General features: G+C 42.2%; 9 protein-coding genes and 1 long non-coding RNA gene across 19 annotated transcripts; 4 read left to right on the top strand and 6 right to left on the bottom strand.

Annotated features, from left to right (window-relative positions):
- The first annotated feature begins 4,773 nt into the window (after positions 1–4,773).
- PRDM15 (PR/SET domain 15) lies at positions 4,774–38,171 on the top strand. Of its 7 annotated transcripts, none has more exons than XM_058018837.1 (25): positions 4,774–4,850; positions 8,774–8,820; positions 11,825–11,918; positions 14,117–14,270; positions 14,986–15,238; positions 16,379–16,504; positions 18,857–18,955; positions 19,750–19,977; positions 20,607–20,742; positions 21,766–21,947; positions 22,976–23,070; positions 23,811–23,898; positions 24,587–24,754; positions 25,917–26,011; positions 27,515–27,646; positions 28,015–28,149; positions 30,484–30,647; positions 31,095–31,174; positions 31,769–31,888; positions 32,574–32,705; positions 33,205–33,288; positions 33,475–33,650; positions 34,753–34,833; positions 35,168–35,380; positions 36,345–38,171. In XM_058018837.1, exons 2-25 carry the CDS (start codon positions 8,784–8,786, stop codon positions 36,825–36,827), a joined length of 3,555 nt encoding a protein of 1,184 aa, XP_057874820.1. In that variant the 5' UTR covers positions 4,774–4,850; positions 8,774–8,783; the 3' UTR covers positions 36,828–38,171. The 7 variants fall into 7 exon arrangements, with proteins under 7 accessions (XP_057874820.1, XP_057874821.1, XP_057874823.1 ...); XM_058018838.1 differs by lacking the exon at positions 4,774–4,850 and adding an exon at positions 6,590–7,522; XM_058018840.1 differs by lacking the exon at positions 4,774–4,850 and having other exon boundaries at positions 8,700–8,820; positions 33,478–33,650.
- Positions 38,172–73,916: 35,745 nt separating this feature from the next.
- Positions 73,917–99,004, top strand: RIPK4 (receptor interacting serine/threonine kinase 4). The gene is made up of 8 exons (XM_058045594.1): positions 73,917–74,419; positions 83,835–84,126; positions 92,007–92,155; positions 92,889–92,938; positions 93,963–94,121; positions 94,998–95,104; positions 95,619–95,871; positions 96,821–99,004. The coding sequence occupies exons 1-8, from the start codon at positions 73,917–73,919 to the stop codon at positions 97,996–97,998; spliced, it is 2,691 nt and encodes an 896-aa protein (XP_057901577.1). The 3' UTR covers positions 97,999–99,004.
- A 79,536-nt stretch (positions 99,005–178,540) lies between these two features.
- On the top strand, positions 178,541–192,585 carry TMPRSS2 (transmembrane serine protease 2). The gene is made up of 13 exons (XM_058018341.1): positions 178,541–178,555; positions 179,422–179,620; positions 180,763–180,846; positions 182,390–182,509; positions 183,833–183,962; positions 184,434–184,541; positions 186,117–186,160; positions 187,009–187,183; positions 189,409–189,584; positions 190,552–190,647; positions 191,240–191,382; positions 192,193–192,345; positions 192,523–192,585. Exons 1-13 carry the CDS (start codon positions 178,541–178,543, stop codon positions 192,532–192,534), a joined length of 1,455 nt encoding a protein of 484 aa, XP_057874324.1. The 3' UTR covers positions 192,535–192,585.
- Positions 192,586–196,493: 3,908 nt separating this feature from the next.
- LOC131096545 (interferon-induced GTP-binding protein Mx-like) lies at positions 196,494–212,602 on the bottom strand. Its single transcript, XM_058044884.1, has 13 exons — positions 212,295–212,602; positions 210,626–210,818; positions 209,654–209,791; positions 207,607–207,761; positions 206,261–206,399; positions 205,570–205,768; positions 204,764–204,842; positions 203,685–203,807; positions 202,808–202,949; positions 201,046–201,204; positions 200,456–200,532; positions 198,925–199,164; positions 196,494–196,934 (listed from the first exon to the last, which is right to left on the bottom strand). Exons 1-13 carry the CDS (start codon positions 212,523–212,525, stop codon positions 196,701–196,703), a joined length of 2,109 nt encoding a protein of 702 aa, XP_057900867.1. The 5' UTR covers positions 212,526–212,602; the 3' UTR covers positions 196,494–196,700.
- A 21,441-nt stretch (positions 212,603–234,043) lies between these two features.
- Positions 234,044–245,132, bottom strand: FAM3B (FAM3 metabolism regulating signaling molecule B). The gene is made up of 8 exons (XM_058018518.1): positions 245,086–245,132; positions 240,572–240,709; positions 239,698–239,821; positions 238,964–239,022; positions 237,451–237,501; positions 236,677–236,764; positions 235,820–235,952; positions 234,044–234,133 (listed from the first exon to the last, which is right to left on the bottom strand). The coding sequence occupies exons 1-8, from the start codon at positions 245,102–245,104 to the stop codon at positions 234,044–234,046; spliced, it is 702 nt and encodes a 233-aa protein (XP_057874501.1). The 5' UTR covers positions 245,105–245,132.
- A 9,523-nt stretch (positions 245,133–254,655) lies between these two features.
- On the bottom strand, positions 254,656–310,701 carry BACE2 (beta-secretase 2). Its single transcript, XM_058045327.1, has 9 exons — positions 310,381–310,701; positions 283,743–283,831; positions 276,719–276,935; positions 274,500–274,628; positions 273,105–273,239; positions 270,260–270,361; positions 265,781–265,930; positions 264,363–264,531; positions 254,656–257,831 (listed from the first exon to the last, which is right to left on the bottom strand). Exons 1-9 carry the CDS (start codon positions 310,699–310,701, stop codon positions 257,578–257,580), a joined length of 1,566 nt encoding a protein of 521 aa, XP_057901310.1. The 3' UTR covers positions 254,656–257,577.
- Positions 310,702–475,914: 165,213 nt separating this feature from the next.
- Positions 475,915–943,629, top strand: DSCAM (DS cell adhesion molecule). Of its 3 annotated transcripts, XM_058045375.1 has the most exons (33): positions 475,915–475,983; positions 541,707–542,024; positions 547,532–547,678; positions 745,409–745,555; positions 751,873–752,151; positions 759,645–759,920; positions 763,545–763,841; positions 764,659–764,934; positions 778,803–779,081; positions 790,513–790,632; positions 795,373–795,546; positions 827,598–827,794; positions 830,294–830,390; positions 831,750–831,878; positions 839,287–839,454; positions 842,994–843,064; positions 848,688–848,928; positions 850,601–850,747; positions 852,531–852,686; positions 861,115–861,248; positions 874,842–874,995; positions 882,738–882,855; positions 883,661–883,824; positions 886,627–886,725; positions 887,294–887,482; positions 889,050–889,340; positions 894,211–894,387; positions 901,814–901,844; positions 908,717–908,832; positions 911,831–911,980; positions 916,401–916,598; positions 921,313–921,615; positions 942,636–943,629. In XM_058045375.1, exons 1-33 carry the CDS (start codon positions 475,941–475,943, stop codon positions 942,977–942,979), a joined length of 6,030 nt encoding a protein of 2,009 aa, XP_057901358.1. In that variant the 5' UTR covers positions 475,915–475,940; the 3' UTR covers positions 942,980–943,629. The 3 variants fall into 3 exon arrangements, with proteins under 3 accessions (XP_057901358.1, XP_057901359.1, XP_057901360.1); XM_058045376.1 differs by lacking the exons at positions 886,627–886,725; positions 887,294–887,482; positions 889,050–889,340; ... (5 more) ...; positions 921,313–921,615; positions 942,636–943,629 and having other exon boundaries at positions 883,657–883,742; XM_058045377.1 differs by lacking the exons at positions 848,688–848,928; positions 850,601–850,747; positions 852,531–852,686; ... (12 more) ...; positions 921,313–921,615; positions 942,636–943,629 and adding an exon at positions 847,701–847,783.
- On the bottom strand, positions 726,261–748,093 carry LOC131096781 (uncharacterized). Of its 2 annotated transcripts, XR_009116007.1 has the most exons (5): positions 747,958–748,093; positions 731,217–731,836; positions 730,756–730,806; positions 729,739–729,951; positions 726,261–726,592 (listed from the first exon to the last, which is right to left on the bottom strand). It is a non-coding gene; the product is annotated as an uncharacterized LOC131096781 (long non-coding RNA). The 2 variants fall into 2 exon arrangements; XR_009116006.1 differs by lacking the exon at positions 726,261–726,592 and having other exon boundaries at positions 729,063–729,951.
- Positions 943,630–979,197: 35,568 nt separating the features above from the next.
- Positions 979,198–1,037,911, bottom strand: PCP4 (Purkinje cell protein 4). The gene is made up of 3 exons (XM_058045362.1): positions 1,037,811–1,037,911; positions 1,015,210–1,015,261; positions 979,198–981,191 (listed from the first exon to the last, which is right to left on the bottom strand). The coding sequence occupies exons 1-3, from the start codon at positions 1,037,817–1,037,819 to the stop codon at positions 981,064–981,066; spliced, it is 189 nt and encodes a 62-aa protein (XP_057901345.1). The 5' UTR covers positions 1,037,820–1,037,911; the 3' UTR covers positions 979,198–981,063.
- A 23,688-nt stretch (positions 1,037,912–1,061,599) lies between these two features.
- IGSF5 (immunoglobulin superfamily member 5) lies at positions 1,061,600–1,092,473 on the bottom strand. The gene is made up of 9 exons (XM_058018635.1): positions 1,092,410–1,092,473; positions 1,090,373–1,090,570; positions 1,083,360–1,083,680; positions 1,081,922–1,082,230; positions 1,077,708–1,077,836; positions 1,077,204–1,077,228; positions 1,072,038–1,072,150; positions 1,070,849–1,070,925; positions 1,061,600–1,061,784 (listed from the first exon to the last, which is right to left on the bottom strand). Exons 2-9 carry the CDS (start codon positions 1,090,428–1,090,430, stop codon positions 1,061,716–1,061,718), a joined length of 1,101 nt encoding a protein of 366 aa, XP_057874618.1. The 5' UTR covers positions 1,090,431–1,090,570; positions 1,092,410–1,092,473; the 3' UTR covers positions 1,061,600–1,061,715.
- Between the last annotated feature and the right edge of the window lie 13,073 nt (positions 1,092,474–1,105,546).

Genomic DNA, 1,105,546 nt, shown 5'->3' on the forward strand with positions numbered 1-1,105,546 from the left:
ACATTGCTAAGCCTCAGCCTTGGTGACAAACAACTCCAGATTAATTATATAACAAGGGTGATTACTTTAAGTTAAGGGTGAATAATACCACTTCACTCAGGATATCCAAACTGCTACTATGCAAGGTGCTGGCATGGTGTGAAAATAGCTGGGAAGGATGATCTGAGGTCTTTCCAGTATTATAATTCTGTATTTCCCAATGATGTATTATGCTCTGTATTATTCCAGGTGGGGTTAAACATTTTTATTTTCTAGCATCAACTGGCATAGTCACTTCTTCTGTGGTGTGTTTTTCTTTCTGTGCATACATAAACTCAAGTTGGTGCAATTATAAAATCTATGATGTACAGATTTATTATATCACTACAAAAACCTAAGAGGATTTTTTTAAAGAAGTAACTCCTGCTGTACATACAATAAAAGCCAATTGTCTCTGTGTGGTGTGCTGTCCTACATACCCAGGTGTAACAGATGGTTTTCTACCCTCCTTCACTACTTTGACCTGTTGCTTAACACAGAGCATTTACCTGTTTGTTCAGGAGCAGAGTTCTTTCCTGATAACCCCAGCCTATCAGGCAGCCCTTTGGTGCTTGAGAAATCACCTGAAACACGGATTGGGTAGGGAATCTAATGGCAGAAGGGATTGTGGAGCTTATTGTGGTTACTCAGTATTTTTTTTCTCTCAGTTATGTTGTAATATCCTAAATTAGGGGGCAGAGGGGGGGAGTTTGGGGCCTGGATCATATGGGGAAGACACCAGTGCTAGAATGAGCACAGCCTGGGAATTAGGTTCCCTTGTGATGATTTTACTGAAAAGGTTATGTTATAAATCACTGCTGCCACAAAGTCCTGCCAGACTGAGGGGAAAAAACCCAACCCCAACATTAAAACTACCACAGCAGAAAAACCAACAAAACAAATAAAAGACATTCACGTGAAAATAGCCACAGTAATGTTTCTGTTTCCCTTCCAAAGGTGAGGGCTGTACCCTCTTTTACAAGGAAATGTTACATTCCCTTACTGGGAGTTACTGCCCACGAGTTTATTCCATATTATCTAAGTGCTTAGCTCAAACTTCCTGATATTAGCAAACCTTCATCCTTTTCCTCCCTGCTCTAATCTGTGGTGAGGTTTTTTGCCTTGTGTGATGCCATTCCTGTACATTAGCAAAAGTGACAAGTCAGAGGGGCAGCAGGAATGGATGTAGCTCCAAGTATGGCACCATGCTCTTCCCTCCAGTTCATCATTCTTAATAAATACAAAGGATCTTCAATTTTTCACCTCTCTACTCAGGTGAGCCTGGCATAAGATGCAATTTCTGAGGTTAATGCTGAAAAAAAATTATTTGGAGCTGCAGGATCCAGTCTCACATGCATTGTAAATGTTCAGTTAACTATACTGAATTAATTTATACTTATTGTGACAAAGTGAATGCACTGCAAGTAGGATAAACCCCTTTGGTGTGCTGGATGCTGGACAAAACCAGGCAGAAGTCTATGTGAGTATGCAGTGAGATATACAGGGAAAATAAATAAAAGGAGACTATACAGAAACTACCAGTCAGCTTCAGTCCTTGAAAAAGCAAATAATTTGTACATGCAGTTAGATCCTTGAAAAAAAAAACTCCCTTTACTACTCCTGTAGTCATTTAAAACTTCTGGTGGGTCATTTTGAAAGAAGAAATGGTTCCCCATCCTGGAATGAACACCGTTTTACAAAGGACAGTATTTTGAAAATTCAAATGCATTGTTCCAGTTTCCCACAAGACGGTCAGTATGGCCATGGTGTCCTGGGGTCATTGGGATGGGCACTGCCAGCAGGTCAGGGCTGCCCAGCCCTGGGGGCACCTCTGGCTGCTGTGCCCAGCTCTGGCTCCTCAGCACAGCAGGGCCAGGAGCTCCTGGAGAGGGACCGGGGGAGAGTGACAAAATAAGGGAGTGGAGCATCTCTGCTGTGAGGAAAGGCTGAGGGAGCTGGGGCTGTTCAGACTAAAGAAGAGAGGGAACCTCATTAATGTGTATAAACAGCTACAGGGGGATGGTCAGGGGATGGATCCAGGCTCTGGCACAGGATGAGAGGAACAGGCAGGAACTGATGCACAGAAGCTCCACCTGTACATGAGGCAGAAGTTCCCTGTGCAGTGACCCAGCCCTGCACAGATTGTCCAGAGAGGCTGTGGAGTCTCCCTCGCTGGAGCTATTCCAGATTCATCTGGACACAATCCTGTGCTGTGTGCTGTGGGTTGGCCCTGTTGGAGCAGGGAGATGTGACCTGGTGACCCACTGTGGTTCCTTCCAGCCTAACCTATTCTCAGAACACTCTACACATCTCCTTTGAAAATGTTACTTTGGGATGGGTAACAATTGAGAAAGGCTCTGGTTGTTTCCAGCTGTTAAAGATGTATCCAGATGTGAGAAGAGCATATTCCCTGGAAAAAACAGAGCTGGTGCCAGCTTCCCACCACCTTTTGAGCTGCAGTGGTGTTCTTGCAGTGATGGCTGAACAGTCACACCATGGTGGCAGCGAGCACTGCACAAGGGGACTCCAGGTAACACTTCTCAGCAGAGCAAAAAATTGGAGCATCTTGCTTGAATACAAAAAGCCTGTGTGCTTCTTGCCCTGGCCACTGCCTGGAGTGGTGAAACAACCTGAAGGTTTAAACCTCCTTAATGATTTGTGCTGGCAGACACAGCAGGGCTGGGCACTGACAGAGCCTGGTAATGCCAAAATGTGAGATTTAAGAATCACAGAACCATTTCAGTTGGAAAAGACCCCCAAGGTGATCAATGCAACCCTTGACTGATGCCCACCTTGTCCCCAGCCCAGAGCTGTGACGGTGCTCACAGGGGTTCTTGGATGAAAGAAGAGAAGAGGATGTGACTTTATGTGTTCAGAAGGCTCATTTATTATTTTATAATATATATTACATTAAAACTATACTAAAATAATAGAAGGAAAGATTTCATCAGAAGGCTAGCTAAGAATAGAATAGCAAGGAATGATAACAAAGGTTTGTAGCTCGGGCTCTGTATCTAAGCTAGCTGGGCTGTGATTAGCCATTAATTACAAACAACTACATTAAACTAATCAAGCTCTACCTGTTGCATTCTACAGCAGATAATCATTGTTTACATTTTGTTCTTGAGGCCTCTCAGCTTCTCAGGAGGAAAAGTCCTAAAGAAAGGATTTTTCATGAAAGACGTCTGTGACACCGAGCACTGAGTGCCACATCCAGGCACTCCTTGGACATCTCCAGCAATGGGGACTCCAAACCTCCCTGAGCAGCCCCTGCCAATGTCAAATTATGCTTTATGTGAATAAATTCCTCCTAATTCCCAACTTGAACCTTCCCTGGTGCAACTTGAGATTGTGTCCTGTCATCCTGGAGTGCTGAACCTCGGTGAGGCTTCGAAAGGAGGCAAGGTGCTCGTGTGCATGGCCAGGGCTTGGGCCCACTGAGAACCTGGTGTGGCTTTTGTCCAGAGGAAGGGAACAAAGCTGGCGAAGGGTCTGAAGCAGAAACTCTCTGAGGAGTGGCTGAGGGAGCTGGGGGTGCTCAGCCTGCAGAAAAGGAGGCTTGGGGGTGATGTTACTGCTCCCTACAGCTCCCTGACAGGAGGGGACGGCCAGGTGGGAACTGGGCTCTGTTCCCAGAGAACAAGGGACAGGGAAATGGCCTAAGCTGTGCCAACGGACAGTCAGGTCAGACATCAGGAAGAATTTCTTCACTGATGTGATTTAACACTGGAACGGGCAGCTCAGGGATGTGGTGCAGTCCCCAAGCCTGGATGTGTTTAAGGCAACACTGGACGTGGCTCTCAGTGCCGTGGTCCGATGGTCAGCGTGAAAAATGCCAATCAATTGTTTTTAAAATTTTAAAAGTTTAATAGTAATAAAATGGTTGTAAAAATAGTAATACAATTAGAGTAATAATAATTTGGACAAATTGAATTAGGACGATACGAGACAATAAAGACAAAGAGTTCTGGACGTCTGGGTACCTTTTCTGGGCAGCAGAAAAAGGACCCCCGTTAAGAAAGGATTAACCCCTACAAACAATAGCCTGTTGCATATTCATACACTTCATCCATGATGCATAAATTCCATTCAAACACAGGATTCTGTCTGGTCACCATCAACTTCTTACTCTGGATCCTAACAGCACCTTTGAGGTGGGAAGAAATTAATTTCTTCTGATAATGGGCAATAAATTCAGAGAAATCTTTTCTCTGAAAGATTCAGGTGTCCTGTGGCTGCTATCTCGCTGCAAGTCCTTTCTTTAAAAGAAATATCTTACATAGCATAGTTTCTATTTTAACATTTTTTATAACCTAAAACTATATTTAACACACTACTTCAGAGAATTAATACAGCATTACTTTCTAACCCAACACATATAATATTCATTTTAATATTTGCGAAAAGCCAATCATAAAATACGCTTTTTTCACAGACAGGGTCGGGTCATGGCTTGCACTGGATGGTTCTGGAGGTCTCTTACAACCTATTCGATCCTGTGGTTCTGTTTCTGCCAGCCCGCTTCCCGGCACTGCCCGTGAGGAGACGGGAGAGCCACCGGGCTGCTCCGCAACCTTCAGCGCGGTCCCTCCGCCTCCAGCCCGGCCCGGGGAGCTGCGGGGGCTCAGGGGTGGGGAGGGATCCCGGCTGGCGGCACCGTGGGCGCTGAGGCAGGGCCATGGCCGGGGTCAGGCCCGGGACGGGCCCCGCCGCACTACACTTCCCGCCCTGCTCCGCGCCCGCCCGCGCCGGCTTCCGCTGGCGCGTGGTTTCCGGAGCGGATCGGAACCCGGAGCGCGGATCCGATCCGGGTCTGGCCATTCCCGGGGCAGGTAACGCCGGCTCCCCGCGCTCCTCCCGCCGCACCCCGCGCCCTCCCCGCCACCCCCGCCCGGGACCCCCCGCGCCCGCCCCGCCGCGCCTCCTCCCGCCGCTCCCCGGGACGCGCGGCGGGGCCGGGGCGGGCGCGGCGGCCGCTCCGAGCGCTCCCGGGGCGGCGGCGGTGGCTGCGGCCCCGCCGCCTCCTCCTCCTCCTCCTCCGCCGCCGCCGCCTCCTCCAGGCCGCCTGTTCTTTGTTACAGCGGCCGGGAGGGCGGTAGCGAAGGGGGCGAGGCGGGTCCGAGGCAAAACCCGGCGGAGCCGCTCCCGGATCCCGGGCCCCGACGGGCTCCGGGCGGCGGCGGCGGCGGCGCGGTCCCTGAGGGGAGGGCGCGGAGCGGGCGCGGGGCGATCCCCGCGGGCTCGGCCGGGCCGGGCACGGAGCCCTGGCGGCCACGGGGATGCGGCGGCGGGGAGCGCCCCGGCTTGGCCGCAGGGGCTTGGGGATGGAGGGGGGTGGGAGCTCCCAGGTGCGAGGGCGTGATCCGGAGGGAAGAGGCTGGGAGCGGCAGCAGGAGGAGGAGGAGGGAGGTGCGGGGATGCTGCCCTGCCCCGGTGTGTGCCATGGGAGAGGGTGCGGTGGAGCCCGAGGAGACAAAAGGAGCAGAGCCGCGGTCTGCGGGGCTCCGCACACGTGAAATTTCCCGCAGCACGCTCGTTTTCTGCTCGGGGCCATTAAACTTTGCGCGCAGTTTATTCGCAGCATCGCGGCAAGCGCTGGGAAGGGCAGGTGGCACAGACCCCGCCATGCCCCCCTGACTGGCCTAGAAATCGGCTCCCTCCTCAACAATAATTGATAGAATGGCCTTAATTTTTCTAAGAAATACAAGGCCTTGCTGTAGTTTACCAGATGTTCTGCAATTCCTTTGAGCGGTAGCATGAACAAGTTTTACTACATCATGAGGAAAATTGCATTTTTAAGCGCATCCTTCCACATACGTATGTGCAGCACCCATCTGCTTGTGCTCTCAAGTTATTCACTCTCATAGAAGCCCTTTCTCAGACTGAAGAGAGGAGAATTTTAATTCTACCTTGTTGATCATTAAGTTCAAACACAGATTTTCAGGCATTCTCTTAATTTTTCTGACTTACTTTTTAAAAAAAAAATACATTAGCAAGATCAAAATGGCTCAACTTAGCACTTGAGCCTGATATCTTTATGCAGCACTTTATAAGAAGAAAGTGTGATTTTACATCCATTCTTAAATTTTTACAGCTCAAGTGGTTCCCTGACAGTATTTTTGCACATATTGGGCTGCAAGCAGGTACCTGTGATGCTGCAGCTCCTCAGTGTCTTCATTTGGATTCCCTCAAGTTCCAGATATGCTCCAAGGCTTGTGTTGCAGCTGGAATTTTTGTGCATAGCTGCGTGGCTGAGCATAAAATCACTCATCTAATTATAAAAGCCAAAAAAACGTGGTTTTCTGCTCTTTTGCTGCCATCATAATTAAGCTTTGTATCTGGTCTAGTTTCCTCTGTGTGGCTTTTCTCCTGATTATTGACTTCTAATGATTACTCTCTGTTTTATGTAAAAAATACCTGCAACTCCCAGAAGCTTTGCAAGACAAGAACAGATTTAGGAGCAGTGGGATGAGTGACTTCATGGAGTATTTTTCTGTTACAAATGTTTGAAAAGGAAAAAAAAAAAAAAACTAGACCCTGTGGCCCTTAGCAGCAGCAGATGAGGGCAAAAACAACCCTGTGTTCAGTGCCACCATGTGAGTGGCACATCGTGACTCTGTTTACAGCCGGTGGCATGGTGGTGTGTGGTTTGTTTCAAAAACCCCTGGGAAGCACAGCTGAGATCAGGGAGGAGGGGCTGGAAAGCGCTTGGGTGAGCAGGGTGTAAATCAGAGTTGAGGAGCAGGCAGCAGTGTGTGCTGGGGAGCAGGGGCGAGGCTGGGCCGGGAGTGTTGGGAGTGCAGAGCGGCGCGAGTCATTTACCCAGTGAGGTGGTGGAGTCGTCATCCCTTGAAGAATTCAAAAAAAGACTGGATGTGGCACTTGCTGCCATGATCTAGTTGAACAGTTAGAACATCGGTGGACTTGATGATCTTATAGGTCTCTTCCAGTCTTGAACTTCTGTGATTCTGTGATTCTGTGAGTCAGCCCTTGCTGCAGAGAGGGAGCTGCGCTAATGCAGAGCTGAGGCACCTGCGAGGGCCCTTCACGCTCCCTCCCCATCACCTTGAGCAGCGCTGGGGATTTCTCCACCCCTTTGTTGCTATTCTCATCTGAAGGCTCCTGTAACGTCACTTGTCCCCAGTCTGTTTGCCAAGGATGCGACAGAGGGATGTCCTGGAGGCTGAATGCCTTTGGTGGTGTGGCTGCACTGAGCTTCCGAACCATTGATCAAGGCCATTATTTCTTAATTCACCCATATTTAGGATTAAAGTTTTGTCAGGACACAAACTATCGAAAAACAGCTGGGCATACCCCTCTTGAAATGGTGCAAAGCATCAAAAAATAAGTGTGTTTAAAAAGCAAAGCAAACCATTTTTGACATCAGCTTACACCGCTTGTTTTTGCAGCGTTGTGCTTGGACTCCCCTCAATACCTGTTGCATTATTCAGGACAAGAGCTTTTGGGGAAATTTCCTGAGTTGCTGTTCCTGCTCAGCACTGAGGTTTTGTATAAATGTTTGTTCTGTTATTTGAGCTTAGATCCCAAAGCTGCAGCCAGGAGAGGCCCAGTTTGTGCCACGGATGGGGAGTGTTTGCCCCTGAGAGCAGTGAGTGTTAGGGAGGGATCCTGCTGCTGACAGTGGAGTTAGGAAGGGCAGTGCTTGGAGAGTCCTGATCCTGAGCAGTGCCTGTGCTCCCACATTTCTGCCTTGGCTTTTGTTGCTTTATCTGTTTCCAAACAGGGCTCTGTGAGTTTGGTGTGTCATGTTTGCTCTCCCTCTCAGAGATTCAGGCTCTTACTGCTTCCTGTCCTCCTCTTGCTGTTTTGCAGCCTCACCTCTCTCAGACTTGGGTCAGGATCTTTGTGTTGCTTTGCCTCTCTGCTGGGGCATTGGCAAAATTGCTTATTTGAGGAGGAGAGCGTTTTTTTGGGTAGAAAAGGGAAAAACTCTCTTCTAGGTCCTGCTTGTATTGTGGTCTTAGCATACATAATCAGACTTTGTGCCAACCATAATTTAATTGTTGAGGGGCAGTAGTGTTCATGCCAGTTTTTAATACAGACTGACACTAATGAAGTGAATATAGATTAACCTTATTTAAGTGTGAAATCAAATTGGTTAGTTACCATTTCATAGAATGAAATCCTGCCTCAGTGACCGAGGCAGGATTTTATTTCCCCAGGTTTTCTGGTGCTCAGTACCACCATATGCCTTTGCCTCTGGAAGAGGTCTGTGACTGTATCTGCAGCTTTTAAGATTGCTGTGTTTATTAAATAAATTATCTGACTTTCAGAGATAATGTTTTTAAGCTAAATAAAATGTTGCAATGTTCAATAAAATGTTGCACTGGACCTTGTTCCTGCAGTGGTTGCTGCTGACCTGGATTATCCTCTGGCCCTGAGTGTTCTGAGGCTCCACAGGAGCTTTTTAGCAGGGGGTGCAGGAGTGGCTGGAAGTTTGTCAGAGATGGGGAGCAGCAGGAGACAGCATTTCCTCACAGAGAAATGCCTGAGAACCCACAGACATTGAGGCTTCCTTGGTAGTGATGTCTGCAACACATGTAATGATACAGCAGTCTCTGGGGCATTTAAAAACTTGAATTTCTTTAATTTTCCATTGGTACTCCTGCAGGGACATTAATGTGTTTGTGTGGGCTCTGGGTCAGTCAACATCATTACTTCACAAAGGAATGTTTATATGATACAGAAAGTAAAAGTCAATTCAGAACTAACTTTGTCTTTTGTGTTTTGGCAGGTTTAAAATAATGGCTGAAGATGGCAGTGAGGAGATTATGTTTATTTGTAAGTATTAGGAAAAGGATCCAATTCTCACTGTGTGTGACTTGTCTACTCAGAATGCCTGAAATTAAACCAGACATAAGATTTTATTTAGAAAAATTGCTCTTTGTAAAGGAGGCTCATGCAGCTAATGGGTGAATAAGAGGAGTTTGTGTAATTTAAGCATACATATTCTGATGCTGTTGGCAAACACACAATGAAACCTCTGAATGTGAGTGAGCAGCACAGCTTTTTCATGGCTGAAGTGAGTGAGATTGAAGGTCTCACCCTGGTGTAAGCCCTTTGTTTATACAACCAGCTCTAGCAGCCAGGGCTGTCTGGGGATAGCTCTGACCTCTGGCCTGCCTTGGGGATCTGCACCTCCACAGCAGGGGCAGCAGACTCAAAATTCCTTCAGAACAAGTTTGAGATGCACCAGCTGCCCTGGCAGGTTTCAGTGATGGCACTCACTGCCTGTGCAGCCTTGGGTGCCACGCTGATCCTGTCCTCTGTCAGCAGCCTGGGCAGGCAGGACCTGGTGTTACACTGGAAAAGGGTTAAGGGATGTAGAGTCCTTGTGTGAGCACAGAGGGCCCAGATGTCGTGGATCCAGTCAGGGTGGAGCAGAATGGAGCACATCCTTGGTTTTAGGATATTTTACCTCTGATGGTTCCACAGCTGCATTTATGGCAACTGTCAGAAAGTTGAGTTTTCTCCCTGCCAGGGTCAGGAAAGTTGAATTTTCAGCTTCCTTCAAAACTAGTGTTGACTGTTTGCATTTTTACTGAGATGCAGATACCAATAGTGGTTACCTTATCTTCCCCTTCACAAAATGATTCAGGTGGACAGCAAAAAGAATGGGGATGTGATGCCACTCCTAATTAGATAGAAGGTGTCACACAACATGATTTTGTCCCTTCCAGTGGGGGCTGTGGTCACTGGGCTTTTTCTTGTGCTCTCTGCAATTAGTTTTTCCCATGGAATATGGGGACTTTATGTTCTGAAAAAATGAGTTGCTATAAATGGCACTGTGCATTCCCAATAATAAACATCCTTGAGTATGTATTTCACAGACAAGAGAATTGGGGATTTTTTCCCTTTATTAAGTGTGTGAATATAGTCTCTCTGGAGTATTTTTTTAATATTCCCATGCTTGTTTTTGTGTCTCTCCTGTGGCTGTAATCTCTTGAAAGTGTCACCTATGGTGGGTGTAACAGCCTTGGCTGCTGTAGGGCATCCCTTGGATATTGAGCTGTGCCACACAATGTCGTTGTCATATTCCCCTGGCTTTGCTCGTTGCTCTGCAGAGGAGTGAGAGCAATGTGTGCCTTATTCCTGCCTGTAGCTGTGGCCAGTGCTGTCTGCACCTTTCAGAGGCTTGTCTTTGCAGAGGTGAGGAGTGCCCTGATGCAGCCAGGAGATGAGGAAAATGACAAAGTGCATTTTTCTTTGGACAGCAAAGCCTTTTGGAGAAGCTGTTACTCAGGCTATTCCTTCCTGTCCCCTTGGTTATGACAGCCCTTTATGGATGACAGTCCATTTCTTTTCAGCAGTCAGATTTACACATTCCTCTGTCCTCTCTGGTTTGGGAAATCTGCTTTTAGCCCAGATTATTTCAGTAATATTTTCAGTGATATTTTTCAGTAATAATTTCAGCAGCCTGGGCTACAGGCACACCTGGAATGGTGGAACAGTGAACAGCTGTAGGCTGAGCTTTGGTGCTGTTGCTCTGTGAGTAGTACTTGCCCATGGATCCTTTCCTCTGCTACAATAACTCTGTGGGGCTGTAGAGCAAGCCAGGCTGGGAAATTCCTCCTTCTGAAAAACCATGTGAAGAGCTGGTTCTTTCATTCCTTGGCTCACCAGAAGGCAGCACAAACAGGAGGCAGTGACCAGGCTTGGGGGCTGCAACAGCCAGAAATACTGTCAAATATATGTATTTTTTCACTACTAAGCTGGTTTTGCTGCCAGAAGAAATGTGAAGCAGTTTGAAATCCCTTGTTTTAGAAAACCTTTTGTTCACTGGGATGAGTAGAAACTTCCAGTTGGGAGCACAAAGTGGCTTTGCCAGAGGGGATATACCTTGGAATGACTTGGCTTTTGTCATGTCTTCCCAAAAAAGGTGTAGTGACCCTTACATTACACATTTTCTGGGGTTTTCCTGACTTGCCCTTGTAAGCTTGCAGCTCAGATGCAAAAGGCAGCACAGCAATATAACCCCTGTGTGATGATCTCTCCTGAAGCTGTGTCAGCAGCTGACCAGGCAGGGCAGTTTGACAGCTATTTTTTTCCCAGTGAAGCAGTGTATAAGCATTTGGAATCCTGTTAACTTAGCTTATTTTAGAAAGCCTCAAATTATCCTCGTCTGAAAATTGTTTCTTAGGAACCACTCAGTTCTGGGTAATTTACAGCCACTTAAACTGAAAGTTAATTTAGCTGAGCTGGCAGTGAATTAGGTGGCCAGAGTGTGTTGTGCAGCAGCTGACTTGCCTGGAAAGGCACCAGGAGGCACCTTGGAGGTGTCTGTCCTGCCCTGTGGGTGAGAAATGTGTGTGGCCAGGCAGGGCTGGCCCTGCTGGTGCCCTGCTGAGCCCTGTGCCACTTCTGCTGCTGCTTCTGGGTTTGTGCCTCCTGTCACTGGAAACACCAAGATGTTCAGAACAGCCCAGCTCCTGGGGAAGGCAGTGGTGTGGTTTTCTTCAGCTGCCATGTGTTGCAGCACTTTATCTGAAGAATAATGCCATCTTTAAGCAGAATATTTACTGTGGGTGTAAGGCATTCATTTGCCTTGGTGAGAGAATTTAAACAGTTGTCTTCTGATGTACTGATCACAGTGTGTGTTATCTCACCTACACAGGTGCCAGCTATCCACTCAGTGTTCAATTATTTATGTTCTTTTAAGCAGAATAAATAAACATCTGCCTCTCTGTGTATGTATTTTACCTGGTGCTAGGTTTCTTTTGAAAGAGAGAGGAAACTGCCTTAGAAAAATGTTTTCCCCCAACCTTTTCTGTCTGGTTCCTTGCAGGGTGTGAGGACTGTGGGCAGTACCATGATTCAGAGTGTCCTGAGCTGGGCCCAGTGGTGACAGTCAAAGACTCCTTTGTATTGAGCAGGGCAAGGTAAGAAATGTTTGTGTTAATCCTGATTAACCCAACACCCATGTTAGTCCTTTAAAGCATATTTGCTGTTCAGTGGATGTCACTCTGACAGCTGGCAACTGAAATCCCAGAGGATGACAGAAATCTATGGAAAGCACATGGCCTTGATTAAATAGAAAAATTGATGCACACACTTAAGTGCTGCACTGAATAGAAGCCAAAAAGAATAACTTGCTGCTCATCAGGACTCTGTTTCTTTGCTGAGGTTTCTGGCAAGGAGTCAGGGTGCTGCCAGATGGGGTGATGATTTCTGTCATGGTTGAGTACCTGCCCCTTTTATCCCCCTTGGATACACCAGATTCATTTCAGAGAAGCGTGTGAGGATTTCTCATTCATGTGTATGAACTCTCTCATTCTTCCACTTAGAAGCAAAACAAGTTGTTCTCATTATTGTGGGGCTTTGCAAACGATTAGGGGTAATAGTTCTGTCAGCAAATCTGTGACAGCACAGCAGAAACACTCATGTTTGCCAAAAGAAACAAATAGACTCAATCTAGTTGGGAGAAAACAACACTGAGTAGTGATTTTTACAGGGAAAGACAATCAGGCACTGTCAGCAAAATTCATATTAAGATGTAGAATGTAAAGCTAAGGAAAAGAATTCAACTGTTGTGAAGGTGTAGTGCAGATCCAAAAAGGGAAGTGTTCAGATGGCTTTGTGTGTTATATAATGTGTGCAGGGCTTCCATATTTCTTCTTGGGAAGTCACAGGCAGCAAACAGGCACGTGGGCAGCAAGTCTGGCACGTCCTGCCTGTGTGGGCTGTGCTGTGTGTATTCCCAGCATCATTTTGGAACAAATTCTGATGTGCTGGATCTGCCCCCTGGGTGCCACAACCCCTTGGCCAGGGCAGGATGCTCCTGGTGCCCCACCAAGTACAGAGGCTGCACCTGTGCAGGAGCTGCCCCTGCTTTTCTTGGCCTTCCCAGAGGAGGAATTTCCCTGCAGCTCCTGCCAGGCACTGCCTTCCTGGGCCTGGAAATGTTCCCTGGATGATCCCCTGCAGCAGCTGTGCATGGATAACAGCCCTGGCACTACAGGTGCTGAGGGTCATTTAAAAATACCCCTTGGAATAAAAGAAGGAGAGGTGCTTTTATTGTACACAGAAAATGAGCAGTGCAGTAAGTCTCTAACCTGTACCACACACATTCCATGACAAACTACTATTTCCTACCTTTTTCTGTTGTTTAACTTGCACTTTCATGTCCAGATGTTCCAACTGGGAATGTTTGCAAATATGGTGCCTGCACTGGTTTTCAGTCTCCTTTTGACATGCAAATGCAAAGTTTTCCCTGGTGGAAGTGTGGGCTGCTGGACCATAGACTTGAAAGCAGCATTTTAAATTGATTTTTTACAGATAAATGTATTTCTTTTCCTGAAGAGTTTTCAACTGAAATCAGGTAAGGTAAGAAAAGGAAAGAAGAAATTTAATTGTAGCCTTTACATCTGGGGAGCAGTAACTGAAAATGAGTTATCTGAGGTTGAGGGCAAGTTTAACCACAAACTGGATATGAATCTTTTAAAAACAGTCTGCTTGCTTAACCAGGTTTGTTGTTCCCTCTGTCTTACTGAAAAGATCAAATGGATGCTTCATGGTTAGAAAAGAAGTGCTGAGAAACATCTGCTGAACTTCTCTGTCTCTAACTCTGCTCCTTGTATGCTTCAAACTAAAAGTATTGTTTTCAATTCATTTGCTGATCACTATGATTGCAATCTTTTTGTATTTCTCTTTATCTAGGCAGTAAAGCAGTTCTGCCAGTGTCAACCTCAGGGTAGTCAGTAGCCTGTCTGATTATTTTAGCTTTTCATCTGTTAGCACAGACCTAAAAAAACAGAATTGCATTTGTTTTGTAAAACCAACCCTGTGGGGCCAGTCTAGTGAATTTTTGGGAAGCTGTTCTCTGTGTATTATACATAGTAACACTATTTGCTACATGTAGTTTTCTCAGAAGCTTGTTTGGGAAAACAGAGAGGCTGGGAGCACAGAAACACTTGAGTTTAATGCTGATTTCTTTCTTCAGGGCTTCCTGCTGTGCATAACTGTTACTGGCTGAGGTGGTGTTCAGCCAAAGGTTGAACTTTCTGATCTTGGAAGTCTTTTCCAACCTAATCAGTTCTGTGATTTATTTTTTTTTCTCAATTCTGTCTTAAATGTTTAGGTCATCTCTGCCTTCTAATTTGGAGATTAGACAGCTGGAGGATGGGACTGAGGGAGTGTTTGCTCTGACTCAGCTGGTGAAACGTACCCAGTTTGGCCCCTTTGAATGCAAGAGAGTTCTCAAGCTGGAGAAAGAATCAGTTTTTCCCCTGAAGGTAAAGCACAGAATTTGTAAAGCAATAAATAGCAAGGAGTCAGTTTAACCTGTGAGGAATTAATGCTGGCTAACACTATGAAAACAAAGATATGAAGGGGGATTATTTGGAACATCTTTTAGGTGTGCCCTGTAAGGGATGATCTAAACAAACATTCTCTGGGCAAAGAACAGAAGAACCAAACTAGAAGCTCAGTTCTTTTAATGAGTCTCTTCAATCTGATTGAATTTTCCTAATGATTCCCATATGTATTAGGTTTATGGAACATGCAGAATAAGTGGGTCTTTTCTGTCTTGCATTTGTTTTATTCCTCTCTTGACAAGTTTTGGTAGGAAAAATGCTACATTAAGAATGGAATTCAGTCTTAGTTTCCACTAATACCTAATGCCTTCAGAAGTAAAGATTTAGAATTGTGCCTTGGGCTGATGGCTATTTGGATACCCTTCCATTCATGTATGCAGTAATTTTTTGGGAAACTGGTGGCTATAGCAAGAATTCTTGGGATAATTTTTTCAGTTTGTTCCAGTCTTGCTCCTGGTTGTCTGTCTCATCTGAAGGTGTGACTAAATAAAAGATTCCTGATGCAGGACTTGAGGTTTGCTTCGTCCCTGATGTCCGTTGAAAAGAAACCACTGCAAAAGCAGAAAATATTTTTTTTCCCTTAACTTCCTATAATTTCTCATGGGTTTTATTCTGTGCCCATTTTGCTTGGCAGGTGTTCCAGAAGGAAGGGCCCCTGGTGTATTTTGACACCACAAATGAAGATGATTGCAACTGGATGATGATGGTGCGCCCAGCCACCGAGTATGAGCACCAAAACCTCACAGCCTTCCAGCATGACAATGACATTTACTTCACCACCTGCCAGGACATCCCCCCAGGAACTGAGCTGAGAGTGTGGTATGCAGCTTTTTACGCCAAAAAAATGGAAAAGCCAGTGCTGAAGCAGGTCACTAGTGTTGCCAATGGTATGTGTGGGGGCCTTTCTTCCTTCCTAAGGGCCCGGTGCTGGCAGGGACTGATAGGCCCTGCCTGTTGGAGTTGACAGTGCTGTTTATCCAGTGGGTTCTTATCCTGCACAGTCAGGCCAGCCTGCACACGTGGGTGCCCTGCAAGAAGAAGGTGTAGATGCTTTACCATAATACAGCCAGTTTTTTTTTTTTTAAAGCAGGTGGCCTACTTAATGGTTCAGCCTCTTCAGAATGGACAGACTGGATAAATAGTCCTTAACTAAAGATTTGGTGTATCAGATAATTTGTATCAAATCATTTCTGGGTGGGTAGAACAGCAAAGGAGCTCAATTATCAGAGAAATCTGTATACAGAGTTGATAAAGAAGCCATTCTTCAGTTGCAGTGAAAATGGTTTGGTTTTGCACAGAACTGTTACAGAGTTCTAAAAAGCTAGATTTCTCTTAAGCATCCTCACATGGGACCCACTAGAGCAAAATCCACGTGGCTGTGCATTGGAAAGAAAGGCAGCAGATATTTTAGTATCTGAATTAGAATTGCCACAAGTTCCAGTGTTTTCCCCTTTGTTTTCTCCTACTTTTCCATTTCTACAGCTGAAAGGCAAGATCCTTTGACATTGTAAGGGTGTTTTCTTTCTGCTCTTGAGCTGGGAGTACTCCCTGGATGTTATTACTGCTCTGCTGGGTATAATTTGGGGTGACAAATTTGGGAAGAAGCCATTGCCACCAGCTTTATGGCTGCCCTTGATCCTAAGCAGAGTCTCAAGTGCTGCAGCTGAATCAATGCAGCTGACATGTTTCTGTGCTCTGAGATGTTTCCAGTTGGTACTCACTGAGAGATTTCATATTTTCCCTCTTTAATCTAACCTGTTCATGTATTTTTGGGGGGTTATGGGTATTTTAAAATACTGTTAAAATATGCCCTGCACTCTCTGTTCAGCACTTCATGGTTCACTCCAGAATATTTAAGGCACAATGGGTGAGATATAAGAATGTTCTGGTTAAAATTTTCCATGAGAATGTGATTTGCAGGCCTGCTACAGAATAAAACTTTCTGACTGTTGTTACTGCCCTCAGCACAGAGCAAGAGTCAAAGGGTCTGGGCAGTAAAGATGATGAACTCTTTTTCCTCTTCACAGATACATCCTTGGTAGCAATGGAGTCTGATAAAGAAGGAAATAATAAGGTGTCTTCAAAACCTTCATCTGCTGTCTTACCCCATAAAAAAAACAAGAAATCCAGCATTTTGGCAGCTGATCCAGCAGGTATGCAAAATCACTGTGCTCTTAAGGAAGATAGAGGGCAGATACAGGTGTGCAGAGCTGTTAGGTCTAACACTCCTACATGTGTATTATGGATAGATAACTTCTGGCAAATACTAATTTAGAGAGGATTTGAAAGCCTGAATTTTTCTTTTTGTTTTTGTGGGCACAGTGCTTAAAGTACATACACAGGTTAAAAAGTGACAGAGGGGCCAATAAACTTTTAGGCAGATTATTTTCATGAAAACCACAAATGCTCCTGACTTTGGAGATAGTTAGTGTTGGGATGGGGGCAATCCCCAATAAAATCTTCATTCTGCCTGTGCAAAGTGTAGTAATTCAAATGATCAGGCCAAGCTCTAGAAGAAAACATTTCAAATGTTTGGAATATAACCAAATTTGGAATATAACCAGAACATTGGTCATCCCCAAATTACAACAATACCACAGTATATGCCACTATTAGAGCTCAAACTGTTCTAAATTACAGAAATTAAAATTTCAATAAACTTATAAGCAATACATATCCTCTTGGCAAAGAACACATGGCTGAAAAAATACCTATATAAATAGTGTCACAGGATCTCTGTCCCAAGGATTCTTTACAAAGCAGTGCTCCCCTCACCCAATCTCTGCAAAATGCAACAGTGAAATTAAGAACCCACTTAACAGAAATTTCAAAAATTACACTCAGAGTACACAAGATCAAAAGAAAACCATTCTAGGTGTGCTCTTTGAGAGGTTATTTTCCTAAGCTTTGCTTGTTAAAAGTAGCTGGGAGGAAAGGAGGGGAGTTGTTGCAGGTGTGTTCAGAGCAGCTGATCAGAGGATCCATTTGTCAGCTTGGGTTCTGTCACAGCCAAACTCTGAAGTTGACTGAGGAGTTGTTTCAGTTTGGCATTATTGATTTTTCCAGAGGTAAAATGAAGGATTGGAACAGCCCCTCCTGCATCTTTCACCCTACTGCCTCAAAGTCCAACCTCAGTAGAAACAAAAAGCTGCCTTTTATATTTTGGGAACCCTGAGGTGTTCCCACTGATTTGGTGCTTCCGAAACAAAATTTTCTTCTTTTGATTTTGTTTGCCTCAAGTCATATACCTCAAGCAGTTGCCAGCTGTCAGATGTGTGGTTCCAAGTCAGCCAGGTTGCCCTGCAGCTGCCCTGGAAGCCTGAGGAAGTGGGAATTTAAGAAAGACCTGAATTTTCCTGACAAACCAGTACCAGGAGCAGCTAGGAGCAAGGGAAGTGCAGAATCAGGCACAATTAAATTACACAGAATCTTGGTTTGCTGCTTTTGTCCTCCTGGACTGAGCCCTCAAGAAGTTCTTTATGTAGCCTGTGAAGAGAGATATTTTTTTTTTTGCTGTATTGCCAATTTCTTATTAATTTATTTATTGCAGCATGGATGAGATCACACCTCTGTAGTGCAGAGTGTTGAATGATCTCCTGTAGCAGGAAACAGCCTCTGCCTCAGAGAATCCTTTATTTTGAGAGCCAACACTGAAAAGAAGGAACGACTTTACTGTCCCTTTACAGACGGGGTCCTCAGGCAGAGAGAGATGAGCTGCCATGTAATGACCATCTAGAAGATCTGTGGCACAAACTGAGGCACAATTGGAATTCCCTGTGCTGCCATTCACTTACCCTGACTTCAGTGTCATCCTCTGCAGAAGGAGTGTTACTCAGCTTTTTGTGTGCCAAAAAAATCTCTGAATCAGTCCAGATTTATCAGATCCTCTTGACAAATTTATCATCTAAGGACTGAAATACAAAGGACTGTGAACAGAGTTACTCTTCCTGTTTCATTTTTTTTATTCCAGTTTCATTTTTGCCCCAATTTCTTCACCTTTCCTGAGTTGATGTGTTAATTAAAGTATTAGTGTGATGATTTCATAGCACATGTAATTAATGAAACTGCTGAAACCCAGGTTTTCATTGTCCTCACCCTTACTTCCACTAATCCAAATGTTCTTACTCTGCAATGCCCTTCACAGAGGTTTGTCCTGCTTCTGTCCTCAGCTAATCCATAAGAAGACTGGTAACTCTGGTTTTAAAGGTGCTAAAAATTGCTTTATGCCATGCCTTTTATGAACTCAGTTCTTTAGAAAGTGATAAAGAAGCCCTCAGGATTTTACAAGGGCACAGATATTCTCTCCTGGCATCATTTATATCTTCCAATAGTTCAACTCCTCATGTTTGGAGAATCCTGAAATAGTCCCAGCTGCCCCCAGGGGTCTCTTACTGCTTAAATTGTATCTTGTGATACTCGGGGAGTTACTGCAAGATAAACAAAGCTACAGGGCTTTACCACCTCCCCATTTTCAGAGTATTTCAGTATTTCTTGTTGTGATTTAGTGAACACTCCAGAAGGCAGTGGAACAGCAGAAGCAAAGCCCAACCAGTGGACGTGTAAAGTGTGTTCATCTGCTTTCCAAGAGCCCCAGCTGCTGACAGGTAGGAAGTGCTAGAAATTCATGGGAGAGCACTGAGAATCCTCAGCAGAGTTCTGCTCTCCCATGGCTGTGAAGCCATGCACCACCCATGGTGCAGGAAGAGAAAAATTTTAAATTTTGTGCTCCTTTAAGAAAAGCAGTAGTAGGGAAGGTAGAACAAGGATATTTTGACCATAGCAGTGTCCTGTCTCTGGACAAACAGCTGTAATGTTGAATCTAGAAGAAATAAAATTAGAAGAAAATAAAAAAAATATATAATAAAAAAACCTAGAAGAAATAAAATTGTGATCTAGAAGATGATGTGACTGTGAGGAAGATCAAGGATAGGGAGCTGCATGAGCAGTGTAAGGTCAGTGATGCCAGGTTATACTTTGTGATATTGTCCATCTGGTATTTAGGGCACAGATTTAGTAAGGGTAATGAAGTACATATTTTGCAGCTATTTTATGCAGTTTTTCAGAAGAACTTAAAATTATTTAGAAGCTTTGGCCATTTGATGAATCTTTTTTGAAAAGGGGACTTCAGTCAGTAAATAACTTGGACATTTGGAAAAATGTACTCATTATTAGAAACACGAACTTTTTGCTGTGATATCAACCGATCTTAAAAATTCAGTTCTTGTGACTGTTGAATAAACTGTAGGCTTTGATTTTTGAAGGTATTGTGGCTGCTTTTGAAATAATTTGAAGTCACTGCAAAGTGAAATGGACCTGATAGATGGGCTTCAGCTAGTTCCATTTGAATATTTTAAGGATAATTTTCTCCTTACTCTCCTATTCTTCCTTATCCACCCAGAGCACTTGCTGAGTCACCTGGAACAAGCCAAAGGTGCCTCCCCAAGCAGCCAAAATGATGCTGAGAAAGCAGAGAAAGCAGCAGAGGCTGTGCCAGCAGATCAACCAGTGGCAAGTGATACAGCCAGTGCCAGCACAGACTCGAGGAGAAAGGCCAGGAGGGGGAGAAAAGCCAAAACAGCAAAAGTAGAAACACCTCTTGTCATTGACGAAGAGAAAGATCCTGCAGGTAAGACAGAAATCTGGAAAATGCTAAGCAATATATCTGCTTATGCATCTGTGATGGTGCCTTTGCAGAAAGGCCTGAAAAGCAGCAGAGACAAGATGGAGGTTTTTAGTTGGATCACTGAAGCTGCCAATTTACAAGTTTTGTTAGTTATTTCTGAGGGCCTTGAAGGCAGCACCTACAGAGTCACCTGCATTCTTCTGTGATGTTTGTAGAGAGCCCCAGGGAAACACAGGCTGTGAGAACTGCAAGAAGGAGCAGGAGAGGAAGCATCCTTCCTTCCTCTCAAGAGGACAAATTTCTCTATCTCAAGTTTAGTTTAGAAAGGGCTTTACCCTCCTTGAAGGGATGTTCTAATAGGAAACTTCATGAGGATTGGTCAACTGACCCTGCAGTAATAGCTTGGAAAGGTAAGAAGTTAGAAAAAGGTGAGATGTCCCTGCCTGTGGCATGGGGTTGGATTTGATTTTTAACAATCCCTTCCAACCCACACTGTTCTGTGATTCTTTGAATTCTTTCCTTATGGACAATTGATTTGTCCACTGCCACCTCTTATTACAAATCCTGCATTTGAGGTTTTGTTTCCAGCTGTGCACATTACTGCTGTGTTTATTTCTTTGGTGTGTGTGCAGTGGAACGTGTGGCTGACGCTGTCCCTGAGGTGCCTCCAGAGGAGGTGGCCCTGCCCCCAGCTCCAGAAGAGAGCATCATGGACCTGGTTTTAGGAAAGATGCCCAGCACCACAAACAGCATCAGCTCAGTGACAAAGTAAGTGTTCTGGGATGCACAATTTCCTCCTACTTGTATCTAAGATGATGTAGCATGCAACAGTTCTGCTCAACTTCTGGCCACACAGATGCTCTTTTTTATCAGCATAAAATTGTGTGATGCTGCTGCTTCAAGGGGTGATTTTGAGTGCCACTTGTACACTGGTAGGATTTTGGAACATAACATAAATGAAAATTTCTTTTTTCATCATGTTACTGCTTTTATTCTGTGTTTCCAAAAGCCTCCTGCAGCTGCAAGGTGAAATTTACTCCCATTGAATGTTAGTGATAAGACAGGCAAAGAGGTTTTTTTCTTTCAGAATATGTTACTAATTTTTATTATTATTCAGTCTTGCTTGTCATCTTAGCTCATGAATGACTTCATGTTGATTTTGATACTTCAGATTTGGAGCAGTAGGAGGGGAAAACTTCAGTATAACAGAACCTCAGGGAGACTCTTAAGTATCACATGATTAATTCAGATTCTTTGATGTCTTTTTGTCTTGGTAAAATTGGCCTTTTGAATTTTTTTTTTATTTGTATAATAGAGCACTCCATTTTTATGAATTAGCTAGTAATGGTATATATTGAAGTCCTTAGCAGACACAGAGCCATCAAAAAGTCATTTCAGCAGGTGGTTGTGCTGGGAAATGGCACAGTGCTGCTTGGCACCCTGCTGCCCTCTGCCCAAACACAGCTTAGATGTGGGGGCTGCCAAGCTTCCCAAGCTGAGCTAGAGCTGATGTTTTCAGAGCAGAACAGACCCTTTCTGTCCCTCTGAGGGGCCTGCAAAGAGAATCTCTGCTGCTGCTTTTTGCCTTGTTGTTTCTGGGTGAAGAAAATTTGGAATGAGTGACACCTGCAGCATCCAGGGGGTGGCCAGGGGAGCACCTTGGAGCTGGGCAAGCTCCATCCAGGCCCCCTCGCTCCTGCCAGGAGCTGAGTTGAACACTCCTCTAGTTTTTACTAGCTCTGTTACAACCTGTGGGCTAGCTTTCAGTCCCTGCCTTTCTCTCTAATCCAGTAGGTTTGCTCATCACCAAAACACCATGTCCCTCAAAAGAAGTTTCATTCTCTCCAGTAGACACGGGATTCGGCGGAAGCTGATAAAGCAGCTGGGGGAGCACAAGAGGGTCTATCAGTGCAGCATCTGCAGTAAGATCTTCCAGAACAGCAGCAACCTCAGCAGGCACATCCGTTCTCATGGTGGGTTGGCTTTTCCCTTGGCTGGAATTGATTTTATGTCTTGATTTTCATTGATTTTATGTCTTGGTTCCACCTTCGAGTTAAACAGCAGGGCTCGTTTTAGGGACTGGGATATGTATTTATAAGAGCTGGTTTTGCTTTTTTCTTTCTTTTAAGTCTCTCTAGGAAACTTAGTTTTTGAGACCAAAGCATGAGAAGATATCTATTCTGAGATATAGAAGATATCTATCTATCAATCTATCTATCTATCTATCTATTGCAACAGATAATGCCAAATTGAAGTTGGAAGTATTTAAAGTATTTAAAATTTGAATTAGTTACATCTTCTAAATGAGAGCAAGGATGTGATGTTTTTTCCAAAGCTTTTATTGCTTTTAAATTGATACATAAATATCACCCTCACCTTCACATGGGTGAAGGAAACTCTTAATTTTTCAGACCAAAAATTTTTCAGACCATGCTGAGATATGGAAGATATCTATCTATCTATCTATCTATCTATCTATCTATCTATCTATCTATCTATCTATCTATCTATCTATCTATCTATCTATCTTATCTATGCTATCTTTGTTATGTACTGCAATAGATAATGCAGAATTGAAGTTGAAATTATTTAAAATTTGAACTAGGTACATCTTTTAAATGAGGGCAAGGATGTGATGTTTTTTCCAAAGCTTTTATTCCCTTTAAATTGATACACAGATGTCACCCCCATCTTCACAGGCACATGGGTAACATAACTGTGTAAATGTCAGGTGTTTTTCCACCTGTGATCTGCAGTTCTAGGAGTCTGTGTCCTATTCTAAGGATTCCATGAAAAATCATCACTGAAAAAGGGTGGGGGAGCTAAACCAAAATTGTTGGAAATGGTTAAAATCCACTGGTTAGATCTGCTGAAATACTAAATTTTTCACCACCAGCCTGTGTGTTTGCAGTTGCTTGTGCTTTGTTTTCCCCTGCCTTGCCTGGAGTTGGTTATTATCAATCACTGACTACTTCCCTTTCATCTTGATTGATTCCCTCAGGTGACAAACTGTTTAAATGTGAGGAATGTGCCAAGCTGTTCAGCAGGAAGGAGAGCTTGAAGCAGCACGTTTCCTACAAGCACAGCAGGAATGAAGTGAGTGCAAGGGGCTCTTGCAGGGTTTATGTGCAAAGGCACAGTGAGATTCCAGGTGTGAGCAGGTATCCCATGGGAGCGAAAAAGGACAGAGAGGGAGTGTTAACATCTTATTTTAGAATAATTGATGGATTTGAAAAGTGCTTTTGAGCATGTGCAAACCCTTTTCCTATAGAAAATTGCTTTCAGGCATCAATTCCAGCAAGACAAGCTGGAGTTAGCTGGACCTGCATGATACAGAGGTGAGATCTGACTTGAGTTATGCTGCTAAATAGGATTGTTCCATTCTTGTTTGCTTGTTCTGTTTGATTTCTCCCCACTTATCAGTCCTTTAATGTGTGAACTCTGCCCTTTGATGCTGCTGCCATAGAAATATCAAACACACCTTTAGTGGCACCTTATTAGTGACAATTTCCATTGTTGCTTGGCACCAGGGTCCTTAACTCTCAGATTGCTGCCACCTCTTCTGGAAGATGAGTCAGATCACATCTTGCTTCTCAAACCTTCTGTGTCTGTGTTGGACCAGATGTTCCACATCCACACAGGAGCAGAGTTTCTGGGGTTTTTATAGCTCAGATGTAGGAGCATGGCAGGATAATACAGCATCAGAATTTTGCACCACTGTGTAGATAAATGCCCTCTTGAAGGATTAAAAATTGGAAAGAACAGAAAACAAAAGAAGTATTTGAGGTTTAGAATTTTCTGTCAGATGTGACTTGGCTGTTCCTGTTTGTCCTCAGGTGGACAGTGAGTACAGATACAAGTGCACCACATGTGAAAAGGCCTTTCGGATAGAGAGTGCACTGGAATTCCACAACTGCAGGACAGGTGAGAATGGAAACTCTTCCTCTGGCATCTCTGCTCCATTCTGGGAAGATGTCCCCAAATCCATCTCAGCAGAGAAACTACAGAAAGGGAGTAGGGATTTAGGTTTTTGTCATCATCACAGCAAGCAACCTGGTTTTGATAAGAAAAGTGTAAAAACCAATGATCTGTAGAGCAACACAACCACTTAGGAATTGGGATTTTTTAGTATCTTCTGCTCACTTGTGTAATATCCTCACTGGTGTTTCCTTTGTTCACAGGTAATCTCTGTTTAACTTTTTTCCCTAAAACTAAGTTCTACCTCCCTCCTCTGAAACAGAGGAACTGGAGAGAGGACCAGTATTAGTGGTCATATGTAGTTTTTTGGGATTGCAGTTCTCCTCAGCTTTCTGCAGTAGTCTCTAAATGTTTTTTTCTTAGTATCACTCCAACCTGTGCTTTTCTCCCATAGCCATCCCTTGTGGTTACTCATATTATTTCTGCTGTGATCTTATGCTCAAAAAATGCCATTCTGGTTACTTTTATGGCCTCACAACAATATTCAGTCCAGAATCACACAGGTAATTGCCCTTAGAGCAGAGTGATGGATTCCATGTTTAAAACCCAGATCCAACAGAGGAACCACCTGTCTCACAAACATACAAAACCTCTTTTCAGCTCTAAAGAGCTGCATGCTTTCTCTTGCTTACAGATGACAAGACATTCCAGTGTGAGATGTGTTTCAGATTCTTCTCTACAAACAGCAACCTTTCAAAACACAAGAAAAAACATGGGGATAAGAAGTTTGCATGTGAGATCTGCAATAAGATGTTCTACAGGAAGGATGTCATGCTGGACCATCAGAGGCGGCACTTGGAAGGTAAATTTACTGCAGATCAACCTAATTATTCCTCCTGAACCAGCAGTGAAAGTGGGCAGGTTAAGGAAATCATAGTGGGCATTATATCTTGAATGGTGGCTGTCTTTTTATTAATCAGTTACCTGATCAAGAGTTTCAAGTTTCAGAAAAATATGACATTTATGAAAAATAACAGTAGTGGGTCGAGAGGTGTTAACAGTCATGTGGAAGCTGCATGGCTTATTATGCAGCAGTTTAGATTAGCTAATTATGTATTTTAATTTTGTATTTTAATTATGTATTTTTCTTTCTTTGCATCCTATTCTTCCTTTTTTAAAATGTGTGTGGTAACTTGAAAATCTGAAGGCAGAGAGTTAACTTGCCACTCTCTTGCTGAGAGTGACTACTACATAAATACAGTGTCAGCATGTTATCTTGAAACACTTGAGAATATGTGAAAATGAGGTTATGAGAGTTTGCTGTTCAAAGTCTCAAGCACCTGAGGTTATTACAGGTACTTAAAGACTGGAAACAGTTGGTACATTGCTCAACTTGTATTAGAATGTGGTTAGTGCCTTAGATGATAAAACTAAAAGTGATAGAAAAAAAAAAAAAAAAGGAAGCGAGATTATTTATTTTGTGTCCTGAACCAGAGGACAAGGGGCTGCATGACACTGGCAGTGTCTCATTTTCAGCTGTCACAGAAGAGCAGGAGCCCTCTGCCCTCCTGAAAGCAGCACAGAAAGAGGTCTGAAATCCTCTCTGAGCATTACAGCTGATGCTGGATGGTTGCATCTCTCCTTAGAGACTTCTTTTCTCTCTTTCTTAGTGAGGGTGAATTTCTGGGCCAGATACCACATTGAAGTGCCAAGGCCTACCAAATCTGCCTGTTTCCTGGTGTTGACAAAAATCTTTTAGCCAAAAGTGTTTTCAGTCACTTTACAGTTGCTTTGATAACCAACAAGCCATAACACATCACTTTGGCAGACTGCTTCTATATTCTTAAAACACATTTTAATTTAGAAATCACCCTTTTGTTACCAATTCAACCCTGCGTTGAGGCCCTTCCCATTGTTTCACTCTCCTTCCCAGTCTCCTTGTGAGCAGGCCTGCAGGCTGGAGTGGAAAGCCATGGTTTATTTCTTGTTTTGTGTTTTTTTTTGATGGGGACTGCTGTGTGAAGGGGTGAGGCGTGTGAAGAGAGAAGACTTTGAGCACAGCACGGAGAGCATGGTTCGCTACAAGAAGGAGCCCTCAGGCTGCCCTGTGTGTGGGAAGGTAGGAGCTGGTGCCAGTGTGCCATGAGAGGCTCTGCATTGTGGCTCCAGGGTGCTGCAGTTCAGTCCAGACAGGAGAAAACTGAGGGGATCCATCCATTACATTTAAATCTCTCCAAGGGGTGTCAGAGGATGGTGCCCGACTCTTTTCCGTGGTGCTCAGCTGTGGCATTCACATTCTCTGAACAGAGAGAGACATAATTTTCCCTCCCAGGATTTTGCCTGAAGAAGCACAGAAAGAAGAAGAGAAAAGAATTCTTATCTCTGTTTTCTCTGTGTTTCTCTAGGCAAAATCCTGGGAGGGAGAATTGTGTCTCTCTGTTCAGAGAATGTGAATACCACACTCAGCAATGGCACGAGGAGCAGAGGCCATAAAATAAAACACAACAAATTCCACCTCAGCATGGGGAAGAAATTCCTCACACTGAGGGTGGCAGAGCTCTGGAAGAGCTGCCCATGGAGGGTGTGGAGTCTAGTGAGGAAATTCCTCTTCAAACACCTGTAGCTCCATTATTTATCCAAGCCCACTGTGGCCATGGATGGTGGGAGCTGTTAAGACAGAGATGAGAGCAGACCTGAACTTCTTCAGGACACAACACAATGGAGAGTGTCACATGGCCACTGTGTGTGTCAGTGAAATCTCATGGCTTATGTCATTTAAAATGAAGTTTTTCTGACTGGTTATAAACAGCTGGAGTTGACACTGGGAATCCTTTTCCATGGGGAATAAAAGTGAATTCATGGTGTAGTCATGGCATGGTTGCATTTGAATGTTCAACACTCATGATCATAAGTCACTGTTGTCACAAGGAGTGTGGGTTAACTTGTGATTTTATAAATATTTAATGATTCATAGTGCAAAAGGCACTCAAGAACTCTTCAGCTGATCTGCAGACCTCTGATTTTGATGCTTTGGATATGTTTCATACCAGTCAAGGTAGATTTTGTGACTATATCTTTTTAGAGATAGACGGAACATTGGTGATTCAAAGATGCTGTCTAAATATTTCAAATTCTACTCTGTGTAATTCTGCTGCAGCTTTTTTTTTGGAAGTCCACTCCTGTTTTTCCTGGGAATAGGAGAACCTTGTTTTTTCCAGGAAACAAGGGGTAAAAAAAAACCCAAACCAACTGCTTTTCCTGGTAATTTGAGGGGAAAACTGCCCGTTTTTCATGGGAATTGAGGAAAAACTGCCCCAAACTCGCCGTTTTTCCTGGGAATTTGGGGGATCCCTCCCTCTAAACCCCTCCCATTGGGGACTAGTTTCAAATGACAAATGGCTTGTTTCAGTCAGTTCCTTGGAACTCTGCCCCTGGCTTTTGCCATGCCAGCAGTTCTGAGGCAGACTGCTAACAGGAGCTCCTGCATGTTTCTGGCCAGAAGGAATAAAAAAAGACAGTAAATGTGACAGTAAATGTGTTCTGTCACTGGACAGGTTTCAGAGAACTGTAGCCCTGCTGGACATGATCCAAAAATCCTTTCTTCCTTCTCTTTTCCTTTTAGGTATTTTCATGTAGGAGCAACATGAACAAACACCTTCTAACACATGGAGACAAGAAATACACCTGTGAGATCTGTGGACGGAAATTTTTCAGGGTGGATGTGCTGAGAGATCATATTCATGTCCATTTTAAGGTATTGTGTTAATAATCAGATTGTTTTGCCAACACTGATTTGTAAGGAATTAAATTGAAAGGGAATTATATCACTCCGGTGGTGCTGATAAAGATGCTTTTATTGATGTAATACTGTACCAGTTGAGTCTCTTTACATGAAAATTCCTTTTATATGTAGAAAAAATAATATTAGTTGTTTGAATAAGTTATTCCTTATATGGACAGAGAAACTCTAGATTGAATGAAACAAGAGGATATTTTAAATAAATAATATTACAGCAGTTAATGCAAAGCAGCTTGCATGGAAGCAAAAGGTGACCAGGCCTTACTTTTTGAAGAAGTTTAATAGATTAAAAACAAAATATTCTTTCCCTTTATTTTACACAGGACATAGCCCTAATGGATGATCACCAGAGGGAGGAGTTCATTGGTAAAATTGGAATCTCATCAGAGGAAAATGATGACAACTCTGATGAAAGTGCAGATTTAGAGCCTCACAAGTATAGCTGCAAAAGGTGCCAGGTAGCTTTAAATACTTTCAAATTAACTTGTTTTGGGATGGGGGAGGGAGTGGGGGAATTTATAAATAATTCAGAATTTTAAATAACATTAAGAGCTCTCAAAGAGAAGGCAAGTTCTCAGGTCTGCTGTCTTCTGCAGTGCTGTTACCTCTGATCTGTGAACTGAGGCTATTCCATAAGAATTGAGGTACTGTCCAGCAAGGGGGATGATAAACACTAAAAAAAGGAAAGACAGACGCATTCACTTTTTCCTGTGAGAAAGAAAACAAGCAAAACTGGAGGAAGGATCAATAAAGGAACACTCACATCTCAGACTGCCTTTTAATTATGTGCAACTTTAAATGGTGGCAGCATTTCTGATTGATAGAGCCCACAAATTGATTAATTTTTATGAGATCAGAAGGTTCTTTAATGGATATCCAGTGTGGAGGAGTGAGATTGCTGCTTATATTCAGAGTGACTGCTTATTTTCACCCTGCTCCATTGCAAACAGGATGGTGTTGGAAGTGCTGCTGGAATGTAATTCACTCAGTTGTCAGCTGAGAGGGGAAGACTTTTTAAACCTCTCACTGTGTGGCTTTTGCCATTTTCTAAAGAAATAATAATGGGTCCTTAAGGACTCTGTGCCCTCCCTGGGTGAGCACACTGTGCTGGGGCAGCTGGAGTACAAAACCACTCAGTGACAACAGCAAAACTGACTCAGGGACAGGGAATTTTTGGTTGTTCAGCTACTGGAAATCAGTCTTACTTCACAGCCCACACTTAATGTGGTGAAAGTTCTTAATTTATCTTCATTTTAAGACCTGGAGATAATAATATTTCAATTTTCTTCTCTGGGAGATGGTTTTCAGTGCAAACTGATTTTAACTTTGTGTCAGTAAACGTGTGGAGTTGTGGTGTCACAGCAGTTCATCATGTTCTTGCTTTCACTGTGCTGATTTTCTTGCCTGACACTTCATGGGTACATAAACTATATAAAATTGTGTGCTTGGGTACATAAACTATATAAAAAGTGAGGGCAGTTGGGCCATTCAAATCAGAAAGATCTTTTGGGAAGTTGGGGTTTTTTCAGTGCTTTTGCAGGTGTTTGTGAAGTAAATAGTTGTGTAAGGGCACAGCTGTGGGAAATGGGATTTGATGTGAGGAGATGGGGACACTGAACAGCCAAAGGGAGAACAAATACAGATAACTCTTGGAGAAATCTCTTTTCTAAGCTCTTAAAACATCTGGTTTACTTGGTGTCAAAGTACATCTTCAGCAAGCTGTGCAGTGCTGTTAGAAATGCCCTGACTAGTTCCAGAATTGCAGCAAAAGACCATGTCAGTATGGCACTTCACCCTGGCATGCTGGAGCACATCTGGATGTGCACATCTGGAGCTCAGTAGTGCAGCACCTGTCTGTTGTAGCTCCAGGAGCTGAGCCAGGGTCACTGCCCTGCAGTGCCTGGAGATTCTAGCCCTTCAGGAGCTGCTGCCAAAGCTGCTGGTGCAGGAGCTCACCATGCCCCCAGAGCCCAGCAGGCACTTCCTCCATCTGTGGTGTCCTCACTGTGCAGAATCACAGAATAATCTGAGCTGGAAGGGACCCTCAGGGCTCACTGAGTGCAGCTCCTGGCTCTGTGCAGCCCCTGCAATCCCACATGTGCCTGAGAGCATTGTCCAAACACTCCTGAGCTCTGTCTCGCTGCAGTGACCAGAACCTGGGGAGCCTGCTCAGTGCCCAACTATCTTCTGAGGGAGAAACCTTTGCCTAATACCCAACCTAAACCTGCCCTGACACAAGTTCAGGCCATTTCCCCAAGTTCTGTCAGTGTCACCACAGAGCACAGATCAGTGCCTCCCCCTCACAAAAAGTTGTGACTGCAGTGAAGTCTCCCCTCAGTCTCTTCTTCAGGCTGAACAGACCAAGTGCCCTCAGTGGCTCTCCCAAAGCTTCCCCTGCAGACCCTTCACCATCTCTGTAGCTCTCTGGGCATTCTCCAGTAGTTTAATATCATCCCTGTACTGTGGTGACCAAAACTGCTCACTGTAGTCAAGGTGAGCTGGTGGAGGTTAAACCTGGCTGTTCCTCAGTGCACAAACAACTCAAGGTCCTATTATTGTGCAGAAGTGGAGACACCATCTCCATCCAGAGAAATTGAGTGAATTGATGTCCTGTAGCAGCATGCTTGTAATACCCAAAGAATTTGAGGCCTAAACCCAGCTGCCACAGGTTTTTCATCCACTGGCACACAAGATTTTAGTGCGACACAGGATATTTATGTCTGCTCAATGTTACTTGCTTGTGCCCAAGGACTTTTTTTTCCCCTTGCATTCACTATGGGTTCATTCCCCAGCTGACCTTTGGCAGAGGGAAGGAGTACCTGAAGCACATCATGGACGTGCACAAGGAGAAGGGTTATGGCTGCAGCATCTGCAACCGGCGCTTCGCCCTCAAGGCCACGTACCACGCGCACATGGTCATCCACAGGGAGAACCTGCCCGACCCCAACGTGCAAAAGTAAGGCTTGTTCCACTGAGGAGAGCTGCCTGCTTGCAGTTCTAATGGTTCTGCCACCTGGGGTGCTCTTTGGGAATTTGGCTGGGCTAAAATAACTGTGAAATTGGGGTTAAAATGTTTTATTATGAGCTTGAAATGTGTGTGGCTGGTGGTTGGCTTCACAAGGGTTGATGAGTCAGCAGCCTCCCAGTTTGGGCTTTGCAAAGTGTAAATCAGTGATTTTAATAAATGGTTTTGGAAAAAAATTGTGTGTATAGCAATGCCAGACTGCTCCAAGCTTGCAGTCAGCTTGGGGGTTTCTTAAGGCTCATGTAGAAAAACTTGTGCTTCAAGGAACTTTTGGAGTAATTAATATTAGCAAATTGAAATACACTTAGTGACAGAGATGCCTGAGAATCACCTCTGCCTGGAGAGTAGAATCACAGTTTTTGGTCTCTTTGGTTTCAGATACATCCATCCATGTGAAATCTGTGGCAGGATTTTTAACAGTATAGGAAATCTGGAAAGACATAAGCTAATACATACAGGTAAAAATGTTGTTTCTTTATAATTATCAATACCAAAGAGAAATTTCTGTTGCCAGTGCCTGCCTTTTTCTTTTTTTTTTTTTTTTTTTTTTGCTAGAGAATTTTCACTCTATGTTACAACAAGACAAATATAAGATTTATTATTTTAGAGTAAACCAGTTTTCTAAAGCAGGGAATATTAATGAAGAGATTTAATCTGGACACACAATCCAAATTCCTAGTTAATGTGTTTGCAGGATTCACCTAATTCTGTATTCTCTTCTTCCCCAAATTCTTCTCCATGCCACCTTCTCACCATTACACAGGCTGAAACCTGCTATTGCAAAATCATTTTTAACAGCTCATTACTATTTCATGCTATTCAGTCTTCTCCTACCTCAGGCTTTATCTGTTTTTTCTCACACAAAAAGCCAGCTTTTCTCTCTCTTCAAAGTCTTCTAATTTAATTTGGGCCACAATATCCATGAAAGGTGTGCTTGTCAGCATAGGTGGACTGTTGCCCTCTAATTCACCACTTTAATTAGTTTTTAGGAGATGCACATTACTCATTAACATTTTTTTTTGTTTATGTTGTCTTTTAAATTTATTTTCAAGGTGTAAAAAGTCATGCTTGTGAGCAATGTGGCAAATCATTTGCTAGAAAAGACATGTTAAAAGAACATATGCGAGTCCATGATAATATCCGAGAATACTTGTGTGCAGAGTGTGGCAAAGGTATGTCTGCTGCCTTGTTTTCCATTCATTGTGATACTGAGTAGCAGGTGAATATCTGAATTAAAACAACTGCCATGCTGAGAGTAATGCCAGGGCTGTAAATCCTGCATTTTTCAGAGGTAGAAAATGTATTAATCAGGAGAATTGTTGTTACACAAGCTGCCCTAATTTTGTACAGTTTGGTTTCATGGGCTATAACACAACACTGATTTTAGTAGCATTTGTTTCTGTCAAGTTGAGGAATGCCTGATTTGCAGCACAAAAGGAAATGTAAGTTGATCTTTTCATTATAGGCTTTTTACAGGCTTAAAAAATAATTTTTCTCTGTAAGAGCCTTAAGAGTCAAAGTCACTTTGACTTTTTAATTTCTCATGTTACAACTTGAACAAATCTGAGCTGGTATTTTAGTAAAAGACAGTAGTAAGTCTGACACCTCTAAGGATGTTTTTTATCTTTGCTTGTCCCTACTGTTTCTCTATCAGTGATTACTCAGATGTTTTCCAGAGCTTTTTTCCTGGAATTAAAATAATAATGATGAAGTGCACTGCTACATTAACAATTAAAAATATGCAACTGTGGACTTGCAGCAAATATAAAATAGAGCTGTTGGTTAACACCATGAGCCTGATTTCTCCCCTGAAGGTGGGAGTGATGGACTAAGTGTCCTGTGCCTTCTGCCTGACAGGAATGAAGACAAAACATGCCCTTCGTCACCACATGAAGCTGCACAAGGGGATTAAGGAGTACGAGTGCAAGGAATGTCACAGAAAATTTGCACAGAAAGTCAACATGCTGAAGCATTACAAGAGACACACAGGTGAGGGCTCCAGAGATGGACAAAAGTTGCACTGAATCAGTTAAATCTTTCCCAACAGAATTCTTACCTAGAGTAGTCAAACAGTATGACAAACCCAGATAAAATGTGCATGTTCTGCTCTTTGAAAAGTGAGGTTTTGTCCTGTCCTCAACCAGGACCCCTTCTACAAATAAATGCAGATTAGTTGGTATCAAGTTCTGCCTTTTTTAAAGGTTCTTGGTCTAGGGTAACTCTACAGTGTTGGGGGTTTAAATTAGTCCTCAAGTTGTGATTTCCCAAAACAAAATTTTACTTCCCACATCAGTTTCTCTGATATTTATTTTCTGCTGGATATAGTGGAATGGTTTAGCTAAAAATAGCTGGTGAAGGTAGGCTTCTGCCTTTTTTTTTTTTTTTTGTCTGTGATTTTTATTTTTTTAATGTCACTAATAAAAAACTCAGAATTGTCCCAGATTCCTTCAGGCTGCTTTCACAGGTGCCAAATGTGCTTTTCATGCAGGAATCAAAGATTTCATGTGTGAGCTCTGTGGCAAGACATTCAGCGAGAGAAACACAATGGAGACTCACAAGTTGATTCATACAGGTAAACCCTCTAAAAAGCAGTATCCAACAAAAATACCTTCATTTTGCTCCTTAATTTTGATTTAGACTGGCCAGTCTTGGAACTAACATTGCACATCCTGTTACCAAACATCAATTATTGCTCTCATTGAGGGGTTGGCAATCTGGTGCTCATCCATTGGGTTTCCTTCCTTCCCTCTGCCACCAGTAGGAAAACAGTGGACGTGTTCAGTGTGTGACAAGAAGTATGTCACTGATTACATGCTGCAGAAGCACATCCAGCTCACCCATGACAAGGTGGAAGCCCAGAGCTGTCAGCTGTGTGGCACAAAGGTTTCCACCAGGGCGTCCATGAGTCGACACATGAGGCGTAAACACCCAGAGGTGAGTTTGAGTGCTGGATTGTGGAATTTTTAAATTCTTTTTTTTTTTTGATGTTTATGGCCTTTGGTGGCTTGAAAGGAATTACTGTCTTTGCCTCTTTTTTTTTTTTTTTTTCTGTTCTTTTGGGCCCAATTTTAAGTAGTATCTGTCAAACATGGACTTAACTGAATGAGCCATTTCACTATCTGATTCTCAGTCCCTGAAAATGAAGTTCTGATTATTTAAATCTCTTTTCTTTTTCTACCCCAGCTTAAATGTATGTTTTTTCATGTTTTGTCTCCATCCATTAGTGAGTATAATGGATTCTTTTTTCCCCATTGTGTTCTGTGTATTCAGAAGTGATCTGAAAGAAGTGGTGAATAGAGAGGTGATGGCAGCATCTGCTGATGATGCAAAATTATTTTCAGTATTAAAGATGAATGCTGACTGGAGAGAATGTGGATTAGAGGGATGTTTTGTCTGACCCCAGCAGGGTTTTTTCTGAGTTCTAAATATTGTGTTTCTCCTCAGCATTTCCTGTTTAGGTTTGATTAAGGCTTGTCTGTTCCTTTTGAGGCTTTTTAAAAATTTTTTTAACTACCAATTTTTCATTAGTATTGCTTTGCTGTTTTATCATGATGACTATGAAGGAAGTCAACAAAATGCTTTGTTTATTGATTTGGGGATTTAAAATGCAGCCACATATCTGAAATCCAGGGGACAATTTGTCTCCATTCTTTGATGAGCTGAGATGTGTAGATTCATCTGAAAATAATGAAATAGGACACAGTTGATAGGTTTATAAATTGAAATGCTAACATAATATTTCTTTTTTTCCAAACATGTTGAAATTCATCACGTCCCAGAGGGTTATGTTCTGTCTAGAATATGAAAATGGACATGTTCTTTTACTGTGTTTAAATTTTGCTGGATTTCAGCAAGAGGGAAAAGGTGATATGACAAAAGGTTATTTTAAAAAGCCACACTCAACTCCCTGTATTAAATACTACATGTAAAGTGCTAAGATTGCATCACTTTTGCTTGGTGATGGGGTTTCTCAGGGAAATGCTGTGCTGTTTGACTGTGCTTTGCAGTGCTGCAGCTGACACCTCTCTGTGTTCAGATTCTTTCAGTGAGGATTGATGATTTAGAGCCACTGCCAGAGACAACCACCATTGATGCCTCTTCAATTGGGATTGTTCAGGTGAGCTCCAGGCCTGCTGCAGGGGGAGGTGGGACAGCACTCTGTGGGTACAGAACACAGCTGGGTGTGGGCTGATGGGTGAGGAATGTGCTTTTTTAGAGAGTCAGCCCCAGTGGAACATGTCCAAACAGCCACAAGCTGCTGATCTGCTTGGTTGTATAACAGGCAGACCATAATTACAGGGTGAGGTCTCAATCCCTGGAGTCAGGATTTTGCTAAAGTTTGTTTCTTTGCTTGAGAACTGACAGTAAACCAGCTTCAGGTGATTGTCTCTTACTTGGAACCTCACTAAGCAAAAAGACTTGATGTTTTGTTTGGAAATGTGTTCCTGCAGCCGGAATTGGCCTTGGAACAGGGTGAACTACCAGAAGGGAAGCAGCATGTAAAAGCTCCTAAAAGTGGCCAGAAAAGAAAACAAAAGTCAGGTGAGGAGGAGGAAGCTCAAGTGCCTGAGGACCCTGCCTTCAGTGAATACACAGAGAAGGAAGGTGAATTCACAGGGAATGTTGGAGATGAAACCAATTCAGCTGTGCAGAGCATCCAACAGGTGAGCTGCAGCAGGAGGGTGATGGGTGCCATTGCTTAGAGGGATAACACTTCTTTTGATTAAAAAAACATCACAACAGAGTGCTTGGAACATTTGGAGCTGATTGGATAAATTGTGGGAACACAAAGATGTGTTTAAAAACCCAAGAAATTGGACGAATAAGCTCCTCATGTTTGTTTCATTCCCTCTTGTGTTGGCATCAGTTTGTTTGCTGAAGATATCACTGGCTGAAGCTGGGATTAAAAGAGTGAAAGTTAATTTGTCTGTTTGTTCTGAATGTTCCATATCCCTCTCTCCCATCACCATCTTACTTATACACTTGGAAGTTGGTACATTCCAAATTTCCTACTTTCCCATCTGTGTGTGGCTTCTCTTGCTGGCACCATGTGAGCCCACCAGCACTTCCCTGGTATTTGGTGCTCACTCAGAATCTGGGTGATGAGGTCACTGAGGCTGAGGTCACCTCTGTGTTTCTCTTCAGGTGGTGGTGACCTTTGTGTTTCTCCTCAGGTGATGGTGGTGACCCTCAGTGACCTTTGTGTTTCTCCTCAGGTGGTGGTGACCTTTGTGTTTCTCCTCAGGTGGTGGTGGTGACCCTCAGTGACCTCTGTGTTTCTCCTCAGGTGGCGGTGACCCTCAGTGATGTTTGTGTTTCTCCTCAGTTGGTGGTGACCTTTGTGTTTCTCCTCAGGTTGTGGTGACCCTCAGTGACCTTTGTGTTTTTCCTCAGGTGGTGGTGACTCTCAGTGACATTTGTGTTTCTCCTCAGTTGGTGGTGACCCTCAATGACCTCTGTGTTTCTCCTCAGGTGATGGTGACCCTCACTGACCTCTGTGTTTCTCCTCAGGTTGTGGTGACCCTCAGTGATCTTTGTGTTTCTCCTTAGGTAGTGGTGACCCTCAGTGATTTTTCTGTTTCTCCTCAAGTTGTGGTGACCCTCACTGACCTCTGTGTTTCTCCTCAGGTGGTGGTGACGCTCAGTGACCCGAACGTCTCGGCGCCCTCCAGCTCGGTGGGACTCACCAACATCACCGTGACCCCCATCACCACAGCAGCTGGCACCCAGTTCACCAACCTGCAGCCCGTGGCCGTGGGCCACCTGTGTCCCCCCGAGAGGCAGCTGCAGCTGGACAGCTCCATCCTCACCGTCACCTTCGACACCGTCAGCGGCTCGGCCGTGCTGCACAACCGCCAGAGCGACATCCAGCTCCCGCCGCAGCCCGAGGCTCCCAACCCCCAGTCCGTGGCCCATTTCATAAACCTGACCACCCTGGTGAACTCCATTGCCCCCCTGGGGACCCCCCAGATGACAGAACAGCACCCCCTGAGCTGGAGGTCGGTGCCTCAGACTGATGTGCTGCAGCCCCCGGCGCCGGCCGCGCCGCAGCAGCCGGGCCAGCAGCCCGTCCAGACAGAGCAGCAGCAGCAGCAGATGTACAGCTACTAATTTATACTTGGCCATGGACAGTACTCAGAGACACAGAAAAACACACTGACCTTTGGAAAATTTCTACTAGGATTGTTTGCTGGATACCAAACAGAGATGGGAATTGAATTTCGTTGTTTATACAATGAAATTTAAGCTGAAATTGGCAGATCACCCTGCAGCACCCCGGTCTGAGGTTCTCTAGACCTTGCACTGTCTTAAAAAATAACAGAAAGGGGAAAAAAAAAAATCTCACCACAAATTTAGCACCCCCTTGCAGTTGTGCACTAAGATTGAGATTTGGCAGGTGCATCATCACACACCTTAACCAAAGCAGGGAAATCCTAAATTTTGCAGCACTTGTGATGTACAAAAACCCTTTCAGCCATACCATGTCACTTCTTTCCAAGTCTGGAAATGGCACCTGAAGATCTGTTCACAGTGGGTGGAATGTCCTTGTGGTCAGCTGGTAGAGACTGAAATGTGAAGACACAAAGGGGCAAAACAGGAATTGTCTTTGTTTCTTATCTTCTTTAGGTCTTGTATCTAACAACATCAGTAAAGTAGGTGGAATTTGGGGTTTTGGGGTGGCCATGAGTGTGGTGTGGAAGAAAATTATTTCCATTTTAGTCATGGGAAAAACCCTGTACCCATCAGGCAGTGATAGTGCTACTTGAGCCAGAGAGCTAATCCTGAAGCAAATTTTTATGGTCTTCTAGTCAAGTTTCAATCAAACCAATTACAAACCGAAAGAAGAATGTGATACAGTTTTATGTAATTTTTAAAACCTCCTCTTTCAATCTTGCATTTAGCTAATAGCCCTGAAAAGCAATCCATCCCCTTTGATGAAATTCAGGATGTGAATTTTTTTCAATTAGACTTATTTCATCCTGTAATAAACATTTGAGAAAGCATTCTTTTAATATATATATACATATATATATATATATATAGCCTTTGTATTTTACTGTGTGTTTCTGGTGAGTATTTGTGTGGAAAACACTGTTACCAACACAATTCATGAATTATTTCATCCCCATGTCACTGCTTTTTACGGAAAAAAAATATGGATTCTGTTCCTTCTGTTCCCAAAATTTATTTCCAAAGTTCACAGCCACACACAAGGTTGTGTGAAGGTGCAAGAAAAAGAAAAAGGAATGTCTGAAGCATATTCTGTGTCCTGCCACATGGAGTCAGTGTGCCCCAGTGTATAAAGGGTGAGGTTTGCATCACTGCTGTGGATGCAAATCCTGGGCTGGGTCAGAGCCCCTTCACTGCATTCTCCATCCATGGATGTGCAGTCTGGACTTTTGCATGTCAAGAAGATAGTGCTATTCCCACAGGGAAAATGAGCTGGTAGCAAAAAGGAATAAACTATATATATATATGCATATATATATATATGCATATATATATATATATATATATATATAAATGCATATATATATATAAAAATGCATATATATATAAATGCATATATATATAAATGCATATATATATATATATATATAAATGCATATATATATATATATATATATATAAAATGTTGTTGCTTGAAATCCCAAAGGGCAAACCCTGCTGTGGCTGAGGAACAAGGTCCTTTGGGGCAGCAGACTGAGCCACAGAACTCTGCTGAAGGGTTTTATTTTTCCCTGAGGATAAAGCAGCTGCTGTGTCTGACAGTGAGGATGGGTTGGTGGTTGTAAAAATCCTGTCTGTGCTTATTGTATTTATGAAAAATTCTATGTTTTAGCAGAAATATGAGTAGGAACGACTTCAGCTTTGAAAGTCTCTATTAACATGGACTGCTTTACTCTTAAAGGTTGCCTTACAATCTCTACAACAAATTCTCCCAAAGTATAAATGTCTGGATATTAAAATTAACCTCCAGTGCTTTTCTTGGTGCCATGGCTGTGTCCAGAGGCTTGGGCTTTGTGTAGAGCTGCAGGACAGGGGTAGCAAAGGGATTTCTGGTGACAGAATTTGTGTGTCAGAGGAGCAGAACTACTTTTAATTAAATGTCAACAGGTCTATAAAATACCTGCATGGGAGGGAGCAGTATTTGATGGGACAAGGATGCAGATGAAAAAGGAAGGTACCTTCTAGCAGTGTGGGAAAGAGAATTTTTCATTCCCTGCTCACTTCTGTCTTCCTAAGGCACTTCTCACACAAATACTGTGAGATCCTGTAATTTTTTAGCCTCGCAATATCCTGAGAACAGTTCCTGGATTCTTTCACCACTGGCTTGAGCTAGTTCAGTTTCTCCTCAGCTGTCCTGCCAAAAATGCTTCTGTTTCACACCAAACCAATGGGCAAGAGGAAGCCAGGTTTTATTTATGAAATATATTGTTTATGTACTTGAAACTTCTTTTTCCCCCTGTGTTTGCCTAATTGGTAAAGGCACATTATCTTTTGTCAGGTGGAAAAAGGGGGAAAAAAGGGGAGGAAAGCAAATTCTGTGATTGTGTGAAATGGAGAACTCATATGATTCTGTGAGATAGAACTCCTGTTACTGCAACACTTGGGTTGTTGTGGTAATACAGAATTTTTTACACAATCAAAGCTTTTTTGAGACACATGTAAATGTTGATTAGGATTTTAATTGGGGAGGAAGAGGTTTTTTACCTTAGCAGAGTCCTTTTTCTCTATGTTGATACTACTGACAGTGGCATTTGTGCTGCATTTAATCTACCTGCATCATTTTAACACATAATTTCCTGCTTGATAAAAGTAGCACTCAAAGGAAATCAAGCTTTAGAGACCTCTCTGGCTTCACAAAATCTCTATCCTACTGTAATCCCCTGGTTTTCTGTGCTCTTCTGGGGTTTGGCATCCCTCCCATGCTAGCTGGCCTCAGTACCCTCATCCAGGCAATGGGATCTTCCCTTTCTGGCAGTGGTTGATTCCAGGTGGTTTTAGAAGGAATGATCCCACAGGAAGTGCTTGCATGCTGGATTTCACATAGAAATGTCCCTCTTCAATCTCTCAGAATCCCCAAAATCATAGAATAGCCCAGGCTGGGAGGCACCTCAAAAGATGATTGATCTGGTGCAGCCTTTTTCTGGGAAAGGGGAGCACAGGTGAGGTGATAGAATCATAAAATCATCATTAACCTGTCTAATTGCATCTTTTAAACCTCCAGTGACACAACTCTGGGAAGGTTGTTCCAGTGGCTGATTGTTTTTCCTGTAAAAATTACCTTAAATAATGTTCAGGAGAGGAAAATAAAACCACTGGAAAGGCTTAGAGTAGAAAACTCTAAATATGATCTTCCCAGAGCTCTCCTTTGAGCCAGGATTGTGAGTTTCTCCACAGCCCTTGCTGTGGTGTCTCATCATCATCTCCCAGCATGATTTTATTATTATTCCTGTTATTAACATCCATATGAGAAAACAACTGTATCTTGGGTGTGCTGCACCATGGAAAAAAAAATCCAGAACAAATTATTCTGTTTGCTTTTTGTTTCAAATGGTTTTTGTTTGTAGATGTTGGAAATTGCTGCCTTTTCAGACAGAGCTTCCCTTGGACAAGCAGTGACTGCTCTCCCAACTAAGCCTTTTCCAGGTGAATACCAAAGTTGTACTGATGCTGTTTTCAAGCTGCACAAGAAATAAAACCACTCCACAAGGGATGTGCAATCTAAATTTCCTCTGCCAATTTGTTCCCTGCCTTTTCAGCTGTAGGATGTGAAGGCTTTCTTGTTTTGCATAACAGCTGTTCAGTCACAAACTGGAATTACTTTGAGCCAAAGGAGTGATGTTGTGTGGTGTTCTGTGTATTGTCATTGTTTATTGCTAAAATTATTTAATTGAATGCTGTCTGTGGCACACTGGGCTCTGAAGTAAAGGAGCATCAAGGTACAGAATCCTTTCTCTGCCAGTGTTATTCTTTACTGTTCCTTAATTAAGATGCCAAACATTTTTTTTTCCTTCAAATCTCTTAGATTTGCCCCAAAAGCAAATAAGATTAACTCTCATCCCATGAAACTGTGTGCATCCCAAATTAGAGAAACATAGGGTAGCATTCTAAAATATTTATTCTGTAGCTTGTTATTGGTAATAAGAAAGCAAAAGAGATTGAATCTTTCATGGTTTCTTTGCTGAGTTCTCAGGAGAATTGACTGTATCAAGTGTTACTATGCTTTTGAAAACTAATTTTTTCTTTGACTGTGAAAAGTGAGTATTTTTGCAGAAACCCACCAGCCAGTCTCCTGCCAGTCTAACCAGCCACATTTCTGTATTCTTTTATTGTTCCAGAGATTGCCTGAAGTTAACATCCAGGTAACAGCTGGATTTATTTCAAGAACTGAATTCCCTGCCAGGTTGTCAGGGATTTGTTCTGCATACACAAAGATGTCTCAATTTGTCCTGTCCAAAGCAGGAATGGAATAAACACCACACATCCAAGTGACAGGCATATTCAAACTCTAGGTACCCCATGCAAATATTCACAAATACCTTTGTGAATTCTTGGCCAGTGATGAGATTTCCTTGGTGCTGTTTACAGTAATAATAATGTCCCTCCTGATTCCTTTTGGCCTGACATTTATTATTGATTTGGGTGTAAACCAAATGTTTACATTTGGAAACTTTTTGTAACTCTTTAACCTTTGTATTCTTGGCTCTCTCATGGTTGGAACTCATCTGTAAAACGAGATGAACATTGGAGGAGGATCTGCTCATCCTCACTCTGCACAGCAAAGCTCTGCTTGAAAAGCACTTTTGGAGACAAACATGCAGCCAAATTATTTCAATCTCTAAAATTATCAAGGTTTCTTTCCAAATAGGGGCTTTTGCCCTACAGCAAACCCAAAGTCTCATGGCAGTAGCAGGATAAAGGAAAAAAAATATTTCTATCATGTTTCTCATCAATTTGAGTATTGATTTTGCAGTGTTCATGGCAGGAAGCTGCTAAAAAGTCAGTGCAGCCATGGTTGGAAAGGATGTTTCTTGCCCTAGGATGCTGTGAGAAAGCTTTTCTGGATTTATTGTCCCTCCTGGATGCTGCAGGGCTGTTCTGCATCTGTACTGCTGCCATCTCACTTCAGACAGGATTCTGCAGTGGAATCCTAAATCACAGAATGGCTCTGTTTGGAAATGGCCTTAAAAATCATCCAATGCCACCCTGCATGGGCAGGGACACCTCCCACTGCCCCAGGCTGATCAGAGCCCCAGTGTCCAACCTGGCCTTGGGCACTGCCAGGGATCCAGGGGCAGCCACAGCTGCTCTGGGCACCCTGTGCCCCTCACAGAGAACAATTTCTTCTTAATACCAAACCTAGCCCTTCTTTATTTCAGCTTAGAGCCATTCCCCCATGTCCTGTCACCACATACCTTTATAAAAAATCCCTTTCCAGCTCTCCTGAGCAGATGATGATGGCTGAAACATTGGATCACTCATCAAAAGAGTCCAAGCTTGCTAAATTCCCAATATCTGAGCAGAAAGTATCCTGGAGATTTCAGTGTCACCCCCAGAGTAAGAATTCCATCAACATTTGGGGTGTAATGCCCTTGTATTCCTGCTTTATCCAGGAGCTGTGTTGGCCAGGTACAGTGCCTGACACTTTTGAAAAGTGATTAGTACACACTGATTATTGTGTACAACATCTGTAGAGCAGCTGATATGAAAAGCAAGAAAAACTACTGGATTTGGAGGTTTATTTCATGTAAAGTTGAATTTTTCAGTCCTAATATCTTTGCTGTCACTTGAGTGCTTTCCTCTGTTTTTCTGTTTACTTGCAGGTTTCAATTCTAGAAGGTTTTTAAGGTAAAAAAAAAAGAAAAAAAAAAAGTAGTAATGGCAGAATGAGGAGTTAAAATTAGGAGAAACAAGTGATGCTCATTTTCTGCAGATCCCCCCCCTCCTGCTGCCCACCTGAGCCTTGGGTGAGCTATGGAGGGTGATGAAGGCTGGAGGAAGGAGGCAGCACAAGCTCTGGCTGGTTTGGCAGAGCTGTGGTGTGGGGATTCAGGTGCAGGGTGTTGTTAGTGAGAGCAGGAGCTCTGCCTGCCTTCCCTCAGTGCAGGGTGTTGGTGATGAGAGCAGGAGCTCTGCCTGCCTTCCCTCAGTGCAGGGTGTTGGTAACCAGAGCAGGAGCTCTGCCTGCCCTCCCTCAGTGCAGGGTGTTGGTGATGAGAGCAGGAGCTCTGCCTGCCCTCCCTCAGTGCAGGGTGTTGGTAACCAGAGCAGGAGCTCTGCCTGCCTTCCCTCAGTGCAGGGTGTTGGTGATGAGAGCAGGAGCTCTGCCTGCCCTCCCTCAGTGCAGGGTGTTGGTGATGAGAGCAGGAGCTCTGCCTGCCCTCCCTCAGTGCAGGGTGTTGGAGATGAGAGCAGGAGCTCTGCCTGCCTTCCCTCAGTGCAGGGTGTTGTTAGTGAGAGCAGGAGCTCTGCCTGCCCTCCCTCAGTGCAGGGTGTTGGTGATGAGAGCAGGAGCTCTGCCTGCCCTCCCTCAGTGCAGGGTGTTGGAAATGAGAGCAGGAGCTCTGCCTGCCTTCCCTCAGTGCAGGGTGTTGGAAAGGAGAGCAGGAGCTCTGCCTGCCCTCCCTCAGTGCAGGGTGTTGGTGATGAGAGCAGGAGCTCTGCCTGCCCTCCCTCAGTGCAGGGTGTTGGAAAGGAGAGCAGGAGCTCTGCCTGCCCTCCCTCAGTGCAGGGTGTTGGTGATGAGAGCAGGAGCTCTGCGTGCCCTCCCTCAGTGCAGGGTGTTGGTGATGAGAGCAGGAGCTCTGCCTGCCTTCCCTCAGTGCAGGGTGTTGGTGATGAGAGCAGGAGCTCCGCCTGCCTTCCCTCAGTGCAGGGTGTTGGTGATGAGAGCAGGAGCTCCGCCTGCCTTCCCTCAGTGCAGGGTGTTGGTGATGAGAGCAGGAGCTCTGCGTGCCTTCCCCTCAAGCCATGTGCTCATGTCAGTGCCTCTCCCAGCACAGAGCTCAGGGGAACCTCTCAGTATGCAGGATTTGTGTCTTTCATGTTCAGTGAATGTAAAATCAGAATCCTTTTAGGCTGGGAAGGACCTCTGAGATCATCAAGTCCAGCCTGTGACCCAATGCACTCCTTGTCCCCAGCTCAGAGCACTCAGTGCCACCTCCAGGCCTTCCTTGGACACCTCCAAACCTCCTTGGGCAGCTCTTCCAGTTCCTGACCACCCTTTCTGGGAAGGAATTCTTCCTGATGTCCAACCTGAGGCTGCCCTGGCACAGCCTGAGGCCTCTTGTCCTGTTCTTGGTTATCATGGAATGGTTTGGGCTGAAAGGGACTTTCAAAATCATCCAGTCCCAACTCCTGCCATGGGCAGGGACACTTTCCACTGTCCCAGGTTGCTCAAAGCTTCATCCAACCTGGCCTTGGACACTTCCAGGGATCCAGAGGCAGCCACAGCTGCTCTTGCCAGGGCCTCCCCACCCTCACAGGGAAGAATTCCTTCCTAATATCTAAACTAAACCTACTCTCTTTCAGTTTGTACCCATACCCCCTTCTCCTGTCACTCCAGTTCCTGATGAATTGTCCCCCTCTGGTTCTTCTGTAACCTCTTCAGGCACTGGAAGCTGCTCTGAGGTCTCCACACAATTTCCCCTCCCCAGGCTGAACAGCCCCAACATTCCCATCATCAAGAAAGGGATTCAAAACTGGGGGGAAAAAGGGGCCTGAGGGGCACAAGGCACATTGGAAATACAGCTAAAAATATGTGCTGTGCTGAACTGATGGCAGGCTGTGGCTGGCTGCAGGGCTGCTCACTAATTAGTGATTATTGCACAGAATCTGTGCTCTCTTACCAGGGCTGATCACTAATTATTAATCATTGCACAGAATTTGTTCTGTTAGCAGGGCTGATCACTAATTAGTGATTATTGCACAGAATCTGTGCTCTGTTACCAGGGCTGATCACTAATTATTAATCATTGCACAGAATTTGTTCTGTTAGCAGGGCTGATCACTAATTAGTGATTATTGCATAGAATTTGTTCTGTTAGCAGGGCTGATCACCAATTAGTGATTATTATACAGAATCTGTGCTCTGTTACCAGGGCTGATCACTAATTATTGATCATTGCACAGAATCTGTGCTCTGTTAGCAGGGCTGATCACTAATTAGTGATTATTACACAGAATCTGTGCTCTGTTACCAGGGCTGATCACTAATTATTGATCATTGCACAGAATCTGTGCTCTGTTAGCAGGGCTGATCACTAATTAGTGATTATTGCACAGAATCTGTGCTCTGTTACCTGGACAGGGAAAAGTGTTGATGCTCAGTGTGTGAATTTGCCCTAAATTAAACCCAAATTTTGGACTCGCACACTCTGTGTGTTGTTATGTGCAGCAACATGCAAAAAGCCAACAGGGGGATGCTCAGTGATAAGAGAATGAAGAAGGGCCATGTTTCCTGGCTTTTGGGAATTGTGGAAGTGAGGCTGCGAGCAGAGTTTTCTCAAGGGTGATTGTCCTTTCTCATGCCCAGAATAAACCTCTCTGCTGCCTGCATATGAGTCAGGCACAGGAGAGATCTCAAGGGGGTGACACTGGAGGAAAGGGGGGCTTTACAATCAAAAAAAACCTCTAAAAAAAATCAAATCAGCTCATTGCAGGAAAGGATGGGGAAGTACTAACCTAACTATCCTTGCTCTGCCAACAGAGATACAAAAAAGAATTGCTCTCAGTCTGTTACACTGACTGGTAGATAAAAAAAATTAAACAAATTGCATGTTCACACTCCTTTTTCCTCTCTCCACACCAATGCCCTGACCCTCATCAGAGTTTTAAAAGGAATAAATACCTTTGTCTGACTGACAGACAGATGGCACTTGTGCCCTTGTTAGGATGTACAATTCAGGATTGCTGAACTGCAAACATGGGTGCATAGGCTGGGGGCGTTTGGGCAGGAGTGGGTTCTCTTTGGGGCTGTGTGTGTCTTTAAAAGTGAAGAATAGCTGCTTTATTGCCTTCCTGTAAAGTCCATGCTGATGCAAACAGATTTTTGCTGAAGAGACTGGAATCAGTGACAAAGCACCATTTTTAAAGATCAAGAAGAAAAAAAAAAAAAAAAAAAAAAAATTGCATAACCAAAGAGAAAAATTGGAAACTCTGTCCCGAAGGCAAATGCACCCATTTCTCATTCACTCTCCTCCCTTTTTCACTCCTTTTTTCCCCATGAAATACATGCAAATCCCAACATGCACTAAGTTTTCCTCCAGGCATGATATACTTGTGTGGTTATTTAAGTAAGAAGTGGGTTGAATAGAGATATGAGGTGTTCCCAGCAGAAAGAGCCTGCAAAAGAGTGCTCAGTTTATGCTGCTGTTCTGAAGCCATGCACTCACCCCTGAGAGCATTTGTAGGTAGTAAAGGGGAGAGCTGTCATTCTAATTATACAAAACACACATTTCCTGCCTCATTTACTTTGTCTTCCCACAGTACAGCCACTGTTTCTGAGTCTGCCTGCTTGGAAAGGTGTCTAGAAATTAAGTTACAACTTAATTTCTAGACATTAGCACTTAATTTCTAGACATCAAGCATTTTATCAAAATGAAGAGTGGTTTAAGGAGTCATTCAAGCAGAGCAAGAACTTGCTTTTATCAATTAATGCTCGAAAGAAATGAAATTTTCTGTTGCACAGGACACTTATCAGTCTGGAAGCAGCAAATCAATGTGTGTGGTTGGTAAATCCTTCCAGGATCCTTCCAGCTCTCCAGTGCCTTTAAAAGTGTCTGTGTTGGGGGTGAAGGATATTGAAAAAAGTGGGGGTGAGCCTAAACTAACAAAAGCACAAACAGAAGGATTAGAGGGTGGGTGGGATGCAGAGGGAAGGGGGAAGAGTTGTGGGTGCTCAGGTGGGATGGGCAGACAAGGAAAGGGCAATGTGGGAGGTTCAAATAAAATGTAAAAACCAGGAAAGGGGATGTGGACATTCAGGTGGGATGTAGAAATAAGGAAAGGGCAATGTGGGAGGTTCAAATAAAATGTAAAAACCAGGAAAGGGGATATGGATGTTCAGGTGGGATGTAGAAACAAGGAAAGGGCAATGTGGGAGGTTCAAACAAATATAAAAACCAGGAAAGGGGATATGGATGTTCAGGTGGGATGGGAGACAAGGAAAGGGGATATGGACATTCAGGTGGGATGTAGAAACAAAGAAAGGGCAATGTGGGAAGTTTAAATAAAATATAAAAGCCAGGAAGGGGGATGTGGATGTCCAGGTGGGATGGGAGACAAGGAAAGGCAATATGGACATTCAAGTGGGATGTAGAGACAAAGAAAGGGCAATGTGAGAGGTTCAAATAAAATATAAAAAATGGGAAGGGGATGTGAGAGGTTCAGATGGGATGTGGGTGCTCAGGTGGGATGTACACACAAGGGGAGGCTGTGCCATTATGGACAGGAGGATTTCAAAGTTTCTCCCACAGTTTTCCCTCTGGTGGTTTTTGCCTCTGGTCCTTGGGATATTGTGGATACTGGCGTTGGTCCATTAGAATAATTATAACTTGAGATATTTTCTTCCCGTGGTATTAAATCCATGGCTGGAATAACTTTAATAAGGCTCCTTGACCACGGATTATTTAATGTCCTGCATAAACACTGCTCTCCCTGCCTTTCCCTCTGTCTTTAGGGATGCCAGGAGTTCCTGTTTCAGGGAAAAGGTTGGTTGTAGAAGTTTGGACTGAATGTCACAACATGAGGAGAGTCCCAGCTGGAATACCAGACCATCATTTCTCTGGGAAGCTCTCCAGTATTTCCCCTTCTGGTAGGAGAACACTTCCAGAGGGGGAATTTTAGCAGCTGGGAGCACAAAGAGCACACAGCCAGTCGTGTGGATGGTGCCTGTCTGACACCGTGGAGCTGGCACAGAGATTCCTGCACGTTTTCCCACTTTCCCACTGTTTTTTTCCCAGCCTGGAATGATGTCAGCACCCACGGGTTTTAATCAGTGGGATCAGCACGAGCGCCAGGGGAAGGCGCAGTCAGGCTTTTCCACCGGTGCTTGAGGCTACTGGGCAGAGTTTGTCTTCCAGATCTGGATGAGAAAGTGCAGCAGCTCCTCCCTGCTGCTGTTGCCATCCTCCTCCCAAAGTCTGCCCGAGATCCCTCAGCTGATCTGCTCCTGGAGCCCTCAAATCTCACCCAGAGCGCTGGCAGGAAAGGCAGGGAGCGGCTCTCGGAGCAGCTGATCTGCAGATCTTTGCTAACGCAGGGAACAGGAGGGAGGTGGAAAACCATGGAGAATGGGCCAGAAGAATTGTTTCATGGAGTTTGCTGTTGTGTCTTGTATGTTGCAGATTTCGTTTCCTTTCGGGAAGGGAAAGGGAATCTTGCGAATCCGAAAAGAGAGGCTTACAAACACTCTGGAAAGGAGATTGGATCAAATGAAATGCAATTGAAAAAAACCTCAAAAAAACCCCAGAAAATCGGGAGTTTTAGTGTCTTCAAAAAACAGGCTGTGAGGAAATCAGCTGCATTGCAAAGGACCAAAACAGGCCAAAACAAAGCTCACAGATGTTGCAAAAGCAGGGGGAAAAGTCAAGGAGGAAGGCAAAACTTGGAGGGGAAGATATGAGGGACATGGTGTGGATACTTAAAAAAAAAAAAAAAGAAAAAAATCTTTCCCAAAGTCAAAGCCATCAAAAGGCATGGCATGCCATCAAGGGCAGGGACATGCACCAAAGATTCCTCTATTGGTCCCCATTGAAATTGCAAGATTCCTTTTCACTTCCCAAAAGGAAATGAAATTTCATTACTGTTCAGAGTAACAAAAAAACAGTGGAACTATTTCTCATTGGCTTACACTCCTATTAGCTTCCTTATATTAACATTTATCCAGTTGAGCAGAAAACTGATTTCTCTCCATATCGTCCCCCCCAAGAATCACCTCTATCAGCTGCAAATCCCTTTTTTTTTTATCTTTCCATCAATTTTCTCATCAATTTAGCAGCTGTGCCAATTCCAGAGCTGCATCCTGAGAAGAACAAGACAATGGAACCAGCCCAGTTCAGTGGGATCCCACTCTGGTGTCAGTGACTGGAATTGCACTCCTGGTGATGGTGGTTCTGGTTTTCTGTGTGGAAAGAGGTTTTACAGCCCTGCCATGGAGTTAAATTATGAGAAAGGTGAGGCAGACGTGGTTGTGCACCCTCAGCAGATATTTGGGGTGGTGATCACAAGGACTCTTACCACGGGGTTGTAACGAAAATGTTACAACTGTGGCTTCTGGCAAGGTGTAAGTGTTTGCAAAATGTGGCTTTAGATACTTAAAATAAGGTATCCAATGATTAAAAAAAAAAAAAAAAAAACCAAAAAAAACAAAACCAAAAAAAGTTCATGTCATTGGGGAGACTCTAATCTTGACTATGAATTTTCCAAGAGAAACTCACAGAAATGTAACATAACTGAAGCTTTCAGGCAATGGCCCCAGGAAGCAAATTTGAGAGCCCTGGATTGATGCTGCCACATGTGAACGCTGCTCTGTAGGGAGATGCATGGAGGAGTTTTGCAATCCCTCTGGGGAAGGAGCTCCCACAGCTGGGAGCAGCAGATCATTCCCTCCTCGCCTTCCACAGAGATTCTGGGGAGAATATTCCAGGATTAGAAGGCAATTCTGACTTCAGTTCACCTGGAAAATAACACTGACTTCAGTTTTCCTGAGCTTTGCTAAGCCCCACCTGCATGAAGCCCTTCAACAAGGCCTTGTACCTGTTTTTTTTTCCCTTCATTCCTGGTTATTCTGGATTTTTCTTTCTATTGACAACTATTACTAAATGGAAAGACAGTGAAGAGGTGATGTCATGAGAACTTCTGCTGAGGTTTTTTTTTCCTAACATCAGGGCCTCAGCAGGTGCAGATTTTAACAAATTGTTTTTAATGGCAGGGTTTTCTTCCCTTTCAGGGATAAGAATTTTGAGTTTAAATTAGGATTTGTATGAATCTTTACAGAAAGGGAAATTTTATTGTTTCTAGGGTGTTTTCCTTAATACACTGGTGTTATCATGATCGTTATTGTATTTTACAGTTTTGAAATACTATTAAATGTACTCAAAAAGAAAACAAAAAAATTCCCATTCTGCAGAAAATTACAGGTAGAGTCTGTGGATATAATAGCAATAATATACCAGACTTTTTAATATAGCTGGTTTGGCTCTTGTGTATCCTGCTCTTTATTCTTAACGCTGTAATCAAGTGTAATTACAGGTGTAGACATTTTAATTAAAGGTGAATGAGTTTTAATTAAAGGTGAAAAAAGTAGAATTGGACTAACATTAACAATGTCTCTGTGACCTAAGCTGAAGAATGTCATAGTATACACCTAAGAAAAATTGATTTGGACAAAATTTTCCTGTTGAATCTATGAAATGCCTTTGTGCAGAAAATTGTGCTTTAAAGTACAAAGCAATCAGATGTTGCTGCATTTGTGGGACAGTGGGAAATCTGTTTGCCACTGAGATTTGCAAGTTTTATTTGGTGCATTATCAGCAGATAGCAATTAGCAGCTTCTCTGCTAAGGCTACTCATGGAGTATGAAGTTACTACACTTGTTGGCACGACTGTGATGTGAAATATTTGATATGGGCATTTTATTTTCCTTTCCTGACTGCAGCATTCTTTGGACTTGGCTCCCAATGGGGAATTTTTGCTCAGTTTTACCCCTGGACAAGGTGTCCCACTGTCCTTGTAACACGAGATTACCACGGCAGCAAAGACAAAAATGCACAGCACAGGAGCAGATAATGGGGATATTCCATTTCTGCCTGCACAGAATGCTCTGCTCCCTCACGGGAATATTCCAGATCTGCACAGAATCCTCTGCTCCCTCATGGGGATATTCCAGATCTGCACAAAATCCTCTGTTCCCTCATGGGGATATTCCAGATCTGCACAAAATCCTCTGCTCCCTCACGGAAATATTCCAGATCTGCACAAAATCCTCTGCTCCCTCATGGGGATATTCCAGATCTGCACAAAATCCTCTGCTCCCTCGTGGGGATATTCCAGATCTTTCTTCACAAAATCCTCTGCTCTGGGAGCTGGGATCAGATGAGCCACTGAGGTCCCTCCCATCCTGACCCACTCTGTGATATTTGCATAACATTTGTGGCCTTGAATCCAAGTTTTCTTTCTCTTTCTCGGCTCTAAAATGATCTTTTTGACAAAGATGCAACTTTTTCTCTGTTTTAAAAGCATATCTGAAAAGCTTTAATGCACTCAGTTCAGTGATAAACTTGTTTGTAGCCAGATCTGGAGTGTTTATTGTTGGTCTGAAAAAAAGGCAACAAAATCTCTTTCCTTGGTTAGTTGGAAATGTTTGGGAATTTTTCTTAGCTCAAAGAGAAATCAGACATTTACACCAAGCTCTTCATGCAAGTTTGATGTTCAAACATTGCCAAGATTAGTTTCAACTAAAAATGGTTTGTACCTTGACCACTTTTAATGTCCTGTGTTAAATAAAATAATTTATCCACTCTGTGCTGTTTCTGTACCAAGCAAACCAAGACAAGAGCAGCTGCTATATTTTTATTAACAATGTTAATAAAGAAATAACATAAATACTGATGCCTATATAATTGTTTTTTGCTTCTTGAGTGTGTTCACTCCTGACCAAAAGTAGCTTCCTATTGATATGACATTATGGGGAATGTCATATAATTTCTTTTTCTTCTCCTTTGGTGTAACTCTTGAGCATAATAGTTCTTAAAGAAAAAAATAGTGCAGGAAAGTTTTTTATCTGGTCCACAACAATTTTTTTCATGAGTTTTGCTCTTTCATTTAAGTGATATAACTTAAAAAATAATGGCAAGGAAGAAACAACTGAATTGAGTTACCGAAAAACTGGAAACAAAACAGTTTTGCAAACCTCACATGGACAAATCTGATGTTGGTTTTGAAATAGTGAACTAATCAATAATAAATGATCAATACCAAAATAACCAATCAAGAATAATCAACACAAAAATTTCATTTTTCAGAAGACTGATAATTTTTTCCTTATGTCTCTCTATGTCTTTCAAAGATTCATAGCTTATCTTCCTTAAATCCCATTCTCTGTTATCTTTGATTTTTCATATCAAAGTTTGCGATTACATTAATGACATAAACTATCTTTTTGAGGCTAAGAACAAACACTAATGAGGATGAAAATATTTGCATGCAAGGCAATGTCAGACCAAAGGGTGGTGCTTTACCAAGATATTTTATTTCTCATGTGTGTCATACCAGAATTACAATCAGTGTGATATTGGTGTATTTGTTATCAGAATTTATTGGAATAAATGCACTGCAGTGATGGAGCAAAGTCAATTCTGTTTTTTGATGGTTTCTGCAGTCCCTGCTTTGCTTTACTGAACTTTGCCTTACTGGGTCTGTAATCTTTTCCAGTTTCATCTTTACATTTCAGATATGATGTTTAAAAATATCCTTTTGACCCTAAATTTAGAATATCTGTATTCACATAATGCTCTGATACCTCTCTTTTATTAATTTTTCCTCGAATGAAATAATGGCATACAAATTCTGTTTGTAGAGAGAGGTAGTTCTGTTGTTAAATCAATCTGTGAGAACCTCTAAATAAAAATTTTAATTCACAAGTGGATTACACATGTAGCACCCCATTGTCATCTTTTAAAAGCTATAAAACTAAGCATATAATACAGATAATTTATGATACATTTGGATTGTCTGAATAATTTGATTACAAACTATTGCTACAAACAAACCTTGTTGCTGTTATGTCTGATCTCTTACAGGAATCACATTTCTTCCAGGAGTTATTTTTGATACTGATGGCCTTTAATGCACACCAATCAGCCTTTACTCACACACTGCCAGGATTGCTCTATTTATTTTAAAAATGAGGAAGGTTCAGAAAAAGTTCAAAAAAGTTCTGTCACTGGGAGCAGTCTTGGCTTGAAAAACAAGCTTAAACCCCAGCTAATTGATTTAATATTCCAATTTTTCTATTTGTCAGTGGGCAGTTGGGGCTGGTGGAACCCTTGAGCCCACAGCATCCTGCAAAATCCTTTTCCCTGCATGTTTTCTCAAGTCCCAGCTATGCAGTGAATTTTATTAATTAGAAGAATGTTTCCCAACCCAGCAGGCTCCATCCCCAGGAGCTGGGGTAGGGCACAGTGTGAGAGAGGAGAACTTTGAGGGCAGGGAAAGCTGCTCACCTCTCCCATCCACCTGCACATTTGTTCCCACAGTTATAACTCTCCTGTTAAAATCACCCATGCAGCCTCCCCTGGCACCTCTCACTGTGTCAGGCTCAGCTCCCCCTGCTATGAGTGAGAAGCTTGACTAGGCCAATGTTCAAGCAGCAATCAATTTATTATTTAAATTAATAATAAATTTAAAAGTATGAGCAATACAGTGCTGGGTACAATGGGGGAAGTTTTCCCTCACACTGCACACCGATAATTGATGGTTACAGGTATTTATAGGGGTAGCCATCAGCTTTTTCAGCAGTTTCTATTTCCAATTTTTTTACTCATCAGCAATTTTTATTCCCAGTTATTACATCATGATTCTATACACTGTTGTGCTCTTAGTTTCTCAGGATGGATCTCAAAAGGAGGATCCCAGATGGTGGCGGTCCAGTTTCCCTTTGGTCGAAACCATAAACCCTTGAGGTGATGCTCATCTTCCTTTCTCAAGCTGTTTTTCTCTGCTTCAATAAGGCATGAGATAAGCATGTTTCCTTTATATATATTCCAAAGCTATAGTTTCAAGGATATAAGTAATATCCCAAAATTGTACTTCAAAAGGTAATTATTAAATGCAGGTAAAAAGCAACATCCTAACACTTCAATTCCAACGCTCCTAAATCAACCAGGGTTAATTGCAAACAAAAGATAGGTTCAAAGGCCTTTTCCCATGCTTTATTCTCCTCAGTTATTTATTAGAATTCACAGCTCTCCCATTGTCGAGGTCCACACATTTTGCATTCACAAATACACACATAGCCTGTTTGTACCTGACACGAAACACAGCTTTGCATCTGACATCCCACACCTGAATCTTCTGATTTAAAAACTTCTCCTCTCCATAAAGAATATTTAACAAAGTTCCACTAAAACACTCCAACTTTTGGTACCAACCAGAATTAAAATGAGTTTGAGCCCCACATGGTGAGGTGGTTTTCCATCTGTCTGGCTCAATATTTCAGTTGACTCACCTTTATGTGTCTCTGTGTTTCCATACACACAGCACCTTGGATTTCTCAGATCCTGTTTCAAGCCCTTCCGAGGAAATAAGGGCTTGTCTGCCCCGAGGAGGTGTTGTGAAATACTCTGGAGTGGGAATTTAAAATGCAGCACCCTGCCTGCATTAACCCCTTGTGGGAATGCTCTGTCCTGCACACAGAATGCTCAGCAGCTTCCTTTCATCCGCTCTGCTAAGATTGGAATGACCAAAACCAGGTAATCCTATATAAAATAGGATATATAAAATATAAAATATGCTTAAATTGATGTATTTTTTCTTTAAACAACCTGGATGATATTTACATTTTAATCAGCTGTTATCATCGTAAGGAGTTTCACCCATTTCCTGTCCCAGGTATTTGATTTGGTTGAAAGCAGTTCCTTGCCCCAAATTCAGCGTGTAGCCTTACAAAGTTGTTGTGCCATCACAGCAGAGAGGCTGAAGGTTAGATTGTTGGGAGCTGAGGGGTGCAATTTGAGTTTGGTGTGCTGCTGAATGGCAGTTTCTGTTTCACACTGCAGAAATGCAATATACAGCCCACTGTCACTCTCAGGTGTGGGGTTTTTGTGGACTGGATAATTAAGGTTTAGTCCCCCCTTGTCACATAAATCCTGACTCATGGGATGCTGCATCCTGACCAAATATAAACCCATATAAACCAAATTTATTTTAATCACTGTGCACCCTTCCCATTTCTGTTGGAATTACCTGCACTGCCCTCATAAACCTTGAGTAGGAGCAGGGAGAAGTGAAGGGAGGGGACAAGGTTAAAATATACAGAGAAATAAACCAACAAAAATTAATGAGCAGGCACAGCCCTGTTCAAAAGAATGAGGAGCATTCACCCAATTAGTCTGGACAGATTTTTCCACTCAGGGATGGTGGGTGAGAATGCAGGACCTGGTTTGTGTTGTGGATACTGCAAAATTTTCTGCATTTTTGTAGTTGGTGTAATTGTCTCTGTGTTGGAGCGAGTTAATTAAATGCTACTGCAATATTTACTGGTGTCTGTTTGGTTTTGAAAAACACTTAATTCTATGTTCCTGTCAGTTGATTTTCTGCCAAAACCATCTTGTCTTCTCCATGCTTCTATTTCGGTTTATGTTACCTTCACTAACCCAGTGTGGTTTTATGAAGATGTTGCTCTACATGCCTCTGATAAGGAGGAAGAAACTGTTACAAATTAAAAAAAAAAAAAAAAAAAAAAAAAGGTATAAAAGTTGTTTATTGTCACTGGAAAGGTGGTTCATTAAGAAATTAAAACGTACTATCCCAAAAAGTATTTCACATACATATGTTTCTTATAAAATTCACTTAGTGCTCTATGTTCATAGGAACTTCTGAAAGATCTTTGATATTTTTTCTCCTATCTGAAATAGTTACAGGAACATTTCTATTTTATGGGCACTATCATTTTAAGTAGGGTATTTCCTGTCATCCATGGGCAGAGTAACTGAGAATTGAGCAGGGTTGAGTTTCCTCATGATTCTGCTTGTGGGTGACAGTGCATAAACCATCCCAGCAGATTTTTTACTTATTTCTACCAGCCAGGATCAAGTTAATATCTCATGGTGAGCTTCCTTCTGTGCTCCTGACCCTTTCCAATCAAGGCAAACACACCCACCTCCTGCTGCCCCAGTTTTTCTCAGCTCTGTGGTAAGAAAGAGCATTTTCAATGCATTCTCTATATTGCAAACCACCTCTTGTGCTAAAATTATTGTCATGGCTTCAAAGGCGATGTCCTGCCCGTGGCTGTGCTGGAGCCACATTCCAGGGACAGCCTTTCATAGCAGATGCCTGGATTGTTTGAGTAAGGGCTAAACTATGGGCTGCATCTGCTGCGCATGCCATTCAGCTCCAGAGGAAGGAGCAGAGCCTTTCCAGATGGAAAGCTGGAGGATAACAAGGCAATTTGTGGGACTCTGCTCCTGGAACAGATCGTTCTCTTCTTGCTCTGAATGAATCCGTTTGGCTTTGTTTCCCTAAAATGTGTCAGCAGAGCCCACATTTCATTGGGATCCTCTTGGTGAAGCCACAAGCTGGGTGTCTCTTCAATTTAGGGGCTGAAGTTGCTTTTTGGGGTGGATATCAATGACAAAATCCCATCAGGAGAGGCAAGGCAACACAAATGTGTTCACTCTCCCTCTGGAGATCAGCTGGCAGATGCATTTCTGTTTGTCACTCAACTCAACTCACTCCAGCAACCTGAAAGTGTAAAATTTCTAGTCCTTAAGAGGAGCAAAAATCACACATCATTGGGATCATAACTTTAGAAAATAAAGCCCATTAGGACAGATGGAGGGACTCCTCTGTCTGTACAGCCTAAATATGGGAATGGGGAAGAAAAAGAATGTGGTTTGTCTTCAAAGATGTTTAGGAACAGGGAAACCACTTGATCTCCATGTCTGTGCTAGAAGAGATGAGAAGTAATGAGCATCAGTTACAAGAGAGGTGAAAGATCTGTTGTAGGCAAGGTTTCAGGATTTTCTGTCTTTTAACAAAGATCTGGGGGTTCTGACCCTTTACTAAGTACATGAATCTGTAGCTCAGAACTCTGTGCCAGGAAATTGCCTGTGTTCCATGCACTGGAGAGGATGTGGGCTGTGATCAAGGTTTTACATTCTTGTTCTTGAGAGAACGTCCTGATGAAGAGCAGAAATGGACTCACTCTGCACCCACTTGGTTACTAGGCAAGTCTTTTGTAAATGAATTTTATGTATTCATTTCTGAGACCTAAACATATCCAAAGAGTCATTTCAGTTCCTATCATCAGGAATATTTTCTTTCCTTACCTCTTGTTCTTGAATTTGCATTTAGTCCTCTTGATTCTTAAATCTGGTTGGGTGCAGGCTGTGATTTCACCTTGCTGGAAAGGGAGATTTCTGCATAGCTGTCACCTTTGTTAGGCAGATGAGAGACACTTGTGACTGCTCCTTGCATGAGATGATGGGACGTTCCTTTACATCTGTCTGAACTTTTCTCCTAAATGTAGTTTTTTAGCTCTATTTACACCCAAACACAAAACCACTTGGGATTTTCCCCTTGACACGTGTCAGCAGTCAGAGCTCTCTGCTTCTGCTGTTAAAATTGCATTGTGTCCTCAGTATCAGAGAGCTCCTGAGCTCAGGAGATCAGAGGACAGAGCTTTTGAAATGCAAAGGTTGTTTGGTGGCTTGCTGATTGCTTGTGGTTAACCACTATGTGAATTTAAATATAAAGATAGAAAGTGCAAAGAGTTAAACAAAAACAGTCACTAAGTGGAGTTCTGGATTTGTACAGCTGACATTTATTCCCTGTACCATAATCCTGATCCTCCAGAGACTATAAAGACTGGAGATATTCCAGAACAGTCTGGACACAGCCCTGTGCCATGGACATTTACAGGGTTAAATGTCCTGTGGTGTTTGCAACACTGCTAACATGATTTTTATTTTGTAAAGATGTAATTTGTGTATTTCTAAACATATAACAGCCAGACATAAGTATGTGATTGCTTCTTCTGCTTCGGCATAAGAAAGCACAGTCCTCATGTGCAGCTTTTTATTTTTTGGTTGGTTGGTTCAGGTTGTTTAGGTGTGTTTAAAGGAAGGTGTGGGGTTAGCTGTAGTATTTTTATCATGTACAGAATTAAGTTTCAGAAAACAGCACAGGGTTATGCTCTTATTTCTGTTTATATTTTTAAGATTTTCATTTAATGTGCATGTGTAATTTAATAAGTATTTCTACTTGCATAGAAATCAATTGCATGAGAGCAGAGTTTGCTTCAGGAAGGTTGCTGTGCTCATGAAGCACAGAAATTCTCTTGCCTCTGTGTGTTTGGTGAGTATTTTCCTCACCAGAACACTCCCCACCTTAACTGTGTTTTACATTGTGTGCTTTTCTACAAGCTAAAAAAGGAGAGACAGGTGGTGGCTTTGCTGTGGTTTTAAGTGCTTGGAATACATTTAGAATTTGTGGATGTTTTGGTGATGGAAAGTGAGTGCATTGACAGAAGATCACAAATTTTAAATTTGTTGGTTGTTTGAAGAGGTTATTATTCTGTTTAGGATTTTACTCACTTGATAAACCATCCTCTTCATTTAGCCTAAACTAAATTTGTAGTGAAAAAAGAATATTGGAACTGTCTCAATGCTATATGACTGTATTAACAAAACTGACAGCTTAATTAATAACAAGTTATTAATTAATAAATCTTTCAAAAGTTATTTGTATTGCCACTAAATAGTTCCGGTTTAAATTCAGAAAAAATATTTGCTTGGCAGAACGGTCGGAAACATTCTGCCAATGAAAGGCTGCTGGGAGATAACATGAGAAAACATGATTAGGTTAGAGCTTCCTAAAATAAAACATGCTTTTCTCAAGGTTAGATAAACTGCAGGTCAGATAAACTACAGAGCTATAAGCATTGTTATATCAGCTAAGAAAATTGATTTATGAACATGGATCAGCTGTGCTACAAATGCTGGGAAAAAGTAAGAACTGCCTGTGCCTCTGAGGCGTGGAAATTCCACTCTTTGTGCCTCCAAGCCCAGGAGTTGAAGGGGCTTTTCTGCTTTGCAGCGGCTCCCGTGCAGGTGTTTGTTCTCCTCCTGCGCCTCTGTCTGCTCGCATCGGGAGGCAGGGCCGGGTGATGCCCGAGGTGCGCTCCTGCAGCGCATTCCCAGCCTCTCTCACACAGCCCGGTCCTCCCCTGACCTGACCGCAGCCTCCCTCGGGTCCCAGAGGCTCCCGCAAGCGGCGATGAGTGGCTGGGAAAGAATCCCGGCGCATCCGAGCAGGAGGAAAGCTGGGCCTGGCTGCGGCACACGCAGGAAATGCAGGGAACGGGAGCATTCCAGCCACGCAGCCAGACCTGGCAGCCTTCGGCTTCCATAAACACCCAGGGAGCTCTGTGCAGACTTGCTCTGTCGGGCACATTCTGCTTTCCAGTTGCATTCTTCAGGAAACGTGATTTTCTTCACTGACTACAACTCCACACATTGATGCTTAGGCACTCTGTTTCATTAGATTAGACTCAAGGTGCTTTTGTAAAGAGATTGGAAATAAATCCAAATTGAGATTTTTATTAACTAATGAAGCAGTTTAAATATGCTGGGGTTTGTTTGTTTTTTTTTTTTTTTTTTGTTTTGTTTTGTTTTTGTTTTTTTTTTGGTGTTTCTTGTTTTTTATTTTTTTTATATATATATTACAGAATCACAGAATAACGAGGTTGGAAGAGACCTCTAAGATCATCGAGTCCAACCTATGCACAATACATTAAGATAGATCTGATATATTAAATAAAGGGCATGGCTAACTGAACTATTTGTATCTGTGATTAAAACTTTGTGAATTGTACAATGTGCCTGAATCACAGAATAATGAGGTCGGAAGAGACCTCTAAGATCATCGACTCCAACCTATGCCCTAACAATTAAAGCACAACACATTAAGATAGATCTAATACATTAAATAAAGGGCATGGCTAACTGAACTATTTGTATCTGTGATTAAAACTTTGTGAATTGTACAATGTGCCTGGCTGTCCTTGTCCCCTGATAACTCTGGCTGTGCTCTGCTTGCACAGGCAGGGAAAATCTCAAGGTGGCTGGAGCGGGAGCAAGGCTGATGTGAACCTGTGTCACATCCCAGTGAGTGAGCGTGGCTGAGGGAGCTGGGAGGCATCCCAGGGTCCCAGCTGCCCAAATCCATTCAGGTTCTGAAGGCAGCTGCATCCCTGGGTCATGATTCAGCTTTCTTTAGCAATTCTGGCAGCACACACGTCTGCGTGTTGGTGCAGAGCGCCAGTGCAGACATGACATTCCCATATTCCTGCCCTGGTGGATTGCATAACAGCTTGCTGATAAATATTGAAATTCCCTGTTAAAGAGCTTGCTTACCTATAGGAAATTATTCTGAAATGAGCTGTGGTGTGAATGCAAATGTTGTAGATATTCTGAAATCTTTACATCCGTGGACATATTTACATGGCAGACAGCTAAGTAAACTTGGATGCTCCCATTCCAAGAGCCTGCTGAATTCACTGACACAGTTTTGCAGATTAAATTATTCCAGACAGGTTTTCCACATGAAGCTATTTATGTTAGGGAGAAAAGCAAAACAAGATTCCTGGTCTGAGACAAACTATGAGGAAAAATACCTGTGCAGGGAGTGATTCTGGAATATTACAATGCATTATTGTGGCATTCACATTCTCTGAAAAAATCCCTTTGCCCAGGGTTTTTCTCCTGGGAAGCTGAGAAGCCTCAGAGAAAAGGAAAACAATCCTTATCTCATTTGCTTCTCCTGTGTTGTGCTCATGTGGAATGTGTTTGGAGATTGTTTACCCACAGGTGATTGTTTCATTGGGTTCTGCTGGGAGTTGTTTTCACTCTTTGGCCAATCAGGGCCAAGCTGTGTCAGGACTCTGGAAAGAGTCACGAGTTCATTACTACATTTTTAGCATTCTGTAAGTATCCTCTCTGTATTCTTTAGTATAGTATATTATAGTATTCTTTAATATAATATAATAAATTAATAAATTAGCCTTCTAAGAACACGGAGTCAGATTCATCATTCCTGCCTTTGTCGGGACATTCCCTGGAAATACAATACACTATATTTACTTTTTTTTTTTTTTTTTGAGACAACATGACTGTTTTTCTCTGGACATCTGTAAATCAGTGGGCTGATTAGAAAACAATGAAAGGTTTCAAGATCCTATAAAAGCCAGCTTTTCTCCAAATTCAAGCATTCTTTTAGAGACTCTCCCTCCGGCGCTCCCCACGTTGCTGATTCATAGCACAAAGCAGAGTTTGTTCAGGGTAAATCCTTCCAGCCCTGCCTGCCCATCTGCCAGGGGCTGTCCCAAATCCAGAGCAACCCCACATCTCAGCCTGCAGCTGAGCAAGCCCTGGGCACGGCTGTGGAAATAAATCCCTCTGTGCAATGGGGAGGCAGAGGATGGACGCTCCTCCTGCTGCCCTTGTGAGAGTGGTGATTCCTCAAACACCAAAAGCAGATTTTACAGTGCTTGTCCCTCAGAACAACATCCACCTTTTAAAAACCCTCCACAAGTGCCAAATGTACTTCTAAATGTTCTAGTGATGGCAACATGTACCTCTAATTTTGTGCTGAAACAATAATCATCCTTTTAGTGAGGGCCTAGAGGGTGAAACATGATCTTACCATCTATTGTTTGGAAGTAACCTGAAACTCTGTAAATCAACAATTATTCCAGTGCCCTCTTTATTGGATCTGCATTTCATTTTGATCTCATTCTTTCTCTGTATATTTTATTCCCAAGTGTATTATAATATGCTAATTTTAAAGTGACTTTTTCTCTTTTCTTTGGTCACGCAGAAGACAAAATCCTGGTGAATATTATAAAGAACAGAAAGTATGTTTTTCTCTATATATTTTTTCTATTTAATTGTATTACCTAGAGCCTTTGTGGGATGGTGAGCACAGGTGCCTCCTCACTGAAAGCACACATCCAGTTTTGACACCATAATTCCATAATGTCATAATTCCATTGTCACCCCTGTGACAGCAGGTAAGAAAATCTGAGGCTCATGGCCTGGGGATGTGACAAACCAAGTTGCACACATAAGCACTGGCAAATTGTTTTAATTTTTCTTGAGAAGATGAGAGGTTTAGGCTTTGGATGCTGGAAATGGGGTAAAATGCATCAATATTTAAGTACTTTTCAGTTCACATTGTGTGTGGATAGAAGGAAAGAACTGGAATTTCTAAACCATAGAGGATGATTGGTAATGGACAAGAATTTTCTTTATGTTAACATAAAGAAAAGGTGACAGTTGTGGAAAAATAACCTGGATTTGGGCATGGTATGGACGTGTGGGAAGAAAGAAGGAATGGAAAAAGAAATTAAGATCACATCAAAGAGAAGTCTGTACTATTCCCTTTCCACAGGTGGAAAAACTGAGGCAGAGGAGCAATTTACACTTATTCCACTTTCACTTGTCCCTGTCAGAGCCAAAAATTTCTACCTCCCAGTCCTAAACATTAACCACAAGGCTACTCCTCTGTACTATTATATCTGCTCTTTGTTTTGCCTTGTTTTCAGTTTTCAGAGTGCCTCTGATCTACATAAACATGTTGAAACACACCGTGATTCAGGTGCCTACAGCTGTGATGTTGGAGGATGTGGTTTTATTTCACGGACTTCACCAGCTTTGAGACAGCACTGCAAGAGGCTGCATGTGGTGAGTGTAATAAAGAGCAGGATAAAATACATTTCTCTAAATGAGACTAAAGTTTCAAGTTTATGTGCATTTGGTTTCGTGTGAATTAATGGAATATTTTATTTTTGCATCAAATCCAGCATTTATTTGCACACATTTCTAGGACTCTTGCAAGTGTTATGCAAGTTCCTGATTTCTCCTTTTGAGTGCTTGCTGTAGGTACATGCAGTTGCATTCTCAGAGTCTTGAACTCTGGCCAACCTCCTCCCACCTCCCTTTTGTTTAAAGGAAAAAACCCCCACATGCCAATTCCAATCTCAACAGCAAAGCATTTCAGGGATTAAAATCCAACATCACCTTTCTGGATTGGTACTCCATTCTTAGAACAAATATGTTACCTGAAAATAGGGAAACTTTCAATCATGTGAGTGTGGCCACGCATTAAATTTCAGCTTCTGTAATTTATGCATGCTTGCTGCCTGTTTCTTCAGCTTCCTGAGCTGTGATCACTCCTGTGCTGTAAAATGAATTTATTTTAGTGGGATCTGTTCCCACTCTGTTCCTGGAGATCTGCAGCACCAATGGCCAGGGCAGAGAATTCCCACATTCACTGGGGTTCCTTAATCAGACCAGTTCTAACAACCACAAAATGGAAATATTTAGGAACTTCAAAACTTCAGCTGTTCAGTGTGGTTTTCCCCTTTTCAACAGGGGATTAATTTTTTGTCATATATATGTACAAGCCTTCCATGACTCTAACAGTTTTTTTCCGGAATATAAATTGCATACCTGTCATTTCTCCTGGAGTTACTCACTGACCCAACAGTTCCAAAAAGCTCACAAACTCAGCAGCCATTCTCATTTCAGGTATTTCACCAGCTGATTCTTGCTCAGATCATAAAGTATTTTTTCTAAAACATCCTGATTCAGAGATCCAGATAATTAATTTAAAGTTTGGTTCCACTTTAGACATTCTGAGTGTGAAACAATTTACTACTTTGCATTAGGTTTTCCATCATGGTAGTGAAACCTAAGATGGTTAAACCGAGGAAGTAAAAAGGATTTTTTGCTTTTATAGCTTTTACAACTGTGAAAATCTTGTCACTGATGTTGTTAGAAGAAATATTTTAGCCTCGCAAGTTGTATCCATGGAAGAGAGTTCAGAAATACATCAGTAGCTTCTGCGGTATAAACAAGCTGTTCCCTCCATTTTGGGACAAGAAAATGCAACAAATAAAATATTGTTATGAATATGTATCTCCTATTTTCTCTCACATGCTGCATATTTGGTAAAAACCACTGACTGGAGCCCTCTTGCAGGTGTTCCATCACAGAGGGTGTCTTTTGTTTGAGTGCCACATAGTAAACAACAACCTAATTCATCTTTTAATTGCTGACATTATCAGTTTTGGCAATCTAATTCGATGTTATTCTTATTTTCTGCTGCAAATGCTATGTTTGTAGTTTATGTTTTCATTATTTTCAATTTTTTTCCCTTAGATATAAAGGTGACAATGAAAGTCACTGGAGTTTGGATGCAGCCAAGGTTTGGGGAAGGATTTATAGACGGTGACAAGTCTTGACCAAGTCAAAAGAATTTTGGCAGAGAGGGAATGGAATTGGGTTTGGGAATTCAGATAAACTTCTAGCAAAACAGTCTTTTCTTGAATTTTTACTGTGTGAAAAAATGAAAGTAAAAAATCGTTTTTACTATGTGAAAAAATATCACTTTTTTTTACTCTTTGGGACAGGTTTGCTTTCTTAAACAAAGCAAGTTTTAAAGTTTTCACTTTTATCCTTGTCAAATCTCATATATAACACTCTTTTCTCAGTTTTCTTGTTAAATTATTTTGATGTGCTTAGACAATACATACAAGATCAACACAATGGCATGCACATACAAGAAGTTCATGTATAGCCTTTTTGAGAAGAAACTTTTAGGTTCTGTATATTCATAGAATTTCATGTATATTCATTATATACATATATATGTGTTCATATATATGTGTTCATAGCATATATATGTGTTCATTTATTTATTAAAAACACACAGACAGTGGGGAAAATGTTGAGCCAATGCATGAGACAAAGAATTTGAGTTGGTAGGTAAAACATCCCATTTTTATTAGCCCACTATATTATTTATTAGAAATTAGCTAACAGCTTGTGTGGTATTTTTTGAGACTCCTTTCATAGGGAGGAATGATGAATCTGACTCCATGTTCTTAGAAGGTTAATTTATTATTTTATGATACTAGAATATATTAAAGAATACTGTACTAAACTATACTAAAGAATATAGAAAGGATACAACCAGAAGGTTAAAAGATAATAATGAAAAACTCATGACTCTCTCCTCCAGAGTCTGACAGCCTGGCTGTGATTGGTTGTTAAATTAAAATAAATCACATGTTTTAAAAAAATCTCTGACCACATTCCAAAGGAGCAAAACACATGAGAAGCAAATGAGATAATATTGTTTTCCTTTTTCTCTGAGGCTTCTCAGCTTGCCAAGAGAAAATCCTGAGCAAAAAGAATTTTTTCAAAAGATATGACAGTAACAAGTTTGTGAGATGTATAAAAGAATGCAAAAATTTTGGTGGGTTTCTTAGCTTTATTTAGTGACTTCAAAAATATCTCAGGAGTTATTAGAGAGACTTTCTTGTTACAATGGAAGTGTTGCAAAGGAATTTATAAGCTTTGTCACAAATATAGTCACAATAAAGGGGACGTGTAAAAATCTCCTTCCATGCTCAAAAGCTCTTGCTTTGCAGGCAGCTGAGATCTCCGTGCTCAGGTTTTACTCTCATTAAATACGCTGGGCTGTAAAATGATGTTCCAAGAGCACTTGAGCCATCTGTGCAGAGGGGGGAGGCCAGACACACGTGGGTGTCAGCCTGATTTTAATCTGCATGAATCAGGGAGGCAGCGTTTTCAATATCCACAGCCAGGCAGGGCTGACTCACCTTTCCCTGGGCCACGGATGGGTCCCTCTGCAGCCCCTGGGATTTCCCCTGCTAAATAAACATCAAAGGGCTGCAGCAAAGCACAGAGGTGTCCACCCTTCCCAGAGACAGAGTCCCTCACAATGGAAAGTGTGAGTCAGCCAGGGCACACAGGAGCCTTTTCCAGGTTTTACAACACCTCACCCTGTCCAACATCCCAACTTTTACTCCCCATGCCTGATGGGGAGGTTGCTGCCTTCAGTGCAGGTACCAAGGTTAATTTACACCAAGGCCATTCAGGGTTTCTATTTGCCATTTTGCCATCTCAGTGGCAAATTAAAGCACGGTGTTATTTGATTTGTACTTGTGCTGTGGAGCTGAACACGAGCAAGAGTACGACCTGCAAGTCCAAAGTTCCCATCTCTTCCTGTGTTCCTACTGAATGCATTTTGTAAGGCAAAATCAACTGTGGGGTCAGACCAAATGGGGTGATAACTTATTCATAGAGAGCTATTTTTGAAAATATTTTTAAAATAATTATAAATAAAATTGAATTAAAATTATATTTTTTAAAAAATAATGGCTCTAGAATGTCATTAAGCACTAATTTAAAATAAAGTGCTGTATGACACTCTAGAGTTTTATTTTATTATTGTTTACGTACCTGGCTTATTTCATTATTATTTACAGAGCTTGAATTCACACAAGGGGTTTGCAAAGATAAAAGTTACATATTTTTTATTTTTTGTCAGTAATCTATTTTAGAATTTACATTAGAAAATACATTTCAATTTTTTTCTATTTGCTTGTATATAGAGGTTTTGCTCACACCCGTGTTTCTAGTAGACAACAGAAGTTAACAATGATGATTTTCAGGGTATTTAAAGCATTTTTTCAAATTTTATGTTAATATTTTTAATAATTTCATGTTAAATTTTTTGTACTCTTTTGTTAGGGTTTTAATAATTTGTTGTTAAGATTATTTTAGCGTTTTTTCAAATTTTATGGTAATATTTTTAATAATCTTATGTGAAAATTTGAATAATCTTTTGTTAATATTTTAATAATATTTTGTTCAGATTGTTTCAGCATTTTCCTCAAATTTTATGTTAACACTTTTAATAATATTATGTTAAAATTTTAATATTATGTTAAAATGTTACTAATATTTTGTTAAGATTATTTCAGCATTTCTTCAAATTTTATGTTAATATTTGTAATAATCTTAAAATTTTAATCTTTTGTTAAGCTTTTAATAATATGTTGTTAAGATTATTTCAGCGTTTTTTCAAATTTTATGTTAATAGTTTTAATCATCTTATGCTAAAATTTTAATAATCTTTTTTAAGATTTTAATATATTTTGTTAAGATTATTTGTGTTTTTAAAATTTTATGTTGATATTTTAATAATCTTATGTTAAAATTTTAGTAATATTTTGTGAAGATTTTAATAATATTTTGTTAAGATTATTTCAGCGCTTTTTCAAATTTCACGTTAATAGTTTTAATAATCTTATGCTACAATTTTAATAATATTTTCTTAAGATTTTTAGCACCCCAAGATGCTGGTGCAAATGTACAGAATAAAATATCCATTCAAAAGCATTTTGGTGAAAAGACGCTCCATTTCCCCCCTGATTTTGGTAACAAATTTTAACTTTTTTGTACTGAAACAACCATGAGTGAACCCATTTGGCTTTGAAAAGTGGAATTTTGGCTGTGCCTAATTTTGGAAATCACTCTGAAATTGATGTCAGAGTGTGAAGTGATTGTTCCATAGAGGAGTGGGTGCTCCCACTGGTGTGGTGTTTGTGGGGTCCCCAGGATGAGGTGAGAGATGAGAATCTGACTCCATGTCAGAAAGCTGATTTATTATTCAGAAAACTGATTTATTATTTTATGATATGGTATTATATTAAAAAACTGCTATACTAAAACTGTACTAAAGAAACAGAGTAAGGATACATCAGAAGGTTTAACAGGAACGAATAATAAAAACTCGCGACTCCTCAGAGCCTCGACACAGCTGGACGGTGATTGATCATTAAATTAAAACAATTCACATGCTGGGTAAACAATTCTCCAAATCACATTCCAAAGCAGAAAAACATGGAGAAGCTGAAGCTTCTCAGCTTCCACGGAGAAAAAATCCCGGAGAAGGGATTTTTCAGAAAATATCACAGTGACACACTTGTGTCCCATGTTGCAGTGGGTGTCTGCGCACGGAAATCTGAACTCACTTGGGGCTTGTACCACGCAAATCTCTCTGTCCTACACCCCTGCATGCAGGAGGGAGGAGGCTCTGCCAGGAACGAGGCACCATTTGCCAGGATTTGTGGGATCCAGCCTGAAGAACAGCTCCTGGTGCAGGGGTTGGAGGTGGCCGTGAGTCACCAGGGCTGGTTCTGGAGGAGCCGGAGCATCAGATAAAGCAGGAGCCGGCTCCAATGTGCAGGGGTGGAAAAGCAGCGAGGTGTCTGCCTGGGCTCTGGCATGGCATCCCGCTGGATTTCGGTGCTGGATTCCAGCCCTGGGCTCTGCGGAGGTGCTGGCAAAGAGCTCTTCTGACCGTGCCCGGGGAGGTGGTGCCCTGCAGCGCAGCCGGCAGCTGGGAAAAATATGTGCCTGAAAGACGTGGCTGAAAAATGTAACTGAGAAATCTACCTGAAAAATGTAGCTGGAAAAAGTACCTGAAAAAACGTGCCCAAAAAATGTAGCCAAATAATGTATCCTGAGAAATGTACCCAGAAAAATGTATCCAAAAAAATGTACCTGAAAAATTGTACCCAAAAAATGTACCCGAAAGTGTAGCCAAAAAAAAATATAACTGAGAAATGTAGCCAAAAAATGTACCCAGAAAACGCACATGAAAAATGTACCTGAAAATTGTACCCAAAAGATGTACCTGAAAAATGTACCTGAAAAACATAACTGAAAAAACATACCTGGAAAATGTACCCAAATAACGTACACAAAAAATGTACCCAAATAATGTACCTGGAAAAATGTACCTGAAAAATGTACCTGAGAAATGTATCTGAGAAATGTAGCTGACAAAATTACCCAAAAAATGTAGATGAAAAAATGTACCCAAAAAATCTGCCTGAAAAAAATGTACCCAAATAATGTACCTGAGAAATGTACCTGGAAAAATGTACCCAAAAAATGTACCCAAGAAATGTACCCGAAAAATGTACCCAAGAAATATACCCCGAAAAATGTACCTGAAAAATGTACTCGAAAGATGTACCCAAAAAATGTACCCAAATAATGTACCCCAAAAAAATGTGCCCCAAAAAAATGTACCTGAAAAAATGTAGCTGAAAAATGAATCAAAAAAAAATGTACCTGAAAAATGTGCCCCAAAAAACGTTCCCAAAAAATGTACCTAAGAAATGTAATCGGAAAAATGTACCTGAAAAATGTACCCAAAAATTGTAGATGAAAAAATGTACCCAAATAATGTACCTGAGAAATGTAGCTGGAAAAATGTACCCAACAGATATACCTGAAAAAATGTACCTGAAGAATGTACTCAAAAAATGTACCCAAAAATATGTACTTAAAAAAATGTACCCAAAAATGTACCCCAATAATGTACCCGAGAAATGTACCTGAAAAATGAGCGGGGCTGCCAAGGAGCAGAGCAACACCAAGCTGGAGGAAATCATCCAGAAAGCATTTTCTGTTCTCAGAGGTTGAAGAATTAAAATTTAAAACTAGGCATTCTTCTCCCAAATATCCACAAACAACCACGTCAATCATTTGCTGCTAATGCAAACATGACTAATATATTTTTTAATTACTATTTTTTCACATTATACAGGCTCTCCATCATTAACAGAACTGATAACAAGGTGCATATAAAATTTGGGCTGTTTAATATTTCTCAATTAGGTTCCTGAATGTAGGGCTTTTTTATTATCCTTGTAGAGGAAGAATGTTAGCAAAGATAGTTCAGAAGTTTCTAAGAAAGCAGTAGAGAAAAAAACACTTTATTTGTCTCTGGTAAAAAAAGAATCTCAAAGCTGGTTCACTAAGCAGTGCTATTGTTTTGCACAGGCTTTAAAGTTTGGTGTCTGGGAGAGGACTGGTTGCCCTGATATGGTTTTTAGTATGTAATTCCATGAAATAAGACCTGTTAAAAGCAATGTGCAAAGCCTACCTAAACCCCAAACCAGTAATTTTCTTACTAGATCACATCAAATACAGAGTTTGTTCTGTTGCTGTCTACAGCAAGGAGCTTATGTGATATCCAGCAAATGATGATGTACCTCAGTTCTCTGCCTCTAAAGATGAGTTTTCATCTTTAAAAGGAAGCCACAAGGTTTTTTATTAACCTGTGTTCATTTGTTCAGATATTATGAGCACTAAAACCCCTCTGCTGAAGGCCCAAGGGTAGTCCTCAACCTGCCTTTTAAATCCTGGCTTCCTTTAGTGCATACAAACCAATTTATAAAGGAATTGACTCTAGGGGTACTGGGCAGGCAGGGCTGCCAATACCTTCAGCTCTGAACTCCCAAAAACTCACACATGGGCCCAGAGCAGTCCAGTGTGTCACTGACTTCAGCAGGATTGTCTACACCTTGCTTTTTAAAAAGTATTCCTCAGTAAAAGCTGGTTTCAGAATTCCCCCTGTCTTCCTGTGGAAGCCCAGGGCACACTGGGAATATTTCTGTGTCTGCTCTGGGGTGCCCTGACCCCCAGGGCAGCACTGACTCTGACCCTCATTCATGGAGAAAGTTTCCCAGACTTCAAGATAGACCAGAATCCACAGAAGTGTGAAATAGATCATAGAGAGCAGTGTAGGTGCATCACTTGGTGAGAAATTGAGGTTTTGGGGTTTTTAGTATATTGTGGATGGCAGCAAGATGGAGGGCACAGGGTGTCATCCTGGGTTTCTTCTTCATGCTGCTTCTTCCTTCTTCTCCATGGGTTTGGGTGGCATTTTGTAATTGGGCAGAAAAGTCCCCATTGCAGCTCTGTGGGATCAGTTATTGGATTAAAAGGGAAAATAATCCAGGTGTCAGTTCTTCATTGGATAGTTCAGCTTTAAAAGCCCTTGTACCAAGAGATTGTTGGCCATTTTGTGCCTTTAATGAAAAGCTGCAGAACTCACAGCAGTGAGACTGTTTTACTGATAACAAATAATAAACACCTGAGTGTGAACATGAAACACCATCTCAAGTGCCTTCAATCCAGACCCAGAGAAACCCACAACTGGTACTACCACATTTTCCCACTGCTCATTTCCATCTCCACACTTCTCCAAGGTTTGTTAGGGTGCTTTGAGCGAGACCAGCAAGGAGCTCCAGCCTCTCCTCCAGCCCAGCCGTGCCCCTTTCATCCCCTCCTTGTGGAGCAGCTTCCTCCCAGCCCTCTCCTCTGCCTGGCTGCTGACATGAAGGAGCACCTGCTCAGTCAGCCCAGCTTTCTGATCTGGCTCCAGACTAACCCAGGGAGTTTTTTTTCAGTGAGATCACTGAGCTGATTCAGTTACTGTTCAACCACGTGAGTGCAAAGGCAGCCGTGGGGATGGGAGCACCAGAAGGGGATGGCAGCCTCCTCCAGAGCCTGGGCTTGGCTCAACCCAGCTGCACTATTGCACCATCTGTCTAGGAAAAAAAAAACCAACACAGCTAAATATTTGCAGAGTGGACAAATAGATGGATTTTTGTTTAATAGTTTTGCAAATTAGTGCTGCTTTATATCGACTTTAAAGCCATTACCTGGTTGCCAGCTGCTGCCTGTACACAGAATGGAAAAGCAAAATGTTTTAGCTCTAACATACAGGACAAAGGCGCCCTGTGACCTGCTGAAGCACCAGGCTGGTTGAGTTCACTCATGCCAAGCAATCCTTTAGAAGCATTTTGTTCTAAAAAGACCAAGCTGAAGCACTGGATTGGATCCTGTTCTCAGAAAGGACTGGGAAATACTGCAAGACAACAAAGCAGAATAAGAACAGAGTTTCTCCGTGGTGCCTCTGCTAATACACACTCACAGGAGAAAAGGAATTATGTGAGACTGTTTATCTTGCCACAAAAAAGATAAATTACATTGGTTGTACGAGATTTGTTCTCAATAAACCTGGTGCTGACTGTTGTTTGTCAGCCTGGCCAACTGTTAGGATGTTTTAAATTTTTAATTAGTTAATGAGTCTATTTATTTATTTATTCATTTCTATTCAGTGACCTGACTGCTCTGGAATTCCCTTGATGGCTTCTTTTTCTGCCTATGGAAGACAAGTCCTTCTGGTGTCCTTTTCCAGCCTTCCTACACTGCATCAGGAAAAAGCTCAGAGCCTGGGAGCCTTGAAGCACCTTAAATGTGAATTTTATTTAGGCCTAGCCCTTTTGAAAGTATTTAAATAATTGAAATTCTCTCAGATGAGCTCTTTCTGTGTTCTGTCATGAGCTCTGACTCCGTTCTTGCTTGGTGTTTGTTAAATTAATTCTCAAATGACAGTGGAGGCAGAAGGTGAAGAATTCACTTTTTGGTTAAATTTAACTGCCAGCTAAGTGCAAGCTGGGCTTTGTCTTGCTTTACTTTCACCATCAGCCCAGTGAAACAGGGGTTTGAATGACAATGTAGCATTAGAGGAATTAAAAATATCTTCTGTGAACAAAGTTGTGCACTCCTCCAGAAATTCCAGGGCCGTGGTTCTCCAAATCCCTTCAGTTTAAGGAGAGCTCCTTGAGAGCATGGCACACTCTCCAGGCTGATCCACTGAGAGCTGAATCCCAAATAAAAGCAAGGAACAGGCCAGGATGATATCCAGGAGCAGGAGAGCAGATAGAGGTGCATTGTTGGGTCACAGAGGTGACCCATGGGCTTGTCCCCGCACACAGCTCTTTCTTATTCCTGATTTATTTATACAAAGATGTTCTCATTCAGAGTAAACCATTGTTTCGTTTAATCCAGAGTAAATTAAGCAGGAAGAAATCCATGTGGAATAAAGTCTTGAGAACAGGCTTCATGTCCTGTGCCTTTTGAAAGTAATTAAATGTCTTTGTAGACTCTTTTTTAAGTGGAGCTTTGCAAAGGACTGCTATTATCCTGGCTTTAAAACACATTGTCCTCTATCTATTGCCCAACCTGCCAGATTAAATGACACACACTGCCTGCCCAGAACAATCCCCTCGAGTCTGATACTCAGAGTAACAAACAAAGGCCAGCTTTATTAACCTTCAGACCTGTGATAGGTGGTGTGAAGGCTGTGATGCAGGTCAGAACAGCCTCTTCACCAATCCTGTCACACACCAAGGGGTGCAGGCTCCTTCCTTCCTTCCTTCCTTCCTTCCTTCCTTCCTTCCTTCCTTCCTTCCTTCCTTCCTTCCTTCCTTCCTTCCTTCCTTCCTTCCTTCCTTCCTTCCTTCCTTCCTTCCTTCCTTCCTTCCTTCCTTCCTTCCTTCCTATCTCAGGGTGAGACCCTGCACCCACTGGTCTGAGTCACAGCTGGACACGAGCCCAGGTGTGCCCAGGTGTGCCCAGGTGTGCCCACATGGCCAAGGGCACCTGTGTCAGCAGTAGTGTGGGCATCCCCCAGGGCAGGGATTGTCCCTCCGTGCTGGGCACTGCTGAGGCCACACCTCCCATCCTGGGTCCAGTTTTGGCCCCGTAAATTCATATTTAGGGTCCCAAAACTCATATTTAGGGAAAGATATTGAGGTGTGTCCAGGGAATAGTAAAGGAGATGGTGAAGGACCTAGAGAGCCAGACCAGTGAAGGGTGACTGAGGGTGTTTAGTGTGGAGAAAATGAAGATCAAGGAGGACTTTCTCACTCTCTACAACTCCCTGACAGGAGGGGGCAGCCAGGGAAGCTCAGGCTCTGCTCCTAGGGAACAAGGCACAGGACGAGAGGCCACAGCCTCAAGCTGCACCAGGGGAGGTTTAGGTTGGAATCAGGCAGAATTTCTTCACTGAGAGGGTGGTCAGGCATTGGGAGACTACCCAGGCAGCCCCCATCCCTGGAGGTGCTCAATAAACTGGATGTGGCACTTGGTGCTATGGTTTAGTGACAAGGTGGAGATTGTCCAGAGGTTTGACTTGATGATCTCAAGAGATTTTTTCCAGACAAAACAATTCTGGGGGTCCTGTGAGTCCTGCAATTAGAGGGAGCCAGGCACTGAAGTCTAGCACTGAGATCATCAAAGTCAAGAGGTTTGACTTGATGATCTCAAGAGATTTTTTCCAAACAAAACAATTCTGGGGGTCCTGTGATCCCTGCAATTAGATCCACAAAAAGATCCAGGCACCAAAATCTAGCGCTGGGATAATCAAAGCTTCTGATCCCATGGGCAACTAAAACCCAGAGACGTGTGAATTCTCGGCAGTAGCTTCTCGGAGACGAAAATCTGTTGCTTCAGAGCGTGCCTGGACAGACAGACAGACAGACAGACAGCAGCCTGGGGCAGGCTGTCCAGAGTCCCGCACTCCAGGCTGGGATGTGCGGATCAGGGGATGGAGGGACCGGAACCCAGAGGGGAAGGAGAAAAGGGAGGAATGGAGGAGAAAAGGCAGGAATGGAGGAGAAAAGGCAGGAATGAAGGAGAAAGGGGAGGAATGAAGGAGAAAAGGCAGGAATGAAGGAGAAAGGGGAGGAATGAAGGAGAAAAGGCAGGAATGAAGGAGAAAGGGGAGGAATGAAGGAGAAAAGGCAGGAATGAAGGAGAAAAGGCAGGAATGAAGGAGAAAGGGGAGGAATGAAGGAGAAAAGGCAGGAATGAAGGAGAAAAGGCAGGAATGGAGGAGAAAAGGGAGGAATAGAGGAGAAAAGGCAGGAATGAAGAAGAAAAGGCAGGAATGAGGTGGCCGGCGCTTCCCTCTCCTTTATTTAACACTTTATTTGTCACCGTTTATTTGTCCCAGCTCGGCAGCGTGCGCTCCCCTCCCGCCCCATCGCTCCGGACGCGAGCATCGCCCCGGGGCTGCTCCAAGCCCAGAGCTGCCCCTGTGCTCCGTCCCGGGACGGCAGAAGGAGCCGTGCAGAGCCCACCCACGGGCCCGGCCCAGGAAGTGACGGCAGCCCGGGCACACCTGAGTCACTCACCTGGGCGGCAGCGGCGGCGCTGCGCTCCGCGGGCCGGGCGGCTCCGGGCACACGGCGCGGCCATGGCGAGGGACACCGCGGGCCACGGCGGCTCCCCCTGGGCCATGGGGCTGCTCAGAACCTTCGAGGAGAGCGAGTTCAGCAGCTGGGAGAAGATCGGCTCCGGGGGGTTCGGGCAGGTGTACAAGGTGCGGCATCTCCACTGGAAGACGTGGCTCGCCATCAAGTGTTCGCCCAGCCTGCATGTGGATGAGAAGTAAGGGGGGGGGAAAAGGGAATGGGGATATTGTGGGGACGAGGGATTATTCCCAAAGAGGCGCTCCGAGCCCTCGGTCACCCCGCGGATGCGCGGCCGGGGAGCTGCGGGGCGAGCGAGCGCTCCGGGTGTGCAGCCCTGCCCGTGTCACAGCCAGCGGCAGGAACCATGGAATACCCCAAATACCCTGAATTTAGGGGCCCAGATGTCCTGCCTGTTCGCTGGGATGCATGAAATATCCCAAATGCCCTGCGTGTTCCCTGGGAACCATGGAATACCCCAAATGTCCTGCGTGTTCCCTAGGATGCATGAAATATCCCAAATGTGCTGCCTGCTCCCTGGGATGGATGAAATGTCCCAAATATCCTGCGTGTTCTCTGGGGTGCATGAAATACCCCAAATGTCCTGCGCGTTCCCCGAGATGCGTGAAATACCCCAAATGTTCTGCGTGTTCCCTAGGAACAATGAAATATCCCAAATGTTCTGCGTGTTCCGTGGGATGCGTGAAATATCCCAAACGTCCTGCTGGTTCTCTGGGATGCAAGAAATACCCCAAATGTTCTGCGTGTTCCCTAGGAACAATGAAATATCCCAAATATCCTGCCGGTTCCCTGGGAACCATTAAATATCCCAAATGTCCTGTGTGTTCCCTGGGAACCATTAAATACCCCAAATGCGTGTTCCCTGGTATGCATGAAATACCCCAAATGTCCTGCGTGTTCCCTAGGAACAATTAAACACCCCAAACGTCCTGCTGGTTCTCTGGGATGCAAGAAATACCCCAAATGTTCTGCGTGTTCCCTAGGAACAATGAAATATCCCAAATATCCTGCCGGTTCCCTGGGAACCATGAAATACCCCAAATGTCCTGTGTGTTCCCTGGGAACCATTAAATACCCCAAATGTCCTGCGGGTTCCCTGGGCACTATGGAATGCCCCAAATGTCCTGCCGGTTCCCTGGGCACTATGGAATGCCCCAAATGTCCTGCCGGTTCCCTGGGAGCCCTGAACCGCCCCGGTGTCCCGCCTGTCCCTCGGAGCCATGCGGAAAGCATTCCTGCCCTGCCCGGCTCTGCGTGTGCCGGCTTGCACGGACCCGCTGCGGCCCCGGCAGGCGCCGACCGAGCCGGGATGGGATGGGATGGGAAGGGATGGGAAGGGCAGGGCAGGAGGATTGGGAATGTGTCTGGGATGCAGGGGCTTGGATAGAGCCAGGTCTGGCTGCCAGTGCAGCAGTTGCGGCCGATGTGGTTGGGGTGCGGGCGTGGAGCCGCGGGTTCGGTGTCTTTGGGGCGCTGAAAGGAGCCGGGCTGGGCAATGTGTCCGGCCCCAGGGCAGGGGCAGCGCTCGTCCGTGTGTCTGTGTGCTCCAGGTGAGGCCGTGCAGGTGTGCTGTGGTGCGGGTGAAGGTGCCCCACGGCGGGACTGCGCTGCCCTCTGTCACCCGGTGAGGACGATGGGCTGTGCTGCTCTCACGCTGTGACTGCGGAGTCACAGATGGGTTTGGGTTGGGAAAGACCTTCAAGCTCATCCCCTGCCACGACCAGGGACACTTTCCACTGTCCCAGGTTGCTCCAAACCCCATCCAAGGTGCCCTTGAGCACCTCCAGGGACGGGAGCTATCGAGGGCAGATCTCCTTTCCAGGAGGGGAAGGCTGTCAGGTGCAGCTTTAGGGACATCTCTGTGTTGTAGGGACAGAGGTGGCTTCAGCCTCTGTGCACAGGGAGGTGAATACCCCCAAGTCGTGTTCCTGGAGCTTTCCCAGCTCCACTTGATCTCTGGCATCTCCACCAGCTCACAAGCTGATTCTGCAGTTCAGTTTTTGAGACGTGGGTTGGCTCGGTCACAAAAGGTTTCCTGTTGGTGCCTTTCCTGCAGAAGGAGGGAGATCAGCTAGGCAAAGACTGAAAACATTTGTAAACCCATCTTCTGCAGGATTTCTGGGGTATTGAGCATCTTTTCCAGTATCTGAATTGCTGACTTTGCAGTAGCCATAGGACATTAAATTTCATTAAATGTCCTTTGGAGAGGGAGAGTTTACGATAAGCACAGGCTAACTGTGCTGTCTGTGAATAAAATGGAAAAGACCTTGAAGTTGCACAGTGTATTTTATTGTGCTAATCTGCAAGCCCCCTACTATTAAAACCTCAAAGGAGATTTCAGGCTTGATGCTTATTGATCAAAATAGTACCGTGGCTGATTAATTTTGAAGTTAGGATTAAAACATGTCTGAAAAATAAGCTAGAACTTTTCATTTGTAGTGTACATCCAGAAATTTACTCTGAAAGTTAATTTCCACTCTGAGAAAAAGGATGCTGTCACCTATTTTAATATGACTAGTACTTAATTTTATTATTTATTTATTAGTTTAATATTTAATAATTTGTTTTGAGATTTGCTATCAGACCTCTATATTAATATGTACCACGTGCAGTAGAGAGCCACCTGTCCCTCCGTGGCTGTGAGGTGTGCAAATGCTGGAAGACCATACAAACATGCAGCTCAGTAAGCAAAAAATGCCTTGAGAATTTGGGAAATTTGAGGCCATAGAGCTCCTGCAGCTTCTGATTGATTTTAATAAACCACTCCTTAAAGCACTAATTTATTTTACTGCAGAATTTGTGCTTCAGATGCTTGAGGAGACCATTGATAAGAAATTGAAGTGTCCCTGGCCTTTGAAAGAGCTGCCCCTGCTAAATAAATGTAAACTGTTTTTTAAAATATTTTTTTTAATTGCTCATTTGATTCATGGGCTGTTCTATCAAGCCCCTTACAGGAGATGGTTATGCTGAGACTTTTTACCCAAAACTTTTCTAATAAACTTGTGCTATTCAAATGGTGGGGTGGGGGGCACAGCCTCTTCAGCTGGCAGGCTGCAACAAGCCTGTGCAATTAGATTGTTAATCCGGGAGATTAACTTGACTGGCTGTTTCTTGGAACCCTGTGAAGAGTTAGAAGAATTGCCAGTGGTATCAGAAACATTAAGTGGAAAGCACAGAGGCTTTTTCTGATGTATTTATTTGGTACCACATTAAAACCCCGTTTGTAATGGCTTGGTGGTGGTAATACCCTGTGGAGTCTCTCTTGCCGTGTTTCTGCAGACAGTGAGAGATTTGGAGTAATTCCCTCGGCAATTATCACATCACAGAGCCAAGTGGCCTCAAGCAGAAGAAAAACTGAATGTAGAGCCAGCAGTGTTTTTTACCTTTAAGCCCAAGCCCTCTCAACCCAGACAACCCAGTCAAATTCCATTGCTAACACCTTATTTTAAGATCCCACTTTCCTGAGATCTCCTTTCTCTCCTGGGACTCAGGATGCTCTCAGTATGGGGAGGTTCAAGGCAAATCTGAAAAAAAGAATATTGTGACCCAGAAGTGTGGAGGAGCCTCTCCCGCAGGACTTGCAGTGGAAGTCTCTTCTCTTTATCCCTGTGGTCAAAATCAACAAAATCCTTTGTTGATTTCTTCTGCTGGAAATAAACGTGCTGAGTGTAAGGTGTAACATTTCCTGGAGAGGGATCTTTACTGGAGGTGTTGGCCATGGGGTGACTACAGGCTGTGGAGGTGGAAAAAAATTCTTGATTAGGAAAAAAAAACCAACCAAAAAACAGGCAAAGCCCTACATATTTCTCCTTCTGCACATCCTGGATTTGGGAATGGAGCAGGACTTTGAAGTTGAGGAGGTTTTAGAATTGCCTTGCTGGTAGTGGAGGCTGCATTTATTTGGGTGAATGAATGTCTCTTCTGCGTAGGGAGAACTTTAGAGTCACCTTGTGCTCCTTAAAGAGTTGGGGAGAGCCTGGCTGTCCTGTAATCCTCTGGTACCAGAACTGCACGGATCTGTTAGCAGGGCTGACATCTGTTAAACCTGAAAAAAGAGATTTTCTTCCTTTTTCCCACCCTCCCCCCCCCAATACTCTGCCCTGACCACACAGTGCTTTTTTTCTTCTCATATTCACATTTTTCTCTGCGAGTCAGCAGTGTGGAAATTGTTAAATATGAACTCTGCAGAGCAGAGGCCACTGTGTGCTCTCCAAACCTCTGCCATGATGCAGGGGAGAGGAATTCTGAGGATATTCAGGGGTGGTGTAATTTGATGGACCCCCACCTGCACCACCAGGACTTTGTGAAGAGGGAGCTGAAATTCCTGACTGCAGAGCAGGGCTGGATCTCCCCTGGCTGCTCTGTGTCTGGAGGTGCCTCACACAAATGGCCCCAATTACAATTTTTTTTGAGCTTCTCTGGAGCAATTTTTGAGTTTCTCTGGAGCAACTTTTAACTGCTCTGTCTCAGACTGCATTAGGGAAATGCGGTGGTGATGGTGGGGGAATATAAAACTGCAAGGACTGCCTGGTGAGTCTAAGGTTGTAGTTCTACAGCAGTGTTATCTCTAGGGCACGAAGATTGGATCCATGCAAATGCAGGCCCAGCTGCAATTCCTGCTGTTCCTGTGGCAGGGTTTGTGGGACTGGGGCAGTGGGCAAGAGGAGGCCCTTGTGTCTGCAGGAGCATCCAAGGAATGCAGCCCTGTCTGTCTGATGTGGAGTGGGAGCAGACAGCTCTTTGGAGGGCTCCCATTCATGTAATATTTCTACTTGCTTTGGAAGTGACTGATCTGTGCTGACTTTTGTGACAGAGATGCTCTTTTGGCACTGGAGCCAGTGCTGGAGCTCTTGATGTGTGGGCCCCTGTCTCCTGCTACTATTTACAGGAGAAAGTGTGTGCAGCCCATCATTTACATGACCTCAGCTGTCCTGGGTGTAACATTTTCTTTTTTTCTTTTTTCTTTCTTTTTTTTTTTTTTTTCTTTTTTCTTTTTTTTTTCCTTTTTTCTTTCTTTTTTCTTTTTTCTTTTTTCTTTTTTCTTTTTTTCTTCATTTTCTTTTTTCTCTCTTTCTTTTCTCTTTTTTCCTTTTTCCTTTTTCCTTTTTCCTTTTTCCCCTTTCCTTTTTCCCCTTTCCTTTTCCCTTTTCCCTTTTTCCCTTTTTCTCTTTCTTTTCTTTTTTCTCTTTTTCTTCTTTTTCCTTTCCCCCCTTTTTGTCCATTTTTCATTGTCCAATTTTTCCCTGCCCCTTCTTTTCCCCCTGTTCTTTCTGTTCCCCCCTTCTTTTCCCCCCTTTTCCCTCTTCTTTCCTCCTCTTTCCCCCTTCTTTTCCCTTTCTTCTTTTTCCTTTATTACAGTAAAATTAGGATACCCCACTGCAGCGAGAGGCGAGCGGAGCCGAGCCTCCTAGAAAAAATAATCCCAACTCTTTACCCGCGTGGCTACAAAATAAAATCTAGGCTTAAACCTACAGCTCTGGGCTGAGCAACCCCAGCAGGAGCTTTGCTTTTCCTTCCCTTTGGATAACTCGGGATGACTCCTGAGCTCAGAATACCGGAGCAGTGCCATCCCCATCCTTGCTGCATCCTTGGATGCGCTCCGGGGGCCGCACTCGGTGCTGGGGCTCCAGGACCGCCTCATTCTGTGCCCAGCGCCGGTGGCATCCTCGGGGCAAAGGGGAGGGAGGGGAGAGACCTTTGATCTGTGCCTGCTGCAGGAGATCTTGCCTTAACCAGCTGCTGGTGTTAGTGGCGTTCATGCGAGCGCGCTCCTAATGACTGCTCTGGCTCCCTTCGCCGCTTTTGTCTTTTCTGCTTTCAGAAGGTGACAGGGGTCCTTTGGAAAGATGCTTGGAAGCTGTGCCAGGCCTCTGGCTGCTTCGGTTTTGAGTGCTCTTGGTATGGGAAACGCTAAGGGTGGTGGTAATTGTTGCAAGGGGGCTTTAAACAGGTAAATTACATAGACGGCACTTGCCTGTTGTTCTGTTAATTCACTCAATGAACTGGATCTGGCCCAAGCAGAAATGGAGTTTTTTTAAAAAACGTCATTTTGGGTGGTAATTGTTGCAAGGGGACTTTAAACAGGTAAATTACATAGAAGGCACTCGCCTGTTATTCTCTTAATTCATTCAATGAACTGGATCTGGCCCAAGCAGAAATGGAGCTTTTTTTAAAAATCATTATTTTTATGAAAGAGAAAATTCTGGGTTTTTTTCTTCTTTCCCTTTCTGCTTTTAGAAGGTGACAGGGGTCCTTTGGAAAGATGCTTGGAAGCTGTGCCAGGCCTCTGGCTGGTTTGGTTTTGAGTGCTCTTGGTATGGGAAATGCTAAGGGTGGTGGTAATTGTTGCAAGGGGGCTTTAAACAGGTAAATTACATAGAAGGCACTTGCCTGTTATTCTCTTAATTCACTCAATGAACTGGATATGGTCCAAGCAGAAATGGAGCTTTTTTTAAAACAACATTATTTTTATGAAAGAGAAAATTCTGGGTTTCTTTCTTCTTTCCCTTTCTGCTTTCAGAAGGTGACAGGGGTCCTTTTGACAGCTGTGCCAGGCCTCTGGCTGATGGGGTTTTGAGTGCTCTGGGTATGGGAGAGTGCTAAGGGTGGTTGCATAGTGGGGTTTATTTAAACAGGCAAATTACACAGAGAGCACTCGCCTGTTATTCTCTTAATTCACTCAATGAACTGGATCTGGCCCAAGCAGAAATGGAGTTTTTTAAAAAAACATTATTTTGGGCGGTAATTGTTGCATGGGGGCTTTAAACAGGCAAATTACACACAGGGCACTTGCCTGTTATTCTGTTAATTCACTCAATGAAGTGGATGTGGTCCAGGCAGAAATGGAGCTTTTTGGAAAAAAAAATTATTTTAATGGAACAGAAAATTCTGGTTTTTTTTCTTCTTTCCCTTTCTGCTTTCAGAAGATGACAGGGGTGCTTTGGTGCTTGAACGCTGTGCCAGGCCTCTGGCTGGTTCAGTTTTGAATGCTCTTGGTATGGGAAAGTGCTAAGGGTGGTAATTGTTGCATGGGGGCTTTAAACAGCTAAATTACATAGAGGGCACTCACCTGTTATTCTCTTAATTCACTCCAGTCCAAGCAGAAATGGAGCTTTTTTTAAAAAAAAGCCATTATTTTAATGGAACAGAAAAGTCAGGTTTTTTGGAAAACGCCCCATTTCCAGCAGCCAATCTGTGCTTTCGGCGATGCTCTCTGAGGCTGTTGCTAGCCTGAGAACCTGAGTCTGGTGGCTCTTGTCAGACCTTGGCTGTTGCTGGGCTCTTGCTTTGCCTGGGAGGGCTCAGACAGGTATTTTACATCCCTGACTCCAGCTCGGGTGAATTATGCTGGCTCTGCGTGTGGCTTGGGGGCAAGGAGTTGGTTGTGTTATTCATGGGCGCTCCCTTCCAGCGTGCCAAAGAGCAAACTGGGGACTTGTCTGCAAAGGCAATTATTTCACAAGAGAGTTGCTGTAGGGAGCAGCAGGAGCCAACATGGTTAATGGAAAAGATTTCTCTTATCTTTTTTGTTTCTCTCTCTGTGCAACATGGTTAATGGAAAAGGTTTCTGTTTCTCTCTCTGTGTGTACGTCCCTCTTTAAGCCATTTTTCAGCCTGGTCTTGCCTCTGAAATGGGTTTGCTGCTCCTGGCTGGGTCCTGGTGGGAAATGTTACCTGCAGCAGGTGAAGAGCAGACCACATTGCCAGCCTTGGGGAGTGCCCTGCTGCCCACTCTGAGAGCTAAATGACAGCTCCCAAAATCTGAGAGTCCCTCACAGGCTGTGCTTCAGCTTCTTCCAGGTCATCCAGGCATTGGGGGACACATAAGAAGAGAAAACTTGGCTGAGTGCAGGCTGGATTTAGTGTTTTCTCTTTTTAGAAGTGCACAATGCTACTAGCTGGCCTTGGATTTGAAATTTTAAAACCAAAACCAAAACAGGTTTGATTGAGCTGAGGTTCTACCATGAGGCTCCCACAGTGGTAACTGGCATCACTTGTTGGTGGCACACAGCACAAACTTTGTCCTTTTACTTCAGGTACTGTTGTCCATTAGACAGTGTGCACATCTTTGGGTGCATTGCAGGAGATGTAATAAGAGAGGGTCTGCTCAGGAAATTTTACCTGTCTGACCTCCCTGTGCCCTCTTCTGTGAATCTGTGGCAGCAGCAGTGATGTGTCAGTGCCCAAAGCTGCTCTGGGCAGGGTTCATAATCACTGATAATGCAGTTTTTACAGATTGAGGGGTCTTTAAAACATCAAGCGTGGCCCCTTTTTGTGGGCACAGCCAGCCCCTTGTCTCCTCTTTCCAATCTGTGGGCTGCTCCAGAAGGCCGTGAGTGAGGTGCAGAAGAAAAGCACAGCAATTAAGGGTCCTGCCCTGGGTGGCTGCAGCTGGGACTGAGTAACACTTACCCCTGTGCAGGGTCAGGCTGGAGTGACCTGTAAACAACCCGGGGTGCTCATTACAGCTGCCAGGCCCAGGCCTGTTACATCACTGAGAATGATCAGCTGGGAGATTTAGGCACCTGCTGGAGCTCAGTGAGTGCAGTTTTGGACTTGTCAGAGCTGTATTTTGGGGAGGCTTTTGTTGTGTTGTGTCCCCCTGGCTACAGCCAGCAGTTTGCTCCCCTCAGTGGTGGGTCCAAGGATTCCTCTCCCAAGGTTTGGGTTTGTGAGCGCTCAGGATGCACCAGCAGGGCTGGTGAAGAGATGCTGTCTGGCTTCTGTTCTGATTAGCACAGCCTTGTGACTCACTAAAAGTTAATTACTTCAGCCCAAGGAGCTCCAGCAGTGTAAATCTGGGCTCTAAGTGTATCATCCTCCTTCTGAGCAGCACAGCGCGACCATCAGAGCAGGGAGATGGGCTTTGCACTCAGGATATTCACACTGTAGATGTGTAGGGCTCACCTGTGCTCCTGCAGCTGGGAGCTGCCTACGGTCCTAGCTGAGACAGAGACAATACAAAGCAACACACTCCATTTCCAGAAGGCTTCAAACTGTTTTAAATTTTTATTCTCTTAATTCACTCAATGAACTGGATCTGGTCCAAGCAGAAATTGAGCTTTTTAAAAAAAATGTTATTTTATGAAACAGAAAATTCTGGGGTTTTTTTAGAAAATGCTCCGCTAATAATTAATTTTTATTATAGCATGCATGCTTTTTGTACATTCTTACAAAACTCATAAGTTTACACTTTACTCATTGCTCATAAGAGACAAACCAAGTGCTCATTGGAATAGGCAGTTGCAAGTTTCTCTTATTTATCCTTCTTTCTTTCCTGGTTTCTATGTCAATGACCTTGGTAGAAAATTCTTTCGGGGGTAAACATGGATCCCCTTATCAAACTTCTCTCTGGCTCACAGAAGTTGCTGTAAAACCTCTTCCTTCCACAGCCAACCACTGAAAGCATAAAACCCCAAATTGGTAAATATGGAAATACACCTGGGAAGGATGCTCAGGCTGGTGAGATGCAGCATGGGTCAGCCAGGGGATGATGTGAAATGTGTGTTGGGTTTCATAGGAAACATTTTGTGCTGTTTGGCTTGAGGAGAAGCAGCTGCTCCATCCTTCACCTCCCTCTCTCTTCCACCCAGGGAGCGCATGGAGTTACTGGAAGAAGCCAGGAAGATGGAAATGGCAAAGTTTCGCTACATTCTCCCTGTCTATGGCATCTGCAGAGAGCCAGTGGGCCTGGTGATGGAATACATGGAGACAGGGTCCCTGGAGAAGCTGCTGGCCTCCGAGCCCCTGCCCTGGGAGCTGCGCTTCCGCATCATCCACGAGACCGCGGTGGGCATGAACTTCCTGCACTGCATGTCCCCTCCCCTGCTCCACCTGGACCTCAAGCCTGCAAACATCCTGCTGGATGCCCACTACCACGTCAAGGTATGCACTGAATGCTCTGTGCCAGGGTGTCCAAGCTTTGGATGGTCCCCCAGGTGCAAAAAGGCTGAGAGAAGGCAGCAGCGTTCCTTTCGATTTAGAGAAATGCTCACCGAGCCAACACCTCTGATTCCCACGTTAAAATCCACCCAGATAGAGCTCTTAAAGAAATGCACCTGGTTTATGCACCATTTAATGCATTTTATTTTAGTCCATAAATAGAGGTGTGGTTAGGGAAGTTGTGAGAAAGCCCCTGAAATTTTAGAAGGATGCAGGTCAGGAACTGCATCTCTTAACTGCATTCAGGAACTCAGGAACTCTGGTTCTGAGACCTAATGGGTCCTGCTACAAATTTCTTGGAGAACAGAGGGAGAAAAATGGTGTGAACCTCTAAATCATCTTTGCCACTTCCACAGTTGCCACAATTGCCTTGTTCTGGGTCTTTGTCTGCAGCACAAAATGCACAGATCTCATTTACAGCTATAGCCTGGAGAAGCCTTCCCAGAGGCAGCTCATTTCCATTTGCTCAGGGCATGTACAGTGAGGAAGGATCTCTGTCCTGACTGTTCATGCATGCCAGAGGTCACTGGAAGGAATTTCTTTCGTGGCTGTATCAGCATGAAATTATTTTCGTTATCCATTTCCAGAGTAAACAGGCAAACTTGCTAGCCTTCTCTGCTGGAGGTTCTGTGGTCAGCTGGACCAAGGAGGTTGTGCTTCCTTCCTCAACTTTCTTTTTAGAGAGCACAGAGACTGAAATACATTTTTTTCCCTGTTTTCTTTTTGTGTTCAAATTTTTTTTTTTAGCAGTGCCATAATCCATCTGCTCCCTGTTCTCCTGGCCCCCTCACTGATCAAGTGCCTTTGGTCTTCCCTGTATCATTCTAAAAATGAAGTTTTCATTAAATAAAGACAGATTTCCTGGTGCCATGGTAGGGTTGGAGCCTTAAGAGGTGTGTGCCACTAATGAAGCCACACTTGTGACGGTCTCAGCTTTTTTACTAGGCCTCTTAGTCATTTATTTCTTAGAAGGATTTTCTTTCTGAGGTAGGAGGCATCTGCAGGTGGTCATGCTATTATGACCATAACATCAGGATTTCAACTGCTGAAAGCCTGTTCTCACACAATAGCGCTGAGAGACCTTTGCTAAGTATTTATTTACTTAAAAGTTCATGCTTGCTTGCATAACTTCTTAAATTCCTGATTCTTGACTCATCCATGAGCCCAGATAGCAAGGCTGTGTTTTTCTCACTGTTTCAGGAGGTTGAAGTGCCTGATGCACAGCCCATATCTGGGTGGTGATGTAACACGAGGGGGCAAAGTGCAAAATGTCCAAAAATAGAAAAGTCTCTGGTGAGGTCATTGCTGACATCCCTGATGTGCTTCTACACAAAACACATCAAGGTCTTCAAATCCTTTCCATGGAGTCCAGAAAGGAATGGTGTAATCCAAACCTTTTCCAGCCAGCAGTCTTCTACATCCACAGGCATCTTGGAAAGCCCTCCAAGAAGCAGAGCAGGCACAGGAATCCATATGCAGAATGAGAGATGCACATATTCTGTGAGGCGCCTTCCCTTTAAAAATGTGGCCCCGAACCTTCTTTTTGTGTGACCTGAAATTTACAATTAAACTTCAGACCCTGCAGCTTGATTTAATGTGCATTTTCTTGCTGGAAGGCTAATGGGAGCTGCTGATTGAAGTGTTTTTAAGTGTCAGCATTAATTTAGTATGTGACCTGTCCCTAATAGAGTCCTAAGGTGAGCGAAGAGACGTTGCAGACTGCAAAAGAAGAGTTTGTAGGTAGGGAGGACTTTACAAACTGTTTGCCCTTGAGCCAGGAAGCAGTCAGTCTTCCAGAGGAGAGCCCTGGAAATGCTGCTGTGCCATCCTGCAGTTAAATGCAAACACACCCTGCTCCTTTTACGAGTGCTGTGATCACTGCAAAGCCCTGAGTGAGGCTGGTGACTCAGGCAGTGCTGCTGAGCAGAACTTATCATCAAGTGGGTGCCTCCATATCATAAAGCCTGGCCATTACATAAGCCTGGGCTGAATTGGGAGGATAATTAGGAGGATGGGCAGGGATACAGATAGACAGATATTGACTTTACCAAAGGCAGATTGGGGGATTCCCTGGTGATTTTAAGTGTTTGTGTGTAACGTGTAGAGAGAAAGGTTTGCTGGTTTTTGAAGGTGGATGAATCCATCCTCCCTTGTGAATTGGTGCTGGCAGCTCCCTTCCCTGCCATGTCCTGCTCCATCTTGTTTGCCTTAAACACTGTGCTTTTCTTGGCAGGATTATTCCATACCCAGGCAGGCTTTGTCTTCCTCCCTGCCAGCCTTTTTCTCTTATTCGCACCACCAAGATCCTCCCTTTCTCCAGTGTTCCTCATATCCAGTCTTCCTCATATCCCATCTTCCAATATTTACACGCTGTCTGACATCTATTTCTTTGCTCACCCACATCTTTTGAGCTTATTCCTCAGCTCTGCTGCCCTCCACACACTCTCTGGATGTGTCCCCTGAGCTGCTGTGATGTGGCAATCGCCGGCACGGGGGAAGCAATGCCACATTCCAGCGCTGCCCTCGTGGGCTGGGAGTTTGCTCCTTCCCTGCTGCAATGTGATCTCTCTGCAGGGCCCTGGCTAGGAGAATAAACACCCCACCACGTGCAGAAATCTCATGCCCAGCTTGTTGCCAGCTGCCATGCCCTCGTGATCTCTGTTGCTGCTTCACAGCTCTCTTGTCTTCCAAAAATCTCATGGTCAAGAGTGTTACTTTTTATTCAGGTGTTAAAAATTAAGCCAACCTGCAGCTTAATACTTTTGGGGGAAAACATTATTTTTAAGCTCTTGTTTCTCTCACTATCCAGCCTGGGTTTTTGCAACTCCTCATCTTGTCATATATATATATTTGTACAGATACACACAGATACATACATGTGTGGGTTTGTACACACAGAGACAAGCCTGACCAGCTGTTTCTCATCTCCTACATTTTGGTTTTAAGGAACTTGAAGGAGAACAAGCTGCTGTCAACTGTGCACTGCTTTAAGCTCTCTGTAGTTCCTTTTCTCCCCTCCCCAGTTCTCCAGTTTAAAGCAATGTGAAATTTGCTGCTGTGTTGTATACCGTGCTGATGGTGCTGCCTCTGTGGTCTTCACTTTTATTTGCTTCAGCTGCAAAATTTCTGAGAATGGAGTTAGAAGCAGCCTAGTCAGATGGCAAATTTCATGATCAGAAAGCTTCTTCATGTAGGTTGTTAACTGTAGGGCCGAGCAATACCCAGAGGCCAGGCTGGTAAAGAGCAGTTGTCTCTTTATTAGACTGCCTGATGTAGGTGGCACAGCCACTTTATCAGCTGTAATTGCTCTCCTGTTATTAGAGATGAGGAGAGCCTTTGTTTTGTGTGTCCCTTCTGCTTGTTTCCTACCCTGCCTGATCAAGGTTTCCATGCAGGGCTGTTGTTGCATGGCTCTTTAATCCCAACCAACAAAGCTGGTTTGCACCTTGATCAATTCTCTGATCAATCTGGTTGTGGTGGTAGGGGAGGGAACAAAACCATCCCTATTACAGTAATGCAGATTCAGGATGGATTAAAATGGGTGTTTGGCTTTGGGTTGTTTGTGGTGCTTCTGAAAAGAGCATTACAAATGTCCCACCTGAAACTGGTTTGGAGGAGTTAAAAGTTTCAGGGAAGGTTGGAAAAGGATGGAAATACAGTATGTTTCAAAAAAGTTTTTTTTAGAAGCTAACTGAAGTGCATTCATTAAAAAAAACCCTATTCATAAAGACATAAGTTTGAAGTGCACATTGTGTTGGTATTTGGAATTCATTTTTAGTCATAATTTTTAGTAATCCAAATCTGTGACCTGTGCAAATTGCTTAAAAATTTCAGTCAGTTTTAAAGAACAAAAAATGTAACTGCCTTTCCCCCTACCCCCAGAAAAAACAAACAAAGGAAACATCCCTGCCACCAGACACCCTAATAACCCACAGACAAACATGGGGCCATTCTCAATATCCAAGTGCAGAGACTTCATACAGAGACAAATACTGCATGTTGGAACGCAGATTAAAAATTAATCCAGTGGATTTGATGCAGAAAACCTTTTGGTGAACTCTGTCCCTGAGTCCACTGCAGTGGGTTCTTGAGTTTTGCTTGCAGAAAAATTACATAAAGCATCAGGAGCTAAGTGCACAGTTCAGGACATCAGGAGGTGAGAGCAGAGTTCAGGGCAGCCTGTCAGGGAAAAAAAAAGCACTTTCCAAGCACTCGTTTTATTCCTGGGAGCTAGATCCTTGCAGTGCTTGACTGTAGTAGCTGTTGTGGTTATGTGAGTGTATCTTCTAGTTTTCAAAAAAAAATTACATTACAAAGTAGAAAAAAATTATAAAAAGCATCTAAAACTTTGCAAGTGAGCGTTTTTGTACGAACTAGAATGGACAGATCCACGAATGGCAGAAGCAGAGAAAGTCTTGCGTGCACTGAGTTGAAAAACAAACCGAACTAAAAATAAAAACAAATAAATAGAAATCTTCAGATCTCTGAGCCCTTCAGTAGAGCGAGCGTTGCTGGAAGTGGGCAGGAGAACACGTGCAGCTCCTGTCCCAGCTCGGTGCTCACGTGTTGGCTCTCATGCAGCCCTTGGAGGAGCAGAGCTGCCTGAACATGAACAGCCCAGAGCCTGCGTGGGCTCTGGCCAAGGCTCCTTCCCCTTCTCCCAGCGCCCGCTGTGGGTTTTGTGTGGAGCCTCCGTGTCTCCCCTGCTGCTGCCACGTGTGCTTTTCATGGGACCCACCTGAAATCACTGATGCTGGTGCCTCAGGTTTTAGGTTTTATATGTTTCAGATTCTGTGCTGCTTTAGTGTGTGGGTCTGGGCTTCGTATAAGGGAATGGTGAGCTCTGTGCACAGAGCAGGGAGACAAAACAATTCCTGCTCCAGCTGGGCACCAAGGACAAATGATCCAAATCTCAGGCCCAAGAGCATAAACCATGTAGACCCAAAAGAGAAAAACAAGCAGCATGGGACTGCATAACCTAAAGCTGGAATTGGACAATGAATTTAAAAATGCAAATGAAGCAGAACTGATCAAAGTGAGAGACCCCGTGCCTGGTTGTGCATTTTGGGACCATTTTGGTTCATTTTGGATTCATTTTGGGACCATTTTGTTTCATTTTGGGTTCATTTTGTTACCATTTTGGTTCATTTTGGGTTCATTTTGTGGCCATTTTGGTTCATCTTGGGTGCAGCCCTGGCTGGGCTCTTGTGCTGCCCGAGGTGCATCCATTGAGTAAATCCTTTTAATAAATCCCTGCTTTATTCTTTAGCTCTGTCCAGTCTCTGTTCTAGGTCAGCCTACACAAGGCATCAGTGTGAAGGAGCAAGACTGTGGATTCCCTTGGAATTTAGGGGAAGGGCAGAGCCTGGGGTGGGCTGCAGGGACCAGCAAGGATGTGGAAGAAGGGGTGGGGAAGGGTGCTCCACTTTCACTGCCTCCCCCAGCTAGGGAGTTGCAGAACGAGGTGCCTGGCAAGCAATTTAAAGGCAAACCAGGCGAGTTAAATGGCTGCATCTTCCACCCACTGCACAGTTCCCACTGGTGTTTAAAGAGCCTGCATGGCTAAATACACCCCATGTAGTGTGGAAAATTCGCCCTAGAGGAACTAATAAAAGCCACAAAAAGCTGTCTGCAGAATGTTGCTGTTTTGTTGCAGCCTGCAAGATAACAATTCCTCAATTTCCAGTGCTTTCTCCTGCAGAATTTGGTATGATCGAAGCCCTGCTGTACAGGTGATTATTGACATAACACCCAGTCCTTCACACTAGGTAGGGACAGTTCCACAAGGTGATGTTCTTGCTAGCCCAGGGAGGGTGTATGCTATATAACTTAGCTGTTTCTTAGTTTGTAGGGTGATTTTTTCCTGTCTGGAGTGCTGAGCTCTGCCTTAGCCCCCAGCCTTAGATTCACACCGTAGCTGGTGGCTCCAAACACAGGAGTGTCACCCTGCTGTCTGCATTTCATCTTCATTTCTTAACTCAGGCAGTAGGAAACACGCCATTGTTTAGACAAAGAGGGAGGTGTGTGGCTTTAATTATGCCTGGATTTCTTGAGGTGTACACAAGCCTGTGCCTCACGTTAATCAAAGGAGAGCAGCGCTTCGGATCCGTTCAGACTTGCAGGGTTCAGTTCATTTATGAACCTGACACCACAGCCTGCCTTGGTGCTGGGCTTGGGCTTTTGTTCTCCTGTGGAGCACCAAGTGCCCCAGACTCACACAGGATTTCCTGTGGTGGTCAATTTGGCTCTCCCCAGGGTGACCTGGTGTGTGGACAAGGTTTCTTGCTGCTTTCCTGGGCTCTAATGCTTGGCTTAGTGAGAAATCCAGCAATCCCTCTCTTGAGAGTGTAGCTCCACAAGGATGAGAAACTATTCCTCCAGATAACTTTGCTTTTTCCCCTTTTTTCCCCCCTCTTTTATTTTTTTCCCTTGTGTGTGGGTTTTTTTTTTTGTTCTCAAGTCATTCCCACATTACTCTACAGATCAAAGAAGGACAACAGCTTGGACATACCTGTGTTTTAGGGTGCAGGACTTCTCCAGCCCCTTCAGCTCTGCTGAGCTCTTTGTCCATGGGAGAAGTTCTTGCTGAAGCTGTGTGGGTTGCTTTGTTTATTTTATGGCAAAGGGAGATTCCTTGCATGGCTGTGTAATGTGCGTGTTCTCCAGGAGGCTGAAGCTGGCAGAAGTTTTCTCCCTTTCCAGTAATGGACACATGTTACAACTGGTTTTGTGGTATCTTTAGAGAGAAACTTCTCAAAGTGTGCCTATTAAAAAAAAAAAAAAAAAAAAGCAAAGCTTTTTTTTAATTATGCTTGTTGTTTTGAGGGAAAACTTTCTCAAAGGAGAAGCTGTGAAGATCAAAAGGGGAATGAGTCATTGAAAAACCTGAGTATTTATTAGATAAAAGGAATGTATAAGTTAGGGGGAGGGGGAGTCTTATCTGACATGTAGACAAAAATCAGTGGGCTCAGTGGTCCAAAAAGACTTGACTTTTCTTGAAATTACCACTTGGCATAATAGACATTTTTATCCAGTGGGAAATAAGTAAGACAAAGGAAATTCCTGCCCTATCTGTTTGCTCGATGATTGGTATGCCTTTGAGAGCAAATGAATGCATATTTGCCTGACACTTCAAATTAAAGTGGAGGTGTGTCCTTTTTATAAACTTGCTGTCACTTGTTGTGCTCATTTCAGCTGTGCTCCCTGCGTCACTGCACCAACTTGCTGTATCTCCTGGCTGCCAAAAAGAGTTCCCAGTGTGGCTTTCTGGTGTGTGTGTGTGTTTCCATTTGGGTTTTTGTAGCACTTGGTGGCTCTGCTGTTGGGCTTGGTGCTCATTGGCACGGTCAGTGCAGCAGGGATACCTGAAAGGGTGATTCTCCAGAGTTCATTGCAGAGCCAGGGCATTTAAACACCTCATAGAATGTGAGGTTATGTAGGGAAAGGGGGTGGCAGGGCCAATAATTACATTAAAGTAGTTTGCAGTAGCTAAATTCGACTGGTTTAAATTACAATAAATTGTCTTGACTGTTTGTTGTGTTTGCTATGTAATGGGCTGGCATGCTGCTGCTTGCAAGAACTGCTTGCCTTTATTTTTTTTTCCTTCTTCTTTTAGCTTAACCATAAAGAAAAGCCTACCATAGCATTATGCTTCCAGAGATGTTTTATTGGCTTAATATTTCTGAACAGCCCTTCACTGTATTTGTTGGGTGATCCTGTTGCATCTGTTGTTCTTTGCAGAAAATATTTTGTGAGCACCTTGAAGGTCTGATGGCACCATGCACTTTTCTCACCTTCCTCCTCCTCCATTTTTTTTCCTTCAGATTTCTGACTTTGGGCTGGCAAAGTGCAATGGCTTGTCCCATTCCCATGACATCAGCATGGATGGCTTGTGTGGCACCATTGCCTATCTGCCTCCAGAGCGCATCAAGGAGAAAAACAGGTGTTTTGACACCAAACATGATGTGTACAGGTCAGTGAACTATGAAAATACCTAAATGCTATTTTAGTAACCCTGTAAAATGAGCCCTTTTTTAAAGCATGAAACCCCTAAATCCAATTCGAGCCTCGTCTTGAAATGTGTCATATTTGCTTTGGGTTTTTTCAAAGTCTTTGTAGGGTAGAGGCCTTTTAAAAACTGCAGGTGATGCTGGGTCTTGAAATCACTTTTTGGCAGTGGGAGGCACTCTGCCCACCTTTAATTTCCCTTCTAAAGGTACATCCTGACCTACTTTTTGAGTCTGTGACAAAATTCTGAGTTATCTTCAGTGGATTTCATCACTAGGTCTTTGGCTCTTCTTTCATGGCAAGATTATTAGGAAAAGGAACTCACAGCTTTAGATTAAAAAGATATCTCTTCTTCTAAATTAAATTGATTTATTTAAAGTCATCTTGCAGGGCAGAAACATTAAATTAAACCCACTGTAATGCTTTCTCTGATTTTGTCAGGGTGGATGTGGAGTGGTTGGTAGATGCTACCAAGGACTTGGCAGCCTCCAGCAAGTCCCTGTGTTTGCTGCCTCAGGTTCCTCCCTGCCAAAGCCAGACTTTGAAATCGTGGTTCTTAGCTTCATTCCTCTGTGTGTGTGTTCATCAGCTGAATTAGGTGCAAAAGGGATAAGGAAAATAAATTACACTTCGGTGAGATTTTTTGGTTAAAAATTTTTCTAGAATTTTTTTTTACCTTTTTAAATTTTTTTTGGTAGCTTTTCCATCGTGGTTTGGGGAATTCTTACACAGAAGAAGCCTTTTGCAGGTAAGTTGTGTGTTATCTTGGATATTTTTTTCCTTTTTCCCATTAATAAGCACACTTTTTGCCCCACCAACCCTAGATTTTTGTGCATGACCTCCAAATTCTGACAGTCTTGAGTGGTAGAGACTTTTAAGCTCTCAAATTCTGATCACAAGCTTAAATTCTCCTTTGTCCTGCGTCATGAAAACAGAACCTGTATTGCTGCAGGGACCCTTGTCTGCACATTTCTGCTTCTGCTGGGGTTTGCTGCACAGCTTCAGATCAGTGTGTGGCAAAGCCACCTTGGCAGGCAGCTCTGCTGTTGTTCAGAGGCAGCTCCTCTATAGAGAGGTTCTGTAGTTTATTTGTAGATTGTGGGTACAGATTTCTTCCTTAAAAAAAAAAAAAAAAAAAGGAAAGAAAAGAAAAGCTGTCTGTGAGAATAAGCCTTGTTCCACCCCACAGTAAATGCACCTCAAGAGGCAGCTGTTTATTCTTTATGACTTTCCTGTGTCTGTGACTGGCCTATGTATAGCAAACATGTCCCAGCAAGTTCCAGTCTACTATTAGTTTTTCTCCCAGTGAGGGATTCCTTTTAGCCCAGTGATTGATTTACAGGCAGGAGCTGCATTGCTGCACCTCTTGATTTGTGTTCTTCCTTCACCTTTATGAATAGTTCAGGTACCTGGTCTAAATAAAACCTGAGGTTCTGTTTTCTTGCAGCAGATATGGAAATCCAAAGAGAAGTAGCAAAGAACTTTTTGAGGGTTTTTTTCCCTTTTGTTCTTTATCTTTAATGGGTGGAAAAAGAACAGTCACTCACTGAAAATTGTTTTATAAATGATACATGAGAAGCAGTTGTTACTGCATTAAAAAATATCTTGTTGGAGAAGACAACCAACAATTTTTTCTCCTATTGATAAGAAATCTAGAAAAAAAAAAAGCGTGAAAACAAATTTTCAGCTTAATGCACTCTTAATACTCTTGGAAAAAAGAGAAGTGATTCCTTTTGCTGGGCCATCTAAATCTGTGTGCTTTTGCTTTGCAGAGGAAAACAACATTTTACATATTATGGTAAAAGTAGTTAAAGGGCACCGCCCAGAGCTACCTGCTGTTTCCAAATCCAGACCTCAGTCATGTAATAACTTGATCAAACTGATGCAAAAATGTTGGCAAGATGATCCTGGTGAACGGCCAACATTTCAAGGTAAGATTTCCTCTTAACTTGGCTGCCCATTTATTCTGCTGTGAGTCACATTATTGCTCAGGACTCTGCTAATCCTTGGGGTAAAGGCTGAGAAGCTCTGTGACAGAGTAAATAGAGCACATTGTGTGGTGGAGACAATGATACAGGCCACTTAGTCATTTGTGGAGGAAGGGATTATCTGAGGACATGTCTGACCATGATGGTGTTATGTAAACACGCCAGGAATAAGCCTTGCACTGAGCCATTGGTCCATTGAGCCAGAAATGATGTTGATTTCTGATAGTGAGTGTCAGGACATAAGCCAAGCTGGAGCTGGTGTGGTTTGCAGTGTACCAAAGCGTTGAAGGACCTGGCTCTTGAAATTTGTACATTGAGAAACTGAATTATTTTCTTGTATTGAAACAGTTTGTACAGTCACTTTTCTGCCAGTAAAAGGTCTGAACTTGTCCAAAGCACCTGTTATGAATTCAAGTGTGCAGAGGGATGTAGCTTCATTTAGAAGAATGGGAGAGATTTGCCTCTTCCTTCTCCTCCTGCTCAAACAAGGAATGAGGACTGAAGGGATGAGGGATTCCATCTTTAAAAAAACCGTATCTAAATCTGCCAGCAGTACAGTAGTTCCTATTTCCCAGTCCTGCAGTGTGGGCCCTGTGTAACACCAGCCTGTTGTGACTGAAAATGAATTGTTTGGGCAGCCCTGTGTGCCCTTGGCTTGGCTGCACATTTGTGCCCCCTGGAATGGTCAGCACTGGAGTTCTTCTCCCTCAGCAGCTCAGAGATTTTACGTTCAGTTGATAGAGAAAGGCAGCAGGGCATCTCAGAAACTCTCCTTCTGAAAAAACCAAACACTAAAACCTTCTTTTATTTTCTTTAAAGAAATCACTTCAGAAACAGAGGCCCTTTGTGAAAAACCAGAAGATGACACAAAGGAGATGATAACTCAGGACCTGGACACCAAGAATGCCCCAGAGCAGCAGCCTGAGGTATTTTCTCTTTCACTTCTTGTTCAGACTTGCAGGGTTTTGGGAGGAACAGGCTCCTTTATGACCTGGAAGATTCCAAGCAACCTTCTTTTTGCTGCTTTTGAGCACCACCTTGACTGATAGAAGTGGGTCTTGGTGAAGGACTGGGATGCACAAATGACAGCAGGGGCATGGACCAGCTCAGGAAAACCTCAGGGCAGAACCAGATGACAAGTGCATCTTATTCTGTGGAGGGAGAGCAGGACAGTTCGGAAATAAAGGCTGGAACTGTGTGGGTGTGACTGATCTTAAAACCATCATAGACAGAAGAGCCACAAGGCTTTAGTGGCTCTGTGAATAGTGATGGAAACTGCCCTCCTGCTTCTGAAAAAATTCAGTGACTTTTTATTCATAGGTTTCATTTAATACTAACAGTGTTTAAATGCTACCCGCAAACCAACAAATTTATGCTTCTTCTGTAGGGCTCAGTTTTGTTTGCTGACCTTTCTAAAATGCTTGTGTGCTTCTCTTGAAGGGGATTTGTGCACTATCCCAGAAGAAACAGGAGCCTGCTCTACCATCAGTTAAGGATTACAGTCTCTCAGAGCTGTTGTCCCAGCTGGATTCGGGGATTTCACAGACTATGGAAGGCCCTGAGGAGCTCAGCCGCAGCTCTTCTGAGTCCAAACTTGCCTCCAGTGACAAGAGGCTTTCAGGAGTTTCATCTGTGGATTCAGCTTTTTCATCCAGAGGATCCCTTTCCCTTTCCTTTGAACGGGAGAGTTCAGGTAATGGTCAAGTTTTCCTTTGTAGTTGTTTGGATTGGGGCATGGGAGTCAATGGGCTGGAGAGTAGAATAACATTCTGGAAATTACTGTTAGCCTTGCTTTCTCTTGCTGTCAGCACTACAAATTTGTTTACTGGAGGTAGTTATTTAAAAGGAAAAAAATAAAAACAAAACAAAAAAAACCCTATGTGGTTCCCAAACATGATCTAATGAGAAATAATAAATCTCATTTAGTTTTTTAAAGGAGTAAACTCCCATTAAAGCAATTACAGAATCAGTCATGTAGAGGTTGGTTGGAAGGGAGGTCACTACTAGTCCAGCATCCTGCTTGACATGGGATTAAAGCCACTTGCCCAGTCAGGTCAGCTGAGTTTGTGGCTTTTTCAGTTATACTAAGCCTAAACCTCAAGACTTTATTTTTTGAGAGGACTCAAGCCACCTTCTCAGCAGCCCCTGGGGCCATTGTGATAAAGACCCCCTCACTTTTACTTTTCATTTCAGGGCTGCAAACCCCAGACATCTGTTTTCCAGTGAGGTAAACAATGGTTAGTGCAGGGAGATCAACCACAACATCCTTTGGTCTTCATGCCACAACAAAGGGAGTTAGTGGGGGCCCAAATCTGACCTGAAAATGTTCTGGGACTCCTGTGGAGCAAGGGGTATGAATTGCTGTGCAGGCAGCTCATTGCTGGGGGGGTATAGTTTGATGGGTGTCAGAATTGTGGTGTTGTCTTTTCAATAGAATCTTAGAACAGTTTGGGTTGGAATGGACATTTAATGAGCATGGACATCTTCAAATAGCTCAAGCTGAATGTGTTCAGGGACGGGAAATCCACCACCTCTCTGGGCTCTGGGCAGCCTGTTCCAGTGTTTCACCACCATGGTAAAAGTGGTAATCATGGTAAAATGTTTTTCATGGTAAAAAAATTTTCTTCCTTGTATCCATTTAGATATTGGTACCACAGACATACAGAAGAGGAAGCTAACGGAGGCGATTTTATCCGGAGATACCAGCAAGCTGATGAAGATCCTCCAGCCTCAAGATGTTGATATTGTTTTAGATGGGAACTCCAGCCTTCTGCACTTGGCTGTTGAAGCAGGTCAAGAAGAATGTGTCAAATGGCTCCTGCTGTACAACGCCAACCCTAACCTCACCAACAAGAAAGGGTCCACCCCTCTTCATATAGCCATTGAGAAGAGATTTAAAAGCATTGTGGAACTGATTATGGCCAGGAAAATCAACGTCAACGCCAAAGACGAGGACCAGTGGACCGCTCTCCACTTTGCTGCCCAGAACGGGGATGACTTCAGCACCAAAATGCTGCTTGACAAGAACGCGTCCTTAAACGAGGTGGATTTTGAGGGCAGAGCCCCCATCCACATAGCCTGCCAGTACGGCCAGGAAAACATCGTGCGCATCCTGCTGAGGAGAGGCGTCAAAGTCAACATCAAGGGCAAGGACGACTGGGTGCCCCTTCACTACGCCGCCTGGCAGGGCCACCTACCCATCGTGAAGCTGCTGGCCAAGCAGCGCGGCGCCGACGTCAACGTGCAGACCGTGGACGGGAGGACCTCGCTGCACCTGGCCGCCCAGCGGGGTCACTACCGCGTGGCCCGGCTCCTCATCGACCTGGAGTCGGACGTCAATGTGCGCAACGGGCTCCTGCAGACTGCTCTGCACATCGCCGCTGAGACCGGCCACACCAGCACCTCCAGGCTGCTCCTCAAGCACGGGGCAGACATGGAGGCCGCCACGGCCGAGGGGTACACGGCCCTGCACTTGGCGTCGCGCAGCGGCCACTTGGCCACGACGAAGCTGCTGATGGATGAGAGGGCCAGCGTGCTAGCCAGAGGGCCTTTAAACAGGACAGCGCTGCACCTTGCCGCGGAAAACGGGCACTCTGAGGTGGTGGAAGAACTTGTCAGTGCGGAGAATATCGATATTTCTGACAGCGAGGGGTTCACGGCTCTGCACCTGGCCGCGCGAGGGGGGCACGCCAAAGCGGTGGAGGTTCTCCTCAAGCACGGGGCCCACACTGACATGCCGAGACCCAAGGGTCAGGCCCCGCTCCCTCCTGCTCAGCACAGCAGGAATAGCTCGCTCACGGTGTTGTTAAGTGACACTTAAGCCAAAGGTGCCCAGTGGTGCTTTTTTACCTGGTGTGAGGAGGCTGCTGGAGCTCAGGGCCTTCTCCAGCCACGCAGGGATGCGCTCACCGGCGGTGGCAGATGATGGACTGAGGTGTTTGAGTGGAACTGAGACCAGGTACTGGAATCTGCCGTGGTCTGTGTCACTCATTCCATGCCTGCCCACCCTGCCTGGATCCGGACATTCCCCTCCCCAAGGACATTGTGAGAGAAGGATGCAACTTGTGTGCTCTCCCTGCTTTGTTTTTTTTTTCCTTATGTGCCAAACTAATTTAAGAACTAACATTATGCTTTTTTTTATTTTCATCAAAGCAAAAAGCAAAAAAAAAAGATGGCATAGATTTGTGGTTCATTATTTTCATCAAAGCAAAAAGCAAAAAAAAAAAAAGATGGCATAGATTTGTGGTTCATTGATATTTTGGGCTGAAAGCCACCAGTGTAGAATAAGCACAACAGCAGTCTGCTGGAAAATAATGCAGGAGTTGAGGAAAGGGCTGTTTAAGGTACAGTTAATCACATTTCTGCTACGTTTTTTAATGAAGACATTGATTACAGATTTCCACATACTCAAAGTTTATGAGGCAGACTTAATAACAAGGCAGGATTAAAAAAAAATTAAGCAGAAGTAAAAGCTTAACACTGCTATCTTCATGTACAGTACTCCCTTGTAAGTATCCTGAGATCAGTAAACTGGATTAGGTGCTTAGTGGTTTGTCTTAAATGAGCAAGTAAAGAGCTGAAATTCGTACTGGACTGGAACTGGATGGTCTGTTCTAACACCATTGTACCAATTTGTAAAACACTGTTTGGAGAGGTTGATGATAGAATTGATATACTGTGTATATAGGATTTCTACCTGTTGTACGCTTTTTTCTACTGAAGAAAATAGATTGCTTAGAGTGGGTATGTTTTAATACACCTTTTAATTTCACTCTTTTCGAAGTACAAATGTGGCCTGTTATTAATAAAAAAATTGTGTTCCACAACTTTGTCTGTATTTTGGAGTTGATAAAGCAACTGAAAACCCATTGACCAACAACAGCAGAACACAAATATCATGTGTTTAGTGATCATAGAATGGGTTAGAAGGGACCTTAAAGAGCCCCTGATCTGAGCAGGGACACCTTCCACTAGATCAGGCTGCTCAGAGCTCCATCCAGCCTTGTCTTGAATCATGCTGAAGCCCAAACTGTTGACATGTAAGGCTGCCCTCGGTTTTACATTCCCTACAGCTTTACAGAAAGCCAGGAGCTTGCAGGAATGGGAGGTGTTTGTTATTTACAGAACAAAATTGTAGAATAAAGCCTCACCTAACCTAATCTTTATGCATGCAACAGATTGATGTACAACTGGGATGGTTTCCTCTTATGCTGTAGCTGTTAGTGGGGAATGAAATGGTATTAAAAAGTAGATGGTGAAGCCGTGCTCATGCCACTACATGGAGGTTACAAAGCAATGCCACTCTTAGCAGAGCATGGCAGTCCCAGCAAGCTCCTAAAGGTGCTGACAGTGGAACTTCTCACTCAACAAACAACTGTCATCTTCCTGCTTCCTTCCACTTCTTTGGAGACCAGTGAGGTGGCCATGTTTCATTAAGCTGTGCCTAATCACTGTCTCAATATAGCAAATTCAACCACAGACCACTTGGTCTCTCAAGCTTAAACACTTGGCTTAGTCTAGCACACACCATTCCCCTTCTATTTCATAGTCTCCTGAACAGTGAGATTAAAGATACTTAAATCCCAGTGCTTGCCTGAAGTGCAAAAGAGCTGTAAGATCAGGTAACAGCAGTCTTGCACCTCCTAATAAAGGTGGTTAACACCAGCAAGGCAAAGGGAAAGTACACTTATAAAATGCTTTTAAAACAGCTCAAACACTGCTTCTCCAGTGCATTCCTTCAGTGCCTAATAATAATAGTACATTAGCTTCTAATTAAACATGAGGCCACACTCATGAGTCTTTATTTCCATGCTGTCTTTCACAATAACAGGCACCAGCTATGCATTACAGGGAAGGCAACACAGCTGGCACTAGACAAAAAAAACAAAGGATTGCAATGACATGCTGCCAGTATTGCAGTATTGGAGTGGGTATTTTTCCTTGTGAACCAGCCTTCCTTGGGGGCAGGAGGGGTGAGGGGGGTGCTAAACTGGCACTAATGCAGTAATTAGGAATTACTGTTTTGTAAAGGTCTCCTACGGGTGACTTTTCTAGTCCTATGTGCACTCCTCTGACTTAGCTGAAGTCTCTGGCTGTTGACCTAAAGCTTACAGGCATTTCTTTGTCTCTTTCCAATTTCAGGTGTGTTGCTTCAAAAAAACTCTGTAGGCTTGGGAGGTGGGTTTGAGGTGCTGTGTGAAGGGCTCCATGGAGCTGAGCCTGCTCCAGGTGCCCCAGCTGCTCCCTTGTAGGTGAGAGGGCTGAAAGATGAACATCAACCCTTCCTGCTCACCTCCAAGATCAGGCAGAGGCTGCTTGCAACTCTCCCTGCTCACCTCCAAGATCAGGCAGAGGTTGTTTGCAGGGTTTCTGCAGACATCTCATCCACTTCCTTCCTTCCCTCCTTCCATCTCATCCATGGGCTTCTGACCATGGCCCCGGGTGGCTATTTCCTGGGAGAAACATAGCCCAGTATGAAACATAAGAAAAAATGATACAGTGAAATGCTTTTCATGACCATAACCTTCACCTTTTCATCTCTAGATGTGGTTTTTCTGCCTGCACAGCTCTGGTGGCACAGTCTGGGCTCCTGCCAGCACCCACTGGTGCCGTCTCCCCGGGCAGGAGCCCCAGCATTGGGAAGGTGCCTCACACCATCCCCATTCCTGACTCCTCCATCCCAGCCTCTGCCCCCAGGGGAGACACAGCCCCTGCTGCATTAACCTGTCTTAGCAGCAGTTTGTTCCCAGCACAGGCGGCTTTATTTACCTGCTGCTGTGTTTGTACAGGCCTCGAGAGGACTCGACAAGCCTGCGGTTCAAACACGCTGCTGCTGCTGCTGCTGGAGGTGGTGCAGAGGGGAGAGAATTGCTGGGTGATTGCAAAGAGGCCCCGAGGCAAACCTCAGCCCTTTCATTCCTCCTCTCTTGCACCACCTTGGCTCCGCTCAATATCAGGCTTGCAAGAAAAACAAGGCATGTGGGAGCTGCTCTGCCAGGCCTGCCTTAGCAGAGGGCTCTGGAGGAGGGGAGATCTCCTCTCCCTCCTTTAACCCCAGCTGGGCGGCATGGGGTGCAGATCAGCTAATGGGTGTCTCCAAAAATCCCAGGCAAAGCCTTCAGGTGCTAAAGTGCTCATGGGGTTCAAAGCTGTGTTACCTCTCTGGCTGTCTCTGGGCTCAGCTGTTGAACAGATCCCGTTGTCCCTGTGTTTTGGGGAGGGAGCATCCAGCCTTTCCTCTTCCTTGACTTCCGATGTGTTTCTTTGGAGGAGACCCACAAAGTAAGGAGGACAGAGCAGCGGTGTGAAAAACGCCAATCACTTGTTTTTAAAATTTTAAAAGTTTAATGGTAATAAAATGGTTATAAAAATAGTAATACAATTAGAGTAATAATAATTTGGACAATTTGAATTAGGACAATATGAGACAATAAAGACAAAGAGTTACAGACATCTGAGTACATTTTTCTGGGCATCATGAACCCAAGAAATGACCCCTGTTAACAGAGGATTAACCCTTAAAAGCAACAGCCTGTTGCATATTCATACACCTCATCCATGATGCATAAATCCCATTCAAACACAGGATTCTGTCTGGTCAGTGTCAGTCTCTTCCTCTGAATCCTGACAGCACCTTTGAGGCGGGAAGAAGTTAGTTTCTTCTGATAATGGAGCAATAAATTCATTTTCTCTGAAAGATTTAGGTGTCCTGTGGCTGCTATCTCGCTGTGAGTCCTTTCTTTAAAAAAAAAGTAACTTACAGAGGATTGTTTCTATTTTAACAATTTTTTATAACCTAAAACTATATTTAACACAGTACTTAAGAGAATTAATACAGCATTGCTTTCTAACACAACACATACAATATTCATTTAATATTTGTGAAAAGCCAATCATAAAATACATGCATTTTTCACAAGTGGGTTCTTCAAGTCCTGGGGTGAGGGGGGTTGAGGGAAGATGCCCAGCTGCACTTTGCCTGTCTTGTTCTTTGGCCAAAATCACATGAAAGTGCACCCAGGTCTCTCCAAGAAGCCTGTAACAGCTTTGACCACACCAGTTTGGTATTGGAGAGGGATGGATCATTCACAGCACTGCTCCACTGCCTCCCCTCTCCCTCCTCTGGGACACTCTTCCATCCAGGGCTGTGGTGAAATGCCAAACCCAGGAATCACAGAATCATTCAGGTTGGAAAAGACCTCCAAAATCATTGAGTCCAACCATTTACCCATCACTGCCATGCCCACCACTACTGCCAGCCAAGCCAGGGAGAGGCTCAGAGCCCAAAGGGAGCGGTGCTGAAGCAGGGCACGGTGAGAGCACAGGAAGCCCTTTCCAGGGGAGGTGGCACAGGCAGATCCCAACACGTCCAGCTGGGCGTCAGGGGCTGTCACAGTGAGACACAGGGCTGGGAGGGCATGAGCTGGGATGGAAAGAGCAGGGTGGGGAGGCTGTGCCCTGGGGACACCCTGCAGAGGCTGGCACGACACCCAGCTGGGCTGGAAAACTCTCACTGCTGCACCAGAGGAGTCCTGAGCTTATAAACACTCAGCTGGTACTTGAGGAAGAATGGGATTTAAATCAGTGCTGCCACTCTGGTGTTTTTGAAATACTGTGGGAGGGGTTTGCTCTGCAGTGATGTGGAGCTAAGACTATTTAAAAGCTAAGAAAGAGCAACTTATGATCCGCACAGAAACACCTTGCCTGAGAGACTCGAGTAGAAACATGCAGGAGTGCAAGGCAAACACTCCAGCTGTGGCAACGAGAAGGGGAAGGATGTTCTGCACTCTCCCCTGGAAGAGCAGGCAGGAGCCCGTTTGCTCTGCCCCAGAGGCACAGAGTAACCCTTGACAGGAGCAAGGGCCGTGGGCCAACTCAGAGCATGCACAAGGAGAGAAATCTGCCTGACGAGTCTCCCCCACCCCAGTCTCCACTGCCTGATCAGATCAGAGGAAATAAATCCTGGCAGAGCCAGTTTTCACAGGAGTTCATGCCCTGACCCTGCCTCAACAGGGAGCGGGTCCAATGCGTTTCCCTTTTATCTATTTAAATAGAATTGCTTGTCTTAGTCCACTAACAGGCAGAACATGCCAAGTCCTGTGCTGAATTACTGATGTCTGCTGTGTTTTAAAACCCTCAGTGAGGCTGGCTTTGCCCCAGCATTGCCTTGCTTTTGCAAAGATGCTTAGCTAGGGGCATTGTAGGAGGTTTAGCAGGGCACAATTATAACTGACATTGGAAACTTCTATCACACATCCAAAAGCACACGTGCAGTGGGGTTTAGGCATTTGCAAAATCAAAGTCTAGACATTTGTGGTGAATGTAAAAGCTGACTTCAGCCTAACCTCTGCCAGTCTCCCAGCTCACAAAAGACTACATCTTCCTTTAAAAAAATGTAAGATTTAAAATCTATTCAGCAGATCTTGAAGAAGATGCTGGATGCCCTGAGATTAACTCAGCCTGACCACTGACTTCCCAAAGCAGAAAAGCCTTTATTCCCCACATCTTGACATAAATCCAGATTCTGATGGTGATTTACTAAAGAAAGGTGGTACTGCTGCATTGTTCACCAAGCCAAACTGCTCTCAGAATCATCTCTGTTCTCCTGACACATTTCTCACTGCACCAATTCCCAGGGAAGAAGTTTGCTTTAGTGCAGCAAACCAGGGCAGCCAGTGCAGATGCAGACAAGCTCTTGGGCCACAGCTACAACCCACAGTCTCTCCCTCCCTTTCACCAGCATTTTCTCTGCCAAAAAGCTCCTAGCTGTATGTCATTTCCAAAGTAAAAATCTTTGCAGAGTTGGAAACTGAGGGGTTCATTTCCCATCCTTGTCTCTGCCAGCTCTGGGGAAAGAGAGAGCTGCAGAATTGCTCCTGGCATCCTGTCCTGGGCTGACTATATGATGCTTTTATCTCCAATTTCTCGCTCTGTTTTGCTGAATAGTAAGTTTTGCACCTTTAAGATGTGTTCCAGAGAGTGCAGAGGGGAGAGAAGAAGCAGCAGTTTGTTTTCAGACACTGCACTCACTCCTCCACATTCCTGCTCCTGACTGTGCTGTCTGCGGAGGGACAGGCAGCAGGACAGAGCTCTCTTTTGCTTTTAGTTAGTTTAGCTAGCTGAGGCAAAGAAGTTCCCTGGACTGTGGGGTTTTTTCCCTTTTATTTGGAGCTGTTCAAACCTGCTCTGGCCTGAACACCCAGCAGAGCACCGGCAGCTGCACCTGAGGCCACCACGCTGGGCCTGGCCTGTGACATTTCCAGCACTGATCAGAGACTGAGTGAGCTCAGCTACAGCCCATGGAGGGACTTTCTCAGTTTGTCATCTCTTTTGAAGCAGCAAGGGGTTTTATTGTTTAATATTGTTTAAGTTTTATTGTTTAATAAACAGGGTTTTTTCCACTTTTCTCCAAGGAGGTGTTTTCTCCCGGACTGGTTGTGAGGAGGGGCCGATTGAATCTGCTTTCCTAGAGGAGCCCCTTTGGGGATTCTCTCCCAGATTTGCTCTGAACCAGGACAAATCCCCATGGCCGTGCCAAGGACACAGCCCCAGACATGCTCTCAGCACAGCACCCTGTGTTTCCTTCCCAGAGGCCTGCCAGGATGAGGCAGCCCTGCAGCAGCCCTTGGCCCCGGGTGGCAGCCAGCTCAGCGTGTGCCAGCAAGCTCTGTGCTACAGCTGACTCTGCTCACAGAGCTGGCTGGGCTTTGCCAGCCAGCTTTTGGCAGGGAGGCGGTGTTGGAGATGCCACTGGACTTTATCCATTCATTTCTCCTCATTAGTAACCAAAACAGCCACTCCAGCCAGGGTGAAGGCTGATGGTGAAGGCTGTTGTTAATGAGCTGTGCTGGCAAGCACACCCACCAAAGAGAAAGGGCTGGGGAGTCATCCCAGGACCAGCCTGTGCCACTGGGCACACCTGATCCTCCTCCCTCTGAGCTTCCCTTCCCTCTCAATTAGCTGAGAGGTAACTCAGCTTCTCCTTCCTGGAGGAGTTAAAAGAAAAAATAAACTAAAAGGCCAACAAATCAGCCTCACCCTGCTGGCAGAGCGTTGTGCCTAGAGGGGGTTCCCTTTTTCCTGAAGGGCAGGGGGGCAGCAGGGGTCAGGCAGAGGGTGCAGTGCCGTGGCACAGCTGGCCAAGCCCATCCTTGGAAAGAACTGTTTTGCTCCATGGATTTCAGCACTGTGCTGACAGACTCTCTAGCCTGAAGCAAGCCAAGAAAAGGTGCTCCAGGGGAGGCTGTCATTGCTTTAACAACAGCAGCCTGTTCCCAAGGCTGGAAAGAAGATTTTATGCATCTGAGTCTCATTAAAACCAGAGGGACACTGACCTATGGGACTTGGCCAGCATTGTGCTTGATGCCTGCAGACATCTGGAACTGCTCCTTCAAATGCCACCTCCTCTGCTCCCTCCTGGCCCACACTGCAGCATCCAGAAAAACATGTAAAGTCAGGTTGTTCCCATGTAAAATTCCCAGAACTGCTCTGAGGTGTGCCACAAAGTTTGTGCCACCACTTTGTCCCCTCTCTGGGCTGGCAGGCAGAGCTCTCCCAGTGTCACAAGGCTCACAGCAAGGCAGTGGGACTTCCCAGGGAAGGACCCAACCCACTGATCAACCCCATCTGGGCTGTTTGTGGAGAATCAACAGGACAGGGTGAGGTAGGAAGCCATGGGGATGGGATCTCCAGCCATTTCACCTTTTTAGAGTGGCTCTTTCCTCACTGCCCTCACAGGGACAGCTGTGGGGCCCTGCCCCTCCCTGCATAGGCACACACCTGTGCTCACTCACACAACACTCACTTCTTGTTTTCACACTGAAAATTCTCCACTTCTCACAGCAGGGAGCTCTCAGAGTGTTGTCATCTTATTGCAAAGGTTCCCATACCTTCTCAGTGATTGCTCATGTGCAGCTCCTTGCAGCACTGACTCCTTCTTCCTCACAGCACAGCTAACAAACTCCAACTCTCTCCTCACCCGAATAACCCCCTCCTTGATAGCACTCATCCTCACTGGACAGAGCTGTGGCCTGCTAAGGGCAGGCCTGTTCCTGATCTTTAGTGATTAATACAGCTGCAGCTCCTCAGGGGTGAGATTGCCTTCTGCACTATCTTTATTTTCTCACATTCTATCCCTCCACATCAGAGCACTACATCCACCAAACTTCCCCCAGCACAAGCAGGGCCATGGCTCTCATCTTTCAGGGGCACAAAATCACAAGGATGTGTCAGAACCCAGGACATCCCTCTGGCTGTCCAGAGCAGTCAAGACCCCTGCCAGGGGGCTCAGAGACCCTGGCACAGAGCCCAAGGTGCCTGTGGGTTTGATTATGACCCATGGAGCAAGTTACCAACCTTAGATGAAGATCAGCAAGCCACAACAGTTTAAGTAGAATAATAGTGAAGTTATCATGGGGTGAAAAAGTAGATTTTGGGGTTTTTGGTATGGGGGTTACGGAGGCAAGATGGAGGGAACTGGGCATGTCCAGCCTTTCTCCTTTTTCTTCTGGGCCTCCATCTTCTGCTGTGATGTTGGCACTTACAGATTGGTTTAGAGTAGAAGCTCACTGTCTAATATAGGTGATAGGTATTGGAAAGTAATTGTAAATATTGTACACGTAGTTTTTAGTATAAAAAGATAACATTGCCCCAGGGGCAGGCAGAGTGCCTCTGTCTTGCTGAATGGACCTCACCTGGACAGGAGAAAAAATTTTACAGATAAGATACAATAAACAACCTTGAGACCGAGAAACGAAGAGTTTCTGACTCCTTCTTCAAGCACCAGGCTGAGAAAAGAGACTTTCTAATATTTCTCAGGGTCACTCTGACAAGCTAATGATCCCGACAAGGATGGAGATGGCAGTGACTCATCTCTGCTTGTGCAATGCTTTGCTGACCTGATCCCACAGCAGTCTGCAGCTCTCCCCTTTGGCTACTCCATCCCAGCTCCCTGAGGTCTAGCAGAGCATCCATGGGGCTAAAAGCTGCCTCAGGGTGTGTCCTCAGGGTTGGAGTTTGTTGTGACACATCACAACCCCATAATCCACTCCCGTGGGACACTGCTGCTGTCAGAGAGGAATCAAATCCCATCTGCAAAGAAAGAGGAAAAAACACTCAATTCCTCAGCCATGAACATTGGTTTGGTTGTTCCCAGCTCAGAAAGCACAATCTGGATGAGACTAGCATTCCTCAAATTTGGTTTTGCCTCAAGAGTTTCCTGTATTAAAAGCCTGAGGAAAAATCAAATGATTCCTCTCTAAGAAGTTAGGAAACACAGTGCTCATAGTGAAAATGCCATCTGCATCCCAGTCATTTATCACAGTGTCCACTTTATCTATAGTAAATTTTTAAATATTTCCAGAATCCTACACTGCTCTTCAATTACCATTAAAAAAATTATTAATAGATACATGTTTACTGTTATACATATCCAGACACATAAATAGATATGTGTGTGCACATATATATATTCACACACATTTAAAAACCCCTTGAAAGCATTTATTTGACAAGTCTAAAGGCATCCTGCCTTTGGATTCTGCTTCTACCCTGTCTTGTCATATATGTCATTTGTCATATTGACATATATTGTCATATATATCAATATCTCAAGATACCTAATAATATGAGAATTGAATATTTAATAATATTCAGTATCTCAAGATATTTAATAATATAACAAAATATCCTCTTGTCATATTTAATAATGTTCAATAAGTCATATTTACCCTCTTTTTAGCAGTCACATGAGACAGAATATAAACTCCTACTGATTCCCCTACAATGCTACTTGTTGACAACAGCTCCAGCCCTATCCCATCCCAACAACTCAAATCCAAACCCAGGTGCAAGGATTTGGGTCCAAAATGGTACATGAGGCTGCTGCTCCTGCACCACCAAAAACTAAAGGAGCTGCAGGTAATTTACTTACTTCTGGCCTCAGGTCTTTGCAGGGGTTTATTGTGGTTTGTTTGTGCCAGGCTGGATGGGGCTCTGAGCACCTGGTCAGTGGAAGGTGTCCCTGCCCATGGCAGTGGGGTTGGAGCTGGATGATCTTTAAGGCTCTTTCCAACCCAAACCATTCTGTGACTCCTCCCCTTGTCCCCCAGCTGCTTTCTCCACCATATTTTAATAACTGCAGCTCCTCTAAGGGTCATCCTTTGGCCCACAAAGAAGGGATTCATCAAGCATTTCTAACTTCCATTGCTGACATACGTGTGCACACACACAGAGTGGGAAGTTGCAGAGCTACATTGCTTTTTATTAAGCCTCTTCCTGCCCTTCTGCTGTTTTCCTTTACTCTAAGGCCCTGAATGTATCCCAGATTAATAAAATTCACCAGGAATCAAGATACAAGTGGCAAAACCTTCCAGCCAAACAGATGAAGACTTCCAGCAAAGTTAGGTTTATGTATCTCAGCTAAAATTGTCCCCTTGCCCCTGGTGAGTGCCAGGGGCTCTGTGCCAAGCCCTGGCCACTCCTCACCAGCCACTTCTCATGCCAGAGGATTATGGCTTCCTCGAAAGCCTCCTGAGAGCCTTCAATTATCTTCCTTGATCAGATATCAGAGCTCCTGTGCCAGCAGCAAGCATTGGGAACAGACCCAGCTGCAGGAAGAGTCTCTCCTGAGCAAGGCACTGATGTCCTGCAGGAACAGCCAGCCCCAGCAGCTTCACAGAAAGTTTAATTTCTTGAGAGGTCTGTTCTGGGAGAGGCATAGCCCAGCTCTTGAGAGATACTAATTTTCTGGAAAAATGCTTTTGCCCAGGATTTTTCTCCTGGGAATCTGAAAGGCTATGAGAGGCCTGAGAGAAAAGGAAAACAATTCTTATCTCATTTGCTTCTCCTGTGTTGTGCTCATGTGGAATGTGTTTGGAGATTGTTTACCCACAGGTGATTGTTTCATTGGATTCTGCTGTGAGTTGTTTTCACTCATTGGCCAATTGGGGCCAAGCTGTGTCAGGACCCTGGAAAGAGTCAAGAGTTTTCATTATTATCCTATTAGCATTCTGTAAGTATCTTTTCTGTTTTCTTTAGTATAGTATAGTATTCTTTAATATAATGTAGTATCATAAAACAATAAATTAGCCTTCTGAGAACATGGAGTCAGATTCATCATTCCTGCCTTTGTTGGGGCATCCTACAAATACAACACTGGGGCTTTGGGGGCTCTGCTGCTCCCCAGGACACCATGAGAATTGAGTGAAATGGAAGAGGGAAGTCATTGCTGCTGCAGAAACCTGCCAGAAGGCCAGAGCCAGCCTCAGTTTTTGGGTTTGGCTCCCCCTCCAGTGCTTTTAACTCCTTAAAGCTCTTCCTGAACAACCAATCCAGCCCTCCAGTTTTGCACAAAAGGCATTTGGCCGACAGCAGGGAAGTTAAGATGTCAGTACAAACACATCTGATGCCAGCAGAGTTTGGCTGCAGATCCGAGTTGTGACACAATTAATACCTAACAAGGATATAAATATTATATTGTGACACATGCAAGATCACCAGGTTTCCACAGAATATGTTGTTGTTGAGGAGCCAAGAAATAATCCTTTAACCATGGATTAAATTCAGTGTTATTTGACATCCCATCCTTCAATCAAGCCATTAAGAGAACCTGGGACAGGAAGATTTCCTCACCAGAAAAAACTCACATCTGGGTGAGATATTTTCTAGCATACACGAAAATAAGAATTTATGAGGCTCTCTGAGGAATGGCTGCTCCAGTCTTATGTCTGCTTTGTGCCTAGGCTGCATTAAATGCTGATGTCTTGTCTGAAAAAGATCATTAAGCTGCAAGTATATCTGTCCTGTCTTTCTTTCAACTCAGTCTTAGCTGCAAACTTCACCCACCAGACTTTAGGCCAGCTCCTAAATGCCCACATTTGGTGTCCCTTGAAGCAGCACTTGCAGGGGTGTTGTCACTGCAGGGTGACCCAGCAGTGACATGTGGCTGTGCCTGCAGTCACCACACATGCCAGGGGTCCAGCCTGCCCTTCCTTTGGTCAGGTGTGCGAGCTGCCACTGCAAGGCTGCTTCAGCCTCTCTTCATCCCCTGCTCCTCTTCTGGGCCCTGCCCTTTGAGTCGTGCTGAATTCATGCACCCAGAGCTGGAAGGTGAATCCTCAGTGACTCACAGGGCAGGGGAGGGAGGGAAATGAACACAAAGGACAGCCTGTGTTATTTCAGCCCTGTCCAGTGGAGATTTTCTCTCCCCTCTGTATCTCCAGAGGCTGGAGAGGTCTCATTCCCTGGAGAAGTTGGTTCAGTGTTTTACAGCTGCCAACATCCTCTGTAACTCATTCTGTGACCCTGCACAGTCACTACAGTGTTTTTCTTCTCTCTGCCACCTACACTGGAGGTCCACAGGGATCCACCTTGCACTTCCTCCTATCTTAGCTGAGTTATTAAGGATCTCTCTCTCTCTAGCAGCAGCAAAATGGGGACAGACACGGCCAACTTAGGAATTCAGTGAAAAGAAAGCCAACTCCTGTAACAGAAATGTGGAAGAAGAACATCAAGAAGAGAGCTGGAAATGAAAAGCACATTGTGGAATTATGCAGCATCCCTGCAACCAAATCAGTTATACAACTCCTTGTGAGGGCACCTATTTGCATTATTCAGGAGGTATTAATTACACAACTCTTAATTTTTCCTTTTGAGACTTTGCCATTGCAGCTCAACACATCCAGCAGGTAACCCAGCAGTGCTTTTCTGCCTCCAACACAGCCTATTCAGTTTTCTCCTCCTACCTAATTATGACAATTACTTTCTTATCCTCCTCCTTTATTTCCCTTGACTCCCATTGTTCGAGCCAGCCATTACATCTTTAATGTTCTGTACCAAAGTTGTTCTGTGCAGACCCCACCCAGGGCAGCACCATGACATCACCTGGTGTCAGGTAACAGCTGAAATCAGCTCTCCACCGGGTGTTTTTCTGACAGCTCCTGAGAAAAAGGAGGCTGTGGGTTTGTTTTGTTTTCCTCTGTTTGCTGCATCTCTCCCTGGCCTCCTCTTGCCATCCATTCCTGCTGGGAACATGCTGGATGAACATGGGTGTGTGGTCTCAGAGGCTGTTCCAGGAGTGAGAGGGATCCCGAGGAAGGGCTCAGCCCACTGCCCCAGCACAGCATGCCAGCTTCTCAGAGCTGAAATCCACAGCACCAAGGGTCTGAGCATCCCCCAGGACCCAGAGTGCTCCCTCAGCAGCACCAGGCAGCAGGGCAGGGGCTGCTCCCACACATCCAGGGCAGGGGCTGTGCTCAGCCCACAGCAGGAAACATTCTTACCCATTAATTATTGGGAGCACCAACAGAGGACCCAAAAAACCACATTTGCAAGGGATAGAAATACCTGACCAAACCAGAGACCATGAAACCAGAGCAAACAGGGCCACCAGCTACACAATCACAGTTGTTTAGGCTGTTCATGAAATATAAATTTTTATAGCCAGATTGAATGCAGCACACGCAACTTCAGGTATCCCTGCAAGTGTGCCAAAGCTCCCCCAGCAACCAGTGGAGAAAATGAAACAAACACTGAATTTATTCATCCATTCTACCTTTCTCAGTCTGGGGCTGAACCCCTGGGGAAGGGAAGGGAAGGGAAGGGAAGGGAAGGGAAGGGAAGGGAAGGGAAGGGAAGGGAAGGGAAGGGAAGGGAAGGGAAGGGAAGGGAAGGGAAGGGAAGGGAAGGGAAGGGAAGGGAAGGGAAGGGAAGGGAAGGCCAAATCCCTCCTAGGTTGCCTCCACTGTGTTGTTAAACAGCCCCAGGAAAGCCCAGCAGTGAGAAGCTCCTGGGACACACCTCAGGGCAACAGTGGAGCTACAGGAGGGTTTTGGTGGAGATGGAGCACTGGGCTCACGCTTGAGTTTACAGGGAGGCAGAGGAGTGCAGGAGCAGCAGAGCCAGGTGTCTCCTCTGGTGGGTCCTCCTGGGCAGAGAGCTGCTTGTAAGAGATTGCTGGCAAAGCAGACTGTCCAGAAGGGTGGGTTGAGCTGCCCAGGCCCCTGGGCTAACCCTGAGGTTGGGTTATGCTTGTGGACATGAGTCCAGAAGGAACCAAAGAGCTGAGTCCAACATCCTGCTTTTAGCAGGGACTAAAGCCCTCCAGTGAGTGCTGCTGTCTCTGGGGGTAATTGTGTGATCCATCCTGAGCTAACAGTGCTTCTTTAGGCTCCTGTGTCAGGGTTCTGCCTCAGCAGAAGATGACCTAAAATGAGTCATGGAGGAAGTTTCTGGAAGGTTGGAGACACTGGCTGAGGATTCCTGGGTGTAGGGAAGGCTCCGAGCTGGAGGCATGCCAGGTGATCTGGGTGCATTGGGTTTGCACGGCAACATTTTGGGGGTTGGGTGGCTTCTATGAGAAGCTGCTAGAAGCTTCTTTTGTGATCAAAAGAAATAACATGAGCAATGTTACCTAGAAGATGAATGCAAGCCAGTGGTCACCACAGGAACAAGTAATTTATTGCAGTAACACTTAACATCCTTTTGTCCTAAACAAGGGTTCCTGAGTCAGCATTCCTATAATGAGGCAGTTCTCACTTCTCTTCACAATGAGGAAAACTGCTTTTCTGAGACCTAACACCCATCTTGCCCTTGTCTTAAGCCTAGACCACAAACCCATCTGCTTTTACCTGTCACAGACATCTTTTATGAAAAATCCTTTCCTTAGGATTTTTTCTCCTGAGAAGCTGAAAGGCCTCAGGAACAAAATGTAAACAATGGTTATCTGCTGCTGTGGAATGCAACAGGTGCATCTGTGATTGGCCCATGTTGGATGTTTCTAATTAATGGCCAATCACAGTCAGCTGGCTCAGACTGTCCGAGACAGAAGCTTTGTTATCATTCCTTATTTTTCTATTCTTAGCCAGCCTTCTGATGAAATCCTTTCTTCTATTCTTTTAGTATAGCTTTAATATAATATATATAATAAAATAATAAATCAGCCTTCTGAAACATGGAGTCAGATCCTCATCTCTTCCCTCATCCTTGGACCCTTTTCAACACGGTCACATTTACCCTGTAGTTTGCTTTTCATGGGTGCAAATCAAAATACCTGCTCAGTATACAGAATATACACAATTAGCTGAATCTGGCCCAGAATAATCACACTGGATTACACCAGGAGGCACTGGCTGGTTTTAGCCTTACAGTAAAATCTCATCTGCCTTCTGAGCCAATCAAAGACATAAATCAGCCCTTATCTTAGCCAGACAGGCCCTGCAGATGCTCATGTCATATCAAACTCTTCAGCTTCTGCTCTCAACACTCTAATCCAGTGATGTTGAGCTGAACCTAAGTGAATTATGACCCTTTTGCCCCAGGTGATGCTGACTCTTCACTTTTATGGCACTACAAGAACCGAACAGAAATTACAGCTTTGAGAGCAGCCTGAGCCCTAATGATGGGGTGATATCCTTGCTTACAGGCCCTGAGCTGGCACAAAATGAATAAGGATTCTTCATCCACAGGGTAGTCATCCTATTTGTAAATGTCCATCAGGACACAGCAGAACAGGACATAAATCCCAAGAGATCTTGAGCCTGTGATAAACCAACCCCATGAGCATCCTGCTTTCTGCCATTGCTTTAAAAAAGAAAAAAAACAGAAAAAAACTTCAGAATTTTTTCACTCCTGAAGAAATCACAGATAATTCAGGACGACACCCTCACTTTTGCTTGTTTGGCCTTGCAGGCACAGAGACATATGGATCCATGCAACTTTTTAGTCCCTGAGTTTTCCACATGGTTGCTCAGACACAGGAGCCTCAACCCCCCACCCACGTGGCACCAGGGCTAATCCAAGCCCAAAGGCAGTGGAAACGCCCCAGAAAGCTCAGGGCAGGGCCAGGGCCTCATTCAGCAGGATCTGAGGAGTTTCCTGTTTTACCACGAGGTAAATCCAGGAGCCTGGGATCAGAGCCTGCTCAGCGTCCTGAAGGGATTAGAGCTTTCCATAGGGATGAGCTGCCAGAGGTCCTGTGCTAAGATGAGGGCCAAGATTAGGAACAGCAGGGTTGGTGGAGTCCAAGTGATCCACAGAGCTCCCAAGCAGGAGGAGGGCAGGCATTAAAACGAGCCAGTGACTTTTTGGGGTGTTTTGGGATGAGGCAGGGACTCCCACATTTGTGTCTACGGGCACACAGACAATGCTTGGGTTGGCAGAGCCTGTTTTCCTGCTGGGATGGGCCCAGTGGGAAGGCAGGTGGGAGATGGTGGGTGCTGGTATCAGGGTTATTTAGCCCTCCTCACCATCACTGTCTGGCCAAACTCACCATCAGCTCCACCCACGGGGCCTTCCCAGCTCCCTGTTCAGGCCACACTGACTCCACTTTGCCCAGTGCTACCAAACCTCCAGCATCTGCTGCCTCCTCATCACCCCTTGGCAAACTGCAGCCCTCTGTTGCATATCAAAGGAGGAGGATCCAGCAGGATTAAGGCTCAGAACAATGCATGGGAGATCTTAGCCTGCTTCTGAATCATTCAGGGCTGGGAGGCTGGATTAGAGATGGTGCCACTGGAAGCCAACAGCTCCTGCTTTTTTTTTTCTTTTCTTTTCTTTTTTATTTTTTTTTTTTTCTGGGGCTGGGATGCTACTCCATGGCATGGTAGTTTTTAAATACAGGTTTGGCACTTTATCCCAAAAGTCTAGGCCAAATGATAAATCCTGGAGATTTGCATAAACACTGGTGTCAGTCTGGATGGCTTCTGTGTAACTGTGGGGCATGTGTGGATCTCCTGGGTATACAATAGCAGGAGCAAATAACTTAATGGGTCTGTTGTGAGTAAAGCCTGCATCAAAGGCTGGAGTTGAAGCCCTGATTAAGAAAACCAAGGGATGAAAAGCTAAGCTGATTTACACATTTTGCAACACCTCCCAAAGTAGAATGAGGGCTGCTGGTAATAGCAGCAAGCGTCTCCTGGTTTGTCTTGGGGCACAAAATGTTCTCTAGACAAACACAGGCAAGCCTAGAACCGGGCTTAATATTAGGGAAGGAGACAACTGAAGACCTCTTTATTGTTGTTTTCACTTTGGCTTAGAGCACTGCAGTGGCTGCTGTCCTGGCAGGAGATTATCAACACGCTCAGCACTCGCTGCCTGGCTGGTGCCTTGGCTTGGTCAGGGTGCTGCAGTCAGCACTCAGACATTGACACCTTTTTGCCCAGGCCCAGGAGGTCCACAGGGATCAGTTCAGGTTAACACCAGAGCCGCCTGCCCTCATCAGCACCACCTTTGCTCCTCAGTCCTGGCATGAGAAACCGTCTCAGAATCAGCCCCATTGCTCTTGTGGCACCACCCAAAGCCAGGATTTGTGGCCCTTGCTCTTGCTGCCTTGCTATCCTGGGCTATTCTGCAGCACAGGTGTGTCCTGACACCCACCAGACAAGATGTATCCAGGGAATTTATCCAAATCATCAGGGGAATTGTTTGGGAGCTACAAATTCCAGAGAACACATCCAGCTATCCCCCCACTCCCCCAATAGCAGATGTTGGCTTGGCCAACCCATCTGAATTTTTCCATTCCCAACTAATTCACTTTAAAATTTAAAAGTTTTTTTAGAGTTTCTAACTGAAGTTTTATCTTCTTTTCAAGGTCATTGTTATCTTTTACAGTTGGAGAACCTCTGTTGACTCTGAATGTAATTGCCTTTCTACTTCCAGCTGGCATTACTGAAAGGGCTATTGAACACGAAGCAATATGAACTGGGGTTTATAAAATTTACATTTTATTACAATAATCCTTCACATGAGAGGTACCTCTTCCTCTTTTATGTACCCCTGTCCACCTTCATGTGCAAATGTATTGCTCATGAATTTTAATAGATATTGGAAACGCACACTGGAGTGGGAACAGTCTTTTTTCACTGGCCACAAACACAATATGACAAGCACTAACATTTTTTTCCACCCTGCTCATTTTTTTTTTTGATCCTACCTTCTTATTTAATAATAAACCAGGCTGTGAACACATTGACTCATCTGTTGTTTTCTCAAAATAGTGAGAAGTTTTATTTATTTTTTTTAATCAGTAACTACCAGAGAAAGGAATGCCTCATAAGATAAAGGCATTTAATTAGTTTGTTTGCTGTTAAGAAAAATATGTAGGTGGATGTGGGCGAAATGCCAAGCCAAAGTGGTCTGGCTTTGCTGACAGTTCAGCAAAAGAAAAAGATTAGACGTCATGGAAAAAATTACTCCCAGAACAGGAAAAGCTGGACATGGCACATATTTCTCTTCATGCTCCAGCTTTGTAACAGTAAAAGGAACCTCTAGCAGCAGCTAACAGAACATATTTAGTGTGCAAGAGGGCTGCAAGACAACAAAGCTGGCTGATTCACAGGCCTTTGGTAATTACATGACATTTCTTGCAAATCTCTTGCTCTTCACCAGTATTATTGTTAATAGCATTATAGCAAGAGCTACATTCCTTGTCTCCCCAGACTGCATAAAGGCCAACATGTCAGCACTGTGAACCTTTGGCTCCACTGTGCACGTTCCAGAGCAGACCCAGACATCAGGATACTTCCATTTATACCCCAGAGCACAGTACAAAGCAGAATAACCTTTTGGAACCAGGTTAGCAAACAAACAGCACTGTATCAATCGCCCTCATCTTGATTTCAATGCTGCTCACATTCCTGTGGACACAAAACACTCGAGGTACAACGTGCTGGAATCCCAAAACACAAACAAATCTAGAGAGCCCATAATGTGGCACAAGTCTGCTTAGAGTTTGGCCATTCTTGCTGAAGGCCAAATTTGCCACTGGACACCCTCTGTACCCTGTGCACAGTTGGGTCCTTCTGGTCTGCCAAGGAATTGCTCCCCACACTTGAGTTTGTGCCACATCTGAGGTGGGGTTGTGCCTGTCTGTACCAAACTCATCTCCAGGGCATTCCAGACAAAGCTTTCCAGCTGGCTGCTGCATCAGGAGAGTCTACCAGCATGTTTTGTGTACAGTCTCTTAATGCCAGTCATCCTTTACCCTTTAGACTTTTGTCCCAGATAACACCCAAACAGCTCCAAACCTTTCCTGAAATCCACGATTCTTATCGTGGTGACCCAGCTTTTTTTATGATCACTTAGCTCACTCCCATCTTTGGGATTGTTCAATCCATTTCTGTTAACCAGGAAGGATACTGAAATATCCAGTCTATTATTAGCTCCCATTCCTGAGATGAGCTGTCTCTCCCATGCTGGAGGAACCTGGCCACACAACTCCTTCTCCTGTTGACCTTCTTCTCTTGACCTTTGGGAGAGTGAGATGTCTGTTTACCACATGGTCCCATCCTTAGACAGTCATGACAGGGATTTTTATTTGTTTTTAAATCACCATGCATCCCTTTCCATGATGTAGGGATCTGTTACAGACCCTCACATTGTCACTATAGGACATGAAAGAACACACACACCACTGCTCTCAAGGTGAAGAAGAAAAGGCAAGTTTATTTTCTGACTCCAACATTTGTAGTTTTCCAAAAGTGACAGTGGATTGGAGGGTGACAGTGCCACCTCTCCAATGACACTGGACAAACCAACAGTCCATCAAATTTCTCCTCCTCTATAAAAGAATGCAAAACAATGAGTTATTTATAGCAAGTGTGTGAGAAAGTTCGCTACAAGAATGTCAACATCAGAAGGCTTAGAAAATCTTAAAAACTCAGGGTGACACATCATGGTACCTTGGTTTTTCCCTTTTATCATTGAAGGGTTTGTGTGCCTGACTTGGAAGGAATTTTGTCACTGCCACCCAAGTCGAGGTGAGTGTAAAGGGCACATTTTTACACATGTCCAGGAGAAATTGAACCCAGTTTGAAGAGCAAGTCTGACACTTCCAGCAGCTGCTAGGGATGTTACAGGGACCCACTGGGCACAAGAGCATGGATATATGAACAGATAATAGGAATTTACATCAGGTCAAACACCATGAATGACAAGCACATTGAACCAGCAGCCGAATGATCTGCTCCCCAACCAGCAGACAGAAACCTGGCTGTCACCCTCTCTTGTCCCACAGGATCTTGCCTTGCATACATTTATCCCATTACAACTTCCCCTTCCCTGTGCCCCAGCAAGAATTCCAACCTGCACCCTTGCACAACCCTGATTTCTCAGGGATCAGGATGGGAACCCCACCTGACAGCATTTGCTCAGCACTTCTGCCTGCTGAGGCAGTAACACTGAGGGCAGTGCCCACACCAGAGGCTAAAAGGGTGGGACTGTGCCTGGGAAGCCACAGCTGGGGCAGCAGGGGCAGATTTGTCCCTCAGCACAGCACCAGCAAATCTTCCACGCTCGCAGGCAGGGTTTGCACCTGGTTATTTCAGCCTGCACTGCCATTGCATCAGGACTGGTGTCAGACACCTTAAACCTCAGCTGGTTACTTTTGCTTTCAGGCATGGCAAGAATAGAGGCGGGGGGGAAAGAACAAGATGAGTTCTGAATTTTCTCCTCCAGGAGAAATTGTAAATGAAATCCTGTGTTAATAAATTTGCTTTACCCAATCTGGCTCCCTAGAATGAGGCTAAAGGCAACAAGTTCTGCCTCGCTACATCCATGTGGCTTGGCCAGCTGCTGACACAACGAGAATTTTGCAACACCTTGCCTGTACACACAACCAGTGTGGGCCTCCCTCCTCTCCTGCCAGTACCTTCCCCAAAATCATGAGTTTCTCCCTCTCCTGCAACCACACGTGCTGCTTTCCACCAGGGAATATCCCTGTGCACACACAGCTCCTTTGCTGAGCTGTGTCCTTGCTTGGTTGAATTTGAAAACTGACTCTTGAGCACAGAGGTGTGAAACCTTCACCCTGATGGCAAATTCCCCCGCATGGTGCCCTGCAAAGTCCCATCCCTGTTCCTCATCCTCTCCACTGATCTTTGTCCAATCTCTATTTCCACTCTTTGGTCCCAAAGGACGCTCCTGGACTCCCATTTCTCAGAATCATAGAATGACTTGAGTTGGAAAGGACCTAAAAGATCATTTTGTTCCAACTACCAGCCTGGGCAGGGACACCTTTCACTGTCCCAAGTTGCTCCAAGCCCCATCCAACCTGGCCTTGGACAATTCCAGGGATGGGGAGTCCATGACCTCTATGGGCAACCTATTCCAGGGCCTCACAGGGAAGAATTTCTGCCTAATATCGAACCAAAATCTGCCCTCCTTCAGCTAAAGGCCAGTCCCCTTTGTGCTGTCACTACATGCCCTTGTGAAAAGTCCTCCTCCAGCTCTCTCATAACCCTTTTAGGCACTGGAAGGTGCTCCAAGGTCTCCCTGGAGCTACAGTGGATATTTTTGCTCCCAACAAAGGACAGGAATGATGCATCTGACTCCATCTTATCAGAAGGCTAATTAGTTACTTTAATATACTATATTATTCTATATTATATTACACGACATTACATTACATCTAAACTGAATCTGCCAAGCACTCAACTGCACAGAATCTCGTGGCTGTCACTCGACAGTCCTGACTCACACACACATACTGGGCCCTGACAGGCCAAGGAAACAAAACACCATCACTTTGGGTAAACAATCTTCACATTGCATTCTACTTTTGCACAAACACAGGCACAGCAAATGATAAGAATTGTTTTTCTTTTCACTGAGGTTCAGAGAATGTGAATCTCAGAAATATTCTTGGGAAGAATTGTGCCTTGCTTTTCTCTGTGAAATGTGGCTACATGGAGCTTTCTCTTCTCCAGGCTGAACAGCCCCAGTTCTCAGCCTGGCTCCACAGCAAAGCTGCTCCAGCCCTGTGATCACCTTTGTGGCCTCCTCCGGGCTCCTTCCCACAGCTCATCCTGTGCTGGGACCCCAGAAGACTGCAGGACCCCACACAGGAGTGTGCCCTGTGGGGCTGTGTGTCCTGGTTCAGAGCAGATTTGGGAGAGAATCCCCAGAGGGGCTCCTCTAGGAAAGCAGATTCAATCGGCTCCTCCCCCCAAAGTCTGGGAGAAAACACCTCCTTGGAGAAAAGTGGAAAAAACCCTGTTTATTAAACAATAAAACCTAAACAATATTAAACAATAAAACCCCTTGCTGCTTCAAAAGAGATGACAAACTGAGAAAGTCCCTCCATGGGCTGTAGCTGAGCTCACTCAGTCTCTGATCAGTGCTGGAAATGTCGCAGGCCCGGCCCGGCCTGGTGGCCTCAGGTGGAGCTGCCGGTGCTCCCCTGGGTGTTCAGGCCAGGGCAGGTTTAAACAGCTCCAAAGAAAAGGGAAAAAACCCCACAGTCCAGGGAACTTCTTTGCCTCACCTAGCTAAACTAACTAAAAGCAAAGGAGAGCTCTGTCCTGCTGTCTGTCCATCTGCAGACAGCACAGTCCCGGAGCAGGAATGTGGAGGAGTGAGTGCAGTGTCTGAAAACAAACTGCTGCTTCTCTCCCCCCACTTCACTCTCTGGAACACATCTTAAAGGTGCAAAACTTATTATTCACCATAGACAGAATGAGACAATTGGGGATAAAAGCATCATATAATCAACCAAGGACACTGTGCCATCTCTGGGGGCTTCAGGCTCAGCAGGATGAGGGGTCCTGGTGCTGTGGGGCAGGAACGGGCACAGATCCCACTGGATGCAGCTGTGTTCTCATCCCAGGTCTGGGGGATAAGGAATTCCTGACTGGTGTGTGCCACAGGCTGAGACATCAGTGCTTGGGAACCCTGGGTGGCCCCAGGTGAGGAAAAGGTTCCTCACCCCACTTCACTTGAGGAAAAGGCTCCCCACCCCACTTCAGCTGAACAAAAGCCTTTCCCCATCACTTTTCTTTCTGTGCTTTCCATACCCAGACCAGCTTAATCTTCACTGCACCCACAGAGAGCATTTAGCCTTGTTATTAAGCCTTTGGAGGCTGCAGCAGACACACACCACATTAGGTGAAAAATACAGGAGTTAATGTAATTGCTTTTGAACAGGGCACAGTCTCCAGCATCAATTAAACACTTAAAGGAAAAGGGATGCATGGGAGGTAATGGTAGGAGTATCAAAATGGCACCAGGCAAAAGAACATGTATTTCTGGTTAAGGGGGGAAAAGGCATCAAGAGAAGAAGCCTGAAAGAGTCCTCACCATATGAAACATCTCCAAAATAATTCATGAAACTTTTCTTGTGAAAGTTAATATGGCATATAGAGCTTTGAGGTCTTAAAGAACCTTAACATTCCTTATTTTTATCCATTTAGCATGTTTTGGTTCACATGGCAAATCATATATTTATCTTGAGAAACCTTAGATAGACAAATTGGCTGATCAGATGTTCAAGGGAACAGAGTGAATGGAAAAGAATCAAAAAGTGGGAGGAAGCATAAAGAGAACATGTTTCTTTTTGCTAGCACACAGTAGGATACATTAAAAGTGCCAATTAGAAGTGGAACAGAAAGAAGAACTTTGACTTCATGAAATGAATATAACTTCTGAGAAAATTACAGGTTTTGCCCTTAAAATAACCATCCCAAACCCACTGTAGAAATGTAACCCCAGCTCCTCACATCATCCTCTGCTCTCTTCTCCCCAGAGATGATTTGGAGGTGAATGGAGAATTTTCTGGCCACAAGAGGTGTGGGAATTGTTTTAAAGGTATGAGGAGGCTCCACAGAAATTGCAATACTGAGGGAAAGAGAAATGAGAGAGGTGAGAAGACTGGAAAATACATCCCTCAAGAGAGAAACCTGTCCAAGTAACAACAAAAAGGTGCTGGGGAATGGGAAGCTGAGTTAAGCTGTGAGCAATGATGACCATTTCCAATTCCTGACGTTTCCAGTCATGAGTTCAGGCTCAGCTTTCACTCCAGTGTCTGTCTCCCCAGCCGGAAACTGAGTGAGTAAAAATCCAGCACATTTCCTGTACAGTTTACTCAGGAGCAGCATTGGTTACTTATCACCACGGCTTTTATTTAGACACCAAGTTACAAACTTGTCATGTGAGTGGGTCAAAGGCACTACTAGAAACACAAGTATTGATCCCCAGCTAGCCCCTCCTTAAAACTGTGCAGATAAATATTGACATCTAGAAAAAGAAACTGAAAAGAAGCTGAATCTGGGACATTTTTCATTTCTTAAATTCTGCACAGTTCTTTTCATCCCTTATGCCACTTTCTCACTGTCATTGAAAAATATTTCTTTTCAGCTCATCTTTTTCCTCAAAGGCCAGCTTGCCTTCTCCTGCCTGTTCACATGCATCCACTGACTGGCAGATGATAAAATCCTCCTTCCCACCTCTGCTCCCTGACAGGGCAGGACCACCAGGCTCCTCTGCACATCAACAGCCTGAGATTGGAGAAGGAAAAAGAAAAGAAAGCAAGACTTATTACAAGACACAACATAATGGCACTTGGAGAAGGTTATTTATTTCCAAGTTGTGCAGAATGAGGCCAGTGTAGGCACCAAGCTCTCTGAAGAAGGGTCAGTTTGAGGGAATTGATTTCACAGAGAATAATGGAGGAGGGAGAAGGGTAAGAGGGTAAGGGACATCCTGAAACATGAATGAACCACATCAGAGTCCCCACTACCACAGCAGGACAAGAAAAGCTTTAATTCTGACAAAGAGAGCTGAGTTTCCCCTCCATTTGGGGCTCCAGTGGGGAGCCCTGGTGTCTCCGTGTGCACTCACAGCCACAGGAGCACGCAGGCTCCTCACCAAGGGCAGCTTATCAGCCAGGCAGCCATGAGAAAATGATAAGGACAATATAATTACACCTGCTTGTCTCATGGCTGGGTAAATACTGTGGGACTCATGCTCAGCTGTGCTGAGTCCCAGAAAATCCATCTGAAGCCACCCTGCAGCTCCCAGGTGGAATGCTGAGCACTCGTGTGCTGCATGAAGGTGATCACAACATCTGGGGGAAGAGTTTTCTATTGAAATAACAAAAAAAGGAATTTTAAAAAGAAATAGGAAAGGAAATTTTAAAATCCACCTGAAGCCCCCCTGCAGCTCCCAGGTGGAACGCTGAGCACTCATGTGCTGCATGAAGGTGATCACAACATCTGGGGGAAGAGTTTTCTATTGAAATAACAAAAAAAGGAATTTTAAAAAGAAATAGGAAAGGAAATTTTAAAATCCACCTGAAGCCCCCCTGCAGCTCCCAGGTGGAACGCTGAGCACTCATGTGCTGCATGAAGGTGATCACAACATCTGGGGGAAGAATTTTCTATTGAAACAACGAAAAAAGGAATTTTAAAAAGGAATAGGAAAGGAAGTTTTAAAAAGGAAAAGGGAATTTTAAAAAGGAATAGGAAAGAAAATTTTTATAAGGAAAAAAAGGAATTTTAAAAGGAATTTTAATTTTAAAGAATTAAATGTATTTTAGAATTGGTTTGATGTAAGTGTTAACAAGAAAGCAAGGGACCGAATAATTTTTCATATTAACAAAATTAATGAGAAAATTGTTTTGATAAGGAGATTTTTTAAACTATGATCTTGCTATTAAAATCTGTACAAAAGTAGAGTGTAAGACACTTGTACTATAAAAATGAAATGTTTCTGAAAAAGTTTCATGAGGAGTAATTGAGTTTTGTTTTGCAAGAAATGCAGGCTTTTTTATTCCCACACAGCATTTAAGTGTCAACACTGAACTTCAGAACAGAAGTGCTAATTTCTTAGCAGCCTCACCACTAAAAACATGCTTCCCCTAATTAGAGTTTTGTGGTAAGTCTGTAATAAAGACAGGAACGAGATAAAGAAACTTTTTCTCAAAGCAAGAGGGGAAAATTCTGTAATCCATACATGCTTAGAAAAGAATTAAATGACTACATCTTTCCACAATGGTATGTTCCTTAGACTGGAGGAAAAAAAAAATCAAAAAACCACACAGAGGAGTCATCCAGCACATACCAAACCCAAGTAGCTCCTCACTTTCCCACAGAGAAAATTGGCCACTGGGCATTTTCATTTCTGCATCACCAAGTTATTACATCCCAACCACTCACAGGATAAACTTCAGTTAATTAGATCACAGTCTCCCAGGTTTTAATCCTTGGATATAATTTAACTTTGCACCAAAAGATCCTTGACACTGACAGCTTAATTTGGTGTCGCTGATCTCTGCACTGCCACTTTAATCAGACAGGCTGCAGTGTCAGGGAGCCCCTGAATTACACCTGTGGTGTAATCAGGGATGTGTAATAGTGAGTTTTATATTAATAAAGGCTGATATCACCGTGATGCACTCCTGAGGCAGATAGCAGATGCTGAAATGAGTGCAGTAATAAGGAACCCCACCCTTTCCATATATACCTGTTAATAGCTGGTTTCCCTTAACAAGACTCTCCCAAAGGACAGGCCTTTTCCTTCCCAGCAGCCACACTTAATACCCACAGCAGCAGAAAGGGAGACATTTCCTCCCAGAGCATTGCTCTTGCACAATGCCAAAAGCTACATCTCCATCTTTTCTAGTGGAAGGTTCCCTGCCCATGACAAGGGGCTGGAAGGAGTTGATCTTTTTCCCTTCCAAGACAAATCATTCTGTGATTTTTAAGTACCCATTGTTCTGGTAAAACACTTAAAAGTCTTGCTTAGGTACATGTTGAAATATGTTCATAAGTAGAAATCCTGGATTTGTACTATTGACTCCTGAGAAAGAAAACTGACTGGGTAAGAGCTTTGGGAAAAAAGGACATATCTTCTGGCAAATTCTGGGCTGGTTCAAACCTACTCCATTTTATGGTTCATCAAGCCAGGGGCATATAAAGTGAAATATAAAAAGAAAATCACTACTGAGCACAATAAATTGAAGTCAAAGTGGGAACTGTGCTGTCTGTGGATGAGTCCTGCCAACTGGCCCAGAAGTCCACCTTGCAGCCTCCTTTTTTTTTCTGTAAATCCAATCCTTCTTCTTTTTCCTTTGCTGTTGCCACAGAGCAGGACATTTTCTCTCAAGCCCTCCCTAGAACTTCCTTTCCTCCTTGCTGTGCTAGCTTGCATTTGGGCTAATTGGGGACACATCATCAGCCCGGTGAGCACAGCTGTGTGTCATATCTCTGCCTGTCTCTGAGATAAAGCTGGGCGGGGCCCAGGGAGGAAAGGAGAGCAGAGGGGAGCTGGCCAGGGGCAGGTGTGAAGGACCCAGAAGGGGAACCCACAGCTCAGGAGAGGGGCAGCTGCAGCTCCTTGCCCAGGACAGGGAATGGGGAGCAGTGGGAGATGATGAGAGCCCCTGGTTTTTAATGCAATCCATTCCTGCAGGGACATGGCAAAGGAGGGGGAAAAGGAGGCAGGGAACTGAAAATCCCTGAAATAGAAGGCTGGGAACACAGTGTGATACAGTTTAATGTCTAGCAGTGCTGTTACACTGACATTAAGGACTACCCAGCCACCAGAGTCCTAGCCCTCAAAAAAAAGCACAGCCACCCTCTCCTGCCCTGTGGGGATCAAAAACTTTGGTCCAGACCCTGAAAGCTGACCAAGCCTTGGACCTCCAGGGTAAAGACAGGCCCTGGAGGTGGGCTTTGAGGAGTAACATAAATTCAGGGAGAGGTGTGAAGGGTCTGATACAGCCAGGATTTTCCCCAAAAATACCACAGCTCCACCATCACAGATCTCGAGAGAACACAGGAGGAATCCCCAGTGCATACAAACCCCAAAAATACAGAAATGGAGCAAAACATACACCTGCCTCAGGACACTGTGAGGCTCAGGGGATACAGCAGGAGCCCAGGCACCAGAAATCCTCCCTGACCACCCTGCAGTGGGGAAGAGAGCAGCACAGCTTTTGGGGAAGAGTAGATGTGAAAAATGCATGTATTTTATGATTGGCTTTTCACAAATATTAACATTAATATTATATGTGTTGTGTTAGAAAGTAACACTGTATTAATTCTCTTAAGTAGTGTGTTAAATATAGTTTTAGGTTATAGCATAATGTTAAAATAGAAACTATGCTATGTAGGATACTTTTTTAAAAGAAAGCACTTGCAGCAAGATAGCAGCCACAGGACACCTGAATCTTTCAGAGAAAGAGAATTTATTGCTCCATTATCAGAAGAAACAAACTTCTTCCTGCCTCGAAGGTACTGTCAGGATTCAGAGGAAGAAGCTGAAACTGCCCAGACACAATCCTGTGTTTGAATGGAATTTATGCACCATGTATGAGGTGTATGAATATGCAACAGGCTATTGTTTTTAAGGGTTAATCCTCTGTTAATGTGTGTTCTTTTTCAGGCTTATGCTGCCCAGAAAAAGGTACCCGGACATCCATAACTCTTTGTCTTTATTGTCTCATATTGTCCTAATCCAAATTGTCCAAATTATTATTACTCTAACTGTATTACTCTTTTTATAACCATTTTATTACTATTAAACTTTTAAAATTTTAAAAACAAGCGATTGGCGTTTTTCACAGTGGATGAAGGGCACACGGTATGGAAAGGCAGGGGAGGGGGATCAATTGGCTGTGATCAGTCCCACAGGCAGAATTGCCTAATCCCTGTGGCAATTTTGGTATGCACAGGGATGGAGGAGCCCAGGAGGTGGTGTTTCCTCTCCCAGGGGATGGGGTGATGTCCAGGGTGATGCCAAGCCTTGCCTGGAGTCAGCAGAGCCCTGAGCTCAGGACGCACCTGGCCGGGAGCAGAGAGCGCCTGGAGCTCCTCACAGGGACAGCAAGGTGGCAACTGGGGGCAAGCACAGCAGGGACAGATCCTGAGCTGATTACTCTGACCTTACTCAGTGGGAATTTTTGCCTGAACAACAACTGAGTAATCAACTTTGCCTGTTGGCACACACATGACACACCATTGCGTTTTATATGGGAGTTGTCTCAATTTCTAATTAGTTTGTGCTTGTCCTGGTTGTATTTTGACAAAACAGCACTAGACAAGTCTATTTTCTTCTCCCCCCTCCTGTGTTTAAAAACACCTGGGAAGCATCTGGGGGGTCCAGCTCCCTGCTGCAGCCAGAGCACAGCTTGGAGGTGCACAAGTGCAGACTCACTGCAGGCTGTGGGTGTGCTCCAGGGATGGTGGCAGGGAAATCCAGCTCTGCTGCCGGGCCTCAGGATGGACAGGGGCTTTTCCACCATGTTCATGGCTGGGTTTTATCCACCATCTCCTGTCCCATAAGGTGCTGTGACTGTGACTGTAAAGATGTGTCTTTGTGCTGTGTTTGCTGAAGGCTGTGGAGCAGCTGGGGTTCATGGGGCAAGGAAAGCCCTCCACCACCCTCTGCCCCCTGATTTCAGCTCTGATTCACCACCTAGGGCACAGGTCATGAAGCAGTTCTCTGCCCAGCACTGCCCATTTGTGGTTTAAGGCTTCTCCACAATCAGAGTGTTTGGGAAGAACTCCCAAAGCAGCAGCAGCACCTCCGATCCAGCTCTGCTCCAAAATCCTCAGGCTGCCTGACCTCCTCCCCACCACACACCCTGACCTGTGATGACTCTTCTCCCCAGCCCAATTTCCTGGCCAAAGTGCTCCAGCACACACTTAACTTGTTATATAACACCCTCTAAGTGCTGTAATGTGTTTCAGCATCATCACAACATCATTTTTGAAGGTGAGAAATAAAACCCCGGCACCTTCACAGATCTCTGCCACCAAAGGTAATTGCAGAATTCATTCCAGCTGAGGCTGAAAGGAGAGACAAGGCAAGTTTTACAAGAGGACTCTGATTTGTTGGAATTGATAGAGATGCCCCTTGCAGACACCTGCAATTTTATTTCTAAACCCAAAGCAGGACATGTGTATGTAATTACACAGCAACGTGCTTTTAGCTGTGGATTTAATAGTAAGGCACCGGAAAGAAAAACACCACGTGTGTCAAAGTAAATATTGTCCTTATGAAACGGAGTGATAACAGCCCAAATCAGAGCCCAGAGCGCAACACACACTGCAAAAAGCCCCAAAAGTCACGTTTCTGTACAGTGGAGGGGTTCACGTCCCTCCCACAACCTCCCTGAAGCTGAAGGGAGTGCAAAGAGCAGCCAAGCCCAACATTCTGTTCAGTCTTAAACCTTCACCTGTTGCAACAAATGTGTTGCCATAGGAGATATACTGCCAGCATTTAGCACCTTTAAAATCTATTTTGATCTGCAGATAAGATCAGTTTACTAAAACAAGCACAGGGATTGCAAAGGTCTCGTTGTTACCAGCTTAAAGGAGAGCAGTTCCAGCAAAGCTTTGCAGGGCATGGGTCAGGCAGGCCATGCCAAGTTTAATAGCTGCAATTTAGGATGCTGCTGTTGCCTGCTCAGGTGTTTGCAACCCAGGCCATTGCACTGCAGGCCCAGCCACCAGCAAGGCTGGAAAACAGAGCAGGGCTGAGCTCAGGCTGGTTCAGACCCTTTTGTGGGCAATCCCTTGGCACCAAAGCAGCCAAAGCACAGGTGCACAATCCCTGCCACTGCAGGGACACTGCCAAAAGTCACACTGACCTTAAACCACCGTGGGTACTTCTGGCCCAAATGAGTTTTTTAACCTCGTTTCACTGGCACAATTAGGAGTGTGCTCAAATAAGGAAATTGGGTAAGAACCCAAAAGCAGACTGGCATACAGCACCTGACGGGTTCCTTTCCAAAACATGAAGAAATTCAGATTTCAAAACTGTCCAGATGAGCGTTCTGCTCATTTTGAACAGTGGCCACATTTGCTATCCATCTCAAGTGCAGGATGACTACAGAATCACCAGATTTATTTAGGGTTTTTTTTGCCCATTACCATTTGTCATACAGACCTTGCTGTGTAGTCTGGCATTTTACTGAATAAGTCTGTTGACATATATAACTTTCCTTAACTGGCAAGGAAGTTCACTCTGAATCTATTTCTGAAGTTACCACACAGGATAACTCATTGCAACAGGATCTATAAATCCCTGCACACATAAAGCCTTAAGAAAAAACCCCATTACTCACTTGAACTTTGTCATTGTGTGACTGCTCTGCAGACTGCATACAAGAGGCAACAAGTGTACATGCAGAGTTACACAAAAAGAACCTCTGCCATTTTCATACATTTTCATACACAAACTTGAGTTTCCTGACAAAAATATTTTTGAATCAAAAATTATTCTGACCTCAGAATTTAAATTTTTTTTTGGTGCAGTTTCAGTTTTATCTGAGCAGCTCCACACCGCATTTCCAAAATCACTCACACAGGACAGAAATGTCCTTATTGTTTCCTAATGAGCTGGATTTCTTAGAACATTTAGACTTTTATGGTATATTTTCTACTCATCCAAGCCAAATAATATTTCCTCAGTGGAGATGTTTTTCAGCATAGAAGCTTGATCCTAAAAGAAGAGAGGACATGACAAGCCCTAATTCCAGTTCAAGCTGGACACTTGAAAATCCAGTGGCAGCAACTGACAGCTTCTAATCTGAATAATTTATGAACTTTTTTTTAAAAGATAGTTTTATAGTTGGCATAAAAACATATAAGCTTTTCAACTGAAAAGGAAACCCAGGTTTCATTTGCCTATAAATATCTCCTTATCTACTCATATCTGTAGAGATACAGAATATCACCTGTACTAAGAACTGACCTCTGTACATTTTACAAGATATTCCCGTGCTGACAATAAACTTGTGCTTGTATGAAAGGGTCCCTTTGTTCCACACCTTTATACAACCCAGTTCGGTTGATAATCAACCACTAAAAAAAAACAACAAAAGAAGAACAAAACAAAAAAACCCTCAAGACTCTCTCCTCCCCTCAAAAAATCCCAAGAATTTTAAGTGTGGATGAGTACTTGGGGAAGCAGGAAGACAAGGTGTCAACAGACAAGTTACCATCCCAAAGCATTCATGTTTAGCAGAAAAACAGATGAGGCAATAATAGTTCTTTTGAGGGCAATTAATTCTTGAAATTCAGATGAGACACTTGTCAGTCAATGGAGCTGCTTAGTGCAAGTAATCTCTCGGTCTCCCCAAAAAATATCAGCAGGAAGAAGGAAAAAGAACATAATGAAAGAATCACCCCTAAAACAACTCCCCAAAGAGCATTTCCTTCCTCTACTAGTTGAAAAATTCCCTCCTACAGATTATTTTTGGGCTTGCTTTGTAAATATCTATTTTTTTCTCATTGTGGCTCAGCACTGAAGTAAATAATTTTTTCAGTGAGAGGTTTAGGAAACAAAGGGGAGGAGGAGTGGCTTGTTTGGAAACAGAATGACACAGCCGGACACACTCAATGTCAACAAGAGATTTCAGTGCATAAGATGATATTGTGGGAGAGGTCTGCAGGGTAACTGGGTGAAATATTCTTGTATCAATAATGTATCATCATTACAGGGCAAATCTGTCTGTGCCAAGCTCACCCTTGTGCCACTGGGACAGACACTCATTACCAAGTCACCTCTGGTTACAAGAAATAACAGATCATTTCTTTCATCCCAGGAGTGACCTGTCTACAGACACCTGAGTCCTCAGCCCCAGCACACGGCTGGCACGACAGCCTTGGAGAGGATTGCTTCATTTGTGAAGAAAAATCTCAGTCTATTAATTACATTCCTGTGTTGAAAGATGCACAGATTGTAGAATCATGTTTCATGAAGGGTTGTCCCTGACAGATTTTATGTGCGCACACTTTCCCCCAAAAAACATTTTTGAAATAATTGTCCTGTCCTCCTAAGAAATCTGGTGTTTGGAAAATTATTTCTTTGAGTGAAGGTATTTCAAATAATACCAAGAAAACAAAGAAAGACAGCCACGGGAAGAAAACACAGATCCTTTTTCTGAGCACAGATCCTTTTCCTGAGCCCAGACTGGCATCGCCTCCCAGATCTTGCTGCGCAGCTCAGGGTCACCCCCAGCTCCATCCTGCCCAGCCCTGGCAGGGTGGCTGCTGCCCCTGCTCTGCCCCCTGTGCTCCATGCCCTGCTGCCAGGCAGGAGTTCAAGGCAAGGCTCAGCTCCACAGGTGGAAGCTCCTGCTCTCCTTCCTTTCTTCCTCCTCCTCCCTCCTCCTCCCACACCACGGCAGGGAGCCAGGTGAGGACATTGGGGTGTGCAGGGAGAGGGCAACCAGGGTTTGGCCTCTGAGCAGTCACCTCTTCTCTGTTTAATGCACTCCTAGTCTATTCTCTGCTCCTTTGCTTTTTGGTTTTTTTTTTTTTTTTTTTTTTTTTTTTTTTTTTTTTTTTTTTTTTTGCATGAGAAGCCTGATGGTCACATCTAACTTCTCCTTTTATTTTCATTTTTGTGGACCTGATCTTGCTGCTGTGAAAAATGCATGTACTTTATGATTGGCTTTTTGCAAATATTAAAATGAATATTATACGTGTTAGAAAGTAATGCTGTATTAGTTCTCTTAAGTAGTGTGTTAAATATAATTTTAGGTTATAAAAATTGTTAAAATAGAAACTATACTATGTAGGATACTTTTTTAAAGAAAGGACTTGCACTGAGATAGCAGCCACAGGACTCCTAAATCTTTCAGAGAAAGAGAATTTATTGCTCCATTATCAGAAGAAACAAACTTCTTCCCACCTCAAAGGCGCTGTTAGGATTCAGAGGAAGAAGTTGATGATGACCAGCCAGAATCCTGTGTTTGAATGGAATTTATGCATCATGGATGAGGTGTATGAATATGCAACAGGCTGTTGCTTTTAAGGGTTAATCCTTTGTTAATGGGTGTCCTTTTTCAGGCTCATGCTGCCCAGAAAAAGGTAGCTGGACTGTCTGTAACTCTTTGTCTTTATTGTCTCATATTGTCCTAATCCAAATTGTCCAAATTATTATTGCTCTAATAGTATTTCTATTTTTATAACCATTTTATTACTATTAAACTTTTAAAATTTTAAAAATAAGTGATTGGCTTTTTTCACACTGCTGACTCAGGTAGGGGTCAACTCAAATGTTCCATTCACTTAAATAAGTAAGTTTAATTCTATATTAAAATATCCTCAAACCAAATATTCTTCAGCTTCTTGTTCACGCTGCCCACTCGGTATGACTACACCTGTAACTGGACTTGGTTTTTTTTTTGTTCTGGAGTCCACCTTGGGCATGCAAGCAATCCCAAACTTTATGAAAACATAGATAGATATTTTTCTATATCTTTTTCCATGGATGTTAAGGCTTAATGGGGAAACTAAATCTCAGCCTCAGTGCTACTCCTACAGCAAAAGCTGAGCTCCGCAAAGATCAGGACATGTCTGTGCAGAAAGATAGCAGAGCACGTGGTTTGTGAGCCTGGTTTGCAAACCCAGACACAAAGTGTGAGCTCAGGGTTGTTTTGCTTTTCATGGTTTTTAGTGGACAAGAGCTGTTTGTCACAGGGGAGCCCTGCCAAAATAAAAAGAACCAAGCAGAGACAGTCCCACAGGCCTGAGCTTGCACAGGTCTCCAAACCATGGCTGGGCAGGCAGAGCTGTCTTGGGCACCTGGCCCTGAGCAGGGCAGAGTGACAGCAGGGACACCTCAGTGCCAGCACTGGCTCCTCACACTTGGGTTTTCTGCAGGTTCAACAAAGCCTTTTCTGCAGGTTGAACAAAACCTGCAGTAGGTATGGGGATCATAAACTCTGCAGGGAGAAAAAGGCAACAAAAGGGGAAGAAATGACCCAAAAGTCAAAATGAGTGTTTGGAGCATGGAGGGACAAGAGGAGGCAGCAGAGTCAGACAAGTCAGAAATAGTAGCAACCTTAAGGGCTAGTCTGTGAAGGAACCATTCAAAAATCCCACTAATTAAAGACCAGAGAAAAATTATAACCTTGCTCCCTCTGCGCTTCTTGATAACAAGGTTTCTTCTACCGGATGAAGCCCTGACCTTAGAGATAGCTATTCCTATAAAGGAGCTACAAATAAAAATTAAAAAAAAATAACAAAATCTGCTACCCATGAGGCCAGAGAGGAGTTTTTGGGCTGAGATCCCTCCCACCCTGAACTGCCAGCCCTGTAAGTGATAGGGAGCAGCCACGGCACACCTGGCCTGCCCTAAAATCTGCCATGTCTTCCCAAAGAGTGCCTTGGACACAGAAAACTCCTGGAGATTTCCTCAGGGGAATTATCCCTGAGCTAATTCCCCCCAGCAGGAATGGTGGCTGAGCTTCCTGCTCCAACCTGATGCTTGCTGGGGCTTTCAAAGCACCCAGATATGTGATAAATGATTTATCTTTTCCCCAGCACAGGTCGGCTCCCCTCCCACCTCACAATACCCCAAGGGTACAATTAAAGCCCTTCTGGATAACAGGAACACTCCCTGGAGTGCTAATCACGTCAAAGAGATTGCTGGAGCATTTAGAAACCTAAAGCTTATCTTCTGCCCCGTACAAAAGAGGATCTGCTTCTGCAGACATCCTAATCTGCAGGATTCTATTTAAATTTCAGGTGATTCCCAGTGCCACACCGGAGAATGAGAAAAAGCTGATTAGAAGCTGGGTGAATCAATATGTGCTGAATGGCCTAGAGAAGCAGGAGCATTCATCTTGGCAGCAATAAAACTGGGAAAGCTGTGGGTGGATGACTCAAAGGAACAAAGGGCTGCTTAGCAGCGTTGAGCTAGGGTAAAAAGGCCAGGAAGAAAAGCACCCATAAAACTTTATGACTAAGAGCAGAACGAGATGAGAAATGCTCTGGGAGAAGTGTTGGATCAGGAAACGTGTCACTCAAACCCAGGGTGAGTCACAGCAGCTCCTGCCCTGACTCCTGCCTTTTAGGACATCAGGTCTGCCTTGCTGAGAAGGTCAAGTTCCCCTCTTGGATGTCCCCATGGAGGGGCAGGTTTCCTTCAGGGAATTCTTGGGACTGCTGAAGGGAGATCCAAGAGCAGAGGAAAGGAGATCCACAGGAGCAGGGAGGTCATCCTTCCCCTGTGCTCAGCACTGCTGAGGTCACACCTCGAGTGCTGTGTCCAATTCTGGCCCCTCAGTTTGGGAAGGACCTTGGGACACTGAGCACATCCAGAGGGGCTGAAGAACACAAACCCTGTGAGGAAGCCCTGAGGGAGCTGGGGGTGCTCGGCCTGGAGAAAAGGAGACTCAGGGGTGCCCCCATCACTCTGCACAGCTCCTGAAAGGTGCCTGTGCTCACCTGGGGCTGGGCTCTTTCTCCAGCAGCACTGACACACCCAGAGCACACAGCCTTGAGCTGCACCAGGGGAAACACAGGTTGGAGAGCAGGGAAAAGGTTTTTATGGAAAGAGCGAGAAAGTTCTGGAATGGCTGCCCAGGGAGGTGCTGGAGTGCCCATCCCTGGGTGTGTTTAACAAAGCCTGGATGTGGCACTGGGTGCCAGGGTTCAGTTGAGGGGTTGGGGCTGGGCTGGACTCGATGGTCCTGAAGTTCTCTTCCAACCCAGTGACTCTGTGAATTCATTCTGCGGATTCTGAGGACCTCCCATTTCAGAGCAGGATAAGCGCGAAGGCGCCAGAGCCGCCCGCTGCCTGCTCCGGAGCTCTGTAAGGAGCACCAGCATTATGACAAAGGGGAAAAAATTACCCAGAGGAGTTACAGGGCCACAGATGTGCCCTGAAGGACTCAAAACAAGGAGAAAGAGCAGCAGCCCTGGGGAAGAGAGGCTGAGCATTCAGCCAGGCTGGAAACGGGGTGACCTGGGGCCGGTGTTGCAGCGCTTTGTCAGGGCCCTGTTTGTTCTGCCCTTGCTTTATTTGCCCCGGGGATATTTAGGGAACTTTCTTCTCTCCAGTTATCAATTTGCAAGTCTCATGAGTGCTTAGCTCGCTTAATAATCTGGGTTTTGCTAATGTGTATTTTGAGCTTGCAGTCTCTGTTCATTAAAAACAATTTTCTTGTAGAAATATAGGATAGTTTCAATATTTTGAAACAGCAACATGTGAGGTCCCATGGAGAGCTAGTGTTCAGACTTATTAAAAAGATTACTGAAACATTCAAATTAAAAAGATTACTGAAACATTCAAATAAGATTGTTTTCTGTTATGTTTCAGAAGCAGAATTCAATATTAAAACAAATATAGCACTGGGATAGACACCTAAGGGTGCCTGGGTTTTTGTGTCTTCTAATGGTTTTGCCTTCCCTCTCATCACCCTTAAAATCCAAAATCCAGATTTTAGAATCTGGTCTGCTACACACCACCTTTGGCAGTGATGTGTAGTAGACCATAAACAACACTGAGCACAGATTTGTAATTAGAGGTTTAGTCATGAGGTCACTGTGCCCCTCACAGAGCTTCAGTCCAGACTTTGATTACTTTTAAAGATTATTTACAAAGCTCATGAGGGATACTAACACAAAAATTCCAGAACTACACAGAAAAAAACCCAAAACAGTGGGATTTTTAGGTTGTTGTTTGTGTTTTTTTTTTTTTTAATTTAGTACAGATACATTTGTTTTCATACAATCTGAACCACAGTCCTTGTCTGTGTGCTGATTTTCTGCCTGAAAGTCTTCAAACACCTCTGCTTTCTACAGAGATTTTCAACTCTTGCTGTCTAAAATGGCAATGAATGAGATTAAATGGGGTTCACAGAAGTGAAGCAGAGATGAACCTGGAGCCTTCCACACCCTTCCCAGCACTTCCAGCAAAGCAAAAGGAGAGGTCTGAGGCAGTAGTAACACAGCAGTGGCCGGAATATTCCTAATCCCACAGCAAAAAAATGCAGCAAAAAACTCAGAAAAAAAATCTTCTGATTGCCAGGTGACCTTCACTGATTGGAGAGATTTGCAAGGTTAGGTAAAATCTGTTCGCCTGCACACACACTTGGGTATTTCCACATTGATGCTGATGAACATTGATTCCATTTTGATTCCAGATATTCTAAATAAATCCATTATTGATTGTAAGTTACTCGAATTGGATGTCTGTTCCTCTTCTGAGCACACAGCACATCCACAGTGTGTGGAACACTCATTTAAAAGTCTCGTTGCTTCCCATACCTCGGACTCCAGCTCTGCTCCGAGTAACTCTGACAGACGAGGGACACCTAGTGGGGCTGTGCTCAAGTGCCAGCACCACAAAACTTCTAGCAGAAAACTCTTCTTTATGTTTTAAAAACATATTATATTGTCGGCTTTTCGCTAATATTAAGATGAATACTTTATGTAAAATGTTAAAATGAATTTGCTTTTATTTATTTTTTATTGTTATATTTATTTTTTATTATTTATCCTGTTTAGTCAGGAAAACATCCAGTAAACATGTGATAAAGACCCTAATATTAATATGCCAACTCTCAGCATCTACCATCTGAAGACAATATAGATAAAGCCCAAACTTAAAATATAAAGATATTATCTATAATATAATAAAGAAAACAGAGCAAAACCACAGCCAAAAAACACATATACTCTAAAAAAGCAGACCCAAAAAAAGAACCATACAAAATAGTTCCTAAAATAGATAAGCTAATTGATAAAAATTAATAATATGCATAAAAGTCTATAAATATACAAGCTGATGTAATAAAAAGTATTTAAAGAGTATTTTAAAAAAACCATTGTACTTTTAACTAAATACCAAACACCCAACTGTTTTTAACCCTTTACTTTATTTCTGTATCCTACTGTCTTTTTATCAAACTTTTTAAATTTTACCAAGAAAATAAACCTCGTTTTTCACAGTTAAAAAAATATTATCACACAGATTTTTTTTTTAAATTTAGTTGCTGATGCTACAGAAAAAAAAAAAATCCCAGTGTATTTTCCCAAAAGTTTTCTCAGCTTGGGCACAGCACCCACACACTCTTTTGGTTCCTTTCCCTTTCCACCTTCTTTGCCTGGTGTTTCTCAGGGCTTGGAGTCAAGAGATTGCTGCCACATTTTGAAAGTGTTTCATGCCCTAAAGCCAGAATCCATTGGCATTAACAAGCTCATCAGCATCACTGCCTAGAACGGCTCCATGGCCAGCACAGCTCCAAACTCCAGGACTGCAACCAATAATTTAAACTGCAGACAGGCAGAACTTTTCATTTTTATCCCCTTGGAATGACTAGAATATTATCCTGTCAACAGAAAAACAAATACTTGCCTAAAATCTTATTGTTGAGTCACTTACACATTATTGGTGCTGTTGGCAGGGTTTTTACAGTGGGCACTGTAAAAATCAGCACATAATTTCTATTTTAATAAACAGGAGTAACAACATGAAGACGCTGTAGGATGCAGCCTGATCCTTGAGAGATTTTTTTTTTTTTTTTTTGGTGGGCTAAAACACTTTTATCCTCTGGATTTCTCTAAGCTGGACCCTGCTGTTTTGGATTACTGCAGCTGCATGAGAAGGTTTTTTAAAAAAGAGCCATAGCTAAGTGCTTTGTGTCACTTTGCGATTCTCAGTCCATCTTCTGCTTTAGTCCTAAACTTTTATTAGCCCAGAACTCTGGAAAAGTTATTTCCTACTTTTATCTCTTCCAGGGTATTGATTTGGAGCACTACCTGAAACCATGAGACATTGAGCAGGTAAAGCAACAACTTTATCCACTTCATTGCAGATTTAGCTAAAAGAGAAACACAAAGAAATGCCCAGACAACCCCTGTCCTGTACCTGCAGAACTGAATGTGCTGAGTACCTGCACAGTTCTTTCATGTCCCCAGGTAGATCTTGCAGTGATTGATAACTCAGCCTCTGCTCCAGCCTGCTCCTTAATTGCCTTAAATACCTGTTTCATCACATTCCCTCTGCTGGCTCCCAAATCTGAGAGGCAGACAAAGCCAGGGGAGTGATGTTTGATGGCTTCAGAGTCAAGCAGAGACAGCAGAACCTCTTCCCACCCCTCCCAATCAAAGCTGAACATACTTTAAGGGGGGATTGACTGGGCAGGGCCATTTCTCCTGCTCTCTCTGATGGAAACACAAAGCCAAAAACTTCCCAAAAAAGCAGCACAAGCCTGAAGTAGGTCAGAGGATGTGGGGAGGGGAAGATGAATGGACAAGCAGCACCAATACAGTCAAAACTCAGAGAGAATTTAAGTTTTTCATACTAGGAAGGTAGCAATGTTAAACTGGCAACTGAACCACTGTTTAGTCTCTCTCTGGATGAATTCACCAAAATGGGCAGGGCAATTCCCTGCTACAACAGTACTGTTAATTTTTTTATTGTGTGAAATCAAACTGCTGTCACAGTCATATTTTCTGAAAAATCCTTTTGCCCAGCATTTTTTCCTGTGAAGCTGAGAAGCCTCGGCTTCTCCATGTTTTGCTGCTCTGGAATGTGGTCTGGAGATTGTTTACCCAAACATGTGAATTGTTTTTACTTAATGACCAATCACCATCAGCTGTGTCAGGCTTCAGGAGTCAGTCAGAAGTTTTTATTATTCATTTTTGTTAAGCCTTCTCATGTATCCTTTCTCTTTCTGTAGTATAGTTTTGGTATAGCATTCTTTCTATAAAATTAATATAATAGATAATATATATTATATATCATGGGATATGCTGATAATATAATATATAATATATAATATAATATAATATAATATAATATAATATAATATAATATAATATAATATAATATAATATAATATAATATAATATAATATAATATAATATGTTATATAACATATAATGTAATATATAATGCAATACATAATATAATATATCCTATAATATATAATGCATAATATACTATATTATATATAGTATATTATACATTATATAATATCATCTATAATCAATAATACAATATATACTATAAATAATATAATACATAATACATATAATACATAGTATATAATATAGAATATAAATAATGCATAATATCACGTGTAATATCACATGTAATGTATATCATAAAATAATAAATCAGCCTTCTGAGAACATGGAGCCCAGTCATGTCCCAGACTGGAGGCAAGCTGCAGATAGGGACGCTGCTCCTTGGGGAGCTAAGGATGACGCCCTTCCCATCACCTGGGTGCCAGGCCAGCCCTGCTGCAGGAGGTTTCCCTCCTGCCCACCCTGCTCCTGCTGACTGAGCTCCCATTGTCAGCCAGGAGCTGCACAGAGGCTCCTTTGTTCCCCAAACCGAGGGGGTTGCGTTACACCCAGCGTGCAGCTCATGCTAGGACACTCTCTGAACATCCCTCCAGGATGACAGGCTGGGAAATTCAGAGCTTTGAGAGGGAAGCAGAGGTAGGATGAGCTGTCAGAGCATGAATTAGTACCTCACCACACTGCTGAGTGCAGCGAGCCCTGGTGCTGTTTCTCTGAGCAGACATGACGTGTGATGGTGTCTCTGGTGTTGAGATGACCCTGAGGTGTTGGAAAGTCTCTTTTTCCCAGCCCTGAGACTGAAGAAGGAGGCAGAATTCCTTGGCTCTGGTTCTCAAGGTTATTTGCTCTTCTCTAATACATTGTCTTTCTGACCTGCTGAGGTCTGTCCAGCAGGTTCACCACCCTCAGGGCAGCGTTATCTTTTTATACAAAATCTACGTGTACATTATTTACAATAATTTTCCAATACCTATCACCTGTGTTAGACAGTCTGTCTCTACTCTAAACCAATCCAGAAGTGCCACCATCACAGCAGAAAATGGACGACAAGAAGAAGAAGAAAGACAGGACATGCCCAGATTCCTCCATCTTGCCTTTTGAACCCCCATTCTAAAACCCCAAAATTCTACTTTTTCACCCTGTGATAAATTCACTATCTTTCTACTCAAACCCTTGTGGCTTGTAACTCCTCACACCAAGTTGGTAATTGTTTCCATGGGTTAAAATCAAAGGCACAGGTGTTTTTGACTCCTTGCCAAGGTCTCTGAGCCCCCTGCCACAAAGGCACCATCAGGGTCTCGAGTCCTCCAGGGCAGTCAGAGGAATGTCCTGGGTTCTGACAGACATGCTCTGTGCTGAAAGAGGAGTCACAGCAGACTATTCATGGACAGAGCCACAAGAGAACCATTTTCTTGTGGAAAAGTCTCCATAACATTAACAAGAGGGACTTCTCTCCCTAAGTGAACTGCACAAAGCCTATTTTAGAGGTGGTAAACTGACTGAAATTTTAGTTTTGTTTCTTTATATTGCCAGTGGGAAAGAAAAGGTTGTAGGGGGAGGAGAAGTGTCCTGAAGGTTTTGTTCTGATTCTTATTACCCTTTCTTTTAGTTACTGTTAATAATTTTTTTCTTTAAACCCTTTTAAAGTTTTGAGCCTGCTTTGCCTTTCTCCTAATCCTGTATGACAGTAAGTACATTTTAGTGAGTGCACTGGTGATTGGCCAGCACTGAACGCACCACACTAACTGGTGAACCAAAACCACTACAGGCATCACCAGTGCTTTTCCCATCACCCAGGGACACCCTCAGCTGTGTGACAGGAAAGCTCCTCTGTAATTACACCCCAATGAAAAACCAGAGATCTGCTGGGTCATCTCCCTTTCAGTGCTCTCTAAACCTTTGTTCAGTGCTAAAACAACACTGACACACTTGTTCCATCTTCCTCTTTGAAGGCCAGGACTTTTCCAGACTCTTGGTGTTGGGATTAAGGATTCTTCAGGGAAAGTGAGCAAGCCTTGCCCAGTTCCTTGTTTTGAACAAGTCATGAACCATCATTGAAACCCTACTGACAGATAAACAGAGTCACAGCCTCTGCTTCTACCCTGAACTTTGAGGAAAAATAGCAAAGTTTGGGATATGAACAATCTCATTCTCTTTTTAAAATGTTTGGTTTTCTGTGTCTTATGCTACATTGTTAATCTTCAGAATATTTTTTAGCACTTCCTCCCCGAACATCCCCTTGGCACAGGGCAGAGGCTGTGCCAAACAGTTCCTGCATTTCAAACATTTATCAGGATAAAGAAAGATTATCAACAGATAAGATGGGGAGGGGAGGATTAGCCTGCAAAGGCCACAAATACAAGGCAGACTCAATGGTTGAAGATTTTTTTCCTGTGCTTGCAGTGGGTAGAGTGACCTTGTAATCTCCCCTCTGCCTCCTCTGGCCACTCATTATTGTGAGGTTTCATCATCAGAATTTGTGTCCTGCCAGGCTGTTTTCTTCTCTTTTACAATGCTTCCCTACCTGGCTTCAAAACTTACAAGAGTTGCAAATTCTTTTGCTTTTATCACTGTAGTCCCATCTTCTTGTTTTTTTAAACTCAAATATAAACTCCCAAAGGCAAGCTGTTATGCAGAAATCCCAGGCTTCATTCAACAGCAGTAATAATATTTAAATATTTCCAGATGTCAGAAATGCTAAAAAATATTCTGAAGATTAACAATGTAGCATAAGACACAGAAAACCAAACGTTTTAAAAAGAGAATGAGATTGTTCATATCCCAAACTTTTTTTTTTCCTCAAATAAAATTATTTTCCCCCACCTGGAGTGAATAAAAGAGGATGAAGCTCGAGTCAGTGTTGACTGTGTGGGATTAATAATACTGAATTTTACAGTTAATTTTACAAATAAAATCTGATCAGTTTAACAAAGTTGAAGCCTCCTCATATAAGGAGGAAGGATGGTTCTAAAACTTGTTTATTGTTCTAATCCCTGTTACAAAGGCCACAGTTTAACTGAAAATTAATTCTGCCTTGTTTTTGCTATTGTTTGCACAGCACCAGGAGAGCACCAGACACTTTACAAACACTGTAGGCTGACTTAAATAACTGAAATATGAAAACGTGACCTTTATGTGGAGGGTGGAAGCAGAGAATTCTTTAGTTACGGTCTCTGGCTGGTCCCAGGCTGTACCTTTTGCTAAGCTGAATAGCATTAGAGGTACAAAACCTTGCTTTGTGCAGCACTGGCACCAGAGGGAGGCAGGCAGGTCCAGGCCCACAATGGGTGTCCTGTTCCTCCAGGACAGCTGGTGTCTTCACCAGAAAACGCTGAAATGCCATCGGTTCCTTGCGTGTGTCTCGCACACAAACGCGTCACTCAGATCACCTCACCCCAGGGACTCCCTCACAGAGTTTATTCACTGCAGCCCCACAAAGGCACCATGAACCCTCAGGTGAGGGCACACCATTGTACATTTCACCACCTAAACCAGCAGCACAAAAATGAGAGCTTCCAGAGGGGAGCCAACGCTCACAGCCTCAAATTTAGGCAGTGATTCCCCAAAGTGAGGAGTGGGCAAACAGGATCAGGTAGAGAGGGCAAGTTCACACACAGCAGCCACTGAGGAGTTTGGAATTTTATTTATTTATTCATGTATTTAGTTAATGAAAGTCCATTTATGTCCACTGAAGAGGTGCATTTGCCAGCCACCACAACTCCTGAACCCCTTCAGCTCTGCCATTCACTATTTCAGTGCACAACATGCAGAGGAGAGCACAAAACTGCTCAGGGCACAGAATCAGGCTCTCAAAGTGAGACTCAAAGGAATTCTCATCCAGGAGATGCCTGAATAAGGCACAATTACGGCCTCAGTGTGGTATTTACTGAGGATGAAGTGTTTACAATATTCCATTTGCCCATTAAGCAGTTATGCACTAATATATGACAGACTTTTAATGACGAACACTGGAAGCATGTGAAATCCACCATTCCCAGGATATCTGTTGCAACTTTGTCTTTAATCTCCTCTAATCTATGTAGAGTGAACAAATGAAAGACAAAAGCTTGAGTTCATGAGTCTGGACCCCAGTGGGGTGAGCTGAGGGCACCTGTGGCTCTCAAACCCTGTTAACCAATGTCAGAGTCTGGAGGCAGAGTGTCCCAAATCCACCTGCCTTCCTCTGGCTCCATCCCTCCTTCCCACAGCTCCCAACAGCCAGGGAAACTCACCAGCCACACTTTGATCCCTCAAATCCAACAATTTCCTTTCACCAAAGCAAAACTCAACCTTTTCATCCCACACCTTGTTTTGAAAGGTACCCAGTGAAAAGACAGAAAGCAAAACCAAGCAAAACAAAAAGGAGAATAACACTGAGCTGCTTTCATTCTCACCTTCTGTCTCATGGAATAATCTTCCCAGGTGATGTGAGAATCCACAAAATCAGAGGGTTTTGCCAGGCCTTTCCTGGCACAGGGAAGTTGCAATAATTGCATCTCTTAGCCCAAAATGTACACTGCCTCTTAAAACAACAGCAACACACCCAAACAAAAAGAGAAACTCCTTACAACCTCCTCAGTTTATATAGATTCTGAGGGCACTGAAAGGGAAACACAGAGCACCTGGGAAGTCTTTAAAAATCGCAGCGGCAGGAAACCTCCTCGCATGATTGATCTATCAAGGTCTGACTCTGCAGAAAAACAAAAGTGGTTTCAGCTGTGTTTTAAGGCAAGCCACAAGCTTGAACAGGGGTTGTTGCTGCATGGCAATTTTGTTTCTCCTGTGGTGAAAAGGATGGGCCTTTTGCTGTAGAGGAATGTGTTCACACATCTTTCAGGATTTGTCCAAATTAGCACGTGGCAATACAGTGTGTGTCCCTCCACACCCGCTGCTCCAGTGCTCTCTCTTGATACAATTAACAAGACAATTAATTAGATTATAATTAATAAAACCTGGGAATTTGCTGTGGCAAGTGAATGATATGAGGTGGCACCTCAGCCTCCCTTCTGCTTCCAGGCAAATTGAGAAGGGGATGCCCCATCCCTGGAAGTGTCCCAGGCCAGGCTGGATGGGGCTCTGAGCAGCCTGGGATAGTGGAAGGTGTCCCTGCCCATGGTGGGCAGGGGCTGGAACTGGAACTGGATGATCTTTAAGGTCCCTTCCAACCCAAACCATTCCATGTTTCCTTGTTTCTATCATAATGGTCCATCAAACATCACTTACAGAAGTTTGGGGTGTTTTGCCTTGCTGAGGAGCAGAGCTGGTTGTGCTTGATAAAGAATTTGGTTCTGTAGCCTTTCAGTACTGACAGGGCAAATCACTCCCCTGTGTGAGAAGTTAAAGCCTTGCTGTGGCTCCAGGCAATGGTTTAAATTCTCTGTTCCAGGTCTGCTCCAGAGGCAGCTGTGTCATTCTCTTGTTCAATTCTTCCTTCTCTGCTTTGCTTCACAGCCACCCTTTATGCTTCCACATCCTTTGCCAAAATTCTGTCTCCTTTAGAGCATCTTCCCTTCCATTCACCTGCTGCTCCACACATCCACCTTCCACACAACCTTGCTCCCCTGGAAACTCTCCTGTCTTTCTAGGCAAAATTTTGTTACTTGCTCCTCTGTTTGCCTCCATCACCTCTGCTGCTTCAAGCCCCTCAGCATCCAGCTCTCATCCTGCCCCAGTCACTCTGCAGTGCCTGTGGAACTGAAATATTTGATATTTCACTGACATAATTCTGAGGTGAAGGGCACTCCACAGCTCAAGGCGTCTTCAGTCAGATGAGGGCAGTGTTACAAAACAGGTAACAGAGCTGCCCTTCCCTGCTCCTCCTCCCCGTGCAGCTGCTGGCTCTGAAATTATCTGGGCTGGAAGCAAATAAACTAAAAAATAAAAAGGGAAAGGGAAAGGAAGAGGAGTTTTATGCCAACTCATCACAGAGTTGACATGAAGGCCACACTGGCACATTTGCAGATTTGTGGCCAAGGACAAGGAGAATTTCTGAGGCAGAACTTCTCTGCCACAGGCAACATCTTCCTGCAGCCCAAGATTTGTTTTTAGACCTGAAATTTGAAATTGATCTGGCACCTACTGCAAATTAGAATTTCTTTGTGTGTACATCACTCTTTTATTTGAATCTCTGTCCCCTTCCTCTAAGTTCTTCCAAATTGGTTGCCACAAGAAATTACTTGGGGTAGTAATTTTCTTCTTTGAATAGGCAAGTGGTAAAGATGACAATTCCTGCCTCGGTGTAGTGGTGGAAGCCAATCTCTAGCATATGATAAATTTAACATATTTAGTGAATTTCCTTGGAGAAGAGAGGGAGTTGGTCACATCTAACAGAGCAATCTTTGCCAGCAGAGAAGTGAAGTCGAGCATATTCAGGATATTTAACTTTTGGAACAGCTCATTTATGATTAATAGTTCATTTTCAGTGCAGTACTCTCAAAAGCAGCCATGGAATTGCCATTGGTGGTAATATAAAAATTGCAGCTAATTTCACAGGGAACATTTTTCTTCACCAGGTTTATTCAGGCTGAGGATATTTAATTCTCCCAGTCTAGTCCTCAAGGGGCTTATTCTACAGGGAAGGAACTGAACAATACTAAGAAGTGGCCTCAGAAGCAGTGGGTAACTGGAATACAAACTAAGGAGAATGGTAAAACTCATCTAGCAATCCTGCAATGGGATACAGGTTGGATTAGCAGGGTCCATCCATGAGGATGATAGGGATGATCTGGTGTTTAGGCTGAGGTTATAGGCTGGACTTTACCAGAATCCCCTGATCACAGTTCCCACAGACATGAATTTAATTCAGTAATTGAGCAAAATCACTTTCTTCCTCTTCTCGCTCTTTCCTCTACACCCAGAGCCATGATTCCAAATTCAGTTCCAGGCCAGGGAAGCAAACAGTGCTTGAGTTTTTAACAGTTGCTTGATCACTTCATTTTAATGTCAAACTTCATCTCAGCATGATTTTCCTTCCATGAAAACAGCTCCCAAATGCTGGAATTCAAGTATTCAACATAAAATGGTAGGATTACTACTAACACAAATGAGAAATGAAATAACAATGTGGTTGCTAATCAGAATAATTTTTGCCTAACAGTTTACTCACAGGCAGAAAGCTGTATCTGTAAATTATATATAGGCAATCTATTAGCAGTATCTCCTCCATGAAATATTGATTTGAGGTTATTTCTCCATCATTTGCCAGGTGGTCTCCAAAGGCCACCTTGGCAGTTGCTAAGGAACAGCTCCACAGCCCAGGGAGGGCAGCCCTGACCACTGCTCATGTGCACAGTGACATGGTTTGGGGTTTGTAAACATGAATGCAGTTTGTGTGCCTTCAAAAGCAGATTTATTGACTGAATTCTGTTGGTCTGCAGATTATGTTCAGGGTAGGTACATGTAAGGAGTAAAAATGAACCTGGTTGGGATGCAAAATCCTGAGGTGATGCAGAAACTACTACACCTTCCAGCTTCTATGCACGAGAAGAATTACCAGAATTTTTTGTGTGTTTGTTTTTAGGCCTGAAGTTTGAAATTGATCCGGCACCTACTGCAAATTAGAATTTCTTTGTGTGTACATCACTCTTTTATTTGGATTTCTAGCCTTTGGCTTCAACAGCTTTAAACTAAACAAGGCTACAGAATTTCCCTGGAAATCCTGTGGGGGAGGTTTTGCTCCTGATCTTTCCCACCACTCTCCTTGGGGCTTTCTTGAATTGTACTCAGTCAGTTCATGAATACAAAACTTCAGTGATGGAGCAGGGAGGAAAGATTCCTTCCCCCATCTGCAGGCACTGCTCTCATTTATACTTCCACACTGTGTTTATTTTATTTTCATAAACCCATGGCATTGCTGACTGATGGCCTCCTGACCTCCACTTTTGACCTCCTGTAGACCTAGAAGTCTTTTCTACAGAATTTGCCACTGTTTTGACAGTGAACCACTGCAGACTGCTCATGGCACGGCTGTCCGAGCAAAGTTTTGCTCCCACTCAGCAGCAGTAGAGCAAGAATTTTTAAATCTTGCTGAATTAAAAATTTTAATCTCTAATTCAGCAAGATTAAAATATTTTAGTCGATTCCTTTTGGAAATGTAATCAAATAAATGGTTAACAATAATGCAAATATGGAATTGTCACAATAAAGCAGGGCTGTATCTCTGCCTGTACCCTAAAGTAGGATACTAATTTTAAAAGAAGAAAATATGAAAAGTGTAGCATCCAAAAGCTATTTCAAAAGCCTGACTCGGGTTAAGATAGAATACTAAAAGGGGGAATAGTCCCAAATGCTGATGTCCTAAGCTACTTTTATTGGCTAAGGCTCCACTGTACAGTGTGCAGTATTGGGAGGGCAATTCAGCTTACCCTGATGTAGCAGCTTAGCTCACATGAAGACCCCTACACATCAGGAAACTAAATTTAGGCATCTGTGTCTGGAACCATGCTCATCCCCTGCCATTCTGTCTGTCTGTCAATGTCCTCTCCAAAAAAACCTCTTCCCCAGTCATGGGAGCTGCCATGCAGATCTCAAAATTGTTGGGTTGCAAGGTGGAATTCTCTTTCCTAAAACCCAATCCCATTCCCTGAAAATGCCAGACAAGCTAAACCAGTACTGAGCCAGAAGGAAATCACAAAACCAGCAGCAGGAACACCAGGTGTTGTTGTGTTTTCATTTAGACACACACCACCCCCATTCTCCTGCTGAGGACCCTTGCCTTTGTTCAGATCTGGAGCAATCCCCAGTGGGGATGCACAGGGCAGCAGAGTGGAGGCAGGGGAGGAGGTGGAGAAATGCAAATCCCCCTTTAACCCTCTTTTGGGAGGGGGAGGGCAGGGGCTGGGTAGGTTGAAGCAGGAAGCAGGATTTATCACCTCAGCTAAAATTCCATTAACCATTAACTCAGGGGAGAATCCAGGCTATGGGGGCTCTCCAGAGCCACAGAAAGAAGGAATACATGGGCCCCAGCACAGTTATCCTCCAAAGGGCATGGATATGACTCCATGCAGAGCTGGGCAGAGCTTAAGAAATTAATGGCATTTTGAAATTTTTTTAGTTTTTTTTTCTTCCCCTAATATTTCTGTTATTATATATTTATAGTTAGTATTTGCAGCTATTTTTATAGCTAGCCTGCAGTTTAAGATAACATGTTTTACTCATGCTTCAGAGATTATAAACTATGCTATTTGTTCTCCCAGTTGTGACCAGAGGGTTGAGCAACACTGAAGGAGAGGAAGAAAGATGGAGCAGCTCCAAAACCCCAATGCCAACGATCCAAATCCCTGTGATAAAATACAGCAAGATATCTCCAAGCTTTTTTCTTACCCATTCTCCCACACATCAATTTAGATTAAAATACGGGGGAAAGCAAGAGAGAGAGAGAGCACTGTCTGTGCAGCATTTCTGGATGAGAGGTGCTGAAATAAGTCCTGCTAATCAATAACTGCTTGTTGGAGCACTGGCCACGTTGAGGAGATGCAAACACCACAGCTCTGTTGTGTATAACACACATGGTGTCAGGCCAAGTGTGGCAAAATTTCTTCAGTCCTTATCTTTCCTTTTGTTGGCTTTTTTTTTTTTTTTTTTTTTTTTTTTTTTTTTTTTTTTTTTTTTTTTTTTTTTGCTAGAAGGCCTAGCAGTTCCTTATTTGTATAAAAGATAATCTACCTTTCAGACCTTTGTGTCTGGATCCTGTTTATTGTGCTTATCCTCACAATGCCAGGCAGGTAACCGCTGTCTGCTCCCCATTTAATAGCTGACAGAAGGAAAACAAATAAGAATGAGGTGAAGCCTTGTGGAACCAAACTCAAATCCAAATTTTTAGCAGCACTGAAGCCCCCCAGGTGTCGGAACTCAGTGCATCCCTCAGGGTGTCCAGAGTTGCCGAGGACCCCACCGGGGGGCTCGGAGACCCTGGCACGCAGCCCAAAGCACCTGAGGATTTGATTTTTCTTTTTCTTTTTCTTTTTCTTTTTCTTTTTCTTTTTCTTTTTCTTTTTCTTTTTCTTTTTCTTTTTCTTTTTCTTTTTCTTTTTCTTTTTCTTTTTCTTTTTTTCTTTTTCTTCTTCTTCTTCTCCTTCTGTGATGTTGGCACTTTGGGATTGGTTTAGAGTAGAAGGGCACTGTCTAACATGGGTGATAGGTACCGGGAATTAAGTGTAAATATGTTATACATAGTTTGTAGTATAAAAGGACAACACTGCCTTAGGGGTGGTCAGAGTGCCTGTGGCTGCCCTGCTGAGCAGACCTCGGCTGGGCAGAAAGAAAATTTTATAGATAAGAATTAATAAACAACCTCAAGACCGAAAAGTGAAGAGTCCAGACTCGTTCTTCAGTTGCGCGGGCCGAAGCAGAGACATCCTGCACATCTCGGGGCAGCAATTATCAACAGCAACCCAAGACCCAGGCCCCCATCAGCTGCCATCCCTGCCTCTGAAGCTCTTTGCTGTGTGACCCGGAGCCCTTGGTCATGAGGAAGGACAGAGGTCCCTGCCAGTTCCATGCATCCCAGAACCTTCTTCCTGGGCCAGTGTTGGAACCCAGGAAATCCCTCTGGCTGCCCTGGAGGGCTCGAGGCCCTGCCCAGGGGGGCTCAGAGACCTTGGCACAGAGCCCAAGACCCCTGTGCTTTTGATCTTGACCCCTGGAAACAATTACCAACCTTTATATGAAGAATTACAAGTCAAGAAAGTTTAAGTAGAATAATAGTTAGTCACGGGGTGAAAAAATTGATATTTGAGGTTTTTAGAATGGGGGCTCGGGGTCCCAAGATGGAGGAATTTGGGTGCGCCTTGTCCTTTTTCCTTCTTCCTAGCCTCCATCTTCTGGGTGATGTTGGCAGTTTTAGATTGGTTTAGAGTAGAAGCTCACTGTGTAACATAGGTGATAGGTATTGGGAAGTTCTGGTAAATAATGTACATGTAGTTTTTAGTATAAAAAGACAACACTGCCTCTGAGGTGGCAGTGTGCCTCAACCCAACCTGCCAGACAGAGCTTGGCGGGTTGGAGAAAGAATTTTATAGATAAGAAATAATAAACAACCTTGAGAACAAGAATAGAAGAGTTCTGAGTCCTTCTTTGACTGCCAGGCTGGGAAAAGAGATTTTTTAACACATCTTGGGGTCACTCTGAGCAGAAGAGAGTCCAAGAGGCCAGACTGAGTTTTTGCAGATCATCTGATCCTGAAGGTCAGTGGGGTGGGAAATGCTGGCTGGGACATGGACAGGAACAGGGACAAAGACTTCAGCCCACCTGCTGTGTGATTTGTGGCCATAACCTGAGCGTGGATTTTCCCTGTGCCAGGATGGTGGGTACTCTACAGGTATAGAGAGTTGCTCATTCTCTTATCAGTGACCTTCCTTAGGACATCTTCTGTGACCGTGTTCAGAGGGGTCTGAGGTTGAGGGAAGAGACAAGGATCTGACTCCATGTTTCAGAAGGCTGATTTATTATTTTATTATATATATTATATTAAAACTATACTGAAAGAATAGAAGAAAGGATTTCATCAGAAGGCTAGCTAAGGATAGAAGAGCAAGGAATGATAACAAAGGTTTGTGGCTTGGCTCTCTGTCCGAGCCAGCTGACTGTGACTGGCCATTAATTAGAAACAACCAACATGGGCCAATCACAGATGCACCTGTTGCATTCCACAGCAGCAGATAATCATTGTTTACATTTTGTTCCTGAGGCCTCCCAGCTTCTCAGGAGGAAAAATCCTAAGGAAAGGATTTTTCATAAAAGATGTCTGCGACAATCTTCATCCCCATATCCCATTATTCTTTCCTTTAGATTCTTGCAGAATCTAGAAGATTCTAGCTGTAGCCCTCTTCCATCCTGCTTTCCTGTGAAAATGAAGACAAGCAGAGAGGAGAAGACAAAGTTCAGGCCATACCTTACCCCCCTACATAGCACTCACACCCATTTCTAGAGGTGTCTCCAAACACACAATCCCATGTTTTTCACTGATATTTGCACAGTCCACTTGCACACATTGCTAGGTCTCCTAGCAATGACTTCACTTGGTCTGAAATGTGCATTAAATTTATACCCTGTAAACGACTTCACTTGGTTTGAAATGTGCATTAAATTTGTTCCCTGTAACTTGAACTGCTGAGAGCCCCAAAACAGCACGTGATGGGCACAGTTGGATGGCAACATGCCTGAGAGGAACAGAGCTGTTGTGCAAGTACCAGTTATAAGATTATAAAATAAAAGCCCTTCAGTAGCAAAACAGCCCAACGGAAATGTCACTGTTCAAACTTTTGATTTATTCATATAACGAGGCATGAAAGGGCACCTTCAACTCAGTTTTATGTTTAACTGTTAATATCCTTTATCTTGTTATGGTAATTCCTTGGGCAGCCAGACAGATATGAAAAACATGTTGCCTTCCTTATGGCCGATGGTGAAATTTTGTTCTCTAACAGCAGCCCACAAATAAAATTGCTGTATGTGTAAAATAATATGCAAAATTATTTTATTATAATGAGGCTTTTGCTTAACTTCGTGCCTAAACTGGGCTGCTAGGTGCTTTGCCTTCTTAATCGAATGAATTTGGGCAGAAAATTGATCAGAAAGAAAAGCTCTGGAGACATTATATGCTAAAACAAGAAAGATATGCTTAGGTCCTAAAAATATAATAGATAAAGGAAACATGGAGAAAAGGATTTACTATTTTCCCTGAAACTCAGATTAGGTTTTCCTCCTGTTACATTCCACAGGTATGTCCTTGCACCAAGCTCTGCAAAGAGCTCCTGTCCATGTCTGTGGTACTCTCGTCTTCAAATTTATGTTCACTTCAATCCATTAATTCTTGGGTTGTTCTGTGCAGGGTCAGGAATTGGACTCGTTGAACCTTGTGGGTCCCTCCCAACTCAGAATATTCTGTGATTCAGTGAAAGGCAGGTCACTGAGTATCACCCATGGCTCATGGGAGGGTCAGTCAGCACTGGCTGCTCAGTTTGTGCAACTGAGTTTTCAGAATCTCCACCCCACAACCTCTCTGGGTCCCAGTCTGACCAGGCTCATGCTGGTATTTCCTTTTTCTGGTGCCTACTCTCAGAGATTCCAATGTTTCAACCTGTGCCCATTGCCTCTTGTCCTTCTAAGGAGAACCTGGCTCCATCCTCTGCTACATCCCATGGCCTAGCCCCAGGCAGTGATAAATTCCCTTGTGCTGGGAATTTAAATTCTCTTCTGCAGCTTGAACAGTCCCAGCTCACCCTGACTCTTCTTATACATCCTGTGTTCCAGCCCATTGACTGTTTTGGTGGCCCTGTGCTGAACTTTCTCCTAAAAATCCATATCTTGACTTGGGAGCCCCAAACTGGACCCAAGGCCTCACTAGAGCTGAACCATTTGCCATGGTCCTTCTGAACAGCGGCCCAGTGCACAGACTGCTTCCACAGTGGGAACTTTTATTGCCCCCTGTCCTGCTGTCCTGGTCATTAATAAAGGTTTAAACCACTGCTGGTCTGGATATTGATGCCCTAGGCACGTTGCTGGACTTTGGATCACTGAGGGGCTACAAACAATGCTCTGAGCCCAGCAGTCAGGCCAGCTTCCCTTCCCCCTTATCACCCATTTATCCTGTCCATATCTCACCAGTTTGGCAATGAAGATATGGAAGGAAGCACTGTGAAAGGCCTTGCTGGAGTTTAGTATATGGTGTCCTCTTCTCTCCTTTCGTACAGAGAGCTTGTCATGCCATCTCTGAAAGTGTTCAGGCTGGAAGGGCACAGCCACCCCTGGGTACATCCATGTTAGCTCTTCCAAATCAACCTCTTGTCCTTCCTGTGCCTGCAAGTGGCTTCTTAAGAGGATTTGTTGTGTGACATCCCCAGGGACTGAGCTGGGGCTGACCATCCTCTACCTCCCCCAGCTGCTCCTTGCCCTTCCTCAGGCTGGGTGTTTTATTTGGCTTTTTCTGTCATCAGGAACCTCACTGTGAATGACAGAGTGGCCTTGCAGTGATAGAGGCCACTTCCCCAGCTCCACAGATGCCTCCCATCGTCTTGTCTGTGGCTAATTAGCCCAAGCCCTCGTTAACTCCGTGTTCCCTGCCTGTGGTTTTGCTCCCACAGGCTCTGCTGAGGGACTCAGACTCCTGAAGGGCAGAGAACCAACCTGAGCAGTGATGAACCAGGCAAAAATGGCACTGAGCACCTCAGCCTCTTTTTTATTAGGCACGGGGTCCCAAGCCCCAGGCCAACATCTTCTTTAGCCTTCATTTCAAGGAAATTTATTTTAAAGGAAGAGCTCTTGTCCCTCTCATCCTTTGCTAGATTCAGCTCCAGCTGAGCTTTGGTTTTGCCAACCATATCCCTGCATGCTCTGCAGTGCCTTGGGGCACCGACCAGGTGGCCTGTCCCTGCTTTCTCCTTCTGTGTATTCTCTTGGTTTTTTCTGGTATCTCTATCAATTAAGATCACCATACTAAAAATTCGAGCTTTAAAATATTTTACACAAGCACTCCACTGCAACATCACACAGTCAATAGAACCTTTTCATCCCAAGTTCCAGCAGAAGTAAAGTTTTCTGATTTCTTTTCCCCATTTCATTTCTGATTAGCTCCCATCTTAATGGGATTTATTTTACTATTTCATTTATTTTATTTATTTTGTTTTAAAATATTATTTATTTTAATTTTTAATTTTATTTATTTTTAATTTTTAAAATAAATAATTTTATTATTTATTTTAAAATAAATACTTTTATTTAAATAAAACAATTTTCTTTTAAAATAAAAATAATTATTTAATAATTAAAATTTAATTTTAATTAACTTTTAGTTAAAATTAATTTAAATTTAAATTTTAATTTTATTATTTTTAGTTCATGTCTTCATTTTTTCTAAGCCTCCTCATATCACCTCTCCCCTCAATGTTTTGCTGCAAATAAATCCTTGTATAATTGCATTGCCTTTAATTGGTTACCCCTGGGGTTAATTTCATCTGGTTTCCAACAATATGAATTTACTACATTTAACTGAATACATAATTAATATTAATAAACATAATTTTTATTAATAAACATAAATTTTTTAAAGCTTGTGGTGCTATCCAGTCTGATAAGTCTTTGCCAGCTGCTTTCTTACTATATAATTATTATTCTTCAGTATAGTTACTTGTGTAAGCTTTGCATTTTGGCCCTATAATTTTAGAATTTCTGAACGTGTTACTGAAGGCAGGTTTTGGAGGAGGCAGAAGGATAAAGTTCAACCTCCTCTTCCCAGAATCTCACTTCACTGTTCTCTCACACACACCCATAAAACAATTCAAAATCTCTCCTTCCACTGTGGCCTGCAGTTATTATTCTGACGCTGTGATTCATTCAGTTCATTCATGCAACAGCATGCACGTGCATTTGAGATGTAAATATATTAATCCTATAAAAACTATTGCTTGATAATCTAAGGACTTATGGCCAAACAAAGGATCTGCAATAAAAGGAGTGGTAATAAGCACTGTACTTTGGGCATACAGCTTCATTTTCAAAGAACCATAAATACCGTGTGTAACAACAAAAGAAAAAATGAATAATGAATGAGAAAGTTCACACCTCTTGCTGTCATTTTGATCATTAATTTTTATTTGTTTTCAGGAGTTAGGTGGAGGCAAACCCACATACTTTCATCCTTTCAATTTTCTTTCTGGCATTAAATATATTATTTATATTTATATTTATGCACAAAAGCTCTTTCACTAAATAGTACTGAGCAATTAGAACAGCAAAAACTTTTACAGTGAACCCATGGACTTTATTTTCCTTTCAGAAATCTGGATCTATGTGTCTACTTCTGTATCTCTCTAGGATTCAAACATGCAAATATTTTCTCCTCTCTACAGCCCTTTTTCATATTCAGTAAAACAACTGACTTAACTTTTTTCTAAATGGCTTTCCAATTTCATTTTTTGAAACCTTTTGTACCTTAGGTAAATCTTAGTACTGGTAAGTCAAACAAACAAGAAATAAATTTTAGTGAGAAAAAACAGAAAATCCTATGGAGTTTGTTTCAATATTTATTGAAATGAATGAATGAACTAAATGAAATTAAAAAGTTTACATTTTCCAATTATCTAATCGGGTTTTGAATTAAATTTGACTTTCTGAAGTCCCTGTTTTGAGAGCTGAATCAATCTTAAGGATTTTGACCAGAAAACAAAGGGGAGAAGGGAAAAGATACATGAAGCTGAAGTTCTTAACTTTGTAAATGATATTTCACCTTCTAGCACTTAAGATACTTTTCTGAGAGTACTAAAATCTTACAAGTAGCCTGGTTTGGTTTTTTGTTTTGTTTTTTTTTTTTTTTTTTTTTTTTTTTTTTTTTTTTTTGTTTGGCTGGTTGTTTTTTTAAATTTTTGTTTGTTTTGTTTTTTCTTGTTGTTTTTTTGTTTGTTTGGATTTTTGTTTGTTTTTTTCTTTTTTTTATTATGACTTTAATTAAGCTGTGTCTGCCCCTGCTCATTAGTCACAGAATCATCAAGGCTGGGAGATAGCAGTGAGATTTTCCAGTCCCACTGCCAGCCCAGAGTTTGGGGAAAGTTTGGAAAAGTTTGGGAAGTGGCACCACAAGAACCTCATGAGGTTCAACAAGGCCAAGTGCTGCACCTGGCATGGGACATTTGGGAATCATGGAACCACAGGATCCTCAAGGACCACCCAGCCCCACCATCAACCCCCTAAAATCACACCTAAAACATGTCCCAAAGTGCCACATCCTCCTGAACATTTCAGCAGTGATTCACTGCGTCCTTAACAGGGATTTTGCTCTGTGCACCTTGGATTTTGGGGTATTTTCAGCATCTAAAGGGCACAGCACTCACCCCAAGCTCCACAAAACCCATGCCAGCAAGATCCCACCTCCCCTTTCCCGTCAGAGGAATGTCTGGCTCCTTATCTATGCCATGAAAAAACTCCCCAGGCTGGAAAGCAGAGGGCTCTGCAGGCTCACTGGATTGTCCCCTGCATTCCCAGCCCAGAAGGGCTGTCCCAGTGCAGCCCCAGCCAGGGGCCAGAATTTACCCTCAGAAATTTCAGTTCTCAAAGCCAGCAGCCCTGGCCACGTTGCAGGTATTACCTGTACTTCACCTGTGTTGCAATCAAGGGCAAAAATGCTCCTTTGCAATCCTAAACTTGTGCTTTTAGGCAAGATGTTCCACCAGATTAAGTGCAGGAGGAAAGGGTCAGTTATAAACTATGCATGCTTGTCCTCACTGAGCTATGTAAGGTCAGCCTTTGCTGATAAGGGTGAAGATACACTGTATTCCTTTAAAAATGGGGTGCCTTATGAAGAAATAAACTGGATTTCAAAGGAACTGGCTGCTGCCATTTATTTTTCATTGCTGTCATTTCAGCACAGTCTGTGAGAAGCTGCGTGCTCACTGCAGTTATACAGCTGATCATTTGAATAATCTCTAAGATTTAATATTAAAATGTTGTTAAATAATGACCAGAATGGACTTGGCAGAAGTTCACAACAAAATGCCAGTGAAGAGGGTTCTGAAACCCCCTCTCTTCTGAACATCACACTCAGAGAGAAGGTTTCCCCTTTCTCTTGTGTTGTTTTGGTGGTTTTTTTAAATGGAATTATATTTTTAGAGGGGCCAGAATGGAGCAATCATCTTGTAAATTTAAGATCAGGAAAGCATGTCAGGAAGAGGAAGAGGTGGGTCAAAAGAGGAGGAAATTGAACTGTTCTGTGGTGGTTTTGTTGGAAAAGCAGGAGGCGGATGTGGGTCACGCAGAAATGAGGGAGGTGTTCAGGTCAGCAAGCAGCTCATGTCCACATCCAGGCAACTCCTGCCAGCATCTCTCAAGTTCTCTTAACATGACCAAAAAACTTCCTTTCTAAGGGATGAATGACGCTAAAAACCCCAAAGAACCAAAGTGATGAAGGCATCAGTGGTACCATGTTGTCCTGTCACACCCCGGACAAAATTGTCTGAGGAAAACCTTTACAAGAGGGTGTCCTGCAACCTTATGTTTAGCAGAATAGGTAAGATATGCACAAAAGAGCTCACACTAACTTTAGACTCACCAATTCAGTTTAAAAACCCCCCAAAAACCCCAAAAAACAAGCAAAAAGGCCCAGCCAAAACCAAGAAAAAAAAATCCATCACAGGACACAAAATAACTGCTTTTCTGCTTGTTTCTCATGTAGCTTTACTGAAACAAGTTTTTCAAGTTGTCTTAAGGCTGCCTGTTTTATGCAATACCCCATTAAATGTTTTTCATCTTGTTTTTTTCATAGTTACTGCAAAGCCTGTTGCAACTGCCTGCCCCTTTGATGCTGATAGAGCCAGGCTGCCTCCCCAGGAATGTGTCTGCCCATTAGTCAGGCTCTGGAAAATTTTTGGAAGATTTTTTGTAGTCAACTCTTTATGTCTTCCACCTCTCAAACCATCCTATGGGAGCCTTGTGTATTGTTTTGAGGTCCTAATTTCACTCTTGTATGTTGCTTTGGGGTCAGATGCTCTGGGACAAAACTAAACAGATGCAGGAAGTGTCAGAGTCAGCAAGGCTCTTTCCTGAAAAAAAATATTTTATTTTTCCCTCCAAGATCTTGAAAGCTGTATTTTTTCTTTTTTTTTTTTTTTTTTTTTTTTTTTTTTTTTTTTTTTTTTTTTGCAGTGGTGTCCTCCATGGAGTCTGTCACTGCAGCTGTGAAAGGCAGCATGATGAGATGGACCATCCATGAATGTCCAGGGGGAAAAAGAGGAATTTAGCTCCCTCTATATCCTGAGGAAAGCTCCATCTTTATCCTGAGGAACTGGGCTTTAAACCAGAAAACTCCTTGAAAAAACACAGGTTGTGCTTGAGTGTTCCCTTCAGGAGATCTCAGATTTGGCTGTGGGTCTCTGCACACTGAACAGCACCTGTGAGGAGGAGAAGATCAGACAATCTCTTGAGTAAAATGAGGATCATGATGTACCTGAGCTTTCCCAGGCATTTCAGTAACTTCTGAAGTCAGGCCTGAGTGAATGTCAAGCTGGCACAAGGCATTGACATTCCTGAAGGACATGGAACAGCAAGGCCAAGGATGGAGGAGGATGCCAGCTCCAAGCTTGTTCTCAGACTGGGCACAGCTCTTAATTTCTGGACACGCTTCTTCAAAAGCTCCAGGGGCTTTACAGTCTGTGCTTTCCTGGGTGCACTCCTAAAAGCTTTGGCAAAGGTTTCACACAAGGACAGAGAGTTCTCTGTGTGCACCAGGAAGGAGAACCAGCTCCTTCTTGATTTGGCATGGGTTTTCACTCCTGAATAGCTGCTCTGTTTTCTTTTTCCAGGCAAGGTTTCAATGGGACACATCAGATATTTGGCAGAGTGCTTTAAAGCTCAGTCTTGGGAGGAATGGGTTAAAAAGCAGAGACTAGAGGAGGGTTGTAAATCAGCCCAGGTGACCTTGCAGCTGGAATAACCCTTGATAAGCCTGTGCAAACAGCAGGGCTAGAGATCCCCTGGCATGGGCACCAGTTTAACAATTTCTGTGTCTCCTCTTGGTTGCCTCTGCTTTGGGGATCCCCTGCTGACAGAGGTAATGGAGATCAGTTTATTACTTGTGTTTTATCATAAATTTGTGGCTATTTGTGGTTATTCTGGCTGCCTGCCTGTGCTGACTCACACACACACCCTGGAGCTGACAGAACCCTGCCTGCACCATGCCAGGCATTGGGAAAGCTCTGGATTTCAGGTTTAACATCCACCTGACTCTGAGCTCTTCCACAGCACCTCCATTGGCTAAACCAAGGCTTTTTACAGATCCACCAGCTTCTGAACATACCTGAATCCCCTTTGGTGCAAACTTCTACCACAGATGTTATAGATGGATAATGAGATTATTTGCTCTCACAACGAAAAGATAACTGTTGTGTGAATATTAATAAAAGCTTTAGTGGTGTATAGTTATGTTATTGTGGTTTAGATGCCCTCTGTTCTCCCCACAGTTCCCTTTCCCCCTGTATTGTTGCCATCACACAGCCTGGGCTCTCCAGGACAGGTACAAAGAAGCTGCACAGGTGTCCCTTGCATGGGGCAGCTGGGAATGGAAAAGCTTGGGGGTGCTCAGGGGGTGAGGCATGGCAACAGCTGAGCTCCAATCCAGGGACAAGAAAGCAGTTTGCACTGATAAATGGCACAGAAGAGCTGACTGACAGACTTTGGGAGGGCCAGGGCTGGCTGATGCAGCCCCCAGGGGTATAAAAGACTGAGCATCCATCCTGAAGATGAACTGGGGATGTGGTGTGCATGAGGGGCAGTTCCCAGCACTGCAGCTTTTTCCTTATGTAGTCCTTTGTTGTATCTTTGTTAAGCTTTAATAAACCTTTTTAAATTTTCAAAGTGAGGAATTGTTTCTCACAGGTGTGTTTCTGTTAATGACAAACCCTCCTGGGGAGGAATCCCATGGAAGCCTGTGCCATTTCCTAGCATCATTTGCAGCTGTCCACTGTGCACCTCAAACTCCTTTCAGCAAATATTTTATAGTTCAGTGAAAACACCCTGCTCACCCAGAACTTGTGGGTGGCGGCCAATCACCCTGGGTGGCTCAGCCAGGTGGCTTTGTGCGCTCCATGCAGAACCCAGGAGGGAAAATCAAGTTTCTGATCCATAACCCCAGTAGACAATAGTCTCAATGGAAGGTAATTTGCAACTGCTCTGCTCCCAGGGGACAGAAATAGTGGCCTGGGAACAGCATGTGCTGTGTGAGGACTGGAGTGTTATGCCTAAGTAAAAGTGCGTTTCCACATTGTTCCTTCCAGGGACTTCAAGGGATGCCCACATTCAGGAGGTAACTCCAGACAGCCTAAGCATCAGTGTTCTTGTGGACACTTAACCAGAGACGAAAACACAAGAGAGAACCTCAGAAGCATCAGAGTGAAATCAGGGTGCCTCAATGTATTTTTGTTTTGTCCCTAAAGACCCATGCCTTCCACAGCTGCTCCTCTGCTCTGCAATTTCATGCTCTGTAACCATTTTTCTCTGAAGCCAAGCCAGCCCCTTCTTTATCTATCACAGCATCCCTTTTTCTGAATGTCACACCAAAAAATTGTCTTCTTGCAGGTTTTAAACCAATCTGTGTCCAAGCAAGTCTCTAACCTCCTGCTGTTAAGGGAAATTCAAACTTTCAGGCACCTCTGAGAGGGATGCAGGTTTCCTTTTTAGCCTTTTATTATTTTCACTTTCCTTTTATTCAGGTGATGGGTGGTACATCTCTCTGAGCAGGACAGCAGTGTTATGGGTGGAAGCCCACTGCTTTCTGTTAAAAATGAGAGCAAGCTCCTGGTACTGAAGTGATTTCAGCATTTATTATAATAAAAAGAGAGGCCCAAAGTGTGAGGGCCCGCAGGCTGAGCCGGAGCATTCCCGTGGCTGGGGCTGCTCAGCAGCGATGGCCCCGATATTCCAGATGGAGCTGCACACATTCAGTGGGTCAGAAACCCCTTTTTATCCTGGTTTTTGTTCCTCTGGATTTGTTTCTTTTTGGATCCTTCATTTGCATGAAGGTTTAAGGCACTTGATTGTCCCATTGCAGTTCTGTGCTGGCTGGCTGGTGGTACACTTGAGTACCATATTTCTTATACCTGCCCTTTTAACCCCTTTTACAATATAATAACCAAACTGACAGTACATGCTTAACGGTCTATCAATTACTTTACAACAGTTTCTAACCTATATTTAACGCTTTTGCTTTTCAGTTTGTCCTGGTTTAGGGCAAACTTGAGAGAAAACCTCCACATGACCCCTCACCCCCAACCGGTTTGGGAAGGATTCCTCAGAGAGAAGTGGAAAGAATCTGTTTATTTAAGAGGCACAGCATCCCCCAGCACACAAAATGAACAGTACAGGATGACACCACTCTTTCACTGCTCTGAAAAAGATGACAAATTCAGAAAGTCTCTCTTGGGGGTGGTGGCTCTGTTCTCAGTCCCCCTGGTGCTGGGGCAGCTGCTGCCCAGAGTAGGCCCCGCTGGGCCACAGGGTGCAAACTCTCGGTGTTCCCAGGGCCCAGCCCAGAGCAGGCTCGAGTGGTTCCAGAAAAGGGAAAGGAAAAACAGTCCAGGGAAAAATTCTGACTGCTTAGCTAAATTAACCAATGAGCAGAAGCAAAAAGCATTCCCATCCATAAGATGATCCAGCATAAACAGAACACACAAGCATCATAACGTCACCCCAGAACACAGTTTTAGCTCTGGGTGCATTTTGTGCACAACAGCATCCCCAAGAACGGGCACACAGCTTCAGGGGTGCTTCACAGCACTGCTCACCTTCTGCACTGGGCCACGGGATGTCCCCAGGGCAAGAGGATTGTCCCTTGTGACCGTGTTCACAGGGGTCTCAGGTTGAGGGAAGAGACAAGGATTTGACTCCATGTTTCAGAAGGCTTATTATTTTATGATATATATTACATTAAAACTATACTAAAAGAATAAAAGAAAGGATTTCATCAGAAGGCTAGCTAAGAATAGAAGAGCAAGGAATGATAACAAAGGCTCTGTCTTGGACTCTCTGTCCAAGCCAGCTGGGCTGTGATTGGCCATTAATAAGAAACAATTACTTGAGACCAATCACAGAAGAACCTGTTGCATTCCACAGCAGCAGATAATCATTGTTTACATTTTGTTCCTGAGGCCTCCCAGCTTCTCAGGAGGAAAAATCCTAAGGAAAGGATTTTTCTTAAAAGATGTCTGCGACAGTTCCTCTCTCACAAGACAAGCTGGCTGAACTCAGCTGAAATAATTTCTGCTCTCCTGCTTTCCTCCTGCAGAAGGGAGCATCTGAAGCAGCTGTTAAGAGATTATTGCTGCCGCTCCCGGAGCCCTTTGAGGATGAATCTGTGCAGAAACAGCGGCATTAGGATTCCCCGTTCACATGCAAATAGGTGAAATCTCACCACAGGCAAACCCTGCTGTTCTTGCCCCGTTCAGAGCCTGACAAACAGCCTGACCTCCTGTCGGAACCCAGGAAATTCCTCTGGCTGCCCTGGAGGACTCCAGCATCTGCCCGGGGGCTCAGAGACCTTGGCACAGAGCCCAAGACCCCCGTGCCTTTGATTTAGCCCTTGGAAAAATCAATTACCAACCTTGTACGAAGAATTACAAGCCACGATAGTTTAAGTAGAATGATAGTGAAGTTATCATGGGGTGAAAAAATGGATTTTTTTGGGGTTTTTAGAATGGGGGTTCAGGGGGCAAGATGGAGGAATCTGGGCATGTCCAGCCTTTCTCCTTCTTCTTCTTGGCCTCCATCTTCTGCTGTGATGTTGGCACTTTTAGATTGGTTTAGAGTAGAAGCTCATTGTATAACATAGGTGATAGGTATTGGAAAGTAATTGTAAATATTGTACATGTAGTTTTTAGTATAAAAAGATAACACCAACCCGGGGACAGGCAGAGTGCCTGGACTGTCTTGTTGAGCAGACCTCAGCTGGACAGGAGAAAAAAAATTATAGATAAGATACAATAAACAACCTTGAGACCGAGATCTGAAGAGTTCTGACTCCTTCTTCGAGCACCAGGCTGGGAGAAGACTTTCTAACATATTTGGGGTCACTCTGAGCAGCTAAAGTCCCACCTAGGTAAGAGTCAAGGCTGCAGTTCCTGCAGTTCCTGCAGCCTCCTCACATGTGCTACAATTTCAGATTACATCAAATTTACCTTCTCTGGGTGCACAGGATGCAGGAGACCCAGTGGCCTCCTGGAAATCCTTTTATAAGTGACAAACTCTGATTGCTTGAGGTCAAGCAGTTTGTGCTGATGAAATGACTCATGGGCATCTGGGCTGATTTGTCACCTTTAGCATATCTAAGAAATTCCAAGTCTTCTCAGACAGGGATCAAACAAGTGCTGGAGTACAGACACTCTCCTGAATTGTTAGCTCCAAGTCTGCCTTTCTGGGGCGTGCAATGGGATGCTAAAATCTGGTTATTTTGTGAATTCTTTGCCTTAAGGTCTTCTCACGGTTCCCAGCACTCAAAGGGTGATTTCCTCTTTGAGTCTCTGTAAGGATCCTCTGTTCTCTGTAAGGATATCCTGAAAATCATATTTTTTGTGTGGAATCCCATAGTTCTTATTTAAAGTGTAGTCACTATTAAAAGACTGTGTGTTGACTAGGCTTTTCCAACAAATCTGACTGGTATCAAAATGGACAAACTTAGGATAACTTAAGTTATTCTTAAGTTAACACTAATAGGATAATATATAGGATAACACTTACAAGAAAACTTTAAATAAGAGGGTTATTTTGTATTAAAAAGCTGTAGGAAAAAAAACCAAAACAACATGAAAACCCATCCAAATGCTGCCAACATCCACGACATGCACTCTGCAGAGGTGTCCACCTTGGCTGTCCTGCTGCTCTTTGAGGGATTATCCATCCCACAGCCTGGGAATTGTTATTTTCCAAGGTCTGCACTACATGTGTTTACCAGCTGAGCCTCCCAGCTTTGGCACTGGTGCTCCTGATAAGCCAGGCTCCCTTGGGAAGGGGCAGGGGACACAAGCACCGAGCTCTTGCATCACTCCTGAGCAGGAATCTGGCGTTACAAACTCTCTCTGCCACTTCAGCCGGTTCAAGAAGAGGTGAACTCCTTGTTTTTGTACCACAGGCACCTTGCAGCTGTGGTCAAAGGTGTGGAAATCCTCTTTATCCGGTTCAGTAGGACTAAATTCACAGGGAGCAGGGGCAGAGGATTGTTTTGTTTTGAAGATACAAGAAGGGCAGAGAAAGATAAAACACGGTAAAGGTTTCATGACTGTGTAGTTAATATTAACAGCTGCCACATGTACATAGGCATGAGCAGAAATTACAAAACCAGGGCCATAAATAAAGGGAAAAAAGAAAGGAAAATTTAAAAAATAAATTGTAATGTGCCTTCCTCAAAATCAGGGCAGGATGATCCTGAAACAGACTTTAAAAAATAAAACAGGGAATGGAAATACAACTGCCCCACAACAAATACAGCTTGTTGCGCATTAGGCAGCATGTAGCAGCAAAAAAAAAAGGTGGCAAAATAAAATAAAGTCCCTGACTAAAAACACATGTTCATAAAATTAACTATCAGTGGGTTAGCTTCACTTACCTGGCTTCCATTCATGCCATCCATTCTTTATTTTTTCCTTCAAAACCTGCCCACATAGACAACAAGATAATCAGCATTTTGCAATGACCCACCTGACCAATTAGTGATAGGGGTAAAATGTTAAGATCTATAGCAGAGGCTTTGTCAGCTTTGGGTATTTGTGAAAATCCCCATTTCTTAGGGCCATTTTCCACAGTGCCTATGCAACATTGTTGAGTGGTTTTTATTGCACCTGCACTTTGAGCAGTTCCATGTACAGCAGCAGTGCAGATGCCAGCCCTGGCTGGTATTTATGAGACCGTTGCCGTTGTGCACACAGAAATATTTAAGAGAACAGGTCCACCACCAACAGAAACTCGTCTCAGCCAGCTTGTACTCCTTTCCCAGGATGGGTTCAAATTACTTCTGAAAATTACTCACCTGCTGCTCCTACAGGAGGCTGATGACCAATGTCCAACCAACCCCAGGGAAAACAAACACTTCCAGCTAACTGCTTTTAGCTTCCTGTGAAGCTTTGGTATCTTTCAGTGTGGCTGGGTTTTGATAACAAAAGTGATCTATGAACTAAAAATCTAGAAATCAATTTGGTTAACCTAGCATGGGAATTTCCTTTTGGAAAATTTACTTGTTTGATTACAAAGTGTTGGAAAAGAGGTAAAGGTTGAATTAAAGCATCAGTCTTTCACCTCTTAGAGGAAAACTCTAATGCCACAGCTCTTGTTGTTGACCAGAAAGGATTTCCTTCCTTGTGCCACCTTCTCTAAAGAGAAGAAGTATTTTGGCTTTATTTGTGCCTTCAAACACAAGGCTTCTTTCCACAGGCAGCAGGCAAGCAAACAAATTCTTTCTTAAGCAATTCAAGAGCCACTGAGGCAGAATAAAGAGAGAGTCAGACCTAAATTAAGACTGATGAAGTCAGACACATTTTAGTCATTAATGAGGAAAATGCAGCAAGGGTGAAAAGAGTGTGACATCCTACTACAAGTTAATAATTTTTATACCAAGACATGGAAGACTGGCAACTGTGATTCAGAAATAATTCCAGAAATCACCAGTTTTTCTCCACTTGAAACTATATTCATAGTGCAAATAGGTGTTTCATTGAGTCACTTCAGTTAAAATCAAGAAGAAAGGTAAAATAAAATAATTGAAACTATTGGAATCAAGGTGAAAAATCTTGCCTTAGTCACAAACAAAGTTGTCTTGCCAAAAGTTATTGACAACACATTTGGCTGCTTCCATGGAAAGCACAGCTCCCTAAAAACTGCAGAAGCAAACAGCACTTTCTCATAATCACAATTTAATATATTTGTCCCTAAGTGAATTACTGGCTTGCTGAAGAATATAAACAGATGAAACTGAGCTGCATTTTTCCTCCTTTATAACCTGCCTGATCCAATGAAGTGGATCAGTGCATCGTTGGTGACCAATCAGTGATTTACAGTTTTCTGACTTCATCTGCTCCATTTATCACGGAATTAAAACAATGTGCCATTGTTGATAAATCAAGTACTTTTATACCTGGAGCAGGAACAGGCCATAAAAGCTTGTCTAGCTGCAGGTAAATATAAAGAGGACACTTTATTGTTACCCTTTTATAACAGGTCAATCAACAAGTCTCCAAGCATTTTACAAATATTTGGTTTAATGTGAATATAGCTGTTCTCCTCCTGACATTGAATACCATTAATTCCTTTTTGCACAGCAGGAAATGCAGGCAGATAGAAACTGCAGCAAATCTAGAGCTGAACTGGTATGGAAAGTGGAAAAAAAATCCCCTGTCTTTATTATTCAGACAAACAAAAGGCAATTCTTTTCAGATGGGATTTATCTCTGGGTATCTCATGCAGGTATTCAGAAAATTCAGCTGTTCAAAAGGTCTTGTTCATTTTTTTTTAATTTATCTAGGATAGAATTATTACCAAATAAATGAAAAACCACTGATCTTTCAGGGGCTTTAGAAAATAAGGGTTTTTTTAAAATATGAGATGGCATGGTTAGCAGTCAACATTTAAAAAACATATTATGATTAAATGATCAGTTGAGAAAATCTGACTTCATTAAATCAATGTTAAATTGTCCAAGATTACATCCAAAACATAATTTTTGGTGTCTGATTCAGAAAAAAACCCACCGTAATTTAAGATTTATTGTGCTTTGTTTCTTTTTATTTTACTAATTTGTATTTTTTTCTGTATGCATCAGGAAGACTAAATGTATTTGATTCTAATTTGTACTGAAACACAGTTCCTTCTCTGGTTGCTTGAAGCCAATCACATAAGAACTGAGTAGGTTTTCTTTTGCAAATAGAAAAAAATTAAAATGTTAATTTAAAATGCAGTTTTGACATTTCTTTCTATGAGAACAGTGAGATCATTCTGCATTGAAACTCCAAATTACTGATGCATTGTAGCTGCTTCAGACCAGGCTGGCATATGAGTAACTAAAACTTGGCTTAATTAGCTGAGCAGTTTGGATTTATTGCTGCTTTGTGCTACAAGTGCAAGACAAAACGAAACTATCAGATCAGTGAAAAAAAACCAGCTTCCAAGTTTCAGGAAAAAATCATTCAATAAATGAAAATTGGCACTCAATTTCTGTGCCACAAAAGTAGGATTATTTTAATGTGGATAGGAGGTCAAATTTGTAGATCAAATTCTCTTCTGATATGGGAAAATGCAGCTGTATTTACATGATACACCCAGAAAAATCCAACAAAGAGCAAGGATTTGAATTTTTATTCTCTCTTGTTATACAGTAACAGAGGAGAAACCCATTGTAACAACACACACCTGAACTAAAGGGAAGGTCACTTATTATTCCTGCCTTCCCTCTGCGAGATAGCAAAGAATTTAATTTTGTAACTCTAAAACTTTGCCTCTGTACCAGAAAACTGAATTGGGAGGGGAAAGGTAAAAAAAAAAATTAATTGAGAACTAAAAAGAGTCTGGGCAATTTTATGGGTTTCCATCTGTGTGGGGCTTCAAAGTCTTACAATATTTTCCGAAAGGCAGGGAGAGAAGTGAGAATGTTCACAAGGACACACCTTTCTAATCTGCAGGCCCATGAGACCCTCTCCTGCTTCCCAGATAACAGAGTAATTGGTTTAAGTTGTTGTGTTTTTTCAGCATATTTAGTTAATTCCCTAACAAAGAACCACCTTCTGCTTCATTCAGCAGCTGGAATAATAAAAATAAAGATTATATTTGAAGATGTTTGACAATTGATCTTGATTTTCAGCTATACCTGCAGCAGGTAAATTTACGTGTGTGTATTCCTGGTAACACCAGCCAGATGCAAATGTACTTCCAAAGTCAACATACATTCAGTTTAAGCTTAGTTATTGAATGACTAATTATGTTCCCAGGTTTGGTGTAGTTTTATGGGTGAGTGGGTACCTGTAGTTTCTGTCAACCACTGAGATCTTTCATGGTACCAAGGGAAGAAAAAAAAACAAGGGAAAGAAAAATTCAGAGAGGACATCATATATTGAATATTGGTGGGTTTTTTTCCCCAGTTGTGGGTTTTAGCACCGAAATTCCCCGGAGATGGCTCTAATTGCGGCTCTATTGGAATGGTAAAAGGAAGTTTTGTGCTGTAATCCCAAAGTGTCAAGGGCAAGCTCACCCTGAGTGCTTGGAGTAAGTACTGGATGTTTGGATTTGGGGAGACTTTATCTCCCACTGCCCTGGGGTTTTGATTAGACACCTGAAACACAGGCAGAAATCAGAATACAAGGCAGCATTTGGCGAGTTGGGCATTAACCGAGTGGGAAATGGACTCTGACAAAGTGCCCTCAGAAACAAAGGGAGTTGTGACAAATTACCTCATTGTGGGCTTGGCAAACACGGGACAGGTCCCCAGTCTCCACTCTCGTGACCAGTGAGACACCATGGGGGTGAGTCTGGAGGTTTGGGGTGGATTTAGGGAAAGGTTCTTCCCCAGAGGGTGCTGGCACTGCCCAGGCTGCCCAGAGAATGGGCACAGCCCCGAGGCTGCCAGAGCTCCTCTGGACAGCACAGGGATGCCCAGGCTGGGATTTTGGGCAGGGACAGAAGCTGGACTGGATGATCCTGATGGGTCTCTTCCAACCCAGAATATTCCATGATCCTATAAAAGGGTGGGCAGAGCTACCTTATGGAACCTCGAGGAGGTGCCATAGGAAGCCAAAAACAACCAGGATGTAGAATGTAAGTGATGGCAGACACCAAAAAGGAGCATTTATTCATCAGTTTATTTATCAGTTTATGTATTTATTCAGCTGCTTGGCACCAGTCTGGGGAAAGGTTACCTTGCATTCCTGTGAAGAACCAAAGAACACATCCCAGCGTCCAGAAATACAGGGAAGGAAGCGGTTTGCTAAGCATTTAACTTCTTAATAACTTTTATGATCAATACCATTGAACTTATTCATATTTAAGTGCAATAAAGGTGTTTAGAGCAATTGCTGGGTCATACTGAAAGTCTCCACACCCTGAATTCTCAGCAGAAACCCCTGGGCTGCCCAGCAAGAGCACATCCCTGTCCTGGACACTGCCTGCTCCCAAAACATGCAGCCACTCAGAGAAACCAAACCCTGCCCTGATCTGTCCTTTAGAGCTCGTTTGAAACCCATTAATAAAACGAATGCTCGGCACGATTTGAAACACCATTACGCTATCACGGAGCAATTTGGGATGAGATAAGAGGGACAGGAGCTCCACAGGGGAGGAGAAGCTGAACTGACCAGGCAGCTTCTGCTGCCAAGGGGAGGCACTGACCCCCTCTCCATCGCTGCCAGGCTCTCCTGTTCCTCTGACCTTTGTCAGCGAGCTGAGTTAACCTCGGGCAATATTAACCCAGGCTGGGGAAGAAAAAAAAAAAAAAGGAAAAAAAAAAAAGAAATAAAAGCTTTTACTACTCTAGAGCCCTGCAAGGCCTTTTAGTGAGCCAGATACCAACCAGGAGGGAGGGAATAACTGGGGGAAAGAGGGTGGGAATGCCTGTGCCCTGACCAGCTCAGCCTCTCCGAGAAGAAAAGGTGTTAACAGGGTAAATCAGCGAGCTGCTGGCGAGCGCCCAGACCTTCAAGGCTGTAACTCAAGCAGAGCTCCATTCATCTGAACCGAGCTGCTCTGGTGTTGTTTCCGAGCCTCCTAAAGGGTTTAGGAGCAGCACAAAGTGTTTTTTACCTCCTGCCCTGTTCTTCTTGTGACACCTGAACTGATGTGATACCTTCAATGTGGCTTCATACAGGCAGACAGGAACCAGAATATATATTTTAAATCTCTCTCCTTATCTGTAGCCACGGTGCAAGACATTTGGGCAAATCCAAACTGAGCTCCAGGATATTCTAAACTCAAAAGTAATAGAATTTTGAATTCTAAGTTATTAGGTTATGAATTGAGAGAGAAATGAGACACCATCAGTACAGGAGTACATAACTTCCAAATGACTTTCAAAGAAAAAAAGATGTGAATTTCCAAAGAAAATAAGTGTGCAGCCTCTCTAGTAGAACTGAACAGATCTTGAGGGATTTTTTTTTTATTCCATGATGCCAAGTAACAATTTGTGGGGTTATTTCCCTCCGTTTAGGTAAGGAAACTTAACAGGGAAATCTTATGACCAGGTACCCTGCTTCAAACCTAAAGCATCACTAAGGTCTGAAGATCTTGCTGTAAATTAAAGACAAGGATGTGCCACACAGGTGGGCATGTTAGAGACCACAGAAGGTGACACTGCAGTGTTTTAGTTTGTCTGGGATGATTTTACCTTTTGCTTCAGGTGAAATTTGAGATAAAATTGCTGCAACTGAGTCCATACTGGAAAATGACTGAATCTCACTGATTCCTTTTGGGTACTCAGGAGCATTTTGCACCCAAAATGGTGCAATTTAAAAAAATAAGCTAAAGTTTAAAGATGTTTTAGACAATATTTCTCAGGGTTTTGTACCTAGGGGTCGCAGATTCGTAGTTCTCTCTGAACAAACACACATACCTGGAAAAATACTGAAGGTACGATTGATAGAATTCCTTGATATGCATTTGGAAATATACACAAAGCCCAGACACTTGCATGCCAAACTTGTGTACTTTGCCTTATCTGCAGTCCCCCTACCGAGATATTAAACATAGCATGCAGCAATATTGCAGCTAAATCAGAGCTGTTATTAACAGTGAGTGGAATTTCTTCACTTGGGAACTTCAGAGTAGTACTGGAAAAGTTTTGAGATGTGAGTGGATTTTATCTTTTTTTAAATTTTTTTTTTTTTTTTTTTGCTGTGGAGCTCAGCTTTGGCAGAGAGAAAAACGCTCCCTCACTGTAGGATTTCCTTACAGGTGGCACCACAAGCTGTGAGTACCGCGACCATTGAGATGGCAGTAATTCCCCAGAGCGCCCCGTTATTAAATGACCCTAAAAAAGCCCAAAGAAAACGGAAGTCATTTACCCCGGCCGGTGTTTTACGAGCAACCTTTATCAGGTACTGACCTGCCCAGTTCAGGGAAGTGGCTGTGACTCCTTATTTTCCTGCAACACCCTGAAACGGAGGCCAACAGGGACGAGTTCAATAAACAGGGCACAGCCGCAGCACGCTGGGCTGGAGCAGCGAAACCCAAACCCGGGGGTCTGACACGGGTAGGGGGCTCAGACACCGCTTCTCCTTCGGGAGGAGGAGGGCTGGGGGTTAGGGAAGGGAAGGGAAGGGCAGCCCGTGTCCCTGCGGGCCTGCCGGGCTGTGGTGGGCCCCGGGCCGGGGCGGGCAGCGCCGGGTCCCGCCCGCCGCGGGAGGAAGGGGCCGGGCGGGCGGCGCATCCACCTGCGGGCACCTGCCCCAGCCCCTGCCCCGCACCGTGACTCCTCCCCGGGGCAGCACCGCCCGCTCCCGGCTCCCTCCGCCGCCTCCCAGCCCCTGCCGAGCTCCCGCAGCTTCCCCCAGGTAAGCGCCGCTCTGCCCGCCCGCGGCCGCCGGAGCCACCCGTGAGGGAATCGCCGTCCCGGCCGCGGCGAGCTGCGCCGTGCTGGGGTTGGCTTTTAGCTAAGAAACTTCGCTGCGCTCTTGGGGGGGGATGAGGAGGGAGCGCGGCGGTGTCTGGAAGCCCCGTTCCGCGGGGGAGGAGGCGCTGGAGGAGTGACAAGCGAGAGGCGGCTCTCCCCGTGCCCCCCTGCTGTCCCCGGTGTCCCCTGGCCGCAGCCGGTGTCGCCAGGGCGAGATGCGGCGCGATAAAGTCGCGCTCTCCCGCGGGCCGGCGTGTAAGGGAAGCCGGGAGCAAAGTAACACGGAGGAGGTGGATGGGGAAGCCAGGAGCCAAAGACACACAGAGGAGGTGGATGGGGATAGCCGGGATAGCCAGGAGCCAAAGGAACACGGAGGAGGTGGATGGGGATAGCCGGGAGCCAAAGGAGCAGGGAGGAAGAGGATGGGATAGGCAGGATAACCGAGAGCCAAAGACACATGGAGGAGGTGGATGGGGAAGCCGGGAGCCAAAGGAGCAGGGAGGAAGGGGATGAGGAAGCCGGGAGAGTCGGGAGGCAAAGACACACGGAGGAGGTGGATGGGAGAGCCAGGATAACTGGGACTAAAGGAGCAGGGCGGAGGTGGATGAGGATAGCTGGGGTAGCCGGGATGGAAAGGAGCCAAAGGAGCAGGGAGGAAGGGGATGGGGAAGGCAGGATAGCCAGGATAACCAGGGCCAAAGACACACGGAGGAGGTAGATGGGGAGGCCGGGAGAATCGGGATAGCCGGGACCAAAGGCGCAGGGAGGAGGTGGATGGGGAACCCAGGATAACCGGGAGCCAAAGGAACACGGAGGAGGTGGATGGGGAAGCCGGGATAGCAGGAAAAAAGGGGATGGGGATAACCGGGAGTCAAAGACACACGGAGGAGGTGGAAGGGGAAGCCAGGAGCCAGAGGAGCACGAAGGAAGGAAGGATCTGGATGGGCGCTGTGGGTTCAGTGAGAGCGCGGTCCGAGGAGCCGCAGCGGGGAAGGTGCGGACGGAGGGCTCGGCCAGAGCCGGCCCAGCCCGCACCGCTCCAGGTGGAGCTTGTCCATCTCCTGCCCTGGTGATGAAGGGTAAAAGATTGGGCAAACTCCTCAAGGTCGCAGAGAGAGTAAACCAGAACAATGTTTAGCTCTGGGGCCTCTTCAATGCGTCTTGATGCATTGGGTTTCAGCAAAAGCGCTAATTTGGGGTCAAAGTTGGCACAGCTCCTCAAGTGATTTTGGAAAAGTAACTTTCAGAAGAGCTGTACCATTGAAACTTCTGTGCCAAAGCTTTGCATGCTGAGGTGAACCCAGTCCACACCTCCTCGCAGGTGGCTTTGTGTTAATTGCTTGCCTGGACCTTGAAACTCAACCTCAGCTTCCTGGGTGGGTGGGTGTCTGTGAATTGAAGGCAGCATTGTCACACTGAGCCTTTGTCCTAAGTGGCCCTGTTTGTCCTGAGTCAAGTGACACTAATGGCTCCAGTGCTTTAGAAAGAGCCCAAGGAAGCAGCTTGGAATATTTGCATCATCTAGGTAAATACTGGGTGGGGAAATGCTGTGTGTGGCATAAATCAGTGAACTGGGAAAATGGCAAGTTGTGGCTTTTACCTGCAGTGTAGATGTAAAGCCAAAAGACAGGTGGCTAAGATAAATGCTGATGTCAAAGCAGGACTTCATGTGCCTTTTTGCCTTTCTTCCTTTCATTCTTTAACTGTTAAAATTTATTCTGGCTCATAGGACAGTCAAACTAGAGCAAATCTATCACGGTAGCCTAGCGTGAAATTGGAAATAAGTTGGAACTACATTCCTCGATGTTGATGGAAAAACAGAGCAACACATTATTGTGGGATGCTGGACAAAATATTTGCCTTGGAGTTGCCAGTCCTGAAAATCTGGGCTTTTCCTCCTGTGCCAGTCCAGGGCTGGTCCTCACTGAGCAGCTCCAGTGCCTGTGCCTGCAGCAGTGCTTCCCCCAGGCTTTGATGTTGCATCCTGAAACCCTTTCTGGCAACAGGAGCCTCCCCGTGGAGTGAATTCAAACCTCCTGCCAGCAAGATTTGCTTTTCACTCTTATCTGCCACAGACCTCTTAGAAGTGGTTTGCAGCTCCTCGGGACCTGTAGGTCACGGGTTAAAAATCGCTGACCTGGACAGGTATCTAAATAAATCTGGTTTGTTAACATTGCTGGGTTTTATTTTCCTGCAGTGTGGGTACCTAGCGCTGCCTTATTCACATCACATTATTTGCAGCTCAAATATGGTGAACAAGTGCTCCTGAGAGGTTTATTTCCTTGCAAGTGACTGTCAGTGACGTAGACAGACACTTGAATTTAGCCAGAGGGTAATAATCAAATATGAAAATGATTAGCAAGCATGCTTCTGCCAGAAAGTTATTTGCTTATGCCTTGGAAGAAGGGCAAGGGCAGAACCTGGGGTGTCGTGTAGGGGAAGTAAGAATCCAAAGGCCAAGCTGGCTGATGCTGCATCCTCCAACTCCTCCTGTGATCTGGCAGTGGTTTGTAGCTGCTGCCTGAGCAATGGGTCCATCTCCTACCATGCCAGAGCCTCTGGTTCTCCTGGGCCCTTGGTCCTTTCTGGTTCAGAAATGGCTGGTTTCATAGGGTTAGGGTTCTCAGTGAAATGAGAAAAAGGGACAGAGCATTTCAGCCTCCTTCCTCACCCCACTGCTCCTAACAAAGCACGTTACGTACTCGTGGCACACTGAGTTTGAAGTAAATATCTGTTTTCAGACAGATGATGATAATAATAATAACAAGAAAATTATATGTACTGTGAGTATGGCATCCTACAACTTTTTAAAATGTGTCTGCTACCCTCAGAGATTTTTAATGCCCCTTTTTTTTTTAGCACGTGGAAGTAGAATTAATCTTGATTTCCTGGCCTGGGGAATATTCCTGTGGACTTCAGTGAGCCGCTGCTGATAGTGCTTATCAAGAGGCACTGCTTTTTAACACCTCTTGATAAGTAGTTGTACATTATAATGGCTTTTTAGGAGCTAATCTGGAATAGCTTCAAAACTATTTCTTAGGAACTGTGAGAAGGACGAGGTTTTATTTGTGGCAACCTTTCAGGTAAATATTTGCACAGTCTCACAGAGTTCTCTGAAATACTTGTGATGTTACTGCACAGGCACGCTGAATAGAGCTCACCTCAGTTGAGAAGGTTTGTTGAAAGGCCAGGACACTGCAGGACCCTGATTTTGGTGACTTTGAGACATTCAGTCAATTTGTCTTTGATCCCTGCCAAAGGATAAATGGAATGAATTAAAATCACTTCTTAAAATCATCACAATAAAAATACTCAGTGCCACTTCTTGAAGAAGTGTCTAGGAAATCTTGTTAATGAAATGGGATAAAAAATCTTATCTCCTTTCCTTCTTCATTCATAACTGGATTTTTTAAACCTTTCTATACTTCATGTGCAAGTCATCATAATTTTTAGTACTGACTGTTAAACAGCAATCTTCACCATGTTTCTTTCCTCCTGTCCAGGTGACAACTGTCCTGTGAAAAGTTCATAAAAATGAATCTGAAATCACCTCTTTGCTTGTTTGCCCTCTTTTTAATTTTTGTTTTAAATTTTGTTGCCCCACTAACCTTTTCTCCACAGCATCATATCATGATTATATATATTGTTCACATTTATGTTGTTGAAAGTTCTAGGTGGTCATAAAATGGTTGGAAATAAATAAAAAAAGCAAGTAATATTTCCTTTCTGGCATCATCAATGCCATAATGTGTTGGCTTGCCCTTCTTTAAGGTTGAGCTTTGCACTGAAATGACTCCTTTGCTATCTCAGTGAGTTCTGTTGGTTTGCTGGATACAGAGAATTATTTGGATGGAATTTTGGTTGCAGTGTGTCAGGTTCATGTAGAATGTTTAGGATGCTTTTATGCTTCCTCCTTTTAGAGGATGAACTTGACTTCATTCATTTGGGCTTTGGCTCTTCTGTCCTCCTCCATCTCTATTTACACGTGGCTGCTTTTATCTAGGTCTAACTGTGAAGAACTAGTTCAGTGGTTATTTTTTATTGTTCTGGGGTTTCTTTTTCAATTGCTGATAACCACCACAGGGCTCAGCAAACAGCTGATGTTGTTTCTGTTTCAGGAAATAGCCTGAAACACCTATTGGAGCAATATGTAAGTTTGTAAATGCAGGAAGCAAGCTGTTGCTAGTGTAACTCTGCCTTCTTTGGCCAGTTGAATTCCCAGTGTTGAATTAGGATATCTGGAGGTAGTTATTCCATCCTATTGACTTGGGCATGGAAACAGCCTATGGGGAACTCTGTGTAAAAAGCTTTGGAAACCAATAAACATTTATGGCTTGGTGTGTGCTGAGGAAGGGCTGTTATTCCTTGCATGGAGAGCCAGGCTAAAAGGCAGCAGGTCTGGTGTCATTACAAAATCCTGCTTAGACTTTTAGGGTTTCTTTGCCTTTCATTCTGTCTGTCGCCTTTTTGGGATGTTGGCTCCTGGCCAGCAAAAGGCACAGGAGGTGTGAGCTGATGCTGCTGTAAATGAGGCAAAATCAGGGTCTCGTTTTTGCCCCAAATTCACCAAAATTCAGTGAGGGGTTTAGGAGCACATGGTGGTGAGGAGCAGCTGAGCAGCACAACTCTGCAGGGCACAGAGGGACTGTCACTGTGGCAGGGAGGAGGACAAGCCTCTGCAGGGCTGAGACTCTGGACGGTCCATTTTTGATTAAACAGGATGTTGTAAATGAAGTACAGACCAACTGTGCTGCAACTTTTACTTAAAGACCTGATTTGCAGAAATCTGTAGAAAAACTAATTAAAAAATCCAAAAAAGCTATTGGATTGAATTTGGTTTGAATTAATCTATTATTTTTTTTTTGTATTGTTGTTTGGCTGTGTTCCTTTTTTGGTTTAATTTTTGACAAATTTACTGGAAATAGTGATGCATTCCTTTAATCTTAATGACCCATGATTAAGATAGCAGAAAATTAACACTCCTAAGGCATATGTTAAAATCTTGGATACTTCAAATAGCAGCTGCCAGCTAAGGCAACACATTTTGCTTTATTCATCAGTGATCTGTGTCAGTGGTGGCTTTTTACTCTTTGTCACTTCTGTCATTAGAAACAGTGGCTTTTTTCCTGTACTTTGAAAGTATTTCTTTTATGGAAGAAAAACCCACTCAGTTTTGGACCTTCTGTGTTGCTGGAGGTGTAAATGCTGGTTCTGCTCCATCCATACTGGAGTTTTTGAAATTTAGGGGCAGGACTGATGGGTCCCTTTCATTATTTGGTGCTGGAAGGTGATAGCAAGCCAACCCTCAAGCCTCTGGTACCCTGTGACACCTTGAAGCTCTGATGGGGAACTCCATCCCAGTTCCCTTCCTGGGACCTCCACCTCTATTTAAAGGACTCCTGAAGTTTGTTTTTTCAGAAGCACCCAGTAAAGTGTTGTAATAGCTGAGCAGACCTCAGGAGGAATGAGGGCAGTGAGAGGGAAGGACATCTGTACCTTCCCACTGAACTCTTCTGCACTGAGTGGGTTTAGGACACTTTCAAATGGTCTATTTAAATTCATCTGATGTGTGAGGTGAGTTAGGGGCCAAATATTGGACTAGATAAGGCAGAACAGTCCCTTGTAGCTCTCCAGTTGTTGGGGAGTGTTTGATGGTCACTTTGCTTCTCCATGACCCAGCTTCCTTATCTGAGAAGCTGCTGCAGTTCCCTTGATGTGTTTGTAAAACATTTTGAAGTGTGGGAGTGATGTGTGCTTAGGAAAACCAGATTATGTCATTATTGGATGCTGCAGATTGATTTTTTGCCTGAAACATTTGCAAAGCTAACAGGAGTTCAGTGATTTTGGTTTCCTGTAGTTTTAAAACACTGGCTAATATAATGTAATATAATGTAATATAATGTAATATAATATAATATAATATAATATAATATAATATAATATAATATAATATAATATAATATAATATAATATAATATAATATAATATAATATAATATAATATAATATAATATAATACAATACAATACAATATGATGTAATATGATATATAAATAATATAATATATAATATAATATATAAATAATATATAATATAATATAGAATAGAATATAATTAGATATAATAGAATATAGTAGAATATAATAGAATATAATGATATATAATATAATAGAATATAATGATATATAATATAGTATAACTATATATATATAATACCATAAAATACAGGTACCTATGAGTTCCTGTATTTTATAACAGGTAAAGTGTTATTAATCAGAAGCTGGATAGGAAATAGACTAACAAGAACTAAATTGGGAGTGGTGGTGGAACACCAGCTAAGTAAGACAGCCATTTTTTTCCTCAGTTCATTTGAAAACCAATAAAACCAAACCAAAACCACTCCCAGAAACTCCCCAAAAAGAGTGAGGAACACTCTTCTCTGTTAATTTGCAAAGCCTTTCAAATGGTAATGTGAAAAAATTTGGGATTTTTTTTTTGGTCATAGTACCTGTTGGCTTATCTCGAATCACCACTTCTCTCTGGTATCACTAAACCTCCTAACCCTTTTATTCCTTCTCCTTTTCAGAGAACAAGGAACAGAAACAGCCTCCTGTGATTTGTTTGTCCCCAAGTCTTGGCAGAGCTGCACTTCCCCACTGCTGTGAAGAGCTGGGCAAGCATGGATGGGACATAAAGCAAAGCAGAAGTCCTGGAGCCTTAGTCACCAATCTGATGGACTTTCAGTGAGTATGAGTAAGGCTCACCTGTCTGCCACACAAATAAGTGCAATGGTGCATTATTTACATGTTTGCTGATAAGCAAATACCAGCATCAGCCTTCCTGAAGTGTCACAAAGGATTGGCATGCTTGAGGGGCTGAGCAGCTGCTGAAATCTGCTTCAGTGACATTTGCAGTTCAGTTTTGGGTGAGATGATGCCTTGACAGAGGTTTTAAAGGATAACCTGTTACTTTGGGCTGAATTATGTTGTGCTTTTACACAGCTTCAATGTGCAGGGTTTTCCTTGCAAGGTAGAGACAGGTATTTCTCAGTGCAGGACTAAGGCACTTTTTAGGCTTTTTTTTCTTGTAGAGCAACATGAGAGGACTCAGCAGACAGCAGCATTTATTAGAATGATTTCTTGTGGAGGTGTATAACTGCCTATTTTAGATCTGTACCAGCAAACATTTTTGTATTTCTAGTGTCTGTGGCAAACATTTTGCTATTTCTTGTGTCTGTGGCAATCAGTGGTTTTGCTCCACGTTAACGTTTAACTTTAAAATAAACTTCTGGATGCTTGAAACATGCAGTGCAGAACCTCTCTTTACTGAAGATTTGCAAAACCTTCAGTATTGCTGTGGCACGGTTCCCCTGCAGTGCTTCTCTCCCTGTTTTTGGTTCAGTGGTTACAACACACAGCCAAGAAAACAACTCTTTAGAACACAAAAAAGCGAAAAAACTGTGGCCTGTGGGGGCTGCAGGTATCGTGAACTGGTTGAATTTGTATTTGCTGATGCTGTGCTGGTTTCTGTGTCATAAACCTCAGAGAGACACTTGAGTAAGTGTTGAGAGAGGGCCTGGCCATGGCACTGACGCCGTGTGGGTCCCTGCCAGGAGATTCTCTGACTGTGGTTCTGCCAGCCAGAGTGAGCACTGACTTGACCTTCTCAGTCTGTGCTGCCCTCATGCTAATGAATAGTTGCCACTGTATAATCCTCAGGCTTGTATTGAGAGGCTGCTGAGATCTGATTTCATGCTGCACCTTGATTTGTACCCTCTCTTCAAATACTTCCGCTTGGTTTGGGTTTGGTTTTTTTAAAATTTGTTTTATTTCCCCCTCTCTGCAAATCTGGACTCTTTCCAAAGGGAAAACTGACAAGAAAGCTGGACAAAGCCTCCAGTTGTGATTGTTTTCTTTTTTGTTTGTTTGTATAGGTTCACACTTTACTCCCCAACACTTGAATTGTTTCTGTACTGTTGACAAAGGAAAAATGACCTCTACTCTAGTAAGTAAACAAAAATATTCACAATATTCCTTTCTCATTTTTTTTTTTTAATTTGGTTTTATTTCTTTACACATAACAGCCCATTGAGCGATGTCCTGATTAACAAGTCTTTTAAAACATGGACTATTTGATGTGTTTCCTTTTTGGCCAAAAGGGGGAAAAGATGCTGTGAGGCAGGTGTAAGAGCCTCGAATTAACCAACATTTCAAGATACTTTCAGGGGAGATTTATGCTTTTGAGCGCATACTTTTGATTTTTTTTTAACCTTGTTATAGTGGGGTAGGTTAGAATGGCTTCTGACTAGTTCTTAAAGCTCTTGCAGGATAAATATTTCTGGAATAAATATTCCTGGAATAAATATTCCAGGATAAATATTCCTGTTGCAGGCCAGTGTGTGTCAGAAATAGCTTAGGTGTACCTGGTGCTGTCACAGCACGGAATGGGGCTGTAAGCATTTATCCTGGACCTGCACAAAGGCTGTTACTTGTCAGCATTTCTTTCTGTGCTGGTGCAGCCCACAGCTGTCCCTGCTGGTTATTTCTACCCTGTCAGACGTCCCAGGGCAAGCAATTGTGCAAACAGCTTGGGAGGGCTGGGCTCAAGAATCCTTCTTAGGCTGGGCTGCTATGGAAAGCAAGAGCAGGAAACTGATCTTGTCAGAGGATTCCCAGCCTCACTCTGTGCTATTTTTATTATTCAAACCGTGAGGTTTTGGCCATGTCCTGTGAATCTCTGTGTCTGTGTACACTGGAGTCCCCAGTAAGTGCTCTGTGTGTGTGGGGTGTATTTTACAGAGTGGCACTGGGAGGTTTTTTGTCCTTGTTTCTCACTCTCTGCTGTTCCCTCCGTCCCCACACCACCCTCAGGGCCCACCACCGCCATACTACGAGAACAGGGGCTTCCAGCCAGAGCCCCCCTACGCTGCCAGGCCGGCAGCAGGTGCTCACCCCTACCCACAGCTCTTCTCCACAAACCCTCCCTCCGTGCCAAGCTACATCCCAAGGGTTGCCACCCACCAGTCCACCAGGCCAGCGGCGCCCCCACCCAGGAGAACCTGTGCAGCCAGTAAGTGTTGGGGGGGTTTCTCCTGGTTTTGTGTGAAAACCCACCGGGAATATTTCTCTGTCTGCTCTGGGGTGCCCTGACCCCCAGGGCAGCACTGACTCTGATCCTCATTCATGGAGAAAGTTTCCTAGACTAGAATTCTAGTTTTCTATAATTCTAGTCCAGGAAACTAGATTCTAGATTCTAGAATTTCTAGATTCTAGTTTTCCTAGAATCCACAGAAGTGTGAAATAGGTTTCTGATGAGCAGTGAACTTGTTAGGTGCTGTGGAAGCCCAGGGCACTGGGAATATTTCTGTGTCTGCTTTGGGGTGCCCTGACCCCCAGGGGAGCACTGACTCTGACCTTCATTCATGGAGAAAGTTTCCTAAACTTCAAGATAGACTGGAATCCACAAAAGTGTGAAATAGATTATAGAGAGCAGTGTAGAGAAATTGAGGTTTTGGGGTTTTTAGTATGTTGTGGATGGAAGCAAGATGGAGGGCACAGGGTGTTGTCCTGGGTTTCTTCTTCATGCTTCTTCTTCCTTCTTCTCTGTGGGTTTGGGTGGCATTTTGTAATTGGGCAGAAAAGTCCCCATTGCAGCTCTGTGGGATCAGTTATTGGGGTAAAAGGGGAAATAATCCAGGTGTCAGTTCTTCATTGGATAGTTTAGTCTTAAAAGACCTTGTACCAAGAGATTGTTGGCCAATTTGTGCCTTCTAATGAAAAGCTGCAGAACTCACAGCAGTGAGACTGTTTTTCTGATAAGAAATAATAAACACCTGAGTGTGAACATGAAACACCATCTCAAGTGCCCTCAATCCAGACCCAGAGAAACCCACAGCTGGTACTGCCACAGTTTTGGACCTGAGATTTGTTGAAGTTAGATAACAAAGGAAAGGGACTTTCCCTTCCCCGTTGTGCATTGAAGGAGCCACTTCCTTCATGCCTTTCTTCCTGTTGTGAAGAAGTGACAGCTGGCTGGGGTGCTGGTGAAGCTGGGGGCTTTGGGAGGAAAGATGGTGGAATGGGGAAAAGTCAGGCTAAAACCGACTGATTTTAATGTCGAATAAATAGTGCTGGTGGGTGGAACTTGCTGGTGGGTGGAAATAACTTTATTTGTGAATCTAATTTCTCTTTTCCTCCTTGCTTTCACTTCAGGTCTAAGGAAAACCATAATAATAATATTATCTATATTAATAGTCATTTGTTGTGCAATTGCTGCTTTCTTCATCTGGTATTTTGGTAAGTTATTTTGTTTTCCTTTTTTTTTTAAGAAAAGATGTATTAAACTTTTCAAGTTAGATATATCCATTCTCATTTTATGCTTTATTCTGATATAAGAACAGAAAAGCCTTTGTTCCTTTTCTCCTAAGAGATGAACTAATGTTGCTTCTTAATGGCTTAGTTTTGTTTGTGGGTTGAGGTTTGTTTTTTGTTTTGTTTTTTTTTTTTTCTTTCTTTTTAATGCTGCTGCTACTTTTCAAATTTGAGCTTCACTTGATTTCAGGTGAAGGGAGGGGATTGTAATAAGTGTGCAAACCTTAACTGCAGGAGTGTAAATGGTCAAGATGTGTTTTGCTTTGCTAAAATGGAATCTCTCTTGGAGCAGAAGTCACATCCATTTATTTGTCTCCGGGGGGCTTTTGTGTAAACATTGCATGAGCCCAGCCTGTCTCAGCACTCTAAGTTGTACTATGGATGTTGGCTTTGGAAATCATCCCCAGCTGGGGTGGCTGAGCTCTGAAGCAGGGCTGGACCAATTCTGTTCAGCTCAGGTGAAGTTTGCCTTTCAATGAAAGCTGTTTTGCTAAAAAAGCAGGAAACTAAAAATCTGGTGGTTTTAGGAGCCCCTCCTTTCCATTCTGCTCAGGAGAAGAGAAGGAGAGATCCAGTGGAAGGTGTCCCTGCTCATTGCATTGGGGTTGGACTAAAATGATGTTTAAAGACCCCTTCCAAACTACTCTATGACTTTAAGGGAGTTCATTTAGAGCTATGAGGATGACACTTTGTGTTCTTAGGGGAATTTTTTTGACTCATTTTGATTTAAGCAGGGTGAGTGTAATCTTGTTTTAAACAAGAGCAAAAGTACATAATTGAGGCACTCAGTTATGTGCCTTTTCTATGTGTTAACACTTTGCCAGTGCAAAGCTTATTCCTTTCTGACAACTTCATGGTGCCTGATTATTCAGGGGAGGCCAGTGGCCCAAACCCAATCAGCTGCATCAGAGACTTGATCTGTGCAAAGGACAGAGCAATCCATCTCTGCTGGGGCAGGCTGGGTCCCTCCCACCTCTGGGTTTAAGAATTGCTTCCAACGTTTTGCTCCATCAAAGTGGGAAACTCTTTGAGAGCTGGGCTGATGTGGGTAGTCACCAATTGTTGTGGGTCCCAGGATGAGGTGAGAGATGAGAATTGACTCCAAGTTCTTAGAAGGCTGATTTACTATATTATCATATCATATCATATCCTAAAACTATACTAAAGAAAGAGCAAGGATACATCAGAGAGCTAGAAAGGAATGAATAATAAAAACCTGTGACAGAGTCCCAACACAGCTGGGATTGGGATTGGTCATTAATTAAAAACAATTCACACAGAACCAATCAAAGATGCACCTGTTGGTAAGCAACCTCCAAACCACATTCCAAGCAATCAGATAATCATTTCTTACATTTCTTTTCTGAGGCTTCTCAGGTAGAAAAATTCTGGCGAAGGATTTTTAGTTGTGATAAAATATCACAGTGACAATGTGCAGCCTCGTGGCTGTGTTTGTGTCTCCCTGCAGTAGAGAACAACTGTCTGAGCTCCCTGATTGAGTGTGGCTCCTCAGGGGTGTGCATGTCCCCCTCCCAGTGGTGTGATGGAGTGAGCGACTGCCCCAACGGGGAGGACGAGACCCGCTGTGGTGAGTGACAGCAGCCAAGGGCTGGGGGAAAATTTCATCAACTGCAGCAGCCTGGGGGCAGATTGCCCTGTACAGAGCTTGCCTAAGCTGCAGCAAGGCTGTTTTAGCCTAAGGTCTGTCTTTAAAGTGGTTTAGGATGTGTGTTATGTATAGATACTCAGTTTGTTTCCAGCCCGATTGAAAAGCTGAAATAAAACGCTCAGGGGTTTGAGCTGCCTTGACGTTGAGTCAGTTTTTTAAATCTCACCTTTTAATTTGAGTGGGGTTTGTGCAGAACTGGCCCAAGCATTGTCTGTGGATGGAACAGTCAGTGGTGACTTCTCAGTAAGCTTCAGGTGATAACAAACCTGGTGGTCTTCAGTCAGGCTTGGCTTTTTCCATGTATTTTGTATTCCTCGTTCTCCTCTTCGTTCTTCAACTAACTCATTTGTTTAAGAAAGCCTGGCCTAATCATTGCTTTGAACTGAAAAGATGCCAAGGGAAGCTTTAGAGCTGAAGGTCGAAGGTGGAAGAACCTTGATTTGTCCATTCCAGAGGTTTGGCATCTTGGGTCATGCCAGCGCCACACTGGAAACTCCAGCTGTGCTTTAAATTCCCTCTGCAAACTTTTATTCAGCACATTCTCATGCAGGGTTAGCATTTGCTGGCAGCTGTTCCACCCCATTTGCTTGAATAATGGCTTCTTGGAGAAGCCTGTTTCAATCTGTTCTTTTGCTTGAACTATTTTTTATTAAATTCTTGTGCAAGCAAATACATAATGGGACGTGGAATGTCAGAGCTAATTGCTTCTGGTTACATTCTTGCTTTACAAAGCACTTCTCTGGAGAAATTTGGTGTATTAAGAGATAATATAATCTCTTAATAATAAAGATATTAATAAGATAATATCTATTTTTCAATATATAATTTTATTTGTACACAGTATGTAATATATTAAGAAATATATGGTTGCATAAAGAAAAGATCAGGAAATTTTCATTTTCGTTTTCATTCATTATTGCAATATTTCTCAGTGATAGAATATAACAGAGAAATTTTAGCATAAAAGCTGAAATGAAAGGATGAACCCTATCTTGTACATTTACTTTTTAAAACTGGTAGTTCTTATAAATTGCCTTACATGAAAAGAAGTCATTGCCATATTTCTGTCTACTGGCTATTTACTCAGAATCTGAGTAGAAGGGAGCATTAAATTAAGATCAGTTCATGCATGAAGTGAATATTATGGGTAACTGCTTCAAGAAGAGAGAGCAGTCATAATAGCATGTGGTGTTCTTAGTTTCCTTTTGTTTGTCTTTTTTCCCTTTCTTCCTTTTCTGGCAGTTAGACTTTTTGGACCAAATTTTATCCTGCAAGTTTATTCACCTGTCAGCAAATCCTGGTATCCTGTTTGCCAAGATGACTGGAATGATGATTATGGGAAGATTGCGTGCAAAGACATGGGCTACAGCGTGTAAGTGCAACCTCTGTCAGTCTCTGCTCAGAAAAAGGAAGGTTAAAATTTCCCTCTTGCCATTTTTAATGTGTCTGAAACCTTGCTGTGAAAATGTACTGGCAAAGGCATCGCTTCATCTTGCCCTGTTACATGAGGTGCATACTTATCAGGTAAAAATATGATACAAATTATATAAATATTATATATAAAATATATTATATTTATAATATATATTTATTTTAAATATATATATTTAAAATATATATTTATATAAATGATATAAATAAATGATATAAATATTTTAACCCAGTGACTGTGGCTGGGCGGCACCACCAGGGTGCCACGTCCACAAAAATAAATATAATAAACAAAAATAAAGATTTCTAGTGCTGTCATGTCAGAAGCTCTGGCTTGGCACAGCTCATTGTTATGACCTGTTTGAAAACTGAAAGCACTGCTGGGTTTCATGGTGGCCTTTCTGTTTTTTAGGGATACATATTTCTACAGTCATGGGGTACCTGACGTCAGCTTTAAGAGCTACATGAAGCTGAACACAAGTGCTGGGAATATAGACTTGTACAATAAGCTGTACACCAGGTACCTTTGGTTAATAAAATCCTCTCTCCTTTCATCCAGGCTCTCTCCAGATGCTGGAAGAGGTGCAGGTTCTGCCTGCAGCACAATGCAAGCACAGTGGGGATTGTTGGAGGGAAAGAAACTTTGCTTTTAATCTGATTGCAGCAGCTGTTCTTCCCTCTTTTTAAAAACACAGCTGTCATTTTTTCCATCCTCCCTGTCCCCTTCTGAAAGAAAAAAGTGTCCCATCCTCTGTGCTGCCTAGAAGGCTGCCATGTCAAAGGTGTTTTTCTAAGGCTCTCTGACCAGCAGCAGGAGTTTGTGCATGGTGACAAGAGCTACAAGCTGCCACACATTCACAGCAGCTGGCACAGCCTTTTTTTCAGTCACATGAACACACAGCATGCAAGAATGGATCCTCACTGTGGGAAGCTGTGGTGGTGTTCACAGGGGTCTCATGTTGAAGGAAGAGAGGGGGATCTGACTCCATGTTTCAGAAGGCTGATTTATTATTTTATGATATATATTACATTAAACTATACTAAAAGAATAGAAGAAAAGGTTCTCATCAGAAGGCTGGCTAAGAATAGAACAGAATGATAACAAAGGTTTGTGGCTCAAACTCTCTGTCTGAGCCAGCTCACTGTGATTGGCCATTAATTACAAACATCCAACATGGGCCAATCACAGATGCACCTGTTGCATTCCACAGCAGCAGAGAATCATTGTTTACATTTTGTTCCTGAGGTCTGTCAGCTTCTCAGGAGGAAAAATCCTAAAGAAAGGATTTTCCATAGAAGATGTCTGCGACACCACCATGCCTTGCATTCACCAAAACTGTCCTGTGGGACACTGCAGGCATGAGCACAAAAGGTTTGTAAGCCTGTTGAGAAGCAAGATGAAGAGAGAAAGTGGAGCTGATTTAGGAAGTTTTTGCAGAAGAACTAAACAAGGGAGCTGCAAGGAGTTTGCAGGCACAGCAGTCTACAGGTTTTGACACTGGACACTTCAGAGTGGTTTAATGATAATAAAAATGATGCTTTCTGTCACAGACATCTTTCAGGAAAAATCTTTCCCTTAGGATTTTTCCTCCTGAGAAGCTGAGAGGCCTCGGGAACAAAATGTAAACAATGATTATCTGCTGCTGTGGAATGCAACAGGTGCATCTGTGATTGGCCCGTGTTGGTTGTTTCTAATTAATGGCCAATCACAGCCCAGCTGGCTTGGACAGAGAGCTGAGCCACAAATCTTTGTTATCATTCTTGCTATTCTATTCTTAGCTGACCTTCTGATGAAATCCTTTCTTCTATTCTTTCAGTATAGTTTTAATGTTATATATATCATAAAATAATAAATCAGCCTTCTGAAACATGGAGTCAGATCCTCGTCTCTTCCCTCATCCTTGGACCCTTGTGAACACCATCACATGTTGGAGGCCAGATGGTGAAGAAAGGAGGGAACCCTCTGCAGGAAGATGGGGCTGAAGGCAGGGCATGTATCTGAAAAGGGCAGAAAGCAGCTGGGGGGTGGGCTTGGCTCTCCATTTCCTTCACTGAGTGCCTGAGATGCTGTTTGGTGTTTTTATTTCTCCTGCAGTGGTTCCTGTGCCTCAGAAAGTGTGGTTTCCCTGCGCTGCATAGGTAACTCCCTGGCTTTTGCAAACTTCTGCTTCTTCATGCTTTGAAATGCCCTGGCTGGCAAAACCTTTTGGACCTGAGGCATTTACTGCTGCTTTTGCATGGGCAAATGATTTAACTCTGGTTCCCAAATAATGCAGTTCTAGGAGCAGGGTGGGAGAGAGGAGACAAAGAATACAGTGGATCCCCAGTTGCTTTTGTCTTTGCTGCCACTGGTTCCTTTAAATGACTTGTGGTGGAACTCCATATCCATCCCCCAGCATTGTGTTGGGATGTCTGTGGCATGTTTGCTCTCCAAGATTCAGCAATTGGGTGGGCAGTGCATTTTTGATGGTTTGATTCCTGTCCTGAGGACTCTCCTGGCTGTTGGCTGTTTTGTTGCACAGCAACAAACAAAAAAATCCCCCAAAACCCCCAGACCAAACCAAAAAACCACAAACAAACAAATAAACAAAAACAGAAACAAAACAACCCACAAAAAACAAAAAAAACCCCAACCCAAAAAAGCCCCAAACCAACCAAACAAAAAAAAGCCCCAAACAAACAAACAAAAACAAAACAAAGGAACAAAACAAAACCAAAACCCCAAAAACAGTGTCTGAATGGCCAGAGACTCCTGAAAGGTTGGAAGAGTTTAAGGTGAACCAAGGGCAGCAGTTGGCAGGTGGGGTTTGCAATTTAATGAGGTTTGGGCAATGGCAGACTTGGGATTTGGTGTCAGGGCAGGGGTGTGAGCTGTGCTGTGCCCACCATGGTGCGTGCACCCCTCTCTCTGCCAGGGGAGCCCGGGGTGCAGAATCCACCTCCCAGCCCCCTCTTTGATGGAGCTCTGTGTGTGCCTGCCCTTTCAGAGTGTGGCCTGGCCAGCAAGAGCGCGAGCATCATGAACAGGATCGTGGGCGGCAGCGGCGCCGTGCTGGGGCAGTGGCCGTGGCAGGTCAGCCTGCACGTGCAGGGCACCCACGTCTGTGGGGGCTCCATCATCACCCCACACTGGCTTGTGACAGCAGCACACTGCGTGGAAGGGTGAGTCCCCCTCTGGTTCCCAGAATCTCAGAATCACTGGGTTGGAAGAGACCTTCAAGACCATCGAGTTCAACCCAGCCCCAACAGCTCAACTGAACCCTGGCCCCCAGTGCCACATCCAGGCTTTGTTAAACACACCCAGGCATGGGGACTCCACCATTCCAGAACTTTCTCACCCTTGCTGCAAAAACCTTTTCCCTGCTCTCCACCCTGTATTTCCCTTGGTGCAGCTCGAGGCTGTGTGCTCTGGGTGTGTCAGTGCTGCTGCAGACAGAGCCCAGCCCCAGGTGAGCACAGGCACCTTTCAGGAGCTGTGCAGAGTGATGGGGGCAGCCCTGAGTCTCCTTTTCTCCAGGCTGAGCACCCCCAGCTCCCTCAGGGCTTCCTCACAGGGTTTGTGTTCCCAGCCCCTCTGGATGTGCTCAGTGTCCCAAGGTCCTTCCCAAACTGAGGGGCCAGGGCTGGGCACAGCACTCTGGGTTTGGCCCTCAGCAGTGCTGAGCACAGGGACAGAATGACCTCCCTGCTCCTGCTGGCCGCTCCATTCCTGGTCCAGGCCAGGTCCATTGGCCTTCTTGGCCACCAGGGCACTCTGCTGGCTCATGGTCATCCATCTGTCCAGTACCCCCAGGTCCCTTTCTCCAGCCACACTGTCCCCAGTCCATAGCATTGCAGGGAGTTATTGTGGCCAAAATGCAGGACTCGGCACTTGGATTTATTAAACTTCACCCTGTTTGCCTTTCTTCAAGCTGAAATTGCAAAAATTTATTCAATTCTCCCCACTTTTTCCCTTAAAACTGAATTTCTCCCCCTGCCTGGCATGCAGGAGCTCGGGGCAGTGTTTTGTCTGTGTTGTAAATTTGAAGTATTAAGGAAAGATTGGTTCTGGAGGAGGGTGGCTGCAGCTCATCTGTCTGCTGTCTACAGGAAGCCTTATTTTATATTTTGTCTTATTTACAAAATGAAATGGGTGATGTTGAGCACAGATACCCACCCAGTTCAAGATGTAAACTCAAGGCACCAAATTTAATGCCAGCCATACAATGTTTCCATGAAGATGTTGAATTACACTGTGAGAACACCCAAAGGGAACTCCCCCCCTCCGAATTCTCAAATATCACACTGCTGTAGATATGATCAATTTAAAGATGCCTGTGCCATTTATTTCTTCGTATCTTTTTGCCACAGGGTACTAAAGTCCAAGTCAGTATTAAATACAGATTTATATCTATCCAAGGAGCACTTTATGTAGCCATCAACAAGAAAAATAGCTGTTGGTTTGTACATTTTTCACCTATAAAAGAGAGTTTAGGGTTCTGTGGTACCCTCAGAAAGGGCAGAAATTTGTTTAAAAGGTGGCTCCTTCTGTTGGAGGGAAAACCCCAAAAGAAAAACATTGTAATGGTTGGTTGGCTGGACCACAGTTTGAGGCTGAGGCAAGGAAGAATATTTGTCCTTAACCTTGAGAAAGGAATGCAAGTGTTTGATTTCTGCCTGGAGATCTTATCCCTCCTTTGTTGTCTGGATTTGAGCTCTGCAGTGTGCAAAAGCTTTGGGAATGGCAACCAAGCTGCAGCTGGCACAAACCTGGTTTTCAGCCTGATCTGGGTTTTTTTTGGAGCTGGGGTGAATTTCAGGCACAACTGCCTTGGCACTTCTCATGGAGGGAGTTTCAACACTTGTAGCAAGTTTTCTGTTAAGCTTTTGTAAACTGTGCTGGAGCACAAGAGTCTGCTTAAATAGCATGCTTGACTTTAAAAAAACCCCACCAAAACTCAAAACCAGCCTAAAAAAAACCCCCTGGTGCTTTCAAGATAGTGAAATTCTTTCACTAGATCATGTTTTTACTAATTCTGGCTTCTGCTGATACCAGTGACATGTGAGACTTCAGAAATACCTGCCTGATCCCTCAGTCATGGAAATCAAAAGGCTTCAGTGTTGCAGTCTCAGACTTAATTTGTTGTGCTGAGTGATTAAGGGGATGGGCAGTGATACTCAACCCACTGCAAAGATTTTATTTAATATATTTTTGAAACTAGAGCCAGGCTTTCCTCAAGTTACATGTCTGGCAATTTGTTTGTCTACTTCTTCAGAAATGGTAGTGAAATGCATGTGCATTTTTGGTCACACAAACATTTGATTACATGAAGACAGTTTTTTGAAGGTTCTAATCCCTGTCTTGTCACCACAGAAGGAAACCCTGAGACCTTTTCTTTGTTCTGCAGGCGACTGTCTGACCCACACAGCTGGAGGGTTTATGCTGGGATTCTCAATCAGGATGAGATGCTCTTCAGGAGTGGATACAAAGTCCAACTGATAATTTCCCACCCAGATTATGACACAGACTCCAAAGACAATGATGTTGCCCTTATGAAGCTGGAGACACCACTGAGTTTTACTGGTGGGTGTCCAGTGGCAGTGAGCACACCCTTTAAAACTTCTGAATTTCATCAAGCAATCCTTGTAGACATTTATTGGAAGAACACAAAATGATCCTAGAGGCAGAGGGCACAGCCTCTGATTTCCTATACAGGATTTATTTAAATCTGTGACAGGGATAGGGGGTTTGGGCTCATCTCAATAATATATTTTTGCCTCAGAATGCTCTGTGGTGCTTCAGTTTAGCCACTGCTGTGTGTGCAGAAAGCTACAGGTGCAGTGCTGGAGCTGCTGATTAAATCCCAACTCAGGTCAAATGATGGTAAAAAAACCCTTCAGAATTACAAGAAGTTTCTTTCATAAAAGCAGATGTAGGTTGTTTGTAAGCAATCAGTACAGAATAAAGAACAAGCCATTATTTAAACTTTAAATGCTTTTTGTGTACAGGCCCTTTGTGTTTCAGTGCATCAGTTTAAGGCTACCAGGAGTGATCTGAAAGGGATTTTCTGCTGCTGAGAGCAGGGAGATTGTCTGTTCTCCAGCTTTTTGTGCTGCACACTTCTTGTATATATCAGTACTGAATCCTGCTTGTCTTGTGATTATTTTCAGCAGAGTTTTGCAAAGAGAATGCAGAGCTGTAGTTTCCAGAATTTTTTCTCCATCTTCTACAGCTCAGACCCACTGGTGTTAATTGTTCTATTTAACCTGATGAATTAAGGTAGAACCACTAACTGCTTGTCCTTCACTTTGAGGTGGAGATGGGGTAGATTTGAGGTGGAGGTGATGGATTTGAGGTGGAGATGGGGTAGATTTGAGGTGAAGATCAGGTACCCCTCAGGGAAAAGGCAGCTGGTAAACTTTCTGCTGCTTCCTGCGTTGTCTGCCTGCAAGGAATGCAAAGTAGAGAGGGAATGCATGATGTGTAAGTGGTGGCCATTTCAATTTATTTTGAGTTCTGTCTGAACATCCATCTTCTGTTTGTTTTGCAGAAAATGTGAAGCCAGTTTGTCTGCCCAATCCAGGAATGATGTTCCAGCCCAACCAGCAGTGCTGGATATCAGGGTGGGGAGCAGAGTACCAAGGAGGTAAAAAGTGCTCCTGGAATATTTTGATCTTTCACATAAACCAGTCTTCTTCATCCTAAGAATATTGCTGCATGGGCTCATGGGGCAGTTTGAATTACATCTGTTCGTACACTATTTTTTAAACCATTTTGCAGCCCCCAATATTTACCCAGGGCATTCTGTCTCAAAGCAAGTTTTGCATTCAGCAGACTGCAAAGGGACCCTCAAATCAGTTTTGGGGGCCAGAAATGCCCACCCAGGAGATAATTCTGTGCCCCTGCTGCAGCAAAGGTTGTTGCATGCCAAGCAGGTCCTGTGGATGTGGGAAAGGGCAGGAGCTGCTCCTTTTCATCACCTCAGGCTGAAAGAGAATAATGCAAGTAAATTTGCAAGACTGGAAAAAGGAAAGGGAGGAAAAGAGTTTTTTGGTATAAGAAAGATGCTGTGGGAGGTCCTCTTGACCTCTTGTAAACTTCTTAACGTCTTAAATTTCCATCCTGCTGCTTCTGGGAAGTTTATTTCATCTTGGCTGCTGGGATTTTTTGTAACAGCAGAGTAATGTGATGCTGATTCTGGTTTTGTCTTTGCACGTTTGTGCCTATCCCAATTCCAGGTAAAACATCAAATAAACTGAATTACGTTGCGGTGCCCCTCATAGAACGTTCCAGGTGTAATGCTGTTTATATCTACAATGGCATGATTCTGCCTACAATGATCTGTGCTGGAGACCTGGCAGGGGGAATTGATTCCTGTCAGGTAATTATCCCTAATTAATAGCTAATAATTGTGTAAAAGATGAAATGATCTGATTATTTTTGTGGGCTTGCTAGTAGGTTTTTTTATCTCTCTGTCATTCTCTCTATCATTCTCTCTGTCTTTCTCTCTATCTATCTTTCTCTCTGTCTTTCTATCTTATCTTTCTCTATCTTTTTCTATCTCTCTTTCTCTCTCTCTCTCTCTCTCTCTTTCCCTCTCTCCCTCTCTCTCCCTCTTATCTACCTACCTACCTACCTACCTACCTACCTACCTACCTACCTACCTACCTACCTACCTACCTATTAAAAATAAATCCTGTGCTCCCCCAAAATTAAAAATTGGCATTTCATCTGCTTGGGCTTCTGGTTCTTTTGGTGTGCATCCCTTTAAAGAGGAGAGCTTTTGTTTCATCATCTGAATGGCTGCCCGTGCTGAGTTCTCACTAAATTCCCAAGGGGGGTGAGGCTCCTTTTCAATGCTTCAAGGATGGTTTGTTACCTGGTACTTGAAAATGATCAAATGCTCCTCATAACCACAGCATTATTATCTTTATTATATATAAATCACAGTGTTGTGGCTGTGAACAATAAAGCCAATAATGCCAATCTTGCTTAGAGGGCTCTGGGCAAATTATTTTCATCCCATTGGAAGCAGACATCATTTAACACCAAAATTGCCACCAATCTTGTTTTAGTGACTCCCTAAATGGCAGGTGGGTTTATATTGAAAGCAAAGCTGTGTTCCTGGGTGAAATGGATTGTGTTTTTCCTGGTGGCTGTGTCCCTGACAAGGTGTTTGTGTCCCCTGCAGGGTGACAGTGGAGGCCCTCTGGTGACTCAGCACCACTCTGTGTGGTGGCTGGTTGGAGACACCAGCTGGGGCACTGGCTGTGCTACTCCCAACAAACCTGGAGTGTATGGGAATATGACTGTGTTTACAGACTGGATTTATAAAAATATGCAGGTAAAATATTCAGAGTTTTTTCATAAATTTTAAGGCACCACATTCTGAAACGTGGTTCTACTTAAAAAAAAAAAGTGACTTGCATGGTAACTAAACTGTTTTGTTGGGAAGCATCCAAGTGATTGTTAAGACAGAACCTGAGCCTTTGTTTTCTGTTTTGTTTTGTCTTTTAACCAGGCAAACAGATGACAATACTCTCATTGCTAATCGATGTTCCTGAGGACAAGAATGAATGAAGCCATGGGGGCCTGGGATATTTATTCACTTTGTGGTTGATTTTATTTTTCCTCTTTGATTTTTCTTTTTAAAAGTAACATGAAGGATTGCACACTTGGTTCTGTGCTGGCTACAGTGACAGATCTTAATCAGTGAAGGATTATCACAATGAGCACCTTTCTTCTCCTTGTGGTGCTTGGCAGACTCATTCTGTCAGCTGCTTGCTGAAATGTCTCTCTTTTGTTGAGTAACTTTCACTTGATGATCAGGCTTATAATGACAATTTCAATCAGAATTTGATTTCAGATTTTCGTAGCAGGATGCTGAGAGAGTTGGTTTAGTAGTTTTTAAATTAAATGTTAAGTAATGTGAATATTGAATCTCCGAGCTGCTGGTTGGCAATTTTAAAAGAAATTAAGTTTTTTTTAAGTATAGAATTACAAAATGGTTTGGGTTGGAAGGAACCTTAAGGATCATCCACTTCCAACCCCGCTGCCATGGGCAGGGACACTTTCCACTATCCCAGGTTGCTCAGAGCCCCATCCAAACTGGCATTAAACACTTCCAGGGCTGGACCATCCTCAACTTCCCTGGGCAACCTGTTCCAGTGCCTTACCACCCTCACAGGGAAGAATTCCTTCCTAAAATCTAATGTAGATGTGCCCTCTTTCAGTCTGATGTCACTAGCCATTGTCCTCCCACTCCATGTCTTTGTCCATAGTCCCTCTCCAGCTCTCTTGAAGGCTCATTAGGGACTGGAAAAGGTGGTGACATGTCCCCAGAGCCTTCCAGAGGCTGAGCAACCCCAGCTCTCTCAGCCTGTCTCCACAGCAGAGATGCTCCAGCCCTTGGAACACCTTTGTGGCCTCCTCTGGAGTCTCTCCAGCAGGTCCGTGCTGGGCATCCCAGAGCTGGATGCAGTATTCCAGGTGGGGCCTCAGGAGAGTAGAGGGTGAGGCATATGTATGAAGGGAATTTTTCATGCACTACAGTACAGGCACAGAAAATAAAATAAAAAAAAATACTCACTGTCTATTCAGGTAGTTAAAAATCCTCAGGATCTCAACACAGCCGTCAGTCAGAGTCAGACTGGTGCAGTCTGGCTGCCTCAGACCTTACAAAAATGTGCCTTAAGCTGCTCTGAACCTAAAATGGGAGAGTTGTCCATGTGGGAGTTGGAGAGGGATGTCCCAGGCAGGGATGCTCTGGACAGGGATGTCCTGGATAGAGATAGGCTGGATAGGAGGATGCTCTGGACAGGGATGTCCCAGACAGGGATGCTGTGGACAGGATGCCCTAGGCAGGGATGCCTAGGACAGGGATGCCCTGGATAGGGATACTCTGGACAGGGATGCCCTGGATAGGGATGTCTCAAGACAGGGATGCTCTGGTCAGGGATGTCCCAGGACAGGGATGCCCCAGGCAGAGATGCCCCAGGACTGGGATGTCCTGGATAGAGATAGGCTGGATAGGAGGATGTCCCAGACAGGGATGCCCCAAACAGGGATGTCTCAAGTAAGGATGCCCTGGACAGGGATGCTCCAGGCAGAGATGCCCCAGAGCTGCAGCAGGAGCAGTCCCAGTGCTGAGGGCCCTGTCTGAGCACATTGAAGGTGACTTTTGACCTCTCCCTGCTGTGGGAGGGCAAAGGAGTGCAGGCAGGCTGTGCTGCACCTGCACCTGCACACACACACACACACACACACACACACAGGGACTGGATGTTTTGTACAAGGAAACACAAAGCTGCGTTTCTGCAGGACCAGATGAACTACCTCATTTGTTAAATTTGGCTTCTGATTCCTTAGAGCTCTCCTTTATGTATCCACCTGTATGTTTTTAGCAAAATGTAATTTGTATCCGAGTGCCACCCGACTGAGGATTTTGAAAATAATTTATAATCGTGGTAGAGGATCAAAAAGCCATATCAAGTCACTTTGTTAAGGATAAATCTTTATTGAATGAAATGACTCTAGTAGTCTTGTTTTCTCTTTTGGTACTGAAATGCAATTATCTTACATGTAAACACTGCTCCAAATAAATTCGGTTTTTTTCCTTTTTTTTTTTTTTTTACAAATAGTTTTCCTTAGTTGTGCTTTATATCTGTTTATTTGGGTTTTGGTTTTGAAAGCAGTTGCTGGATTCAGTGTATGAAGTGCTTTGAGAGTCTGATTAAAAAAACCCAAACCAACAACAAAAAACAACAAGAACAACAAAAAAAGAAAAACAAGAAGGTGAGCTGAGAGATTATTTTAATTCCAGTATTTCAAACCCAGGGAAATAGAGCAGGATGTCCAGGAATGCTGAGTGGTTTTGGTGGCTGGGTCTGATGAAATCACTCTGATTTAATTGAATTAGATAAGGAAGTTTAGCCTGCAGGCAGTGGCTTGAGGGAGTCACACCTTGTTCTGTCATTCCCCTCCTGCTGCCTGCAGCAATGAGTCCCTGCCTCTCCTCTCCAGGTGTGAGATGGGTGTTTGCAATAGCACCTGTGCACCTTGGGGGGTGGGGGAATGCCATGAAATAACCAACGAGTTTAAAGTACTTTCAAAAGAGAAATTTAACAAAATGAAGTTTTTTGAGGCTTCTTGCAGCACTGCAAGTCACTCATAGCAAAATGATGTACTGGGAGAAAGGGGAAACTGGCTGCAGTGTTCAAGAAGGTTGAGGAAGCTGGATGTTGGGGTGAATGCTGTACCAAAAGTCACACACCAGCCACAGGGACAAACCCTTTCTGTCATACCCAGCCTGAGGAGAAGGCTTCTCCTGTAGGAAACTTGGAAATGACTACATCACACACTGGGTATAAGCACTTTTTTTTTTTTTTCTAGCTGGATGCAGACATTACTTTTGGTTATCAGACCAAATCTTCCATGTGAAAAATGTCACGAACACAGTGTGTGATGTATTTTGTATCAGCTTTCATGAAATGAAAGTGTGGTGTTTGTGAGGGTTTCCAGGATCAGGGAAGAGATGAACCTGACTCCACGCTCTCAGAAGGCTGATTTATTGTATTATGATATTATATTATTAAAGAATACTATACTAAAACTATACTAAAGAAAGAGAAAGGACACATCAGAAGGTTTAACAAGAATGTATAATAAAAACTTGTGACTCCTCAGAGCCTCGACACAGCTGGACCGTGATAAGTCATTAAATTAAAACAATTCACATGCTGGGTAAACAATTCTCCAAATCACGTTCCAAAGCAGCAAAATAGGGAGAAGCTGAAGCTTCTCAGCTTCCCAGGAGAAGAAATCCTGGTGAAGGGATTTTTCAGAAAATATCACAGTGGTATGAAAGAGCTTTTGGAAAGGTTCTCCTTGCCCTGGGGAGGGAAAGGAGAAAGGCAGCAAAACACATGCTGAGAGACGCTTGTAATGTTTAACATCCTGGGAGGTTTCTTTCCTTTTGGACATCCAAATCCTGCCCACCAATCCTGAAATTTCAGGTGATGCTGCAGACATCTGAGAGGAGGATCCTCTTGGCCTTCTGCAAATCAGAGAGCTGGGAAAGGAGACTGAACAGAGCCAGTGGCATCCTCTGGATGCACCAATCACATAAAGGAAATAAACTTCATTTTCCTTCTAGGCTGGAAGGGTTTCATGCCTGCTGTGTGCTCCTCTCTCCCTCCTGGGCTGAGATTTAGTGGTGACACTTTGCAGAGGTGTCTTTTAGGTGATAGAAGGAATGAGAACAACCCCAGCAAGCCAAAAACACAAAGGGAAGTGGGAGATCATCACTGTCATGCACTAAGCTTCATTGAGGAAAGCTAGATAATTTGTTTGTGAATGATACAGCTTCCATCATTAAAAAGAAAAAAAAAACTCCAACAAAACATACAATCCTCAGAGTGTTAGCTTTTTAATGATTATTCCAGTGGTTACACAGAGTTCACAAAGAAAATGTTTTAAAATGGGATAATGTTATAATGTTTATTTAATCACAACTCCTCCAGTGGAGCTCTTTATGCAAAGGCAGCAGTTTGCATATGATTATGGAAAATAAAGAATAACTGAAAAATAGAAATTAGTATTAAGGGTCTGGGCTGATGCTACATTTTTATGGGATTATACGAAATTCTTCAGTAATGCTAGAAGATGAGGAGAAAAAAAACCTCATGAAAAACAAAGAGATTACAACAAGCTGAATTCTCTCAGGTACTGGCAGGCTTTGGTGAGACGATCAACTCTTTGGCTGAGGTAATCCCTGGTTTTAGCAGCTTCAGAATCCTCATCAAGGAGAAAGTTTAACTTCTCTTTATCTTGTAGAAGTTGCAGCATTGAGGTCTGCAGGTTTTCTCCGAAGTCATGAAGGACAGAAGACAGGATGATCAGAGGGATCTGATTGGCAAGGCGTTTGCTTGCTTCCTGTGAGATGGAGGGGGAAAAAAGCAAAATACTAAATTGGTAAAAAGAACCCAAAAATAAAGGGTCTATAGTTAATCTGGTAAAAAAAGTGGCTCCAAGGTTTTAAAATGTTGGACTGAGTTACTGTTCAAGAAGGGAGTACTGCTATGAACTAAAAAATGTTTGTAAACAATGTCTTTTGCGCCTGAAATCTAAAAATTAAGAGTAATGGGGATGTCAGCTGTTGCTTTTCTTCCCTCACCAAACTAAAGCCAAGGCAGATTGTCCTCTGCTCAGCTCTGCCAGCTCTCACTGGGACAAGTTATAGAAGGACATTCCTGACAAGCAGAACTTGTGCCCAATTTCTGGTGTCCAACTTGTCTTCACCGAATGCTTACGATATGTTTTGATGCAGGAAAGCAGAGAGTGATTTTTCCTAAAGCTGGTAAATTCCTCTATTAGATGGTTAAAAAAATGGTAAATTCCTCCATTAGATGGTGGTATTTAGATGGTATTTCTGATGTGCTTGTCCTTTTAAACTTAAAACAGCTTTGGGAGGAAGCTTTAGCCTTAAGGGGAAATGTCCTCAGCAGCAGTGAGACCAGACTGTGCCTACATTACATCTGTTTTTATCCCCATGAGATGATCTCCTGTGTGACCTGACCTGGTTCATTTATGGATGCAAGCAGATTGATCCAGAAGAGCTTCTGGGGCCCTTTTCCCATGGATATCCACAGGGTTTGGGGGCCCACCTGGTGCTTTAGGGCACCATGAGGTTCTAAACTCTCCCAGCTCTGGGAATTGGCTGCCTCCAGCCCTCCTGGAGCTGGGTGAGCACTTAGACCCAAGTGCCTGGCTGCAATTGAGAGGTTCTGTCTTTCTTTTTGTGGTACAATTGAAAATGGCATTTGTAGACCCTATAGGATGTAGGCAGCCATGGATATTTAACTTCCATCTCATTCAAACTCTATTTGGCCTTGCATAAGTCAGTCCCAAGGAGCTGTGGTGCCCTGCCATTGGGTGGATTGTTGAAAATGGCTCTCAGGGCATTTACAAACATATTTAACTGCAGATAAAACATATAGCAGAGTGTGTAGTAAGGTGGGATGGATGTGCTTATGTGTGTAGCAAGGTGGGATTGTTGAAAATGGCTCTCAGGGCATTTACAAAAATGTTTACCTGCAGATAAAACATAAAGCAGAGTGTGGAGCAAGGTGGGATGGACAAAGCCACTTCTGGCTTTGTTTCTTGTTCTGTGAAAATCAAGGGTTTTGTCTTCATCAGCCTGAGCAGCCTGACCATTTAATTGCAGGAATTTGTCACAAAGCCTGCTCTTGGAATTCAAAGTGAGCTGCTACCTACCTTCCTGAATCATTAATATTGAACTTGTTGCTTTCTGAGGGAGTTTTACAACAAAGCAAATTTTGATCTTGCATGTTGTGTTTCCTTTCTTTAACGTGATCCTTTGTTGAAACACCCCATTTGTCCCCAGAGACTTCACTTACAGGGTGCTATCTGCAGTACAGCAGATGCACTCTGATCCCTACAGACAGCTGATATATTTTAATGTAATGTTTTATTACTGCATATTTTAATGTAATGTTTTATTACTGCTCCTCCTGCTGTAGCAGTTTAAGATCTGACTGCAAGCCACTTTCTGCTGGCTGCAGGAATGTGCAGAGTGGCTTGAGGCTGGCCTGAGCCAGACTGGGAGGTAGCTAACAAGTGGTTTGGGAGCCAGCTGTCACTTTGGCACACTCAGGCTTTTCTAATCCCCATATCCTGCATCCTGCATCCTGCTGATAGAGCCCAGCTTTGCCCTGACTGCTCAGAAGCTCCAAGTGGTTTGCAGAGAAGCTGAGCATGTACCTGAATGAGACACTGAGATACCCCTGGCTATTCCCTGCACAGTGCTAGCAGGGCACACAAGGCTGTGTTCACTCCAACAAGATCTGGCTGAGGGGGATCTGCTGTGGCATTCAGGGGGCAGCAAATCTGCCTGTGAACTCACAGAGAAATAGGCACTGGTGTGAGAAACCATCTCCACGACAACAGAGGGGTCCTTTGGAGCAATGTGAGACTGCAGAGTTGCTCCTGGGGACCCGTTGAGAGCGTTTGCTGCCTTAACAGTATTTAAATCACCAATGTAAAGGTCATCCTGGCAGTACACGATTTTCTCCATTTTAAACTGGGCCCGGATATGTCTTTCAGCATCTGCTGCTTGTTTGTCTCTAATGTCTTCAATTTTCACCTGGAAAAGAAAGGAACAAAGAAGTTCTGAGATATTTGCTCCCTTTGGGAAGGTGCCAGTGTCCCCAGGGAATGGCAAGGTGGGCACAGTGTTCAACTGTCCTTGTGCAGCACTGTCTAACCCCAGAACATGGGAACATGGAGTAATGCTTTGGATTGTGGTCTCTCTCTTGTGAAAGAGCAGGAAAATGTGGCACTTTTGTCCCGCTCCAAACTTGGTGCTTGAAACCCAAAGGAAAATATCTGTTGTCAGCAAACCAACCCTGTCTAACCCCTCTCTGTCTGGTGCTTTTATTGAGCCATCTGACTCTTTTTGATACTTCCACCTAAAAGTCTGTCGGGCTGGCAAAGTTCCCTCAGTGATGCTCAAATTCCCTTAAAATGCTTTCCTAGCATTCCTAAGAAAACACCCCCTATATTTTCTCATGTCCAGTGTTTGCCAGGACTTCTTCGCTCTTCATTCCTCTCACTGTGTTACACCTAAAGACCCTGCCTGAACACCTCTGTGTTTGGATGAAATAATTTATTTGTTCACTGCTTGGTTGGCCTGGGAGCTCAGTAGGGTTTGACCATGCAAGTGAAATAGCAAACCAGCTATTTCACTCACATTTGCCTCTGAGTTTCCTTTTTCAGCAGTACCCTGTGAGTGGACTCTGTTTCCTGGCTGCCAGCATTGCTTCTGGTCTTCTCCTCAATGCTTCTCATCTTTTCCTCAATGCTTCTCATCTTTTTCTCAATGCTTCTCATCTTTTCCTCAAAGCTCTTTCTGGAAAAGGCCTTCAAGGACATGCACACCACTGAACTCCACCCCAAAACCTGCCAATGCCCAAACTATGAGCAGCCATCTTGTAGATTTTTCATGGCTGGATGATTTTTGGTTTGTCTGCTCCTGCTCCCTTTCAGCAAAGGTGAGATTCCTGCACTGGCTAAAATCCTGGCTTGCTTTCAGAGAGGGAAACACAGTTGAGCACGCTGAGAAATCACTGCAGGACTTAAATCTGAAATTAATGACAAACTCTTCAAGGTAGCCACACCAGGTTTTCTTTGCACTGTTAAGAATTTGAGCAGAATTAATAAATAATGTATATATTAGATCTTGTCAAAGTTGTGCAAAGTGCACTTTCATTAGTGCCGTTATAATCATGCCATCATTTTCAGGCTCTTTCCTATTTTCCTGCAAGAAATTCCACACTTGCATAAGGGTAATGCAGTGAGACAGGTACCACAAGCATGGATGTATTTACAAATGCCATTCTGTCTTTTGAGGATCTCAGCTTATAGTAGTGTCTTACCTTGGCAACTCTGCTTAGGTTGTGAAAATTAGCAAAATTCCTTTTAGCAACCTCCGTAAATTTCTCTTCAACCAGTCCTGAGGGAAGAACAGAGAGACAAAATAAAGTCAGGTAAGCAAGTGAGGATTTTAAGCTATTGTTAATATGAGACTTGGGAGACTACTCATTTTTTCTATTCATTCAGAAATAACTGAGCTGCTGTACTGGTGCACTCTGCTTTTATGACACATACAAACAAGCAGAAATTTAGATTTCCAGATCCAAGAGTGTGACCACTTAACACCAGGTACTTCTACTGTACTGCTTCCTTGCTCTGTTATTAATTATAGTTATTTTCTATTTTTTATAGTTATGCTCTATTTATTATAATTATTTTCTAATTCCCTTCCAAGAGCCACTGGTAAAAACATTAATAAATGCTGGAGACCATGTGTAGAGATTGAATGCTCTAGAGAAGGAGCAATCCCCAAGCTGAATCAGATTTATTTCCACACTGAAGGATCCTGAGAGCATCAGCTTCTCCTGGAAAATAAACTTGTCAGGCCCAGCAGTGTCCCCCACACAAGAGCCTCCCATGGGCTGGGCCATACTTATCACATTGTTCAGGATCTCAATTGCTGGCTCCTCCAGTTCTCTGATCTGCTCTTTTATGATGTCCTCAAAAGTGTTGTAGTTGCTGAAGCCTGGGAACTCCCGTCCGCGGTATCGGTCTTCGTATTTCCACACTTTATCAGGGACGTTTTTTTTAGCTGTAATGGTAAAATAACATTGCTTTGCTACTAAATCACTCAATGTATATGTTTTAGGTTTAAGAAGAAAGTCTATTTATCCTCTTTGAGTTGTTCTTGAGAGGAGAAACTACTGAGATGGTTTTTTGTTACCACAGAACAGAGCTAATGCATTGCTGCTCTCTGAATGAGCCATCCCACATATTGCATCAAGCATCTGGCTGACAGAAATTATGTTGGGCCACAAAAATTCTGGTTCTTCTTGACATTTTTACCCTCACAGAAGTAGTTGGCCATTACCAGTCACGTCCAAGTTTTAAAAAAACCCCAAACAAAACAAACCTCCAAGCTCACTAAACACTTTTTTTCTGGGGAATCTACTGTTAACTAGTTATTTTTATTTAAGCTATCACAGTCAGTATTTCTTTGTTGATACTATACAAACTTGCTCATTTTTTTCTGTGAGGTATCACCTTAGCCCACAGCTAAAGTGGAAAAGAAAAACCCCACCCAGATTCTAAAATATTAATAGCAATAATAAAATAAAAATATTAAGAGCAAAAAGAAAAATTATTATCTAGGTTGTTATTATTTATTACTATTCATTGTCGTTACAACGCCAATGAATAGTAATAAATAATAACAACCTAGATAATAATTACAAAATCATTACAACCTAGATAATTGTTGTAACTTAGAAGAATGGTTCAGAATACCTCCAACAAATTCTGTGCCTGTGTTATTGCTGTGGTGGGAGAAGAGAGACAAGCACAGACCTCTCTGTAATGACAGCACTTAACACAAACTGTGCCTGTGTCCCCAGGACACCACAACAGATGGATGCTCCTGGCTTCTTGCTCTTAATTTTCTTGGCAAACATTTACTGAAGATGCTGTGTCTGGGTTTAAAAGCAAGGGGATGGGCTCTCAGGTCAGCTGCCAGGATGGGTTCACAGAATTCACAGAATGACCAGGTTGGAAGAGAACTTCAAGATCATTGAATCCAACCCAGTCTCAACACCTCAACTAAACCCTGGCACTGAGTGCCACATCCTGTGGCATTCACATTCTCTGAACTCCTTCGCCCAGGGTTTTTCTCCTGGGAAGCTGAGAGACCTCACAGAAAAGGAAAACAATTCTTATCTCATCTGCTTCTCCTGTGTTGTGCTCACGTGGAATGTCTTTGGAGATATGTCTTTGTTTACCCACAGGTGATTGTTTCATTGGATTCTGCTGTGAGTTGTTTTGACTCATTGGCCAATCAGAGCCAAGCTGTGTCAAGTCTCTGGAGAGAGTCACGAGTTTTCATTATTATCATTTTAGCATTCACTAAGTATCCTTTCTGTATTCTTTAGTATAGTTAATATTCTTTAATATAATATAGTATAATAAAGTAATAAATCAGCCTTCTGATAAAATGGAGTCCTCCTCATCATTCCTTCCTTTGTCAGTGGACCTGAATTTGCAATACATCCAGTCTGTTTTTAAACACATCCAGGGATGGTGACTCCACCACCTCCCTGGGCAGACCATTCCAGACATTTATCACCCTTCCTGTAAAACACCTTTTCCTAATATCCAACCTGTATTTCCCTTGGCCCAGCTCGAGCCTGTTCTGTGCTTACCCCTCGCAGTACACTCCAGGAGAATCGCGCCCCACCCGCGGAATTCCTTGCGGATCTTGGTGTACAGCCTGACCTCATCCTCAAACAGCTGCTCCTCTCCTCGTGTGCTCTGAGAGATCTCTTGGTTGAAGAATTTGATCAACTGCAGTGAATTGAACAACAAGCAGGCAATTTAGTGAAGTTTCATTTCTTCAGATTAATTTGTGGATATTAAGTAAATCTGCAGTTGTTTGATGTTAAAGCAGGGACACAGTTCATAAAAAACATCCCTTTCTTAAATCTTTTATGCTCTTAGCTCTTGGTTTGGGTCCCCCCCCCCCCCCAAACTGTAACAATTAGAGGAGAACAAACTTTATATTCTTTTGGTTTTTCCCCTGTAGACTTTTAGAGCCATTTACTAAATTCTAATAGGCCAGACTTGTATGAAGTCTGATGAGCTTCACAAACACCTCTAAAGCTTATTGAAGGTTTACTCAGGGAGTAACTCCGTGAGATGAGGCACTTAGATGGACCTGCAAACCACATTTTGATATCAGGAATACATTTGGTCTTATGAGTCCTGTAAACAATGGGAACCCTTCAAAGTGTTGAGCACCCAGGAGTTTGTTTTTCATTGCTGAGATGCATGATTTTGACCCAATTAACCAAGTTTCATTTTCATGTCTCATAAACACAGGAAAAATTTTTAGAAGAGGCCATGAGCTCCCGTGGTCCATTATTTTTGCAGGTGTGGTTTGTCTATGTTACCCTCACTAAAATGATGGATACCACAAACTTCTCAGTGGCCCATGCTGATGTTTTGATAATTTCAGGCAGCTTCTTTTTCTTTGTTACAGTTACCTCCCTGCTCTGCTCTGTGACCAATACTGATACTTACATCTGTGAGGTAAAACAGCTTCTCAGACTCTGTTTCAGGTGTGCCTCTCTTGTACCTCTGCAGCTCCTGTGATGTTTTATAGAGGGCGTCATGAATTTGGCTCTCCAGTGCTGGCAAAGTTTTCTGGGGAGGAGACAGTGAAGAAGAACATTGAGATAGGTTGAACTTGTCAGATTTCGGAAGGAAAACAAAATCCCTCTAAGAGTGATCTACACCTGCCTGGGATCTTTGCTGTTTTTACAAATCCAAGACCTTGCTGCCAGTGTCCCATGCGTGATAGTGGGATAACGCAGAAAAGCAAATATGGCTTTTATTGAGGACACTCAGGAGCCAGGATCTGCCTGAGGGATCAGGCTGGACCTCACTGAGGGCTGGGCAGAACAGCTGCAGGCTAGGGTAAAATTTCACCAAAAACAATGTCCTCACAGGTTGTGCCAGGAAAGTGGTGACTGCCCAATTCCTGATAAATACCTGATGCAACATGGCTGTTTAGTTTCTTCTTTTCTGTAAATTTACATAAACAATTTTTTTTCTCCTTTGAGACTGAATTTAGATGTTGCTTATATTTTAGCATCTTCTCTTAATGGAATAAGATATATTACAGATATATTTATCTGCAATAAGATATATTACATACAGATATAGTTGTACCAAATGAAAACCCCCAACAGCCTTACAGTAGTATATTAATATAATAGAACATCTTGATGTTTTGAAGACATTTTCAGTGGAATAGTAATCATTGTTTCACTAAGCTGACAGCAGTAACTCGTCACCCAGGTGATCAACACTTATAAACAAAAAGAAATATCATGGCTGTCATTGAGAAGGCAGGAATTATGAGTCACAAATAGATGAAATAATTTGTTCATTGTTGATCTGCAGTTAAAGGCAAATCTGAGGACAGAGTGGGGCTTTTTACCTCTGCCTCTCAGTTCAGTTTGTTCTCTGATCACTGAGTTGAAGCATCATTAAGCACATAAAGATGGAATCCAACTGCAGCCCAAGGCTGAAAGGTTGAACTTGTTTTTAGGTACTAACTGCTACAAACAGCTCAGTATGGGGCTTCTGTTACTTACAATAATGTGTTTCACAAGTTCATCTGTGAGCTTTTCTGCCAGACACGGGATAGTAGCCTTTCCCCCTTCCATAAAGGCCCTGTGAAAAAAGAGGAAAAGGTGGGTTTGGACAGCCAGGCTGTGCAGGGCAAGGAGGCAGCACTGATGCTCTGCTCTGTTTTCACTAATCTTATTACACAATTTGAGTAAAGAAAGGGGCTCTGGGCCATGCTAGTGCAGATGTGGCAACTGCCCAGGACTCTCTGGGTTTATTCATGAGTTGTTTGACAGCTACTGACTGAGCAAAGGGAAACAGAAAAATCTGAGAAAAGCAAATTCTAACAGCAGATGAGTGTGCTGTTCTATTATTTCTTCATGTGTGAAGTTCACAACCCTTGTCAGCTGCCATTCTCTGCATTATGATTTATTTGCTGCTGAGTCATGTGGGCAGCCTGTGTCCTCAGCACAGCCTTTCTTTCTCATGCTGTTCCTCCACGTTTTCCAGTGAACAGAAACACTTCAGTGCCTGATTGAAGTGCTCAGATGCTTTAACTCGAATTCTTTGGGACTATTCGGAACTTCTGAAGTTCATAGCATTTCCCCCATGTATTTTGCATCCAAAAAAACCCAAAAAAATTTTAAAAAGTTTATTCAGTATGTAAAAATCTTCTGGGTTCCTGAAACACAAACCTACATGGGCAATGAGAAATATTGAGAATAATTGATATCTGTTTGTAACCCCTAAGTAGTTAAATCTCAGCAAATCAACAGGAAGCTTTGAGGTGACTTTAACATGTTTTTGATGAGGACTTTTCTGTGAGGAGTACCTGAAGTGTGTGTGATTCTCAAAGAAGTGTTTCTCCTGCTGGATTGCAGCAGCCAAGGTCAGTTTGTTGTGGATGTCCTGCTGCCCACGGCACTTGACAATCATGTAGCCCTTTTTGAGGGGGATCACCCTGTTCTGCAGTATTTTAACAATGGCCTCTTCAGTTCCCTTGTCCACCAGGTCAGGTTTTGTGAGGATTCCTGTGAAGTTAAAAGAGAAAGTTAACCACCAAGCAGGAACACTCTGTACCATGCTTAATAAAGCAAATTTTTTTGTATTCTCTCTCCTAGAAAGTTCTCAGCTCTCAGGCAGTAAAACTCACTCTGCAGTTCCTCCCAACATACCTTTTGCTTTGCAAACCTTTCTTTAAAGGTTTTTTTTAAAGCAAAGCTTTTTTACCATTAACTTCACATCCACTACCATTAACTGAGATTTTCAGCTTCTAGTTATTCATAACAGGAGTGCCAGCAAGACACCAAACTAAGGGATTCTTGGAGCTACTCAAGAATTGTGACTAGAGATACTTGCAAATATATTCTTTAGGCTGCTTTCTGTTTTGTTTTTTTTTTTTTTTTTCCCTCTTCTTCTAGTAGCTAATTTCACAGACCACAGAACATCAGACCTCATAGGAAGGAAAAAAAAAAAAAAGATTTGGCCTCCTTTCCAGCTCATAGCTTAAAAAATGATCTCACCTATTGTCCTTTCTCCAGTGGGGTCCACCTCTTGAGCCATTTTCAATGCTTCTGTTGTTGCAATATCCACGTTACATGGCACCACTACCAAATTGACTGTCTCTTTGCAGCCAATAATTCTTTTAAGCAGCTTTTTGATCTGCAATTCAATACAGCAGTGAGGAGGTTCAGTGAAATCAGACACTTGCTTGTAGGATGTGACAATTTCTAGCAATATGAGCCACTGCCTGATGACATTAAATGCCACATATGCTGAGGATAGGGTTACATGCTAGAGGATGGAATGGAAAGGGGCCAGCAGAAGAATGCAGCCTCTTTCCTTATGTCAGGATTAATTCAAACATCTGGCATTAATGAGACCAAACTAATGTTGTTAAGCCTGTCTTGGCAGCTATGTGGAGTTCAACCTCTTGTGCATATATAATCTTTCATTATAGAAATATTAAGGGCATTTGATATCTAACGCATGTAAGAAAATCAGGTTTTAGGTATGTATGATCTTTAGGTATAGACTTACGGAAAGAAAGCAAGCTGTATACACTTATGGAAAGAAAGCAAGCTCAATTGTGCTGATAAATCTCAAATTTGTGTCTCTGAAAGCAGCACAAATGTCTTTGGCTTATTTTTCAGTGGAATAATTGTAGGAAAATTTTACAAAGCACCAAAACTGAACATGCACATGACATCTAGTTGACATTTTTCTATGTTTCAATGCCAAACTAAACGAGTTCCTCATAATTTGTGTTATTTTGTAGAAGCTTCACAGAGCACTGTGGTGCTTATTCCATAGTAAAAAAAAAAAAAAAATTTCCCCTGGATTTTGGTAAAATTGCCTCTCTTTTCTACTTCCCACCCATCCCAGCTTCTGACAGGCTGCAGTGCTGCAGACTCCATCTCTGGAGCATGCAGACAGCTGGGAACAAGGGAAATGTTTGGATTTTATCACACCTTCTCAATACAACAGAAAGATTGCTATCTAACTGTGGAATGAAATTACTCTCCTCCCAGAAAGTAAAGCCCAGACAACCCAATCTTGTCTCATTTCTGTTTGGTATATCTAGTTGAGTTTGGCCTCATCTTATTGCAAGTTCCCATTTAAAGGTATTTTAGGAGAAGCAACACACCCAGCTCCTGCACATCACCCTAACTTTTCCTACCTTAGTTTTATTTAAGCAGGCCTTATCCTGCCAGAGTTTTATTTGCATTTCCCAGCACTTCTTCTAACAGCAGCCAGAGGAAGAGCAGAGATCCCCTCCATTTATTCTGTTTACTTCACTCAAGGTCTGCTGGGAGCCCCCAAGGGATGAGGCCCTGGGCACAGATTGGCACACGAGGCTGAGCTTTACCTGGTCCCCGATGTCTTTTGGCTGGTCCCCCACGGCCACCCTGGCAATTCCAGGGAGATCAATTAGCGTCAGATCGGGGACATCAGGGGACCGAACTTCCAGGGAAATTAACTGCGGGCTAATGGCGCCTCTAGGACCGGCTACCACGTCCTGGGCTGTGAAAAGAGCAAGGCAATGAACACAGGCTTCAAACGATGCATCAAACCAAAGCTGAACACAAGCACTTTGAAATGTACCAACTACCACCTAAGGTTCTTTCAGGCTTGGCGTTTTCTTTCAGATCCAGCCACACACTTTAATTACCTTAATTCATACCAATTGCCTGGCCAGTCTTGAGAATATCCAAATAATGTATTGAAAAGCTAATTAAAAAAAATAGAAAGAATAGGAATTTATGCAAGAATCTAAGGAAATTATCATGCAGAACAAGTTGAAGTGAAGTCCTGTTGGAATATGAGCTGTAATATTTTACAGAACATATATTTATGGACTCTCATGTATGCAGACAAATACATGTAAATAAACCACAATGAAAGGGATCAGGTAAAACACTGGTCAGTTGTAGAAATGCTTCCTCAACAAGAGACTTTGTCAGCATTAATTAATCCTTGGATGCTGTGAAAGAAATATAGGTGTTGTTCTACATTCTTCGCATTTTGATAGGTACGTTCAGAGTAAATTGTCCCAGATATTACAAGGCAATAATGCTTGAACTGTACAGAGAAGCAAGGAAACTCCAGTCATTCTCATCAGAGATTTTCAGCTCTTTAATTACCTTAATTCATACCAATTGCCTGGCCAGTTTTGAAAATATCCAAATAATGTATTGAAAAGCTAATTAAAAAAATAGAAATAATAACAATTTGCAGAGCTGTGCTTGATGCCTTAAGTTTTAGCTTTCATATTTTTTAGATTCTGTACTGCCTTAGTGTGTGACTTTGAACTTCATATAAAGCATTAGCAAGTTCTCCTCGCAGTTCAGTCAGACAAAACAATCCTTTTCCAGCCTGAGAACCAAGGACACCATTGCAGCTTCAGGCCCAAAAAGTGCAAACAACAAAAAGGCCCAAAAGGCCCAAAAAGTATAACAATAGCAAATAGAGGAGAGCAATCTGGGAGGATGGGACTGCATAACCTGAAGCTGAAATTGGACAATGAACCCCAATATAGAAATGGACCAAAACACATAAAAGTGTGAAAACTCGTGACCATCTTGTGTGTAGCCACAGCCAGGCTCTTGTACTGCCCAAGAGCCTTTGGGTACTGTATCCTTTGAAGGCCTTTTAAATAAAACCCTACTTTATTCCTTTAACTCTGTCCAGCCTCTGTTCCAGGTAGCCTCTCTAGGAATCATGCTAGTCAAGGATGTAAGGACAATCCAACTTTCACACTTAGGGCAAAGTGCTTACTGCTTTTTGGGTAAGAACACTGATTTCTTACCCAGCATGAAATGTTGTAACAGTAAAGCTGAGACACGTGAAGGGCAGTGACTGAGCCCATGGTCACAGTGCGTGGCAGAAGCTCTCAGTCCTCCACTCTGCCTTCTTGCAACTTCCTCCAAAATAATAAGATTTTGAGGATATTGCAAGAGAGACACCTCAAGCACTCTCGGGCTTTTGAACTGATGACAGGAACCATTTAGGTTCCATGTTTACAATTTGACAGACAACCTCCCCAAACCAGGAAGCCAGGAAGCCACCACCCAGGTAAGGACACAGCCTGAGCATTTATTATGGACCAGGATAAAAGGACCATGGATCAGGATAAAGGGATCGTGGATCTAGTGGGTGGCATCCCTGCCCAAGGTGTTGGAACTAGAAGATCTTTAAGGTCCCTTTCAACCCAGGCCATTCTGGGATCATCATCCTAAATCATCTTCACCACTGGAGCACTGGTACAGCTCCCTTGAGAGAAATGAGTTGTGCTGACCCAGCTTCATCTGCTCTGAGTCCAGCTCTTGGTGTAACTCCACAATCACCATGGATGCTGTGAGAGGAGGCTCTAAGAGGAGGATTCAGAGGAGATGGAGCCAGCCAAATCCACTCACCTTGCCTTATTGCTCTGTCCACCTCAGAGGCGTTCTGGAGCTCCTGGGTCACATTTCTGTAGGAGATCTTCCCTTGCCATGCCTGCCCTTCAGGCAACCTCTTCAGTTTAAGCTCCAAGGGACACCGAGTGACAATACCTGCAGCAGTTCCAAAGGCAGAGGTTGTGCATGAAACAATGCCTTGAGGTGTGTGGTGTACACAGGGCCGCCTGTTCCACACAAAAATGTTCCACACAAAAATGTTTCACAAAAAAAGCATGGAACTGTTCCAAGAGACGCTGCCAGAGGGGAATTGTCCAACTTCCTGCTCAGAGCAGGATTGTCACCAGCGCTAGATGAGGTCAACCATGGCTCTTCCCAGACATGTCTGGCCCTGCAAACCTCCACAGATAGAGTTTCGCTCCTCTCTGGATGATCTATTTCAGTGCTGCAGCCAAATCCTATGAAAAACCTTTTTACAACTCCAGCCTGAAAGACTAGATTGTATTGTAAACTCATATGGAACTTGCAGAATTCATGTGAGTAAAAAAACACACAGAGCTGGAAAGTGGATCTTCTTGAGCTGTAAAATCTTTCATCATCTCTGACTTAAATAATGCTTTAAATAAAGACCTTTGTACACTTTTTACACACAAAAATAACAAAAGTTATCTGTAAGAAAATGTAGTTTAAAAAAACCCAAACCAACCCCAAAAGCAAATTTAAAGACTGGTTTTCCATGTGAAATCAATACTCTGCTGCACTGCTGCTTTCTGGGAAATGCAGAGTCAGCTGGAGCAATCACACTACACTTCTCCTGGTCTTTTGACCATCAGGAACACATGCCTTGGATTTACCTTGCGGTGTCTCACTCGCACCTCCATTTCTCAGTCATGGAGTTATCCAAATCTAGACCAAATAAAAAAGGAAAAAAAGAAAAGAAAAATCCTTTTCATCTCATCAAAGAGAAAACATGAAAAAGTGAATTCTTACCATTGCCCCTGGGGAGAGCAACACCAGAGAGGGCTTCCAGCACAGAACTTTTCCCAGAGCTCTGGTCTCCAATCACCGCAATCGCTGGCAAGGACAGATCCTTTTCTATCCCAAGAGCTCTCAGGCTGTCAACAAGATCAATGCAGGGTCGGATCTTCTCCTCATATTTGTTGTACAATGTGCGTTCTGCAGCCTGTTAGAGTTAAACTTACAGTGAATTTTCCATAATTAAAAAAAAAAAAAGACATTTTCTGTTAATCGTTCTTTAGTAAAAGTTATTTAATGGCATCAAGCTTTACTTGTATCACTGTGCATCCTTGCATCTCCATGTAATAAATATGTGTCTGTAAATATGAAAGAAACAGTTGAGGGTGGCTCACAGACCATCCTTAGTAAAAATAACAAATTTTGGGAGCCATCCTGTAAAGATAAAGAACACCTAAATAAGTGTGGTTTGTTAATTTTTTTTAATAACAGGTTTTTTTTAATAACTGCCATTTTCTTTCACTCATCCACAGATGTACTGAAGCGTGTGTATGCAAATGAAGACTGATCCCAGAAATCACTGAATTTGGAAAAAATAGCTTATTAGATGTTTGTTTTGTAGTTTGAAGATTTAGTTTGTGCACAGGCACCAGAAGAGTTCTGCTGTAGCATTCTTAGCAGGTGGCTGAAATCTTTTAGATCATCATGGCTCTTCCTTCTTTGCCTCATTTTAGGCTCACATAAGGCCTGAATATGAGTGGGTTGTTTTAAATGACTGATTATTGTCATTTTCTGGGTTTGACACAGGTCCAGATATTAACACAGACTCTTCATTTATGCGAAAACAAAACAATTTCCAGTCTTAGGAAAAACTGGTCCATCTGCTGTTAAATATGCTCAGCTAAAGTATATAAAGATCAGCTCGGTCTCTTCTCCCTGTTCCTCTCTCCATGTTCCAGTGACTGCTGCAGTTAGAAATGCAATTTTGGGAACACCAATATGTTTCAGACATATTGGGCCAGGCACATTCAAGCCTGATTTTTTGAGAACAAAAAACTGAAGTTTCTCTCCATCACTTTTATCCAAGAAAAATACTTCTAGAAGTATGTCAATGGATCAGATGCACTCAAACAAAGCAGATTTTTTGGTTCAAGATGAGGAAGGCAGCACACATTATTGGAGGCAGGCATATTAAACCCTTTTTGGTAACCCCTGCCCACTCTCTTCACTTAATAGCTAGTAAATTCTCAAAAGACTTCAATAACTATGTCAAAGACTTAAAACCAACCTGTGTTCAGTGTTAAATACCCAAGCAGGTTATTATTAACCTTTCTGTGCATTTCTGTTAAGGGTTGAAGAGCCTCAAGAGAAAAAAAAACCCTTAGCTTTTATGATTTCTGTTTAATATTTGTTGCTAGGATTGAAACAGACACATGTCACACATTAAATTGGCTTCTAGGCTGCAGCCATCTCTTTTTTTTTAGACCTGCATTATTAATGTCAGCAGATTAATTGCAAGTATCTCTATTGCCACTTACGTGAATAATTGCTAGGACTCATCCCAAAAGTTCTCCTTAGACCTCACAAGTGCAGATTGACCAAGAGACAAAGGAATTCATTTTGGGCCATAAAGAGAAACAACAGAGTAAGAGAGGGGAGGATCTGTGCCCTCTTCTTGCCTTACCTGATCCTCTGCTGTAAAAAACTCCTCCTCCGAGTCCTGGTCATGGTTAGGTTTGCTCTCAAAGAACTTGTAAAACTGCTTCTCTGGCCCAAGATTGTCTTCTGGTTCTGGTGGAAGAGGCACTTTAGCAGCTTCTGGAAATGGTTTTACAAAAGAAAATACAAACCCCTCTTTCTTGGGGGTATTTTTGTTTTTTTCAGGTTGTTTGAATGCTGCTTTCTTATTATCCATGGCCTGCTGATTTTCTGGGCTTGAACGTGTGTTGTCTGCAAGTGCTTCACTAAATATTGATCAGTGCCTGGTCCAACCACTCCGAGGTGCAGCCTCTGAAACCAAACATGGGGAAGTGAGTGACTCCACCTGGCAACAATGATCAGAGCAGAGCAAATCAAACACCACTTTTATTTCCTGATCCAAACCTTTGGTAGGTACCAAGTGCCACAGCTCTTTTCAAACCACTAAAATTGCTCTCCAGAGGATAGACTTGAAATACTTCTCCTTACCTCTCTTAAATTCTCTTTTTGGTATAAAAAAAAAATTGCCACAGGAAAAACAATATTTTTTTGGGGGGGGGGAAAAAAGTTACACCAGTTTTTGCAAAAAGCAAAATCTCCTCGATGAAAAATTTGCTGAAAGGTGTTTGGAGAAGCTCAGTCAGTATCAGGGTGGGATTGGAGGGAATGTGAATTCTTCCTGGCTGTGGGCTGGCTCCAATCCATAGTCTGCTGAGTGCCCATCTCACCTCTTTTGTGGAAGAAATCCTTGTCAGGGGCAAGTCTGACACCTGTTTTTGAAGCTCTGTATCTTGGTCCCCTCCTCTAGAGCTTATACCCTCCACCAAAACCAGACTTTTCTTCACATGATGTTAGAGAAGGGAGGACTAGGAGACTTTTTATTTCCTTGTTCAGCATTTCCTTATGGAAAAGTTTTGTTTTCTATGGGTGGCTGAGGAAATTAATGGCTTTTGGTGTGACATTATCCAGGGAAGGTGATTTCCAGAGCAAGTGATTTAAGGGAAAAAAATCCAAGAGCCTTTTTCAAAGCTAGATTTTTTTAGCTTCCCTCTGCCAAAACCAAGATCTGTTTAACTCAACCACTTCAGAAAACAAATTAGGAGAACCACATCTTTGCTTGAAATAACTTCCTGTTCTGTTAATTTTTTTTTTTGTTGTTGAACTAAGTTTACAGGTTTTCTAATTTAAACAGATGCCAAAATAGTATGACCAGACACAATGCAGTTTATACTTTCAATGTGTAAAATAAGTTTAAAAAAAGCCCACACATTGCAGCAGAACAGTTGAGAGAAGGTTGTGGGCCAGGCATGAGAAACTGGATTCAGTGACTGTGTGGGCATTTTAAATTAGATTGATTGCTAATACAGCATGTAAACATTGCCAGTGCAATATCAAAATAACAACTCTATCATCTATTACAATGGATTATAATCAGGTCATGGTCCTTCTGCTGAGTCACAAGTGAGACCTCTTTGCTTCCAAAACTTCTCAGAGCAGTCTAGGTGCAAGCTGCTCCACTGTAGTCCCAGATTTGGTCAGTCCATGTCTAAAGGGTTACAAAATCAGCAGGTTTTGGTGGAATGTACAGATTTCCAGTGTTTGGCCTTGCAGAATTCATCATTGCAAAGCAACAAAGCACCTCTGGAGCTACTTTAGGATTTTATGTCTGTATTTAGGCGGACCTTGGGTATTTTAACACCTGTCCAAAAGCACAGGAGCTGGACTTACCTTGTAAGCACCCCTGGTGGGGGTGGGGAGAGAAGGGATGGAGAAGGGGGAAAACCAACCCAGAAACTCCCTGCAGCTTCGTGACACCAGTTTGCCCTGTTGGCCCAGCCTCCAGCAGCATTTTATGTTCTTTTTGTGGCCAATGTGCACCAAAGTCAATCACAAACATCTCAGTTCCCCATCTCTGGAATGAACTAATTATGCAAACATCCAGATATCCTGCAATACCCACCTGGTGTGTTTACTCAGGACAAACCCCATGGCCATCACAGAGGTGGAAGGGATGTGGGGAGGGCTGAGGATGCATGAGGAAATCCAAATACCTTTAGTTAACCTGTACAAACATCGAGGTGGGGTGCAGGCCACAGGGTGCACACACACTCAACAGCCCTGCACAAAGATACCTGCAGTCAGCACCAGAATAAACACCTGTGTGGATTTCTGAGGCTACACCCCTGGACTAGGAAAGGGTGGGTGGGCTCTGTGACCCTTCCCTGTGCCACACGGGCACAGTGAATTCTTTGTGTACTGAGCTGTGACAACATCGGATGGAAGAAAGGAGGAGAGGGAAACAAAAAAGCTGCAATTGTAAAGAGCCCTTCTACAATGGGCCAGAAGGCACTTGTGAAACATGACACCTGGATGACGCCATGATGCTGAAAGGCTGCCAAAAATTTCCTCTCCCCAGAGCTGCCCCTGCCTCCTTTGTCCGGACAGTACTGATTTCACTGAGATTTACCTTCAGAATTTGCCTGCCCGTGTGAGGGAAACCTCTCCCAGCACAGCATGGCATTTGCACAAACACCAACCTGCCAAAGAGGAGCTCCTTTGTTTTTCTGTAATGTCCCTTTGGCTTTGCATCTGTGGAAGATGAAAAGCCCCTTCTAAAAAATCCCCTCTCGAACCCAAGGTGCAGAGCTGCAGTGCTGAACCCACACAGCTCCTGGATTTACTCACTCTCAGTCCAGCCAGAGGAGCACATGGATTTCTGGCTGACCCACCCTCTGACTTCAGGATATTTGGGTAAACCTCACAGTTCCCATGTTGTATGGTTATTAACTCCAGCTGTTTTCTCATAAAGAAAATGAAGCAATGAAAATCTTATGATCCTACTCATAAATAGTGCTGGCTAGATCATCTTGCAGAATAATGGCTTAAAAAAAACCCAAAAACCATCTCTCAGTTGTCTTCTTTTAAAGACGAAATAATATTAGTATATTTTCTTTTTTTTCTTATTCCCCACCCCAGAAAGCAAAAGATCCTGCTCCTGGAAACGCTATTTAATCACATTTACTTTAGATGCTTTATGCAGCCATGTCACATTAAAAGGAATAAAGATAACAGTAAAAAATTGCATTATTCTTTTTAGAAGAAGGAAGGGAGAAACTTACCCTCCTAAGTGTCCTGTAGAAAGGAGAAGCACTGACTTTCTGAAACTTCTTCAGATGCTTTTTTACTTACAGGCTCCACCTTCCCATTGTGACAACAAGGGGCAGAAATGAAACTAAATTCTCACAAGAGAAGTATTTGGCTTTTGTGGAAATGACCAGGCTGTTTCAAAAGACAGAGTTGCCACGAGTGGGCACCACTTGCTTACTTTGCACGGGGCACCTCACGGCCAGAAGTTCAGAGAGCCAGAGAATCCTAGAATGGTTTGGGTTGGAAGAATGTAAAGATGACCTTGTTCCACCCCCCTGCCATGGCAGGGACACCTTCCACTGTCCCAGGCTGCTCCAAGCCCTGTTCAACCTGGCCGTGGACACTTCCAGGGATGCAGGGGCAGCCACAGCTGCTCTGGGCACCCTGTGCCAGGGCCTCACCACCCTCACAGGGCACAATTTTTTCCTAATATCTAATTTAAAGGTACTTTCTTTCAATTTAAAGCCATTCCCCCTTGTCCTATTACTACCTGCCCTTGTAAAAATCTCTCAGCCTTCTTCTCACCAAAGCCTCTCAGAAGAGCAGCCACACCTCTGTACAGCATTCAGCAGATGATATCCAGGTGAAGCTAAGCTCAATTATTGCAGAACTTTTAGTGAATTATGAATTGTTAATTAATCACTGAGTAGCCTTAGGATATTTAGCACTAATGCAGCAAATGCATTTATCAAAGGCAATTCTGAATCTGTTACAGCTGTCACCTCAAAATACAACTCTTGACAAAACTGTCCCTATGAAAGGCCTTGGAGGGGCTCTGTCAGGCAAATGTGAAATCCCTGCTGTTGAGACAGCTTTGTGACAGCCCTGGAAATAATAATGCAATGTGTTGGGTTTTTTACTTTCATTTCTCTGTATGTTTAGTGAACAGCAGAAATGAAACTCCTTACAACACAGCTGAGCTCCTCCTTCCTTGGCTGCATTGCTTAATAGAATGTCAGAGACAAACAGCAGAGGTACTTGAAAATATTTGAGCAACAACGTGCCTTTCCTCCCCCACAAAAAGGCATCTCAGTGAGTCAGTTCACTCACACCGGGGGCAGAACCTGCTGGCTCAAGCTGCTGTGCCCCACTCCCACAGGTGTTGCCTGCTGGGGATGCTGGTCCTGTGCCATCCCGGGGACCCTTTCAGCTTCCTCATCCCTCCATGCAAAAAGCAAGTGGGTGAGGGCCCCCTCCACAGGAGAAGGAGTATTTTTTTCCCACCTCCCAGTGAGACTTTCCATCCCAGCCAGGGTGGCAAACCACACCACAGCTCACCTGGGGCTGTGCCTTGGCTGCTAGAGGCTGAGGTTGTTGGGTGTGGGTGACAAGACAGCAAAGTGACACACAGTGTGATTTGTCTCTGTTATGCACTGCTTCAGGACAGTCCAAGTTGTTTCTCATGACCTTGTGGTCTTTTCTCAACATCACAAGGTCAGGGTGCTTCCTCTTCTGCTGTCTTTGCTCTCCTGCTCTCATTTTTTTTGTGTGTGTTTTAGGTTTGGTGGGTTTTTTTTGTTTTTTTTTTTTTTTTTTTTTTTTGGTTTTTTTTTTGTTTTTTTGGTTTTTTTTTTTTCTGTTGTTAATAGGCTCTAAACTGTCAAGCAACATCAGTATACTTTGTTCAGTCAGGGGCTTTGCAAGCTGGGTGCAGAAACCCCCCTTGCTTCTCACTCCTTCTGGTTTTGCCCATTGCCTCGACTGATCAGCTGTTCTCAATTCCTGGCTGTTCTGGTGGCTTTCCAACTGCCTTACTCAGGTCCCTGGGTCTGACTGCACAGCACTCACACTTCTCTGGACCCAGCCCTTTCTCCTCACTCCTCACCTGGCAGTGACTCACAGGACTTGTTCCCAAGCTCTGGCTGTGGGTGGCAGGACACTGGGCACAGGCTGCAACAGGACACTGCAGCTCTAAGCTCTCCTGGCCTCGTTCACCATCCCCATCCTTGCACTTAACCATACAGGAGATCAATCTGAAGGAGATTCTAAGTCATACTCTTATCCCAAAATGGCTTTTTTCACCCTGTGTGCAAGAGGCTGATCCTCACACAGAGTTGAGGTATTTGGTTTATTTGCAGTTGTGCACAGAAAGAGATGCTGGATGGCAAATCCAAAAAGCCAGCCTAGTGACTATCAAAACTTGTCACTATTTATACACCAACAAAGACATTAATGTTCACTGGCTTCCAGTCACAGAGTTCTCTTATTAACTAGTATTCTATCTTCTATTGATTAAATGATTCCCTCACTTATTTTGCTAATTAGTCCTCATGCTCAGTCTTTCTCTTCTTTTAAATCAGTGAGTTTTTGGGTTGGTGGGCAGTGAGTCAGTGGTTGTGATCTCCCTTTGCCAAAATTACCCATTCCTGATTTGATCAGCTGGCCCTGCTTTGCTCCTTGCTATCTGGCATTGTCTTAGTTTATTCACCAAGTGTCCTTGCTTTGTTGGTTCAGCAGTAATTTATGCCTGGCTGCAGTTGATACATTATCTCAAGTTTCTTCTATTCTTTCTTTTTTCTACAGCTCCTGCAATTACTGAGACACATTAAACATAATTTATCTTTTAGGGAGTTGTTCAATCATTTCCTCCAGTTGAGGTTATGAAGCCACAACAGCACTCAAAAGCCTCACTTTTTATGAACATGACACATTTCCCGAAATTAATCACAGGGATGACTGGCAAGTCAATTGCTTCACGATTTTTAAAATGCAAATATTCAGTGCTGCAATTAAGACAAAGCATAATAGGGTTAGCATTAAGAGAACGGGTGAAGTAACTTAGTGAAAATCCCTGTGAGCTGTTGTGACCTCCTAAAAAGAGTGTCCCACCATCAAAGTTCTGGCAGGAATAGCAGCACCTTTCCTCCTGTTGGATTTCCCCACCTGAATGCTAAGATGGTCTGGCTCTGCTCATCCTCCAGAATGCAAAAGAAAACATCTCTAAATCCAAGGTCCATGATAATTTGTTTTATTGCTCTTAAATCCTGTATCAGCCTGTACTGCTGAGAACGAGGTGTCTGATTCAGAGTGACCCTCTCCAAGCAGCATTCAGGATGTCATTCTCAGGTTCCTCTGAGCTCTGGTTCATTATTAAACAGATCCAAGCCTTCCATGCCTTTTATTGTGAGATACATAGAGGTTTCTGAAAAAGGATTTCAAGAATTTAACTTTCAGACTGCACATCCTGTGTCTTGGTTTGAAAAGACCAAGCGTCTGCCTTGACATTGGGCACAATTCTGCTTTGGTGTCTGCTAAGGAAGGCAGGACCCTCCCTTGAAATGGAAAATGTAAATGACTTCCCTCCAAATTATTATTATAATTTTGAAATTAAGGGGCTCTCGGGCAAAGATATGGGAGTAGGAATAACAGTTCTTTATTAGGGAAAAATAAAAATAAAATAAAAATGCAGTGATACAAAACAGCACTGCCAGAGTCAGGCCATGCCCTGTCCCCTGTGTGTCAGGGGGTGTCCCAGCCCCATCCTAGGGGGGCTCAGCCCTCCTGCAGTGCCAGCTGTGGCTCTGCTGCAGCAGGGATCCTGCACAAGGGGGGAGTTTTCCTCTGCAGCTCCAGGGCTGCTGCAGATGGGCCTGGGCTCCCTCTGGCCATGCAGGGCAGCAGAAAGCTGCTCCTCTGGCAATGCAGGGGGCAAAGGCTGCTGTGCTGTGCCAGCACCTCAGATTGGATCCAGGCAGGAATGCTTGGCTCCTCCCCTGGGCGGAGCATCTCCCCATGGGATGCTGGCATTGGCTCAGCCCTGCAGGGACACTCAGTGGCCCATTAAGATAGATAGAAGATATTTTCTGGAGAGAAGATTGGTTGTGGAAGAGATAAAGAAAACTGCCCCAGGAACAGCAGAGAACTGCCCCAGCTCTGACAGATGGCAATAGCCACCCCCAGGCACATCTTGCTTTTCCAACCCAAGACATCCTGGCATACAGAAGCTCATGAGTTAATTCAGTGTCTCCAGCTGTGCATTCCGTGGGTTGTAAGAATGGCTGTGAAACTCATTTTCCTATTACCCCAACAATCAGAATTGTAACTTTACTTAGCAGACCCTTGCAGTGAGTTATTACTGAATGTCTGGCTCTGCTATCCATGAGAAATGTCTGGTTTCTGTTGATGTATTATCTTAAATTTCTGCCTTCTATTCTTTGTTTTCTATAGCTGCTGCAATTACTGAGACATGTTAAACCATAATTGATTTATTTGGGAGATGCACATCAATACTAATGATTAGCTTATGAATTTTCAGCAGTGCCTTTGTTAACATGATCAGTTTGGTTTTGTTTAATCACAGGACTATGTAGCAAAAAAAGGAGGACTCTGAGCAGCATCACTTGCTGTGAACAGTGAAATCAGGGTTCTCCTTTCTCCACATGTCAAGAGTTCAGTTCTCCTATTTTCTCCTGAAACTACAAAATAAAAACTTTACCCCTTAGTGGGAAATTTTTTAGTGTAAGGCATTGAAAAGAGTTTTCATATTTATGTAGTCATTTATAACAGCTTCTTTCACTGGTATACAGTTCTACAGATTAACACAACAGACAAATTTAAAATAAACTAAGCAGAATTTAATTCAAATCTGAGAGGACCGAGTATGTTCTGAAATAATTTTAATGAAGAGAAGAATGGGGCATGATGCAAAATATGAATGACCAAGCATTTGTCAAAGCCATTTCACATTATAATTTAAAAAGAAATCAAAATACAGTGTAAATGCACTAGTTGGCAGATCATTCTGTGACATAAACCACTAGGAAAAGTTGGCAAGATCATTCTGTGACTTATACCACCAGGGAAAATCCTTAATCATAAAATTATTCAGATATTATACTGGATGTTGTCTAGTCAAACATTATAAATCAAAGTGATTCAGACTGTGCTGTCTTGGGCTTTATCCCAGTGAGTCTTGTAAACCCTCAGGTATGGAAATTCCACAGAATGAAATTCTTTCAAATGATTGACTAATGACTTTTTTTTTTTTCCTTCTTCATGTCTGGTTGGATGCACCCCCCATGCTTCAGTTCCTACCCAATGTCTCTTATTCCCCCATTGTGCATCTCTGCACAGAGCCCAGTGCCACCCCCCTCAGCCAGAGGTGCTGGGGGACTGCTCCAGCCCCATCCTCTCCCCAGTGTCCTGGCTGTGCCTGGGACAGAGCTGATTTTCCTTTTGGTAGCTGGTGCAGAGCTGTGTTTTGGAGAATAGTGTTGATACTACACAGATGTTTTGTTCTTGCTAACTACTGTTTACCCTCAGTCAAGGACATTTCAGTTTCCTGTGCTCTGCTGGTGAGGAGAAGCACAAAAATCCAGGAGGGAGCAGAGCTGGAATGGCCAAAGGGATATTCCACACCAGGGAATGCCATGCTCAGGGTTTAAATGGGTACAGTTAGCCAGAGGGGTCCTACTGCTGATCAGGGACAGGCTGGGCATCAATCAACGGGTGGTGAGCAACTGTACTGTGCATCAATTGGGCTGAATTTAAAAAGAAAATAAATTAGTAATTAATATAATAATATTTTACTTATTCCAATTATTCAGCTGTTCTGATCCCAGCCCAGAGGTTTTTTTTGTGATTCTCCTCCCCATCCCACTATGGGGGTGATAGATGAGTGAGTTGCTGCCTGGAGGAGCTTTGCAGTTCCAGTGCAAAGATGCTTCAGCACAAGCTGGTGGAGACAAAAAGCAGCCCATGAGGTGGGAAGGAGTGGGTGGTGATTTGAAAGGCTTTAAAATAAATAGAAGAATGGAAAGGTCAGAGAGAAAATATAACTGGGGGAAGGTGCATTCTTGAGGGGGGGGGGTGCATGAAAGGGTCTGAAAAATACAGAAGTTGGTAGAATGCTCTCCATGGTTCAAAGCGGAGAGACAGACACAAACCAGACCCATTCTCTTCAGTTCCTGAGCCTCATTCTTCTCTAGTAAGGGATGAGCTATAGGGAATTGTGTGATTTGCTGTGTATGAACACTTCCATCTCTTCCTGCAAATGTCCCAGGTATATTTGTCTGCTGTTTGACTTGGCTGAAGTTGGGGTCACAGTGTTTGACATGCAGGTTTCATCCTTACAATGAGAGGAGCAGTCCTGAAGAGCGTGAAGAGTGGGACGAAACCAGTCCATGTTCATGTGAGTGGCCATCACTTTGTGGCTTCCTGTCAGTCACAGAGAGGGAGCCAAGAGGGCAATTTGTCTGTGTGTGGTTTGGTGAGGCCTGATTGCCTTATATTGGATATTGTTATAAAGGGGAATCTCTTTCCAGTACAAAAACACCTGAAATTTGAGAGATCCAAATTACTTGAAGCCGTAGGAGCTGCTGACATCACTAATACCAGGGTAACCCCACTATCCAAATAATGGGTTTCCTATGGGTTTTCTGAAGTCTCAGGTCCTTCCTACCCTTGCCTAGTGGGTTGTGTCCTCTTCACCTGTGTGCAGAGACCTGCAGTTCCTGTTGTCTACTCACTGCCTGGGGGCTTTCCCTCCTTCCAGCTGTCCTGCACATTTGTTATGCATGAAGCTTTCTGGGCAGAGAGGTGGTTCAGACTGCACAGGGCAGACAGGGGAGGTTCAGGTTGAACACCCCAAAGAATTTCTTCACTGAAAGGGTTGTTAAGCATTGAAAGGAGGTGATGGTGGTGTTCAAGAAATAACTGCATGTGGCACTCAGTGCCATGGTTAGGTTGACACTGTGGTGTGTGGTCAAAGGTTGGACTCGATCTTGGAGGTCTTTTCCAATCTAATTGATTCTGTGATTCTGTGATTTGTTGGACTTCAAGTTTTCTGGGCAGAGGGGGTGGTTCAGACTGTGCAGGACAGACAGCATACCTTCTGTTTTTACTACAGTGATCCTTCCTTCCTTCCTTCCTTCCTTCCTTCCTTCCTTCCTTCCTTCCTTCCTTCCTTCCTTCCTTCCTTCCGCCACTTCCGCCACTTCCGCCACTTCCGCCACTTCCGCCACTTCCTTCCTTCCGCCACTTCCTTCCTTCCTTCCGCCACTTCCTTCCGCCACTTCCTTCCGCCACTTCCTTCCTTCCGCCACTTCCTTCCGCCACTTCCTTCCGCCACTTCCTTCCTTCCGCCACTTCCTTCCTTCCTTCCTTCCTTCCTTCCTTCCTTCCTTCCTTCCTTCCTTCCTTCCTTCCTTCCTTCCTTCCTTCCTTCCTTCCTTCCTTCCTTCCTTCCTTCCTTCCTTCCTTCCTTCTGCCACTTCCGCCACTTCCGCCACTTCCTTCCGCCACTTCCTTCCGCCACTTCCTTCCGCCACTTCCTTCCGCCACTTCCTTCCGCCACTTCCACCTCATTTCTGCCCCCCTTCCTTCTTCCCCTCTGTAATCCTTGCACAGTTCCCCCTACCTGGAAGTGCCCACCCCATGCTGGAGCCAGGCACATGGAGCTCACCATCCTGGAGACTCTGACCCCTGATCACCAGAGGGAATCTGCAGGAAGGAAAGGGACCAGAGCCAGCTGTCACCCCCAAGGTTGGTGTGTGAGGACTGCAGTGGCTTCCCTGGTGGACACAAGTGTTTCCTGCATTTGAGTGTTGAGCAGTGGTTTAATCCATAGGAACAGGATTGTTAGGGGAACACGTGGATTTTCTTGGGCTCCTTTACTGCAAATTTTGTGGTCATCAGAAGTGATTGTGGAAGTGGGTAAAGCAAAGTGAAATTCAGATGTTCTGCTTGAGAGGCATGGAAGAGACTGTGGTTTCAGCTGATGCTTTTTCAGAGTGTTTAGTAAATATAAAAATCTAATGAGGTAGAAACTTGGCTTCAACTTTTAAACATGGAGATTTATGTTTGCTTTCTGCTTTATACAAAATATTTCCTTATTTCTCATAAATATTTATGGAGAGTTCTGTAGCTATTCTCATATGAATTCCCAGACTGGTTACTTTTGGCCAGAGCTGGATTCATCAGCCAGAGCAATGTTGTTCACCTGAAAATGCTGTAACTCTTGGCTCTGTTCACAAACTGTCTGTCCTGGTGTGTTTGCCAAAGCCATTTTGCCTGTCTGGACACTGAATCTTGACCTAGGGTTTTTATCTTTTACAGGATGAAAATCTCCACACTTGGCCCAGAAGTAGCTTAAAAAGAGTGTCTGAAGTAAGGCAGTCTGAAGTCAGTCCAGGAAATGACATCTGAACTCCCTCTGTTGTTGTCCATACTCCTGAGTTTGTTTTCAGTTTCATCTTGCATTTTCTTATCTCTTTATAAAATGATGAAATTTCCTATTGTAGAGGGATCGTAGAAACTTCACTGAATAAAGGAGTGAAGATTTGTTGACAAGCAATAAAGAGCCTAACCCATCAACAGCTGATAAGGTGAAGTATTTTTCTGTCTCTGAATTTCAAGGTAATAAGAAGCAAAAACTGATGTCTCAAAAAAGAAAGAAGAGTTTTAACTGTGCAATGGATTGGACACTTCTCCAAAGCAAACTCCACACAACAAGATTCCCAAAATTAAATAACCCCAAAGAGCAGAAGCTATCAAAAAAGGGGAAGAGGAAAAAAATAAGAAGAAAAATATCCCCCTTTAAGACAGGGACCATTTCTTCAATCTTCATAACAAGAATTAAAACCTTAATATCTAGAATATTAAATCTATTTGTTCAAGGGGTACTGAAATCTGTTAATGATCATTATGATTATGGTATTTAAACAGTTGCCATTGGGACATTTACAATTAGTGATATTTTTCTCTAAATATTTTTCTACTTCCTTAGTTTCTGATAATGAAATAGGACAGTGTTATCCGTTACAGATAAGGCAAATAAATGTTATCTGTTACAGATAAGGCAAATAAATGCAGTTCCTCACAGCTGTTTAGCATTAAAATATTACAGTTTGGGTGGGACAGGGAGAGTCTGAAACCTAAAGCACACATGCAGTGTGTTTGTCCATGAACTGCTCAGGTGCAACTGGCTTTGCATGACCTTCCTCCTGTCTGCCTCTTCAATCTTGTTACATTAAAAATTACAGAGATGAGTTCCTCAATTCATGTATATTACTACTGTCAACAGGAAATTAAGTGGTTGCAAAGGATCTGACAGAACAGTGGTGGGGGATTTTTGTATCCCTCAAGGTGAATTAAGCACATGTTTGTGCTTAAAAGCAAAGAGATTTAATGAACAACATCCAGAGCAGAGTCCTGCTGCCATAAGTGGTTTTACAAGGACAGTGCAAAGATGTGGCATGGGCTGATTCTTTACATTTGCCCTGGTATCCATTGTGTGAGCACTGGCCTGGGGCACCTCATCCCCATGGTCCAGCCCCCAGCACCAGATCTGCTGCCCAAAGGTGGGCCCCGAGTGCTCCCATTGCACCCCTACCACTAAAATGCTGCAGCATTTTTTATCTCATCAGCCAGTGGAACCTCACTCCCTCACAGGGAGCAGCACTGGCTCTGGCATCCCCACCTCCAGCCAGGGTAACCCTTTCCTGTCCTCATATCCTCCATGCCAGATCATTCTTTGGTCCGGAATTACCATTGCTAAGCACTTACAATTTGAATTATCCCTCCTATGCCATACCAGAAAACAGGTTATAGATTTAATTAATGCTCACTCTTGGCTGTGAAATACATCAGTATCTCACTGACACATTCACTTCACTGCAGCAAAACACAAACAGAGGTGCAGACACCAAGCATGGACTGTGAGAGAAGGAAAATGCTTCCCCACAGCATGGAATTGAGTCATACAATCAGTGCAGGCACTCAGGGTGCAGCTGCAGGAGCTGCAGGTTGAGCTCTGGGGGGTGGGAGCCCCAGGCAAGACCCAGCACTGACCCTTTGCCCCTCAAAAGTCACAGGCACCTGTGGCACCAGCCAGGGAAATAAACTGTTTTAAAGATCCAGATGCCTGAGACTGCTATGGGAAACCTGGGATTGAGCTGCCAAGTCCACAAGCAAGCCATGTCATCTTGGGAATAAACATGGGATAACAGCATCATGGAATTTGCAGGGCCACATCTGAATTGCACCAGTTGTGCCTTATAAATGTTCAAGAACTTCAGAAACAATCTTTTTCCAAGGAACAACAGTGATCCCTGACTGATCACATGGATGTTTCACTGATGTTTTCTGGCTAAATTACATTTATGTGAAAAAAACTTGTAAAACTCTAAATGCAAATTCTTCTGTGGGAAATTCCTGGGATATCAGACATCAGTATCAGCATCATTAGAAAATTATGGTTGTAGTGACATATCCACAAACAAGGAGTATTTATGCTCTGCTGAGCAGGAAGAGGAAGCCTTCCTTTCCTTAGTTTTATTGCATCCCTAATGGACTTAGGGCTAGCCCAGATAGATAAGTGTTGCATTCCTGCTGAGGTGCCCTGCAGTAAAAACTGTGGGAAACTATATTTTAGGTAACTCATGAGCCCTCAGTTTTAGTATAGTGCTATGAAAGTTTTAAGATAACAACAGCAAAATAAAATGTCCTTTTTTTGGTCTGTGGGATTGTGGGATTGTTAGGCAAGGGATCAGAGGAGTGCACCACTGGATGGGGTCCTATCTGATGGGAATGTTACATAATCCAGAAGGGGAGAGCTGGGAAATTCACTTTGTTGAAGTTCCCCATTGTAATTAGGGAAGTCCTCTCCCAGAACAAGGTTATTGAAGCATCGAAGTCTGACCATCCCTCAGCCCCTCCTCTGCAGGGGGTTCTCAGCTGCCATCAGCCAGAGTTCTACACAGACATGGGGTGTGTGACAGGGAACCATGAACTTTCTGTGATCCTGGCCCATTCCCTGAAATGACACAAAAAAGCCCTCACAGTTCATCCAATGAGAAGTGGGACTCAGTAAAGGACAGATTACTCTAAATCAGTTACTGATTGTTGGCTGAGCTGCTCAGTCAGGCCAGTGCTGTAGTCAAAGTGAGCAGGGATGCAGGGAGTTCTGGCAGACCCTGTGCTCCAGACATTTTCCATACCACTAACAATCACCAGTTGTTTATTTGTGCAGGAGCTGTAGCTGTGTCCCCCAATCCTGTCTGTCAGACTGAGCAACCAGTTCCTAAACCAGGTCTGACTATAAGGTACTTGCACATGCACATCTATTGGAGGAGTTGTAAGTGAAGGAAATTAAAAGCTTGATCAGGAAATCCTCCATGTCAGGAGAAAGCAAGGACCACAATAAAAGTGAGATTCCCTGATATTTAATATTGGACAACTGCAACCATGGGGTGTGTCTTAAGAAGATAAAAGGCAGACTCATGATAAGGCACACAGCAATGACCTGTGAAGGGCAGGTGAATATTTGTTTTTCATTCATCTGTGAAAGGGGATTTTGCTTTTAACACATCAGCTCCTGCAGCACAGTGACGGAGGACTGATTTACTGTTCTGATTTATTTTTGTAGCTCATTGGAAAAAATAGTCCTGTTGATGCAGTGAGTATTTGGCCTCCTGTGTCTAGATCAAGATTTAATGGTTGCTAGGTGGAAGGGCCTTAAAGATCATCTAGTTCCAACTGATGCTCTGTTTCTGAGACCTCTTTCCTATTTCTATCTCTCTACCTCCCCTTTCTTGGTAAATAAAATCCACGTTAAATAAAATCCGTATGTTGTTCTCATATGGCCTCCTTTGCACCTGCATTTGGGCAGAGGCCTCTCTCCCTCATGGGTTTGTAACACCTGCTCAGGGTCCCTTCCATCTGCCAGCATTCCGGGATTCTGTCAGCTCCTCTCTTCCCTCTTCTTGCCTCTGCTTTGAGCTGGGAATGTGCTTGAGAATGTCCAGCAAAGAAGCCTTTGCTGTCTGCTCTGGGAGCCCATGTGGCTTTGGGACCTCGTCATCCGAATGTGTCTCTGTCACCCCAAAATGCCTTCCCTGCCCCACTCTCCCTAAGGAAAGTCCCCCATCGTTGGCAGCAATCTTCTCATCCTATTCTGCCCGTTCTGGATGGTGGGGCAGAGCATGCTTTCAGTGAGTTTAATGGTGACACAAAGCTGAACTGGGAGGTGTGGCTGACACACCAGAGGGCTGTGCTGCCATCCTGAGGGATGTGGACAGGGCTGGAGAAATGGGCTGACAGAAACATGGCAAAGTTTTGCACAACAAAGTGCCAAGTCCTGCACCCAGGCAGGACACCCCTCATCCCAGCCTGCAGCTGGACATGGAGCCACTGCCCACAACTCCCTGGCTGTGTCCATCTGGCCAGTGGCTGTGCCCTGAGGAGCCTCCAGAGCCAGAGTTCTGCAGGATGGGGCTGGGGCTGTCATGTGGGACCTGTCCAAAGACTCACAGGGGCCTGGGCACGTCAGGGGCTACAAGTGCCCAAGGCTGGGGTTGCTCCATGCCAGTTCCAGTGGCTGTTGAAGGGGTGCTGGGGGTGGCCCTTGGTGACACAGGTGCTTGGTGTGCCCTGGGGTTCCCAGTCCCAGGAGAGCCGCCCTCAGGAGGAAGCAGCTCCCAGGATCCCTGTTCACTAGACCACAGCAGAGATGGAAGAGGACAAAGTGAACCCCAATTCCCAGCCCCCCAGCCCCTTGCCCAACTGGCTGAACACCAGGCCCTCAGCGGGCACTTGGTGAGGGCAGTGCATGGCTCAGTCCTGCCCCTGTCAGGGACTGAGGAGGAGGGGGCTTTGTCAGTGTGGAGGAAGAGCAGGAATCTGACATGGATCATGAGCTTTTTCAATGGGGAGATGTTAGGAGCTACCAAGAGATCTCAGACTGGGAAGAGTCTCTTGAGTGAGAGCTCTCCCAAGGAGATGTCAGTAGCTGTGGAGAGCTCTCCAGCTGGGATGAGGAGAGCAGCAGCTGTCCCAGGGAGAAGCCCTCAGCTACCAAGAATTTTCCATGGGGAAGAATGCAAGGAGCAGGGCCTGTCCCAAGGAGCTGTCAGAAGCTCCCCAGAAGAATCTGACTGGGAGGACTCTGTTGGTCAAGAGCTTTCCAAAGAGGAAGACTCTGCTGGCCAAGAGTTGTCCCAAGGCAATGGTAGCAGAGCCTGTGTGCAGTCCAGTTGGGACAATGATGGTGACAAAGAGCTTGCTCAGGCAACTGAGAACATGTGAGTGTCCGCAGCGATGGGATCAAGCCCTTGCTGTGGGAGAAAGACATGGCACAAACTGGGTTTCTTTGAGCTGAGTGAAGAAGAAAATGTGGAGCAAAGACTGGGAGTTTTTGGAGAAAATGGGCTCCCAGTGCCTGTCCCTCGAGGCCTGGGTTGAGCGCGCGGCAGCCGAGCCATGTCCCAAATGCCGCTCTGGGCCTCGCCTCCCCACCTGGCAGCCCAGGGCCTCCTCAGAGCACGGCGGCTTCTCCCGAGGAGCAGGAGGCAGGGACAGAGAGCCCGGTGCCTGCCCAGCTCAGCTGCCCAGGGAGCCCAGGCCCTCAGGGAGCAGCCGGCTCCCCCCAAGAAACGCCCATCCCGCCTCAGGCGGGCGCTGCAGGTGCTGCTCTGCTGGCCCTGCCTGAGGGCACAGCCGGACAATCAGTGCCCGCTGCCAGCGCCAGGCCCGGCCCCGCAGGCCCAGAGCCTGCCCAGTGCCACACGGGCTGCCTGTCATGTTCCAGGGCTCAGGGACATCGCTCCTCGTCGGGAAAATGGCCTGGCTGATGCTTAGGGCTTGAGAGGCACCAGCCATGTCAGATCAAGGGCAGGGGCACAAAGCCCGGGGAGAAGGAGCTCCCGCTCAGAGGGGACACCAAGGATGCAGAGTGACAGCCACAAGGACATTTGGCACAACTTCCCAGATAAGGACAAAACTCATAAAGCCAACTCAGCAACTGTGCTGAAATTCTCCAGCTGGGTAAAAGGTACTTCTGGCACAGGGAGACAGCAACCACCCACTCCTGGCCCAGTGACCCCAGAAACCCAGCGAGAAAACAGAAGAGACAGACTGAGCACAGAGAAAGACTAGTTAGCATAAAAAGTGGGGCAATCTTCTAGCCAATAGAAAAATATTAATACATTAATATTAAGGCATCAGTAAATTATTGCAAATTTATATCAGTTAATAATAAGAGAAAATATTAACTTAATATTTAATTATAAATAATAAATAGAAAATAATAAATAGAAAAACAGATTAGTATTTTAAAATACAAATGTAAATATAGCATATTATTTAATCTTTATAATGTCCATAAATAATAAATCTCTAAAAATAAAAAATATTTTAAATATTTAAAGATAATCTATTGTGTAATATATGATATAGAACATTGTAGATTACATATAATATTAATGTAATATCTAAATATTTAAATATGATACTATAAAATATAAAAATAATAATAAAAAATAATAAGAGAACCATGTAACTGGTAGACAATGAGCATGAATGCCTTTGTTCACTAAAATGTATAAATAGAGAAAAGTTTTGATAGTTACTGTGCTGTGCTGCCTCTGTGGATTTGCCACCCAGCAGCTCCTCCTGTGCAGAACTGTAAATAAAGGAAATAGCTGAACTCTGTGTGGGGATTGGCTTCTTGCACACGGGGTGAAAGGATCCCTTTGGCACAGCAGCTTTGCCATGGCCACATGGATAAAAGCTGCTGCTTTTCCAGGCAGGCTCAGCTGTGCCTGGCCCATCTCGGAGCCAGCCGGGCACGGGCAGAGCAGCAGAGATCTGAAACTCGGTCGCTGTGGCCCAGACAATCCCCCAGCAGCCACGAGAGCCCCTCTGGGAACGAGCACCAGATCCCAGAGGGCGCCTCTGCCAGCTGCCCCCGAGCCCCTGCACCGAGGAGTTGTGGTCCAGGTGTTTGGGGAACCTCCTGGGGCTGCTGGGCCCAGCTGTGTGGTGTTCCAGTGAGCACCTGGCAAGCTGAGTTCCCCCACAGGGACAAGGGCAGCTGGTTTGGAGATGTCCCTTGGTGCCTTCAAGAATCATTTCTCAGGGTCATTGTCCTGGTTGGGTGGCCAAGAGCAGCCTCCCACAAAACACTGCCACGGAATTCCTATGAGCTAGGAATTCCTAAGAGATAAAAAGCACAACCACATAGGATTTATCTGAGAAGTACAAGGTTGAAGTGTATATTGCTTTTGGCTAAAACATACCTATTAAAAATATGTTTTATTTTTACTGAGACCTGCAATGAGATGGGGACAGGCCAAAAGGTCTATTCTTTGGATAGACTTTGGAAGAAGAACCTGACAGTGTAAAATCTGTGTTTTGGAGAAGAAGCTACATTTCCTATGCTGCTGTCAACCTCTCCTGGAAAGAAAACCAAAACAAAACACGAAACCAAACAAACCAACCAAAAAACAACAACACCATCCCTCAACCCAAAACAAAATGAAAACACAGCACAAAAAAACAGAGCAGAGAACTGAAACCAAAACTGAAATCAAATCCCCAGAAATGAAGAACTGCTGTCACTCAAATGGTATTAAGCCACCCATCTCAAACACCTGAATTCTAGTCATTGTTCAGCATCTCACTGCAGCTAAGAAGAGATCACATAAATCACAGTCACACATTACTTCCCTCCAGGCACTATGTTTAAATAAAAGCATCAGCTTCTTTTTGCTTGTCTGGGTGGATTGCTCTTGGTCAGAATTTTCCTTTAAGCACAACCTGCCTCAAAAAGAGCATCTTTCACTTTCTTTTCCTGTCTTCTATTTTTCTTTTAAGTGTAGTGAAAACTTCCCACTTTGAGTTAGATAACACCACACAAAGAACATGAAGAAACAGCTGCCACTGAGGAACTGAAAATGTTACTTATTATTTGATCAATATTTTCAATGGCTGCCATCAAATTGGACTGCCAGGGATCCAGGGATTTTTAAGAGACATGTCAGGACCCTGAAATACTTCTCATGCTCTTAAATGGAGAAGCAAAAAAGGAGCTTTGTCCAGGTACTTTTTTCTTCATAGGACTGGTTGTCATGTTAACATAGGAGGTAAAAATGGGAGCATCTAAAATATGTTTCTACGTGGGGGTACAAGGGATCTCTATGTGTGGAATGCTCTGCTGGGGATATTTGAAATGAGAACCTGCCCCTGGCAAAGTGTAGGAAAGGAAGTTTTGGCATGATAGGGACAAAGCTGCTGGTGTCCACCCAACGTCACCTCCAGCCATGCCTGTGGTTCCAGTGTCTGCCCAGGACAGGTAAGCACCAGAAGGTTGGGTACTTCTAGAGGGGCAGAGGATGTGGAAATCCACTGTTACCACCTGCTGTGCCATCCCACTTCTAAATCTGCAAACCCACACCCTGAGTAATGCCACAGCCTAAAGCTCAGGGCTTCCCATGGGATTTGCCTACTGGGGTTAGAAAAAGATGGATTGCTGTGCAGGCTTTCACCTTACTGCATGGTGGTGACCTCACTTGTGTAATAAGCACCCAGAGGTATTTCCCAGCACTTTTCCAGCTCAGGAGAATGCAGGAAATCAGTTCTTACCTGCTCCTTGTGGTTGGCAACACCAGCTGGCATGGAGAACATTGACCTCCACCACTGCAGCTGTTGTTTTCCCCCCAGATTAAATTTTCAGAATTAGGATTCCATGAAAAAGCTTTTCACTTCTTCCTAGGAGGCAGTTCCTTTAAAACTGTTGAAACCGTGGGTGCAAAGTCAAAATTCCACTTTCAAACCAACTCTTCAAGATTGCTTCTAATCTGAAAAGTGATTGAAAAAGTTGGCAAGTGATCACTTTTGCCTGATTTCTTCAGGTCAGACCGTTGTCAAAGTACTTGAGAGTCCTCTTGCCATATTTAAATACTGTGTCATGAACAAATGAAAACAAAGCTGATGATGGCTGTTGAGCACTGCAGATTATCAACACACTTCAGTCCAGCCCAGGTGACTCAGCCTCATCTCTTTAAAAGTGGAAACACCACGGGTTAAAGACCATTTTGCAGGAATTCGTGCTGCGAAAGGTTCTCAGAGTGATTTGATCTTTGTTTCAAATGAAAGAGGTGCAGCTTTTACTGTTGCGAAGAGTGGAACACTTGTACAGAGTGTGAAGAACAGAGCCAATGTAAAGCATGAGAATGTTGTACTTCACGGTAACTGCTAAACAGAAATTGAAATAAAATTTAATTGTAACTGATGTGAGATTAATTGTGGCCTGGAGCAGGAGGCAGTGGCTGTCAGACTGCACAGAGCTCGAGGGCTGTCTCAGAGCTTGGCACTCTTGAGCACTGCCAGCCATTAGCACTGTAATTATGTTATTTTTATAATTCAGGCATGTAGCAAAGGGTGATTATGATGCAAAGGAATAAATATCCTGCCAGAAACACAAGCACCACCCAAAAAATTATTATTATTAAGAAGAATGACTTAATGCGGAAAAACATAGAAACAGTATTGAAGTGCTCAGTTTGTACCCAACTCATCAGCAGCAAGGTGCTAAGGAGCAACCACCGAGTCTGCCAAAGTCAAATTGAGTCAGACTAATTTAAATTGATTTTTTGGCAGTGTCCCTGAGCTATGGAGTAGTTTGCAAACCAGTAGCAGGAAACTTTAGGGACTGGTGAGAGGCACAACACCAGAAAGCTGCTGGGAACACAGCAGTGGCTACAGGTGGCAGACACGGTTGGAGATTTGAAGCTTTCAAGCTTCATTTAAAGTTTCAAAAGGGGCTTCAAGCAGGAACCACAAAACTAATGTTTTAATATCAAGAAAAAATGTAAGGAAAGATTAAAACAGGTGGGTTCAGTCTAGGCAGGAAGGAGTAGATGAGGACAATCATCAGACACACCATGGAATGATATAAAAAGAATAGTGATGAGTTATTCTCCATGTAATTGGCTTGGTCCTTTTGGGTTAATTCCATATGGTTGGGGAATAATTAGAATAACAGTGGAATGCTGCAGGAAGCAACTCAAGTTATGGAATCAGCCATACGGGAGATGTCTGAACCACAGGGGGACAAACACCACTTAAGACTGTCCAGACACATGCTGTGCTTTAAAAAAGGGAAATTGAATAAATGTTTCTACAGCTTCCTTTCAATCATGTGCTTGATTCTATATTTAACATGAACAACACTTAGGCTTCCATAAAGTCCCTACATTTTTTAATGTAAGTTGAACTTAAAGGAAGAAAAAAAATTAAATCAAACTATGTAGATTTGCAGCTTGAATTTGGCAAAATAATTCAAGTAACTGGATCTTTACATGTTAGCATTGCTGTTCTGTGTTGCCAACATCACTAAAAGCAGCTCAACAAATATGCCTGCTCTTGCCATTCTTTCTCTCAACAGAAGAATGTTATTAATAAACTGACATCAAAGTAATTTGCTGTATTGCAAACGGTTTTAGATTGCAATTTAGACTAAGTGCTGTTTGTGTATTAGTATTTAAAGGGAACCAAAAGAAAAGACATACGAAAAAGAAACAAGTAAAACCAAAGCCCTAAAAGTATTAATGACAATCTATACTCACTTTCACAAATCCTGGCATTTTATGACTGAGTTCCTGAACACTGCATTTCCAAACCAGACTATTTTATTTTCACTTCTTATCAAAATACCTGTTTGCTTTCAGATTAGAATAAAACCACAGAGAGCGAAGATAGTTTAAAAGCTGTGCATTTGACTTGTATAATTGGTTGAGTTCTGGAGGCAATTCATTACAGTCATAGGTATAAAAATATAGAATTGTCTTTATTAATGAGGTATGCATTTGTTCAGATCAGGTCTCTTGGGATACAGCCCTCTATTTGGATTTCAGCTGGCCAGCCTTTGTATCTGTTCTTTGTCTGGTCAGAGTGGTTTATCTGTAAAAATAAAATAAATTTAAAAAAAATTCAGTATCTCTTTTTTTCTATTTATATATCAGTTTCTCAAATCTTATACAAGAGGAGGGGGTAATGAAGGAGGATTGGGAAGCTGAGGAGAATGTTGCACATCTTGCTTAACATAATGGGTGAAGATTGTGCCAGTTCCTCTCTTACACGGAGTGCTTTATTTATTTCACAGATGGCTATCATGACATACACTAAACTGATTATCTTTGTCCAGCAGAAGCTCTGAAATGTGAAGAATATTGCAAAAATATTCTGCACCAACACAACCTAGGAGTGACCTGCTGGGAAAAAGCTCCATGGGGAAGGACCTGGGGACAATAGCTGTCCCTGCCCAGCAGAGACCAACGAAGCCAATGGTGTCCTGGGGTCATTGGGATGGGCACTGCCAGCAGGTCAGGGCTGACCCTGCCCCTGTGCCCAGCCCTGGGGGCACCTCTGGCTGCTGTGCCCAGCTCTGGCTCCTCAGCACAGCAGGGCCAGGAGCTCCTGGAGCTGAGCAAGGGCCTGGAGCAGCTCCGTGCCCAGGAAAGGCTGAGGGAGCTGGGGCTGCTCAGCCTGGAGAGGAGCCCCAGGGAGAGAGAGGGGCTGTCCCTGTGTCCATCCCTGTGTCTGTCCCTGGCTGTCCCTGTGTCTGTCCCTGTGTCTGTCCCTGTCTGTCCCTGTGTCTGTCCCTGTGTGTAGAGCTCAGAGCAGGCCCAGGCTCTGCTCCAGGCCCAGCAATGGCCCCAGAGCCACGGGCAGGGCCTGAGCCCAGCAATTCCCCTCACAGGAGGCACAACTTCTGCCCTGGGCAGTGCCCAGCCCTGAGCAGAGACCAGAGGGGCTCTGGGGGCTCCTCCTGGGGACATTCCAGAGCCACCTGGACCCAGCCCTGTGCCCTGTGCTCTGGGATGGCCCTGCTGGAGCAGGGAGGTGGCACCAGGGACCCTCTGTTGGCCCTTCCAGTCTGACCATTCTGTGATCCAGTGATATTCTGGGAAAAGCACCCCACTGTGGAACTTTGACAAGGCTGTGGAGGGAATCAGCATTGTGGTATTTTTGGGGTCCCCAGGATGAAGGAGGAATTGAGAATCTGACTCCCTGTTCCTAGAAGGCTAATTTATTATTTTATGTACTTATATTAAAGAATGCTGTACTAAAACTATACTAAAGAATAGAGAAAGGTTACAGACAGAAGGCTTAACAAGATACTAATGAAAAACCTGTGACTCTCTCCAGAGTCCCAACACAGGTGGACTGTGATTGGTCATTAAGCAAAAACAATTCACATGTTGGATAAACAATCTCCAACCACATTCCAAAGCAGCAAACCCAGGAGAAACAAACGAGATAATATTATTTTCATTTTTCTCAGAGGCTTCTCAGCTTCCCAGGATAGAAATCCTGGCAAAGGGATTTTTCAGAAAACATGACAGAGACACAGCATCATCAAAGGATCTGAACTCTGTGTTGGATTTTCTCATTTCTGTCTGCCTCAGTCCATGATGAGCATGATTGGGCTTACAGAAACTGAACATAACAAGGGCACAGATGCAAACAGAAATCTCTGTGAAAAACAGTATCTTTAGTCTTCCTGCAACCTGTGGACAAGTTATTCCCAAAGTTTTTGGTTTTGATATACAGACAAATATAAAGTGAAAATGAAACAAATCTGACCTTTTCTTTTTGGATATCATGTGGCAGAGTGAAGCCTTTGGCAGCTATAAAAACCCAACTTGATCTGAACTTTATATTCTTTATTTCTTTACTTCCCAGTTCTTCTACTAATTTTTTGGCACCATCTTTCAACCTAGGAAAATGTAGTGAAAAAATGAGTGTTAAAAATTCAGGATGTGAAAAATGATGAAAAAGATCATGGCTGATTCATGCTTTACATTCAGCATTAAGCCTGCAGAAGTAAAAATGAGATTTAAATAGTCTTGAGAGCTGTGGTAGCAGCATCACATTGAATTCACAGAGAGAATTGAATTTATAAAATTTTTTCCTTCTCAGTAAGTGACTGATATTAATACAACCTGTTTGTAATAGCATAGCAGAAAGGAAAATGTATATCAAATACTGTCTGGTGCTTCAGTCCTTCCTAAATAAGGACAAAGGTATCAAACATGGATTAAGCATTTTCCTGAATAATACTATATTATGAACTCAGCTAAAAACCCCCAAAGATTCAAAAGCACCTGAAAAATCAGATTATGATGGTAGAAGGAACGCAGACTAGAGACATCATAATTGGAGGTGTGGATAAATAACATTTCAAAGTAAAGAAGATTGTGACCCAGAGGTAACAGCAACATTTGGAGTGCTTTTAAACAACATAATATCTACCCATCCTAGGGAGCACCAACACACAGATATGTGTAATCATGGAAAAGTCATGGAATTAAAACTTTTAGACAAGAAGTGAGAGAACAACTCTGAGTGCAGAATGGAATTTACCATTCCTTTACACCAATTCCCAACATGAATTTTCCAACTTTTCACCTCTCTGCCCCGCAGGCTCCATAACCTCCTACCTGGTGCTGCCATCATCATGAGTGGCCATCAGAAGGAGGGTCCCTTCTGGTGCTTTCCTGATGAAATCCATCATCTCCCCTGAGTGGTCTGTGGAGTCATAATAACACAAATTATTAGAATAACAGAATAACCAGAATAACATAGCTGCTTATTCCTGGCACACACATCACATTCCTTCTCCTGCACCCACAGTCACCAGCATTTTTATGGAGTCAGGGAATCACCTTCCCGTGCCTCAGAGCATTCTGGTTCTCCTCACTAATAGGGAAGGAAATTTGCCATTCAAAGTACAGAAAATGTGTTAAAAGCTATTCTTAAAGTAGATAATCTTTCCAGCTATGTGGAATGATGTTAAGAGACAGATAAGCAAATTTCCTATGATGATTTTATAACTAAAATAAAACAAGATATGACAGGAAAAGGAATTTTGCTGAGTGAAGTATCTGGATGTCATATCTCTTTAGGTGCTATTCCTACCAGACTGAAATAATGGAGACCAAAGAAAAAGACAAAACAAAAAAGGGGAAAAGAACAAGATAATTTAACAAAAAAGATCATTAACTATCTCAACCAACAGGAGAAATTCAGCTTTTCAGGCTAAATTTGTCATCATATCTGGCCAGAACATATTTCATGAATACAGCAGCTGTTTGTTTCTAGCTGATCCCTGTTGAGAATACAAAGTCAAACAGGAAAGAGGACGATAATTACATGAATCTGTCTTTTCTTAATGCAGAAACACTAACAAAAACTCTGTTGGACTCTTTTCTTACCTCTTGCCCACATTTCAAAAAATTTTGTCGAAATGAGTTCTCCTGTTTTATCTGCAATTAAAAAAAAAATCTAAATGTGAGCAAATATTATTTTATTCAATAGGCAAACCTAGAATTTTCAGCTAAAGCTAGACATCCCTAATTTTGAGTATTATTTGGCTTCTTTTGTTTCAGTTCTTAAATTGGAAGAAATATGAAATAACAAGTTTAAGATTTGGGGAGAATATTTTGTTTTGCATAGTCTCTGAATCATCAAAAGTGACTAAAAATTTTTATTTCTTCTTATTTAAAATAATTTTCTCGTGTGTGCTTCCATGTTTTTATATCTAAATATAATATAATAGGTCACAGCTGTAGATAGGAAAATTGGTTAAGCCTAAGACTATTTGAATGAGCTTAATTCTATTCTGTGCAGTGTTTGAGATGTTTAACCTTTCATCCATAAGGCACTAATTAAGAACAGTCATTATCTTGCCTGATCTAATTAGTGGACATGTAAAAAAATATATTTTTCTACAGACTGGTGCAGGATAATGGACAGATTTACCTGCTCTATTTGCTTGTGCCTTCTTGCTTGTGCCTTCAAGATGAGTATTTCTCCTCTTACTTTCATTTTAAACTCATTTTTGTATTTTATACCCAGGAAAGATTTTATGATTGTTGGAAAAAAAGGGGCAGTAGTTTACTGGGGAAAAATTTGTAACAGATTCTTGTCAGTGGTTAATTTAATCCTCAGCAAAATCATACAAGTTTAGACAAAGTCAAGATCTTGCTTAGCAATAGTGAGACAAAAAAAAATTAAAATATAAGTGTTTTGTGATCAAAGCCAGCTTGACTGTGCCTGTGAACTCCCTTTTTTCCCCCTCCCCCACAAGATTTAGGCATTCATTTTTTTCCTGGACCCATTATTGAATACACTGCACTTCATCACCCTTCCCATTCATCTAAATCATAATTTAGGATTTAGGTGCCTCTAAACCTAGAATAAAGCACACCTGCCGCTTCCAGTGCTTTTACTGTAAGCAAGTGGTAGTTTAATATTAATTCAAGTTTGTCTTTCTGTATCATGAACAAGTGTGGAAAAGGAATTTGTACCATGGCTACACCTTGGCAGAACTGCAACTCTCAGTTCCTGCCTCCCCCTTATCAGTGAGCAGCAGATATAATTTATCAAGGACTGAAGCTGAAAGCTGAGTCCTGCTGCTGGAGATCACAAATATTCTTGCTGTGCTACAAATCTTTTGTCTAATAAAATACATCTGTGTGCCCATTTTCTATTCTGTTTTCCTCTATTGATTATGAACATGTCTCTTGTTTACCCAGAAGACTGTTTTTATCACACAGATTTGTTTTTCTTACATTCATGTGAACCAGGTTTGCAATATTTTCCTTTCCCTTCCATACTAGATGGTAAAAAAACCCACAAAACAAAATATCCAATCCCCCCAAGAACACGGGTAATTTATTGCAGTACAAAAGTATGTCTCTCTCTAAGATTTTTTCTTTTACTTACAATTCACAATGGCAATGTTTATACCACTTCTAACTTCATAATTCTCTTCATTTATAAACCTGGAATTGAAATAAATACAATATCAGTAAAAGACACCTGTCCAGAAGCTCTGTGCAAAGTTATGTTTACCAGCGCGAAGTAATTTTCTCATACTTATGTTTTCTTCAGTTATTTAATTCAAAACTCTATTGTAAACAAGAGCTTAAAAATCTTGCACAGTGTATCAGTAAGTTTCGTTCAACAATGACTCTTTCAAAATGAGCCAGATCAAGAAAATATTTCCCACATTTGCAGCCAGGAAGATAAAGGAGGAAAAAAACCCCAAACAAACAAGATGAGGTGTTTTTGTGACTGTACTCTCTGTGGATTATGTCTCCAGGAAAGGTCACTGCAAGGTTTTGAAGTTATTTCACCTGTCCAGTTTGAAAAGCTGTGAAAGAATCTGACTTTCAGAAGGTGCTGAGCAGTCAGAATTCTGTAAATCCTGCACCATGAAAATTAAAAATCCTGCTGAAAACTAACCATGTCTGCAGCTTATATAGAAGAACAAAGAAAATCACTGGATATTAGGTTTAAAAAAAAAAAAAGACAGAAGAAGAAGAGTTAAATACTGTCAGATAAATTCTGAAGTTTTCCACCAGAATGGAGCCCCTGGTAGGAGCTCAGTTGCTGCTACTCAGCCCAAATATCTTTACAAAGCACTGGATTAGGTGTAAAGTTAGAATGGTACTCACTCCTCATCCTCAAAACAAATTTTAGGCCTCCTCTGTTTGCCACCACCACTGAGGATGCGATAGACAAAGTTCCCAGGTGGGCAGGGAGCCCAGAGGCCACACTTCTGCCTTCTGGGGGCTGGGGCTGCAACAGCAAAGAGGAAAAAATGTTTTATTGGATGCAGCATGAACAATTTCAACATGGGATGAACCCCCTAAAGCCAACCTGCTGAACTCAAACATCTGAACGCAGAATCCTGGGATCGTGGCAACTTCATCACAGGTTGGTTTGGGCTGGAAGTTATCATTGATTCCAAAGAGGTATAATCCAAAAAAATTGAAAATAAGGTAATTATTATCTGCTATTCCACATAACAGGAAATAAGAGCTACCAGGATGAAGGTTTCCTGCTTGAAGTGAATAGTTATCATTCTTATTTTAAGACCTCTTTTCACACAATAACTTAGTCATAGAATGACAAAAATATACACAGTAAACCACCTGGTCAGAGTAGAGCTAAAAAATAATGAGAATTTACTTACAAAGTTTAGTTAGTGGTTCAGCTGTTTATCATAAATATAAATTACGTGCAATAGAAACAAAGCTGCAGCTTTGCACTCTTTTGCCCAGAAGTAAATTAGTTGTTCTTACATCAGTGTTCAAATAATTACTTTTGTACATTTGCAAAACTAGGCTGACATTGTGTTTCTTCAAAAACAGTGTCTAAGAAAAGGTTTAGCTTTTCTTTAATTAACTTTACAGTCAACTTCATTCTTGTAATAGCACATACAAATGATTTCTTAGCTAACAAGCCATTTATTATTTAGCACATAAATACACAATATCAGATACAGTATAAGAAAGAAAAAAAAAGGAAATAAATACAACTACATACCCCTCAACACTGGTTTCTTTCCAATCTCTTGAAGTCCAGCAATAGATACTGTATTTTGGGGTACATGAACAGCAAGAAAGTATCCCAAATACCAAGCAGCCAAGGATGTCAACAGGAATCCAAATAATCTCAGAACAACTGTGAGGGGGAAAATAAAAAGGATAAAAACCCACCCAACAAAAAACATAAAAATGTTTTCATAGCAACACAAAAAATCTTGTTATTTTTTCTGGCACTGATACACAAACTGGCTGGTTTTTGTTTGATTCACTGTGCTAACCACAGCCTTCAGAGATGTGGCAATGGAGTATTAGGTGAATTCCTATCTCCAAGGACAACCCCTTTTGTTTCTAAAACTTGATCTTCAAGCAGAAAATTCCCCCAATCACTCTCTTCAATCCACATCCATAGCATCTCGAAGGAACACAAAGTTTAACTCAATCCTTGTACGATTTTTGACTCTGAAAAGTAAATACTGGCTACTACAGAGGTGTTTTGCAGTTACCGTTTATTTTTTGAGACATGCAAACATTCCAGGAATTGTTTTAAATACTGACCAAGCAGGGAATTCCCTGCACCCACATTTTTAACATGCTGGGTAAAAAGAGCATAGCCCAAACAATCCCCTTCACACAATGAGCTCTCGCTGCATTCACAGAATCACCGAATAATCTGGGTTGGGAGGGACCCTCAATCTAATTAATTAATCTAATTTGCCCTTCTTTCAATGAGCAGGGAATTCTTCAGCTGCATCAGGCTGCTCAGAGCCCTGCCCAGCCTGACCTTGGGTATTTCCAGGGATGGGACAGCCACCTCCTCCCTGGATAACCCGTGCCAGTGTTTTAGCACCTTGCTGTGGAAGGTTTCCTCCTCCTATTGAAAATCTGCCTTTCCTCAACACCAGAAGTGCTGACAGCTTTCCTGATGAAACACACCACCGAATTTATGATGCTAAAGTAGGAAATATCACACTGCAGCAGCGGAATAGGTTGCTTTAGAGGCATGAGTCACTTCCTGATCTGCAAAGAACCATCCTTCAAAACAAGGGTCTGTTAAAGTGAAAGTTATTCATTTTGTAGTCCTAAAAACTGATTTCAACAGGACCAATGCCCAAAACTATGCAGTATGTTTACTTTGCCAGCTCTCTAGAAAATATCTTGTATTATCCAGTCTGAACCTTCCTTATAACTGTTTACACTCATGAGATAATTCTCTCCTTTCCTTCTTTGAACTGTCTTTTATAAACATTAAGATTTCTGCCCTACCCTTTCTCCAGAATAAGGCCAGATTTTTCACTTGTCCTCCTCAAGTCCTGTTTTGCGAGTTCTGCCACTCCTGTGAATTCTGACCAATTGGTCTGCATCCAAATTCTGTTATTCTAGTTATTCATGCCAGAAGGAACTTTGATTTTTTTTTTTTTTCCGGAAGAGCAGACTTTATTCACACAGGTTCTGTTGATAATCTACCATAAAGACAGATTTTTTCCCTCTCTAGCTACTCCCTCTTTGTATTTCTCCACGTCGTTATTCCTGCATTCTCTCAGCTTTAAAAATAAAAAGTCCAATGAAACATTGCAGAAACATTTGTGTGACTGCAGGGAAAATATTGTGAAAACTGGCTGTGTTTTCATCAAAGGATTAAGTTTGAGTAAGTAATGTAATGGATCTTCAGCTATTATGAATTTCCCTGTGTATTACTCATGAGAAATCTCTCACTCCACCACGAGTAGTGGTGCAAACCCACACTAAAATAATACTGAAATTACTCTGACACATCATTTGAGCAGTGATGTGAGCACAAACACTGACAAAGTCCACATGCACAAATCAGGAAGCTGCTGGAACCAAGCAGAATGACCTTAGCTCTTTCTCAATATTAAAAAAAATTGCCAGATTTATATACAAAATATATTTAATTAATACAGGAGGCCAAGTCACAAGTTTCAAAGACAAAACCCTGGAAGAATGAAGCAAAAATGACAATTTCATTGGGAGATTTCAGTGACTATTTTTGGGGAGAGGATGGAGCGTGGTGCATTGCAAATATCTGTGAGAGCACCAGTCAGGTTTTGTTTTGCTCATTCCACAGTTAGCATGGCAGGTTTACCTTTACAATATATTTGCACTATTTTTCATCCTTATTATGGAGCAACTCTGTTGCAAAACAGGCTCAACAGTGCAGCATTTTATCTAAATAGAAGAGAAAGTACGATGTCTAACTGCTGTTATGCCTGATGTTGTTCCCTGGTGGAAATCATGGAACAGATTATCCTGCGTGTGATCACGTGGCACAAACATGATAACCAAGGGACCAGCAAGGGTTTAGGAAAGGCAGGTCCTGCCTTACCAACCTGATCTCCTTTTCTGACCCCCCTGGGGGATGTGGGGAAGGCTGTGGATGTTGTGTGCCTGGACTTCAGCAAAACCTTTGACACATCTCCCACACATCTGGAAAAGCTGCAGCCCAGGCCTGGACAGGTGCACCTTCCCTGGGTTAAGAATTGTCTGCTCAGGGGTTTTGGGGGATGGTGCCACACCCAGTCCTGAGTGCTTCCCCCAAGGATTAATTCTGGGGCTGGTCAGGTTCAATGTCTTTATTGATGATCTGGGTGAGGAGATCAAGAGTTCAATTGCACACTCAGTTTGCAGACAACACAAGGTTGGGTGGGAGTGTTGATCTGCTGGAGGGCAGGAAGGCTCTGCAGAAGGATCTGGACAGGCTGGATCAATGGGCTGAGGCTTGGGTCAGGAACAGGGTGGCCACAGGAGCAGGACCTGCCTGTATTGGGCACTGGTGAGGCCACACCTCGAGTCCTGTGTCCAGTTCTGGGCTCCTCACCACAAAAAAGGCATTGAGGGGCTGGAGTGTGCCAGAACGGAGCTGGAGCCCCAGGAGGGGCTGAGGGAGCTGGAAGGGGCTGAGGCTGGAGCAAAGGAGGCTCAGGGGCCCTCGTGGCTCTGCACAAGTCCCTGCCAGGAGGGCACAGCCGGGGGGGTCGGGCTCTGCTGCCAGGGAACAGGGACAGGAGCAGAGGGAGCGGCCTCAGGCTGGGCCAGGGCAGGCCCAGCTGGGACAGCAGCAGCAATTTGCCCATGGAAAGGGAGCTCAGGCCTTGGAATTGCCCAGGGAGCTTTGCAGTGCCCATCCCTGGAGGAGTGAAAGAAACAACTGGATGTGGCACTCAGTGCTACTCTCCATTTCACAGAGCGGTGATCAATCAAAGGCTGGACTTGATGATCTTGGAGGCTTTTCCCAACCTAAATAGTTCTGTGAACCTATAATATATTCTGTATTTTATTTAGAACTATGCCTTTTAAGGCTCAATAGATTTCCCAACTGTCCATAGTTTGTACCTGGTTCTCAAAACTCACAGTATATTTTCACTGTCAACCAACTTTTGCTTTTGCTTTCTGGGACTCAGAAGGCATCAAGAGATTTCATTGACCCAAACTGCTGGGTCCGGCTGGCTCTCTTAGGTTTACTGAGGTTATTTATCCTGCACACATACATTCATTTTTGGGTTTCTCCACTGCGCAAACCTCTACACAGTTAACAGCAAAGCCATAAGCTCAGACAAAGTTAAGGTAATCAAGAGCACAATAAAGCACAAAGTGCAGCCTGCATGCAGGGAAGTCAGACTGTGCTTTTGTTGATATTGGAGGCTGTTTTTGCTCAGCACCAAGGAGCACCATGGGGACACTGAGCTACAGAGGTGTTGCTGTGCCTCCCTCATTCCATTTCTGCCATGGAGGAGCTCCCTGAGAGTTCCATCTTGTCACTGCCACGAGGCAGGGACACTCACGATACTCACAGTGCCAGGCAGAGGAGGTGGCAGAGAGAAGCCAGGAGGAAGGACAGTCAGGATGGAGGTGTGGCAGGACATGTAAAACGGCAGAGCATAAGGAAAAATGCCAGAATCACAGATTATGCCGAGTTTGAAGGGACCCACAAGGATCATCCAGTCCAACCCCAACAATCCCACCCTGTGCCTGAGAGCGTTGTCCAAACCCTTCTTGAGCTCTGTCAAGTTCAGTGCTCCCTTCTTCCCTGGGGAGCTGTTCAGCGCCCAACCACCCTCTGGGTGAAAAACCCTTCCCTAAAATCCTAATATCTCCCTATCCTACTATCTCCTCTCCCATGAGAGAGTTTCCTGCCCTTCCCTCGTGTCCTGTGTCAGCATTTCCACCTTTCAGCAGCTCCCAATTTCCCTCGGCCCTCAGGCGCCTCTTGGCAACAACTCAATCACTAAATACAAGCCCAGGACGGGGTTATTCTGTATTTAGCTGATCCCAAACCCCTACGCAGCCACACCTCGCTAACACACACCCATCTGCACACAGCTGGGCTTGAACACAGGAAAAAAAACTAAAAAAAGACAATATATTTAAGACCCGAGCATGACTTATTCCAGACTAAGAGCTGGGTTTTGAGCTGGCATCAGCCCTCTCGCCCTTTCCCCTTGGCCATGGGGGTCTCATCCCGCCCGGAGCGGCTCCGGGGCGCATCCTACTCACAGTGCCGGGTCAGCTTCATTATTCCTCCTCCTCCTCCTCTTCCTCCTGCCCGTCCCTCTCGCAGCCTTCCCCTGCCAGCACCGGGAAGAGCGGGAAGGGGAGCGGCTGCCTGTAAGCGCCGCACCGCCCCGTTAAACAACTTTAAATTATTCTCCGCAGAGAGCACCCAGCTGGCCCGCGGGACAGGAGAGCACATGTGCCACTCATTTCCTTCTTTTTCCTTTTCTTTTTCCCTCATCTTTTCCTTTTCCTTTCCCTCTTTTTTCTCTTTCTTTCCTTTATCGCTTTCTCTTTTTCTTTCCTTTCTCTCTTTCTCTCTCTCTTTTCTCTTTCTTTCCTTTCTCTCTTTCTTTTTCTCTCTTTTTCTCCTTATTTTTCTCTCCCTTTCTCCCTTCCTTATTTCTTCTTCTCCTTTCCTGCTGTGCTGTGGGTCCTCACAGATCATCTGCTCCCAACCCCACTTCCATGGCCAGGGAACGTCCCCCTGTATCAGGTTTCTCAAGCTTTGGACGCTTCCAGGGATGGGGCAGCGCCCCACCACCCTCACAGGGAAGAATTTCTTTCTAATATCCAACCTATCCTGAGTTTGGATCCATTCTCCAGGTGAACCAATTATTTTTGAGTCTGCTGAACCCAACCCAGGGCTTTTTCCATTGGAGACCCCTCCTCCTTTTTCCACAGCTCTGGGATGACACAATTTCCACCATGAGCCCACCCTTCCCCTTGGCTCATCTTTTCTTGTGTACCAGGTGTTGTGCACCATCACCTGGGGGTTTCCTTCCTGCTGGGGTAGCTGGGTCACTAATTTTCATTTAGAGAACTGTGGCAGTACCAGTTGTGGGTTTCTCTGGGTCTGGATTGAAGGCACTTGAGATGGTGTTTCATGTTCACACTCAGGTGTTTATTATTTCTTATCAGTAAAACAGTCTCACTGCTGTGAGTTCTGCAGCTTTTCATTGGAAGGCACAAAATGGCCAAACAATCTCTTGTTCAAGGTCTTTTAAGACTAACCTATCCAATGAAGAACTGACACCTGGATTATTTCCCCTTTTACCCCAATAACTGATCCCAAAGAGCTGCAATGGGGACTTTTCTGCCCAGTTACAAAATGCCACCCAAACCCATGGAGAAGAAGGAAGAAGCAGCATGAAGAGGAAACCCAGGACAACACCCTGTGCCCTCCATCTTGCTTCCATCCACAACACACTAAAAACCCCAAAACCTCAATTTCTCACCAAGTGATACACCTACACTGCTCTCTATAATCTATTTCACACTTTTGTGGATTCTGGTCTATCTTGAAGTTTAGGAAACTTTCTCCATGAATGAGGGTCAAAGTCCCTGAGCACTGGGTTTCCACAGAAAACCACTCAAACTACTCTGTGATTCTGCAGTTGCCCTTAAAACCTCTCAGATTTAGTTTCCACTAAGCTCTTTCATTCCCTCTGCCTCTAATGATGCACAGGAATGATGTTTAGCTCAGCAAACAAATGAATAAAATCCTGCAGGAGGGCTCATATAGGAACTGCAGCCAGAGTGGGGCTTTTGCATTCCTCCCAGGGCACTGCTGAAAGCTGTAAATGTTTGCAGTCCCTCCAGGAGAGGTGTTTCTTGTCCTTGTCTGTGAGTTGTATATTATAATACCCTGTAAATTGCAGGTAAAACCTAAGGGAGTAATTGCTGCAGGTTATTTTCAAATGTACTGGAGCTTGCAAATGAAAAAGCAACGTCCCACAAAACCTGGGTGTGTGAATAATTAAAGAGGTAACATGGGACAAATAAACTTAAGCAATGAGAAGCATTGGACAGAAAGTAAAAAGAGTTATGAGGTGGCAAGAGGAAGTTAAGGACAACACTAGGCTGACATACTTTTTAAAATATGCAGTTACTTCTGCAGGAAGTGTTAACCTGCATAAGAAAATGATGCCTCTGTTAATAAATGATTGAAACTGTTGAAGACTGCACTTCTAGCCCTTAAAGTAACAATAATCCAGTTGTTAACCCAAAACACTGTATGGTAACCAAATGAAAAATTCATATATTTTTATTAAAGCAAGGAATATTAACTAGGAGTTGGGATAATTTAGTTTTGAAATAAATTTATTGTTTGAGTAGTGGTGGGTCACAGATTTCATAGGGAAAAATTTTAAGCCCTCAGGAACTTTGTCACCACCTCAATACAGTGAAAAACCCACTTCACTGGCCATCAGTGGCTATAGGAAAAAATGAAATTTTGCCTGCTTTTACCCACAAGAAAAGTGTAGCAGTATCTTTTTCATTACTGCCTAAACTACATGGAACTACACCCAGGCATTTGCTCCAAATCCTGGTTTGCTGGCCTGCCAAATCCCCCCAGTGGCTGAGGGGATTTTAAGTGCCTAAGGAAGAGGGGAAGAGGAAACTCTAAAATGTTTTACTTCATGTATGTCTTTTGTATCTGCAAAAAAAACCAAGCTACACTTTTTTCTTTAGTGATTAATCAAAGATGCGGGGTGCAAAACCCTTCTGAAGGATCATTTCTGATTTCATCCTGCAGATTCCTCTAAGATTTCAAATTCATTCTGTACTTTGAAATCTTAGAGGAAAAAACTTACAAAATATGAATCTGCTCTCTCAACTCCTGTGAGGCTGTGAGACCCTTTGGTGATAAGCAGGACAGGAAATCTACTCAGGAAACAAATGACACCGAATGGAGCAGCTGGGTGCATCTACAGGGTCTTACTCTTGTCTTATCACCACAAGACCCAGTCTGCAGAGGAGGTTTATGGTCTGAGCCAGTTAAAACTGCACCACCCAGTTCCTGCTTGCCCTTTGAGCCGTGGCACCAACAGAGGGATTTTCTGCATCCACCTCACTTGACTAACAAATGAGCAGAAGTGTCATGCCAGCCCTTGTAAGAATTTAATTTGTGTTTTCTGCTTGCCCACAAATGGCCAGCAGTGGATTTTCTGTCCTGCCAGGACAAGTTCAAAGAATTTAATGATTTAAAAGGAAGGCAGAGTTAGCAAGGCAGGGGGAGAACGTTGGACTAAATCTTTGCTTGTAGAGCTCAGAATAAGTAAGAAAATAGACCTCCTACATAAAATGTGCAACTGGTGTCTAATTTTACCTAAGACTCGGGGCAGACAAGAACATGCACATGGACAACAGGGGCAGCAGTGTGGAAAAGCAGTTACTTAATTCACCCATAATTCACCATGTGCCTATGCCATAATTTAACTTACCCATAATTCACCATGTGAATTATTGTGGATGCCATAATTCAGCATCCTGTGTGCTGGTGACATGAAGGGGAACATAGAGAAATAGAGATGTAAATGTCTATTATATTAAAACTACTGTTGACTTTTGTTTGGTTTTTTTTTCTGGTTTTTGTTTGTTTCTTTGAGGTTTTTACCCTCCCCCCCCCTTTTTTTAATACCTTCACTGTCTTCATGAAACCCAGGACTATATACTTAAAACAAGATGAGAACTTTTAGATACTTCTTTTGTGGATATAAAGGATTAAATTCACCTTCTCCAAGATAAGCAAAAATGGGTCATTTAACAAAGGGGAAAAAGCAAGCATTGATTACTTTCAGCTGATAAGCTGGAAAACCTGTAAATTTGTGAGTCTGGGGTATTTCTGGCCTGCTGAACAACGAAGGTGGGGCTAATTTGTGTGTTTTTCTTCTGCTTTGTTAATCCAGAGAAACATATGGAGAATATATTGAATTGCACTTGATCCAGATAGAGGTGATACATCAGCAGTCAAAAATAAATCAGCAGTTAAAAATCAGTATAAACCACAAGCCCAGAGAATGTTCAAGGTGTCCAACAATAAAAAGAATCTCATTCAGTAAGAGTACAGAAAGATGAAAGTAATGTTAAATTTACAATTAAAAAGCGCTCAAGGGAAAAGTAAATAGTATTCTTACTCATAGTACTTCAGAACAATTCTGGGTGCATGAAAAGAATTTGAAGAAACATAATACCTTGTCTATTCATAGAAAGCAGTCTCATCTAGCTAACAGCTGTAAAAATCAATACTCTAATATTTGTGTAGGCACTGGCAGCAGAGATCCCTGTATTCTTTGCAATAACCTGTATTTCTTGGGGAGAGCTATTGAATTCCCTAGCCAAACAGATGATGAGTCAAGGTGTAGGCAAGTGGTACTTGTCAGCCTCTACAAGGAAAAAAAAAAACCCCAAAGAAACCACAAGCCATTTATTTTTAAAGAGTTTGTTTTGGTGGAGAAAGGGGAGAATAGTAAATGTTTACTGTTTAAGTGGCCGTCAGAATTACACATTGTACTGGAAATTACACAGAGCACTTACACTGCCAACCTTCACGTATTCGTGTACACGCCACTGTCATTATCAAAAAAAGCTGTATTCTTGCAACAAATTCTTGCTTTTGTGTTTCACACACAAACCTAAAGGCTGTTTTATCTAAACAGGCCAGTTTTCATGGGCAAAGATGAGCCAGGGTGTGGTGGTGTTCACAGGGGTCCCAGGATGAGGGAAAAGAGGGGAACCTCGACTCCATGTTTCAGAAGGCTGATTTATTATTTCATTATATATATTATATTAAAAGAAAATTATATAATAAAACTATACTAAAAGCATAGAAGAAAGGATTTCATCAGAAGGCTAGCAAGAAATAGAAAGGAATGGTAATAAAATCTTGTGACTGACCTGAGAGTCCAAGCCAGCTGACTGTGATTGGCCATTAATTAGAAACAACCACATGAGACCAATCACAGATGCACCTGTTGCATTCCACAGCAGCAGATAATCATTGCTTACATTTTGTTCCTGAGGCCTCCCAGCTTCTCAGGAGGAAAAATCCTAGCAAAAGGATTTTTCATAAAAGGTGTCTGTGACACAAGGGAAGTGTGAACAAACAGTTTTACAGTTTTGGATTCAATGAGCCTGAAGTCTGAGGGCGCTCTGAAGATGATGGTAATTCCAAAAGCATAAGAGAATTTTAAGCACAATAAAAAGAATGAAAAGTTATGAGCAGAGTTGTGTAACAATGGGATCATGGAATGGTTTGGAAGTGGATTTTAAAAATCATCCAGTTCTGATGTGGGCAGGGACAATTTTCTCTAGAACAGGTTACTCAGAGCCCCATCCAACACTTGAACACTTACAGGGATGCAGCATCCACAACTTCTGGGGGACACCTGTGGCAGTAATGGAGAAGCTTTGCTGAATATCAGGACAGAAATAAGCAAAACCTGCCAGCTTTGAAGGAAAAATATTAAACAGTTGGTGCCACTCCTTGTTACTTGACTAATGCCCTCCATTTGCAATATTCACAATAAATATACTGTGCTGCCTTTAGAAAGCTCGGGGCTTAAAATAATGGACTTTGTAAAGAGGTGTTTAGGTGGGGGGAAGAGGGAGATGATAAATGAACAGAAGACCCTAAGCTAAGGACGTTTGAGGATGGATATTAAAAAAAAAAATGAAAGGAACTTTTAAGGGAATTCAGACAAAAAACCAGAAAGTTCTGAAAGGGCTTGAGGCCTTGTGCAGGCTGCCCCAGAGCAGAGGCTGGGCAGAGCTAAAGAATAAAGCAGGGATTTATTCACAGCATCTCCTCCATGGATGCACCTTGGGCAGCACCAGAGCCCAGCCAGGGCTGCACCCAGGATGAACCAAAATGGCCCCAAAATGCACGGCCGGGCACGGGCTCTGTCCCTGGGATCAGTTCTGCTCCATTTGCACCTTGCAGTTCATTGTCCCATTCCAGCTTTAGCCCTGCAGTCCCACCCTGCTTGTTTTTCTCTCTCCAGCCCACGGGGTTTGTGCTCCTGGGCTGAGATTTGGATCATTTGTCCTTGGTGCCCAGCTGGAGCAGGAATTGTTTTGTCTCCCTGCTCTGTGCACAGAGCTCACCATCCCGTTTAGTGTGCAGAAGTTCACACTAAAGCAGCTCAGAATTTGAAAACAGAAAAGTTAAACCTGAAGTTTCGGGTTTCCAAGAGCTGGAAAACGCCGCTTGGGCTCCACCTGGTGAGGAAAGAGCGCGGAGCAGGGATTGGGGACAGGGATTGGGATTTGTGTCCCTTCCCCATCCGCATCCAGGGCAGGAACAGCCCTAAGTCTGACCCGAACCCATCAGCAGCTCCACCTTCTCAGCTTCACGCTTTCTCTGCTCTGCTCTGCCCCGTACTGAAATTAAAAGCTGAAGCAGGATTATCTGTAATTCGGGAATAAACAGGAAAAATCACTTGGGAGCTAAACTTGGCTGCCTCCCCCTCCTGCCAGCATCAGATGGGATCTACACAGCCAGAGAGTCACAGGAGGAATTTGGATGGATATAATTTATCAGCTTTGAAGTTCTTCTTAACAGGATTTTAAAAGACACAGGATAGGTTGAAAGAATTAATCATTTATTTTACGCAGCATAAAATCTGATTTTTTTTTACATAGTGTTTATCTGAAAATGGCAAGACCTGAAAGTACAAAGTATCAATTTTTGGAAAATTGAGTAATGAGGCTTGACAGTAAGTGGGACAGAGATCCTAACATAACCTGAAGATTGAATTAGAAAGACTATACCCCTTTGTTCCAAAGTTTGATCCCATTTTCTTTTCAATGTTAAAAACATTGTCTAATAAAAACAAAACAAAACAACAGGTGAAGAAATGCCTCTGTAAGTTGACCTTAAAGGTGAAATCCTTTCCACACTTCCTGAATAACATAACAGTTATTGTAGTGTTAAAAGCCTTAAAAGATCTCTGCATCTCCATATAAAATTTGCAATAAAAAAGGTGAACTGCCTGTTTTCAGGTAAATCTTCAACACTGAACTTTGTGTAGTTTATGCACACACAGAGTATTGGCTACCAAAGCAATTTTCCCAGCACATATTGCAATAATCCATGCCTTTGTGCTATCAAGAAATTGTTAGCTGTCTTTTCATTACCTCTAAGCATTCTCAACTCTGGTTTTTATACCACAGAATTTTCCAAAGGACAACCATGCTGCAAATAAAGCCATTTAAACATTCAGCTCCATAATCCCTCTCTGAAAACACAGGAATAAACATGCCCTTTTCAGGTTTGACTTGTGAAAATGTGAAAATGTGAAAATTTCCCTCATCAGAGTGGGACAGGATGGGAGGATTGTTACAAACAATGTCTTTATTCAAGTGTTTTGCCTAAATACACATTGCTGTAAAATCAGATAAACTCCGTTGCTCAGATGGAGTTTTTAGGACAAAAAATGTCATGGATGGAGCTCTCAAAGCTCCTTGTGGTTCTGCTCTCCACCTCTGTACTTCCTGAGGATGGAAAAAAAGAAGAAGATACAGGACCAGGGCGTATTTCCAAGTGGGATGTGAAAAAAGTCCAGGGAATGTAGTCAAATACACAAAGGAGCTCTTGGCACACAGTAAAATTCAGGGACCATTGGCACAGGTAAAGTTCTGGCTCCAATTCTTCTCCTAATGGCACTGTGAGTATTTTCAACCTACAGTTAATTTTTAAAGCATTAAGGAACTACTTTAAAACAGGCCTGTGAATGGTAAATAAGAAAAACGTATTTTTTGTTAGAAAGCTAAAATTGGAAAATGGAGACCCTAATCTTTTAACAACTTTTTTTTGGGGAGGGAATGAAAAGGGGTGAATGGCCTAGAAGACAAATCAGAAAAATCAGAGTTACAACCAGCAAATTAGTAGGACAGCGACCATGCTAAAATATGTTTAAGTGATTGTTATAAAATTAAAAAAAAAAAAAAAGGAAGAGAACACTTGTTAAGGGCTACTTATTTTTAAATTCTGAAACTTACCTTTTGTGTTTTACTTTTTGCCTAGCTCAAAAGAAATTCTGTGTGTGCCTTCATGGTCCAATCTAAAAAATTCCCAGTGTTTCAAAGACTATCTGACCACAAAAATCCAGGCAGATACAAACCATTCTTATATTACCACTGCACAGTCATTGATATCAGCATGTTTTATGATTTCCTGTCCTGCTTTTTCCAGATGCCACAGCTGGGGGGGAAAACCAGCACTGAGTTACACGGAGAGGGGAATATTCAGCAGCTGGGCAATGATCCTACCCAAAGATGGTTGTGTCCTGTGCTCACCTGGGAGGGGATAACTCCCAGGAGCACCAAAAGGCACCTTGGAGTGCTGGTTTCCAAAATATTCAGGCAGGTGGAGCCTTGCCAAAGGAAATGGGGGCTGTGGGATGTTGCACCTACAGCAGCTGCAGTCTCCATGTGGCTTTTGTGGTTTGGAGCCACCTCGCCCAGGGGTTTGGCTGAAGGCAAGTATTTCTGCTAGCATTCCCAAAGAGAGGGAATAATTCCCATAACCAGGATGCTGGATTACTGCCAAGCCTGGATTAACACCTAATTAAGCCTCAAAAGCCAGCAAATCTAACTGGCTCAGAAGATTGCGCCTATCCCGTTACCAACTTGTCTTCACTTCTCTCAACAGCAGCCAGAAATAAACAATTTATCAGTCAGAGTCAAGTCTGACAGGAACTAATGTATTGGTAAAAAGCACAGCCCTTTCTGAAAAGGATCAATCTGTTATGCTCTTGCAATTTTTAATAAAGCTAAAGGCATCCTATTTATTTTTCTCTCTGTGATTCCTTTTAATTGCACCTCCATAGGTCACTGTACCAGCACCTTTCATTACATCACTGATATTGCTGTTTCTGTTTGTGTCTGAGATGAGGATATGACAACCAACACCAGCCCAGTTGTTGGAAACCCTTATGGAAATCAAAGAAACTTCCAGCAGCACAATCATGTTTTAATATTGGAAAATTTAAGGATCTCTCTTTCTCTCCCTGGCAATGTGCAGTGCTATGCAACTCTCACAAGCCTTTTAATATTTAAAAGGAAAAGCTTGGTAGACAAATGGCTCATCCTTCAGTAAGACAAAGGCAGCCAATACACAGCAAGGAACTGGATCAGGGTGATTTTTTGCTGATGAATTTTACAGCTGTTGACAACAGGAGATACCAAAACCCCTTGATACATTGCATTTAGGATGACTCAACATGCACATCCTAAACACAATCCTTCACCTTAAAAACAGAACAATCCCCTCCACCTAACTGCTTTTACAGCGCCTTTTACAGCCTCATTAAAATGCTTCATCTGTTTCCCTTAGCATTTAAATTGCTCCAAAAAGCCCATGACAATATTTCTAAAAGGCAGCGGGATAGAATTAACCTATTCCCAGGGCTGGGCTCGGGTTTAACCACTGGAACTCCAACCACACTCCCTCCAATCCCTGGTGATGGCACCGATGGTTTTAATTTACCTGCAAGGCTGCAGCCAGGGCAATGCAGCTTCCTGACACTTTCCTGGGACGTGGTGTTACATTCCCACCTGGGGAGAGCTGGGTCGGCAAGAAATATTGATATTTCTTACAAGGGATGGTTTGGAGAGCTGTGATTTGGAGCATCCTGTCATTCATAATAAAGGATATTTTTCTGTACCATCTTTATTCAATACTCTTTTTTTCATTCCCCTTCCCTCCTTCCCTCCTTTTTTTTTTTTTTTTTTTTTTTCTTCTTAAGGTGTGGTTTATTCTTACACCTGAAGTTAACAGGAACATAATAACATAATATACCTCACAACATATATATTTTTTTGAAATATATCGGGGAAAGAGATCACTGAGAGTTACCAAGTGACTACACTTGGTTATGGTGTAGTCTATCACTGTGTTTCATCTTCCACACAAAACTGCTCGAGAGCATTATTTTCCTTAATGTGCTGTAGGCTAAAAATGAACCCTCAAGGGTTTCCATTGCTCTCCTTGTTGCCAGAGCAACAAAGCAATGCTCACCTGAATTTCTGCCACTGTAACTATCAATTTACAAGCCCAGATGAAGTTTGTGCTGCTCGCAGGTGTCACTCACAGCATTTTTACTACAAGCCACGTTTTTAGTGTGAAGGAATGCCAGGAAAACTCAAGAATATATCAGTATTTCTACTTGGTTATTGCTCCTCTTAATTCAAGTGTTTCCCTTCAAATATCTTGACCAAGGACATTCAAAGGGAAAGGGTAATACTTAAATCTTTTACATGAAATCCAGAAAGTCACGATGCAGGGTATTTGGTGGGATTTTCAACAAAAATTTGTTCACCAACTCAGAAGAAATCTCTTTAAAAAGCCTACTCAGAACCTTTCCCAATAAATTCCTTCCTAAAATTCTTTGTGGTGAGGACATAGGAGGTTCTGAGGTGAGGGGAGCAGTGATGAAACTTTTTAAGAGCATGCAAGTTGTTTTCACTTTCTGAATTGAAAGAGGGTTTATTGTTTAACACTACCCATCCAAAATCCATATGGTGTTTCTGTTTGAAACAAGTGACAGAAGCATAACTTCTATTGCAGTACTGTAGAAAAAGGAGGAATACAACTCTCGAGTTATTTGTTTCGTGTAAAGCCAAAGCCAGGAGGACGATGTGGAACTCTTAATTAAAAGATATTAATAAAGAGATATGGAAAATAGAACACTGAGAAAACAGTTAAGCTCTATGGCTTATTTCATGTAATTCACAATTTTTCTCCTCTTAGAAACTAAGAGGCAGAGGAAGAAGGAGACAAGCTCAAAATTCCTTCCTGTTTCCAACTTCAAATTCCACGAGAAATCATTTTCAGACGTTGGATCACAGCATCAATTATTTTACTCCACTGAGCCAAGCAATCTGAAAGTGCAAGAGTTGAAAAGAAAACCACAGGCACTTCCAGTTATGACATGAAAGACGTAAGGTAGTTAAAAAAAAACCCCCACAGTGTTTTATTTTCACACACATGATGTGCACCTCTGTAAATGCACCATTCCTGAAAAAAAAATTAAAAATCTTTCCTTATTCCATGCAGAGTCAGATGCAGTGTGAATCACAGAGCTATATGAAGGGATTTTGGGCAGAAAATTGTCTAGGCAAGGGATTGAGAAATTCAGAGCTAAGCTTTTTTTTTTTTTTATTTCCTCATTTCCCATACAGATATGCAAACTGCTCTGCTATCAAAATGAAAACAAATATTTTTCCTTTTTTTAAATGTATAAAAAACCCCCTCAGCCTTGCACTCTTTTCAATCCAAACACTTAGGCCAGTGTTACAGAGAAGCCTGAAACTAGAGAAAAGAAAAACTGTCCTATCTGCAAAGAAAACACCTCATTCCTACCCCAGCACGATGATCTACACTTGCAGGATGGAAGCCTGGTCAATACACCCTCCCCTGCTCTCTCCCACTATTGTCTCCAGTCCCACCACGTGTTTGTTTTCAGGCAGGACACACACACACTTTTCATTTGATTGATGCCAAACTGAACATCTCAAGCTGAAAAACAAGCCAGCATAAAGACTTTCACTTCACAGCCTGTCCATAAAGACAGGTGCTTCTCCTTCGAGTTTCTAGGTTGCTGAGCTCAGCCAAATTAAAACAAACCAAAAAGTTGTTGTTCTTATTTTGTTTTCTTTCTGTTACACTCTCTCTAGAAATACAGCAGAACACAGACCTTGCTGTCTTGTCTGTCCATACATATGCAGATCAGCCTTTTCTAAATATCAAACTCAGAAAAAAAAAAACAAAACAAAAACCCCACACAAGAGGGGGAAACTGAAAGGTTTCTTTTTTTTTTTTTTTTTTGGTGCACCAAAGTGGAAAGTCATGAAGTATTCATTTTTATAAAATCCCAAAAAATTCAAAGCCAAGTAGTTCCATTTGGTTGTATGGAGCATCTTTTGTGCTTCAAGACCAGTTCTAATCCACACACTCACCAGTGGTAGCATCCTTGTAAATTAAGAGAGGTAGTCTTGTTTTACTCTAAGGCTGAACAAGTTTGTTTCCCAGTTTTCACCACCTTGGACTATATTTTGTTACAGCTCTCAGGGAGGGCGACCCTCTCAAGTGGCAGCAGTGATCTTGAGGGAAAGAAACCACAAACCAACACTTCTTCTGGATCTCCCTTGCTTTTTCTCTGCTGCTTAAGTCTGACTTTTCTCCCTCCCCCAAACCATAAGCACAGTTTCAAAATAAACTGATGTAAACAGAAAGCAGTATTCATTTAATGCAATTAATAAGAAAGATTATTATTTTTTTCTCTTTTTCTACAGTCAAGGCTCGATTAGTTAGAAAATACTGACAGCTCCTTTTTCTTTTGTGAAAGAGAGATGGACAATTTTGTTCAGACAGTGGAAGAACATCATGGTGTGGCTTTTTATCTTTTTTTTTTAAACTTTTTTCCATTTTTTTTTTTTTAAAGAAGGTACTGTAGAGAGCATAAAGGCTCCTTTTACTGCAGTAACAAATCCAGTACCGTAGCACTTCAGAGGTGGTTAACAGTGCTTTGGTTCAGAACCGGTGTTAGAAAATAAAGCTATAAAAGTCACGATGCAGGGGATTTGGTGGGAATCTCAACAGCGTTTTCTAGGAACGTAGGAGGGACTGAGGAGGCATTGGCTTCTTCCCCTTAGCAGAGCTCTTTGTCCTTGGTCCCGTTTTTGAGTCTGTTTTTGGGATCCAGCCCCTCACTTCCAGCGGTGGCGCACGAGGGAGGACTCGTCGTTGACCACGTCGTTGTCGGTGTAGCGGTGCTGGCAGCGGGGTGGGATGAGCAGCAGCACGATCAGCACCAGCAGGATGGCCCCACACAGGCTCATCAGGGCGTAGGAGGCGATCCAGAGCACGGGCTCGTGGAAGGAGACGCTGGAGACGCAGTTGCTGGCCACGTCGGCCGTGGTGAAAGGGCCCTCGATCTCGGAGACGGGCGCGCCGTCAACTTCTGGGGAGCCACAGAAAGGAAAGGATCAGGCAGACATCATTAAAAAGTACTTGTACATCCCTCTGTCATCACAAATCTCAACACACTAGAGTTTTACTGTCACAGACATCTTTTATGGAAAATCCTTTCCTTAGGATTTTTTCTCATGAGAAGCTGGGAGGCCTCAGGAACAAAATGTAAACAATGATTATCTGCTGCTGTGGAATGCAACAGGTGCATCTGGGATTGGTCTCATGTGATTGTTTTTAATTAATGGGCAATCATGGCAGCTGGCTCGGACTCTGTCCAAGACAGAAGCTTTCATCATCATTCTTTCTGTTCTATTCTGAGCCAGCCTTCTGAGGAAATATTTTCTTCTATTCTTTTAGTATAGTTTTAATGTAATATATATCATAAAATAATAAATCAGCCTTCTGAAACATGGAGTCAGATCCTCATCTCTTCCCTCATCCTCAGACCCCTATGAACACGGTCACATTTTACTACATTTCTCATTGCAATTAAAACATGTCTTAGGTTGAAAATGGGTGTGTGTGTTCTATTCTTATCAGTGGGGCAGTTCTCTGCTGTTCCTGGGGCAGTTTTTCCTTTCTCTCTCCCACAGCCAACCCTCCCTGCAGGAGATCTCTGCTGTCCATGGCCACTGAGTGTCCCTGCAGGGCTGATCCAATCCCAGCATCCCATGGGGAGATGCTCCGCCCAGGGGAGGAGCCAAGCATTCCTGCCTGGATCCAATCTGGGCCTGGCACAGCACAGCAGCCTTTGCCCCCTGCACTGCCAGAGGAGCAGCTTTCTGCTGCCCTGCATGGCCAGAGGGAGCCCAGGCCCATCTGCAGCAGCCCTGGAGCTGCAGAGGAAAACTCCCCCCTTGTGCAGGATCCCTGCTGCAGCAGAGCCACAGCTGGCACTGCAGGAGGGCTGAGCCCCCCTGGGATGGGGCTGGGACACCGCCCTGACACACAGGGGACAGGGCACGGTCTGACTCTGGCAGGGTTGTTTTGTGTTACTGCATTTTCATTTTATTTTTATTTTTTTCCTAATAAAGAACTGTTATTCCTATCCCCATATCTTTGCCTGAGAGCCCCTTATTTTCAAAATTATAATAATTCATAGGGATGAGTTTTACATTTTCCATTTGAGGGGAGGCTCCTGCCTTCCTTAGCAGACACCTGGCTTTTCAATGCAAGACAAAACAAAAGAATCCCATGTTTATGAAAAGGGACTCTGAAGCATAAGGAGACTGTGACTCTCCCACATCTCCACAGGCTGTCCAGGAGAGGACAGACATTTCAATTAGTCAAAGCCCAAACCATTGGATCACTTTTTTACCTCTGCACTAATCATTCAAAAATATCCATGTAAATATCCTACAACATCCACCCTGCTGTAGGGCAAGGCTTGGGAAGTTTTTTGCTCGTTTCTGGCACTTCCAACAACTGGAAAAGAACCTCAGGTGAATCTTTGATCTGTGTTTGCTGTCTTCTTAGGGAGCAGCAGGAAGGTTCATCAGTTTCACAGATACCTGAAAGGACTTTACCCTAAACACAAGGTGCATTGTGGAAAGCAGCCCAGACCTTCTTGTGGATGAAAGTCCAGAAGGAAGGGGAGGTGAGGCAGGAGAGCTGGGTGACAGATATCCACAAAAGGGGAGTGGATGAGAGGAAGGTCAGTGTCAGGAGTGAGGAACAGGCACATGAAGGAGCAATGGCGCTGGGCCAGGAGAACTAACCCAGCAACTCAAAAAATGATGACAAAGTTAAGGCAAGGAAGCAGTCATAATTCACTTCTCTAGTCAGCCACTTCCATGACACATCTGAATATTTTTTCACGAGGGCCCCAGTTTTAACTGTCCTGTCTATTTCTCACACATTTTACATACAGGCACACTCTTGCCTGATTGGAAGCGATCCCACTACTAAAAACTGCATCTCTTATTTTCACATATCTTAGTCACAACTGCTGAAACCACATTTAAAGAGATTACCATAAACTACCCCCTTGGAAGGAAGGAGGGAGCCTGGATTTTGCAAAGCTAACCTTTAAGGTTCTTCAGGTTTTAAAAAAATGCAGAATAGGTTGGTTGCTTTAGCTGCATAGATTTTGGTCGTCATTCAGTGCCTGGCCTCACAAGACCTTGTATTATTTTAAGATTTAGGTTTTGTTAGATTCAATTCAATTCAATTGTGGGCTGGTGTTGAAAGGGGCAATCCTGCACCCTCACTCCTGTCCCTCACAGCCCCGTTGGTGTTGGAGGAGGGAATGGGAGGCTGCAACTCGCAGATCAGATGGGACACCAGCCTTCACAACAAACAAAATGCCCAAACAAGGAATTTTCTGTGGAATCACTCATCTGAACCAGCCCTTTCTCCACCCCTAAGTGTGGGAAGGCTCCTTGAGCAGGAATATGCTGTGAGAGCAAACTGGGGGCACCTGAGGCTGCACCCACGAGGACCCTGGCGCTGGTGAATAACCAAACACCCACTCCCCAAACTCATTAGATGGTAAAAACTCTGCCTAGAAAGGTCTGTGGAAGAAATCCTTTTTGTCCAGAGCCCCAGGACTGCACTTTGCAATTATTTCTTGTGCAATTATTTCTAATGCAATTATTTCTTCTGGACATCTCACCGCTCACACCATTGGTTTGTCTCTATGAAGTTCTGCAGCAACACCAAACTCAACCACATTTAACACCAATTTCAAATGCAAGGCCTAGATATCATTACTTAGTTGTATTTTGAAGAAGTGAGGGAGGAAAGCAAAAGCACCACAATTTTCCACCTTGGAAATTACTTTGAAAATAAACAGTCTCTAATTACTCATTATTTGGCTCCAGCACAATAATTACTCCTATTAAAGAAGACAACACAAAACTGTTGCCATAGTGGCTGACATTTAAAATTGCATTTTGAGAATGCTTGATAGCAGCACAGCCTCTGCTTTCTTCCCTCCAAAAGGGAAAAAAGTTTTCCCTCACACTCTTTCACCTTCAGGGAAATTGAGAGGAAATTTGCCTAAATTGTTCAAAGAAACCCTTAACATAAACTAACAGTCACACACTGAGCATATTGCACATTAACTGAATTAGAGGATTTTGATGTATTATTTTAGAATATCTGGTGGTACCTAACTATGGTACTTGTATAACCTTGAATAAATGAGATTTTCTTCATTGTTGGTAATTACAGGACAAAAAAGGTGCCTCTGGAAAAATGCTATTTTCTAACATTTGTGTAGAACTCAACACATGCTAGCTCACCCACTTGGGTAGTTACAAAAGCAGTAAACCTGGAATTAGATAAAATTCATAACAGAATTGTGAACTACAGCTTGAAAGGGGCCCCTGGAAGTCACCTAGACCAGGATCCTACTCAGAGCAGGACTGTCAGAATCAACAGATCAGTTCTGCTGCAGGTTTATCCAGCCAGGCCTTGTAGAACCCTGAGGATGGGGACCCTGTTTCAGTGCTATGCCACCCACCTGGTGAAGGAAAAACTCCTCATGTCCAATGTTCCTTAATGTCCCTGGTAGATGTTGCTCTTTGTTATGCAATTTCATTTTCACCTTCCTTAGCTTGCATTCAGCTAAGGGCCTACCAAACCCCAGTTCTTTTCCCACAGGGTTATTTATTTCTTCCTGATTTTTTTTTTCTTTGCTTGGAAAGGGACCTTAAAGATTATCTAGTTTAAATCCCATGCCACGGGCAGGGAACTTTCCATTAGACCAGGCTGTTCAAAGCCCCATCCAACCTGGCCTTGATCATTTCCAGGTTGCTTCACTAAAACCAACTCGTTGATCTGAACATCCTGTCTCAAGAAGGAACCTGATCCAAAAACCCGTCCTAGTCGTCCTGTAAATACTAGATTATCAACAGGCAACTCATAATTATTTGTCTGAATAAGCCTTAAAGGGTTTCATGTAATGAGTTAAAGGCAAATTTCCTGCTGCAATGGAAGAGCTTCTTGCAACTATCTAACATTCCTGTCACAGACATCTTTTATGGAAAATCCTTTCCTTAGGATTTTCCCTCCTGAGAAGCTGGGAGGCCTCAGGAACAAAATGTAAAAAACGATTATCTGCTGCTGTGGAATGCAACAGGTGCATCTGTGATTGGCCAATGTTGGTTGTTTCTAATTAATGGCCAATCACAGTCACCTGGCTCACTGTCTGTCCGAGCCACAAGCCTTTGTTATTCTTTCCTTCTTTCTCTATTCTTAGCTGGCCTTCTGAAGAAATCCTTTCTTCTATTATTTAATATAGTTTTAGTATAATATATATAAAAAAATAATAAATCAGCCTTCTGAAACATGGAGTCTGATCCTCGTCTTTCCCCTCATCCTCGGACCCCTGTGAACACCGTCACACTTTCCTCATTCTTGGTACATCCTGGAGAATAAAAATGATCCAAGGAATAATATGGAATAAGCCTGTTCTCAACTCTAGCCAGGCAACCTGGAAGTAACCTAGAAGTTCAATGAAATTAAGGTTTTTAGTGCTGTTCCCATAATTTGTGTAATCATCGTGTACAGCTCTACCACCTTACAAAATCAATTGGATTTAATTTAATGTTCACACTAAGAAAGCAAAAGTCATTGCAAAGCCACACTGAACAGTCTTTAACATTCCTCTGTTCCTGAAGATTGGAGCCACCAGTAATTCAGTTTAATTTATGCTCACGAGCTGCCTAGAAGGCTCCCAATAAATGCCATGAACACAGTTGCTATGGAGGGCAGGGCTGGCCTCCACGGGAAGCTCCATCCCTCATCCTGCACTCACAGCCGTGGCTCTCTCATCCAAGGGCTGTTAAATATGGAAACCACAAGCTGTGAAGGAGTGAAACTCAGCATCACTGGCACCATCCAGCAAAATGTCATCTGCCTCGTGTGAGTGGAATCTGGCAGCTCCGTGCATCTCGTCTCAGCTGATTCCTCAGGAAGCCGAGTTCCTGTGATGCTGGTGAGACACGTGCAGAGAACGTGGACAAGGAGACCAGGAGGAAATGGCTTGGAGCACCAGCTGGGTGTAATCCCATGTCCAAGCTCATGGAAATTCCAGTGGCAGCTCTGTTCAGCAAGCTCAGCTCTTCCTCTCCGGCAGAACTACCTGAAGTGGCCAAACTGTGCTTGCAGGGAGCAATACTAACACCACACTGTTGTCATTATGGTTCTCAGATTATTTTTCTCACCAAAGCAGTTCCAATGCACAGCAGCTCCCCTGCTGACCATGCATGGTCCATGTGTTCTCTCTGATGCCCCTTCCTCCCCACACTGACGCCTGCAGCAGGATGGGGCAGGAGGCAGCTCCACTCTTGCTCCAGCTGCAGTCAGGAGGCACCAGGAAGAATGAAAGGCAGGGAAACCTGGCCTGCAGCATTTGTCCAGTTACACTCTCCTGCCAGATGCATTCAAAATGTGTCTTTCATCACTGCCTGGCACCTCACAGAAGTGTCCATAAAGCAACTCGTATCAATATCCAGATTTTCACTGAAAGCAAGCTCAAAGCCAACAAGTCTGAGCTTGTTAACAATGGCAAGATTAAAAAAAAAGAAAGAAAGAAAGAAAGAAGAAGCTTTAAAACTGCCCTAGAGCTGCAACTCAGCCAGCCAGTATCTCTGTTTTTCCCTTCATTAAGCACTCCAGTTCTAACTACCTTTACCTACTCTAAGACCTTAAAGAAGCACTGCCACTTCCAGTCCTTTGTCTCACCTGACGTTTGCATGAGAAATGTTTTTCAGGGCATAGACCATTCCTGTTTGGGACAGAGACCTGAATATGGGTGCACATCCTTCCCCTCATCTCCCACTTGTGATGTCAAAGCAATGTCTGAACAACAAGGGGAAGAAACCCCAAAGCTTTTGGGTTTTAGCTGCCCTTGGTGAGAAAAGAGAAATCATGAAAGTTAACCAGCACAGTAAAATCAGCCAGAAATGATGAGCTTCCTCACAGCTAGTTGATAAATTAATGGCTTTCAGCTTACAATGAGAAAAGTAATTGTTTAGAATTAACACAAACACTACAGAGTCTTAATGTGAGTCCCATTTTCACCTCAGTTCTTTCTTTGCCAATTTCTGAGGGGCTGAACAGGCTCAATTTACATTAAGAGAAAAGTGTGAGCAAGGCACTTCACTGCACACTTCAAGAGTTGGTTGAAGAATCCATTTATGCACAGCTCAGAGCAGGAACCAGCCCAAAATGAAGCTGCATTAAAAAGAAACAGGGACTCATCTGATCTAACTGTTGGGGAAAATGCACACACAGACAGATGTCCCAGAAAGATCATCTCTGTGAGAGGGAAGAACCCAGCAGTACCCAGAGCTGAGCCTGATTCACTTCATGCCAGAAGATATTGCAATAGTTTTGGGTTTTATTTATTCTTTTTTTTTTCCCCTTCCTTTGAAATGTGAATAACTTGGAATTTCTTCAAAACACACCCTTCACACTGCAGGAGTACCTGCACTTTCTGCCAACAGATACGTGGCAAAGGTGTTTCTCTGATTTTCCTCACTCCCCAAATCCTGAGAAATTTTCCTCTTACCTGCACAGGGACTCACTGCAAAGCCCACTCTCCTCTGGGCTCTGTCAAAGATGACATAAAATCCTTCCATGACTGTAGCACCAATGACCAGAGCGTTTGTGGAGGAGGAGATGCCGAATCTGTAGCACTGCAAATTATCCCCTATCACGAGGATGGGTTGAATGTAAAGCTGTTAAAAGGAAAATATTAAAAATATATATTACATATATTATAAAAATAAAAATAAAGCCAGAGTATAAAAAGCAATACCTCACAGCAGGTAGTTGTTGAGACTTTTTCACTTTTATAGTTCAGGCACGCAAATTCCACTGGAAATGGAGAATGGATAGGGGCAAACAGATTTTTGTACGTGATTTAAAACTGGTCAAAGCTAACAGGCAGGTAAAGAGGTAAAGCTGGTGGATTCTAAAATGAGTTTGAACACAGTCAGTCGCTACATGCAGGTCAACAGCAAATTCTCAAGATTCTCACTTTTTACCATATTTTCCATAAGGGAAGGATGGCTGAGGCAGAGCCTGGGAGATGAACTCAAATTAGAGAATTAGTTATTAAAAGAATTATTAGGATGGAGTTGATTCAGAGAGCATTCACTGTCAGCTGCAAGGTTCTAGATTTTATAAATTCAAGTCACATTTCACCCCCTGTCTCCTCGGGGAAGATGAATGATTGTCAAGCTACATGATCAATACAGAAAAAGCTTATCATAAGGCTTTACTATATTTCAAGTTAAAATGTACTTAATAGGTTCATTCTTTCCTTTGCTCCTGCCTGTCCCTTGAGGTAAAAGAATGTATTAGTAATGTTAGACAGTACCAGCCTGTACTGCAACTGACACTGGGAGGAGAAGCCAGAGAAGAAAAACAAAAGTGGCACATTATATTCTAAATATAATGGAATGGATGGAATATTAATAAAAGATAAACCAGGCGAGTTGCAGAAACTGGTGAAGAGCTCACAAAGGGTCATTGCCAAGATTTTCATATTCAGAAGAAGTGCTCCAACTCAAAATGCCACGAGAAACAAATCAATTCCCTTCCCCAAACGAGAAGATCAAAACGAGCAGAGACATTCTGTATTGACATCTGATGTGGCCAAAGCTCACGAAAACAAAACAGAAACTTGCCTGTTTTTCCAGACAAATTGAAAAAAAATCATTCCCAACTAGATGGACTGCACTGAGAGGGAAACTGTGCTTTGTCCCTTTCTTTTTTGCTTTTAGGTTTGACGAGTTCATTATTTTCCCTATTTAAAAATTGACTTTTAAAATTTGATTAAAAAAGGTTTCCCTTTGCATGCAATAAGCCAGTTCTCTGTTAATGCTAAAAATAGCTCTTATTTCTTAAGAGCATGTGCTTCATAATACTATTTACTATTTTATAATAGTAAAAATAAATGCAAAGATGAATAAACAAAGAGACCTGTGGTAGGATAGAGATCCGAAACGACCTACTGGAGTTTTCATCCCTCAGGTAAATGGAGAGTTTGGGAAATAAGTTCCAGGGTTTTTCACTTCTATCCCAGCATGCAAGCTGTGTGCCAGTCCAGAATTCAGAGGAGAATTCTTGTATCTGTAAAACAAACCAACCAAACAAAATTATGCTTAGAGGTTACAGCTATTTTGATAGGTTTTTGTGAATCACTGCCAGTGTTTGATACTTCTTTCATTTCCATGGAGAAATTCAAGAACACAAATCTGAGCTGCTTCTTTAAGGACCAAGGCAAAAACCCAAACCCCAACACCCAAACTGAGGTGTGTCATGACCCAGCATGACCTGGAGAAGGGGGAAGAGGCAAAAGCAACTTTAGCTCTCCCTTCCCTCCCTGTTTTTGTCCCATTATTTCCTCTACAGCAGTGAACACGTGGCCTCCCTGAGCAATCACTTCCACAATGGGATTTTACTGCCTCCCTCCCTCCCATCTGACCAAGCACCAATGGTTTTGCATTTTACATTCTATATAAAAAACACAAACCAAAGCACAAACCACGTGAATGTGTCATGAGATAATGAGGTCACCTCCCTTCCTCATGCACCTACAGCTTCAGAGCTTTGAAGCCAAGGGCTAAGCCAAAAATCTCCTGGCATCTGAGGGAATCAAGGTTTGCTGTAAAGGAAAGAAACACACCCTCTGTCTCTTTTGAAGCCCTGTCACTCCCTACCAGTACAACCTGGCATGCTTTTGAAATAAAACCGATTAACAGCATTTTGTAACATATCCATGGAACTAACAAAACAAAAAGCCAACCCCTACAGAGATTGTTTGGCTAAGACAAACATCTTGCTCAATGTTCCTGCTCCCTGAAGCTGACCTGCTGCCAGATCTGAGCAAAGCCCTTCCTCATTTTACTGCATTTCTTTGGCTGGTTCTTGTTCCCCCACAAGGCAGCAGAAAGGAGGAGCTTGGTCTGAGGCTGCACAGCCAGAGGCTCCCATCTGGGTGAAGGAAATAATGGAACCCAGCCTCTGCACTCTGCTCACTTGTATTTATCTGTGAGATGGATCATTCTGTAAGCATCAGCTCATTCATTAAAATATGGCATTTTACAGGTGGCAGGCCATCACCATTGCCACACCAGCCAGTGAAGGGTTTGTTAGGGCTGCACAGAGACTCCTGTTGGGAATTCTGCTGGTCAGAGTGACCCTGAGGAGAGTTGGAAAGTCTCTTTTCTCAGCCTGGCACTTCAAGAAGGAGTCAGGGCTCTTCATTTCTCTGTCTCAAGGCTGTTTATTGTATCTTATCTATAAAAAGTTTTCTCCTGCCCTGCCGAGGTCCATCCAGCAGGACAGTCCAGGCACTCTGCCTGCCCCAGGGCAGTGTTATCTTTTTATACTAAAAACTACATGTACAATGTTTACGATTACTTTCCAATACCTATCACCTATGTTAGACAGTGAGCTTCTACTCCAAACCAATCTGAAAGTGCCAACATGACAGCAGAGGATGGAGGCCAACAAGAAGAAGGAGAAAGGCTGGTCATGCCCAGATTCCTCCATCTTGCCCCTCTGAATCCCTATTCTAAAAACCCCAAAATCTACTTTTCCACCCCGTGATAGCTTCACTGTTATTCTACCTAAACTGCCGTGGCTTGCTGATCTTCATCTAAGGTTGGTAATTTGCTCCACGGGTCATAATCAGAACCACAGGGGCATCTTGGGCTCTGTGCCAGGGTCTCTGAGCCCCTGGCAGGGGTCTTGGCTGCTCAGGACAGCCAGAGGGGTGTCCTGGGTTCCCACAACTCCTTCCCATTTCCAGGTGCTCTGCTCTTGGGCCTCAACAAGCAGAGACTCATGTGAACAAGGAGATTTCCCACCATGAACAGGCCTTTTACCCTGAACTCTCAGCTCCTGCTGAAGGGCATCCCTTGGCACAGAGCAGAACACTCTTCCCTCACAGCTGAGTCCCAGGCCAAACCTGCTGAGAAATACAGTTCTCCTCTCTTTCCTTTTGGTCTTGAAAAGCAGATCTGAGAAAAATTGCCAGGTACCACCCAGCCAGGTCAGGCCAAGCCTACAAAGTGCTCTGTTTTAAGGGCCTGCTTTAATTTCCCAGAATGATTGCTTAATGCACTTCATTTCTTTCCCTTCCTTCTGCACGCTGCAGCAATGCAGGTGGGAGATTTGAGTGCATGATCCCCAAAAGGCTGTTAAAATAAAGATTTTAGGATTATCTGAGCCTTTCTTTGTTCAGCTTTTTAACTGAACATTGTATTCCTGCTGTCCTGACCTCAGCTCAGTGAGGTGTAGTAGGTGTAGTATCTGCCAAAATCACCACCCTTCAACACCAAACTGCATCATAACAGCTGCTCCCTGAAAGCCTTCAGTCCAAATAATTTAAGTTTAAAAAACCCATCTGCACCACTGAAGAGCTCACAGCCTTGTTTTTGAACTGAGCTGAATAAAGAAATGTGTTTATTCACAGTTATCCCAGTTTCTCTGAGGGGGAAATAACACCTGGCTGGGTGCTCATAACAAGCTATGAGGAGCAAGAACTTGTTAACCTGGCTCACCTGTGGTCAGAAAAGTGTGTCTGACCACAGCAGATTATTTTATTGTTTTTTTCAGTGGTACATCTCCTGCTAGAAGCACAGAGCTGCAGTACAATTGCTGAAAATACCCATTTTCCTGACATTGCTCCTACACAGCTGGAATCCCATCCCTGCACCCCGTAACTACTTTTCTTATTTAGCAGACTATCTGCTTTGTTTTGAGCTGTCAAGGTAAATTCTGGGCTGTGTGGAGGGAAAGGGGTCCTAGAGATTAAAAAGAACTCAGAAAAAAAACCCGCTGCTTTATGCATTTTTAATAGGAAAAAAAAATTAAGTAGAGTGAATGGTTCCCTTCTAATACCTTATTGATCTATGCACTGTTTCCTTGGGAGGTGGAAGGCCCCAGTTCAAATGTCCTGACAGCATCAGAGGGGGCTGTGGATCACTGTGACATTCCCCAGGAGGATTCCTTATCCACAGGGTGACATTACAAGAGTTCCTGGGCTGGATTCTCTCAGTTCTCCCCCCAGGGACTGAAATTGTTCCAGCCAACACTTGAGTGTTGTGCAAAGAGGAGAACTCGTAACTGGTACATTTATTTCAGATCCTGGACATCTGCAGGCAGTGAAGGACACTTCATGCCAAATCTCTGCTCTCCATCAAGCAGGAAAAAGGATCTCAATCTTGAATTATCAGCACACAGGCAAACACTGTCTTTGGGGAAGCTGCTCTACTGTGTTCCCTGTGATTTGCATCAACAAACCACTGGCTGATTGTGAGCCCATGACAAAAATATCGAGTTTGTTCACACTGAAATAGCTGGTGTTTATTCTTCCTCTTTAACCTCCTTGGTGCTGTTGCTTGTATTGAACAAAAATTTATGAATAGTTTTTATTAAGCAGAAAATGCTGCCTCAGCCACTCTGCACACAGAGAACTCCACCATCCCCTAGCCCTACTGCTAAAGCCCACTCTGTTCCCAAAGAAAGATGCTTTTGAACATAAATAATTCAATAATGAAGGTCAAAAGCAGCTTTATTGATATGAATAATCCTAATGAATGGCATTTATTCTAGACAGCACTAAGAATTATACTTGGAAAGGAACTGCTTGCAGCAGCAGGTTCTCCCACTTTACAAACACTCTGTTTTGAATGAAAAGACTGAGTTTTGCACTCTTAACACTTTGAATCAGAGCAATGGGGATTATGTCTGTGTTTCTGAAATACTTAGAATAAAATACACCATTTTTGCCCTATTTCTGATGCATTTCCACACTCACACTTCTTGTCTGCACTTGTGTGTCGCAAACATCTTCTCATGAAAAAATCCTTTCCTTAGGATTTCTCCTCCTGAGAAGCTGGGAGGCCTCAGGAACCAAATGTAAACATTGATTATCTGCTGCTGTGGAATGCAACAGGTGCATCTGTGATTGGTCTCATGGGGTTGTTTCTAATTAATGGCCAATCACAGCCAGCTGGCTTGGACTCTGTGTCCAAGACTGAGACAGAAGCTTTGTTATCATTCCTTTCTATTCTGAGCCAGCCTTCTGATGAAACCTTTTCTTCTATTCTTTCAGTATAGTTTTAATGTAATATATATAATAAAATAATAAATCAAGCCTTCTGAAACATGGAGTCAACATTCTTGTCTCTTCCCTCATCCTCGGACCCCTGTGAACACTGTCACACTTGTGCCCTCCCTTTTCCCTCCTCCCTTTTTTTCCACCTCTCCCTTTCCATCAAAGTAATTTCTGCCTTATTAACAGGGCTAGACCAGGGAAATTTCTGCTCCCCTCAGGTGTAAAACCATGACTTGCAAGCCAGGCAGCAGAGCTGACACCCCTTTCAAAGCCCCTGTGATCCCTGAACTGGAATTTCACATTTCTGAGCAGGTCTCACGGCATTTTCTTACCAGGGATGTGCGAGCTATTGCCTGCACCACAGCACTGAAGACTTTCTCTGGCAGTCGAAGCAGAGTGGTTCCACTGTCTACTATGGCTTTATCAGCATTGTACTGGGCAGGGGAGAGAAAAAAGAGAGAGAAGTTGTAAGCTGTAGTTACTGTAATGCAGACCCCAGTGTCTCCTGAGCAGAACAAAGCTGCTCCTTTTTGGCAGCTGCCTTCCCAGAACTGCATGTCATACTTGTCAGCAGCTCTCTCCAGCTGACAGCTTCAATTCCAGTGAAATCTGAGAGGAAAAAAAAAAAGGCAAAAAAAAAAAAAGCAAGATACTATCAGATACTATCAGCCTAGACACAAGAGTGGGTTTATCTGCACCCGTCAGGAAATTACTGTGTCACCACAGCTGGTGCAAATGGTCTCACTGCTGTGAAAAAGTGGATTCTGGCCCCTCTCAGAGGGAGCAAAAACACTTTGATATTCAGCAGAGAGGTGTGAAACACCCTGATGCAGATTCCAAGCCCTGAATCAGGGTCTCTGCTAGCATGAGAACAGCTCTAGTTTAAACACAGCATCCTCTTTTATTGGCTGGCATATCTAATATAAGAATAAGCAGAAAAAATTAGGTCTCGTTACACATCTGTACTGGCTCAAGAGTACAAATGTCACACCTTTATCCCTTGACTGCTGAAAACCCCTAAAACACAAAAAAACCCCCAAATACAAAGAAACTTGAAGTTTGTCTTGCTGCCTTAAAATCTGCATAAAAAACCACCCATAAGAGAGCAAACACCTCTCTTATTACTGTAATGCTGTTCAACCCTAAAATTAAGAGACCTCAGCAAACTTCAGGTACAGTCAATGAGGTATAAACTTTTAAAAGGGTAAATCCTTTTTCATGAACTCCTTAAAAACTATGATTAAATGTTGGGGGGGGGGGGGGAAGCAAGTAGCAGTGGCAGCTATTTGCATTAACTACTTTTGCTGCCAGCTTAGGCAGAAGGATTAATATAACTGAGCTGTGACATGTTTATGGCATAATCATAAGACACAGGATGATATACAGCCTAAGCTACTTAGGAAGAGGTCAAACAGCAAGTGAAATTTAAATACACTGGTTTGGATGTTATCAAGTCACATGGAGTCCCTTTAGGGCAGTGACAAAAATATAACCCACCAAAAAAAGTCAGAAAAAAGTAACTCTTGACAGTTATTTCCACATTTTTTTTTGAAAGAGCTGCTATGGGGCTGCCATACAGAACTGACAGAAGAGCAAACAGGAAATAATTTATTACACACTTGGGAATACTTCTAAAGAGTGGAAAGAAATGCCAAGGCCTTTTGGAGTCCATTTTAACAGATTTGTACCACAAAATACACAATCACTGGCATCCTGGAATACATGGAAAAAATGTATTTTTCCCATCCTTGGGGGAAAAAAAACAAAAGCAGTTATAAGGGTTGACCATTGATATAAACCTGTGCAAAAATCTGGGAGCAGTGGGATTGCTCACAGGGGGACTGAGCACCTGGTCTTGCCTTCTTGGCTTTGCTGGTTAATATTTAGCTGTGCTGGAGTCCTGGACACATTCCCAGCACTGGAGCAAGGGGACAGCTTTTCCCTGGCAAGGAAAGGAAAGGCGCAGTCCCTGGTGATGTCCGTGAAACAAAAATGTTCCATTTCCTACGAAACAACAGAGAGGAGAGAGGGCTCAGAGCTCCTCATCCCAGAGTGAATCATGCATCCTCTGCACACTTGTGCTGCTCCTGTTTCACTGCTCTTCCTCTGAATTTCTCTGGAATTTCTGTGGGAAGGTCTCCTTTGATCCTTCTGCAGCAGTGAGAGCAACCCCTGGCTCAGAAAAGAGCAACAATTACAGGAAACCTTCCTGACACACCGCTGAATTTTTCAGCGAGTTGTTTTCTGGCAACTGCATGTATTAAAGCACTGAAGGGCTCCCCTTCAGAAAACATGCTGGCTGTTTTTTAAGGCAAGAAAGAAAAGCAAACATTTGTTTTAAGGGACCAGTGGTTTTGCTTTCCTAACTGCACAATAGAGAGAGGCATTTAAATAAACCTTGTTCTGCTTGTTGAGTTGAAAGATGCTGTGACTCATTTTAAATAATTGACATGGCAATATGATTTCAATATTTTGCATGGGAATGTAATATTTATGCACATGTAATACTGAAATAATGAATTTCACTTAATTTATACGAACTATAAAAACTTTAAACTTATCACATCCCATTGATCTCCAACTAAGAGCATCAGTGTAGAATGAAATTGGGATGTCTAAAGAAATTGGGGCATAAAAAATACAGAACTAAACTCAAAACATGAATACCAACAAGCAAGAGTAAGAAAGAGACAAAGCACAAACATACACATATATCCTCCACAAAAAAAAAAAAAAAAAAGAAATGCATTTGGAATAAAAATTGCAAGAGCACAGCCTCATTAGACTGATCTAGATACAGCAGAACATTATTCCTAACAGAAACAGAAAGCTTATCCATCAGGAATAATAACTGCCAGCCTCAAGAGAGCAAAAGTTGATTTTTACATAAGAATAAAAGAAGAACAAGAACATAAAATAAAAAAGGCAGCCTAGGATGAGAAGTTCAGGAAGCAACCCAGGGTGACTCCTGTCCACTGCCATCAAGAGCTGCGAGCTCAGACAGCTCTACAGGGTCAACCCAAACCCTCCCATTTCCCTTGTTTGACCAGAGTTGCTTTAATTCAGTTCTCAGGACACTGCAAAGCACATCTGCTTGCCAAGACAAAACTGACCCATCAGTTTTTTGGTTTTTTTTTCCCTCAGCCCAACTTGCATTTCACATCCCAGGGCCAGTACCTCTCTGCAGTCCAGCTGGAGGTTCTGTCCCCCCACCTCCAGCTTGAGGATTTCCACCTGGTAGTACCACTCCTCCTTGATGGGTGTGTACCAGATGTCCCCTGTGTACAGGCTGGGCTCAATTCCACCCAGCACCTAAGAGAAGGAGAAAAAAAAAGTCAATTTAAAAGAAGTCACATGTCTAGTTTTACAAGAAGTCACATGTTTAGTTTTGGGGCGAGTGCACACAAAAAGGGGGATGTTTAATTTGTGATACTCAGGGGCACCAAAGTTTTAATTTAGCACCATTTGTTAGGATTTTGGTGTCAAGTTCTTTGTCAATAACAGAGCAGTAAGAAACATTAAACAGACTGTTCTTCAAATGGAATTCCCATACTGGGCCAAATTATCAGCCAAATTATTTTTACCTACAACCTCACACTGATTCTATTATGAAAACTCCTGTGTTTTAATTTTAAAACCAGCATCTTCAGTGGATAAATCTAGGCAATGTATAAAAATGGGACAGAATAATAAACTTACATGTGAATAATTTGTTTTATCAGATCATAAAAGCTTTAATACTGCCTAAAAAGATTTTATTTTTTCTTACACACATCCAAAATGGAATCTCATCCTGTCACTGCTACCACTTTTAGCTTCCATCAAAACCTATGCTGAGGAGGGCTGGGAGTGTTTGTGGATGCTCTGACTCTGAACCAAACTTAAGAAAGTTCTCTCTTGGTCTTCAGTTATACAAAAAACATTTACAATATGTGAATTCTCCTCAAAATAAGTGTTTGTGATCAACTCCTGTGCTGAGATGTTTATTCCAGCATCATGTGGGAACAGTTATTCCATCTCCCAATTCCAGATACAGAATTCATGGGCCAATTCATGGTCCCACTAAAGATGATGGAAAGACTTCCCAGAGTAACAGCAAGCAGGAGATCTGATCTACAAATTCTTCCCTTTAATATGTTGTTGACAAAAAAAAAAAAAAAGAAAAAAATAAAAGACCCTTGATTCCTCTCCCCCTTTTCACATCACATAAAACAAAAATACTGTAGCATTTTGATGAGATTGAACAAATTTATCAGCTGCATAAGGGACTACTCAGTTTGAGAAATATAGCAGAATCTGCCCTGAGGAAACACCACAACATCCATGTTTTTCTTTGTTAAAAGATGAAAGTTTACTCAAACTTGAGAGAGGAAAAAAATAGAATTGAGAATAAAAATAAATAACACTCAAATTTTGCCTAAGGGCTTAGCTTTTCTTTAAAAAAATACAAAACACATTTAAAATACGAAAATATCTTTAAACACTAAATTTGGCAGAAGCAGGATAGTCAGAGAAAAGAGGGAGAGAGATGAACAGAGATACATTTTCCCTCTCCTATTGACAGATACCCACAAGACTACCTCCGTTGGTACCACTTCCAGAAACAGGGAGTCCAGCACCACACATCTGCAGGGAGAAAATGTTGGGGATCTTTGCCTGCCTCACGAGGGAATCAAAGAATGTCTCCACAGAACTGGAAGGCTTCAAGGTGGTGAAAAGCAAAACGAAAAAAAAAAAAGAATTTTAGGGTTCGTTTGAAAGTTACTTCGCAGAAATCAGCAAATCATTCAAACAAGGCCACTTTTCATGAGTAAATTGAATTTCTGACAAGCAGCTGATGAAAGTTCTAGACATAATAAGCCATTAAAACCCCAATATCTGTCATTTTTCTGTTTCTGTTTTCTTTTAAAACGTTTTTACTCTTGACCACTGTCAGTGCTGCTGCCACCAAATCCCTAAAACACAGGAGTAATGTTCAATTGCAGTTTCCAAAAAAACAGAGTTTGAGCTTGGGAGAAACTCTCACTGATAATTTCTGTTTGGGAAGATCTTTGTGTTGTTAGAACACTCTTGCCTTTCACTCCTTCCCATGGTTAAAAAGCAGAATTTTAAAGTCAGTTTTCAGTTTTCAGTTTTCCAGCACTGTTGAATTCTAAGGAACTTTGAGTTGAGTGGCCCAAATTTCCTCTCTTTTCTCTTAAATAACTTCATTCCCAAGCACTTTCTCTCCAGCTGGGTGCTGGCCAGGTTCTTCCTGACACTGCAGGTCCTGTTTTCCTTTGCAGTCCCTGGAGTGCTGCAACTTCCCTGTAACTCAGATTCGTGTGCAGGGAGGTCAGAGGGGCCAAGTGCTCTCACTGCACAAAGCCCAGAGCAGCCTCAGAAGCCAACAACCCTGAATTCCTTGGAAGAAGGGAAGAACAAATGACCTGAGTACTCTGCTTGCCCAAAGCAGTGTCTGAGAACAGCTTCCCTTCTCCTTCTCCTTCTCCTTCTCCTTCTCCTTCTCCTTCTCCTTCTCCTTCTCCTTCTTTCTTCTCTCCTTTCTCACTTTGGGATGTGAAGGTTGCAAGTGGTAACTTTGTCTTTTTCCAATCACGTTTTCAGTTTTAGATTTTAAGGTTATACATTTGGATTATTAACTTCAGGTTTTAATTGAATCGTCTGCCTGAATTTCCTGCCTCCAGAGGAGCAGGATGTGCTTGGTTCTGTGTTCCTGGAAATACTGTGGCTAATATTTGTTCTGAAATTATCCATCCACCTCTGTGGAAGCCCAGGGCACAGGGAATATTTCTCTGTCTGCTCTGGGGTGCCCTGACCCCCAGGGCAGCACTGACTCTGACCCTCATCCATGGAGAAAGTTTCCTAAACTTCAAGATAGACCAGAATCCACAAAAGTGTGGAATAGATTATAGAGAGCAGTGTAGGTGTATCACTTGGTGAGAAATTGAGGGTTTGGGGTTTTTAGTGTGTTGTGGATGGAAGCAAGATGGAGGGCATAGGGTGTTGTCCCGGGTTTCTTCTTCATGCTGCTTCTTCTTCCTTCTTCTCCATGGGTTTGGGTGGCATTTTGTAATTGGGCAGAAAAGTCCCCATTGCAGCTCAGTGGGATCAGTTATTGGGGTAAAAGGGAAAATAATCCAGGTGTCAGCTCTTCATTGGATAGTTCAGTCTTAAAAGACCTTGTACCAAGAGATTGTTGCCATTTTGTGCCTTCTAATGAAAAGCTGCAGAACTCACAGCAGTGAGACTGTTTTACTGATAAGAAATAATAAACACCTGAATCTGAACATGAAACACCATCTCAGGTGCCTTCAATCCAGACCCAGAGAAACCCACAGCTGGTACCCTGGCACACCTCAACTTTTACTTGATGAACAGAAAATGTCCTAGAATGAACTGCTGAGGACTTTGCCTTGGACCGGTTTTCAGAAGTATCCTCAGAGCTCTTTTAAAACCTCCCTCCACACACATCCCACAACCACACTCTGGTACTACAAACTCTGTAAAAGATTATTCATTCCAGAGAAGCTAAAAGCAGCATTTCAATCACCAAAAAAGCCAAAATTCTCTCATGGAGCTGTGGTACCACCACAACCCAATTTATTCTTTCTGGAACAAAGGCAGAAGATCTGTAGGAAGGAGTGGCTGGAAGGGTGGAGCCTAACGCTGACAGATCATCTGCTGGCTTGATTTTAACAAATTTCTATTTATATATTATATAATAATATTCTATGATTATTCCATTTATTGTCCTTGTGAAAGACAACAGGGAGGAAGAGATGGTTTACCTTGGCTAAGGCATCGTAGGCAAGGCCCAGGATCCCGTGCCACTTGACCCCTGGCAGGAAGAAGTTCTCTGACTCCAGGATGGTGGCAATGTTGATGGTGTAGCTGCCATAGAGTCCTTTGGGCATGGTGATGACATCCGTGCCCAGCACTCCAGTCCAGCTGCCTTGGCTGTACTTCACTGTCACCTCCACCCCTTGAGATCTGTACGTGCTCGACCTTTAAAAGGAAAGGACACGCTGATACACGGGCTGCTCATTTACAATGCAAGACAACAGAATATATTCCAACTCAATTTTGCCCAGAGAGGGGGAAAAAAAGGTAAATTAAGTATGCAAAATATGTATTCATACTGCTCCTAAAATAAGGAAAAAGCAGAAATTAAAAACCCCAAAAGTCAAAGCCCCATTTTTATCCAGAAGCCATCAATAACTCAGTTCTTCACAATGTGTTTTTTAAAAAAATAAATAAAATATTTTATCACCTAGTGCAGTGTCCCTGACTCAGACTGGTCCATAGAAGCAACTTTTTAACTGGAGAAGGAATGTATCAAATGGCACTAGAAAATGGAAAGCTGCTGAATTCAAATCTGAACTTGAAATGCAAAGCTAACTGAATAGCTGTAGGCTAATACTTCATTAATATTTCTAAAAGATCCCTTTTGGGTAAATTGGAATGTTATTGTGAGTACCAGCAGTAAGACAGAGGTTTCCTAAATCTGCAGTTTGACCTATCTGCGAGGAAGTAAGTAGAATTTGATTAACAAATGATTCACTGACTTGGAGGAGAAAAGGAACTAATTTTTTCTAGAGCAGGGAAGCAAAGGCAAATGAGCAGGTAGGTATGGCAAGCGAAAGGAGGAACTGAATCCTGTTTAAAATGCTTTACAAATAGTAAAATCTTCAATAGATTTTTAATTTTAAAGACCTGTAATCCACAGGTATTGTTATATCCCACACACATCTCTACTGAAGAGCTTCAAAAGTTCTACATCCCTCACAATTTACTTTGGATCCTCTCCTTGGCACACAGCTTCCTCTTTTGGAGAGACAGATGACCACACTCAGCTCATCTCAAAAGACTTTTCACAGCTTTTTGGGAAGTAAATTTGGGGGGGGGGGGAGTGTAAAATAAATTTATAACAGCATCTTTACATGTGTGTAGAACAATAGAAAGGGCAAAGGTTTATCAGGCACAGATACCTTGATCAATCCAGCTTTAATCTAACAGCCAATGAAGTGGCTTCACAGGCCCTGTGCCTGAGCTCACCAGCATGAATTTGGAAAATTAATGAATAATTTTCATTATTATGAGGAGCAAGCTTCAGATGGAAACATGGACAAGTCCCATAATTCAAACAGCTTCTCCTGAGGAACACTTTGACCATGTGGACCATGCAACTGACTCTTCCAAGGCAGGAGGCCAGGCTCTATCCCTAAGCAGTTCTTGACAGTCCCAAGACTTAAACCTTCAAGGGTTAACATCCAAGGCAGCAGAAACATATGAGATAATATTTCAAAATGCAGGAGTTCCAGAGGTACTGCTATTACCTGCACCTGATCACTTCCACTGCTCCTGTGTGATTCTGCACTTGTGTGACACACAAAGGAACATCTCTGCTCAGGCAGGGTCCTCAGAACACCTCTGTGACACTGGCAGGACATTTTATAAATCAAAATAGAGTCTGAATAATTAGCAGCATAAGGGAAACTGCGGGGGCAATAAATGAAAGGGAGAATGCTTTTCTTCATGGAGAAAAGTGCCTGGCTGAGCAGCAGAAGAGGAAACATCTGAAATCAGAGAGAAAATTGAGTGCTGGGAGAATAAAATGAAGCAAATCTGCAGATAGCAGCAGTGCATGACTAGAACAGCAGCACACAGCTCTTCTTCCAGAAGTAGGAAGAGCTCTGGACCAGGACACAGAAAGACTGGATTCACTTTCCAGCACAGCTGCTGACCTTTCCTGCTTCCTCACCATTTGTGCCTCAGCTTCCCCACCTGTAGAAACGGATATAAACACACTCATCTCATCTGTAATGTTCACAAATGTCATATTGAAGAGGAGACTTTATTACTGCCTTCAAGGAGCAAAACGGGTAACATGGGGAGGGATCTTGCAGTAAATTGCATTCTGCTCTGCAAAACCACTTCCCCATCCTCTTGCAGTTAATCAGCCACAGGGTTTTTTCACCTTTCCACCTCACTGATCTAAAGGAAGAAAACTTTAGAGGTCAAAACTAGAGACTAGTTGTAATTCATGGGCTGAGTGTTATAAAACAAACACAGCACAGGAAAGAAAATTACAAACAAGCTGTTTTGGCTGTGATGAGGAAAGGAGAAATTCACATCTTCCAGCAGGACAAAGTAGAAGGAGGCAAGGAATAAGGACTCCTAGATCACGGTCCTGTAGGGATCCTACTCCTTTCTCCCTCTCCTTCCCATCCCTATCTTCTCTCCAAAGCAGCCACCAGAAATTGGTCCTCAAACCTCACATGGATCTGGAGCCCCAGCTGAGCAAACCAGCAATGGGGTAATTTCCTCTTGCAGAGTTAATCCTCATTACCAGCACACAGCACAGAACAAAACACAACCAAAATCTTATTTCTCATGTCACAATCCTTATTGCAGCAAGCTCAACGTGGCAATAGCAAATCCCCCATGTGCACGAAGCCCTGCCTAACACTGACCTCACCAAACAACTTTAAGACAAAGCAAACGTGAAAATACAACAGAAATTATTGATTTCTAACCAAGAAGTCCCATCTAATCTGCAGGGCTTCCACAAAATTTTTTTTTAATAATTTTTTTATAATTCACCCCAAGCCACAACCTGTACAGTGCACACAACCATCCTGGCAGGATTACACTGCAAAAGCAGCAAAACAAGCAGCAAAAGACAGCAAAACAAGTTTCTTTTGTTTGATGGTGTATAACTTATTGTATTACCTCAATTTATTGCCTGTATTTCTCTTACCTCCCTATCTCTTGGAAAGATCAACTCTTGAGCAGCTTGCTTTTGAAGCTTCAGATAGTGAGGCAGTAGTACTTTTTATTTATTTACTGAAATAAAACTGAATACTGTTCCTGAATACTGAAAGCCCTGAGCATGTCAGATTTACATACTGCTGCAGAGCCATCACCGATCACTTGGGTTCAAGTGTAAAAATCCCTTTATTTGTCTGTTTAAGTAGCTCTTTTATCATAAGTAGAGTACTCAACAAAACTACTTGTTATTTTCAACAGCATGAGAAACAAACACAGTGATTTCTTTTCAGATCAGAACAAATCAGGTAATTTTGCAAAACCTTATACATCATGGCGACTTATAGAGCATGATTATCACAGCAAACTCAGAACTTTTTACAGCAAAGGTTTGTCAGAGCCACTCAAAAGCCCAAGTTGTAAAAGAGCGCGTGGTAACAGCTTTATTCACTTTGTAAAGAAAGAGGCAGATAATTAAACAGCAGGATTATATCACATAGATTATGTGATACAACAACATAGTTTAACAAGTTAGTTCTGGAATTGCTCCAGGAGGGTTCTTCCTGAAAAAACACACTCTCTGGCTCCTTTGAAACAAAGACAATGCCTCTCCCATGCACCCCCCCTCAATTTCAGTCAAAAAAGAATCATAGAATCAATTTCTGATTTTGATCATCTGAATAAAATTAAACTAAGAGTGTGGCACCAGGAAATTAAGCCCCATCACTCTCTGCAACACAACATGAATATTCTAATAAGCACACATCTATAACTCATAACCCATTAATTTAACAAATTACTAATCTTTCTTCCCCCCTTGTCTTCAACTTGCAGTTTAAGACATCGGAAGCACTCCATGACAATATAGGGAAAAACTGCAGGAGTGATTACCAGATGAGAGGAAACCCCTTTATCTAATCTCAAGTGTTCTTCCTAGGAAGGAATACAAGTGCCCACAGGTTGTTTTTCTCATTTACACGTGGGCAAAGGTCACTCTTGGGTAATTTTACAGATCCAGCTGATGTGGTATCAATGCCCCTTGTTTACCATCCCTCAAAATCATGACAGCCAAGCGTGCTGCTTTGGGCTGGGGATGGAGTTAATTTTCTTCACAGCAGCTAGCACAGGCTGTGTTTTGGATTTGTGCTGGAAACAGAGCTGAAATATAGAAATGTTTTTGTTATTGCTGAGCAGCTCTTGCACAGAGTCGAGGCCTTTTCTCCCTCTCACCCCACCCCAGCACTGCCTTGGTTTGCACGAGAATTTGGGAGGGGACACAGCCAGGTGACCCCAGGGATATCCCACACCTCAGCAGATACAGCTGGGGGAAGAAGGGAGAAATGTTTGGGGTTTTGGTGGAGGAGTGGCCGTGTGGGGCTGAGTTGCCATCAGGGTTTAAATCACAGTGCCAGGGAAGGGGTTCTGACTGCTGGGCAAAGTCTACCCTAAGCCAGTCTCAAAAAGAGACAAACAGCAGCACCAAGGAAGTAGAGGTGACTGGGCTGCACCTTCAGTGGGGAGAAGTCTCAGATAAAAGCTCCTGGATCTGTTTCCAAGCATGTGAAGGACAGTCATGGAGTCATAGCCACATCACACCTGACCCATCTCACTCCCCTCTAGATCAGGACTGGAGGCACAGATGAGGAGAACCGTGGCTGTAGCACATCTTGGCTCCTGTCAGGCTTTGGACACCAGCTCCCATGGCATTCCCATTTGGAAGCTGAGGGTGTGGGGCTGAACAAGCCAGCCATGGTGTGGGCTGAAGGTGGGCCGCACCCCTGGGCCCAAAGGAGCCATTGACTCGTGACAAGCAGAGCCCCAGGGGTTGTGAGTGGAGGAAAAACTCCACAGTCTGGAGAGAAGGAGGCTCAGGAGAGACTTTTTCTTTACAAGGCCCTGGCAGGAGGCCACAGCCAGGTGAGAGTCAGGCTCTTCTCCCATGCAACAGCAACAGGACAAAAGGACACACACCAGCTGTGCTGAGAGAGGCTCAGGCTGGACTCCAGGAGGAATTCCGTCATGGAAATGGTTGTTAAACGCTGGAAAGGGCTGCCCAGTGAGGTGGTGGACTCATCCACCCTGGAGGTGACCAAGGAAGGCCTGGAGGTGGCACTCAGTGCTCTGGGCTGGTGACAAGGTGGGCATTGGTCATAGGTTGGACTTGATGGTCTTGGAGCTCTTTTCCAACCTCAGTGATTCTGTGAAGGTCTTCATCAGGAGCCTACATGAAGGACAGACTGCACACTCAGATCTGCATCAAAGGGAGAGGCTGCCATGGCACCAGTTACATTTTTTGAGGTTCAGGTTGGACAACAGGAAATATTTCCTCCCCAGGACACTGTGGCATGGCACCCTGGACAGATCATGGGTTCTCCATCCTCAGAGAGTCACAGGCCTTGGCTGGGCCCAGCCATGGCTCACCTGCTCTGGTGACAGCCCCAGCTCATTTTAGGTGTGTGCCAGGTGACCTACAGAGCTTTCTTGCAACCAATGTTTTTAAAAGATCTACCTGATTTCACTGGAGCCAGGATCCCTCCAATTTATTTATTTAAATGTAGTTAAAATATTAAAAATGGAAGAAGCATGGTGTATCCAGAAATCTGCTGATGTTTGAATTGTGAGCCCACTGCAAGACTCCATCAGTGCAACCCAAACCAGAAACTCCTGCTGCAATTGCTCTGGACTTGATTGATTTTTAAGAAATGACTTAAAATCAAGTAATGACTTGATTTTGAGTAATTTTTCAAAGCACCCTTAACTAACTCTTTAGGGCCTGGACTTCAAGGTTTCATTATTGACCTTATATTAAAGTTCTCAAAACACAGTGTTCACTGAGAACATGATCAGAGGCTGCAACCTTCACATGATTTCAGTCTGTCTTTCTTCACACATAAACTCTGCTGTTGCTGTTTCAACTGGTTTGTGTTTCTGATGAGAGAGGCCTTGTCCTTCCAGTCTCAATAACATCAATTAAGAGAAAGAATGCTTGCGCTTTTAATCCTTGCAATTAAATTTTCTCTAGACACTTCCCCTGGAAGGGGATAGCTGGCTGGCATGTAAAACCCTGCAGTAGTGCAGAAACAGCCATCAAGCAGTATCAGAAATAGCGCTCCAAAATTCCGGATTTTCCAGACCTATCACATCAGCATGATGTGAAATATCTCCATTAACTTCTAAATACATGACAGGAGGTGAGGTTACTCCAGTAAGCAGCATGGAAATAACAGATGTTCCTTCATTCCCAATGCATCTTACTGGAAAAAAAGTGTAAAACCCTATGTTAAAACACATGTGAGGTAGTGAGAAGGGTGATGCTCCCCAGTTTCCCAGCACTCTTAGTATTCTTATTCATATGTTTCAGCCAAAAATAGACACTGCATTTTGGAGTTCACCTGAAATAATTGAAACCAGAGAAAGGCAGAAAGGAAGAAGAAGTGTGATTCAGACAGACAAAGCTTGGCTGTGATTAATGTCAGCTTATGCTAAACACAGCAAATTTAGTGCATAACAAACACCAGAAGCACCAAGTTGTATTTTATAAATAACCAGATTCATCAGGGTCTGTCCAGATCACTGACTGATTGAGGCCTGTGGCCAAACTGAACAACTAATTAGGTTTTGACTAAGTAATTTTGCTTCTGGATGAAATGTCAAGTAACTGACACAATTACCAGCTTTTAATTTTTGTTTTCAAACAGAGGCAAAGCATATTGAAACTTTTAATTCCTTGCAAGTCTATTCAGGTAAGAAATTGGCTGAAATTGGTGTGATTTTTGTAAATGATTTTTACCCTGTAATCATCTTCTCTTTCCTCCAGTTCTAATTAGTGCTCCTGATGTTCACTCAGAGCTCAGCTGTGCTGCCACCAGTGGGGCTGCTCGTGGTGTCAGGCATCAGGCAAATCCAAAATTCCCACCAGGCAGCCAAAATCCCACTCCCATGGGATGTCACAGGAGCCCCAGGAGCTGCTGCCTTATTATCCTGACTTGCAGAATCCAAAATAACCCCCCTAATTTCCACCATGGGTGCAGAACAGGTACTTACAGCTCAGGATCGAAGTAGGATGTGACATCAGGATCAGGCACACCTGCTACAGCAAAATTGCTGCTCCCAGTGTCAACCAGAATATTTAACTGCCCAAAAAAAATAAAGAAAAAAAAGGAGAAGTGATTTGCATACCCAATTAAACAAATGAACAACAATAAAACATTGCAGTTTTTGTCTAAACTATCTTCAGTTTTAAAATCATGATGAGCATTGCCCTGGGAAATAAATTTAGTGTCACTTTTGGGAAAGATATGCTGCTGCAGCCCGTCCAAAACAGCTGATCCTGCTGAAAAGTTTCTAAATAATCTGTTCCTGAAAGGGGGAAAACCCGCCAAGCCCACATTTACACAGCAGATGAATTCCTGATCATCTCCAATTTCTTTTTGGCCCAAGCCCACATTTGCACAGCAGATGAATTCCTGATCATCTCCAATTTCTTTTTGGCCCAAGCCCACATTTGCACAGCAGATGAATTCCTGATCATCTCCAATTTCTTTTGGCCCAACCCATGAGTCTTGGCTGAATTATGGACTGCTTAAAGCTCTCTTTGTCTTAGCGCTTGTGAGATTTCAAGGCAGGGGCAGAGTACAAGTCTGGACAGAGATAAGCAGAAGCATGGAGCTGCTTTGTGGGCTGGAAAACACAGGAGCAATGCCCAGTTCATCCTTTACCACCTTTAAAAATGAGGATGGCAGATATATTAACACCATGACTGAAAGGTGGCCTAAGAGGGGGCCACTTGTTTGGTTGATTGGGAAGGTGATTTAGGCTGAAAATTGCCTAAAAATGGACAAAATGGGACACCTCTTTTCCCCATCTAGTTCAGGTAACTAGGCTGGTCCACCACAGCTGCACAATGGCAAAGCAGGATCACTTCTTTCAGTGAGACCTGGAAACCACATAGGCACAGACCATTAAATGGTAAATTTAAGTCAGTCAGAGACTCTACTGTGTCACAGACATGTTTTATGAAAAATCCTTTCCTTAGGATTTTTTCTCCTGAGAAGCTGGGAGGCCTCAGGAACAAAATGTAAACAATGATTATCTGCTGCTGTGGAATGCAACAGGTGCATCTGTGATTGGTCTCATGTGGTTGTTTGTAATTAATGGCCAATCACAGTCCAGCTGGCTCAGACTGTCTTGGTGAGTCCAAAGCCTTTGTTATCATTCCTTTTCTATTCTTAGCTAGCCTTCTGATGAAATCCTTTCTTCTATTCTTTTAGTATGGTTTTAATATAATGTATATCATAAAATAATAAATCAGCCTTCTGAAACATGGAGTCAGATCCTCATCTCTTCCCTCACCCTGGGACCTCTGTGAACACCATCACACTACTGCTACCAGATCAATGGTCACACTTTCCCCCTGCTCTTGGCTGGATGCCTCCCAAGCCTCCGTGGCAAAGCCACAGGGCTGTGATGCAAACCAGATCAGGTTCCTCACCTACAGATACCAAGAAAAAACAACAACCTTCCACATCAGACAGCCACTCCAATGGATGTAGTCAGAATGGATACCAGAAAAGGGTGATTCCCTCCTTTGGAGACAGCATGGCCTCAGATTGGCTTAAAACACCTGCTCCCCAGAAAAATAATAAAGAATTAGGTGTGGAAACTCAGGGCACAGGGAATATTTCTCTGTCTGCTCTGGGGTGCCCTGACCCCCAGGGCAGCACTGACTCTGACCCTCATCCATGGAGAAAGTTTCCCAGACTTCAAGATAGACAAGAATCCACAAAAGTGTGAAATAGATTATAGAGAGCAGTGTAGGTGTATCACTTGGTGAGAAATTGAGGGTTTGGGGTTTTTAGTCTGTTGTGGATGGCAGCAAGATGGAGGGCACAGGGTGCTGTCCTGGGTTTCTTCTTCATGCTGCTTCTTCCTCCTTCTCCATGGGTTTGGGTGGCATTTTGTAATTGGGCAGAAAAGTCCCCATTGCAGCTCTGTGGGATCAGTTATTGGGTTAAAAGGGAAAATGATGCAGGTGTCAGTTCTTCATTGGAGGAGACAACATCAGGGAAACAAGTTTGATGTTGACAAAAGAAGTGGAGAAAAAAGGCTGAGCTCAGAATTGAGTGTAAACACAAAGGAGGATAAAGCATTTTAAAAGATGTGCTGAATCCTTCTCTAATAAGACTGAGTGTAGACAAAAAGTGTGAGTCAATGCTTAAAAACATCTTTGGTTTGCTCATAGAGGAGAAGGGAGGTGATGGTTACCCTTGTTTCACCCTTTTCATATAGTATGGGTCTGAGGAACTCTGAAATTTAAACAAGCACACAAAACCAACCAGTAATTTCTGAGAATCTCTACTGAACTGCAGACACACTCTGTCATTGGTATTCCCAGCCCTAATCTTGCAGAAATTTTAAGACTGAAAAGAAACAAACCAACAACCTTAGCCAAGCTGCATCCCAGATTTTAGATTAAGCAAAGACAATGCATTAAAATTTATTTTGCAACCACATGAGCTAGACAGAGTCACCTAAGAACAAAAGGACATCCACAAGTTCACTTGGCTCCAGGAGCCGAGGCTTTAAAAGAAAATAAGAACCTCTGAGGCTCTGCAATAAAATCCAAAGTTTGCTACATAGTTCATTTCAATGCTATCAAAAGCCTAACATTTTTTTCAACTACCTAACAAAGTACAAACTATTCATTTCCCTCCCTTCTCTAGCATAGAAATCATATTAAAAATAAACAACAAAGAGCAGCTACAACGTGTGCCTGCATCTATCAGGACTGACAAAATTTGCCTCAAAGGGGTGCTGCAGGGCTTAAATTAATTAGCCTTTCTGAGGTAGTCTGAGATGCTTGAGCAATGGGCACCATACATCAGATGCATAAATACATGTAGGTGTTGCCTTAGCCTCAGTGATATGCATGGCACCATAAACGGAGGAGGACTTGGGGGAGAAAAAGAAAACCCAACCAAAACTAAACAAAAATCACTGAATATGACACACATGAAAGATATTTCACCCCCACACCTTAAACACAATGTTATCATCACAGAATTCACAAACCATCCAAGGAAAGGGCAGATTTACTACCCACAGGACGGAGCAAATCGAGATTTCCAGAATAAAATAGATATCCCCCACAAAGACAGAGGGAAAGCACAAAGCTGGCTGAGCACGCAGGCTCCAGCCCACTCGGACACAGCAGAGCTCACATGACAGATGCTATTGAGGCTGACATTCTCCATCCACATGTTTGTGCATAATGAGATGCAGGCAGCCAGGGCAGACACTGATTTATTGTAGTCCTCACAATAGCGCCAGTGATTAGCAGTTCATTCTGGGCTGGGTATAACTGACTGAGTTCCCTTTCTCTCCTGAATTTTCTTTAGTGCTTTCATGTCTCATTAAGAGGAAATTTCATGTTGCCTCCACTGGAGCCTCCTTGATTCCTCATGGAGCTGCTGGGGCAGCTTCAGGCAAGCTCTGGAGAGTCCCAAGGTGGCCACTGAAGGAGCCATGGTCTAGGGCTGTCCATCCTGTCCTGTCTGAACCACAGACAGCATAGTGCTGAGAAGGATTTTGGGGTGCTGATGGGTGAAATGTTGGACATGTCCTTGGAAATGTCAACTTTCAGCCCAGAAACCAACTGTATCCTTGGCTGCATCCAGAGCAGTGTGAGGGGGAAATTTTGTCCCTGAGCCCCTCAGGTGATTTCCCACCTGCAGAGCTGCCCCAGCACAGGGAGGAGCTGGAGCTGCTGCAGAGCCCAGAGGAGGCTCCAGGATGGGCAGAGGGATGGAACAGCTCTGCTGGCAGGAAAGGCTGGCACAGCTGGCATTGTTCACCTGCACAGGAGAAGCTTTGGGCTGAGCTCAGGGTGGCCTTGCAGGGCCTGGAGGAGCCCCAGGAAAGCTGGAGAGAGACAACTGCCAGGGGATGCAGGGACAGCACACAGGGAATGGCTTCAAACTGCTAGACTGGGTTTAGATTAGATATCAGCATTAAAATCAATGAAAAACTACTTTCCTTTTGCTTTTGGAAGAGGCAAAGCCTTTTATGGGGATTTTTTTTTTGTGGTTTCCAAGTTCAATTACAGACCCACACAACAGACACTAAGAGCAAATGAACTAAATTGTTTCTTCCCCTGTGGACAATGCATGTATTTTATGATTGGCTTTTTGCAAATATTCAAATGAATATTATATGTGTTGTGTTAGTAAGTAATGCTGTATTAATTCTCTTAAGTAGGGTGTTAAATAAAGTTTTAAGTTATAACAAAATGTTAAAATAGAAACGATGCTATGTAGGATATTTTTTTTAAAGAAAGGACTTGCAGTGAGACAGCAGCCACAGGACACCTGAATTTTTCAGAGAAAGAGAATTTATTGCTCCATTATCAGAAGAAACAAACTTCTTCCTTCCTCAAAGGTGCTGTCAGGATTCAGAGGAAGAAGTTGATGATGACCAGACAGAATCCTATATTTGAATGGAATTTATGCATCATGTATGAAGTGTATGAATATGCAACAGGCTGTTGTTTTTAAGGGTTAATCCTTTGTTAATGTGTGTCCTTTTTCTGCTGCCCAGAAAAATGTACCCGGACTGTCCATAACTCTTTGTCTTTATTGTCTCATATTGTCCTAATTCAATTTGGCCAATTTATTCTTACTCTAATTGTATTACTATTTTTATAACCATTTTATTACTATTAAAATTTTAAAAACAAGTGATTGGCATTTTTCACACCCCCTAAAGGTCACCTTAACCGCAGCTATGGGACACAAAATCTGCACCTGGTAAAGTACCTGGAGATTATTTTGCTGTCTGCTTTTCCTGTATGCAAATAGAGCTGTTATTATTAACAGGAGGCACATAAAGATCCCTATTTTACAGTAAGCAAGACAGGAACATCCACCTCTGCCATGACAGACTCACAGAGGGAGCCTGACACTATCTGTATGCCATTAGTTCGTGGTTATAAAAAGAAGCAAATCCAAACTTGTTTACTGAAAGTCATGAACACTGAAAGCAGAAGCCTCAGAGGTCATGCATTTTACATTTTTTTCTATTCTGAAGGGGTAGAGACACTAAAAATTCCCCAGTCCCAACGATTTCTTTCAACTGAAAGTCAAACACTTTGTCAATACTTCAAGGATCCCTTAAACTTTCCAGTGCTTGATTCAGCAGCAGCATCAAATAGCACTTACTGCATGCTACACAGCTTCAATAATTTAACTTAACACTGTGTCTTTAACATTTTTAAGCCTTACATTGCTAAATATTACATGCTAAATATATAAACATTATATATACATACATGTGATATATATATATATATTACATGCTAAATATACCAGAAAAAAAAAAAACCAAAAATTGACTACTGATATGTTATATTTTTTTCACTCAGCAAAGCTTTGGCTGTCTGTGGTTCAGGCACCAGCCCTGGTTCAGCAGGTGATGTCAATATGACACATCCACACTAGACTGGCTGTTATTCATGCCTCATTTAACTGCCTGGCCTAGAACAATTTGCAGTTATCCACCATGCATGCAGAAAGTGACTTCCTTCACATTTTCAGGGGAAAGTGAGAACAGCAATCATTCATTTTTTGTTGCAGAGAGGTTGCTCCTCTCCCTTAGCTGGGACAGAAGTTGCCTCTGTTCTGGTACACACCTGCTCAGACTTTGGAGAAGTTTCTCTTCCCTGTTTTAGTCTGAGGTTGGGAGGTTTTGGTAACTTCCAGAAAAATACACTAAACAAATCCCACAGGCTGAAAGTGCAAAATGGATTTATTTGAAGCAGCTGTCTGTGTGATTTAGCATCCACAGCCTTTTCCAGGTGTGGAATCCTGGGGCTTGCCTGCAAACCTGCTGCTTTTGATGTGATTCCCCAGGTCACTCACACTGAACTAGGGATACTCTTCATCATTCCCACTAAAGACTGGTCCATAGAAAAATCCACTGTATTTTTTTTTTCCAAGTACACGGGTCTGATCAATCCTTTTAGGTCAAGCAATAAAGTTCCACCACTAGACCAGCTAACTTTCTACAGCTACTTGAAAGCAGGTTGGAGTGAGCTGGTGTCAGTCTTTTCTCCCAGAAAACAAGTGACAGGATGAGGGGGAATGGCCTCAAGCTGCACCAGGGGAGGTTTGGGCTGGATATTAGGGGAAAAATTTTCCACAAAAACTGTTGTAAAGCACTTGACCAAACTGACCAGGGAAGTGGAAAAGTCATCATGCCTGGAACTACTAAAAAACCATGTGGATACGGCATTTGAGAAAATAATTTATTGGTGAACATGGTGGTAGTGCTGGGTTGATGGCTAGACTTGATCTGAAAGGTTTTTCCCAGCCTTAACTGTTGTCATTATATTACAAAGGTTCCATACCTCCTTGATGTTTCTTGTAGTCGGCTCCTCTAGGCACTGACTCTTCCTTGCCCTCACAACAGCCAAGTGACTCCAGTTCCCCTCAACCAACCAATCCACTCTTTTATAACACTCTTCTCATTGGCTATAGCTGTGGCCTGTTAAAATCAGGCCTGCTCCTAATCCTTAATAATTGGCTCAGCTGCAACTCTTTAGGGGGTAAAATTACTTTCTATTACCACCTTCATTTACCCATCCTGTATCCCCCTACAATTCTCCCTCTCTCTTTTAATTACAGAGTTGCAGCATTTCTACAAGTACATATTCAAATAAATTAACATTATGACACATTCATATATTTCATTTAGAACTAAGAGCTATACAAATGTTCAGACAACATATAGTACAAATACATATATTTCTGAGTGTTGGTTCAGTTTTGCAGCTTTTCTCAGTTTACAAAGTAAACATCTTCAAAATATTTTATACTCATATTTAAACACTAATAGCTGCAATCAATATATTTTACCAATAGTTTATTTAGTATTCAAGTCCTTTTCCCCAAATCCATGGGATTATATAGTCGAATCCTTTTCTCCCGAATCTGCGGGGGTCATATAGTTTAGCATTCGAGTCCTTTTTCCTGAATCATGTTGGGGTCACCATTTGTTGTCATTACAGTGCAAGAGTTCTATTGTCATTACATTGCAAGGGTTCCATATTGCTAGAGTTTTGTACCTCCTTGACGCTTCTTGTAGGTAGCTCCTCTAGGCACTGACTCTTCCTTGTCCTCACAGCACCCAACTGACTCCAGTTCTCCCTCAACCAACCAATCCACTCTTTTATTACACTGTTCTTATTTGCTACAGCTGTGGCCTGTTAAAATCAGGCCTGCTCCTAATCCTTAATAATTGGCGCAGCTGCAACTCTGTAGGGGGTAAGATTACATTCTATACCACCTTCATTCACCCATACTGTATCCCCCTACATTAACTATTCTGATAAAATGATTCTGGAAAGAAACCAGACTGCAAAAATGCATTTGACTCTTCATCCCTGCTTCAGATGAAGCACAGGGAGTGGGGAAAAAAAAAGGAATAGGATTTGCACACATAAGGCCATAAATACAGTAAACAATCTCATTCATCCTTACATTTTCTCTGGGGTTCAGTCAAAACTTTAGTGATAATAGATAGTTTCCTTCACAAGGCAGCAGAGCAAAGAGGGGGCTCTGTAAGAATTCACAGAATCCCAGAATGGTTTGGGTTGGAAAAGACCACAAAGCCCATCCAGTGCCACCCCTGCCATGGCAGGGACACCTTCCACTGTCCCAGGCTGCTCCAGCCCCAGTGTCCAACCTGGCCTTGGGCACTGCCAGGGATCCAGGAGCATCCCAAACTTCTCTGGGCACCCTGTGCCAGGGCCTGCCCATCCTCACAAGGAAGAATTCTTTCTAATATCTACTCTAAACCTACTCTCTTTTAGCCATGATATCTCTTTTCAGGATGAAAACTACAAGCCATTATGCCTCCTCCGGGATTTTAACTTGACCCAAGGGCCTCCCTTTCTTTTCACTTTTCTCTTGTCCTCAGTAAAGAGCACAACCATTCCACACCAGTACCATTCATGTGCCACTCAAAATCTTTTCATACTTTCATGATTTCTCCCAAAGCACCCACTCTAAAATAGGGTTTGTAATTCTATGTGCTTGCTGGAGCATGTCACACAGTGAACTATGACAGAGTAAAAAAGTTTTTATCCCCATGCAGAGACCAGAAATAGGAATCATCCCCATTACCTGCTCAGGAGCTGTTACCAGACATCACAATACAGAGGTATAAGTCCACCCCATCTCACCTCTGAGCTTGTACCATCTCTTAATTCTTTTTCTTATTTTGTCCCACACATAATAAACCCTCCAGAAAATAATCTGCTAGACAGTGCTTCAAAAAAAGAAAATTTAAAGAAATGCTGCTTCTTGTTAGGGATTAGCAACTAGAAATTATTTGGGTAACAGCTCTTCTTTTTCAAGCTGGTTAATAGATAGGAAAATTAGTTGGCAATTTAAATGCTGCCTCATTTAACACAATGATTCCTAATTACATTATCAGCCCATCTGGCAAGAATTGCTTACAACCATCACACAGAAAAGAAAACACCAGTAACTATATGCTGTGTTTGCCCACAGTTATTACATGTTATTATTGGCACTGACTGTCACTCAGGTTATCTCAGCAATTTGTTTCTACAAATTAGTAATGTTACAATATACAGTGGCTTTTTAAGCACAGACATTCTAGATGTTTTTTTTTCTCCCCTGTGTTACTTAGAGTTAGCATTTACAGCCAATAAAACTACTTTCCAATAAAAGAAAAAAAGTATCAGAAGGCTAGGCTTTAATATAGATTCTTCATCTGTTCCTCTGAAGATGCAGAAATAAAAGCAATTTAAAAGATGAATCAAGAGAAAATTTTGGAAGCATTTCTAGGTGTAGAAGACTGCAAAGTCAGACATAAACCTGAAAAGCCTCCACAATGACAGATTTCTGCTTGCAGAATATTGTGCACCTTGTTTAAAAGGTAAGACTGTAAACAAAAATAGGTAAATTTGTTGGACTGGCACATTGCCCATGAACACACAGGCAGGGATGGATTCTCTCATTTCTCTGCTCACAAGCAGTGCCTGCACTGGAGGAACACCTCACCCCAAAGCCAAATGATCCTTGGCAGCTTGGATGGAATCATACTTCACCTCAGAGGAGGAAGAGGAGGAGGAAGAGGAAGCCAGACTCACATTTTACACCAAGTCCGGGAAGGGTATTTCCAGTGAAGTCACCTCACCAGAGAAAACAGAAAATCTATCTGCTCCCACCTCCAAAAACAACCCCTCCCATGGTCACAAGAAGGGTTCACCCATGCAGCCAAGATAAGAGAGGCATTGTGAGGAAAGAAAAAAAAAAACAAAAAAAAAGAATGAGATTAATTTTCTAATGACGTTTGTTCAGCAGGTGGTGCCCACGTTTGGCTGCAGCCCTGGGGATGCAAAGGAAGGTGATTTATTGCTGCACGACAACATGGGCAAACCAGAAGGTCAAGTTTATCACCAAAGATAACTCCTGCTTTCACAACAGCAGAAGTCTGTCGCAGAAGCTGTGCAGTGTTTGCAGTCTGGGGAGTTAACAGGAGGAGCAGTGCCAGCAGCACACCAAGCTCTCCAGAGAGGGTTTGGCCTTTGCTGCCTTTCCCCTCACTGCATTCCCAGGTGGTGCCAGGACCTGGATTTACATTTACTGCCTATCTTCACATTCCCTCTCTTCCCCAGCCACTTAAAACATTCCCAAACACTCTCACACCCCCAGAAGAACACCAAGAGTTCTCCCCCTCCATCTCTCCATGATCTGCACTGCTAGACTGGAAGGAATATTTCTTTTTTCCTGCCTGGAAAGCAATAATCTCTTTCTTTGCCAGAAGATTACAAAGTACTATCTGGATTAGCCAATCTATCCGTGTTTAAGAGCACTGCATGCTTCTGTAGTGGAGATTTGTATAAAAAACACAAATGCTAAAATGACAGATTGCTCTGAAGTATAAACTTGCTAAACTAAATTGTGAGTTGAAATATGAGCATCTGACTGTGGGACTGATGAATAGTCATTTTGAAGAAAAATATTACAGGAAGTGCTTTATATATATTATCATTTTGACAATAAGGGAAGGCTATTATGGTTTAAAGACAAAAAAAAAATAGTCAGCCAATCAATCCTGGTAACAAAACAAAATATCTATTCTTCATTTCTACGCTCTCCTTCCTGCCAATGCCCTCGGTTCCCTGAACATTAGCATTCTTTCTGCACATGCCATCTCATGTGCTATCTTACTTTTCAGGCTGAAATTTATTTGCTGTGTCTAGATTTATCATACAACACATCCATCCTATTCATGCTATATGAACATGCTTTGCTGTTGAACATGAGCCATTACTTGCTTATCTTAGAGCTGTGTGAATCGCAGCAATTTTGTCTCATTGCCTTTTCAGAAGAGATTAACCTTTTTTCCCCCTCTTTTTTATTTTTTCTCCCCCCAGATATGAGTCTCTCTCCCCCCTCACACCCTACAGCAGACAAAACCAAGTGAGTGAAGCAATCCTGTAGTTCACATAAACCAGCTGCAGCTGAACTCATGCTCTGCTCTAAGCACTGAGTTTTAAGGAAAATTTGGACTAATTACAGAGTAATAATGATAATCTAGAGGTGTAGGAAAAAAAAAATCACCTGTAAATAAGGGTTGACTGGCTTTAAATGGCTTGAGAAGACAAAGGAAAAGTGTGATACAGAGAACCCCAGGGAGCCAAACCTTTCAGAACAAGGGGTTGCATGGAAGCCAAGAGGCGCCTTCATCAGCCACCAACCCTTAAGCACAAGCAGAGTTAGTGATTACTGAGAGCAGCAGAAATGCCCCCAAACCTGAAAGAGGAAAATCTGTGTATCTGCTGTGCTTACACCACACACATTCTTGAATGGAAAGATAATGAATGCCTAGACAAATGGAGGATGAACAAAACCCCCACAAACACTGAAATTCAAGAAGGAGCGCATGAGACATCAGCTATTTGCACTTAAGTGCACGCAAAGCTCTTGTTAAACCCAAAAGACTGTTTCCACCTGTTAGTAGGTGTAAGGCAACTAAATTAATCAATTTTCTGGTAATTACAGCACAGCACTGATGAGACAGGGAGGCTGTAAATGCCACTGGGAGCAACTCTCACATTTAACTGCAAGCCTCGAGAGGAATCCCAGTGCCCACGCAGCCTGGGTTTAGAGACAGCCTAAGCCCAAGCCCTGTCTCCTAAATTAGCAGGAGTCTCATGCAGAGCTCACCCCTCCCTCCCTGGAGAACAGGGTGACTTAAGGTGCTGCAGACACAGCTATTAATTGAATAATTCCATAGCTAAAAAAGAGCTTAACTCTTGGAGATGTGCTTGTGAAAGGCATCACCCATTTCACAGGCTCCTTCTCAGCATAAAACTCTTTCTCACTTGGAAACCAGAGAGTGTCACTGTTGGAACCCAGGACATTCCTCTGGCTGCCCCGGGGGACTCCAGACCCTGGCAGGGGGCTCAGAGACCTTGGCACGGAGTCAAAAACACCTGTGCCTTTGATTTTAACCCATGGAAAAAACAATTACCAACTTGGTGTGAGGAGTTACAAAGCCACAAGGGTTTGAGTAGAATGATAGTGAATTTACCACAGGGTGAAAATGTAGAATTTTGGGGTTTTACAATGGGGGTTCAAGAGGCAAGATGGAGGAATCTGGGCCTGTCCTGTCTTTCTTCTTCTTCTTGTCTTCCATTGTCACAGACATCTTTTTATGGAAAATCCTTTCCTAAGGATTTTTCCTCCTGAGAAGCTGAGAGGCCTCAGGAACAAAATGTAAACATTGATTATCTGCTGCTGTGGAATGCAACAGGTGCATCTGGAATTGGCCCATGTTGGATGTTTCTAATTAATGGCCAATCACAGTCAGCTGGTTTGGACAGAGAGCCCAAGCCACAAACCTTTGTTATCATTCTTTTTATTCTATTCTTAGCTAGCCTTCTGATGAAATCCTTTCTTCTATTATTTTAGTATAGTTTTAATGTAATATATATCATAAAATAATAAATCAGCCTTCTGAAACATGGAGTCAGATCCTCGTCTCTTCCCTCAACCTGAGACCCCTGTGAACACCACCACACTCCATCTTCTGCTGTGATGGTGGCACTTTTGGACTGGTTTAGATTAGAGACAGACTGTCTAACATAGTTGATAGGTATTGGAAAATTATTATAAATAAAGTACATGTAGTTTTTTTAGTATAAAAAGCTAACACCACCCTAAGGGCGGTCAGCGTGCCTGAACTCAACCTGCTGGACAGATCTCAGCAGGTCAGAGAATGAATGTATTAGATAAGAGAAAACAAACAACCTTGAGAACCAGAGCTGAGGAATCTCGACTTCTTCTTCAGTCTCTGGGCTGGGAAAAAAGAGACTTTTTAATACCTCAGGAGCCATTTCGGCAACACCAAACCCGAGATGTGACCACCATTACAGAGTGTCACCACCACAGGAGAGACATGCTGGGCACTGTCCAGCAGGACTTTGAGCTCTTTGGGACACCAGATGGAGCTAAGGATGCTGTAGCAAGACCTGAGGAGGAGGAGAGCTTCCAGCTCCACAATAAACAGGGCACTGTCCGAGGTTAAATCTCTGCTGATCTGCTCACCAGCACTGGTTAGGGCATGATCTTTCTAAAAAGTAAAATAATGTCAAAGAATTTTAGAGGTTGGGCTTTTTTTACACAAAAAAAGTCAAGTCACCAAAAAAAAAAAAAAAAAAAAAAAAAAAGAGAAATCATGCTACTACATTACCTCTCAGAATACAATATTATTGAGGGCTTTTTGCCTTTTTTTTCCCTTGGGTTAAGGAAATGAAATCAGTAAGCCTACATTAATGTATTATACCCGGTGAATGATTACAGTTAGAAGCTGCATTCAGTTCAGAATTTCAATTTTCCGAGGCTTTTGCTCTCCGAAATTAGCTTCCAATTTATTTTGTCAGGTCATTCTTTTCTTTTCCTCTATTGCTCATTAGACTCAGTGAAACTGCTGTCAAATAAAAAAAAAAGAAGCGTTTTTAACTCTTCTTCTCTACCTAGCTTCAGTAGTCCTACAGTTAAAAAAATAGAAAAAAGAAAAAAAGAAAAAAGGTTGTTTTGAAACTAAATCAACTGCAGTAAGACCAAAACAGTTTTACATCTATGCACACAGCCAAGCCATGCTAGGCAAACTCAAGAAGGCTTGAAGTGACTAATTATTAAACCTTCCTCACCCTGTAGGTGAGTCACTGCCCATGTTTACTGTGCCATCTGGAAATAACAAAACTCATCAGGGAAATGAAGCCCATTCCTAATGCTCCTGAGCTTAGGCTAGGAGGCATCCCCAGCCTCATAAGCACTGCTATTTTTTTTGTAATCTCCCTTCTGCTAAAGGCACCACAGTCCCCTTGTCCTTCAGCAGCAGGCAGAACCCTGCAGGAGAGGTTCAGTCCCACTCCTGTGTTCCCACCTTCTTTCAAAGGTCTCCCTCATACTTCAAACTCAATTTTAAATAAGATTCCGGCTTTCAAATTGCATTGGAGATGTGAAACCAAGTGCCAAAGCTGCTCCTTCAATACTTAAAAAGGTTTTTTGTTTTGTTTTGTTTTTTAGAGATGTTATTTATAAGAACATGGGGAATGGCTTCAAACTGGAAGAGAGTAGGGTTAGATGGGTTATTAGGGAAAACTTCCCTGTGAGGGTAGAGAGGCCTGGCACAGGGTGCCCAGAGAAGTTTTGGCTGCCCCTGGATCCCTGGAAATGTCCAAAGCCAGGTTGGATACTGGGGCTTAGAGCACCTGGGACAGTGGAAGGTGTCCCCGCCATGGCAGGGGTTGGAACAAGATGATCTTGAAGTTCTCTTCTGACCCAAGCCATTCAATAATTCTTTGATTTGAAGGTAGTGAATAACACTGAGAAAAGGCTACATTTTGGAGGCAAATAGAAAGAAAATGAGACTTGCAGGACAGCAGTGAGACAAATCAGCTTTTTCAGAAGGCTGCATGCCAGGTCTGATCTCTTACCTCTCTTCCCCCCTTCACCTCACTCTTGTAGTGACACGATTCTTTCCAGGCTTTTTTTTTCCCCCTCCTCTGTCAAGACGTTAGTTTTGGAGATGAGTGTTTGTTAGCAAAGGTTTTTCAGAGCCTGGAGAGCTGTGAGGAGGAGAGGTGAAAGCAGGACACCCCTGACTCATCAAGTCTATCTGTTTTCCCTGGAATGAGCTCTTCCCAGCAGCGCTTCCATCCCCACTCTGTGGAGCACCACTCATTAGAGCATCCTCCTAGCTGCACTTGCTGCCTGCTTTCAGGAATTCCTCCTTGTGCTTTTTTAGTGCTCCTCTTCAAGGACACTGAATGCTTAGAGACATTTTCCAGTCTGTTCTCCTAAAATGTTCTAACACACCCAAAGTGCAGAAGTTTTCCCTGGGTTTTCTCTGTCTGCTCACCCCAACAGTGAAGCAACCAACCTTGCCAAAACATGGAAGTCGATGGATATGATGGCATGGGAACACCCAGCTTGGCTGCTTAAGACAAGTTCAAGGCTGTTGAAGATTGCAATGCAAGATGTTTTCCATTACCATCTCTACGGCAGATTACCTTTGTCAAGTGGGCAGTTTGCTTTATCTCTCTCTTTGAGTGACCACAATCACTCCTCCCTCGGGAGGGGACATTGCTGATAACAGCTATTGAATGTCACTGCATGGCTGATAAGAACTACAGCATCCCATTGGGAGATGTGAGCCCAGAGGGAGGAGCCAAGCATTCCTACCCAGATATAATCCAGAGGTTTTTGAGACACCAGCACGGCTTTCTCCACTGGATTCCCCAGAGGAACAGCAGCTGCCTCTTCTCCCACTGGATCTTCAGAGGAAGAATACATCCTTCTCTACAGGATCCTGCTCCAGCAGAACCACCCCTGACACTGCAGGAGGGCTGAGCCACAATTCCAATGGCACTGCCACCAACACCCTGACCCACAGGGTGTCAGGCTGGGTTCTGACTCTGTCAGTGTTGTTCTAGTGTACTGCATTGCTTATTTTATCCTTTTATTTTTTTCCTTTTCCCTATTAAAGAACTGTTATTTCCTGCTCCCATATTTTTTGCCTGAGAGCCCCTTAATTTAAAATTTATAGCAATTCGGAGGGGTGGGGAGGGTTTACATTCTCCATTTCAGGGGAGGCTCCTGCCTTCCTCAGCAGAATCCTGTCTTTCCAAACCAAGACAAGGGCTCTGAAAGCACCCTGTTGTCCTGGAGGCCAGGAAAGTTCAGACAATGCCATGTTCACCCAGTGAGATCCCTGGATTAGCTGGGATAATTGGGTATGGAGAGGTAAATAAACAAGCACACACCTTGGAAATCCAGCTATGAACTCCCTGTACTTCAAGGCATGATCTCTGCTATAAAAATGCCATGACTTGTTCCTCAGGCCTGGCTTGCAGCACTGCCAGACTTTATTTAACACGAGATCTGGGTTGTGTCAGCCTGAAAAGGCCAATCCCACCCTCCTGAACCACCTCTTCCTCACCTGTCACAGCAGCTCCCACCTCTTTTCCTGCCTTTCTGCCCAGAAACAGGCACCATCCCACACTTTCACACACCTGCTGGGCTGGCAGGATGGGAAAGGGACATGACTGGATTTGCCAGGGCAGGCCAGGGAAGGGAAGGAGGGAAAGACCAGGATAAAACCCACGAGTTCATCTGTGTCAGGCACAAAGACTGGAATTTGGTAATTGTGACCGTGTTCCCTGTTAGAAAAGTTGTGCCATACCTCTGGGGAAAAGGTGTAGGGCCAGGCAGCTCTCCAGTGCTCTGTGCCATCTTTGGTGGCCACAGGAATGTGCACAGGGAGTCCCAGGTCCCAGAGCACAAACAAGGTGATGCAACTCCAGTGGTTTTATTTCCCTGGCAATTAATAAAGGGAATACAACAGATAGAAGGCTTTTGCTCCCCATTGCACCTGACCTATTTAGGATATTGCCATGCAGAGTTTGATTGTCATCATGGGTGTTCCTTGGAATTATACAAGGGAGTTCAAAGGCACAAACAGAAATCAGCTTTATGCTCCACATTAGCAGGAAGGACTATTTGATTGGGAAAATAAAAAAAAAAGAAAAAAAAAAGAAAAAAAAATTGTTAACCAATGTCATAATGATGTGTTTGATTAATTAAAAATAAGAATCATGCTTTTTATTCCTATTTGTTCTAATGCTTCTACTTAAAAATTTGGCAGGACTATTTAAAAGGCGGTTTTGATTCTCAAGTGAAATATGATATGCTTTAAAAAGAAATTCTCTTTTTTGAAAGCAGCACTGTTAGAGAACAGCAGCACTGTTCCTCCCCTGCTATTGGAGTAGTTTATTTCTCTCTCTCCTTCTCAAACATTCATACTTTCCTCTTTCCCCTGGCTAATACTGGAGAGGCAGCAGCTCTGGGAAATGAACCAGCTTCGCCCGTGGCTCATACATCATTACAATTGTTAACCAAGTTCCACTATAAAAATCTTGATTACACAGGAGAACACAGAGGCATGCAGGAACACAGCTTCATTTCCAGATACCAGATTGAGTTTGTAGGGCAGGAAGTTAAAAGACTTTGTTATGCTCTCGGGTTGATAAAGTCTGCCAGGACACGCCATAACAGCAGCTCCCCACAAGCCATTCCTCCCATTCCTTATTCCAGTGCAGGAATATGCTTCTTTCTACTCTGGCCAGGGCTTACATCTCACTGTGTGATGATGGATGTGTGACAGGAGCTGGAATTGGGTGGTCTTGAAGATCCTTTTCAACCCAAATCCTTCTATTCACACCACTGGAGCTGAAGGTGCTCAGGGCACTGGAATTGTGGGATTTTGCCCACTGGCAACTTCAAATGCTGTTGTGCAAAGCTGCCACGGAGAAAAGCTCCCAAACCTGGACAAAAAGCTGCATCTGGTCACTTGCCAATGACCAAAGGTTATTCAAGGTAAACCTGAAGGCTCAGCAGAGTGCAAATGGAAGTTAATTTTAGCTGGAAAATGTAGCACGCAGCAGCGTTCATAACCACAGCTCCTGAGAAATTCTGTGAACCCTCCCCATCCCCCACATGGTTTATCTCAGCGGTTCAAATGCAAAAATCTGGCACTTTGGATCATGTGAAATGTTTGTGTTATTCCCTGAAGGACTTTGCTGCTGACAAGTAATGAGAAGATTATTCTCTGACAGTTAAGCTGAGGCACTGTGACTGCATCAGATGTTGCACTGCCCCAGCAGCTCCCAGACTTTGGGGAAGTGTGGCCACCTTTGAACTCCTCTGTCTTATTTGCAACCCAAGAGTGCCTGAGAAGAAAAATGAATGAATTAAATAAAAATCTCTTTAGTCAGAGAAAAGGTAGGATTGATGAATCATTTTTTCTGACACGCCTCACACTTCACTCTTTGCTGTAGCAGACATCTACCAGGCAGCACAGTGAATAAAAGCACAGCCTTTCCAAACCATGCTCAAGCAGCACAGTAATACTGCCCTGAACAGCTCAAGCTGCTGTAGTGTGCTCTGGCTTGAATCATGGAATGGTTTGGGTTGGGAGGGACCTTAAAAATAATCTCATTCCAACCCCTGCCATGGGCAGGGAACCTTCCACTAGACCAGGCTGCTAAAAGCCCTGTCCAACCTAGCCTTGAAAAGATGCCACAACTGCTAATTTGTTATACTGCAGATGCTGACAGTCAAGGTTTCTGTATCAACAGGTGTCACAATGGAATTCTGGAAGTAAAGTTTCCATTTACATAGATAAAAAAGGGAGGGAAAAACCTCCCTTGAGTGTCACAGACATCTTTTATGAAAAAATCCTTTCTTTAGGATTTTTCCTCCTGAGAAGCTGGGAGGCCTCAGGAACAAAATGCAAACAATGATTATCTGCTGCTGTGGAATGCAACAGGTGCATCTGGGATTGGTCTCATGTGGTTGTTTCTAATTAATGGCCAATCACAGTCAGCTGGCTCAGACTCTGTCTGAGACACAAGCCTTTGTTATTCATTCCTTCTTTTTTCTACTCTTAGCCAGCCTTCTGATGAAATCCTTTCTTCTATTCTTTTAGTATAATTTTAGTACAATATATATCATAAAATAAAAAAATCAAGCCTTCTGAAACATGGAGTCAAATCCTTGTCTCTTCCCTCATCCTAAGACCCCTGTGAACATGGTCACACTCGCAATTTCACAAAGTCACAATTTTGAAAACAGATCCAAATCCTGCAGTCAAAACAAAGCACCCCACAATTTTATTTTCTATGCCAAAACTATCTCTGCCAATGACATTCTTCAAATTCCTTTCTTCCCAAATGCCACAATAAAACGTTCAAGTTGGCACATGCAGGACCCAAGCTCCCATATGATGGCAAATGACTTATGATGCCTTTTGTTCTTGTAGAAACCCCAAATCCTGATCCTCTATGGTGTGAAGCTTCTTAAGGAAGAAAAGTAGGAAGCAGAAAGAGCCTGGGTGGTGAAAAAACTCTCACATCTGGCCTTGACCTGAGCCTGAGCACTAGGTGGGCTCCAAGGTGCTCTGCTGAGAGCCACTCTCAGAGGCAGATCCACTCACAAATATCAAGGAATTATCTGAGAGATGGCTGACAAAAAGCATCCAATTATTTCTCCCCTGTCAAATGGCAGGAGCTGGCCTTTAATCCCTCCCTCAAGTGGAAAGGTGACTCTCAGTTCTTGAGTTGTCATGTCTTTTTCTTTAAAGCAAAAATGCCAGTTTTGGATCCCTAAGGATGGATCCTTCTCTGTATTTAGGGAGGAGAAGCTTACCAAGGGTTGCTGCAGCCTTAATACCTTTCCTCTTTTAAAATAAGGCCAGACCAGGATGTGAGAGCAGCATTTTCCCTGAACACATTGCAATCTAGCTTAATAGCAGTTTTTGCTAGTAAATAGGTACAAAAATAAGCCAACCATAAAGCCAAATAAAATCAACTAATTTTAGTACTCACAAGCTGAGCAAAGAGGACAAAATCTACAAGTAATTTGTTTTTCACAATATCAAATTATTAGTAAGCAGTGGTGAGGGGAAAAAAGGATTGCAGAGTGCAATTACTGTCTTAACAGATTCCCTTCAAAAGGGCCTAATTATGACACATTAATTGTATTCAGTGAATTGTAATTTTCACTCAAATAAGATCTTTTTCCCCCATCTAGCTTGTTTTCCTCAACTTCCCTCCCCATGACACTCCACAGGTTTCATCTGCTAGAGAAAGACTCTTAAAAAATAAAAGTCTAGAACATTCATTCCCAGCTTCCCTCCTTGTAAAATACTCTTACAAATAAAAAAAGGCAGCGAGAGCAGTGGGAAAGAGGCAAAATGAAGAATGAGGAAAGAACTCTGAGGGAGGAGTGAGACCAGGGGGAAAAAGGTGCTGTTTTATCAGCCTTTGGCAAAAGAGGGAGCAAACATTGACTCTGGCCCGAGGCTTCCTGAAGGCTCCAGGGCTGACTTTGCCACGTGGCCACTCTGGGATGCACAGGGCCACAAATCCATCAGAGAGCCACACCTGGGGCAAGGCTGCTGAACTGGCTGGGCCTGTGGGCAGCACAGCTGCTCTCAGCCTGAGGAGGAGAAGCTTTCAGAGCTCCTTGGCGAGGCTCTTCAGGTGATGGCATCTCGGGACTTCTGCTGCTCAGAGTGACTCCGAGATACATTACAAAGTCTCTTTTCCCATCCTGGCAGTTGAAGGAGTCAGAACTCTTCATTTCTCGGTCTCAAGGTTGTTTATTGTTTCTTATCTATAAAATTCCTTCTCTGGCCTGCCAAGGTCTGCTCAGCACCACGCAACCACAGCATCATCCAGCTCCCAAATCCAGAGGGCTTCCCCATGCACCCCACAGATCCCTCGGGGTGTTGTTGCCAGCCCGTCTCAGGCCACTCTGCTGCCAGCCAGGCCAGAGATCACCAACAGCCACAGCAGCTCCAGTCTGCACCAACCCCACAGCTTTGGTTTCTCTGTGCTGGCCCCTGCTTGGCACAGCGAGGGATGCAGCAGCCTGGCATTGTCAGAACCCGGGAAATTCCTGTGGGTGCCCTGAAGGACTCGAGATCCTGCCCAAGGGGCGCAGAGACCTTGGCACTGAGCCCAAGACACCTGTGACTTTGATTTTTAACCCATGGAGCAAATTACCACCTGAAGAATGAAGAATTACCAGTCGAGAGAGTTTAAGTAGAATAATAGTTTGTCACAGGGTGAAAAAGAGATTTTTGAGGTTTTTAGACTGGAGGCTTGGGGTTCCAAGATGGAGGAATTGAGTGGGCCCTGTCCTTCCTCTTTCTTCTTCCTAACCTTCATGTTCTGGGTGATGGTGGCACTTTTAGATTGGTTTAGAGTAGAAGCTCACTGTCTAACATAGGTGATAGGTATTGGAAAGTAATTGTAAATATTGTACACGTAGTTTTTTGTATAAAGACATAACATTGCCCCAGGGCAGGCAGAGTGCCTGGACTGTCCTGCTAAGTAGACCTCAGCTGGGCAGGAGAAATAATTTTATAGATAAGATACAATAAACAACCTTGAGACTGAGAACTGAAGAGTTCTGACTCCTTTGACTGCCTGGCTGGGAAAAGAGACTTTCTAAGGTATCTCAGGGTGATTCTGAGCAGCAGAAATTCTGAGACCCCAGTGAGCCGTGTCTTGCCAGCCCAGCTCCTCAGCACCGCGATGCAGTCGTGCAGAGAGCTGTGATGGAGACACGGGCAGAAAGGAAAGTAAGATCTATCTAGTCCTGGGCTGCTTCAAGTGCTTTGAAGGGCACTGAGCTGATGGATAGAAATTCAGGTGTAAAAGTGACCTTAGAACATGTTCTGTGTTTGCTTCATCAGCTTGGATCTACAGAGCAAATCCAGGCTGGGAAGCAGCAAGACAGGCCTGTCAATAGCAGGAAAAAACACTTCCTTCTTTAAGGCAGCTGAGAGCTGCCTCCTTTACTTTGAAGATTTGATCTCCAGCCCTAATTCTGTGCTGAAATAGAAGCAACAAGTTCCTTCACTTATTTACACAAGTTGTTTGTATGATGAAATCTGTATTTTACAGCCAGTAGGAAAAGGGGCAGAGAGGTCTGTCTGACTCCCACTGGAGAGGCACATGTGAGAGCCATTGTAGCAGCTTCCTTTTTCAAACAGAGCTGTACTTGACAATGACCAGACAACACTTCAGGCCAGACTGAGTGAGGACGTTTCAAAAATTATAATATGTGGAGGCAATGTAATAGCTAAGGTGTCCTCACACACTCGAAGTCGTAAGAGCTCTTCAAGGAAATGAAGACCTCTGCAAGGGGTAGTAGCTTTTAAGTCTTTCTTGCCAGATGCCTAGAGCTCACAGTCCTCTGGTTAGAGAGGGGGGGAAAAGGGGAAAAAAAACCACAAGAAAAGCAAAAGCAAGAAAAGAAAGATTTCTTCCTTAATAATCCAAATGAAACAAACACATGGAAATTCCCCATGGGCTTTCTTTCGTCCACTGTTTCATTTTCATCTCATTTCTACTCCAAATCCCAACTAATTTACACTTTATTCAGGGAAAAGAGTTATTTGCATGCCCTCTGCTTTCCTCTTTCCACCTTTAACTGATGCTTTTTCCTTGATAAGGAACAAAATGCAAAGTGGTAAAAAATGTGAGCCTGGCACCTCTTTCCACCACTTCTGCTCCTCACAACATCTCTCCTGCCCTAACCCACCAGGATGTGAATTCAGGATTGCCTCAGGCAGAACCCCTGGATAATAAAGCTTCCATCAATTCTCTGAAGAGGAGAAAGCTCCTTTAAAGGAACAGTTAGTGGGGTTCTAATCCCTAACTCTGGGAGAGAAGAGCATCCTGAGGAATGACCATGGTGAGCCTCTTCCATTCAGTGCAAGCAGCACTCACATTTTGGGTTATTTTATAGTACAGCCTCTACTACTCCCACACAGCCTCTTTTGCCAGGGCTAATTTTGGATGGAAGAAGGTGCTAAAATGCTAATTTGTAAAGGCAGGGGCTTTTTGGTCAACCCAAACCTGGTATGTTTGCTTGCTTGTCTTGGGTCAAAAACACATCACAGCCCACAGCTGTTCACTGGGTTAGTCCTGAATTACAACTGCCAGGTGCTTGTCCTTTTTATTTTGCAGGTATCCAATAACAACAACCACCAAAATAGACTCAAATCACCATTTAGAAACAGGAATATTTTTGCATTTCAATACTATTTCCACTAGACAGATCTGGAGGGATTTTGACACTGCCACCTCAAAACACTCCAACGCACCACAGAAATTGTCTTTGCTTCTCAGGCTTTTGTTTCTTCAGCTTTCATAAAGAGCTCAAAAATAAATACAAAAGACCTTAGTAATTACTAAAAAAAAGAAGAAAAAAAAAGACAGAAAGAGACTTGAGATGCAGCCTGCCTTCTGATATTTGAACAAAGAAAGATCACATTTTAAAACTCCTTGTGTCTAGAAAGACAGTGAGCCCCTTTTCAGCAAAATTAAGAAAGTGGAGCTGAGCATGTTGGGCAATAGCACAGCACCAGAAATCAGATTACAAGAGCAGCTGAATCTTTCCTCACATCTTCATTCCTTTCAACACTCAGAGAATGAGAGCTACCACCAATTAAGGAATAATGGCTGCAAGTTCAGAACTTGTTAATGCGCGTGTACATCACCCTCAAAACACGAAGCCATAAATTCTGACTCCATGACACACTAGAGATATTTAATACATATCCTTCTTTATCATTCCTCTCTTTAATAGCTGGAAGAAATGGAAGGGAAGATAACCTCCCACCAATTATGTGGGAACTGAAGTTTGTGTTTTGCAGTGGGGGCCGTTAGACCCAACATCCACGCTGACCTTAAAACTTGGGAGCAGGTTTATAGAAGGGGTTTTTGCTCACCCCGTGCACAGAACAAACTGCCATTAGGATAAACAGCAGATTTAAAAGCCTCTTCATGAACAGAATGAAGAACTGACACTGAAAGAAAGGAGCTGTGGCATTCAGAGCACAAGTTGGATCCTTGTGTGGTCAATCAGACAAGAGCTCTCAGGGGCTGTACACCTGGTATCTCTTTCACAGAGGAGTAGCAGGATTAAAAATTACCTGTTCTTAATAAAAACACAGCTTGGAGATGCAGTGGGATCAGCAGGACTGCCACCACCTTGTACAAGAGGCAAGATGAGGCAATGGTACTGTCCCTGCAAACATTTAATGCAGCCCAGATGGACTTCAAGAAAGCTGTGAAAAACATGAGGTTTTTTAAAGAGTTTGACTATTCTTTTGGTCAAAAGTTTGTAGGAGAAACAAAATTAATATGAAGAGAACTGCAGTGAAGATAGCAAAAAAACCTAAATGATCTTGGATTCAGTTTCTCACAGTTCTTATAATCTCAGGGTACGTAAAATAATAAAAGATAGAGCAAAGGAATTCCATTGGATTATTTAAAGGAATAGCTGAGAACACTGCACACAATTCATATTGGGCTCTTGCCACCTCTTACTTAAATCTGGAACTGGAAGAAGTGCACCTATGCAGACAGGTATAAAGCCCATAATCCATCAGGAGTAGGACACATAATTATACATCCATGAAATAAGGGACAAATACATCACACCCTTCAATACAACAGACCGTTCTCACCTTTCACATAACTCTTAAGTAGGTCTACATGTGAATGAATAAGAATTAGTGGGAGTAATAATACCTGACACCAAGCTGGTAACTGGTCTGGAGATCTGATAGGATTAGGAAGGATATTGTATCATAAAACTGGAAATGATCAGATACACTTTGGCTGCAAACACTTTGCAAAACTGGATTGACTGCATTGAAGTTTCCTGTCTTGGAAATAAAATAAATTTTGACTTCACACAGCTGCTCTATTTTTGTACCGTCAGAACAAGTGTTTCAGAACTGCCATTGTGAATCGCAGCTCTGTGCTCTGTTTATCTGCTATATGACAAATCAGAATTAGAATGAAAGCCAAAAAGTATGCCTTAAATGACCTGAAAAACGAAATTCTGTCATAGTAGCTTCCTTCCAAGAACAGGAATTAAAAAAGGAAAATTTCTAAAAATGCAGCTGAGCAGCAAAGCAAGCCCTGTAGTGCTGAAGCCTTTCACAAATGTTCATTCCCCGTTCTGGCACAGCAGCTTCCAACACTTGATGCACACGCTCCCGAAGCCACTGGGCACCAACGCTGCTGTAACCACCACATCAAATCTGCTTTCTCTTCTCACAGCCCGCTGCTTGGTCGTGGTGCACCACTGCCCTGGGAGCATTTCCCCATCTCTCTGCTCCTGTGCAGAGCAGCAGCTGTGCCGTGCACCTTTCTGCGCCGCAGCCGCTCCGGCGCTCCTGGCTGCCAGCATCCTCCTTCCTGCTTGGCAAAATGTCAGGGCAGCTCCCAGGGCAGCTCCCTGGGCTGGCAGCGCTGGGACGGGCCTGGCTCGGGCAGAAAGCTGGGAAGCCCCAAGTTGGAGGGGTGCAAGAGCAGAGCAAGGTGTCCAAGCATCGCTTCGCAGCGCGGCTGCTGACGTGGAGCAAAGTCAGGCTGGGAGGAGCATTTAAATCAGGAAAAGATTTTCCTTTTCTACACCATCATGCACAGCCCACTCCCAACTCCAGCAACCGCTTGCCCAAGGAGCTTAACACAATCCAACGCTTGGCACTATCCAGACACTTGCTTTTAGTAGCAGCATGTGAAGCATTCAAGCACCAACAGTAGCAGCTCTGTGGCTTTTTACTACTCGTTGCAAGGCAGAAAAAGCAGAAAGTACATTTGTGATCTTTAAGTCTTCTGGTTTCAGGCAGGGAACGAGATAAAAAATTCATCCTCATCAAAAGTACAGAAGAAATTCTAACTGCACTCCACTGAGTCATTACACACCAAGATCTGGTTTGGGAAACAGAAGCATTTATAATCTTACTTACAACCTCGGTGGGTCTACTTGTGAATAAAACCTCACATGTGCTAAACCAGTGGTAGTCTTTAAAATAATTAACTTTGCAAGAAGTCAGAACAAGTTCAAAATAGTAAAAGCTTTGCAATCAGATTCAAAGCATGGGTTTTTTTATGTGGAAAAAATAAAAATCCGAGGCAAGTCTAGCTGAAACCTTCCATCACCTGTAATACAAGTGATACGAGCTGTTGAGCATAAGTGAACCCTGTGGGTGCACTGAGGGCAGCACATTTCTCCCTCTTAGACCTCCAGTCATATTATGAAAGGCCTGTCACATTTTTCCCCTCTCCATTTCTTCCCATTTCAGAATCCCCCTAGACATGTAAGGAGATAATATGCCTGATAGTCACTTTTCCTACCTGAAGTTACTTTTTTTCATCTAGGACATGCTGAATTGGGTGATTAGTCCAATCAAATCTGGTGCCTCAGTTCTGGCAGAAGCCAATATTGAATGTTTGAATGTTCCCTGGAGTTATGAAGCACACACCACACCACACCAACAGAACTAGTCAAATATGCATCACTCAACAAGGAGGAAAAATTATTTCATGGCCTCCATGGCTACTGGGCCACACCTTGATATGTCAGACCTAGTTATGTTTTTTTTTTTAAATTTTTTAATCTCTATTTATTGATCATAAAACAATGCCAGCCTTTCTCAATGCATGTATTGATCCCAGTGTGATACCTTTTGATTAGAGAGATGATGTGGCCAATCCTCTTACACTCGAGGGGCAAAAAAAAGAAAGAGCTCACAGACATCCAAAAATGCAATGACGGCTGAACACTCCCCATTGGCTGCGCATTTTGGCATTCATTGGCTTTTTATTACGTAGGGGAGTTAAGCAGAAGAATAAAGATTTTTTTTTTTTTCTTTCTGTCTACACTGGGAACCTCAGGACCTGAACTCCTGAAGCAAACGCAAAGTTCTGAAGCAAAGCCCCGAGGGCTCTCAGGAAATTAATCCCCACTCAGCTGACCAGTCATCCCCCGCGCAGCCCAGCTCCGCTCCTCCGGGGATCTCATGACACACATGAAAGAGCAATGGCAAAAAAAAAAAACCAAAAAACCCCAAAAAACAACTCGAAACAAACTTCAGCCACACTGGTGGAGGCAGAGAGGGAAGATTCAAGGCAACACGGTTTGTCTGAAAGCACTATTCAGAACACACAGGTTCTTTGCCCCGTTGATGAGCAGCACATGGGTTCCCGACAGAAGGGGCTGGTTGTGCCCAGCCATCACTTTAGTTTAGCAGGAAGATGCCGAGCGATTCTCCCGGGAGCACCGGGAAGATCTACCACAGCACCCAATCACGACGCAGAGCAGCTTAAAAAAGCAAAGAATAACCAAAAAAGCATCCTCTGTCTCTAAAACACGGTCAGTTCGGCTGGCAGAACAACTCGCTTCGCCGTGACAGAGCCTACAAGGAATCCTGGGGACCAGATCCGCAGATTTCCCGAGCAGGGGCAGGACAGGGGATGCTTCTCTCCTTTCTCCCCTCCCGGCGGGTCCGCGGAAAGTCGCGCCGGGCACCGGCCCCGTCTCCCGGGGAGAAAGGGGAAGGGAGGAGGCGCCAGCGCCGAGCACCGGGACAAAGTTGCGCTGGAGCCGGAGGGGTGGGGGCCGAGTCGCTGCCACCCCGGAGAAGTTCGGTCCCCTCCTCCCCATCCATCCCTCCCAGCGCCCCCGGCCCGCAGCCCCCGGCCCGCTCCTACCGCCTGCGGCGGGGTCCCGATCAGCATCTCCAGGTAGTAGCCGCGGCCGGAGTCTCCCTGGAGGTTCTCCACCATGGCCAAAAAGTTGAGGGTGCCGCCGGGGTCCGAGGCCAAGGCCAAGCCGTCCGCAGCCCCCGGGGCATCCTGCTGCCGGCTGCCGCCGGCCGGCCGCAGCACCACCGGGGCGGGCGGGGAGCCGGCGGGGGCGGCGGGGTGGGACACGCGGAGCGGGAGGGAGAACAGAGCCCGGCAGAGCCCCGCGGAGCCGGCCAGCAGCAGCAGCAGCAGCAGCAATCCGGGAGCCGCCAGCGGCGTCCCCATCCCGGGGCCGGGAGGAGTCGCTTCCCAAGTGCGGCGGCTCCGGCCGGAGGCAGCCTGGCTGCCAGACTGGAGCAGCCGAGGGGGGAGGAGGAGGAGGAGGAGGAAGGAGAAGGGAGCGGCTTACCCACGCCCCGGAGCGGCTTACCCACGCCCCGGCTCCATCTCCCCCTCCCCCGAAGCGAGCTCCTCCTCGCGTTTCTCCCGCTCGGCCCCCCGGGCAGCGGGAGCGCTCGGAACTCCGTGAGGGGAAAGTTGCTCCGACCCAGCGGCCTCGGGAAAAACTGCTCGGCTCGGCCCTGCTAAGGGAGAGGGCGGCAGGGCGGGGAGAAAAGTTTCCGAAAGGCCTAAATGGAGAGCGGGGAGAGGCTCCGGTCCCCTCCCGGTACACGGGGCTGGGGGCTCCGGCATCGCCATCCCCCGGGAGCGGGGCTGTGCTGGGCAGGAGGAGGTGGAGATGGGGATGCGGGGTCGCTCGGGGATGCGTGAGTGTCCCCGTGTGCCGCTTCACACCGTTGGTGTTTGTGTGTGTGTTTGTGCGTGTGGAAATTCAGCTGCTGCACCGGCTGGAGCGAGGCACGCAAAGGCGTCTGCTTGAGAGAGCATGCGAGGCTTTAAATGTCTTCATCATGCACGGAATTAATAACGGCAGCCAAGTGAGGCCTTTTGAAAGATGGGAACACTTAGGGTGGAATTAGCCTCGACATCTCTGGAGTAATGGCAGTGCCCTGATGGATCGCTGGATGGAGCGGAGAGTCCAAAAAACCTTGAAATGTAACACTGGGCAAGTCTAAGCAGACTCACTCTGTGGCTGTTTCTGGCTCTTCCCCCGGTCCTCGGCTGTAGATAAAGTTGAAAAATACCCAGCTGAAGTCATGTGTACTCTGGGTGTCCCCTGATCAATTTGCTGTCCCAGGCAGCCACCTGGTCTCTCCCTGTGTGTAAATCTGTGCAGAACTCTGTGCACTGAGATCCCTCCTCTGCCAGAGTAAACTGAAAGAGCTCCCCCCTTCCCTTCCTGGAGCTGGAGTAATCGTCCACAAGATTTCCAGGTGTTTTGCAGGTATTGAATGAAGTTTTATTAAGAGGCAGACAGTGTTCATTCCTGGGAAGGCTGTTTGGGGGAAGGATAATTGGGTAAGGCTGTTAACTGTAGTCATTTCTCAGAATTGCTTGAAGAGGATAATCCTTAAAAAGAAAGTGGGAGCTCACCTTCCCTTGCTGAAGGAAAAGAAGTGTTTTCACACTTTTTCACTGATGTTTTTGTTACTCTGGCTCTGTCACCTCAAATCTGGAGCCCTTTGTAGGGCTTCCCTTGGATCAGTTCCGTGCTTCTGGTGCAGCTGGATGCTTTTCCTCCTGCATCCATGGCAGGAGGGGGATGCAGACCCTGTCCTGGCTGGTGGAGCCCTCAGCAAGAAGGAAAATGCTGCAGGGGAAGCCTACAAGGACCGTGGCCTGGCTAGGGGCTGGAGGAGAGGATATAAATGAAACTTCCTCTCAGGAGGTGGTTGTGCTTGTGGGGAACCACACACCTTGCTAAGAAGTGAAATTGCGCAAAGTTCCCCTGCTGCACAAAGCTTTCTGTTTGCCTGACAAGTAGGAAGGTGAAATATTGCAGCCCTGCTCTGTCTGGTCTCACCTGCTCCAGGCAGAGGGAAAATGCAGCTGAGCACCTGAGGGAGGGGCAGCCAGGCTCACACAAAGAGGTTATCTCCGGGCTGCTGCAGTAATGGCTTTTCCTAGCGTGGCTGGGATGGTGACAGGCTGCATTGTAGGGCCTGTCTAGTCACAGCTGAAGCCAAAGGGGAATTAAAATGCTCGGGGGCTCTTCATGGGTGAGCTGAAAAGTGGAGAAATGCCCCCGCCCCTTTGGAAGAGGGAATGGGAAAAGTAATCAGGAGTATAATTGAACACCCCCTCAGAGTGGTAGGGATGTATTTAGAACAGTCAGCAGCTATGTGCATTTTGTTTTAATTCTTTTACAGTACAGTAAGTCTTCCCCCTTGCTGCTGTTGCTAAGATACATTACCACACTCCTGGCTAAAGCAATTCCAGCCAAAGGAGTGCATAGTTTTCAGAGCATAGAAGATATAGCATAGCCTTTAAGTGTTGAGGAGAAAACTTCTCCTTTTTTGTTCATGCTGTTTGGTAAAAGTTCTCTTCCTTGTTTTCCACAGCCCTGGATGAGTCTCACAGTAAATGCTCATCAGGCAGCTGCTGTGTATGAGATGCTGTGTGTGAAACCTTCCTGCCCTCCCATGGCATCATCCCAGCAGGGCTGGGTGTGCAGAATGGGGATGTCTGCCTTGCCTCCCTTGCTCCTTTATTTATTTAAGTATCTGAGAAGAATTAGGCTGTGCCACGTACAGGTGAGAAGTTCCAGTGCATTTCTGAACGCTGGCAGGAATGGGCCTGAAAAGTGCAATGTGAACAGCTGCTTGGGAAAGGAGATGTAAAAAAAGTCCTCCCAGAGAGCCAAATGTGACTGCATCCAAGATGTTCCTCAGAGGGGAAGTCATCTGTATGCAATGAGTGCCACAGTCAACATGCACACTTGGGGTTTTTTTATGTATCACATACAGAAAATAAATGAAATGCCAGAAATAGACTCAAGTTTAAGTGTCTGTACACTTTGTGTTCTACAGTATTTGGTGAATCTTGTTTTTCTCTAGTTTTGTGATTCCAAATATGTGTTCTTTGAGTAAATAATAATAAAAGTATTTTAAATATCAGTCTCTGTGAATAAGCCTTTGTTTTTCCCCTTAAAGTCAGTTGTCTAAATATAACTTTTCAGGTAAATCTTGACTTTAATCCAACTCTGTATTAATCCAATTTGATGGCACCATGGTGCTTTAAAGCCACTTGACAGTGAATTAACATTTGTGTCTATAACACAACCTTCCACCAGTATTTACAGAATACAGAGCATCACAGAAATACTCTTGACAGTGAATTAACATTTGTGTTTATAATACAACCTTCCACCAGCATTTACAGAATACAGAGCATCACAGAAATACTCTTGACAGTGAATTAACATTTGTGTCTATAATACAACCTTCCACCAGCATTTGCAGAATACAGTATATTTTTTTCTTTTCTTTCTTACAGTAAATATTCTTTACAGAATGTTTACTGTAAATACATCATAGAAATGCAGCTGCTCTGTGCTGTGGCCAAGGTGTGTGAACTCAGTCAGAGGGGAGAGTTGCTCTGTGGAGATGTTAAATCAGGCCTGCTGAGAAAAGCAGCAGGAACAGAGAAAGCATCTGAGGATGCAGAGGAAGTGCTGGAGCTGATCTGAGCAGAAGGAGCTGTGTGTGGCTAAAAAGAGATCTCTCCCTCCCCAGGAGGAAGCTATTAGGGGACTGCTCAGATCGAAGTGTTTCTGTGCCCAGCTTCTGAAGGAGTCAGGCTGACCTGTGCCAGTGTTACACAATGGTGAGGGCAGATGGCCACAAAGGCTTCTGTCCTAAAACTGCTGTGTCTGCTTTCTGTCTTCTTGCTCTTAGCATAATCAATACTTTGGTTTTAAGGAGAGTGATTGCTCCTTACTGTAATTCCACAATGCTCTGAAGGAAACCCAGCTGCACCTGCAAAGGGTTAATTCACAGAATTCGGTAGCCGGAGGAGAGGAGGGGTTTTGTTCTTCCTGGATGTGACTGGGAAAAGGTCTTCTCTGTCTGTGGCTGTCTTGCAATCAGCTTTGTCATATTTTAGGCCTATTCCAGTGGAACATTGCTTGTACAAGATGAGTGTAAACAATCAAGGGGCAGCAGAGGCCACAGGGTCTGGCTCTGCTTTGTGTCTGCCAAGGTCTGGCTCTGTTTGTCCTCAAATGAATAAAACAGCTGGCCCATGGGATGAGCAATGTTCCCCTCAGGAGAGCTGTTCCAGTGCCATTCCTGGGGCTCTGAAATGCCTCCTGCTCCAAAGGGGGGGAACATGGACGCTTCTGGGACTTATTAAAGGATGGAGTGTCTGTGCTGGGTGTAGAGCTCATGCAAGATGTGGCTGAAGATTCTGTGCTTGGGGATGTAGCTGCAAATCCTTATCACCATCCAGCCCTTTATTTTGGGTAGAGGATCTGTGGGTGGGGGTGCCTTCTTTGGTCACTGAGCAGTGAGTTTTCTGAATGATGGTATGCAGTTGAACATGTAAGGTGTCAGAGGGATGGAGCTGCTCTCCTGTGAGGAAAGGCTGAGGGAACTGGGATTGCTCAGCCTGGAGAAGAGAAGCTTCAGGGTGACCTAATTGTGGCCTTCCAAGAAAGACGGGGAGAGACTTTTTACAAGGGCATGCAGCGACAGGACAAAGGGGAATGGCTTCAAAGTGACAGAGAGCAGGTTTAAATGGGATGTCAGGAAGAAATTCTTCCCTGTGAGGGTGGTAAGGCACTGGAAAATGCTGCCTGGAGGAGCTGTGGCTGCCCCTGGATCCCTGGCAGTGCCCAAGGCCAGGTTGGACACTGGGGCTTGGGGAACCCTGGGACAGTGGAAGGTGTCCCTGCCATGGCAGTGGGGATGGAACTGGATGAGCTTTAAATTTCCATCCAATCCAAACCATTCTGTGATTTTATGATCACTTTTTCTCTAACAAAGTGGCATGTTGTTGAGTTTGCAGGGGTCCCCAGGATGAGGTGAGAGATGAGTGAATCTGACACCATGTTCTCAGAAGGCTGATTATTATATTATATTATATTATATTATATTATATTATATTATATTATATTATATTATATTATATTATATTATATTATATTAATAATATAATAGAATATATTACATAATATAATATGATATAATATAATATAATATAAATTTATTATATAGTATATATAATATAATATTTATTATATAGTATATATAATATATTATTTATTATATAGTATATAGTGTGTGTTATATGTTATATATTACATTACATTATATTCTATTATGCTGTACTAAAACGATACAAAAGAAAGAGAAGGAAACAGACAGAAGGCTTAACAACAATGATTATGAAAAACCCATGACTGACTCCTCAGAGTCCAACACAGCTGGTGGTGATTGGTCATTAACCAAAAACAATTCACAGGAAACCAATCAAACCTTCACCTGTTGGTAAACAATGTCCAAGCCACATTCCAAAGCAGCAAACACAGGGGAAGCAATCAGATAATTATTGTTTTCATTCCTCTCTGAGGCTTCTCAGCTTCCCAGGAGAAGAAATCCTGGCGAAGGGATTTTTCAGAAAATGTGACAGTGACAGAGTGTGACCAATCAAAGGGCAGGGATGCAAAGTGCTCTTTGTTTTGTGCTTGTGCCAGTGCTAGGGCAGAGGGGCTGTGCAGGAGCCAAGATCCCTCTTCTGTGGAAAGGAGCAGGAACCAAGGAAGGAGAGGCACAAACAGCTGCAGGTCCACGTAAAGCCTGCTCAGACCACACAATCTCCAAGGGCATCAGAGCTGAGGTTAAGAGAAGGCTCATGAACACCCTGGTGCTGCAGCATCATCGATATATTCAATATTACGTTTACTTTGAATGTTTATCACCTTCTGTTTGGGTATTTCTGGTCTGGTGTAACTCATTGCTGCCTGGGGAGCTCCTGCCCCACATCTGAGCCCGTGATAAATGCATTGAGCACTCTCACACAAAAGTGTTATTTCTCCTCAGAAAGTTCTGCAGGCTTCCTCAGCTCCATTCTGCATCTGGCACCGGGGAAGAAATAATTTGTGGGTTAGACCTTCAAATGATCCAATATCGACCTTGTGATTCCAGACCTTCCTACACCACAAACAGCAATGGTTATAAATTCATAAACTATGAAAAATTAAACATGCAGCGAACTACAACAGGGCTTTAAAAACAACACAGGGAGAGCTGGCACTGCTGAGATTACCCGGGTGCAAACGTGGGGCTGCGGCCCACTTGCCCAGAAGTGGTGGACTATTCATTTATTTATAGTAAGAATTGTAAGAATAGTTTGTTGCTGGGAAATCACTCAGCTTGGTTAAGACTTTTCAGAAGCGCTTGGACTCCACAGTATTTACTTGGAAGTGGAGGGCTTGGGATAGAGAACCCTCAAGGAATTCTAGACAATAGCTGTTCAGCTGGAAAGTTCAAGAAATTAAGGAGCTCACACAGGGCAAAATTAATTCCTGCAGCCTGTCTTTATAATCTGCTGGGTTTTGTGGTCCCCCTTTCTTTCTGACCCTGATGCTGACTGGTAAATTTGGTCATAATCTATGAAAATCTGCAATTTCCTTAACTTGGGGTCCTCAACTCAGTGACTGCCAGCTGGGCAGTGAAATTCCTTCCTTTCCTCTCTTCCTGGGCCAGGACATTTCTGGATTCTGGTTTAGATATGCTGTAAATTCAGTAAATTGTTGTAAATTCAATCTGAAATGCTGAAGGCTGAGCACAAGCCAGGTTCCTGAGTGATGCTGGGATGAAGGAGAATTAAGAGGAACAACCTAAGTACATGTAATTAGTGGGATTAATGAAGGATTTTTTTAACAACCTGGGTGCTTTTGTTTTTTGTTTTTTTTTGATAAAAGATTATTTGCAACCTGACAATGAGTTATTGATTTTTCATTTTTGGATTTTTGGTTTTGAAATTATACTTTTTAAATTAATTTTTTGGGTTTTTTTGTTTTGTTTTGTTTTGGAGGTTTTTTTGTATTTTTGGGGGTTTTTTGTTTGGTTGGGTTGGGTTTTTTGTTTTGTTTGTTTGTTTTGGTTTTTTTGTTTGGTGTTTTTTTTTTGTTGGAGTTTTTTTTTTTTTTTAATTCAAATTAGTAATAGAAAAACACTGGAAAAAATTGTTACACTCTTCCCAGTGACCTTGATCAAAATAACTTATTTTGTATCCCATTTCTTTCAAATTAAAAAACCAAACCCAACAAAACCCATTTTAAAAAACCCCAAATTTGAGCTCTGTTTTCCCAAGATTCTTAGAAAGGTCAAAGTTTCTCTGTTCATGCATGTGAAGACAAACACGTGCATGACAAATGAAAATGTCACCAGCAAAGCCGTCCACAGGCACGGAAACATTCCTGGCTTCTAAGCCATGGGGAAAACCTGCTGTACCAAAGAGAGGTTTGCATCCATCAGCTTTGCAAAATGAGGTCTTGTTGTCATCCTCCTGGGCCTCTGGAGATCTCTGAGATGCCAGGGGAAGGTGGAATGGAATTGTGTTTTACAGAGTGAACTTCCAGTTCAGGATGTACCAGGGTATATTTAGACTTCTGAGAGTCTGTGTTAATGATAAACCCAAAATGCTGCTTAAAACTCTCACATACTCTAAAAGAGAGTGATAATGAACTGTTTTCAGTTGTGAATGTTGGGCTTTCTGCAGGATGGAGCTGAAAAATGGTTTAAGTAAGTCAATAAGGAAAAGGACTGTTACCCTGCATTTACCTGGTAATGACAGTAATGAAAATGGTCCAGGAAAAAAAAAAATGTCCTGAGGCAACACACTCTGATCCGTTTCTAAAAAAAAATGAGTAAAAAATTGTCAACTTGGAAAGTTGATTAAGTTATTAATGTGCAAAATGCTACATGACTTTGCACTTCAATTGTTCTGTCTTTCCAGCAGTTCATTATTCCCCATCAGACACAGAGGTCTTCTCATAATTTATGTCTCCTGCCATTTGTTTCCAGCACCCAACAATGAGAGTAATTATGCTTGCCTCTTGGAATTCTTTGTTTTCAGGAAACAATACATCAGGGAGGCTGTTTCAGAGCTGCAGCCTCTGCCAGGCAGCCAGCCAGCCAAAAAGAGGCAGAAGGCTGAAAATAAAGCCTGAAAAACTTCAGGTGATTCTTCCCTCGTTTGTAATGGCAGGGCCCACCGAAGTGAACCAGATTGATCTGCAAGATCTGGTAATTTTACTTCAATTTGTCTTTCCTTCTTAAATAGTTTGCACATTTCTCATGCTGGGCATCAGAAATATATTTCTTGGAGTTGTTTGCATGATTTCTGATTGATAATGCAGAGAACATTGAATTAGAGAAGCTTGTAACTGCTGAACTCAGGGGCTGAAGTCTTTTGGGCTGAGGGTGCACCAGAGACTCAAAAATCCTATTTCCTGCAAGTTTGTTCCTGGCTGTTCTGAGGAATGCACTGGAGAAAAGCATATTGTGCTCTGGCTAAAAAAAAAAAAAAAAAAAAAAAAAAAAAAAAAAAAAAAAAAAAATCAGTTAGTTTGGGGTGTTCATGTGTGAGAAGCAAATCTGACATGTCCAGGTGCTAGATAACAAAACAAATAAACAAAAAACTAAAAACAAAAACAAAACTAAAACAAACAAAAACCAACCAACCAAAAAAACCCAAAAAACCCAAAAAACCCCACCCAAAACCCAAAAAACCACCCAAAAACCCCCAAAAAGCCCACCCCTCCAAAAAACAAACAAAAAACCACCAAACAAAACAAAAACCACCAAAAAAACAGGACCCAAAAACCTCCAAAAAACCCCAAAAAACCAAATAAAAAAACCAAAAAAACAAAAAAAACTAAAAAAACCCCAAACAAAACAAAACCACAAAAAAAAACAAGACCCCAAAAACCTCCAAAAAACCCACAAAACCCAAAAAACCAAACAAAAAAACCCCCACAAAACAAAACAAAAACCACCAAAAACCCCAAAACTCAAAAAACCAAAAAAAAGCCCAAAAGCCCAAAACCCCCCCAAAAAAACAAACAAAAACCCACCAAACAAAACAAAAACCACCAAAAAACAAAACCCAAAAACCCCAAAAAAATCCCAAAAAACCAAAAAAAACCAAACAAAAAAACAAACCACCAAACAAAACAAAAACCACCAAAAAAACAAGACCCAAAAACCCCAAAAAAACCCCTAAAAACCCCAAAAAACACAAAGAAAAAACAAATACAAAAAACACACAAAAAAACCCCGAAACAAAAACCACCAAAAAAACAAGACCCAAAACCCCAAAAAACCCCCAAAAAACAAAATAAAACAACAACAACAACAACAAAAAAAAAAAATAAAAACCCCCAAACAAAACAAAACCACCAAAAAAACAAAACCACCAAAAAACCCAAAAAACCCACAAAACCCAAAAAACCAAACAAAAAAACCACCAAACAAAACAAAACAAAACAAAAACCACCAAAAAAACCAAAACTCAAAAAACCCAAAAAAACCGCCCAAAAAACCTCCTGGAAAAAAACCAACAAAAAAACCCCCCCAAAACCTCAAAGGAAATCAGCCTATGAGGTATATATAACAAACCAAATGTGAGCACGGTTATTTTCCTACAAAAAAAAAAAATCAGTTTCCATGCGCTCAGTGCAGCCCATCTGGCAGCTCCTTTCCTCCCTTTTGCACCAAATCCATCTCCCGGCTGCTCTGCACCCTCAGCCTGGTCCTGCTGCGGGGCTGGGTCAGAATTTCCTCGGAGCTGCTGCTGGGCAGAGATCACAGGAGTGACAAGGGACTCCAGGGACAGGGCAGGGAGGGAGGCAGCTCCAGCTGGAGGGACCTGGAGAGATCAGGGGGGGACACAGGGGAGCTGTGACAGCACAAAGAGAAAGGGACCTGCACAGTGACGTGACTTGGAGGAGAAAAAGGGCCCTGCTGGGGTGGGAAAAGGGTGTTCCTGCCCTGCTGGGGTGGAAAAGGGGTGTTCCTGCCCTGCTGGGGTGGGAAAAGGGGTGTTCCTGCCCTGCTGGGGTGGCAGGATCAGGGACAGGAGCACAGGAGCTCTGAGCACTTCTCCCCAAATGAGGAATGTGAGCGCAGGAATCCGACGCGCCCCGGATGAAGCGGTTTGGTGACTAATTAAGATTTTCCATGCAGGAATCTGCTCTGTATTATTTGGAGAGCAACGAGACCTTCTGGATTCTCAGAGGTCTTTTCCTTCTTAGTCTCTAAGTTTATTGACTGCATTTTAACTGTTTCTGAAGTAGCATAAAAACAACCCCCTCAGGGTTTCACCTTCTACTCTGGTCCCCGTGACAAAGGTTTGGGTGGTGCTGCTTTGGAATATGATTTTCAGGATTTAGTACTGGAAATCCTATTAGTCTCTTTAGGAAATGAAAAAAAAAAAAAAAAGAAATAGAAGCTGACTCAGTGTTGGAGGTAATCTCCTTTATTAGACTTGTATGAGAGAATACACTTTCCAAAGAGGAAAAGCACTCAGGAATTTCTGCTTCATCTTTCCAGGGTCTCTTTCTTGTAGGCTGAATATAACATTTGTGTGAAAGGACTGAATAATTTTTTTGTTACCTCATATTAGCAATATCCTTATCCATCTCCTGCACTCTATTAACACTTGGGCAAATCTTACCCCTTTTTAAAGAGAGCTGCAACACATAGTTTGGGTTCACTCCACCTTGTATAAGCAGTCTCAGCTTTAAATAGTTCATAATAAGCATTTGGATTTGAAGGGGAATTGGCAGGAATGCCTTCTGCCAGGTGACCTTTGCAAATATGTCTGCTGCTGCTACATGTAGTACCTAAGGAGATGGTGTTTACTGCACGGGTTCTCTCCTGGGAGCTGGGAAAGAGGACAAAGCAGCTCTTTGAGGCTTGGCAGAAGATAATCAGAAATGTCACTCCCCACTCCATTCCTGCCAAATGCAATTAGGACTTTTGCCGGGGAGAAAATCATTTAGGGGTTGCACTCAAATCTTAGAAGGCACATGTGAAAATGCTTCATTTTCAGCAGCTGATGCTGTAAACAGAATGTAGATACGAGTAATGGAGTAGAATTTGTTTTTGTTTTTTTTTTTTCTCGCAATGAATGCAAGGTATAAAGTGTTTATTGACTTAAAAAGAGAAACTGAACAAACAGAATAAAGAAGAAAGCATTCACGGTTGCTTTGAAGGAAAGAATGTTTTTATTTCATACTTTGAAGAAATTGTTCAAGTAGTTCAGCCGTGTAAAAATGTGACCCCCTCTAATGCTGCCAAGGGCAGTGGGATCAGGGATAATCTGCTGAGGAAATGCAGCTCACGCAAGCCAAAGGCAGAGTGTTAAACTTACAGCACCATTTTTTTTTTTTTTTTTTCCAAGAGGGAAGCATGGGCAGAAGGATTTTTTTTTTGCTTCCTGAAGTATCCCATTACCTGTTTTGATGAATGTTCTCTCTTTGCTGCAGATGCATGTGGATGTGAGGCACAGTCTGACACATCTTCTCCCTCCATACACCCTTTGTCTTCCCAGTTAAAAGCTCCACAGAAGAGTAAAGGGGCTTTAGGAAAACTGTATAAAAGTTACCTTTCATCTTGCATTATTCTTCTAAAAGAATTGCAGAATAAGTGCTAGAAAAAGTAGACCAAGCTTGTGCTTTGCAGAACATTTATGTTAAGCAGGGGCACCTTCCACTATTCCAGGTTGCTCCAAGACTCATCTGACTTGTTCTTGGACACTTCCAGGGATGGGGCAGCCGCAACTTTTATGTGCCAGGGCCTCACCACAGTCACAGGAGGGAATTTTTTCCCAATACCTAATCTAAATCTGCTGTGTTTCAGTTTAAAGCTGTTTTTGTGGCCACAGAGAGATGAATGCTCTCATCATTGCTGTGGTGAGAGGTGATGTGCGCACATCAGGCCCATCACAGTTCTGGGGATGTGCAAATTACTCTTCATATTTTACTCTTCACATATACAGTGTGGTGCTGTAGTGCCCTTGGACACTGCTGCCTGCACCCTCTGATTCCCAGTTTGTGCTGGAAAATTTTGGCAGTGCTTCATCTCTAGAGGAAGAATGGGTGGAGAACTTTTCCTCCTTACCTGTTCCTTTGGTGTCAGTGCTGTATCTTAGGCTGGAAATGGGGATATTCTGTTGTCATCTGTCAGAGCTGGGGCAGTTCTCTGCTGTTCCTGGGGCAGTGTTTCCTTTCTCTCTCCCACAGCCAACCCTCCCTCCAGGAGATCTCTGCTGTCCATGGCCACTGAGTGTCCCTGCAGGGCTGATCCAATCCCAGCATCCCATGGGGAGATGCTCCGCCCAGGGGAGGAGCCAAGCATTCCTGCCTGGATCCAATCTGAGGTGCTGGGACAGCACAGCAGCCTTTGCCCCCTGCATTGCCAGAGGAGCAGCTTTCTGCTGCCCTGCATGGCCAGAGGGAGCCCAGGCCCATCTGCAGCAGCCCTGGAGCTGCAGAGGAAAACTCCCCCCTTGTGCAGGATCCCTGCTGCAGCAGAGCCACAGCTGGGGCTGCAGGAGGGCTGAGCCCCCCTGGGATGGGGCTGGGACACCGCCCTGACACACAGGGGGCAGGGACTGCTCTGACTCTGGCAGTGTTTTTTTGTATCACTGGATTTTTATTTTATTTTTAATTTTCCTAGTAAAGAACTGTTATTCCTATTCCCATATCTTTGCCTGAGATCCTTTTAATTTCAAAATTATAATTTGGAGGGAGGGTGTTTACATTTTCCATTTGAGGGGAGGCTCCTGCCTTCCTTAAACAGACACCTGTCGGTTCAAACCAAGACATGCTGGCAGGTCTGTGTGGTGCTGTAAGTACTGAGAGGGTGTCTGAAAGATGAGTTCTGTGACATAGGTGGTCCTGAAGTCCTTGCATTGACACAAGAGAGATGAAATATCCTAGAGCAGGTCTTTAAAATTAGAGAGAGTTACCACCTCCAACACTCTGCTTCTCCTAAAATGTCACTGACTTTTTGTTCCTGGAATATCATAATATCTCTCTTTGCTATTCCTGTTGTGAGAAAACTCCAGTGGAATTGCTCAGTAGTCTCTCGCAGTTCCAAATATAAAGTCCTATTTAAAACAGGCTGCTCCAGGGGGCCTGAACCCCCAAAGAGTTTTTGGTGCAGTGAAGAGGCACCTTCTGGCCGTGCCCTGGGTTGGGTGTTCAGGGTTGCTGTGAGTGGATGGACTGTGAACCTGACCTTCAGGGTGGCGTTTCCTAGGACAGGGTGGGTGGAAATGTTCAGGGCACTGGTGAGGCCACACCTCGAGGGCTGGGCCCAGTTCTGCTCCTGCAGGAGAGCCCTGGAGGGGCTGGAGCGTGTCCACGGCAGGGAACGGAGCTGGGCAGGGGCTGGAGCCCCAGGAGGGGCTGAGGGAGCTGGAAGGGGCTGAGGCTGGAGCAAAGGAGGCTCAGGGGCCCTCGTGGCTCTGCACAAGTCCCTGCCAGGAGGGCACAGCCGGGGGGGTCGGGCTCTGCTGCCAGGGAACAGGGACAGGAGCAGAGGGAGCGGCCTCAGGCTGGGCCAGGGCAGGCTCAGCTGGGACAGCAGCAGCAGTTTGCCCATGGAAAGGGAGCTCAGGCCTTGGAATTGCCCAGGGAGCTTTGCAGTGCCCATCTGTGACCGTGTTCACAGGGGTTCTTGGATGAGGGAAGAGACAAGGATCTGATTCCATGTTTCAGAAGGCTGATTTATTATTTTATGATATATATTACATTAAAACTATACTAAAAGAATAGAAGAAAAGGTTTCATCAGAAGGCTGGCTAAGAATAGAATAAGAAGGAATGATAACAAAGGTTTGTGGCTTGGGCTCTGTGTCCAAGCCAGCTGACTGTGATTGGCCATTAATTAGAAACATCCAACATGGGCCAATCACAGATGCACCTGTTGCATTCCACAGCAGCAGATAATCATTGTTAACATTTTGTTCCTGAGGCCTCCCAGCTTCTCAGGAGGAAAAAAATCCTAAGGAAAGGATTTTCCATTAAAGTTGTCTGTGACACCCATCCCTGCAGGTGTCCCCTGGAGGTGGCACTCAGTGCTCTGGGCTGGGGACAAAGTGGGCATCAGTCAAACTTGGACTTGATGATCCTGGAGGTCTTTTCCAACCTCAATGATTCTGTGAATTCTCTTTCTCTATGCATTTCCTTGTAAGATTAAAATGTTTCCCTACCATAAAGCTGGCACCCACATTTGCCTTAAAGCAATGACATCTGAAGCATCTTCCTGTCCTGTGGACAGAGGCTGCTGCAGCCTTTACATCTTCTTCTCATCCTTGCCCTGTAATTTGTTTTGGCTGTGGTCACTGAGCACTTCCATTCTCTTGTTTTCAGGGTCTTCCCTGGTGCTGCTTATGCTGCAGCTGAAGCCTGTAAGGTCAAAATATTCATTTTCTTGGGTGAGCAGTGCTGCTGTAGCTGCTGTAACACAGAAAAATGGTGGTGTTAAGCTTCTCTGCACGTCAGACTTTGTTCCTTCACCCTCCTCTGTTTCTGCTTTTCCCCTTCTGGGAAGGGAACCCCAGACACAAGTCAGTGGAATTTACCAAGTTAGGAGTGCACCGAGCTAGAAAGAAACGCTGCAGGAAAGAAATGTACCCTTAATGATAATCCCCAAGCATCAAGGGATGAGCTCTCTGTAGCACTTTGCCCTTCAGTGCTCTTGCTCTGTGTCCTCCTTGCTTTGCCCAGGAATCACATCCCCAGTGCTGTGTTTGACCCAGTAATTTATTCCTTCTTCCTTTTCATGGTGTTTCACCTCATTCCCAGCCTGGCTGCTCAGGTTCTTGGCAGTTTTGAGGTGCTGCTTTTAGCACTGTGCCCAGGGTATTGTTTTGGCCTCGGTGTTATCTCTATATTTACACTGTCAGCAGCACCTTTGCTCCTGGCCAGTGATATTGGTATGCTCACAGCACCCAGGTATGTTCCTTCTTTCTTGTCTGCACACGTACTCATCAATAATTCTGTTTCTGCCTCCCTTATCTCCCTCTTGGAGAGATCCAACTGCTTTAAAGATAACAAAACCCAGAAATTCTATTCTTCCCCTCTGATTCTCACCATTCATCTTTCTCCCCTCACTAGCAACGCTTGTGTCATTTTTGTTGTTATTGCCAAGAAAATACCTTTTTAAAAAACAGCGGTGCTCAGCTTTGGACCTGTCTCACCCACACTATCAAAACATGGCATGTGTATTTTTAGGCACAGTTCACCACAATTCTTAATTTTGGTTAAGTGGATAAGCCCTTCCATGTCTCTTTGTTTTGTGCCTCTATATCAGCCATATTATCTATGATTATTTCTTCATTTCCATACCCTGCACTCTCCTAAAGCTGATACAAACTAGACTGATTTTTTTCACTTTTTTCTGTTCCTCATGATGCCCATTTTTCTGAAGAGCACCTTTTGTAGCCTGATATTCTCACCTTATGCTTAGTACAGCTGTTCTGTTTATTTTCCTCATCTCCTTCATCACTCGCCCATTCACTTTTTTTTTCAAATTTTAGCATTTTCATTCCTTTTCATTTTAGCACTTTTCTCATTCCTTCCTCTTTCTACATCAAGCTTTTCTCATTTTTTTACTTTATAATTTATTTTTATTAACTCCTTTTACTTATTGTTTATTTCTGAAGTTTAAATCCCTTCTTAAAAGGACTTTCTGTGTTTTTCTTCTTAATCCCAAGCATATTTTCTCTTATAGATCAGCATGACTTGTTTTCTTTACTAGGCTATATTGCCCTGGAAGATATTGAACTTGCCTGGTGTTTTTATGTTTTTGTTGTTATTTGTTTCTTTACATAGTCCTCCTCCAAATGTCATACTAGAAACCTTTACAGAGGGTATGGACCTTTTATTCCTACTTCATCATTATTCTGTTTTTGCTCAAAACTAGCATAGTTTTAAGACTATATTTGCCAGAAAGACAAACATATAAGAAGGCTTCTTTTCAAAGGAATCAAAGATGTAAGAACTCACAAACAACTTCTTCAAGAGCCTGAAAAAATTACTGCATTGAGCAATCCAACTGTGGAAGGGAAAGGGAAACTTTGGAGAGAGTTCAAGGCCCAGCTAAATGTAAAATCTTGGGCTGCAGACAGTTTCTTGGCCTTTTTTTATCCGATGTGTTTTCATCCCAAATGCCAAACACAGTTGGTCACAGATTCCTGAAGTGCTGAATGAGACACAAGGAGAGAGAAAAATCCTTACAAAACTGTGCTGGATGGGTGGCTGTAAGCCTGGAGGCACATCCAGCTTTGAAAGCCAGAGAAAAATGCTTCTGGTTTGGTGATTCAATGTGTTGCTTAGGGAGCTGATTCCATCTCAAGTCTCTCTGTATTTGAGACAATGTTCAGCTCCTGAAGATGGATACTTTTGGTGCAATTCTCCTCTTTCACTGGAAAAACACCCATTATCTATCCTTTACATCTCTAGGGGAAAGAACATTTGATGTGTCTGTGTCTGAAAGATTCATAAACCAGAACGTGCATGAAGTCTTCTAAGAGTAAAAAAAAAAAAATTTAAAAAAATCATACTGTGGTTTTTAAATCCATCTTCCTGATTTGTGGGACAGGTGATTTGTCATTTGCCATCACAATCAGAATACAAATACCTCTCACTGCTACCAGAGGTGGGGAGATGTGGAAAGATCAATTCCTTCAGTAGGCCTTTGTGAGAGGAGGTACAGTGGGGAAAAGGAGAATTTCCATGGGAAAATCCTGGAAGATCCATTTATATGACACAATACATGATGGGAAAAGCTCCATCGTGCACAAACTGAGGAAACTGGGAGACAGTGATGAGAAACTGTTCCATGAGGGGCCATGCCTGGCAGGATTATGGCATCTTAAAATGCTCTTAGCTGCACCTAAGCCTGGATGGGCTTGCACCTCTGTTTCAGAGGTGTGAGGCTTGGAGATGTGTAAAAACCTCAGCATCTTTAGGCACCTGGAAGGGTGGTGCTGTTCCCTGTGCAGTTCAGTGATGCACAGCTGCAGGGATTTAGACCAGGCACTGGATTTCCTGCCTGGCTTGTAGAAACCAGCCCAGAAGAGGTGGGAGAAGATGCTCCTGAGAAAGGGAAAGGTTACGCTTTGGGGAAGGTGTTGGGAAGGATGAAAGTTTCACAAGAAAGTCTCACAGATACGTGTTTGGCAGAAAGATTCTTGAATGTAGAGTCTGATGAAGGAATAGAGATGGAAGCAAGTTTTGATATAGAGGAAAAAATTGCTGAGCCAGTCTCACTGGATAACCAAGGAGGCAAAGGGTGTGTTAGATAGAAGGGGTTTTTATGGCTTAGAGCAAAGGATAAACCCACCCCAAACAAGAAGATGTTTTTACCAAGCAGAAAGATAGCACAGGCAAACAAGTCAGCAATGTGGCAAGTAGAAGAAAGGTGTCAGAATTTTCCACTGCAAGAAAACTGAAAAACAACTTCTAGCTTAAACTGTAATGTACTAACTTTTAGTGATTGGGGAACAGTAACATGAATATGGTAATTACAGTAGTTATGATAGGCTATAGATAATAGTTCAGGTATAGATTTGTTCTACTGTGTTAAGATGCTCAGCAAAGAAAAGTCTATAATGCATTGTAACCAAACCCAAAGGGTCTGCAGGCCTGCCTGCAGCTGGAGCTGACAGCTGTGGGCACAGCTCTGCCACCCACCACCCTGGGCTGCTGTAACCTCTTGGATGGAATAAACTGCATTTTGGAGAGCTGCCTGGAGTCCTGCATCCCTCATTTCAGCTCTTACAGGGAAGGGAAGATTGAGGGATCCTGCTCTTCATTGCACAGAGCTGGGCTTTTTATGGAGGAGGACAGGAGGTTTGTCATGATCCTCCCTGTGCTGGAGGATGGGAGCAGCCTGTGGCCACTGTCAGCGTTATCAAACAGAGGGTCTGGCTCAGGGGCTCTGATGGTGAATATTCTGCTGCCTCCTTGGCACCCCAGGGCTGTGCTGAGCTGCAGGAACAGCTCTCAGGGGAATTCTCTGGAATGCCAGACTGCACAACACGCATTTTGGGCCTCAGCCACAACGTGTAGGTGCTGCTGTGCTGAACAAGGCAGATTTGTTGGTCTGGGGAACATCTGCTCAGTGGTCTCCTGGAAAAGTAAAGGCAGATCGGCAACTTCAGGATGGATGCAGATTAATGAAACTGGTCTGAATCAATCAGGTCCTCATGCTGGACTCAACACGTGGACACTTTTCAGTTGCCTGCACTGCAGGGTGTTGGATTGTCCAAATATAGCTCTGGAAGGAATTGTTCTCCAGAAGAAAACCCTCTGAAGTGTGTTTTCTTCCATGCTATGAAAAAGTGTTCCAGCAAACTCACACCTGGGCTTTATTTTATCAATAAATCATAGAAATTGGCAGTAGTCTGCATGGGCTGATTTGAGTTTGGGGGTGGGAGGAAGAGATTTTCCTGTGCTTCTCACTTAGCTGCAGCAGCATGGGAATATTTGTGTTGATGTGGGAACCCAGGACATCCCTCTGGCTGTCCTGAGCAGCCAAGACCCCTGCCAGGGGGCTCACAGACCCTGGCACAGAGCCCAAGATGCCCCTGTGGGTTTGATTATGAACCGTGGAGCAAATTACCAACCTTAGATGAAGATCAGCAAGCCACAACAGTTTAGGTAGAATAATAGTGAAGTTATCACAGGGTGGGAAAGTAGATTTTGAGGTTTTTGGTATGGGGGTTACGGAGGCAAGATGGAGGGAACTGGGCATGTCCAGCCTTTCTCCTTCTTCTTCTTGGCCTCCATCCTCTGCTGTGATGTTGGCACTTACAGATTGGTTTAGAGTAGAAGCTCACTGTCTAACATAGGTAATATGGAAGTAATTGTATTGATAATTGGAAAGTAATCGTAAATATTGTACACATAGTTTTTAGTATAAAAAGATAACACGAACCCAGGGAGGCAGAGTGCCTCTTACTGTCCTGCTGAATGGACCTCAGCTGGACAAGAGAAAATGTTTTATAAATAAGAAACAAAAAACAGCCTTGAGAACGAGAACCGAAGAGTTCAAACTCATTCTTCAAGCGCTTGGGCTGGGAAAAGAGACTTTTAACAATCTCAGGATCGCAGCAACCAGAAAGACCCCGAGATGCTGAAGTGTCTCTCTCCTCTCTAGGCAGAACTCACCGTGTGGCACTGTGATAGCAGTAATGCATTATTATTTTCCTCATTGTTTTCTCACACAGACACATTCCAAACCCATGAAATCCTTATGTGGATTTTAGGTCCCAGCCATGATCTTGAAGACCTTGTTACCTTATTAACTTGTAGACTGCTGAGGGTTTTTTTTTTTTTTTCTCTTTTCCTCTTCCCTGGAATTTTCTGCCCTGAAATATCCCTGAGTGATTATCTCTGCATACATAGAGACACAATCATTTCAATATCACAGAATAATGGAAAGATCTGGTGGGAAGAGACTTCTGGAGGGTGCAGAGATCAGATTTCTACTTGCAGTGAACCCCAAGCCCAGCTCCTCTCAGCTCCTGTGTTTGTGCACCCTGAGCTGTCTGGTAGCGCTCTGCCTGGCCCTCTATGCCACATCCCTGCTGAACTGGGTTCCCACAGGTTCCCCAGCCTGTTCCAGGAGAATTGTGACCCATTCTGACCAGAGGGGAAGGGTCAATTCCTTGGATGTGTTTTCCTGGCCCTCCAGATGTGGCCTGGTGAGGAGTTTGCTGAGTTACAGTGCTGGCCCTTGTGACCGTGTTCACAGGGGTCTGAGGATGAGGGAAGAGACGAGGATCTGACTCCATGTTTCAGAAGGCTGATTTATTATTTTATGATATATATTACATTAAAATTATACTAAAAGAATAGAAGAAAGGATTTCATCAGAAGGCTAGCTAAGAATAGAAAAGCAAAGAATGATAACAAAGGTTTGTGGCTCGGGCTCTCTGTCCAAGCCAGCTGACTGTGATTGGCCATTAATTAGAAACAATCACATGAGCCCAATCACAGATGCACCTGTTGCATTCCACAGCAGCAGATAATCATTGTTTACATTTTGTTCCTGAGGCCTCCCAGCTTCTCAGGAGGAAAAATCCTAAGGAAATGATTTTCCATAAAAGATGTCTGCGACACTCCCCTGGATTCAAGCTCTGACATTCAGCATGTGAATTTCTCCCCTTTTCCTGGTACTCAGGTCATTTTCCCTGATTGTCCTGGATTTGCATAGATGGCAGACAGGGGTCTTGCTGTCACATCAGCCAGCACTTCCAGCACTCCTGCAGCTCTGACTGAGCTTTTCTGTACAATTTGCAACCAGTTGCTCTCCCACTGTTTGCTGTCATCGTTTCCAGACTCCATCTCCATGGTAAAACACAAAGGAATTGAACAAGAGCTTAAATTTGAATGCTGAAGGGGAAAAAAATGAGCATTGAGCACGCTGCCACTTTCTGCATTGCCCATCTGTGTGCCTTTTGCTGAGGTGCACGCTGAGGTTCCTGCTGTCTGTGCAGGCACTGTTGGGATGTGCTCAGAGGGTTTTGAGTGCAAACTGCCCGTGGTGATTGAGAAAATAATACCTTTGCATTGCAGCAAATTGGCCCTGTTTGTAGTACTCAAAACTGCCTTCGCCGAGGTTCTGACAGCGTGTTCTGTCTGAAAATGTCACTGAAAACAGCTCAGGCAGCCTTCACTCTGATGAAACAATTGTGCTCTACAACTCCATCTAATGCAGAAGAATGAGTGCCAGTGTTAAAGCCTTTCCCTGAGGATTTGTGAGGCTCCAGAACACAGGAATGCTGCTGTAATGGCCGTAGTACTTGTGATTTGTTAAGGTGCAGTGAGATGAAATCCCTGGAGTGCTTTGGAGGGGGCTGCTCAGAATTAATGGGGTGGGAGGCAGGCTGGTCTTCATTCTCAGGAGATTTGCTGTGTTTGGGGCATTTTTGTATGAGGACAAAGGCAACAGAGCTGTGTGAGGCTGACATTCTCCTTTGTTTTATTTCTACTGATAGGCAGTGATCCAAACAAGAGTTGGCCAGGTCAGTCTTAGAACAACAGAATCCTGGAGTGGTTTAGGTTGGAAGGGACCTCAAAGATTGTGTAGTTCCACTGTCCCAGGCTGCTCCAAGCCCTGTCCAGCCTGGCTTGGACACTTCCAGGGATCCAAAGGCAACCGCAGCTTCTCTGGGAAACCTGTGCCAGGGCCTGCCCACCCTCACAGGGAAGAATTTCTTCCTAATAACTAAGCTAAATGTCCCTTCTTTCAGTTTGAACTCATTACTCCTTGTCCTGTTCACAGTTACGGGTAAAGAGTCCTTATCTTCTATCATCTGAAACAAGAGAAAATCAAATTATCAGAGAGATTGCAGGAATTTGATGAAGGTGGACCAGAACTGCAGGCCGAAGCCACACTTGTGCACAAGAACCTTAAACACAGTGCTTGTTTAAACTTAACAAACAAACATAACTTGCTGAAGCGTTCAGATTAAAAGATTAGGAAACAAGCCTCTCGGGTTTTTTTTCGTTTTTTTTCCTTTTCCCCTGAAACTCTTTCCCACTTCAAAGGCGGAGAAGTTTCCTCGCAGGAACGAGAGGCGGCGAGTTGATAACAAACCAGCCAAGCCACAAGTGCTTTGTGCAGCAGTGATGGAGGGCTCCTTTCCTTGTGGGAGCTGAGGGTGGCTGGGGAGGGGCACAGGACCATGAACCTCCTGAGCTCAGAGCCTGGCAAAGTTCCACCCGACGCCTGGCTGGAGCTGGAGCAGTTTTGGGGAAGCTCCAGGGACCTGGATCTACCAACCACACCACTCCCTGTTGTGTCCCACGTGCCAGCACCGTCTCACTGGGCCCTCCCTCAGCAGGGTGTGGAAGAAATGCCAGAAAAAGGCCATTGTGTCAGCTTTTCCTGGTGGAAAAGGAGCCTTGTGTGAAGCCTCATGTTGCCTCGTGCTATTTCTTCCCTTCCACAACATCAAAAAATCAGGGATCCATGCTAAAAATACAGCTGGGAGCAGAGCTGATGTTTAACATGCAGAATTCACCTCTCAGGGAGTGCTTCCAGTCACAGAACTAAGCTAATGTTGAGCTTGTTCTGGGTTTCTGTGACGGTGTTCACGGGGGTCCGAGGATGAGGGAAGAGACAAGGATCTGACTCCATGTTTCAGAAGGCTGATTTATTATTTTACGATATATATTACATTAAAACTATACTAAAAGAATAGAAGAAAAGATTTCCTCAGAAAGCTAGCTAAGAATAAAAAAGGAAGGAATGATAACAAAGGTTTGTGGCTTGGGCTCTGTGTCCAAGCCAGCTGACTGTGATTGGCCATTAATTAGAAACAACCACATGAGACCAATCACAGATGCACCTGTTGCATTCCACAGCAGCAGATAATCATTGTTTACATTTTGTTCCTGAGGCCTCTCAGCTTCTCAGGAGGAAAAAATCCTAAGGAAAGGATTTTTCATAAAAGATGTCTGCGACAGGTTTCGTTTTCTCCTTGGGAATACCTGAAGTTTAGTATTGTCACAAATGCTGCACCTTGAATCACAACTCTTCTCTTTTTACCCATCTAAGTCTGTATAAGTGTGTGAAGGTTGCAAAACACTTCCATCTCTTTAATAACTAAAATTTCCCTAACTTAATAAATGTCCAGCAAATCCTCTGTGCAATTAACGTGCTGGGGTATTTCCTTCAAGACAATATTGTGATGATTTTTAGTGCCAAACTATCTCATCTGAGGGTGAGAATGCAGCAGGCTCTCACTATTTTTTGTCACCCATGCACATGAAGAAACCCTTGCACCTAAATACCTGGTAGTTTTCATATCTTTAAACAAAAGATAATAAGGAATAATGGTTCAAAAAGTGAACATCCTGAGTACTCTGAAAATACTTTTTGCTATTCATGAGCTGTTTATTAACTGTAGCTGGACTCTGCAAATCTGTTCAGTGGATAATATAGATAAACAATTGTCAATTTTCATGTGCAAACTATCTAGTTTGACTTTTTACCCTCTCTGATATAGTGCTGGTTGTGTGGCTACATAGCTTTCATGGACTGGAGAAGAGAATTTTTAGGCAGTGGAATACCAAATAGCAAATATTTGTGCTGCTGCATTGAAAAACTCAATTATGTGCAGGCATTTTGCAGGGAATAGGTATTTTTCAAGCATTCACATGAATCAAAAAGCTATTCACTGGAATGTTTATGAACTTCAAAGCAGTGGTACATGAACAGAAAAGAGCATAAGAGTGCTTCAGAATTCAAAGAGACATTCTTAAACATGGCTTGGCAGTGCCAGCCTCAGGCCAAGTGTCAATGCTATCTCCCTGTTTACTATTTATTATTCTGGTGATATATGCATGGAGCATTTGGGGTGGCAAAGTGTTCTGAGCTTCTGTTTTGCTTAAAATATTTTGTGTCAGCGAGGGGTTGTAATCCAGGGAGCTGCAGGGAACCAGGAAGGGGAATCAAGGCATTAAATCCCACTACCACTGTTCATAAGAGACAAAACTTTTGTTCCTTATAGGATACCTGGGAGCTATATGACTGGGTGAATGATCGTGGGATTAGGGGGAGTGTGGATAAATTTTCATCTGCTGGTTGTGCAGGGACTCCAGAAGAAGCCAGGGGAGGAGTATTGGGCTGAGTTTTGGTTTGTTCACATGGGATTTCCAAAGTTGCACAGCCCACCTTGGATAGGCAGAGAAGAATAGGAAGGCACTTGAAGTTGGCCACTTACCAAACCTGGTATTTATTTTGGGCTACAAGTGTCATTCTTGCAGCACTGTGTAGTGTGACCGTGTTCACAGGGGTTCTTGGATTGGATCCAAGAGATGAGGATCTGACTCCATGTTTCAGAATGCTTGATTTATTATTTTATGACATATATTACATTAAAACTGTACTAAAAGAACAGAAGAAAGGATTTCATCAGAAGGCTAGCTAAGAATAGAATAGCAAAGAATGATAACAAAGGTTTGTGGCTTGGACAGAGAGTCTGAGCCAGCTGGGCTGTGATTGGCCATTAATTACAAGCATCTAACATGAGACCAATCAAAGATCCACCTGTTGCATTCCACAGCAGCAGATAACCATTGTTTACATTTTGTTCCTGAGGCCTCCCAGCTTCTCAGGAGGAAAAATCCCAAGAAAAAGATTTCTCATAAAAGATGTCTGCGACAGTGTAGCTGTTTGATTAATAAATTACCTGCAGATTTGTCCCCTCATGGATCATTGGTGAAGGATGTGCTGGAATTGGGGTTTCCCACACTGGAGAGTGGTTCAGTAGTGGAACAGGTGCCTGGAGATGGCTGTGGGTATCTGCATCCTGGGAGGCTTCCAAAACCCTTTTGGATGGGGGCTGGATCAGCCTGATCTCACTGTGAAGTTTACCATGCCCTGAGGAGTGGGTTGGAACAGAAATCTCCTCCAACCTGAATTTTCTGTGGCTTTAGGTGCTGAGAGAGGAGTCCTCAGGGAAAAAGCAGAGGGAGAAAGGCATGATCTGTTAATATCTGTTCCCTATCTGGGCTGCAGGGCAGAATTCCAAAGAGTATAAATGGCTGGGATCTCATCTCTGTGCAGTCAGCCTTGCATGGATTCTTTATTCAGCCTTGATATTTTTCTCTTGTGGATTTTATCTCATCTCTAAAGTCATGGGAACTGAAATTTCATGTTACAATTTGTCTCCTCTTATCAGAGGTGCATTGCTTTGTGTTATGTTATCTGTCTTGTCTGCAACCATTTTTAGCTTTTTTTTTTTTTTTTTTTTTAAGCATAAATATTAGGAAGAGAATTATTATGTAATCAGATATTACAGTATGAAATGAAGAGGAAGTTTAAGGGCAGACAACAAGGAAGTCTTTCACTCCAAGACTTCAAGGGAAGTGGCAGCATTAAATAATTTAAAACAAGTCTGAACAACTTTTTATGAGACTAAAACTGTGGGGAAATATCCAAGATTTCTTGTCTGGAAACTACTGAACTCTTCAAGTCCAGTTGTAGAGGACAAAGCATATTTTCAACTCCAGCCTTTCACATCTCAACAATTTCCACAGTAGCACACCAAAATTACTTTATAAATAACATTAAATTTTTTATGTGCTGGCCCAAACTCTTAGTTTACTTATCAGAAAGGACTTGGGGATATCTCAAAGCTCAGCTGACTCTTATATCTGCAGACAGAGGGGGAAAAGCTTGGCAGTGTTTGTTTCTATTGGAATACAAAATAGGAAAATAAGCTAAAAACTTTCTTTTTTGGGGGTTAGACCGCAATTGCTAGATTGAAGCTAAAATATATTTAAGGTATTTAAAATACAGAGCTGGCTACATTCTCATGGAAATAAAAAAAGTTACGAGATGGAAAATCCAGGTGGGTTCCCTCAGCCAGAACTGGACAATAAGGGCTGGACTTTGTGCTGCTTCAGCTGCTGGAAAAGTGAAATTATGAGAGCAGAGCTTTGGTGTGACCTCTGATCCCCTGGGGGTGTGCAGAGGGTGGTCAGCACCTCATCCAGTGGGGTTTTCATTGGGTGATGAAGTTCAGGAATGTCCTGATCCTGTGCTTGCTTTATAAATAAAGCTCAAGGGCTGATATTTAGAGTTCTGGGTGAGGCCAGCACATGAAGACATAACATTCCCTCATAGAACCATTGCCACTAAAAAATAAATTAAATTGGAGGTAGTGTCACCTTGTATTTCAGCCTTGAATAATGTTATCAGCATTTTTAAAAGAACACCCTGGAACTCCGTTTTACAAAATATATGCAACCAATGTTCTTGACCAGAGAAATAAATTAATAAATAATTAAACACTTCCATAGATCACAACATGTTCAAAGCAAGGGGCCCTACTTTGAGAGGACAGTCATAAATTGTACAGAAAACTGATGAGAACTGGGCTTAAACTTAGGCTGGGCTAACTCTGTGATCTGTGAGAGTCCTTCAGTGTGACAGTTTCTCCATGACTGTGCCAAATATGCTGATGAAGCTTTGAGGGGTTACCAGCCATGCATATTCTACAGATATTTGTATTACTGAGTGAATCAGATGTGAGAGATAGCTGTTGTAGTCAGGGAAATGACTAATGAGCAAGGTTACCAGGAACTTTGAATTTTAAAGCCTTCTCAGTGAAAAATGGAGGGGGAGACTGAGGTTCCTTGCATGCTGATGCGTTGGGTCTCCCACCTCAGCCTCTCATTCAAATAATGAAATTTCCTCTGACATTGCTTTGTTTGATGAGCAGAATGTTGTGTGCATTTCCATTCCTGGAAATTGAATATTTCCCAGTCTTTTGCTGGGATTTGTGAAGCAAGATTTGGTTAAAGCTTTTGTTGAAGACTTTGTTGAAGATTTTGTTTAAGAATTTGTTGAAGACTACCAGAAACTTTTCATTTTAAAGCCTTCTAAGTGAAAAATGGAGGGGAAGACTGAGGTTCCTTGCATGTTGATGTGTTGGGACTCCGACCTCAGCCTTTCAGTCAAATAATGGAATTTCCTAGGACAGTGCTTAGTTTGATGAGCACAACATTGTGTGCATTTCCATTCCTGGAAATGGAATATTTCCCAGCATTTTGTTACATGCTGGGATTTGTGAAGCAAGATTTTGTTGAAGATTTTGTTGAAGCTTTTGTTGAAAATTTTGTTGAAGATTTTGTTGAAGACCACCAGGAACTTTGAATTTTAAAGCCTTCTCAGTGAAAAATGATGTGGGAGACTGAGGCTCCTTGCATGCTGATGTGTTGGGTCTCCCACCTCAGCCTCCTGTTCAAATAATGAAATTTCCTAGGACAGTGCTTTGTTTGATGAGCACAAAAAGATTTCATACCTGGAAATGGAGTATTTCACAGCATTTTGTTACATGCTGGGATTTGTGAAGCAAGATTTTGTGTAAGCCCAACGAGGTGTCAATGAGTTGATACAGAAGCTTGTGAAAATTGTGATGGTAACAGAGGACAAGGCTGGACCAGTAAATTTCTCACTGATAAAACCTCCAGAGCAGCAGGAGCATGGCCTGGTATCAGGTCAAGAGAGGAACCTGATATTCTTGTTGTGGTGTGAGGTGGTGAAGTGCCTGTGATCCTGAAGATGGGAATTGAGACCGTGGTCACAGGGGTGTTCAGGATGAGAGAGAGGCGAGAATGTTGGCTCCGTGATCAGAAGGCTTGATTTATTATTTTATGATATATATATAACATTATGACTATACTAAAAAAGAAATAGAAAAGAAAAGGCTTCTTCAGAAGCTGGCTAAGCTAAGAATAGAGTGGAAAGAAAGAATGGTAACAAAGGAGCTCTCTCCAACTTTGTCTGAGAGCTCAGTCCTTGATTGGCCATTAATTGTAAATATCCAACATGGGCCAATCACAGATGCACCTGTTGCATTCCACAGCAGCAGATAATCATTGTTTACATTCTGTCTCTGAGGCCTCTCAGCTTCTCAGAAGGAAAAATCCTAAAGAAAGGATTTTTAGTGAAAGGATGTCGGATGTCTGCGGCAGGAAATCCCACTGCCAAACACCCTGAACACGAGAGCTTTCAGTTCCCAACACTGTGATGATGGGCATGGAGGAGATTATAGCTCTGATCTTGACTTTAATTACAGTTGCACAAGAGTTTGCTCTGTCAATTCCTTTCCTTCTCCCTGGAATGGTGAATTCTCCCAGTTCTGGTCTTTCTGATCACTAATGATCTTTCTAATGGAACAACATCATCATGAAAATGAGACAACCACTAATAAAGAGCTCAGACACTCATCCCATAATCTTGTCCTTGTCACTCAAATGCTTTATCTTTTAGATGATAAACAGAATCCCAGACTGGTTTGGGTTGGAAAGGACATCAAAGCTCATCCAGTGTCACCCCTGCCATGGGCAGGGTCACCTTCCACTGTCCCAGGCTGCTCCCAGCCCCAGTGTCCAACCTGGCCTTGGGCACTGCCAGGGATCCAGGGGCAGCCACAGCTGCTCTGTGCCAGGGCCTCACCAGCCCCACAGTAAATGAAATATTGTATTTTTTTTTTTAATGTTTATATCTTGCATAGTATATGAAAGAAAAAAAATGTAGTTCTGATTGCACCTTGAAGCAAGCTGGCAAGGTAGGGATAGTCCCTTTTGTTAGGGTTGTTTCCAGTTTGATTCTGCAAAGATAGGAGCACCAGCCTCTGTGTGGAAAAATGTTTGTGTTTGTGCATTGGTTCCTCATAAAAATAAGGAGTAAGCATTATAAAAAATTCTATTTGACTAATAGCCACACATCCTGTGTGCATTTAATCTTTAGCTGCGCCTATTTTATTACAAAAAAAGAGATAAAAAATCCTCTCTAGACTTCTCTAAAGATACATCTATTTTTTTGTTAAAAAGAGTCTAATTATAAATATTATAATATAAATATAATATTATGAATATTATAATATAAATATTTTCACTTTCTGCTCACACTTTGGCCCTTCAGGACGCATTTCTGTCTTCAATAAAGCAGCCAAGCTCTCTCACAGAGGCCCATTCATGCTCATGGCCACCGGGTGTCACTATGATATAGATAAAAAGAGGCTCCAGCACAAGAAAAAAAAAACAACAAATTCCAGCTCTGCAAAGCTTTTCTGACAGGATTTAATAGTCGTGGCAGTCTTGGAAAGCACATTCATCTCCTCAGGTCCAGGATAATGGGATCTGTAAGGAGCAGGTTGGACTCTGGTGGTGCTGGCACTCGTTCAGGATGCTAAAATCCTGCCAAGGTCGAGTCTCTGATTCTGAACCCAGGGCAGAGTCTGGAGTGTTGGGATGTTCAGGAATTGGGGCACGTGCCAGGCAGATGAATTATTGAATTTCTTTATGAGCATCGTGGGGTTTCTGGTTTTACTGGTTTTCATTATGCATTCCTGTGGCCAAAATGTGTGGGGGGAAAAAAACCCCCAGCACCTTGCTGCTTCATCTCTCCAGCACCCCGCTGAATTTATGTCTCTGGAGCTGTAATGATACTCAATTGGAACCTTTTGGCCTTGCAATGCTCACATTTTCCAGTTTTTCCTGTGTTGTTCCAACTTCTCTTTGCCCTGCCTCCTCTCTGAGGTGGGCCTGAATCTGAAAATGAAGATACAGCTCTGGGAAAGGCATCGGTTCCACGTGGGAACTGCTGCTGGGAGAAGGAAGCAGGAAGTCATCTTGAGGAATCACTTGATTCTTTTGTTGTTTCTTCGATTTTTCTGTTTGCTTTTCAGCCACTTTGCCCTATCCTTGGAGTCCCTGAAAACTCCTGAATTCCGCCCATGTGGGTGACAGCAGTGAAATTCAAGGAAGGTGCTGCTAAAAATAACATTTTTAGTAAAATACTGGTTTTTTTCTGCATGGGACACTATTCCTGTTGGCTGTGCCTGGAATTGGTGGTTGGACATTTACTGTGGGACACAAGAGAACTTTATTGCCCTCCTTGCCATTTGTTTTTCATGCTTTCTAGGAGAACCTGGCTGCTGTTCTGCAGCCTCAAACAGCTTTAGGAACCTGTGGCAGGTCATGGTTAGAGGTGGAGATTCTTCACCTCCTTCCCACCAAGCTCCATTTGTCTCTGTTGTTGCAAGGTGGGGTTGGAAAGGACCAGGCAGGTCCATCTTGAACAAACCAGTCTCTTGCTGGCAAACCGCAAATGATGCAAAATATTTCAGACATCACCAAAAAAAAAATCAAAGAGACAAATGCCTATTTCCTGATCCAAGGGAGGAGTTCAGGGTCTTCTATCTGGAATCTATTAAAGGAAACACTTTCATCTACTCTGCCTTGTGGGGAAGGAGGAAATCCAGAGGTGTGGGCAGGCTCCCTCCAGCTAAGCCTTGGATCTGCATCTTCCACAACACCAACCAGAGCCTGATCCAGCTTCTGCAGCCAGCCTGGGCAAGGCAAGAGCAGGATGGCATCCCTTGTATTGTGTAAACTCTGACATTCATTTTCCAAAATTACCAAGGAGTGTTGTGCAGCAGGATTTTTTTATCTGCCTCATTATATTTTTTTTGGCTGGTGCATCGCTGGCTGCCATACGGCTCAATATAAAAATCTTTATGGGTATCTGCTGTCTCTCATAATACAGAAAGTTATGTTAATTAACACTAATTAAATCAATCTAAAACATACATGAAACATAGCCCCACAAATTAGATAATTGAAGGGAGCGGGCCAAGTCCTTAGAATTGTGCTAAATGCTGCTGGTGCCTCATGAAAGCACTGATAACACTCCTGCCCTTCTGGTGCTGTGCTGACATTCCTGTGCAGATTTCTGAGTTTTTTATTCTCCGGAGATGCAGGAACAGGAAGGTAAACGCCTGTTGTCAATTTGAACACAGCTGGAAACACCAAGCTGCATTTCTTGCTGTTTCTCTGAACTTTTTCTCAAGTCTGACATCAGTGGCCAGTTTGGATTCACAGCCTGAAACTGGGCTATGGTGTAACAGATTCAGCAGGGCTTAATTTAAAACCTGGGTTAGGGAGTAGGAAACAGAAGGCAGGTTTGTTTAGGTGAAAGAATCTGGAAATGTTTTCTGAGTAATGAGGGAACATGAAGTATCACAGGCAAAATGTCTCTACACAAGGAATTTCACATTTATTGTAATTTGTCATATATAATATATTTATCAATATAATCAATAGATATAATATATATGATATTTAATACACATAGTATATAACATACAACTAATATAATATAATATAATATAATATAATATAATATAATATACACAATATAGAATATGTAATATAGAGTATATAATATATACAATACATAATATATTATATTATATTATATTATATTATATTATATTATATTATATTATATTATATTATATTATATTATATTATATTATGTTATGTTATGTTATGTTATGTTATATTATATATTACATATTATGTCTTATATATTATATATTATATATTATATGATATATTTTGGATTTATTATCAATATATGTCATATATTATAATATATTGTATATTTATCAATATAATAGATATTTATCAGCATAATCAATATGTCATATATTATCACTATATATAATATATATTATATAATAATAATAATAATAATAATAATAATAATAATAATAAATGTTATTATATACTTTTATTTTTATTTTATTTTATTATTATTATATATAATAAGTTATTATATATTATTATTATAATAACTATTTTATAGTATATATATAATGCATATAATATATATAATATATTATCAATATATATAACATATTTTAATATATAATATATTTTTCAATATTCTATATTTATCAATATAATCAACCGTCATTTAACATAAGACACAAATTGCTGATTCAGATACTGAGATAAGATGGAGAGAGAAATGATTATGCACTTAGGAAAACACTTTTCCTCCCCTTTTTCAGGATCAGCTTCAGTCCAGCACCTCGCCTCCTTCTTCCTTCTCCCCACATCCCTTGTCCCTGTGTGCCACTGTGAGTCCCCATTGTGGCTTTCCTTTGAGCAGAGGGAATCTAATTTTGGTACTTCTGTCCTTCCAGAACTGTGCCTTCAGCCCTGTTCTCAGGAGCATCTTCCATGTGCCCCTTCCATTTCTCCAAGTCTCTCTTTTCCCTTTCTCTTCTCAGCTTTCCTTGGCACCCAAAAAAGGTGCTTTTATCTCCTTTGTATCCTGCCCTGTTTGCTTGCCCCCATTTCTTAAAAATGTCTGAGCAGAGGAGCCAAGTGCTCCTCTGGCTGGTTGAAATATTGAGATTTAGGTTGTTTTCATGTCTCAGAGCTGTCTGGATGTGGCTGTGATCAGCCCAGGGCAGTTCATGGCCTCCTCCCACACAGGTCACTCCTGCAGTTCCTCTGCTGCCCAAATCCTGCCAGTGATGCCCAGCACAAGTATTCCCAGTGGGGTGAGAACAATGTCCTCATTTGCTCTCCAGGTTCATATAAAGCAATGAAACACAGCTCTGTTATCCAGAAAGAAATAGCCAATGCAGCAGTTGAAACATAAAATATGAAAAAAGGTATAAAATAAGAAAGAAAAAAGTGTGGGTTTTTTTCCCTTTTCCTTTCCTTTCCTTTCCTTTCCTTTCCTTTCCTTTCCTTTCCTTTCCTTTCCTTTCCTTTCCTTTCCTTTCCTTTCCTTTCCTTTCCTTTCCTTTCCTTTCCTTTCCTTTCCTTTCCTTTCCTTTCCTTTCCTTTCCTTTCCTTTCCTTTCCTTTTTGTCTAAAAGATTTCTCCAGCTTGTTTATTTTCTTTCAGATTACTTATTTATTTTAAGGAATAAAGTGTTTGCTGACAGAGGCATAAGACCTTTTATAGGCTAAAATAACAGCAATCTGTCTCCTCCTGTAGCTCTGTGACAGCTACTAAATCAATGACAATAAAGCATCAATGGTTAATGCTGTACAGTTCATTCTGGAAAAAAACAGCTGGGAGGGTGGTTATGGGTATCCCATAATCATGGAAAAAAGGGAACTCAGTCTCAAATTGGGCACTTGGCATCTCCTCATGGAGGAAAACCTGGCAACTCAAACCAGTAGGGTTAGATAGAGCCAGATCCAGATAAAATGTTTGGGCTTAAGGGCAAAATTCCTGACCTGGGCGCTGCTTTCCTGTTTGACCTTGAGGAATGACTTCAGTCTTTGATGAAGGCAGGGCTGCTGGTGTTCTCCCATTGGTAAAATGAGAATAGCATCAGTTTTTTAGCAGTTTTGAGGGTGCCTGATTGAAGGCACTGAGCAGGTATTGATTATAGGAATTCAGTTCATACTTTCTCCACAGGAGCAGGAGGGTCAGCATTGTGAGAGAACTTGCACGTAAAAGTAACTTGGTTTTCTGGTTTGTGTGGTATGGGTTGCTTACAGATAAATCCTAGTTTGGAATGAAGTAAAAAAGTGAAACAGCTTTTTTTTTTTTTTTTTTTTTTTTTTTTTTTTTTTTTTTTTTTTTTTTTTGCTAATAATGTTACTTAGTAGTAAATTTTAATCTTTGTTGTGTCTCTGAAAATAACAGAAAGTATCAGTTCTGAGAAGTTCTAGTAAAATATTGCATCTGTTTAGATTGGCCTCTAAACAGGATTACTTATTAAAAGAGACACGTGTACATTTCCTGAAACAAGACTGGTTTAAACACAAGATAGAATTTTGCCAACAATGAAAGGAGAAGTAATTTAAAAAACTCTCCAAATTAAAAAATCAACAATGTTGCTTTTTTAGAGAAAGGAGCTGGATTGCAGAATTTGTTTGGGTTCAGAAAAACATTGGTGGTGAGGTGTGGAGTGATGGGCAATAGGCAGCATGCCTGGAGCAAGGTCACTCATTAAGGTTAGGGTTCATTTGCAGTTAGAAATGACATCAGTGTTAAGTGTAGGACACAGGTGGAACTCCAGAGCTCAGCTGGCCCACTCCCCTGAAGGATCAAAGAGACCTTGGTGATTTCTGACACATTTCTCTAACATACTCTTAGATCTCCAGTGATGGAGAGATGGCTGCAGCAGGAATTCCACTGTCCTCCTTCACCAGGCTTTCCAGTAAAATGTTCTTCCTAACGTTTTAGTCTTCCTTGCTGTGAATTAAACCTTCTCTCCTAGCTACTATTGCCACAAAGAACAGGTTATTCTCTTCCCTATGTTAGGAAAATTAATCCACAAACACCAGAGGTTTATATCCAAAAACGAGACAGAGGGGTCCTTTTACTTTATTGGAATAAAGGAAGAGGCCATGGGGCATTGTCCTGAGGTCTCTCCAATTTTTGGAGGACACAGCCTCCTTTTTATCCCAATTTCCCAGCTGCATTTCCCTTCTCTCTTTCCCCCTTGGGTGAGGTACTTGAGAGGCACAGACTGCCCAGAATGCCTGATACCAGAGATTGCCCTCTAACGTATAACCCTCCCTTTTAATTTTTAATTCTCATGGAATTTTGGGGGTTTTCTTCCTCATTATTTCTTTCATCTTTCAATGTCTAATTTCATTTATCAGCAAGCCTAAAGTTTATTTGTAAAAGCAAAGATCTTTTCCCATTCATCAATCAGTGAAATCCTTCCCATTGTTTCTTTTATTTCCCAGTGCTAGTTTTATCTACCAGCAGACCCAGAGCTTGTTTGTAAAGACAAATCCACAAATCCACTATCCCTCTCACTCTGTATGACAGTTTCTATCTGAAGATGGCTACCTGGTACATTTTCCTCTGCTTTCAGCTGCATATCCCAGTTCTTTCAATGCTTCCTCCCCTTTGGACTATTTTCTTTTACTCCACACTTTCCTGGAGTGCAGTGTCCAGCCCAGCTGTGTTCTTGCAGTGCTGGGTAGAACAGAAGGATTTATTCATGTCTCAGAAACCTCATTTTTGTTTCTGTATCTCAGTGTGACGCTTGCCATTCTCACAACGGTGTGACACTGCTGACTCATGCTCGGTTTGTCACTGGCTGTAACACCTACACCCATCTTTGCAGAGCTGTTACCTAACCTGCTTCTCCACATCCAGTATTTGCCCTGTCTGCTGAGTGTAGGATATTGCAATTGCATTTTTTGAACTTCAATTCCCCCCTTATTTTGCTAGTTTGCACACATAATTTATGTTCTATCCCCATGTGCCTCTACTTTCTTCCAGCTTTATTGCATGGTTGTATTATTATTATGTATTATATTCTTCCAGCTTTATTGCATGGAACTGTCTATGTAGACATAACCTAGATTCAGTCCAGTTCTGTGTTTTCATTCATGAATGAGAACACAGAACTGGACTGAATTTAGGTTATATCTACATAGACAGCTCCTCCTCGACTGGGTTTTGCAACTTGGTTGTGTAAATGTTATATCAGATCAAATAAAAATTGTTATTAAAGTCAAAAGAGAGGTCACAGCATAACAGAATCACAGAATGGTTTGGGTTGGAAGTGACCTCAAAGCTCATCCAGTGCAACCCTTGCCATGGCAGGGACACCTTCCACTGTCCCAGTGTGAGAAACAATTCCTCACTTTGAAAATTTAAAAAGGTTTATTAAACCTTAACAAAAATACAACAAAGGACTGCATAAGGAAAAAGCTGCAGTGCTGGGAACAGCCCCTCATGCACTCCACATCCCCAGTTCATCTTCAGGATGGATGCTCAGTCTTTTATACCCCTGGGGGCTGCATCAGCCAGCCCTGGCCCCTCCCAAAGTCTGTCACTCAGCTCTTCTGTGCCATTTATCAGTGCAAACTGCTTTCTTGTCACTGGATTGGAGCTCAGCTGTTGCCATGCTCACCCCCTGAGCACCCCCAAGCTTTTCCATTCCCAGCTGCCCCATGCAAGGGACACCTGTGCAGCTTCTTTGTACCTGTCCTGGAGAGCCCAGGCTGTGTGATGGCAACAATACAGGGGGAAAGGGAACTGTGGGGAGAACAGAGGGCATCTAAACTACAATAACATAACTATACATCACTAAAGCTTTTCTTAATATTCACACAACTGTTATCTTTTAATTGTGAGAGCCAATCATCTCATTATCCATCTATAACACCAGGGTGATCCAAGCTCAAATGTCCAAGTGGCTTTGGGCACTGCCAGGGATCCAAGGGCAGCCACAGCTTCTCTGGGAAGCCAGTGCCAGGGTCTTCCCATTCTCACAATATAGAATTTTTTTCCTAATATCCAATCCAACCCTACTCCCTTTCTGCTGGAAGCTGTTCCCCCTTGTCCTGTCACGACAGGCTCTAATAAATAATTTCTCTCCATATTTCTCATCTGTCTCTCCTAAATTCAAGATCCTCATCCTTTCACAGTTAGAAATGAAACTGACTTGAAGTAAAAATGTTTGTTCCCATTTTTCCAGGGAAGATTTGATGCAAAAGGGGCATTTACCATTGTGGTCCTCTTGACTGTCTTGTGACAGTCACTTTCCCTTCCTGTTAAATAGCAGAGTAACACTCTCCTTGCTCATAGTGAACAAAGCTTTTCTCACTCTCTATTAGTGTATTTATGGAATGTTTCTTGTTACCCTCTGTGTCTCCTAATTATGGCTTTCTCCTTTATCCTTCTGTGCTTATGTTTCCCTTTTATACTTGTCCTTGGCAATCTGATTTAGTTCCCATCTATTGGGCTCCTCTGACTTCTGTCTGACATCAATGAGCAGCTCATGCTATATCTTAATTGGCCCATTATGCATGGTAGCAGAATGAAGGATAAACAGTTTCAGCTCCTGATAATTTTTGCCCAAATTGCTGCTGTGCAACAAGGGTCAACCTTTATCATTCATCCTTTTGGGAGCTTTGACAAGGTGAATGTCCAGGACTCGCTTTTCTCCTCTCACATTCCCTCTCACTGCAAAATCATAACAAATGCCTACCCAGAAGTTCCTGGGTGTGATTAGAAGTAGGGTGACCTATGGTTTATCCTGCTGCTCTGCAGAGACAGACCTCTGCTAGTGCTCTGTGTCCAAAGAGGTGCCAAATGTTCCACACATCTTAGTGCCTCATAATTAACAGGCACTGATCACTGAGCTCTTCTCTCTGTCACCAGGGACAGGACCCAGGGAATGGCTGGAACTGTGTCAGGGCAGGTTTAGGATATTAGGAAAAGATTCTTCCCCCAGAGGGTGTTTGGGCACTGGAACAGCTCCCCAGGGAATGGTCACAGCACCAAGCCTGACAGAGCTCAGGAAGTGTTTGGAAAATGCTCTCAGGCACAGGACGGGATTTTGGGGATGATGCTGTGCAGAACTGTGATGATCCTTGTGGGTCCCTTCCAGCTCAGCATGTTCTATGAATCTATGATTAATAGCAGCCCTGAATCAACCCAAGAGCTGCCTTCAGTCTGTGTTTTGGTTTTAGATCCACGTTTGAACTTCCAGGGCTCAGTGTGGTGAGATGATCGCTGTGGTTTCACACTAATTATGATCATCTGCAACTCCCACGGGGGTGAGCAGAGTGGTTTTTATTGAGTGCTGCAATTCAGCATCTCATTGTGTATGAAAATGAAAGAGATTAGTGCGTTTGTGCTGAACACATTACCACATCAGTAAAGCGAGGGTGTGGTGACAAGACAGCTCTCCAAAGCCAATTAGCTGCAGTGAATCCCAGAGATCTGGTCCTGTCTTGTCTGAGGGATGTCACACAACTCTGGAACATGTGTTCCCAGGAAACACAGAGCCTGATCACGTCAGGAGCCCTCCAGGAACCAGGGCTCACTCAACCTGCACATCCCCTGCCAGCAGGTATGCGAAGGGAAACACGAGGCAACTCAAGAGAACCCATTTGCAGGGCTTTAAATCAATGCAGCTCATCAAAATCCTCCAACAGAACCCTTTTAAAATGAAAATAAAAAGAATATGACCTTAGATGACTAATTTCATTAGTTTGACTAATGCTCGTCGGGGATTCTGGAGATTTAAAGCACCATATGAAGCTGAGTATTCTTTTAGACTGCTGCAGGGTTGGATAAATGATCTCACATTTCTCACCTGCCCACACTCTGTGTTTCCACCCCCTCTGCTCACAATCTGGGTTTTGCTACTCTCTCTGGCCTAATGTCTCAGCATGTTCTGACTCCTCCTTCTGGGTGCCAAGACGTTCCCAGGAACCGGCTAGAAATAAAGGCAGAGGCAGATTCTTGTTTGCTTTGTGCCCATACTCAGATGTTATGCAATTTCTATGGCTCCTAATAGATGCAGGAAAAGACACATTTGTGTCTTTTGTGTCACATTTGTGTTAGGAAAAGACACTGGGAATATACATTCCTTTTTATGTTCAGAGTGCCTGATATTTTTATTTTATTATTTTTATATATTATAAAAATAGATATTTATACAATATATAATATGCAATATACAATATATAATATAAATAATATATAATGTATAATGTATAATATATAATATATAATATATAATATATAATATATAATATATAATATATAATATATAATATATAATATATAATATATAATATATAATATATGTAATATATTATATCTTATATTATATATAAGATATAAAATAAAATAAATAATATATACTATGTAATCTGTAATATGTAATATATTATATATTATATATTATATATTATATATTATATATTATATATTATATGTTATATGTTATATGTTATATGTTATATGTTATATGTTATATGTTATATGTTATATATTATTATTATACATATTATATTATGTATATAATAATATGTATGTAATATTATGTGCATATTAATTATTTTATCACTTACTAAGAACTAGTATTTAAATTCCATTTTACGCATCCATTTTTTTATATTGACATTTTTTATTTTTTTGTTCAAATAATTAAACTATATATCCCTACATTATCCAAATCACTTGTCATCAATACACTTCCAATTAACCTTCCTCTATATTTCCTAATATCAAAAAACAACAATCAACCATCATCATCACTTTACAACCACCCCCAAACAGACATAGAATTAACTCCAGGACTACCCCCGCCCAAAAAAAACCAAACAAAAATACAAACCATGATGATAAATCATTGACCAGTCACCCACCAAATTTTACATTCTTGTAGCTTATAGAAAGCATGACACTGAAGATGTCAAGATATCCAAACACGAGCTGGAACTCGTGCTTGGATATTTTCTTGGAGAACAGTGCCCAAAGCAAGGATCAAAACAGTCCTTTGTACAGAAGGGAGGGTTGTAATGGAGATTTCTTGAACATTGTTGTTAAACAAGCAGGAGAGGGCTTAAAGCCCTCTTAAAGCCCTCATTTTGCAGAAAAAAAATAATAATCCTGCAAGGCCCCATAATTTGGTTAACTACTCAGGCCTGACACTGAATCCTTGGAGACATCATGAAGAGGCCTTCATTCTGCAGCAAACAGATTGGCACTGCAGTGATGATAATTGTAATTATCATGAGCATAATAAATAAATGGCAATGCATTTTCTAGCTTTAGGAGACTGAGTAATCTGGCAAACAGCTTGCTGCACTCTATCACACAATAATGATATTCACTGCCAGCCCAGGAAGTTTACCTAGGGGCTGTGACTCATGTTTGTTTTGAAAGGCACAGCATTAAAGGCCTGTGAGTTATGTCTGTTGTGAAGAACACTGCATTTAAGTAATTACAAATGCAAAACTAAAGCAAATCCACCAGGCAGAGCAAAAAAAAAAAAAAAAAAAGGAAAAAAAGGCAAGCTAATTGATCTCTCTGCTTCTCACACGTTCAGTTCTGGTTTTTCTTCATAAAATTTTTGCCACTGGGGTGGTTTTGTTGGGATGGTTTGATTTCTGCTGCATCTTCTGGGGTCACTCTCTGGTCACTGGCTGGCTTTCACTGTAGCATCAGGGTTGCTCTGACTCTGGGAGCCTGCCCTGGATGAGCCTGAATGTGGGGAATGCCAAGGCTTTTCCCTGACCTGCTACTTGGGCAGATAAACTGTGACAGAAAAGGGAAGTGAATTCCTGGGGATGTAGCAGGGAGATGTCAGGGACACAATTAACATGCATTTGTCTGAGAAATTACAGATGTTTAGCTTTTTATTTGAAGATGGGTTATTATAGGAATGGTTTCTCCTGTTGTTTCTCTCACCTGGAGGTTGCTCCATCAGCAAACAAAAGGTCAATTTGGAGTTCAGAGCATTTCCAGTACCAGTGTCCTGCAGTTTTTCCTGCTGTAACAAGCACAGGAAGAGTCCTTAAAAAAAGGTGCAAAACCTGTAAAGACATTAAAATCACAGATAAATAGTTAGTCAAGTATGAATGGTAGAAGAGAAATGCTTTAGTATAGACTCTAATAAGCAAGAAGAAAATATGTTTTTTTTTTCCTTTTTCTTTAAAAGTTGCTCCCTGAACATGTTGTATACAGACCATTGAAAAATTCACTTTTGCTTCAGATCCTGCAAACAGTGGGGCAGGCACTTAGTAGCTTTCCTGAACTAGGACCAGAGCAGGGAATAAAGGATAACTCCAGCCATTCCTTGTGTGCTGAACTGTAGGTTTTCCTGCTGTGGTTCCTGGAGCTGCCATGGCAGAGGGATGCCTGACCCATGGACTCATTCCAGCAGCTTCTCCTCCCTGCTCTGTGCTCCTCCAGCCCATGCCACACCATCCAGCATGCCTGGGATTTCACCAGGTGCATGACTTTGCAGATAAAATGGGAGATTTATTATTTTTTAAATCAGCAAACCCTGTTACCTCTGCCAGCCTTCTAATTTCTCACCCAAATGCTGTTTAGAATTACTGTCAACCTTTGCTATTGCCAAGCTTTTAGTCAAGATGAGTCAGGCTAAAATAGGCATCGAAGAGCAATGCGTAAGAGTTTGGAAAATAAGTTAGAAATCTTTCACATTTTCCTTCTAGCTTTGGAGCTATTCACAGCACATTTGTTTTGGCTGTTCCCTGCAAACTTTGAGGCTGAAAATCGTTTTGGGAAAAGATGTGAGTGTTATGGAATCATAGAATCCTAGAATGATTTGGGTCGGAATGGACATGGAAGATCGTCCACTCAAGCCATGGGTAAACCTTCCACTAGACCAGGTGAAGGAGAGCCCATCCAACCTGGCCTTGGACACTTCCAGGGATGGGGCAGAGGTTAGCCACAGCTTCTCTGGGTAACCTCTGCCTCACCACCCTCATAGTCAAGCATTTTTTCCTAATATCCCCTCTAACCCTGCTCCCTCTCAGTTTGAAGCCTCTCACAGACATCTTTTATGAAAAGTCCTTTCCTTAGGATTTTTCCTCCTGAGAAGCTGGAGGGCCTCAGGAAAAAAATGTAAACAATGATTATCTGCTGCTGTGGAATGCAACAGGTGCATCTGGGATTGGTCTCATTTTGGTTGTTTCTAATTAATGGCCAATCACAGTCAGCTGGCTCAGACTCTCTGTCCGAGACACAAACCTTTGTTATTCATTCCTTCCTTTTCTAGTCTTAGCTAGCCTTCTGATGAAATCCTTTCTTCTGTTCTTTTAGTATAGTTTTATTATTATATATATCATAAAATAATAAACCAAGCCTTCTGAAACATGGAGTCAGATCTTTGTCTCATCCCTCATCCTAAGACCCCTGTGAACACGGTCACAGAAGCCTTTCCCCTTGTCCTGTCACTCCAGGCCCCTGTAAATATTCTCTTCATCTTTCTTCATGGCTCCCTTCAGGCACTAAAAGGCCACAATTAGGCCACCCCAAAGCTTCTCTTTTCCAGGCTGAGCAACACCAATTCTCTCAGCCTTTCCTCCTTGCTTCCTAAACTTGAGGCATGGTGCAAAACCCCCAGGCTGACCAGGGCAGGCTGAAAGCTGCTCTGGATCTGGGTCCCCCAGTACCTCTGACATTGACCACAAACCCCCATCAAAGAAGGAGCCTGTGGCCATGGCCCAGCGGCCCCATTTCAGCCTTGTGACCTGTTCTTCTTCCAGGTCTTTGTGATTTCTCAAGGTCTGAGGTGGTGTGTTCCCTTCCTGAATGAAGAAAGATACTCAGAAATCCATATGAATTTTTTTTGTGCATTCTCACATGCTCAAAACTATGTTATATTAAAATGTTATATAAACTATACTATACACACTTTAACTATGCTAGTTTTTTTTTTTTTTTTTTTTTTTTTCCCCTAGTGCTTTAGAACAATTAATTTGGTGCCACATCTTAGGTTAGGTTTAATTAGAGATGTCCAGTGTTTGGTATGTGCAGCCTTCCTTCTCTCAGAGAGGCTGACACAAATCTATGGGAATGCTTTCAGGAGGGTGGTATGTTATTATCATTAATGTGTGATAATGATAATTATAATTAATTCTGCATATTGCATTATCTATGCAACATCTTATTCATTTTGACTGTATTCATTTAATACAAAACACTGAGAAAGTTTAAGAGTTTCACAGGTTAATGGCTGCAGTAACCACTGGAAGTTCACACAGAATAAGGAATTGTCTCTTGCAACCAAGGAGTGCTGTCTGCTTAACTGTAGTGAATGTGGAGTAATATCTTCTAAAAGCAATAGTTCAAAAATACATTTCCAGTTTATTGGATGGGAGCTCAATAATAATCCCTTGCTGTGTGTTTTGATTCACTGTTCCATTATGGAAACTGCCAATTTCTCTGGCAAAGTCTTGGCTCAGAAGATTCACAGTTGATCCCCGTGAAAAACAGGTGATTGGATTTTACTCTCATTATCTTGCCTCTAGTTGTGTTGCTTTAAAAATATGATTCTGGCAAAGAAGGAAGGAGAAAGGATGGAGTTTAAAACCACCCTTAAGCATCAGAAATCAGAAACAGAGTGCTCGGGCAGGAAAATGGCCAATATTTACCTCTGGAGAAGTTGATGCTGGCCAGTGTCAGAACCCAGAGGCTGAAACAGGAGGGCTTTGGATCTCATCAGGTTCTTTCTTCTGGTAAAAGAATTATCAGAGGGATAAAGACCTAAACCCATCCCTAAGACATCTGGGTAAATACAACTGAGAGTGGAAACAGTACAGGCTGGAGGAGAAGCCAGAGAAGGAAAAAATGATTGGCGTGGAGAAGGGATTTAAGGAGGACAGCTTTTCATTACCTGTTCATGTGGAAAAAACCCAAACCAGACAAATTAATGACGAGAGAAAGAAATAGCTGAAAATGCATGTGAGTGTTCTTTAGTTTGTTGGCAAAACAAGAACTGCCTGAGACTTTTGATAACATTCACTGTAGACTTTTAGCAAGAAAGTTGCAAAGTACTGGAAGAAGCTAATGATATGTTAATTTTTAGAAACTTTAATAGGTTTAACCCCAGAAACTTTATACTGGTTCATTCATTTGATATAAATTCCAGGAAGATTTCCAGAAAACCTTTTGCCTCACCTTGAGTAAGGCAAAAATTAAAATGTGGTTGTGTAATGATGTCTCATCCAACATTCCCTCCAGGCAGAATGAGTATTCTCCAACTTCACAGTTTTTAATAAAGCAAGAAGTCACTGTTGATGTGATTTACTCTGATTTCTGAGAGGTATTTGAAAGGTCCTGTGGGCCCCTTTGATAAAAGAAACACCAGCACAAAGGCAGCAAACCCACAAAGGTGGGTTAAAATTGTCCTTGTTCTTGGAATGTGGGAGTTGTATATAGGTTGTAAGGATGTTATCATCAGGTTTACAGGTTGTAAGGATGTTATCATCAGGTTTCTCCAGGAATCTGCTCTTGGTTCAGTCTGTTAAGTATCTTCAGCGCTAATAACAACAAATCCCAGGTGAGGACACAGCCATGAATAAACAGAAAAGCAAAGAGCTGGTTATGATACCGCCTTGCCTCTTGAGGAGCAGCATTCATCTGAACAACATGGATTTTACAAAAGTGACATGCCAGGGCACACATCCAGGGACAAAGGATGTGGCAGGAGGATGGGGCAGCACGTTCCCCAGGCAGCAGCTCTGGAGAGGAGCAGGTAATCCATCCAGCATGAGCTGTGCTGCAGAGGCTTTGCTAAACAGCAGTGAAAGGAGGACGCAGGGGGCAGGACTCCTGATTATCAGGGAGATCACCCTGGGAATGCCATCTGCTGCAGTGTCAACACCTCGGCAAAGGGATGCTGACAACTCGGAGCTGATGAACCATGTGAGCTCTGTGCCTCAGCAGAGGGGAAGGGGCAGTTCTCAAATATTAGTCAAGATAATAAAAAAAAAATACAGCATTTGGAGTATTAAATGCTTCAGTCTGTCAAATGACTTGAGGTTTCAAAGGTACAGAATTCCTGTGGATGCTATGAGTATAAATCAGATTTGCAGGTGCTCCGCGCCTCTCGGAGCGTTTCTGCTTAGGAGCTCAGACACGAAGCCAAGAACAGGAATTTTATTGACTGGCTCTGAAATTCCTGTTAGGAATCAGGGAATATCCACAGCAAGCTGGTTTTGTCACACACCTTGAAGCCACCTCAGAAGAATCTCCCTGTTTTTCAGCTAAAGGCACGTGGGATCCTGTTGCAGTAAGGTAGAAAAATCATAAAGAAAGGCTTCACAAAATCAAGCCTGCTCTCCAGGAAATCAGTGGCTGGCCTTGTCAAAGCTGGCATTTTGCAAGTTCCCATGTGAAAGCAATCCTGTTTTGAGCAATTTGTTAGTATAACACTATTCCTGGCTAAAAAACAACTTGCACCTGCATAAACTGTTTTTACACTGTTAGATAGAAAAATTAAAATTATCTTTCCCAAACAACTTCCCTACACGTATACACTGAGAGTTTGAGTGACCAATCAATACAGAATAACAACTTGTTACTAACCAATAAAGTAATTGGCAAAAAACTACTGACCAATTGGAGTCCCCCACGAGGTCTGTAAAACTGGATAAAAAGGATTATGTGAATAAAGAAGGGGCTTTTTCCACCACGAAGAAAATGGAGTCCTGTGGGATTTATTCTGATAGGATCCTACCAGTCATGCTTGCCTCAGCTGTGTGCACCTTTCCACAGAGGGACTGACCTGTTTGCTCAAAAGCCAAGCATCAGCTCCAGCAGAGCAATCTGCTTCCTGTGCCAGGCTTCCCAGCTGAGCTGAACCCTGCCACTGCAGCCTTTCCTCTGTGCTCTGCCCAGATCTGGAGTTTTCATCCAAATATTCCTAATTTTGGGGAAAAGCTTATTTGTCCTGGGGTCCCAAGCTGTCTCAGAGTCTCTGGTGTCAAGATGACCCCGAGGTGTTAGAAATTCTCTTTTTCCCAGCCCCACAATCCAAAGAAGGAGTCAGGATTCTTCAGCTCTGGTTTCCAAGGTGTTTATTTTTCTTATCTATCACATTCTTTTTCTGATCTGCTGAGATCTGTCCAGCAGGTTGGGTTGTGGCACACTGACTGCCTTGGGGTGGTGTTAGTTTTTTATACTAAAAACTGCGTGTACTTTATTTACAATAATTTTCCAATACCTATCACCCATGTTAGACAGTCTGTCTCTACTCTAAACCAATCCAAAAGTGCCACCATCACAGCAGAAGATGGAGGACAAGAAGAAGAAAGAGGAAGGACAAGGCAAGCGCAAATCCCTCCATCTTGGCTTCTGAACCCCTATTCTAAAAACCCCAAAATTCTACTTTTCTACCCTGTGACAAACTAACTATCATTCTACTTAAACTCTCATGGCTTGTAAATCTTCACACAAAGTTGGGAATGGTTTCCATGGACTAAAATGGAAGGCACAGGTGTTTTTGAGTCTGTACCAAGGTTTCTGAGCCCCCTGCCAGGGTCTCGAGTCCTCCAGGGCAGCCAGAGGAATGTCCTGGGTTCCAACACCAAGCTAGCATCTTTGAGATATACTTTGTCAGGATATTGACTTATTAATATGGCAGAATAACTGACTATGTTTCCTCCCCTCCCAGCACTAAGCAACCAGACAAGAGAAAATGTCAGGTTTTTGGCCAGATTTGACACAGGAGTTCAGCACAGCTTTCTGATTATTTTTTTCCCCTTCAGATACATTTAGCAGCATCTATTCAAGGAGCTGTGCAGAAATTCTGTGAGTACTTTGGCATGTTCTCCTGCAATCCCAACACTGCTCTTTGAGGGAAAGGCACCACAGAAATATTTCAGGTACCATGCTGCACATGAATCATGCAAAATGCTCTCGCTCCAGTGAGAGTTTCTTTTAAACAGTGGGGTTTTTTTTTTCCTGCAATCTTGGACTTTTAAGTGCTTTTTGGAGTTCCTGGTCATGGAAGGTCTGTTCTTAAAATAATATCTGGCAGCAGAAGTGCACACTGAGCTCTCCATGCAGCTGGTGACAGGTGAGCAGTGACACCTGTGCTGAAGCCATCTGGGCTCAGTGGCAGGGCTGAGACCACACCTTGGGGTGAACTGAATTTCCCCATTTCACAGAGCAGGGGTTATAAAAATGGCAAGCACCATTGAAAGCAGAGAAATTTTTTATTCAGCTGCTTTTTCACTCGTGTCAGGGGTTGTCATGCATGGAGGAATTAAGCCACACAAAGCAGAGGAGGACATGTCACCCACTGAGGCCACCACAGTGTCACATCTGATGCCTGAATGTCCCCCCCGGTGGGACACACTGAGGAAAATCAACAAAAATGTAGGGAGATTGCTAATGAACCACTTGGAGGGAAATGCTAATGAAAGAATGAATCTTTGGTGGTAGATCTGTAAAAAGAGGAATAAAAAAGTCTTTGCAGATCAAAAATAAGAAGTGATCCCAGCTTAGACATTAGTAATTTTTTTTTCTTCATAAAATGATTTTTGTGAGAAAACCACTTCTTTTCCTGCTGTTTTTAATTTCCTTCGAGGAGCTATAGGTTTTTTCTAGAACTTAAATTACAGTCAAGTCTTTTCTGCAAATCTTTCCATTTTCAGCACCAAAACCTTTCCTTGCCGAGCGAGGAGAGAGAACATGGAATGAATAGAAATCCAACTTGCCTAAAAGTTTCTAGGTGCAGAAAATCCACAAAACAACCATTTATTCTGGCCAATTTAGAAGATAAAGTCCTTTTCTCCCTCCCTTGCCCTCCCAATTTCCAAGAGCAAACCTGTACAAGCATGGGGTGAATCTTTTGGGTGCTGTGAATGTGACAAAGCTGCAGAGGGAGAGACACTGCAGGGACACTGTCCAGGAAAAGGGGCAGTGAGGGTGGAGGAAGGATCATCATCATCATCATCATCATCTTCATCTGCAATTCCTGAGGAGAGGGAAAGTGTTTTTTAGGAAAGAGGGCAACAAGATGGGAGCTGTACTCTGGAAGGAGAGAGAAGTAGGACTTAAACGGGAAAACCTCAGGAGAAGAATGGGAGTTGTATCACAATAAGAGTGGGTGTTTCAGCTCTCGATAGTTATTATTATTAATCATTTATTATTATTATTATTTAGTATTAGTATTAGTATTTAGAAAAATAAGGTACTAGAATTAAAATGTTTCTTTGGGTTAGCTGAACTCCACTATGAGACGCTTTCTATTTTTTTGGGGGGTTGTATCACAATAAGAGCGGGTGTTTCAGGTCTGGGTAATAATAATGATGATGATGATGATGATAATAATAATAATAATAATAATAATAATTTTAAAGATATAGTAATAGAATTAAAATGTCTCTTTGGGTTAGCTGAGCTCCACTATGAGATGCTTTCTATTTTCTTTTTTTTTCAAATAAAAACTTTTTTTAAAAAATAAACATTCAGAACTGATATTTTAAAATCTCCTTCAGATGCAGTGGTTGCTTTCCAAGCCCCAGAAAATCCTGTGGGCATCTTTAATGTCTGCTAACAGCCAAGTAAGGGAGCTGAACACATTTTTCAGGTGAGGAACCATCACCAGGATATCACCAGGTAAAGGTGAGCGGTTCAGGCAATCTGGGAAGACTGGTGAAAGTACTGATTCAGCACGGTAATGTTTAGGTAAATGCTACAACAGCTCTTTAAAAGAGAAAAGCGAGACACTTCTTATGTATGACTCACTAATCACTGTCTGTGCTGTGGAGCCTGGAGTACAAATTCCTTTTGTCATGAAAATGCTTGCTCCTTTGATCCCCACAACATCATTAAACAGTTCTAAAGAGTAAGTAAATCTTTTGGCACATTCTCTGCGAAATAAGCGTTTCAGGATTCAGACGCATGTGGGTGTGTTTGTGATGCTGAGGAGATTGATACCGATACAATTTTTAGCAGCGGGTGCAGACTGTGCTCGTTGCTTTGGCGAGGGAAAGAGGGAGAGAGGTTTTTCCAGTTCCTTTTCCAAAGCAAATATGTCAAAAATTGAAATGTGCAGGGCAGCCATGCGGGATTGCTGCACAGGATTTGCTGGTGCAAATTAAACCTATTTAGCCTGGCTGTGGATGAGGACCTTCCCTGTTGACATGTGGAATGTTCTTCCCAAAGGGTTTTGGAGACTTTTGCCTTCATTCTACTTCATTTTCTTCATCTCATTATCTTCATTTTACCTTCATTCAACTATCAACCTGATAGTTCAGGTGAAATACATAGATGGTTTTTCTGGAGACCCTGATGCTGTTAAGGATATCATCAGAACATTTCTAGGAAAAACCAGCGTTACAGACTGCTGGAACACACACTCTGGGCTGTCCTTGTCTCTTTGAGGAGGACCCAGTGCTGAGGGCATGCAGGTTATGTATAATATAATATGTTATAATAATGTTATAATAACATGGAGGTTATTTCCCTTATCAGAATTGTGCATTTTGGTCAATTTATCACTTAGCTGCTTTAATACCTGGCAATTGTGGTTTTTCTCTGGTCCTGTGCACATCAGCCCAGTGTCTGGACCTGCTGACTCTTTGGAGCTCTGCATCCAGAAAATTTAAGGGAGAGGGGCACATTATTTATCCATAAAGATTTCACCAATGGTTCTCTGGTATTTATCTATTAACTTCCCAAGGCTTTAGCTAAAATGGGAAGAGCTTATGAGCTTACTGAAAGAATACTGGGGATCTGAACCATTCAAAGACACATGACTGTTTAGAAGTGTAAGAACAGCATTCTCATGCCACACAGCACTCTGTGTGAAATGAGTTTGTACCCTTCCAACACGCCATCTGGCAGCAAACAGCACATTGGTTTGCATCCCAGCCTGTGATCTTGCAAGGAAAATGAAATCATATGTAATAAAATGCACTTTTAAAAGTCAACATTTTCATAATGATCAGCGGAACTAATGGACTTAAAAGCGTTTTCAGTTTTCTATCAGAAAATGTTTTGGTAAACAAGTGTCTGCCCTCAGTGGTGATGTGCATATGAGTAAAAGGGATTTGTGTCACACTCGGACACGTGTTCTTGGTGTGCATCTGCACCTTGGAGTGCTCAGAACATTCAAATTTGCACTCCTGCCTGAGCCATTGCAGTGGGAGGAATCAGATTATGGGCTTTCAACTGGTACCCAAAATATGGGTGGAAGGAGTTGGATGTTTGAAAGGAAATGGGGCAAGTCTGTTGATTCAGGAAATGAGAAACTGGTTGGAGTGAGATGCAATCACATGCCTGAGTCCTCCTAGAACTGCATCCTCTCTCTTATTTTGATACCTTGAAATTTCAGGGAAGATGATTCATATCTGTGTTGGGTGAGGCATCTCTCCAATTTAGAGCATCTTCTTTCCCAGCACTGTGATATTTCAACGTGAAAGGAAGCAATAGCCACTTGCTTAAAATTCTCAGCAAATCAGGCAAAAAGCTTTCATGTAGTTGGATAATGGGCAGATGTGTATCTTGGAAAACAAACAAGATCAAATACAGGCTGATAGACCTGTTCTTATTAGGTTTTATATGGGGAAATTAGTCTGGCCACTTGAGAGATGATGAAATGATTAGGAAGAACCTTCTATCTAGCTGCACACATAGGGTTGTAGAGATTTGATTATGTGAAAAATAACAAAGGAGGCTCAGCTTTTCAGGGATGAGGATGGGTTAAAATAATTTAGGGAGAAATTGCTGTAATTAAAACCACTCTAGCTGGCATTCAGTCGGTTTGTCTCCTTCCATTAAGGGTTCATCCTCAAGTTTGCATTAATATTCTCTGTGCCTCATGGTGTTCTAGGAACTCTTTCATTTGCCACTCCGTGCAAATTTCAATTCCAGCCTCCCAGTCAGTGTTTTGAAGCACTGGGATATTGAGTAAGTATATAATTCTTAGCTTAGACACTGAACATCTGTTGCCATTTGTGTCCAATTTGTAATTACAGCAGGGGGAGCTGGACAATCGGAGATTAAAAAGATGCTGCCTAATCTTCCACCACATGTTTCTACTTAAAAAGAATAACCCACTGGAGGAATCTCATGGCAGCTCATGGTATATCTTCTTCTCCCCTTATCCTTACTCAACAGATCAGCTTTTATTTGATCTCTGTCTGAGATTGCCACAGTCCTTCTGTTTGGACCTGGGAGTGTGTTCACTCACTCCTGGTTTTAGGGTGTGTTCTGAAGGATTCCATTCCTGGTTTTCAACAATTAAAATATTGTGCCTTGTGGCATTCCTTTGGCCTCTAATAATATCTTAAATAGAGTGATTTTTTCCTGCCATTTGGAGGGAATGGGCGCTAGGAGAGCCTGTTGGGATGGATAACACAATCCTCCCTCAAGATTTCTGCCCGTGCCATGGAGTGTGCTGGACATCAGACCAGAAGGAAAGTGTGTTGTGTTTTCCTCCTTTCTCAAGATCCAGCTGTAGATTTTCCAGTGAGACTACTCAAATGCTTTTACAGGAGAGCTAAAAACAGCAGCAGTGGTGCAGTGAAGGCAGAGCATCAGGAAAAGGGCAGTAAGCAGAGGTTATAGGGTCTTAAATATGGCACAGTGTGCTTTGTCTTACTGCAAAGCAACGTGACCAACATCCTTTGCTAAAGTTATTCATGCAAATGTTTTACCTAAGAGCTGCTTAGCTGCTTCCAGACAGTGACATTTGAGAAGGGGCAAGAAGGAAGAACTGGTTGCTCTTGAGCAGGCTGGATGGGGCTCTGAGCAAACTGGTCTAGTGGAAGGTTCCCTGGTCACATCAGGGGGGTCTGAACCAGATGATCTTTAGGGCTCCTTCCAATTGAGAGGAATAGTGGATTTGTCTTTACAAACAAGCTGTGGGTCTGCTGGTAGATAAAACTAGCAGTGGGAGATAAATAATGGGAAGGATTCTACTGATTGATGAATGGAAGAAGGTATTTGCTTTTACAAATAAAATTTAGGTTAGCTGATAAATGAAATTAGGCATTGAAAGGTGAAAGAAACAATGGGGAAGAAAAACCCCCAAAATTCCATAAGAATTAAAAATTCAAAAGGAGGGTTATACATTAGAGGGCAATCTCTGGTATCAGGCATTCTGGGCAGTCTGTACCTCTCAAGTACCTCAGCCAATGGGGAAAGAGAGAAGGGAAATGCAGCCAGGAAATTGGGATAAAAAAGAGGCTTCATCCTCCAAAAATTTGAGAGATCCCAGGGGAATGTGCCATGGTCTCTCCCTTTTTTCAAATAAAGCCAAAAAGGACTCCTCTGTCTCTTTTTTGGACATAAACCTCTGGTGTTTGTGGATTAATTTTCCTAACACAAACCAAACCATTCCAGGATTCTCTCTGGAGCAAGAGATGACGTTGCAGGAACAGTGGGAGAGGGAAGGGTCGCAGCAGTGACGTCCTGCAGAGGAAGGAGGGAGGGAGGCTGAGGGTTTGCATCCTTTCAGGAGCTGTGGAGACACATTAAAGGAGCCCCTCTGAGGGTGCTGCCCACATGGACCGGCTGTGGGTCCCTCCCACGGGAGCCTCGTGAGATGCTCTGGGGGTGGGTGTGATGCTGAGTGAGGAAGTTGTGCCTTTTCATTGACTGGAAGAACTTTCTGTCCTCTTCGAGTCTTTGAAAAATGCAAATGCAAAGTTGTAAGAGATTGACAAAACAGTTGCTGTGTTTCAGTGGAAAGTGTTTCACTCATTTTGTACATGCGAGGGGAAAATGATTTTGCTGCTGGTTGGAATAGCAATATACAGTGAGATGTGCCCAGTATAGGAGATATCCATTCTAAACTAATACAGTTTTCATATTTGTGCTGTTGGCTTGTGTGCTTTTCCATGTACATCCTTCCAGTCTTTATTGAAACTCCAGAAGGTTGGAGTTTTCAGGGTTTTTGTTTTTGCTTGTTTGTTGGTTTTATGTTGTTTGTTGCCTTTTTTTTTTTTTTTTTTTTTTTTTTAAGCAGCTAATCTAGCGAAAAATTAATTTTCTCTGATTTTCTTTAGGACAAAACTGAAATTATTTTTTCCCCAAAAAGAAAATTAACTTGCCTGTCACCTCAAAAGAATTGTGATTTTGTTAGGAATGGGCTTTGGCACTTGACAGGATTTATTGAGAGATATTTATGAGACACTGAATTTCAAAATGTCAGATGTATTAGGTTCTGCCCTTAATATAATGACATGGTAAGGTGGTCTGCCAGATTTAGAGGGTTTTGCTCAAACACTGTGTTCTTTTAGCTGCTTAATTGGGACAATTAAAGAAGCACTATTTACTTGTTCACTTTAAAATATAAACACAGATATACCATAAATATCCTCAGAATTTCTTTAGATGTGAAATTAATAACAGTGCCATGGATGGGGGAGTGTACAATGTTGGGTGTTGGAAGACAGTCAGAAGAAATGCTTCCCCTTTCCAGTTTAACTGCATTTTACACCCTCTCCTAGTGCATCTTTAATCCTGGAAAAAGCCAATGAAGGTAGGAAAGACTTGAGCATGGACTCAAGGCTTGCAGGAAGCAATGGGAAAGAGTTCCTTTGGTGTGACCTTTGGCTTTAGTGTGGCCTGCTGTGATCCCTGCCCACCCATGTGCTCAGCCTCTCTGTGCCTGCGGTTTCTGTCCCTTCCTTCCTTCTCCAGGCATGGTCAGCACCAAGGGCCTGCACAAACACCTCCTTGAGCTGCTGGCCCTGGAACAATCCCCTCAGAGAATCATGGAATCACAGAACCACTGAGGCTGGAAAAGACCTCCAAGATCATCCAGTCCAACCTGTGCCCCATGCCCACCTTGTGCCCAGCCCAGAGCACTCAGTGCCACCTCCAGGGCACACCTGCAGGGATGGGCACTGCAAAGCTCCCTGGGCAGCCCCTGCCAAGGCCTGAGCTCCCTTTCCATGGGCAAATTGCTGCTGCTGTCCCAGCTGGGCCTGCCCTGGCCCAGCCTGAGGCCGCTCCCTCTGCTCCTGTCCCTGTTCCCTGGCAGCAGAGCCCGACCCCCCCGGCTGTGCCCTCCTGGCAGGGACTTGTGCAGAGCCACGAGGGCCCCTGAGCCTCCTTTGCTCCAGCCTCAGCCCCTTCCAGCTCCCTCAGCCCCTCCTGGGGCTCCAGCCCCTGCCCAGCTCCGTTCCCTGCCCTGGACACGCTCCAGCCCCTCCAGGGCTCTCCTGCAGGAGCAGAACTGGGCCCAGCCCTGGAGGGGCCTCTCAGAGCCAGCACAGAGGGACAATCCCTGCCCTGCTCCTGCTGCACACACAATTCCCCATCCAGCCCAGCTGCCAGGGGCCTCCTGCCCCCCTGGGCACCCCTGGGCTCGTGCCCAGCCCCTGTCACAGCACCCCCAGGGCCTTTTCCACTTCCCAGCCATTCCACCCCCAGCGTGTATCATGAAATTAGAGCAACTTCAAGGGGCTGAAATGGAAAAATAACAGTATATAGGGAGTTCTGGTTTGTTTCAGACCACTTTAGTGAGGGATACATCAGGGAAGCTGTTCCTCACATGCTAAATTCTTTGTTTTCTCCTTCCAAGAAAAACACCAGACCCTTTGACATCATGAACCAGCCCTAGCCAGGTGAGTTTAAAAGCCTGTGGAGCATTTCTTGCCTGAATCAGTTCTCTGGTTCCAGCAACACAGTGTGTGGAGCAGCAAAATGCAGACATTGAACTTGAAGATGACAGATTATTTACAGAAAATGTGTGGGTGTGTGGCTGTGTTTGTCTGCAGTTTTTGTGCTGCTGAAATGCCAGTGGCCGTTTCACTACATTTATAAACTTTGCAGAGCGTTTAAACCATCCACAGGAAAACAGGGAGAGGTTTAAGAGTCAGCAAATTCATGACCTGCATGGTTCTGCATGTAGCTGGCATGGCTCATTCTCAGCCCTTGTTAAATTTGCTTTCACAGTCAATACTAAAAAAAATATTCTTTTGTTGCACCATTGTTGTTTTCTTGGTTTTCTAGTTATTCACTTTTTGACTTCTTTGTTTTTTGTCGTGCATATTTTTCCCAAGAATCTCCAACCCACCTGAATATCACAGAACTCTGCCTCAAAAATATTTCAGGAGTTTTTGCTGTGAGCTTACATTTTTTAAGGGGTTGTATAATACATTTTTCCATCTTCTCTGGCATCTTCAGAAAAACATGTCAGAAGAAACATACTTAGCACAGTAGAATTTAATTATGCATTAAAGTGCATCAAAATCCATGTCAGCCTGAGGACCAGAATAATGGTACAAGCATCTTCACAAAGATTTGCTGGATTTTGCCAATATATGTTTCTTAGAATAGCCTGTGCTACTCTGTTTTGGACATGCATGAAATCTTTATTTGTATGAGTTCTGCAGTCACATTTACTCTGTCTGATATAAACAAATGAGAGCATCCCAGCAATGTGATTTCTTGCATTTATCTCAAATTTATGATGAAAATTTGGTGACAGAAATATACCTAAGTATTTCAAGAACAACAGACATTATTGGAGCTTGATTGCATTTTCTTCTTCCTCTTACTTTAAAGACCTCCTTGTTTTAGTGATCTGTGATTTTTTGCTTCAGTGATAGTGATTTATATTACAGAATCATTTACTGCCAGTAATGGGTATGTAGAAATTCACAACCCTTTTGATCATTCTAAGCTGAAGAAATCCTCTCAGTGGAAGATCACAAGGAAAAATCACATTCTAGTTTTCCATGGATACATCTGCCCTCACTAGGTGGTGGCCTGAGTTCATTTTATCTAAAATTGTGCAGAAAATTTGTAGCCAGAGGTGGGCTGGGACCCTGAGTTTTGGTTTTCCATGTTGCCTACAGCAAGGTTGTCCTATGGAGGGGCCCAAGAGTTGTGTGGTTGTGTTATTTCACAAAACAACTGTTTCAAAATGATAATATCCTCTGTTTTTATGATTAAATGGGCCCAGTTTTTAAAGTGTAGAATGTGTTGTTTGCCCTTCTTTTCTCCTAAAGATGCTTTTAGAAAATGACTGCAAATTCTTGCAGAGCGATTATAGAGTGACAACTGCAGGAAAGCTTCAGCTCTGCACAAAAATGATTGATGGTCAGTGGTAGACACCTGCATTTTGTGCCCCTCTAGAAATGCATTCACTCAATCTCAGGGGCATTCATTTAATCTAAACTGCATTTTGCAAACTTGAGCACACTGCTCAAGTTGAAGGGAAGTAGGTTTTTTTTTGGACAGTATTCATTTGTGGGAATAGTGTATAACATGGAATGTGGATTACTAAACCTGTCTCAAAGTAGAAAAATCTGGACATTTGCTGAAGATGAGATGTACTTCCCAAGTCCTGTTCCTTAAAATTCAGGTAAAAATAGCCGAGCTCTTCCCTCACAGACACCACTTAATTTGTTCACTCTCAGTGACAGTCATTTAGTATTTCAGGGGCTGCAGAACCTGCAGCTTGTATCTCTTTGGAGAAGAAAATTTTATCTTCTGTCTCATTAGCTTCCTTCCAAGTTCATAATTTTTTTCCTGTGCCAGGCAATATTTGCAAAGCTTCCAATCTCAGAAATTCCTTATGGCTTTCACAGTGCTGTTGCTGTTTCAGGGTGTTTTTCCATTGACTCCACCAGGCTCTGCATCAGGCCAATAATAGCTGTTTGTCAGTGTATCCAGGAGTTCTATTGACCTGTACCATGCCAAATTCCATCAGGGTTTTTGCAATTCCCAAGCTTTTTGGCACGGTGAGCGCGTTACATAGTTGCCGACACTCTGAAATTGCAGTTTTGTGGTGCTGGGAAAATGATCATAATAATTGTATATTTCCTATCTGCTAATGGGAAACATGAAGTTATTTTAATGAATCCATAGGCTGCTGTTCTGATGGGGGCATTTGTCTCTCCACCAACCCCCCCCTGCCCTAACAAAATGGATTTTCTGACATTTCTGTGACCTCTTAGAGAAAGAATTAGGTGCACAGTTACCAAGCAACAGAAAGTCAGGCAACACACTTTCAAAGCCCTCTAATTGCCCATAATGGTAAGAGCAGCATCCACATTCACAAAAGCTTCATATTCTTGGTACTTACTCTGCTGCAGGAACTCATTTACCTTTTATTGCCAGCGTGGTGTTGAGCTGTAACCACCAAAGGAGGAGGTGAAAGTCTGAAGGCTCTGGAGCCTTGGAGCTGCTGTGCACATAGAGGGCCATAAGGATTGTAATTTTCACAATTCATGCCTCACATTTCACTTATCCAGAATATTTTAAGTGCTTAAGTCACAAGAGAGAAGGCACATTCATCTCTACAATACTAAAACCAAAGTGAAGGCAAAAAAACCCCAAACTTACAAAGTCTTTCAAAGATTTAAATGAGAGACCAAAGAAAGGCTTTAAAGCACAATGTATTCTGACAACTTATCCTCTAAGGATTTAAAATGACATGTTTCATGAGTCACACAATGAAATCTCTATGGGGGATGGGGGAGAAATACATGAATACATCTTTGAGACTTTGAAGGGTTTTTGGTTTTATTCTCCTCCAGCTTGTGCCCCGACTGCATGTGAGGAGTCAAACTGTCCCCTCCTTGCATGGCATATCTGGGACACTGAGTGCCACTCCTTCCTGAAGCTCTTCCAAGCTTTTCCATTTTATCCAATGACTGTAGCAGTCTCCATCCACTTTTCACAACCCACTTTCCTCAAGGGGGATTCAGGATGTGTTTTTCTACAGGCATTGAAGAAAAGGAGATCATCAAGAGGGGACAGTCCAAACTGGGTATTTTGGCTTCCCTGTGAAGGAATTTGCTGGGACAAGTGACAGTCACTGACTCCTCTGTCCTGGGTAGGAGAGGTGGTGTGTCTGTTTTCTGGGTGTCAGTGAAGTGCTTTTTCTCCAGCAAGGGGTAGTTTTTGTGTTCAAAAAAGGGCTTCTTGGTACTTCTGTGTGTGCTTTCATTTATTTTCAAGCGTACACACATTGTTCATCACAAACAAATAAAGCTGTAGAGCTTCCTGCTCATGTCATTTGCACTGGAGTTAACTCTGGCAAAGTTAATCTGTGATGGTGTTCACAGGGGTCCCAGGATAAGTGAAGAGGGATTTGACTCCCTGTTCCAGAAGGCTGATTTAGTATTTTATGATATATATTACATTAAAACTATACTAAAAGAATAGAAGAAAAGGTTTCATCAGAAGGTTAGCTAAGCTAAGAATAGAAAGGAAAGAATGATAACAAAGGTTTGTATCTTGGACAGAGAGCCGAGCCAGCTGACTGTGATTGGCCATTAATTAAAAACAACCACATGAGACCGATCACAGATGCACCTGTTGCATTCCACAGCAGCAGATAATCATTGTTTACATTTTGTTTCTGAGGCCTCCAGCTTCTCAGGAGGAAAAATCCTAAGGAAAGGATTTTTCATTAAAAGATGTCTGCGACATTAATCGACATTACATTGGCATACATGAAGACAGGGCCAGAAACTTCAGCTTTTGGTCCCGAGACATGAAGAAAACTGTGAGCTAAACTTGACACTGTGAGCTAAGCTTGGCACTGTGAGCAAGAAAGCACCTTGCACACGAGCTGTCCCTTCAATACATTTTCTTTTTCCTTTTGCTTCTGTCCTCCAGCAGAAATGAGGTTTAATGGAGAGGTATCATGGAGTGGAGGTGAAATGGCCAAGGGCTCAGCCATGCAATCTGTCACAGGCTGCAGCTCCAGCCCAGCAAAGCCCAGAGGCATCCAACAGCTTTCAGAGAGTCTCACAAAATGATACAGTTCTTCTAAATCAGCCATGAATTGCCAAGAAATGTGCACACAGGGTAGGTGGGGACTCAGAATTTTGAACTTAGAGACAGTAAAATGCAGCTGGGGTTAAAGTATCTGCATGTACAAAGACGTTTGAGCTGTATTTTTATGTTTAGGGCCTTTTTACTTCAGTGACTGTGCAATTACCACCATTTCCAGTGTAGTTACTTTGAAACTACTATGTAGCTTCTTGTACTGTCTAATTAACTTGTCTCATGACTGTGAGTGGAATGTACCACAATTTCCAACGTGGAAAGAACTTCTTTGGAACCATGTTCTGACAATTCAAGAATTTTTTTGCTGATTTCAGTTCTCAGGGTGGGGATTGTTTGGAGTGACACAGTCTGGAGGCATGAGAGGAAAGTGAGAATTGTTGTGTTTGCCCAATGCCTAAAATGAAGCTATTTTTCCTGGTTTTGGCTAGCCTGTTATTAATAGGAATTGATCATACTGTGAATTAGAATTTCCATTAGGAATTGCATGTTAGAAAAGTAGAAGTAGTTCTGGTTGAATTTGGACTTTTATCTCTATAGGGTCTCTTAGAGCATGTTTAAGCTGAGTCTTGCTGTTAATATGGAAATATAAATTACAATTATACTAACCCCTTAAATCTTACCCACCTTTCTATTATTATAAATTTAAATATTAGCAATGTAATCAGCACTACTGTTGGTAGATAGATCAAGATATAAATATCAAGAATCCTCCATATGAGCCAGGTTGACAACTGGGAATAAGATTGGAAAAGCAAAGTTGTTGTGGAAGACTGCAGAAAAGTTCCCATCCTAATATTTTTTTAAATTTTTCCCTATTATTGCAAGAGTTGTGGAAGCAAAGTTGTTGTCCAGAATGTCTCAGCTGAATTTTGTATAACAGTCTGCTATCAACAATAGTTGTCTCAGTGTTTTGATAGCAGAAAGCCACACAGATGTGGTTCTCTAGGAATGATAAGCCTTCACAGGAAGTTTGCTTTAAAAACAGGTTCATGGGCACAAGCATCTCTTGCAATGCCCTAATGAAGGTGAAAAAAAAAATCCTGATGAAAAAATTGCTCTTGACTCCAGGGCAGTGAGAGAGTGAGAGAAAAGTGTAATAGTGAGATACCTTCATGACAGAGGCACCCCTGGAGAAAGATGCCATGGTTCTCTCTAATTGGGCATGGTTTTGTTGGTGTAAAGATACAGACCAGAAAAAGAAGGGTTTTCTATTGGAAATGAAGGGAAGATAAAAAATTGGATTTTCATTGCTCATTCTTCTCCCCAGTCCAAAGGACACAGACATCTATACATGTAACCATCCGCATGTGTTTTCTCCAAACTCTTTGTCAAAGCTTTGTAAGCTCAAACCACTACTTTCTCCCTTCCTCTCAAGGAATAAGTCCAATATACCTCTGACTTTTTTCCCTCTTAGTGGTTAGCATTGGACTGAACAGCAGAATATTAACCATCTGCCATGAATTTTCTTTACTATTATTCCAGCTTTGATAAAGTCCCTGAAAGATTATTACTGGAACTTCAATCCCCCCAGCTCACATCCCTGGACATTTCTATGTAGGTTACTTCAGAACACTGAAATTCTCTGTTCCAGCCAAATTCTAATTGCAGGGCTCCACCTCTACACCACAATAAATTACATGGGCATCTCTCAGTCACCTGCCTTAGGAAAAGGCTAGAGGAAGTGATCTCTAGGGAGAAATTCCCTTTTGTGGTGTGTGTGGGGGGAAACAAGAAGTGCATCATTTGGAAATGAGTTATCTGCAGGGTTAAACAATTCCTTTCTCTGGGCAGCAGTTGTTCACTCTGTCCTCACAGTGTTTTCAAGGAGGAGCAGGTCAGACCCTCATCTCCTTTGCAGCACAAACCCACCTGGGAAGTTTTCTAGCTCTGTCTGCCACCTTGAGAACCTTTGGCTCTGATCTAGACACACCCTTTTAGTCCCTCTTCTATTCAGGGTGGAATCTGGAGCTGACAGTAGAGAAAAACATGAAAATATCTGTCATTCTCAAATTCCAATCTCCTTTCTGCTGATGGCACTTGTGGATTCTGGACTAGCAGCCCTCAGCATCCCATCCTGTGCACGCTTCTTCTCTCAAAAATAGAAAGTTGCTCTGGGATTTTTCCTGGAAGGCACCATGAGTCTGCAAAAATGATTGCTGCAGAGAACCTCAACTGAATAGCAACCCTTATGAATGTGCTCGAGAAAAAAACACTCCTATATTGCTGTGGAGTGTAACCACAACTGTACTTTATTTATTTCATGAATACCATGCAATATTCCAGGCAGATATTAGTCAGTCAAGTCAGATGTGGGTGGCTGGGGCTTTTGGCACTTGTTATGCAAATAGCAAACAGCAGTAGTAACTCACTCCTAAAGGTAATGACAACATATATCTGCTGCCTTATTTTGTGTGCTCAGTCTGCTCCTCAGAGCTGTCTGCACCTTGGGGCGAGTGTCAGGGGAAGACTTACTAGTTCCAGCCATGCACATGTAATATTAAAAAGCCAGGGAGCTGTGGATGGCATCTCCCTGCTCACTGCCAGACCCTCCTCCTGAATGCAGTCAGAGCCATTTCACAGAATTAACAGAATCCCTGGGTTGGAAGAGACCTCACAATCACAGAATCTCAGAATAATGAGGTTGGAAGAGACCTCTGAGATCATCAAGTCCAACCTATGCCCTGACACCTCAACCAGACCATAGCACCAGCCTTTTTTTAAACACATCCAGAGATGGTGATTCTACCCCTCCCTGGGAAGAGCATTCCAGTACTTTATTATTCTTTTGGTGAAAAATTTTTTCCTCATATCCAACCTATACCTTCCCTGACGTAGCTGGAGGCTGTGTCCTCTGGTTCTGTCAGAGACCGACCCCACCTGTCTGCAGCCTCCCTTCAGGAAGGTGTAGACAGCAAAGGAAGTTGTAGAGAGCAATATCATTTTCCAAGATCATCACCTCCAAGACCATTGAGTCCAACCCAGCCCCAACACCTCAACTGAACCCTGGCCCCCAGTGCCACATCCAGGCTTTGTTAAACACCCCCAGGGATGGGGACTCCCCCACCTCCCTGGGCAGCCATTCCAGAACTTTATTACTCTTTCCATAAAAACCTTTTCCCTGCTCTCCACCCTGTATTTCCCTTGGTGCAGCTCGAGGCTGTGTGCTCTGGTTGTGTCAGTGCTGCTGGAGAAAGAGCCCAGCCCCAGGTGAGCACAGGCACCTTTCAGGAGCTGTGCACAGTGATGGGGGCACCCCTGAGTCTCCTTTTCTCCAGGCTGAGCACCCCCAGCTCCCTCAGGGCTTCCTCACAGGGTTTGTGCTCCCAGCCCCTTTCCAGCCTCGTTGTCCCCTCTGGATGTGCTCAAGCGAGGAACAGCAAGGAACAGCTTTGTTATCCAGCTGGGAGCATGGCAGCAACACAGCTGGGACTGATGGCTGCTTGTCTTCATCTGCTCGGCCCCAAAACTGCCACACTTTCACCCTCTGATGGCTGAGTCCTGCCGCAGATCATCTTGGATCTGGTCCTAACTCTTGATGGGCAGCTCAAGATGGGCAGATGAGTAATTTCTGTGTCTGGCTCTTACAGACCCACTCCTGGAGGTGTGATCCTGGGAAGAGGGTTTGGACAGGGAAGAGAAGCTGAGGCAACAGGGGACTGTATCCTAGAGTGACATTATGATGCTTGCATCCCCATTCGTGTGTTCTGTTTATGCTGGATATTATGTTCTGTGCCTTCAAGACTGGCTCTGAAGAGTGAAAGTTTTGTCTGAGTTTCTTATCAGCTGAACTCTCATGGCTGGCAAAACACAGAGACAGGGCAGTGCATGGTGCTGCTTTTGCTTTTTTGCTTTTGCTTTTTGCTTTGCTCTCGCTCTTGCTTCTGCTTGCTCTTGCTTCTGCTCATTAGCTAGTGTAGCTAAACAGTCCAAATTTCTTCCTGGACTGTTTCTCCTTTCCTTTTGCTTTTTAGACCTACTCGAGCCTGCTCTGGGCTGGGCCCTGGGAACACTGAGAGTTTGCACCCTGTGGCCCAGCGGGGCCTACTCTGGGCAGCAGCTGCCCCTGCTCCAGAAAGATTGATAACAGAGAACCACCCCCAAGAGAGACTTTCTGAATTTGTCATCTTTTTCAGAGCAGTGAAAGAGTGGTGTCATCCGGTATTGTTAGTTTTGTGCTGGGGGTGCTGTGCCTCTTAAATAAACAGGTTCTTTCCACTTCTCTCTGAAGAATTCTTCCCGAACCAGTTAGAAAGAAGAACCATGTGATTTTGCTTTCTAGAAGAGCCCTCCTTTAGAGATTCTCTCCCAAATTTGCCCTAAACCAAGACTGACTGGCTGAGGTCCTCTCAGCTGCTTCAGTCACTGCAGTGAGGAGCTGTCCCTGGTCCTTGTGGGCTCTGCAGAGCAGGGGTGAGGGCTCAGCACAGTGCTGGGCTCTGGAGCTCTATGGAACATCCCTCTGGAAAAGGGAGCTTTAAAAGGGAAACTTTGGGTTTGATCACCTCAGGTGTACCTATTCCTGGTGGGACACAGAGCCCACAGTGATGGAGGACTGGCCTTTGCAAGGGAACTGACACTATTTCCTGGAAACAGTTTTGTTTTAAAAAATGAAAGCTGTCTCTTCAGCCAGGATGAATGAAGATGAAGGGAAAGATTTTTGTATTGGAGAGCAACATTCTACAAAGTCTCCATTCCCAACATTTTTTCAGCTTTGGCAACCAAGAGGCTGGGTCATCAGAGTCAGAGCCGAAATAAAATGGGAGAAAATCTCACACTGAGGAGCCTTTCTTTTCCCTTCTGAACTTCCCTTGCTTAGGCAGATGTGGTTCTGTTTAGTTTTTTCTTTTTAATTTTTTTTTTTTCATTAAAAGAGTTAAGCAGCCAGATTTTTGACTTTGACTTGGTTTGTCCTCAGTGCTTTTGTCTGCTCACCTCAGATCCTTACCAGTCATCCCTGTGTACTCCCTGCATGGGCTCAGCATCCCTGTCTGGGGACTGGATTTGCAGAGCATTTGCTGCAGACCAGGCCTACAACCTTTCTGGAACATTCCACAATCATTATCCAAGCTCACAAAGAGACCAGAATGCCTGGCCCTGTGAATAAGGCACCTTTACCCTTTCTCACTACATTACTTTTCCTGAGGAAAATTGCTCCAGCCTTCATGGGCGGCAGCTTTGCTGTCCCTCAAAGGTGACCTTCAGTGCAGGTTTGGTAATTTTTGTGCACAAGCTCTTGGAGAGTGCAAGCTGTCACAGGGTGACCAGGTTGCAAACTCCTGGGTGCTCCAAATTAGTTTTTAACACTTCAGACAGACTCTTCAGGTGCTTCACTCAGCTGTTACCTCCATCTCTGAGATTTTTCTGGAATGCTTTGCCAACAGAAAGTAAGATCCTCTAAATAACCTTTCCCTCATCTCCTGGAAGGCCCTCTAGGTAATAGAAAATTAAAATATCATTTCTGATGTAAACGTTCTCTTTCTGGATCTGCTTTTAGATTGGATACATCTTATTGTCATATTTACCCACAAATGAGAATGAGGCCAAATCTGATCCTTTTCAGAAGCAACACAGGTTCGATTTTCAGGCTCACAATGACTGAGTGCTCAGACTTGGTGGAAGCTGGGAACATTTTGTAGGAAAGAGATTCTGCAGCAACTCTTCCTCCTGAAGGCAGGGTAGGATCTGTTATAGTGTGTTCATGGTCTATTGTTGCAGACATCTTTTTATGAAAAATCCTTTCCTCCTGAGAAGCTGAGAGGCCTCAGGAACAAAATGAAAACAATGATTATCTGCTGCTGTTGAATGCAACAGGTGCATCTGGGATTGGCCCATGTTGGATGTTTGTAATTAATGGCCAATCACAGTCAGCTGGCTCAGACAGGAGTCTGAGACAGCTGCCTTTGTTATCATTCTTTCCTTTTCTATTCCTTGCTAGCCTTCTGATGAAACCTTTTCTTCTATTCTTTTAGTATAGTTTTAATGTAATATATATCATAAAATAATAAATCAGCCTTCTGAAACATGGAGTGAGATCCTCGTCTCTTCCCTCAACATAAGACCCCTGTGAACACTACCACAGTCTGTAGCAGAAATGAGTGGTTTGATCCATTCTGGATGAGCCATTTCATTTTATCCAAGAGAGATGCAGAGTTAATTTCTTGTTTCCCCACAGCAGAGAGGGTTGGTGCACTGCCCATTTGCAGGGGGTGGGACAGTGCAGGATAATGTGGGGACAGGGACAGGCATGGACCTTGTCAGCAACCTCCAAACCTGCCTCAGTCCAGTGAGGCACCATAGCCCAGTGATATTCCACATCAAAGGAGAGCCAGGGCTGGAAAGCTCTGCTAAAGGCAGCTCCTGCATCCTGCTTTCCCAAGAGTGTGTGCTCAGCCCTGTCCTGCCCAGAGAGCTCATAGATCAGGGTATGTGACTGCATAATGGAAGCTGTGCATGAATGCAGAGCTAGATTTATAGCTTCACATGGTTCCCTTTTGTTTGACTTTTTAAAAAATGTTTGGTTGAGCAATGCAACGTTTTGAATGTAGTCCTTTGAAAAAGAGTCTTGGAAGATTGAAATCAAATCACATCAGACCTTAGTGAGTCCTTTGGAGCAGTTGTCATTAGATTCCCAATTCAGGTCTCAACCACATAATCCCCATGAATGTCAGGGAGCAGTGACTGCTTTTCCTTCTATCTATTATCCACAAAAATAAAAGTCTGGAAGACAGACATTGCTGTGGGGTCATACAGCTAGAAATGTTTGAAGGATATTTCTTAGATTTTATTTGTGACTTTGGGGAGTGTGGTCACTTAGAGATGTCACTGACAGGGACATAAACTTCATACACTCATGCAGAAAGACAGGATGAGTCATTGGTGGAGGCCTGAATCTGCCACCTTACAGCTGAAGTCATAATTTCACATCTGCAGGGAGTGAAATATTCAACTGGCAAATGATCCCACATCTAAAATGGGCAAAATATTCTATTGGCCTGCTTCTCTTGTGAAGGTTTGAGACATAGTACTTGTCCCTTGACTGGAATCATACACAGGGAAGTGACAAGGAATTCCCCTGTTTTTCTGGAATTTCTAGGCAGGAATACAATTTTTTCAAACAGGAGCTGATGTATCTGCATGCCCTGGACACTGGCATGGCCAGTGAAATCAGCCCACAAGAGAGATGGAGAGAGGCTCCTTACAAGGGCCTGGAGTGAGAGAAAAAAGGGAAATAAATAATAGAATAATAAATAATAGAATCATGGAATCACGGAATGATTTGGGTTGGAAGAGGTCTTAAAGATCATTCAGTTCCAATCCCCTGCCATGGGAGGGACAACTTCCACCAGACCAAGTTGTTCAGAGCCTCATCCAATCTGGCCTTGAACATTTGCAATGTTCATTTCCCATCCCTTTCAGGGATAAGTCACCCAAAGCTTGTTGATTTGGGCAGCCTGTGCCAAGGCCTCACCACCCTCACAAGGAAGATTTTTTTCCTGATATCTAATGTAAATCTACTCTCTGTCAGTGTGAAGCCATTCCCTGTGTGCTGTCCCTGCATGCCCTGGCAATTGTCTCTCTCCAGCTTTCCTGGGGCTCCTCCAGGCCCTGCAAGGCCACCCTGAGCTCAGCCCAAAGCTTCTCCTGTGCAGGTGAACAATGCCAGCTGTGCCAGCCTTTCCTGCCAGCAGAGCTGCTCCATCCTCTGCCCATCCTGGAGCCTCCTCTGGGCTCTCTGCAGCAGCTCCAGCTCCTCCCTGCGCTGGGACCCTGGAGCTCTGCAGCTGGTATCTATTTGCTGTGTCATACTAGAAATACAATAAATATCTGACCATGCAAGGGTCACTTGTTCCTGCCCCTGACAAATGGATGCTAATTTTGGAGTCTCTAGCAGCTTCCTGGATGAGCATGTACTAATAAAAAGTGAATCAGAGCAAATATGGGAATAAAAATTCAAGGCAATGCAAAAGAATTCCAAGCAATGTAATTCAGAGGTTGAGAATGAAACCAGTCTGTGAGGTTTATGGGCAAATGGGGGGTGGGTGCTGCAGAGGCTCACCCACTGGCACTGACACTGATTTGGCATGAGTGGCATTTGGTCCAGTGCTTTAAAGGTCTAATGACATCTCCTGCTGTCCCAGCTAATAAACAAGAGAGGTGTGGACTGGCTGTGTGCTGATTGCAGTTTATGAAATGAACAGCAGGTGGGAGAGAAGCAATAGGCATCCTCCCAGACCTCCAGCTAACAATGCCACATCTGACAGAGTGCAGCCTGCTGGACTCGAAATCAAACCTTTTACACCATGCTCCTTGGAAACGGGGAGGAGCAGAGTGCTGGGCTGGAGGAAGGGGGAAGGTGGAATAATGGGATTTATGTACGAGATTATTTTTGGTTTCGCTCTCTTTAGTCCTTCTTTTCCCACATCATACTCATATTTCTCTGTTCCCTGAGAGTTTTGTCATCTGTTGGCCTTTCCTGAGCAGTCTGCCTCCAAGATGATATCTGCCTACCTTGGTGGCAGGCACCTCCCTGAGTATTCATCTGTCTCTTACCTCCTGCCTTTATGTTTTGTCAATCTGTTTATTCCAAATCCATTTATCCGTGCCCCGTCTTGCTCCCGTCCTTACGCCTATCCATCTATCTCCATTAAAATCTGAATATTGAATATCAATAAAAATAACACAGCCTGTTTGGGGAGGAGGTCGTTTGTGTGGTGCTTTATGACTGACTGTTGATTTGTGGTCAAACTCCACGGTCATAAAAGGGCTGAGCATCAGGCAAATGACACAAAACGCACACATCAGCAATTAAAATCAGCTGTATTATCTGGGCACCCAGCAGGGCTGCCTAGTTAAGACCCTGCCAATGTTTTGATTATTACAACTCTGTACAAGAATTCACGCTGTTCCTCTCTCCTTACCCCCACCTCTGATACCTGACCCTTCCTCTCTTTCTCTGCTGACCCTGTGTTGGATTTCCCCCTGCACCACAGAGCTTTCCTTCCCTCCCTCATCATCGCAGTGCCACGCAAAATCCCCTCTCCTCATCTCCTCCCTAAATGCTGCATTTCTCAGTGCATTTTCTCCCTTTCAGCAATGCACTGTCAGCAGCGATGTTTTCCTGCCCTTCTGAATGCCTGATCTGGCTGAACCTCACCTGCCTCTGCCTCTGTCTGTCTGTCCCTCGGTTCATGCTGCCCTGGCTCCCCCCTTGCAGGGCGAGGCATTCTCATCCCCTGAGCGCTGCAGGCTGCAGCAGCACCTGGGGTTGTGCTAGGTTACAGAAGCACCTGGGTTTGTGCTAGGTTACAGAAGCACCTGGGGTTGTGCTGGATTGCAGCCACACCTGGGATTGTGCTGGGCTGCAGCAGCACCTGGGGTTGTGCAGAGCTGCTGGGCTGCAGAGGAGCCCCAGCTCTGCTGCCTGCAGCTGCATGGACAGGGTGATTTCTCCATCACTTTCATGCTCGCTGTATGCTCTCACATCCCTCCTCTCCCTCCTCAGCCTTTCCCCCTGCTGCCTCTGCCTCCCTCCCCCAGGCTCTTCTCCCCTACCCTTTCAGTCTCCCTGGATATCAAGCTCCACCACAGGACAGGAATATTCTCTGAATGTGCTGCAGTGTGTTTTTGGAACCACTAGGCCAGCTACCACTTACAGCATCTATTGAAAAGACCTCGTGGTGCACAGACTCTGTGGTTATATTTAAGCACTCACCTGTCTTTGCATCACTGTGCTATTCTTTAATTGCAAACACTTGGGCTGCTTTTAACAAAATGATTTCAGAGTGGAAGCCTCAAGGTAGTATTTTATTTAGTGCTGTGGGTTTTTTTGGTGTCTGGCCAGTAGACACTCTTTAAAGTGATTCTGCACCTCTCATTTTTCACCACGATGATGGTCAAACACTGTCACAGGTTTCCCAGACAAGTTATGGATTCCCCATTCCTGCGAGTGCTCAAAGCCAGTCTGGATGGGCTTTGAGGATCCTGGTCTAGTGGAAGATGTTCCTGTCCATGGCAGGAAGCTGGAACTGGATGATCTTTAAGGTCCTCTCCAAACTATTGTACAATTCTAGGATTTTGTGATGTAATTTCCTTCTGGTTGAGCAGTTGCAAAAGGGGCTGGAGAAAAGTACTTCCTGCACCCTCTTTGTGGACATCTCTGGTCATGCAGTGAATCAGGGATGGTGTCACCTCACCACAGGCAGGGAATTCCATTTGAGACCCTCCAGGGTATCCAAAACACCAGCCAGCAGCTGGAAGATGTGAGGCAGGCCCTAGAAGGGGCATCTGAGGGGACAGTGACTAAATGAACTCTTGCTGCTGAATATTGCAGTGAGTGTCAAAACCAGGCTGTCCTGAGGACACAGGAATCTGTCCCAGATCCCATTCCTCCTTCTCACCTGGTAAGGAATTCTCCTGCAAGGTGCAGGAATGGGCTGATTTAAGTTTTCAGTTTTTTTCACTTTGTTCCTCCATACTAATTATTTGCCTTCCAACTATGGTCCAAGGTTATGAGAATGCGGAGAAGGAAACCTTTGAGATGTCTTGATAGTCTTTGGATGGATTAGGAGGAAATCTGGAGAAAAGCCACCTGCCTCCCAGAAAAAAACTTTTATAGTCTATGAGATTTTAGCCTTCATAATGCCCTGTTAGCACTCACAGTCTTTGTTAAATGATGGTCATTCCTGCTGGCAGACCAGGAGGAGAGAAAATTGCACCAGCTTGTGCTGCCCCCACAATGCATGAGGAAGAGATTTTACTGGGTGTTTTGCATGAAATGCAGATTTTTGCATTAAAGGATACAAAATAATATTTTTAAGTGGTGAGTTCCAAACTTTCAACTCATGATCTGGCTCGCTTTAGACATATATCTTACCTAACACATGGATATAATTCTCTGGTAGAAGTTTTAGAATTATCCCTAACACCTCAACTAGACTAAAGGTAATTAAAAGGGAAAAAGATAATTAAAGAGAAAAACCAAGGGAAAGAAAACCCTTCTAATTCTCCTTTTCCTACTGTCTAGCATGCAAAGAAATAAAACCACCCAGGCAGCTGCACACCCCTAACTCTGTAATTGCTGGGAATGGGTTCTGCTTGCCTAGAGCACTGCTTCCATTTCCAGCCTCTTGTGGCTATCCTGGCCTTGCTGGAACCAGTGACAAAATTCTAACTAGCTACAGTGCTGTTGGATCCAATATTCATGGCAAGTACTTATGCTCCAGATGGTTAGGAAGATTTTCATTTTCCATGTGCATTATTTCCATGTTTTGTAGATTTACAAACATATTTTGCTTGAATCTGTGGTGTTTGTTTTACTGTGAGAGTGAACAGCAAATTATGCCTTAAAACTGATGCTTTCAAAGCTCTGAGACCAGCCTGAGAAACATTTCATAAAGTTCTCTTTGTGTTTGCTTAATGTCTAACTTTAAAACTGCTTATTTGTGTTTAGTATTGTATGAGGTTGAGCCAGCAAGGTGAGGCTGCTTGCTGAGTCACCACTAAGCAAACAGGGGCCTTCCTTAAATTCACAGAATCAGAGAATCACAGAATGGTTGGGTTTGAGAAGGACCTTGAAGATAATTTCACTCCAATAGAAAGCAGGGAACCTTCCATTATACCAGGTTGCTTAGTTTCCCATCCAAACTGGCTTTGATTGACAGGGATTTATTCCCCATCAAAACATATTTCAGTCATTTATTTTGGTGTCTTTTTCTCCATTCCTTTATGACACAACAGGCCAAATGAGGTGTATTTCTCTTGAAGGAAAATAAAGGTTGGTTTCCCTGTGTGTGTGATGCAAACCTGAACAAACATTTGTCCATGTGCTGCTTGGAAAAGTGAAGTCAGCACCTGACCACAAAGGGAACGTGTTAAAAAGTATAAACTGAGGTGGAAAAGCAGCTCCAAGGCACACCTGGCCAAAAGTGTTTGCCACTCCTTTGTAAAGGTGTGACACAAGCAGGGCCTCACACTCAAGGGTGTCAGTCGGGGTGATGTCACAGACATCTTTTATGAAAAATCCTTTCCTTAGGATTTTTCCTCCTGAGAAGCTGGGAGGCCTCAGGAACGAAATGTAAACAATGATTATCTGCTGCTGTGGAATGCAACAGGTGCATCTGTGATTGGCCCGTGTTGGTTGTTTCTACTTAATAGACAATCACAGCCCAGCTCAGACTCTCTGTCTGAGCCACAAGCCTTTGTTATCATTCTTTCCTATTCTGTTCTTAGCCAGCCTTCTGATGAAATCCTTTCTTCTATTCTTTTAGTGTAGTTTTAATGTAATATATATAATAAAATAATAAATCAGCCTTCTGAAACATGGAGTCAGATCCTCGTCTCTTCCCTCATCCTAAGACCCCTGTGAACACCATCACAGGGTGAGGCATCTGGGGCTGGGAGAAGTTTTCCCTCCTGACAAACTCTGCCCCTGCTGTAGGGTGAAGAGGGAGGAGATGGAGGGAGAGGATGAGGAGGGAGCACTGCCCCAGAGGGAGAGACACAACTACAGGAAGAACAAATCCAGGGCTTAACTGAAGTCCAGAAAGTGGATAAGATGATGGTATAGGGGGTCTGTTGCTCTCACCATGCAAAAGGCTGCAACCCATTGTTGGGGTACCAGTTGTTGGTTTTTTTGGGTTTGGATTGAAGGTACTTGAGATGGTAGTTTATGTTTGGACTTAAGTGTTTATTATTTCCTATCAGTAAAACAGTCTCACTGCTGTGAGTTCTGCAGCTTTTCATTAGAAGGCACAAAATGGCCAACAATCTCTTGGTACAAGGTCTTTAAGACTAAACTATCCAATGAAGAACTGACACCTGGACTATTTCCCCTTTTAACCCAATAACTGATCCCACAGAGCTGCAATGGGGACTTTTCTGCCCAATTACAAAATGCCACCCAAACCCACGGAGAAGAAGGAAGAAGAAGCATGAAGAAGAAACCCAGGACAACACCCTGTGCCCTCCATCTTTCTTCCATCCAAAACATACTAAAAACCCCAAAACCTCAATTTCTCACCAAGTGATATACCTACACTGCTCTCTATAATCTATTTCACACTTTTGTGGATTCTGGTCTATCTTGAAGTCCGGGAAACTTTCTCCATGGATGAGGGTCAGAGTCAGTGCTGCCCTGGGGGTCAGGGCACCCCAGAGCAGACACAGAAATATTCCCTGTGCCCTGGGTTTCCATGAGCTGGAAGGGACCTGCCTGGTGAGGCAGGCAGGGAAGTGACACTTGGCAGGGCTGTGATCAGCATGCCAGGCACGAGTAGGAGCCAGCAGCAGGGTGCTTCCAGGAAACTTGCCTGTCTCTGCAACCTTTAGCAGCCTCACCTCCCCTCCGTGGCAGGGACGTGAGGGCTGTGCTGATGAGAGGATGCTTGTGCTGATTGGGAGCTCTGGTGCTGAGGCTCCTCTCATTGGCGTGCAGGTGCCTGGTAATGCTCCTGGCTGCTGCTTGGGAAGGAGGTGTTTTGCTCTCCTTTTAGTTCAGAGGGGTGGCCAAACACAAAACAGATTTAACATCAAAAATGTGTGTTGGGAGGATCTGAGTTAAGCTAACAAAAGCTGGGAAATATGGGGCTACTTTTAGTTTAATGCTGTGATTCTTACCAGCCTGGGGAGAACAGGGAAAAGGGTAGTCCCAAGGTCACTTGAAATTACAGGGCTTTGTGAAGCATTGCTACTGCTAGCAGAAGAGTTGAGCTGGCAGAGGAGAGTTGCAGAGGTACAGGCCTATAAAATGCATTATTAAAGAAAATCTGAGTGAAATGGCAACCAGAATGGAAAACAGCAAATAATACTTACAGCATTAGAAATTCATTTCACTTTTATGGCCTATAGCTCGGGTATAAATATAAAGCATTGCATTAAAATTCATGATAACAGATTATAGTCTTCTCCCCTATCTGCACCACTGCAGGCATTGTGCTTGCAAGAGAGCTGTGCTGAGCAATTTGGGGACAGGATTGATAACTCCTGTGGCAGCCAGTGGTGGCTTCCCCCATTCACCACTTCAAAAGCAGCCAAGAAGCAGTACCACCATGCCCAGTGACAGCCATCCAGGCAATCCAGGCTGACACCAGGAGTCGGATTGCTGCAGGTGCTGAGGGATGCTGAGAGGAGCTGTGCTGCTGCACGGCAGTGGGGGACAGGGAGGGACACGCCTGCCTGCCCTGTCACCGCCAGCTTGTTGATCTTCTGCAATCTTCATGAATTATTTCCTACAAATGTAATGTATTCTAATTCTCTTTAAGATTATTCCAGCTGAACTGGACATGTAGCTATGTGAAACAGAAGTAGCAGCAACACGGCTGAGGTTTTGCCACAATTTTCCTTTTAAGACAGCTTTATTAATCTACTAATTTACTAATTTCCTGGAAAATATCATTAAAATTATCCAGGTGGCATGGGGATGGATGGTGTAACCCAGTATGTGGAGGGCAGGGATGGATGTAGCTGTGTTTCCTGTGGCTCCAAGTTGGAGAAGCAGTCACTGTTCCTAACCTGTAAGGGCAGCAGGGGTAACGTGTTCAGCAGCCTCTGATGGGACAGCACTGCTCAGTCAATTGACAGCTTGGAGAAACTTGCCTGAGGTATTTATTATGTTTGAACAATATTGTAAAATATGTTTTATATCCCCAACTTCATGATTACTGGCCCGAGCTCCAAGTTCATGTGATGTTTCTTGTGAAGCTAATGTGCAGCACAGAGCTATTTTGCATTAGAATACTCTTTGATTTAGCAGTGTGAGCAAAGTGCTGCTGTAGGGAATACCTGAGCTGAGGAGTTATCTGAGTTTTCTTTCTCCAAAAAAGACAACAGGCTTCTTCAAAAGACAATGAACATTTTGTAGTGAACATTTTGTGAGACAGGAATGGCATTAGCATTGTGATTTGGAGAGAGAGGAAAAACTCACAGCTCTGATTGTTGTGGTTTAAGGCTCTGTCCATGCCTTTACACCTCCAGTTTCCTGTCCAGAGACGCTGGCAGATTGCCCAGGGAGGATGTGGAGTGTCCCTCACTGGGGATATTCCAGACCTATCTGGACACAATCCTGTGCTGTGTGCTCTGGGATGGCCCTGCTGGAGGAGGGAGGTGGGACCTGGTGGCCCAGGGTTGTCCCTCCCAGCCTGACCCATCTGTGATTCTGTGACTCTCAGTGGATATCAGCCCAAGAGAGCTCCAAAGAGTTATTTAGTAATTTAATTTTTATTTAGTTTCTCACAGCAGGCCACTGAGGGTCCCTGGAAAGCAAAGCAGCTCTCTCCTGCCTGATGTGCATGATGTGCCTGCACAAAGCTTTGTGTCTTTGAATCAGTGTTTGATGTGATAAACCCACATTGATCCCTGTCAATTCATGCATTTTTACTTACTCCATTCACTGAGGAAACTTCTAATGGTCACCAGTTTTGTGAGGATGTGTTTAATGCCATAAATAAAAATATTTAGCAGTGCTCATCAGCAGGATGAGGATCTGAGTTTCAAATGGACAGCAGCGTGCTGAGGAGGAGAGAGTGGAAATGCCAGCACTGGCTCCCTCCCTGGCTGTGCAGCTGGGTGCATTTCACACTGGACAATGCTCCTTTCTGGGACAGGGACAGGGAGTGAGCTCATCATTCAGGGGCTGTATTCAGCAGCACACAATCCCCAGTGAGGCACAGCTGAAGTGATGGCAGGGCAGGAAATCACAGCTGCCTCCTGTGCAGTTATCAAATATTCCCCGCTGCTGCCAGACACAGCCTCCACCAACACCAGCAAGAGGTGATTCTTACCCTCTCCTTTGTCTAGGTCTGAATCTAGCCCAGCCTACCCCTCTATCTGTACACAGAGATTTAAAAAAATATTACTTGGGCCATGTGTGACTGGTGTGGTGACAGCTCCTGTAGGCAGCAGCAGCAGCTCTGCCCAAATTAATCTTTTGGAACTTGGAACCTAAAGTTTGGAAAATGTAATGCAGCTAATTTCACTGCTAATTAATTTAGCAGAAGTATTCAGTTAATATAGTTATGTATTATATAACTATATTTTATATATATATATATATATATATATATATATACATACATATAACTATATTATATATATAGTTATATAGTTCTGTAATCCCAAATAATTTTCCTGGACTTTCCCAAGGCCCTCCAGGATAATGTTCTTTGATGCTAAAAGCTCTGTTTTTTCTCCCTTTCACTTGCAACTTTGATTGTGCTGTTCTGCATTCTCAGAACAAAACTCTGCAGCATGCAGAACACTGATGGTATAAAGCAGGATGAAATAAATTAAATTTATGGCAGTATAGATAATACAGTGGACACTGCATTAATTTATTTCTTTACATGTTTAATTTTTAAAAAATCCCTCCACTGAGATTATCAGATTATTCTTCTCTGGATTTTTTTTTTTTTTGTAGTCTTTTGTCAGATTTCTAGTCTAGTTTGCTAGGCATACATAATTAAAGGAAAGCCTTAATTATAGTGTTATAAATGAAATAAATGTATTTGAAGCCAGGTCTGGGGATAAATTCAGAAACACAGCAAAGTCTCCAGGAGGGGCAGTGACTGGATGCACAGTCTGGGTCAGTAATCTGGCTGTGGAGGGGAAGCTGGGCAATATGAGCCTTTCTCTACCACTCCTATATAAGAAGGTACAGATCAACTTCTCTGAGGGCCTGGGTGAGTGGAGCTGCCCCCACTGACAGACAAATTCAAGTGATGGGAATGACCTCCACACCTTCTCTGGCCCTGAAGCTCTCCAGCAGAAGTGGCATAAAGAACAAGCCTTTCTGGACCGAGGGGTTTGTCCATTTTGGGGTGACTGTACCCACTGACCAGGAAATTCCCATAATTTTGAGCTGACTCAGCTTGCACTGCAGCTCCCAGAGCAGACAGAGGAGCTGAGAAGTGGTTATGAACACCTGACCTTCTGGATTCATCATTAGTGAGAAACAAAGGCTTTGTTTTACCATGGTCCTAGGATCTTCTGATATTCCTTCACAGAATCCCAGAATCCTTTAAGGTGGAAAAGACTTCCAAGATCATTGAGTTCAACCTTTGACTGATCTCCCCTTGTCCCCAACCCAGAGCTCTGAGTGCCACCTCCAGGCCTTCCTTGGGCACCTCCAGGGATGGGGATGCCAAACCTCCCTGGGCAGCCCCTGCCAAGGCCTGAGCTCCCTTTCCATGGGGAAATTCCTCTGATGTCCAACCTGAACCTCTCCTAGCACAGCTCAAGGCTATGTCCTCTTGTTCTGTCATTGCTTGCCTGGGAGAAGACCCTGACCCCCACCTGGCTCCAACCTCCTTTAGGGTATGAGCAGAACCTCTATAGATTTGTTACCTTCTGTATGTTTTTTTTTTCAGTGTTCTGCAGAAATAGGTAGAGAAAGAGAGAAAATTAATTTGCTGGATGTTTGTTTTGAAGAAATTGAGATCGCCTGTCAGCCTGATAAAACAGCTTATGAATCAAAACTGGAAGTTTAAAGAGGGGAAGCAAGTGTAATGTCATCCCATATTACACAGATGGACTAAACCCAAGGAAATGAAGGGCTCAGGAGCACAGCACAGCACGAAGGAAGTGCTGCAAAAATTGCAGCTGGGACTTTTTGGATGATCACACAGGAACAGGACAGGATGGGTATGCACACACACTCTGAGCCTTAAATCCTCTCTTTTAATCTTTATCAGATACAACTATTTCCAGGGAATGAAGGCACTTGGTACAAAGAGAAGGGTGACAGGACAGGAATACCTGTAAGCAGAAGCTGTCATGTGGTTTTGATCATTTTGCTGCTGTAAAAAAGCCCCACACGTTGATGCATCTTGTCTTTCAGGAAAGAACCATAGCTGTGTCTCTCATTCTGTCTAGTTGCTTGTTAACACTCACTTCTCCACATCTTTGTGCTTTCCAGCTGCTACAGATGGGATAAGCTGTGGTGCCAGGCAGCCTTTGCATGTTTTGGGCTTTCCTGTGTGGAAGAAAATAAATTGAGCTACAAATGAGGAATATATCACAATGGGATGGGACTGTGGGGTTGTTGGAGAGGCATTTATTGAGTCTTAGAAAGTGAAATTGTAGGAACAAGCCATATTCTTCACATGGATACTGGATTTTGGAGTTCCAATTTCTTTTATTACCCAGTAGATCTGGAATCTTTAAGAAAACCCAGAGAAATCAGCAGGCTCACCAATCCAAGAAGCAGTTTTTTATAAACATGTCAGATGGTGACCAAACTGTGTTCAATTGCAAATGCACCCAAGGAAGCAAGAACACACCTACGAGAGAAACCACAGGCACCATCTGTCTTTATTTAGGAAGTGCAGTCTTCCCACTTCTTCCCCTTTCTTTCCACTCCCTTCCTCTCCAAATGACTTCCAGCTATCAGACTGTCCTTGACTAAAGCTCTCTAGTTCTGTCAACAGGTTTCAGTGCATTAACAACAAAAAAGCCTCATATTTTTTTCCCTGAGCATTCTGAAGTTATTCAGCTACTGAAATGAAATGTCCACCTTTTGCATGCTGTAAATTCCCTTTCTCTTGGTGGGGAAGTGAGTTGTGGGGGACAAGGATCACAGCCAGTATTTCTTAGAATTCTTATTATTCATTAAGCTGCTATTAGGGATCAAAACAAGCTGTTATTGTTAATGGCAAATAACTATTCAGAGAGCACACTCACTCCAGCAGAGGACTTGCACCATCACAGAGCAGACAGCTCCCAGCTGGAGCAGAAGCTCTGGGGCCATTTACCCAGAAGCAGAGGGTTGTACTGATGTCCTGTGGCTCATGTGTGCACATGTCCTTGAGCAAATGCAGCAAATTCTTGGTCCTGTGTTCATCAATTCTTGCAGGTTCAAAAAAGGATCATCAGTCCCCAGGGCTCATCACTTCTCAGGAAGCTTTCACTCCTTAAATTCTCAGCATGTATTTTTATTTTTGGCATAATGTTGCCTTGCAACTTCTTTTTCCACCCAAATTTACAGGCACCTGTAGTACCCACTCTCATGGAAAGGGCCTTTATGATGCTGAAGCTTTACATTGTAAAGTTTGCTGAATATTTTATTAACCTTAAGAAGCAATATATTAACGACATGCAAGCGAAGAGAAATAGTGGCAGGCATCACATTCATCCATCAGCTCTGCCAAACACTGTGCTGCAAGAAGCAGCATAAGCTCATAAAACATTTCTTCAAGCTGTGCCATGTCAGTTAAGTTCCTGCAGGTTTGAACTGCAAGATCAACCCCCTGGCTGCTTTCAAGGGGCTGGAGCTTTTCTGGGTGAAATGGCCAGAAAAAACAGATCCACCATTATCCCAGCATTTTTCTCCTTCCTTAAAAGTGAATCAAAGCCAACACCATTTTAAAGGTTAAAATAGAAGAATTGATGTGAAAATCCGGGCATAAGCAATAACATCTGCCCTACCCTGATGATACTCAAATATTGAAAATTTGAAAAAATTGTTACTAGACAGAAACATTATGTGTTAATCCTCTCTGAATTATGGAGTAAGGATTGGTTTTGCATCTTTCCCACTCCCACAGATTTTCCCCTGTGCTTGGCACTGGTCAGGCTGCACCTTAAATCTAGTATTCACTTTTAGGTCCCTCCCTACAAGAAAGACATTGAGGGGCTGGAGCCTGTCCAGAGAAGAGCAGTGGAGCTGGGGAAGAGTCTGGAGCGCAGCAGGAGCAACTGAGGGTTCTCTGGTTCTCCTACTGGAGAAAAGGAGTCTCAGGGGAGACCTTATTACTTTCCACGACCGCTTTGAAAGGAGGTTGTATCCAGGAGGGTGTCAGTCTTTTCTCTCAGGAAACAAGTGTCAGGATGACAGGGAGCCAGGGGAGGTTTAGACTTGATGTTATGAAGAATTTCTGCATGGAGAGGGTGAGTAAACTTTGTGACAGGCTTCCTATGGAAGTGATAGAGTCACCATCCCTGGAAGTGTTCAAAAACACACGGATATGGTGCTTGAGGACATGGTGTATTGGTGAACATGGAGGTGGTGCTGGGTTGATGGTTGGACTTGATGATCTTGTTTAGAGGTCTTTTCCAACCTTATCATTTCTGTGATTCCAAATTGCTCCATTCCACATAGAAAACTACTTCCTTGTCACAATACAACACAAAATGAAGGACTCTCACACGCTGAGATGTCCAAGGCAAAAAAGGCACGTTTATTTCTGGACCTTGATATTTATAGAATTCCAAAAGTGACCATGAATTGGAGGATGAAATTGCCACCTCTCCAACCACACTGGTCAAGTTAACAGTCCATCAATTCTCTCCTCCTCCAGAAAGGAATGCAAAACAATCATTATTTACATTATTACATGAAAAGTGTGTGAGAAACTCTATTACAAAAATGTAAACATCAGAAGGCTTAGAAGAACTTTAGAAGAACAGGGCGACATTTCCTATGTGAAAATGCTTTTCCAATCATCACTGTCTTGACTGGACTTCCTCAACAAGAACAGAAAAGTAAAGGTGATGTTCAGGAGGCCAACAGGCTGACTTTCCATGGCAGAAACACTGCACAAGGTCAGAGAAAATTTGTTCAAGGATGAAGTGATTCTGATCTGGAGAAGCCAGGCAAGAGAGAAGCAGCCCTGGGTGAACATAACTGCACCCCAAGCCATCCTCAAGATTATTGTGGAAACTGAGGGCAAGGAATGTTTGCCTTGTTTGTCATGATGCTTATGGTGAAGGGTGGCTGTACTGGATAACCATGCAAAGTACAAACACAGCAACTTTCTCCAAGAAGGTCCTTGAAAGATAGACTTTGTGCCAGTGTGTACTTTGGATTGAAGAAAGAGGGAAAAGTGTGCCTGTTTCTCTGCTGCTGGGGTCTGCACACACCCTGGTAGAAGCCACTAGTCCTATTTCTATGACTCTGTGTCTAGGAAGAAAACCAGAGAAGGCAATTTAAGAGGCACTGCTGGAGCGTTACTGGAGAAAGAGAAGAGCATATTTGTCTACAAAATAAAGGTGGTACCTGGAATTGGAGAAAAATGCCCCATTAAAGCCTGGAAAAACAAAACCCCATGGCACATGTGTGAGTAGCTGCTATGTTTGGTGAGTACTGAGACATGACTGGTATCATATGTTTTCCCAGAGATTTGAGTGACTACTCCAACAACATATGTTTCACTGTCCTTGTTCATCAGCAGAGCATCTTGATAGAATGATGGGCTCCAAATTCAGTTCCTCCCCTGTTCCTCTATTATGTGGGACATGTCCTCCTCTGCAGTTTTAGAGTCAAAACCTAGGCAGTGAATGTGGAACCCACTGCTTTCCTTTTAGGCTTTTTCCTGCAGTGTGTTTGCACATCCATAGCCTCCTACTTTTTCTCCTTGTGAACTGGGGTGCCCCAGCTCAACAGAGTAAATTCAGTTGTGGTCTGACTTGAAAAAAAAAGGAGATTCATAAGTTCCTTCGATCCCCTGATCTTGCTCCTCCAATGCAGGCTCGTGGCTTGTTTAATTTGGATCGAGGCCACAGTGGTGTCTACCATGACAGCTAAATTTCAGCTGCTGCAGAGCCAGTTGCTCCTCGTTTGGTACTGATGCACGGGGTTGCTCCATCCCAAACTGCTTCTTCTTTAACCTCATAAGGTTTCTCTTCACCATGACTACAAGTTTTTCCCAGCCTCTCTTATGGGAGGACTACAAGGAAGCCAGACAGGAGCCCTTTTTCAGGAACTGTAGTGAGAGGACAAAGGGGAATGGGTAAAAAGTGAAGTAGGACAAGTTTAGATTAGATACTGGGAACGAACTCTTGACTGTGAGGGTGGTGGGGCCCTGGAACAAGAGAGGTTGTGACTACTCCATCTGGTAGTGGAGCCCTGGAAAAAGTTAAAGATAGAATCTAAAATGTTAGGCTTTATGCTTTCCCAGATCAAGTGCACCTGCGTAGCAGTGTGATAAATTATATAATTGTTAGATGTGATGATTGTTTAGTAATTAAATTATTGTATAACCATAAGAAGAATAATGAGAAACTATGTTGGAAATTCAGAGAGGAGCTAAATTTATGGATACAATAGAACAATATAAGTTTAATAATTAACACGAAAGTTATATAACGATAGAGTATAAAAACATGATCATTTCGGGTGTACGGTCGGAATCAGATTTGGGTAATACCCCGATTCCCAGAGCTCTTTAATAAAAGCACCACATATAATCCCCCGTGATTATGTGTTTTTGAACGCTAACACATCCCTGGAGGTGTCCAAGGCCAGGTTGGACAGGACTCTGAGCAACCTGTGATAGTGGAAGTTGTGCCTGCCCATGGCAGGGGGCAGGAACAAGATGATCTTTCAGGTTCCTTCCAACCCAAACCATTCTGTGATTCTGTGATTTCTCTCCTGCCCACACAGCCCTGCTGTGGATGGGGGTGGCAGGAAAGGGGAATAGGAAATGTTCCACATCTACTGCATCCCTCAGAAAAGCTCTCTCCTGTGGCCCAGACTGCTGCAGGTATTTCTGTGCCTGAGAGTCTGGCACTCTGTGCTGGTGTCTCTCTGGTTTTGGGGATCACAGGGCTCCTGGGTGCCATGCTTTGTGCTGTTTTAGCCCTGCACGCTGTCCAGGCTGAGGGAGCACAGGGATTACCCAGCTGTGTCCAGTCTGCATGGCCAGAGATGTTTGTGCTATCAATAGCTCCTGGGAAATTCAGCTGTTAGTGAGCAAAATGTGGCTTCTCCATGGTGCTGTGGGCAATACACTCTATTGATCAGAATTCCTCACTAAAGCACTGGTAAAATATCTGATGACATGTCTGAGAGAGGAGTGCCTGGCGCCTGTGATCCCTCCCACATTGGACTGAAATGCCCTCTGCACTCAGAGAACCTAAAGCAATTTTGACAGCTGAACACAGTCTATGCAGTTCTTCCAAAAATGTTTGGGGTATGCTTCTTCTTGTGATTCTATGAAAAGATCACGAGCAACTTTTTAATTAAACCTTTGTTTTGGAGGCAGTGTGTTGTATAATAAAGCTGAAAATAGTTGTGGGGTTTTTTTTCTGGGTCAGCTGTCTGTCATTTCTGCTGGTTTCCATATTCCTGCTGATTCCTCTGAGAAAACTGAAATTATAGAAAGCACACCATATGAATAAACAGATCAGTCAGGTTGGTCTCATTAAAGTTTTAAGGGGTTCTTTGGCCACAGGCTCTGTAACTTTTTTCTGGTATTATACCCTGCAATTCCCTGCTCTTGGTTCCTCCTTTTCTTTCTATGGTCAGCCTGAGTGAGTGATCTCCACACCTTTGTTTTCCTCTGCTATTGGGAATATACTTTTCCACCCATCCTCCAGTCAAGGTGGTGCTCAAACCACCCATTTAGATTCTCATTTTAAAATTTTCACTTTAAAAGTGGATCCAAACTCCTTCCCATCCTCAGCTTCCTCCACATTCTCTTTTCCTGGTACACAGTTCTCATGGAAAAAATCCATTCTGACTTTCTGTTTTCTGGGGTAAAGAATCCTATATATCTATAAAACTGTACTCTGAGAAATAAATCCTGCACAGTGGCCTCTATAAAAAACCTTTATAAAGCTTTTATGAAAAAAGCAACACCAGAACAGAGAAATGTGGGGGGTTTTGACTATGGCTCAGCCTTCTGAGGGAATAGAAATGAAAGAATAAATGCCAAAGATGATGAGTATGAAACTACAGTACTTAAGATACTGTTAAAAGAATAGGTGAGGCTATTAGTAATGAGTGTGTTTCTCTTCTTTGTACACAACAATTCTACACAAAGAATGAGAGACGCTGGGCAGCAATGACACAGGAGAAAACAGATTTTATTTTTAACCGCGCTGCCTCTTGATCCATTTGTGATAATGTCAGGAGTTCCAAGAGGGCTGCAGTCCCATGTAGTGACAAACAGCCTGGCAAAACCCTGCTGGTGCCTTTTCTGCAGCAGGAAGAGTTGTAGGTGTCTATTTGGAAGCACTGCAATTGTGTAATGCCTTTCAAGTCGCTTTCCCTGCACCCCAGGATGTTGGATGCCCCATTGGAGAAGTGGCCTCATGCTGCTGTAGGAAGAAATGTGAGGTGAGAAAAGAAAGTCACAGTTTTCCCTTTCAGAAATGCTGCTGCATCAGGCCTTGGTGCTGTAAATTTGTAAATTCTGTTGAGGAGAAACTGCAGGTGAAAACAAGGGATTCCTCATCAAAATGGGCCACAATAAAATTGATTTGTCTGATTTAGGAGGTACCACAAGGACTATGAAGATAACACACTAGAGAAATTTATGCCTGGCATGATTAGTTCCTTGGTTTTAAAGAAGCAAAGGCTGTAAAAGAGAAGATGAGGGCACCTGTGAAAATTTCTCAAGTGTAACTTAGACTTGAGTATTTATAGGATACTTGTACATAAAATAAAACATGGTATATTTTGTTCCAGATGTGATATGCAAGTGTAACACAGCCCTCACTTTGCTGACTCTCATTGTAGAGCATCTTTGCTATTTCACTGGATTGTCTGGACTGAAATTTCAACCAGACCATCTGAAAGTGCTTGGAAAAGATTAATGCGGTCATTTTGTGGTGTCTCAGAAGCTGACTGAAAATTTCAAAATAATTTTCCTGTCTAGATGCAGATATCAACAGTTTTCCTGAGGTCACCTAGAGTATTGTGGAGAAACTGGTGCTTTGATTCCTCTTCCTACAATCAGTGACTCGAGGACAGTGGGTTTTGTGAAATAGTACCCAAGAGCCCTAATTAACACCATGATTGCATTTTGATGTTAAAGAAGGTGATGTCTTCATTGCTTTGTATTCACAACAGCCATAGTCTGCTCCTCCAAGGTAATGGCACAGAGGATACTTAAAATCCAAAGGAACAAATTTTCCATCTTTTTTTCATATGTTGGACAAGTTCTTTCTAGCTAATTCTGGATTATATCTGTGTTTTTGACATAGTTCATATCTTGTTTTGGAATACTTGTATTTTCCATACTGAATTCCTAGAAGTCCTCCTGCTACTTTTAAGTTTAAGCATATTTGACTGGATGCATTCAATCAATGACATAATCATTAGAGTTAATTGAAATAGTTGGTAATTTCAAGAAATAATAAAAACCCAGAGCATTTCCCACTTTTTTTTTTTTTTGTGGAACATTTCTGTCCATTACCCTGTACCTCTGGGGGATAATTTTGAATTCTTTACAATTCTGTTGGAAATAAAAAGAAACAACTCAGACTGTAGATATTATTTTAAGTGACAGCATTTTCTGTCTTTCTAACAACCCTCCTATTTGCAATTCAGGGATGGTATGGATCATCAGCTTTCACTTTTTGCACAGTAGACTGCAAAACAGCCACTCTGTGTATTGAACACAGAAAATTCAAGCTGGTGATTGTTTTTATAGAGAACTTCATTTTGAGATGCTGTGCCTACCCACTGGAAATTTCTGTTTCCCCTAATAGTTCACAATTCCACTATTTTCCTATTATGTATCCAGTGCCTATGGATCCCATTTGCCTTTTCTGCAAACACAAAAAGAGTCCATCACTCCCTCATTCATGTATCTCAGTTTTTACTTCAGTTCTTGCCTTAACTTTTTCAGCAGATACAGCAAAGGTCTCAATTTTCTCATTAATACTCTTATAATTTTTAAAAATAGCTTTCATTCACTGAGTGAAAAGACTTTAGAGCATTTACCAGAATCTATACTAAGAACAGGGTTTTTTTGGCATACAGTATATAATTCATAATTATATTATAAATTATACATCATATAAAATTAATTAATATAAAATATTATATTATATTATATTATATTATATTATATTATATTATATTATATTATTTCAGAGTAATAGAGGAATTCATTAATGCAAACAAGAAATCAAATTCTTATAGTTTCTATCCCATCTTATCAATCACTGCTGTGCTTCCATTTTGTAAAAGGTTAATATACATGATTGTGTGCATGTGCACAGATAAAATCATAAAATATTTTGGGATAGAAGGAATCTTAAATGAAATGAGCAATATCAGTTGGTTTTCTCCATGTCCAATGAATCATTTGCCTATTTTAAACCACTTTTAATCTGGTTAATACTCTAGAGTAACATTCTTACAGAGTATACAGATTTTTCCTTCAAACACCAAAATTTCCTTGTTACCCAATTCTTGTACCTTTAACTTGTATGTTTATCAAATGCACCTCAGAATTAATGAAATACAGTCCTAGTGAGCAAAATTAAAACTGAAGAAATCAAACTGTCTGCTGAATTTTGTAATATTATGTTCCCATTTCTTAGCATTTACCTTTAAATGAAAGGGAGGTACACTGAACAAAGCCATTCAAAGCTAACTCAAATATTGGAAGCCTGCTGTGTCTCTTCTTCTTGCCCCCAAATTGCAGATAAAGCTGCTTTCCAAACAGCACTACTCACTGAAAAAATTGAAATCAGCTATCCCTACAATGTGTTTCACTTGATAATGAGCATGTCCCATCTGAAGGATGATGCATGTTCACATTCACGTTTTCGCAGTTTATACCATTTTAAAACTAATTTTTTCCTAATGCCAGAAATAATGTAAAAAATGTGGGTATAACTGATTGAAGAGCCTTTGTGTACAAAAACACATTTGAGGACTTGGGTGTAACTGTTCAATCTGGACCAGACTCTGCTGCTTTCAGGGGTGGACATCAGGGTCCTGAGGATGCTAAAAAGCCTGAATAACCCTAAATGGCCCCAATTTAGACCCAGATCTGTGGGTATGGAAATGAAAATTCAGCCCTGCAGTGAGGTGATGTAAAGGTCTGTCACAATAAGCAGCATTGTCTTTTTCTGATATTGGCAAATGTTAATTTTATAACCATGAGGAGTAATTGAAACAGTGCAAACTGATCTAGTTAAATAATAAGAAATAAATAGTTAAAAAGTTCTAGTTAAATAATAAAAATATTCCCTGTTATTATTATTCCTGCAAACCCCAAAGGGTTAGATCAGGTCTGGTCCAGGGTAGTGATCACTGTGTGAACGTGCAATGGGAGACCAACTCTAATCCTGAGGTGTTTTCTACTAAATAATGAAAGGTTGAGGAAAGGGAAAATCATCACCTTTGCAGGGAAGTAACAGCAAGATGTAAAAAGTCAAACTGATGCCAATCAGAATTGTACAGATTGAGCTGATCCAGCACTGGCATGAAGAAGCAGATGGAATGAACCTTTAATTTCCTTCTGACACTGTATAATACTGGGGTTAATTGCTTTTTTTGGTTTAAGTTTTGTGTGTGTGTGTGTGTGTTTTTCTGTTTGTTTATTTTGTTTTTAGGGTTCATATTTCTAGTTCTCTATATTAAGGAGGTGGTTGGGGTGTAGAAATGGAAATGTGAGAGGAAATGGGTGAGGCTGGGATGTGGTGAAGATCCTGGGTGGCTGCAGAGCTGGGGAACTTTGCTGCTGGAACTACAAGTGACTTAAGCTCCACAAGTGCTTAAAGAAAGCCCTTGAGTGAACACAGATTTGTTGCATTTATTTATTTATTTATTTATTTATTTATTTATTTATTTATTTATTCCTATTTAAAGCAGATTTGGGTTAAGACAGTGTTTGCTCCTGATTTGGCAGAAAACTTGGGATGACTGTCAGCTTTTTCATGAACATGGTAAGGCCTGTCTGTGACACAGAATAGCAAAACTGCAATGGCAGTAACCTGTGTCACTGGGAGGTTTGAGACCTTTGCTTTCTCTGCATATTTTTGGTTACAAGGCCAGGGTTAAGGAAACTCTGCATCGTTTCTTTTGGCAGACTCACATTCTGCAGAAAAATCAATTTCTCAGATCCTTTTCCTCTTAAAGGCCTCCCACAAAACTCTGGTTCACAGAAATACCTGTGGACAGTGCACATCTATCACCTTTTAAGAAGTTTCACCGCACCCATCACTCAAATATTGAATCCCCCTAAGCTTTCTCCTAAAACTTCACTGTTCATAAACTTTCCACTGAAGATTTTCCATTGCTTAGAATCCTCCTGCTCCCTTGTCCTGGCTCAGATGAGGAGTCACCTGCAGGCACAAGTCAGTCAGTAGTTTTTGCCTTTCCATTTTTGGGGTAATGGGGTTATCAGTGCTGGAGCAGAAGGATTTGGTATTCCTGCATGGAAAACTGTCTGCAGCTGCAGCAGGATGAAATTTGAGTCAGCTCTGGTGCATTGGTGGTGGTTCACAAGGTGCTGGTGAGCTTGAATTATTCCTGTTGCCCAAGATAATTCTTTTATTTCATAGAGAGGGAAAATGGTGGTTTAGAGAGCAGGTGGTGATGCCTTCTCATGTTTGGGATATGTTTTCTCTGCCAAAAAATAAAAGAAAAATGAACACAAATAACTAATTTTGAAGATTTCTGAAGATAAAGCTCCCTGTTTCTCACCTCAGCACAATGAGTCAAGCTGAGCCCTGCAGAAGGGATGGAGCAGAGCCCTGAGCTGACCTTCCCAAGCCCTGTCACAGCCCAGGTGATCCTGCTGGGACCCTGCAGGACACGACCAACACCTGCCCAGCTGTGGCTTCTCCTGCTGCCCCATCACAGCTCTTGTCACGGAAAGTGGATATGGAAAACGTGCTGGTTGATGGAGTAAAGCTCATTTGGCACACATTGCAGAGGAGCTGCTTTGCCTGCTTGTCTGTGGCAAGAAATAAGTGCAATTCTCTGCTGCATTCAGTCCTGCATTATTGCCTCACTGGAGTGACAACGTGGGACAGAGCCAGGAGCTGCTGGCTAAAATTCCCCCCAGAGGCTGCCATCATTCCCCAAGGCTTTGATGGTTGTTTTCAGTCTCAGATCTCCTTCCCTTAGGTCTCTGCTGACTCCACACCCCAGACACTGCTCAGCCTGTGACCCTCGAGCTTTTTGTCCTTTTTTCAGGGGTTCTGCATTTCCTAATGAGAAGAAAAACCTCTGTTGGCTTGGTGGATTCACAGCTTGAGTCACTGCCTGTTCTTTCCACGAGCACTAAATTCACTTTAGAAAGTTCCAAGGAGTTTTTTGAGAAAAGCCCATTTTTTCATTGGCATCTTGTCATGCCAATATACAGAAACAGTTATTTCACATCTGGGATCTCTCTGTATGGTAGGTATACATAATTTTAGCACTCATCCACTTTAATAGGTGCCTCAGAATGCTGAAAATAGGACCATAAATTTGTAAGAGATAAAACATTTTCATAGAAAAAGAAAATTCCAAAAAAAATAAGCAAGGTCTGGGATGTTCTGGCACCCGTTTGAAAAAGATATTAAAAACCCCAACCCTGCCTTTTATTTTATGACTGTGTATAAGAAAGCTGAAAAATTCCCAACTTCCAGTAAAAGATAAAAGATTAAAAATATACTTCTCCTCATTTTGTAGAAAACTGCTCTGTTAAATCTAAAATTTAAATCATAGTGTTTGATTATCAGTGCTCACCAAGAGGATTACAGAACAGTCATTAAATCTTATTACAAAGCGAAGTGCAGAAAGTAATTGCACATATTTGTAAGTAGCTTAGAATTGATTAAAAATGCATAAAGAAAAACTGGAAAGTTTTCTGCAGGCTCAAGGCTGCTAACCCCTCTGAGTAAACACACAGCAGCTCATCCCACCAGGAGCCCTCTCTGCATCCCCGTGGTGTGGCAAGGGGAGGATTTCTCCCTGCTTTGAGGACAAGGGCTCTGCACATGAGATCATTTGAGTTGCTGTGAGCTACAGCAGATAGGGAAGGCCTGCAGTCATGTTAAAGCTGGGAGGCTTTAGGAGAAGTTTAATTTAAGCTGTTCCTCGGGCTAAGCCTCTCCTTCCCCACCCCCATCCTGCACTGAAGGCTGCTCTGAGGCTGCATTTTCAAAGCCATGTGTGGGGAATTAAGCTCTCCGGTTCCAGGGATGTTAATGTGATTTTGTGAGCAAATATCCTCCTCTCCAGCACAGCTCTGAGCCTGTGCTCTGCTCCGGGGGTTTGTGGGCTCCTTGTGAGCAAAGGAGCTGTGCCAAGGCAAGGCAGCTTTAGAAGCACATTTAACTCTGGCTGAGTTAAATGCACACGGGATTTTGGCTGTTTGTTGGTCCTTTGGGATGGTGGGTGAGGAACCTTTCCTGCAGAGGCTGAGCAGGAGGTTGGGATGGGTGAGGTGAGAAGGACATTGAGGGCCTGGAGCGGCACCAGAGAGGGCAACTGCAGCCACATTTCACAGAGCCTTCACAAGGCACAACTTCCCAAGGATATTTCTGAGATTCACATTCTCTGAACCTCAGAGAAAGGAGAAATAATTCTTATCTCATTTGTTGTGCCTGTGTTTGTGCAAAAGTAGAATGCAATATGGAGATTGTTTACCCAAAGTGATGGTGGTTTGTTTCCTAGGCCTGTCAGGGCCCGGTGTGTGTGTGAGTCGGGACTGTCAGGAGCTGGGGAAGGGTCTGGAGAGTCAATCCTGTGAGGAATGGCAGAGGGAGCTGGGCAGGGGCTGAGGCTGGAGCAAAGGAGGCTCAGGGGCCCTCGTGGCTCTGCACAAGTCCCTGCCAGGAGGGCACAGCCGGGGGGGTCGGGCTCTGCTGCCAGGGAACAGGGACAGGAGCAGAGGGAGCGGCCTCAGGCTGGGCCAGGGCAGGCTCAGCTGGGACGGCAGCAGGAATTTATTCAATTAAAGGTTTGTTAAACATTGGCAGGGGCTGCCCAGGGAGGTTTGGACTGCCCATCCCTGAAACTGGAGTGCCTATCCATCCCTGCGGGTGTCCAAGGAAGATTTGGATGTTGCACTCAGTACTCTGGACTGGGGACTCTTGGCTTCCAAGTTGCTGAAATGGCTCCTGAGGTACTAAAGAGTCTTTTTTTCCCAGTCTCGCACTCAAGGAAGAAGTCAAGATTCCTCAGCTCTGGTTCTCAAGGTTGTTTATTTTCTCTTGTCTAATACATTCTTTTTCTGACCTGCTGAGGTCTGTCCAGCAGGTTGGGTTGTGGCACAGTGACTGCCCTTGGGGCAGTGTTAGTTTTTTTATGCTACGAACTACTTGTACTTTATTTACAATAATTTTCCAATACCTATCACCTATGTTAGACAGTCGGTCTCTACTCTAAACCAATCCAGAAGTGTCACCATCACAGCAGAAGATCGAGCACAAGAAGAAGAAGAAGAAGAGGAAGAAGAAGAAGAAGAAGAAGAAGAAGAAGAAGAAGAAGAAGAAGAAGAAGAAGGACAGGACAGGCCCAGATTCCTCCACCTTGCCTCTTGAACTCCCATTCTAAATCCCCAAAATTCTACATTTTCACCCTGTGATAACTTCACTATCATTCTACTCAAACCCTTTTGGCTTGTAACTCCTCACACAAAGTTGGTAATTGTTTCCATGGGTTAAAATCAAAGGCACAGGTGTTTTTGACTCCATGCCAAGGTCTCTGAGCCCCTTGCCAGGGTCTCGAGTCCTCCAGGACAGCCAGAGGAGTGTCCTGGGTTCTGACAGGGGACAAGGTGAGGATGGGGCACAGCTTGGTCTCAATGGTCTTGGAGGTGTTATCCAGCATTCTGTGATTCTGAGTGTACTCACCCTCTGGATGACACAGGACAGCTTGAACACCTTTCCACCCTCCCTTGTGCTCAGCTGTGGGATGGTGAGCCCCCAGCTCAGCCTTTGCTTCAGCCTTGATAAGTGTGGCTCAAAACACAATGCAGGGATAGTCTGATCCTCAGCAACCCTGGCCTCAGCATGCAACTTGTTATTTTTAACTTTCCATTTCAGCTACTCACACATCTTCCCTGGCAGAGTGCAGAATATTCCTGAAATGCTGCATTGTGTCATGGTTTGCCTTTCATTTTAGATTCGTTTTTTTTTTTTTTTCTCTCCACAAGAGTGGTGGGTGGTGTTTTGGAGGAGATGGAGGTTTTTCCTTGCTTGCTGCTTTTTTCTCTCTTTTAAACAGTGCTTTCTCTGGCAGGAATCACACAAACCTCTTATTTTTCAAACTTTTCAGGGAGACAGCAGGGCCTGTGCATGGGAAGAGAAGGGATGAGCCTTTTCCATCAACACTTACAGAGTGGCTGGACATTGACAGAGCTGGGGCTGGTGCCTTTAACTTCTGGAAATAAGGCACAGAGAGTCATGGCCTTTTAACTGCAGTACAGTTTCTCTACAGGGACCTTTTTGATCCAATTCCCAGAACCAAGGCAGTTTGGTTATTCCCTGCTGTGCCCAAATCTGGGGATGTCACGTTGACGGCATGTTGAGTTTCTAATTACCAGTCCCATACTGATAAATTTACACCAGTTCATCTTATTTTCCTGTTTCAGCTCTGACAATCATGTGAGAACAGAACTGGAGAGATTACAAAAGATTTTGCTGTTGTCTATTCATTCAGAACATCTATATGGGTATTTGGATAATCTTTATTTGTAACTAGGAGAAAAATGCACATTTTGTCAACTTAGCTTCAACTCACTGCTTGGGACTAGACCTGGGTAGCTGTCCTTCAAATTAATACAAACATAGGAACTAAAGCACTACATAATGAGCTGAGAATATATCTCTCAGAGTTTACTATTGATTTACTGTCCCAACGTTTCTGAGAATTACCCAGTGCATAATCTATAGAACCAAATGATTTCTCTGCAAGGTTGCTGCTATTTCTTAAGGTTTTATCTAAAGCCTTGAGAACTGATGTTTTTTTTCCTAAAAGCCATCTAAGAATCTTAGGTTTCTTTCCATACCAAGAAAATTTCTTGCTACAAGGAGTGTGGAGAAAACTCACAGATGTGAATGTCAGGGAGCAGTGAGGCAGCATTTTGTTGCTCACACAAGATGATAAGGGAAAGACAAACCACTAAAAACAGGCAGCATAGAAACCATAAGGTTGCTGTGATTGCAAGAGGGTAAAGTCCTGAATTAATTCTCAAAGTTAGCCTGTAGGCACCTCTCAAACCCTGTGGGTTTCTTCAGTCTATAACATCACAAGTCAGAGGTTATCCCACATCTTTTTGAAGCATCTGTAAAAATGGCGTTTCCTTGGAGTTTTTCCAAGTTCTTGCCATGCTGGTTTTTGTGACTCAGGAATGGGAACTCCTGTAACAGGCTGGTTTGTTTCTATGTACAGAACTTAGAAAACATCTTTGTTTCTATGTACAGAACTTAGAAAACATGTCCATTGTATTTCAAATTCTCAATCCATTTGTGCCTATTTGGAAAGGTCCAGCTTGACTTGTGACTTCATATTTGGTAGCAGATCAGAGATTTCAGTGGCCCTCTAATACTTGATTGTTACTCAGCCCAATTTCAGGTCTACTTTTCTTCCTTTCCAGTCAAATCTCAAATCAATGAAAGAACTTCCTTAAAACCCCAGAACTGAGTTTGGCTTGACATGCAGGTGGGAGAAACCAGAGACCAGGTGCTACTTTTGAAAGAGATATTTTCAGAATACTTTCTGTCCTGATTTAAGAAATCTTTTCTCTCCAGAAACATCACTTCAGCATATTTTAAGCATATAGTGAAGCCAGTGAAGTCCAAATATTTCTATTCATGTGCCTGAGTGTGATCCTGAATCTTTTCCTTTGCTGGTGAGAAGGGTTCCTTGTTATTGTTTACACTGCTCTGCATTTTTCTATGCTCACTTACACCATCATTTGTTTATCAACAGCCAAGTAAACTTAAGGCAAACTGCAGTTTGTTTAATCACTGCCTTGAGAAAACTGTAAGCTGATCCTTGTATAAATGAGCAGGCACTAGAATTTGCTTTAACAGTTTTCAGTCCCTTTGGTAATGCAGAAATTTTCTTTGATTTTTGCCAAGTGTTTTTTCTTTTTTTTTTTACTCAGTGTTTTTAGGTAATCACTATTTAGCTGGCTTATGTTCCTGGATTTTCCTTTTTTTCTCCTTCCCAGGAGATAAACCCAGTAAAATCCTCCCCTATTGAAGTCAGTGGCAAAACTCCCACTGAAGCCAGGGTTTTATTCAGCCAAAGAGTTTCTTGCAAATAAGGTATTTAGATACTGCACTCTGGGGTGATATTCATAAATTTAATGCTGTTTTCTCAAAAATAAAAATTCCTATATGTTAGTGAGCCTCTGTGTGGCTCCCACAGAAATGCTTCTCCTTAAAAACCTATTCACTGTCCTGGAGTTTAATGCTTTCACCAAAATCCATAAGACAGCAGTGAACTCAGCTGCCCTGACTGCTTTACATGGTGCCAATAACATCACCAGTGGTTTGAAAAGGAAAATAAACAAAAAACCCCACAAATGGGAATGCTGCCTTCCTGCCTGGACAGGTGGGACCTGTTCAGATATGTCACACTTGGGTAAATCTCAGGCAGACACTGGTGCCAGACGTAAATTTCTGATTCTGTGGGAGCCTTTCAGGTCCCAGAATCATTGAGATTGGAAGGGACCTCTGGGATCATCGAGTCCAAGCTGTGCCTCATCCTCACCTTGTTCCCAGCCCAGAGCTCTGAGTTCCTCTCCTTCCTTGGGCACCTGCAAGGATGGGGACTCCAAACCCCCCTGGGCAGCCCCTGCAATGCTTAAAAATCATTTCCATGAAGAAATTTTTCCTGATGTCCAACCTGAATATCAAGGGCAACTTGAGGCCACTTCCTCATGTCCTGTCCCTTGTTCCCTGAGAGCAGAGTCCCACCCCAACCTGGCTTCAATCTCCTTTCAGGCAGAGAGCAATAAAGCCTCCCCTGAGCCACATTTTCTCCAGGCTAAACCCCTCTGCTCCCTCAGCAGCTCCTTATTTCACTCACAGGGAGCTTTAGTTAGGTACTGATCTGGAATTATTTCTGTATGAGCCACACTTTGCACTTGGCTCTGAGAATTTTCTGATGTTGATCTCCCAATATCTGCTCAGACCTTTGAGTTTCTCTCTGGCCCCAGAGTGAAGATCCCCAGCTCACCAAAGGACTCTTGGGGATAAGGTTGCCCAAGAGGAAATAATTTGTCCCCAGGCACTGGAAAGTTCAGGTGACAGGGTGCAACAGGGACCTGTTTTCCTGTGACAGGGCTCCTTTTGGGACAAGTTCTCACATATTGGCTCAGGGCCCATTTACCTGTTCTGAAATAAGTATTTTAAGAAGGAAGCAGGGTTATTTTGTGTTTAAGAGTAGCCCCAGGACTCTCCACTTCCATGGTGATGGTTATTTTTGTGTTACCTGCGTGACATTAAACAGCCAGGTTTGCATGGACCATGGTGCTGTGCATCTTTAAATTTGAAAAGATTGGGCAGGTTTCAGCTTTTTGTGTCTGTCTTCCACTCCAACTGGTTGTTCCACACAGGGAGACGCACAACAAGAGATCTGTGATATGACCTAACCTTTAAAAAATGACTGCTGAGTTTGAATATCTCTGTGCCTCCAGGCCCCTGTGGGCAACGCTCAATACATCCTGAAAATTATTCCTCTTAAAGGTGTCTCTGGGTTGGCATCCAGGAGGAAAAGGCAAACAAAATCACAGGTCAGCAAGCTGAGATCAGGAACTGCAATTAGAGATGTGCATTCTCACACATGCCAGCATGCACACACTGCAAAGCAAACAGGTAAATTCTACCTATTGTTAAACTGCATGCCAAACCTACATAAAATGTGCCTAAATATGCTACATGAGCTCTAAAAATAAAATATTAAGGTAAAATACTACCGTAGTCTTTATGCAAGTACTTCAAATGGAATACATAATACAAAATATTGATTCAAGAGGGGTTGGCATATTGAAAATCAAATGAGTTTTTGCCATTGCTGAGAGCACAGGAGCCCAGTGTAATCAGCCTGTTCAAGTAATCATTACAGCAGTGCTGTTTGTGGCACTCTACTTAACAGTCTGTCAGCAATTCTGTGAAAAAAAAACTTATTTTCCAGGGATTTTTATTTCAGCCATAAAAGGCTGCTCCAATGTGAAATTAAAATACATGTAGAGATGTGAAAGAACAGAGCTCCCCCAGCCCTCCACCCAAGTGGCTTTTGGAAGGTTTGATGCTGGGTCACCAAGGACAGCAAGAATTTTGCCTTTTATGTCAGCAGGAGTAGAATTGGGATGAAAGGGTCCTCTGGTGATTAATTGCAGTCAACAGGAGCTTTGCTTTTGACCTCAGCTAAGCTTAGTTTTGCCAATGTGTTTTAATCACCACTGTGTGGGGAACTTTGGGTGCCTCTGGGAGGTTTTTTTTTCTGGCTAAAATAATTGTTTCCTCTCTGGTACCACCCTTGGAAAAAGATTTTCTGGTGTGACACTTTAGTCAATGCTGCAGCCCAGGTTCCAAGCCCAGTAAAAGCTGTTTCCTTCTGTGCCAAAATGGAGCTTTTCCACCACAGCATTTATGCTGAAAGCTGGCACCAGAGACAGCAGACTTTAGGACAGGGGAGTAATGTATTAGTTTGAACACTCCTAAATACCCTGAAAGATAAGATTTGACACTCTTGGACCAGATCCTGAGCAGCCTGATCCAATCTTGCTGCTGGACCTGACTGGTGGGGATGGAGGCTGGAGCAGGAACGTCTGAGGTGCCTCCCCACTTCCATTATTCTGTGTCTCTGGGATGTTATTCAGGACTCTGTAACCTCTGCTGACACTGACAGCAGGTCAGATCCCAGTTTAGGATGAGCTCTGAGGATAAAAATTCCTGTTTAGGACATTCAGAGTCACAGCTTGCTTTGGGCCCCTGGCACAGGCTGCCCAGAGAAGCTGTGGCTGCCCCATCCCTGAAAGTGTCCAAGGTCAGGTTGGACATTGGGGCTTGGAGCACCCTGGGATAGTGAAAAGTGTGGATGGATGGATGGAACTGGATGATCTTTAAGGTCCCTTCCAAAACAGGCCATTCTATGATTTTAGCATCACAGATGTGATTAAATTTGCTGGAGAAATGCCTTCGATTGCTGCTCCATCTCCAAAATGAGTGATTTATCTGACAAGATCTGGATTCAAATGATTCATTTTCTTCTCTCTTTGGGGACCACTTAAAACTTTATTTATACAAAAATTAACTTGAATTCAAGTGTTGAAGTGCTTCTGGAAATGTTGCCCTGTAGAGTTACATTAGCAGTAGCACTGGAATTATATTCCCTTTCATTTTCTCTGAACTGCTAAAGCTGCATTGATGTGGTGCAGGTTATTGAAAGGTATTTTTTTACATTTCTTAGACAATGACTAAGACATAGTTTAGTAGCTAAAAGAAAATTATCAAAATCAAGGGACATGTCAACAAAGTACACCACAATGCCATAAACCTTGCTAGATCTTGATGAGATGCTAATTAACTATTTGCAGTCATGTAATATAAACCACACCAACCTCTTTGTTCAAAAGAAAGTAAAACTACCAATGTGATGAAAGAAATATCAGTTGCCAAGTAAAAGTAATGAGTTTTTTGGAAGCTGGCAAGCTCTCTGAGGCAGAGAGGGGAGAATATGACCCTGGGGAAAATCAAAGTATGGTGACTTTGGTGAAAACTCTGACTTTACTTCCATTCCTAAAATGGGACAGCAAGATTGTATTCAAGTTGTGACAGATAATATCAGAGCGAGAAGGTAAAAATGAGCAGACATAAAGCTGTGTCACTTTGCAATATGAAATGTATTGTCAAGTTTACCTATGGTACAAAAATAAAACAAAAAAATCTGTATTTACATTTATGGGAACACTCTCTAAATATTTTGCTTTTATATTGACTTGTTTAAGAAGTTTCCTGCATGTAGAGAAGCCTTTCTGAAATTCCACACAGCCCTTTCCACTGTGTTCCATTACATTCTGACATGTATGATCCCTCAGTTACTGAGAGTATCCAGCCATCTTACTCACCTTTAAAATACTTATTTTCCTCCATCTTTGCTGCCATCCCTTCAGTGGCTGCTGTTTGCCTTTTTTGGATGTGATACTCTCCTTGGTCAGCAGTTGAAGTAATTTCTAAACTTGGAAAAATGCGTTGCTTAAAATGTAAAAAAAGAAAAAAAAAAGAAAAAAAGAGAAAGAAAAGGTTGTTCTGGATTTTAAGAATAAATAAACAAACAAAGAAACAGCAGCTTCTGTGCTCAGCCATTTTGCAGCCTTACACCTTCCTCCTGAGTCAGCTCCTGTGCTTGTTTGCTCCATCATTATCCTGGCGGAAAAATGTCAGAGTGATGGAGTACCTATGAGCAACTTCCCAGAGAAAAAAATACAGGGATTTGCTGAGCAAGCACGAGAGGTTTTCCACAGAGAATCCTAATATCTGACAGAAAATCCAGGACAGGAGCAGGTCCTCTTGCAAGGAGGCACCATTGGTGGAAGCATGACTATCACAGGAGCAGAACTGCTTCCTACAGGTTTTATTTTTCTGATGGGCTGTGGCAGGCCCCATATATATAAAAGTAAAAAAAAAATACAAATAAATATATAAATAATAAATAAACATACATATTAAAAACTATAAGAATGCATATATGTATATATATTTTTTTTTTTAAGATATATTTAGTCAGACAGATATTTTTAAGTAAAACCTCATCCCTAAAATATTATAAAATCGGTTATGCTCTGAAGCCAAGGCCCCAAACCTTAGGGGATGCCAGAGGGAAGTTCTACTGGCATGTATTTTAAATTAAATTCCCCTCTGTATGTGGAATGATATAATCTTTAATTACATGACTCCATGCTATTTTTTATGTAGGCAGGCTGTGCCCTTCAGTACATGCAGGAGGCAGAGCCCTTGGAATGGGGTTAAATTTTTTGTGACTGGGCTGTTTTTTGTGGGGTTTTCTGTCTGTATTGCTGAGCAAAGCTTAGCTTCTGAAAAACAAAATAACGTCACCGAATAATATTTCCCTTCCCTTTTCTGCCCTTCCTACAGACAAGTGGGGCAGCTGCAGACAATTGAAAATTTGAGAACAAAATAGAAATATTCCTCTTGTCTTCTGCTCCCATTCCTGGTATCTCTGTGGGAGGGCTAGAAATTTTAGGAGAAAACTCCATTTAGCACCTCCATCCCTAGAGTGGTATCTGTTCAGGGGCAATGCAAGAATTTATTCTACATGACACCAGAAACTTGTAAGGGGATAGAGCAGTCCCAGCTCCACCCATGTAGTTGCCCAAATAAAACATGGAACACGCCAGTCTGGAATAGTGAATTGGAATTTTCACTTTTCCCTTGAGGTTAACCCTTACCCAAACTCAACCCTACAGCACATCACTGGGTTTGGAGCAGGTCAGCCTTCCTTTTCCCTTCCTTCACGTTCTAGGTTATTGAGATTCAATAAAATACCTAGAATTTCCAATGTAAATGGCTATGATGGGTTTATTTTTCTACATCGTCAGTTGTATTTGGCAGAGGAGAGTCCAAAAATCTTTAACTGAAACCTCTTAATGGAGGCTGTGAAAGCTCCATAAGTTGGTCATCACAATTTAGGAACAAAAGAAAATGCTGAAATGGGGTGGGTTTGAATGGAAAGTTATGGAAATTCTTCTTTAGCTGTAATGCTGCATTACCCAGGACTACATCCATCCATCATTGATCCATCATTGATCCATCATCCATCCATCCATCCATCCATCCATCCATCCATCCATCCATCCATCATTGATCCATCCATCCATCCATCCATCCATCCATCCATCCATCCATCCATCATCCATCCATCCATCCATCCATCCATCCATCCATCCATCATCCATCCATCCATCATCCATCCATCCATCCATCCATCCATCCATCATCCATCCATCCATCCATCATCCATCCATCCATCATCCATCCATCCATCCATCCATCATCCATCCATCCATCCATCCATCCATCCATCCATCCATCCATCCATCCATCATCCATCCATCCATCCATCATCCATCCATCCATCCATCCATCCATCCATCATCCATCCATCCATCATCCATCCATCCATCCATCCATCCATCCATCCATCCATCCATCATCCATCCATCATCCATCCATCCATCCATCCATCCATCCATCCATCCATCCATTATCCATCCATCCATCCATCCATCCATCCATTCATCCATCCATCCATCATCCATCCATCATCCATCCATCCATCCATCCATCCATCCATCCATCCATCCATCATCCATCCATCCATCCATCCATCCATCCATCCATCCATCCATCCATCCATCCATCCTTCATCCATCATCCATCCATCTGTCCATCCATCCATCCATCTGTCCATGCAGCACTGGAGGGAGAGGGGAGTCTTTAATCCTCTGAAGTAGGCCCTGAGGTGGTTCTGCATTATCTGATCACACCCTCACAGCCATGGAGAAATATTCATCATGTGTGTGAGCCAAAAAGAGAAAATCCCCTGGCTAGGGAGCCCCAGAGCTTTCTGACCCAGCTGGAAATCAGCAGGACTTGCCCTGTAATTCCCACTGCACATAGCATAGGAGTTATATTCATGTCCTCAGGGAGGAGAGTTAAGGTTTGTGTCCCACATTGCTTTAAAAAGTAAAACAAACCAGCTTCCTGTCCCTACTCTGATTGAAAATGAAGAGGAAAAGATGTTCTCCTGTGTACTGCCTGTTTTCTCACACATCCATGTCTTTAGGAAAACTGGCTCTTTTTTCACTGATAATTATTGTGTTCCAGTGATGGCAAAACTGCCAAAATTCTTTGTGAATGTGGAGAAATTAATTATTTTTTAGTTCAGTTCTGAGAGCATCAAAAAGGGGAAACTTGAAACCTTTGTTCTGTGCAGTTTTATTCCGCCCAGCTCTGAAGAACACAGAACGACGCCGTTCACTGGAGAGAGATGTTCTGTGTTATTTCAGGGGTTTATTGTTACCAATATAATATGGGAATGTGCTTTGCTCCCCATGGAAAAGAACTGTTTCACAATGTACTGTACTTTCTCTTGTGAAGTTCCAGGTCCTGCTGGATGCGAGCGGTTTGGAGAGGACATTCATTCCCCTACAAAGTGGATAAAAATTACTCAGTGGACGTCTCCTGGTCGCACACTGGTCCTGTTTCTCCCACACTGGAACCCACAAATAGCTCTAGCATGAGGCCTGGAATCATGCAGGCGAAGGGGAGGTGGCTCTCAAGCTTGGGGTTGAATGCAGGGGGCTTGAGCTTTCTCTGTCCCAAATCCCTCACAGGCAAAAACTGGCATAAAAAACCTTTTTTCCATAGGAATTCTGTGCTTGGAAGTGCCATGGGAATGTGTCAGTAGCATGGGGTAGTCTAACAGAACGTGGGATGTGCTGAACAAAATATGAACCCCACAGAGGCTGACCTGGCCACTGGGCACACCTGATTCAGGGGTGGGACCAAAGATCTGACCACTGATCCAACCTTCAGTCAAGAACTCCAGCAAGGGAATTCTCACCACAACACCACCTTCAGAGCTGTCCTTCCAGGAGTAATGAGATGCTCCATGAATTAATGTAGGTGCTCAGGGATATTTTTATGCTTCTGGAGATAGAGGGGAGTTTTTGGCTTCTTTTTAGTCACATTTCAAACAATAACAATATTTTTGGCCGCACTAGTTTTAAGAGGCCTCAATTATCTCTAAGTAGAGAAAAACATGATCAATAGGAATGAAAAGAGGATAAAAGAAGGCTGTTATTTTATCTCTTTTACAAGAGGAACACAAAGTAAATTTTGGAGGAAATCTTACTTTTAACTAAAAAAGGAGAAGGTCCTCCACTCAGCAGCTGGCAGGCAGCTGATTTTTATGCCTCACACTCACATCTCAGGGGTGTTGCACACTGTAATGACCATGGTGCCTTAACGAGCAAAACCTCTCCCCAGTGACAATGAGATGGTGACAACCAGAAAGTCAACATCCAGCCAGGTCAGATGTCCTGCCCCAAACTTCTGATCTGTTTAAATGTGACAGACTCCATGAGTAACTGTGTCTGTTTGGGCTCAAACTGCTTTCTTTTTGCTCAGGGTTGAGTGGTTTTTTTTTGTTAAATTTGAGAACAGCATTTTGACCCTGCCACCTCTTCCTCATGAATGCAACCACTGTGGTGTGGTTTGTTTAGGATGGAGATATTTTCTGGGAGAAGTTACCACCCCCCCCCCCCCGAAAAAAAAAATAGTTTCTTGTTGACTATAATTTTAGTTAAAGTGGACAAATGCCCACTGCCAAAATATGTATTTTTGTTCCAGAAATGACTGGATGAGGCACACGGTGCCATGGTCTGGCTGACAAGGTGGTGATCAATGAAAAGTTGGACTCAACAGCCTCAGAGGTCTTCTCCAACCTAAATGATTCTCTGATTTTTTAATAATTGCAGTAAACTTTTAGCCCAGTTTTTGTAACCTAAAGACATACAACTTACTTACTGTATTCCCGTATATTCCTTTATCAAACTCTACTAGAACAACTAATTTACATTTAAAAGCCATTCTTTTGGATTTAGAATAAATATGGCAATGAAAAATGTCATATTTCTCTAAGAGGGGGAAAAGTCATGTTCTCTTAAAACCTGAATTTTAATAGTTTTAGAATGAGCATCGCAATTAGATTAAAGAGAGATTTTAGAGCAAATAGGTGCAGAAAGCAGGGAGGGAAAGTAATATAACAGATCCCTTATTTTCAACTGGAAATTTTGTCACACAGTAAAAGCTTCATCCTTTCCCTCACATAAAGAGCTTTGTCAGGGAAGTTTGCAGAAGCAAAATGTTATGCTTTATTCATCTCACAAATGGATCTCAATCTCTTGTAACCTTAATAGCAAAGGTTACATAAGGATTGTTCAAAATTCAGTTTTCATAAGGAAAAACCCTGGAGAACAAATGATATTAGTCCCGAGGAAATTACTTTTACTGCATATATGTGACTGTAACAGACTGAGAGCAAAAATCGATGGCTTATCCGCACACCAAGTACCCTGGAGATTATGAAAAAGCAGGGCCTGAATAACTTATTTTACTTTCTGAACAAGCACTGGGAAAAACATAAAACAAAAGCAGCAAAATAAATAAATAAATAAATAAACCTATTCTTTGTGCCAGGTTCAGTGCTTGCAGCCCTTGGCCTTATTTTCCCAATGTCTGTGGCAATGCTGCAGAGCACCTGGGCCTGAGGGAGCACCAACCTCTTCCTCAGGTGCTCAACAAGAACATGAGAAATGCAGGTTTTTGCTCCAGTGCAGATTTCCTGAGTGATCCTCAGGAATCCATTTAATCTCCCTTTGTATCAATTCCCTACACTACAAAAGGAGGCTGTTATTTCATATTTTTTTCAATGATGTTTTGAAAATTTTAGAAGATAAACAGCCATGGAAGGAAAATATGATTATATATATATAAAAGTTCTTCCTTCCCTTTTTCTGTTTTCTTTTAGTTGCCTTTATTTGTGATTTTAGTAGAAAGTAATGATATAGGAGCCTGTGGTGTCTTGAGAACTAATTGCATCAGGGTTTTTTTTCTATGTAAGGCAATTGGGTTTCTCTTCTGGCTAGAAGCAGTATATTTACAGTGAAAACTGCCCTAGAAAATACACAAGTTGAGTGGCTGCTTGTAGTTTTATGTGGTCATTTGACAGGGGAACATTGGTCTGCCAATTGTCGTAATTTAGCTCAGTTTCTATCATAAATTCCTTTTTTTTTTTCTACTAGCTGATCTGGGCAACAGATTAATGTTGGTTTTGAGTTGCTGCACGGATGACTCAGCTTCGCCAAAATAATTTGCAGTGCCCTGTTTCTGGGTTCCTATAAGTCAAGAGGGTGATTTTAAGGGTTCTTAGTGCTCCCAGTCTGATTTTTCTGCCCAGATCAATTCACAAATAAAATCCTGGCAGTTGCTGTTGTGCCATGGAGTTGTTAAGTCAGGGTTGCTCAACCTGCAGCTGGTTTTACTATAAGCATGAGAGAAAGAGAGTGTACATGATGGCAACTCTTCATGTTTGACTTATGTAGGTGCAATGGATATAGATATAGATATAGATATATAAATTTAGCTATAGGTATAGATATATTTATTGTTTAACAATGTTTTTCCCCTCTGGAAGTTACTTTGGTGCTGGGGGAGGCGAAGCAGCTCCTGAGACTTAAAGTCAATTTAAACATTTGTGTTGGGCACCATGTCCGCACCAAATAATCCAAACTCTTCATTCAAGCCCCCCAAACAGGGCTTGAATGAAAAGGCTCATTTTCAGCCCATGACAGCCCAGGAGCTCAGGGCACTTGGGCACATGGGCAAGTGACATTGTGGCTTGGCAGGGTGAGTGGCAGCTTCAGTCACTGGAGGCGACGAATGTGCGTCAGCTTGTCATGGCTGGGTCTCGTTTTCCTCCCTATTTCAGCCGTTCCCATTCCATCGCAGGTTTCCTCTTTTGTCTTTCCCAGGCAGAGTTGCCATAGCAACGGTGTCTCCTGACCACCCTGCCTTCCTCCCACCAGGGTCAGCCTCTCACCTGAGAGGTTTCACCCAGCCCAGGAGCTCTCCCTTCAAGCTCTCCCTGAAATCTTTCCGAGCGCGCACACAGGACATTGACGTCCTGTGCTGTTGAGGGGTCTCTGGACATTGCAAGTGGAGCCACTGGGCTGGAATCCAGTTTTGTGTTGCTAACTGGCACAATTTTCCATGCAAAGTGTCTGCAGGAAGCTGCTCTTGAGCAGTTCAGCCAAAACTGGAGGGATCTGTCAGCGTTTGTAGGCAGGGATGTGGCATGGTAGACACAATACTCTGGTAACTTCAGTGTTGGAATCTGCCTTTTCACAAGCCAAGAGCTTTTCTGAAGTGACTAACTTATGATTTTGATTTGCAGAATCTTTTTTTCTTGCAAAAAATCCACACTTTTTCAAAATCCTTTTGGTAGACCAAGTAGTAACAGCCCCTTTTCCCTCCTGAAAATCTCCTCTGTATTTAGACTTCACCTGAGCCTGATGCTGTCCAGCATCACTTTACCAAGGTTAAAACCACAGCTTCAAGCACACTTCCTATTTCCAGGATAGAGTTTTTTCCAGAAAAATTATACAAATACATTCTATGATTGTCTTTGGTTGGTAAGTACATTAGAGATCACCTAATTCCAACCCTGTGCCATGGGCAGGCCCATCTCTCACTGGACCAAATAATTCAGTGCTCCATCCAACCTGGTCTCGAACACTTCCAGGGATGGGGCATCCACAGTTTCTCTGGACAACCTGTTCCAGTGCCTCACCACCCTCACTGTAAAGAACTTCTTCTGGAAAAGCAATGTTACTCGTTCCTCCTCAAGCACCTTCCTAAAGACTTTTGGATTTATTGATCTTTTGAAAGGTATCCATTCACCAGTAAATATTTCTTCTCAACAAGATCTCAGTGTATAAAGAACCTTTTATAGGGTTTGATGAGTGTGTTGAAACGATTAATTAAGAAAATGTTTCCACAAATATCTAAATGCATAATCAAATATATATTTTAATGAATTATGTAACAGTCTGTCACAACAGTCTATTTATATGAGACATTTCCATTTGACATGAAGTAATGCAGCTGTTTATTAAAATAAGGATTAATCTCATGTGTGTTACATTTGCATGCCATTTTATACTTTATCACAAAGAAATGCAAGGTCAGACTTAAATTATGAACTTCCATATGTGGTGTAGTGAATGAACAGATAAATGGGTCCGAGATGGGTGGAAAAGAATATCTAGAGAGAAAATATCTGGGAAGAGGCAATATCATCTATTCTGGAAAACCTGTTATTTAGCAATAATTTACCTGAATCTAAGATGAAACTTCTATGAGGAACAGAATTAAGACTGTAGGAGAAAATTGCAAGGCAACATGTTAGTAAACTGATTTTCCTGTATGTGTCATGTAATCACTGGATATCTGGGCCAAGGATTCTGCCTGACATTGCTAAAAACACTGTTCCAAGATACGGCTGTATCTATTGTCCAGTGATCCAGTAGATAATCAGTGGAAGGGTAGTAATAAAGTTGGTGAAACTAAATGATGGAATGGACAGGGTTGTACTCAATATAGCTCATCATTTTAAGCAGAAGCATAATAGACTCTAAATTAGCTGGTACTAAAGAGTCCTTAGGGAAATCACTGTGAATAATCCTCTGAAAGCATCATCTCATTGTCTATAGGGTTCAAAAAAGCAAGTTGGATCATGAAAAAAAGCAGAAATAAGTACAAACTGGAGAAGCAAACCTTGTGTCTGCGCTAAACTCCTTGGTGTATTTATATCCTGAAAATTTTACAATTCTGGTCATGGTTTCTCAGAAAGAACCTCAGTGAATAAAAAAGGTATGGAGAAGGGAAGATGGCCAAGGACACAGAGTAACTTGTCTGCTGAGTGAGAACAAAGTATGGTGTATTTTTATCTTGGAAATGAAATCAGCACCAACAAGGGTAACATGGATGCTGTGAATAGCGTGCATAGGAAATAAGTTTTGGGGTTTTCTTATCATACCAAAATTAGGTGATACCCAGCAAGATGATTAGGTAATACATTAATACACACACACACAAAAAGTAGATTTTCATGGACTGTTTTATTTGTGTTGTAGAGTTCACAGCCACAGGATGTGTGGAGTTTAAAATATAACCAGTCTTGAAAGAAAAAAAAAAAGATCAAAAATTCATGGACACACCTCTGTTAAGAAAAGCAGCTCCGATGCAGCTGAGGCTGAGGAGCTGTGAGGTTTGCTGGGACAGTGGGGCATTGGGGACAGTGCTCTGTGTCCTTTCCAGGGCATCCACCACTTGGAGTGGGAGACCTTTCATCCATGTGGGCTTTTGATCTGGTGAAACACAGCTGCTCCAATGTAACCTCTGATGTGATAAGATAGAGGAAAAATGTTGCTCTTTTCACACAGGTGAATGTGTTTTTCTCAATTTCTATATTGATGGATTTATGTAGACATAGCCACTGCCCAAAATATAAATCTCATTGCTCTTTGAGGATAATTTTCTCACTAGAAAAAAATTATTTAATCTAATTTAGTATTTTGTTCAGTAAGGAACTTACCAAACCAAGTTATTTCAACAATTAAAAAAATTTCAACGAGTCTTTTAAAAATAAATTATTTCAATAATTCCATTTAAGTGAGAGGACGTAAGGTTTCTAGTTCTTAGAAATACCCCAACCTATCAAGTAGCAGTAATAAAATGCAATAGAATAGGTCAAATTCCTGTAGAACTATATAGAGGTTGAATTTAATTTTAAATAATGCTTTACATCCTTTCTGTCAAAGCTCTCAGAGTACTTTGGACTTACATGGCTTAAATCTCAGCTGGGTTTTGGAAGCTTTTTTATGTATCACCACAAAATGGTATTTTTTTCAAGTTCATTTTTATAGACTTCTTTTCTCCCTGTTGCTTTGGGCATGAATTACTTTTCCATTCCTGGTAACTAAAGTCCTGGGTGGCATTCACTGTCTTGAAGTAGCAACAGGAAATGGAAAAATTACAGTTTATTTTGTTGCAGTTGGGTACCTTTAAAAACGTTTGTAGACACTGCAGTTCTATTGAGACTTTCAGTGAACTGTTGCACATTCCTTAATTACAGAGAAAATCAGGTCAAGAAATAGTTTAATAGTTTCTATCCCCAAAGATTATTTTATTCCTGCTAAAGCCACGCTGTGGTAAGAAATAGCACATCCCTTCTTTTCCCTTTAGATACATTTCAGTTTGCACTGTCAGAGACCAGCATGTGATGTGGAACCTAAGCCAACCTGTGGGCAAAACATCTCCAGGCAGACATAAAATTATACCAGGAACAAATCCCCTCTGTGTATATGCAAAAATTTCACTTTTGTTTGGAATAATCGTGACAAAGCTTTATCATTGATACCACCTTGAAGATGTGGATGTCCCTGCTTTCTGACACAATTCTAAATGAAGATGTGAATGACTCCTGGTCTTCATTTTACTTTCAGTTTTGGGGGAGCAAAGGAACGAGGCAGATGGGAGCTCTTATTATGTTCCCACTGTTTATGCTGGGGAGCTGCAAGTGGGATGTCACATCCTACTTCATCCGTCACAGTGAGTCAATGCATGTGAAGAGTTCAAGATGTTCCCTTCAGCAAAGCGAGGCAGAGCACGCCAGGGAGAGGATCTAGGAGGTTTTGTGTTCACAAATAACTGCAATTACTTCAGGAAACAGCACAAGTGCAAACCTGAACAACACAACTCTCTCCCAAGGTTGGACAGCAGCGCTCAGAGAAAAACATCGAAGGGTGAAATGTCCCCAACCCCAACCACTGCTCTGTTTTGTTTGTCCCACCCAAATAAGGGGGAAGAAGTAGGAATGACTCAGAAGAGACAATGAAAATGTTCCTTGACAGAGTAGATTATACAAGGTAAAAGTAGATTGCTCCTCAGATGTCTAATGGGAAGCATGGCAGGTCTGCAAGAGAAAGTCTGATGGAGACCATGGTAACAACTTCAAAATCTTCCATCAGGTTATTTTTCCTCGTATTATTCCACACAGAACCCCCTGATGGAACTTATAACATCATAGAATGGTTTTGGTTGAAAGGACTTTAAAGATCATCTCATTCCACCGCCCTGCCATGGGGAGGAACACCTTCCACTATCCCAGGATGCTCAAAGCCCCATCCAACCTGGCCTTCAACATTCCCAGGGATGGAGCATCCACAGCTTCTCTGCTCCAGTGCCTCGCCACCCTCTCAGTGAAGAATTTCTTCCTCACATTAAAAAAGCTCACTGCTTTTCTTTTTCATATAAAAACCTACTGCTGCAAGATATTATTAAACAGCAGGCTGATAGCAGTGAAAAGAGCTGCAGCAGAGGATGAAAAATGGAAGCACTTGTTTTCCAAAGGATGCAGTTTTATGAGAACCCAACACTTGCACTTCAGGATATAAATTAAGAACTAATTAACTTTCATCCTAGTCATGAGGGGGTTTATTTCTTGCACTCTGTAGCTCTCTGTAGAGCGCTGTCAGACACTGGCCAAGGCTGGTGACATGTCTGAAGAGATGTGACAATACTTTGTTGGTTGGATCATGGTGCAGATAACTCCAAGAGTGTGGCTACAATCTCTGTGTGGGTCATTTACTTCAGATTTGGACTCCATGATCCTTGTAGTTCTCTTCCAAGTCAGAAAATTCTGTGAAACTGTGAATGTCATGACTGGATATGGCAACAATCCCACAATTTGGAGAGCATGGAGTTGGGTTGTTCCTCTTGTATTTTATCTTACATGCTTGTCAATCCCAATAGTGATAATTTGAGGTTGAGTTTTCAGAAAGCTTCCTGTTCTGAGCTGAGGCTGAAATACAGAGCAAATCTTAGAAAGCAAATTCTTGGAAACTGAAGCTTAAGGTAAGAGAATGTAAAATGTGTTAGGTTTGGGATCAGACCCCAGTCCTCTGATCCATTCTGCATTACATGGTGTTGTTGTCAATAAAATATTCTCTGAAGTGTTGTCTCGTGATACTGTCCAGGCCAGAAAGGCTCTTAGTTGCTCAACATAAATATACCAGAACTATGGTCCATAAAAATGTGTGGCATTGTTCATCTGACCTCACAGCGCTGTCTGTTCAGTTTAAAGACCTGAGCATTTCCCAGATTTGTGGGCAGAGTCTGCAGCCTGCACTGAGCAACATTACTGAAGCAACATTGCCACAATCTATGGAAAGTGAAAAAACACTTGGAGAGAGGTCAAGGCTTTGCAGTGGCGCTGGCAAAACTGAATGAAGGCAGCCTTGGGGGAAATATGATCAGTTCTGCTGGCAGTAAAGAGTGGAGGAAGGCTAAGATGAACCCCTGAGAACTGGGTGATGTAGGCTGGAATAGGACCACAGCTTCAGGAACTTGCAGATAAAAGAAATATATCTGGATGAGTTCCTGGAGTTTCTGTGATCCTGGGAGAGATCCATGGGGTTTGTGGGGTCTTGTGCAGACTTTGGAAGGCTGTTGGTTCTCATAGGACTATTTCCCTCTCCTTCTTATGCCTGACATTATAATTTACTGGAAGAAAACCTCCTGCTTCTTTATCTGTGATTTCTTCCCATCTGATACAGGAGCTTTTCCCTCCTGCCCTAGGTGTTGTGAATGAGTGGTTCAGGTTAATTAAAGAATCCCTGTCAAAGATATGGGCAAAAGCAGGTTTAATATCAATTTGACCATGTTACCTGTGCATCCCTGACCAAATCCTCTCTCCCTTCTGAGTAGCAGCCTCCTCCTGCTGTGGTCTCAGGATATTTTTCTGCTGCTGCTGTGTGAGAAGGAGGGGACAGGACAGGGACGAGGCCTTCCCCTGCAGCACAGAAAACAGAAGTGAGTAGTGGGAAACCAGGCAGGAGAGCAGTGGCAGATGACCCTGGAGGTTGCTCAAATGCTGGACCTTCTCTCTCCTCTCACTCTCCAAAGCAGGGACCCTGGGGTGCTCAGCAGTCAGCTGCCTAAGGCAACTGTTGATTTTGGCTATGCATAAATCCTAGCTTAAAATTGCCTACATTTGTCCGAGCTACATTCACATTTATGGCTTACAGCAGTACTCTTGAGTTCCCCTCATGCTGTCTGGGGTGTTTGGGAGGACAAGAGGGAGGAAAATTAAAGAGAAGGGCTCTGGTGTCCCCAGCACAAGCAGGGCATTGATCTGCTGAAGTGAGTCAAGAGGTCACCAGGTTGATTAGACGAATGGAGCAACCCTGCTGTGAGGAAAGGCTGAGACATTGGGATTGCTCAGCCTGGAGAGGAGAAGCTTCAGGGTGACCTAATTGTGGCCTTCCAGATGGAGAGAGACTATTTACAAGGGCCTGGGATGACATGAAAGGGGGAAATGGCTCCAAACTGACAGAGAGTAGGGTTAGATTAGCTATCAGGAAGAAATTCTTGTGAGGGTGCTGAGGCCTCACCTCAGAGGCCTACTCACTAAAAACTACTCACATAACATTAAAACTACTCACATAAAACTCAGCTGCCCCAACCCTGCAAGTGTCCAAGGCCTGTTTGGAGCTTTGAGCAATCTGGAATAGTGGAAGGACAAGAGCTAAGTGATCTTTTAGATCCCTTCCAACCTAAGCCATTCTATGATTCTGTGATTACTGCTGCACCCACAGAAAGCTTCTTCGCGTTGCCAAAGTTGTTTGTCTGAGACTAAGACAAACATCTTGGAAAAATACAGTCTCTTTTCTTGTGAGCATCCCACAGTCAAAGCGCAGGCACGTATTTATCAGAAACCTATCATGTACCAGATGGCAGAATAAAGTGGTTGTTTAAACACTCTGTGACTTAGGGTAACCTGGCATAGCACATTCTCAAAATACGCCGCATGTGTTTCTTCACAGATCTCAACTTAAGTATAGCAATGAATAACTTCTTCAAAATCCTGCTACAGCAACATGCCTTTTGTTCCCTGCATGTTATCTAAGAGCTGCTGCAGCAAACGCAAGGAAGGAGTTAGACCTGGAAATCAGCTTTGCTGGAGACAGTGCTGGAAGTTTTCTTTTGAAATGCAGGCCTGCACCTGTGCTGTGGGTGAAATCCTCAGGGAATTGTCCTCTAGAGTCTACCCAAAGCACTCAGATGCCATCAGGCTGCTCTCCTCCACAGGCAAAAAAAAGGATTCTGGTCCAGGACAGAGTTCTACCCATGCACAGAGGTTTTGTTCAGGTGTGGCAGGAACATATGGGAGAAGAACAATAGTGGGTTCTCATTCCCCTGTTTCAGGACTCTGTGAGGAAGTTTTGTCAGTCCATGTAGCCAAAATAATCTTTGCCCAAAATCTGGACATGAAGAACAGTCCTCATTCCCTACCTTAGGGGTATGTGTAAGACCTGCTTCCATTTGTGCATTATGGAAAAAGCTCAGCAGGTTCAGAAGGCAATGGTTGTGGTAAATCTCAATAAACAAAGCAAAATCTTTCTGGGGAAAGGTAACTTTCTCTCTGTTTGCTGTGTGTCACTGCCTTGTACTGATAGGTCAATATTCTGGGACTCAGAGACCTGGATGAACTCCCCAAAACTTTAATCATTGATAATTTGCACCAATTTCCTCAGGGTGAGCTTCTCTGAGATTTTGACCAAACCCAGAACTTCACAAGAAAACATTCTTATTGAATTTTGACCCATAGTTTCCAAATTACCCTTCTCAGTTCCTAAATCTTCAAGAAGAGAGAAAAATGGAAAACATTTCACATTAGTATTTGCTACAGTTTGATTGTTTTCCCTTCTCTCTCTGTTACATAACTGTTTTTCCCTTCACTTGGAAGAAGTGTTATTACTCACATGTGATGCATAATCCTCTCCCACACCTCCCATCTCTGCTTTCCCTCCTGAGCATGATCTTCTAAATTTTCTGACAATGTTTTTTTGAATTACTTTCCACGTCTGCTGATGCTCTGAGGGGAATAAAGGCAGCAGAGAGCAAGGAGGTCTCTACTGTCGCTCGCCTGCTGTCTGAGGAATTGTGAACTAAATTTTGCTTGCAGAATCTCCACCTCCAATAGAGGCCAAAGAGACTTTTCAGACCTCAGCTGGCCTTCCTTGCAACAAATGTTGTTTGCCAGATTTATTGGTTTGATGCCAGTGAGAGAATCTGCAGTCGTGGCTCTCAGAATCCAGCGGGTGACAGTCGGAACAAACTGAGTGGGCTGGATCTGAACGTGACTGCATGACAATAAACACAGAACTCTCACTGCAGCTACTCGCACACAATCTCTCTGTAGAGAAAGAAAAAACAACAACTTTTAAATCTGTCAACAATGGTTTTATCAGGAGACAGGATTTCTTGTGAGAAGTACCCCGTTCTGTTAAGCATATGGTCAACAACTTGCTGTGTCAAACGAGCAGTAGCACATGTCTGGGAAATGCAAAACACCACAGGATCAATGAAATGTTCAAAAAAATGTATTGGAATGTTCTCTCCTGTCAGTGCAGGGCCCAGCATAAAATCTCAATGTTCTTGATTCTGTTTAGTCTTTTAACCTACTTGATCCTGTTTCTGTCATTAAAACAACTTAATCTTTGCCTTATTTATATTGCTTTGTAGAATTCTGCTTTGGTTTATTTTTTTTTTAAATCTGTGCATCGCCACTGCTCTTTCCCTGTAAGCTAAGCATATGTCTTGTAAAAAGGTTTGCCATTATATGAAGGGTCCCTTTACTCCTCCCCAACTCTGAGAATTAAAGATATTTACTTCAGGTGTTTGCCAGAAATATACAATGATTTGGTGATCTAATGACAAGGAATGACATCTCAATACTCTCTCAAGCCTTGTAATTGGTGTTTTTTCTTTAATTTTTCTTCCTCTGTGATAAGAGGATGGTGAGGGAAAAAAGACAAAGGGGGCAAAATACAGTATTTTTGTATTTAGATTTTAAAGTGATGGTGACTGGGCAGACTTTTCTCAGGTTTGTGATTCCTAGGACAGCATTTTAGGGGCTGAGGAGCCCCTGGCAAGATAAATCCTATGAAACATTGGAAGAGTAAATTAAGAGAGACCTGGGATCTGATGCCTCTAAAACTGAAAATCACAGAGGGGAGAAAAATTCATCTAGTGCTATTCAGTAGTTAATTTTCACGTCAATTATACCACAAAGGAAATAAAGCAAGTCATACTATCAAGATCAATAGTAGGATGGGATTAACTGAGGTTTTTTTCTCCACTATCCTAATTCATAAACAAAAATTGAACGCAAGGAAAAATGGTGTTCATGAGACTAATAGTCCATTCCTATCATTTTAGGGTACTAAATAAATAGGATGATGAGGTTAAATGGATAGGATAAATGGGGTTGCTGAAATAGAAAAATAAAACTACACTTTAAAATAAAGTAATGTTTATTAAAGTAATTGAAAATAAATAATTGAATAATTTAAACCAAGAAAGCCTAAAATACACAGATGAATAATATTTCATTAGTAGAAATATCAGTAAAAATATATATATTATTGAAATATATCTGTCACTGGTTTTAACAATATTTCCATTTTTATCTGAAAGAAGAAACTTTTTTTTACTCAATATTTGTGCAGTGCTGCACTTTCTGGTCTATGACCAAGTCTCTTGGGCATTGCAGTAATTAGTAATGAATTAGTAAAAGAAATAATGAGTAATGTGGAAGGCAATGACTTCAGTAAAAAACAGGATTTAACTGTGGCATTATTTAGCCTATTACTAAGAGCACAGAAAACTTCAAAGGATATTTTTATCCCATAGTTGCAAGACAAGAGTAAGTCATTATTGAGATAATTTAGTAATCAGACTTAAAGGGATAATTCAATAATATGTGTTTATTTAGTGAAGAATAATTGTCTCAAACAATATTGTTTTCTACTTAATATCAAAGATCCTTAAGAAAAAAAGAAAAATAAAATGAATAGAATGGATAGCACAATACAGTCTAATTAAGACAGTTAAATCTCTTAAGAAATATTCCTACTAAATCAAAGTATAGGATTTTTAAAGAATGTTCAAGGTCATTTGCCAGGAAGTGCTCAAGGTCATACAGCATCTTTGTGCATGTTCCAGAGAAGGTAGAATAATTTTCAGGAGGGTTGAGTTACAATAATTGTGTTTTGTATGACTGTCAAAATGGCTACAGGAGCTCCAATTTATTATAGGATTAGTGTTAAAATGAATAGAAGGTAAAAAATGAGCTCAGTTAAGTACCATATAAGGAGAAAGTCGGAATTAATTAATATGAATATGGATTAAATGCTTTCAGGAGGTGCAGTGAGGTGTAGTGCTGGTGTTGTTCTGGAGATTAGAGATGCTCTCCCAAAGCATTGTCAAATGCAAAGCCCACACGACAAAAAGGAATAAATGCTGACCAATTTAAGGCGAACAAAAGAAGAATAATAAACCCCAACTCTAAGCTTTTGGTATTTATTTAGGGTAATCACTATCTGTTTTAATTATTGAGCAAGAATGGAAATACAGCAGGATTCAAAGGAATGTGGTATTTGCACACATTGAATGGCTTCCATAAATAGAAATGCAGAACACATTTTAAATGAATGTAAAAATGGGTCTTACTTTTTTTATTCAGCACAGCACGAAGGTTTAGATCAAGACTCAGAATTATGGGGAAATTCTCCTTCCTTTGCCCCTCAAGCACACCAATGAGAGCTGTTATAAAAGGCAGTGAGGTGTTTTTTTCTTTTGCTTGTGTTACTTGGTATGCAAACGCACATCAGAAGATGGGCTGGGAATGAGCTAAGCTGAACTTGCAGGAAAAGAAGGACAAAGCCTTGTTTAAATTAGTAATTAATTGCATTATGGTCAGTGTGACACTACAATGACTAAGGAGTATGGCTTTAGCAGGGCTAAAACCTTCACTTTCCTGACAATTCTTTGACCTTTAGAATGAAAGGCAACTCAAAGACAATAAACTCAAAAGTATGACTTAATACAGAGTACTCTACACCATATATTATTGTCAGGCAAACATACTTCAGGAATTATGACTTCTTTGTACTTTAGCAATAATAAGACCAGTGGAAAGTGTAACTCATTAAATTAGGTTATGACAAAATTCAGATTAAAAAACAAAATGCAAACCATGTCTTCTTATGGTTGCCACAAGCTCCACGTGTATTGCTTGTGTAAAGCAGACAATTAAAGTAGTTACAAGGGAAAATTTATCTCAGATATCAAATGTAAAACCCATAATCTGGCCCAAATATTGTTTTCCAGAGAACCGGAGGTTGCTTTGGAGTGGCTTCTTTTCTCTTTTGCTTTTCTCATCATCTTCTCAGTTAATACATGGAATGAGAATTCTGCAGAGAAATGTGTGAAAGCATGCTAAGGGTATTGATTTTGGATATTCCTGAATTTTTAGAACCAGGATTTGGATTCCAGTCAGGCCACTGTTCTAGAAAAGTGGTTTTTTTCACTCCTCAAGGACAAATTTTGCATCCTTTGAAGCGCAGAGATTCCCAGCGGGGTTTTTTAGTAATAAATATTGATTCATCTCCTCTCTGTCCTTTGGACTGAATTGCAGCAGCTCCTCTCTTAGATGTCCTTGCATTTTGTCATGTGATTGTTAGTTTATGTTGGTACCTCTGGCAGGAGAGCACCAAACCTGCAAATCTCTTTCCCACCAGTTCATCTTTGATCACAAGGGAGCAATCTCCTGCTGTGCCTTGAAAATTTCCTCCTTGAAGAATCTCCATCCTTCCTGGACTTCTTTGCCCTTCAGCTTCTCCTGTCAACCAGGCTCCCAAAAAATCTGAAGTCTGCCATCTGGAAAGTCAAGGTAGATGTTGGGCTGATCTCCCTCCTTACTTCTCCAAGAATTGGAAAAACTCTCTGATTTGATTATCTTTGTGCCCAATATAGCCTCCAACCATCACATTCCCCTCCAGTCCATCTCTGCTCACACACAGGTCCAGCAGGGCACCTCCCCTGGCTGGTTCCCTCACCAGCTGTGTCAGGAATTACTTCCCACACACCCCAGGAACCTCCTGGGCTGTTTCCTCTCCACTGTGTTGTATTTCCAGCAGATATCTGAGTTGAAGTTTGTAGAGAACAAGGGTTAGAAATGGTGAGACTTCTCCCCGCCATCCACAGAATATTCTGTTGATTTCCTCACCCTGGCTGGGGGGTCTGCAACAGAATCCCCCCATATCTGATTTCATCTTTCCCCAACTCTTACCCATAAACATTTGACCCTCTCATTGCCATCATTTAGCCCCAGGCAATCAAAACTCTGCTTAATACAGCCCACCACCTCTCCTTCCTTGCACTTCCCTTCTGAAGAGTTGCAGCCATCCATTGCAGCACTCCAGGTGTGGAAGTCAGCCCCCCATGTTTCCAGGGTTGCAGCTGTATCCTGGTTTTCCAGCTGTGCAGGGGCTTCCTGCTCCTCCTGTTTGTTGCTGTGGGCACTGGTGTGGATGAATTTCAGCAGGGCTATTGATGCTGCCACCCTTTTTTGGTGGTGACCGTTCCCACGCATGAATAACCCTTGTGTCTTTTCTGCCACATGCATTTCTATCCCTATCTCCACTAACATAGCAGACAGCAGGACCTCACCATCACCATCCCTCCAACATCATTGTGCCACCCCAGGCTTAGCCCTAGTGAGCCTGGTTTGTCTCCTTCCTCCATCATATCTAGTTTAAAGCTTTTTCAGTGAGCCCTGTTAACTCCTGCACAAAAAGTTCTTTCCCTTTTTAAGGCAGCCGTGCCCTGTCTGTCCCACAGACCAACCCACCATTAAAATTCTGACAGTGACACCAGCCTGGAGCCAGGTATGGATCTCTGGACTCTTCCTATTTCCTCCTTCATCATTCCCTGCAGCTGGGAGGACAGAGGAGAGCATTGCTTGTGCTCCTGAGCCTTTAAGCAGTTGTCCCGAGGATCTGAAATCTCTCCTGAGGTTTCTTGCTTCATCTTGATCACAGCCTATTGAAAAAAATCACCATGGATAATAAAATAAGGGCTGTACCAGGGTAGGGAGCTTTAACCCTGGTCCCAGGGAGGCAGCAGGCTTTCCTTAAAAACTGGGGAATTCTGCATATTGGACCTGCTGTTCTCCTCAGGACAGTCTCCTATGACAATATCCCTTTTCTTTCTTTATGGAAGTGGTTTTGATGCAGAACATGGACCAACCTCACCTTGGAGACTCCTCCATCTTAGGTGAACCATTGTCCTCATCATTGCCTGGTTTCCCTTGCACTGGAATCTCTTTGCATTGATCAACACCCTGGGCATTTTCCTGGATAGCTTTGAAAATACCCGCAAAAATATTCTTATTTTTATTGTGAACAAGAACTAAAATTCTCAGATTTTACTCCTTATTTTTACAAAAAATTACTCTATTTAGTTATGAATTGTCCCTGCTGAGATTCATATTCATCACTTCCTCTAGAGCCCCATTTTTGCTGTAGTCTGAGGGGCCCCTCTTGCTGAGGCAATAAAAACATGCAAGTCTCTTTGGTGAAAGGCACATTAGGGTTGATTTATCTGCTCTCATAACTCTAGAATGACAGGTTTGGAGTAGAAATGGGTATAAAATTGACTCTGTCCATAGCAAGATGTCTTCATGCTCTAAATTTGTATCCTCTGCCATATCACACAAGAAATTGGTAAGATAATGTATAGAGCTTGCAAGACTTCCAACAATATTACATCATGGAGCTTTGCACAAAAGTAGAGCTTCTACAGGAAAAGAATTTGGGAGTGTTGGCTGGTCTGTTAAAAACAAAAAACCATTTGTGCTTCCATGGCTGTGTGCCTCTAGAACAAAAAAATCACTGCAGTGTTTACCAAACAAATCTCAAAATCTGGGAACTTGGGTGGAAATAACACTTCCTTGCACGTGTTTTGAGTCACAGGAAGAGTGGCAGACTGGATGATTGGTTCATAAACACAAAAACTTTCTCCCAGATAAAGTGGAACAACTGTGTTAACAGTTCTTAGTGGTTTGGAGGCCTGCCTGTAGCCAGTCACATCATTTGTGGCTTCCTGGGTGTATTTGAAAGTGCCCTTCATAAGAGGTCTCATTCATTTTGTTTCACAGAAGCTTCATCAAAGCATCCTTTATACAAATCTTGAAAAGATGCTGTTGAAGTTGTGCTTTAAGAATAATTATAGCTGAATCTTTGGTGCATTATATCAAAGCATAAATGGAACAACACAACCACCTAAAGAGCCAAAGTTTAGATTTGGGCACGGAAGTGAAAGGGGAAGAGTGAAAGACTGTGTTTTCTGTCTTCCAGAATATTTTGAAGAGACTATTTGTGATCAACAACAATTGTGCATTTTACGCCTAGAAAAGAAGATTTTCAGACATCTAAAGGCTCTATCTGAGGTTGCAAAGACCCAAAATAATAAAAAAGCCATACTAACCTTCATGTAATCAGGACACTGCCCCCTGAGATGCAGATTGTTACAGCCATATGTGATTTAGATCCGGTTGTTTGCTCACAAGGTCATTTTCTATTAAGTGAAGAAAGGCAAAATTTCATATTCAACAAAAGCTTTTGTCCCAGTGACATCACAGGATCCTGTTTCATGGCAGTTTCCCAGCTCTTGATGTGTGCTTTTCCAGTGACTTCATACCCACTCTGCATTCTGGGCACTGGGTGGGCAAAACCCCTGCACACAGAGACGTGACAAGGACAAGGCCTGATGAAACACTGAAGACAGACTGGGAACCAGACAAAGCTGCCTCCAGGTAAGATTCCATCCCATACTTGCAATAAAATAAAATAAAATAAAATAAAATAAAATAAAATAAAATAAAATAAAATAAAATAAAATAAAATAGAATCCCAGAATCATTTGGGTTGGAAGGAACCTTAAACTTCATCTTGTTCCACCCCTACCATGGCAGGGTCACCTTCCACTGTCCCAGGCTGCTCCAAGTCCCAGTGTCCAGCCTGGCCTTGGGCACTGCCAGGGATCCAGGGGCAGCCACAGCTGCTCTGGGCACCCTCTGCCAGGGCCTGCCCACCCACAAGGAAGAATTTTTTTTCCATAAATACCAACTTCCCCCAGGTCATCTGTGGTTGAAAAAGGCCTGGGGAGCTGGGTGTGCCCAGAGCAGCCTGTGGATAATCACTGGCTCAAGGAACAGGGAAACCTGACTTTTACCAGTGTGGAGTTCTTCAAACTGCAAAAGAACCAGTCCCTGAACAAATGCCCTCAATAGCAGAAGAGGGAAGTCCTTTAGCACATCCATGTTCTGTCAGCAGCATTTTTGCTTTGCCTGGGCTATGGTTGGAGCAACTGCTCATTTGTCACGCATTGCATCTGGAGTGACTCCAAGGAAACTGGGAGATGGCCTTGTTGACATCTGGTTGCTGACATATTAACGAGGATTTTGGCCTCCATGGCTCACTTCACCTCCAGACATCATAACATATCAGATGGCACCAGCACAAGGATCAACCAAACTTTAAAAATTCCTGCAAAATCAGGAATGGTAAGAGCTGATTGAAATTCACAGGATGTTTCTATTCTATCACATGATAAAATATACTCATCTTCGCTTTTTCTTTTTTTTTTTCCTCTTTTTTTTTTGTGAAAATGTTGGTAGAAAAAAGAGCCTGCAATTTGATTCCTTCAAGTGTTTGTGTTGGGAGAGCTCTTGTCGCATATGTTCACAGAGAGTGAACATAAAAGGGGCCCGAGGATAGACAAAAAATCTGTTTGACTATCTGACAAATAGTTACAGAAACATTTTGCATATTTACCCATCTTCTAAGAGAAACATATTGCTGTGCAACAAAAATGTGTTTACTGTAAAACGACATAGACAGCAGCACTTAGAACACACTTGAAAGAGTTGGATTTTGTAAGCAGCTCATTTGCATAGAAACACAGGAACATTTGAAGCCTCAGAGACAGCATCAAGGAATGAAAGACATCCACTGGGACCAGTCTGCATTAACCTTAGGTTTGTATGGTTTTCTTTTCCTCTCAGGACTGTATATTTCTTAAACTATTAAATCAATCCATGAAATCATTCCATGTCCTCAAAAGTGCAGTGAGCTACTGCCTTGCCACCAGGTTACTCTAAATTCCTCTTGGGCTGCTGCTAAATTTATATAACTTTGTTATATCACTGGCAACTTATATTTCTGTAATTTAATGCAAAGTAGATTCATTCTCACTTATGGGGTAGTGCTCCTTCTCAGTTACAGCCTGAGACCTGCTGATTTTTACTGAGTTATCCCAATAGATGGTTGGCATTCATATTCATTTTTTCCTCTCTCCTCAGCCAGGCTGTGAGCCTGAGTGAGGCATCAAACTGAAGCCAAATTGATGTAGCATATTCAAATTTCAACCTTGTTACTGAAGAGAATGCCAAGAGTTTGAAAAAAAAAAATGTCAGGCCCTTCAGATGGAAGAATAAAATGCTGGAAAAGAAAACTTTCAAACTCAGCAAGATGATGACTTTTACCTCTGGGACTTCTATGTAAAAACCTATGAATAGATAAATGAAAGATGTCCTCAAGCACTAATAATAGAATGGTAAATGCAGCTATTATGATGCACATAAAAAACCTGAAAATAATTTCATTGTGCAATTTAGTGGCTAAAATCCTTCTTCCCAATCCAATACTTTAAACAGCTATGTGAGAAAAGAGGCTTTGGGAACCTAACCAAAATAGCAAATTTCAGTTATTGTTAGCTAGTGGGAGATTAAATATATTTTGTTTAGGGATTTATTAGCAGAAAAGAGACATTTTTCACTTCTGCATAATTCTACCTGACCACACCTGACTTTAGAGCTGAAAGCTGTTGCCCTTTCTATGTAGCTGTATAACAGTTTCTCTAATTTCCTCTATGTTTTTGTAGTAAAGACAAGCTTTTTCTCTTGGCTGCAGTGCAAGAGGTTAAAGTTTCCTGTTGATTTGATTCTACAGCTCTCGGACTTGCAAATTTAAAGGTAAAAATAGAAATCTCTCTTAAATATTGCTCTCCCAGGAAGCATCTCACAATGTTTCAGGGGTACTTGCAGAGTCTGATCCCTGATTTATGTCTTAAAAAGTGACGTGAGAGCTGTCTGAGGCTGAAAGGAGACCAGGTCTAGCAAGGCCAAGTGCTAAAGTGGTGCATGGTAATGCTGGAGAAGGTGAGAAACAGCAAATTAATGTCATCACAAGAAATATTCACACTGGCGTGCATGATACAGGCACAGTGTTCTGATGACACCCAGGAATGGAATCACTACCAAAATTGCAGCTTTTCTATGTCTGTGGAGGTCTAAAAGAACAAATGAAATCACCACCTATCAGAAATAACAGGATTTTAAAAGCAGCCCTGTTTGGGGGTAGGGACAAACAGCTGGGTTAGCTTTAATATTGCTTTAAATTTGTTTAATACAAGGTATTAAACAAATTTAAAATTCTTTAATACAAAGTATTAATCAATTTAATTTAATACCAGGTAATAAATTTGTGTAAAATACAATGTATTTTCTGTCTACACCTTTCTGTGCTTTCTTAATCCCTAATAATCACATAATAGTTTAAAAAGACATCCAGTATATCTGATAGCAACTGTTCTATGCCCAAGTAACTTTATGGGGGTTGTTTAACTCATAAGATAGGAATTTGTATTGATAATAACAAAGATGAAACGTTGGTAACCAAAAACCAGGCCGAGGAAGGGTAATTAACACCTGTTACCAGCAGCACCAGTGTCCCAAGGGGTTTTCTTTTTTTATTTACAGGGTACATCCTGTCTGCACCAGCAGTGCCACATGAAATGGAGTTCTAGCTGAGAGACATTTCATTTTGAGCAAATATTGAAGCCTTACAGATGCTTGCCTGCAGCTGTACAGCAAAGACAAACAGCCTGGAGACAAGGCAGCCCCTCAGAGCCTTTCCCTTGCTCTGCTTTAGCAAGGCAATAATCCATGCAGATGGGAAGGCAGAGCTGGGATGAGACATTCACAGAACCCACTGGGAATCAGGATCCTGAGGCTGCCAGAGTCAAAATCCCTTCAGATCTTTGTGCAGAGGGGGAAATGTGAAGGTGCACAAGGCTCTGCTGAGCCAGGACATGGGGAAAAGGATCTGTCAAAGCCCCATGGCAGGGTCATGAGCTGGAAGGAGGCAAGAGGGCTGTGCAAATACCTCTGGCAATAATGTGGGGGAGGAAAACAGGAGGGAAAGCCTGCTCCGTCACTGAAAGCCCAAGGTATATTTTACAGGTGAAATTTTGCTTCTGTAGAGAGAATTTGTGTCTCAGAAGAGGAAATGACCCAGTAATGTGCACTCACAGAAAGCTGCCAAACACTACCCTGTGCTGCATCCCCAGCAGTGTGGGCAGTGAGGGAGAGCATTCTGCCTCTCTGCTCTCCTGCAAATCCACCTGCAGAGCTGCCTCCAGCTCTGGTGTCACCAGCCCAGCACAGATGGGCATGAAGGTGATCACAGGGCTGGAGCACCTTTCCTACAAAGGCTGAGAGAGTTGGGGTTGTTCAGCCCGGAGAAGAGAAGGCTCCAGAGTGACCTTGGAGCAGACTTCAGGGGCTAAAGGGGCTGCAGAAGAGCAGGAGAGGGATGTTTACAACGTCTTGTGTCAGGACCCAGGACATCCCTCTGGCTGTTCTGAGCAGCCCAGACCCCTGCCAGGGGGCTCAGAGACCCTGGCACAGAGCCCAAGATGCCCCTGTGGTTTGATTATGACCCGTTGAGCAATTTACCAACCTTAGATGAAGATCTGCAAGCCACAACAGTTTCAGTAGAATAATAGTGAATTTATCACAAGGTGGAAAAGTAGATTTTGGGGTTTTTGGTATGGGGGTACGGAGGCAAGATGGAGGGAACTGGGCATGTCCAGCCTTTCTCCTTCTTCTTCTGGACCTCCATCCTCTGCTGTGCTGTTGGCACTTTTAGATTGGTTTGGAGTAGAAGCTCACTGTCTAACATGGGTAATAGGTATTGGAAAGCAATTGTAAACACTGTACATGTAGTTTTTAGTATAAAAAGATAACACTGCCCCGGGGGCAGGCAGAGTGCCTGGAACTTTCTTGCTGAGCTGACCTCGGCAGGGCAGAAGAAAATTTTTTATGGACAAGACAAAATAAACAACCTTGAGACAGAGAAATGAAGAACCCTGACTCCTTCTTCGAGCACTGGGCTGGGAAAAGAGACTTTCCAACCCTTCTCGAGGTCACTCTGGCCAGCTAAAGATCCCAACAGTCATGTGCTGATAGAAGAAGCAGTAACAGCTTTAAGTAGAAGAAGGATAGGTTTGGAGCAGATATTAGGAAAAAATTCTTTATTGTGAGGGTGGTAAGGTTGCCCAGAGAATTTGTGACTGCTCCATCCCTGTGGAGTGTCCAAGGCCAGGCTGAAGCTCTGTGCTGGGATAGTGGAAGGTGTCCCTGACCCTGGCTCTGCACCTCCTCACTCCCATGAGGAGTGCTCCATGCCCAACCAAAGCACTTACCAAAAGGTGAAATATAGTAGGAGTCCTAGTAAAATATATGTATTGTATAAGTGGCCTTGCCCCAATCCTAGTTGTTCTAAATGGGCTGCAGCTATGATGTCCTTAATTGGCAGCAGCTGTGGCCAATGAAGATAACTGGGATAAAAGGGGGTGGGTTGGCCAACCAGAGAGAACCTTGGAGGAGCCCTGATGAAGAAGCTGGAAAAACACTGCTGTGAAGAGCCTCTTGTGAGAAAAACCCCCCAGAAGGTATGGGACTCTAGAAATATGAATACAACAATTGGTGACCCCGACATGATAGAAGATAGGACAGCTGAGAGCTGTGGCAGCCTGAGAGCTGGGGCTCTAGAAATATGATAACAACAGAGAAAACCCATCTGCAGCTTCTGCCTGGTTTTGTCCCTATGGGCAGCGCCATTCCCAAAGCTACCTCTGGCTCTCTAAGGAACGAGGGTGCTCCAGGAACATTCCTTCTCTCTGCTGGCTGCCCCAGTGTGGGCTGATGAGGTTTTAACCTCTAATCTGGTGTGGGAGTTTGACATACAGACTCCAGCTCAGACACAGGATGCCAAAAGCCTTTGAGGAACACGACTATCTGCTTATTAAGCCTGTCCTATTTCAGCCAAGGAGTACTCAATCAAATCTCTGGTTATAGCTACAGAAAGGGTTACTGCTGAAAAGAAACAACATGATCAAGTGTTCCCTTGTGTTCTACTTTTCCAGCTCCTTTTTTTTCCCCCTTTGAACTGGAAGACTGTGGGCAATGGGGATAATATTTCTTCGTGTATGTGGAAAATCCCTTACTAGGAAAACTAATTTATTCAGACAGAAATATCTTCCATTTCCTAAATATGCAGAAAATCAAAGGCACAGTGGAGAAGCAAAAAAGGAGGGTCTTCCTTGGTTGCAGTTTATTGCAGTGAAATTCCCTACTGTGCCAGAAGTAATGTCACAGAAATGAGTAATGTCACAGAGGTCCCGGGTAAGTGCAAGTTTTGGGTGAATATTGTGCCATATTTATTGTGAAATGGAATGAATGCTTTTAGGAAGGTTGAAAATGAGCTTTTCTACCAAGAAAGTGTGCTTTCCTCCCTGGAAAGTATCATATATTTTGATGTGTTGAAAGGTGAGGGGAATAAAAGACTTGTACATCAGGAGTATCTAAATTGATTATACTATTTCTGCTAAGGAGTGTTCTGTGTGTCAAGGATCACCTCTGGGTGGTAAGGGTCACAAAATGCCTCAGCTGAGTTGGGAATAATCTACTGGAAGGTTTTTTCACTGAAGTCAGTCAAACAAAGGTATCTTGGTTTCAGAGATAATTTAGAAAATTAAAACATAATTCAAAGTTCTCTTGGTTTCCTGCAGTGCTCCATAACCCTATAATATGCATGAGGGGGGATTTTGATTTTCTTTTATAAACATGCCTAGAAAATCAGCATTTTCTGCAGTCTCAGATCATTTCCTCTGTGGTCAGGGATTTTCAGGGCTTATATGATTCCAGTACAGGTCAATGACCCAAATGCTGACACTTACTTCTCTCTTATGGATAATTTAAAAATTGTTCAATACGAAGCAAAATCAAACTTTGAAGCCATTGAAAATGTTTACTAGCCATTCAGCGTCTTAAAAAACATTGTTTGCTGCTTCCCTGAGGTGCTGGCATTTATTTGATGGTTCAGCAAGAGGCTCAGTGGTCCAACCCAACAGATATTGTGGTGAGCTGGCCTTCCAGCTGTTCTCTGCGTGCATTTGTGTGTAAACATGTGTGTGTGCACACCTGAAAGTATCAGCACGTTTGGTGCAGCATCAGCAGAAACATAATTCATTCTGTCACCTATTTGAGAAGCTGCTGTAAATGATGTGTAAAAAACCATTGGATAAATGCACTTTGTGCCATAAAACTCTATCACCTGCAAAGGCAGGTGTTGATGCTTCAGGAATACACACACACACACACACACACACACACACACACACAGTGTGGCAGACTGCAGAAACCTGGAGTGTGTTTGTGTTTTTTGTAGCTCTTCCTTCAACATTTGATTATTTGTTCAGGGCCAGTGTGCTGCTGCTGCTTATCTATATATTGACAAGATTGGTTCCATGTAGAGCATTTGCCTGTATCTAACTTTGTTTGCAAAGACTATTTCAAGATGATGCCAGTGGGGGTGGGGACATGAGAGGAAGAGAGGGAGAAAATATTTTTAATTAGTTTTGTGTAGGCAGGAGGGAGAGGACAGACGTACGCTGTAAACATATCATATTTTTTACATTACGTACACTGCAAAGGTATCACATTTTTTACATTTTTGTTGTGATCTCAAGCAGCAAACAGACCAATCACAGCAGCCCAGCAGCTTTATTTGTGCTGTTTTTGGAAGACTTGGCTCTGCTAAGCACCCTTATTGTTGCTCCTGCTTGACATTCCCTGTCCTTGACATCTCCCTTCCCTGGAATCGATGATGACTGCCATCTCAGCCCTCAGGCTCCTCCACGGCTGCTTTCAACTGAGATAGCCTCGTCCCTCATTCCTTGCTGCCCTACTTTTGCCCCTCACCACCCCCTCTCTTAAAGTCTACAGCGACTTGAATCCAGCTCGCTGTGGAGAGAGGATTTGAAAGGCGGGAGCTTTGCGCACCCGGCTGAATCCCTGGCGGAAATTTCCCCGCTCTGGTGCGCGGCACTGGCGGGGCATTGAGGGGGCTGCCTGCAACCAGCCCGTGCCTTTCTGCCTGCTCTGACTCAATGTGGCAGCTGGGGACCAGCTCAGCCACTTGGCTGGATAAAACAGTTAAATATAAAAGCAGACAATTTGTGGTACCTCTGCCTTTCCCAACGGGTGCGGCCAATCCCGAGGAAATCGCGCCCGCTGGGGATGAGAAGCTCTGGTTTCTTCTTGGTGCTTGGTTACACCCCAAGGACACCATTATCCCATGCCAGCAGTCATCTTTCTTGTTAGACCTTATTGCTTAATTGAAACAGCACAGCAAAAAAATAGGGGGGAAAAATGGGGGAAAGGAAAAAACCAGAGATCAGGTGAGATATTGCTGAAATCATCGGAAGAGATGGTGATCGTTTGGGAGCTGCTGGCTATATATGTTAATTAACCCTTCTCAGAGCAAATCCACAGAGCTCTGATTTCAAGAGAGATCTCCCCCCACCTCTCATACACGCAGAGATGTGGTGGAGTCTCTCTCTTGGTATCTCATGCACTGCTCCAGGCCCTTGATGTCAAAATATACCAGCTGAGAATGTAGGATAAGAACAGCCGTAGGCTTTCCTCTGGTCCTCAAGACATTTCAAATCTATACTTTCCTGATTAGTATAATACCCTGCTTCATCAGGAGCACAAATATTTTTTTTTCCTCCTGGTCTCCAAACGGGCAAATTTTTACAGCAATACGTGAAAAGCCTTGAAATATAGAAAACAGAAAATTCACTTGGGAGTGCGGAGCTCTAACCTATATTTACTTTTCCCATTGTGAGAAACATTTAAACAATTCCTTAACATTTATAACTGCACATCTATTTGAAATAATTGAAACGGAAACGTTAAAAGAAATTACATTTCGCTAATCCATTTACAATGGTACAAATTGCTTCTCATAGCCAACTGCCAGACTTGCTGTTTTATTTAATAACTTTAATGCTGAGGTTCCCTGAGGCAAGGAGACAGTTATCCCACCAACTGCAGGAGGTTTTACTGAATTGTCCCCTGGCTACTGTCCAGGGACTGTGGAGGAGCTCAGCTAACAGGTTCACTTGCATTCCCTGTCTCTGACAAAAATATGTTTTAATGCAAACTAATTCTAAGTGAAAGAGAAAGAGGTGTAAATGATGCATCCTAGAAAATCATACTGTTTTATTGTTATATGATTGTGGCTGAGTGGCCAATAATTTGTCACTATAAAATATGTTATTGCATTTTGACAGCCAGCAACTGAGCAATGCCCTTACTCCCCAGCAGAATCACAAATACGTCTCAAATTTAAAGGTCTCTCAGGCAGAAATAGTGTCCAGTAGGAAAAATCCCAAGCACAGTCCCTTGATACTCATTGCTTTACAAACTACAACTGTTTCTGCAGCTCTAATTCTCATATTCAGTTGTATCATGGGAGATAATTCTTCCTCCTCTCTCTCCATGATGAGCTGCTGCATTAGGCTGACTTTCTTTCCAGGCTGTGAGTAAATATGATTTTCCTGGCTCAGATCTCCTTTTTCTCTGTGTGTTGATTTAAGTGGAGTTCCTCAGCACAGGGGAGATCAGGATACAACCCATTTTCCCTGGTGTGAGCTCTGAAGTACTCTTGGTCTCTTGCTCATCCCATGAAGGACAGAGTGCACACTGTCAGTTCCTGCAGCTTGAGATATGTCAGAGGAGTCTCAGGTTTCTCCAAAATCTGAGAAATTGCTGACTAACAAAAATGCATCCACTTTTCAATAGATTCTGCACATCCAAATGCTGCCAAACATTGTTTCTGAGGTTGGAAGAACTTCCACTTTCTTATAACGTGAAAGATTGCAGAACAACCTGTGAAATAAGTTTTTATTACTCTTATAAAGAGAATATAAGGAAATTAGCAAAATGTACTAAAATATGAGAAATCCATGCTTTTGATTAGAAAAACTTTAGCACTATCAAAATAGCAGAGACATTCCCAGCCACGTTTGTGTTTTTAAATTGTATTGATCAAAACTGCTCACCATCTATGACTTCTATAGCATCATGGCTGCTGTCTTTCATCATTCCTCTCAAAGAAATACATTTTTATTTTTAGGAAACTTGCCCTGAGGCAAAGACTAGAAATTGTTCTCAAGCAGATAGTATAATTAAGGATTGATCTGCACAGTGGGGAGATGTTGGATGAATCAGACACTGACATTTCCTTCTTTCCACTCTTTCTTACTGACTGAGAACCTGGATTCCTTCCCAACAAAATAAAGACACTTAACTATGTAGAAGATGTGGTGTTAGGAGTTTAGATACCCTTGATTGTCAAGGGTTGTCAAAGCCACACAGGTGTTTCCAGCTGGCAATTTATTCTCTGTTTTGTCATTGGCTTTAGCAGAAGCCTCAGGCAAATATTCTCCTGACACCTCAAGCAGGTGCCTGGGGTTGGAAGTGGGATGAAAGCAGGCTGAAAATTTTGGTTTAGTTCAGCAGAGAATTCCTGTTCCCAATTACCTGATGTTGAAATAGTGATAAATATTCACACAGCAAACCTGTGGTCACACAGGGAGCTCTTTGGCTTGCCTTCAATGCTTTGATTCCCTCCTTTAAACATATTTTTGGATTAAGAATTGCTCAGCAGCGTGCCATGATTGGGATCCACACTGAAGGCATGAAACCTTTAATTTAAATGTCCCAAGTTTAATGCCAGCTCTAAATAAATTTAGTGGAAAAAATAACAAGTAAACATTTTTCCCACAGCAAAGTCTGGGTCCTGAAGTCATTGTATTTTTGCACATGGGGATATAAGAGATGGATATCTTGTGCCTTGTTCCTTCATGCAATGGTAGAAGATAGGAGATGAGCAATTTAATCTGCTTTGCCATGCTTGATATTTGCTTTGTTGAAAAGTTATTTCCATAATAAATCAATTAAAGTATATAATTAATGAGTCACAGGTATTGAGAAATGTATAAAAAGTCTTTCAAAATAGCACCTGGATGAGAAGGATTAAAAATACACCAGAAAAACTCAAAAATAATTTGGGTTTTGTGCCACCTATCAAGCTCTTCGTGAGCAACATGAAACTATCTATCAATTATATATAATCATGCTGTCACATACAACAGTGAAATGCAAAAGGCCATAAAATAACAGCTCAGAATATCATCAATAACACTTGTGTGCTTTATCAGACCCAAGACTGAGACGATCCACAGAGAGATACAGGTCATTATCTACAAATGCTTATGAAATTCATTTTGGTTACAATGAAGAGGAAACAGGAAGATAAGTCTCAAAATAAATTGGAATTTAATCCAAGAATTCTGCAGATTGACCTAAGACAGTACACATCTTGTGCTCAGTGAAGCCTCAAGCTACATCTATCAGCTTGATACAGCTGGTGATATTCCTTAGCAATATATCCAATTATTGGATATTTTAAAATATTTTTGTCTTTTCATCAATGCAACCAAATAAGCATTTTCATCTAATACTTTTTATTTTATACTGCGAGAATTGATAATATCAAAATATTCTAAATCTGCCAAGAAAGAGGATTCCTGAAGAGCAGCCCTTCCCCTGGATGAAAGGGCATTATCTCTAATGGGCTCTTCACAGGAAATGGAAGGAGGAGCTGAGTTTATAACTCTGCAGATCAAAGAAACCAACATAGCCTGAACTCCTTTTGTGACCAGAAGGATGAAATTTTGGTATTACCTGCCTGACTTGAGGAAGATCTATGAAGCTTTATGAGGCCTCTTTAGCAATACTTTTTGGCACCACTGATTTTGAATTTAAGTTCTGAGCTTTCTGGCTTTAAAACGAGCCAAACTTTTTACCTATCAAAGCAGAGAGTTTACTTAAGGGACTACGATTTTAATTTGGGAAATGAAAATCATGGTCAGCTGATTCATCATTATTCAGGTAAGAGTTCTCTCAGTGCCTGGCCAAGCCATCACTTGGATCTTGATTGCAGAGTTTCCCTCTGGTGCTGCCTCTCTGGCAATGCAAAGTTTTTTGCACCTTCCAATTACAGTTGAGGCTGTGACAATTCCCAGCCAGACAAGCCTCCAGAATACATTTATTTAGTGCTATTGCAGATTTTCAGCCTTTCCCCCTGCCTTACTTCATGCTTTCACTTTATTTCTTTGTTTGGTTAGACCAAAACTAAAACCTCTCTGCCCCCGAACCCAAAAGAAAATTCACTTTTTTGTAATTTTTGTTCCACACTCTGGCACAACCCACAACTCTGCTATTTCCACTCAATAATTCCTCTGCCAACTCTAAATGTCCAAGCTCCTTCTGACTATATATATGTATACATATATATATACATATGTATAAATAAAATACAAGTATATATATACAAATATATATATTTGTATTATATATTTATAAAATACATCTATATATTTGTATTTTATATATATATAAAATACATATATATATATTTGTATTATATATATAATACAAATATATATAGTCAGACTATAGTCTTCTGACTATATTTAATATATATATAATATAGATATAAATATATATATATAATATATATGTAATGTATATTCTGAGATATATATTATTTTCCAAAATAAGCATGGATACAGCAAGATTTAGACCTACAAGGTAGATACAACCCCCCCTAAGAAGTCACCCGTGTCCCATTACAAGCAATATTTCTCCTTTTGCCTCCTTTTTTTGTTGGTTCATTTAATTTGCGAACCAAGAGGAAAAATTAGTTGTGTGAAACTGATCCGGGTAGAAGACAAACCTCACTTCTGTGCAGGAGGGAGGTGGTGGTGGTGGAAAAGTTGCATCAGAAAGGTAAAGCAGCAGACCCCAGAAATGGCACCTGGTGCGTCACTGCCTCTAACACTCACTCGCTGGTGGAGCTGTCAGCTCTGGAGAAAATAAACTGAAGAACCCTGTAAGTCCACATTTTTCATGTCTTTTTGGATATATTGCAGAAGAAGTGTTTAGCAACTCTTTTTTCCTCCTGAAGACAAGTATTTCTTCCATGCTAATTTTAGCGATTTTGTTGTTTTACCCCTCTTTTGTGTTCTTCAATGTCGTCCTGACCCTCTGAGCACCGTGGATGAATTTTGTGACTGTGCCTGTATGACTGCTTCAAAAGCAGGGCTGTGTTTCCTTGTGAAATCTTGTGGGAGAAAGAGGCCAGAAGAAACCTGAGCCATTACAAATGGAGACGTTCTGAGCCATTAAACCAGGAAAGACAAAATCTGAGGCTACAGCAGAACAAAAACCCGGTCACAAATTTTTGGAATGAATTGTTTAATGGGGAGTTTTCCTGGAATTCTTTGATAAAAGTGTGTGTCCAGCTGATAAATTTTGGTATTTTTGTGACTACCAAACATTTATCCAGGGGTATTTTTTTGGAGGAGGACTTGTAACAACTCTTGAAGTCACTTTGCCTCTCAGCTCTGTGGTCTGAAGGTTATTTTTTAGAACCTACAGAAAATTGGTGAGAGTTTAAATCCTTAAGGATGGTCATTCCACACAATGTAGTGAAAGCTCAGGGTTTGCTACTTGTGAAACTTGATTTAAGGGAATTAATAACATAAATGAATGCTCTTAAATAACAAGTATAGCATTCAGGGTCCTAGGATAGAAACAAATTATCCTTAAACAAGGCACATGGTGTCTCAAGATAGAGATGAGATATATTTCCCTATTGGTTTGCCAACGGGTTTATATATTGTTGGTGTTTTTCACACTGTGCATCAACCAGATATAAAGATGCCTATTTTCCAGGGGGGGAAAAAACCCAAAACCAACAAAAAAGCATATCAGACATAAACAATTTATTGTAATTCTAGCAATGATTTTTAATAATTACGTAATTGTGAAGTTACTGGAAAAAAAGCACTATTTTTACTCTAAAATTATTTTCTTTTACCTTTTCCATCATTTAATTACCTTGTTTTGATTATTTGAGTGTTGTTTAGTAAAGCCTCTAATCTCTGGACTTCACTAAGTTCTGCAAAAGTATTAAATACACTGTTATTTCAGAAGTCACACCCGGATATAAATTAATTATTTGGATGTTAAAAACAGGCTTATCAACAAAACCAGATAAAAAGTAAATATCTCAATGGCAGTTTGTTGAGTGTCCATACAAATTCTTTACACTTTACATATTTCTGGGGGAGTTTGTATTGCCATGTGAATACTCAGCCTGTTACTCAGAGTTTTTCACACATAACCTTTCATCTCTTGGGTCTGAGCTTCCTCTGAATTGCTGGAGTTTTATGCCAGAGTGGCTCCATTTAGTTATTTCCTCATGGAGTCCCCTGGATTTACAAAAGTTTGCAGTAAAATCACTTGACTGCCTGGGGAATTCTGCTGGAAATGCATCTTGGTGAAAATGGTGAAAATTGCTGGATGTTTGACCCTGTGACAATTTGGGGGTTTTGCTGCTGCTGAATTTCAAAATATGTTTCAACATTTGCTTGTTTTTAATTGCAGAAAAATCCCTCATAAAAGCTCTGATAATAAAATTTATTAATCTAATGTTTGCTGTGAGATTTTTTTTTTATCCTGCTCCTCTTTTGTCATGTTTAATTGCTGTCGTGGAATGCACTTCTGGCTGGTCTTTTATTTCCTTTCTCCCTGGTATTTACAATTATATGAACACGTGTGTATTTGTGAGAGTGTTGGCATTCAAGGTATCAAGAATGAATTTGTCTATCAGGCAACAGAGGAGAGACTGTGCAGCCTTCCTGCCACTGATAAAATCACTATTTCCATCCTTATTGCTAAATATTGCTAAATATGTATTCAGAATAAAAATACAATGGCTTTTCTTGATTTTTTTTTCCTTGAAGACTCATTGGACTTTTTCCTTTCAGGAGAACACAGCTCTGCTATATTTTTTTTTCTTTTTTTTTAAATGCATATTTTTCCTGACCTTGGGTTAGTACTTTCTTTTATATTGAAATCATGTCCTTTTGATGGAAATGTTATTCAGTCTTTTTCTATAAAATTAAAAAAAAATAAAGTACAGATAAAATGCTAAAACAGTGCAAAACAGCTACTGAACAGAGCATTGCACTCAGCAATATTGGTTTTGCTGGTCTGTGTATTTTTTCCTTGCCATCCCTTTAAAGAATTCTTATACAGACTCTTGAACTCCAGTGGCAATGAATATAAGATAAACTTCAGTTATTGTTAATCCTATATCTTGAAAATTGAGATTTTTTAGATAATGTCAAAATGGAAGTATAAATTCTAATGTAACTGTGAGCTAATTTTCAAGCTGTCTTGGAGTTTTGGTTTGCAAATTTTTTCTTGTCTTGTAGGTTGTGTTATTTTCCTTATATTTGTAGTGAAAAATTCTCTGCCTGCTTTCAGATTGAGTAATTAAAGAATCAACATTTTAGTTCATGCAAATCTCTTGTTAAAAATTAAAAAAGTGAGACTATAAAAAGAGGCTAATTTAGATGGAGGCAGAAACAACAAAACAGGTTTCTAGATCTATTAACCTTCCCATAAGAAAAGATAATAAAACTTGTGTTAGTTTCTATTTTACAATCTGCTGCAGCACAAACAGTTGCTCTTTCTTGAGAATTTATTTATTAAGTAAGATAAAAATGGAAATCTTTTCTTTAGAACACACAGCTAAATCACTATTTTAAGATTTGGGAGACACTCCCAGCTTTAAACCCAAATCTGAAGAGGACTGGGGACTGCGGCAAGATTTTTTCACTTGTGATTGTTTCTGCTGTTTCAAAAAGAAAATATCCACCCTATCTTAAAAGTGATCTGTAAGAGATCACAACAATAAAGTCTGGGGTGGCTCAGATTATAATCAGAACCAAAGAAAGATTATTATTTATAGATCAAACCCCATTTGTAATTCCCTCAACAAAACGGTTCTGTTTTTATTTTAAATATAAGTTGTTTAGATTTTTCAACACCTTTTGAATTAATAATATTAAAATAATATTCATTATTTTATAATATATATAAAAGTGAAAACGTTTATAAATAACAGCCTTCAATAAGTTGAGTGTTAATAAAATTTTAAAAATTTAAGTTTCACTACATTTAGGTCTAAGTACTCTTAAGTTACATTTTATCACTGATATTCTTTTAAAATTTAGTTTATTATTCCTTCCTATCTGAGTTCCTTCATTCCAAGTTTAACTGTTGTTTAATATAAATGATCCTAAGTTTAAAAACCACTTGTCCAAACTGTAAGAGATATAGTTATTTTCTTAGAGAAAACAGACAGCTCCAATCACAACAACTGAAATAACATATTGATGCATCTGTTTGTGAGTGAAAGAAGATACAGTTTATTATATCATCAATTTCACCAAAAGTTCTATTCTTCACTACGGTCTCTACTATTTTTGTCTTCCAAAAATAACATCAGAGTGACTGTTATTAATTTTAAACTTTATTATTTTTTTTTTATTTTTTAATGTTTAAAGTTTTTACTCTATTATCTTGATATATGAATGTTTAAAAATATTAGCTTTCTCAAACACTTATTACTAATACATTAATTATAAAATGTAACTTTACTGGGTTTTAAAATGAATATGATTTATAAAATATTATTATCATATTTTTAACTAGCTCTCGTCTATTTTACAATCTCCTTATGTGATCACCTACAAAACATGTTTCACTTTCAAGATAGGCTGGATATTTTTTTTTTTGGGCAGATGGGAATGACTTCATGGAAAGCTGCAGTGAAACTGCACAGGCAGCTCCTGGTCAGGATTTCATGCTCCAGTCTTTCAGCTTGGGAAGGTTGAATTTGAGCACTGTAAATTGGCATCATTTTTCTTACTGTGTGCATTTCAAAAACCAGAATCCGCAACAGCACACACACAAAATTCCTCAGCTTCACTGTGAGGAATGCAGCACAGGTTGGACCATTTGTAATAATTATTATTTCCTCTTCATCAAGTGGAACATTTGTGTGGTTTCCACATTTCCCACAGGAGACTCAGAGGTGGTTTCAGGGCTTCCATTGGGCCATCCCAAAGGAGTGAAGCCCCAAGAGCAGCAGTGATTCTGTGGTGCCATTACCCCACTGTCACTCTTGGAATTGGGATTTGAAATTCACTGATCAGGGAGTGCTGCAGCCCTGTCAGGACCCAGGACACTCCTCTGGCTGCCCTGGAGGACTCGAGACCCAGGCAAGGGGCTCAGAGACCTTGGCACGGAGTCAAACACACCTGTGCCCTTGATTTTAACCCATGGAAACAATTACCAACTTTGTGTGACGAGTTACAAACCACAAGGGTTTGAGTAGAATGATAGTGAATTTATCACAGGGTGAAAATGTAGAATTTTGGGGATTTAGAATGGGGGTTCAAGAGGCAAGATGGAGGAATCTGAGGCTGTCCTGTCTTTCTTCTTCTTCTTGTCCTCCATCTTCTGCTGTGATGGTGACACTTCTGGATTGGTTTAGAACAGAGACAGACTGTCTAACATGGGTGATAGGTATTGGAGAATTATTGTAAATTATTGTAGTATAAAAAGTTAACACCACCCCAAAAGGCATGGACTGTGCCACAACCCAACCTGCTGGACAGATCTCAGCAGGTCAGAGTAAGAATGTGATAGATAAGAGAAAATAAACAACCTTGAAAAGCAGAACTGATGAATCTCATCTTTTTATTCAGTTACAGGGCTGGGGAAAAAAAGACTTTCTAATACCTTGGGAGTCACAGAAGCACAGAAACCCAAGACAACCCCTCCTTTGTGACTGAGCACAGAACCTGTATGTGAGCCCAGCCTCACGTGCAGCTGGAGCTTTTAGTTAACCTGCAGTGTGATGGCCCTCACTCTCTCTTTGAAATACTGGGCTTTATATTCCCTTGGAGGAATGTAACTCTTCCCAGGGCAATCCCAGTTTGGCTTCTCCTCACAGGCTCCTCAGATGCACGGCAGTCTGAGGAGGGAGAAGATAAAAAGCAGCATGTTGGTCAATAGCTGCTTTGATAGGCAGGATCAGCCTTAATCTCACACCTAAATCCTGCCTTTCCATCTGAGCTGATGGACAATGGGGAGCTCACTCCACTGGCTCTGGCTGGAGGTGCTGCAAGATGAACCCCAAATATCAGTGTGGGTGTGTCTGGGATGTCTCTGACAGAGAGATGTGACTGATTTTGCAGCTAAGGGTGAGTCCAAGTGAGAATTTTTATGCGTATGAGGAATCTTCTGGGATTTCAATGGCAGTTTATCTCAGAGCAAGCTTCTTGTCTGTTTGGCTGATCTGAGTGTGTGGCAAAACCTCACCTGGAGGGTAGAACAGTTCCAGAGCAGTGGAACAGGTTAACCAGAGGGATTCTGGAGTCTCCTGGCTGTGCAATCAGCTCCAGGCAAACCTGGTTTAGCAGGGAGTTGGAATGGGTGATGCTCAGAGGTTCCTCACAACCCCAACCATTCTGTGATTGATTCTGTGATCCTGATTTGGCAATTCTGTGATCCTGCATTCTGTGGGTTGTCCTGTCAGAGCAAATATGGGGCTGTCAAAGACCTCATTCTGGGGCCCTGCTTCACCACCTGAAGCTGCAAATGCTGCTGGTTTTGGTTTTGGAGTTCTCCCTCTCAGATCTTGAACCTGATATGGGTTACATATTCCACCTGACAGACCACCCATTCCACTTGTAATTATAAACTTTTCTGTAGCAATTTTTGGTGGCTACAAAAGACCACAAAGCAACAAAGAATCTTGGAAATTCTTTTTTGCTGTCCACATAAACCATGTGAGCTTTAATCAACTTTTAAAATGAGCTGTGAATCTCACTGCTGCTGTACCCTCTCTGAAGTCAAGCCATGGTCTGATCACTCCAGACTGAAGCAGCACAAGTTGTGCCACAGAGTGGCAACTCCAATTCCTATTCCTACTGGTGAATATATGAAATATGATAGCCCAGATCCTCTAAATATTTGTGTATCTGTGTAGTCTTACTCACACGAGACAATCACACAGATATTGAAAAGAACCTAAGCAGCAAGGGAGAAAATGCAGAGTTAAAAATAGTCAAGTACTTCAGCAGTTATTCCTGTGCTGATTTTAATGTGGAAAAAAAAGGAGAACACTTATCTTTTGTCCATTTGCTGGACTAAATGCTTTTGGCTTTGAACTGTTCAGCTTTGCCTTGTGCCACGGCACAAAATAAAGTGTCAAGTCCAGATATCCAGGCATTCTCTGTGTTGGACAGTCCTGGATGGCTGCTTTTTATCTGAGTGATTACCAATAAATATTCCTGTCACAAATACCAACTTGAATTTTTGGGAAGTAATTAATTGCACAATCAATCCTCTAACAGTTGCAGCTGCAAGACACAACTTAGCTTTTTTCCTCACTAATAACAGGGCTGTACTTAAACTGTTCTGAATGCCACCGCCATTCTTCACATCTGAGAATAACATTTTCCATCCCCCCACAAATTAATCCTGGCATTTTCTGTGAGCATCTTATTGTGCTATGAGGAAATTTAGAGAAATGGTGTGGGAAGGACATTGTGGAAGAGGGGAATCATTGCCATTCCTCTTTCCAAGGCAGTCTGCAGTTATTTTGCAGATATTCTGCAGATTGTTGGGGACTGAATGGCTTTCAGCCTTCAGCTTTTATCCTGTTACTCCAGTACTGCCTGCAGGTGATGATGTGTTGGCAGGGAAGGAAAGGGAAGTTTATCTGTGAACTAGAAGAGAATATGTTCAAATCCCTTAAAAAAAATTAAAAAAATTAAAATGCTCCTTTTTATTGACCACCAGCATGGTATTCTAAACACATTCACCCCCTCTTTTATATGAACATCACCTCAGTATGACCAACAATAGTTCCATGTAATACTTGCCTCTTCCACCACACTTCATGTATGGCTCTCCTAAAATACTTTGGAAAATCAAATGGAAGTTCTCAATTTTTAGAGGAAAATGTGAGCTGCACACATTGATTTTGAGACAACAATATTGTTGTATGTCTTTTCTGCATGTAGAAATAGCAAATCTTTTTTTTATATATGATATTAAAATTAACTATGAAAATTTTATTTGCAGCCTCTGGGAAAGTATAAAGACCAGAGAGATTATTTATTCCTGTTCCTTATAATCCAACATCTAGTCCTACTCAACATTAAAGGAACCATTGCTGAAAATCAACTTTAAAAAATGAATTCAGATCCCTCATTGGGAGTTGTTCTGCTTCCATCAGTCAGTACTGGTGTGACCACAATTGTTTTCCCTACCTCAATCCTGTCTTCTAATCAAATATTCCCTTAAGTCTTAAATGAAATAGCTGAGCAGAAAGAGTTAGGAATGCATCCTGGAGAAAAGCTCAAGACAAAGGTTGGCATGTTTATGGAAAGGAAAACAAATCACTGGGAAAAAAACCCCACACCTCCTTAAACAACCCTCAATGAACCTGAGCATTACCACCTCACTAAATACACCCTGCAGCTGTGAGCTTGCCCTGCTGCTGTGTTGGCCTTGCAAATAGACAGGGAACACAATTCAGATGGAGAGTCTGAACGGCACGTGCAATGGGACAGCAGTTAGCTGAAATACAGAAAAATGGGGAGAATCTTTTTCCAGTTTATGTCTAAAAACACTTCCAGGAAAACAAGCACCTAATATATCTAATATGTGTTCTGATTTCTTTATTCTGTGAAAAGAAATTAAAAAAAAATAAATCAAAAAAGCAAAAAAAAAAAAAAAACCAAACAAACACAACCAAACAATAAAACCCCCAAAACCCAAACAAACAAACCCCCTTCCAAAAAAACCCCAAAAAACCAACAAAACCCCCAACCAAATAACAACAAAAACAACCAAAAAACAAAAAAAAAACCCAAAAAAAGAGTACCAAACCAAAAAAAAAAAAAAAAAAACAAAACAAAAAAAACCCCAAAAAACCAACCAACCAAACAAATAAACAAAATACCCCAAAAAATCACCCCAAACCAAAACTGAAAAACCCACAAACCAAAAAAAAATAACAAGGGAGTGGGATAGGGAAACTACTAAAGAAAAATCTAGTGAAGGGTAGTTATCAGAGAGACATAACCTATGCAGGGCATTGGCAGACATCTGTAAGGAACATAAACTGTAGGAAATGCAGGTATGGCAATGTGCTGGAAGCATGTGCAGGATGCAGGAATTGCCACTGCCAGATCCTGCAAAGCTCCTCATTCCTGAAGGCTGCTGAAAGCACCAGAAAATTTTAATTTTACAAAGTGAGAAACTGCCCTTGCTCATAGTTAAACCCAGAAAGGGTTGTTTATGTTTAACCCAAAACAGGACTGTCTGTTTGATTAAATAGAAATAACTGCATTATTGTCAGAGAATGACCAAACTGCCTTTTACTGCCTAAAAACAGTTCTGCAAGTTCTGTTTGCTCAAGGGACTCAGACAAGAGGCAGGTGCAGGTGCTGCCACAGTGGTGAGGAGAGACAGGAGGAAATTGTTGTGTCACCAGCGAGACTGAGCTGGCAAGGTGAATTAAAAACTGCAATTATGACTCAAGTCTTTTAAAATATTGTTCGCAGTTGATGGCAAAGGGATAAGTCCCAAAGCACTGTTAGTCAGGCAGTAGTTCTGCTTCCATTGAAGTCGCTGGCTAAAAATCTCTTTAATTTTTGTGGTACTGAACTCAGGCATATTGATCATTGTCAATTCACTTTTAATTCCTCATCACTCCCAACACGGAGCTGTGTGCTCCAGGTAAAGCTGGCAGCAGTGGGGAGCAAAGTGCTGCTACATTTCTGTGTGCACTGAGATGAGACAGGGCTGAGGGGGCTGGAGGAGAAGGTGTCTGCACTTTCATGACTGCCACATTTCAGTCTCCGGGTTTCAGAATCAGCGTCTCCTCCTTTGTGCAGCAGGTCCCTGAGGGAGAGCTTCTGTTCCACGCCTGCTTCTGTCCTGCTCTGCCTCATAAATGGACTCCAAAGCAGATCCTCTCCTTTATGCACTGTGCTTTGAATCCTGGGACTTGCCTCCATCAAAGCTGCCTGAGCCTTGCAGCCAGATCCCTCCTGAGCTCCGAGTCCTGCACTGCTGCCCAGGCCAAGGGAGGGACAGGGACACTTCCCTGCAGCCCACACACCCTCAAAAGCCGGCCTGCCCTCCCTCATGCAAACCAGCTTCCAGCTGGCAATGTATGTTTTTAATTTAGCTCACATGGTTATACATGGGCAGGTGAGAAGGGTGCCATTTCCCTTTTTCATTTCTTTTTTTTTTCTTCTTCTTTTCCTCCTGAGCTGGTAAATGTATTTCATCTTGTAACTCTTACTTTGGATTAAAAAGCTGTTGCCTTTGGCAGTGAAGCAGCACAGCAGGCTGAGGAAAGTAAAGCTTCCTTTCATTGCCATGTTTGAAACTAGAGGAAGTCATCATATTACTTTAACAAGCAGAAATGAATGAAAATGTTTAATAGGATTATGCAAGCACGAGGAGCTGTTCTGGCTGCCGCAGTTTTTGCTCCCTGTGATTCATCGTGCTGGGGGATAACGTGATCCTCTATTTTCCCCTAACAGTCAAGTCAGAATTTTGTTGTGAAGACTCTTGCAAGGTGAGATCTCTCCAAGGATCTGTTTCTCTCTCTTCAGAACATCGAGTCCTCAAACACCAGGCTGAGCTGCAGATCTGGCAGCAGGGTTTTTAATATTTTTTTTTTTTTTTTTGCCACTGAGCATTTCATACCTCACACTGAAATATCACAGAGGAAGGAGCACCCTTCTTCTACCTCAGGTTTTGCTCTAGGGTCCTGCAGGATGAAAATCAGCTCCTGGCTCTGCTTGAGCAGAGCAAACTCCTCAAAGTCATTTGGCAAACCCCTCTGACACAGAGGCAGCCGTGAAGAAATTGGGGTGTCTTGGTTTGAAAAGGCAGGTGTCCGTAAGGAAGGCAGGAGCCTCCCTCGAAATGGAAAATGTAAACCCCCTCCCTCTGAATTTTATAATTTTGACGTTAGGGGGCTCTCAGGAAAATATATGGGAATATGAATAACAGTTCTTTACTAGGAAAAATAAAAATACAAATGCAATAGTACAAAAAAACAAATTAAAACAAACCACTGCCAGAGTGAGACCATGCCCTGTCCCCTGTGTGTCAGGGCGGTGTCCCAGCCCCATCCCAGGGGGGCTCAGCCCTCCTGCAGTGCCAGCTGTGGCTCTGCTGCAGCAGGGATCCTGCACAAGGGGGGAGTTTTCCTCTGCAGCTCCAGGGCTGCTGCAGATGGGCCTGGGCTCCCTCTGGCCATGCAGGGCAGCAGAAAGCTGCTCCTCTGGCAATGCAGGGGGCAAAGGCTGCTGTGCTGTCCCAGCACCTCAGATTGGATCCAGGCAGGAATGCTTGGCTCCTCCCCTGGGCGGAGCATCTCCCCATGGGATGCTGGGATTGGATCAGCCCTGCAGGGACACTCAGTGGCCATGGACAGCAGAGATCTCCTGGAGGGAGGGTTGGCTGTGGGAGAGAGAAAGGAAAAACTGCCCCAGGAACAGCAGAGACCTGCCCCAGCTCTGACAGATGGAAATAGAGCACACACCCCCAGGCACATCATACAATTCAGGTCAAACAAACCAACCAACCAGAAAAAACCATTTGTGCCATTGTGATATTACCTCATGAGCATGTTGCTGATTATGATTTAGTGGAGAACACTGGAATTCCTCCCATCTGGTTGTTGAAGGGAGAGTTGGCTAAATTTTGTTCTCACTGAGGAAAAAAGGTGCAGCTGATGTTAAGAGCCTCGTTCCTGTCTTGGCAGAAAATGGATTTTTTTTTGGTGTTGACTATTTTTCTCTTAAGGACTGAACGCTTTCTGGTGATTATTTTTATTTTTCTTTAACAGTTTTGATTTGGAAGAAATTACAGAACCAGGGAATAGTTGGGGCTAGAAAGGAGCTCTTGAGATTGAGTCCTGTCCCTCTGCTCAAATCAGGGTCAACTACAGCAGATTTCCTTAGGACCATGTCCCAACAAGTTTCTAGTATCTCCAAGGATGGAGTACTCAACAAGTTCTCTGGGAAAATTGTTCCCACTATTTGATTACAATTACAATTTTAAAAAATTAAATTTTTAGGTTTAAGGGGAATTTAATGTATTTTGGCCTGTGCCCATTTTCTCTTGCCCTTTCATTGGGCATCACTGAGGTCACAGCATCTTCTTTACTCCCACTTTTACACACTGGCAAGGGCTCCCCTTGAATCTTCTCTCCTCCAGGCTAAGGAGTCTCAGCTCTATCAGCTTTTTTTCATATTTTCCAGCCCATTAATTGTCTTTGAGGTAGGGTCTTTCTGTGGGCCCATGACTCTTGCTACAGAGCCTTCAATTGTGTCTGAATCCTCCCTGAGCAGAGGGGAAGATCATCTCCATCAAACTGTCAGCAATGCAATCAAAAATTAAAAATTAAACAAAAAATCAAACTATCCCAATGCATCCCAGGCTGATTTTACCCTACAACCCAAACCTCTTTTGAATTTTAATGTTTTCTGTGACGGTTCAATTTTTAAGGTGACTTTTTTTTTATTTCACAATTCCAGCCCCAAACTTGCCGAGTCCTGGCAGCATTAATCGTGTTTCTCATGTCTCTGCTCTGGCACAGACAGCCCTAACTTCAGCCAGACCCAAAGCTGGCCCTGTCAGTGGCACTAATTGGCCCAGGGTGATAAGACCTACCCCTCATTAATGAGGTTTTATGGCTTTTGGGCTGGAGCTGACTCACACCTAGATGCATCAGAGGATGGATGGAATTAACACACAACTGTCTGCTTGTGGCCATGGAGACAGGCCTTTCCCCTTGGGCTGTAAATAAATTAGGGAGAAATTTATTAGTTACTGTGATATTGGGCCACTGCTTATAATCAGGTCTCTAATGTGTGGATATAGCTTGGATAATGCATGAAAGCAGAATACACCTGCTAACATCCTCATCATTTGAGAAGGAGCAGTGATTTTGATAATTGAGCATTTTATTTTTTTATCTTAGGGACACAGATATATGTGATTTAGTGTTCTTATTAATCCAGCTAGTGGTGAATCTCTTGAGTGATAGTTTGGTATGCTATGATTTAGCCTTGTGACTTTTCCTAATCCTCCACCTCCCTTTCTTCCCCTCTGATTTCAGTTACTCAGAGATTGGCACTCAACAGTAAAGTAAGAGAGCTGGGTTTCCTATTAATCACTCATTCCTTTTTTTTCCCTTTTTTTTTTTTTGCCCCATTGCCAGCAGAATTCACAGCAATATATGTATAGGTGAGTGTGAAAGAGTTTGGTTTCCTATTAATCACTCATTCTCATTTTTTTTGCCATTGCCAGCATAATTCAAAGCAATATATGTATAGGTGAGTGTAGAAAAGTTGGGTTTCCTATTAATCACTCATTCCCATTTTTTTTTGCCATTACCAGCATAATTCAAAGCCAGATATATATATATATATGTAGGTGAGTTCCTGTAATTATTTATTGTACTGTTTGAGCCTTAATTAAGAAGCAGGTCTGGGTTGTACTTGGCTTAATAGAGAAGACTACAAACAAACAAACAGACAAATAAATAAATAAATATATTCTGAGTTGCAGAGAGCACACAATGTGCAGAGAAGGGCTGGTAAGCGCAAGAAATAAAGTTGTTCAGGGTGTTTTGGAAAGGTAAGGGAATGTTTAGGGAAAAAAATCAGCAAAAGTTACAGGCTATCCCTTTCCTAATTCATACATGGCATCATCATGACACCATCCATGTATAGTGACAGAGTGAGGGCCTGAGAACAGATTGAGGCTGATTTTCTCCAGTCCTGCAGGAAATTATTCCTTCCATGGAAAGGAGGGCATAGAAGTAAGGATTTAGCTATGTAGTGTCACACAGGGATTGGGGAACAGGACTTGGGGAGCAGGAAAAGCAGGTGGTGTCTGATTGTTTGTTGACTGGAAATTAGAAAATGCCTCCAGATTTAGGTTCTTGTTGGAAATGGAAAGGAGGATTTTCTGTTTGTATGGTTTTGGTTTTTTATTTGTATTTTTTTGCCAGATAGTAATGATGTGACACAGTTGGTTTCTGTGACCTACCTTTGGTGGAGCGTGGTACTGAAATTTTCACTTGAGGATTATTTAATGTTGTGAATCTTGGCTCCTTTTCCTGCATCTTTTGTGAGACATTATTTCACACAGGCAAATGCATTCAGAGGCAATTTTTTTTTTTCAAATTTCCACAATGTGTCGGATGGCAAATTTCACCTTTTTTAAAAGCGTCCCGAAGCTCGTGTTTTCAGACACCTCTGTTGAGAAAGAAATCTCTGCATCTTGTGAGGCTGGAAGGTGTTTCTAACGATGGAACATGAGCCTTGCTAATTTAAACGATTCATTTGGATCTGAAAGACTCTGATTTCCATCACCAGAAACACATTGGCTTATGTAAAAGCAGGTGCGTGTAAGTTTAGCTGTTACATCCATCCCACTTTCGCTTCCTTGCAGATGAATTCTTGGTTTCCAAAGGTACAGCACATTTTGAGAGCAAGCAGTTGTTCTGTTAACTAGCAGTTGCTAATTACAAAAAAAGCAGTGCAGTTCTTCCTATAGATCTTGTGACTGATCAGGCACAAAAAGAAGTTTTCCATGAAACTCTCTCCAGCCATGGGAACCCAATGGAAACAGGTGTTTTAGGGATAGAACTGAAGGTTTTTTAATATACAAGAACATTTCACAGATAATTTCTTAAAAAAAAGTGAAATCATGAAGTTTTATCATCAGAAACCTTTCCCAAGCCTGGTGTTTCTGTTTCCCCCAAGAGATATAAATTAAGACATTATCTCTGCAGCACTTGCAGATGAATCTCTGCAGCATTGCCTGGCAGAGGTGAAATAAATCCAAGCCATTTGCAGAAAACTCAGCATTCATAAATATTATCATCTCATCCACAGATAACAATATAGGATTGAACCATTTAGTACCAGGTTACAAATCCTTAGCAGCCTGAAAATCAGTTTTATTTTTTTTTAAGTAACATAAATGGCTCTGTTTGATGTCTTGATTTCTTTGGATTGACATAAACTGAGAATAAAATCTGCTCCTTATTTTGGGACAATGTGATTTTTAGAAATATCTTATTGAAGGAACCTGAATGTTCATCACTTCTTGAGGCCAACAGCCCATCTCCATGCACTATCCAACATTGAGCAATTAGTGAAATTTGGTGAAAAGTGAATTTCAGCCACAAAAGCTCAGCTCTTGCACTGAAGTGAGGTAAAGTCTCTTGTCCCTTCCTTGTCTTTCCTGCAAATTGACACTTATTTTTCAGGGATGCGGAATAATTCAAAGAAATTGTGCTCCAGAACTTGGAATAGAGAGGCACAGAGCTGATTGTGAACCTGAGTCTGATTTTACAGGCTGGAGGGAAAATGTTGTTTTTTTTCTTTCATGTCACCACATGGAAACTGTCAGTATTTTAAATTCTTGGTAGCACACTAGGAATGTGATGAGCTGTAAGTGTGAAACTCCTGTTTTCAGATATCTCTCCACTGAAGAAAAGTAAAAAAGGAAGACAAAGTCAAGAAAATATAGGTGTAAAGGAGACTTCTCAGAAGGGAGTGACCTTAATTTCATCCATGATCTATTGGAAGCCTGTGTAGGGTGCAAATCCATTTTTTTTACTTAAGTATGTCACTCTGACTGCTAATAATTACAAATGTTATTTAGACTGCAGAATTAATTACCTCAGGAAGTCATTAAGGTAGTTCTAAGCCTCATACTCCAAAGTTTATCTTCAATTATGGGAGAATGAGGCTTAGAATTCCTGAGATTTGTATGAAATTTGAACTCTATGGTGAGCATAAACTTTTCCCTTAATGACTTCTAGGGGTGATGATTTCTATGGTTTATTAACACATTGTGTGAAGAAGAATTTCTCCTCAGTGGTTTTAATCATTTTGACAGACCCAGCTTTCTAAGCTTGTTCTTCTTTTTTTGATATTCCAGGTCCATCCCCTTTTGATTTAGCAGATACAAACCCAACAAAACCCTATATACTTCCACACATTCACAATTTTTTTATATACAGCCACTTTCTCCTTGAGAAGGGAGAACAGGGGGAAAAAAAAAGCAACTTTAAAAGCAAGAAATGCTGTTTTAAAGGATTGTTCCGAACTGAATGACACAATTATGTTTGGCAAATGTTTCTACCTTTGAAGCAATCAGTGGAAGCCTGAGGGAGATGAAGTTTTAAAACATTAGAGCCACAAACTTTGTTTTTAATAATACATGAAGTTGCCTTAATAAATCCTTCTGGAAGCTTTAACAGCAGAAGGTAATGGCTGGTTTTAGTTAATGACCCATTAAAATGTTAGCAAAGCAACACTAACTGTGATATTTGTTGAGAATCAGTTTCAAAGGGACAATTAATATTAAAATCTGATGTTGATTTATTAACCAATACATTTTGAAGGTATTACTTTCTACCTGGAGCAATGAGTGCACACTGCAGTGGCAGTGTTGGTAAATCAGTAATTCCACGAGGGTTAATAATCTCTTTTGCTCCAGTTAGGCAACAGAAGAAAGAAATAGCTGTCCCTTCCCATGGATGTTGTTGCTGAGGTAAGTTTCTGTCTTGGATGATGTTTTTAAATGATGTTCTTGCTCTGGGTCTTAACTGGACACTCACAAATCCGAGCCACCCAAAAGCAGCAGAGATGAAGGCCTTGTTTTGCCTGATTGGGTTGGGGGAAAGGACCTTCCATCAATTCTAAGAAATAATATGAAACACCCACAGGCCTCTTGCAGCCAAGAAACTGCATTGGTTGAGATAACCAAACCCACTTTTAAAATGTAATTACTTATGAACTGCTTTTTGTGCTCGTGTCACAGGCCCAAACTCAGTTCTGCAGGGCTGCACGGTTGTGCACAACAGGAGGCTCAGAGGCTGCATCCTTGTGGCTGTGCCTGCTGCTGGAATCAGGGATGTTTTGGCAAGGCTGGCCTCTGTCATGTGGGGATAATTCTGCTTTTTTGTGAATTACAGGTTTGTGTCATGCACATATCTGCTTTTGCTTTGTTTTCACCTCAGATAAGGTAAAAGTCAAATAAATCCACCCTGTACTTCAAGGAAAGGGTGACAAAGTCTGTGCTGGCACTTTTTCAGGAGCAGGTTCCATGCTCTGGGGTAAACCTAATCAAATTGCTGTGTTTTGTGCATTAAGTTTTATGTCGCTGTATGAAATTCCAGAATTATTGATCGTGGGTTTTGTCTTCATTGCTTCTCAGAAGTGAAAGCTGCAAATTCCCCAGAGGAGCCTTTCCCTGAGCTGATACAAAAGCTGAAATTCAAGCACGTTTTTGATGTGTTCATTAGCCAGCCTTGCCTGCCTGAGCAATCACCTGCTCCCAGGAGGATTCCTTCCCTCTTCCCTCCTTCCTCTCTCCAGTGTGTGCCAGCCTGTGCCATGTCCTGGATCTGTGGGTCCAGGAAAATCTTAATTCTTTCCAAAGCAGGGAAAGAAAACCTTCATTCTTTGCCCTTCCAGGCCCTTCCAGGAGAGCTTCCCTGCTCTGGAAAGAATGAAGATTTTCCTTCTTCAGCTCTGCAAGTGGAGTCACTGAGGTACAGAGATATAAAATTGAGGTCTACCAATTCCAGCCCCTCGAGGGTTTTGGTGCTGTGACACTCAGGTGGTGCTGTTTGGTAGTTAAATCCCTTTTTCTTGTCAGCAAATAGCACTGGGGTAGGGCTGAGGTGCTCAAACATTTCTCTGGGGAGGTGAAATTGCAGTTCCAGCGCAGGAACTGAGTGAGAGGCCAGGTCTCACATCCATCACAGGGTGGCAGATGGCAAAGCCATGCCAGGAGGTGCTTTCCTGCCTGGACATGTCCAGGCACAATCAAAAACGATGAACAGGTCATTTAACAACCATTACAAGCCAGCTATCCCCTGACTGGACTCCTGCCAGAGAGATTTTGGCTGGTCACCTACAGAGAACATTCATCTGATGTTGACCCACAGCTTTGTTTTCACTGAGTGTGTATACTTCTGGTTTTGAACACTTGGATTATTTGCCAATCAGTTTGAGATGCCTGTCTTAGAATATTTTACTTCTGGAGACACTGGGCCAAGAGAAAATGAGCCTGGCTTGTCACAGACCTCACTGTCAGGGTGGTGAGGGAAGGTGGAGCTAAAAAATAGGCAAAAACCAATTTGTCCATGAAGAAATTGTCCAGTGGAGAAACATCTTTTGTGTAATCCAAAATCCTTTGTGTTCCCTTGAAAAACTAACACCTTCACTGTAAAAAAAATATTAATAAAGGCAGAGCTGATTCATGAGTCAGTGACAAATCCAAGTGTTTATTACTGATCTATGGCTACATGAAGTTTCTACAGGGTGATTTTTTGAGTGTGAAACTGGAATATGAAAGAGCTGACCCCAAAGAAAGGTTCCCCAAATGCAGTGCTGTCTTGAGCTTTGCCTCTTTGAAGAGAAAGCAGATTTATTTGGGGTTATTGCCATGTCAAAGGAAATTAGTTCAGTCATGCTGTTTCCTTATTGGTACCTCCTACTGTTTGCAGTTGCAGGGAATCACTAAAAGCACTCTGGATCTGCTTTTAGTGGATACAGATAGTGTTTCATTTCAGGAGAATGAGGCCTGCTTTTTTTAGGAAGCATTATTTAAACATCTGCTCAAGAAACTGTCTCCTGTCCAAAATGTCTTGCCCTATTTTTGAGTCTTTCTTTCTGTTCTCCACAGGTGAGCTGTGGTCAGACACAGCTCTAAAAACCTCAGGAGTTCTCTGATAAAGGGAAGTGCAGCTGAGGCATACTCAGAAAGACAACTTTGCCTTTTAATTTATAGCAGCAACAGCCCCTCAGCAGCAGTTCCATGTGACAAAAATTCTAATGCTGCTTGCTTGCCCTGAGAAAACCTTCTGTGAAAGACACTGGTCATTTTGATTATGGCTTGGGTGAAGCCTGAAGCTGAGCTCTCAATAAAAGCAGTGGTCAGGTAGAGGTGACAGGGGGAGATTTTTATTTGGCTTTGGGTTTTTTTTTTTTAGAATTCTTGGCCCAGTTTTGTACAGCTGATGAAACTCATTATTTTTTATTTTTTTAGGGAGTGCTACCAAAAAAATCACATACAGGGAGAGATCCTGTGCCCTGAGGAGAGGATTCACAGGTCTGGAGTGACCTCCCCACTCTGTGTGTTTAATGTGCAGCTGAGAGGGTGAGATAAAATAAAAGTCCAGGCCATGCCACCTTAATCTTACTTAAAACACCCACCCTTTGATGTTTACCTAATCCAGCTCTGATGCTGGGAATGAGCACTTTGGCTGGAATTTAGGTGAGGCTGGGGCTTGGATAAATGCCAGCTTGCTGATCCTCTGACTGATGAAGACTGAGGAAAACAACTGGAAGGTTTGGCAGGAATTATATCAGCATCCCTGATTGAGAGTGTGCACCTGCCACTCGCTGCTCAAGTCTGTAGCTCAGGTCTTTCTAAATTTACACCTGCTCCTTTTTCATGTTTAGTTAAAAGTTGTTGACAACGCTGTGTGTTTTATTATCTGTGCATCTATTTCTTCTCCCTAATGTGGGATGTCAGGGCTCAGCATGAGACTGTTTGGAGCATCAGCTGGCCTGGATGTGAGGAGAGAGCCTGGCATGACCTGCCACGTGCTCTGACACATTGAACCAGACCCAGATGTTCTGGGAGGAGGGGGAAAAATGATTTGAGCATGAGCATGAGCATGGCTGCTGAAAATATGGTCATTTTGGGATGGGAAAGGGCCTTGCTCACCCACTCAAATAGGTTTTGTTCCATCTGGCTACAGGTTTCAGATGCTCCCATCCCTCTGAAGAGGAACTAACCCAGGTGTCATTGTCATATTTTCTGAAAAGTCCCTTTGCCGGGATTTTTTCTCCTGGGAAGCTGGGAAGCCTCAGAGAAAAATGAAAACAATAATTATCTGATTGCTTCTCCTGTGTTTTGCTGCGTTGGAATGTGGTTGGAGATTGTTTATCCAACATGTGAATTGTTTTTGCTTAATGACCAATTACTGTCCAGCTGTGTCAGGACTCTGAGGAGTCAGTCAGGAGTTTTTAATTATTATCTTGTTAAACCTCCTGTCTATATCCTTTCTCTATTCTGTAGTATAGCTTTAGTATAGCATAAATATGATATGATACATGATATATTATATATGATATATGATATATGATATAATATGATATGATATAATATGATATGATATGATATGATATGATATGATATGATATAATATAATATAATATAATATAATATAATATAATATAATATAATATAATATAATATAATATAATATAATATAATATAATATAATATAATATAATATAATATAATATATATCTTTCTAAGAACATGGAGTCAGATTTCTCAATTCCTCCTTCGTCCTGGGGACCCAGAAAATACCACACCCAGGAACTGTGGCATAAATGTCTGTGAGAATGGATCCTGTGGAATAATTGCTAGACAGACAGAAATAGATTACAGCACAAACAGATGCTGAGAGGAGTTAGCTGTGTATGGACTGTCCTTCCTTCTCTTTTCTCTCTTTCCCTCCCCACATTTTATTCTTTAACATGCACAGATCCAGAGCAGTAACTGAGAGAACAGTTCTGTGTGTTGTTCACCCAGCCTGGAGAGAAGGTCGAGGTAATTTCAGCTAATTACAAAGGGCAAAACTGATCCTCAGCTACCTCTGGGGAGGTATTAATAAAGCTTTCACATGAAGATAATATCTTTCATAAGATCCTTCATAATGTTATCTCTTAGAACTATCTCCATAACAATATATATAGTATTAGAGAGATATATATAGTTGTACTTGCATTTTTAATGACTTTGGATACTCGTAGAAAAAAAAAAGAAAGTGCTAGGCAGACGACAGAAGGGCTTGAGAACAAACTGCAAGGAGGCTTTCATGAATTAGAAATTGAAAATTGTGTTTAAAAAATCAGAGGGTATGGAAGAGTCTCTGTAAATTCTCAGGTTATTATGCACATCTCTCTGGGTTTTTGTGCAGAAAACCCTTCAGCAGCAGAGAACCACTGCAGGACTACCTCTAGAGCTGCCTCCTGGCATGAAGATGCTTATTTTGGAGGGTGCTGGAGGCATGAAAACCTCACCTGGCTCCCCAGGAGCGTGGAGATGGAGTGGATGTGTCCCTGCTGCTGCCCCCATTTCTCCCTCCATACTCAAACCCCAAAGCACAGGCTTGGAAGTGTGGGATCCATCACCCAGGGCATTCCTGCTTGCTTTGGAGAGGGAATCCCACTCTTTCTGCCTCAGGGAAGGTGAGGTTAATGTGGCATCATGTGGCATCTTCTGAGTCACAAATGGTTCTGTGAAGAAAGACTGTTTTGGAAAAAAGTAGGAGCAGGGCATTGAGTCTCCTAGGGAAGTGAAATGCCACAAGAAGACAGGATAACTGGCATCAATCAATGTTTTAATGTTTGTCAGGTGATAATTTGAACCCAGCTCTCTCTCTGCTGGGCAGAGAATGAGTGCACAGGACAATTTTCTCCTCCTCTGCCTCTCCTGAGAGAACCCAGCCCACTGATTCCTCTGGGCCCCTGAAGGGTGAGTGTCAGGGCACTTTCCTTACAGATGTTTCCCAAAGTGGCTCCCCACTTATTTCCCTTCAATCCCATTTTACAGTACCCAACACTTCTGTATCAGCCCCCAGGACACTGGGTACTACATAAAATTGTGAGTTCCAAAATTATGAGAGACCACCTAAAACTTGGCTTTTGCAATATGGGCAATTTCAGTGCCCGAATGTCCCGATGGATTCACCCTTGGCTTCCCTTTAGTTCTTCTTTGATACAGGAATAACAAAACACTCCAAACTCACAGGGATGCTGTGGAAGATCCATTCACAAAAAGTTGTCAAGGATTCTGAAGAGGAAATAGAGGCAGCTCTGAGGTGAGTCCTGAGGAGAAGTCTGGATCACATCACTTCAAATATTAAAAAAAATAAAAATATCTTGTGCATAATGATCCTGTTTTAGCATTGACACATTCCCAGACATTCACTGCTGGTCCTCATGGAAGCTTTTGCAGTGGAATTTCTGACTTAGACAATGTTCTCAGGCACGGGGTGGGATTCTTGGGGTGTCCTGTGAAGAGCCAGGGGCTGAACTTGGTGATCCTGATGGGTCCCTTCCAACTCAGCCCATTCTGTGATTCTGTGAGTCAGGAAGCCAAGCACAAAATTATTTATTACAAAAGCCAACAATAAAATCATCTTTTTGTCCCCTCTGCTGGATTACGAAAGCATTTTGATAATTTCAAATCAACAAGAGAATATTTGTTTCACAGCTGATCATTATTTCTAGTTGAGGAAGATATATGTGATTTACAAAGGAAAATGTTTCTGGGCACAAAACTCCTGCTGTCCATCCTATAATAAAGAAAATGGCATAGTTCCACAGAATTCTTGCTGAGGTTTTTTTCATTTAATTTATGCAACAAGTGAGAGGAAGCCAAGCCTAAGTTTAGAATCTCACAAATAATTAATTCAGTGTTTTTGAGGTTTGTCTTAATTTGAGAATTGATTATTTCCTCATATTCTGCTTTTCCAACAGTTCTTTAGCAGATATTATGAAGTATTACATTTAGTTGTAGAACCACTAGTAACTTCTCAGAAGATGACTCAACTTAGGGAATTACACTTAATTAATTAATGGACAATGAAAATAAACTTTTAATTACTGATTTAGGTAGTGAGAAGAAAGAAGACATTCAACTGAACAAACACTTGGGGAAACATCTTTCCTCCCATTCCCAAGACCCAAGTTCAGCCCAGATCCCTCCTTCCCCTTGCTTTGTCACTGCCAATGTTTGCATCCTTACAGCTGCTCCAAGCCTTAGTTTGCACTTTGTTTCTGACATCTCCCTCTTTCATGAACCCAGAACTTGCTGCCTTTTACTCACCATGAGCCTGGTCTGACATTTTCCTCCTCCCATAACCCCATCATGTGTCTGTTCTCCACTGCAGATATTCTCTCTCTGCAAGAGCCCACTTTCTGTCCATCCAAGTATCCGTGTACAGACCTGTCTCATCCCAAAATCCAGAAGATAATTTGCCTTTCCAGTGTAATAAGTAAATCAATAAATATTTCCATATTTTAAATATCCATATTTTGCCTCTACTCTTTTGTCTTATTAATCAATTCACGTGCTCATGTACTACATTATCCATCTTTTTCATTATTTGTTTTTGCTGCTGGTTTTTTGAGGAGTTTTATGCTTTTATCACAGACCCTTTTTCAGTTCCCCATAAAACCACCTCAGCTTTTCTTTCATTCAGCCCCTTTATGGTGCTGCTGAGTTGATGGTGGGACTGGAGGATCTCGAAGGTCTCTTCCAGCTTCGTTGATTCTGTGGTTCTGCAGGTCATGAAGACCTCTGTGACCACTTTAAATGCAAGTGCAGCCACTGGATTTAGTTTCCACCCTCTTGTCAGTGTGACTATGCTTCCCTTTGAGGGGAAATAATTTTTAACATCTTTCCTCCTTGAGCTGCAGCTCATCTGTGTGAGGAGCTAAAGAGGAGATATTTCACTTTTCTCATGCAGAGGATGAGCTAAATACCTGTAGGATCCAGGTTTAGGGTCTGTGGCTTGGATCCCAAGCTAAACTAACACCATCACCTGTAGCCATGATATTTTCTGACAAATCCTTTCCTTAGGATTTTTTCTCCTGAGAAGCTGAGAGGCCTCAGGAACAAAATGTAAACAATGATTATCTGCTGCTGTGGAATGCAACAGGTGCATCTGGGATTGGTCTCATAGAGATGTTTCTAATTAATGGCCAATCACAGTCCAGCTGTCCAGACTGTCTCAGGCAGTGACAAGCCTTTGTTATCATTCCTTTCTATTCTTAGCCAGCCTTCTGATGAAATCCTTTCTTCTATTCTTTTAGTATAGTTTTAATATAATATATATAATAAAATAATAAATCAAGCCTTCTGAAACATGGAGTCAACATTCTCATCTCTTCCCTCATCCTAAGACTCCTGTGAACACCATCACAATCACCAATCCAGGAGAAAATAGTACATTCCAGAGAGCTCCAACACCCTCTGTCTGACTTATATATGAGTGGGAAATCAAGGTATTGCCTTCTCTGGAAGCTGCACCAAGGGAAATACAGGTTGGATATCAGGAAAACATTTTTTCACAGGAAGGATGATAAAGTTCTGGAATGGCTGCCCGGGGAGGTGGTGGAGTCCCCATCCCTGGGTGTGTTTAACAAAGCCTGGATGTGGCACTGGGTGCCAGGGTTCAGTTGAGCTGTTGGGACTGGGCTGGACTTAATGAACTTGAAGGTCTCTTCCAACCCAATGATTCTGTGAATTCTGTGAATTTGTGACTCAGCAAGGATATCTCAAGCAAGAAAGGTCAGTAGCCAGAATAAATTACATACAGTACATACAATTTCGTATAAATTAGCAAAAGTCCTATGAAACAAAGTAAAAACTTCCTTAAACCTAGTCCAGCTGAGTGCTTCCCACGTTTCCCTCTGGAGTGCCGCTGAGGATGTGCTGCTGGAGGATGACTCTTGCACTCCAATATTGGCACATCACAGCACACTTCTCACTGCCTGTTTCCTTAGGTCTCGCTTTTCAACGCGCTGTGCGGACCTGGCGGTGCTCTAGGGCTTGCAGAGGGCTGGGGTTAGCACTGCTAGGGGAGGGGAGTGGTGGGAGTGAGCCGGGAGGGGAGCAGAGAGAGGGAAGAAGGAAGGAGGGAAGGAGGGAAGGAGGGAGGGAGGGAAGGAAAGAAGGAAGTGGCGGAAGGAACGAAGGAAGTGGCGGAAGGAAGGAAGTGGCGGAAGGAAGAAAGTGGCAGAAGGAAGTGGCGGAAGTGGCGGAAGTGGCGGAAGTGGCGGAAGTGGCGGAAGTGGCGGAAGGAAGGAAGGAAGTGGTGGAAGGAAGGAAGTGGCGGAAGGAAGGAAGTGGCGGAAGGAAGTGGCGGAAGGAAGTGGCGGAAGGAAGGAAGGAAGTGGCGGAAGGAAGGAAGGAAGTGGCGGAAGGAAGTGGCGGAAGGAAGGAAGGAAGTGGCGGAAGGAAGGAAGGAAGTGGCGGAAGGAAGTGGCGGAAGGAAGTGGCGGAAGGAAGTGGCGGAAGGAAGTGGCGGAAGGAAGGAAGGAAGTGGCGGAAGGAAGGAAGGAAGTGGCGGAAGGAAGGAAGGAAGGAAGTGGCGGAAGGAAGTGGCGGAAGGAAGTGGCGGAAGGAAGGAAGGAAGGAAGGAAGGAAGGAAGGAAGGAAGGAAGGAAGGAAGGAAGGAAGGAAGGAAGGAAGGAAGGAAGGAAGGAAGTGGCGGAAGGAAGGAAGGAAGGAAGTGGCGGAAGGAAGGAAGGAAGGAAGGAAGGAAGGAAGGAAGGAAGGAAGGAAGGAAGGAAGGAAGGAAGGAAGGAAGGAAGGAAGTGGCGGAAGGAAGGAAGCAAGGAAGGAAGGAAGGAAGTGGCGGAAGGAAGGAAGGAAGGAAGTGGCGGAAGGAAGGAAGGAAGTGGCGGAAGGAAGGAAGGAAGTGGCGGAAGGAAGGAAGGAAGTGGCGGAAGGAAGGAAGGAAGGAAGGAAGGAAGGAAGGAAGGAAGGAAGGAAGGAAGGAAGGAAGGAAGGAAGGAAGGAAGGAAGGAAGGAAGGAAGGAAGGAAGGAAGGAAGGAAGGGTGTGTCTGCCTGCCCGCCCGCCTGCCGCCGGGCAGAGGGGTCTCGTTTGAGGAGCAGCAGGAGGAGCAGGAGGAAGAAGAGGAGGAAGAGGAGGAGGAGGCGTGCGAGGAGCCGGCTCGCATTGGGGGATGCTGGTGTGGCCGCGCCGGCGGATTTTGTCATTTTGTCACCTGTGGCGCTGCGGGCGCCGCCCCGAGCCAAGGACACCCCTGGGCCCCGCCGCCTCTTCCCTCAGCCCGCGGGGCTGCAGGCGGGGCTGAGCGGCCCCGCAGGCTCCGAGCAGCCACCAGCCGAGCCAGGCGAGGGGCATGTGGATGTTGGCCGTCGCTTTGCTCCGCAGCATCTCTCAGGGTGAGCTCCGCCGCGGGCATCCCTTCCCTTGTCCCGGGTGCCCCCGGTGCCCGGCGGGGTTGGATGCGGGCTCTGCTGCGGGAGCCGCCGGCGAAGGGCGAGGAAGGAGCTCCGTGATCGCTCCGAGCTCCGTGATCGCTCCGAGCCCGCTCCGTGATCGCTCCCAGCCCCCTCTGTGATCGCTCCGAGCCGCTCACCCCGCGGAGGGACAGCCCGCAAGCGAGCGCCGTTTTCTGCGGACATCCGAGCATCCTTGGAGGGGGGAACACGAAGGACAGCTTCCTCCCCTGCCCCTCCCTCCCTCTGGCAAAAGGACACGGGAGAAATAGCCACCCCTGTGTCGTTCGTCACCCTGCACAGGGAAGAATATTAATATATGCGGTATTTGGAAGATCTTAGTTTGCGTTGTATCTGCTGGGAAGGTTATGCGTGTGTGTAACAGTTTCCTGTTAATCTTTAGAGAAACATCTCCTCCAGGGAGCTGAATTTGTAGATATGTTTAAATAATACCTATGGGTTTAGGTATAGGTTTAAATAATACCTATTTAAATAATACCTGTTGCACTCGTGGAAGGGCATTGGGTACAAGAAATGATTGGGGCAGGCTTCCAGTGCACAGAGGAAAAATTCTGTGTCATGATCAGCAAGCACTGACTTGTTGAGAACTCATTTCTTCATATTGACTATTGAAAACAAGTGAGATGTCACCTCTCCCTGCCCCCATCACCCCTTCCTCACCTTGTAAATGTTTTTTAGGGGGATCTGCTTATTCCTGATGTGAGAAGCCTGTGGCACTCCAGCTGGACGTGTACACGTGGGCATTTTGCATTTTCCCACAAAGCTTTGCCAGCTCCCATCACTCATGACTGAAACAGCTGCTGATCACTTTTGCAAATTCTGAGGGCAGAGGTTTCCCTGTAACATGGTCTATGACAATGGTCTGTTAGGGCTTAAAGTGAGATCGCCAAACTTCTTTTTCTGTGTGTCTGGAAGAACATCTAAATACAGAAAAACAATTAGAAAACTACTCCTTACAGTGAAGTCCTCAGTATGTGTATTAAAACTAACTGAAAAACAGAAGTTTAATTTAATGTCCCATGACAAAAGCTAACCTGCTATAATTTCAGTTCTAAACTGACAGGAATCCCAAAATTCATATTAAAAAAAAATGAAATTACTGTTTTTCTTATTCTGAAAAAAATTGTTATTGTCATTTGAGCGTGCTAGTTAAGAAACTGTATTGAAGTTTTGAACTCGTACAGCAGAATGTTTCAAATGTACTAAATTCAACTTTTTCCCTAAAGGAGGTGTTATGTCAATTAACTTTTTGTTCAACCTTAAACTTCTACCTGAATATGAAAGTTAGTTCAATTCAATAATTCAGTGCCTCAGCATCTAGCATATTCTGTGAGGTTTTTTCTTTAAATAAACCTATTTTGATATAATATATTCTTGATTATTTTATTGACTTGCAACTAATTAAGCATAGCTTTATTTTTCCTACTCATGTTTTGGATAACAGCAGGGAGAAATAGTAAGAAGTTATTTTTTCCACAGTGCAGGAAAAACTGGAGATATTCTGCAAGACAGGTGTGCTGAGAGCTGGGGAGCCACAGGAGGGTTTGCCTGGGCTGTGGTTTTGGGAGAATTATCCAAAATAGTGGAGGAAATGCATTTTCAATCTACTTCCCTCCCCACTAAACCGCAGCCCTTTACAGGGAAGGCAGGAAAACTCTTTTTATCTTCCCATTTTTTCTCTAGCAAAGATGATATTGACGCTGTTTACTCAATAAAATTTATGTCCCTCCCTGCAGTGACTGCGGCCTGCACCCACCACTCTGTGTGCTGAGGGCTGGGGAGCCACAGTTGGGACAATTATCCAAAACAGTGGAGGAAATGCATTTTTACCTTCTTCCCTCCCCACTGAACTGCAGCCCTTTACAGGGAAGGCAGGAAAACTCTTTATTTGCCCATTTTTTCTCTAGCACAGGTGGATGTTGCACTTGCTGCCATGATCTAGTTGAATACTTAGAACATGGGCTGGACTTGATGATCTTATAGGTCTCTTCCAGCCTTGAACTTCTGTGATTCTGTGATTCTGTGATATTGATGCTCTTTACTCAATAAACTTTATGATCTCTTCAACTCAGAGAAAACCCAACGGTGGCAATTGTTAGTAAATTGAGGCTTTTTAAATGAGCCACCATTACCTAAAAATACATGTTGGTAGTTAAGAGACCACTTTTGGCAGGTAGCTATACTTGAAAAAAAGAAAAGCTCAGCTGTCCTGGGGTGACAAACCAGGACACCAACCAAACCCAAAAATGAGTCCCCAAGGGAATGAACAAGAAGTACCAGTCTGTGTTGGACCAGATCATCTTCTCTGTAGAGAATTAAATTGGTGGTTTTACTACAGATCCATGAGACTGACCTCATGGACCTAGGCAGGTCTAGAACAGCCCTGCTGCCCAAAGCAGGGTTAACTGCCACAGCAGGTGGCTCAGGACTGTGTCCTGTCAAATTTTGAATAACTCTAAGGATGGACACTCTGTAGGATACCTCTGCCTGTGGTTTTTACCCTCACTGTAAAAGTAAATGCATTATTTACATAGATATGAAATCATATCTTAAAATGGAGCTGCACGGTTTCTGTTTTGTGTTTTGCCTTTTTTTTTCTGTTCTCTGAATTCCATCAAGAAGAGTCAGGCTACAGCTCCTTTACCCCATCCCATCCTCTATTTTTACTCATTACTAAGTTCCTCTTGAGCCTTCTCCAGTCCCAATAATCACAGCTCTCTCAGCCTCTCCTCATGGTTGAGATTCTCCAATTCTTTAACCATTTTTGTGGTCTCTCACTTGACTCACTCCACTGTGTCTGAGTTTTCCTTGGTCTGAGGAGACCAGAAGTGGTACACAGTACTGCAGATGTGTTGTCACCACTTGATGACATGACAATTTTGATTTTTTTCCCCCTTTAATAGCAGTTCAATGTATTGCTGTCACTCATATTTATCCAGGCTTTCATATTAATCTGAAACCCTTCACAGGGCAGGATATCCCATTGTTTCTCTATCACATAATTCTCCTCTGCTGCTGAAATTCTCCATAAAACATCCCTACCAAACTTCTCCCCCTAAGTAATTTGCCTTATTTTCCATCTCCAGCCAGGCTATGAAATCCCACTTGTTTGCCAGACTTACAGCCAAGCGCTTTTCTGCTCTTGTAGAAGAATTTCCTCCCCAAAAAACAGGATCTCCATTAGCTGCCTTCAGATCTTGCCTGTGGGCTTGCTGCTATTTAAAACCTCAGCAACAGTTGGCTGCTTTGGACATTGCTCATCTCGCTTAATTTGAAGTGTTTATGGTGCAATTCACTGCAGCCTCTCCACATAATGCTTGGAGAGAGAGGAATGGGAACTTCCAAGGTGGGATTTCTGTTCTACCTTGGCCAGTCACTTTAAGGTGGGAGGAATCATCTCTTAAATGTGTTTTCTCCTCTTTTTAGCCTATTAAAGGAGACCAAAATAGATGGATGGAAGAGAGACAAGTTTTGTGTTTTCCTGCGTGACTTAATCACTTGAAATGCACAGATAATATATCCATCTTATCTGTGAACTATTTCCATTGATAAAACTTATGTTCTGTATTTAAAAGTAAATGCAAATGCAGTTTCCTCCAAAGTATTTTTTTTTATTTGGTCCATAAATAATGGTAAGTTAAATAAAATGCAATATGAAGTCAAATTTGCTTGTGCAATGGTGTATGAGAACACATTTTGTTGGTGCTAATGGGTACAAAGAGTGGACAGGCAAGAAAGGGTTAACAGAAGAGGGAGGGTCACAAATAATTTTTGATGTCAAACTGAAAACCTTGAGTTGCACCAGGGAGGAGGCAGAGCAGCACAGGGAACAGCTGGAGCCAGCAGCTGGCTTTGGGACAATGCTGTGGTGTGGGACATGGCCATGAGGAGCTGGGCTGGGGGGAAGATTGTTCTTGCAGGAGAGGCTTGGGGTCAGAAAAGTCTTCCCAGCATCTGTGGCCCAGCCCCATGAGTTGTCAGGAGTTTTTATTCTTGCTTATTCCCTCCCCTCTCAAACTGGCCCCTCTTCACCAGAATAGTTGAGGGCTGAAAGCTTTTAGGCTCTTGCCTAAAAACTTTGTGAAGGTCTCCTCTGATGCCATGCCCTCAAATGTTTGTTTCCTTGCAGGACAGGGACAAGAACTTTAGATGGGAATAACACAGAGGCTCCACTTGTTGCACAGAATGGTATGAGGGAAAACATCTCCCCTAGATTGTGTTTCTGAGGCAAAGGATGGAGCATCCCTGCTCCATGTGTGAATGGGGCAGGTCTGGTTTCACTCCATGCTCCTGAGTCTCGGGGAAGGCTGTGTAGAGAACCTACAGCAGCCTGCTCCTGCTGCATTATCCATGATGACAAGTTGGCAAAGGAAACATTTCCTGGGGTTCTCCCAGCTGCAGCCTCCTGGAGGAGCCAACAGGAGCTCGTGGTGCAGGACACGCTTGTGGCCAAACCCTCTGGTGAAATCCAGACCCACAACTCAATGGAAGCAGGGGGAAAGGCAGATGGGAGGGCTGCTGCGGCCCCTCATGACCAAGCACAGTTTATATCCCATTTTTATCCCATTTTTATCCCATTTTACCTCCCCCCTCCCGTGGTAGGCTGTTGCTTGGCAACCCTGCATCCCTGCTCCACCGCTGCTCTGCGGTGCTGCTGCTGCCCTGCAGCCCCTCCTTTGCACCAGGCTTGGGCAGAGCCAGGCTCACACGTGCTCCCAGCAGCCTACAAGCACAGATATCATCAGATATCATCTCCTCTTCAGTGCCTGCAGGCAGGTGGGAGTCAGGAAGATGAGAATGTGGAGGACACTGCATTGCCCAAGGCATGGAGAGCTCTGCTCTTTCTGGTGCCTTCCTTGGGTTGACTCTGGCCAGGGGGGTATTGGCTCCCAACTTCTCAATTCTTGTTTTGTTTATGTGGTTGCTACTCCTGGTGAGCCACTGGCATCCAGAGCAGGTAATAGAAATCAGTGTTTGGCTCAGGCCCAGGGATAACCTTCTTCCCACATAATTACAGCCCTTAATGGATTGCACTGTAGCAATTATTAAAGAGAGGTTTGCAGAGCTTTGAAGCCATCATTTTTTTTAAAACTGTGTTGAAATTGTGATATTCCTTCAAATATCCTCTTTTCTTATCACTTCTTCTCAATGAGAAGCAGTTGTGTGTATTTAGACGTGCCTGCATCCAAACCCAGAGGAGTTCTAGATCTATTGCTAAAACGCTCTGACTCCTAACCCAAATAATGGAAAATCACATTCAGAAATGAAGTAGTCCTCTTGGCTCATCCCTGTCATGCTGCAAGGTTATGACATGTACAGTGTGGCACAGCTGTCCCTGTGATTTCAGTGTCTGTGATTCATCCCATCCTACCTTGGCATTACAATTTTTCGATGCCGATTATTTAATGTCTTGTCTTTGCACACACATCAGACACACAAAGGGGCTCAGTTCGCCTTTATTTGGAGGTTTTCAGTGGATATCTCCAGTGCCATAATGCTTGGGGTGTCATGTTATGATACTTTCTCTTGTGAGAACCAATTAGCACTGAGAGAAGCCTCTCTGCCTTTTCTCAAGCCCATGTTTTCACCCTGGACAGCTGGCTGAAGTGTTCTCAGGGTGGTGAGCTGTGTCCCCACCTTTCTTATTTACCTGTTTTACATGCCACCCTCCTCCCCTACCTTATTTCATGTGTTAGGAACAAACTTGTCTGTATGAAGATGTGAAAATGAAAAAAAAAAATCAAATATATTTCTCCTGGCTTCTCCACTCTGAAAGGAAATATTTTTCTTCTAGCTGACAGTCTTTTAAGCAGTGAGAATCTTACCTTCTCTGTTTGTTTGCAAGGTGCAATGCAAAGAGAAGACTACAGCATAAAAAAAATAATCACTACCCTATGTTTTGATGATGTTGCTTGAAATAGAAAAATCTGTTATTCTCTGAAGAAAACATGAATCATACACGGGCTTGAAAATCCTTCCCACAGACTGGATTTTTCCATGCCTTACTCTAGCATGGATTTCTAAGAAACATCTTTGTCAGCTGCTCTCATCCTTCTCTCTAATAATTTCTGAACCTGCTGTCCAGTCTCAATCTATTTGCTTGCCAAGTTTAAGTAGAACATAATTAATTCATTGCTTTAATATGTGTGTAAGAGTATAAACACTCACCTGGGAAAGAGAGAGAGAGACCAATCCCACTCCAAGCTGTTGAAAAAAAATGGAAAAATTCATAGACATCTGACTTAAGTCTTCAGTCTTCTGACCAAATATCCAGAGGAAATTCCTTTTCCCACTGATCCTGTGCTCACAGAACCACCTAATGGGGAGAGCTTGTTCACATCTTCCAAATGCTACTGGAACCCCAGGAATGAGCTGCACCAGGGAAGAGTAACTTCAGGCAGGGTAAAAAAAAAATAAATAAAAATCCCCATTTTATGCTTTAAAGCTCAGTGTGTATTAAGCCATTCAGAGTGTTTTGAAAGCTGCTGCTTTAATCCATGAGCATATCAAGAGTGAATGGCTAATTGTGTGTGTACTGTAAGAACAGGTCATGCGAGAGAGCACATTTTTTTTGCCAGATAACAATATTCCTGCACATTATCAGCTTGGAGCAGTCAATGGCTTCAAATGAAGCAAATTGTAGTTTTTCCCTCGCATTTTTGGGGTGGAATATATAGGTATCAGCAGCACAGAAGCTTTCACAAGTAGTTGCATGCAGATGGTTGAGATTTTGTTTCTCCATCCTGAGCATTCCCAAGATGCACGGTAACAAACAGAGCTTTTCAACTTTTAACCATCATCTCAATGGTACTTACAGAACCAGAAACTCCTTTTCCATCCTTAAGTGTCTCATGGAAAATATTTAATTTTTGCAGCTTGTCCTGATAAAAAAATGGCTGACTGTGAGCTTATAGATATGAGCATTAGGCTTGGTAGCCAGTGAATATCAGAAGGTTTAGCGATTGGTTTTGACAAGCATTCAACATTTATCTGAATCTTTCCAGTATCAAATCGGGCATGAAGTCTTCTGAGGAAAACCTGTTCTCACAAGGCTTTTGATTCTCCTGTTTCCAGAGTGATGGAAGCTACTAAAAAGCTTTCCCACTTCTGCTCCTCTTCCCTTCTTAACCCCTGGTCCTTTTATCCCTCTTTGAGTTTATCTCCCTTTATTATGGGTGCAGTGACAAAGCTTTGGTTTACCTGAAAATTTGGGGAAGAGTGGTTCAAACTTGTCATCTTTAAACAGATATGAATCAGAGAGAAGATGGAGAATATTTCCCAGGTTTTTTCAGATGATCGGAACTTGAATGTTTTGGTCTTTATTTCAGCCAAATATTCATAAATTCATTGCATATTTTCATTAATAAAGGATAAAAAGTGCTTCTTGAGAGATTCCAGGTTTTGTTTCTTTATTGTTATTATCTCAGAGGGGTATGTGCTTTCTTTTTGTTTTTAAACTGACTGGGACTACAATTCCTTTCTTAGCAGAACTGAAAAATTTCTGAATCTTATTCAAACAAAAATCACGACTTAATGTAGAACTAAGTGAGTTTTCTTAGTTATAGCCCTCTGTGCTTATCTTTACCTAGTCTACAAGATAATAACTCATATTTTCCTTTCAAATTGCTATGCTGCCAGAAAATAGCCAAGAAAACCCCAGTCAGGGAAAGAGGTCAGTAACAAGGAGAGACAGAATGATTTAGAAACTGAGGGATGACTGAGCCAAGGTGTCATCTCTCCCAGAAACTGGGCTGATCATTCTCTTACATTCTGGTTTCAGGCGTGTTCATTTTTCATTGTTTCCTTTCCCCAGGTCTTCTGACTGTTGAGAACTTCCTCTCTCACCACACTTTCCCTTCACTTCCTCTCTACTTCCCTCCCATTCTTTCTTCCTTCAGGTGCTTTTAAAGCCACTTTCAAAGCTGAAATTGCAAATGAGTTTTTTGCATTCTGAATGACAATGAGAGGCTCTGTTTGAATAGCTGAATGCTTCAATGGCAGATATTTGACTGAGTTCCCTAAAGCCCAAAGCCTATGAAACCATCCAAGATCTGAATAGAACCAATTACCAATTACAAGGAGCTGCTGCTCCTTGGAAGATTCTTTTGGTTTTTTTTTTTAAAGTCCCAATCAATGCAGACTTATTGTAGACAGACTATTTTATCTTTTTCTTTGAAGAAACAATTTCCCTGCAAGACTGGTTGTAGGTTATATCTGTCATCCAACAGATACATCATCTTCCAATGTGGGGATGTGAAAACTTGGATCCTTAATTTTCAACTTCATTTTTACGAAGGCTTTCCACGAGGCAGCTCTTGCTTGTGTTGGTCTGCTGTGGTCATTCCTCATGTGTTTGCTCACTTAAGGTGAGGACATGATGCAGGTGCATTGCAGAACTGGGGTGCAGATCTCAGCATTTAACCCTTGCCGTGGTTTTCAGTGGAGAAATTTCCACTGCAAGCTGATGACTGGGTGGGATGTGGTCACACTGATCATGATGGTGATGTTTCTGCATGTTCTTCATGCTGGTGGCTTGGGGGAGAGAACTGGACTGTGCATGGCCAGAACTGGTGTTCTGGATGTCCCATTGGAACCAGATGGCTCAAACTCTTTAGGGTTTCGGTGAGGTCCTCAGGGAAAATCTTGTGCCTCCTGCAGCACAGTGTGACCTGGAAAGTTGTCTGAGATGCATTCAGAGTGATCATCAGCTGATTTGAATCGTTGCTATATCTCTGTTAACTTCAGGAGATCTTCCTCATCAAGCTGTGTGGTAGCTGCAGAAAGCAAGGATGGTCAGCCCAATACAGTCAACCAGTAGGTGGTCTAAACCCAGATTAAGAATTTGAGACTATTTTAAGAAATAAAATAGTAAAATTTTTATAATAAAATAATAAAATTTTGATCCTTACAACTAGATCAATAACTTAAAAAGCTTTTTTTTTTTTTTTTTTCAGAGAAGATATAGTTATATATGCAGAGTATAATTGAGATACTTTGCTGGAAAATCGCCGAATTTGTTTTAGGAAGAACTAAGTAATTTCCAGCCACTTAATCTAAGACATTATATTTCAATCAAACAAATAATAACAAAAAAACATAAATGGGGATTCTCCTTCATGACCTTGAGTAGCCTTGATTGCAGCTGAAGCCTGATCATGCTTGATTTTCCGGACTTGAAAAGCAGCATCCTGACTGATGTCTCGTACTTTGCGTGGAAGTTATCATATGGTCTTCTTTCACCACTTTGACAGATTGTTGAATTTTAGTTTCAGCCAAGTCATTCCCTGAGCAGCAGGACCAGTGAACCCTGCTCTCATGCAAAATTGCATCCTGCCTTCCTCCTCCCCTCCTTAAACCCAGCCCAGGACAAGGATTATGCTGCTTAGTTGTTTGGATTCTGCTAAAAAATGTTAAATATCCTCTGGAAGTTGGTCTCTTTGCCTTTTGGTGCCACTGAAGAGTAAATTAAAGATTTATTCTTTTACTTTGCAGCTGCTGTGGTTGTTTTAAATGAACTGAAATGCACACAAGCTTGTTTGAGACAGTTCTACAGGAAGCAGAAATTTGCCAAGGGCTACCAGAGTTATGTAGATGAGTAAAGGAGGTAGAAATGTATAGGAAGGAGGTTTATTTATACTGTCATTGCAGAATGTCTAGAACATTGTATCTCTTAAGCCCTAAACATGTTTCAGGCTTCAGAAGAGGAAACAAAGCAATTCTGAAAGAGCTGCCGGAACAAATCTGTCATGAACTTCTCCCAAATGCTCTCAAATCTATACTTAAACATTTCTGCTAGTCACCAGCTCTCTCCTAAACAGATTAAAGTTTTGTTATTTTTAACAGAACTCCACTCCCAATAAAAACAAATTTCTCTCTTTTTCTTTCTTTCTTTTTTTTTTCTTTTTGTCTGCCAAGACATTTGCACTTCTCTCTTTAATTTTTGTTTTACAGCATCAGATTCTATTTTCCCCCGAAGAGCTTCCTTGGTTGCCCACATCTTTTTTCTTAAATGCAGCCATGACTCCCTGCCCAATATTGGTCTCATCTCTCCTGCTTTCCCTCCAAGGCTTCAGTCTCTCCTGGCTGATAGCCCAGCCCAAATGGGATGCAGGGAGCTGAGCTCTCTCCTGATGGCTTTCCCTGTTTGGTTTTGTCAAGCATGAGAAAGAAGGGCCTTATACAACACCTCGGGGGTGTGTGCTGACCTGTCCTCTATGGCTTCAGGAACATCTCCAGCCAGATCTCCTTCCCTGCCCAGTTCTGCTGCTGCTGAGCTTCCTGCAGATGTCCATCCCAGTGTCTTTCTGGGGGACGTCCTTTCCTGGATTTCATTGCAGTGCACAAGGCAGGGTGTTGGCAGCAGGGCAATGTCTGCTGCTATAAAGCATTTTCTTAAAAAAATATCGTCCCCCAAATGTGAAGTCATCCTGTTGGTAACACACTGGGGATTCTGCAGGTTGAGATTCCTTATTGCTTTGTTGTGTTTGCTTTTCATCTTCCAGCTTAAATCCAGAGTTGCCCTAATGCTGTTATGTATTTCACAATATTGATTTTTTTTTAGCTGTCTTCATTTAATGTTTTCCCCCCTTTTTTCTTTTTTTTTCCCTTTTCCTTTTCAGACCTACCTTCACATCACAGATGTGAAGAAAGAATAGGCGCAGAAATTGCTTTTAGTTAGAGAGACTGCAATTTACTCTTTCACTACAGGAGGAAAAAAACGCCTCACCACAGAAAGAGACGCAGATGAAAGGCCAAATAGTATCTGGACCTGTGTAAGCACTGCAAGATGTGTGTGTGTGTGTGTGTGTATTTTCCTTCAGCGGTGCACAGAATCCCAGTCAATTATTTGATGCACTCGCCTGTCTGGGCTGTGACCTTCTAGAAGGGCCCCCTCCTCCAGTCCCCCCACACGACTTGTCAACACATTAGTCATATACAACTCAGCTGATGCCAAACGGCCGCAGTTCAGCCAACTATTGAGAGGCTGCAAATTCTGCTGCCTTCTTCTATTGGTCTTGGGTTTTTCCACTGTGCGGACCTGGTGCTGCTTTAAGACTGCGGAGGGCTGGGGTTAGCGCTGGTCCCTGCGCCGCGCCGGGAGCCAGGGGAGGTGAGCAGCGGGCTCGGAGCGCTCCGAGCTGCCGAGAGCGGGCCGGGAGGGAGCAGAGAGAGGGAAGAAGCAAGGAAGGAAGGAGGGAAGGAAGGAAGGAAGGAAGATGTGCCCACCTGCCCGCCCGCCTGCCGCCGGGCCGAGGGGAGCCGTGTGAGCAGCAGCAGGAGGAGGAAGAAGAGGAGGAGGAAGAAGAAGAAGAGGAGGAGGAGGCGTGCGAGGAGCCGGCTCGCCGCGGCTCGGTGCCGGCCGCCGCTGCTGCCGCCGGGGATGCTGGTGTGGCCGCGCCGGAGGATTTTGTCACCTGTGGCCCTGCCCCCGCCGCCCTGCGGGCGCCTCCCCGAGCCAAGGACACACCTGGGCCCCGCCGCGCTCCCGCCCCCCGCCCCCGCCGCCGGCCGCCTCTTCCCCCGCCCGAGCGCCGGGCGAGTGTCGGCGGAGCCGCGGGGCTGCAGGCGGGGCTGAGCGCTCGCTGGGCGGACGAGCGGCCCCGCAGGCTCCGAGCAGCCACCAGCCGAGCCAGGCGGCGGCCGGACCCGGTGCGCGCTGCCTGCCAGCTCCGGCCCGGCCGTGGGCGCGGCGGGCGAGGGCGAGCCCGGAGCGGGGAGCGGGGGAGCGGCGGGGGCATGTGGATGTTGGCCGTCGCCTTGCTCCACAGCATCTCGCATGGTGAGCCCCGCCGCGGGCATCCCTTCCCCTTGTCCCTCCATCCTTCCCCCTTCTGCTGGCGGCCGGGAAGGGGAGAGCGGGTCGCGGCGGTGGCTTTTGTGCGGGGAGAGAAGGGCGAGGAGCGAGAGCGCCGTGATCGCTGAAAGTCGCTCACCTCGCAAAGTGACAGCCCGGAACCTCCGTGCCTGCCTCCTTCGGAATGAGACGGTGCTCGCAGAGGCGAGGAGGCAGAGAGGCGCTTTTTCTTTCTTTTCTTTCTCATCTGGAAAAGTACCGAATTTTTGCCAAGTGCCGTAGAAATCCGTCAGAGCACACGGGGATGGTTTGAAGGGCTTTAAGCATCCTAAGCGGTCGCGTTGAGATATTGCTTCCTTTCGCATCTTTTTTTTTTTTTTTTTTTTTTTTTTTAATCATTCGCCCTCTGCTTTCACCTTACGTTTTTACATATATTTAAGAAGTAGTATTTTAAATTTATTTAACTTTCATAATTTTTCCGTGAAGGTACCTGTTCCGAATTTTTTTTTCCTCACTCATTTATGTAAAAATATGCACGGATAAGCATTACATCATCTGGAAAGGTTGAAGACTTTTAGTCAATTATAAAGTTAGGAAGGGAAATTAGAGTGGGGATAGAATAAGGGTAAACCTGTTATTCTTAAATTATTTTTTTTTCCTTCTGCCAACTCTTTGACTGACAAACATTTATTGCAGTTTCTGTGCGTTTTTAATAGTGGGTTGGGGTATTTTGGAACATTTAGATATATTTGATTGAAAACCATGGCATGTGTAAAAATATGCTTAAATTGCTTAAGTTTTATTAAAAATGCACGTTCAGCATTGCAGTTTTAAGGGCAGAAAACAAATTATTCTGGGGTGCCAGCTATTCTATTGCACTGCCTCCTCCGATCTGAGAACGTAACATTGCCTGAAATGCTTTTCACCCTGCCAGATAAATCAGATTAAACACACAATTCTCGAAATGGGCAAAGCAGGTAGAGCAGGGAAAAGAATTCCTTGTGTGGAATGAATGAGAGAGGAGCACAGGGCAAAGTGTGAGGATTCCTGAAGGATGGAAATAATTGAACCTCTGGCAGAGGGTGAGGGATGAATGCTGGATGAGGGTGCCTTCACATCTTCTTAAGTAGACACTGGATGAGAAAATGCACTGACAGGCTTGGCTGGTCCGGTGTGAAGCGCTGGGGAGGGCAGAAATCAGGAGGTGAATCTTAAATGTGTGGATTTAGAGCGACCTTAAAATCATTTAATTTTTTTTGTCTTCTGTGTGCCTCAGAATACGAGAGGATTGAAATCCCCCAAAGTGTAAACTTGGAAATTTTTTTTTTTTGCATTTCTTTTGGCAGTAAGGAAACTGCAACAAGTTTTAACATTAAGAAATTATCTATTTATTTATTTATTTTTGACAGGCAGCAGCACTGTGCCGTTCTCTATGTCCTCTCCAGCCAGATACCTTGGAGGGAGAGATTTGCTGTTAATAGGACAGAAAGAATCAGCCTGGAAGTGCGCTCTGACCAGGGCTATTCATTTTAAACTAGATTTGCATAGAAATGAACCCTGCTTCTCTCCAGAAATCATATTTTAAAAGAAAAAAAAAGAGCAGATTTTTTTTCCTACTGTACTGATGCTATAAATTCTATGTTCTATCCTAGTTAGTCCTCCTTGCAAGGGTTTTTTTGAAGAACACAATAATTTTTGCTTTATGAAGTCGAAGTATCGTGAAAATCACTTCCATTTATTCCTTGATCAATGAAGTCAGCAGTAATTTCACTTTCAGTTTCCATGTGTTTTTGGATCACAGTCAAACCTGAATTTGTCTCCCAAAGAGTGAAGAGTGTAATGTGTACATGATGGATGCATCTGCATGGATTCTGTGCTGCCACACAGCAACATCTGTACATTTGTGATTCCAGGGGGACTAAAATTAAATGGTTTTGTGTACAGGAATATTCCAAAATGCGAGCATTGTGAAAACATGTAGTGGGTGGTTCAACGATTCTTTGCAACTTAAAAAGTCTGTTTGTTTTTGGCATCATACTTGATGTCAAAATGCAGATTTTTAGGGTCTTCTAAAGGGAAATCTTGGAAGAAAATGGCACCTTCCTTCATGTTAAGACTGGATAAGATGGTTTTATTCATTGGTAGCACTTATTAGGACTTATTAGGGCCATTTTATCAGAGTCAAGACTCGGAGAATAATATTTTTAAAGGACTTCAGATTTTAATGCAGTGTCATATCAGATATGTATCTCTTTGAAGGAAATGACTGCATATATAAATAGATATGTCACGTACACATTTATTTTCATTATTCTATCTATAACTCCATCTGAACTCCATTGTGTGACAGGCAGGGCTCTTTTATGAGTGTATCTGGTGGAGGGGGGGGGACTGATTTCTGCTTGGCTTCTGCCATTGCCTTTTCTAACCCCTTATGGAACCACACCATGTTTGCTTAAATTACCAGCACAGGTATAAGTGGTTTTCCAGTGTGTGATTTTAACTTAAAAATGTGTAAGATTGATCGTGTTCGTGTTGGTTTTGATTTGTTTTTTTCCTTTTTTTTTTTTTTTCTTTTTATTTCTGAGGGGAGAAATAGGTTAAAAATAAACCCATAGGTTTAACTCTGCACTTGTAGTCTTGGGCTTAATTTCTGTTGGAGATAATGGGAACCATCTGAATAACAATAACAAGGTTGGCCCCCATATTTCCCTACAGTCACTCAGCACAAATACATTTTGTCAAATTAGATATGAGCAGTGTCACTGGGAAGGCTTTATGTTTGTGAAATAGCTTCCTTCTGGGGACAATAAAGTACTGACACGCTCTTCCAGCCAATTAGTATTTCTGAAGCCTGAAACAAAAACCTCCCCAAATACCTGGTTAAAGTTTATGTATTTTGTGAGGGGTTTAAACTCTGGTTGCTGTGAGTTCTTTAAGAATACAGGTAACTATTAACCATGAATGCACTGCAGCCCTGGAAAGTGCATGGGATGATATAGACATCAGTGGGAGCTCTGCAGCTGAATTCACTACCTTGGAAGCCTGAGTCATGCAGTTCTAATCCTGAGCAAGGCTTTTGAGCTGCCTTTCAGGGTTACTCCACCTGCACCACCTTCCCTGTTACTCTCCCTGAGTATTCCAGAATGAGCAGCAGAAGTAGCCTGGTCATAATTAATAATGGGGCACTTCACTAATTACAGTTAGAGAAGGCAGGGGAGGCTCTGAGGGGAGAATGGCCTCCTTCAAAATCCTGCCTGATCAAGCTAGTTCAGGTGCTGCTTTCAGAAATGAGGATCTTTCAGTGTCTGCTGTGGCTGTGCTGAACCCATTTCCAGGCTTCTCTCAGGCTGCATTTCTTACATGCCCGTTGCCCACAGATGCTCTGCTGAAATCAATCGAGCATCGGGAGGCACCAATACAGCACAGATGACACTAAAAATACATTTCCATTAAAATGGTTTCCTGTTTGAATCCTCTCCCTGCCGTACATCTATCAATATGGGTTTTAGCAGCGTTTTGGAAGATGGAGAAGGATCACACTGAGCTGAGAGCACGGGTTAGGCTGGAGGATGAGGAGCCAGAGCCACGGTGGGGCTGAGCCTCCCCCAAGAAAATGGTAATTCTCAGTGCTGGGGATGGAACATCCCAGCAAAAGAGCAGTGGAAACATAGTGAGATACATGCACAGCTTGTGTGGAATTGTGTATCCAGACCCTCACCTCGGGAAGTTGAATGGATGTGCAGGAAGCATTCAGCTTGGTGCTTGTGTGTGGATGGCACAGCACAGCTCAGGGTGTTTTTAATCCAGTGTTACCCGAGCTATGAATAGCTGTTAATTAATCACCAAATGCCAAGGGGAGAAAAACTCTTATTGCTGGGCAGCCAGAGGCCATGGGGATATCTGTATTTGTTTCTCCTGAGTTCAGGGTGCGCTGCTCCCCCATCTGCTGGGGCTCTCCGGGGGTTTTCCTCCCGTGGTGTGGGCAGTGGCAGTGCTGGAGCTGGAGCCACAGGACACTAGTGGGCAGCAAACCACAGAATCTGTGTCTTCCTCAGCTGTGGCAGCACACAGAGACAGCTCAAAGAGGCATTTTGCCTGTGTTTTTCTTCCAAGGGTCACTAAAAGCTGGTGGATGCTGCATCTTCTTCCCGTAGCGCTGGGCAGCAGATCTGTGTGGCAGTGGAGGTGTTTTTGGGAGTGGTTCAAGGAGAAGCTGTTTTCTGCAAGTTGTAAAAACAAACCTCGAAACCACCTTAAACAGGGCTTTATTGCAGCTCTCAGCTCTGCACTGTGATTTCGTACAACCACAGGATTGTTTAGGCTGGAAAAGACCTTTGAGCCCAACCGTTCCCCCGGCACTGCCAAGTCCAGCACTGGCCCCTGTCTAGCCCCAAGTGCCACATCTGCAGCTCTTCCAAATCCCTCCAGGGATGGGTGACTGTTCCAAGGCTGGAAAACCCTTCCCATCAAGAAATTTTTCCTCATTTCCAATCTAAACCTACCTGGTGCAACTTGAGGCCATTTTCTCTCATCCTTTCCCTTTTTCCATGGTGAAAAGATCCCGACCCCCACCTGGCTTCACTTTTCTCTCATGGAGTTTTGGAGAGTGAGAGGGTCCCTCCTGAGCCTCCTTTTCTCCAGGCTGAGCCCCTTCTCAGCCCCTCCTGGGGCTCCAACCCCTTCCCAGCTCCATTCCCTGCCCTGGACATGCTCCAGTCCCTCCAGGGCTCTCTGGAAGTGAGGAGCCCTGAAATGAAAACAGAATTTGGGATGTATTTCAGTGGAATTTCTTCAGTGCTGCTGCATCTGGAAAAGTTTAGAAGTTGATTTTAATTTTGTTTGTTCTTGAGTAAACTTTTGTCACATAATATACCAATAATTTGAATTATTTGGGAAAATCTTATGGGTTTTGGTGATTAGCTCATCCAGAAAGTTCCTCCAGCTCATGAGTTGTGCAAGTTTCTGAGCTGGGCTCAGGTTGGGCCTCACTTTTTGTGTCTTTACCTGAATGAGAGACTTAACTATGCCACCCTCTCTCCTCTATTTACATTATAATTATATATATATATATATATATATAATAATTGTTTATTAACAATTGGAGTGACAAAACCAGCAAAAAGCAACAAAATGAACCATCTTTCTGGGGGTGGGAGGTCAGGGCAATGGACTGAGGAGCAAAATACATAGACTTTTTTGTTTTCTTCACAAAGTTTACTCTGATTATAAGGTTTTGTTTTCTTCACAAAGTTTACTCTGATTATAAGGTTAAGATTTGTGTAGGATCAAGGCCTATTTGAACACACCACTCATTTAGCCTTTGATTTTATTTGGCACATGCCATTTATCAACCTCTTGGTCTTGCAGTCTTTCAGATTTGCAATAGGAAAAACTAATTCCATCTTCTACTTGAAAAATTGAAGATGGGAGTAAAAAATTTTATTCATCTTTTATTCTAAGAGACATTTTTTGACATTTTTAATGTGTTATTTCTTTTGAGTCATTGAAACTCTAAATATCCTACAACAATCCATTTAACCGACATAGGTCTGCAACATACATCAGAATACTTAATTATTTCAACGTGAATGTGTAGGTGTCTACAGTTAAATTACTTGTTTCACAGTATATTTTATTTCATAATCTTATTTAATCATCACTTTCTTTTCACTTAAACTGTTATTAAATCAATTAAATTAAGATCTGAAATTGCAATTCTTCAAAAGAAGTTTTATCTTCTCAGTCTTCACCTCCCTTCCCCTTAAAAACATTTCATCAAACAATTGGTGGTTTTGAAAATAAAATAACAGAAAATGGGAGGTATTCAATAATAAAAGCCTTTCACAGCTCAATATTTTAGAGCACTGAAGAGAACATCTTCAAGAACAAGCCACTGATTCCTCAGGCATTTGTTGGCACTGGGATTTTTTCTTGTCATTGCTTATCTTTGGATGCTGCCATTCACAAAATAAAATAAAATTCTTATTACCTCATAAATATTTTTTTTCCCCATCAGGGCATTGAGTTACTCATCAGAAAAAGAAAAAGTAGAGTGTGTCAATAAATACCTTTCACAGTGGAGTGGGCAACAAATGCTATGATCTGTTTTGAGGAAGGAAAGCAAGGCAGGTGGATGGACAGACAGGCTGCCAGAGATTAGCAAGTCTTCCCAGCATCCCTATTTAAGCTATTTTTACTCAGAAGGCAGGGAGTAAGACTTAAGAGTGAGCCAGCAATCCTATTTATAGCAAGCCATTTTCAAATGCAAAGGCTCTGGGAAGGAGAGTCACCTCCATCCTAAACACCAGGCTCCCTGGAGCTCCCTCAGCACCGAGGGAGGGACCAGCCCTGAGGAGCTGCATCACTGATGTGCTCCTGCTGAAGCTTCCAGAAGGACATTTCCCTCAGAAATGCAGGAGTTTGGGCCATGGGGCAGCCCAAGAGCACGGCTGAAAATAGCTCTGTGCTCCACACCCACGTGGCAGAGACAAGGGCATCACCTGAGGAATTCTCTGCCTGGTGCCTCTCCATGCATTCTCTTGGAGATCCTGCTCGTGTGGCTCTCAGTGTAATTTGTCAGGGATACACTTCCTTCTGAGATTTTAAAATAAGCATGTATATTTCTGCACATTTACATATGTAAATCTGCAGAGCTTATAATTGCTTAAAAAGTACCGTGTATGGAAAATCTGGCGCTTGCTTTGCTGTCCAAGTGTGCTTGATGCTATTTTCTTCCAATTAATTACACTGTAATCCCATGCAGAAAATTTGTGGCTTAAGGTCTATGTTTTCCACTAGACTAAAAATGATTCTCAGTAACTTTCTGCCATCTAAATTGTTGCAGTAACTTTGGGGAGCCCTGCAGTGTTTTAAGAATATCAGAATAATATTCTTGAAATGACCGCGACTATTTCAACGCAGCCAGAATATAATTATACTGCACTGTAGCTGCAAATAGTTGCCTATCTCCATAATATACTCACAGTGATTTTGCAGATAAGATTGTGGGGTTGCTGTGTCTATATAAATATCTGTTGGTGTGAAATCCTCTCGTGTGGTTTTTTTGCAAATGGAGTGGCTCATGCTGAGCCTGCACGCTCGGGGCGTTCGTCTCTCAGCATTGCAGAGTGGCAGCCCTCAGTGGCTCCAGGTTTTGGGTGGCAAAAGGGAATTCAGGAATTTGTGGAAGAGCTTGTTCCCTGCTCTGCTCTTTATCCCCATGATAACGACTTGTTCAGTAAAGTTTTCTAGAGGTTTAGTAGAGTGTGGAGTTCAAATGATGAATGTCAGACTTTGAAGGGTGGTTTTTGGTTAAGCTGGCTCCTGTTTTAGCTGGGAAGAGTTTTTGGGATGCTGGAATGTGCAGGCTTGGAGGAGCCCATGTTCCACCCACTCATCTCATGGCAGGATTTGACAGCACCCAAATCTACTTGGTTGCTTTTTCCCCCAGATCATGGAAAGGTGATGCATAAAGTGCAAGCTCTGGCTTCTGTTGAATTCTCCTGTGCAATTGCTTTTCTATCAGATACCATTGTGTTTTGGGATTTTTTTGTTTGTTTGTTTTTGTTTTTTGATATTACCTTCTGAAGTCTTTGGGGTTTTCTGTGTGAGTTTTATTAGGAATTTTGGCCCTGAATCAGGAAAATACTGTGAGTGCATGGAGTCAGTCGCTTGATAATTATGAGGTGAGCATGTGACAAGCTGTTAGAACACTCCTGGCTTGAGCTAAGGACAGAACAAGTCCTTGACAAAGTCCTTTTTGTTATGAAAAGCAGATTCAGATGTCCCTGGAATGGGATCTTGCTGGAAAAAATTTCATTCAAGCAAAATAGGCTTTAGGTGGACCTCAGCTTAAACTGCAACGTGGTTCACCATCCACACTACACATTGTCCACCTGAAATTTTTTCCTCTCATTTAACTGGCTTTTCTGTGGGGCAGTTTAAAAGCCAGTTCGCATATTATTTCTAGGCAAGTAAACCACAATTTGTGCTGCAACTGCACTTGTGAAGTATAAAGCAAAGTGTTTGCTGTGTCATGATATGAAGGAAGTAATTTGGGAAGCTGTCAGTGAAACAGAAGTTCTCTAGTTATGTTTGCAGACAACCAATCTAGAGAGCTTTTTGCATAGTTAAGTGATTTTCAAATGTCTACAGCAATATTTGCATTATACTTTATGCTTTTAGCTGTATTTATTTAAGGAGCTTTCCTTTGTATCTTTCTTTCTAATTTTGTTGTGTGACCTCAAGGTTTCTCTTCCACAATGACAACCTTTTCCACAACCCTGTTGTGCAGGGGCTCTAGAAACCAGATTTTCATCATTTCAAGCACAGGCAGTGAGGTTCATCCCACTATGGAATCTGGTGATGATTACCATGGTTTTTGTTGTGTCAGCTGTGGCTGAGGCTTTTTGTTCTCAACTTTTTTGTAAGTATTTATCTATAAAATGCAGAATGAATGCTTAGGGGAGACGGAGGGATGGGGGCACAAAGTGAAAAGGGTGAGTTGGAAGTGCACAGGTATCCAGCCAGTGATGGAAGGTGTGGTGAGAAGAGGGAGGGCATTCACCGGGCATGAATCCCTGGGGGACAGCAGGAGACTCTGAAGGCCACATTTGGGCTGGACAGGTTATGGTGAAGGACCCTGAGGTCTTGCCTTCAGTTTGCAGTGGGGAAAGCAAAGCTGAGCCTGTTCCCCTGTGAGCTGTGTGTGGAGAACGTGACAGAATGTGGCTTTGGGACTACCCAGTGCTCTCTTTTGGCTGCTGGTCTGTGCCAGGGGAAGCTGGTGCTCCCCATGGATCCTGCTGTGTGCCTGGGAGCTCCAAGACCCCGCTGCCCTTCTCCTTCACTGCCTGCACTCAGATTTTTCCTTCATTCTTATCTACTCCTGTTATTTACTCTCTGCTGTAGGCTTAGTTTGAGGCCTACTATCTGTCTTCTCTCCACATTTTCCCTAGTTTCCCTAGGAAATTCCCTAGAATTTCCCTAAATTCCATAGAAATTTATGTTTATTTCACCTCTTCCCCTGAGGCAAATGGATTTGGGGGAGTGGAGGAGACCAAGACTGGACAGCAACCTTACAAATGTCAGCGTGGCTGTAGGGTAGGAAGGGCAAGTTCCTCATCTGAGTGAAGGAGGAAGGAGCTGAGCTCCTTTATTGGGCAGGAGGGAGATAATTAATCCTCAAGAAAAGAGGCTGAGCTGTCAGGCTTTCAGAGCAGCCCTGGCAGGGGTAATTTGCTGTTCAGCTGGTGGTAGATGTCAGGTTTGGTGCAGTGGAGTCTGCTCAGAGCAGGTGCCTGATCCACCAGCATCGCTCCTGGGGCCTTTTGGAGTGGGAATCCTGGGGCCTCTTGGGGTTGGAATCCTGGACCTTTTGGGGTGGGAATCATGGGCCATTTGGGGTGGGAATCATGGGCCTTTTGGGATGGGAATCATGGGCCTTTTGGGATGGGAATCGTGGGGCCTTTTGGGATGGAAAATGTGGGGCCTTTTGGGGTGGGAATCATGGGCCTTTTGGGGTGGAAATCATGGGGCCTTTTGGGGTGGGAATCATGGGCCTTTTGGGGTGGAAATCATGGGCCTTTTGGGGTGGGAATCATGGGCCTTTTGGGGTGGAAATCATGGGGCCTTTTGGGGTGGAAATCATGGGCCTTTTGGGGTGGGAATCATGGGCCTTTTGGGGTGGGAATCCTGGGCCTTTTGGGGTGGGAATCCTGGGGCCTCATGGGCTGGGAATCCTGGACCTTTTGGGATGGGAATCCTGGGGCCTCTTGGGGTGGGAATCCTGGGGCCTCTTGGGGTGGGAATCCTGGGGCCTTTTGGGGTGGGAGTCCTGGAAGCACTCCTGGCTAGAGGGGAGCAGGTCCCCAATTCCTCACTGGAGAGCAGCTCTTTGTAACAAACTGGAGAGCTGCTGGCTTAGCAAATCCTGAGGAACATCCAACAGTTGTGGTAGGAGCACAGCCTGGAGTAGGGAATATTTCTTTTTCATATTTTTTTCAGAGAAAGAAAAAAAAGGATTAGGCTTTATCTTTTCTATCATAGTCTAGAGTAAAAATCTTGTCCAAAAATCTTCTGTTCTTCACCAGGTTTTGCCCTCATCCATTGTGTTCATGCTCCAGGAGCAGTGTGGCTTCAGAGGCATGTGGCTGCATGTGCTCAAGCTGTGCTTGCCCCACTGGTGGTGGAGCTGGAGGCCTTTTAGAACATCCAACCACTGGCACACATGAAGGCAAAGCAGGGCAAAAGAAATGCCTGTCTGAAGACACTACAGCTGCAGCAGTTCAGTGCATATTTATTAAGTCCAAAAGTTAGTCCCTGGTGGGTAAAAGCAATTATAGCATTTCTACCACGTCTCAAAATGTGTTTCCACAGAAGAGAAGAACACTGGGCCTTAGTAATTTCAAAAGGACTTAATGAGATTTTTAAAAAAATATTTTCCTAAATAATAGTAGTCTGACTGCTACTTAATTCCAAGAGGTTTTGAGAACTTTTGGTGTCAGTAAATTGAGTTTCTGTCTTGTCTGTGTTCAAGGATCACAGCCTTGTAATGCAGTTGCTCTCATTCCCCACACTGTTTCTGCTGCTCTCAGTCCCTGGCATGGACACTCATTGCGATAATTGGGGTAGGGGTTAAGGTTGGCTGAGCATCTCAGCTCTGCCATTTCCTAAGGCATGTGCAGCTGGCCTGGTGCTCAGGAAATTTTTACACAAAATAAATAGCACGTTTGGAACAGCTTCCAAGTGGAAAATGAAGGCATCATGGCATGGCACAGGGCTGGTGCTCTTGCAGGTTGGGAAGATGTGGGGAGCTGAGCTGGGATTGCAGCAGGGGATGCTCTCACTGGGCTCAGGACCTTCCAGAGGGAGAAGAGATTTAGGGGTGATTTTGGAGAGATGGTTGCTGTGTTTCATGGGGCAGTCTCAGGTATTTGTTACCAGCTCTGTGTCTCTCCCCACTTTGCCATGTTGCAGCTTTTGGGAAAAGATGCAAAATCTCCTGACTTTCTTTTAAGCTGTTGCTTGGAAATCAACAAACAGGAATTTCAACCCAGATGTTTTAAACAAGTAACATATTTTTGACCTCATAACTTTTAAATCTGAATGGAACTACTTTCTCTTATTAATTAAACGGCCTCCATGTGTGGTGGTATAGGATCTCCCTCTTTGAATCAGGATTGTGTGTGCAGCATGGTGGTTTTACCTTCATGTCAGTGAGAAACTGTTTTATTGCCTGATAATTGGGCAACTGAACAACCTGGTTTAGTGGAAGGTGCCCATGGCAGGGGGATTGGAGATGGATGATCTTTAAGGTCCCTTCCAACCAAACCATTCCATGTGTTTTTTAATTAGTTCATCTATCAGTCACTTATTGAAGGTGTGACAATGCTTTAAAGGGACACACAGCTCTGTTGCTGGGAGCTTTTCTGGCATCATCACCTGCTTCCTTCTTGAGAGTTTCCAGACTCTGAATATTGATTGCACATAGGAAGGTGCTCAATATGGGCAAACCCTGAGGTAAATCTGCCCTGTGCTGTATCTGGTTACCTTGTTTTATTAATGTACACTCATTCTGAGGAGCTGAAAGGATTATTAGTAATAGCTCTGTAAGAGGGATACAATCAATTTAAATTAGCTCACGCTTGAGCCTGTGTGATCTGGTGCCTTTAAATGTAGGTAAGCTGCTCATCATTCTGCTGCCTTACATAACATTGTAGGAAACTTTTCCCAAGCCCAGTCATGTGGCACATGGGTTAATTGTGAACTAGTGATTGGATTCAATGATCTCGGAGGTCTCTTCTAATCTCAGTGACTTTATGATCTTCTCTGTAAATGTTGCACTTCATAACATTTGGATGTTTTTTATGTCCAGAAGAATTATCCATTTGAAAACCTAAACTCTTATTCAGAGTAATTCAGCTGTTTTATTTTGTGTAAAAAATCAAACAAGAAACACCTCTGGAGATTATTTTCCCTGTCCAAGTCCTGCTTCTCCCCTTCCTCCTTTCCGTAAATTCTTCCAGGCTTCCTTCTGTCCCTATATCTCACCCTAACAAGTGTCATTGGATTGTGTGGGCAAACAGCAGGGGGGATTTTCCTGGTCTCTCCAGATTTCTGCCTCACAAAAGTGGTATGATTTTGCCAGCAAAGCCAGACAGCATTACACAGCAAAGCTCCCTTAATATCTCTTGCTTTCCCATTCCTGCCTGCCCCAAGCCAGAGAAACCCAGCTGATTTAGACTAATTATTTCAAATGCAGTTTGTAAAAGGATGCTAATGCTTTGCTGTATCCCTGAAGGTCATCTAAGCGATCCATAGTTAAACATTCATGTGGGAGACTCTGGGGGAAACAGTAAGGGATGATTTTAATGGAAACACAGTGGGCTGAAGTGTGTGCTCGTGCTCGAGCCTTCACAAGGCAAAGCAGGGCAGTGGAGTGCTCCTGTGCTTTTACAGCTCTGAAATCTGAAGAAACTGAAGCCTGCAGACCCTGCTTGAACATCTTTCACGCCGGAGAACTGTGTGTGATCCAGGAGTGCTTCAAACTGCTTCTTCAGCACCACAGTCCTCAATCTCTGTTGTGTTTTACTAAGGGGAGAAAAAAAAAATTATCTGTGCACGATCTCTCGTCATTAAAATGTGCTGGGTGCCCAAGGTGTTTCTTCGTCTGTTCCTCTGGCAGCTTTTCCCCTCAAGTGATTATGCTAATTAGTGTTTGATCAGATGATTAAATTATAATTCGATTAATCCTACGTGCTAAATGCTCTGAATGCATTTCCACTGCCTGAGTGCCTTGTGCTTAAGCATTCCTGCTTGCAGCTTGATAGGAGGCTCCTGCCTTTCCTGTGCCTAATGGATTTTCTGTATTAAACCCACTACGGCTCCTTTTAATGCTGGGATGCAGGGGAAAGGGCTTTTTGTTTTCCTCCTCTGCTGCACAGAACCAGAAATAGGTAGGTTCCTCCTAGAGGATCTGAATGTTGCTAGGGATTGCAGCAAAAAACCGAAGGGGAAAAGGTTCCAAGCTTTTTATTTTCTATTAATAAGCCCACCCCATGTCCCGTTCATAACTCATAACTTAGCAAGGCAAAAAACTATGGCACAGCTAAATCCCCAATCTGTTTGCATTCTGAGTGGTATTTTCCCCAAATAATTCCCTCCTTTTCAAAGCCAAAATGTATGTTGGTCCAGAGACTCTCTTCTTTGCAGAATAAATTTTCTGTCTGTGTGAGAGTGGGGTAGAGAGGAGAGAAGGTTGTTTCTACTCCTACTACCTGCTTTGCCCTCCTTTTTCCCCCAGGTTTATTTTTGCATGCCATCTCTAGGAGGTAATCTCCAGCAAGGGTGTGGAATGAAGAACACACTGAAATTATAACCTTGGTGCTGCTGAGAGATTAATGCTCAGCTGCAGCTTTGCTTCCTTTGTCTTTGGGGTCCTGCATTTTTAGGTCATCTGATTTCATATGACTCAGTTCTACATACTGGAGAAAAAACCCCAAAAAAGCCCCAATAATAACATTAATTTTTTTTAAACAAGAGGTGCTTTGGCTTTCAATATTAGATATTTACAGGTGTTACATAGCTGAATGTGTTAACTGGCTTCTCTGTTTTTATGGGGGTGGGCACCAGTGTCTTCCTCTGTCAGAGTCTGATAGTAATGAGTGGCTGGAGTTTAGAGGGAGGATGTTAAATTTAAATCCCTTGGTTTGTTTCCATCCTACAGTGCAGAAAACACTACCATGGAACAGCCTCCCTCCCTCTTCCCCTCTCTCCCTCTCCTGAATTTATCTCAGGGGAAGTGTGAAACAGATTGAGCACAGGGTTGCCAAGACCTGTCTAGGGGGATTTTGCTTTTTTGTACCCCAGGTGTGGGAAGGTGGAGCGAGGGAATAGGGATGTAAAGGCTGTTTTCTCTTCCCTCTCCTTCCCTTTGTTTACCTGAAAAGCTGTCAGAGATTCATAGAGCTCCTTTAACATCTTATTTTACTCCTTTCACACTGTCTAGGAAAAAAATTTTACCAGTGAGGTGACTGGCACGACAATCTATTGCCAGCTCTAAACCAACGTGGGGTAAATGAGTCCTCTTTTATTAAAGGGATAGAGGCCAAAAGCACCTTCATTCTGTCAAAGAGCAGTTGTGTGCCAGTGATGGAATACTGAGATCTCGTGATTTAAGAGAATCTATGCCCTGCCAATGCATTCAGCCTCATCCTTTGCCAGAGACCCCATTTAGGGAGTCTTCCCTCACCCTTGGCTCACCAGTTTGCGCTCTTGCCTCAGCTCTGCTCCCTCCAAACAGATTGTGGGCAGATGTTGGCTCTGCCAACATCTGTGCAGATCTAAGAAATTAAAACCTATGGCTGTCTACTGCTATGTGTTTGGGAGGGGGAATTGCCCCTGATCCCACATGGGATGAATGCAAACCCCCTGTTTTATATTGCAGCTGACCCATTCCTGTGAACCCCTCTGCTGTCAGGGTTTGTGGGGTGCAATCCTCCATGAGGAGCTGCAGGCAGTAATACCTTCAAGCTATCCAGATAAATAGATCTGGAAGCAGGCTTGTGTCACCATCCTCATTTTAGAACTGAAAGAATTAGGCTAATCTGAATTAAGGCTCTAATTCTAAATGAAAGTGCTAGCTTAGGATGCTGCTTAGCTCATTCTTTTTAAAAGTTTAATTTCAGATTCATTTCCTGAGTATCCCCATGTGGACAGGTCCTCAGACTCTGCCTGGCCTTGGGTAAGCTACTTAAGCTTGTGACCTGGGGATGTTACTGCAAAATACACTAAAGCATGTGTGGGAAGTGCATTAAGAATTCCATGGGAGATAATTGTATACCTGCTTTGGTTTTGTTTTTGTATTGTTTATTTAGCATCCTCTGTGTGGTCTTCCAGACAGAAATCAGCTTTGCAAAGGTGATTTTGGAGTAAGGGAGAGATCTCCAAGTGGGGAAGATGGCTGTGCTGAATGAGGCACTCCAAGCTATTCCATTGAAGTGTCTAACTCACCTCCCTGTCTGTGCAGTGCCCACATCCCCTGCCCACCTGACAAGTGCTCTTTTGGATGGATATAAATATCCTTAGAGCTTTGAGCCTCTGGAAGGAGAGGAGCTCATGGTGAGCAGCGCAAAAACCCTTTGGAAAATGCCATTTCTGTGTCACTGCATTGTCCTTGCTCTTTCCCTGGGGAGAACACATTCCAATAGTCCAGCAGCAGAGGTCAGTGCTGATTTGCATTGGAGAGACAAATCTAAGCTCAGGAGGAAGGGGTATAACCTATCCACATCTCCTGTGTCCAAAAAACCCCACCACACTCTCCATTGCCACTGGTGCCACGTGCCTCAGTCGTGTTTTCCCTGTAAAATCTGGTGGCTGTTGATAGATCATCACCATCCAAGTGCACAGCATGATCCATTGCTGTTTTAACCATAAATCTCTTTCTAAATGCTACAGAATCAGAGCTCATCTGTAACTAGCTTGGCTTCCCACCTTCAGGCAGCTACAAACAGATACAGATGAATTTTGAAGAGGATTTTTCTTTGGAGGAGAGAGGAGGGACACATGGCTGACACACAGCTCTGACCTCAGTTAGAGCCTCCTGCACAGGAATTTGATGGACTTCCCCTTCCTTTTTAAGGGTGGCATTGAATATTTTCATGGTTTTTTCCCCTGGGCACCAGCAGGTTTGTCAGAGTGCTGCTGTTCTGCCTGGAACACCTCTTGCCCTTTCTGGGAGGAGGAAAGGGTGTAATCTATCCACATCTCCTGTGTCCAAAAAAAACCCCACCACACTGTCCATAGCCACTGGTGCCATGTGCCTCAGTCGTGTTTTCCTGTGGATTCTTCATGTAAAATCTCGTGGCTGTTGATAGGATTTCATCATCCAGGTGCACAGTATGAACCATTGCTGTTTGAAGCATAAATCTCTCCCTTAATACTACAAAATCAGAGGTCAATATATCTGTAATTAGCCTGGCTTCCCACCTTCAGGCAGCTGCAAACAGATACAGATGAATTTTGAAGAGGATTTTTCTTTGGGGAGAGAGGAGGGACACACGGCTGACACACAGCTCTGACCTCCGTTAGAATTTCCTGCACAGGAATTTGATGGACTTCTTCCTTTTTAAGGGTGGCATTGGATATTTTCATGTTCTTTTTCCCCTGGGCACCAGCAGGTTTGTCAGAGTGCTGCTGTTCTTACCTCTTGCCCTTTCTGGGAACAGTCACGCTTCCCTGGCTGGTTTTAATGGGTGGAAACCTTTCCCTGCTCCCTCCCTGACCTTTCTCAGCGTGTTTGGGGTTGGCTGCTTGGTTTGATCACAATTTGAGTGTTCTGTTTTAAAGGGAGCATCAGCTCAGGTTGTTCTTCATGGTCAGGGCTGCACATAATTGCATTTAGTGGAGAAAAGAGAAAGAACAGCTTCACAAGCTGGGGCAGCCCCTTTCCTTCTTAAATCTTTGATTTGGGGGACAGGCTCGCCCCAAGGTTATCCCACTCTCCAATCTGCCTGTATCAAGTTGACTCCTAATTTTTCTTTTTTTCCCACAGAAATCAGCACTTACATGTTGGACAGTGAGAAATTTTTCAATAGTCTCCTTGTCTTTTTTTTTTTTCTGGAAAATATGGCTTGTATCAGGTGCAGCTGCAGACTGCCCCCAAACCCTGTAAATAGTTTGGAACAAGGACATGCAGTTAGTTCTGCCCAGTCTCTGAAAATCCCTGTGTCTTGCAGGTGTCTCAGTCCTCTGCTGCTTGCAGTGTCTATTTTCTGTATATCTCAAGAGAAAAGGAAGTACAGCAGGTTATTAGAATGAGGAAATGATCTGTTACCAGGCACTAACCTGGGTATTTTTCACATAAAGAAACCCAAAACCAGGCAAACAACAACAACAGCAACCATAAAGCCCCCCAAAACAACAGCAACAAAAAACCCCAAAACAAAAACAAAACACAAAAAACCAAAAATAAAAGCCAAAAAAAAAAAAAAAACAAATAAAACCAACCAACAAAGAAAAAAAAAAAAAAAAAAAAACAACCAAAAAAAAAAGCAACAAAAATCCTACAAAAAAACCCAAAATGCAAAAAACCTCCAAAACAAAACAAAAAAATAAAACCCAAAATACCCCTGCAGCTTCCTCTTGGAATCGGGTCCATGAGCAGCTGACTAGGTTTGCCATGAATGACAATTAGTAATGCCTAGAAACAACAACTAAACAGAGCAGAAATAAGATTGTCTGGGGAGAGGGGATAAAAAAAAAACCAATAAAAAAATCACTGGGTAACCCATATGCTTTATTTTCAAAGTGGAATTAGTGCATCCAAACTGGCTACTGTGTGCACTTCAACTCTGGGCTACCCATGTGTAGAAGGTTTTCTTGGCTGGAGGGCAGGAAAATTTAATTTTTTGTTGTCTTTTTTGCATTTTCCTCTTGCAGCTCTTTTCCTAGTGCAGCTCTAGCTCTCACCTCAGGAGGGAAAAATGCTTCTTCCTGCTGTCCTCCCCTCTCCTGCCCAGGGCTGTCTCTGGTGTCACCTCACAGCACTTGTCAGTCCCAAAAAATTGGTTTGAAAGTGAGGAGAGTAATTTAGTAATTTACCTGTGTTTTAACTTATTATTCTCCCACTGTTCGCTTTTCTGTCCTTCCTCAGTCACACCAGAAATGTAAATATTCATCCTCAGAGATGACTGAAATTGCGTGAGAAATTTTTCTTTAGCTCTGCCAGAAAGAAGTTTGGATTCATACACCTGGAGAGGATCTTATTCCCTCTTGGAAAAAAAATGACTTAATGATAATAAATGTGCTTCTAGAAAATCAATATTCCTTTCAAGTTCTGCCTGTGCTTTCATCAGCTTGGGGTGTGTATGTGGGAGAATGTTTAGAAAGAATATTCACAAAAATGCTTTCTGGCAAAGGAAGAGATCACAGATCAGATCAATGAGATTTCCACAGAAAAGAGAATTGAAGTGATTTAATTTTATCAGCCAGCAATCTTACATTTGGGACCAGTTATGTTTTACTGGTGTCTCTAGCAAATAAACTTCTTTGAGGAAACATCACAGACAAATAATTTTATAAAACCTCAAAACCTGGCATGCAATTTCAAAATGAGCATGTGCACTTGTGTAAAACCATTAACATGCCTGGCTTTTGATTGTGACAGGCTCTAACAAATGGAAAGGTCCTGGCAAAATGGTGTTTAATTAATTGTGCTCTGGCCTGAATGTGCAAATGTTGGAGCACCTGTCTTTTCAGGACTGAGGTTCTCAAGGGACAAGACACATCAACAGTGAGGAATAAGCAAAGAGTGGAAAAGGTGTATCTTGAATTATTTTTCCTTTTTAGAATACCCAGAACATTTTCATCCTCTCATTTATGGGACCCTGTCCAGTTTATTTTACCTGATTAAAAGTGGCCACATTAGCTCTCAAACCCTGCACAATTTCACCTAAACCACAGGAGGAATTGCCCCCTAAAAGATTCTGTTATTCCTATTTTCTCTGTCCTTGCCTTTCAGGAATAACAGAGCTGTTCTGTTTGTGTTGGGGCTGAGCAGCTGGTCATGATCTAGTCTAGAATTTTTTGTGTATAAATGCTCTTTTGGGATTATTCCAGGATAAGAGTGTTAGAACCACAACTCATGAACTCTCAGTACAGAAATTGAGATTCCTTTCTGGAGGGTGGCTGTGGCAAATATTAACACCTGATGGACACACAAGTGCTTCTAGAAAAAGGCCTCTATAATTTATTTTTCCCCCACTAAGCAGTAACTGCAGTTGGAAATGTTATTCGAGTCCTCCTAATATTTGAATTTTCACTGCTGACCTGTCATAGCTCAAAATTCCTTCTGTCTGAAATGGGCAATTCACAGTTTGTGCCACATCATAAATGGAATTGTGGTGCTCCAGATCCCAGGGAATAAAACTGAGGCAGCATTCCAGCCTCTTGAGTAATATACCTACAACCTTCCTAAGTAATATCCATTAATAAAGACACCTCGTGTTATGCACTTACAGAAATTCCTAAATATTCTAGTACATCTAACAAAGATTTGCTTGTTCTTGACTGTAGCTCATTGCTTTTGGATCTGGCTGACAATTACATTTGCCTTTACACAGCTTCCCAATTCATTAATAAATTGATTGGAACATGAAGCACTACATAATACAGGATTAAATAACTACTCACATTTGCTAGCTTGCTCTTTATTCAAAAAGAAAGAAAAAGTCATCATTGAGCCATCCCTTTGGTCAATAAATAAAAATGTTGTTATATTATGTTTTAATAAATTTTAATATTTTTAATTTTAAAAATTTTTTTATTATGTTGTATGAACCTTTCCTAGAACTATCAAAAAAAAAAAAAAAAGCATGTAAGTGTCTTTGATTTTGTGTTCTTAGACTTTGGTTTAATGTATGTGATGGAAGAAAAATCCCATCACTTTCTAGACTCCTGATATACTTTTAGACATGCTGATTGACAAGTCATAAGTAGTGCTCCCAGCAACATTTTAGTTCTGTGGATTTACAGCTCATTATCACTTATGCTCTCTGGTAAAGATTTAAAACTGCCACATTTTTAGAACCTGAAATAGGAATAAAAAAAAAAAAAAGAAAAATACTAAAATAATTACCTCTGAAATGTGTATTACTGGCATTATCAAATCCTTATTTTAGCAGGAGGATGTATTGGTGTTTTAAAACTCAGCAGCAATTGACATAAAGTTTCAGTGGAAATATTTCTGCCAGGATTTTGAAACTCTGTTTGATCTTAATGGCTCCAGAATGAGGCAGAGGAACAGTTATGTGATTTAGCATTAGCATGGAAGACCTGAGCTCAAATCCCTGCTTTGTTACCCATTTTCAGGTGCAGTAGCAGAAAAATCTACTTTGTTTTCATGGGTTCCTCAAAAAATGAGAATACCCTGTGCTCAGGAACATGATAGGGGCACTCCATGTTGCTAATTCCTACATGGAAGTCCAAAAAGGACAACCAAATTAATTTTCTGTTGAGTGAATCATTGCTAAAGAAAATAGCCTGCAGAAATGCTCATTTTAAGCAGTGTTTGCACTGTTCAGCAGGCACTTCAGAAACCTTGGGGGTGATTGGAGAACGAGTGGTGGGATGCAAATAAATCAATCCCTCCTGTGTATTTTAGTGTGGAAAACCCAGAAAACCTGAGCTGGAGTGCACACACAGCCAGCTGCAATGCAGTCCGTGGCTGAGAAGGAAAAAAATGTGTTGTTCAGGTGAGAAATAAGCTCCCAGGTATCAATTTTATTTTTTCTTCCCTGGATCAAGGGAGCTCTTTCAAGGTAATGTGATTTCAGCATTCACTGTGAGTTCTGCTGGCTGCCTCTGGAAAGCTGTGCTCTCTGTGCCAGGCAGTAATTGTGTTAATCATCCATTTTTAAATAACTGCATTTGAAGTTAAGTTGAGAATTGCTTTTCAGATCTTTAATTTGCTTTGGAAAAGTAAAATAATTCCCACAAGGGTTGTGCTAATCAATATTCTAGAGGCAAGTAACCTTTGCTAATGCTTGAATACGGGATACTCTATATTCTTCTGCCTAAAGAATTCTGGGGGAAAAAATACACCAATTCCATCTGTAATTTGGCAGGTTAATAACTTTTCTGACTGCCAGGCATAGGGGTTTTTAGTCAACAGGAGATTCATCAAGTACAAAATTGCATTATATTATCTTCCTTTCATTGTTGTTGTTTTTATTTTAAACCGTCTTGCTAATATAAATGATGACAAATTGCAGGGCTGTAAATTTGAAAGTCCCTAAATGGCATTTTTGTCAAAGCCTTTCTGCTGAAATGCTTACTTGGAAAGATTTTTAAACCTCAGGAGCTGGGGGAGGGGTTTTAATTATTATTATTATGCATCATGACACAATGCATTATGCATCATGGTTGTTTTTCTGCTTTTTAAACACTTGTTATGGATGATGAAACTAATACAAATGGACATCCAGGGAGAGCTTCTGCAAAACCTCCCTGTGATGTCATATTCTGTTTCCAAGGAATTGCAGTGCTTGGAAAGGAAAGGATGGGCAAACTTGGAGGCACTTAAAGCACACTAATAATTAACTGACAGGTATTCATCAAGGGAAAGTCACCTCTTTTTCAAAGGTTTCCCGCAGAACTGGATGAAAACGTCATGTTTTAAAAACTAAAAATGGTAGAATGTGGGTGTTACTGTCTTAAACATGGGAGTGTTTGACCCTGCCTCCTTTGAAGCCATCTGAAAATTACTGCTGATGCTCACAACTTGATTTCTTTACCTTGTTTTTCCCACCCAGACATGCACATAACTTAAAAATAAATTGGTGGTTAGCTGATTGCAAAGCTGATGGGATACAATGGATTCAGTGCCAGAGCTGCTTTTCCAACTTGCCTCTCTCCACCAAGTAAATATTTCCTGTTCCCTTGAAATCAGTTTGATATTTAGGTTCTGCACAGGTGCAAGAGGAATGAAGGGGAGAATTGTGCATTCGTTTCTTTAATAAAACCTATTTTGTAAATAGCCATAGAGCTTGCATAGGCTGCTTCCTGTAAAAATTAAGGGAGAGAGAGAAAATCTGAATAGATTTTTAAGGAGTCACAGCAGGCAATGGATTTGAGAGAGGGGACAAAAATAAAAATACTTTGCTTCCCCAGGCATTGTATTTGCGGGGACCTTTGTGGCAGGAGGAAATAATGAATCTGACTCCATGTTCTCAGAAGGCTAATTTATCATTTTATGATACTCTACTATATTAAAGAATGCTATACTAAACTATACTAAAGAATACAGAAAGGATACTTACTGAATGCTAAGAAGATAATAATAAAAACTTGTGACTCTTTCCAGAGTCTTGACACAGCTTGGCCCTGATTGGCCAACAAGTGAAAACAACTCACAGCAGAATCCAATGGAACAATCACCTGTGGGTAAACAAGCTCCAAACACATTCCAAAGGAGCAAAACACAAGAGAATCAAATCAGATAATTATTATTTTATTTTTTCCTTGAAGCTTCTCAATTTCCCAAGAGAAAAATCCTGAACAAAGGAATTTTTACAGAAAATGTGAATGCCACACCCAGGAGGCAAGGAGAATCCAAAATTTCATATTTAGGGTTGGGGAAATGAAATGTCAGTGTCATTGTGGACATTAAAGATGATACTGGTGGTAACCCACAGACATTGGCAACTACATTTGTTTCCTGAGATGCTGATCAGGAAAGTCTGAAATCTGTGTGTCCTCCCCCTCCATATATCCAGAAGAATTGCCTGGTAGTTGCACCCTGCTTTTCTAAAGGAAAAAAAAACCCAAAAACCCACAACAATCTCTCCTACCTTTATACATGCTCTGCACCTCCAGGCTGGCTCCACTTTCTGCCTGAAGTTGAAATCTGTATTTGTGGTTTGGGGGTTTTGCCAGGAGGTTGTGAAATTTATTGATTTTTTTTTTCTGTGTTTACTACTTTTCTCTTATGTTTTTCCAACTTTGTGGTTACAGAACGTCAATTGTCTATTTTCCCCCACCCTCTATGGCCTGAAATCAGTGAAAGTGTAACAAAACCTTTGGTGTTGCTGCTCTGCTGTAGATTTGGGATATGAAATCCTCCCATTTGCCTCCTTGCCTGGCCAACCTTCTGCAAAGATGTAGAAAAAATTACTCATGTGTTCCCTTCTCTACTGTCAGGGCAGGGAGCAGAAGCCTCTGCTCAGAGGTTTGGGTTGGAAGGGACCTTAAAAACCATCCAGGGCCACCACCCCTGCCATGGCAGGGACACCTTCCACTGTCCAGGGCTGCTCCAAGCCCAATGTCCAACCTGGCCTTGGGCGCTGCCAGGGATCCAGGGGCTGCTCTGGGCACCCTGTGCCAGGCCTTGCCACCCTCACATTGAGAATTTCTTTCCTATTATCCCAACTAACCTTCAGCTCCAGGCCATCCCCCTCATCCTGTCACTCCATCCCTTGTGAAGGTCCCTCTGCATCTCTCCTGTATCCTCAGTCTGAAATTCCTGATGTCTCCAGGATGGATTCTCTTGCACCCTCCCTGCTACCAGGAATGGTGTTTGTCACCTTTCAGCAGTTTCCGCCCAGGGCTGCTCCATTCTGACACACTTTGCTAAGCCTGAGCCTCCTGAATGAATTCCCCGCAACACTTAAACCCTTATTACCCTCAGGTGCTGCCAGCAGAATCAAAGGGAATTTTGACATGGTGGAGAAACTCTTGCTGGATCATTCCCTCTTCACTGTGCCCCTGCTGTTCAGGCAAAGCTTTCAGGCATCTCTTGAGAAGAAAGCACAACCAGGTTGTGTTGTTGAGCTGCTGACTCCAACCTGAGCACGTTCAGCACTTGTGCCTTGTTAGCTTGGTCTCCCTCCTGCTGAACCTACAAGATTCCTTCAGTCACTTTCTGCAGGAATTGGAGGAAGATGATGGTATTAAATGGTTCTGCAAAGATCTCTGCTGGTTTTGTTTGTCCTTATAAATATTTGATGGCATCACGGCTCTGTAAAAATGCAGTGGTTTTGTGTAGTAAACCTAAAAAAGGATAAGCCTGCACAAGGTATTTTTTTTTATTTTTCTCTGTGCATCAAAAGAGAAAAGAAGGGGAGCAAGTTAAAATGCATAATGAGGCACAGCATGTTTCTAGTGCTGGGTAACCTGCATTGTTGTTACAAGATTTAGTAGAAATGTTTACTAGAAAATACAGTGTTCAGGCTGAATTTTAACAAGGAATATTAAGATATTATTTGTATTTGATATTCAGGCTGGTGACAGAGAGCGCTGCAGGTAGTGGTCAGAGATTGAATGACAAACCTTGACTCACATCCCTTTTTTTAACCCTTAAAACTTTCTCAATGTGGTCAATTAGCCTTTTCCATTGTAAAAATGGAGTAAGATTTCTTTTGATTATTCTGTAGACTGCTTAATTTTATTTTCTCTTTGTGTGTGTTTTTTCTTTTTTTCCTTTTTTTTTTAACCAGGTAGTAAAAAATTAAGTTCTAATTAATTCTTTATTACATTGTGATTAATGTCTTTGTTTCAGAATCTGCCTCTACTGAGCACAGAATGGGAATGTGTGACTAGAAATGAGAAGAAAGGCTTGATATGGTTATTTACAATAAACTAAAAATATTCACAGAACTTGCCTTTAAGGAAAAGAAAATAGAGAGGAAATAATTTGGAAAAATCATGCCTCCTTTTATTTAGTTAGAAACTTTGTCTTGTGTAAAATAAAACCTCCAATTGCTACTAATTCCTGACTGAGAACTCCTTCCATTTTAAAAATAATTCCTAGAAGTTTTAGTCAGACATAAATGGCATTCTGAGTGGAAGGGCTAATAGGTTTGTACATAATTAAGAAACAAGAAGCAGGCTGTGGCTCTGAATGTTTGCAGCACAGAATGAGGATTTTCCCTTTGCTGAGATTCTATTAAATTTGACAATGAGAGAATTCATGCTTGACTTGCTCTTGGTGGTCTGTCAAGGCTGAAGCCAGGGGCATATATTGAGGTTTATAAACTCTTTACAGAAGAGCTGGGTATCCCTTTGCACAGAAACACTGTCTGGTACAGTAATTCACCCCCTTTTCTCACCAATCATCTGTGCAGTTAATGGCTTTGGGTGTTTAATAACATTAATTCAGCAGCAACACCTTGTGAGCAGAGTAGCCACTGGAAAAAGCCAGCTCTGTGGTTTATTTAAATTAAAAGGTAGGTGCAGGACGTGTGCCTTGGCCAAACATACCTGATCATGTCCAGTTTGTCAAATTAAACAAAATATTTTTAACAGGGGGGATAAAGGTAGGGGGAAAAGCTGTTTTTTCAGAGTGTAAAATAGCTGGATGCCCTACTTAAGCCGACAAATGCTGTGACAAAGTGGAGGAGAAGCTGATATTTTCTAAGAGATTTCCTAATCTCTTTCTTGATGGAATGGGTTTTTTTCCACAGAAGAAAAGAGGCTGATCCTCATTTTTTATTTACTTTTGTGAAAGTCTTGAGGTTCTCTGCTCTGGATCCAAGGGTGGGGCAATCTTTCTCTTATTTATTACTTCTGATTTTTTCTTGCTTGTCAGATGCTGTAAACAATTATAATTGACTTGACAGGTTATTATACTTAACATTTTAATTTGGGGACAGGTACATTTCCAACAAAACTTGATGTTATTCTTAAAAATACAGAGTTATCATGAGTTCTATTTTTTATCAAAAAGAATTTTTCTTCCCTGCTTTCCTTGCACTTCCTTTCTTTTGATCTCTTTCCTGTTCCCCGGAGAAAAAAGGCATTGAAGATGAAGTTAGAGGACACTCATGTGGAATTTGAGGATACTGAGTGAGATAAAAAAGCAGGCAGGATGAAAATTTTGTTTGTGTATCAGTGGAAATAGAGAAAAGTAGTTTTTTTAGAATTAGAAAGGCTCCATCATGAGCTTGGATAAGACGTGAGGACGTGACTTGGTGTTGAAAGAGTTAAAGGGGATTTGAAGGATTTATATCCTTTAAAACATACTGTCTAATTAGCTGATGATTTTATACTTCAAAAACAAAGAAAACTATGTTTGACTTTATACCAGTAAAATTTTTTTGCAGCTTTGCAGTCTTAAAATGTGACAAAAAGGTGTATGTGGATGGCTGCAGGGAGGAGAAGAAGACAGGGTAAAACTAAACTGTACTTTTGATTCACAGTAGCTAATTCAAATTATATGTGTTCTGTAATTATGTTGCCTCGAGCTCCCATTAACGTTGATGAGCTAAATGTATTTATCAGTGGAAAAATAGGCTTCATTTTATACATCTAAATAGTTTAATGTTTTTAATGCAGATTGCCTGATTTGCAGAGGCAGCATCATCAAATGACAAGGTGGATGAGGGATGTGTGATTTATTTTTTTTTTTTGGAGCCTGTAAAATGCTTCCAATTAATTCCTTCTGAGAGTGACTCTCAGCAACCTCAAGTTGTTGCTGTGTGATAGAAAATCACTGTTCTGCATCTTTATTTGTTGTCTTCACCAGCCTGTAGCTTGCCTGACTTTGTGGGTACATCCTAAAAAAGCAGGACAGCTGGGAAGTTGCCTCTGGTGGTAAAAATGTGTTTAAGAGAAGGTTGGATGGAGCTCTGAAAAACCTGGGAGAGTGGAAGGTGTCTCTGCCCATGGCAGGGGATGGCACTGGATGAGCTTTAAGGTCCCTTCCAAGCCAACCCAACCCAAGCCAACCCAACCCAAGCCAACCCATTCTGTGATTCTGTGTTGCTGCACTATAAAACAATGGATTCTCTTCAGTAAAAGTAAGCAAAAAGATTGGTTGGAGTGCTGTGGTATTTTAGATATACCTGGGAAAAAGAATCTGAAGAGGTCCTGGCTTTTCTGGGGGAGTGGAGCGCTTTCGCAAAAGACAGACAGTGACTGCTCTTCATCTTTATTTGTTGTCTTCACCAGCCTGTAGCTTGCCTGACTTTGTGGGTGCATCCTAAAAAAGGAGGACAGCTGGGAAGTTGCCTCTGGTGGTATAAATGTGTTTAAGAGCAAGTTGGATGGAGTTCTGAACAACCTGGGACAGTGGAAGGTTGTGTTGCCATGGCAGGACGTGGCACTGGATGAGCTTTAAAGTCCCTTCCAACCCAACCATTCTGTGATTCTGTGCTGCTGCACTATAAAACAATGGATTCTCTTCAGTAAAAGTAAGGAGAAAGACTGACTGGAGTGCTGTGGTATTTTAGATATACTTGGGGGCAAGAATCTGAAGAGATCCTGGCATTTCTGGAGGAGCGGAGTTCTACCCCACCTTCCCCCACACTTTCCTCTCCTCCTCCTTACAAGCACAGATTGTGACCTGGTAGGAAGCATCTTCTTTTTCCTTTCAGCACTTCAGAGTCAGTAAGAAGAATTAAAAGCTGCCAGTTGTGGTCCCATCTGTATCTATTTGGACTGCAGCTGAACTGTATGATTGAATTAGAACAAGCAGAGCAACCCCCCAACAAGCAAATAACAACAAGGGGTGTTTTCCTCTGAACTTTTCTGCTGAAAGTGTCCAGACAGGCAAGAGAGAGCTGCCCCTTCCTTCCTACAGGTGGTTTCTTAGTAGAACTGGGCCATGTTCTGCAAATCCTTTTCCATAAAATAAAGTTAATGGTGCCATTAAGTCTTTGTCATCTGACAAAATGATGTTGCCTTCAAACCTGCTCCCCTTAAATTCTCTCTTTTTTTTTTGACTGGGAGATTTGCTCTGTGAGGGTCTGAGGCCAATATTCAGCCACTGAGATTCAATTCCACAACATCATCTCCAAGTCTTTTACAAAAGTCAACTCTGTAGGTGAAATAAATCCTGTGTAACAGAGTGAAAAATTAAATTATTCTTTCTCGTGTTATTTACACTGTTCTGTTAGTCATTGCTGTTTTCTGATTCATCATTCATCAGGACGACAGCAATTCACTGGGCTAATACTGGCTTTGGGCACCACTGGTCTTGCTGCAGAAGTTGATGCATCTTTGGATCAGGTGCTTGTTGAGTTTCAAAGATGGACATTGAAAAGTGCTTTACAGGGGATAAAAGTGACTTCAAAGTGACTGCTCAGGTGCACAATGTTGTTATTTTAGCCTATTTGTGTTTGGAAGTGTCTTTTAAAAGCTGAGGAGTGTAATGTGATACAGATTGAAGTCAGGAGCCAAGATCACAAGCCAATATTTTCCTTTCTTCCATTTGCCCTCCGTTCATATTTTAAAAATTTACCTTTTTCTTTTTTTCTTTTAATATTTTTAAAATTTTAATTATTTTTTTATTTTTATTTCTATCATGAGTGGCCGCTCACCTTGAGATGTCCCTTTATAACCACAGGATCACCTGTATCACCCACAAATCCATGTAAAACATTAATCCTCTATTTAGGGCTACTTGCCAGGGATTTGGTGTTTGATAGAGGGAAGCTAAAGCCTTCTCCCCCAACTTGGGGTCCTGCTCAATGTCTGAGTGTGGCTCCTGCAGCTGTTGGTATAACATGGGGTTGAGAGTCAAACCCTAAATCTGTGACAACAAAAATACCTGCAAGTGATGGGAGAGCACTTGAAATCCCTGCAGTGCTGTGCAGCATCACCAGGCAGGCTGCCAAACCCACAGCTTTTTAACTAAACAAACAAACAAAAGAAGCCCTTAGGCCAGGCAACAAGAAAGTTTGTGCTCCTGACAAAGAAAAACAAAAATGGTTTTTGGAAAGGTAGGGTTTGTGCAACCAAGCGAATTAAAACATTGTAGTACCTGAGGGCAAGAGAATCCCTGTGGGGTTTTTTGCTTCAAGTCTTATTTGCATGAGGATTTGCAAAACTGTTCTTGAGTTACATAAATCATCAACCATAATAAGCCTTTATTTTAAGAGGGAGATTCAATGAGAGATTGTCTGCTTTGAAAACATTTCTAAAATAGTGAAGGGAACATCAAAAAAGATTAAATCAAAAGGTGGAATAGAGGAAGAACCACATGCAGACCTATGTAACTTTCATTTTAGAAATAAACAGTGCAATCTAGCAGCTTTGCATAGAAGGGCTGAAAATCATATTTATTTTGAGGAAGAATTGAGTTGTTCTTGCATTTCAAGAATGCAAGAATCCTGTGGCAGGATGGTGCATTGCTCACCTTGGGCTCACATTTAGGCGTGTCTCACAGAGTTCCTCATGTTTTCTGAGCTGGATATGCCAGTGAAATAAATATACTCTGTAGAGGAAAGATGGGACCCCAAACCAAAGAGATCTGTTCTAATTGTCTTTCAATTTATATTTGTTTTCTTGTCTTTTATTTTATATTTGTTTTGGCTGCTGGCCTTTAGCATCCTGACTGATTCACTCTGCTCACAGGGTGTGGTAGTGTTCACAGGGGCCCCAGGACGAGGGAAGAGATGAGAATCTTGACTCCATGTTTCAGTAGTTTGGTTTTTATTAGTATAGTTATAATATATTATATTAAAACTATACTAAAAGAATAGAAGAAAGGATTTCATCAGAAGGCTCGCAAGCAATAGAAAAGAATAGAATGATAATAAAATCTTGTGACTGACCAGAGAATCCGAGACAGCTGGGCTGTGATTGGCCATTAATTAAAAACAACAACATGGGCCAATCACAGATGCACCTGTTGCATTCCACAGCAGCAGATAATCATTGTTTACATTTTGTTCCCGAGGCCTCTCAGCTTCTCAGAAGAAAAAGTCCTAGCAAAAGGATTTTTCATAAAATGTGTCTGTGACAGCAGGATGTGTTAGCTGGTGGTGGTAGGTGTGCACTGAGCTTTTTCCCTCTCTGTGCTTTGGGGAGGGGTGAGATTTTTTATTTTTATTTTAAATTTGGTGTTTTTCTGTGTGAGACAAGGGTGCAGTGAGCCTTTGTGAGCAGCAGCAGTCGAAACCTCCCGAGGATCCAGCAATCCCTGGTGCTGGAGAGCTGGAGCTCCCGTGGAGAGCACCTGTGGGAGCCCTGCTGAGCTGTGGTGAGGAGCAGGGGGGGACCTGCAGGAGATTTGCTGGGAATTCCTCTTATTTCAGCTCCTGGGACCATGGAGGCCTTGCACAAACAGCCCTGGAGGTACTTCTAGTAAATCCTTCCATTACTGATTAAGGGTTTTCCCATTTATTTTTGACTTGGTGAAAATATTTATCTTGGACTCATCTGTGATGAATGGAGTGGGAATAGGGAACACGTGGAATTAGCAGGTTCTTCTACCCTCAGGGACACCACCTCAAATTTTCCCCAAAAATTCTCAATGTGAGGGTGAGCAGACCCTGGCACAGGGTGCCCAGAGCAGCTGTGGCTGCCCCTGGATCCCTGGCAGTGCCCAAGGCCAGGCTGGACACTGGGGCTTGGAGCAGCCTGGGACAGTGGAAAGTGTCCCTGCCATGGCAGGGGTGGTGGCACTGGATGGTTTTTAAGGTCCCTTCCAACCCAAACCATTCTGGGATTCTATGATTTTAGAACCCCTCTAGGAGTGGCACTTTCAGGCACAGTTTGGTGCTGTACTCAGCAGTGTCAGGTTGGTGCTCAGAGCCAATGAGCTTAGAGAGTTTTTCCACCCTGAATAATTCCATGCCAGATGTGGCAGGGGGGAGGACTGGAGCTCTCACAGAGCCAATGCACAAACAGTGAGTGTAAAGGAGCAGGTTTTTCATGGGATTGTCTTGGTTTGGAAGTACAGGAGTCTGCTAAGGAAGGCAGGAGCCTCCCCTGAAATGGAGAATGTAAACCCTCCCCACCCCTCCGAATTGCTATAAATTTTAAATTAAGGGGCTCTCAGGCAAAAATATGGGAGCAGGAAATAACAGTTCTTTAATAGGGGAAAAAAATAAAGGATAAATTGAACAATGCAGTACACTAGAACAACACTGACAGAGTCAGAACCCAACCTGACACCCTGTGGGTCAGGGTGTTGGCAGCAGCCCCATTGGAATTGTGGCTCAGCCCTCCTGCAGTGTCAGGGGTGGCATTGTTGGAGCAAGGGGGATCTGTAGAGAAGGACGTATTCTTCCTGTGAAGATCCAGTGGAAGAAGAGGGAGCTGCTGTTCCTCTGGGGAATCCCGTGGAGAAGCCGTGCTGGTGTCTCAAAACCTCTGGATTATATCCGGGTAGCAATGCTTGGCTCCTCCGTCTGGGCTCACATCTCCCAATGGGATGTTATAGTTCTTATCAGCCATGCAGTGACATTCAATAGCTGTTATCAGCAATGTCCCCTCCCGAGGGAGGAGTGAATGTGGTCACTCAGAGAGAGAGATAAAGCAAACTGCCCACTTGACAAAAGATAATCTGCCATACAGGTGGTAATGGAAAACATCTTGCATTGCAATCTTCAACAGGGACACAGTGGTTGGAGGGCATCAGAGGGGTGGCACTGGGAGTGCTCAGGTTATTGTGGCTGTTTGCAGGGTTGGCACTGCCAGGGTCACTCTGGGCTTGCTGCCAGCTGGGCCCCACAAACTGAACCCTGTTTTCCCTGTTTCCCACGTAAAGCCCTGTGTTCCAGAGCCTGCTGTGCTCTCTGGAGCTGTGAAGGATCCTTCCAGCCACTCTGGGATACCCCAGCATCCCTCAAGCTGGGCATGCACAGGGATGCTGCCACTTTCCCCCTCTGTAGTAATTACATATCCTCTGAACAGAGAGAGACATGGTTCTCCCAGGAAAATCCTGGGAAGCTGTATAGAAGCTGTAGGAAACTCACAGGAAAGAATTCAAACAATTATGATATCTTTTTCTGTAACCATTGTTTATAAAAATGGTTCTCCAGAGTGTATTATTCAAAGTTCACCAATATAATAGTGTGAGAGAAGATTCCTAAAGGCCAATCAAGCCCTAGGTCCACCATTGTTTCTATAAAAACTGTAGATTAATGATAAAGTATCTTTTCATACCTTCTGATAATAAGAGTCTCTGTGTCACCTTTAGCTGTCCCAGATACCCCTTCAGTGGTACCCTCAGCTCAGATTTGGGATGAAGCCGCTCAGGCCTCCTCTCCCCTTCCTTGTGGCAACTCAGTGGTGCAGATTTCAGCACACCTTTTCATTATTCTTCATTATAATCTCATTGTTCATTAGTCAATTGTAAAATTGAGGCAGGGTATTTGTAAGTGTTAGAAAATATAAAATATCTGTTAGAGCTAGGGTGTTTCTGCATGTGAGATCTGACTGCCCTTGCAGGGTTTTGTGCTTTCTTGAGGCCTCACATTCTGAGCTTTGTGATTTATACAGGAGAAATTGAGCTTTTGTTGCACTGTCACCAGGTTCCATGGGAGAAAGCGAGCTTTAGCAATTTCTTAACCCTTCATTAAAAATAATACATTTGTGCAAATTATCCACTCCTGAGGGGTTTTTTAACATTTTCCTTGTTTTATAAGTGCAGCACTTTTTGTCTCTTAGAAATAAAAAAAAACTCAAATCTTTTAAAGTTGCCTTGGATTTTATTGCACAGCAAAATACTTTTTCTTTTCCTTGAAAAGGCCCACCTGTGTGTGGAGCCCTGTGATGGCATATGCCTGTCAGTCTTGGTTTAAAAAGAGGGATATTTCTGACTCTTGAGACCACAGAAGAAATCTTAAATCTTTTCTTTTCTGCTTAGGATTTTAAAGCTAATAATTTTAAAACTTACCATTTTAACCAGAGACAAAAGGAAACTTTGAAATCTTGATTTTAAACATTTTTTATTTTTCAAGACAGCACTCTGAAACTCACACTCTGAAAGTCACACTCCCCCTCCTGCCACTTATTCACTCAACACCAGTGTGCAAAACAATCCCAGGCTTTCTCCCTATTTATTTCCAGCTAGGATAAACATGGTAGGATAAAAATTGTGGTCCCTTAGGCTGTGGTTTGGTACAGGCAGGTGTGAGGAGCAGCTCCCAGTGCTGCTTGCCCTGGTCCATCTGTGCCACATGGGGAAGTTCTGCTGTTTCTCCCATTTTGTGCAGAGTGGGATGGAGCCACACCTGGAGCAATGTCCTGGTAGAAGAATGACATGGAACATCTTATTCCTATTTTCCTTCAGAATTTATTGCTCTCCCTGCTTCTTGTAAATAGTTTCCCCTCTTTTTTTAGGGGAAGGAAAGAAATTGTCTTGCGTTGCTCAAAACCAGAAGGGGGCTGTTCACGCAGTGTTGTATTTGCATTCTCTCAGATGAAGGAAGGAATGATGAATTCTGACTCCATGTTCTCAGAAGGCTGATTTATTATTTTATGATACTATATTATATTAAAGAATAGTATACTAAACTATACTAAAGAATACTTTTAAGGAAGGATACTCACTAAATGCTAAAAAGCTAATGATGAAAATTTGGGACTCTCTCCAGAGTCCTGACACAGCTTGGCACTGATTGGCCATTGAGTCAAAATAATTCACACCAGAATCCAATGAAAAAATCACCTGTGGGTAAACAATATCCAAACACATTCCACATGAGCAAAACATAGGAGAAGCAAATAAGATAAGAATTGTTTTCCTTTTCTTGGAGGCTTCTCAGCTTCCCAGGAGCAAAATCCTGGGTGAAGGGATTTTCCAGAAAACGTGAATGCCACAACTCAGCTACAACCTTTTCCTCTTGTCCTTCAATGGAAATGATGAAAAAAGACCTGGGTTTAACAGGGATTGATTCAAACCTTTCCCTCCTCACCTCTACACCTCCAGCAGCTCATACAGGTGTGGTCTGGGCACAGCTTTGCCCAGCACCTCTCCCTGGAAAGGCCCTTGCTGTCCTTTGTGTCTTGACAGGGTTAATGCATTAAAGCCAACCAAGGAGTGTTCAACGGGAGTTGTTTGAATCTCTGGAGCAAACTAAAACAAAAGTGACATGAGAAAAGCAGTCATCCATTGTTGCCTGATGATAGAGGAGTTTTTAAAAATCAAACGCTCTGGTATAGCCTGGCTGTGCACAGAGAAAAACCTAATTAATTATAAATAAGATGGATAAATAATTTAAATGTATCACTTATTTCTCCTTTATAGTTTAACTCATGAAAAAATCATTTCAATTAGAAATTTCAACTCAATCTGAAATGCAGAGAAGCATGATGGTTCAAGATGGATGTGAACTCCTTTATGATCTTTATGATTTTCTTTCAAAAATGTGAGCTTTCTTTTCTCTTTTACTTTGGCAACTTGGGTGATAAAAAAGAAAAAGGAAAAAGACTGCTGACAGAGACAGAAACAAGCAAAATTTCCTTTGATAGGGTAACAGAATATATTTTTAATTTATGAATTAATAAGTATGTTGTGTGCAATGTCCAATTTGTCAAAAATGTCTTGGTTCCCTTCGAATTCATGTTAAATGCATGAAATAGATGCAGTTTCTCCCCATTAATTATAATATCCCATTTCCTCAAGAGTAACGAAAGATGATTCATTTGTCTCCTCTGGCCCTAACTGGCTCCTTGGTATTACTGATAATGGGTTTTCCCATTTATTTTTGACCTTGTGAAACTATTTATGTTGGACTCGGCTGTGATGAATGGAGTGGAAAGAGGGAGCACATGGAATTAAGAGGTTCTTCTCCCCTCTACTCAGGGACCAACTCAAATATTGCCCCAAATATTCTCAAGATCACTCTGCTCTACTGAAAGATGTTCAACCTTAAAAATTGTGTTTGTGGTCTATAAGTATAAAAAACAATTCATGATCCTGTTATCCCTGATGCTGATTTTTCACCCCCTCTACTCCTATGTCTTCATTCTAATAATTTCTACATTTAGGGCTACATTTATTTCTCCATAGTGCTGTATCTTTATGTCTCTGTGTTTTCCTCAAGTTTAGAGATGTGTATATATAGTAGCTGTATGCTGATGGCTCTCATCTGAAGCACAAAATATGTCCTAATTGCTTCAAATTACTGCTTTTGCTTTCAGTTAATAGTCTCCTGTTTTGTTTCGGTTTCCGCTATGCAATTTTCCTGTTCAAAATTGTATATGCAGAGTACATATATGCTTACATCTGTGGATGGCTGCAAGGGAAATATACTGGATGTGGTGTGAAACGGGGATTTTTATTAAACTAGATTGAGATAATGTCAGGAGGAGACCAAAATCAGCAGAGATGGAATCAGAGCAGCATCTGGTGACTGTTATTGAACAGAGAGGTGGAAGGAAATGATGACATTTGAGTAGGCCAAGAGCTGGTGCTGCCCCAAGATTGGGGGGATCCCTGGTATCAGGGATATCTTCTTCAGCCTGGAGAGGAGAAGCTTTGGGGTGACCTGATTGTGGCCTTCCAGTGCCTGATGGAGCCAACAAGAAAGATGAAGAGAGATATGATTTCTAAGGACAAGGGGAAATGGCTTCACTACAACAGAGAGTGGGGTTACATGGGATATTAGGAAAAAATTCTTCAATATGAGGTTGATGAGGCCCTGGCACAGCTTGCCCAAGGAAGCAGTGGCTGCCCCATCCCTGGAAGTGTCCAAGTTCAGGGTGCCTGGAGCTTTGAGCAGCCTGGAATGGTAGAAGGTGTCCCTGCCTGTGGCACTGGAACTTTATGATCTTTAGGTCCCTTTCAAGCCCATTTTGTGATTTTATGATAACTTTGATACCTAGGAAAATAAGATGAAATGAGGTCTTCAGCTGTCTTCAGGGCAGTGAGTGATTAGCATACAGACATTTTAACACAAGAGCAATTGGTTTTAGTTTTTCTATTGCTGGGGTTTTTATCAGCAAGAGTGACTTTCTCAGCCACTGGTTCTGTCCTCTATGACCCTAAAACAGAGACCTTTTTGAGTATTGAGGAGTTTCATTACTATAAAAATAATTTTATGGTTATTTTACTTTGTAACTCTTAGAAACCAAAGGCTTTGTGCAAAAAAATTTAATATTCCAGTTTCCATTTGAATTCCGTTTTTGTACTTTCTCTTCATGATACATGGAAGTCCTGATGCCCAACAGGTCAACTGTGCACATCTATATTTAATGATTTGATAAGCTTCTTCCACCTTTTTCTGTTCTGAATTTCCTGAGAAGAGCTTGTGAGTATGCATTTCTGAAGAAGCCTTTGATGGAAAAGCATTGGAATTTTTTTTCCCCCTTTCCTTATTCAAAGTACATTTAATGTGCAGATCTGGAAAGCTCAATTTTTAGCCTAATAAAAGAATCTGAGAGAGGATGGTGGGGGAAACAAGGTTTTGGAATTAAATTGAAGCTAAAAGTGTAGTAGAGGAGAAGTGGTAAAGAAAAAGCTCTTTCCTCTTAGGCTTTCTTACATTCATACCTGATCAGCTGAGGCTTTTAATTCCAAGGGTATATTTGGATGTTTGAGATTTTAGCGTTTCCCCAATGATGCCTTGTGCAGGCTGACCCAGAGCAGAGGCTGGACAGAGCTAAAGAATAAAGCAGGGATTTATTAAAAGCCTCCATGGATGCACCTTGGGCAGCACCAGAGCCCAGCCAGGGCTGCACCCAAGATGAACCAAAATGGCCCCAAAATGCACGGCCGGGCACGGGCTCTGTCCCTGGGATCAGTTCTGCTCCATTTGCACCTTGCAGTTCATTGTCCCATTCCAGCTTTAGCCCTGCAGTCCCACCCTGCTTGTTTTTCTCTCTCCAGCCCACGGTGTTTGTGCTCCTGGGCTGAGATTTGGGTCATTTGTCCTTGGTGCCCAGCTGGAGCAGGAATTGTTTTGTCTCCCTGCTCTGTGCACAGAGCTCACCATCCCTGAATGTGAACCCAGAGCCACACACTAAAGCAGCACAGAATCTGAAAAATAGAAAAGCTCAAACCTGTGGAATCACCAAGGATGTGTTAACAGACTCATGGATTATGTGTTAATGACACAGGTATTTTATTTTAAGGTTAATAAGGCACATGTCACTTATGGTAATTACCCATTACAATTGTGTGACCAGGGCAGGGATTGTCCCTCTGTGCTGGCTCTGAGAGGCCCCTCCAGGGCCCAGTTCTGCTCCTGCAGGAGAGCCCTGGAGGGGCTGGAGCGTGTCCAGGGCAGGGAACGGAGCTGGGCAGGGGCTGGAGCCCCAGGAGGGGCTGAGGGAGCTGGAAGGGGCTGAGGCTGGAGCAAAGGAGGCTCAGGGGCCCTCGTGGCTCTGCACAAGTCCCTGCCAGGAGGGCACAGCCGGGGGGGTCGGGCTCTGCTGCCAGGGAACAGGGACAGGAGCAGAGGGAGCGGCCTCAGGCTGGGCCAGGGCAGGCTCAGCTGGGACAGCAGCAGCAATTTGCCCATGGAAAGGGAGCTCAGGCCTTGGCAGGGGCTGCCCAGGGAGCTTTGCAGTGCCCATCCCTGCAGGTGCCCAAGGAAGGCCTGGACTTGGCACTCAGCCTCTGGGCTGGGGACAAGGTGGGGATCAGGCCCAGCTTGGCCAAGATGGGCTGGGAGGGCTTTTGCAGCCTAAATTTACATGATTTATGCAGTTCAACAGCTGCTTCTCTGTTCCCTGAAAGTTGCCTTAGCCCCTGTTACTGGCTCGTGCATGAAAAGCTGCAGAAGCACCTCTTGAGAGGTAGCACCACCCCAGGCCTTCTGTTCAAGGGTCCCTGTGCCAACAGGCTGCACTGTGATAAAGGTTTTATTATCTGATAAAGTGGCTAGGGAATAATTTTTCCCTCTAAAAATTCCTTTAACTTTTTTTAAATTAAGTAAAATCAGGAAAAAGTATTCTTCATTGAAGAACATCTAAAATCAGGTAGTTGAACTTTGATGAATTCGTTTGCAACCCTAGTGAGCACCCCAGTTACAGAGCTGGCCTCTTCACTTTTGGGTTCAGTAATAATTTCTGATTAGCTCTATTTGAAAATGAGCTTCAGCTGGTGATTTACACAAACTAAAGCTCATCATTCTTGCAAATCTAGTCAAGTAGTCCTAATATGGCAAGGCTCCAAGTGGAATATGTTCAAAATGTGGTGGAAAATTGTGATTTGTATCTGTGTGTTGAAATCTTGCTATTAACAAGGAGGCCTGTGATCTTGCTAAATTTCACAGGGGAATCTTCCAGCAGCCTTAAAGATAAACAACAGTGCTGGTTATACTGGGATAGACTGACAGATTAGGACAGAAATCAGAACATTGTCTTGTGAATTTTTTTTTTTATTCCCTACTGAATTTAAACTAGCAACTTCAAAGTTAAGATTAAAAAAAAAAAAAAGAGAAACAAAAAAGATTCTTAGGAGAGTATACAGACCAAAGAGCCCAGGACAAGATCTTTTCTATATAAAACATTAAATGTAATGCCTTAAATAAGAATGGAGGAAGATTTGGGGAGCTGGGATAGGAATAGGACTAAATGGATGTGAAAATTCCAGCAGTTTAGCAAAATTACTAACAATTACATTTCACCTTTTTATTTTCTCACCTTATCTGTTTAGTGTAGTTCAAGCATCATTTAAAGGAAATCTTGATTGCTTTGTGGCATTGGAGATTTTGTTAAAGTCTATGCCTAATCTCCCAATCACTGCTATAATTTCCATCCCCAATTTGGTTTTGAGGGTTGTTTTTTTTTCTCAAAACCTTTTTCTGTGTATGGAGAGGTAAGATGACCTCTTAGTTGTATGGACAGAACTTGATTTGTTTTGCTCTTAAACCAGCCTTCAATTTCCCACCCTAAATATTTTCACAGCCACCTTTGTTCTTCTACCAGGATCATACTTCAACTTAAACATTTCTCCTACTCCCTCAGTGTGCACCTCTCTAATATAATTATTCTTGGAGGAGGACAGTATTTATATCTTTCCATTAACTTCTGTGAGTTAGAAATCAGATACAAACATAATTGAACAAAATTAGATGCATTTTCTTCCAAAGAGTCTCACAGAGTGAAAAATGAATCATTGAGCATTTTATTTGAGTTCTGTGTGGGATTTGCCTGGCACCTTTTGACATTTAATTTAATTTTGTTAAATTTGATATTGAAATATAGATGAAAATTCTTTGATAAAACACCGCTCTCCTCTGCTTTCTTTCAATCACACCTTTTGGAAGAATCAACTCTTCTGTGTGTTTAATAATACCTTTTAAATCAGCTGTTTCAAAATGCAAGGGGAAACACTAATTTCACTTAGCAATAGGACGTAGCTACACTGTTGTGGCTTGGAGAGGGAAGTGTCAGTGAGCTTGTAAGGATGCCAGGGTTCCCCCTGGCACTGGGGCTCACCTTTTTGGTGCAGGAATGAATATATAACCTCAGAAAATAGGGTGGAAAATCTGCCTGTATCACTGTATTATCTGACACTCTAATCACATAAGCAGTTCATCAGTGCGTGCTAAGGCAGTGGCTGATTTTTTTACCTTAAAATATTCCCAGTTTTACATCTTCCTTATCAGCCCTCTGCTCTTCTGTAGCTGCACTCTCCCTGATATGACCATTTTTGTTCCCTGAGAGAACCAGCAGCAGCCTCTCTGCCTTCTCCTTGCATCCTCCAAAGGGCACAGATGCTGCAGGAGTCTGTGGAAACCCTCCTGAAGATGAAAAATGATGTCTTAAAATTATGTCATAAAATTATCGCTCCGGAGCTGTCCTGCTAAGATCATTTTACATCTTGGAAACGGGCTCTCATCCTTCTTCTGCTCTCCTGTGTCACAACTTCACTTTTAAAATAGCAGTAAATGTTATGTTAATATCTCCTTTAAAATCACTCCTTCATGTATGTGTTCATCTGGGTAAAATGCAGTACCCTAAAATATTGTTAGCACTGAGCATTAACATTGGGAGAAAAAAAAAGTCTAAATCCTACTTAAAAGAGTATTAAAATGTGTAATATTATTTTAAGACAAGTCATTGTTGGATATTCTTTTCTGGTGCTTTGTAGCTCCAGAAATTTTTGCCCACACCCTGCATTGAACTGAAGCAGAATTTTTCATTAATCTGGCTGTTAATTTTGACATTCAAAGGTCAATGGAACTCTCTATTAAGATATTAAGCATAACATATGCTCATTATATCATCAGGTAACACTTATCTCAGTTTGATAATGCAGCAGCATAATGGTGTAATAATATTCTGTAAATCACAGCCGGGTATCTAACATCTCCTCTAACATCTATATGTAAATGGAATTGGGAGCAGATGGGGTTTTTTGTCTTCATGAGTATTTATGGTGGTACCTGATATCCTGGTTGACCTATATACTTGTCCTTTTCAGTAAAAATCACATTTCTGTCACTCCACATCTGCCATGTTCATCTATGGGCCTGGACTTTATTTGGATTGCCCATGGAGTTTGAAGGCATGGATAAAACACTTATTTTTAAGGTCGTCCAGTTGTCTGCTTTAAGTATGCAGTATTTCAATCCCAAATGCCTCCCAGCCACAAGAATTCATGTGGAATAAAAGAGATGGAATGGAAGGTTTTTAAATGAAGATCTTTTAGTGGCTTTACACTTTTAAATTGTTGTCTCTGCACTCGGAATAACCTAAGAGCACTTATGAATATTTGATGGTGTGGTGAAAGCCCTAAGTGTGCTGATTTATGGAGACCACAAATGGCTCACCTGGGCTTAAACATTCTTGCTTCTTATCCTTTAACCAAAGCCTGGAAGGTGTAAATTCAAGGTGATGAGGCAAATGTATCACTCAGAAGGGGCTTTCCATATGTGGACTTAATCTAATTAAAATATGCTCCATTCCATATTTATTTTGATGACTTTGAGGCAATGCTGATATAAAATGAAGACTTTGCATTTTGCTTAGTGAGCAATACAACAAAAAATGATTTTTTGTGTATGTGTTTGGATTTTTCATTAATAATTTGGCAAAACTTTGAAAGATTCTTTACAGATGTTAACCTGTTGCCTGAATCTGCATGCTGAAGAAGGGATTGCTGGGTTTTTTAACAGCTGGCAGTGAGATCTGTCAGTATTTTTGATGGGGATGCACTCTGATTTTTCTGAGCTAATGATTTGTAAGAAATTAGATTTGGGATCTGGAAAATTTGGGTTAAGGGAAGGTCAAGGAATTAAAAGGTTATTATGGGCAATAAAAACCAGATGGAATACAACATTATGCAGTGAAGAGGAACTTCTGGCAGGGCGGGGCGAAGGACAAGTGGAGCAAAGCCAGGGACCAGCAAAATCAACTGGGGTTTGCACATAAAACCAGCATGAGACTGCTTCCCTGCGCTGCTGTTTCCACATCTGGTGAGAAATTCAGTTTAGAGACATAGAACTTGAGCTGGGAGCTCAGGTGCCACATGTCCTTTGGCCAGCTCAGAGCTTTGTGCCAGTGCCAGCCCAGCCATTCTCTGTAGCTATTTTATTTTCTGAAAAATCCTTTCCCTAGGGTTTTTTTCTCCTGAGAAGCTGAGAGGCCTCAGGAACAAAATGTAAACAATGATTATCTGCTGCTGTGGAATGTGACAGGTAGATCTGTGTTTGACTCATGTGGTTGTTTCTAATTAATGGCCAATCACAGTCAGCTGGCTTGGACTCTCTGTCTGAGCCGCAAACCTTTGTTATCATTCTTTGCTATTCCATTCTTAGCCAGCCTTCCAATGAAATCCTTTCTTCTATTCTTTTAGTATAGTTTTAATATAATATATATCATAAAATAATAAATCAAACCTCCTGAAACATGGAGTCAAATCCTTGTCTCTCCCCTCATCCTCAGACCCCTGTGAGCACTGTTACAATTCTCCATTTGGGAGAGGAGGATAAAGGGGTGAAGAGGGGATGCAGGGTGGGGAGACACTCAGAATTCCCATGCAGGCAGCACCAGCAGCCAGGCAGCTCCTGGCCAGACCCATTAATCTGCTCAGCCTGTCAAAGATGAAAGTCAAACTTGCTGTGGGAGCACTGCCAGGCTCGGGTCACCCCCGTGCATTCCGGCTCTGGAGGAGATTTTGCCTTGTCCTGGGAGGATTAGACAAGAGGGTGACACAATTATATTTTTATTCTGGCTCTGCTAGAAAAAATATTGCCCATTACACATTTGTGCTGCTGTTTAATTTGCTCTGGTGGTGAGGTGATGTGTGCTGCTCATTTTTAGTGGCCATGTGCTGCTGCAGGAAGTTATCAGGACAGTGTCCCTCCAATTATGCAATGTAGGATATTTAAGCCTATGGATGTGTTGTTGGCTGTAATGAGAGCAGGGATTAGGAGCAGCATGTGCTCCAGGATAAAAAAAAAAAGCTTTGGACTGACCCAGAAATTGTTTTTTTGTGACCTTATCCTGCTGTAGGAGAATTTAGGTAAAGGTGAACTTTGGCTGGTGACTTCTTACTTGCAAAAAGGGATGTTGGTTTAAACAGAGAGAGGAAAAACTCTCTAGAGAAAAATGCTACAAGGGGAAAATCTATAGGCTGAAAGAAAGATATCACAAATCTGCATACTTGCTCATTTTAGTGAGGAGAGGAGGCACCACACATTATAAATTAGGTGAGAGTCCCCCAAAATGGGGCATGGGGGGTGCACAGGGATGTGGGGTGAGGGTTCCTGACTCTGCAACAAACAAATAACACTGGGGAGGTTTCAGTGTGGGGGGCTGCATCGAACTCTGCCCACAGAGATCCTTCAGCCTCCCCATGGGATCTGCAAAACCAGACCCACATCCCTGGCCAAGGGCATCCCACATGGGGAGAAGTTTCTGGGTTTCCCATACTAATAAAAGCAAATCTAAAAATCTTCATTTTTTTCTTCCCCAGCCAACAAACTACCACTTTCTTCTCTTAATTGTATTTTCTGCTGAGACTTGCTCCAGGTGTAACATGTCAAAACTGTTTTTAATGAGGAAAAATTATTTTGACGAAATTCTGATTCAACAACATATTCAATAAAGTTGCAATTTTTTTATATCACCAATTTTAAAAGTGCAATGAAAATTAGTGCAGGTGAACTCTTACAAGTGCTTTCAGAATAAAGCTAGCAGGATCCATTGTGCCGTCTTTAACACAAAACTTCTTTTTTTTCTTGTCAGAACAAAATTGTTCTGTATGATTCCTTTATTTCTCTTGAGAAAAAAATAACATTTTGCCTTCACACTCTAATTTGGGGAGAAGAAGAGGTCATTTTAAAAGTTGTTATTGCCTCTATCATTGTTAAATAACACAGAAGATTTATTTCCTGAACACACTTTTATACTTATTTTCCCCCTAAGATTCATTTATTTGTTTTAAATGTATTAATTTCTTGCTTGAATGTTGCTGACTGTCACTTTTGGTGCTGTGGCTGAGAGGAGTGGCACCTCCTTTGCTCAGAATTCCATGGCTACAAACACAAGGAGCCACAGCCAGGTCTCCATCCCAGCAGCACTGAATGTCTCCAGAATTATTGCTTGAGCAGTCACTTGGGTCAGATGACCAAAAATTGGTTTAAAATACTTTTGTCACTCATTTTCCCAGCAAGGCATCGGGGCTGTGCTCGGTGGTGGTTTTGGTTTTGTTTTTTGAGGATATTTAGGTTTGTGCTTGAGCAATGACGGTGAAGTAAAGATTTTGCATTTAGTTCTGTTGGCCTGATTCTGGAATTCTCTTTTAGAATTAAGTTCTGATAGAAATGCTGCATGCATCTTTCAGCTATACTCTTGGCCTGCTTTCATTTTCATCTCCCTCCAGCCCATTTTTCTTCTTCTTTCCTTCCTTTTCTTCTTCTTCTTTCACCTTTTCCCCTGTCTCCTCTGAGCTTAAGATCCCTCCTGTCTCCTGATGAAGCAGCAAGAGAATGAAAATGGATGAATTTTGAATTCTTTATAACACAATAAAATAAATATTGGATATGAGGAAGCAAAACTTGATTACTTTTTGTGGGTGAACTTCTGAGTTAAGAAATAGGAGGTGAATTTAATTTACAGAGGAAACATGAAACACTTTACAGGGCCCATGGATTTATGTAAATCTCATTCTTTTATGTATTCCCTGACCTCCTCCTCTTCTACCAAGGTCCTCCTTGGTCCAGCCTTTCCCCTTGGTCTCTGGGGAAAGATTTTGGGATTCCTAAAGCTGATCTTGCAATTAAATACTGGGGTGAATAAGGCCCTTAGTCAAATGAAGGTGCCCAAGAGTTTGACAGCCTTTTTCTGTAGACATTCAGCTTTCACTTAAAAGTAAACATGTTTCCAGGTGAATATCTGGAAGATATCTTAATCTGGAAGATATCTGTGGGTAGAGATTCTCCTGGAAAGAGGACAAATCAAACCATGGTCCTGATGACAAATTCTTTCTGCTTGTAAAACACCTGCTCTGCTGTGCATTTGTTTTGAGTTTGGGTATTTTTTTGTCTTAATTGTCTCCTGAAGGATTTTGCATTATACTGAAGGACTCTCAGATAGTGACACAGCCCAGATTTGGTACCTTTCTGCCTCTTTTTATTGTTGAATCTAGCACCATTCTGACCTTTCAGAGCTAAATATAATGAAAAAGAATAAATCTGTTCAGTTACTGCCTTTTGGTTTGAACTACTACTAAAATGAAGGCAAAATAAAGGTTAATTTTGGCAAAAGAAGTGTAGCTCTAACAACATGACACTATTATTCTACTATGCTGTTAATTTCCTATGAAACACATTTATTCTGTTTTCACTGAGTATCCATTTCTACTTAAGTCTTTCCTACAATCCTCTGTAAAATCTCTATGTTTTACAACACTTCTGTTATGTCAAATGCACAAATATTTGATTTTTTTCTGGGATGTTCGGTCTCTAAATCAGTCCCTGTGTTTTGTCTGTTCCTGCTGAGTGGAGAGTTGCTGACTTACACCTGTGAGGGAGCCTGCTATAAATATAATCAATAGCTGTTTGCATCCTCTTATTTTTATTCCAGGCACATTCCTGTGGTCAGGATGTCAGATCCAGTGTAATGTGGTATGTTGTCTAATCAATAGTAATAATGATAAGACAGCTTTTTATCCTGATGGCAGCTTCATGGGGGGATTTGGAAACCATTTGTTATCTGAATGGTGATACGAAACCCTAACATTAATGCCAACCATGCTGCATGTTCCCTCCGAGTTTTCAGTGCATTGTGTCACCTTCCATTAAGTTTTATCATGTCATGCAGCTGCACTTTGAAGTGCTTTACTTGTTCCTACGTTGAGAATTTGAGGCAGAAGGATGTATTTCAGCTTTCCCTGCTGCCAGTGCATCGCAGGAAGCATCCAACTTTCCTCAGAGTTGGGGTCTAATTGCTGCTTATTAAAAATAATGAACTATCTTACAAGTTGTACTTTTCTGCTGCCGATTTAATTAGTGTTCACCTCCCCCCCCCCACTTTCTTCCCCCCCCCCACCCCAGCTCCTTTGCTAGGCTGACAGAGCTGAGAGGAGGGAAACTGAAGCAATTTGAAACCTTGTTAGAAATTTATGAAGTGCTAAAATGTTTTATTCCCAGAGGCTGCTTTGCCAGCTGTCACTGGTAAGCCATTCGCTGCCTGTGCTAGCAGGGGGAGGCAGCAGGCCACAGCCAACACGAGCGTGTACATCGTTTGGCAGATTACACACTCTGTAATTAGCAGGAAGTAGAGTGAAACTAATTATTTTTCTCCTCAATTGGGCCAATGACATTTGAGAGGAGGACGGATGTGGTGCTGGATGGGGAAGTTGTGGAGAGGCCACAGATTCTCTCCTTTCCCCGCTCGCTGTGCCGGTGGTGACCCCACTTGAAAAGCACCTCTGCCTGGCTCACAGGCCGTGGCCAGCAGGAGAAAAGCTGTGTGTTTGCTCTGCAAACCTCTCCTGGTCTGTGGGAATGATCCCTTTTGCCTGGGGAAAAGCTGGGCATGGTTTGGTGTCTCCTCCAGTGATGCCGTGTAGGGCAGGATGCAGGTCTTGAGAGAGAAGGTGCTTTTGTGTCCCCTCACTAAACCTCCAAATGGCTGATTTGGCTACAAAGTGCACTGCCAGTAGGTTCTATCCAGGAAAGTCTGTTTGTGTAGTAGTCTATTAGAACTTTTAGTTTTGATTTCCTGAACTAAAAGGAAAATCTGTCTGCTTCCATCTTACAGTTCTCATTTGCAAGCAACGCAGCCACCCCTTACCTGCACACATATGCTGCAGCCTGGAAACCAGATCTTTTTTCTCTCCCCTCTAAGGCTGACCTTTAAAGTTCATTTATATCTGTGCATTTCCAAGGGAAGACTTTCACAAGGTCACTTCAAAGACCTTATTATTTGAGTGGAGTCACTTGAAGTACAGTGCACAAGAAGCATACTGCTAGAATATGAACCACTAGAAAATGCATTAAGGGCATTTAGAAACATAAAAATAGCTGCTGCTTTTCTGTCTTTAACACCAGGTGTGCCTCAGTGTTTTAAAAAACACTAGCTTTGGCTTTTTATTTTGTTTCTTTCCTACAGCCTGATAAAACTGCTGGTTTATATTTTAGGTGTGGGGCCTACATTCTGCTTTCCACATCCAGTGTCATTTTAATCAGTTCTTTAATTAGACCAAGAAGTGTGTGCTGGCTTTTTATTTTACCCTTTAAAAAAAATTTACTTTTTCTTTTTTATTTTTCTGTCTCCCCACCTTCCATCTTGTGGTGCTGGTCCCTTGAGTTTTGCACTGATCATATTCTTAAGAGGTCTAATGACAGTCCCTCAGTTCCCTCCCTGAGCAGATCATTTCTGTGCCTAACTGCTGTTAAAGTTAGTAAAAGCCTAATGTGTGTAGCCTTATTATTTTCTTCCCCTCATTTGATTTCAAAGTCTTTTCTCTTCATTATGCCAAACAGAAGTGAGGAAGTTCTTTTCAGTGAAATGTAAAGACCAGGAAGAAGTGGGTGTTTATGTGTACTCAGGAAGGGAATTCAACAATAACAAGGCATTTTAGTGTCAGCTGTGTATAAATTAAAGTGGATGTTCCATGTAGACAATGCACATCCTTTAAGAATGAGCTATTTGTAAAAAATAGGGTGGTTTTTTTAAAACAAGTGTGTCTTTCTTAACAGCATTAGGTATTTCTTCAAAGTAACAATGCTTTTGTGTGAAAATTGTTAGTTTAGGTTGACTCTACATTGTAAAAGCACAAAGGAATCTGAGCTCGAGTTTGGAATGCATCAAATGGGTAATGCTGCATTTGCATTAGGATGATGTTTACAGGGCCTTCAAAAGGCAGGAACTGAAACTGTGCTTCAAGACTCTTCACTTCTCCCTCTTTTCCTGCCAGCTCTTTGTGCTCATCCTGAGAAGCCTCACTCATGGAGTGCCTGGTTTTCAACTACCAATGTTTGTGTCACCTCTGCTCACAGGGCCCAAAAAGGGACCTCGAAGTTCCTCAGCACTGTGGGCAAACCCTGTGTGCTGAGCCCTGCTTCAGGCAGGAAAATGGAGTTTTGTGTCACATCGTCCCTCAGACACCTTTGAATTCATGAGGGTGCCCAGCCTGTGGTGCTCACAGGGCCCACAAAGGGACTTCGAGGTTCCTCAGCAGTGTGGGCAAACCCTGTGTGCTGTGTTCTGCTTCAGGCAGGAAAATGGAGTTTTGTGTCACATCGTCCCTCAGACACCTTTGAATTCATGAGGGTGCCCAGCCTGTGATGCTCACGGTGTCCTCAAAGGAACCTTGAGGTTCCTCAGCAGTGTGTGCAAACCCTGTGTGCTGAGTCCTTCTTCAGGCAGGAAAATGGAGTTTTGTGTCACATCACCTCTCAGACACCTTTGAATTCCTCAGGTTGTCCAGCCTGTGGCGCTCCTTGTCACTTGGCTCCTGCCAGCGCAGGTGGGATGGAGAGTGGTGGCCAAGCAGGGATTGATCTTCCTGCAGCAAAGCTGCCCCTGAAATCAGGCACTAATTCAGTGCAGGCATTGCCAAGCAGGCTTTAAACCTGTTTTTGTGGTAGCAGGATGGCTCAGTGGTTGCAGATCCTTTTGCATGACCAGAGGTGCATTCCCTGGCAGAAAGGGCAGTGCCCCCAGTGGAGTTTGCAGCTGCCTTAGTCCTTCCAGCAAATAATCATATAATTCTTACAGTTTTTGCCCATCTGCTTCCATTCCCCTCCTTTCCACCAGCCCCAGATACTTCATGTAGACCTGAAGTGTTGCTTCTGAGTACTTTTTCCTCTTAGATGGTTTCTCTCAGACTGCTTCTTCTGAGGGAACTTTCTGGTCTCTGCTGCACACTCTTATGATGTCTGAGAAAGTTTTCATCCCCTTATGGGACTAAAGCGTGCATTTGCAATTGTAATAAATATTGCTCTTTCTGAAAAATATTCTGTAAACATATGTTTTCTTTAATAATGAGGTCTGCAGCAAACCAAATGAGATTAAGGCTGTTTCATAGATTTATTTCTCTTTTATTGTTCTTGTACTTGACATGTTAATGAATCATCTCACCATTCTAATGAAAGTTATCACACATAAGGTTTTCAGAAAGTCAGAATGCAGTTACTGAATGTGCTGGTGTATTATCATTCTGGAATCCCCATAAGCTCTTATTTTTTGTCTTGAGTGTTACCTGTGTTTTGCTAAATCCAAATTTAATCTATAAATAATACCAATATTATTGTTAAATGTAAAATTGTTCTTAGATATCAACCAAATAGAGATAGGGTAGAGGGCTATTTCTGCTTGCACAGGCCTCCCTGGGAGATCTGGGCTATTTTCTTTCTGATCACTTTTAGTTACTTGCATGTAAGATCAGATTGTGATACATGACATCATCTGAGCATAGGCTGCTGGGAAATAAAAACGGGACTCACCATCCCCAAAGCACTTCCAGGACTCATCTGATATTTTCTGTATTTTTAAGAGGCAGAAACTAATTATGCTTTTAACTGTTAAAAGACAGCTTGGTGCAGTACTTGTGATCTGTGTGGCATAATTGGCTTGTCTCTTCTCCCACCAGATCAATTGGATTTGTTTATTAGTGAGTGATATGCACAGAACAAGGATCCCAAGGAATATGGAAGAAAGAAGTAATTTCCAGTCTTCCTAAGAAGTAACTTAGAATTTAAGACTGTTTTAAATTCCCTGTTGAACATGTTATATCAGCTGAACAGTGAAAGAATCAGGTTTCTGTATAATGGAATCACAGGATGGTTTGGGTTGGAAAGGACCTTAAAGATCACCCAGTGCCACCCCTGCCATGGCAGGGACACCTCCCACTGTGCCAGGCTGCTCCAGCCCCAGTGTCCAACCTGGCCTTGGGCACTGCCAGGGATCCAGGGATGGAATTCCATCCCAGCCCTGCCCACCCTGCCATTCCCAATTCCTCATTCCCAATATCCAATCTAAACCTACTCTGAATCTGAAGCCATTTCCCCTTGTCCTGTCCCCCCATCCCTTGTAAAAAGTCTCTCCCCATCTCTTCCCTTGGCTTTGTGAACCCAGTGAGGTTCCCATGGCCCCGTTCTCAGCCTGCCCTGTGTCCCTACACCTCACTGCTGGGGCATTCTTCTTTTAAATTATGTGAAAAACAGCTCTGATATTTGTCTGCACCTTGTACAGCATGGGGAGGTGCTGTGCTGGTGAGTGATGGACTAGAAAAACCTAAAAATACCTTCTTGCTACCATGGTCCTTCTGCAGACTGCTCCTTACAGTGGCCTTTTGTTTAATTCAAACACAGAACCACTTCATTTTCCCATTTTCAAGGCTGGTGTTCTGGGAGTCTAAAAAGAACACCTAAGCTCATGAAACCTGATACAAAGGTCAATTTGTGCCCATCCTCCCCAGCAAATCCTTGATGTAATTAAATGTGCAGTACTTGAAGCTTACCCTACTTGCTACCCTTTTTTTTTTTTGTTGTTGTCTTGATTAAACATGACAACAGATCAATGAGAGAGTTAAAACAGGCCATTAAAAATAGGCACAGGCTTAAGCCAAGTATTTGGTTTCACTACAGAATAATAAAACAACCCAAAATGTTCAGAGTGTTTTTAATGGGACAAATCTAGATGTGAATTGTATAGGGGATGGGATAATTTGGTTGGATGGCATATTTGTAAAGAATTATTTTATTTTAAAGCCAGAAACCTTAGAACAACCCAAGAAGGATTTTACCAATCAGCTCATTGTATTGGTTTTTTTTTTTTTTTCAGTTCATGAATGGAAATGGCTCAAGATAATCATAATCAATAAAGCCAGATACCTTTCTTTAAAATCTGAGTGAAGAAATGGAAAGATGAAAAAATATTGCTGGATAAACCCCCACAATTTCTCTGCTAGATCAAGTTCTGTTTTAGGAAATGCAAACAGGCCCTAGGGATACCTTGGTATCAGTCTATGCCCTGAACTCAACTGGTGCTGCTGCTCAATCTGATATTTCTACAGATTACATAAGGCCTTTTATTTGATTGGTGTGTCCTTTGTGTCCTGTCCCCTTCACATCAACTTGTGGGTGAAATGACATTTGGAAGTCAGTATTTTTTTGTCACTGAGTACTCCTGGCCTTCTGTTTTATTTATTTTGTTCTTCTCATGGTACATTTCTGATGATGCATTGAAATATTAGTGAGGCCACATTTGGGACTCGATACCCTGAGAAATGTTAGATATAGAAACACCTCTATCAAAAACCTGTGCAAGACAATGATGTTTGCAAACCTGCTGTCCTGATGATGAACAGAACTGACTGCTGGGCAGAACTGACCTTTGAACTGGTCATAAAATTAAAGTATTTACAAATGCATAGGAAATTTAAAAGCAGATAGAATTTTTTCTCTTATTTCTGCTCTCTCATGATTTGCTCTTCATCAGCTTCATGGGAGCAAAGGAATCTTATTCCTCCTTCCTCTGCCTTCCCTTTACCCCTTTAGTCAGGTTTGTGTGTCACTGTCACATCTATTTGAGGTTACCTCTGTATCTTAGCTATAGATTTGTGTGTGTGGTGGGGCAGCAGCCTCCAATCGTGACTTTCCAGTCTTACTATTGATATCTAACACTTAAAGCAAGATTAAAAGGATAAATATTAGGATCTTTGCCCCACACACAGCATGACCTCCTCATGTCTCACATCCAGGCCACTGAAGCTGGCTTGGGCTCTGTGTTTGCAGCAGAATCACCTACTAGAGACTCAAGCAAAGGCTGATCTTTTGGTAACCATTTGGAACCAACACAGAGTTAAAAAGAAAAAAGAAAATAGTGATATATATGAGACACTTTAATTCCCGTTCATATTCCTACTCTAGCACAAATGTCATTAAATTGTAATAGTGATTACACATAATGACTACTTGATACTTTGATTTTGCTCAAAAGATCCCTTTTATCTCATCATTATTTACACTTTAAACTCTGCTTCACAATCTACATGGCTGTCAATTTGTATGATGCACATACTTAATTATCTCTGATTAGGAGCAGAAGTGTGTGTGGGAGAAACTATTTTGCCAAATACAGTGATTGTATTAAGCCTTAAATATTATGGTTTAGTGTGACTGATGAATGAAAAAGGTGGATTTTCAGCTTGGTAGAGTTGGCTCATGAAGATGAGAGGTGAAAGGTGGATGCTGTGGTTTGGAGCCCCCAGGGAAGGTGATTTTTGTCTTGGTTTAGCACAGGAGATGCAGCTGGAACATTCCAAGAGGTACCAGCAACACAGGAAATATTCATATTTCAACATATATATTTATAATATAGTTATACAATATATATTTATAAACATATTTATATATTTACTATTTTATATATTTATAATATATTTATATTCAATATATATATTCCAAGAGGTACCAGCAAACACAGAAACACTTGCTTGAGACAGGTTGTTTCCAGAAAAGGTTGAATTTTAGGACCTCTCTGCTCAGCCTTTTCTTGTAGAATCCTTCAACATCTGCCCAGCCCCAAAAAATGAGTTAAAAAAAAATAGTGTTGAAAAGAAGGAGAAAGACTTACAGAAGGAAAAGGAAATATTTAAAGGTAAGTTGGGATGTGATACAAAATGGATGGTTTCAAACTTAAAGATTGGGGGATTTGACAAGTGTAGGAATAATTGGTAAGAAATTCTCATGTAATTGGTGAGAATTTGTCTTCCAGGACTGAAATCTTGATGTAAAACCCTGTTAAATCCTGCAGACTTGGACAAAAAAAAAGTGAAGGTGAAAAATAGTGAACCTAGAAAATGCCCAAATAACCTAAGTGTTTGAAAATGGGCATCTGGGACAAAGCATCTCAATCCCTAAGGAACTGATACTAGAAAATGAACTTAAAATAACTTTTTAAAGTTCTGGAAATGCCAGACATTAGATGTGTTCGTTTATTTTATCTGCTATTTTATTTTGGGTTCTTAATGTCACAGATTTTTGTTGTCTTCAAGGGCTATGGTAGAGAACTCTAAGTTACCAGGCATTAAAGAACAAAGTTTTCAGAACACATAAATAAATGCAATACACTGGGGAAAGAAATCTGACAGACTTAGAAAAGGAAAGTTGTGCTTGGCAAATTATTACAGATTTTTTTTCTTTGAGGGAATCGAAGCAGGTGGGCAAGGAGAATGGAGTCAGAATAACATAACTAGGTCTTTAAAACAAGTTCATCAAAATGTCATATCAAGCATATCAAGAAGAAAGATGCCATGGGGTAAGAGAGGTCCTCATGTAGATTAATGACAGGCTAGGAAAGAAATAGGAAACATATAATTGATTTTCCTGCTGGAGAAAAAACCCTGTCAGTGATCTGTGCTGGTTCATGGGTTGGTGACATAAATGAACTGAGGGAGGTTATAAATATTAAAGTCTTCTGATGGAACACTGTTCATGAAACCCCAAAATGCACAGAAGGATAGCTGCAAAGAGTTAGAAAGATCATGCAATAATGGGGAATAAAATGGCAATTGGGGAAGGAAATGAGTGCAGAGCACTGCAAACAGCAAAGGTAATTCCAGTTATTTGTGTGATACTGGGCTTAAAATTAGCTGTCACCACTAGGAAAGGATTGTGACAGCCCTTCCCTAAACATCCTTTATCAGCCTCTGCTGGAGCACAGGTGATGGGTACTTGGACATTTGGAATAACACCCCATTCTACTGTTACACAAAAGAAAAGGTGATTTATTTTTTTAAAAAAAAGAAACTGAACACTGAAGAATTCTTTTTCCTTTCACTAAGATTTATGTTGAACGTTGTCATCCTTCTCCCAAAAGTGATAACAAAATAAATGAGTTTGTGCAGTTACTCTTGAGGCTTGGTCTTTGTAAAATGCTCCCAAGGAAAACTGGAAGGGAGGAGGTTTGTTTGGGCTGAACTGACACCAGAAATACCTTCCTTGGCTGCAGAAGGTCCAAGGACTTCATTTTCATTGCACTTCAGTGAAAAAATGATACACTGTTTTTTAAAAAACTACTGGAAAACACGGAAAAAATTCAAATTTCAATTAAGTTCAAATAATGTTTTTTTTTTTTTTTTTTTGCTGTTGCTCTTTGAGGCTTGTGATTGCCTTGATGTGACACAGAAATCCTGATGGGGGGAGCAAATGGAAACCAAGATTTTCCAAGTAACAGCTCAGCAAGTTGTGTGCTTATTTTTCAGGTGAACAAAGAGGCCTTCAAGGCAAGTTAGTGTTATATTTTGTCAAGAGTATATAATAAGTAAATCTGTGTTATATTCTCCTTCTGTACCATCCTAATCATATTCCAATACATATAATTTCTGTTCCTCAACTGATTAACATGCTAAATGTGCCATTTCCAAATTGAATGTTATCTTGGGAATATTCAGAATATTAAAATACTCTTGGATAACTTATTTTTACATTGGTAGTGTCTCCCCTCCATTTCAGATGTGATATTAATATTGAGTGATGTTGTTTTAATTTATTTGAGATATGTTGAATTTCTACTTGAAACCTTTCCTCATCCAGCAAAACCCAAATTCCTGAGATCTTGTCTCCCATTGAGGAAAAGGAATTCCTCATGGGCTGTGTCTATTTTATAATGCTATTAATATACTTTTAAAAATATAAATATACTATTTTATAATACTATTAATATACTTTTTTCTTTGTATGCTATGTTGTATGAATTATACAGTAAACCCAAGACAAAGAGAATGACAGATTGCAGTTGTTAAGGCAGTGATCATTCCATAAGTTGTCTGTCTGTTGGTTTAGTTAAGAAACAAAATTAAATCCTGAAGACTTGTTTTGCACCTACCTTTTTTTTTTAATCCTCTTTTTCTTTCCCCTTCAAGTGATAGGTAGAGTGAAAAATCTTCCTTTTTTGGTATTCTTTTTAATTAAGATTGCAGTAACTTGTCACAGCTCTAGTCTTCTACTAAAATAGCCATGAATGCTAGGGCATTTCCTTTTCCTTTAATTTAGTGAGATGTAAACAAAAATCCGTACATCACGGTGATCTTGAAAGAAGTTTAGGAAAAAAATATGAGCAGTAACCAAGTTATAATGCTGCTTCTCATCTTCATTGTAAAATGGAACCATGGAATGGTTTGGGTTGGAAGGGAACTAAAATCTCATCTCATTCCATCCCCCTGCCATGGCAGGGACACCTCCCACTGTCCCAGGCTGCTCCAAGCCCCAGTGTCCAACCTGGCCTTGGATCCAGGGGCTCCACAGCTGCTCTGGGCACCTGTGCCAGGGCCTGCCCACCCTCATAGAAAAGGATTTCTTCCCAATATTTAACCTAACCCAAACTTGTTTCAGCTAAAGGCCATTTCTTCTTGTTCTGTCACTGCACGTCCTTCCATTGTATGTACGCTTAAATTATGTTGAAATATTCTATTCTACCTTGTTTTGCTGTAGTACGTGAGTATGTGGTATGTATTATGTGAGTTACTCTCTGCCTCTGTCAGTCCTGGCTTAATTTTCATGATTAATAGAGCTAAATCACTTTCAGAGGCCATCAGCAATTTCATCATTGAAACAGCAACTCTGTACAACTTCTGTTTGCTCTGCACCAGCGAGACTGCTCAGATCTGTTGCTGCTAGATGCTTTGTGCTGCACAGAAGCAATTGCTATGAGGGTTTTGTGGGTTTCTCCTTCTTTTCCTTCCTCTCTCCTTTTTGTTTTTTGGATGTTCATTGAGAGCCATCCCCTGGGTGAGCCAGGCAGCTGTGCCCTCTTCCCTCCTGGGCTGGTGCTGGCTTTGGAGCAGAGGGAAGCGCTGCTCTGGTTCTGCTGCTGTGACTCAGCCCCAGCCAGCCCTGCTGATATGACAGGCAGGCTGTCACAAGGAATTCACTCACACCCAGGGCTTGTCCCCACAGCTGGAAAAATCCAGCAGGGATTTTAGTGCAGCAAAATGTTTGAGATGTGCTGCGTGCTCTGCAGAGGCTTGAGAGTCCCCACCAAGCAAGGAAATACAAATGCCAGGTGAATCTGTGGTCCTGGAGGGATTTCTAATCCACAGAGCCATTTCTAGATCCTGCATGTTCTCTCCCTTCAGATTAATGTTCAGGGGTGTGTGTTTTTTTGCCTGTGACTCAGGAATTTCTTCCATTCCTGCATTTTCTTTCTCTGCTGCAGATTTGGGGAATAAGGATTTGTTCTTGCATAAATCACCTGCAGTCAACTTTGACATGAAAGAAGAATCATGGTGGGGAAGTGGGGGACAGTAAACTTAACACTTCCAGAATGGAAATGCTCTTATACCCTAATATTATAAATAGCTTGATGCAAAAAACGCATCACACTAATATTAAATTTTGTCCTTGATGTGCTGGTGGTGAATTTGGACTGTTAAGAGTACAGTTCAACAATTCCTAACTAGGAAATCCAGTAGAGTTCAGGGCTACTCATCTCTTTAGCAATTTCTGGAAGAACTCTGTTCTTCAGGAAGTGCTACCAAGGTTGCTCTGCTTATTATTCCCATCATGGGCAGGTTTTGCACTTTCCTTTAGCAGGGACTACATAATGTGGTACCTAAATGAGTGCCAGCATTGGGAATACTGTGCCACCAAAGCTCTCACCTAATTCTCCCTGCATTTTCTATCAATGCCCAGTGTATTTAGCAATGTTTGTGTGATTTCTTGCAGTAAAACCTCGTGTTTTGTATGCCTGTGGCTGCCAGAATATTTCAGATCCCCCTGCTTGGCCATGCTGGAGGAGCTCCCCGATGGTGTCTGGGTAGAGGCTGTGCAGGCTCAGCTAAACCCCAAGCCTCCATTCTTACTTTTCCCTTGGGGCAATATTGCTTTCCCTCAATGCATCCAAGGAAAACACTTCTCCCCCAAAGTGACTCAGTGTGGGGGAGGAGTGGGACACAACCAGGCAACATCCAAATTTCCCCCTCTGCTTTCCTTCCCCCTTCTCTCCCCTCAGAGCTTTGGAGCAGAGCTTTCTGTGGTGTATGTTCAGCCCCATTTTGGATTTACAGAAACTTTTAAGGCAGTCAATTTCCAGCTGTGCCAACAACACTTGCATCAGGTTGTAGATGCAGGAGCCTGTTGAACTTGCCATCATTAAACTGAGAACTCCTGCAGGCTTCTTGAGGGCAAAAAGTAGCATTATGGAATCATGGAATGGCTTAGGATGGATGGAGGGCCATGAAGGCCAGAGCATTTTCTTTTCCTTTAATTTAGTGAGATGTAAACAATAATCAGTACATCGTGGTGATACTGAAAGAAGTTTAGGAAAAAATATGGGCAGTAAGCAAATTATAATACTGCTTCTCACTTCATTGTAAAATGGAACCATAGCTCATCTCATTCCACCCCTCTGCCATGGGCAGGGACACCTTCCACTGTCCCAGGCTGCTCCAAGCCCCAGTGTCCAACCTGGCTTTGAACTCTTCCAGGGATCCAGGGGCAGCCACAGCATCTCTGGGCACCCTGGGCCAGGGGCTCCTCACCCTCACAGCAAAGAATTCCCTCCAAAAATCTCATTTAAATCTACTTTCTTTCAGTTTGAAGCCATTTAGCTGATTTCTCTTTTGTTGGCCACTTTTGTAGGTACTCGGCAATAACAATGGTGTGGAATAACGGACCTGAGAGATTGAGGTTAAAAAAATCCCGTGACATTTTGGGGTTTTCGTTCTTCTTCAATTTCCTAGCTGGGTCTTTGGCAAGATTGCTCTGCTGGGAGGTTCGCTCTGGCAGTGGGGTTCACTCACCACAAGCAGAACTCACCCACATGAATAAGGATAAAGGATAAGGTCCTGTCGCAAAGGACACCCAAAGGATAAGGTCCTGTCCCAGAAGGGTGTCCTGGCTGTTCCCTGCATCCAAATGAAAGAACCTTCATGGCTTGCATGATTGGCAGAGTCTTCCTCTGGGATGTGGGAAAGGTGACAGAGAAGTCACCAGACTGTGATACTCAAAATGGAGCTGACTGCTCTTCTCTAAAACAACCTTCATGGAATTTTGTCCATATGTCATCCTGACATTTAACTACTTTCACTGAAAATTTAGATTTATTTTGCTCTCATTTTTGTGTGAAAGAGATTTTTTTTTTCTAATTTTTCTCCTTTCTGGACAGATCTAATAAAAGTATGCTCAGCTTTGCTGTTTATTTGTAAAACCATGTTGGTCCCATTAGGATGTGAAGTTGGTGGCCATCAGGACTCTCTCAGAAATTTTGAAGACATGCCCCAGATTGAAACCTGTTAAATCTCAGCCAATAAGGCACGGAAAATAATGGCTCTGCTTATGGAAAAAGTGATAATTTTATAAACCAGTTAAAAGGATCTATGCAAATATGGATTAATTCCATTTTTCAAAAACCTAAGATGCATCTAATTATCTTTATTTCTTTCTCATAAAATATTTTTGAGAGAAAAATAAATCTAAGTCTCTTCTCTAATTTCTGTCCCATTGATTTTGGCGTTCTTGCTGTCTGTTTCTTTTGATAGGAATGAGTGGAATTGAGATTTTGGGTTCAAGAAGCACAGATGCATATTTTTTTGCCCATAGATTGACAATTATCTGGGTTTTTTTGGTTTGGGTTTTTTTGGTTGGTATTTTTTTAACCAGAAATTATTCCTGTTTAGCTGATTAAAATCTCCCATCACTTGCATTTATTGCATTGTGCACTCCACCAAAACCCAAACTTCTCTCCCTGCCTTGTGAGTTCTGCTTCTTTTTATGGTTTCACCTGAGAACCTTTTCTTTTAATTGTGGAAGCCTGCTTTGATTTAATGGAAGTTTCTGTCCTCTGAGAATGATAATGCAATGCTGAGTGCTTTTTTTCCATAGTGATTATTATTTGTGGGCAAAACCAACTGCATACTTAATTATCCTCATTAGTGGTTCTGATTTTGAAACTGATTCAAATGAGAAACCCTTTGGAATAAAAGGTTGAGCATTGACACATTGAATCACAGTAGCAATTTGAAAAAACCATCATTTTTTGGCAGGTTTTTTGGTGGACATATAGCAAATTTATATTGTTGAGCCCTAAAATACTGGCTACCCTTACACAACACACAGCATGGGAAATAGTTCAGCATTTTGAGATTTTATACTGTGGGAAGAATTGTTCTCTCCTTAGTTGACTTGACTTAAATCCGTTGTGGGTGGTGGTGCTTAATTGGTGTTTTTGTAATTGTATTAGTTTAATATCTTCATCTCTTTGCTAATTTTATTTTTAATATCAGATAATTTTAGGCAACTGATTTAATTTTGTTTTCCATGTTAAATCTATTTTGGTTTTAGCATTCTCTCATAATTCTTCTTTAGGGCTGCTTTCACTCTTCATTTTATTAATTCCTTTTTAATAAGATTTATTTTTGAGTCTGGTCAGGGCATCTTTATTCTTGAAGTTCTTGAAGTTACTTATTCTGCTTCCACCTGAAATTTACTCCTCCTGTGAGCTGTTTTACCCTCCATCCCCTCAAACAATGAGGAATGTTCAATCCCCATCCATTCAGAGGAGCAAAAGAAATCCCTGTCCAGAGCCAGAATCAAAGCCAAAGTTGTAAAAGTACATTTGCTTTCCCCTTGCTCTAATAAAAGTTATAATATTTATCAACCTTGTGTGCTAGTCATTAGATAAAACCCCTAGAGGGAGACACGATCACAGATGGATTATTGTAATGCCTCATCACTCTGATCTTTCCACAATAGCTGCAGTAATTTCTCTAGGTCACTTTGCATAGCCTGTTACTGGATAATTGAGTAGTGATAATAACATTCTTGTTTGTAAGTGTCTAATCAGGTTTTGATTCTTTTCAAATGAGGGTTTTTTTTTTTCAGTTCATCAAGGGGAGACGTATTGCAGGAAAAAAAGGATTTTTTTCTTAAATCTCTCTTTTTAAAATCTCATTCATGGTGATCCATTATAGCATCTTGAAAAAAAATTAAAAAACATCCTAAATAGCGACACAGCCCATCAGCATTGCATCCTCCCACCCACCCAGGCTCTTTCTCCCTCCCTGTGCTCTGCAATGAGTAATCAGCATATTTGTGATTGCATTTGTAATGTTTCTACTGCTTTGAAAGGCACAGCAGTGCATTCAGAAATGTTTCATTTATCAGTTCTCTGTGTGTGTGTGTTTATGCAAAAAAGATTATCTTAGTATACTGTATTGTTTGGATGTCAACAGGGTAATTAACCTGTAGTGTGATCCTGGTAATTCAGTTTCCTTAAATATAATTTGTTGTTTAGATGGCTTCAGCCATTCTCCTACAAAAGTTGGCTTGGGTTTATTTTTTTTTTTTGACGGCTTTTTAGATTAATTCCACTAAATTGTCTTACAAGATATTTGTATTTACAGTGAAAAATCAATATTTTATTTTCCTCTGTTAGGGAGGCCTTCAATATTTTTTGCTGACCATATGGAAAAATGAGGCTTAAATACTCACTTTAAAAACATTTTCAATTGTTTTGCTATAATTGGGTCTTTTGTTCTCTCTAGGTGTCTACCTCACAGGCATATGCTTTTAATGGCTGTGGCTACAATGATGTTTTCTTGCCTGCTTTTACCCTGATTTCAGGGCAGTGAAAAAGGAGCTGTCTGGCTGATAGCAGAGATAAGAGATCCTGAGGAGTTCCTTGAGTCTTAACATCCTTCTGACTCCCACCTGCCTTGCCACCTTCTTCTTCCGTTTTGCCAAATACATCTCTGTTATTCAATCTCTTCCCTGTCCTCTTTTGGGGATGAAAGGGAACATCTGGTGTGGCTCTCAGGGATGATCCTGTGCAGAGCCAGGAGTTGGGCTTGATGATCCTTGTGTGTCCTTTCCAACTCAGGATATTCTGTGATCTTTGTCTTTTTTTTTTTTGCCCTGTTTCTACTGAATGTTTTTACGCGACACCTCCCGCACCAAAACAAAAGAAAATTTAAAAAACCAAACAAAAAACCCAAACCCAAACCAAACCCAAAAAACTTAAAAAAAAACCCCCTATTTTTGAATTTTCTGAAGCCTGAAGATGCATTTAGGGATTGCTGGTGTAAGGACAGGTAAAGGCTGTGATGCTTTCAGGCTCATGCATGAGCCAGACAGGCTGAACTCACAGCACAAATGTCCATAAATGTAGACACCAAACATCCACCCAGGAGCTAAAAATGTTGGGGCACCTGTGCTGAGCTTCTCCACCGGACTGAGATGTTCAAGAAGTTGGGAAGTTTTCCTAATCCCTCTATCTGTTGGAGATGGTAGACCAAGGGAAGTGAGTGATTTCTCCCATCAAGGCAGGGCCTCAGCTGAGCCCAGGCTGGTTTTCCTACATCACCTGTGGAGAAGGCTCAAAAAACTTCTACCCAAGGCATGATGCCTCAGGTCCTTTAGGAAAAGGCTTCTTCCAGAAGGCATGAAAGATGTTGATATTTTTTGTTTTTCTTGAAGTTTGATTGGAGCTTGATGAGCTGATAAGATTACAGAGGTTCTTAGTCCTTAAACCTCTTAAGGGAACGTGTCTCATCCTGCTTGGCATCTGTTTGCAAAAATTTTTCCAAATGTCAGCCTCTTCTGGAATGTGCTGTCCCATCATTATAAAAAGCAGTCCTAGGTTTCTGCAATTCCAATTCAGCACTAGGAGTTTAGACTTTATTAAATACTGTCCTTTCTTTCCTTTATTTTTCTATTTTTATTATGTTCCTTGGGTTTGATTCTGTTTCTTGTGTTTAGGCAGCTGTATTTAAAAAAATTACTATTGAAGGTGGCACATATATATCCAATAAATCTGAAAGAAAACTTGATTGTTGCCCAGTTCCTCAATCACAACCTCATTAAACAGAAAAAGAGAGGGAACATTGATGTCCAAAGCTGTGGCAAACCTGAAGTTCTGTAACTGTAACACAGTTCAGGCTGTTTCTGCAAACCTGCTGTAGTGCAGGAGAGCAGTCAACTGCTTAATTGCATAATTTATCTTTTCTGTTTTGATTTTTATTTTATCTAAATAATCTCAGTGGTCTCTCGGCTCCAGACTTTCACTTTGATTCATATCTTTTAATTTATCTATATAAATATTTCATGCTGGATTTGATTAATCAAATGGATGAGAAATAATTTTTCCCTTAGTTTGAAATTGTTATTCATTTAAGACCAAACTTTCCACTTGCAAAGACATTACAGGAACAGCATTTAGTCCTTGAAAAGGGTACAGAAGGTGAATTAAATATAAGTATCAATTAATTGTTCAGAGACATTTTACTCATATTTTTGAGTGTGCTGAATGGTCTCTCAACCAAAAGTATTTCAGTTCTTTCAAGAGCTGAAGAGAAAAATGGGGCTTCAAATGGCCAATTGCAGAATAGGGGAATAGAGCATTGGAAGAACATGAGGCCCAAAAAACCAACTTCAAAATCACACAAGTGTTATTTAAACTTACTAAAAGATGAAAGAGCACATGATGAAAAGGAATTATGTACAGCACTGAGGCTCAGCATTGCATTCTGCCACTGAGTTGAACAGATACAAAATTTTCTTTTGTTCCATGAAAGCTGCAGGAAAATTTTCACTTTTGGCATCTTTAGGGTAAAGGTTCTTGGAGCTGAAACAATGTGAAGGGGAAATATTGCGGAGGAAGGGTGTGGTGGTACCAGCTGTGGGTTTCTCTGGGTGTGGATTGAAGGCCCTTGAGATGGTGTTTCATGTTTGGACTCAGGTGTTTATTATTTCTGATCAGAAAAACAGTCTCACTGCTGTGAGTTCTGCAGCTTTTCATCAGAAGGCACAAAATGCCAACAATCTCTTGGTACAAGGGCTTTTAAGACTGAACTATCCAATGAAGAACTGACACCTGGATTATTTTCCCTTTTACCCCAATAACTGATCCCAAAGAGCTGCAATGGGGACTTTTCTGCCCAATTACAAAATGCCACCCAAACCCATGGAGAAGGAGGAAGAAGAAGCATGAAGAAGAAACCCAGGACAACACCCTGTGCCCTCCACCTTGCTTCCATCCACAACATACTAAAAACCCCAAACCCTCAATTTCTCACCAAGTGATACACCTACACTGCTCTCCATAATCTATTTCACACTTTTGTGGATTCTGGTCTATCTTGAAGTCTGGGAAACTTTCTCCATGAATGAAGGTCAAAATCAGTGCTCTCCTGGGGGTCAGGGCACCCCAGAGCAGACACAGAAATGTTCCCAGTGCCCTGGGTTTCCACAGAAGGGAAGAGGACAGATGGTTTCATGGCTTTTGCATTTCTTCTCTGATCTCTTTGTTGGTGCTGATCCCTCCTTGTCACCAGGCTCCACACGGGGCAAGCCCAAGCTGGATGGATGCAGTGCTGTCATTTAAATGTAGGATCTTCTCTCTCACACCTTAGTGACACACCTTTCTGCCCAGGAAACAGGAGGATTGAGAAACAGCAGTTTCAGCCTGGTTTGCTTTGTAAAGCCTTAACAAATCCCTTATAGGCAGGAATATCACAGGAAGTATTGGCCAGGTCCTTGTAGAAGACCTTCAATGCCCAGCATGCACAGACCTGGAGGAGTGACCTGCCTGAGAGAAAAGGCCACCTCTGTAAAAACAAAAAATTACTCAATTCTCAGCTGTGCCAACAGCTGCAGGTGTTGGAAATGCCAAACCCAGCCTAAATGCTCCTGGCTGTGTGTCCATCCAGGTTCCACCTGCCCAGCCTGGCTCTCAGTGCTCAGTGTCCCTGGCTGGGGGAGATCAGCTCACAGCTCCACTGAGCAGCTTGTAAAGAATCATTTCAGTTGAAAAGAGATCTCTCAAGTGCCAACAGAAATTTTGCATCTGGCTGATGCATTCAGCACTTTGCTAAGCGCAGCAGCCCTGTCTCCCCTGAAAATCAGGATGAATTTCCTTGGCTGTAATGCTTTGTCAGTTCCCCTTATCGCTCCACGTACTTGAGAGTAAGAAATACTGATTGAACTTGCAAAAAATTTATCCACCTCCCATCTCCCTCCCTCTCTCCCCTCTGTTTTTCCCTCTCCCATACCTCTCTCCCCATTCTTGCAGGAGTGAGATCCTGGCTTCTATTGAGCCTTAGAATCCAGAAGTGCTTCTTGTCCTTTGATCCGATAAACTGTTGATGTTCTCCTTTATCCACTCAGCCGAGGACACAAATCTCTGCCTTCCTGCCCCAAAGTGCCTGCAGGTGCAGATGGTTTCTCACCTTTTCATTCCAGCTGGAGCACCTGAGCACTGCTGAGGTGCTGCCTTCCTCTTGCTTCCCTCCAGAATTATTGGTTTGGTAATAAATAACCCTCATCCAGGAAGAATCTTTTCTTCCTTTTCTTCCCTTACACTGTGAAATGGTGTGATCTCTGTCCAGGCCAAGTGCAGTCACTCAGCTGCAAGAGTTTTCAGTTCTGCCTTGGATGTTATTTTCTCTTTTATGATTGCCTTTTATTTTTTTTCCATTTTTCAGGTATTTCTCTTTGCTGTTTTATTTCCATAACTTTCATCAGTTTCCCCAACCACTCTCCCTTACAACTCTTATTCTGAGCTGCTTCTCCTTTCTGAAAAACACAGTGTTTAGCTGGCTCATATTCTATCATTAAGTAACATATAATTAATTACACATCATCTTTGACTTGTCTCAGCTTCAATTAGGTTTCAATAAATCACTTTTTCTGTCATTCAGCTAATCCCTTTCTTCCTACGGAATGTTCAGGAGAAATATCTTTTTAATAAAAGCTCCTGAAATCCCATTTTTGTCATTGGATGTCTCCAATGTGGCTTACACAGTGAATTCCACCACAAAAAGCATCTGGGCTGTCAGCACTGTGTATAAGTGTGTGTATTACAGCGCTGTGATTATTTTCCAGGGATCTTGGTGTGTTTGTGGCTGCCATTAGGATGAATGTGCAGCAGATGCTGGTTTAAAATGAAGCACCATTGTACTGGCTGATGGATGCAAAGTTTGTCAAAAGTAGGGAAAGCTTCTACAGGGGATACAAAGCAGCTGGAAAAATTCATTGTTAAGTGCTGCTAGTGTGAGGCTCTAGTTCAGCTGTGCTGTGTTTGGTTGGGAAGTTACATTCTATGGAAGTGTCAAACAGAGTTCTGAGATTCTCTATTTTTATGGCATTCATAATTTGGTGTTTACCTCTTTGTTCTTGGCCAGGAAATCTACTGGATTTGCTTGAATATCTGCTAAGAAGCAGCACAGCACAATAAAAGCTGGCAAATGTGAACTGTGTTTATTACTTCCACGTGAATGTCTTGTTGGCCAATGGAAATTTAAATGCCCTGTTGATTGTTTCATTTGTATTTGCAGAGAAAAGCTTGTACAGCAGATGAACAGTGCTAAATTGTTTTTTTTTCCCACTTCTCTATTGTTACCAACAATACTGTTCTCTGCTTCAAAGTACAACTATAATTAGAAATGTGATTATGTAAAAGTGGCACCATCTTATTCACTCCTTCTGAATGAGGATTCAGCTTCTTCCTGTGTTTAGTCCTTTTGTGCCTATTTTTGCTTTCCAGATGCCTGAGTTCCCCTTGGGATTGCACCAATCTCTAGGTTTTAGGTGGAATTTATCTTGCAGGGGATTTATTCTGTGCTGGCACCTGCCTCATCCAAATGCAGGAGCTCAGCTCCACAGTTGAAATTTCTCCTTTCTGAAGCTCCAAGTGCCTTTCAACCTTCTCTGTGCCACTCATTTTTCTGCTTCATGCCAGGCATCTTTCCCTATTGGAGAGGTGTCTCTCTTTTTTTAATTTCCAAGGATTCCCAGAGCCAGTTTTGCTCTCCCTTGAGTCTCTCCTGATTGATATTTAGAATAAACACCTTTCCACCTTGTAGCTTTGTAAATTATCAAAAAAGAGAAGAAAAAAATTGTCTATTTTGTGTTCCAAACTATCATAAAATGCAGTGGCAGAGTTCGACAAGAGAGTTCATGGCTTAGCATTGGGATTGCAAGTTCTTTCTGCAGGATTAAAGAATCCATCTTGTGCAAATGAAGGCTGCCCTGAAATCTGCCTCATGTCCTCCAGTGGGGTCACCTTTTCAAAAACTGATCTCTTACCAGCCTTGCTTTAGAGAATCCTGTCAAAATCCACTTCATTCATGATATAATGAAACATTCAACATTCAAACTCTGTGTTTGTGTCAAGCAAAACTGACCATTCTTTTAAAAACAAGTGAGCACTATATGCAAATGCAAATCAGATTGATGGTATTGGAATTTATCCTACCATTTATTGGAAAACAAAAATCATGTGTTAGGCTTATCAGCTCTCCAACAGAGTTTAGGAAGGTACTTCAGAGAAAATGTTGGGGGACTTTTAAACCACCTGGAGACTTCAACTCCTCCAGTGAGAGCTGAATAGCCCATGGCAGAAGTGGTTAATCTTGTGCTCTGTCCAATATTGGCTCTTTACAGTGATGCAGATTCTTCAGTTTAGGGCTGGGACTGGGACTCCATGGAGTCACATGGGAGGCAGAACCAAGATTTCCATAGGCACCTGGGTATAGAGGTCTTTAGAAAGACCTGACCAAATGATATAAAACATTTACTTAGCTGTATCTGTATTAAGTATAGACATGTGTTACTATTAAGGAGTTATGGGAATTTCTTTTCACTGTTTTCTCAGTTCTTTTTATAACTTTATAAATAATTTTTGCCTTGGGAAGACTGTAATGATAAATTTAGGGATGCTAACAGAAACTGCCTGTGTTCCAGGCAGAAATTTAGTCTCTGGAATTTCATAGAGGCAGACTACTGATAGATTTTTGCAGGCTGTAGGAGGAGTGCTCCCTCAGCAAGTGCAGAAGTGAGTGGATCTGTGTCCGAAACACCAAAAGGGGTTTCTCATTTTACTTTTGGGTGCAAACCACTTACAGTGTTTAATCTGGCGGTATTATCTTTGAAATCAAGAAACATTTTATTATTTTATTTATTTATTTTATTTTATTATAATAAAATAAATCATCATCATCCAGATTAGCTTTGATTACCTTCCCTGGGCGTCGCGTTTAACTTGGCGTCGCTGTCGGACCGCGCCGCGCGCCGCTGAAATTCCTCAGGTTTTCAACGTCTTGTTCTCTTTTTTTCCTTCTTGTCTTGCAGTTTTCAGTGAAGAGCTACACGCCAGTCTCTACTTTGTCAATGCATCTCTGCAAGAGGTAGTGTTTGCTAGCACCACAGGGACCCTGGTCCCCTGTCCAGCAGCGGGGATCCCCCCGGTGACGCTCAGATGGTACCTAGCGACGGGCGAGGAGATCTACGATGTCCCAGGGATCCGCCACGTCCACCCCAATGGCACTCTCCAAATCTTCCCCTTCCCTCCTTCAAGCTTTAATAACTTAATCCATGATAACACTTACTATTGCACAGCTGAAAATCCTTCAGGGAAAATCAGGAGTCAGGATGTTCACATTAAGGCTGGTGAGTCGAATCTTTTTTTTTTTTTGGGTTCACACGGGATTAAGGAGGGAAGGAATTTGGGTGTTTCAAAGAGCAGATATCAGTCAAGGGACGTTGGCCAGATGTGTAACCTCTAAACTCTTAACAATATTAAGTAATATAATGAATTCTTTCCTCTCCTGTCCTCCCCAGTTTGAATTACTTTGGTGCTGGAAAGTTAGCTTTCCAAAGATCAGTTGAGCACAAATATAAGGAGAAACAAAATGATAATCAAATTAACAATCAAACCATGCTTGCACATTAAAGAACTGTGTGAGAAGAAGATGGATTTTGTACACGAGCTGGAAGAGAAGAGGAATGATTGGCGTAAAATCACAGCTCTCCTCATAAGTTTGTGGTCACTTCTGCTTTGTTTTGAGAGAGAAATTTGTGTCTCCTGCAATGATTCAGAAACTGATGTAGCTCCAGGGGCAGTGCTTTCTCTTTAATCTAAAGTATGCAAATGAGAAGGATGGTTTTGCATCTGTTTTCTGTACTGACTGGGTCAGCCAGTGGGGAATTACAGATCAATCAAAATCAGGCCTTTTGTTACAACACACAAACATGATTGCACAGCTTTTGAAGATTTTGGTCTATCTTCTTCAGTTAATTAAAATATTCAAACAAACAAACAAAAAATAATCTGGGAGCTGACCCTTGGCCAATGCAAATCCTTGGAAGTTCTTTGTTTGTGGTGGAGTTATGCTTGGCTTTTCTCAGAAGAGAACAACCTTTCCTCTGGAGATTTGTCTTCACAGGGGAAAAATAAACTGTGAAGAGTTAAAAACAGATTTGCCTGAGACTTTCTTTTTAAATAATAAAATGCACTCTCTTCTTCTTAACAATAAGTTAACATTCAGAGATCTGTAGTTTGTAGGCATCTGGAAAGGAAGAATAAAAACCAGGTTTCCATAAAATTCGTGTCTCATTAAAATTTTAGTCTAGGAAAGTGGGTTTTCTTGCACAAGAAGCATCCAGTAGAAGCAAGTTATCATGTTACATATATGGGGAGCTCTATGATGGTCCGTGCTTCTTATGAAATTATTTAGTTGTCCCTAAAAAAACAAAAAACTTGAAAATCAAAGATTCATACAAACACATTGTAACCAACTTTATGTTTAAAACTCCGTTCTGGTTTTTGAGCTTTTGGTTTTACTGTCATGGATTTGAGGGCAAGTTGTCTGCTAGAATTATATTTAGAGATAACATAATGTTTATTTTTGTCTTTTCTGGATGTGTTTCTCTGTCTCCATTTTGAACATCTTTTATACATTATTTTTTCCCAGGATTGCTTTCCAATTTTTACATTTCTTAGATAAACTAATGTGGTGATACAATGAGGCTAAAATTTGCAGTGCTGCTGGCTAAGGCTCTGAGCTGGTGTTCCTTTAGGTGTCAAATATTTATCCATGGAACTCCAAAACAAGATTTCTCCCTCTGCTTGAGAAATGAACCTTGCAAATAAAAAAAGGGCCTTGGAAAAGGACTTTGCTGTTGGCAATGTAGGTGCTTGGCTCAGAAGTTAATGACTCCTCTTTTTTTGCCAAGTCATGAATGCCCCCTTTACCTCTTTTCTTTTCTTTTGTAACCTTTTACCCCATTTCCACTAATTTCCCAATTTCTCATTTAATCTGAGGTTTGAATAGTGAATTCCTTTCCTTCACATGAGCTGATGCTGGGTCAGAGCTGTCCCTGTGCCTGGTGGCAGGCCACAGCTACCAGTGAGCATATTTTCCAAGGGCTGTGCAACCCCTCAATCACAGGAAAACAAAATTTGGAGTCTTCTGTGCATGGCAGTCAAGTGCATTTTATGCTCAGATGGGAAAACCTGGGCTGCTCAAATTTGAAATTAGAAACTTCATTTCTTTATGTGGTGCTCGCAAATGATTTCTGTTCATGTGAAATCTGAAAAATATTTCAGACTGGCATGAACTAACATGATTTTTTTTTCCTAATTTCCTGCTTCCAATGCACTCCAACAGCAATTGGTTTCCTAAGAACACAGAAGAAATCAGTGGATAATCTGGTCATAGCACAAAGACATAGATGGTTCTGCACATTTCTCAAAGCTTGAGGAAGTCTGGAGCTCATTTACCCCTTTTCCCAGGCATATGGGCAGCCGATACAAAAATTCCAGCTCACAGATAATTGTAATTGTGGTTTTGCATGTAATTTGAGATTTAGTGCAACAAATACTCCCAAAGTCCTCTCAAAAATCATAACCCCCAACCTGGACACCCAAACCTAATCCTCTTCCATGCCAGTCCCACATGGCAGTAAAGGTCTCCATTTTATCTTGAAGCTCTTCTGTGCAGTCATGGCAGTGAAGAGTCTACTTTTTTCTTTTTCTTAAGCAAAGGGTGACATTCTCATATAAATTAATGACCTGAGGACTTGGGATTAAAAAAAAATAAGAAAAAGTAAAAATCGGCCATTTATTCATGGAAACTGTCAAAACTATGATTTGGAAATAGCTGAGGAGCCTCATAAATCATAATAATGTAAGGGTTTTTTAAGCAAGGACATGAATAAACTTCTTTCCAGGTTTTGTGCCCCACATGGTTTCTGTGTCAGATTTTGTTGACAAGATCAGTTGGGCAGATTTTCAAAGTGGCCAAGTGTCACTATAGGACATGAAATAACACAACATGAACATGCTGCTTCTTTAAAGGTTAAAAGCACTTTTTAATTTCTGACTCCAACACTTATAGATTTCCAAAAGTGGCAGTGGATTGGAGGGTGACAGTGCCACCTCTCCAATGACACTGGACAAACCAACAATCCATCAAATTTCTCTTCCTCCATAAAAGAATGCAAAACAATAAGTTATTTACAGAAAGCATGTGAAATATTCATTACAAGAATGTAAACATCAGAAAGCTTAAAAAATCTTAAAAAATCAAAGCAACAGCCAAGTGTTCTGAAAAGTGCAAACACCTTCAGCAGTAAGTTGGGGTATTGCTGCTGAACGGGGAATGGTGGCTGGAGCAAGAGCACAGAAACAAATCAGCCTCGTTAAGATGATCCATGTGCCATTCCCTGGGTGTGGGACAAGGTCAGGGAACTGCTTCACCACAGGGCAGCCAATACTGAAAAGTCACTGCACTAAAGGTGCTTTTAATATCAGTTTAACAATCATAACAGGGCTAAGAATCCTAACCTTTCATTAGAAATCAATTATTGACTTTTTAAAAACCAGCAGTGTCTATTTTGTAATAGAAGATTAGGTTTTTTTTCCTTTTAAAAACATATTTCATTTTTAATTAAACTTACTTATTTTTGGTTAGGTCTTCTATAAGTTACATTGTTATAGCAATGTTTGGGATGGAGAACTTCAATCTTACTTTTTGCAATGGTAACAATGCACCCGAAAATTTGATGCTGTTTGCGTTTTGAAGACTGTGGTTCCATTTCATTACTCTGACATTTTCTTGAAATACATCCTAAGTGGGGCAGACATTTGGAAATTTCAGTGCTGCTGGTGTTTAGAATTGCCTTTGTAAACACTGAAAAGAATTTACTCACTTTCCAGCCAGAATCAGTGGGGCTTAATGTATTTGCATAAAAGCTTGTTCTGTTTGTGGACAGGAAAGGTGGGCAAGAAATGTCCCTGTAATATGGCAGCTCAGCATTGCTGTTCTTCCCAATAACTTTTACCCTCAGGCAGATGCAGGTCTCAGGCACACTGACATGTCCAGTGCACTCATCCTTGTTCTCATTGAAATGGTTTCTTTTGGCTCTGGTGATTCCTTTTTTTTTGCACCTTGACCTTGTGTTTCCATGGAGAATCTTTGTTGTACTTGTCTGTCCTGTCTCACCCTCTCACAGAAATGCTCATCCCTCACTCTTCATGGAATTATTTCAGGATTTGCCTTCTTTCCATTCTCCTACACAGTGCAACTTCATCTCATCCCAACATCATCAGTTTGGTGTGGTGGGAATGATTTTTCCAGTTGTGCTTTTATCCTCCTTGTCCATCCAGTTGTTCTCTTTTCTCTTCTTCCATTATATTAACTATTTCAGACTCAAGACAACTACTATGCTGATTCTAAACATTTTTTGAATCATGTTGGATTTTATTATAACTTTTTTTTTTTTTAATACAGTTGTGACTTTGTTTCTGTTTTTTTTTTTTTTTTTTTTTTTTTTTTTCCATTAACTGATCTCTTTCTGGTCAATCAAATGTAGCTCTCCTCTTACTCTCATTTCTCCGTGTTCCTGACACACATTTATTTTTTTCTCTCTGTCACCTCCATGGATTTTCTCCTTTGGTTCTCACTTCTTCAAAATCCTAAATGACACTGCCTTTCCCTTCTCCCCTCTGGATGTCCAATTCTCACACAGCACCTGCATGTACCTCTGTGCTCTTTGAGAGAGCACAAAACCCTTTGTGAAGGGAAATGTGGCTGGGGAAGCTGCACAAGTTACATGAAACATCATTTATCCACATAAATATGCAGTTCCTACCTGAGCCTCCTGCAGTTAGGTGAGGAAAGAACACAGAGTAAGAGATGCAGATGTTGAGGAAACAAAAAAATCTGGGAATGCGTTGTCTTGTTTTTCAAGTTCTTCTAAGCTTTCTGATGTTTACATTCTAGTAATGAACTTTCCCTTTTTTCTGTAAATACTTATTGTTTTGCATTCTTTTCTGGAAAATCAAAAATTTAATAAACTGTTGGTTTGTCCAGTGTCATTGGAGAGGTAGTGCTGTCACCCTCCAAGTCATTTTTGAAAAACTATAGAGAGGAATAGCAGATTTGTCTTTACAAGCAAGCTATGGGTCTGCTAGTAGATAAAACTAGCTCTGGAAGATAAAAGAAACAATGGGAAGGATTCTACTGATTGATGAATGGAAAAATATATTTGCTTTTACAAATAAACATTAGGTTTGCTGATAAAGGAAATTAGACATTGAGAGATGAAGGAAACAATGGGGAAGAAAAACACTTAAATTCCATAAGAATTAAAAATTAAAAAGGAGGGTTATATGTTAGAGGGCAATCTCTGGCATCAGGCATTCTGGGCAGTTTGTGCCTCTCAAGTACCTCAGCCAATAAGGAAAGAGAGAAGGGAAATGCACCCAGGAAATTGGGATAAAAAGGAGGCTGCATCCTCCAAAAATTTGAGACATTCCAGGGGAATGCCCCATGGTCTCTCCCTTTATTCCAATAAAGTAAAAGGACTCCTCTGTCTCCTCTTTGGACATAAACCTCTGGTGTTTGTGGATTAATTTTCCTAACACTATAAATGTTAAAGTCAGAAATTAAACATCCTTCTTTTTACCTTAAACATTCCAGTATCCACATTGTTTTATTCCCCATCCTATAACACCCGGAATGCTTTTGTATCAACTTGTGTGTGCCATTGACTGAGATGAGAGCTCCCAGCCTGATTCTGGGGGCACTTTGCAAAGCTGAGGCAGTGGGTGAGGTGTGGGGCTGCAATTCCTGTACCAGTTTCTGTAACAAAGGCTCCTCTTGTCCCTGCAGTTTTACGGGAACCCTATACAGTCCGTGTGGAGGACCAGAAAGCCATGAGAGGCAATGTAGCAGTGTTCAAGTGCATTATCCCCTCCTCTGTGGAGGCATACATCACTGTTGTCTCATGGGAGAAAGACACAGTCTCGCTTGTCTCAGGTAGGCTCTTATGGCTTTTTATTTTTGTTTCTCCCAGCTGGCAATGGCAGAGATGTATTGCATTTGCAGAGTGCCCGACAACAGAAGGAATGATGAATCTGACTCCATGTTCTCAGAAGGCTAATTTGTTATTTTATTATACTATATTTTATTAAGGAATACTATACTAAATTATACTAAAGAATACAGAAAAGATACTTACAGAATGCTAAAAAGATAATAATGAAAACTCAAGTCCCGACACAGTTGGCCCTGATTGGCCAACGAGTGAAAACAACTCACACCATAATCCAATGAAACAATCTCCAAACACATTCCACATGAGCAAAACACAGGAGAAGCAAATGAGATAAGAATTGTTTCCCTTTTTCTCTGAGGCTTCTCAGAGAACCAGGAGCAAAATCCTGGGCAAAGGGATTTTTCAGAGAATGTGAATGTGACAGAGATGTTTCCTGTTTCTTTTTTTTCCCTCCCAAAAGCCTGATGTTTGCTTTGGTTCAATTATAACTGAGTGGGATGTCATCCTCCCAGTAATGTATTTCACTTCAGTGTTGCTGCATCCCTGTGACTCTGTGTGTGTGACATGAAGGCTTCAGACAGCCCTGCTTTTCTAGGCTGCTTGAGGGGAAAATAACATGGTTTTTGTTTTATACCAGACATAAAACCAGCTTTCGGGTGCTGTGGCAGTGGGTTTGCATTTTAACTTTGATAGAGAGCTCCTGCATGCCAAGGAAATTTGAGTGTCATAAACATGTGCTGGGTTGTAATTGTTTTTAGTGGTGATGTTACTCATGGATTAGAAGAAATCCCGGGTCTAAATGAGTTTGGTTATGTTTAAATGAGGTATGTAATCAATATTTATAGTTTCATAGCATTTTAATCCCAAATATCTTCACAGATAACAGTGGAGGCTTAAGCACTGCTATAAGCTGAACATATTGAAGCGAAAAAATCTGTAGTAAAGCAGTTATGTGCATTAATCTATTTACTGACAGAGGGAGAAAATGTGAGGCATTGTTCAGGAATTTGGGCAAAGAAAATCTAACATTTTAAAGCATACACATTGCAAGAAATTCATGGGAGAACAAATGGGTAGGAGAAATATTTTCAGTATAGTACATATCTGAATTATAGATAATGCAGAGTGCAGTTGTTGTTGCACATACAAATGATTTATATGTGCAGAAATTGGAAATGTATTGTTCCAGGGCTGTGCAGAATGGAAAAAAAAATAGTTTGAGTTAAATGTTGTACAGTCTACTCGGGAATATGTTTGTGTTTATGATGCTCAAACATGTGGAAATGTTCCTGTACACCCCCTCAGTATATTAATAATTTTTATTTTATGGAAAATTGTGTCATTGATGGCAATACCTGTGTCTCTATATGGCTCATATTATAGATTTAATTTCTCTCCATGTTTTATTGATTCCTGACATCACCTTGAAATATTTTCCTCAAAAATTATAATTCAAAGACATTTCTAAGCATTTGGTAGATATTTAAAACCCATGTAATTGATGATCAGTTGTTCTACGTTGCACTGTCTAAGCTTGGTAATTTCACTTCCTTAATATGGTTTTGGATTTTGATAATATCATAATTTTTTGTCATGGAGCAACTGCAGCTGGGTGTGTTTGCACAGAGGTCTGGAATATCTGAATATCTGAATAAACTCACCAGCACCTCAGCCAATACAGAGTTGTATCTAAATGCAAAAACCACAAGCTTTCCATTATTCTGTATATATTGATGCAGAATTATGCTTAAGGTTCTCTAAACTATGATTTCAACTAATTAACACAAGGTTGGATGGATGTGTTTATTTTGCTTAGTCTTAAAATAATCTGCTGCATGGTGCATGTACGTCTGTAGGTGTGAGTCTTGGCTGGAGGAAAAAACATTAACTTCTTCATGATTAACTACCTTAATTTTTTTTCTAAGTTTAATCATTCCCTGTTATAAAAAAAAAATATGCATGTTTTCTGTGGAAACATAGGCTGAGAGGACACAATCTGAATTCCTTCTACCTCTGTGAAATCTGAGAGTGGCTCAATCCTACCTTTACCCTGGAATCAGGAGGAGGGGACATCCAGGTCTCTGTAATTTCCTTTTTAAGGAAAAAATATGCCAGCTCTTCAAAACATTATAGCTGCCACTTGCAGATAATTTATTTTTTCTTAGCTTATATTGTTTTTAATGCCAAAATGTTTGGGGAATAAAACAGTGTGATAACAGTCAACTATATAGGTCTAAATCTATTTTTTTTTCCTTTATGCACCCTCTGACAATGGTTGACAAGGCTACAATCACTAAAAATCTATTACAAACTTTACCAAGTTTCTTATTATCTCACAATCCCTCAATTCTGCAGTTGGCAATTTAAATGAAAATAAAACATAGTTCATTAGAACAGATGCTATAAAAAACCCTATTTATTGTATTTTTTTTTATGTGCAAAACCAGATTCTTTGGTCTTGCACTTAGGAAAGTATTGGAAGTTATTAATTATTGGAAAATATCAAGTTCTCATTTGTTTTCTTCTGTTTTTTTTTCCTTCTAAATAACTGTTTTATTGGTTATTCATTAACATCTTCAAAAAGGAAAGCCAGCTTGAGGGGAAACCTCTACTGTAAAAGGAAGAAATATAAAAATAGTTATAATGATATATATATAAAATATATATTTATATATGATAATATGTAATATATTATATATTATAGTTATATAGTTATAAATATATTTGAGAGTGATGCTTATGATGGTTTGAAGAGGAAAAGGTTTTTGTGGGGGAAAAAAAGGTAATATTTACTTGAAAAGTAAGAAGAGCAAAGAGAAAAAGAATCTGTGGGAGAGGCCAGGATAAAGATGAGAACATTTTGTGAAGGGAGCTGACAAGAAAGATGGGAAGAGACTTTTTACAAGGGATGGAGTGACAGGACAAAGGAGAATGGCTTCAAATTGTCAGAGAGCAGGTTTAGACTGGATATTAAGGAGAAATTCTTTACTCTGAGGCTGGTGAGGGCTTGGAACAGATTTCCCAGAGCAGCTGTGGCTGCCCCTGGATCCCAAGGCCAGGTGGACACTGGGGCTGGAGCAGCCTGGGACAGTGGAAAGTGTCCCTGCCATGGCAGAGGTGGCACTGGATGGGCTTTCAGATCCCCTCCAACCCAAACCATCCTGTGATTCTTTCATTTCCACTGAGATGATAAAACCATTTAAAACAGATGCCAGAGAAGTCTTTTCTGTCTTTTCTGAAGGACTTAAATCCCGATGCAATTCTTCCAACAACAACCTAGAGTAAATATTTCATCTACCTGTGTGTCTGTAGTGCCATTCTGACTACGAGGATAGAGAGATGTACCAGAATCCTTTATTTAAGCAATATCTCTCTTTCTCTCTTGCTCTCTTGCTCTCTTTCTTTCTCTCTTTTTTCTTTCTTTCTTTTTTCTTTCTTTCTCTCTCTTTCTCTCCTTTCCTTCCTTCCTTCCTTCCTTCCTTCCTTCCTTCCTTCCTTCCTTCCTTCCTTCCTTCCTTCCGCCACTTCCTTCCGCCACTTCCTTCCTTCCGCCACTTCCTTCCTTCCGCCACTTCCTTCCTTCCGCCACTTCCTTCCTTCCTTCCTTCCTTCCGCCACTTCCTTCCTTCCTTCCGCCACTTCCTTCCGCCACTTCCTTCCGCCACTTCCTTCCTTCCTTCCTTCCTTCCTTCCTTCCTTCCTTCCTTCCTTCCTTCCTTCCTTCCTTCCTTCCTTCCTTCCTTCCTTCCTTCCTTCCTTCCTTCCTTCCTTCCTTCCTTCCTTCCTTCCTTCCTTCCTTCCTTCCTTCCTTCCTTCCTTCCTTCCTTCCTTCCTTCCTTCCTTCCTTCCTTCCTTCCTTCCTTCCTTCCTTCCTTCCTTCCTTCCTTCCTTCCTTCCTTCCTTCCTTCCTTCCTTCCTTCCTTCCTTCCTTCCTTCCTTCCTTCCTTCCTTCCTTCCTTCCTTCCTTCCTTCCTTCCTTCCTTCCTTCCTTCCTTCCTTCCTTCCTTCCTTCCTTCCTTCCTTCCTTTTTAATATTAAAACAAAACCAAAAAACCCTCCAAAAGCAGAATGTTTTTTACTTTTCTAGGGTAAATATATCCTGCCTTTTTAGAAAGAGAGTTTTAGAAGAGTGTCCCTTTGTTAAAACTGTACAATGTTTTTGGTCTTGCCACAGTGTGCTCTCCTGGGCATATCTGTATATTTGGTTTTCAGGGAGCACAGTGATGTCCACAGAAATCCAAGTGTGTAATAAATACAGCTGGGCAAGAGCATCTTCTGTTTCCTGGCTGCAATTTCATGTCGTGCCTCCAGGTTATTGTAAAGTAATTGGGAGTTGAAACATATTAAGACCTATTACCAGAGCTTTTCCAGGGAGTACCCCAATAAATCATCCTCCATGTTCAATAAAGGGGGGGGGTGCCCATGTTTGGAGCCAGAAATACCAATTTCTGGTAAGTTTCCATGCGCAGGGGCTTGTCTGTCTGTTAGGAAACAGTTCCAAAATTGGGGTTTTGCTCCTACAATTTTTCTTCAGATATGACAGCAAACTTAAGGACAAAAAGCTTTTACAGGATCTCCTGTAGGGGCAAATGTAGCAAGAAAAAAAAATTTAAATAATTTTAAAAACAACTATTCAAGTGAATCTATTTTGAGGAAAAGCAGAAAACACTGAGCTCCAACAGCAAATACAGAGAAAGCTTTTAATACTGGAAAACTCCATTTTGAGGAATAATGGTGAGACGGAATATTCTGCTCTCTCCACTGGACACAGCTGTTTAATAATCAGACTTTGCAGTGGTGTCTGACAAGCTCTGAAGTGTCAGCAAAATTAAGGATTGATGGTAACTCTGACAAGTCTCAAGGGGCTCACAAAGTGCAGGTAACTGCTGTGCCAAGCTCTGCAGCTGCAGCTTCAGGGTTTCTTTTCCTAAAATCCTTATTTTCTGAAGAATTTTGCATTGTCAGTTGACTTGACACCATCTGAAATTACATTATAATAGGGAGAGCAAGGCAGTGCAGTTTGTTCTTGTGCCTGTAACCAAATCCTACATGTTTTCATTAATGGCACTAAACATAAAATCTTAAATCAGCCTAGAGCATTGTGTTCATCCTAGAATCACTCTAGAATACCTGATGGATAGCTCAAAGGTCAAACTTCCTTTCCCTCTTCCTGCTTTCCTTCACAGACCATTTCTAAAGAAAAGAGACTTTTGGAATCAGCTTTTTGCTGACCTTCTGACCGCTGAAAGCAGAATAAGCCCTACAGGACCAAAGAGCTCAGCAAAGCTGAGGTTTTTGTAATAAAATCCCCCAAAATAATAATAAATAATAATAATAAAAATAATAAACCCAAGGGATAATAGTATAGTAAAGTGTCCCAGCACAGATTGTGCTTCTGCTCCTGTTGAGCATCTCCAAGGCAGAAGGGAGTCAAGTGCTTGGCTCATTTCTTCTTCACACACTGAACTGTGGAGCTGGACTAGAAAGGGAAGTGGAATAACTGCTGATTGGGCTGTGCCCCGGTGAAAGCACAGAGCAGAACCCGCTCATGTCTTAATTAGTCCCAGGGAGAGCACAGGATGGGTGTGGTTGTAGCAGGAGGGATTACTGTGAGTGAAGGTCAGTGTAAGGGATCAGCAAAGAGAGAGGAGCAGAATGAGGAATGGATGTAAACAAAGCCTGAAGAATTAACTTGGGTCTGTCACTGCACTCCGTATTCCTGTTAGGAATGCCTCCTGCCCTGATCCTGATAAGTGCCAGGGATTTTGAGTTTTTCTGTGTTTCTGAACAGTGCCGAGAGCAGGATCATGAGTAGGTTGGAGCCCCGACCTTTCTGAATTCCCGTTTTCCCGTCTAATGACACACCATGCAAGAATCTCTCTGATTTATCCATGGCCTGTGACTGCTTAAAAAAAATGTAGAAAAGGGGAGAGACAGCTAACAGCAGCTGTGCACAATGGCATATTTGAGTGTGCACTGGCAGAACAGCAGCTCTGAGGAAAGGTGGGTGAGCACGGATGGAACTTGGTTCCCTGAAGGAACCTTGTGATTGACATGCTGGTGACAAGTGATGAGCCTTCCAGCCAGCCTCCTGCCCACCAGCCAGGAATTAGTCACACTGGACCACAGCTTGGGAAGTGCCACTGATGTACACTGACCTACATTTGGCCTAATGAATTGCATTATTTATTTACACACAGTTCCTCAAGTCTCGTCTTTAAAAGGCTCGGGGGCTCTTGGATCCCTCTCTGCACAAAGGGCTTTTCTGAGCTGCTCTGGTTGGCAATCAGCATCTGAGTTTGCCAGGAGTTACCACGTGGTGACCTCTGAAACTCAGCACTGCAGATTTGGGCTCTGCTGGGCATTGTTGAATGCCCAGCTTCCAACAAATGATTGCTATTGAAGAGCCATTATGATGGGAACACTCAATTCACAAAGGTTTGGCTTTTGGGTTTGTTTTGTTTTGGGGGTTTGGGGGGGTTGATAAATCTGGGTTTTGAGGAAGGTTTTTTTGTTGGGTTATTTTTTTTTCTGTTTTTTTATTGGCTTGAGTTCTATTTAAGGACTTCGTGATTAAAAGACATTTTTACTGAATTCATGACTTTTTTCTATGAGCAAGCTTCATGGATTATTTAAAACTAAATACTCAGAAAAATTTTCTCAAAGGCAGTCCTCCTCCCACAGATAAAGTGCTACTAAATTCAATTGATTAATGAACTTCTTATTATTTCTTTTGAAGCAAAAAAATCAAAAGTTATTATAACTATCAAAAGTTATAACTATCAAAAGCTATTATAACTATAATAACTAATCAAATAGTTATTATAACTATTTTCATAATAACACAAAAACATCTTTAAGAGGGCCCACCCTGAACAGTCCAAAGCAGCTTTGGAGATTACAGCAAGGGCTCAGTTTGCACTGGGCTGGTTTTTCAGCCATGAGGTTTGTACATAGGGCAAGAAAAAACAAACTCTTTATGGAGACGAGTCCCATGTGAAGTCCTGTGATCAGAATTAGATTATTGCTGGTGACCACAGGCATTAAGTGCAGCCATTTGACTGAGTCTGGGTCTAGTAGAGATGAGCAATGATGTTTCTTGCTTTGCTCTGATGTCAGTGCTTAACCACAGCTGCCAAAACCCAAGCATGCAACATATATTTAACCTGTGTCCCTGAATGCTCTACATGCAAGATTTCTTCTGGTTCCAGGTGGAGTGAGATAAAGATTACTTTTTTTTTTTAATTATTAAATATTAGCAACATATGTAAAATTTTTAAAAATCTGCATGCAAACTACCTTCTACCAAACCCATGTCAGTGAGGTTTAATTCTCCTCTTCAGAGCTGTATCAGCACTCAGAAAGCACAGCAGGCAAATCTCTCCCTGTGCTGAACTTCCTCCGCTCCCTGGAAGGCTGATGGGAGCAGCATTCAGCCACACTCGGGTCAGGCTGCAGGTTTGCCGTTCCAGTAATGTGTTTTTCTGAGCTTCCTAAAGTGCACTTGCCCATCTCTAAAGACAATATAGTGCTTCCTCACTTTCTCTTTCAGCGAGGTTATTTTCCTGAGGGACCTAGGGAAAAAATTATTTACTGCATTATTTAAGAAATGTCTGGTTTTCCACGTTTTTCTTGAGAGCTCTGCTCTTTTAAGAGGACAGTATCTTATAGCACCAGAAAGTGGAGATGGTAGAAAATTAACACTTCCTGCTCGTGCAAACAGTTTTCACACCTTCCTCTGTCTGATGAATGAAAATTGTAACTGAGTGAGGCCATGTACTTCAAACAGTTCACTGAAGGAAATTATAAGTAACAAGCAATAGGACAAGAGGAAATGGCCTCAAGATGTGCCAGGGGAGGTTTAGGTTGGGTATTGGGAATAATTTCTTCACTGGGAGGGTGGTCAGAACAGATTCCTCAGGGAAGTGGTGGAATTGCCATCCCTGGAAGTGCTAAAAACACACCTGAATGTGGTGCTTAGAGAATGGATTAATGGTTGGACTCAGTGATCTCAGAGGTCTTTTCCACCTAAACCATTCCTCTGTCTTCTCTGGGCTCCATTTTTGTTTCCTATTCTATTACATTGGAGTATTTTGATCGGGTGAATAATTTAAAAGTTATTTCTCTGGTACGGGTAGCATTGGATGCAAGGATTTCAGCAGCCTGGTGGGAGTCAGGGGTTGGGAGCCACTCAAAGGGATGAAGATGGAAAGCATCTGATCCACATGTCAAAAAATCACTTTTTGGTAGCACAGAGGATAGTGAGCAATGTGGTTGTAGCACAGGAGTGGTTTCTGATCATTTACTCAGCACAGGGAAGTGAAATGCAGTGTTAACATCACAGAGGGTGGTATTTCCCTGTAAAGGGGACTTGTGGATTTTCCTCAGTGTGACTGGACATTTTGGCTGGTCTGGGGGCCGAGAACAATGCTGGCTGTTTGAGAGAGATGGAGGAGAAAAATATCTCTGAGTGCAGTGTTGTGGTTAAAGTCCAAAAAGCCAGAATTTGCTCTGTCTCATCATACCCAGCAATTTTAATTCTAATGGGAATCACAAATAGGAGCAGTGGCTTTGACATTTCAATAACAAAGCATGTCTAGGATTCCTTCTATTGCTACTGAGTTTTGGGCAGCCCTTCATTTCCATCAGTGGGAGGGACTCTTTCCCTCTTCTCACTTTAAAACAAACCAAAATAAAAACCCCAAGCCCAACAACCCCTGAATCCTCTTTCTCAATTTTTTTGCCTCAACTCTTTAATTTATTTCCTCTCTACTTAAATTAAAGCATGTGAAAAACTTGATTGGATTCAGGTCCCCTTTAGAATTGCTTTTGCCTTCTTGAGAATTAAACAGAGAGAGAGGATTGCAAATCTGCTTCTGGGTAAATGTTTCAAATATTTATTTTTTTATGATTTATGCCCTTCTCTCTGTATCCATCAGTGTGTGTATACTTACATACATATATATATATATATATATATATATATATATATATATATATATATATATATATATACACACACAAATATGGGCACTTATCACATCTCTCCATGGGCCTGAGGCTCTGTTGGACCATGCATAACATTATCCAATCTGATGCCCAAACTGTTCTGTTTTACCACCTTGTTATTGATGTTGCCAGTCATGAAGAGGTTTCTTTCAGCATGGCTGAATTCAGTGACACAGTTAGCCTTTCACTGGAAATATCTGTGTCACATTATTTTCTCTCCAGATGTGCTTGAAATTTCTTTCATTTTCCTGGGTGAAACCCATTTTATCACCTGGCCAGCTTTTTCCAGCCCTCATGGTTTCTGTAATATTCATTCTCTCTGGGGCTTGAAGAGCCTTCAAATAAATATGGCCTGCATTTAAATGAACTTGATGTTTACTAGCTCTTTATTAAAGGCGAAAAAAGAGCAGGCTGACTGCTAACCTTCCCAGGTGCTCACTCAGCATTCTTCCATTTTGTCTTTGCTCTTATTTCACCATTCTTCAGTCAGTTTTTTGGTTCATAGGTATTTTCTTCAATACTTAAGGCAATATTTTTACCTGGCATGATTTGGGGTGGGGGTGTCTGATTTTATAGACAGCAAAGCTCAGATTTGGTATCAAAATTCTACAAACAGGTATCAAAATTCTACATTGGTGAATCAGTGTGCTGCTTTTAGGTCCAGTTTTATGATTTATTTTCATTTTTGCTTTTTGAAATAGCGATTGTAGCATTGTTTTCTTCCTTATAAATCTCCCCTGCCAGGAGCTTGTGATGTTGTCACCTTGCTGAGCAGCAGTGAATAAGTAGGTGACCACAGCAAGCACTGTGTGCTTGAGGTTTCCCATCAAAACCCAGCCTAACCTGAGCAAACACCAATGAGCTGTGACAGCTTTGATGTGAGGGGACAAAATTGATGCATGAGATTCATTTTAATGAGTGTGTGCCTCGCCACTGGGAACCCTTCCTGCCTGTGAACGTGGTTTAGCTGCACTCTGAGGGGAGCAGAATGGCAAAACTGCCACCAGCTGTGGTTTTCAGGTTATTTTTAATACATCCAAAGACATATCTACAGGTGACATCTGGAAAAAAAAAAAAACAACCAAACAAGCAGAAACAGAATATTCTATTGTTGTGTGTTGCACCAGGTAACTGATTTCAATTAAAACGTCACTGTGGAGCACAATGGCACTAAGTTGATAAATCCACATTTTTTTTAGGGCTGTAGATGCTCACACAATGCTCATTTGGTTTGCCCTCCCTGTCAAGAGTCCAGTTTTAATTGAGAGGCTCATTAGAAGGATGACTCATTAGAAGGAATTGGAGGTGCCTATCTGGTAGGGCTTTGTTTCATTTGCTGTGACATCAGTGCTGTACCTGGGCTGCTGATCTGGAAAGTCACATTTTAATTGCATGTGTGTTTTCCCTTTGGAGGGAGGTTATGATGGAGGCCAGGTGACCTTTTAGTCAGAATCAAGTGAAATTTAGAGCCTGTGATCTGGTGTGTGAGCTCAAGCTGTGCTGGGGCAGATGCTCTGTCCTGATGCACAAAGGTGATAGATGCAGAATCTAAACATTTTATGTTGTGAGCAGTTGCCAAAAATATCCAGAAAACTTAAAACCAGTGAATTTTATTGAGTGAAAATAGAGAAAAACAGATTAAATTGTTTATATGTTCTCTACCACCACGAAAATTACATTATAATTGTGATTGCAGATATTTTTCACAGTAAAATAGCCTACCAGGTTTTTTTTTCATGTTTTTTTTTGGTTTTTTTGTTTTGTTTTGTTTTGGTTTTTTTTGTTTAAAATAAGTCCTGCACGTTCTTGCCATTGCACTCGAGCACTGGTGGTGTGGAATGAGTTGAAATGTTTCCTGTGGGCCATTGGAGACCAATGTGATGCCAACGCTTTCAGCTGCCAGAGTGTGATCCACAGAGACCTGTCAACAAAAGCAGGTCAACAGGATTGAGCAAGGCAAAAAAAATCAATAAATCTTTGAATTAATCATGCAGCTGCCAGGGAGAATTATGGGTGCATGAAATGAAGGCTGTAGGTATATGTCTATGGCAACTTATTCTCTCCTACCTCGTTGTGTCCTTTTCTGTGCCTGCAGGTTTTTCCTTTCCCTGCTGCCATCTGAAAGGCTCTGTGTTTATTTGGGTCCCTTCATGGATTACTCATTGTTCATTTTAAAGTAACCAATTTGGTTTTGATTACAGAAATTCCCCTTTTCTTCCTCTCTGTCTGCACTGTCACTTTTCTCGCTGTTGTGTGCGCTCAGTGTGAATTAATCCCGGGATTTCACCTCCAGGATTGCACATCTTGTGCAGTGAATTGGACTGAAAGCCACTGCTGCCTGGGTGAACAGAGGAGTTAAAAATTCATGCCAGTGCTGCAGGTGAGGGGACACCCCAGCAGGGCTGGGGAAGGAGCCCTGTGTGACCATGTTCACAGGGGTCTGAGGATGAGGGGAGAGACAAGGATCTGACTCCATGTTTCAGAAGGCTTGATTTATTATTTTATGATATATATTAGTATATAAATTTTATGATATATATTAGTATATATTATTTATGATATATATTAGTATATAAAACTATACTAAAAGAATAGAAGAAAGGATTTCATCAGAAGGCTAGCTAAGAATAGAAAAAAGGAATCATAACTAAGGCTTGTGTCTCAATGTCTGAGCCAGCTGACTGTGATTGGCCATTAATTAGAAACAACCACATGAGACCAATCCCAGATGCACCTGTTGCATTCCACAGCAGCAAATAATCATTGTTTACATTTTGTTCCTGAGGCCTCTCAGCTTTTCAGGAGGAAAAATCCTAAGGAAAGGATTTTCCATAAAAGATGTCTGTGACAGCCCTGGGCCAGCTCTTCCTCCCTGGGTGATGCCCAACTCTTTCTCCCAGGCAGATGTGGCCACTGAACAGCCCTGCCAAGGGGGGATGCTCCACATCCTGCTCCCTGACGCTGGGATGCAGCCTTGGGGAACTAAAAGGGCAGCTTGAGGCAGCGATTTGACCCCGGCACAAATTGTTGGGAGGGATGAGTGGACTGAGAATTCAGGGTTGCATCCTGTGTGTATCACTGTGGTTTCAGGTCTGGGCTTTGGTTTCATTCTCTCCTCCTCCTTCTCCAAAGGATTTGTCTCTCACTGCAGGGCCCTGGAGGGATTGTTCTCCACAATTTGCCCATGTGATTGTTCTCTCCAGTTTCCCCCTGCAAACCTCAAGTGTTTTACTGCTGCAGCTTCTGGGCTGGCAGCAAGAGAGGATGGGGAAATGAATACCTTGGCATCTCGAAATCTTTGTTTCTGCTGCAGATGATGCAGAGGTCCCTCCTCTGTGCCCAGCTCAGCTCTCCAGCTGCAGAATTGGTCCTGCACCATGCCAAGGATGCCTCCTTGGCTCCCTGCCCGGGGATCAATGCTGGCTCTCCTCCAGCTGGGGTGCAGCCCAGTGCTGGATGCTCGCTCTCACTGCAAATTCAAATTCATTTTCCTCTTTCATCCAGGGCTTTCTTTGCAAATAGACACTGATATTCATAAAATCCCCAAGAACAATTGCCCTGCTACTTGTGGAAGGTCAGGGCAGGCTCTGTTTGGGGATTACATATTCCAGCTGACATACAGCACTCTTGTTTTTCAATTGCATGCCTGGGGAATTTTATTTTTTTTTCCTAAAGGTTTTTCCCTCCTTCTCCATTAAAACAGAGAATCAAATTCCTGACACACTCAGAAAATACATTGCAGTCCAGCTGTGGAGGTGATTTTTTAATTTTTGCACTAACAAAGAGACAAATAGTTTTCTACAGGAGGTAGAGATATTTTTTTCTTCTTTTTTTTTTTTTTTTTTTCTCCTTTTGTAAAACATCCTTCTGGTTAAACACCATTGTTTAGTAAATCCACATTTTATTCTTTAGAGAGACATAAACCATGGGAAAGCAACATCTTTGTTCTTCTGATATTTGTCTTGCAACTGATCCTCCAGGCAATACCTGAGTGATAATGATGGAAGAAATATTTCCTTCTGTTCTTTCAGACTCACATTTGTTTTGTGCCTCCAAGAGTGCAGTTTCTGTACTGAGCACTGAGAATCCTTCCATGTACCCCATTTTTCCATTCAATTTAAAACTGTTTTTCACAGAACACTGACTAAAATGTATTTGTTTTGAAATTGAAAAGGTTTTCTGATATGAAAAAGGAAAAAATGACACCAACTGAAATTCTAGAAATCACCATGTGAGTATATACAACTATTAAAAGAGAATTAAAACAGTGTTAAAACCCATCTCTTAAATGTGAAAAATATTTTGCAGATTTTAAAAAATAATAAAACTGTATAGATATTTTCAATTAAAGAAATGCTCACTATATTCAGTGTCTTCTAAAATCAAAATACTTCTGTAAAATAAATTTTCAATATAAAATTTCACAAAAGTCTCCATAAGCACTGATATTTTTACATGTATGTAAAACATCAGTCAAAAATAAAAAATAGAAAAAAATTTTGATTTATAGTGTAGTTATATATAAATTTTTATATATTATATAAATTTATCTATTTACAATATAAATATATAACACATAAGTTTATATATTTATATTTGAAATATAATTAGTAATTTACTGCAAAATAATAAAATGTGGAAGCAGCTGTGGATGTAGTGTAGTGATTAGGGGAAAAACATAAAGTGGGGATAAAAGAAAACTGAAAAATAAAAAAATGCTAACCTTGAACTGTATTTAAATGGAGATATAAATAGCGAAGAATTCAGAGGAATAAGGGGATTGATCATCTACAAAATACTTTTTGTTCTTCTTAAATGTTTTTTAAGTTCCTAACTGTGCTGGATTTCATGAATTCCTTGTGCTGAAAACAAACAAGACATTAATTTTCTTGGAAAAATTCCATTAGAGCAACAGAAGCAAAGTTGATCTGCTTTTCAAAATGCACATTTATGACCTGCTGAAAGGCAAATCCAGGGCTGGGGAGGCAAAGTGCATCCATAAATAAGAAGTGATGGGATAATGTGTGCTGTGTCACAGCAGCCATTCAGCAGTTTTACAGAAGGGGTGAGGAAAAGAAAACCCCTCTAAATGTCAGCAGCCCAACAAGATCTTGTGAGATGCTCTGTGTGCACCAAAAGGGATTTCAAATAAAGAAGTTATTAATTGGATTTTTGGCCTTCCTTTTCTTTCATGCATCTTCTCCTTTCTTGCCTGAGCTCTGTTTATTATTAGGATTTCTTTGCCCCCTTATCAATGGTTATTCACAGCACATTTTAGAGCTGACTTGTTTTTCAAGTGCTAAAGAAATTCTGTATCACAAACTCTGTTGAAAATCAAGGGAACCTTTATCTCTGCCTGTTTTGGCATCTCTCTTCCTTTATGAAAAGCCCAAACCCTCTTTTTGGTTAATTGGAATTATCACTCTTGTGACATCTCTTTATCTCTTTTCCCTCTTTATATTGAGGGAAACAGAAAAGCAAAGAAACAAGACTTCCTCGGTTTTCTCATTGCAAATCCTCAGGCAGGATCTCCTAAAACCTTATTCTTTCCTTGGATCCATGGTTCCTGTTTCTTCCCAAGTGCCAAAACATGAAATAAAGGAGATTAAGTGTGAAATTGGTAGGACTGTTTTATATAAATAGCAATAAACCCACAAACCAATGCTTCAGATTTGTGTTTGTGCAGCTCTCGTTGCCTTGGACTGGAGCTCCCCATGTGAGGAGAGGGAAGATGGGAGAGCTGGGATAGTTAAACATTGCTTGCCATTAAAAAATGGCTAAAAATAGTTAGCTAAAAGAAGATGAAATGTGTTGTGGTTTTTTTGTTGCTTTCATTTAATTTTTTCACCATATCTTATACCTGATAATAAATTGTTGGAAGGAATCCACAGTAACAGGGGACCATAATTATGAATGCCCTAAATTTTCTGTCTCCACCACCCCTAGACCTTCATGTTGTTTTAATTAATGAAAATTAATTGAATTTAGAATCAAAACTCACTTCCTTCTTACTGTTTTGAAGTGCATAATTCTTTTCTCTCTCTCAGGATTGATATCCTTTGCTGCCAACTACTTTACTAGGAAAAATGTGCATTTTTTTGGTTAAAAACACTGTTCTGTTGAAAAAGTTATGATTCAGCCAAAACAAATAAATAAAAAACTGCAAGGCATGCAGAAAAAACCAGAACTTTTCCTTTCAATATTTTCAAAATTGCATATTTTCCTCTTTTCATTTTAAAGTGAAAGCTGTTTGAAAATTACCCATGTAATTCTCTAGGAAAAAATAATTTCTTAGGATAAAGAATTGTGCAGGTTTTTATTGATTGTTTGTTCCAATACTAATCCTAGCAGATTTTTTTGTTGGTTTGGTGGTTTTTGGCTGTTTTGTTCAATTTTTTTTGTTTGTTGTGCTTGTTTTTTTACTTTCCTCCCTGACCTCCTGTTTTGGGAGAAGGAGTATTTTGAGCTAAAGAACATATGGAAATTACCAAACTCTGTCACATCCAAATAGGATATTTTCTGTGGGAAAGAAATTGCCGGAGCTCAGAAAAATTTTGTGTGTAGCCATTTAACCACCCCATTTATCCGGGATGGCCTTTTTAAATAAAATCAATGCTAATTTTGCATTTCCCTAATGGGAGCCTATTAAGCTGAGTACACAGGCATTTTTAACCTCAGACACATTGCAAGGGCAAGTCAGCACTGGGTTTAATCTGGTGTATTAATGAGGAACAGGGAAATTCTGTGTCTGGGTGACTTGGATCCTGGATTGGGAACATTCAAACACTTCCCCCTCTAATAATTCCCCCAATATCTCTTTTACAGTTATTATGGAGCATCATTTAATGCTTCTGCTCAGGGTTCTTCTCTTCTGGAGCTCACAGATGCCCATAAAATAATAATCTGGGTTGAAACTTGGCTCCAAATTATTTTTATTTGAACAGCAAACAATCTATTAGGCCACTGAAGACCTTTCAAGCCAATATGGACAGGAAGCTCAAAGCGGTCTGGGCTGGCTGAATGACTGAATTCCATCTGAATAGAATGGAGCAGGAAACTAAAAGAGCAGGGAAAGAAAGAGTAGATTTGGGAAGTGATTTAGATTTATTATGATTTGGGAAGTGGCTTTTTACAAGAAGGAAGACAGTAATTGAGCTCAGAGTGGAACAGTGGCAAAATGTGTGGGCAGAAACGAAGTGACTTTGTGCTCCTCACACTGTTCTCCAAATCCCATTAGTTTTCTGTCCTGTCACCCTGGAAGCATTGGGGAGACACTGAGGAGAAGCAATTAGGGCAGGTCTCAGCACAACCAGCTGCCTCTGACACTGTCCAAACGTGGCCATATGTTCCCAAAAGAAGAGGGAATGTTTCTCTCCACTTCTGAAACACCAGGGGAGAGATCAAGCCATGAGTGCTGCAGGCTCAGAGGAGCAGGGGATTCAAATAGAGTTGTTTTCCAGTTCAAACCTTTTCGTTTGGAGCTTGAATATTTAACATTTCACACTTTAAAGAAGAAATTATAAATCTCCGCTTCCTTATCCCTACTTCATTTTTTCCTCATCTCCCAGTGTCATTCAGAATAAAAGTGAATTTAAAATTTGTGGTAACAAAATAAAATTTGTGGTAACATAACATCACCCCCACATCCCCTAATTAAGGAAATTTTAGAAATGGCATAATGTCTGCAAATGCAAAATGAGAAGTTGTAGAGGGAAAGGGGTGTGTAGAGCAAACAGTCAAGGTGATCTGCTGCATTCAGTAACTTAAAGCTGGAAGGGAAGAGTGGGATAAAACCACCACATTATCCAAATTTTCTCCTCCCTTGTGTGTGTGTTTTACCTGCAAGAGCAAATGGGAAGCAATGCTGGTCAAGGGCTGAGGAGAATTAATTCATTCTTTCATAATTCATCATTATTAATTAATAAATTATTAAATAATTATTGAGTAATAAATTATTTCCCTTTGGTAGCCCTGTGCTGATTTCACTTTGTTACCACTCTGTTAAACCAACCTATTTTATCTCCCGGTTCTCCCAGGAAATGAGCAACAGGGTAAGAGGGAGCGGCCTCAGGCTGGGCCAGGGCAGGCTCAGCTGGGACAGCAGCAGCAATTTGCCCATGGAAAGGGAGCTCAGGCCTTGGCAGGGGCTGCCCAGGGAGCTTTGCAGTGCCCATCCCTGCAGGTGTCCCCTGGAGGTGGCACTGAGTGCTCTGGGCTGGGCACAAGGTGGGCACAGCTGGCACTCCATGGGCTGGCAGGGCTTTGCCAACTTCCTTGACTTTTTAATTCTATTCTTTGTCATTCTAAGATCCAGAATCACTCCCAGGCCACAGGGTCTGGTGTTTCACACTTGTTGCTTTGTTATTTTAAAGTTTTTTAAAGTTTTTTGATGTTTACATTTTTGTAATAGGTTTTCTCATGCAATTTTCATGTAAATAATGATTGGTTTGCATTCCTTTCTAAAAAAGAGAATTGATAGACTGTTAGTTTGACCAATGTGGTTGGAGAAGTAGCAGTTTCATCCTCCAATCCATGGTCACTTTTAAAATTCTATAAATATCAAAGTCCAGAAATAAACACACCTTTTTTTGCCTTAAACATCTCAGCATGAGTGTTGTTCATTTCGTGTACATGCACTCAGTGCTTTCAGCTGCCTCCACATCATAGCAGTGGATGAAATTTAATTTTTTTTTTCTCCATCACCCTCAGACACCAGTGCAGGTACTCCTTGGATTTATAAAATGTTGAATTTTTAGATATGGGAAAATGTTGTTTTGATAAATCACAAGCGTCTTTCAGTGGCTCAAAGGATATTAAAATGTCACAGCCAAGCAAGTCAGCATTCTCATTCTTTATTCCTGTCTTTGAGGACACACTTTGCAAACTGTGGAGGAAACAGATAATTTTCTCTAGGAATTAGGAGAGCCAGAATATTGCTGTACTGCAGTGAACAATTAATGATATTTATCTCTCACATAAGGCTTTACCCTTTTCCTCTATAAATCTTTTCTGCAGGAGCAATTTATGGAGTGATATCTCCATTTTGCACATACAGAAGCTGAGGCACTGCATGAGCACAGGGAAAATATCAAATCTGCTTCAAAGCTTTACTAGATTGAAAGTTATGTGGGCATTGGGGAGGTTCCCACTGTGCCAATTTTAGGCCACACTTTCAAAATGTTTCTCTCACTAAGTTTGTGATTTGTGTTTGATCTGTAGAGCTTTCTTAATTTTGGTTGTTTGGGGATTTTACTTAGAATACTTTAAATATTCTTAAATACTTAAAAAAGTAAATAAAATGCTTGAAAAGGTAAATATTAAAATTAAATACTTGAAAAGAGTAAAAAAAATCACTTACTTTATTGTCATAATCATTTATGAACTCTATAATATTTATCCATCTACCTAAGGATTTCAGTGTGCAATACAAGCAAAAAAAGGAATTATAAATATGAAACTTAACTGAGGGGAGAGGAGGAAGCGGGCAAATTAAGGAGACACAGAATTATATTAATTTTTGCTGTCTTCTTATTTGACTTGAAAAATGTCAAATCTAAGTCTACATAGACTTTTTTCACAGATTGTTATGTAGAAAAACCCTCGTCTCTTTGAGAACAAGGGAAGCTCCTGGGTTTTATTAGCACTGAAGACGAATATTTTTGTTATTCTGAAGATGAATAATGCCTTGTTTCTGATAGCTCAGGCTGCAGCCTGAAACTTGTTTTAGGGAACATTAGTCTCACAGAGCCAAGCTTGAAGCAGTGTAAGATATTTAAAACTTGACTTTTGACAGGAAACTCCTCCTTACACACATTCATTATTTTATGTTTTTTTAATTACTCATAGTACCTGAAATAAGCAAGAGAGATATTACTTCAGAGGACATAAAAGAGTAATTTGCAGTCTGACAAATGTCCTCATATGTGATTTATTTCTTTTAATCCGCACTGACCTTTTGAATTGATTATCTGTGATTTACAGGAGGACCTGTGTTAGACCACACACCCACAACTAAAGAGACTGAAATGACTTGCCTTTTTAAAACCAAACTATTTACTCTGCTAATTGAAATATCTTCAGCAGAAACAAAAGGATGTGACTTAAAATTTTTGCAATTTGAAAAACATTCAACGTTGATGGCTTTTTCTTTGTTTTTATCAATGGTGTTAAATATTTCTTGACATTGTAGGTGACATAGTGACATGCAGTTTAGTTGAATTATTAAACTACAGATGCCTATGCATTTGGAATTGCCTTAGCCTGTAAATAAAGACAATAAATCAGGTTTTTCAATCAGATTTCCACCTGTTAAACATCCTATATAAAGCTACCCTGGCTGCAGGTTGAAGATCTAGCAGTGCATAGATTAGAAAATGAAATTTTTTATTGCTACAGCTGTTTGGCATTGGCCCTTAAAATGAAAGCGGACGACAGAGCTGCTCTGTTTGCGGCACTTTTTATGTTTATTTGCCTGTCTGAGGAAAAGCAGCATGTCCCTTACATATATGATAAGGAGCCTTTGGGGAGATACCTGGTAACTGAGGAAAAAATGTGTCTGTCCCTGTAGACAAGTGCAAGTCTCTCCCTTAGAAATTCACATGACAAGAGAGGAAGCTCATTTCATGAAGTGAAATTCTGAAGTCTTGTTTCTCTCAAGAGAAAAACTCTTAGATCAGGAAATGGTGGTGAACAGAATTGCCTGGTTGAGTTGGATTTTAGTCTTTGCATACCTTGTTCCAAGCTGATCGTCTGATGTTCCTCAAAACAAGGGTTCTCTTCTCTGAGAGAGGAATATTGTTTCCTTTCAAAGAATAAAGATCTAGAACAGAAAAGAGAGAAAGATTCTGCAGTGGGCCTCAACTTCGTGAAAGGTACTTTATTCCCCCAGCAGCACTGCCAGTTGCTGCTCATGGGAAGTGACAATTAGGACTGTGTTTGTCCATGTAATTGTAGAATGACTTGGGTTTGGAAGGGACCTTAAAGATCATCCGGCGCCACCCCTGCCATGGCAGGGACACCTCCCACTGTCCCAGGCTGCTCCAAGCCCAATGTCCAACCTGGCCTTGGGCACTGCCAGGGATCCAGGGGCAGCCACAGCTGCTCTGGGAATTTTATTTCAGCTTCTTCCCACCACCCTAGGGAATAATGTCTTCCTAATATCTGATCTGAACCTGAAAAATGTTCACTTTGAAGCCATTCCCTGTGTGCTGTCCCTGCATCCCCTGGCAATTGTCTCTCTCCAGCTTTCCTGGGGCTCCTCCAGGCCCTGCAAGGCCACCCTGAGCTCAGCCCAAAGCTTCTCCTGTGCAGGTGAACAATGCCAGCTGTGCCAGCCTTTCCTGCCAGCAGAGCTGCTCCATCCCTCTGCCCATCCTGGAGCCTCCTCTGGGCTCTCTCCAAATCTCTTCTCCCAGAGAACAGAACCCTTGTTTTGAGGAACATCAGACAATCAACTTAGAACAAGGTATGCAAAGACTCTCTCCTCCTCTGGACTCTCTCCTTTGGTGCCTCCACGTCCTCCCTGTGCTGGGCCCAGGGCTGGGGCAGCTCTACAGATGGGGTCTCATCCCCTTTCCTGTTCCTCATGATGCCTTGAGAGGCTCCCTGAAACAGAGGATGGACAGAGTTAAAGGAATAAAGCAGAGATTTATTAAAAAGGCCTTCAAAGGATGCACCTTGGGCAGTACAAGAGCCTGGCTGAGGCTACACCCAAGATGGACAACAACTAATGAGTTTTCACACGTTTATAAGTGTCCATTTTCATATTGGGATTAATTGTCCAATTACAGCTTCAGGTTATGCAGTCCCATCCTCCCAGATTGCTCTCCTCAATTCACTGTTTGCACTTTCTGGGCCTTTTGGGCCTTTTTGTTGTTTGCACTTTTTGGGCCTGAAGCTGCAATGGTGTCCTTGGTTCTCAGGCTGGAGGATTGTTTTGTCTGACTGAACTGTGGGGAGATCTTGCTAATGCTTTATATGAAGTTCAGAGTTCTGTACTAATGCAGTACAGAATCTGGAAAATATGAAAGATAAAACTAAAGGCATCACCCAGACTGGGATCAGTGGATCAGCCTGTGATCAGTGGATCTGTCCTGGGATCAGCCCAGGACACAGTTGATTCATCTGCAGGTTTTGTGTTGTCATTCCTTGGCAAAGCTTGTAGAGAAACTCTGCTGATGTCAATTAAGGAACATGACATTTTTTATCTATAGTGTTCTTAATCTAACAGATTTACTTGTCTTGATTTCACACCTAATTGCTGAAAATATTGTGATTAGACAGAAATATAAAAGCAGTATAATACAATACCTGTTGACAGAACTGATTAAGACTGAAAAACAGAGGAAAGCAAGTACCCTATTATGTGCCAGAGGTCACTGAAAAAAGTGTGTTTAAAGCTGCTGATGTAAAGCAGCTCAATATTCTGTTATCTATGGATGATTTTAAAAGCAAGTTGTTCTCTAATGGAATTCCCTTTTCACTGGACTGTCACCACTGACTGCTCTATTATGTATTCAATTACTATATCTTTATAGAAAAGTACTTGTTCTATAGAATGATAGTTTAAAAAAAAATTGAAATTATGAAAGTTTGAGAAAATGTAGCTGTTACCCAACATGCCATCTAATTTTCTCATTGTGCACTGAGGCAGTTATTGCAGAGTTCCTATTTTATGCAAAAGCACAGCCCTTTTATTTTGCCTCAAAGATGGATAATTTCTCTTAAGGAGAAGATAATTTCTCTTAAGGAAAAAAAACACTTGACCTCTGTAATAATTTTGTGCTGGAAAAAACAGAATATTCCAGATTTGGATCTGCTATGTAACTTCCTCTTTCACACATGCGGATTCCTCCCTTTTAATATACATTTTAATATACATTTAATATAAATTCCTTTTAATATAATCCCTTTTAATATAAATTTTAATATATGTTTAATATGCATTCCTCCCTTTTAATATGCTTAACATACAGTGTGATATATTTTAGTTGTTTGTGCATGACCAGACTTTGTTAATATCTAATATATAACCTCGATGACAGTCCCTATGTAGCTCCCTTCTAACTGGAAATGCCAGACATTTCTTCCTGTATAAAAGTCATGATACATATTTTTGTTTTGCTCAATTTCATCTAAGAAAAAGATGAATCACAAAACCTCCTTGGGTGCTTAACATTTGTGTCAAAACCATGGTTATTAATCAGAGTGAAAATGAAGAGAGTGTCCTCATCTCGCAAAGCTTCCTGATAGTTTTATGGAAAATAATTCCAGTGGTGTTTTCTTCCTGTGGCAAGTGTGGGGACCTGTTTTATTATTCACCTCAGTATTCTGATGAGACCAGCCAGTCTCTGGGCTCCAGCAAATGAGGCAATTGCCTAAGGCAGAGCCTGAATGTCCTTGGCCACACTCTGTGCTTCCCACAGCACAGGGGAGACCTGGGGGGATTCAGCCACATCCACCACCTCACCTGGAACCTTGGATCTGCAGTGGGACGCAGCAGCAGCCACCTCAGGTGTTGCTTGGCTGGTGTGGAGCAGGACCTTACAAAATTCCTCCTGGCTCCACCAAGGTCTCAGCTGTTCCTGTGGGATTTCTCCTGAATATCTTTGTCCTACCCCCAAGGAGCAAACGCAGGATGCTGCTGCATCTCTCAGCTCAACAACTGCCTGCCTTTGGGGAGGGAGCTGTCAAATCCCTCTCTGCTGAGCAGAATAATTACCCCACTAAAGATGGAGCACCCTGGGACTGTGACCTCTGGGACCTCTGTGTGGGTGTGAGCAGACACAGGTAAGGACAAGAGGAGAGGAAGATGTATGGCAGGGTGCTCCTGTTAATTGCTCCTGCTCCTCCTTGCTGCAAAAAAAAATCTGCTTGGAGAGATGCTCCAGCAGCAGGTGACTGCACCGGAATATGAATGGGGGAGGCAGAATCTTTGTGGTGCCCTTTGTAAATGGATTATTGCCTTCTGGCTGTGGTTTACTGTCACTGGCGTGCTCTGCTCGTAAGCAGAACGTTGTGCCTTCCTAGCAGTTGTCTAAAAATGGAAAATCTCTCATCTGGATTTCAAAAGGGGGGATGTTGGCTGGTTTTGTGCAGACAGAACACATACAGATGTGTAGATGGTGCCTTTGTGTAACGTGGTTATCTTTGGGTTTTGCTTTTAAACAAAGCAAGCGAAATTTGGAGCGTATTTCAGCGTGGAGGTCAGAGAAATGTGTGCCTTGTCTAATGATAAGCAGAGGACATCTGGTTATACCATCCATCAGCCTATTGCCTAGAGCAAGAGATATCCAAGTTTGACATGTCTGTTTTGGGAGGGTGAGGGAGGAGCAGAGAGATAACAGGCTGTTTTATTAAAATGCTGCAGCTGAAGTTGTTGGTTGCCTTTGTTTGGTTTTTTAGACTTTGGTTTTTTATTTGTTTGTTATTCCCCCCGCCAAAAAAATCACTTTAAATTATATTTTCTGTATTCACTTTTTGTGGGTGCTACCCAAAAAGATGATCACCTAATACTACCCGCAGGATGAACATATTAATTACCCAAAATATTAAAATACTTTGAACATTAAGAATGTTAGAATACTATTTAAAAAAAAATAAATCTTGCTTTAAGTTACAGAGGATTCTAAAAACGAGAAGTTCCTGCTCAGTAATATTAAAAAAACCCCAAAACCTATAAGGTAAACCTCTTTATTTACACTCAAAGATACTGACAGTGCTCTCCTAGATTTTAAAATAGGTCATAATGTCAGTCCAGCTTGCTTGCTTATGATTTTAACTTGCTACTATTTTGTTGATTTTACAACCAAAAATTTTTTGTTGATTATGAATTCACAATATTCATGCTGTGTTGTTAATCCTAATGAAAATAAGAATCATTGGGAATTTAAAAAAATGTTACATAGTTCTTAAGCAGTATTGTGCATTTCTAAAATATGTTATTTTTTAGCTTTCTGATATTTTTCATGCAGTCAGTTCATGCAGATTTCTAATTCTTTTAAAACAGGAAAAGAGGACTGAACAGCCTTTTCTTTCTTGCATTTTTCTTAATTCTGCTTTTCCTTCACAGAATAATCAGGAAAGTGCTACATTGTGACATTTCTTTCAGATTTTGCCACTTACATCCCTTTTAAAATGCTCTTTTGACACCAAGAAAATTGTTTCTTGTCTGGATATCTTTTTCTTTTCAAAAGATGAATTCCTTTAGAATAGGCTTTTTGTTTTCACATCTAAATACCTTTGAATATTCCAAATATCCTTGAATGCTCCTGATTTATTTTCTGGAGTTGCAGCCTGCTTTGTGTGCCTTGTTTGAGAGCAAACTTTGAGGAAACTTAGGCCAGGTTGGACACTGGGGCTTGGAGCAACCTGGGACAGTGGAAGGCGTCCCTGCCCGTGGTAGGGGGAAAAACTGGATGATCTTCAAGGTCCCTCCAACACTGAAAAAAACCCAAACATTCCATGATTGAAAATCTGCTGTGTTCATTTCTCTGGTAGGTTTGGTCAGAGATGGATGTCGTTTGTTTTAAGAGGGATTTTATTATCAAATTATTAGTATTGAATTTTAGCTGTAAAAGCATTTCTGAATCTAAGTGAAAACTTTCCTCTGAAGTTAAAACCTTCAGCACCAAAACATGTCTGGTTCAAGACAGATGCAGTTTTGAAAATCTTGTTGTTTAAAGATAGCTCATTTTTTTTCAGACAAAAATTGTTTTCTGTCTGTGTCTTGGTGGTAAAGGGCAAATATAAGTTTTTACTTAGCATTTAATAGAATTTAATAGAACTGCTTTTGGCAATGACTGATTTGGTTGTTTAGTAATAGGTAAAACAAGTCTCTGACTGGGCTTTTATAGCAGCTGCATGAATAATCAAATTTCTCTTCAGTTTGGTTACAAAGCCAAATAAACACATATTTCTTCTTTCTTAACAATATGAATCAAAACTCTCTTTGTCCAATTTTCCCTGGCTGGGGTATAGAAAAGCAAGAGCTATTCCTGTGAGTCTCCCAGCACATTTATCACACTGAAGGAAAACCTTTGTTTGCACTATCAGCATATATTCAGCTAAAGCAATAAACTACCAAGGATTAGATTTGAACACAGCTGATTGATTTTGGTATCTAACACTGAATGTCTTCCTGGATATTATGCTCTTCAGAGCTGTGCTTCTTTTGCCTCAGACCCATTTGGAAACCTAATGCTCTTTTGAACCCTACATCTAATCAGGTTTCTCTGTCTCCTTAGTCTGTCTCTCTTTTTTTCCCCCCCATTTTTTATAGAACTCATGGGATTATTAATTCTTTTCCATTTCTATTGTAGTGAGCACCTTGTCCTGTGGGAGCAGTTTTATAATTGTAAATATTATGGTCTCCTATTTTGCAGATGTAAAAATTAAAATAAGCTAGGACCAGAGCTGGTCTGTTTTGTGTCTATTCACCACTTGCTACTGAGACAAGGATTTGTAAAATCCCCCCAAAAGATAAGTAACTTAATTTCTGGCCTTTCAAAGCCAAATCACTGCAGTTTAAATGCAAATGTTATTATTTCTTCTATATTTAAATGAAAATTAACATTTCAATAATAGGTGCTGCTTGTGAAGCTGGAGTTTTCTTTTTTTTTAAATTTTCCCCCAGTGTCTAAAGTTACAGAACTAAAGTCTTGTAGAAAACAAATTTTGAAAACAACGAAAAGCATAAATACTCTGTGTAGGTAATGAAGTCGTAGGTTTTGTGATTCATATCTTGTGGAAGAAGAATAATTTTCATAATATGATGCATTTTAAAATACATATTCCCATTTTTTCCCCCGTTCAGGTTTAACCTGCTGGAAGCACAGCTTTGGCATTTCTCAGGATGTTAATAAAGTGTTAAAACTTCACACTGAATTAAATAGCATATAGGAGTGTGTGGAGTTGTTGGTAGGTGTTTTGGAGGACTTTTAAAAAGATGTAAAGCATTTATATGTGTGAAGATAAAGCCCCTCCAGCTGGCAAAAGAAAAAAAAAGTAGAAAACATGAAGAAAATCTTGCTGGAGTTGCTGCCAGTCCCTTCTGAAATAATAGGATTTATGGCAAGCCATCTCTCTGACATGTAAGCATTAGTTGGGATTTTTTCTTCATTCAAAGGTGTGGTTTGGAGTGCAATTCTTTTCTGAAATTGCCTTATCTATAATAATGTAGGGAATAATTTGTTAGTTACATTCTAAATGAGGAGGTTTGAGCCAAATTCATAGGAAAAGTAGCTCTAAATACTTCTCAGTTTTTGTACAGACAATCACTTTTTATGCTAATCTGCCTGGAGGATTTTCTTGAGAAGGTAAAGAAGAGCATCTTTCCAAACAAGCAAAGTGGAAATACTCCCTAAGGGGAACAAGAAATTCAGCTTGTTAACCAGAGGCTAATGAAATGCAGATTTAAATCTCCCACTACCTGTCTTTTTCTAGGACCAGAAGTAACACAAAGAGATTTTATAGATATTTACAACTTAAAATCACTGTCTGCCTAGAGATGGATGGGTTATGGAGTTAGGATTGGATGTAACATTTATGCTGGTTACTGTGGAGAAATTGAGGTTAAACCTTTTGGACTATGGCCACTTGCCAAGTGGTTTTCCTGAAATCACTTGTATAGTGACAATATTTTTCTGTCCCACCTGAAAAAATGGAAATGACAACATCTCAAGCAATGGCAAAAAGGGATAAATCACCAGGAATGACATAATATACCCTGTTTAATCACTGTTTCAAAATTTTTGGCTTACAAAAAGCCTGTTCCTATTTGCTACCCTTCCTGGCAAAGAATTTTGTGGGTTTTTTTCCCCTAATGTTTTGCAATCTCTCTGTTCTGTGATTTATTTGGTATTTTTTTTGTGATAGCCATGTGTAACAAGAAGTGCAGCTGCTATAGACCTTTTATCCAATATTTTAAATTCCCTACATTCCCAAAGGAATGTTAATTCTCTCCTTGGCTGCTGCTCCAGATCTTCCTTGTTGTAGGATCTGTTGATCTGTCTTTTTTGATTTTTGCTTACATTTGTGCCTCTGCACATCTTGTAGAGGCATCTCCTGGGAAACATCTTCTCTTTGTTCATGTTTTAGTCTTGAAATCAGTACTTGAACGTGGCTGTATTTTACAGATTGGTTATTTTGCTATAATTAAGCCTCATGAATATGAAGATTCATGTAGTATTCCCATGGTGTCCTAGGAAGTTAGGTTTAGCTGTATGATTTCATTTCATCTCTCTGTAACCCATCATCATGTCACTTCTGCTGAACTGAAATATCACATTGGTTCTTAGGAAATACAGAGGATGTACTTGCCAAATTTTGGGTTTATTTTTAAGCCTAAGGAGAGGGACTTCAATAATTCTTCTCTGGAGAGCTGAGACAAAACTTTGCTGGGGGAGAGAGAGGGGGAAATAAGGTCAATGAAAAGATTAAAATATTTTTATTTGAAAATTTATCATAATATTGACATTTTAAAAAACCTCTAATAGTTGACAGTGTAGTTTACTGAACAAAGCCATGAATAAAATGTTTTAGACCTGATTGTACTTTTAAGACCATCCTTGGTTTTCTGTGTGTTTGTTTTGGAGAAATGCCCTATAGGTCCCTACTTTTGGACTTGTTCCCACCTTGTTCTCTTTATCTATTTTTGCCTTATTTGTTTTGTGTTTTATCTTTTTCTTCCTTTTTTTTTTTTTTTATAAATAATTTTTTTTTAAAGAGTACAAGATTTTCTGGGCCAGTACCACCTTTCATTTCATGAATTCACAGTGTGCAGTACAAAGGACAAGAATCTCAGCTTGCTTTTAGGTGCCATACATATCCTGATAACAACAGAAGTTCAAAAGTATGACTTTAGAAATATTTCAGTGTTTTCTAGATGGTGGAGTGGTTTTTAGTTTACTGATTGCAGCAGAAGAATGAGTAGAAATAAATCTAAGCAGATTGGACCAAGTGCTTAAGGTGGGAGGAAGATATCTGAGTCCCAACAGAAGTCTTCATGGACCCTTGTTAGTGATAAATCATAATGAAAATTTTATATTTTGCTCTGTCACTTTGCCTCTATAATTGTTTGCTTTGCAATTTACTCCTCTCATTATGTATTAGTGATTATGAAAAGCTCTGAGTTGAAAGTTAAAGCTTTGGTTCTTTGGAAAATGAACCTCACTCTATAGGTGTCTGAAAGCTGGACCAGGTATTAAGATTTTATATTTAACCTTTTATAAAGCAAATTATTTCTGTGACCAAAGGCTGGTTTTAGTTGTTTTACTGAGAATGGAATTCCTTCATTCAGGTCCTGGGACATTTTGTTTTTCCAGACTTGTGACTGGAAAACTAGTGACTTCAAAATTTTCCAGACTAGTGACTTCAAAATTTTACCTTCAGCAAGTGATTATAACCATCTAAAGATATCTAGATTAAAAATAGGCAATCTTTTTTTTTCCCCCCTTCAATAATATTTCTGACTCAAACCCTGCTATAATTAGTTAATAGATAATTATATATAGTTCTGCATAACTTGCTGATCACTTTCATAAGTTTCATCTCGTTTATATTCAGGATATAATTCTAGCTTTCAGCAAAGTGCAATTGCAGAGTACGATAGGGAGGTCTCGTGCTAATCAGATTTACTCCTTCCCTCAAAATATAGTACAGAACATTAATTTCATGCTACTTCAAAATGTATTAGCCAAATGGCAATCCCATTCTGAACCACAGAAAGGCTGATCTGGGAATAAAAAAGAAAAAGACCCTCACAAGAAAAGAAACCCATCCTCTCAAAAAACCCCTAAAACCTCAAAAGATGCCAATATAATTTTCAGTTTTATTCAGGTCTTGTCTGAAAATTTGATCTTGATTTTTTTCCCATTATTTTTTGAAGACTCAGAAAATATGTTAGAGAAGGAGTAGTGTGATAATGGACTGTAACATTAAGTAATTGACTTACTGTCACCAAAGTAATTAAAAACATTTATCAGCATACAAAAACTACACAGAACTTTATTAAACAGATTGCAAAAACAACCCCCGGGTCACACGGGATCCCTCAAAAATTATGTGTTCTGCGGGCCTGTTCTTGGCTTAGTCAATATTTTTTTCAACCATCCAGAAGAGAACATGAAATGATCCTTGTCAAATTGCTCAAGGGGCTGGATGTCAGGCAGTGAAGAAATCTTGCCCTCAGAGGCTGGCACTTGATCACACAGGACAGGCTGGGCACAAAAACTACCCTAAAAAAGGGAGATATTATTGGTTTCTAAACAGAAATATTAGCTCCAAACTAATAAGGTTTGTATCATACTATCCCCTCCTCTTTGGGAGCAACCTTAAGGGTCAAGCAGGGAGGTCAGAACTCAGGTGTCCATTTCTGCTGCATGTCCTAGGACAGCCCAGTGACCAGAAAGGACCAAGGATTTGCCATTTGGATGTCCCACCTTGAGGAGGAAGGGAGCACCCACGGGTTGTAAATGCTCTTGGTTGAAAGGAACAACAAAAGTCAGTCTGCAAAAGAAACAGTTTTATGATTGAATTGCACGCTTGGCATGGAAAGTGGTGTGTTGGTCCCTGATTTCTTGGTATAAGCACGCAGGTTTAGGTAAAGGGAAAAGAGAGAGAAAATATGAATTATAGAGCAGGACAGAGAGAAAGAAAGGGAGAAAAAGAAGTAACCAGTGTTAATCCAGTGTCCAGGTTTGGGTAAAGGGAAAAGTGAGAAGAAAATATGAATTATAGAGGGGGAGAGAGGGAAAGAAAAGGCTCACCAGTGTTAATCCAGTGTCCAGGGTCTTGAGATGCACATGCTCCCAGCTTTTCGGGCATTTGACAGATAAGTTGTCCCTACTTTGGAGATAAATTCTCGCTTTCCATGCAAATTAGTTCCCACAGTCTGTTCTTCCAGACCTTTCTAGAAATAGGTTGGAGCCCCTTGGGGGTCTTTGGTGGTCTTGACCCCCTCCCAAATTCCATGCCCACTTCTCAACCTGTTCTTGCACTGTGTTGTGCTGTGTTGTGCTGATCTCCAGGAGCCAAAACAAGGACGTTTGTCACAGAAAAGTGCTGCCCTTGCCCTGAATGAACCCTTCTCCAGCCACATCCTGTTCTTTCCCACAGAGTGTTCTCACCAACAATCCTGCCGGGAACCATGGATGGAATGGGGTCTCCCTTGGGATGTGCTCTGGGATTGTGTGGGTGCAGCATGCCCTGCTCTGGTGTGCTGGGACTATTGAACTGCCATGGGATTGAGTGAATATTAACTAGAGTTGAGGAGAGGATAAAATTTTGCTTTTAGCTTTGGTAAGACATGTAGCTGAATTCTGTATTCCAGGAGCAGGTCTAGAAAATGGTCTGGGTTCTGGAAAGACTATCCCAAAGTGAAGACTAAGAGTTCACTCTCCAGATTCTTACTGAACATCTAGGCAGAAATTATTTATTCCCAGCTGACATGGCTGGAAGGACTGTGGTGATACAACTGGAGCTTAGCATGATACAACTGTGGTGATACAACTGGAGCTTAGCATGACAGGAGGAATAAATGCAAGGTTTTTACAACAAAAACAATCCTTCAACAATTAGTGTTTATCTCAAGGTGCAGTGACATGCAGAAAGATGTTCTGCAGCACAGCCAGAAATTATCAGATTTGATGATGATGCCTGGGGAAGGCTGAGGCTGGACAGAGCTAAAGAATAAAGCAGGGATTTATTAAAAGCCTCCATGGATGCACCTTGGGCAGCACCTGAGCCCAGCCAGGGCTGCACCCAAGATGAACCAAAATGGCCCCAAAACGCACGGCCGGGCACGGGGTCTGTCCCTGGGATCAGTTCTGCTCCATTTGCACCTTGCAGTTCATTGTCCCATTCCAGCTTTAGCCCTGCAGTCCCACCCTGCTTGTTTTTCTCTCTCCAGCCCACGGGGTTTGTGCTCCTGGGCTGAGATTTGGGTCATTTGTCCTTGGTGCCCAGCTGGAGCAGGAATTGTTTTGTCTCCCTGCTCTGTGCACAGAGCTCACCATCCCCTAATATGAAGCTCAGACCCACACACTAAAGCAGCACAGAATCTGAAAAATACAAAAGTTAAAACTTGAGGCATCAGTGACACAGATGATTATTTCTCTTCTTTAGAGTTGCATCTCTCTTTAAAAGCAAATTAAAAAGAATCCCGGAGTTGCATGTGCGCTGTCCAGGGTACTGACAGGAGAGGTTTCTTCTGTCATTAAAACAAGGAAATGCTGTTCAAGAATTTTCAATGTGTCAGCTTAAAATAGGAAAACTACTTGGAAAATGGAATTAATGATAGCTGTGTCCCCCTCCCACAAATAAATATATTTGCTTCTGGGAATGTTTTGTTATCCCCACCCTTCCAAATCCCCTTTTCACCTTTCTCCATGTGTTGAAGTGTTTAGTTTTGTGTAACCATTTGTCTATTTATTGGCCAGGCATGGAAAAATTTCACTTAAATTGTGCAAAAAAATTAATTTCAAAATAATAACTCTGCCCTAGAGCAGCCAGCTTCTCAAGGGCTGGATACTTTTGGTATATTATCCATGCCAGCAGCAAAAAAAGCTTTGTAGAGATGAGCTCATCCAACATGTCATTTCATAATAAAAATAGGGTTTTCTGTGATGTGCACCAGTGTTCTGGCAGGGTGGGGCTGAGACTCTTCCCTCATTCTGCTTCTCTGATGGTAAATTCTAAAGTGGATTTCAGAAGTGCTGCCTGCTTTTGAAATATCCTTTTCAGACAGAGATTCCTGCATGCAAGCTGGAACTCAGGATTAACTCTGCAGAGTGTTACAGTATTCACACGTTGTCCCATCCTACAGCTAATTTTTCCCTTCTCTGGAAAGTAATAATTTTGTTCTTTTCAGAGATATTTGTGAAATAATGTTCTATTGCTGAGTTGTGACCGAACATGTTCCACACTGCTCATATTTGCCTTCTCACTTTGTTATTTCTCTTTGGCTCGGGAAGTCACAACATCTGAGAGCCCAGAGAAGGTCATGCTGCATACATGTGTCAGGCTTGATTGTAATTCCATGTTTCATTCTTGACTTTTCTTTACCCTGAGGGCAGGCAGGCAAAAAGACCATATTTAATATCACAATTAACTCTCATAAAGCAATCATGCTGAAGAAAAGAAAAGAAAAAAGAAAAGAAAAGAAAAGAAAAGAAAAGAAAAGAAAAGAAAAGAAAAGAAAAGAAAAGAAAAGAAAAGAAAAGAAAAGAAAAGAAAAGAAAAGAAAAGAAAAGAAAAGAAAAGAAAAGAAAGAAAAAAAAATAGAAAAAAAGAAAAAAGAAAAGAAAAAAGAAAAGGCAATTATTAGTGAAAATATTGCAATACTAAACTGCCCTGCTCTCTGAAAAGTGTGTGGAGGAAACTGCAGGAATTGCTCAGGCCATCTTTTTGCACTGAAGTACATAATAATGCAATTTAGTTCAATCTTGTCAGCTTGAGGAGATATCAAAGAAATCATGAATTGTTTGATGGCCCAGGGACAGATAGAACAAGTGACAATCAGTTTTTGCTCAATGCATATTGGAAGTGCCCAGAAACTTTTTGGAAAATAGAAATGCAGAGATAACAGTGGATTGTGGAGATGAAGGGATTGGTGGGCATAAAGTAGAAAAAAGCCTATGAAGAAAAAGAAAGTTAAAGTGAATAAAAATAACCTAAAAACAATGGGGTTTTGTAGATCAACAGCATGAGAACACCATGGACTGACCTGAGGTTGATCTAACTGGCTTGGACAGTCGGTATTTGTGGATGCCGTTTGGAATAGCAGCAAAATTAATAAATAGATTGACTTCATAGCTGCTGAACTTTTGAACCTATAGCTTAATGGAGATATTTTCCATGTGTCACAAATGGTTACTGGTTTATTTTTGTGATTTTTGTTTTGTTTTGTTTGTTGCTGCTGTTTGGTGAGGGTTTTTTGGGTATTTTTTTTGGGTGATGATTTCAATAATGCAGAAATTTCACCTGAAAGAGTAAGGAAATGGAACATGATTATTGCAGATTGCAGCTTTATAATTTTGATAGAATTATTTTGAGGGATTTTGTTTTTCCAGCTAACCATTTAGTCCAGTGATGTAATTTCGGTTCAGAACTTTACACGTTTCCTGATATTTATTAAATTCGGCATACAAAAGTGAGATCTATTGCAAGACTCGGTATTTGAAATAACACTTGCATCACCTCATGTACGTAAGTTATGTTATTTTCCTTCTTTCTTGGACAGAAAGGGGCAAAGTTTAGTCACATAGACCTAAATCCATCCATCAAAACAGGAGAGTTGGATAAGCAGGCTTGATATAGCATGGAGACAGCTTAGCTCTTCTAAAAATAAAATTTAGGCTGGGGCTGGGGAGGGGAATAGATCACACACCAAAAGCAGATCTTATTATTGTGGAATTTTCCAATGTATTTGAAATCTATTTGGATGGGACTAGAAAGCTTTTACAGACATTTTGCAGCACCTCTGATCAGGCAGCAAAAAGCAGTTTTCCTTTCAGTTCCTTCCCAAGCACACCTCCAATGTGACACATCCCTAACACATTGCCATGGAATTTGGAGCTGAACAGCTCCTGTGATCTGGTTACAACCCCAACAAATCTCTGCAGTGCACTAAGGAACATTTTGTACTGCTCAGTGTTAGGAATGCATAATTAACTCTCAAAAACCTGAAATTGCTGCACAGCCTCTAAACAAAATGGATCTCATTCACTTTATATTCACTGTGCCAAACCTTTTTGTCATTGCATAACCAATTAAAAACATGAGATCACTGTGACATGAGCTTTGCATTTGCTTGTAGACCTGAATTTAAACTGCTGTCCTTGAACTGCCTGCAGATCTTCCCATGTTAAGAGTTTAAATACAGTATAAAGTCTAAGATGGAAGTTCATGTGAACTGATGTGGATTCAGTAGCATTGAATTTACAGGTTTAGATGACATATCTCCTGTTCTTCAGAGAGCACTATTGTGTTTGTGGGGTGCCTCGATGAAGGCAGGAAGGATGAATCTGACTCCATGTTCTCAGAAGGCTAATTTATTATTTTATGATACTATATTATATTAAAGAATGCTGAACTAAATGATACTAAAGAATACAGAAAGGATACTTAAAGAATGCTAAAAAGATAATAATGAAAACTTGTGGCTCTCTCCATAGTCCCAACTTGGCACTGATTGACCAAAGAGTGAAAACAACTCACAGCAGAATCCAATGGAACAATCACCTGTGGGTAAACAATCTCCAAACTCATTCCAAAGGAGCAAAACACGGGAGAAGCAAATGAGATAATTATTGTTTCTCTTTTTCTCTGAGGCTTCTCAGCTTCCCAGGAGACATTCCTGGGTGAAGGGATTTTTTCAGAGCATATGAATGCCACAGAGCACCACTGGAATCATAACTCCATCTGATGTCTCATGACATTCTTGGTAAGATACAAACTTGGAAAGATCTGGTGTTGCTGAGGGTGGTAACAACAGCTCATGGGCCACTGAAATTTGGGGTAGTGGCCTGTGGCTCTCATCTGCCTTTGTTGGGGGACTGGCACAGAGGAGATCTGAAGATGGAAAAGGAAGAAAGAAAATGTTAAGGAAGAACAGGGAAGTGTAACAGCCAGGTGGGAGGATGGATCCTGTGACTGCTTTGGAATGTGCAATGGGAAGGGGATAAAGTGAAAGAGGTAATGAATTGGGTTTGAAATGCTTGGGATGAAATATCAGCAGGGTGCAGACAGAGCAGACTCAGATAAAATGTTGGAAGTTCTTGTAGAGAACATGGATTGGGTGTCCCTGTATTTACATATGTAGTACTTGGTCCTTTCTATTTCACCTTTTCTGTGTCTGGGATAATGGGATCACAAATAATTGTGCTTGATGGGATTTTAATGTGAGCAGGTTTTTTGTGAGCAGTTTAACAGATCTCCTATTTGTACTTTGGTATTTCTGGGAAGTCAACCAGATTCACTCTTGCTGACAAATACATAAATTCACCCATAAATCCACAACACTCCTATTTTCTGCCATCAGTTCAGTCAGTGTCTGTTATTTACCTGATAGTCAGCCCTTTTTTTTTCCTTCACTTAACCTTGTCTGTCTTGCTCAACTCTTTCCATATGAAATATATTTGAAAGCTCATTTATTCTGTACTGGATAGGGAGTACAAGGAGACTCCTATTCTATGCATCATCCAGATTCTTTTTATTAAATCAGCCACATACACCAATAATCAAAAGAAAGACAATTTTCCAATTCTGTGGGCTGCTCAGCTGAATCCTCAACTATATAATCCAGTCTCTGTGTTCAATTTCCCAAGCACTCATTGCCTTTGAAGCTCACAATCCTTTCCCAGCTTTGCATCTTTATCTGATGTCAACCTTTCTACTTATCCACATGTGTAAAATATGGAAGACACTTTGCCCTTTCAAATGGACTTTGTTTAGCTTGGCTGTCTCAGTGTTTCTTTAGCCACATATTTATATTTACTCAGACATGTCATATTTACCAGGTAAGCATTAACAAACCATTGTTTCCAAATGATGGACAGGGAACATTGTGAGTAGTTTAGAAATACCAGATAATTAGCTTTTGTGTGGCAAGAATAACCCCTTGCTTTGGTTTTTCTGTTAAGGCCGGAAAAAGGTGTGGTACCTCAATGGCTTTATCTGTTTTTAATCTGATCTGTGCTTTCAAATTTAGTTACAGTATTTTATTTTTTAAATTGCAACCTTACCAATTCAATTGTGAGCAACTTAACCCATGTAATATCATCTTTGCTCTTTCACCCCTTGCCCCCCAAATTAACTCACCTGTGACAGCTGAGGAGTTTTGGCAATAAAGCTGTGAAGCCACCAACAAAAGCTGTGGTTATGAACATTTCTAAAGCATCCCTGTGAAGACTTTACGAAATCAGAGTTTTTAAATCTCAGTTTGAGCACAACTCTGACCTTGCCTTCCAACTCTTCTGCACAGAAAGTATGACTGAAATTCTGTTTGTGCTTGCCAGGGGAAGTATTTGTTCAGCCACAATTATTCTGTTTTAACCTTGAAGAGCAAATGAGCTAAATATATAGCTATATATCTTTATATAGATATCTATGTATTTTCACAAAAATCTCCATGAAAACCTTCTGATGATAATTTCATTTTCTTTTCTGAGACAGGCTCATAATTCAGTCTTGATAGGCAGCAAATGAATCAGCAAAAATATTTTTTGGCTCTTCCTGGAATAGATGCTGTTTCTGTGACAAAGGGCCTTGGCTTATTTAATCAGGCTGGAAAGTTCATTCCTCAGGTTGCTGTTTGGACTCCAGGCCAGAAGTGAGGAGTTATTTTTCTTTATCTAAGAACACTTCTGCTCATAATGCCACCAAAACAACACCCTTTAATGCTCAGCTCTATTTCTTAGCAGTGTAATGCTGATGGCAGGGAGAATGTACCAAGAGTCATCCCTGGGTTCAGATCAGCTCAAAACTGAGCTCAGCTCCTGATTTTAACACTGCTCCTCTCTCTGACCTTTAGGAAAGGAGTTAAATAAAGAGGGCACAAGTGCATTTGTGACCTCCAGCTGTTTTGAAAATCTTGCTGAGTGCCAGCCTCTATCTCAGGTGCAAGGTAGGAGAATGTTTCTGGAAATGTTGGACACAACCCTATGGCTGATTTCTCCTTGAGGGAAGGGGTCACTGCCTGCTCCTGTCAGGAAAGTTCTAGCTACTAATAAGAGGAATGAAAAATTGCCTCTGTTCTACATTTTTTTTCCCGTGTCTAATAATTTATTTTACTTTTCTCATAGCAGCCAGGGGAATGAAATGCTCTTGTATGTGACAGTGGACCCGTTCATAATGAAGCAAGTTTTTCAAAATAGCTCAGATTTTCACTTTTTTTTTTCCCTCCAGAGAATGGCATGTTAAAATGCTACTAGCTGGCTGAAAAGTGTAAGTAGTGTATTTGTCAGAAATTTCTGCAGGAACCTGACAGAACAATGGTGCAAAATGAGACACAGTACAATTAGTAACATCAATAACTTTATATTCGCTGTTCTGGTGGTGTCTGGTTTAGAGCAGCTGTTACAAGAGTCACTTGGCAAGGCATCATCTGTTCAGTTTAACATTCACCTTCATCCAGCCACCTTACTGCTAAAATTATATCTTTTCTTTAGTAATTTTTCCTGCTCTTGATTCTTTTTTGTGACACTTATTAATACAACCTGTGCCTTTTTCAAAATGTACCCATGGAGAATTTTTGCAGGCCATAAAAGCAAACACATCCTCTGCTGTCTTCATCACTGTTTAGCACCTCTTTGTTCCTCACCATTACCAAGGCTCAAGGTAGAAGACAAAATGGGGGAAAAAACATTAAAAAAAAGGTGAAGGGAAGCAAGAAGATTAATACTTTATGAAGAAAAGCGTATTAAGTGGTTATACTTGGTGAAAATTTGTTTTCCATTTGTCAGCTCTATCAGAGACTTTTCTCATTGAAAAATTGGAGTTAAAAGGCAACTTTGCTAAACTTCCCTCTCCCTCAGCAGTGACACAGTCTCTGTAAAACTCATTTTTTGGGGGGTTGTTTTTCTCCTTGGCTTCACTTCACACTGCACATTTCTAAATGTGAATTTTCTAGAGGAGCTGTAGAATGAGCTGAAAAAATTTTGATTTTGTTCCTCATGTTAATAAAAATGGATGCCCACTGATGGAGCTGTGCTGAGTAACTGGGCTGGGATGAGTAGGACTGGTCAGGCAGCAAGTGGCTGTGAGGAAGTAGAAATGTCCTCTCATGCTCTCCCTTGAGCTCCAGGGATGCTCTGCAGTGGTCAGTGCTCAAGGGAAAGGATGATGGGGACAGCAAACCCCAGGATTTCTGTGTGTAGTGTAAGGGAGACAAATTACATGTGAAGACATGAGGGAAAGGAAGTTACATCAGCTCAGCAGGGCAGGTATGTGACTTTTCTTCCAAAGTCTGGAGATGGAAGCAAGTTGCAAATGTCCTCTGACTTCAGTGCGGCCATAAATTCATTCTATTTTTATTAGTTAAACACTGCTATTGATTCACAATGAGGTCACTTGCACTTGAACCCTGGGCTAATTGAACTCTCTGCTAATAGTTGCCCTTCACTCATATACACACTTCAGCTGAAAGGAGTTGGCTTCCTTGAGGGAAAACTCAAAAGATAAAAGATATATTTATCAGAGTAGCTGTGGCTGCCCCTGGATCCCTGGCAGTGCCCGAGGCCAGGTTGGACACTGGGGCTGGGAGCAGCCTGGGACAGTGGAAGGTGTCCCTGCTATAGCAGAGGTGGCACTGGATGAGCTTTAAGGTCCCTTCCAACCCAAATCTTTCCATGATTCTATGATTTATCTGTCTGGAGTGACAAATACAATTCATCTCAGTTGTCTTTCCACTTCAGCTTTCAGCACTATTCCTGATAATACCTACTTTTTTAAAAATACAGCACAAATGTTTAGATGTATTAGTGCAAGAACTGCTGCAGGCCTATGCAGCACAGTCTGAGTCTAAAGCTGCTGAAGCCCTTTGGAAACCAGCTTCTAAAATGAGTGCTGAAGTATTCAGGATTAAGGCAGATATTTGTGATGGTCAACAGAATTTTTTTAAAGTTGAGATTATCAGTAATGTGCTTTTTTTGTCTGTAAAACAAAACTGAGGGGCTTGTTGTAGCACTTACAGTTGTGTTCTGGTTCTGAAGTAAGGAGCTTTCTTTAATCCCTCTGCACAATGTGGGAGAAACAAATATAACACAACGACATTTCCCTCAACCAGCAAGGCATTTTAAAGTCTTATCCAGATCTCCAAGGAGTTTATGAATTTCTTCAAAAAGGACTTGCTACTCTTTTATATTGATGATTAAGTGTTTGTTTGAGTTGCAGGAGGCCATTAAAGTACAACCTCCCTGCCAGGGACTGGGGCCTCTTTCACTGGACCAAGTTTTGATGCCTTGTGCAGGCTGACCCAGACCAGAGGCCAGGCAGAGCTAAAGAATAAAGCAGGGATTTATTAAAAGCCTCCATGGATGCACCTTGGGCAGCACCAGAGCCCAGCCAGGGCTGCACCCAAGATGAACCAAAATGGCCCCAAAATGCACGGCCGGGCATGGGGTCTGTCCCTGGGATCAGTTCTGCTCCATTTGCACCTTGCAGTTCATTGTCCCATTCCAGCTTTAGCCCTGCAGTCCCACCCTGCTTGTTTTTCTCTCTCCAGCCCACGGGGTTTGTGCTCCTGGGCTGAGATTTGGGTCATTTGTCCTTGGTGCCCAGCTGGAGCAGGAATTGTTTTGTCTCCCTGCTCTGTGCACAGAGCTCAGCATCCCATCATGTGAACCCAGACCCACACACTAAAGCAGCACAGAACCTGAAACATATAAAAGCTAAAACTTGAGGCATCATTTTCTCCAAACACCATCCAACCTGGTTTTGAACACTTCCAGGTATGGGACAGCCACAACTTCTCTGGATAATCTCTTTCTGTGTCTCACAACTCTTACAGTAAAAAAAAAAAAAAAAATAAAAAAAAAATTCTTCTTTAGGTCCATTCTAGATCTACCCTTGTTCAGTTATAAGTTGTTGCTCCTTGGTCTCTACAGGTCCTGGCAGAAAGTCTCCATGTTTTCTGTAAGCCTCCTGCACCTTACAGACTTAGAAGCAATAATGTTTCCCCAAAGTCTTTTATTCTCCAGGCTGAGCCTCCCCAACTATCTCTGCCTTTCTTCACAGGAAAAGTGCTCCAACACTGTGACCATTTTTGTGGTCCTCCTCTGGACCCAACCCAAGAAGTTCATGCTGTTCTTGTTCTGGGACCCCAGAGCTGGATACAGACTGAAGTGGAAGGGGAAAATCATCTCTCTTGACCTGCAAGCCACACTGCTTTTCATGTAGCCCAGGATGCAATTGGCTTTCTGGGCTGGAAGAGCACGTTGCTGACTCATGTCTCATTTTTAATCCTCAAGTCATGTAAAGAGGATGAAACTAAACAAACCTCACCAACCAGATGTATCTTAGCACCCAGAGAAATGCTGAGAAAAAGTTGAGCTTCTCTCTCTACCAAAAGATTTTTAATAATCACCTTTGTTTATTAAATGCACAAGTGACTGTGGGATGCTTTTCTTCTTGTTCATTTTCATTTTGAGAGGAAAACCCTTAGCACAGAGTCCCCATGAATAGTGGTTAATAAAGTTGACAAAGCACATTAATAAAATAACCCATTAATGGAGTTGCCTTGGATCAATATTTGAAAGAAGTTGGCTGTGAAATTGCATTGGTTGTCTGCCTCTTTAATACGTGGAGAAATTATTTCAGCTGAGTCAGAAGTGGGAAAGGGAATATATGCTTTAATATTGGAGCAACAATTTGTTTAGTTTGCTCAGCAAAGAAGTTGGTGTTCTAGCACAGTCAGCAAGAACCAGTTCATAAATACCTGCTCCAAACCCATGTGGGTTTTGCTTGGAAGAGTAAAGGGAATTTTAATTTTGTTGTGCTCCTGCCAAAGTAAACCTGCTTTGCAAGGGCTGATTCATCCATGACCTGTTGTTTTCTCTGGTCCTGTTTTTTGTGGTACTGCTTTTCTGCCTAACAAACTACTCTTCCATCAGGTTTTCATGCTATTTAAAGCGCTTTTCCACACGTTTGGGTCGAAGATAAGCAATCACATTTTGAAAGTTTGTGTTAGGAAGGATTTCTGCATGGAAAGGGTTGTTAAGCATTGGCAGGGGCTGCCCAGGGAGGTTTGGAGTGCCCATCCCTGGAGGTGCCCAAGGAGGCCTGGATGTGGCACTCAGAGCTCTGGGCTGGGGAAAAGTTTGGAATCAGTCACAGCTTGGGCTGGAAGGGCTTTGCCAACATTAATAATTACTTGATTCTATTTGTCAGGGGACAATTTTGGGTTCTCCAAGGTTGTTTAACTTTTTGCACTGTTTGTGAGGGTGCAGCTGTAAACTGTGACAGGAACTTCTATAATAAGTGAAAATGAGGGGGTTCTCACTTTTTTAAGCTGAAATTCATTGGTCATTTTTGAAATTCTTGTAAGGGAAAGAGAGAGAGTCTAATTATTTCTCAAGAGTTTATGTATCAATCTGCTTGTGTATTTATTTGTCTTTTTATTTATTTATTTTTTATCCAGTGGGATTCTTTGATTAGAATTGTAGATGGAATAGAATTAAAAAAATTCAGTTTAGGCACCTTTTTCTTTCAAAACAAACATAAAATGATCTCCTTAAAACTATTCTGTGTCACTTGGTGGATTGCAATACCAAAACACAAATTTAATTTATTCTTATGTAACCAGATACAACAACTGAGCAGCCCAAATCTCATGCAACTCCAAACAAAAGTTCTACTCCAGAATAACATTTTAACTTTAAGTGACCCAGTGCTACTATTGCAAAATCATTTACTAAGACTTAGTGTTGCAAAATACATATATATATATATATAATGTACACATATATATGTATAATTCCATCCTACTTGTGCCATCTTTAAAAAAAAAAAAAAACAAAAACCAAAACTCTGGTCAGAACAGGTCACTCTTTATGGACTTCTAATATTCATATTTATCCTCCAGGACATAAGTAGGATATTCTAAAAATTGCTCTGAAAGCCATTCAGGAATACTATTCAAATGTTATACAACATGTAATTAATAATGCAGGCTCCTGTGGAGACCCTGATGAAGCACAGTTTTGATGCTCTGAGAATAATTTACAAAACTGCTACATATTGGAGCAGAATAGAAATTAGAGACTTATGATCTATTAAAAAAAAAAGTAGATAAGAGGTGCCCTTAGGTTCTGCCAGGTAAGAAGAAGTTTGTTATAATTATTTCAGGTTTATTGAATTCTATGTACAACACTCAATTATTACAGCATATTTATTAAAAAAATGTTATTTTTCTTTAGCTCTCCATGTGTAGATCAAATTAAGTGTCCAAATTCTGTGCTTCTGCTTGGTGCCCTGGTGCAAAACCTTAATTAGGGGGAAAAATAAAAGATTCAAGCAAATGTCTCAAGACAATTCTTTTCACCCCTCTGTGGAATGTTATCTGTGTTATCAAAGTACCTTTGTACTGATAAAATGCAACAAAGAAATGGAGCCCAGCTATGAGTGTGCAGATGCTTGAGTTTGCCATGCTTAGTGCCAAGGTTAAGCCCCAGCTTTGAAATTTTCCACACTTATATGCACATTAATCATCTAACCAGGAAAATCCTTAGGAGCCAAAGATGGAGAGTGCCAGGTGTAATTAAGCGTGGGTAATTAAATATCATTAACAGCACAGCTTTACAACGTGACAGAAATTCTCTTTCTTCTGTCACCATGAGGAAAGTGCTGTTTTCCAAATTTTATTGAAAATGTGAAATGTGAAACTGCCAGTGGTTTTATTTTATTCCTTTCAGAGCACAGCTAAAAGGAAATTATAATTTATTATGAATTGCGAGTTATTATGAATTTAAGATACAAAAAGAGAGCGAATTATTATGAATTTAAGATCTAAAAAGAGAGTGCTATACCCCATGAATGCCAGGAGTGTGCTCCCAAGTGTTCAGGGAGCGAATAATTTTGCAAGGACAATTTCCAGCTGCTCTTTGCTGGGCAGAAGCTTGCCTTGGTGTAGTGTCTCAGCTCCGTTGGATCACGTTTGTTCCAACTTCAGAAATAATAAAAACCAGCTGGTTTCCAGTTCCCCACCTCCTTGAAATTGCCTTCCAACATAAGGCTGGATAAATATAGCTTAGAAAAAGGCTGGACATGAGCTGGCAATGTCTGCTTGCAGCCCAGAAAGCCAATTGTGTCCTGGGCTCATCCCCCAGTGGGGGCCACAGGAAAGGGGGAAATTCTGTCCCTGTGTCCCCTCAGGTGATTCCCCACCTGCAGAGCTGCCCCAGCCCAGGGAGGAGCTGGAGCTGCTGCAGAGCCCAGAGGAGGCTCCAGGATGGGCAGAGGGACGGAGCAGCTCTGCTGGCAGGAAAGGCTGGCACAGCTGGCATTGTTCACCTGCACAGGAGAAGCTTTGGGCTGAGCTCAGGGTGGCCTTGCAGGGCCTGGAGGAGCCCCAGGAAAGCTGGAGAGAGACAATTGCCAGGGGATGCAGGGACAGCACACAGGGAATGGCTTCACACTGACAGAGAGTAGGGTTGGATGAGATATTATAAAAAAAATTCCTCCCTGGGAGGGTAGTGAGCCCTGGCATGAGCTGCTCAGTGAGGCTGTGGCTGCCCCATCCCTGGCAGTGTTCAAGACCAGGTTGAGTGAAACTTTGAGCAGCCTGGGACAGGGGAAGATGTCCCTGCCATGGCAGGGGTTTTGGAATCAGGTGATCTTTAAGCTCCCTTCCAATCCAAGCCATTCCATTTTTCTTTTCTTTCTATGATTCTATGATTGACGTTACACTTTTTTTCTTCTAGAAATTTCAACAGCAGCCTCATAAGTAGAGATTGCCTCATAGACAAAAGCACCAATGCCTTGCAGTGAATATTTTGCTGCATCATTTCAAGTCCTCTGTTAGTGCACAGTCTTGGCTCTTTGAGCCATTTTTCCTGCTTTCCATTTCTTTGCCATTACTATTTCACTGCTTTATACTCCTGCAACAATCAAAGCCTCTGTCCTGCTCCTATAGTGTTCCTATAGTGATTTTTCCCCCCATCATCTCTACCTCCAGGGTCTGTAGAGCCTCTGTTTGGTCCTTCAGCTGGCAGTGTAGAAGAAGAACCCACTGCTCGTTATTCTGGAGAAAAACTTGAAACTATAACTAAAGGGCACTCAGAAAAGTCTTTAAAAAAATATGCATTTAAAGACAATTTTATTTTGGCAAGGAAACCTATTTCAGAGCTACTGTATGTTTCAGACCTTGAAAAAGCTGCTTCATGTGATACCTTGTGCTGTAGCGTTCATTCATGTTCAGTTGTGGCATCAGAGAGAATATTTATTTAGTGTTGCTGAGAAAACCATTGGCTATGAATTGTGAAAGGAGAGGTGGATACAGGGCCTGGCAGCTTTGTACCAGACAAAAGGGCTGGCAGAAAACTTTCCCAATGATAAGGTTGTCCATTCCAACCTGACTAATGCAGGATTTATGAGTCATGCCAAAATTTCATTGCCCTAAAGGTGCTACCATAAAGCCAGGAAACTTTTCCAAGGCATTACATAAATGGGAGATTATCCACTGCTGCCTCATGTGAAGTTTGCAGCCAGATTTCATAACAGGTTTGGATTTTCCTAGGACTTCATTAGCATTGTTATTCCTTCCAGTGGTATTAGGTTATGTGCGTGAGTGAATTTAAATCAATTTTTCAGTGATGCACCCCCTCCCCAATATTCAAATCCCATTATATTTGCAGGGAAATAAATAATCCTTTTTTTTTCCCCCTCAGGTTTGTTGTTTTGACCCTTTATTAAAAAAAAAAAAAAACAAAAAACTAGATGTAAAAGAAGGCAGAGATGGTTAGAAAGTTCATGAATAAAATTGTGCTGGAGATATTTGAAGCAAAGCAGAGGAAATCTTCACATTGTTATTGTTTGGGCCTTGGCCTTCAGACCTTCCACAATCACTGAATGGATTCCTGAGGCAAAGCAGGCTTGATTCACCTCCCACCCCCCACACCTTGTCACAAGATCTGTTTAGTCTGTTTTGTCAGAAGGATGTATTGATAGGAACATTCATTTGCTTTTTTTTCCTATCCTATCTATAAAAAATGTCAGTGATATCCAGGAGTCTGGTGCAGGGCAGGCTGGGGCTGTGCAAGGCCCTCAGTGATGCTGAGATTGAGGAAGGAACAAGCTCATCTGCACAATTTGGTGTGTTTTTCTCTTAATGTTTCAGGTAGGGGCTTAGAAAAACTTTGTCATGAATAGAATTAAACCAGGAAGTCTTTATCCCTGGTTCAAAGCTTCAGTATTTAGAAATCTCTCCAAGTGCTCTCCAAGGTCCTTGGCAAACTTTGGGTGCTTTGCTCTGTACAGGTGACAGCCCCTCCCTTCCCTCAAATCATCCCCAAAGATTGGGAGTAAGGCACAGTTTGTGCAGCAAAGGCTCAGAAATCCAGAATTAAGTAGGAGGGGATAGGGAACCAAACCCCAGCAAGGTGGAAAAATGAAAGTCCTGCCTCCAGCCTCTTGTGTTTTCCTGCTTACCTGGGGTAAGGACACTGATATTTCCCTGCAGCTGTGGGCTGGGATCTGCCTCAGATGCCTCTTTTGATTAAAGCCTTGTAGCTGCAATAAATATAAACCAATTTATGCAATAGCTTGGCAATATGGAGCAGTGCCCACCAGGGAAGCTGCCTGTGGCCCCAGCAGTGTTTTACCAGCCATTCTGGACAGGATGGTCTTTCCTGCACTGCCCTAATCCTTTTTCTCACCAAGGTCCAGAAGGTGCAGCCTGTTTTTAATGAAGTTTTAAACAGAGACCATGTTCATCTTGGAGAAAATGGGGGAAGAAATGGCTGTATCACTTTAAGGATGTAGAAATGAAAAGGCTGTTCATTTCTTTCGTATTTTTCCTAGCCTGTAATTATTCCTAATCAAACTACAACAAACAGTAAACACTAAAAATGAAATAAACCCAGTGACAGTTTGCCAATAACGAGCAGAAAATGTTCCATCTGTCTAGCAGTGAGTAAAATGTGTGTAATTACTGCTCATTTTTCTTCTAATTGCTGAGTTATTAGTTTAAAGCTTACGCACAACTGGTGAACAGTGCCGACTACCCATTCTCTAATTACAGCCCCTGCTTGGCTGTGCTTGAAATCAAGAAAAGCAAAAAGCAGGAAATTTGCATTTTAAAAGAGTTGTCTGAATTAACCCCTCTGGTAAGAGCATCTTTTCAGTTTTGGCATCACAGGTCAAACCCTTGGCTGACAGAATCGGTGTCTACTTCTATCAGCTGGAGATTTGTGTCTCAGTAGGATTATCATCTCTTTCCCCCCCCCTTATTTTTTCCAAGCCTACATTATAATTTCTAATTTAAAGAAGGTTAACGAAGGCTCTGAAGTGGATGGTAGGTCAAGGGAAGTAATTCCTGTGAGGAAGCAAAGGTTATGACAGCCACGAGTTAGTAAAACTTGCTTCACTTTGTGCTCCTTCTTCTTTATCTGGTTATCTCCAAGTGGGGCAGATAAGGGTCTGTCTGTGCTTCAGCCTGCCTTTAGCACAGAGAGAGCTGAGCCACCTTTCCCTGTCCTCCTCAGGCTCTCTTGGAGCCAGGCTGTGCCTGAGGTGACAGAGAAGTGGCTGGACATGGTCTGTGCAATCTCTGTTGGGTGTCAGAATCCATCCCTTCATAGGGGATCCATCCCTTGGGGTCATCAGAGGATCATAGGATGGTTTGTGTTGGAAGGGACTTGAAGGATCATCTGATTCCAAACCACATGGGCAGGGACACCTCCCACTGTCCCAGGCTGCTCCCAGCCCCAGTGTCCAACCTGGCCTTGGGCACTGCCAGGGATCCAGGGGTGGAATTCCATCCCAGCCCTGCCCACCCTGCCAGGGAACAATTCCTCATTGCCAAGATCCCACCCAGCCCTGCCCTCTGGCACTGGCAGCCATTCCCTGTGTGCTGTCCCTGCATGCCCTGGCAATTGTCTCTCTCCAGCTTTCCTGGGGCTCCTCCAGGCCCTGCAAGGCCACCCTGAGCTCAGCCCAAAGCTTCTCCTGTGCAGGTGAACAATGCCAGCTGTGCCAGCCTTTCCTGCCAGCAGAGCTGCTCCATCCCTCTGCCCATCCTGGAGCCTCCTCTGGGCTCTCTGCAGCAGCTCCAGCTCCTCCCTGCGCTGGGGCAGCTCTGCAGGTGGGAAATCACCTGAGGGGGCTCAGGGACAGATTTCCCCCTTTCCTGTGGCCCCCACTGGGGGATGAGCCCAGCACAAGGGGGTTTGTGTGTCCCATCACCCATGGACAGGGCCTGTCCAGCCTCTCATCCACCAGGTGATCCCAGGTGGGTTAATTTCCTTTGTGGGCAGTTCAATGTGAGAGATGAACAACTGAGAACAGACCCAGTCTGGTCATTTTCGTGATGCTGTTATTGGCCATGAATTTTTCTTAAAATAGATGAAAAGAGCAAGAACTCTGAGGGAGATTCAAAAAGCTGAACAACAGAGGTGTCAGCTAAGCACTTTCTGGGATTACACCTCAGAGGGATGTGAGAAGGACAGCAAGGCAAATTTCCTGGCAGGAGAGTGATATTCGCAGCAGGGGATCCACACTTCTACTGGGTGCCATTTAGGGGCTCACAAACGGGCACAAATTGGGTGTGCTGGGCTCTTGTAGGCAGCTTTTTAATCACTTGCTGTCTTTTGAGGGTGTTGGGAAGAATGGTGAAGCCACAGGTGAAAATTATGCAATAAGACACCAGAAAAATCTGATGCAGAAGTGCAAGAGTGAATTTTACCTCTCTGCATGACCTCTAAGGTGGGGAAATCTCCTGCCTTAGAGCTCTGCATTAAGTCAGAGCAGTCAGGATGTCCCTTGCCCTCTGGGACATCAGTTTGTTCCAGTTGTGGCAGCATGGATTTCTCTGCACCCCCTGGAAGCTGAGGAGGTGTGTAGGCTTTGTGTTATCTTGACTTGATCCAGCACATGAACTACTCAGTTCAAAATCTTCTGTTTCAATTTACCCCAAACCAAAATCTCATTTTTCTCTAGCTGGTGTCACTGCTGGTGCACAAGGTGTGAGTTAAACTCTGTGGGGAAGCCAAAGAATATAAATTAATACAAAAAATCCAACCAGCTGTCTTTCCTTAATACTTGGACAACTTTGAATTCTCAAAATTTAAACCCAGCTGTTAGCAAAGTGGGATTCAAGGGGGAGATTTGCCCACCCACATTCACATTCCTTGAAGACTTCTGGCAATGGAGAGAAACACTTAAACAAAATTAAATGCCATAAAAGTTGAAATCTGGGCACCATATTTAAGGGATTGTCCTAGTTGTGGTAATAATATTTTTAAAATAGTGATGAGTGATGCAAAATATTGTTCAGGATAAACTATCATTAAAAAGCTGTGTTTGGTTTCTTTTTTTTTTTTTTTTTTCCTTATGTGTAGTCCTGAGTTTAGAAGAGCATTTTCACATTTTCTTGCCCAGGAATAAGTCTGAGGAGAATGAATTATTCCCTTGCATTCACACCTGCCAGTATCCACAGCAGCCTTGTCTTGATGGGAGCCTGCAAGTCTCACAAATGTCAGTGACAAATGCTTACCTAAGGAGGAGGAGGGAAGAAAAGATGCTGTGCATCCATCTAGTTTTAAGAAAAAAAAAATCATCCAGAATCCACAAAAAAAAAAAAAAAAAAAAAAAAAAAATTCCTTTTCAAATCTTCACTGGCTTGGCTGGAAGCAGGATGGGTTTGGTGATGCTTTTAACCTTGCCATGAAAATGGAGGTGCAGGTAGCAAGAGGTTGGGATTTGGGGGAAAGGATGGACGAGAAACAGAAATTTATTTAAGCCATTTTTCTCTGTGGCTGGGGAAGTAAAGCTTTCCTACTTCTTTTCAGTCCTGAATAAATGCATTTGCTCCATGGGCTCACATGCATATTATGCATAATCCTTTAGATATGCTTGCCAGCTGTGTGGTAGAGATATGGGCTGCTGGGACTTTGCTACATTAAAAATGGTGGAGATACTTCACCAAAAAAAGAACAGAAATGGAATAATTATTTGCATAATCTTTCTAGAGTCACCTAGATTTCTTGAAAGAAGCTTAACATGTTTGGAATAATCTATTAGGGAAATATTAAGGGAAAAAATACCCCATTTTCCTACTGACCACACGTATTTTTATTTTCTCTCTTGGTCGAACAGATTGCAATTGCTTTATTCTCATTTTAAGAATACTTTATTTCATAAGAATAGCTTGTGTTTTAAATACTGTGGGTTCATTTGCTTCCTACAGAATAACAGGGATAAAATTAAGTTTTTCTGCCGAATGAGCTCAGAGCAGCTTATTTTTACTGTACATATTTTTTTCCCAAATATTGTTTCTTTTCCACTTGGTATTTGTGACCTTTTGTTCTTTGTTTGTGATGCTTTACCTAGAAGAGAATGCTCACATCTCTGCAGAATGTCAGGAAGAATATCAACACTATGCAGATATGTAATCTCCACCGTATTTACCTAATTTACTTTCTTACAATACGGACTATTTGATTAAAAATCTTTATTTTTATTGTCCATCTAAACCATCATTCTCTCCCATGTTGTTTTGTCTTCCCCCCTATGCCCTTCCCCTTCCTCCCAGCAACTGAAATGAAAATTAAGTCACAGAGGAGAGATATTTTTTCTCTCAGATTTTCAGATCCCTGTGTAGTTTTGGCTCAGAGAACAGCTGTTCTTCCAGAGAAGGAACAAAAAAATCCACATTTTCTAATATTTTCAGGGTCTATTTTTGTGCTTGCAATGTAAACATCCAATATTTGCAGTCTAAATGTCCAGCAGAGCAGTGTAAATATCCAATACCAAATCAAAATAGATGTACCTCACAGATGTTATTTTTTAATAAAAAGGTGTTCAAACACTTTGGTGAATTGATAAGATGGGGCACCATGGATAAATATAGACAAAATGCTTTGCACAGAAACACCATCACTTTAATCTGCATTTCTATTGAACATTGTGTTGTGACATTATATTTGTCTATTCCCATGAAAATAAGGATAAAAAGGGCTGGTAGGTGCTTTTTAATCATCTCAGTATGTTTCAAATCAAACAGCTCTTTAAGAGTATTTGGAAGCATGAAACAATTGTCTTATCTCCATCAGATGAGTCCTTTCTTGCTTTCAGCAGCTACATCACAGGCTCTACAGCTTTCCTGCACCTGCTTAATTTGTCAGGGTTAATCTATTTATAGGTTCCAGTTTTGTTTGCCCCAGAAAGTTGCATTTATTTTAATAACAAGCATTTTTATGCCCATTAGCTTGCCCAGTGTTTCAGACATTTGAAATGTGTTTATTTTTGTTCCAGCCTGAAGAGACTCTTGATCGCTTGGGAATGAGAAAAAAAAATAAATCTGATTTAAATTTGTATGCCACCTCAGGTTCCTCACACTGGTTAACTGAAACAGTATGAAATAGTAAAAATAAAAATGATAGTGGAAGTCTATGATATCATCCATTAAGAAGAAAGCCTTGAAAATAACATTTGCAGTCCTTTAGCACTATTGGAAACTGAGGAAAAGTGAGGAATTTAGAGGCAATGAATATTCCTTTGCCAACGTAAAAAAAAATCCAAAGCCATAATTTTTTTTTTAGGCTTGCGAGATGGTGTTACAAACCATACAGTAATGAAAACAAAAAGTAAAAGCTGTAAAATGTAGCTTTGCGTCCTCATAAAATGTTAAGAAAAATAAATTTGTGGAGTAGTTAACATCCTTTATAATACAAAGATAATTATCTCTTTTATTGTAACTGTAGCATATGTGAGGATGTTTGTTTAACTCCCCAGTTGTCAGACATGAGGTTGAAAGTTTTTAATAGCCTCTGGGTATCAACTCTACAGCCTCAGGCTGCTGTTTGTAATTTAATATGAGTAATTTATTATGAAGAGAGAAAAAACAAGAATTGCCCAGTAGCTATGAAAGCACATTTACATTATAATTATTAGGCACATAACAGCTCAAAAATAGATAAAAGGAATTTTAGAGTAGCACTGGCAGTAGCAATAGTATCATCTGCTAAGATAAAGCAGAGAAATGCAGCTCTAGAGAAATTACTTGTGAGGAGAGCAGCGGTTATAGTCGAAAGGTCATCCCCATCTCAGCTGCTGATTTGGTTTTAATGCAAACCACTCATGGGAAGTTGTGTGTAACTCAGAAATATCATCTTTCTGAGGCTGTGTGGTGATAGGTATGCCTCAGAACAAGAGGGGTTTTCATGGCAGATTGCTCTGGCACCAGTACATCTGTAGGTGATTTCTAATTTTTAGAATTTCTAATTTTTTTATTGAATGTTTCCACTTCTGGTAAACTCATTTTTAATTAGGCACCAATATTGTGAAGTATATAGTGGTCCTCCCCTGAAAACTCAGATTCACACTTCCCAGAGGAGATTGGCACTGAAGAGCAGCCACCTGGACCCCAAGTTTGCAAAGGGTTGGTGTTTACTGCTCTCAGCAGAACAGCTGAAAACCTTCTCCCTGACTGAATCTCTGCTGGGGCTGATCAGTCCCATGGAGATGCTGGCATCTCCATGTATTCCCTCCACATTTTACAGTCTCAAAATCTGAGATAAGGTCACACAACTGGCCTTCTAAGCAGCTAAGAAGATGCCAAAGGTTTGCTTTCTGTGTATGATGCAGATTTAACTTGTGTGTGGCATCCTAAATAACCACAGGCATGGCAGCCTGAGAGTTTCTAGGAGTGTTCCCTGTGGTGATTTCTCTTCTCTGCCTCTCCCAGCATTTTCCTTGTAGTTTCTTCTGTACCAATCATAGCTCAAAATCCTGTGCAAGTGTCCTCAACAGACCTCTGAATGCCTGCTCAGGGTCCTCATTCATGATGTTTTTTTGGGGGGAATTACTTACTGGCTTCCAAAAATGTCTGGACAATGTTTTCAGGCACGGGGTAGGATTCTTGGGGTGTCCTGTGCAGGACCATGAGGTGGCCTGTGATTATCTTTATTGCAAATCAGGATATTTCAGGATATTATGAAAAGTCTCATGGTGCACTTTCACCAGCTGATGTTAGTTGATATTTTTTGTCCTCTTCCTGCACCCTTCCCTGGACACCCAGCAATTCATGAGTACCAATATTTCCTGTAGGTTCTGCCAGCTGTGCTCACAAATGTGTGCTTGTCCATTTTTAAGAAGCTGATCCCATCCCTGGTGCCCTCAGAAGGAATCATGTCCTTTTCCAGGCCATCTTATGGAGGCACTGCTGACCATTCTGCTGGAATAATGCCTGTGCTGAAACTCTGGTGTTTTTCTGTCACTGTGAATTCTGCAGTCTGCTCATATCTGCTCCTGTCAGGATCCTGCAGAAGAAAGCTTGTAAGGTCTCCAGGTCCTGTGTGATTCCAGGATTCCTCAGGGGGGTGGTGCACAATGATATGTGGCTGTGCATTACCTGGTTACAGCACAAACAGAAACTACTCCTTACCCAGGGGATTTAAGAATCTCTATCCTTAGAGAGTAATATCACCAGTGTACCTCTTAATTTTGTTTTATTTTTGCACAACCATAGGCAGAACACATTTTTTCTAAGGCTTGAAGAACTCAGATGTGTCCATTTCTTTCCTGCAGTGAATCTGTCCTAGTGCAGCAATGACCTAGGGGAAAGCACATCCAACAAGGCAGTGAAATCTGCAAGTGCACATCTGGGGATGCCAAGGGGGCAATAACATCCAAAATTGCTGGAATAAAATAGGAGGCTGTGGCAGAAAGATGATGCATGCAATTCAATTCAAAGTGCAATGAAACTACAAAGGAAAATCCAGGGGCAAATAAGATTTTTAAAAGATGCTTATCATAGCAGCCTAATCAAGATAATGGGATTACTGAGCAAACCCTTTAAAATCATTCTCACAGATATTACACACCATTTGTCATGTCATTAAATGCAATTTGGAAATGGCTGTCAGGTATACAGCAGGGTCTGTGTTCTCTCTCTGCATGGAATTCTCATACAATTTAAATAGAAAAAAATAGAAGTGCTGCTGCTCAGGACATAGAATCAGACTTAGGGAAGCAGCCACAACCACTGCAGACCCTCAGCAGATGATTAAGTGCCTCCCTGCACTGGAGTCTTCATTCTTTAATTCAACTTCACCTTTAATAACATTTGCAAATTCTTTCATCTACTCTGCATCTTTAATAAGAGACTCTGAGTAGTAAAGCAATCACTTTTGACAAGAATTAAAGCATATTTGCTTCAGTTTAGGGTGGTTTAAGGTTACTCACTATAAAAATGAGCAGCACAGAAATATTTTGCTTGAAGTCCCTTCTTTTCTTCAAGTTTCCAAGACACATCTGTCTTGAAAGCTCAGTCACATAACTATGTCATGTCAAGCAACTGTTTTCTATTTCTGCTAGTAGAGACATGAAAATATTTAAGTGGGATAAAAACCATTCAAATTCATGTTGGCTGGATGCTTCAATTACTTAATTCACCAAAATATTTTTAAAAAATAATAAAATTGTGAAAAAAATAATATGTACTCTGATGCAATGAATTTTTTAAATAAATAGTGCATGCCACCTTCTAAATGAGATGAAACAATAGAGGAGGATAACCAATAACTATTGCTACTTTCATCAACTTCTGTGGGGTTGTTATTGATTTGCATTTTTAAGAGGCTGATCAGCAGAGATTTAAACTTTTTAGTTGCACCCTTCATGAGTGATTTTAGCTGAAACCCTTCCTGTCATTCTTGAGTACATCTTAACATCATAGATTCATTTGGGTTGCCTGCCATCCTCATTCCTTCCTTCTAGAATGGGAAGAGCAACAAGAACGAGGTGGTCAGATATGTGTGTTTGTTTAGGGTATTAGGATGTTTTCTAGGATTTGGTAGAGAACTTGTAATTACCTGTTTCCTCAACCCTGTGAATCTGCTTGGTGGCCCAGCCTGGAGAAGAGTAGGTTGTGTGGACACCTCAGAGCAGCTTCCAGGGTCTGAAGGGGCTACAAGGAAATCAGAGATGGCTCTGCATCAGGAACTGGAGTGACAGCACACAGGGAATAGCTTCAAATCAAAAAAAAGGAAAATTTATTAGGAAGAAATCCTTCCCTGGGAGGGTGGGCAGGCCCTGACACAGGGTGCCCAGATCCTTGAATCCTTGGCAATGCCCAAGGCCAGCTGGACATTGGAGCTTGGAGCAGCCTGGGACAGTGGAAGGTGTCCCTGCCATGGCAGAGGTGGCACTGGATGATCTTTCAGATCCCTTCCAACCCAAACCATTCCATGGTTCTGTAATTTAGCAGCCTCCAATCGCCTATTGGATGATTGGATTTTGTTTGCTTGCCTGATGGTGGGAAAGTCAGCCATGACTTTTTTGTTCATGTGTGCTGTGAGAGTCTGGAGCCACCAATTTCTCACCTGAGTGGTGTCTAGGAAAAAAAATATCTGTAACCCTCTGATTAGCATAATATATGACTTTACTGCAGCATAAATTTGTTTGAGGCATCCCAAGGGATGTGGAGTGTGCCGGTATGATGTGGGATGAAAGATTTTGTGTCTCTAGCCTTCTTGAAATTCTGTTTGAATTCAGATGTAGTTCTGTGAGCATCTACACACAGAAGGTCATGCTGTTGCTCTAATTAGGGCCTGTCATGTAATTAGCTGCAACTGTTTAGAAATACTGATGTCAAGTCTCTTGTTTGCTATGGGAAATTTGTAACTGCTGAATTAACTGTGGGCAGGAGAAGCTTTACAAAGGTAACCTCCATTTTACTGCTTGAAGAGTGCTTGAGACAATTTTGAGGAAAGCAAATATGCTTAATTACCAAAAAAATCAATTACCAAAAGAAGGCACCTGGGTGCCCAACACAAAGTTTTAATGGGAATGAAATCGTCTAGGTAGAAGAAACCACTTCAAATATGAGGAGACTTTTTTTTGCAATATGAATAGCTATGAAAATAATTTACCTGAACTAATCATTATAGGTCAGGATCAAAATGTGAGAGATACTTCAGAGTATAAAAAAAATAGATTAAATTATTTAAAAAGGAGTAATTTGTGTAAGAGCAGCTCAGGACAGAGGAAGTTGACTAATGTAATGCCACAGAATTGCCATTATAAGATGATTGCTGTTAATTTTTTGATTACCCAGTAATAGAATAAGCTGTACAGTGATTAACTGGCTCACAGAAGAATAGGGAGCAGTTAATCTGAAGCAATGCTGTCATAAAATCCAGAAAAACTCTGAGCTGGATTGCTTCAGATAAATGGCTGCTGTGGATGCTATGTAGGGCACAGGAACCAAGGCAAAAAATGAATGTAGGCCCAGCAGGGACCCAGAGCAAAAGAGTTAAACAAATAATGCCTGGCCATTATGGTGCATTGTTGTGTCAGAGGTTTGAAAGCAGTTGTGTAACAAGAATCTTTGGACAGCCTTCCACGCCTACTGTTTTAAATCAATCTTTTGTTGCAGAACTGAATGGATTGTATATGCAGAGCTAATTCCTCTGGAAATCTGCCTGTTGGGTTTTGCATCCTGATCAGAAGCAGCGTGACAAAATCAGTAATTCCTACCTGGCCATGGTTTGATAAGCAAGCTGGGGAGAGGAAAAATAAAAGGTTTAATTTTGCTTCTTTTCACATGATCACAGAATGGTCAGGCTGGAAGGGCCCACAGAGGGTCCCTGGTGCCACCTCCCCACTCCAGCAGGGCCATCCCAGAGCACAGGGCACAGGGCTGGGTCCAGGTGGCTCTGGAATGTCCCCAGGAGGAGCCCCCAGAGCCCCTCTGGGCTCTGCTCAGGGCTGGGCACTGCCCAGGGCAGAAGTTGTGCCTCCTGTGAGGGGAATTGCTGGGCTCAGGCCCTGCCCGTGGCTCTGGGGCCATTGCTGGGCCTGGAGCAGAGCCTGGGCCTGCTCTGAGCTCTGCACACAGGGACACAGGGACAGCCAGGGACAGACACAGGGACAGACACAGGGACAGACACAGGGCCAGGCAGGCCCAGGCAGGGCTGAGGCCCCTCTCTCTCCCTGGGGCTCCTCTCCAGGCTGAGCAGCCCCAGCTCCCTCAGCCTTTCCTGGGCACGGAGCTGCTCCAGGCCCTTGCTCAGTTCCAGGAGCTCTTGGCCCTGCTGTGCTGAGGAGCCAGAGCTGGACACAGCAGCCCAGATTTTTTTAATTTAAGGAAATACTTTATTTAAAATAAATATTTTGACCATAAAGTAGGGGTTTTTTTACTCTTCCATCCACCATCAAATTAAGAGGCCATATATAGGTCACTGCAGCATAGCGGAATAAGCAGCAGAACTTCTGCATGCCAGAGGTACCATTGTGTTGACAGTAAAACCTTCTTGTGTCTGTCATTTCAGCCCTACTAGGGATAAGAATTATCTGAAAAGAATCACCTGAGAATCACCTTGTCTGGTTTGTGTACTTTCTGCAGTTATTATTCTGTCTTGGCAGATGTTGTCGCCTTCCTCCTCCCCATTGCCATCCTCACTGGAAGAACAGAGATCAATATTCCTCCTCTTGCACATAGTGGGACAATAAATCACTCTGCCCCAAATTTCTCCTGAATGATGAACCTCAGTTGGAAACATCTCTGAAGCTCTCACCTCTAAACCTGAGTTTTAGGGATACAGATCAAATATTGGCTGATGGTGACATGGCAACCAGAAAACTATAGAACAGGATTCTCAGTGGCCAAATTCCCCCCCTTCAGGCAAAACTGAAGGGCCCCAGCTGATGGCAGAAAGTGATACTTCAGATGTTGTACTCACCTTACCACATCCCACCTGCCTTGCTCTGGCAGCTGCAATCTGAGGGGAAAGTGCTCTAAATGAGCCTCACATGGTGTTTAATTCCAAGGGCAGCTTTAGCTCTGTCAGCTTCAGAGGTGTGTTGCTCTGGTTGCTTAGGTGACTGTTAAATACTCAGAAACCTGCTCTGTTTGTTCACTCCAGGCTGGTGGCAGCTGTGCCTCTGTTTATCGAGCACTTACACCTGTGTGCACTGGAGACAGGGTCTGCTTGCACAAAACTCCTTCCGAAATAGTGCAGATTTCATGCAGATTACCTTTTCTAATTTATGTGCTTGGGGGTCATATTGGAAAAGGGGATGAGCAGGTGTTGGTGTCACTGCACAAAGGAATGACCTGGAAGGTCAAAACACCCCATTTTGAAGTTCAGATTTTGCTGGTATTAACTTTTTTTAGGCCCATATGAAGGCAAGATTAAACAGCTTTTATTTTGAGAATGTAATTTTTATAGATTGGCTCCTATCACCTTTCTAAACTCCAAAATTTCCTTTCAATAAATGATTCATTTGTTGTAGATGGAGCCTCTATTAATTTTTCTTTGTTCATATCAGGTTTGGGGAATATGGAGGACTCATTTTATTTACAAGTGATGCAAAGTTTTACAAAATATATGCAGTAAATAAATATTTACCTTTATTAATTGTTTAAACTAGTACATAAATGGAGAGGGAAATGCTGTCTTCGAGCAAACTATTTACAAAATCTCTGTCTTGCAACTTTGCTTGTTAATTATTCTCTAAGTTTCTGGGCATCTCTTATTTTTTAAATCTACATTCTCATATTCCTTATTTATTCCAATAAACTGTGAATTCTGTCTAGAGACAATTTCAGGCCTTATTGTTGCAAGGTGCAATAGAAAATTTATATAGTCAAGAGCAGATTTCAGGTTGAGACAAAATGGTATTTCGAAGCACCAGTTCTCAACTAATAGCACCTAATTTTTGCTTAGTTTGATGGAAGAAATTAAAATTGAGATGGAATTTGATGGAGACAAAACTGCATTGAGGAGGTCTCATATCAGTGCTGCATCTGTTGCTCATGCGTTGAGATGACTGAAATGGGCTTTGGAGCATCCCTGCAAAGACAGAAGGAAAATCAGAGTGTTCTGCCCCTTCTCTGATCTCCTCTGTTCCCTCAGACTGATTTTGATCCCACATTGATCACCATGTTGCCCCTTTAAGCACCACATGCAATAGTTTTACCACCCAGCTGCCATTGCCAAGAACCATAAAACCATAGAAAGTGGTTGGAAGGGACTGTAAAGATCACCCAGATCCAAATCCTCTGCCATGGGCAGGGAACCTTCCACTGGATGAGATTGCTCAGAGCTCCATCCAACTTGGCATTGAAGGGCATGTTTCTAATAATAATAATTCTATTATGTGATTATATTTCTAAAAAATATTATATTATATTCTATTTATTTTCTATATTATTTTATATACTATATTCTATTTATTACTATACTATATTATATCTGTACTATATTCTATTTATTTCTATTTATTATTATAAATAGAAATATTTATTTATTTATTCATTCTATTTATATTCTATATTCTATATTCTATATATAAATATTCTATTTATTCTATACTATGTTTTATTTATTTATTATTATTCTATACTATATTCTATTAATATATACTATATTCTGTTTATAATATACACTATATTCTATTTATACTATATTCTTTTTATTCTGTTATTTATACTATATTCTATTAATTACTATTTATTCTATTTATACTATATTCTATTTATTCCTATTTATTATTATAATATATTTTTATATTTATATGTTTATAATATATTAATATATTTGTTATATATTTTTTATTTATTATATTTATATGGAATATTCTATATTCTATTTATTCTATACTATATTTTATTTATTTATTATTATTCTATACTATATTCTACTTATAATATATACTATATTCTATTTATTAGCTGTTCTAGTAATACTAATAATGAATAATAAATAAACAATTCCTAAATAATAATAATGATTGCCAAACTACATGGTGGGTGCATACAAGCCACATAGGAAGATACACTTTTAACATGCATTTTAAATAATTTAGTAATTTTTAAAAAAAATAGAAAATCAGGCTAGGATGAAAATTCAGGGTAACACAGAGAACTTGGTGGTCTGGTAAATTCACATGGACTTGCCACCAAGGCTTTTCTAGGAAGAGTTCATAGTGCAGTTCATACTGAGCCTTATTTTAGATTTATTTTAGGAGGTGCCTTTTCTGTGGCGCTGTTACCTGTAGGGCTGGGTGTGAGTGACCCTGTTCCCGTGGTCACACAGCAGCTGGGGTGCCATCTGCACGGCCTGGGGTGGCAGCTGGTCACTGGGGGAAGAGCAAACACTCTCTGCAGCAGGAGCAGCATGGAGCACCTTCCAGTCGTGTTTGCTTTACCTTCCCCAGTGTTTGCCAACAGCAGATGTGTCCAGGAAACTCAGAAATTTGCCTGGAGGGGAAGAAGTGTGACTCAGTGTGTGACAATTGGTTTATAACTTTGAATAATTATTTTTAAAAGTCCATCCCCTCAAAAAAAGCAGCATTAGAGGAGAAAAATCAGGCTGAGAATAATGCGTCCTTCATTATGAGCTATTTATTTCATATTTCACTTGTATTTTTATTTAGAAGTCAGTGTTTATCACAGACTTGTCTCACAGTTGAAACTACACAGTTTAATCTGTATATTTAGAATTTCTTTACTATGCTATACATAGAATATTTTAACACATTTATGTCTTTTCAGTTACTAAAACCACAGAAATCTCTATTGCAACCTGGCCAAAATGTGTTAAAATAGACAGTTATTGTTCCCATCCTTGCAAAAAATTGTAATACCCGATATTTTCACCTCAGAGACTCTTTCAGGGAAGCTGGAAATTTTGCAATTTCCTTTTAATTATCATATAAATTAGCTGTGCTTCTGGGAAGGGTGGAGTTGGACAGTCAAATGGTAAAGGTTTTGGTTATTTCACTCAGTTGTTAATATTTTAATGTTAGCTGCCATCTGTAGAAGAAAATTAGAGTGTGAAAATTCCTGAATATTCAAATGCCTCAGGGACAGGTCAGGAAATAAAAAATTGAGGCAATATTTAGCCACTGCAGGGCCATGCTATAAATTACAAAATATTAAAAGGCACAATCTTCTTTGTGGCAAGACAAGACTAAACTGAAGGCAACAAAAGTCTACTTCAGCATCTTGTACTGCAAACAAGGACATAAACTTTTACATAAAGTGTCATCAACTTTATTAGGAAGTTACCAGCCTTGCAGGTTGTAGCACCTAAATTACAATTTTCAGTACCTCATTTAGAATAACCTGACTGGGGGTTTAGGGGGTGGATGTATTCCCCACTCAAAAACTTGAGAAAAAAAATAAAATATAGAAGGAAAGTGCAAGGGCCTGCATTATCTAAGTGGTTGTCCCTCTGACTGTGAGTATTGGAAGAGAAAGCTCTTCTCTTTTCTTTGTTTTTGAGTCTATTTTCTAACAAAACACCTGGTGGCCAAATGATCTTCCTCAGTTTCCTGTGATCCACAACAAACTCCATGTACAGTTTGAGGCCCAACATTAATTTCCTCTTATGAGTGTGAGGAAATTTCCAAGTACACATCTGGTTGGGGTTTTTTTTTCTTAATTTTTGCAGTCCACAGCTGGTTAAAGCAACAGAAATGCTCCATTTCTCCAGGGAAAGGTAAAAGGACAGCCTTGTGCCTTAAGGGCATTATAATATTCACTCTTTTTTCTCTTCCCTCTGCCTCTCTTCATATTTTTTGTAGTACCTTCTTCCTCCAGCATCCTCTGAAACCCTTTGAGGCAGCTGAAGGCTGATGGTAACATGGAAGAAATAGAAAAAAAACCAAAAAGGATCAAGAAAACTTTAAAAGGGATGGTGGGAAAAAGAAATAGTCAGGTCTGTTATGTAAACCCATCAACAAAAATGTGAAAGTTGATAGTTCTAGAGCAGAAAATGGTATCCAGTTCCTGCTGGAAGCTGATGGGACGTTTGGAATAGAGAGCTGTGCTTGTGAAAAAGTTTTCAGAGAGACAAGAGTGGGGAAAAAAGAACAGATTTAAAGAGATTTCCTTTTTCCTGCTGATGTGCGCATTCTCTGGGAAGGCTGCTATTCCCTTTCCCTTTTGAAGCTGTTCAATTGCACAGAGAAGGACAGGAGTTGGTGTGCAGATGTCACCAAAGCAGGATCCCTTTTGGGACTGTCAGTGTGGGATTTAGCCTATCACAAACATCTACATGGTAAATGCCTGTCCCTGAGCTGTTTTACCTTCTCATTACAGAACAAGAGAAACAGACATCTCTAACATGTGATTTTTGTTTTCAAGAGTAAGACATTTCAGTTTGGTTAGAGAAATCATTCCCTAAAATCATGTGTTTATCCATCTGGGGTCAAGCAAGGCTGGACTGAAGAGCTTCAGATATAGACATGAACAGTGAAGACATGGAATATCAGAAGAGATGAATCCTGGTTTTGTGCTTAATTCCAAGGGGTCATGATTCCCTTCATGAATACAGGATCTCCTGACTCCCCTTGAAGCATTGTGAGGGACAAGATTTCCTAATTTTCTTTCTGACCCCTGTGGGAAAGTTCTTGTGCCAATAATATTTTTACTGAAAACCACATTACTCCTGAGGAAAAGGCACCATGGGAAAAAGAGTACTCAGCCTCAGTCTGCCTGAGTTTACATCAATAACTTTATCAGTAAGCCCCTAGTGACTGCCATGGAAAAATATTTTGTCTCCCATATCATGGTCCCTGGCTACCCCAATGGCACAGATTTTGGGAATAGCTGCAGGTGATTTGAACTGACAAGTCTGGAGGCAGTGCTACTCTGTGAAACCAGCACTTTCCTTTGAAAGTGTAATTTGATTGTGTAATCCAAAGACAGCTGGAGGATATTGAATTTCACTGCTACTTTAGAATGAACCATGAGGCAAAGTGGTGGCCTCAAGCCACTGTCATTGCTTGAAAAAAAACCAAACTCCAATTCCCAGAAAATTTTGAATATGCTGTGGGTATTTGTAATAGGTGCTTTTTTTACTTAGCAGGAACTTTTAGGAAGTGCTTTTGCTTGAAGAGAATCTTTTGAGGAATGTGGTGGAGAGCAATGAGCAGTAGCAGGGACACGTGATGAACTGTCCATAAGCCTCATTCCCCATTTCCCCGCACTGCTGTGAGGGAGAAAGTAGAGCTGGGAAGGATGGGGGAAGGTGTTTTTGAGTGTTTGTTTCACTTCTCATTATCCTGCTCTGATTTTATTGGTAAAAAAATAATTAATATCCCCAGGCTGTGTTGCCTGTGATGGTATTTGGTGATTTCTCTCTGCCCTCATCCCAACTCACGAACTTTTGCTGTATTTCCTCTCCAGCTGTGGAGGGAAGTGATAGGTTTTGGTAGGTGTGGGGTATCCACCCACTACATGAGCAACCACTAATTAAATTAATTAATTAAATTGTCCCTTTTAATGAGAAGACCCTACATTAAAGACCCTCTTCTCTTTAGGTTTCCTCACTTCCAAGCAGCAAACCCAATCTAAACCAGAGCCCTTGCATGCAGAAAAACATTTGTTTGCAGAGAATAATTCTTCCCCGGTGTTTATCACATATTTATTTTGTCTCAGAGCCATGAAAAGGGGTCTTGTTGCTGACTCAGAAGGAGCTCATTACAGAAAGACTTCACCTTTCAGCTGCAAAGGATGTTTCCTTGAAATGATAATGTAATGAGCGTTAGATCAGCTGTATGTAGCCGTTCGGCGATTCTTTTGATCGGCTGGAAATGCATTTGTTAAAAAGCTACTTTATTGATTTCCTGGCTGGTTTTTTGTACTGTTTGGATCATCTGTACACACACACACACACACACATCACATTTTTTTATCACTTCAAAGCTGTTAATAAATTCACACTACTCAGGAGATTGAACACGAAATGGAGTGAACTCTTTCCATGGAGAACTGTGTTGTTCCAACTTTGAGGGAAGGAGTCTTGGCAGCATGCTGAGCGTCTCCTTTAAAATATTTTTAAAACAATCTGCCATAAAAGCAGAGTATGCTAAAGCAAAAGAAAACTGCTCCTGGGGATATAAACATCGTGAGGGGTTGTGATTAAGGTTTGAGTAAGTCTTGAGGAGAAAATATTGTTGAGCTTATAGGGGCTCAATGTAGATCTTCTTCCCTGCTAACCTGTCCACATTTACATTTCCCACTTCATTGTTTTTAGGATGTATTTGCAGTAAAAGTTTAGACACACTGAGTGTGAAAGTGAAATGCACTTCTACAGCTGGAACTATGCAAAATACCCCTAGTTAAATCACAGAATCGGAATCATGGAACCATTGAGGCTGGAAAAGACCTCCAAGACCATCGAGTCACCTGTGACCAAACCCCACCCTGTCCCCAGCCCAGAGCACTGAGTGCCACGTCCAGGCACTCCTTAGGATGAGGACTCCAAATCTCCCTGAGCAGCCCCTTTCAAGGCCTGACCACCTCTTCCAGGAAGAAATGTCCTGGGCTTTGTTGGCCTTGACTCTCTCATAGTTTCAGAAGCAGCTGATTGCATTTAAGTGTGTTTTGCTGGATAAAGTTGTGAGATATTTTATCTTTTTTCTTTCATTATGGCTTCAGTTTAGTTTGCTAACCTGTTGATATTTTTTTTCGATCACAAATCTGGGGAGTTCTTCAGTTATTTAGATGAGCCTTGTGACTGGAACTCTTACAGAACTGTTTTAACATCTGTGTTGTAATTTGTCATTGATTCTCTGGCTAAGGACACTCATACTTCATTTCCTCCCTCTGAGTAGAGTTCTAACCTGTATTTCATACCAAGGTGATGCCAGTGTTATCAGGAAACTTTTACACCTCTGTGATATCTATGAAATAAAATCTACAATTAGCCAATGTATTTACAAGACCATTCAAATGATCATGCTGCTGATTAAGTGCTTGGTTTTGGCTGAGTCCAGGGTATGTTATCAAATCACTGGATGCTGTCCTGACATTAGTTTTAAGGTTTTTCCCAGTGTTAAAATTAAAATGCCCAAAATGGAGCTTTCCAGTCCAGTGAAATTATTGCAGTTATCAGGTGTGAAATTATGAAAATGAAATTACTCAAGAAGACTAAAGCATATTTTTAGTATTTTTTGCATAAATGTTCCTATATGTTCAGCATCCAAGGAACCCTGAGCATGAGGAATAGAATAGAAATATTTAGCAGAAACCATTTAAATTTCCATACCTGAGTCCTCTATCTATAAAACAGATATAATAGACTTCCTTGCCTCTCAAAAGGATTGTGAAAATAAATATATTAAAGATTGCAAAGAACTGGAGTATTATGGTAATTGATACCATATGCCCAACTAAGATAGCTGGGAACAATTTCTGAAGAGGCAGGAGTTTTATTCACAGAGTCCCAGAATCATTGATGGAGTAAAGGACTTTTAGAATTCTCCTGGTTCAGCTCCTCACAAGGAGCAGGGCTGGCAAATCTCCCCCTTCTCAATCTGAATGTATGAATAGTAGGTATCTGACCTTGGAAAAATTGAGGGTCATTAAACAAATGCTTTTGGAATTTTATTTCATTGGCAAAATTCAAACAAAGGCATGTCGAAAATAAAACACTCTTTTCAATTCTTGAAAAGGCACAGTTTGCAATACAGGACAGAGTTTGATGCTTTGTTTCTTTCAATTCTAAAGTCTTCAATATTAAAGTTTTAAGGTTAATGACTTGTGAAATTTGTTGAGTGTTAAAATTCCTTGTTTATTTATTGTTCAATTTGAGGAAAATCTAGCCTGATAATTGCAATCCCAGAGCATTTTGATGTCAAAAAACAGTATTTGTCATTGGAAGATGAAAATATATCACAGAAAATTATTGCCAGTTTCTTTCCTTTGGTTTATTCTTTCACTTTTAAAAATAATTGAGATCTGTTTCTTCTAGGATGCTCCTTTAGTTACCTGGATGTAGATGTATAGATAGGATGAAGAAAACCACTGGTGTTTCTGAGGGAGGGATTTTATTTCTGGATTTGTGGCAGCTTTTTAAGTAGCAGAATTTCTTCTTATAATTCCTCCTTGATCTCAGGAGTTTTATGTTAAACCATTCACAAAAATTTCAGATTAATCTTTTAGGCTAGTGGATGACTGAAGCCAGTCAGTCTTTAAAGTTTATCCTCTTGTTGATGATCAAGGTCATTTCTAGGGGAAGTCTTTCCCAAGTGGCACTTGGGGACATGGTTTAGGGGTGACCATGGTGGTGCTGGGAGGATGGTGGGACTGGATAATTGTGAGTGTCTCTTCTAACCTTGATGATTCTCTGATTCCGTAAAAACAGAAACAAACAAAAAAGCAAACAAGTCCCCACACCCCAAAACTAATGTTGAGTTTTAATAACTGCTTTCCTGAATATTTATATTAAACTATGATTGGTTTTGAGAGAGTTATTCACCTGATGGGTGTACTTTTTAAAAAGGCATGGTAAACATATGATATTCTGATCAATTGATCTGTTTATACAGTTTCACCTTTCAGAGACCAAAGCATCATTTTTAAAATTGATATTTTTACATTTTGATCAGCTGTCACTCTCATTTCCCTATATTTCTTTTCAGATCATTGGGTCCTTCAGATATTTAATGGTCTGCAGAGAACTTCTGCCCATGTTTCTCTCTTTAGCTAAGCCTCATTAAGCATATAAAAATATATTAATATATTCTCACTGTTATTTTCCATATAAAAAGTTTCTTTCTAGTGACAAGTGTGTCAGGAGCATAAGTGTAGTATATGACCCTCAGGTGGGATTAATGCCCCATCTCTCTCTCTCTTGCATGCCCTGTATAATACCCAAACTGGGAAGAACTTTTCCAACCAGTCCTTCAAAGCAGAGGGGTCCATGAGCTTTGGAAATCAACCCATTCAATGTATAATTATTCTGAAACCAAACAAATCTCATGATCTAGTTCTACTTTTTTGATTGTTTGTTGTGGGTTTTTGTTGGGTTTGGTTTTTTTTTTTTTTATTTTTTTAGATTTTGTACTACTGCTGCACATCCTCTTGTTTGTTCTCTTCACTGTTTGAACTATGTGGGGAACGCTGTGCATTTCCCACTGGAAATAGCAATGGTGGAAGGCTGAGTTATCCTGTGTTTGTTAAAACTGCTGTTGTCAATTTTGTTCTGACAAATCAAAATTGTCTGTGTCTGATCAGGTTAAGCACCAAGGACTGTTTACAGATGTGTCCTGTGGCTCAGAAAAAACAGAGGGAATGCTAAGTAGAGTTTCAAATGTGTGTGTTAACTGGCAGAGAGGGGAGGGAGGGAGAAGAAGTCACCTGCTCTGAGTGATGGGTGATGACTGCTAAAGAAGCTGGAAGGTAGCACGTTCAGCAAAGCACCTGCAGCCCTAAAAGGGTCTGGATCTCCAAGGTTTCAAAGCTCTCAGTGTTCAAGAAGAGGTGAGAAATTAAATAATGGAATCGTGGAATGGTTTAGGCTGGAAGAGACCTTTCAGGGTGGTCTAGTCCAGCCCTGCAATGATGAAGGGCAGCTTCACCCAGATCAGGCTGCTCAAAGCCCCATCCAGCCTGACCTTGAGTGTTCCAGGAATGGGGTATCCACCTTTTCTCAGGGCAGCATGTCCCAGTGTTTCATCACCCTTGTACATTCTTTTTTCTTATAGCTAATCTGAATATTTCAGCTTAAAACCATTATCTCGTGTCTATCACTACTAGCTCTTCTCTGGACCTGCTCCAACAGGTCCATGTTTTTCTTGGACTGAGGTCTCCAGAGGTGGATGCAGTACTTCAGGTGGGATCTCACCTGAGTAGAACAAAGATGCAGAATCACCTCCCTCAGGAGACTCTTTCAATCTCTCTAGTGATTTCTTCTGCAATAAAAAGGTTCTCTTGATCTACACTAAGTTTGCATTTCCACTTCAAACCTGGGACAGAAGGAACTGCTTTAGTTCTTGAACTGTTCCTGGGTATATCAAAATCAGTAGTCAGCAATCAGCGCTGTTGAGATCATGGCTGAAACTGTGTGTCACTCAGTCTCTGTGCCAAAAAGATTGTGGCAAATTAGAGCTCAGATAAAGCTCCCAGGTCATCTGACATCCTGATAAATTCAATGTGAGTAAATAAAAAAGCAAGATCTATCTTGCCTATCATAGTCAATGTTTAGTTTTCAAGAATCTTTTTAACATGAAATAAGCATACACTTAAGGAAAAACTGTGCTAATTTCAAGAAAGTGCCATGAAATCTGGAAACTATGGTCTTGAATATTAAAGTGCTTAAAATTGTTTATTTTTAGAGTGTCACCTAGGCCAAAGGAAGCCTGGGCTGATATAATTGTTGGAATACATTGGGAAGGGTTGTGGTCACTTCCCTACTCTGTTGTCTCTCTGTCCACTCCTCAGGTAACCTTCTAAAAGCTAAGCTTAGGACAGCTAACGGTGATGAAAACAATGCCAAAATTCCTGAGGCAGAATTCCTGCATGCTGTGATAGCGGAGGTGAGGTTAGATGCTGATAATGTCTATGAGAAATGTTCTTATGTAGGTTAATTGCTCTCTCAAAACAAGGGTAAGAGTGTTTTCTATTCCACCTGGCCTTTTTCCAATTTGCTTAATGTAATCAAAGTTGCATCAGAGTGAGCAGAATGATTGCAGCCAACTTAAATGGTTGTTAGATAGGGCTCAGTGGCCACATCTCCTCTGGTAAATAAAACAGGGGCAGGCTGTCCTGTGCTGACTGTGCAAACACTGCCTGGCTCTCACTGGGCTTTGGGCATGATTTTGGCCAGGGCCAGACAGATATTACAGCTCAGAGGAGACCAGGTACTTCCCAAGCACAAAGGAGGGACAAGAGTGCCCCAGGGATGGGTTCTGTCATCCCCTGTGATACCACTCAAAGTATGCAAGAAATCCCATTTTTCATTTGTTTCATTGAATCCCATTTGTGGACTCCCAATCTCTGGAGGTCTCCAAGGCCAGGCTGGATAAGGCTCTAAGTGACCTGGTTTAGTGGAAGATGTCCCTGCAAGATGTCCCTGCACCTGGCAGGAATTTGGAACTGGATGGTTCTTAATGTCCCTTTTAACCCAAACCATTCTATGATTCCACAAGTATAATTTATGACCTAAATGGTAAAATGGAAAAGGGTGACTTAAAAATAAATGAATTCCTGTGTTGTTTTGATAGAAAGCACATTTCTGCTGGTGGACAACAGAGCAGCAGTTTGCCTCAAGAGCCTTAGCAGCCTGACTGAGTAGAAATACTCAGTGTTTGCCCAGAATTGTTCTCATTTTGTTTCCTTGGGGAGCCATTTCTTGCCAAATAAGAAGTAGAGAAAGGATGAAATCCAAATAGATATGTCTTTGGGAGAACAACCTGATAACTCAAAGGACTTGCTACAACCAGTTTAGTATGTTCTTGGGTTGAGAATTGATATTAATATCTGTCTGAATATTTTTCCCTCTGTTTGTGCCTTTTTTTCCATCTGAATTCAGTCTTCTAGAAATCAACACTAAATAAAAAAAGGCAGACCAGACCACACCACTTTTGTAAACAGCAGAATTGAGCAGCCTATGGCCAAAGAAGAGCAACAGAGCTGGGAAAGGGTCTGGAAAACATCTCATCCTATGAGGAAGGACTGAGGGATCTTGGAATGTTTGTCTGGAGGAGAGGAGGCTCAGAGGGGACCTCATTGCTCTCCACAGCTCCCTGGCAGGAGGAGCAGTGAGATGGGACTTGGCTTCTTCTGCTGTGTCCCAAGTGAAAAGATGAGAGGACATTACCTTAGATTAAACCAGGGGAGGTTCAGTTTAGGTATTAGAAAGAAATTTTCGCTGAAAGAGTGATCAGGCATTGGAATGAGCTGCCCAGAGAGTTGGAGTCACCATGTTCAGTGTTCTGGAGGTGTCTGGATGGCCCCCGAGGACATGGCTTTTTGGGGGGATGATGGTGGTGTTGAGGTGAAAGTGGAACTGGATGATCCTGAAGGTCTCTTCCAACTTTTATACAACACTGAGCAGCTGAGTTGCTGCCCCTTTTTCAGTCACAAAAGTAACTTAACAAAACACTGCAATTACATCTCTGATTACTCTTTAAAGACTTATGAGGTATTGTCTAAATTCATGGGATTTGACAAGAGGTGAAGCTGAAATACCTCATTTAAAATGTTAAAAAAAATCCCAGATGGAATAAACTAGAAGTGACTCAGGGAATCTGATACATTTTCACTATTCCATAGAGACTTCTTAGTTGGAGAAGATGGTTTATTAATGAATATGTGAAATCCTGGGACCACTCCTGTTTTATAGACTCCATTTTCACACGTTCTTTTCACACACAAATAAGTTGTAAACTCAGTTTTACCTCTGCCTTTCAAACCCATAGGAAATGCTTACTGAAAAGAAAGAATAGAGCTCAAGGCCAGAAACCTGTCAGTATTATAATGAGGAGATGCTCTGTGCTTCCTAACCCTTTCTGTCTCCAAGGGAATGTTTTCTCCTCCAAGGTGAAATTCTGGAGGGCAAGTGCATGTGCATGTGCACACATAAATGCTAATGACAAAGGCTCAGCACCAAATCCTGTTCTTTCCCCCCACCTACAGCTAAAGCACGCTGGATTCACAGGCAGAGTCTGCTGCAGTTCATACTTGCCTGGAAAATGGCCACGTTTTAGAACTCACTGACCCAGAAATGGGAGAAACAAAATCAATCAGTGAGCAAGTGGCAGCCAACCTGACAGATCCCAGTGCTCTGCTGGCATGGGTGATGCTCTCTGCTTGCAGGTTCAGCCTTAATGATAGCACCAGTGGGGAGACAAAGCTGGAATGAGAATGTTCTGTCTTTGCTGACTCTTTCTCCATGTTCTGCAATCACTGGAAACAGATCTGGGAAAACAAAATTCTCAGTGCTCCTTTAAGTGGTTGTGCAATCTTGAAAGCTTTGCTAAAGGAGGACGACAGCCCTTGAAGAATCAGTGAAACTAAGTGGTAGCATCCTCAGCATCTTAATCCTTTCCTTTTTCTTAATGTTATACAGGAGGGTATGTTTTGCTTTTGTTTTTGCTGGTATAATTTTTTGCCATGCAAGTGAATCAGAGCAGTATATTATACATGTATTTATATAGTATTTATCTATGAATCATAGAAGGACTTGGCTTGGAAGGGACCTTTAAAATCATCTTGTTCCACCTCCCTGCCATGAGCAGGGTCACCTTCCACTGTCCCAGGTTACTTCAACCCCTGTCCAGCCTGGCCTTGGACACTGCCAGGGATGGTGCAGCTCCATCTTCTCTGGGAAACTGGTTCTAATGCTTCACGGGAAAGAATTTTTTCCTATTACCTAATCTAACCCTATTTTCTCTCAGTTTAAAGCCATTCCCCCTTGTTCTATCACTCCAGGCCCTCATAAATTGTCTCTCTCTGCCTTTCTTCATGGCTCCTTCAGGTACTGAAGGGACACAATGGGGCCATCTCAAAGCCTTTTCCATTCTGAACAATTCCAGCTGTGCCAGCCTTTCCTGCCAGCAGAGCTGCTCCATCCCTCTGCTCATCCTGGAGCCTCCTCTGGGCTCTGTGCAGCAGCTCCAGCTCCTCCCTGGGCTGTTCTCTGTTTATTCAGAGTTACAGGGTGGGAAGGCTCCCACACCATGTACTTGGGCAGCTTTTTGAGAAGGTTCCTGTTAGAATCAGCCTAAACAATGCAATTTCATGCACCTGTACATCAAATCATGGCTGGTGCCAACAGGTCATCATTTGTACCAAGGAAGTTGAGGAACTGCAAGTAGTTAAATTATGTTGCCAAAAGAACCCATTAAATGCCAGAAAGAAGAAAAAAATACCTTTCTAAAATGTCAGATGGGTGTTTTGATGCAGATAAATGTCCTCCCTAGCTTCCTGAGGAAAATGCTATTGGTGTGTTGGGTGTGAGACTGGGATATACAGCATATAAACATCATGCACTTGTCTATGAACTTTAACTCCATGTCATTTTCCTTTCTTTCTGTCTCTATCTCATTGTTTGCTGCCAGGACTGAATGAGAAGTTACCCTGCTCTGACACATGATTTATGTACTTCTCACATGTTTTTTATTTCTTTCCTCAATCTTATTTTCCAATGGTAAATTTTGAGGAGCTATGTGTTTTCACATAAGTTGAGTAGATGTTCACACAAGAAAAATAAATGCCCATCTAACTTTGCAGTTTCAGTGTAAAACTATTTCTGTCTCAATTGTTTTGATAATGGAATAGCTCCTCTTTCTCCATTTCCCTAACTTGAAAATGTTGACTCTTTTGAAGAGGTGAATACACCTCTATTTGGATATTTCAACTTTGGGGGAAAAATTAACTGTATTGAGTACAAATTTAAATGTTTTCATGTGAAAAAGGGTGCGTGCATGTGCAGGAAAAATGCATTAACGTGACAGTAGGTGGCTGAATGCATCCAAAGGAATCAGATTTGATGTACACTGAATTATGACAGCAGTATGTTAACTTATTATATTGTGACTGGAAGGGGAAGAGATCTATCAGCATGCAAATTGACTTCATGCTAAACCAAGAATCTCCTAGCAAGCAAAATTAAAGTGTGTGTATGAGGCTTGTAGTCCAATTCAGGTTCAAAGGGTTACTTTGAAGTAACGTGTGTCGTATCAGCAGAAATTGTCATGAGCAAATGTGGAATTTGCAGGCAACCCCAACAAGGGAAGAGATGAGAATCTTGACTTCATGTTTCAGAAGGCTGATTTATTATTTTATGATATGTATTATATTAAAAGAAAATTATATAATAAAACTACACTAAAGAAAGGAGACATCAGAAAGCTAGAAAGGAAAGGAATGAATAATAAAATCTTGTGACTGCTCAGAGCCTCAACACAGCTGGCTGTCATTGGTCATCAAGTGAAAACATTCACATGGAACCAATCAAAGATGCACTTGTTGGTAAACCATCTCCTGACCACATTCCACAGCCATCAGATAATTATTGTTTACCTTCCTTTGGGGCTCCTCAGCTTCGCAGGAGAAAATCCTAGTGAAAGGATTTTCACAAAATATCACAGTGACAGGTGAATATTGAGCTGGTACTAAGTTGCTGGAAAGGTGGGATATGCTGGTCTGTTTTATGAAGAAGCAAATTCTTCAAAAAAAAAAGAGTAACTTTTGACAAGATAACCAGATACTGTTTAAAAACATAACAATATATCTAGAGAATAAATGTAACTAGTGGGTGTTGGGAGGAGGAGCTGGTTTGCTCGTGTGAAAAATGTAGCTCCGGCTTCACAGAGTGCTGAATAAACTGGCTCTGGTCACTCAGCCACATGGGAAATTCTGTGTACAGGGGCTTCCTGAGCAGGGAATGTGGACAGTGGACATGGAATCAGGGATGGGATGGAGCAGATTGTACATCCAAGGAAACTGCAGCAGAAATAAGCACGGGAGCTTCTGCACCGCACTGCCCACCTCTGCAATCACAAAGAAGAAACGGAAATCAAAATGCCCTTTGGGGCTTTTCTGGACTTGCTGATGCTAAAAGACAGAGATGGTGGAGCCTTCCAGAGTCTGAATGTTTCTATTCTGAGGGTGGCAGGGGAGCATTTCCTCTCAGCTTAGCACTGAGGAAAGCTGGGAAATGTTACTGTGCTGGCAACTGACTGGCCACAGGAAATATAGCCCACAGCCAGACACCATAACTCTGTTTAACTCAGGGATGTTATTTTTGGACCTGTCATGGTATCGGTCTCTTCTTGTTCTTTACCATACCTAATGACAGGAGAATGGCTGCAGGGTGCCCTGCTTGCATGTTTTTCAGTGTCAGTGCAGTGCTCTCAGTGCTCTGGAAGCCTCTCTGTGCCCACGAGAGGATGTTCCTCACCTGTGGTTTGTTTTGCAGCCACAGGTGAGGGGTGCAAAGTGTGGGTGACATCAGTGTGTGATATTGCTCCTTCAGCTGGCCTTTATTCTGGCTTCAGAATTCACTTTGTGCAGAGAAAGGAGGACAGATGCACCCAGCTGTGATTTTTAGAAGCTGCCTCTCAAAGTGCTCACAATTCTGGGGGGAAGGAGCTTTCTGCTGCCTCAGTTCTAGGACAGAGCAGAGTTGTTCTACCATTTAATTCCTCTTTGTGCAGTCAGGATTGCCTGTCTTCCCTGGCAATAACAATTTGTTTTTATGGCATCTGCTTTGGGAGGCAGCCAGATTACTTTCCTATTGCCAGCTTGGAATCCCTGCCTTAGTGTGCATCACATTGAGGTATCAGGCTTGGTTTTTGGCTTTTTTTTTCTTTCTTACTTTAAAAAAAAAAGAAAAACAAACAAAAAAACCCCAAAAACCCCCCCAAAAAAACAACAAAAAAACAAAACAAAAAAACCCCACAAACCACAAAATCCACCCCCCCAAGAAAAAACCCAAAAAAATCCCCAAAAAATACCAAAACCAAAACCAAACAAAACAGCAATGTATCCTGAGATAATAATCAATTTCCAAACAACAATGTTTTTAGCAGCTAGTGAAGTGCTCCTTTTTCTGGTGTGGATCTGTGTCCACTAAAAAATGCCACAGCTCTGCTAAGAATGATAAGCCCCTTCCTTGCTATTTATTTATTTTTAGAAATGGCTGTCTGCCTCCTGGGTACCAGGATCTGAGGATCTGGATTTGTGCCTCCAATAATTGCACCAAGCAGCCACTCAGTGTGTGGATTTAGCAGTGGCAACACAGGTTAAATACAGCCTGTGTTGGATGGTTTAATAATTTTTCATATTACCTGCTCCTGCATTTTAAATGACACTGACAATACAGAATATTATCTCCCACATTCAATGGATAGAGTTGCTCAAATGATGCTTTGTGATCCAAGTAAAACTGACAAGAGCATTACAAAGTACAAGTAGAAAATAAACCTTCACTGACCAAAAATTGGGTGTGAGTTGTATGCAATTTGAGGAAGGGAGTCTTCTCTCTTGTTGCAAATGGTTTGCACATTCCAAATTCTTTCTTTTGCCTAATGAAAAATGCCTCATGCCTCATCAAACATGCTTTATGTCTGAGATCAGTGCACATTTAACCAAGAGTTAATTAAGTTAACAGGGTTTAGAAATGAACATAATGCACAGTTTGGAATTTCCATTCTGGCATGATTTGCATTTGGCTGAAACACCGTGTAATTGGCAAAGCCCCACGAAGGTGTGTTGCTCTTTTCATGTTCTAAATGAATGTTAACTATGCTCAGGGCTGTGGATGACTTAATTGGTTAATTTTTTCTGGACATGCCTAGAATGTGGGTGTGCCCAAAGCTAAAAAAAAAAAAAATCCAGCTGTGAAGGCATCAAAGGAAGAAGAAAAGAGGTTACTGGGTTAGAAGCAGTTTGGGGAAAGAAGGCAGGGAAGAGATGCTGCATCTGTGAGCACTGACTTGCAGAGGAAACAGTGGGGAACCAAACCCACACAGACTAAGCTTTCAAATTTTGCCAGGGGCCAAATGATGCACTCTGATTTACTCATTAAATGAAGGCTTTTACGTGCCTTTGAATCCTTAAATAGACAAATAGTGCTGGGAAAAACAAAGTTTGAAATTTCAGACAATTCTCTTTTCAGTGTTTGCCATGCTCCACCATCTTTTAGCAAACAAACCAAAAGTGAAATAAAGAACTGGTGATGCCCTGTCAAGAATTCTGCTGTTAGAAACAACAGGAGCACAGCATGGGATAGCCACTGTGCTTCTGGGAGTCCTGAGGAAGGCTCAGCAGGGCCAGGCTGCCTAAGGGAGCACAGGACATGTGAGTCTGGCCCCTGAGCAGGGAGCAGCACTGAGCAGTGGAGTTAATGTCACTCTCTGCCTGTAATGTACATCAGGGATGCCCAGCTCAACAAAACACTTGGTAAAAAAAAATCCAGGCTGTCAGGACAGGTTCCTGTTTCCATGTCCTACCAATGTCTGCTTCCATAATTTCCTCCTGCAGCAATGCCCTTCTAGCAAGGTCCTGATCTGCTGTCCTTCCCAGGACCTGTCTTCTCTCACCCAATTCAGAACTATACCAGTTTATTCAGGAAAAGGAGAGATCCAGCTTTCTTCTGGGACTTTCTGCTCTGGAGCTTGTTTTGTTTACCTGTGCACACTTTGGCCAGCTCACCTTGCAGCCAGCCAAGGGTGTACTGGCCTCTTCTCCCAGGGAACAAGGGATAGGACAAAAGGAAATGGCATCAAGCTGCACTAGGTGAAGTTCAGGTTGGAAATCAGGAGGAATTTCTTCATGGAGAGGGTTGACAAGCATTGGAAGGGGCTGCCCAGAGAGGTATGGAGTCCCCATCCCTGGAGATGTCCAAGGAAGGCCTGGACATGGCACTCAGTGCTCTGGGGACAAGGTGGGCATTTGGCACAGCTTGGACTCGATGATTTTGAAGGTCTTTTCCAACCTCAATGATTCTGGAATTCTGTGAGCCAAACTGCAGCTGTGCCCTTTCCAGATGGGCTGCAGGCATCCTGCAAGGGTGTCACTGTCTATGAAGGAAACTTTCCATCCCCCCCGGCATGGGGGATGTCCCATGCTGTTATCAGGCTGAACGAGCTGTTTTGTAAATCTCAGTGTTGGCATAGGCAGCAGTGAGCACATCATGCCACTGGGCTCTGTGTGTGGTTACATTTAGTTTTTTGGGTGTCTGAGAGCAAATCAAAGGATTTTCCCTAGCATATAGGCTTGCAAAGCTTGGGGGAAAAAAAACCTAAAAGAAGAAAACAATCCGTAGAACAAATTTACACCTGTAGTTTGTACACCCATAGTTTAAGGTGCAGAAAACACTATTTTGGTGCTGTGTAATTTGTTGTTTATCGTTTCGCATTTCTCACTGGCCTTTTTACTTCTGGTTTCTTTGTGTTTACGGTCTCCTAGCCTTATTAACTGTGCAGTGCCATGCAGCTTGGCTGCTGCTGACAGGCTGTCAGAGCGCTGCAGATCTCCCCACCGCCAAGCCCCCTCAGTGACAAACCCTGACTCATCGCCCGTTTTCCACCACTGGGGAAAACCACAAACCCGACCTCTGAGAGTGCCCCAAACTCCTCCAGCTCCTGCCCTCCCCTGGCTCTGTCTCTTCACTCGGCCCTGCTCCCTCAGCTGCTGTTCCCAGTGTGGCTGAGCCGTGTTCCCTGGGCTGCAGTGGGTGCCGCGCTCTGGTGCCGTCGTGTGACGGTGTTCACAGGGGTTTTCAGATGAGGGAAGAGACAAGGATCTGACTCCATATTTCAGAAGGCTTGAATTTATTATTTTATGAGATATATATTACATTAAAACTATACTAAAAAAATAGAAGAAAAAGTTCTCATCAGAAGGCTAGCTAAGAATAGAAAGGAAAGAATGATAACAAAGGCAGCTGTCCCAGAATCTCTGTCCGAGCCAGCTGCCATGATTGGCCATTAATTGCAAACAAGCACATGAGACCAATCACAGATGCACCTGTTGCATTCCACAGCAGCAGATAACCATTATTTACATTTTGTTCCTCAGGCCTCTCAGCTTCTCAGGAGAAAAAATCCCAATAAAAGGATTTTCATAAAAAGATGTCTGCGACACCATCGGGAGATGCCAAGGCCTTGTTGTGGCCCACACAACAGAGCCACCATTCGTGGATGTTCATTCATTCATTCATTCATTCTTTTCCTTTTCCGCTTGTTGCATTTAATCTCTCTCTCCACACAGCTGTTGATGCCTTTATGGGCTACCTAAAAACAGAGGCCAGACAAAATTAAGGGAGTAAAAAGCAGTTGTATTTATTGAAGGGCCTTCAGGTACATTTAGGGCAGATGAAGCCTCTCAGGGGCTACACCCAAAATGGACATGCATTTTCAAATTTTGGTATATTTTCATATTGGTGGTTAATCTCCCAATTAAAGCTTCAGATAATGAATTAACTTACCCCAAATTTGCTCCCCCCCCAGCTCAGTTTTGTTTACATTTCTCAGGGCCCGAGACAGTGAGGTGTCCTTGATCCCCAGGCCTAGAGAGGATCTGTGTTGTCTGACCAAAATGGGAAAGCAGCAGCTCACACTCTATATGGACTTTAGAGTTATACACTAAAGAATTGCAGGATTACAAATACATGAAAAATAGAAAAGCTAAAATCCTGAAGCATCCCTGTGTTCTCTAGGAATACTGCGGCTCCCAGTGCCAACTGGGCACTTGAAGAATGCTGGAGGAGCTGTGAATTTTGCACATCCCTAGGAAGGGTTACAGACAGGGACATTACTGGTGCTGGCACAGCCCAGAGCAGCTGGAAAAAAATCTGAAAGCCTCATTGCATTCAGTGCCTTAAAAAATAAATAAATCAGTTGTGTGGTTATTTCTTTGCTGAAGGGTTTGGATGGTGGTCACAGAGCAGTGGAAAACACTACATCAAGTTGATGGGAAGAACCTAGAGGAGGTGAGCGGTGTCACTTGCCAGGGGAACTAATTTTATTTTCCAGAGAGGGAGGAAAAAGGAAGGTCATGCAGCACGAAGCTGGGCAGAGGCTGAAATTGCATTTTGCCACTTAATTAACAAGCAGCCAATCTATAGCCTGTAGCTGTCCTGCAGCCCCATAATTGGAAGCTGAACCCATTTTCTCCAACCTTCAGAGCTCCCCACACATGACATGAGGTATCAGTGTGTGACAGATCACCAGTGTAGGACACCTGTGCTGTCACATGTGCCGCCCCTAGCTGATCAGTTTAATTCCCTAATCAATTATTGATAGGTTCTGAGGTCTCCATTGCTTTTATTTTTAATATTTAATTTTAATTAATGATTGGAGGAATGCAATGGTTTATTTGAAAAAAAAAAAAAAAAGGAGGGATAAAAGAGCTTTCCTTAATTAAGCCTGTTATTTGGGATTTTTTTCCTGGGAAATATTTGAATGAATATTTTGGAGGATTTCATTAAAAAAAAGGAAACCCACAAAACATCAGTCTCGCAAAATGATGAAAATGGAAAAACTGCTGATGAAAAACACTAAGAAAGAAAGGGCAGATGAATCTGGGGAAGAGCATTTCAACAAATGGATTCCTGCTCTCCTTCCTAACCTGCATCTGCAGGCAACACTGACTGGAGAAATGAGATGACAGCTTCTCCCTCCCCCCTCTGACTGTGCCCCTGAGGACTGGAAGATGTTTAATTTGATATGCTTTTGAGTCCTCCCCCCACCATCTCCAATCTCCAGGGGTGTTTTATCACTCAACACTGTTAAAATTTAGATGTTGTTATCCCACTACCTCCGCCGAGTTTTTGCTTCAGTTTTTTTTTCCTTCATCAAAAAGTAAAGCAAGTGGAGTACCCAAAATATGCACAAACCTAAGTTTTTAAGGGCAAGCTATAAGCAAATGTAGGTTTCAGGAAGCAAAGGCTTCTGCAGGCTCCAGGTTCTGCATTTCCATGGATCAGTGGGTTAACTAAAGCCTATGAGAAGGCTCTCAGTGGTGTGATGGTTGTGACAGGTATTAGATTGGAGGGGAAAATAGACAAAAAGAACTATCATTCAAAATGACATGAGGTTGGTGCTTACAAAAGGGAGGAAAAATCCTGAGCTTAGGCAGAAAATGTTACTCCTGGTTTACTACTGCTTCAGGTTTGCCATTATCAGTGGGCAGTAACAAATCAGATGTTCAGCCTTTTCTTCTCAAGTTTGTTTATTCATATAATTAAAAAAAATTTCCTCTCCTTAAGGAGAAAAAAAGAGCTAAAATTAAACCTAACAGCCTCTTTGAGTGATCACTCCTGATATTTATAATTTTTCAGGACTATGGGAAAGACCATGAGATTCAGTGTATGGATACTCTAAATATTCTTTGATGAGCCAATATTTGGGTGGCCATTTCATTACAGAAGGAGCTGGCAGTAAACAGGTGAATGATATATTGTAAATATCAGCATTGTGAAGCTGCCACAAGCAGCCCTGGTTGTGAAAACCTGGCAGAAATCCCCCTTGCAGCAATTAAGACCTGCTTGGGTGTCAGTGTAATATCAGCCCCATTACCAGTGTTTCTAATGCTGCTGCACCCTGATAGGAAAGAGAGGAAGCAGCTCCCTGGACCCAAGGCCTGCATAAAGGTGTCTTTATTGTGTGGCTTTCAGCTGTGGAATATTGCCAGCAGTTTATTTTGGTTTTTTGTTTGTTTTGTTTGTTTGTTTTTGTTTTGGTTTTGGTTTTGGTTTGTTTTTTTTTTTTTTTTTTTTAACCTGAAATAAAAGGGAGGGTGGAAGGGAATTTTACAGGAGAGGGAGCAGCAGAACCTTGTCCCATGAGGTACCTGCGTGTTCAGTCCCACTCTTGGTGTCGTGATTTCATCATTTCAAGTGTTAACACTCTGAGGATTTTTGTTTTGTTGATGATGCATTGCTGACTCCTGTAAAACCATGAGGGAAATCTGGAGAGAGGGAGCTTAGGGCTGTCCCTAAAGGAGGAGCCCTGGATCAGCATTTTGCTGGTGCTCTTTTGTGGGCACAGGTTATCCATGGTGCTGTGGCAAAGCTCATGTATCACTACCATCCTTCCTGCTTGGATTTAGCACCTCCAAGAAGCCCATAAACAGTCATGTGGCTCAAGTCCTCTTCATTAAATATAAACTGAGAATCAGTTTAGCATTTCACAATTTCATGATTGCGGCTTTCTGTATTATCTACAACAATGCAGCCTCGTTTCCCAGTTCTGCTGCAGTCTCTGAAATGCCACTGCCTGAGTTTATATTCATGTTTCATTTTCAGGGCTGTGCTCACGGGCTAGAAAATAATTAAATAATGAAGATTTAGTTTAGATGCAGCATTGCTGTAGGGGAAAGATCAACAGCAAATTCTGCAAGTGTGGGGTCAGAACAGACAAGGTTTGGAGGCTATGCTTAATTTTGGGGAAGCATAGAGGTATAGGAAGATATTTATCATCCAGAGACTAAACGGAACTCCTTAATTTGTCTTCCAAACTTAGAGGTTGAATCCAGGTGGGTGCACAGGCTTCTTTCTTATTTAGAGCTCAAATGTTAATTTTTAGTTGGATCCAAAGGTTCTTTTGGAAACACATGGAGTGCGAGCTGCAAGCAGCCACAGCGCTGAGGGGATTGCAGAGAGGAAAATCTGTGTTTGAATTCCTCTGGTTCAGACACTGCTCAGTGTGAGCTGGTTCAGGTTTTTTCCCTTTTCCCTGGAACATTGAAATAAGGAGCCTCTCTCCTTTTTGATAAGATTGAGTTGCAAATGGATTAGTTTGAAGAACTTGGAATAAATGAGATCTGCAAAGGTTCCTCCTTCCTCTTAGGGTTAATCTCCCCCCCTTCCACTTTCATTTTCATGCTGCAATATCAACAAAGACTTGACTACACCAAAATCAAAGCAGCTGGGGAGGGGCAATAGAGGAAAGCAAACAGAAGGTCAGTCATTGTGTTTATTCCTGCACATATTTGCTTATTTTTTTCTCCCCTTATGCCTCCTTTATATGATTTTTAGCAGTTTCCATCAGGTGGGTACATTATCTGATGCAGTGTCATTACATTGTAGAGACTGCAGCACTTCTGCAGTTTCCTGGATGTCATTCTGCCAGATATGTGAGCCTACAGCAGTTTGCATTTGTTACCCTTTCTGGTATGCTCAAAATATCTCCCAGTATTCATGTACAGATATGAAAGATTGCTTCCCATAGAGATGAATTGAACCAGCTTGTCATACCTATAAAAATCAATGTATTTTTGGAAAGGGTAGACATATGAGGAATAAACCAGAATCCAGACATTCTCAGCATTTTATAGTGCTTTCAAACCTCTGAATTATTGCGACAGAAGTCATGGATCTTAAGATGAACATTTTCAGTATAGTCTCCATTTTGGTGGGGGGAATCTCCAATTAGGAAAGCTGGGATTTGTGATTCCACTGGTAATGTCTACATTTCACATACAACTTGTGCTATGTGTCTTGTTCCATGACACCTGCCTGTGATTAATCACTGCTTTTCTCATGACTCAGAAAGAAATACAAATGTCTGGGAAATAAAAGATTTTTTTTCTCTACCCTTCTCCTTTCTCTCTAGGTCTTCACAGAATACATATGTCTGCATTTTTTTTTCCTGAGCTGTGTTTTCTATTCCTTATGCTGTTTTATACAGTGGTAGTGAATGCACAAATGCTGCAAAGCACCTGGGGAAAAATCCTCACCTGCAGCATGCCCAGCTCCTGCACCCTGCCTGGCATAAAACTAGAGGCAAGCTGAGGCAGAGGAAATAAAGAAAATCATGTATTTCACAGGAGAAGGCAGTTTGCTGCAACAGATCTATCTCATTAGTGCTGTGATGACATTAGATGCCAGGATATTCCATTTTAACTAGATCATAAATTTGACTTTGCCTAAAGGATCCATCATCAGTGGTGTCTGTGTTCCAGTAGCTTTTTTATGGTTTGCAATCTCAGCTTGGGCCTCCCTCCTCCCAAGACAGGTTTTATCCAGAAATGGGAACTTGGTGCTCTTGTAAATTAGGACTGGAGTGCAAAGCTGGATTCTTGTTGCCTCCCTCCTGTTGACAAATGTTCTTTCCTTTAATCTAGCTAGCTGACAAGGAAATGAATTAAACATTAGCTGAATTGGTGAACTAAGTGTTGAAATCTTTTCCTTGTGAAAGGAAAAGGCATTTCACCTGGCAGGTGTTTAACAGCCATTTAGTAGGTCAAGACTGAAGGAAAATGGGATAATTTTGTTTTATTAAAAATGGAAGAAAGCAGCAACATTTTTCTTGAACATATTTTCTGTAGCAATTGCTTTCCTAATAAAAATATCATTCTCCAACTGCAGCAATCACAAATGTCATTTTACACTCTTAGGGGGAAAAAAGCAGACAGGCAGAGACAGAAGAATAAGTAGTGGAAGTAATTAATCAATTTAAGGAGAAGTGATATGGCAAACTGCTGCATACTGGTAGCTACAAAACTATTAATAAAATTCTTGAATGTTTATCAGAATTTTATGTTATTAAGCCGGTCCCATGGTAACACTACTGTTTTAACTGCACACCTGCTTGTATAGCTCCCTCCCAGGGTGGAAGTGAGATTTATGGTGGGGATTTGCCTCTTGAGTGACATCTCAACACTTCTAGAAATCAAACATATGAGTAATTTCAGCTGATTGATTCTATAAGGTGCCCACTTCACAAGCTAGGTAAATACAGCATCAATATAAGTGAAGCATATATGGCATTACCCTTACCAAGCCAAACGGATCTTCATCAAAAATTTCCTGTACATATTTTTACTGCTGTAAAAATTCTGTCATTATTTTTCCTTTTTTTTCATATCTTTGTGCAAAAGTGTGCTGAAAGGCAAAATTGAAATGGTGAGGTTAGGAAGAGTAAGCTGAAGATGCCAAGGTCTCAGTTAATACAAAATCCTTTACTTTTCCTATAAGCACAGCTGGATAATTTGAGGATCATAGATATAGCATTAAAAAAAAATACAGCTGCAGTGGCCACTTTCACAGTAATGAGTTCAGAGCTCCTTTTTTAATCCGTGGGATGCTTTACTGGGGAGTTCCTCACTGTACTTGCCTGCTCACAGTTCAGTGGGGCTCTTTTGGGTTTGTTTTGTTCTCTCCTCACTTTGGCAGGTTTGATTTTTCCAGCCTGTGCCAGCCCTTCTGATCCAGGAAATCCCAAGAGATGGAAGTTGCATTTTGGAACAGGGTATAATTTTCACTCCATAACAATCCTGGATAATATAAAGGGAATTTTTTGAAGCAGATCCCATCAGAGTATGAGGCTGTGTGAGTTAAAGCTGTGGCATCCTCTTCCAGACAATATCCCTCTGCCAGGGACTAGGACAGGATTTGTCCCTGCAAGGAAGTGAAGCAGTGCCTTATTTCTCCATGTGTGAAAAGTAGCCTCCAATTAAGATATCAGACAATATTTCAGAGCAAACACTGATGTCTATACATTAGGGAGAGAGCTCTTGGCAGCTGAATAACAATACCTCCTCAGTCCACTGCCTTTTGAAAGGGAAGCACAACTTCCCTTCTTGTCCTTATCTGAACTGTGCTTATGAGACAAGAAACATCCTTTCTGCTTTTATTTTCTCATGTACTCAGCATAATCTGATAAAAGTGAAAGAATCAAAATCCATCACCTGATGTGGAGAAGTATCATTTACTACCTTATTAAGCTCTCACTTTGCAGCTGTCTAGACAGGCTTTTCTTTAGGAGGGTTTAACCTGAGGCTGGTTGGTTTTTTCCTTCCAGATGAAAAATGTCCCATGGTGCTTGGAGCACAGATAGTTCTTCCTCCTCTTCTTCTCTTCTCTTCTCTTCTCTTCTCTTCTCTTCTCTTCTCTTCTCTTCTCTTCTCTTCTCTTCTCTTCTCTTCTCTTCTCTTCTCTTCTCTTCTCTTCTCTTCTCTTCTCTTCTCTTCTCTTCTCTTCTCTTCTCTTCTCTTCTCTTCTCTTCTCTTCTCTTCTCTTCTCTTCTCTTTTCTCTTCCTTTATGCACAGAATCGTGGAATGGTTTGAGTTGGAAGGGACCTAAAAATTATCTGATTCCAATCCCCCTACCATGGCAGGGACACCTCCACTGTCCAAGCCCCAGGGACACCTCCCAGGCTGCTCCAAGCCCCATTGTCCAACCTGGCCTTGGGCACTGCCAGGGATCCAGGGGCAGCCACAGCTGCTCTGGGCACCCTGTGCCAGGGCCTGCCCACCCTCATGGTAAAGAATTTCCTCGATGTATCTACCCTAAATTTCCCACAGCATGTGGACTATTTACTCCTCGTCGTCGTTGTCGTCGTCATCCTCCTCCTCCTCCTCCTCCTAATAATAATAATAATAATAATAATAATAATAATAATAATAATAATAATAATAATAGTAGTAGTAGTAAAATCTATTTTCTTTCAAGCATTTTCCTTGCAGTGGGATTCTTTTAAAAACACATTTGTCTCTGGGCCCATTCATCCTGTCTCCCAAACTGTCTGGTGGGCTGAGGACCATGATGACCAGGCAAGAATTATGGCTGTGACCCTTGACACAGCGCCTGACATTCCAGGTTCATCCTTTTGCAAATGAAGGATTAATGCAGGGTCATCCACCTGATTCCATGGGGAGCAGCTTTGTTGGGCATGTGACAGTACCCGAGTCACACACAGTCATGCTCTTCACACAGTTATTTCCCTCAGTGTTTTCCCTTCTATTGGTAGGTTTATTGTAATTATAAAGACTGAATTGTAATTATCATACTGAACTGAATCCTGTGCTCTTCAGCAAGTGCTACACACCCCCTGGGGAGGATGCACACGATGGATGCCACCTATGGACACTCCATGCAATCCAAACCTGCCCATGGGCTGTGCAATCCCACAATTAGCTGGAAAAGGATCTTGAGAGCTCACCTGTGCCTGAGGGAAGGATCACCTGACATCTGTGCCATTTTTCAGGCATGCTGAGCTTCTCCTGTGCCTCTTGCTCCTGACTGAACTGTTCTCCTGAACTGAAACTAAATCCACCCAGTCAAACCCATGGTGGATGGAGCAAATATTTTCTCTCTTCTAGTCTCCACTTTGGAAATTGCTGGTTTATCTTCCAAAATATTTTCTTGTTTAGACTAAACAGCATCCACTCCTTCAGCCTTTCTTTCCATGCCCTGTTTTCTAGACTTTCTCATGTTGTAATGTCTAGCATTTAATACTTTAATTACTTGCAGATCCAGGTCAATACTCTCTGCATTTAACCACTAAATTCTCATGATACATGGCTAAATTTGGACATCTTTTCAGGACATATCTAAAAGTAAAAAACCCATTTACTTATTGATGTCTGTACTTGCCTCTGGTCCTGTTTTCAAACTCTGGCATGAAAGATTCAGACTGTTGTGTACCCTAGCACAGAACTGCTGCTGATATAAAACAATTTTCTTCCCAGGTCGGTGGTAACCAAGCAAAACTTTTCATAGTCAGTGGCATTTTGGTCTCTTGGCATGTATTGTGGACCTTGTCTTCAGTACAGGATGATGACCTTTGTGTAAAATAATTTGGCACCCTGAAAAGTTTGTAAAAATGTCACCTGCCTTTCTTCTGCCATTCCCACTGTTCCAGCACTTCATAGGGAGGATTTTTCATTCTGCTTCTTTGAAATCTCAGACATTTTGATATGAGAGGTTTCAAGATAAGGGGCAGGGCATATTTTGTACTAAAATGTCACAACAGATCAAAATGCTGAGGATGCTCATTACATCAGATAGCCCTGGCTGGGCTCACCCTCTGTCTTCACCAGCCTTTCCTGGTGATGGATTGGATCCATGTTTGGGTTTAAGAGGTTAATTTATAACTGTGAATAGCTGGATCTGCTAGTTGAGCAGAGGAAGCTCAAAAAGGAAACAATAAAAAAGGAAACAATGAAAAAGCATTTACTGAGGCCTTCTGGGTGATTAGGTGGGCCATAGACATGAATTAGATTTTAAACTCTTATTTTTAGAGCCCTGGACATTTGAGTCATGGAGACAAAACGCTGTATCTTCAGCAAGACAGATGCTTGCTGTCGAGAGAGGGATCATGGCAGTTCAGCAGGGAGTGCTTTACCAGGAGCAGTCAAAACTCACTTGGATGGTCAGCAATCTACCTGATAACCACAAATACAGAGCACAGATAATATAAAAATTTTAGTGGGACTGAGTTTTCAGCTGGCACACACTTTGATACAGTGGGATTATGCATAGTTTACAGAATATCTTCTCTGAAAATCATAAATATGCTTTAGTGTGGCTGCTGCATTCACTGAAGAATTCCCTTCACCATATATTTTTAGGCTAATATTTTATTTGATCATCTGCAAAACTCAATGCAGCCCTGGAAAACAAACAGCTGATGACATTTTGGTTGTTCTCAGATACGGTGCCTTGCATCTCAAAAAGATGGTAATATTGGAACAAGAAGTGTTTGTTTTTGCTGTGGTTCTGCTGTTGATAAATGTTCTGTCTTTTCATCTTGCTTCAGGAAGAAAGCATGAATTAAACATTAATTGAACTGTATTGACTGCCAACATGCAGAAATCTTATTGTAGACGTTGGAGAGTGCAGAAGGCTGCAGGGCAGATTGCTGTTCCTTCATTGATTATTTCACTGGTAAAAAAGACTTGTTGACAGAGTGCTGTTCTTATGTGAATGATATTTACTTCCCAGAGTATTCCTGCAGAGGTGAGAAACACAGCAAAGACAGCGTGCCATAGATGTTCTGTGTGACACTACAGGGCAGGGAACAGAGATCTCACCTTCCATTTTTATTTCCCTCTAATAACACTAATACTTTTGGCATTCCTAAGAAAAAGATATTATAGAAAATCACATCCTACGAGTGACTGCCAATTTTCTTTGCTGTTTGCCTTTATTTTTTAGGCTTTTTTTTTTTTTTTTTTTTGTTGCTGCTGCAAATCTCTGTGCTTTTGCTGGCTCCTGGCTCCCACCCTTGTACAGTAATAGGCTTTCCAGTACCCATAGTAACACAGATTGAAGGTGACGGGCAAAGAATCCCAAAGCTGAGATTCCTGCCCTGGATGACGGCACCGGAATTTAAACGAAACACGGAGCAGGCTCTGCAGGAAGAGAGCCCTTAAACACTGGCTCAGGGGGGTGGATGGAGCATTTCAAGACATGCTGAGACTTGGAGATTTCCATAGTGTACCTGTGGAAGGGAATGTGGCTAAAGGGATACTTTTGCTTTTGGGGCTGGACGGGCAGGTGTTGCAAAAATCAGCGTAAAAATAAATACAGCTCAGGCAAACTGCTGGTGCTCAGAGCAGGTGGGTTTATAGTGCATATGAAAAATAATCAATCCCCCACAAAAATCACACTAAAAAGCTTTTCTGGATGAAAATTTTGCTTCTTTCCCCATGATGATTGTTGCCATTAACCCTGTAGGATGCAGCAGCATTTTTATCTAATAAATCTCACACAATTTTCATTGTTTCTCTCTGCAACACAGCCCATTAAATAATCCTTTTTGACCCTGTTTTTTTCTTTCTTTTTAAACATAAATATGTAGCAATTACTACTAGAAATTCTGCAGGAGTTTTGATTTTGGTGATATTGAACATTTAATACCTGTGCTGACAAATCCTTTGGAGCCACAGTAGGTACAAATCCTGTTTTAATCTTCCATTCCAGTTGTGTTCATCATCACCTTGCTTAAGTTTTTACAGTTGCTAACAAGTGTATAATGCACCTTGTACATGCTTTTCACATTACTGAAGCTGGATTTTCTTGCTTCTCTCCTCCCTCCCACGCATTTTCTGATTGCATTCACTTCTTGCTGAGTTGCACTGGCTGCAAACACTTGCTGTTATTCTCAGGGCAAGGGTGATGCATGAATCATTGGATGTAAATCTCCCTGGATCTCATGAAATCAACCTTAAATATAAGCAAACACCAGTAGGGATTTTTAAGAAAGATTAATTTATCCCTTCGTTCAGAGAAGTCCATCCTCCAGGATTTCCAGTCAGGCTGATCGTTGTGAATTACTGATGGAGAAATTCAATAGTTTGCTTCAGGAATATAAGGTTTTGATAAGCAAGGGCTATGAAAAAGGGCGTTTTTGACACATTTTTTCAGGATTTCTTATGCCTCTTGCTGGATGCTTCAGGCATCAGTTCTCAGAAGAATTAAAATGGATTCTTGATTTTGTATCATTTTGGGGAAATAGAATGGATGCTCTTGCATAAAATGCCAGAGCCAGATAAAATTGTTTGGAGAATATACAAGATATTTGGAGTCTGAATGGTCTCCTGCCTTGTATCTTTCTCTGCTGGAGGAGAGGGCACAGATTACAGTGAATCCAAAGATACCTGGTGAAAACAAGAGATTAACACATCAATACACATCCAGCTCTGCCTAAAGCACTGCAACCTCCTTCCTCAAAGCGTAAATCCTTTATTAATGTTAGCTGATTTGGCTTGGATTAAAATCAAATCACAGAAACCCAGGATCCCTGAGGCTGGAAAAGCCCTCTCAGCCCATGGAGCCCAAGCTGTGCCCAATCCCCACCTTGTCCCCAGCCCAGAGCTCTGAGTGCAATGTCCCGGCCTTCCTTGGGCACCTCCAGGTTTGGAGACTCCAAACCTCATGGATATCTGAAGATTTCTCAGTCTAGAAAAGGTCTGAACACTCTGAGCAGTGAGGCACTGCCACATCCTCTCTCTGCCCCCATTTAGCCTATGGAATTTGTTGTTTAAAAGAGGGGAGGGAGTTTGATGTGAGCTGAAGAAAACCGTGGCACCCTTTGCTTCCAACAGGGCACCTTATTTCAGCCTTGGTGCTGACATCCTTGGTGTTATTCAAATTAGTATTTGTCTGATGGCTCTGAGCACTTTGCTTACTCTGGCTTGTAAAATGCCTGAGTTCATTCAATCAAACATTAATTCAGTCCTCAAAAGATCCTTGTGCTCCAGATTGATTGCACAGTTTGCATTAAACCAGCACACTGGTGTAATCCCAACTGCTACAAGCAGCTGCTTTTAATTGTCTCCAATGGTGACCTGTCAAAAATTGATCCTCATCTTGTTCTGAAACCACAGTCACTATTTTCTAATGTAATTACCCAGGTGAGCCCCAGAAAGGAAAATAAATGCATGATTATAAATTCTAGCATACAGAATCAAGTAATTATCAGTATGAAGCATAAAAACCTGAACTGTCATTTTCTTCCTTTTGTTTTTTGCCTTTGTTTACAGTGGAATAGTGAACTGTACCTAAAGATCCCCAGCAAGGACCATTTTTCTTGTTTGAATGAGACATAACACCCTGAATGTCTTTGAAATCATCAATGTATGCAGTTGCTTAAATGAAAGTGGGAGGCCTTTTTAAAGTCGGTTTTGCAAAGCAGTTATTACATAGAGATATTTTGTGTCTGTTAACTGCAAATACTCTACATGAGGTATAGAAAGGATGCCAAGTCACTGCTCTGGTTGCACTTTATGCAAATGCCAAGTCACTGCTCTGGTTGCACTTTATGCAGGATGTGACTGTCCACTTTTCCAAAAACAACAATTCCATGGTGTGAATGGCTTGAAATTTTGGCCAGCTCTTGTATTAGCTAGAAGTGTCCCAATGAAGGCAGGAATAATGAATCTGACTCCATGTTCTCAAAAGGCTAATTTATTACTTTATGATACTTTATTATATTAAAGAATACTATACTAAATTATACTAAAGAATACAGAAAAGATACTTACTAAATACTAAAAAGATAATAATGAAAACTTGGGACTCTTTCCAGAGTCCCGACACAGCTTGGCCCTGATTGTCCAAAGACTGAAAACAACTCACAGCAGAATCCAATGAAACAATCACCTGTGGGTAAACAATCTCCAAACACATTCCACATGAGCACAACACAGGAGAAGCAAATGAGATAAGAATTGTTTTCCTTTTCTCTGAGGTTTCTCAGCTTCCCAGGAGAAAAATCCTTGGCAAAGGGATTTTTTCAGAGCATGTGAATGCCACAGCCAGTAGTCACTTTTGCCTGAAGGACTGGTTTGGGCTGTGGTATTGGGTGTATTTCCTTCAGTTGCTTTGAAATCTGTGGGATGTGCTGTACTAATTAGAGAAATTAAATATTTGCTTTGGGAGGGGAACTTTGCTCCCATTAATCAAGATATTTTCCTGTAGTATTTGTAAGAAAAGGTGGTAAAGAAAAAATGCATGTATCATAGGCCAGAAAGATTCCTCTCCAAATACAATTCCATGTCAGGCCCTTCTAAATTCAAAGACATGAATGATTTAAAGGCAAATTATATTTGCTACCATTTACTGAATATTTTTATCAAAAATGTCCATATGTTTGCAAATCATGGGATAATTTGAGTTGGAAGGGACCTTAAAGATGATCCAGTGCCACTCCCTGCCATGGGCAGGGACACCTTCCACCATCCCAGGATGCTCCAAGCCCTGTCCAACCTGGCCTTGGACACTTCCAGGGATGGGAATAGCCTTCTAAATATGTGTTTTTCTGCTAAGACATTTCAGCCGAATTCTCCAATCTTAAAAGCTCAGAAACTGCAGAAGTTTCTCTTTAGGAGGCACTGGATCAGTGAGCACTGAAGTTTTGTGGGGTTTTCCTTGTGCAAGGATGAATTCACCTCTACATGGGAATGGTATATTTGTATTTATTTTCTGATTAATTTAATAAGGCTCAAATACCAGTTTGTCACTAAAATGCAATGTATCATTAAATACGAAAAATGGGAGGTATGTGTGCCTTTGAAGCTCTTTCTGGGAAGAAATTAAATTAGTGCTCATACATTATGCTTTTTGTATAATCTGCTTTCTGTATGTACCTAATTATCACTAATGTGGGTTTTTTTGTGTTAGAAAATTATAAACAGGCACCTTATTGCAAACACAATGTGGATGGATTTTATAGCCCAGTGGAAAATATTTAACTTCAGTGTTGCTGAGATTTTCCTGGTATCACTAATCTTTTAACCTCTTTAGCAGTTAGAATCATCCAGAAAGCCACATTACCTCTGCAAGGAAAATGTCCCCGTGTGAAATAAATCATTTTGTGATCAGTCCTTTTTGTCTGCTTTTCCCTAGTTTTTACTGGTAGCCTTGAACTAATAACTAATTTCCCATTATAACTAATAATTAATTTCCCATTTCTTATATCCTGATTTAGATATTCCCTTATATTTGCATTTTGCTGCATATTCATTGCAGTAACTCAGTTTCACTCCGATGTTTCTGCAGTTTACTGTCTCACCTTTTATTTATTTGAAAATAAAACATGATTTAAACCTACAGCATCCTTAATTGGCTAAACACAATCCATTGTTTTGTCCTGAAACATTATTCTTTGCTACTTAGATCAGGTTCATTACAGGCATGTCACTTTTGCATGTGGCAGTTGAAGATCCCTGATATTTTTATTTTTTTCCTCCACATGCTAATGCTATTAAACCTGGGTTGGCTGGTTTTGTTGGGTTGGTTTTTCTCTCTCTCTTTTTTTTTTTTTTCTTCTCTTTTTTTCTTTATTTTCTCTCTTTTTTGGTTTTTTTTTTTTTTTTTCTTTCTCATTTTCCCAGGCAGCTTCAATTTGCAGAGGCTGAGCAGGTCAATCCATTGTCCTTGCTGGCGGCCCCAGATGCTGCCAGGCTGCTGCACAATAGGCAGCCTTTGGGGGTCAGAGCCTGCATGAGGCTGATAACAGAGCTGTTCCAGGCTGGAAAACACCATGATTAGCCAGCTTCACTCTGCCTCAGCGTGGGGCTGGAGCCCAGTGGCAAATCCTAAAGATGCCACGTTCTGGGGTCGCTCCTGCCTCATCTTTTTCCTGTAAGGATGGAGGCGGCAAATTGAGAAATCAGAACACTGCTAGTTGGATTTTAATATTTTTTAAAATTATACTTAAAGAAATCCATGATAAATAAGAGTGAAAGCTGTAATAAATAACAGTGTGTGTGAGTGTGTGAAGGGCAGATTTCAGATTTGCAGCCTCATTTGCAGGTGCAGCATTTGCACAGTTCTGCTGTATCTGACACGTAGGAGCTTCCTGATTTCCATCCACTCCCTCTCCCCATCCCTGGGATGGACCAAGCCCTTGGCAGGGCCTGACTGGGCAGTGGGAAAGGTGGGAAAAGCCCTGGGAGTTGGGACAAGGAGCTGGACATGAGGTCACAGCATGTCCTGGCACTGCAGGTCCTACAGCAGCTCCCTCTTGGGCAGGAGGGAGAGCAAAACCAAGAAATGAGCTTGGGTGTGAAGGAACAGCTTTTCCTCATGAGAACAGCTGGATGCTGGTGGGGATTATCCAGAGAGTCTGTCCTGTCTCCATCCCTGGTGGTTTTCTCTTTGTCCTGTCTCCATCCCTGGTGGTTTCTCCTTATCCTGTCTCCATCCCTGGTGATTTTCATGGCCTGTCTCCATCCTTGGTGGTTTCTCCTTGTCCTGTCTCCATCCTTGGTGATTTTCATGGCCTGTCTCCATCCTTGGTGGTTTCTCTTTGTCCTGTCTCCATCCTTGGTGGTTTTTTCCTTGTCCTGTCTCCATCCTTGGTGGATTTCTCTTTGTCCTGTCTCCATCCTTGGTGATTTTCATGGCCTGTCTCCATCCTTGGTGGTTTTTCCTTGTCCTGTCTCCATCCTTGGTGGTTTCTCCTTGTCCTGTCTCCATCCTTGGTGATTTTCATGGCCTGTCTCCATCCTTGGTGGTTTCTCTTTGTCCTGTCTCCATCCTTGGTGGTTTTTTCCTTGTCCTGTCTCCATCCTTGGTGCTTTTCTCCCTGTCCTGTCTCCATCCTTGGTGCTTTTCTTGTCTCCATCCTTGGTGGTTTCTCCCTGTCCTGTCTCCATCCTTGGTGGTTTTTTCCTTGTCCTGTCTCCATCCTTGGTGGTTTTCTCTCGTCTCCATCCTTGGTGGTTTCTCCCTGTCCTGTCTCCATCCTTGGTGGTTTTTTCCTTGTCCTGTCTCCATCCTTGGTGGGTTTCTCCCTGTCCTGTCTCCATCCTTGGTGCTTTTCTTGTCTTGTCTCCATCCTTGATGGTTTCTCCTTGTCCTGTCTCCATCCCTGGTGGTTTTCTCCTTGTCCTGTCTCCATCCTTGGTGCTTTTCTTGTCCTGTCTCCCATCCTTGATGGTTTCTCCCTGTCCTGTCTCCATCCTTGGTGGTTTTTTCCTTGTCTCATCTCCATCCTTGGTGGTTTCTCCCTGTCCTGTCTCCATCCTTGGTGGATTTCAGGTCCCAACTGGATCAATGTGTCTCAGAGCTGGCCTTGTTTTGAGCATGAGGTTGGACTGGAGACCCCTGTTCCTCATTTCTTCTCCCTTTAAATATTGTGAGAATTGTGTTTGAAAATGCGATTTTTGAAATCTGTTTGAAATATTTGAACACTATGAGAATGGTATTTAAATAAAAATCAAAACACTACAATATAATGATATGTATTATATTGTAATATATATTATTATATATGTATTTATATATAATATAAAATTATATTAAAATATATAATAATAAATATACTACAAAATACTACTGCTAAATCACTATGAAAATAATTTTGAAAATAATCACCTTGAGACTAAATGGCATTAGAAGCAAAAAAAAAAAAATTTGGAAAAAGTCTAAGTCAAATATGAGAAAAAAATTTATTTCTGCTGATTTAAAAGAGCGTTTCCAGTGCTCAGATTATGTACAAAGAAGTTGTGGATGGCCCTGGATCCCTGGCAGTGCCCAAGGCCAGGTTGGACACTGGGGCTGGAGCAGCCTGGGACAGTGGGAGCTGTCCCTGCCATGGCAGGGGTTGGAATGAGATGATCTTTAAGGTTCTTTCCAGTCCAAATCACTCTGTGAATAAATGAATGAGTATAAGGAGCATTTCAGATGTAGTGTAAAGAAAGCAACTATTGGAGTAACCTCAAATGCTGCAGTTTGGTCATTTGTGTTGCTAGAAAGCCAAAAAAAATATTTAAAAACCCCAAAAAACATTAACAAATTAACTTGATGAAGTTCTGTAGTGAAAACAAAAGATAAAGCAGGCAAGAAATGAAGATGTGTGCTGAAAACAAAACAGAACGGGGGTTTTCTGATATGGTGAAAAAAATGAGAAGAACAGATTTTTACTGGTGGGGAATAAAAGATCAAAAGCAAAAAGATCAAAGAAAGATCACCATATTCTAGAAACCTACAAATACAGAAGTATATCCTACAGAATAAGAATCAATCACTTCATATGAGCAAGTATGCCAGAGGAAAAATAAAGATTAAACTGAAAATAGTTTCATTAATAAATGAAAAAGCTAAAATACTGTTGGTTTTAGATGTTTTAGCTAATTAAGCACTTCAAGAAGTATCTCCATGTGGAATGATAATGAATACATACCAGAATGAATTCAGTGTTTTAGTCAAAGCTGATGCAAAACTGAAAAAGTGTCTCTATTTTTTGGTACTGTCACTTTTTGATTCTTTTCTTCACTTGCCAGATAAGGTGAGATAACCCAATTTCTGCAGGAATGCATTCCCAAATTCTTTGTTATTTTGACAAAACCAACAGTGTTCCTACTTCATCACCAAACCAGAGAATTAAAACTGGCCATACTGTCAAATAATCAGGGGGAAAATTGATGTTTGCTGGGTTATTACTGCTGGGTGCACTGTAATTTTAAGAGGCAGATACCTTTTCCTTTGGTTATATGCTCAATAAAGCTCTACAAACATAAAATAGAGGAAAAAAAACCCAAAAAAAAAAAAAAACCAAAAAAAGAGGCAAAGAGGCAGGATTACTGCAGATTCCACAGATTGAAGAGAGGTAGACCGGACACAGCTTATAAAACATTTGAAATGCTGAGAGGTTCTCAACAATAAATAGAGCTGTAAAAGCAGAATTAAAAGATATTTCCTTCACAGAACTCCTGCTTTAATAAAACCTTTGGTACACTTATTGAATAAATTAATCTTAGGGGAATTAAATCAGAATTTAACAGTTGATATTCCCACAGGAGCCATGTACACATGAATCCCTGGAGTTCTTTGTTTTTTAAACAGTCTGTTTTCTTTTGATATTTCTTATGATGTTTCATTTTCAAAAATACTGATGAGATACAGTTTGGTATTTTTTGAAGTCGGTAAAAGGACAAGTAAATTTGTATAGTTGCTCTCATGCATTTTCTTATTTATTTAAATGAATGCTGGATTGTCAAATGTTACCTCAGCCCTTTTATATATAAATAGACTTTTTGTCTGACTGACTTAGTTTTATACTTTTGCCACTAGGCAGAAAAAAACCCAAAAATTCTACTTCAGTGTCCTCTTCAATCTAGCTTATTTTACCTTTAAATCAATAGATCCTTACAATTACTGACTGGGTTATTTTCCATCTTGAAGAGCAAATCCATTAGAAGTTCACCTGAAGTTTTGCACCTCTGATTTCTTGTCCAGTTTCAGCCTCCTGGTTGGATTCCATCAGCTTTCTTTGTGTTGTCTGTTGAGAATCAGCAAAGAATGCAAATCCAGTTTTTTACATGTCCGCACAAAGTTCCACATTTTCATGTTACTATTTGGATTTCCAAAGCAAAATATCTGCTGAAGGGAGAAAAGTCAAGTTATATAGGATGAATAGAAATCCTTTTAAATGGCCTTTTGGGAATTTTCAAGTTTTCTGAGGAATCAATGAGTCAAAACCACTCACCCTGTAAGGGGCTATTTACTGGAGAAAGGAGGAAAATGTGCAATAATATCAATTTCAATTAAAGTATCATTTAAATAAGCAGAAATAGCAGCATTTAGGTAAGGAAATAACAGTTAAATGATATCTAAATTCCTAGAATTAAAGTCTAGCAGGGAAAGAGCCGTAGCACAGGAAGACAGCATAATACCTCCTATTGGACAGAAGGTGCCTGATATCTATGATAAGGAATTTTACTGAACTAAATTAGATTTGTTATAAAAAATCTGGAGAAAACAAATTGTGACATGCCTTTTTTTTTTTTTAATGAGAGCTGGAAAAAAAGCAGTCAGGGAATGTTTTCTTGATTGTGTCTAAATAAAATCAGCACAAAAATCTGTTCCAAGACCTCAACTGAATAATTATGGTATGAATTTTTGTGTTCAAAAACCTCAGGTCTAATAGCAGGAGAACATAAGGCAAAGACCAGCTGGCACAATTTTGTTCTCCCTGGCACATTTCCTTTTATGCTGGACTAATTTCATTTATTTCTTTGGAGTTATTTGCAAACAGTAACAATGAGAAGACAAGGAAGCCCATAAACTAAAAAATACTGTCAGCTGCCTGTTAGATCAAAACTTCTCTGCTTCTCCTCAAACACATTTCATGTGCAGTTGTGGAGGGAGGATTGTGCAGGTCTGATACAGACAGTGGAATCTTAGCACTGCTGAGACTGTAGGAGAGATTTGAGGGTGTAGACGCCTTGACCACTGTGGTATTTCCAGAAATGTTTGAATCTTATTTAACTGCATCTTTGGTGTCTCAACAACAAATATGGCACTTTGTTCTGCTTCCCTCTGTTCCCAGTGGTTTCCTAAGCACAGATTCTGAGTTTTCAGGTGGGCATTTTGAGCAGGCAGACAAAATTTTTCTTTTTTAATTTCTGTTTCCTTTTGTGAAGCCCTTCAGATGTTCAGAGAAAGGTGAAAAACATCTCAGTGGGAAAGAACAGCACTCATTGGTAGGGCTATGAAACAGCTGCAGCTGCACTAATGTTCTCAGAATTCATCTCCAGTTTGTTGTTCTTGTCTTCAGTAAATGTTTAGGTTCATCTTACACTTCAAGTTCCCCCCAAGTCAGACTCCACCTGATACAATTTCTTGTGAACAGCTGGGTGCTTTAGCAAAGGGAATTTATTTGTTATGTGGTGAAAGGCTGCTCAACCAAAACTGGCAATAAAGCAAGAACAAATATCCAGATCCCACAGCTGAGGAAATGCCAATCCTGCCACCAAGGCAGCTGAACAGTTTTGGAGATTGTTTTTTGTATGATTGATAAGACATGAATAATGAAATTACTCCCTGAAGTGTCTGGAGCTCTATATCCCGGTTGGGTTTATTCTCTCACCTGATCACTCCTCACATTTACAGGAGGATATGGTCAGCTCTGTTGTGTGATCAGCTTTGCATGATGGGACTGAATATGAATTTTGTCCTTTTAATCAATAATAAAAAAGGGTTGATTTGGGATTACTTTCCTTTGGGATGTGACTGTCGCCCTGTTATTCTAAGTTCTTTTAAGCCTTCTGATGTTTACATTCTTGTAATGGAGTTTCTCACGCACTTTAATGTAAATAATTGTTATTTTTACATTCCTCTCTGGAGTAGGAGAAAATTGATGGACTGCTGGTTTGTCCAGTGTCATTGGAGAGGTGGCACTTTCATCCCCCAATCCACTGTCACTTTTGAAAGTCAATAAATATTAGAGTCAGGAGATAAACTTCCATTCTTCTTCTTACCTTGGAGCTCCAATGTCCGCATTGTTTTATTTCATGTACCATTGTGACATGTGACAGTAGAATTCTTCATAGACATGGCAGGGAGAGTATAAAACCATCTTATGGGGAGGGTTTAGTAAAATGGATCTACCAACAGAGGAACTGGAAGGTAGAAATGGCATTTGATAGGTGTGGGACGGGGTGGTAACAACATTTTAGCCTTTCAGGTCATTTATTTTTTCTCCCTCATTGCTGATGAGATTGTGTTTTTCCTTAAAATTTCCCCAAATTCCTTCTCTTTGTGAAAGTTCTTTTGTGGTGAGTCTACATTGTTATTTTCCTCTCAATTCCCCTTATATTTCTCTCTATTCTTCACAATATTATTATAAAAGAATCACAGGAAAACCCCTGTGGTTTGTTAACACAGCAACACGCACAAGAACCGTAATAGTTAAAAGAGTTATTTTAGGATGTGTCCACCAGGTTCTGATGAATCACACCACACCTTTAGGGCAGCAGCAAGGCATTTTAATTACCACAAGCACACATTTTGAAAGCAAATATCAGCTATCTTTATTAACAGCTGCAATAATGACACCTCTGGGACTACCTTGATTAGAAATGTGACGGAAGGAAAGTCATCAAGAAAACTCCTGTGACTCTGAGTTATTTTTGACTCTTACCTAGAGTACCTAAGAAGGTTTCAATGTTTGTTTTACAGAAAATATTTTTGTCAAGTCTGCCTTTTTTATGAAACATGAAAACTGAATACCCATTGTGTTTAAGTTACCCCTTAAATTCTCAGGTCAGTCAAAGTGAAAACCTTTATAAAAGTCACTAAAATCAAGCCCCAAACTGCAGGCTTTCTTCTCTTGTCCAAGGTGTTGGATTGGTTGTCATCTTGAGAAATGCAGTTGTCCTTTAATCCAACCACCATTTTATGCACATAATAAAAGTGATTTCTACCCAGTCGTCACATCCAGCCATTGCTTCATAAATTCTCACCAATCCCATCTTGTTGTCCCTGATGAAGGACGTTCCTTCACTGGAAGCCAAGAGCAATCAGGTATTAAAATTGCTTCCAGCAGGCACTCACATGGTGAATTATGAAACAAACAACTGCAGGCACCAGAATTAACAGAGAAGAACTGACTAGAACAGCTAAACCACAGCAGTTAGCCGCCAAGCCTTTACCTTGCTGTGATGTCCTCTGAAATAAAACGTAAAGCCCCTCTGTGTGTGTGCATACCGATATAAATAAATGTGTGTGCACAAGAAAGAGCAACGCTTCTCAAAATATTTTAGGAAATAATTTCCCTGCGAAAGACAGATGAAAGTCTTTTGGCAATTTAATTCATCAGGGAATGATGAATGACCTCGGCCATTACTAAACCAAAGGTGAAATCAGGTGATAGTAAATAATAATAATCATACTGCAGGCTGATTACCAGACAACTATTCAATAAACCTGCTTTATTGCAGCAGAGAAACCACTTTCCTGGAGCAGTTATGACCGCTGCTAAATCAGATTTCCATGTAATGTGTCAATTCAGATTCCATAAAACCATATTGCTCCGACTCTGAACACTGTGTTTTCTAAGGACTCAGTTAAAACATGGCCTGCCTCTCCCTCCAAGTTCTTGTAGGGTTCTCAGCAGTTTAAACTGAGCTCACAGGGTCCTCACTGTCATTACCTGAAGGTTTATTGTGTAAAAATAATGCATAAAGTTCTTTTAATGCTTTCTACAGCATGTTTTTCTACCTTGGGAAACCAGTTTCTGCTTTTCTTGGAAATACTGGAAGGGATGAGTGCTTGCTGCACTGGGGAATGGGACAGAGAAGGAAGTGGCAGCCTGTCCATCATGGCGAGGCTCCATCTTCTCCAAAAAGGGCTGTGTTGGTTTGCTCTCAGATGAACTATGATTTCATGTTTCTGATCGAAGGCATATGCCTTGGAAAGCCATAACACCCATCTGGAAAGGCCCTTCTCCCTTCATGGATTAGATGGTGCCCACAAAAAGCACTTTTTGAGGTGATCTAGGGTGTGATCACTTTTTTGTGATCACCTGAAAAAGCTGGATGAGGTGCATCTCACCCTAGATTTCCATGTTTTTGAGGTGGATTTCTGTTGGAACTCCAGTTGGGAGACTTTGCCTGAGCTCCTTTGCAAATGTTTTCTGTGTCTGCAGTGTGGTCCCAGACTGCAGACAACCATTGTCTGATGGGGCAACCATTCCACAGGGATTTTGCCCTTCCTTCAGGATATTCATCTGGCCCAGCTCCTGATGTCATTTTTTGGCTGCCCTTGGTCTACTATCAGAGAAAACAGGGAGAAGTCTGTGCCCTGGTGTTTCTTACTCCTGTTATTTAGGCTGGCTGTGCTTCCATTTTGGAGAGAAACATTAACAATCCCTTTGGTTCCACGAATTCCCCCTGTGGGTGGATGGAAAGGAATGGGGAGGAACAGCCATTCCTCTTTTCTCCACCTCCATAATGAGCAACTCCTGAGGGCAACTGAAGAGCCCTGCTCAGAGATTTATGTCCCCAGAGATCCATATCCCATTTAGGGAATATGATAGAATTTGTTTGACAGATGTGGAAGGGTCAAGGAGAGGCACAGAGAGCTGTTGGGAGCAGAACTGTGAGTAAATATATGTGGGGGAGGGAATTCAGGGCACTGGAAGAAAATGCAGGGATACCAATTGTGTTTAAGTTATCCCTTAAATTCTCATGTCAGTCAAAGTGAAAACCTCCATAAAAAAAAATCACTAAAATCAAGGCCCAAACTGCAGGCTGTCTTCTCCCCCATTCACAGGGGAGAAAGGAGAGCTAGTAGATGAGTTGAAGAGAAATGGGAAAAGATTATTTGGGAAAAACAGAAAAGTGGGAGGACAAAATCTGAGACATGACCAGAATGAGGTGGAAGAGTTTCAAGGAGGAGAAACTTCTTGCGGGAATAAGAGTTGCAGGGTAATGATAGAAGTTCCTGAATTGAGAAGAAACTAACATAAGTGTAAAGTTGTAAAGTATCTCCTAAAAAAAGGAGGGAAGGCTCACCAAAACACATCCTAAATGGAAAGGAGAAAGGAATGGAATGGAATTAAAAGGTGACTTTCTAATTTGCTGGAGCAGTTAATGCCAACATTTTATAGCAACTTGAAATCTCTATTAACCCATTTCAGTGTCTTGAGAAAATACAATTAAAAGTTTGCCAGACAAGAGCACTCTGATAATCCTCAGTGCCACAGAAGCAAAGGCAGCCCTCAAGCTTTGGAAGCCTTTTAGGGATCCCAGCTGTGCAAAACTCCCATCAAGAACTCCAGACTGAACTCCTACACTTGACATAATATCCAGTAGGGAGCCAATTTAGGGGACAGGTGCATTATTTCCAGCCTTTGGCTTCCTCCAGGCTGACAGTTTTATGCTTAGGTTGATTGTTTTAGGCCAACCAGGGGATAATGATGACTTCTATAAATCTGGAACCTCTTTTTGGTTTGTTTCTTGTTTGTTTTTTTTTTTTTTTTTAATTTGTCAGGGGAAAAGTGATATGAAGATACAAACTGTGACTCATGAAAAAATCCCAGCTGTTGTTTAGGGATGGTAAATTCAGATTAGGAGCTAATCTCAGCTGCTGGGGGGGGAGTGTTTACATTGGAGTTGTTGTACAACCATGTAATTTGCTTTATTATTGTCAAAAAGATGAGCTCTATATTTCTGTTTTGCCAATTGTTCTTTTTTTGAGCTTTTTTTTTGGTATTATTTTACAAGTTTCTAGTCAGAAGGAGACCTCATATCTTAATTTTTATAAAGATTAATTTAATTGCTCTGTTGCATTGAGTTTGAGAACATAAGTTCTTAAACTTAGGTTTAATGCATAGAGTTAGAAAGAATGTATAGAGTTAGAACTCAATGCATAGAGTTAGAAAGAATATTATATAAACAATCTAATAATTAAATTAACATTCAAGTTATTATGGTGCTCTTTAGCAATACCTACAAAGCTTTTATTAGTATGAATTATTTTAACCATAACAAATACTTCCCTGTTTGTCTCAAACTTCACAGATTTGTATGTTTTTATCCTTTTTATCCTTCCACACATAAATAGTGGCTTTATTTCCTCTGGTCTAGAGGATCAGTCATTTTATGATCTCAAATGTCTGTGTGTCTCTGTATGGCAGAAAACAGAACAGGATCTGGCTGGCAGAGTTAGGAATTATGAAGATTATAAGATTATGACAATACTGTGTTATTACAAGCTTTAACTGCCATAGTTTAACCCTTTCAAAGTGTCACATCTCTCTTGAAGGACCAACTTTCCTCTCTTGGCTGAGGCAGGAGGGAAGCACAAGGCCATGAGTGAGCAGGTCCTGCCTTGAAAGGGGAAAAAAAGTCATGAAAAGCCATTAATTATCTCAGAGCAACCCAAACATGCCCTAAACAATGCTTTAACAAGAATGACTTTCACTTGACTCAGCTCAGTTGTGGCTTCTGGTTTGCTTTTTTTTTTTTTTTTTCCCTGTAGAAAATTTAAGCAAATCTTTCATTTTAAGGAGCATCAATGAATAGAAGTTCTGGGGGTTTGGGTGTTGGTGTTTCCCCCAGGGAAATCTTTGGTTTAGAGTCTCTGCTGTTCTGCAATCTTTGATGGGAAGTCAGTGTTGATCTGAATTTTGGGGATGTCCACCAGTCCTGGAATAACTCCTCTGGAATAAAGGAGGATTTTCACAGTGGTCACCGTGCTCTGCACTTAATCCTGGAGAAGAAACTGAGATTATCCAGTTATGCCTGGAGTTTCTAACCTATTTAGGCATCTAGAAAATCTGGAATATCCTTGATTTTTAACATAATGAGCACATGTACAAGACTGAATTCACTGATGTTTTTATATGCCTCTTCTCAGAAATCAAGACGAATCTTGACATGGTTAATCTTTAGAGGTTAGGAGCCAAACTCAGTTTGGTCTGGTGGCTCTCACATTTCTTTCCTTTAATTTTTTATTTTATCTTCCCCCTGTGGGTTGCAATAATTTCATTGACACAAGTGTGGTGTGCATGTATGGGAATTATAACCTTATTTGGGATGATCTGTGTAGAACAAACCTTAAAATATGGACAAGAATGAAGTTTCTGTGTGGGTTTATGTGAACAGAATACATTTGTGAGCTGAGTTTTATTAAGCTGATATCTAATCTTTTTTTACACTAACTCATAAAAGTTGTCTTGTAATCAAAAATGATAAATGTAATAAAATGAAAAAAAATTTCTAAGAAATAGATAAAACAGTTGTTAATTTTGGCCAGGTCTTGCCCAACTAAAATTAGTCAGTTAGGTTCAGGCTTAGAAGTTTATGAAGTTTAGAACTACACAGTAGAACTAATAATCAGCACTGAAAAAATACCTGAATAAAAATTACTTTGTATTATTAACTATTTCATTGTGTTACAATGAAAAATTACAATTATTATTACAATAAATACCCCACAGAGAATTGGAGATTCTTTTTGGTTTGTTTTTCTTTCTAAACAAACACAAGTTCAGATTTTTTGCTTGGAAATGCTCCTAGGTATAAAATCATCATCTTCTCAACTAATGATGGAATAGGATGTTGTTTAAAAGCCTGCAAGCATAAAATTAAGATCTTAAATATAGAACAATTCTACTGAAATGTCCCATTCAGGAAGTCCCATCTTGCCCAGGAGGTAAGAACATAATGCACATTTTTAGCACATCTATATGAATTTTCCTTAAAAAGATTACTTCCAAGAACAGCTAGGCATGTGTATAGATATAAAAGAGGATAAAAAAATCAAATTAAACAGCTTCATTTGAGACAAGGAGGTTATGAGGCCACAGGCATTTGCCCTCAAGGATTTGCTGTTTGTAGTTTACACATTGACTCTTTAGCTTTTAAAATGCAGCCTGGAATCTTAATTGGATTTATGAGTTGGCAAAGCCAGTGGGCTTAAGGACAGCATTAATTCTGAAATAATCTTCATCTCAATACACCGGGATACGTGAGAATGGATCCCTGTAACTTTTCATTTTGGCATCTTCTCAAATTAAAATAACATTTAGGTGAAAGGCTGTAGAGTTACCTTTGTTTTAAAAAAATTTAAAATTTAAGAAATGGTTCTACTCTATCTTTTGCTAATTTACTGAAAAGCAAGTAACTAAAATGGAGACATTAATAATAACTGGTAGTGAAAGAATTTGAGGAGGGGACAAAGGATGTGATCTTCATTTGCATTACCCTCTGACATAATGACCTGAAATATATCTTTTAACTGATAAAATGTAAATCTGGTGTTGTTTACTGACTGGCCAGAAGAGATTTGACCTTTTTGTGTTAAAAATAAAAAAATTACCCTTAAAAAATGTGTTGAAGACAAACTTTTAATCTGGACTCAGCCAATATCACCCAGGTTTTCAAAGATGGAGAAACCATTTAGAGCAGTCTGTGAGCCAGGCAGACAATCCTTTATTACTGTATTAAAAAAATGTGCATGTTTATTTTAATGAGTAGATTATTAGTTGTAACATCTCACTCAACTTTAAATATTTTAACAGTTATTTTTAAAGCATCTGCATTTCATTTAGTGCATAAGAAGTCCCAGGAGACATGCCACTAAGAGCTTTTTCAGAGTTTTTGATGTGTTTTAGAGAAAGCTTGAATTTCTTTTTCTTTTTTAACAATTTCTTTTCCAAGAGATCTAAGAGAATAAAAGAAATTAAAGAGCAGCTTAAAGACAAGAAGAAAGAGCCCTAAAATGATTTTTTTTGGCAAATGTTCAGGTTTTTCCCTTTTGTAGAAATGGATTTCTTTGGGAGGTGCACCAAGTGCTGCTTTAATGAGGAGAGCTGCAGTTGGGAGGTGGGCAAAGGGCTGACTTGGACAGGTCAGTGCTGGTTCTTCATCTCATGAATTGTTATTTAATTGCACAATATCATTTTCTGGCCAGTGATTGAAACAAATCACAGCTGGCAAATGGAATAAATTAAAAACAATGCAGGCACAGCTGAATGAGCACAACACTCCAAAACATTTTGGAGGTGCTCAGGACACTGAAGTTGTTTGTCAGGAAGAGATGGACATTACTCCATTTTTTGGGAAGGATGAAAGTTTCACAAGAAAGTCTCACAGATGTGTGTGCTTGGCAGAAAGATTTTTGAATGTAGAGTCTGATGAAGGAATAGAGATGGAAGCAGGTTTTGATATAGAGGAAAAGAATTGCTAAGCCAGTCTGACTGGATAACCAAGGAGGCAAAGGGTGTGTTAGATAGAAGGGGTTTTATGGCTTAGAGCAAAGGATAAACCCACCCCAAACAAGAAGATGTTTTTACCAAGCAGAAAGAGAGCACAGGCAAACAAGTTAGCAAAGTTGCAAGAAGGAAAAAGGTCTCAGAATTTTCCACTGCAAGAAAACTGAAAAACAACTTCTAGCTTAAACTGTAATGTACTAACTTTTAGTGATGGGAGAACAGTAACATGAATATGGTAATTACAGTACTTATGATAGGCTATAGATAATAGTTCAGGTATAGATTGGTTCTACTGTATTAAGATGCTCAGCAAAGAAAAGTAAATAATGCATTTTAACCAAACCCAAAGGGTCTCCAGGCCTGCCTGCAGCTGGAGCTGACAGCTGTGGGCACAGCTCTGTCACCCACCACCCTGGGCTGCTGTAACCTCTTGGATGGAATAAACTGCATTTTGGAGAGCTGCCTGGAGTCCCGCATCCCTCATTTCAGCTCTTACATCCATCCACATCAAAGACTCTTGGGTGACCCTTTTGGTGACTGACACTTCCATTTCTCCCTTCCACCCAGCAGCAGCCAAATCTCTGTCCCTCACTCCACACAAAGGAAATTATTTTCTCTGCTACAGGAGAAGCATGACAGGCAGAATGTCTCCCACCCCACCCTACCCCACTGGCCCAGTTCCTCCAGTCCTGGGAGTCAGTGGAGCACTGGGGCTCAGCAGCTGGGCTTCTCCCCCTGCATGAACTTCAGGGGTAAATGTCAGCCAGCTCTTAAGCTTCCAGTGGATTTCTCATCAAAGTTTAAGACCCTGATAAACCTCTTTACTGCTGCTGTGGCAGTGATCAACATGCTCTATGTATTTCCATTCTGGAAGATAAACACAGGGGCTCAACCGAAATAAAACAAGTGCAGAAGAAGTGCTGTGATATTAGAAGTCTTTAAATTTCTCTAATATAAACAGTCCATAAGAAGCTTTGTCCTCTTAATCCTCGCTGGTTTTTAGACAATTTGTTGTCTTACAATTAAGTACAGATGGTTTGGAGCTGTAATGCTGATAAAAAAAAAAGAAAAAAAGAAAAAAAAAATATGCTTAGGATTGCTTCAATTTCCGGGTTGGATTTTAACAGTAATCCATGTCTGAAACATAAGAAATCTGGTTTTATCTGATCTTTAATGCTAGTTTACAGATCACTGACATATTTCAGTGATTACAGTATGTGCATGAAATAATACTATTATCATATTTCGAGCAGCAATGAATCTGTGGGAAGGCTCTGAAGCAGCATCCAGCTCTTCAGTCTGTGCTGCTTATGGCATAAATTGCTTTTAACCATGCAAAGAAGGGTCTTGTGACACAGGGGAGGTTTGATTTTACAGCTGGAATAGCACTGTCAAGGATTTGGGTAACATGTGGGAAACTCTTCAGTATGATTATTTAATGGGGAGAACAGAGCTGAAGACTCCCAGAATGACTCACTTGCCAACATCCATTTAGGAAGCTCTGTCTTTATGTTCTGAAAACACAGACATGAGCAAATGCAGAAGGTGAAAGGCTGTGAAACACTTGACTGTGTCAAAGCAGGATGGGAGGTTGTGGTAGGATTCAAAAATCCACTTTGCCATGAGTCTAATAGCTAGGCATCACTTCTATAAACCACAGCATTTTTATATTATTTATTTCCTCCTCTAACTGTAGATAGTCCTGTCCCCCTTCAGCCTATTTTTTTCAAAAAATATTTGTGGCTTGGTCTTTATTTGTAGCTGAGCTGGTAATATGCTTGGGATGGTATAAACTACCTAAAGTAATAAAAGCTGATGCTGAATTGGTTCAAAGTATTTTTGGGTGCCCTTTGGTACAGGTGTTGAAGGCTTTTCTGATGAAGCAAAAAGCTTTGTAAGCTAAAGACAGCAATGTTTATTGTTAATTGAAGGTCAATGTTTATTGTTAATTGAAGGTCAATGATTATTATTAATTGAAGGTCCTACTCTTTAATGCTTGGACATGAAAATTTAAGGGGTTATTTGATGTGAATTTACTTTTCTCTGTTAACTTGGAGCATTGATACAAGAAGAATTTTGAGGGTTTAATAACATGTAAAACACATTTAGCCTTCTGTGTGCTCCTGAATGAGAGGAGCAAGGAGCTGCTGAGGGAAGGAGCCAGCAGAGGGTGGTGCACAGAAGAACAGCCAAGACCATTTTGAACAAGCTGTGCTGGGGATTTCCCTGCTCCCTGCCCTCTCCTGGCATCTCCCCACAGTAGCAGGAGCTTAAAGGCCAGGAAACAATGGAAGTTTTCCCTGGTGCTCTGCAGCAGCAGGCATCCATGGTGGCAGCCTTTAGGTTTGCTGGTTTGGGGTCTCTTGCTGCTGCTCAGGGCATTCCTGCTGGCTGCACTGTTCCCGTCTGTTCCTCAGCTCCAGGTCCGAACCTGTGCAAAGTGAGGGAAATCCCCTTTCCCCTGAGAATCAGGGCAGGAGGGATGTCTGTCACTTCTGTCTCCACAAGCATCACCTTACTCCTCACTTCCAGCATTTTTCCAGCCTTTCACCCTGGTCCTCCCTTGAAGAGGTGAATTTAGGCTTTAAGAATCATTTATTTCAGCCATAGATAAACCACCAGAGATAAAACCCACGGAATTTATGCCTTGGGAACAGAATCAGAGAGAAGCCCCAAGTGACACCACGCTCGGGGGTAATTGCTTTTATTATATTTTTTATTCAAAAGCTGAATATCATGGAGGAGAGAAGCAATGGCTGATCTGAGCCCAGGATCCCTGTAACTGGATATATTTGTCAGTATTTGCAGCCTGGTTCAAAGAAGGGTTCTGACAGCACAGCCCCTGTTGTGATGCCATTCTCCAAATCTGACAGTGAAGGATCCTAAAGAAATGGGCAAAGTCAGTGTTTAGACAAAATTCCTGTAAATAAACACATTCAGGGCTTAAAAAGCACACAGAAAATCGCAGCCATGTCCATTTCAATTATTCAGAATGATTCTGTCTAAGGAAAAGGAAAATAGAAGATAAATCACTTCCCTGGCTTGGCTTTGCCTCAGCAGCTAAACAAACCCTGCAACATGCACAGGTGGAGAAATGTGTGCTTAGCTTTCATTTTAGTTTGTGTTTTCAAAGGAAGGAGTGGTCATGTTTGTAAAACATTCAGGTATCCTGGTGAGGAAAACAATATAAAAATAAGAGCTTAAAGATGAGGAAGCATCGGTTTTATTCAACAGCAGTTCACACCTTCAGAGACCAAGTAAATATTTTAAGAACATTCCTGGGTTTTGATGCTTGACAGCTTTCCTTATAAATACAAATAACAGAAAATCAAAAATGAGAAAAATTAACATTATAGCAAAATGTTGCCAGAGGCCTGCTGCCACATCCATAATTCATAGGGAGCCTGCAAGAAACTGCAGCTTTCTGCTCTCTTCTGAAGATGGTGATGTTGTGCACTCCCTTTACTTGATGCTTGAATGTTTTTCCCATCTGATGCTCAAATAAAACAGAATTTTGCCCTCTCTAGGTTAAATAGAAGTACTTTGATTTCGTCCAGAACATTATGATTAGAGATTTTATATTCTGAAACACAGAGGAAGAAAGGGATTTCTTGCAACATTACAAAAAAACCCATTGTGTTTATATAATTATAGGATGGAAAGCTTCATTTTAATTTCAGAGCTACAGTTCTTTAAAGCCACTCTGGCCTGAATTTTGTTTCTGAAGCCAGGGACAGCTCCAAGAGGCGCATTCACAAAGTGATTTTGTGATCATTTGCAATGTGTGCAGAGCAGTGCCTCAGAAAGCAGAGCCCATGTCTGATGGTGTGATTGCTGCTCTGCTGGGATCTGCCCAAACTGGGTTATTTTCCTGTGACAGAGAAGTCAGGCAAGGCAGAGCCCCTGCTCTGCTCCTTTCCAGCTCAGTCAGAGCTGTGGATATCTCCTAAAATACAGACTGCTCCTATTTAGGCACAGGGCTCTAAGATCTGGGATCATCTTTACTCCAGCTGCTTTATAATCCTCCCCTATTTCTGAAAACACACCTGGTTATGCCAATTTTTATTTCCATTATTATAAAAAAAGTCCATTTAAGTTCCTCTTTAAAATATATGCCAATTTTCATTTCCATTATTTTAAAAAAAGTCTGTTTAAATTCCTCCTTCTATGGATGCTGTTAAATCTTTAGCCTCTTCCTGGCCCAGCAGCTTGAATTGTTGCAGAATTAAGTGCATCTGTGTTGACCCATTAAAAATTTTGGATCTTTATTTCAAGGGAATTAATTGCTTCACCATACAAATATTCTAATCCTGCAGATAGAGTTGGTGGAAAGAAATGTGGGAAAATAATTTGGAGGAGTATTGCAGGAAACCCAGGTTGTATAAAACGTTGTGAGACGCAGTTGATCCAACTGGGTACAAGAATCTCTCGTTTCAATGATTTATGTCTGCCTATAGATAATGATGTGGGATAATTGAACACAAGACACGGCAGAAGGGAAAAAAAAAATCAAGTTTTTAAAATCCCCTTTCCCAGTTTATATCAGCAAGATGAGATTTATAACTGAGACCTGTAAATTCAACATGGCTTGCTGCCAGGGAGATCCAAACCAGAGCCTGGCTCCTGCAGCATCAGAGCTGGGCAGGGAACAAGGCACTGCATCCTGCAGAAGTGCTTATTTGGCATTTACTTATTTAGTTAAAGATCATTGCCAGGCAGAACTCCCGTGGGAGGAGTGGATGGTTCACTGGGCCTCATGGGGAGGGTGGTAATTAAACTCTGAAGGCAGGCAATGATGTTAAGCTAAAAGCTCATCTTTAAATAGTAATACACTTGCAATGTAAAGTGGAAGGCCCTCGGGTGCCTGTTGACACAGCGTTAGGAGCTGGCACTTTTTTATATAAAAGCTAAATTGAAGAAACTGTTATGAGCTCATCTGCATAAAGCAATATGATTCTGCCTGAGGGTGTGGGCAACAGGGAGTGATTAGCAAAACGTCTTTTTCCCTGCTACTCTGTTGCTCTGATAACATGCCACTTGTCACTGAGAAATTTGAGATACCATATGCCAACCTGCATCTACAGAGACCCCCTTGCTGATTGCACATCGAAGAATTCCTCTTCAACACATGAGGAGCTGTCAGAAAGCATTTCTGAGGCTGCATGAGACACGCTGGAAAGGAAAATCTCGTGTTGCCTTCCTGATTCCTCCTCTTGTGTTGCATCCAGCCCTTCCTAGTGAACCTTAGATGTGAAGCAAAATGCATTTACACAGGAAGAACTGGGGATTCTCTGCTGCCTTTCATCTTCTCTTCATCCCACGTGGGTTGGAACTGCTTGTACAAACTAACCTCCAGCAATTTGGGGTTCTGCTTCCGATAGAGGAGCCTGATTTCCATGGAGATGTGGATGGGGCATTCACTTTGCTGAGCAGCAATTTGGATTCCTTGTGTCTGTGCCTCCTGGGACAAGGTGGAGGTGTCCAATGGAACAGCATTGATAATTAGGAGAAAGTGGACATCAAGCACAAATATAATTTCCTGCCATGGCAGTTGCAGAGACCGATGACTTAAAATAAATGAAAAAAGGAATACCATAAACTTTCGTTCAAGTGGCAATTTTCTATTTTGAGGTAAAAGTCTATTTTCTGTCTTAACAAAACAGCCCTATTTTTATTTTTTTTCTCAGCATTTTGATTTTTGTGTCTGGTGTTGAGTGGAAGATTTAATTAGCATATGTAGTAAGTGTGAGTCTGTGCAATTAAACCTTCTCTTCAGAAACATAATGCATCCTAAAAATTCGTATGCTGTTCGTATGCTGTGCCTCACTGTGCCTGTTTGCTGTGGAAATGCTGATGTTGGTCACTTCTAGTTTTCATGACTTGGAAAGACATTGGCTTCATTGCACTTAATACACCTGAAGACACTTTCCTAAAAATGAGTCCCTTTGGCCTTTGGAGCACCTTTTTTCAGAATACAAAGAAAACCTTTATTTTCTTTGCATGAACATCCCTGCAGTTGAAATCCCAAACACAGAATGACTCAATAGTCGAACAACTGACCATTAACTCCTTGATTCTCATACAAGACTGATAGGGAGCAAAACCATTTCCATCTCTTCAGGATGAGGTGAACAGTCCATAATGGTCATCTCCATAACAAGAAGATGCCCAAGTCTGAGGTCTACTACTTGTAGCCTTGTACTTGTCATGATTTTCCCAGTAAGAAATCAAATATTGGCAGGATGCTGAGGCTTCTAACTTATGAGAGTTTGGTTCAAGCATTTGTCCCTGATTCACAGAATTTGAGGCATGGTCAGTCTGAGAGGAATGTGAAAGAAGATCCCCTCATGAGAAGGACTGAAGCAGAATGACAGGCTGGATTTGGGAAGCTGGTGCATCTATTATGGCAATGCTGTTGCCAGCCTGTGCAGCCAGGGTTCAGTGCCCCAGGCTGGCTGTGTGCTGAGTGTGAGGGGGAGGGTTGTTTATTCTCCTTCCCCTGTCATGCCACTCATGACAAGAAGAGACATGAAAAAGCTCAAGGGGCTAATCAGTTTTTAGGCTCTGACCCATATTTTGAGCTGGCAGTAGGAATTCTCGTGTCTGATTATACCCATGGAAATGCAGCACTCCCACAGTTGCTCCTGACTTAACTCTGTGTGGATGAGAAATGAGCAAGGAATGTATTTTTGAAAGAAATTAAACTGTGGAAATGAATGAAATTGAGGTGATCATGGAAGTAAAAAGACTCAGGGGCTTGGAGGCTATTTTGGTTTGTTTCGTTGGGATGTTGGTTTGGTTTTTTTTTTTTTATTTGATTAAGTTTATTTTTTAAGCTGCGCCAGGTTGTTGGAGGTAGCAGGGAAAAGGAAGACAAAGGCATACCCTGGCTCTCAGAATTTTGAAAAGATAAGACCAAGCTGTTTTGGCATTGTGGAAGAACAGACCTGATGACTTACTGTCCACTGTGATACACAAGAAACTCCTGCATTTCTTGACCTCTGATGCTTTCATTGTCAATATGGGGCTGTTTTGCACAGCCAAAGCTGGAAAAAACAAACCTGTTGCAATTCCTGATGAATATCATTGCTGCAACAGTAAAATTGCCCATTTTGAATTTATAAAACTCACATGACCGTAAAAAGCATTAAGACAAAATCCACAGTCAGGTGGACTCACTCTCTTTAACTGTGCTTCAGTTTTTTTTCCTGTTGATCCAGATAATGGGCTGAAAATTCCTGAAGTAGGAACCAGAAGAGCTCTCAAACATGACAAGGAGATCTCAGCTTCATTTTATGCTGTAGAACTGCTAATTTCTCATCTGGGTAAACAGTGGGAAGAGGCACTTTCTGCTGTGGCTCTTCTTTGTGTGCCTTCAGACTTGAGTTTAATGCAGATTGAGAAGGGCATCTGCTCGTAGCACTTGTAAGCTTAGGATATTATATTAAAAGAAAAATATCCTTTAATGTATCATGAGACAAAGCTTAAAAAAATCCTGTTAGTGTCAGTGATGGTACTTATTTCTCTTGTCCTCCCTTCCTCTGTTCTTCTTTTGCTCTAGCGGCTTTGACCATTGATGCTAATTAGTACTGAAAAGGACATTTTTGGCAAGGCTTTTAAATACAGCTTTTATCTTCTCTAGCAACAGACAAAGTTGTATTTAATGGTATTTGACATCTAAGAGTGACTGCAAGGTCTTTTTTCTGTTGATTTTTTTTTTCCTAGAGGAGTTCCTTATTCTTCTAATTTATTAGGAAATCAGCTGTACTTTTTTCTCAACAAACTTCTATACTTAGCTGAGAACACGCTGTGTTTATATGACTGTACAGTATTAAAAAGCAAATGATAATTATGTCAGTGTTGCACCAAGTGTTCCTTTTATTAGTTTTTCCCTGCATATTCTGTTGAGCTACCGCATATCTTTTTAAATAACAAAATTATGTCTTTTACTTTCTGAAAGGTTTTAAGGCAATTCCTCTCAGCACCATGTACTTATTGTCTTGTACAGAATAGTTGATATATATTTGCAAGAGACTCTTGGGAAACAGTTGATCCAAATTATTTCTGTAGGTGTTTCCTACTTCCCTGTCACTGCTGTCTTCAAAGGCACCATTATCAGATGTAGCTGTGCCAATGTTAGGTGATAAGAACTGCCACTGGATCAAAATTTCTAGAAGCAGCAGCAATAAAATTACTACAGCCTTCAGAAAGTGTGGAGTGACTGGGATTTAAAAAGAATCCTACAAGGAGACATCTTTGCTTTTCTCTTTCTTGATGAGCGTGTCCCAAATCGAGGCAATCTTCTGCTTCCCCAAACCATTAATTTGTCATACTTTTAATAATTTTTATTTTAAACTGCCAAAAGCCAGCTGAACAGGGCGTGGAACACAGGATGGAAAGAGCATGTCCTGTAAGACACCAGGCACATTTTGGATTCAGCTGCTGTGTAGGTCTAGACTTGATCGCAGGGTGGCAATCAATAGTCTGCAGAAATAAACGATCATTTTCCACTTTCACGGCGGCAACTCTTCTAAACCTTTAGAGCTCCCATTATGGCTGGATTTGGGGATGCAGGGAAGGCAGTTTCAGGCTCCTTGGGAGCAGGTTTCAGGCTCCTTGCCCTGGTGTCCCTCTGGAGCGCAGCTGCCCGGGCCCGCGCACGCGACGCGGCACAAACGCTCCCGTGGAACTTGCGTGAACCTTTGGCTGGGGTTCTTGGCCCTGCAGGGCTTGCAGCCATCTGTCACCAGAGAGTGATCTAACCCGGCCTGGCAAACTGGCCCAAGGCAAGGCAATCTAAAGATGAGCTTCCTCTCATTTTTTTTTGCATTTCTCAGCTGCCCAGCATGCCCTGCCACAGCCTCGAGGAATGATTATGGCCCTTGCTGTTGGACTAAATCATGGATATGGCATGTCAGCAAATCCCAGGATTCCCCCCCACTCCAATTCTCTGTGTGCAGGTTTGACTTTTTAGCCTGGCTCCCCTGAAGTAACTTTCAGTTCTATTCTTTTTTCCCAGAAATTTTTTTTGTTTTCCAAAGCAGTTGATCAGGACACAGTTCCCCAGCTCAGCACAGCCTTACTCAGCCTGGATGTTTCCCCACAGGTCAGGTTAGTTTGACGTCCACATTTCTCAGAAGACAGAAAATATTTATTTTGGTCAGCTTTTTGCATTGCAGCAGGTACAGCTGGATTCTAAAGCTGTGTACAGGAAATATCAATATTAATATTAATAAGAAATAATAATAATAATGTCATGACATTCAGGTCTCAACTTTCACTCCTCATGGGGCAACATGTGGGCCCTGCTGGAATAATAATTCATTACCCCTGGAAAGGGCAAATCTTCAAGGAATTGGTCTGTTGGTGAAAAAGATGATCCAAACCTCAATCTCCATATTTTTTAAACTGACAGAAAACAAGAGTTTAGCATCATTTTCCTGAAAAAATGCTTTGGGAATGCTAAAATGTTTCACTTTTATTGGAACATTAAAATGACATTCTTCAGAATCTGGAACTTACTTTCCATGTTCTTTGAAGAATGTTGACACATCAGCTTTTAGCCTCCATACAAAATTAACTGATGATGAAATGTAATAATTTCTCATGATCTGAAAATTCAGTATTTTTTTAATCAGCAGAAGTGGGATTTTTTCTTTTTTTAGATTTCTTTTTTTTTCAGTTTAAATATGTCTGTAGGAAGTGTGTAATGCATCAGGAGCCCATGCCAACTGATGCACATCCTAATAAATGGCGTGGTGCACATAATTGTTCACAACCTGAATTAGACACAAAATATTTCCCACGTGAAATGCAATTACCATGATTCAATAATCAGTGTGAAAATAACTGTTTTCCCATTCTATATATAGAAATTTTCATTGTAGATGAGAATAATAATCAGCATTTGCCAGGTGGGACAATCCCCATATTCTGGAATTGAAATTTGCAGCAGTTATTGTCAACTCAGGTGTTTAAATGTGTGTTGCATTGCTGCTTTGGGGAACAGCAGAATTTGGGATAATGCTGTCACTAGAGTGACATTCTGCCATGAAAGACCTTTAAATAAAGCTTTTTGAGCCCAAACCAGCAGTGGAGTCCCTGAAAAGTCTCTCATTGGGGTCAACAGGCTTTGAGCCATTGGCTTTTGGAGCCACAGCCCTGCAATGGAGCTTCTCAGGGGTATGGGAGCTAAAAAATTACATAATGTCACATTCTAGGGCGAGCTTTTCATCCAGGTTTTAGTTGGGATCACTTTTTCCAACAGGTGCTTAAAGTGTTCCTATGAAATCCGGGACAGAAACAGTTTACATCACCGGTGTTTTGATACCTGCATTTAAATTTAAATTAAGAATATGGGAGGAGAGGAATAAAAAAGTCTTTTAAAGGCCTTAAGCAACCTTCTCCAATAGCAAAATGTTGCATGTAATCTCAGAAAAATATGAATATAAATTTCTGATTTTTTGAATCTTTGCCAGAAACAACCAAGTTTGCAGTGAACCCATTAAATAAAAGCATTCTAAATATAGTCATTATGTACAGAGGTTCATATATAAAATAAGAGGGAAATGGGATTTCTCTCTAAGAAAAAAAAAATCTTACTTTTCAAATGTTGATGATTATTTTTTCTTACTGCTAATACCTAAAATTATTCTTAATAGTAATGAGGATATTGGCTTTATCTAATAAACAAGATTTCTGCATAAAGATGAGTCAAACTATTTTATATTTCACATTGACTAAAGATGAAATATAGCAGAATATTCATTACTATCAGGAATGTCTGGACTAGACTGAACAAGAAATAAAAACCTCCCACCACCTTTTGCCCAGAGCCAGGGTATTATTTGCAGGTTTTTTGTTCTCTACAATGTTACCATGGCCTTATCTCAGGGCTTTTTAAATGGAATTCCACTGCTCATAGGAGGTAATAAAAGAAAGTACAAAGCATGAAGACCAGTGTCATATCCATCAGTGCAATTAACATGCAAGAAAGAAAACATGAACATCTCCTTTATTCTGCATTTAAATGAGGCACACATTCCAAGCAGACAGAGACTGGCTTCTCCCAGCTACTAACAGCCACAGAAAATAGGATGTGGTGGAGGGAAACACAAAAATATTACTACTAGATCTTTACTTGTTAGAACTTGGACATGGATAAAAAAAGTAACAGCAAGTTCTCACCACCTATTTTGTCTGGCATTGTCCAACTTCTGATAGCTTGCTTACTTTTATAATCCAAATAAATCACAAATATAAGATTTTGTGTCCATTTTCCTATGTAGAAAGAATGCTTAAACAATATTTTTTTTCCATATGCACTTCTTTAGGTCCCCCATGAATTCTCAGTTGGGTTTTGAACATGTAGCATTGTCCTTGGAGGAAAGAGGGGCGGGAAAAGGATATTTTTCTTTATTTGGCTTCAGCAACATCAAGGTTTTAGAAAAATTCTGTGTACCTATCATTTCAGAGAAGAGGCCGAAGCTATATTCAAGTTCAAAGACCTTTCTTAACCAGTCTTAGACATATTCCATCCCTGTTTATTTCCTGATTTTGCTGCATTTTGTCCTTTTTATTTTGCTGGTGCCCTTTCCATGATCCACCTGCTGTGAGACCTTCAGACCTCTTTATCCAGGTTGGGTTTTTTTTCCTTTCCCACCTCTCTGGACTGGGAGCAGAGAGGAATATCAGTGAATATCAGTGAATATCAGTGAATATCAGAGCTCTGGGGCCTCCATCTGGCCTGCTGATGCCCATGGAGGAGCAGCCACAGGAATTGCTCTGCTTGCCCCAGGGTTACAGAACACCCAGGGTATTTTAAGTGCTGGAGTTAGTTTGTCACTAATTCCTGTTGACCACAGATATCTCTGTTTTGGTTACAGATATCTCTGTTTTGGTTGGAGTAGTAAAAATTTACTTTTAGTGACAAAAGTATAATTGTAAATAGTAACCCAGATGTAATTAGACTGCAAAATGCTCTTCATTTCTCAGTGAGTTTTCATATTTGCAGAGAAGTTATTGCTCTTTCAACAACCTAAAACCATATCTTTTGTTTCCTTGTGGCACTTCTGCTGCATTTGTTGGCACCTTGGTAAAGACACATGCACAGCACACAGAAAAACTAAAAAAAAAAAACCCTCAAACAACAAAACATTTCAGGATATTTTCTTGCTTTCTTGTTGGATATAGACAAATATTCTGTCTTGGAGTTCCCTACTACTTCAAAGCTTATCAAGAGAGTATGGGAGAGGAATGTGTTATCTCACAGAAATAAGAGAGACATGAATCAGAGAGGGAGAGAAAGGTGAATTGAACCAAACCTTATGTTCTTCCATTTTAGTTTCTTTGTTCCTGCATTCTTGCAGCTCTTTTTGGTCATGTCTTGCTGTCTTAATTGTCTTTTGTTTCAGAGCAACAATCATTTTACGTCATCCAGTCATATTAAATAAATAAGGATGTCAAGTAAAGGAGAGTTAAAGAAACCAGGCAGGAGGGACATTTAAAAAAAAGGAAATGGTTCCTATCAGTAAATCTTTTGCGTAAAACATTGATAAGTAATTTGCACCGAGGTTGCGTTTGGATATCTAAGACGTTTTTATTAGACTATAAATGGATAACTTCATGCATCCTGTTTAACTCTGATTATTTTTTTAATGATGTGCTTTAATCATTGGAGCCAAAAGCAGTGATTTTTGCTATAGGTGCAAATTACAGCAAATTTAGTTTATTCACAGTCAAGTGATATCACAGGGGTGTAACAGTGCCAGAATTGTGGAAAGCTGAGAGCAGCTAAATAACAGAAACACCAAACGTGTTCTCGTTCAGGCTTGTCTGAAGAGAGTTCACAATATCCAGAGATGTTAATAGCTATTCACAGCTTGGTTGTCACTATTATTTGTTTCTCTTTCACTTGTGAATGCATATGGTTTCAGAATGTCAAGCTAGCTCCTAAATGCCTCCCAGATATGATGGCATTTTAGGAAAAATGAAGCTTATTGCAGAGGAGGGGAAGATTTCCCTTAGATCTGGTACCAGCAAAGATGGCTAAGATTAGGGCAAGGAAAACCAAGCCAATTACCTATTTATTCCATTTTTTCCTGTTCAGATTTTGTTTGAATTTCTGTCCATTTAGTTTAAGCATTCAAGATGGTTTTATGTGTATGTCCCTGTTAGAAATGCTAATGTTCATAACAGCTCTGAACTTTGAACCAGAGGTTTTATCATCCTGACAAAGTGCATTTATTTTTAAATGGGTAATATTTTAGATAGAGATCTCTCTATCTCTCTATTAGTTTGGAAATTAGGTTAGAGATGCCAAGTGTTTCCCTCCTACTCATGTCTCACAGTACCATAAATTACATTTAAGGGCTTGTCCAGAAGCCAATCCAATTCAACCTCTGTTCAGAAAAGATCTAATTTAGATCAGGTTTCTCAGGGCCATGACTGGTCAAATCTGGAACACCTCTGAGGACAAGAGGTCCCACAACTTCTCTGGGCCTCTCTTCCAGTATTTTACCATCCTCATGAAAAAAACAACAACCACCAAAGAAATTATCTTAGCACACCTCCAAAACCACAGAGCTCCTGTGTCTGTATTCTCTGGTTATACAGGTCTGTTTCTGCCCTCTTTCCTGATGCTTTGGGAACCTCTCTTAACTTTTATTGATCTGCAAGCTACAAGGTCATCCGAGAAGAAAAAAAAAATTAAGTTGCATTATATTTCTTCCGTGTCCAGAAGCAAAATTTTTTGCCACAGAGCAACACACTATGTACGGGTGGAGTAAAGCTTTTTACCTGCTGGGAAAACTTCCATTAAATCCTCCAAGCATATGAGAATTTGCTGCTTTATTGCCATAAACAAATAACATCTCCTGAACAGCAATAGCAATACCAGGACTTTGCATTTAAGTGAAAAGAGGTGAAGCAAAACTTTGCTGCATTTCAGCTTTGAAGATGCTGATGGCAATCCATGCTTTTCATCTTTCAAGGGAATTGCCTCTGACTCCCACTTCTCTCCTTTTGTTTTTCTACTCAGCCAGAGGTGTAGGTGAGTGGTTCAGGGTTTTGCTGACACACCAACACCTACAAAATAATATGTTGTACTGATGCGTGAAAAGCACTCAGCATTAAGTTCTTGAAATAATCAATTATTTAGCAGCTCATCACATTTGCCGTCCAAGGAAGGATCTTTAGAGCAATAATAAGGTCACTGCAATCAGATTCTCTGCTTTTGGCATTTCATCTGCAAAGCCTGCATGTATCCACCAAAAAAAAAAATCCCCAAAAAAACCTTGGCTGCAGTTTGGAATCTGTTCCAGTCTCAGCAGGAGATGATTGCTTTTTAATTCTCCCTATCTGGGTATCTGCTAGTGCAGTAAAGTCCTCTGGCAGAGGGATCTCTGGTCATTAGGAGCAGTGGCTGTTTATTGGCTTCACTGGCCTCGAGTCAGGCCTGGGGAATGGTGCTGGAAAGCTTGTTGGAAAATTGCATTCAAGGAGGTTTGGGAAGCAGCCTTTCTGGGTTAAAAAAAGAGTAACCTTTAAGCATTTTATGGCATGTCTCTCCTAGAGGGAGAGATGCTATTGGAAGAACAGCAGGTGGTAAATGAACATGAAATATTGTCATTTACAAATTATTGGTGTTTCCTTATTTTTTTTTTCATTTTTTCTTTTTAAAGCAAAAAGGAATAATCTCCAAGGAGCTGTGATTCACAACCATTGTTTATTTTGCTAAACTTCTCAAGCAGCCTGCATCCAACATGTGTGGGATTGAAGAAATATCCTTAGATAATTATAAATAAGAATAAAAATAGGAATTCTTTCATATTGATCATTAGATGAAAGGTGTGAAAATAAGTTAAACTTGGGGAAAGGTTCTGAACTGACAAGGGCATTTGCTGTTGGCTGTAACTTTGTGCTGCTCTGTGCAGGTGCTGACAGTGCCCACAGCTGTGGGAGTGACTGTCCTTCCTCATGGTCACAGCCCACATCTGCACTCCTGCCTTCATTTGTTACTGCTCCAGAATTTCTAAACATATCTTAAAAAGCTAAAAAACTGGGCATTTATGTCCTTTTTATTTCTCCTTCCCATGTGTCCTCTGTGAGGTGTGAGGGGGATTTGAAACTCAGTTTGCTCTAAGCCAAGATCTTTTCTCAAGTCAAGTTGAAATGTTTGATGTAGCTGATGATGGCAGCAGGAGAACTAGCAACAGAATGAAGTGGGATAAGGAAATACAAAGTTGTTGAACAAAAAAAAAGAAGAAAAACAGGCGTTATTTGAGTTACTGTTCATTTTTAATGTGCGTGTATTAAATACCAACAGCTAATAGATACTCTAGATGATAATACGTGAAAATTTTCAAAAAAAAAAATCCAAGGGATGCATGCAGAATAAGCAAGCCCAAGTTAGAATCTTGTAAGGTTATAAATGCAAGCAGAAACAGATGTATTAACTCATAGCCAGACAGGCTGCTGGTTTCACAAAAATATGATGTGTGGCTGTGGAGAGAATCCTGCATTGAATGTCAGCAGAGAAATATTTATTGGCACTACATTACATTTGTGGATGTAAATACAGTGTCATTTAAAAATACAGGGCTTGAAGTCATTAAATACAAGTAGGATGTTTGATATACAATTTGTTCTTAGTGGTTGCTTGCTATTCACTTGTTCTTCATGTCCATATTGTATTAAAAATAGGAGGCTGGGTTGAAGTTCATCACCACAGAACCCACAAAAAAAAAGGTGAATTTTCCATAAGGTTATTTTGGCTCTGAATCATTCAAAAGCAGCAAAGGGTGTGGTAAATGTCAGCTCAAGTTTAAAGGCCACAATTCTGGAACCAAAACAAAATATTTAGGCTGATCTGGGGGAAAAGTGACCTTGTTGATAAATAAATCTGAGGTAGTATGGTTACTCTTGAGGCCTGAAATAATCTAAATATTCTAGAGATGTGATAAATGCAATTTCTTGTTGCATATAATGTGCTGAGATGGCCCAGGATCCTGCAAGGTCACATCAGCAGTGAGTTACAGATATGCCCCTCCTTAGCCTTTGTAGAAAGCAAAGCCTCTTATCTGCAGTATTAAAGTAGAAAAAAACCCTAAACTGTGAGTTTGTGCAGGGTAAATGCAGGTACAGGGCTTCCTTTGTCCTTGATGTGTCTGATAGAAAATTTAGACTTCATTTGCATGTTAGACTGTGGTTTCATACTTTGCACTGGGAATATAAAAGAAAATTATAGAACCCAGCAGGAATGCTCATTTATGGGGAAAAAATAAAAGCAATAATTAGAACAGGAATGGAATTCTTGTTCTGCTGCAGACCGTGGCAGTTTTCCTGTTGATTCCAGTGTGACAAAATTCCAATCAGAATCACAAATGAGTCCATAAAAAAGTTTTCACAGGGAAATAGCCTTTCTTCTTCTTTCTTTAATATTTCCTGACTCTCAGGCTGATATGCAGTTGTGAAATCTTCTATCCCATTAAGCAGATCAGTAAACATGGGTCTGCCTAAATGCATGTATGAACAAAATGATTTTTCCATGGTTTTAAGGGAATATGTTTCCTCAGATATCTACATTAATCTTTAAGCTAAGGAGAGAGTAAGTGGGAAGTGCTGGTGCATGTGGTTAAATATTTATTAAAGTAGATGTGGAACTAAATGAGGAAAGGTAAAGAAAATGTGAAGACCTGGAGGGGCAATGGTGTTTGCATTTATCTAAATCTGAAGAATTTCAGCAAGAAGAAGAAGCCTCAATTTTTCTTCCCTGATTGGTCTGTAGCTGTTTAAGAGTAACTATTACAGTGAATTGGAAGATCTTGCCTCTCCCCTGAGGTTTGAGTAGGAGCTGAAATTACCACAATATAAAAACCAGTGTATTCAACTACAATGATAAAAAACATCCAGACCAAACAACCCCCCCAAAAAAATCCTCCATGCTGTGCCACAAAGAGCTTATCAGTTTTTAAGTTCTTATACAAAGGACACAAACCCTAGTGGCTTCTGGCAAGGCTTGTGCTTCTAATCTGTGTTGATGAAAATCCCAACCTGCTGTGGATTTGTCTCTCCCCAGCATCCCTCTTAGAGCAGAAATCTTGTACTTAGCCCATGTGAATTTAACTTCTTATTGTGGTTTTTTCTGTCTGCAAGGAGCTTGGTCCTACTTCTCAAACATCTCAAAGATCTTGGCTTTTTTTGTCCAACTGAGGTAAATTCTGAGGTTTTCAGCTCCTTGGCTTTTGGCTGGAGTGTCTAAAGGAGCACAGCAAATCAGCGTGACTGTGTCAGTGATGCCACCCTTCTGTGAAATGCTCCCTCTGTGAAAACTTGATTTGCAGCAGGTTCAGTGACTTCATACTCGTGCAATTTGAGGAGTCCAAGGTTCAGGCACTGTCTCATGAAAGGACAATTATTACATGACTCTGTGGAAATGTCTCCTTGATTTTTTCAAGAGATGGAGACAGGCTGAGGTGGGGAGGTCTCTCTGGGAACTGCATCATCTCAGGGCACATAAATTTCACTGCTTGGGCTTCTGTTGTCGTGCAGCTGGAGAATCCAATTGTATATGCAAAAGCATAAATTCCTTTATTGCATATTTTTAAGCTGCATTTATTATGTTCTTTCATGCTACAGATTGCCTTAATAAAAATATTGGTTAAAGAGAACAGAACCATTCCTATTGCCTTTTGAAAGAGACCCATTTTTGTGGTTTGATCAGTATGAAACATTCAGTGGAAAATACATGGCAGTCATCAAAAAATGAGGATGAAATGTGAATTTTTTAATTTTTTCACCTGCTTCCCATTTAGGAAGAAAAACTCAAGTGGTTTGTCCATAAATGACAAATTTGAGACGCAAAAAGCTTTAGAGCTCCCTCCAAGAGCTCTCCTTGTCTTTCATTCTTCTGGAGATTGTTCTTGAGCTGATTTCTGTGCTTGGGCAAACCCAAATATGCAAAGACAGGGGGGAAAAAAACACACACACAAAAAAAGAAGTTATTCTATTTCCATGGCAACATCAATTCCCATTCTACAGGTAAAACAGCTGCCATTTAGTCCACTCACAGAACAAAAGCTCCTGAAGGCTCTTCATACTGTAACATTTGGCCAAAAATAACTTGGCATGCCACAGTTTTCCCACAAACCCAGAGAGAGAGTGAGATTAAACTGACTGGCAAGCAGACTGTCAACTCGTTTAGTGTCTTGGTGCTAGAAGGAAGAAAACAGTCTCTAAACATTTGAGAGGGAAAATATGGGATGTTTATGGCTGGGACATTATTTTCATGGCCTAAAATGTAAAATATTTATGCTGTTGAAAGGAATGTGAAATTTCTTCTGTGCTGTTCACCCCAGAGGCACCAGGTAATTTGTTTTTCAGCAGAAAACTGTTATAATTACATACATTCTGATTTAGAATTAATTAGCATTTTTTGAAGTTAGGGTGACAAAGCTAGGCAGGCTCCTTGAAATTAATTCTAATGGAAGTAAATCAGTTTTTCTAAGACTTTGTGGCAGTGTTTGCTGAGGAAGAATGAAATTATTACTTTCATAACCATTTTATGATGATGTTCTGTCAGTAATTAGATATTACCACCCGATACTAAAATTGGTATCACTGTTACCTGTCTTTAGCAGATCTTAATGTGGAGCAGGTGTTGCTTGAGCTCTTCATAGGAGAATTTGATAGGAAGTGGTGAGAAAAAAAGTAAGGCGTTTTTTTTTGGCAAGTGCAGAGGAAGTGTTTAGACCTGTAATTACAACTGATTAACTTAATTAAAAACTGAGACAGACAATCCCGAGTTGATTTTTTAGAAACCTGTGCAAATAGGCCGTCAGGAAGGAGCTGGTGTGATGGTTTTTCTAATGGTTGTCTTGGGAAAGTGAAAATCAGTTCAGGCTGGAGGGGAAAAGTGGGCATTTTACCACTTAAACCCGGGTAGAAATGAAAGGATTCCTGAAGGTCAATGGTTACGATCAGTATAACTTAAATTAAAAAAGGAAGTAATTTAAATTAATGATTGGTTTTTTCCATTTTTCCTTTTTTTTCCCTTTTTTTTTTTTTGTGAGAGACATTCTGCCTTTCTTTATTATTGAAGCTTTGCAGATCAGCCCAGTTGAGTTTCCTGGTGGGTTCTTGCTTCATGAAGTAGCTGATCTGCCAGGTGAGTTAGATTTGGGTATAAGTTAGATTTAGCCTCACAAAACAAGCTAATTTAGGATATTGTGGCAATTGGGGTTTTAAAACCTCTATGATTTTAACAGATTTATGTAGCATTTGTCCCTTCAGTTCTAATCACCATGAGTATGCTCAGGTGGTTGAAAGGCCACATTCACTGAAATGAAATGTTCCAAAGCTTCAGAACAAAAGATTGTTTACACACAGGCATAAAAAAATAGCCCCCTTCCATGTTGCTTTTCTTTTTTGTGTTGATCACCACTTTTGGATGATACTAAAACATTTTATACTGTATTTAAATCACTGGGAATTACTTTAGTACAGTAATGTATTCACTGTGGGGTTTTGACCTTAGCTTTTCTCACTAATTTCACTAATTAATTCACTCATCAATTTCACTAGGCTTATTTCACTAATTTTTTTATAACGTTGGATGTTCTGATAAATTATTTTTTCATTTGTAATAATGATCAATTCACTTTTGGCCAATTTGTGTTTATTCTAACTATTATCTATAACTTAGCAAATAGTAAGACGCCCACTTTGATGATTTGAAGATGCAAATATTGCCAACCAAACACCATCACATTCCATGGGGAATCCTCTGCACTGGCAGTATCTTTCAGTGAGTGTATTCCTTTAGGAATAATGCCTTCAAAACTCTTGTCATACACACCTTGGGAATGCTTCCAGCAGCACTGCTGTGGCTAATTTTGGTTTTAGAGCTAATATACACATGTTTAAAAGTGATCATGATGTATTTTCCTCGTGGCCTGGGTTCCAGGGAATGTTTTATGGATCTTTCACCACGAGGGCACTCACAGGTTTGCCTTCACACATCCCTTCCAGTGAGCAATCCACACTGGGATACTCCTGGAATGCTCTGCCCATTAGGCAAGGGTGATTAGCTCTCACCAAACCCACAAAAGCAGCGTGTGGGAATGACGTGCAAAGAAAATAGAAACATTTCCAGGGAATCCTGGCTGCTGGCAGTCCCCCTCCCCAGGACCTGTAACTCACCACTCTCCTGTCATTTAAAGGAGCATCAGGCAGTTCCCATCTTGTTCACACCGTTAGGTGCTGCCATCAGCCATTAGAACACACATCAGTGCAACCTGGATGGTTTTAATGGGATCTGTAAATACAGCAGCAATTCAGGGAAGGCAGCTCGCATTTTGGTAATGCACCATTAAAAGGCAGAAAGAAGAATAATAGGGAAAACAGCAGGGCCATTCATTCACCTCATTTTCATTAGGAAACATAATGTGCTGCATCTCTGGTCATTCTGAGGAAAAACAGCCTTGCCAAGGAAAGTGTTGGTGCCTCACTCGCTAAGCACAAGCAAATTTAATTCTGCAGAGTTCTCAGAAAGTTGCAGCCTCTCTTTCTGGTTTCTGCAGAACCAAAATTGTTTATTGTTCCAAAACATTTCTTTCCTGTTTTCTGTAGAATTTGTATATCCTACAGTACTATTTGAAGGACTTTACTATATTTTGTGTATTAGGTGTATTATTTATCCTCCCAGTGTTCTGAGAGGTAGAGGTGAGCCATGAACTCTGTTGTAAATTACTGATTTTCTTCATAAATGTTCAAGCAATTCAAAATGGTAGTCAGCTGCAGATATTAAAATGCATTAAAAAAATAAAAGAAAGAAAACGAGCTGTCTGGTACCAGTTACCAGTAAGAGGAATTAAATGAGCAGAAAGCTTGTAGGAAGGAGTTCACATCTGGAATACTTGGAAGTGGGGCAGCTTATAGAGACTGAGCCCCTGTGACACCCCTGACTGGTGCTGTGCTGGGGTCGAGTGAGGATCTTCTGCCTCTCTCTCACACACACAAAGGCCAAATATAGATTGCCACTACTGCTGAGCAGTTTGCAATCTTCAGTGAGTGGCTGACCCAGATTTCCTTGTGGATCTTCCTGCGTGGCATGGCTTAAAGGCTGTAACCTCATCCTCCCTCCCCAGGCCACCCATCCCATCCTCTCTGAGGCAGAATGTCGCTCTGAATTTCTCTAATCTCCAACCCTCAACTTTGCAAAGCCATTTTTATCTCCTTGGCTCTCTGCCCCTCTGTAGTTCTGCCTCCTCCATATACAGGCAAGAAAATAAACATCCCAGACCAGTGTACTTTAAAACTTGTAAATTGTTTTAATGGATTATAATGATTACAATGAGGCTTAACTGATGGATAAAGGGGTACAATTTAGCAATACATAAAAATATAATTTTATGCCTGGTAATGAGATGTTAGACATAAGATAGCATGGACATATATAGAGATAGGAACTTGTTCCATAAAGAAATGCCCCAGAAAATGAGCCATTTGCTTAAAAAATAAACTCAAGCAGCACATTTCCTATTGTTGCCTTAATAAACCTTAACAGCAAATTTAAGTGTGTAAGTCTTAGGAATCCCAAATACTCAATGTTCTATAGTTTATTCTCTACCAAGCCTCTCATTTCCCCTCAGAAAATATTTAATTTTGACTATTAATTTTTGGTATTTAAAGTTGATTTTTTTTTCAGGGATACCCTAATTGTTGCCAAACTAACAAATCACATTTTTCCCATGGGATATAATAAAATGATCATAGAAAATTCATGATAATAATCCATGTTCTGAAAAACAAGAGCACAGTTTATTTTAAACATAGGAAGAGTGATCACAGGGAAGATGAAGTAAAATATATTGAACTATGGCATTCATTATTAACAGAAAGCAGACTTAAAAAAAATTCTACAGAAAAAGTAATTGCAGTAATATATTGGATTTATAGGAAAAACACTGATTATGTAACTGATTTGATGTTATGTTTCTATTTAATACACTTTCCAATGCAGCCATCCTTTTTCTTAGAAGAATGAAACATGTTTTCCTTTGGAATCTACTTTTCCTTCCCTTTATGACTGCAAAGAAAGTGAAAAGGTCACTTTCTTTTATAAAATAAGTATCCTGGTAATTTGTGACTTACTAAAACAATATTTCTTGACCCCAATTCCACCCCATCTCCCAAGTGCTCGTTAGCAGGACTGTGTTCACCACGTTCACCTGATGTGGACACACACCTCAAATTCAGATTTGTGTTGGCAGAGGTGAGTCTGGGAGAGTTTGATAACTTTTCCTCACTGCTAAGCAAGGCAGGACTATGAAATGCATTCCTGAAGGTTTCAGTTTCCTGCATTCCCAGCAGAGAGAGCCTGGGGATGGATCTAAGGGAGCTTCTTTCCCATTTTGGTGTTGGCCCAGCCCATCCTGGCCTTTGACACATCCCTGAAGCAGAGAAGTGCGAGTTTGTGACAGGGCAATCACAAGAATTCAAATGCAGTCTGCAAGACTTTCCTTTCCCCCCTGTTATGCAGAAGCATCATTTTAGGAGCACATTAATCTGATCTGACAAGGAGTAGAACTGAAAATAAAAAAAGTCCAAGCACATGAACATAGCCATTAAACCAAGTTCACTGCAGAGCAATGCACTAGAAGTTAATTACAGCTGAATCTTCCTGGACCTTTGACCTTTTCATCTCTTGGCATTTTTGTACATTTGTTTCTGGCTGAAAGCAGGAAGCCTGAAGAAACTGGTTAAAATCCCACAATCACACAGTATCACTAATTGCTTTTCCTTCAGGTTAAGAATGTGCAGGTTAGCACTGGTGTTTGGCACTTGCAGTGTCTCATTAGTGAAACCTACAGCACCAGCTCCTGGAATATAAGATCAACTGTCTAAATTGAGTATTCTTAATTACTTGGAATATTCTTTTTCCCCACACTCGAGAGCAAGTGGAGTGTTGCTGTTATTGTCTCAGTGCACGAGTGTTGGTGGTAGAGATAAGTCTGTAACAAAGCCCTGACAGGAGTAATTCATCTTCAAGATTAACGGAGCAATTCTGCACGTTGGTTATGTATTAATGAAACACGAGTGTGGTACATGGTAATGAATGTTCCCCCAGCAGCCTGAAAAGGTGCTCTGCTGCAGCACAAGTCCTCTGAATATGGTTTTTTCCACTCACTCTGAGAGCCTAGCATCAGTCCTCCTAATTTATATCAACCTGTGTTGCCATGCACTTGAATGAGATGAAGGCCAAATGTTTATTATTGCTTATTCTCATTAATTGCAAATCTATGTTTATCTCTTAACAACCAGCAAGGTGTGGTGTTAAAATATTCTTCCTCACTGGTCCCTGAGGAACTGGAAATGGCACTAAGAGGGTTTTGGGTTTCTGTTTGTCACTGTCACTGGTCAGGCCCCGTGTGACCTTGTTTGGTTGGGTGGAAGTCCCAGGGGAAGAGTTTAATTGGAGTCCTGGAAACTGAAAGTTACTCCCTGCCCACCATCTGTGCATTGGGCTGGTTGATCACCAGCACAGGCTACTACTGGGAGGTTTGAAATGAGGGAAAATCAGCCAGGACAACATTATCAGAGTCAGATTTCAGTGCTGTGAATTACAGCATCAGGAAAAAAAAAAAGAAGGAAAAATAAAAAAAGCAGATGTTACAGTTGGGAAGACTGCCATCTTTTAAAAATGATGGAAAAGCAATTTAGGTTAAGTCCCTTGTTTCTAAAGATTACAAAGTATTTAGTGTGAAATTCATTAACAGCTTGGGGAAACAGCTACCAGTTCTTTTGGCCCAAAGGATTTCTGCTGAGTATTGTAGCAGTAAGCAACTTTTAAAAATTAAAGAGGAGAAATCTCCACAACTTTAATTGAAGTTCAATATTTTCCATGGTTTCTAAGGGATTTGTCTTGCTGATTCTACTCAAACCCTCTACCTAGTTTTAAAGATAAAAAAAATATATATATAATGCCAGTGCATCATGAATCTTTTCTTGCTCAAAGATGTGATTTTTCTTCTTTTGCAAAGAAGATAATTTCAGAAAGAATGCTGATTCAATCACTGTTGTTATATACTCAAACCTGCACTTATCACCAATGAATATAACTCAAAAAGAGTATTTTCAAAATAATAAGAATGGGAAAACTCTGGTCTCTTTCCTAGGGTTGAGAGATAGTACAAAAATATGCAGCCAGATTTATCACCAAATCATCTCTATCACTGCTAACAGTACCTGGGGAATGCCTGTGCTTACAGACATAAATTGTTCATCATGGGCAGGACAGGGAAAAAAAATCTGTAATATGAAAATACATTTAGTTTGTCGCTGGATGAGTGAGACAACTTTTGGAAATTGGGGATGAGATTAGAAAGAGACAATGAAAAACAAACAGGCCACCTCCATATTATGAAAAATGAGCACCTGCCTTCCTTTCCCTTTACTGATTTACATTTTCACCCAAAGTGAGAGAAAGTCTTTGAATTAGGCTGAAGAAGAGCTCATTGTTTTGAAAGGACACCCTTGACATTACATAAGTAAACTCAGGCAAACACAGGAGCACTTCTCTGTGTCTGGGGAAAAGTCACTGGGAAAGTTCTTCTGCTGACATTATTTTTATTTGAATTGTGATTTCTCAAGCCTTGCACTGATTTGATTTGCTTTCAGTTTACATCTGTAATTAAAGGACAAGTGATTCAACCAAAAAAGTTCCTTTTCCTGCAGTTTTTACCTATTAGGCGTCTGCAACCTCCAAAATGCCATTTCTGCAAGTGTAGAACATCACAGGGTTTTAAACTGAATTGGAACTTTCTTTGGAAAAGTTTTCCATTTTAAATTTCATGTTTTTTTGTAGGTATGTGACATGCTAAGTATCAAAGCTCTGCTGGGTAAGACTAAAGATGTGTCAGCTCAATGAGAAAATGAGCACTTGCTTGCTTGCTTATTCTAATTATTGCATGACAGTGATAAGAGGCAGTGCTTTCATGTCAGAAATTTGTTAATAGTTTTCCTTTGGTAATTCAGAATGGTTGATGACTAAAGTAACTGGAATTTGCCTGTCAAAGTTGTAGTCCCAGCCAAGGCTGCTGTGTCTGCAATAACACAGAGGTAGATCAAGTCAAAATAATTCGTGTAGCAAGTTATTGATGTCCTGATGTAAGCCTTCAGGGGCAAAAAAGATAGAGAAAGGAAAAAAAAAAAGAAAGAAAAAGCAATTAGATATTATCATATGTGAGAGGACTATGTACTTGCAGAAATAATAAAGGTAGAAGGAATAAATTGTTTCCCAGTTTGCCCCTCTGGATAGCATAAACCATATGATTTAATGCAAATTGCAATAACTAAACAGTTTAACTCAAGTATTGAAATATGTTTGTTTCCTTGACTCTATAAAAGTTGAGATAATAACTATATTTCACTTCATATTTCAGTGTAATTAAGTTTGAATTTACATTTTCTGTTTGATGCACATATATGCAAATACACTTTACCATGATAAATAATGATCAAGTGGAAAAACACTGAAAGAAGGAAATTATTTAGTTTCTTCCTTGAAATTTGGGCTGGGGAAATAGCTGTCTCTTGGCTTGGCTGCAAGTTTAAAAATGGAAGAGGAAAAAAAAATCCTCAATTGAAATGAAACTCAGAAAAGGATCTGCTGGACTTGTGCTGGAGTAGCAGAGGAAGGAGAGACACTGTCTTTCCCAAGCCCTTTGAATTGTGGTATTACAAAATAGGTCATGTTGGTGTGAGTGTGAGAGAAACTTAGTGTAGATTGGCATCCCTAAAATCTGTGAATGAGGCAGATTGGGATCTCAGACCTGGATGGGAATGGTGAGGCTTCCCTGTTGCAGAGAGACAACAAATTAATGGAGGACAATCAGGGAGGGGAAGTGCCAGCCCTGCCTTGACCCCGAGGGGTGCACAGGCCCTGCCAAAGTTCTGGGGTGTTGAGGGGCTCCCTTGCAGTGACCAGGTGGCCCCTTCCATGTGTTACAGGATCTCAGAATCATTGAGATGGGAAGAGCCCTCCAGGATTGTCCAGTGCCACCCCACCCACCAACATCACCCCAAACCCTGTCCCCAAGGGCCACATCCAGATCCTCCTGAGCACTCCCACAGACTCCAAAGGGCCCAGAAATTCCCCAAGGCACATCCAGATCCTCCTGAGCACTCCCACAGACTCCCACTCCAGTGACTCCAAACCTCCATGAGCAGCTCAGTCCAAGGCCTGACCACTCTGCCAGGAAAATTTTCTGTCCTAGTCTCCAACCTGAGCCTGCCCTGGTGCCATTTGAGGCCATTTCCTCTCCTCCTTTCCTTTGAGATATGGCAGCAGAGCCTGAACCCCCCTCACTGCCCCTCCTGTCAGGAGCTGTGCAGAGCAATGAGGTCCCCCTGAGCCTCCTTTGCTCCAGGCTGAATCCATTTCCCAGCTCATCAGCCATTCCCCATAACTCACAAATTCCAGCCCCTTTCCCAGCCCCATTCCCTTCTCTGGACACTCTTCTGCCCTTTGAGAAACGAGGGGTCCAAAAATGGGCACAGGCCTTGAGGTGTGGCCTCAGCAGTGCTGAGAAGAGCAGGGCAGGAGTGACAGAAGTCAGTGATCACTTCATACACACTTTCTTGATGGCAAAAAGGGAACTCCCAAGAAAAATGAGGTATTTTTAAAAAGGGAACCAAAAGGGTCATCTGAAAGCATAAAATCTTTGCAGGCATCATGGCTACAGCTGAAAGATCATGTATAGGGGACAATGTCATCTGTTAAAAAAGCTATCATCTATCAAATGCTGCTGTGGTCAAACAAGAGGCTAAAGAAGGATTACAAAAGAAAGAAATCATCCTTCAGAAACTCATTGTTATGTCCAAAAGCAGAAAACAGGGAATAACTCAACCTCTGGTAGATTTTTTTGTGTGGAAACATAACATGTCAGGCCACAGAGATTTTTAGAAACAACTTGAAAAGGTATAGAGGAAAGAATGCATTTATTTACAAACATAACAGAAATAAAACTTCTGCCAGAGTGTACAGAGGGGCAATAGATTAGGAATGTGTGAAGGGCCTGATAAGAGAAGATAAGGCTGTGCCAAAAAAACCCACAAAGGATTTGTTGCCAAAAAAGAGGTCTATGAAACAAATAGGCAAAATGAATGTTAGCAACCAGATACTCAAAAGCCCTGAAATATCAGAAAATAAAAAAATCTCAAAAATTACATTAAGAAGTGCGAAAAGGCATCAAGAGAAACTCAAACCTGTTGAGGAAGAAGAGTTCTGTGCCCATATAAAATCCTGTCTAAGCATCAGGTCTTGGTTTGGAGAGAGTTCTTTGGGAAATCACCAGCACAAGTGTGAAAGGTGTGAAGGGTGAGGTGGCAGAGACTCAGGATAAATTCAGAGTAACCTGACACAGGTGGTTTTTATGGATCTGCTGGTGCAGAATAATCCTATAGTGTAAAACTTAATTATTTTGTAGCGCAGACAGGAGACAACAAAATCCCAGGTGCCACAGAAAATGTGGTAACAAATTAATATTCTCTTTGTCTCTCCTGCCTCCTTTTCCCACCCAAAAGAACGAGCTATCAGATTGCATTATCTGGTGGAAGACTGCAGTGAGCAATGGGATGCACGTCCTCACACCTCACATAATTAAGCTGAGAACCTTATTGCACACAATGTCACAGACACTACAGATTTACATGGGTTTAGGAAGTGCTTGGACAAATTCATGGCAGGAAACATCCCACTGGGGACTGTTCAATGTAGAGATGCCACCAGTAGCTCATGAGACTGCAGACTGCTAGAAAATAGGAAAGTCTTCTGAAATATCAGGATGTGCTTGCTCTGTTTTTACAGATTTTATTAGGCCATCCACCACCATTCACCATCAGAGACTGGATGATCTGATGCAATCTGACTGCCTCTTTTTAACATATAAATAAATATATTTTGATGAAAAACCTGGCTTTTATTATGATTTTTAATTTTTTTTCAAAATTGCCTAAAAGGGAGCCCCTTTTTGCAGTGGATCAGATATAAAACATGTAGGAGACACACAAGCCTAGGTCATTCCAGAAGGGAAACCATCCCATATTTTTTACCTGTTCTGGAGGAAGCCCATAGCCACAGGTGTAGGTTATTTACATTCATGGAATATAAAGTACATTTTATGTCTCTCCTATTGACAATTTCATAAGGAAATGTTCAGTAATACACATGCTGGAGCCATTGAATCCTCTTAAATGTTTTTGAAACCACTATAACACCTTCCCTCTCCCCCTCTCTGCTTCAGTTGCTTCAAGATGAGAGTGAATTCAGAGCCACCTTAAAAAAATATCCCACAAAAAACCCAACAGCAATGGGTAGGAGGCTTTTTGCAGATGTGAAAGAATTATCAACTTCATTCAATCAGTTATGCAAAGCAGAGAAAAAATCCAAATATGCTTACCAGGCTGCTAGTCAGGGTACCCTCCAAGGAGGGGAAGATTTTGTTTTGAGCTTATTTAGGCAGAAAAGAAATTGATCATCTGTGTATTGATGTGTTCAAACCACTAAACCACAGTTTTGTGAAAATCAGCTTTTAGCACTCTTTTTCATTTACGAGAAATTCTTTGGTGAATTTCAACCAAATTTGCAACTAGGTTGAGTCTGACCAGATTGTCATTGGCAGGCAGCATTTTCACAAAGTCTTTGCCTAGATCTGTTCAGAATTTTCTTATTCAGTGGTTCCAGGAAGATGGAAATCTTACTTATTTTATTAGGTTTAGAATGCAAATCTAAGTTTTCCCATTAATATTAGGAATTTCAAAACAAAGTTGTGTCAAATTGGTAAAGTTGTAATAATGACACAGAAAATTTTAAAATTTTCAAAGATATAAACTGGGGCAGTGAGCAATCCTCAGAATTATAAATTATCACCTTAATAATGATTTCACAGTTTGAAAGTTGCCATCAGGTTGTTAAGTGTTTTTAATTTGCTTCTGTATGATCAATGCAAGGATTTGCTCCTTGGTTTTCTTCAGGTTTGTTTTAGGTTATCAAAATTTAAATTAAAGCAGAAATTGGCTTCAGGCAAAAGATAAATTACATGTAATTTTCAATGAAAAATCTCAGCATAATCCAGGACACTGAACATTGCCCATCCATAGCTGCTTTGGCTCTCCAAGGTTAGCCAGAACAGAATCCAGCATAATTCTTGCCAAGTTAAGTTGCGTATGAAATCACAGATAAGGATCTGAGAAAGGATATTCCATTTCTTTGTATTTTTTTTTTTTTTTTGAGCAATGGATAATATTGGGATTTCAAATTATGTTATGTCCTCACTTGGAACTGCTGAAGTGAAAACTCATTTACAGAGCTGGATATTGAAGTGCCAATGTGATGTCAGGGCAGTTCCAGGGGGAGCTTTCAGCCTTCGTAGGAGGTGCTTGCTGGTTACAAAATCCCTGTGCTGTTTGAAGGACTTCTTCATCCAAAGCAGAGTGGGAAGCAGGTCAGGGGGAATTCTGTCCCCTGTGCCCTGCTAGGGTAAAACCACGTCTGCAGAACTGCCCCAGGAAGAGAAGAGAAGAGAAGAGAAGAGAAGAGAAGAGAAGAGAAGAGAAGAGAAGAGAAGAGAAGAGAAGAGAAGAGAAGAGAAGAGAAGAGAAGAGAAGAGAAGAGAAGAGAAGAGAAGAGAAGAGAAGAGAAGAGAAGAGAAGAGAAGAGAAGAGAAGAGAGAGAAGGTTATGTGGATACCTCAGAGCACTTTCCAGTGTCCAAAGGGGCTATAGGGAAGTGGGAGAGGGACAATTCATCAGGAACTGGAGTGATAGGAGAACGGGGAATGGCTTCAAAGTAAAAGAGTTTAGATTAGGCGGTAATAAGAAATTGTTTACTCAAAGGGTGGTGAGGCCCTGGCACAGGGTGCCCAGAGAAGCTGTGGCTGCCCCTGGATCCCTGGCAGTGTGCAAGGCCAGGTTGAAGGGGGCTTGGAGGAACGTGGGTGTCCTGGTTTAGGGCAAATTTGGGAGGAAGCCACTCCCCTGGAATTCTTTCTCATCGGATCTAGTTTTAAAGGTGCAGAACTTATTTCTGTGCTAAACAGGCAAATGGGGATACAATTCAGAGTCACAAAGTCATCCCAGGGAGCTGGGATAGTGGAAGATGTCCCTGCCTATGACCGAGGGTGGAATTGGATGATTTTCAGATCCCTTCCAACCCAAACCACTCCATGACTCTAGGACCACTCTATGACTCTATGACTTTCTCTTTCACTCCCACCTCAGCACTCTGACCTCAGTGAGAACATTACCAAAACTCTGCAGTAGCCAAGCACTCTTCTCAGACATTTTATAGCTGTGTTTATCCCTACCCAGTAGAAGAAGGTACGTGTGTGCCTCTTTGTTTTGATGACTTGGAGAAAGGACACTTGATCCCTGTTACTGTAGGGTCCTGGTACTGATGGAGCCCTTCAAGTATTGCAACATTTCACAGCACAGCTGGCATTTTGCTCTTCAAGAGACTTGACACTACTGTATAATTTATTGTTGTAATAGGACACGAAATAAAACCATGTGGACACTGGAACTGCAAGGTAAGAAGAAGGGAAGTTTATTTTTTTGACTCCAGTATTTGTAGACTTTCAAAAGTGAAAGTGGATTGGAGGATGAAGTTGTTACTTCTCTAATGACACTGGACAAACTAACAGTCTATCAAATTTTTCTTCTTCTAGAATGAATGTAAACCAATAATTATTTACATGAAAGTGCGCGAGAAACTTCATTACAAGAATGTAAACATCAGAAGGTTTAGAAGAACTTAGAAGAACAGGGCGACAATTTATGATTGTGTTTTTATACTGGGTCAGCAGTATATTGGCAAGGAAGTAACAGAAAGGACTTTCCATGCTATGAGGTCTGTAGGTGAGGAAGATGAAGGTAGAAGAGAGTAAAAGCATGATGGGAGTGGAGGGAGTATGGACAAATGAAGTTTCTGCTCAAGGGAAGGAACATTTTTGCTCTATTCCCCCAAAAAGCCAACACACTGTTCTTGCTAATATGAGCAAAGTTCCATGAAATATGCACAAGCACTAATTTCCTAAATAATCTCACATTACCACAATGCTCGGAGTCTTTTTTAGTAAAGGGAGTCAATAAAACAGGAAAAAGCAGAGCTTTATTTGCACACATGGGCAGGCACAAAGCAGGATTTTAGCTGGCACTGGAGTGATGAGAGCAATCCCTGAAGAATGCTTCCTCCAGACCAGACCTTGAATATTTAATAATGGTGAATTACCAGAACCCTTCAACCATAATGAAGGAATAAGCAGGCAATTAGAGCAAACTGCAAATCCCTTGCCCTAAAAACCCTCCAGCATTTTAACTCTCTCTGTGCATCTGCCATTCCCTTCTGATTTCTCCCACTTATTTAAAAATCACAGTGAGAAAAGGCTTTTTAGCATCTCTTAGAAAACCCTCCTCCATCCTTCTCCTTCTTGGAAACAAACTGGATTGGTATCTTCTCTTGCAAAATTCAAAGCCATTGCTTCTTACTGAAGCTTTCCTGTAGCATCTTGAGCTGGTATCACAGCCATTCTCATATGAAATGTGAGATGTAATCCAGAAACCCACTTTCATGTGCGGAAAGAACAATTTAAATCCTTGCAGAATGTCAGAAAAACAACTCAAGTTGTCAGGAGCATCTGAGGACATCAGCAGCCAGTGGTGTGCTGGCCTCCCTTCTGTTGGTTAGTGGTTTGTTGGCGTTAGACAAACCCAGCAAAGCTGAGAAGAAAATGATTTATGTGTGCAGTGATAGCTCCATACCTCTGAAATATCTCTGAAATCCTTAGAAATTTGGAAGAGGCTGGGAAGATGAATGAACATTTGGACTGAAACCTGCAGCTAAGCCAGGAGTTTCATATATGGAACCACAGAAGGCTTTGAGCTGGAAGGGACCTTAAAGATTCATCTCATTCCACCACCTGCCATGAGTGGAAGGGATACCTTCCACTATCCCAGGTTGCTCCAAAACCCATCCAGCCTGGCCTTGGGACCTTCCAGGGATGAGACATCCACAGACTTCTGGGAAATCTGTTCCACCCTCATAGGAAAGAATTTTTTCTAATATTTAATCTAAACTTATCCTCTTTTAGTTTGAAGCCACTCTCCCTTGTCCTGTCACCACATCCTCTTGTGTATAGTCCCTCTCCAACTTGATTGGTATCATCTCTAATATCATTTGAAGCAATAAGTGTCCTGTGCATCAGATTTGGAATATTCTCCAGTGGGATCTGACCCCCTAGATTACAATATTAATATCTATTGATACAGAGGAAGAATGGAAAAAAAAAACCCTCATGGCTTATGGATGTCACTGAAATGGAATTTGTAAGGAATAATGAGAAACTACAACCAGACTGAGGAGGATTTGGATCATTTAGGTAATTGGGTCAACAGATGGTAAAGAGTGTGGTATAGAAATATGTAAAATAATTAGTCTGGGAAATGGAAACCAATCATCCAGCACACTGATGAGGAAACAAGTGTTGATTATTGTGGAGAAATCATTGAAATAATCAAGACAGTGCCCAGCAGTAGGGAACAATGCAAACAAGTCATTAGGCTGTGGTAGGAAAATGATAAAGAGATAATAGGTGATCTAATTTCTGTTTGCTAGATCTGACTTTGAAATCTGGTCAGAGGATTAAGAAGCAAAATCAGTGTTTCCTTATAAGTGATGATTGAAGTCTTGTCTTAATGGACATGTACTGCACTAAGTATTCATTGCTGAGAAGATGGAAGTACCAGCACAGCAAATTTTTGGACACCATCTCATATTTTTATGTGATATTGCTCTATGGATGTTGGGAATAATGTCAGGGCCTTGGAGTGAACATTAGTAGAGGATATTATGCCATGCACAAGTTTTTTTTTTTAAGTGTGTCTCTGATTAAAGATTTTGAGATATTCAGAATCATGTTTGTTGTTAGAAGTACCTTGATTTTTATATTGACAGGTGACAAACCTTCACATTTAAAGAAATTCAAATTAGGAGCAATAGTTTGGCAATTTCTAGTATTTATGTACCTCCAGATGGACTAAATTATCTGATGCTGTAAGTTCTTAAGCTGTTGAGAAGCTCTGTACTTTGCTTTAGCCCAGGCTTGGGCACTGTGCCTTTTAACAGATGTAGAGAGGGTTTTTTATAAAACATTCCTTTTAAGCTTCATCTTTAAAGTCTGGTTTTCTGGATAACACACTAAAGAGATCTGCACCCAAAGTCCTTGTCCAAACCTATTGTTTCTAGGATTTTACACTTCACATGGATAGACATCCCCCAAACTGTACCCAATTCATCTCCAGCTGGATGAAAACCTGGACACACAAGCTTAGATTGCCCACACCAATCTGAAAAGTTGTTTTTCCTGAGAAAAAGGAAGGTGGGGAAGTTGGTGTGGAAAAGAAGCTGAATTCCTTTTTATTGGAAAGGACATGTTTGCATTCAAATTAATTCTGTACAGGAGCTGGCAGTTTCTGTAACCTGGAGAAATAATAATGACCATAAATTCCCTATAGATATATTTTCCTTTCTGTTCTCATGTGAAGTTGTATTTTCCATTGTATTGTTGAGAGGAAAAACATGATACATCTATAGTCAGAGAGAATGATGGCATTTTTGAAGCTTTTTCAGAAACTGAGGAGATAATATTTATGATTTGGGTATTCGAAAGCATGGGGCACATTTATTAGAAATTAACTGTATCTGGCAGAACATTTCTCTAATTAAGAGGTTGGATTTTTCATGTAAAACCAGCACAGATACATGAACTTTATCTACAACCTTCCACAAAACAAAGGGCATTTCCCCTCTGCTCATCCTGTTGATCAGAAAAACCTATTCTAAATGCTGCTGTTGCTGTTTGATGAGTGAATCTTTATGTTTGCAGTAACTTTTCTAGACAGCAGATACAATTCCTTTCCCATTCTCAATCTATTAATGCTTCCAATGGGTTTATTGTGTAGTGTTAACCAAAATCACATGGCTGACAGTGTTGTTGCCTCTTGCTTTTATAGACTTGAGGGAAGAAATTTTGTTTCATAATCCCCACTTCCATCTTCTTCTTTAGATAACTAGCAGAATGTGTTTGAAGCAATTATTTTGAAGTAACTTTTTTTATTCTCATAGTAAAGGATTTCTAGTTTTTCTGTTTGATTGACCTCAATTTGATACCACATTATTGTGGTTATTTCCACACATTTTTGTAAAAGTATTTTGCTAGAAATTATATTTCATCTAAAATGTGCTAGTTCAGGGCTCTGAATGTCTCATGTGATGATTATAATAATATCAAAATAATGACTTTTACACACCCTTTCAGCTTGCTGTCATGTTGCAATTGCTATCAGCTTTCTTGCAGCATATTTAGAGTTTTTGCCTGTTTCACTCCTTTGACCATTAGGTATTGGAGACATAAAAGTTTCCACTGGTTTTCCTTTATTCCCACCCTTTCCAATCTTTTGAGCCTTTGCTCAGAGGAGTTGTGAGTGAAGGTGCAATAAGGAATAAAGGAAGGCCATTCATGAGACTGTTTTAATGTTGGCAACAACTCTAGGAGTCCTTCATTCCTTGAAATAAATCCATTTTTGAATCTGAGTTCTGATAAAGTTAATACTTCTGTGTAGCATTTTAACACCTCCTGGTTTTTCAGTCACTTGTCAGACTGGAATAATAGTACATAAATTGCAAGAATCCTCCTCTCTTCTCTTCCAATGACTAAACAACCCAATGTTGCTACTTTCAGTGAATTTAGAAGTTGATGAGCAGCATTGTCTCATGGATAGAGCTCCAGTTCAAGGTTAAAAAATGAGAATTTTGAGCAGTGCTGCCACTGTGGCTCTGCTGTGTCCACACGGTGACTTCAGGCAGCTGCGGTGTGACCTTGCACAGGTCATTTCTGGGTAATTCACTTTTCTCTCTGTTTCCTTCTGTCTTGTTCATTTATATTGTCCATTTAGAGGCTCTGGATAAGGTTTTGTGACAGGTTGAGTGTGTGTTTGCGCAGTGTAGAAGATAACAGTGCCCTGCATGGCTCCTGCAGTGCCTGGGAGCCATCCTGTTATAAATACTAATGTTTTGCTTTCTTACATTTTTAGAATTTACCAAAAAAAGTGGGACGTGATTTTTTTCCCTTCAAAAAACCACAATGCAACAGTGCAGGATATAGTAGAAACTAAGGGGAAAATAAATAGGGTTTTTTTTGGGCGAAATTAATAATGTCTAAGGCATGGGAAGAGAAATAAAAGGCATGTGGCAACTTAGTGGCACAACCCCCTGTGACACTTGATGCATCAACAGGTACATGTGGGTCCTAAAATCTCCTAGCACCCTATGTAGCATCAGTTTCTGCAGCCTTTTGGATTATTTCAATTATTTTTCACTTAATAAATTTGTTCTTGATGGTGAAAACCCAGTTACCTTGATGCAGAAAACAAATTTTTCATGTGTAATTTTCAGTCAAACAAGAATTGTACTGGTGCAACACCTCTGTCTTCAGGTGGAATATTGGGAAGAGGTTGAAAAGCTAAATTATTTTGGCAGGGACAAAACTGTGCTGGGAATGCATAGAAGGGGTGATTGTGTAGAAGGGATTGTTGGTCCTTTTACTTACAACAAGACAAAGAAATCCCAGCTGGTTTAAGTAGAATATAGAATCACAGAATCACAGAATGGTTTGGGATGGAACTTCATCCCATTTCATTCCCCATCTTGCTTGGGCTTGAGAACTTCTAAATCTGGGGCAGCCTCAGCTTTTCTGGGCAACTCATGCCAGGGCCTCACCACCCTCACAGTAAGGAAATTCTTTCTAATATCCAATTTAACCCTAATTTCTGCCAGTTTGATCCATTCCTCTTCGTCCTGTCCCTCCAGTACCCTATGAAGGGTTCTTCTCTGGATATCTCACTCGAACTTCTCTTTAAAACTCTCACAAAGAAAAGCTTTCAAAATCTGTGTTTGAAAATATTTGTAAGGTATCTGTCCAAACACAATGCTTGTTAAATTATTATACACAAACCTCAGAGAGTCTTCCTTGGAAAGAACATTGCCAGAATATCATTTTGTAAAGGAAGGGGATGGGATCACTCAGCTTCAGTTTTCCAAAAAACTGTGATTAAATACATGTCACTATTCTTAATTCAGTAACAACAATGAGATAAATATAAATAGATAAAAAGTATATCCATATATATATACACATATAAAATAAAATGCTTAAAGTTTTTGATATCTGTTGGAAAAAAAACCCAAAACGGAGTAACAAAATATTTTGAGGGAAAAAAATGAGCAAAATCTGAGTAGAATCACAGAAAGCAGCAGGTCATAAAAAGCAATTACCTCAATTTAAAAATGTTTCAGAGGCCATAATTATTTTTTGTTAATGTAAATGCTCTTGTAGCATGTTTTATTTCCTTTCATTTGGGGAAATAAAAGAAAACGAAAGGCCCAAATAGAAAGAAGTGTGAAATATGTTGGCTTTTGTACAGCTTGTTTCTCATCCATTCAGTACAGCAGGTGGTCAACAATACCTCTCAAGAAGTGCTGTACTCCCATAATTTTTTCCATCTTGCCCATTTTCTCCCACCCAGGAAAATTTGAGATCTTCCATGACCACAAAAATATTTTCAGCTTGCTTTTTTTAAAACCAAACTTGCTTAAATTCACTAGTGAAAGATCATATTTAACATATTTATATCAGGCATAATGCCTTTGCAGGATCCTGATCATTCATAACGAGGAGGAAAATTTATAGTTCTTTCTGTTCTATTTGTCTTCCTAAGTGCAATCTTGGATGGCAATATGGGGATAAATTATAACTGCAAATTAGTTTTCTGCAAAATGGTTCTTGAACATTGAAATTTTCTATGCCATAAAAGGGAATTGTACAGACTTATAAGAAAACAAAAATTATTTTTATTGTGCTTTCCACAAAAAAACCCTAAGGACACTTTTCCAAAGGAATAAATCTGCAAATGGCTGCTAATTGAATGTTGGGATTTCATAACCTGCTTGGAAAACCTGGTCCACTGATGTACTACTCTGCTATTAAATTTTTTTTTTTCTTAAATGAGGAGTAATTTTACTGAAGCAAACTCCTAAGTGGTACAAATGACCAATGAACTGATGCTATAAACTCTGTGTCTAAAAGGAAAGACCTTGTGTTACAGGATCCAAGGCCATTATATTACAGAAAATCAGTGAGTCTGGGCAGGAAAAGTCAGAAGAAGGTGGCTGAGAATGGCCAGCATGGTACTGTGAAGCGGAATCCTGAAGTTGAATTAAATTTTATTATGGACACGATTTTTTGTTTGGTGTTTGCACAGGGGCTGTTAAAGTAGAGTTATGGTGCACAGGGAAACCACCATTATCAAATAATTATGTTTCTAAATCAACTCCAATAATGAAAAAAAGAAAAAAAAATCATCCTAAATTAGTAAAAGGAAATATGAAAAAGGTTTTTTACTGTATGGTTTTTTAACCATAGAGCATTTACTGAGGTGGACACATCAAAATCCATTCTTTCTTAACAAAAAGACCTTGGACTCCAAATTGAACTTCCACTGTGAATAAAGAAAAGTAAATTTTGAGTTGTGTTAGGAGGACCATGGTCAGCTGAGGGAGGGAAGTTGTTTCCTTCTTCTAGCTGGTGCTGGTGAGGTCACAGCTGGAACACAGGCGTTGGGATAGATGTGGGGAAGCAGGAGATGCTCCTATGGAAGGCAAGGCAAAGAAGTCACTTCTCCTCTTAAAGTTAGAGCTTGAATTTCTTCAATTCCAAGAGTGTTTTATATTTGGAGATGAATTATTTTCTTTTCATCATTGAATTTTATTCAGTGTAATCACCAGTACATAAAACAATGTGAAAGAAAATTAGTCCGTGTGTAAAAACTTTAAAAAATCTTGTATCTTTATAGGTAGGGGGGTTTTTGATGTTGGAGTCTCTATTTTGATTCCAGTCATTTAAGAATGTGCAGAAATTATTAACAGATCAAGTCTGGTCTAAAGTTTCATTTATTGATAACCTATGGCAGCAATAAATATTACCTTAGTCATGTCTTGTGAAAAAAAAGAGATGATTCACCATTGGGCTGGAAAAAGGAAAACAAACCCAAAGTACTGACATCAACAGAAATAAAAGGCCATTTTTCTGTAGGCAGCAATGATTTAATGAGTTATGTCTAATGTGACCAAATTAAAAAGCACCCGGACTTTGCTTTGGCATGGGCCATCCATGAGTTTCACAGGGGTCTAAATCTGAATTTTGCCTTTGGTTGGTCACTTGGCAAAGATCCCAAGTGACTCTGTCCCAGAGCCATAACTGGAAGCTGTGACAGCATGCAAAGATTTCTCTCCTCTGCTGCATTTTCTGCACACAATAATTCTGTTTTTACACCAGGGCTGCCCTTTGGTTCAGAGCCCTCCCTCAGGTCAAACATCAGACAGGGCTCTAAGACTGCAGAGCTCACAAGTAATCCAAGCTGTAGGATGGTTTCTTACCATGGTGGTGTTGCCCCAAGGTGCAGTTTGCCTACTGGTTTCAAACCCTACAAATGGGATTTTTATTTATCTGTCAGAGATCTCACAGCAAGTACAGTCACTCACCCACACGGAAATCTGCAGGATCAAACCATTATGGAATCATAGAATCATTCAGGTTGGAAAACATCTCAAAGATCATCTTTGACTGACCTCCATGGAGTCACCACCTTCCAGACAAACCTTTCCATAAAGTATTTCTTCCTGCATTGGCTTAACTACAGCCGAATACTGAGAAACAGTGAAACTTTGGGTGAAGATTCATCCTTCTGAATGTATTGTGAGTTTAGTCATTTATATCAATGAGGCCCTAAATCTACCTGGCAAATAGAAGTCATTGTCAAGTACAAGCACATCCTGTGTACATCATTTGTTTTATAGATGAAGAATGCAGTGGAGCAAATTGGGTAATGGCTGTGTTTGGGCAAATTTGGTAAAAGTTTTGTTGGGAAAATGATCCTTTGATAAAAACAAGTAGTTTGTTTCACACCACAACAATAACAAAAACCAAAACCAACCAACCAAAAAAAAAAAAAACCAACCCAAAAACCCCCACCAAAAAACCCTAATACAAAAAAGATACAACTGCAAGTCTGCAATTTCTCTGCTAACTTATTTTGTAACTCTCATTTTTCTCCATCTCCAGATTTATTTCCATCTACTTAATTCTGTCTTTCCATCTTCCACGTGGAAGGGTTGTCTGAGGTAGACACGATGTCTATATTTGCACAGAAGAATTATTTAAGTTGTTTCATCATTTCATCTGGTGGTTGTACCTATCCCATAGAGCTGTTCTGCTTTTTCAATAGCTCCTGGGGTGAGGGTGTTGCACGTTGTACAGAGGTGATTATGTCCTTTATTTTCCTGGAAACAGGGTCATTTTCACTTGGTGGAGGGGAGTAAAGTAACAGGAATATTTTCTTCAGTCTTCTGAAACAGAAAATTATTTACATTCATTCTGAATTCTCTTTGAAATTTTAAAATTCTATTGTGGTTTTACCAGTAAGGAGAAATGCTTTTTTTTTTAAAGACATCTTCCTTCTGCCAATACAACAGAGGTAAACCCAAAAGTTTTCTATGAGTTCTCTGCTGTCCTTTGGTTTAATCAAACCCTGCCTGACTTTCCTCCCCAAATCTCAGGGAAGTAAAAAAATTTGTTTCCCATTGGAGATGTCCTGGAGTTTGATGCCCTTGGACATCAAATAAATCGTAAAGTCTTTGTGAATCCACTAGCCTTTTCTGGATTCACAGTTTGCCAGTGATATCTTCTGGGAGTTTGTGATGACTTTCAGCATTTTCAACCATATTTTTGATTTTGAAAGACCTCAGACCTATTTCCAGAAGAACTAGTGAGCTGGAAAGGAGGAAAGGAAAATGAAGAAAGAAAGTTTGATAGGAATACATTGAGATTTCACTCAGCTTTGGAGTGTACATGTTTAAAAGACACTAAGCAGTGCAAGATGAAGATTTTTGTAAAACATGAGCAATTAAGGACTCCTTTTTTGTAATTTCTGTTTAATTCAACTGTTGAAAACTAATTCTGCTTTTCTGAGACTCATGAAACTTAATTTGCACAATCTTTTCATGCACAAAACAGCCTTTAAATCATGTTCTCCTTGGAGATATCATTATGATGCTGAAAACAAGATGTTTTAACATTACACAGAGCTGGAATAAATTGGAATGTACAGGCCTGGTGTAAAGTGTTGAAGGAGTGAGGAGAGTGTGCGTGAAAGCAGAACAATGTTTGACAAGCTGAAAATGGAGGAAACCTCAGGGGGATGTTCTTTCTAATGTGGGGGATCAATTAATACAAAACACAAAGTAAACAGAAAATATCAACCTGTTTGTTGGGGAGGAAGTGCTGGAAAATCACTGGTTAGGAGGCATCAATCCCATTACCTGTAGGCTGCTATCTTAAGCCTGTATCTCTAAATAGAGAGAAAAACAGTTTTAAATTACTTATCTGGCCAAAGTAAAATGTTGTGTTTGTCACTTTCCCTCCTTGGCTATAAATACTGTTTTCACATCAGTCTGAACCAACCCCTCTGTACAAGTCAGGACTACAATTATATGTTCACTTCTAGCTATTGGCTGGAATGGGAAATGCTGAAATAACTAGGAAAGATGTAACTGTGAGTGGAAGGAAAAATGATAAAAAATCATATCTGAAAGGATTAAAACAGACTTTGAATGACTATTGAAATGACTAATAGTTTGCAAACCATCTGCTGTTAATTTTTGTTGTTGTTTTGTTGAAGGACGAGGGAAAAGATTTCCTTCAACTTGAATTTTGCCTACTTTGAATTACACAACAATAGAATTTAAATTATCTCTAGAGCAATTGCATTTGGGATACATTAACCAGTCCCTCAGAGATATTTTTCTAAAGCCCTATTTTGTCCTTCAAATTTCTGGGCCATTCAATGAAATATTGCAAAACAAGGCAGAGAAAATGTCCCTGCCTTACAAAGTGAAGAGCAGGATTGTGAGCATCTATTGTTCCCCATGATTCTGCCTCCTTTCTGTGTTTTTCCTGGTAGTCCATCTGCAGAGAAAATTTCAAGATGAACATGTAATTTATCAATTAATTGAGAAATTAATTTATAAATTAATTTTAAAGAAAATCTCAAGATGCACATATAATTTACAAGAGTACTAAACAGAAGAAATGACGTGGCTGTGCTGTGTTTGCTCCTCAACCACTGGTCTGTGCAGATGGTGTGAGATTTTTGGACCAAATTTTGGACTCTCCTGTTGTGGAGGAGTGCAGAGCTGCCTGTCTCAGTTGTTCCTGCATTTCCCCATTTTTCAGAACAATCTTAATCATGGATTTGATTGGCAGGATAAATCCCCCATGGCAAAATAGTATTGATAGGTTTGGACAGGGTGCAAAAATTGACTCCCTGTGAATAAGAAAATTGGTGGAGGGAAAGGATAGGGTGATGTTAGGACTTCTGAGTCCCAGGAAGTGGATCTTGCATGTTTTAACACTTCCCAAAGAGAGATGCTGACTGAGTTCCTTGAGCACAGCAGTTACTGAGCTCAGCATGAAGAGGAAACCAAGGAAAAAGGGGATAAAAGGAGAAAGCACAGTCCCTGGAGCAGACACTAAGGACAGACACACCAAGGTGACAGCAGATACAAGAAAAATGCTTTGTGTGACTTGGCTAACAGATTTCAAGCAAAAACTTCTGGGGATTGAGGTCAGCCATTTATCTCTCCTTCCAAACCCATGTCTTATATATGAACCCCCCAGGGAAGATTGGACATTGAGGCTGGGCTGAAAGGAAGGAATAATGAGGAATTCTTGCCATTTACCTCAGTTTCTAGACCAGGGTTTCATAACATAATATCATAGAATAGAATCACAGAATCATTAAGGTTGGAGAAGACCTCTCAGACCATCGAGTCCAACTTGTGACCCATCCCCACCCTGTCCCCAGCCCAGAGCACTCAGTGCCATCCAGGGGACACCTGCAGGGATGGGCACTGCAAAGCTCCCTGGGCAGCCCCTGCCAAGGCCTGAGCTCCCTTTCCATGGGCAAATTGCTGCTGCTGTCCCAGCTGAGCCTGCCCTGGCCCAGCCTGAGGCCGCTCCCTCTGCTCCTGTCCCTGTTCCCTGGCAGCAGAGCCCGACCCCCCCGGCTGTGCCCTCCTGGCAGGGACTTGTGCAGAGCCACGAGGGCCCCTGAGCCTCCTTTGCTCCAGCCTCAGCCCCTTCCAGCTCCCTCAGCCCCTCCTGGGGCTCCAGCCCCTGCCCAGCTCCCTCAGCTGCTCTTCATAGGACTGACTCAACGCGCACCCTGCTCTTAATTATTAGGAATTATTGGAAAGAGATTTTAGGTTTCCACTTCTGGTTCAAGGGGCCTCAGGAGAAATCTGCTCTCTCCATCCCTCTTTCGGAAGTCTGGTTCTGGTGTCTAACACGTCTTGGCTAATGCCAAATAGCATACGGTGCTAGCTACAGCTGCAAATATAATTCAGTGAGAAAGAGCTGAGAGCACCTCTGGAGTTGTCACAAGCCACCTAACCTTATAATCAGATGTTGTTGTGTGTTTTGCAGCTTGTCACTCATCCAGCTTTTTCATCGTTCCTGCAATCTTGTTTACAAAATTTTCAGACAATAAATGCTTTGCAGAACAGCAAGGATTTAACAAATAATGTGCTGCTGAAGCACCTCAGAAATACCTTTTTTTTTTTTCGCAACTCTACTTCAACCTGAAGTAAACACATAGATTAAAACATTTTTATGACATGCTGGAATCTAGACCTTTTTAAATGCTTTGTAAAGGTCTGGATGATATTGCTGTAAAACAGCATCTTGGTCTGACAGAAATCCAGTCTCTTAACAACTGCATCAGCATCACAGCAGCTCTGCTTTAATTAAATCTTCACAATTAGACAGGCTTGTTATTGTATGTCATTAGTCTTCCTAATACCTTTTTACCTATTATCACCTCATTTTCAAGCACGCATCTGTTGCAGGGAAGCTGCTTTTCCACCTCACTTCATTGCTTACTGATTTACACCTAAAAGGCTTTAGGCAGTTGTGTTAACAATTATGAATTGTCTCAGTGAAAGTCTAAGGAACAGATTAAAAAAAATGTGCTGGAGCAGTGAGCTGAATATAAATGCGAGGAAGAGATTCTGGAATTCAGGAAGATTTTTTTTATTTTTGGGGCTTGCATTGCCATTTGGCTGAATTCTTTCTGAAATGTTCCTTTCAGGAGACATCTGGGTACAAACTCTTTACTCAGTTTGCTTTCTGGACACAGAGGGGTGCACGGAAATTGTTATATTCATTCTAAAATAGTCGCTGAGCATCAGTGTTTTCCTGGTTTACATCTCTGAGAACTCAGTTAAGATCTTTAATAACAATATAAAAAAAAAAAAAAAGTAGATTCTACTCCTGACTTTTGAGAATGTAAAATTTCACATAACCCTTCATTTTTCCTTGTGTCTGATAATTAGCTCTGCACACCTCTAAGATGTTTGGGAGATGAAAACTGGGCTGTTATTGTGAGCCAGAACCTACATCTTTTGGGTTTTATGATCTTCTATTAATGTTCATTATGAAGTTACAGTGCCACTTATATTCCCTCTCGCTCTCTATTTGTATATATATATAATATATATATATAATATATATATTTGGCTTCTGTGGTATGGACTAGAGCCTCTGTCAGATCAGAATGGGTTTCAGCTGATAAATGAAAATGCTGATAATTCTTCAAAGACAAGATTTGCGCCTTTATAACATCTATTTCTTGCCTTTCTCCCTCTTTTAAATTTACTAAAAATGCAATTTTACTTCTTTGTCTGGGCAGTGTAGTAAGAAGGAATATGGAAATCATCAAAAGATTAAATAAATCCTCTAAAAATAAACAAAACAAACCTCATTGAAAGTAAGAAAATCCCATAAGGAAGAAATGAGAAAACTGGAAGGAAGCTGGAGAAGTTTCACAGTTTTAAAACTCCACAAGGTCATAAAACTGAATGAATTAAAAGGGAAAAGGGAAATATTTTAATTCTTAGTTGCAGCTATTGCACGATTTGCCATTTATTTACCAGCAGTAGGGAACAATATGCTGGCATTCCAGTAGTCGTGTTGTCAAAGTGACCTTTTTTAATGTCACATGTCACAGAATTTCATGTCACACTAAGACAACATGACAGGACAGAGCCAGGCTTTCCTAACGCTTCCCTTTCACCTTCTCACAAGTGCTGGCATCCTAAGGAAGAGGATTGGGGTGTGGGATATTCATTGCTTGATGATTCAGTGACCACCCTGAAGAGAAAGGTCAGGCACCAGAGCAGCTTGTGCGTTATAATTTCTTTTTATTTTTTTTTTAAGCTATAAAATTGAAATAAAATGGCAAAACCAGTAGTGGTGCCTTAACACTAGGTGACAAGCACAAACTTGAAATGTCAGCACTGGTTTGGGGTGTCACTCAGATGCTTCATGCAGTTATCACTGTGCCTCTGACAGATGCAAATTCATTGGAAATGCCCCATCCCAGCTCCAGTTTGCAGCTGGAGGGCACAGAAGGGACTGTGCAAGTAACAGATTCCTTTTCAGAGGCAGCCAGGATGGCAAAATTTATAAAAAAATGGGGAAACTTGGTTTAATGGAGGGCCTTCTCCATGGCAGGAAGGTTGGAATTAGACCTTTAGGGCTCCTTCCAACCCAAATCATTCTATTATTCCATTAAATCAGCTTTCATATGTGCTGCTGCTGGCACTGAATAAAATTACAGATAACAGATTATGAGAAATTCCATGAATGATTTTTCAAATATTTTTGTTGTGCTTCTTAAAACATTAGCACTGAAACTATGACATGAAGAAGACCCTTGATTTGGTACTTCATTTTTCATGTAATGCACAGCAGAACAGGGTTAAATTTAAAAAAAGCTATAATAAATTATTCATGCTCTAAGTGAAACGGGCACACAGTCATTTTTATCCATGATTACTGTTATCACTATGGCCAGTTCTTTAGTTAATATAAAAGTAGATCATAATTCATGCACAGATGCCTTTTAAATGTGTGCTGTCAAATGTCTAGGGAGAAACAGATAAAGCAGAGATACCTTGCTACTGTTTGTTACTGTTTCCCAAACTTAGCTTGGACTTTTAAATTAATTTTTCTCACCAACTTCTGAACTCATCCCAACCCACATAAAAAAAGTAAAATAAAATCTTTTAAAGATTAGCTTCCAAATAAAATAAGAACTATCTGATCTTGTTGCTGGTGTTTTCATCAGTGGCCATTTTATAGAATCAGAGAATGGTTTGTGTTGGAAGGGACCACAAAGGTCATCTCCTTCCATCCCCCTGCCATGGGCAGGGAAATTCCAAGGAAATTCCTTAGGGATTTCTAAGAATCCTTAGGAAATGCCAAGAATCTGCCCTAAGTGTACAGTAATTCCATTTTCATGCAACCATTGAATGGTTTGGGTTGGAAGAGACTTTTGAAGATCCTCCAGTCCAACCCCCAACTTCTTTTCACCACTTCTTTGACTGAAATTTTCATTCCCTGTTCCCTCTATCACTTTCCTTCCTACACAGCATTTTGGGATATTTTCAAATGCTTAAAGATTGCCAGAGTAGAAGCATGGAAATGTTTTTAAATCATAACAACTGGCTTCCAGCTGGTTTGCAAGGAGGGGTGCCTTCCTACATGTTTATCCTTATTCATCCTGTAATTATAGCAGACTGACTAGAGGAGCTTTTTAAAACACCAAGAAGAACACTTTGCAAGTGGAGGAAATAATTTGCAGACCTTAAAGGGAGTAGCTTTAATGGTCTTGATTGGAATTTGAATTGTGGTATGGCAGTTTACAATAAAAACCTCAGAAATATTGTGAATTTGGGTAGGTTTATGCGTTGAGTAATTGGCATTATTTGAAGTAGGCTTGGCTAGATACAGGTTTTTTTAATGTGCTTTGCTTTTCTGCATTTTACCTTCAGCATTTTCATTTCAGTAGAGATTCTGCTTTATTTTGAAATCAGTGGCACACTCTGGAGAAACAGAAAAGCCACCGCGTTTATAAAATTTGCAGAGCTGAAATCATTCAGCAGTGGCTCAGCAGGCAGTCACAGGAGGCTGGATCTGCTTTCAAAAATTTGATTTCAGGAATAGATGTTTTGGGATCCTGAAGGCAGATCTCAGTGGGCTGACTGATCTCAGTCCATTGGATGCCACAGCCTGAGCTGCAGATGAGCAAAGACTGGAGGGAGTCACTGCCAAGGAGAGCTCCTTGAGGTGATTTATTATTTCTTTCTTTCTGTGCTCGCAGCAGTGGGCAGAGAATCTAATATAATTTAATAGTTTGGATAACCATAGGTATGTTCTCTCCAGTTGGATAAGAAATTTCATGCCTGTCAGGGCCATTGAGGAACTGTTCCAGGAATGCTTTATCACACCCTTTGCAGATGGCCATGATCTGAATATGGGTATTTGTTGGACAGGTTGCAGAAATAACAATTCAAAATATGAGTTTCTGCTGGAAATACATTATTTCTGCTGGAAATACTGTATTTCTCCTGTAAGGAGTTCACATGTTCAAACAATGCCTGTCCCTCATTATTTTAATCAGGCCCTCAGAGCAGGTGCTGAATAAACCCTGTGTTTTCCAGCACCACTAATTCAGGGGAGACTTTTCCTTGGAAGATGAGCAAATCAAGCCCTAAATCACACAACTGCAACAGCTGTGGCAGCCCAAAGCAGCACTGAAAAGATGTTTGTAAACCTCAGTGCAGGAGTCCAGCAGCACTCTATGTTAGATTTGCAAGTTCAGGGTTTGATTAGGGCCTGGGATGATTTATAAGAACCAGTTGCAGATGCAGCCAGAGTTGAGTCCTCACTCCTCTGCCTGGTGAGAAGGGTCTGACTTTCCCTCCTGATTCAGCCTCTCCTATGCTCATCTGAGCCTCAGCTGCCTCAAAGTTTGGATAGGAATTTTGATTGAGCAGGATCTGGGATCTAAAATGGATGATGGAGTTGTAGCTTCCTGCTTGGAAAATGCAATGCCAGTTTTTCCAGGGTTTTTTTATCAATTCCAATAAGATTTCGGATCATTTTGTAGTTGCCAGAGCCAAATAATGCTTTTCCTGGTGATTTGAGGGGTTACTGCCCTCTTCCAGTGATGCTCAGCTGGAACTCACTGACATGGGCAAGGGTCTTGAAACTGCCCGTCAGATGTTGTCAGTCCCTATTTCCTCATCTTCCCTCATTGTTTGAACATCATGGAGTCATGGAGTGGTTTGGGTTTGAAGGGACCTGAAAAATCACCCAGTGCCACCCCTGCCATGGGCAGGGACACCTTCCACCTCCAAGACCTGTCCAACCTGGCTTTGGGCACTGCCAGGGATCCTGGGGCAGCCACAGCTGCTCTGGGAAACCTCTGCCAGTGCCTTCCCACCCTCAAAGGGAAGAATTTCTCCTAATATCCCATCTGACCCTGCTCTCTTTCACTTTGAAGCCATTCCCCCGTGTCCTGTCCCTCCAGGCCCAAGTGAAAAGTCCCTCTTTTCCTACAGGCTCCCCTCAGGCCCTTCAAGGTGACAATAAGGTCACCTCAAAGGCCTCTCCTGTCCAGGCTGAAGAGTCCCAGCTCTCCCAGCCTGAACAACAGAATGCTACATTTGCACTGCAGTTTATAAAACTGAGATTCTCCCTGGCAGATTTCTGAGTTTGGGCAAGGAGGAGCTATAAAATGAAGGTGAGCTCAGACAGTGTCTTATGGCATGTCTGGGATTCTCACCAGGACAGTCTGTGCAGTTGTAAAACTCATGCTAGAAATTGGCATAAAGAACCGTCACTGCATTATGAATTCTGCATTATGAATTCTGCAAAAGCACTTCCTGGCCAATAATAACCTTACAATGCTCTCAGGGATCCGTGTGGATCTGTTTTCCTTTATCCACAAGTGTTAGGCAGCTGCTACCAGACAAAACTTTTATTTTTTTCCTTACAAATGTTAAAATTTCAGTCATGAAAGTAATCTCTTTGGTACTGCATAAGCAGAGCTTCACGAAATACATATGTACTGTTCCATTTCTCTGTAATAAAAGCATTTCCCAAATAACAGTGATGTGCAAAGCAGCAACGTGCTGCTTTCTGCAGTGTTGTTTTGAGTAATGATATCCAGCAATTCCTCAGTGGCTGAGGCTTTTGCTTCGGTCTTTTGTAAGGGAGTTTTATGCTCCCAGTTTGAGAATAACAACAAGGCTGCCAGGCTCCCAGGAAAAAAGAGCTCAAAGCAGCCACTCCTTTGTGGATTGCCATAGCTTGGAGGAAGCTTTAGGCATGGCAGTAAACTAAGCAGGGCTGAATTGTGGTGCGTAAAGATGCCTGAATCACAAGAAGTGATGAGAGGTAGAAAAAAGGGGCAGGTGACTGCTGGGGTACCTGTCACCAACTCCCCAACTTCTGGGACTCTGGCTGGGCCCTCCCAGGGGGCTCCCCTGTCTGGAGAGACCCTCCAGGAGTGGTCTTGTATCAGGAAACAGAGACACACTGGATTTTTTTTGGTCTTCAGGTTCTTGTTTATTATTATCTTACCTAAAGTTTTGCACACTGCCCACACCAGGCTCAGCGTGCTGGAAAAGCGCCACAAAAATGGCAACGAACTCTTGGTAAAAGGTCTTTAAAGCTAAACTATCCAATTAAGGGCTGACACCTGGATTATTTTCCCTTTTAACCCAATAACCCACAGAGCTGCAATGGGGACTTTTCTGCCCAATTACAAAATGCCACCCAAACCCATGGAGAAGAAGAAAGAAGCAGCATGAAGAAGAAACCCAGGACAACACCCTGTGCCCTCCATCTTGCTTCCATCCACAACACACTAAAAACCCCAAACCCTCAATTTCTCACCAAGTGATGCACCTACACTGCTCTCTACAATCCATTTCACACTTTTGTGGATTCTGGTCTATCTTGAAGTCTGGGAAACTTTCTCCATGAGTGAGGGTCAGAGTCAGAGCTGCCCTGGGGGTCAGGGCACCCCAGAGCAGACACAGAAATATTCCCTGTGCCCTGGGTTTCCACAGGGGACCTCAAAAGGTCCTGAACCAGTTCTGGCTGCAGCAGGGAAGGAGGCAGAACAAGGCTGGTCCCTGCACCACTGAGGTTTCCCTGTGAGTGGTCTCTTTCCACTCCCCAATATGAGGATTGGCAGCAAAAATTATGAACAGCCACTGGTTTACATTAAGCAGGACTTAAAATATATAAATATTGTGGTCTTGGTCCCAAAGATCCTAAGACTTTACTAATATTAGTGCTCAAGCATGAAGCAAAGTTGAATTTAGCAATTCTAATTTTCCATGGCACAGACTTAAGTTGTTGGAAACAAATTCATGCTTTGTCACTTCAGTATTTTAATGCTACAAGCGACATGAAAGCAGTTTTCACTCATTATAATATAACTTGGGCTGTTCAAATAGGTTTTAGTATAAAATATGGAAAAAAATATGGCAATGAAATTGCACTGTAAAATTTGAACATAACTGCAATTCTCATTTGCTGTCAAAAGTATTTGGAACCTCATTTTGGCTTATTGCTCTTTTACAGAAGAAAATCAAGCTGAAAATCCCATGAATTTCTTCCAATCTCAATTTTTTTATAAGTGTTTTAGCTAAAGGAAAGAGAGTTCAGAGTCAAGGAAAAAAATAGTCCCCTTACTCCTTACTTTTTGTACATGCATATGTATAGGAATTTGTACTTAAACAGCTGAAAGGCTGTGCTGTACTTCATGTGCCCTTCCTTTTTTCAAGCTTTTATACTTGTAGCAACTCGTGAGAGGCAGCATGATGTCATTACAATCACAGAACAATTTTCTTCCTACTGGAAAGAAACACATTGTTCCCCCTCAGTGAAAGAAAATTGAAGCTCTCAGTGTTGCAAATAAAATAAGATAGATCTGAGTTGTTGTTTATCTTTAATTACTTCAGATCTTTGAGAAGAAAGAGATGTTGCATTTCAAAAGCAAATCTCTTTCCTTAGCCTTTCTTTTTCTTTTAAAAACTGTGGGTTTGGTGTTGTTGCAGCCCCACAGGGGTTGTGTTTATGTGCATGTATGCAGATTTTTGGGGTTTTTTTGGCAGCACCAACGTGGCTTTCTCAGGAAATAGGATTGAATGGTCTCTTGGTGTTTGTGGGTAAGGGAATCTCTGTACCTGAAACCCCAAAATTCCCACCTGGGGTGACACACAGTGCCTCATCAGCTTTCAGAGCCAGAGCTGGAGTGGGAAAGGGAAGGGGCTGTGGGGGGTAAATCACTCAGGAGCAAGGCAAGACAAAAGGAACACGCTGGGAAGAGCAGGCTGTTGTTTCCTAACTGAGCTGGGGAGGAAATGGAGCAGCCTGGGCACACTCCCTCTGATCCACCCTTCCTCTGCACAGCTGAGAGGGGCTGTGCCTGCTCCATTGTCAGCCCAGGGACAACAGGGAGGAACAATCCCAGCTGCCTGATGGTGCAGGGGATTAAAATCCACTGTCACCCTTTGCCAGAATGGCTATGCAAGCACCAGGGCTCAGTAAGGTTTACACACAAGCTGGACCTCTCTGACTGAAAAGCTCAGTTCCATCCCCAGTGCAGTTTTTGCAGGCCCGGTAGTTGGTACCTGAGGTGTGAGGGGTTGCATCTCTTGGCGTAGCTCAATGCTGTGACAAACACATCCACTCTCTTGTGGAAATTTAAGAAGTTTAATAAAGGACAATAAGAGACAAAGACCATGGAACAAAGATGTAACAGCTGGGTGTGCCTCAGCACTCAGACAAGAGCACACCTGCTATTTTGGAAACACCCTTTATATAGAATTTCTATTGCATCAGCCTGTTACATATTCATAAACAATTATGCATAGCAAATTTTTCACCAAACTAGTTTATATATTCCAAGAACTGTTTAGCATGGCTCCTCCTTGGGTCCTCCTTTTTAGAGCATGCACATTCCCTGGCTGTGGTTTTAGTCCCTCCTTATCATCACCACCAGTTTTGGGCCTTGGCCCCCTCTATTTTCAGACAGTGAGTGTTGATAGTTGGCATATCAATACCAGGGTCCTCGTCCTCTGTTCATTAGATATCATCCCATCCAAGCAGGCATTTTGACACAAGCATACTTTTATCAGCTATTTCACTACTATGTCTAAGCTTAATTAACAACAGAAATAAAAACTGTATCTTTATAACAAAGTTACTTTAACACCACACATATAAAATCCATTTTAATATTTGCAAAAAGCCAATATAATTATATGTATCAATAACAATGGTAGGAGGAAAACCTAGAGCTGGTTTGACCATAGGGTGATGCTTAGACTTTAAATCACTTCACCTGGATTCCTGATGGCTCTCTGAACTGGAGCTCCAGGTGGGGATGAGCCAGCTGAGACAAACACAGAGCTCTCCATGGTCTCTGGTGTTCTCCTTGCCAGAGCATGTTCCTTTTCATCCAGCAAAGGGCATGGGGGATGCTGTTGCCATTCCTTGTCAAAGCCCAGCTTTGGCACCTCCAGATTGTGATATTTGTGTGTTGTATTCCTTGTATTCCTGCGATGTGCTCTCCTTGGGCTCAGATTTGTGGCTGGCCACTGAAAGGCTTCTGCTGCTCTGAAGGAGTCAGGCCATATAAAGCCATATAAACTCCATTTTAATATTTTTGAAAAGCCAATATCATTATATGTATCTATAACAATCCTATGAGGAAAACCTAGAGCTGGGCTATCCACAGGGTGATGTTTTGACTGTAAATCACTTCACCTGGATTCCTGATGGCTCTCTGAACAGGAGCTCCAGGTGGGGATGAGCCAGCTGAGACAAACACAGAGCTCTCCATGGTATCTGGGGTTCTCCTTGCCAGAACAGGTTCCTTTTCATCTAGTATGAAGGATGAAAAGGATGATGCATCCACGGGGCATGTGGGATGTTGTCACCATTCCTTGGCAAAGCCAGAACTGGCACCTCCATGTTGTGATATTTGTGTATTGTATTCCTGTGATGTGCTCTCCTTGGGCTCAGATTTGTGGCTGGCCACTGAAAGGCTTTCTGCTGCTCTGAAAATCAGTGGCCTGACTCCTGCAGGAGCTGAGCTGCCTTGCATTCATTGGAGAGCCGTGTAACCTCATCCTTACTAATTCAGTTCAATTATTCATTCTCTGTGAACCTTATTAGGTTAGAGTAGGTTTAGATGGGATATTGGGAAGAAATTCTTCCCTTTGAGGGTGGGCAGGCCCTTTAACAGGTTTTCCAAAGAAGCTGTGGCTGCCCCTGGATCCCTGGCAGTGCCCAAGGCCGGGTTGGACACTGGGGCTGGAGCAGCCTGGGACAGTGGGAGGCGTCCATGGCAGGGGTTGGAATGAGATGATCTTTCAGATTCCCTTCCAACCCAAACCATTCTCTGATTCTTTGATTCCGTGATTGCATGGTTACTTGTTTTCTAGCTGTCAGAAGGGATCACCAATCTGGGAACATGTTTCTTTGTGTCTGAAATTAATTTTTACTGAGTGTGTGGGCACTCATTGTGTGGAGCAGGAGAAGATTAAGAACTTGCTGCTTGTGCAGAACAAGAAGGGAGGGCTGTAAACCTGAAAGACGGTGTGCATGAAAGGAGACTGTCTGAAATGTTATTTCAAAGGAGGAAATAAGGCTTATTATCTGCAAAAATTAAAACCTACTTGCAGTAAAACCCCTGCAGTTCTGAGCTCCCTCTGCAATGCAAAGCCTGCAGGAAACACTGAACAGGGAGCAGAATTAGGACCTCGGTAGAAAAAGCTTTCAATCTCTATTTTGAGAGTAGCCATATTAATTAAATCCATAATATGCTTTGTAAAAACCAAAAAGAATCATGTTGTATCTCAGCCAGGCCAACAGAGTGACTAGTTTTACATGAAGTGTGAAATTAGGTTTAGTGTGTCTGAATTTTACCTCTGGGGGAAATGTGCTGCAATTGCAAGTTAGTAGGGCACAGGTCATGGTGTGTGTGTTCCAAACTACACAGAGCTGCTGTTCTGGCACTAAAATGCTTCTATTTTTGTACTTGCCATGACATACTCAGTTTGCCAAATGTACAAGGATCCATCTTCAAATAAAACAAATAGCTCAGCTTGTCAGAAATGCTCCCGTTGTGGAGGTGCTGAATTCAGATTTATGATACAAAACTGGAAGTGCTGGATGCAAGAACGTGTAATCTCTTGGACCACATAAATAAAACACATTTTTGATATTTTTTTTAAATGCAGAACCCAAAATATGCGCTCATGATTGCATAGCGCTGTTTTATTTTCCTTGCATTATATTAAAAGTCTGTAAAATTCCTCTGGAATTTGAGCAGTATTTGCTCTTTCCTTGCTTGCAGCAAGTTTTGTTTAGTTAAACAACTGGTTTGCAAAACAACCTATCATGAGATTTGCTTCACTTTTTCAGTATCTCGAATACTTCTGTTCTACTGAAAATAATCTAAAGTCTACAAAACAACTGTACAGATTTATCTGTTTAAATTGGGCTCATGTTTTAATCCCTTAGAACAGGTAAGAGTGCCTGACACAATGAGGCAAGCCAGAGAAAAAACGCTGTAACTAATTTTCCAATTTAAAAAGACACAGAAGGGTTTGATTTGTATTTTAATGGGTCATTGAAAAAGCACTGCTTTGTAATTACAAGCTCAAAACTGCTCAACATACTTAAATGACATTTTCTTTCATTTTTTCACCCTATTTTTTGTCTTGACCTTACAGCTGCAGCCTTTTCTTGAAACATGCCTAAAACACAGGAGCTCTCCAACCATCCCTACCTTAAAATCAGTGTTTTTAATGCTTCCACCATGGTGCACCTGCAATTCCAGCCCTAGTCTTGAATTTGGGGGCATTATTTTGTTTAACTGGTTGGTGGGAGGGGAGAAGAAGAGGGAATAAATATGCTTTTTGTTATTATTTTCTCTAAAGCAGCCTGCAGACCAGCCTTCATTAGGGAGCAGGGAGGCTGGAGAGAGCTGGCTGCAGCAGGTTACTTGTTGCCTAGTGACACCATCAGACCTATAAACCCCAGATCTCTTAACCCTCTAAAGTCCAGCACCTGCTGGATCTGATTTCTGGGCTATTCCTGCTCTGACCAGCAAATTTGCTTTTTTTAGACAAAAATCCTTCTGTACCACTAGATGCCAGTAAGAATCAGAGAGAGAGAGAAAGGGATGGACAGCTTACAAGTGAAATTTTAAAAATTCCTGAATTTGGGGCTGAGATAATTGTTTATGTTCTCTTCCATCACAACTGAACCTGAAAATGCCATAGAAATATTGCATATAAATACAAGTTTAAGGTTGTTTTTGCAGCCAGTGAAAGATGAAGGGAGCATCTGGTTTGACTCCTGATATCTCTTAGGAGAAGTTTCTCTCCTGGTCAATTGGGTGATTGTTTTCTGTTTTTTGGGTTTTGTCCCTTGTTGATATGGGTGAAATTTTTTCTTTCATAGAAGTTAAAAATTGCACTCAAACCCTTCTGAATGGTTGAGAGGGATGGACATTTGGTGACAATTACCAGGGGAAGGTGACAAGGCAGAGGTGCTCAGAGACTCATGGAATATCCTGAGCTGGAAAGGACCCACAAGGATCAGCACATTCCAACTCCTGCCCCCGCACAGGACACCCCAAAATCAAAAAATCCCTGTGCCTGGGAGTGTTGTATATCTCTGCTTCACAGGGATATTATTTAAGAACAATTGCTATTGCTAGTTAGGCTGTAATAATAATTACAAATTAACAAACTAAAATAACTAATAGTAATAAAATAATTACTAATTAATCAACTAAAATAACTAATAGCAAGAAGTCAGTAATTCTATAGGATGGAATTTCATATCAAAATAATTAACTTCAGGTTCTGGTGTTTTTCCAGTAGACTTTGTTTCAGTTTTTCTATTAAGCTGTATTTTGAAAAATCATAGAAAATTAAGAACTATAGCAAGAAGTCCATAGTTCAGCTGCTGTGTCTCTGCAGATCAGTATATTTGCAAGTGATTTTTAGCATTACTAACTGCTGCAGCAATTAGATTTGGAAATTATTTAAATCTAAAATAAAAATAGTCAGACTGTTATTGTGAGATCTTTATTGGCAGAAGCAATGAGGCTTGGAAAAATCTCTCCTGTTGGAAAAATATATACTGGATAAATATAAAAAATAAAAGAAAATTTATGGGTGAATGGCAAATAAATGCATTGATTTGGGCTGTCTTTTGCCAGTCTGCTCCTATTTCCTGTAGAATATCCAAGTTATTTTATTACTCTTTCCTTCAGGGTAGTGGCAATAAGAAACCCAAAGGGCCCTCAGTGGAATCATTGGAACTCAGAATAATTAAGGCTGGAAAAGACCTCCAAGACCATTCAAGTCCAAGCTGTGACTGATTCCCACCTTGTCCCCAGCCCAGAGCACTGAGTGCCACCTCCAGGCCTTCCTTGGACACCTCCAGGGATGGGCACTCCAAACCTCCCTGGGCAGCCCCTTCCCATGCTTCACAACTTTTTCCATGAAGAAATTCCTCCTGATGTCCAACCTGAACCTCCCCTGGTGCACTGAGATCAATCTCTGTCCTCCACCACCTTCCTCAAGCCTCCTCCAGCAGGATCTTTTGTCCTGAAGGGGTTTTTTTTTAGCTCTCCTGAGGGAACAGAGGAATTTTCTCCCCATGTGCCTCTCCAGTAATTGTTGTTCTTCCCTGATTTTTGCTTAAATAGAAAGATTTCTGAGCTAGATAACAGGATGGAACAAAACTCCTTTCCAAGGCTTTCTGTGGGCCAGAGGAGCTCTCAAGGGTTCAGATATACCAAATATAATCTGTGTTTGGGTGGAAATAACTCACACCTGGGCAAAAAGGACAGGGTTGCTGTTTTACTGATTGTTTCACTTCATTCTCCTGAAAACTTCTCTTCTCTGTAGGATTTCTCAGGACAAGGGGGTTTCGCTGCTTTCCAAATCACAGAGGGGTGAAATTGTGGTGCTCATTTCACTTAATTCTCCTGAAAACTTCTCTCCTCTGTAGGATTTCTCAGGACAAGGGGGTTTTGCTGCTTTCCAAATCACAGAGGGGTGAAATTGTGGTGCTCAGGGCTGAGTGAATGGCACCAGTGCTGCGCCAGGGCTCAAAAACCTCTCCTTCACCATACCTGGAAGCCAGGCAGTGGCACTGGTTTGGTGCTTCAGCTGTGAAAACAAGCCCAGGTTGGACACGGTCAACTTTGGAGACTTTAGGCTAAGAGAAACAAGCAACAAAATCTTTTTGAATCCACCCCAAACCTCATTGGAAGTAGGAAAATCCAAAATTATGGCTTAAACAGACAAAAAAATACTTTTCAGATTAATTTTTCATAGAACTACCTGATCCAAGGGCTCTGAGCTTCCTGTAAACCAATGTAGTTCTCACATATGCAGGTCAGATAGTAACTAATGGAAATTAAACATGAAAAGCAGAGACAAACTGAAGCTTCTGCTTCATGAATTTTATTTTCTGCTTTTGTAGCCTGTTCTTTTCTGGTTAGCAATTAAAATGTGATTAGCATATAATGGTAACTGCTAATGTGGAAGCATTGAAATTCTTTGTCCCAGTGATTGCTTTCTCATTAGCAGCATGAATTATGGGCTGTTTTAGCTGCTAGCCAAACTTGGGAGCCATGAGACACTGAAGTTTCCTTTAAAATCATGAAAATCTGTGATTTCTGTCACAAGATTTAGATTTTTAGAAGGAATAAAAATATTTTCCAGTGACTAGGAGGCAGTCACTAGAATGGAGAAGCAAAAACAATTTCCAGGCTTCTGATGGTACCATTTAACTCCATAGGGATTAAATTCCAGTAAAAATTAGTAAAAATTAAATCCTTTTTTTTTTTCTTATCTCCAGAAATCCTGTGAACTCCAGACATTGGATAACCTAGGTTGCTGAACTTTCATAAAGTCAATAAAGCCAAATGGAATAGTTGGTAGGGGTTGTGTTTCTACAAAGAGGTGGAAGCATTAGCATTGTTACACAAATAAATGTAACCCTTCATTTGGAGCATTTTCCCCCACACAGATAAATTCACACTGGGATAAGTGTAGAGAAGGCTGGCTGAGAGGAATCAGGGATAAAGAAAATCTCTCAGGAAGCAGTGCTAAAAAGATTGTGGTTGGTTCAATTCATTAGAATAAACATAGCAGGGAAATACCATAGCCTTCACTAAAGAAAATAATATAAAATGTCAGAGAGGGTGAAAAGCTGTTAAAGATAAAGGAAAACATCAATATCAATTGATCCCAAACACATTTAGCCTGGAAAATGGAAGAAAGCTTCCAGGCATCAGCAGAAGCTAAGCTCTGAAACTGCTTTTCAGGAGAGAGCAGTGTGGATACAGAAGAGTCCTGTGTGATTCTACAAAAATGTTTATATCTTGGTTCCCTACTAAAGCAGAAATCACTGGTGGTTCAAGCAAGAAAATCCCTTCACCTTCCACTTTCTCTTCCAAATAATCCTTAAAGAACTCCTGTGTGACCTGAATGAAAGTGCACAGTGAGGTGACCAAAGGCATTGCAGGTTCAATAGCAGATTTTCTTTATTTTAACTGCAAGGAAGAACATAGTAAAGTTCAAGAGTTAATTTACTATTTAAAGTAATGAAATAGTTGGAAACTCAGTACATGTAGATTACATCATCAATTAATGAGTGAACTCTACAGCTATTGCAAATTTAGGAAATTACTTAAATGTTTCCACCTTGAGGTGGCTTTTTAAAGGAATTACTGACATGGGCTGTAGCTTTGTGTGCTAATAAACCCCCAAGTTAATAATCAGGTAATTTCAATATTTAACTATATTTTCCCAGTTAGGATTTTGCTGTTTGTCATGATTATTCCCACACCTTTTCTTGGCCATATGGAACCCTCATTTAAAATAGGAAACTAATTTTTACTTCCTAGAAAAAATACAATTTCAAATTTCTTCTCTCATCCTGCAATAAGGTGTCTGTAGGATATATCTCTAAAACTACCCTGGCTTGAAATGTGTCTGTTATCCCAAGTTTTCCCCTCACAGTATTTGAAGTTTCTGCAGTTATCCAAGATTTTTAAATGAAATAGCATTTTGAAACACACATTTAAAAGTGAACCATTCAGGCAGGTTCAGAACACCTTTTCGTTTTTTAAAGGGAAAAATAAAAGGATTAATCTATAAATTTACAAATCAGTTTATTACAGTGAAACACCATTTCCACTGCACACTTGGTAACTGACTCTATCTATATCAGTGAACAACTCACGTTCCTCAAATAGTTCTGCCTTTTTTATTGTCTGGACCATCTGCTGAGCTGTGAGCAGCTACTATTTTGAGCCTTTTCCCTTTAAGTACAACTTTCAGATTAAATAAAGCCTTTGTAAAAGCTGGAATTGTTGCCAAAGCATGTTCAGCAGCATTGATGTGCTTTTGTGGTGGTTTGGGTTTTTTTTTTTAAAGCCTTTTAAAAAATTTCAGGCAGTAATGGTAGCACATCCCTTCTAATGATAACAGCATGAAGGACAGGATGATGTAATGCTGAACTCCCTCTGAGGATGCATTTCAGTAAGCTGGTTACAAATCTTTTGTTCATACAAACCCACAATTTATAGCTGAAAATAAAAAAGCAAAACTTAACCAAGTGTTGTGAAAACCTCTCAAGGAGTCCAAATTATTTGTGGCATCATTAACATAACAAAGCAAAAGCAGAGACATTAAGGTTGGCATAGCAATTGTAACATGTTTCTGATGGCATTGGGGTATTTGAGGCCTCCTGGTCTTGTTCACACCAAGGAAATTGACTGTCATGAAGATCTTTGGTCGATGATGGTGAACACCACCAGGAAAGGCTGAGAGAATTGGGATTGTTCAGCCTGGAGAAGAGAAACTTTGTGGGGACCTCAGTGTGGCCTTGCAGGGCTTGAAGAGAGCTAAAAAAAACGATGGAGCATCTTGGTTTAGAAAGCCAGGTGTCTGCTAAGGAAGGCAGGAGCTTCCCTTGAAATAGAAAATGTAAAACTCCTCCTTCAGAATTATTATAATTTTGAGATTAAGGGGCTCTCAGGCAAAAATATGGGAATAGGAATAGCAGTTCTTTATTGGGGAAGAAAATAAAAAATAAAATAAACAATGTAGAAATACAAAAAGCACTGTCAGAGTCAGACCGTGCCCTGCCCCCTGTGTGTCAGGGCGGTGTCCCAGCCCCATCCCAGGGGGGCTCAGCCCTCCTGCAGTGCCAGCTGTGGCTCTGCTGCAGCAGGGATCCTGCACAAGGGGGGAGTTTTCCTCTGCAGCTCCAGGGCTGCTGCAGATGGGCCTGGGCTCCCTCTGGCCATGCAGGGCAGCAGAAAGCTGCTCCTCTGGCAATGCAGGGGGCAAAGGCTGCTGTGCTGTGCCAGCACCTCAGATTGGATCCAGGCAGGAATGCTTGGCTCCTCCCCTGGGCGGAGCATCTCCCCATGGGATGCTGGGATTGGATCAGCCCTGCAGGGACACTCAGTGGCCATGGACAGCAGAGATCTCCTGGAGGGAGGGTTGGCTGTGGGAGAGAGAAAGGAAAAACTGCCCCAGGGACAGCAGAAAACTGCCCCAGCTCTGACAGATGGAAATAGAACGCACACCCCCATTTCCAACCTAAGACACAGAGAGAGAATATTGACATTTTATAGAGGCAGTGGCATTGATCACAACAGCTCCATTTAGGCAAAAGAGGAAATATATTGAAAGGAAAGAGAGAATTCAAGCCTGTAATAAGAGCGAGTTAAATTTCAGGTTTAATGTTTTATTTTAGTTTAAAACTATAAGCGAGTAACTGGGTTCAGTTGTGATAAAATGTTGTCATTGCCTAATTCCCACTCTGGTAACCAGACAATTTTTCTTATTTCAAACCCATTTGACTGAACTGGAATTGTACCAGTAATGCCAGTGACTCTTGAGAACTGATATTCAAGGTCCTTTCTATACTTATTTTAGCTTATAACTTGATGTAGCATAACCCCTAAATTTTACTTTTCAGATTTTTTTCCCTAATTCAAGGGTAGGACTCTTGATTTTTCCTGTTCTTAGTTGTTTCTTCTGTTTGTGAGGCACTTCCAGTTGAGGATGAGAGCAGAGCCTCTGCTCTTCCCCTTTCCTTTGCACTTTCGAGTTGCACCCAGAGGCAAAGAGGGAAAACCTGCAGAAAAATGTGATTTATCACTGGTTGTGGGTTGTGTTTGGAATTGATGATCTTGAAGGTTTTTCCAACCTTAATGATCCCATGATGTCATAGTGCAACTGAAGCAGTGTGCAGGCTTTGGTATAACTGTTGGGACAGGGTTTATTTTCTGAGAGGATACATCTGGATACAAATTTAAAAGTCAAATAAGTAATTGCTTTTCATTTTTAGCTAGTGTTCTGTGATAAGGATGCCATGGCATAAGCAGTAGTTCTGAGCATGAGGCTGAGGAAAATGTACTCATTTTCCTGCTCACCCTTGGAAATGCAGCACTTGTAAGCAGAAGAAATGCTCACTTTAAATCACACTTATGGTTAATGCCCAACCCAGGGGTAAAATGATGTCAGCAGAATTGTTTTAATGAAAAGTGTTCTTTTTTCTCTGTGAGGATTTTATTTTATTGCAGGTTCCCTTCAGATTTCTTCAGTATGTGTTGATTGTCTTCCATTTGATGCATTAATCTAAAACTCAGAGAAATACTGCCTGTAAATCGAGTATATCAAGCAGTTCTTCCCTTGCTTGAAAACTTGAAGATTAAAACTGAGTTACTTAAATAATATCAACTAATGCTTCTTTGAGCTGTCTATGGGCTCTGAAACACAGTGTTAATTTATCCCCCACTACTTGAAAACTTAATGCATTGTGTCTTGGTTTATTTGCTCCATTTGTGAAATTGTCTTTGAATGTTTTGCAAATAAAATGCTCTGTCATTGCAATTTCAGTATCTTAGTGATGCACAGAAACTTAATGGAATTTTGTCTATTTTCTTGGTTTATAAGCCAGAAAAAAACCACAAAACAAAACAACAAACAAGTGGGCAAAATATGCCAACCAATGTGCTACTCCGTAAGTCTATTTTTAACATACATGCAAGTAGGTTAAATTACTTTAGTGATTGTCATTAACATGGTCGAAATTAGTGCAAATTCACTGAGTGTGGGGTTTTTTGGAGTACCTCAGCTCTGTTAGTGCTGTTCCCTTGCTACTCACCTGTGAAACTGTTGTTTCTCACTGTTGTCCCGCCTGCACCTGAAGGTAGCAATGCCCCTTTATTTCTTCCCAAAGCGTTCATCTCTTAGCACTTGATCTGCTTCAAATCCTCAGCAGGTGTGGTGCATGTCAGGAAGTGAGGAAGGAGCTGGGGAAGGAAATCAACACCTGTGCTGTGAGCGGAGCTGCTGGGTTTCTCCATGGCTCATAAATACTCGTGGTTCCAGACCTGCACTCCCTGTGAACCACGAAACCTCAGAGAGAGCAAAGCCTGGCCAGAGCACAGCCATGAGCTCTCCTCATTCTGGCTGAAGCTGTTGAGTCCTAATTGAAGGGATTAACTCCTCATCCAACAGCTTTACATTTTGTGACTGTCACTGACTTTTTGGTTTTTTTGCATCAGTTCCAGCTACTGCAGTTTTCTCAAATGCTTCAGTGTTTAATTTTAAAGATATTCCAGCAGAGGAAGCATTTCTTCCAGATGACAACTTGAAAATCATGAGGGTTTTATTGGTGTTGCTAATGCTAGCTATAGTGTAAAATACTGACAATTATTGCTGGGTTCTGGCAAATTATGTTTTGTCCCATCTATGTGCATCACATTTTAGCAAGCAGTTAAAGTCTTCAAAAACAGATTATTAGGTATTCTGTATGCATGGTTTTGACTGTAAGAGAAATAGGGCTGTACAGCAGAAAGAGGGAACCCTTCATATTCTCCATTTGTTGTGTGATCTGTGAGTTTTCAGTTTTCCTTTCTGTTTGGCTTTTGGTTTTGAGAGCTAATAAATAGATGATACCCAAGTAAATAGCAGTGAGTGGATCTTGACAGCTTTATTATGGCTATTATGTTACGGTACATTAAATTTTTAATGAAATAAAATAGGGCAGATTGCCAAATTATGTGATGATAATTTCAGGAAGCTGTAAACAGGTTACTCAGTAGTTCATAATTGCTGCAGGTAATTTAACATTCAGGAAACTTCCACCCACTGATAGTAATTAAGATTGTGTTTTGGCTATGTGCATTGATTATGAGTATCTGATCATGAGAATCTCTCTTTTTTTTCTTTTCACGTGGTATTTCACTCTTAGAATTTTACCTGCTGGCAGCAAATATTCCCTTTTTATTTCACATCATGGAATGCATCAGTGGAAAATATCGTAACAATATGCAATCTGCCTGTGCATAACCTCACTGCTGGACTTCCAGTGTCAGAGAGAGCTCAGCTTCTGCCTGCAATGAAAATTTCCTTTATGGGGCTGCCTGGTGGAAAGGACACCTTTCAGCTCGAGTTTGGCCAACACAAAACCCTGAGTGTTTCTAAATCTTGCATTAAGACTTTGTGGGAGAAAATCACCCAGCAGGTGTGAGGGGATGCTGTCAAAATAACCAGAAAATGCAGGAATTTCCCTCCTGCCAGGGGCCTGTGTGAGAGCTGGCTGCAAGAGACTGGCAGCAAGGTGGAATGATCCAGGGAGAATGTCCACAAGGATGCTCTGGGTTGGTCGTAGCAGGGAAACTGAGGCAGAATTATCAAAATTCACAGAATCACTGGGTTGGAAGAGACCTTCAAGACCATCGAGTCCAACCCAGCCCCAACAGCCCAACTGAACCCTGGCCCCCAGTGCCACATCCAGGCTTTGTTAAACACACCCAGGCATGGGGACTCCACCACCTCCCCGGGCAGCCATTCCAGAACTTTCTCACCCTTGCTGGAAAAACCTTTTCCCTGCTCTCCACCCTGTATTTCCCTTGGTGCAGCTCGAGGCTGTGTGCTCTGGGTGTGTCAGTGCTGCTGCAGAAAGAGCCCAGCCCAGGTGAGCACAGGCACCTTTCAGGAGCTGTGAGAGTGATGGGGGCAGCCCTGAGTCTCCTTTCCTCCAGGCTGAGCACCCCCAGCTCCCTCAGGGCTTCCTCATAGCTTGAGGTGAGGAATCTGAGCCCCAAATGGAGCCCCAGGAATCCCAGCATCATCAGCATTAGGGGATGCTGCCTGAGCCCGCTGGGGAAGGGGGTAACTGGGTTATCCCAGCAGAGCATCCTCTGCCTGCCAGACTTGTGCCACTGCTGGAGTCGGAGCAGGAACGGCGCTGCCGCGTTGCCACAGCAACGGCAGGGACCTGTCAACACCTCTCTCCCTAATAGTGACAAATGGTACTTATTACATCAGCACTAATTTCATCTGATCCCTTTCAGATGAAGATACTTAGTTCTTGCTGATCAAATTGTGTCGCTGTAATTACTGAGAACAGACCTTATTAAATGACAGCGCTCCTTACTCATTGCCTCGTCTCGTGCCCGAGCTTATCACTTTCCTTTTTTCTGGACTTTTGGTGATGCTCCTGGCTGCCCCCAGGGCACACTCCCCATCCCAAGGCAGTGATGTTTTGTTTCATTCAGGGATAGTTATGTGATGGGGAGGAAGCTGCATCTGGTTTCCTTATTTTAATAGATGTGAAAGAGTCCGAGACCTTCAGAGCACGTGAAGCAAAGCTGTTCAATGTGTATTGTTGCAGACATCTTTTATGAAAAATCCTTTCCTTAGCATTTTTCCTCCTGAGAAGTTGAGAGGCCTCAGGAACAAAATGTAAACAATTATTATCTGCTGCTGTGGAATGCAACAGGTGGATCAGTGATTGGCCATGTTGGATATTTGTAATTAATGGCCAATCACAGTGAGCTGACTCAGACAGAGAGCTGAGCCACAAACCTTTGTTATCATTCCTTCCTATTCTATTCTTAGCAAGCCTTCTGATGAAATCCTTTTCTTCTATTCTTTTAGTATAGTTTTAATATAATATATATCATAAAATAATAAATCAGCCTTCTGAAACATGAAGTCAGATCCTCGTCACTTCCGTCATCCTCAGACCCCTGGGAACATGGTCACATGTGTGTGGAACTGCACAGCTCTTGCTACAAAAACCATAAAAATAAACAAAAAAAAAGAGAGAAAAAAAGTCTAGTTGTTCGTGGAAAGTAGCCTAACTTCAGGTTAGGCTAGCTGCATCCTTTGGAGAGCACATGGCTGCAGTTTTCTTCTTATTGCACTGCTTGATATTTCAGGTTTAATGAGACTTTGTACGAGTGCAGAGAAATAATTACAGAAAATCATCTAGGGAGGAGGAAATTAGACTGGAAATGAGGAGGATGCAAAGCATTCTCTGCCACTGACCTGCAGGCTGGTTTTGGGTGTAATATTTTCCTCCATAGCTCCGGAAAGCACAGAGAGCTCTCCCAGTCTGGGAAGTCCTGTGCAGTGAAGATGATGATCTTCAGGGCATTGAGCAGCTCCAGTTTCTTACTGGAGAGTCAGAAATGTGAGGAGGGGCTGAGGGAGCTGGAAGGGGCTGAGGCTGGAGCAAAGGAGGCTCAGGGGCCCTCGTGGCTCTGCACAAGTCCCTGCCAGGAGGGCACAGCCGGGGGGGTCGGGCTCTGCTGCCAGGGAACAGGGACAGGAGCAGAGGGAGCGGCCTCAGGCTGGGCCAGGGCAGGCTCAGTTGGGACAGCAGCAGCAATTTGCCCATGGAAAGGGAGCTCAGGCCTTGGCAGGGGCTGCCCAGGGAGCTTTGCAGTGCCCATCCCTGCAGGTGTCCCCTGGAGGTGGCACTGAGTGCTCTGGGCTGGGGACAAGATGGGGACCAGGCACTTCTTGGACTCTGATGGTTTTGGACATCTTTTCCAGCCTCAGTGATTCTGTAATTCTATTCTGTGATTCTGTGATTAGGACCTTCTTGTATCACAAACAAATTCAATAAAATGTGCTTTGTCCCGGAAGATGTTTGAATTTAAATTGGCTTTATGGTTTTCCTGCTCTGCCTGGTGGTGTCTGATGAAATTGTTTCTTTCTAGCTTATAGGTGTGCTTGATTTTTCCTGAGGTTGGGGTGCCAGCTTTTGATTTGATGGCCTTCTGCTTGAGGATAAATGGAGCAGTGCATTGAAGGATGGTCTTTTGTTGGGAAATAATCAAACTGGCTGGAAAGGGAAGCTCAGTAGCATCCAAGTCAGCACTCAAGCTCTCACACTCTTTTGAAAAAAGATTACTCTGAAAAATAGTGTGACAAGTGGCACAAGGCAAAGAGAATTTTAAATCAAGGTGTCCTTCATTTCTGTCATCATTTTTAAAAGGAGAATGACTTCTCTTTAACAGATGGCACATGACAATGTATGTTAAAGTATGATTTTGCACCTTGGCATTATACAAAAAATTCAATATTTGTATTATTTCTTGGTCATCTCATTAATTGACCACATAATTCAAGACTTCTGGGTTTTTCAAGCCTATATAACTCTGATTAACTACTTAAGGGATAATAATAGTTTTGTTATTATATAATAATAATTATATAATAAACAAAGAATAAAAAATCCATTCCCCTAATCATCAGAAAAAGCAGAGCAAATAATTAAAATTATGGCAACTAGTTTATGTGCCAGCAAGCAAGAAGTGGGAGATGCCAGTACAATTCCTTCCCAGGGTGTACATAAATCTATTTTTACTTATTTTAACTTTTTTCAGAGGCCTTTTAGCCAAGTAATAGTTTGGGACAGTTGGAAAATGTTTAGTTGGTCTCAGGACAGTAAATCATCTGTGTCTGATTCCCATGTAGAGGTTAAAGGGTGATGTTTGTTTGTTGGTTGGTTTTTTCTTTGCTTGTTTAATTTTTTTTAATTTACATTTGGATTAAGTCTTTTCCTCAACTGAGAATAGAAGAGACTTTGTGAGCCCATGTTGACTGTGCCCGCTGATTGCTTTATTTTTTAACTGCTATGTGTAAATTGAGTAAGGCAGAGAACTTGATTTTTCCAAATGTCTGGGAGGCAAAAGCAGCTGTATTTTGTATTGGGTCAACACTTGCAGAATTTTTATGTGGCTCATTTTCATTCACATTAAGGAAATTCTCTTGTAAGGAAGTGTACAAATATTCCAGGTTGTGAATACCAAGCACAGATTCCAGGGTTACCATGCAATTTTTTAATCTCCATTTAATTACTGGAACATAAAACTGGTGGTTTTTCAAGGCAATGACATTTGGTGGGTCCTCTGGGAAAACACAGCCACAAATCATCTCAACACAAGAGCAGGTCAAATGGTAATAATCAAGTCATATTCATAACTCATTGGAAATAGACTATTCCAAAATTGCTACCTGATACAGAACTAATGTCTCATTAATCAGAAATACATCAACCTAGGGACACTGGTTATGTCAGCTGGAATTATGAAGGAGGTGCAGGGATTGCCAAGTGCTGCATTTGGGTAGATGCAGCTTCGTGGAGGCTTGTACATGCTGAGAGGACCTGCTTTCATCGTGGGAATGAACCTGGAATTGTGCATAAATGTGTTGAGTGAGAGAGAAGCTCTGAAGCTTTACATACTCAGTGTAAATAGTAGAGGAACCCTGTTTGGGGTGTATCAGAGCACAGTGAAAGGTTCCGTTTTAAATAAGTGAATCATAAAAATTCTCCTTGTTGCTGGAGAAAAGGGGAGATTAACTAATGCAGAAAACAAATATACACACAAATATATCAACAAAAATATTTATTATTTGTCTAAACTGGAGTGTAGGGAGGTGATTCTGTCCCTGTGCCCCCCTCAGGTGATTTCCCACCTGCAGAGCTGCCCCAGCCCTGGGCCCAGGGCAGGGAGGAGCTGGAGCTGCTGCAGAGAGCCCAGAGGAGGCTCCAGGATGGGCAGAGGATGGAGCAGCTCTGCTGGCAGGAAAGGCTGGCACAGCTGGCATTGTTCACCTGCACAGGAGAAGCTTTGGGCTGAGCTCAGGGTGGCCTTGCAGGGCCTGGAGGAGCCCCAGGAAAGCTGGAGAGAGACAATTGCCAGGGGATGCAGGGACAGCACACAGGGAATGGCTGCCAGTGCCAGAGGGCAGGGCTGGGTGGGATCTTGGGAATGAGGAATTGTTCCCTGGCAGGGTGGGCAGGGCTGGGATGGAATTCCATCCCTGGATCCCTGGCAGTGCCCAAGGCCAGGTTGGACACTGGGGCTTGGAGTAACCTGGGACAGTGGAAGGTGTCCCTGCCACAGCAGGGGTGGCACTGGATGATCTTTAAGGTTCCTTCCTGCCCACACCATTGCATCACTCTAAATAATCCAGATTTTTCCTTTCCTGTGCTTGGGGCATCTCACAACTGAGTTCTTGTGACAAGCCAACCACCTACTGTGTTCACATGTGCTGAGTCTAATTTAAAATCCTTCAGCACTCAGCAAAAACCTCATCTCCAGGCTCAGTAAAATTGCACAACTACAAGTTCAAAGGTAATGGAAGTTCAGATTTTCTAAATTATGGGTAATACTTTTAAGTACATGTGGACTGGTAGTCTTGAAGTCATTTAGTTGGTTTGTGTTTCAATCCAGCTCTGAAACCAGCTCTGAAATCACCTCTGAAGTCTCTCAAATATGAGACATGCAACTTATAAGGGTGTATTTCAAGTTTAGGACCATTGTAAGCAAAATACTTCAGCCTTTAGTTTTAAAACTTTGATTTTAAACCAGGAAGATCATTCTGCACTGAAATAGCAAATTTTTAAAATTGTTCATACATTCTTTTAAGGATGGTAATACAGTAGAGCAATGGATAACAGTAAAAACAGTAGCTTGATCCTTTTGTAAAAGGTAGTAATCAATAAATCAATCAGTTCTTTTCAGTCGCAAAAACTAAATGGATTGTCTAGTTCTGCCATGTTAATGCTTCAGTTTTCCCACCAGTGCAATGGCTTCAGAAATATTTGTATGAAAAATTGAACCTTCTCTGATTAAAAGATTAGGCTTCTGAAATTCACAGACCACCCCATTTCTTATGTATTCCTACTTAATTATTTGCAATGCTAAGACTGTGGATTTCTTTTTTTCTGAGATTTTCAGCCCTGGTTGACTTTGAATATGAAAATATTTTGGGTAGAAGGAGGTGAAAGCAATTCATGCTACATGCCTTTAATGCTTCTTTTCAGGACAGAATCTTTAAAACAGTTGTCCTACCTGACAGTCCTTCTATGACACAAAAAAAAAGTCATCCTGGGGTACCAGTTCTAAAAGATGTGATCCTTAGGTGTTTTAAGTGTTGTAGCAATAGTTAATTTTTTTAAAACCTAAACTGTCTTGGTAAAATATAAGTGAAAAATTATGGAGGGCTGTAAAAATTTAGAAGACGTGCTGGCTTTCCTCTTCTCTTTCCCTTTGCTGGCATATGTCAATTTAATATGTGCTTTATGCACTTTCTCTTTATGAGCAGCATTTCTGAGGAAAAGGCATAAAGTTTGGCAAATAAGTACTTTGTAAAATATACATAGCTTAGTAAATGTAGTAGAAAAAGAAAAGCACTAAGTGTAGCTTAAAAAATGCAAAATCATATAAGAAATAGTTCTGAATATGCTGTCTGTTATCTGAGTGAACAAGGTGGCTGATCTATCTGGGTTTTGCCCTTAATTTATACTGCAACACATAATGAATTTTCTGTCATTTAATATGTATTCTAATACTGACAGAAAGTCAAAATGTTAAAAGCACTATTTTATGCCACAGGCAGGATTAAAGGTGTCCTATTGTTGAGGAGCTAAAATCATTAATATTGCAACAGATTTTAACACTACTTCATAAAAGAAACTGCTGATTAAGCTTTTGCTAAAGGTCCTCGGCCCTTGTAATTTTTATAACACAGCTTTCAGGAGAATCTTCAGAGCAGAGGAGCCTTTTTGTTTCAGGCTCTGTGTTGCCTGTTTTGTGCTCCATGACATGGTCCAGCTGTGACAGCTGCTCACTGAAGGGTTGGGTTAAAATGAGTGAGTTCTCAAATACTAAATTTGGGGATTTGTATCCATGTACACCTAACTCAGGTGTTGTAGTTACAGGAGTGTCACTTGGCTCTGACACTAACAAAGCTACCAACAGGACTTGGGTGCATTGGGATGGGCACTGCCAGCAGGTCAGGGCTGACCCTGCCCCTGTGCCCAGCCCTGGGGGCACCTCTGGCTGCTGTGCCCAGCTCTGGCTCCTCAGCACAGCAGGGCCAGGAGCTCCTGGAGCTGAGCAAGGGCCTGGAGCAGCTCCGTGCCCAGGAAAGGCTGAGGGAGCTGGGGCTGCTCAGCCTGGAGAGGAGCCCCAGGGAGAGAGAGGGGCTGAGCCCTGCCTGGGCCTGCCTGGCCCTGTGTCTGTCCCTGTGTCTGTCCCTGTGTCTGTCCCTGTGTCTGTGCCTGTGTCTGTCTCTGCCTGTCCCTGTGTCTGTCCCTGCCTGGCCCTGTGTCTGTCCCTATGTCCATCCTTGTGTCTGTCCCTGTGTCTGTCCCTGTCTGTCCCTGTGTCTGTCCCTGCCTGGCCCTGTGTCTGTCCCTGTGTCCATCCCGGTGTCCATCCCTGTGTCTGTCCTTGGCTGTCCCTGTGTCTGTCCCTGTGTGCAGAGCTCAGAGCAGGCCCAGGCTCTGCTCCAGGCCCAGCAATGGCCCCAGAGCCACGCGCAGGGCCTGAGCCCAGCAATTCCCCTCACAGGAGGCACAACTTCTGCCCTGGGCAGTGCCCAGCCCTGAGCAGAGACAAGAGGGGCTCTGGGGGCTCCTCCCTGGCAATATTCCAAATTTCCACACTCCTTCCAAACAATTCCCTAAACGATCCCTGCATGTTTTAAATGCACCTTTCAGGAAAACGTCCATTCTCCCCATGTTGGGTTCCTCAGAGCCATTCCACTGCGCAAGGGAAAGTTTCCCTGCAGAAGAAAATGATCATTCTCATTAGGAAAGGAAATCAGTAAAAAAGATAAGCCCCTGGGCAAACCAAATGCAAAAGTTGTCTGTAACAGGGGGAAAAAAATCTCTGGGTTTCAACTTTCAACAGAGACTTTTCACCAGGAGCTGCAGTCATAGGACAAGGAGTAATGTGACTGACCTAGATCTGTGTGGTACTTAGACATCTGATTTGCTTAAAATCAGAGTGAAATAAATCTTAACTACTCTCCTAGCATTACTGAAGCATCCTGCTTAGAAAAGTATCCTTAAAAAAAAAGTAATTAGGCATAATTGTGCCACAAAATAAAGATCTAGATAATTTTCAGTTTTCTAAAGCTCAAAAATAGTTGTCTTATTTAACTGTGTGCAATTTTCAAGCCTTGTAAAATCATTTGAAAAGAAAGGAGAAGACAAACCTTTTTATCTTTAAAGGGGAAAAATCATTAATAATTTCAAGTAAAAAGTCAGTTCTAGGACTCCGGGATCTTGCTAATGCATTGTGAGGAGACAAAAATGGTGGAATTGGATAAATAAATGATTTGTTATAAATTATTTGCAGGGAATGGTGCATCTTCTAGTTACCTGTCTATCTTGCTGTCTTGCATTTATAATGACTTTTTTTCTGCTTTTGTTGCTGCAGGACCTCTTGCTTTTGTGAGGATTTGTTATGGTTTCTCAATCAGGTGAAGATAAATAATCTGGACACATTATGTTCCAATTATAGAATGAGAAACCACATGAAAGACATTCCCCACACAAATAAATAAATGAGAAGTTAGTAATTTGCTCAATTTACAATAGGAGGAGATTGTAACATGCCTGAGAGCTGAATTTCTATTGGAATATTCATGAAATGTTCCGTTTCCTCCATTTTTCATTCAGGATGAAATTAAGAAAGTGCAGGTTGTTGAGCTTTTCACATTTATGTTTGGTGGGCAGTCCTGAGTATTTCAGCTCAATAATTGTTGATATTTCTCTGTGAGATGTTTGTGTTTGTGATTTTGTGTGTTCTTGGAGTGAAGGTTGGGCTGGAAGGAGAGGCAACACCTCAGTTCAGTTATAACTGTGCAGAAAACCATCCCTGTGCTGAGCTCGAGTTCCCAAAATCAATCTGTGGCAAATATAAAGCTTTTACCACTTTCCTACAGGAAATTTCACTAGGCCATGGATAAGATTTCTCTAGGAGTCATCCACTCCTGCTCAGAGAGAAGTGCAAAATAGCCACAATATAGTCCTTAAAAAAAGGATGTTTGGTAAAAAAATTTTTTGCAGGGAAAAAAAATGGAATGGTTAAAAAACTTTTGGTAGAAAAGTTTGATTCTTTTCTAATTGTATTTTTCCAAGCAACTGTCATTAAATCTCTTTACACACCAGCAGAACATTTTAAATACATAATGGATAGAGGCAGAGAGAAGAGAGAGGAACATGTGAGCCTATTTCTGAAAAAGTTCCCTTAAATAAGGACAATATCTGAAAATTTCATGAATTCTGACTCGTCTTGGAGTTTTAACACCACAAATGCTATTCAGAAGTGTAATGAATCACCCCACAAACACAGGTCTGGTGGATTTACATGCACTTGGGAGGAAGAGAAAGACACAGCTTTTCGATCAGCCTAATGGCTTGGAAGTAGCTTCAGGAGGAGTGCTGGTAATCACATTTGATGGTCTGAATTGATGGCTGATGGCTTGTAAAGGGCAAAGCACTGGAGTGATTTCAGGGAGCTTTTAATAATGCTTAGCAAATGATCAGGCTGCACAGTCAATCGCTTTTCAGATGCCAATATTCTTCCCCCCCTCCCAGTAAGTGCAAAGCATAGGAAGAAAAAAAAACAACCTCAAAAGAAATCACAGAATCACAGACTTAGTCAAGATAATCCCAGTGTCCAGAAGAAAGAGAAAGAAAAAGTCAGATTGAAGGAATAAACTTGATCTAGACAAGGAATAATTGTAATTTTTGATTTGAGATTTGAATACTACTTATGGGTTCTTCCAGGATCCAATTCTGTTTATAATTGCATGCTAAATCCTAATCCATGATTTATAATAAGGAAGACACAATCAAAGGAATGTTTCCCACAGAAAAGTGTTGAGGAATTGACTCTAATTTCTGCCTCTTGTCTGTGGGTACAACATTTGCAAGATTTTTGATACTCTTGTCCTGTAGGGGTGGGTCATACAGCTTGTGGATGCCCATCAGCTCTGAAAAGGATCCACACCCTCTCTCTTCTCTCTCCTGAGATCTGGAAAGAGCTTTTTGTCTTTTTTTTATTCAGTTGCAAAAAACTTCCTGGACTAGCTGAAGAAACAGACCAAACTAGGTCAGTGGCTTCTCCAGAAGATCCAAGGTCAAGAGGAGTTAAAATATTAATGACTTCTGAATGCCTCTGCTTCAGGATGACTTGTAATACTCCAAACAAGATTTTTAGAAGTGGTTATGCCCAACAGGATAACAATTAATTGTATGCATTATGACTATTTCATAGCTTGCTTTGCTCTCACAATATTAGTTTTAACTTTTTAAGTTCCCTGTTGCCAGGAGCAACATAAGAGAGATTTGCAGGTACTTTAAGACCTGGAGGGAATGATTTTGGGAACAGTACTCAGGCTCCCAGTACAAATGAGCTTTGGGGTTATATACAGCAGGTAATAACATTTTCATTTCTAATATTCAGGATTTTCTCAGTGATCAGCAAACTGGAGCATTGTCTTTGAGTGAGATCTGGTTTTCACCCACCTGTGAGCAGTTGTGCCCATTTTGTCTTTAAAATCAGCAGGACATGACTGAGTTCTCTGAGTCATTATTGTCCCAAATTTATTTAGAGGATGCACTGTTGGGACATCACATTAATTCTGTCCAGAGCCTTATAGCATTTAAATCTTTTTTATGATCATCCATTTTGCATATTTTGAAACTTTGTTGTGATGATTCTGAGTGAAGGAGTGAAGGACCTCCTGTAGATTCCCTGGCTCCACTGTAGATTTCAGGGAAATGATTGTGAGTATTTTTATAGGTGTGAGACAAAACCAACCAATATTGTCCAGGAATCCATTATGAAACTTCAGAATAACCCATGCTCTTGTTACTGGTTTGTCTGGATAAATATGATAAAATTTTACAAAAGCTTTATGTCTCTGCAGCTCCAAGCAAACTTGAATAACAAACCTCTGTTTTGTTGCATTTGTATTTTTGCTGAGGTTCACACTGATATTTTGGTGATGAGATTCGTTCAGTTCTGCTTCCTCTTCTCCTGCATTTCCAGCTATGCAGTGGTATCAGTCATTACTAACCAAAATCGGGACACTTGTACTAAGAACAGTGGCCAGCAGAAATGTTGTGGCGGCTGTTTTTTTCAGTGACATTGTGACAAAAAATAACCACACTATTTAAGGTGTAAATTAGGAAAAAAACCCAGTGGTTTTCACTGTGTACAGGCCTTTTTTCTTTTGTGGGTTGACAACTCCTGAATTTAGCAAAGCATGATGTAAGGCATGAACAGAGGTTCTTATAATTCTCCTTGTAAATAGATTTCACAGTACAATCTTCATGTGAAAATCTTATTTTCAAGAAGTACCAAATAGTTTAATTTTCTATCTTCAGAGTGCATCACTGTTAACCTACTGCAAATAAATGCAAGAACTCTGCCAAATTAGACATTCCATTTTTCTGGAAGGAAGTGAGCTTCCTCAACCAAGTTCCCAAAAGGTTTTGTCCTTGTGATTCCTTCCACAGAACTGGGGAGAAAAAAATAAAGAGAAAAATCTCACAAGAAAAAAGAAAATTGATCTTTTGCTTCACTCCCAGCTGTGAAACTTTCAGAAACTCAGTTGAAATGGGGGCATAAGAGCAAAAAATAACTGCAGCTTCCATTAGAATTTAGGAAAAGAGTGACCTGGGTCATCAAGTTCAGTTCCATGAACATAAATATATACTCAGAAGCGTTCACAGAACATCTATTCTTAGTCTCCAAAAAAACCCACAAAACTAAAAGCCCCCCCTAAGCTTTTCCTCAACTAATCTTGAAACTTGTGCTGTTCAGAATCTAAATTCAGAAAAGAAATAAACCAAACCAACACCCAAGAAACCACAACCAAAACAAGCTGCTCAGAACAAAATGGCACAATGAAGGCGAGGGATAAATAAAATTATATCCTTTAAATTCCATGGCAGGACAGCTCTCATAAATAAACTCCCAAGTGGCACAGAGAAAAGTAAAAGAGCCCCTAGACCTTGCCAGTCTGGTTGGTACCATAATTCTTTATTATTCCCAAATCAGGAGAGGGTCCATAATCCTGAGCATACAAACAACAGATGCCAATTAAGCACTTTAGGTTTTTCTAAGCCTTTGCACTTTAGGATGTTGCTGCTTTCTGCCTAGCAGCAAGGGGAGGCTCACAAGAAAATAGATACATCAAAGAAGAGCCTGGTGGAGAAAAATTTCCTGAACTCTACAATTAATCATTGGATCTTAATCATAGTGTCAACAAAATATGATAAATTCCAAGAAATCTTAAGAAATATATATATAAATTTTTTTTTGCTTGAATTTAATGTCCAAAGCATCCCAAATTCCTCGACTGTGTTACACAGTCATGACAAATTCCATCCCAGGCTCCATCTTGGGACAGGCAGATTTCCCCATGCTCTGTTTGGGACATTCCCCATCTTCCAATCTTCTAATCCCCTCCAATTGTCTAGACTAAGTTTTATTAATGGATAACTCAAAGCCATTAAATCTCATTCCAGTAATGCTCTTTAAATTGAACAATTCTCCACTCCCTCCCTGGCATATACACCCAAACATACACATTTTGTTGTTCAATGTAATATTTTTATTGACACATTTATTGCTACATTTATTTTGGGAGAAGAAAAATATCAATTTTTAAAAGTCTCTCTAAAAAATAGAGGGTTTTTATAATCTGTAAGCACTTATATGCCTGATTTTTAGTTCTTATTGGAGATGTCCTGTGTGAACAAAACCAGCTTGGATTACAGATGATATCCTAGATGAGCTCTTATCTTATTCAGTGGTGCTATTGCTTCATGTTTTATCTTAGAATCCTATTTGGTTCTTTCATGGCTGTGTCTCACTGGTAGCTCAGAGATGTCCCACCATCCATCAAAACATCCACAGTCCTCTCTTTCTCCATCCCTTCCAAGTGGTGGAATTCTGTCTCACTTTTATAAAATGATTGCTGTGCAGTCAGATACGGGAGATAATTAGTAAGCTGAATTTCAGACTAATTTTAACCTCTGAGCTAGAAACAGCATTACAGAATGTTTTTCTTCTCAGATTTATGACAGCAGAACAAGAACCAAAAATAAAGGAATGACTTCATCACTTCAAAATTAAAATTTTCCATATTCCAATGCTAGGAATTAATATTCACAGAAAACATCAAGGATGCTTTAGAGAAAGGGAACTAAGCACAAAGTACTTTTTTTTTAAATTTTATTGTGGTTTGGAACATGTTCTTGAAAAGACATCTGTAGCCACTTCACAAAAAAAAAAAAAGTGAAGTGGACCAGTGAGAAAAAATGAGCAAAATACAGATTTATATTAACATGAAAATGAGTTAAGTTAAAAAAAAAAAAAAAAGAAGAGAATTTATGCTTTTGTAATTCTGAAAGAATAAAATTGTAGGAAATCATAAGTACCTCTGCTAATTTTCCAACATAGATTAGGTCCTAATCCAGACTGAAACCAGGAATTTTAGAAATTAGGGGAAAGACTGATCTAGATCTAAAATTAATATACATTTATTTTCCTGATTCCTCTAAATCTCAATTTTTTTTTGAGGTTTGCTCATGTGATGCTGGATTGGGCTGACAGCACCTGTTGACACAATTCTTGTTCAGTCAAAGTGTGGAAATTCCCATAAGAAAGACAAATGTCCTGGGTTGGTTTTGGTTGGGGTTTTTTTTTGTTTTTGTTTGTTTGTTTGTTTTCCCCCTTTTAGATGTTTTTGTCCTTCCCTATTTTTGTTTGGAATTTACCAGAGAGTTCCTGTATCCACTTTGTAATTTCTCCATGAACTGTGATCCTTTTTGTGAATACCCTGATGCTTGAATTTTCCATCTTCTGCCTATGCTCAATCGATTCTGTTTTCACTTTCTGATAAGATATGAAGATATGAACTGACCTAATAATGTAAAGGTCTTTTCCTTCATCTTTCAGACAGTTGTTATTTATCTGCTCCTTTTTCATAACTGAACTGTTATTTCATAACAGCTGTCTTTGTTTCCTTATCCCACCATTTTAAAACTGGGCTTTCATCTCTTGAGTAGTTTCTGCAGCTCTTCCTTGTACCTTCCAAATTGTCAATACAATTTCAGTCAAGTGACATTTAAATTTTCCATATTTATTTATTTCATTTATTTGTTTCTTTGGTGGACAATGTTTCCCCAAACATAGCAGAGAAAGCTGCACCATTATGGAATCCTCAGATCTGCTTTTCTGAAGTAAAACATGAATTTTTTGCCACCTCTCTCTTGCAGGGTTTAGTTCTTCCCCCAGCTTCTTGTATGTGAATGATTTTTCCTGCAGTTAACTTTAATTCATATATTATAAATCTCATCCATAATTTATCATAAAGAGGGACCTTCTATTATTTATCACCCACATGATGGGGACATGCATGTGCACACATGCATATATAGGATATTTTCCTACATAAAAATTAAGATTAATGTATAAATATTTAACAGAGGTTATAGTCAAAGGAAATATTTCTCCTAAAAGTGTTGGAAAATACTTTTTTCAGCAATCCTAATATGTGCCACAGGGTACAATCTGGTAGAAACAGGTGATGCCTCTCCACAGAGTATTGGTTGTTTGAAAGGAAAAAATAAGGTAACTTAAAATTTTAGCATCTTATTAATATTTTATTTCCAGGTATCTTGATTTCTTCTTCAAAACTTAATTTCTTTTAAGAGCCAGTGTTGACCTTAAACATAAGTCGTATTTTATAGAGACAGGTTTCTTCTTATAATTAAGCACTGGAGTCTCTCCCAGTTCTGTAGACCATGAGCTGGGATTAGAACACAGTGCAATGATCAGGACTCCCTGAACAATCAGATTCTTTCATTTAAGTGCTGGCTGTTGCTCAGAAAATGAGTTATCAAACAAACTTTGAAATATTCACCCCTTGCTCAGTCAGTCTTTTCCATACAGAGTAAAACCCCAGGAGAATTTTGTCGGAATAAGGGGAGAGAGGAGCTTGGCTCTCACAGAAAATACTTTTTATTAATCACAGAGAGATTTTCAGTTTCCCAAGGTGCAGTTTACCATTGTAAGCACAGTTCACTGCAGCAAATACTCCTTCAAAACCCAAAACCAGCATTTAACTACACATTTGCAGACCTTGGGCAGCTTGACATGGTGGCCTTTCCTCCTCTTATTCAAAGAACTTTAGCAACCAGAAATTATTGGACACCCACTTTTTCTGTCACCCACTTGTGGTGAATGAGTTCAGCAAAGATTTATTGTGCCTGCTGAGAAAGCAGCATCTGAGTTAAAGACAATGCTGAAGTTGTGCATGCTAACATATTATGTCCCTATTAAAAATGATTTTATATTTTTAACTATTTTATAATTATTTTTAAAAATATTTCATGATTATTTTATAATTAATAATATCTATTCATTTAATAATGAATGCAGATTATGTTTGAGATGGTGTTTATCATATGACTTGGCTCTGAATGTTCAGGTGTCTGCAGTTTCTATTCAAGTGGGAAATTGGTGTATGAAAAGTTAGCTGAAAAATATCTCAGAAATGAAGTGAGAAAGATGTTGGAGTTTTGATTTTTTTTTTTAGGGTTGGTTTGGTTTTGTTTTTGTTTTATTTTTTCCAGGGGTTGGTTTTTGGGTCTTTTAGGACTTTTTTTGGTTTGGTTTGGGTCTTTTTGGATTTCATTTATTTTCGTTTATTATGCAAATATGCCCAAATACATTCCTAAGATAATTTTTATCATTTGCTGGGAGGTTTTTTTGGTCTTTTAGGGCTTTGGAGTTTTGGGGGGGTTTTTTGTGCATTTGGGGTTTTTTTTTTGTGGTAGGAAGAAGTTAATAAGTGAATAGCTGTTACCTTTGCTAATGTCCCACATTTTTTTCCATCCTTTTTTCTTTTACTTATTTTATTGATGGCTACATCCATGTAATAGAATTTAAAAGTACTTTTCATAGAGGCTAGGCTGGGTTTTTGCACAGAGTCCTATTCACTCACGTGTGATCAGGGCTCTCCTTCCCCACCTTCCATCCCATGGAGGGCTCATCCTGCAGGCTGAGGAAGAGACAACCAGCAAATAAGGAAGAATAGCAGAGTTTCAGTTTTAATACCTCATTTTGAAAGATTAGGTGAAAGCAAGTCGATGTAACAGGTTGGTCACACAATCAAACCACATCCAAGCACTCACAATTAATTATTCAAGCCTTCCTTTGTGCCCTTGTCAGTTTGAACAGAAGAGCTGTCAGCTGTTGAGTCTCTACTGAAGACCAGCCTTAGATCGTTATTATTGAGCTGCCCCTGACCAGGCTCCGGGGCCAGAGCTCCTGTCAGAAAGAAAAAGAAATGAAACACGGAATATTGACTTTTGGATCTTTGGGATATCGCTTATTTATTTATTTATTTCCCCCCATCTTCCCTGGTCTTTGCTCTGCTTTGTAGGATGTTCCCTTTGCTCCACAAAGAATTTTAAAAAAATCCAGGAAGCTCAATTTACAGGGGCTGTTGTTCCACACTTTCATTTTTAATGAAAATGCTCCAGGGAGGGAGATAGTGTGTCCCAACCACGGACATGGTGTAGAATGCAAATCCTCAGGTCACTGATACAGACCCTTGGGGCTCTGCCTAAGAGGATTGGAGTGAAGAAAAAAACTGGCTTTCTCCCAGGAGATAAAGACTGTGAGCTATGAAAGCAATAATGTTGACCCAAATAACAGTTGCTCGAGAGATTGAACCAATGCAGAATTTGCTTAGAATAAATGCCATACAGCTGTCAGATTTTGCCACGTTAATTTTCTCTTTTTTTAAGATTCATTTATGGCTGTTCACATCCCTAAGCCATTGGCTGCATACAAGAGTATACAAAGATTAAAGCTGAGTATCAGGAAAAGAGAAGAAAAGTAGTTTTAGTTCAGAGTTTTTTCTTCACTACTTTTCCACTGCCTAGTTTTGAAAAATAGGGATAATTATTTTTAAATGTTCTTATCTAAGTGACACCAGCATTTTTTGGACGCTCATGTAAAATGTCAAAACTGTGCTGTGTTTTCTCAGGAGAACGAAGTACATCAAAGCAAATTGGGTGAATATCCTTACTTTAGATTAATTTGTGCAAAAAAGGAGTACTTACAGACCTTATGCATTGGAAGCATCACTTGCAGAGAGTCACATCTCTTTTTAGGGAGCTGCAAAGCATAAATAAGGAGAAATGACTGCTGTACATAATTTAAAATCCCTTTGAACACATGGTCCCCTCCTTAAACAAGAGACACGTGTTTGCTCCACAGGTTTCACAGTGATCCTCTCCTTTAAAGTGTATTTTGCATCCTTGTGGTAATCATGGAATGGTTTGGGTTGGAAGGGATCTGAAAGATCATCTCAATGCACCCCTGCCATGGCAGGGACACCTTCCACTGTCCCAGGCTGCTCCAAGCCCTGTCCAGCCTGGCCTTGGGCACTTCTAGGGATGGGACAACCACAGCTGCTCTGGGCACCCTGTGCCAGGGCCTCACCACCCTCACAGGGAACAATTTCTTCCTTATATCAAACCTAAATTTCCCCTCTTTCACTTTGAGCCCATTCCCCCTTATCCCACCACTCCAGTTCCTGATGAATTGCTCCTCTCCAGGTTTCTTGTAGCCCCTTCAGACACTGGAAGCTTCTCCACACAACCTTCTCTTCTCCAGGCCGAACAGCCCCACCTCTCCCATCTTCTCTCCATAAGGAAGGTGTCCCAGTCCCCTTATCAACCTCATGGCCTCCTCTGGACTTGCTCCAGCAGTTCCAGATCCTTCTGATCTTGGGACATCCAAAGTGGGCACAGCACTCTGGGTGGGATCTCATGAGAGCAAAGAGGAGAATCCCCTCCCTGGACCTCACAGAGCTTGGGATGATCCTGGTGGTGATTCCATGCACAGTTTTGGATGATGTTCTCCATCTCCAGCAGTGCCAGAGGATGTGGATGTGTCTGATTCATGCTGGGAATGCTGCTCTGAATGTCTGGGGTGGCTGCACTGTGCTGGACACATGGGGGCTTTTCTGTCAGGTCAGTCCTGTTTAGAGAACTTCATGCTGCTTGCAGATTCTGGGATTGCAAGAAATGTCAATGATATGGATCTTGCCATGGAAATGTCATTAACGTGGTCAAGGCCATCTGTGCTAATGTCATGTGGTTCTGGCAAGGCCACTCTGTGACTCCACAGGTTCTTTAGTGACCTGTGGGGAGAAAGGGAGAAAAGAGAGAAAGGGAGAAAAGAGAAAGAAAAAGAGAAAGAGAGGAAAAGGAAGGAAGGAAGTGGCGGAAGGAAGTGGCGGAAGGAAGTGGCGGACGTGGCGGAAGGAAGGAAGGAAGGAAGGAAGGAAGGAAGGAAGGAAGGAAGGAAGGAAGGAAGGAAGGAAGGAAGGAAGGAAGGAAGGAAGGAAGGAAGGAAGGAAGGAAGGAAGGAAGGAAGGAAGGAAGGAAGGAAGGAAGGAAGGAAAAGAAAAGCAAAAGAAAGAGCGTTTGACTGCTGAGGGAAGTTCTCAGGGTCCAGGCAGTGCAGGTCTGTGTCTGCTTGGCCATATTTATTTTGTTTTTTTTATTACCTATTCTTCCTGAAAAAAAAAATTTAGAAGTTGAAAAAATGCTTTGTGTGACTTTCAGCCTAAAGTCCCATATGTAGAATGTGATTTTGCAGTAGGTTTTTTTGCCATAAAACACCTCTGTTTCCTTAACATTCATCATTTAAGAGACAGAACAGAACACATTATAGACTCTAGCAGCCTAACAAATGCTGAAATGCAACCATTTAAAACTTTAGAACAAATCTAAGTGTAAAAAATACATGCTTTAAATCATTTGTAGAGCTAATTGCATCTGTAAGTACAGGGAAAGCTCAGGAAAAGTGAAAAAATGTTCAACACAGCTTGCCTGAAAGATTAATATGGCCAAAGGCTGTATTTTAAAACTAATTTATTCTGAGGTTTTCATAGAAAATCAGCACTGGTGCAAAGAAAACATGTCCAGCCCACTGGTGAATTCTCTGACAGTGGAAAGAGAATAACAATAATCATATTTAACTCATTCAGAGAGATGTACACAGTCAAACTGTGCCCTTGTTGTGCACCTCCATAAAGTATTGGATCCAGTCTGGCAGGTTTTCCGGCACAGGATGTGAAATAAGGGGTAAGAAAAGATGTTTGGGTGCTCAAAACTCAGAACTGGGATTCCCAAATCTGCCACAAACTCGTAGGATAAAGTTAGACAAATCAATTTGCTTCATTGTGCCTCAATTTCCCAATCAAATAGAAAATGATAAAAATTATCTTAGGAGTGTATTTGGGGATATTTGCATAATCATCCTGATATTTGGACAGGCTTCCAAGCCATGATTCTCTGAGCAGCTCAGAGAAGGAAATAAAAAACCTTAAAATACATTTATTTGAAAGGACTGATGCTTGTTGTGCTTATAATGATATTTTCTTTGTGCTTCCAGTCTAAGGAAAGTAATAGTACAGAATCACAGTAATCTTTATGAGATGGCAGGGAATTACACATCCTTCCCAGTTTTACCTCACATAGATCTTTGAAATGAAGCTGGATTGAAATATCCCATAATCATGAGTTGATGCTCAGCACAAATCACACTGTGAATTTACTCCTTGCTGAAAAGTTATATTTACTGAACCCTTTTCATTGTTATAAAGTTAGTTTGACAAAGATGTCAGCAAACAGAAAATAAATAGTGTGAAAACCACATCTATTCACACTGCTATAATATGACTCTTGTTCAAAGTGTTTCTGTTTATTTAGAGAAGTTGCAAGAATTATAAAACTTTGTAACCCATAAAAAATGAGGTCTGCTAAATCCCCATATGCTGATGGGGTTCAGTCTGCAAACAGATTCCCAGGAACTGGTTGCAGTTATTTCCATTTTAATTCAGTGTGGGTTGGTTTTTTCCTCCAGCAATGTTGGTAATACATGTGACTTATATAATACTTAAATGCTGTTTTTCTAATATTCCTTTATGGAATAATTTCATTGGATAAGGGATGACAGGAGTTTTTTTTTATTTTAAAGTATAGAAAAGTCTTTACGTACTTTTGCTCTTACTATTGTTATTTTTTTCTGTTTAAAACACTGCTTCATCAGTTCTTCTGAAGCAACACTGAGTACAAATGGTTTCTGTATGTTTCCATAATCAGGGAAACGTGTCCTGAGTCTCAAAATATGGGAATAGCTCATCAGGAGACATTAAAAAAAAATTGTAGGTGTGTGAGTGGTAATAAGAGCTGAATAGTTAAATACACAAAATGCACAACATGTAGCTCTGTGCCTGTGTGATGGGTAAAGAAGAGACAAAAGCAGGGTTCCATCTTCTAGCATAGCTGGTTGTGTTGAAAATCAAAATTAGTTTATACGAGAGAGAAAAGTAGAGGAAAAATTGTTATAGTGAGGAGAAAGTGTAAAAAATATTTAGTTTTTATGGAGCTGTTGAAAAGCAACACTATAGACTTAACGCTGTTCAAAAAGATAGCAATGTACATAATTAGCAGCTTTTTTCCTTCATTTTAAAAATTATTTACTGAACATTGAATTCTTTTCCCAGTAGATTGGCCAAGAGTCTCCAGGAGAAATTATTTATTTTATCTCTAATTCCTAGTGGAGTTGCTTCCTCCCACAGTGAATATTCTGAATATTTTTTAACCAAACATAGGTTTACTTTTTCAAATTGAGTGAGGAAGATATTAATTCCTTCCCATGTCATTACCATAGCCAAATTAACCTGTTCCACTTTCTCTCATTTTGCACTCTCAAAATAAAAATGCTACACTAGAACGTACCATGTGAGGCTTTGTCTGCTACAGCACAGACTTTAAATAAGAATTCTGACTGCTCAGGTGTCTTGGGAAGCTTTGAATAGATCTTTTCATGGAAGGGAGTGGGTGCTATGATAAATTTCTCATAAAACTGTTCCTTCAGGTTGAGATGCTCCATTACCTTCACAGCTACCTGCAGAATAAATGTGGTTAAACATGTGGGGCCAGCGAGCTGCAGCTGCTGTAATTACTGTGGGATAATATTGGCTGTCTGCACTCAGTAAAAATAATTCTGCTGCTGTTGGAATTCTGTGTCTGCAGGGCTGTGCCTTATTCTGATCATATTGTCCATAACAGTTTATATTCTGGAAACACAATCACTTCAAAGCTCCAGAACTATTAAGGTGCACATTTGATGGTGGTGACATAAAGCAGCTGCTGTTCAGGCCAGAGTAGAGGGAGGTTTTCTCTTTAATTAATGAGTTTCTGTTTAAATTTACATGCAGATAGGAGGGGAGATGTGTTATGGTCCTTGATGATATAAAGAGCAGAGAATAAGTTTATTTGTGCTAAGCCACTGGTCAGCTCCAGGCTATTTATTTATGTGAGATGCACCAGTAAAAGCCTGAGGAAAAAGATTTTAATCCTCCAGACAGCTCCATATATCATGGGCAAAGTTGAATCCTCTTTAATCAGAGCCCCTAAAACTAGCTGGTGATTTAAAATTATCTGCTTGCTTGCCAGCTGAAATGAGGAAAGCAGCTTCTACAGCAATGTATGCAAGCACTCAAAATAATCTAAAACTCAGGCATTAAAGATTTATGGCAGTTTTATTCAATATCCTGGAGGATGACAGTTAACAACAGCTGTAGCTGCTCATGCCTAATAAATTCATCAAAGATTAAGAGGGGGAACAATTAAATAAAAACATTGTGTGATCAGTCAGGTCTATACTATTAAATCTATACTATTAAATCATAAAAGAATAGCCATTAACAAAACCCAGTCTGTGTACACAAAAGCACAGCTCCTGCATCTATTTATGCCTTATTTGAAAAAAAAAAAAAAACGAAAACAACACAAAATCAAAACAAACAAACAGATTTATTCCTCCTTTATAAAACTTGAAGATTGTTTATGTAACATAAGTAGAATTGGTGTGGACAGTTGGCATGAAATACATTTTTGCAGTCTCAGAAACACAGACAGGGCAACAAAATATGTTTTGATTTGGGTAATTTACAGTCTCCTTTTTCCAAAGGGCCAAACTAATTCAGAAAATCATAGCACTGCACATAAAAGAGAATAATTTCTTTCACTTATACTGAGATTACAGAAGCACAAATAAGCTCAGGATACTGTTGGATTTAGAGCAGCTAAAAACCAGGAATGCAGCTGCTCCAGAATTCAGGACCTACCTGATTTGGGAACACTGGGTTCAGGCTTCATCCTTGTCTCAATGAGTAAACCAACAGGGAACCACAACTCTTGTCCCTATTTTAAAGCTGCAACTTGACTCAGCAGATAATCTCAGCTCAATTGTACAAATTCCAAACTGCAACTTTATTTTGTTCAGTCCCCTCTTCCCCTTTCCTTTCCCTTTTCCTTTCCTTTCCCTTTTCCTTGAAATTCCCTTCCCTTCCTTCCCTTCCCTTCCCTTCCCTTCCCTTCCCTTCCCTTCCCTTCCCTTCCCTTCCCTTCCTTCCCTTCCCTTCCCTTCCCTTCCTTCCCTTCCCTTCCCTTCCCTTCCCTTCCCTTTCTTCTCTTTCTTTTCTTTCTTTCTTCTTTCTTTTCTTTCCCTTTCTTCTTTCTTTCTTTTCTTTCTTTCTTTCTTTCTTTCTTTCTTTCTTTCTTTCTTTCTTTCTTTCTTTCTTTCTTTCTTTCTTTCTCTTCCTTTCCTTCTTTCCTTTCTTTCCTTCTTTCCTTTCTTTCTTCTTTCTTCTTTCTTTCTTTCTTTCTTTCTTTCTTTCTTTTCTTTCTTCTTTCTTTTCTTTCTTTCTTTCTTTTCTTTCTTTCTTTCTTTCTTTCTTTCTTTCTTTCTTTTCTTTCTTTCTTTCTTTCTTTCTTCTTTCTTTTCTTTCTTTCTTTCTTCTTCTTCTTCTTTCCTTCCGCCACTTCCTTTCCTTTCCTTTTCCTTTCCTTTCCTTTCCTTTCCTTTCCTTTCCTTTCCTTTCCTTTCCTTTCCTTTTCCTTTCCTTTCCTTTTCCTTTCCTTTCCTTTCCTTTCCTTTCCTTTCCTTTCCTTTCCTTTCCTTTCCTTTCCTTTCCTTTCCTTTCCTTTCCTTTCCTTTCCTTTCCTTTCCTTTCCTTTCCTTTCCTTTCCTTTCCTTTCCTTTCCTTTCCTTTCTATTGTATTCACCCTATGATTCTATAGGCAAGAAACAGCAGGTTTATTTTCTCAGGTAGTAATAATTCATGTAAAACATCAAGAAAAATCTGGATAACTATAGCAAAATCCCCATTTATGAAACAGAGAGACATTTTGGAGTGGAAAAACACCACGGCATCTAAATTTGCCTGGATCTATTTTGATTGAAAATATGCAGAAGGACATTGCTGATCCATGATATTCCTTACAGATAGGGATGCCAAAATTACAGCAATTTTTTTTTTACTCTTTTCCTCTCTAATCTTTGAAGAATCAAGAGGAAAATAAAGTAGAAACATTTTCCATGACTTTGGTGGCATTTTAGAGCCACAGAGATGGTGGCTGTGCTGGGCCTCCCTCACTTTGAGCAGCTCTGAATTCCACTGACTGAGAGGCAGAGGGACTGAAAAGGAACAGATTTATTTACAATAAACACTGATTCACCCTGACCTGCCACCAAAGCAGGTGCTTTTGTCCCTAACTGAGGTAGAGGAGGTTGAGGGAGGGTAAATAATTATGATATTAGAAATAATGTCTTAGCTTTGAGCTGTCAGTTCTGCACAGATTTTGCCAAGCTGCTGCGAATCCATCTCTGTTAGAGCTGGAACCACACCAGGTCATAGGACTGGAAATATTTATGAATGTCCTCAGCTCCATGCAGGGACCTTTGCACAGAGATAACCTCAGTTATTCTTTATTGAACTCTAAACAGATTATGTGTCTAAATAAAATAGAAAGCATCTAATGCAAGTCTGCTGGCTTGTTTTTTAAATTCTCAAATTTAATTCTGGGGGGTGGAAAAAGGCCTATAACAAAAAAACAAAACAGAAGGGAAAGGCAAAACCAACTGCTTTGGAACTGAAGAAAACTTCAGACCTGCAAGTTTGGCTTTATGATAAAACACATTTCTGTGAGCTTTGAGGAACCTGGAATTATAGATTAAATATCACAGCAGTCTCCCTCACCTTGGAAAACACTTCCCATGGATTTATGACTTTTTCTTTCTTTGTGTCAGGAAAAAAATGGGAATATCAAACACCTTAATTCCTCATGAGCAGCATCATACTATGGTGGCCCTTCAGAAGCTTTGCCACTGATTTTTCTGCCAGGAAATGAGTCAGGATGGCCTCTCAAGGTATCCCATGGAGGCTGAGTACACTGAGTGGGTGATATTGGAGAAGTGAAATCCTGACCTTTCCCTCCACACCTCCTTTCCTCATCTAATCTTTGAGCTGGGTATCAAAAGCCTTCCCAGGACTGTGACTGCAGGGCAGAGTTTAAGCAGGTTCTAGCACACTTCCCATGCCCTGAGCAGCAGCCTGCTTTGTTTGAGGATGTTGTAGCAATGCCATAAATCTGAGTTATGGGTTTCTGTCCCCTTTGGCTCTGTGGGGAGCTCTCTCCCCTTCCATGCACAGGTCACAATGGAAACTTGCTTAGCAGAAGCAATTCTATCCAGGGGAGGTGACAAGTACCACTGGCAAGAGTCTTTTTGTTCTGTATTACCATTTGGCACAGGATTAGAACAGCCATCTGTTCTCTTAATTTCGATCAACCCAATTTAGGCTGCAATAACACAACGCCGTTAGATGTGTTTCCAACAAAGGAAAAATCAAATATGGTTTTTTAAATCATCTTGGGGGTTACATTGCCCCTGTTTAAAGACTACCAGCATGCTGGGGGGAAAGGGCATGATAAGAGAATAATTAACATTGTGATTTTAAAATATTCTCATTTTCATACAAGAATACGATGCGCTAATTCGACAGGAAAGTGTTCACATTTTCTTATGAATTATACATGAGAACAATCTCACATAGGAAACCTAAACAGAATTTTATTTTAATCTCTAATATTATGCAGTCTAATGGAAAACATTAAAACCTTACATAAGAGCAATTTCATAATTGTTAATGTGACCTCTTCTCACGTAGAGAAACGAGCACATGATTTGCTAACACTGCTCAACTTTAAGGAAGTCAGTAGGATTTTAAGGGCACTGGTCAGCAGGTAATAAAATCAGGAGTGTGTTTCAAAAATTTGTGGGTTTTGGGGCCCTTGGTCAAGCCTCGGTATGACCCATTATCCTCCACCTCTTCCTTGTTTGTTCTTTAGGACAGTGAGATCCATCTCTTTGGAATCCCTCTCTTTATCTCCAAACCAAGTGGTTTGTTAATATCTCAGATTAAGACATGGATTTGGAGTTTCTATCAGGGAATGAAATTTTGTTAAGAAAAGCAGTTGGCAAAATAGGCCAACTGTTAAAATATTGGTGTAATGGCAAAAGATGGCACAGCTTGGTTGTGTTTGAGAGGTTTGATTTGATCACTGAGGTTTTCATACCAATAATTCCAGTTTTGGGACAATCAGGTGAGAGGTCACATCTACAGAATGAGGAAAATCCCTAAATCCATGACTTTGAAAAGGAGATCTAAGTTTTCCATGATGGGCTCAATTACTGGATGGGTGCATGGGAAAAAAAATTGTACAGAAGAAAATGGTGAAATTTTGCATTCACTGTGACCAGAACCAGAAATTTCAGAACTGAATTTATGTGCATGATGCAAGCTTGAAAAGAAACTTCAAAAAGTTGTTAAGGTGTTGAGTGAAAAACTACAGGAATATTTCAAGATATGAATAATTCACAGTAAATGATTTAGGAAGTTCAATCTGTATAACTAATTAAGGAGAAAGATGGTATAAGAGGTAATTTCCTTGTGTTCTGTAAGGACTTAAATGGGCAGAAGATTTCTGGCTGTGGAGGAAATCTTTAATGAAGGCACAGTAAGATCCAGTAACAGAGGCAAAGGCAGGTGGGCCTAAACAATACACTAATTTTTAAAGGTAAGAATAATTGGAGGGATTTAGCCAGGGCTATCACATGCTCTCCACTTACAAGAAATCTTCAATCATGACTAATGTCTTTTTAAAAAGCTATAGTGTAACTTCCAGATATGGACTTGGGCAAGGGTTAATGGCAAAAGGATGGAAGGTGAAAATAAATTACTCTAATGGTCTTGCTAGTCCTTGGATCTATATATTTTCAGTCTCACCATGAGGCAAAGTTATGTATTATGTTGGATGCTGGGGAAAGAGTTATGGGTTCCATTCCCTGGTTTTCCAGTGACTTGTATGAACTGTATGAATCCATGTGTCTCAGAGAGCTCCTCTGTGAAGAATTTAAATCTTCATAAAATCATAGAATGCTTTGGATTGGAAGGGACTTTAAAGGACACATAAATTCAAACCCCCTGCCATGGGCAGGGACACTTTCCACTAGGCCAGGTTGCTCAGAGCCCCATCCAGCCTGGACTTGGGTTTAAATTCTATTTTTAAACAAGTTTAAATACTATTTTAAATGGTAATATATTACTGTGATTGGCCACACTACCAAGGGAAGAGATAGTGAGGGTTCCTGGAAGCCTTTGAAGTCTTTGAATGAGACACACATTCCAGATATTGAACCACGTTTTCAAAGGCATCAAGCATTGAAAGGCAAAAGAGATTTCAACATCTCTGCAAATCAGATGCTGAAATTATTATAATCAAGTATTCAAGGAATTAATACAAATACTGCTGAGGAGGAATAATAAATGGGAATTATCAGCTATATTTTGACAGTGATTTTTTTTTTAATTGTTGTGAAGGAGGCTTCTCTGTCTTCCTTCCTTGAAGCCTGCTAGCAGCCAAACAAACAAAAAGCTTCAGTTGATCTGAAAGGATTTTTCACTTTAGAAAAATCTTTATTTGGCATATTAAGCAGGTGAGTCAAAAAAATTAGACTTCATTAGAGCAAAGCAGGGGTGATTAAATTAAATTTGCCTGGAGAAGAAAGCCCTGCCCTGGATCAACAGGACAGTGGGAGCTTGTCTGTCCCATCCTGGTGCTTTTCTAAACACTTTTTGAAGTGCAGAAGGCAGAGCACTCAACACTTCAGCTTTGTCACAGCTGACAGCCTGTCGGGTTTAATGAAAATGCTCTCAGTTTAGAAGATGACAGAAATTACATGCATTTCCCCTTTTATTTCTCTGTCATCTTTTTCTGTCTCGCATTTTCTGCAGGAGAAGGAGGGGCTGGTTATTAAAAGCATTACATAAGTATGCAAAATATGTTAAGAAGAAAAGAGGAAAAGGAAAATCTTTAGCCCTGCAATTATACACAATGTCTGTTGGTGGGAAATGTGGGATAACATCTGATGTGTGGCAATAACTATTTACTTTTAGCTATCTTTGAAGAGGGTGAGGGAAAAATCTCTAGATAATCCTTTAAGTGAAGGTTTTATTGTACAATTGCCTGAGTAATTTCCAACAGGAAGATGATCTAAGCAGTGTTAGATAGCTTGAGTGTGTTCATAACTTCTCCAGAAAATACAGCAAGATAACACTGAGCAATTTCTTGGCTCTGCAAAGCTTTTACATTCCTCTTTTATTAAGTGGAGGGCTTTTAATAAGTGTGTCTGCTCTCACAGAGCCAAAAGTGTAACTGCATCAGAGGAAACTCACTGCCAGGGCTGAGCAGGAAAGGCTTCACCGGCAAGTATCACTCAGTGCTATGAGATCTGAGAACAGCCCACAAATCCTTTAAATTCATCACCCAGCCACTCCACATCCTCATCCACAATCCACACCCCAGCTGTGATTCCAGAACAGGGTTTAAAGGGAAGCTCTAAATTTGATCTTCTCACTTAATTTATGTGGCAGCTTTTTTCATGCTTATCCTGAGAAGAGAGACAAATTTGATTACTAACAATGCCCTGTGTAGGCCATCTCTCAAAACCGTGCAGAGCATCTGAAAGTGGTGACAGCTGTGGAAGAGCACAGAGGAAGGGATTTATTTATTTTTAAACTTTGGCCCCATTTGTGTGATCCTTAACTTGTGCCTTCTAGTAGTGTCCAAAGGTGTGAAATGGGATGAGATGGTGTTCACAGGGATTTTTGGTTGAGGAAAGAGACGAGGATCTGACTCCATGGTTCAGAAGGCTTGATTTATTATTTTATGATATATATTACATTAAAACTATACTGAAAGAATAGAAGAAAGGATTTCATCAGAAGGCTAGCTAAGAATAGAATAATAAGGAATGATTACAAAGGTTTGTGGCTCGGTTCTCTGTCCGAGCCAGCTGGGCTGTGATTGGCCATTAATTAAAAACAACTAACATGGACTAATCAATGATCTACCTGCTGCATTCCACAGCAGCAGATAATCAATGTTTACCTTTTGTTCTTGAGGCCTCTCAGCTTCTCAAGAGGAAAAATCTTAAAAAAAGGATTTTTCAGAAAAGATGTCTGTGACAATGGGATAATGGAGAAATGGAATTATGAAGAGAAAAGGAATTATATTTAGTTAGCAAAGGTGAAGATGACCCCAGAAAGAGAAAGCTACAGGAAGCCTTCACATGCATGAGGGGCTCATTTCTGCCTCTAAGCTGTTTAGGCTGCACTCACTTGACACAAATGCACAGCAGGTGCAGGTTTACTGGAGGGACCAAAACAATCCCAACCACCCCATTAACACCTTTTTATCTGTTCCTGGGCCTGTGGTGTGGTTGCAGCCTCTCCACTGCCACCCACCCTGGCACAGGTTGGCACCAGGCTCACATCCCAGCTGGAAAACGCTGATGTGAGCCTTGCCTGGGCTGCAGGGATGTGTGTGCACAGAGCAGGCAGGGCTGGGGCATTGCTGAGGGCACAGGGCTGGACCCCTGCCCTGCCTGGATGCAGAGCTGGTGGATGCTCACACAGCTGCAAACAAAAGCAAGGCAGGGCTGTCTTTGCTGCATCCCCCAAGCCAAGCCTTTCAGCATGATTCCCATCTCCTGAATCTGTCATTTTGTGCTGCCCACGGAGCATAAGGGAGACAACTATGCCTCAATTACCTGTAGTTCTTATAGCATATTCCCTGGAAAAGGTGGATTTGTTTATGAATATTTCAGGAGTGCAGAAGCTGCTTGTGAACCGAAGTCTGACATCTCGTGGTTTTCAAATCAAAATTCTAAATATCCTTTGAACCTAAATTTAGGGGTAAAGGCAAACCTTGTTAAAGGGTACAGATGTTGAGTATTTGATAAGAAGTTAGGGTAGCCAAAATTGTTTTGAGTAATGAATACATTCAGACATTGTTCTGAGTAATTAGGAATATGAAAGGAAAGGGAAAAAACCCCAGCATAGGGCAGAACATTAGATCAAGAACTTACAGTGTATCTTATTGGTTTTATTTATTGCTACTAGGTGTAGTATATGTGGTAATTTATTGCTACTACACGTATAATTTCATTCCAAACTTTACAACTAAAATATTAAAATGTAAGATGTAAGACAGCTTTGCTTTTTTTCATATAAGCTTTTCAATGCCACTTTCAGACATCTGGCTGTGAAACTGAAATATTACCCATTCAGGTGATTTTACTACTGCACTCCACAATATCTTTGTTCCTAAGTCTTCTCTATGCAAGCAATTTAAGTTTTCAGAGGCGTATGAAGTCAGTATGGCTCCTGTATAAGAAAGAGCCTCTCTAGCCTGTAAATCTGTAAATCTACCTGGGCTGGAGTACAGTGTTGCTCATGGCTGAGGAGAGAGTGCTTCCCACCCAGTTCTCCCTCCTCCTTTGCACCTTCCCTTGCTCAGCTCTTCCTCATCAGCAAAAGAGCTCAACACCTTTTATGCCTCAATTTTGGTGATTTATTTTCACAGAATCCCAGGATCCCTGAGGCTGGCAAAGCCCTGCCAGCCCATGGAGTGCCAGCTGTGCCCCGTGGGCACCTTGTGCCCAGCCCAGAGCACTCAGTGCCACCTCCAGGGGACACCTGCAGGGATGGGCACTGCAAAGCTCCCTGGGCAGCCCCTGCCAAGGCCTGAGCTCCCTTTCCATGGGCAAATTGCTGCTGCTGTCCCAGCTGAGCCTGCCCTGGCCCAGCCTGAGGCCGCTCCCTCTGCTCCTGTCCCTGTTCCCTGGCAGCAGAGCCTGACTCCTTCTGGCTTCCCCCTCTGTCAGGGAGATTTAGAGAGAAATAACATCACCCCTGAGCCTCCTTTTCTCCACACTAAGCAACCCCACAACTTATTTAACCCTGGTGTTGTTATTTAATAATTCTGGATACTTCCAAGGATGGGAGAGATGGGCTGGTTTGTTTTATTCAATGTTCTCTGCTTTGAGGGTCAGACCGGTGACATTAAATGGTTATTTTTTTCAATTTCTTTTATATTATGGTTTAAAGGATATCACCCTCTGTAATGAAACCATTTCCTTTCTATCTTCTCTCTGTTGGATTGCTTTCCCACAGATGCATCTGTGAGCAAGCATCCTGACTACACTTAATTATTAAAAAGTCATTGTTCAAACAGAGCTCTGAAGAAAAGGAATTCTTTCTTAGTGCATATTACTGGATATTAGTTCATTATGGGTTTCAGCCTTGTGTATTTCTCCCCTAATTCTGGAGCCTGATATATTTTATAATATCTAGGTACAGGTACATATATTATAAGAGCTACCAGCTACAGAGAAATTTAGCAGACGTGAAAAGGAAAAGATATTCACATTTACCTCAGTGTAAAAGTTTTGGAAAAGCACACACAGTTTAGACTACGGTATTTTTTAAGTGGACATATTAACCAGGTGAGGCTTAAGTTTACAATGCATTCTAAACAAGTTATTTCAATGTATTGCATTATGGAAAGTGCATTAGAGCAAACATGTACTGTGTTGGATTTAGGACAGTTTGTGTCCTTGCTTTTAAAGTGGGCATGAAACAGAACAGAGACAGTTCTGTGGGTGCCAAATGATAAAAACTGCTCATAAAAATACCATCTATACCATGGTATTTTCCACATATTCTAGAGATAATAATTCAAAAAGTCACATATGAAGAAAATTTAACTTGCAATACTTTAATTTTGAGAGAACAGAGGTAGAAACTCTGACCTTGAACATGTCAGACTTGCTTGGTTTTGGAGATTGTGGCTTTGCTGGGCAGGGTGGGGTGGGACTGCTCCTCACCCTGGAGCTGTTTAACTTGCAGGGATTGCAGGGTTAGCAGCTTCCCTGCCTCTTTAACCCCTTCAGCTTTGCTGCTGAATTGCATCAGATCATCCTACAGCACTGGACTGAACTGGGTTAATGCATTGGTTCTCTACCCTTTATTTTACTTCAGATGCTCCTTTTTTGTTTGTAAATAGTCAGATAGACCATGGCACATTTCTGTCCTTCATTCTTCACATTTTTCTTAAAAATCTCTCTGTTTCTGCACATGAAGTACAAACAAAATACACATTAATTGATGCCTTTTATGCATTTTATCCCTTATTTTACTTCAGATGCTCTTTGTATGTTTGTTAATAGTCATCTAGACCATGGCACATTTCTTTGCTTCACTCCTCACATTTTTCTTAAAGATGTCTCTGTTTCTGCACATGAAGTACAAATGAAATGCACATGAAGTACAAATGAAATGCACATGAATTGATACCTTTTATGCATTTACAGTGTGTACTTGGTGAGCTTGGAATTGGCAGCTTCAATCCCAGCAACAAAAAAATCTTCAGGCCCTGTGCCCTCCATCCTTCAGTGTGAGAGTAACAAACCTGCAGATATTTTAAACCCTGCCAATTCTTGTGTCTTTCAGGACCTAGATTTCTCATCACATCCACGGGAGCCTTGTATATTTTAGATGTACAAAACGAAGATGGACTGTACAACTACCGCTGCATCACCAGGCACAGATACACGGGAGAAACGCGACAGAGCAACAGCGCCAGACTTTTTGTATCAGGTGCTCCCTTTCTGCTTCTTCCTACATGAAATTAAATGAAATGCTGCCTGTGTCTCTCTCTAGTGTGCCCAGATGGCAAGGCATGTTCTTGTGTGGTTTCTGTCAAATGGAAGTGGGGAGCTGTTGTAAAATGAGATGAGTCATTTAAAATCCTTAATTTTTTTAAAATATGTTTTTCACATCTTAGTAGTTATTTCCTGAAGTCCCTTAGGGTGTACCTGCATTCAGCATGGTGATTTTTAGCAGGTTTGGAGTACTTTATACAGGGACTGAGGATGGGATTTATCCCTTGTTGTTATAGGACACGAAATAACATAATGCGGACACACATTCTTTTTAAGGTAAAAAAGAGAATTTTTAATTCCTGACTCCAACATTTATAGATTTCTAAAAGTGACAGCGGATTGGAGCGTGACAGTGCCACCTCTCCAATGACACTGGACAAACCAACAGTATATAAATTTTTTTTTTCTATAAAAGAATGTAAAACAATAAGTTATTTATATAAAGTGCGTGAGAAAGTTCGTTATAAGAATGTAAACATCAGAAAGTTTAAAGAAACTTTAAAAAACTAAGTAACAATTGCTCCAGAACTAGATTTGTACAGGGGAACTTAATCACCTTAACTGTTTAACCAAAGAAGAGGAACACTTTTGGGGGTAATGTACCTGCCCTGCTTTGGGGTGATCTGGGGTGCCCCATGGCGCCTGTTCCTCTCTGTTGACCCCAGCAGGAGTTCAGGACATTGCACTCAGCTGTAAATATTTTCACCTCAAATTCTCATGTTATCCAAGGTGTATTTCAGCCTTCCTTTTCATTCATCCCATTTCTACCTATACTGAAGTAAGTAAATATTAGAGTAGCTATGGTCCAATAAGAAGTTGAAAAAAAGAAAGAGAAAAATATAATAAAGATCTTATACCCCCCAAAATTATTTCACAGATAAATAATGAAAACCTATACCTTTAAACAACTCATCTTTAAAACAATACCCTATAAGTTAACATAACCCATACATACAACTTTAAGAAAAGCTTATAAAAAATAAGAGAGATTTCACAATACAAATGTCCCCAGGTGAGTGCTATTCATAAAAATTCAAAACCACAAAAAATAATTTCTTATAAAAAGTCTCTATAACAATAATTTAAAAAAAAACTTCTCTCCCTCAGTAAACTATAAAAAGATTATTCTAAAAGTAATAAACTGACTAAAATCTTAAATTTTATTTCTTTACATTATCATTAAGAAAGAACAAGTTATAAGAAGTGTCCTAAAAGTTTTTTTCCAATTCTTATTACTCTTCCTTTTAATTACTAATAATATTTTTTTTCTTTATACCCTTTTAAAATTTTAAACCTACTTCACCTTTCTCCTAATCCTACATCACAAAAAAAAATTAAAAAGACATTCTAATAAGTACACTAATAATTATCAAAAAAAATCTTAAATTGATGAATCAAAACCACTACACCTGGGGAAAATAGTATGTTCCCCTGCTTCCAGGAGGGATCTCCAGCTAGAAGGAAAACATGACCAGAACTGTGCCAGTGCACCCAGGGGTGCTGCAGAGAGACAGCAATTTGGGAGCAATTTGTCCACCAGGTGGAAAAATGAGAAGCTGGATGGGCTATTTTAACTTTTCCTTGTGGTTTTAAATGAATTCCTGCTTGCTTTGTGTGTGTGATGGACAGCTGGGTTCCTCACAGTCATCACACCCTCAGGGCTCTCTCACTGCTGCTCCAACACAGATTTTTCCCCATTTTTTCCTCAGTGAGAGGCAGTGCCAGTTGTGGGTGAGGGGAAGGAGGAGCTGATCCCAAGCCTGGGTCTGGAATTTGTTCTCAAACATTTCTGTGTAGGATTAGCACATCTCCACCTCCCCTTCTTGCCCCTTATTTGCTGCTCGTCCCTTTGTTTGCAGGTCAGCAAATCCAGAGTGCTTTTCCTACATCCACTGAGCTCTCTGAGGCTGTATCCCAGACTTTCTCTTTCTCCCATATTTTTACCCTACATAAATCATCCCCACCATCCCACTGAAAGCCCCACATTGCTTTTTCTCCTTTTCCCTGTTGCTAAGTTTCCATAAAGGTCAGTCGGGATTTGGTGACTTTGCCAGCCTGACAGTCAGTGGGGTCATCCCCCTTTTGACCCTTTCCTCTCCTCTTCTGTCAGAATAAAACTCCATGGTCAGGTCTCAGCCCTCCACACCTCTGTTTGAGAGCCCTAAAGGAGACAGAGGTGAGCACAAGGTTTTCCATTATTAACCTGCTTCTTGCCCTCCTCCAAAATGGACATTGCTGAAATATTTTGGAGGCCTCTGAACACACAAGCCAGTACAAATGTAATAATGATTAAAAAATAAATAAAATAGTGGGATTGTTCAGGTTAGAATCACTTACCAGTCAGTTCCAGGAGTTCCTCCCTTTGATAGGTGTCCCCTGTGGGTAGAACTCTTGCCCCTGCTTTCCCCAAACAGATGAAGAAGTTCTCCTGCACAGTAATCTGCCTGCTGTGGTCTTTTGAGAGCAGGCAGGATTCCACCCTTCCAGCTGGCTCCATAATATGGTCTGCTTCCGTGTGGAATCATGTTAAGGCTGAGCCAGTGGGAACATAAATAAAATCAGGCTTGTATCTTGGTTACCACAGGAAAAATTCTGGTTATCTCTCTGAACAAAAGGGGGGAAAGGAAAGCTCTGTCTTGTTTGAAATTTAGGACAAACACCTTAAAGGATGTTCTCTGTCTAGAGTTGCCTCTTCTATTCTCCTCCACAGACCAAATTGAAATAGAAAATTTTACCTGTGTGCAGTAACTCACTTTTTTAATTCAACAGGGTTAATTATTCTTGATCAGGGCTAGAGTGAGCTCTGATTTCCAGTCCTGTTAATCTACGGAGCAAGTGCAGCAATCAGGGGCACAGTTTGTCTCTTAATATTTCTCTAACAGCTTTTCCTCTTCCTTTACTTGAATTTGTATTTTTAAAGAGTGATTCCTTTAAGAACTGGGATCAGAGAATCCATTAACATAGTTCTGAAAAGTCTCCTTGCATGAGACATACATTTCTGCCTGCCTTTTCCATCCATATTTGTTGTTCACTTGTTTAGGGATGAAATAGTTTTTAGTGGATGTTTCTCATGTTTACTGGCCACATTTAACACTAGTTAAGCTTCATTCTTGGTTTGAAACAGTGAGAGTGGTAACATGCAGATAATAGCAAATAAAAAAATAGCAAAAATAGTGAATAATTAGTATGCCTATATTAATGAACAAACTGAAGTTCCAAATTTCATTTTGAATAAGAACATATCCTTGAAATCACATGATTCTAAATAAAATTAAACCCAAAGCTATTAACATGCAACAGAATCTACTTCTAAGACTCATTATAGTGTCCTTTTCCAACAAAAATTTTGTCCTGCCATAAATCCCATCTCCCAAAATCATTACTGCTTTTTAACCTACACACTCTGAAAAATCCTTATGATTTTTAAAGCTCAAAAATTTTCCTCTTCTGTCCTTCAGAGAAGTTCCAAAGTAGAATATTTTAAAATAGCATTTTTGCCTCAGTTTTTCCTTGCTGGAAGTCATTTGCAGCCAGTTGTCAAAGGATAGTAAAATAATAATTCAAAAGATACTAAACACATATTGGTTTATGTTACTTTGGTATTTTTTTTCTCATTGCAGGTGATTGCAAATTGTGCTTTGTTTGGTGTTTGGCTTTTTTTTGTTGTTTTTTTTTATTTTCTTCCCCTTAACTGAAATATATGAACTGTAGGAGTTTTAAATAGGAGTCTGTTCCAGGGACAACCTGAAGAACTGCTTTTACTGTCCATTTAAATGTATAGTATATATTAATATATATTATATTTTAATAAAATATATATTTTCTTCCACAAAGTCAAAGAAAACACGTCACTGGAACCATATCTTGTGTTTTACAAATCTTGAATATATTTGTAAAACCTCCTCTATAACAGCAAGGTGGAATTTTCTCCATTATACAGGCAAATCTCAGTTTAGCTGTCCTGCAGCTGGGACTCCAGGCTGTGCTGCTGCTGACAAGGCTCAAGTTGAGAAGGAACAAAGGGAAATGACCTTGGGATAGAGAATACAGGATCTGCTTTGCTGCTTGAGTAGGAATGCACAGGCAATACCTCTAAAAGACAGTTATGCTTTTTTATTATTTAAATATTTAATTATTACTTCCAGCTGAAGAAATTGATTTCCTGTAGATGTAACCTTCCTAAGAGCCAGAAGCTGTAATTTCTTGCCTGCTTGTGGGTTTTACTCATTTTACTCTCAGTGAATTCACCACAAAAGAATCTGAGCCTGGTTACAGGGATGCCTGATGACCCAAAGGGCGAGAGAGGAGCTGGCTGATCAATTAGTCAAATTGACATTGGCCTTTCCAACAGCATCCTGGCAGATTGTGCTTTCACTGAGCCAGACATAAACAGCATGGCAAGCTCAAAAATGTGTCCCATCTTGGTGCCAAATGTGGACCTGGAGGCCACTGATTCATCCAAAACCACTCATTGAACCACCGCCGACGCCTTCCTAATGAGACACTCAGCAAGCTGAATGTGCCTTTGCCCTCAGTGGCTCCGGGTTTTCCTGGCACCTAGAAAGCAGAAAAACCTCTGCTGTCACCTTTCACTGGACTTGGCATTTTGGGGGTTTTATTGAGATATAGTCACACAAAAAAAAACCCCCAAAGATATTTAGTCCCTTTTTTTAATATCATGGTTTTGGTTTCTGGATTGATAGTTTAACTTGAACAGCCTTAAGATGTTTGCTGTCCTGGCTGCCCTCCCAGTTGTGGCTGCAGTTCATAAAGTTATATTTAAGCTTGTTTTAAACCAGCTAGTTCAAGTACTGATTACTTTTGGAATAACTTGAATTCATCATGAACTGCTCCTTTAATCTCTCCAGTTTTGTACAGGAACATGCTGCAGCTGCCCTGTGAGCAGCACCTGAGTTTTCTAAGTTAAAATGACTCTTGAAAATGCCATAATTGTGGCAATTACACCTACATCTAATCAGCTGTGATTAGATATACCCAAAAAGAGGTCAGTGTGTCAGGTAGGAGCTGGTCAGCATGTGGGGTTTCTTTGTGAGACACAAATCTTAGCAAAGCGTGTGCGTGTGATGAGAAAATACTTTGATGAATATTTTTTTCAGTATTTTTGTTGCAATAGCTCCAGGATGGGCTGCAAAAAAAATTTAAATAGTGTCAACCTCTGTCTCAAAAATTTTGAAATCTGAAATTACAAATAATCTGAAATTATTTCTGATGGGTACATGCACCTCTGGTGAAGGCAATCCTGCCAGACATCTGTGAGCTACATAAATCTGTGCCAGGTGCTGCACGAGTGAGGGCTGCAGTTGTCAGCAAATTGAGCACAGAAAGATGCACTATTAAGCTGTAAGTTGGTCTTGTCACGTTAAGTTCTTTTCCCACAGAAGAAGAAAAGGCTTGTCTGTCATTTTGACTGCAGATAGAAATCCCTGTGCCTTTGCCCATTTGTCTCCTGACAAGGGAATAAATTGCTCCTTTAATTCAAAGCCTTCAGACCACCGAGAGAAGGGACAATGTGTTGGCTCCAATCTAGTTGAGAAGTGGCAATAATTGCTAAGGCAACACATTTCTGGCTCTCTGTGCCTCTCACAGGGAACATGAAGGATGACCAGCAAAACGTTTGCCACCTGGAAAAAATCCAGTGAGAGGATTTCCAAGCAGTGATGAGTTGCTTCAGCAGCATGTGCTGCTGGATCCCAGCCACCATGACTCAAACTGGTTGGCTGGGTCAGAGAAGCAAACTGTAGTGCCCAAAACACTGGGCAGGCGAGTCAGAAAATGCAGGAGTGTGGTGGTGTTTGAGGGAAGAGATGAGAATCTTGACTCCATGTTTCAGAAGGCTGATTTATTATTTTATTATATATATTATATTAAAATAAAATTATATAATAAAAATGTACTAAAGAAAGAGAAAGGAGACATCAGAAGGCTGGAAAAGAATGAATAATAAAAATCTCGTGACAGACCAGAGCCTTGACACAGCTGGACCACGATTGGTCATCAAGTAGAAACAATTCACATGAGACCAATCAATGATGCACCTGTTGATAAGCAACCTCCAAACCACATTCTAAGCAATCAGATAATTGTTTACATTTCATTTCTGAGGCCTCAGTTTCTCAGGAGAAAAATCCTAGCGAAAGGATTTTCATAAAATATGCCAGTGACGCAGGAGAAAAAATAACTACATGTTGCTTAGCAAGTTAATTTTAAGTTTCTCTGTGTTTCCTGCTTCAGACCCAGCGAATTCAGCTCCATCTATCCTAGATGGGTTTGAGCACCGCAAAGCCATGGCAGGACAGCGAGTGGAGCTGCCTTGCAAAGCATCGGGGCACCCGGCACCAAAGTACCGCTGGCTGAAGGACAACGTGCCCTGGGAGCCCGACAGCCGCTTCCGGCAGACGGTGACGGGGCTGCTCATCGAGAACACGCGGCCCTCGGACTCGGGCAGCTACGTCTGCGAGGTGTGGAACAACTACGGCACCGCCGAGGTCATCGGCCGCCTGCACGTCACACGTAGGTCCTGCCTTCGTGCCACCAGGGAGAGGGGAGTGTCGCGACGCGTCCTCATAAAGGGGTTTTGCGACGTTCGTGATCTCAGAGTGCGAGAAAAACGACACGGCACAGGGGATTTGCAGTGATAATCATAAACACATGCACCTTTATTGAGTGACTGTCCTGGTTCAGAGCAAATTTGGGAGAGAATCCCCAAAGGGGCTCCTCTAGGAAAGCAGATTCAAATTGGCCCCTCCCCACAACCGGTCTGGGAGAAAAGTGGAAAAAAACTGTTTATTAAACTATAAAACCTAAACGATATTAAACAGTAAAACCCCTTGCCACTCCAAAAGAGATGACAAACTGAGAAAGTCCCTCCATGGGCTGTAGCTGAGCTCACTCAGTCTCTGATCAGTGCTGGAAATGTCGCAGGCCCGGCCCGGCCCGGCCTGGTGGCCTCAGGTGGAGCTGCCGGTGCTCTGCTGGGTGTTCAGGCCAGAGCAGGTTAAACAGCTCCAAAGAAAAGGGAAAAAACCCCACAGTCCAGGGAACTTCTTTGCCTCAGCTAGCTAAACTAACTAAAAGCAAAGGAGAGCTCTGTCCTGCTGCCTGTCCATCCGCAGACAACACAGGCCAAGAGCAGGGATGTGGAGGAGTGAGTGCAGTGTCTGAAAATAAACTGCTGCTTCTTCTCTCCCCCCTTCACTCTCTGGAACAAGTCCTAAAGGTGCAAAACTTATTATTCAGCATAACAGAACAATTGGGGATAGATGCATCATATAGTCAACCCAGGACAGCAACCACAGCAAAATGTGATAGAGGTGTCTCTGTCTTTCTGGGAGCCTCTCAGGAACCCCAGCCAGCCCCGTGTCAGCAGACAGCGGGGGGACACTCTCTTGTGCCCCAAGGGTACTGAGGGTATACCTGGGCTGGTCGCCTTTGCAGCAGGAGAGACACTGGAGACATCAGTAGAAGATTAAAGGGCTGACTCTTAGCAGGGCTTAATCCAAGGTTTTATTCTAGGAGTCCCAAAGGAGCGCCTACACCTCTGGGGGCTCCTGCTGAGAGCCCCCGGGAGATGTGCCAAGGTTGCATTTTATTGCCACTATATTACAAGAGTTCTATTGTCATTACATTGCAAGGCTTCCATATTGCTAGAGTTTCGTACCTCCTTGATGTTTCTCAGAGACAGCTCCTCTAGGCACTGACTCTTCCTTGACCTCACAGCAGCCAAGTGACTCCAGTTCCCCACAACCAACCAATCCACTCTTTTATAACACTCTTCTTTCTGGCTATAGCTGTGGCCTGTTACAATCAGGCCTGCTCCTAATCCTTAATAGTTGGCTCAGCTGCAACTCTGTAGGGGGTAAGATTACATTCTATACTACCTTTATTTACTTATGTTCTATCCCCCTACAACATTTAAAGGCAGGTGGAAACTGAAAGTAGATAATATTTTACTAAGCAATAAGTGACCCTAAGGGATGGATACTGGGGGACAGACATTTAACAATTTAGGACAGCATGTGGAGTAACACTTGGGGGCAGACCCCTGGCCTCTGGCTAATCACTCGACCACCTGGACCAAAGCTTCTAGATGGAGGGGATGGGATGCTGAGTGATTGACAGAGAGCCAGGGTAGGGATTTGGGGATGATCTCAGCAAAGGAAAGGGATTACACAGGTAAAGGGAGGAGGGTACAATCTGGGGTAAACCATTTGGGAAAAATACGGGGATACAAAAACAAAACTATTACAAAGAATTGGAAAGTATAAAAATACACTACAATAAGGGGGATTAAGGGAGAGAAAAACATAGAGAAAGAGAGAGAGGAGAGAGAGAGAGGGGAATATAGCTACCAAACATAGAAAAAAAGTCCTTTGGTCTGGTCCAGCTGAGGATCCACCTGTTACATCGGGGAGATCTTAAAAACTCCAGCTAACTCAGAGGTTTTTACTATGATAACTCTATTGAAAATTGCGAGTGGGGGGAACAGACACAATAAAGAATAGCTGTAACAGGTAGTCCATATTCTCAGCAGTAAGCGAGAGCCATTGTCTTCTTGGTCCAGCCATCAGGTAGTGCTTGGCAAAATCTCACTTTGGTCAGCTCACCTCCCCCACGCACCTCCCACGGGTTGGGGGTTTCAGTCTCAGTCCTTGGGAGGAGGGGGAGCTTTTCCACATAGGGGTTTCATGCCTCAGTCCTCTAGGGAGAGGCTTCTCCCATCTCAGTCCATCCGTCACAGTGGTTGTAAAACAGATGAGGGGTCTTCTGTGGGGACCACCAAAAGCTAACTCAGAAAAAGTCCAGCCAATCCTGGGGAAAAGTCCAGTCCAATCCTGGGGAAATTCCTGTTGTTGGCTATTGTTACATATCCTCCATGTGATAAATTATAGAGCTACACTGGAAATTGCATCCATTTGCACTTCTGATCGCTCAATTGGCCAACTAACTCATCTCCACAGAGCCTGCTTTGTGTCGTTCCACAACTTTGAGGACTTTAATCATTGCTAGGATAAATTAAGGAAACAGAAAGTACAGCAAGGTAAGATAACAACATGATACTGATGCCTAAACAGTTTTGCTTTTACGAATTTTTCATATATTTTTAGCTCTGAAGAATATTATCACAGAGTTATGTAGCTCCTGGTATTTTTAGAAGAGCGGGTGCTGGCAAAGTGCCCCTTTCTCCTTTCACTGGGTTCAGTGTTGCATACACACACTGAACACACTTGTGAACAATAGCTTAGCAAGCCAGAAGCTCTGTTCAGGCCTCAGGATCTTGGCAAGCAACCGTCTCCAACAAGACCAGGATTTCAAACTTGGTCTTTTTTTTGGTGGTCCCAATTTCTGTACTTTTCATGATGATCCTGAGGCAGTTGAGAGAAACTTCGGACAGAGACACAGGGAGAGCATGGGCCAGTCCCTGCCTGGGACAGGTTTTTGGCAGTGGGCAGCTGTTGGAATGCTAGACTAGATGCTGAGAATTTTAAACTTTGTGTGCTGAAAGGCACAGACTCACAAGAGAAGACTACATGTGACCTGAGGCTGCAGAGAAGACTTCCAAAATTGATTGATAGCGCTGGGATTACAGGTGTATAGTTAAATAGAAGTGTGTGATATCACAGGGTAGAAAACTTAGAGCTTGAGGTTCTAGAATATAAAAATAAATATGAAGCAAGATAGAAGTTTTAAAGCAGAGGCAAGTTGTTCCTCTTCACCTTCTTCTTCAGGGGTTTAAGTGATGTTTGTAATTGGACAGAAAAGTCTGCATTGCGGGCTTTGAAGGATTGGTTATTGGGTTAAAAGGGAAAATAATCTAAGTGTCGTTTCTTAATGACATCATTTAGTCTTAAAAGACCCTGTAAGAAGAGATAGTTGGCCATTTTGTGCCTTGCTAATGAAAAGATGCAGAACTCATGGTTGTGAGGCTGTTACACTGATAGGAAATAATAAACACCTGAGTCCAAACATGAAATACCATCTCAAGTGCCTTCAATCCCAACCTCAACAGAGGTAGAAAATAAATACAAAAAACCCCACAGACAACAGCTTTTATTGAGGTGGCCAATGTTATGAGTAGATGCTCAAGTTTAGATTAGTCCCTGGTTTCTGCCCAGGCCCCTGGCAGGAGGCAGAAACTTTATTGAAGTGGCAAGTACCACAAAATCCACTGTCATTCACAAATTCTTTAATAATGGCTGATTTGGTCTATTATAGAACAAATTACCCATTAAATAGATATAAAAATAACAGACATGGGACTTAAAACAGATTTTTTACTCCACAGGAATAAGGACAGAAGAGACTACTAGTAAATAAATCCAACATGAGGGTAAAGGTACCATTAATTTTACAGCTAGCAAAGAAATTATTTAACTTAGAAAGCAATGTTTCTTACCAACCAATTTATGATGGAGCACACATCAAAATCCTTTCCCTCAATTCCCAGGAAAATAACCATGGAATCTCTGTCCAAACTCCAGGGAGAAGTCCTGTATGTTTATCAGGATGTGTGTGTAGGACATTTCTGCCTCTGTGAAAATTCATGTGTCTTTTATAGTCTTTGTAAAACAGTGTCTCACTCAAGAATATTTATTTTTCTTTTATCTTTTCCCACATCTTCTGTCCAGACTAAGATGTTGATTCCTAGCTGGGGCTTGAGCCCTTTTGGTGCCAGAGATGATCCCTTTGGGTCTTTCACCTGCCTGGGTTATCTCTTCATTTCTGCACCAACCATTTGTGGTAGAGAGGGGGAGAACATGTCCACCCACAGCCAGCACCCTAAAACCCACTCTTACTCACAAGTCCTTCATAATGACCACTCAGGTCTGCTACAACATGAATTATTTAGAATAGACACCACAAGAAAAATAGACACAAGACTTTAAACAGATTTAATTACCACACAGGCTAACACAAAAAGAACTACTAGTAGAGAAAAACACAGTGTACTATAATAAAGGTACTAGCTATAGCTAAACTAGCTATAGCTAGTTTAGTTATCTGAACTGTAAAGAAATAGTTTAGATTAGAAGCTAGTGTCTTTTTCCAGTGAATGATAGTGATGTGCAGAAGTCTCCTAATTTCTCTCAGTCCCAGGGAAGTGTCTCAATACCAACATCTCAGCATCAATGAGATCTCTCCACACACTCAGGAAGAGTTTTCTGATTTTATGAAAATTGTAGTGGTCTCAGAATGGCAAAAGTAGTTGCTTGTTGGTCACTTATTTCTGCTTATCCTTTCCCATGCATTCAAAGCAGGATGTTTATTTCTGCCTAAGGGTGTTTTCAGCCAAGATAATTCATCACAAGGCAAACCATTCAGGCCTAGTTTAGATTTGGGGAAGTAGATAAGTCTTTTGCTGTGCCAGGGGGTGAAAGGTCCTGTCACAGTGGATTGTTGGTGTTGTTGCCTGATATCTAAAGAGAAAAACCCTTGCAACAATGCTGAAATGGTAAAATAAAAACCAGACCTTGATTGGAAGCTTCCAGGTGTCCCAATGGTCATGGGCACAGCCAGTACTGGATCTCTACAATTTTATAAGTTCAACAAATAAGTATTCTTAACAAATATTGTCCAATTAAAGAGCAGTTGGTTAGGTAATTTTTGGAGTTGGTCCAGGGCTTATTTGCCTCACTTCTTGTTATTTCTTCTCAGATTCTGGTTGTGAAACAAAATGTTCTTCTTGTAAGTCCTCTACATAAAAATAGGACTAAACAGTATTTCAGGAATGTGTTAGAATCTTAGGTTATTGTTCTAAAATTTGAGAAAAAGGGTGGGAAAAATACTAGGAGCTACATAACTCCGTGATAATATTCTTCAGAGCTAAAAATATATGAAAAATTCGTGAAAGCAAAACTGTTTAGGCATCAGTATCGTGTTGTTATCTTACCTTGCTGTACTTTCTGTTTCCTTAATTTATCCTAGCAATGATTAAAGTCCTCAAAGTTGTGGAACGACACAAAGCAGGCTCTGTGGAGATGAGTTAGCTGGCCAATTGAGCGATCAGAAGTGCAAATGGATGCAATTTCCCGTGTAGCTCTATAATTTATCACATGGAGGATATGTAATTTAGAAGCATGAATTGGGTGCTGGAAAAGAAATTGCAAATGTTCTCATAAATAAAGCTGCCAAACTCTCATTGCCATGACTCATGGTGCTCAGTAATGTTGAATACTCATCCTTCCCCTCAGTCGAGTATTCATGTGTGAATATTCTGAATGTTTCACAAATTCTACAAAGATAATTATTACTTCAGGAGCACCACACTGGAAAAGTGTTATGCTACTACTGTTGAAAAAACCCACAAAATTGTTTCCTGGAATAGAAATAATGCTCTGTGAACTAACATTTCCACCTAGGCAGCATGACTAGCAAACTGAAAAGGGAGAAGTTTGTCAGCAGTTCAGGCCATGAAAATATCCTCACAAATAATTGCACATAATATTTTTGGGCAAAATAAAACCGAGGTGGAAAATCTGCCATTCTCGAGTTATAGCTGAAGAGCTTTGGTTCTAAAAATATTCATCAAAGTACTCATAAAAACTGAGTTGAATTCCATCTGCCTTGTATGATGCAAAGTCAAAACTTGCAGAGACGTGATGTAATTGTACTGCTGATGATACCCAAAGCATCCCCATGATGTGTTTTTCCTAATGACTCTGCACTCAGACATTGGAAATTCACTGGATCAGGCTGGCAGGAAGTAAAAGCTGGGCAAAGAAATTTCACCCCCTCTGCAATGGAGGATGTGGCTCTCTTGCATCATCATGGCTCTGGGATATTAGTCACACTTGAGTGTGATTATTTTGTTTAATGGATTGTTGCCAGTTTTTTAGCTTTTGTAGTGTTTTTATAGGAAATAGAGATATTCAGTGACTTTTAACATACATCTGAGCACAGATCAATTAATGTTTTGGACCTTTGTCTGTAATCCAGAATGTCTGAGGCCACTGTGTGTTTTTCTCCAGGACTCTGTTCCTGATTAACCCCTATGGATTTATTCCAACTTTAATGTTATAAAATATTTAATAAAGTGAACAAGTAACTTTTCTTTGTTAAGTGTGTTTATGCACATGTGTGTGTATGCAAGCTGCTAAAAGAAAAAATAGGATGGCCTGTATTTTGTGTCAGAGATAGCACCAGTGGTGATAGCAACCCCTTATCTTTATAAGGAAGTCAAACCAATTTATACAAGGCACGAGATGAAATCTGTGTTCTGCAGTGCTGATAAATCCTAGGTGGCAGGATAAAGATTGTTTTCCTTGCATTTACATTTATGACTTTTCTTCAGTACTGTTCATCCTCTTTTTTTGCCATGTAAAACTTGCATTCTCCTGTCCCACTATTTCTTTAGGCTGACTTAAAAATATTGTAATCCTCCCACATCAAAGCAGAAAATCTGGTGAGCCCACACACTAAAAAACTTCCATGTGGACATATCAAATGGATATCCATGGGTGTACCTGCATTAACATCTTCCACTCTTGAAAGCTAATCTTTTAATTGGCATTTATTGCAGTTGTTCACATGAGAGAGTAGTTTGGGAAATGGTAAATTTGGCTCCTTTTGCCCAAAATTAAATCAGAAAATGAGTTTCAGGAATGCACTTAATGCACAAGATTCAAAGGTCGGCACTGAACTAATGTGAAATAACCTCCTGCCCTCCCAAAACCTGTGTAGTGCCATGTTAAATGCCTCAGCACTAGTGGTGGTACTTGTAGGTCTGGTCCCACTGCTCACCTGGGCATGGGATTATGTGTTGAATTTGTTATCCCTGTAGACTTATTTTTTTTTGTCATGGGTGTTGGTGGAAAAAATGTATTTTTTAGAGCAATACAGTTATCTGTTATTTATTGTTATTTATTTATTTGATGTTTTCTTTTAAGAAGGGTATGGCTGTGATTTTTATTGTGAGAGTTGATTTGTTACTTGCACACAAATGCACATTTATACTGAATAATCTCTATTTCCCTTCCTCTCTCCCTTCCTTCAACCCAAACCTCCAGAACCGCTAAAAGCCACCATCAGCCCGCGCAAGGTCAAAAGCAGCGTCGGCAGCCAAGTGTCCTTGTCCTGCAGCGTGACGGGGACCGAGGACCAGGAGCTGTCCTGGTACCGCAACGGGGAGATCATCAACCCTGGCAGCAACGTGCGCATCACCGGCGTCAACCGCGAGAACCTGATCATGGACGGCATGGCCAAGAGCGACGGCGGCGCCTACCAGTGCTTCGTGCGCAAGGACAAGATGTCAGCACAGGACTACGTCCAGGTGGTGCTGGAAGGTCAGTCTCCACCTGCCTAGCAAGTTTGGTTTTTAAAATTATGCACAAGTTGGCTTTGGTGCTGTTGTTTTAGAATGGTGGTGCCTTAAAGATCTAGAAATGAAGCAATGCGCTTTAGAGGCAATATTCGCAGAATCCCAGAATCACTGGGTTGGGAGAGATTTTAAAGATCATCAAGTCCATCCCAGCCCCAACAGCTCAACTGAACCCTGGCCCCCAGTGCCACATCCAGGCTTTGTTAAACACACCCAGGAATGGGGACTCCACCACCTCCCCAGGCAGCCATTCCAGAACTTTATCACTCTTTCAGTGAAAACCTTTTCCCTGCTCTCCACCCTGTATTTCCCTTGGTGCAGCTCGAGGCTGTGTGCTCTGGGTGTGTCAGTGCTGCTGGAGAAAGAGCCCAGCCCCAGGTGAGCACAGGCACCTTTCAGGAGCTGTGCAGAGTGATGGGGGCAGCCCTGAGTCTCCTTTTCTCCAGGCTGAGCACCCCCAGCTCCCTCAGGGCTTCCTCACAGGGTTTGTGCTCCCAGCCCCTCTCCAGCCTCTTTGGCTCCTCTGGATGTGCTCAAGCATCTCAACATCCTTCCTAAACTGAGGGGCCCAGACCTGGACACAGTATTGATATAAGAAGTAATCTATAATAAAAATAGGAAGGCAATAGGACCTGGTCTTTAATTGGAGGACTCCAGGAGCAGATATGGAAAAATACCAACCCCACATAGGGTGAACACCGTTTTGCAAGTTTAGCAAATCAGCATAATTGACAGGAATTCCCAATTAGAACCTCGAGTAATGATGTAATTCTCCCCCCTGGCTCCACCTCTTCTGGAGGCCCTTTTTCTTCAGCTACTGGCTGTACTTTGTTTATGAGGAAGTGTCTTGGGAGGGTAGCTTATCCTTGGCTCCCAGGAAAAAGCAAGATGGTATTGGGGCCTTTGGGAATGTGTTTTGTCTTTCTGTCTGTCATGGTAGGAAAAGTACTGGAGATAGCTGGGAACTGTGTAACCATACGATAATGGTCTACTCTAATTCAAGAGTTATTGATATATATTAAGAATATATAAAAGTAAAAATCATTTTGGCACCAGTGGAGTTTGTGAAAAAAGAAGGTAATTATGAAATGTCCATGGGGTTTATTGTGCCCTACTCATAAGAGAATGGAAAAATCAATTTGAAAAAAAATGAAAATCCTTCCCAAGCAGATCTCTGTTAAAAATCCAAACATTGCTTTTCTGGTTGGGTGTATTGGCTGAGGGCTTGGAGATCATCTTAAATAACTGATACCATGTTCTACATGATAACGAAGTGAGGAAAGTCATCAATTTGCACAGAGGCATCTCTCTAATGAGGCTGTGGTGCAGGCATGGCATGGACACTATTTTTAGAGTCTCTGTAGAAGAAGAAGAGATTACCTGCCTGGACCGAGTTACCTCAGCAACCATCTCCCGTGACTAGGAAAGCCTAAAGAGCATATTGATAATCTATCAGGGTGTCTGGAGAGTGCAGGTTATCAGAGAGCAACAGCAGGGAAGATTTCAAAGACACTCAGGTCTCACTGCGAAAATAATGTCTGCTTTCATCTCAAAAAAAAAAAAGCCTGTCACTTGAATTAAAAAAAAGGGGGGAAAAAGAGGAGGAGGGGTGGCAGAGGTACATAGTGTGCACGCTCACAGATTTATTGGCCCTGTGTCAGCTCCCTTACAGGATAAAAAGTGTTGGTTTTCTTTTGTGTGTGTCTCTGCTATTCTGTTTTCTGAGGGGTGACAATATCCAAAGGAAAGGGAGAGAGTCAGGAATGAAAATAAATAAATAAATTAGAAACTGTCACATAACCAATGGGACAGAAATGAAAGAGAGAGGGGGCAGAGGAAAATAAAATGAAATCAGATAAAATCAAATGCTCTTCCAGAGATGCTGAGGCCTTTCAACATTCTGAGAATGCCAGTGCTTATCTTTTCACCATGTGGCAAGCAAGGGAATTTTGCAGCCCTGTTTTTAAAGTAATATTTTCAAAGGAAAACAAACACACACTGCATGACCACAGAAAGGACTTCCTAACTAATACTAGGGTGTCAGCACTCCTAAATGTTACCCCACTGAACTCTCTGGAGAGGTGGGTATTTAACCCTGCTCCCTGCTTACAAAGTTTCTGTGCCCACCCATTTTCTTTATTCATTTCCCTGTTACAGGCTGAGTATTTTGGGAGACAGTTCACAAGATAAAGTGTTTGAATGCTCTCATTCAGAGAAATATTTATCTGTAGCACAAAATGACCACTGAAAGAAATTGGCATCATTGCTGTTACAGGCAATCTCCATTCAAAAAAGCTTAATTTAACACTTTCCTAGATGGGGCACTGCATGTCAGGACTAAACTGCTGTGTGAAACCAACCTATGCAAGTTGTGCCAGGCTCTTGGCAGCAGGATTCATCCTAAACTTCCCAAGGAGCTAAAATCTACCAGGAGACTCTCCAAATGTGTTGAAGTTTTGCTGTATGTCTTTTATAATGAACTCCATATGGTTTTAAAACTTGTCTGCAGGAACACAGGAGTTTGTAGAGATGCCTGATCCTATTCAAGTGTTTTTCATACAGCAGAGCCACTACCAGATTTATCAGAAGATGTAAAAAAAACTTGCCATAAGCAAAGGGTCATTTAAGTCCTCTACTGGCAGAATTTATTTCCCTCTCTCAATAATTAGGGTTACATCCTGGAAAATCATTGCTTGTGTTGCTTCTAAGAAAGATCATGGCTCATGGGATGCACTCCAGTGTCACAGTCATATTTTCTGGAAAAATCTCTTTGCCCAAGATTTTCTCCTGGGAAGCTGGAAAGCCTCAGAGAAAAATAACAATAATTATCTGATTTCCTTTTCCTGAAACTCAGCTGTTTGGACTTAAAACAATGAACAATTCTTTGCACTTTTTTTGCGTTTTCTATATTGTAAGCCTTGTTTTAGTGATATGATAGAAGTTCTACAGGTAAAGAATCTCCTTGACCATTCCACCTCAGCACTTGACTGAAGTTTTGATTGGCAACGGATAAACCTCTTGAGATGTTTGTTCTCTCTTCTGCAAGGGGCCAGCAGAAGAATTACAAATGCAGTCTTTTCTTAATTTTAATTATACAAAAAAGGGTGAAATGTCACTGTCGTATTTTCTGGAAAAATCTCTTTGCCCAGGATTTTCTCCTGGGAAGCTGAGAAGCCTCAGAGAAAAATGAAACCAATAATTATCTGATTTGCTTCTCCTGTGTTTTGCTGCTTTGGAATGTGTTTGGAGATTATTTACCAACAGGTGATTATTTCATTGGTGAATTGTTTTGACTTAATGGCCAACTGGGGCCAGGCTGTTTCAAGGCTCTGAAGAGAGAGTCACAAGTTTTCATTAGTATCTTTTAGCCTTCTGTGTGTATCCTTTTTTCTATTCTTTAGTATAGTTTAGTATAGTATTCTTTAACATAATATAGTATCATAAAATAATAAATTAGCCTTCTAAGAAGATGGAGTCAGATTCATTCCTTCCTGCCACAGGGCACCCCACAAATACGACACTCCAGGGTAGAGGGGACAAGCTTTACACCACGTAAGCACTCTTTTGCTGCTTTTCTCTCCCTCTGCAGATGGAACTCCCAAAATCATCTCTGCCTTCAGCGAGAAAGTGGTGAGCCCAGGAGAGCCAGTGTCCCTGATGTGCAATGTGAAGGGGACTCCCCTGCCCACCATCACCTGGACACTGGACGAGGACCCCATCGTGAAGGACGGCAGCCACAGGATCAGCCAGATCATCACCTCTGAGGGCAACGTGGTCAGTTACCTGAACATCTCCAACACCCAGGTCCGAGACGGGGGCGTTTATCGCTGCACTGCCAACAACTCTGCGGGAGTCGTCCTGTACCAGGCTCGAATAAACGTAAGAGGTGCTTGTCAAATCAGCTCCTCAAAAAAAACACACATAACTCATTGTAGTGGAGAAGAAGATTGTTGCATGTGATGAGATTTTGGAATGCAAAAAACCGACTTAATGGTTTTGTCCTCTTCTTTTCTCCCCCCTGCTCTCTTTTCCCACCCTGCCTCTCCAGCCCCATGTAGAAAGTGTATGGTATAGTTAAATGTTGGAAGAACCCTTTGGCTTGTGTCCTTTAGTCTGTTTTTCCTCTACTCATCTCTACTAGTTCACAGTCTCTTTGCTTTAGTCCTGCTGTGCATGTTTTGTTTTCCTTCTCCTTTCTTCCTTTACCTGTCCAACATCCATTGTAATTATTCATGTGTGCAGAACTTTACCTTGAATTTCTGGCTCTACATGGCATAATACCCATCCTCATGGGTATATATATACTTTATATACATAGCAAATAAAAAAGCTAATTGTTTCAGTGTTCTCATGTGTAACAGGAGTCTAACTCCATATCAGTGTTAGTATTTCACATTAATTAAATCACACTCAGCCTTTTAATTTGTAACACAGCAAAGATTTTATCAGGCAAGTGCTGGATAACACAAATATATACCCCCACATAATTAGCATGGATGCTGCAGGGTAAGGAAAAAGTAGAGCATACAAAGATTAGGAAAACTGCTTAAGTAGCTCTTAAAAATAAAAATCTGTCAAATGCTAAGAAGCACGGCGCGAGCCACGTCCATTAACATCTGTATATCCAGAAATAATTTCACCCATTCCCTCGAGCAAACGTGCCTTTAAATTGTCCTCAAGAGCTCCTTTCCTTGCCTTGGCAGGGCCAGCGAGCATCCGGCCCATGAAGAACATCACGGCCATCGCGGGGAGGGACACCTACATCCACTGCAGGGTCATCGGGTACCCCTACTACTCCATCAAGTGGTACAAGAACTCCAACCTGCTGCCCTTCAACCATCGCCAAGTGGCGTTCGAGAACAACGGCACGCTGAAGCTCTCGGACGTGCAGAAGGAGGTGGACGAGGGCGAGTACACCTGCAACGTCCTGGTCCAGCCCCAGCTGTCCACCAGCCAGAGCGTGCACGTGACAGTGAAAGGTGAGCACAGCTCGGTCTTGGGTTTCATGTTGCTGAAATGGCTCCCGAGGTATTAAAGAGTCTTTTTTCCCAGCTCCACAACCAAAGAAGTCAAGATTCCTCAGCTCTGGTTTTCAAGGTTGTTTATTTGCTCTTACCTAATACATTCTTTCTCTGACCTGTGGAGGTCTGTCCAGCACGTTGGGTTCAGGCACACTGAACACCCTTGGGGTGGTGTGATCTTTTCATACTAAGAACTACATGTACTTTATTTACAATAATTTTCCAATACCTATCACCTATGTTAGACAGTCTGTCTCTACCCTAAACCAATCCAGAAGTGTCACCATCACAGCAGAAGATGGAGGACAAGAAGAAGAAGAAAGACAGGACATGCCCAGATTCCACGCCCAGATTGCCTCCTGAACCCCCATTCTAAATCCCCAAAATTCTATTTTTTCACCCTGTGATAAATTCATTATCATTCTACTCAAACTCTTGTGGCTTGTAACTCTTCACACAAAGTTGGTAATTGTTTCCATGGGTTAAAATCAAAGGCACAGGTGTTTTCCACTCCGTGCCAAGGTCTCTGAGCTCCTTGAAAGGGTCTAGAGCCCTCCAGGGCAGTCAGAGGAATGTCCTGGGTTCTGAGGGCTGGGAAAAGCAGAGCCTGGCTAATTGCTGGGTCGTTGGTGGAATTGCACACGTAGGATTGTCCTGGCATGCGGATAACGAGCTGTTTGAGGAGGTTAATCCAGATTTGTGTTTATTTTTAATGATGTCACAGAGCTAATCAGTCATTGTGTCTTGTTCTCTCCTGACTTTTACCCTCCTTGGCACAGTTGGTCCTTGTTCTTGTTGTTGCCTCTACGTGGGGGCCTTGCAGCTCAAGTTTGCTATGAACACTTTTTGCTACAACTAAATCAGGAAATTAATGGTTTGTCACGCACATTTCACTGGTGACTGTTTCTCTACTGGACAACAAAGTTCCAATTTTCATTAGCCAGTGACTTTCTGGCTTTTAAAACATGAGATGAGAATTTTAATGTCTGTACTTTTGTCACTAAGCAGAGACAGGAACTAAAAGCATTAACCTTGCTTTCCTCTTATTAAGTGATTATCTGAGTGCTCTTCATGCTTAGAAAGATAACACTGTAAATAAATTTGACTTGAAATTCTAATAGGATGCTTCAAATCTAGTCAAATAGTCCAAAACAAGGATGTTCAGATGGCCCTGAAAGACTTCAGAAAGAGATTGAGAATAGGAATTTTTTACCATTGTGTCCTGACTGTTCTGACATTGGCAATGTTCAGACCTATTCATGAGGACACAAAAGACAGAAAACCTGATTGCAGTAGCTCCCAGTTTTGAGCAATGGGGCCACTAAATACTGCACTTCATTTGAGCCTGTAGGAAGAATTGGAGTATAATTTCACTATTCCTGAAGTTAATAGAAGCTTTTCCTGGATTGGTTTTTTGGATTTTTTTTTTTGGAGCCAGAGGAGAGGAAGGAAGAGAGGTTGAGTCTTGTATTCATTCTCAGATAAAATGCAGAGAGCAGTAAGGTAAAATGACTTTGTTACGGACATCTGATCTCAACTTCCTTCTGCTCTGTTAGTTTTGGCTTTAGCACTCTGGAGTGATGCAATTGCTGGTTTTTTCCCAAGGGTTTAGGGGATTAGCTTTAAACCACGAGCAATTTGGACTCTGAAAGGCATGACATCTCCCACACCTGAGACCATCAGGGGCACTGGTCACAAGCTGTGGCACGAAAAGCCAACATCATCTTTTGTTTTCATGTGCGTTGTGCTTTGCTTGACATTACAATGATATAAAAGATCTGCTGATAGGGTTTAGGAACTGAATGACAAATCAATCATTGTGTTGCTGCTGCACTAAGAGGCCACCATGGAAATTCTGGTGGGGAAAAGCTGCCTCTTAAATGATGCCATCTTTCAAATGACTGTCAAAATTTATGTAGCCAGACAAAACAAATCCAGCAGTCACAGGCATTGAAACTGAAACAAAACCAGTCACTGAGAACACCAACTGGTATCTCAGGTGAAATAATTGCTTTTTCTTCCATCAGGTTACAGTTTCCAACTTGACAATTCCTCCCCCAGAAAGCAGATTTCCAGCTCCAGCAATTTGGATTGAGCTGTAACTTTTGCCAGTGATTTTACTTCCTTGATGGGGTTCTACCTCCCACTAGACCAGGTTGCTCCAAGCCTAGAAAAGACATTGTAATTTGAAAATAAGGTTAATAGCCTGGTTTCATCTAAAAAGCCCAAAATGTCACAGGTGAGGTTTTTAGGTCAGACCTGAACAGTTCTCAGTGTTCTACTGTTGTAGCTTTAGGTCAGCAGTGCCACAGCAGATTTTTATCTACATACTAGTGGGGAGTCAAAAGTGGCCTGGTGCTTTAAAATATTATTAATGTGTGTGTGTGTGTTGCCTTTTCATTTTATAGATTCCAAACCTAATGGGTTGAATTTTTAAGCACTTCTATTTGATAGCAAAAAAATACAAAATATGGTCCAGCTTGCATACTGGAGGTTAAAAGTACTCTGAAATACATTATAAGGGGAGTTAAAATCAATGCTCAAATATCCTTATTTACAGTTCAGCTTCTCCTACCATCAGTATAAATATTTTTTTCCAGAGAAAACAGAGGGAGAATTATTGTTCATCTTCAATACAAGTCCTTTGCTTTGCTCTCAGTTCTGCTACAAGCTTTGTGGGTGACCTCAAACCATTCACCTGAAGCGTGACTCACAATAGATGACACTGAATGAGCTGTTACTTAGTTGGGTTTTTTCCCTGTCCATGTTCTGTTTTGAGGACATAATTATAAATTTCCTCATGAGTATATCATCTCTGTGGTATCAGAATGTTTCAGAAACAATGTGTTCATTTTCAAAAGCCACCTGGGTCACCAGGAAAAATGGCAATAAGGCACAAACTGAACTAAAAAATATCCACACATTTTTTGTATATTCAATTTCAGAAGCTTATGGGTTAATTTTTCCAGTTCACCTGCCTTTATGTAGCATTTATATGTTCAAAGCCCTGCTCCCATTGAAATGAAGTTGCTCCTGAGAGTTTTGTTTCCTCCTTCAGAGCAGTCACGTCACCCAGCTTAGCAACCCCCTGGGAAAGACAGATTTAAGTAATTTAATTAGCTTTATCTGACAGATCTGTGGCAAAGGTAAATGCAGAATTTGGCTCTGTGGGCCAGCATTTATCTGCATTAGGCAAACAAATGGTTTTTAGAGTTGGCAGCTCTCTGCCACATTGACTTTCCACTTTCCAAATCCTCCAGCATGTGAAGCATCCTGGTTCTGGCTGGGATGAAGACTTGCTTAAAGCAGCATTTAAATAAAAACATGCAACACCATGAGTGTGCTATCAAACACAAGAGTGCTGTCCACTCTGGTATTTTGACATTTGCAAACATCCAAATGAAAGTTAAATCATCCTTCAGAAATCACGATAAGGTCACAGATAGGAGAATAGATAGGAGAAGATTTCTTGACAATAATTTTAAATGAACTGTTGGCTTCCAGAGAACCTTCGAGGGGCTTTCAGAGCCTTGCTGTGCATGCTCCCACCTGGCAGGCTCTGGGAAAGCCAAAAACTTGGGAGCTGGGCATTTCTGTGCTATTTGACCTTAGATCCTCTGCTTCTTTGCCCTGCTGATCAGAACAATCAATGAGACACCATGTGAAATCTCTTGTCCTATTTTTTAGGAATAACTGCTGCCCTCATCTGCATAGCCACATGTCATTCCTGTCCTGTCCTGTCCTGGCATTCCTGCCCTGCTCTCTCCCCTCAGCTCTTGCCTTCCCCTTGTCTCTCCCACAATCTGGATTTGGGAGGCAGCAGTGCCCTGAGCTGGCTGAGGGCATGAGCTGCCAGGAGAACGTGCAGGTTTCTGCTTGGCAGATTTAACTCCCATGGAACTATGCCTGAGTTCCAACAGGGCTTTTTGGAAATCAAGCCAACTTGTTTTTTTGTTTTTTGGGGGGTTTTTTTGTTTTTTTTTTTTTTGCTTTGTTTTGTTTTGTTTTGTTTTGTTTTGTTTTTTGTATTTGGACAAATGATTTGGCCAGTTCTTATTTCTGACAGAAAGCCATGCAAACTACCCACCCTGTAATGCACAAGTAACAGAGGGAGACCACAACTGTACTTACATTCCTAATTTCTGTATTCCATACATGCTGACCTTTGCAACTGTAATAAAACCTTTTCAGCACATGTTGCTTTGGCCTATGTTAGGTGTAATTTTATTTTTAGCTTTTTTTTGTTAAGTAAACTGAACCCCCTGTCCCTTGCCTCCTGCAAAGTGGGAACAGCAGTTACTGCCATCATCAGAAATAATTGAGATTAGCCTTGCTAAGGATACTGGCACACTCTTTGCCAAGAACAGAATTATTCTTAGCAGCCCCAGTTTTTTGCTCTGTGTTCAGCCCAGCTGTTGTGGTTTGCCAGAGGAGTTTGTACACATTTGCCAAAGGCAGAGAACTGTTGGAATCAGAGATCCTAAAGAGAAGAATATTCTGTAGAAGATGCAGACTTTCTATTCACTCCTTCTCACAATGACCTGTCCTTCTCAGTTTTCTCCAGCTCCTCCTTTTCCAAGTCCTGGCTCTTCTCTGGGTTCCAAAATCAATCTGAACTCAAAGTGTTTATCATCTCAGCTCTCATTTCCACTCTGCCTTGTTCTCAAGACTCAAAATGACCCTTTCCTATTGGATACCCCAACCTTTTTCCCATTCTCCAGTTCCAGTCCTCTCTGCCATCCTTCAGGTTCAAACACTGGAGTGACAAATCTGCCCCGATTTCTGAAATCTCACCTGACTGACCCAGACACTGACAGGCAGTGCTGGGATGTGCTCAGGGCTGCTTGGACTCTGTCACTGCAAAATATCCTCTCCACATCTGATCCTGTGGGGGTTTTGTTTATTTATTGACTTGGTTTGGCTCAGAATGCAAAATTTGGGCACCGTTGTGGTGTCTTTTATAGGTACAGTAAAAACATCTGAGGCTGGTGCCATCACCTGAATTGGAAATCTACTGCTAAATCCATGAGGCAGGTGGGACTTCTCAGGTTTCACAATACCTTAGTTTTGGGGGTTTTTTTCTGGTTTTATGGTAAATTGATATTTACCATGTCTCAGTTTTCCCACTCTCCCACCTTCTTCTTGGAAATGGCCAAAGAATTGTAGCTGAAACCTTCCAGCTGAAATGACTCAGCCTGAGGCAGACACCTGGCCTGGCAAACTGCTACCCAAACAAAAGTCAAACTTCAAGCAAATGAAAATAGTCTCATCATGGGAAGTGTTGGCAAACAAAGAAAGAAGTTATATTACCCACCCTATGTCTAATTTTCATACTTCCATTGAAAAAAAAAACAAAAAAAAAAACCACAATAAAGTTGAAGGATATTAAAATAATAATAGCAGCATCTCTTCTACAGCATTTTAGTAGATCTCAGAGCTTTTAAGAACAGGAGTGAGTTATTATCTCCATTTTTTTTATTATGCAATTTATAGTAATAGTTTTCCCAGCTCCAGTAAAAGCCATCAGTAGTAAGTGATGATTTTCTTGTCATCAGTCTCATGGGACACATTCTCATGTAAACAGCCCGCTGCTATTCACACTTCTCCAACAGGAATTAATTGAAAAAGAAGCCCCTGAGAGGGAAGGGTACAGCATCATTAAAATGAAAAGTGTGGTGTTCAAAAGGACTGTTTCTGATCTTGTTGAGCTTATGTATTTCATTGATTTAGAAAGGTTCTTGTATGTAAAGTGAGCACCTCACCTGTTGTGAACCACAAAAAGGAATTGTACCAGCCTTGTTTCATGTTGGAATACAAGCAAACCAAACAGGGGCTACTTCTAAATAGCTTCATGTTTGCAACTCTTTGAATAGATCCTCCTCATCTTTCCTAGGAAGTGTCTAGCTCTTTCTAATATCTGAAATTCTGTTTGTGAATTTGCATTGCAAATCAGTTCAGGAAGGGTTGGTTTAGATAGTGAAAAATATGCAGGCACAAGAGAGGAAAAAATCATCATTGGAAATCTTGCAGGATTCTTCAATCAATCTGCTAATCTGTTCATGCTTCAGCCTGGAATTGTGGATTATGGCAAGTGGGAGTTGAGCTTCATGCACAAATCTCAGATCTTATCTGTCCTACTGACTGACTTTGCCAATAGATTGAATCAGAAAAAAAACAACTTCTGGCCTTGATGTCTTTCAGATCTTTCTTTCATTATATCACTTTCTGCCCTTTTTCCACTCCCCCATGCTATATGGTTTTGGATGCCCTCAAACTTGTCACAACTTCCTTGGAAAGAAATGCTCAGACCCCTCAAAGTGACTGAAGTTGTCACGTACAGGAATCACAGCAGGGCCCTGTGGTCAGAGTGATGAGAATGCGCCATTGTGCAAAACATCCTGGAAAATGCACTTAGGAATTCTTCTCAGGTCCCATCATGGGCATGGGGAGTAGTTTTGGGGGACAAGCAGTGGCAGAGCCTGATTTAAGAGAATTTGCACTTTGATAGGGATGTCTCAAGTGTGTCTGACCTGTAGAAATTCCTGAAAATAAGAGTGGAACAGGCTGATATTCTTGACGGGTCTGTGTAAATTTTTTTTTGCCATTCAGAATCTTAAAGTTAGCTTTGCACTAAAATTCCTGATTTACATTCTGTAAAGTCTCACAAGTATCATCTGGATGTGTCTTACTGTGCACCAGTACATTTCTAATGAAACTCCTCTAATGACTTCACCCCTGACACTGCAGAAATGGTCACCCAAAAATGTCTGTTAAAGTTGTTTCACCACTATCCCAGTATTCATGATGAGGAATTAGTATGCACAAATCTAAAACTTTTCATTTAAATCTAAATCAAAACTCCCTGGATTTTATATGTTCTATCTTTCTATACGCACATTTTATATGTTCTATCTTTCAAATATAATTTATGTCTGTGTATGGATGTATTTATTTGGGAATTATACAACCAATGTGAAATGAGCCTTAATACTTCAATAAGTGCCTCAATTAAGGAGTTCAAGATGCTTTGTATACTATTTTTATCAAAAACTGGCCCTCTTCACTGTCTTACAGTGCAGATTTGTTTACTTAAGATTTTAAGGTGCTTTCTTGCTCTTTTTCTGTGTTTATTTTGTCAATCATCTTTTGGCTCCGGTGATTTGGTTGGACTTTTCACAGTGATACCTGAGGACAAAAATCACTTTAAATCAGGTAGGGGCTGAACAAGAGCAATATCTCTGGAGCAGGTTCCAAAAGTGAGGCCTTTAATTAGGAAACACTTCACCAATGAAGGGATCAGCTTGTTGCATGAAAATACTGCAGCTGCTGTCTTATCTTCACATCAAGGTTTTCTCTCACAAATAAATAGCAAATTGGGCAGGGATGTGAGCTCCCTTGGGCAGGGAAGTGAGCTCCCCACCACCCCAGCTTTGCAGGGTGTTTCAGGATGATAAGGGCTTGCACTTTTCTCCTCACAAAGGAGGCTGAAAGGACAGGGTTCCACAGATGGATGAGACATGACTTAAAAGCACTTTTTCTTTCTACACAACATTTTAAATGCTCTCTCCTTTTGGAGAAGCTCCCACTGCAGCATCAGGGATCCTGTGAGTGTTGGATGGCAGGAAAGGGGAATAGGGACTGTGATGGCTGTGAAAACCTAAAAATTGCTTGCCCATGGCTAGGGTTTGTACAGTGACAATTTTGGCTTTTTCACTCCCAGTGCATGAAATCTGGGGTCACACAGCTGCCCTAAGAGACTGCATAGGATGCATGAGACATGACTTAAAAGCACTTTTGCTTTCTGCACAACATTTTAAATGCTCTCTCCTTTTGGAGAAGCTTCCACTGCAGCATCAGGGAGCCTGTGAGTTTTTGGATGGCAGGAAAGGGCAGTGGGGACTGGATAGCTGTGAAAATCTAAAAGTTGCTAGCCCATGGTAGGGTTTGTGCAGAGACAAAATAATTTTGGCCTTTTCACTCCCAGTGCATGAAACCTGGGGGCACACAGCTGCCCTAAGGGACTGCACAGGATGGATGAGACATGATTTTGATTCCCATACAACATTTTAAATGCTCTCTCCTTTTGGAGAAGCTCCCACTGCAGCATCAGGGATCCTGTGAGTGTTGGATGGCAGGAAAGGGGAATAGGGGCAGTGGGGACTGTGAAAATCTAAAAATTGCTAGCCCATGGTAGGATTTGTGCAGAGGCAATTTTGGCTTTTTCACTCCCAGTGCATGAAACCTGGGGTCACACAGCTGCCCTAAGGGACTGCATAGCCTGGTGGCTGTGATTTTGCATCAGCCATAAATATTCATTGCCAAGAGTATTTCCTATTGCAGACACAGCCCCTGCAACAGTGCTGTTGCAAGAAAAGCCATCAGGGAGCTGTTTATAATGATAAAGCAGGGGATGATTCTGGTTTTGCTGTGCAGAACACCATGTTCAGCTGGCTGCTGCAGGAAACAGGAGATCTGCAGGATGCTCTGTCTCAGTGAATCATCTCAGCAGCTCCTCCCAGCAAAACTCCCATGGAACAGAGGGCAAGAAATTAAGGATGTTCCTCTGCTAATGGAGAGCAGCGTGGAAGCCCTCCTTGCCCTCCTTTCCAGCAGTCCCCCAGAGGTACAGAAGACCTTGCTAGGGCACAAAAACATAATTTAAATCTTCCTGTATTAGCACTAATGAGGCTGGCCCATGCTCCTCTTCTTAAATAGACACTTAATTCAAGCTCTCATCAATAAAGCATTCCCAGGACACAGCACTTGGTGGCATGAAGCAGAGATTTCCACTCTTCTGCCCGTTGTGGGTAGAGAAAAATATCCCTTCCATGTACACAAGCACAAAAACTATTCTCTCTCTGGTTAAGATGGAACAACTCATACATAAAATAGCATGATTTCATCAAAAAATCAAATGTAAGCTCTGAAATATGGTCAAACTAAAGGTATGTATAGGGGAGTAAAGTAAGGAAACACACGCTGAAGTATTTTAAACAGATTTTAAATACTTCTGTCTTACTGTAAATTTCCTCTGGAAAAATTTATATACAAAACAGCATAATAGCTATATATATATATATATATATATATATATATATATATATATATATATATATATATGTAAACAAAAAAATCAAATGCAAGCTCTGAAATTTCGTCAAGCTAAAGCTATGTATAGGGAATTAAAATATATAAACACACATTGAAGTATTTTAAACAGGTTTTAAATACATCTGTCCTGCTGTAAATTTTGTCTCTCAAAGTACTATGTACCCTTATTTTTTTAGTGCTGTTTGGCAATGGTACAGCTTTAGTGTGCAAAAAAGCCTCCTCATGCTGGTTAATGATATTATTTTCTTAATCATAGTCATAATAATCATAATATTTTCTTCTATCAAGGGTATATCTCTATTTTTCACCGCAGATATTGATAGAGACAGAAAATTTTATATTTCAGAAATTATTTGCTGGATATCATCATAAATTTTTAATAAGTGATATTTTTGGTGGTCATTTCCTTTTTCAAATGAGCAGAAAGAAAGTTTATCTCCTATGATAGCTCATAAAAACCTTTTTTTGTCAATTTAAACTGGTGAATACCATAGCTGAAAAACATTCCTCAATACTTCAAAGTTTTTGCAAGACTATTTACTTGCTTCTAAGTACTGATTTTTAAATTACACACTGGCTTTTAAAATAAGCTCCTCATAAGGACTGCAAGCTGCTTCAGGTCGAATATACATTATATTTTATGAAGCAGAAATGTTGGTTTCCTCTGTATCTTAAAAACCTGAATACAAGGATAATGTGCTGCCTAAAAATATTTCAGCCAATTTCTGAAATACTCTGCAGGCTGCTACTTGTATTTTAGAGCTGGTAAATGCAGCCTTGCAAATCAATATTTTCTGAAAAAACATTTCAATGTCACCTAATGATCTTTCTCCCTGTTTTCTTCATCAGGGAGATGGAGAGTGAAGATGCACATTATTATCCTTGGGCAATATTTTGTCTGACTTTTGATGTCATTTTGTCTGTGAAAGATTGAGTCAAATTTGTTACACACTCAGCAGAAAATACAGAAGTAATTTGCCACCCTGTTGTGAATTTTAGTGCATTTTTCAGTAATGGTGTCTGAGGTGAAGAGAAGGGTTTGGGCAGAAAGTAAGGGGAGGACTTGGCACTTAGGAGGTATTTATACTTATCAAGGGGAAAATTTATGGCCAAACCTTTTGAAAGACACACAGTTAATTTCTCATTCCCATTCATATTATGAACTGCTTGTCAATAAATGCTAAGAGAATTTTTTTCTGCTGAGAAAAAAATCTGAGATATTTCATGTGAATGAGCCAGCTGGGCTAAGGTAATTCCAAGAGGCTGCAGGTATTTTGCCTCACTTTGTGACAGCAAAAGTCCCCAAGTGAACAAGGAGGTACTTTCCAGTGCTCAAAGTTCAAATAAACACAGTCATTTATACCAAGTTTCTTTTTTTTCCTATGCCTCATCTACCAGGTTTTCAGAATGCCAAAAGACAGGTTTTAGCAATTAGAGAGATGGCAGCCAGGAAAAGTGAGAAAAAGGGATGGCAGTGGCGCTTTTCCAAACGCAGACAGTGAGGCACTCTTGGGAAAGCCAGAGAAGGCCTGGAAGGATGAATTGTGTTTTCCTGTCCCTGATGTCACCTCTCTGTGGCACCTGAGCATGGTCACAACTTCCCCTCATCAAATGGCACCATGGCTGTGCTGGAAACTGTGGAGTTAATACCAAACTTGTATTTGTCAACCTCCTGCACTGTGAGGAGAATCTGCACAACCATTTGAACATATGGCTTTGAACAAGGCTTTAGTCCTCTGGGGGGCCTGGAGTCATGGAATTATAAATCACAGAATGGTTTGGGCTGGAAGGGACCTCAAAGCTCATCCAGAGCCACCCCTGCCATGGCAGGGACACCTTCCACTGTCCCAGGCTGCTCCAAGCCCCAGTGTCCCTCTGTCCCTCTGTCCTCTCAGGTTGGCACAGCTGGCATTGTTCACCTGCACAGGAGAAGCTTTGGGCTGAGCTCAGGGTGGCCTTGCAGGGCCTGAAGGAGCCCCAGGAAAGCTGGAGAGAGACAATTGCCAGGGGATGCAGGGACAGCACACAGGGAATGGCTCCCAGTGCCTGGCCTGGCCTGGCCTTGGGCACTGCCAGGGATCCAGGGCTGGAATTCCATCCCAGCCCCTGCCCACCCTGCCAGGGAACAATTCCTCATTCCCAAGATCCCACCCAGCCCTGCCCTCTGGCACTGGCAGCCATTCCCTGTGTGCTGTCCCTGCATCCCCTGGCAATTGTCTCTCTCCAGCTTTCCTGGGGCTCCTCCAGGCCCTGCAAGGCCACCCTGAGCTCAGCCCAAAGCTTCTCCTGTGCAGGTGAACAATGCCAGCTGTGCCAGCCTTTCCTGCCAGCAGAGCTGCTCCATCCTCTGCTCATCCTGGAGGTGGGAAATCACCTGAGGGGACAGAGGGACAGAATCCCCTCCCTTGACTTTCTTGCCATGTTTGATGAACTTTCTTACTCCTAATGGAGGACCCAATATTTGGATCAAAGGAAATGCCTGGAGCTACTCAGTGGCCACCAACTTGTCCCTGCATCCCAGAAATAGGACACTGATAAAAGGAGGAAAAATGCTGCTGGGAAGTCCATGGGCACACACTGCAACCACTTGAGAGATTTTTTTTTCTGCTTCAACTCTGGGGAAACCACAACCTTACAATTTCTGAAGGGGAAAAGGACAAAAGAAATACAATTAGATAAAGCCACCAACTCCATTTTCTCCTGGAGTTCAAACATATCGATCACTGTAAATGTTCTGCTCTGGGTATCCTTCCATCTTTCCTGTTCAAATGTAGTACAGATTAGGTGTAAGTGATCTCCCAGGCAATAGGAGAATGCACTTCTATATCTGAGGTGCATAACCTCTAGGAACCTTCTCTTTTGATAAATCAGGATTTGAGTACTGCTGGCAAAGTTGGTTGTAAAGACCTTTCAGGAGTGATGGATAAAAACCTGTCTGAGATCAATGCTCTGGTTGTTTCAATGCTCCCCTGAGAAGGGCAGAAGATTTTGATTCTTTGATCTGGACAAGTATTTGCCTCTCAATTTACCAATTTTTTAGTAAATGTTCCAACCATAACCCAAAGAAAACATGGCAGTCCCATTATTTTTTCTATGTTTATTTAATGTGTCTGTTTCACTAGTTTTTATTAAAAACACCTTAAAACAAAATTATTTTAAGAAGTAGAGTTCTTTACTTTGATAGAAAATATGGTAATTTTTTTAATGTTTTTTTGGTTCAGCTAGAGAATAATATGGTTTAAAAAAATTAGAAAAGCAAATTAAAGAAATATTTATTAGGCAGAATATGCTTAGATGGAATTAAATTCCAACTTGAACATTCATGTCTTGCACCATCCCTCTGATTAGAAATCAGTTTTACTTTAATTTGTTGTCCTACAAGTACTTCCCCTTCCTGCAATCTTAGTGAGAATTGTGACTTGAAAGATTAAGAAATAAGTGCTATAGGCAGATAGGGAAGCTCACACTCCTTGTCATCACACCCCAGAGCAAAGCTGGAGCCTCTTCCAGGTCTATTCCATGACCTTTAAGCAAGGCCCTTGGACCAGACATTGAAATCTGCTGAGCTCTTCCTGGCAATATCACTGCTGGCAGCCCTGGAGAGCCTCAAACTGGCAATGCTGTGACTTCTGGAAGAGCTGGCAGGGCTGTGACTTCTGGAAGAGCTGCCTGATCCTTTTTTAGGGGTCTGCCGGTGAGGGCAGGTGTCTCTACAAGCCCTGCTTGTCATCTCTGCTTATGCACTAGATGGCCAAGAAATGAGAAGGTATTTGCAAAAATGGGATTTTTCCTGCTAAACAATGCTTTGTGGCTGTCAGAGGTGTAGATTCTGCACATCCTTATGCCTTTTTTTGGCGACCTGAAAACAGAGGCCAGACAAAATTAAGGTAATAAAAAGTGGCTATATTTATTGAAGGACCTTCAGGCACATTTAGGGTAGACGAATACCAAATTTCACAAAATACCAAAAATCTCACAGTCTCTGAGACTGATGTTTATCTGAGCAATAAATTGTTCTTAGCCTGAAAATAGTCCCATTCCTTCATTAAAATTGGTGACAGTACCCCATACCAAAATGAATGACAAGTCACGGGTTTTCACACTTTTATAAGTTTGGTCCATTTGCATATTGGAGGTTAATTTTTCAATTACATCTTCAGGTAATAAAGTCATTTACTCCAAATTTGCTCCCCCCAACTCACTTTTTTTACATTTCTCAGGGCTTAAGACAGTGAGGTGTCCTTGATCCCTAGAACCAGACAGGAATTGTTGTGTCTGACCAAACTGGGAAAGCAGTAGCTAGGACTGTATATGGAATTTAGAGCTATACTGTAAAGAATTTCAGGATTAAAAATATATGAAATATCAGAATATTTCTCAGGGCCTGAGACAGTGAGATGTCCTCGATCCCCAGGCCTGGAGAGGAATTGTGTTGTCTGACCAAAGTGGGAAAGCTGTAGCTATGACTGTATATGGAGTTTAGAGCTGCACACTAAAGAATTGCAGGATTAAAAAATATATTAAATATTAAAATACTGTATATTGAAATATATGAAATATTTAAAATTATAAATGAAACTATTAAAAATATAAAATATATGAAAAACAGAAAAGCTAAAACCCATCAATCCCACCCTGCACACATGCCCCATTACGTTATTTCCATAACCAAGGCCATGGCTTCAACAGCCCTCTCTTTCCCTCTCTCCTTCCAGTCCCACCTTTCATCCAGCCTTTCGAGTTCCCTCGCTTCTCCATCGGGCAGAGGGTGTTCATCCCCTGCGTGGTGGTTTCGGGGGACCTGCCCATCACCATCACGTGGCAGAAGGACGGGCGGCCCATCCCCGCCAGCCTGGGCGTCACCATCGACAACATCGACTTCACCAGCTCCCTGAGGATCTCCAACCTGTCCCTGATGCACAACGGGAACTACACCTGCATAGCCAGGAACGATGCAGCAGCTGTGGAGCACCAAAGCCAATTAATAGTCAGAGGTGAGGAGGTGTAATTGCTTTGAAAGGCGCTAATTAAGTGGGATTCGTCGGTATTGTGTGGTGGGATCTGTTTGATGGGTGTGGGGGTCCCAGTTGCTGGGGTACCAGTTATGGGTTTCTCTGGGTCTGGATTGAAGGCACTTGAGATGGTGTTTCATGTTCAGACTCGGGTGTTTATTATTTGTTATCAGTAAAACAGTCTCACTGCTGTGAGTTCTGCAGCTTTTCATTACAGGCACAAAATGGCCAAACAATCTCTTGTTCCAAGGACTTTTAAGACTAAACTATCCAATGAAGAACTGACACCTGGATTGTTTCCCCTTTTACCCCAATGACTGATCCCACAGAGCTGCAATGGGGACTTTTCTGCCCAATTACAAAATGCCACCCAAACCCATGGAGAAGAAGGAAGAAGAAGCATGAAGAAGAAACCCAGGACAACACCCTGTGCCCTCCACCTTGCTGCCATCCACAACATACTAAAAATCCCAAACCTCAACCAAGTGATACACCTACACTGTTCTCTATTTCACACTTTTGTGGGTTCTAGTTTATCTTGAAGTCTGGGAAACTTTCTCCATGGATGAGGGTCAGAGTCAGAGCTGCCCTGGGGGTCAGGGCACCCCAGAGCAGACAGAGAAATATTCCCTGTGCCCTGGGTTTCCACAGATGGGAAGTGTGAAACAGAGGGATATGGGAATCAGAAATATAGAAACTTCCACAGACAAGGAAGGGTCTGATCTGCAGCCTTGGGAGAAGTGTGGATTGATGTAAAAAATCAATACACAGATTTAAGCAGAAAAACCATAAAATTATGTTTCTATAGTTATAAGTAAGAATGTGCCTTAAGTAAGTGAGATGCCTTAAGTAAGTGAGAAACTGTACTGATAAGATGGTGAAGGGTTTATAATGTAGGGGTGTGGTTGTATAGAATAAGCTGAGAGGTTAGAAGTTATAATAGATGCCAATGTGTGCATGTGAGACAGAAGCCAATTGGGCAAAAGTATCCACAGTGCAGTAGAGGTAAAGGTGATAGGTTAGAAAAATAAAATAAACCCTGTGGCAATTGTCTATTGGGTTAGAAAGCTCTATATTGCCTTGTAACAAAAAAAATATGTGACTACTCTTGAGCCAACTGCTTGCTCCTTTAAAATCTTACAGCCTCTGAGGCTGATGTTTATCTGAGCAATAAATCGTTCTTGGCCTGAAAATAGTCCCATCCCTTCATTAGAAGTGGTGACAATGATAGAGGGGAATATGGTAATCCCTCACTCTGTGACAGAGAGCGCAGAGAGCAATGAGGCACAGAAAATAATGTGGATTTTCCTATCTAGAGTCTTGAAACTAATGAAATACCCTGGAGTGTTTGGGGTGGGTAGGGGAGCTGCAGGAGTGATTTCCTGGGAAATTTTATCATCAGGATAAAGCCTTTGAAACTATATAAAATTATTTTCTGCTATTGTTTTAGTCTGATTATACCAATTTTTTGTTTAGACCACTCTCCCCTACATTATGTCAGCAAAAAAGCAAAACATTGATGTTGACTTCATGGGGAAGGAACTCTCTGCTCTTACCTTGTTCTTTTCCTGGTTTGTGTTTATTATGCAATTAGCAGGATTCATGTACTCATGATGACTCACAACATTTTGCCTTGAAATAAATGTGTATACACATTCAGTAAGAAAATATTTTCTGCAGAAAAAACCTTTCTAGTCACACCTTAACCAAATTATCTAGAGATTATTCCTTGTGATGTATTTTCAAACTTACTGTGCATAACCTCAACAAAAGCACATTGCCTCCTCCTCTTTCTAGGAATTTTTCAAAGTGTTTCAAATTTTTATTTTTAAAAACTTAGTCAGACCCTTCCCTCTCCACCATCTCCTTCTTGCTACCAAGCTACTGGGCTTCTCAGAGAAAGAATAATCCTAGAAGGAACCTCAGTAATTTCTACCCACTGCACATTGCTACATTTTATATTCCCTCCTATAAGTTTGCCAAGATAAACCTTAAAATCTTAATGGGGCTTTTGCAATATTTCCCAAGGTTTTTTCCCCACCCTAGGTTCTGAAGAACTCTTTTAAATCAAATGTTCCCAGTGTTTTAATGCTATCCTTAAGGAATGATTCCCTAATTTTCCAATATGCTTACTTTTTTTTAATGCTAGTATTCCCAGAAGTCAGTGGTAAACCGATCCATTACATTTCTACTAGCTTTGATATAAATATTTCATTATTTTTTAAAATTTCACTGATTTTAATCTTGCTTAAGATTATTCAGTACAGATGTCTATTACTTTCCTCATTTATTTAGTAATTCTTAAATTAAGTGATTTGATTAACTACATGCATTTAATTATGCCTTTCTAAGCTTTCTGCTAGATTTTAACCCTATTCCTCACTGTAACAATGAGAGCTTTTCCTCACGTCCTCTTTTGCTGGAGAAGGGAGGGTTGAAAACCTCACATTTCTGCCTGTGTCTGCCCTGCTCAGAAATGCTGCACCTAAAACCAGCTGGGATTTACCCTGGTTTTCTGTAATTCAGCTCTGAAAGTGATGGGAATGAATCTGCAGCAACCCTGTGTGGGTTCCTACAGGCATTTCTTACTCCCAGGATGGTTTTACCATCTGAGAACAGGTTCTCTGCCACCACTCTCTGTCCTTGCCAGGCTGAGACCCATAAGTGTAGGGATTTCTGCTCTGCGCAGGGATTTCTGCTCTTTGTAGGGGTTTCTGCTCTTTGTAGGGGTTTCTGCTCTTTGTAGGGGTTTCTGATCTTTGTAGGGATTTCTGCTCTGTCCCCCACTGATGGGGACAAGCCCTGCCATGCCCTGATTTCTCCTGGCTTTGCCTGAACTGCACTTTCCCTGTCTCCTGCTGTCTGTGGGTAATTCCTGCCCTGACCTCTGTTCCCAGGACACATCTGCCTCTTGCTGCATTAATCGGTTTTCCCCTCTTGTCCAGCAGAGTAGCTTTGGGAAGTCTGTCCCTCACCCCAACATCTCCATTTTCACCTCTATTTCCCCCCCATATGCTTTCTGCTCTAATTTCACCTCCTGATGAGGTGTAAAAACCCCATGGGCATGATAGAGAGGAGCTTTCCACTCTCTTATACCCAAGGGCTTGGAGAGCAATCCCGGATCCTCAGTTTTTTAGGAGGTTATGAAGGCTACATCATGTTCCCCCCCTTGTTTACCCTTCTGCCAATGTAATGCTCTGCAGAGCCTCCTTAAATCCTCTCCTCTCTCTTGCTGTCACTTTAAATGATAATGTTTTAATCAGTTTTGGATGTGCATCTGAGATAACAGCTCTCACTCAGAGGAAAAGGGGGAAATACAATATCATGTCTGACCTGAATTCTCTGCCAAAACCCTCCCCTGACCTCTTTCCCTGGTGCTGAACTGCTGCAGCTGCCTCAATCCACAGAGGTCAGAGCTCAAAGAGCCACCAAAGAGTTCCTGTGGTCTCTCCTCCTCTGCATCCAAGCTGACCTGTACATTTCAAGTCAGACTTGTTTTCCTGCTGCCTGTTTCTCATCCCTCCTCATCTTTTTGTTCCTAGGTGCTGTATAACTGAAACATTATATTTTTCTAAATAATCTAAGTGGTTTATCTCCAAATACAGGGAGGAGTGGTGCTTTAACTCCTCTTGTTTCTAATTGTTTGAGTTTCTCTCAGCAGTGTGCTTTAAACTTAAATGTTGCTATCCTAAATGCTGGGAGATGTGTACTGGTAAAATCCTATTTATGTGCATACTGTGCATTTTGGTATGAGAGCAGACAGTGAATGGGAAAGGAAAATTAGGTGAAATATGAGTGTCCCACACAACTAATTTTCCTTATTTAGGCTATCCTTGTATTCATTTCAAAAGTTTTAAAACAGTGCAGGCCATTGTGTTTCTGAACTAAATGGGAATCCAAATCATTTTACAGCACATGGGGAGGACTAGAAGTAGAATCTAAAGTCAAGACATTCCTAAGCAGAATGAACAAACACAGGCCAACTGTTCATTGCTTCATTTGAATTATTAGTGAACACAGAAATTTCTGCAGATTCCATACACAAACCTAAATTCATCATCTTTACACCTTCAGATATGTTTTCCTCAGTATCTTCTGTCAAATCCCATAGATCTGCAATTTTTTATCATCATCATATATTCCTGTTTAAAGTCTGTTAAATAGATTTCATATATTCTTCCTACAAATATTATTTTTCATACCTGAGCTTCACTGCCATTTTGCCAGGGGTGCTAAATAGCAAAAGGAAAACAAGAACTGGTTTCTTCAATTCTGTGGGTACTTCATGGCAAATCTTCAAAGTTCCAATTATTTTGTGCCTTATAAAAGCGACCAAGTGGTGATGAGGAGGATGAGGAGCCCTAAAAACCCTTGGCCAGCAAGGCTGGATCCTCCCTGTGTTAAATATCAGAAGAAGAGGATGGCCAGCTTCCACAGCACCACACAGGACATGGAAGGAAGCAGCTGAGAGAAAGTGAGACAATAAAGCTTTGGAGAATCTGGGTGGGATTATCTCAGGGCAATCTCAGCTCTCTCTGCCATGAGCCCCTTGGTGAGAATCTAGAAATGAGTCAGGGACAAATGCTCTGGACATGGGGCTGTCAGTGCTTCTCTCCACAAATTATTGGCTAGTTTTAGGCTAATTGGAAGAGGGGAAAACACCTCCAATAAAGCTGAGCTCTGCAAACTTCATATTTAGAGATGATTGATAAGAAACATTGGGTGCAATACCCGAGAATCTAAACAGGCAAAATCTTCAGCCAATACAAGAATCCTTCCAACTGAGATCTCTCCTCAAGCACGAGATACAAATCCACAGAAATCAGGCTTGATTAGTCCCAATATTTATGGAATATCTTTGAAAGCTCAGTAGGAAGTGGAATTGAGTGAGTGAGAACAGGACTTTCCTTCTCAAAATTGTAGGTTCTGCCAGATCCTGGTCTTCAGATCTTCTGGAAATGCATTAAAAATTTAGCAGCTAGAAGGACTTCTCAAACCTCCTAAGTTACTATTACTATTATTATTATTATTATTATTATTATTATTATTGTTGTTGTTGTTGTTGTTGTTGTTGTTGTTGTTGTTGCTATTATTGCAATTATTGCAATTATTGCTATTATTGCTATTATTGCTATTATTAATAATTTATTTCTTGGCACACTCTTGTTTTGTTAGTCATGCCAACAGGAAAAAGGAAAGGCTAAGATCCTGTCATGAGAGCTATAGACAGAAATGAGGAAAATGTCTTCTCTGTCAACTACTTAAATCATCACAAGGAATTAAACAAGACTTTACTCATTAAGGCTGTCGTCTAAGAGTGATTAAAAATCTATATACACTTTATCATGTGTTATTCATTTCTGTAGAGTTTCCTAAAATGAAGTACTTATGAAGTAAAAAGCAGTGAAAAGAATTCTAGTGGGTAACCAAAAAAACCTGATAAATGTATTAATGAGTTCAAAATTTTTCTGATACTACCAGAAAGGGGAATTCAAAGATAGTAGTGGATGAATAAATCATGATTTTATATGTGCTGTTAGTGAACACATCGTAAGTTAAAATTGAGATAAGGTCTTTAGATAATGAATAACCCCCCCTAACGCATTTAGTGCATTAAATGTGTTTTCATTTTGCACTTGCCAGGGGTGTTGAATATAATTAGATAGTTAGACACACAATGAGGAGTCTGGATTTTTCAGATGGTAGGAGAGTTTCCACCTTTTTTGCAATGTTTGGTGGTGGTGCTGAGGTGATGCAGTTTGGGACAGAAAAGCAGGGAGGGAAGATTTAAGGCCAGAGCCGGTATCTAAACTCCTTTACTTTCTTTGCTGGTGTTTACACTGTGGCTCTGAAGATGACTCCTAAAAGATTCGCTTATTTAATGTACTCATTAGACAAACCTGATCAACACAAACCACTAGGCACGGTGTCATTTTGCAAAAGTACATCTTTTTTCTTGAACTGCAGAGCAAATGGTTTCACTAAAGCAGCTAAATCGACCCCTTAGGTGCAATGACCACATTTAATAACTGCTCATCTTTGCTAAAGTACAGTGTTTAACGATCTCATTCATTAATACATCAAGGGTTGCTTTGGCTGATTAAACTTCCTCCATCATTCTGACAGTGGGATCCAAATGTGAAGTACAAATATTCCATGTAAAAATGAAACACTGCATTCCAGGCTGGTGCCACAGATTATTTCTTAAGTGACTCCAAGCAGAGGAGCTCGTGGCAGGAGCCTTCAGAATTGCTCTCCAGAGGGATTCCCTGATCCCTGGGAGCCAGGAGTGCTTGCAGCGATTTGAAGCCTGGGAAGGAACGTGTGAGTTTGGCACCTGGTCCCTGGCAGGTCAGGAGGGATTCTGCACGTGCACAGAGCAGGTTTAAACCAGGGAGTGGATGTGGGACCACAGGGATCTCATGGTGCTGCACCTGGGTCAGGGAAATCCCCAGGATCCATCCAGGCTGGGAATGAAAAGATGGAGCAGCCCTGGGAGAAGGACTGGGGGGTGCTGAACCCTGTTCTGATTGCTTCATCCTTTGCTTTCCCTCAGTTAGAACCTGAGACTGCTAATCATGATATGGAAAATACACCTTTTTTGGGTGTTTTATCTTCTTTTAACCTTAATTTTTAACCTTTTACCTCCTTTTAACCTTCATTTTTTAACCTTTTACCTCCATTAAATTCAGCCATTAAAGAGTTGGCATCTCTCAACTTATGGCTCTTACCCTAAATAGTTCAAAAGCTCATTTCTCATCACAGACCTGTGGGCTGCACTGAATGAAGGCCCACCAGAAATTCACTTTTACAGCAATTTTAAATGCCCTCCTTCACAGGCTCAAGAACCGTGCTTCTTGATAAGGAGGATGATAAAAGTAGAACAGTTCAGTCACATTCATGAGTAATTTCAGAGAGTTTCACCTCCAAAGGAGTAGAGGAGTCTCACATTTTACAGCTAAAGAAAGGAGGAACTAATTGTTTACTTTTTTCTATTAACTCAAACATATCAGACAAATTACCTTGTTAAATTCTTGCTAAGCATATTTTCTTTAAGGGCTAATAATCTCCTGAAAGATAATTAAAAAGTCAATGTAGGTTTATCATCTAAATCTAAGTTTCAAAATCTGGAACAAGTTTTTAACAGCACTGTGTTCTGAATTATGGCAGCACATAGCACAGAACAAGTTATTAAATTGAAATAAAATTGAGAAGCAAATGAGCAAGGAGATAAAAAAATTGCAAAGGTCTGCTCTGTTTGCTTTTTCATCATTTATGTAAGAAGAAAAATCCTCTGGCTTTACCTAGACAGCAATACAGAAAAAATTGAAAGGTCATTAAATGAGTAATTTTTATTTTGTTGTAGCATCTCTTCAGATTTCTACTGGCAGTCTTAAGACTAAGTAGCAAAGGTTTGTCTTCAAAACCAGAGCAGCATTTTTGGCATTTTTATAATCAGTCCTAAAGGATGGCCAAAGCTTTACTAAACGTAAAAACTGTTTCTGTTACTGGGTGTGGGATGAATTTTTTTAAAGTAAGTTTTGTTTATGGATCCAAAGAAGGAAATTCTCTGATTTCTGATGATACACCTGGTCCTGGAGCTCCAGAGCAAAAGTTAATTTTGGCAGTTACAATTCTAGTATTGCTCTCTACTGAAAGTAGTAATTAGAATTGAGAATATCAAGAATATCTGAGACAAAAACTTAGGGTTTATATATAACTAAAAATACAGTGATATCAATGTGATGAAAAGTCTTGTTCAGAGCTTGTCAGTGTTAAAGGTACAACATGTCATTGATATCTCTCTGAATTCTTAAAAGATGTGGAAGAATGTGGCAGAATTTCCATTAAAAAGCCCAAAGAATATTTCCACTTGGCATCCATCCTTTTGTTTTCTATATTTGCAATGGGATTACACAAAAAGTGTGATTTAGCAGATAATTTTAATGCAAATAGTACTTTAAAGACTGGTTGCATTTATTCTATACTAAGCAGTCTTGCTTAAATTTTCCCAGAACTTTCTGCATATGCCTGCTCATTTAATAAAACAATTTCCTGAAAATTTAGCATTTCTTGCCAGTCTCATCCTTAGCAAATGAAGAATATAAAAAAAATGTTTTTCAAAGAGAAGGAAAATAAAACAAATTACAGAAATTTTATATTGGAAGACAGATTTTAAATTATATTCTGCTCTTCACACTCTTCAGTGGTAGAGGAGGACAGTAATTATCAGTCACTCCACTGCATTTTTGTAATCATTTACCTGTAAGAATGGTGGGTTCATTTGGTTTTACCTGTAAGAATGGTGGGTTTATGTTGTGCTCTGGTTTTTTATCCCTCTTTATGGATAAGCAGCTTATAATTGATTTTTCAGAAGATGCAAACACAAATTTACTCACAGCTACCGAGGTGAAACAAGCTGATGCCTCCGTGCCAAGTCGTACAAAATCAAATCTATTTGTGCAACTAACTGTGCTTTTCACCTGCCTTGGAAAATACCTCATTGTGTGTTTGGGGATGAAACAAACACAGGACAGTGAAAATGGAGCTACTGAAGCAAATGTTTTCTCTGAGCAGATAATTAGAACAGGATGGGTGATTGCCCAGAGCTGTTGCTGCTGGGATTTCATGTTCGATGTTTACCTATTGTGAATTAACATAACCTACAATAAATGCTTCTCAGCGTGGCAACCATTTGGAAAGCCAAAGTGTTTGTCAGCAGTAAATATATTTTCTAGTACAGAGAAATCTCTTGCCTATATCACTGCTGTTTCCTTCTGTTTCTTGTAGCTGTGTTCCAAAGAGCATTTCTGTAGTTAAGCAATGAACAGCTTTGCATTTTGGCCATAGTGAGGAAAAGGTCCACTTAGGGAGATGTCTTGGTTTGAACAGCCAGGTGTCTGCTAAGGAAGGCAGGAGCCTCTCCTGAAATGGAAAATGTAAAACCCCTCCCTATGAATTATTTTAATTTTGAACTTAAGGGGCAATTAGGTAAAGATATGGAAATAGGAATAACAGTTCTTTATTAGGGAAGAAAATAAAAAGAAAATAAAAATGCAGTAATACAAAAAAACACTGCCAGAGTCAGACCATGCCCTGTCCCCTGTGTGTCAGGGCGGTGTCCCAGCCCCATCCCAGGGGGGCTCAGCCCTCCTGCAGTGCCAGCTGTGGCTCTGCTGCAGCAGGGATCCTGCACAAGGGGGGAGTTTTCCTCTGCAGCTCCAGGGCTGCTGCAGATGGGCCTGGGCTCCCTCTGGCCATGCAGGGCAGCAGAAAGCTGCTCCTCTGGCAATGCAGGGGGCAAAGGCTGCTGTGCTGTGCCAGCACCTCAGATTGGATCCAGGTAGGAATGCTTGGCTCCTCCCCTGGGCGGAGCATCTCCCCATGGGATGCTGGGATTGGATCAGCCCTGCAGGGACACTCAGTGGCCATGGACAGCAGAGATCTCCTGCAGGGAGGGTTGGCTGTGGGAGAGAGAAAGGAAAAACTGCCCCAGGAACAGCACAGAACTGCCCCAGCTCTGACAGATCGAAATAGAACGCACACTCCCACCCTAAAACGGGGGATTATTTGCCCTCCAGAGGACTGTTGTCCTTTTTTAAAAAGCAGCTCTATCTATGAATGTGGAATGAGAAAGCTGGAGGGGAGTCTGGATTGTGAAGGCACGGGGAGGAAGGCTCCAGCTGTTGTGAGCAGGGGTCTCTGAACCTGCAGAGAGAATCTCCATAGACCTTCAACTCTGAGCTGTCCCACACTCACCAACACTGGCAGCTCTTGGTTCTTCTTCAGGAAAACTTGGGACACTCTGGCACAATGAGAGAAAATATTTGCATGAATTATGAGAATGTTTATACTGAAAAAAAAAAGTGAGGGTCATATATTAGAGCATTGGTGCTTCTGCTGTGCTTCTGCTGCACAGATTTTCTCAATGGATAATTAGTCCCGTATTCATGGGCATTAATAACTATTTCAGGCCCCAGGGAAAATATTTACAGTGCTGAGGTCCCCCTCTATGCTCCCTTGCATTTTTTTTGGGCTAAAATCTTTTACCAGACTTTCTTTCTTAATTTGTGGCACTTCTGGAGCGGCAGCTCTTGGATCAGAACAAGGATGGGGGGTTGGGTCCTTTGTTATGTCTTATTCAACTTTCAGATAAATTCAGCACTGCCTGGACCTGGGGAATCCATGAGGCTTCAAATTTTGGAGTGGGATGAGGAGAGCATGGAACTATTAGGATTTTTCCTGTGCTGCCTTAGAACTCAGTGAGTTGCTGAACTCAAGCAAAAAAAAATCATTTTTGAAGAAAAAAGTCTGTCACATGTTCAGTCACTCTCTGTGGCCCTGTGAGAAATGACAGAATGAAAAACATGTGAAATAAAACCACAATTAATTGACTTCTTTTTTTCTTGGATGTTTACACTTCCATGTTCTGAACCAAAGAGCAGGGCATCAACAAAATACTTTGATTTTAACTGACCATAATACAACCATTAAACACTTTTAATATTCAAAATTTTAATGGGATTTTCCACAGTCTTCACAACTTTCAGCTCTTTTTCATAATTTTGTCAAATATTTAGGTTTTACTGAGACTTGGACATTTAGAATCAGTCTTTCATGTCAAATATTTGGACCTAATATTGTCACAAGCTGTGTTCTCCATTGTGTACCTGTATTTGGAACAAGTAAAGCTTTTCCTTCAGATAATCAGCTCTTATTTATGTATAAATAGGTATGTGTGGAAGACTCAGTGGTTTTATGCTACTTTGAGATAAGTTTAATAATATGTGTACATTGATGCACTGAAATAACATTTCTTATCAGCTTAATGTGAGCAAATTGTGTTAGACCTCTCTCTGGCTGGTTCGAAGGCAAAGTTCCATCAGAAGTTATGGTTCAAAGACCCTCATTTTAATACTAAGTGATTTGATTGCTAATAAAAACATTATTTGCTAAGGTTACTTATATCAAATAATTTAATTATTTTCTCTGAAGCTTGCTAGTTCACTGTTATAAAAAAGCAAACAGAAAAATTCCATTGTTCTTTGACATCTGACAAACCTACCTTTGGTAGAAAGCATTTATTTTCTGTCCACAATAATATGATTTATCTACTACTCCATTTTTAACCTCTCCCATGGAGAGATTTTATAAACTTATTTTGGTATCCTGTAAAGACCAGTGGTTTTGTCATGCCTGGTAAGAAATAAATTGAGGCTGTGCACAGAAAGTGAATTATTTGGTAAAACCAACCTTAGTGTGTTACTGGATCATCAAAAAACTGGTTTTAATTTTTGCTTTTCGCCATGAAGTGTTATAATTCTGCATGTGACTGCTCTGCCATTTTGAGACACCCAACAAATTGCCAATAAATTGCTGGAATTCTGATGTCTCCCTTGCTCCCTTCCCACAGTGCCCCCCAGGTTTGTGGTCCAGCCCAGTGACCAGGACGGGATCTACGGGAAAGCCGTCATCCTCAACTGCTCTGCCGAGGGCTATCCCGTTCCCACCATTGTCTGGAAGTACTCTAAAGGTAGGATTCCTGTGGGGACCACTGGGGACAGGCCAATTCTGCCTCAATAACATCCCCCTCACCCCTAAGTTGCCGTTTTAATCTCCAATTTGCCAGGGAGCAGCAGGGTCCAATGAGGGACATACCAGTCGTGTTTTAGTCCTCATAAATCATCTCCCCCAGTAATGGATTCTTTGCTTCTTTTTGGCCATGGTTGGGATTAAATGTGTGAGATGGTATTTCTTGTTGGGACTCAGATGTTTATTAGTTCTTATCTCTGTTACAGTCTCACAAACTGTGAGTTCTACAGTACTTTAACAAGCTAAAAATGGAGACGTATCTCTCTTTCAACAAGACCTTTTAAGGATAAACTGTCCAATTAAGAAATGACACTTAAATTATTTTTACTTTTAACCCAATAACCAACCACCCATGCCTGTAATGGGGACTTTTTTATCTAATTACACAAAACCACCCAAACCCATGGAGAAGGTAAAGAAGAAGAAGAAGCAGCCTCCACCCTAAAACCTCCATTTTGCTTTCTACCTATTACTGTATTTTAAACCCTTAAACTCTAAGTTTTCCACCCTGTGATATCACACACTTTATTCAAACTGCACACCTAAAATCTCAGTTTTATTATTGAATTTTGGAAGCTTCTCCATGGCCTCAGGTCAATGCAGTGTTCTCCTGGGGGTCAGTGCCTGACAGCACAGAAAGTCTCAAATTCTCAGCAGCCAGGTTTCCAACACCCCAGCACAAAATTCTTATGTGGGACAGTCACCGTCTCACACAAGGCTGAGCTGGATGGACTTTTGCTCTGCCCTGGAGGGAGATGTCCTGGCTGTGCCTGTGAGCCTGTGTCAGCTCAGCAGGCAAGGGATTAAAGAGATGGCTGGGAGAGAACAGACACGGCTTTAATTGAAACAACCAGCAAGGTTCACCAGCAGCATTTGGCTGCTTTCTTTTCCTCCCCTTCAAAATTTGTGACAATATGGCCAATCACATCTTTTCAGCAAAGAAGGAAGGTCAGGTAGCATTAGCATAAGCAGTAATTCAGTATGAGCTTTACATAATGCTTTAACATTTTCTCCTCGTGTAACAGAGCATTAAAAGTGGCCCCATTTGACCCTCAGTAACCATAGGAAATTGACTGCTTTTTAGTTAAAATGTGCTGCCTGATAGATTGCATCTTCTGGCCAGCTGTCTGCTGGAAGGTTTTAGCAAAAAACCACTTTCTGCAAGCTCTGTACCAAATCTAAATGAGTTAATTCCTTAAAAAACAAAATGAGGTGCTGTTGAGAAGAAATCTTTATGTATTGCTGCATGTCATTTTTGGTTTTCTTAGGATCTAATTGTAAATATTCAAATTGTATTTGAAGAAAAAAGTGAGAGAAAAGTTCATATTAAAGATTATTTGTGTTCTTATTGATAAATTAGGGTTTGTTGCAAGCATGCAGTGTTCCAAATTCCAATAATCTCAGTGGTATGTGGGATTTTAATGCTGAATAACGGGCACAAAGAGGTAATTCTGGTTTATTCTGTTTATATGCTGAAGGAGCACAAGCCAAGCTAGATGAGTTGTAATTAACTGTGAGGAGATAAATAACCCATGTTGGAATGGTAGAATCATGGAGTAGTCTGATAAAACCCCTTTCAGACTCATCCACACAGATGTACATGATAAGATTCTCTCCTGCTCAGGAAGGACTTTGGCTGCAATAGCACTAAAAATGCGTGTGCAGATTAAGAAAACTTTGCAAACTGCTGCACAATTTTTTTTCCAGCTTTTCTAGTAGCTGTCTTCAGGAATATCAGCCCTTTCCTTTCTGTGAACACTAAATTGTTCCCACAATTTTTCATGTGAAGAAGAACAGGAAGTGACTGGCAATCAATGGCAGGCACCTACAGCTAATAAAGCATAAATGTGCATTCCAACTTAATGACAGGAAAAATTTCTTGTTAAAGAAAAAACTGATAAAAAGAAAAGTGGGACAAGCACGTGGCTAAAATAGGTGAAAAATCAACAATGGCAACTAAATTTTGTATGAAAACATTATCATTGTAACATTTTTAAGTTCATAGTATTGATCACCAGGCCTTTAAGCCATAAGTTCCCAAAGCAGACTATTTCAGGTCTAGAAGTATTTTTTATATACATGTCTGATTTTTTTTTTTTAATATTCTAGGTGTTGTATTTGTAGGTTGTTCTAGCTCATTATGTTACACTAAATAATTCCCCATTATATTTATTCACTGTATTTCCGTCTGGGTTGACTCAACCAACTGTTTATAGTGATTAATGCTGACAGATATTAACTTTGTGTACAGAAAATAGTGTGAGAGAATTCCATTGAAGAAGAGCACATTTTGACTTCCCTGAAAAATCCCATGTCTGCTGCCAAAGTAGTTTTTTACAAGAAATGTGTCTTGATATACATTTAGGGAGTCTTTAATGTTGGAGGAACCTGAACTTGTGGTGACAGTACAGCAGGATCCTGTTTCCTGTTCCCTAAATTACCCAGTATCTTATTTCCAAGGAAAAGTATGTTCTTTCTTAGAACTAAACTTCATACAAAAATCTTTGGCTTCCTGTTTTTATGGACCTTCCATTTTTACAGTGCTGCCAAAAATGTCTGATCAGTGGTCCGAGCTTTTTGTTGTTTTGTTTCATTTAGGGTTTTTTGTGGATAGTTTTGAGGGTTTTTTAACAGTGCACTTTCTCAATAAATCCTGGCTGCAAACAGGGCAGAACAGAGATTTTTTTTTGTGTCACCAGTCCATCAGATGTAGCAGGAAACAAGAGGAACAGTCACTGATGTGGTTTTCCATGTTATCCAGGGTTTCATAAACAAGGGCCTCGAGGTCCCCTGAGTGTGTCATGTTTACTACAGCAGACATCGCTCTCAGTCATAAGAAATTCATTTGCTGTTTGCATTAGGAATGCATACTGCCATGACTGTTCAGCTGTAATTGTCAATAATTCATCAGCCTCTAAATGTACAACAAATGTGTCTTTTCACCCATGAAAGGGCTGAAAATCTTCATTTCCGCTCTCCCCCTTCCTGGTTCTTCTGCTTGGTGCTCCTTTTTCCCCTTTAACATGGGAAAATTATTGTTTCTGTTGCATTCCTTCTTTTCATGCGATGAATTCAGTCTGGATAAGTGTTTTGGTTTGAAAAGACAGGTGTCTCTTAAGGACAGCAGGAACCTCCCCTGAAATGGAAAATGCAAATCCCCTCCCTATGAATTATTGTAATTTTGAAATTAAGGGGCACTAAGGTAAAGATATGGGAATAGGAATAACAGTTCTTTATTAGGAAAATTAAAAAGACATACAAATGTAATAGTACAAGAACTACTGCCAGAGTCAGAGCAGTCCCTGTCCCCTGTGTGTCAGGGCAGTGTCCCAGCCCCATCCCAGGGGGGCTCAGCCCTCCTGCAGTGCCAGCTGTGGCTCTGCTGCAGCAGGGATCCTGCACAAGGGGGGAGTTTTCCTCTGCAGCTCCAGGGCTGCTGCAGATGGGCCTGGGCTCCCTCTGGCCATGCAGGGCAGCAGAAAGCTGCTCCTCTGGCAATGCAGGGGGCAAAGGCTGCTCTGCTGTCCCAGCACCTCAGATTGGATCCAGGTAGGAATGCTTGGCTCCTCCCCTGGGCGGAGCATCTCCCCATGGGATGCTGGGATTGGATCAGCCCTGCAGGGACACTCAGTGGCCATGGACAGCAGAGATCTCCTGGAGGGAGGGTTGGCTGTGGGAGAGAGAAAGGAAACACTGCCCCAGGGACAGCAGAGACCTGCCCCAGCTCTGACAGATGGAAATAGAACACACACTCCCACCCTAAAACGGGGGATTATTTGCCCTCCAGTGGACTGTTGTTCTTTTTTAAAAAGCAGCTCTATCTATGAATGTGGAATGAGAAAGCTGGAGGGGAGTCTGGATTGTGAAGGCACAGGGAGAAAGGCTCCAGCTGTTGTGAGCAGGGGTCTCTGAACCTGCAGAGAGAATCTCCACAGACCTTCAACTCTGAGCTGTCCCACACTCACCAACACTGGCAGCTCTTGTTTCTTCTTCAGGAAAACTTGGGACACTCTGGCACAATGAGAGCAAATATTTGCATGAATTATGAGAGTGTTTATACTGAAACAAACGTGAGGGTCATATATTAGAGCATTGGTGCTTCTGCTGCGCTTCTGCTGCACAGATTTTCTCGATGGATAATTAGTCCCATATTCATGGGCATTAAGAACTATTTCAGGCCCCAGGGAAAATATTTACAGTGCTGAGGTCCCCCTCTATGCTCCCTTACATTTTCTTGGGCTAAAACCTTTCACCAGACTTTCTTTCTTAATTTGTGGCACTTCTGGAGAGGCAGCTCTTGGATCAGAACAAGAATGGATGGTTGGGTCCTTTGTTCTGTCTTTCTCAACTTTCAGACAAATTCAGCACTGCCTGGACCTGGGGAATCCATGAGGCTTCAAATTTTCCAGTGGGATGAGGAGAGCAAGGAATTATTAGGATTTCTGCTGTGTTGCCTTAGAAGCACTGGTGCTTCTGCTGTGTTTCTGTTTTCTCTTAGAGATAGAAATAGAATACACACCCCCAACCTAAGACAATAACAAACAATCTTGTCATTCTGATGATATCAAAAGCCATTTTCATTGCCCTGAGCCTCTAAGAACAGGAAGCTGCATCTTGTGCCTTGTTAAAAACAAAACCATGAGATGCTTTTTAACCTTTCTGCTCGGGTTCCTTGCTGCAGGTGCCGGGGTTCCCCAGTTCCAGCCGATCGCGCTGAACGGCCGCATCCAGCTGCTCACAAACGGCTCCTTGCTGATCAAACATGTGCTGGAAGAAGACAGTGGATACTACCTCTGCAAGGTCAGCAATGATGTGGGAGCAGACGTCAGCAAGTCCATGTACCTCACTGTTAAAAGTAAGAACTGAAACGCTTCTCTGTGATCCAGATATTGCCATTGAGTGAAAAAAGGCTTTACTGCATCCGTAGCATGGAGGGAAGGGAATGGGTTTGGGAGGGGAGAGGTTGGATTTGTTGGGTTTTGATTTAATTTTGGCTTTCAGCTGCTTGTGGAAGTTAGGATGGTTAATAAAAACCTTTGTTAGGTAGAGGAAGAAAAGCAAATTTGTACCAGGTCTGAATGCTATCCCTGAGTCATGAAGGGAAAATAAGAAAGTTGTTCCGGAGTACAAAAAAAAAATAACAAAGGAGAAATCCCCACAGCAATTGTCATAAATCTCAGAAGCTGAAGGAAATGTGGCTTCAAAAGATACTTTACCAATTCTCAATGTGTCATAGATGGAAACTATATGTGCAATTACTATAGGTAGATATCACAAGATATTACAGCATACTCTAAGATTTTATAGATACAGCCATAGTAGTTATCTTGCCTTAGCCAGGTAATTTTTAGAAAATCCTTCTAATTACACAGGTTTTTAATTGCTGTACTTTTCAGGCTCAAGAGACAAAAGCAGTCCAGTTTTCAAGTTCATATTAGCTATAATTCCTTGAAACATAAACACAGTTTAGAAAATAGAGGAAGTATAATGGGAAAAAAACATGTAGAGATAATATAATTTCTCTCACTAGAGAAAAAAAGAGACTATTGACACATCAGCATGCCAAATGTGCCTGGATGACCTGTCAGACCAGTACTGGAGGAGGTGACCACACTATGTACTTTCATGTTTTGAAAGGTTTTTGAAGATTTAAGAATACTTTGAAGTTCTGGGATGCCAATTACCTTGAAAAAGTTTTGCCCTTGAAAGTAAAAAGATTTCTTTTCCAGAAAGGTAGAAAAATAGAATTTATTCTCTATTGAAGAGTGCACTTTAGACCATTAATGTTTAGGTTGAGGGGTGTTGTTTGTTGTTGAGAATTAATAACTAAGTTAATTTAAGAGTGTCAAACATTTGACTCAAATTTAAAATAGTGATTCTATCTTCTAAAAAACAACATGATGACCCCTCCACCAAATATATTAATTGGAGATTTTTTCTGTGGGCTGGTAGAAGTTCCAGCTTCTGTGGTTTGCAGAACTGGCCATTTTTGGGCCAATCTTCCCTCGCAGGAGCGAGGCACTGCTGTAATATTCTACCAGAGCCAGCTTCCCTCTGCTTGGCAGCCGTGCACGCTGCCTGTCTGATCACTGCATGCAGTTTCATGTGTGATGAAAGAGCATCCCTTATCAAATAAGAGCAGGAGCTCCCCTGGGGAGGCAGCTGCTGTTTGAATCTAATGAAAACCCCTCTGGCTCTGAGATAGCAGGGAGCAGCCTGTGCCCCTCACGCACCCACACTGACACCAGTCCGCTCCAGAGCACTGGGAGGGTGCTGGGGTGTGCATGGAAGGGGCAGAGCCTGAGCTTCCATCAAACACTCCTTAAGGACAAGATGTTCTGGTGAAATGAGCTGCATTATGGCTGGATCCCCTGTTCTGGTGGTGTGGTTGTGGCTCATAATATTTGCACTTGGTCAGGTGGACTGACTCCAAAGTGAGGGCTTGGATTTGCCTTTCATCTCTCTCGTCATTCACTGTTTCCTTTTTCTATGTGGATCCTGTTCCTGAACCCTGGGCCTCAAGTTTAGGCCTCCTCTAGATAAAAACATTGGTCTTCCTTCATGAAACTCCTGGTATTCTTGATTAGTTGATCCTTCTCCACAAGGTCACCCTAAATGCCTTCTTTAGGCAGAGGTGGAGGGTGAGACCTGGCCCATGCAGTTGTTTCTGGGTGACAGAGTTGGTAAGTAAGAAACAGCTTCCAAAACATAAACAAGGGTTAGCACTGATGCATATTTTTGTGGCTTCCTTGTGACAAATTGCCTTCCTACCTTCCTTCAGTCTATTTATGGGTAATCCAAGAGCAGTAGCTCACATGTGATAGAAAAAGCAGAGTGGCTTAGATGGCTTTGGTCACTGATCATGAAATTAGACTGGCCCTCAGAAAGAAAAAAACATGGCAGCAGTCCTTCTACATTTAATTCCTTCACTTCTTGTTCCTTGTGGCACAAATACCTCATGCAGGCAGGTGCTGACCACTGATGGCATCACTGAACTTGGAAATAAACCCACTTGTGCGCAGGAGATTCTTCTCCTCCTTGTGTGATAAAGTTTTTACGTACTCTGTAAGTAACTCTGCTGGATAAAGTTTTACCTTTCACAGATCTTATTAAAAATCTCTTGAATGAGCTGATACTTTACTCCTCCAGAATTTCCACTGTCACCTGTATCTAAAAAAAAAAGATGTTGACCTTTGTTGTCAAAAGAGAGTACGAGTTTTTTTGTTTCAGTAGTTCAGGACTGGGCAGGATGAAAATTGATTTAATCTATTTCCATTACTTGCTACCTCTAAAATGGATGGATTTTTTTCCTAGTAAAAACCTATGTCAAGCTATAAACCAGCTTGGCTTGCTTAACATAACTGTCAGTGCTAAGAGAGAAATTGTAACAATTCCAAATATTCATTTTTTTTAGTGCCTCAGTGTTTGTTTTTTGAGTGACACCTTCGTGTCAGAGGAGCTGATCCAAATTCTTAGTTGAAGGGAGATTGCATGAGAAGGGAGTGCAAAGAAACAGGAAAAGAAAATTAAAAAAAAAAAAAAAAAAAAAAAAAGAAAGAAAGAGGCTTCAGGAATACCATCAGAAATGTGAAAAGAGCAAGCTGCCAGCATCAATGCTGAATCAGGAACCACGGGGCAGAAAATTTTCATTTAGCAGCTATTATCCTGCTCCCTTTCTTTTCAAGGAATGGACATAAAAAATCATGACCAGTGAATTTTTCTCTTCTTGTGATTCAAGGATTAGTAGTTCCCAAATTCCATATTCACTAAGACACACAATATTAGAAAGTTATGAGAGATCTGGAACAAGGCATCTAGTGCTGTCTTGAGAAATGACTCCTGGTGCTTGGGATGAGAAGACTTCTGAGGAATTTCTATAAAGGATAATGAGCCTTTAACATGAAGGGAAGAACTAAAATTATTTAAAGGTTGCCTGGGAGTCACAGGGGAAGAGATGACTGCTTAAAACAGACTGCCTGCCTTCATCTGAATAAATGTCACACTTCCTAATTCCACTTTAGGGGCTGTATATAATGTGATAGAATGGTATCCTGAAAAAATTTACCTCCTGAAAAGCAAGCTTGCATTAAGGCTTGCATGTCCCTGTATAAATAATCTGTTGGAGGCAACCACATTAGCCCTGCCCCTTCTTAAATCTATCACTTCTTTTTGTGACAGTGTGGAGCCTCACAAGTTTTAATCTGATCATCAAAACATTTCCAACAAATCCTGTCTGCCAAGAAAACAGAATTGCTTCATTCACTTTCCCTTCAAATATGCTTAGCTATTGGCATTATATGTGTTTAATACATAAACCTAAAGCTGTCAGTCAGATCCACAGCTCCTTCCAGCAGGAACATGCTAATCCCAGCTAATTCTTTCAATGCCAAGTTTCACCACTTCAACTTTTTTCTGAATAAAAAAAACAACTTTAAAAATTGTTGCCTATGACAAGAGCTGATGGAATAAGAAAAGAGGCTGGTGGGGAAAGGGAGCCTGGTAAAACTGGTAAAATGTGGAGGCTGTTCCTGCATCTTGTCCCGTTTCTGCTGGCCCTGCCTCTCTTACGCTGCTGTTTGCCCATGTTGACCACGACCTCTTCCAGGCCACATTTGTTCCTCACCATCTTCAGACAACTCATGGAGCAAAGAGACCTCAATCACACACGCTACTGCAAAAGAAATAAAATATAACAAAAAAACCCGCAAATAAACCCAGAAGATCCTTATGGATGGAGACTGAATGGTGGAGCTCTTTTCTCCTTTGCAAGCTAACAGTTGTTCCACCATATGGCTGAAGCACTGCAGCATTTGTTTATTGAGATGGATGGAAAGCTCTGCCTGTGAAGCTTTATCCAGGCAGGATAAAGGGACAATTTCCATGTGACCAGGCAAGTGAGTTTGCTCTGCTGCGACACCAGCAGCAAAGCCAGCAAGCTGTGATGGAGAACTCACTGTGCTCTGCTCACCAGGGTGTTTCTAAATGCTCATTTTAGTCTTTGGGAAAATAATTCCTTGCTGAGAGCACAGGAATGTGGAGATCAGCCCAACTGCTACTTTTGTTTGTGTATAAAAAGCCAATTTCTCATTAAAATGCATGTATCCCACACGGTGTCAGTAAGGGTGGCATTGCCTGCTCTACATTTGCAAAGATAGATTATCCATGATATGTGGTAAAGAAAGCTTAAAATCACTGTCTCTAATACCTCCAAAAACACTTATAAGGACAGCAATAATGCTATGTCAAATTCACCTGAGCACAATTATTTTGATATTTCTTAATCTTTCTTTGTTCCATTTTTCTCACAGTCCCATGGTCTGTAAATACTATTTTCTGTGGAAAGACAAAACAAGACAAAAGCTTCCTTCTGTTTTTGTGTGCCCTGATTTACTGTTTTCTTCTTCTGACATTCTGCCATCTTTTTTTTTTTTTTAAAAAAAAAGGCTTTTTCATTTATTTGATTCTTCATCCTTATTTTGCAGTTATCTCAAGTAGAGTACACTTTCGTGAAATGGACAAATTTAGCCAAAATTGGTAAAAATCTCTAGCTAGATGGCTTGCACGTGTCCTGAGAATTAAAGAGTGGGGCAAAGGCAAAGAAAACAAAAAATAATTTCCTTGAATTGCAAGCTACTCTTCCTTGAATTGCATGAGCTACTCTCGTGCCCAAATCAGTCCTGCTGAGCTGGTGAGCTGCTCTTGCCCATCTTTGCCCTTGCCCTCATGACAGGCAGCTCTCTCCCTCTTTTACCACCACTTTCTTGGCAATCAAAGGTATAAACTGTGTTATACATGAGGTTGTGAAGGAACTGTCCAACTCCAAGTCAGTGGTGATGAACTTCAGACCCTTTATTTCTTAATTTTGTGTTCCTGCCCATAGCAGGGCAGTTGGAACTCGATGGTCTTTAAGGTCCATTCCAACCCAAACTGTTCCATGATTCTATGACTCTAATTGTTTATTCTCATGACTCGAATTGTTTCTTTTCATTACTTTATTTGTTAATTTTCATGAAATGCACAGTCTAAAAGATGCCGCTAGTGAATCTTGGATGAGATCTCCCTGGATGCAGGCGCTCTCTCTTGTTAACAAAACAGCCCATTTCTTTCCCTAACGAGGTCCTCCCACAACCAGAGAGGAACAGGGGTCTAAATGCTGCTTTCTGCCTCTTCAAAGTGCTGGCACAGCTTTGATTTAGGGACTCGCACTTTAATCACCCATCATGTGTCATTACCCCGACAGGCGGCAGCAGCCGCCAGACACGAGCGCCGATAAATTGCGCCGAGAATCGCTGGAGCGATCCTTTGTTGATTTTCCTTTACAGCTATTCCATGGCAGATCAGCTGTCATAACAACACAGTGCCTCTGGCAACAGAGGGAAATTAAACATGAAGTATGTTCAAGGTAGCTGGTAGAAGGCTGGAATATCCCTTTTCTTCCGTGCCTTCAAACGCTCCCTGCTCCTTGCGGTAATGCCAAGCCCGTGGCAATTCTCTTGTAAGATAATTGCCAGATGTGCTGCAGCACAAATACTCAAGTGGGCTTGTATGCAAATCTTTGCAATGCTCTCATTTAAGGAGAAGAAGAGAGGTAAGAACCTCTCTCTCTTTCTTGTTCTTTTCTTTTTTTAATAAATATTTTTTGAACATTATAGCAGCCCTTTTTCTGTTCTTCAAGGCTGGTTGCACAGAAATGTTTCCAGCAGAAAGGTAAAGCATATTTTTCTCCCACAAAGTGCACACAGACTCTGCTGTATCAACAGTATCATATTTCTTGCCCCTTTTTTTTTCTTTTTTTTTTTTCCCAAAATAGCTGTCTCTCTCAGCTTTTTGATGCCCAAATGGGAACATTCAAAAGGGAGCATGGGTGAGGCTTATTTCCAGAAATTTTCTTTCTAGGGAAATTTTCATACTGGATACAGACTATTGAGGATATCCTGAAAAATAATCAGTCCAAGAAAATTGTGACAATTTAGTTTTTCAAATGCCTTCACATTTTCATGGTTTTTCAAAAGCCTTTTGAGGGATGGGGTTCAGAAGCTGCTGTTTTATTTTCTTCCTTCCTTGAACAGATTAGTACTATAAAAAACACAAATATTTTAGCAAATTCTCCTTCCTCAATATTTCTTATGTCTTGTTAAATTATCTAATATTTCTTATGTCCTGTTAAATTATCACTTTATTGAAAGGTGTTATCTAGCTCTCAGATTGCAGTGAATTCTGTGTACAGGTTTGGCCAGCTGTGGTCTGAAAACTCTGTGCTACAGAGATAATGTCAGATCAAGGGCTGCAGCTCCTCTGTCTCTGAACACTGCTGAAACAAGACTTGAAAATAATATCTGATCTACTCCTTCAGCTGAGATGGTGGAGTTGCAGGGATTGATACCAGCTAGACAGATAATCCGTTCATAACAACCATCACTGAGAAAGTACAAATGTCAATATATTGTATTTGGCATGATTCTTCAAACCTTATTGCTCAAAGGCAATAAACCATAATCCCAAAATGTTCTAAACTGGGAGGAAATATTCTGGGAATTATTCTTACTGGTGGTTTAGAACCATAGAATCACAAGGGAAGGGATCCACAAGGATCCTCCAGTCCAACCCCTGGCCCTGCACAGGACAGCGCAAGAGTCACACCAGGTGCCTGAGAGCGTTGTCCAAAATCTTCTTGAGCTTCTTGGCAGCATTGGGGCCATGACCACTGCCCTGGGGAGCCTCTTCAGTGCCCCAGCTCCCTCTGGGGGAAGAACCTTTGCCTGATCTCCATCCTAAACCTCCCCTGGTTCAGCTTCAGGCCTTTTCCGTGAGCCTTGTTCAAATTCTTCTGCCCAGGGCAGAAGTTGTGCCTCCTGTGAGGGGAATTGCTGGGCTCAGGCCCTGCCCGTGGCTCTGGGGCCATTGCTGGGCCTGGAGCAGAGCCTGGGCCTGCTCTGAGCTCTGCACACAGGGACAGACACAGGGACGGACACAGGGACAGACAAAGGGACAGACAGGGACAGACACAGGGACAGACACAGGGACAGACACAGGGATGGACACAGGGATGGACACAGGGACAGACACAGGGACAGCCAGGGACAGACACAGGGACAGACACAGGGACAGACACAGGGATGGACACAGGGACAGCCAGAGACAGACACAGGGACAGACAGGAACAGCCAGGGACAGACACAGGGACAGACACAGGGCCAGACACAGGGACAGACACAGGGACAGCCAGGGACAGACACAGGGACAGACAGAGACAGACACAGGGACAGACACAGGGACAGACACAGGGACAGGCAGGGACAGACACAGGGACAGACACAGGGACAGACACAGGGACAGCCAGGGACAGACACAGGGACAGACACAGGGACAGGCAGGCCCAGGCAGGGCTCAGCCCCTCTCTCTCCCTGGGGCTCCTCTCCAGGCTGAGCAGCCCCAGCTCCCTCAGCCTTTCCTGGGCACGGAGCTGCTCCAGGCCCTTGCTCAGCTCCAGGAGCTCCTGGCCCTGCTGTGCTGAGGAGAACACAGGAATTGCATTTGGACGTTTAGCCTAGAAATCCGTGTCAGAACACACCACTCTTATAGAAAAAAAAAAATTTATCAAATGTATTTAGTTCTGGTGTTTTCTTAAAATTACAAAGTGGTTCTGTATCTCAAAGTCTGCCACGCGAAATAGGTCGTAATACAAATAGTGTTAGGACAGTGCTTTGATAAGTTATTTATTTTTTCCTTGAATTCTTGTGGTACAGGAGTAATGACTAATCACTAACCATGCCCACAAATGAGTGTTGATGTTTACTGTTTATATGAATTGAATGGGTTTCAAATGCAGCATGGATACAGGTTTACAGTCTTGATTTTTCTTGAATATATACCTTTATTTAATGCTCAGATCTCTACATTTACTTGGATTTTCATGCTATGGAACCTACTATTTTTTCTGAACAATATTTTAAAATCCAAATACTGCTGTGAATGCATTAGTTTCATTTGTGTGGAGGGAGCTGTTTGCAGTGTGTTTGATGGGTTTAATATTGGCTTCTGGGGGAGGAAGTGAATGCAGGATCTATTGCAGCTTATTTTATATTTGCAATGTCATCAGAAGTTGGGTCTATGTCTGGATAACAAAGATTAAATGAACTTAAATCAAGAGAGCACTGTAAAGCAATAGTGGGATGTAAATTAATTTAGTGGCTAAGTACACATGACTATTTCCACTTCAGAAAAGGTAGCTCTTATAGTACTGTCCTTTTTCCTTTTCCTTTTCCTTTTCCTTTTCCTTTTCCTTTTCCTTTTCCTTTTCCTTTTCCTTTTCCTTTTCCTTTTCCTTTTCCTTTTCCTTTTCCTTTTCCTTTTCCTTTTTTTCCTTTTCCTTTCCCTTTTCCCTCATCTCTTTTTGTCTGTGTCACTCTTGCCAGCTTTAAGCCACATCTCATTTAGAAAGTAACCCTGTTCCAGCAGGACAAAGCCTCAGAACTCCCCATTATTATTTTATATCAGTTTAGGATCTGCAGAATGCTCTCGGAACAGCCAAAATAGAATGCAGTCTTAAATTATATTTCTTTTTATATATCAGCTTCTTCTGTACTTTGAATGACTTAGTCACTGTCTTTTTTATTAAAAGCTTATATTTCAAAAGTTTAGTCACTCTTTTTTAAATGAATGAATGCTGTCATAGGGCCTGCATCATAATTCTTTCTAGTTTTTCATTTTTTATTTATTTAATAATATTGTTTATCCTTATCTTTAATTTGAAGAAGGAAAACATAAACTGAGTTATAACAAAAATAGTAAAAATTATTTCACAGTATCTGAAGAAATATGTAGGATATAAACTACATTTGAGTATCAAGTGACACAGATACAAAGTCAGTTCTATTTTTCTGTATAAATTCTCCTGCAGCAAAAGAAAACTGTAAAAAAAGGTAGTTTATATGCAAATATTTTATGCTTTGGATAAGAGTTTATTTCTTTAAAAAAATAGTATCACATGCCAATATCAAACAAAGATGATCTTTTACAGCTGCTTCCATCAATGCAACTCAAAGCTTTTTTTAAGGACAGCAATTTTGCCTTCAAACATAAAGAGCCTTTTTTTTTTTTTTTTGGTAGTACTTTCTTTTCATCTTCAAAATAGATTTTCAAAAATTGTGTGATGGTTTTGTTCACATTCCTCTGTGAAAATCCTACAGCGGTGCTCAGTGTGAGAATAGTGCGTAGAGTCTGTGATAATCAACATAAACAAAAAATTAAGAAAAAAATTAAATTAAACCTTTGCAGGTACAATCAGAAGAAAGGATTTGCAAATGCAGATTTTCTTTCAGCAATCTATTTTCTTGATGAGAAATGTTTCCTTCACCCCATCACTTCCCTGACCATTGGGATTTGCTCAGTGCATCAGCTCCCATCCCCACTGCACATCCAAATATTTGTAGGGTATGAGATACTTTAACAAATCTGAATATGCTGCTTTATCTTTCTTGGAAAAAAAAAAAAAGAATTGTCCACTTATGGCCATAGCAATTGATTTCTGAGTGTCCTCACAGTACAGATAACTAAAGAAGCACGGCTCCATTTTTAGATAAATCTTATTAGAATCCTGCAGGGCTGAGGAATGAATCGATTTGGTCTGTCAAACCAGGAGATAATGAAAGAATGAGCTCTCACTGTTGGCCTAATTACTCATGATTAATCTAACCCCATCCATTTTTTTTTGTAACTGTCTCCATTAGGCCAAAGAATAATTATTCTTACATCCAATTTTTGTTTTCTTTTCCAATTCCGAGTTGGAATATTTGATCATGTAGGAACTGTGTTGTCCAGGCAGTTATTTGTCTTTGTGACAATAAATTTAGGTTTTCTGTCATCAATTATTTGGTGTTTAGCTTCCACCTGGACAAATTCCTGCCCTGAGAAAGCAATGTTTTGTAATTTTATGGACATAGGTGAGCACAGCACCAAATTCAGAAAGGAGAAATGATCTTTCAGGGAGGGAATAAATAGTACAGCTCCAACCACCATTCTTGACTTGTGAAAGAGGTTTTCCCTTTAAAATTCCCTTGTACAAATGTCCTGGTTTAGGGAAAATTTGGGAGAAAACTTCTAAAGGGGTTCCTCTAGGGAGCAGATTCAAGAGAACCCTCCCCCAGCTGGTTTGGGAAAACATTTCCTTGGAGAAGAGAGGAAAAACCCTGTTTATTTATCAGGCAAAGCATTCACTAGTACAGAAAAAGAGAACAATATTAAATAATAAAACAGACAAATGGGGATAACAAGCATTGTAAAGTCCCCCTAGGACAATGAGCTGATGTGTTCTCAGGTGATGGTGGGAGCAGCCCAGGGTGTGCAGGGATTGGCAATGACATTTAAACTCCCTCCTTTTACAAATTAAACTCCTGGTGAGATTTCCTATCCATCCTTCTGCAAAAAATGCTATTAGGCTGTAAAAGATCTCTTGCTGTGTTTGATCTATGGAAATTAAAGGCCTCAATTACCAATATTTCTGTGCCCATATGCATGAATGTGTGGCCACTCACCACAGAAAAACCCAAAGGCTTGGGTTCTGTGGGTGATTTGGTGAAATTTAATCCCCAAAGTCAGATCAACCCAAAAAAAAAAGATCTTAAATATTATGCTCCTACAGCGATTTTTTCATCAGAGCCCTGATTTATAGAGGTAGTGTGGCCACAGTTGTCTTTCATATAATCAGTGATGTGCTGAAGGATGCTTAGCATAGAGGATGGCTATTTATGAAATTAAACATATGCTGATTAGCTTTGGTTGAGATTTGGGGGTTTTGTTCTTGTTGTCTTCAAATTTGGCTTAAACTTTTTAAGAAAAAATCCTTCAGCAAATGTTGTAATCCTTTGGGAATGAATGGTAAAGCAGCAATGCCAATGGCCTGGCTTTCAGTCAGCACTGCAAGTTCTCTCTGTTCTGTTTCCCCATCCTGAACTTGTCTCAGATTAGTTAAAATAAACTCTAAAATCACATCATCAGTGACCTAACAGGAACATTTTTCTACTAACAGACTGGCCATATTGATAAATAAGTGCCTGAGAAACAATCCTGTTCTCTTGCTTCCATTTCTTTCCTTGCAAAGGGCAAAGGTTCCAAAGGATCTAATGCAATTTCTGAAAGTGAGATGGTATAAACTTGTGATCCCAAAATCAGAAAGAGACAGAAAATAGAGCTATTGCATAAGTCCATTTTGCTGCAAATCCTCAGAGCAGTAGCAGGAGCATCTGTTAGATGATTGTTTTTTTCCTGGCTTTTAATTACTAGCCATTGATTTGGGTAATTGCCCACAGGTACACACACAATAGTGCAGCAGGATCTCACTTCTGCAGTCTTATCTCAAAACTGGCTTTTAAAATAAGTGCCTATTACTGTAAGTGCTCTGCAAGAAAGCAGCACTCTGCTGTATTTTTGTCTTCCTTTGCAATGCAACCTAAATGTTGCATTTACAACAGGAAGAAGCTGGCTCCTTGCCATGCACTTACAGCCATAAACCCACACTCTGAGCAAGGCAAATCTCCTGCTATCAGATTTTTAAGTGGTGACTTGCCGAGCTGAAATAAGGGAGAACAGACTTTCCATAAGTGGTTGCATATTGTTGTGGAAAATCCAATTACCACTTGCTAAATGCCCAGGTATGAGATTTAAATAAGGGCTAAATGAAGTGCCTGGCTTTTAAGGAAAATGGGAATGCACCCAAACAGTGAGGAAAACCTTTACGGGAGAGCACAGTAATCCCTGGATGCCCTCAGGAGTTTTTGCTGATTCCCTGTAGCATTCCCAGTCCTATTTCAGGGAACTCCCCAGTGGAGAGACATCTGTGAATGAGGACTTGTGAGTTTTATTTGCATATATAATGGAAATAATGCATTGCACAGAGGTGTTAACTCTCTCCCTTTGGGCTCTTAAACCTTTCAGTGTGGAAGACCTCCCAGAAAAGGTTAAAGAAGTATTGAAAAACTAAGAAAGGCGAGAACAAGCTGGCCAGGAGGAGAAGGCTGGCACAAGCACTATTTAGCTTTGATAGGATGGCTTTTTCCTTGGCTGTGATCTGCTTTTACCCCTTTTTTATCTGCTTATTTCACCTGTCAAGGCCCAGGAGCAGAATGAATCAGTCTCTCTTCTGAATGAGGGGGCTCAAATGTACAAAGAAGTGGCTTGGCAGCTGCTGGGTGTCCCAGTGTCTGCTGAGCATGGGCATAGGCAGAGTAATTAAAGACAATTAAAGAGGTTGAATTTCCTCTCATTTGCTGTGGGGTAGGTTTGTAGACTTGGGCAGTTACCATGGCCTTGTTGACACCCAGCAAGCCCTTCAGATGACACAAATGTGCTTTTAAATATAAATATACACATTCAGTCTGCTGCTTTTGCCTAGAAGTTCCTTAGATCTTGTCCAAATCCAAGATTTTTACTTCCTTTGTTGATTTTTCCAGTTTATTCCAATGGCATAACGACTTAGCTGTATAACTATAAACCTCTCACATGGACACTGGAGCAAGCGTTGACTTTTTGCAGCATAATTACAATTGCTTCCAAGAGCAGGAGACAAGAAAACAGACAGATGAAGCCCGAACATAAGCCTGAAGAAAATTTTGCTTCAGCTCTTCAGTCTGAGTGAGCTGAATCTGTGAAATGCAGGAGCTTGGAAGGACCAGGGGTTTAAATTGGGGCCATCCAGGGATATTTTAGCTTGGAATGCACAGGAGTTTAAGTGCTTTTAAGGGATCTGTCACACACTCCCAGCTTGCTGATACCAAGGCAGCTCAGCTTAGCAGTGTGTCAGCCTATCTCTCGTGCAGAGTGATGTAAACTAACCCAGGGGAGCATTTCAAAGATGCTGAAATGGGAGTGACCTTGAGGAGCTGCACTCTCACACGAGCATCAATTGCTTTCATACCCAGAAAAGGGGAATTCAGAATACATCAAGTGTTATCAACCATCCAACTGGTTTGAGTTGGGGGTATCTGTACCTTTTTTTGTCTCTCCTCATAAAACAAGGGGATTTTTTCCCCCCCAAGTATCATTGGATACCTAAACAAATGCATTTGTCACTATGGAAATAATGATCTGGAGAAGAAAATTGTCCATTTGCCTTAAATCAAATTTTACTCATTCAACCCCTTCCCTTCCCTTCCCTTCCCTTCCCTTCCCTTCCCTTCCCTTCCCTTCCCTTCCCTTCCCTTCCCTTCCCTTCCCTTCCCTTCCCTTCCCTTCCCTTCCCTTCCCTTCCCTTCCCTTCCCTTCCCTTTTCAGATGTTGTTATAAAGGATGTTATAATCAACAATTACAAAACCAATGCAATTAAAAATTAAATAATATCTGAATTGTAGACATTGATTCATATAAGGCTCCTGTAGACCAAGATTAGGTTTTCCAGTTCTTATTTTCGCATGGAAGAAAAAGCACATTTAGTTCTGAATCAGGATCTTTGGGAGGAATAATCAAACTTTGCTTATTTTTATTTTAATCACATACAAGAGTACATTATGGAAGATGCATGTACAAATACAGAAAAAAACCATATTTTTAAGGCAGGGAGAATAATTTCTGTGTGTTAACTCCTTTGTTATGTCTCTTACATTGGCTGTTGTTAACATTGCTCCAATTTACTATTCTTGAAATTATTGCTCTAATTTACCATTCCTGAAATTCTGACTTTGCATTTCTTGACTTTTAAAATATTTTGTAGCTTACACCATGAAAATACACATTGTTGTTTTATTTACTTTAACTAAAAAAAAATCTAGTGCACACTGAAATAAATCCAGTGATGATTATTCTGGGATAAAATGTAAGAAGGGCCACTAAGTACACACATGTTTAGTGTTCCAAGCCCCAGAGCAAAGTTAATAGTGCATATAAATAATTATTTGTGCATACACTCATAATCCATATGGTCACCCCATGACAATTACATGTAAAAGGCAGTTAAAGTCACAAAAATTGACTTTGCATGGTTCTGAAACACCTGGACAGGAGGTATGTGCTGTGTCCTCTGGACTGCTGACCATAAAAGAGAGAAGGAGCCAACAGAATGCAGCAGCATCTCTCAAAAAAAACCCTTTGATGGTTCTGTTTTGCAGGAAAACATCCCACTATCACCTCTCTTCTGGAAAAGCCCAGCTAGAGCTCTGTGCATCTTTGAGCCCCATTCAGAATTTCAGCTTTGGGAGGAGCAGCTCAACTTGTGGTTCCCTGGATCCCTCCTGCTCTTTTTAAATCTTTCTGGAGGATCCAGCATGATCCAGCTTTCACCACTTGTAGCTTTTCTGCACAATTCTTAAACATCTTCCCAGGGATCCAGTCTCATAATTTCTGCAGACACATTGTAGGCAGCTTTCCTGAGGATTTTCATTGGAAATTTCATTCACCCACAGCTATTTTTGTGTGGCTGCTCCTGCATGCAAACATCTCCATGAAAATATTTTGCGTGTCCAAATAGAACCTTCTGAAAATCCAAAAACCACAAAAATATCTACGTAAAATTTGTGTAGCTTTAATGGAGAAGAGTGGATTATCAGGCTTGAAAGCAAATTTTGGCAGTCTGAATATATCTTATTTTCTTGGGAAGCTCTAAGCAATGAGAAGCAGAATTGAGTTTGTGGTGACATTACAACTAAACCATGGCAGGACTTACATCAAGACATTGAACCATCAAATATATTGGCAAAAATATGATGGCAAAAACCTAAGAGGAAGCCAGAGAGGGACAATTCATCAGGAAGTGGAGTGACAAAACAAGGGGGAATGAATTCAAAATAGAGAAAATAGGTTAGAAAGAAAAATAGGTTAGAAAGAAAAATAATTCAGAAAGAATTTTTTACTGTGAGGTTGGTGAGGCCCTGACACAGGATGCCCAGAGAAGCTGTCCCATCTTTGGCAGTGCCCAAGCTAGGTTGGACACTGGGGCTTGGAACAGCTTGGGACAGTGGAAGGTGTCCCTGCCCATGGCACTGGATGATCTTTAAGGTCCTTTCCAACAAAACCACTGTGTAATTCTGTGTTTCTTACATAAAAATGCTTCCCATGTCTGAACTGCCTTTGCGACAGGCTGCTTTCCATGCAGACAAGGATGTGAGGAGAGTGTTTTCTGTCTTGGGGCTGCAGGAGCAGGAGGGGACAGCCTGAGCTGCAGCAGGTTTGCTCTCCACGTCTCCAGCTTCATTATTTCACCGCGCACACTGATGAACTGTAATTGTTTCCTGGCTCCCCTTGGTAGGAGATGGGGTGACAAAGGGGTTTGGAGCACTGCTAGGTTCCTGTTTCCCTCACTGATCTCTATTAGAACAATCATTATGATAATGATTCTAATCTAAGCTTCTGTAATATAACTGAGAAATAAATGCTTCTTGGTTAATATGCCTCAATTAACGGGTCACCCAGCGTAGCTGCAGCAGGTTGCAAGTAAGTAGCTTTCAGGATCTGAGCCCAAATGATTATAGGTTTTCTTTCCCTTTTTAGATGAAATGGATTCATAAGCCTTACTCAAATGAATCGCTCTTGCAGTCATTAATTATAGTATACACATGTTAATGACATCATTATCAGGAGATAACATAATGTCCCAAGGACCACGTGCTACAGTTGTTTCCTGTGCAAACAATTGTGCTTGATAACACAGCCTGTCACAAAATGTCAAAAGAAACCACATGGTGTCTCGAAATGATTGTGAAATTATCATGTGTCACAGCTATGTGTATCATAAAAAATACCATCACGACAGAATTTGTCATTAGCTCTTGGGTGAGGGATACTGAACAGAACAAATAATTAAGATCTTGAACATCTCGAGTGCAGCACATAATGCAGCACTGAACTGTTTAAAGCAGATCCTGAGACTGAATTAAAGTGCATTAGTCATGAATTCAGGATATGCACAGTAAGAGGCAATATTAAGCACCTTGGGAGATTTTTATTTTCTCTTATTTATTAAAAATAAACAAAAAGGAAATAGTCCTTTTAAGATCCAAAAGTTCTCCTTCAGCACCTCCCTTTTAGCTTGTATGAGGATTGGGTAATAAGACTGTAAGAAACTTGCCAGTGTAACTCTTATTTTAGCAAATTAAATCCTGCTCAAGTGAAAGTCAGTGCCAGTTGCTCAAGACCTCTGTGGGAACAGAATATCAGTCATGGGGCCTCATTTGAGCAATCTCATTTTCATCCTTACCATGATGCAGCAAAATTTTCAAGTCCCTGGCCAGCCTGTGGGTTTTGCTGCTGACAAATAGCAGAGCTGTTCCCTAAGAAGGACTGAACTCCCCCTTTTGCCATCCATGGATTTTGGCAGCATTACCATCTTCTGCACTTTTCCTCCTGAACTCAAGTGGAGATTTATTGGGCTGTGTATTTTGGGTTTTCCTGTTTTCCTATTACCACCAAACTGAAAAACAAGATTATTCTCCTGCTGGAAAGAAGCTGTGCAAAATCCTTGCCCAGAGCCACGGGGTTCTGCAGGCACTTTAGAAAGGTGGAACAGTTCTCCCCATGACACCAAAGGCTGCTGGTTACAGAGATGACAGAAGTTTTCCTCCTCCAGGGCTGCCTCCTCTGCAGGGTGATGTGGGACCTGCTGGCAAACAGCTCCCTCAAAGACCCATCAGTACCCTCATCTCCAGAGCTGAGCTTTTATAACCCACAAGATTCTGTTTTTACATGCTCTGATGATAACAGGAATACTGCTTTAGTCATGCAGTAATTAGTAATTTAGTAATTAGACATCAGCAACAAGGCAGACAAAGGGAGATACCCAAAATTTCTCCTCCATCAAGAGGCTGTCCCTGTGCTCTGTGCTCAGGTGATTTCCCAGCTGCAGAGCTGCCCCAGCCCTGCCCCAGTGCAGGGAGGAGCTGGAGCTGCTGCAGAGAGCCCAGAGGAGGCTCCAGGATGGGCAGAGGATGGAGCAGCTCTGCTGGCAGGAAAGGCTGGCACAGCTGGCATTGTTCACCTGCACAGGAGAAGCTTTGGGCTGAGCTCAGGGTGGCCTTGCAGGGCCTGGAGGAGCCCCAGGAAAGCTGGAGAGAGACAATTGCCAGGGGATGCAGGGACAGCACACAGGGAGTGGCTTCAAAATGCTGGACGTCAGGGTTAGATTAGTTCTTATGTAGAAATTCTTGCCTGTGATGGTGATGAAACACTGGAAAAGGTTGCCCAGAAGTTTTGTGGCTGCCCCTGGAACCCTGGAAGTGTCCAAGGCCAGGTTTGGACAGGACTTGGAGCAAACTGAGATAGTTGAAGTTGTCCCTGCCCATGGCAGGGGGTGGGAATGAGATGATCTTTAAGGTCCCTTCCAACCCAAACCATTCAGTGGTAATTTCAAAATCTGTGTGCTCCTGATGCTGATGTTCCTTTATATCAAAGGTATACATGAGCCAATCAGCCTTCCTGCATCAAGCCCAAGAGAGCTGGCATGCAAATATTTTAGAAATTTAAAGGTGAAAGTCTCCAAAGTAATATCTTAGCTTACATGTTTGGACTTTGTGGTTCTAAGTGATCCCAAAGGAGCAAGAGAAAACCATCTCAGAGGTTGCTTTTGAATTACATCTTTCCTTACCAGTAATAATGCCATGGGAATTCTTGACAGATGACCTGGTTTTCCACTTCCTGAGAGGATTCAGTAAAAATAAGATAAGGATTCAGATTCCTCTCTTTTTTTACCTGCAGTTTCAAACCTTCCAATGCTCCTCCACAAGTCATTATTCAGGTTTACAGTGTTGCAGTCACCAGCTCCCTCAGCCCTGGCACACAATAAATTACCAGTGACCCTTTCTTCACCTCTTTGCCTCAAATTTCCATTCCTGCAAAGAACACCATCTAATTAAACACCACAACAGGAGCCTTCTCAGGCAGGAGGAGGGGATGTTTTGTGACATTACCAGAATTTATTCTGGCAAAATCTGAGGCAAGGAACAGCCTGGAGACAGAGGTGGAAGAGAGCAATGAGATTTATGAGAGACTGGCAGAGCTGGCAATAGAAACTGGAAGAGTTACTGGAGCTGCCAGCAACTTTGCAGTCTTCAGGATGGAAAATCAAAGGATTATTATTTGTTAGCAGTAGTATTAAAAAAATGTATTTAACTGACAGAGGGCTAAGAAAGCTTTTCCTTTCTTCAGTGCTGGGAGATTTGGTTGCAGATAGATAGATAGATAGATAGATAGATAGATAGATAGATAGATAGATAGATAGATCGATAGATAAACATATTATATATATTATATATAATTTTATATATTATAATATATATTATATATATATATATATATAGTATATATATAATTTTTTTAACAGTTCACCAGAGTTCACCTTCTTAACAAGCTTTTGGTTCTTTTTAATACCAATTCTGGGTACTCTGTTAATGCTGCTCATCCAGAGCAACTGAGTCAAGTAAACAGCACAAATACAGGAGCATTTCAGGAATCACGCACTTTAAGATGCTTCCAAGTTATCCTCAGAAAACTTGTGTGAAGTACGAGTTTAAATCTATGAAATTACCTCAAAAGACAGAAAATATACCCCATATATTATCTGAGGAATAATTTACTCTGCAGACAATCAGGACATATTTTTAGGAAGACTTTAGCTGCACCCAGGGGTGTTCAGCAGTTCTGCAAAGCCACTTGAACACTTAAAAATAAGTGAAGGAAAACAACAACACTGAAAGAAGGTGAGAGGTTACAGTGTAGAAATTCTTCATTTTGCCACAGAAAAAGGGTAAAATGAGAGTATCCAATGTGCATTCAGCAAGGACTAGCCAAAGGACTTCATTTCATTTACTAGTTTCTAATCCAGTGCTCAAAAATAAGGCAATAAGAGGAGTAGTATCATTCACCAACTTCATAACCCTGAGCACCAGGTAGTCCCTCTAGTAAAGAAGAACTTATCTTGTGGGGAAACAATGTTTGTGTAATTAAACAATGTATTATCAAACATGATCACAACAGTCTCACTGGAGACTGCTTGATGTCTCAGTTACTGAAATTTGGATGCTTGAATTTGCCATTTAAATTTTCTTTTTAAAATTAAAACCCATATCAATTAATCTGGAGGAGATATCTTTTATATACATATATACATATTTATTTATTTATTTATTTATTTATTTATATGCATTTTTATGTATTTTATAAGGCAACCAGCAGATTATAGATTTGACTGGAGGTCTTTTCCAACCTAATTGATTGTGATGCAGTAGAGTCTCAGTAGTTACTCCTGAAAATAGACTTCTATAATTCAAGTTGCACGATTCCATACTAAAGGAATATGGAACAAACTTTTTCAGACAATTGTTGCAGCTGGAAACTCGGACAAAGCAGCCTAGTTGAACAATCCCTCATTTTCTTTCCTACAATTGAGAGGGCAAAACCTGATGTGCACAGGATGACCTGAAGTTGCTCAATGTTATCAATGACCCATTTATTGGAGGGAAAAGAAGGAAAAGACAATAAATTGGGCAGGAGAAACAATCTCCTTTTATCATTCTTTTCTTGGCACAAGTGTTTGAAATGCTGGGAATCCACTGGGTTTGCCCCAGTGATGCCTTGGGAAGGCTGACCTAGAGCAGAGCTCCAGAATAAAGCAGGGATTTATTCACAGCATCTCCTCCATGGATGCACCTTGGGCAGCACCAGAGCCCAGCCAGGGCTGCACCCAGGATGAACCAAAATGGCCCCAAAATGCACGGCCGGGCACGGGCTCTGTCCCTGGGATCAGTTCTGCTCCATTTGCACCTTGCAGTTCATTGTCCCATTCCAGCTTTAGCCCTGCAGTCCCACCCTGCTTGTTTTTCTCTCTCCAGCCCACGGTGTTTGTGCTCCTGGGCTGAGATTTGGGTCATTTGTCCTTGGTGCCCAGCTGGAGCAGGAATTGTTTTGTCTCCCTGCTCTGTGCACAGAGCTCACCATCCCTGAATGTGAACCTCAGACCCACACACTAAAGCAGCACAGAACCTGAAAAATAGAAAAGCTGAAACCTGAGGCATCACCAGTTTGGAGTTGTAGTTGCAGCTGCTTTGACAGTGGCAGCATCTTCCCTTTTAGAACATTCATATCCAGTTATTAGTTTGGCATCCTGCTGATGCTGTTATTACTTCAATTTATCTTACTGGTAAGGAAAGTTTAAAAGTCACATCATTTTCCAGCATTTTCCACTGTGAATTCCCCATGAAACACTGTGGGACAAAGGTGTAGCACCTCAGCAATGAGGGATTTTTCATGCTAAATTCCAAACAACAGACAGATTTTCCTTCAGTTAAAAGAGAGCAGAAATGCAGGAGCTTCTCCAGATTAAATCTCAGGATGATTTTTTTTCCAGGGCCTTAGGTAATATGATAAATTTTTAATTACAGCTACAGAAGGGGGTGGTTAGAGCAGTTATTTGCAGAGGAGGAGCAGTGTGGATCTACAAGACAACACCATCCTGCCCATCACTGCAGCTGTCTCTTTTTAGCAAAAAAACAGAATAATTCATCCATGGGGAAGTTCATTAAATAAGAAGCTGACTAGAAGATAACTAGAAATTAGTGATAACTTTACTTCATGATGAAAAAGGAAGTTTCTACCTTTGGTTCAACATCACCATAGCCTTTTGCTTTTTATTCCATTTGTCAAAACTATTCCTTCGTTCCTCATAGAATAAAAAGTTGGAAATGCATTCCCAGATGACCACCAGGAAATCCGTGTCCCTTAGAGTGTTTTAGCTTGAATGGATTTGGGTGATTTTGCCAGTATTATTTGGCTGAAAAAAGAGTCAGTTTTGAGAATTCTCATGAATTTGTGTAGCTTTTTCTTTTCTCCGTTTCTGCCAGAATTTTCATTTTGAAGATGTTGAGAGCATGTTGGCCTGATTTTTAAATGCTGAGCTAATAAAGCCTTCTGAGAAATGCCTTTTGACAAAGAGACCACATTCTCATAAAAAGTTTTAGCTCAAATAAATTAGCTGTTCTCTAAAGAAAAAATAACTTACAGTCCAAAGCCCCAACAGGAGTGGTTCTAAAAACCTTTCTACCAACTTACAAGAAACTCTAAAATGTATCGTAGAAAAAGCAATAAAACTTGAACATAAAATCCCTCTGGGGATGTGACTAATGAGGCTGTTATACAGTGTATAAACTCACACTATACCTTTGTGATTATTCTTTTTATAATGAAATATAATCTAAAAACCCTCAAAAAACAAAACCCAGATTGACCAAATCAGCCCTTAAACCTCCTGTATTTCCTAAGGCCAAATGAAGATAATTTAATAATTTAGGTACAAAGCTTAGATCTAAGCACAGCTTTTGTGTTTTTGTGCTTCAAGGATCTGATTAACAAAGAAACATTTGACAACCTGATTTTAAAAAAAGTCAAAGTAGCATTTTCATATTGCCCTTGTAACCAGCTGCTTCATTTATCACACTCAGCATCTGTCATCTACAATATGTCAAACCCTGCTTGCAACCACGACTTTCTTCTTCCTTTTCTGCTGTTCACATTATCAGCAGTGCCATTTTGGCCTCTGCTTTTGGGCACGTGCAAGAGGTAATGGGAGTTTCTATTCCCTTGAAATACAATTTAAAGGGGAAAAAAATTATAAACCAAGTCCTTTGAACTCCTTGGAAAGTGGGAAGGAAAGTGACCCCCAGCCCTGTGCCACACTCTGTCCAGGAGATGGATGGCTATAATTTACTCCTGCCTCAAACACGAGTATTTATGGTGCCTCCCCTTGGCTGAGGGGTCTCCAGAGAAACAGAAACATTTCTTTTTAAGAACATTTTGAAAAGAGGGATGCATGGGACAGCTGGAAGTCAAGGGAAGGAGACAGTGAAGGTTGCTTTGTCCTTTTTATTTTTTCCCCAGGTGATAAAATAATTCTCCTTGTTTGCCTTTGTGGAAAATATTTTCGGGTTTTTCCCATTTTTTAACTCACACACATGTGCCTGTGCATGTGCAGGCACAAAAACACCTTGACCTAAGTTATAGAGGTGATAAATCCCTAGGGACCCTTTGCAGCAAAGCACTGTCAACACCAGCACTGTAAAATTCAGCTTTAAAACTTCTTTTCAGCTGTTCTCTGGCTCCCAGCTGGATGAGCACATTGGCAGCTCTGAATGAGCCAAAATAACTATAATCCAGGTCCAAATTAGGGTGCTCTTCCTCTGGCCTCAGACGTTTGGGCACTGGAGCCAAATTCTCAGCCTCTGCTTTTGTCTGAGAGTGTTAACTATTCAGTGAAACAATCCCAAAATACTCAGCACACAAGGCCTAGAATTCAGATTAGATAAAACACTGCAAAGACGCAATAACAATGAATGAAAAAAATCACCAAAAAATTCCCAAGGAAGGTTCCTATTCATAAAAGCAAGAAAAGTTTCCCTTTCTGATTTTTATTTGCTGTAAGAGCTGCTTCTAATTTATGGGTGATTGTATCTTAAAAAATATTACATTTAATATCTTTATAAATATTTTGTTGCTCTAAGCCCTGTTTGTTTCTCTTTGCTAGTAATTCCCTATTTCCATGAGACAGGTACTAAAAAATTGTTTATTTAAAACTTATTAATTTATTTTTATTAAAAATTTTATTAATTAATTGTTAATTTAATTCATTGATAATTTTTTTTAGCTCGTTAATCAGCTTTTCCTAGGCTGTACAGCCTTCATGATGGTTCCCAACTCTTCTGGAAATTTTCTGCTTTTATTGAAATTTGCTTTCCCTCTAGAAACTTGTGGCATGATGGGCATTAAAAGTAGAAACTGGACCATATAGAGGAATAGAAAAGATGAAATAGATGGAGAATTAAGGTTTTGGTTTTGCAGAAACAAGCAGACTAAGGTCATCAGACCATTCCCAAACTATTATTCCCAGATGGTGTCTCTAAAAAAGGGCAGAATTTTTACTGGATAAATGAAATAAAACTAAAATAAATATCTTCAGAGCTTTTTATTAGGATCTTATTCTCCCTCATTGAATGTCCTTTTGTGTCTTTCCTGGGATTGTAGCATTTATTAATGTTCTGAATCTCCTTAGTTAAGAGAATGTGGATTTGAGATCAAGCCTTTAGCACTTGATTTCCCTGAGTTTAAGCTGGAATTCTGAAGGTTGGTTGCAAAAGTCTGATCAGCTCACCCTGAGGTCCTTTTATCATCAATAAGATGTTTGTTGTCTTTAAAACAAGACAGATGGCCCAATGGAAGGCCTTCTTTTGTCCCCTGCCCAGTACAGAAATATATTCTTTTATTTTTAGCCACCAGAGGACCTGTTGTGTTGAGCCACTCATGGGTTTTATAACCATGCTTGACCCCTGTGCCCAGGTGAATGCTTTTGAATATTCACCCAATGCAACAACACCTCTCTGTGAGTGTTAATATGCAGAAAATGTATTTATTTATATTGGTTATGCTAATGAATTCATATAGAGAGTGGCTGCTAAATATACAGTGTTGTGTCTTGCTGATTTAAATACATTAGAGTCTGTTCCTGCCATCACAGTACCACATTATATTGGTCCATCTGCAACTATGTGGAAAATAAAATTATAATTCCCTCTGGATGGCCAGAGGAGACTGGTTCTAGCAGAGCCCTGTTTCTTATACATCAGCAGATAGCATTTCATGGCTTTTTAGCTCAGAACTGAGCTGTTATAGACCCGGGTCTCTGTGCTTAAAAGTATATTTACTTGCATGAGTGAGCAGTGAATGAAAACCATTAATGTCCCGGCATGCCCCACTCCCCAATACTCATTTCTGTTGGAGCCAGACTTTCTTGGTGTGTTTCTGCTTCATTTAAACCTGTCAATACCCCAATTAGTGTTTGCTTCTCTTCCCCAGGGAGGGACATTTACACATGTCACTTCACAGCCTCCAAAATCTAAAAGACTTATGGGAGCTGCTGGGTCATAAAATAAAGCCTAGCCTGATTAAAGCTTGTGCTTTCCAGTCACTTTCTGCCTTTTTTTTTTTTTTTCATTTAAACTTGTAAATTGTTCAGGTGATCTTAATGAAAGGATACAAATAGAGAATTTAAAGCATAAAAACTTGTTTAAATAAATAAAACCTAAAAAACCCTCCACTCTCCCATGGGATTCCACAGTTTCTGTTTTTACCTGATTTGCATTCAGTAAGTCACCAAAAATTAGAGTGCTGTGCTTTACAATTATGATAGCAGTAACCCTCTCATTTCACATTAAAACTTGATGCCATCTTGATGGCAGACTGAATTCAATTTAAGATCAAAGCATTGGAGAAGTTATCTAAAATTATGTATTGCTAGTTTTAACTGTTTAACATTCCTGCTCTTTCCAGCCTGGCTTTTATAACAGGCTGATTAAAGATCATAATTGATTTGGAACAGAAAGTGGCCCAAGGAATTTCTAATTAATGGAGACATGATTCTGGTGCTAATTTTTAGGCTTCCCAATGATGTCAATGATGGTAAAACTAATATTGGTCATAAATTTCTTCCATGGGAAGATGATCTTTGTCTAAGTCTCCATAAATCACAATTACATACGCGGTAACAAAATGGTTTTTCGATCACTAATTTTTGTTTTGACAATTAGCCAACTCTTGATGAGACTGATTTCCCAGTGCCTCGTGTGAGTTCCCACAGTTTGTAACTCATTTCCACAGGCTTTCAGTACAGCTTGCTGCAGGGGACAAAGCTGTCAGCTTATCATGCCCCCATTCCCTTCCCTTGGTTACTGGAAGTGCAGTTGGACAAAATGGGAATTGAAGGTGCATGGCAAAGCAAGAGAAAGTCACATTCATTTCAGAGCCATGTCAAAGTCAAAGGAAAGCCCAAGAAACAGCAGCAGCTGCTGGTCTCCTGTGTATCATCTGAAGCCATCAGTTTGCACTGTACAAACACAGAACTAAATCAAGAAAAGACCTCAGGAAGAGGAAAAAAATGCTTTTGTGATTTGAGTGAAAAGTGCTTTTTTTATTTTATTAATGCGTCTTTTGGTTAAAATTCATAGTTGTCATGCAAAATAAATCGACTTCTCTTCCTCTAATGTGACCTGAAAGCACTTCTGAGTGAATAAGATATGAACCCTAAATGTTCACAGCCTTTGCCCTGACACACTCAATCAGATCAGGAGGCGCTGGTGGAGCTGCCAAGGACTCCAGACTTCATTGTCACTTTATTCCAGCTCAGCATCAAACAAGGCCTGTTCAAGCTTGGAAACACATGTTGGAATAATGTTTATAATCAAAGTAACTTGGCTGAAATGGTGTTTGAGGATGCACAGAAGCCATGTTCATTCCCATTCAGTATTTATTTATTTTTAGATTTTTTTTTTTCTCCAAAGATTACCTTAGATGGGTGTCCTAATAAGGCAGTTTTTACAAAGCACTGAGTCTCTTTTTTTGTTATTGGGTTTGAAATACAAATTTATAAAGCACTGGACCTGCTATTTCTGTGTTTGATGCCTTTCTTTTTACACAGCACTGTTGGTTTTTATACTTTTCTGTCAGAAAATTATTTTGCTAATAGAACTGCTAATGAATCTCTTGCCTTTTGTCCAGCAATTCATTCATTAAAAAATGCATAAAAAAGCTACTTGTCTTCCTTTTAGGGCAGATTTGGGGTAGAAGGCAATTTGCTTTGTTCAGCTTTATTTTAAAATATTTTCAAGAATATACTTATAAATAAATTTTTGGAATTTATTCCCTATATACTACAGACTCCTGAAACTAAATGAATAAATAATTCAGTCTGTCATATGAATTAATCAAATCTTTACTTCTCAAATTTCTCAGGTTTACATGTTTGAAATTATTTTTTTCTAATCTGAAACATCAATGGCTATGAATTTCAAAGCATTGGCTTTTTAAATTTGAAATTCATGGCATATTGATTACTGGCACAATTCACCCAGAATGGTTTTTATCTGGGAATTGTATTGCTTGAACAAAAAATTCTTTACTGATTCCAAGAAATAAAATATTCCATTCTAAAATCACCTTCATGAAGAGATTGAATAACTCATATGGAATTTTTAAAATATTTATCCTAAGAGAACATGTCTCTGAGGAGGTTTTCACAAAAAACAAACACAAGTAGGTCCAAAATGTAAAGTTAATTTTCATTATTAGTGAGTATTGGTAGAAAGAAGTTGTCATTAATTATATGTCCATATTGTTATCTATAATAACTTGTATACATAAAAACGGGATTTTTTTTGGTGTGTTTACATTCTTTGACCCTCTGAGACACAGAATTTGTTTCCTAATCTTGGACATTTCCTGAGGATGAGGATTAAGAGAATGATTTTCACCTGCTGAACAGGCTTGACTTTTACCAAGGAGCTATGAGTTTAAACTGAAGTGCTTGGGAAATCCTATTGATTCAAAATTCTCTTTTCTTCACCATTTGAATTCCATAGAGATGATATTTAAGTAAACCCAAATGTCTCCTATCAGAAGGGGAAAACTGAAGTTACAAATTTTAGCAAAGCTCTTGCTGACTCCGGAAAGTCTACTAAATTTGAAAATAAACTAACAAATACATAGATCAACATATAAAAGTGTGACAGCTAGGCTCACTTAAATACAAGTATTGTGTTTGCATGAGCTTTCTCTGCCTGAGCAAAAGCAGATGGAAGAAAAGTGAATTTCTGAGGTAGGAAAATCCCATTTGTGATGGAGAGAAGTGTCCTCACTGTGGCAGAATGAAAGGACAGCTGAATTTGGCTTAAATGTTAAACTCGAATTTCAATTCATTTTTTCAATATTTTCTCAATGTTTGCAAGATAAATCTGCAAACATTGGTTACAGATATTTCCCCAGACTGGCCAGTTCCAGCACGATCCAGTGATGGAGCCAAAATATGAGAACACTCTGCCAGGCCAGAGATCATCAGACCAGGAGAATCCCAGAATGGTTTTGGGTTAGAAAGGACCATAATTCTTAAAAATACTGAGAACTTGAGTCTTACAATCCTTTCTGAATGATATATGGATATTAAGTGTTTAATTACAAACTGAAAGGGAGATTTTTAATTTGCTTTTTCCAATGTGGCTATTCCCATCTATGAGGTGAAAGAGAGAAAAAATACCTCCCTCCAGCCCAGCTCTCTATATAATTTTTTAAATTGACGTGAATTTTTGTTTTCTCTTAATTCATAAAGATTTATTCTAAAAGGATTCAAAAGTTTCTGATACCCTTCACAAGCTTTACTCAACTTCCTACAGTCTTGTTAATCTGGATAATGAGATTGGTCTTTATCAAAGTAATTAAATATTTTCATTTTAATTTGGACTCAGTTCCTGATGAAACACTCAGCAGTAGCAGAGAAAAAATAAGTCAGATTAAGTAATATTTACTGAATCCTAGGAAAGGCCCAGATTCAGTTTTCTTCATGAGTAGGACAAAAAGTTCTTGTTTTGTCTGAGCCACTTTCACAATTCTTAAGGATAACCCTGAGTACTGAATTTTGCACTTTGATTTTAATGAAGTTGGTAGTACTAAAAAGCAATCATTATATCAACAAGAATTTATTATTAGCATAATAATTGCTAATTAATATGATTGTACAATCTAATATTTTGATATGCATTAGTATAGCAATAATATTTAATGCTATAATAAAAATTGTTTAATAATGTAATGATAATAATATAATTAAATATTTTTAAATTATTTCTTGCTGGGTTTCCATGAAGAAAGGGGAAAACAGTGGGTTCACCTGTGAAAAGCAGCAAATAAATCCGCTTTCCAAAATAAAGTCCAACTCTAAACAGAGAAAACTCCTGGATTAATGCTGCTGGCAGAGGTATGAATACCTTGAAATTGGAAATTGCCATGATTTAGAAATTGTAGCTTCTACTTTGTCCAGTTTTGACCAGTAGATCTCTAATTGTGCCCAGCACCCCATGGCTTCAGACATGGAGAACCCCAAAAAAACCAGAACTAGATTAATTTGTCCCCCAGTGAAACTCCTCCAAAACTGTGGAACATGGCAATATCCATTCCTTGAACCTGCGCAGCAACATGCCCTTCCCTCCCCAAATTCTCTTATATAAATATCTATAAATATAATTATGTGTCTGTACATAATGCACATTTTTGAAGAGATATAAGGCACAGCCACACTTAATATGGCATCTGAATCATCTTGATACATTTCTAAATGCCTTCACTTATTTTTAAGACATCCTGAGAGAATATCTCATGCATATGTAGTGCAGATTTAGCTTGCTTATTTACAGTTTTCTAGATTATTTTGTCACTAAAGAACCAGCATATTTATCTCAGTTATTTGCATCAGTAATTTGATTAAAGATAGTTGGAGGATGAAGAAATATGTTGCCTAAAATATCCTTGGGAATGTGGCTTTGTTACCAGAAATCTTTTGACATAGAGGAAGATAAAAAGAAGAGCTTATGGTTTAGAATCATTGGAGATAAATTGTGAAGAGTAAAAAATCAGCTTTGGAGGAAGGGGAAATATTTAGCTGTGAGGCATTGCTATGGCAATAAGGAATCCATGTGGAAGATTATGTGAGGAGAAGGGAAGGATAAGCAGGGATAAAGCTGTATCTGAGGAATAAAGTCATCTTTCTTTACATGTTTTTATGCTCCTCTTATTAAGAAAGTTTGTTGAGGGGGAAAATGAGCTTTCCAAGGAAGCCTCTGGTTTTTAAAAGCAAGATAGGGAGTCATGGGGTTTGGTTTGGAACTGTCACCCAGTGCAGGAGCTGGAAGAGTGTAGAAACCCAGAGCACTGGAAATATTTCTGTGTCTGCTCTGGGGTGCCCTGACCCCCAGGGCAGACTGACTCTGACCCTCATCCATGGAGAAAGTTTCCTAAACTCCAGAATAGACCAGAATCCACAAAAGTGTGAAATAGATTATAGAGAGCAGTGTAGGTGTATCACTCAGTGAGAAATTGAGGTTTTGGGGTTTTTAGTGTGTTGTGGATGGCAGCAAGATGGAGGGCACAGGGTGTTGTCCTGGGTTTCTTCTTCATGCTGCTTCTTCCTTCTTCTCCATGGGTTTGGGTGGCATTTTGTAATTGGGCAGAAAAGTCCCCATTGCAGCTCTTTGGGATCAGTTATTGGGTTAAAAGGGAAAATAATCCAGGTGTCAGTTCTTCATTGGATAGTTCAGTCTTAAAAGACTTTGGAACAAGAGATTGTTTGGCCATTTTGTGCCTTCTAATGAAAAGCTGCAGAACTCACAGCAGTGAGACTGTTTTACTGATCAGAAATAATAAACACCTGAGTGTGAACATGAAACACCATCTCAAGTGCCTTCAATCCTGACCCAGAGAAACCCACAGCTGGTACTGCCACAGAAGAGAGGCAGGAGTGACTGGGACAGGCTCCTGGATGGCTGTGGGATTTCAATCCAAGTCCAGATGTCCCATTTTCTGTGTGCTCCTGCTCGTGAAGCAGGAGGAGGATGGACCTGCCAGGGCAGGGAGCTCTGGTACCTCGTGGGTAGGCACAAAACTCTCACCCCTTATCTACTGTGTGGGTTCAGAACATTTTTACCATCACCAGGGAAACTCCAAGGAGGGGATATTGATGGGAAGGATGACTGCAGCTGTGGGGAAAACCCTCTAGGTGTCTTGGGGGTTGACTGATTTAATTAGGGACAGGAAATGAGGCTGGAAGAGGAAAGTATAAAGGTATAGGGATTAGGGGACATGTGAGAACCTGAGGAGGTGGAAGCAGGAAGAAAGGACAGGTGAAAGGGACATGGAGGCCGTTGTGATGAGGGGACAGAGATGTGCAGAGGAAGGGACATGTGGAAGGCTGGGGACATTGTGGAAGGAAGAAAGGAGGTGGCACAAATTTATGATGGTAATGTGGACTCCTTAACAGCCTGGCACTCTTTTGAATGGGGTCTCCTATTGGACAAAATGCATAAAGGGATGTATGGGACTATTTCAGGTCGAAATTCAGGAAGAATTTCTTCACTGAACAGGTGTTCAGACATTGTCAGGGGTTGCCCAGGGAGGTTTGGAGTCCCCATCCCTGGGGATGTCCATGGAAGGCCTGGATGTGGCTCTCAGTGCTATGGGCTGGTGACACATTGAGGATTGGGCACAGCTTGGCCTCCATGGTCTTGGAGGTCATTTCCAATCTAAGTGATCCTGTGATCTTGCATAGCCCTGCTTGTTCTGGGTTTGGAGGAACAAGCAGATGGCCACAGAAAAACAACTTCTGAAAGTAACCTCCTTGTGGGTACCTGGGCACACACATGAAACTGAGGCTATTTTCATTCTCTGGAATATGGAATCAGACTCATCCACATTTTCTATTTTGATTATTCATATTTTCTTCTCTTCAAATTCTCTTGGACAAAGCTGATGAGTACCTGATACCCAAACAGTCAAACAAGAGGTACTTCATCACTAGTGCATGAGGAGCCTCCTGCCTCACACAAGATCTTTCTCAGAGTTCCTCCTGGAATTAGATCCCATTGGTAACTCAAACCCACAGCTCCACAGGCCCTGTTAATCTCCAGATCAGTTTGGTTTGGGTCAGGAAGCCTTTGAACAGAAAGGGCTGCATCCTGACATATTGTCATCTGCAAGCATTAACAGCTCTGGCATGTGAAAAGGTCATGCCACCAAGCATTAACATTACGGGCTGGCAATTAAAGTAATTTATTTAAATAACGGTTATTATTCTGCTGTGTGGCAACAAACACAACCTATGCAAGGGGAAAGCCTGGGAAGGCCTCGAATCAGATCCTCTGCCAGTGTCATCTGATTAAAACAGGACCCAGAGAGGCTCAGATGGAAGGAGTGAGTGGTGATAAGAAGAGGCAACGATTCGTGCATAGAAACAAGGGACTGGGGCTACTGCAGGAGGCAGCCCTGGAGGGCAAGAGCTCAGGGAGGGGGTTCACTGCTGATGCCTCACATGTTCCAGAAGAGTGGACAGGTTTATTCAGAAAGAACAGCTCTGGCTCCTGTCCAGGGCTCTCCAGCTTCTCCTGGGCCTGAACTGAAGGATTTGTGGGCTTTGATTCTTTCTAGAGACAGAAATCCAGGTGCCATTCATTGGTGGACAAACCATGTGGGGAGGGAAGGACACCCAAGAGATCATCCTGTTTCAAAGATGTTTTGGATTTGCAATAAAACATCCCAAGGACTTTTTTTTCTTCCTCTTAGCAGGAAATTTTAATTCCAAAACATGAAAATACTTCAGGTTTAAGACTATTCTTGCTAAGAAGAGTACTTTTTTCAACATTAAAATTTAAGCCCTTTTTAAAGAATGGTTAATAAAGTTGACAGGTATGTCCAAACTGTTCTGCAAAAACCTTCTGAGTACAATAAAAACTCGAATCCAGCTAGGTTTATTGTCAGTTTAATTATACTTTCAGTTCAGCACAGTTCAGCTACGCACTCAACACATCCATGGTCTGTAAGCTCCTTGGTGCAGAGCCTTTCTTTTAATTTTGTGCAGCTCCTGGTTTAATTGAGCCCTCATTTTGATAGATCATTACTGTCACACACACTGGTAAAACATATAACAGTCAGCAAGTAGAACAGCAGCTCATCAGAAGGAAGCAGACATTTTTATCAGTTCTTTATTGTCCACATATCTGAACACTTATTAGTTAAAGTCCCTTTATGTGCTGTGAATATTGAATATTGAATTATGTTGAATACTGAATGCTGAATTAAGTTGCCCTGTGAGCAGCAAAACAAATGAAGACAGGCTTCCTTTGGGATTCACACCCTCTATTGTCCACTTCCAACTCCTTTCTGCTAAGTTCCCTTTCAGGCCCATCAGTTCTCATAACACAGGAATGAAAATAAAATCCTTTTTCACATTTATTTCTACCTGATTCAATATGGACAAGCTCGGTGAGACACAGATCGAAAAGCCAACCTTGTATCATCAAACCCTTCAGCTCACTGAGGAACAACCTTGTTTTGTTTTGTTCTGTCTGTTTCTAGTTCCAGCTATGATAACCTCCTACCCGAACACCACCCTGGCAACTCAAGGCCAGAAGAAGGAGATGAGCTGCACAGCTCATGGAGAGAAACCCATCATAGTCCGCTGGGAGAAGGAAGACCGGATCATCAACCCCGAAATGTCCCGGTACCTGGTTTCCACCAAGGAAGTTGGGGACGAAGTGATTTCCACCCTGCAGGTACGAAAACAAACTGGCCCCCAAATCATACAGATATGTCAAGGTGTGCTTGGTTTGGTTTTGATTTAGGTGCAGGGCCAGAATGACAACACCAGAGCCCCAGCACTCGCTCCGTGCATGGTGGGGCAGCCAGAAGAGGGAGAGGAAACTTCTGCAATCCATCCCTAATGAAAAATACCCTCTTTCCACACTCCAGAGGCAGCGAGAGTGTGAGCCAAGCCCAACACTCAATCCTCTCTGTCTCAGGAGCAGCGTGGCTCATGTCTTAGTGTGTCCTTCCCTGAATCAGTTTGACCAAACTGCTGATAAACTCTGGCAAATACCAAGTTCTGATGTGTGTCACACTTACCGTCACCAAAATCACTAAACTGCTTTGAGAAAAAATGCTGCCTTTTTAAAGTGCTCTTCTCCCTTCCTTTCACTTGGTGGGGCTTGTGAGACCACTTTATAAAGTCAGGATTCAAAGTAGTTTTACGTGTGCTTTATGAAATCTAGAAGGATCTTTCTTCTTTTTTCTCACTCCAAAATATTCATTATCCATTTTCAATCACATTTGAAAAGTGTATTTATCAGGCCCAAGGAACTAATTCTTTATCTGTCTGGTTATTGTCTAAATTTTAGTGTAACTCTTATGAAAGATTTCTTTCTTTACCAGCCAAAACCTGTTTTGGATGACATCCAGTAAAATTATGGGTTTGCTCTCTGTGAGAAATCTTTGTCACTGATTTTTATGAGGAACAAAAAATTCTATGTGTGGTTTTGTTCCTATTAGTATTTGTGTGATACAAATAATATTTAGTTATAGGATTGACCCCTAGGCCATCATTCTTGTTGATTTTAATAAGATAACCTCAGGATAGACAACTATATTTCTATTTGGAAGGCTGGAGTCCTGCTTGGAGAGTTTTCTGAAGCAGTTGTGTACAGCAATGGTGTTCTACATCCATGTGTGTTACATACAAAATCTTTCACTTCTGAGAGATAAAACACCCCAAAAAGCAGAAAGTGGCAGATCAAGGCTGTCTCTAAAGCTTTGAGCTCAGTGCTTTTGCATGATGATGTAATCTTTAGTTGTGTACTCAGCTTTTATTATTTCGGCAGGACCCCTGCCTCAGTGAGACAGGACTTGGATTTTCACTGGGGCTGAATTAGGGCTGAGTAATGAACAGCACTGTGTGGTGCAAAGCTGATCTTTGAGACCAAACTTTTCACAGATGGTCAATAATTGTGTGTTCTTTGTTTTCTGGGCACTTGCCCTGAGCCCTTGGGGTCTGATTTGCAGAAGCACCAAGCCCTCCTGGCTGCAGCTGAACTCAGTGGAAGCTGTTATGAACACATGAAAAGCCATTTATTGCTCAGGACTCTGAGGGAGGGGGAGGAAGGCCCTACATGTCTCAAATTGGGCTCTGGAAATTTTTGTTTTTCAGCTCAGCCACACGTGCAAGTGAACACAGCTTGACACGTTGCCACATCTCAGATGATAACTCTCCAATTTCCTTGCAGCAAGTGGGAAATTAATTCATTTATCTTAACCAGTGGTGACTGGGAGTTGTGCTCACATCACCTGGGTTTTGCTGAGGAATAAAGAGCACGTGGAGTTTCCATGGCTCAGCTAATATGTGGCAACTTGTCAAGCAGCCACAAACGTTATCATACATCTGCTTCCTTAATTCCCTACATGAAATGGTGGCAATGCTCTTCATGGTGTAAGGAGTGATGAAAATAAATTCACTCCTGTTTCTGCAATGGGTGAATTCAGAGGAAAATGCTGTGAGAAAATGAATGTCTGTTTTCAGGGCACAGTTTGAACAGGGCACAGTAAATAAATTGTGGAGCAGCACACTGAACAATGAGAAGGAAATGGTATTTCAAATATCTGCTAGTTTAATTTTTTTTTCTTTCTTATACCTTGAATGCAGCAGTGGTCCTGTAGAAAAATATCATTATGATCGTGTTTGTAAATATTATATATAAATGTCCTTGCTGTTAGCAAATTGAAAAGAAAGACCACACAAAACTTTATTATGAGGCACCATGCTAAACACTACAGGGTTCACAACCAGTGTTTGAACCTTTATTTCCCCCCACACAGACTTCAGCCACTTGAGTTATTTTCAGAAATAGCCAGAAAAATTTGGAGGCAGCAGGAGGCACCATTTTGTATGGCAAATTTCAGCCAACAGTTAAATGCTTGGCAAAGTTGTGAGGATCTGGAAACAAGGCTCCTAAGGAGAAGCTGCAGGAATAGGAGGAGCTCCAGCTCCTGACTACACGTGTTGAACTGATAGCCTGTGTCCTCAGACCAGGTGCTGCTGGCTTTGATAATCTCAGCCTTTTGGAAGCTTTCCTATGCAATTGTATGTGTGTAACCTGCCATATCTATTTATTGCTGTCAGGGAGAACAGTCTGAGTGATTTTTCTTGTGCCACACAGACAAGCTGTTGGTTTGTTTTCTCTGTGTGCTGTTCAATCCATCACCTCTTTTCCAACCTCCTATAGATTCTGCCAACTGTGCGTGAAGATTCTGGCTTCTTTTCCTGCCACGCCATCAATTCTTACGGGGAGGATCGTGGAATAATTCAGCTCACTGTGCAAGGTAGGGAGAGGGCAACACGAGGGAAAAACCCCACAGCTATTGTAGGACAGGAAGTGTAGAAATCTGCTGGGGGCAGGGAGGTTCTGATTCTTGATTAAATGTGTTCCTCATTGTCAAAGAAATGTGGAGTTGCATTAAGGTTCTCGGTCTTTCATTTTCCAGCATCACAGCTTATATCAAAATAAAAGATAATCTTGAGTCCTTCTAGATCTATACAAATTAATTAGAATTTTTTTCTTAAATACAGTAGTTGACAATTGCCAAAGATACCTAAAACTAATATCTTCAGTAAGGACTGTAGATGTGGAGGATTGAGGGAGAGCAGGTTGCATTTAATTTTAAAGAACAAATGTGCCTCAAGCCCAGGTTTAAAATAAAGCAAAAGTGATCTCACTTCATCTGTAGAGAAATGTTAAACCTACTGTGGAACTTAAAGCAAAATATTTCAAGTCTAATCAACCAAAATAAATTGTGAGCAGTTTGCACAATCCAAATTCTAGGAATTTATCTTGCCTGGGGCTGGGGTTCCCCTCCCACAGGGCAGAAACAGCAAGTCCTGGAGAGGTGACAATATTTGAAATGCAGGGCACAGGCAGGACTCAGCCACTGGCCACTGCTCATTCCCATGTGCTGCTGGTTCCTCCTGTGCCTCTCTGAGCCTGCTCACAACAAATTCCTACAACTTGCAGATTTCTCTCTCCCTGCTCTTGATTCCAAGTAGCAGCAGATTCCAGAGGATGCCTAAGGCAGCCCTGTTGAAAAATTCAGGTGGAGTTTGGGGACAGGTTCCCAGTTCCACCACTGCTCATCTAAGCTTCCAAGAAAATTTAAAGGGACATTAGAGATGTCTAGGTGCTGGTTATTTGAAACATTAACTTTAGAGGCAGAGAGAACTTTCAGAGTGATTTAATCAAATTATTCTGTTATTGAAGTAAGACTTTTAAACGCACTCAAAGAGAATGAAATTTTACTCTCTCTCTCCACCAAATTCAGCATTTTTGCGTTTAGTACTCATATTTCTACAATCACTTTTTGAGTAAAATCACTGATAGTAGTATCAGGGAAATGTGGTGTTTGAGGTAAAAAATCTTTCCTGGGATGAAAGTCCAAGCTGGAGTGATTTTAAGGAAATGCAATCAAGAAGGTTAAAGAGGAGCCAGTATTCAAGATGACACCAGTGACTCTGAATTGAAAAATGCTGATATTTCCAGCGGGTGATTAACAGGATCAGGGTCCCCACGAGTGCCCAAAGAAATGCCAGGAAAGCTGAGGCAGTGCCACGCTGGTTGCTGTGCCCCTGCTCAGAGGAAGGGCTGCGTTCTGAGCAGAGCTGTGTGTGTGTGTTGTGTGTTTGCCCAGAGCCCCCCGACCCCCCTGAGATAGAGATCCGCGAGGTGAGAGCTCGGAGCATCGCGCTCAGGTGGACCATGGGCTTCGACGGCAACAGCCCCATCACTGGCTACGACATCGAGTGCAAGAACAAGTCAGGTAGGGAACAACCTCAGTCATCCCCCTGCTGCTCATTCCCCACCAAGTCCGTGCTGCAAAAGCTAATTCATAAATTGACACTGCCTGGTGGAATTTTTTGTAACGGTTTGTTTAATCTTCCGCGGGAAGATTTATCTTCGTTTGTTGTCCTTTTTGTTTGTTTTGTGGTAAAGATGGTAAATTTAGCAATTGCTGCTTTTCCCCTTTTACCACTTCATGCTATATTTACTGAGGCAAAAATTTTGTGATGTTTTCATTAGTAGAAAAAACATTTTCAAGAGTGTTGAATCATGGATCATCATTTTAGCCCTGGTTTTGTAAATGAAATCAATAATGTACAGGAGAGATTGATAATGTACCTGAAAGATGAGGAGTGGGAATTCTCCACTGAGGCTGAAGTCAGGAATTGCAGGTTTGGAGATGTGCATTGGGCAAGGCTACCTTCAAGGGATATGCACACCTAAAAGTTTCTGGGCTCTCTTTTCTTTTTTGATTGTTTTCCTATCTTTCCAACCACCCACCTGCTCCAGAAAAGCTTTTGAAAATCATTCTCGCCTGATTTACTCCTTTCTCACACTAAAACATATCTTTATTTCTCAAATACAAGAATAAATATTTAAGAATGGTGTAACTCAGCACAACCCCGTTTAGGATGACTTGAGGTGCTTCCATTCTATTGACACACTGACAAGAATGGATTTCAGAGCTCTAAAAAAATCCTTGCTAGATTTAGTTTGATGTTTTCAAGTGATAATGCAGAATGCAGGCAAAGATTAAGTGAACTTGCATTGAAAAATGATTTCTCTCTAATATGGAATGATAAATCAAGAGCAAGACAGGTTGGATGGAAATATCAGGACTCAATATATTGATGAAGGTTAAAAAAATAAAAGAAAGGAAAAGAAGGGGGCAGCAGAATTGGTGTCAAAGAAAATATTTGTCTGTATCTGAAGACAAATCCTGGAGGTCATGTCCTAACAAGAGCAGATTATCTTCTTCTTACTGCAAACAACAGAAATGTCATTTTTTAAAGTCTGAGGCTGAATGTTTGGAGAAACTCAGATCAGGTTTTTGAAAATTCTTGCAAACGAATTTTGTCATTAATTGAATGACTGAGAAGATGAAATACTAAAGATGATTTATGGAGAACTTGCATGGGGTAGTTGGGGCAATTTAGAACAAAGAGGAAGAATTAAGAAAACTTCTCAGGTTCCAGGCATTAAAGGGGCAGAACAAAATTTAGGTTATACATTCAAGGAACACTCTGCCAAGACCATAGTGAAGCTGTAAACTGCACAACTGTATTTTGTGAGAATTTTCCACCTCTGCTGCCTTTCCTGAGGACTCAGGAATTAATTTAGATCAGATGCACCATCGAGGCTTCTCAAGCAGGAAAACTTTTCTGTTTCAGAGAAGGTGCAGGCGATCACAAAGAATGCAAGAGCTGTATTTAGGAGCCCTTCAATATCCCATCATAAAATCATATAAATTAGGTTGGAAAAGACCTTTAAGATCATCAAGTCCAAAGATATCTCAGCACTGTTGATGTCTACCCCATCACACACAAAAGGTACACTAATTACCCCAATGGAATTAATTACTCAATGGAAGGACCATGGAGTTGCCTGTCCTGTAGGGTCCATTTGCAATCCCATAGCACGATGAATACCAGGAACTTGGTGTTTCAGGATGTTTTGGTACTTTGAGATATCACCTGTCTGTACAGACATGTACCTGTGGCACTCAGACCTGGCCCTTCATGGAAACCAGTCCTGTGCAGCCTCTAGAGATTTTCATCGGAGCTGTGCAAAGAGCTCTGGAGAGATGAAAAGGGATATGGGTCTTCATTTGTGCCTATTTCACCATCCTTTAAAATTTTTTAGGTCATTAGGGCAGTCTTAGGGACAAACTTTGAACAGTTCTGTTTAATTGCGCTTTATTGTGCTCTGGTGTGAGGGGGCCACACCCGGGTCCCCGATGCTTTCGCAGAATTGGGGGTTCCCAACTCTTGGCCGGGATCCGCGGGGGCTCCGGCCGGGCGCGGGGCTGGTGCGGTACCAGCGAGGGCCACCGGGTGGCAGCGCCAGAACACCGGAAAGCAGCACGAGTGCGAGAAGGGAACGAGAAACTCGAGTCCTTCCAGCGCTCTCCTCACGCCCCAGCTGGGACAAAGCCAGCGGGAGCCGAGCTCACCGGGTTAGCAGCCTCAGCGTCCGGCCCCGGCGCCGGCGGGCGGGGAGCCCTGGGCAGCGCCCTGCGGGCAGCAGGGAGCGAGCCCCGGCCCGGCCTCTGTGCCCGTGGCGCCGCAGAGGCCGGGGCAGAGCTGCAGGAGTCGGGGCCTCGGGCAGTGCCCCGAGGCAGCTGCAGCAGCCGGCCCGGCCCCGGCCTTGTGGCAGCGGAGGAGGCTCTCGTGGTGCCGCTTCTCCGGCCCGGCCGGGTGCCTGTGCATGGCCCCGGCCTTGCGCGCTGCCCCTGCTCCGCTCGGGTTCCTGTGCGGTGCCCCTAGCTGTCGCTGCTGAAGGCAGTGGGAAGAAGGTGTCATAGCCCAAGAGATATCCCAATGGGAAATAGATGGGAGTGAGCAGCAGAAGTTGGGATGGGAAGAAGATGAGAGATCCCATGAGCTGTGCTTACAGAGAGATGTGAGTGTCCCAGAGGATTCTGATATGCAAGAGCCAGAACAGAGGAAAGGTGAAAGGTACCAAGACCTCTCACTGTGTGATGTGCGCTCCCCCATCTCTCCATGGGACAGTGTCCCAGAGCTTTCCCAGAGGAAAGATGAGAGGAATAAAGAACTCTCACCATGGGAACAAGATGTGTGCTCCCACACATCCCAATGGGAAGACAGCAGAGAATCAGAATTGTACTAAGTGAGAGAGAGCAGTGACAAGGAGCTGTCACAAGGACTGGATGCCAGAGCTCAAGAGCTGTGCAAGTGGCCAGCTATTAGTGACTGACAGCTGTCCCAACAGGAGGAGCATGTGAGCAGTCAGGAGCTGTGCCTTTACCTCTTCAGGCCCCCAGCAGGCAGCAGCAGGAGGGGGCAGCCTCAGCAGCACTGGGGGCAGTGCAAGAGAGCCAGGAGGGCCCCTTGGCTGGGGAGGACAAGGAGTGGTAAGAGGACATCGAGCCAAAGCTTTCCCAGTGGGAGAATAAGGAAGAGGCAGAGGTGTTCCATGGAGAAATGAACGACTCCCAAAAAGTGTCCCATGGGGAAGAGTGCCCTGAGCAGGAGCTGTGCCAAGAAGAGCCCTCTGACTGGAAAGAGCACACAGAGGAAGATGTGTCCCAGGAACAAGAGTGCCCTGAGCAGGAGCTGTCCCAGGAAGAGCTCTCTAAGTGGGAAGAGCACACAGAGGAAGATGTGTCCCAGGAGGAAGAGTGCCCTGAGCAGGAACTGTCCCAGGAAGAGCCCTCTGCCTGGGAAGAGCACTCAGAAGAAGATGTGTCCCAGGGAGAAGACACAGATCACCATGAGCACTCTGACTGGGACAAAGACTTCACTGAGCAGGAGCTGTCCCAGGGGGAAGTCAGCGGCTCCCAAAACCTCTCAGACTGGGAAGAGTACGCTGGGCAAGGGCTGATTGGAGGAGATGTCAGCAGCTGGTCAGAACATTCTGATGGAGAAGAATCCACTGGCCAAGAGCCTGCCCAAAGGGAAGCCTGCATTGGCCAAGACATGTCGAGAGGCAATAGCAGCAGACCCTCAGGACACTGCAGTTCAGATGACAGCTGTGAGGAGCTAATACAGGAGAACCGTGAAGACCAGAGTGACCCTGGCATCGGGACTAAGCCCTCCTTCTTCCCAGAGCAGGAAGAGTGGGATGAGGTGATCATCCCAGAGCTGCTCCCAGAAGAAAACAGAACAAACTCGGAGAGTTTTTGTGGCAGTGCCCCTCCCTTGTGAGGCCTGGGTTGAGGAGGAGGCACCGGAGCCGCACAGTCCAGGGCTGCTCCGTGCCTTGCTCACGCCCCTGAAACACCAACCCCCTGTGGGACGCGTGGCTTCTCTTCCCTCCCAGAAACCAGAGGCAGGGAGGGAGAGCTGGTTGACACATTGTATATTTGTATTACAATCTATGATATAAAAACACGAATATGCAACATGTATTTATGATACAATTTCCTAGAAAATAACCAAAAAAAACCCAAACAGTTACAATTATTGAAGAATTTATGTATTTTCTAATAAAGTTTGTAAGGCCCAAGAAGCCCCCAGTGAGCAGGGAGCGCTCAGCCCCAGCGCAGCGGGAGAGCTGCCGGCCGGCCGGGCAGGGCAGGGCTGGCGCTGCTCTCTGCAGGCGAACTGAAGGCTCCCGTTGGGCCGGCTGGGAGAGAGCTGTGCTGGGAGAGAGCCCTTGGCAGCGGGGCTGTGCAGCCGCCAGAGCGGAGCCAGCACAGCCCCGCGGGGACGCTGCCCGTGGCCCGGCAGCCCGGCTGCCTCAGAAGGGCAGCGCCGGTTGGGCCTGGGCCAGGAGCAAGGGCTGCTGCTGGCCGGGCTTGCTTTGGCTTTGAAGGTACTGCAAAGGCTCTTCTCCCCATTTTCACTTCTAGTTTGTGAAATAAACAGGGCAGATCTTCTCTCCTTTTTAATGTCAATATTAAAAGTGATCAGCTCAAGGCTGGCAGGCTCGATGGCATCGTTCCCAGGAATGGCTCGGAGAATGGAGGAATGTGCAGCTTTGTTTCTTAGGGGGCAGAGCTGGGGGTCCCATCCTCATGAGAGCAGTGGGGGCAGACCCTCTGTGAAATAAACAAGGGCCAGGAGACTTCTTCTCCTTTTTAATGCCTTTATTAAAAGTGACCAGCTCAGGATTGGGCGGCTCGACGGTCTGCAGCGTCCGTCGTCTCTCCCAAGGCGACTCAGAGGAGGAGGATATGCACAGGGGCAGAGCTGGGGATCAGATCCTCTTGGGAGCCTTTAGAGCCTCCTGATCCCTTCAGATGGTTAGTTCGGTCCGAGTCTCGCTCCCCTCCCAGACCTGGCCCGGGGGATCTCAAGACAGGGTGAGCAACAATGAAGCTTTCCAGCATCTCTTGCAGGCCCAGCACTCCGCTCCTCACATCCAGACATCACTCCAGTCTCTCAACTCTTATTTGGCTCGTTGTTTTGGGGGTTCCTGCACGTTTGGAGTAGGGGTCCCAGGTCCCACAGCATGCTGGTCCTTGGAGTCACTTTGCATAGCCCCCCCCACCCTCTCAGGTCTCTTCACCCTTCAGGGAAAAGTACACCTTAGCCTCGGGCAAGGCTCTGCTAATACAAAAGGAGCGATTAGCCACAACGACCCGTGATTACAATAACAAAACACGAAGAACTTCGGCAGCTACAGTGATCTGGCTGTCTTTTTGTAACTTTTTCTAACAAAAAAAATATTAACCGAATTTTTGTTCATAACACTCTGTTACCACCTTCGGGGTCCTGGCTCCAGCTGAGGTCTTCGCTCAGGGCGAGGGGCAACAAAGAGTCTCAGTGTTTCTGCAGACTCTGTACTTTGTTCCTCACGTCCAGACATCACTTTGATCTCTTAATTCAATGTTGGCTCGTTGTTTTTGGGGTATTTTGGTAAGTTTGGTGGGGTGGTTTTCCCTTGGCATGCTGGGTCCAAAGGTATTTTGCTTGCCCTCTGATGTCCCCTCCTTTCACTGTCTGAGAAGGGTGATCCACTTGGCAGCAGGCAGGGCGGTGCTGACAAAGGAAGAATTCTTAACCTTCAAGGACAGGAAGTTAATGAAAACGACCAGTGATTACAATAACAAACAGTTAGAACTCCACCCTGGCAGCAACTGGTCCAACCTGTTCACTCTGCAACTTTTTATAAAAAAATGGGTGACCCTTTTTTACTCATAACAGTTTGCACACAGAACATGCAGCAGAAGGAACTTGCTGCTGAGCCTGTGGCTGAAGCTTTGCCCCCTCTGCTCCCCTGTCCCTGCCCAGGGCCTGCTCAGCAGAAAGCAGCTGAGGAGTCACTTCTGGAGTCCGTACAACTCCTACACTACACAGCGCTTGGGGTGGCAGGGACCTTGCAGCTCATGTAGCTCCAGCTGATTATCTCCTACTCTGTGTGTGTCTCTCTCTCTCTGACACTGTTTCCTCTTTCTTTCTCTCTCCTTTCTCACATTCTTGGGAAATAAAATCTGAGTAAAATCCATCTGTTGCCTTCCCATAGTTTCATTTGCCTCTTAATCAGGGTTGTATTTGAAACAGCCAAGTGAAAAGTAAAGCCCAAGAACCCAAGAACACAGCATAGGGACAAGCTCCAAACACCAGAAACATGGGAGTGGTAACAATATATAGTCTTGGGGGTGAATATTCTAGAGACAGTACCATATATGGAACACAAGTAACCAACAGGGGAGTAGAACTTGGATTAATTAACAAAACTCCAGAGGCTCTCAGAAGGAGATCTCAGGCTTGCCCTGAGTTAGATGAATGTTTCCTAGGGCTTGATGCTAAGGTTTGGTGTCATAGGGGTGAAGTCTGGCACGGTTTGTGTTTCAGTCAGGCTGTTTCCCCCAGGGTCAGTGCTGAGTAGCTGTGGCAGGAGTTTGGTGTTGGCATTTCCATTTTGCAGGGTATTTCTCCAGGACTGATTTTTTTTTTTTTTTTCTGGGATAACTTTCAGAGAATTAGAGAATCCCTGATGGTAGAAAAGGTCTCCCAGCACATCAAGTCCAAACTGTGCCCAGTGCCCACATTGTCACCCAGCCCAGAGCACTGAGTGCCATGTCCAGGCCTTCTTTGGACACCTGCAGGGATGGGGGCTCTACCACTACCTTGGGCAGCTGCTTCCAATGCTTAACTACCTTTTCCATGAAGAAATTCCTGCTGATATCCAAGCTGACCATCCCCTGGCCCAGGCTGAGGCTGTGTCCCCTCATGCTGTCATTTGTTGCCGAGGAAAACAGCCCAGTCCCCACCTGGCTGCACCTCCTGTCAGGGAGCTGTGGAGAGCAATGAGGTCTCCCATGGGCTATTCCTGTTTATTAACTCCCTTCCCTCCCTTTTTATTTTTAACACAACCAACATTCTCACTGAGTGAAGATCCCTTTGGGGCAGCCACTCCCATTTTTGTGCAGTTGTTCCAATGCCCCAAAGGTAAGAAATCGCACTTAAAAAACTGGGGAATCTTTTCTGCTTTCAGCACCTCCTCAAAGAGGAGCTATTTCTGTGGATTTGCTGATGACCCCAGAGCTAAGATCCCATTTTTTTCAGCCGAACTCTTGCGCCAGTTGGGAATGCTGCTGGCAATGTTGGGAATGCCAAGGAAGGGGAGGGATCACTGGATTTGCCTGGAGCAGAATGTGTTTTCTGGATTAACACAGCAGTGGCATGAAACAGCTTGTATTACCCACATTAACACCACCATTTATTTGTCTGTTTCTATTGATATTTCTTATCAAACAGACTCTTGGGATTCTGTCCAGAGAACCAGAGATGTTTCCCCTCAGCTAAACCAGGCCACCATCATCGACCTGCACCCGTCCTCCACCTACAACATCCGCATGTACGCCAAGAACCGCATCGGCAAGAGCGAGGCCAGCAACGAGCTCACCATCACCACTGATGAAGCAGGTATGACCTGGCTTTGCAACCTCTAAATCCTGTGGCAATTATCTCTCTTTGATGTCAGGAATCATTGCATGAAATTCTGTTTGTGTGGCTGCAGCTGTATCAAAATACTGAGTACTGAGTTATTCCCATGGAACATCGTGAGTTCTGCAACTTCATTGTGCAGGGCTGTAATTAAAGCTGTTCAGTGGCATCTAGTGGCCAAAGAAGACATTGTGCTCCAAATTTTCAGCTTGTGACGTTGGAATTAACATACCTGTATCTACAGTGAGGCCACTCAACCAGCAACATCCTGGTTTTAGTGGTGGTGCCTCCCCTGTGGGTATTGTGGCTTTCATTACATGTTTAGATATTAATGTAACTAATTTAAATTTCTCCCTTTTGAGAATGTTGATCCACATGAATCAACTCTTCATTTGAACATTCCCTCACTCAACCCTCCCACCATTTATTTTTCTGGCCTCTATTTAAATCTCTTGGCTGACTTTAATGTCATCCCCCTGATCTTTGTTCTGTTGTATTACAGAATCACAGAATCATTTAAGTTGGAAAAGACCTCTAAGGTCATCAAGTCTGATCTTTATTTTTATCTTTAACCTTTCATTCTCTTTCATCAGCACCAGGAGTACTGTGTGGGCATTTTCCCTTTGGTGACTGGAGACACTCCCGTGTACGTGGAGTTTCCACCTTCCTTTACCTTTTGCTAAGTCAGCACTGCTTGCTTCTGTGGAGATTTAGAGAGGACAACATGGTGACAGTCTTCCAGCAGTGGAAATTCCCTTTCTCTTTCAAAATTTATGTTGGTCTTGCATTTGAATACCCAGAGACTGATTTTTAGTTCAGCTCCTATGAACACAACTGTTTAATTCCCACTGAATTTCTCTGGGAATTTCCTACAATGAAAACACAATCCTTGTCAGGACAGCATGATTTTCCTTCTGAGGGACCTTGTGAGTAGGAACAGCACACAAGGGCTCACAGTGGAAAGCAGAATGAGCTAGAGACAACATAGGTTGCATTTCTTTTATCGTTCCAGCAGAAGAAAAGTGTGCAGTGAACAGATTTAACAGTGAAGAGTTTGTTTGAAAAATACTTATTTTTTGATCAGAAATTTACTCTTCCTTTGTGCAAAAAAAATGTGAAATCACTAGAGAAAAGAGACTATCCATTCTTCCAGTCAGAGTCATCTATAACCCCAAAATGCCCATCCTTCCTTGTGCAGAATAGAGGCTAGGTCTTAGATCTGCTCTCTTACGCTCCCTTATTCACCCATGCTTGGAATGGTTTTTACTTGCCAAGTTTTTCCTGACTGGTAATTAAGTTGTCAGGGTCAGCAGCTGCCCTTGGAATAAAAAACCAGCTTCCCCATGAGCAGGGTGGAACCTTAACATCACTTTTTATTCAGTTCTTTGTAACCAGGCTTCAGAATAAATGATCCTTTTGTGGCTGTCTTTTTGAGGAGCTGTTCGTTGGTAGAAAAAGACCAGCAGTGTGGAACTGTATTCAAAAGTCACTGATCTACCTAGGGAAGGACTGGGAGGAAGGAGGTCAGGCTTAGGCAGAGTTTGTGATGTTTTTTCTCCTGGGTTTTTATTTCAGGGGATGCGCAAAGTGTAGGAACATCATTTTTGTTTGATCACTGTTTACTTCTGTTCCCTGCTTTTACAGCAGGCAGTGGGGAACAGCATGGGTGCAGGGGATGAGAGAGAAGCTAATGAGCAGGGAGCAAAATAAAGGTCCAAGAAATACAAGATAAAAACCAAGCAACTTGGAAAGGGGGGCAGATTCTGTATCACATATTGCAAAGAAATATCTCTATTAAAAAGAAACCTGTAAAAGGTCTCTGTGGCAAAAGAATAGGTAAGGATGGAACAATTTCAAAGCTTTCAGACCACATCTTTCTTTCCATACAACCCCAATTACCTCATGTGTTGGAAAATAGATGCCAGTACACACTTGCTCCAATGCCTATCAGAAAAAAAGAAGCATTATGGCCATTGCCTAATATTTAAATCAATAGAGGAAATGGGGATATCTGGGTTTTCTTTATGTCCTTGCCAGAAATTCTGTAAACAAATGACTTCTTATTTAGCATCTCTCTGTGGTGTGCTGGGAGCACTTAACTATTCAGGTCTGTGAAAAAAAAAATTGGGGTCTTTTGAGGAAAAGTCAGGATTTTTGGGGCAGATTTTAAACCCCATTTTTAGGATCAAATGCTTGGCTCAAATTCCCACTACATTATAAGGAACCCCAGAGGAGTGGCATTCATTTTTATCAACAGGAGGACAGAATCAAGGTCAGACTTCAAAAAATTTATATAGATCTCACTTTTGCCAGTGGACTTTTTCCTCTTCTCCTTCCTTTGTATTAATGCAAGAAGAATGGAAATAAAGTTCTTTCAAGCTTTGGAAATTTCCCATATGAAGGACAGTCAGGAATGGCAGAGAATAGGACATATTTAATAACCTAAACATATTACAGGCTGCATTCTGTGTCTCTGCTTCCATCAGTTAAAGCAAAATGTTCTGGTTCCTTTCACCACAGTTGTCACTTATTGCTGCTCCACCTCTAACAGCCCCATCTCACCCTTTTCATTGCTTTCCTTCCTTTGTCCTGCTATTAAACTGAATTTAATACCTTTTACTGAGGCTGTTTCTGCATCAAGGGAACCCTCTGCAGCAGCTCGAGGTGGCTCCATCCCTCTCCTCAGATCTTTCCTTTGCAGTGATTTACCTCATTGAGCAAGCAATTTACTGCACATCTCTCTGTTCAGTCGCAGCTGATCCTGATCTGCTTTGTAGCTGCCCAGCTGACAGGGAGGTTCCTTCTTTTTTCATTCACATTTAAAGCCTCCTGCACACCTTTAGAACCGTGTTGATGGTCCATAAAAGTTTCCCTGGCTCAGGCAAGAGTTGAAAGAAGGTTTTCCCACCTAGAAGTTTTTTTTGTCAGATTTCCAGGCTTGAACTCTTACTGGGGAGGGGGAAGAGTGTAAAATGTGAAGGATTTTGTATAAAAATATCTGATATTGGTCTGAATGTGCTCAGTTTCCAATGAACAAAGGGGATCCCAGTGGAAAATTTGCAACAAGTTGAAAGCAGGATTAGGAACTCCTGGCTCACTTGCTTTACATGGGTTGTGCTGCTTTTCTGTCTGGATTAGGAGCTTCTGGCTCACCTGCTTTAAATGAACTCAGCTGCTTTTCCATCACCCACGGGGGTTGTGACTGCTGAGAATTCCCCTTGCCTATCTCCAGATACGCAGAAACATCGCTGTGAGAGTATCTCTAGCCAAGGAAACCACTATTATTCATTTTATTCTGTTCATTTAATTTACCAGCTTGGTATGTTTTGGCACATGGTGCATTTTGCTGTTGGCCGGAGATGACACCTGGACGCAGAAGATTCCTGGCCCTGCTTTTGTTTGGCAAAGTTTTCCAACCTCTGTGATGCTGGGGTGTAAAGGTGGTGACATTTAATGTGAAATGCTGAATTCCTTGTGCTGTGAGGGCCACCTTTGATGCATTTTCCTTCTCTTTCCAGCCCCTGATGGTCCACCTCAGGATGTGCAGCTTGAGCCTATATCTTCCCAGAGCATCAGAGTCACCTGGAAGGTAAATACTCACACATCCGTGGATCAGATAGGCTCTATCAGTATTTGGATGCTTTCAGGGGAGTTTTATAACAACTGTGCCTTGGTTGTTTTATTCATGAGAGACATTACAGATGCCTTTGCCGACATATCTTAAAATATTTACCACAATTTGAAAGGAGCATCATGCAAAGAAAGCCTTCTATCGGAGAGTAAAAGTAGCAACTGCTTGCATTTCCTTCTTTTTTCTGATTTCAGAGATAAGGGCACATGTTTAGGAAATGAACACTCACAAAATTTCACTGGAGTTCTGGGTAAAACTTCCCCAGAAACCATTGGAACCAGTGGGAACTTCCTCCCATTGCAATAGACTTTGGGACACATTTTTGCTGCACAGAGTCTTAGTATAGTCTATGAGAACTGATGAAGAGTAATAAATATAAAAATATCATCAGCTGGTATAATTAAAAAATGTGGCATGTTGTGTGACCCAGTTTTTCTAGGTTTTTCCCAGTATTGTGACAATAACAGAAAGTTTTAAATGCTTTGGTATGATATCAGAGATACTTAAACCATGTTTTAAATGGTTTTATTATATATACTGCTTGTATATTGTGTTACTAATTCCATATATTCACATTTCTTAAATATGTAATGTTAAGAGCTGAAATGGCACAATAATAATGATTAACTTCTATATTGATGTTAATTACACCTGCAAATGTGGGTGATGTGGCTTTTGTCCTAATAAAAGGATTACTCAGAAAGTCAGGAGCAGTGAGGTTCTGCTTATTAACCAAATAACTATGAGTGATTGGTTATTTATTGCACAAGAATGAATATATTGTAGGTTTAAGCCTGTTAGTTAAAAGGCAGGTTCAGAACCTCTTCTGAATCTGCAATGCTGATGCTTGGATCTTGTCCACATCTTAAATTTATATCAGTATAAACCAATACATTTATATCAGTATAAACCAAATGGTTTCCAAAACCAAAAGTTCACAGGAATGAACTTAAAGACATGAATTTAAATCCAACACAAAGTCAGTAGAGCAAACAAAGTAGTTTTTGAAGCCGTGTAGGGGTGCACAGTGATTCTCAACAACTAAAATAAATTCTTAATAGTTTTTTTTCCTTTTTAAAACCACTTAACTGTGACTGTCTGATCAAACCAACTATAATCTTCAAGCTTCTATGCCTGAATTGAAAGGTTTTGTTTGCTTTTTTAAGAAGTTCACTTTGGGGAATGTTTTTAAAAGTAGCAAGAGAAGATGGGCACCACTGGCCCATTGCTGGAATTCATAGCTGCTGTTTGTGAAGTTCTGCCATTAAATTTGATAGATTTGAACAGGCAGCTACAGGACAAACAGAATTCCCACCCCTACATTTCAATAACTCCCTAAAATATATTTTAATTTGTACTTCAAGGACACTTCAAGTACAACTGAATGTGTCCTGGCCCCTGGATGTTGTCTGATGTTGGAGGATATCAAATGAGGTGCTGGGGTTGTGTTCTCAAGATTGTGTTTGGAATTTGGTTTGAGAATTCTTGTCAAGCAAAGTTCAGTATGTAATATAACAAATATTCACAAATATTCAAGAAATGAATTATATATTTAGTTCATACTTCATTAGCCTGGTCTCATGAGCTGAAGGGAGAGATGGATTTTCACAATTTGAGATGAGTTTAAGGTGAAGTCACTGTGCAGGGTTAGAGCTTGTGTAGTCCTACCTTTACTTGAAGAGTTATTTCCTGACTGACAGCTTCTAAGCTGATTTAAAAATCTTCTTTTCCCTACTGAGAAGTCCCAAACCAGGAGCGAGCCGCTTTACTTCCCTTGACTTACTGCAGTTTTCTCCAGGTCAGAGCAGTTTTGGTTCATTACTCAAAAAAGAACTTTAAGATGGTCCCACAGACATAATCCAGTTTGGTTCCATGCTGAATCCTAACTTTTGGGGAGGTGCCTACAGTGCTGTGCAGAAGGCACTGATTGAATGTCTCATAAAATGTAATTAGGAATAAAGAAGAAATCAATCCTATGTTGTCATGGAAGCCAAAAGAGAAGAAAAGAGCCTGACCTTGGTAGTTTTTATTTTGGAGGCATGTGGAGCTTTAGCCATGAAAGGCTGTGATGACATTGAACAAACAGGCTTGTGGTGCAAACCATGGTTATATTTAAAGCTGGCAAACTTTATTAAAACACAGTGTCAATAACAGCAAAAGGAGCAGGGAATACCACATTGATTATCTTTCATCTTGTATGAAATCCCATTTCTGCAGCTTGCTGCAGCTGTAAATCTTCATTTAAAGTTTTGTCTTTGTCCGCTCTTAGAAAATCCCAGTTAAGCAAAGTTGTGTTGGACTGTGATTTGTTTAATCCAATATCTGTGTGTCCACATAAGACTTCGGGTTTCAGACTGAGCTGGTAAATAAAACTCAGCACTTTTTGGTAGTTTCAACTGGTGCAGAGATGATGGGAATTAAACAGGAATACTCATTTAGAAAAGAGCATGAAAATATTCATTTTTCATGCAGTACTTTGCATTAGGCAAATTTAGACATGGAGAGTATTCCTTTTCCTCTTTATTCCTATTTACACACACACAAAACTACAGAATGTCATACTTTACAAAAGTCGTTGATACCCTGTTTTAAAGTATTGAATTCTGTGAGAAAAGCAGAAAGTGTATGGACTGAAACTTACTTTTTCATAATGTTCTATGGCTACTGACATAGAACAAGGTTCACAATATTTTTCCCCAAGAACACTAAGTTGTTTCACTCAATTTTCTACCCAAGGCCAGGTTGGACATTGGGGTTAGAGCACCCTGGGACAGTGGGAGGTGTCCCTGCCATGGCAGGGGTGGCACTGGATGGGCTTTGGGGTCCCTTCTAACCCAAACCATTCAGTGATTCTATGAATTTATCTGAACTCAAACAACAAAAATCTGACCTTAGTTCCCTACCCCAGCTTAAAGGTTCCTCCTTCTGCAAACACTCAAATATCACAAAGCCATGGAATTATCCAGAATATGTAACACACTTACAAAGGGCTCTGATAGTAAAATGACAGGTATGTTTCTAAAGCCTTTGGGGAGTTTTTGACCAAAAAACCCAGAGAAATATTCAAACAGGACACACTTTATAGTCTTAGATTACCAAAACACAATCCTTATCCCTGACATGTGACTTACAGGGTTCTCAAGATCTGAATCTGCTGATTTGATCAACATCTGATTGAAGTGATACAGTGGGAATTGAAATTATATAATCGCTTCAAGTTCTGAGTCTGTTTCTCAGGCAAGAGGTAGAAAAAAAACGTATGAAGAGATTATTCAGTCAGTCAGTTGCATACAGTGACACACATTTTAAATTTGAGAGGGGGTTGCAGAGCAAGGGTTTTGATGGTAGTGGATGAAAGGCAAACCTCACCCTGGTTTTATCATCTCCAGTGCACTATAAACTCCCCAAAACAGGCAGGTCCTGTGGTAGAAATGAGTGTTTTTCTTGAGAATCTGTTCCTCAGGAGATTTAATGGGATGTAGAAACAACAGAAGTTGCTGCTTCTGCCACTCCCACCTGTTGCTGATAAACTGCATCACAAAGACCTTTTTTGTGGGCCAGTGGGACTGATGAGCTTGAGGGCATCTGTTGGGAGCTTGAAAGAGGTGTGGAAGATTGCAAAGAGATTGTTGCTCCTGGATTAAAAACTGCCTTAAAATGCATATAAAAATATATATAATAAAATATATATACTTAATACTTAAAATATATATACTGATTATGCCTTGTATAGATAGAAGATCAGGCAGGAAACATCATTGTTTATGGAAATTAGTCCATTACTATTTAAATATAATTTTTTGTGGGTATTGCTGTCAATGACAGGCTTTTTCCCTGAGCTGAAAAGTTCTGCTTTGCACTAGATCACATTTTATATTGCAGAGCACACAAATGATTTCCAGTAGTAAGGAGCAGGGAACCTTGCACTGAGAAACGTGGCACATAATTATGGCCAACCATTTTGTGCTGTCCATGTCCCTGAATGCCAGATACATTGCAGCTATTCAGTATGCAAATCCCTGCTTCCCAAATCATTGTTGCCTTCAGCACTCATTATCTAATCATCTTTCCACACTACACATTGAATGAACAGAAGCATATTTCAAAGCACAGAATAAAATTTTCCTAATGCATGGGACTGGATAAACTCCTGTGACTGCCTTGCACAGATCAATAAATTCCTTCCTAAAGGTCCCGTGAATGGTGGAGGCTGCTGGCAAAAACAATTAGTAGTGAATGGTGGCCTGGAATGCAAATATACCCTTATCAAATCAGCTTGGATAGATTCACCTGAAAAGAGAACAAAACATCCTAAAGTCACATTCAAAAGTGTCTCTGTATTGGATTTTTCTGTGCATGAACCATTTTAAGGTCTTTCAGCACAGGTTTGAAAAAGACACACCTGAAATTTATAGGATTGAAAAAAGTTGCTGTTTCATGTGCAGGAAGCATTTCTGAATTGTTGCCTACAAATTGACTTGCATTCAGTAAGAAAAAAAATTTAAATTAAACTTTTTTTTTCCAATAATTTTAGGGAAAGCAGCTTGATTTTGGATGTGTGCATTTCATGTATAACTTTCCATTTTCTGTTCAGGCTCCAAAGAAGCACTTGCAGAATGGAATCATCTGTGGGGACTAGATAGGTTATCAGGAATACAGCACAGGGGGAAATTTCCAGTTAGTTCAACCTCATCTGAATTGATACCATGGGGGACAGTGAGGTTTTTATCCTGAATAACCTGAAAAAAATTTACCCAGTATGGCATGGTGGTGCAGGACATATTTCTGAATTGTTGCCTACAAGTTGACTTGCATTCAGTAGGAAAAAAGAAAAAAAACAATTAAAATTTTTTGTTTAATGATTTTAGGAGAAACGGCTTGACTTTGGATATGTGCATTTAATGTGTAACTTTCCCTTTTCTGCTCAGGCCCCAAAGAAGCACTTGCAGAATGGAATAATCTGTGGGTACCAGATAGGTGCTTATCAGGAGTACAGTGCAGGGGGAAATTTCCAGTTCAACATCATCAGCATTGACACCACAGGGGACAGTGAGGTTTATACCCTGAATAATCTGAAAAAATTCACCCAGTATGGCATGGTGGTGTAGGACATAGTTCTGAAATGTTGCTTACAAATTGACTTGCATTCAGTAGGAAAAAAAAAAGTTAAACTTTTTTTCAGTGAGTTTAAGGGAAACTTGACTTTGTATATGTGCACTTCATGTATAACTTTCCATTTTCTGTTCAGGCTCCAAAGAAGCACTTGCAGAATGGAATCATCTGTGGGTACCAGATAGGATATTGAGAGTACAGCATGGGGGGAAATTTCCAGTTAGCTCAACATCATCAGCATTGACACCACAGGAGACAGTGAGGTTTATACTCTGAATAACCTGAAAAAATTCACACAGTATGGCATGGTGGTGCAGGACATAGTTCTGAAATGTTGCTTACAAATTGACTTGCATTCAGTAGGAAAAAAATTAAAATTAAACTTTTTTTTTCTTTCCAATAATTTTAGGGAAACCAGCTTGACTTTGGGTGTGTGCACTTTATGTGTAACTTTCCATTTTCTGTTCAGGCCCCAAAGAAGCACTTGCAGAATGGAATCATCCGTGGGTACCAGATCGGATATCGGGAGTACAGCGCAGGGGGAAATTTCCAGTTCAACATCATCAGCATTGACACCACGGGGGACAGTGAGGTTTATACCCTGAATAACCTGAAAAAATTCACCCAGTATGGCATGGTGGTGCAGGCCTGTAACCGGGCTGGGATCGGACCTTCTTCTCAGGAAATCATCACCACAACTCTTGAGGACGGTGGGTCCTTGGCAAACAACTCTCATGGGACTTATTGTTAATTTTATTCTTCTTTTTCTTAATTTTATTCTTTTATGTTCTCTTTTTTATTCTTATTCTCATTTTCTTATTTATTAATCTTTTTATCTTGTTGCATTTCTTGTTTGATTAGTGCTGATGAAAGTAGGGATGATAAAAGACCAGTCTAGGTAGACAGGTGCTTACTCAATGAGCTTGTCTGATTTTCATTGCAAGGGTGAATTTATTTTACCAGGTAAATAAAAATAACTCTACTAATGTGATAAATCCTTCTGTGAATGATGTTAACTGAGACCAAAAGTTTCACTAAGAAGCCAAATGCTCTGGTGTTCACATATTTGCAACTGTTGTGATCTCGTTGTTACTCCAGAGTGATCTCATCATAGTTTTGAGAAGTGAAACTGAAAGGTGAAGCAATATTGTATTTTTTGTTGGATTACTGCTGTTTCCAAATGAATCTGCTGTGTAACCAGAGCTCTTGTACTGCACTGTCTCATATCTTAAGAGAGATGTGTGTTTTTTCAAGGATATCCAGTGACAGAAAAATCATTGCTGTTTTAGGCAAAATTCACCCTCTCTAATCCAAGGAACAATGTAGATTTTTTTTTTCCTAACTGCATAAAAAGTACTTCTCAAACAATGAGAGGGAGTCCTCTAGTGGAAAAAGAGAATGATCCCATATCCAAAACAAAGAGTTCAGTATCTTAGAGGAGTATAGCAGCAAATAATAATCCTAAAGGCCATGCAAGTCAGATTTTCACCTACTATAAATCAACATCAGTGTCCTGAAACCAGTGCCAGCTTGGAATCTGACTTCTACATGGACAAAATGGAATCTCACACATCTAAAATCCTCAAGAGCCACACATTTTGAGGCAGGCTATTCATGAAAGACTGATAGCTTTTTTTACTCTAAATGTTTCTAGGCTCAGCTTGCTGCAAGACCTCAAAAGGCAGCATGCTCACACAGATATATATTTTATACTATAATAAAAGAGATTTTTTTTTTTCCTTCAGAATCCAGCATGCTTGCTTTTCTTGGAAATTTTTTTGGTTGTCACTCAATTTTGGGTCCCTCTTAGAATTAAAGATACCACAAGCTTTAAAAGCAATGCCAGTTAACTAAAACTGCAGTATTGCTTTGACACTAAATGGCCAACAGAAAATGCCTTAGATTTGTTTGATTGTTCCCAGTTTTTTTAGAGATCAGCAAAAATATATTATGACCATTTTTTCCTATGTTTTTTTAAAGATTTGCCTATTTTTTCTCCCTCCACCAAATCAAAGGGACATCAGAATTGTCCAAAAAAGATGCAAATTTGGCTGCAAACTTTAAAAAATATATTTAAATTGCTTACAGAATGTTCTACACATTGCAGTGTCAGAACACAATTATATTTCAAAAGAAGCAACAAAAAGCCAATTAAAAGACAAGTCAGCAAGTAGGGAAACAGTACATCAAAAGTCATTCCAGGGAAAACTGCTACACTTGCAGAAACATGTGGATTGCAGCAAGAATAAAGGATTTGCATTGTTAAAATGTGTAATGGTATTTAAATATTGTGTGGTGGGATGGAGGGGAAAATAAAGGTTAGCTGAAATATGAATATTGAGTTGCTTTCATTGTGTTAAAATGGTGAATCTCTTATTGCAGTGCCCAGTTGCCCTCCAGGGAATGTGCAAGCCACTGCCACGTCCCCAGAAACCATCTCCATTTCCTGGTCAACACTGGCAAAGGAAACCCTGAATGGGATCCTGCAGGGATTCAGGGTTATCTACTGGGCCAACCTCTTGGATGGAGGTGAGAAACACCAACCTATTACCAAGCAAAAAGCTGTATGTAGCCTTTAAATCGTTTTCTCTCCGGTGTGAAGGCATTTTACTCTCTTTTCTTCTTGGTTTAGAGAAAACTTTTTCTACCTGTGAGGGAGCAGGTTTTCCTAGAGGCTGAACAGAACAGTAAAGCTGCCTGGAGGAACCTCAGGGAAGGCTCCCACCATGGGTTTGCAAAACTGTCATGGTACCAAACACAACTTGAGCAAATTCCACCTCAGGTACAGAGTCCAGAATGGACTTCTGAGGTTTTTTTAATGGACTTTTGTGGGGTTTTTTTTAAGAATGGTGACATGGATCTAGAACAAACCAGCCCAAACCTGATTTTCACTATAATTTGGTTGGTTATCTCTTTGCCTAGTCAATATACTATCACTTATTTTTTCATAGGATGCATTTCCTCTCCTGAGGAAAAAAGATAGAAATTTTTTTTTCTGAGAGCAAAAGAAGGAAATGTCTCTGGGAAAAGCTTGTTATTTCCATGGCAGCTTTTCCTATTGTGTTTTTGTAATCTTAGCATAATTCTTGGGGAAATAGGCTCCAGAGCAGAGACTGAGTGAAAGAATCAAAGGAGAATTGTGATGCTTTCCTAATCTGCACTTTATTGCGTGATGATAATTCCATGTATGGCCCTTTTTTGTAAATTAAACAAATTAGTAGGTTTGAGATGCACATGACTTTATTCCTACTTGCCCTGTGGATTTTTCACAGCTGCCTCCCTTCTTTCCTTTCATCCAGCAGAACCACAGTTCACTCTAACCTGCAATTGTGCCAATCCTGGCCTCTCTTAGTGTGGAAAGGGGAATTTAGAGTGGAAATAGGACTCAGAGGCCCATTGTCCCTGCTGGTTATGGTAGCCTCAAAAATATTTGGAAATCAACCAAATCCTTTAAAAGTAAAGACTAAAAATGTATGAGAAGCATACAGAAAAAATGTAAACATGTAGGGCATAAAATTAAATGTTTACAGTGATGCCTGTAGTTTTGGATCAGATTCTGTGTGGATATTATCACATCTAAGCTCCTATGTGATGTCCCACAACATGATGAAAAAGATGATGTTCATGCCATGCTTAAAACTGGATTTTCTTGATTTATTCAACTTTATTTGCTGTCCTAAATATGTGTAAAGCTTTTTTTTTTTTTTTTCTTTTTGCCATATGGGTTGTACTTCTTAGCTTGCTTCAAAAAAAAAAAAAAGATTAATATGAAGTGCATCATCTTTCTGCAAGTAAATCTGATTTTACTGTGTTTAAATCTATTGTAAGCCACTATTGCTGCTATCAAGTGCTTTGCAGCACCACTTGCTGCATATTTTAAAATAAAGGGGACATTTTCTTCATTTTCCTTATGAGAAATGGTCTTTCTCATAACCAGAAAATCTTTATAAAGATAACCAATGTTCTCATTTTTTTTCTTTAGGGGATGTTTCACAATAATCTCTTCTTGTTATCTGTTCTTTATGAAAAATCTCATTACTTGTAGAATTTCTTCAATTCTCTTCATCATATATTTTTTTTTAAATTGCAACAAAAAAAAGAGTTTGAAATGAAAAATGGGGTCTGCTTCAAGTGGTAAGAGGTCAGGACTTAAGTGAATTAATTGTAATTCATTAAAATTCATTGCTGTTCTGCAATAATGAAGCATGCCTTGTCTGGGACACTCAAGATTTCCACAGCAGGTATCAACATCTGGAAGAAGAGTGAACTTGGCAATAACTCCACTTCCTTTTTATTTCATTTTATTTTATAGAGCTGGGAGAGATAAAGAATGTCACTACTACCCAGCCATCCCTGGAGCTGGATGGGCTGGAAAAATACACCAACTACAGCATCCAGGTGTTGGCTTTCACCCGGGCTGGGGATGGAGTGAGGAGCGAGCAGATTTTCACCCGCACTAAGGAGGATGGTAAGGAGTGAAAGCACCTTCCATTCCCACTTCAGGAAATGTCTCTTTGTCTCAGGCACATATTTTATGTAAAAACATGTCTCAGGCATGCAGAGATTGAGAACTCAGCCCTGGGCCCAGCGCAGGGAGGAGCTGGAGCTGCTGCAGAGAGCCCAGAGGAGGCTCCAGGATGGGCAGAGGATGGAGCAGCTCTGCTGGCAGGAAAGGCTGGCACAGCTGGCATTGTTCACCTGCACAGGAGAAGCTTTGGGCTGAGCTCAGGGTGGCCTTGCAGGGCCTGGAGGAGCTGAGAAGAAAGATGGAAACAGAATATTCACAAGGAACTGGAGTGACAGGACAATGGGGAATGGCTTCAGACTAACAGAGAGTAGTACTAGATGGGATCTTGGCAATGAGGAATTGTTCCCTGGCAGGGTGGGCAGGGGCTGGGATGGAATTCCATCCCTGGATCCCTGGCAGTGCCCAAGGCCAGGTTGGACACTGGGGCTTGGAGCAGCCTGGGACAGTGGGAGGTGTCCCTGCCCATGGCAGGGGTGGCACTGGATGAGCTTTAAGGTCCTTTCCAAACCATTCTGATATTCTGTGGAAAAGGGGAAAGGAGGAGAGACTGTTCTGGAACTATCTATATTACTTAGATCCCACTACGAATATTTTTTCACTATATATACAGATATATATATATATATATATATATATATATATAGATAGATAGATAGATAGATAGATAGATAGATATTAGATATAGATATATAGATATATATAGATATATATAGATATATATACACACACACATGTATATCCATATATATATATATAAATCCTCCAAATACCTCTTCCCTCAAAAGCAAAATAAAGAACAAAAATGGCTTACCATTTTTTCCTAGACCAAAGCATGGAAAATTCAGTTCCTAATGCTGAAAGTTTAAGAAACTTTTAATCATACACAGACACTGACACATGAGATTCCATAATCACTTTATTGTAACTGTAACTGTTATAATCACTTCAGGTTGCCTCAGTAGGATGCCATGCACTGATCTATTTCTGGAGCACTAAAATTCCAAATTCAGGGGAGGTTTTGTCCCTAACCTGTTTTAATGCCTTGAAAATACAATGAGATGTACAAATGTATTTTTTGATCCCCTAAATGCTTTTGAAAAACTGGATCAAGTCTTTTTATGGTACCGATAAAAATGCCCACAGTCCTCTCAATGAGGTTACTTGAATAATGTTTAATTTTTAAATTCTCATGTGAGTTATACAATATGTTTTCAAGGAAATTAGTCAATGGATTTTCCTTTCTTGTACATTCACTTTATTGGTCACTCATGAATATATGAATATACATGCCAATTTTTTATTTGTAATAAGATTTACAAAAGTGACAAGAGAGCAGGTTCAGTAAATTAACTGACGTGATGAATTCTGTGTTTTTTTCCCCAGTAAAAAATTATGTGAATAAAGTTAGTAATTTTTTTTCCAATTAAATATTAAGGGACTCATACTAAAATTTCCATACATTGTAAGGTCACCTGGTTCCAGCTGTAGCTATATCCAGAGGATGCAGTAAATGAAAATTGCTCAGCTCTAGACTTGTGTGTCTCAAACACTGAACATTCTGATATCAGCCTAAAGTCCTTTAAAAGTTACTTTGGAGCACCCAGGTCCTGACTCAGATACTCTTGGGACACCTAGTGCTTGGAAGTAGATGGATTTATTTCAATGGGAAAAGATATAAAATATAAAATGTAAGAGAACTGTAAAACATGCTGCATTTTCAAGTTACTTTTTGTCAAGTAGATCCCAGCATAGCAAACCTGAATTTTCTCTGAACACAAAGGCTCTCAGCCCTGAGCCTTGGGAGTGGGATTTAATCCACCAGGAGCCAGGAGTAATGTCCCACACTGTTCCAGGAGCTTGGGGACAGGCTGGGATATCTGGTTCATGTCAGAAGCCTCAAACATTTCTTCTCCTTCTCCTTCTCCTTCTCCTTCTCCTTCTCCTTCTCCTTCTCCTTCTCCTTCTCCTTCTCCTTCTCCTTCTCCTTCTCCTTCTCCTTCTCCTTCTCCTTCTCCTTCTCCTTCTCCTTCTCCTTCTCCTTCTCCTTCTCCTTCTCTTCCTTCCCCTTCTCCTTCTCTTCCTTCCCCTTCTCCTCCTCCTCCTCCTCTTCCTCCTCCTCCTCCTCCTCTTTCTCCTTCTTCTCCTTCTTCTCCTTCTTCTCCTCTATCTCCTCCATCAGCTCCTTCATCTTTGTGTTCTTTTCTTCCCCCTAGCCCAGCCTCATTTGCTCATCCCAGTTCTTGGTGGTGGCTCTTTTGCTGTCTCCATCCCTGGGATCAGACCGGCCCTGGAGAGGGGAGCACATTGCTCAGACTGTGTTTGGAGCCGTGCAAAGCTCATCTCTCACCTTTCCTCCTCCTGTAGCTCAGCAATAACTCACCCTGGGACAGCCTGATGAAACTTTCCAGAGATTTTCTGATGCCTCTCACTGGTTGCATTCATTAAATCTTTTGTCTAGGAAACTAAATGGAAAGGTGTTCCAGAAAATACAGTGATTTAATATTCAGCTTCAGCTTCACAACTTTTACTAAGGGCAGGAAAGGTTTTGAGTGGAATGTACAGAGACCTGCAGTTAAGCATAAACCAAACCCAAAATCCTGGATCTAAACATCCTGAAGGGTATGGAAGTTAAAGAGGAAAAGAGCATTTACATTGGCAAACTGTGCACCAAACAGGTGCCCCATTCCTCAGAGAAAGGGACATTTCCACTGTCATTTTCTAAGGAAAATATTCTGTAGAGGATTTTTCAGTACGACTAATTCCAGTGCACTTAAAAAATTCTGCCCTGAAGTGAGTTTAAGCATTTCCTTGGCATGTGAAATAAATTAATTGGAATCCTAACAGAGCTTAGAACTGGAAACTTTCTATCTCTGCTCCCAGACCTTCTCTGGCTAAAATGATGACAACAAGATATTCCACCCTCCTCTAATAAAATCTGGAAATCTGGGGTGTTTTAAAGTGGCTGCCAAGCCCTCCACATCATTATTGCTATGAGGCCATATGTGATCATAATTTTCTTTCTCCTTTTTTTCATTTTTTTTTACATGAGAGGAAACTTTTCATTGTAAAATCAATGGTGCAGCATTTTCCACTGCTGCTGGAAAACCCAGCTGGGGCCTCCTGTGACTTCTCTGTTGGTGTTCAGTTAAAGACATCAACCCAGAATTTCTTCAGCAGGCTTGATATCTCTAAGGGTAACCCAGCAGGTGAATCCTGGATGGAATGTCTTGATACTTTGATTTTTTGTAATGTTTGATACTGATTTTAGACACCAGAGGTCAGACACTGCTGCTGATCAGCAAAGGAAATGGGAACAACTCAAGCAAATAATAGGAAAGGAGCTTTCAAGAAATGAGCTTTCCTTTCAATGTGATCATATTTAGGGGGTTTATCTAGCTTTCCCCCTCCTCCTTTCTTGAAAGCTGACTTCAGAAAAAATACTGCTCTTTTTTGAATTCCTCCTGGTAGAAAAAATAATCCAAGAAGAAATGTCGAATTTTTAAAAATTCATTCTGGTTTTGTCCCTTACCTTTTCCACTTTACAGTTTCTAATAAGCTGCTCATCCTCTTCACCTGGAGACTTGCTTTAATAAACCATTAAAAATTAAAGCAGCTCTTCCAATTCTTTTCCCTGCTGTGATCAAAATGCAGTTTGAAAGGCTTCTCCGTTTTTGCAGCAAGAGGGAGTGTGTGTCACAGATTCCCTCTCTGCTCCTATGCTGCAAATGCAACATGAGCAAACTGTGGTTGAAATAAGGAATTTGCTGCCTGACCAAGCCTGGAATGTGACACAGCACCTTGGCTGGCAGCAGTGCCCTGACCTTGGGAGGACACAGACCCAGAGCCCCCGTGCCAGGAAAGGTTCCTGCAGCTGGGAATTTGCTCTGGGTGTCTGTCAGAGTGGCATCTGGGCTGGCAGTGCCACAGGAGGATTTCAGCAGCAGTGCTGTGCTTCCAGCTCTCTGGCATTCAGAGCCAGGCAAAAACTGCAGCAGGAAGGAAGGGAAAATAATCCCAAATGCCTCTGCCAGCCCCGCTCTGCTGAATCCAAAGAGATTTTCCTCCTCTCCTTCCTCTCCCTGGGTACCAAGCTTCCTCACCATGGGCGTGAGAGGCACAGACAGCATCTGGCAAGCTTTACCTTCATTCTGAAATGAGTAAGCAGAAATCCAGCCAGGTGCATGATCAGAAGTCCTTGGAGCAGAGCTCTGCTTGGGTTTGTTCAGCTGATGAGGGTGACTGGGCTCTGGGATGAAAAATTTCCCTTGAATGACCCCTTAAAGCACTTTTTTTTCTAGTGGTAAAGATCTCCAATTTTATCTTTTTGACTAAAAAGCAAAAGGCACAGAATAGCAAATGTTCCCCTTGGGAAACTGGCAGGATTTAATAGAAGTGGGGTGCTTAATAAGAGGCCAGTTCAGAGTAAATTCACATGTTGATGTGTTTTGGCTGGCATAGACCTGCATTGTAGGTGGAATATGTACATGAACAAACAGGCAGCAGTCAGGAGTTGAGTTTATTTTGGTTTTTCTGAGTGCAGCCAGCAATGGAATAGTCCCGTGTCCTGCAGAATTAAAACCCTGTTACAGAACAAGGCTCAGATTTCTGATTTATTTTCCAAATCACTCTTTAAATGCACCACAGTCTGTGCATTTGCCTCCCTGCTGCTTGGTACTGTGAAGAAAAATGGTGATAATCTCTCTGCTTATGAAAAGGAGAATGAGAAAGTTCCTGGAGCTCCTCCCCATTATCTGGCACATCTAAATGCTGGTTCCCAGCCCTGTCGTATCAGGATAATTGCCTGCTCTGCTTTAGCATTTCACTTGCACTGTCAGGAATACAAAGTGTTCTCCTCCACATGAAAGCAGGATGCTATTTCCGTGTTTTTCAAAGCCTTGCTAGCTGGAGAATGAGGCCATCTTTGATCTTAAATTTGCCACATCTGCTCCCTGGAAGGCTGCAAAGTTGTTTAGAAGCAATCCTCAGATTTTCACCATAGTTTTAGCCCCGGTGATTATGGGGAAAAAAAAAAAGGGATCTATGGCATTGTGCAAATTCAGTTTGTATTTCTGGGAGCTGTGGGAGTCATTGTGCTGAATAAAGGTCCAGGGAGAATTCAATAAGGCAGCTCTGGTCTCCTGATACTGCTGGCTTGTAATGACTGAAGCCTGAAAGGCTGGGGATGCAATGGCAATGAGGGAAAATACCTTTAGTTTGCTTGGCAAGGCTCAGGCTTTTCCTCTCCAGGATCAGGCAGGCACCACATTCCCCAACTATTGAAAATGCATGTCCACTCCAGGGAAGAGAATGATGAATCTGACTCCATGTTCTCAGAAGGCTAATTTATTACTTTATTGTACTATATTATATTAAAGAATACTACACTATACTAAAGAATACAGAAAAGATACTTACTGGATGCTAAAAAGATAATAATGAAAACTGGTGACTCTTTCCAGAGTCCTGACACAGCTTGGCCCTGATTTGCCATTGAGTGAAAACAACTCACACCAGAATCCAATGAAACAATCACCTGTGGGTAAACAATCTCCAAACACATTCCACATGAGCACAACACAGGAGAAGCAAATGAGATAAGAATTGTTTTCCTTTTCTCTGAGGCTTCTCTGCCTTTCAGCTTCCCAGGAGAAAAGCCCTGGGCTAAGGAATCCTGTCCAGAGAATGTCAATGGCACACCCAACCACAACTTCTCCAGATGCCCAAGGAACCCAGTTTAGTAGCAAATGCTTCAGCTGATGCTGAGATTGCTGTTATGAGGTCCAGGGGATGGGTTTGACCAATACCTTTACCCTCTGGACAGAGAACAATGGGATCTGTGGAGCACCAGAAGAGATTCTGCAGGATTCCTGCCAAGGAAATGTAAACACTTCCACACACACAGTGGAGTGACACAGAGTTTTCATGTGCGCAGCCCAGCAGTGCAGCAAAAAGAGGACTAAAAAATGAGTATTCAGAATAATTTTGCCAACACTGCAAAAACTGCTGCATGACTCCAACCCAGTGAGGTGGAGTGGTCCTTGGGTTGAAAATTTTATTAAATGTCTTCCTGAGTTTCTTTCTGGCCCCTCTTTCTGCTGGTCTCACACCAAACAGCAACACAGCAATGCCAAGGAATGTTTCCCACATAGGCCCAATGACTGGAAAATGCCAGAGGAATTCTGAGTTAGTCCCTCAACACTCGGCAGCCATGACCAATTACCATCAGAACCTGTCCCTATAGATCACACCCTAATTTAACAATAAATTGCATTAACCTCATCCATCTATTTGCAGTGATTTCCAGAAAACATTGCTATCCATAAAGGAATCCTCCTGTGGGTTAGGTAATTACCCTGGAGAGCCAGCTTTCACTTCTCAGCAGCAGGAGCAAATAGCATTTCTAATGAGCTGGGTATAAATAACAAGTTGGATGCTGTCAAGCATCAATATTTACTCTGCATTGGATAGAGCTGCTAACTGAATTAGCCCCTTTGCAGTGAGGGGCTGGGTTTGCATGCAATTATCATCATGACATTCTCACTTGATGCCTAATTAGCTCTCTCAGCACATTATAAATAGAAAATGCAAATTCACAGAAGTTGCACTGAGTGGTGCCTGTCAATTTTCTCACATATTCCAGGACCACCTATGCAGATATAAAATTGAGGGTCTCCTCACATTGTTTTTACACGAAAGATGAGCAAATTTAGATCCCAGGATGGCTGACTTCTCTTTATGGGCAAAATTCTGTAGCAGCATAATATCTGCTTGCTTAGTTGAGGTAGAACAAAGATTCAGAATTTATCTACAAATATCAGGACAAGGGATTTTGTACCTCTGCTGCACAGTAACTGTTTTCTGTTTAAGTAAAGCTGGTCAAGCATTGTGATGGTAATTGCACTAGAAATTTTAACATTTTGGTAGTTTTACTTGAAAACAGACAAAAATATCAGATTCCTCACAAAGCAGTAGTTCTGTAGAGAACAAAGTCCAGAAAATTGTTTCATTTTGACTTTAATAACCCACATAGCAATTATCAATACAACTTATCTATTTTAATAATTTGACATAAATATTGAGCACACACAGTGCTATTGTATCTTTCAAATTATATATTTTCACAGTTTTTAAAATATATTTTCAAATATTTTGACGCAAGGTGTTATTTTTCAGGAAATTTTAAACCCGTTTATTCTGATATTAAATGTAGCCCTTGTTTTGTTTGAGTACAAGCTTGTGTGTAATGTGATATTCCAGCATGCAGGAAAATAAATCTAGCAATTTTGCACATTAGTAAAAGAGTGTTTCCAAAGCTGCAGAGATTGTACAGTGTAATGTATGTTTGAAAAACAGCATATGCTCATGAAATCAAAACCTTTCCCAAAATGCAGGGCTGCAAAGGGATGTGGTTAAGATTACACAGCAAGATTTTAGCATTTCTGAGCTGAAGCTTTTTTCCACTGATTTTAGACAGGAGGTTTGAGGAGTTTTACTATTTCTCTGTGATAACTTGGTATTATTGTGTATTATGTAGATAGCTGCTGTAATTAGAGCAATAGATATTGTGCAGTGCCAGAGGGAGGTCTGAGCTGCTGAGGGCAGGGCGAGGGACAAGGACTCTGTGAGGGGAGATGTCTGCTCACACATCCATTGTGGCACTTGCTGGCCATGGGTCACACCAGGCAGTGCAAACTGCTCATTTACCCTGCACTTCATTAAATTCACAGCTCTGCTCTGGATGTCCATTAAACTGTCCACATGTGCATTATTTATAACACTTTGGCCTGGGTTGTGTGTTCAAAGCTGGCTATTTATCATAAAGTGTTGTTTGGCAATTTCTGTGATCACGGACAAGATATTTTCACGTGTGCATTTGGATTCAAACTGAAAGGGGGAGTTTAGGTTGGATCTAGGGAAGAAATGTTTTACTGTGAGGGTGGTGAGGCCCTGACACAGGTTTCTCAGAGGATGTTCCATCCCTGGAAGTGTCCAAGGCCAAGATGGATGGAGATCTGAGGAACCTGGTCTAGTGGAAGGTCTCTCTGCCCATGGCAAGGGTTTGGAAGATATTTAAGTTCACTTCCAACCCAAACCATTCTTGGGTTCATTCTGTGATTTTATGCAGGCTGGAGGGGATGTATCACAAAAGTTTAACCCTAAGTAGCAGGTTCTGCTTTGGGACCCTCTGAAGAAGAGTTTCTCCCCCAAACCTTCTCCCTGGCACGCTCCCTAACACCAAGTGTCCATCTCAGCCCATGGGGGCACAGCCACCAAAGCAGCACACTCCCCTTTTCCTCTTAACTCCTCTGTTACACTGGGATGATGGAATATCTGCCTTGGGCCACTCTAATACACTTTGCTTCTCCAGTTCCAGGTCCTCCTGCTGGAGTTAAAGCAGCTGCTGCCTCGGCCTCCACGGTTTTTGTCTCCTGGCTGCCTCCCCTGAAGCTGAACGGTATCATCAGGAAATACACCGTGTTCTGCTCCCACCCCTACCCCACAGTAAGTGCCACAGCCCCTCCCCGCAGGGCTGACACACAGCATTTGCAGATACCAGCCCTAGATCTTCTCCCTGCTGCCTCCTCTCCTGCCCTTTGCTCCCTGAGCAAGGCCAAAGGGAGATCCTAGAGCTGCAGAGGGAAGTGAGAGTGGAGTTTGGTTTATCCCACCTACCAGATTTTTGTTCAAAACCTATTATACAAATAATTTCAAAATATGCAGTTGAAGTGAAGTATTTTTCAAGGTTTGGTTGGTTTAGAATATATCAAGTTCCATTTTCCAGGACCAGCTGCAGGAGCCCTGTTGCAGCTGGAGGCGTGTATTCATTCACCCTGCTTCCATTGAAGTTCCTGCCTTTTTGCCTTGAGTATTCATGTGTGAAGGAACATAATGACTTACAAACAAACAAATATATTTGCTTGTGAATAGGCTTATTTATGCCTGGAATATTTGCCCAATCTAGCTCTATGTGCTTTTACTTGCTGAGAAAGTGACAGGAGGAAATTTGAATGGAGTATCAGGTTATCTTTCTTCCTGTCTGAATCACAATGAAATTCATCAATCTTTAAACACAAGGGCCAATTGCTCTCTTTAAATACCCATGTATATTTATTTTCATGTGGATTGAAAAGAATACTTATTTATTTTATATCTGAGGTTTGGATTTAGGTTATATCCAAGGTCTGGATTTCAGTTTTAAGCAGGACTTCCCACCAAACATAAAAAATGCAATCTTGGTTTGATAGGAAAGGAAAATATTGTTCCAGAAATTTCCAAAAGTACTTCAGGCTTGGGGAAATTTCCCTGTCCCCAAGGCAGGAGGTTGGAACAAGGTGGTCTTTTAGATCCTTTCCAACCCAAACCATTGTTTGATTCTCTGATTTATGTTTTGGGACTACTTTCTCCTAAATCCATTCATTTCATAATGGTAGCAAACCAAACCATCTTTAGCACACCTTTAAATGTAAACTAGCTGGAGATTTTCTATCACATTTGGAAATGTGATTAGTTCATTAGTTCTTACTTTTCTATGGCACTCAGTGGGTTAAAGAGGTCAGAGTTTAGAGGACAGCTGTGAGAGGGGATCAGGAACTTCTCTGGGGGCTTGGAGAGAACACCAGATGGTGCTGCTGCCTTCTCCACAGACCTTCCATGCACAAAGCTGCAGTGCTGCTTCCTGGGGCTTTGCTAGCAACGTTTTTCCCTGTATTTACATCCCCAAGAAAATAAACATCCTCAGCTAAAAATATTATTCTCCATCATGTGAGTCTCTAACAGACAAAACTTCCCATTTTGTGGTTATCTTTTGGAGCACCTCAGAGATGGACAATGACAAGAACAGTTGCTTTTTTTTTTTTTTTTTTTTTTTTTTGCTGTTTTTGGCCTGAACAGAATCTTACTGCTGTATTTCTGTGGTGTTCATTATGCAGGGGTATGTATGAACCATCTTGGAACCATACCTTAGCCCCAGGTAGGGGCACATGGAGGTTTTTGTGCTTTTTATTAATTGCTGATGTGTGCATGGATAGCTCTAAAAGGTGTCCCTGCCCCCAGCACAGATGATCTTTAATGTCCCTTCCAGCCCAAAGCATTCTGTGATTCCATGATCCTGCTGTTACCCTCATGCAGGTGTGTGTACATAGAAATGCATATGTGCACACACAGATATATGTATAAATATGTTCAATATAAATATATAAATATGTGTCCCTGTCCCAGTGCTCTGCAGATCAGCAGGAGCTGTGGCTTGCAGAGATCATCTCTATCAGCCCTGTGTGCTGAGTGAGGTAGGGATCACACTGGGGGGCTCAGTTTCCAGAAGCCAAGTTGGACATTTTTAAACAAATGCAAGCCCTCAGGACGTATTTAATATAGGACACACTCCCTCAGCTTTATTTCTAACAGAAATGCTTTGTTATCTTTTATTCTGAGATGGATTGTGAGCTAAAAAAGCTGTTTTATTCAGAGCTGCTTTGCAGTGAATCCAGCCTGCTGCAGAGCTGCTCAAATGCCAACACTGCTGTGCAGATACACTTAATATATCCAGGGAAGTTCTTGTTTGATTCACTGCTGGCAGAGACAAGTAGCTGACAGAGGGAGAGGCCCTAAATTAGGGTGAGGAGGAGAATAAATAAAAGACCTGTGTCTTTATCATCTCCTCTGCCACCATCAGTAGCAAGTGCTGTAGCTGCAGGTATGGAGCCCTAAAAACTTCATCCATCACTCACAGCCCTGGCTGCAAAAGAACTTTGCTAAAAGTCTGCTGTTCAAGCAGAAAGGCAAACTCAGTTTTCAGGCATCAGTGAATAGAAAGAGAAAAGGACTGGGGTAAAGGTAAATTTATGGGGAGGCTGCATGTATTTGCTGATTGTATTTTATGGCTGAGAACAAATCCATGCAATAGACTTTAGACAGGTTAACACCAGTCCTTTACACAAGAACACTGCTTTGGTGTTTAAGTCACCAACAGGAAAAATAATTAATTCTCTTGGTCGTATTGTGCATATTTTTATTACAAACATAACACTTAGACAAGCCTGACATATTATAAAATGAAGATTTGCTGCCTCTTGCACTGTTCAGTTTGCTTTGCAAAGACAGAAGCTTTTAAAACTTCTGCTGCTTCTGTATAGAACAAAAAGCATTTCCTCTTCAAATATTTTGAGCCCTAAGGACAGTATTTGCCTGGGATGTTTCAAACCACAAATACGATTAATGTGTGAAAAATGGAAAAGATTCTCCACTGCAGTCTGTTCTCTGGCCAAGATAAAGGGCAAGCAAGGATCCAATTTCACACTGTTTAATTGTTGTGTCTGTAGTATTCTACAGGCATAATTAGGCAAAACTTTCTCTTTTTATATTCTGAAAATGTAGGAGAAAATACAGAAATATGAGACTTCATGGATCCTCCGTTCTTCAAATATAAGAAACAGAATATGCCAGAATTTATGTTAGAAAAATTATCCTTTGTGCTAACTCATAGCCTATATTTTTGCTTCTCCCCACTTTCTACCATATCCATGTCCAACTTTTGGTAGGATCTGGCTTTTTAGGACCACCTGTAATGGTCCCATGGTGGCCAGATTCCTTTTAAGAGAGGTGATTCCCATTGTTCTGGCAGGATGCTCATAGCACTCCTCCTGCCTAGGTCTCAGGGAAGTTCTGCCACTGCTGTCCCACCCTGCCAGGGGGATTTTCCCCCATGGTGCCACCCACAGGGAACACAATTTGAATCCTAGCACAGAAATTAGGCTGGTTCAGTTCCTGCTGAACTTAACTCCCTCCTCAGGAGGCTGTTCCAGCACTTGTGCAATGCCAGGGCTTTTCAAGTGCAACAGAAAAGGAGATTTGGGGATTTTCTGAAGAAAAAAGACAAAAAAATCCTCCCTAAAAACAACCACCGACCTCTTGTTGCATTCAGGTCAGTACAATGTTTAAGGAGGAATCAATGGGATTAAATTAAATAAAATTTAGATGTCAGAAAGTGTCTGGAAAAGGTGGCTGTGGCACACAGGTTAGCCAGCCTGGGAAACTTTGATCTCAGAACAGGTAAAAAGCTTCTCCTAAAGAAGCAGGAGAGTGCTGAGGGTGGGAGAAGGAAGGTTAAGGATCAGGATTTCTTGATGAGAAAGTGCCTATGCACAAGGACAGGGAATTTTTTAGATGGGAAATTCTGATCAGCTGGGGGAAAATATTACCATGAGATCCTGGTCAAATATTGAAGCTGGGGCCCAGACTGTGGCATCTCCACATTGGAAATCTTCAAGTTTTCACTTGACCTGTCCCTGAGCAACTTGATGCAATTAAATTTGCTTTGAGAAGGGGGTTCAACTGGGTGACCTCCAGAGGAACCTTCCAACCTCAATTCTATTACTATGAGGCAGTTTAAAACTGGAAAAGTTGGTCCAAATCTGTATAAAAGAAGGGAAACCAGACAGTGGTAGAGTTAATGTGCAACCCTTGGAGGAAAAGAGACACATTAAATTAATACCAAGATGTCTCATAATTTAAAAGTCTCCTGTAAAACTCGTATGACATTTCAGGCCACTGGCAGGACTCTTCGTCTTTCCCATCTGAGCACTTTCTATGCACAGTCTCCCAAGCAAGTTCTGCTTTTAGCTCTCACTATCAGGAAGTCAGAGAGTGGGAGTGAGGTCACCTTATTTCACATCTTAACTGAGTTCCACATGAGTGGAGGAAAGACAAGAACCAACTGACTGTGTCCTGAAAAGGAAAATCACTGAGAAAGGAGAATGGTCTCCATTTATTATCCTTTTATAGTGCACTTCTACTTCCATGACTCCTTTCCATTAATCTCCAGGCTTTCTATGGAGGAAGCACAGAGTGATGCACAAATTAATGACCTGCTTTGCTGGGAACAGCAGGAAAGTCCTGTTTAATGTGTTTGCTTCTATTAGTGAGTGACCCACCAGCAGATCAGCAAAACCCAAACAGCAACAACAACCATAATGACTAAACTTTGCTAATCAACAAGTCAAAATAGACTTTGATATGTGTATTTCTGATTGGATGATGCCATACCTCTTTATTGACACCCAAATGATTTTGCTGGTCTGTATTTTCTCAGCTCTTTACCTCACTTTCTAGCACAAGGACCCAAAGATTGGCAAATATGACAAAAACCTGCAAAGCATACAGGTATATATTTAAAACCTTAGATTTCATGTAGGAAGAACCAGTTTATTCTCTGGTCTTTAATCCTGACAGTAACTTTGAAATGTTGGTTGATGAAACTGTTGCTTAGCTGTGGGATTCTGCTGAGAGATGATTTGTCCCTCAAACCCACCTTTGACTGAGATCTCAAAAGACCAGAAGCCTGAGGACTGGAAGGAGAAGAAATTCCAGAACTGTTGAATGAGATGAATGGAGTGAGAATATTCCTGCAAAGATCCCAGATGATAAACTGGATTATCTGGATGAGGAACCAGAGCACAAAGCAGACCTCAGTGCTGAAATAGGGGCAGTGATTAGGAATTATCTCCTAGTGCAAACCCTACAGTCAGCCCCAGGTACCTGTGTTGGAAAGAGTCTTTGGAAACAGTGATCTACATTTCTAGACTTCTCCAAAGGGTGTAGAAATATCCAAACCCTTAAAGCCCAGCAAAGATTTGTGTTGGCCTGGAAATATTTCTGTGAGACAGCTGGAATCGGAATAGGTGGTAGATGAAGAGGTGCAAAGCAGTGATGGAGAAGAGAGAAATGATCTTATATTTGGCCAAAGCCCAAGTCAAAACTTGAAAACCAAAGTCAGTTTACGTGAAAACATGATCAATATTGGAAACTGACCAACATCTGAGGCAGATAGTTGCTGATCTTCTTGATTTGCTTATTTTACTGTGAGAAACATATTCTTAAGCCTGTTAAACTTCTAGATTTGTTTCATTCTTTTGCTTTTATTTAAACCCACTAAGGGAAAATAAATCATGTGATTTAACCAGCATACACAGGAGTCTCTGGGGTTGCTGTGTGGAAGAGGAGAGTAATTGCTGCTCTTGGTCTGTAATTCACAGACTCTAAGTGGTATTTAATTAATCTGACTTCAGTCACCTTGAATAGAGTCACAAGTACTTATTCTGGGGTCATCAAGGATTTCCTTTCATTAAGGAAAGAAGCTAGATGTCAGTGATAAACTGGATAAATCTTCTGAAAATTTCCCTTCTCTTTGTTTAGCCTAGAGAAAGTATACATGTTTATCCTAAACCAGCAACATAAACTAGATCTGGAAGTATATACAATTATCTTAACCTAGATCTTAAAACTACTAGCTGTCATAAATTCCCATCATCCAGGTGTTTTCCACTCAATTCTTTCAGGCAGACACAAGTTTTGTCTTGATTTTGCATAGGATGTGTCTAAATTCCAACTTTGGGTTTGCATCACACTTTCTGACCCTCATTTCCTCTCCAGATTAAGGACTTGGATAAAAGAAAACTTTGGAAAATAAAGTTGATGCAGTTATAAGGCAGAAATTATTTATTGTTAAATTCTGTAGGTCTTTCAGTGATTAGAAGGATGCTGAAAGTTTCTTGGAAAAAAGGGAGAAGTAGCTGGCAGAAGTTGGCTAAGTAGATAAAGTTACTGCTGAACAGAAGTTTATGTAGAGTCAGCAGATTCTGTAAGGTTGAATTTTAAATATATGTTCATTGATTTGTGTATTACAAGCAGTATTTATCACTGTATCTATATTGCACTTTTTACAGCGTGAAGATATTTATGCTTATTAATTCCTCTGTGCTTTATTTAGCATAGAAATAGTGCATAATTTGGGGGTTATTTTAAAACCTTATATTGGGCAGTATTTAAAATGTGTCTATTTAATATACCACACGTTCTATTTTTAGCCTTTTTGTCGTTGTTTCACATCTTTGGTGCCAGCTCCCAAACACAGTGCATTCATTATTTTAATTGCTTTGTCAACTTTACATTTTTTACCTCTCTTATTTTTGTCAGAGAGCAGACCTCAGGAGGGGATGTGACAGAGTATAAATTGATTCTGAAGATGTGCTGGTTTATATGACTTTTTAAAAGGTCTCCTTGTAAAGCCCTACCAAAACAAATTTAATATTGATTTTTTCATAAACCTCCCTTCTCGTCTCACCACCTCGTCTCACACCCAGGGATATCAATACACTCTGACAATAAGTCCTTGGTGTCCTGACCTTCCTGTGGTCACCAGACCATGACACCACAGGCTGCTTCCCTCCTCAGGAGGCTCAGGGATTCTCCAGGTGCTCCAAAGGGACAGGCAGGTGGTGGACCCTAAATGAGCTACCTGGAAATCCAGACAGTGAGTTTTCTTCCAGCTGTAATATCTGGAAATGAGAATTAAGGGACAGCTGAGGGACCTCCAGGTGTTTGTCATGGAGAAAAGGAGGCTCAGGGGGGACTTTCTGGCTCTCCAAAACTCCCTGGCAGGAGGGAAGAGCCACGTGAGGGTCAGGTTCTGCTCTGAGGACAAGAGGAAATGGCCTCAAATTGCACCAGAAAAGGTTCAAGTTGGACATCAGGAAGACTTTCCCCAAGGAAAGGGAGCTCAGGCCTTGGCAGGGGCTGCCCAGGGAGCTTTGCAGTGCCCATCCCTGCAGGTGTCCCCTGGAGGTGGCACTGAGTGCTCTGGGCTGGGGACAAGGTGCCCATGGGGCACAGCTGGCACTCCATGGGCTGGGAGGGCTTTTCCAGCCCAGGCATTCTGGGATTCTTTGGATTGGCAGGGAGCTGCCTCTGTTCTTCCCAAAATTTCTATCTGAAACTTTCTGACATTTTAATTCCACAATTAAGGTGAAAAAGAAAAATGAAGTAACAATGTTATATGGCAGCTGCATTCACTTTTGTGCACAGCATCTGTTTCCAACAGTTACCTTCAATAATGAGTGAAAGACAGATGCCACCTTTCAAAACATGAGCCAACACCTGAACAGAAACCATTGTTAGACCAAAGTGGCAGCCAAGAGCCTTACTGGAAACCATGGTCCAGGATTAGTGGTTGTTTGGAGCTTTGAGAGTCTGTCCGTCTGTGAAAGGAAGGCAAAAGCCAGCAGCCCTCAAGAAAAGTACAATTTGTGACCTCAGGCAGACTTTCACATCTTTAGGGAGTTCACTGAAAGGGCACAGCAGGGCTCTGTCTGTTCTTCTCAGGGATGCAGAGCTTGAAGTTCATTCTCTATAAATACAGACATTGATTTTTTTATTACCCCACTTTGCTTCCAGGTAGAAACAACTTGGTGCAGCTCCCAGTACTGGATAACTTGTGTGTCCAGGAGACTCTAAAATGTGATTTTTAGAATAAAACATCTCAGTACTCTCTGCCCCTGGGATTCTGTGTGGAGTTTTGGGCCTCTCACATCACAAAAGGACCTTGAAGCGATGGACTGTGTCCTGGGAAAGGTCTGGAGAACAAATCTTAGGAGCAGGAGCTGAGGGAGCTGGGGTTCTTCAGTTTGGAGAAAAGAAGGTTCAGGAGGGACCTCATTGTTCTCAAACTCCTTGAAAGGAACTTTTAGCAATGGTTGGTCTCTTCTGCCATGTCCAGAGTAAAAGGATGAGCATATATGGCCTAAAGTTGCACCTGAGGAGGTTCAGATTGGATATTGGAGATGGAAATTTCCCTGAAAGAGTGGTCAGGCCTTGAAATGGTCTATCCAGGAAGGTTTGGAGTCATTGTCTGTGGGAGTGTTCAGGAGAAGCCTGGCTGTGGCCCTTGGGGACAGGGGTTGGGGTGATACTGGCCCTTGTTGATGGTGGAACTTGAAATTCTCCTCCAGCCTTGATGATTCTGTGGTTTCCAAAACCAGCAATGCCTGAGCAAGGGCAAGACAGACAATTCTGTGATGGAGCTGTACAAAAAGATGGAGATCATTGTGTTTTTACCACATACAATTGAAGACTTACTTTAATTATTCATGAGGCTCAGTGCTTGTTCTAGGCCTCATCTGTATCAGTGGTTAAACAGGGCCCAAGGAGCAGCACCTGGCCCCAGCAGGATGTGATGGTGACTGATGTCAGCCTGCACTGCTTATCATGAGCCCCTCCAAAGCAGCATTGTTTTGAAAACAGCTATTTAGAGCAGCACAAAACTGAGTTAAAAATCAATGTGGATCCCTGGGATGGAGTACTCAACTCATCACCTGGCTCTCTCCCATTTAGCAGTGGAGCTGAGCCCAAAGGAGGGATGTTTGCTGAGAGAGACCCAGCTCTGCAAACACCATTTCACTGATTTAACTCAGGCCAGATAGAGCAAACTCAGGGCTGTTCTATGAGAGGCTGCAAAAAAATCCAGTGGTTCCTGTTGTGGGCAGGAGGGAGCAGCCTCAGTGTCTCTCCTGAGCCCTCTCTGCTCGGTGGCTCCATTACTGACCTGGCTAATTAAATAGAGAGGCTGCCTATTAAATTAGCAGGGAATACCAGGCTGGGAGGGACTGCATGTACATGGGAGACAGAAACACAATTCAGGCAGGTCTTGATGAACTGGGAAATTGGTCTGGAAAAAATTGGATAAAATTTAGCAAGAAAATGGGTACCCTGAATAACCAACTGCAAAAGTACTGTGTAGAGAGCAATTCTGTTGATTCTTCAGAAGAGGATTTTGAGGTTATTGTGCCTCCCAAGATGAACATTAGCAGCCTTTATAACCCTGTCCTGAAAAGCCAAATGAGAATCCCTGGAATTGTTGAGTGCAGGTTTGGAAACAGTGAGAAAGCTATGGACCATCTTTAGACAGTCTGAAGGATAACAGAAGATATTATTAGAGAAACTGATAGAGAAAATGGGATTTCTGGACAATGTTGAAAGCACCAGAGTTATTTAGTTGTAAAAAGATAAGGGTACTGGTGGGGAAAGGAACGATAAAACTTCATGTAGATTAAAGACCGGTGCAAAGATCAAGGTAATAATCTATTCTTCATGTTCCTAATGGACTAGAAAAGAAGCTATGGGTTGAAACTGCAGCAGGAAACTCAAGCTAGATTAAAAAAAACCTATTTCTAATCATGAGATTAGTCAAGCAGTGGAATAGATTGTGCAGCCTAGGGAGTTGCAAAATCTCCTTTTATTGTAAGTCTTCAAAATCAGGCTGGGGAAACATCTGTTTGAAATTGTGCAGACACAGATGAACCTGGTTTAAAGAAGAAAGATAGACTCAGGTGATCTCTCAGAGTCCTTTCAGATGTATTTTTAGATGGTGCCATATTTTCTACCTAAAATTGGAGTGCAAACACACACCCCACTCTAGGTAGTATATATAATATATAATATATAATATATAATATATAATATATAATATATAATATATAATATATAATATATTATATATTATATATTATATATTATATATTATATATTATATATTATATATTATATATTATATATTATATATTATATATTATATATATAATATATTATATATTATATATTATATATTATATATAATGAATTATATATAATATTTAATATATTATATATTATATATTATATATTACATATATTATATTATATTATATTATATTATATTATATTATATTATATTATATTATATTATATTATGTTATATTATGTTATATTATATTATATATTATATATTATATATTATATATTATATATTATATATTATATATTATATATTATATATTATATATTATATTTAATTTTCAGCATGAGGCAGCCAATACACAGGTAACCAACTTGTATATGCTCTTCATGACACACACCACAAGCTTGGGCTGTGTCTTCCTTTTCACTCCTTAAAGTCTCTATATGGCTTTCCCAGTTCACTTCCAGGTTTCCTGCAACTTGCAGAGAACAGAGATAGAGATCTGTAGCTCACTTATCTAATCAGATGTTGTGTGGGACCAGCTCTAAGCAAGGTGCAGGCTACCTTTCACTAAATAATCTTCCAGCCCACAGTAAACGCTCTCTCTTGCCTTAACTCCTTCCTTGGGAAACTCCCTGAGTGCTTGGAATACTGTTAGAAATTTGGTTTTTTGTATAGCACTCTTCTGAATTTTTCCCAGGTTGTGTTAAGAACGGGCAATTAAAAATAGAAAGCAGAGGGATCAGAGTTTATGCACATTACCTATTAAATTGTGCTTTAAAGGAGTCAGAAGTGCCAGGAGATGGCATGCTGCTTCAAAGTGTACCAAGAAATGCACACCAATAGGGCTCAAGGTGCAGAGGAAAATGATGTTTCCTGCACCAGCTCTTCCTCAGCATCTCTTGCCATTGCCTGCTTGGGGAAGTAGATTGACTGCATCCTGATAAAGGACTCTGATTTCATTTTATTCTTCACAGCCCTTGCCAGCTTTCAGAGACTGATCTCTGTCTCTCCTTCTCAGACAGTGAGCTAAGGCAGAAGAAAAATTAACCCATCATCTATAAGCTGAAGAAAAATAGCAATTAGGAAACAAAAATCCCTTGAGCAAGCATGTTGCTGCTTCTAAGATTGAACAGCAGTTTATGTTCTATACTGGTACATTCATGGGCCAATATGTGACAAGGTGACATTCCTTTAAATATTTCTTATTTCAGTTGTTTAATCTTCTCTTTGCTGACAAAGCTGCCTTTTTTTCTTCTTGTGTAATCAAAGTCTCTGGCATGTTAGGTTAATTGAAATGACAGGCAAAAGTTTAAAGTAAAATCGATTCTTTGTCACTGAAGCATCCCCAAGTGTTTAAAAGGGAATGTGAGCTGAGGAAAAACAAGATGTGTGTTAACCAGTTAGAAACCAAAATCTTTTGCTATAGCAGCTTGTTTGAGGAAAATGAGAGTGGTTGATTTACTGAAGATACATTTACCAGATTCAATTAATAAATTAATTCTGAGAATAATTAACTTACATTTAAAATAGCCACAGATGCAAATGGATGAATGATGCTGGGAGAAAGAAGGGAATTGAAAACAAAGCATTTTTAAAGCTTTACAGCAAAAAATCCTACTGTTTGTCCATCTTTAGGATAGACAAACACTTTTCAGTGAGACAGAGCTGATGGTTGCTGGAATGAAAGTTAGCCCTTTCTGTGGAATTCTGTGGAAATTCTGAGGAATTCTGTGGAAATTCTGAGGAATTCTGTGATGCTTAGCTGTTCCTAAGTTCTGTATCCCTGCCCATGTCATTAGGTGGTTTAGGAGGAACCTGTGCTAGGTAAATGCATTGATGAGTGCAGCCTAAGTGTCAGAGATAGCCTGGCCTGTTTGACTTTCAAATTAACTGTAGGAAATGCTGCCTCATGAATATTAAATTTCAGCTTCCTCTGCCATGATCAATACATTAATTTTTATGTATGACCTCACAAAGATCCAGCCTGTCAAGCTATGGGCATTTATCCAATATTCTTGTGTAAATGTCAAGGCAGATGGTTCTCAAAACCTGCTGCAATATTTCACGTAATAATAAAGGTGTCTGGCTGCATTGACCTCTTCATATCACAAGTGGGAACCCAGGCAAACTCTGGCTAAATAGGACAAACCAATTTGGCATTTTGACAAGCAAAGGGGCAATGGGTTTGGCTAGAAAATATAGCAGTTCCCCCTCTGGGCTTGTTGTGAGCCTGGGGAACTTTGCTGGAGCAAGCCAATCTTCCCAGGAAAATCACTGTCCATGGAAGGAACAAAATGTGTTACTGCAGAAGCCTTTGCATGGTCTCTGAAGGGAGCTGAGGTGCCTGGCTTAGAGACAGATGTCTTCACTCTGGGTTTCAAATGTGAGAGGAGATGAACTCCCCTCTTCCCCAGGCTGTAGGAGAGGCCAGCTCAGGAGCAGAGAAGTGCAGTGACCCATTCAGCAGCTGAAACTGCCAGTGCACATGGAGAGGTGTTTAATGATATCTCAGAAACATCTCTTATTTATTTGGAATTCACTTTGAAGGACTACGTATTCCAATGTTTTCAGGTCAATGTACCTTTTGAAATGCTAATCAGGTGGAATTGGCCTTTACCACAAGCAGATATTTGTATATCAAAGAGATTCCTTGCACACTTTGTCAATCTGAACCCAGTTTAGATTACATTGATGCATTATTTTTAATGCTGATTCCTGCTAAAATCTTCTTTTCTACGTCATTAACCCTCTAATTATTTTTAGCCTAGTGTTAGTTAGCCGTTACCAGGCTCAGCACTGCTCAGGGAAGTGAGCATTATTCATCCCAATGCTTCATTACCCCTCTATTTTTACGTGCAGGCATCACAAAGCCCGTGTCAAAAATAAAAGTGGCAATACTGAGCGCTGTAAAACTGCTCAGAGCTGAGATTTCCCTCCTCACACTTCCTGTGCAGGGTGTGCTGAGGCTCTCCAAGGCCCCAGAGGGATCTCAGTGTTCCTCCACACCTTGCCCTGCACAGGTTGCTGCGAGCAGGATGCAGAAGCTCTCATGGATGAGCAGGGACTGCAGAGCAGCTGGTTGGCTCTGCTGCAGCCCTTGGGCCCAGGCACTTGAGTGACAGAGGAGACACTGAGCTGGCATTTCTTCCAGCACTTGTCCTTCCCTGCTAATGCAGCCAACTGGCCGAGATGACCTTCAGCTCGGAGTCTCTGAATGGAAGTAATTTCGTGATTAAACAAAACTAGACTTGGGGGAAGTTTGAACAGTCTGCTACAGAGAACGGTTTTATTCCTTGGTTTGCTCCACTGCTGAAGAGATAAGCCACCAAAAGCCAGGAATGAAGAACATCAAAGGTTCTAGGTGACAGAAATAGTAAACTCCAGATTTCACAGCAGATGCAGCAATGAATCCTCCATTGGGAAAGTTTTGTGTAGAGCTGAATCAGTTTGTCAGAACTGCTGACGGTAAAATTTAGCCATATTTATCCACTTCCATTGTTTATCCAACCCTGTAAAAATGAATGGCACATAAAAGTCCTAATCTGAATAAAACCAATCTGTAAACAAGGCACAGGCACAAATTCACTGAATATGAATGGATTGCAACAAGTGACTGTGTCTGCTCTGTTTATTGCCATCTGCCATCTGTTTGGAGCAATCGATACCCATCCGCAGAGCCCTGAAGTAACAGGCTTTGTAGCACTCACATTTTCTCCAAATACTGCTTATTTTAGCCTGGAAACATTTGTCTCTCCCTCCCACCACAGGTGATCAGCGAGTTTGAAGCCTCTCCCGACTCATTTTCCTACAGAATCCCCAACCTGAGCCGGAACCGCCAGTACAGCGTGTGGGTGGTGGCCGTGACGGCTGCGGGGAGAGGCAACAGCAGCGAGATCATCACCGTGGAGCCACTGGCCAAAGGTACAGGGACAGCTGCCCACAGCCAGCCAGGCTTCTGCTGCCTAATTACTGCTGCTAATTACTGGCAGAATTGGCTGGTGTGGCCTCGCTGAGGGTGGGATTTCTCAGGAGCTGCCTCGCGAAAGGCGAGGTGACAACTCGCGGTAATTGCTCCAGGTTTTGCTGGAGTCAGCAGAGAGGGGATGACGTGCTCCTCCAGGGGTAACTCATCCAGCCTGCCTTAGAAGGGAATAGATTGCTTTTTGGAGCCATTTTTATCTTCACTTGTTGGGAATAGATTGCTTTTTTGGAGCCATTTTTATCTTCACTTGTTGGGTGCAGGGGGTTTGCAGATGATGCCTCTCCCCCTCTGAATATATTTCTTTTCCTTGCTGTACAAGGTAACTTCTTTATCATTCCTTTCCTTAGTAATATCTCTTGTGTACTCCACAAGTACCATCTACTGTATAAAATGGTCTGATTAACATATCTAAACTCTGAACAATTGTTCTCTACTTGCATTAGCTTTGAAGTTTGCTGCTTCTATTTCAGATATGATGAAAGGATAATGTGCCTGAAATCTTGAATATTTATTTCCAGCTGTATTAGTTGTTCTATTAAAAGATATTGCTGGGGCCTGTGAATTCTGCCTTTTGAGATGTGATGCTTGCAACATTAGAGCACCTTGGCTTGGAAATGGAGGCCTAACATTTCGAGCAGCAAAGTGAGAAGAGTCCCATCCCACTCAATCTCTACATGGGGTCTTCAAATTGATTTTTTTTTTTACTACTCAACTTGGTACCATTACAGCCTGTGCCAGGATGGGCAGAGAAATGCACAGATCCCCAGAGCTGCAAAATTAGATACATTTAATTGGCTTTACAGTTTTACAAGCCTGCTAAGTCTTCACTTGGGTGTTTAATGATGTAAAGATGTAAAATAAAGTGTCTAGTGCATTATGATGACAGGTTCTTTCTGAAAAGGCTTTGCTGAACTTCAGCCTAGTGCCACCAACATGAAAGCACTTTCTACATGGAAGAGCAAACTCCATCACCATGGGAAATCTCCCTGTTCCTTTCTGTCTAGCTGGCAGATCACCACTTTAATGCTGGTAGATTAACAGCAGAGCTCTTACTCTGGGCTGCATCAAAAGCAGCTTAAGCACAGGGTTGAGGGAGGGGATTGTGTCCCTGTGCCCTGCTCAGGTGATTTCCCACCTGCAGAGCTGCCCCAGCGCAGGGAGGAGCTGGAGCTGCTGCAGAGCCCAGAGGAGGCTCCAGGATGGGCAGAGGGATGGAGCAGCTCTGCTGGCAGGAAAGGCTGGCACAGCTGGCATTGTTCACCTGCACAGGAGAAGCTTTGGGCTGAGCTCAGGGTGGCCTTGCAGGGCCTGAAGGTTCCCCAGGAAAGCTGGAGAGGGACAATTGCCAGGGGATGCAGGGACAGCACACAGGGAATGGCCAAAACCAGAAAGATTGTAGGGTTAGGTGGGATACTGGGGAAAAAATTCAGCCCTAGGAGGGTGAGCAGGGGCTGGGATGGAATTCCCAGAGCAGCTGTGGCTGCCCCTGGATCCCTGGCAGTGCCCAAGGCCAGGTTGGACACTGGGGCTTGGAGCAGCCTGGGACAGTGGCCCATGGCAGGGGGTTGGAAGTGGATGATCTTTAACCTTCCTTCCAACCCATCCCTTCTAGAATTCTCTGATTATGGTGGATGGTATTGCTGATTTTGGAGGCTACTGTTTGAACACATGACAGTTTCCCAATATGGAGAAGCTGCACGCAGAGTTCTTCAGATCTGAAACATCTGGAGCTTTTCCATTGTAGCATGAGTCCACCCTGCATTGTGGACATCAGTGAGACCAAAACTGAGATCCTAAAAGGGAGATGAGGAGTGTCAAGGACACCAGTGAAGGAAGATCATAAAAGAACCACACAGGGAAAAAGGCAAAGATTTCAGTGTGTTCCTCCATTGCTGTCACCTTTGTGTAATCAATGTGTGGCGATGAAAAAAAAAAAGCAAACAAAAACAAGCATAAAAAAGACATGCTCAAATAAGGGCAAAAATTATTAGACATGGTGCAGTACTAATAAATTGAGGCTGCAGGCAAGCCCTGCACAAAATGCACTAGAAGTTCTCTTCTGCCATGCCCTATGCATTTTAAAAAGAGGGAAATGTTCAAAATGAACACCAAGAGGGAAATGTTCAAAGATTAACACAGATCAATTCAGGCTTTGCAGGCACCAATATTCATGACCTCAAGTTATGAGGAATTGCAGTGTGCAATTGCTCTCTGTTTGCCAAAAATTGAGAAGTTGCAACTTGACCCACATGGACTTAAACTGATCCAGCTTACCAGAATTAATTCTGCTCCTCTGAAGCTTATGTAACATAATCCATGATGACAAATAAGTCATGGAACTTAAAAATAACTTTTATGAAAAGGCAAGATGACTTAAAAGAAAAAATAATTAATTACTTCAATATAGACAGGTCAATCTGAAGAAGACTTTATTTCAAAGGACAGTAGAATGCATCCAGTCAACCTTAGAGTTTGTAGTGATACTCCAATATAAAGTCAGCATTAGATGATGCTCAGGAAAAGCCTCTTACATGCACTTAGGACTGTAAAAGTAATGAATAATCCATTTGTTGAGGGTTTGATGGGCACTAGGAATACTGATAGATAGCAATTTTATGAACTTTGGATGTAGCTAGGTTAGAAATTATTGTGTCACATACAAAATTTCCTTTATGAATGCATCACAGGGCTTTTTAGGGAGCCGGGAGAAAGTGCTGAGGGCAGTGGCTGCACAATGAGGAAGGATGGGCAGAGCTCAAAGCCTCAAAGACCTTTTTCACCCCACACTATATCTGTAGCAAACAGCACATCCCAGGGTTAGAAGCAGTTAAATCCTGATTTTGCCTTAACTTCCCAATGCAAAACCATCCTGTGGGCAATTATTTTGTAGTTGTTTGCTTCCTTTTTTTGCTCCTCTTACTGCACAGTAACTGTCCAAGTAATGATACCATCATGACAGCTAATAAGAGTTAACTTAGAATTGAATTATGTCAACTTAATTATAACCCCTTTAAGAACTCCTCTGAGAACAATGAGAATGTCTAGATAGGGGTTTGATGTGAAATGGATAGTCCAATTTACATGAAAGCTTAATTCAAGTTAGCATTTCTTTCTTTCTTTAGTGTCTTCATTTCTCAGAACAGATTGTTATTCTCTGTAATTAACTGACAGAAATAATAAAAAAAAATCCCCAACAAACAGAAAATAATCATGGCAATGAAAGTTCAGCCTCCACGTAAGCAAGCTGTGCTCCTGCCCCTCAAATTACTCTTCACTGGTGACATGAAAGAAGTGGGTTTAGCCTTTCAAGTATACTCAGAAGACAAAAAACCTTGCACGCACTTGTCCCTCTGATTTACTGACCATGACTGATGGGGAATGGCATTTGCTGCCAGTGTGACAATAACAGATCCAGACCCCTGGCAGTCTGATCCTCTGGGGACAACTCTGACTTTTGAGTTTCCCCTGGTTTTCTGAGCTACCTGAGCATGAATTCTGAACACATTTCCCCCCTAGTCTGCATTGCTTTGTGTGTTTAATGGTTTTAAGTAACATTTACTTATGTAAATGTGGGGTTCACATGACAGGACATGCTGTTCTGTTTCTTTGATCAGACTGGAGTGCAGGGGATGTTAGAAACCGAGAACCGTGGAATGGGTTGGGTGGGGTTGGAAGGACACTTAAAGATAATCCAGTTCCACCCCTGCCATGGCAAGGACACCTTCCACTGTCCCAGGCTGCTCCAAGCCCTAATGCCTAACCTGGCCTTGGGCACTGCCAGGGATCCAGAGGCAGCCACAGCTGTGCCAGGGCCTGCCCACCCTCTTCTGTGAGAAATTAAATGAAGGAATCTCCTGACACAGGGTATTCACTGGTGGAGCTTTTATTTTTTTTTTTTTTAAGCTGAACTGCAGTGAAATGTCAAAGCTCTCGTTCAGTTTCCTTCTGAAGTTCACCTTTAAACCACAGTTGTGTCCTCTGGAGGAAGAAAAACCCACGTGTGTTACATCCTCCTACAAAGAATTTCTGCCCATTTCTATTTCTGTGGCAGTAAATGCAGGTTACAGGATTTGTAATTTAAACAAGCAAACATGCAGAAAACTGCATTATCATAAGAGAGTGCACTGTTCTGTGAAGGAACCTCTTTATCTTCAATTAATAATTGGGTGGTTTGTAAAAATAATAGGAACAGACACATCCCTAATCCAGTGCCATGCCATCAAATGTAAGGCTGGAGGGAGGTGTGTAGGCATGTGGGTAGCTTTGATAATAAAGAAGTAAACCCTGCAGCTTATCCATATGATTCCAAAAATACCCATGGCTCAAAAGAAAGAGGTCTGTGAGATCCCAGGCTTTCTTACCTCATGAATGCCTGCTAGAATTTCAAACCCATTGCTCTGAGGTGGATTTCACTTGACATTTGTTTTGTTTCTAGTTTTCTTTGTGCACCTTTTAGCAGTCTCAGGACATCATTTGAAGTTCAGCTATAAAGAAAATTGGTCTTGAAAAATTTCCTGCTGTTTTACCATTTCTTTTAAAAGCACTCAGTACATGGAAGGAATGAGAAAATCCATAGAAAGCTGTGGATGCTTTCACAGAAATAGTGCACTGTGCTTTTCTGATGATTTTCTGAGCCATGCTCTATCATCTTACCAGTGGCTTAGGCTCCTGTGAGATTTATGTTACTTCCACCCATCTCAGTAAAATGAAGGATATAGGATATTGAAAACCAGGAGCTACAGCATTAATGTTGCACTTTCAACATCTGATCTTAAGGAAGAATTCATGCTGAAATAACCATTAAAAACAAAGGAATAACACAAAAATTTTGCTGACAGTGGTGCCATGCCACGCTGAAGGCTTCAGCAGGATCCCTGTGTTCCACATGTTTTGTCCTGCAGGACCTGGCAGCAGTTTGGAGTAGCTGGATGTTTCAAGAAACACTGGAAATGTGGGAAGACCATGGGGAAAATGATTAATAGCCAATTTTAAATGAGTTTTCAGACTTCATGTGGGAGAGGGAATTTTGCACAGGACAGGAATCTGAGCAGTCCAGATGCTCACAGATGCTGACAGCATCTCCTGCTGCTTTTCAGAGATGGCACGAGGGCCACGAGGCACCTCCTGCAGCACAACCTGGCGCCACTGAAGACAAATGTGACTTCTAACACCAACTTCAGCAGAGTCAGCATTTCTCTCTGTGTCTCTGGCTGCTCTGAGCATTCTTCTGTTTGAGTTACTTTGGTTAATTAGCCCATGGTGTGGTGGATTTACCCAGGCTGGGTGCCAGACACTTACCAGAGCTTCTCTATCACTCTCCTCTGCAGCTGGACAGGGGAGGGGAAATACAACAAAAGTCCATGAGTTGAGATGAGGACAGAGAGAGACCACTCAAAAAATACCATCACAGGCAAAACAAACTGAAATTGGAGATAGTGAGTTTACTACCAACAAAATCAGAGCACGATAACGGGAGGAAAAATAAATCTTAAAAGCACCTTTCCCACATCCCTCCCTCCATCCCAGCTCTATCTCCTCCTCCCCACCGGAGCTTCTCTATCACTCTCCTCTGCAGGTGGGCAGGGGAAGGGAAATATAACAAGATTCATGGGTTGAGATGAGGACAGAGAGAGACCACTCAAAAAATACCTTCACAGGCAAAATAGACTCAAATTTGAGATATTAATTGAATTTATTACCAACAAAATCAGAGCACGATAATGGGAAGAAAAATAAATCTTAAAAACACCTTCCCCACACCCCTCCCTCCTTCCCAGCTCTATCTCCTCCTCCCCAGCAGCACAGGAAGATGGGTTTGGGGTCACAGGCAGCTCATCATGTCTGCTGGACATGGGGGAAGCTTTTGGCAAGCTGTGACCTCCCCACTACCAAAACCTGGCCATGCAAACCCAACACAGATGGCTTCTGGGAGTACAGCCCTGTGCAAGGCTTTTCCAGAAAATGTCACCTTAGGATATCAGGTTATCTAGAAAATGTTATCTTAGTTATCTTAGATCAGGTGGAAAACCAGCCTGATCCATGAGAGTTTCTGACTGCCCAGAGCACAAGCCACAGCTCTGTCCTGAAAGGGTTAAACCTCAGAGCTCTGCAAGGAGGGAGCCAGGCATCTCCAGCTGCTGTTCAGCCAGGACAGGACATGTTAGCAAAGTAGTGCTGGCCAATTACCCATCCTTCACTTTGTCTGTTACCTAAATCTTCAACTTGTGTTTCACTTAAAATTTTGACCAGAGGAAAAAAAAATCTCTTGATTAAAACAAAAAAACCTCTTGAGAAGCTTGGCCTTCAACAGTGCATGAAGAGAACACAGGCAACACAGTCCAAATTGATTGTATAATCTGTGAAATCTTTTCCTTTTGTGAATATCTCAAGTCCCATTGCAGCCTACTCAAGTAATTTTGCTTAATTTTTCAAGGCCTGTTCTTTTATGCATGAATCTTTTTCCAGATTAACTGTCCCAGTTATATTTGATGCTGGGTCTCATTTTCATGTTTTCCTAATTGGTGCAAAATGGATTATTAAGTATAAGTTCTGATCTGTGTGCAGGATTGAAGTAGATCAGGACTAAAAATACAAGTATTTTGTCTATCTGTATTCAGTATGTGCTTTTAAAATATATAATTTAGAGGCCAGCAGAAAGTGTATTTCTATCAGGGGTCATTCTTGAGGAATAACAAATGAAGTTCTAACATAATCTCTAAACTGAAAATACACAAGTAATATTCTTTATCTATATTTAGGTGATCTGAGAGCTGATAAAAACTGATTTTAGTTTGTTCACATTTGTGGATTTCAGATAGATTCTACAATGTACTAATATTCATTAAGGTTTATTTTCCTTAATATCAAAATTGTTGTAGAAGAGATGTATCAATAATTTAGTTTTTATGAGACACCTGTCTACTGTGGACAATTCTTGCTGGAAGTGTTGAGAGAAGCATCCCTTGGACATAATTTTCATCCATGATTTCTACTCCAAAATATATAAAAGTTAGTAAAGATGATGGGTTTGCTCTCTTTTTCTACAAAGACTCTTCAATGCCATGCCTCATCTCTCTTTTAATTACTTGTCTTCCAGGTACTGAAACTGAAGTTTTGCTTGACTAAATAGCTAATATTACAAGTTACAAGGAATTAGCACCCTAAACCCATCATTTTTAGATTGGTTTGGCTTTCCCCCTTTAATTGTGGGTGTCTCTATTTCCCTTCCAAGGGCTGTATGAATGGACACTGTGGTGGTGTTCCCAGGGGTCCCAGGGCAAGGGAAGAGATGAGAATCTTGGCACCATGTTTCAGAAGGCTGATTTATTATTTTATCATATATATTAAAGAAAATTATATATTATAACTATACTAAAAGAATAGAAGAAAGGATTTCATCAGAAGGCTTGAAAGGAACAGAAAGGAAGGAATGATAATAAAATCTTGTGACTGACCAGAGAGTCTGAGCCAGCTGACTGTGATTGGCCACTAATTAAAAACAACCACATGAGACCAATCACAGATGCACATGTTGCATTCCATAGCAGCAGATAATCATTGTTTACATTTCATTTCTGAGGCCTCTCAGCTTCCCAGGCGAAAAAATCCTGGCAAAAGGATTTTTCATAAAACATGTCCATGACAGGACACCTCACTCCCGTCTCTTGCTGTCTCCCTCCAGCTCCGGCCAGGATTCTGACGTTCAGCGGGACGGTGACAACGCCCTGGATGAAGGACATTGTCCTCCCCTGCAAAGCTGTGGGGGACCCTGCTCCAACAGTCAAGTGGATGAAGGATAGGTAACCAGCAACTAAATGTGCAGCTCAGATAAATCCCATTTCCTTAAAATCCTGAGGGTTGTGGGGATGCTGATCCTGGGTCACTGGCAGGAAGGAGAAGGACTGGTGGTGGTGATTTGCACTTGGTCACAGTAGATGAGGAGTTTAGAAATTTCTGTGCTGATGACAGGGCATCAAATGGACAAAAAATAATGAAGAAGGGCTAAAGGTAAACATTCAAAATGTAAAATTTAGAAGTGTTTTTGTTTTATCCTCAGGCAGGCAGGAAGGTTTTATTCTGAGAGAGCAAAGTGCCTGGTACAGTGATTTGTGCTGAGGTGGGCAGTAAATGTCTTGCACGTATTTAATTTTCCATTATTCTGTTCTCAGCTTTAGTTTCTCAGTCTGACAGAGCCACTTTGGAAACACACATAGACAATAATTTTCATCCAAGCACTGTGTAAGCAGGGAAACTACAGTGCTATGGAACCATCTTGTGCATTGATATAAATACCTGTGATTTCATAAGGATGAACTTCATAGCCAGGAACTGCCCATACCCTCATTTCAGCATTTTAATGAAATAACAAGTTAAGAAAGGAGTGAATTTCTGTCTTCACTACACTGGGTCTGAGAAAAAAGTGTGTTTTTAAGCAAATGATATATATTTCGCAACAGCAAATACTCCTTATTGAAGGGACACACCTCACCCCACACCTTTTCCTCTCTTTCCACTCTTAGCTGCTTAAAAAAAAAAAAGAACCCACTTGTGATTAATTTTGATTGTAACTTCTTTAATGTATGCACTTTGTTTCCTGTGAGGCAGTAACGGGACACCCAGTCTAGTGATGATTGATGGGCGAAGGAGCATCTTCAGCAACGGCAGCTTTGTCATCAGGACTGTGAAGGCAGAGGACTCTGGCTACTACAGCTGTGTGGCCAGCAACAACTGGGGCTCAGATGAAATCATTTTGAATTTGCAGGTACAAGGTAAGGCTATTGGATCCACCTCAGAATTGGTACCATGTGTTTAAATGTGTGTCTGTTTGAAATGAAAAATATTCGTATTGGTGTGTATTAGTGCAAATCTAATTCTTCCAAATTCATACATAAGTCATCCTGATTCAGCCATGGGAATTTTATGATCTAGAAAATGGTGCTTTGGGTGAAACAATTCACACACTCAGTTAAGTCTCTATGTGAGTTTTTGTAAGATTGACAACGGTGTGTTTGCCTTCAGTTATCTTCTAGTTCTTCACACAGAAGGTATCAGCTTCTGCGTTCTCTTTACAAATACCACATGTATCATTTTAATATTACAAAATTCAGAAAGACATGAAGGCCTTTCATTTAGCTCCTGAAAAGCTATCAGCAGAAATTTGCCTCCGTACTGAGACCTTGCACAAAAACTTCATTATGCAGGCACAGAATTTTAATATGAGGTGAAAATGAGCAAGCATTGGAAAGGAAACATCAGCTAATGCATTTCTCCAGCTACATTTTATATTCATGTTGAAAAGCACAAAGAGCATCCAGGACGGTGTTGGTATGTACAAAAGCAGGGATAATATAAGAATATAAACCAAGAGTAAAGTGAAGCAGAACCTGTGTATTCACATATGAAGAATTCCCTGTGCAGATTTCCTTGCTCACTTACACTAAAATAGATCCTACAAATGCTTCAATTTACTGCAAATTTTTGTACCACAGGGAACCATCACTCTCCTGGATGTGAAATTTAAGCTTCAAGTGCAAACACATGAGAGCACAGAGAGGTTGTTTCCACTGCAGTCCCCCTCTCTCCCTGCCTAAACCATTCCACTAAGCCTTGGAACAAACCTCACGGCAGATATTGGCATATATCAGCTTCCCTACAATCCAACAGAAACTAAAGATGCTCTTCTGTGATGTTTGAAGCATGACCACAACAGGAAGTAGGGAGAAAAAACACCATCAAATGGAAACCTTCCATTTATATTTCACTAAGTACTTCTGTAATTGCATATATTTGCTGTTATTGAACTGCAGCAACTAAAAGCAAATCAATATTACTTCCCTAAGGGACAGACAAAGAGTGGCTTTTAATATGTGGGACCACCATTTTTTGTAGATAGGGTGAAGCTGTGATGAAAGCTTTTGCAATAAATCTTTGCCAGTGTAGTGTGTGCACTCTCTCCCCATGGACTCAACAAAGTCACTCAGAATAACAGAACAAATCCATCTCACAAAGGGAATTTTCCTTTAGAGTATAAACTGTCTCTTTTGTTTTCTTCAGCCCTGTTTGGCCCTGTGAGGGCAAAAAAAAATCAACTTCTCCTTGAAGTAATCCATAGCTGGAAAGCAGCAGACTCTGCCTTACATCAGCACCCATTATTCTGCAGTCTGATGGCTTGAACATGAATGCAGTGGCGAGCTTTCCCTGGAGTTTCACTCTGTCCCTTAATCACAGGCAAAGCAGGCAATGTTCTCTGGCAGCAGAATGCTGGACACAGCAGGGCAATCTGGATTTCTGTCCTGCCTGGTCATGGGACTGTGTCAGGACAAGGGCAGCTCCTGCCAGCATGGGTCACTGGCACCACCACCCTCTCTGTCCCAGCCAGGGGAGCTGTGGCCATCCTGTTGTCTCTCCTTCCCAGATTTCCATCCCATTTTTGCTGCTGCTTCTTGATCCTTTGCAAGCATGGACACTGTCCATACCTCACTCCTTATTCTTCAGGCAGCAAAGCTCAATTTTCTCCACTTCTCTGACAGTAGAATGTTCCCAGTCCATTTCCAGTCCCAGCTCCCTGTGTCAATTCCTAGTCCCAGTTTGCCCTATCCAGCGCAACTTGTTGGATGTGGCAGGGCTCCTTCTCTTCCCTTTAATGCTGGAAGAAATTCCTCCTGTAAGGGTGCTGAGGGCCTGGCACAGGGTGCCCAGAGAAGTTGTGGATGCCCCTGGATCCCTGGAAGTGTCCAAGGCCAGGTTGGGCAGGGCTTGGACCAGTCTGGGACAGCGGAAGGTGTCCCTGCCCATGGCACTGAATTGGAATGAGATGACCTTTAAGCTGTTTTCCAACCCGAACCATTCCATGATTTTCCTCCAAAGGAAGCTGGGAACTGGGAAGTGGATGAGAGTTTAAACCCCTGTTTTATTCCTGCACTCAGTCAGCAGCTGATCCTTGGAACCCTGATCTTCCATCCCCCATAATGTTTATGGGGAGCAGCAGAGCTGAAGTGCTTCCAGTCTTTGCTGACAGGGTAGGGAATCCTTTATACCAAAAGCCTCAGTGGTTTGGAAGAAGATTGGATCTGCCTCCAGTCACAAATCTATCTATGATATCTAATTAACTCTCACATTTGCATGGGCAGAAGCCCTTGATTTGCACCTTTTTTTCATTTTGCTATAATAGCCTGCACACACAGGAATGAGTGGGGCATCATTTGCAGCAGCACATGTTTCCTGTCACTAAAATTTTATCTTCTCCCCAAAACAGATATCAAAAAAAATGAAAATTAATGGCTGGGGAGCTCATGTGCCATTGAGGGCTAACGGGACAGATGCAAAAAAATTCAGAGAAAAACAAAGGTTAGGAATTGAAAGACAAAATTGTGCATAAAATTAAATAAAAAAATGAGAGCTTGTCTGTTCTCATCTTAACCAAGGATGTCAGCTAAACAGACACTTTGACAGAAATCATTTGCATTTTTTGCAAATCAAAGCAGCTATTTGATAAATGACTCTTAGAAGTGATTAACATCGTGTCAAACCATTTGATTGCATTTTCTATTTTTAACTATTTTCCCATCTAGTTCCACCAGACCAGCCAAGACTCACTGTATCCAAAACTACATCTTCCTCTATCACTCTTTCCTGGATACCTGGAGACAATGGGGGCAGTTCTATCCGAGGTAATGTAATTCAGGTTAATTGCTGCTTCTTACTAAATTATCATATGTTGATAGGATTAGTATAAAATTATGAATGGCTCAAAAAAAAAAAAAGAAAGAAAAGGGAAAAAAAGAAAAACAAGACAATCTGTATTGCTGTCAACCCTTAATGTGCACTATCATGGTGATAACAGCTTTCAGTAAATTGCAGTTTGTCTTTGTGGTGGTTTATTCACACATTTAATCACTTTCTCCTCAGCTGTTATGACAGTTGCTCTATCTGATTTTCCAAATGTGTAATCTCTAACCACTCATTTTGGAGGGTGCAGGTTCATCATATGTTTGTTACTGATTGAAGGGTCCTTAGAAATATCCATCCGTTTCTTTTCCCCTTGAAGCCATCATAAAAAATTGTACTTAAGCTGTTATCAGAGTGGGCAAAATGCATTGCCTGGTATCTTTCAGTCAGCAGAGAGCTGTATCTTTCCCTGCACATGGGATTTTTTTCAGTTTTATTAGGTCATTAACATGCCTCCTTGGGTTACCTGAAGGATTTGTGATACCATTTCCATCTGCGCTTTCCCTCTAGGTTACATCCTGCAGTACTCAGAGGATAACAGTGAGCAGTGGGGCAGCTTCCCCATCAGCCCCAGTGAGAGATCCTACAGGCTGGAAACCCTGAAATGTGGCACCTGGTACAAGTTCACCCTGACTGCCCAGAACGGGGTGGGGCCAGGGCGCATCAGCGAGATCATCGAGGCCAAGACGCTCGGCAAAGGTTGGTTCTGTGCGTTGGTTCTGCTGTTAATGCAGGGCACCAGCAAAGGAAGGGATGGTGAGGAGGACTCCATGTTCTCAGAAAGCTAATTTATTACTTTTTTACTCTATTTTATATTAAAGAATACTATACTATACTAAAGAATACAGAAAAGATACTTACTGAATGCTGAAAAGATAATAACCAAAACTCGTGACTCTTTCTAGAGTCTTGAGACAGCTTGGCCCTAGTTGGCTAATGAGTCAAAACAACTCACAGCAGAAACGAATCAGAAGGTTAAGTTATTACTTTATTATACTATTTTCTATTAAAGAAGATTATACTATACTAAAGAATACAGAAAGGATACTTACTGAATGCTAAAAAGATAATAATCCAAACTTGTGAGTCTTTCCAGACTCTCGACACAGCTTGGCACTGATTGGCCAGTAAGTCAAAACAACTCACACCAGAATCCAATCAGAAGGCTAATTTATTACTTTATGATACTATATTATATTAAAGAATAATATACTATAGTAAAGAATACAGAAAAGATACTTACAGAAGCCTAAAAAGATAATGAAAACTCATGACTCTTTCCAGTCTTGACACAGCTTGGCCCCAGTTGCCAATGAGTCAAAACAACTCACAGCAGAATCCAATGAAACAATCACCTGTGGGTAAACAAGCTCCAAACACATTCCACATGAGCACAACACAGGAGAAGCAAATGAGATAAGAATTGTTTTCCTTTTCTCTGAGGCCTCTTGCTGCCTTTCAGTTTCCCACGAGAAAAACCCTGGGCAAAGGAATCACGTTCAGGAAATGTGATTGCTGCATGGTTCCATCCCCTTTGCCCTCCTAAAGTTCCTGCACTCTGCTGGAGATCCTGGGTTGATGAGAAAACAGGCCTGGATATTTTAATATTTCTGGCTTTGGAAACATTTACATGGCTGTGACAAAAAAGGCTGTGGCTGTGAGACTTGAGGCCCACACAGGCTAATGTTCTGTCATTTTTTCTCTAATATTTTTTTTTCTAAGATGGGTTGGCAGATATTTGGTAAGAGGGTGTCTCCACTGTCACAGACTATAGCAATTCCATTTCATTATTTCATTCCCACGAGGAAATTGGCTCTTCTTTTCTTATGAAAATTCAGGGTGTTGTTTATCTGTGTGTTGAAGGAAGACAGGGAGTATATTTATGTATAAAGCAAATGGAGCCAGTGTCTGATTTCTGCTCCAAGCCAGTATTGCAGGAGTGTGCAAGCAGCATCCTCTGAACTGGAAAAGTGTCAAAAATAAAGGAAAAGTTTGCATCAAGTTCTGCAAGGCAAAACAAACCATATTTTTTGAATAGATGTTTGGATACTTTTTTTCCATACACTGATTTGAAAATCTGGGTTTGTGAGTCTGGCACAAAGTAGGAAAACATTTAAGAAGGAGGAAGGGGGGAAGTTGAATATATAGATACTGAGTTTAAGCTAGAATCGAGGTTGCCCTAGAAATTATTCTCTAGATTTTCTATTTTGAGAGGTTTTGTGTGCAATATTAAAGCATTTTATCTGGAATATCCCCCTGCCTCTAGAGCCACAGTTCTCCAAGGAGCAAGAGCTCTTTGCCAGCATCAACACCACGCGGGTGAGGCTGAACCTGATCGGCTGGAACGACGGCGGCTGCCCCATCACCTCCTTCACCCTGGAGTACCGGCCCTTTGGCACCACGGTCTGGACCACGGCCCAGAGGACATCCCTGTCCAAGTCCTACATCCTCTATGACCTCCAGGAGGCCACCTGGTACGAGCTGCAAATGAGGGTGTGCAACAGTGCTGGCTGTGCAGAGAAACAAGCCAAATTTGCCACGCTCAATTACGATGGCAGTAAGTATTTCCTTTAATTTACGCCTCAGATGCTGTTTTACTTGGGTTTCACATGTGATTTTTCTTTTTTGCTCATCTATTTTTTCCTCAGAAACAGGAAAAAATATTTTTAAAAAATATCCTTCTATTTTTTCCTCAAAAACCACATTTTGAATCTACCAGCCATGCTGTCAGAGAGGTTAAAGTCTCAAAGATGTAAAATAGCTCCTGATTTCTTGACAGTAGGCTGTCAGGCAGAAAAGAGGAATTGTTTATTTGTCCTCACCTCGGAAAAACTCCAAAGTCAATCAGCCATGAGACACGTAATCATAGGACATTAAAAGTCATTAGTTCCAGTGGTTACAGGGGCCTTTCCTAGTATTTCATGCATCTTTTCCATGAAATTGTAGTCTTCCATGGAATTTGTTCCTGCAGCCATTCACGGGGGTGTCTGGCTTAATTGCTATTCCCTGTGACACAGCCCAAAACTCATTATGGGACACATTGGAGCAGCCAAGCAGGTTGTCCTCTGGGAAAGCCTCTGGATAACATCCTCCAAGGGCAAAGCAATGGCAGTGCAATCATCTCTGCTCACAGGCAGGGGACAGTGAAACTAATGGCCATGACAGATGGCTCTGTCATGCCCAGCAGCAGGACACAGACCAGGAGGGAGTTGTTTCATCCCACCCTTCTGCCAGGGGTTACTGCCCACCCTGCAAAACCCAGGACACAAGGACAGGAGCAAACATGCCAGTTTGTCACTCAGTGCAGCTCAGGTGCTGCCAGGCTGGGTGAGAGGGTTGTTGGCTCCATAGTGGGGAAGGGCTGCATTCCTGGCAAAAAGGCAGCACAGATGGCTCCAGATGGCAGCTCTGGATTGCTCCAGTGGGAATTGCCAGAGCTTTTTTGGAGACTTCCAGTGTAAAACCTTGCTGTGTTGCCAGGGGTGTTGTGCTGCGTTGTGCAACCACTTGGCAGCATCCGTGGTGTTAAATTAAGCTACAGCACTGGTGAGCGAGTTCAAACAGGAGCTGATGGTTGTGACAGCACCAAACTGGTAATTGTTTGTAACTCTGTGTTGGTAACAGGCCTTCACATGAACATCACCACTCATGTACAGTTCAGGGGTCATTCCCAGGCAGAAATGTGGGATATGACTGAGGCAGGTTTAAACCTCAGCACCTGACACATCCTCTGCTGTATACCAGCCTTGTGCTGGGTACTCGGCAGCTCTTGCAGATAATTAATCACCCTTTGGAAAAACATCATCCTTGGTAAGCTGCCACACAAGTCCACATATTATTTCAGACAGTCTAGAAAAATAAGAGTGAGATCTTCAGCACTCCAGAGGCCCACAGGAAACCAGGATCTGAGCAATTAGTTCACAAATGTTCCAGGTTTTTCAAGGCATGTGAAGGACTTGTTTTACTGAGAAGTGTAGCTGTTATCAATAATAATGCTTTCAAGTATTATGAGTTAATTTCTTCTCATTTTACTTAACCTATGCTGGTTTTGTTTTGTTTTCCAATATCTTTCCACAGGCAGCATCCAACTTTCAGTTGTTCCATTATCATCACTTATATTTGATTGGGGCAAACAGTCTTAATCCACACCTTAAAATGAATTTATATCAAAATGCAGATCTAGAGCTTTAAATTTCCATTTGTAGCACTCAAATCAAAACTGTTCTTACAGTGATCTGATGTGAAATGTTGTCAGGCTCTGCTCTTTGATTGGGTGATGATACTTACCCTGGTGTGACCTGCACATCCTTTGATTTTTTATGTTGCCATATAGCATCTTTAAAAGGGATAAAATGCAACAGTAAAAAATATTTGCAGCATTAAATTTCCTGGGCCACTGCTTCTGGTCAGCTAGAAAATTTCCCATTTGTGATATTGCTGGTTTTGTTTGTGAAGTGTGCTTTGCCAGGACTGAATTGTGCCTTAGAGAGGCAGAGTGAGCTCAAATACTGACCCTGAGGTTATGAGAGGAAAACAGGGATGGAAAAGCAAATTTCAGTTATCAGATTTTCTACATTTGCTAGGTTTGACTCAGAACTGAAATTATAAACTGATGATGATGATCATCATCATCATCATCATTCTTACAAGTATTTGATACAGAAATTTTTGCTTCCATAGACAGGGAATTTTTGTTTGCATAAAAAAATGCCGATGGAAGCTTCTTGGCCAGCCCCACTTTTGAGTTCTGTCCCTGCCTCTACCTTTGATTCACCCTGTGATGTGAGATTAGCCCCTTCCAGCTTGCAGGGGCCACAGCTGCCCCTCAGATAAAGCAGATACAAGAGCAGCACTTTGAAGATTAGAGAACGCAGCGTATGAAAGTTCTGGGATGCCAAACGCTAAGAGCAAGCTTAGAAGCTTTAGGAGCTTTAAGATAAAGCCTTTGTAAAGTTTGCAGAAATCCCAGAGTTACGTGGTTTTGGGTCACTTTGCTGTGTGTGGGAGGAATATCATGGCTCAGCATCCTCCCCTTCAAATCTCCCCCTGTGCTGAATCAGGTCAGAGGGTTAATGACAAACCTACGTGCAGCTTTTTGCTCTCTGTTCATGGGCATTTCAGCAACAATTTCCAGCTTACAGGTTGGCTGACCTGCCTGCCCCTTGTTTTTTTCAGATATTTTTAGCCCTGTGCAGCTGCAGTTGTGGAGAGCTGCAAAGGAGCTTCCCAGCTCAGGGATCAGCTCCTGGGTAGCCCTGGCATTAAATCGGATCAGCTCTAAACTCTGCTAATTGATTCTGACCCACCCAGGCACTCCCTGCCCTGAAGGACACACTCCTGCGTTCACAGGGTGCAGTGGGAGATGCTGCAACCAAGGGGAAAAAGGGGTCAGAGATATTCAGATTACAATTTCTGTGAGGCACCAATCAGGCTAACAAAGGGTGATGGTGAACCGACCTGGAAAACAAAACAAACCCTCCTCATTCGTCTGGGACTGAGTCCTGAAAAAAGCTTTGACCCTTCTATTCCCAGCAGGCACCTAGAATGACAGCAAATGTTGAAATGTTATTTTCTCCATTTCTCCCAGGATTAATTTTTGGTAATTTCTCACGCAATTGCTGAAAAGCAACAAAGGGGAGATGTGAAAACGTGCAGTATGACTTTTTAATTAAGCTCCAACTGCCTGTTTGCAATGTTATGAGGTTTACATTTGCCTAGAGAGAGGTATGGATAGTGATGATCACATATCTAAACACTTCAGGTTTAAGTGAAATAAGGGCCACTTATCGTTTGATTTTCATCAAAGACGTAATTTTAGGTAATCTGGAGCCTAATGGTCTCTGTGACTGTAATTCAGAGAAAACTTTGGCCCTCTAGTATCCAGGAGGGTTTAGGAGGATGTGGAGATAGTTATTAGTATTACCTCCAGGAGCCTGAAGTTCTTTCCATTTCTTCATCTAATAATTTTATTTGCCTTTAAAGTAGTACAAAATGTGCATCTCAGGGCAAGATGAAAATATCCTGCTGTGTGTTCAAGAAACAGAAAATTAGAAAAAAAAAAAAAAAGAAAGAAAATTATGGAGAAGAACTGCAGTGGAACATTAGAAAAATATTCCAAATGCAATTGTAAGAAAACAAATTTTCCAAAGTACCTAATATAGGTTTGGATGGTTGTAGCTTTTCTTTTTATCTTTGTCCCTTTAGGGAGCTGCTCTTCTCTTTATATGCAGCTGAAATAGCTCTTCTGAAAAAAACAGGACTTGGGATTCTACATTTTCACGGTGGTTATGGCACTCACACTGTACTGCATCAGATCTCACTTTTTATTCTGATACTGTATAGCACATAATGAGATGTAACCATATCACTTAATGCAGCAATTAAAATGTTAAAAAGGATGTGCCTGTTTTTCTCTCTCACCCTCCTTTCCTTTTAGCAAGTAAGTAGCCACTTTTATGTTTCAGTAGCTGGTTAAAATTTAATAGCTTCCATCCAAAGTCATCACAGTTCACAATACTTACGTGTTTCTACGCATTTCAAGGAAATCTGCATTTTATAGCCTCATTTGTGGTTGCATTCAGCAGTTTAATAGTAATCAGGAAATGAGTGAGAAGTCTTCCATGACTAAACAGCCTTCCACAGAAGGTGCTGCATTCTTCTCACGTCCCTTAGAGGTAAAGAAGAAAAGAATTGAAAAGTTCAAGTATTATATATCACCAGGAAGCCAGGTATATTCAAAATGCAAATATGTCCCAGAATGAAAAAGTGAGCTGCCTGCCAGTAGCTGGTAGATTCATTTCCCTCGTTTCCCTCTCAAAATTTGATTGTTTCTATCCAGCATTACTCTCCTGTTTTACTGATGAGTATAATGTCAGACAGTCTTTAGCAGATTAGTATCAGGTTGGCTGTCTGAATTTCAGATCACTATCACTGCTGCACCCTCAGAACTGATGGCAGAATGTTTCTGTGCAAAGGATTAATCTGATGTATGTGGCACAAAATGAGCTTTGTCAAATGGGTTCCTTGCACAGCATAGCCCAGCAGAAATGTCACAGCAGTGCTATTTCCCCATAATAAGAAATAATAGACATAGGGAGGAATTCTGAGCTCTCTTACAGCTTTTTAATAATTTAATACGACTCAAAATTAATCATAGTATTTGACTGCATATCAGGCATGGTTTTCCTTAATCAATGAATGCAATTCTTCTGGATTTCTGATAATCTGTGCAGTCAGTCCCTCATTACCATGAGCCTGGTTATGTGTTTGTGGCCATTAGACACACAAATAAATGTAGCCTCCACCCCAAACAGAAAAATCCAGCTGAGGGTTCTGCCAGCACCTGAAGCAACAAAATGCTTTATTCCCTGAGAAGTCAATCTTTTGTCCTGGTTAGGAGGCCTCTAATGCCATGCCCCTGTTTGCAGGTACAATCCCTCCTCTCATCAAGTCGGTTGTGCAGAGTGAGGAAGGGCTGGGGACCAACGAAGGGCTGAAGATGCTGGTGACCATCTCCTGCATCCTGGTGGGGGTCTTGCTGCTCTTTGTGATGCTGCTGATCGTCAGGAGGAGGAGGAGGGAGCAGAGGCTGAAGAGGCTGCGAGGTAAGGGGGTGTCTGTGGAACTTTTCTCTACCAGAACATGAAAACAGGAGTGGAGCTGCACATTACTGAAGTGTGCAATCCCCAGCTGGGATCATTTTCCTGCAGTACAGAACAGAGTGTGTGTGTTTTCTGTAGAAATTCCTTTTTCTTTTGCTCAGAAGTTTCTAAAAAAATTATTAATAAATACATTGTTATTATTTTGCATGGGGGAAAGGAAGGTATTTCTCATTAGTTCGCTTTCCTTTTTTTGTTGTTTGTTTGCTTCCCTCAATGAGCTTAAAGTAGATTTTTATTTTGAAGGATGAAATCAGATGTTCTGAAGATGAGGGAATCTCAACTTTCCAGCAGATGTTAACCATTATTTCCAAATTATAAAATGAAAGTAGTCAGATTTTAGTAGGATAGAACACACAACCAGATATTTAGTAGGATAGAACACACAAGTGCAGTATCCGTGGAACAACACACAACCAGATTTTTTTTTGGAAGGATGAAATCAGATGTTCTGAAGGTGAGGGAATCTCAGTTTTCCAGCAGATGCTAACCACTACTTCCAAATTATAAATTAAAAGTAGCCAGATTTTAGTAGGATAGAACACACAACCAGAGATTCTCAGATTTGTTATCACATTTTCCCCATGATTTTTATAATAGAACTTACACAACACTTCATTGTTCACTGACTTTTCATTGTTGCTGATCTGTATTTTCCTCTAATCCTTATTCAAATTCAGTTGCTTGTTATGTGAATAAGATTTAGATCTGTGAATTCATTCAGCTTTATCATTTTTTCCAGCAAAAACCCCTGGCTGAGCCGCAGCCAAGTTTTTGACCCTTGCAGTCTGACACTGCTGCCCTGTAGCTTTTGCATTGGCAAAAGGTATTTTGGGAAGGTATTTCCTGAAGGTATTTAGGAAAATCCTTTCAAATCCAAACCTGAATTAATAGTAAAACAATTTATCATCTGCAAAAAATAAGCCTAATCTCTTAAAGGAGCCACCAAATTGATTAGTTATTTGTATTTTAACCAAAATGTGATCATGGTACCTATTAAAACCAGGGCCAGTGCTATGTTTTCCTTCTGACCTTCCTACTTCTCTCTCTTCTGGTTCTAATTTTGTCCTTTGTAAAATATTCTGGAGTTAGAAAAAAGACAGAGGGCATGGGCAAATTCATATATAAAGAAGGACAACCAACCTTATGGTTCATACACAGCCCTGGAAATCAGGACATCTGGATGCTTTAGCTTGTATAATCACTTTTTCTTCAAAACTTTATAAGCCATTTACCTTCCCAGTTTTGGGTTTTTTCATTTAAAAAAATGTGGTAAAGAAAAAGAAAGTGTTATCTTATCTTCTTAGAAATGCTGTGGAATTCCATCCAGTAATGAGCAGGACATCTCAAGCCCTTTGGCTCTAGAAAGTGACGTTTCTGCACATTATTTTTTCATGGTAATTTACAAGTATTCATAGAATCTTGAGTTACAGTCCCTTGAGGAAGGATGATGATCACTGACCAGGGTGGCTTTTGCATAAAATAAAAATTTTCAGAACTATTTCCTCTCAGAAATGAGGAATTCAGAAAAATATTGGAGCTTCACTTAAACACAGGCAGTGGAAAAGATGTCATCAGTACTTTTGATAAAAGAAGTCAGTATTTAAGTACCATTTCTGTAAAAGTTGTATCTCACTTAGCTGAATTTGTCACACTACAGCTCCACATCCCATCTGGTCCTGTCTTCTCCACAGTACAGAAGTTCTTTTTTGTATCATTTTCAGTCTCCAAGGATATCCTTTCCACATGGTGGTAACCAATTCATTTCTTAATGCTTTAATTGGTAAATGAAACAGATGAATACATTTTAATTTTCCTCTCTAGTTTTCCCATCATTTACATCCTTAACATTTTATCCATTGAGATCATTTGCCAGTTCTCTGATTGCTCTGAAACAGGAAATCATTCACTGTTGTAGAGCCCTGGTTTGTGTTCTTGATGTGTGACTTAATGATCCAGATTATTTTCTTAGTGATCTGGCATTTTCCTTAAATTGCTTGCTTATATTTTAGCTTATATTTTAGCACCAAATTCTTGTATCATTGTCAAACTTTTATCAGATATTATTTTATTTACTCCAGACTACTGATAAATGTCCCACACAAAAAAAAATACTGAATAATAATTCAAATTGTGGTCTGAATATGTTGAAATCCTTTTTAAATAGCTGCTGTGTTAATTTTTGCATCATGCTACTTTCTGTTAAAATAGTTTGAGTTACTGAAACTTTGTTTTATGGAAACATAAAAATGATCTTTTACTGTGATTTAATCATATCCCAGTGAGAGCTTTTTTCAATGTCATTAATTCTCAGCAAATTTCAATCTCATTTTTAAAAAATCCACTTTGTTTGACATGGCTGCTTGACCACAAGTCTGTATTGATTGGCCTAATTTATCCTTTTAATTCATTTCATTAAGCTTCACTCAATTCTTTTTTATTATTATTTTGTGCATTGCCTAGATCAGACTGATAGGACTTCAGGAATTCAGAATTTTTTTGCTCATTCTTTTTGAAGACCGATCCCATGTTTGACATTTTCTGCTCTTCTGGAGCAGAAACTTCATGTTCTAAAAGCTTTCCTGACAATAAGTATTGCTGTTCCACAGAACTCCTTACTAAGTTTTCTAAAACAAACGTGTGCAAGTTTTCTGAAGTCCTAACTGAAAAATAAATGGTTTACTCTAGTATTTGTTGTGGTTAAATTTATACAATTTTTGAAAGGGAAATAATCACATTATCACTTGGTTTGTATGACCTGGTGGGGTTTCTTTGAGGCACAATATTCTTTTTTCCTAAATCAGGATTTCCTCTACTCTACATCAGCAAAATAATCTCCACAGTGGGACCTTCTTAAATAATTTGTGCAAATTACAGGTGTAACTCTTGCTTTGTGGCTGCAGATGTGGTTTTTTTGAACCTGTTTGACAAAGAGGAGAGGGAATTGCAGATTTATTTGCAGCGTGCTCTGCACGCAAACATTTGTGTCCCTGCTTATGAGCAATGGGTTTGAGTTCCCATTTCTGTTGAAGAACAGCAGCCTCTCCATTCTTGATCCACTTGTAATTCAGGAGTTCAGCAGATATTCTCAAAGGGAAGCCTGATGGTTTAATGCTCCTTCTGGCCATTAACCCAGCTCTGCTACTCCTGGAATGGTTTTCCCTTTGTTTTGGAATCCAATTCACCTTAACACAAGCAGAAAGGATCAGCACGGCGTGATAGTTCAGGAGTGGCAGGATGCAATTTAAAACTCCATCACTGTCCCTGATTTCCCAGGGGGCAAAGTGTGTTAAGAATTTTAAAGGTGGCTGTGCCAGCAAAGAAAAGTGATGGCTGTGGCTTTTTTGCTGAAGTGATGCTTGGCTGGAGTAGAGATCATCTCCTTCCCTCTGCCACCCCTTCCCAAGCCCTGCTTTCACCATCTCACAACTGGGAGGTGACAGGACACAGCCAGGGATGCTGGATTGTCTTAGGAAGTATCATCAATCAGCTGATCAACAGGGAAAGCAGGAAAAGAAGATTAAAATCTCTGGAAAAATCTCTGAAAAATGCAGGAAAAGCACATTAAAATCTCTGATCATTGGCTTGTGGCAATGACATTTGTCCTGGAGCTGATGGTTTGGACACATGATGTTTTATAGAGGGGCCCCAGCGCAGGGAGGAGCTGGAGCTGCTGCAGAGAGCCCAGAGGAGGCTCCAGGATGGGCAGAGGGATGGAGCAGCTCTGCTGGCAGGAAAGGCTGGCACAGCTGGCATTGTTCACCTGCACAGGAGAAGCTTTGGGCTGAGCTCAGGGTGGCCTTGCAGGGCCTGGAGGAGCCCCAGGAAAGCTGGAGAGAGACAATTGCCAGGGGATGCAGGGACAGCACACAGGGAATGGCTCCCAGTGCCAGAGGGCAGGGCTGGGTGGGATATTAGGTGGAAATTCTTCCCTAGGATGGTGGTGAAACATTGGAATAGGGTGCCCAGAGATTTTGTGGCTGCCCCTGGATCCCTGGGGTGCCCAAGGCCAGGTTGGACACTGGGGCTGGGAGCAGCCTGGGACAGTGGAAGGTGTCCCTGCCATGGCAGGGGTGGGATGATGGGATGAGATGATCTTTAAGGTCCCTTCCATCCAAACCCATTCCATGATTCTATGACATTTACTTTTAGACTTCTGGATTTTGGTTTGATAGATACAGAGGAACCCTTTATATTCATGCCAGCTTTGTTTTTGTCCCATTCCACACCAACCTGTGTGCCCATCATGAACTCCAGCAGTTCTGCTCACCCTGCTTGGATAATTAACAAATTTAAAGTCAGCTGATTGAGTTTTTTCCCTTCAGTAATTCCTCATTCAGCTTTTGACAGATTACATGGTCTTGCTGATGCCTCATGTTATTTTTTACTGAAGGTGCACAATCTCCTGTGCATCTCTTTAACCAAGGATCAACAGATTGTGTTAACAAGCACGTCTGTGCCATGTACATGAATTTGTGTGAATTTTTCTCCAGATGTAGCATGGAAATCATCTGTGTGCTGGGCAACACCTGAGAACATCTGAGAGAGATTGTTTGCCATTTAAGCCTGATAAAAAAGTTACTAAAAGAAACTGAAGTACATTGTAATATTTTTCAATTTTGTTCTTTCTGCTTTTCTTGAGTTGTGAATTCCTTGCACAAATACCCACAGACTTCACTTAAGGAGGCAGCAATTGCTTCAAAAAGCTGCTGGCTGAATGAAAACAATATTTGCATATTAAACCACCCTGATTATGTGTGCCAGAGGGAGAATGTGTGCACAGGGTCTTCATGATCCTGGTGCTGCTGGAATAGCAAAAAGCATCATAAAATTTGCTAAAAACAACCCCATTACTTGCAACCAGTGTCATTATTATCATTGTGTTGTGTTTGTTTGGCTTTTTTGTATTCTTCTGAAGAAATTTGTCCCTTCCTGGGTTTTTGGAAGTCAGTAACAAAACTCCTTTGGGAGTAGTAGTGTTGGTCTTTTGGTTTATGACTGATGGCAGAGATATTGTCATCTATTAGGCACTGCCACTTCCAGGTGTTTAATGGCAAAGAAAATCTCCTCCCAGGTGAAAAATAGGAATTCTGAGTGCCCAAAATAAATGTTTGGTTTAGATGAGGCACCCCAGATGAACCATCCTTCGCCCCACCATGAATCTTCCGTGCTTTGTGCTGGAAAGGAATGGAGGAAGGTTAAAAATGAAGCAGTGGAGCAAACAGAGCTAGAGGGAGCACAGAATTCCAGCTTCTCCAGTGGTAGGTGAGGAAAAAGCCTAAGAGGGGCAAGCTGGCACTGTGTCAGATAAATACAATTCAGAAAACTGGATAAAAGGGGTTTTGCTGAGATTTTTAATGAATAAAAAGAGCTCTCTGTCCATTCCTTTAAAAAATGAGTGCAACACAAGCTATAGAGATGTATTAAGATGTGGCTTGTTTCTGCCTGCATCCCTGGCATTTTAAAGGCAGGATATTTAATAGGATCACAAGTAAGGAAATTGTTGTAGGTGTTGCAGACCTAAAAGGTGATTGAGGAATAAAAAAGGTAGGATGGAGAAAACAAAGATAAATTCAATAAATGTCTTGGCAGGTGCTGATAGATTTACAAGAAGCAGATAAAAGAAGAAATGTAAACTTCCGTATAAGAGTAGTTTGAAGACTTAGAACTTGGAATTGCTTTCTTCTCAGATTTGCTTCACTTGGTTGCACAAAAGGCTGCTTTGTTGCTGTGTGATAAACTTAAGGACTTGGGAATCAGCATTTAGAGTGAGTTTGTTTAGCAGCAGACTGCAGTAGAACAAAGCAGAGCTGCCTGTTTTTGCTGGGTGATACCACAGAAATTCGTGTATTATGTTGATAAAGTTTTACAGAAGCCTACCTGAAAATCCAAGCTTCAACTCTGCCTTTTGAACTAAGTATTGAAATAATTATAGCCCCAAAGGATTCTCTGCCAATAACAGCAGCAATGACAAGAACAGGAGGAATATTTTTCCTTCAGCAGTGTCTTATTTTGCAGGGGTGATCCATGTGGGAATGAACACTCCTCTGTTTCATGTGTAGCCCTACTCTGAAGGCCCAGCAGTATTTTGAATTATTGCTGGTGGGAAAATATTCATATTTGAGTGCAACCAAGCAAGTTTGTGCCTGGGGAGGTTCAGGTTGGACACCAGGAGGAATTCCATCATGGAAAGGGAGCTCAGGCCTTGGCAGGGGCTGCCCAGGGAGCTTTGCAGTGCCCATCCCTGCAGTGTCCCCTGGAGGTGGCACTGACTGCTCTGGGCTGGGCACAAGGTGGGGATCAGGCACAACTGGGACTCTTGGAGGTCTTTTCCAACCTCAGGGAGTCTGTGATTCTAATTTGACTCCTTGGAGCCCTCCCTTGCTCACATCTGGTTTGGAATTGACAGGTTGACACCTGCTCATCTTTCGGGTTTTGTGTGTTTGAAATGGCTTTCGAGCCATTTCAAAAAAGTCTTTTTTTCTAGCTCTGTGGCCAAATAAGAAGTCAAGATTTTTCAGCTCTGGCTTTTAAGGTTGTTTATTTTTCTTTATCTGTTATATTCTTTTTCTGACTTGTTGAGGTTTGTTTGGCAGGTCGGTTTGTGGCACACTCTTCATTTTTGGGGTGGTGTTAGTTTTTTATGTTGAGAATTACGTGTATTTTATTTATAATAATTTTCTAATACTTATTACCTATGTTAGACAGTGTCTTTACTTTAAACTAATCTAAAAGTGCCACCATCACAGCAGAAGATGGAGGACAAGAAGAAGAAGAAGGAGGACAGGACACACTTAGATTCTTTTATCTTGCTTCTTGAACCTCCATTCTAAATCCCTAAAATTTTACTTTTTTACTGTGTGACAAATTAACTATTATTCTATTCAAACTTTTGTGATTTGTAAATTTTCATACAAAGTTGGTAATTGTTTCCATGGGCTAAAATCAAAGGCACAGGTGCCTTTGACTTTGTGCCAAGGTCTTTGAGCCCCTTGCCAGGGTCTCGAGCTGTTTTCTTGCCTTTTCTTCTTCCTTCACCTGTTCATTTGCTACCCATAGCACGAAAGAACTGAGATCCTCGTTATTTGTTAAATTGTTCCTATTTCTAATATGTTTATGTAGCTTTTTTCTAGTTAAGCCAGTGGTAACTCATATTTCTCTTACCCTCTTTGGTACTACTGAGGAACTAAACAGGATTGTTTGGGGTAGAAATGCAATTTCAGCAGAAGTAGGAACTTTGAGACACTTTTATTCTTGCCATTGATCTAGAAACAATTGTGGTGTTACACATGGCTGATTCAGATCACTTGTTAATAATGCATCTCTCAAATAGATTTTCATTTGTGATGACATTTCTTCTGTTTTCTTCTAGATGCAAAGAGTTTGGCTGAAATGCTTATGAGGTAAGAACAAATTGAATTTCATTGTATTATTTTTAATTGCAAAATGTCTGTTAATTATAGCATCATATTTCAGAATTGTTAGAGGGACAAATGGAGAAGTAAACTCTTTATTCCTAAACCCTTTTCCAAAACACACCATTTCTCTGTCTGTTAGAACTGTGATGCACTGGTGGTCAGACATGAGAGAAAGAAAACACTTTGTGGGTAGTGTGAGGAGCTAAAATTATAAAAAAACCCAATAACTTGTGTGAGATTAATTCATAGAAGCTATGTAGGTCCATTTGGACATTTTTCCCACTCTGAAAAACGTTTTCATAATATGTATCAAAGTAATTGCTGTTCAGAGATCATCTGATTAAAGGCAATAAATTTCTGGCTGTGAATATCTCTAAACTTTGCAGCTCTGTTTATGTAATTCACTGTTGTTAGCTGCCTATACCCAAAGGTATAAAAGAGCAGGTAAATCCATTTATTATTTTTCACTTCTGTTCCATCAGCTCAGCATTCAGAAATCTAATTCAGTTGTTGAATTGCATCATAATGACTATTCTGGCACCACAATTCTTTCAAAGATGGAAATTTCATAACTTCAATGTTTATTGTTTTGTCTAGGGAAAATATTGAACTTTAGAACTGCTGCATATATTTGAAACTGGGATTGCCAAGGGATTATTTTTGAGTTCAAATGAATTTGGGGTTGCTAGAAAATATATTTTATATTCCAGCAACAAATTTGAGAGTGTCATAGATATTTCACCACACGAAACACACTCCAAACTTCCTCACCCGTGATAAATTTCACTTCTATTGTGAGAATAAACTCAGCAAAGACATGGTGACAGATGGGTTTGGTGTAAATTAAGCTCTATGCCATCATATCTGAATAAACCCAGTGATGTTAACAGGACTGGTCATGCAGTCCAGGTCATCCCCTCCCTGGCTGCCCCTGGCAGAAAATTGTGGGGTTCAGCAGCTTTGGAAACATTTGCCCTGGTGGTTTCTGGTGCCACAGAAGACAGCACAGATCAGCACTCACAGCAAATCTGTTCCCTTGATGCCTTGTGAAGGCTGACCTAGAACAGAGCTGAAGAATAAAGCAGGGATTCATGAAAAGGCCTCCATGGATGCACCTTGGGCAGCACAAGAGCCCAGCCAGGGCTGCACCCAAGATGAACCAAAATGGTCCTAAAATGAACCCAAGATGAACCCAAAATTGTCACAAATTGAACCCAATATGAACCCAAAATGGTCACAAAATAAACCCAAGATGAACCCAAAATGGTCCGAAAATGAACCCAAGATGAACCAAAATTGTCCCAAAATGAACCCAAAATGGTCACAAAATAAACCCAGGATGAACCAAAATGGCCCCAAAATGCACGGCCGGGCACGGGGTCTGTCCCTGGGATCAGTTCTGCTCCATTTGCACCTTGCAGTTCATTGTCCCATTCCAGCTTTAGCCCTGCAGTCCCACCCTGCTTGTTTTTCTCTCTCCAGCCCACGGTGTTTGTGCTCCTGGGCTGAGATTTGGCTCATTTGTCCTTGGTGCCCAGCTGGAGCAGGAATTGTTTTGTCTCCCTGCTCTGTGCACAGAGCTCACCATCCCTGAATGTGAACCCAGACCCACACACTAAAGCAGCACAGAATGTGAAAAATAGAAAAGCAAAAACCTGAGGCATCACACTAAAAAAAAATCAGCAGGAAGCAGCTGAAACCCCTGCATGGAGACTTTCAGTCCCGTGGCAGCCACCCAGAGCCTCTGCAAAGCTGGAACGCTCTGCCCCAGCCCTGGCTGGCTTCACAGGCCTTGCCACCACTTCTGCAAGGCCATGTCACAGCCTCACTCCTCTGACTGGTTTTTGGTGAAATTTTCCTTAGAAAACTTCACCAAACTTCCCTCAGAAGTGCCCTGCTTTTACCCACTTTTTCCTTTGCTGATGGTTACCAAATTAAGGGATTTTTGTCCTCCCTGCCTGATGTATTCAGGGAGCGGCCAGGTCCCCTCTCAGTCCTTGGTTTAGAGATGTTTTTCCAGGTAACTCACCTGCCACCATTTCATTTGGATTTTCCTCTCACGTGGTCATCAAATCAGTTCCTCTCATCTGATTTATTAACAAATAATCCTGGTTTTATCACATAAGCATATTTTGTATTTCTTTTCTAAAAGTTTAAACAAAGGCAAATGACTGTTAAATCACAACTTCAGAGGAAAGGGGGGATATAGGCTTATATTTACAGACATGCCAGAACGGAGAACTCCCATTTATGACAAATCTGTGAAATAAATTCAACCAAAACCTGAGCTACCAACAAACAACAGATGTTCCTGAAGATGTAGCATGTGATCAAAGGATAATAAGCCCTCTCCAAAACAACAGTCACATATGATAAAGCCCCTTTTTATCTTTATATTTTATATATTTTATATATATTTTATATATTTTATATATTATATTTTAATATATTTATCTTTTTATATATTTATATATGTTTAAATATAAATATATTTTATATATTTTAGTTATATCTTTTTATCTTTTATATTTTATCTTTATTATTTCACCAAAATCTGCAATGATAAAACCATCAAGAAAGGGGGAGAGGGCAGACAAGCAGACAAGATGATTCCCTGCTTGGTAGGAAGGTGTGAGGCCTGGAGAGAGCTCTGTGTATCCTTCCCTTTGAGGAGATTTTCAGCAGTATGTGTAAAGAGGATTAAAAACAGAGCTTTAGTCTTTGCTTTGAGAGTCCCTGGCTTTGGCTGTGTAAGTCAAATGTCTGTGGAGCAGGATAAGTCAGCAGTTTAATGGGAATTGCACAACTCGTTGATACCTCACATTCACAAATAAAAATCCCTGCTGTTGGATAAGCACAGCTTTTTTATGTTAATTTTGGGTGAAAGCATCAGTCCAGTCACACTTTTTGTAACAGTTCACTGTGAATCTATTTAGCCATTCACTGAATTTTAAAATTTTGAACACAAGGTGAAGAATCTTTTATCCCCAAATATTCTGATTTAGCTTCCCATATGTTTTTACAACAAACTGTGGACTCTTTCAAAATGCCCTGTACAATGCACTTGCTCTGGAAAAGGCATTTTTATCCACAGAATCAACATAAAAGCTGCACTCAGACCAAACACCTGCCCAAATACCTGTTTTAAATAGTGACAAAAGAAGCAACTTTAGCAGAGTAAAAGAATACAGCAAATTAATGAGAATACTGAGGGATTCTTCAGAATTGAGAAATCTTTGAGGAGATCTCATTGAGGCATTTTTCATTTCCTGGAAGGAGCTTAGGAAAAGGAGAGGGACTTTTAATGTGGGCAGACAGTGACAGGAAAAGGAACAAGTGTGGTGGTGTTCACAGGGGTCCCAGGACGAGGGAGGAGATGAGAATCTTGGCTCCATGTTTCAGAAGGCTGATTTATTATTTTATGATATATATTATATTAAAAGAAAGTGATAGAATAAAACTATACTAAAGGAATAAAAGAAGAGGATTTCATCAGAAGGCTTGAAAGGAAAGGAATGGAATAATAAAACCTTGTGACTAATCAGAGAGTTCGAGACAGCTGGACTTTGGCCATTAATTACAAACAACCACATGAGACCAATCACAGATGCACCTGTTGCATTCCACAGCAGCAGATAACCATTGTTTACATTTCATTTCTGAGGCCTCTCAGCTTCTCAGGAGAAAATGATCCTGGCAAAAGGATTTTTCATAAAATATGTCCGTGACAGGCAAGGGTTTTAAACTGAAAGAGGGGAGGTTTAATTAAATATTAGGAAGAAATTCTTTACTCAGAGGGCAGTGAGGCACTGGAACATGTTGTGCAGAAATGCTGTGGATCCTTCATGCCTGGAAGTGTCCAAGGCCAGGCTGGACAGGGCTTGGAGCACCCTGGGATTGTAGGAGAAGTCCCTGCCCATGGCATAGGGTTGGGATGAGATGATCATTAAGGTCTTTTCCAACCCAAGCCATGATTCTGTGATTCTGTGCCCCAGTCTCCTGACAGGCTCCCAGTGCCTAAAGATTTGGAGCTCAGAGATTCTTTGAACCAGAGGAAATTAATTCTATTATATACATATCCTTACAAGGTCTGATAAGTTAAAAAAACCCCACATGCTTATGTTTGGGGATTTTATGTCTGTAAATATTAAAAAATAAAGATAAATACATTTTATCCCTTTAAAGAATTAATCATTGGACTCCTCATCCACCAGACCATTAAAATATTTTTGCCTGAATTTAGTTTAGGAAGCTTCAAAAGTGAAACCTTCTTTGCCCCATTTCCAAGCCCTAGAGGCTCTTCATTGCTGTTGGCACTTTAGGATTTTATAACTTGAAAGCTGAGCTGTTGTGGTCTGCAAAAACAAAAAAAAAAAAGGATTCCAAATTCCCTGAGCCAGAATGAGACAGCATCCTAATCAGCAACAACCCCCTTGCTTCTGCCAGCTGCCTGTGCTGTGTTTGGACACCCCATGTCACTGCTGCATGCAGGGGAATTAATTAGCTCAGCAAGGAGGAGGAGAGGCAGCCCACAAACCAAGGAATAGCTCTCAAGAATAGCAGGGAATATTCCTGAATAGAGAGAGGCCTGAGTTCCAGTTCTGGCTTGAAAAACCTCCCACTTATTTTGCATGGAGCTGTCCCTGCAGCCAAGGTTGGGATTGGGAATTCTCTCTTGTCAGGTGAGCAGTGAAACTGCAAATCTGGGGAAAACTCTGCTCCTGCTCCCTGTGGTCCAAGCAATGCTTCCAGGGTTGGTTGAGTACTTTCTAATAATGGAAATACACAGCATTCACCCTGCTGAAGAGCTCTGGCATTCTGGGACCTGCATTCTCTGATCCCATCCCTCTGTCTCCTGCATCCCCAGTGGGTGCAGAGGGGTGCAGGGATGCATTTCCCAGACTCAGTTATGGACTGCACAGGTGTATCTGACTCTGTGGGTCCTGTAACTACTGGATTATTGAAATTGGACATTTAAAAAAAATCAGTTTCCTTCTTTAAACTGAAAGAAGGCAGGTTCAGATTAAATATCAGGAAAATAATCTTTACTCAGAGGGCAGTGAGGCACTGGAACAGGTGCTCTGCATTTGCTCTACAACTTTGGGCAAATCCAGAGCAGTCCAACTTCCCAAGGACCTGCATCCAAGCATATTTGGCATGCAGATAAAATATTACTGTCTGATTCTCTTAACATTTCAGCAACTTGAGTGGCATCCACTCCATGCAGAGACTTAGAGAACACCAGTGTTGAATTTATCTGCATTTGACAATACTACATCTTTGAAAACTTATGTTTTTTAGTAAGACCCTGTGATGACCATTCTCCTCTGATTATATATGAAGAAAAGCCTGGAAGCCCTTGGGAGGCTATCCTGATATTTTGCTCCCTTGATGATTGAATGAGGCACCAGTTGTGTCCTGTTTGAATGTATTTCAAATATCCATGTGTATGTCATGGGAGCAGCACCATCTAATCACCCAGGAGAAGAGAGACATTAAATTTGGGATGTGTAGATGGTGTTAATGATGTTGGGGACCACAACAGCAGGGAAACCTGGAGGTGAAAATCAGAGAGGTGCTCCCAGGTGCCTTGAGGATCTAACCCTTGGATTTGGAGCAGAACCACTGACCACATGGCTGGAAAATTCCTCCAAAAAGAGTCTCTAGGAGAATGTCCAAACTTGAGGTAATCAGGGCTTGCTGATGTGGAGGCACAGCAGGAAGTTAACACAAATTTCCTGGAGATGTGGGCTCATCACACGTGGATTAATCTCCTGTGCTCTCAGAAGAACTGAGCTTATCCCTTTAACAGTCCTCTGCTGCTTCCATTAACAGCAATAATTCACTGCCAAAGCAGAATTAAAGTGAGTGATCTGCAGCTATTTTACACTAGAAAATGAGAAAATGAGCCTCCACTTGGATCTTTCAGCTCTTTGAAGCCTGAGCACCTGGATCACGCTGCTGGCTGATTTGTCTCAACTCTCCACAGCCTCCCTGCATGAAGTATTTGCAAATATTTCATTTCATCCAGAGATTAATTACATCTAAAAGGGCAAAATGTTCCTGTTTAATGCAATCTGAAGGTTTTTTTGGTGCAAGCTCTGTGCTAGAAATGACTGTGGCACTTGGTTTTACCATCCATTTTCATTTGCTTTTGGTAGACAGCTCATTTAAGAAGTCATTTTCTGGTACACAAACTTCAAAATGAAATTGTTTCAATTTGCATGATGATAAAATAATTGGTTTATGTTCTTTTTTAGATTATTGCATCAATCAATTAGACATAATCCACAAATGTAAACAAGACTTGCAATTTTTGTTTTGGAACATCAATGGGACTAAAGCCTTTATTTATTTTATGCAATCTATTAATAGTATGCCTAGTTATTAATTTGCTTTTTCATTTATCAGTGGAATTGATATTTGAAACTTAGCTAATTAAAAATAATGAAAAGATAAAAAAACAATTAGAAATTACTCAAGACATCATTTTCCCACCAACCTGTTTGATCAGCTGCTTGTTGCTTTATTCAGATTAATGAGGAGGGAAAGGAAAGATCCATCTTCCAAAGTGTTTTTATTAATTTCATTATGACAGCCCTTGAAGAAAACTGTGTGAAATTCTCAGGTTCCTGCTGATGGAGGACAGACCACATCCCTCCACACTGTGCATTCATGCCACGTGCAATAAATTAATACAATTGTTCTGAAGAGGGCAAAATCAAATGTTTGAGTGGTTTCTGCTGATTATGGTCACATTGGTGTTTTTGAGCTGGACAGATTGAAAATGAGGAAGTTTGCAAATATCTTTTCATTTAGGCTGACTGTTAATGTCCTCACTTCTCTTTTGTTTTCAGCAAGAACACCAGGACATCAGACACACTTAACAAGCAGCAGCAAACACTGAGGATGCACATAGACATCCCCAGAGCCCAGCTGCTGATAGAGGAGAGAGACACCATGGAGACCATTGGTAAATCTGAGATTTTTTCCCCCTGGTTAATGTAACAGGTTCTTTTAGGTGGAATTCCTTTCCTCCACAGCCTTTCCCTACTGCACACATCAAGAGAAAAGAGCTACAAAGTCATTTGAAAACTGAACTGGGTTTATTTTCCCTCCCCTTTGAGTCATTTCCCACTAAATGTAATCTCAGTATAGGATCTAAAATAATGCAGGGCATTAGGAAAATGAAACTGTTGGAAAGAGTTTCTTGAAGAAAATGGAATTGAGGACTGGCAGTTTTATGATTTTCATTCTGATTTCTCATTTGGCTCTGCCTAGGCAGTTGGATCACTGACATTACTTAAAGGGAAAATGAAATTCTGAAACTGCACTCATAGTAGCTAAAGATTTGCTACAGCTAACTTTTAAAACTTACATGTTGCATACTATATCCACCTGTTCATAGCACATGATATTTCAACATTTTCATCAGTTTTCAGCTTCTGTGTATCCACGTAAAATCCAAATCTAAATTGTTTGATGTTACAGAGAACAAGATTTCTCATGGGGCTGGCACTTAACTGAAGTGTCAGGAGAAATAGAATTGTTTGGTGTTGGGGTTTTTTTTTTCCCAAATAATTTAAAAATATCTGGAAACTCAGAATAGAAATGGAGCCTGATGTCGTGACTGTATGAGCACACACTGTGACTCCTGATTGACCTTGTTAGACTCCTAACTTTACATTTTTTGGATAAAAATCTGTTTAAAAGAAGCTGACAGTGTAACAGCATCCAGGGATGGTGTGGCCAGAGAAGAAAGTCAGGAAACTGAGAGCAGCATCTCTGCACCTCCTGGTTTTTAAAGGAGACCTACAGACTTTCCAAAATCATTATTTGAGCTTCCCAAAGCCTGCCCTTTGTGCCAGGCTTCATCCCAAAGACAGCTTTAACTTTTGAGTGGCAGCTGCTGAGCAGGGGGGGTTCCAGTGGAAATTCTCTGAGAGCCTGAACTGCAGCAATGCCATCAGGGCCCTGCTGAGAGGCAGCTTCCACCCAGAATAAGCAGGGATTTTGGCAGGGTTTGACAGAGTTTGCTGCCAAGAGGCTTTATTCCCAACCTGAATAAGAGCTCATCTTTTGCCAGAGATAGAGTGATTTGATTCCTAATGTTATTCTATTTATAGCCTTCTTTGGGTAAAAAATGTGTGTTCTGTTATTGTGCAGAACTGTTCACCCTAATGGTGTCTTGTCAAGTTAAAAAAAAAATAAAAATCCAAAACAAAAACCAGGAATGCTTAAAAGAAGTGGATCAACCTCTGCTGACTAGTAAATGCCCAGAAGTCTTGCTGCTGCCAGTTCCTTAGAACACATTACAAAACTATATAGCACAGCCCAGCAGGAAATCCTTGAGGCTTTTCCTGCAATCCGAATGGATAAAAAAGACTGTAAAGAATGCAAAAGAAAGTCTGATAGCACACCAAATAGTTGTTCTGCAAGCACAAAGGCAGTGAAAGATTTATTGCTATTAAACCATCCATGATCAAGTGGACCAAATTCTTCCTCGGAGCAAAAAAATATGATACAGAGATCACAACTGGAAAAAAAAAAATTTCAAAAGGAAGGAAATGCTGTATAGCACTGCAATGATCAAGGTCTGTGTAGAAATTTGGTGAATATATCCTACCCCACAGGGAAGAAATAGAAGCAGAACCACACAGCAGGAAAGGTTAGTGCTCCCCTTTTCCTTCCTTCCCAAGGTCAGGCTTAACCTCACACCTTTATTTGAAGCTGCATAAAAAACCAGTCCTGGGTCAGGGTCATCCCTGTCTCTGCAGAAAAAGGGGAGAGAGGGTTGGTTAGCAACACCCCCTAACAACCTCCTTTTGGGATAACAGGGGTAGTTACACTGAGGACATTGCTAATCATGCTGATAAAAAGAAATAAAGGGAATATGTTGCTGAAAACATCAACAACATATGAGGTTGAAATATGGGGTTGAAAAGCTCATCTGAGCTCTTTGAAAGTGAAGGGGAAGAGGGCAGTGTTCAAGGGATGGCCATGAAGGAATTGGGACCACAAATGATGACACAAAAATCAGCTCTTTGTGAGGATGTTTGTCTGCCCCAGCTGCACATCTCTAAGGTGAAAAATTAAAGTTATTCTTTAGTTTTATATGTGATTTGAGTTTAAACCCAGAGTCTCCCTCCCTTCAAAGCCCCCTGGGCCCTGCAGAGAGCAGGGAGCTGTCCTTCAACTCCATGAAGAGGTGACAATGCCAGACACTCAGGGTCACCAGTTGTGGTGTTTGTGAGGGTCCCCAGGACGAGGTGAGAGATGCGAATCTGACTCCATGTTCTTAGAATGCTGATATATTATATTATATTATATTATATTATATTATATTATATTATATTATATTATATTATATTATTTCATATTATATTATTTCATATTATATTATACTATATTTATTTATTATATTTACTATATTATATTATTTCATATTATATTATATTACATTATATTATATTATATTATTTCATATTATATTATTTCATATCATATTTATTATATTATATTATTTCATATCATATTTATTATATTATATTCATTTTATTGCTATACTAAAACTGTACTAAAGAAAGAGAAAGGATACATCAGAAGGTTTTACAAGAATGAATAATAAAAACTTGTGACTGACTCAGAGGGTCCAACACAGCTGGCTGTGATTGGTCATTAAGTTAAAACAGTTCACAGGGAAACAATCAAAAATGCACCTGATGGTAAATGATCTCCAGACCACATTCCAAAGCAATCAGACAATTATTGTTTTCATTCTTTTCTGAGGCTTCTCAACTTCCCAGGAGAAGAAAGCCTGGTGGGGGGATTTTTCAGAAGCTGTGACAGTGACAGGGAGCTGCTCTGCCCGCAGTGTCCCTGGGCTCTGGACGCCTGGGGACTCTGCAAAGCTCTGAGGGAGTCAAACCCAACTTTCTGTGCTCATTTTCTGATCATTTCCCCCCTTACAGATGACAGATCCACGGTCCTGCTCACTGATGCTGACTTTGGAGAGACGTCCAAGCAGAAGTCCCTGACTGTCACCCACACTGTCCATTACCAGTCGGTGTCACAAGCCACAGGGCCCCTGGTGGATGTCTCTGATGCCCGGCCAGGAACAAGTAAGCACATCAGAAAATAGATTTTTGAGAAAGCTGTAACAAAATAAATGCTCTGCTCCTGTATTTGCATCCTCATCTTTCTGTCTGAGTGGAGAGAAATCTTTTTAGGTCAGCAGAGGACATTTTTTAGACTATTTCACTTAGTGATTCAATATGGGGGAAATTGCATATGCATCTGAAATGGAGGTGTAATTTGAAATAATTCATACCTGGCCTTCATTAAAGCAAATGCATGCTAGATTTTAATTTCCAGAATTTATTGGGTAAATTACCTTAATGGCTTTTAGTGTGTAATGCACTTTTTTTTTTTCCTCTGTGATCAATCTTTATTGTATTTCAAAAGCAACTTTCCTCTTACCTCTCTATCAGGCTAAAAAAAAAGGCAATTCTCATTATTACTTTTTCTGAAAAAGTTGTATTTCTGGCTTTAGTTATTATGGTAAATTACTTTTCCCAGATATATTCATGCCAAGTTGTTCTCCTAGTGATTAAAATACTATCATAAATTAATATACTGATGCAATTCATTTTTCTCATTCCTCTCATGAATATGTTCCATATCTATGTAAATGGGTAAAAAAAATACTAAGTTGAATGATTAGGTATGAGTTAGAAATTTTGCCAAAATGTAGTTCACTGCAGTGTTCAATTTCTGAAATCTCTTAGATTATTTCTATCCCCTGATTGTTTCAGAATTTACTTGTTGAGTTTAGTGAACTTGCTAGAATGCAGATAATTTGAAAAATCCATTTCCACCACAATCTTTTAAACAAGAGGCGTTCTAGTCCTGGCCTTGCTGCTCTTTTAGCCCTTTCATATTTTTTCAGGTCATTCCTTGAGGATGAGATTTTCTAATAAGGAAAGAGGCATCACCCCAAAACCCCATTCCTGTGTCATAACACAGAATTTTATAGCACCTTCCTCTCCAATGCCTCTTTGTGTGCAGTTCTTGATTCCTCTGCAGCCAGGGTGAGAATTCCTTCAAATTAAATGTGGATTATACTCATGTGTAAGAATATGATCTGTGTCCAGCCCTGCTAGGAAATAAAAATCCACCAGCACTTTTATTAAGCAGTGCAGATCTGATTGCAGCAGTGCATAGGGCTGGGTCAAAGCCTTCCAGGTAATGTTCTCTGGATTTAAGACACTAATCCAGCTTTGCTGCAGGCTGGGTGATGGGATTTTGTCCAGAGCCACCACTTGTGCTGTGAAGAGGAGAGCAGAGCCCAGCTGGGTGGCTCAGAGGTTCTGGACCATCCTGTCTGAGCCCACTCACGTTCACTGAGTGACAAATATTCCTTTACAGCATATTTGAAGTTTTTCCCTTCTCCTTATTTATTGATTTATGGAAGAGTTGCTCTGTGAACCTTTGCCTTGCTGAGCTCAGCTCTGTCCAGGTGTGTTTGACAGCAGAGCTGGCATAACCAGGGCACCAGCTGTGTGTCCATCCCACTGCCAGCTCTGGGATTGCTGTGCCTGTGCTGCACAGCTCAGTCCTGCTCATCAGGACATGGACTGAGCTCCTGTGGGCTGCCAGAGGCTCTCCCAGCTCATTCCTATTGCTGACAGGATCCCCCCAAGTCACAGGATCGGAGGTTGAGGTCCAGAGTGACATCTGGACACTGATCAGTCCAGCCCCTCTGCTGAAAGCAGGGTCAGCAAGGGCTGGACACAGATCCTAAACTCAGGAACAGCCCCAGATGACTTCTGAATGTCCCCAGGGATGGGAACTCCACCTCCTGTGTGGGCAGCCTGTGCCAGAGCTCAGTCTCCCTCACATTAAAGTCTTTCCTGCTGTTCAGGATGAAGCTCCCAGGTTTCTCCTTGTGGCCGTTGCCCTTGGTCTTCTCACTGGGCACCACTGACAGAAACTTGGCTCTTGTCCTCTTGCCCCTCAGGTATTTCCATACATTGATGGCATTCCCCCAAACGTTCTCTTTTCCAGAGCAGGCAGCCCCAGCACTGTTCCAGGAGCTTTCTCACTAGCACTCTCCTGTTCTCCATGTTCTCTATCACCAGCTGGGGGCTGTGTGCAAATTACAAACAGGATGAGACTGCTAGGAATGCATCTTGAGCCATCAGCATCAGTCTCATTACATGGTTTTGACAATGGGAAGATGCCATCAGCTCACATCTCAGGCAGCAGACTTAGGACTTAATGTTACAACTCACTAAAAGTTTTTTGACCAATCACACAAAGCAAAGGCACATTGACAGTAGTTCCATCCAACCACTATAAGTACCTTTGGTTAAACAATGCTTCCTTATTTCAAATACAGCACCTGCTTGTAAGCCTTAAAACACAATGCACAGAGCTCCATTATTAAGCTTCAAACTTCCTCATATCTCAGTAGATATACATTTCTGAAGCTCAGGGAGTTATTCTAGACAAGTGTTAATACACAGACCATTGTTCTATTTGTCCTTGCTTTTCTACTTCTTACATAATTTTTTGCTGACCAATCTCATGGCTACTGCTTAGCTCTAATCCCAGTTCTGCTGTCTCTGAGGCCTGCCTTTTGCAGCTTTCCAAAACCCTCTGATTTTATGGATTCCCACATTCTCCTTTGAATGAGGCTCACTCCTGGCCTCACCACAGCCACGTGCCACATTCCCAAGTGTGGGTTTGTGCCACACTGAGCATGCATTGGGATGTTGTCCATGTGAGGCAGCTGTGTGCTGCACTACCAGGAGGATCAATTATCAGTGGCTCCAGGTTCTAATTTTTCCACTGCTGTAGGGGAAAAGAAAAGGAGAAGGATCAGACCATTGTTTGTAAATAAATGCCTTGTTTCTTTGAAGCAGCAGAATACAAATTCTCACTGGGAATGCTTTGGCAGAACCCGTGCTCGGAGTCATTATCTGGGTATTGCTTTTTCTTTCCATTTCTTCTGCTAAAGTCTCTTACCTCAAAGAGTGACAACTTCACCATTTGAATGTCAAAGAACATTTTGAATAGATCTGAATTTTTCATTTCTAACACCCTTTCTATTGTTAGTGACATCCTTTCAGAAGCTTTGAAGAGAAATCCTTCAGTGCTGATGTAGTCATTCTCTATTTGCCACATAATGATTTTTCTCTTGCCCTTGCTTTGTTAGACTCACTTTCAGGGCAGAACTCATTTATTAATAAGTTCAAGGAGGTCAATTTTGGCACATAGTTTGCTTTTACAATCTTGGTCACTATATTATCTCTAAGTTAATTTAAAAAGTACAACATTGCTGACCTTAAACCAGTAGCAGATGATTTTTTAAGTTTGAGAAATTGTATTAATTTACTAATTGTTCCAAAGCAGTCAAATCTTTATGAACCTGTTCCCAGTGAAACTCTGATGGCACTATTACAGCTTATGGTTTATATCTTGGCCACTTGTTAAAATAGGAAATCTGTAGCTGATCAATACTGTTATATAGAACAGTGTGTCCAGAAGAGGGAATTATAGCCCCACATTTCTGAGCACATCTATTTCAAAACTGACAGCAGGTGCAGAGTGTTTCTGTGGGCACCTCTATGATGATAATTTGCACTTCACTTGAGGTGTGGTGTGAAATCCCTGACCAGATCTACTTGCCTTGTGCTTTTTCAGTTCTCAGAGTGGTTTTGGTGCTGGAGAACTGCTTGTCTTGGAGTAAAGGGATAATGAATGTGTCAATGGAAGAATGATGGTGCCTTCAGCTCTTCAGTTCCACCCTTGATAAAATGTAGAGTTTCATTAGAAAGAGAGTAGTTCTAGAAAAGCATCAGCAGTTTGGTAATGATCAGCATTAACACTTCATTTTTTTTCCCCAAAAAGAATGTCTTGAGTTTGGGTTTTATTAACAAAGATGATTTCAGTGGCCGTCTCCTTCTGGAAGGGAAAGTGAAGGGCCAGGCACTGATCTCTCTGCTGACCAGGGACAGGACACAAGGAAGGGAAGGTATAGGTTGGAAATCAGGAAAAAAATTTTCACTTAAAGAATAATAAAGTACTGGAATGCTCTTTCCAGGGTGGTGGTAGAGTCACCATCACCATCTCTGGATGTGTTTAAAAAAGACTGGACAGGGCACTTGGTGCTATGGTCTGGTTGAGGTGTTAGAGCATAGCTTGGACTCAATGATCTTAGAGGTCTCTTCCAACCTCATTATTCTGTGATTCTGTGAAACGTTTGGAGCTGTGACAGGGAAGGATTGGGTTGGATTTTAGGAGAAGGTGGATTTTCTTCACCCAGAGGTGTTGGATGAATGGGCATGGCCCTGAGGCTGCCAGAGCTCCTGGAGTGTTTGGATGCTGATCCAGGAACACCCAGGGCGGGATTGTTTGGGGTCTGTGCAGGGCCAGGGCTTGGACTGGATGATCCCTGTGGGTCCCTTGCAGCTCAGGACATTCTGTGATTGTGACAGGGCTGGTTTCCTACCCACCCCTCTCTGCCATCCCCCACAGATCCCACCACGAGGAGGAGTGCCAAGACCGGCCCCACCGCGCGCAACCGCTACGCCAGCCAGTGGACCCTCAACAGACCCCACCCCACCATCTCAGCCCACACCCTCACCACGGACTGGAGGCTGCCCACGCCCAGGCCAGCAGGGTCCGTGGACAAGGAGAGTGACAGCTACAGTGTCAGCCCCTCGCAGGACACAGGTACGGACAGGGCAGGGACACACGGACAGCAGCTGCTGGCATTCCCATTGCTGACAGGATCCCAGCAGCTGCTCATTCCCATTGCTGACAGGATCCCAGCAGCTCCTCATTCCCATTGCTGACAGGATCCCACAGCTGCTGGCATTCCCATTGCTGACAGGATCCTACTGCTGCCCATTCCCATTGCTGACAGGATCCCACTGCTCCTCATTCCCATTGCTGACAGGATCCCAGCAGCTGCTGCTCATTCCCATTGCTGACAGGATCCCAGCAGCTGCTGCTCATTCCCATTGCTGACAGGATCCCACAGCTGCTCATTCCCATTGCTGACAGGATCCCAGCAGCTGCTGCCCATTCCCATTGCTGACAGGATCCTACTGCTGCCCATTCCCATTGCTGACAGGATCCCACTGCTCCTCATTCCCATTGCTGACAGGATCCCAGCAGCTGCTGCTCATTCCCATTGCTGACAGGATCCCAGCAGCTGCTGCCCATTCCCATTGCTGACAGGATCCCACAGCTGCTGCTCATTCCCATTGCTGACAGGATCCCACAGCTGCTCATTCCCATTGCTGACAGGATCCCAGCAGCTGCTGAATCCAATTGCTGACAGGATCCCAGCAGCTGCTGCTCATTCCCATTGCTGACAGGATCCCACAGCTGCCCATTCCCATTGCTGACAGGATCCCAGCTCCTCATTCCCATTGCTGACAGGATCCCAGCTGCTCAGTCCCATTGCTGACAGGATCCCAGCAGCTGCTGGCATTCCCATTGCTGACAGGATCCCACAGCTGCTGCTCATTCCCATTGCTGACAGGATCCCACAGCTGCTCATTCCCATTGCTGACAGGATCCCACAGCTGCCCATTCCCATTCTGACAGGATCCCACAGCTGCTCATTCCCATTGCTGACAGGATCCCAGCAGCTGCTCATTCCCATTGCTGACAGGATCCCACAGCTGCTGCTCATTCCCATTGCTGACAGGATCCCACAGCTGCCCATTCCCATTGCTGACAGGATCCCACAGCTGCTGGCATTCCCATTGCTGACAGGATTCCACAGCTGCTCATTCCCATTGCTGACAGGATCCCACTGCTGCTGCTCATTCCCATTGCTGACAGGATCCCACAGCTGCTGCTCATTCCCATTGCTGACAGGATCCCACAGCTGCTCATTCCCATTGCTGACAGAATCCTCCCAAGTCACAGGATCAAAGGTTGAGGTCCAGAGGGACATCTGGGCACTGATCAGTCCAAACCCTCTGCCTAAAGCTGGGTCAGCAAGGGCTGCTGGCTCAGGAACATCCCCAGATGGATTCTGAATGTCCCCACGGGTGGGAGCTCCACCTCCTGGGTGGGCAGCCTGTGCCACCTGTTCTGTTCCTGGGTGTGCCTTGTTTGGAGCTCAGGTGTTGTTGCTCTTCCCTTGCCAGGATGGATTTTTCCGTAGGTTATTTATGAGGGGTGCCAAAAATGCTTGTAGTGATAATGACAACAAATATTGTGCCTCTGGTTCGCCATTCCACGCACATCCTTTAGAAGACATTCTTCCTTTGAAAGACAAGGTGGTAAATTTTCCTGTAGCTTCCTGAACCAAAAAGCAAAAGTAGGAGAATTTAACTAGGAATGGACAATATTAATCAGCAAGAATATCCTTGAGTCATATCTGGAATAATTTTAGGATCTGAACAACCTTCAGGTTAGTATTTTTTATTCTTCCTGTTCGTGTAATATGTTCATTCTCAGTGGGAAGGAGAAGGAGAGGAAAAAAAAGAGAAAACTCTGGAATTAGAGTCCAAGTAAAAATGCATTCCTAGCACTGAATTCTGTAGCAGCTGGCCAGGATTTCCCTGAGAAACAGCATGGGGTTTATTCCTCTGGAAGACAAATGGGGAGACACTGAACACATATTTTGCCTGCAGCCCTCATGTCTTCTTGATGCCTTCACATCATAAATGCAGCTGGGAAAAAAAAAGCTTTCTCCACTGTCTTATGCTGAAAAAGCAACAAAAAAGGCAAATAAATTATTAAATTATTAAGTAGAGGAACCATCATGAAGTAAATCTAATAAAGGTTAAAAAAGAATAAATGTAAAATATTTCTCAAAGGGAACTCTGACCAAAATGAAGCCAGGCTTGCTCTGGTTTCCTCAGAAGAAATTGCCAACTGTCTCTCCTGATTTTAGGAGAAGGGTGTTCATGATGTGTTAGAGCTACAAAGCAGTGGATGTGAGTGGCTTTTCACCATAAAAACCAATATGACTGATTTGTTTTCTGTATAAGAACAAGTATCTGACTTCACTCATATTTAGTGATTTACAGCCTTTCTCAATATTTCATAATTCACCCTCTTAAACCCCCATGTTTTCTCCATGGGGTTATGGCAGTCACTGGATTCCTCCAGTCAGCTGACAACCTTCAGGTAGAATGATCATAAATTTTTAAAGTTATTAAATATACAAATCTAAATATAAATAGAAAATCTCCTCTCAGAAACCCTTTCTGTAGACACTCCAGACTGCAGGTGCATTTGGATGTGTTCCAACCTGTTGTCACCCAAGGATATTTTCCAATATGTGTGGCAAAGGGTGTAGAAATTAAATTTACTGTGTGGTTTAGTAGATAAACTACATCCAATTATGTAAACAGACTTTATAATCTATATTTTAACAAGCTTCTTTTCTACTCCGTCTCTACCTTTGAGCTCACGGTGATTTATGTGAGGGATAGCAAGCTTTAGATCAAGGAAGCTTTTCTTGTGCCAGAAAGCAGCTCTATTACACCACTTGGTTTCTGGGAAAAGAGTAGAGTCCATTTAATTTAAGTGCTTCAGAAGTTTAAAACTTTCAAATAAACATATGTAGCCAAATTATGTGTTCAAGAATCAATTGAGCTAATGTGCACATTTGATCACTTCTCCAATCTGGAGTTCAGATTTCAGGAGCTGGTTGATGCAGTTGATATTTGGCAGAATTTAGCACTTATCAAAACAATTCCAGGCTTACAAAGCAGCAGCTTTTGAGCTTAGGAGAAATGCCTGGCAGCATTTCATAGCTGTGACCGAGTTCTGATGTTCTAACTAGAGGCCATTAGAAATTTCCTGATCAATCTGTATTCGTGAAGTCCAAGAAGTTTCATAAAGTTCACTCTGGGCTTGGATATATCAAATCCAAAGTAGGCATGAGGCAGATTGGTTCTGGAATATTCTCCCTCTTGGCATGGGAGATGGGAAGCTGCAGGTCCTGAACTTTAATGGACCAAGCTGTGACCTTTGCGTGACCACGATATTCACACACACTGCTCCATGGCACTGGTCAGCTGCTGCCTCCTGGGAGTTTCCAGTTGACCAGAAATGTGGGGAGACATCACTGAGGTCTGCCGTACAAATCAAATGTGAAAAACAGAGTGATGTTTCCCGTGGGTGGAAAGAAAAAAAAAGAAATAAAAAGCAAAAAGAAAGAAAAATCAAATGAAACCCTGTTAAGTTCTGGTCAGCTCCAAATCTTAAGCAAGTTAGAGCAGAAGTAGTTGTCATTTTAAATAATGGATGGTCGTGTTTAAAAGTGGCAGGAGTATCATTCTTTGTGCACAATGAAAACTGATGCAGGGGTGCAGGCACACAATAAAAAAGATAAAGATTTGCAATAATGACACGCTCGCCTCTGGCTGCTGCAGGAGGTCCATTTTTATGAATTAGCTATTACACTGTGCCTGTTTATTGAACATCACCAACAATGTCTGAAATTGCACAGATCTTGTGATGAAACATGACTTCTGCCCAAGGAACTTTTTAAAGTCCTCTGCCCTTCCAGCCCACTGGATAGAAACACTGTGGGTGCAAAGCCCAGCAATTCTGTCCCTGCAGAAATGAGCCCTGCATTTCCAGAGTGCTTTTTAATGGATCAGTAGCCATTTACATCTTCAATAACTGTGTTGTTTAAGAAATATTGATATTCTCAGGAACTCATCAGCAGAAAAGAACAGCTTGTAGGTCATAATAACCTGTGTGTCAAATATGAATTCCCTCATTAGCTTCAGCAGCACTGAAAAAAGGCAACTGGATGACTGCAGGCTGTAGTTGCCAAATATTGCTTTCTGAAGACCTTTGTTCTGAATGAAATGAGTTTGTGTTTTATCTGGTGTCTAGAGAGATAATATCTGAGAGCTACTGCCTTCCTTTTTGACCTTTGTTCTCAGCACTTTCCAAAAAAAAGAAAATTTTATATATATATATATATATGATGGAAACAGGACAAAAAGACTTTCCTTTCTCATCTGTACATAGCCCCAGTGAAATATTTCTGAGATGCATTAAAAAGATAGTGTAAAAAAGCTGTTTCTTATTTTGCAAAATCTGGTTTGTGGGTTTGAAACCTTTTGAAGGCATTTCAGGGTTAGATAAATGGGGTTTTTTGTTGAAAAACTAATATTTTTCATGTAGTAAAGGTTATTTTTCATAAAAGAAACATGAATTTAATGCTAAGGCACCTAATGCTGCTCACAGGATAAGGCTTCACTTTAGATTATCTGTAATTGTCGAGTTCCTGACTAAAGTAACACTTGTGCAGGCATTTGAAGCAGATTCATTTAAATCACCTTGATAATTTCAAGTGCTCTCTGCTTTACTCTGAAATATCACGCTCGTGGCTTCCCACCTAAAACCAGATGTGTGCAGATGTTTTCTCTCTCCCCATTTTCCCCTTCCCGCCACTCAGACCGGGCGAGGAGCAGCATGGTCTCCACAGAAAGTGCCTCCTCCACCTACGAAGAGCTGGCCAGGGCCTACGAGCACGCCAAGATGGAAGAGCAGCTGAGGCACGCCAAGTTCACCATCACGGAGTGCTTCATATCAGACACGTCCTCGGAGCAGCTCACGGCAGGGACCAACGACTACACGGACAGCCTGACGTCCAGCACGCCGTCCGAGTCGGGCATCTGCAGGTTCACTGCCTCCCCCCCCAAGCCTCAGGACGGAGGGAGGGTGATGAACATGGCAGTTCCCAAGGCACATCGCCCAGGTGAGGCAGCAGGGACAATGTTTGGGGCACCCCAGGGAGGGTTTGACACCGTGGCCAGGCTGGGGAGAGGGTGGATCACAGCGTCTCCTGATAGTCACAGATGTAGCTGGGGTGTTGTATTTGCAGGGGTGCCAGGAATGATGCATCTGACTCCATCTTCTCAGAGGCTAATTTATTACTTTATGATACTATACTATACTATACTAAAGAATACAGAAAAGATACTGAATGCTAAAAAGATAATAATGAAAACTCGTGACTCTTTCCAGTCCTGACACAGCTTGGCCCTGATGGGCCAAAGAGTCAAAACAGATTCCCACCAGAATCCAATCAGAAGGCTAATTTAATACTTTATTATACTATATTATATTAAAGAATACTATACTATACTAAAGAATACAGAAAAGATACTGAATGCTAAAAAGATAATAACAAAAACTCGTGACTCTCTCCAGAGTCTCAACACAGCTTGGTACTGGTTGGCCATTGAGTCAAAACAACTCACACCAGAATCCAATCAGAAGGCTAATTTATTACTTTATAATACTATATTATATTATACTATATTAAAGAATACTATCCTATACTAAAGAATTAGGAAAGGATACTTACAGAAGGCTAAAAAGATAATAATGAAAACTCGTGACTCTTTCCAAAGTCCCGATACAGCTTGGCCCCAGTTGGCCAATGAGTCAAAAGACTCCTACCAGAATCCAATCAGAAGGCTAATTTATTACTTTATTATACTATATTATATTAAAGAATGCTATACTATACTAAAGAATACAGAAAACATACTTGCTGAATGCTAAAAAGATAATAATCAAAACTCGTGACTCTTTCCAGAGTCCTGGCACTGGTTGGCCAAAGAGTCAGAACAACTCACACCAGAATCCAATCAGAAGGCTAATTTATTACTTTATTATACTATTTTGTATTAAAGAATACTATCCTATACTAAAGAATTAGGAAAGGATACTTACAGAAGGCTAAAAAGATAATATTGAAAACTTGTGACTCTTTCCAGAGTCCTGACACAGCTTGGCCCCAGTTGGCCAAAGAGTGAAAACAACTCACACCAGAATCCAATGAAACAATCACCTGTGGGTAAACAACTCCAAACTCATTCCACAGGAGCACAACACAGGAGAAGCAAATGAGACAAGAATTGTTTTCCTTTTCTCTGAGACATTTCAGCTTCCCAGGAGAAAAATCCTGGGCGAAGGGATTTTTTCAGAGAATGTGAATGCCATACTGGGGATTGTGCTGATGTCTTTTCGGGGCTACCTAAAAACAGAGGGCCAAAAAAATTAGAGAATAAAAGGCAGTTCTATTTATTGAAAGGCCTTCAGGTACATTTTGGGCAGATGAAGCCTCCTCCCAGGGGCTACTCCCATAATGGATGATGGGTCGGGGGTTTTCACACTTTTGTAAGTTTGATCCATTTCAATATTGGGGAGTTAATCTTCCAATTACAGCTGCAGGTAATGGAGTAATTTACCCCAAGTTTGCTCCCCCCCACCTCACTTTTGTCTACATTTCTTGGAGCTCAAGACAATGAGGTGTCCTTGATTCCTAGGCCTGGAGAGGAATTGTTATGTCTGACCAAACTGGGAAAGCAGCAGCTCACACTGTGTATGGAGTTTAGAGTTATACACTGAAGAATTGCAGGACTACAAATACATGAAAAATAGAAAAGCTAAAATCCTAATCCCAGCTAATGGAACACGTGAGCATATTCTCCCACATACAGAAAACGTGGGAATTCAGGAGCAGGAAGAGGCTGGCTGAGCCATCAAATCCACTCCTCACACTTGCAGCCATCAGGCCATTGACCCTCCTGGGATAAATAAGACCATATGTGGGTGCATCTGCCCATCTCCAGCTCCAACCAGCCTGGAATAAACCCCCTCTCACTGTGCTGCCTCGTGCTTGGGAGCCAAAGCTGGCTCTCATTAACTGCTGATAAAGACAGATTGCAGGAGATGAGCCTGTCCCTTCTGCCTTGTGGCTTGTCAGACTTGTAACAAGCCTGGAGCTGTTCCACTCCTCTCTTTGACATCACCTAATATCAAACTTGGGATATCTAAATCAGGAGGGAACAAAATAAAGGAGAAAATTAAGGCTTCAGCTCCTTGCTGCCTGAAGGTGTGTTGAAATGTATTTACAAGGGTTAAGCCATAGTGTGCACCAGCCAGACTGCTTCTGAGTTTGTTATCAAAGCCTCAAGAATTCATCAAAGCTACTGAAAAATTGTACTAAATTATAATACATAAACAAATTGTATGAAATTGAAAATATAATAAAATTAAATACTATAAAAATAATAAATTATAATAAAATTATAAAATATAATTAAAATTATAATAAGTAAATTTTACTAAATTTAAAAAGAAGAGACTAAGAAACCAAATATCAGGACCACAAAAACTGAATAACAAAAAACTATAAAACAGCTAAACTATAACCAATCATATACTCCAAAAAATGCAAACAAAAACCAAATAAACAATAAAAAAAACCAATAAAAATGTACACTTAATAATTTATAAATTCTATAAATATATATAATATAAACAATAAACAACTTCTACTTAATTGTATAATCAGTTATACAGAAATCCTAAATTTTCCACAAAGGCACTTGAGGCTCAGTCACATTTTCAGATCACAAACATGGTGTTTCTGCTGATACCTTAATTCCCAACAGCACAGGCAAGTTATTTGTGATACTCTGAGATCAAGCAGGTTATAAAATCTCAGAAGATTTGTCAGTCTTTGTTACAGGATACAGGATGTGACACAGCAGAGTAGGATTCAAATGGGAAAAAGGCATAATTCTATTTGTTTGCTTTCTGAAAACATGATTTATTTTATTTTCTTTTGCATTATTTAATTTTATTTTGTTTTATTTTATTTTATTTTTTATTATTTTATTTTATTTTGCAATTTTGCCAGTGTGAGTGCTGCTACTCAGATCCACATAAAGTAATCAGAGGTGCTGATCTATGTGAAAAAGAGTAATGAACAATCTCTGGAGGGTCTTTTGTTCAATATTCACCATAACAAGCTGTGGTTGTGAGGACAGAGGAGTGGAAGGAAGGATCAGCAAGGGTCATTCAAAAGCAGGAACACTGAAAAGAAAGCATCAAAGGTTGGGCTGGAGAAAGCTAAAAGAAAAATGTGGGAAGAAAAAGCCCAAGCAGACGAGAGACAGTTATAATACTCCAGGCAGGAAATTAGTGTGTCACACAGATAGATTAGAGGGAAAATAAGTAAGAAATAAAGTAGTGGGAGAAATTGCTGATTTCTGTGTAGTCACAGGGTAGAACCACAAACCCAGGAGCTGTAGAAAATAGATAAAGATAGGAATAATTTTCATTTCTAGCTCCAAAGGAGTAAGATAAATATTTGTCCCTGCTCTGCTAAAGGGAAGCATCTGCATTCACAGCTAAGTCAAAAACTGAACTCTTTCCTTCCAAGCAGTCAACAGATATTTTTTATCATTTCTTTAACAAATATCTTGCTATCTTTCCTTTCATGTTCCAAGTGCATATTTAATTTTGCATATTTAGTATTTGGAAATATTCTAATGTATTCCATATAAATCTGATTTCCTTGAGGGCAGATAAACCCAAAATTTGGTCCCTGTGCTTGAGTAAAAAAATCTTCCAGAACAGCCTTAGGGCCCCTCCAGTGATTTACAGACTTGTACTCATGTTTAGCTCTGTTATTTTTAATAGCTTTATTTTTTTTCCTTATTTTTCTGATTAGCTTTAGCTTTCGTTTGCAGCAAAGAAATTAAATATATTATAAAATTAATAATTAGCTTCATTACCTTGAAAGAATAATTGAATGTTCCAGTGGGGCAATTTGAATGTTGACCCATAAATATTGAATAATGCATTATTAAAGTCATTTTATGAAGGGTTTTAAACAAAACATATGGATAGAAAGAACTTTCAGCAGTAGCAGACAGAACAATATTTTAATTTTCAAGTCAGTGAGGAAACATTTACTGGGCATCTTTCTTCTTTTACCCACCACTTCAGAAATTTGCCAGAGGTAATTTGTAATTCAAATACAATTAATCAAAGTCATTCTCCATTTAAGGACGTGGTGAAGAAATAAAAAACTTCAGGTGTTTGGTTTCAGTAGACAAGAACATTTGAGATAAATCACTGTGCTGCTTCAGCACACTTTCATTCTTCCTCTAAGTAAATCTTTTCTTTCAAGAGAACTTTCACCTGTTTTCATGGTGCTTTGCTTTTCTTCTCAGCCAATTCAATTTTCCTGGGGAAATGTCACTTCCAATCCCTTCTGCCTCTTCTACCTAATTTCTGTCCTCCCTTTTCAAACTGCTGCCTGTTGCATCTTATGGGTGCAGTAAAGTTTTGAGGGTTTGCAATAAGTACTGTTTGTTTTTCAAAATAATTCCCAGCAATTACAAGACAGCCTGAAGACAGACTGTGAGAAAAAAAACTTATTTTGATAAATGGGGCATTTGGAAATGAATCCACCCAATGGCAAAGCTGAAAATTAATTCTCAGAAGGTAACTCTCAGGCGTTGCTGGTGAATTCCTGGGATGGAGATGAGGCTCAGAGGTTCCTGCATCCTCCTTTTTGTCCTCCTCTTAGACAGGAGTGACATTTGCTCTTCTCCAGTCTTGAGGCACTTCTGCCAATCCCACGGTCACTCGCAGGCTATTGACAGGGCCCTCAATGGCATCTGCCAGTTCCCTCAGCCCTTGTGGGCACATCCCCTCAAAGTCCCTGCATTTACACATACCCAGCTTGCTTAAGCACTCCCTGACATGATCCGTGCCCACCAGGGCTGAGTCTCTTGCTCCAGACTGTTCCACTGATCTCCTGGACCTGGGATTCCTGAAGGCTGCTCTGGCCAGGGAACATTGAGGCCAGCAAAGCATTCAGGGTCTCAGCCTCTTCCATGTCCTGTGTCACCAGGTTCCACTCAGCAGTGGGGCCACAGTTTCCCTGGCCTTCCTGTTGTCACCATAAACTTGCAGAAGACCCTTTCCTTTTCTCCTTTCCTCTTCCTTTCCTCTTCCTTTCCTTTCCTTTCCTTTCCTTTCCTTTCCTTTTCCTTTCCTTTCCTTTCCTTTCCTTTCCTTTCCTTTCCTTTCCTTTCCTTTCCTTTCCTTTCCTTTTCCTTCCTTTCCTTTCCTTTCCTTTCCTTTCCTTTCCTTTCCTTTCCTTTCTTTCCTTTCCTTTCCTTTCCTTTCCTTTCCTTTCCTTTCCTTTCCTTTCCTTTCCTTTCCTTTCCTTTCCTTTCCTTTCCTTTCCTTTCCTTTCCTTTCTTTCCTTTCCTTTCCTTTCCTTTCCTTTCCTTTCCTTTCCTTTCCTTTCCTTTCCTTTCCTTTCCTTTCCTTTCCTTTCCTTTCCTTTCCTTTCCTTTCCTTGAAATTTCCTTTCCTTGAAATTTCCTTTCCTTGAAATTTCCTTTCCTTGAAATTTCCTTTCCTTTCCTTTCCTTTCCTTGAAATTTCCTTTCCTTGAAATTTCCTTTCCTTGAAATTTCCTTTCCTTTCCTTGAAATTTCCTTTCCTTTCCTTGAAATTTCCCTTTCCTTGAAATTTCCTTTCCTTGAAATTTCCTTTCCTTTCCTTGAAATTTCCTTTCCTTGAAAATTTCCTTTCCTTTCCTTGAAATTTTCCTTGAAATTTCCTTGAAATTTCCTTGAAATTTCCTTTCCTTGAAATTTCCTTTCCTTGAAATTTCCTTTCCTTGAAATTTCCTTTCCTTTCCTTTCCTTGAAATTTCCTTTCCTTGAAATTTCCTTTCCTTTCCTTGAAATTTCCTTTCCTTGAAATTTCCTTTCTTTGAAATTTCCTTTCCTTGAAATTTCCTTTCCTTGAAATTTCCTTGAAATTTCCTTGGAATTTCCTTGAAATTTCCTTCCCTTTCCCCTTTCCCATCTTTGACATCCCTGAAGAGATTCAACTTCAGCTGGGCTTGAGCTTTCCTAACCCCATTTCTGAATGTCTGGACAATGTCTCTGTATCCCCTCTGGTTATTCTTTCCTGCTTCCACCCTCTTGGGAATTCCCTCTCTGTGTCTGAGTTTTGCCAGGAGCTTTTTCTTCGTCCATAGAGGTCTCCCAGAATTTTTTCCTGAGTTTCTGCTCACTGAGCCTGGAGAAGGTGATCCTTGAACATCAACCAGCTCTCCTAGACAGGAGGACACTCAGCTGAGTACAAGCAGCTGTAGATGTTTTCTGCATCATTGTCCTCACACCAGGCCAAAACTTCGAAGTACATGGAAAACATTTTTTTAAGCAGTCTTTAATTTAAAAAAAAATATATATTCAGGAGTTTCTCTGAGTTTTCAAAAGGAAATTAAACATGGAAGTAAGATATTTTTAAATTAATTCCAACATTTGGTGTTTTGAAAGCATGTCCCACACATCCTTGTGTTCTAATCTTCACAACACCCCAAGCAGATTATTTGGAAAAAAGATAGAAAAGATCAGATTAGAAGATTTCCCAGTGCAGCTGTGGCTGCCCTGGATCCCTGGCAGTGCCCAAGGCCAGGTTGGACATAGGGACAGTGGAAGGTGTCCCTGCCCATGGCAGGGGTGGCACTGGATGGGCTTTAAGGTCCCTTCCAACCCAAACCATCCCATGATTCTGTGATTATTTGTAGTTCATGCCTCATCATGACCTTAAAGAGAGAATTGGAGCAGTAAAAGCAGCACAGCAGGATTTTAAAGCTCTGGGATGATAAATCCCATCCTTTACAAAAGTGGCTCCTCTCAGCTCCTGTGCAGTGTTAAAATCCTTCATGCTGTAAAAATGGTGGCAACACATTGTTTTCATTGCTTCTTTCTCAGCATCAAAACTCCCAGAAATTTGGGGTTTGGATTTTTTTTCTCCTCCCCACATCTGTCATTAAATACCAGTTTGGTTTGTAAGATCAGATCCTCAAGGAATCATTTAAGCAGAGCAAAACTGAGGCAGTTTTCATTATAAATATTCATAAATTTCAACAATTGTAAACCCAAGTTTACCTGTGAGGTTGACAAATGAGTCAGTCCCTCATCCTCCCAGAAAGGGACAGAAATTGGAAAGAAATGCACTCTCTTCCTACCTCCCACTGTGCCATCAAAGAGCCTGTAATGTAGAAAAATGGAAGATAATTGTAGAGGTCAAAGAGTTTTATAATAATGTTCCTTTTTTTCTGTTTTAAGAATAATACTCACAAATTGAGTTATCATAACAATTATTCTTCACTGCAATAACATTGCTGGAGCAGTTTATTAAAAATAGATTCCCATTATTATAATTTTAAATCTCAGTAATAGCCTCAGCCAAGAAGCCTGTTGGTTTTTTCTTCTCTTTACTCCCAAATTATTGTGCTGGAGGAAAGAACCACTATTAACTGGGAAATATTTTGATATTTTTGCATCCCAAGTACTATTTATGTCTGGGGTTCTTTTGTGGACAGACCACTTACTTGTATCCCCTGGCAATGGAGTTCATGCTTGGAAGGAATAACATCACATGAGGGCTTGAATGGGAAATATCTAGAAAATTTTCATTTCTTTCAATTTGCAGAAACTTCCTTTCCCACAGGGGTGCTGCAAAATCAGACCCCCAGTTACATTTTTCTCTTTTGCTAATCAGCAGTAAAAAGAAGCTTTGATTATATTTGACATTGCCTTTAAGGGCAATGTGTGACTTGGACCAGGAATTTCTCTACCTGATGTCACAAAACAAGTTCAGGGTCATTTTTGACCATCCCACCTCCTCAAAAGTGGGGAGTGATCACATGAAGGACTGAAGCACCCCAAATATGATCCCAGAGAAGAAATGTCTCTCAGGGGGTGTATCAGACTAGTAGATTTGGAAATCCATTTAAAGCATCCCAAGATTTTATATCTCAGAACTTCCTCCATAAACTTTCAGCTGGTGAAAGGAACCAGTTTGGAAAGAAGCCTGCTCGTGAGTGGGGACAAATAGCATTTTTGGAGAGGCAAACCCTGGAAAAAATATTTTTTAGGGACTGATTTTACAGTTATGAAGATATCAGGGACACTCCACTCTCCATAGGGAACCTGGCTGCTTTCCTAGGATTTTACTCCTGCTGTCCTTGTGTTCTTGGGTGGTGGGCAAGAACTTTTCTCTCCTCTCCATTTTCCATCCCTTCTCCATGGCCCCCATGTCCCAGAGGAGATTTGGCCAGCTGAAATTGCCTTTTAACATCAGCCCAAGGCCAGGCTCTCAACCAAGCCCTCACCATCCAGATTTGGGCACTTTTTGGGTTTTTACAGCTGGGCATCTCAGTCCAGCAGCCCAAAGACAAACGCTTAAACCTACTGCATATTAACTAGGAAAAAACCACTGATTTAACCTCTCCAGCTTTGCTGAATGATCAGGTTCTCTCCGTTTTTCAAATACCTTAATTAGCATTTTTGACCCAATTTAGAAGTTCCTCGCTGTTTTGACTAATCCTGATGATTGAACAGCAAAGCCTTACCATGTAGACAAGCCTTGAGCTAAAGAATGCGAGTACTTTATTAAAAGATTTACAAGGGTCCCTTAAATGCAGTCTGGGTATCACCTGCAGTGCCTAAATGTTGTTTTAAACACCCAAGTCGAGAAACAAATCTTCTTTTCCAGAATTCAGTCACTGCAGCTAAAAATAAGCTGCTTAGCATAATGAGAAAAATAAGAATCAGGCAGCAGGGGAAGGCACAGTATTTTTCCAGTGTCAGCCCCAAGATGTGAACTCTTTTTCTGTGAGTTCTGGGGTGAAGGAGCTCTTTCCCTGTGACACAGGGATTGGAGTCCATTGAGGAACGGGATTTTTGTTGGAAAGCTGCTGACAGAGCTCCACTGGTTGTGACTGAATTCAACACTAATTTGGCCACAGGGGATTCAGCAAAGGCTGGGACTCTTGGCAGCTCACCTTTAGTCTCCTTTCCCCATGCCCACTGTATTATCCTGACTAAAAATGGGGAGTAATTCCATTAATTCCATTGTTTCCAGATCCAAAACTGAATTTCTTGAAGATGCAGATGAATCTATGTATCTTTGTGTTGTTGTTGTTCAGAAATCACAAAGCAAAGCACACAAAGGCTGAGATATGGATTGTTTTCTGTTCTGGTTTTAAATTTGCACTGTCTGGTTTGAAATACAGAATATATATGAAATATATATATATATATATATATATATATATATACATATACACACATATATATACACACACATACATATATGAAAAATATATATCTATATGTATACACACATATATATATACATACATATATGAAATATATATATGAGAAATATATATATGAAATATATATATATGAAATATTTGAAATAGAATATATATGAAAAAATAAGAATATATATACACACAGTGTGTATGAAGTGTATACAGAACAGAGAAATCCCCATCCATCCCCATCCCGACTCTACAGTGGTAGACCAAGATCCAGTTTAGAGAGAAGTACATAAGGAGACAAATCAAAATAAGCAGGTGGAAAAACAGAAGGAGAGGCAGAGAGTGGGGAAAATAAACCTTCTTGCCTACACTTTTAACAGTAGTAAATACTCTTAGCATGACTGTTAATTTGTACATATACTTATGTATGTGTTGAAATTACTCCTCTAGATGAGCATCTCTAATGTTTCCATATGAAATCCTTCTGTGCATGGAACACCTTCTCTTTATTTTCTGCTGCGCTGTTGGAAAAGCAGGAGCTCATCACAAAGAGACAGACTGTGCCATTTGCTGCTTGTCCTGGAAATGGCACATCAGTGATGAGAGGAAATTGCCTTTATCTTGTCTCAGCTTTTATTTCTGTGGAGTATCAGGAGCTTTTTCTCCTTCAGCTGAGAAAAGCAGAATGTTCTGCAGGGATGAAAACCATTTAATTCTGCATTTAATTTGATGTGACTACATACGTGATATCATTGGCTTTGGTTTTTGTTCTGGTGGATTTGCAGACAGGAAGGCTCACACTGCAAGTTTTTTAACCATGCCAGTACAATAAAAATGAACTTAAACAGGTTCAGATCAGAAGCTGAAATAAATATTCTGAGATCAGAAAGGAAAACAAAATCAGTATGAATCTTGAGTTTAAACAGGACAGCTGTTCAGTTACAAGGTTTCTGTGCAATTGTGATGTGGAAGTCTCATTTTAGGTACTACAGGAGATGTCTGCAACATAAATTCAAGTCATTGGTGGCACTGGAACAGGTTTTCCAAAAAAGCTGAGGCTGCCTCATCCCTGGATGTGTTCAGAGCCAGGCTGGACTGGGCTTGGAACAACCTGGGAGAGTGGAAGGATTTGAAACTAAATGATCTTTAACATCCAACTCAAACCCTTCTGTGAGTCTGTGATTAAAGTAATGTAAATTATTTTTAAAATTTTCACCTCTGAATCAGTGATAGTGGTGTTAGGAAGGGATATTTTATTTAGAGGAGAGAAACAAGTGGGTACCAATTCCTCAAAGACACTGTGAGGAGTGTGTAGCAGCAAAATCACCTTTTCCTGTTGTGCCTAATTCATTCTTTATTTTGATTTCAAAATTAACACTGACTTTGGGAAAAAACCAAACTCTTCAGGATACTCAGGGGGTTCAGGTTCAGGATACTCTTGGGGTTTTTTTTTCTATTATTTCTAGACTAAAATTCGCACATTAAGAATGTGCACATTCCCTCCCCCCAAGAATGCCCATTTTCTGTCTTTTGATTGGTAAAACTTAACAAAATATATATTATTAAAAGTGAGCTTCTTTTAAAATTTAATTTTGGTTTTCTAAAGTGGGTTATTTGCTTTGTGATATATATATATATATATATATATATATATATATATATATATATAAGCTGCAGCTATTAGACTACCCATGTTGTCTGTAGCTTTAGACACATTTGATTGAGCTGTAGTTACTGAAGAGTTTTATGCCTTAAGCAAGGATTACATTTATCAGTGAATTTTCAGCTACCTTCGTGTTCTTACAGTCATAACTTGAATATTAAACTGTTAAAACTACCAGCAAAATTTCCAAGTCAAACCAAAGATGCTGTGTCCACTTCAATTAACACAACAAATATTTTAGAGCACTTCTGTTAAGTGTCCTAACTTGAACCTCACTTCTATAAAATTAGATTTTTAATTTTGAAAATGCCAAATAATTTCACCTTCGCAGTGTTGGGACATAGTGTATGTGATTTTTGCTGTCAGCTCAAGGCTGGGTTTCCATCCAGACAAGAACAGATCCAGCCCTGCTTTAAGGTCCTTACAGACATTTACATTTAATTTACATGACTTAATTAAGTCAGGCTCTGTTATTCCCCCTGTGCCAAGAGGACCTCAGTGCAATCTGAGCCCTACAGGAGAGCTGGCACCACGACACCTGAAAATGGAAACCAAACCTTACCGTGCTTGTGCTCTTCTTGGAAATTAAAGCAGGAAATCATATCACTAGAGAAAAAAAACCTTTAGTTTTAACAGTCCTAATCTGATTGTAATTATGGCCTGTGCCATCCATGGAAGAGCTTTATGTGCTGCCCTTAAAGCACAGCTCTGCAGGTGGATTTCAGCATGGAAAAATTCAGCATCCCCAATTTAAATGTGAGAGCTGTGAGAACCCCGGGTTCCAGAGGATTAATTAACAAAAATTGAGTGCTGCACCTCGTCAGCAGCACCCAGGGGATTCAGAGCAATGGACCTGGGGAGAGTGAGTCACAGAAATTCCTGCAGAACTCCCCCTAACTCAGCAGGGAGCAGGGCAGGGCTGGTGTTGGTTTCCTGCTGTAGCCTGACCTGCCCAGCTCTATGGGCAGTGGTTTTGCTCTCCTGTTGCTGTGCCATGGTCAGGTTTATCCCTGAATTCACAGGGAAAAACCTGAATTGCTGCTGTCAGTGTTGGAATCCTGCTGGTGCTCCCTCCCTGTCCATCTCGGAGCCTGATGTTGGAAAATCCCAGCTCTACAGAGACAGAGCAACTGAGAAGCTTTTTAAAAGATTTTATTCCATTATCAGTCTCATAGAAAGGTGAGACACAAAAGATGTAAAACTCAGCACCATTCTATCAGAAGCCACCCTATTTCCTGGTTACAATACCCTATAAATGTATTTCAGCCTATTAGCTTTTGCCACACAATGCTGCTAATACTTCTAACAGCACCTATTATTTTGAAAATGCCAAATAATTTCACCCTCCCAGTGTTGGGACACAGTGTGTGTGATTTTTGCTGTCAGCCAGCCCAAGGTAACCAGCAGCAGGGGTTTCCATCCAGACAAGAACAGATCCAGCCCTGCTTTCAGGTCCTTTTATTAAGACCTTATAAATAATATTTCACCTATTATTTTACCCCCTGTGGTCTTGCTACAATGCATCTTTCACAGTTCTAATTCTCAAAAATATCTGGTCTTTTTGCAAGGCCATCTTTTGAAACTTGCTTCTAGTTTAATCTCTTTCTCAACCATGTCATCTCTATTCCATGGCCTTCCTTATCAGCACACCTTATCTCAGAGTTTGCATACAGATGTACAAGACTGTGAGCTTTCAGTCAGGTTTTGGGAGTCCTTTACAAATCCATTTCTGACACCTGGAGAGGTCAACAGAGCAGCTCCTGCTGGTTCAGTGAGCCCTGAAAGCTCCTCACCTGTGCAGCCTCTGTGCTGACTTCCAACCCATCCCAGGAATATTCCTGTTTCCACGGAGCCACCATTGATTCAACCCCCAGCTGAAATGATGCATAATTGAGCAGCTTCTGTTCACTGCAGCAAATGAGTTTTAAAAGTCCAGCCTTGCTAAGCAGGGGCACCTCACTGAGGTTTCCAGCACAGATTTCCAAGTTTTCCCAGCCACTGGGCAGGAGGTGCTGTCTCAGAACATCCTTAAAAATGCACGAGGCCGCTTGCGTGACAAGGCACGGGAAGGGAGCGCTCCTGGCCTCACCTTTCCTGTCACCATTTCATTATTTATTGACAGATTTGCTGCCTTTAGCCCTGGGGTGGGTATTGATTTACACAGTGAGGCCCCTTTTGCATGTTATTATAACTGAGACACCTCATTAAATCAAGGCAGGAAGGGATCAGTTGTGCAGGTGCAGCAGCCCCGTGAGGCTGGGCATCCACATGGCTTATCCACAGGGTCTGAATCCATCTGACCCCTGGAGTTAATCAGTTTTTCCTTCCTTACTCAGCTCAGTGTCAGAGAAACCCTTAAAAATCCATCAGTTCTCCTTAAAGTTCCTTCTGGAAAGGACAAAGCATCTGGCAGGTGTTTAGAAAGTGCAGCACTGTGTTAGAGACCCAAGTTCTGCTTAGAGAAATGCAAACCAGAAACGTGCTTCAATTCCTGCTCCATTAGATCTTCCAGGAAGAGGTAACAATGTGATAATCAAGGCTCCTGCCATCCTCTCAGGCAGCTGCACAGTCTGTTGTGTCAGTGGAGTTCAGATGGATGATCTCAGTTCAGCTACAGCAGTCATGCTTTTGCTTTAACACATCTTGATCAAAGGCTTTTTCTTGGAATCAGAAGGCTTAAATCTAAATAACAAAATGAATCACCTTTTAAAAAAGAGGAAAAAAAATCCACATTAGTTGGAATCCTCATTTTCAGTCACTTAAACCTAATCTCCAGTAAGTAGAAATCAATTTAAAGTCTTGCTGAAATCAATAGAGTCGGTGATTTATAGCAGTAGCAAATTTGGCTCCTGAACTCCAGATTTCCTGATACCCTGGTGTTCTTTAAGAGATAACTCCAACAATTGTAGTCAACAGCAACTGTTGTTTTTATTTTGCTCTGTGAATCACAGCTGGTATTTGGAGTATTTTTATGAAAATGCCAGTTCTGGCAGACTGCAATGTGAAACATTTAACAAGGTGTTATGGATCTCCAAACCATCCATGAGGGTGCAGTTTTTGTGTAGAAAGTTATAAAGTACAGCCCTGCAGGGGTGACAGGGAATTCTGATTTCTCCAGCTAGAAATGGGAAACCTGGCTATTTTTCAACTTTTTAGGTTAAAAATGTAAACAGCATAAGGGTGGGGTGTTTTTCTGCCTGCTGAAACACAGAGAGAAGCACGAGAGGATGTGATGCTGTGGGTCAGAGAGCCAGGAAGGGCAGGTTGGGAGCTGAAATGAATCCTGCATTCAGTCAGTTTAAAAGTACTGCCCAAATGCTGAGCACTTTCATCATTTTTCCTGGGCACCTGAGCAGAGGTTGAAGCTGCTCTGGAGAAGGGAAGGGCACATGCCTGCTCTCACAGCAGCTTTTTCACTCATGAGGAATCCTTCCTTCCTTCCTTCCTTCCTTCCTTCCTTCCTTCCTTCCTTCCTTCCTTCCTTCCTTCCTTCCTTCCTTCCTTCCTTCCTTCCTTCCTTCCTTCCTTCCTTCCTTCCTTCCTTCCTTCCTTCCTTCCTTCCTTCCTTCCTTCCTTCCTTCCTTCCTTCCTTCCTTCCTTCCTTCCTTCCTTCCTTCCTTCCTTCCTCCCTCCCTCCCTCCCTCCCTCCCTCCCTCCCTCCCTCCCTCCCTCCTCCCTCCCTCCCTCCCTCCCTCCCTCCCTCCCTCCCTCCCTCCTCCCTCCCTCCCTCCCTCCCTCCCTCCCTCCCTTCCTTCCCTCCCTCCCTCCTTCCCTCCCTCCCTTCCCTCCCTTCTTCCCCTTCTTCCCCTTCTGCTGCTTGGCTGTTTTCAGACCTTCTGCCTTTTATTCTGGATCACCTCAGAGCATTATTAAATCCAGTTTTTGTCTCGAAGAAGTGGCCTCAGCAGGAGCCTGAGTGTGTTGATAATGGTGTGCTCCTGTCGACAGATAGCGAGCTGAGATTCTCACTCATATGGCCAGCCAGAAATTTGCACATGGAAATTCCATTTCCCTTTCCATTAATCATCAACACTGGGTCTAGAGAGTGGAGTCTTGGCATTCAAAGCACTCTTCAGAAATTTTTACTCTACTTGTGGCATTTTGCTGCAAGAAAATAACAAATTCCAACAAACTGGGAAGGCAGCTCTGCACTGAGCACATCCTGGGACGTGTATCAGCCAAGCAAGGAGGTGCAGGACTGATCCTCTTCACCCCCCCCCCCCTTCTTTGCAAGCAGGACACAGGGCCAAGCTAAGCAAATAAATGGCTTTATTGCTCATTAAGTGAGTTTGTCCCTGTGCTGCAGAGCCCTGCAGGTGAGGGGATGCTCTCGGCGCACTGCGGACCCGAGATGGACAGGGAGGCAGCACCAGCAGGACTCCAACACTGACAGCAGCAATTGTGAGAAATGTTACTGCTGCTATCAGCCTGGCTTCAGACCAAGCTGCTGCTGTCCAAGAAAGCTTTGCCTGCTCAGTTTTTAATGGTGTGTCAGTTCTGGATGTGACAAAGGCCTCTGAGCATCGCTTACACTCGTTTTTTCCAGCAAACCTCTCACCTTGTCCTTGCAAACTCTTCACTCTTTCCTCCTTTCTAATGCAGGTTTTCTCTCATAGGCAGTCTTTGTCCTGAAAAACAGCCTCTGAGTAGCAGCAAAGGCTTCACTGATTTATTTACTGTGCTAGTGAGCTGGAAAAACCAACTGTAATTTTTTAATCAGCATAAACCTGAGCTTGGAACTACGTCAGCAGCTCTGTCTCCTTTGCTTCCTTTCAAAGGAAAACACAACATCCCATCAGTGCCTCCCCTTCCAAAGTCAGCAAAGCCAGGAGGAGCCCAGCTGAGTGGGACTCCATCTGCACAGCACTTGTACAAGGTCATAATTTGCTCCTAAATCAACATAATTACATCAGCACCTTCCCTGAGCTAACAGGGCTGTGGGATCTCAGCCCTGGCATGGTTTTTGATCCCATGGAATCATCCCTGAGAAATCTCTGAGAGCTTTTTGCCTGCCCACTCACCTCCTGAAGCAGGATGTGTGAATGCCCCGTTCAAGCAGCCTCATCCTTACCTGTGTTAAATAAAACACCCTGTCACAGTCACCAGCCCTGCTTCTCAAAACTTTCTGAGATAATCTCTCAAATAGCACAGAATTTCCTCCACATGGCAACCACAACTTCAAAACCCTCAGGCTGTCACCCTCACTGATGGTATCTCTGTTGGAGTGTTGTGAAGACAAATTGCTTTTCCTTTAGTGGAGGCTCTGATTCATGAGAAAATGCATTGACCTCTCATGTAAAAACTTGGTAAGAGCATCTTTTTTTGCAGTCTGCGATGATCCTTGAATTGAAAATAGCACAAATCCTTAGAAATATTTTTTTTCTGGAGTAGATGAAAGAAAAAGAAAAACACCATGCAAGCTCTCTGGCATTTCAAAGAGGAATGAGGTAAATCTTTTGGGAGAAAGGAGTGCTTCTCAGCTTGGTTTAGTTCTGCAGATGAGACAGCTATCTTGAATAAAATCCAAGAAAAATTCAGCAGTGATGTTTTTCCCTGCATGTAGTCTGTCAAATTCATCCCAACCCTTCCCACACCTGAAGCTGACCTCTGGAAAAAGGCTAAAAATGTCTGTTGTGGTTTTTTGGTTTTTTGGGTTTTTTTGGTTTTTTTTTTTTTTTTTTTTTTTTTTTTTTTTTTAGCAAAGTGTTTGATATCAGCTTAGTTGTACTGAAATAAGGATTAAGGATAAATTATTTTTATTCAGTGTTGCATTAACACAGAAAATACTCCCTTTTTGGTAGAATGTGTTGCTTATTGTAAATATCACAGTTAAGTGATTTTTAGCATTTGTTTACAAATATGTATTTGAACTAACATTTTCTTAAATGTATCATACTAAATAATTCATTAGAGGGCTGGCCATTAAGGAAAAAAAAAAAAAAGACTGAGGTAGCTCTGGCTTAAATTGCAGCATTCAGATTTGGCTGGGTGCTCATTATTTCTGTACAAACTCAAGGTTCTTATGCAGCAAATCCTCCTTTCTTAAAAAATTGCAGAATCACTGAAAGGTCAGGGTGGGAAGGGACCTCTGAAGATCATCCAGTCCAAACCCCATTTTTAAAAATGCATCAGAAAACTGGAGTTTTAGAATGTCTTTTGTACTAATTAAGCCAAAATGCATGAATTATTAAACATGCTCATTTACAGTGCTCATGCACTTGAAAGGTTTGCTTTCATTACTAATAAGGCACAAACATAGCTGAAAAGAGGTAATTAGAGCATCAAAGGCAATGAACCATCCTGAAACTTCATAATGTTTTGCCCAAAAAAAACCATCATTCAGCTGAACAGCAAGGAACCAAAAAAATGCCTGAACTGTTGTGTCCACAGGATAAGAACCAAAGTCTTCCCAAGCAGCTCCAGAGATACAGCAAGAAACCTTTATTTCTGCTTAAAAATACCTTCAGAATTGATGTAGACATGGCAAAGGTGAACCCCTGTGGTTACATTTCAAAGATTGTGTTTTCAAGTCAGATACCCATTAGTTCTTCTAAATCAAAGACTTTTTTTCTTCTTTTTCCATCCTGCGATGTTTCAACCCTAGCACAGATGAAAAAAGTTCCATTCTCAAGATTTTTCTTTGCCGGTGATTTTAATAATGTGCCCTGTTTTATAAGCAGTTGCAGAGAGAGATGCTCCTTGCAGATGAGAAGGAGCAGTGACACTTTTTATGATGGGGAAATGTGTACATCACATCAAATAATGAGGGCTCTGCATAAGCCATGGCAGAGCCTGTGCTTTGAGTACCCAGTTCTGGAGAACAAGTTACACTCTGTGGTTTCTCATTACTGAAATCCTGCTGGAACTTTGCCCCCGGACATTTAGAAAATTGCAGTAAAATGACTGCATATTGTTTACACAGATTATTGACTACGCTTTCTTATGTAGATTTAAAGGGGGGGGGGGGGGAAGATCATTTTTACATAGCTCCAAGCTCCTAAATACACTTGAGAAATGTCTAGACAGCAGCTTGAAAAGCAACCTCCATCTCTGTAAGGTTCAGTGCTCTTTTTTTTTTGTAGTCCACTGATACCCGTGGCTCTCAAGAAGCAGCAAATGTGCCAAGGCACAGAATCAGCTCCGTGAGGGACCCACGGGGAGCTGTCAGTGAGCCACGCTCCAGCTGCTGCTCCACACCAGCTCCTTCCTGGAAAGCCAACCAAAAAACAAGCAGGAAATGCAGCAGAAAGAGGGAGCAGGTGTAAAATGTCCTGGCTGGTGTTAACAAGGCAGTGGCAGCCCCTCGCAGGCAGTGGTGGGTGACAGACACCTGTGGGAAAAGGCAGATTGTTGTAGGAAATGGAAACATGGAGGGGTTTGGGTTGGGAGGGAGGGCAAAGATCATCCAGTGCCACCCCCTGCCATGGCAGGGACACCTCCCACTGTCCCAGGCTGCTCCCAGCTCCAATGTCCAGCCTGGCCTTGGGCACTGCCAGGGATCCAGGGGCAGCCACAGCTGCTCTGGGAATTCCATCCCAGCCCCTGCCCACCCTCACAGGGAACCATTCCTAATTCCCAAGATCCCATCCAAACCTACTCTCTTTTAGTTTAAAACCATTATTCCTTATCCTATCATCCTATGCCCTTGTCCCAGGTCCCTCTCCAGCTGTCTTGGAGCCCCTTTAGGCAACGTTACCTCAGCGAGGAGGAGCTGAGCTAGGACAGGCTCAAGCAAGGGGCTCTGAGGTCTCTCTGGTTCCCTCTCTTCTCCAGGCTGAACACCCCCAGCTCCCCCCTCCTATCTCCAGAGCAGAGGTGCTCCAGGACTGGGTTCAACACAGAACAGTTTTCCTCTTCTGCTGGGGCTGAGGGACCCCAGTGGAGCATGGGAGTGGGAGAAACCCCCCCCCCCCCCCCCGCCCTTTTTGATCCCAGCAGTCTCCAAACATTCCCGGCAAGAGGGAAATCATCACTTTGGCATTAGAATCAGTCCCAAAGCTCTCACAGCTGCTGTTGCCATCTCCAAGGTGCATTCTGCTGGCCCTGACAGTGAAATCCCCACGCCTGAGGCAGCCAAACCAAGCTCCCCAAAACCTCCACTGGACAGAGGGCAGAGAGATGTGGGGAGCATCCCTCTCACTCCTACTTCTCTCCCTCTGGAGAGGAGTGGGGTAGGAGCACAAGAACTTCCCATCCTGGCTGTCTCCTCCCTCACAGGGAAAGCTCTTTGGAGCCAACCAACCCAAAACCTGCATTTTGGAAGGACTTGCACTACAAGGGCATGCAGAAGAAGTGATGTGACCAGGGGTTCTGTGTGCCTAGGTGTTGGACAGCATGGATGGGGAGAAGTGCCGTGAGTTGGTGCCTCCCTGCTCACACAGAATCACAGAATAATGAGGTTGGAAGAGACCTCTAAGATCATCAAGTCCAAACTATGCCCTAACACCTCAACCAGACTATAACACCAAGTGCCATGGCCAGTCCTGCTGTCCTTCCCCCCAGCAGCAGCAGCAGCATTGTTGCTGTCTCAGCTGAAACAGGTCTGACATGCACAATTGTGCTTGGCATGAAAGGCACTGCAGGAGAATCAGGCAAACCAAGGAGCAAAACCCATTAAAGCCAACACCACCCATTTCTCAAGAGGCAATCAGTGTGATTACCATGACAAACCTCCCCCTCTCCCTCCAACTCCATGGTGTGTGTCAGGCTCATCTCGAGATACTCCCATCTTACTCCACGGGGGTAACACACCACGTGCTGTGAGCCTGTGCTGGAGATGCATCCAGAAAAAAACATATGGTGTTAGACTGTGCCTGAGGGACTTCTATAGGAATAAACAAGGATCCTGGCCAAATGCAACTCCTCAGCAATTCTCTATCTGTGACCTGGAATTACAGATAGAGCAGATGCTGTTGGTCTTTTAGCTAAGACTTGCAGTGCCTTGACTTACGTGGGAAAGCAGAGGACCTGTTTTATTTTAGGTCATTGGACAGCTTTTAGCTGGGCTAGAAAGAACAAAATTGTTAAACATAGTTTTATTATGAAGAACTGCTTTCCTGGTCTGTTGTTTATGCCACTGGCACAGGTCAGCCTTAATTTTCCCTGCTGTAAATAGCTCATGGAGAGCTATACAGGTGGTGTGGTGCCAAGTGTCTCCTGCTTTAAACATTCAGGATGCATCCCATCTGTAGATGAGACTCTGGGTTTGATATCAACCATAAAAAAAAAGCAGCTCCATACCTGCAGAGATCTGTACAGAAAGGAAAATACTGTTCTGAATTCTCCTGCAACTGTGCTTTTTTTCATACATAGGTGAGGTTACACCATCAAATATTTTTAGAAGGGAATGTCATTATGTGCCTGATTGCCTCTCATTTCCTTGAAGGAACATCATGAATGCCTAACAGGCCCTGGAGTCGGGGGAAATAATGAATAAGAGGTTTTCTTGACAATACAAAGCAGAAAGTTGATGCAAGAGCTCAGGTGCCAATCCCAGTGCATTTTGTTACCACAAACCAGCAGCATCTTGGTGGTCAAAAATGCTACAGTGGTAAATACAGTGGTAAAAAATTATTAGTGAATTAAATACAGTGATGATGGTTGACAGGTAAATTTTGTCATATGAGGACAAGAATGTTTCTGTTTTATTAAGAAATCTCTCAAAGACTACAGCCTTAGCACTCTTGCATCCATTTAAAATAGTTTAGTCATTCTACTCAACACTGGGGTTCATTAATTGGAATTGTGAAGGTTTCCATTTAAAATGGAAAATAAAAAGTAAACTCAGTAGTTTACTGAGCCTCTGCATTTTCCAAGATTTTGACAAAGGAAAACCAAGAACTTTTCAGATTTTGAGAAAAAGCTCCTGGTCTTTTCATTTTATCTCCTTCATGCTGTGAGTGCATGTAAAGAACACTGCACTCCTCATTCCATTGTGAAAGCAAATATTAAGAGCGAATATTGTGGATATGCCCAGAAGGAATTTACTGCACAATTCTGTAAGATCATAGCAGAGTAAATGGCTGACAAATAATCTGTAAATCATAAATTGTGATCACAGATCCTCCCCTTTGGCAGCCAAACCACCTTGAGTCGCTCCCGCCAGGTGAGGCCACGCAACGCACGACCCAAAATCAAATCTCACTTGTCCCTTTTGCCTCCCCAGGTGATCTCATGCATTTGCCACCCTACCTGAGGATGGACTTTTTATTGAACCGTGGCGTGCAGGGCACGAGCAGAGACCTGGGTTTGGGGCAAGCCTGCTTGGAGCCACAGAAAAGCCGAACCTTGAAGCGTCCCACCGTGCTGGAGCCGATCCCCATGGAGACATCCTCCACGAGAGATGTCCAGTCATGGCAACCTGGTGCTGTGGCAACGTTACCTCAGCGAGAAGGAGCTGAGCTAGGACAGGCTCAAGCAAAAATGAGCAGCTCCCAAGAATCCCTGCTGGACTCCCGGGGCCACTTGAAAGGAAACAATCCCTACGCAAAGTCTTACACGCTGGTATAACGAAAAGAGCATGGCTGGACAGTGGCTGTAAATATTTACACTGAAAAACAAAACAAAACAAACAAACAAACAAAAAAAAAGCCCAATGAAAGCTACCTTTTTTTTATTGAATTCCAATATTTATAATTAAAGAAGAAGATTGCCAAAATATTTGACAAAAAAATAATAATATGAACGACAGACAGTGCAAAGACTCTCTTGCTTTTTTTCTGTCTGAGTGTGAGCTTCATCTGACTGGACATCTGAATTTTTGGGTAAAAGAGTCCAGTTTTCTGATCTTCACAAGCGTTTGTGTTTTTACTGATTTTCTACGAAGTGCATGGAGACTTAACAAAAACATTTTAACTGGAAGTTCCATCAGACAAGATTTAAAAGGGAAAAAAATCACAAAAAAAAAAAAAAAGAAAATCACCCTCTTTGTGAATTCAACAGGAACATTGATTTGGAAAAACGAAGTCTTTTGTCATGTTTGCACTTTTTTTTTTTTTTAATTAGAAAATGGGTCCTTGATTGTTCTTTTTTTTTGTTGTTAATTAGGATGAGTGATGTCAGTGGAGTGAGGAGATTGATTTGGGTTTTTTTTTAATATTAATTTAATGAGACACTCTTTGCATTTTGTCTATGCGAAATAAAAGGGTCTTCTGCCTTTATTTGTGATGTCTGCTTCCATCACCTTTTGCTGTGGTTTTCCCAAAGTGTGATAATCATGTCAGTGCCATCCTCTGAGTAATGTCTTTTTGTGCCTTGGGAAAAAACTAAAGGAACTCAGGGGTCACATTTTTTGGAAAAAAATTGGGATTCACTTTTTTTTCTGCCATGGGGCAAAAAGGCAGAAGGGTGCAAGCCCTGAGTGCTCTGAACCAAACCCACCCTGGACTCTCAGCATTTGCTCCATTTCACACCAGGAAGCTTTGGTTCAGCTTCAATATTTTTTGGATCACAAGAAATGCATTGACGTTACTTTACTTCCTCCTTAGAAAAGGATCTTTATTCCATTTGGGAACAGCTCTTATGGAAATTCTTTGCTTACGTAAGGACCGGGGTGGAAAAAAACCAACAACTTCTCCCATAATAGGAAAAATGGGAGGAAAAAAGTTATTCCAGGTCTTTCTCTAGAGGAAAAAAAAGCTTGTAACGTGGGAGCTGTCAGCTCATATTACTTTGTTGCATCCTCTGATTCCATGAGAAGTGATATTGCTTGTTTTATGCAGAGCATAAATGATTGAGTACCAAAGTCGGTGTTTTTAACACAAAAGCCTTGCTAAGTGCCTCCTTGTGTGTGCCCTGGCCGCTTGTGTGTGCCCTGGCCAAGGCAGCAGGGAGCAGAGCATCCCAAATTGGTGCCAAAATGTTGTTCAGCACTGGCTGGAGGTGCCAGCTGTGCTGGGGCAGGGGGGGAGCTCCCCAGATTTCCATGGCTGTAAGCATTGCTAACACAAACATTTCTGCACCGTGCTCAACTCAGATTGCTCTAAAACACAAACGTGCAGCAATGTGTGGTTGTTGTGTCACTGTTTTTAATGGGATTGTGCTGTTGAAAGGGCACTAAGTGAGCCAAGTGTCTTGGAATGAACCAGGTTGTGCTTGCACCCATAGCTTTGCCAAGCCCAAGGGCTGAAGGTCTGCAGAGCTGAACAGAAGAGGCCAAATGAAGACATCCTCAAGGTATGTACAGCTCCTAAACCTGCAGATTGCTGAGATGTCACTCAGTTAAGGGATCATTCCCCATCTGGTCTGCATGTCTGACCAATATGGTCATAAAACATTAAAAAAAAAATTTAAATACACCAAAAAATAAACAAATCATACCAACTCCCTCAAAAAAACCCAAACAACAACAAAAAAAAAGCAACATTGAACCTTTCGCCTCCAAACCAGAAATTAAAAATGAAATGTTAAGAATTACCCATGAAGTATTTCCAAACAGAATGAAGCAACTATCTATTATCACTCTGTTTTAGTTGATATGGGGGTGTTCAGTCAAAGGTTGGGCTCAATGATCTTGGAGGTCTTTTCCAAGTTTAACAATTCCATGAAAAAAAGATTAAGCTATTCATTTGCTTTGGTTGGATGTGTTATTTCTTTTTTTCCACAGAGAAAAATGGTGTTAATAAGAACCTAATTAAAACATGCAGAAAGAAATTTCTTTTACTATTTCCCATTGAAAAAGCACAGAAAATGAAACTTTTATAGAAGATTTTGGGGCAATTCAGTCCTATTTTATTCCCTCAAAAGTCTTTCTGCTGTGCTCAGCTTGAGGTGGATGGGGCATTAGCACTGCATGTAGAAATAAAATTGATTTACTCGGTTGCATTCAGGACTTTTGAGCCTCCAAACACTTTCATATTCTATATTCAAAGCTTCCTCCTTGTCCTCTGCAAAAAGGTGAAAAGCTTTTGGACAAAATTGAGGTTTGCTACATTTGTTCCTGTGGCTCTTGACTTCCCTCAGGCACAGGGTGATGGGTCCTGTGGCTGCCCATCAAAACTTCAGTGACAGGCAAGAGTGAACCAGCAATGGAGGCAGGAAACAGCCACATTTTAAACTCCTGGTGCCTGCTGATACTGGAAATATTCCAGCATCTCCCTACATCTACATTTGGCTGATGATCTGGAAAAGTGTCAACCGTCCTTGACTTAATGAGACTTCCTCCTCATCTGTATTCAATGTGCCTGCTAATATCCATCCTCCTTATGAACTGAGGATGCCTTTGGGGGGCTCATATTCAAATAAATCCACTGCAAGGCTCCTGCTGGTTGAAATCAGAGTGGAACGGGGCTGCTGCTTCCCACGGGAGGCCGGGAGCAGCGGGAGCCTGGCTCGGTGCCCGCATCCCGGCGGATCCGCAGCGCGAGCAGCTGGAAACACGATGTCTTGGATTGAACAGACAGGTGTTTGCTGGGGAAGGCAGGAGCCTCCCCTCAAATGGAAAATGTAAACCCCCTCCCTCTGAATTATTATAGTTTTGAAATTAAAAGGCTCTCGGGCAAAGATATGGGAATAGGAATAACAGTTCTTTACTAGGAAAATTAAAAATAGAAATGTAATAGTACAAAGAAAAACAAAACACTGCCAGAGTGAGAACATGCCCTGATGACGCCCTGTGTGTCAGGGCGGTGTCCCAGCCCCATCCCAGGGGGGCTCAGCCCTCCTGCAGTGCCAGCTGTGGCTCTGCTGCAGCAGGGATCCTGCACAAGGGGGGAGTTTTCCTCTGCAGCTCCAGGGCTGCTGCAGATGGGCCTGGGCTCCCTCTGGCCATGCAGGGCAGCAGAAAGCTGCTCCTCTGGCAGTGCAGGGGGCAAAGGCTGCTGTGCTGTCCCAGCACCTCAGATTGGATCCAGGCAGGAATGCTTGGCTCCTCCCCTGGGCGGAGCATCTCCCCATGGGATGCTGGGATTGGATCAGCCCTGCAGGGACACTCAGTGGCCATGGACAGCAGAGATCTGCTGGAGGGAGGGTTGGCTGTGGGAGAGAGAAAGGAAACACTGCCCCAGCTCTGGCAGATGGAAATAAAACACACAGCCCCATTTCCAACCTAAGTCACACAAGCACGGTTCTCTTGGCTTTGGGCTTTCATTGCCTTTTCATCTTGCCAGCAGACAGATAAACATGGGGCAGGGGCTCACAGGGCCTGCCTGTTCTGCTCCCATCCAGTTCAGACAGAGCGATCTTTTCTTGGATCAGGGCAGCTGGGAGCAGCTGGGGCTGGATGCCCTGAGCTGCAGGACCCAGGTGACAGGAAAAGAGCTGATGTGTCACTGCCAGCACCATTTTAAACACTGGAAGAGAACCATAAAAATCCATGGATGCTGTATGCCTGCATCCTGGCATTGATATGCTTCGATTTGTGGAATCATTAAAGTGGGAAAAGCCCTCCCAGCCCATGCAGTGCCAGCTGTGCCCCATGGGCACCTTGTCCCTAGCCCAGAGCACTCAGTGCCACCTCCAGGGGACACCTGCAGGGATGGGCACTGCAAAGCTCCCTGGGCAGCCCCTGCCAAGGCCTGAGCTCCCTTTCCATGGGCAAATTGCTGCTGCTGTCCCAGCTGAGCCTGCCCTGGCCCAGCCTGAGGCCGCTCCCTCTGCTCCTGTCCCTGTTCCCTGGCAGCAGAGCCCGACCCCCCTGGCTGTGCCCTCCTGGCAGGGACTTGTGCAGAGCCACGAGGGCCCCTGAGCCTCCTTTGCTCCAGCCTCAGCCCCTTCCAGCTCCCTCAGCCCCTCCTGGGGCTCCAGCCCCTGCCCAGCTCCGTTCCCTGCCCTGGACACGCTCCAGCCCCTCCAGGGCTCTCCTGCAGGAGCAGAACTGGGCCCAGCCCTGGAGGGGCCTCTCAGAGCCAGCACAGAGGGACAATCCCTGCCCTGCTCCTGCTGCACACACAATTCCCCATCCAGCCCAGCTGCCAGGGGCCTCTTGCCCCCCTGGGCACCCCTGGGTTCAGCACTTCCCCCATTGCACCAAATGCCCTTTTGGAAAATATTCGTAGAAGTGAAAACAGCAGTTGGCAGCAGCAGGAGCTCTCCAAAGAAAAGCCCTGAAGGTATCAGAACATCAAGGTATCACTGTGAGCACATCTTACCCAAAACTGTGACTCCATCTTGGACCCCAGGGCAACTGGGGACTTCACTTCAAAAGATGAATTTAAAAACTAAAATTCTTCCCTGTCTTCTGTCTCCTAGAAATCAGACCTCCTGAGAGAGACTCTTTTGCACATTACACTTTTCCTCATACCCAACCTCAGCTAACCCTTTAATGACTCACAGCTAGCAATTAAGTCTCCTTTTTTGTCTCAAGTGAGTTAGCAACTCCCTCACTGCTGCCTTTTCTAAGAACCCTTTTATCCTTTATTCCATCACCGTTTCATTTAAATTATCTGATTAACACAATTGCAGTTTAACTCAGCAGAGCTTTTCCCTCTCCTTGTTTTCAGGTTGAAATTTGCTTTTCCTATCCAGAACCAAAGAAATTGTGGCTGTTTAAATGTTTATCTTTTGGTCATTTAGTTTTAGCCAGGTGAATTCCACAGCACTGCTACCATAGCTAAGAAGAGTTGGGAGTTTGGAGCAAGGTGAGGTATTATTCCACCAAATAACACAGCTGAAAAACAAACAAAACCACCCTGGGCTGCCATTTGGTACAAAAGAGTCCAGAGGAGTTTTGTACAACCAGATTTCCCATTTTCCCAGGTAGCTGGAGGGATGTTACCCATCCCTGGCTTGCAGGGAGGCAATAGGTCTCTTCTTGAATCCATTAATTCAGTGTTTAGGGGTAAAAGTCTCCAAATTTTGACACCCAAAACTCACTTTGGCAGCACAGCCAGGTTGGGGTTTTGCTTGGATTTTTATTTTGGGGGTATCTTTTTTATTCTGAAGATATGAACAGCCAAGAAGTGGGAAAAGGGGCAGCTGGACACACAAACTCTGCCAGCACCTTTTCCTGACCAGGCTGAAAAACTCTCCCAGGCAAGGAAGCTTTATTTTAAAAGGAAGGAAAGGTAAAAAGAAGGAAAAAAAAAAAAAAAACCAACCATACAGCCTGCTCATAGTTTTAGTGCTAGTCAGGTTATTTTAGGTCACAGCAGTTGCTTAATGGGCTCTCTTGGTTGACTATGAAGCATTCCAGCAGGGAAAAGAGAGTGCTTTTCACCATTAATTTTCTCTGAGCTTGCCTGAGCCTCCCAGGGGAGAGCTCCCCTCCCTGCCCAGAATGGAAATGCCTTTGTAGGGAGGGCAGGAGCCCAGCACGTCCTGCTCACACTGCTGGGGGCTCCTGCAGGGCACCTCCCTGGGGAGGGGGCTGCACTTCCCCAGCCATTCCTCCTCTTCCCACAGTCACTGGTGCGCTCTTGGGTTTCAGGATTTCAGGACAGAAGGTGCTAGAATGGACAAAAAAGGCTCTATAACTATTTTTGGGGGTTGACAAGAGCCCTGCAAATTTCCCAGCAAGAATTCAGCAATGGGAGAGTTTGGCATGGGGGCTCCACACCTCGCAGCACTCTCCTCCTGGCTTTGGATTAAGGATTTTCCCCTTCACAGGCACCTGATTTTGGGGCCAGATGGTGGGCAAGGGGACAAGTGACAGGGAGGACCCTGAGACAGAGCTGACTGAGCACAGCCATGGTGAGAGGAGACAGATTTCCCTCCTGTTGGAGCAGCCATCTGAGCATAAAATGCACGCCTGTGTCCCTGCAAAGTGCTTGCAGGTATTTGTCCTGATGCTGCTGGACACACACTCAGAATTTCTAGCCAGTGATTCTTTAAATTATTTTTTCATTTATGGGATATATGTGCACATGAAAGATTTTGAAAGGTCTATGAGCACAAGAGAAAATAATCCCTGCCCTTGCCCATGGGACAGTAATGCCAACATCAGTTTCTCACAGTACCTCAACTAAAAAATTTGCTTTGAGAGAGATTGGCAAAGTCCCTGTTTTTACATTGGAATCACCAATATTTCCTCCTCTCAGCCTGTCAGAAAGCACAACCCACCCCCTCCAGAGCTCAAACCTTTGGACTCTTATTTAATTGGAAGTGAGAAAGATAGGTGTTTCATAAAAAGATAGCACATAATGGTGAGAGAAATCCACAACACAATGGCAAGAAAAGGTGGGAAACCTGAAGAAGTGCTGTCATTAAGGCACCTTGTCATCACAGCAGTAATATGATTTTGGAATTTTGCCCAAGCTCAATCAAACCACATCTTTGCACCTTATTTTTGCACCTAAAGTTTTCCTGTATGCTTTCTTTAGGGGCTCCAGTCTCAGTGGGATTGCAAAATCACCTGATTCAACACTTTGACAGGCAAAGCAGAAGTTTCAGGGCTATTTGTAGTGCAGGGGATACTTTGGGTGGTGTGGGGAGGGAAGGGCACATATTGAAACATTTATTGCCATCGTTTTCCCACTGCCTATGGCTGATCCTGCAGATTTTCCCTGGAGACAACACACGAACAGCTTGACAATCATCTCTCCCCCCACACCTTGCAGGTCTCATCCTTTCTCCCCATCCCATCCTGCCCTCAGTTTTCAGAGGGTTGAAGAACCTCAGTGCAGATGCCTCTGGATCCTATGGAACAACTGCTTCCCCTCCTCTCTGTTGGCATTTCCAAGTCCCTCTCACACCCCAGGCTGATCTCTTGCACCCCTGGTGTCCCTTTCTCTGGCACCCACCACTCTGCTTCTGTAAAACCACAAAAGTGGGGCCAGGGGCTCCCCATGGCCAGGACAAGTCTCAGTGCAGACCATTCCCCAAAATCCTGGAGCCTGGGGCACAGACAGCTCAGCTCTGATGGAGAAGGGTCTGTCCAGAGGCTGGAAATCAAAGAGCCTGCAGTGCCTGCCTGGCCAGCAGCTCTCCCAAGGAAAGCGCTCCTGTTTTATTGGAAAGAATAAATAACCTGGCAATGTTAAAGACCTCACCTCTATTCCCAGGTAGGGACAGATCTGCCAGAACCCTCCAGCTCTGGGCAGGTCCCACTGTCACCTCTGGTCTGCCAGAGATGTGCAGGATAAATGGGAAGTCACTGGGACTCTGGTGGATTTAAATAAAATTCTACCAAAAAACACCAGGCAGGGACATTTCTGCTCGTGAAGAGAAGCATTAGAGAGCTGTAAGGTTCTGCTCTGAACCAGATTCCTCACCTCTGTGTAATTGCTCCATCATTAGTAATAGTAAAATTATATGCTTCCATAAAGGAATTTAAATTAAATGTAACCTAAATCTATTTCAACTTTAAAACACTGAGCTTGTGCCACCTGTTCTTCCTATAGAACAAATTATATTTAAGCCCCAAGGTCAGCAGCAAAGGGAAAGCTTAATTAAAGTTGATAGCAGACTACATCACACCTGAACCTACATACAAATAGATGAAGAAGCACCAGGAGCCATTTATTTTATTCTGATATCCTTGCCTGTGCTCTAATAAGATTTTCCTTTTAAAATGGCAACAGCTTCAGTTGCATTTCATCTTAAACAGTGCAGGAGGGAATGGATACCTTGGCAAGCTGCTCCCCACCAACCACAAAAGCTCCTTCATTAGTCCCTGACACGTTGGGCCATAGCTCTTTGCACTTCTAATTAAAATATCATCGCTGAAGGTGAACCCTCTCCAGTATTTGTAAGCAGAATCACCTCGGGTGGAGGAGCCAATGCGCTCGGGAACACAGAATTGATGAGGTGCTGCTAAAAATAACTCTGCAGCTTTCCTGTCACTTCAAAGAGAGCCAAGACAACACTCCAGGGAGAGGGTGAAGCTCGTTTCACATTTTATTGGAGGGGGATTTGGGACTGAGCAGCTGGAAAAGAGTGGATGTGACTCCACAAGGGGCTCAGCTTGCAGCACATGGGGTGGGTTTGGGATTTAGGCTGCTCTTCCCATGCCCTGGAGCCCAGCACAGCTGGATGGGTTTTCAGGACAAACAGGGGGAGTTGGAACACTGGGAAAGGGTGGGATTGAGGGTTGATTGTGCTCAATCTGGCCTTGCAGAGCCAGGTGACACCTGGCTCGTTATGGTGTGGGCACATCCCCAGAGCACTCGTGCTCTTGGCCAAAACTGGTGTCACAGTGACCAGCACAGCCCTGCCCTGCTGGGCAAGGGAGCAGGGACAGATGCTGAAACCACAGCAGCAGCTCCCTCCAGCCACATCACTCCCCAGGGCTTGTTTCAGCCCTGTGTGTGCACACAGCAAAATCTGAATTTTTCTGGCCCACCCTTTAGCCAGCATTGCCATGTCCAGGAGACAATTTCCCCCGGTTCTCTTCATAAATTTTTATTCTATTCTTTGCCTCTCACAGCATAAAGTTGAGCTCCTTAATCCATTCAGCAGCAGATCACAAGTCAGGGACTTGGAGAGACAAAAGCTCAGGGCAAGGTGAAGGGTGTAATTTACCCTGAGCAGAACTGGAAGAGAAGAAAGAAGAAAAAGAATTGGCTGAAGTCTAAATGCTAGGAAGTTTCTGCATCAAACCTTAAAGATATAGAAAGCCCCTGATCTCCCCTCACAGCTGTGAACCACTTTTCAGGCCCACATTCTGCATTTTCATCTCTGATGAGAATTCTCACATTCACATTTCTGCACTCAGAGCTGTCCCATCCCTTCCAGAGCAAACAGGAACCCCACAGCCACTTCCATAGGTGGCACATGGAAATGGTCAGTGTTCTCCACCCCAGGAAAATGCAGAAAGCTTTATGTCAGAGCTGCCAGTGTCAGGAAGAACAGGTTTGGTACAAAGATTACTGCTACTAATTGTGACGATTCTCAGTAGATTTGTTCCAGCACAGCCTGATGTTCAGGGACCTCACTGGAAAAGTCCACACAGTGGACGTAAAATTTTCGTGCCAGTCTCCTATTTTCAGTAACAACCAGCTTAAAAACAACCTGGTTTCCTTCCAGTTCAATCAGCAGGCTCAAGATAAATGAAAGTTATCTTCATCTGAGGTTCTGAGGCCAACAAAACCTCTCCTGGCATTCCAAGGAATGGCTACCAAAGATGCCTGTTGGAAGCCTCATTCTTCTGGATTTGGGGTCCAGCAGAGGCTTGTGGGGTTTCAGCTTCCAGGTGGGGCCTTTGAGAGTCCCTTCCCAGCACCCAGGCAAATCTCCAGCCTTTGGGTGACCCTGGACACTTCCCTGAGTTTCCAGGAAGCAGCCCAAGCCACAATCTGTAGCCACAACAGGCTGGGATCGGAAAATAAACATTTGCATTTATGGTTTTGCAGTTTTTTCCTTATAAAATGAAGTAAGGCAAATTTCAGGTTTTTCATTCTCCTGGGAAGCTGCAGATCTCTTTTCCATGAGAGGCAAACAAAGGGTTTCCAGCACTCCCATTGTCTAAGAGGAAAGAGTGGGTTTGGCCACATCCAGTGATGACCACACTGACAGATTTTCTCTGTGCTGATTTGTCTGGTGCCTTGGTTTGAACAGACAGGTGTGTGCTAAGGAAGGCAGGAGCCTCCCCTCAAATGGAAAATGTAAACACCCTCCTCTGAATTATTATAATTTTGAAATTATGGGGCTCTCAGGCAAAGATATGGGAGTAGGAATAACAGTTCTTTAATAGGGAAAAAATAAAATAAAAATGGAGTAATACAAAACAACACTGCCAGAGTGAGACCCTGCCCTGTCCCCTGTGTGCCAGGGCGGTGTCCCAGCCCCATCCCAGGGGGGCTCAGCCCTCCTGCAGTGCCAGCTGTGGCTCTGCTGCAGCAGGGATCCTGCACAAGGGGGGAGTTTTCCTCTGCAGCTCCAGGGCTGCTGCAGATGGGCCTGGGCTCCCTCTGGCCATGCAGGGCAGCAGAAAGCTGCTCCTCTGGCAATGCAGGGGGCAAAGGCTGCTCTGCTGTCCCAGCACCTCAGATTGGATCCAGGCAGGAATGCTTGGCTCCTCCCCTGGGCGGAGCAGCTCCCCATGGGATGCTGGGATTGGATCAGCCCTGCAGGGACACTCAGTGGCCATGGACAGCAGAGATCTGCTGGAGGGAGGGTTGGCTGTGGGAGAGAGAAAGGAAACACTGCTCCAGGAACAGTAGAGAACTGCCCCAGCTCTGGCAGATGGGAATGGAACACACACCCCCAGCCACATCTTCCAGCCTAAGACATCTGGAAACCAGAGCAGCCAGGACAAGGGTGGGCAGGCCTGGGGCTCAGCAGGTTTGGTGAAATCAGCCCAGGGTAACAACAATCAGCCCTTAGTGAGCCCAGGGTACCAACAACTTTTCTAGAGCTCACTGAGGGCTCCCAAGCAACACCTTTCTTTTAGCTGTCCATGCTGAAAGAAGCTCGAAATTCTGCTATGCAAATGAGGAGTTGCCCAAATGACATGTCTGAACTTAGCAGGGAGATTGAGATCCACAGGGCTCAGGGCACATCCCAGTCCCAGGGACAACCTCCAAACACACAAAGAAAAGCACAATTTCTACAGGAAAACAGCACATTGTGGGCATGAGCATGAAACCATTTGAGCCCATGAGATCTGAAGCAGTCCTTGCAGCTCAATAAAGAGCATTAGCCTGGATCATGTAAGAAAAAAGCAAGTCTTGCCCAGTACCTAGCAAAATATTGACTTGCTTCTTATGTGGTTCCATAACAGAAACTCCTCTCCAAAGCCTGCATACTTCCAGTTTTATTTTCCAGTAAAACACACATCTAGCTCTGACAAGGCAAATTATTTTCACAGTCACTGAAGTCCCAAAGTCTTTAGCAGGGGTTTACGAGGAGAGAAACAGGCAGATAAGTGGGTGATAAAGACAGAAAGCGATCCACCTGGGGGAAAAAATGGCAAAGACCAGGGGTTAAGGCTTTGGCAAAATTCACCAGAACTTTAAATTCATGAAGGTGTGCACAGGCGATGGCTGTGTTAGGACAATGCAGCTTCTAGCTTTTGCAGTTTTAATAAAAAATTTCAAAATTTAGTAACAGGGGCAGTGCTAAATATTAATGTGACCCTGAGAGTGACACGATGCAGCCTCCAAGACAGCAAAGTGTTAATGTCAGATGTCTGTGAGCTTTTAATTTGGTCTTTTTCACACTAAAAAAGATGGTACTCTTTATACCATTGTATAAAGAGTGTGTGTGTATATATATATATATATATATATGTACTTATACCCTGTAAAAGTACAGCAACATTTCCTGTACTAAAGGCTCAGGAGCTGCAGAGCTCAGAGGGGAAAAGCTGCAGGTAAAGTAAAGGTAAATTAAAGATAAAGTAAAGGTAAAGTAAAGGTAAAGTAAGGTAAAGGGGTATAACCAAATAATTCAGGAGTCTTACAAGCCCCCCACATGATGGTGGTGGAAGGGAAAGCTGCAGGGACCAGGTGATTTCCCCAAGGTCATTCTGGACACAGGAGATTTCAGCCCTCTCTGCTTTAAACAGAGGGGATTTGGCTCGGCCTGAACCTGGTGGCAGGCTGCCCAAAGAAGTTGTAGATCAAAGAATATCAGGATCTTGGAATGGTTGGAGTTGGAAGGAACCTTAAAGATCATCTCTTAAAGATCAACCTGGCCTTGGAGACTTCCAGGGATGAGGCAGCCACAGCTTTTCTGGGCAACCTGTGCCAGCAGTTGCTTGGGAAATGAGGGGCAGGACCAGAGAAAGGAGCCTTAAGATGAGACAGGGGAATTCAGATCACATATCAGGGGAAAAAAAATCCCTGTTAGGGTGGCCAGGCATGGAAATAAGTTGTCCAGAGAGGTTGTGGAGTCACCACAACTTGGAGGTGTTAAAGAGGCATCAGGAGGTTGTGTTGGATAATGTGATTTAGTGGTTATGGGGTCACAGTGTCAGTGCTGGGTTAATGCTTGGACTCCATGATCCTAAAGGTCTCTTCCAACCTTGATGGTTTCACGATTCCATGATTCTAGGGAGGAGAATTGGAATGGGAGGAGAGGGAGAGGAAAGGAGAGGAAAGGAGAGGAAAGGAGAGAGTTCCCAGTGCCAGTTCTCAGGAGAGGAGAGGATGTTCTCCATGCCAGCTCTCAGGACTCTTCTTGGCTCACTGGCTGGCAGTGAGGTGATGTTGGCCAGCCCTGTTTGATCTGTTACAGCCATTTGGCTTTTCATACAGAATGCTCCAAGTATTTCCAGCCATAACCATAATGTGAGGTCCCAAAAGCCAGGTGGGATTTTGTCCTTCACATGCAGGCATTTGCTGCCTCATCTCACCATGACCCCGTGCAGAGGAGCTCAGGAATCTCTGTGGAACACTTGGACACCGTCTGACAGCGTCCGTGAAATGAAATTAGAGTCAGGAAATCTCCAGGGAGACAAGGAATAAATTTCATGTTCATTTCAGCCTCTGAACAGTGAATTCTGAATAAAATACAGGTAGTAGAAAAGAAAAATGTCCCTTTTCCTATGAATAGGAGTGCGCTGGGGGAGGGGACACAGAGGGTGGTGGAGTCAAAACCTGTGTCATAACACATTTCATCATGGAAGAGCAAGAACCATTAATACTGCAGGGGTATCTAATTCTGGCCTTTCTCCACTTCAGATGGCTGCCTTTGCAACCCAGTTATTTCTGATGTGCTTTATAGTGTGCAGAAACTTTCTGATGGGTTCCTAACCAATGACCTTGCATGAAAAGATCATTGATGGTATTTTAATGACTTTCAGATAACTTTTATAGAGCTGAGGTTTTCAACCAGCAGGGTAGTCTTGGGTCTATACCTAAATATATTCTCTGTGAAGAAGTGTCAACTTTAAAAAAGCAGTGAAGGATGCCAATTACATCTCAACATTCCCCAGAGTCCTGGAAAATATCAATACATATATACATTTGTTAAAAAAAAAAATCATAACAAAACAGCAACAAAGTATGTTATGCTGGAGAAAAACTTGCAAGCTTGACTTATTTATAAAATTGAAATATTTTCTGTACTTTTAGGAAAAGGTTGCTATTTATCCATCTCTTTTTTTTTTTTTTTTTTTTTTTTTGCTACAGTATTTACTACATGATTTCTACAGGCATTATTTGCCTTATGGAAGTAATTTTTTATGCTGTCTGAATATATTCAGAACATTCAGTATAGGAACATAACCAGAATATCTTGTGAACATATTCAGGATATATTCAGTAGGCTTTTACTGCAGGACACCTTTATTCCAGTACTCCTCATTATCAAAATAACATTTTCACTTACACAGGAAACATCCCAGGATTTTCAAATATTGGTCACATCAGAAGATTTCAGGTATAACTTCATTCTTCAAACAGCCGAGCAATCACCTTAGAAGGAGATTTAAAGGACAAAGACAGAAATTTCTTTGACACATGCAGCCCAAATGCCTTCCAGCTGCAGACACAAATCTGTGTTTCTGATGGATTTCCAGCATTAAATGTCCCAGTGGGGTGGTGCTGTTGGGCTTTTCCTGGGCTCTCAGCTCCAGGGATGCTGGATGGGACAGCGGTGCCCAAGCTGCTGCTGGTGCCACCCTGAGGAGCCCCCAGAGAGCAGAGGGGCTGAGCTGGGGAACTCACTGAAGCCATGGAAATGCTGCTGCAGGCTGCTACAGCCACGTGCTTTGGGCTTTTTTTTTTTTTTTTTCTTTAAATGCAAAAACATTTTAAAGGTTACCATCTCTGTGACATTTCCATGTCTCTCCACTTGCTGGTGGTGGTGCAGCTGACAAATTGAAGGCAAAGTGTAATTGGAATTACTCCTCTCTGGAGTGCCCTGCTTTCCCTCTGAGAGCTGGGCACTGTTCCTGGGGCTGCTCAGAAATGCTGCAGGATGCTAAATGGTGAATTGGACTCCTCACAGCCCAGAGAGCATCTGTCAAATCCCAAAAAACAGCTCCTGACTATGGGAAGAGCAAATAAAAATCTTATAAACCCATGTGATCATATGAGAGAATATCCAATGAGGCTATTCCATGTTTTATGAAACCTTTAATAATTGTCGTTACACTTTTGAGGGGGCTGTTCAGAGCTGTTCTGTCCCAAATTTAACCTCCAAAAATCTATAATTTTTGCAAGAAAGCTTCTCCTGATCAGCTCCTGCAGAGAGAGATCCCTGCCTCCCTTCCCTGTGTCCCATAAAATGGGAACTCAGGCTGCAGGCCACATCCCCAGCTGGTAAAACTGAGCACTTCTTGTCCAGCTGAGGTCAATTTATTGATTTACACTACTAATAAAACCAATCACCTTCTATTTTGTTTTTTGTATTTTTTGTAGAGGGATCTACCTACAGGTAATGAAAAATTGTGTATCTCTCTGTACAACATGCACCCTTTAAGTTACAGGCACCTATGTATGCACACACATTTAAATTGATATGTGCTTGTAACATAGACAGCAAGTCTTCAGTTCAAATGCAGGTATGAGGTAATATATTATTTTATACATAATTGAGGTAAAGTGTATGGGGAATAACTTTTGTTAGACCAAGGGCTAGAAAAACAGAGAGGTTTCAAGGCAGGTGAGTTTTCCTCAGGTCATTTTCAGGGCTCATATACCTCCAAACTTGTCTTTCTTCCCTTTTTTATGTTAGGTAAGCTAAAAATAATTGTATTTTTACCCCTGATCCTTGTCTCATCTCCTAGCCTGAACCCATCCTGGTTACCTAGGGCTGAGCACAAATTTTTGCTTTCTCCTGGAGGCATCACAAGCCTGGAACAGCCCAAATTTCCTCTCTTTTTGACTTTTCTGGGGTATGTTTGGGTTGTTTGTCCTCTCCCAATCCCAGAAGCTGCACAGCTCCTCTCTGGGAGGAGGGGTCTGAGATCTGCTAATTTCTGTGATGACTGAGGAGAGAAGGGTTAATTAAATTTGTCCATCAAGAGGTGAAAAGTTCCCCCTTTTTTTTTGTTTTTTACAATGGGAAAATACACAAATAATTGCCTGTTCCTGTGTCACCTCCTGTATTGGGGCTGCTGGTACAGAACAAGGAGGAATTATCCTCTGGGAGTCAGAGGGAAAAGGGGAGAAAATGTGGAGGATTTTTCCAGTTTTGGAAAAGCATCTGGGAACAGCCTGGGAGAAATTCATCAGTTCTGCAAGATGAAGCTCAGAAGCTGAAGCCTTTCTCCTTCTCTAAGAGCTGGCTAAAAGTAAACCAGATTCTGCTGCCATGAATTATTAAAAGCAGTTCATTTAACATCATTGTGATTTGGCTGAAGTACAGACAGGGCAAAGTGGTTTCCCAAATCTTATTGACTTCCCTAAGTGTCCTATTAGAGGACAAAAATGTGAGTTTGTCAGCAAAATAATCTGCTGGACAAAAGAACACGGAGTAAAATGCTCTTTGGAGAAAGAAGAGAATTGAATTGGAGCTCCTGGTGAACAAACAAAAATTTTTTAAGTTGCAATATTTTATTTGTAAGAGGCTTGGTAAATAAAATGTGCTCTGACAGTTGTGTCACACATCAGATTCCCCCTCTCCTTTGCTATTTTCTGCACAGGTCACTATTTTAATGAGTCATATTTCACCATCTGATTTAAGAGCTGACTGTGCATGGCAGAACTCATGGAGTCAGAGAATGGTTTGGGAGGGACCACAAAGATCCCCCAGTTCCATGAGCAGGGACATCTCCAACTAGACCAGATTCCTCTGAGTCCCATCTAACCTGACCTCCAATGTTTCCAGGGATAGGGCATTCAACCTGTTCCAGAACCTCCTCCTGCCCATCATAAAAATTTTCTGTCTTCTAGGTAACCTAAACCTACCCTGAGTTTGAAATCACTGCCCCTTGTCCTGCTGCAACAGGCCCTGCTAAAATGCTGCTCTGATTCTCCTCCATTTTACAGCAGAATTTTTACTTTCTCCAATTGTTCTTTCCTTGCAGTTCAGTTTCTCCCGGCCCTGTTAGATTTTTCTGCAGGGCTTTTAACTTCTGGGTTTTGCAACCAGTCCCAGATCACTGAGCAAAACCAGGGTATGCCAAAACCCAGGCTGTGAAGTTCAGTCTCCAAGGCAAAGCTCCCTTTAATTCAGGATGGGCAGAACTTCTTGTAATGGATCTCACATAAAAATGTGTGGGTAACTCCCATTCCTAAGTGCTTTAATAAATGGATAATGATGCAGAAAGGCTTTAGGGCTCCTCTTTTCTCTCCTTCCTTTTTTCTGTTCTTTAATAAATGACAGAAAATATTAACTATCTCTGAAACAATTAATTAGAAAGGAAATAAAACCTGTAAATACACATTACCAACTGAACTGTTTAATAAAGAAAATTTAAATACACAATCCCTGAAGACAGTTCCAATATATCTTGCATTGCTGCTACTATCAGGAAATAAGTAAATTATGCAGAGAACCACACTCAGTTTGTATCTGACTAAAGATTTATAGGGCTCTGTCAAAAACTGTTACCACAAACATTTGTTTAATTTTTGTTTCCTTCTAATTTCCAGTGGGATGGTCCAACAAATGTCTGTGGAAAACTGACATCTTTAACATGAATTGCTGTCTTCAGTAAGTTCTAATCATGGAAAAGGCTCTGGATCTGTAGAAATCCTGATGCTTTCTCCCCACTCAGTGAGAACAGCTGCTGGAATTCTCCATTTCCATCTCTTTCCTTCCTCATTTTCCCTCATATTTTATTAGCATTTTGTACAGCTCTAAGTAGATCTTTAGTGAGAGGTCTGTCCCTGTGTCCCCTCAGGTGATTCCCCACCTGCAGAACTGCCCCAGCCCTGCCCCAGCGCAGGGAGGAGCTGGAGCTGCTGCAGAGAGCCCAGAGGAGGCTCCAGGATGGGCAGAGGATGGAGCAGCTCTGCTGGCAGGAAAGGCTGGCACAGCTGGCATTGTTCACCTGCACAGGAGAAGCTTTGGGCTGAGCTCAGGGTGGCCTTGCAGGGCCTGGAGGAGCCCCAGGAAAGCTGGAGAGAGACAATTGCCAGGGGATGCAGGGACAGCACACAGGGAATGGCTTCACACTGAACATTTTTCAGGTTCAGATCAGATAGCAGGAAGAAATTGTTCCTCGGGAAGGTGGGAAGAAGCTGAAATAGAATTCCCAGAACATCTGTGGCTGCCCCTGGATCCCTGGCAGTGCCCAAGGCCAGGTTGGACACTGGGGCTTGGAGCAGCCTGGGACAGTGGAAGGTGTCCCTGCCATGGCAGGGGGTTTGAACAGGACCATCCCTTCTGTTCTGATGTAAGGCAAATTTGGGAGAAAACCTCCAAAAGGTGCCCCTCCAGAAAGCAAACCCACACGGCCCCTCACCCCCAACCAGTTCAGGAAGGATTCCTCAGAGACAAGTGGAAAGAACCTGTTTATTTAACAGGCACAGCACTCCCCAGCACACAAAATGAACAATACAGGATGACAACACTCTTTCACCACTCTGAAAAAGATGACAAATTCAGAAAGTCTCTCCTGGGAGTGGTTGCTCTGTTAACAGTCCCTCAGGCACTGCTGGTGGCTGCTGCAGGCCGCAGGGTGCAAACTCTCGGTGTTTCCCAGCTCTCAGTCCAGAGCAGGCTTGAGTAGTTCCAAGAAAGGGAAATGTCCTAGGTTGACTACATGATGCTTTTATCCCCAGTAGTCTTGAATAATAAGTTTTGCACCTTTTGCACCTTTAGGTCTTGCTCCAGAGAGGGAAGGGGGGAGAGAAGAAGCAGCAGTTTGTTTTCAGACACTGCACTCACTCCTCCACATTCCTGCTCCTGACTGTGCTGTCTGCGGATGGACAGACAGTAGGACAGAGCTCTCCTTTGCTTTTAGTTAGTTTAGCTAGCTGAGGCAAAGAAGTTCCTTGGACTGTGGGTTTTTTTCCCTTTTCTTTGGAGCTGTTTAACCTGCCCTGGCCTGAACACCCAGCAGAGCACCGGCAGCTGCACCTGAGGCCACCAGGCTGGGCTTGGCCTGCGACATTTCCAGCACTGATCAGAGACTGAGTAAGCTCAGCTACAGCCCATGGAGGGACTGTCTGAGTTTGTCATCTCTTTTAGAGCAGCAAGGGGTTTTGTTGATTAATATTGTTTAGGTTTTATTGCTTAATAAACAGTTTTTTCAACTTTTCTCCAAGGAGGCATTTTCTTCCAGACTGGTTTTGAGGAGGGGCCGATTGAATCTGCTTTCCTAGAGGAGCCCGTTTGGGGTTTCTCTCCCAGATTTGTCCTGAACCAGGACAGGAAAGAAAAACAGTCCAGGGAAAATTTGGACTGTCTAGCTAAACTAACTAACGAGCAGAAGCAAAAGCAAGAGCAAAGAAAAAGCAAAACTGCACTATGTACTGCCCTGATGAGGTCTCTGGTGTCGAGATGACCCCAAGGTGTTAAAAAGTCTCTTTTTCTCAGCCCCAGGACTGAAAATGTCAAAATTCCTCTGCTCTGGTTCTCAAGGTTGTTTATTTTCTCTTATCAATAACATTTTCTGACCCACTGAGGTCTGTCCAGCAGGTCAAGTTGAGGCACACTGACCACCTTGAGGTGGTGTTAGCTTTTTTTACTAAGAACTACATGTACTTTATTTACAATAATTTTCCAATATCTATCACCCATGTTAGACAGTCTGTCTCTACTCTAAACCAATCCAAAATTGTCACCATCACAGCAGAAGATGGAGGACAAGAAGAAACAGGAGGAAGGACAGAACATGCCCAGATTCCTCCATCTTGCCTCCTGAACCCCCATTCTAAAAACCCCAAAATTACACATTTTCACCTAAATTCAGTATCACTCTATTCAAACTCTTGTGGCCTGTAAATCCTCACACAAAGTTGGTAATTGTTTCCATGGGTTAAAATCGAAGGCACACATGTTTTTGACTCCGTGCCAAGGTCTCTGAGCCCCCTGCCAGGGTCTTGAGCCATCCATGGCAGTCAGAGGCATGTCCTGGGTTCTGACACTGCCCCATCTCTTTGTCCCACCGACTTCTGGGAAAGTGAGCAGACTGATAACAAAACAAAACAAATTTTCACTCTTCAGAGCTAGTCTTGAAGGTACAGAACATAACATCCAGCATAAACAGAAAAGAGCTGGGGGTACAAGCATCATAATGCCACCCTAGGACACCTTCTAACCCAAAGCATTCCCTGATTCCATTCTCATATGCTCCTTTCTAAAGCATGATGGGCAGTCAGGATGTTTGACATCCACAGGCATGAGGATCCTTGGGAAGCACCACAGCAATGCTCTCCACACTAAACCCAGGACAGGTAGAAGAAGACATATGGTGCTTTTAATTTCCCTACTGATGCTGGTAGTTCCCTCAATCTCTTCAAGAATCAATGGAAATTAGTTTCCTAAAGAAGAGCATTTTGCAGCTAATGGGAGTCCTTGGTTATGATTATTTCCTAAATGGAAAAAAAATGCACATTAACACGAAAATTCAAATGAGACTGCGAATCATTAAAGACCCATTTGTTCTACAAATAGAGCTGCAGTGGCTTTTTGAATAAATTCCTCGAGAAAAGCAGTTTCCTATAGATGTGAGAGGCCAGAAATTATTTACTTACTCACAGAAAAGGGGGAGGTATCTCTTGTGTTGAAAGGGAGCAACTAAACAGACCTAGAAGATCAATCTGTTTCTCTGCCTAGGTTTTCATAATTGCTGGGTTTTGCCATTTTCAACAGGATAATCAAATCCCTAGGTGAACTTGAATAAAATTCTGTGTTCTTTTGAGTTTGATGGACTGGTTATTTTTAGTCAGGTTTAGACGCTGGAAGGAAATTCAGGTTTTTTTAGAGAGTTTGCACAGATCCTTAAGGATTTTTATAACACTTCAGAGGCATAGGGAAAAGCATTCTGCTGCACTTATGATGCTTTCAAAGTATTTTAACATGCTTTCATTAAAAACTTTACAAAATCTTGCCAAGAAACAGGGAAGATGCAAGAAAAATTGAGATTATTTACAAGGGATGGAGTGACAGGACAAGGGGGAATGGCTTCAGACTGAGAGAAAGTGGAGTTAGGTGGGATATTGGGAAAAAATTGTTCCCTGTGAGGGTTGAGGGCCCTGGCATAAAAAAGTTGTGGCTGCCCCATCCCTGGAAGTGTCCAAAGCCAGGCTGGACAGGGCTTGGAACACCCTGATAGTGGAAGGTGTCCCTGCCCATGGAATTGGATGATGTTTAAGGTCTTTTCCAAGCCAAGCCATTCCAGTATTCCACATCTCTGTATATCCATACATGAGTATTTATATTCACATTTCCATGGAACTGTAATAGAAAAACTGTTGTTAAAATAAGGAAAAAAATAGGGGAGCCCAGGCCAGCATCCTCAGACTACTTCAAAGTATTTTGGTCTCCAAAAATAAAAAATTTGGGCTGTACCCTTGCATTTCCAGCAGTGTTTGTGTGCAGCCTAAGGCTCTGGGCATTTTTAAACCACAGCTCTCAGCTGATAAACATTGCACAGACTCCTGGTACACCCTGCAGATTTCCCTTCCTATTTCATTCTTCTTTTCCTCCTGATTTTACTGAAGAACTTTACACGTGGATGCTGAAGCACTAAAACACGAGGTTTGCTCTTTCCTTCACCAAGGAAGGCTGGAAGTGCATGTTTTCCTCTTTTGATGGCTTTTAAGGATTGGAAAATGGATATTGCACTCTCAGTGCACAACTGATGCACAGATGCAGAGCCTTGGAAAACATTTGCATTGACTATCATGATGCTTTCCTAATTAGATGCCTCTGAATGCAGATCTATTTCCAGCACGGTTTTTACGTCGAACTGCACAACAAATTCAGTTCAACTGGCAGTTTAGCTTATCCAAATGCCATCCACAGGAGGTAGCTGAAATAAATTAAAGAGGCAGTAATGTGCTCGTGGCGTTAACATTAGCATTTGGTGGCCTTTAGCTAGCTCAGGCAATAAACAAACCCGGATTGGGAAAAGTTTCCTGCTTATGTGGACAGAAGGGTGTCTGATGGCTGAGGGCTGAGTGCTGCTTCTCATCAGGCCCTGCTGGCACTCCCCTGTCCTGACAGGGCTCCTGAGAGCCCTCAGCGCACTCAGATATCACATTCATGTCTTTTGAAAAATCCCTTCACCCAGGATTTTTCTCCTGGGAAGCTGAGAAACCTCAGATAAAAATGAAAAAAATAATTATCTGATTTGCTTCTCCTGTGTTGTGCTCATGTGGAATGTGTTTGGAGATTGTTCCATTGGTTTCTGCTGTAAACTGTTTTGACTCTTTGGCCAGTCAGGGCCAAGCTGTGTCAGGACTCTGGAAAGAGTAATGAGTTTTCATTATTATCTTTTCAGCCTTCTGTAAGTGTTCTTTCTGTATTCCATAGTATACTTTAGTATTCTTTAGAATTCTTTAATATAATATAGTATCCTAAAGCAGTAAATCAGCCTTCTGAGAACATGGAGTCAGATTCATCATTCCTTACTTCGTCCAGGGGCAACACAAATAGAATAGAATACTCAGAGAGGGTTTCACCCTCCAAGAGAGGGTTCAAGGTGGGAAATCAGTGGATCCTTGGGAATTTCATGGGGTTTCATGACCTGGTGTAAGGAGCTGCAGCTGGACTGGGGCAACAGCTGGTTACAACATAGGGTGGGGATGACAAAATCAAGAGCAGTGCTGGAGGGCGAGAGGGTGGACATGTCCCAGCTTGGCAGCCCAAAAACCCCCAGGTTCTGGGCTCATCCCAGTGTAGCCAGCCAGAAGGGAGGATGGATTGTGTCCCTGTGCCCCTCAGGTGATTTCCCAGCTGCAGAGCTGCCCCAGCCCAGGGAGGAGCTGGAGCTGCTGCAGAGCCCAGAGGAGGCTCCAGGATGGGCAGAGGGATGGAGCAGCTCTGCTGGCAGGAAAGGCTGGCACAGCTGGCATTGTTCACCTGCACAGGAGAAGCTTTGGGCTGAGCTCAGGGTGGCCTTGCAGGGCCTGGAGGAGCCCCAGGAAAGCTGGAGAGAGACAATTGCCAGGGCATGCAGGGACAGCACACAGGGAATGGCTTCAAATTGCCAGAGGGCTGGGTTAAATTAGATAATAGGCAGAAATTTTTCCCTGTGATGGTAGTGAAACAATGGAATAGGTTGCCCAGAGACTTTTTGGCTGCCCCTGGATTCCTTGGCAGTGTCCAAGACCAGGTTGGATGGGGCTTGGAGCCACCTTGGATAATGGAAAGAGTCTCTGCTCATGGGAGGAATGTTAGGACAAAATGATCTTTAAATTTCCTTCCAACCCATTCTATGATTCCCTCATTCCATAAAAAGGGAGGCAAAATGTGGATGGATGTCAAAGGAACCCTGCTAATGAGCTGATGGATGAGCTGCTCAGCAGCTGGGGGCACAGCAGGTCCCCCTCCCTGGGTGCTGCCTGCACTGAAGGGGGTTTGCTGACAGAAAGCAGCCAGGGTGGATTGCAATGAAGGGATTTTCCCTCTGCTTGTCCTTCAGCAAACAGCTCGGGTGAGACAGCGGCTGCAGCGAGAGCCAGACGACCTCTGTCAGGATTTCTGGGGAAATTCAGAGCAGGCATCTGTGTTTTCTCACATCATCCTACTCCTTCCACAGCTGATGGAAGCAGAAATTGCTTTGAAGTACCTGGAGCTGCAGATATAAATTACAGCTGAATTAGGATTTTAAACACTGCCTCGGGCTGCTTTCCTAGAGTCTCAAACAGGCAGGGACATATGTGGCAGAGAACTTGCTGCTGATAGAAAGTGGTTTTTCTAGAAATTACCCACCACAGAGAGAAACATGATTTTGCTCAGTAATTAATGTCATGACTTGATCAAATTGTAAAACAGGAAAAGAAGGGACAGTGCAGAGCTGGATGGAGCTCACAAAAGGGATGGAGGAGCTCTTCTGGCAGGACAAAATGGTGACAAAAACTGAGCAGAGATGGAAATCAGATGAGAAGGAAAAAAGGAAAAAAATCTCACCTTTATGAAAGCCCAAACTGTGTGGAATTGCTGTCATTTTATATCAAATTGCCTCTTTTTCTTTTTCCTCCCTGAGGAACATGGATTACTTCAAGTATTGGCACTAAAGAAGTACTGCAGCAAAGGAAAAGCTCAAAATGGAGTTATTTAAATAGGTGAACCCAGGGGTTGTGTGCTGGAGCCCCAGAGTGGGGTAAAGGAGGAGAGCTGCTTTCTGCCATGCTTGAAGCAGATTTCCTGCCCCAGGTTTGATTCCAGATGGGCAGGAATGAAGCTGGCCTCTGACAAGAAACCCTCAGGCAGGAGGGAGCAGGGGACAGGGGGATGGATTTGTGGCCCCTGGGGCCTCTGCTGTAGGGGGATAGAATATAAGAAAATAAAGGTAGTATAGAATGTAATCCTACCCCTAAGGAGTTGCATCTTAGCCAATTATTAGAGATTAGGAATAGGCCTGACTTTAACAGGCTGTAACCAGTGAGAAGAGTGTTAGAAAAGAGTGGATTGGTTGGCTGAGAGGGGAACTGGAGTCACTTGGCTGCTGTGAGGAGAAGGAAGAGGCAGTGCTTAGAGGAGGTGCCCATGAGAAACATCAAGGACGTATGAAATTCTTGCAATAAGAAGACAACAATATGGAATCTTTGCAATATAATGACAACACTCTGCCATGCCCTGTGTTTGGCCCGGGGCTGATGGAGCCCAGGAACAACTCCAGAGAGGAGCAGGGACCTGGGGTGAGCCAGGGAGTGATGGTGAAAGCTTCCCCACCTTCCCTCAAATCATGGAATGGATTGGAAAGGGCTTTAAAGCCCATCACTGCCATGGCAGGGACACCTTCCCCTGTCCCAGGTCCAACCTGGCCTTGGGCACTGCCAGGGATCCAGGGGCAGCCACAGCTGCTCTGGGAATTCCATCCCAGCCCCTGCCCACCCTCACAGAAAATATTTTTTCCTAATTTCTTCCTAATATCTAATCTAAACCTGCCCTCTTTCAGTCTAAAGCAATTTTCCCTTTTTCTGTCACTAAATGTCCTTGCAAAATGTCTCCCTGAGTGTCTGAGCTGGCCACCACCTGCTGCTTTGTTTCCCCCAAATGAGGTCATCGCTTGAGAACAAATTCTAGGTTGTTATCACAAAAAAATTTTACATATTGCCACCAAAGAATTGTCAGTATTTCCATTAATTTATATAAATACGCCTTCAGCCACCATGAGGACTGCAACTGCAAAGAGCAAACATTTTAATCGTGTTCCAGAAGATTGCAGTTTGCTCAAGCACCTGCCAGCTTTATCCTGGCAGGCCAGGCTAGGATTGCTCTGGCATTTTACTGTGGCTTGTGTTTGATGATCAATTTATCCCATAATTTTATATTTTTCTTTTCCAGGCAATAAATACTCGCTGTGTGTGGCAAAGCATCTGGAGCTACTTGTTAGTCCAGCACACAAGGGATGCAGAGCAGTCAGCACAACCACTGTCTAATTTGGAAGCTAGAATTTATTTATTTATGTCAGCTGGTCAAGCTACATCCTTTCCTGTACTGTGAATGTAAAAGAAATTTTTTGGTTTGGGTGACTTTTGAAAGCAGAAATGGCCCATCAGGGAGGCAAGCAGCACCTCCAGAAAGGAGAAAGGGCTCCTGCAGTAAAAATGTGGGCAGGTTTGCATGGCAAAGCAGGGAACAGCCCTGAGATTTCGCAGATTTCCAGCTGAAGGCACTGGCAGCTCCTTGGAGTGGGGCTGAAGCAGGGGGGCTGATTGCCAGGCAGCCTGCAGAGCCTGGGAGAACAACAATCCAAAACCCACTTCTGTTGCCTAGAAATGTGGGAATACAGCAGGCAGCAGGAGTGCTGTACCATGAAAAATACAGCCTGGTGCTGTCCAGGCTTGATCTCATCTTTTAGTTAGACAATGACAAAAGGTTGGTTTTCCAGGACTTTACACACCTTAAAAAATAAAAACCTTGCTAAGAAATGCATTCCTTGCACTGCCAGCAATGCATCAGCTGAGGAAGGTGGCAAAGACCTGTTGAAGAGAGGGGAGCTTGGTTTGGTGTGGTCACAGCTGACTCAAATCCATGTCAAAATACTCCCAGAGTCTGGTGCACAATTATTTCAAAGGGGAATAGGCTTGGATAAATATTTCCAAGAGTGGAGTGGATGGTCAGCACTGTTTGCAAACACAAACACTGTGGGACCACAAAACTGTTTTGGTTGTGCAGCTGGTAGCACTAAAATCAACTTTTGAAGAGATCCCTGCGTCTTCAGATGGAAAAAGGGAATTACTGAGTCCTTGTGTAGCTCAGGCACTGCAGGAACAGCAACCACACTCTCTCTGAGACAGGAGTTCAGCTTCTAAAGGAGGCAGGACAGGAGGTTTCTGTCACGTTTCCCTCCCTGCCAGCAGATTGTTCCTGTCAGCCTTGACAAAGGGGAAGCTTTGAGGCACAGAGGGCTCAGCTCTGCACGTTCTGCAGATACAGCACATGACTCTTTAATGTTCATTTCTATTTGCTAAGTTGTGACTCTCAAGCCTCTTAAAGGTGGTGAAGATGCAGATGGGCAAATGCAGATTTTTTAAATAGTAAAAACTATGACAATCTTATAATTAGAACAATCTCATCCTGTACTTGCTGAAGTTTGACACAATATATTAGCTGAAGGTTAAATTGCAACAAAGTACAGCTGAAAAGTTCAGAAGAGTAAAACTTCTCTAAAAAAAACCCCATAAAATTATTTAATTCACTGCCACACATTTGTTCTCCAGTAGCTGGATTCACATTTTGATTTCTGGGAGAGAAATTTTCATTCCCTGTTGGAAGTAGCTTCTGAAGGAAGCAAAAAGGTCACTTTGAAAACTGTTGACGTCTGCAAACGGGGGAAAACTCCTGATTGATTTATGTTTGTTTGTACCATGTGTGATGGGAACTGAAATATTAAGTAAAGGGTGTGGGGAGGGCATCAGGAATCCTGTATTAGAGAAGGTCAGGTTCTATTTTCAAACATCTTAATTTTTCAGGACTCTGGCTTTCTCTCACACTTAATAGTTATGGCATTTGCTGTGTAAATTCCTAACTCAAATATATCAGCAGAAAGATGACCTTGCCAGATTGCAGAAATATGCTAAATATTAAATCCCTCAAGGCTTAGGCTTCGCTCACACATGCAAAGAAGTTTCAAGAAATGATTATGAAATACAAATACCCATCACAGCTACACTGAACTTACATAATATCTTAGACAAGAAAGTTAAGTTCTAATAACTGACTTTTAGATGTCACTGCCACAGGAAAATTCAGGAAAAATTATCATCCTGGGATGCTAAGGGAACATACTCCACCACATCCCCTATTTTTCATCCAAGAAAAGCAGAAGCTCACTTAGTTTCCCTAAAACTTGAGCTGAATCAAAATACCAAATCAAAATGCTTTTGTCTCCCAGAATTCTTTAAATGTCCATGAGTTTGTGCCCACACGGGCAATATCTGGAGCTAAACACAACAATTGGATGCCCTGGCTAAAAACTCACCTGGTATTTTCATATCTCAGAGCTGCTATCATCTTTAATTGATTGATTGTCCAGAAAAAAAGAACTGGAAATAACCTGTGCTTTGACTGACAGTTCAGTTAATGGGCTTAACTAGATAATCCTGGGAGGTCTGAAGATAAATACCACAGCTCAGGAAAGGTATTACCCCTGCTTTTCTCCTCATTCTGACTTTACCAAGTGCACAGATCCAAGACAAAAGGCAAGGGCCACAGCCCAGTGCCCAGAAAAAAATCCCAACTGCTTCAATTGTTTTATTAATAAAGAACAAGGACAGCAAACTTCCACCAACATCTCATCAAAGTTTTAAAAAGTGGCTTCTCATGTTTTTGTAGGAGAAGTTACATGACTCTCAAAGCCACTCTAGTAAACAAGAAAAATAGAAAAACCCACAAACAACAGGAAAAAAAATAGAGAAAAAGACCTTTTAACCCCAGAGGCTGCAACTTGCTTCTTATTTTAGCAATGCAGCTCTTACCAAGGTGAGGTAGCAGAGGTGCAGTGCACTTTTCTAAAAGTTCAGCTAAATCCAGAATCTCTCATGTTGCACTAAGTGGGAGAATAACACAGGTATTCTGCTGAACAGGGCATTTAGAAAGAAAACTCTCTAAAATCAATTAACTTGGCTGACTGTATGTAGGCGAGAAGCAGATTTCTCTGAAATATTTGGCCTCTGTTAATCAGAGGAGTGATCAGGCTGTGTCAGTGTCAGGCTCTAGCAATGAGCTCTTTTTCTTTCTTTTCAGGTTAGGGGAAGAAGGATCCTGTAAAAATTGTCAATTTTCTCAATTATGATTCCCAACTAATTTTTGACTGCAGAATGAAAATCCCTAAATTGCCGTGAAGTCATAAATACCCTGGGTTATATAACCCAGCCTCACATCCTCATTAAAAGTGATGTTTTCAGCATCATTTACTAATTCCTCATTTTTTCCCAACTTTGGTGAAAACTGCCTTGCAAGGAGCCCACCTCCAACACTTGGCCCCTGTCCTTGAGGGGTTTATTGGATGAGCTTCCAAGCCTCCGTTAATGTGAATTTCCAGTCTATTAACTCTTTAGCTCTGGTATCACATGGGCATTTCTGACATAAACCCTGCATCAGTGAGTGTGGATCCGTGATAGAAATAAGGAAGGAGCAGTGGATTGGGTCAGCTTCATCTGGAAACGGGATAAACTCCTCTCTGTCTCACCAAACTGAGGTGATTTTGCTGCAGAAGGAGGCTGGACACTTTCAAGGGTTGGAAGCCAGACTAAAGCCTGAGGAAGGGCTTAAATGGACAGTGGGTCAGCTTGGTTTGCTGTCCAAAAAAGGGAATTTCAGCACCAGGAGAAGGTCCTGTTCCTCCAGAGTTCCTCCAAACTCTCTCTGCAGGCAGTTCCTGCACAGCAGATAATAGATGCTGATATGTAACCAGACAGAATTTGTTTGGCTTTGTTTCTGATGCAACAGACATATCAAAAAAACAATCAGATGTCACTGCAGCTATATTTACAAATGGATGGCTAATAACTGGAAGCTGGTGCAAATTAAGTCAGATTTATTTCGCTCTAGGTGAGAGCTTGTTAATAACAGTGAAATGCACGAGGAACAGAGGCTCTGCTAAATCTCCCTGCTTGGCAGAAGCCTCATCCATCACAGAATTGCTGCAGTTGAATATGGCACATTTACACAGTCTGTGAAAGATTTGCAAAAGCACCCAGGGGATTAAAGTGCACGAGTGCCAATGACTTTAAATGGTACTTGCTTTTGCAAATTTCATCCCCTGAGACTTCAGTAAACTTAATAATGCACAAAAATACAGTCTGAAGTGCAATCCAGCTTTACATAAGCTGGGCAAGTCTTGCTTTTGTTTTAATTTGATTGATATTTTAAGGGGAAAACAAAATCGACTGGTTTTTCTGGGGTTTTTTTTACTAAATGATCAGACTGGAAAGTGGATTTTGAACAATGCTTAACTCCAAGGCTGACAAATACAAAAGTTCCTAACAGCCAACAGATCAGATTTTTTTTCAGTGGGAATCAACAGGTTTTATGTCAGGGAAGAGCCAGGGCAAAAGGAATTAAGTGGGCTTGACTAATCATCTCACCTAAAGAATATCACTGCTGACAGAGCACAGGAAAAAGGAGTTACAAGAGGGAACAGAATAGCCTAAAGCACACAAACAAAAGTAACCTTTTAAAGTTGATTTGCATCAGAGGCTGTGGACCATTGTCTAAAAATACTAATGTTGACTCCAGCAACCCAATCAAGCCTTATGCAGTGTATCGGGAGAAAAGCTTTTCAGCTGGGAATGCTTCAGCAAGGAGCAGCAGGAAAATTGAGAGTGAAATTCGGTTGCTAGGACAAAGAACAAGCAACACAAGTGCATGCCTGCCCATGCCATGATAACTAAGGCATGCCCTGAAAGCCTGGAAGAGCTGGAAACCAAACTTTCTGTGTGCCTGAGCCCTCCTTGGCCGTGTGGGTTTGTATTCCTGAGCTGCAAAGCATTTTTCAGTGGCGTTTTGCAAGTCCCAGATCCATCACCTGCTTATTGTCAGCTCTTTTCAGGGCAGGGAGGGAGAGGGACGCTCCAGAAGTGGCAAGCAGGTGGGGATGCCTTCAAGGTTTTGTGGTGAATTATTTTCTGGATGAAGCAGTGGCTTCAAAACACACAGAGAGTGTGTACCATGTGTATGGTTTGTGTCATATATTACAATTTCACTCGGGTCTGGCTGGGTGGGAACTCACCAAAGCAGCCCAAGGGCTTCCCCCCTGTGCCTGCAGAGTCTCAGAATCCCAGAATCACTGAGGATGGAAAACATCTCCAAGACTGAGTCCAGCCTGTGACCCATCCCCAGCCTGCCAGAGCACTGAGTGCCACCTCCTTGGACACCTCCAGGGATGGGAGTCCCGCTGCCACCCTGAACATTTGTCCCAATATTTAACAATCCCTTCAGTTGGAAGACCTGAATTCCAGAGGAAATTCCTCCTGGTGCCCATCCTGAAGCTCCCTGCCCTCTTCAGCAAGGGGGGCTGAGCTCCAGCAGCCTCAGGGTGATAAATCCTCAGGTGATAACTTCCAGCAGCAGCAGCTCCAGGAGCTGCATCTCACCTTTATGGAGCTCATCCTCCCTCGTGCTGCTGCCCTGCAGTGAGGTGGCACCTGAGGAAAATCAAAACCAAGGGCAGGAACAAGGTTCATGTCGTGCTGGTGCAGCCAGGGAAGCTGCTGCTCATTGCTGCTCTGCACATGAGCCTGAGCTCTGACTGTGCACTGGCACTGAAGGAGATGAAAAAGGGATGTTTATTATTTGGGTTCTTTTTTTTTTTTCCTCAAAGGAGAATTATCTGTTTCTGTGCAGGCAAAAAGGAAAAAAAAACCCAACTGTCATAGAGAGAATTTCCCCTGCTCGCCGGATACTTTCAGGATTTCCTTTATTCTTGTTACTTCTACTTTTTGCTTTGTTGCTAGTCCTTGAAGCTCTGGCAGCTCTAAACTAAAAATACTATTGGAAATTAGTACTATTGACTACAAAGCATGCAGGATTACAATTTCAATGTGCAGCACAGAATCAAGATAATGGACTTTTAATTCAGATGACAGACACTAAGTCATGTACATCTGTGAGAAAAAAGCAAAAGAGGCAGATCTCTGATGCCAAGAAAACTTGTTTTAATGGAAAGTGCTTCTGTGAAAGGACCATTAACTTCTTCTGTATAAAAGTATGAAGAATATGATGCATAATCCAAGCTTTCCCCCTGTGGGCATCCACACAGCAGTTCTGACAAAGAGCAGGAATAGAGGAGCTAATCATCCATCTTTCTGCTATGCAGCAGATGTCAATAAACTGGAGTTTGTGTTCCATTCCACTAAAATCCCAATGTCCCAGGCAATAACCTGTCCTTCAATAAACACTGGGCTAATGTCCATTGAGATGGGAGCTAATGCTGAGTGGAAAATGACTTCTCTGTTTACCTACACCCAAATTGCATTTTATTCATTTTCATTTACCAGATAAAAACAATTGATTGCCCCAGCTTTATCCTTTGTAAAGAAAAGGCCTTTGTGAACAGGCGAGCATCGATGGCACAAGATTTCTAGCGGAATGAAATTACTTTTCCCGCAAACAATGGTTTTAATTTCTCCACAGATGATGTCTCCCAATTCTTTTAAGCCCTGGATGCAAGAGGTGGTTTGGGTGCTCTCCAGAGGCTGCAGGCACCATATGTCAGGGGGAAGACTAGAGGGCAAACTCCAGGCTGGCTGATCAAACAGTGAGGGTTTTATTTTTAACTCTGCCAGCATTTGCAGCGCACAGCTGTGCTCCTCACTGCCTGCCAGCTGCCTTGCATAACCTGGGCACTCTGATGTACCTCAGTGCTGCTCCCAGGTACCCCTGAAGGCACCACCACGTGTCCCCTCTTACATAACCAGAGGGGAAAGCTCTGGAGCACCCGAGTGAGTGGGGAACGAGGAGCTGCAGCTCCCTGGCACCATCGCCTCCCTCCCGTCCCTGCCAGGCTCTCTGCTCACACCCTGAGCCTCCCCTCAAAGAGCTGTTCTCACACCTGTCCCCTTCACCTTCTCCAAACCCCTTTCACTGCAGAAATCCCCTTCCCTGCTGCCAGGCTCTGCTGCCATGTCCCCCTCTCCATCCCCTGCCTGATGCTGCTCTGGGCTTTGGGGCAGGGAGGTGACACCACAGCCCTGTGGCTGATCAGCTCAAACTCTCATGCTGATGCCTCTTTTTGCTTCCAGTCTGCTGGAAACCTGTCAGTTTTCCCCTTGCTGTAACAATTATTGTATCTGTTATTAATCATTACCATCATCTGCTGGTTATTTTATTTTTTTTTCAATAATTCACTCTATTAAATACAGGCTTGGCTCCCAACAAGAAATTACAAGGGCTAGAGGAATACAGGGATATAATTTTGCCATCCCCTGCCCTGCCAAGTGGTGCCTGATGCTGGGGCTGCTCTGGGCTTTAGGGCAGGGTGGTGACTCCACAGCCCCAAAGCTCTCATGCTGATGCCTCTTTTGGCCTTTTGTGCTGGTGTTTGGTGTTAGAGATGGATAATGAGAGGATTGGCTCTGGCAATTAAAAGATAACTATTGTGTGAATATTAAGACAAGCTTTAGTGATGTATAGTTGTGTTATTGTCATGGAGTCATGCAATGCTTGGGGTTGGGAGGGTTCTCACAGATCATGGAATTCCATTGTCCCAGGACACCTTCCATTGTCCCAGCATGCAGCCTGGCCTTGGGCACTGCCAGGGATCCAGGGGTGGAATTCCATCCCAGCCCCTGCCCACCCTCACAGAGTACAATTTTTTTCCTAATATCCAATCCAAACCCGCTTCTTTCTCCTTGTCCTGTCACCAGTTGCTTCCAGTCTTCTGGAAACCTGTCAACTTCCCCCTTGCTGTTCTAATTATTGTATCTGTTATTAATCATTGCCATCGTCTGCTGGTTATTTTATTTTTTCAGTAATTCCCTCTATTAAACACAGGCTTGGCTCCCAACGAGAAATTACAAGGGCTCAAGGAATACAGGGATATAATTTTGCCAAGATCTGCAAACCAAGCACAGAAAGTCACCGTACTTTGTGTACTTGATGAGGCCAAAGGATCATGTGCTCACACCCCCTCCCTTTGTCACATTAGTCCTGAAGATTTCTGCAGGAATATTTGTGCTGGAAACTACCACTGAATGTGAGTAATAGAGTAAGTTTGGCCTCTGTGAAAAGATCATTAAATCACAACACACTGAGAAGGGACAAGAGTCCTCAGGCTTATTTCAAAAGCTATTTTTAGCTGTGGATATGAAGACTTTTCTTATCAAATAATTAGTCATCACCAGTAAAGGCAAGTTAACTTTTCAGAATAAAATAGGAAGTCATTGAAACCTTTTCTGAGTTTCCAAAAAAGGTTGATATAGAGATCATTCAAGCCTCTGCACCTGACTGTAATTATTTAGGAACAGAAAATGGGAAAGCACAAAAAAAAATTGAAACTATTACAATTCCTACCTTATTTGAAGGAAAATTGCTACAGAGAAAGACATTTACCCAGATTTCTGTGTCATCCCAGTATTGCAGAGGTGCAAGGGGATTAGAAAATTTAAAAAATAAAGATGTTATACAGCCAGAGTAGTCTTTTGCAGAAAAAAAAAAAAAAAAAAAAAAAAAAAAAAAAGGTGAAATCCTGGCCAGCCAGAGACATCACAGAACAGCTCCATATTCTTGGGAAAGGATGTTGCGAGTACAAGCCAGCAAAATAATGCTGTCACAAAAAAAAAAAAAATGCCAAAAGCTGTGTAAATTTGTGGTGAGGGGCTCATCACTCGTAAAACAGTGGAGATAATTGTGCTGCTGTGCCTGGCACTGGGTGCATTTCATCTGGATGGCTGCATTTCATTCCAGGCACACAGATAAACTGGCAGAGTTCAAAGGAGAATAACAAAAAATAAGGGAAAGGGTTGAAAAGGAGACCTACAAGATAAGATTAGGGGAACTGGGTATAGCTGGACTGGAACAAATTAATCTAAATGGCAGGAGGGAGTATTTAGGTTTTAAGTACAAACCAACCTTTATAGCTTTAAGAAAAGTTCAGCCATGGAACAAGCTGCCAAGGAAGGTTTTAGCCTTACCATCACTAGAGATACTAAAAGGCAGGAGACCATCTGTCAGGGAGAGTTTGGGGATTAAAAAAAAAAAAAAACAGAAAAAAAAATGCACTGCCTTAATTTAAGAATTGAGCTAAATAACCCATTCGTGACTAGGCTTTAATGGATTAGAAATGGCAGAGCTTCTCTTTTGAGGGGAAGTTCCTGGATCTTCCCCCTCTGAAGATTGTCTTGATCATATAAACCAATACAAGGGATTTCTGCTGTTTTCACATTGAGAAGGATATTTGCATTTAAATGCTTCCAGGAGATAAATGTCTAAATATTCATTTCATCATATTGATGGTACACTCTGCTTTTTCCCCATCGGGCTTTGAACACTGGTATAGAGCTAATATTGAGAAATCAGGGAATCAGCTAATATTGAGAATCAGGGAATATCCTGACTGGGAGGGATCATCCAAGCCCAACTCCTGGCCTTGCACAGGCATCCCAAAATCCCACCCTATGCCTGGGAGTGTTGTCCAAACACTCCCTGAGTTCTGGCAGCCTTGGGGCTGTGCTCACTGCCCAGGGGAGCCTGTACAACAAATTGTCACCTCACTTGTTTCCCTGTGGGACCCTTTGTTCCCACACCTCAGCTCCTCTGAGAGGCACTCAAGGAATCCCTGTTAAAACTTCTGGAAAATCCAGGTGTCCCTGGGTTCCCAGTTCCCTCCTTTCATCTCCAGGGATGCAGGTTTTGGAGTCACAGTGGCTGTGTGGCTGGTGATGTATCATGACTGCATCACTTCATCTCTTTGGTTTTCTCTCAAGACTCCTAATGAAGCTGCTCTTTGGAAATTCCTGAATTCTGCTAGAGCCCTTTCTAAATGGCATTTCTAAAATATGTTGTTAATTGTCCCTGGAGCTGAGGCCAGTGGGAGCAATGGTTTGATCGAGGCAGATGTTGTGCATCTGAGCTCCTCCATCACATGGATGAATGTGGAATTCACATTCCCTGAAAAAATCCCTTCTCCCAGGATTTTTCTCCTGGGAAGCTGAGAAGCCTCAGAGAAAAGGAAAACAATTCTTATCTCATTTGCTTCTCCTGTGTTGTGCTCACATGTGGAATGTGTTTGGAGATTGTTTACCCACAGGTGATTGTTCCATTGGATTCTGCTGTGAGTTGTTTTCACTCTTTGGCCAATCAGGGCCAAGCTGTGTCAGGACTCTGGAGAGTCACAAGTTGTCATTATTATCTTTTTAGCATTCAGTAAGCATCCTTTCTGTATTCTTTAGTATAGTTTAGTATAGTATTCTTTAATATAATATAGTAATATAAAGTAATAAATTAGCCTTCTGAGAACATGGAGTCAGATTCATCATTCCTGCCTTTGTTGGGACACTCCCTGCAAATACAATAGGTGAACCTTGTGCACTCCTGGTGATTTGTTGGTGATTTGTTGGTATTCATTTGTTGATACTAAAAGGGTGAGTTCAGATGGGATATTGGGAAGGAATTGTTCCCTGGGATAGTGGGCAGGCCCTGGCACAGGTGCTGCCCCTGGATCCCTGGCAGTGCCCAAGGCCAGGCTGGACACTGGGGCTGGAGCAGCCTGGGACAGTGGATGTTCCCTTCCTATGGAAAAGAAGATCAGAAAGAGGTGAACTTTAAGAATTCTTCCAACCCAACCCATTCCATGGCTTGATTCTATGATTCTGATTTTGTCAGGTTGCACCAAACTCTGACTGAGTTGTGGGAGCCTCTGCTCTGGGCATTAATCCAAAAACCATTTCTACTTTTTGCATAACCTCCACTTTCCCCACAGGTCTGGCTGTGGCTTGCTTTTCTCTCTTTAACTTGACAGACTCCACATTCTTTGCTGTTTTCCTCATGTGGGCATTCCTGTGCTTTTTCATGGCTTTTGGTTGCTCCTGTTGGTCCCCTCTGTGTTTATTTCCACAGGTTATTTTACAGTCCAGGCAACATTGTGAGCTAAGGATTTCACAGGCTCAGGCAATTGTCCTGATCACTCAGCTGTAGGTTATTCTCTTTTGGGATAATCTGGCAGCAATTTGGAGCAGAGGCAGCATGGATGTGTCTGGGGAGGGTGTGGGTGTCAGGGGTGGGAGCCATAACCCTGTTTCCTGCAAAATCCACTGCTCTGAGTATTCTTCCATGTTACCTATGGGAACTTTGGGGTTATCAGCACTGAGATCCCCCTAAATTAAATCTTTATTGCCATTACTGCATTACTCACAGCTAGGCAGAGCTTATTGTCTGGAAATTAAAAGACCCACATTATCCCTGGAATATTAACTGTCCTCTTACCCATCCTGGTTGAATCCCATTCCTTTTCTCACCTCAGCCAAACCCAGAGAGGTCTCTCAAAATTGTGAGTTAGTGGTAAGAAAAGAAATTAACAGCTGTCACCTTGGATATGGGCAAAAGATGAGTGAAAAGCAGGACTCGGGAGCAAGAAAGCTCTCCTGGGAACACGAATCTGTGTGCAAACACATTTACATGAAAAGGAAATTGTCTGACAGGGGCAGCCACAATTATTCCAAATCTCATGCCAGATCACTGTTTCCTCATTATGTTTCTCTGTACATTAGGGCTGTGTCTGTGAGATGCACTCTGAACTGCACACTGAAGAAAAGCCCTGCTGCTGGAAGAGCCATAATTCATTTACTAGCAGCCCCTGTTGCTGTGCTTCAATAATGCAATCATTTTCTCTGCGTCCCAACCATATGATTATTCCTGTTGTGTAGGAAATTTAAGTCCAAGGAATGTCAGATCAAATATAAAAGCCTAGTGCTTACCCATAGTTTTTATTCAATTAAGTAGCCATTACAGAGCTCATGCTGTTTCAAATGACATAATGCAGAACACAAATGCAGTCTTTTGTTACAAATATATGTTCATCTAAACAAAATGGCACCAAAACAATCCAAAGCCATTACAATTTTTAGATTATTATGCTTAGGCTATCATTATATGGTGAGCAGTTGTTGTGAAAGACAAGTGGGGGAACTGGGGCCTCCACAAACCACACTCTGAGCACAGCAGCACTGTTATTTGAGGTTTATTTGTGAAATCCTGAAATGCAGAGGGAACAGTGCAGATAGAAAAATAAATAATGAAAGCACTGAGCTGACTTTGCAGGTGATGAGTGGGAAAGTCATGCCTAGGACCTGACATAGACGCCACAGGCAGGGTCTGGCTGTTCCCCCCAAAAATTAATTCTCTGTGCCTTCCTGCCCAGCCTCAAGCAGCTCACAAATGATGTTTGCACATGCTTTCTTCTCTGCCCACAGGATTTCTCCTGCTCAGCATTCCCTGAGGGCTCCCTGTAGCCAGCACAGGGCCAGAACTTTTTGCACCACCTCCAAAATGATGCCCAGCACCACAAGTGCCTGAACCTGTAGAAGGTTTTCCCTTTTCCTTTGGAATCCCCCAGCTCTGCATCTCTCCAGCACTGCTGCCCTGATGGGCTCCTTGGGAAAGCCAGGAGGCCCCTCCTTCCCTCTGTCCCTGCCCCTGCTCTGGATTTCTGTTTAAATGTGATTAATGATGCATTTATCCCATTGCCCTGGTGATCAAACACTCCTGTGGAAGGTGGGAGAGGAAGGGAAGAATCCCCTGGGCAGAGCTGGGAATGACCCCTGGATCTGTGCCCCTGAAGGGGTGCAAGGCTGGCAAGCTGTCACCACTCACCTCCCCACTTCAGACACATTGTAGCTGATTTTTGTGATCCAAACCTGGGCTAACTCACCAATAAAGGGGCTCAAAGCTGAATACAGAACAGTGCAAATGGACACAGGAAGCCTGGTATGATTTACTCCTCAAACACTGAAAATAATATGGAAAGAGAGAGATGGCACAGAAACAGTTGTTGATTATGTAGAGACTGAAAAACCAACATGAGGAAATAGAGTTTAGACGGTCAGTTTCTATTTTTACAGACAAAAATCAAACCCAAATTTCCAAAGGTATTTTGTGTCTGGTTTATTATTTTCTTTCCATAACAGTCAACGTGGTCCAAGATCTCTGAATGTTATCATGCAAAGAGGAAGGACAGGCACAATTTCCCCACTCAAACCACTTCATTGACACACTTGCAAGACAAAAATAAACTGCTCCCTGCTTCCTACACCCCTCATGCCAGCTTCTGTCTGCAACTTTTCTCTTTTCTTTTTTATTTACTTTCAACTCATTACAAGAAAGTCATTTTATTTTCACATTTTGCTGGCAGCTGGAAGTCTCCAAATGAGGGAAGCAGGGCTGAGATGCATCTATCTCATCCCTCAGCAAAAATCCCTGCAACATACGGTGCTGTTACGACTCTGAGCTTTAGGTGGAGAGGGAAACAGGCATCTGGGCTGGGTTCATTTGTAACGCTGCACTTGCTGGATTAATATGGAAAGACAGATGAAGGCAGACACTTTAATTACTTCACCCTAACTTTTTATTACAACATCAAGTAAAATGGTGAGTTACAGAGGATAATGGGCGTGAAACATCTGGGATGAAGTCGCACACAAGCTCATGGGTTGTTATCTGCCAATGGGGTTTTAAATATTGGTAATTTCTGTACATGCATCTTTGTGTTATTTCTGATCTTGATAAATCATCTCAGGATTACTTTGTTTTGAGCTGTGAGGTAGCTACTAGGACTGGGAGCCAGCTTTTTTCTTCTGGAATTTTCTGAACTGGGACTGTATCGCCACGGCCGCCCGCTCTGTCTCTGGCGCGTCCATGTCTATGTCAAACTCCTCTTGGACCTTCTTTTGCCCATCTGCTCAAAGGAAACACAACAAAAAACATCAAATCAGCAGCTTTTTCACACAGGGATGATCACTGAACAGCACAGGTGGAAAATTCTGCTGCTTTCTCCTTCTTCCTAAAGATCCTTATTAAATAATGAGGTAAAAGCCCTTTATCTCTTAACCATATCTCAATTTTCAGACCAAGGGAAAGGCATCAATAGACACAGACATGGAAAGGGGGAGCAGATTCAGGGAAAAAACCTGGCAAAAGTTACATCAAACCCCTCCCAGTGACAGAGTTTGGGGAGCTGGGCACTGAGGAGCAACATCCAAAGGGTGCTCAGCACTCATCCAGCATCTGGGCAAGTCCTCACAGCCCAGGGAGAACTTAAAGTTCCTTTCCAACCTAAATTATTCTACGTTTACTCTAAAAAAAGAGGCAGATTAAAATATTTTAAAGTAGAGGCATTAAGACCCTGTTCTTATCACACTTCCAACATGAGAGGAAGAGATAATACTTCCTTTCCTAAGGCTAATTTCCATCCTTTCCCCTCGTTTCCTGCCTCATCCCTTCCAACACGCACATCCCTTCCCCTCTGAATCATTTATGTCCAATCTCTCCACCACTGTGCTGCTTCCCTCACTTCTCTCCAGGCTCTGCTCTTGTCTTTCATCCTCAATCCTTGGCTCTTTGCCTCCCTTTATTCCCAGGCCCAGCTTTCCCTTCAGCTGCATTCGGCCTCCACGTGGCCAACCCAGCTGACTCTGCTGAATTTTCCTTCACCCACCTACAAGTTAAAAGTGCAGCCCTGGGAAAATTCCTGCCCTGGTTGCAGAGATAACCCTGAACTGCCTGGACTGAGCTGGTGGGAGCACGTTTGCCCCACTGACCTTGTCACAGCATTGAGTTTTTCACCATAAACTGGTTTGTTGAACTCACTGATGCCACTCTTGTGTGCCAGCCTGCAGTGCACGTCACACCAGGACGTGCAGGGAGCTCTGCTTGGGGGAATTCACCCATTTTGAACCACTTTGCTCTTAATTCTTGACATTATTACCTCCAGGATGCTCATCTCCAAGTAGGGTTAATGCAAATAAAGGCAATTTATTTTAATTTTCATATTTAAATGATGAAAATGAACTTATCCTCCTTATAGTCTCTGTCCTGCACACTAGAAAACAGGGATGCCATTCCATGGTTTTAGCATCAGTCCTACAGGATTTCTTGCCTTTACTTCTTGTTCTTACTCAAAACTCAGCTTTTGTGTCCATTTTCTATAGACCACTCTAAACAGAAGAAACATTTCAAGGGAAGGTTTTGCAATATCCCATATTGATTTTATTTTAACTACAGCAATCAAATAAATGTAGCTATGCTAATGTAAGATAAATGTTCACTTGGTATTTTGTTTTATTTAGAAAACATTTAAGAAGAAAGATGAAAATGGAAGAAGAAAGAGAAAATCTGGATTAAAAAAGAACAGCTTGAGAGCTCACCAAATTTTATTACACAGGCTAATGAAAAGCTAAGCTATCAAAACAAAGACTTGTGTGGAACAAAATCAATCCATTAACTTTATGTCATTAAATCACAGAATCATGTCATTAAATCTGAGAATCTGCATGGTTTGTGTAGCTATTCAAGCAATGCAACCACCCTGAGTACAGAAATACAATTATAGTTTATCTTGCGTGGGGAAGGGACGTGAAGGTCGGAAATGACACAGCCAAGGAGAAGCTGCAACTGATTTTGATTTGGTATTTATGGGTTAAAGGCAACCTAACAGTAAAAGTGGAGTCTGTCCATGGATTTTAGCCTTTCAGAGGAGTAATTGCTGTCCTTTGGAAATGCCAGTTGGGAAAACCAGATGGGTGGAGGAACAGACACAATTGGGTCTGTACCTCTTGAAGAAATCTGGCCTGTACAGCTCATTTCATATCACAGCCAAGTTTTAGCACCATCTTAACTTGCAACAGTGACTCAGCAATCTCACATTAACACTTAAGAAAATGCAGCATTGAGTGAAATTTGTCTCTAAATTTCCAGGACACTTAAATCTTTGCTTGATGCCATCATCACTGCTTTAAAATCAACTGTAATACATAATTCACAGTATCTTAAGGTCTAACTTCCTTTTATTTAACCTGCAGTTGTTGACATCGAAATCAAAATTCCACATGAGCTCTTCTCTATTTCTATTTTCCTGTCACCACTAAGAAATGCTAGGACAAGAAGCTTTCAGCCATGACTTAGACTTGTAATTAAGAAATCAGAAGTGTTCAAATGGGCCAAGACATTTATATGAATAAAGGAGAAATTCATAATTAGCAGATGGTAGGGAAATACAATGATTACACATATATGCATAATATATATTACAAAACAACATGTGCATTATCTGTGTAGGTAATGTAATATAATGGACATTTCTGTATAATTTTGTTTCTCCCTATGCCCATATTTCACTATTTTTATACATGGATGGTCCATCCACATTTGCATACATAGAGAATATATAATAATATATAATTGCACAGACACATTTGCTTAAAGAGTTAGTTTAAGTACATATAGTTAACATAGTTTAACATAGTTTAAGTCCTATATTAAACTGAAAAGAGCTGGATTGGGTATTTCCCAGATTTTGGGAGTGGATTTTCTTGGAGTTCTCCCCAAACCATTTCCTATTGATACCTGTCACAACACAGACACTTTACCAGATGGACTGTCAGTCTGGGGAGAAAATTCAGTGGGGTGCCAGCTTGGGCTTTGTCTAAGGGAATAAAATTTTAGCTTTTACCTTGAGCTGCTTCCCTAAAAGCAGCCTTGTGATTTTATTAAAAAGTATCACACCCTGCAAACAACATGGTTTTTCTGGTTGGGAGCAGGAGTTCCAACTCCCTTGTGACAGGGGAGCTGGAACCTGGTGATCTTTAAGGTCCCTTCCAACCCACACCATTCTGTGATTCTACAAATTAAGAATTAACCAATTGATTACAATGGAAACCCAGTCTGGGCTCAGGAACTGCACAGATTTGAAATCACCTCAGTGCACTGATGAAAAGATTAAAGCCTTTTTGCACCCTTCCTACTCCATATCCACCCATGGCACAGTGACTTTTACCTGTCAGTAGTTGTTCACATATCTCAGGCGTGCAGGCTGTTGGATTTGAGTCCTCAAATCATTAAATTTCTGCAGAGAGCTGAAAGCAAGCCTGTAGAAATGCTCCTCTTTCATGCCCTCCTGGTTTTCCTTTCACAAGGGATAATTACCTTGGAAATGGTCTGAAAACCCAGGAAATTCTTGCTCTCAGCAGGCCACAGCACAGGTAAGCACTGGCACAGGTTTTACTCCTGGATTTGATTTTTCCATTCCTGCTGGTGGGGGCCAACCATTCTGATAGCAAACCACCTTCCCAAGCTGCCTTGATGTGGCAATAAAGGTGCATCAGGATTCCATCCCCACCCTCTGCCACACACAACCTTTTGTTGGTATCTTCAGTTTCTAAATTAAATGATGATTCCTTCCGCATGGGTATCTGAGGATACCTGAACTACACCCACCCCAGGAGAAAACCAGGGGGAAAAAAACCCCAAAACTGTTGTCAGCAGACTTAAAACTCCTGAGCTTCTTGTGATTTTACAGGATTCAGAGATGGTTGATAAGCCCTGGCCTGCGTTTTCTGCTTTCTGAGGGGGACTCTGCTTTTATTAGCACCATAATAAATAAATCCTCCTAACCCTTCCTACTAAACTCAGCTATTGCAAGGCTTTCCCTGAAAGATTTCTTCATACTTTGCTGGCCTCTTCCAAAGACACCCTGACAAACCAGGGGAGCTAATGCCTGTCCCTGCTGGGCCCTGATCACTGCCAGCAGTAGTTGGGCATACCAAAAGATTTGGCATAACAAAAGATTGTTACCCAATGAATTTCCCAAAATCACATTTAACCAGGACTGGCTCTGGTTCCAATTGAGGCAAATCTGATCAGTGGTGGGGCAAACTCCTTGGAGAACTGTTGTATTTGCTGGGAAATGTCCCAAAGAAGGCAGGAATGATGAATCTGACTCCATGTTCTCAGAAGGCTAATTTATTACTTTTTATACTGTATTATATTAAAGAATACTATACTATACAATTTAGAAAGGATACTTACTAAATGCTAAAAAGATAATAAGGAAAACTCGTGACTGTCTCCAGAGTCCTGACACAGCTTGGCCCTGATTGGCCAAAGAGTGAAAACAACTCACAGCAGAATGCAATGAAACAATCACCTGTGGGTAAACAATCTCCAAACACATTCCACATGAGCAAAACACAGGAGAAGCAAATCAGATAATTATTGTTTTCCTTTTTCTCTGAGGCCTTTCAGCTTCCCAGGAGAAAAATCCTGGGAGAAGGGATTTTTTCAGAGAATGTGAATGCCACAGAAAACAACGTGAAGTGCCTGCTGAAAAGGGGCTCCCCACACCCCAGCACCACCACACTGCAGGGCTGAAGTGACACAATTTATAGGGCACAGGTTTTCCCTCACCACAGGCAGCACTCATCCCAGCAGGAGAGCCTGAAGCAGCAACTAATGAGCTGCTTTCCAAGTCCCCCATCATCTTGCACTGCTGCAGCTGAAGAAAGATCTGTGTTTTCCTTTTCCAGATGAAACAGCATTAGAATGCTGTTGCCATGATCTGCTAGAGCGCCCTGTGATCCATGGCAAACACTGGATGGATAATGAAGCTGAAGGAAAACAATAAAATCTTACACATAAATCTACCCATCAAGCTCTGAAGAAATGTGGTGCAAATGTAATTATTCACAAATGTGCCTCCAGCTATTTCTTTCATTTACTTTTCAGCTATGAAGCAAAATGAATTGTGATAACGCTGGGAAAAGGAAACATTGCTTATTCCATATGGGCCAAAAGTTTCAAGCAGTCTTTTGTGACATTTGAACACAGCCTAAACAGACCCAAAACTGCTCAGGGAAGGGAAAAGGTTAGTGGGGTGGAAAAGGGGACTCAGTCTTTATTCTCAGAAATTCCCATCTTCCAGATGAAACGGAAATTGCTTGTCACATTCAGCATGAAAAATCACATGGGCTGAAGCCTCTCCCTGGCATTTCATGTCTCAGGATCCATCCTCTGCCCCTGCTCACATCTAACAGGAATTATGGGGCCAGACCAAAGATGGAATACACTCATAAAAATATTGCATTTTTCAGAGGCTAAACTGCAGCGTTTGGGAAAAAAGATTCAATGGAGTGTGGGACAGAATCACAGGGCCAGAAGCAGAGTTTGCCTCAGGCAGGATCATTACCTCCCACTGCTCCAAAGATTTTTCAAGCTGTGACAATCTTTATCCCAAGCTATTACACCAGCCTATCCAATAAGGCAGGACAGCCCCTAATTAAAGAGGAGCAAAATGGGCAGGAATCACACGGATGCTGACATCCATGTGCAGCATTATCTTTATGTGATGGGAAGAGTCATTTTGTCTGCCCAGACTCCACAGAGCAACCAGCCAGCTGGAGAAAGCATATGGATGCTCAGAGGTGTGGAGGCCACACTTAACTCCTCACAAGGAATAGTTTTAAAAGCCAAGAGGTGATGTTGGCCATTCTTTCCCTTCTGTATCTACTTGAGGGTGAGGAAGTAAATGACTCATTTTTTTAGGGGAATTACAGAATCATGGAATGGTTTGGGTTGGAAGGGACCTCAGAGATCATCCAGCTCCACCCCTGCCATGGCAGAGACACCTTCCACTGTCCCAGGCTGCTCCAAGCCCAATGTCCAACCTGGCTTTGGACACTGCCAGGGATGGGGCATCCATAAAATTTCTGGGCAAGCTGTTACAATTCCTCACTAAGCTCACAGTAAAGAATCTCTTCTGATATCTAACCTGAACCTAAACTCCTTGTCAGTTTGAAGCCGTTCTCCCTTGTACTTGGAATTGTCTCTCTCTTCCCAGCTCCTCCAGGCCCTGCAAGGCCACCCTGAGCTCAGCCCAAAGCTTCTCCTGTGCAGGTGAACAATGCCAGCTGTGCCAGCCTTTCCTGCCAGCAGAGCTGCTCCATCCCTCTGCCCATCCTGGAGCCTCCTCTGGGCTCTGCAGCAGCTCCAGCTCCTCCCTGGGCTGAGCCTGCCCTGGCCCAGCCTGAGGCCGCTCCCTCTGCTCCTGTCCCTGTTCCCTGGCAGCAGAGCCCGACCCCCCCGGCTGTGCCCTCCTGGCAGGGACTTGTGCAGAGCCACGAGGGCCCCTGAGCCTCCTTTGCTCCAGCCTCAGCCCCTTCCAGCTCCCTCAGCCCCTGCTGGGGCTCCAGCCCCTGCCCAGCTCCGTTCCCTGCCCTGGACACGCTCCAGCCCCTCCAGGGCTCTCCTGCAGGAGCAGAACTGGGCCCAGCCCTGGAGGGGCCTCTCAGAGCCAGCACAGAGGGACAATCCCTGCCCTGCTCCTGCTGCACACACAATTCCCCATCCAGCCCAGCTGCCAGGGGCCTTCCTGGACACAAAGATTCAGCCTCTTCATTAATAAGGACAGAATTTTTCTCTAATTAGATTAGGAACAACAATAATTGTCCTTCCTGCTCATCAGAAGTGCTGCAGGGTGAGATGTTCAGTTTGTGACAAGGACTTCATCCTTAAAGCTGTTCCTGTTTTGTCACTCCAAAAGGAACCCAGAACTTCCTGGGCCACCTTCCAGAGTCCAGGGCTCCCTGGTGGGTTTGTCAGGAGAGAGGCACTTGATGGCTGGGAATTACAGCTTTACACAAGGGGGTTTTGTTTTCAGGTTTTCGAAGGTGGAAAATGCTGGGGAAATGTAAAGTCCATAAAGGAACCATCTCTGAAACTGAAAAGCAACCCCTGGAGCTCAGCAGTCTCCTGACACTTCAAAAGCTCCATGTGGAAAAAGAAAAATAAAGGTTATCATTAATGATAAGACTAAATGTAACATCTATTTTTATCTCAACTACACCAATTGGCCCCAGAATATCACTCAAAGCTAGCCAGAAATAATTAATATCATTTGATTCAACTGTAAATTACAATTTGGTATAAAGAACATGTTATTAGGCAAGCAGAATCTTTTATTTTTCAAATTGACCTTTACTTTCAGAATATGGTGTTGCTATCTCAAACTCGAAAAATTAGTTTTGCTGCAAAAAATAATGGTTGTTCTTCTATAATTTTAAAAATGTTATTTCAGCATGAGGTTTTGAAATGTCTGATTAATCTTTTTTTTTTCCTAGTTGTAATAATGTTGGAGAACAGGAATATTATTTCTGACGTAAGATAAATTAAGTAGCATAAAAAATATGTACATTGGGGTAATATAATGGAACAGAAAGGAATAGCAATAAAATTCAGTTTACAGAAATTGCATTCTCTAGATTGTAGCCAACTACAGATGAATTGATTTTGCTCAACAATTAATATAGAGACAAATATTGTTTTTCCTTAAATGCTAATATTGTTTAAGCAATTATTCCTCATCTTCAAAGTAATTAATGGATCACTGCCAGCCTTTTAAAATGGTTTACAAACACATAACTGATGCACAGATAGGTACATAATTCATGGGAGGCATTCTGGGAATGAAACCAGAGGCCCTAATTCACATTCCCACACGGATATCAAACTTTGTGCAAGTTTAACTGGGAACCTGGCAAACAAATCCAGCCTGTTTTCAGCTCTTAATCTCATCTCTTACCAGCTAAAGCTGTGTCTGAGGGTGCTAAACTGGCAAATTCAGTGGCAGCTCTGGGAACTGAAGGGAAATGGTGCTGGGGATCAAGTGCTGGCACTGGCACAAATCACAGAATTTCCTGAGCTGGAAGGGACCCCAAGGAGCACAGAGTGCAGGTCCTGTCTGATCCCTGTGTTCCTGCACAATGATGTCCCATCTGTCAGGGTACCTGTCACCAATTCCCCGACTTCTGGGACTCTGGCTGGGGCCAGAGAGACCCTCCTGGAGTGGTCTTGTGTGAGGAAAGAGAGACACACTGGATATCTCTGCAGTCTTCAGGTTCTTGTTTATTGTTATCTTATCTAAAGTTTTGCATGCTGCCCACACCAGGCTCAGCACGCTGGAAAAGCCCCACAAAAATTGGCCAACTATCTCTTGTTCCAAGGTCTTTTAAGACTAAACTATCCAATTTAGAGCTGACACCTGGATTATTTTCCCTTTTACCCCAATAACTGATCCCACAGAGCTGCAATGGGGACTTTTCTGCCCAATTACAAAATGCCACCCAAACCCATGGAGAAGAAGGAAGAAGAAGCATGAAGAACAAACCCAGGACAACACCCTGTGCCCTCCATCTTGCTTCCATCCACAACACACTAAAAACCCCAAAACCTCAATTTCTCACTGAGTGATACACCTACACTGCTCTCTATAATCTATTTCACACTTTTGTGGATTCTGGTCTATTCTGGAGTTTAGGAAACTTTCTCCATGGATGAGGGTGAGAGTCAGAGCTGCCCTGGGGGTCAGGGCACCCCAGAGCAGACAGAGAAATATTCCCTGTGCCCTGAGTTTCCACACCCACCAGCAGGGATAACACACCCAGCCCTAACTCAGCCTCTCCTACAGGTCAGGATGCCAAAATTCTCCTCACAAATTCAGCCCAGAATTGTGAGAGTCTCATTCTGCAGCCGCCCAAGGCTCCAGCCAAGTTTGAAATAGGAATTGTTACAAGGTGGTTTTAATTTCCTCTGCCATTTCCAGGTCTCATTTCCCAGTTAAACACTGTGCCTTTAACCAGCTTTGCTGTGGAGGGAGCTGCATTTCAGCAGTGCCTGAAGCGAGCTGCCCTCCTGACTGGCTCCTCCACTGCTTGATTAATATATGATCAGTTATTTCCCTATTATGGTAGCATGCAGGCGCTCCCAGCCCGAGCTGGGAGCCCTAATGTGGTTACAAATGCAGAACAATAAATTCTTTCCCCTCCACCACCCCTCAGTGCTCTGACCTTTGCAAAAGTGTCTTCAGCAGTAACGTTTAAAATAACAACGGGAGAACTTCCTCAGGGCTACCTCGACACCAGCACATTACCCAAGGCCCCAGCACAGCTCAGGCATCATCCACAGCTTCCCTGAATATCTGAGAGCATGGCTGGGATTGTTCCAGACAGACTCTGCCAAGGGACGAGGCGGCAGAGGATGGGACCCCCGAGGGAAGGAGAGTTCAGCCCTTTTGATTCACCTTTGCATCAAAACCATAGAAAAGGCTCTCAACCCATTTTGTTTTCTAAGAGGGATGTTGCCCCCAGCACTGTGGAAGCCCAGGGCACAGGGAATATTTCTGTGTCTGCTCTGGGGTGCCCTGACCCCCAGGGCAGCACTGACTCTGACCCTCATCCATGGAGAAAGTTTCCCAGACTTCAAGATAGACCAGAATCCACAAAAGTGTGAAATAGATTATAGAGAGCAGTGTAGGTGCATCTCTTAGGTGAGAAATTGAGGTTTTGGGGTTTTTAGTGTGTTGTGGATGGAAGCAAGATGGAGGGCACAGGGTGTCATCCTGGGTTTCTTCTTCAAGCTGCTTCTTCCTTCTTCTCCATGGGTTTGGGTGGCATTTTGTAATTGGGCAGAAAAGTCCCCATTGCAGCTCTTTGGGATCAGTTATTGGGTTAAAAGGGAAAATAATCCAGGTGTCAGTTCTTCACTGGATAGTTTAGTCTTAAAAGCCCTTGGAACAAGAGATTGTTGGCCAATTTTTGTGGGGCCTTCTAATGAAAAGCTGCAGAACTCACAGCAGTGAGACTGTTTTACTGATCAGAAATAATAAACACCTGAGTGTGAACACGAAACACCATCTCAGGTGCCTTCAATCCAGACCCAGAGAAACCCACAGCTGGTACCCCCACACATCACTTCCAAACCCTTTCCTGCTCCAGACTGCACAGGAACTGCTTCAGAATGAGCTGGCACTCACTGCTAATTGTGGGATGACCAATGATACCTGAGAGCACTCACCAGGAAAACACAAAACCAGAGGATTTTATCTTCCAGTGTGGCACTGCCTCCCTCAGCTTTGCTTTGCAGGGATGCTCCCTCAGGAGCAGCTGGGGAAGGAGCTCGGAGAAGTGGCAGCTATCACAACATGCCAGCCAGGAGTGGCAGGAAAGGGGGATCAAACCCCTGCCTGCCAAAGTGACAGCAGCTGGGGAAGGTGGCACGGGTTACAGAGCAAAACCTGTCAGTCACACAAAGGAGAGGAATCAATCAAAAGAGCCGTGCTATGGAGTCACAAGATGGTTTTTTCCATGCACAAAGAAGAGTGAGGCTTTGCCCTGCTCATCTTCAAAGTGGAAAATAAAGGCATTTTTTGGAGTCACTGGATACCAGCATATCTGTTAGCAACTAATGAGAGGCTATTTTAAGTTTACAGGGTGATTTTAATAAAAACTACTTTATCAGCACTTGGAAAGTCTCAGTGAGAAAATACTCTCCTCTTGTAAAATCTATCACAGCTTTTAATTACAAATGACTTAATCCCACTCAGAGGTAAAGTACAGGAACTGAGCTTTGCCATTCAGTATCACATTCTGAAGCAAAGGAGATATTGCAGAGAAATTCTTCCCTTCTTCTCAGAGAAATTCTGCAGGGTGAGCAGGCCCTGGCACAGGTTGGCAGAGCAGCTGTGGCTGCCCCTGGATCCCTGGAAATGTCAAGGGCAGGTTGGATATTGGGGCTTGGAGCATCCTGGGATAGTGGATATCCCTTCCTATGGAAGAGGTGGTTGGAAGATGAGCTTGAAGAACCTTTCCAGTCCAAACTATTCTATGATTTTATTTCAGTATCTTCTAAGCCTTGTAAACATTATCAATAAGAAACACTCTACTGCACAGATTAAGAGCAAGAAACAAACAACTTTAATAATGACCAAGCAGTGCAGCTTTTATTTGCACAAATATGAGTATGCTATTTATTTATTAAATAAATGAATAAATTCAATAATTTATCCTATTGCTCAGGATGCAATAGGATAAAGTAATTTAGCACAATCACACACACACACAAAAAAAGCCACTGCTTTAACACATGTACCATGTTTTTTTAACATCTTGCACTACCTGCCAGTTTGGGGATGCTTGTGGAGGCAACCAGTCAATAATTGGGTAGAAGTGGAGCTTGTGAGGTTAAAAATGCCTAAGGAAGTACCTGGAGTCTTTTAGTGACAGAACAGAATTGTCAAGAGGGTAAAAACACACTGGGATGACCAAACCTGCTCTAAGAGATTCCTTTAGGAGAGCATTTGGCAAAAGGAAGTTTGTCACCCCTCCTTAAAACCAAACTCATCCCTTCAGGAGAGCCCCAGAGATGTGATGGATGTAAAATCCAGAGCAGCTCCAAGGTAGTTCAGCCTGAGCAAAGACCAGGAGACTCTGATGGACATCAATTTACCATGAAACCTGGCCTGCCACTGGCTCTCACATGCTCCTGCATCACTTGGCTTTGTCACTTCACTCCAGCATCCACAAGCTCAGCCAGAGTGCCAGATAGATTCAGTCTGACCAGAAGTTTTACTGACTGCTCCACAGAATGAAATTTTCTCACAAAAGGTACAGAATTTTAACATCTCTGACTCCTGAAAGCAGTCACCCAGCTGTAGTTTTCCACCATAAAGCAAAGAAATCCTGTTGCAGGAGGGTTGGATCTAGGAAATTTCCACTGTTTTCTTTTGCTTGGGCTGTTACCCGAACAGAATCATTAATTTGAGTTTACATGTCTCCACTGAACACAAAGAGCCACAGTCTCTGTTTATTTCCCCTGCAGGCTGGCTTGCTTAACTTTCCTAGGAAGAGAGGAGGGGCTGCTCAGGAAAATGTAGGATAACACTGAAACAGCAGCACAGGGGAGATAAATGAAGATCCAGTGGCAATGTGGCTCTGAAAGAGGATGAGAAGGAATTAAATGCTGCAGGGTACTGTGAGTGTGTTCCAGTGTGTTCCAGGCTGTCTTGCCCAAGAGCCACTTGGAAAGCCAGGTTACATGTTCTGCAGAAGCTCATTAGGCCAAATATTTCAAAACCAGATTCTAGGTTAAAAGATCTGGCCAATTTCTAGGAGGGGGAAAAAAATCCTTATTCTAACTTAGAACTATGGAATCATTTAGGTTGGAAAAGATCTTTGAGATCTATAAATGAAGCCAAACTTGCAGGTGTTTAGCAATGGAGAAAAGCAAGGATTCCAAGGGTGCAAATCCAATATTTTTTGGAATCTCACCCTTGAATCCCTTCCTATACTGCTTAATTCTCCATTAGTGTTAAAGGCAGCTCAGAGGGGCTGGTTCAGATGTAGGCATTGTTCTCTAAATGAGTGACACTGCCTGAGCCTGAGTGCTGCCTGGACTACACACTGTAGAATTTCAGAAGAACACACTTATCTGCTATTTCATGAGAAATTCTTTCTCACCAAATGAATTACTTAGCCCTCATAAAAACTACTACACTGAAACTGCAGCAGCTAAGAAATCTTGTTTGCTCCAGGAAGGAAGAAAATAAAATAAAGGTAGGCACACCTTCTCCCACAACTCCAACTGAGTGCTCTGATCCCATGGGATGGAGAAGAAGAGAACAGCTCACCTTCAGCAGAGGGTCAGAGTGAACATTTGTTCCCTCTGCTGAGATGGCCAGGGAAGCTGCCAGTTGTGGAGCTGATCTGGATCCTCTCATGCTCCCTCAGGACCTGACTGAACACTGTGCATACACTTTTCTTTTTATAGAAATATAGTTGAACAGACAAAAAAAAACCTGTATCAGCACTCTCACTCTCCTTTCAATTTAATTCAGAGATAGTGAATTTTTGTGTACACTGTGTGCCTTTATGTGTACATCAATAAGACTCCTTCTATACCTCTAATAAGGGATTACAGCTAACACCACACAAGCAATATCAAATGTTTCATGTGAACAAGCAGCCAGATGACAATTTCTGAGAGAGCCGTAATTGAATTCAGCAGCTACAGCAAACACCAAACCTCTGCTCTGCTGCTTAGCTAAGAGAGAGCCAGGGGATGGCTGCTGCCATCATGAGGGGTGGAGGTGCTCCAAGGAACCTTCCTGAACCAAGGAACCCTCCTGAACCAAGGAACACCAAACCTGTGCTCTGCTGCTTAGCTAAGAGTGAGCCAGGGGATGGCTGCTGCCATCCTGGAGGGTGGAGGTGCTCCAAGGAACCCTGCATAACCAAGGAACCTTGCTGAACCCAGCCTGTGGCCAAGGCAGCCAAAACAGCCCTGAGAATGCAGGAGGAATAAAATGTGGGTGTCAGATGAGCTGGATGGCCATCTGTAGAGGACAAGAACACTTCATAAGGCATTGCCATGATGCTCATGGCTGATCCAAGCCAAGGAACACTGATATCACACTGGGATCTGCATGCAGAGCTCAGGAAACCACAGTGAGCACCTCCCTGTGCAGCTCCCCAACGTGGTGCACTCAACAGAGAGCTCTGATTTCACAGCACAGTTACACTCACATGTTCCTTCCATGCCAAAGCACACAAAGTTACTGCTTCATTTCTTCCTTAATGGAAGAAATCCAGCCCCACCACACATCCTTGCCATGTTTTCTTCTTTTCCCACCCCTACTGTGGAAACTGATGCTGAGGTGGACACGACTCTTGGCTCTGATGCAGAACTGGAGCACAGCTCTGCTCTTCCACTCATTTCCTGTCCCAGAGTAATAAAAAAGACCTTATTGTCACATAGGACAATTTACTGTTTAGCATAAGGGAGTAAAAAATGGCAGTGAGCAGACCCTAAAAAAGAGGGGGGATGAATCCAGAAGGACAAGGTGTCCCCCTGAGCAGCCCTTTCCCTACCCAAAGGCAGTTCTGCCCGGGGAGGCTGAAGCCTGGAATTGTAACGAGTCAATACCAAAGCTCTGTGGGATTTCTTGTCCCTGCCTTGAGCCTCTGTGTTTATTGAGTGAGGACTGATGGCTGTAAGGTAATGTAATTTTCCAAGCCTTTCCAAAGCAGCAAAGATAATGAGCAAGGTCGGGCTCCAAAGCCACTAGACAGTACTTCAAATCCTACTTCTGCTTTTTTTTTTTTTGTCCCTTTCCCCCACCTCATAAAAAAACAGAATTCCAAACCTTTTCGGGCCTAGGCACTGACTCAGCAACATCCTCTTTTGAACTCAGTGCTATTTCAGAAAAGGGTGGAGGGTTGTTCTCCCCCAGGAGTGCAGCTCTGTGTTCTGACAAGCATCTGACTCAAGGGTAGATCATTAATGCTGCCTTGCAGTGGGCTTATTCTCAGGTGTGTAGCAAGGAGGAGTATCCACCTTTTTATAGCCTGTGTATTGATTAATCACACCCACACTCCTTTTTATTTTTTATTTTTTTTTAATGTGGGTAAAAGCAAGCATGTTTTTCCAATAAAGGAAAGAGAAAGCAGGTCCATATTCCGAGCTCTGCATCTACATCAGGAGGTTATGGAGCAGGGAAGTGAAAATGGTCTCATTATCCTGACAGATGGTGCACTTCACAAGCCCACACAGAACACTGAGGACACAAAGGAAGGTTGTACGTGCCGGGAGTGTGGTGCATTTCTGAGCTGCCAGACAAGTGGTGTGTGAGGGACCACACTGGCCCTCCAGCCTTGCTGCCTTCCAGCCCTCAGAGCTGGAACAAATCCCTTTTGTCATCCTCTGCCTCCTTTCCTTCTGTCCCCCCTTTTAATCCTCCCATCAAAGAAAGATTCCTCTGTAACTTCGATTTTTTTTTCAATGCAAAAACATGTGAAGGCAAAACAAAAAGCAAGTTTTATTAATATGAGCTGTCTAGAAGAAAATGAGGCTTCCTATTAATCTTATCTTGGTTTTCACCTCACTAAGTTTTTCACCTGGTGCCTTTTAACAACGCCTATTTAAAATCAATTTTTTCAGGAGGGGTGGCCATTGATTCAGCTAAGTGCTGCAATTGCAATTAGAAAGTTATTAAACCCTGTGCCAGATAGACTAATTGACATGAAAATCTGACTGAGGCCAGGGGATAAAGGTTCCCCTCCTGCTTCAGCTCTAAGTTTATTGCACACATAAAGCTATCTTAAAAGAACATTCAGGTTACAAAGTTGAACACGAGAAAGTTAATAAATGACAAAAAGAACTGATACCATTAGGCAAAATGAACTGAATCACTGAGTGGGCAACTTGAATTTTTGACATTGAAACTTCCATGGTCTTAGGAGCACAGTGTTTCCTAGATTTAAAGCACAAAAAATGCATTTTGATGCAACATATGGACAGCCACATGGCTCCTCAGCACTGCTGCTTGGAACTGTTAAATCAACACCAGTTTTAATGGAGTAACTGGCAGGGGTGGGAGGCTGCTGTCCTGTTCCTGAATCAGCAGCAAAGGCAATGACCTTGACTACTTTTTGGGTGGGATTCATGAAGCTTTGGGTGGGATTCATGAAGCTGTCAGGAAAGGAACAATGAGAAAGCTCTGATGCCCTCAGATGTGGTGGCTGCTCCTGCTCCACCTCGTCCATCCCAGCTCTGCCCCAGCCCTGAAGGTCTCCACAGCCCCCAGCAATCCCCAACAATGCTGTGTCTTTATTTGGATGTTCCTGCTCCCCAAAACTGCTCCAGCACATTCCCTAACATCAGAATTCCAGCCCAGCCAGTCCATATTCCTCCCAGCCTGTCACCACGATATTGTATGAAAAATCCCTTCACCAGGATTTCTTCTCCTGGCAAGATGAGAAACCTCAGCTTCTCCATGTTTTGCTCCTCTGGAATGTGATTTGGAGAACTGTTTAACCCAGCATGTGAATTGTTTTTAATTAATGGCCAATCACAGCCAGCTGTGTCAGACTCTCTGAGTGTCACAGGTTTTATTATCATTCTTTTCTAGCTTTCTGATGTATCCTTTCTCTTTCTTTAGTACAGGCTTAGTATATAATTTCATATAATATAATATAATATAATATAATATAATATAATATAATATAATATAATATAATATAATATAATATAATATAATATAATATAATATAATATAATATAATATAATATAATATAATATCATGGTGACACAGCCAGTCCATATTCCTCCCTCCCAGTCCTGTTTCCCACCCCAAAAATATCAAATCCTGCCTAATCCTCTGTGGTTCCACCTTCCTGAGGAGCCCCTAATTAACTCCTTTGTCATCCCATCCTTTTTACCTGCCTGCTCCAGCTTCTGGGACCCTCTGCTCCCAAGCAAGGAGGAAGATTTTTTCCTAAGCAATTGTGGTGTTTTGGGAGCACAGAAAGGGCACCACCCTGCCTTTGGCTTCAGCTCCTGACCGAAGCATCACTGAATGTAGCAGCAATCAAGGAAAACTATGATCTCCTTAAGCCTTTCAAAGACAGTGTTGGTTTAATTGCTTTAGTGTTTACTGTTTGGCTCAGTGATGTTAAATTTTCACAGAAAAAAAAAATAATAATTAACTGCTTCACTGAACCCACACAAATGCAGGACTTGTATAACAGATAGAAAAGTCACATCCCAGATGACAAATCTTACATTTCTGTTCAAAGTGACAAAGGCTCAAAGCAGTCAGACAAAAGGCCACCAGAAATTGTTTTTAATTTCTTGATGTGCTAACATTTTGCTCAAGCCTCATTTTTGGAAAGTACTGGAATGACTTTGCTGAACCCTTCCAAAATAATTCTGCTTGAGGCAAGCAAGCAAAATGACAAATTTCAGCCTGAGCAATTGGATTTTGGCAAGGTTGTGTACAACTGAAAAGGGAGCTTTTAACCAGCAGAGTTCAGCAGCTGTTAATCGGCCTTGCCACCAGTCCAGATTGCAATAAACAAAATAAGTGCATGTAATAACAGTGAAGGAATGTAAACCAAATGAAATAAAAGTTACAGATAGCTGGAAAATCTTTAAAGGGATCAAAATCAGAGAGTGAATGTTACTCTGCTGGTGTTTTTAGAGTTTCCAATGACTTCTTGAAGATTTAAGCACGGGAAAAAAACTGAAAATAGTTGAGTCACTTAAAATGATTACACGGAAGGCAAAAATTAATCTGAGTAGTGCTTTACACATTCTGTGTTGAGGATTTCTCTCAACTTATCTCTGCTACTCAGTTAAAAAATTTTGTAGAAAACATTTTCCCTTGTGTGAATTTAGACCCTGCAGGCACTTTTTAAGGTCTGCCTGGATTTACAGACATGCCAGCTTGTCAATAAAGCTGATGAGAAAGAGCATCAGAGCTGCCACACACGGCTGCCCATCCTCAGATCATCTCCCAGCCCCTGTTTTCTGATCCAGAGAGATCCATTCCTCCTCCCCCTGCTTCTGAGGATTGCAAGGACAAAGGCTTACAAGCATCTGGAAGAAGGACTAAACCTTTCATGCATCTGCTCTGCCTCAGAAAACACAAGCAAGGAAGGACTGAAGCTGGGACTCACATCCCTCACTGCCTCCAAAGTGCTGGATGGGCAGAATGCACAGGACACAGCACACCCCAGTCCCTGTTCCACTAAACCCCAAATAATTGTCTTTACTGCTCAAATTTTAGATCTGACTGTAAACTGAACCAATTAATTATTTTTTCTCCTCTTTTGCTCAGGAAACTCAATTAATTCTCCTTTCCTTTTTCCTTTCCTTTCCTTTCCTTTCCTTTCCTTTCCTTTCCTTTCCTTTCCTTTCCTTTCCTTTCCTTTCCTTTCCTTTCCTTTTCCTTTCCTTTCCTTTCCTTTCCTTTCCTTTCCTTTCCTTTCCTTTCCTTTCCTTTCCTTTCCTTTCCTTTCCTTTCCTTTCCTTTCCTTTCCTTTCCTTTCCTTTCCTTTCCTTTTCTTTCCTTTCCTTTCCTTTCCTTTCCTTTCTTTCCTTTCCTTTCCTTTCCTTTCCTTTCCTTTCTCCTTGAAATTTACTTTTTCCTTGAAATTTCCTTTCCTTTCCTTGAAATTTCCTCTCCTTTCCTTTCCTTGAAATTTCCTTTCCATTCCATTTCCTTTCCTTTCCTTGAAATTTCCTTTCCTTTCTTGGAATTTCCTTTCCCATTTCCTCTTCTAATTCTGCTACTTTAAAAACTGCTTTGTCTCTTACTTGTGTTTCTCTCCTTCCAGGTGTCTCCTCACCTGGCCCTTGCTTAAACTGAATTTCCTTAATTTCCTTAGTCTAGGGAATTATTTGTGAGACTGGAGAGGAATGAGAAATTTCAGGTGAGGGGTCACTATGACTCCAAATTAGAGCATTAGTTCAGGACCCTTCTTTATGGCAAATTAATTTTCTTTACTAATGACCCAGCCTGCAAATTTTCCTGGGAAAATAGAAGGGGAAATGAGGCAGCCAGAGGGAGAAGCAGCACTTCACCTGGCTGTGCTGGGAAGACACAAAATGAGAGGTGAGACAGAAGAAACGAGGGAGACAAGAAGAGGAGCAGCCAGAGAAGACCTTACTTGTGGAAAAGATGAAAGGCAAACCTCAGGTTTTCTGAAGAAAGCAAGGAAAAAGGGACTTGACCCATCAGAGCAGCCTGGCCTGGCAGGAAGGAGCCGGAGTTTGGATTCAGCCTGGAGCATCCCCCTCCCATGGCACACTCACTTGTTGCCTCAACAAGGGCCCTCAGTGGCAGGAAAATATCAACTTACACAAACCAGGGACTGGTTAGAACTTCAACATTGTGAGTGAATGTCTCTTGGGCCTTGCAAAACCAGCAGAAAGCGCTGCCAGGAGAGCTGTGGCAACGTGCACCACAGAACTGAGAGTTTTCCAGTGCTCACCTCAAGCTGTGCAGCCTCTCCTGGGCAGCAAAAGCAAAACTTTCTTCTTTTTTTTTTTAAGCAAATCGATCAGATTTTCTCCTGAAACAACTCCCTGATGAGGGCAGAACACCCTGGGGGATTTTTAAACTGCCTGGGCTGGAAGTCCACATTGCTTTTTGTGTTCTGTTCTGTTTTCTGGCACGCTTGGCCAAACTTATCAAGTGTTTTGTCACATTCAGACAGCATCACTTACAACAACAAAAGGTATCCCTGACACCAGCAAATGAGGCTAGCAGCTCTGAGCTGCATCACTCCCTCTCTCAGCAATTACACTGAAATTAAAGAAAAAATAAATCAACTCAGCCTTTTGCCAGAAAAAATAAACTCTGCCAGGCCAGAACCTCCAGAAATCCACAGCACAATGGAAACAGCTGCTCTCTAACTCAGCTCAGGTTAATTGTTGGTTTCTACTTTGCAAGTTCTGTCAAGAAATTCAGCCCCAAATATTCACCACAGTACTACAGAATCCTGCAGAAAACTCCTTACAGCCACAGAAAATCACTGTGGTGTCCAAAGAGTTGTGGGAGACTCAAAACAAAGGTCAAATTTATGGTAGTTATAAAATCTTTTCATGCCAAGTTTCAAATAAATTTGGGTATATTTATAGTTTGGAGAGGAAAACAGTAACTTCTTAGTGGTCTCACATAGTATCCACTCAAAAATCATGGCAGTTGTGGATGTGCTTATATTTAATTTCACTTAAACTTGAAACAGAACTAAACTGAGTTGGAATTAAAAGCTCACATAAACAATTATGTGGAGAGAAACTACAAAGCACTGGTATCCCTTGATGCAGATTTCTTCACTGGCTTTTTTTTTTTTTTTTTTGTGTCCATCATCTTCTACTGCAAGAAGAAAAAGAACTAATAAAAGGAAAGAAATAAGTATTCAAATTCCAACTCAGGCTGGACTTCAGCCAGTCCACCATGTAATGGCAAAAATGCTAATGTTAGCTGCAGTAATCTTCTTAAGATGATGAACAGAGACCAAGAATCTTCACAACTCTGCTGCATCTGAGAACAGCTTCTAGACTGTGTTGTCCCCAAGGTTTGCCCGTGGCATGGAGAGGAATGGGGGGGAATTGCCAAAAATTACATTTTCTTTTTGATGTTCTTCCACAATGGAATGGTTCTGAGCTGAGGAACCTCTGGAGGATTCCATCTCATGACTTAAATCTTTTGCTTTTTATTTCTGTGGTCACTCCTGTGAAAACCATAAATACTTGCACAAGAATTTTGATGCTTTTCTCTGGCATAGCTGTGGAAAAGCTTCAAAGAGGTCGAGCAGTGAGAGCAGACAATGCCCACCAAGCCTCCCACACCTGGTCCTGCTGGGCAGATGGCACAGGAATACACACCATTGTTTATGGACCATTCATCTCCAAACTCCTTCCCACTGGGGTCTAGAAAAGCCTTTTCTTTTTCTTTAATTTGACAGAGGAAGGAATTTCAGCCAAAGAAGTTTATCTGAGATGAGACCCAGTGGTGCTGATGGAGAGAATGATTGATTGGCAATGCCAGTGTCTTGCCCTCTGCTGACAGCATCCATCACCCTTTGACAGAAAGGGTCCAAACCTCCATATCTTCCATTTGTCTTCTTACCTTCTTGGCTAAAATAAGCCAGGAATGCTTTTCCCCCCATTCCTCCACATCATTGCCTGCCAGAGGCAGAGCTCACACCAGAGACACAGATCTCTCACCAGAGACATGGACTTTTGTTGTGAACAGATTCATTGGAAAGGTCACCAAGAAATTTCTGCCAGTGACAAATTCAGCTGTCTGCCTGATGAATACAACCATTGGTTGAGATTAAAATACACATTTTCTGCTGGTAATTATTTTGCTGGATGCTCCAGGACACCAAACAGCCTTGGATCCAGCTCAGCTCTGTCCCAAAGTCCCTCCCTTGATGGGTTCTGTCCCCTGAGAGGTGAAAGGGAGGAGGTTGTCTGATTCTCACCTGTGCTCTGTGAACCTGGATAAACCAGGATGGGGTCTGTGTGCTCCCATCATTCCTCAGGATGCAGCTGGAGGTCTGGAACACACACAGCTGTATCCACACCTTCCCTCAGAGTCACCACACCTGATAACCTCTGAAATCAAAGGCCAGAAGAACAATAAATTCTTCAGGCTTAATTAATCTCACCTCTCCCACCCTTCTGTTTGGTTCTACCACACAACAAAGGATGTAGCCCAGAATTTTCTCCACTGTTAATTTCTGTGGCCCAGAATTTGCTCCATGGTTAATTCCTGTAACCCAGAATTTGCTCCCTGGCCAATTCCTGTAATCCAGAATTTTCCCCACACCTAATTCCTGTAGCCCAGAATTTTCCCCACAGTTAATTCCTGCAGCCCAGAATTTGCTCCCTGGCCAATTCCTGTAGCCCAGAATTTTCTCCACATTTAATTTCTGTAGCCCAGAATTTTCTCCACATGGCCAACTCCTGTAATCTGGAATTTCCCCACAGCTAATTCCTGTATCCCAGAATTTGCTCCATGGCTAATTCCTGTAATCCAGAATTTTCTCCCTGGCTAACTCCTGCAGCCCAGAATTTGTTCCCTGGCCAATTCTTGTAATCCTGAATTTTCCCCACACCCAATTCCTGTAGCCCAGAATTTTCTCCACATTTAATTCCTGTAGCCCAGAATTTGCTCCATGGCTAATTCCTGTAATCCAGAATTTTCTCCCTGGCCAATTCTTGTAATCCAGAATTTTCCCCACACCTAATTCCTGTAGCCCAGAATTTTCTCCACATTTAATTCCTGTATCCCAGAACTTGCTCCATGGCCAATTCCCGTAGCCCAGAATTTTCCCCACAGGTAATTTCTGTAGCCCAGAATTTGCTCCATAGCCAATTCCTGTAATCCAGAATTTTCCCCACACCCAATTCCTGTAGCCCAGAATTTGCTCCACAGTTAATTTCTGTAGCCCAGAATTTGCTCCATGGCCAGTTCCTGTAATCCAGAATTTGCTCCATGGCCAGTTCCTGTAATCCAGAATTTTCCCCACACCTAATTCCTGTAGCCCAGAATTTTCTCCACACTTTATTCCTGTAGCCCAGAATTTTCTCCACACTTAATTCCTGTAGCCCAGAATTTTCCCCATGCCCAATCCCCGTTTCCTGACAGACACACCTGGGTCAGAAATTCCCTGCAGTGCCTGTGGCCACTATAAACTAAATTTTAAATCTATCAGCATGAGATCTTTAAGTTAGATTAGGAGCTGCAGTGATAGTTCCTGTTGGATTAGCACAGGCACAAAATGAATTCCAAAATCCTGCAGGAACCTGTTGTGCTCCTGGCTATTAGCCTGGCTTATAATTAGTTTGTGCTAATGAATATATTTGTACATGTCCATCTTTTATTGGCAGCTTTTAGAGGAGTAGTAAATTGGTCACTGTGGAGTGCCAGTGTTTCACTAAAACCTAAGGAATAATTAATGCTTTCTCCACCCAGAGTCAACCAGCAGTCTCAGGGGGTTTTAGGTATAAATTAGAATGAAAGATGAGATACTCAAAATACAGTTAGAGAACTCATTCATCAGTGGTGATTAAATAATGTCACTGTGAGACCCTGGAGAAGTGCTGAGGGCTGATTTCCAGCTCTGGAATACCCACACCATCTCCCAGGAGCTGCCACAGCACCCTGACCTATTTTTTTTTTCCACTGTGACTTTCAAAATGCCTTTTCCATATCCAGTGCTATCCAACTTTCCTCTGTTCTTGGAAATTCCTCCTTGGAAAATCTGTATTTTTCTCAGTCTTTCCTATTCCTAACCCACTGCAGGCTGGGAGAAAAATGAACCAATACTAAGAATGATTGGCTACAGCAAATGTTTCCATCAAATCCAGTATCCCGGCTAACAAAATCCTCAAGCCAGAAAATATTTGGTTTTTACATCCATCTTTCCGCAGATAAAATGGCTGTGAGAGCTGGCACAAGATGGTCAGGATAAGTCAAATCTGAATAAGGATGGTTTGAGATGGATTTAAGGAAAAGATGGATTTAAATACCCTTCTGAGCATCCACTTATCTCCAGAGATAGACAAAAAACTCTTACATTTATGATGTGTTTTTATTACATTATTTTTCTTATTTTGTAATATTAGTATTACCCACAAATTCCTCAGCCTTGACAGAGCTAAGCAAATTAGAAGCCTAAATCAAATTAAGATCCATGAACACCAAGCTCTCCAGAGAGGATCATTCTGATAAACACAAAGAAAATCACCAAAAAATACATTTTTCTCTGTTGAGAACAAAAAGAGCTTTAGGTCTCCCACATGGATGTGCACCCAGACATGAAGAATTTCACCCCAAACTTACAGAGAGAGGCAGAGGAACCCAAGACACATGTAGGGCTTTGAGACACCCCTCTCTTCCCTTGCACAAGCAACCTAAACATTTTAAATAAGGTCCTGAAACACTCTGAGCATGGGGACTGAAGGGAAATGTTGTGCTGGTTCCTGATGCAGCATCCACTTCCTTCCTGCTTTTTGTTCTGGCCACCAGTTCAGCACAGGAGCACATTTTCATCATGTCTGTAACGCTCCTGCTGCTCTAAATTCTGGGGCCTGCTTGCACAAGGGAGCCTGATAACACCAAATTACAAGCTAATTTTGGAGCATCGAGCTAAGTGCCTGAAGACAGCTGTGTGCTACAAATTAAAATCTTAAAAACCTTCAGAAAAAAAAAAAATATGATTAATCATTTACCGATTGCTAACGGAGGACTCTTAAATAGGAAAGTATTTTCATTCCATTTACAAACCCAAGCCAGAAGAAAACAAAAGCCTGTGGTGTGAAGTGAAGCAGGTCTGTGTACAGTCAAAAAGAAAAGTGATGTTTCCACAACAGTAAATCCTGGTAACCACTGTTGGGCATTGATTGTGTTCCTCTTTCATTTTTCACTTCCACTAAATTAAAAAAAAAACCAGGCTGCTCAGCTATATGCAGCTCTTGTAGCCTTTTAATCATGTGTTGTTAGTGTTGGGGAATGAGGAGAGATGAATTTCCAAGTTGTGCCAGTCAGCCCAGCTCCGTGGATTCCCAAGGTAAAAATTCCAGCTCCCGCATCCCAATCCTGACACACCCCAAAGCCACTCTCCATCACGTGCAGATTCATTTCAGAGGTAACTTCAGAGGGGTTACCAAGATTTTTGAGGGGCTGGCTTGAGCTGTGTCCCCCCTCTGGGTCAGCACCAAAGCAGAACTAAAGGCTCCTGCTCCCCAAAAACCACATTTTCCAGGCAGTGCATGTTTGTGGAAGGCAGCCAGCGAGGTGCCAGTCAGGGAAAGAAGGCTCCTTCCCCCTGGTGCACAGTCAGGCAGCTCACTGATAATTACAGACTGATTTCCAGAAGAAATATGGCACTTGTCAAAGGCATCATTTCAATTCTGTCTTTCCTCATTAACACTTGATGGGAACTCCAGCATATTTATGACTCATCCAAAAGGCAAAACCCACCAAAGCATCAGCACAGCTTTATTTGCTTTTGTTTCACTTAATTTTTTCTTCATTTCTAATCACTGATATTTTCTTCCCCCTAATGACCTTGGCTGATTTTCTAGACAGTTTCTCAGAAAGGAGCTGGGCTAGTATTGTATTTGTGGGGCAGGAAGGAATGATGAATCTGACTCTATGTTCTTGAAAGCTAATCTATTATTTTATGGTACTATATTATATTAAAGAATACTATACTAAACTATACTAAAGAATACAGAAAGGATACTTACAGAAGGCTAAAAAGATAATAATGGAAACTTTTGACTGTTTCCAGAGCCTGGACACAGCTTGGCACTGATTAGCCATGAAGTAAAAATAATTCACGTGAAACCAATGAAACAATCACCTGCTGGATAAACAATCTCCAAACACATTCCAAAGGAACAAAACACAGGAGAGGCTTTATTAAAATCAGATAATTATTGTTTTCCTTTTCTCTGAGGCCTCTCAGCTCCCCAGGAGAAAAACCCTGGGCAAAGGGATTTTTCCAGAAAATATGAATGTGACAGGCTACCACCTCCTTTCAGGTGTGCAAATTCACAATGAGGCACCTCATGATGATTTCCCTGGGATTCTCCTGATCTCAGTGCTGCAGGAATGCTGCAGTTCTACTGAATTCTACCTCCTGCAAAGGAGCAGACTGTGAGGGACCATATAGAAATATATATAACTCCTGTACGTGTGTTCATCTCTCACATTTTTAGAAATGCAGCCGGATTTTTGGATGCACTGGCTTTGAGAACATCGCATCCACGCAGGCACACAAGGTTCCCAAGCTGTGTGCAGGCACTGTGTGCAAAACAAAGATCCCATAAATTAATCAAGTTGTTCTCCTGGCAAGCTGGAAAGAAAGAGGTGGACCAGGGCAAGAATTGTTATTGTTATCTCTATTTTTAACTACTTGGAAGACTCTCAGTTACTATGGTGGTGAGGACCATATAAGTACCTGGACAGATTCACTGGTAGCATGAGTATTGAGTGAAGATTCTCCTTGTCAAAGGTACCAATTAATAGAAGCTTTATATTTTGAAATAATTTCCCAATATTTATGTTCTTGAAAAGCAGATTTAAAAAACTGAAATTTTTATTCTATGCTTGTGCTGTTCTGCTCCACATTTTTTTTCCTTGTGGGACTTCTGCATTAAAAAAAAGAAAGACAAGAAACCCAAAAAAAGCAAGAAAAAGCTGCATAATTAACATTATATAGCAACATACTGACAAGATATCCTTCATGTGGATAATTCTATTTTTTTTGTGTGGGAAGATGGACTTATTTGGGAGTCATGAGAGTGGTTATAAATGATACACAAAATGAAAACTTGTGGGGAATTCCAGAGCCAGGGCATGAGCCAGACTACAAGAGCACTGCTGTTAATTGATGAAACTTTTAATACAATCTTTTCTTTTTTTTTTTTAAGATGCCTCTGCCTGAACTTTTAAAAAATGAAAGCTCCTCATTACCAGATGAGGTGCAGCTGTAATGCAGAGTGCCAAAGCCAACTTGACAGATAACAGAAAAATAAGAACAATATCTACTCTTTCTGAAGTGCTACTTTAGTTTAGATGAGACATTGATTAAACTCCCCCAGAGGCCATTCTGCACAAAACCAGATTGTCACTGCACATGGACAGACACACGTGGGTGTAGGTGAAGTTTCAGTGTAGAAGGTGCCCACATTATCTCAAACACACATAAAAATCATCACTTTAGAAGTTTTGTTGCTGGATTAACACCAAAACTTCCTGATCACAGAATTTTTGTGAACAATCCTTCCTCACCCCAAATAAATAAGCACACAGCATCCCTCTGGGGAGGATTCATGCTCATATCCCTGGCCTCTAGAAATGGAAATTCACCTGGGAGAGGAAATAAAGTTCATGTATAATTCCCTTCTCTTCCTCTCAGCATCCTCTCCAGGGAAGATCTGTGAGCAATCCCAGATCCTTTTTATTAAAGACTCAATCTCCCTTTAGCTGAGCCCTGCTGGCTGCTGCAGGGATGGGAACATTCCTTGATAAACACACCAGGATGGGCAAGGGATGGGACATTCCCTGATAAACACACCAGGATGGGCAAAGGATGGGAACATTCCTTGATAAACACACCAGGATGGACAAGGGATGGGAACATTCCTTGATAGACACACCATGATGGGCAAGGGATGGGAACATTCCTTGATAAACACACCAGGAAGAACATGGAATGGGACACTCCTTGATAAACACAGCAGGATCAGCAAGGGATGGGACATTCCTTGATAAACACACCAGGATGGACAGAGATGGTATATTCCTTGATAAACACACCAAGATGGGAAGGGATGGGAACATTCCTTGATAGACACACCAGGATGGACAAGGAATTGGAACATTCCTTGATAAACACACCAGGATGGGCAAGGGACGGGACATTCCTTGATAAACACACCAGGAGGGACAGAGATGGGAACATTCCCTGATAAACACACCAGGATGGACAAAGGATGGGAACATTCCTTGATAGACACACCAGGATGGACAAGGGATGGGAGATTCCCTGATAAACACACCAGGATGGGAACATTCCTTGATAGACACACCCGGATGGACAAGGGATGGGACATTCCCTGATAAACACACCAGGATGGGCAAAGAATGGGAACATTCCTTGATAAACACACCAGGATGGACAAGGGATGGGAGATTCCCTGATAAACACACCAGGATGGGAACATTCCTTGATAGACACACCACGATGGGCAACGGATGGGACATTCCCTGATAAACACACCAGGATGGGCAAAGAATGGGAATATTCACTGATAAACACACCAGGATGGGAACACCAGGATGGGCAAGGGATGAGAATATTCCTTGATAAACACACCAACATGGACAAGGGATAGGACATTCCTTGATAAACACACCAGGATGGGCAAAGGATGGGAATATTCCTTGATAGACACACCAGAATGAACAAGGGATGGGAATATTCCTTGATAAACACACCCAGGATGGGAATATTCCTTGATAAACACACCAGGATGGGCAAGGGATGGGAACATTCCCTGATAAACACACCAGGATGGGCAAAGGATGGGACATTCCTTGATAAACACACCAGGATGGGCAAAGGATGGGAATATTCACTGATAAACACACCAGGATGGGCAAAGGATGGGAACATTCCTTGATAAACACACCACGATGGGCAAGGGATGGGAATGTTCCTTGATAAACACACCAGGATGGGCAAAGGATGGGAACATTCCTTGATAAACACACCACAATGGGCAAGGGATGGGAACATTCCTTGATAAACACACCACGATGGGCAAGGGATGGGAATGTTCCTTGATAAACACACCAGGATGGGCAAAGGATGGGAACATTCCTTGATAAACACACCACAATGGGCAAGGGATGGGAATGTTCCTTGATAAACACACCAGGATGGGCAAAGGGAGAGAACCAGGCCAGGAGAGGACCTGAGACATCTTTGGTTTGGTTCTGGGCACATTTTACGTGCAGCTGTCCCCAGGAAAACACCCAAACTGAAACTCAGCAGTTTCCTGCAGTGTTTTTGCCATGCCTTGAGATGGGATTCATCTAGAACTGTTCACTTGGGACTTTTTCTCCTCTGATCTAATCCACCCTCAGCTCCAGATCAGTGTTGAGTTCTCACAGGATTTTTACACCTCTCTCTGAGCCTCAGTGATCTGTACATGACCGAACACAACTTATGTAACCATGCTGAGGGTTCAGACACTTTTGCATTTAGGCTCTGTGAAGGTGTTATGGTATTTGGAGGTTGCAGACACGTCTGGGAATGTTGCTGAGGCACAGACTTTTTATTTTAAGAGATGTGGGATGAGGTACAACAAATCATTCTCATTACACTTCCCAAATCCCCACTAGTACTGGTTAGAGTGGATGAAATAGGGCAGAATTTGGCTGAAAGTAGAATAAGAGACACTGCATTACTGGGAGATCATATCCCTTGAAGCACCACTTAAAAGGGATGAGAGACTTTTAGAACCCCACAGTGAAAAGAGACAACAAGGCAAGCTAATTTCCCTGCCAGCTCTTAACCTATCACCCAGGAAAACTCAATATTAATTACCTTCATCCAATACTCCTCATCCTAATTTCTGATTAGTGCTGTGGGGGTGAAATATCAGAGAGCAGCAATTTGAAAGGGTTGGGTGGGGTTTTTTTACATTGATTCAGCAGTTGCTTGCAATACTGAAAATTCATCTCTTGCCACACAAGTGATGTTTTGTGGGAAAGAAAATACAGGAGCATTGCAATGCAGCAGTTCAGGCTCTGTCCTTTCCTTGGACTAAAAAAAAAGTGACCTCTAGGCCCGGGAAGATCCAGCAAACCATGTTCCATGAGGTCTTCTGAATATTTATCCAAATTACCCTCATGTGTTCCCCTCCCTCCTCAGAATCGTTTTTTCCACCAGTAAGTTTATTTGTAGGGCTGTTCCCAAAAACAGCACATTTTTTTATGCAGTCATTGGAGAATATTAGTGGAAAATTAATTTGGAGTTCTTAAAGAGATATTTATATTAGCCCATACTACAATAATGATCCTGGCCTCTAGCCAGGAATTGAAGCTCTATTAAGCAAAGCACTCTACATAAATAACTAAGAAGTTCAGTATTCACTCTGTCAGATCTGGGGAGATTTTTTTAATTATTATTCCTGAGTGCAGTGAGCAGAATTTCCCAAATTTCTTGAGTAGAGGGAGTGGGTGAATGGACTGTTGATAACACTTCAAGATGCCCAGGAATACTAGAGAATTCTCCCTCACAGAATTGCTTTGCAATTACTTTCCCTTCCCCTAATGTTTTCTAGAAGCATTCAGACTGAAGAGACTCCACTTTAGATGTAAAATATAAGAATTTACTTCATTAAATCTGCTGTATCTTTATCTTTTATGAAGAAGCAACCCATTGGACAGGATGAAACACAGAATATTTATTCATGTATAATTTTCTGAATGCCCTAAAGCAGAGCTCATACACTGACAAGTGTTTGGGCATGAGAAGAAACTGAAAATACAACTGACCATCTTGCTGTGATTGGATTAATCCACCATGACATCTCAGTTCATGCAAAACCTACTCATTTTCATTTCACTCAGAGCCAGGAAGGCACAGAATTCATCCCATGAAAACACTCACTGTTATCATAAATATTCATGTTACTGAATGATAAATCTCATCTTCCAAGAAAAAATATTAATACCAATTAATAATCACATGCTTTATGTAGTTTGAGAAGAAAGGGCGAGATCTATTAATAGGAAAAAGAGCGATTCTAAATTTGAAGACAGAAATAATTGCTTCTGATGCAATTGTTTCCCTGGCAGTTGTGCTGGGCTATTAAAGAGTAGATTGCATGAGAGCAGCTTGCAAATTACACCACAAGAAAAAAAAAAAAAAAAACCACAGAGCAATGTGAAACAGAACAAGAAGTGACAAGTGTTAACCTACAAAGGAACTTTGTGACATTGCCAAGGTCAAAGAGAAGAATCACTTATTCACTAAGAATAGTCAGGGGGGAACATTCTGTTTCCATATTTGCATCTGCAAATATGATTGTCCCAACTAATCAAACCAGGTGAGCATAAAAGAAATTACAGCTTCTTGTCCCACAATGAGCTGTGTGGGAACAGTAGTGCTGTCTTCCCTTTGGATTTTCCACCACAGAGAACAGCATTATGGAACAGGGTTACAAGTTACATTTGCAGTTTCACAAACAAGCATCTCCTGGGTTTCAGGTACACTGAGGTCCTTCAAGGTCCCAGTGAGGTTATGGGCTCAACATAGGGCCCAGATTATTTAACTTGTTCACCAATGACATGGATGAAGGGGCAGAAGGCTCCTCAGCAAGTTTGATGAGGACACAGAGCTTGGGGTGATGACACAGAGCTTGGAGGAACAGCTGGTTCCCCCAAGGGCTGTGCAGCCCTTCAGGGGTACTGTGACAGGCTGGAGAGATGGGCAGAGAACTGTCTGAAACTCAACCAGGGCTAATACAGGACCCTGCACCTGGGAATAAATAACTCCAGGCACCAGCACAGGCTGGGGGTGACCTGCTGGAGAGGGATGGGAGTCCTGAGGGACACCGAGCTATCCCTGGGCCAGCAGAGTGCCCTGGGGTCACTATGATGGGCACTGCCAGCAGGTCAGGGCTGACCCTGCCCCTGTGCCGAGCCCTGGGGGCACCTCTGGCTGCTGTGCCCAGCTCTGGCTCCTCAGCACAGCAGGGCCAGGAGCTCCTGGAGCTGAGCAAGGGCCTGGAGCAGCTCCGTGCCCAGGAAAGGCTGAGGGAGCTGGGGCTGCTCAGCCTGGAGAGGAGCCCCAGGGAGAGAGAGGGGCTGAGCCCTGCCTGGGCCTGCCTGGCCCTGTGTCTGTCCCTGTGTCTGTCCCTGGCTGTCCCTGTGTCTGTCCCTGTCTGTCCCTGTGTCTGTCCCTGTGTCTGTCCCTGTGTCTGTCCCTGGCTGTCCCTGTGTCTGTCCCTGTGTCCACCCCATGTCTGTCCCTGTGTCCATCCCTGTGTCCATCCCTGTGTCTGTCCCTGTGTCTGTCCCTGTGTCTGTCCCTGCCTGTCCCTGTGTCTGTCCCTGTGTCCATCCCTGTGTCTGTCCCTGTGTCTGTCCCTGTCTGTCCCTGTGTCTGTCCCTGTGTCCATCCCTGTGGCTGTCCCTGTGTCTGTCCCTGCCTGTCCCTGTGTCTGTCCCTGTGTCTGTCCCTGGCTGTCCCTGTGTCTGTCCCTGTGTCTGTCCCTGTGTCTGTCCCTGGCTGTCCCTGTGTCTGTCCCTGTGTGCAGAGCTCAGAGCAGGCCCAGGCTCTGCTCCAGGCCCAGCAATGGCCCCAGAGCCACGGGCAGGGCCTGAGCCCAGCAATTCCCCTCACAGGAGGCACAACTTCTGCCCTGGGCAGTGCCCAGCCCTGAGCAGAGCCCAGAGGGGCTCTGGGGGCTCCTCCTGGGGACATTCCAGAGCCACCTGGACCCAGCCCTGTGCCCTGTGCTCTGGGATGGCCCTGCTGGAGCAGGGAGGTGGCACCAGCTGTCCCCTGTGGTCCCTGCCATCCTCAGCCACCCTTGTGTGCAGCAGAGCAGTCCCTGCTGCTGAAGGGAGGTTTGCTAAGAGCTGCTGTGGGGGTAGGAACTAAACACAATTAAGGATAGACTGTCCCTGTCCAAGGAAGGTCAAACAAGAACATGCATTTGTGCCTACCCAAAGCACCCCTGCTATAAAAGGAATCCTCAGAGCCTGCATTTCCCTGCGCGCTGCACGGTGACAGCAAGGCCATGCATGTCTCAAAGAGGGACACTGCTGATTGCCATGGTCATTATTTCATTTTCTTCAGCTTCGACCTAACCTAGAGGCAAACCCAAAATTCATTTTCTGCTGCAATGCACGAAGAAAGCTCAACCCCAGAGAGTCTCACTGTGTGAACCAAAGCCTGAGAAAAGCCAAGCATCTCTGCTTGTTGTCTGAGCCAGTTTTCAGCAGCTTTTCCTGATCTGTAAACAAGAGAAAAGACAGCAACCAGACCAGTTTGCCTTTGCAAACATTGTCAAAGCATGACTTTTCCTTTTTTTTTCCTTTCTTTTTATAGGATGAAAGAGGTTTTTTTGTTTCTCCTCCTTCCATCCTTTTCAACAAGAGGGAAACAAAAGGGAAAGTTTCCTTTTGACAGGGAAACAAACACTTTAAAGAAAAGGCTAATAACATTTAAGACATGGACATATTGCAGACTTCTGGCCAGAAAAACGTGGAACAGAGGATTTATATTGTCTGTGTAGGTTTCCAGCACACCCCAATTTTCAGAGCAATAAATCACTGCTTGATTTTGAACCACACAGAGCTAATAAGGACAAAGAATTACACATTTCTGCTTCTTTGATTTAGCATTCAATCTCAGGTTCAAAGTTCTGATTCTGCTTTATTTTTATGCAAGCATGTGGGCTGGGGAGATCAGAGGACTCTATTCCATCTCCCCTGCTGCTCCTGTGTTTTATGTAGGTGACAGCTTTTCTGCTATAATTTCATTACAAAAAATAATTGGTATCTATTTACCCAAGATTAACTGTGCATCTGTCTGTGTATGCTATACATAAAATTATGCTACAACCAGAACCATATATATTTTTGAATTAATGATGCAGCTCTTGCTCACTCAAAATCCCCACTAAGAAAAAAAATTGCTTTTAAAAAGGCTGCAGAATCAGTAAATCTAAGCTGTACTTGACAACAGGACAATTTTATTCAGGAAGAAATTTTTATTTGGGAAAGAAATTCAAGGCAAATGAGCTGAGTTCATAATGTGCTCAAACAGAAAAGAGAAAAACATGCTCCCCATGCTGCCCGAATGGCTGACATAATTTTGCTTGCTTTCCTTCCCTGTTTACTTGAAAATGCAAATTGCTTTGCTGTCAGGGTACATTTGTTCCCACTAATTCAAGACATTATAACAAGCCAAAATATTTATTTGTTGGGTTTTTTTTTTCCACTCCAATTTGTGTTTTATCATAGTGGGAGCATCATCTATGGATTTCATTTACTGAAACATTATGCAAACAGCTCTTATGGGAAAGTCACCTCCCTGTACTAGGAAAACCATCCATAAAGAAGGATCTTAATGCTTTAGGATGTGTTCCCTCAAAGGGCCCAGAAATTCTACTCTGACCAACACTTAAAAGGTCAAAACACATCCAAGATAACTGCTCAAATGACCCATTGGAAAAGCCTTTTCAGAGAAGGACTTGGATCTTTCCTGCTTTTCAGGGCATGGGATGGACAATTCTTTTAATTAGAACTGGATGAGCAAACAGAAGCAGAGAGCACATTTTATAGTTCAATCCTCTTTCTGATGCTGCTTCTTTTTCAGCTGAGTGTATTAAAAAAATTAAATATTTTAAAATATTTTCCTTTGAAAAATGCTTCTGATGGTAACCAGCTTTTAATCAATTATCACTTGTGTGTAAAGCATTTCTGCTCCTGTAAGAAATAAAATGAGATTTCAGCTAATAAAACCCCAAGCAATTACTGTTTTCCTGAAAATTCCATTTTGCCTTCTTCTAGGGGAAAAAAAAAAAAAAACCAAAACTTTATTAATTAGAATTGTTTGTGCCACTTAAAGGGCTGACCCTGGTCTCTGCCAGCCCCTTTGTTAAGGTCTGAAAAAGCCCCATGAGTCACCCCTTGGAGGAGTGGAGATGAGTCCAGACTCACTCCAGTGATGAAATTTGCCATCTGGTCCTTCCATGAGAGCTGCTCCATCCATAGCTTCTCTCTAGCAACAGCAAATGAGCTCTAAACAAGTGAATTTTAACTTTGGTGTCTTAATTCTGGGCCTAAAGTTAGGCAGGATTCATCAGACTACAGAAATTCTATGAGAAAATCCTTTGAAATTTTATTTCTCTTCACCTTTCTCATTCATGGAGCAGCTGATAATACCCCACCTTGTTTTTTGGTGTTTCACACATATCTAATCTTGTTTTAGCCCCACTTGTGTCTGCTCTGACTTCTGTGAAGTCCTTTGGTTTACCACAGTATACACTCAGGAAAGAGACTCTACTTTAGCAAAGGGTTTAAACGTGCAACTAAAAAGAAAACCAACCCACTGAAGCCCTTCCAGCTTCTCAAACACAATCAAAAGATAAGTTATGACACCAAAGCCTTCACTACAGACATCTGAGACTACAGTTCAATGTATTTTGGCTCCCTTTTACTCATTATTCTCCATCCAGAACTAAAGACAACCCTTACCATTCTCACCAGACGTCTTGTCTTTCCCATTTGTAGCCCCGGTTCCTTGTCTCTGTTAAGGGAGACAAAAAAACACAAAACAAGAGGTTAGAACACACTTGAACATGCATTTCCCCTTGGAATTCCTGGCAATTACAGCCTGATTTCTCCTCCACACACTGGATCATCCATTCACCCTCAAGCAAAGCTGCTTTGAGACACTGCCAGTGAACCAGGAATGCTTAGTTCCATTTCAAGGCTGGACTCTGGGATCCTGGAGTTCTTTTCCAATATAAAAATCTCAAATTTAGGTCCAGCTCCATCACTGCTGGTGCCCCTGGATGTAATTTGCACCATGAGTGATATGTTTGTGTGTAATCAGGTTCCCAGCAGTACAAGGGTAGGAGATTCTCTGCAGCATTTCATTTCTTCAGCTCCTTGCTGTGCCTCCCCTTCCATGACTCAGGAGGGCTACAAGGAAGTCGTGAGGTTTTGCAGGGACAAAATTATAAGGGTCAAAGCCAGCCTGAAGTTAATTTGGACAATGCCATAAAAAAGACACAACAACAATGTTCCCTAGAAATACACTAGCAACAGAAGGAGGGCTAAGGAGAATCTCCAGATCTCATTTTGGCTAGAAGATTCAGTTTCAAGAGAAGATGGAATTTCCCACTTTAACTTTGTCCAAAGAATAGCCTCCTGAATTTCCATGAAAAATAACTGATTTAGATCACTCTGCTAAGTGACAGATGGCAAAATCCATACTTCCACCAGGGCAGTGGAAATATTCCCAGTGGTTGAGTACCAGAGTGGTTACAAGAGTAGGAACTTCCCAGTTTAGGAGTGGTCATTCTGTGAAAATTATTCCCTAGAGAAAGCACCTCAAGGTGGATTAAAGTATTTAAAGGGTATGGCAAAACTAATATTTCTTATGCAAAATTATTCATGCTTGTGTGTGTTACTGAAATAGAACTAAAGAAACTAAAGTCCTGTAAAAATCTGGGAATATTAAACTCAGAGAATAATCCAGCTGCACTCAGCCATCAGGGGCAGCACATCCTCAAGCACCAGGGAAGTGAACAGGTACAGCAGCACTGCAAACCAAATGGTTTTTATCAGTATCTGGACAGTCATGTGGATTCTCCCAAGAAAATTCATACAGCCATACTCATCTGAAGGCATTTTCTCTAAAATTTCTCGTTAAAATCTTCCCTGTGTTGGTTTCTGTCTTTTGCCTTTCCAAGCAGTATTTCCAAAGTATTTTTGGTATATAATAGAGCTAATCATGAGGTTAGGACAAAACCTTCATGTGTGCTCTTAGCTCTGACATGGAAAATGAAAATATATTTGTTTTCTCCCTGGAGCCTCTGAGCCAAGACAAAAACTTGGCCAATAACAGAAAATGGGATTCTGAAGGGATAAACACCTTTAACAAAAGCCTAAGTTACCAACAGCCAGAAATCAATATATGCACCCAACAGCCAGTTTTGCTTTGTGCCTTTATTTAAAGTCTGGTTAACAATTCCATTTTTCAACCCTAAACTGCACTTTAAAGAAGATTTTAATATTCATTTACAAAATACTTTACTTTTCCTATCAATAAAAAGATACCTATATTCCTTTTTCTTCCCCTGTATATTTTTAAATGCTTTTCCAAGTTGTCTTATTTCCTGAGCATTTCAGGCTGTGCTACTTAAGTTTTACGAAAGCTTCTCTTTCCTCCCTAGGCTATACCTGTCAGGTTCAGTCTGCTTATGATGGAGTGCTGGAATATGGATTCACACATTTATTTCGTGTCTTGAGATTTCCCCTCGGGGAAAGCAGAGAAAGAAAAAAAGAAAGAAAAAGAATAAAAACTTGGGTTTGGTAAATTAAGGTTTTTCTATTCATGAGGTCACGGTATTTTTCTTTAAGTCTGAAATCAGTTGCAATATTCTGCAGCCATTTGTTTGATTGGTGACCACTGAACTTGTACAGAAAGAAACCTGAAAGTGTGCCAAGGCAGCTTCTGAGAGCTTTTCCTTTGGTTATAGATGTATTTTGATCTATAAGCCCTGCGCTGTCTTCCAAGTGACTGCAATGGATTTGAAAGTCAGAATCAGCTGCTCATTAACAAGGCACTGAAAGTCAGGAAAAAGCCAGATACAATGGGATCATCCTCTGCAAAGCCTTTATTCTGTTATTTCAATACATTCAGTGGACCTACTTTTCAAAACAATTTCAAGGTGTTGGTATTATTAGCAGCTGGAGTTTCTTTTTTCTTCCATCACCTTTCATGATGCTACTGCAGGTTGCAGAACAAAGCTGAGGTTTTTAACGTGGTTCAGAGCAAAAGGGGACTGAACACGAGGAGGAGTTACTGGGGGTATTTTCAAGAAGCAATGGATGAAATGCTGGGATAGCAGATATTGTCCATAGATAAAATTAAAATCACTGAAATAGAAGAAAAGCAATAATTTCTGGGATCTGATAGGCTGAACAGCCCCAGCTCCCTCAGCCTTTTCTCCCAACAGAGGATTCCCATCCCCTGTAACTTGCAGCCAGCTCCCTTCCTTCAGAGACTGCTGCTGGAATTCCACAGCATCTTTAAAGGCAAGCACCAGGACAGAAACATGGAATAAACTTTCCACCAGCATCAAAGAAACATCAGAGCTGAAATGAACACGAGTGCAGACCTGTAATGATTTTACAGTAAAACATGATAAACAGTTTTGCTGCTATGTTGTGTAGGAGGAAACACAGTTTATGACTGCTTCGGGCTATATTAATTTTTAACTCAGTGGTTTTACAAAACACTAAAGACACATAATTAAAAATGTCTCCAAAAATCAAAGTGACTCCCAATTTGTCAGCAGAGGAAGTTCAAAAGACTTCTGCCATATGCTCCAAATCCCAGTAAGAAAAGAACAGGTTTGCTTTCCTGTTCAACTCTCAGAGGCCAGTTAATGTGGTATGAAAATCTGTACTAAATTAGTCCCCAAGGCGAGCAAACTGAGGTCAAAAGTGAACTTTGAGCCACGAGGACATTTCAAGAAGAATGTTAAATTACTGCAGCAGCTTTTTGACTCATTCTTCTAGCCCCTGCTGTACCCCCAAGCCTAATTTTTGCCTTTAATCTTACATTCTGTTCTTGTCTTGAAATAGCCTGACCTTTTCAACGATGCTTTTAATTAGCACCTCAGTGTTAGGGACTGCAGCCAGGTGTTGATTAGAGAATTTTTGGGGGCAGAAGGGTTGTTTGTTTTATGGTGAGCCACAGAAAAGTCCGAGATCAGGGACATGAAACTGCCAGAACGTTCTGACAAATGGGCTCTTCCAGATAATAACATCATGTCAATGCTTCGCCTCAGTGCAGGGTCAACAAGGTACAAAAGGCTGAATCCCAGCAAAGCAGTGGCTGCAGATTTTCAACAGGATGTGTTTCTACATAAAAGAGTGGAAAAAAAAGATCCAAGAGTGGAGTTAAAAGAAGAGAAGTAGGTGGAAAGACAGCAGAAAAAGTCAGCGTAGACTGACAGGGGTGACACATATGAAATGTTATTTGGGATGTTCCTCATTGGCAAGGGGAGCAGCAGGGAAATTTGTGCATGTCCTAAGCTTTTCCTAAGCTTTGTTTTGATACTCTAAGGTGTGACAAAAGGAAATACACAACACAAAAAAGCTGTGGCTTTGGCAGCACTGTGCCAAGCAAGCCTTCCCTCTGCATCATCACCCATTCCCCATACAAAGATGTCTCTTGAAGAAACATAAATTGAATCCAACTAAACTATTTCATAAGGAGCTAATTTTTTAATAGTATTCTGCTTTAATTAAAAAAAAAACCTCAGCTGTTTTAGCCTTAATGTGAAAAAAGTACAGAAAAAATAAATTTCAAAGACTTATGGAGTTTATGATCTTTCTGCAATAAAAATGTCACTGAAAATATCTGCTTAGGGACTTGTGGTGTTTTTCAAGGAAGGAAAGCTTCCCAATCACAGCAGAACGATCAGGAGATCCATCAGAATCTAAATGAAAATCCAGAATTTAAGCAGGGACAAGAAGCAAACAGTGTGACCAGAGATGAGTGGCTACACTGCAGAATTTGGGATTTCAGTATGATTATTTAGGGTAAGTTCTCCTTTACTTGAGATTTCTGTGTCAATACCTCTTTCTAACGTCATGGACCAACCTGAAACTGTGGCACTCAGCATTTCACACCCTGAAGTGTGAAAAGCATTACTCTTAGCCACAGCACAGTAATAATTTGGTTTAGAAATGGATGAAGTAAAACACAATGCTTAAAAATAAAAATTAAGAGCAGGGAAAATTATGTTGCTGTGACAAAAAGATTTTGGTTGCTGAAGCTGCAAGGGATTCCAGTAAGAGGACTGCCATTTTAGCACCACTAAAAAGTATTTTTTGGAATTATATATCAGAAAGCATGGAAATGAACAGCTGGGAGAGATAAAGCACCCTGCTGGAGAGCCAGGCACAACTTCTATCATTTCACTCATTTCCTTCTAATTATTTCTTCCCCAAACTGGTCTGCAGCACAGACAGATGGCAAATCCCAAACCAACTCAGTGACGTTCAGGTTCACTCACATCACTCACCTAAAGAACATCTGCAGCCAGAGCTGAAAAACCCCTGACAGGAGCTGGGATGGAGCAATAAAAACTGCACAAGACATTTCACAAATAAACCTTCCTCACTCGTCTGCTTGTGCCTCCTTTACAAGTTCTTCTACTCTTCCACACATTTTTATAGATGTGGGACTAAATATTTATGAGATGGAAGTGTCCTTCAAAGGCCACATTTAAGGGAATTGCAGAGGTACAGAACACCCAGCCAAGATTTGGTTGGAATGATGCATAACTCTGATAATTTGTCTGTTACTTCTGTCTTACACATCATTGTGAGAAAGCACAGACTGCATTTCCTGAGCAGCCTGACAGAAAGAAAAAATATTTATCAATTTATACTTGCTCACCTCTGTATCCCCTGCTCCCTGCATGTTTCTCTACTCCAAGGGAGTTTTCCACAGCCAGTGTTCTGTCTGTTTTGCTTTGCCAGGGCAGCACAATGTTGCCAGAGCAAGAACACCAAAATCCATCTTTCCATACTGGCTGTCAAAGCTAAATGATCCCTGGCACTCTGACAACTCCTGTAATTATCCTCATGGGTCAGACACTTTTCTACTTGACTGGGCTCCTGATTGTCCCTGATTTTATTAAGGCTTTCCTACAGCTATTTTAATAAATTAAAACCACACAGGTGGGCTGAGAGGAGCCGATGGGATTCTAACTGCAGTGGCTTCAAGCTGACAGAGGGACAGTGAATTTTTGGGACTTTTTTAGTGACTGAAAGGACATGGTTATGCACACTGTCATCCTGGAAAGCACAGTATTATCTGTCCAAAATTAACAAGCCTCTGATAACTACAAATGGTGTTTGCAGTGTGGCCATTGCTGATGTGGAACACACATTTTTATTTACATGGCTACACAAAATGCACACAGAGTGCTCAATCACAGAGATGCTCATAGGCTTAGGGCATTGATTCAATTTAGGAGGTGTCATTTGTTCATTTTTGTCCAGACAGAACTTCTGGCTTGAGGTAAATGCTCAGAGTGTACACTGAGAGCAGGAGGTCCTTCAGAGCTGAACACACTTGGAACTGTGGAATGGTTTGGGTTGGAAAGGACCTTAAAAATCACCCAGTGCCACCCCTGCCCTGGCAGGGACACCTCCCACTGTCCCAGGCTGCTCCAGCCCCAGTGTCCAACCTGGCCTTGGGCACTGCCAGGGATCCAGGGGTGGAATTCCATCCCAGCCCTGCCCATCCTGCCAGGGAACAATTCCTCATTGCCAGGATCCCACCCAGCCCTGCCCTCTGGCACTGGGAGCCATTCCCTGTCACTGTCATATTTTATGGAAAAATCCCCTTGCCCAGGATTTCTTCTTCTGGGAAGATGAGAAGCCTCAGAGAAAAAAACAATATTGTCTTATTTGCTTCTCCCTGTTTTGCTGCTTTGGAATGTGGCTGGAGATTGTTTACCAACAGGTTTGACTGGTTCTATGTGAATTGTTTTTAATTAATGACCAATCACATCCAGCTGTGAGGAGTCAGTCACGAATTTTTCATTATAATTCTTGTTAAACCTTCTGTCTGTATCCTTTCTCTTGCTTTAATATAGTTTTAGTATAGTATTCTTTTAATATAATATAATATCATAAAAGAATAAATCAGCCTTCTGAGAACATGGGGTCAGATTCTCATCTCTTCCCTCTTCCTGGAGACCCTCACAGACTCAACAATTCCCTGTGTGCTGTCCCTGCATGCCCTGGCAATTGTCTCTCTCCAGCTTTCCTGGGGCTCCTCCAGGCCCTGCAAGGCCACCCTGAGCTCAGCCCAAAGCTTCTCCTGTGCAGGTGAACAATGCCAGCTGTGCCAGCCTTTCCTGCCAGCAGAGCTGCTCCATCCTCTGCCCATCCTGGAGCCTCCTCTGGGCTCTGCAGCAGCTCCAGCTCCTCCCTGGGCTGGGGCAGATCCCAGCATCAATCAGGAGGCATCTGATGAAAACGGGCTGAGGGAATCACAGCCTGGGATAGAGGAACCTACTTACAGAGCTGCTTTTAAATATTCTAATAGCACAGAAAAGAACTTTAGCTGTGCCCCACTTTTGCCGATGCTGGGCTGTAATTTATAAATCAGCACAGTGAGAACCTGCTGATTTTGTATTCAGATTCCATATAATGTTGTAAACTGAATATTTACACCAACACCAAATGTAATCAACGTAATTAGCACAAACAGTAGCTTGCTTAATATTTAGGTTATTAGCATATTTTGAATTAAAACATTATTTCTCCAAAGACATTGTAATCACAATTTCTAATTTTTTTTTTCAGAGGCAGGGATTAATGGAATCTTTGAAGTTAATTTTGAAAGCAGCTGCAAGAATGTATTTCCCAAATCCTGTTAATTACCATGCCAGCCATGAGAAGTAATCCTTTTTTTTTTCTTCCTGCAGGAAATGGAAGATTTGATCCAGCATGGTTTATTTACAGGGCTAACTCAGATATGGACAAGGAATTGAATTCAACTCAGCAGAATTAATTTTATGAGTGGAATTGGAACCTCAGTGTGGTACTGTGGAATTCCCCTGAACTGCACGTTGGGTTTTGTTCAGCAAAGGGCAAAAGAGTAAAATCAACTACAAAAAAACCTTCTCAGAGCATTTGCCAAAAAATGACCTCATTTCTCACTTGGGCATGGCTGATACAGCCCATATCCCCATCACACTGAGATCTCCTCTTTATCTATTTCCAAGGTGACCTAAGAGGAATATTTCAATTACATAAAAACTGATTAAGCTAGATGGCATAAATAAAAACTGACTGGTTTTATTTATCTTTACCTATTTTATTTATATTTATCTTAAGGTGGTTTCTTCCATTTTTTTCCTCCTATTATTTCTTATCTATTGGTAGCATCAGACCTGGCATTATAGTTCCAAAAAGGGCATTTTTGGGCAGGAAACCTGCCTTAAGAACTCCTGCTTCCCATTAGAGCCCAATCCAGCCACACCTTCCCATCCCCAAGGCCTCATTTCTTTGGAAACAATTGTTTGCAAGGTCACACGGAAAACAGGAGCACTGAAATTATTCAAGTTAAAAATAACTCTTCAGCAGAGCTGTGTTGAAAATAATCATTGAAATGATCCAGCTAAAAAAAGAAATACATATTTCAACTGTTTCTGTTGATCATTTCAGTCGTGTAGTTGATGTCTCTGATCCACAAACAGTTGTACCAGGGCAACCTAAATTATCAGCCTTGGTCCCCTGTGGTGGTGTTCACAGAGGATGAGGGAAGAGATGAGAATCTTGACTCCATGTTTCAGAAGGCTGATTGATTATTTTATGAAATATATTGTAGTAAAAGAAAATTATAAACTGTACTAAAGAAAGAAGAAAGGATTTCATCAGAAGGCTAGCAAAGAAAGGAAAAGAATGATAATAAAATCTTGTGACTGCTCACAGCCTCGACACAAGTGGCTGTCATTGGTCATCAAGTAAAAATAATTCACATGCTGGGTGAACAGTTCTCCAAATCACATTCCAAAATAACAAAACATGGAGAAACTGAAGTTACCCAGCTTCTCAGGAGAAAAGATCCTGGCAGAAGGATTTTTCAGAAAATAGGTCTGTGACAGTCCCCTGTGTAGGAAATACAGGCAGGGCACCTGTCGCAGACATTTTTTCACAGAAATCCTTTCTTTCAGATTTCTGCATTTTCTGGGAAGCAAGGGCCTCAGAAGGAGAATGTAAACAATTGTTATCAGCTGCTGTGGAATGCAATAGGATGCACCTATTTTGACCTGTGACTGGTTCATGTTCTCATGTTTATAATTAAGGGCCAATCACAGGAACAAGCTGGGGACAGAGTCCCTGGACACAACTTTGTTATAGGTTCTTTCTTTCTAGTCTTAACTTAGGAACCCTCTGCAACTTCTCTCTTTATTCTATTTAGTATAGTTATAATGTATTATATATCATATATCAATAAATCCAGCCTTCTGATCAAGAAACAAGATTCTCTCTCTCTCACCTCCAGCGACCCACTCAGGACACTGTAATAGGCACCTGATTGGGAACAAGAGAACTTTGGGATTTGGAAACAGCATTTGGACACAGACAACATCCTGGGTATCCTTTCATATCAGCATCCCCAGCTAGGAGGAATGTCCTAAGCCAATTAAGGGGTGAGAGTCCCTGCTTAGGCATAATATAACTGATTATGGAGGGTGGTTTTGTAGCAAAAATTTACTTTATATGTTATTCTTCCAAGCCCTTCTGAAGTTTTGGGTCATGCAATTTGCTGAGCTCTAAACCCAGCTGTAATTGAGTTAGAGGTTGTCTTCAAGGGCCAGCTTGGATTATTCACAGTGAAAAGTGGAGCTGACAAATTGCTTCATCTCTGATCATATTGGCTGTCATTAATAAAACAGGCTGCTTTTTCCCAGACTGCAAAAACTCTGGTGCTTGGTTTTTTTTTGTTTTTGTTTTTGTTTTTCTGTTGGCATGTTTTTTATTTCCAGATGTACAATTAAAAAGAAAAAAGAAAATCTATTCTTACTTCCCTGCTGTTTCCCTATATATTTCAGACTTAAACAGGTATTATCACAGTCAGCTAGACTGCTCTAGTAACTGGGCCAGCCAGGATTTTCCAAAAATATTAACTATGGCAGTTTCAAGCCACCATGCAAAGCAACTTTCTGCCTTCAGCCTGGGGCAAAGCCTTTGATTTTCAAGACAAGAGCAAGACCAAGTGGCAGGGATGCTTCTGCAGCACCGACTCCACTGCTGCAGCCACCCCAGGGAGCCGGTCTGGTCCCAGGGAGGGGCTCAGAGCAGCCCCAGCTCTTGGGATTTCTGCTGCTCAGAGTGACCCTGAGAAAAGTTGCAAAGTCTCTTTTCCCAGCCCGGAGCTTGAAGGAGGAATCAGAGCTCTTCATTTCTCAGTCTCAAGGTTGTTTATTGTATCTTATCTATAAAATTCTTTCTCCTGTCCAGCTGAGGTCCGTCCAGCAGGACAGTCCAGGCACTCTGCCTGTCCCTGGGTGGTGTTATCGTTTTATACTAAAATCTACGTATACAGAATCACAGAAATTCTAGGTTGGAAGAGACCTTTAAGATCATCAAGTCCAACCCATGTTCTAACACCTCAACTAGATCATGGCACCAAGTGCCACATCCAGTCTTTTTTTGAACTCTTCGAGGGATGGTGACTCCACCACCTCACTGGGTAGATGATTCCAGTATCTGACCACTCTTTCTGTGAAAAACTCCCTCCTTAATTCTAACTTGCATCTCCCTTGGTGCAGCTTGAGATGTGTCCTCTTGTTCTGTCTGTTGTTGCCCAGAGAAAGAGACCCCAGCTCAGCACAGGCACCCTTCAGGAGAGACCGACCCCAGCTCAGCATGGCCACCCTTCAGGAGAGACTGACCCCAGCTGAGCACAGGCACCCTTCAGGAGAGACCGACCCCAGCTCAGCATGGCCACCCTTCAGGAGAGACCGACCCCAGCTCACCATGGCCACCCTTCAGGAGAGACTGACCCCAGCTCACCATGGCCACCCTTCAGGAGAGACTGACCCCAGCTCACCATGGCCACCCTTCAGGAGAGACCGACCCCAGCTCAGCACAGGCACCCTTCAGGAGAGACTGACCCCAGCTCACCACAGGCACCCTTCAGGGAGCTGCAGAGAGTGATGAGGTCACCCCTGAGTCTCCTTTTCTCCAGGCTGAACAACCCCAGCTCCCTCAGTCGTTCCTCACACAGCTTGTGCTCCAAGCCCCTCACCAGCCTCGTTGCTCTCCTCTGGACACTCTCAAGCATCTCAAGGTCCCTCCTGAAGTGAGGGGCCCAGAACTGGATGCAATACTCCAGGTGAGGCCTCACCAGTGCTGAGCACAGGGGCAGAGTGACCTCCCTGCTCCTGCTGGCCACACCATTCCTGACACTGGCCAGGAGCCATTGGCCCTCTTGGCCACCTGGGCACACTGCTGGCTCGTGTTCAGCCGACTGTCACCAGCACCCCCAGGTCCCTTTCCACCTGAGCACTGTCCAGCCACACCGTCCCCAGCTTGTATCGTTGCAGGGGTTATTGTGGCCGAAGCGCAGGACTCGGCACTTGGACTTATTGAACTTCATCCCATTGGATTCTGCCCATCCATCCAACCGTTCCAAGTCCCTCTGCAGAGCCCTACGTCCCTCTAACAGATCAACACACGTTCCTAGCTTAGTGTCATCTGCAAATTTGCTAATAAAGGACTCTAAACCCTCATCCATGTCATCAATAAAAATACAATACAATATTTACAATGACTTTCCAATACCTATCACCTATGTTAGACAGTGAGCTTCTACTCTAAACCAATCTAAAAGTGCCAACATCACAGAAGAAGATGGAGGCCAAGAAGAAAAAGGAGAATGTGGGAACCCAGAACATCCCTCTGGCTGTCCTGAGCAGCCCAGACCCCTGCCAGGGGGCTCACAGACCCTGGCACAGAGCCCAAGACCCCTCTGATTTTGATTATGACCCTTGGAGCAAATTACCAACCTTAGATGAAGATCAGCAAGCCACGGCAGTTTAGCTAGAATAATAGTGAATTTACCACAGGGTGGAAAAGTAGATTTTGGGGTTTTTGGTATGGGGGTTATGGAGGCAAGATGGAGGGAACTGGGCATGTCCAGCCTTTCTCCTTCTTCTTCTTGGCCTCCATCCTCTGCTGTGATGTTGGCACTTACAGATTGGTTTAGAGTAGAAGCTCACTGTCTAACATAGGTGATAGGTATTGGAAAGTAACTGTAAACATTGTACACATAGTTTTTAGAATAAAGACATAACACCACCCCGGGGACAGGCAGAGTGCCTGGACTGTCCTGCTGGACAGACCTCAGCTGGACAGGAGCAAATTTTTTACAGATAAAATACAATAAACAGCCTTGAGACCAAGAAATGAAAAGCCCAGTCTCCTTCTTCAAGTGCCAGGCTGAGAAAAGCTACTTTCAAACTCTTCTCGATGTCATTCTGACAAGCTAAAGAGCCCAACAGGAGGACATGCTCAGATTCCTCAATATTATCCCCGAACCACCATTCTAAAAACCCCAAAATCTCCTTTTTCACCCTGTGATAAATTCACTGTCATTCTACTTAAACTGTCATGGCCTGCAGATCTTCATCTGAGGTTGGTAACTTGCTCCATGGGTCACAATCCAACCCACAGGGGCATCTTGGGCTCTGTGCCAGGGTCTGTGAGCCCCCTGGCAGGGTCTGGGCTGCTCAGCACAGCCAGAGGGGTGTCCTGGGTTCTGACACCCAGGGATGGCAGAACATCTCCAGGGTCACTCCAGCACCAGGGAATCTCTGGGTGGAGAGTGTGCCCAGCCTTGGCAGCACAGCCTTGCCCAGGGGGATGGCACAAAGTTGGCACCTCTGGCTCCATGCCACGGGCACATCCCTGCAAGGGGGGCCCAGGATGGGCTGCTGGAGGTGCCCTGGATGTGGGGCATTGCTCAACAGAGGATCTGTCCAGCACTGCTCCCATCTGGATGGGGGATGACCTGCTGAGAGCTTTAGAGGAGATGCTTTGTTAAGGGGGGCATGTGGTTGAGAGCAGAGCTCTTGGCACTGGGAGCAAAAACCACAGCCAAGGGATTAGGAAGAAATCTGCCACAGTGAAAGGAAAATGGGCAGGGTGAGGCACAAGGGCACCCTGATGGCCACAAATCAGGGACAGAGATCAAATAAGCTCAAATGCAGCAAGCAGAAGACAAGTCAGGTCACTGCCTCTGTCCAAGAGATGGACAGAAAATTGGGATTTTCACAAATCAGAAGCTCTGACGACCCAGCAGCTGCTCAGGGAAATTGTTGCTGCGATCCATTTCATTGCTAACAGCAGCAGAGGAGATAAGAAAGCAATTTTCACAGAAAAGCTGTAAGAGTTGCCAGGTTCCCTGGCCCCAGCAGACAGACCAGGTTACCTGCCCTAGGAATAAATCCATCCCTGTGAGGGTGGGGAGGCCCTGGCACTGGCTGGGCAGAGAATCTGTGGATGCCCCATCCCTGGAAGTGCCCAAGGACAGGTGGGACAGGGCTTGGAGCAACCTGGGATAGTGAAAGTTGTCCCTGCTCATGACAGGGTTGGAACAGATCTTCAAGGTCCTTTCCAACCCAAACCATTCTGTGATTCTATAAACTGTGTTTTCCCATTCAAGTTTAATGAAAATCTGTAAGTTTTCAATCTGTGATTCTATAAACTGTGTTTTCCCATTCAAGTTCAATGAAAATTTGCAAGTTTCTCCATGTAGCCCTCTTTCATTCTGCTTTCAGTCTCACATGATGAACCATGCTCCATTCTGCTTTGTGCCTTGCATATGAAATAAAAGAAAAAAGATTTACACCTCGTTCACACATGAACATGGCAAAACGTGCTGCAATGCCATTAAAAATGGCCCTTAGGTGCTCCTACAAGAACAGCCATGCATTTTGGTAATAGTTTCCCATCCTTATCCTGTGACTAGAGAGAACATAGGTTCCTTAGAAGTTCCATGCAGAAAGCAGATTTAGATCCAGCTGTGCTGCCTGACACACTGCAGTCAGACAAAAACATCTATTAAAGACTTACATGGCATGACTGCAAAAGCTATTGCTACAATTCAGGTAATTTGCAATTTAGGTTCTCTACAATTCACAATATTACAGTAGAAGCTTTGCTACCAATGTTCCCACACCTGCAGATCCATCCCCAAAGTCCAATTCCAGGACAGAAGAGCACAAAGTTTCTGATGCACAGAAGGAATACAAAACAAAGCTCAGAATAAAAGCCCTGTGAGGAAGAGAGGATCTCCTGTAATGTATCCTGAGAGGTTCATTCAGCTTCCTTTGGGTGTTAGTGCTCTCCAGTAGCTTGCAAAATATGCTGAAGGAAAGAAGTGATAACTAGCCAAGTCTGACTGGCAAATTAAAATTGGCATCAAGCTGGCCTGCCTTAGGCATTTGGCTGCCCTGCTTAAACTGCAGCACATGTGTGCTGGCACATGCACTCCCAAATGTGCCAAGCCAACAATATGTTTGCTCTCTTCCAGGGGTGTGTATCTGTCAGCTCTGACTGCAGCAGTGATAAGTGTGAAGCAGCCATGAAGCCACATGGCTCATTTTCCTCTCCATGTCATCTGCCTGCCCAGCCATCCTTCCTCCTCCTTCCTCTCCATCAACTTAATGCTTCTAATTTCTGCAGTTTATCCTCTGACCTCACATTTTGTAAGTACTCTTTTAGAATTCCAAGAAACAGATTTCTATGTTGTTCAGATTTCCTCTCGGAACACTGCAGTAAAAAGTTCAAATAAAAGTCATTATTCAGAGCATTTCCATTAATGTTAAAATTATGTGCTTTACAGTCAACATGCACAGTACTCAGTATTTTAATACAAGAGTAATTTAATGCTGGCTATTGCAAAGAAAAGCCTTTTTCCTCCAAGGGAAAAAAAGAAACAAAGATCCCCAAGAGAAAAAAGAACACCATTTCTTGAAACATCAAGGCTAGGGAATGAAAATCACTACTATTCAAATGGAGAACTTGTGATTTTGTAAGGGTTATTTTTCTGCCTCTGTACCCTCTCCCCTAAACTTGGACTTCAGCCTTTTAAAATGTGTTCTCATATTTTTCCAGGCATTGCACCCTGATACTCACCTGGCAAACCAACCTCGCCCTACTGCCTGGTGAGGCAAACATTTCATGGGAAAATGCTCTGATGTCTGTGAAAACCATTCTCACAAATCAGTGATATTCCTTCATGTCCTGAGTGTCACTAGGAAAAGGTCTCATATCCATAAAATCCCCAAGAAATCACTGATGTCCTCAGATCTGTTAATTTTTGCTTCATCTGCTGTTTCACACTTGCATTTGGGGAAAAGGCTGTTGAGACTGTGGTACCTGCTGGGTAACCAGGCTGGTTTTTGTTGGTCACAGAGGACACAGAGAGATGCAAAATCATCCCCAGATATTAGCAGGGGGTGCTGTCAGCTTCCCAACACTCTGCCCAGGGATTTTGAAGCTGTGCAGACCCCAAGTCTTCATTTAAGATCTCTTCCACCCCCTGATTCACTCCAGAAGAGCCCATGAACTCTTCTCAAGCTGATTTAACAGGATTTGTCCTATTTCTAGGGTCAGTCCTGGCTTGGGCATTTCTGAACTGTGCTCCATCATTCCCAGAAAAGGTGCACCCAAAATCCCTCCAAATCCACCCACAGCAGTGTGTGCCAGGATCCCCAAAGGGATCTCTCCCTTTTACCTTTAGGAGATTCCTGTTGTGCAGCAATCCAACATGAACCTCCACAGCCCTGCTCACTCCTCCCAAGTCTAAACCATCATAAATTAATCACATTTCAGGTTTCTCTGGTTCTACTGCTGCAGTTTTCCACTTCTGCTGGCACCAATCAGTGGCCCCACAACCCACCAAGAATCCAAGTGCCAGCCAAGAACACCAGGTGAGGCTGTGACAAAGCAGCTCAGACCTTTCTGTCAGGCACTTGGACACCCAGACTCAATGGTAAAGATATTAAATACCTCTAAATAATACACCTCTAAGCTTTTTGGCAGAGCTAGAGTCTGTCTCCAAGATTTGATGCCACACTTCTCAGCAGCTCCTCGTCTCAGCCCAGGATCTCTGAGGTCTCCAAGGTCAGACAGAAGGACACCAGATTGTGCAAGTTTTTTTACTTTCTTCTTTTTCCTTTCATCTCTCACAAAGGAGCTCTCTAACATCATTCTGTCTGCTGTTACAGCACTCCCAGTGTCAGCTACACCACTGGTTAAGGTCATATTTCATGCACTCCAGACTAAGGTGATAATGCAAGAACATTCAGTGTCTATAAAGTAACACCTTTCTTTTTAAGAGGAAAGACAGTTCAGCTGTAACTAATATTCAAGTCATGTAGGCAGACAATTTTCATTTCTTTTCTGACTAAACTTGTGCTTCTCCCTCCAAATTCCATGTTAGTGCATAAATAAGGCTTTATCCCTCTTGGTATGAACTGATGAGGTGAGACAGCACCAGCCCAAGCCCTGCTCTGGGTGACACTTGCCCAATTCACCTCTAAGCAGACATGGAGAGTGGGGATAAGCTGTGACCCCAAATCCTGTCATTTATAATATTTCACAAATTATTTCCTTTGCAGTTACTTGCCATTTATCTTCCTAACAAGACTAATGTTTATAGTCTGTCTTCCACATCTTTTTTGTAAGACAGCTAGAGATTGGTTTCTGAATTAAAATTAGAGGGCAGAGTTAAAAAGGGATTATTTATGATTTGACCTGGTTTATAGGTGTGTACTGTGGTTTTATTTTTTATTTATTTAGAAACTCAATACCCAAAAACTGAAGAAACAGAAGATGTTTCCTTAGAAAAGAGGAGGAATGCATGTTTACCTCCATGAGAGGACCCTGTGCCTTGTAGGGAATGTGGTACATGGCTCAGGGAATTTAGGGCTCTGTTGCCAAGTGAGAGGCTGAAGGAAGGAATTGTTTTCCCCATCCTCTTCAGCCAGTGGGGTGCCTCAGGACTGACATACCCAGTGTTTACCCACTCTGTTACAAGCTCTTCCATAGCAGAGTTAGAGGCAAAACATGCAAACACATTTTCCAAACCATCCCTACAAAAAACTGAGACAGACAAGAGGAAATGGCAGTTTGGAAATCAATATTTTATTCAAATTTAAAAAAAACAAAACACAAAAACCCAGAAACCTTTAATGGAAATGGCACTGCTGTTCCTGCTGAAGTTAATGCTACTTCACATTTCATCACTAGCATGATCTAGATAATGTAATAAGTGTTGGATGATGACTCCTATAAGCTTGCCAATTCATTACAAATTTAGGGATATTGGACAGGAAACTAATATTCCTTTGCAACCTGAAATTATATTGTACTCTGAAGTCCAGCAGCATGAGGGTTGGAGTAAGTTACTCTTTTACAAGGAAACATGATACCAGAGCACACTATTAAAACTAAATGTCCTTTTTTAGTGTGTTGCCTGAATCTGTTGGCATTCTATACATGGCAAGAAAACCCGTGAGCTTCTGCCAGTGTCATCAAATTAAGATCAATTTCCAACATCACTTCTAAGTGCTATTTTAGAAGATGCTTGATCCCACTGAAACCACACTGATGGAAAGAGTAGGCAAAGTGACAGATGTAAAACTTATTGTTCTCCCTTCTTCCTCCTCTTTTGAGCTGCAATTTACCACTCAGCTAATAAATAGATGTGAGTTAAAATTAAAAACTGATGTTCATGTGCTTATCGATCCCACCCCCATCCTGGAACAGCTGCACAATTTCCTCCTCCTCCTCTCTGCCATGTTCTAGCTGGGGTTTTTAGAGCTGCACAGTTTCTGTACCCACTGTGGGTATGGATAAGGGAAATAATTAACAATTGGGGTTGTGGCAATATCTGAAAAATGCAACCAGAAGGGCCCCCCTAAGGTGAGGGGCTGGCTCAGACACCCACCAGGGCTGGAAGCACCAGAGCAGAGAGCTGGAGCTCCTCTGCACAAATATGGTGTGTCCTTCCTTAAAACAGCAGTTCTGTGGTCTAGTGCCATCAGGATTATGGTTGTATGATCCTCCCTTGTGTTTATGGGGTTCCAGGATGCTAAATACCATTTCAATGGAATGGTTTCAAGGGAATTCAGGAGAACAGCCCAGGGAGAACCCCCCAGTTTTACCATTTAACCACGTGAAGCAGACACAGTTCCAGCCAAAAACCTCCACTGACACCTAACATTGCACACATTGCCTGTCCCTCTCCAACAGCCCCCTGCTGAACACACCTGCCCAGAGGGACAGGGACATGCTCCAGGCTCTCCCTCAAGGAAAGGACAGTCCCTTTGGGCTGTGGGACATACCCAAACCATGGGGCACCGCTTGTTTGGAAGGCTGCCTTGCTGATGGGTGTGTTACAGACACACCTCAGGCACAGGGGAAGCTCCTTTTTCAGAAGAACATCTTTAACCCCAGAGTTATCCCCTGCCAGCATCCCTGCTGAGCTGGCTGCTTGGACACTGCTGTGAAATGCAAAGCTGTGTTTCGTGTCAGGTACAAACAGGCGATGTGTGCAGTTGTGGATGCAAAATGTGTGGACCCTGACAATGGGAGAGCTGTGAATTCTAATAATAACTGAGGAGAATAAAGCATGGGAAAAGGCCTTTGAACCTATCTTTTGTTTGCAATTAACCCTGGTTGATTTAGGAGCGTTGGAATGAAAGTGTTAAAGATGTTGCTTTTTGACTTCATTTAATAATTTCCTTTTGAAGTATAATTTTAGAATATTCCTTGTATCCTTGAAACTATAGCTTTGGAATATATATAAAGGAAATGTGCTTATCTCATGCCTTATTGAAGCAGAGAAAAACAGCTTGAGAAAGGAAGATGAGCATCACCTCAAGGATTTATGGTTTCGACCAAAGGGAAACTGGACTGCCACCATCTGGGATCCTCCTTTTGAGATCCATCCTGAGAAACTGAGACCACAACAGTGTATAGAATCATGATGTAATAATTGGGAATAAAAATTGCTGATGAGTAAAAAAATTGGAAATGGAAACTGCTGAAAAAGCTGATGGGTACCCCTATAAATACCTGTAACCATCAATTATCCGTGTGCAGTGTGAGGGAAAACTTCCCCCACTGTACCCAGCGCTGCATTGCTCATACTTTTAAATTTATTATTAATTTAAATAATAAATTGATTGCTGCTTGAATATTGGCCTAGTCAAGCTTCTCATTCATAACAGCTCCCAGTGAGGGTGGTGTGAGCTCCAGAGCAAAGATCCAGCTGTCCAGGCTGCAGAGCAGAGCTGCATGACCCACCAGGACAGCTCATCCCCTGCACCTCCCAGTTACAGGACACACAAACACCCTCCATGAGCCTTTTAAAGGTGGGCACAGCACAGCAGGGGCTGCAGGGTTCCAAAGCCACCCTAAGCCAAAAGGAAAGAGCCTGGCGTAGCTCAAATAAATAAAAATTTAGTGTTCTTTGCTTTCAAAGCCTGACCAAAAACTCCACATTTCAAGATCAAGTCCTCAACTCTTCACCTTCCCAACTAAGTCAGATCCTTCCAGCACTCTGAATTTCACGTGCCTGGTTGCTTGACACCTGTTTGCAAAGGAAAGGCAGAACATTCTCGCTGCTGTCTGGTCAGCAGGCTGGCTCTCAAGGATAAAAGGCTGCTGGCACAAAGTACACACCACTCCCAGGGTTTGTGATCAGGCAAAAGCTGAAAAGGAAGCAGTTATTCATCTACCTGTAGTACACTTCTATTTTCTAGCAGCTAGCTTATATTTTTTCCAAGAAGGATAAGGACCCTTTCTGCAGGAAGAACATGACATTCCTTTCTCTGCAGTATTTGTGTCTGAAAATGTGTTTAATGAGTTCCTTCTGCTGGGCACAAGTCTGGCCCTGTAAGTAGCCATTGGGAATGTGAGGTGTAAGAGGTGACCTGGTGGCTTTGAAAATTGTCATTTATCCTTGTGACATTCCCAAGGAATTCCCACCCGTGTCTGCCACCAAACCAGGCAGCAGGAAGGATAAATCAGAATTTTCAAAGGCACCAGGTCACCTCTTACACCTCACATTGCCAATGGCTACTTACAGGGCCAGACTTGTGCCCAGCAGAAGGAACTCATTAAACACATTTTCAGACAAATACTGCAGAGAAAGGAATGCCATGTTCTTCCTGGCAATCAGGAATGTTCTTCCTGCACTTCACTCACGCTGCACAAGGCTCTTCCAGGGCAGCTTCTTCAATCATAGGTGCCTCAGGCAATCAAAAAGAGATTTCCCAAATGGCTCTCCTGAAGTCTCACACCTAAATAAGATGTGTTAAAGCTGAGTTGTCCCTACACCTGCAACACCACTCTGACCCTTTTAGAAAGGAACTAAATGCATCCAAGGCAATCTCTGCTGGAGACTCCTCATCCCTGAGCACTGGAGCAGCACCCAGGGCTGTGACAACACATTGCTCAAGTGCTCTCCTTCCTGAGCCCACAGCTGATTCCTGATGACAGCCACGAGCATTCCCCACAGGGGTGAACATGATAAAAACGTCTGTGTGATGGAATGCTTCTTGTGAAGCCTCGTGGCAGGGGAATACCAGGACCCCACATCATCTGCAACGTGTCAGGGTGGTCTAATGAGTGACCAGATGACAGGAGCCCCTGTGCTGAATGGAGTTTGTGCCAGATTGAGTCCAGAGGAGTCCCTGTGCTGAATGGAGTTTGTGCCAGACTGAGTCCAGAGGCTCGCTGGTACAAGTGCTGACTGTAAATTAAGATTTGGCACTGCTCTGTGGGCACATCACCCAAGATCTGTTCCCCAGTTCAGCCTGTGTGAGTGGAGATCTCTAATGGAAGCCAGGCTGCCTCTCGTGGCTGCTCATTGACAGCAGCTGATATTTCTCAGCACAGCTCCCCTCTCCAGGCTCATTAAAAACAACAGAGAACAGCCACAGACCTACAGAAAAGGCTCCCCAGATATCTGAGGACAGACTTTCACAGCTAAAGATGCATTTCAATGCACACTGACATTCCCAAGGAATTCCCACCCATGTCTGCCACCAAACCAGGCAGCAGGAAGGATAAATCACAATTTTCAAAGCCACCAGGTCACCTCTTACACCTCACATTCCCAATGGCTACTTACAGGGCCAGACTTGTGCCCAGCAGAAGGAACTCATTAAACACACTTTCAGACAAATGCTGCAGAGAAAGGAATGTCATGTTCTTCCTGCAGAAAAGGTCCTTATCCTTCTTGGAAAAAATATAAGCTAGCTGCTAGAAAATAGAAGTGTACTGCAGGTAGATGAATAACTGCTTCCTTTTCAGCTTTTTCCTGATCACAAAATGGTTTGGGTTAGAATGGACCTCAAAAATCATCTTGTCCCACCCCTTGCCGTGGGCAGGGACACCTCCCACTATCCCAGGTTGCTCAGAGCCACATCCAACCTCTCCCTGAGCACTTCCAGGGATCCAGGGCAGCCACAGGTGCTCTGCACCACCTGTTGAGAGCCTCACCACACTCACGAATCACCCTCATCACTGCCCATAGACAGGAAAGAAGTTAATTTTGCTGAAAATGAGAATTCATGCAAAGTCTCGGTAAATAACTCAGGGAGATGAAAGCTCTTTTCTGAGATTTCTGTGACATTTCCAGTGCTGCTCAAATCCAGGCAATTGGTAACATAAAGCAAGGAAAAAAAAAACCACCTTTCCACCCTCCCAACACTGCTGTATGTGGGATAAGCTATTGAAGGCTCCAATTTGGCCTCTTTTCAATCACCCCATCCATAGATTATTTTTTTAGCAGATTAAACCAAAAATAAAAATATCTTTCAATTACAGCATTGCAAGATAAAACCACTGAGACCCCCCCCAACAGCAAACAGTTACCCAAGAGCTTCCTTTCTGCTCAGGGTATTTTTTGCCTCATTTTTGCAGTGAGATGGTTTGGGGTGGTGTAGTTGCTCTCCTCTGCCTTTTGGGGAAGAGCTGACAGCAAGAACAGCAGGGAGGCTTTTCTTCACTGGAGCTGAGGGTGATTAACTCCCCGGTTTTGTCAGGGGAAGGACAGCAGCACTGAAGACAGTGCTCAGTGTCACGGGCACAGGATGCAGCTCTGCACCAGGGAAACATCTCCCAGCACCAGGGGTTTGCTCTGTCAGGCACCAACAAATGCACTGGGAATAAAGAGCCCCTGTGCTGGTAGCAGGGAGGATCTTTAGCTTCACTGTGTCTCTTCAAATCCAAAAGGCAATCAGTCTAATTCAAATTATGAAAGGTAATTACTGAGCAAACACAACCAGCAAAAAGCTGGAAAAAGAATGCCTCATATAGTTACAGCAGCACCACCCAAGCATCACTCCTCCCAATGAGATTTCCTCCTAAAATATAAATTTAAAGTAAATTTTAGTGCTGCTGCATCTCACAGCACACTTCAGCCAACCTGGGCAGCAAAGTCACAGTGGCTGAAACATTAAAAAAGAAAAAGGCAACAAAACCCCCAAACCAACACTGCAGGAACTCCAGCCAGGTGACAGAAATACAGGCAGCAGCAGAGGAGAGGATTCTCATGTAGAGATCCCTGTGCCTGATCCCTGCAGGCAGCAGAGATGAGGATTTCCTCTGCTCTCCCCACCTGGCATGACCTGAAAGCCAAACTGTGAGGAGCTGCTCCTCACCAAGCCCTGCACCACAGCCCAGGCTGCTCCTGCTTTTCATCTCTGCTTTGCACCTCCACAGCTGAGCGTAACACCTGCACAGCAGAGAATCGCAGCTCATCCCGTGTCCCTCTCAATTCTGCTTCTAAAAAAAGGAAAATCCCATTTGTTAATGGAGTAGCAGGTGTTTTGTAACAAACAGCCTCCAAAAATAGGTGCTGGGTTTCAGGTACCTCTGCTGACTCCCAAAGAATGAGCCGAGCTGGAGAATGTGCGATCTCTCAGCTGAACCTAAGGAGTCGTTCTATCTAACAATACGTTTAGCTAAAAACATTCTAGTTTGAACTTTTCACTGCAGAGGAAGAAAAAGAAAAAAAAAAAGGCAAGCAAAGAACCCCACAAGCGCAAAATTCCAGCTTATTTATTTACAAGGGTACAAGTGATCCTTACATGTTTGGCACTATTTACATTTTTTCGCCTCGATTGTAATCCCTCTCAGGACGCTACTTACAAAGTTTACATCAGCACCCAACCAAAACCAGGGCGGTTTTTTCCATGAGCTCTCCAGTGGGCAACTTTCCCACAACTTAACTAAACCCTCTTTTATACACAGGAAAGCGCTGGGTGGGTATAAAAAAATCATCGCGGATTTGTAATTAGGACTCCAAAGAGCAAACCCCCACCTTGCCTCACGCTCTGCAGGTGCGCGCACACCTGCGGGGATGCGCCGCAATGGGAGATGTTGAGACCCCCTCAGGGGACCTCCGCAGCGTCCCCAGCCCGGGATACCCGCAGTGTGGTGACACTGACCCTGTGTCCTGCCCTGTCCTGCTCCCCCCGTTCCCGCTCAGCCCGGCTCACCTCGCTCATGTCGCGACAGTGTCCCGGTGTGACAGTGGCAGCGGCCCCGCCGGCGCTCAGCGCTCCCGCCGCGCCCGCGACGCGCCCGTTAAGAAGCGGCGCCGCGCGCCCGGCCCGGCCCGCGCCGGCCAATCAGCGCCGCGCGCGCGCGGGCCCCACCCAATCGCGGCGCTCCCCGCCATCCCGAGAGCGCGCGGCGCCCCCTGGCGGCCCTCAGAGCCCTCACGGCCGGCAGCGCTCCCCGCGTCCTCCTCCTCATGCTCCTCTTATTTTCCTTCTTTTCTTCCTCCTTTCCCTCCTTTTCTTCCTCCTTTTCCTCGTCTTCCTACTCCTCCCCCTTCCCTCCGCACTTCCCCGAGTGCCCGGTACCATTGGCTTCGGGCATCCCCACAGGGGAGAGCCACGAACTCCAGGTGTGCTGGAGGCAGCCTGGCGATGGGGAATTATTGCGGCAGATTGGATGAATAAATTAAATGGGGAACTTTTTTTCTTTTTTCCTACAGTGAGAATGGTGAGGCACTGGAAGAGGCTGGCCAGGGAGGTTTTGGATGGTTCAAAAGGTTCTTACAATAAAGATAACTCTAGTAGTTTCTTTATTTATACCCTGCCATTTATGCTGTGTGATGGCACCGCATTTTAGTTTTGAGGTACCACTTTCCCTGTCAGCCTTTCTGACCCATGGCAATCCCTCAATTTAAAGGTGCCTCAACCTAGGGGTGTTCAAAGCCAGGTGAGAGCCTTGAGCAGCATGGAATGATGGAAGGTGTCCCGTGGCAGAGGGTTTGGGGCAAGATGATCTTAAAATTCCTTTTCTAACCCCTTAACATCCTGTGATCCTGTAAACCAGGCATAGAATCTCTGCTCTCCTCCCCCCTGCCTTTCCTCTCTGTCTCATCAGTCTTGCTGCCATTCCTGTTCAAATTTACAGCATTTTTTCCAGAGATACACAGAAAACAGCCCTTTCTATCATTTCTCTGAATGGTTAATTAAAGCAGGACTTTGGGATGTGTGCTGTTGTGCTCCAGCATCCGTCTTTTGATGGAGCACAATCGCTATATTTGGCAATACACACTCAGATGCTCTGACTCACGTATCTGTGAAGAAATATGGGTTCAATTAGCTCTGGGAATGCACTTAACTCCCTCAAATTTTTCTCAAATCAATAAAAAAAGTTAAAGTATTATATTGGAGAGCCCAAGAAGCTTGACAAGCCCTCCCACTTCCAGGGACTACCTTGCAGCAGCCTCATCTCTTCGCCAGCACCTGTCTTTAGGGCCAGTATTAATAGAGGCAGGGAAATAAATTTGATGAGAAATCACATTTTCTCTTGGAGCTGGAGAGGCAGGAGGGGCTGGGCTCCTTCATCTGAGGATGAGGAGGTTCCGCAGGCAGTGGAACCAGGGTTGTGTATCCTGGGAATATTTTAGGGATGCTGGCCAAATATGTAGGGATGGGATCAGCTGGAGCTGAATTTGGCAAGGGATGTGAAAAATAATAGGGGCTTCTACAAGTGTGTTGGCCAGAAAAGGAGGAGAAAAAAAAATTTACCCTTCTGGGAAACAAAACAGGAAATCTGAGATACTGAACACAATTTTTGCCTCCTTTTATCATTCCATTATTCCCAGGACCTCCACCAGCAACTGGCATTTTTTAAATTAACATGAATTGTCCCAGTTTTTGGTGTGAGTGGCCCAAGCTGGCTACAAACATGGTAAAAGTTCATTGCAGGAGCAGCTTCAGGAGCTGCCCTGTGAGGACCCAAAATAAAGATGATGATGAAGTTTAGCCCCTGAAGAAGCTGTGTTTCATGTGACACCCTTTTCCAGGGAAGAGCAATTGTGGGTGTATTGCATTAGTATTCCTGTTCTGACAGGAGTGCCACTGGTCTGTCAGCTTATGGATGCCAGGCACAATGCTAACATAAATTATTAACAGAGAATTGCTGATCAAAGGGCTCCCAATCTCATGGGAAGGGACGCAGAAAACTGAGAGGAAATCTGTTCAGGTCCCTTTGACTCCGAGGGGAATCACGTTGGTCTCACTCTTCACCGTGAAAATAAATGTGTCAAATCCAAGCAGAAAATCTCCTGCTGACAATTCAGGCTGTGTGCCCCGAGAAGCAGGTTAGCAGAGAAAGCTCTCTGCACTAAATGCTGCAGGAGAACATACAAAATTCTTATTTTCTGATCTGTTTGGAGGAGGTCACAGTTTAAGAGAGGCATCCTGGAGGGCTGAGCTGTGTCTGGGAGGTGGCACTCTGGAAACACAGCACCCAGCCTGGTGCCTCTTTAGGGGAACAATGCTGAGGTGTGACAGTGCCCTCCAAGCAGTGACTCTGCTCTGAGGACAAGGACAACTTGCACATTTTGTGGTGTGCAGACACAGTTAAAGGTGCATTATTTGCCCTCAGACAGGTCCTGAGTGAGCACAGAGCTCCCCTCTCCCAGGGAAAGCCTCTGACCAGCAGAGCTGCAGCTGTTCTCTCTCTCTCCCTCTAAATCTTGTTCCCTGCCTCCCAGCTTTGCATCTCATACACTGCAAAAAAATTTCTGCAGCCAGCCAGAGCAATCCAGACATGAACTTTGGGCTGAAATGCTCTGTGCCTCTCCTCAGTTGCAGTGTGGACTGAACTTAATTATTCTGTTTACAAACACAGACGCACAGATGCCTCCAAATCCATCTTAAATAGACAAATCCCAAGTTCTGGGAATGCAGCAGCAACCTGAGCTTTTCAAAAGGTTCTTACAATAAAGGTAACTCCAGTAGTTGTTTTATTTATGCCCTGCCATTTATGCTGTCTGATGGCACCACATTTTCGTTTTGAGGTACCCCTTTCCCTGTCAGCTTTCTAACCCATGGCAATCCCTCAATTTAAAGGTGCCCCAAAGTTCTGCTTTTACTTAAGTGCACAGCTAAGTAGTAGCACTTCTAAGTACAGAAAATATTCTAAGCAATCTATTTTCAAGAGCCATTATATTCTGAAAATTGACTATTAAAATACCACCTTCTTATTCATCAAGTCTGCACTCAGTGTGTGTTCAATCTTGTCTGCTGGCATATGACTGCAATTTTACTGCCTTTTACTCCCACTTACCTGAAAAATTCAGCAGAGAGAGGAGAAGAGAAGAGAATCTGAGCTGGGTGTTGGAACAGAAAGGCTCTCAGGCTTCCAAGAAGCTTCACCTGTTTAAGGGGACTGAAAATGGCTCTTCTGTGCCAGACTCAGCAATCAATAACTGGAGAAGTGTGTGTTAAAGTCCTGGAATCATTTGGGTTGGAAGGACTTTAAAGATCATCTTGTTCCAAACCCCTGCCATGGGCAAGGAATCTTCCACTAGGTCAGGCTGCTCAGAGCCCCAAAGAGCTTTCAGTTCCAGGGATGGGGAGTCCACAACCTCTGGGGCAACCTGTGCTGGACCTCACCACCCTCACAGGGAAGAATTTCTGCCCAGTATCCCGCCCATCCCTGCCCTCTGTCAGTTTGAATCCATTCCCCCTTGTCCTGTCACTACTTGTGAAAAATCCTCTCCAGCTCTCTTGGAGCCCCCTGGAAGGGGCTGTAAAGTCCTTTCTTCAGGCTGAAGTGCCCCAGCTTTCTCAGCCTTTCCTCACAGGAGAGGTGCCCTTCTGGTGCTGTATTTGTGCAAGGAGAGAGCTGATTTTGTGCTCAGACTTTGTCACTGACAGTGACACACAACTGCACAGTCTTGCTTTGCTTTTGATCCCACCAAAAAGTTTCTTTATGCCCTGCCATTTATGCTGTCTGATGGCACCATATTTTAGTTTTGAGGTGCCTCTTTCCCTGTCAGTGCCTGCAAAGTTTGATCAGAAGCACAGAAGAGGCAGAATCACAGAAGAGGCAGAAGCTCCAGAAGAGGCAGAATCACAGAATCCTTTAGCTGGAAAAGACCTTCCAGCCCATCAAGTCCCAGGTGTGCCCTGTCCCCACCTTGTCCCCAGCCCAGAGCACTCAGTGCCACCTCCAGGCCTTCCTTGGACACCTCCAGGGATGGATGGAGACTCCAAACCTCCCTGGGCAGCCCCTGCCAAGGTCTGACCATCCTTTCCATGGAGAAATCCTCCTGATGTGCAACCTGAGCCTCCCCTGGCACAGCCTGAGGCTATTTCCTCTCATCCTGTCACTTGTCACCTGGGAGCAGAGCCTGACCCTCACCTGGCTCCAAACTCCTTTCAGGAGGTACCACAGAGTGCAGGGGAAGATCTCTCCTCAGGCTGCTGTATTATTCAGTCAAAATTTGATTCACATCAAATCCAAAAAGATCAAAATGAAAATATGGCTGTGCCTTGAACAGCATTCCACATTCCATCAGAGCAGAACTGCTCTGCTTGGTAGAATATATTTGAATTTTGACCATGACTGCAAAAACTGAAGTTTCCCAGCATTTGAAATTGGTACAGTGAAGTGAAACCTCTGCCTCTTGCTGGTTTTACACTATGAATTTTTAAACAGAAGAAACAATTTCACACAAAGTTTCTGCAAAAAAAAAGTCCGTGTTGAAGGTGAAATTAAGAATGTTGATTTCAAATGGAAAGCTTTTGTTTCAGAAAGATGTGTGCTTTTGAATCCTAGAAATCAGGAGAGGATCTGGATCACAGCCCTAATCACAGAGAATATGCTGTGATTAAAGGCATGGTAGCAACAGATTTAACAAGCATAGCCTCAGATGCTGGATGATGGATGACTGGTCATCTCAGACTTATCAGCTAATTTGCCCAAGAAAAAATCTAAAGAGACAGTTTCCACAGCTGAACTCCCATTAGTATGCCTTCTTACCTTTTAATTAAGAAGCTAATGGCTGTGGGTAGTTAATCAACAAAATACCTTTAAAGATCTGGGCCTGAGGGCCTTTGTTACAACCTAACCTTTGTTCCCATGCAAGAGGAATGAGTCAATGGCTCCAGCAAAATCTTATTGCTGTCGTTGTCACAAAGATATCAAATACCATTTGAAAAATTGAGTCTTTTCTCAGGAGAGTTACAAGACATGACTTACTGTACAGTGTGAGTCATCTTCCAGCCTAAAAAAATACAGCCCCAAAACCAATCACCCAAATATATGTGTCAATTCTTCTGTCTGCCCAAAGAGTTTTGATGGATTTAATTCCGAGCTGTGTCCTTAACTTGGACAGACTTGTAAAAAAAGCCATTCTCAGTTTAAGCCAAACTCCCTAAAGTTTTGAAAGCCTGAAGAATGTTCTGGGCTTTGAGTCCTTGGCTGGTTCAGCTCTGCAGAGGATGGCAAGATGTGGAGCATTCAGATGTTACCTGGCGCTTACCTGTGGCAGTTCCCCTCTAAATTAGAAGGTAAAAGACATCATAATTACCAGTTAACAATTTTCAATCTCTGTACAGGCAAGGGAATTAATGTGATTTAGAAGATCCTCAATTATAACTTGTGATGTGGAGAGATAAGGATGTTTTAAGTAGATTTGTTCCCTTACTTTATTTCAGTGAGTTTGGGGAGGTTAAGGGCAAATTCTCAGGGAGTCTCTTCCCTAAATCCTTTTTCAGATAATGGATTTAGAAGGCTCCCAGCTTCTAAAGGGCTGAGGTAACATCCCTATAAGTATTAACCACTGGGAGGACCTTAGGGATCCCATCCTTTTCTCCTACCCCAGCTGCAGAGAACTGGTTTGGCCAAAAAGGAGACTCCATCCACCAAACACCACCCAGCAGTGCTGCTGGGACTGGGGGAGCTGCTGGATTATTATTTTTCTTGGTCTCTGTAACAGCAAAAAGCTGAGGTTCAGAAGAGCTTCTCTCCTCTTTACCTTTCATCTTTTAGGCAGAGCACAGCCCCCAGAACAACCTCTGATCTTTGTGTCGTAGCAGTCCCAAATTTTGCCAGATATTTTACAGGAAAAAAAAAATAATCAAGCTGAGACATCCAAACCCTTTCTTTTCACTTCATCCAGAAACCTTTTTATTGCTGTGTTGACAGTAATTACACATAACATGTTCCAGTAAAAGGAAGCTAAAGTCACCAGGTCAAGTGATGCATAGTTAGTGGCTGCCAAAAGAGGAAACAAGAATGAACTCACTTCATCTCTGCTCTTCCCTCATGCAAATGCACATTGGGATTCCTCACTCTCTCAGAGGGCACAGAAATGCCTCTGCTGTGCAGGAAGCAGGGACAGGGCATGGATCAGGCCAGAGAACTCTGCTGAGGAGAGAAAACCCTTATCAGTGTAAGAACTCACACATAAGAAGGTCAGTGAACAGCAGGAGTTGTCACTATTGCTAAATCCCTTCTTTAAAATATATTTATGGACTGATAAGTGAAGTTTGGCAGTTCTCAGCCACAGCTGCTGGGGCCTTTTTTCCCTTGCATGCCTGGGTTTTGAACAGAGCCAGTTTGAATTAATGTTACACACAACATTGGCTGCAGGTAGGAAGCATGAAATGGGCTTGATACTTCAAGAGGCCCTGTCTAGGTTTATTTTCTACATTCAGTTTATTCACAAAGTGGAATCTCTTCCACTTAGCAAGGTAAAGGTATTTACTCAACATTCAGAAATTGAGCCAGGCAAGGGAGAGGTGAGCTCAGCACTTTTTAATTTCTGAGCTGTGAAGTGCAACAGCAGACTGAGACACATTGGGCTGCCTTGTAGAAATACCCATTTAGCAATGGGCATAGTCAGAGACCCAAACTCAGGCACTTTAGCACAGCCTGTTCTGTCCCACTGAGTTAAATCTCTCCTTTTAGCCATGGTTGGTTTGCTGAGAGGAGTGTGAGGCATGGAAAGGAAAGGAGACATAAAATATGCTACCAAAAAAAAAAATTATCCTGTTCAGCATCTAAAGACCTAAGATGATGAATAGGTGCAGCTAATTTGGCTGAATATTTTAATGAAATTCTTTGTCATTTTTTTATGTTAAAAATGATAAAATGGAGGTGGAAATAAAAGCAACTCCCTGCTGCCTGATGGAAAAGGATGACCCCTCACTTTTAACAGAAAGAAATGCTTAGTTCCCTTTCCTTCATCTTTCATCTGCAATGTCTGTGTTACCAATAATAACACCTCATTCAGCTATTTCCTATGGGCTTATGGTGACATTTCAGTTTAATGGTTGATGACTTTTCTGAGGCCCCTGCCCACCTTGAATCCTTGCTAGAAAGTGCTCTCTCGGAGCCACTCTCTTTATTTGGGGTATTATTAAGTGAAGGTTCTTGCAAAGGTCAGCACAACTCTAAAATAGATTCACGTTCACAAAAGGGAAGTGGTTCTCTGTCCTGGCTCACCATGGTGCCGCTTTATTCCGAGTTTTCCATGGTGGTATTTCCAAAGCCCCATCAGAAGCTGAGGTTGGAAGGTCTGGGCTCTCGGGGATCTTTCTGCACACCATGAAAGGGAAGTTTCCCCTGAGGTAATTTCAGGACATAAGTGACCATCCTGATTTGTGCCTTGCCAGAGCATCTCCCACTCATTCCCCCTCCCTGTCCTTTAACTTTCTACTCAGGTGAGGGAAAGAAAAGATCCCAAACCTATTTTTGGTCATTGAGGCTACACCCCTAAGGGCTGACACAGAAACCTTTCTCCTGAAAGATGAAAGTCTTCTATGGATAGCGCTGGAGGAGGGTGAGAACAAGGCCAAGCTGTGGGATCCCCCAGCTCCAACCTCCCAGGCTGCATCTCTGGCACTCTGCTGCTCCTACAGCTTTTCTCTACTGATGTTACCTCTTCAAAATGCAACTGAGGGCACGTGGGGCTTGTTTAACACTTGCTGCTGCACAGAAATTAAAAACAGCTGCACCAGGTTACCTGGGACTAGGAAAAAAAGCACAGTGAGGTTTAATGCATTCTTGGGTAGTTTGTTTGTCCCTGTGCCCCTCGAGTGCCCTGAGGCACAAAGAGCTCTGACATTTACACCAGGATCTGGCCAGAACAAAAGTCACAGAGAATCACAGAAATTCAAGGCTGGAAGAGACCTGTAAGATCATCAAGTCCAACCCATGTTCTAACAATTCAACTAGATCATGGCACCAAGTGCCACATCCAGTCTTTCTTTAAACTCTTCGAGGGATGGTGACTCCACCACCTCACTGGGTAGATGATTCCAGTATCTGACCACTCTTTCTGTAAAATACTTCTTAATTCTAACTTGCATCTCCCTTGGCGCAGCTTGAGATGTGTCCTCTTGTTCTGTCTGTTGTTGCCCAGAGAAAGAGACCCCAGCTCACCACAGCCACCCTTCAGTCCAGCCAGTGCTCCCTCAAATGACCAGAAATAAAATAATTTTGACTCAATTAGAAGCAGTTCAGGCCCTACAGTGTCCTTGGCAGTGAGATGGAGCATTGGCTATGAGCCTAATGGAAAACTAGATCTGATCTTAGCTATAAAAAACAGGAGTAGTCCTGGATTTACATTTTTTTTTCATGCATTTTATTTGTATGAATAATAAGTAGGTTCATTTATATAAATTACTCAAAGGAGTTTCTGAAGGTCAGAGGAATTTAATCCAAGGTTCTCTTAAATATTTAGTTTATCATCTCTTTGTATTTAAAGTTTCAGAAGGTGAAACTTTAATGACGTTATGCAAGTGTAAACAGATGAGTTCACCTGATATTGAGGAAGGCAAGGGTGTTAAATAACATAGCTCTTACCCAGGAAGGACCAAAAACCTGCTGGGTAATTTTACAGAGCACATTGCCATTTTGCTGAGCATGGATCTACCTTGTTTCATGTTTCAGAGCAATTCGATGGAATTCAAAACAATTCATAGCATCAAAGAATAATTTAGGTCACAAAGGGATTTCTGGAGGTCATCAGTGGAACAGCAATGAAATCATGAGTGCAAAGGAAACAGTTCAAACATTTGATATAAATTTCTGGACACTGTGTGCAAGGAACTCTGACCTAAACCTGGAAATTTTTTTTGTATTAATTTTGTCAATAACACAATGTTATGGTGCTGGATGGCATTAGCTATGTGACTGTATTTTTATACAAATTTCAGATGAGTAAAGAGGGCTTTTGTGTGAACCCAGTGTAGTTCCAACCTGTAGCAGGAGATTTCAGTAGTCCTAACACACTCACAGGGCTCCTGCTGCCATCTGGGCAGGAGCTGTTCCTTGTTGAGAACTTTGGAGCTGCTGTGAAGTATGCCCAAATTTTTGAGAGGCAGAAAACCTTCAAATCCAGGGCCTGAGGGCATGCTGGACCTGTCTTAGCCTGGTGCACGAGGAAAACATAGTTCAAACACTTGATATAAATTTCTGGACACGGGAAAAATTATAAATTTATAAATTTCTGGGCCTTGTTCTGGAAAACACTTCCAGTCCTGTTCTAGCCAGCATGGGTGCCACAGGATCTTTAATGATATCTGAAGCTTTACTTCCTAATGGGATTTTCTGTTGTTTGTTCTGGAGAGCTCAGTTTGATGAGCACTGATCAGGGCAAAGACTGAGAAGGAGGTGAATGGCCACTGTATCCTCACTAATACCTCATTAAGCAGGATGGTTAATTATACTCTCAGGGCTGCATCTATAAACAGTTTGCTTCTTATCTGCTTAGACCACATTTAAATCCTGTCCCTAACCTGTGCAATATGTGCTGTTCAGTGGGAAAACACTCGTGATCAGTGTAAAACTGGGGGATTGGGCTCTCAGTCTTCTTCAAAGTGGTGTCTTTCAAGAAAACAGCTTCAAATGAATGAGCTTTGGTTCACTGTTGGAACTCTAAATACTGAGAATTTTAGACTTTCTCTGTTGAAAAACACAAACCCTCAAGAAAACACTACATGTAACCTAAAACCATAGAAAAAAACTTCCAAAATTGAATGATAGAACTAAGGTTATAAGTGTGTAGTTTCAATAAAAGTGTGTAATATCAAGTAGCAAAAAACTTAAAGTTTTAAAAATATAATAATATATATAAAACTAAAATAGAAGTTTTAGGGTGGTAGCTAATCCTTCTTCTTCATAAGTTTAAGTAGTATTTTATAATTAGACAGAAAAATCCACATTATGAAACAAAAGTCATTAGGTATTAAATTTTAAAAAATCATTTAAGTGTCATTTCTTAATTAAATAGTTTTTCCTTAAAAAACCTTAGAAAGATAGATATGAGGCCATTTTATAACTTGTTAGTAAAATACTGCAAAACTCACAGCTTATAAAACTTTAATATAAATAAAAAATTATAAACAAATCTAAACACAAAATAGTGTCTCAAATACTTTCAATACCAACCCTAACCAAACAAAATTAAATAAATAAATTTTAAAAAAACAGTTTCCAAAAGCAGAGAGGCTGCTCTTGCTGCTGCTGCAATATGTCCTTCCCTCTGTGTCCATGTTCTCCTTCCTCCCTCACTGCTGCAGTGTTCTAGATTGTGACCAAAACTATTTCCAGAATATGATTTTTGCTGCTTTCTATTAATGTCAAGCAAAGAAATGTGCAAGTACATAAACACCCCAACAAAAGTCCATTTCCATATTAGAGGTTTATTCTCTCTGTTCCATTACACACTTTTTTAATTTAAAGGAGGACGTGACTGATGCCTGGAGAGCAAAGGAACTGCTGTGTCCTTTTGAGGTTTCGTGTTATAAATTATCTTTGCCATCAAGTAAATTAAAATTGTAATGTTCCAGGACCTGAAGGGAGCTTACAAGAAAGATGGAGAGAGATTATTTACAAGGCCCTGGAGTGACAGGACAAAGGGGAATTGCTTCAAACTGACAGAGAGCTGGTTTAGATTGGATATTAGGAAAAAATCTTTACCATGAGGGTGGGCAGGCCCTGGCACAGGGTGCCCAGAGCAGCTGTGGAGCCCCTGGATCCCTGGCAGTGCCCAAGGCCAGGCTGGACACTGGGGCTGGAGCAGCCTGGGACAGTGGGAGGTGTCCCTGCCATGGCAGGGGTGGCACTGGATGGGCTTTGAGGTCCCTCCCAACCCAAACCATTCTGGGATTCTGTGGTTCCATTGGGAATCACCATGCCCTGCACACTGAAATGCCACTTCTAACCCAGGGGCTGGAATCATTAATTGGCTAATGAGATTGAAAGCATGATAATAGATTTATTACTTAAATTGCTGATTATGCCAATTGACCTTTTACTTAGGTCTTTAGGCTTTCATAAAATCTTCTTTTCCCTGACAGGCGAAAAAAAAAAAGGCAACAACCCTGTGCAATCAAATCTGTTCACTTGACAGCTGTGGCTGAGAAGCAGAAAACAGCAAATGGAGCAAACTGAGTGCAGTGAACTCTTCCCTGTGGATCTGCAGCATGGCATCCACTGAGGCAGTGTGGGCTGAACCCTGGGCTCTCTGCACCTGCAGCAGGAAAAGCAGCCACAGCCTTCCATGGAAATTGTTGCAATCAGAGGCTGTTCAGCTGATGGTTTAATTGCCTCGCTTGCTGACCCACGAGTGTGGCTGCAGGCAGTGTCCCTGGAGGGCAAACAAACACACAGAACACGAGAGGTGCTGTGCCCCGTCCCTCGCTTGCCCACGGTGAATTTTGATCATCCAGCAGCTACAAGAGGGCACAAAGAACAAAGGTGCTGCTTGGCAAACCCTGCTCCGTGGCAAAATTAACAAACACCAGCCAAGGAGTGATTGAAGTGTTGCCGTGTGGGTAACCACAGCTTGTGGCTCTTCTTACGGTTTCCATTTCAAAGCACCATCATAATCTTCTGACATGAATTGTATCCACCTCTGCCCTTCCAAAAGGGATTAGCAGTTGGAATCAAGTAAACCAAGGCTTTGTAACTTATTAGCTGTAAGCTGCTGAGTGGAGCAATACAGCAAAAGAAAGAAAAGCTCCACGGTTTTAGTGGATGGTCTGCCCAATATGCATTAGAAAGTCTTCATTAATTATTTCTGATTGGGTTCATTGAAATAATTGAATCACCTCTGCAATGCAGGGCAGAGTTTGTCAGCAGCCTGGCCAGTGAGGGGAATGGATATAGATTTCCTTCCTTGTTTTTTCTGCAGAGGCATGTGGCTGATCCCAGAGCCTGACAGCCAGCTGAGGAGCCAAGGCACCTGCTCTGAGGCTTTTGGGCTCCTGATTAAACAAGTAAAGCTCGGAGAGTCGACAACAAATCGAGGGCAGAGGGGGAGAAAAGAAGCATCTGCAAAGAAGGGTGAGAAAGGAAACTTTCTGGAGGGAAATTAAACATTATTGGCAGTAGTGTTGCATAGTTCAGCGCTGGATTTGTTGCAGCAGGAAAGGAGTTGCAGTGAAAAGGTTTCTGAACACTGAAGGAATTTTCTTTGGGCATCTGCTTAGGGGTGGCAGGGCTGAGTGGCCTCTGCATTGATACCCCCAAGTGGCTCAGTGAACACACAGTGATGAAGGCAAAAGCTCATCTTCCTCTTCCCTGTACAACCACTGGGTCTGTTGTTATGTGGCAAAGGGAGCTTTGCCCCCTCAAAAAAAGAAAAAACCCCAGCTTGTCCCTCTGGGTAAAGGATGTTCCCACCTGTGCCCTGTGAGTGATGCTGTGGTTGTTTCAGAAGGGAGTTTGTCCTGTGTGTCAGGGACAAAAGGAGCACAAACAGAATCCCCAGAGCAGCTTTTAGGTTGGACAAAGCCCCTAAGATCAGAGTCCAGCCTTTGCCTGAACTCTCACCTCACTCTCTCATCATCTCACCCTGACCACCCCACTGAGTTCCACGTCCTGCCATTTCTAGAACACCTCCAGGGATGGTGATTTTCCCTCCCTGGGCAGCCCATTCCAATGCTTGGCCACCCTTTCCATGAAAAAATTCATCCTGATGTCCAGCCTGAACCTCCTGTGGCACAACCTGAGGTCATTTCCTCTTGTCTTGTTGTCTGGGAGAGGGGACCAGCCCCAAATTGCTGCAACCTCTGTCACCATAATATATTCTGAAAAATTCCCTTGCCAGGATTTTTCTCCTGAGAAGCTGGGAATTCTCAGAAAAGAAATGTAAACAATGATTATCTGATTGCTTTGCAATGTGGTCTGGAGGTTGCTTACCAACAGGTGCATCTTTGATTGGTTCCATGTGAATTGTTTTTAATTAACGACCAATCCCGGTCCAGCTGTGTCAGACTCTCTGACTCTGTCATGGGTTTTTATCATTCTTGTCTAATCTTCTGATGTATCCTTTCTCTGTCGTTAGTAATATAATATAATATAATATAATATAATATAATATAATATAATATAATATAATATAATATAATATAATATAATATAATATAATATAATATAATATAATATAATATAATATAATATAATATAATATAAATCAGCCTTCTGAGAACTTGGAGTCAAATTCTCATCTCTCACCTCGTCCTGGGGACCCTCACAACACCACAACAAACTTGTTATCAGGGAAATGCAGAGGGTGATGCTGTGCCTCACTCCTGGTGGAAGGATTGCATTTAAATATGGAAGTAATTCTGTCCCAGAATGGATGGGGGTTACTCATCATAATGTGCAAATAGTGGAAGCTACAGAAGGTGCATTAACCACTTTATTTGTGTTGTCTGTAAAAATAACTTTTAAATCTCTCCCCAAAATAATCTTTCCTATAACCTGCAGAATTCCTACAGCCCTTTGCCAGGAAACAGAACTTTTCTGCAGCTCACCAAGGGTCAGAGCAGCACACAGGGTCCAGGCTCCACCAGGCAGGCACCAGAAGCCCAGATGACCACACAAGTATGGGAATAAATCCCACAGGACTCCATTTTCTTCGTGGTGGGAAAATCCCCTTCTTTATTCTCATAACTCTTTTTTATCCAGTTTTACAGACCTTGTATGGGACTCCAATTGGTCAGTAGTTATCTTGCCAATTACCTTTACTGGTTAGTAGCAAGTTGTTATTCTGTATTGATGGGTCACTCAAACTCAGTGTGTGGGGATGTTCACAAGGGTCCCAGGACAAGGGAAGAGATGAGATCTTGACTCCATGTTTCAGAAGGCTGATTTATTATTTTATGATTTATATTATATTAAAAGAAAATTATATACTAGAACTATACTAAAAGAATAGAAGAAAGGATTTCATCAGAAGGCTTGAAAGGAATAGATAGGAATGATAATAAAATCTTGTGACTGACCAGAGAGTCTGAGCCAGCTGACTGTGATTGGCCATTAATTAAAAACAACCACGAGACCAATCAAAGCTGCACCTGTTGCATTCCACAGCAGCAGATAATCAATGTTTACATTTTGTTTCTGAGGCCCCTCAGCTTCTCAGGAGAAAAATCCTGGCAAAAGGATTTTTCATAAAATGTGTCTGTGACACTCAGTGCATACATGTAGGGAAGGTGTTTGTGAAAGACAATTTTCATTTTTCTATCTAATGGTGTTAATCCAGTTTATGCAGGTGCAAGTTGTTTTTTTGCCCAGGAATAGATTGTTATAACAAACTGCTCACAACAGGATTGCTTTCACATGGTAACTTGCAAAATGCCAGCTTTGACAAGGCCAGGCACTGATTCCAGGAGAGCAGGTTTGATTTTATGATTACGCTTTTTCATAAATCATTTCCCTTTCTTTATGATTTTCCTACCTTGCTGCAACCCCCAGGTGCAGAGGGACAGGCAGGTGCAAGGTGCAGGCACCCAGGAGGGGCTGGGCAGTGGGCAGGGGGTCCCAGCTCCCTGCCAGGCACTGAGCAGAGCCCTGCCTGAGGATTCTCTGTGCCCTTTCCCCTCAGCCCTTTCTGAGGATTCTCTGTGCCCTTTCCCCTCAGCCCTTTCTGAGGATTCTCTGCTCCTTCCCCTCAGCCCTGCCTGAGGATTCTCTGTGCCCTTTCCCCTCAGCCCTGCCTGAGGATTCTCTGTGCCCTTTCCCCTCAGCCCTGGCTGAGGATTCTCTCTGCTCCTTCCCCTCAGCCCTGCCTGAGGATTCTCTCTGCCCTTTCCCCTCGGCCCTGCCTGAGGATTCTCTGTGCCCTTTCCCCTCAGCCCTGGCTGAGGATTCTCTCTGCTCCTTCCCCTCAGCCCTGCCTGAGGATTCTCTCTGCCCTTTCCCCTCGGCCCTGCCTGAGGATTCTCTGTGCCCTTTCCCCTCAGCCCTGCCTGAGGATTCTCTCTGCTCTTTCCCCTCAGCCCTTTCTGAGGATTCTGTCTGCTCCTTCCCCCAGCTCAGCTGAGGATTCTCTCTGCTCTTTGCCCCAGCTCAGCTGAAGATTCTCTCTGCCCTTTCCCCTCAGCCCTGGCTGTGGATTCTCTCTGCTCTTTCCCCCAGCTCAACCGAGGATTCTCTCTGCTCTTTCCCCTCAGCCCTTTCTGAGGATTCTCTCTGCTCCTTCCCCCAGCTCAGCTGAGGATTCTCTCTGCTCTTTCCCCTCAGCCCTTTCTGAGGATTCTCTCTACCCTTTCCCCCAGCTCAGCTGAGGATTCTCTCTGCTCTTTCCCCTCAGCCCTTTCTGAGGATTCTCTCTGCTCTTTCCCCCAGCTCAGCTGAGGATTCTCTCTGCTCTTTCCCCTCAGCCCTTTCTGAGGATTCTCTCTGCTCTTTCCCCCAGCTCAGCTGAGGATTCTCTCTGCTCTTTCCCCTCAGCCTTTTCTGAGGATTCTCTCTGCTCTTTCCCCCAGCTCTGTGCTCACAGAGAGTGAGGGAAGGTTACACAGCATCCCCTCAAACACTGGCAGCAAAGCCTTGCATGTACAGGGTGGAATCCCCTGCAAAGCAGGATTACAGGGAAAGGTGGCTCCAGAGGCTGCTGGCATTCCCAGGGCCCTGAGGAACTGCACTGAGTGCTCTCAAAACTGCATTTACAGCACCTAAGTCGTTTCAGCAGCTCCCCCAAGACCTCAGCTCTCAGGTATCAGCTCGGAGCAGTGGAAATGTTTGTGTAGCACAGCCACCTCCTCCCTCACCTTGTACTTTGCAGCCTTGCACCTCTCAATGTTCCATCCTCATCAGTACCTGCCTCTTGTAAACACATTTAATACACTCAGCTAACCTTTAAACGTTATGAAAAGAGGTAAAATACAAAAGCCTTGGAAAGAATACATTTATTTGTAACTCTGGATGGTCCTATTGCATAAGAGAGGTATTTTAGTTTTAAAAATAGGCTCAATCCCACCGAGATCAGCAAAGGTTTTGCATGAGCAAAGGGAACAGAATTTTGACTTGTCATTTCACACAAAGTTCTAAAATGTCTTCAAATTTGGTTGCACAACAGAGCTTAGAATGTCACAATTCTTTTCAGTATCTCTAGGGAAAGGTAATCATGGAATCTTAGAACAGTTTGGAATGGACCTTAAAGATCACATCTTTCCACCCCCTGCCATGGCAGGGACAGCATCCATTATCCCAGGCTGCTCCAAACCCTGTCCAGCCTGGCCTTGGGCACTGCCAGGGATCCAGGGGCAGCCACAGCTGTGCCAGGGCCTACCCAGCCTCCCAGGGAAGGGTAAACAATCAATAATTATTATTAGTAGCAAGCAGCATCACAGAATCCACGATGTAACCATCATATATCACTTTAGGGGGAAATGGTAGATTTTCCTTTAATCTGTGCAGCATTTTCAGCTGCTCTCCCAATCCTTTGCTCCCTTCCACCCAGCACAGCACTGTGAGCACTCCTGGTGAGCAGCACTCCCAAACCACTCCCTTCTGTTTGTTTCCTGCTCTGGCAATGGATAAAGGGAACAGGGGAAAATAATTGTTCCTCTGCCAGCTCAGATTCCTCTCCTGTGAGTTCTGAAGGCTGGCACAGGCACTGCTTCCCTCTTTGCTGCCTTTTAGTTATCATTTTGCAAATGGAGACAGGGAAGCAGTGATCAAATTTTAAGTGTTTTCTGAGCTCAGGCAGCATCAGAGGCTTGGCTGGTGACTTCAGATCTTCATCAGGATGTTTTTAGAGGATCAGGGAACAGACTTGCAAATTTCCAAGATGAAGATCTCTACAAAAATTGTGGCTAAATTTGCTGGCCTTTTAACAGAACAGTCTCTGGTTTAGAATCATCAGATCACAAAAGGGTTTGGGTTAGAAGGCACCTTAAGGATCACCCCATTTCATCCCCTGCCACCAGCAGGGGCATCTTCCACTATCCCAGGTGGCTCCAAGCCCCAGTGTACAACCTGGCCTGGGACTTTTCCAGGATCCAGGGGCAGCCACAGCTGCTCTGGGAAATCTGTGCCAGTGTTTTGCCTGGTTTGAATGTGTCTGTCTGCTTGATACTGGAAAACACCACAACAAAATGCTATTTTTCAAGCAGGAATTGTTTCGCCAACACAATTTCAGGGTGGATCAGCAGTTGTCAGGAAGATCAGGCTTCTCCAAAGATGCTGCAACATGCAAGAGGCAAACCCAAAGGGAGCAGTGCTCACCAAGGGGCTGTGTGTCAGTGGGGTGACATCTAAATGGATCCCATGGCATGGGATAATCCCAGCATCTGGCAGATTGCAGCCCCACGTGAATCCTTGCTCTGCTGGGGAAGGAAAATCCATCCTGGCAACCTCTCTGGAAGAGGGGCAACATAGCTGAGCCAAGAGCCTCCTTCACCTTGCACAGGGGGTGTGAAATGTGTGCTGTCTGCAGAAAACACAGCCCAGGAAATACCTGAGCCCACAGCATCAGTATCTGCTGGGAAAGGCACTGGGATTAGGGAATCAATATCACAAATGAGCTGATCCAAGGTCAGGGCAGGCCCTGGGCACATTTGATGGGAGGCTGATGAGTGGGAGGCAGGGCTGAGATGGATCTGGTTGATTTCTCTAATAAAAACCTCTCAGTATTGTTTTCCCTCCATTTTGGCATTCTTCCCCCAAAACAAAACCAAACAAAGCATTTTGCTGGAACATTTTTATTTTTTTAAAAGCACTTGGTGTAAGCTTCATTTGAGGGAGTGATCATAGCACAGGAGAAAATAAACAATATAAATAAAATCTGTGTGACACGAGCTCTGCTATCAGAGCTAATGCCAAATGATGCTGGGAACTCCCAAACATTGACTCTCTGAGCTGGAAAGAAGTTGCAATATTCCTCTGAGCCTGCAAATATGCATCATTTAAATAACTATCTGTGCTAATCTAGCATAAATAATCCATGGGATTATTCCCATTATTTCCAGAGTAATGGGAAGGAGTTGATACCAACCTGCACCTCCCAAAGAACAGAGAGCAGGGTGAGGACGAGTAAGAGAAAACTGAACTCAGAAGGGCAGAAATGTCACACAGAGCTCCAAACTGCAGCAATGTAGAACATTCCTGTCAAATTCCACCTTCACAACCACATGGAGAATTTTCCTGCTGGCTGAGGAGGTTTGGTGCACACATATTAATGCAGACCTGGTTTGGCTCTTTGTTTTTTGTTTTTTTTTTTTTTTTTAATTTTTATTTATTCCCACCATTAATTCAGGAAGGTCAGCTGAGTCGGGCACAGTGTCCTCCTGAATCCTGGTAGATGGGATAATGGGAATACACAGCCACCAGTGTGTGTTTTATTGCATCAGCTGGTTATTGCTGGAAATATCAGGCAAACTCTCAGGTATGCAAGCCCTTGTTCAGGTCTGAAATAGAAGCAGCAATTTTCAGAGCTAAATACAAGCTGAGAACAAACGCTCAGATGTTAATTAGGTATGTATCAATTAGGCCTTTGTTTAAAGGAAATGTATTTGGGAGCTGCGGAGAAGAAAGGATGGGGAAGAGGGCGGAAAATGAGAGACACAGAAAGTTGAAGTTAAGTGAAGCTGCTTGTCACCTGGGGGGAGGAAGAGGCAGGTAGTTTATAGCCTGGGGAACAAGAGTCAATCGTGCTGAGTGGGAGGAGAGTAATCATAAAAGTCACATCTGCCGAGTGCATGCTCCTCCACATCAAGTGGCTTTGTGAATTTCAATGCTCAGCCTCATCCTCAGGAGGGGTTTTGGAGGCTGCTGGGAAGAAAAGTACTGAGATGCCAAAGGTGTTTGGGGAGCTGTGCTCTCCCCGTGGCAGCTGAGGTTGGCTGGGTTTTGTTATAGATTGAAAATATGAGCCCACTTTGGTCTATCCTGATTGCTTAATTTCACTTATGCAGTTACCATGAGGCCACTGGATTAATTTTATGGTGTTGTTGGGAATGTGGGTGTCACTGTCACATTTTCTGGAAAAATCCCTTCGCCAGGATTTCTTCTCCTGGGAAGCTGAGAAGCCTCAGAAAGAAATGAAACCAATAATTATCTGATTGCTTCCCCTGTGTTTGCTGCTTAGGAATGTGGTTTGGAGATTGTTTACCAACTGGTCAGTGTTTGATTGGTTTTAAGTGAATTGTTTTTACTTAATGACCAATCACCATCAGCTGTGTCAGACATGAGTTTTTCATAATCATTCTTGTTAACCTTTTGATGTATCCTTTCTCTTTCTTTAGTATAGTTTAGTATAGCATTATATAATGTAATGTAATATAATATAATATAATATAATATAATATAATATAATATAATATAATATAATATAATATAATATAATATAATATAATATAATATAATATAATATAATATAATATAATATAATATAATATAATATAATATAATATAATATAATATAATATAATATAATATAATATAATATAATATAATATAATATAATTCAGCCTTCTGAGAACATGGAGTCAGATTCTCAATTCCTCCTTCATCTTGGGGACCCCACAAACTCAATATGTGTGTGTGGGATTTAGAGAAACTCAGAGAGAGGGAGAGTTGGGAGTGGGCCTCATTTCCCCACTTTGGATGGGGAAAATCTGCTTGGGTGGAGAGTGAGGGATGGGAAAATGAAATATCTCTGACACTTTAAGGAGACCATATTTCTGTTTTCCATGAGTTTTTGCTGGGGAATTTGGTAGGAAGCTGTGTTTTTCCTGCCTCATGCAGTATCCTTTTGAGGAAAGGCATGGTGAGCCCTGCAACCCAAGAGCTATTCCCATCTGTGTCACTGGGAGGCCCAAATCCTCAAAAATGCTGCATTTTAGCTCAACAGCACCATATATTGTACATTCTACCAAATAAATATTGAAAATAGTGGCTCTGTTCAATCAGATCAGTGAGAAGCCAAATGTTCAGTCAATATTGTGAGTGCTCCTCAGTAAGAGTTCATCTGTTGATTCCACTCAGCCCACACAAACCTGAGGTGCATTCTGTTGAAACAGGAAACCTCCCTGTGAAGCCAAGTGTTATTTTTAAGTGGTTTTGTATTAAAGGTAGCCTGAGTTTTCTGTGAAACACTAATCTGGTGAGACAAGTTTAGGAAACCTTACTGTGGCATGAAATACTGTTTATCTTCAGTGCATTTTCTTCCCTGTGTGTACAAGCACGGAATTCAAATTAGAAGATTTTGTAAGGAAACAGGGAAGGGTTTTATGTTATCAAACAGTGCAGAGTCTGTGAGCTGTAAAAAGCTGGATACTTCTAGATTACTAAAATGTCCCTCAAGTCATAATTATAAATCAATATGCATGCATTCAAAAGATTGGTGTCTCCATAAAGTGCCTGAAATTCAATATTTTTAGTCTACTGTGCCTTCTGAAAGTGCCTGTATATTTTATATTCCCTGTGAGCTGAAAATTGTCTCTGTATTTTATGTATTGTTATTTGTGGAGCTCTATTTGCAAACATAAGTAACAGCTAGTACTGGAGATGATATACAGGCTGTACAACATGCCCAAACAAACAAACCTGCAAGGAAATAAATGCCCCCAACCATAAATCCCAAGGACGCAATGAGAATTTTTTAACCTCGTGTCAGCGCTGTTAGGAGTGTTCCAGAGCTGTGTGGGATGCATTCCTTGAGCTGGCAGGGAGGGAAAAGAGCTCCAGACTCTGGTTAATGTGCAGTTTCCATGGCTGTGGTGCCTGTTTGTGCAGAAAGCTTTGTTTGCTTGAGTGGCTGAGAGGTGCAGTCAGGGGCTGTGAACTCCTCCTGCTGCTGTGGGATGTTCAGGGGCATTTTCCTGCTTCCTGAGGTGAGAATGGCACCTTGGAGCACTTTTCCAGCTGCCTTAAGGTTGGAAGGGACCTTAAATCTCATCCAGAGCCACCCCCTGCCCTGGCAGGGACACCTCCCACTGTCCCAGGCTGCTCCAAGCCACAGTGTCCAACCTGGCCTTGGGCACTGCCAGGGATCCAGGGGCAGCCACAGCTTCTCCATTGCCCCTGCCATTTTTTTTATCTGTATCATCAATATTTATTGCTCTCTTAATCAGGAGTTCCAACCCTCCCATGAAACGATTCCTTCCCAATATCCCATCCAACCCTGTTCTCTGGCAGTTTGAAGCCATTCCCCCTTGTCCTGTCACTACAATCCCTGATGAAGGATCCCTTCCCAGACTCCTTGGAGCCCCTCTCCAGGTTGCTATGAAATCTCCAACTGATGCCTCAGGTTTGAGCTTTTCTATTTTTCAGGTTCTGTGCTGCTTTAGTGTGTGGCTCTGGGTTCACATGATGGGATGGTGAGCTCTGTGCACAGAGCAGGGAGACAAAACAATTCCTGCTCCAGCTGGGCACCAAGGACAAATGACCCAAATCTCAGCCCAGGAGAACAAACACCGTGGGCTGGAGAGAGAAAAACAAGCAGGGTGGGACTGCAGGGCTAAAGCTGGAATGGGACAATGAACTGCAAGGTGCAAATGGAGCAGAACTGATCCCAGGGACAGAGCCCGTGCCCGGCCGTGCATTTTGGGGCCATTTTGGTTCATCTTGGGTGCAGCCCTGGCTGGGCTCTGGTGCTGCCCAAGGTGCATCCATGGAGGCCTCTTAATAAATCCCTGCTTTATTCTTTAGCTCTCTCCAGTCTCTGTTCTAGGTCAGCCTGCACAAGGCATCAGAACCTTTTCTTCTCAGACTGTTCACCCATCAGGAGTGCCAGGGAGCCCTTTGGCCCTGCAAACCAACTTTGGGAGCATTGCTGGTGTCCTCTGAAGAGCCTGGAGCACCTGGAATTGCAGCCTGGGAATCTCAGTGGGGACTCCCCAGCACAGAAATCTCCTTGCTGCTGACACAGTCTGTGTCCTTGGGCCCATGGCATCAACACAGAAATGTGTTTGTTTAGTGTGGAAGGATTCAGATTAAGTGGATAAAAGGTTTTCTTCAGTCCTAGGTTGGCTGCTTTGCTATGACACCAAATAATATCAAAGCTAAGCTTGAGAATAAGGACCTGGAGATAAAGGAGTACAGCTTGAACCCTTTGCAAAATACATCCCAATAAATCAACACTTCCTACTGGGAAACCACTGAGTTTAGAGATTATTTTTACTTTTCTGACAACCAGCAGGCCCTGTTAACAATGCACATGAACAGAAAGCCAAAGCTCCATTGTTTTTACCCCCTCAAATCCCAGGCTGGTGTTACCCTGGGCTTCCCTCTCTCATGCAGTGGACATCCCTCTAATAAAGTGGATTTTTCGTTTTGTTTAGGTTGCTTTCAGCTACAGTGGGAACAAGTAAAGGTCAGCAATAGGAATCCTTGTATCAGAATAAGGTAGATTTTTTCAACACAAGTGTTTAATTCAAAATAAGGATATTTTCAAGGATAATTTCAATCTGCCACAATGTAAATTGCTTATATTTTTGTCTGTGTAACATTATAAAATTCATTTCAAAGCTCCTCCTTAGGCAGACAAGATAGAAAGGCAGTGGATGGTCAGAACTTGAAACAGCTTTGTGTACAAACAGCACATGGCAGACCCTGCACTTGTTCTGACAGACTGGCTGAAAATGCCACCAGCACACAAAATCTGCCACGAGTTAAGGAGATAGCAAATGCTAAATGTGCAAAACAACTTCTCCTTCCTGAGTTCAGGTCTCACATTCCTCAGTGCTGTTGTACAGAGTGTCACTGGAAGGGGTTTGAAGCAAGGGCTTCTTTCAGGAGCACGTCTGTACCAAAGATTAACGTGAGACACACTGAATAATTCAGAATTCTTTGAGTGGGAAGGAAGAGGAGCACACTGAAAATATCTTGTTTTTCTGGAAGAAGTTTGCCTTTTTGTAAAAGAAAAGAAATAAAATATTAACATTGAACTTTTTTTATTATGAAATAGAAAATTTCAGACAAAATATTTCATCAGTTTTAGATATGGTCCATGTGCTGGATCTGCTCTGCTGAGAAGCTGCTTTGTTAAAGTGCATTTTCCATGGTCATTATTAACTGTATCCCTGAGGAAAAAACACTGTTCAGACTGAATTCCAGAAGCCACCATTGCTGTGACACAACTCAGCCCAGAAGTAGAACAGAGACATAAAACATTCAAGCAACAACTCTTCAAAGTCAAGAGTTTCAAATCTACATTTTTCAGCTTAAGATATTTGAATTTCAATTTTCTTTAAAAAGGTTTTTTTTGGCACATGGGTGATTGGATTTTATTTTGAAATGGAATTTTAAGGCAAATACGTCTCATAAAATAATGCATTGAAATGGAGAAATGTCATTTCTGATCCAAAGATAGTTTTGTTAGAAATTTTGAAGCAGTCCCCATGAAAACTTCCCTTGATTTTATTACAGAATAGGAATGGAAAAATGTTGTTGATCTGAAAGCTCAGGATGATTAGCTGTACATAAAATATGTTTAAAAGCATAGATATTGCATTAACCATTATTATATTAACCATTTTCTTCTGAAATAATAAATATCTTGCATTTCCGGTCCTTGATCTTGCTGTAACACAACATTCCTATCTGACAGTTTTGCTGATTTCCTGGGGACCCAAAACCTGGATTCTTCATTCACAGTCCCATCAAACTCGTCTTGGAAATGAGGGGCAGTCTATTTATATTATTATTCATGTCCATTATTTTGCTGTGATAACATATGCTGTGTTATAAAGGTTGCAATTTTATTTCATTGCATGAGGGGAAAAGAAAAAAAAAAAAGAAAAATAACTTATAAGTTAAACTGAGAGAACTGGTTTTAACTTCTCTGCATTGCATGAAGGCATCCAAACATGTGAAAAAAGCAACTTCTTGGAGAAGCACATCCTACACGAGTGTCACATTCCTGATTTTCTTTGGGCTGATGGGATAATCGGGACGCCTTTGAGGCCGCACCTAGGGGAGAGCAAAACCAGTGAGAGAGCTGGAAGAAATCCCAGAGAAGCAGTCCCACAAGGGGCCTCAGGAGGTTACCTGCCAACCCCTCAGCCCAGAGCATGACAGCAAAATGGAATTTATCACCAGCAGCCCACTCAAACTCCAAACACAAAGGAGAGCACGAGAGCAGAGCGAAACAAAAGCTCCACATGCACCACGCTGCTGCTGGCAGTGCTGGGAATTCATGATCTGCTCTCAGTGCTGCCTGAGAACTCCTTGTGGCCTCTGCAGCCTGTGTGATCCTAAGCAAAAGGTGATTTTGGATGTTCCTCCTCTGGTTCTCTTAAAGGAACCTGTAAATGTTTCCTTTTAAAAATCTGCGTGTTTGCTTTTTGTACATTGCTGTAAAAAATCTGGATATTTGCTTTCCAAGCCCATCAGAAATCACAGCACAGCAGCATTTCACGTGGCTGGAAGATCACTCTCAGTGTCTCAGTGTTTATCTTTTTTAAACTTCCCAAGGCTGCCAGGATTCCACTGCCACTGACTGCACTGTGGGATCAGAGCAGGGAAAATACTCAGCAGCCTTGGAAAGCTTCTCCTCCTTCATCTGAAACAAGGGCAGGTGCATCTCCAGCCCTAACTACTCCTGTGCTTTCACAAAATATCATTGCAGAGGAAAAGACAAGGAAAAATTCGCTCTCAAATGCATCTGAGTAACAAAAACTGTGGATTTTTAAATGTAGTGGCAACAGCTCCTCCCTGTAATTCCTCACCTGGTCTCAAGGCCTTGAAAATTAATGGAAATTTCACTGTTTTTCTCAGTGAAATGTTTTATCAAGCCAGACTTGGCTCTCTGACTACTGACCAATTTTCCTGAGGTTTGTTTCTGGAGCATTAATCATGCACAGTCTGTATTGCTCTGGTATTCTTCCAGTATTAAACATCTTCAATAATGCATTTGGTACATATACATTATTGAATAACAGATGGAGGCAAATGTTAGATAACAAATGTGGACAACACAGCTCTGGTATTTAATGAGCCCCAGCACCACTGTGGGATGAATTTAACCATCCTAGGAGCATTTCATGAGACAGCTGCCTTCTGTTTTAAACACAACTCTCTTTCTCCACCCTCCCATCCCTTCTTGTAGCCAGAACATGCTGCTGTTTTCTAAATTTACCCTTCTTTACTGTTTATTTTTGCACAGAGGAGAGGTGCTTTGGGAAGTAACAGCATTGCCTGGCTCTGTTCAAAGACCTTTTCCAACATCCCTCTGCTGCACTTGATTTCTTGCCCAAAGACCTCAGCGGTCCTGCCCAAAGACCTCAGTGTTAAGCAGAGGAGCTCTCTACTACCTCCCCCACCAAAATAACAAATTTTCAAGTAGAATGGGAAAAAATCTGAAAAAAAAATCCAAAGGCAAGTTTTATGTTTGTGGAAGGGAAATATTCCCACATATTGCTGTGTGTGAGAATAAAGGATACAGAACCAGTAGCACAGTGAGCAACCAGAAGGTTTCAGAGGGGGCCCAAGAACACCCTGTCTCTAAAAGTCCCTGAAACAGGTCATGGTTTGTATCCCATGTTTAGCAAGATACTGAGGTGAGAATATTTCCCAGAACTTACTGGAGAAAAATTTTCTATTGCACCAGATTTGCTAAAGGAAAAAAAGACATAAATCAGAAAGTTCTCCCAGCAGTGTTGTGGAAAGAGAAAAATAAAAAATTTCAGGGCAATGTGGGGGCAATGCTACAGGAGATCTAGGGAGGAGGTTTTGTCCCTGTGTCCCCTCAGGTGATTTCCCACCTGCAGAGCTGCCCCAGCCCTGGCCCAACCCAGGGAGGAGCTGGAACTGCTGCAGAGAGCCCAGAGGAGGCTCCAGGATGGGCAGAGGGATGGAGCAGCTCTGCTGGCAGGAAAGGCTGGCACAGCTGGCATTGTTCACCTGCACAGGAGAAGCTTTGGGCTGAGCTCAGGGTGGCCTTGCAGGGCCTGGAGGAGCCCCAGGAAAGCTGGAGAGAGACAATTGCCAGGGCATGCAGGGACAGCACACAGGGAATGGCTTCACACTGATAGAAGGAAGGCTTCTATTGAATATTGGGAAAGAATTGTTCCCTGTGATGGAAATGAGGGGCTGGGATGGAATTCCCAGAGCAGCTGTGGCTGCCCCTGGATTCCTGGCAGTGCCCAAGGCCAGGTTGGACACTGGGGCTTGGAACAGTGGAAGGTGTCCCTGCCATTGCAGGGGTGGAATTGGATGATTTTTTAGATCCCTTCCAACCCCAATCACTCTGATATTCTCTTTTAGGCTTGTAGATGATCCTGACCAGCAGGGAGCCAGAGGATGAGCAGCAGCTGGATCCAGGCAGCCCCATGAGAGCACTGGGGAAAGGAAAACCCCACCAGGGCTATTTTTCTTTTAAAATCCCATCCTCAGTAATGAGCCATCCAGCCCAGACATGCCACTTCTCTCCACCGAAGCAGCACCTGAGCAGGGTTTGCTCCCAGTGTGGCGCTGATGTCCATGAGGGTTCACCCTTGCACTGCTGCATCTCTCACAGTTATTTGCTTTAGAGTTGCTTCTCCTTCAAGCTAACTGTGCTCTGGTGTCAATTAATGAGTGATTTCATGAATTTCAATCAGCTCATGCTGTGTGCTGGCCCATTTTCTGGGAAGCTTTCTCTGAAGCAGCAGAGCCTTCCTGAGGTTGCGCTTCGCTGAAATGGAGGCTGCTGGCTGCTGGTCACTGACCTAAAACTCATTTTCTGAATGGAAGATTTCATACAGCACATCACAAATAATAATGCAGAGGAGCAGGACCACAACAACCACTTCCTATTTATACCCTGACCTGCTGGAGATGCTGGAGCCCCTGCTTGGTTCTGATTCCAAAGTTGTTTCCTCTTTTGATTAATTCAGTGCTTTACTACTCCTGCCAGTCCTAGTCTGAGGACAAAGGGCTTCATAACTCATTACACCCTACAGATTGAAGGGGAAAATCCCCATTTCCATGGCTTGTCCACAGCACAACATCACAGGAGTGAGTTCCTGAGGTGGCCACCCCATCAGGAAGGATGTGCTAACATCAGCATTTCCTTTACATAGTTTAAAATCTCTTTGTGCTGTCAGCTTGGCATCCAGTTAACCATGGATATCTGACAGTCACATGCTGTTGATTTATCATCTGCCTTGGGTGCCTTTTCACAGGGATTGCTGTAAAAGGATTGTGATACTGGGAAAAGCTTCACATAGTTTTGTTGGTTTGGTTGAGGAAACAGATGCAGCACAGATCTTTTCATCTCCTCCAGCTCTTCAGCCAGACAAAAAGGGAGCTAGCAACACATGGATGAATCAGAAGGTAAACTGAGTGTGTACCAGCTGCTTTCAGGGGTGAATCCTTCCATGATGCTTTGAATAGTGATCTTCAGTCAATGAAAGAAGGATTTCTGCTCTTACAAGCAGGTTTCAGTCACTTCTGCACCCTGTTTGATAAGATGTGAATGATGAGCACATCTGGCCCTGTGGAACAGGACTCTGAGGGGAGGGATGGCAGATCCTCAGACACTGATGCTGAGATAAACTCAAGGCTTGCTACAAGCCAGCCAAGAAATATTCAAGCCCAACTGCATGAGAACAAAGTGCTGACATTAATGTGGCAGGAGGACTCCCAAATGTGTCTGCATGCATCACACACCGGGCTGACAAAAACAGAACAAAGAATCAGGGCGGCAGAGCCACAGATTTCTGGTTCTGAAGGTTATTTCTCTCCCTGCCCTTACTTTTCAAATTTGATTCGAAATTCACTTCTTTCCCCCGTGTTTCTTCATGGGTTAATCCCACCCTTATGCCTTAACTCCTCCCCTTCTTCCACAGACATTTAGTAGGAAAAAATCTGTAAACTGTCCCTGCCATTTCTTTATCTGTATCATCAATATTTATTGCTCTCAGAGGGGCAAAGCCACAGATTTCTGGTTCTGAAGGTTATTTCTCTCCCTGCCCTTAGTTTTCAATTTTGACTCGAAATTCGCTTCTTTTACAGGAAAACACCTACACCCATAAATTGTGGATACCCACAAAATAATTCAGACACATTATTACTTCAAGTAACAAACCAATTCCATTCTGTCAACTTTTTGGACCCTCAGCACATTTCCCTGCCTACCAATACAGCCTGGAAATTCTCCCTTATTTCTTCATGGGTTAATCTCACCCTTATGCCTTAACTCCTCCCCTTCTCCCACAGATATTTAGGAGAAAAAAATCTGTAAACTTCCCCTGCCATTTCTTTATCTGTATCATCAATATTTATTGCTCTCTTAATCAAGATATGCTAACCAATGGATATCATAACATGACATATCTGCAGCCCATTTCATCAGCAGGGGTAAAATTGTTTGCTTTCATCGATTTATTTTTCTATTTATTGACCTTTTAATTCAATTTTGATAGCTTAATTTTTCTTTCCAACAACCCTCAGAGTCAGAGCAGTTCTATATGGGGCAATAAATGGAGCTGCAATTCATCATTCATTTCCTTCTCAGGATAAAACCACAAGCACAGCTAAATAATATTTCCAGTTTATAGAGTGCCATTTGGAGTAGTTAGGAAGAAAAATAGATCTTTCCCCATTAAGGGAGCCATGACTCACTCCGGACTGGGAAGGAGGAGTGAGGCTGTGGAAGATTCCTGGAGCTGTGCTGGAGTCACAGCAGGGATGGGCCCAGCCCATTGGAAATGAGCATTCCCTCCCTCACGGAATGGGCTCCTGGTTTATCACAGAGACCTTCATGGCATATTAAATGAGCTCGTTATGGAGATTGTCCAATCCTGCAAGGTGCTCAGTCCTCAGAGCTCCTTCTGTGGGAATTTGGAGAACAGAGCTCCTGGGAGGTGGCGCTGCCCCAAAATCTGCAGAATCCCAGGCAGGGGATGCCCCTCGTCGCAGACATCTTTTCATTAAAAATCATTCCTTTCCTCCTGAGAAGCTGAGAGGCCTCAGGAACAAAATGTAAACATTGATTATCTGCTGCTGTGGAATGCAACAGCTGCATCTGTGACTGGTCTCATGTGGATGTTTGGAATTAATGGCCAAACACAGCACAGCTAGCTCTCTCTCTCTGTCCAAGCCACAAACCTTTGTTATTCATTCTTTTCTATTCTTAGCCAGCCTTCTGATGAGAACTTTTCCTTCTATTCTTTTAGTATAGTTTTAATGTAATATATATCATAAAATAATAAATCAAGCCTTCTGAAACATGGAGTCAGATCCTGGTCTCTTCCCTCAACCTGAGACCCCTGTGAGCACCATCACACCCCCTCACTGCTCTTGGGTTTTGGAAGGGAATGAGGAACTTGGGTGGGGCAGGGAATGAGGAACTGTTCCCTGAGTGGATGTTGGTCCCTAAAAGCCATTTTTGTGGCAGCTCAGCCCTGGTACTGGGAGCAAGGATCACACTCACCCATCCCTGACAGGAACCGCATCTGCAATCAAACAGAAGCCTGCACCTCTGCTCTCAGTTTGACCTTTTCTCAGTTAATATCATCACAATGAAGACCTTCCAGCACCTCTGACTGATGCTTCTGGCCTCTTCTTCCAGTGCCTGGTCATTTTTCCCTCAGCTCAATAATTTGCTTCATTACTCATCATTTTTTAAACGTCTCACACACTTCTGATTTTCCTCCCTTGTTCTTTGCCAAACCTTTTGTTCAGGTTGTGAATTGATCAGTGCAATTACTGGGCAGCATTTATCTTCTGTGGACGTTTTGCATTAGTTTCTGATTCAAAGAGTTTGAATGGCCAAAAGCTGAGCTCAGTGTTTTTCTGTTGTCACCCTGTGTGACACACACCAGGGACTTCAGGTTTGTACCCAGCTGGGTCTATGGGTAACAAATCCTGAGGAAGCAAAACCTTGATATGAAGTCTCCTTCAATCTCCCAAATCGTTTAAAATTGTAACTTTTTACGTCTGGAACAGAAGGGATCAGATTTGAAGCCCTTACCCTCAGAGACACAGAAATAGATAAGGTTTTACATCTTCAATCTGCAATTTTTCCATCAGTAGATGGACTTCCTGCTCCTCAGAGAGGCCTTGGATTTCCCCTCCTTCTTGACCTCTAAAGAAGCACTGCAAGGACTTTTGCTCATTTTTCCTGATTACCCAGGGAGAGAGAAGTAATTTATTGGAGTCCACCCCTTCCTAACCTCCTTCACTATGGAAAAAATCCTCACCTTTTCTTCCTCCTGTTGTTTTTTTGGGTTTTTTACCCCCTACTTCTCCCTAAAAGGCCCTAGAGAATAAAGATGAAAATCTTTGGGAATGTCTCCAGGAAAAGCCAAGTGAGAATCACAACTTTCTGTGCTTGGAAGATGGCAGGAAGGCAGGTGGTTTCTGAACAATTTGTTTGATTCAGCACTAGCCAGCAAACAGCAAAATGAGTATCTGATTTCACCTACTTGACAAGAAATATGATGAAAGAGCACTACAATGGTTATTAGGCAATGTATTGGCATCAGTGGTGATTGAACTTTATTGGAATATATCCAGAAACACCTTTTGTGAGAAAACCTGTATTATGCAGTTAACAGGGAAGGTTGTGAATGTAAAAGGAAAACACTCTTTGTCTGGGAAATGTGCTGCTCAGTTTGTATTTGTTGCGATGAAATTAAATCACAGACTGCAAATCCACGATTTAGGGTAAAACTTCAGCAGCCTTTTACCAGCTCCTGCATGCACAAATGGGGCCATTACAATATACTTAACTATTTAGTGCAATACAACACAAACTGACAAATAGTTTGTCTTCACAAGCCAATTTTAGATTGCTAAATATTCCTCTAACAAATGGAAAATAGTTATAAATAATTTTCACCTCTCGATTCTCTCTTGGTGTTTTTCAAGAATGTGTGTGCAGCTCTTGGTGCAGGTAGAAGCCACTGTGACAGAGTTTTTGTAGAACTGGTTTAAAAATCATAAATATTTCAATGTTATGCGGTGTTCCTGTGATGGATTCAAAGTTTCCCTGGCCACTTGAACTCCTAGGCCACCTAACCCAGGATTTCATGTGGAGGATGCTCCTTTCATGTCACAGTTTCAATCAGGACAGTGAAGAGAAGCTTCCATGCATGTGGCACGTGGTGTCTGCTCTGACAGCCTGTAAAGGTTGTGCTGAGCACCCTGGACACATTTAAGGGCAGGATATTGATCCCAGAGGTGTCTGGATGTGGGGACACGATTCAGGGGTGATGATGGTGGTGATGGTTGATGATGGGACTGGATGATCTGGAGGACACATTTCTGCTGAGGGACACATTTCAGGGCAGGATAATGACTCCAAGAGGCATCTGGATGTGGCACCATAGTTCAGGGGTGATGATGGTAGTGATGGTTGATGATGGGCCTGGATGATCTGGAGGTCTCTGCCAGCCTTGGTGCCTCTGGGACTTGATGGTTCTGGGATCCCTTTGGGCATTTCCCAGTGCCTGGGTGCTCACTGGTGGTTCATGGGCACTGGTTGGGCACTGTGGTGGCATTAAGGCATTTAGTGACATCTGAAAGGCACCAAATTTGGGTGTTCTCAGGCAGCTCCATCCACTGTGAGCACAATAATGTTGTGAGTGGGGACCATCAGGGTTCACTGTCCTGATTCAAACTGAGACATGAAAGGTGCAGCCTCCACTTGAAATCCTGGGTTAGGTGGCCCAGGAGTTCAAGTGGCCAGGGAAACTTTGAATCCATCACAGGAACGCAGCATAAAATTGAAATATTTATGATTTTCAAACCAGTTGTCCCTGGACAATATAAAAACTGTCACAGTGGCTTCTACCTGCATCAAGAGCTGCACACACATTCTTGAAAAACACCAAGAGAGAATCAAGAGGTGAAAATTATTTATAACTATTTTTCATGTGTTAGAGGAATACTTAGCAATCTAAAAATGGCTTGGTGAAGACAAAATTTTTTCAGTTTTGAACAGGGCTTCTCAGTATATTGTGATGGCTTCTCAGTATATTGTGATGCAGGAGCTGATAAAAGCCCCATAATCCTGTTCACAACCATTCCAAACTCTGTCTGAAAGTGTTGCTTGGAGTTACAGATCCACACTGATGCCTCCACTGTTTTGTGCAGACTTTTCAGCTTCCCTTTAAAACTATTTTGTTTGACAAGTAATTCATGTCAACCATCATAACTAGCAGGCACAAATGCATCAGTGTCATTGCTGTTATTTTGTACTGGTATTATGTGATCATTGTTTTAATTGCTGATTGAGTGCTTCCTAAATTTCATTGTGTGCCAAGAGAAGCTGACACACTCTGCTATGATTTATGTGCAGTGTCATCCCCAAGACAGATTTGTGCATTGTACATGTTGAAGCAGCTCTTCAGAAATAAATGAGTTATCACTGTGTTGAGGAGTGAACTCAGTACAACATCACCACCACTCTCTCAAGAGAATATTTGCAAAAAAAAAAAAAAAAAAAACATCCTGGAGGTGCTAAATGGATTTTATAAAATTATGGCATAAATTAAGGTTCACGTTGCTCTTGTGCAGGAAGCTAAGAGAGAGCAGCACCAGCCTTCAGAATGAGGTCACTGAGAATGGAACCAGTGGAGGAGCAAACACTGAGCTCTTCTTTTTGCATTTTATCCACATGGAAAAGGGGCAAAGCTCTGGGGGCACTGGGTGTTGGGTGTTTGCTGTCTCTCCTGAGATAACAAAGATTTCAAGATCAACGTAAAGTTCCTGATTGAAGCAACTTCTAGAACATTGGAAAATACAGTCAAGAAATGCTCCAGAGAAAATTCACATTTATTTACTCTCTCTACACTGGATTTTGTTTGCAGAGGAACCTCAAACCTCACCTTCACAGTGCCTCCATCTTATTTTCACATTTCCTTCAAGTCTGAAGGAAAATGCAGTCAAGAATGCTGAGGGAACATTCCACTTACCCAACTACAGCTGTAATTGACTTCTAATTGTCTACCTGCCCAAAATCTGTTTGGCTCTTGCACAATACACACTCTGTGGAAAAGCAAAAAAAAAAAAATAAAGGTCGAGATATTCAAGAAATCAGCATTACCTTTGGTACAGAACTGATGTGCAAATTGTCATCAGGGCCAGCAAACTTGGAAAACACTCGGGGAAGAGAGGAAAGTCCTGCAAAAAGAATATAAAATATTAATGTTACTCAGTGTCCATCATGGCAGGAAACACAATGGCTAATATTAATTATTAATTAATAATATTAATGATTAATATTGTGAGCAAAACTAAGGTTAATATTTTGGGCTAACATGGCCGGATTTTTGTACTGAGGGAGTTTGCAGGGGTGATTTCTGTGAGGTGACCAGGAGCTGTGACATTGGTGGCACCTCTGCCATAACTTATTTAAGGAAAGGTAAAATCCCCAGCACAGAAAGACCTGGGAAAGAGGAGAGAGAAAAGGAAACAGTCCTGGAGACACCTAGATCAGTGGAGAAGGGAGGTGATGTGGACTCAATTTGTCCAGATCCACTTAATTTCCCTTTTAATTTTTATAACTGCTGCATTTTATAATACCACAAAATCTTTCCCCTGTACTTATTTCTTCACCACTTATTTGTCAGAGAGGAAAGGATGTGTGCCTGGATAATAGACTCTGCACAATAATTTTGTGCCATTAAGTGTTTGATTAAATGTTTTGAGAATAACGTGGTTAAAAATGCAAGTGGTGGGCAATGATTTGGTGGAGATTTACATTTGCTTTTGAAGAGTCTTTGTGCTTAAGGACAAGAATTTATAATGCTAACTTAGTCATTTATCAGTAAAATAATAGTTCACTAACTGCCTTTATTCTTTCCTTTTTCTCTTTCTTTCCTTTTTCTTGTTTTAATTTTTTTCTTTTTTTTTTTTTTTTTTTTTTTTTTTGTGTGTGTGTGTTGGCAGTGGTGAATTTTCTTTTATTTTCACAGGCCAACTGCAAAATATTGCCTAAATTGCTGCTTGTATGAAAATCCATTCCTCCCACATCTGGCCCCAGAAGACAATTAGAAGAACAAAGGCATTTAAAAAAACAAACCCAGGACTAAATCTAAATTCAATTGCACAAAACTTGGGTGTTTCCACAATATTTTTGGAGGATCTTCCTCTAAAACATCAAAAATGTTCTGGAGAGGTCCAGGAAAAGCACAAGTCCTTCACTAAATATTGTGAAAGCTCATAATTTTAATTGCCTGACCTGTTTTCCAAAAGGCCCATGTTGAGAAGCAATTTAACAATCTGTGATTCACCTGAGCTGTGCTCTGTGTTCCACAGTTCCTCTGGAATGTATCCCAGATTTTCACTGCCACTCCTCTGCCTGTCTTCCAAACCACCTTCTTTCTTCTTCTCAGCTGAAACTTTTCTAGAAAACAAAAAGGTGTCATTTGAAGTTCTTCATGGTGGGAGAACTCTTAGGTAGCAGACTAGAAAGAAGTAAATGTCTCACATCCCAAAAAATTGTATTTTTACACCTAAAAAAATATAAAAAATTTTACACCTAAATTTTTTACACCTAAAATTTTTACACCTAAATTTTTTACACCTAAAATTTTTGCACCTAATTTTTTTTTTAGGTGTAAAACATATTCCAAGCAATTAGCATGGAGGTATTGCCCATGGAATTCTGTTTGGATAGATTCCATCAGTTGCAATGTCAAAACACATGGAAATAAAGCAACCTTCCAAAAGTGTGCCAGATCCATAGGTTTTGCAGAAAATTAATTTTGATCTCTGATTGTGAATTGTAGGATATTTATGTGCCCAATAGTGGACCACCAGCCAGGTCAGTTATGACAGCTGATCATTTTGGTGCCCAGCTGCAAACACAAACCCAAAGTGTGTCCTCTCACATCCCCACAGTCAGGGATCCATCTGTGCACTCTGAAGTTAATCTTTCACTCTGAAATTTACCTTACATGAGAGAGAAACTCCTTGGTTAAAGTTACACATCTCTGAATTTGCAGAATGCTGCCCTCACAGCTGCACAGAGAGAATCTGGGTGCTTTTTCACCCAAAAATCTGATGCCAGAAGAGATGCTACTATTGATCTGTTGCTATCATGGACCCATCTCCAGGACACTCCCAGGTCCACTTCTGCCTGGGTCTGAGGTGTGGCAAACACAAATCCACCATGGAAAACCAGGAATTTTTGGCGGGAAGGGATGTTGGTGACGTTTGTGGAAAATGTTGCATTCTTTGTACAAAAGTTGTAGTGAGGGTCGGGCAGGGACAGGAGCAGAGGGAGCGGCCTCAGGCTGGGCCAGGGCAGGCTCAGCTGGGACAGCAGCAGCAATTTGCCCATGGAAAGGGAGCTCAGGCCTTGGCAGGGGCTGCCCAGGGAGCTTTGCAGTGCCCATCCCTGCAGGTGTCCCCTGGAGGTGGCACTGAGTGCTCTGGGCTGGGGACAGGGTGCCCATGGGGCACAGCTTGGCCTCAGTGACCTTGCAGAGCTTTTCCAACCTCAATGATTGCATTATTCTGTAGTTCTCCTTCTTTTCTATTTAGTAGGAATCACTTTGCAGGCCCCCAGAGCTTCAGATGGGTGTCACTAATGCACACACACAAATCTGGTGATTCAGCTCTCAGCTGTGGGGCTTTTTTAGGAGATGAACAGGTTGGACACCACTAAGAGCCCTGCCATGGTTGCTAGAAGACAAAAGCAAATGTTTAGGGCTACCACCCCTACATGTTACATGACACTGTGCTGTCACTTTTATCTGAGCCTTAGATCCCAACAAACTCAGTGGAGTAGCCAAACAAAAAGCAGCTACAAAAAAAAATTTAAAAAAGAAAAGGTGTGTGGGAGGCATAGGAAGATAGCCAGCCAAGTTAAAAATAAAGGTGAGAAATAAACCAGTGTATGTTTGGTCTCACTACTTCTTTGCTACCACAGCAATGCAGCTTCCAAAATCTGGACAAGCATCATTCTTTTTCTTCAGGGAAGTTCCCCCCAAGGAAAAAAAACACTGAGCCTACAAAATCTGTGATTGTTCATAATCCTTCCTGTGATTTCAGGGTCATTGTTTTTCAAACTTTGAAATCAACACTGAATCTTCAAGTCCAAACTGGGCCTCAGAGCCTGAACTTTAAAGTATAAGCGAGGTTTGTGAACAAACACAGTGAGACAACTCATCTTTAATGGAGAAATAGTAACTTTGTAGTATTGTGAGCTAAAACCACGTTTCTGCCATGAAGGTAAAATGCTTTCTGCCCACATCAGATGCAAAAATACAAGGGGAAAGGAAAGTTATGCCCTGTTCTGGACCTGTTCAGGTTGTCTGAAGGAAGCACTGCACATCCACAACAGCAAGGCAGGGTCTGGCAAGGACACAGACCCCACTGTCCCTTCATGTTTAACTGGTTTTGCCTTTGTAGGGTTGATCCTTGTGGAAGTTTCTGGGGTTCTGAACTAAGCCAGAATCCAAGCAATCCCCGCTGATTTAGTCCTGCCCTATTTATAGAGCTGCACTTGGCAAAATGATGAATTTAGCCCCACAAAGTAAGAAATCACAAAGTTTACACGTATGGCACGGCATAATAAGCATCATTTCCTCGGGAGAAAACAGAGGGTATCTAATTTCCTTACTTTGTTTCCCATCAATAAAGTGCTTTACAAATGGAAATCTGTCAACAGACCTGCACAGACTTTCCCCACAAGAGGCTGCTAATGAAACTGGGAATTGCTGACGTGCCAGGCAGCGGGGTGGAACATTCTGCAAACTCATTAAGGGACGGGGACTTAAACCCATACAGGCGTAGGCAGGGAATGAATTCACAATGCTGCCTAAATATAAATAATAATATTAATAACCCCACTGCCACGGCTGTCACAGCTGCTGATAAAAAGGATCTTAATGCTGAGAGCCACCAGTTAATGATTTCTAAAGTTTTCCATCTCAGTGCAATAATAGAACAACTTTGTACTGAAACACATCTGAAAATCAGTGGATGAGGTGCTGATACTCATGGGGCAGCTTTATAATTTTTAATAGATTATTATTATTATTATTATTATTATTATTATTATTATTATTATTATTATTATTATTATTATTATTAATATTAATATTAATATTATATCATATAATATTATATATTATATTAATTATTATTATATAATAGCTTGGGCTGGAAGAAACCTTAAAGATCATCTTGTTCCAAGCAGTTTTAATTATTTTTTTAATTAAAAATCCTTGGGACAGTTTTATTAACTTTTTTGCATTCTTAAAAATATTATATTATATTATATTATATTATATTATATTATATTATATTATATTATATTATATTATATTATATTATATTATATTATATTATATTATATTATATTATATTATATTATATTATATTATTATAAAATAGCTTGGCTTGGAAGAAACCTTAAAGATTATCTCACTCCAAGCCCCTGCTGTAGGCATGGACACCTTCCACTATCCCAAGCTGCTCCAATGAACACCCCCAGGGATGGAGAGTCACATCATCCCTGGACAACCTGTCCCAGTGCCTCTCAGTCAAGAATTTCTTAATATGTAAAATATAATGTAATCATATTATAAATTATACATATTTTATCTTTACATCTTTATAGATTATTTCTATATTATAATAATATGTATTTTATATATTTATATACAAATTATATATGTTTATTTATTATTTATAAAATAATAATTATTTATTTATCATATTGTTTATTTATTGAAATTATTCTCTATTGTTCATAAAATATAAATGTTTATTTTATGTGATAATAAATATATTTTATATAATACATTGATATGATATGATATGATATGATATGATATGATATGATATATTATATTATATTATATTATATTATATTATATTATATTATATTATATTATATTATATTATATTATATTATATTATATTATATTTATTATTATATAAAATATATTTTAATATATACAAATATATAATGATTAATTTAATATATATTATATGATATTATATAATATGTTATATTTAATATATATGTAGTAGATATTAATATATTATATTTAATTTCTTCCTCTTAATATCTAATCCAAACCTTCCCTATATATACTATATAAAATATATAATATATGTAATATATAATATATAATATATAATATATAATATATAATATATAATATATAATATATAATGTATTATATATAATATATAATGTATTATATATTATATATATATTATATATTATATATATTATATACAATTATATATAGAAATATTTAATTATCTATAATATATAACTATATATTATATATATAACTAACATATATACATACATATAATATAGGTATTCATATATAATATTTAATTTCTTCCTTTTTCGGAGCCTGCCCTGTGCACCCTTTTTTCCCCGTTTCTCGGTGCAATTCCCCAGCCGCTCCCGGCTCCCGGCCGGTGTGGCAGCGCCACCCTGTGGCGGCGGCGGCAATCGCGGGCCGGGCTCGGCTCCGGTCCCGCCTTCCTCCGTCCGTGCCTCCCCCGGGCACACCTGGGGCACGGCCGGCTCCAGGGATCCGCTTTGTCCTTCAGCGTTAACAGAGCTGGCATCTGAGCCGCATAGGCGATTTGGGGGTTCCGAGGGGTGTTCAGCGCTGTGGGATCGGAGTTCACTGCCTGCTGAGAGCCTGGGGCTCTCCCTTCATCCCTAAATCAGTGCCATTCCCGGGATGCTGTCCCCCATCCCTAAATCAGTGCCATCCCTGGATGGCATCCCCCATCCCTGAGTCAGTGTCTGTCACAGACATCTTTCATGAAAAATCTTTTTTTTTTAGGATTTTTTTCTCTTGAGAAGCTGAGAGGCCTCAGGAACAAAATGTAAACAATGATTATCTGCTGCTGTGGAATGCAACAGGTGCATCTGGGATTGGTCTCAAGTGGTTGTTTCTAATTAATGACCAATTACAATCAGCCGGCTCGGACTCTCTGTCTGAGACACAACCTTTTGTCATCATTCTTTTTTTTCTATTCTTAGCTAGCTTTCTGATGAAATCTTCTATTCTTTTAGTATAGTTTTAATATAATAAATATCATAAAATAATAAATCAGCCTTCTGAAACATGGAGTCAGATCCTCGTCTCTTCCCTCATCCTAAGGCCCTGTGAACACGGTCACAAGGTCCTTCCCTGGATGCTGTCCCCATCTCTAACTCAATCCCCTTCCCTGGATGCTGTCCCCCATCTCTAATTCAATCCCGTTCCCTGGATGCTGTCCTCCATCTCTAACTCAATCCCCTTCCCTGGATGCTGTTCCCCATCCCTGACCTGTCCCACAAGCTCACACAGCCCAGGAGTTCTGGGATGATGGATGCCAGGACAAGGACACTGGCATGTCCCTCTTGCCACCCTGCAGCAACCTCAAAGAATCCAGCAAACACACCAAGAATTTTTCATCATCTGTCTTACCTTATTTCATTTTGATAAGTAGATCCTAAAAATGAAAAAAAAATGTGTTTAAAATGCAGGAAATTCAAATTTAAAACTTCTATGAGTTCTCTAAGAGCATGACTTGAGTTCCAGCTACCACAGGAGCATCTCTCCACCCTGTCTGCAAAATTGGGCAGCCCTGTAGAGCATCTTATGTGGAAACTGGAATTAGGCACACAGCACTGAAAATATTCTTCAATAAATAACCTTTAAATGTCTTTAAAAGTCAAAACTCCCAAAAAACATGACCCTCCCTGGGAGTTAATGTGAAAGGCTGACTGGAATAAATTCATGAGAGAAACATGATGGTGAAATTAAGGAGGATCTTAAACAGGTCATGGCTAAGAGCAGGATCTGCCTGCTCAGTCTTCTGCTTACAGAAGTAAAATTAAAATTTGTGCAGCATCAGAGCTGACACGAGCAGATTTATGTCTTACCAAAACCCCTTTTTAATGTTTAGCCCAGCTGTGAGGGTTCACTCACCTCTCCTCTTCAGGCAGCAGCGCACAGCGACCACAACAAGAACGACCAGGAGAACAATGCCAAGGAATGAGAGCACAACTGCAAGCACTATAACCCACGTGCTCGTGTTGTCTTCACTGTAATAATTTTCTGTTAAATTAAATGGAGAAACATTGGGCTATCAGACCCTCACAACACCCTTTTCAGCATGCTTGCCTTGTCTGGGAGATGCTATTAAATGTTTGGTGAATATTTAACAAGGAGACTGTGTTTTCCAAATGACAGACTCTGTTTCTATGGATGGCACCCAAGAATTTGAAATATTCCTGAATTCAAATCCTTTATTGCAGTTGTAGTTTCTCCCACTGCTTCTTCTTGTCTGAAGAGCACAGGATTGCAAACATCAAACTTAACTTTATTTTATAATTATGCTGGGCATCCTAGAGTCCTTTGGAGACATTTGGGGAAAGGTGTTAAGATTCAGTTTAGGTGTTCATACTGCAAATATTGAATGTCTTGCCTGGCTGCTCTTGTCAGTGGAGAGAAAACAGGTATTTTGGGTTGCAATTAATTTGATCAAATGTGTATGTGTCCCTTTTAATAAGGTGAACTGCTTTGAAAAAGTGTCCATTTCTCCCCACAAACCACAGCAAGAGTTGTAGAGGATTAGAACAGTTGGTGATCTCTAGCCTGGAAAAATGATTTTCTAATCCACTCCATCTTGGGATTTCTCTCAATGATTTCAACAAGTGTTTGATTTTGGGATGTGCTTGGTGGGACTCCTGTTCCTCACTTAAAGAGCACCAAAGAGCAAAACCAGTGAAGAACACACAGCTACTGACCCATCTTCTCTACAGCATGCTCACATTTAACTGATTCCTTCATCTTTGCTGTAATCTACAGGGCTAAATGAGGGGACTTAAGGCTAATTCAGTGTCTTGCTGAAATCAGCTGCTATGACCAAACAGAGCTCCCATGTGCACAGAATTTTAAAAACATCTTGCATTTAGAATTAGAGAATCATGGAATGGTTTGGGTTGGAAGGGACCTCAAAGATCACTGAGTTCCACCCCCTGCCATGGGCAGGTTCCACCATTCCAGGTTTATTCAATTCCTGGCCTTGGACACTTTCAGGGCTGGAGAATATTTCTCAGGCAGCTGGATGTACAAGGAAGATGCCAGTTCTGCTTGTCACATCATCCTGCCCCTTGGCTGGACCAAATATTCCAGAAGCACCTCAAATTTTGGTTCCCTTTGGAAAGCAGCCCCAAAACACTTTTGGCAGTGTAGAAACAATCTTCCAATCCAAATTACAGGTGTGAGGCATGTGCAGATTTGGCCCAGTTCTGTCCCATGGGGTCTGTGATTGCCTTTTCCTCATTTGAGGTCCCAATTAACAACTCCATGGGCACACAGCTTCTGGAAAAGGCACCACAGGAATGAGGGGGACTGGGAGCTGCTCAAGGTCAGGGCAGTTGATGAAATTCCCTGATGTGGGAACCAGGTTTACCTGTGGCAGGGAATAAACTAAATCCTTTCAAACTAAATCCTTTCAAACTAAATCCTTTTGAATTTTCCTGGGTGTGTGTTTGGGGTTTGGAGGTTTCAAACTCAAAAGATACAGAACCAAAACCTCCTACAAAGCTTGAACCTCTGCCAGGAACCTGCATTCTCCAAAGCTCAGGTCACTATCATTAAGCAATTTGTTCCAGTCCTCTCTAATCCTAATGCTCAACCAGCATGTTTGGAATATCTTCTATTAGGAAAAAAAACAAGCACTCAGTTTTATTGGAAAAAAAAAATTACAGGATTTACTGCTGAAAATTAGCAATAAATCCTGCAGGCTGCCATCAATTGGTGATAAACTTGTTCATAGTATTTTTATCTAGAAGTACTGCAACAGATATCTACATTTTAGTACTTTTTGTTCCATAGAGGTGCCATGGGGGTTTCAAGCTGACTAAAATATGAATTACATCTATTTAGCTAGAGGGGAAAGCTTAACCCTGGTGAGAAGGGAGGGGGTAAACACACCTGCACCAGCCACACCAAGGTGTTTCAGTCCCTGCCAGGGTCAGGTTATCTCCAAGAGATTTATGGAGCTGAAGCCACAAGGAGAGGGAACGACACAAACACTCCCAGAGGTTCAGCATTTTTGTGTCTTTGCAGTTTTGGAGGGTGCAGAAAGAAGCTGGAGCTGGTGTGGATGAGGAGCTGCCAGGTGAACACACCAACAGGGCAGCACGAAGGGGTGAAGGAGTTAAATCCCTTTGAGTCCTTAGGAAATGCAAACCAAGCTCCATGCAGTGTTCAGTGTGGACAGAGCCACTTCCTCATCCCACAGGGCCCATCCTCTGCTGCCATCCCGACCTCTGGCTCCTCCCTAAGTTGTCCAAACATTGACAAAGTGTTTGCAGAAAAGGGGATTTTCCGAGGCAGTGAGGAATGAGAGACTGGAAAAACCTGCACGTGTCTCCTTGGACACTTTGGAGCTTTCTGGTTGAGCCCAAAAGCAAAGGACATCCAAAGGCTCATGGGAGACCCCCTGCCCTCAACTTCTGCAGGTCAAAAAGCCTGCAGGAATTCACCACCAAAGCCAAAGACAGCTTGGACCCAGCTAAGGAGCTGCCCCATGGATCCCATTCCAAGTAGCAGCTCTGTGAGTGCATCTCCTGGGATAACTCTGTAGGAGTTCCCAAATTTCAGGCACAGCCAAAAACCCCTGTGGGAATAGTGAATGACAAGAAAATGCATCACTTTGCATGGAAAGACTGACCCAGAGGTGCAGGAAGGTGGGACATTCCCTCCCCAGGGGCTGGAGAGGGATCAGGTTTTCTGTAGTTCTTGTATTGCTTGAGAGAAACAAGGAATTTGATTCCCCCAGCTTTTAAGGGGAAAATTTGAGTAGTTTTGGGAAGGATTTCTTACATGTTTGAAGCTGGTTGTGCTCTTTCCCAAGAGCCAGCTAAGGCTGAGCCCATGTATGAAAACTGGGACAAACTCTTAGATTTTGGTGTACATTATATACCTTCCCGTGTCACAAATCCCATGCTTTTATTTCATCCTGATCATTTAAAGACTTCAGATTCTCCTCTCCTGTCAAATTTTGAGTGCCTGCTGCTGCTGCTGCACAATGGTATTTCCAAAGAGAAATGAATGATGGTCCTGTGCAATCACAAATTATACACTAATAGTGCTTCATGACATCTGTTTTTCTCCTCTTCTGATTTGCAGGGAGTAGCTACAGAAACATCACAAATGAGTGGGCAGGGGAATTTATTAATTTCCTCAGGATAGTCCTGTTTTGCTTAGTCAGTAATTAAGATCAATGAGACTACAAAAGGCCATATTAAGGATGGTAAAATCCCCTTTTCCAACTGCATTACCAAGCAAACACTTCTGAAAAAGGCCTGCTAATAATGATTCATACAGAAAACAAAGGGCACAGCCACTCAATCTTCTCAGTTGTTTATGTGTCAAAATGTCTGTACCAAACCCCTCATTGATACCCTGTAAGGATGTTTTGTGTGTGCCTTGTTCACCCATTGCAGAAGAAGAATCAGTTCATCAAGAGAAGCTGTCAGCATGATTACAACCTTAGCAAAAATATTTAGAGTTATCAAAGGCCTTGCTAACTGCTCTGGAGAGATTTGCATGACATCCCAACTTGGATCAAAGCAACGTTGAATTTCTTTAAGTGAAAGCCAGTAAAAAGCAACCTAATGCACTGCCCAAAAAATTCCATGTATGTTGGGACAGAATTTCTTCTGGGTTGTGTGCAGAAACCGGGAGGGTTTTTTTTCCCAAATCAGGGGTAAAACTGGTATTGTATATTCCAGAGAACAATTTCACACAAGGGTTTGGCTTTGTAAGAAATTAATTTAATATGGCTGGCATGCTCTGATCAAGGGTATTTAACATCTAAATTCCTTGGGTGTTTTCCTGGTCAAGGAGCAAAGGCTGGTTTTCCTAGCAGTGAATCCGCAGGAGTCAGAGGCAGAGATATTTGTCAGAGGCTTTGTCCTGCTCAGTCCTACCTTGGGCTTCATGGTTCATTAGACTGCTAAAAGCTCATTTAACCCCACCTGTACATCATGCTGTGACTCCTGGCCCCGAATCCCACACCCCAGAGGATTTCACTGGCAAATAAACAACTTTCTAAAGCAAAACCAACCAGAACAAAACGCACAGCCCTGAGCACAGGACTGGGAAAAGCACAACAAACATTCACTTACCCGTGGCAGAGTTGTCAAAAATAAGAGTTACAGATGCATTCTGAGGGCTGGGGAGTGCTTCTATGTCAGCTAAACAAGTCAAAACCTCCGTGTCCCTCGGAGTCAGAGTTAAGGTGCTCAGGGCATTGTGGAGGCCATGGGATCCTGGGCTTTGCTGGGTGACATAGCTCGACTTATCAACCCAAGAGTCATTTGTCATCCAGGCAATGTCTGGAGCTGGAGCCCATCCTAAGGCTTCACAAACAATCTCAATTGTTTGGTTGTCTTTTACTGTTAAGGTGCTATTTTTGATGAGTAAAGATCCATTAACTGTGGGAGGGAAAAGATGTTTTTGTTCCTTCAGAACGTTTCGCTGCATTGCTTTCCTGCTGGTGGTTTTTAAATCTTATCTCGCTACCCAGAAATAGCTATGCCTTGAGATATGAAGTGGAAAACAATTATTAATACAGATACACCACATGCATGATGGAAACATGCAGATATTTCAGCTACACTGGCCCATTACCCAATATGCTAAAGCACAAGTCTCAACTTTCAGTACCTTTCCAATAAAAAGCAGGAAATTGCACTTTTTGGACATCTTGACACATATCCAGCTGGAGGACAACATAGTGAAATAACAGTGTGTCTCTCTAAGTTTTAAATATGCTCAGGTCATATAAGAAGAGATTTACAGGTAGGTGATGAGATCAACACTGCACCAAGTCCCTCCTTGACAAAGGGATGGTGCCTGGTGGTGAGATCCTGCTTTCCTGGCTGCAGGATGATAAGGAATAAGAGATGGAGCAGGAAAAAACAGGGGCAGTTAAAACCTCTGTTATTGGCACTCTGCATGTGACTCAAACCCAATCAGTAAAATGAGGATGAGGAGGGCAGGAGGCCAGGGATGGGAAATGGGAGCATTGTGCTCCTTCCCAGGGATAACCTGAGCAATTCCTCAGAGGATTCCCTGAAGTGCAGCACAATAAAACAGCTTTTTGCTGGTGGCTGTGATGCTTCAGGTCTGAGCTTTTCTGTTTCTCAGGTTCTGTGCTGCTTTAGTGTGTGGGTTTGGGCTTCATATCAGGGGATGGTGAGTTCTCTGCACAGAGCAGGGAGACAAAACAATTCCTGCTCCAGCTGAGCACCAAGGACAAATGACCCAAATCTCAGCCCAGGAGCACAAACACCGTGGGCTGGAGAGAGAAAAACAAGCAGGGTGGGACTGCAGGGCTAAAGCTGGAATGGGACAATGAACTGCAAGGTGCAAATGGAGCAGAACTGATCCCAGGGACAGACCCCGTGCCCGGCCGTGCATTTTGGGGCCATTTTGGTTCATCTTGGGTGCAGCCCTGGCTGGGCTCTTGTGCTGCCCAAGGTGCATCCATTTTCATAAATCCCTGCTTTATTCTTTAGCTCTGTTCTAGGTCAGCCTTCCCAGGGCATCAGCCATACACACCTTGAACAGAGAGGAAGGCAAAGTTGTTCTCACTGGGCTGCTGGATGCTGCACTCGATCCTGCCAGAGTCACTCAGCTGGGTGTTGTGGATGATCAGCTCCGAGGTGAACTCATCCCCAGTGCTGTAGTTCCTGGAGGTGAAGCGTTCTGTAGTCTCCACAGAGCCCTGGGAGCTGAGCACAGTGAGCACAGGGCTGCCCTGGAAGAGCCAGATGATGACTTTCCATCCTGCAGACACCGTGCAGTTGAACCTGGCCTCAGAGCCAGCCAGCACCGTGGCGTTCTCAGGGCCTTTTGTGATGGAGTAACAAAAGCCCAGACCTGTGAGGGAGCCAAAATCAGTCCATAAATACATTTACAACACCAGCAGAGGTGTAAAACATCTTAACCAGTTCAGAGATGGAGCTGTGCAATCTATTCTTTCAGATTTTTAGATTAAGTGCTTTTCTTTAAAAATGCCTTTAATTATTTTGTCTCTCCTTCTCCCACTCCAAAATCACCTGTTTCTCTTCAATAATTCACTGACTACCATTTTACTGACAGAAAAATCCCGTTTTAACTAGGAAAATACATTAGTTGCCTACACTTTAAATAATTAAAGGAGTGTGTAACCAGTCCCTTTTCCATATCTTGCCACTGATTTTTTTGCAGCCCCATCAGTGCTCTTTCCCCTGTTCCTCAATCATTCATCACACACATTGTCATGTATTTCTTCTAAAGCCTTCCTAAAGGCTTTCTGCTATCCAAGGTGTGCTTAAACTCATCAGTTTTAACTCCTTGAAAGGCAGTGTGAATTTTGGCCAATATTTTTTCAGAGCTGAAAGCTCCCAACAAAGTCACTTTGTTTTCCTTTCCTCCTCACAGACCCAGAGCCTCCCATTGCCATCTCCACCAATTGCACAGGAATATTTTGAGTCCAAGCATGGACATTTCCCTCCTGCCAGGGGGATCTGCTCCCCAAGGGAATATTCCTGCTGTGGTGCCCCAGTGCTCCCAGCTGAGCCCTGCACCATGACAGCAATTACACACTGCAGCCCATGGCAGTCTAATTAAAACCCCATGCCAGCCAATTTGGCCTGAGAATAAGTGCTCAGTTATGTTCCAGGAGAAAGGAAGCCTGAAATGGTCGTCACTCCCTTGCTAAGAGTATTCAGGGCAATGAAGTATTTTTTAAGGGTTTTGTTCACACCAGGTTGGTTTTTAGGTAGTTTATTCATTAATGGATTAGCTATAAATCATAGGAAAAAAATTCCTTTCATTCAGCAGCTGATGTGAGAAGGACACACTGTATTTTTCACACAACAGGGGTGTTTGGAGTTTATATAAATACAACCAGAGCGCAGACTCAGTGAGGACATTGCAACCAGTGCCTCAGTGAGCTGCTCCCAGGACTGGGGTCTGGAACCTCATTGCTCCATTGCCCAGAGCCCTTTGCAGTTCCCAGCTGTCACCGTGATATTTTCTGAAAAATCCCTTTGCCAGGATTTCTCCTCCTGGGAAGATGAGAAGCCTCAGCTTCTCCATGTTTAACTGCTCTGGAATATGGTCGGGAGATTGTTTATCCAAACATGTGAATTGGTTTTAATTAATGACCAATCACCATCACCTGTGTCAGACTCTGAGGAGTCAGTCACAAGATTTTATTATTCATTTTTGTTAAGCCTTTGGATGTATCCTTTCTCTTTCTTTAGTATAGTTTTATTATAGTATTAATATCATATCATATCCTTTTATATTTATATATAAATATAATTGTATTTTAAAATATATTTTTATATAAAACATCATAAATTTTATATAATATAAATTATATTTTATTACAGAATATTATATATGTTTATATATTATAATATATATAATATTTTATAATATAGAAATAGATTTATATAATATATAGAAATATATATTATATATAAATGTATTAATATAATTTATTTACATTATATGTTTATATATAAATATAATTATATTTATATAATATGTTTTATAATAAATATTTTATTATAGAATATATATTATGATATATTTTATATAATATAAATTATATTTTATTATAAAATATTATATATATTATAAAATATATACTGTATTTTATAATATATAAATATATTTATATAATATATTAAAAATGTAATGTAATGTAATATAATATAGTATAATATAATATAGTATAATATAGTATAGTATAATATAGTATAGTATAATATAGTATAGTATAATATAGTATAGTATAATATAGTATAATATAATATAGTATAATATAGTATAATATAATATAATATAATATAATATAATATAATATAATATAATATAATATAATATAATATAATATAATATAATATAATATAATATAATATAATATAATATAATATAATATAATATAATATAATATAATATAATATATCAGCCTTCTGAGAACATGGAGTCAGATTCTCATCTCTCACCTCATCCTGGGGACCCTCACAAACACCACACCCAGCCCACATTTAAGCCCTGTACATCCAAGCAGGCTGGTGCCAGGGATTGTTCTTTAATATAAATAGCTCCTCTCTTTCCTCCCACCTGCTGCAGGCATTTTCAGACTTCTTTGTTTTGCAGGATTGTGCAAACCTTGCTCTCCCTGGCTCTGTGTATGGCTGACTCTGAGTTCTGTCATGTTTACAAAAACCTCCACAAGAATTTTCCACCTTCCTGGATTATGTTACCTCTGCCATGCCCCTCAGTCTGCTGAGTCTATCTGTGTGTGAGCAACAAAACATTAAATGAAAAGCAAACTTTACCTACTGATAATTAATAAAGCCAGATAAGATTAAGTAAATCATATTTCTGTTCAAATTAAAACTTACCCACTCTGCCCCTCTTAATGCAAACTGTTCTCTGTGCACTTGGAATTTATTTCCATGCCTGTGCAAACACTCTGCTTTTTCAAGGAGCTGTGGTCTGCCAGGGCTCTGAATAAATGGTTCAACTTTCAGGACAATGCTTGCTGTTAATTAATCTTTTAAATTTATCCCTAAACAGGAATAATCAGTGATCATTGGCTCCAAAAATAATTGGCTGTGTTGCTTTTGCTTTCTTCAGGGCAGTATAGGCAGGTAGGTATGAGTTAATCATTTATCTGTGATAATTATTTTTTATCAGTCCATAGGTAAGGAAGGATCTACATCTCCTTCCACCAGCCATGTCTGCTGGAGCAATAAATGACATTTCCCTGATTGCTGCCCCATGGGGAAAGGTCCCTGAGCCCTGCATGGGGATCCTTGGGGAGGCAGAAGGGCTGAGGAGTGGGACATCACCTCTCCTGCATTTAGCTCCCAGCCCATGAAGGAGTTCCATCAGCTTTCTCCACCTGTGGCCTGAATGGTTCTGGTGATTTCTCCTCTGCCTCTTTATCTCCTTGCTCTTATTGTTTGTTCTGCACGTGGAGTCCTGAACCAACAGCGTGTTCCATTGTCCAAGCCGTGCACAAACAGTGACAAAGTCACCTGTGGGAGGTCACAGAGGACATTCATGGCACAAAAGGGACCTAAACCCACCCACCAATGCCTCAGCCAGTGCTGGACCTTGCCTCATGCACCGGGGGGAAAAATGTTAGTGCTGCTTTCATTTGCATCCCGCTTCAAAAATACCTTGCAGATGGTTGCTTTTAAACAAATTAAGGGGTAGATTCTCATTGCACTTTACAGGAATTACGTGTTCAGCTCTTAACAGCTGCTTTAGCATCTGCTTCCCCCCACAGCAGCAGGGAGAGATCCCACCCAGGCAGAGAGCAGGGAAATGCTGGGCTGGCTCCCTGATCACCCCTGGGCTGAGGGAGGACTCCTTCTCTGAGGCACATCACTCAGTGACTGCAGAGCAGTCAGCAGGGGTGAAAATTTGCTTAAATGAAGCGTTTATGGTGTTTCTGGTGTCCCAGGCGCCTCCCAGCAACACAAACCATCTCCTTTGTGAGCTGGGGTTTTCCCTCCCCTGCCACACAAATTCCCTGTGACACCACTGCAGGTGGTGAAGAAATGAAAATGCACCTTGTGCAGGATGGTGCCTGCACTGAGGGAAGCTCATTTGCCATAGAGCCACCCTTGCCCATCATCAGCAATGATTTTATTCCACACTTGAACGAACCCCAAAGGACCTCTCTCCCACGCTGGATTTTCAACAACAGGGGCATTGAGACCTGGCTACCTCCTCTTCCTTGCCTCCTGTCCTCTGCCGGCTCTGCCTTTCCTCTTTTGTGAGTGACCTATTTGGATGCAGCACAGGGAAGGACAGGATGAGCTTATCCTTTTGCCATAATGATTCCTCTTTTTTTTTTCAGCCTCATTATCGTATTTCAAAATAATCTCCCCCTCTCTACCCATGTTGCCCATCCACAAACACTGCTTTTCATCCTTCACTTTTTGTATCCAATATCTGCCTTTCTGTTTGAATTTCTACATCTTTTTTGTTTTTTCCTTCCCAGTCTCTTTGAAATTCCTTTTTCTCTTCACTTTTTCTTCAGTCTCCTGCTCACCCCACCTTGCCTCCTACATCCCCCTTCCTCACCACTGCTCCAGCCACAGCTCTGCTATCAGCTGTTAAACACACAACAACAAATAAATAAATAAATAAATAAATAAATAAACAACAATAAATAAATAAATAAATAAATAAATAAATAAATAAATAAAGCAGCTCGAGTTTGTCTCAAAACCCAAGAGCCCTGCAGCTGAGCTTTTTGAAAACCGAAGTAGGTTAGAGCTTGTCAGAGCCTGCAGCGAGGCACTGGCTCGTTCACTTGTGTTAACAAGAATTTTTAAATGCTTACAGGATGTTTCTGTCAAGTAATACCAGACTCCTGATGCTCAGCAACTCGTTATTTCCTCCCACCTGCACACAAACCTCTCCACAGCCCCCAGGCTTGTCTTGCTCTCTCCTCTCACTCAATGTTTGACAGAAATCCCTGGTAGAACTTCCCAGTGCTCAAAAAAATAAAGATCCTGGGATTTCCTGAGCCAAAAATGGCTTTTTTTGTGGTATTTTCTGGGGTCCTCATCATGGGAAGGAAATTATGAATCTGACTCCATGTTCTTAGAAGGATATTATATTATATTATATTATATTATATTATATTATATTATATTATATTATATTATATTATATTATATTATATTATATTATATTATATTATATTATATTATATTATATTATATTCATACTAAAGAATAGAGAAAGGATACAGACAGAAGGCTTAACAAGATCCTAATTAAAAACTCCTGACTTTCTCCCCAGAGTCCCAATGCAGCCTGACTGTGATTGGTCATTAAGTCAAAACAATTCACAGGTTGGATAAAAAATAACTCCATATTCCAAAGCAGCAAAACACAGGAGAAGCAAATCAGATAATTATTGTTTTCCATTTTCTCTGAGGTTTCTCAGCTTCCCAGGAGGAGAAATCCTGGTGAAGGGATTTTTCAGAAAATGTGATGGTGACACTTCTGCACCTATGGATCTACCCTTTATGATATTTGTTTCTAGGTTTTTTCAGCCTGTTTATAATTTGATATCCCCCACAGCCAGTGACCATGAGCTTTACTATTTAATGATGTGCTCTGAGAAAAGAACAGTCTTTGATTAGCCTTAAATCTGATACTTTTAGTGGTTACCTCAAATTCTTTTTGTTACGAGAAATTGTGGATAATCATTTCACCATTCACTTCCATAAAATTCATCTTTTTAATACATTTTTACCATTTATTCTTCTTTACAAGCAGGAAAAAGATACCCCAGTCTAATGAAGCCTCCTCATCCTTCCCTCCTAGGCAAGAGGGGCTTTGGATGCCCCATCCTGGAAGCGTTCAGGGCTGATGGAGCACTGAGGAACCTGCTCTGGTGAAAAATGTCCCTGCCCAACCAGGGAGGCTGGAACTGGAAGATTTTTAAGGTCTTTTCCAACCCAAACCCTCCAATGATTCTTTATTCTCTGCCTTAGAACAGCTCCATCACACTTTGTAGCTTTCTCAGTCCTGTTTGTGATGGAAGGGTTAACAAAACAGCAATATCTGAGATGAAACCTTTCTGTGGATTTACATCATGCCAGGTTTCATTTTACCTGCCCTTGCTGAAGACATTAAATGGTGAAATTTTCTCTCTTTTTCAGCAATTTACTCTCTTTCCAAGACATCTATTATTTTCTCCACTAGACTCTGCATTTAAGAGATGCTTTGCATTAGATGCTTTTTCTGCCTTTCTTACTTACAGATCTGACATCATGACATTTTCTGGCAAATCTTCCTGGTCCCTTTTTGGATTTGGCTGCCCTAAGTAATTCTGCACTGCTTGCAGAGTCTGCCACCTCAGAGCTCCCTCCTCTTCACCAGGTTGTTTAAGAGCTTGTTGAATGCCACACATCCCCGTGCAGCTCCGTGCTCAGAACACTCCGTGTTTATCCCTGCGTTGTGTTTCCTTTCACTATCAATCCATGACAACACCTTTCCCCTCATCCCACTGCAGCTCATTCCTGTCAGAGCCTCTTAAAACTCCAGCTAGACTGTAATAAAAAAAAAAAAAAAAAAAATCAGCCTTGTCTCCATTACCCAACTAGCCACTTAATATTCACTTTTCCTCTAAAGCTTTGCCACCAAGACACAGTTAATCTGAATTGACTTTGAGACTTGTGAAATGTGAATTGGTGGTAAAACAGCAATGTGATAATTTGCATTTACTTCTGGAAGTAAAAACCAGCTGCTGATGCTGAGTTTTTCTACAGATGCAAAAGCAGTCCCAAACAGGAGGAAGAGAAAAACAAGTAAACTGAAAGAGGGCAGCCCTCCCACCTCCTCCCCACCCCACATTCTGCTCAGTCCTTCACACTCAAGCACACTTTAGGTTGTTCAGGCTTGAAATACAAACATCTCCTTCCAAACAGTTGAAATAATCAGCCTGAGCTCATCCCCAAGGCCATTTCCACCACCCTGAAACGAGAGCCCACATTTTATCCCTGCTGGTTCATCTCACAGGTTATGAACAGGTCCTACCTGGCAGCGAGGCAGTCAGGATGAGGGGGAGCAAAATGCATTTCTGGAAGCTCTCCATTGGAGCATTCTCTCCTGGTCCCCGAGGCAGGAAGCCACCAGTGGTCACTGCATGCTTGAGAGGACAGAGCTGAAGGACAGAACTCCTGGAGAAACTCAGGAATGAGTTTGGGTGCTGTGACGAGGGTGACTTTGTGTGACCTGTTCCACCAACAAGGGGAAAAGATTAAATGAGGGAGGGTTTGGAAGCAGAGCAGAATCTTTCCTCAAATAACTGTTTTTAAAGACACAGAGGAACTTGTTTTCAGCAGAGAAACCTCCTCCTGCAGATCTCCCATTCCTCAGCCCCTCCTGCTTCAGCACTGACGGGGCCAGGGCAGCTCCAGCTGCATCATTGAAGTTACCCTTGAACAATTAGGAAAAATAATTCTCTGAGCTGCTGCACTTGTGGGGATGAGAAACATCAAATCTCCCCCCAGCTGCCCAGACTGAGCCCTCAGAAAGGCTGAGAATGCAAAAAAAAGATCCCCAGAGTTATTCCTCAGAACCTGAGAGTGCCTCCTATATACCCCACAATAAACCACCTGCAGCTCTCCACTGTGGTCAGAAATAATGCACAGATTCTGGGTGTGAGACACCACCTGACTCCCATATTTTCTGCTTTTTCAGTGTTTGTGATTCACTTGTCAGATATTCTCCTCCTCCCCCTCAAAATATGTGGGAGAGGCTTTTACTGCTCTTGGTTTACAAATTCCTCATCTGGGCCACTGAAGCTTGCCTTTGTGAAAGGAACCCGGGCCAGGGGATGTGGTTTTGTGGCCAGACCAAATTTCTTGTCAGGAAAAGTGTTTCTGACTGCTGGGGTGTTCTTTGTGGCAGCTCTGTGCAGGGCATGACAATTCAGTGTCACCACAGGGACACCCTGGGTTCTGCAGAACGAGGAGGTACCAGAGCTCCGTTCCTGGGTGGAATCTGGCAGGCTCAGCTTTCATTTCCATCCACATTTTCCCATTTTCATCCACATTTTCCCGTTTTTCAAGCTTTCAGTTTACCCTGGGAACCTTCAAGGTTCCCTGTCAACTTAATCAACATTTTCAGCCAAGCCTGTGGGCTGATTTCTTCACCTGTTTGTTCAGGTTTTCCTGGTGTGTTTTAAAAGGTTTTGGGGTATTTTTATCTCCATATTTTATGTGTGGAGGAGTCCCCAGCAGGCAGGTGGGGAGGGAGGGTCACTGTGCAGGGCCTGCAGGGATTTCTCTGTGCTCTGTCACTGTCACAGCTCTTGGCTGTCACACACAAAGCAATCAGGATTACAGGAGCTGGTATCATCTGTCACACCAAGGGAAACAGCCCGAGTAAAGCACCAGGGAACAAATCCAAAACACAGGGCTGGGTCCTTTTCCAGGAAGCTGTGACACCAAGCAGGATTTCCAACCAGAACAGCAGCCTTCATACCCCCCCTGACCAATCCAAAAGCAACCTGAGCTGGGCAAAGTTTTACATGGTGAGGAATAAACTGGCAAGAGCATTGTGCCAAATCCAGGACAAAAATCAGTCAACAGCTTGGGGTGAAGTAAAGCAAGGCAGGAAAGGGAGGGATCTATAATATTTTGTTTCACTTGGTTTCAAAATGGACTTTCAAAGGGCTGGGAAATACAATCTGATCCCCAGATGAAACAGGATATTTTGGCTGAGGATGAATTAAATGCCTGGGTTTGTTTTGGGCTGCTTTTCCCCTCCTCTGCCGGCGCATGGGTGACTCAGGTTGCTCTGAGCCTGCTCCCTCCCTCATCCACGACACAGGCAGGGGATAACAACAATAATCATCCCCTCCAGGAATGGCAGCTGGACCCAGAGAGGGGCTCAATGCTTTGGGCACCCCACGACAGACACCAACCCCAAATGCCAGGAAGCAGAACAGCAGACAGAGCCACAAACCCCTCCTGCCACCCAGGGCAGCTCCATGCTGAGGCAGGAGCAGGGAAAGGGGCTACAAGGGTTAAATTATCTTCCATCCGGGAAGCAAATCCAGGGCTTTACCTGGATCATATCCCTGGTGCTGAGCTCTGTCACCGCTCCCTTCTGACGGCAGCTCCGGCTCCCGCTGCCCACAGGGGCCTGAGGGGATCCAGGGGAGGGTCCCGGGCCTGCCCGCACCTGTGTCCCCAGGAACGTCCCTCGGGTGCTGGGGACGCTGTCTGCGAGGGAAGGGAGGCCGCTCCGAGCTGTGCCCCAGCCGCAGGCCGTGCCTGGCACTGTGACACGCAGGGATGGCCTCTGCCTTCCCCCGCCCTGTGCCTGTCAATGTTTAACCGGCCCGGAGGAAGTGACACGCACGGTGACACACGGAGCCAGCCCTGCACGGTGACACACGGAGCTGGCTCTGCACGGTGACACACGGAGCCAGCCCTGCACGGTGACACACGGAGCTGGCTCTGCACGGTGACATGGAGCGAACTGAGTCCCGCACGGTGACACACAGAGCCAGCCCCGCATGGTGACACACGGAGGGGACCCTGCACGGTGACACACGGAGCTGGCTCTGCACGGTGACCCATGGAGCCAACAATTCTGCATGGTGACACACGCAGTGAACTCAGCCCCGCACGGTGACACACGGAGCCAGCCACGCACAGTGACACACGGAGTGGACCCCGCATGGTGACACACGGAGCCAGCCCCGCACGGTGACACACGGAGCTGGCTCTGCATGGTGACACCCGGAGCGAATTCAACCCCGCACGGTGACACACAGAGCCAGCCCCGCACGGTGACACACGGAGCCACCACTCCATGGTGACACACAGAGAGCTCCGCACGGTGACACACGGAGTGAGCTCCGCACGGTGACACACAGAGCCAGCCCCGCACGGTGACACACGGAGCCACCACTCCATGGTGACACACAGAGAGCTCCGCACGGTGACACACGGAGCCAACCCCGCACGGTGACACACGGAGCCAGCCCTGCACGGTGACACACGGAGCCAACCCCGCATGGAGACACACGGAGCACCGTGGGACAGCCGGGACCGGACACAGGCACGGCCGGGGACAGGGCTCGGGGCGGCCAGGGGGACAACCGGCACGGGACAGGGACGGCCTGGGACAGGTGGTCCTGTCACAGGGACACTGGGGAGAGCCATGATGCCAATTTCCCATTACAGTGACACAGGTGAGAGCCATGGTACCTGGGACAGGTGTCCTCTGTTACAGTGACATAACTGAGGGCCATGGTGCCTGGGACAGGTGTCCCCTGTCACAGTGACACAGGTGAGTGCAATCGTGCCAATTTCTCCTGTCACAGTGACACAGGTGAGAGCCATGGTGCCTGGGACAGGTGTCCCCTGTTACAGGGACACAGGTGAATGCAATCGTGCCAATTTCTCCTGTCACAGTGACACAGGTGAGAGCCATAGTCCCTGGGATGGCTGTCCCCTGTCACAGTGACACTTGAGAGCCATGGTGCCAATTTCCCCTGTCACAGTGACACAGGTGTGATAGCGCTTGGAACAGGTGTCCCCTGTCACAGTGACACAGGTGAATGCAATCGTGCCAATTTCTCCTGTTACAGTGACACAGGTGAGAGCCATGGTGCCTGGAACAGGTGTCCCCTGTTATAATGACACAGCTGAGTGTGATTGTGTCTGGAATAGGTATCCCCTGTCACACTGACACAGGTGAGAGCCATGGTGCCAATTTCCCCTGTCACAGTGACACAGGTGAGAGCCATAGTCCCTGGGATGGCTGTCCCCTGTCACAGTGACACTTGAGAGCCATGGTGCCAATTTCCCCTGTCACAGTGACTGTCATGGTCCCAATTCCCCCCGTTACAATGACACAGATGAGAGCCAAGATGCCAATTTCCCCCATTATAATGACATAGGTGTGTGCAGTGCTATCAATTTCCCCATTATACTGACACAGGTGAGAGTGGTGTGCCTGGCACAGATGTCCCCTGTTACAGTGACACAGGTGAGTGTAATGGTGCCTGGCACTGATGTCCCCTGTTACAGTGACACAGGTGAATGTAATGGTGCCTGGCACAGATGTCCCCTGTTACAGTGACACAGGTGAGTGTGGTGTGTCTGGAATGCATGTCCCCTGTTACAATGGCACAGGTGTATGAGGCTGGAGCACACCCCACTGTTGAAATGCCCAGGCAGGGTGGCAGAGAGCAGGAGTGCCTGTGCCAGCCATGCTGCTGCCAGTGGTCACTGTCACCCCAGCTGGGGGTGCTGGGGTCCACCAGCAGCCCTGGACAGGCCCAGGGAGCATCCAGGGGATCGTCTGCAGCTGAAGGAGATGGGGCAGGGCTGCAGGTAAGGCTTTGTAAGAGCTCAGGTGTAAAACTTTTCAGGTAAATCTTTTGCATGTAAAACCAAGGTGCCCATGCAAGGACAAGGGCAGGGATGGATCAGGCTGTGGCAGCACTGGGGAACATCACAGAGTCACAGAGTCAATTAGGGTGGAGAAGACCTCTGAGATCATCAAGTCCAACCTTTGCCCGAACATCACCTCGTCAACCCGACCGGAGCGCTGAGTGCCACACCCTTAAACGCCTCTCAAAGCCTTTCCTCAAACGCCTCCAGGGACAGTAACTCCACCTCCCCGGGAGTGCTTTCCAGTGTTTAATCACCTTTTCCGTGATGAAATTCATCCTGTTGGCCCGGGAGACCGAGAGGGTTGTGTGTGTGAGATGTTCCTACAGCCTTTGTCTCCTTCCAAGAACTGCAGCCTGCATTTTATGCCATTGTGGTCAGTGAATTGAAGTGATGTGACACGTCAGGGGATAACCTGAACTGATGTGAAACGTCAGTTTTACATCCCTTTTTTACAATTTAAACTTATAATTTTTATGATTTTTAAATTGTAAAAAAGGGATGTAAAACTTCCCTAAACTGTATTTCCTATAAGCACAGTAACAGTAGCAAGAAGAAATTAGTGCCACAGTGACTCAAAATGGAAGGGTTCAGCAAAGAGAAATGAATCATTCACTTTGGGGAATAGTGAGAAATTTCTGCAAATGAATTTTAAAAATTTTGCTTTATTAGAAAAAGTATTTCCCAGATTTGTTAAAAAAAAAAAAAACATGAAAGCTGCAGGAAGAGGTTTTTTTGACCAGTTATAATTTTTTGTTACTATTTCCTTGACTTTACAAACCTTCTTTTTTAAAGTCTAAAATGTCACACTCTTGTTCCACCTACTCAAATAACAGTATTGTTGAAATGCTTTCCATACAGGTGTGTCTGAATAAAGCTAGAGGAAAAAAAAAGAGATAAATAACATCTAATGAGCACTTTCCATCTCTGGTTGCCCAAGCAGGAGAAGTGCAGAAGGTTAAAATGAATTTTTAAACTTGAATTAATAGAGATAACCCTTCATAAAAATGCTTTGGAAAGGATAATTGCTGCTTTTAGAACTTTCACAAAGCTATCATTTGGCACTGCTGGGAAGAGATTGTCCTCTCTATGCTGAGGGGATGGGCAAGAACCAATGAAGAGCAATTTCAGAGATGGCAGAGCCAAAATCAGCTATGTTAGAAAAGACCAGCACGTGCACTGACATTTTATTAATTATTAATTACTGCCCTTGTCAGCTCCTTCCTTCCTTTGGCCTTCCTAATGAACCATGGTGTTGGGATGAGTAAAACCTTGGGTGAGAATGGAGTGGGATGGGATGGGATGGTGTGCTGGTGTTCACAGGGGTCTTAGGATGAGGGAAGAGATGAGAATCTGACTCCATGTTTCAGAAGGCTGATTTATTATTTTATTATATTTATTACGTTAAAACTATAACAAAAGAATAGAAGGAAAAGTTTCATCTCATCTAAGCTAAGAATAGAAAAGAAAAGAATGATAACAAAGGCAGCTGTCAAGGGCTCTCTGTCTGAGCCAGCTGACTGTGATTGCCATTAATTCCAAACATCCACATGAGACCAATCCCAGATGCACCTGTTGCATTCCACAGCAGCAGATAATCATTGTTCACATTCTTTCCCTGAGGCCTCCCAGCTTCTCAGGAGGAAAAAATCTTAAGGAAAGATTTCAATGAAAAGATGTCTGTGAGAGAGTGGGGTAAGATGGAATGTGATAAGATGGAGTGTGGTAAGATGTGTTCCCCAGTGTGCATGCACAAGGCTACCCTTGCTCATGATGTTTAAAAGACCAGGTCCTTACTTTGCCAGCCTGATTTCAATGGAAAAGCATCTTGGTCACTCTGTGAATCACCAGGCAAGTCCTGCCTCCCACTCCAATTCCCCAAGACACTTCTTTCCAATTTTTCCTTTTTCTTCTGCTGGTGAGTAGGAGGATTTTCACCCTTCCCCCCTTCCCCCCTGGCCCCCCCAGCCCTTCCATGCCCATTTCTGGATGGTGTGTACACTGTGAACTCCTAAGGAACCCCCACAATTTTGTTCTGGGGTGTGTGAGGCTGGAACATATGTCTGCACAGCTTGCTGTGCCATTCCACACAAGGAGCTCTGAGGACTTCCTGGGATTCACTGAGGGAAACCTTCTGTCACTGCCACTGGGGCCACAAGTGTAATTTCTGTCTCCCCTGCAGGAGAATGGGACAAATTGTCACTGTGGGAATGACTTCAGATGAAAAGAGCTGGTTTAGATTGGATATTGGGAATAAATTCTTCCCTGGGGGGGTGGGCAGGCCCTGGCACAGGGTGCCCAGAGCAGCTGTGGCTGCCCCTGTGTGGGAAATGGATTTGTAGAAAATTCTCAAACACAGAAGGCTCACACAGTGTGTATCCGTGTGCAAACTTTAAGATAAGAAATACTGATTTAAGAATACCATAGGATAGGACAGACATAGTTGAGTGAGAACCAGAACTAGAAACAAGTTTCAAAGAAATACAAATAGGTATCTAGTCTTACAAAAAAGACTAGATATTTTAGAGAAATAGAACTATGAAAGATGCATTGTAGTAAAACCCACAAGGGGTAATTTTAAATTTTTTTTTCCTTGCTGATTATTATTATTTCCTGATTATAATGAAGCCACAGCTTTATTATATTATATATTATATGTTATATGTTATATGTTATATATTATATGTTATATGTTATATGTTATATGTTATATATTATATTATATTATGTAAGATTATATATTATATATTATATATTATATATTATATATTATATATTATATATTATATATTATATATTATATATTATATATTATATAATATTATATATTATATAATATTATATATTATATAATATTATATATTATATACAGAATTGCTGTGGGCCCTTAATGAGGAAAGCTTTGGACATAATCTTCTTCCAGACTTTCACACCCAGGAGGCCTCAGGATTAAACTTTTTTTTTTTTTTTTTGGCACAAATGCCCTCAACAGTTTTTATTTGTCCTGAATAAATCTGCACAACTGGAATGCTGTGCTCCAGTCCTCTCTTGCCAGCACTCCTTGGGAACCACATTCCATGCTTCCCCTTTGCCAGGTGCATTTCTCCTCTCCAGCACTGAAACCAGTGAGTTGTAGCTGCAAAAAAGTGAAAATGTCATCATTCAGGCCAGGTAGGTGAAGACATTTATCATTTCTTACTTCATCTTGCCAGTTCAGGCAAGATGAAGTAAGAAACTTTATCACACAGTGACAGAAGATGCAGCTCTGGTGCTGTCAGAGGAAGTGTAAATCTGAGAAGGAAATTTTTTAATACATTAGTTCCCCTGGCAACATTTTCTTTAGCTTTAGAAATGCTTTGTCTCTGATTCAAACAGCTTTAATTGCTCTGGTTATCCTCCAGTTTATTCTAAAGAACTTTTCAATGCGTGATAATGTGCCAGGAAAAGGGAAACATCATTCTCTACACTCATAATTATGATTGCATTTTTCATTATTGCTTAAGGTCATGCTTTTTACACTCTTCCTGAGGCTTACATGGAAAACAGATTACTCAAGGAGTTCAAGCAAAGTGCAAATCTCTCCAGAGCTCCTTTAAAACTGGTGCTCACCACCTCTCTCTTGCAAGCACAGTGAGTCCAGCTCTGGGCACAGCAGATGGACAAAGCTTGGTCAGAGGAATGCACACACAGACACTGAGTCCAGGGCTCCAAATCCCACAGGACTTCCCAGGAAAATTACCATAGGACTATGGAATTAAACCCCTTTTCACACAGAATCCCACAGAATTTATAGTATTGGAAGGGACCTCTGAAGTTCATCTTGTCCAACACTCCCAGGCCTTTCTTGTTTTCCTGATGGTTTTGCAAGGGCTGCCAGTTATGAGAAAGATTTCTACTCACACCTCTGAAAATAGAATATTAATGAATATTCCCCAAGTGCCCTGTGGGGATACCAGCTGTGGGTTTCTCTGGATCTGGATTGAAGGCACTTGAGATGGTATTTCATGTTCAGACTCAAGTATTTATTATTTCTTATCAGTAAAACAGTCTCACTAATGTGAGTTCTGCAGCTTTTCATCAGAAGGCACAAAATGGCCAACAATCTCTTGGTACAAGGTCTTTTAAGACTAAACTATCCAATGAAGAACTGACACCTGGATTATTTTCCCTTTTACCCCAATAACTGATCCCAAAGAGCTGCAATGGGGACTTTTCTGCCCAATTACAAAATGCCACCCAAACCCATGGAGAAGAAGGAAGAAGCAGCATGAAGAAGAAACCCAGGACAACACCCTGTGCCCTCCATCTTGCTGCCATCCACAATATACTAAAAACCCCAAACCCTCAATTTCTCACCAAGTGATGCACCTACACTGCTCTCTATAATTTGTTTCACACTTTTGTGGATTCTGGTCTACCTTGAAGTCTGGGAAATTTTCTCCATGAATGAGGGTCAGAGTCAGTGCTGCCCTGGGGGTCAGAGCAGACACAGAAATATTCCTAGTGCCCTGGGTTTCTACAGTGCCCCACAGGGATGAGCCAGAGTGGCACAAGCACAGTGGGTGTGATATTGGGAGATCTGCCTGTCTCCCTTTTACATTTTCATTAAGCACATCCATCCCTGTGGCTGACGTCTTGCTGCTCCCTTTGGGCATTCATTCAAGATCACCAAGTAGAAATAGCAGGGTTGTTTTTTGGAAATCAATGTTTCCCCTGCACTGTTTACCCTGTGGTACCAGGTCTGTGACTGAGAGCTGCCCTTTTGCAGTAAGACACCGTGAGGCTCTGGAGAGATGGGCTCAGATACTCAATTTCTCTTCATGTGGCAGAATCACTGCTGTGTTTTGGCTTTCTCCTGTAGAGGAGCAGTGAATTTATTTTGATATTCAGGCTGAGAGAGTTGGGGCTGCTCACACCAGAGAAATCTCCAGGGAGACCTTACTGCACTTTTCCATTATCTGAAGGAGCTACAAGAGAGCTGGAGAGGGAATTTTTACAAGACCTTGTACTGATAGGAAAAGGAGGTAATGGCTTTAAACTGAAGGAGGGTCAGTTTAAACTAGATATGAGTGAGAATTTTTTACAATGAAGAAAACCACAACAGGTTGTCCAGAGAAGTGGTGGATTTCCAATCCTTTGAAAACTTCAGGGCCAGGCTGGACAGGGCTCTGACAAAGTTGAAAATGTCACTGCCCACAGCAGAGGGGGTGGGACTGGATGAACTTTAAAGGGTCCTTTCAACCCAACCACTCTGATTTCATTATTCTGTTTGGTCATTTCCTTTGAAACACTTGTAGACAAACAATAAGGGGCTCTCAGGCTAAAATATGGGGGCAGGAATAACAGGTCTGTATTAGGGAAGAAAAAAAAATTAAATAAACAATGCAGTAAACTAAAACAACACTGACAGAGTCAGAACCCAACCTGACACCCTGTGGGTCAGGCTGTTGGCAGCAGTCCCATTGGAATTGTGGCTCAGCCCTCCTGCAGTGTCAGGGGTGGCTCTGCTGGAGCAGGGATCCTGTAGAAAGGTGCATCTTCCTCTGAAGATCCAGTGGAAGGAGAGGCAGCTGCTGTTCCTCTGGGAATCCAGTGCAGAAGCCGTGCTGGTGTTCCAGAATCTCCAGATTATATCCAGGTAGTAATGCTTGGCTCCTCCCACTGGGGTCACATCTCCCAATGGGATGCTGTAGTTCTTATCAGCCATGCAGTGACATTCAATAGCTGTTATCAGCAGATGTCCCCTCCTGAGGGAGGAATGACTGTGGAAGATATAAGGAAAACTGCCCAATGATCAGAAGACAAATGTGGTGTTTGAGGTCCCCAGGACGAGGTGAGAGATGAGAATTTGACTCCATGTTCTCAGAAGGCTGATTTATTATTCTATTCTATTCTATTCTATTCTATTCTATTCTATTCTATTCTATTCTATTCTATTCTATTCTATTCTATTCTATTCTATTCTATTCTATTCTATTCTATTCTATTCTCCCTGAGCTGTTCCACCCCTCCTCAGCCTGCCAGCACCCAGCAGCATCACTCTCACTCCTCATCCTGCTCCCAGCTCAGCTCTCTCTGCTCTCTCATTCCCCTCTGCACCTTGACAAGCAGCAGCTCAGGGTGGAAAAGCTGCAGGTCCCTTTGTGTACCCAAGTCAAACATTTACTTACAACTGCTGTTTCAGCAGGAATAATTAAATTAAACACGGAGGGATTAGAGCTGCCTGACGGATCCACGAGCTGGAGGTGCAAATCACAGCACATCAGTAATTTATGGCATTCCATGTACAGGAGTTTGTGGAGTGGAATTGTGTAACTGGAAATGGAGCTGGGATTCCTGAGGAGCAGGAAGGTGATTGCAGACCTCTGTCCCTGCACCCAAAGTCATAAATTAAACAAGGTCAGGTTAGGTCAGTAGCTGAATGCAAGGAATGTTGTGTACATGGTTCACTTGGGCAGATTTTAAGAAGGGACATGGATTTATTTCTTTTTTCCTGAAAAAAATAATGCATCTTTGAATATGGGAAACATTATTTCTCAACCATTAAAATCATCCAATTACATTTTGCAGTGAAAATGTACTTAAGTGAACTCTTTAGAAGAACAGCCTCAAATCCTCTGTATTACAAGGTTTTGAAAAAAAGTCTCTGTTTGCTCAGCCAGAACATGTGCAAATTCAATTCTGCTTTTTCAGGCTGGATCTCCTATGTGTTGCATATGTCCAAGTCCTGTGACAATATTTGCAGATATTCCTGGGAATATATCGCTGTCATGAACTAATGAATTGAAGTCCAGTGAAAAAAAAAAACCAACTCAAGCAAAATACATCAGAAATGTAAGCAAGATAAAATAAAAGATAAAGGCAGTAAGGGGTGACTTTTATGGGTTTTTTTTATTCATAACTGCTTGTGTTTGAAAATCAGTCTGACAGTCTTCAGTTATTTCACATTTTTCCTTTAAGTGTTAAGAGAATAGCCCTGTAATTCCAGGTCCCAGAAGGGCCCTGGCAGCCATCCTCAGGCACACAGTGGGGCAGAAATCACTACAGTTTGGCTCTTGTTCCTCCCAAAGGTATCAGCTGTAGTTAAATTTATTTTTTCTTTCAATTTCCCTCACTATTTCCTAAATCATTTTTGAGAAGGGGAGAAAATTCAACAGCTTCAAATTCAGATTTAAGAAGACTAAGCGTTGAATCCTGCTCGTAGGTCACAACAACCCCGGGGAGCTCCAGGCTGGGCAGAGGGGCTGGGAAGGCCCTGGGGGTGCTGTGACAGGGGCTGGACACGAGGCCAGGGGTGCCCAGGGGAACAAGAGGCCCCTGGCAGCTGGGCTGGATGGGGAAATGTGTGTGCAGCAGGAGCAGGGCAGGGATTGTCCCTCTGTGCTGGCTCTGAGAGGCCCCTCCAGGGCTGGGCCCAGTTCTGCTCCTGCAGGAGAGCCCTGGAGGGGCTGGAGCGTGTCCAGGGCAGGGAACGGAGCTGGGCAGGGCCTGGAGCCCCAGGAGGGGCTGAGGGAGCTGGAAGGGGCTGAGGCTGGAGCAAAGGAGGCTCAGGGGCCCTCGTGGCTCTGCACAAGTCCCTGCCAGGAGGGCACAGCCGGGGGGGTCGGGCTCTGCTGCCAGGGAACAGGGACAGGAGCAGAGGGAGCGGCCTCAGGCTGGGCCAGGGCAGGCTCAGCTGGGACAGCAGCAGCAATTTGCCCATGGAAAGGGTTGTAAAACATTGCCAGGGGCTGCCCATGGAGTTTTGCAGTGCCCATCCCTGGGGGGATTCGAGAGCTGTGCTGATGTGGCACTTGGGGACTTGGGGACTGCAGGACTCAGTCAAAGGTTGGACTCAATGACCTTCAGTGTCACTTCCAACCCAAATGATTCTCAAATTTTACTGGTTTTAACTGGAAAAGGAAGCAGCCCCTGACACATCAAAACATTGATACATTCACAACCAGAAAGGCAAGAGAACACACACAAAACTCTGGTAGCAAAATTCTTTACTAATAAAATATCAAACATGGAACTGTTGGCTCAACACTCTCATGTTCTATGCAAATAACACAAACATTGTCACGCCTCTGAGATGAACATGGCATTGTCACCTGCACACATCCATGAGGAGCAGCGTCCCTGTCACATCCAGCACACCCCAGGAGCCCTTTTCTCCCCTTCCACTCTGAAATAAGGCAAAAATTCCATTGCAAAAATCCCCTTCTGTATTTTCAGCAGTGCCTGGGAGGGTTGTGCCTCCTCAATAAGTCTGAGTCAGAGGAGCTGCGAGACCAAATCCTTTGTGCACAGATTTGAAAATCCTAATTTAAACTGAGAATGTGTTAGTTGATGAATTAGGGTTGTGGGGGGGGGGGGAAATTGTAATAATTTTTATGCATCCAAAAACTGATCTTGGAAGAAATAGAGTGTGCTGAAATGTAACCAACTCTCAGACACTGCCAGCTCTGCTGATTTCTGCACTCCTCCCCACTTAGAAGCAGTGGAGTAACTTTTAGATTACCTTTTCAAAGCTATTCATTAAAAAAAAAAATAAACATTTAATGAACTTCTAACCCAGAATGCATAAAAACATAGGGGTAGTGTTCAACTTCTGCAGACAAACTGTCCCCAAATTTCCTGAATTCTTTTATCAGTCTACACAAAATTTTAAAAATAAGTATATGTACACTGCAGAATTGTGTTTACAGTTCTGCTTAGATTTCTGATCGTTTTGTGATGGCCTTTCATAGGAAAATGAATCTAATTTTGCAAAAGGCCACTAATTCTGTTTTGATTGTTCTAAAATTCATGATCTGAGGCCTCAGCTGCAAAAGCTAATTTAATTTAGCAGATACATATAAACTCACTAGCACAGTGGCTTTGTTTAAACAAATGGATTTGCCTTACATGCAATCATCTGCTTTTTCTTAAATCACAATTTCCAGCAGGGTAACTTTATGTTTTAAGTAATTAATTACTCAATTAATATATGCTTATTCAAAGCAGCCTAGGGAGCAGGGGAAGGGTTTATTCTGGAGAAAAGGAGGCTCGCGGGGATTTCACTGCACTTCATGGAGGAGTGCAGTGAGGGTGTGCTGAGATGGGGTTTGGTCTCTTTCCCAAGTGAATTGCGACAGGACAAGAAGCAACGGCTTCAAGTTGCACCAGGGGAGGTTTAGATTGAATTTATGAAAAATTTCTTCCCAGAAAGGGTGGTAAAGCACAGGACAGGTAGCCCAAGGAAGTGGTGGAATCACTGTCCCTGAAAGTGTTTAAAAATGTGCAGATGTGGTGCTTAGGGACACCTTTTGGGGCTAATGGCTGGACTCAGGGAACTTGCAGTTCTTTTCCCAACCTAAACAAATCTATGATTCTGTGAATTACAATATCAGTTTCTCATTTACACAAAGAGAATCATTACACTGAGGAAAATTCTGTGCAGAAACTGAAAGCTTTCACTTGGGAAACCCCTCTGCAAAGAGGAGAGCAGCAGAAAAATCCCTGAAAATCTGAATCCCTGACATTTCAACCCAAACTTGTCTGCTCCTCAGCAGAGCTCCAGCAGGGCCAAATTAAATACTTTGGAGACTGAGGTGGGGACAAAACATCCTGAAGGCAGCAACAGAGACATCCTGCCCAGGTCACTGGAAATGGCAATTCCATCTCCCAGAAATGGTGCCAGGATGGTTTCAGCACCTGGTGTCAGGTCCTTGTTCCCAGTCCTGCAGAGATGGATTCATGGAGCCCCCACAGAATGGTTTGGATTGGGTTTGAGGTTGGAGTTGGGTTTGGGGTTGGGTTTGGGGTGGAGAAGGCCTCGAAGAACATCCATTCCCACCCCCTTACCACAGACAGGGACATCTTCCACTGGAATTTAACCCCAAAAATACAGAGGCTGAGTCTGCAGAAGAACAGTCAGCAGCTGGATTCAAGTAATTTGGAACATTCCTTGACTCAAATAAAAGCCCCAGCCAAGAGGCCAAGCCACCTTCAAGGGTGACTTTTTTTTTATGCAGATGCAAAGCCACAAAGTGCTGGCACCAGGCACAAAGGTGGGAGTGAGACCTGCAATTGCCTGCAGGATTATTTCATTTTTATATTATTATTTTTGTGACTGTATTGTTACCTGTGAGAACAAGAAGAGAGCATCAGGCTGATGATGCTGTCCCAGCTCACAGAGCTCTGCCCCTCCAGACAAGGAGCTAGCAATGAATGACCAGGGTAAATCCCTTTCTGCTGACCAATTTTCCACAAATTAAAGGACTAACAATCTTGCACCTTGGGCACAACCTCAATGAATGACACAAGATATTTCTGCATGTTACATGGAAAAAAATAGTGATTAAAAAGATGTTGGTTTGGCTTTATCAATCTGAGCCATCATGCCTTCTGAAGGCAGCTAAAGTATTAAAAAATAGCTGAATTTTAAGCAAAATGCAGCTATTTAAATATTTTAATTCTTTAAATAAAATATTAAAATTTTATTAAAGAAGCTTAAAATGCAAAAGACCATTCTTCTGACAAACAAATAAACATTGTTTCGTTCATCATCAGTGGTCAAAAATAAGTGCATGATCTTGGGTTACACCAGAGGAAAATAAATAATACATTATAACCATTATTAAACACTTCTCAGGATCTTCCTGCTGAAAATATTTACCCTGCTCTTCAGACACAGACAAGTAAAATGAGATACTTGGAGAAAAGAAAAGAAATTTCAAGGAAAGGAAATTTCAAGGAAAGGAAATTTCAAGGAAAGGAAAGGAAATTTCAAGGAAAAGAAATTTCAAGGAAAGGAAAGGAAAGGAAATTT

This window comes from Melospiza georgiana, chromosome 2 (genome assembly GCF_028018845.1).
Source record: "Melospiza georgiana isolate bMelGeo1 chromosome 2, bMelGeo1.pri, whole genome shotgun sequence".
NCBI lineage: Eukaryota > Metazoa > Chordata > Aves > Passeriformes > Passerellidae > Melospiza > Melospiza georgiana.

Bases quoted from the DNA above. Each gene is read 5' to 3' on its own strand.
- PCP4 (XM_058045362.1), bottom strand. The intron at 981,192-1,015,209 runs GTAAGGGTTGTC...TCCTTTGAGCAG, and splicing joins CAAGACGTCTGGTGAGAATG to ATGGGCAAAAGAAGGTCCAA.
- FAM3B (XM_058018518.1), bottom strand. The intron at 236,765-237,450 runs GTAAGAAAAGAG...ATGACTCCACAG, and splicing joins TTTTGAAATGTGGGCAAGAG to ACCACTCAGGGGAGATGATG. The intron at 234,134-235,819 runs GTCAGATTTGTT...TTATTTTTACAG, and splicing joins ATGATATCCAAAAAGAAAAG to ATAAACCACTCTGACCAGAC.
- RIPK4 (XM_058045594.1), top strand. From the start codon at position 73,917: ATGAGGTGGCCGGCGCTTCCCTCTCCTTTATTTAACACTTTATTTGTC. The intron at 95,105-95,618 runs GTATTTTCTCTT...CTTCTCTTGAAG, and splicing joins CCCCAGAGCAGCAGCCTGAG to GGGATTTGTGCACTATCCCA. The intron at 95,872-96,820 runs GTAATGGTCAAG...GTATCCATTTAG, and splicing joins CTTTGAACGGGAGAGTTCAG to ATATTGGTACCACAGACATA.
- TMPRSS2 (XM_058018341.1), top strand. The intron at 189,585-190,551 runs GTGGGTGTCCAG...TTTGTTTTGCAG, and splicing joins GACACCACTGAGTTTTACTG to AAAATGTGAAGCCAGTTTGT. The intron at 190,648-191,239 runs GTAAAAAGTGCT...TCCCAATTCCAG, and splicing joins GGGAGCAGAGTACCAAGGAG to GTAAAACATCAAATAAACTG.
- LOC131096545 (XM_058044884.1), bottom strand. From the start codon at position 212,525: ATGGATAATAAGAAAGCAGCATTCAAACAACCTGAAAAAAACAAAAAT. The intron at 201,205-202,807 runs GTAAGCACAGAA...TTACCATTACAG, and splicing joins CCTGGAGTGTACTGCGAGGG to CTAAAAAAAACGTCCCTGAT. The intron at 196,935-198,924 runs GTGAGTTCACAG...TCCATCTCACAG, and splicing joins ACACCAGTGCCTATTTCTCT to GAAGCAAGCAAACGCCTTGC.
- DSCAM (XM_058045375.1), top strand. From the start codon at position 475,941: ATGTGGATGTTGGCCGTCGCCTTGCTCCACAGCATCTCGCATG. The intron at 830,391-831,749 runs GTAGGGAGAGGG...GTGTTTGCCCAG, and splicing joins AATTCAGCTCACTGTGCAAG to AGCCCCCCGACCCCCCTGAG. The intron at 911,981-916,400 runs GTAAGCACATCA...CATCCCCCACAG, and splicing joins TGATGCCCGGCCAGGAACAA to ATCCCACCACGAGGAGGAGT.
- IGSF5 (XM_058018635.1), bottom strand. From the start codon at position 1,090,430: ATGGAGAGCTTCCAGAAATGCATTTTGCTCCCCCTCATCCTGACTGCC. The intron at 1,082,231-1,083,359 runs GTGTGTATGGCT...TCCCTCCCACAG, and splicing joins TGCCTTCCTCTCTGTTCAAG to TTAATGGATCTTTACTCATC. The intron at 1,061,785-1,070,848 runs GTAATGCTGATT...GCTCTCCCCTAG, and splicing joins ACATCAGTTCTGTACCAAAG to GTGCGGCCTCAAAGGCGTCC.
- BACE2 (XM_058045327.1), bottom strand. From the start codon at position 310,701: ATGGGGACGCCGCTGGCGGCTCCCGGATTGCTGCTGCTGCTGCTGCTG. The intron at 276,936-283,742 runs GTAAGTACCTGT...TTCCTTTTAAAG, and splicing joins TCCTACTTCGATCCTGAGCT to GTCGAGCACGTACAGATCTC. The intron at 274,629-276,718 runs GTAAACCATCTC...ACCACCTTGAAG, and splicing joins CCTACGATGCCTTAGCCAAG to CCTTCCAGTTCTGTGGAGAC.
- PRDM15 (XM_058018837.1), top strand. From the start codon at position 8,784: ATGGCTGAAGATGGCAGTGAGGAGATTATGTTTATTT. The intron at 30,648-31,094 runs GTAAGGCTTGTT...CTTTGGTTTCAG, and splicing joins CCCGACCCCAACGTGCAAAA to ATACATCCATCCATGTGAAA. The intron at 33,289-33,474 runs GTAAACCCTCTA...CTCTGCCACCAG, and splicing joins TCACAAGTTGATTCATACAG to TAGGAAAACAGTGGACGTGT.